Source organism: Oncorhynchus mykiss, chromosome 25 (genome assembly GCF_057628025.1).
Source record: "Oncorhynchus mykiss isolate SJ-2025 chromosome 25, ASM5762802v1, whole genome shotgun sequence".
Classification (NCBI taxonomy): Eukaryota; Metazoa; Chordata; class Actinopteri; order Salmoniformes; family Salmonidae; genus Oncorhynchus; species Oncorhynchus mykiss.
In genome coordinates this window covers 49423559-50549394 of record NC_143046.1, presented here as the reverse complement: position 1 = coordinate 50549394, position 1125836 = coordinate 49423559, and the positions used below count along the sequence as shown (strand labels likewise).

The window sequence follows — 1125836 nt, the reverse complement described above, 5'->3', positions numbered from 1 at the left end:
ATTACTTATTTTATGAGAATGGCCTTATTTCTATTACAGCATATTGGATAACTGTTCTTCATATTCCATTCACTAAGCTCAATATAACATCAAAAGGTTTAGACTCCTACATAATACTCACATTTTCCCCATACCCATCATGAGGTTGCAACAACCTAGCCTACAAATTCACGTTTAAAACATACTGTATGTGCACAGGTCAAGAGAAAAAATGTGAGTAATCAAGGTGAGTGGGTGACAGACAGTTTCATAGCAGCCACATATAAACAGCCAGGTGGAAAAAGTACCCAACTGTCATACTTGAGTAAAAATAAAGACACCTTAATAAAAATGACTCAAGTAAAAGTCGCCCAGTACAATCCTACAAGAGTAAAATCTACTTAAGTATCAAAAGTAAATGTAATTGCTAAAATATACTTAGATATCAAAAGTAGAAGTAAAATTATAAATTATTTCAAATTCCTTATATTAATCAAACCATATGGCACCATTTTATATTTCTATTTACGGATAGCCAGGGGCACGCTCTAACACTCAGACATAATTTGTAAATTAAGCAAGTGTTTAGTGAGTCCACCAGATCAGAGGCAGTAGGGATGACCAGGGATGTTATTTTGGTAAGTGTGTGAATTAGACAATTTTCCTGTCCTTCTAAGCATTCAAAATGTAACAAGTACTTTTGGGTGTCAGAGAAAATGTATGGAGTAAAAAGTACATCATTTTCTTTAGGAATGTAGTGAAGTAAAAGTAGTCAAAAATATAAAATAGTAAAGTACAGATACCCAAACAAACTACTTAAGTAGTACTTTCAAGTATTGTTAACTTAAGTACTTTACACCACTGCAAACAGCATGATCACTTTGCTCGTTGTATAATTTCTTCTTGCTTCTACTCGCTCTCTTCCTCTCACCTTTTCCCTTCGCTTGTGGATATTATTGCAAAGCACAAGAGTTGTCTGTTTCCAGGCGAAAAAAAGCTTTCCAAGCCAAACCTACATACAATAACCGCTCCACACAGCCTACATCATTGTCACCATATTAGCTAAAGTCAACATAGCTACTAGAACTAACCTGTTACTGAACCCACTACAATCACGCAGTATAGTGCAAAGCAAGTTTAGCAGTTACACAAGCGGGCCCGGGTGGCAATAAATTAATCAAATCAAAAGCTTACCTTGGAAGAGTTCCAGTGTTGGATAGCCATAGCCAGCATAGCAATCCTCTCTGTTGAGCTGGATGTTTGAGTAGGCTAAACTAGCCATGTGCAGTCGCTAGCTGATTAAGTGAAAGTGAAAAAAATACAATGAAATCTCTCCCTCTCTTGCTTCTTAATTTTTGAAGAAATTAATTTGTTAAAATCTTGACAACTATTGTCTTTCTCTCTCTTTGAGTCAACTACTGTGTAGCCTACTTATGCTAATATAGTTCAGACCAGTGTATTGCAGTTAATTACTTAAATAAGTAAAATACATTTGAGAAGTAAACAGGTAAACAACAATGAGTCCCAGACAGTTTGCAGTAGAACATACCAGAAGGGGGCATCGTTTACTAAACTACCTATATTATTGGGATCATCTCAAATCAAATTTTATTTGTCTCTTTATTCTACTCAACTACAGATTTAAACAAATGGTGTTTCCTTGAAAAGATGGGCCAGGCTGACATGAGAAATACATTAAGGGGAAAGGATCCACAGACACAGAGGCTGATTTCTGCAACTAGCTTTTTATTTTATTTAACTAGGTAAGTTAGTTAAGAACAAATTCTTAATTACAATGACGGCCTATCGGGGAACAGTGGGTTAACTGCCTTGATCAGTTACAGAACAACAGATTTTTACCTTGTCAGCTCGGGATTTGATCCAGCAACCTTTTGGTTACTGGTCCAACACTAACCACTAGCTATCACAGTCTAGATTCAGAATTAGACGTTCATCCATGTTTCTCAAACGTCAAATTTCGAAGTTGAGTGCGTTAAGGGTAAGTTTAGGCTGAAAACAAAAATCTCAAAAACAAAATTAAATTGCTGGATTCAAACTTGTAACCTTTAGAATCAAAGGCAGATAAACCAGCTCTCACAGCAGAATTAGGCCTTCATCCATGTTTCTCAAATGTTACATTTCGAAGTTGAAGGTTAAGTTTAGGCATTAACTCTGAATGGTTAAGGTAATTGTTAAGGTTTGGGATAGGTTTAAAAGAAAATGTTACTGCTGGATTTGAATATGAAACCTTTGGCATCTGAGGTAAATGATTATGCCCATATGGCATCCCCATCACCCTAGCAAAACCAGAACCTACTTGAACTTAACAGCACAGACCAAACTCTTACTTTGAGCTGCCCAGGAGGAGGCACATAATCCGCGAACAATTGAGGGACACAGCAACTGAATTTTAGTAAGTCAATTTAAATTAAATCTGTTTCTAAATAAATAATAAAACCAATAAAACTGAACCATGAAAAGGTACCCATAGTCTTATGAGAAGACTATTCACTTGTCTTAAGCTGAGAAGACTAGAGCAAGGGTGAGTAATGGTACCATGGAATGTCCCGCAGACAGTTGCCTGTAGGCATTTAATGAAAAAGGGTCTACGTGGTCTGCAGCCACTACAAATAGCACAAGGTGTTATTGAGCATGTGGTGTTATTTTATATGAATAGCAAGTAGCAGCAAAATAACCATTGAAGATACATATGTGACATGTTTCAGGAAACTAGGCGTATGTTGCACATCACCACTTCACAGGAAAGCCATTTGAACTCCAATTTCAGAGCACTCTTGTCTGTGTGCTAGAGTGCATGATACGAATGTATACGAATGCTCAACACCCGTTGAATATGGCCAGTGTCAGTAAACGTGGGCAAAAAAGCATAATTAAATTGTTTCCAGCAGCACAGTTATGGTCACCAACGCCCAGGATAACATAAAACAGCCTAACCAGCTCTGCTTGGGCGAGTAAAATGGTCAGAGTGAGCTGTTCTCTCATTTATGTCTGGAAGTAGCTAGCAAGCTAGCCAACATTAGCCAGTTAGCTTGGGTGCTTGACTGCTGCTGTGCACTCTGAACGCTCCGAGAGTGAAATGCTCTGAATTTACAATGCCACGAGCTCACTCTGGTACTCCAGATTGAATTTATGAACACACCGTAGTATAAACCAGCCTTAAGTCTTGAAATCTTTGGATGTTTAGTACATGGCCTCACATGTGACTCCCTAAACAGATGGATGGGGCTAGGGCTTAAGACGGTGTGAACAATGCTGAATGGGTGCAGACAAAGACGAGCTCTCCAATAGGTGTGCCAAAAAATTCAAGGGCCATTTTCTCAAAGGTGAGGTTTCAAGTTGATCAACTTTCAAAGCAGAATTACTTTCCCATTGTTCCTCAACTACAGTGTATGACATACCATTTTCTAGTTCTGAGTCTCTACCTTTATCCAATGTAAAAAAAAAAACTATTTTGCAACATAAGACCGAATCGAGCCAGTCGGTCAAATATGGTCAAATCAAATCAAATGTTATTTGTCACAGTGAAATGCTTACTTACAAGCCCTTAACCAACAATGCAGTTAAGAAAAATACCAACCCAAAAAATTGAAATAAAAGTAACAAATAATTAAAGAGCAGCAGTAAAAGAACAATAGCGAGGCTATATATGGGCATACCGGTACAAAGTCGGAAGCACCGGTTAGTTGAGATAATTGAGGTAATATGTACATGGAGGTAGAGTTATTAGTGACTATGCATAGATAATAAACAGAGTAGCAGCAGCGTAAAAGAGGGAGGGCGGGGCAATGCAAATAGTCTGGGTAGCCATTTGATTAGATGTTCAGGAGTCTTATGGCTTGGGGGTAGAAGCTGTTTAGAAGCCTCTTGGACCTAGACTTGGCACTCCGGTACCACTTGCCGTGCAGTAGCAGAGAGAACAGTCTATGACAAGGGTGACTGGAGTCTTTAGGGCTTTCCTCTGACGTCGCCTGGCATAGAGGTCCTGGATGGAAGGAAGCTTGGCCCCAGTGATGTACACACTACCCTCTGTAGTGCCTTGCGGTTAGAGGCCTAGCAGTTGCCATACCAGCTGGGGATGCATGTGCATAGGAAGTAACAAGAGAATCGTTGAAGATGCACATGGAGTAAAAAGGGAGATTACTGAGTCTATAGGCATTACTGGGAATTGTCTCTGTGGTCTGGGACCACTGTAGTCTGGGACTGCTGCGTGTGTTTGGGAATAGTACTAAGTGAATGTGGATGTGAGAGTTGTCTGAGTGTGGAAAGGACATGTTAAGCTGATTGGAATTTGGATAAGAGGTATTACTATCACACAGATCCAGCAACGCCTCTCGCTTACAGAGGTCGGAAAAATATAAAATGCACGTTTGCTTATTGGAGTAGTGGTTACAATCCGGTACATAGCACAGAACGATCCTTTCTTCTGATCAATGAAGAGACCTAAGGTTAGCTAGTTAGCTACAAAGGCCAGGTTTAAAAAAATGTGAGGGTAGCTAGCTAAGTATTTAGAAAAATGCTAAACAAGAATACACAATATCAATTATTTACACGAGAAACTAAAAATGTTATCTACTTGCTAAGTTACTTTCTACTTGTCGATGAGTTTGCATGGAGAAATGTGCCTTGCTACAGGATGTGTAGTTCTGTATGATAGCCATATTAGCAGCTAGTTAGCATTTCATTTTTAGAGGGTGATTACAGGTGAAAAATGTATGACAGTTACCTTGTCCGAGAGAGATTTGCACAGGTATCAAAACATTATGCCAAAAACAGACCTTATATGAAGTAGTTCTAAAATCCCCTTCCATGTTTTGTGGTACTTAATTCCAATGGATCGAGTTCTCACCGAACCGGTTAATACATAAAACATTCTCCATTCCGGATGCGAAGGTGTCGATTTCCCCCTTAACACGATTTATTGTCAAGCATAGTGTAGAGAATCATTGTACCATCTAAACCACTGTGAAATATTATTTCCATAAGCAAAAATATAGTATTTTCAGCTGTTTGAAGCTGGTGTACAAAACCAAAAGTAAACAGTGCACACAGAACTGATCTACTGCTTCTTAGACTTGCTTTCAATGAAAAATCTATAATATACATTTCTATGTGAATTTGGTCGGTCGCCCAAAAAGTTACATATGCCGGCTTTAAAATGGTTGAAACCGCAATGAGAGATATTTGGGCGTCAACTAAACCAAAATGCAGACATTGTTTTTCCATTGGAATTTGGTTGGGCTTTTAGATGGTTGAAAGCATAGCAATAACACGCTGGATAATAAACTAACTTTTGGCTTTTTGTGTGGGTGAATATAGGTTGTAATCTCATTGATCAACATCTCGACCAAATATTACTCAACTATCCATATATATATATATATATATATATATATATATATATATCCACCGAGGCACATGCCTAGTCTTACATGATAGTATTACAAAAATACACACTATATATAGAAAAGTTTGTGGACACCCCTTCAAATTAGTGGATTCGGCTATTTCAGCCACTCCTGTTCCTGACAGGTGTATAAAATCGTCCTCAACTGGCAGCCGCATTAAATAATACCCGCAAAACACCAGTCTCAACGTCAACAGTGAAGAGGCGACTCCGGGATGCTGGCCTCCTCACAGTACCTCAGGAGTAAACATCAGTTGGCTTTTCATAGCCAAGCATTCAGAGGTCGAGATAGCAGGTGCGGGAGAGAGAGAACAGCAGGTCCGGGACAAGGTAGCACGTCCGGTGAACAGGTCAGGGTTCCATAGCCACAGGCAGAACAGTTGAAACTGGAGCAGCAGCACAACCAGGTGGACTGGGGACAACCAGGAGTCATCAGGCCAGGTAGTTCTGAGACATGGTCCTAGGGCTCAAGTCCTCCGGGAGGGTAGGGAGAGAGAGAGAATTAGAGGGAACATATTTAAAATTCACATAGGACACCAGATAAAAAATAAAAAACATTTTAACAAAATGTAATCTTCTTCTTGCCATCACTGATCTATTTTTCATTTTCCATTGGTTTTGTCTTGTCTTGTCTTCCTTCACACCTGGTTCGAATCCCATCAATTACATGTTGTGTATTTAACCCTCTGTTTCCCATCATGTCCTTGTCGGATATTGTTTGATTGTATGATTGTGAATGATGTGTTGGTGCGCGACAGGTTCTGTACCCACTTTTTTATTATTTTGTCATTTTGGTTGGAGTTTTGTGAAGCACTGATTAAACAACTCTGTTTATACCAAGTTCGATTCTCATGCGCCTGACTTCCTTGCCACCAACACGCACCCATTACTACAATAGCATAATTATTTACTCAAAATGCATGAAAAATCACTGGATTAGGTTGCACATTTTGCATATAAAAATATTTTGAATCACAACATGAAAAGATGAAGCAACTTATTTCTTCAATACCATCTCAGTAGTCTATTACACTTTTTGATAAAGCACTGTGAAATACTTTATAAGATGATAGGCCTACACGACCAAATCATGGCTGGTGCCAGTGAATTTTTTTTGTCTGGAGCCCTGCTACAAGGGGAATACCCTTCATATGAACAAGTTCTTATATTGTAGTGGACAAAGATGAGAAGAGTGTTTGTGTGACCAAATGCAGTCTACTGTGCAACTCACTATTCAGGTAGGATGGAATTTGGGAAGTTTAGGTCCAAAAATGTGTCTTTCATATTTATAATTAGTTTTATCCTTATTATTGTATTTAATTGTTATTAATGTAGGCCTATTTATTATTCTAAACCAGTTCTTTAAATATGCAAAAAGTGTTGTTTCGTTCTGTTGAGACATTTGTTGGCAAAATTAAGTTAGATTTGTCTTTTTAATTGTGTGCTCCATATTTAAAGATGGGTTATAAGTAGGCCTGTTGTCAAATAAATATCATCAACCTATTGCTATCATTTGTTGGGTAAGGTATTTTCCCTATATACAATGGCTTGACTGACTTCTGATATTATCCTAATAAAGTTGAAAACCTTTGAAGGTGTGGTGTGGCTATCAGCCTATTATACTGCAGGCCTAAAACATTTCCTCATCTCAAGTCAGTTGAACTTGAGGTGAGGAAATGTTTTAGGCCTCTCAGAGTTACTCCTATAATCTAACAATATCATGCTTATCTTTATAAAAAATATTCTAATAGAAAATGTAAGAATTCATCCTTCTGTATGCCTATATAGCAGATGCAGCCTATCTGATAAGTTTAAAGAAATTAATATCGGTGGCATGCTGCCGGCATATCGCTCCCTCTCTCTCTCTTCTGGGGCTAGGCCTAAGCTTGTCTTCCTTGATCATTTTTAAAATGTATATAATACAGTGAACGCCTAAGCCTATAGGCCTAGTGATGCAAATGCCCTGATGCTCAAAGCTGAACCTTGAGGTGGACAATTATTATTTTAGGAAAGTAAAAAAATACATGTTTACTAAGTCGTTTCAATTAGATAATTGTTATATTGTCTAATTAGGCCTCATTTGTTATGCAGCTTGTCAGACCATGTAATGGTTGCTGCAACCATTCATTCACTGATTCCATCCATTAATATGATTCAGTTCTTTGATAGCCTAAAGCATGGCTGCTTTCCAATGTCAGAGCATGTAAGTGGGCGAGTGTGGAGCGAGGAGCACAGCGTAATTGTGTTGATTTTTTAAAATGTTGTCGGCCTTCTCTATTTTGTTTCCTTTATCACTATTCTTTTAATTGGGCCTTTTCTGTTGTAATTATTTAGCCTGCCCCACACACAGTAGCCTATATCTACTTGATATTCTACTTTCTAACATAAGGATATGTAGTTTTTATTTTGAAGGACTTCAAAGGCAGAAAAGGATGTTTTAGGTAGGCAATACATAGGCTGTCAAAATTGTTTTCGTTTTTCTAATATTAGAAACACTAATATAAATACATTTAATTAAGCTACAATATCATAAATGAATCAGAAATAAGGCCAGTATCAGCTTCTTCTCATAAATAAAAGGCATTAAATATGCTCAAACTACAGCCGTGAATGTTATGCCCTGATCTGTTTCACTTGTTCATGTGATTGTCTCCACCACCTCCAGATGTCGCTTATTTTCCCCAGTGTATTTATCCCTGTGCCAGTTCGTCTTGTATGTTTAGTCAAATCAACCAGCGTGTTTTTCCCGTACTCCTTTTGCTATTCTCCTTTTGCTAGTCCTCCGGGTTTTGACCCTTGCCTTTTTCTGGATTATGTACCCGCCTGCCTGACCATTCTGCCTGCCTTGACCACGAGCCTGTCTGCCACTCTGTACCTCCTGGACTCTGATCTGGTTTTGACCTTTTTGCCTATCCACGACCATTCTCTTGCCTACCCCTTTGGATTAATAAACATTGTAAGACTCCAACCATCTGCCTCATGTGTCTGCATCTGGGTCTCGCCTTGTGCCTTGATAGTGAATTTATTTGCGCACAGGAGACCGCCACAACAAGCTTTACCTGTGCATTCAGTATAGGAAATGAGATCTACAAATTAAATATTATTATAATAAAGACAGAAATACACGTAAAATATTAATTACATAAAGGAATATTAGTGGGAATATAACCATAATATAAACAAGAGTAAGGTAAAGGAATATACAGTGCCTTCTGAAAGAATTCATACCCCTTCAATTATTCCACATTTTGTTGTGTTACAGCCTGAATTCAAAATGGATTAAATATTTTTTTCTTCTCATTAATCTACACAAACACATCAATGACAAAGTGAAAACATGTTTTTAGAAATATTTGTTAATTTTGTGCCCCCGGGCCTGGAGGGTAGCAAAAGTAATTCAGCTGCCTTACAATACAGTAGTAAAGTCAAATAACCGACCAATCAGCCTGTTACCAACCCTTAGTAAACTTTTGGAAGAAATAGTGTTTGACCAGATACAATGCTATTTTACAGTAAACAAATTGACAACAGACTTTCAGTACACTCATAGGGAAGGACATTTGACAAGCACAGCACTTACACAAATGATTGGCTGGGAGAAATAGTTGATAAGGTTGTGGGTGCTGTTTTCTTAGACTTCAGTGAGGCTTTTGACGTTATCAATGATAGTCTGCTGCTGGAAGCTCGAGCTAGCACCCAGCACTTCGTGGAGGAAGACTTCGAGATGAAAGGCAATTTTGATGAGGCAACCAGGAGTTCCCGAATGGAAAGGAGTCAAAGGACTATGTTGAAGCGCTCCGCTTGCCCCTCCACTGCCTTTCCCCTCCATTGCAACTTTTTTCAAATCATCATTAAGAGTTTCATCATACAGCCTTAGAATGTATAAAATATTGCCCAATGTTTGTATCACAACTAAAGTTGCATAAATAAATTAAGCATATAGAAGGACCAGTTTATTTGTTAACCGCTCAACACAATAGCCGCATGTGCGCACTCCCTCAGAAATCGTTTGGAGAACATATATATCCTTTCTATTTTATTTAGCTATGTTTAATTGTGTTCTTCATACTATAAACATCTTTTAAAATATATTTAACCTTAATTTAACTAGGCAAGTCAGTTAAGAATACATTCTTATTTACAATGACGGCCTACCCCGGCCAAACCCTAATGCAGATAACTCTGGACATATTGTGCGCAGCCCTATGGGACTCCCAATCACGGCCGGTTGTGATACAGCCCAGGATCGAACCAGGGTGTCTGTAGTGACGCTTCTAGCACTGAGATGCAGTGCCTTAGACCGCTGCACCATTCGGGGCTGCTACGGAATTCTCAGCAAATCTTGTCTACTAAATTAACTAGTGTAGCCAGATCAGAGCCTAACATAAGGACAACTCAGAGTAAGCTATTCTAGTGACAGACTACATTTTCTTCATATCATGTTTCTTTAGACCTGTCTAAAATAACTAATGGATTTATTGTGATGGTGTAGGCTATATTAAATGTATTTATTAGACGTTTTAAAATTTAGATGTTCCAAAGGTTCCAAAGGTCTGCATCAGTGACTTGTTAGCTATGTAGGGAAGCCAGGAGATGCTGAACCTGTTTACGTTAATTAATTGTAAATTACCAGCTGACAAAATGTTATGACTGCCATAGCTTCTCCCATAACCTTTTGACTTTATAGTGTTACCAGAAAGCATGGATTATTGAGTCATTCTTAGTTTTACACTTAAGACATGACTCTGCTGTTGTGCTGTATAAATTTGTTTATTTTGCCTCTTGTATAACACATTCAAAGTGATGTTTATTTGAATGGGTGAGGTAGAAATAACTTGTATTATTGGTCACCACCTGGATTATGGATGTCGCCATGACATGCCAATTAGCAAACACAACATCAAGCCGGTGTAAATGACCAGTGCAATGGGGTTGTATCAAAGTGCATCCCACAGGGTAGCAGTTGCTTCACCAGGTATCTAATTCATATGTCGCTGGTGGCAGTGCTTAATTTATAAATCGTGAGATGCCGGAACAAACAGTGACCACAAGAGGGGGTGACCTGGGGTGTTCTGAAATGCAGTAAAAACGACCTTGTCTTGAATCCATCACTAGCCTAGGCCGAGGTGTGTGGAGACATGTTGTCAGCTACAATATGAGAAGGAAATTATAGTCCTAAAATTGCATTCCAGTTTTACTGACTCACCCAATAATGCTCACCTCACTCGTTGGTAATGGCCTATGCTCTCGTGCAAAAAGCCCCTCTCTCTCTGTCACAACCTGATCTGTTTCACCTGTCTTTGTGATGGTCTCCACCCCCCTCCAGGTGTAGCTCATCTTCCCCATTATCCCATGTATTTACACCTGTGTTCTGTTTGTCTGTTGCCAGTTCATCTTGTTTGTCAAGCCAACCAGCATTTCTCATCCTCCTGGTTTTGGACCCTTGCCTGTTTTTTTTTTTTTACCTGTGCCTCCTGGTTTTGGACCCTGGACCCACCCACCTGACCACTCTGCCTGCCCCTGAGCCTGCCGTCCTGTACCTTTGCCCCACCTCTGGATTACCGACCTCTGCCTGACTGGAGTCTGCCTTCTGTCCTGTTCCTTTGACCCTGTGGCTGTAATAAACATTGTTACCTCGACAAGGTCTGCATCTGGGTCTTACCTTGATTCCTGATACTCTCGCTCTTTTGTAAAACAATATTTGGAAGTTGATCAAATATGTTGGTGGCCAACAGCATAGAGTCTACATAAATGATTCAGTGCAACGCTTTAGAGTTCAGGCTCATGTCTCTCAGAGCAGAGCGGGGGAGAGCTCACAGAAAGTTAATCTCATTCTAGTTATGTGAGAAATACTGATGCGCTTCTCACACAGCCATCCCAAACATATACAGTTGAAGTCGGAAGTTTACATACACTTAGTTTGGAGTCAATAAAACTCATTTTTCCAACCACTCCACAAATTTCTTGTTAACAAACTAAAGTTTTGCCAAGGAGGTTAGGACATCTACTTTGTGCATGACATAAGTAATTTTTCCAACATTTGTTTACAGACAGATTATTTCACTAATAATTCACGGTATCACAATTCCAATGGGTCAGAAGGTTACATACACTAAGTTGACTGCCTTTAAACAGCTTGGAAAATTCAAGAAAATTATGTCATGGCTTTAGAAGCTTCTGATAGGCTAATTGACATCATTTGAGTCAATTGGAGGTGTACCTGTGGATGTATTTCAAGGCCTGCCTTCAAACTCAGTGCATCTTTGCTTGACATCATGGGAAAATTGAAAGAAATCAGCCAAGACCTCAGAAAAAAAATGTAGACCTCCACAAGTCTGGTTCATCCTTGGGAGCAATTTCCAAATGCCTGAAGGTACCACTTTCATCTGTACAAACAATAGTACGCAAGTATAAACACCATGGGACCACGCAGCCATTGTACCGCTCAGGAAGGAGACGCGTTCTGTCTCCTAGAGATGAACGTACTTTGGTGTGAAAAATGCAAATCTATCCCAGAATAACAGCAAAGGACCTTGTGAAGATGCTGGAGGAAACGGGTACAAAGTATTTATACCCACAGTAAAACGAGTCCTATATCGACATAACCTGAAAGGCTGCTCAGCAAGGAAGAATCCACTGCTCCAAAACCACCATAAAAAAGCCAGACTACGGTTTGCAACTGCACATGGGGACAAAGATTGTACTTTTTGGACAAATGTCCTCTGGTCTGATGAAACAAAAATAGAACTGTTTGGCTATACTGACCATTGTTATGTTTGGAGGAAAAGGGGAGGCTTGCAAGCTGAAGAACACCATCCCAACCGTGAAGCCCAGGGGTGGCAGCATCATGTTGTGGGGATGCTTTGCTGCAGAAGGGACTGGTGCACTTCACAAAATAGATGGCATCATAAGTTAGTACAATTTTGTGTATATATTCAAGACATCAGTCAGAAAGTTAAAGCTTGGCTGCAAATGGGACTTCCAAATGGACAATGACCCCAAGCATACTTCCAAAGTTGTGGCAAAATGGCTTAAGGACAGCAAAGTCAAGGTATTGGAGTGGCCATCACAAAGCCCTGACCTCAATCCTACAGAACATTTGTGGGCAGAACTGAAAAAGTGTGTGTGAGCAAGGAGGCCTACAAACCCAACTCGGTTACACCAGCTCTGTCAGGAGGAATGGGCCAAAATTCACCCAACTTTTTGTGAGAAGCTTGTGGAAGGCCACGCAAAAGGTTTGACCCAAATTAAACAATTTAAAGGTAATGCTACCAAATACTATTTGAGTGTTTGTAAACTTCTGACCCACTGGGAACGTGATGAAAGAAATGAAAGCGGAAATATATAATTTTCTATTATTCTGAGACTTCACATTCTTACTATAAAGTGGTGATTCTAACTTACCTAAGACAGGGAATTTTTACTAGGATTAAATGTCAGAAATTGTGAAACTGAGTTTAACTGTATTTGGCTAAGGTGTAACCTTCCGACTTCAACTGTACTTGTGTTCCCACATGTACTTCCTGTATTAATTTGTTGTTTATTAAAATAAAAAAAGTTTTGAAAACACTACTTTCTTTCACATTGAACACATATCTCAGCCTATTTATCATAATTTAGATTCTAACCAAATATATATATAATTAATAGAAATGGCATAGTTGGTGAACTGTCTGTCTTTTTTTTTTCTTCATTCGCAGTTTAGCCAAAACCACGGCCCGTTATTCAGAGGGCGGTTATACTTCGCTCCGATTGGCTAGCTAGCGTTGTCTCACTCAGGCATCAGCACAGAGACAGTGTCCTTCCAAGGTAAGGATGGAAAGGGTAATTTAACAATTAGCTGCCGACCGGAATGCAGGTCTATTATTATCATGTTTGGGAACATTTGCCATTGGATTTATTTTCAGACTTAAAATAAGTTTAAAAAATGTTTCAGAACTTTGCTGAATTGCCCCAATTGAAGGACAGTTAACATAGGCTACTTAACGTTACCAGCTCGGTATTTTAAGTTATCATTAGTAGTCAATTAAATCAAATCAAATTTTATTTGTCACATACACATGGTTAGCAGATGTTAATGCGAGTGTAGCGAAATGCTTGTGCTTCTAGTTCCGACAATGCAGTAATAACCAACAAGTAATCTAGCTAACACTTCCAAAACTACTACCTTATAGACACAAGTGTAAGGGGATAAAGAATATGTACATAAAGATATATGAATGAGTGATGGTACAGAGCGGCATAGGCAAGATACAGTAGATGGTATTGAGGGCAGTATATACATATGAGATGAGTATGTAAACAAAGTGGCATAGTTAAAGTGGCTAGTGATACATGTATTACATAAAGATGCAGTAGATGATATAGAGTACAGTATATACATGTACATATGAGATGAATAATGTAGGGTATGTAAACATTATATTAGGTAGCATTGTTAAAGTGGCTAGTGATATATTTTACATCATTTCCCATCAATTCCCATTATTAAAGTGGCTGGAGTTGAGTCAGTGTGTTGGCAGCAGCCACTCAATGTTAGTGGTGGCTGTTTAACAGTCTGATGGCCTTGAGATAGAAGCTGTTTTTCAGTCTCGGTCCCAGCTTTGATGCACCTGTACTGACCTCGCCTTCTGGATGATAGTGGGGTGAACAGGCAGTGGCTCGGGTGGTTGTTGTCCTTGATGATCTTTATGGCCTTCCTGTGAAATCGGGTGGTGTAGGTGTCCTGGAGGGCAGGTAGTTTGCCCCCGGTGATGCGTTGTGCAGACCTCACTACCCTCTGGAGAGCCTTACGATTGTGGGCGGAGCAGTTGCCGTACCAGGCGGTGATACAGCCCGACAGGATGCTCTCGATTGTGCATCTGTAGAAGTTTGTGAGTGCTTTTGGTGACAAGCCGAATTTATTCAGCCTCCTGAGGTTGAAGAGGCGCTGCTGCGCCTTCTTCACGATGCTGTCTGTGTGGGTGGACCAATTCAGTTTGTCTGTGATGTGTACACCGAGGAACTTAAAACTTACTACCCTCTCCACTACTGTTCCATCGATGTGGATAGGGGGGTGTTCCCTCTGCTGTTTCCTGAAGTCCACAATCATCTCCTTAGTTTTGTTGACGTTGAGTGTGAGGTTATTTTCCTGACACCACACTCCGAGGGCCCTCACCTCCTCCCTGTAGGCCATCTCGTCGTTGTTGGTAATCAAGCCTACCACTGTTGTGTCGTCCGCAAACTTGATGATTGAGTTGGAGGCGTGTGTGGCCACGCAGTCGTGGGTGAACAGGGAGTACAGGAGAGGGCTCAGAACGCACCCTTGTGGGGCCCCAGTGTTGAGGATCAGCGGGTTGGAAATGTTGTTGCCTACCCTCACCACCTGGGGGCGGCCCGTCAGGAAGTCCAGTACCCAGTTACACAGGGCGGGGTCGAGACCCAGGGTCTCGAGCTTGATGACGAGCTTGGAGGGCACTATGGTGTTAAATGCCGAGCTGTAGTCGATGAACAGCATTTCTCACATAGGTATTCCTCTTGTCCAGATGGGTTAGGGCAGTGTGGTTGAGATTGCATCGTCTGTGGACCTATTTGGGCGGTAAGCAAATTGGAGTGGGTCTAGGGTGTCAGGTAGGGTGGAGGTGATATGGTCCTTGAATAGTCTCTCAAAGCACTTCATGATGACGGAAGTGAGTGCTACGGGGCGGTAGTCGTTTAGCTCAGTTACCTTAGCTTTCTTGGGAACAGGAACAATGGTGGCCCTCTTGAAGCATGTGGGAACAACAGACTGGGATAGGGATTGATTGAATATGTCCGTAAACACACCAGCCAGCTGGTCTGCGCATGCTCTGAGGGCGCGGCTGGGGATGCCGTCTGGGCCTGCAGCCTTGCGAGGGTTGACACGTTTAAATGTTTTCCTCACGTCGGCTGCAGTGAAGGAGAGTCCGCATGTTTTAGTTGCGGGTCGTGTCAGTGGCACTGTATTGTCCTCAAAGCGGGCAAAAAAAGTTACTTAGTCTGCCTGGGAGCAAGACATCCCGGTCCGTGACGGGGCTGGTTTTCTTTTTGTAATCCGTTATTGACTGTAGACCCTGCCACATACCTCTTGTGTCTGAGCCGTTGAATTGAGATTCTACTTTGTCTCTATACTGACGCTTAGCTTGTTTGATTGCCTTGCGGAGGGAATAGTTACACTGTTTGTATTCGGTCATGTTTCCAGTCACCTTGCCCTGATTAAAAGCAGTGGTTCGGGCTTTCAGTTTCACGCGAATGCTGCCATCAATCCACGGTTTCTGGTTTGGGAATGTTTTAATCGTTGCTATGGGAACAACATCTTCAACGCACGCTCTAATGAACTCGCTCACCGAATCAGCGTATTCGTCAATGTTGTTGTCTGACGCAATACGAAACATATCCCAGTCCACGGATAAATGGATTCCAGTTTGCAAAGAGTCAAATAAAGTTTGTTCAGAGCCATCTATGTGTCTGCTTGGGGGGGAATATATACGGCTGTGATTATAATCGAAGAGAATTCCCTTGGTAGATAATGCGGTCGACATTTGATTGTGAGGAATTCTAAATCAGGTGAACAGAAGGACTTGAGTTCCCGTATGTTGTTATGATCACACCACGTCACGTTAACCATGAAGCATACGCCCCCGCCCCTCTTCTTACCAGAAAGATGTTTGTTTCTGTCTGCGCGATGCGTGGAGAAACCCGTTGGCTGCACCGACTCCGATAGCGTCTCTCCAGTGTGCCATGTTTCCGTGAAGCAAAGAACGTTACAGTCTCTGATGTCCCTCTGGAATGCTACCCTTGCTCGGATTTCATCAACCTTGTTGTCAAGAGACTGGACATTGGCGAGAAGAATGCTAGGGAGCGGTGCACGATGTGCCCGTCTCCAGAGTCTGACCAGAAGACCGCCCTGTTTCCCCCTTTTACGAAGTCGTTTTTTTGGGTCGCCGGCTGGGATTCATTCCGTTGTCCTGGGTGAAAGGCAGAACACAGGATCCGCTTCGCGAAAGTCATATTCTTGGTCGTACTGATGGTGAGTTGACGCTGCTCTTATGTTCAGTAGTTCTTCTCGACTGTATGTAATGAAACCTAAGATGACCTGGGGTACCAATGTAAGAAATAACACGTAAAAAAAACAAAAAAACTGCATAGTTTCCTAGGAACGCGAAGCGAGGCGGCCATCTCTGTCGGCGCCGGAAGCCCATTTATGTCTTTATCAGGTAAAAACGTGCTTATTATTCAGAATTTCCCAAAGAATTTCTAAGCTAATCATTCAGTCGAATACACTATGCAACAGCCATTGAATCTGTCTTTAATAGTTAAGGTACGTTAATGGCTAGCTCTGTCCACGACATTATGTTATTATATTTTGAAATACAAGGGCAAATTTGATTAATAATTGACTGACATTTCGCGCTACGTGTATTCGCTTCCGGACTTGGAGAGCGCTCATAGCGTTGTACAACACCTCTCTGAATAATGGGGCGTGATTTTGGCTTAATTGCGTTGGGAAAAGGGAATACGTGGGTGGATTTACGGAATTGTAAGTATATGTATGTCCCTTAAGGTCCTTGTGTAATTGTAATGTGATATTGTACCCCCTAGCTCGATTGTCCATTGTTTAATCTATGTATTCTCTCATGTGCTTTATGTATTGATTTGTTGTTAAGAGAAAAAAAAGGTGGACTTGCGGCTATTTGCGAGTGTACCCATAGAAGCAAAGCAGGAAGTAATATCGAAGAACCATAGAACTAAAAGCAGGAAGTACACCCATCAACCTGTAAAGTGATTTGTTGAATGAACTCAATTGCCGTTACAAAAAATATGCATGAGCCACATCAGTTAGCGACCATTGAATTAACATTCTACATTACCAGGCAGCCTTTGAGAACGTACCAATGAGTTTAACAGTCAAATTGCCATGGTTAGTGGGTCCAACGATCCAATTTCTACAATGTTAACCACGCCCCAATTATCTCACAGTAACCAATGAAACTGATGCGCCAACGCGCCTGCTCGGTGGATGATAACACGTGGTTCTTGGCAAGTAACGCAGACGCATGCATTGCTTCAATAATGGCGGACGGTGGATGCAATTCTTCGTTGCGTCTACCCTGCGTTTTCTCGCCAAAATCACGCCAATACCTAGCTTCATTTGCCCAAGATGGTAGACTCCGTATATGGAACACAGATAGTAAAATACTTCATCAAGAATACGTGCCTTCAGCCCACTTGAGTGCCACTTGTACCTGCATAGTTTGGGGACCATGCCGAATCGCCAAGGTATGTTTGGGCGATGCATAGCCATAGGCCCGGGTGAGTCTGCTAGGAGATCACTTTGTAATAACTTGATAAAATGTATTTATGAAAATATTTACTTTATTAGATGTATACTTGTGAAGTATAATCTGTAGTCGTTCACCATTATGTTGTGTGGACTGCCTAGCAAAGTACTTACCATGTTAGCTTCGTTAGCAACGAGCTAAAGTCCGTTACAGCAACTGTCCTGTAGGACGCACATGTTTTTCGCACGTGGTGGTCGCCCCAAAAATTTGCCACAGGTCTCTTTTTGAAGGTGTCATGATTCTTACCAAAATGGGACTTTTCAGTATAACAAATGTATATAGGGACCACCAGTAATAATGAATTTATTTCAAATACGAACACGTTAAATGTAGCTAGCTATCTCGTTAGCGAACCGTAAAGGGTACTTACTACCTAGTTAGGTTAGCTCCTCTAGTTAGCTAATCACCGTATATGACGCAGATTCTGATTTCCAAATCCTCATTTTTACCACCTCAATGGTTTACTTTATAGAAGTTAACCGTAACACAGAACAATACACGACTGACGTAATTATTTTAATAGCATTGAGTTTTACAAAATAAGTTTGACTCCAGGTGTAAAACGGGCTTTGTAAATACATTTGATTGACAATTTCCTTAAGCACTGACAAAGTCTAAAATTGTCACTATAAACTCTTAAGAACAACCGGTAGGAAAACACCTTTTGGTTCGTTGTTCAACCTTTAAACCCAACTAATTATTTGGTGAAAAGTGTTCCTGGAACCGGAAAGAACCAAATAACCCATTGTACTTCTAGGTAGGATACATTTTTACATCTAAAAGTGTAGCTAGATGCTAGCCAATTGTCTACATGTGACATTGTGGGATTTGTGACCATACGTCTTTGACAACAATATGCTTTTGTGATTTAGCAGATGCTTTTGATGTTGTAGTCTAGTCTCATTATTTCGGGTTCTTGGTAATTCAAGGTTTAAACTTCGATGCTATGGAAATTCAGACCACCCATAGACGAGGCCTTCGAAACAGAAAAGGAAAACTGAAGTCCTGTGTCAAAGTCAATAATAAAACGTGATTGACTTAAACTGTATTTTACTTCAGGAGGGACCTCGGAGGAAGAAGAGGAAATCAGAGGCAGGGCATGTGGAGGATTTGGCGGATCTGTTGGCTCTGGGAACGGTGGCGGGCAGCATTATCATTTACAGCGCAGTGAAGGGGGCACTGCACTGCACACTGGTAAGGACTGGGATGTAGCATGACTTTCAATGCCAATTTGGGAAGTACCAAAAATCATATTAAGCTCAATGTTGCTTGCGCAATGCAACTAAATGGTTGACTTTGTGGTTGAACATGGTACTTGAAAAATATGTATTATAGAAGACTGCAGTGACAAGTCACGGGTTAAAGTTCTGTCACTGTGATGGATTTCTATGAAATGCATTTTGGAGAGGTTATTTTTTTAGGTCAATGTAGATTGGCAACAATCAGGGTCTGATTTTAGACCTGGGTCACCAGCTCTGTGCAATTAATTATTCGGTAGGACAGAAGCAGCAGGCTCCTGACCTTGTGGGTTAAGAGTTGAATACCCCTGAAATGTCCCGTGCATGGTCCAATATGTTTAAAATAAGTGAAACATTTCAATAGTTAGTTATTGGGCCCATTTCTGGAGGTGGAAGTTGTTTTAGATGGTGTCCGCATCCTTTTATTTGGAAACTTGAGTGTAATGTCTAAGTCACCAGAACTTAGCTTCTCAGTCCTTCAACATATCAATTAACCCGGGGAGGACCCCACATCTTCTAAGCAAGGGGACTGGAATTGGTCACAGTTTAATACATGTACAAAATCATAATTTTCCCTAAAATCATGGTGGTCGTAACTTTCTTACATGAATGGGGAGGTTAACTTGGCCCCAGACAATTGAGCTGAGATCGACTTAAAGAAAAATTCCAAGCAAGAAACTCCTAGTATTTGTTTCATTTTTCCATTGTTGACAGTCCCTAATTGTTTAGCTTGTCAGCCCTTAACTTTTCAAGAGATATTTCTTTGTAAATACATCCCTGTATGATGCGTTCATTTACAGTCATGGGATTTGTTTTGTAACTTCACAATTACTTTTTAGTCATCAACCTTGCATCTCAGGTAATATATAATTATTATTGAAATGTCTGATACTGTCTTTATCCAAACTGTAAACCATATGAATTTATTTGGTGTGAAATGTTCTTTCTCATTATTAAAGCTCATATTTAACCTCTGCTCCTTCCCAGGATGGAGGTCATAATGGGGGAGTGAACTGTGTTGAGTGGCACCCCGAGGACGGCCTGCTCTACAGCGGCTCAGACGACTCCTACATCGTAGAGTGGGACCTGCAGACAAGCAAGACCCGCTGGTGGGTACCTTCCCTTTCTGTGTTTGTAGAAATCAGTCACTCAAAGTAGCCTAAATTCAGAAGGTATTTCTCTGCGATAGTCTATGGCTTAGCAGTAACACCTTTTTAGGAGTTGAAAGGTCTGTCCTCCACCACAGGTTTCCCTCGCTGTATGAATCAGTTAATACCAGACTACATTCACAATGAAAGTGCATTTGAAATCTGTTATGGTGCGTCAATCTGATATTTCTAACTTGTGTAAATTTCGATATCCGGGAGAAAAACATTGGTCTAGCCACTCAAAGGCTATTAGACCTGGTTAGGTCAGGTGGAACTTTGTGTGGAGTATAGAACAGTGGCTAACAGACTGCTTACAAAGGCAAATGTCCCAGAGGAATCAAAAGCATCGGGAAGAATAGATAAGTTGTGCATCTGTATCAATGCACTTGGTAATTTAGAATTTTGTAAACCTTTGCCTTGGGTGGTGTAGCTGTAATTGCCGCCGCCCCCCCAGCAAACCTGTCCCCTGCCCATTGATACCCCAATCCTATCTTTTCTCTCTCCCACTCTCGTCAATAAACAATATGGCGGAAGGAATGGTTTCTTTATTTTATGGAAAACCCATTAATTGTCACTTTTTTCTCAACAGTAAGTGGAAGGCGGACCGTGCGTCAGTGACCAGTCTGTGTGTGAGTCCTGATGGCAAACTGCTGCTCTCAGCGGGACAGACCATCAAGATGTGGGACCTCAAGACCAAGGAGGTGTACCGGGTAAGTTAGTGGGACCTTTCCAGCAGTGACATGGCCCACATTCACATGAATTCATCATGATACTGTCCAGGGTGAACTGAAACCAAGGGTCCTATCCTCACCTTTTAGTTAATTTACAGTGCATTTGGACAGTATTCAAACACCTTGACTTTATCCACATTTTTTTTTCCATCCTTCAAAAATGGATGATAGTTTTTTCCCCTGTTAGTCTACATACAATACCCCATAATGACAAAGGAAAAACAGGGGTTAGACATTTTTGCAAATGTATAAATAAAAAAAAATATGTTCAAATGTACTTATTTTCAGACCCTGTACTCAGTACTTTGGCAGTGATTACAGCCTCAAGTCTGCTTGGGTATGACGACAAGCTTGGCACACCTGTATTTGGGGAGTTTCTTCCTTTCTCTGCAGACCCCCCCCCCCCCCCCAAGCTCTGTCAGGTTGGATGGGGAGCGCTGCTGCACAGCTATTTTCAGGTCTTTCCAGAGATGTTCGATCGGGTTCAAGTCCTGAAGCCTCCTGCGTTGTCTATGCTGTGTGCTTAGGGTCGGTGTCCTGTTGGAAGGCGAACCTTCGCCCCTGTCTGACGTCCTGAGTGCTACTGAGCAGGTTTTCATCAAGGATTTTTGTTCTTTGCTCCGTTCGTCTTTTTCTCGATCCTGACTAGTCTCCCAGTCTCTGCCGCTGAAAAACATCTCCACAGCATGATGCTGCCACCCATGCTTCACTGTAGGGGAGGTGCCAGGTTTCCTCCAGATGTGACTTTTGGCTTTCTGTCCAAAAAGTGCAATCTTGGTTTCATCAGACGAGCATTTTGTTTCATGGTATGATGGTAGTCCATTGGGTGTCTTTTGGCAAACTCCAAGTGGGCTGTCATGTTCCTTTTACTGAGGAGTGGCTTCCACTTGGCCACTCCACTTGGCCACCTTTGGTGGAGTGCCACAGATGGTTGTCCTTCTGGAAGGTTCTCCCATCTCCACAGAGGAACTCTGGACCCTCGGGTTCTTGGTCACCTTTCTGACTGAGGCCCTTCTCCCCGATTGCTCAGTTTGGCTGGGCGGCCAGCTCTATGAAGAGTCTTGGTGGTTCCAAACTTCCGTGTAAGAATGATGGAGGCCACTGTGTTCTTGAGGACCTTCAATGCTGAAGAAAAAAATAATGGTGCCCTTGCCCAGATGTTTTGACACAATCCTGTCTCGGAGATGTACGGACAATTCCTTAAACACCATTGCTTGGTTTTTGCTCTGACATGCACTGTCAACTGTGACGGATCAATGGAAACAGGATGCACCCAAGTTCAATTTTGAGTTTCAGAGAAAATGGTCAGGATAGTTGTGTAAATAAGGTTGTGTGTGTATGAACTCGGCAAAAAAAGAAACATCCTCACTGTCAACGGTTTGTTTTTAGCAAAAGTGTAAATATTCATATGAACACAAGATTCAACAACTGAGACAAACTGAACAAGTTCCATGTGTCCCTGAACAGAGGGGGTCAAAGTAACATGCATGAAGTACTGCAGTGCATCTCTTCCTCATGGACTGCACCAGATATACCAGTGTGAACTGTTACCCCACTCTTCCACCAAGGCAAGTTTCTGGGGGGAATGGCCCTAGCCCTCACCCTCCGATCCAACAGATCCCAGACCTGCTCAATGAGATTGAGATCTGGGCTCTTAACTGGCCATGGCAGAACACCGACCTTCCTGTCTTGCAGGAAATCACGAACGAGCAGTATGGCTGGTGGCATTGTCATGTCAGGATGAGCCTGCGGGAAGGGTACCATATGAGGGAAGAGGATGTCTTCCCTGTAACACACAGCGTTGCGATTGCCTGCAATGACAACAAGCCCAGTCAGATGATGCTGTGACACCGCTCCAGACCATGACGGACCTTAATAGTTACAGTACCCATTCCAGGGTTTTTTCTTTATTTTTGTTGTCTTCACTATTATGAAACAATGTAGTAAACATCACAACCATGAAATAACACATGGGATCATGTAGTAAACAAAAGTGTAAAGCAAATCTAAATATATTTAATACCAGCTTCATGAGGTAGTCACCTAGACTACATTTCAATTTACAGGTGTGCCTTAAGTTACATTTAGTTACATTTTCTCTGGGTGCCAGGAAGAGATGATTCTGGGGCCAGACCCTGGTCTCTACACAATAAGGACAGTTTGTACAGCAGATTCTTAACAATTCACAGCAGATGGTAATATACAAATCCTAACCCTGTTACCCATTCCATACATCTGTCATGTAGACTGAAGGGGGTGTGTCTTTGTTATAAAAGGCCAAAGTGTCGTTTGGCTCTCAACGAATCACTTATGGGTGGTTTGTTGACAAGCTCCATTACTGCAGTAATTAAATAGAGTTTGAAATGGAAGTCTGCTTTTTGGTTACAAAGTCCATATTATGGCAGGAACACAAATAAGCAAACATAAATAAATGGCAGTCCATTACTTTAAGACATGAAGCTCGGTCAATCTGGAAAATGTCAATAACTTTGAAATTATCTTCATGTGCAGTTGCTGAAACCATCAAGCGCTATGATGAAAGGGGCTCTCATGAGGACCGCCACAGGAAAGGAAAACCCAAAGTTATATCTGCTGCAGAGGATAAGTTCATTGAGTTACCAGCCGTAGAAATTGCAGAACAAATACATGCTTCACAGAGTTCAAGTAACAGACACATCTAAACATCAACTGTTCAGAGACTGTGTGAATCAGGCCTTCACGGTCAAATTACTGCAAAGAAACCATTAAAGGACACCAATAAGACTACTTGCTTGGGCCAAGAAACACAAGCAATGGATATTAGACAGGTGGAGAAATGTAAAAATGTGTTTGGTTCCAACCGCTGTCTTTGTGAGACTCTATAGGTGAAAGGATGATCTCCTTATATGTGGTTTCCACCGTGAAGCATGGAGGAGGTGGTGTGGGGGTGCTTGGCTGGTGACAGTCAGTGATTTATTTAGAATTCAAGTCACGTTTAACCAGCATGGCAACCACAGCATTCTGCAGCGATACGCCATCCTATCATTTGTGGAGTGCTGCATCAGATGACCTGGCCTCCACAATCACCCGACCTCAACCCAATTGATACAGTTTGGGATAAGTTGGACTGCGGAGTGAATAAAAAGCAGCCAACAAGTGCTTAGCGTGTTGGCACTCCTTTTGGCACTCTTTCAAGACGGTTGGAAATGCATTCCAGGTGACGACCTCCTGAAGCTGGTTGAGAGAGTGCCAAGAGAGTGCAAAGCTGTCATCAAGGCAAAGGGTGGCTAATAAGAATAATCTCAAACATAAAATATATATTTTGATTTAACGCCATTTTTTTGGTTACTACATGATTCTATGTGTTCAGTTTTGATGTCTTCATAATTATTCCACAATGTAGAAAATAGTAAAAATGAGTACTTGTCAACTTTGACTGGTACTGTATGTAAAAACAATTTGCGGTGCAGTGGCAAATATATAAAATAAAAGTGGAGTAAACGATTGCTTATGCCATGGGGATGGGAGTGCTCCTGTCCATCTAGAGCAAGGATCTGATACTATTTCTGATTTAACTCACATCACCAATGTTGCTGTTGAGCATTTTTTTTTACATTTTGAGAATGACACAATAGTTCCTCAAAGCCTATCATCTTTTCCAGCTCTCTCCCTTTGATAACCACTCAATGTGAAAGAGGAAAAAATGTCATACTCTGATCCGGTGGAAACGTCAAAATAGGCTTACTTGGTTACTTATCCCTTGTGCAAATACAATGTTTCAAGTTCCTTGCAGACCGGCCTTGTGTAGGCAATGTGATTTGTAGGATATTTTTGTCTGGATTTTTTTTTTTGCCTGCAGGCTGGTGTTATTTGTTGACTTATATGTAGGCTATTTTTACATATTGGCAAAAGTTTATTTTTTTTTTAAATAAAAGTTTCATTTTAATTTTGAATTGATAAACCATATGAAATTGATTTTGAGATTTTAAAAAATAAATAATTGTTCCTCGTGCTGGCACGCAGATCAGTATAAATGGTAAGATATCTTGGCATTCCGAATGGACAAGGTTGCGGACTGCTGCTGTAACCAATTACCGGCAACTTCAGGAGCGTAATGGCAGTGTGCTGAGACCAGCAGCTGGAGCACGTTGTTTTTCTTCTGGTTAGGTTATATTGATCTCAGGCTCCTTTTTGATTAATTTGTCACTTTGAATTGCAGTGCTTAAAGCATCATAGAGTTGGTTTTATTCAAACAGGTTGTCTATACTTGGAAAAATACATGTTTTAAAATTTCAACCAACCGATTGGCTGAAAGAACTGAAGAGTCTTGGTTGACAAATTGTGGGAGTGTTACCACCCTAGTACTGTTCCAGCAGTGTCAGATTTGGGTCGTGTTCAGTAGGTAACAAAACAGAAATGCAGAGGTAGTACCTGGACTTGGCCGATAAGAAAGCCTCTTCGTTGCAGAACATTTTCTGTTTCCTAATGAACACGTTCCAGAACAGTGATTACCTCAAGGAGGAGGAAATTATTCAAACGCCCCCTGTCTTTAAGATGTCTAACTCCCACTTGTTTTCATCAGAAGTTCACAGGTCACTCCACAGCTGTGACGAACCTGCGCTTCGCCACCACGCGTCCCCCGGACAGCAATGGCCTCTACTTCCTGTCCGGGGCGGCCCACGACAGACTCATCAGCGTGTGGTGAGAACGGACCGCCATAATGCTTTCCTCAGTAGATCCATTATACACAGGGGTTGTTTTATTGTGTTGCATGTGATTTGAAGTGACTTGTTTGAAGGAGCTCCTTTGTAAATGAGACCTGTCATTTGTCTCGACAGCCTGATTCTTTAAAGAATAGGATTGTCAAATGATATAAAAATTATTAGTCACAAATAATTCCTTGACTTTCTGTATTTAATCGATATTAATCGCTATGAATCTGCTCAAATTTGGCCTAAAAGATTTGAAAAGCAGTACATTGGGTTACAGGCATGCTTTGTAAGGGACATAGAAACAATCATTTGTATCAAAGTGCTCCCAATGTTTAAGTCTGCATAGTCTTTCTTAAACTCTGATTTAGAGTGCTTAAGTCTTACATTTCACTTTCAAAGGTGTTTAAACATGTGGTGGAGATAATTAGTGCTTCCATTATATTGTGCCTCATCTTAATTGTTGCTCCTGCGGCAAAAAAAATCTACAAAATTTAACATTAAATAATACTTGAGGCGCACTATTAAGATGTTAGAGCTATCGACATGTGTGCCTCTGTTTACGTCAAGTGCGTGTGTGAGTCAGGCTGTTGCCAGAGGAGAGAACAAGGTGGCCTAAACAGTTTGATAGGCAACACTAACTACGGCTGGGTTGATAAAGTGAAAATGTCCTACAAAGACATTGCCCTCTTTCGGAAGCAATTTTGCTTATGTAAGTGATTACATAAGCATAAGCACAACGTTCCTGCAGATTTTTGGCTTTTTAAACAATTTTTTGGTCTACATTAATGTGCATTAACCTGTTTCCTGCAATGACAATATCTGCCCTGTCCCTGTTGCTCTGCTGGCTCTCACTCTTGCTACCCATTCCACCCATGACTGCACCCCTGCCCAGTTATGTGAAATCTATGGATTGGGGCCTAATGAGTTTACTTCAATTGACTGATTGTACTGTAACTCGCAACAATTTTACTAAGTGTTGTATTTATATTTTTGTTCAGTATAATTGTTGGGAAGACAGAGGAATTCTGGCGCTTTGTCTGTGACCATCGGGTTCTTTGTCATCTCCCTGACCAAGGCCCTTATTCCCCTATTGCTCAGTGGCCGAGCGGCCTACCTCTAGGAAGAGTCAAACTTCTTCCATTTGAAGAATGATTGTGGCCGATGTGTTCTTGGTGACCTTCGATGCTGCAGAAATGTTTTGGTACCCTTCCCCAGATCTGTGTATTGACACAATCCTGTCCAATCAATTGAATTTATAACACGTGGACTCCAATTAAGTTGTTGAAACATCTCAAGGATGTTTAATGGAAAGGATGAGCTCAATTTCAAGTGTCATTGCAAAGGGTGTGAATACTTATGTAGATAAGGTATTTCGGTTATATTTTTTAGCTTAATTAAACTGGTATTCACTTTGTTATTATGGATTATTGTGTGTAGTTTGAGGGTCAAAAAACAATTTAATCCATATTATAAGGCTGTAATGTAACAATGTGGAAAAGTCGAGGGGTCTGAATTCTTTCCGAATGCACTTGTGCACAGCCTGCAAATTTTTTTGTGGGACATAAGATTTATCTTTGATCTGTTGCATGGCTACCTAGCAATATCATATTTGGTTTGCAATCTACGAATGTGTTGAGTTCCGACCCTTGGGTGGTAAATGGTGTGGCATAGGCTAGGCCCTATGCAAATATTCACAAATGCAGAGCAAAAAATATATTTATGTTTTTGTAATACTTCCAAGAGTTACTGTGTGTAGGTTTTTTTATTTTATTTATTTTTTAGACCCACTCTTAGGACGTTGTTAAGGTTAGACTGGTGTGTTTGAGGAATTCTGGTTAAAAATTCTGCTCAAATGATTTTTTCTTTTGCATAACTGTTATTTAACTAGACAAGTCAGTTAAGAATAAATTATTTTTTACAAAGATGGGCTACACGGGCCAAACCTGGACGACGATAGGCTAATTGTGCCGCCCCGGCTGGTTGTGATACAGCCTGGATTCAAACCAGGGTGTCTGTAGTGACGCCTCTATCACTGAGATGCATTGCTTTAGACTCTTAGACAGCGGCCTAGCTCTCCAGATGGCCAGTTGCCCATATATTTGATACACTGAGTGTACAAAACATTAAGAACACCTTCCTAATATTAAGTTCACCCCACCTTTGCCCTCAGAACAGCCTCAATTTGTTGGGGCATGGACTCTACAATGTGTCAAGTGTTCCACATGGACGGTGGCCCATGTTGAATCCAATGCTTCCCACAGTTGTCAAGTTGGCAGGATGTCCTTTGGGTGGTGGACTATTCTTGATATACATGAGAAACGGTTGGGTGACAAACCCAGCAGTGTTGCAGGTCTTAAATCAACCCGGTGTGCCTGGCCCCTATAAGCACCTTTGAGCGGTTAACTTTTGTCTTGGATTCACCTGGTCAGTCTGTCATTGAAAGAGAAGGTCTTCATAATGTTCTGTACATTAAGTGCAGAATATATTACTATGGCATTTTTCATAGTGTTATCTTTATCGTATTGTCATACTAAGCTAGTATTGATATTGAAACCCAAATTCTGAAATTTGTTTTTGATTAGCTCCCTTAGGGTAGCCTCCACATGCATATGGCCAACCCCATGCTTTAGACATCTATAGCCTAGCCACAATGCTACTACAGCATAGGGATGGGCATGGTTATCCAAACGGACGTTAGTATTCGATTAGTTGCGGTAGTATTAATTGGAGAAATAAGCCTACTTTTAATGAGGCTTTGTCTAAAATGTAAATCTGTGAAATTGCTACATATAAGTCAGCGGTCACATTTAGCTTTCAGAAATCTGCATTTTCAAAAAACAGACCTAAAAAAACAATCATGTTATTTTTTGCTTCAATAGTGTTTAGGGGCATGTCACTAGTTTTTATTCACACAAAATACATTAGTGCTACACATTTGACAGAAAGTACTTCATCAGATGACAACCAAAGTGCAACACAATTTGGATAGCAACCGCACATAAATAGGCGTACAATGAAAAGGCAAGGTATTTTTTTGCCAAAATGATACAAGGCCATATTTCTACAGTTTATAGTAGAAGAAATGGGGCCAGCTACATTTCCTTATGTTTTGCTTGAAGTTAATCTTGCATTTTGGAAAGTACTGGAGCAGAATTTCGTGATCCAAGCTAAAAAAAAAATCCAAGTGGAAAAGTGCAACTGAAGCACAGAATTAGACCTTTTACATTCATAATTTGGAGCAAACCCTGAGTGAAGCCGAGCAGAATTTACACTAAAAAGCCTTTTTAGATCTGCGTTCTTTCCTTTTCTGTTTGAGCAACGCGACCCCTGCAAGGATAGGCAGTGACATTTGATATGTTTATTAAACCGTTGTGAATTTGAGTGCACCCCATAAAGTTAACAATTAAAAAGGTAAATATTTCCTTCCCTATTATTAACGTTAACTTTTACATCCCTGATTAACAAATGTGTTTGTCTTCAATTGATTTGTATTGGTCACTTGCTGCCAAGAACTCAAGGTTAAGTTTACAAATGAAAAAAGCAAAGCCAAATGGCTCGTCTTTGGGCTGGTGTGTGCTTCATCTTCATGTCTGTCTATCCACCCCTCAGGCAAGTCCAGGAGGACAGCAATGACAAGAACTCGGTGGTGTCCTTCACCCTGACGGATGACCCCCAGCACATTGACCTCTTCACTTCCAACAGCAAGGAAGAGGTGAGTCGGCCTTGCCTCACTGGAGGTATAGTAGGGGTCCGTTTTACCTAACAAGTTTCAGTTCACCAAACGTCCCCCAGTGAAGGACCCAGGAGCACTGGCTGTGGAAGTTAATCTATATCACTCGCTCACTCTCCACCCTGCTTTCTCAATCGTCATTGTCTACTCCCTTCTTACCACACTGTGCCCTGACCTAATGGCTGTGAGATTGAGATCTGAGGGGATGGAGCGTATCCTCTGTAAAATAATAAAGGGGCTGTTGACCAAGCTTGATTCACTGATAAGTGCCTACCTTGGTTCAAGACATTCCTTAGAAACTGTGGGTGTGCATTTGGGGTCTAAGGCAAGGTTGTGGTGGGTGATTTGGGACTGGACCTCTGACACATGCCTAATGCTATTTCTCCTTCTCCTAGGCGGTGAGGCTGGCGGTTGTGTGTAAAGATGGGCAGCTTCATCTCTTTGAGCACTTTCTGAACGGGTTAGTCTCTAAAACCTTGTCCCTTCCTGTCACTGTGCAAGGCGGACTCTTCTTATTCCTCTAGCACAACAAGGATCATATCCTCATATTAATTTACAGCGATTTAGCAGTCAATACCAACACACCTTTCCCCTGTCACTGGGCAAGGCGGAGTACTTAAATGGCACTGAGTCTTATACATTATCTGTCAGGGAAAGAGAGAACGTTCAATGAGGGAAAGGCTGGTTCCTGCTATGGGCACAGACGTATAGTAGTATGACAATTGCCAATTTCAGGAATGAAGTGATGTTTATAGTAGGGTAAAGAAAATCCTTTGGCATCAAGTGACCATAAAATTGTTACATGGTAGTTAGCCAGCGTAATTGGTGTAGTAGTTAGATTGTTATATAGTACTGACAGCTGACATTTGATTTACTCTAATTATAGTGCTGGTACACATTATTACATGGTAAACCAGTGTTTTCCACAAACGCATGGAGTAGCCAGCCAAATAAAAAAAAGTAGCCAGCCAGATTCCCAAAATGTTTGCCGAACAAGCTTTTATTTTGGTGGCCTCTGGTACATTCTATTGCTAGATTGGTATTTTCAACTAGCAACCAGGGTTTGAAATTAATACCCTACAAATGTGGGTATGTTTTGTCATTGGTGGCTAAGAATGTATATTTCACCAGCCATGTTGGCAGGTGGTTAAACAGAGCAAATGTCCAAATCTCACATGATGAATTTGGTTGAATTGACAGACTATTAGTGTGACATTATCTTGTTTCCTGGCCAGTTACATCATTATGTTCACATGCTAGGTTGCTTTTCAATGTTTGAGTTTGCAACTGTCTGCTGCTGAGACGACATTGCAATCTGAGATTTTTTTTAAAAATCAGACAAGCGTGTGCCCATATTATGACGGTAACGGCCTGTCCCTTAAAGGTCCCGCTAAACATATTTTCCTCAGCCCTCCTAGTGGCCAGTGATTTTATGTAGGTATACTAAAATCAGTTTGGGCTCAATTTCTACCAGCATGTCACCTGTTCAACAAGAGGCAAAACAACTCAAGATCACCTTTACTCCACACAAAGCTTTGCCTTGCCCTCCATTTATCAAATCTTACAATAATGCCATCTTCCTGATTCTTGAACCGGCAAAGCATCAATACAGGACTAAGATTGAATCCAACTACACCTGCTCCGACGCTCGTCGGATGTGGCAAGGCTCACAAACTATCAGTGATGACAAAGGGAAATCCAGGCGAGAGCTGTCCATTAACTCAAGCCTAAAAGATTAACTAAATGCCTTCTATGCTAGCTTTGAAGCAAGCAACACTGAACCATACGTGAGAGCACCAGCTGTTCCGGACGACTGAGATCATGCTCTCCTTAGTGGACGTGAGTAAGACATTTTAAACAGGTTAACATTCACAAGGCTGCAGGGCCAGACGGATTACCAGGACACTTACTTTGCAAATGCGCTGTCAAGTGGCTTCACTGACATTTTCAACCTTTCCCTGTCCGAGTCTAATACCAGCATGTTTTAAGCAGACCACCATAGTAGTGTCTGTGCCCAAGAAAGACAGTACTTTTGCCCAGGTAACCTATTGCACCGTGCACTCACATCTGTAGCCATGAAATGCCTCAAGGCTAGAAACCCTGGACCCACTTCAATTAGTATACCGCCCAAACAGATCTACAGATGCAATCTCTATTGCACTCCACGCTGCCCTTTCCCACCTGGACAAAAGGAAAACTGTGGATGCTCATCATTGACTACAGCTCAGCATTCAACTCCAATGTGCCCTCCAAGCTCATCACTAAGGTGCATGGTACTGAATCCCTCCCTCTACAATTGGATCCTGTACTTCCTGATGGGCTGCCGCTAGGTATTGAGGGTCAGTGTGGCGGATGTGTTGCCCACCCTCAACACCTGGCTGCAGCTCATCAGGGAGTACAGGATCCAATTTGTAGAGGGAGGGATGAGGCCCCCCTGGTGCATGCGTAATCCCCTCCGGCACTCCGTTCACCTACTACGACTGTGTGGCTGTGCACGACTCCCAACACCATGTTTGCCAATAACACGGTGGTGGTGGGCCTGAACAATAACGAGACTGCTTATAGGGAGGTTAGAGACCTGGCAGTGTTGTGACGGGACTACAACCTCTCCCTCAATGTGAACAAGACAAAATATGGTTATAGTGGAATAGAGGAAACTGAGGGTCGAACCCGCCCCCATTCACATCGACAGGGCTGTAGTGGAGCAGGTCGAGAGCTTCAAGTTCCTCGGCGTCCACGTCTAAGGCCCTATCATGGTCCAAACATACCAACATGGTTGGAATGACAACACCTCTTCCCCCCCTCAGGCTGAACATTTTGTCATGGGCCCTCTGATCTTCTACAGCTGCACCATTGAGAGCATCTTGGCTGGCTGCATCCCCGTTGGCATAGCAACTGCTCGGCATTCGACCACAAGGCTCTACAGAGTAGTGTACGGCTCAGTACATCACTGGGGCCAAGCTCCCTGCCATCCAGGACCTCTATACCATGCGGTGTCAGGAAGAGTCCAGCCACCCATATGGCAAATGCTACCGGAGCACGAAGTCTGGCACCAAAAGGCTCCTGAACAGCTTCTACCCCCCCAAGCCATAAGGCTGCTAAATGGCTATGAGGACTGCAGTGACCCTTTTTGACTATGCCACACCCCATAATGGCAAAGCAAATACTTTGGCAGCGATTATAGCCTCAAGTCTTTTTTTGGTAGGATGCTACAGACACCTGTATTTTAGGGAGTTTCTCCCATTCTTCTCTGCAGATCCTCATGCTCTGTCAGGTTGGATGGGGAGCGTTGCTGCACAGCTATTTTCAGGTCTCTCCAGAGATTGTCGATCAGGTTTATGTCCGGGCTCTGGCTGGGCCACTTTCAGTCAATTCTGACCAGTCTATCCAGTCCCTGACACTGAGAAACATCCCCACAGCTTGATGCTGCAACCACCGTGCTTCACTGTAGGGGTGGTGCCAGTTTTCCTCCAGACGTGAAGCTTGATATTCAGGCCAAAGAGTTCAATCTTGATTTCATCAAACCAGAGGATCTTGTTTCTTGATCAGTCCTTTAGTGCCTTTTACTGAAGAGTAGCTTCTGTCTGGCCAGGACCATAAAGGCCTGATTGGTGAAGTTCTGCAGAGATGGTTGTCATTCTGGAATGTTCTCCCATCTCCAGAGGAACTCTGTCAGTGTGACCATTGGGTTCTTGGTCACCTCCCTCACCATGGCCCTTCTCCCATGTTTGCTCAGTTTGGCCGAGTTGCCAGCTCTAAGATGTCTTGGTGGTTCCAAAGTTCTTCCAATTTAATAATGGCGACTGTTGTTAGATCCCATCAAAGCTGAAGGAATGTTTTGATACCCTTCCCTAGATCTGTGGCACAACACAATCCTGTCTCGGAGCTCTACGGACAATTCCTTCGACCTCATGGCTTAGTTTTTGCTCTGACTTGCACTGTCAACTGTGGGACCTTTTATATAGACAGGTGTGTGCCTTTCCAAATCATGTCCAATCAATTAAATTTACCACAGGTGGACTCCAAGTTGTAGAAACATCTCAAGGATGATCAATGGAATCAGGATGCACCTGAGCTCAATTTTGAATCTCATAGCAAAGGTGCTGAGAACTTATTTACATAAGTATATATTTTTTTAATTTGTAATAAATTAGCAAAAAGTGTGGCACAGCTAGCACCTCGATGCAGTTTCTTAGACCAAAGTGGCTCTCGGAGGATGTTGGTACCATTCTTTATTCATGGCTGTGTTCAGGCAAAATTGTGAGTGAGCCCACCCCCTTGGCTGAGAAGCAACCTTAGATAAGAATGGTCTCAGGATGCTTTACTGTTGGCATGACACAGGACTGATGGTAGTGCTCACCTTGTCTTCTCCGCACAAGCTTTTTTCCGGATGCACCAAACAATCGGAAAGGGGATTCATCAGAGAATATGACTTTACCCCAGTCCTCAGCAATCCAATCCCTGTACCTTTTGCAGAATATCAGTCTGTCCCTGATGTTTTTCCTGGATAGAAGTGGCTTCTTTGCTGCCCTTCTTGACACCAGGCCATCCTCCAAAAGTCTTCGCCTCACTGTGTGTGCAGATGCACTCAACCTGCCTGCTGCCATTCCTGAGCAAGCTCTGTACTGGTGGTGCCCAGATCCCGCAGCTGAATCAACTTTAGGAGACAGTACTGGCGATTGCTGGACTTTCTTGGGTCACCTGAAGCCTTCACAACATTTGAACTGCTCTCCTTGAAGTTCTTGATGATCTGATAAATGGTTGATTTAGGTGCAATCTTACTAGCAGCAATATCCTTGCCTCTGAAGCCCTTTATGTGCAAAGCAATGATGACGGCATGAGTTTCCTTGCCAGTGACCATGATTGACAGAGGAAGAACAATGTTTCCAAGCACCACCCTCCCTTTGAAGCTTCCAGTCTGTTATTCGAACTCAATCAGCATGACAGAGTGATCTCCAGCCTTGTCCTCGTCAACACTCACGCCTGTGTTAACGAGAGAATCACTGACATAATGTCAGCTGGTGCTTTTGTGGCAGGGCTGAAATGCAGTGGAAATGTGTTTTTGGGATTCAGTTCCTTTACATGGAAATGAGGGACTTTGCAATTAATTGCAATTCATGTGATTACTCTTCTTAACATTCTGGAGTATATGCAAATTGCCATCATACAAACTGAGGCAGCAGGTTCATTCTAGCTGGAGAGGGCTCGGCAGACTTATTTGACTAGCGAAATTTAAACTAGCCTGCTTAATTTACGTGGAAAAGGTACCCGGTTGACCACGATTTCTGTAATTGACTGTATAGCTGGCTAGTGGGAAAACACTGGTACACTTCTGATACCTAGGTCGTGTTCAGTAGGCATGAAATGGAAGGAAAGGGGAGGGGCTCATCTGAACCTGTCCAATAAGAAACCATGTTGTTTTTCTGTTGCCCACCAGTTTGTTACGGTGTGCCCTACTTACAAGACCCTGTTTATTTGAAATGCCCTTCTCCACCTTTACTTTTATGTAGGCCTTGTAAGAAGCCGCTGTCCCCCTCCTGTACAGTCCAGATGTCTGGGCTTGAGGACATCCCCGTGCCCGTTCCTCTGTTGGCCGCGGCCCTCACCGCGGACACACGCAGCCTCCTGCTTGCCTATGGCAGCTACCTGCAGCCAGTCATGGAGAGATTGGTGAGTGGTGCACAGTTCAATTGAATAGTGTTCTCTCCAACACTCAAATGTAACCCGTCAAGTAGACGTTTACTGCTCAAGGTTGTAGTGCAGGTAGCTAATAAAGGATTGTCTTTATTTATTAAGTCTAGGTTGATAATAGGCGAGCAATATTCCTGACTTGAATGTCGTTTGTGCCGTGGCTCGTCAATGTACAGGTCTCACTTTGACCTGGTCTCACTTTGGTTTTTGCGTTGGTTTCAGCAGAACACGACTTTCTACCCAGTTAGAAAATGTGAATATCCGGGGGAAAAAATGAATGCAAAAGAAAATATGGACGTAGATGAATTGCGACCAGATTGATGGACTGTTCAGCCAACATGTTACCTGTGTTAATCTGTCAGTAAATCAGACACCATGCTCCCTTGGTAATGGCACATGCTGTCCTGTGCCTCACCCAGTCAAGAAATTATTTATAGCGCAGAAGATAAAATACTACATTTTTATTGTTCGGTGCATTCGGGAAGTATTTAGGCACCTTGACACTTCACATTTTGTTACATTTCAACCCTATTCTAAAATGGATACAAAAAATCTCAATCTACACACATTTTAAATACAGAAAATATACCTTATTTACATAAGTATTCATACCCTCTACTATGAGACTCGAAATTGTGCTCCGATGCATCCTGATTCCATTTATCATCCTTAAGATGTTTCCACCACTTGATTGGAGTCCACCTGTGGTAAATTCAATTGATTGCACATGATTTGGAAAGGCACACAGCTGTCTATAGAAGGTGCCACAGTTGACAGTGCATTTTAGAGCAAACACCAAGCCATGTCGAAGGAATTGTCGTAGAGCTCCGAGACAGGATTGTGTGGAGGCCCAGATTTGGGGACGGGTACCAAAACATTTCGGTAGCATTGAAGTTCCACAAGAACACAGTGGCCTCCATTCTTAAATGGAAGAAGATTGGAACCACCAAGACCCTTCCTGGAGCTGGCCGCCCAGCCAAACTGAGCAATCGGGGAAGACCAAGAACCCAATGGTCAGAGTTCCTCTGTGGAGATGGGAGAACCTTCCAGATGGACACCCATCTCTGCAGCACTCCACCCATCAGGCCTTTATGGTAGCGTGGTCAGATGGAAGCCACTCTTCAGTAAAAGCCACATGACAGCCCACTTGCCAAAGGGTATCTAAAGACAGTCAGACCATGAGAAACATCCTCTGGTCTGATGAAACCAAGATTGAACTTTTTTGTCACATCTGGAGGGAATCTGGCATCATCCCTACGGTGAAGCATGGTGGTGGCAGCATGCTGTTGGGTTGTTTGTCAGTGGCAGATACTGGGAGACTTGTCAGAATTGAGGAAAGTACATAGATCCTTGATGAGAACTTGCTCCAGAAGTGTCCTTGCGTGGCCCAGCCAGAGCCAGGGCTTGAACCCGATCGAACATCTCTGGAGAGACCTGAAAATAGCTGTGCAGCAGCTCTCCCCATCCAACCTGACAGAGCTTGAGGGGATCTGCAGACAGGAATGGAAGAAACTCCCCAAATACAGGTGTGCCAAGCTTGTAGCATCATACCCAAGAGGACTCAAGGCTGTAATCGTAGCCAAAGGTGCTTCAAAGTACTGAGTAAAGGGTCTGAATACTAATGTAAATGTGATTTCTGTTTTAAAACATTTTAATAATAATCTAAACCTGTTCACTCTCATTATGGGCTATTGTGTTGATTGAGTAAAAAAACAATAATCCCTTTTAGAATAAGGCTATAATTGAACTGTGGAAAAAGTAGGTGTCTGAATACCTTCCTAATTTTTTATTTATTTTTTATTTCACCTTTATTTAACCAGGTAGGCTAGTTGAGAACAAGTTCTCATTTGCAACTGTGACCTGGCCAAGATAAAGCATAGCAGTATGAGCAGACAACACAGAGTTACACATGGAGTAAACAATTAACAAGTCAATAACACAGTAGAAAACAAAGGGGGAGTCTATATACAATGTGTGCAAAAGGCATGAGGTAGGCGAATAATTACAATTTTGCAGATAATGCACTGTATATAAAACCCACATGTTTATACAGTTACTGACATTTTGTTCCTTCCCTTGTCCCCCATATAGGATGTGAACACAGCAGAGAGACATGTCTGCCTAACCCGCAATGTCCACACCACCCTCGCCATCGCCATGGAAACTACTGTTTCCAAGGTAATGCCCAGTTGATGCCATTTCGGCCTTTTAGTCTGGTCTAAATGGCATAGGCTCGTTTCTGGTATAAATGCAACATGTAAAGTGTTTGTTTCACGATAATCCTGCTAAACTGCATGATCATTACACAAGTGCATCTTGTACTTGGGGTAATAGGCCTCTTTAAAATGTGCAGTTTTTTCACAATGCCACAGAAGTCTGAAGGTTTGAGGGAGCGTGCAATTGGCATGCTGACTGCAGAAATATCCACCAGACCTCTTTCCAGATAATTTATTGTTAGTTTCTCTACCATAAGCCGCCTCCAACATCTTATTCGAGAATTTGACAGTATGTCGAACTGGCTTCACAACCGCGGGCCACTTGTATGGCGACGTGTGGGCGAGCAGTTTGCTGAGTGCCCCATTATTGTGGTGGGCTTAAGCTACTACAGGCAACGAACACAATTGCATTTTACCAATTGCAATTTGAATGCACAGGGATTCCCTTGACAAATGATCACAATAGATACCGGCTGATTTTCTAATCCACAACCTAGCTAAATAAACTAACTTTTATTTTTAGAAGGTATGACAAATATTCCCAGTCATGTGAAATCCATAGATAAGTGCTTAATACATTTATTTCAAATTTACCTATTTCCTTAAATGAATTGTAAGTCAGTAAAATTGTTGAGTGTTGCCCTGTTTATTTTTGTTCAATATACATGCTCTTGTCTTTCAGGTGAAAACCCCAGTAGTTAACGCCAAGAGCAAAGTTCTTGTCCCTGGTCTTCCCGGTCACCAAGCGCCGGTCAAAGCAGCTTTGGGATCCGAGAAGAGGAAAAAGGGCACAGATACCAAAGAGGTATGTTGACCTTGTCAACCTGCCCTTCTCAACTCTGTTGGCGATTGCAATAAAAACCTTTACTTTAACCTTTTTAACCTTTACGCTCTAACCACTAGGCAACCTGTCGCCCCAGATGCATGACTTAGTTCTGGGGGCAGACTGTTAGAGAAGATGGTAGAATAAGGAGAATGTTTATTTGTATTTTTTTTACTGAATATTGTACAAACGTCGTCCACATGCTGAATTGTGAGTAACTCACATTTAAAAAAAAAATGGCAATACAAACTAAAATACAATAAACAGCAGGCATAGGCAAAGTACGTTGCTTAAGCAGAGCGGTAGTTCCACTCTTGTCAATCTGCCAAATGTCCCTTTCTGAAATTTGAAAGATAAACACTTGCGAAATCGTAGTTTGATCAGTGACATTCTGCGCACCAGAACAAAGTTTATCGTTAGTTGTCGCATCCCTGAGTCTGACAGACGCTACGATAAGTTATATTAGGTGCGTCTGTCCACGAGAGATTAGATTATAAGCGATGATCTGAAGGCGTTTCACTCAGCGAAATGTTTAAATAATATATCATTAACCAAAACTTAGATGTGTGCATACAACTTATGCATGTGTTCCTAGGGATCAAACCCACTATCCTGGCGTTGCAAGCAATGTACCCTCAAAGAAAAATTGGGCACTGGACAAATTTCGCTTCTGCTGTGCACAAACTTGAACGTTGTGAAATTTCTAACTTCAAGCGCACTTTTACTATGAACACTGAGGCTGTACCCACTAAGTTAGTTTCAGACAGTGGTCAAGTATGCTTTTGTTGCAATTTGATCATATTTCCATGTTAAAATGTTATATCGTTGAGTCTACAGTAGCAGCCAATGTGTGGTGTTCAATGTAGGCCTACATTCCATAAGATAAAAAAAAATATGCTGCAGTGCTTGACATTAACCTGTTTATCCACTTGTCCTTCAGACAAGGTAGAAATTAAATGTATTATTCCCTCAACATTATTACTGAGAATCAGACAAATTGTTCTATACTTAGCTTATTCAAAATACAACACTGCCCCTTAGACAAAGCTCTTTACCCAACTCTTCAAATGTCTTTTTGTGCTCTTGTAGTAAGCAATCACTTCTCATTTCTGACTAAAGCATCTATAACTGGGCTAATAACTCACTAACTAGCAAAGGATATGAACAAATGCGCACATGTGGCTACATACAGCTCTCACTGATCTCAAAAGAAGCCCATCTACTTATGACCGCTCATTCTGAACACAGTCCAGTTCAAAGTGAATGGCAATGGTCTGTTTGCATATAGGCCTACTGCTGCTCTGATTTGGCTTTGTGGCACTGGTGTGTAGAGTACAGACTGCATGTCCTGCATGTCAATGCAATACAATCCTACTCAGAAAAGTGTCTTGTTGCCTCGATCATAATTCCCACAGTCAAGGGAAATGTTGCTTGTGTTAGCTGAGGGGTGAAACTCGCATCTCGTGCTTCTCTGTGCGGGCTGATATTTATTCTGTGGAAGTCTCAGGGGAGCTGCGTGCCCCTCACTGTTTAGAGGAAACATTGGTTGCAAGCAGTATGCTCTACTGAGCTACAGAGGACCTGTTGCTGCCATTAGGCATGGACGAATTCTGTGTTACTCTGTCAGTAGTAAATGCAGTCAGACACCATGCAAAAGTATCGTTTCATTCCTCTCTTACTAAGGCCGAGTGCTATCCTGTGTCTTAGCCAGTCAACGGAGGAGTGAACACATTGTAGCACAGCAAATAAAATACTCTATAACCCTTCTCTCAAGTTGTATCTGTTAGCAGCAAACTGCTTGTGCCTTGCCTCATTTACTTCGCTGTTAACCCATCCACTGCTACGCCAACTTTTTCCTCCCCAGATGTCCATAGAGGAGCGACTGGGAGAGATCGACTTGTCACGTGAGAAGGGCGGAGTCAAGGAAACCCCCTCTCTGCAGACGGACAACTTCGCGGTGCTACTGGTGCAGGGTCTGGAGAGCAAGGACGCCAACATCCTCAATGTGAGCGGACCCTTTTATTTTTGAATATATGGGCTCCGATATGCCAGATAAGGCACTTGCAACACACCACAAGATCCCTGTATTGTTCAGAAAAATTTATGAAATATTTCTCACTGATCTGGGGGTTCATAATATCCAAAGTCTCCAGTGATCATGTGATGTCAAAACAGAATTTTTTTGTTACTATAGTGAATGCTTTGAGCAACAAAACCGACGCGTGCTCAACTAGGGGTCAAAACAAATTGACAACATGTAAACTACAGTGCATTCGGGAAGTATTCAGGCCCCTTAACTTTGCACATTTTGTAACGTTGCAGCCTTAATCTAAAATGGATTAAGTTAATGCATTGTGTTTCCCCCCTCATTAATATACACCATAATGGCAAAGCAAAAATAGGTTTAGATATTTTTGCAAATGTAGAAACTGATATCATGTTTATGTAAGTATTCAGACCCTTTACTCAGGACTTTGTTGAAGCACCTTTGGTAACAGTTACAGCCTCGAGTCTAATTGGGTATGACGCTACAAGCTTGGCACATCTGTATTTGGGGAGTTTCTTCCATTCTTTTCTGCAGATCCTCTTAAGCTCTGTCAGGTTGAATGGAGAGTGTCGAAGCACATCTATGTTCAAGTCCGGCCTCTGGCTGAGCCACTCAAGGACATTCCGAGGCCAGTTCTGCTTTGTTTTGGTCGTTGTCCTGTTGAAAGGCGAGCTCTGTTAGTGACCATTAGGTTCTTGGTCTTCTCCCTGACCAAGGCTCTTCCCCGATTGCTCAGTTTGGCTGGGCTGCCAGCTCTAGGAAGAGTCTCTTGGTGGTTCCAAACTACTTCCTTATAAGAATGATGGCCTCTTCTTGGGGATCTAAAATGCTGCAATTTTTTGGTATCCTTCCCCAGATCTGTGGCTCGACACAATCCTTTCTCGGACCTCTATGGAGGATTCCTTCGACCTCATGGCATGGTTTTTGCTCTGACATGCACTGCCAACTGTGGGACCTTATGTAGATGGGTGTGCCTTTACAAATCATGTCCAATCAATTGAATTTACCACAGGTGGACTCAAATCAAGTTGTAGAAACATCTGAAGGATGATCAATGGAAACAGGTTGCACCTAAGCTCAATTTCAAGTCTCATAGAAAAGGGTCTGAATATTTATTTAAATAAGTTATTTCTGTGGTTTTTATAAATATTTGCTTTGTCATTTTGTGGTATTGTGTGTAGATTGAGGAACACAATTAATTTAATACATTTTAGAACAAGGCTATACCGCAACACAGTGGAAAAAGTGAAGTGGTCTGAATGGTTTCCAAATTCACTGTGTTTAGTCTCAATGCATATTGAACGTAAAGACATTTGCACAATGAGCACCTGTCTTTCAAATGCTTTAGTTGTTGGTTGGCTAGCTAGCTAGTGGAGTTTTGCCATCTTAGCATTAACATGAAGTCAGTCAACATTACATGGTAACAAGAACTTGCTGAAATGAGCCACCTACGATTCCACACACGGCAGCTTCTTGTCATTGTTACTAGTGACGTTTAAATGTTAATGTCGGGCCCATAATGTTTTTCTGCGGTGCAGTTATCACAAAACTACCACTAACATAGCATTTCCCAAACTGTCCTGGGGACCCCAAGGGGTATTCATTTTTGGTTTTGCTCTAGCACTACACAGCTGACTCAAACGATCAACGCTGGATAATGAGTTTGAATTTGAATCAGCTTAGTAGGTGTTTGGGAAATGCTGCACCAACAGGTCCCCATCCTAATGAAACGGCACAATTTCACCAATACACTTGAAGTTTACATACACTTAGGTTGGAGTCATTAAAACTAGTTTTTCAACCACTCAACAAATTTCTTGTTAAATATCCCGGATCCGGGAGAATTGTCATCAACTACACTAATTAGCATAGCGCAACGGTCAAAAAATCTTACTAGAAAATATTCATATTCATGAAATCACAAGTGAAATATAGTGAAATACAGCTTAGCCTTTTGTTAATCACCCTGTCATCTTAGATTTTGAAATTATGCTTTACAGCCAAAGCAAGACAAGCGTTTGTAAGTTTATCGATAGCCTAGCATTGCATTATGTCCAGCTAGCAGCAGGAAGCTTGGTCATGATAATCAGAAAAGCAATCAAATTAACCGTTTACCTTTGATCTTCGGATGTTTTCACTGAAGACTCCCAGTTAGACAGCAAATGTTCCTTTTGTTCAATAAAGATTTATTTTTATACCCGAAATACCTCCTTTTGTTGGTCACGTTATCTTGATAAATTCACCGGAAATAGCAATCACGACAAAGCCGAACATTTTTCCAAATTATGTCCATAATATCAACAAACATGGCAAATATTTTTTATAATCAATCCTCAAGGTGTTTTTCAAATCTATTTGATAATATATCAACAGGGACAATTGGCTTTTCAGTAGGAGCGAGAGGAAATATGACTACCTCTGTCTTACGCACGAATCACTTTGAGAGCCATCAGCTGGCTACTGACTCAATGTAGTCGTTTACGCTCATTCTTCAAAATAAAGGCCTGAAACTACGTCTAAAGGCTGTAGACACCTTAAGGAAGCCACAGAAAAAGGAATATGGTTGATATCCCTTTCAATGGGCAATAGGGATGCATAGAAAGACAGGGTTTTCAAAATAAGAGTCACTTTCTGATTGGATTTTTCTCAGGATTCCGCCTGCAATATCAGTTATGTTATACTCACAGACAATATTTTCACAGTTTTGGAAACTTTAGAGTTTTCTATCCTAAGCTGTCAATTATATGCATATTCTAGTATCTGGTCCTGAGAAATAGGCGGTTTGCTTTGGGAACGTTATTTTTCCAAAATTAAAAATAGTGCCCCCTAATTTCAAGAGGTTAACAAGCTATCATTTTGGCAAGTCTGTTAGGATATTTTCCAACAATTGTTTACAGATAATTATTTCACTTAAATCACTACATCACAATTCCAATTGGTCAGAAGTTTACCTACACTAAGTTGACTGTGCCTTTTAAACAGCTTGGAAAATTCCAGAAAATAATGTAATGGCTTTAGAAGCTTCTTATAGGCTAATTGACATTATTTGAGTCAATTGGAGGTGCACCTGTGGATGTATTTCAAGGCCTACCTTCAAACTCAGTGCCTCTTTGCTTGACATCATGGGAAAATCAAAAGAAATCAGCCAAGACCCCAGAAAAAAATGTAGACCTCCACATGTCTGGTTCATCCTTGGGAGCAATTTCCAAATGCCTGAAGATACCATGTTCATCTGTACAAATACCATGGGACCACGCATCCGTGGCTTGGTTGCAAATGGGTCTTCCAAATGGACTACGACCCCAAGCATACTTACAAAGTTGTGGCAAAATTGCTTAAGGACAACGAAGTCAAGGTATTGGAGTGACCATCACAAAGCCCTGACCTACCCGACACGTTTGACCCAAGTTAAACATCTCTACCAAATACTAATTGAGTGTACGTAACCTTCTGACACACTGGGAATGTGGTGAAAGAAATTAAAGTTGAAATAATTCACTACTATTATTGACAATTCACATTCTAAAAATAGTGGTGACCCTAACTGATCTAGATAGGGAATTTTTACTAGGATTAAATGTATTTGGTTAAGGTGTATGTAAACCTCTGACTTCAAATGTAGTTAATTCTCCATGCTGTAAGTAGTTGTGCATCTTTAAAATTGTTTGCAACGGAGATCAAGCACTCCGCATGTCATTGTTGAGTTGAAAAATGGCAATGAGACAGCAAAGCGATAGCAGCAAAGTCCTCTATGACAATACTATAATAAGAAAATGTCAACTTTTGAGGTCGAAATGAGCTACATTGGCAGTACAGGTGCAATGCTGTACAAACCATTGCTGACCGATAAGGGACTGAGTGAGAAAATCATAGTGCTGATTACAGAATTGCAGTTGATAGCCATCGTCAATGGGTTGAGGATGTCCGCTTCAATACCCTAATGGTATATCTAGAACCTGACTACAAATACCATGTTGAGAAAAACGTGACTGCCCTGATGGAGTAATTGTACAATGATGGCTCTGCAAGTACACAGCGTGAGCTCTCAAACCATATGTGGCGATGACAACACATTGTTGGACGTTGATGAATATGCCGACATGCATCACTGCAGTGATCCATCACATTAAGAAGTGGGACTTGAAGTCCCATTTACTGAGAACTTCAAGGAGAGGCACACAACAGAGATCCTAAAATATACCATCGTTGCTGAGTGGGTGGGGGACAGCAGTAAGGAGAGCGCCAACTGGTAGTTTGCCAGGACTGCTGTAGATCCAACTGCATTGCCCCGTAGTGGTCATACACAGGACCATATCTGAATTGTGAATGCATGTAAATGTTATTTAAAAAAAGTTTAAATGACAATGGTACTTTGAAACATTGAACCTTTTTTTTTTTTTAATTTGTCACATCGCTAATTGGTATCTGACATTCAGAATCATAAAGCATGTCTACCGCCCCCATCGCATAATTTTTGTGGCGTTTCAGCCATCCAATCTTGATCTTCCGCTTTATTTGTAGTTTATAGAATAAAGGTAAATTGGTATGGAGTGTTTTGGTAAGTAAGATCCCTGACCCTTCCGCTTTTTGTCAGTGACATACATTTACAGTTTTTCTGAAATCTGTTCATTGACATTAGTCCCTCTGCCCCACAGAATGTGTTTCAGACCCGGAAGGATAACTTAATAAAGAAAACCGTTTCCCGGTTACCCATCCCTGCCGTCTTGCCATTGGTGGAAGAGCTCACCAAGAGAATGCAAGGGCATCCATACACGTAAGTGAACACCCCCTAATTGGATATGATCAGATGTTGATGATATTCACATTCCCGTTGATGCAAGACAAAGACAAACTAAATTCTGCCGCTAAATCTTTATTTACCTTGAGTCATTTAGCAGACGTTCTTATCCAGAGCGATTTACAGGAGCAATAAGGGTTAAGTGCTTTGCTCAATGGCACGTTAGTAGATTATTAACCAAGTCCGCTCAAGGATTCAAACCAGTGAACGTTTTGGGCCATTACTGGCCCAATTGTTTTTAGTTAAATCTAGTTGAAGGCATCATTCCTAAACCCTTCACCCTGATATTGTTGCCTGAAGGGAACCTAACTTCACCCCAACTCAACTAGTTTCTCCTTTTCCCATTTGTACTACAGGGCAGTGCTGATGGTGCGATGGCTCAAGGCTGTTCTCATGCAGCACACCTCCTACCTGTCCTCGGTGAGTCTATCCTTGGGTGTCTTCAGCTAGCTGCTAACTTCAAACCCAAAACATGGTTTGTTCTGGGGAATGTATAAAAATAAATACTGTTCAGCTCATTAGCTCACAAACATTTGGAGAGTTTTTTGTTTTTGACCAACAGTTTATACAATTGTACACACTTATACAGTCAGATTATTGACCCAGGACCAATGTTTATACTTCCTCAAAATGAGGAGTGAATTTATTATATTTTATACTGACTTATTTTATACTGACTTTTATACTTTTTTTTTATACTGCTTTTGTTCAATCCCCGTACCAGTTGCCAGACCTGGTGTCTCAGCTGGGAGTGTTGTACCACATGATTGAGAGCAGGGTCAAAATGTTCCACAAACTGACCAAGCTGCACGGCAAGCTCTATCTGCTCATGACACAGGTACGTCTTGGCACTAGTTGTTTTCACTCCACAGTTAATTCAAGTGCTACTACCAAAAACTCGACACGGGAAACCAGGTCCAGAGAAAAGCCTACGCTGTGTTTGAATAACCATACTAACGTAGTGTATATTACATACTTAATGAGTATATACAGTTGAAGTCAGAAGTTCACATACACCAAATATATTTAAACTCAGTTTTTCACAATTCCTGACATTTAATCCTAGTAAAAATTCAGTTAGGATTACCTCTTTTATTTTAAGAATGTGAAATGTCAGAATAATAGTAGTGATTTATTTCAGCTTTTATTTCTTTCATCACATTCCCAGTGGGTCAGAAGATTACATACACTCAATTAGTATTTGGTAGCCTTCCACAAGCTTTCCACAAAAAGTTGGGTGAATTCTGGCCCATTCTTCCTGACAGAGCTGAGCTGGTGTTACTGAGTCAGGTTTGTAGGCCTCCTTGCTCGCAGACGCCTTTTCAGTTCGGCCCATAAATTCTCTATAGGGTTGAAGTCAGGGCTTTGTGATGGCCACTCCCATACCTAGACTTTTTTGTCCTTAAGCCATTTTGCCACAACTTTGGAAGTATGCTTGGGGTCATTGTCCATTTGGAAGACCCATTTGCGACCAAGCTTTAACTTCCTGACTGATGTCTTGAGATGTTGCTTCAATATATCCACATAATTTTCTTACCTCATGATGCCATCTATTTTGTGAAATGCCACCACAATGATTCTGCCACCGCTTTGCTTCACGGTTGGGATGGTGTTCTTCGGCTTGCAAACCTCCCCCTTTTTCCTCCAAACATGACGATGGTCATTATGGCCAAACAGTACTATTTTTGTTTCATCAGGCTAGCCCATCTGGCTTTTTTATGGCGGTTTTGAAGCAGTGGCTTCTTCCTTGCTGAACAGCCTTTCAGGTTACGTCTAAATAGGACTCGTTTTACTGTGACTATAGATACTTTTGTACCGGTTTCCTCCAGCATCTTCACAAGGTCTTTTGCTGCTGTTCTGGGATTGATTAGCATTTTTCATCTCTAGGAGACAGAACGCGTCTCCTTCCTGAGCAGTATGACAGCTGTGTGGTCTCATGGTGTTTATACTTGCGTACTATTGTTTGTACAGAACAACGTGGTTCCTTCAGGCGTTTGGAATTTGCTCTCAAGGATGAACCAGACTTGTGGAGCTCTACAATTTTTTGGGGGGGGTCTTGGCTGATTTTCTTTAGATTTTCCCATGATGTCCAGCTAAGAGGCACTGAGTTTGAAGGTAGGCCTTGAAATACATCCACAGGTACACCTCCAATAGTCTAATTGACATAATTTGAGTCAATCAGAAGCTTCTAAAGCCATGACATTTTCTTGGATTTTCCAAGCTGTTTTAAAGGCAGTCAACTTAGTGTATGTAAACTTCTGACTTCAGCTGTACAACATACTATTAGTGCATTTTATTATACTGTAAACGAACAGTTAGCTGCAACATTTTAAGACTTCATTAACAAAGTCCATTGAGAACGCACAATGACAATACCACTTAGTTAAGCAAAGAATAACGTGAACAATCAAGTCAACATATTAAATATGCTATGCTTGCAAGTTCGCTGCGTTAGTAGCCAAGTAACATACTCGTACATAAACTCCTCTCCCCGTGAAGGGATGAGTAGCAGGCAGTTGAATTTGGGCGTGCATTTCATCCGGATGTGAAAATACTGCCCCCTGTCACCAAGAAGTTAAGTACTGCAATACATCTCCTCATGGACTGCACCAGATTTGCCAGTTCTTGCTGTGAGATGTTACCCCACTCTTCCTCCAAGGCACCTGCAAGTTCCCGGTTGTTTCTGGGGGCAATGGCCCTAGCCCTCACACTCCGATCCGACAGGTCCCAGACGTGCTCAATGGGATTTAGATCAGGTTTCTTCGCTGGCCATGGCAGAACACTGACCTTCCTGTCTTGCAGGTAATCACGCACAGAACAAGCAGTGTGGCTGGTGGGTCATGTCAGGATGAGCCTGCAGGAAGGGTGCCACTTGAGGGAGGAGGAGGTCTTCCCTGTAACGCACAGCGTTGAGATTGCCTCCAATGACAACAAGCTCAGTCCAATGATGCTGTGACACACTGCCCCAGACCATGATGGACCCTCCACCTCCAAACCGGTCCCACCCCAGAGTACAGGCTCCGGTGTAACGCTCATTTCTTCGACAATAAACGCCTATCCAACCATCACCCCCGGTGAGACAAAACCGTGACTCGTCAGTGAAAAGCACTTCTTGCCAGTCCTGTCTGGTCCAGCGACGGTGGGTTTGTGCCCATAGGCGACGTTGTTGCCGGTGATGTCTGGTGAGGACCTGCCTTACAGCAAGCCTTCAATCCAGTATCTCAGCCCATTGAGGACAGTCTGAGCACTGATGGAGGGATTGTGCGTTCCTGGTGTTACTCGGGCAGTTGTTGCCATCCTGTACCTGTCCCGCAGGTGTGATGTTCGGATGTACCAATCCTGTGCAAGTGTTACACGTGGTCTGGCACGGGAGGACGATAAGCTGTCCGTGCTGTCTTAGGCGTCTCACAGTACAGACAATACAATTTATTGCCCTGGCCACATCTGCAGTCCTCATGCCTAAAGCACATTCACGCAGATTAGCAGGGACCCTGGGCATCTTTCTTTTGGTGTTCTTCAGATTCAGTAGAAAGGCCTCTTTAGTGCCCTAAGTTTTCATTACTGTGACCTTAATTGCCTACCGTCTGTAAGCTGTTAGTCATAATGACCGTTCCCCAGGTGCATGTTTTTTAATTGTTTATGGTTCATTGGTTCATTGAACAATCATGGGAAACAGTGTTTAAACCCTTTACAATGAAGATCTGAAGTTATTTGGATTTTTAAGAGTTATCTTTGAACGACAGGGTCCTGAAAAGGGGACTTTGTTTTGTCCGAGTTGACATGCAGCTGCTGTAATGATGGGCTATGCGGTTCGTAAGACCAGCGTAGCTAACAATTTGTCAGCCAACATAACGTGTAACTTAATTGAGAAGTTATTTATTACATTGCTCAACATTTTATTATTTGTCGTTAATTAAAACAATGAATTTGTATCCGCTCTTGTTGGACTTCAGCTGCATATTTTCCTCCATGTAATTTTTTTGTTTTTTTTAAGCCATGCCCATTTCCTGGAGAATTGTATTTTGGGATCCAAAAGCATGGCAGTAGTGTCCACTGCTTGTTTTCGTACGACACCTGGGAACTTTTGGCATACTAACTATATCCATACCAGTAAGCATACTCTACGTACAATAGTACGGGTGTTCCAACTGCTCTAGTCTATCAAGGTTTTGATGATAGGTTGTCTAGTTGAATAAGATGTTAGTACTGCAATAACTCAAATAAGTGGAAATGGCTAGGGTACTTGGAGAGGTTCGGGAAACGTCTTAAGATGGATAAGACCGTGAGGTCACTTCTACCCTGTGTCGAAAGTGACTGTGGCCTTTTTGGTGGCCAGGTCATTGATAGTACAGGAACAGTGAAATGAGAGCCTTTCCCGTGTTTGATGGGCCCTTTGTCCCTACCAAACCCTGGTTCTCTCATACATCTTTTTAAAGGATATTTAATGATTTGTCTAGTTTATTTTAGACACTGCAGCACCTGACTGCATATGCTGCCATTGAATGAATAGAACGGGTGGGTGTCCCTATTCAAGCCAATGATGGCATAATGTAGGCTGGTGGCTATTGCGAGTGTACCCATAAGAGCAGGAAGTAAAATACAATGCATTTTGCAAGTATTCATACCCCTTCACTTTTTCCATATCTTAGTTACGTTATAGCCTTATTCTAAAATTGATAACATTTGTGTGTGTGTGAAACAAAGTGAAAACAGGTTTTGAGAAATTTTTGCAAATGTTTAAACAGTGCATGTCAGAGCAAAAACTAAGCCATGAGATCGAAGGAATTGTCCAAAGAGCTCCAAGACAGGGTTTTGTCGAGGCACAGATCCGGGAAAGGTTACCAAAACACTTCTGCAGCATTGAAGGTCCCCAAGAACACAGTGGCCTACGTCATTCTTAAATGGAAACAGTTTGGAACCACCAAGACTCTTCCTAGAGCTTGACCAGTCAACTGCCAGGGTTAGAAGTTTCTGTGTGCTGCTGCATTGTTGCCAAGGCCAGTGTTTCCCATGACTATCTGCAGTCCTGTGTTCAACAGGACAATGCCTTCATTGGACAAATGAAACTGTCCATTCAGCTTTTCCCCCACCTGTGGCAACTGCTGCCTACTAAAGTGTTTTTCTCTCCCAGGTGGTGACAGGTGACAGTGGTGTCACAGACGTGGACCATAAGGCCAAGCTTGTCTACGAGGACGGTAAGGTCTCAATTTTTTTTCTTTTTATACCTTTATCACTCTCTGTATCCTATATTTATTTATATTTATTTATTTATAAATATTTTTATTTATTTATAAATATTTATTTATAAATATTTATTTATACATATTTATTTATAAATATTTATTTATTTATAAATATTTATTTATTTATAAATATTTATTTATTTATAAATATTTATTTATTTATAAATATTTATTTATTTATAAATATTTATTTATTTATAAATATTTATTTATTTATAAATATTTATTTATTTATAAATATTTATTTATTTATAAATATTTATAAATAAATATTTATAAATATACATACACACACACGAACGTACGTAAGTATTCGGCCCCCTTTGAACTTTGCGACCTTTTGCCACATTTCAGGCTTCAAACATAAAGATATAAAACTGTATTTGTTTGTGAAGAATCAACAACAAGTGGGACACAATCATGAAGTGGAACGACATTTATTGGATATTAACTTTTTTAACAAATCAAAAACTGAAAAATTGGGCGTGCAAAATTATTCAGCCCCCTTAAGTTAATACTTTGTAGCCCCACCTTTTGCTGCGATTACAGCTGTAAGTCACTTGGGGTATGTCTCTATCAGTTTTGCATCGAGAGACCATTCCCATTCCTCCTTGCAAAACAGCTCGAGCTCAGTGAGGTTGGATGGAGAGCATTTGTGAACAGCAGTTTTCAGTTCTTTCCACAGATTCTCGATTGGATTCAGGTCTGGACTTTGACTTGGCCATTCTAACACCTGGATATGTTTATTTTTGAACCATTCCATTGTAGATTTTGCTTTATGTTTTGGATCATTGTCTTGTTGGAAGACAAATCTCCATCCCAGTCTCAGGTCTTTTGCAGACTCCATCAGGTTTTTCTTCCAGAATGGTCCTGTATTTGGCTCCATCCATCTTCCCATCATCTTCCCACCATAACCATCTTCCCTGTCCCTGCTGAAGAAAAGCAGGCCCAAACCATGATGCTGCCACCACCATGTTTGTGTTCAGCTGTGTTGCTTTTACGCCAAACATAATGTTTGCATTGTTGCCAAAAAGTTCAATTTTGGTTTCATCTGACCAGAGCACCTTCTTCCACATGTTTGGTGTGTCTCCCAGGTGGCTTGTGGCAAACTTTAAACAACACTTTTTATGGATATCTTTAAGAAATGGCTTTCTTTCTTGCCACTCTTCCATAAAGGCCAGATTTGTGCAATATACGACTGATTGTTGTCCTATGGACAGAGTCTCCCACCTCAGCTGTAGATTTCTGCAGTTCATCCAGAGTGGTCATGGGCCTCTTGGCTGCATCTCTGATCAGTCTTCTCCTTGTATGAGCTGAAAGTTTAGAGGGACGGCCAGGTCTTGGTAGATTTGCAGTGGTCTGATACTCCTTCCATTTCAATATTATCGCTTGCACAGTGCTCCTTGGGATGTTTAAAGCTTGGGAAATCTTTTTGTATCCAAATCCGGCTTTAAACTTCTTCACAACAGTATCTCGGACCTGCCTGGTGTGTTCCTTGTTCTTCATTATGCTCTCTGCGCTTTTAACGGACCTCTGAGACTATCACAGTGCAGGTGCATTTATACAGAAACTTGATTACACACAGATGGATTGTATTTATCATCATTAGTCATTTAGGTCAACATTGGATCATTCAGAGATCCTCACTGAACTTCTGGAGAGTTTGCTGCACTGAAAGTAAAGGGGCTGAATAACTTTGCACGCCCAGTTTTTGATTTGTTAAAAAAGTTTGAAATATCCAATAAATGTCGTTCCACTTCATGATTGTGTCCCACTTGTTGTTGATCCTTCACAAAAAAATACAGTTTTATATCTATGTTTGAAGCCTACACATACACACTGTATATTGCTTGCTTAACAATGATTTGAAAACGGATAAGCAGGAGAGCAATTGGGGGGTGGTGTGTTAGGATTTGCATACCCTGACCGGCATGCCAAATCACGACTACAGCTTTTGCTGGGCAGCCGGCGAACTTACTCATTATGGCACTGTATAAAACTGCATAGGAAATTGGCTTTTGATTAAATAATTAGGGCCGGTAGCTATTTCCTATTAGGGCTCGGGAATATGGCCAAAATATCAATGTTTTAATGTTTGTCGGCCATTTAGCAGTATTTTGTTTCTGAACAATACATTTTCTAAATATGGTTTATGAGTAGTAGGCTTGGGTGGTATTCTGTATATTTGGAAATAGCCACGGGATGACTTTTCAATACCTTTGGAACTATTGCTGACTGTTTTTCAATGCATTTTAATGTTTGTAGCAACTTGAGTAAATACCTGCAGTCAAATTGAGCGGAATGTTAGGTGCTAAAGCAGATCGCATTCATTTCCCCTACCACATTATTTTACATTATGAAGCTTACTGTAGTTCCCCAGAACAGTTGAGCCAGTCAGGTGTTTGTAAATAGCACAATGGGGGAGCGGGAGCTGCTGAGTCCAGCTGTTTGGCATGGGATGTGTTTTATATTGAAAGTCAACTTTTTTTTCCCTTTAATATTGTGATCTGGGACATGCAACTATAGTTTTTCTTCACAGAAAATACAGTAGCGCAACGCATTCGGCAGAAAATGGCTTAATTTTCATCAAATGACAACAGAAATGCAATGCTATTTGGTTGGCAGCCACAAGTAAATAAGCTTACAATGAAAAAGCACATGTTTTTGTAAAAGAAAACTATCATAGAAACTGTATTATATACAGTTCCTAATGTTTTGCTTAAAGTTTATCTTGCATTTTACCGGTGAAAAGTCAGCTGGCTACACTGAGAAGTAGCTACACATCAGTCAGAGCACAGAATGCCCATACATGAACTGTCATCCGAGTGGAATGACACTGAAGCACAACATTACTGTGATGCCGAGCAGGGAGGGAAATCCTGTGAGAAACGCAGAATTCCGCTTTAACTCGACCCGCAGTTTGACCTGCTAGTGGCTGAATTAATAAGGTGATGGGGCATCCTTGCTTCCCCCCCTTCCTGCAACAGTTTTCTCAGAGCAGGCGTCAGACCCGTTGCCCTAGTGACTGGACTTACACATGCTGCTCCAGAGCCAATAGTGTTCTTCCTTCGAACAAGTGTAAAACATCCCTAAAAAACCTTGTTTATTTGTATAATGGATCCCCATTAGTTCCTACCAAGGAAGCAGCTATTCTTCCTAGGGGCTAGCAAAGTTAAGGCAGTTTATACAATTTAAAAAAACATTACATTACATTCACATATTTAACAACACACTGTCTGCCTTAAATCCACCACTACCACATCTACAGTAAAAAAGAATCGGTGTGTATGCGCGTCTGCCTATGTTTGTTGCTTCAGTCCCCGCTGTTCCTTAAGGTGTATTTTTATCAGTTTGAAAAAGTATATATCTGTGAAGAGATGTCTTGTGGTGTATGCGTGGGTGTCCGAGCTGTCTGCCAGTAGTTCAACCAAACAGCTCGGTGCATTCAACATGTCTATACCTCGCACAAATACAAGTAGTGATGAAGTCTATCTCTCCTATACTTTGAGCCAGAGTCCTGTTCTGAGCCAATTGACATTTTCTTAAGTCCTTTTTTGTGGCATCTGACTGAACAGTAGTCTAGGTGAGACAAAACTAGGGCTTGTAGGACCAGCCTTGTTGATAGTGCTGTTAAGAAGGTAGAGCAACGGGACTTCTCCCCATCTTAACTACTTTTGTATAAATGTGTTTTGACCTTGACAGTTTACAATACAGGGTTTTGTCACCTTAACTTGCTCAATTTCCACGATTTATTACAATATTTAGTTGATGTTTGGAGTTTAGTGTAGGGTTTGTCCCAAATCCAATACGTTTAGTTTAAGACATTCAGGACTAACTTATTTCTTGCCACCTGCTCTGAAACTAACTGCAGCTCTTTAAGTGTTTTATTCACTGTAGTAGCTGACATGTATAGTCTTGAGTCATCTGCATACATGGACACACTGGCTTTACTCAAAGCAAACAAAACAACCCCCACAATCTTTTTATCATCAATTTCTCTCAGCCAATCAGTCATTTGTGTAAGTGCTGTGCAAATGAAAAAGTTATTTAAGTAGTTAGCATTATCAGTTGGTTTTGTAATGAATGAGCCATCTGATTCAACGAATGATGGAACAGAGTTTGCCTTTTTCCCCGAAATTTAATTTAAGGTGATCCAAAGCTTTTTACTGTCATTCTTTGTCATTTATCTTTGTTTCATAGTGTATTATCAATTTGCATGAAGTTTCTGCCCATTCCTTTTGCCTCATCCCTCTCAACCTTAACATTCTTCTGTTCCTCATCAATCCACAAGGATATCTGTTTTTATAGTCATTTTCTTAATGGGTGCATGCTTATTAATAACTGGAATAAGCAATTTCATAAATGTGTTAAGTGCAGTGTGTTTGTTCCTCATTACCCACCACAGACCAACAAATATTCTTTACATCAACAACATAGGAATTACTACAACACTTCTATGACCTCTTATACACTATTAGGCCCAGCCTTCGTAACTTTGCTTTTCCTAGATATGGCTACTATATATTATGATCACTACAGCCAATGGATCTAGATACTGCTTTCAATCACATTTCTGTCGTATTAGTAAAGATGTGATCAATTCATGTTGATGATTTCGTTCCTGTGCTGTTTGTAACTACCCTGGTAGGTTGACTGATAACTTGAACCAGGTTGCAGGCACTGGTTACAGTTTGAAGCTTTTTCTTGAGCGGGCAGCTTAATGAAAGCCAGTCAATATTTAAATCACCCCCTGAAAGTTTACCCCTCTGTTGATATTACATACATTATCAAGCATTTCACACATGTTATCCATATACTGACTGTTAGCACTTGGTGGTCTATAGCAGTTTCCCACCAGAATGGGTTTTGGGTGAGGCAGATTAACCTGTAGCCATATTATATCAACAGTATTTAACATGAAATCCTCTTATCTTTACAGGAATGTGGTTCTGAATAGAAACAGAACTACAACCTCCACCATTGGCATTTCTATATTTTCTGTAAATGTTATAACCTTGTATTGCTACCACTGCATCATCAAAGGTATTATCTTTAGTGAGTTTCAGAGACAGTCAGAATATGAATTTTATCTGTTACTAGTAAATTATTAAGCTACATGTTTAACGCGGACTGTTTTGAGTGCTTTTCTTCTGGGATGCTTGATTTATTTTCATTGCTTTACTGGGAAGCTTAGCAGAAGTAGATATGTTATTTGTTAGTGCAGGGTGAGCTGCTCAGTGTACTTCCTCATAGGGCACACCAGCTTAGTGCTAACAGTATAAATCTGGTTTATAGGTACATGATTACTGCATACAATAGCTGTAGGATCAGCAGAGGCATTCAGTACAGGTAAAGGGACATACATGTTGGTTACCTACATTGTCCAGCAACACCTCTGGTATAATGTACAATTGCTGAAGCATTATGACAACTCAGCGTCACAATGGTAGGGGTTACCTGCGCTGGGCTTGAGTCATTGATAAGTCATTGTCTCAATGCAGCCTTATAATGCTGTGAAAGGAGCCAGGAACCCAAATTATTTGGGTGGATCCCATCCGTGTAAAAGCGTGTTTTGTTTCCAAAAGGAATTGAAATTGTCAACAAAAGTTTCGCCCATTGCGCTGCAATAATCACTTAGCCAGTTGTGAAGAGAGAATCCTTCAGTTGTGAAGAGAGAATGGTGCTGACCCCTAGAGGGGTCAGCGCCAGATATGATGATCATCTTCTGTTGCCACTCAAAGGTCCCAGTTACATCACAAATGGTCCTTTTTGTTCTAATGTTCTTTATTTATCCATAAAAACTCAGTTTAGCTGGCGCGCTTCAGTCAATAATCCATACAAATCCCAAACGTTACTAATAAACGTATCCAAACAAGTCAAACAACGTTTATAATCAAACCTTAGGTATCCTAATACGCAAATAAACTATACAATTTAAGGCGGAGAATAGTATGTTCATTAACGGAGATAAATAAGAAGGAACGCGCTTTCCTCCACACGCTTGGAAACACGACAGCCAAAATGGGAGCCACCTAGAAAAACTACAATTTCTGGGTCATTTTTTCCCAAAACCAGCCTGAAACTCTTTCTAAAGACTTGACATCTAGTGGTAGCCCTAGGAACTGCAATTTGGGAGGACTTGGGCTTATATTATAGTACTAGCTGTTGAAATCAGTGTTATGCTGAATGTTTTTTTTGGGGGGGGGGGGTGGTTTGTCCTCGGGGTTTCGCCTGCCATATCAGTTCTATTTAATCTCAGACATAATTGTAACAGTTTTAGAAAATGTGGAGTTTTCTATCCAAATCTGCCAATTATATGCATATCCTAGCTTCTGGGCCTGAGAAACAGGCAGGTTACTTTGGGCCCGCTTTTCATCCGGACGTGAAAATACTGCCCCCTATCCCAACAGTTTTTAACATAAATATATAACTTTGGCCAACATATTCATTTTAATGACATCAACTGTTTCAAACTTGCCAAATCGAGGGATAGAAAATAGTTAACCAATTACTATGATGTATCGTCCCTTAGGATCAGCAATTACCTCAGAAGATACAAAGGGGTTAGATTTATCATCCAAAATTTCAGCACCTCTTGATTTACTATGCAAGTTGAACAGTTTACCAACCCAGTCCCTGCAAATCAGAAAGTGCTCACTAGTCCTCAAGTGAGTATCTTGTATAAATGCCAGATTCGCCTTCAAACCCTTTAAATGTGTCATCACCTGCTTACGTTTCACAGGGTTGTTAGCCCCTTTGATGTTTCACGAAATATACTTGATGGTATTATTCCGGGAACCCTGAGCACTCCCGTTTTATACAATCCTTTCATTAGAGTGGAAAAGCAATGAATACCCAAAAACCCCGGGATAACTTGTCTCAGAGTAATAATGTATTTGGAAAAGGTATAGGGGGAAAAACACTGAAAAGACAATGGCATTAGAACTGAACAATTCAACCTCCTGCCCCTCACCCCAGACAATACCTTCCCAAAAGAGGTACAAGCCTAAATAGAACATGTTTTCTCATTTTGAGAGTGCGGCGTTAAACCCACAGTCCCGCACTTTAAAGTGGGGAAGAAGCTCCCTTGTCCGAGATTCTCCATCTTCTCATGGAAAAAGTGCACTCAAATATCAGGGGGCCTCTCACCGTCCCAGGGCTTGGATGCAGTGACCGGTGGGCACAATCAATCAGGGGTGTCTCGTACATGGCAAGAACATCCTTCAGCAGCCCAGTGACTAAATCCGTGGCGGCGCAAGGCATTTCTGTGATTTTTTTTTTGTTGGTTTGTTGTTGTAAATGTTAACGCAAAATTGGGATGTTAACATCCCTAGTGACTGTTACCTGTGTAAATGTGCTCTAGCGGACCTGTGTATTTGCTTTAGGGAAGAATCACATCAAGCAGCCTGTCGAGATCCCCCGCCTCTTGAGTTTTTAGCTCAACTGTGCTGTCAAAGCGAACAGGCCCTGAATGTCAACTAATTCAAATGCGAATATGTACTTTTCACCCAACTAAATTTAAGAGAAAGGGGCTTTTTTTTTTGTTTAGTTCCCTCACCTCTCTGGTCTGTTCCATTTCTCTGGCCATCTCTCCCCCTTTTCTGTGGTATGATTAATGTCTCTCTGATGTAATAAAGCTGTCAAGTGGTTCTGTAAAGTGTCTCGACGGTGGCTTTGTGAATGACTGGTTTTTGTCTTGTCCCTCCGCTCTACAGCGTCCTCTGATGAAGACAAGGCTTCAGGCGATGAAGGTCTTCCAGACGAAGATTCTGATGTAAGTGGTACTGAGACAAAGGGGCTGTGGGTGGGAAGGAATGCAGATGGGTTGTGAAACGCCTACTCAAGTTTATATGGCAGTGTTGTAAAGCAGGCTTTTGCTCTTGAACAAACACATTCTCACAGATCATTGTTTTATTGTTAGTTTGACTTGTTTGACTTGTGAACTGCGGTCTTTTACTGAGTTGTTGGGTTGACCTGGGAATTTGTCTGTGCAGAACTGGGAGGAGGATGGCATAGAGGATGAGACTATGGAAGACGAGCATAGAGAAGAGACGGAGGAAGGCATGAGGACGGAATCCAAAGCTAACGGTGATTCCGACATGGAACCGGGAAACGAGAGCGAGGAAGAGTGATGCTCTTCAAAGGAAACAATCTCAAAATGAACACACAAAAATGGACCTGAGATTGATGTACTTTTATTTTCATGCTTTGTTTTTATTGTATCAGATCATAAATGGTTCCACCAAAAAAATGGACAGGCAGTGGGTGCGTGTGACCGGCTGTGAACGAGGGCTATTCTTTTCCCAGGACAGCCAACAAAGGCGGGAACGTGTTATCCCCACAACCAAGCTGAAAACCAAGACCCATGCTTCTGTACCAATCTCCTCCTTTCTCCACTTTGTCTGTGGTTCTGGGTGTAAATCAAGTGTGACCCCCCCCACTGCTTATTCCAGAGAAATGGTGGCCTTGTTGCCTGACATGGGATGCATCCAAATGGCTCCATATTCCCTACATACAGTTGATGTCGGAAGTTTACATACACTTAGGTTGGAGTCATTAACTTGTTTTTCAACCACTCCACAAATTTCTTGTTAACCTGTCTAGGACTGTCCGGAACCCCTCGGCAACAGCCAATGAAATTGCAGGGCGCCAAATACAAATCTCATAAATACAAGTATTAGGCACCATTTTAAAGATAAAATTCTCGTTAATCCAGCCAGTGTCTGATTTCAAAAATGCTTTACAGCGAAAGCTCCACAAACGATTGTTAGGTCACCACCAACTCACAGAAAAACCCAGCCATTTTTCCAGCCAAAGAGGAGTCACAAAAAGAGATGGCAATTAATCACTAACCTTTGGTCTTCATCAGACGACAGTCATAGGAATTCATGTTACACAATACATGTATGTTTTGTTCGGTAAAGTTCATATTTATATCCAAAAATCTTAATTTACATTGGCGTGTTACGTTCAGTAGTTCCAAAACATGCAGTGATATTGCAGAGAGCCACATGAATTCACAGAAATACTAATCAAAAATGTCGATGAAGATAAACATTTTAGACATGGAAATATAGATACACTTCTCCTTAATGCAACCGCTGTGTTTGATTTTAATAAAACTTTACGGTAAAAGCATAATCTGAGAACGGTGCTCAGAGCCCAAACCAGCCAGAGAAATATCCGCCATGTTTGGTAGTCAACATTATTCATAAACAGTATTATAAATATTCACTTACCTTTGATCTTCATCAGAATGCACTCCCAGGATCGCAGTTCCACAATTAAATGCTTGTTTTGTTCGATAATGTCCATTTATGTCCAATAGCTTCTTTTGTTAGGTCGTTTGGTAAACAAATCTAAATGCGCGATCTGGTCCTTTCGGACGACACTTTCAAAAGGTTATATTACAGGTCGAAGGAACTTGTCAAACTAAGTATAGAATCAATCTTTAGGATGTTTTTATCATAAAAGTTCAATAATGTTCCAACCGGAGAATTCTTCTCTCTGTAGAGAAGCAATGGAACGACAGCTACCTCGCAAGTGAAAGCGCGTGACCACTGACCCAAAGAGCTCCCATCCGGCTCCACATCACCGTAGAATCCTCATTCAAGTTTCTGAAGACGGTTGACATCTAGTGGAATCCTTAGGAAGTGCAACAACCTGTGTATTTTAATAGGGGTGAGTTCAAAATCTACAAACCTCAGATTTCCCACTTCCTGTTTGGATTTTTTTCTCAGGTTTTTGCCTGCCATATGAGTTCTGTTATACTCACAGACATAATTCAAACAGTTTTAGAAACTTTGGTGTTTTCTATTCAATAATAATGTTAGCATCTGGGACTGAGTAGGAGGCAGTTCACTCTGGGCACGCTATTCATCCAAAAGTGAAAATGCTGCCCCCTATCCCAAAGAAGTTAACAAACGATAGTTTTGGGAAGTCGGTTAGGACATCTTCTTTGTGCACGACACAAGTCATTTTCCCAACAATTGTTTACAGACAGATTATTTCACTTATAATTCACTGTATCACAATTCCAGTGGGTCAGAAGTTTACATACACTAAGTTGACTGCCTTTAAACAGCTTGGAAAATTCCAGAAAATTATGTCATGGCTTTAGAAGCTTCTGATGGGCTAATTGACATCATTTGAATCAATTGGAGGTGTACCTGTGGATGTATTTCAAGGCCTACCTTCAAACTCAGTGCCTCGTTGCTCGACATCATGGGAAAATCTTTCTGAATGGCCGCTCAGCAAGGAAGAAGCCACTGCTGAAATGTCTTCTGGTTTGATGAAACAAAAATAGAACTGTGTGGCCATAATGACCATTGTTATGTTTGGAGGAAAAAGGGGAGGAAAAGGGAAAACAATCCCAACCGTGAAGCACAGGGGTGGCAGGATCATGTTGTGGGGGTGCTTTGCTGCAGGAGGGACTGGTGTTCACAAAATAGATGGCTTCATGAGGAAGGAAAATTATGTGGCAATATTGAAGCAACATCTCAAGACATCAGTCAGGAAGTTAAAGCTTGGTCGCAAATGGGTCTTCCAAATGGACAATGACCCCAAGCATACTTCCAAAGTTGTAGCAAAATGGCTTACGGACAACAAAGTCAAGGTATGGGAGTGGCCATCACAAAGCCCTGACTTCAACCTTATAGAGAATTTGTGGGCAGAACTGAAAGTGTGTGCGAGCAAGGAGGCCTACAAACCTAACTCCGTAACACCAGCTCAGCTCTGTCAGGATGAATGGGCCAAAATGCACCCAACTTTTTGTGGGAAGCTTGTGGAAGGCTACCAAATACTAATTGAGTGTATGTATTCTTCTGACCCACTGGGGAATGTGATGAAAGAAATAAAAGCTGAAATAAATCACTACTATTATTCTGACATTTCACTTAAAATAAAGTGGTGATCCTAACTGACCTAAAACAGGGAATTTTTATTTTTATTAAATGTCAGGAACTGTGAAAAATTGAGTTGAAATACACTTTGGCCAAATATATTTGTACTTCTGACTTAAACTGTAGCTCACTACTTCATCTGGCCCGTAGTGCTCAGGTCGAAATTAGTGAACTATATACGGTGCCATTTTGGATGCAACCATGACTAATAGATAATGTCCCCTTGCAATGTAAATCTGTATGAAAGCTGCAGTGTTTGTAGGCGTCCCCTGCTACCCACGAGAATCCTTGAATTAAGTTCAGTCTCTAACTGAGCCATTTTTCTCCCAACCCTCTTCTGTTTGTCCTTCACTCCTTTTGTCCAATGAGTTTTTCAGGGCATGGAGATCATTCCACGGCCTAAAATCATAGCTTGAGGGGTGACCAGAGAAAATAATTAACTTTGCTCGATTAGGTGAATTAATGGGTTTTCAAAATGGTTGCAGCTCCATTTTGTTCATTTACACATCGGTCAACAAATTTGATTGAAAATCACTCTCCTTGTACTCAGCTGTTGTTTGCTACTTTACTTTTTCTTGAGAGGAAAATACAACTGACTGAATGTTCCTTGACATAGTTTTGCACTTTGTGGGCAGACTAAAAGTTGAATTGATATAAATTATGCTCTTGGGACCTCCTATTTACAGATTATTCAAAAAATGCAACCACGGGTTAGTTGTACAATAGAAACAACCTTGACGGGGGTACTATTTGGGGCTGAGATGAGGAGGGTTGCACATGGGTATAAGGACAAACATTAGTCATCTACAGAGCAGGTAACCTAAAGCAAGATTTAAGAATACTCCATTAGGACAGAAGGTGGAAAACTACAACAGTTGAATCTACTAAAAGACGGGAAAGTTTAAATCTCTTCACACTTTACAATGTAGGATAATCTGATGAAAGGCACCGAAAAATAGAACTAACAAAATATTCAAGATAGAGCCTGCAGGGCATTACTGTCAATAGCAATGTTTCCATGCAAGTAAAACAATACCGTATTTAAAACAAAAACGAAATCATGACAGCTGTAATGTAAAGTGTTTTTGTACAATTTTATAAATGCTGACAGATCATTTGTCTGACTTGGTTGGATCTTTTTGTGTTAGTAAAATGTAATTATGCGAGAAGTGTTGGTGGAAATGCCTATGTGCAGATATTGATAACCATATCGACATAAACTTGGAGTCATGTTATTACAAGCGAGTTTATTAACAAGAGCATCAGCGACGTTGTACCCACAGCAACTATTAAAACATTACCAATCCAGAAACCGTGGATCGATGGCAGCATTTGCGCGAAACTAAAAGCGCAAACCACTGCTTTTAACCAGGGCAAGGTGACTGGAAACATGACCGTATACAAACAGTGTAGCTATTCCCTCCGCAAGGCAATCAAACAAGCTAAGCGTCAGTATAGAGACAAAGTAGAGTCGCAATTCAACGGCTCAGACACGAGGGATATGTGGCAGGGTCTACATCAATCACGGATTACAAAAAGAAAACCAGCCCCGTCGCGTACCAGGATGTCTTGCTCCCAGACAGAGACTAAACAACTTCTTTGCTCGCTTTGAGGACAATGCAGTGCCACTGACACAGCCCGCTACCAAAACTTGTGGACTCTGCTTCACTGCAGCCGACGTGAGTAAAACATTTAAAAGTGCAGCCGCGTCCTCAGAGCATGCACAGAGCAGCTGGCTGGTGTGTTTATGCACATATTCAATCAATCCTTATCCTAGTCTGCTGTTCCCACATGCTTCAAGAGGGCCACCATTGTTCCTGTTCCCAAGAAAGCTAAGGTAACTGATCTAAAACGACTACCGCTGCAATTTGCTTACCACTCCACAGACGAAGCAACCACACTGCCCTAACCCATCTGGACAAGAGGAATACCTATGTGAGAATGCTGTTCATATACAGCTCAGCATTTAACACCATAGTACCCTCCAAACTCTTCATCAAGCTCGAGACCCTGGGTCTCGACCCGGCCCTGTGCAACTGGGTGTTAACTCGAAACGACAAGGTTCCAGTTTAACAAAGTTTACTATACTGTATGAACACACTCAAAGGTAGCAATTACACTCAAGGCTAGGTCCATCAACAACAAGACTCCCTGCGCAGGCACACTCTTGACTGCTTGATAGCCCCGTAATAACAGAAATATAGGGATACTTAAAACATGAACTTAACACTGGGTACTGGACTTCCTGATGGGCCTCCCCCAGGTGGTAAGGGTAGGTAACATCTCCACCCCGCTGATCCTCAACACTGGGGCCCTGTGTGTTCTGAGCCCTCTCCTGTACTCCCTGTTCACCCACGACTGCGTGGCCATGTACGCCTCCAGCTTAATCATCAAGTTTGCAGACGACACTACAGTGGTAGGCTTGATTACCAACAACGACGAGACAGCCTACAGGGAGGAGGTGAGGGCCCTCGGAGTGTGGTGTCAGGAAAATAACCTCCCACTCAACGTCAACAAAACAAAGGAGATGATCGTGGACTTCAGGAAACAGCAGAGGGAGCACCCCCCTATCCACATTGATGGGACAGTAGTGGAGAGAGTAGTAAGTTCCTCGGCGTACACATCACGGACAAACTGAATTGGTCCACCCACACAGACAGCGTGGTGAAGAAGGCGCAGCAGCGCCTCTTCAACCTCCAGGAGGCTGAAGAAATTTGGCTTGTCACCAAAAGCACTCACAAACTTCTACAGATGCACAATCGAGAGCATCCTGTCGGGCTGTATCACCGCCTGGTATGTCAACTGCTCCGCCCACAACCGTAAGGCTCTCCAGAGGGTAGTGAGGTCTGCACAACGCATCACCGGGGGCAAACTACCTGCCCTCTAGGACACCTACACCACCCGATGTCACAGGATGGCTGTAAAGATCATCAAAGACAACAACCACCTGAGCCACTGCCTGTTCACCCCGCTATCATCCAGAAGGCAGGTCAATACCGGTGCTTCAAAGCAGGGACCAAGAGACTGAAAAACAGCTTCTATCTCAAGACCATCAGACTGTTAAACAGCCACCACTAACATTGAGTGGCTGCTGCCAACACACTGACTCAACTCCAGCCACTTTAATAATGGAAACATTTTTACATCAATTTATCACTAACCACTTTAAACAATGCCACTTAATATAATGTTTACATACCCCACATTACTCATCTCATATGTATATACTGTACTCTATATCATGTACTGCATCTTGCCTATGCCTTTCTGTACCATCACTCATTCATATATTTTTACGTACATATTCTTCTTCCCTTTACACTTGTGTGTATAAGGTAGCTGTTGTGAAATTGTTAGGTTAGATTACTCGTTGGTTAAGCTAGTCTAGCCTGCTTTAAGAACAACTAGCGAACTAACCAAAAAATACAGTGGGTGGTCCGCCCAGTTCTAACTAGGGTATTTAGACACTTTTCCGGAACTAGAAGCACATGCATTTCGCTACACTCGCATTAACATCTGCTAACCATGTGTATGTGACAAATACATGTTGATTTGATTTACATGGTGTGTAGTCCTCCCACTATGACTTGGAAAATTGTACAGTTTATTAGGCTACAGATGAAATAAGTTATCATGAATTTCAGACTGGTGAAAGTGCGCACTGATCTGATCTTGGTGCTCCTTTCCAATAAATATTGAGGGTCTTATTCTGTTGTCATGATTGATGCTTGACTGCTGTTTTATTTATCAATCTCATGTAGACCAGCCTACCCGCACTATATCTGCCAGCTGTTTGCTAGAGTGTCCATGCCAAGACCAGAGTGGGCACATTTGCTATTTAATACAAGTTTTTGACTAATTGGTGGAGTTGAAGATTAGTTGGAAATGCATTGAACTTCAGATTGGATTCAGTATATGGAAAACTTGTGTGCACTACATTGCACACAGATTTTTTTAAATTTATTTTTTATCTGCATCGAGTCCGTTTGGTGGTAAAAGGTGCCTATTTTCTTTATGTAGATTTTTGAATATTTGCATAGAAATCTCTTGCCAGTTGGATGGAAACCTAGCTCCGATTTCTCGAGCGTTCATACCACAAGGCTGAAAAGCACGTTGGCTATTAGACCTGGGAGTCTCAAGTGGGGATTCAACTCCCACGGCGCCATATTATACCACCTAGAAACCTGAAGATTGATGCTTTCTAAAGAGCACCCTGATGTATTCCTGTAAGGCCTTAGTCCACTGAACACCTTCCCATTTTAGCTGAGCAAACCTCTGGAGGCGGAGAGTGCAAATCTGAATGTGCTTCAACTGTGTGTCATTCATCATATGTGGTGGTATCCCAAATTCCTTTTGTAACGTGAAATGAAGTGAACTAGGCCTATATGTAAGATTTATATTTACACATATATATATATAGTGCCTTGCGAAAGTATTCGGCCCCCTTGAACTTGACGACCTTTTGCCACAATTCAGGCTTCAACCATAAAAATATACAACTGTATTTTTTTGTGAAGAATCAACAACAAGTGGGACACAATCATGAAGTAGAACGACATTTATTGGATATTTCAAACTTTTTTAACAAATCAAAAACTGAAAAATTGGGCGTGCAAAATTATTCACCCCCCTTAAGTTAATACTTTGTAGCGCCACCTTTTGCTGCGATTACAGCTGTAAGTCGCTTGGGGTATGTCTCTATCAGTTTTGCACATCGAGAGACTGACATTTTTTCCCATTCCCCCTTGCAAAACAGCTCGAGCTCAGTGAGGTTGGATGGAGAGCATTTGTGAACAGCAGTTTTCAGTTCTTTCCACAGATTCTCGATTGGATTCAGGTCTGGACTTTGACTTGGCCATTCTAACACCTGGATATGTTTATTTTTGAACCATTCCATTGTAGATTTTGCTTTATGTTTTGGATCATTGTCTTGTTGGAAGACAAATCTCCGTCCCAGTCTCAGGTCTTTTGCAGACTCCATCAGGTTTTCTTCCAGAATGGTCCTGTATTTGGCTCCATCCATCTTCCCATCAATTTTAACCATCTTCCCTGTCCCTGCTGAAGAAAAGCAGGCCCAAACCATGATGCTGCCACCACCATGTTTGACAGTGGGGATGGTGCGTTCAGCTGTGTTGCTTTTACGCCAAACATAACGTTTTGCATTGTTGCCAAAAAGTTCAATTTTGGTTTCATCTGACCAGAGCACCTTCTTCCACATGTTTGGTGTGTCTCCCAGGTGGCTTGTGGCAAACTTTAAACGACACTTTTTATGGATATCTTTAAGAAATGGCTTTCTTCTTGCCACTCTTCCATAAAGGCCAGATTTGTGCAATATATGACTGAATGTTGTCCTATGGACAGAGTCTCCCACCTCAGCTGTAGATCTCTGCAGTTCATCCAGAGTGATCATGGGCCTCTTGGCTGCATCTCTGATCAGTCTTCTCCTTGTATGAGCTGAAAGTTTAGAGGGACGGCCAGGTCTTGGTAGATTTGCAGTGGTCTGATACTCCTTCCATTTCAATATTATCGCTTGCACAGTGCTCCTTGGGATGTTTAAAGCTTGGGAAATATTTTTGTATCCAAATCCGGCTTTAAACTTCTTCACAACAGTATCTCGGACCTGCCTGGTGTGTTCCTTGTTCTTCATTATGCTCTCTGCGCTTTTAACGGACCTCTGAGACTATCACAGTGCAGGTGCATTTATACGGAGACTTGATTACACACAGGTGGATTGTATTTATCATCATTAGTCATTTAGGTCAACATTGGATCATTCAGAGATCCTCACTGAACTTCTGGAGAGAGTTTGCTGCACTGAAAGTAAAGGGGCTGAATAATTTTACACGCCCAATTTTTCAGTTTTTGATTTGTTAAAAAAGTTTGAAATATCCAATAAATGTCGTTCCACTTCATGATTGTGTCCCACTTGTTGTTGATGCTTCACAAAAAAATACAGTTTTATATCTTTATGTTTGAAGCCTGAAATGTGGCAAAAGGTCGCAAAGTTCAAGGGGGCCGAATACTTTCGCAAGGCACTGTGTGTGTATATATATATATATATATGTGTATATATATATATATGTGTATATATATATATATATATATATATATATATATATATATATATATATATATATATATATATATAATGAGCTAGACTCCTTCGTTTACAAAGTGATCAAACTCGATCCCCTGTGTGATTAACTTGAAGTAATGTATAATGCTTAGTCTTCATTTACCTATTTAAAGGTCCAATGCAGCCTATTTGATCTATTTCTGATTGTCCTTTTCAAGGCCCAGTGCAGTCAAATGTGATTTTCCTTTTGTTTTATATATTTTGGAGGTTGGAATAATACTGTGAAATTGTCACAAATTAGAATGCCCTATAGCTTCAACATGGTTAACGCTATAATTTTGATATCATGGATGGTCAGTAGTAACATTTCTTCAGTCCCATCCAACAGATTTTTTTTTTTTTGTGGATCATTGTCCGCTGTCCAGCATCTGTCAATGGATCCCTCCCATTGGTAGGTGTGGTTTTGTTTCCCTGTCCAATGAATGACAATCTTTGAAAGACTAATGCAGGCACAAACTAATCGGAACTAGAAACAAAAAAAGTCTGACTTGCTAACTGGTTGAACGCGGCACGTGTAAACAACCAGTCGGACATTTCAGAGTTTCCTAGTTCTGACTAGCACGCTAACGTGGCATAAGGCCAAGATTAAAGCAGATCAGTGATAACCGACAATTGCATAGCATATCAATGTCTTTATCTGGGGCGATGTCAGAGGTGTAACTGAGGTGGAGCTGTCAAATTGGTGAGCGGCTGCTCTTGTGGTTGTCACAAAGCCACACCAGTGATTATATCCCACCCACGTTACAAATTCAGAACTAGGCTATATATCAATTTTCCAGGTCCCTCCATGTTTAGAATCTATGTGAATACATTTTGAGTCACTTGATAGTGGTTCGAGTGTTGGGCCAGTAACCGAAAGGTTGCTGGATCGAATCCCTGAGCTGACGTAAAAATACACATGGTTAGCAGATGTTAATGCGAGTGTAGCGAAATGCTTGTGCTTCAAGTTTGCAGTAATATCTAACAATTCCCCAACAACTACCTAATGCGCACACAAATCTAAAGGGGTGGATGAGAATATGTACATGTATATGGGTGAGCGATGGCTGAGCAGCATAGGCAAGGTGCAGTAGATGGTATAAAATACAGAATATACATGTGATATGAGAAATGTAAACATTATAAAAGAAGTGGCATTATTTAGAGTGCCATTGTTTAAAGTGACTAGTGATCCATTTACTAGTGTCCAGTGATTGGGTCTCCATTGTAGGCAGCAGCCTCTGTTAGTGATTTTTTTATATTTTTTATTAAAAATGTATTTAACCAGGTAAGCTAGTTGAGAACAAGTTCTCATTTACAATTGCGATCTGGCCATGATAAAGCAAAGCAGTGCAACAGAAACAACAGTTACACATGGAATAAACAAGCGTACAGTCAACACAATAGACAAACATTTTGGCTTTGGGGATGACCAGTGAGAGATACCTGCTGGAGCGTGTGCTACGGGTGGGTGTTGTTATTGTGACCAGTGAGCAGAGATAAGGTGGAGCTTTACCTAGCTTAGACTTATAGATGACCTGTAGCCAGTGGGTCTGGCGACGAATATGTAGCGAGGGCCAGCCGACCGGAGCATACAGGTCGCAGTGGTGGGTGGTATAAGGCGCTTTGGTAAGAAAACGGATGGCATTGTGATAGACTACATCCAATTTGCTGAGTAGAGTATTGGAAGCTATTTTGTAGATGACATCGCCAAAGTCGAGGATCGGTAGGATAATCAGTTTTACAAGGGTAAGTTTGTCGGCGTGAGTGAAGGAGGCATTGTTGCGAAGTAGAAAGCCGATTCTAGATTTGGAGATGTTTGATATGAGTCTGGAAGGAGAGTTTACAGTCTAGCCAGACACCTAGGTATTTGTAGTTGTCCACGTATTCTAGGTCAGAACCGTCCAGAGTAGTGATGCTAGTCGGGCGGGCGGGTGCGGGCAGCGAATGGTTCAAAAGCATGCATTTGGTTTTGCTAGTGTTTAAGAGCAGTTGAAGGCCACGGAAGGAGAGTTGTATGGCATTGAAGCTCGTTTGGAGGTTAGTTAACAGTGTCCAAAGAAGGGCCAGAAGTATACAGAATGGTGTCATCTGCGTATAGGTGGATCAGGGAATCGCCAGCAGCAAGAGCGATATTGTTGATATATACAGAGAAAAGAGTTGGCCTGAGAATTGAACCCTGTGGTACCCCCATAGAGACTGCCAGAGGTCCGGACAACAGGCCCTCCGATTTTACACACTGAACTCTGTCTGCCGAAGTAGTTGGTGAACCAGGCGAGGCAGTCATTTGAGAAACCAAGGCTATTGAGTCTGCCGATAAGAATGTGGTGATTGACAGAGTCGAAAGCCTTGGCCAGGTCGATGAAGACGGCTGCACAGTACTGTCTTTTATCGATGGCAGTTATGATATCGTTTAGTACCTTGAGTGTGGCTGAGGTGCACCCATGATCCGTGACCAGCTCGGAAACCGGATTGCACAGCAGAGAAGGTACGGTGGGATTCGAAATGGTCAGTGATCTGTTTATTAACTTGGCTTTCAAAGACTTTAGAAAGGCAGGACATGATGGATATAGATAGGTCTGTAACAGTTTGGGTCTAGAGCGTCACCCACTTTGAAGAGGGGGATGACCGTGGCAGGTTTCCAGTCTTTAGGGATCTCGGACGAAACGAGAGGTTGAACAGACTGGTAATAGGGGTTGCAACAATGACTGCGGATAGTTTTAGAAAGAGAGGGTCCAGATTGTCTAGCCCAGCTGATTTATACTGGTCCAGATTTTGCAGCTCTTTCAGAACATCTGCGATCTGGATTTGGGTGAAGGAGAAGCTGGGGAGGCTCGGGCAAGTAGCTGCGAGGGGTGCGGAGCTGTTGGCCAGGGTTGGGGTAGCCAGGAGGAAAGCATGGCCAGCCGTAGAGAGATGCTTATTGAAATGTATCGGTGGTGACCGTGTTACCTAGCCTCAGTGCAGTGGGCAGTTGGGAGGAGGTGCTCTTGTTCTCCATGGACTTTAGTGTCCCAAAACCTTTTGGAGTTAGAACTAAAGGATTCAAATTTCTATTTGAAAAAGCTAGCCTTTGCTTTCCTGACTGACTGTGTGTATTGGTTCCTGACTTCCCTGAACAGTTGCCTATCTCGGGGACTATTCGATGCTATTGCAGTCCGCCACAGGATGTTTTTGTGCTGGTCAAGGGCAGTCAGGTCTGGAGTGAACCAAGGGTTATATCTGTTCTTAGTTCAAATTTTTTTGAAAGGGGCATGCTTATTTAAGATGGTGAGGAAATTACTTTTGAAGAACGACCAGACATCCTCGACTGACGGGATGAGGTCAATATCCTTCCAGGATACCTGGGCCAGGTTAATTAGAAAGGCCTGCTCACGGAAGTGTTTTTGGGAGCATTTGACAGTGATGAGGGGTAGGGGTGGTCGTTTGACCGTGGACCCATTACGGATGCAGGCAATGAAGCAGTGATCGCTGAGATCCTGATTGAAAACAGCAGAGGTGTATTTGGAGGGCAAGTTTATCAGGATAATATCTATGAGGGTGCCCATGTTTACGGATTTAGGGTTGTACCTGGTGGTTTCCTTGATAATTTGTGTGAGATTGAGGGCATCTAGTTTAGATTGTAGGACTGCTGGGGTGTTAAGCATATCCCAGTTGACAGAGTTGTGTTGGTACTATAACCATAGCATAACTAACAGATGACAGTGTTGGTCCTATAACAATAGCATAACTAACAGATGACAGTGTTGTGTTGGTCCTCCTATAACCATAGTATAACTAACAGATGATAGTGTTGTGTTGGTCCTATAGCCATAGCATAACTAACAGATGACAGTGTTGTGTTGGTACTAAAACCATAGCATAACTAACAGATGACAGTGTTGTGTTGGTCCTATAACCATAGCATAACAAACAGATGACAGTGTTGGGGGTCTATAACAGGCGGCAACAGTGAGAGACTTATTTCTGGGGAGATACATTTTTTTAATTAGAAGCTTGAACTGTTTGGGTATAGACCTGGAAAGTATGACAGAACTTTGCAAGCCATCTATGCAGTAGATAGCTTGGCAGTTCTATCTTAACGGATAATGTTGTAGTTGGGTATGGAAATCTCTGATTTTTTGGTGGCCTTCCTAAACCAGGATTCAGACACGGCAAGGACATCAGGGTTGGCTGAGTGTGCTAAAGCAGTGAGTAAAACAAACTTAGGGAGGAGGATTCTGATGTTAACATGCATGAAACCAAGGCTTTTTCGATTCCAGAAGTCAACAAACGAGAGTGCCTGGGGACACGCAGGGCCTGGGTTAACCTCCACATCACCCGAGGAACAGAGGAGGAGTAGGATGAGGGTATGGATAAAGGCTAGCATAACTGGTCGTCTAGTGGGTTGTGGACAGAGAATGAAAGGAGCAGATTTCTGGGAGTGGTAGAATAGATTCAGGGCATATTATGCAGACAGGGGTATGGTGGGGTGTGGGTACAGTTGAGGTAAGCCTAGGCACTGAGTGATAAGAGAGGTTGCATCTCTGGACATGCTGGTTATACTGGGTGTCTTATGTTTGATCTCTGATGATATTAATCCTGATGTGACCTATGCATCCCAACCTCCCATTAACCCCCTGTGGGAGGTGGGACAAAGAAGGTATCTAAGGCATGTACAGTGGGACTTGGGGCTCCGCAGTAAACTGAAACAATGATAATTATCCTAAACAACATGATACAAGGCATATTGATATTTGAGAGAGACATAAAGCGAGGCATAAAGCAATCACAGGTGTTGATTGGGAGAGCTAGCTAAGTCAACAACGGGTAAGACAACAACAGCTAATCAGCTAAGACAACAACAACAGGTAAAATAGCAATGAATGGGCAGAGAGGGTTGGTTAACTACACACGGTCTGAGTTCGGGGCTAGGGCCGACAGATTAACAAAGGTTAACAAAGTGGAGACCGTGATAAATGAACAGTCCAGCAGACAGCAGCTATGTAGCCAAGTTATCATAGGGTCCAGTGTACAGCAATAGATGGAATAGGGAAGCCGCGGGGTTGTCGTTGCTACGCTAACACGCAGGAGACATGGCGTTTTAAAGATAGCAGTGATGACTGTTGAGCAGTCTGATGGCCTTGAGATAGAAGCTGTTTTTCAGTGTCTCAGTCCCTGCTTTGATGCACCTGTACTGACCTTGCCTTCTGGATGATAGCGGGCTGAACAGGCAGTGGCTCGGGTGGTTGTTGTCCTTGATGTTCTTTTTGGCCTTCCTGTGACATCAGGTGCTGTAGATGTCCTGGAGGGCAGGTAGTTTGCCCCCGGTGATGCGTTGTGCAGACCACACCACCCTCTGGAGAGCCTTGCAGTTGAGGGCGGTGCAGCTGCCATACCAGGCTGTGATACAGCCCGACAGGATGCTCTCGATTGTGCCATCTGGGCCAGCAGCCTTGCGAGGGTTAACATGTTTAAATGTCACGAGCTGCGACGGTGGCACTGTATTATCCTCAAAGCGGGCAAAGGTGTTTAGTTTGTCTGGAAGTTTGTCTGGTATCCGTGACGTGGCTGTTTTTGTAGTCTGTGATTAACTGTCGACCCTGCCATATATATACGTCTCGTGTCTGAGCCGTTGAATTGCGACTCCATCTTGCCCCTGATCAAGGCTGTTCCCCGGTAGGCCGTCATTGTAAATAAGAGTTGGTTCTTAATTTTTTATTTAACTACGCAAGTCAATTATTATATACAGTACCAGTCAAAAGTTTAGACACACCTACTCATTTTCTTTATTTTTACTATTTTCTACATTGTAAAATAATAGTGAAGACATTAAGACTATCAAATAACTTATATACATCATGTAGTAACCAAATAAGTGTGACACAAATCAAACTATATTTTAGATTATTCAAAGTAACCACCCTTTGCCTTGATGACAGCTTTGCACAATCTTGGCATTCTCTCAACCACCCTCACCTGGAATGCATTTCCAACAGTCTTGAAGGAGTTCCTACATATGCTGAGCACTTGTTGGCTGCTTTTCCTTCACTCTGAGGTCCAACTCAATTGGGTTGAAGCCAGGTCATCTGATGCAGCACTCCATCACTCCTTCTTGGTCAAATAGCACTTACACAGCCTGGAGGTGTGTTGGGTCATTGTCTTGTTGAAAAACAAATTATTGTGGGACTAAGTGCAAACCAGATTGGATGGCGTATCACTGCAGAATTCTGTGGTAGCCATGCTGGTTAAGTGTGCCTTGAATTCTAAATAAATCACAGCGTCACTAGCAAAGCACCATCATATCACCTCTCCCATGCTTCACGGTGGGAACCACACATGCAGAGAGCATCTGTTCACCTACTCTGCGTCTCACAAAGGCACATTTGTGAACCAAAAATCTCAAATTTGGACTCATCAGACCAAGGACACATTTCCACCGGTCTAATGTCCATTGCTCGTGTTTCTTGGCTCAAGCAAGTCTCTTCTTCTTATTGGTGTTCTTTAGTAGTGGTTTCTTTGCACAGCACTTGAAGGAACTTTCAAAGTTCTTAATGTTCCGCATTGACTGACCTTCATGTCTTCAAGTAATGTTGGACTGTCGTTTCTCTTTGCGTATTTGAGCTGTTCTTGCCATAATATGGACTTAGCCCTATTTGGTAAAACACCATCTTCTGTATACCACCGATACCTTGTCACAGCACAACTGATTGGCTCAAATGCATTAAGAAGGAAAGAAATTCCAAAATTAACTAGGCACACCTGTTAATTAAAATGCATTCCAGGTGACTACCTCATCAAGCTTGTTGTTGAGAGAATGCCAAGTGTGCAAAGCTGTCATCATGGCAAAGGGTGGCAACTTTGAAGAATCTCAAATATAAAATATATTAGGATTTGTTTAACACTTTTTTGGTTACTACATTATTCCATATGTGATATTTCATATATTTGATGTCTTCACTAGTATTCTAAACTCAGCAACAACAAAAAAAATCCCTTTTTCAGGTCCCTGTCTTTCAAAGATAATTCGTAAAAATCCAAAAAACTTCACAGATCTTCATTGTAAAGGGTTTAAACACTGTTTCCCATGCCTGTTCAATGAACTATAAACAACTAATGAACATGCACCTGTGGAATTGTAAACTTAGGACACTAAAGAGGCCTTTCTACTGACTCTGACACCAAAAGAAAGATGCCCAGGGTCCCTGCTCATCTGCGTGAACTTGCCTTAGGCATGCTGCAAGGAGGCATGAGGACTGCAGATGTGGCCAGGGCAATAAATTGCAATGTCCGTACTGTGAGGCGCCTAAGACGGCGGGCGCTACAGGGAGACAGGACGGACAGCTGATCGTCCTCGCAATGGCAGACCACGTGTAACAGCACCTGCACAGGATCGGTACATCTCAACATCACACCTGCGGGACAGGTACGGGATGGCAACAACAACTGCCCGAGTTACACCAGGAATGCACAATCCCTCCATCAGTGCACAGACTGTCCGCAATAGGCTGAGAGGCTGGACTGAGGGCTTGTAGGTCTGTTGTAAGGCAGGTCCTCACCAGACATCACTTGCAACAACGTCGCTTATGGGCACAAACCCACCGTTGTTGGACAATGAGAAAGTGCTTTTAGTAGTTTCTCGAGTAGGCTACAGTTCATTATGTGTGTAACTGGATCCTATCAAAAGATATGCTGGTTTAAACAGTGTTACTTTGTACATCAATAATGGCTGTTGCAAGATTTCCCCTTTGTTCTATAGCACAAATGTCATCTCCAGTATGTACATTAGAAACATTGTCCTTTTTAAGTTAATAATTGGACATTACTTTAAAAGGTTTAATATGCAGAAATTATTTTATCATGGATTTAATGTATATCGGGTTTTTAGAATTGCAAATACATTAAAGTCAAATAAATTCATTAAAAATGTGATTTTCTTGATTTTTTTTTTCTTCTCGTTTTGTCTGTCATAGTTGAAGTGTACCTATGATGAAAATTACAGGCCGCTCTCATCTTTTTAAGTGGTAGAACTTGCACAATTGGTGGCTGACTAAATACTTTTTTGCCCCACTGAGATGAGTGGCTAGAGTTGAGTCAGTATGTTGGCAGCAGCCACTCAATGTTAGTGATGGCTATTTAACAGTCTGATGGCCTTGAGATAGAAGCTGTTTTTCAGTCTCTCGGACCCCGCTTTGATGCACCTGTACTGACCTCGCCTTCTGGATGATAGCGGGGTGAACAGGCAGTGGCTCGGGTGGTTGTTGTCCTTGATGATCTTTTTGGCCTGACATCTAGTGGTTAGAGTGTTGAACTAGTAACCGGAAGGTTGCAAGTTCAAATCCCCAAGCTGACAAGGTACAAATCTGTCATTCTGCCCCTGAACAGGCAGTTTGACACACTGTTCCTAGGCCGTCATTGAAAATAAGAATTTGTTCTTAACTGACTTGCCTAGTTAAATAAAGGTTAAACATTTTTTTTTTTTTTAAAGGTTGGTGTAGGTGTCCTGGAGGGCAGGTAGTTTGCCCCCGGTGATGCGTTGTGCAGACCTCACTACCCTCTGGAGAGCCTTATGGTTATGGGTGGATTTTGGTGACAAGCCAAATTTCTTCAGCCTCTGTAGGTTGAAGAGGCACTGCTTCTTCACCTGTGGGATCGTTAGAGGGGGGAGTAGGGGTGTGGGGGAGTATTTCGGTCTGTAATAAAGCCCTTTTGTGGAGTAAAAAACGAATTCTGATTGGCTGGGTCTAGCTCCCCAAGTGGGTCGGCCTGGCTCCCAAGTGGGTGAACCTATGCCCTTCCATGCCCACCGATGGCTGCGCCCCTGCCCAGTCGTGAAATCCATAGATTGGGCCTAATGCATTTATTTCAATTGACTGATTTCCTTTTATGAACTAACTCAGCAAAATCTTTGACATTTTACCCTGATATAACAGCACATTTCCAGAAAATAAAATAACACCCGTTTCTCTTTGAAAGTAGTCATGCCAGATAAATTGGCCTGTATAACTGACATTTTCCATGCAGCGCCACTTGACATTTTGAAATGGACCATCTGGTGGCGTGACACTAAAATGATATAGTTTCACTGTGATTGCACACTCACTCCCCCCCCACCCCCACCCCTCCTTATCCTTCACCTTGAGACACAGAGAGGAAGGACATGACTCAGAGAAATATCATGCATATTAACCAGAGAGCTGAATATCCCTTTTCCTCAAATCCTGATGGAGCTAAATTGATGAGGTTATAGTCATAATGGCGCCGGTGTGACAAGCAAAATGAGAGCCCATGGTTTACATTTTTACATATAATTAGCACTGCTGGCGCTCCATTTAAATGCTGGGCTCGAGGGCAGGACGGTGGTATTATGTGTATTAGCACCTGGAAATTTGAGTCATTCCCTGTCTCGAGTCCAAGGTTGAATCTAGAATGTATTTCCTTGATTCCTCACATCCCCTTTCCTCACCTTCTCAAAACACATTGGAGGAGATGTGATCCTCCAAGGTATTGTTATGAAACCAATAACTAGCCTACGGATATTGTTGCACTCGCTTTGTCTGGAGCAGGTATTCCCAAACTGGGGTATGCAATGCCGTCGGGGGTACGCCAATTGAAAATGTGATTCACATTAAAAAAATAAATGAGCCTGTAATCAAACTCCCTTCACAGAACAGAGCAATCTGGCTCTAACCAGAATAGAAAGAGGAGTGGGAGGCCCCGGTGCACCCCTGAGCAAGAGGACAAGTACATTAGAGTGTCTAGTTTGAGAAACAGACGCCTCACAAGTCCTCAACAGCTTCATTAAATAGTACCCGCAAAACACCAGTTTCAACATCAACAGTGCCTTCTAGGCAGAGTTGCAAAGAAAAAGCCATATCTCAGACTGGCTAATAAAATATTAAGATGGGCAAAAGAAAACAGACACTGGACAGAGGAACTCTGCCTAGAAGACCAGCATCCCGGAGTCGCCTCTTCACTGTTGACGTTGAGACTGGTGTTTTGCGGGTACTATTTAATGAAGCTGCCAATTGAGGATTTGTGAGGCGTCTGTTTCTCAAACTAGACACTAATGTACTTGTCCTCTTGCTCAGTTGTGCACCGGGGCCTCCCACTCCTCTGCCCCTCTAACCACTCAGACATTAATGCAAATACATTTGAAAATCTGTTTAATGCGTTTTAAAACACACTGTTAGGCTACATTGTCTCACTGTGATCGATCAACAGGTTGAAACTGAGTGGAAAGCATGGTTTTTGTGGATGTTTCAAAGTCTAACACAACGAAATGGACAGCGCTTTCAAAGGTGACGATTCATTCAAAACATTTAAGATGTTGCATGTAGAACACCCATACCCATATTAGAGTTTACACATAAGCCTATATATACTGAATTAAAATAATAATTGTGCTGTTATCCAATACATAGCCTTGTAGCCTACTGCATATTACGCTTGGCAGATAAACTTGAAAAAATAATTGGTCTAGCCTATACTCCAAAATTAAACATATTCTAGTAATGGCCTTTGATTGTGGACTGTATTATTATGCATACTGGATGGAATTGTTACCTTATGCTATATTCTAAATGTTCTATCAATGTAGTCTGGGCCGATGCTGTTTGTTCATTGATTGTGCAGGGAGGCTTGCAGAGTTAGCCTACAATTAAACAATTGTTTTTGATCTTATGATAGACAAAGATAAAACACATAGATCTCCTAAACGAATCCAATCTGTAAGCTGTTGGACTTAATAGTGGTACACATGGTGTAGGTGGTGTAGGTAGTCTTCATACACTGTACATTTAAAGACAAATGTACTCTGCTGTAAATTATTGTGAATTCAAAACAACACAGAAAAGTGTAAAATGGCAAGGGAGTTGATTAAAAATGACGTTGATAATAAAATGGCAATTGGAGTTACATTTAAAGAACTCTCTGAGAGTTGGATGCTTACATTTTAACTCCAAAAATATCAGCACCATGACCAGAGTAGTTTTAATACAAAATGTGTTTTCCACTGTCTATTCTACATAACAGAACCGAATATAATAGCATAGTATAACGTTACGGTAAGACGACATTACAGTAAGACAACACCACTATATTTTTCTCATGTGGCCAAAACAGCCATGCCACTAGGCAAAATACACAGGTATGCTACAGTTTATCACCAGCTGCTCTAAAATGTGATCATTGAACATCATTCAAAACAACAATGTAGGCTACTTTGAAACAACACTGTATGAAACTGATTCAGATCAAATAGTTGGTTACTATGGATAAAACTGGAGGCGCGCAGAGTGATGTGGGCTGGTGTGGATTCTTGTCCCAGTCTGCCCCTGATCTATGCGTACAGTGTCTTGACATTGGACAAACAAATTACACAACACAATTATCTAAAAATGTGCATAGTCAAAGCATTGTTTACATCAACATATTCTATAATTCTCATTCCATGCTCAGATTGCTGTGAAACCGATTACCAGGCAAAGTTATTAGGCTTTGCACAGGCAGCCCAATTCTGATATTTTGCCACTAATTGGTCTGTTGACCAATCAGATCTGATATTTTACCAATAATTGGGCAAAATATCAGTACTGATCTGCCACAACCATTGTGTAATAGAGGTTAGTCACATTGCTGCCGTGACCTGGATGGCTTTCTACGAGAAGAGAGGAGGTCAAAGGGGGATTTAGTGTAACAAGGTGGTTCGGTGACCATGCTGGTGTGATGAGTAACATTGCAAGCCTGAGACCTAAACAATTAGCCTGGCTGATGCAGCTTACATGGTACACAGCGAGAGAGAGCTGTGACACACTGGTCTGGACAGGAGTCCATTGTAAATGCAGTATTAACACAGAAATGGGCTGAACTTTGATTGCTTCTCTGAAACATTTTCCTTTCCTGGGGGTTGAGACCTCACGTTGTTTGGATTTGAAAATTCAACAGTTGTATTGAAAGGGGGCGGCGATCAGTGGCTGTGTGTAGTTGTCTATGTGGGTGTTTGAGTGAAAAATACATACAGGAGAACCAATCACTAAAAAAGCACAGCCCACTTCATTATCGACACATCGTGCCGACAACATAAAGCAGCCTTTCCAGACTATGAAGTCAGAAAGACTTTGAGTTTGGTGGTAGCCAGACTACTGAACAATTGCATTGAATCCCAAAGTTAATGTCTAGACTTTGACTTAGCAGGCTAACGCACTCTTCTGGCACACAGGAAACTTTAGTTGCTAAGCAAAGTTCCACAAAAATGCTCCTCCATGTGAGGGGATGGGATTTTATTTTAAACCCAAAATGTCAATTTAAAATGATTGTTCCCCACTTATTCTTCAGGGTGTTAGAGTTGATATTTGAAGACGTTAGTATGGATGTCTTTCCCAGCAGGGGTGTGTTGCCCATTGCTCTGTGATTTAATTCCTCACTCCCTCAACTGGTGGACTTTACGATGTGTACTTCAGCGTAATTGAGGCTTTTGCCTCCTTTTAATGACAACCTCAGAGATGGCAGCAGCAGCAAATATAGAAGGGCATCCCCTACTCCCATTTACCTGGTAGGATACAGCAGGAGTTGAGTAGACACACATTCTCCTTCCATTTTATAAAGTTTTTTTCTACAGAGACACCTGTGAAATCAAGGAGAGACAGAGTAGGATTGGTAGGACCTGGGATTCATACCCAGGCAAGGGAATTGTATATGCCATCCTCAGGCACATATATCAATGTTTTTAATCATTGGGTGTTTTCACTTGATTCATTAAAGTCACTCACTTTGTCACTCTTTCTGGTTTTCAGTTTCACATCCAGGCAAAGGAGAGAGATTGAATTTTGGACCTGCATTCTAATAACGTCAAACCCATTTGCATTAAATACTTTTCGAGGAGGCCAAGGGCAAATACAATAAGTAGTTTAAAGTACAGAGATGTTACTTATTGGATGATTGTTTTTGACAGTAACCACTGGGTGTCAATGTTGTTTCATTCTTAAAATGAATAGAAGGATCCCTTTGAAACTTGAACAAATCTATAGTATTACTTTAAAAAATAAGAGATTTAAGGTAGACTATTTTGATTTTCCCCAAAGGAATAATTGCATATAAGATAAATGTCAAGTTGTAACTAATGTAAATCCTGGAGCTATTGTTATAGCAATCTAATGCAAACATGAAAATAGAGCTATACCATCTAGTTTTGCAGACAGCAGGGTTGTTCGTATTCATTAGGCATCAAATTAAAGAAAACTGACTGAAACAAGGAGGGACTACCTGAACATATCCAATAAGCAATGCTCGTTTTCGTTTTGCGTTGCAAATCTTTTTACTACGGTTTGCCCAAATTAATACGACCCAGTTGTAATTGGTCTTGAGTTGGGAACGACAAACTCAGACCCAATGAAGTGGATACTGGGAACAGTGTTTAACTCTATTAGCTGAATCGCATTAATAAGGTAAATGTTTGCGCCCCCGCAGAAAACAAATTAGCATAATACAAAAAAAACATAGAAATCTGTCAGTTTAAGCTAGAGATATGGTTTTCTGCATTGGATGAGTCTCAATCCACCGGTTCCGCCTATGTAACACTTCCGCTACTGCGGTGAAAGGTGACAGGTCTTCTCACAAAATCTTCTGTAGCATCCGAACAATTTGGGCTACACACTAATACGACCCTCTGTTCAAAGGTGAGACAATCTAGAACATGTTGGTGGTTTTTCTCTAGGACACCCACAGGACTCACAAGACACATCTGAAGTGTCTTTCTACATGCCTGCGGCCCTAACCACGCCAGGTTGCATTTTATTTAATCGACCCGGCACGCAGGATCACAGGGAATTAACAATTTTCTCATTGATGAAAAAGGATTTAAATACATTTTCCATTTTCTTAAGACTTCACTTCTATGTGGGGTCAAACTAATGACAGTGGAAGCCACTGGGGCAGGAGTCATTCATCAAAGCCATTTAAAAACTAAACGCCAAGCCACTTTTTTTGCTCTCTCGAGAGAGCAAGGTCTTTATTTCTGGCCATTTTAAGCCTGTAATCGAACTGCGCTCATTAGTTCCAGCAAACAACTTCTGAGGAGAGAAGGTGTCTAACCGCTGCTGCCTGTGGAGGATAACAGAGGGGGAAAAAAACGGTACATGCTAAATTGCAGAGCGTCATTTAGGGATAATTGCAGGTGCATATTACAGGACCAAATTCGATCGACGGGCAATCTGTTGGTGGTGCAGAGAGTGCCTCTCTGGTCGGTGTTTGGCCATGCTGCTGTCAACACTTTCTAAACAACCCTCGTAAACACTTTACATTAAATAGACGTGTCCGAAATACACTATGAACAAAAGTATATATTACAAAAGTATATTTCGCCTCTATGGCCTATTTATTGCCTTTACCTCCCTACTCTTCTACATTTGCACACAATGTACATAGATTTTTCTATTGTATTTTTGACTGTACGTCTGTTTATGTGTAACTCTGTGTTGTTGTTTTTGTCGCACTGCTTTGCTTAATCTTGGCCAGGTCACAGTTGTGAATGAGAACTTGTTCTCAACTGGCCTACCTGGCTAAATAAAGGTGAAATAAAAATAAATAAAATAAAAATATGGACCCCTGCTCGTTAAACATCTCATTCCAAAATCATGGGCATTAATATGGAGTTGGCGCCCCCTTTGCTGCTATTAACAGCTTGCACTCTTCTGGGAAAGCTATCCACTAGATGTTGGAACATTGCTGTGGAGACTTGCTTCCATTCAGCCACACAAGCATTAGTGACGTCGGGCAATGATATTGGGCGATTAGGCCTGGCTCACAACTGGCATTGCAATTCATCCCAAAGGTGTTCGATGGGGTTGAGGTCAGAGCTCTGTGCAGACCAGTCAAGTTCTTACACACCGATTCGACAAACAATTTCTGTATGGACTTCGCTTTGTGCACGGGGGCATTGTCATGCTGAAATAGGAAAGGGCCTTCCCCAAACTGTTGCCAAAAAATTGGAAGCACATAATCGTCTAGATTGTCATTGTATGCTGTAGTGTACACTGGAACGAAGGGGCCTAGCCCGAACCATTAAAAACAGCCCTAGGCAATTATTCCTCCTCCACCAACTTTACAGTTGGCACTATGCATTGGGGCAGGTAGTGTTCTTCTGGAATCCGCCGAACCCAGATTCGTCTGTCGGAATGCCAGATGGTGAATCGTGATTGATCACTCCAGAGAACACGTTTCCACTGCTCCAGTGTCCAATGGTGGCAAGCTTTACACCACTCCAGCTGACGCTTAGCATTGCACATGGTGATCTTAGGCTTGTGTGTCGCTGCCCGGTCATGGAAACCCATTTCATGAAGCTCGCAACAAACAGTTATTGTGCTGCCGTTGCTTCTAGAGACAGTTTGGAACTCAGTAGTGAGTGTTGCAACCAAGGACAGATGATTTCTACGTGCTACGCGCTTCAGCAATCGGCAGTCCCGTTCTGTGAGCTGTGTGGCCTACCACTTTGGGGCTGAATTTGACAAACTGACTTTTTGGAAAGGTGGCATTCTATGACGGTGCCATGTTGAAAGTCACTGAGCTCTTCAGTAGGGCCATTCAACTGCCAATGTTTGTCTATGGAGATTGCATGGCAGTGTGCTCGATTTCATACACCTATCAGCAACATGTGTGGTTGAAATAGCCAAATCCATTCATTTGAAGGGATGTCCACATACTTTTGTATGTATAGTGTTTAATGAGGCCTTGAGAAAGTATTCACACCTCTTGACTTATTCAACGTTTTGTTGTGTTACAGCCTGAATTATGTTTTTCTAATTTGTATTAAATTAATACAAAATTGAAAGCTGAAATGTCTTGAGTCAATAGGTATTCAACCCCTTTGGCATAGCAAGCCTAAATAAGTTCAGGAGTAAAAATGTGCTTAACAAGTTACTTAAGTCGCATGGATTGTTTAATGACTACCTCTTCTCTGTACCCCCCACATACAATAGTCTGTAAGGTCGCTCAGTCGAGCACTGAATTTCAAACATGGATTCAATCACAAAGACCAAGGAGGTTTTCCAATGCCTGATGGCAACAACAATAAAATAAGACATTGAATATCCCTTTGAACATGGTGAAGTTATTAATTACATTTTGGATGATGTATCAATACACCCAGTCACTACAAAGATACAGGCGTCCTTCCTAACTCAGTTGCCTGAGAGGAAGAAAACTGCTCAGGGATTTCTTTCATGAGGCCAATGCTGGGTGACTTTAAAACAATGAGTTTAATGGCTGTCAGAGGAGAAAACTAAGGATGGCTCAACAACATTGTAGTTACTCCACAATACTAACCTATTTGAAAGAGTAAAAAGAAGGAAGCCTTTACAGAATACAAATATTCCATAACATTAATCCTGTTTGACAACAAGGCACTAAAGTAATACTGCAAACAATTTGGCAAAGCAATTCACTTTTTGTCCTCAATATAAAGTGTTATGTTTGCGGTAAATCCAATACAAAACATTACTGAGTACCACTCTCTATATTTTCAAGCATAGTGGTGGTTGCATCATGTTGTGGGTATGCTTTTAATCGTTAATGACTGGGGAGTATTTCAGGATAAAAACAAATGTAATGGAACTAAGATGAGGCTAAATCATAGAGGAAAACCTGGTTCAGTCTGCGTTCCACCAGACACTGGGAGACAAATTCACCTTTCAGCAGGACAATAACCTAAAACTCAAAGCCAAATCTACACGAGTCGCTTACCAAGAAGACAAATGTTGCACAATCCAGGCGTGGAAAGCTCTTAGAGACTTACCCCAAAAGACTCACAGCTGTAGTCGCTGAAAATGTTGAATTCAGTCTGTAACAGCAAAATGTGGAATAAGTCAAGGGGTATGAATACTTTCTGAAGGCTGGATCTACACAACCGATAGTGTGGGATTGAGACTCATCTTGACATTAGACTGCTTAGACTGTTTTTGAAGTCACTTTTGTGATGCTTCCTCTTATTGGTTAAATTCACAATACAGTACAACAGTGCAGTTTCACGAGGCAACAAGAGAACCAATTGTTTCTTGACTTGTATTATTGCATTCGATGAAAAACTGAGAATAGATCGGAGTGTTCAAGTGGAGAAAAGGTTATCGTCTGCACAAAACATGTGAGTGAAGAGAAAAAATGGAGTTGATAGCCACTCTAGATAACCCTCAAGGCCTACCTTCAGTGACTGATGGTGGAGGTGGAGAACACTTCACTTTACGGTTGCACTGCTTTTTGTGCAGCTAATTGTACCGAAGTACTAAAGTATTCCCGAGCTATCTCCACCATCATCACGAGACATTTCCAAAGGTGCTCTTGTTAGGTATCTTTAACAGAAACCTGTGAAAAGATTTTGAAATTTCTTTCATGGACTGAAATGAATTTTAAAATGTGCTTACCCTGAATGGTTCTGACAGGATTAACTGCTGCGATTTAGGGTTACCCCCAGAGGAGTTAGTTAAGAACCCGGCACCCACCTCCTCCCTCTGTTCCTGACATAATTGCTGAGGTTGGGGCTGAGAACGAGAGAACACACAGTGTTAACTCATCGATTCAGGAGTCTTCTTTATGTTCTAGCCGAGTCATATTTTGCCTTGGGGGAACCGGGTTGCTGTCTATCCTTCAGCTTGAGTGACATAAACACAATTTGGGGCCAAGATGGATCTGTCTAGGGTGTCTCGGGTTAATTACTATAGCTCCCTCCTTGGGCCAATCAGTGTAATTTTGTATATGCCAGATCTCTATGGCAAGACGCATCATTTACCCAAGAATCCGAGTACTTATTACATTGATGGCTTGCCACAGTGAGCCTGTGCAACACGGAACAAAACAACAACAGAAAAAGAAGAAGGAACGTCATTACAGTCTTCAGTAAGCAGACAGACACCTTGTGGTTCACATCAGAGGGTGCAAGGATAGCAAATATCTCCTCCCACTGCTTTCCCTCTCGCCTTCGTTCCGAGGCGTATCTTTCAGTAGGAAAAGCTGTGTCTTGATCTAGGGTGTCTGAGGGACGGCGTGATACCTCTAAAACTGCTGACATCAAGCTCTAGGGCCAGATGACACCTTTTGATTTGGAGTGGAGAGAAATGTTTGTGCTTGCAAAGCCACTCTGTTTCTCTCCTCATTCATGAAGAGACAGCTTGATCGCCTCAGGAAGTTGACAAATCTCCCTCCTAGGGCGTTAATAAAATTGTTTGGACTTTTATAAAAAAAAGTGTCTTATTTTACTGTACTTCCTACACAGCTATTTAGGGATTTGTCTCTAGGCCAGCATAACACAGCATCACTTCTGGACAATCCTAACCGGAGGGCCAAATTTCAAATACAGCCTTCAACCTTTGCAGATGATAACATAACAGAAGAATGTGGTAATTAGCCAGCCGGAGATGGGAGACCGTGGCCCACGGATGGGGGACATGGCACAGGAAGTGACATTGACACCCTCTCATCTCCAGTCTATTTCCCCTTGTGTGATATTGTCTACTTTCACCGTTGGCTACAGGCTTGAATGCATCTCTGAGGAGGGAGTCACTCGACGCTTGCGTGTCACTCCTCTAAATTAGCTGATAAGAATTGCGGCATGCTAATCATTGTATTTAATCCCATCCACACCAAACACACACGCCTCCTATTCAGAGCTGGAGTACCTTGGCGCTGGGTTGCATTCTCGCATTATTGGCCCCAGGGCCCTGGCGGGGAGTGATTAATGCCTGTTCCCTCCAATAAATAGAATGTTTTATCATCAATCCGCTCACCCATGCTTCCCCTCCTCCTTCTCCTCCTGTCCCCTCATTTAAATCGTTTGACTCTCCTCTCCAAGATCCAAGGTGGGTGTTTATGCCTGTTCGACTGGTCCTCAGTCGCAAAACATTATCCTCACCGGTGCCAGATGGTGACCAACTCAATGATCAAATTCTCGCCTTTGTGAACGTTTACATTTGACACCTACTTTTTAATTGTGTGATATTCAATGAATCTCTTGTCTCATTGTCACGTCCCCAAATCAGACAGAGTTTTTGCTGAAAGATAAATGGGATTTAAACCCATGCTGGCACCGCTAGACCGCCACAGTATTTGAGTTCTAAATAAATCTGAAATGTAATAGACCATAAATTGCAGGAACAGAGTCTTGAGTCAAGTGGAAATTAGGCAGCTCTGATGCCGAACGGTAAAGTTAATTCTTTCCTACTTCACACATATTTTATTTTAGCAACAAACAAAGTAATCAGTAGTTTCAGTAGTTATCTACACCGCTACATGGGGAAAAAAGTAGTGAACTGCTGAAAACACTACCAAGATTTGAAATTAATTCAACTACCACCAAGCTACTGCAAACTGTATTTAAATTACTAGTATATGTATGGAATGTAAAATGTAATTCTAGAAAACTGATGTAGTCAGCATCGGTGGATAAAATTGTGTGCGTGTAAGAGATCCTTTGTGATCTTACAAATCTGATCTAATAATATTTACAATGTAATATTTTCTTAGCACCTACTGGTATTTGTGTGGAACCATACCCTTTTAAGCATTTGACCTTTATGCATTTGTTCCTAACATAAGCTTAACTAGCTGCAATGTGACAGTTCATTTGATGATGTATGTCTTGGAATTCAGAACTTTTCCCATCACCAATGTAACTTCTTAAAAACTGTTTTCTGCAGTGTCAGTTGACAGAATTATGTTTATATGTGCAAGAGATCTTCAATGATCTTACATATTTTATATATTAATATTGTACGGGTTAAATATGTTAATATGTGTAACATAATCTTCTTGTATTACAAATCCCCTTCTATAGAAATCAGTCCCTAATCCCAGATTTGACATCTGTGGTCATAAATCTAGAATCCAAGATCAGGTTCCACCTAACATTACATCATATGATATAAACATCAATCACAAACAACACCCACACAACCCCAATTCACTCTAATTTATAACGCCTACAGCCACGGCAGAACACAAATACAGTTCATACAAAGAAATCAGTACATTTAAATAAATAAATAAGGTTATAATTTAGTGATTTCAAATCAAATCAAAGTGCATTTGTCACGTGCGCCGAATACAACGGGTGTAGACCAGTGAAACGCTTACTCACAGGCCCTAACCAACAGTGCAATGTTTAAGTTAAAAATAGGTATTAGGTGAACAATAGATAAGTAAAGAAATAAAAACAGTAAAAAGACAGTGAAAAATAACAGTAGCGAGGCTATATACAGGCACCGGTTAGTCGGGCTAATTGAGGTAGTATATTACATGTAGGTATGGTTAAAGTGACTATGCATATATGATGAACAGAACCATTTGAATACCTATTCAGGAGTCTTATGACTTGGGGGGTTAAAGCTGTTGAGAACCCTTTTGGTCCTAGACAAGGCGCTCTGGTACCGCTTGCAATGCGGTAGTAGAGGGAACAGACAATGGCTGGGGTCTTTGAGAATTTGTAGGGCCTTCCTCTGACACCACCTGGTGTAGAGATCTTGAATGACAGGCAGCTTAGCCCCAGTGATGTACTGGGCCGTACTCACTACCCACTGTATTGCCTTGTGGTCGGAGCGGTTTCCTGTTTGGTTATTTCCTTGTACAGCTGACTGAGTGCGGTCTTAGTGCCAGCATCCTTCTGTGGTGGTAAATAAATAGTCACAAAAAATATAGATAAACTATCTTGGCAAATAGTGTGGTCTACAAGGCCTATCTCAGATAGAAGAGAGTAAGGCCTAAGAGGGTTTTATAAATAAGCATCAACCAGTGGGTCTTGCGACGGGTTCCTAAACCCAAGGATTGTTATCCCCAAACAATCTAGCAAATGCTCTGGCAAACAAACAGAAATCTGAAAACACCCGGGCTTTTGCTTACCTCCAGCACACAGGCACTGTTGGGGCGGGTGACTCTGATCTTACAATAGCCAGCCCCGAGTCGTTATATATATATGTATTTTTTTTATTTTTTATATTTTCCTCATGACTCCTCACTCCTCATGATTCCTGCATGCTATGTTGACTACAAACTTTCTTTACCCAACTGTGGGACACACTGTTTGTTCCCCCACTCGGGACTCTGACTTTCTATTGGTTACACTAACTTTTGGCCTCCCATCCCATTCTCACCACTTCTCACCGGCTTTGTATTCATGTTACCTGATGAAATTGCTGTTTCATATGATCTTGTTGCCATCTGATGCACATTCAGATGTCATAAATCAACACAGCAGAGCCCTGTCCTGTGCCGTGCCTTGATTGTATTACTGTTGATGATATCAGGAAATGTGCATGTACACCCCATCTACTGTTGCTAGCTCCAATTCTGACTTGTGCTCTTATATCTGCTTCACTGATTTCTGCTCTCGTAAAAGCCTGGATATTTTGCACATTAACACGAGAAGCTTATTACCTGAAAATGGATCAATTGAAAGTGTGGGTTCACAGCTCCAATCCAGATGTGTTGGTCATTACTGAGACATGGTTCAGGAAGAGTGTTTTGAATACTGATGTTAACCTTTCTGATTATAACCTTTTTTTGGCAAGAAAGATCTTCCAAAGGTGGGGGAGTGGCAATCTTTACCAAGGATCACCTTCAGTACTCGGATGTCTCCACCAAGTCTCTCCCCAACCAAACAATTTGATTTGCTTGTTTTAAGTATTAAACTTTCAAATAGTTATTTGTTGACTGTTGCTGGGTGCTATCGTCCTCCATCAGCACCGGCCTGTACCCTACCTGCCCTAAGCTCTCTCCTGGCCTCTTACACTAAGTCTGAATTTGCCCTGCTAGGTGACCTAAAATGGGACATGCTTAAACCACCTGACCAAGTCCTAAAGGAATGGGACTCCCTACATCTTTCTCAGATTATTACCCATCCCACAAGGTACTCCAAACCCCCCCCAGAAAAGGCTACTCTTCTTGATGTTGTCCTCACAAACAATCCTGAAAGGTATCCCCCTGGTGTTTTCTGTAATGAGCTTAGTGATCACTGTTTTACAGCCTGTGTTCGTAATGTCTGCTTAGTGAAGTGGCCTCTGTAAAATGGTATTGTTAACAAACATGCCCCCATTTTTTAATTTTTAATTTCACCTTTATTTAACCAAGTAGGCTAGTTGAGAACAAATTCTCATTTGCAACTGCGACCTGGCCAAGATAAAGCATAGCAATTCGACACATACAACAACACAGAGTTACACATGGAATAAACAAAACATAGTCAATAATACAGTAGAACAAAAGAAAATAAAAAGTCTATATACAGTGAGTGCAAATGAGGTAAGATAAGGGAGTTAAGGCAACAAATAGGCCATGGTGGCGAAGTAATTACAATTTTGCAATTAAACACTGGAATGGTAGATGTGCAGAAGATGAATGTGCAAGCAGAGATACTGGGGTGCAAAGGAGCAGGATAAATACATAAATACAGTATGGGGATGCAGTAGGTAGATGGGCTGTTTACAGATGGGCTATGTACAGGTGCAGTGATCTGTGAGCTTAAAGCTAGTGAGGGAGATATGAGTCTCCAGCTTCAGAGATTTTTGCAGTTCGTTCCAGCCATTGGCAGCAGAGAACTGGAAGGAAAGACGACCAAAGGAGGAATTTGGCTTTGGGGGTGACCATTGAGATATACCTGCTGGAGCGTGTGCTACGAGTGAGTGCTGCTATGGTGACCAGTGAGCTGAGATAAGGCGGGGCTTTACCTAGCAGAGACTTGTAGATAACCTGTAGCCAGTGGGTTTGGCGACGAGTATGAGGCGAGGGACAACCAACAAGAGCGTACAGGTCGCAATGGTGGGTAGTGAATGGGGCTTTGGTGACAAAACGGATGGCACTGTGATAGACTGCATCCAGTTTGTTGAGTAGAGCGTTGGAGGCAATTTTATAGATGACATCACCGAAGTCGAGGATCGGTAGGATGTTCAGTTTTACAAGGATATGTTTGGCAGCATGAGTGAAGGAGGCTTTGTTGTGATATAGGAAGCCAATTCTAGATTTAATTTTGGATTGGAGATGCTTAATGTGAGTCTGGAAGGAGAGTTTACAGTCTAACCAGACACCTAGGTATTTGTAGTTGTCCACGTATTCTAAGTCAGTGCCGTCCAGAGTAGTGATTCTGGACGGGCGAGCAGGTGCAGGCAGTGATCGGTTGAATAGCATGCATTTCATTTTACTTGCGTATAAGAGCAGTTGGAGGCCACGGAAGGAGAATTGTATGGCATTGAAGCTCGTCTGGAGGTTAGTTAACACAGTGTCCAAAGAGGGGCCAGAAGTATACATAATGGTGCCGTCTGCGTAGAGGTGTATCAGAGAATCACCAGCAGCAAGAGCGACATCATTGATGTATACAGAGAAGATAGTCGGCCTGAGGATTGAACCCTGTGGCACCCCCATAGAGACTGCCAGAGGTCCGGACAACAGGCCCTCCGATTTGACACACTGAACTCTATCAGAGAAGTAGTTGGTAAACCAGACGAGGCAATCATTTGAGAAACCAAGGCTGTCAAGTCTGCCAATAAGAATGTGTTGATTGACAGAGTCAAAAGCCTTGGCTAGGTCGATGAATACGGCTGCACAGTAATGTCTCTTAACGATGGCGGTTATGATGTCGTTTAGGACCTTGAGCGTGGCTGAGGTGCACCCATGACCAGCTCTGAAACCAGATTGCATAGCAGAGAAGGTATGGTGGGATTCTAAATGGTCGGGAGTCTGTTTGTTAACTTGGCTTTCGAAGACCTTAGAAGGATAGATATAGTCTGGGTCTAGAGTGTCTCCCCCTTTGAAGAGGGGGATGACCGTGGCAGCTTTACAATCTTTGGGAATCTCAGACAATACGAAAGAGAGGTTGAACAGGCTAGTAATAGGGGTTGCAAAAATTTTGACAGATCATTTCAGAAAGAGAGGGCCCAGATTGTTGAGCCCGGCTGATTTGTAGGGGTCCAGATTTAACAGCTCTTTCAGAACATCAGCTATCTGGATTTGGGTAAAGGAGAAATCGTGGGGGCTTTGGTGGGTTGCTGTGGAGGGTACCGGGGGGTTGACCGGGGTAGGGGTAGCCAGGTGGAAAGCATGGCCAGCCGTAGAGAAATGCTTATTGAAATTCTCAATTATATTGGATTTATCAGTAGTGACAGTGTTTCCTACCCTCAGAGCAGTGGGTAGCTGGGAGGAGGTGTTCTTATTCTCCATGGACTTTCCAGTGTCCCAGAACTTTTTGGAGTTAGTACTACAGGATGCAAATTTCTGTTTGAAAAAGCTAGCCTTAGCTTTCCTAACTGCCTGTGTATATTTGTTCCTAACTTCCCTGAAAAGTTGCATATCACGGGGGCTGTTTGATGCTAATGCAGAACGCCACAGGATGTTTTTGTGCTGGTCAAGGGCAGACAGGTCTGGAGTGAACCAAGGACTACATCTATTCCTAGTTCTAAATTGTTTGAATGGGGCATGCTTATTTAAGATGGTGAGGAAGGCACTTTTAAAGAATAGCCAGGCATCATCTACTGACGGGATGAGGTCAATGTCATTCCAGGATACCCCGGCCAGGTCGATTAGAAAGACCTGCTCGCAAAAGTGTTTTAGGGAGCGTTTGACAGTGATGTTGGTCGTTTGGTTGCAGACACATTACGGATGCAGGCAGTGAGGCAGTGGTCGCTGGGATCTTGATTGAAAACAGCAGAGGTGTATTTGGAAGGCGAGTTAGTTAGGATGACGTCTATGAGGGTGCCTGTGTTTACTGATTTGTACCTGGTAGGTTCATTGACAATTTGTGTGAGATTGAGGGCATCAAGCTTGGATTGTAGGATGGCCGGGGTGTTAAGCATGTCCCAGTGTAGGTCACCTAGTAGCACGAGCTCAGAAGATAGATGGGTGGCAATAAATTCACATATGGTATCGAGGGCACAGCTGGGGGCAGAGGGAGGTCTAAAGCAAGCGGCAACAGTGAGAGACTTGTTTCTGGAAAGGTGAATTTTTAGAAGTTGAAGCTTGAATTGTTTGGGTACAGACTTCGATAGCCTGCAGAGTTCTGTATTACTATCTTTGCAGTAGTTTGCAACACCACCCACTTTGGCAGTTCTATCTTGGTGGAAAATGTTATAGTCAGCGATGGAGATTTCAGCGTTTTTGGTGGTTTTCCTAAGACAGGACATCCGGGATACCAGAGGAACAGAGGAGAAGTAGGATAAGGGTATGACTAAATGCTATAAGAACTGGCCGTCTAGCACGTTCGGAACAGAGAGTAAAAGGAGCAGGTTTCTGGGCACGATAGCATAGATTCAAGGCATAGTGTAAAGACAAAGGTAAGGTAGGATGTGAGTACATTGGAGGTAAACCTAGTCATTGAGTAATGATGAGAGAGATATAGTCTCTACGGATGTTTAAACCAGGTGATGTCATCGCATATGTCGGAGGTGGAACAACATGGTTGGTTAAGGCATATTGAGCAGGGCTAGAAGCTCTACAGTGAAATAAGACAGTAATCACTAACCAGGACAGTAATGGACAAAGCATATTGATATTAGAGAGAGGCATGCGTAGCCGAGGGAACATATGGGTCCAGTGAATGGTTGGACTGACTGGGAACATGGCGATGCTAACAGTTAGTAGGCCGGGGCTAAACAAGCTAGCAGTTAGCAGACCGGGGCTGGCAAGCAAGCAGTGAGCAGGGGCTAGCAGTTAGCAGACCGGGGCAGGCAAGCCCTCCGGCAGACAAATAAATATTTGGACGAGCAATGTCAGAGCGGCATAGACTAAGATACAATGGAATACAATACATACATATGATGACCAATGCAAAATATGTAAACATTATTAAAGTGGCCAGTGATTTCAACTCTATGTATATAGGGCAGCAGCCTCTAATGTGCTAGTGATGACTACTTAACATTCTGATTGCCTTGAGATAGAAGCTGTTTTTCAGTCTCTCTGTCCCAGCTTTGATGCATCTGTACTGACCTCACCTTCTGGATGATAGCGGGTTGAACAGGCAGCGGTTCGGGTGGTTGTTGTCCTTGATGATACTTTTTTGGCCTTCCTGTGACATCGGGTGCTGTATGTGTCCTGGAGGGCAGGTAATTTGCCCCCGGTGATGCGTTGTTGCGCTTTCTTTACCACACTGTCTGTGTGGGTGGACCATTTCAGTTTGTTAGTGATGTGTATGCCGAGGAACTTTAATCTTTCCACCTTCTCCACTGCGGTCCTGTCGATGTGGATAGGGGGGGTACTTCTTCTGCTGTTTTCTGAAGTCCACGATCAGCTCCTTTGTTTGTTGATGTTGGGTGAGAGGTTAATGTCCTGGCACCACACTCCCAGGGCACTCACCTCCTCCCTGTATGCTGGGTACTCACCTCCTCCCTGTAGACTGTCTCGTCATTGTTGATAATCAGGCCACTACTGTTGTGTTTTCTGCAAACTTGATAATTGACTTGGAGGTGTGCGTGGCCACGCAGTCATTGGTGAACAGGGAGTACAGGAGGGGGCTGTGCACGCATCCTTGTGGGGCCCCGGTGTTGAGGATCAGCGAAGTGGAGGTGTTGTTTCCTACCTTCACCACCTACGGGCGGCCCGTCAGGCAGTCCAGGATCCAGTTACACAGGGCGGGGTCCAGACCCAGGGCCTCAAGCTTAATAATGAGCTTGGAGGGTACTGTGGTGAGGAATGCTGAGCTATAGTCAATGAACAGCACTCTTACATAGGTATTCCTCTTGTCCAGTTGGAATAGGGCAGTGTGCAGTGCGATGGCGATTGCATCGTCTGTGAATCTATGGGGGTGATAAGCAAATTTGAAGTGGCTATAGGGTGTCAGGTAAGTTAGAGGTGGATATGATCCTTGACTAGTCTAGTTTATCTTTAAAATGGTGTAAAATACTTCTATGTTTGAGGAATTTTAATTATGAGATTTCTGTTATTTTGAATTTGGCGCCCTGCCCTTTCACTGGCACTAACACCGCCGGAACAGATACTGGATTCCCCATCTCACTTATAAGACTTCCCCTCTCTGTACAACAGAGCGATATATCCATGTGATTACCTTCCTGACCCCCGTCGCTCGGTTTCTCCATTAACACCCATTCATTTCTCATCAACCATCATTACACATTTTAATAGCTTCCTCGAACATACACCCATCTAGACCATAGCTCTACCCATAGTGACACAAAAAGCACATGTATTTGCAAATTAACACTTTAACTCAGTAGTAATATAGGGATAGTTCACCCAAAATAAAACATTTGAAATTAAATGTCCATATCCTGTAAGCAGTCTGTGGAAAGTGAGAGACAGCAATCCATGCTTTGGTTTTGTTTACCTGCTTTGGAAACCCAATACATATTTTTTAAATTAGGGTGAACTATCCCTTTACGGCCATTCCACTGTAAACAGGAGTTGTTATCTGGTAGAGGGGCAGAGGGTTGAGTTTTGTTCCTACAGTATAGGCAAGCTCTGAACTTGTGCTTCTGTACACAGCCTCTGCACAACCGCTAGTGTTTCTGAGTACCTTATGGATATGATCAAAAATGTATAATAATTACTATTACTAATAATCTTACTAAAGATTGTAGTATCCAAGGATGCTGTTACCTTGGATAATAGATGTAATTGGTGAATGACGAACATGAGATGTGTTTTGTCAGACATACTGTAGTGGCGAGTTCAAGGTAATTTGATATTTTCAATTAGATTCCAGGAAATGGCTTTTCATATCCCTTCCAAGCTTCCCAGTATGATGTTCATGATCTTTGTGCCTCTAATTGTCTCACTCATCATTATTCATGATTCATTCATGATTATCCTTAATCATGGTACCATCCACATTAATGTAGAAGTGTTTAGAAACACATTATATTCTTATTTACAATAAAAGTGACATAATACATTATTTACCATTCATTTCTATTGGGGACAAATTCATTTGAAACACAACCAAAACCGTTTGCATCCAACAAGTTCATATAGTAACAAGCTTAATGTAGTCACTGCATGCTAGGAAAATGGGACCAAATACTAAACTTTTGACCACTTCAATACACATGCTGTATAATGTAAGTTAATTTGTCCAGACTTTTGGTTCTGTAAAATGGTGGGACTATGTACAAAAAATACCCTCAAATTAAAGCTGACAGTCTGCACTTTAACCTTATAGTCACTTTAACCTTATATATAATATAAAATACTTTTGGACCTCACTATGCAGGTATGTTTAATACCATTACAAGAGAGGATATAGTAGATGGTATGTGTCAAAAAGTGATTGATGATCTATTTCTGTGTCCTGTCCGGATGTCCTCATGATATTTATGGTGTGCTTATGTAACATGATAGTGCAGCTGTTCTTCGAAGTAAAGCAAATGTTTGCAAAAAAAAGTAATGGCCTGATGATTGATGTGTGGTGACCTTGTTGAACTGAAAGAAAATATGTTTGAAAAATGTGAAACGGTTGGGATTTTTTGTAGTGAACTTATGGAGCTGCTGTGTATCTTGTGACCACTTGTATAATGAAAAAGTAATTTCCGGGGTAGGTCTGCCTGAGTATAAGTAAGTGTTAAACATTTCTCCTAGACCAATTTTAGGTGTATAGTGTACTTCATGTCTGGGACATAATGACAAACCATCTTAAGCAATTTTCTCCTGCGTTTCGCATGAGAGAATGGCTTAAGATAAGACTTGCTCTGTGTCAGATCGAACAGGCCCTGGGTGGAACATCCCAGCCTGGGTACGCATTGGAAGGGGAAGTCTGCGGCCGAGGTGATTTGTAAGCCATAAGAATCTCTTCAGTCGCATATAGTCCAGACTCAAAAGTGACAATTTTAGCTCGTTATGAATTCAATAGCTCAAATGCCACCAAATCTGTTAGTTAGTATGTATCTTCCAAAGCATGCACAGAGGTCAACTATTTTGTGCTTGCCTTTAGCTTCAGGTGGGGAGATTCTTTTTAAAGTGCTTGACATGATGAAACAAGTACAGCAGTTTTTCTACTATCGTGAACATTTACGAAGATGGGCCCTTCTTTCCTCAAGACATAACTTGGGCTTAATGGCAAGAAGGTTGATCTATCATGGAAAAGAAAACATACAAAACCTGGAAGGCCCTGAAGATCCAGCGTGGAAGAGACATTGGCTGTGGCGCTCACAGCTTGAAGATTGGGATTTAGAAGAAAGCAATTAAAAAAGAATTATGTATATAAACATGTATTGTGTACTAAAGTGTAGTATTGTTTAATAATTGTAATGTGTATGCATTTATGTACTAAATATTTTAAAATAAAATTGTATTTACCTTCAATGAATGAAATCTCTGTTCCTCTGTCTTTCCCTCAAAGGTTGTGTGTGTGTGTGTGTGAGACACATGGTGTTAACTTCTTGACGCTACCCATCCCTTAAGCGGGATAATTGTCATCAGCAACCGCTGAATAGCATAGCGTCTCAGTCAAATAATATTACAAAAAATATTCATATTCATGAAATCACAAGTGCAATATTGCAAAACACAGTTTAGCCTTTTGTTAATCCACCTGTCGTCTCAGATTTTGAAATGATGCTTTACAGCGAAAGCAATCAAAGCTTTTGTGTAAGTTTCTCGATCGCATGACCAAACATTAAGTACACTTAGCAACAGGTAGCTTGGTCACGAAAATCTGAAAAGCAATCAAATGAATTGTTTACCTTTGATCTTTGAATGTTTTCACTCACGAGACTCCCAGTTACACAACAAATGTTCCTTTTGTTCCATAAAGATTATTTTTATATCCAAAATACCTCCGTTTGTTTGGCGCATTATGTTCAGAAATCCACAGGAAAGAGTGGTCACGACAACGCAGACAAATTCCAAATAAATCCGTAATGTCCACAGAAACATGTCAAACGTTTTTTATAATCAATCCTCAGGTTGTTTTTAAAATATATAATCGATAATATATCAACCGCAAATGTCTTTCACAGTAGGAGAGGGAAAAGCAATATCTATCCAAACTCTGTTGCGCGAGCAAAACTCATGTGACCACTTGGTTGATATCCCTTTAAATGGAGCAATGGGAGGCTATGGAACATGGAGTTTTAAAAATAGAAGCCACTCCCTGGTTTGATTTTTCTCAGGGTTTCGCCTGCAATATCAGTACTGTTATACTCACAGACAATATTTTGACAGTTTTGGAAACTTTAGAGTGTTTTCTATCCTAATCTGCCAATTATATGCATATTCTAGCATCTGGTCCTGAGAAATAGACCATTTACTTTGGGAACGTTATTTTTCCAAACATAAAAATAATAGACAAAGGCGGCCATTGCTCTTCTCGCTCTTACCAAGATGCCAATTGTCCTGGTTGATATATTATCGAATAGATATTTGAAAAACAACCTGAGGGTTGATTATAAAAAACGTTTGCCATGTTTCTGTCGATATTATGGATCTAATTTGGAATATTTTTCGCCGTTGTCGTGACCGCAATTTCCGGTGGATTTCTCAACAAAACGTGAAGAACAAACGGAGGTATTTCGGCTATAAAAATAATCTTTATGGAACAAAATTAACATTTGCTGTCTAACTGGGAGTCTCGTGAGTGAAAACATCCGAAGCTCATCAAAGGTAAATTATTTAATTTGATTGCTTTTCTGATTTTTGTGACCAAGCTGCCTGCTGCTAGCTGGACATAATGCTATGCTAGGCTATCGATAAACTTACACAAATGCTTGTCTTGCTTTGGCTGTAAAGCATAATTTCAAAATCTGAGATGACAGGGTGATTAACAAAAGGCTAAGCTGTGTTTCAATATATTTCACTTGTGATTTCATGAATATGAATATTATCTAGTTATGCTAATTAGTGTAGTTGATGACAATTCTCCCGGATCCGGGAGGGGTAGTTCTAAGAAGTTAAATAGATCTTCAGGAGCGGTCAAATTGCAGATCACCTCCTCGACGCCAAACATTTTGTGGAAATTCAGTACTGAAATAGACTTTGTCATATCTTCAAACAATCATCTTTATTTAATATCGATTAATTATTGCATTAATGAAACCGTAAACTGAGAGTCTAACTGAAAATGTTTTTTAAATTTTTTATATAGGAGCTAAAAATGCTTAGTCAGACTGGTTCCAACTCCCATAAGCCACCTTGGTTTTACCCCAACCCGGCATAGTTTCCCAGATGCCAGGAAGATAAGACAATGAGGCATTGTTCTAAACTCTACCAGGCTATCTCGGTGACACCCACCACATCTTATCTATGGAATGCCAACTGCAGGTTTTTTGCCTAGCCATCACTTAATCAACTTTGAAAGGGAGAGAGAGTCCTAACAACCTTACTCTATTTCATAAAACAAACTTTTGATCCATAAACATAAAAATCTTGAAATTACGCTACTACAATACATACATTCAAGCCTTGAATATTTAAACAATGAATAAACCTCAAACTGTCAGCTAAAGCTATTGAATTCAGGAATTCATTTGACTATTTTTAATATTAGGAAAATATGCCACTGTACAACGTGACCAGTTGGGAGTAGGCCTAGGTGACTGTGAGGGAAGAGCAAAATAATCCTAACATTTCCACACCCTAATTGTAGGCTAACAAATACCCAAAAGGAGATTAATTGAAATAAAATTCTCATTGATTTCTGAAGACCAGTCCCCATGTTTGTCTCAGAGCAGCACAAAAAGGTGCTGAAATAGTTGACCACACATGGGTAGGCTATTGTTTCAAATCCTATTATAACAAATGGATGACTTTGGGAGTTTCATTAACCTTTCTGATCTCCCCATCCCGGATCCGGGATCGTGAATACAGACTCAAGCTCATTACCATAACGCAACGTTAACTATTCATGAAAATCGCAAATGAAATGAAATAAATATGCTAGCTCTCAAGCTTAGCCTTTTGTTAACAACACTGTCATCTCAGATTTTCAAAATATGCTTCTCAACCATTGCAAAACAAGCATTTGTGTAACAGTATTGATGGCTAACGTAGCATTTAGCATTAGCATTCAGCTGGCAACATTTACACAAAAAAACAGAAAAGCATTCAAATAAAATCATTTACCTTTGAAGAACTTCAGATGTTTTCAATGAGGAGACTCTCAGATAGCAAATGTTCAGTTTTTCCTGAAAGATTATTTGTTTAGGACAAATCGCTCCGTTTTCTGCGTCACGTTTAGCTATGAAAAAACCCCTGTATCCAGGATTGTGTAAATCTATCAGCAAGCTCATTAGCATAACACAACGTTAACTATTTATGAAAATCGCAAATGAAATGAAATAAATATGCCATCTCTCAAGCTTAGCCTTTTGTAAACAACACTGTCATCTCAGATTTTCAAAATATGCTTCTCAACCATAGGAAAACAATAATTTGTGTAAAAGTAGCTAGCTAGCGTTAGCATTTAGCGTTAGCATTTAGCGTTAGCATTTAGCGTTAGCATTAGCGTTAGCATCCAGCACGCAACATTAACAAAAACATAAAAGCCTTCAAATAAAATCATTTACCTTTGAAGAACTTCTGATGTTTTCAATGAGGATACTCTCAGTTAGATAGCAGATGCTCAGTTTTTCCAAAAAGATTCCTTGTGTATTAGAAATAGCTCCGTTTTATACATCACATTTGGCTACCAAAAAAAATCCGAAAATTCAGTCCTCAAAACGCAAACTTTTTTCCAAATTAACTCCATAATATCGACTGAAAACATGGCAAACGTTGTTTAGAATCAATCATCAAGGTGTTTTTCACATATCTCTTCATTGATACATCGTTCTTGGACACATGCTTTCTCCCCTGAATCAAATGGTAAAGTAGAAGCAGCTGGCAATTGCGCACCGAATTCGACGCAGGACACCAGGCGGACACTTGGAAAATGTAGTCTCTTATGGTCAATCTTCCAATGATATGCCTACAAATACGTCACAATGCTGCTAAGACCTTGGGCGAACGACAGAAAGTGTAGGCTCATTCCTTGCACAATCACAGCCATATAAGGAGACAATGGAAAACAGAGCTTCAGAAATTCTGCTAATTCCTGGGTGATGCATCATCTTGGTTTCGCCTGTAGAATGAGTTCTGGGGCACTTACAGACAAAATCTTTGCAGATTCTGAAACTTCAGAGTGTTTTCTTTCCAAAACTGAATATGCATAGTCGAGCATCTTTTCGTGACAAAATATCGCGCTTAAAACGGGAACGTTTTTTATCCAAAAATGAAATAGCGCCCCTAGAGCTCTAACAGGTTTAAGCAACAATTTGTTGCTTTCATTAGCCTACTTTATTCCAAAATTTCTGTCATTCAGTGATATTTATTCCCCTAGTAATTCGCTATGGATCCATCCAGATGTGGTTAGAAAACAGTGCATGTGGTGGGCTATGCAAAAGAGATGGGAGAAGTGACATGCCTCGCAAACACCGATGAATACATTTAAAGTCCCTATACTCGGCAAGAGTCTTTTAAACCGAGAACCATATTCTAAAAATAAAACCACAGCAGTGGTACAAATATATTATTGAATTGGATTAAAAAAAAAACTCTTTTCAATGTATATGTTTATTTTTGTGCAGTCTGACATAACCAACAGGGCAATGATAAGAGGCAACAGAAGCAGGAACAGCATAGGGCTGAGTGACTTACACATTCCTGGCTTTCGTTCAAAATAAGTTATATTATTTAAACGGAGTCTGTTGCTCTCTAATTTGTGGATAGGCCACTGGGAGTTGACCTGTTTGGGCTAGGGGCAGCATTTTCACTTTTGGATGAAAAGCATGCCAAGAGTAAACTGCCTCCTACTATTTCCCAGGTGGGAATATATGCATATTATTATTACTGGAGGATAGAAAACACTCTGAAGTTTATAAAACTGTTTAAATTATGTATGTGAGTATAACAGAACTCATATGGCAGACAAAAACCTTAGAAGAAATCCATAGGAGTTATTTTACTGAGTTGTCTGGCAGAAAGCCTCGGTCTCATTGCGCGTGGTCACGAGAGTGTGTCCTCCCGTTCCAATGCTTTTCTTCAGACAATGAAATTCTCCGGTTGGAACCTTATTGCTGATCAATGTTTAAAACATCCTAAATATGGATTGCATACATCATTTGACTTGTTTCTACGACCTGTAACGGAACTTTTTGAGTTTTTGTCTGGAGGAATTGCTCGTGCTTTTTGAGGATTGAATGATGGGCTGAACAAGCTATCAACAAGTGGCTCAATGATGGGCTTTATGGAACTTTATGGAACAAATCAGTTATTTATTGTCGAACTGGGATTCCTGGAACTGCCTTCTGATGAAGATATTCAAAGGTAAGTGAATATTTATAGTGTTTTTGTAGCTTCTGTTGACGCCAAAATGGCGGCTATTTCTTTGGCTAATTTGGGTTCTGAGCACCGTTCTCAGATTAGTCTTTTTCCGTAAAGTTTTTTTTAAATCTGACACAGCGGAACATAGAGGATACGTTTATCTTCAATTATGTGAATAACACTTGCATCTTTTATCAATGTTTATTGTGAGTATTTCTGCAAAATCACCGGATGTTTTGGAATCAAAACATTACAGCACGTAAACGCGCCAATGTAAGCTGAGATTTTTATATATATATGTGCACATTATCGAACAAAACACACAATATATATAATATAATATATATAACATGATGTCCTATGAGTGTCATCGGATGGAGATAATCAAAGGTTATTGATTCATTTTATCTATATTGCTGCTTTTGTGACTATCTTTGGCTGTGAAAAATGGCTGTGTGTGTTTTTGAATTTGGTGTTGATCTAACATAAATACAGTGCCTTGCGAAAGTATTCGGCCCCCTTGAACTTTACGACCTTTTGCCACATTTCAGGCTTCAAACATAAAGATATAAAACTGTATTTTTTTGTGAAGAATCAACAACAAGTGGGACACAATCATGAAGTGGAACAACATTTATTGGATATTTCAAACTTTTTTAACAAATCAAAAACGGAAAATTTGGGCGTGCAAAATTATTCAGCCCCCTTAAGTTAATACTTTGTAGCGCCACCTTTTGCTGCGATTACAGCTGTAAGTCGCTTGGGGTATGTCTCTATCAGTTTTGCACATCAAGAGACTGAAATTTTTTCCCATTCCTCCTTGCAAAACAGCTTGAGCTCAGTGAGGTTGGATGGAGAGCATTTGTGAACAGCAGTTTTCAGTTCTTTCCACAGATTCTCGATTGGATTCAGGTCTGGACTTTGACTTGGCCATTCTAACACCTGGATATGTTTATTTTTGAACCATTCCATTGTAGATTTTGCTTTATGTTTTGGATCATTGTCTTGTTGGAAGACAAATCTCCGTCCCAGTCTCAGGTCTTTTGCAGACTACATCAGGTTTTCTTCCAGAATGGTCCTGTATTTGGCTCCATCCATCTTCCCATCAATTTTAACCATCTTCCCTGTCCCTGCTGAAGAAAAGCAGGCCCAAACCATGATGCTGCCACCACCATGTTTGACAGTGGGGATGGTGTGTTCAGGGTGATGAGCTGTGTTGCTTTTACGCCAAACATAACGTTTTGCATTGTTGCCAAAAAGTTCCATTTTGGTTTCATCTGACCAGAGCACCTTCTTCCACATGTTTGGTGTGTCTCCCAGGTGGCTTGTGGCAAACTTTAAACAACACTTTTTATGGATATCTTTAAGAAATGGCTTTCTTCTTGCCACTCTTCCATAAAGGCCAGATTTGTGCAATATGCGACTGATTGTTGTCCTATGGACAGAGTCTCCCACCTCAGCTGTAGATCTATGCAGTTCATCCAGAGTGATCATGGGCCTCTTGGCTGCATCTCTGATCAGTCTTCTCCTTGTATGAGCTGAAAGTTTTGAGGGACGGCCAGGTCTTGGTAGATTTGCAGTGGTTTGATACTCCTGCCATTTCAATATTATCGCTTGCACAGTGCTCCTTGGGATGTTTAAAGCTTGGGAAATCTTTTTGTATCCAAATCCGACTTTAAACTTCTTCACAACAGTATCTTGGACCTGCCTGGTGTGTTCCTTGTTCTTCATGATGCTCTCTGCGCTTTTAACGGACCTCTGAGACTATCACAGTGCAGGTGCATTTATACGGAGACTTGATTACACACAGGTGGATTGTATTTATCATCATTAGTCATTTAGGTCAACATTGGATCATTCTGAGATCCTCACTGAACTTCTGGAAAGAGTTTGCTGCACTGAAAGTAAAGGGGCTGAATAATTTTGCACGCCCAATTTTTCAGTTTTTGATTTGTTAAAAAAGTTTGAAATATCCAATAAATGTCGTTCCACTTCATGATTGTGTCCCACTTGTTGTTGATGCTTCACAAAAAAATACAGTTTTATATCTTTATGTTTGAAGCCTGAAATGTGGCAAAAGGTCGCAAAGTTCAAGGGGGCCGAATACTTTCGCAAGGCACTGTATTCATATTCGATAGCCACTGTTAAATGATTACTACATTTCTTGGTGTATTCAATCCATATCAATGTGCTGTATACAGTATTGAACATTTTTCCATTTGGGCCATTTTGTAAGGCTCTACCACAGATCAAAAGAAAGCCATTATCAACATTTCCTTGTATCACAAACTGGAATACAGGCTTTATCTCACCAACAAGAGAGACCACTGTGTAGTTTTGACTCTGCTTTATGGAGGAAAATAGTCCACAACTCATCCCTTCAGTGGCTCTCAAATGAGGTTTTCCCTTGTGTAACGGAAAGAAGAAGGAGAAAATAAGGTCTGTTGAAGGTTCCTGTGACAGAAATCAAGATATGGAGTCAGTACCGAGAACAATTAGACTTGATGTGTGCGTCGCAAAGAGAGAAGAAAGAGTTAAAAAAACTTTTCAGAAAGTCTTGTCATATTGCCTGGGAAATGGTTAGCAAGGGAAACATGATTGGCTATGATGACCATTCACGCTGCCTAATTGGTGGGTCACAGTATTTCACAGTTGTGTCACATATACTATTAATTCAACAGTGAATTTCGATGGATTACCATATAATCGCAAAACAATTATTTGGTAACGCCATTGACATACACTGAGTGTAGAAAACATTAAGAACACCTTTCTAATATTGAGTTGCACTCCCAGCCTTTTGCCCTGAGAACAAACCTTGTCCGGGCATGGTCTCTACAAGCTGTCGAAAGCGTTCCAAAGGCATGCTGGCCCATGTTGACTCCAATGGTTCCTACAGTTGCGTCAAGTTAGCTGGATGTCCTTTGGGTGGTAGACCATTCTTGACACACACGGGACATTGTTGAGTGTGAAAAGAACAGCAGCGTTGCAGTTCTTGACTCAAACCGGCGCACCTGGCACCAACTACCAACTACCATTCAAAGGCAGTTACATCGTTTGTCTTGTCCATTCACACTCTGAATGGCATACATACACCATCCATGTCTCAATTGTCTCAAGGCTTAAAAACTATTTTTTTATCCTGTCTCCTCCCTTTCATCTACACTGATTGAAGTGGATTTAACAAGTGACATCGATAAGGGAACAAAGCATTCACCTGGTCAGTCTGTCACGGAAAGAGCAGGTGTTCATAATGTTTTGTACATTCAGATTAGGTAAGTGTTATGTCATTGAGATAATTTAGTAACACCATCGACATACGTTAGTGTTGCGTCACTGTCAAAAGCATTGGTCTGCCCAGATTTTGGTGTCACGCCCTGGCCATAGAGAGGTTCTTATTCTCTATTTTGGTTAGGACAGAGTGTGACTAGGGTGGGCATTCTATGTTCATTTTCTAGGTTTTATATTTCTTTGTTGTTTGGCCGTGTGGTTCTCAATCAGAGGCAGCTGTCTATCCTTGTCTCTGATTGAGAACCATACTTAGGTAGCCTTTTCTCACTGGGTTTTTGTGGGTAATTACTTTCTGATTCGGTTGTTCTCTTTATTGTTTGGCTATTCAGTGTTCAGTTCAACGAATAAAAGATGAACATGTACCACGCTGCACCTTGGTCCTCACCTTCTTCCACCAACGGCCGTTACAGGTGGAGTGATGGCCATCACGTACATACCAAAACTGTTTTGTCTGACTTGAGCTTCCTTCTGGAAATGTACTTAGATATACAATAAATCATACAATATTTGTTTTCATTGTAACAAATTTTATTGTATAAAGTAAAAAATGCATTCCATCCGTCTTCACTTTCAGTAACACCTGAAAAGTTTGTTTGGAGTGCTTTTCTTGTTCCTAAATCAGGCAATTTAACATGCCATGGAACACGTTGCAAACAGAATACGTGAATTTTTATGAAATTTCCATTAGAGCAACATAACGCAGAAACGGTGATACAGAGAACTATATGTAGATATAGATATTCCTTTATCCTCATTTTTGTGGCAGCTCTCCCCCACCTTCAACTTAAACAATTTAGATGTCCTCGAATGTTAACATGTTTGGGCCAGAGAAGTTAATAAGGCAATTAGACTATTCATTTAAGTATCTTGCACCATCTCCACTTATCTAGATGTTTTCTCTATCTCCTTCCCTTCTCATTCCCACTCTTTCACCTTGGTTACGGCACTCAAGGATCTGACATGCCAAGTTGTCAGGGAGCTAATGAATTGTTCATGGCCTCACTGGTACAACAGAGGAATGGCGGAATGCAGACAGGAATGGTGTAGGTGGGTATCACCCCTTTAAAGATGGATGAATCGATGACTGGAAGCGAAAACAATTATAGGCTGGGGAGTAGACGGGTAGGGGCTGAAATTTGGAGATCTTATGAATAAAATAAAAAAATGAAATAAAAAATGAACACGTGCAATTGCTTTTTTCTGGAAATCTGGCTGTGATATCTTTCTGAATTTCAATAGAGGGTGAGTGAAGTTATTATTTTTTTGCATAATGCTCAGCGATTGAATTGCAAAGAGCATACAGTGCTTTGCAAAAGTATTCATCCCCCTTGGCGTTTTTTTGGATATTGTTGCATTACAACCTGTAATTTAAATGGATTTTTAATTTGGATTTCATGTAATACACAAAATAGTGCAAATTGGTGAAGTGAAATGAAAAAAAATACTTATTTAAAAAAATGTAAAAGTGGTGAGTGCATATGTATTTACCCCCTTTGCTATGAAGCCCCTAAATTAGATCTGGTGCAACCAATTACCTTCAGAAGTCACATAATTAGTAAAAGAAAGTCCACCCGTGTGCAATCTAAGTGTCACATGATCTCAGTGTATATATACACACACCTGTTCTGAAAGGCCCCAGAGTCTGCAACACCACTAAGCAAGGAGAACCAACATGCAAGCGGCACCATGAAGACCAAGGAACAGGTCAGGGACAAAGTTGTGGAGAAATAGAGATCACGGTTGGGTTATAAAAAAATATCAGAAACTTTGAACATCCCACGGAGCACCGTTAAATCCATTATTAAAAAATGGAAAGAATTTGGCACCACAACAAACCTGCCAAGATAGGGCCACCCACCAAAACGTACAGACCAGGCAAGGAGGGCATTAATCAGAGAGGCAACAAAGAGACAAAATATGATCCTGAAGGAGCTGCAAAGCTCCACAGCGGATATTGGAGTATCTGGCGCTAGGGCCACTTTAAGCTGTACACTCCACAGAGCTAGGCTTTATGGAACAGTGGCCAGAAGAAAAGTAATTGCTTAAAGAAAAAAATAATCAAACATGTTTGGTGTTTGCCAAAAGGAATGTGGGAGACTCCCCAAACATATGGAAGAAGGTACTCTGGTCAGAAGAGACTAAAATTGAGCTTTTTGGCCATCAAGGAAAATGCTATGTCTGGCGCAAACCCAACACCTCAACATCCTGAGAACACCAACCCCACAGTGAAACATGGTGGTGGCAGCATCAAACTGGTCAGAATTGAAGGAATGATGGTTGGCGCTAAATACAGGGAAATTCTTGAGGGAAACCTGTTTCAGTCTTCCAAAGATTTGAGACTGGGACGGAGGTTCACCATCCAGCAGGACAATGACCCTAAGCATACTGCTAAAGCAACACATGGGTGGTTTAAGGGAAGAAATGTAAATGTCTTGGAATGGCCTAGTCAAAGCCCAGACCTCAAACTAATTGGGAATCTGGGGTATGACCTAAAGATTGCTGTACACCAGCGGAAACCATCCAACTTGAAGGAGCTGGAGCAGTTTTGCCTTGAATCGGCAAAAATCCCAGTGACTAGATTTGCCAAGCTTATAGAGATACCCCAAGAGACTTGTAGCTGTAATTACTGCAAAAGGTGCCTCTACAAACATTGACTTGTGGGGGTGGGGTGAATAGTTATGCATGCTCAAGTTTTCATTTTTTTTTGTATTATTTAATAAAAAAATGTTTGGCATCGTCAAATTGTTGTAGGCATGTTGTGTAAATCATATAATACAAACCCTCTAAAAATCTATTTTAATTCCATTTTGTAAGGCAACAAAATAGGAAAAATGCCAAGGGCTGTGAATACTTTCGCAAGCCACTGTAAAAGTCCTAACAGAAATCCAACCGGCCTCATTCTGTTCTGATGTCCCTCTTGGCCAGTCTTTTCATTTTAATTTCCTTTTCTATTATTTTCAGAGCCTGAACAGAGAAATAACAAGAGGGAAGACCTTAACCCCTATGACCAGTCACACAGTCAAACACAGCCGTGTGGGCCCACCACAAACACCCCCTGGCGGTCTGAAACTGGGTGCAAGTAATTTTTTTACGGGGGATTCTGGCATTGCCCAAAAAATGGCTAGCATTTGTAACCATACAGGACAATAGCTGATTATTTTATTATACTTTTTTGGTTGAAAGCATGACATTTCAGTGCCTGAGGCTGATCTAGTGGGTAATGCAACCTGCAGCACATATTCAGCATGTGTTAGCACTGCTCATATGTGTCCCATTCAATCTACCTTTCTCTCCCTCTCTGTCATAACTGCCTATCCCAATAAATATCAATTGTGAGTGAGAGTTGCACCTATTTTTCTTGATGTTCCTTAGATTTTTCAATTAGATTGAATTTTGGTTGATTGAAGCACTGTCTACTCCTGTCTACTGTTTGAAACCAGAAATGAATGTAGTTATCCCATTTTAAAGGTCCCGCACAGTGTTCCTACATGTATGTCCCAAGTAAAAATGCTCAGAATTTATGATATTGGCCTTTTCTCTCATCTCTAACAATCAGGAAGCCCGAAAGAACAGGCTGAGTGGGCGGGGAGCTTATATTCATGAGCTCACCTTGAATGACAGCTCTTTGAAGCGCCCTTGTGATCGTTGCCAGGTAACATGGTAAATAATGGGCCACATGTCATTGATTAAAAGGTAAACAACAAGGCTAAATAGTATGACTCAATCCATTTTCTCAGCAAAGAGAGCTGACCATGGACTGTTGGATATCAGACAAACAGCAGCAATGCACAATTGCATTTCTATTGTTTTGTAAGTAATTACAGAATACAGTTTGCTGATACACTGATACACTTCACAAGAATTAGTAAAGCCTTAAAAGCTTAGGGAATAAAGCCTTAAAAGCTTAGGGAATAAGGGAATGTACATGAAAACAGCATACAATAGGAGTAACACTCTGTAACACTTTGTAACACTCATCTCCTACCAGAGTGGCCAGAGTGGCACAGCGTTCTAAGGCGTTGCATTGCAGTGCTAGAAGCGTCACTACACACCCGGGTTCAATCCCAGGCTGTGTGGCAGTAGGCTTTGACCGGGTTAGGGGAGGGTTTGGCCGGCCGGGATGTCATCGTGCTCTAGTGACTCCTTGAAGCAGGCCAGGCACATGCATCCCGCTTCAGTCAAGCAGGCTTCAGTCACCCACTTGGCTTCAGTCACCCCCAAAATTGAAGTGGGAGACAAATCCAACTATTGTCTCCTCCTCGTCACGTCTCTCACACTGGGCAGACAGGGGTCCTGGAATGGACAGCTCGCATAGCTTCCCCACATACACCACTGGATCAAGTGGTGACATTGTTGAAGAGCCTGTCTATGTAGCCTGTAATGTTTTTAAAAACGAAAATGTTCTGATGCTATCAATTCATTAACGTAGTGAACTACTCATTTTAGAATGTGGTTTCTGGTGTTTTTGAAGCACTCAATTTGAAATATGCAATATCTGGCTGTGCATTTTTATTTTTTGTGTGCCTGAAATGCTCAATTGATGTAGATTTGAAATGTGTCTGTCTTCACAGGCTCATATACCCCTTTCTTTGCCATTCCCGCTGCAGTGGTTGCCAGGGAAGCTGTGCAGACAGAGTGGATGTTACATTTTCAAAAATGTCTATCATTACAGATTGATGATTGTGGAAAGACAAATGGAGATGGAAAGTGAAATAATAATACACATCATTATTAGCCCCAATGACACAAGCTACATCAACTGTAAGACAACCCACACAATGGAATAGCAAAATATGACTTTCAGGGGTAAATTACAAATACTATTAAAAACAAAGAAAGAAAATTCTTTGTGATAAATTCATGAACTTCTTTGAGGAAAAGATCACAAACATTAGAATGCAAATTACTGATTCCTCTTTAAATCTGCGTATTTCTCCAAAGCTCAGTTGCCTTGAGTCTGCACAACACTGCCAGGACCTAGGATCAAGGGAGACACAAGTTTTTTAATATGATGTCTCTTGACATATTGATGAAAATAGTCATGGGCCTCTAAAACTTCAAGCTGCATTCTAGACCCTATTCCAACTAAACTACTGAAAGTGCTGCTTCCTGTGCTTGGCCCTCCTATGTTGAACATAATAAACTGCTCAATATCCACCGGATGTGTACCAAACTCACAGTAATAGAGCCTCTCTTGAAAAAGCCAAACCTTGACCCAGAAAATATAAAAACTATATTGAATCTCCCATTCCTCTCAAACATTTTTAGAAAAAGATGTTGCACAGCAACTCACTCCCTTCCTGAAGACAAATAATGTATTCGAAACGCTTCAGTCTGGTTTTAACCCCATCATAGCACTGAGACTGCACTTGTGAAGATGGTAAATTACCTTTTAATGGCGTCAGACCGAGGTTCTGCATCTGTCCTCGTGCTGCTAGACCTTAGTCCTGCTTTTGATACCATCGATCACCACATTCTTTTGGAGAGATTGGAAACCCAAATTGGTCTACACGGACAAGTTCTTGCCTGGTTTAGATCTTATCTGTCGGAAATACATAAATTTGTCTCTGTGGATGGTTTGTCAAATCAACTGAACATTATTCCTCAAGGCTCCATTTTAGGACTACTATTGTTTTCACTATATATTTTACCTCTTGGTGATGTCATTCGGAAACACAATGTCAACTTTTACTGCTTTGCGGACGACACACAGCTGTACATTTCGATGAAACATGGTGAAGCCCCAAAATTGCCCTTACTGGAAGCCTGTGTTTCAGACATAAGATAGTGGATGGCGGTAAATGCTAGTTATAGGTACCAAGAAACAAAGATATTCTGTTGAATCTGACAATCTTGATGGTTGTACAGTCATCTCAAATAAAACTGTGAAGGACCTCTGCATTACTCTTTTGACAAACATATTTAGACTGTTTCAAGGACAGCTTTTTTCCATCTACGTAACATTGCAAAAATCAGAAACTTTCTGTCCAAAAATTATGCAGAAAAATGTATCCATGCTTTTGTCACTTCTAGATTAGACTACTGCAATGCTCTACTTTCCGGCTACCAAGATAAAGCACTAAATAAACTTCAGTTAGTGCTAAACACGGCTGCTAGAATCTTGACTAGAACCAAAAGTTTTGATCACATTACTCCAGTGCTAGCCTCTCTACACTGGCTTCCTGTTAAGGCCAGGGCTGATTTCAAGGTTTTACTGCTAACTTACAAGGCATTACATGGGCTTGCTCCTACCTATCTTTTTCCGATTTGGTCCTGCTGTACATACCTACACGTGCACTACGGTTAAAAGACGCAGGCCTCCTAACTGTGCCTATAAATTCTAAGCAAACAGCTGGAGGCAGGGCTTTCTCCTATAGAGCTACATTTTTATGGAATGGTCTGCCTGTCCATGTGAAAGACGCAGACTCGGTCTCGACCTTGTTGGGGAATAATCAGAATTGGTGTTTTATATTCATCACATGTTTGTAAGTTACTTCTCATCAGAATGTTATTTTTGTATAATACTGTGGCGGGGTTGCAGTATCTGTTCTATGTCAAGACTAAGTTGTTTGGGCCGGAGAGAGGGGAGAGGTCAAGGTGTCATCATGTGTAAACACATCTTTTGCTCCACTGTGTCTGTGTGCCAGTCACTCCCTACTTTTCCCATTGGGGAGAGGAGGATGGCAGTGTCTGGAATCATTCTATGCTCCCTCTTTTGTTGCTCCTATCTTAACCTATAGCCTCACTCTCCTCTCCGTGAGCTTGTCCAGGATTGGTTGTATTTAGAATTGGTTGTATCTAAATGACAATTTGATATATATCATAGGGTGGGGGTAATGTCTTGGTACCATTTTGTACCAAGGACGAAATAAGAGCTTTGTTTAGGAGACCAAACTGAACAATAATTTATAGCCAACTCTGTCTGGCTAGGGGATACTCCTCTCTGAAGTAAAGTCTTTCTTTGTGTAAGTTCCTAAGACCTGTGGTTTGTCATGTCGTCTAGGGGGGGTGGATCTTTGCTATAAAGGATCCCATTTGCCATTATGTTGGGACTCTCAACTTTTCATTAGAGATACTGAACTGTTGAAAGTCAAAATGCTATTGCAAAAGCTTAATTATTATTAAAGGTGAAGATTAAGCATAACTCTGACTGGTGTGTGGTTTTCTCTCATCATTTGGTAAATAGAGGAAATTTCCACAACAACCTTTAAGTCTTTATTGAAGACTCATCTCTTCAGTAGGTCCTATGATTGAGTGTAGTCTGGCCCAGGAGTTTGAAGGTGAACGGAAAGGCACTGGAGCAACAAAGCTCTTTGTGGGCTATACTCGGCCTTGACTCAGGATGGTAAGTTGGTGGTTGAAGATATCCCTCTAGTGGTGTGGGGGCTGTGCTTTGGCAAAGTGGGTGGGGTTATATCCTGCCTGTTTGGCCCTGTCCTAGGGTATCGTCGGTTGGGCCACAGTGTCTCCTGACACCACCTGTCTCAGCCTCCAGTACTTATGCTGTCGGGGGGCTAGGGTCAGTCTGTTATATCTGGAGTATTTCTCCTGTCTTATCCGGTGTCCTGTGTGAATTTAAGTATGCTCTCTCTCATTCTCTCTCTTTCTCTCTCGGAGGACCTACTGGATGCTGATCCAGTTTCAACTGTTCTGCCTGCGGCTATGGAACCCTGACCTGTTCACCGGACATGCTACCTGTCCCAGATCTGCTTTTTCAACTCTCTAGAGACAGCCAGAGCGGTAGAGATACTCTGAATGATCAGCTTTGAAAAGCCAACTGACATTTACTCGAGGTGCTGACCTGTTGCACACTACAACCACTGTGATTATTATTATCTCACCTTGCTGGTCATCGATGAACATTTGAACATCTTGGCCATGTTCTGTTATAATCTCCACCGGCACAGCCAGAAGAGGACTGGCACCCCTCATAGCCTGGTTCCTCTCTAGGTTTTGGCCATTCTATGTAGTTTTTCCTAGCCATCGTGCTTCTACACCTGCATTGCTTGCTGTTTGGGGTTTTAGGCTGGGTTTCTGTACAACACTTTGTGACTGTCATGTACTGTCATGTTGTGTCTTGTCTCTGTCCTTTCCCTTCACCCTGTCTCCCTCTGCTGGTCATTGTTAGGTTACCTTTTCTCCTCCTCTTTCCCCCAGCTGTGCCTTGTCTCCTCCTAACTACCCATTCACCCCGTTTCCCACCTGTTCCCTTTTTCCCTCTGATTAGGTCCCTATATCTCTCTCTGTTTTTGTTCCTGTCCTTGTCGGATTCTTGTTTGTTGTGTTTCATGCCTGAACCAGACTGTCGTCATGTTTGCTGTAACCTTGTCTTGTCCTGTCGGAATCTGCCGGTCCGTCTGAGCCTACCTATGTTTGGTAATTAAAGAAGCTCTGTCTAAGTTAATTCGCTTTTGGGTCCTCATTCACGCACCGTAACAGAAGAATCCGACCAAGAATGGACCCAGCGACTTCGGATCCTCTCCACTCAGCCGTCGGGATCCAGGGAGCGATGCTAGGCAGACACGAGCAGGAAGTGTCTGCTGCTCGACATGCCGTTGAGACCCTGGCCACCCAAGTCTCCAACCTCACAGAACAGGTTCACCATCTCCGCCTCGATCCACCGGCCACTTCCAGGGCTTTCGAATCTCCGGAGACCAGAATCAATAACCCGCCGTGTTACTCTGGGGAGCCCACTGAATGCCGCTCGTTCCTCACCCAGTGTGATATTGTGTTTTCTCTCCAGCCCAACACTTACTCCAGGAGCACTGCTCGTGTCGCCTACGTCATATCTCTCCTTATTGGACGGGCTCGTGAGTGGGGCACGGCAATCTGGGAGGCAAGGGCTGAGTGTACTAACCAGTATCAGGACTTTAAGGAGGAGATGATACGGGTTTTTGATCGATCTGTTTTTGGGGAGGAGGCTTCCAGGGCCCTGTCTTCCCTATGTCAAGGCAATCGATCCATAACAGACTACTCTATTGAGTTTCGCACTCTTGCTGTCTCCAGTGGCTGGAACGAGCCGGCCTTGCTCGCTCGTCTTCTGGAGGGTCTCCGCGCAGAGGTAAAGGATGAGATTCTCTCCCGGGAGGTTCCTTCCAGCGTGGATTCCTTGATTGAACTCGCTATTCGCATTGAGCGACGGGTTGATCTTCGTCACCGAGCTCGTGGAAAGGAGCTCGCGCTCTCCGTCGCCCCCCTCTCCGCATCACTACCATCTTCCTCTGCCGGCTCGGGTGCTGAGCCCATGCAGCTGGGAGGTATCCGCATCTCGACTAAGGAGAGGGAACGGAGAATCACCAACCGCCTCTGTCTCTATTGCGGTTCCGCTGGTCATTTTGTCACTTCATGTCCAGTAAAAGGCCAGAGCTCGTCAGTAAGCGGAGGGCTACTGGTGAGCGCTACTACTCCTGTCTCTCCTTCAAGATCCTGCACTACCTTGTCGGTCCATCTACGCTGGACCGGTTCGTCAGCTTCCTGCAGTGCCTTAATAGACTCTGGGGCGGAGGGCTGTTTTATGGACGAGACCTGGGCTCGGGAACATGACATTCCTCTCAGACAGTTAAAGGAGCCCACGGCCTTGTTCGCCCTGGATGGTAGTCCTCTCCCCAGGATTCAGCGTGAGACGCTACCTTTAACCCTCACTGTTTCTGGTAATCATAGTGAAACCATTTATTTTTTAATTTTTCGTTCACCTTTTACACCTGTTGTTTTGGGCCATCCCTGGCTAGTTTGTCATAATCCTTCCATTAATTGGTCTAGTAATTCTATCCTCTCCTGGAACGTCTCTTGTCATGTGAAATGTTTAATGTCTGCTATCCCTCCTGTTTCCTCTGTCTCTTCTTCACAGGAGGAGCCTGGTGATTTGACAGGGGTGCCGGAGGAATATCACGATCTGCGCACGGTGTTCAGTCGGTCCAGGGCCACCTCTCTTCCTCCACACCGGTCGTATGATTGTAGTATTGATCTCCTTCCGGGAACCACCCCCCCCCGGGGTAGACTATACTCTCTGTCGGCTCCCGAACGTAAGGCTCTCGAAGATTGTTTGTCTGTAGCTCTTGCCGCCGGTACCATAGTCCCCTCCTCCTCTCCCGCCGGAGCGGGGTTTTTTTTTGTCAAGAAGAAGGACGGGTCTCTGCGCCCCTGCATAGATTATCGAGGGCTGAATGACATAACAGTGAAGAATCGTTATCCGCTTCCTCTTATGTCTTCAGCCTTCGAGATCCTGCAGTGAGCCAGGTTTTTCACTAAGTTGGACCTTCGTAACGCTTACCATCTCGTGCGCATCAGGGAGGGGGACGAGTGGAAGACGGCGTTTAACACTCCGTTAGGGCACTTTGAATACCGGGTTCTTCCTTTCGGCCTCGCTAACGCTCCAGCTGTCTTTCAGGCATTAGTCAATGATGTCCTGAGAGACATGCTGAACATCTTTGTTTTCGTTTACCTTGACGATATCCTGATTTTTTCACCGTCACTCCAGATTCATGTTCAGCACGTTCGACGTGTCCTCCAGCGCCTTTTAGAGAATTGTCTTTTTGTGAAGGCTGAGAAGTGCACTTTTCATGCCTCCTCCGTCACATTTCTCGGTTCTGTTATTTCCGCTGAAGGCATTAAGATGGATCCCGCTAAGGTCCAAGCTGTCATTGATTGGCCCGTCCCTAAGTCACGCGTCGAGCTGCAGCGCTTTCTCGGCTTCGCGAACTTCTATCGTCGTTTCATCCGTAATTTCGGTCAGGTGGCAGCTCCTCTCACAGCCCTTACTTCTGTCAAGACGTGCTTTAAGTGGTCCGTTTCCGCCCAGGGAGCTTTTGATCTCCTCAAGAATCGTTTTACATCCGCTCCTATCCTTGTTACACCTGACGTCTCTAGACAGTTCGTTGTCGAGGTTGACGCGTCAGAGGTGGGCGTGGGAGCCATTCTTTCTCAGCGCTCCCTCTCTGGCGACAAGGTCCACCCATGCGCGTATTTTTCTCATCGCCTGTCGCCGTCGGAACGTAACTATGATGTGGGTAACCGCGAACTGCTCGCCATCCGGTTAGCCCTAGGCGAATGGCGACAGTGGTTGGAGGGGGCGACCGTTCCTTTTGTCGTTTGGACTGACCATAGGAACCTTGAGTACATCCGTTCTGCCAAACGACTTAATGCGCGTCAGGCGCGTTGGGCGCTGTTTTTCGCTCGTTTCGAGTTCGTGATTTCTTATCGTCCGGGCTCTAAGAACACCAAGCCTGATGCTTTGTCTCGTCTCTTCAGTTCTTCAGTAGCCTCCACTGACCCCGAGGGGATTCTCCCTGAGGGGCGTGTTGTCGGGTTGACTGTCTGGGGAATTGAGAGGCAGGTAAAACAAGCGCTCACTCACACTCCGTCGCCGCGCGCTTGTCCTAGGAACCTTCTTTTCGTTCCCGTTCCTACTCGTCTGGCCGTTCTTCAGTGGGCTCACTCTGCCAAGTTAGCCGGCCACCCTGGCGTTCGGGGTACGCTTGCTTCCATTCGCCAGCGTTTTTGGTGGCCCACCCGGGAGCATGACACGCGTCGTTTCGTGGCTGCTTGTTCGGTCTGCGCGCAGACTAAGTCCGGTAACTCTCCTCCTGCCGGCCGTCTCAGGCCGCTTCCTATTCCCTCTCGACCGTGGTCTCACATCGCCTTAGATTTTGTCACCGGACTGCCTTCGTCAGCGGGGAAGACTGTTATTCTTACGGTTGTCGATAGGTTCTCTAAGGCGGCTCATTTCATTCCCCTTGCTAAGCTTCCTTCTGCTAAAGAGACGGCACAAATCATCATCGAGAATGTTTTCAGAATTCATGGCCTTCCGTCAGACGTCGTTTCGGACAGAGGTCCGCAATTCACGTCTCAATTTTGGAGGGAGTTTTGCCGTTTGATTGGGGCTTCCGTCAGTCTCTCTTCCGGCTTTCACCCCCAGTCTAACGGTCAAGCAGAACGGGCCAATCAGACTATTGGTCGCATCTTACGCAGTCTTTCTTTTCGTAACCCTGCGTCTTGGTCAGAACAGCTCCCCTGGGCAGAATACGCCCACAACTCGCTTCCTTCGTCTGCGACCGGGCTATCTCCTTTTCAGAGTAGCCTCGGGTACCAGCCTCCGCTGTTCTCATCTCAGTTCGCCGAGTCCAGCGTCCCCTCCGCTCAGGCTTTTGTCCAACGTTGCGAGCGCACCTGGAAGAGGGTCAGGTCTGCACTTTGCCGTTATAGGACGCAGACTGTGAGGGCTGCTAATAAGCGTAGAACTAAGAGTCCTAGATATTGTCGCGGTCAGAGAGTTTGGCTCTCCACTCAGAACCTTCCCTTTAAGACGGCTTCTCGCAAGTTGACCCCGCGGTTCATTGGTCCGTTCCGTATTTCTCGGGTCATTAATCCTGTCGCAGTTCGACTTCTTCTTCCGCGATACCTTCGTCGCGTCCACCCGGTCTTCCATGTCTCCTGCATCAAGCCCGTCCTTCGCGCCCCCGCTCGTCTTTCCCCCCCCCCCCCATCCTTGTCGAGGGCGCACCCATCTACAGGGTCCGTAGAATTTTGGACATGCGTCCTCGGGGCCGTGGTCACCAGTACCTCGTAGATTGGGAGGGGTACGGTCCTGAGGAGAGGAGTTGGGTTCCCTCTCGGGACGTGCTGGACCGTGCGCTGATCGAGGATTTCCTCCGTTGCCGCCAGGTTTCCTCCTCGAGTGCGCCAGGAGGCGCTCGGTGAGTGGGGGGGTACTGTCATGTACTGTCATGTTGTGTCTTGTCTCTGTCCTTTCCCTTCACCCTGTCTCCCTCTGCTGGTCGTTGTTAGGTTACCTTTTCTCCTCCTCTTTCCCCCAGCTGTGCCTTGTCTCCTCCTAACTACCCATTCACCCCGTTTCCCACCTGTTCCCTTTTTCCCTCTGATTAGGTCCCTATATCTCTCTCTGTTTTTGTTCCTGTCCTTGTCGGATTCTTGTTTGTTGTGTTTCATGCCTGAACCAGACTGTCGTCATGTTTGCTGTAACCTTGTCTTGTCCTGTCGGAATCTGCCGGTCCGTCTGAGCCTACCTATGTTTGGTAATTAAAGAAGCTCTGTCTAAGTTAATTCGCTTTTGGGTCCTCATTCACGCACCGTAACAGTGACATCAGCTGCAGGGCTTTATAAATACATTTGATTGAAATTCACGAGTGCCACATTGCGTAATTCCACCATACTCTACCAAGGTTTTCCACCACACAGCTTTGACCTACTTTGACCAGTAGCTATGTTGGTATATTGTACTTCCAACAATGTGTAGGCAGGTTGCTTAGGATTCAAACCTTCTCAAATAGCCTAATTAACACTCTTTAGAGGGATAATGGACTTTACAGTGTCCTGCTATTAAAATAATGTATAAATATTTATTGAACGAGCCCTGAATGCTGATTGACTGACATATGACATATACCACACAATGACAAAACATACATTTTTCTGTTCTAATTACTCTGGTAACCAGTTTATAATAGCAATAAGGTAGCTCTGTTTTTTTTAGATAGCCAATTGGTAGTTACGATCTTATCGCTGCAACTCCACAATGGACTCGGGAGAGTCATGTGTCCTCCAAAACATGACCTGCCAAGCCGTGCTGCTTCTTCACACACTGCTTGCTTAACCCGGAAGCCAGCCGCACCAATGTGTCGGATGAAATACTGTCCAACTGATGACCGCTGTCAGCCTGCAGGTGTCCGGCCCACCACAAGGAGTCGCTAGACCATGATGAGCCAAGGAAATCCCCGCGGCCAAACCCTCCCCTAACCCGGATGACGCTGGGCCAAATGTGCACGGCCCCATTGGGCCCATTGGGCCTGGGATTAAACCCTGCGCCACTAGGGAAGGCTTTGTGGTATATGGCCAATACACCATGGCTAAGGGCTGTATCCAGCCTGATGGTGTTGTAAGTATAAATGCAAAGATTGCTTCCATATTATCAAAAAAAAATTGAAAAGGTAGTGGAATGGGTTAATGTCTTAGTGTGGTGTGGAAAAAAGCAAAAGATTACCTTGTATGCGGTACAAATCACTTTTTTTGAGTGAGTACCTAGTCTAAGCGTATGAATTAGGCTGTTTAACCTCTTGGAACCCCCCCCCCCCCCCCCCCCCCCGGATCTGGGATAATTGTCATCAACTACGCTAAATAGCATAGCGCAACGGTCAAATAATCTTACTAGAAAAAAATTCATATTCATGAAATCACAAGTGAAATATAGCGAAACACAGTTTAGCCTTTTTTTAATCACCCTGTCGTCTCAGATTTTGAAATTATGCTTTACAGCGAAAACAATACAAGCGTTTGTGTAAGTTTATCGATATACTAACAAAACATTATGTACATCTAGCGGCAGGTAACTTGGTCATGAAAATCAGAAAAGCAATCAAATTAATCGTTTACCTTTGATGAGCTTCGGATGTTTTCACTCACAAGACTCCCAGTTAGACAGCAAATGTTCCTTTTGTTCCATAAAGATATTTTTTATATCCAAATACCTCCGTTAGTTTGATGCGTTATAGCGAAATAGCGATCTCGACAACGCAGACAAAAATTCAAAATTATATCCATAATATCGACAGAAACATGGCAAACGTTTTTATAATCAATTCTCAAGGTGTTTTTCAAATATCTATTCGATAATATATCAACCGGGACAGTTGGCTTTTCACTAGGACCGGGAGGAAAAATGGCTACCTCTCTGTTTAGCGCAAAAATCACACTGAGAGCCAACAACTGACCACTAACGCAATGTGGACGTTTACGCTCATTCTTCAAAATAAAGGCCTGAAACCACATCTAAAGGCTGTAGACACCTTAGGGAAGCCACAGAAAAAGAATCTGGTTGATATCCCTTTCAATGGGCAATAGGGATGCCTAGAAAGCCAGGGGTTTCAAAATAAGTGTCACTTCCTGCTTGGATTTTTTTCAGGATTTCGCCTGCAATCAGTTCTGTTATACTCACAGACAATATTTTTACAGTTTTGGAAACTGAGTGTTTTCTATCCTAAGCTGTCAATTATATGCATATTCTAGCATCTGGTCCTGAGAAATAGGCAGTTTACTTTGGGAACGTTATTTTTCCAAAATAATAATAGTGCCCCCTAGCTTCAAGAGGTTAAAAATGTTTGAATCCTAAGCAACCTGCCTACACATTGTTGGAAGTACAATAGACCAAAATAGATCAAAAACTAGGCCAAAGCTGTGTGCTGGAAAACCTTGGTAGAGCATGGGTGCAGTACGCATTGTGGTCCTCGTGAATTTATTTTTTCGTTACTAATGCCTTCTTCACACTTAAAACAGCATTTCTTTTTGTTATTAATTTCCATGTTTTTTTACACTGGAAGGTGATTATACAACATTATAATATCTCAAAACAAAGATATACAATTGAAGGAAAAGTGCACAATAATGACAAATGGCAACAGAAACAATTAGTTATTAGTATTTATTTAATATTAACAGTTGATTTTCCAGAGTGACGCGAAAAACCAGAAACCCATTTAAACCAATATGAAGTAAACACATTTTTTCCCATGATCTCTGTTAAGAAGACAATCGAGAAAGCTCCTGGAAAATACACAAAATAATCAACCCATTAACTATTTACATGAAAATGTACTTTAACGTTTACTGAGTAAAGGCCTATTACTACATTACCTGTAAACCATAGTGAGTTATTACAAAATGACAAACTGCTGAGAAACACCTGTAAAATACTATCATTAAACAAGTACAAAACACTTTTAAGAATAACTAGTTACAAATCTGACAAATGTTATAAGTTTTTTTTGACTGCTCACAGGTCGCCCAAACAAGCAATGATTATTATGATGTTGTTTATTTTAACTGGATGCTTCGTGCGCAATCCGCACCCCTGCTACATTTTATTTGTGGATGGCTACTTCAGGTTTTCAGGAAGACATTGAAAAGTAACTTGACACTGTGTTCATACGTGTTCATACGAATTTTGATTATTATGACCAGAAGAAAAGGATAAGGTAAGGGATAGAATTTTCTCTGCATCTTGTAACAGCGACACTTCTGTTCTGGTGTGTGCATGTACAATTAGCAGCGTGTCAGTTTTCCCAAAGTCCGGTGTATCTAACTGGCTATAATAGCAGCCAAGGACGTCACTAGCTTATTTATTTTCTTCTGATTACAAGCAAGAATCCAGCCATATGAAAAACCTTCCATAGTTAACGAGCTACCTTCCCTTTGCTTTTCATCCAACTAGCCAACTAGCCTTCTACTAGCTAGCTGCTACTGTTGAGCAGCAACCGAGTTGCTCAACCGGTTTATATCTCTTACTAAAAATCATCAGAAATGCTACCAAAATGTATCACATTGTTGATTTTCATTGGGCAGAAATGTGCACATCAGAGTGATAAATTGTGAAGAATTTTGCACCAGCAAATGGATGTAAGTCTAATGGTCACCTTATGGACGCTGTAGCCTTGTTTTAATCTGACGTCTAGAATTTGAGCTAGGTTTGGGCAAAAAAATTGTCTGACAACCTTAATGCAAAAGACCCTGTCAAAAATCTGGTATAGTGGTTCTCGGTAACAGCCGGATGGATCATAATACGAGGCGGGGAGTGTGTTGTGTACCTCCAATCAAGTTGATTTGCAGATTTCCTCAACATTGGTGTCATATTGGCTTAGGTATGATGGTAGGTAAACTCAACAAAAAAAGAAACGTCCCTTTTTCAGGACCCTGTCTTTCAAAGATAATTTGTAAAAATCAAAATAACTTCACAGATCTTCATTGTAAAGGGTTTCCCATGCTTGTTCAATGAACCATAAACAATTAATGAACATGCACCTGTGGAATGGTCGGTAAGACACTAACAGCTTACAGATGGTAGGCAATTAAGGTCACATGAAAACTTAGGACACTAAAGAGGCCTTTCTACTGACTCAGAAAAACACCAAAAGAAAGATGCCCAGGGTCCCTGGTCAAATGCGTGAATGTGGCATGAGGACTACAAAAAAACTTTACGAAAAAAAGCATAATCTGGGTACGGCGCTCATAGCCCAATCCAGCCAAAGAAATATCCGCCATGTTGGAGTCAACAGAAGTTAGAAATAACATTATAAATATTTACTTACCTTTGATGATCTTCATCAGAATGCACTCCCAGGAATCCCAGTTCGGCAATAAATGACTGATTTGTTCCATAAAGTCCATCATTTATGTCCAGATAGCCACTTGTTGTTAGCGTGTTCAGCCCAGTAATCCATCTTCATGAAGCGCGAGCACTACGTCCAGACAAAAACTCAAAGTTCCGTTACAGGCCGTAGAAACATGTCAAACGATGTATGGAATTAATCTTTAGGATGTTTTTAATGAAACACCTGATCAAAGCCCTCAAAATAGCAATATTATAACATTATGCAAGGATCACTGTGTTGAGGATGCCTGGCGTTATTTCAATCCGGATGCAAAGGGTTGTACCTGGACCAACAAACTATGTAATGGAAATCTAGAATAGATTTATTCCTAATTTCCCATTTTTTGTTACAATTTGTTATAGATGTAGATCATCAGTTGGCTCCCTTTTCTGATCATCACTTGATTTCCTTGAATTTACAACCTACTTAAAAATCAAGGTACTCAAGGATATTCAAAATTAAACAACGCACTTCTTAAAGATACTACTGTCATTGAACATATCAAATCGTTAGCTAAAGATATTTTTGCAAGAAAGAACTTGGGTCTTGGATGTAGATGGGAATTTTTTGAATATTCAGTCAGAGAGGTAGTCATTAAACACACCAAAGAGCTGATGCAATTAAAGAACCTTAGAGAAAAATAGATGATGAGCAAGCTTGACAGTTTTCTAAAGAAAGATAATCTATCTGAAGAAGAGTAGTCTGTATTAAAGTCTTTACAACTAGAATTAGAACAGCTTTACACGGATCTGGCAAAGGGCCTTTGTAAGGTCAAGAGCAAAAGTTGATTGAAGAGGGGGAAAGAAACACTAGTTACTTTTTTGCACTTGAAAAGAGAAACTACCAAAGAAAATCTATACCTGCACTCAAAATTAACAATGTTTTTTGCAAAGATGCCATTACAATATAATTTGTAAATGTATTTTATGAAAACCTTTACAGCTCTCAATTTCAGGAATATGGTTGTGAAAGCTACATTTGCCACATTCAGAATTATGTCCCTGTAATTGAGGATGATTTCCACTCAGTTTGCAATTCACCTGTGTCAATTGAATAAATTAGAGAGGTTCTGAATTCAATGAAAAAGGGAAATCCCCTGGCCTTGATGGCCTGTCAGTTGAATTCTATAGACAGTTTTGGGAGTTACTAGAAGACCCGATTTTTAATATGTTTCAAGATTGCATTAAAAGTGGGGAAATGGTCTCCACTATGAAACAGGGCCTTATTTCATTGATTCCGAAGCCCGATAAAGACCCTTCTCTCATTGACAATTGGAGACCAATTATTTTATTAAATATTGATTACAAATGGATTGCTCTGGTTTATGCCATAGGATTACAGAAAGGAATCATTATAAATGACACTCAAAAAGGATTTATGAAGGGCCGTCACATAAACTCTAACATTCGTTTAGTCTTGGACCTTATAGATTATTCAGATGCAATTGACTCAGATGCAGTTGTCTTATTTTTGGACTTCTGTAAAGCCTTTGACACAATTGAACATGAATTTCTCTTTAGGTCTCTTAAACGTTTTGGATTTGGTGAAAATGTTCTCAAAGTAATTTGCATGTTTTACAAAGATATAAATAGTTCTGTGTTACTAAACCTTAATACTTCCAAAAGATTCAGTATCAACAGAAGTGTACAACAGGGATGCCCAATTTCGCCATTTTTATTCATTTTGGTTGTGGAACTTCTATCTCTAGATATTCTTAATAATGCAAATTTGTATGGCTTAACCATTTTTAACAAAGAAATCCAAATTTCCCAACTAGCTGATGATACTACTATTTTCTTAAGAGACAAAGACCAGGTCGCCCATGCCCTTAATGCTATAACTGCATTTTCTATTGCACCAGGATTAAAACTGAATGTTTCTAAATATGAAATCTTATGTTTTTTTTACTCTGATGATAAATAAATTGAAAGTATTCCTTTAATGGACTGTGTTAAATATTTAGGAATACATCTGTCAAAAAACAACTTAGTCAGACAACATTTAAATGTATCTCCTAAAATTAAGAAAAATATATTCAATAATTGGCTACAAAGAGATCTTTCTATACTTGGGAGAGTACTTCTGTCCAAGGCAGAGGGACTGTCTTGTTTTCTGTACCCCTCATTATCGTTATGTGTAAATCCTGCTACTTGTAAAGAGATCAATAAGACCTTTCTTGACTTGAAAAACAAGTCTCACAAACTAAAAAAGTCAGTCCTTTCTAACAAAAGAGCTGAAGGCGGTCTGGAAGTTTTGGATTTTGTTGACATAAATAACACTTTCAAGATAAACTGGTTGAAAAGATGTTGGATTAATACCCTATTCCAAATAATGTGTTTAATAAATTGGGAGGTCTTCAATTTTGACTGAAATGTCATTCTATTCCTGAAAGATTACCTGCTAAATTGGCTAGGTTTCACCAACAAGCTTTAATGGCCTGGAAAATATGTTTCCTGCACAATTTTTCCCCACATGAAGCTCTTTTGTGGAATAATTCAGACATAATTGTAAGGAATAAGTAATTGTTTTACCCCAGCTGGTATGAGAGGAATATTGACTTTGTTCTTGATGTTTTTGACAACAAGGGTAATATTCTCACACATGAACAATTTATAACATTGAAAGAGTTTCCAATACCTTTCAGAGAGTTTATTTCTGTTATCAAAGCTGTTCCCAGTGGTCTAACTACATTAATGAAAACTCATCTTAGCTTTGGTAATGATCACAAAGTTTCTCCAGAAGTCAGATTGGAAGGTGTGGGCTTACTTGAGAAATCTTGTTGTAATAAATATATAAGACAAATTCTTCATTCACAAAACCAACTTACACCGGGAGGAATGTTTTTCTGGAACATGCTTATTCCTGACATTGTCTGGAAAAATGCATGGTTAAGGCCTTACAAATACTGTATACCAAACAAAGTTAAGGAAGTGCACTTAAAAATTTTACACAAGACATATCCATGTAAATCTATGATATCCAAATTTCTGGCTATTGATGATATCTACATTTTATGTGAAAAAGAAGGTGAGAATCTGTCTATTGTTCTTTGAATGTAAATTTGTGTCAGAATTTTGGGAAAAACTTGCAAGATACTTATTTACCATTATGAACACTACCCATATTATTGACATGAGAGACATAATATGTTACTATTGCAATGATAACAAGACCACTGAAAATATTGATTTTTTTTATTCTTGTTGCCAAATACTTCATACACAAACAAACATTTCCAAATTCTATTCCAAAATGACCAATTATTTTGATTGAATTGAACTATTTTATTAAAACATTAACCCTTGTGTCACGTCCTGACCTGAGAGATCCTTTTTATGTCTCTATTTGGTTTGGTCAGGGTGTGATTTGGGGTGGCTATTCTATGTTTTTGTTTTCTATGATTTTGTATTTCTATGTTCTGGCCGGGTATGGTTCTCAATCAGGAACAGCTGTCTATCGTTGTCTCTGATTGGGAACCATACTTAGGTAGGCCTTTTCCCTCCTTTCAGTGTGGGAAGTTGTCTTTGTTTGTTGGCACTATAGCCTTTAGCTTCACGGTTGTGTTGGATTGTTTATTGTTTTTGTCGGCGTCATATAAATAAAGGAATATGTACGCTCACCACGCTGCACCTTGGTCTTCTTCTGTTGACGGCTGTGACACCTTGTGAACAATAACAAGAATAACATTTTCCTAAATCATTACAATAAGAGTGATTGCAATTGCATTAGAATTGTTTATTTTTTTATATTTGTTTGTTCCAGGATTTTCTCGTTAATATCTGCGTTCTGTTTTGTCTGATGTAAGAATGAACACTTTTGATCTGTATTTTGAATTAAAAATAAAATAAAAACCATGTGGTACCCTTCCTGCAGGCTCATCCTGACATGACCCCCCAGCATGACAATGCCACCAGCCATACTGCTCGTTCTGTGCGTGATTTCCTGCAAGACAGGAATGTCAGTGTTCTGCCATGGCCAGCGAAGAGCCCGGATCTCAATCCCATTGAGCACGTCTGGGACCTGTTGGCTCGGAGGGCCAGGACCATTCCCCCCCAGAAATGTCTGGGAACTTGCAGGTGCCTTGGTGGAAGAGTGGGGTAACATCTCACAGCAAGAACGGGCAAATCTGGTGCAGTCCATGAGGAGGAGATGCACTGCAGTACTTGATGCAGCTGGTGGCCACACCAGATACTGACTGTTACTTTTGATTTTGCCACACCCTTTGTTCAGGGACCCATTAATCAATTTCTGTAAGTCACATGTCTGTGGAACTTGCTCAGTTTATGTCTGTTGTTGAATCTTATGTTCATACAAATATTTACTGAAAATAAACGCAGTTGACAGTGGAGGACGTTTCTTTTTTTGCTTAGTGTATATATATATATATATACATACATACATATACACTAAAGTTAAATGTCCTTGTTTTTGAAAGAGCACATTTTGTGTCCATTAAAATAACATAAAATTGATCATACATACAGTGTAGACATTGTTAATGTTGTAAATAACTATTCTAGCTGGAAACGGCTGATATGTTTTTTTTATGGAACATCTACATAGGTTTACAGAGGCCCATTATCAGCAACCATCACTCCTGTGTTCCAATGGCACGTTGTGTTTGCTAATCCAAGTTGATCATTTTAAAAGGCTAATTGATCAGTAGAAAAGCCTTTTTTAATTATGTTAACACAGCTGAAAACTCCTAATTAAAGAAGCAATAAAACTGGCCTTCTTTAAACTAGTTGAGTTTCTGGAGCATCAGCATTTGTGGGTTTGATTACAGGCTCAAAATGGCCAGAAACCAAGACCTTTCTTCTGAAACTCATCAGTCTATTGTTGTTCTGAGAAATTAAGGCTATTCCATGCGGGAAATTGCCAAGAAACTGAAGATCTCATACAACCTTGTGTAATACCCCCTTCACAGAACAAGACAAACTGTCTCTAACCAGAATAGAAAGAGGAGTGGGAGGACCCGGTGCACAGCTGAGGAAGAGGTCAAGTACATTAGTGTCAAGTTTCAACTGGCAGCTTCATTAAATAGTGCCTGCAAAACACTAGCTTGGCACACTGGTATTTGGAGAGTTTCTCCCATTCTTCTTTGCAGAATTTTCAGGTCTCTCCAGAGATGTTAGATCGGGTTCAAGTCTGGGCTCTGGCTGGGCCACTCACGGACATTCAGAGACAAGAATCCACTCCTGCATTGTCTTGGCTGTGTGCTTAAATGTTTTTTAAAGTGCCATATTCAATGAGTGTGGGACACTCTGCCCCTGGGGAATCTGCCTTGAGGTAACCATTGGAATAAGAACCAAATTATTAATGCAACAACCACATTTTCTGACAGTCTCTAATATATCAGAATGGTAGGAGTTGACAGTTTGTATAAACTCACCAGAAGGCGGAGTTAAAGGAACATAAATTAGGTTACTCACAATAACAATAGTGCCATTTCTACAAGAGTTTTTATTGTTTAAAACCTATGTAAGTGACGATGGTGTCAACACTGGAGTAGTTGGCCAGAACCGTGGGAAAGCGAGAGTTACTGTCATGGACACGGCTTCTGGGTGACAGTGGACCTTGGTCAGTCCACAGACCATAGGCAGTCCAAAACCTCTTTCTGTCGAGCTGCCCACAATGATGGTGGTCATGATGGAATCCGATGGGGAAGTGACCTGCTGAACTGTGGTGGCCGTGGTCAAAATGTATGTTCCTAGTACTTCCAAGCTGTCGTCTCTGCAATGGAAAATACCCTCCAGGGAAAGTTGGGGGAAAAAGGTTGTTGCTGTCAGAACAGTAGTCTATCCACTATCCAGGCGAGACCATAAACAAGCAGTTCATATTAGTATTCAACCCATCCAACAGCTGTACAGTTAGAAACGCTCACAACAAAATATATGAGGTAGCTATAGAAGTCGTGCTGAGACTGAGGCAGTGGACACCGTAGTAGTCATATGTTCCTTTACTCAATTTTTCATAAGCTGGGTTGTGTTCATTGTGGTAAAACATTTTGCAACAGAAAATATAAATGTACTATTTGTTACTGGACAATTCCAGGTAGTGTTCTTCCATTTGGTGAGAGACAGAGAGAGAGATGTGAAAAGCAAGACTGGGGCCACATCTGTTTAAGCCAGTTGCAATTTGGGCCAGAACAAGACAAAACCTCAGGAATCAGGGCAATTTCTTATCGCCATCACCCCTTCGGCCCGTGTAAATATTACATACTCCTCCGCCATCCATTTTCCATTTCTGCATGCGGGCGTCAGTTTGTAACCACATTTGTAATAAGCTGGTGCCTGTGCGGTTGTTGTTGACATTGTTGTTGTGATTCATTTGGGTGTAATGAAAACTCCAGAGCGATGCAGAGCAAACTAAACCTGCAATATGTATTCCTCAGCACAGACCAACTTTATAAGGCTCGTTTACCTCTGTTACCAGGAGACAGGAAGACGGGGAGGGTAGGGAGATGGCAAAAAAGAGAGAATTGAAAGAGAGGGGGGGAAGAGGGAGTTACAGAGAGAGGCGGAGATGCACAGAGTGCCACGGTAGGGAGGGATACACAGAGAGTTAAGGACAGTTTATACTTGGTTTAACGAAATGTCTGTAGACAATTTATATTCCAGTGGAATGTCTGTAGACCGTCGCTGCAACTGTCAGTTTCCTTGTCGCACAGACATGAAAAAGTCTCTGCGAATGTCGCAAAGTCTGTTGTGGTTATTACCTGACTGCTGCAGCAGCCAGACCAAATCCTCCTGTGACAAGATCATTCAGTTCTTAAATTCTCCTATAGAATGACCTACTTTAATTTCGTCACAGTGTGGCATATAACATTAAAAACGTTAAATCTAATCCATTACGTTACCAGAAAAATATCGTAATCAGATTACAGATACTTTCGAAAAACTAGATGATTAGTTTTAAACTCAGAAAGGATGTTTGTGAGAATAAAAATCTTTGACACTTCCTTGTTTTCTCAATGAAATTCAAATCAGCATTGAAAAAAGGCGCAAGTTTAAGTTTGTTCCACCTGAGTGAGTCTGACCACAAATCAGAGACCACTATGATAACACACTAAATGGTTTGATGAATCGCGGGAAAATAGCAGGAATAGGCTTTTGTAGGCTACAGTCCAAGCTATGTCTTCCAATGGTGCGACTGCTGTTGGCATCCAAAGATTATCCAACTTGAATAAACGCTTGAGGGTAAGGATGAACAGTTGTGTAGTCTACGATGATACGGATATAATTTATTATTGATATCTACATAGCACATTGATGTGAATCACACTGCCTGCTCTCTCATTTAGCTATTTGCACTGCATTATGGATTATGATTGTTGTGGTAGGCTGTTCACAAATATACATTTTTATTTGAATCCAATAATGGTTGAATTCAAGAAGTTTAAACTGCCTATCAATCATTGTTTTTGAAACCAGTGGGCCGCAACTGAAAAATGCACTCTTGCAACAGCTGCTTAGTCCGGATCCCAGCCTATGGAATAAAGGTGGGGATTTTATTGTTCAATCTGTAAGGACAGGAGCTGGGAAATGAGAGGACATGAAACAGAATACACAGCATCTGGACAGGTGAAACAAAATAACAATAATGCTGAAAAGGCAAACAAACTGAGGTACAGACAGATATAGAGGGGGAAAACAACAAAGTTAAGGAGTCTAGGTGAGTCTGTCATGTATTGTCATGTTGTGTCTTGTTTCTGTCCTTTCCCTTCACCCTGTCTCCCTCTGCTGGTCGTTGTTAGGTTACCTTTTCTCCCCCTCTTTCCCCCAGCTGTGCCTTGTCTCCTCCTAACTACCTCGTCACCCCTTTTCCCACCTGTTCCCTTTTTCCCTCTGATTAGTCCTCTATATCTCTCTCTGTTTCTGCTCCTGTCTTTGTCGGATTCTTGTTTGTGTTGTTCATGCCTGAACCAGACTATCGTCATGTTTGCTGCAACCTTGTCCTGTCCTGTCGGAACCTGCCGGTCCATCTGAGCCTACGTTTTGTTTTGTTATTAAAGAAGCTCTGTTTACGTTAATTCGCTTTTGGGTCCTCATTCACGCACCGTAACAGAAGAATCCGACCAAGAATGGACCCAGCGGCTTCGGATCCTCTCCACTCAGCCGTCGAGATCCAGGGAGCGATGCTAGGCAGACACAAGCAGGAATTGTCTGCTGCTCGACATGCCGTTGAGACCCTGGCCACCCAAGTCTCCAACCTCACAGAACAGGTTCACCATCTCCGCCTCGATCCACCGGCCACTTCCAGGGCTTTCGAATCTCCGGAGCCCAGAATCAATAACCCGCCGTGTTACTCTGGGGAGCCCACTGAATGCCGCTCGTTCCTCACCCAGTGTGATATTGTGTTTTCTCTCCAGCCCAACACTTACTCCAGGAGCACTGCTCGTGTCGCCTACGTCATATCTCTCCTTACTGGACGGGCTCGTGAGTGGGGCACGGCAATCTGGGAGGCAAGGGCTGAGTGTACTAACCAGTATCAGGACTTTAAGGAGGAGATGATACGGGTTTTTGATCGATCTGTTTTTGGGGAGGAGGCTTCCAGGGCCCTGTCTTCCCTATGTCAGGGTAATCGATCCATAACAGACTACTCTATTGAGTTTCGCACTCTTGCTGCCTCCAGTGGCTGGAACGAGCCGGCTTTGCTCGCTCGTTTTCTGGAGGGTCTCCGCGCAGAGGTAAAGGATGAGATTCTCTCCCGGGAGGTTCCTTCCAGCGTGGATTCCTTGATTGAACTCGCTATTCGCATTGAGCGACGGGTTGATCTTCGTCACCGAGCTCGTGGAAAGGAGCTCGCGTTCTCCGTTGCCCCCCTCTCCGCATCACTACCATCTTCCTCTGCCGGCTCGGGTGCTGAGCCTATGCAGCTGGGAGGTATCCGCATCTCGACTAAGGAGAGGGAACGGAGAATCACCAACCGCCTCTGTCTCTATTGCGGTTCTGCTGGTCATTTTGTCACTTCATGTCCAGTAAAAGCCAGAGCTCATCAGTAAGCGGAGGGCTACTGGTGAGCGCTACTACTCCTGTCTCTCCTTCAAGATCCTGCACTACCTTGTCGGTCCATCTACGCTGGACCGGTTCGTCAGCTTCCTGCAGTGCCTTAATAGACTCTGGGGCGGAGGGCTGTTTTATGGACGAGACCTGGGCTCGGGAACATGACATTCCTCTCAGACAGTTAAGGGAGTCCACTGCCTTGTTCGCCCTGGATGGTAGTCCTCTCCCCAGGATTCAGCGTGAGACGCTACCTTTAACCCTCACTGTTTCTGGTAATCATAGCGAAACCATTTCTTTTTTAATTTTTCGTTCACCTTTTACACCTGTTGTTTTGGGCCATCCCTGGCTAGTTTGTCATAATCCTTCCATTAATTGGTCTAGTAATTCTATCCTCTCCTGGAACGTCTCTTGTCATGTGAAATGTTTAATGTCTGCTATCCCTCCTGTTTCCTCTGTCTCTTCTTCACAGGAGGAGCCTGGTGATTTGACAGGGGTGCCGGAGGAATATCACGATCTGCGCACGGTGTTCAGTCGGTCCAGGGCCACCTCTCTTCCTCCACACCGGTCGTATGATTGTAGTATTGATCTCCTTCCGGGAACCACTCCCCCCCGGGGTAGACTATACTCTCTGTCGGCTCCCGAACGTAAGGCTCTCGAAGATTATTTGTCTGTAGCTCTTGCCGCCGGTACCATAGTCCCCTCCTCCTCTCCCGCCGGAGCGGGGTTTTTTTTTGTTAAGAAGAAGGACGGGTCCCTGCGCCCCTGCATAGATTATCGAGGGCTGAATGACATAACAGTGAAGAATCGTTATCCGCTTCCTCTTATGTCTTCAGCCTTCGAGATCCTGCAGGGAGCCAGGTTTTTCACTAAGTTGGACCTTCGTAACGCTTACCATCTCGTGCGCATCAGGGAGGGGGACGAGTGGAAGACGGCGTTTAACACTCCGTTAGGGCACTTTGAATACCGGGTTCTTCCTTTCGGCCTCGCTAACGCTCCAGCTGTCTTTCAGGCATTAGTCAATGATGTCCTGAGAGATATGCTGAACATCTTTGTTTTCGTTTACCTTGACGATATCCTGATTTTTTTCACCGTCACTCCAGATTCATGTTCAGCACGTTCGACGTGTCCTCCAGCGCCTTTTAGAGAATTGTCTTTTTGTGAAGGCTGAGAAGTGCTCTTTTCATGCCTCCTCCGTCACATTTCTCGGTTCTGTTATTTCCGCTGAAGGCATTAAGATGGATCCCGCTAAGGTCCAAGCTGTCATTGATTGGCCCGTCCCTAAGTCACGCGTCGAGTTGCAGCGCTTTCTCGGCTTCGCGAACTTCTATTCATCCGTAATTTCGGTCAGGTGGCAGCCCCTCTCACAGCCCTTACTTCTGTCAAGACGTGCTTTAAGTGGTCCGTTTCCGCCCAGGGAGCTTTTGATCTCCTCAAGAATCGTTTTACATCCGCACCTATCCTTGTTACACCTGACGTCTCTAGACAGTTCATTGTCGAGGTTGACGCGTCAGAGGTGGGCGTGGGAGCCATTCTTTCTCAGCGCTCCTTCTCTGACGACAAGGTCCACCCTTGCGCGTATTTTTCTCATCGCCTGTCGCCGTCGGAACGTAACTATGATGTGGGAAACCGCGAACTGCTCGCCATCCGCTTAGCCCTAGGCGAATGGCGACAGTGGTTGGAGGGGGCGACCGTTCCTTTTGTCGTTTGGACTGACCATAGGAACCTTGAGTACATCCGTTCTGCCAAACGACTTAATGCGCGTCAGGCGCGCTGGGCGCTGTTTTTCGCTCGTTTCGAGTTCGTGATTTCTTATCGTCCGGGCTCTAAGAACACCAAGCCTGATGCTTTATCTCGTCTCTTCAGTTCTTCAGTAGCCTCCACTGACCCCGAGGGGATTCTCCCTGAGGGGCGTGTTGTCGGGTTGACTGTCTGGGGAATTGAGAGGCAGGTAAAGCAAGCACTCACTCAAACTCCGTCGCCGCGCGCTTGTCCCAGGAACCTTCTTTTCGTTCCCGTTCCTACTCGTCTGGCCGTTCTTCAGTGGGCTCACTCTGCCAAGTTAGCCGGCCACCCTGGCGTTCGGGGTACGCTTGCTTCCATTCGCCAGCGCTTTTGGTGGCCCACCCGGGAGCATGACACGCGTCGCTTCGGTCTGCGCGCAGACTAAGTCCGGTAACTCTCCTCCTGCCGGCCGTCTCAGGCCGCTTCCCATTCCCTCTCGACCGTGGTCTCACATCGCCTTAGATTTTGTCACCGGACTGCCTTCGTCAGCGGGGAAGACTGTTATTCTTACGGTTGTCGACAGGTTCTCTAAGGCGGCTCATTTTATTCCCCTTGCTAAGCTTCCTTCTGCTAAAGAGACGGCACAAATCATCATCGAGAATGTTTTCAGAATTCATGGCCTTCCGTCAGACGTCGTTTCGGACAGAGGTCCGCAATTCACGTCTCAATTTTGGAGGGAGTTTTGCCGTTTGATTGGGGCTTCCGTCAGTCTCTCTTCCGGCTTTCACCCCCAGTCTAACGGTCAAGCAGAACGGGCCAATCAGACTATTGGTCGCATCTTACGCAGTCTTTCTTTTCGCAACCCTGCGTCTTGGTCAGAACAGCTCCCCTGGGCAGAATACGCCCACAACTCGCTTCCTTCGTCTGCGACCGGGCTATCTCCTTTTCAGAGTAGCCTCGGGTACCAGCCTCCGCTGTTCTCATCTCAGTTCGCCGAGTCCAGCGTCCCCTCCGCTCAGGCTTTTGTCCAACGTTGCGAGCGCACCTGGAAGAGGGTCAGGTCTGCACTTTGCCGTTATAGGGCGCAGACTGTGAGGGCTGCTAATAAGCGTAGAACTAAGAGTCCTAGATATTGTCGCGGTCAGAGAGTTTGGCTCTCCACTCAGAACCTTCCCCTTAAGACCACTTCTCGCAAGTTGACCCCGCGGTTCATTGGTCCGTTCCGTATTTCTCGGATCATTAATCCTGTCGCAGTTCGACTTCTTCTTCCGCGATATCTTCGTCGCGTCCACCCGGTCTTCCATGTCTCCTGTGTCAAGCCCGTTCTTCGCGCCCCCGCTCGTCTCCCCCCCCCCCCCCCATCCTTGTCGAGGGCGCACCCATCTACAGGGTCAGTAGGATTTTGGACATGCGTCCTCGGGGCCGTGGTCATCAGTACCTAGTAGATTGGGAGGGGTACGGTCCTGAGGAGAGGAGTTGGGTTCCCTCTCGGGACGTGCTGGACCGTGCGCTGATCGATGATTTCCTCCGTTGCCGCCAGGTTTCCTCCTCGAGTGCGCCAGGAGGCGCTCGGTGAGTGGGGGGGTACTGTCATGTATTGTCATGTTGTGTCTTGTTTCTGTCCTTTCCCTTCACCCTGTCTCCCTCTGCTGGTCGTTGTTAGGTTACCTTTTCTCCCCCTCTTTCCCCCAGCTGTGCCTTGTCTCCTCCTAACTACCTCGTCACCCCTTTTCCCACCTGTTCCCTTTTTCCCTCTGATTAGTCCTCTATATCTCTCTCTGTTTCTGCTCCTGTCTTTGTCGGATTCTTGTTTGTGTTGTTCATGCCTGAACCAGACTATCGTCATGTTTGCTGCAACCTTGTCCTGTCCTGTCGGAACCTGCCGGTCCATCTGAGCCTACGTTTTGTTTTGTTATTAAAGAAGCTCTGTTTACGTTAATTCGCTTTTGGGTCCTCATTCACGCACCGTAACAGAGTCCAATGAAGCGCTAATGCGGGTAATGATGGTGACAGGTGTGCATAATGAAGGGCAGCCTAAGCAGGTGTGACACAATGTAATTCATGCTGATAAAAAAAATCTATAGGCCTAATGGACACATGCTCAAACTTGCACACTTTTGATAGGCTTAAAAGGGGCCATCTATAGTTGCTACATCCATTTTTGGACTTATAAATGACAAGGATCTATATGTATCAATTGATCCTTGAAGAATATAACTTAGAAATGCCTCATGAGCTTAGTTCAATTTCCACACTCCTTGAGACCCAACATATGAGCTTGTTTTACTCCAATATATGTAAACATTGTAATAGTAAACAAACACTATATAGCCTCATACATGGTTAAAACAATAATTTTGATGTCTATTAATCTAAAAGTGGTTACATTTGTCCAGGCCTATTCCTCAGCTTTTACCAAAACAGAGGCAAGGTGATGTTTTGTTATTGTTTCATCTGTGGATTTGCCCTTTAAACAGCTGAATATTATCAAGATGTTAAAGTGTCACCAACAAAAAGGTAAACAATAGGCCTATAGCAAATGCAGCATATGGCATTCATTTTTCACATGAAAATAGCACGTTTCTGTAGTGCTCAAAGCATGCCATTCCATGAGCGCAGCATTTATTTTCCAATTTGAATCAAAATGTAATCAGTCCTCCATGACAACAAAATCATAAACAACAGAGAATGGCTGGCTAATAAGTCCTTAGTTTTGGGGTCATGCTCAGGTAAAACAACAACCATATTTCCAATTCCTATTCTTGAAGATCAATGGGTATAATATTTATTGGAATGACTGGAATTCTGATATATCTTTACATTAAAAACCAAAGTTGAAGTTAATCTTATTGTTTGTTATATGTAGTATAAAGCGATGGGTTAGAAGAAGCCTACATAACCAACCCATAAAGTAAAATGTAACATTCATATATGGCCAGCAAGGTACATCGTTACATTGATTTATCCTGCAATCGATGTTGTTCAATGGGTAACATACATTTTTGTCTTCTTCTAATGCCTCTTAAGGGGAAAGTAATCTAAAAGTAACTGAATGTACTCAGATTATGTTACTGAGTTTGGGTAATTACTGATTACAGTTTTGGACAGGTAACTTGGAACTGTAATGGGTTACATTTAGAAAGTAACCTAGCCAACCCTGGTGGCAGTAAGCAATTTTATGTAAACTCTCCATGACCTTGTAATTAATGTTGTTGATTGATGTTAATTGATGTTTATTTTCCTGTAATAATGAATCAAAAGTAGCTAAAGATAAAACGTGGTCAGCTATACTCTGGTCATTATTTGCTAACTAGCTAGCAACAACCCAAAACATTGTTTAGAAAATTGCTTTTAGTTGCCTGACATTTTCTGAATAAATGTTTTAAACAGATGGGTTTACTGGTGTTAAAATAGAGAAAGTATGCTATTTGGAACACCGGGCTGCTGATGTCATGCAGAGGCTCTTTTGTGTTTATACTTTTTCATAACAATGACAAGTTTGATGTCGGACGACAATAGAATGTTCATGATGTTGCGGCGACAATTGTCTACAGACATGTCGATAGCCGGACTGTAAGCCAGCCTTAAGGGAACATAAAAGAGAGAACTTAAAGAGGGAGAGGAAGAGAGAGGGAGATACTGAGAGAGGGTGAGAGAGATAAGGATACAGGGGATACAGACAGGGAGGAATGGAGAGATATACAGGGAGTGTGAGCAGAAAAGAGTGAGAACTGCTAGAGAGAGAGAAGTAAATAGAAAAGGGTGCAGCACTCTTGCAGAACTCTGAGAAACGGAATTCTCACAAAGGAATGAGGAGCTTAGCGATTTCTCAACGAGGTGTGCAATTAGATGCCAGAAAACTGCATATTTTTGTTGTTGTTGCCATGACAGGAAATGGCATGTGGGCAGCTGGAAACAAATCTCACCATTAATGTCTTAGTGGCTGTTTTTGGGGGGGTACATATACTTTTAGATGTTGTTTCAGGATGCTAGCAACAGGAGAAAAAACACATAGAAATTGCAACGCAACCTCCAAAGAAAATCGAGACATAACTGGAGGCAACGGGGTTATGGCATGTCTTGCCCTTTTAATTACAGCATATTTGGCATATTATGTGTCTAGGCCCCTTTAATAATGACTATGATCAAGCCCCATAGCATTTTCGCTGATCCTTCGAATAATACACAGCAGGTGTTTGATTATATGTGTATGAATGTACTGTGTGTGTGTGTGTGTGCGTGCGTGCGTGCATGCGTGTGTGAGTGTGTGTGTGTGTGTGTGTGTGTGTGTGTGTGTGTGTGTGTGTGTGTGTGTGTGTGTGTGTGTGTGTGTGTGTGTGTGTGAGTGTGTGTGTGTGTGTGTGTGTGTGTGTGTTGATCTGACAAGTAGTCTGTTTTTATCTGTAATCCTACAATATAAAGCTTCTAAAGATACAGCAGCTAGTATGGTGCATCTGTGTTTACACACACACACACACACACACACACACACACACACACACACACACACACACACACACCCTAACACATTTCCTATCATACTACAGCTTGCACAGAACATCTCTCAAACTCATATCTAGACATTTAAATTCATCGATCATTTAACCCCAAACTCTTGATGTATGTCAAAAAGCCAAACAAACGTTCGCCACATATGATCTCCATCTGGCTCCTGAGTCATTTATATTTGATCCAACCCTATAATACTAGTGCTACCCTACTGCCAGATGGCTCATATTGACATCAAGGGCCGTGAAAAATGGCTCCGAACCCTTAATAGGTCCTCCTATCCGTCATATCCCATCCCTAATTTTTCTCTCTTCCTCCAAAGTTGTTTGAAGGAAATTGACTTGGCGTGTGGTGCTGGTGAAACTCTCCATCTCTGTTTTCCAGAGTGGGAAACCATCAGCGTTCTCGACACTGATGCGATTGATCAAGATCACCTACTCTGACATTTTTGTGCTAGTACCCTGTCCGTGCTGTGTATGAAATGGGCATAACGCAGCAGGTAGTGGTAGCTAAGCTGTTCCTGAATCCCAAATCAACCAATAAATTGAAGCAATATGTTGCTAGCTGCATCTTGCCCTCTAACAGAGAGATTTGTCGCCACATCACGGACAACTATCCAATCTTCTCAGATCTACACTAGGGCGGGTGTAGAGACCAGGAGTTGATTTGGGATTCAGAAATATTTCAGGTAAGCTATAATGTCTTGTTTCTTCAGTTCAGACTTCCTACTTCACATTGCTTCAAAATAGTCTCAAATTAGGTTTTAGAGATTCAAGAAGCTCAATATCAGGCGGCAAGGTGTCTCAACACACACATTTTGCAAGCATGTGCTTATTGATGATCCTATAGGAATCGTAATATGACTTGAGCTGCATGTGTCCACCAGCTTTAAAGGCCCAGTGCAGTCAAAAAAAATATTTTCCTGTGTTTTTTAAAATATATTTCCACACTATGGGGTTGGACTAATACCGTGAAATTGTGAAAATTCCCTTTAATATAAGAGCTGTTTGAAAAGACTGCCTGATATTTCAGCTTGTTGTGAAGGAATGGAGTTTTGGCTTGCCTGGTGACATCACCTGGCGGTAAATTAGTTAATAGACCAATAAGAAAAAAAGTTCCAAGCCTTTCTCCCAATAACGGCTAGTTTTTAGTTTTAGCCTCCCCACTCCCTAACAGTCCAAGAAAAATTGCTGCTTGAGAAATTGGTCTTTGCTAAGAAGCTATTTTTGTTTCTTTTTGACCATTTTAATTGAAAACATTCACAGTAAGGTATTTAATTGTTACCCAGAAATGATTTGAACTGCCTCATTGGACCTTTAAACACATCAAAACCTGAAAGAACCAGTTCACTTTTTCAACAAAAAAAAGACTTACCCTCTAGGGCCCATTTTCTATAGGGAGAGCCAGGAAAAGGGGTTGTAGAAAATTATTTTTCAGGACGAGATTAATTTATTTGGAAGTGGTCAGTTTATCAATTTTCTCAAGAAAGCTGGGCGAGTGAATAAGCGAGGCAAGTAATTCCTTATAAGGCGTTCACACTGAAAGGCGAAGATGATAAGGCAATCACAAATTCTTTCAGATTTCTCTCTCTGGTGAAAACAGTGGAGAAGGGCCCCTGAAGGAAGGCAATGGTGGGGGGGGGGGGGGTTATCATATTTAAAAAATATATATATTTCACCTTTATTTAACCAGGTAGGCTAGTTGAGAACAAGTTCTCATTTCCAACTGCGACCTGGCCAAAATAAAGCAAAACAGTGCGACACAAACAACAACAGAGTTACACATGGAATAAACAAACGTATAGTCAATAACACAATAGAAAAAGTCTGTATACAGTGTGTGCAAATGGTGGTAAGGCAATAAATAGGCCATAGTAGCGAAGTAATTACAATTTAGCAAATTAACACTGAAGTGATAGATGTGCAGATGAGGATGTGCAAGTAGAAATTGTGGTGTGCAAAAGAGCAAAAAAGTAAATACAAACAATATGGGGATGAGGTAGGTAGATTGGATGGGCTATTTACAGATGGGCTGTGTACAGCTGCAGCGGTCGGTAAGCTGCTCAGATAGCTGATGCTTAACCTCTACATCACCCGAGGAACAGAGGAGGAGTAGGATGAGGGTACAGCTAAAGGGTATCAAAACTGGTCATCTAGTGTGTTGGTGACAGATAATAAGAGGAGCAGATTTCTAGGCGTGGTAGGATAGATTCAGGGCATAATGTACAGACAGGGGTAGGGAGCGGGTTCAGTGGAGGTAAACCTAGGCATTGAGTGACGATAAGAGAGGTTGCATCTCTGGACGCACCAGCCATGCTGGGTGAGGTCACCCCATGTGTGGGAGGTGGGATAAAAGAGGCATTCGAGGCATGTTGAGTGGGACTAGGGGCTCCGCAGTGAACTAAAACAATGTTAACTATCCTAAACAACAGTATACAAGGCATATTGACATTAGAGAGAGACATAAAGCGAGGCATAAAACAAATCACAGGTGTTGATTGGAAGAGCTAGCTAAGACAACAGCTAATCAGCTAAGATAACAACAACAGGTAAAATGGCGATGAACGGGCAGAGAGGGCCAGTTAACTACACACAGAGCCTGAGTATGGGCGTAGCCTTTCCTCTTTTCTCATCCAACCATAAAAAAAAACATGTCCACGATCAAAACCTTAATTCAATTCAGCAGATTGTCACCACTGGTTCATACTGCATCTTGGACTGTCACCAAGCAAGTTATGTGGGACATTTGACATACAGAATAAAAGTGTTTCTCAAACCTCCCTTAAGTTCTCCCAGTTTGTTTGATTTATTCCAATACCAGCACACCTGATTCGACTGGGTCTATTAATCATCAAGCCCTTGAATGGTTGAATCAGGTGTGCTTATGCTGGAATAGGTCAAATAGATGGAATGGTTTGGGGTACTTAAGGAGAGAATTGGAAAGCACTGAATACTATACTGAACAAAAATATAAACGCAACATGAATTTTACTGAGTTACAGTTCATATAAGGAAATCAGTCAATTGAAATAAATGCATTAGGCCCCAATCTACGGATTTCACATGACTGGGCAGGGGTGCAGCCAAGGGTGGGCCTTTGAGGCCAATTGCATCCAGGCCCACCCACTGGGGAGCCAGGCCCAGCCAATTAGAATGAGTTTGTCCCCACGAAAGGGCTTTATTACAGACAGAAACACTCCAAGTCACTAATAGATACTGAGTGAATGCAGCAGAGCAGAATGTGTTGACCCTTTTGAGTTAGCCATCATAAAAAAGTCAGTTTGCCGCCTTCGATTAGCATTAGCGGTCTCCTATCTGAATGACTAAGCATGAGGAGTCCAAACATTGCATCCTCACCAAGGTATTTAATCAACTGAAAATGACACTGTGTTCTGTCAGTCTCTCTGCTTCGTCTGTCTGTCTGCCTCGACGGGGATAGAAAGACAGATGGGTATTATCAAAACACATCAATTTTTTGCTGCACCTTGCTCTGAACAAATTAGCATAATAACTATTTTTATTATTGGAATCTGAGGTTACAGTCTAGTGTATAGTTCTCAAAGAGGATGTTAATGTTGCTAACGTGTGACTCACTGGAGACAATTGCTAAGATATACAAAGGATGTCAGATCCACACTCAGGCTCTCAATGACAAATGTGACTAAAGTAACCTCTTAAAGTCTAAGCCTTTGGGGGGGGGGGGGAGTCTACTAACTAAGCTAACATATGGAATTATTGGAAGATGGTCATACCATGGATCATTTAGCTATTTGATTTTGAATATTGGTACCTCTAATGCAATACAAAGTATTTAATTAAAAATTGAATTTTGCTTTTACTACTATAGCCCATAGAAACACATTGAATAACACATTCATAAATGGCAAAACAGACAGTCAAAAAAATATCATAAGAAATAAGATTTTCAAGTGTCTGTTCTATATCTAGGAGATATAAGAAAGCTCAGGAAATATAGACATTTTTTGGACACATATTTAACTACTTTTTTTGTTGGCAAGAAACAATTTTTTAACCGGTACCAGGTTACCTTCAGATGAGTCCCGTGACAGTTGTGGGGCAAAAAAGAACACCATGTTGTTCGTGAGAATCTCTTCTTCCCACAGAGTGGTCATATTAGTTTGTAGCCAAAACAGTTCAGACGTGGGCAGACGTTTTCTTGAGAAGACCGATTTTACAGATGTCTCATGGTCTGACAAACGCAGCGGTAGCTTGGCCACACCTTCCACCACAAACGAGGAAGACCGACAAAGGCAGATGTGGTGGATTGAGATGCAGCCCATGCAAAAACTGATACCTCTAGCTTAAATGTTCAGTTTTTGATGGATATTTTCTTTAAGTTACTTAGATAAACAAGGATTTTTAAAGCCAAATCTTTCAAGTCGCCTTCCGCGGAAGATGCCACTTATCAAAGGTCACGCCCTGCACCTCTGAGTCAACCTTAAAAGATGACCTACTCCAGATTATTATTATTATTATTATTATGACTGTCAATTCAGAGCTGGGAAGGCAGCTGGAGGGAGACGCAACACCTCTCTTCAATCGCCTCTACCCACTACACGTGTCAGGGCATGTACAAGGACGGAGGAGATGGAGGAGGAGAGGGCATAAGGATTGAGCTCAGGGGAAAACTTTGGGTCCCTAGCACAATCAAACATCTCTGCCCCAGCAGGCATTGACACTTTAGTGGTGACCACAAACGGAACTCAGTGGAGAAAGTAGCTACCAGGGTACGAGGGTAGGAAGCAGAGTGTTTTGTTGCTTTTCCCAAATGTTCACTTTTTTAAACACTTACTTTTACATACACTATGAGGAAGGTGTGCAATAAAACACAAGTCATTCATTTCACTAGTGTTTTCCAAAGCATCTGCACGTTAGCAATAGCTGTTAGCAAAGACTGATTTCTTTCATTGTGTCAATTGTTTATCGATGCCCCTTAAAATGTATATTCATCAGTGAAGTTACAGTTAATCCAAACATATTCCCCCATTCATTTAGAATGTTTTGTTAAGGAAATGTTGATCATGCATTAAATATAATATACTGTACATTCATAGAGGATAAAGTGACTAAGAGGGCAGTTTAAGTTTTGGGGTGGTTCTTACATTGGAATTATATTGAATTCTGCTTATATCGTGCTATACCACAATAATCATGAAGTTCAAATACAGAGACTCCGAGATCATTGAGTGCTTTTGTAGCCTATATCTGACGTGCTGCAGCAGCTTAATAACGTCTTATGGCTGCAAGGGCAGTATTGAGTAGCTTGGATGAAAGGTGCCCAGAGGTGCCCAGAGTAAATGGCCTGCTCCTCAGTCTCAGTTGCTAATATATGCATATTATTATTAGTATTGGATAGAAAACACTGACGTTTCTAAAACTGTTTGAATGATGTCTGTGAGTATAACTGAACTCATATGGCAGGCAAAAACCTGAGAAGAAATCCAAACAGGAAGTGAGAAATCTAAGGTTGGTCGATTTTCAACCCAGGCCCTATTGAATTCACAGTGGGATATGGATGAAGTTGCACTTCCGATGGCTTCCACTAGATGTCAACCGTCTTTAGAAACTTGAATGAGGCTTCTACTGCGTGTGGGCCGGAATAAGAGCTGAATGAGTCAGGTTACTGGCAGAGAGCCATTTCCTGGTCACGCTCATTCCACATGATATCGACCTGCGTTCCATTGCTTCTCTAGACACAAATGAATTCTCCAGTTGGAACTTTATTGAAGATTTATGATAACAACACCCTAAAGATTGATTCTATACTTAGTTTGAAATGTTTTTTCGACCTGTAATATAACTTTTTAAAGTTTTTGTTTGAAGTTATGCAGGACCTGCACAAGCGTTTGGATAGTTGTACCTAACGCCATTATCGAACACAATCAAGCATTTATTGTGGAACTAGGTTTCCTGGGAGTGCATTCTGATGAAGATCATCAAAGGTAAGGGAATATTTATAATGTGATTTCTGGTTTCTGGTTTCCAACATGGCGGAAAATTGTATTTATTTTATTTTGTGAGTCTCAGATTATTGCATGGTTTGCTTTTCTGTAAAGTTTTTATGAATTCTGACACAGCGGTTGCATTAAGAACAGATATATCTATAATTCCATGTGTATAACTTGTATTATCATCTACATTTATGATGAGTATTTCTGTTGAATTGATGTGGCTATGTAAAATCACTGGATGTTTTTGGATTTTTTATATAAATATGAACTTTATCAAACAAAACATACATGTATTGTGTAACATGAAGTCCTATGAGTGTCATCTGATGAAGATCATCAAAGGTTAGTGATTAATTTTATCTCTATTTGTGCTTTTTGTGACTCCTCTCTTTGGCTGGAGTTTTTCTTTGGCTTGGTGGTGACCTAACATAATCGTTTGTGTTGCTTTCACTATAAAGCCTATTTGAAATCGGACACTGTGGTGGGATTAACATCAAGATTACCTTTAAAATGGTATAAGATACATGTATGTTTGAGGAATTTTAATTATGAGATTTCTGTTGTTTTGAATTTGGCGCCCTGCACTTTCACTGGCTGTTGTCAAGTCATCCCATTAACGGGATTGCAGCCCTAAGAAGTTTTTAATGTAGGTGCCTTCCAGCATTCCTAGGACAAAGATTCAGCAGGAGGCAGACAGGCAGGTAGAGGTGCAAATTAGTGTTGGATTTTTTTACACAGTGCTGGTGTTTTAAAGATGACAGTGATATTTACAAATATATATGAAGTTCTGACTTCTAAATTTCAAAGAAAAAGTCTCTCATCAGGCAAACCCTGTCTTAATCAATAAAGCTCAGGTGGGGTCTACCAGGCTCAGATACAGCCTCCCCTCCAGTCACTCAAAAGTGAACTAAGTAAATTCCCGAAACGGAATTTAAATACATTTGCCACACCCATTCTTGGCGCTATCTTCTATGTGAGCTATAGCAGTGTGCGTTCGCTAGCGGGACAACTTCCGGTGAAACTGGAGGGCAAGCAATTCAAATAAATAATCATAAAAATTATGGATATTAAACATTTAGGTAAAAACAAGTGTCTTATATCGGTTGAAAGCTTAGATTCTTGTCTGATTTACAGTAGGCTTTACAGTGAAAACATGCCATGCGATTGTTTGAGGACGGTGCCCCACATGTTTCATAAATTCACAAATAGCGATTAAATATTCCTTACTTTTTGAAAATCTTCCTCTGACTTGTCATCCAAATAGTCCCAGCTATAACATGTAGTGTCGTTTTGTTAGATAATCCTTCTTTATATCCCAAAAAGTCAGTTTACCCCTAAACTTTGTTTCAACAAGTAAAAATATGTTTCTATTGACTCCTTAGATACCCTAAAATGTAATCAAACTATAATATTTCATACGGAAAGAAGTATGTTCAATAGGTAGTATGTTCAATATTTTACCAGGTGCGTTCTGTCTTCATCGCCCACGCATGCACAAATTTCCAAGACTGCGTCCCTGTACTAAAACTGGTCTTTCTCATTTGTTTTGGAAGTTACAAGCCTGAAACCTTGAACATTGACTGCTGGCACAATGTGGAAGCCATAGGAATTGCATCCTGGGAGCTAGAATTCATTTTTCCCCTATACATTCCATTGTAAGAGCATGGGCTCTCAAAAAAAAAAACTCTGTTTGATTTTTCATTGGATTTTCTCCTACCATATCTATTGTGTTATAGTCCTACATTATTGTTACATTTCTACAAACTTCAGAGTGTTTTCTTTCCAATGGTACCAATTATATGCATGTCCCGGCTTCAGGCCCTGAGCAACAGGAAGTTTACTTTGGGCACGTCCGTGAGGTGGAAATTGAGAAAAAATACCCTAGTCCAAACAAGTAAACATGATGGAGAAACCAGACACATGCTCTCCAAAGACAACAAAGAAAATTACATTAAACTGGTCGATGCAATAAAATAAACCACAAGTTATTTATTACAAGTGTTGCAGCTATCCAAACAATGTTTACCTTCTCTCCCGAAACATGCACTGTGAACACTGAAGTTGTCTCCAGACACACTGGCAGTGACACAACTTCCGTGCCACACCCAGGAACATTTTACAGTGCAGTAATTTTCTCTCCAAGTCCGGGAAAGTGTCAGAGCACACCCTCTCCTCTCCAGGCTCTGGAGAGACCTCGTCCATAATCAATTCAGTGTCAGTCAATGTCGGGATGAAAACCTCACACACACCATCATAGGGCAGATATTCCTGCAAAACGCCCCCTATGGAAACAGCAGAGAAGCAGGAAGGAGGCAATTTGGCCTCCAACACGACGTCCTCACAAGGGACGCAGTCTTGGAAATTTGTGCATGTGACTGGTAAACTTGACCCCACCCTTTTATGGGTGATTTTGCAAATACGGGACTTTTTGTGACTCAGCGATAGATTTTTTAGAGATAAAATCTTTATTTAGACCCCACATCCATTAAGTAGAGACTAAAATAACCTTACACTTTTGTTTCCAGCTTTCAAAAAAAATTTAATTACATTTTCTAAAGAATTTCATGTCTGGATTTCACTGTTTTTGTTCTGTCTCACACCCCAACTTTTTTTCTTTACCTCTTTTTCTCCCCAATTGGTAGTTACAGTTTTGTCCCATCACTGCAACTCACATATGGACTTGGGAGAGGCAAAGGTCGAGAGCCGTGTGTCCTCTGAAACACAACCCAGCCAAGCAGCACTGCTTCTTGACACAATGCCCACTTAAGCCAGAAGCCAGCCACACCTGGCAACCGTGCATTGTGCTTGGCCTGCCACAGGAGTCACTAGTGCGTGATGGGACTAGAACATCCCTGCCAGCCAAACACTGCCCTAACACGGACAACACTGAAGCAATTGTGTGCCGCCCCATGGGTCTCCCGTTTGCGGCCGGCTGCGACAGAGCCTGGACTCGAACCCAAAATCTCTAGTGGCACAGCTAGCACTGCGATGCAGCGCCTTAGACCACTGCGCCACTCGGGAAATATGTTAGTCTCCAAGTATTGTGTCATTCCCAACATGACAAGCAAATTATATGATAATAATGTTTTTTTTATGTTGTGTACTGGGTTATCATGGATATGAATAGTGACAGTGGAGAACATGGATTTCATGGAGTGAGATTCAAATTGTGATGCCGGGAAATTAATTAAAATGTAAATATGACTTGAGAAGATAATATTTTTATTGTACGTCATTACTATTTTTGGGGGATTTTTTAAAATTATGTTTTAATAATGTGTTTAGGATACATTGTATGCTAACAGATCAACTGGAGATTGGACGGCTAGAATCCCTGCTATTTATGATCAAATACTGTAAAAATGTCAATGAATATGGATGGAAAGGACAGAATGTGGTGGTAATGACAAAATGTATTAGTTCATATACTTTTACTTATCTTAACACCTGAAAAAACACAAATTACATATATGATCATGGTTAGTGTAACGCTCGTCTGAAGAAGTGGACCAAGATGCAGCGTGGGGTAGGTTAATCGTATTCTTTAATAACCAGAAAAACAAGAAAGAGAGCACCAACGAAAGTACAGCCTTGTAGGGCTCAACAGCAACAATACAAGGACAAGAGCCCACAACATAGGTGGGGAAAAAGGCTACCTAAGTATGATTCCCAATCAGAGACAAAGATTGAAAGCTGCCTCTGATTGGGAACCACACTCGGCCAAACACAAAGAAATACAACACATAGAATGCCCACCCAAATCACACCCTGACCAAACCAAATAGAGATGTAAAAAGGCTCTCTAAGGTCACGGCGTGACAGTTAGGTTGAAAGTGTACACTTATTTGCTAAACAAGACCATCATATGTTGCATTATGTTAGGATGATTGAGTGATTTTGATGTATATTTATGTGACATACTATGGTTACTGACTTCAATTATGAATGTTTTATTTTCTATAAGATGCCCCCTAAATCAACCAAGGACAGGACAAGGACATACACTATATATGCAAAAGTATGTGGACACCCCTTTAAATGAGTGGATTACTGTTGCTGAAAGGTGTATAAAATCTGCATAGACAAACATTGGCAATAGAATGGCCTGTCATAATAGGATGCCACCTTTCCAGCAAGTCAGTTCGTCAAATTTCTGCCATGCTAGAGCTGCCCCGGTCAATTGTAAGTGCAGTTATTATGAAGTGGAAATATCTAGGAGCAATAACGGCTCAGCCGGCCAAGTGGTAGACCAAATAAGCTCACAGAACGGGACCACTGAGTGCTGAAGCACGTAAAAATTGTCTGTCTTTGGTTGCAACACTCACTACCGAGTTCTAAATTGCCTCTGGAAGCAACGTCAGCACAATAACTTTGTCGGGAGCTTCATGAAATGGGTTTCCATGGCCGAGCAGCCGCACACAAGCATAAGATCACCATGCGCAATGCCAAGCATCTGCTCGAGTAGTGTAAAGCTAGCTGCCATTGGACTCTGGAGCGTTCTTTTGAGTGATGAATTACGCTTCACCATCTGGCAGTCCGACAGACTAATCTAGGTTTTGGCGGATGCCATAAGAACGCTACCTGCCCGAATGCAAGGTGCCAACCGTAAAGTTTGGTGGAGGAGGAATAATGGTCTGGAGCTGTTTTTCATGGTTCGGGCCAGGCCCCTTAGTTCCAGTGAAGGGAAACCTTAAAGCTTAAGCATACAATTACATTCTAGATGACTTCAATCCCATCGAACACCTTTGGGATGAATTGGAACGCCAACTGCAAGTTAGGCCTAATCGCCCAACATCAGTGCTCTTATGGCTGAATGGAAGCAAGTCCCCTGCAGCAATGTTCCAACATCTAGTGGAAAGCCTTCCCGGAAGAGTGAAAGCTGTTGTAACAGCAAATGGGGGACCAACTCCATATGAATGCCCATGATTTTGGACTGAAATGTTCGACGAGCTGGTGTCCACATACCTTTGTTCATGTAGTGTGTATAAACAAAATCAAACAAGCTCCTATAAGATACCAGGAGAATCTTAAGAAACACAAAGAAAGAAACCTCAAGAGAAAATAAAGTGGTGAACTGAATCCAACTCTCCCAGCGATAAAAAACGAGGCCATAGAAATTAAACCAAAGAAACAGACGATAAACTATCCAGAAAATAGTGGTTATGGAGTCATACCTGTCAAGGAACACACCACCACTCTCACCTGAAGTCTTACAGCTACAAAAGGATGACCTAATAGCCCCTCAAATGACTCCACATCTATGTGATTGTTTTGGCCCACAGACCGTGATAATTGAATAAACAGAGGCAGAAAAAGCACAACCTTTCACTTCGACCTGCACAGCAATACAGCCCATTGCAGATGTACATGAGGAAAGTGGTGTGTTGTGAAACATGATGAAGACCCTTACCCTGGTTTATTCAAGATGTTGATGCAGAGCGCTACACTCTATTCAAGATGATGAGTTGTGTGGGAGCCAATATGATTATTTTGACCAATGAGAGAGGACATTGTATGGTACCAGCCAAAGAATGTGCTTGGCTCATGATGCCTCATCCAGTGACAAAACAGCATATGATGCTTGATGGCTCAGTCTGGGAGGAATTTTGCTCTCTCGTTAAGCAATGGAGTGTATTATGGGCAAAACCTAATCTTGAGTGAGCACATATGTACCTGTCTCATGAGTCTGAATCAATAGACTGCAGCCAGTGAACAATCATTTGTTTAATGTCAACCAGTGTTTCCAACCTTGTACATGTATTTCTGCCTAATGCTAAAGTCGAGGCATGTATCTTTGTTTTTTGAGGTTTTGAATGGTGTGTTCTATGTCTTCGATAAAATTCAACATTTACAACTGTGACATTAAAATATTTAATGGTAATGTTCATCAGCTGTTTTGTATGAAATGTAATTTCCACCACACTCTGTCATTAACACAATGCTAAGTCATTACCACCACGGTACATTTTTTTGAGGTAAAGCTGAATTAAATTACAGTTGATGCTTGTTATTAAGATTATTTTAGGAATTATGTAAAATATTGAGATTTTGACATGGTAAATATACATTTCTAAGTATCATCAAGGCATATGATGAATGGCAATGACATTTCCCCTCTAGTATTTGGGGAAATTGATTTTAAAAAATCTTTATAATGTTAAATTGTATAGTCTCATCCACTATTAGACCTTGTTTCCAGACAGAATGAAGAAAATATTCAGATAGATAAATAGCTGTTTCAAGAGGGTTAATTTTCAATAACATATCATCCACTTAGCTTACCACAGAGAAAAGCGTTTCCCCCCCACTTTTTATAGAAACGCAAAGGACTGCCCTAGTGGCTTTCCATAGCCCCCTTACCCACCGCAGCACACTCTGTCCATTGTGCTAACAGTGCAGCAGAGATACAGATTTTTTTTGGTGCTAACCGGCACCCAGTAACTTAAAGTTTTTTTTGCTATTTTTATGTAGGGCTATAACACTGAAACTGAGGGGGCACAAGTTTGAACTGAGGGGGCTAATCAACTTTAGCCCCCTGGTGGAGCTGGGTAGGCCTACATGTAACAGTCCCACCATGAATGAAAAGCAACCATCAAAATGCACACACACACCATGCATTACAATCACAAACATGCAGAAACAATACATGTATAGAATGGGACTTTTAGGCTATGCCTGAGTTGGCATTATGGTAAGGGTGCTTTAAAATCAATTAAACTTCTAGCTTTAACTCTGAATCTCTTATTAATTACTACAGACACTGGCTTTCTCCAATGAGTGATTACACCGCTTTAAACAATCCTCCTCAACTCTTTGCCTTCAATTATAGTTTGTGCTATGCATATGCTAATGCAACTTTAAGCATGCCGTCTCCAATTCTGTCATTCTAGACAAATGGGTCCAGTTGCACCCCTAAGCAATTACCCATGAGATAGCTAGGTGTCCAAGTATTAATGCCCTAGGCTACACCCCAAATTGCACCCTATTCTGTATTCTTTAATGGAATATCTACATAGGCGAACAGAGGCCCATTATCAGCAACCATCACTCCTGTGTTCCAATGGCATGTTGTGTTAGCTAATCCAAGTTGATCATTTTATAAGGCTAATTGATAATTAGAAACCATTTTGCAATTATGTAAGCACAGCTGAAAACTGTTGTCTTGATTAAAAAAGCAATAAAACTGGCCTTTATACAAGTTGAAGATCTGTATCATCCGCATTTGTGGGTTCGATTACAGGCTCAAAATGGCCAGAAACAAATAACTTTATTCTGAAAACTCATCAGTCTATTGTTGTTCTGAGAAATGAAGGCTATTCCATGCGAGAAAATACCAAGCAACTGAAGATCTCGTACAACGCTGTGTACTACCCCCTTCACATAACAGTGCAAACTGTCTCTAACCAGAATAGAAAGAAGAGTGGGAGGCCCCGGTGCAAAACTGAGCAAGAGGACAAGTACATTAGAGTGTCTAGTTTGAGAAACAGATGCCTCACAAGCCCTCAACTGGCAGCTTCTTTAAATAGTACCCGCAAAACACCAGTCTCAACGTCAACAGTGAATAGGCGACTCCGGGATACGTTAACAATGTCTACACTCTATTTCTGATCAGTTTGATGTTATTTTAAATGGACAAAAAAAATTGCTTTTCTTTCAAAAACAAGGACAACTTTTGAACGGTAGTGTAGGTAATACTGTAGCTGTGTACAGAATCTCAGATAAGATATTGAATGGAGTTGAGTCTCCCTCCCTTCTTTTGACAGCATTCTGATTCTTCTTCTGTCTCCTTTGAGAGTCTTCAAATATTAATAAACCAGCTTGTCTTCTCGAATATGTAATATGCTCAGATACAGTAGGAATATGGGGCATAAAAAGAAGACTGCCTGTTTTTTAAGGAATTGGCTGGTGGGTTTGACTTTCACGTCTTGCCTAAGAAGTTACAAGCACCATATGCGGAATGAGCAGATGCTATGTGTTTGTGTATCTGTGTTTATAGATAAGCTTTCTCGTAACATGTCTCTGTAATGCTTGTTATTGAAGGTGATTGAAAAACAGCCTTGGTCACACGCACATGAATTTGCTAAGTTGCATGTACATTTAGTCTAGCATATACACACATATACACACACACACACATACACACACACACACACACACACACACACACACACACACACACACACACACACACACACACACACACACACACACACACACACACAATCTTGAATGCAAAAAAACACATTAATGTGTGAGCATTCACACAAACTAACACTGTGTACACACATACATACATACACACAAAATCAGACACAAACACGATTAAATCACCAATGACCTTTCAGAGCAGCAGCACAAATGGAGAAGATGGAGGAGCAAAGCAGCAAAGCCAGATGAAGAGGAGGAAAGTATCTGTGAAGCCCACATTTTACAAAGGAACCATCAAACAATGCCATAGCCCCACAATCCCTCCCTAAGCCCCTTGGGAAAATGCATTTCATGGAAGGGGTTACTGGGTCACGGTCTACAGCATAGGAGCCCTGTAAGCACCCAACACACACACACATTCACAGACCCAATAGGAAACATACTGTTTAAGATGATCAGGTGACAAGGGGATCTCCATTGACTGCCTGAAACTCACTGCTGATTCATATCAGATGTTAGGTTCAGACCCAGTAATCAATAATAACCCCTGGGACTGTAGAATCTGTAGACAGCTAGGTGAGATGATGAATCTGTGTTTTTAAAGGGATACTATTTTGTTCATTAGTCCACTGTTAATACAATCCACAAAAATGATATACAAAACGCATCATCATCATCATCATCATCATCACAGTTTCTGCTCTGTATTGAAGGTGCTCTATCTTGAAAACGAACTACTGACATGCAGTTGGGATTGTATTAACAGTGGAGTAATGAAGTAAATATGAAGACGGTTTTGAGTGAACTTTCACTTTACAGTTTTTTTCGATTGCTAAACGACAGTGAACACAACTGGAGTCACATGTGCAAAACTCTAACTACAGTCTGCACAGCAGCAGTTCATGTGGACCAAACTCTAGTTCGTTTTTCATTGCTTGAACACAGTTTTCAAAACTCTACACACTTATCCCATGACTTTAACCACAACCTGCACAACACTGTGGATTTACAGCACTTTGTTCAAATGCTAACACACTGCTGTTAAAACTGTGAATCGCACATTCAAAACGGAATAGATTTCAGCCTTGTGCCTTTCAAACACTGCTGATTGCAATTTCAGCTGAAAGGCTAAGCAGGTGTCTTGTTTTAGACTTGTTAGTGAACACACACACATATTACAGTATATATAGGTAGAGCTCAGAAAGACTCATTTTGGAAATGGAACAAGGAAGATGGGTTCGTGGAGGGAGAAGGGTGGCAGGGAGAGGGCGGATGCGTGGAGGAAGACAAAGAAGACAAAGAGCTGTTATTTCAGATGAAATAAGGGCTACACTTATAGACCATGTCGTGAACCATGGTCTCTCATTGAGAGAGGCAGGGTTGAGGGTGCAACCCAATCTGCAAAGATCCTCAGTGGCATCTGTAATGCGAATTTTCCATCATGCAAACAGGTGAGAGTTACATCCTTACAGTAAATGAAAACATTACAGGAATCTATTTTGTATTGCAATTATAGAATATTTACACAGATATATATTACAGTAAGTTTGACTGTAAAATATATTTTTACAACAGGACCCAAAGGCTGCCCCCAACAGGGGGAAGAGGAAAAATATTTTCAGATGCGCAGGAAAATGCTATTGTTGACATGGTTGTTGTCAACAATGCAATAAAACTGCGGGAGATTCAAGATAGAGTGCTGGCTGATAATGATATATTTGAAAATGTTAATTCTGTCAGCACAACAACTATTGCTCGAGTCCTAAAGAAACACCAAGTTACAATGAAACAGTTATACACTGTACCGTTCGAGAGAAACAGTGAACGGGTAAAAGAGCAAAGATACCAATATGTCCAGGTAAGACGTCTGAGGTTACGTACACAGCTATACAAAATATTTACAGTAAAAAAAAACACTAGCATTTCTACAGTAAAACTGTGCACTTACTGTTTTTCAGAGAGTAATGGAGGTGGAAGCACTGGAAAGACCACATTCATTTGTTTTTATCGATGAAGCTGGATTTAACCTTGCCAAAACACGGCGCAGAGGAAGGAATGTTATAGGTCAAAGGGCCACTGTGGAGGTTCCAGGCCAAAGGGGGGGAAATATCACCATGTGTGCTGCAATGGCCAATGATGGTTTGCTTCTCAACACACCACTCATTGGCCCATACAACACAGAAAGGCTTATAGCTTTCCTAGAACAGCTCTATCTATGCTCAGCTAGTGCCAGCAGAACAGCCAGTAAGAAACACCCAAGTTTTTGTCATAGTTTGCGATAACGTTGCTTTTCACCACTCTGCAGCTGTCACAGATTGGTTTGCAGCACATCACAGATTTATGGTTTTGTACCTGCCTGCATATTCACCCTTCCTCAACCCAATAGAGGAGTTTTTCTCTGCCTGGAGGTGGAAAGTGTTTGGTCACCACCCACATGACCAAATGTCTCTTTTGAAAGCCATGCGTGCCGGATGTGAGGACACGAGTCCAGAGGACTGCCAGGGATGGATAAGGCACTCCAGAAGGTTCTTCCCCAGGTGCATGGCAACAGAAAACATTAGATGTGATGTTGAAGAAAACCTGTGGCCTGATGCTAGAGAGAGGCAGGATTAGCCCCTCAATTATTTGTTCGAATTACAGTATGTACTTTTAGTTTCTACCCTTTTTTTCTCATTACTGTAATTCCGTAAATTACTACAGACTATTGAAGCAAACTGCTAATTTTCATTTACCTTAAAGAATTGTTATGTTCTAAAAATTTTAATAAATCATGTGAAAGAATGTCACTCTTTTCTTTGAAGAAAATATTACTTTGTATGAAGTCACTGAAATTGTTCAAACTGTAAAGATGAAAAGTTTGTATTTTCTGTATTGGTGTTTGATGCTAGTGTTTTTACTCTCAGTGTGTTCTGAGTGACAGTGTGTGTTATCTCAGTGAGGGTTGTGCATAGTGTTTGGCTGCACTGAGCGTGTTTTGAGCCATGTGTTAAGAGTTGTGTTGCTTGGTATGAGTTTTGCAGATGATGTGAACTGTTTAGCTCAGGTGACTGTTGGTAGTGCAGACTGTAGTTAGAGTTTTGCACATGTGACTCCAGTTGTGCCCACTGTCGTTTAGCAATCGAAAAAAACTGTAAGAAAGCGGTTTTCTTTAAAAGGTGGCACAAACAGTACTGGTGGTTTTCTCCTCTCTGATTTCTAATATTTCAGTGTATTGCAGGGGAAATTGGTATTAGGTGTGTGAGCGCAGTTTTAAAAGCTGCTGGTGCTGAACTGGTTGGAGCCACGTAGAGACTGGGCAGTATTTGAGGACAGCAATGCAGCACAGGGTCATGAATGTATAAGCAGACAAAGACGTAGGATAAGAATGACCACATACAGATGAGGTAAACATATCTCTACAACATACTATAGTAGTGTAGTTAAAAATATTGAATAGTCTTTCTCTAGGTTTAAGCCTTTTACAAACTTCTATTCCAGTTTTTTGTAAGCCCTCTATTTTGTATATACTCAAGGCTTTGTGTTAAATTATGAATATGTTAGTAATACAGTTGAAGATGGAAGTTTACATACACCTTAGCCAAATACATTAAAACTCAGTTTTTCACAATTCCTGAAATTTAATCTTAGTAAAAATTCACTGTCTTAGGTCAGTTAGGATCACCACTTTATTTTAAGAATGTGAAATGTCACAATAATACTAGAGATAATGATTTATTTCAGATTTGATTTATTTCATCACATTTCCAGTGGGTCAGAAGTTCAAATACACTCAATTAGTATTTGGTAGCATTGCCTTTAAATTGTTTAACTTGGGTCAAACGTTTCTGGTATCCTTCCACAAGCTTCCCACAATACATTGGGTGAATTTTGGCCCATTCCTCCTGACAGAGCTGGTGTTACTGAGTCAGGTTTGTAGGCCTCCTTGCTCGCACATGCTGTTTGAGTTCTGCCTACACATTTTCTATAGAATTGAGGTCAGGGCTTTGTGATGGCCACTCTAATACCTTGACTTTGTTGTCCTTAAGCCATTTTGCCACAACTTTGGAAGTATGCTTGGGGTCATTGCCCATTTGAAAGACCCATTTGCAACCAATTTTTAACTTCCTGACTGATGTCTTGAGATGTTGCTTCAATATATCCACATACTTTTCCTGCCTCATGATGCCATCTATTTTGTGAAGTGCACAAGTCCCTCCTGCAGCAAAGTACCCCCACAACATGATGCTCCCACCACCGTGCTTCACGGTTGGAATGGTGTTCTTCAGCTTGCAAGCCTCCCCCTTTTCCTTAAAACATAACGATGGTCATTATGGCCAAACAGTTCTATTTTTGTTTCATCAGAACAGAGTACATTTCTTCAAAAAGTACAATCTTTGTCCACATGTGCAGTTGCAAACCGTAGCCTGGCTTTTTTATGGCGGTTTTTGAGCAATGGCTTTTTTCTTGCTGAGCGGCCTTTCAGGTTATGTCAATATATGACTTGTTTTTCTGTGGATATAGATACTTTTGTACCTGTTTCCTCCAGCATCTTCACAAGGTCCTTTGTTGCTCTTGTTCTGAGATTGATTTGCACTTTTTCTCACCAAAGTACGTTCATCTCTAGGAGACAGAACGCATCTCCTTCCTGAGCGGTCTGACGGCTGCCTGGTCCCATGGTGTTTATACTTGCGTACTATTGTTTGTACAAATTAACGTGGTACATTCAGGCATTTGGCAATTGCTCCCAATGATGAACCAGACTTGTGGAGGTCTACAGTGAGGTCTTGGCTGATTTCTTTAGATATTCCCATGATGTCAAGCAAAGAGTCACTGAGTTTGAAGGTAGGCCTTGAAATACATCCACAGGTACACCTCCAATTGACTCAAATTATGTCAATTAGCCTATCAGAAGCTTCTAAATCCATGACATCATTTTCTGGAATTTTCCAAGCTGTTTAAAGGCACAGTCAACTAGTGTATGTAAACTTCTGACCCACTGGAATTGTGATACAGTGAATAAGTAAAATAATCTGTCTGTAAACAATTGTTGGAAAAATTACTTGCGTCATGCACAAATTAGATGTCCTAACCAACTTGCCAAAACTATAGTTTGCAAACAAGAAAGTAGTGAAGTGGTTGAAAAAAATAGTTTTAATGACCCCAACCTAAGTGTATGTGTAACGGTTTTCGTTGGTGGAAGAAGGTGAGGACCAAATCGCAGCGTGGTAAGTGTTCATGATTATTTAATAGAACACTGAATGACAAAAACAACAAGAGACCGAGATGAAACCGAAAGTTTTGTCTGGTGCAGACACAAAACTACCCACAACTCAAGGGTGAAACCAGGCTGCCTAAGTATGGTTCTCAGAGACAGCGATTGACAGCTGCCTCTGATTGGGAACCATACCAGGCCAAACACATAGAAATACAAACATAGAACAAAACATAGAATGCCCACCCCAACTCACGCCCTTACCAACCTAAAATAGAGAAGTAAAAAAGGAACTAAGTTCAGGATGTGACAGTACCCCTCCCAAAGGTGCGGGACTCTGGCCGCAAAACCTAAACCCATTGGGGAGGGTCTTGGTGGGCATGTGTCCACGGTGTCGGCTCTGGTGGTGCCTTTGGAGCGGCGACCCTCTCCGCCGCCGACCCCGGACTGGGGACCCTTTCAGCGGGCCCCAAATAGATGGGAGACTTTGGCAACGCTGGAGTGAAGGGTGGCTCTGGCAGCTCCTGACTGACAGGCGGCTCTGGTAGCTCCTGACTGACGGGCGGCTCTGGAAGCGCTGGACAGGAGGGAGCACCTGGAGGGAGGAGACGGAGAAACAGCCTGGTGCGTGGGGCTGCCACAGGAGGCCTGGTGCGTGGAGGAGGCACCGGATGGACCAGACCATGGAGGCGCACTGTTACCCCCTGTAGCCCGGCAAGTGCGGCGGGGTGGAACAGACCTCACTGGGCTGTGCTGGCAAACCGAGGACACCGTGCGTAGGGCTGGTGCCATATAAACCGGGCCGAGGAGACGTACTGGAGACCATATGTGCTGAGCCGGCTTCATTCTTCCTGGCTTGATGCCCACTCTAGCCCGGCCGATACGAGGAGCTGCGATGTAGAGCACCGGGCTATGCGTGCGCACTGGGGACACCGTGCGCCTCACCGCATAACACGGTGCCTGCCCGGTCAACCTCTCTCCACGGTAAGCACGGGGAGTTGGCTCAGGTCTTCTACCTGACTGTGCCCCCTCCCAATACATTTTTGGGGCTGCCTCTCGTCCCTGTTGCGCTGCCGTGCTAACTCCTCATATCGCCACCACTCGGTTTTAGCTGCCTCCAGTTCTTCCCAGGGGCGGCGATATTCCCCAGCCTGTGCCCAGGATCCCTTACCGTCCAAAATCTCCTCCCATGTCCAGGAGTCCAGAACCCTCTGCTCCTGGTTACCACGCTGCTTGTTCCGGTTGTGGTGGGTGGTTCTGTAACGGTTTTTGTTGGTGGAAGAAGGTGTGGACCAAAGCGCAGCGTGGTAAGTGTTCATGATTATTTAATAGAACAGAACACTGAATGACAAAAACAACACGAGACCGAAATGAAACCAAAACAGTTCTGTCTGGTGCAGACACAAAACAGAAAACAGCCTAAGTATGGTTCTCAATCAGAGACAACGATTGACAGCTGCCTCTGATTGGGAACCGTACCAGGCAAAACACATAGAAATACAAACATAGAACAAAACATAGAATGCCCAACCCAACTCACACCCTTACCAACCTAAAATAGAGACATAAAAAAGGAACTAAGGTCAGGACATGACATTATGTAAACTTCCGACTTCAACTGTATATATATACAGTACCAGTCAAAAGTTTGGACACATCTACTCATTCCAGGGTTTTCTTTATTTTTTTTCTTCTATTTTCTACATTGTAGAATAATAGTGAAAATGTCAAAACTATGAAATAACACATATGGATTCATATAGTCACCAAAAAAGTGTTAAAGAAATCCAAATATACTTTATATTTTGGATTATTCAAAGTAGCCCCTCTTTGCCTTGATGACCCCATGCACCCTAGACATAGTTTTGATGTCATCATTAATATTCTCCAATTACAGTTATTAACAGTATTTTTAAGAATTTTGTATTAATTCTGTAAAACAATATTTTACTGTGCACTTGACAGTGTTTTACTGTTGAATTTACAGAAAAGTCTTACAAAAAACAAAAGTCTTACATTGGCTATGCCTCACCTCTTGCTTAATTATCTTCCCTCTTGGTGAGACAAAATTGTTCATGGGTTGGCTACACCAAACAATTACCAATTCAGGCAGGATGCATTTGGAGAGAGTAGTGGATAAATCATTTTCTTGCTAATGGGTTAATGATTAATTGAAATTAATTAGGGGTATTTTCAGGAGCACCGCCGCTCTGGCTCAGTATTTGGCCTGGATAATTTCAATGAGATTTAGGCGCCTTAACGGATGCTGACACTGATCTGAAGGTGCATACTGCTCCCCGACACGTTTGTAACAGCCGTTCAACGGGCGGACGCTCAGACCGAGGCTACACTTTCTGGCACAGATGTGTCTCATATTCATTCGCATATTCGAGGATATCTGGCTTTACACTGATGTCAAGGGGATGCATACGTGAGTTTACAATACGAACGTAGGGAGCCAGGTGACTCATCTCGTGCACTTAAAACAGCAAAAGCCATCGGAAAAGAGTCTTGGAGAGACTGCGTCCCGACAGCGTGGGTATAGTCTTATTCGAGGGAAATATATTTTGTATTAGGATTTAAAGTTCCACTTTCCATTTATCGAGGTGAAGCATTGGGAGTAAATTGGTTCACACTCGGTGAATTGCTCAAACAGATTTAGCTGAATACTGACATGGTCAGAGAAGATTTATGACAGGAGAGAGCGATACTGTATCTCTTCGCTGGCAAACGACTACTTGTACCCCACAACTGTGCCACGAGACACACAAGGAGCCTTTGATAGCCACTGGAGCGGACCCAGTGCATATCAAGCAGCGCCCTGCAGTAAGAGAGTAATTGGGGCGATATACCCGTGACAAAGAACATCATTTAGGGAGGACAAATTATGACACTTTTGTTCTTTAACGAAGAAGGGTTAGTAGCAACAGTCACCATTATCACCAAACAGATGTGAAGGGAATGTGCCGCGGGTGCGCACTAGCCAGAACTACAGAGCCCGCATGATCATCGATTCGCGCTTTGATTTTGTGCTGCGTTCGTGAAAAAAGAAGAGAAGGGAACCGGGGTAAAACATAATCAAAAAGGAGATTTTTCGATTCCAAGCATGGCGACCAGGATATTATACTTGTTCGTTTGGTCTGCGGCATTTCTTGCTGAGCTGCAGTGCGCCTCGCAAATGACCACCGCAGGACTTGCATTCCCCACTGCGGGGCTTGGCAACAGCAGCAGCAGCGGGGATGCTAGAAGCAAAAAAGACTCCAACCAGACCTACAACTCCCGACTCAAGAGGAAAAACCTGGCCATGGATTTTGCAGTGCCCTCTCTGTTGCGCTACTACATTACCGAGTTAATTAAACGTCCACTTAACGGAGATTGTCTGACTTTTAGTGGGTGCTATACGGTGCGCGCTAATTTAAGGATGCACTGCATTCCCTTACAAAAAACGGTGGCTACTTTTGTTGACCCAAAGTTGGTTGCAATCGATAGCATGGCGGCAGAGAATTCAACCAGTGCTGGTGGACAGCTTCCGCAACCAGTGCTGGTGGACGGCTACAAGAGGCCGCTGTCCAAAGTTCTGAATTTGGGTTTGACGAAAGCCAGCCGTAAATCGAATCAAGTCGTGGTGGAAATTGGGGAGGACTTGGTTAAAACGGGATGCGGTGGACTGGCAGTCTACGAGGAAGACCCGGTATTTTTCCTGGAAATTGACCTAACAAATATTTTGGAATGGTGGTTCGGCGCCGAAGGGGGCCGGCTAAGAGTCAGGCTTATGCCAGAAAAGAAAGCACAGGTTCCCGGGAGAGAGGACAAGTACACCGCGGCGATACGAGCAGCAGACCCCCGCCTCTTTTTTCATATAGCCTCCGGAGGTAAGGTTTTAGATCGATCCCTCCTCCTCATAATTTCTCTGTCTCACACACACACACACACACACACACACACACACACACACACACACACACACACACACACACACACACACACACACACACACACACACACACACACACACACACACACACACATAATGCAATGCTTCAATGGACGACATGTAGTCTAGCAATAAACTGTATCAATGAATGAACGGCAACGAAGATGCTAGTGTTGGTTGGAATAAGTACGGCCTAAAAACTGTGTGTTATTTAACTTTTTTGTGGAAAGAGCTGGATACCTTCACAGTAGCCTAATATGTCACGATATGTATTTTGTTCTCATACACCGTTGCTTGTTTCGTTGCCCTGTCTGAAAACTGCAGTTTGATTGTGTTGTTGGATTTGACAAGGGTCGTTGTCTTGATGATAGCTTCAGGCCTGGGTTTGGCAATTTACTGCACTTGTTATCAGATGGCGGATGGATACGTTTTCAACCAGAGTGATGGCACTGTGATATTACTTTCTGAGTTAAGTGGCATAAGTAGTGCTTATGTAACAGAGTTGAGCTACACAATCAATAGGAAATAATGACTCATCTTATACTCATGCATTACACACGTTGTCTATTCATGAAAGAAGGTGTGTGGTGATGGTTTTGCATCAAATTATAGTGCACTCTTGTTGCGCAAGTTGCATTTCTGTTATTCAACAGTTGCCATTTCTTAATGAATGATTGGGTGAGTAGGTTAGAGTTCACCAAAATTTGCATTAGACTACATTGAGAGCCGGGGTTCTTAATGTTCATAACTGATTTGCCTAGTTAAATAAATAAAACATGAAAGAGCTAATTATTTTCTCTTTCATTTTGACCACATTGACTTTACTTACCTTCCAAATCAAAGTATCCTCAGTTGTAGCCCATATAGTCTACAATAGGGCCACACATGAATGTATTGTATTATGCAGTAATACCTCTGAATTCTCTGTCTTTGTTCATTTACCGCTATGTAGCGCTAATGAGTTTATTTTTTCTTTCTGAACCTGCCTAAAAGGCCTCATCAATTCCCTGAACAATCCAACATAAGTACCAATAGGTTAGGGATTAAACAAGCAGCCTTTATTTTGATCAAGCACGAATGAAGCTATTATCTCAGTGAATGCTTAGCACTCAATACTCCAGGGTGCTTCCCCATGTCTTCAGTGCACTGTAATCAGCATAATTTCTTAAACGCTTTGATGAGGGAGGCTGGCCTAGAAAAATGTAATCAAACCTGTCAGATAAGCAAAATGTGAGGCTGGCTCGGTCTGATAGCACAGTTCCCCCATGTCGGGTGTTCCTATACATTCTTAGCCTATTTGATTTTCAGAGACCTTCCTTTTTCACCAGGACTTTAACCAACCAATCCAACACCGTCAAACTCAGATCTGAATCCCACTGATTGGATAGAGGCAGGCTAATCGCCTCATACAAACATTCGCCAAGGAACATATATATATATATACATATATTTATATATAAATACATATAATAATGGAGAAATTAGAACTTTGGATGCACATCAGAGATAGCTAAAGTTTGTTTTAGCCCACAGCTTTAGTACGCCATGCATGCCTCCTACATTCTTAGAAAAAATGTGTTCCAAAAGGGTTCTTTGTGGAGGGATAGGGTTCTACCAGAACCGTTTTGATCTGAAGAACCCTTTTTGGAAGACAAGGGTTCTTTGTAAGTCAAAGGGCCCTCGGAGTGTGGTGTCAGGAAAATAACCTCACACTCAACGTCATCAAAACTAAGGAGATGATTGTGGACTTCAGGAAACAGCAGAGGGAACACCCCTCTATCCACATCGATGGGACAGTAGTGGAGAGGGTAGTAAGTTTTAAGTTCCTCGGCATACACATCACAGACAAACTGAATTGGTTCACCCACACAGACAGCATCGTGAAGAAGGCGCAGCAGCGCCTCTTCAACCTCAGTAGGCTGAAGAAATTCGGATTGTCACCAAAAGCACTCACAAACTTCTACAGATGCACAATCGAGAGCATCCTGTCGGGCTGTATCACCGCCTGGTACGGCAACTGCTCCGCCCACAACCGCAAGGCTCTCCAGAGGGTAGTAAGGTCTGCACAACGCATCACCGGGGGCAAACTACCTGCCCTCCAGGACACCTACACCACCCGATGTCACAGGAAGGCCATAAAGATCATCAAGGACAACAACCACCCGAGCCACTGCCTGTTCACCCCGCTATCATCCAGAAGGCGAGGTCAGTACAAGTGCATCAAAGCAGGGACCGAGAGACTGAAAAACAGCTTCTATCTCAAGGCCATCAGACTGTTAAACAGCCACCACTAACATTGAGTGGCTGCTGCCAACACACTGACTCAACTCCAGCCACTTTAATAATGGGAATTGATGGGAATTGATGTAAAATATATCACTAGCCACTTTAAACAATGCTACTTAATATAATGTTTACATACCCTACATTATTTATCTCACATGTATACCTATATACTGTACTCGATACCATCTACTGCATCCTGCCTATGCCGCTCTGTACCATCACTCATTCATATATCTTTATGTACATATTCTTTATCCCTTTACACTTGTGTGTATAAGGTAGTAGTTTTGGAATTGTTAGTTAGATTACTCGTTGGTTATTACTGCATTGTCGGAACTAGAAGCACAATCATCTCGCTACACTCGCATTAACATCTGCTAACCATGTGTATGTGACAAATAAAATTTGATTTGATTTGATGGTTCTCCCTAGAACCAGCCACTAGGGGCAACAGTGAGCGCTGTTACCTTCAAGTAGGTTTCGGTTTTGCTAGAGCAATGGGGATGGTGGATGGGCATTAACATAAGCATCTGCCTCTGCTTTCAACAGTTGGAAGTTCAAATCCAGCAATATACAGTTGTTTTTTTGTTTTTTGTTTTAAACATATCCCAAACCTCAACCCTAATGCCTAAACTTAACCTTAAAAACTTTGAACTTTGAGGTTTGAGAAACATCTATGAATGTCTAAGTCTGAAGTGAGACTGTGAGAGCTAGTTGAACAGAATGCATGTTTTTGAATATTTTCATTCTCTCCAGCTTCCTTCTTTTCACTCTGCCAATTTGGTTAGTATTGTGGAGTAACTACAATGTTGTTGATCCATTCTGTTTTCTCATATCACCGAATCAAAGTCGTTGAGAGAAGGGGGGGTGCTAAGCTGGCAATTGGAATTGTTTTAAGATGGCAGTACTATGGATCATTTAGATATTTGACCCCTTTATGTATCAAAGAAATATGAAAAAACATTTGATAAATGCCCATAGAAATGCATTGAATAACACATTCAAAAATGTCTAGTTCAGTCAAAAAAATCACAAGAAACAAGGTTTCAAAAACACTTCAAAAAGTGTCTGTCCTAAATCTAGGAGAAATATAATACTCAGGAAATATATATACAGTACCAGTCAAAAGTTTTGACACACCTATTCATTCCAGGGCTTTTCTTCATTTGAACTATTTTCTACATTGTATAATATAGTGAATACATCAAAACTATGAAATAACACATATAGAATCATGAAGTAACCACATTTTTTTAAAACAAATCTAAATATATTTTATATTTCATTCTTCTAAGTAGCCACCCTTTGCCTTGATGACAGCTTTGCACACATGGTATTCTCTCAACCAGCTTCATGAGGTGTGGAATGCATTTCAAATAACAAGTGTGCCATGATAAAAGTTAATTTGTGGAATTTCTTTCCTTGTTAATGCATTTGAGCCAATCAGTTGTGTTGTGACAAGGTAGGTGGGGGGGGGGGGGGGGGGGGGGTATACAGAAGATAGCCCTATTTGCTTAAATGTCAAGAACAGCTCAAATAAGTAAAGAGAAATCACAGTCCATCATTACTTTAAGACATGAAGTTCAGCCAATCCGGAACTTTCAAGAACTTTCTTCAAGTGCTGTCACAAAAACCATCAAGCGCTATGATGAAACTGGTTCTCATGAGGACCGCCACAGGAAAGGAAGACCCAGAGTTACCTCTGCTGCAGGTGATAAGTTCATTAGAGTTACTAAACTCAGAAATCCACAATTAACTGCACCTCAGATTGCACCTCAGAGTTCAAGTAACAAGACACATAACAACGTCAACTGTTCAGAGGAGACTGCGTGACTCAGGCCTTCATGGTCGAATTGCAGTAAAGTTACCATTACTAAAGGACACCAATAAGAAGAAGAGACTTGCTTGGGCCAAAAAACACGAGCAATGGACCTTAGACCGGTGGAAATCTGTCCTTTGGTCTGATGAGTCCAAATGTTAGATTTTTGCTCCCAACCGCCGTGCCTTTATGAGACTACGAGTAGTTGAACGGATGATCTCCACATGTGTGGTTCCGACCGTGAAGGATGGAGGAGAAGGTGTGATGGTGTGTGGGTGCTTTGCTGGTGACACTGTCTGTGATTCATTTAGAATTCAAGGCACACTTAACCAGCATTGCTACCGCAGCATTCTGCAGCAATACGCCATCCCATCACGCTTTTTATTTTATTACATTTTTTATGTATTTTTTTTATTATTTTGGATTATTATTATTTTTTATTACTTGCTAATGTCCAGTCTCTAGATTACAAGGTAGACAAAATTAGAGCAAGGGTTGCTTTCCAGAGAGACATCAGGGATTGTAACATACTCTGTTTCACGGAAACATGGCTCTCTCGGGATATGCTGTTGGAGTTTGTACAGCCACCTGGATTCTTTGTACGTTGCGCCGACAGGAATAAACATCTCCCTGGGAAGAAGAAGGGCGGGGGTGTATGTTTCATGATTTACGACTCATGGTGTAATTGTAACAACATACAGGAACTCAAGTCCTTTTGTTCACCTGACCTAGAATTCCTCACTATCAAATGCCGACCAAGAGAATTCTCCTCGGTCATTGTCACAGCCGTGTATATCCCCCCTCAATCCGATACCACAACGGCCCTCAAATGAACTTCACTGGCATTTATGCTAACTGGAAACCATATATCATGAGGGTGCACTTATTGTAGATGGGGATGGTAACAAAGCAAATTTGAGAACAAGGCTAGCTAGCTAAACTCTATCAGCATATTGACTGTAGCACTCGCGCTGGCAAAACTTTGGATCACTGCTACTCTAACTTCCACAATGCATACAACGCCCTCCTTCTCCCTTCTTTCGGCAAATCTGACCACGACTCCACTTTGTTCCTCCATTCCTATAGGCAGAAACTCAAACAGGATGTACCTGTGCTAAGCACAATGCTGGTTTGACCAATTGGAATCCACGCTTCAAGATTGTTTTGATCACTTGGACCGGAAGGTGTTCCGGGTAGCCTCAGAGAATGATATTGATTTATATGTTGATTCGGTGAGTGAGTTTATACGGAAGTGCATAGTAGATGTTGTACCCAATGTGACTATTAAAACCTACCCTAACCAGAAACCGTGGATAGATGGCGGCATTCGTGCAAAACTGAAAGCGCCAACCACTGCATTTAACCATTGAAAGGTGACTGGGAATATGGCCGAATACAAACAGTGTAGTTATTCCCTCCGCAAGGCAATCAAACGAGCAAAATGTCAGTATAGAGACAAAGTGGAGTCACAATTCAACGGCTCAGACTATCATGGTAGCGGGCCACGTTGGTGGCAGGGTCTACAGACAATCATGGACTACAAAAGAAAAACCAGCCACGTCACTGACACCTTGCTTCCAGACAAACTAAACATATTTTTTGCCTGCTTTGAGGATAATTCTGTGCCACCAACGTGGCCCGCTACCATGGACTGTGGGCTCTCCTTCTCCGTGCCTGGTTGAGTAAGAAATTTAAACTGTTTAACCATCGCAAGGCTGCCGGCCCAGACGGCATCCCTAGCCGCACCCTCAGAGCATGCACAGACCAGCTGGCTGGTGTGATTATGGATTTATTCAATCTCTCCCATCCCAGTCTACTGTCCCCACATGCTTCAAGATGGCCACCATTGTTCCTGTACCCAAGAAGGCAAAGGTAGCTGAACTAAATGACTATCGCCCCATAGCACTCACTTCTGTCTCACTTCATGAAGTGCTTTGAGAGGCTAATCAAGGATCATATCACCTCCACTTTACCTGTCACCCTAGACCCACTTCAATTTGCTTACCGCCCCAATAGTTCCACAGATGATGCAATCACCATAACACTGCACACTGTCCTATCCGATCTGGACACGCAGAATACCTATGTAAGAATGGTGTTCATTGACTATAGCTCAGCATTCAACACCTTGGTACCCTCCAAGCTCATCATCAAGCTTGAGGCCCTGGGTCTCAACCCCGCCCTGTGCAATTGGGTCTTGGACTTCCTGACGGGCCTCCCCCAGGTGGTGATGGTTGGTAACAACACTTCGCTGATCCTCAACACTGAGGCCCCACAAGCGTGTGTGCTCAGCCCCCTCCTGTACTCATGACCGTGTGGCCATGCACGCCTCCAACTTAATCATCGAGTTTGCAGATGACAGTAGTAGGCTTGATTACCAACAATGACGAGACAGCCTACAGGGAGGAGGTGAGGGTACTTAGAGTGTGGTGTCAGCAAAACAACCTCTCACTCAACGTCAACAAAACAAAGGAGATGATCGTGGACTTCAGGAAACAGCAGAGGTAGCACCCCGCTATCCACATCGATGGGACAGCAGTGGAGATAGTGAAAAGTTTTAATTTCCTCGGGGTACACATCATAGACAAACTGAAATGGTCCACCCACACAGACAGGGTGGTGAAGAAGACTGAGATTAAAAAACAGCTTCTATTGCAATGCCGTCAGACTGTTAAACAGCCATCACTAACACAGAGAGGCTGCTGCCTACATACAGACTTTTCAACCTCAGGAGGCTGAAGAAATTTGGCTTGTCACTTAAAACCCTCACAAACCTTTACAGATGCACAATTGGGAGCAGTCTGTCGGGCTGTATCACCGCCAGTTACAGCAACTGCACTGCCCACAACTGCAAGGCTGTCCAGAGGGTGGTGCGGTCTGCACAACGCATCACCGGGGGCAAACTACATGCCCTCCAGGACATCTACAGCACCCGATATAACGGGAAGGCCAAAAGATAATCAAGAACAACAACCACCCGAGCCACTGCCTGTTCACCACGCTATCATCCAGAAGGCGAGGTCAGTACAGGTGCATCAAAGCCGGGACACAGAGAGGCAGCTGCCTACATACATACTTGAAATCATTGGCCACTTTATTAAATGGATCACTTTAAAACCTCTTAAGGCTAGGGGGCACTATTTTCATTTTTGGAAAAATAATGTTCCCAAAGTAAACGGGCTATTTCTCAGAACCAGCTGCTAGAATATTCATATAATTGACAGCTTAGGATAGAAAACACTCTAAAGTTTCCAAAACTGTAAAAATATTGTCTGTGATTATAACGGAACTGATATTGCAGGCGAAAGCCTGAGAACAATCCACTCAGGAAGTGACGCTTATTTTGAAACATCTGTGTTCCTATGCATCCCTATTTACCATTGAAAGGTATATCAACCAGATTCCTTTTCCTATGGCTTCCCTAATGTGTCTACAGCCACTAGACATAGTTTCAGGCTTTTATTTTGAAAAATGAGCATGAACGACAACATTGCGTCAGTGGTCAGGTGGTGGCTCTCAGAGTGATTTGTGCGTAATAGACAAAGGCGTGACCGCAATTTCCGGTGGATTTCTCAACAAAACGTGAACAACAAAAGGAGGTATTTCGGCTATAAAAATAATCTTTATGGAACAAAATGAACATTTGCTGTCTAACTGGGAGTCTCGTGAGTGAAAACATCCGAAGCTCATTAAAGGTAAACAATTTAATTTGATTGCTTTTCTGATTTTCGTGACCAAATTTCCTGCTGCTAGCTGGACATAATGCTATGCTAGGCTATCGATAAACTTACACAAATGCTTGTCTTGCTTTGGCTGTAAAGCATAATTTCAAAATCTGAGACGACAGGGTGATTAACAAAAGCCTAAGCTGTGTTTCACTATATTTCACTTGTGATTTCATGAATATGAATATTTTCTAGTAAGATTTTTTGTCTGTTGCGTTATGCTAATTAGTGTAGTTGATGACAATTCTCCCGGATCCAGGAGGGGTAGTTCCAAGAGGTTATTAATAATGCCACTTTAATAATGTTTACATATCTTGCATTACTTATCTCAAATGTATATACTGTATTTTATACCATCTATTGCATCTTACCTATGCTGCTCTGTTATTGCTCATCCATATATTTATATATCCTTATTCCATTCCTTAGTTAGATTTGTGTGTATGAAATGGTTTGGGATGAGGTGGACCACAGATTGAAGGAAAAGCAGCCAACAAGTGCTCAGCATGTGGGAACTCCTTCAAGACTGTTGGAAAAGCATTCCAGGTGACTACCTCATGAAGCTGGTTGAGAGAATACAAAGCTGTCATCAAGGCAAAGGGTGGCTACTTTGAAGAATCTAAAATATATTTATGTTTGTTTAAAACTTTTTTTGTATCTACATGATTCCATATGTGTTATTTTATAGTTCTGATGTCTCCACTATTATTCTACAATGTAGAATATTGTAAAAATAAAGAAAAATCCTGGAATGAGTAGGTGTGTCCAAACTTTTGACTGGTACTGTGCGTATTTAAAATAATAATGGGTGTAGACAAAACATTCAAGGAATTGCCTGATTGCACATGACAATGTCGCCGGGCTCACCCCACTTGAGTCCCAAAGGTGTTGCTTGTTCAGTCCTTCATCAATAAATTATATTGAGCAAGATCAAGTGGCCTTCATTTTTTATTATTCTTGCCCCCGTACATGTTCTACTATCACATTAGAAAGTACATATGGACATTCAGACCGTTCATAATTATAGTTGAGTTCAATTAAAATCTTTTAGGAAGTGTATGTGCTTAATAGCATGATGTTACATTTCCGGCCAATCAATACCTTAAGAGCTGTTGACATTTCTTGTATGCAAGAAAATCAGTCCCACACGGCTTACATCCAACGAACCGCTGTCAAACTGATTCTGTTTGCGTTATTATAGTAATTTACAGTCGTCTCTATTTTTTTTCCAGAGCTGCCCCCAGATTGGTACAGATGTATAAAATGTATGCATTTTAATGAGGCAAACCTTTACCCTGCTACAATCTATCTGTGGGCCGCACAGTCAGTGTAATCACTCCTCCTCGTGACAAAAGCAGAAACAATTATAATTAAATCATTAGACTTTCTGGCCACGCTTCAAAACATTGGAAACATTTCCGTTTCTTATCCATTATTGCTCATATTCATTGGCTGCGTCTCCAAGGAGCTTGGAAAATATTGCAAAAATATAACCCAGTATGCACACTTATGCTATGCGGCTTATGCTGATTCGTGAGCAACCTTGCAGAAAATATTAGTGAGGAAAAGCTTGCCAAACGGTGAGGTATTGATAAACACCTTGACATGGTGGAGGCGCCTAATGCTTCTAATGATGTTAAATCACTGCACTTCTATTTAATGCTGTAGCAATTATTTGATATGACGACATCCTTTATTTCAAGGTGACTACTGTGGTTCTAGCCACTGTGTGGTCGGCTGGTCGCCACTGTCTCCGTTCCCTGATGTTTTAGTTACTTACGTCACTTTTTTATTTGTTCTTTGAGAACTTCCAACAACTTTTTTGATTAATGGCACTGTGCATATGGAAGCTGGGGCACAGGAGTTTTAGCTTAAAGCTAGTTATGGAGAAAGAGGCACACATCAATTGCTTATTTATGCAGCCGCCCCTCCTTTCTTCAGAGATGCCCCACTTTACAATGCTCAGGGATTAGGTAACGTGCAGCATGTAGGAAGTCAGACAGTGTTTGTGTGAGTTACATTGGTGGAGATGATGTGTGTGTGTGTATAATTTGGAATGCCACAGACCTAGTTTTCTCTGTGAACAGGGTATGTGCGTGTTACAATGGATTTGTGTGTGTGTGTGTGCGTTCATGTGTATGGAATTTAGAATGCCATGACATCAGCACACACCTCGTTTTCTCTGCTTGGCCATAATGGGCAACAGTGGTGTCACATTGAGAAATGTGACCTTTTCTGCATTCATGTTGGAACGAGCCGGAGGACAGAGATTGTCAGTGCATGTACCATATTTGTGACTCGTTTCAGAAAACTAGGCGTATGTCACACGTCACTACTTCACAGGAGCGCCATTTGAACGTAAACATGTATTTTTTGGCAGAAATGCCTTCTAGAACATGTGCCTTAATAACAAATCCATAAATACAAATCAAATTGTTAAATTACGTGCCTAGTTGGTTTAGCCACAATAAAATACAGTAACCTTCCCGCTAGCCATGATTGTGTGAGATAATGAAAGGGCTGAACATGCCGGGAGATGAGAAAATCCTTAAAGAGATGTGTGGGGCTAAGGCTTAAGAGGGTGTGAACGATGCTGAATGGGTGTAGAAAAAATATTCAAGGGCCAGTAGGTGTACCAAAAATATTCAAGGGCCATTTTCTCAAAAGTGGGATTACAAGTTTATCAACTTTCAAAACAGAATTACTTTCCCATTGTGCCTCAACTGCAGTGTGTGATATACTGTACCATTTTCTAGCTGTCTGTACTTTAAGCCAATGTAAAAAACACAATTTCGGTCACATTTTGTTCTGACATTGCAATGATGTTAAACCTACCCAGAAGCCACCTTTTCAAAACATGGAAAGGCAGGAGTTCTTTCTATCAATTGTCTGTTTATTCCAACCTCGAGACTCAACTGAAACATCAACTGAAACATTAAGCAACATTTTTTATTATACTCAATATAGACTTCATATGTGCTGTCACTGTGGAGACCACAGTACACCTATTGCTGTGCAACCTTGCTAATATTGAGGCTACGGTCACACACACTCATGAAGACGGATTAAATCATAAATGCATTCAATTATTCTCTGTTTTTAAATGTCAAAAGTTCAACCCAGGTCAATGATTTTTGGACGAGTACATATGGCACAAAGGCGACATAGTGTTGTTTTTTTTATAGAGGAAATCATCTGTTGTCCATCATTCATCAACGGATAATCTCTCATGGAACATAAATGGTACCATAGATCTATCATGATACAATGGATGCGTGAGATCAGCAGCATTAGTTCTGGTGCTTGGGTTTTTCTTCACTGGTTATTTGCACAAATAACTTTTTTGCAGGTGTAAGCATCTTTTTAATTTCAGAAGGGGAGGGGACATTTGGCCCATTAAATTTGCCTCATTTAAATATAATTATCTATGTGACATTGCTACACACAAAAATATACCATGACATTTTAAATTCTTAATTTAATAAAACAACAAACTTTTGAATGATATTTTGATGATGTGAGCCCCATAAAAAGACATACTGTATAGCCTACACAGGTTTCACACGTGTAGCTTGTTGTTGGCTCCATTTTTTTTAGGAGATCGCTAGTCAATTCAAAATGCAATTAAAATTACGGAATTGAGTAAGCTAAATAAAGGAGTAGGCTACCACGAGCAACCGACAGGTAGGCTGTTGTTACATCTAAATGGAGTTGTTCTAGACATGGACGGGGAACGCAGCGAAATAGCCTCAACTAGCCTAGTTATCTAGCTGCCATGCCTAGCAAACATCTTAGCTAGCTTTTTTTTTTACATCGATTTGATGCAGTAAAGACAGGCACTGCCAGATGGTATGATAAATAACCTATAGCATTTACAAGTTTGTCTATTTAGTGCGAGTCAGTGGCTACTTTTTCTCTATCTCAGTCTAGTGTCACACACAACACCAGTCCCTGCCCATTCCCCTGCCATGCTACAGCAGCTATGCACAGTGTCTCCCGAGTCATGTACGAGTTTTGCAGGCTGCGCGTCAAACAAGTATCCAAGTTGAAACAAAGTTTAAAAAAATGTAATGATATTGTTTGAATAGATAAATGATTTCCCATCCCTTGTTCTGGGTAAATCGAGATTAATCAACAGATGTCTCCCATTTGCCCAACTTTGCCGTGATACAGTACATCACTCTCCTCTCACCCACAAGGATAATGGTTAAGTCAGAATGTTACACAGACTTACTTGCAATCTACAATCAGTGGCCAGTTTATTAGGTAAACCAATCAGTTCACAAAAATGGTTTGCACCTACAGACAGTGAGTCACATGGCCATGGCTTGTAATATAAAGCAGACAGACAGGCATCGAAGCATTCAGTTACTGTTCAATTGGACGTTAGAATGGGCAAAATGAGTGAACTAAGCAACTTTGAGTGTGGTATGCTCGTCGGTGCCAGGCGCGCCGGTTCCAGTATCTCAGAAACGGCCAGCCTCCTGGGCTTTGCATGCATGACATTGTTTAGGGTTTATAGAGAATGGTGCGACAAAAAAAAATCCAGTCAGTGGCAGACCTGTGGGTGAAAACAGCACGTTGATGAGAGGTCGAAGGAGAATGGCAAGAATTATGCAAGGTAACAGGCGGGCCACAGACAGGCAAATAACCGTGCAGTACAACAATGGTGTGCAGAAAGGCATTTTAGAATTATTGCAGCACAGAACCACACCGGGTTCCATTCCTATCAGCTAAAAACAAGAAGAAGCAGCTCCAGTGGGCACGCAATCACCAACCCTGGACAATTGAGGAGTTGGAGTCAGGATTTGACGTGTGCAGCATGAATCCATGGCCACGTCCTGTCTGGTGTGAACGGTACAGGCTAGTGGCGGTGGTGTAATGGTGTGGGGAATGTACCTAATTAACTGGTCACCTGTGTATATCTGTGTAGCTTAGTGGATTAACACACCAAGGTCCTTCCAAGGGTAGTAGGACATCAATGTCATTATGTGAGCAGTGTGTGTTTATGTGGATGCCGGTAGTCACAATCAACACCCTCTCATGATGCCCTCTCAAGCATGAACATGGGGATGTGGAGGGGCAGAAAGTAGTCTGTCGATGATGATGCACCTCACATTAGATTCCATTTATACATCTTCCTCGGCTCCCTTTATGATCTGTAATTGTATTGTCGAGGAGCGTGGAGCGATGTGAGCCGTATCCTTGTCACTGGCCAAAACCCACTTATAACAGGATACAATCCGCCATGAAAGGGGGAAGAAGTAGCAGCAAAGTGGAGATTCTGTAGCTTCTGGGGAAGGCACAGTTTCCACAATAATTTCCCACAATAATCTCCTTTCCTCCTCTGTTTCCCTCTCGTAGACACACCTCATTTTTGAGAGAAGAGCAAGGTGCGTATCAATTCGCCCATCGCTCCACTTGACCATCTGGCCTGTGGAACGGGCCCCCAGCTTCTAAATGCATGGATGGGGAGGTTAGGGCAGAGATGAGGGGTGCAGAAGGGGGTGAAGTGGGGCGAGTAGTGGCATTGGAGGGGCTTTGATTTGGATCTCTTTTAGTCCCCATTTGGACTAATCTTCCAAGAGTCATGAAACATTAAAATACAATTAATAATAATACGAACACATTTTCACATATAACACACTATTACAAACATACATAATATACTAACATAATGACCCAATAAATACTCAATCTAAAAAATATTGATTCTTCATCCACTATAGTCCCACAAGATTTCTATGTATTACATTTAAATCGTTTTAAAAGAATGTTTAAATTTATATATTGAAAGGTTTATAGTTTGCTCAGTTAATTTATTACATTTCTTTGTTGCTCTAAATCGAAATGTTCTTTTGCCTATTTTTCTTTTCTGTCTGGATAATGCATAGATGGTGAACAATCTATTCCTAGTATTTATGGAATGTCTGTCTCTTACCAACTGAGTACCGTTGTGAATAGAACTTGGCCATTTTAAATGATGATTATTAGTAAATAAAATAAGCATGTTTTTTTAAAATTATCTTATCGATTGATGACCAACCAAGAACACTGCGCATGACTGCTTTGTTCTGTGCATTCTGCAGCATCCTTACTTCACTTGATGATGCATTTCCCCAGACCACAGAACAGTAGTTCACCTGACTCTCAATTAATGCTCTCAATTAATACTCAGTTGTCCCTGATATTCTCCAAATCTCCTTGTAAAGCTTGCTGTACCTGTTGTCCTGCAAACAGCTTGAGGAGCTGTTTGGGCTTATCTGAATGGTGGGAGCGCCGGTGAGTGTGCCCCAATGTGCTCAGCGGCATGGAGAGGTTGAGAGAATCATGGGGACGGAATACAGTGTACAGAGTGTTTCTGTACTCCCTCTCCGACGTCTCCGAGCAGACGGCTTATCTCCTTGGCTTGAGCAGCGAAGAGTGTACTCCGCGTGGAAAAGTTTGGAAAGTCAGGAATTTTTGCTGTTCATTTTCAGTCAAGATGAATGTGGCTTCTCAAAGTTTCAATTCAGTGCATTAGGCAAGCAGGTACCCGCTCCACACTTGATAGCACAGATTATACAGGTAAATAATTGAAGAATGTCTAAATAGATGGGTTTGCATGTTGTGATCGACAAATGAACATCCATCGTCTTCGGTAATGGCATTGTAGAGGCTTTGTCCTTATTTGAACCCATGTTTTTCTTGTTTTGCTTGTGTCTTTGAGTACAGTCACTGTCAGGGTAAGGACACACTACTACAGCATGGTACACCAACAGTGGCGAGCAGGACGTGTCGTTGAACATCACTATTCAACTAGAATTTCCCCAAACCCACCACCTCCTGCATTGACGTAGTTGTAGTGTACACTCATTATTCAAGTCATCCTCGAATTTAACCAAGTCACATTTTGTCCAAATATGTGAATAGCTTCAGGGCTAATCGACAAGCATTTAAAAAAAAATTGAAACAGTCTTGGTTATGATGTCCACTAGGGAGCAGTGGGGTTCTTTGAGGCAGCTGGGTACATTACGGTCATTGGTCCTGCTGGAACAGTATAACATGGAGTCAGTAGCCAGGTTTGATGCGGCCACATCAGCAGTGCAACATGGATAAATCAAAAAGCTCTGTGTTTCGCTACTAATGCCAGTTGGACGACTTCGGGGGTGACCTTGCTTGCTTGCATTCGGTCCAGGGAATCTGCCTCCAGCCCAAGCTCAGTCTGGCCCCTGTCCCGCCACTAAATGTTTCCCTAGACATCTCCTGACCTTGCTTGTTACTGCTCTGGAGCTAAGTGGAAAAAAGAGAGGTAGAGAGAGAGAAAGAGAGGCACAGAGAAAAAAATGAAGACTAGACAAAGAGGGCTGGCAGTGTGACAGGGCCAGGGTAATTAATTCACCTAGTGGAAAGCGTGGTCATCAATATAGCACTGCGGCGACTCTTTTGCTTATCGCTAATACGAAATTTGCTGACCCTAAAGCGCTTGGAGAGATAAGTCTTCCCCTTGCTATGATAGCATCTGCTGCGATTAAACAAAAGGGGAGTGGGAAGACACAAGTCAACCAGTGCATTGCGGCCATTGGCAGCAAATGAGTTTGGCTCACTTCCAGTTTGAAACTTGATACCAATCAAAAATCAAGCATACACAGATGTTTTGGAGGGTTTCAAGTTATGTGATTTTTGCTTAGGCCCTTGGAAGAGAGGAGGGGTGGATGTCGATGTCAAATTCGTATTTAAATCGATCAGATGTTTCTCTGTGAATGAATGCCAAGCTTGGAGAATAGTGGAGAAGACCTATATCTAATCTATCCCTTGAAAGGGCCAATGACACTTTGCTATGAAACAGCTCATGTTACAATCGCACATTCTAGCTTGAGTAATAATGAACCGCCCGATTCAACTGTCACGTATTGGAGGATACAGATGGCAAATATCCATGGTAAATCCCTTGACTGATGGGAGGAAAACCATTAAATGACACCTCAGACGCATTTCATATAGGTATGCATACTAGATGTCCTACTGTTCAGGAGTGAATAAAGGGAAAGGGACTATTTGGAGACCTTGCTGACATGGATCAGACACACACACACACAAATGCACAAACACAAACTGGGAAATCCGGGGAGAAGGGCCTTGGACAGGGAGGTGACCAAGAACCTGATGATCACTCTGATAGAGGTCCTCTGTGGAGATGGTTGTCCTTCTGGAAGGTTCTCCCATCTCTGCAGCACTCTACCAACCAGGAATTTATGGTAGAGTGGCCAGACGGAAGCCCCTCTTCAGTAAAAGGCACATGACGGCCTGCTTGGAGTTTGCCAAAAGGCACCTAAAAGACTCAGACCATGAGAAACAAGATTCTCTGGTCTGATGGATGCAAAATTGAACTCTTTGGCCAGAATGACAAGCGTCACATCTGGAGGAAACCTGGCACCATCCCTATCATCCCATCCCATCATGCTGTGGGGATGTTTTTCAGAAGCAGGGGCTGGGAGACTAGTCAGGTTCGAGGGAAAGATGAACGGCGCAAAGTAAAGAGAGATCCTTGATGAGTGGCCCAGCCAGAGCCCAGACTTGAACTCGATCTCTGGAGAGACCTGAAAATTTCTGTGCAGCGACACTCTCCATCCAACCTGACAGAGCTTGAGAGGATCTGCTGAGAAGAATGGGAGAAACTCCTCAAATACTGGTGTGCCAACCTTGTAGCATCAATAAATTTGCTAAAATAAATTTTTTTAACGTTTTTGCTTTGTCATATTGGGGTATTGTGTGTAGATTAATGAGGAAAAAAACAATGTAATACATTCTAGAATAAGGCTGTAACGTAACAAAATGTGGAAAAAGTCAAGGGGTCTAAATACTTTCTGAAGACACAGTATGTGTAACTGATAGATGATAGGTGTATGTCTTTTTTGTTATGTGTTGGACCCCAGTAAGACTAGCTGTCGCTATTGACGTCGGCTAATGGGGATACTAATAAATCACATCAAATCGAACCCCAAAGCTTAAAATAGCCTTTGTCCTCATGGGGATGAGGGAGAATTCTCCTTACTTTCCTAGTGGGGACATTTGGGGATTTTAGTTTAGTTCCCCACAAGGATAGATAAACCAACCAACACACACACACACACACACACACACACACACACACACACACACACACACACACACACACACACACACACACACACACACACACACACACACACACACACACACACACACACACACACACACACACACACACACACACACACAGAAATAGTGAGCCACTGGAGCTCTCGTTATGCTATACAATGACAGGACAATACAGGTACATGAGCCTGGGAACTGATGGCTGTGCAGTGTGACGGCTTTAACATGGCCTGAGAACAGGAACCAAACAGCCAGGGCACTGGCCCATTCTAAAGGGTCACTAAGGAGGAGTAGACCGGCTGTAGCTAATGACTTCAGGGGATAGGGGGGACATTTTTGTAAGGAACTGGAAGCCTGACAGCTGTTTGATCCTGAGGTTTTTCACACTGCTCTGGACTCTGGAGTGGCCTAAGCCGTGTACTGATGTGAAACAAGCTCCCGTTTATATGTGTTCTTATCTTGACCCAAACTAAATGTGGAACTGGCCTGATACCGATCCCTGAGGAACCCCACAGGCCTGAAAAAAGTTGACACAGAATTTTCTCAGACCAAGCTGCTTAACTCCAAATACAATTGAATTTCCTTCCATTTCCAAGAACACAAAGAAGAAAATGTATAATTGAATGATAAAGACAAATGTGGAATATGAGCACTGGATTTAATGCTCCAATTCCAACATTTCTCGAATTGTAGAAAGGTATTTTGGTGTACAGTATATTACAGAAGGAAGTACAGATGTTGGGGCTCGGCTGTGGGGCTATGAATCGGCCCGCCGGCCCACGGGTCATTCATCTCGCCCCCCTTACTGCTTTATTATTGAGCAGGGCTACATCAGCTGGATGATGAAAGCCGGCCTGTTGCTGGTGCAGTAATAAAAACAACAACAAATGAACGGGAGAGGACAAATTAATGCCTGTGACCGGGCAGAAAGCTGGTCCCGGCTTTTACTCTGATTAAACAGAGGCCATCAAAGGAGAAGAAGCCATTAGAGATCGATCTAATGTAGAAGGTAGGGGCAGTACACTCTCCCTACCCACCCTTTTGTTTCTCTATAGACAGAGTGATTGAAGTTAAATCGTGAGGTCTGCATGTTGTGTAGTCGGTGATGGTGAGGGAATTTGGCCTCTTCAAAACTCAGTCTCATTGTCAACAGTAAATGCTGGCCTTCTAGGCAGAGTTGCAAAGAAAAAAACATATCTCAGACTGGCCAATAAAAGGAAAAGATTAAGATGGGAAAAATAACACAGACACTGGACAGAGGAACTCTGCCTGGAAGGCCAGCGACCCAGTCTCCTCTTCACTGTTGACATTGAGACTGGTGTTTTGCGGGTACTATTTATGAAGCTGCCATTTGAGGACTTGTGAGGCGTCTATTTCTCAAACTAGACACTCTAATGTACTTGTCCTCTTACTCAGTTGTGCACCGGGGCCCACACTCCTCTTTCTATTCTGGTTAGAGCCTTTTTGCGCTGTTCTGTGAAGGGAATAGTACACTGCAATGTACGAGATCTTCAATTTCTTGGCAATTTCTCGCATGGAATAGCCTTAATTTCTCAGAACAGGAATAGACTGACGAGTTTCAGAAGACAGGTCTTTGTTTCTGGCCATTTTGAGCCTGTAATCAAACTCACAAATGCGGATGCACCAGATACTCAACTAGTCTAAAGAAGGTCAGTTTTATTGCTTCTTTAATCAGTACAACAGTGTTTTCAGCTGTGCTAACATAATTGCAAAAGGACTTTCTAATGATCAATTAGCCTTTTAAAATTATAAACTTGGATTAGTTTACACAATGTGCCATTGGAACACAGGAGCGATGGTTGCTGATAATGGACCTCTGTATGCCTATGTAGATATTCCATTAAAAATCAGCAGTTTCCAGCTACAATAGTCAGTTACAACATTAACAATGTCTACACTGTATTTCTGATCAATTTGATGTTATTTTAAATGGAAAAAATATATATATTTTCTTTCAAAAACAAGGACATTTTTAAGTGACCCCAAACTTTTGAACGTGTATGTTTGTAAACTTTCATTCATAGGCTAGGTTGTAGCAACCTCATGATGGATATAGGGAAAATGTGAGTATCAGGTAGTAGCCTATGAATTAATGGAATATGAATGAGAGTCATCCAGTATGCTGTAATAGAAGTAAGATATGGTATCACTGTCTGGTACGGCAATTGCGTCATCTGCAAACGCAGGGCTCTACTGAAGGTGCCGCGATCAGCACAATGCCTACCCTCCAGGATGTCTACAGCACCCGGTGTCACAGGAAGGCCAAGAAGATAATCAAGGACCTCAGCCATCCGAGCTACGGCCTGTTCACACCGCTACCATCTAGATCGGAGACAGTACAGGTACATCAAAGCTGGGACTGAGAGACTGAAAAACAGCTTCTATATCCTCAACATCAGACTGTTTTATAGTCACCAGTAGCCAGCCTCCTCCCAGTACCCTTCCCTGAACTTAGTCTCTGTTACTAGCCGGCTTCCCCCCCCCCCCCGGACTCTACCCTGCACCTTATAGACTGCTGCCCTACGTACAGTACATCGTCATTGAACACTGGTCATTTTAATAATGTTTTCATTACCCACTTCATATGTATATACTGCATTCTAGTAAAGCCTTTTCCTAAATAACTACTGCAGTACACACCTTTTCTATTCATATACTGTCTATACACACCATCATAAATACATAATTAGGTTTTCGTACCTTGTGGGTCATACAAATAAAGCTATATTCTAATTTAGGTAAAAGACAAAAAGAGTGACAGAAAAAAAGAGAAAGGCGATAAAGGATGGAGTGTACTGTGAGGGTACACAAAGGAGTTCTCAGATAAAATGACACTGTTACAACTGTTCTAATGAGTGCTCTTTTACTTCTGAAGTAATTGGTTGTTTGGTTACCCAAACACACCCAAAACAACATCATACTGGGCATTTTTGAGTAGGTGTTCCTGTCATACTACAGATCGGTAAAATGGTATAATACATATAATACCATTCAACTATAATAATGATGACTGTAAGTATGCTTTAAGCTTAAACTTAACTTCTTCTGTGTATACATTTCAATATGACCTCTAAGCACGTATGACACTTCAGGTGACAAATAGCTTTGCATAACATGACTGACTGTATGATGTATGTACTGAGAATAAGTAGTAGGTTAAAATACTATACATGTCATGCCCTGACCTTAGAGAGCCTTTTTATTTCTCTATTTGGTTAGGTGTGATTTGGGTGGGCATTCTAGTTTTTCTATTTCTTTGTTGGCCGGTATTGTTTCCAATCAGAGGCAGCTGTCTATCGTTGTCTCTGATTGGCGATCATACTTAGGCAGCCTTGTTTCCCACCTTAGTTTGTGTGTAGTTGCTTTCTGCATGTAGTGTTATGTTCGGTTTTTGATTTTTTTTGGTGTCATTTAAATAAAAAAAAGATGTACGCATACCACGCTGCACCTTGGTCTAATCCATCTCTAAACGAACGTGACAATTCAGGTATTATTAGACACCACTTTCTCATTCCATGCTCTTGTAAATTCTCAGTCGACTAAGACAAGGTTTTTATCACTAACAGGTCATAAACTTACCCATGTCCTCTCACTCTCCGCGGCCATCTCTCTGGCTTGCCAAACACATTTAACATAGAAAAAACGGAATTTGCAACTGCTCTGTTGATGACGCTTCAATACCCATGTGGCTATGTAGGGTGTGACTATGTCAGTGGTGGTCAGTGTCGTTTATGATGAGGGAGGAAAAAAGAAATCCATGAACATGGCCTTATTTCTATAACAGCATGTTTGATGACTGTCATTCATAATCCATTCACCCAGTTCAATGTAACATTGATAGGTTTAGTCTACTACATGATACTCTACCCATCATGAGGTTGCTACAACCTAGCCTATGAATGAAAGTTTACAACGTAAGTGCACACAGGTCGAGAGAGAGATTTGAGATGACAGACACATGGACATACTGCTTTGCACACTCTTGCCTGCATCTAGTTTATCTAGGGTGCAAACATTAAACCAACAGATTCAAATGAGAGTTTCTATTAGACAAATTCAGGTATTTTTTTTATCCCTGTTTCATTTTCTTCTGTTTAAAAAACGTTTTTCAATAGAATCAGCGGAACAAATACACCCCTGCAATCATGCAGTAACGTTAGTGTATAGTCAGTAAGCAATTACACCAGCAGGCCCCTGTGGCAATACATTACGTTAAAAACTTGGAAGAGTTCTAGTGTTGTGTTGGATAGTCATAGCCAGCTAGCTAACATAGCATCCCTCTGTTTGAGCAGGGTGTTTTAGTAATTAAACTAGCCAGATGCATTTGCTAGCTAAGTGAAACTGAAAGTAAAAAAATAATAAAAAAATGCACCTTTATTTAACATGGTAGGCCAGTTGAGAACAAGTTCTCATATACAACTGCGACCTGGCCAAGATAAAGCAAAGCAGTGTGACAAATAACAACACCGACTTACACAGGATAAACAAAAGTACAGTCAATAACACAATAGAACAATCTATATACAGTGTGTGCAAATGGAGTAAGGAGATAAGGCAATAAATAGGCCATAGTGAAGTAATTACAATTTAGCAAATTAACACTGAAGTAATAGATGTGCAGATCTATTACTGGTGTGCAAAAAAGTAAATAAAAACTATGGGGATGAGGTAGGTAGTTGAGTGGGCTATTTACAGATGGGCTATGTACAGCTGCAGCGATAGGTAAGCTGCTCATATAGCTGATGCTTAAAGTTAGTGAGGGAGATATGTCTCCAACTTCAGGGATTTTTGCAATTCGTTCCAGTCATTGGCAGAAGAGAACTGGAAGGAAAGGCGGCCAAAGTGGGTGTTGGCTTTGGGGATGACCAGTGAGATATTTTCTTCTGGAGCGCGTGCTACAGGTGGTTGTGATGGTGATCAGTGAGCTGAGATAATGCGGAGCTTTACCTAGCAAAGACTTATAGATGACCTGGAGCCAATAGGTCTGGCGACGAATATGTAGCGAGGGCCAGCCGACGAGCATACAGGTCGCAGTGGTGGGTGGTATATGGGGCTTTGGTGACAAAACGGATGGCACTGTGATAGACTGCGTCCAGTTTGCTGAGTAGAGTGTTGGAGGCTATTTTTTGAATGACATTGTCGAGGATCGGTAGGATAGTCAGTTTTACGAGGGTACTGTATGTATGGCAGCAAGAGTGAAGGATTCTTTGTTTCGAAATAGGAACCTGATTCTAATTTTGGATTGGAGATGCTTAATGTGAGTCTGGAAGGAGAGTTTACAGTCTAGCCAGACACCTAGGTATTTGTAGTTGTCCACATATTCTAAGTCAGAACCATCCAGAGTAGTGATGCTAGTCAGGTGGGTGCGGGCAGCGATCGGTTGAAGAGCATGCATTTAGTTTTACTAGCGTTTTAAAACAGTGTCCAAAGAAGGGCCAGATGTATAAAGAATGGTGTCATCTGCGTAGAGGTGGATTAAGGAATCACCAGCAGCAAGAGCGACATTGAACCCTGTGGTACCCCCATAGAGACTGCCAGAGGTCCGGACAGCAGGCCCTCCGATTTGACATACTGAACTCTATCAGAGTAGTTGGTGAACCAGGCGAGGCAGTCATTTGAGAAACCAAGACTGTTGAGTCTGCCAATAATAATATGGTGATTGATAGTCGAAAGCCATGGCCAGGTCGATGAAGACTGCTGGACAGTACTGTCTATTATCCATGGCGGTTATGATATTGTTTAGTACCTCGAGCGTGGCTAAGGTGCACCCGTGACCAGCTCGGAAACCGGATTGCACAGCGGCGAAGGTATGGTGGGATTCAAAATGGTCAGTGATCTGCTTTTTAACTTGGCTTTCGAAGACTTTAGAAATGCAGGACAGGATGGACATAGGTCTGTAACAGTTTGGGTCTAGAGTGTCTCCCCCTTTGAAGAGGGGGATGACTGTGGCAGCTTTCCAATCTTTAGGAATCTCGGACGATACGAAAGAGGATGAACAGGCTAGTAATTGGGGTTGCAACAATGGTGGCGGATAATTTTAGAGAGGGTCCTGATTGTCTAGCCCAGCTGATTTGTTAGGGTCCAGGTTTTGCAGCTCTTTCAGAACATCTGCCATCTGGATGTGGGTGAAGGAGAAGCTGGGGAGACTCAAGCAAGTAGCTGTGGGGGGTGTGGAGCTGTTTGCCGGGGTTGGGGTAGCTAGGAGGAAAGCATGGCCAGCCTTAAAGAAATATTCATTGAAATTCACGATTATCGTGGATTTATCGGTGGTGACAGTGTTTCCTAGCCTCAGTGCAGTGGGCAGCTGGGAGGAGGTGCTCTTATTCTCCATGGACTTTTAGAGCTACAGGATGCAAATGTCTGTTTTAAAAAACTAGCCTTTTCTTTCCTAACTGACTATGTGTATTGGTTCCTGACTTCCCTGAAAAGTTGCATATCGCGGGGACTATTTGATGCTAGTGCAGTCTGCCACAGGATGTTTTCGTGCTGGTCGAGGGCAGTCAGTTCTGGAGTGAACCAAGGGCTATATCTGTTCTCAGTTCTACCTTTTTTGAGTGGGGCATGCTTATTTAAGATGGTGAGGAAATTACTTTTAAAGAACAATCAGGCATCCTCAACTGACGGGATGAGGTCAATATCCTCTCAGGATACCCTGGTCAGGTCGATTAGAAAGGCCTGCTCGTAGAAATGTTTGTCAGGATAATATCTCAGAGGGTGCCCATGTTTACCAATTTAGGTTTGTACCTGGTGGGTACCTTGATGATTTGTGTGAGATTGAGGCCATATAGCTTAGATTGTAGGATGGCTGGGGTGTTAAGAATATTCCAGTTTGTCACCTAACAGAACGAACTCTGAAGATAGATGGGGGGACAATCAATTCACATATGGTGTCCAGGGCACAGCTGGTGAGCTGAGGGGGGTCTATAACAGACGGCAACAGTGAGAGATTTATTTCTGGAGAGATTCATTTTTTAAATTAGAAGCTTGAACAGTTTGGGCATAGACTTGGAAAGTATGACAGAACTTTGCAGGCCATCTCTGCTGTAGATTGCTGCAACTCCCCTTTGGCAGTTCTATCTTGATGGAAAATGTTGTAGTTGGGGATGGAAATCTCAGAATTTTTGTGGCCTTCCTAAGCCAGGATTCAGACACGACAAGGAAATCAGGGCTGGCGTGTGCTAAAGCAGTGAGTAAAACAAACGTAGGGTGGAGGCTTCTGATAACATGCATGAAACCAAGGCTTTAACTGTTACAGAAGTCAACAATTGAGAGTGCCTGGGGACACACAGGGCCTGCGTTAGCCTCTACATCACCCGAGGAACAGAGGAGGAGTAGGATGAGGGTACGGCTAAAGGCTATCAAAACTGGTCGTCTAGTGCGTTGGGGACAGATAATAAAAGGAGCAGATTTCTGAGCGTGGTAGAATAGATTCAGGGCATAATGTACAGACAGGTTATGGTAGGATGCGGGTACAGTGGAGGTAAACCTAGGCATTGAGTGATGATAAGAGAGGTTGCATCTCCGGAGGCACTAGTTAAGCTAGGTGAGGTCACCCCATATGTGGGAGGTGGGACAAAAGAGGTATTTGAGGCATGTTGAGTGGGGCTAGGGGCTCCGCAGTAAAATAAAACTAACTACCCTAAACAACAGTATACAAGGCATATTGACAATAGATAGAGACATAAAGCGAGGCATAAAGCAAATCACAGTTTTTGATTGGGAGAGCTAGCTAAGACAGCAACAGCTGATCAGCTAAGATAACAACAGATAAAATGAGAGGGTCAGTTAACTACACACAGGGCCTGATTTCGAGGCTGGGACTGACAAATAAACAAAACAAACAAAATGGAGTACCTTTGATTAATGAACAGTCCAGCAGACATCAGCTATGTAGCCAGGTGATCATAGGGTGTGTTGAACAGCAATAGAAGAAACGGAAGTCGTTACTATGCTAGCAAGCAGGAGTCACGGCGTTCACAAAGTTAGCAGTCCGGGGATAGCAGAAGCGTCTTCATCGACGTCCGACAAAGGCCGGTTGAGGGCACATCGGATGGAATTACGTCGGCAGACCAGTCGTGATGGATCTGCGGGGCTCTGTGTGGACAAAGGGTCCAGGCTAATTGGCAAAAGAGATAATGTAGCTGGAGTAATATTGTTTGCTAGCCGGGAGATGTGCCTGGCTCAAGGCTAACTGGTGCTAGCTTCGGGACAAGGGCGTTAGCCACTATAGCCACTCGGTAGCAGCTGGCTAGTTGCGATGATCCGATGCAAAGGCCCAGAGCTTACGGCAGGAATCCGGCGATGTAGTGGCTTCTAGATGTGTCAGTGAAGAGTCCGGGAGGCATCGGCTCTGTAGCCGAGTGATCATAGGGTCCACTGAGCAGACCGGGAGATGGGCCTGGTTCAAAGGCTAGTTTCAGGGCTGGGCCACTCGATAACAGCTAGCTAGCTGTGAGGATCTGGAACAATGTTCCAGTAATGGTGGAGAAAAGCAGTCCTGATATGCGCAGGGTTGATAAAAGCCACTAGCGGTGGCTAAAAATGACTAAATAGCTAGTAGCTGGTTAGCATCTGATGGCTAGCTTCTTGTCACGTTCTGACCTTAGTTCTTTTGTTATGTCTTTGTTTTAGCATGGTCAGGGCGTGAGTTGGGTGGGTTGTCTATGTTAGTTTTTCTATGATTTGCTTGGCCTGGTATGGTTCTCAATCAGAGGCAGCTGTCAATCGTTGTCCCTGATTGAGAACCATATTTAGGGAGCCTGTTTTCTATTGTGTTTTGTGGGTGATTGTTTTCTGTTGTGTGTCTGCACCAGCCAGAACTGTTTTCGGTTGTTTCTCTTTGTTATTTTTGTTATTTCTGTGTTCATTTTAATAAATATGGACACATACCACGCTGCACCTTGGTCCTCACCTTCTTCCACCAACAACGGCCGTTATTCTTCTGATGGAGGTTCTAGCTATAAGGTCTAAAAATAGCGGATCGAGTGAGACGGGTTGCCAGAAGGTATATTTAATTTAAAAATGGAAAAAGAGATTGAAATATTTAAAAATATATACAAAAAATACAATGTGACAACCACAAGTACGTCTGCACTGCTACGCCATCTTGGAAATCGATGTGAAAAAAAGGACACTTTTATTCTCCATTTTCGAATAAATTAATTTGTTAAACTGTTAAACTATTGTCTTTCTCTTTATTTCAGTCAACTACTCGCATTTTATGCAATGCTAGCTAGCTGTAGCTTATGCTTTCAGTACCTGGTTCATTCTCTGATCATTTGATTGGGTGGACAATGTCAGTTCATGCTGCAAGAAATCTGATAGGTTGGAGGACGTCCTCCGGAAGTTGTCATAATTAGTGATAGTCTATGGAAGGGGGTGAGAACCAAGATCCTCCTAGGTATTGTATTGAAGTCAATGTACCAAGAGGAGGATGGAAGCTAGCTGTCCTCCGGCTACACCATGGTGCTACCCTACAGAGTGCTGTTGAGGCTACTGTAGACCTTCATTGCAAAAAGGCGTGTTTTAATAATTTATTTGGTGATATACGAATGTATTTAGTATAGCTTTATCTAAAAAGGATAACTTCTTAAATGTTTACAAATGAAAATGTAATGAAATTAACTAAGGAGGATGGACACCCCTCTGTCCTCTGAGGAGCCTCTACTTCTTTGTACATTTTTTTAGGTGGTAGATCAGCTTTAATATTGCAGAAAGATTATAACTTCCATTAATGTAATTGTCTGTATCATTTCCAAACTCCCATATACTTTTGGGGTAAATATTTATACATACACACAGTACATACCCTCCTACAGTACCAGTCAAACATTTGGACACACCTACTCATTCAAAGGTTTTTCTATTTTTTAAAACTATTTTCTACATTGTAGAATAATAGTGACAACATCAAAACTATGAAATAACACATGAATAATGTATTAAACAAATTAAAATATATACAGTCGGAAGTTTACATACACAAATACATTTAAACTCAGTTTTTCACAATTCCTGACATTTAATCCTAGTAAAAATTCCCTGTCTTAGTTCAGTTAGGATCACCACTTTATTTGAAGAATGTGAAATGTCAGAATAATAGTAGAAAGAATGATTTATTTCAGGCTTTATTTATTTCATCACATTCCCAGTGGGTCAGAAGTTTACAGTATTTGGTACCATTGCCTTTAAAATGTTAAAATTTGGTCAAACATTTCGGGGAGCCTTCCACAAGCTTCCCACAATAAGTTGGGTGAATGTTGGCCTATTCCTCCTGACAGAGCTGGTGTAACTGAGTCAGGTTTGTAGGCCTCCTTGCTCTCACATCCTTTTTCAGTTCCGCCCACAAATTTCTATAGAATTGAGGTCAGGGTTTTGTGATGGCCACTCCAATACCCTGACTTTGTTGACCTGAAGCATTTTGCCACAACTTTGGAAGTATGCTTGGGGTCATTGTCTATTTGGAGACCCATTTGCGACCAAGCTTTAACTTCGTGACTGATGTCTTGAGATGTTGCTTCAATATAGCCACAACATGATGCTGCCACCCCTGCGCTTCACAGTTGGGATGGTGTTCTTCGGCTTGCAAGCCTCCCCCTTTTTCCTCCAAACATAACGATGGTCATTAGACCAGAGGACATTTCTCCCAAAAGTACGAACTTTGTCCTCATGTGCAGTTGCAAACCGTAGTCTGGCTTTTTATGGCGGATTTGGAGCAGTGGCTTCTTCCTTGCTGAGCGGCCTTTCAGGTTATATCGATATAGGACTCATTTTACTTTGGATAAAGATACTTTTGTACCCTTTTCCTCCAGCATCTTCACAAGGTCCTTTGCTGTTGTTTCTGGGATTAATTTGCACTTTGCACCAAAGTACGTTCATCTCTAGGAGACAGAATGTGTCTCTTTCCTGAGCGGTATGACGGCTGCGTTGTCCCATGGTGTTTATAGTTGCGTACTATTGTTTGTACAGATTAACGTGGCACCTTCAGGTGTTTGGAAATTGCTTGTGGACGTTGACAATTTATTTTCTGAGGTTTTGGCTGATTTCTTTAGATATTCCCATGATGTCAAGCAAAGAGGCACTGAGTTTGAAAGGAGGCCTTGAAATACATCCATAGGTCCACCTCCAACTGACTCAGGCTAAATTACATCATTTATCAGAAGCTTCTAAAGCCATGACATTTTCTGGATTTTACCAAGTTGTTTAAAGGCACCGTCAACTTAGTTTATGTAAACTTCTGACCCACTGGAATTGTGAAACTATTATATAAATTATAAGTTAAATAATCTGTCTAAACAATTTTTGGAAAAATTACTTGTGTCATGCACAAAGTAGATGTCCTAACCGTCTTGACAAAATTGTAGTTTGTTATCAAGAAATGTGTGGAGTGGTTGAAAAAATGAGTTTTAATGACTCCAACTTAAGTGTATATGTTAACTTCTGACTTCAACTGTCTATTTTTTTATTTTATAGTAGCCATCCTGTGCCTTGGTGACAGCCCTGCATACTCTTGGGATTCTCTCAACCAGCTTCATAAGGAATACTTTCCAACAGTATTGAAGGTGTTCCCAAATATGCTGAGCACTTGTTGGCTGCTTTTCCTTCACTCTGTGGTCCAACTCATCCCAAAGTATCACAATTGGGTTGAGGTTGTAACAAGGCGAGACCCAAATGTAGACACAGGAGGCAGATGGTTGGAGTCTTACAATGTCTATTAATCCAAAGGGAAGAGAGAATGGTCATGGACAGGCAAAGGTCAAAACCAGATCCAGGAGGTGTGGAGTGACAGACAGGCTTATGGTCAAGGCAGGCAGGTGCAGAGTCCAGAAACAGGCAAGGGTCAAAACTGTGAGGACTAGAAAAAGGAGAATGCAGGATAACGGGAAAAATGCTGGTTGACTTGAAAACAGACAAGACAAACTGTCACAGAGAGACAGGAAAAACAGCGATAAATACACTGGGGAAAATAAGCGACACCTGGAGGGGGTGGAGGCAATCACAGGAACAGGTGAAACAGATCGGGCACGACAGGTTCTGGGATTGTGGAGGACAGGTCATCTGATGCAGCACTCCATCACTCCTTCTTGGTCAAATAGCCCTTACACAGCCTGGAGGTGTATTTTGGGTCATTGTCCTGTTCAAAAACAAATGATAGTTCCTAAGTGCAAATCAGATGGGATGGCATATCTCTGCTGAGTGCTGTGGTAGCCATGCTGATTAAGTGTGCCTTGAATTCTAGAGAAATCAGACAGTGTCACCAGGAAAGTACCATCACACCTCTTCCTCCGTGATTCACAGTGGGAACTATACATTTGGAGATCCGTTCACTTACTTTGCGTCTCACAAAGACATGGCGGTTGGAACCAAAAATGTAACATTTGGACTCATCAGACCGAAGGAAAGATTTCCAACGGTCTAATGTCCATTGCTCGTGTTTCTTGGCCAAAGCAAGTCTCTTCTTCTTATTGGTGTCCTTTAGTAGTTGTTTCTTTGCAGCAATTCGACCATGAAGGCCTGATTCACACAGTCTCCTCTGAACAGTTGATATTGAGATGTGTCTGTTGCTTGAACTCTGAAGCATTTATTTGGGCTGCAATTTCTGAGGCTGTTACCTCTGCTACAGAGGATAAGTTCATTAGAGTTAACTCTGGGTCTTCCTTTCCTGTGGATGTCCTCATGAGAGACAGTTTCATCATAGCGCTTGATGGTTTTTGCGACTGCGCTTGAAGATGCTTTCAAAATTACAAATGTACAAAGTAACATCACGAGCACACCATGACGGACCGAAAATACAATACACAATCACTCGCAAACAATACATGGTGAACAGAGGGTTAAACAATAAACAAGTAATTAGCTGAGTGACGCCAGGTGTGTAAAACACAGACAAAACAAATGGAAAATGAAAAGTGGATTGGCGATGGCTAGAAGGACGTTGACCGCCGAACGCCGCCCGAACAAGGAGAGGGACCGACTTCGGTAGAAGTTGTGACATTGACTGACCTTAATGTCTTAAAGTAATGATGGACTGTCATTTCTCTTTGCTTATTTGAGATGTTCTTGCCATAATATGATCTTGATTTTAACAATTAGGGCTATCTCCTGTATGCCACCCCTACCTTGTCACATCACAACTGATTGGCTCAAACACATGAAGAAGGAAAGAAATCCCACAAATGAACTTTTAACATGACACACTTGTTATTTGAAATGCATTCCAGGTGATTACCTCTTGAAGCTGGTTGAGAGAATGCCAAGAGTGTGCAAAGCTGTCATAAATATATTTTGATTTGTTTAACACTTATTTGGTTACTACATGATTCCATATGCGTTATTACATAGTTTTGATGTCTTCATTATTATTCTACAATGTAGAAAATAGTAAAAATAAAGAAAAGCCTTTGAATTAGTAGGGGTGTCCAAACCTTTGACCGGTACTGAATATACAGTAGATTTCTATAAAAACATATTTTCCTTTATTATTTTCCGCTAACTCCACAACCACTCCCCTAATTGGAATAAACTAATGAACAACAACACTTAGGCTTCTACCTCCAGCTTTAACACACTATATCCACTTTACAAACACAATAGTTTTTACAAGAGTTATCTTTTGTTTGTTTTTAGTCCTTCCTCTATCCTCAACCTCTCCCAACTATTTATGATGTTCATCCAGTTTGATATCTATTTGCCAAATGTTTTTAACTGGGTTGTTTCCACTTGACTAGGTAGCAGTTATGACATTTTTTTGCAGGCAGTGGAAACAATGCTTGCTTCCCAAATGGCACCCTATTCTCCACATGGTGCACTACTTTTGACCAATGATCTATGTAGTAATGCACTAAACATTTCCCTGTGGTCCCTGGTCAAAAGTAGTGCACTAAATAGGGAATAGGGTGCCATTTGAGACTCAACAATGACTAATTATTGACAGTGACATTCGGCCGTGACAGCTTTCACAACGTGTGATATTAATTGATGTGTGATCAATGTATAAGGAAGGGTTAGAACCATCTATATCCTTGTTAAAGTGAGAAACGGCATCACGTCCGATCTCTTACGGCATTCCCTTCATGCAGAGTGTTAACAATGGTATCCATTTCTTCGTTTTACCCTGTGGGAATACAATGATTAATTATGGCCCTCGCATTATCTTCCATCTGGCGAGGTTACTAATCTTCCTAGGATGGATGACTTTTGAAATTGCTGCCGTTTCACCTGTAGTCATGTCTTTTTGGGCGTTAAAAAGAGAAGGGACATGATCGGCCAACCTGACTCAACAAATTCTCATTTATGTGCTATACAGTAGACACAGTTGTTGCGTTCCAAATGGCACTCTATTCCCTACGTAATGCACTGCTTTTGAACAGGGCCCATAGGGCTCTGGTTGTAAGTAGTGCACTATTTAGGGAGTAGGGTATAATTTAGGATGCAGGCAGAGTTTGTGTGTTTTAAGTTCCCTATGTGGTTTTGGGGTCTACTTGAGTAAGGTGCATCTTGCTGACAAGATTTGTCATGTCATCCTGCTGTCAAACCAGACGTCTTTATTTTTTAACCAAACCACTTTCCTGACAAGTGTATTCTTTTTGGCTGCACACATACGGTATATCTATGCCTTAGGATATTGTTTCAAAGGAATGGGCAATGGGACCGTCTGTATTGAAACTGCACCTTCATGGTTTGCCCGGATGATTTACCTGCATGTCAACCAGTAAAGCTGTTGAGGTAGCCCTTATGAGTCAACTGCTCTATTTGATTTGAGATGGCTTCTCTGCCACATCTGACAGGCACGAGTTTGATGCAGCTTTAAAGAGTGAACATAATACACAAACACACATACAGAGGCATACACACGCAGGCACACACACACACAAATGTATAACAAATATGCCTCTTTCAGCTCAGCAGTTGGTCCTTCAATGCAGAAGACCGCTAGAGAGGGTGGTGTGTGTGATGTAGAGTTAAGGACTGACTGTGAGTGGCAGAAAGACAGACTGAGAAGTTAAAAAGGAGAGGAAGATGAATACTAGCTGGGCTATAGATTAGGAAGGAGAGTCAAGGAAATTTTGCTTGTGACGAAATCATTTCTCTTTCAAGTTCTAAATGAGAAACAAACTTTTGATGTGGTTGCATTTCCTTTCAACCCATGCCTCTGCATGTGTCAGGGGCAGCGGCTTAGAGTGCTAGACCACCATGCTATTTTACAAGAACCCATGTACATGGCTATTTTTTTAAAGACTTCAAGTCTTTTGGACAGATACAGTGAGAAGAGACGGGAAAGTGAGGAGAGATGGTGGTGCTAGAAGGGCGTTGACTGGATTCAGACTCAAACCAGAACTGGTATAGACGTGTGCTCCGAAGGCAGCGGCAAACACCACTAGTCCACCCCAGGCCACGTGCATGGCTATTTTAAATGGTAATTATATCATGAAAGATGATAGAGTGGCATGGAAAAATGTCCCCCTCCTTTCTGATTTTCTCTATTTTTGCATATTTCTGAAACTGAATGTTATCAAATCATCAACAGAAACCTAATGTTAGAAAATAACAAAACAATTGTACTCATTTTATTTCTTTAACCTTTTCACGCAAGTTCCAAATATCTATAACGGTCGCCCCAGCGTGAGTATTTTTTAAAAATGTGATTGTTTCGTAACAGGACAGTTGGCATGCTGCCTGCTAATCATCCATAGGCAATGTTTCAACTTGTCAATTTGAAATTATTTTCGAACAGGTTTGATTGACATGAATTCACATAAGAAGTAACCAATTTCACTGTTGCGGACAATTGATGTTTCAGGCTTTACTGAGCCGGACAACCTTATCTCTTTGAGAGCCCAAGCACTTCCCCAGTGTTTCCCCAGATCAAGTATGTAGACGTTGCACATCTCTCAAAGTAAGTGCCTTGTTTATGGAATATCATGTAGATTTTACTGGAGCACACTGTATGTACAGTGTAAAAAAGTATTTAGTCAGCCACCAATTATGCAAGTTCTCCCATTTAAAAAGATGAGAGAGGCCTGTAATTTTCATCATAGGTACACTTCAACTATGACAAACAAATCCAGAAAATCACAATGTAGGATTTTTAATGAATTTATTTGCCAATTTTGGTGGAAAATAAGTATTTGGTCACCTACAAACAAGCACGATTTCTGGCTCTCACAGACCTTAAGAGGTGGCTGACTAAATATTTTTTTTCCCCACTGTATGTGTAGAGCATAATGTATTTACTGTTTAGTCACGTTTTAAGTCTTGGTGACAAATCATGCATTCTAATTATTGCATAGATTGTAATGATGCGTGTAAAATACTTTTTTGAAGGTTGTACTGATTATGATGAGCTAATGCTAAGCTATTTGTCAGCTATGTGTGGCGCCATGTTTGTTGACATCATACAATGCATTCTGGTTGTCACGCAAGCATCCGTCAGGCCAAAGATGTTATAAAAAATGAGGTAAAGGGATTGTTCTGTATGGTGCTTTCAATGATCTTCAGGTCGGGAAGTTGGAGCTGTAGAAAGTTCCCAAGTTTGAATTCTGAGTTGGATGACCATTCAAAAAGAATTTTCCCAGTCAGAGCTAGTTTTTTCCGAGTTCCCAGTTGTTGTGAACACACTGAAGTCAGAAGTCGGAGATTTTGAATGTGGCATCAGATTTTAAATATTGTACCTCAGGGTTGCCAGCTCAGACCCCTTTCGCTTGTGTGTTTTGGATTGTTGTCTTGCTGCATGACCCAGCTACACTTAGATGGATGGCAAGACGGGACCCATCTCATCCAAAAAGTTGACTCAAGTTTGCCAAAAAGCACCTACCTAGAAGCACCTGCATGATCATCAAGACTCTTGGAAAAATGTTCTATGGACAGATGATTCAAAAGTATAACTTTTTGGATGACATGGGTCCCATTATGCCTGCTGTTAACCAAACACTGCATCCCACAGTAAGAACCTCATGCCAACGGTCAAGCATGGTGGTGGTAGTGTGATGGTTTGGGAATGCTTTGCTGCCTCAGGACCTGGAAGACATGCCTTAATAGAAGGAACCATGAATTATGTTTTTTATGAGAATTTATTCCACAGGAAAATGTGAGGCCATACATCTGTGAGCTGAAGCTGAATCGCAGCAGGGTCATGCAGCAAGACAATGATCCAAAACACACAGTCGTTTACATGAAAATGGCTAAAAAGCAACACATTTTAAGTTTTGGAATGCCTAGTCAAAGTCCAGACCTAACCCCAATTGAGATGTTGTGGCAGGACTTGAAACAAGCAGTTCATGTTTGAAAACCCACAAATGTCACTGAGTTACAGCAGTTCTACATGGAAGAGTGGGACAAAATTCTTCCAGTGTGACGTGAGAGACTTATCAACAACTACAGGAAGTATTTGGTTGGAGTCATTGCAGCTAAATATGTCACAACCAGTTACTGAGTGTAAGGGAGCAATTACATTTTCACACAGGAGCATTGGGTGTTGCCTAACTAAGTTTATGAAACAAATCAAATAAGTATGGAATTGTTGTGTTAGTTGTTCACGCAGGTTCCCGTTATCTAACATTACATTTTGGTTGAAGATCTGATAACATTCAGTATCAAAAATATGCAAAAACTTTTCACGACACTGTAGATATATAGATTGTAGATAGATATAGATATTTCACAAGAGGTCTTGTTCGTTACAAGATTCTGGTATATTTTCAAATGAAGGATCTCATGCAGGAGCTCAAATGCCAATAACTACCGTTTTAGGTATTTCAACGATCCAGCCCCACAGCAGCGAGTAGCCTAACAATTGTAAAAATGTGTGTTTGACGGTCAAGTGGACAAAATGAAGCACTTTCAGGTTCTACGAGTTCGTTGAAATAAATAAAGTGGCTCGTTAGCTACAAAGCTTTTGGAAAACTCAACCTAGGTTTTATGCCCTGGTATTGCAAAATTAAATGACGTAATTTCCCAGATCCTAACAGAATGGATATCTATAACACTGACATTATCAGCAATACAGTCAACAACAAATATCTGTCAGATATCCATTTCAACAGCTCCCCAGTGTCCAATCCCCTCTTATAACCGGCATTCTTCTCCAGACCTTTAAGGTTATATTCTGAAAAAAATCTAATAAAATAAAATGTTATTGGTGATTAGCAGATGTTATTCGAGTGTAGCGAAATGCTTGTGTTTCTACCTCCAACAGTGCAGTAATGTCTAACAAGTAACAATACACACATCACACACAAATCCAAAGGAATGGAATTAAAAACATAAATATTTGGATGAGCAATGTCGGAGCGGCATAGACAAAGATACAGTAGAATAGAATACAGTATACACATATGAGATGAGTAATGCAAAATATGTAAACGTTACTAAAGTGACTAGTGTTCCATTATTAAAGTGGCCAGTGATTTCAAGTCTATGTATATAAGGCAGCAGCCTCTACGGTGCAACTGATGGCTATTTAACAGTCTGATGGCCTTGAGATAGAAGCTGCTTTTCAATTTCTCTGTCCCAGCTTTGATGCACTTATATTGACCTCGCCTTCTGGATTATAGCTGGGTGAACAGGCAGTGGCTCAGGTAGGTGTTGTCCTTGATGATCCTTTTGGCCTTCCTGTGACATTGGGTGCTGTGGGTGTCCTGGAGGGCAGCTATTTTGCCGCCGGTGATGTGTTGGGCAGACCGTACCACCCTCTGGAGAACCCTACGGCTGCGGGCGGTGCATTTTCCGTACCAGGCGGTCATACAGCCCAACAGGATGCTCTCAATTGTGCATCTGTAAAAGTTTTGTGACGGTTTTAGGTGCCAAGCCAAATTTTTTCAGCATCCTGAGGTGATGTGGGTGGACTATTTCAGTTTGTAACTGATGTGTACGGTGAGAAACTTACCTTCTCCACCCCCCGATGTGGATAGGGGGGTGCTCCCCCTGCTGTTTCCTGAAGTCCACGATCAGCTACCCGTTGAAGTGAAAGAAACCGAGTAACCACTGGTTGAATATGGAATCAATTAGATACGATAACACAAAACCAATATGTACTGTAATTTCCCCTTGTCACTGACGCTCTCATCTGCTGCTGCGTTTCCCTAACAGCTGGCTGTTCAATTGAAATCCAACCGCTGCTTTGCAGTTAGAGCTCAGAGATTCTGCAGGCACAGAGCCCACAGACTATTTTATGAGCCATTCCTATATCACTCTTTAGATTCTTATGGCTGTTGTTTGGAATGATAAAGTGTGTTTTGATGGGGTTATTGACATGTGTTTCAATGGTTGTTCACATTACATTAACTGAGCCCAGGGCTATTTGGGTTAAAACTGCCCCTGAGCTACCTTATCCTTTACACAAACATTTGTTAATAAAAGGACTAAGTGTGAATGGCCAGTAAAAGTTCCAACACCCAAATAGTGGTTAACCCGGCACTGGAGCAGGGCCAACTGTTTTGGTGTGTCCTCTATTCTATTATATAATGCCTATATCAGAGAATAACATGGTAATTCCTTTAAAATGATGACTAGATTGGTTATTGATTTATGGAAGTTGGTGAGTAATATTGCCTATTACTACACAATTGTTACTTTATGAATGTGATTTGTATTATAACCAGATACTGTTTTATGATGTAAGATAACATATCAAGACTGCAGATCCTGAAAGCTGTTTTTAGAACATCCACCATGTTCACTTTTTGCATGACTGAAACTCAAGTGGCGAGAAGAGTGATATCTTTAGAAAAAAACATGATTAGCCCATTAATTAAAGTAACCAACTCTTTAAAATTCAATGACACCTCAACTCAATCCCCCCCAAATGCTGTCAATGCATGACAGTGGCTTTCTCATATGTGATAGAGCGCCTCGATTAAGTCTTTTGTAGCAAAATTTGAAATTGTGTTTTTTACATTGGATTTAAGTAGGAACACTGGGAAAGTAATTCTGCATTGAAAGATGGTAAACTTGTAACCCCACTTTTGAGAAAACAACCAAAGAATTTCAAGGCTTAAAACCTCTAGTGAATCCCCATCCCGCATGAGGGAGCGTAATCATCGACTGACACTAATTAGCATAACGCAACAGACATAAATATTCCTAGAAAATATTCCTATTCATGAAAATCACAAGTGAAATATATTGAGACACAGCTTAGCCTTTTGTTAATCACCCTGTCATCTCAGATTTTCAAAATATGCTTTACAGCCAAAGCTAGACAAGCATTTGTGTAAGTTTATCGATAGCCTAGCATAGCATTTTGTCCAGCTAGCAGCAGGTAACTTGGTCACGGAAATCAGAAAAGCAATCAAATTAAATAATTTACCTTTGATGAGCTTCGGATGTTTTCACTCACGAGACTCCCAGTTAGATAGCCAATGTTCCTTTTTTCCCAAAATATTATTTTTGTAGGTGAAATAGCTCCGTTTGTTCTTCACGTTTGGCTGAGAAATCGCCCGGAAATTGCAGTCACAAAAACTCCAAATTAGCTCCATAACATCGACAGAAACATGGCAAACGTTGTTTATAATCAATCCTCAAGGTGTTTTTCAAATATCTATTCGATAATATATCCCTCGGGGAAATTGATTTTTCAGTAGGACCGATTGGAATAATGGCTACCTCTGTATTTTACGCGAGAATCACTCTGGGAGCCATCAGGTGACCAGTTGCGCAATGTAGATGCTTACGGGTATTCTTCAACATAAATGCGTAAAACTACGTCACAATGCTGTAGACACCTTGGGGAATACGGAGAAAATGTAATCTGGTTGATAGCCCATTCACTGCTCAATAGGGACGCATTGGAACGCAGCGCTTTCAAAACATGAGGCACTTCCGGATTGGATTTTCCTCAGGCTTTCTCCTGCAATATCAGTTCTGTTATACTCACAGACAATATTTTTACAGTTTTGGAAACTTTAGTGTGTTTTCTATCCTAAGCTGTCAATTATATGCATATTCTAGCATCTTGTCCTGACAAAATATCTCGTTTACTACGGGAACATTATTTTTCCAAAAATGAAAATACTGCCCCCTAGTCACAAGTGGTGAAAGTAGTAGCCTACAATAAGGGAAAAACTAGTCCTTGGCCTAATATCCTAATCTGACTTTGGTTCATGTCATGTTATTCTTCACATTACCGTCTCTGGTGAACACACACTATATAAAATCAACTCTAACTGTATTTGTTACATGCACAGGATACAGAAGGAAACAGTACAGTGAAATGGTTGTTTGCATATTTTCAAAGTAGCAAATTCAAAACTAGATAGTGTTCAGAAAAAAATATTGTAGAAATAGTTTATAATTATTAGATGGAGCTTACCCAGACACTAGGGGTATGTCGAGTAGTTGGACAAAACGAGTAATGTAACAGATATGGGCAATTTTCTGGATATGATTATGATCCAATAATTTTTGGTATTTTTTGCCAGTAAACATGTTTCTCATGTGTCAGTCAGAGTTTCTAAACCATACTTTGAATCAGTCATGTGCATGGTCTAAATACCTCAACTGGCTAGTTTGCCTGTCTGAAAGAGAAGGGCTGTCACGTCCTGACCATAGAAAGCCTTTATTTTCTATGGTGGAGTAGGTCAGGGCGTGACTGGGGGGTGTTCTAGTTTATTATTTGGCCTGGTATGGTTCCCAATCAGAGGCAGCTGTCTATCGTCTCTGATTGGGGATCATATTTAGGTAGCCTTTTGTTTGTGGGATCTTGCTTTTGAGCCCTACAAGGCTGTACGTTTGTTTGTTTCGCTTTATTGTTTTTGTTGCTGGTTCACATTCCCAAAAAATTATGATGAACCCAAATCACGCTGCGCCTTGGTCTACCCTTGGTACATTGATCCCGCTGCTCTTATTTGATAGTGAAGATGTATTTCTGTCACTTTTCCTCGCATGCTAGTTAGATAGCTAGCTAGCTAAACCATTAGCCATAATCCCAACCCATACTACTAGCAATACAAACTGATTGTCATAGTTAGCCACATTAATTGATGTGTAGTATGAATCTGCAGGTAGCTAAAGCTAACTAACTTTAGACTATAACTAGCAATGTAAATTGCTTTCTGTGATATAAATAGATTTTTAACACGGAACGTTAGCTAGCGAGCTAGCAAGTTACCGTTCACTAGCTAACTAACAGTATGCTCTAACTTTCTGACAAAATTTGAAATGTATAATATTTGAAAATGTAGCTAGACTGTTACCCGTATACATGTATGAACACTACACGGCAACATGTCTTCTCCGTTGGGTTTGTAGCTTGCTACAGCTTGTTTGTCCTGTTATTGTGTCAAGTTACTCCATCAACTTTTTCCCACTGATCTTTGTCAATGGCACCTGCTAAATTCTGGTCAGCAATTTTGTTGAGAGTAGTAGCAACATGTTTGCAGTTCTCCATGGCTAACGTTATGTATTTCAAAAAAGCCACGGTAGCAAGGATTATCTACACATACTGAGCTGATCATGTTATAGACAGAAGCATGCTACATGGCAGACCAACCCGAACACATCTCTCGGCATGACCAGCCCATCCATTATCTCACCCAATCATGGCTAGCGGGAAAGTTACTTTATTTTTACGTGGCTAAACCAACTAGGCTCGTAATTTAGCAATTGTATTTGCATTTACAGATAGAATACACGTTTGTTATTAAGGCACATCAAAATTCACATGTTCTAGAAGGCAAAAAAATGTATTAACGTTCAAATGCCTCTCCTGTGAAGTAGTGACATATGCCTAGCTTCTTGAAACGGGTCACATATTTGCTTGCTTGTTGACTGTGTTATAAGCATGTTGGATATGGGACTTAAAGGGATACTTTGAGATTTTGGCAATGCACGCAGAGACATAAATGGTATCCAAGAGTTCATCTGACTCTGGGGAAGTACAGTGGTTCCTCAATTAAAGGTTTTGAGCTTATGCCGCAACGCTTTGTGGCAGATTGTGGTAAATTGCGTCATTCCGCCAAACTATCACAAGGGAGAGATAGAACGCTGATTATGCTTTTGCTATTGCTTTTGGTTTATCTCTCTCAAAACACAGACAGAAAGAATTATAAGATTGCAAACAGACTTTATTTACCACAGTGTGGAAAGACTGATAGCCCCTCTATACTATATAAAGTGGGTTTCTGAAACATGGAGTGTTTCTATGCTGATTTGGGGAAGAAACTAAATGAGAGTCCAGCGAGGATACAGGTGGAAAAAGGTTGCCCATATTTTCAAGACATTGAGCTATTTAATTTAGTTGTTTTCCTTATGAAATGTACTCGTTCATTTAGGCTTGGCCTATTTAGTAGGTTATTTTGCAGCATAAAGCTATATTTGTCAGCATACAGCTGAGTGACTCACTCATTTGTGGCTTTGGATCAAATAAATAAGTACCGAACAGTATGTGTTCAATTATTTGTGACATTGTGGTACCAACAAAATAAATAAATCAAATCAAATCTTATTCCTAATTAATAATCAGATTTGAGTTGCGAGCTGTCATTTTTCCTATATTTTATTGCACTTTTTGGTTTAACAATACAAAACATACACATATAAACGAGAAGATCAACTGCATCACACCTACTCAGACCCACATGCTCACACCCCCATCTCCAGGTTCTGCATCACTCTCCACCACATGGCCTCAAACTGCACCATTTTATTTCTCTCCGTTGCCCAGACGCGTTGAACATTTAGATAAATCATTTAATTAACATTTCCATTGTGTTGATGATGGGAGGATTGGTTGATTTCCAGGGCTTCATTGCCAAAACCCCAAACTATCCCTTTAAAGTATCTCAAGAATCTGATGCATTCAGGATAAATTAACCATTAATTATGGAATTCATTACACTGAAAAACCCTTATTGAGAAATGCATAGTTACACAAATAAGACCGTTTATATCTTTTCAGTGATATTTTAGATTAGAGATTTCACTTGAAAGTGAGGATGGAAACCAGATGGCCCAGGTGAAAAATGGACAGGTGGCCACTCTACATCCATTCCTAATAAACAATCACATGGGAAAATGAAGGAAAGACTAAGGATAAAAGACGACCTAGATTGGTTTTGGGAAGTTGGACCGCGAACAGTCACTATTTGTGAGGTTGACAGTGGGGCACAAGTAGCGTGTCTGGAAAACTAGGCAAGTGTTATCCAACTGGCCCATATACAAACAGGATGTAGAAACCACACAGGGAGTACAACATGCAACTCTCTACAGGCTAGCAAACTTTTTCCTGACTTTGTTTCCCCTAACCCTGCGTCCTTTCTTTCAATTCTACTTACACAACTAGGTTTTTCAAATTCTTGGCAGATTTTCACTGCATCTGATGATATACAACTGGAATTACTAGCCCAATGTTGCTTCGCCATATAGCCACAAGTATAGATACTTCATTAAAATAGGACATCTTAGATTTTGACAACATCCCTGAAAGAGATATGGGTAGCTGGTCTAATGCCTCATAACTCAAAACTTTCTTCTCTAATTAGTTATTTTTTTACACTTTGCAGAACCTATTATGCAACAACCAGTGCATTTAGGAATTAGCCTTACCCAATTAGCATTATGCCATTAGCAATGGTGAATAGGCGGTCCAACGTATGATGAAACAGTTTGCAGTACACAGTTCTTTATCTATGGCATTCATGTATATAAAAGCAATGGCACCCTGTTTGAGTATGGTCATTACCATGCTAATTCCAATCATAGTATAGAGGATAACGAAGATGCTAATGCTATTCACACTATAGATGATAATGACAGGGTTGCCAATATTTTTTCTTGAGTCAAATTACATTCATTAAAGAATCTCTTGAGATAATTTACCTGCAAGGGACAGAGTTCCTCCTCAATATGTTGCGGAGTTGTGATCCATACTTTAACAGGGGAAAGTTCAATTTGTGTAGACCTAAGTTTTAGCAATTATTTTTGACTTACCTAGCACTCTAGCTGAGTTGAAATAAGCTAAAATCTTCTAGTGGCTTTCTCATATTCGCTTGTTTGTTGACTGTGATATACAGTGGGGCAAAAAAGTATTTAGTCAGCCACCAATTGTGCAAGTTCTCCCACTTAAAAAGACGAGAGAGGCCTGTAATTTGCATCATAGGTACACTTCAACTATGACAGACAAAATGAGAAAAAAAATCCAGAAAATCACATTGTAGGATTTTTTATGAATTTATTAGCAAATTATGGTGGAAAATAAGTATTTGGTCAATAACAAAAGTTTATCTCAATACTTTGTTATATACCCTTTGTTGGCAATGACAGAGGTCAAACGTTTTCTGTAAGTCTTCACAAGGTTTTCACACACTGTTGCTGGTATTTTGGCCCATTCCTACATGCAGATCTCCTCTAGAGCAGTGATGTTTTGGGGCTGTTGCTGGGCAACATGGACTTTCAACTCCCTCCAAATATTTTCTATGGGGTTGAGATCTGGAGACTGGCTAGGCCACTCCAGGACCTTGAAATGCTTCTTACGAAGCCACTCCTTCGTTGCCGGGTGGTGTGTTTGGGATCATTGTCATGCTGAAAGACCCAGCCACGTTTCATATTCAATGCCCTTGCTGATGGAAGGAGGTTTTCACTCAAAATCTCACGATACATGGCCCCATTCATTCTTTCCTTTACACGGATCAGTCGTCCTGGTCCCTTTGCAGAAAAACAGCCCCAAAGCATGATGTTTCCACCCCCATGCTTCACAGTAGGTATGGTGTTCTTTGGATGCAACTCAGCATTCTTTGTCCTCCAATCACGACGAGTTGAGTTTTTACCAAAAAGTTATATTTTGGTTTCATCTGACCATATGACATTGTCCCAATCTTCTTCTGGATCATCCAAATGCTCTCTAGCAAACTTCAGACGGGCCTGGACATGTACTGGCTTAAGCAGGGGGACACACATATTTTTATGTGGGAGAACTTGCACAATTGGTGGCTGACTAAATACTTTTTTGCCCCACTGTATATGATTTCCAGTTTACATAGAGTCCAGTGAAATTCTTTCAGGGTCGTCGTCGGTATCTGCTTGGGGGGGATATACACGGCTGTGACTATAATCGAAAATAATTATTTTGGTAGATAATGGGGTCGGCATTTGATTGTAAGGAATTCTAGTTCAGGTGAACAAAGGACTTGAGGTCCTGTATGTTGTTATGATTGTACCAGTCGTTAATCATAAGGTATACACCCCCGCCCTTCTTCTTACCAGAATGATGTTTGTTTCTGTCGGCGCGATGCGTAGAAACCGGGTGGCTGTACCGACTCTGACAACATATCCCGAGTGAGCCATGTTTCCATGAAACAGAGTATGTTACAATCTCTGATGTGTCTCTGGAAAGCAACTCGTGCCCTAATTTTCTCAACTTGTTGTCTAGAGATTGGACAGTGGAGAGTAATATGCTTGGAATCTTTGGGTGGTGTGCTCGCCTTCTAAGTCTGTAGGCCCCTCCATCTGCCTCTACTGCGGCGACCACATTGTTCTGGGTCGGCCTCGGGGATAAGATCCCATGTCCAGGGTGGAGGTCCGAACAAAGGATCCACTTCGGGAAAGACATATTCCTGGTCGTATTGTTGGTAAGTTGACGTTGCTTTTATATCCAATATATATCCAATTTTCCTCTGTCCAGAATCTTTGTTCTTTTGTGAGGCATCTGTTTCTCAACCTAGACACTCTAATGTACTTGTCCTCTTGCTTAGTTGTGCACCGGGGCCTCCCACTCCTCTTTCTATTCTGGTTAGAGCCAGGTTGCGTTGTTCTGTGAAGGGAATAGTACACAGCGTTGTACGAGATCTTCAGTTTCTTGGCAATATCTCGCATGGAATAGCCTTAATTTCTCAGAACAAGAATAGACTAACGAGTTTCAGAATAAAAAAATTTCTGGCCATTTTGAGTCTGTAATCGAACCCACACTTGCTGATGCTCCAGAAGTTCAACTAGTCTAAAAAAGGACAGTTGTATTGCTTCTTTAATCAGTACAACAGTTTTCAGCTGTGCTCACGTAATTGCAAAAGGGTTTTCTAATGATCAATTAGCCTTTTAAAATGATAAACTTGGATTAGCTAACACAACATGCCATTGGAACACAGGAGTGATGGTTGTTGAAAATGGTTCTCTGTACGCCTATGTCGATATTCCGTAAACAATCTGCCGTTTCCAGCTACAGTAGTAATTTACAACATTAACTTCTCTAGGGTAGGGGGCAGCATTTGGAATTTTGGATGAAAAGCATGCCCAAATTAAACTGCCTTCTACTCAGGCCCAGAAGTTTCCAAAACTGTTAAAATAATGTCTGTGAGTATAACAGAACTGATTTGGCAGGCGAAAACCTGCGAAAAACCAATTCGGGAAGTAGGATTTTTATTTTTCTATTCAATGCCATTACAGTATCCATTGACTTAGGACTCAAATTGCAGTTCCTATGCCTTCCACTAGATGTCAACAGTCTTTACAAATTATTTCAGGCTTGTATTCTGAAAAATTAGGGAGTAAGAGCAGTCTGAATGAGTGGACCCTGCCGTGTCACAAAGCTTTTTCATGCGCGTGACCGAGAGAGTTTATTGTTTACCTTTTTATATTGACAACGTTATTGTCTGGTTGAAATATTATCTATTATTTAGGCTAAAAACAACATGAGGATTGAAAATAAACATCGTTTGACATGTTTCTATGAACTTTACGGATACAATTTCGATTTTTTGTCTGCCTGTTGTGACTGCGTTTGAGCCTGTGGATTACTGAAGAAAACGTGACCAAAACGGAGGTTTTCGGATATAAAGAGAGACGTTATCAAACCAAAGGAACATTTATTGAATAAATGAATGTCTTGAGTGCAAACATATGAAGATCATCAAATGTAAGTGATTAATTGTCTCTATTTCTGACTTGTGTAACTCTTCTACTTGGCTGGCTACTGTTTGTAATGATTTGTCTGCTGGGCTATGTTCTTAAATAATTGTAAGGAATGCTTTGGCCGTAAAGCTTTTTTGAAATCTTACACTGTGGTTGGATTCACAAGAAGTACATTTTTTAACCTATGTAAAATAGTTCTATATTTTCAGAATTTTTATAATGAGTATTTCTGTATTTGAATTTAGTGCTCTGCAATCTCACTGGATACTGCTAGCGTCCCACATACCCTAGAGAGGTTAACAATGTCTACACTGTATTTATGATCAATTTGATGTAATTTGAATGGACAAAAAAATGCTTTTCTTTCAAAAACAAGGACATTCACCTTTTGAACGGTAGTGTATGTTATGTGTTTGTATGCCTATGTTTCTTCACAGTCCCTGCTTTTTTAGGGGAGCTGAGGGTCTCTTTGTCCACAGCAGGCAAATTGAACTTCATCCACCTTACTTCAACGTTTATTGATAACAACCTAGCCACCAACAATACTGACAAGCATCGACTTCCAAGCAGCAGGGATGATAATCAGAATTCGCTCTGTATTTAGGTTGTCCAATTAACGGTCCGCCCAATCCATTTAGGCTTGATCGTGGATGAACTCCAACACACAGAATTCTTGGCATCTTAGAACCCTTTTCTGGCCTATTCCATGACTGCCTTTATTTCTGTCTGGTGTCTTTCCGAGGAGATAGAGTTGGCCGTTTATCACTTAATTGCTTGATGAGTGGGCAGAGCCCGTACCTGATTGTGTTTCTCCATTGCTTCCTCTGCCAGCCAAGAGTGTCTGAGAAACAGCGTTTATGATCTTTTCATGCAGGCACTGGTCAGTACCAGAGGTCTAGTTGATCTCAGATGGAGGTGGAGCACATACCGACATACCGACAGACAGACCCACACACTCATGTACATACACAAAGAATTAGGGATGTCCTTACACACAGGATTAAGAGGCTAGTATAATGCTTTAGGGTGTAGTACCTACTATAAACATTTCATAAAAGGAATTACTCAGTGACAATGGTAAAAAGAATAGTATGATAATGACTAGGATAAATAGGTATAACAATGATCCCGCTGTAAACATACAGTTGAAGTCGGAAGTTTACATACACCGTCGCCAAATTTATTTAATCTCAGTTTTTCACAATTCCTGACATTTAATCATAGTAAAAATGCCCTGCCCTCTTAGGTCAGTTAGGATCACCACTTTATTTTAAGAATGTGAAATGTCAGAATAATAGTAGAGAATGATTTATTTCAGCTTTTATTTCTTTCATCACATTCCCAGTGGGTCAGAAGTTTACATACACTCAATTAGTATTTGGTAGCATTGCCTTTAAATGGATTAACTTGGGTCAAATATTTCAGCTAGCCTTCCACAAACTTCCCACAATAAATTGGGGGAATTTTGGCCCATTCCTACTGACAGAGCTTGTGTAACTGAGTCAGGTTTGTAGGCCTCCTTGCTCGCACACACTTTTTCAGTTCTGCCCACAAATTTTCTATAGAATTGAGGTCAGGGCTTTGCGATGGCCACCTTGACTTTGTTGTCCTTTAACTTCTTGGCGACAGGGGGCAGTATTTTCACGTCTGGATGAAATGCATGCCCAAATTCAACTGCCTGCTACTCATCCCCAGAAGATAAGATATGCATATTATTAGTATTGGATAGAAAACACTCTGAAGTTTCTAAAATTGTTTGAATCATGTCTGTGAGTATAACATAACTTATTTAGCAGGCGAAACCCCGAGGGCAAACCAGAGTTTTTTTTGAGGTCACTCTCTTTTCAATGGGTTTTCATTGGGATTCCAGAAATTCGAAATTGGTGGAGGTTTTTCCTTTGTGTAATGAAGAAGTAGCCCTGTTCAGAACGAGGGTGACTTGAAGTGTACTGTTAGCTAGCTTTCTGGTCACGCGCCTCTATCTACATATTTCTGCGTTTTGTGTCGCGCCTGCAGGGTTGAAATATGGTTTCTCCCTTTGTTTACGGAGGTGCTATCCTCTGATAATAGCATCGTTGGCTTTCGCGGAAAAGCCTTTTTGAAATCTGACATGTTGGCTGGATTCACAACAAGTGTAGCTTTCATTTGGTATCTTACATGTGTGACTTCATGAAAGTTTGATTTTTATTGTAATTTATTTGAATTTGTTGCTCTGCATTTTCACTGGCTTTAGGCCAGGTGGGACGCTAGCGTTCCACACATCCCAGAGTGGTTTTAAGCCATTTTGCCACAACTTTGAAAGTATGCTTGGGGTCATTGTCCATTTGGAAGACCCAGTTGCGACCAAGCTTTAACTTCCTGACTGAAGTTAACATCTTGAGATGTTGCTTCAACATATTCATCGAATTTTCCTCCTCATGATGCCATCTATTTTGTGAAGTGCACCAGTCCCTCCTGCAGCAAAGCACCCCCACATCATGATGGTGCCACCACGTGCTTCATGGTTGGGATGGTATTCTTCGGCTTGCAAGCCTCCCCCTTTTTCCTCCAAACATAATGATGGTCATTTTGGCCAAACAGTTCTATTTTTGTTTCATCAGACCAGAGGACATTTCTCCAAAAAGTACGATCTTTGTCCCCATATGCAGTTGCAAACTGTAGTCTGGCTTTTTTATGGTTGTTTTGGAGTGGCTTCTTCCTTGCTGAGGGGCCTTTCAGGTTATGTCGAAATAGGACTAATTTTACTGTATATATAGATACTTTTGTACTTGATTCCTCAAGCATCTTCACAAGGTCCTTTGCTGTTGTTCTGGGATTGATTTGCACTTTTCACACCAAAGCACGTTCATCTCAAGGAGACAGAACGTGTCTCCTTCCTGAGCGGTATGACGGCTGCGTGGTCCCATGGTGTTTATACTTGCGTTCTATTGTCTATACAGATGAACGTGGCACCTTCAGGCGTTTGGAAATTGCTCCCAAGGATGAACCAGACTTGTGGAGGTCTACAATTTTTTTGTATTTCTTTTAATTTTCCCATGATGTCAAGCAAAGAGGCACTGAGTTTGAAGTTAGGCCTTGAAATACATCCATAGGTACACCTCCAATTGACTCAAATTATGTTAATTAGCCTATCAGAAGCTACTAAAGCCATGACATTTTCTGGAATTTTCCAAGCTGTATAAGGCTAGGCATCCCGCTTGCGGGACAACTTCCGGTGAAACTGGATGGCGCTCAATCCAAATAAATAATCATGAAAAATTGATATTAAATAAATATGTACAAACAAATTATTTATATCGGTTAAGAGCTTAAATTATTGTTAATCCAACTGCACTGTCTGATTTACAGTAGGCTTTACAGCTAAAGCGTGCCATGCGATTGTTTGAGGACGGTGACCCACATGAAAATATTGTTCTATCGTGCCGAAAACGTTTTATAAATTCACAAATAGCGATTAAATATTCAATTACTTTTTGAAAACCTTCCTCTTATTTGTCATCCAAAGTGACCCAGCTACAGCATGTAGTGTCGTTTTGTTAGATAAAATCATTCTTTATACCCCAAAAAGTGTGTTTAGTTGGCACCATCGATTTGAGTAATCCACTCGTTCAACACAGATACACAGATACCCTAAAATGTAATTAAACTATAATGTTTTATTTTCAATAGGAAAATGATATTAGCCAGTGCGTGTCCTCTTCGTATCGGCGCATACACAAGTCTGTATCCCTGTGGTAAAACACATATTTCTTCCTCGTTTTGGAAGAAACAAGCCTGCAACCTTGAACAATGACTACTGACACCCAATGGAAGCAATAGGAAATTCCTATTGGAAGCTAGATTACATTTCTTCCTTATACGTTCTATTGGAAGAGCATGGGCTCTCAAAAACAAAAAAGGATTCAGGTTGGTTTTTCTTTAGATTTTCTCCTACCAAATCTATTGTGTTATAGTCTCCTACATTATTTTAACATTTCTACAAACTTCGAAGTGTCTTCTTTCCAATGGTGTAATTTTATGCATATCCTGGCTTCAGTGCCTGAGCAACAGGCAGTTTACTTTGGGCGTGTCAGTCAGGCGTAAACTGAGAAAAAAGGACCCTAGCCCTCACAAGTTTTAAAGAAACAGTCAAATTAGTGTATGTAAACCTCTGACCCACTGGAATTGTGATACAGTGAAATAATTTGTCTGTAATTAATTGTTATAAAAATGACCTAACTGCAAGTCCTAACCGACTTGCCAAAACTATAGTTTGTTAACAAGAAATTGTGGTTGAAAAGCTAGTTTTAATGGCTCCAACCTAAGTTTATGTAAACTTCCGACTTCAACTGTAGATCCCTTTCAGATTTTAATATTTCTGAGACAACTTTAAATAATTTTAAGTCAGATCACAAATCAAGTCCCCTCGAGGTGTCAACTTAATTGGTACTAATGTAAGCAAGGCAACAAAAAAAATACACATTAAGCGCCGATATCTGCCACCCTTACAACTACAGTACACTGAACAAAAATGTAAACGCAACATGCAACAATTTCAAAGATTTTACTGAGTTGCAGTTCACATTTAGAAATCAGTCAATTGAAATAAATAAATTAGGCCCTAATATATTTATTTCACATGACTGGGAATACAGATATGCATCTGTTGGTCACAGATACATGTTTTTAAATGTATGGGTGTGCATTAGACAATCAGTCGGTATCTGGTGTGACCACTATGCGGCGCGACACGTGGCACTATACACATCTCCTTTGCATAGAGTTGATCAGGTTGTTGATTGAGGCCTGTGGAATGTTGACCCACAGATATGCATCTGTTGGTCACATATATATTTTTTAAATGTATGGGTGTGCATTAGACAATCAGTCGGTATCTGGTGTGACTACTATGCGGCGCGACACATGTGGCGCTACACATCTCCTTTGCATAGAGATGATCAGGCTGTTGATTGAGGCCTGTGAAATGTTGACCCACTCCTCTTCAATGGCTCTGCGAAGTTGCTGGATATTGTTGGGAACTAGAACACACTGTCGTACATGTCCAGAGCATCCCAAACATGCTCAATGGGTGACATGTCTGGTGAGTGTGCAGGCCATGTAAGAACTGGGATATTTTCAGCTTCCAGGAATTGTGTACAGATCCTTGCGACATGGGGCCATGCTGAAACATGAGGTGAAGGCGGCGGATGAATGGTACGACAATGGGCCTCAGGATCTCGCCACGGTATCTCCGTGCATTCAATCTGCCATTGATAAAATGCAACTGTGTTCTTTGTCCGTAGCTTATGCCTGCCCAAACCATAACCCCACCGCCACCATGAGGCACTCTGTTCACAACCTGGACATCAGAAAACCGCTAGCCCACACAACGCCATCTGCCCGGTACAGTTAATACCAGGATTCATCCCTGAAGAGCACATTCCTCCAGTCTGCCAAGGGCCATCGAAGGTGAGCATTTTCCCACTGAAGTCGGATACAAAGCTAAATTGCAGTCAGGTGAAGAGCCTGGTGAGGATGACGAGCAAGCAGATGAGCTTCCCTGAGAAGGTTTCTGTCAGTTTGTGCAGAAATTCTTTGATTGTGCAAATCTACAGTTTCATCAGCTGTCCATTTTGGAATGTTATTTTATTGTCCCCAGGTCAAACTGCACCTGTGTAATGATCATGCTGTATAATCAGCTTCTTAACATGCCACACCAGTCAGGTGGATGGATTATCTTGGCAAAGGATAAATGCTCAGTAACAGGGATGTAAACAAATGTGTGCACAAAATTTGGGAGAAATGTTTTTTGTGCGTATGGAAAATTTCTGGGATCTTTTATTATGAATGAAGCATTCCAATTTTAAAATGAAATAAAGGTAATCTTGAATAATTGGGAATAGGCCCAAATAAACCACATGCCTGCTAAATAACATTAATGCGACTGTTTCATAATTTTTCTTTAATAAATAAAATGGAAATTAATAATTCATTAATGATTGAATAGGCTGGGCAACCTATTGGAAATGTCAGAATAATTGGGCTACCATCTCTCGTCAACTTGGCTAGCCGTGGACATAATGTGTTTCAACAGGCCAACAGGTCTCCTTCGTCTGCCATCACAGGCCTTTGTGTGGTGTATCTTGTCACCTCATTGTCAAATCAAATCAAAAATGTTTTGCCACATGTGCCGAATACAACAAGTGTAGACTTCACTGTGAAATGGTTATTTACAACCCCTTAACCAACAGTGCAGTTTAAGAAAAGTTTTACCAAGTAGGCTAAAATAAAAATTAACACAATAAGATGAACTATAACAAGGCTATATACAGGGGGCACCGGTACCGAGTCAGTGTGCAGGGGTACAGGCTAGTTGAGGTAATCTGTACATGTAAGTGGGGGCGAAGTGACTATACATAGGTAACAAACAAACAGCGAGTAGCAGCAGTGTACAAAAGGGGGGTGAATGTAAATTGTCCAGGTGTGATTTTTATGAATTGTTCAGCAGTCTAATGGCCTGGGGGTAGAAGCTGTTGAGGAGCCTTTTCGTCCTAGACTTGGCGCTCCAGTGCCGCTTGCCCTGAGATAGCAGAAAAAACAGTCTATAGCTTACTTGCGTGACTGGAGTCTCTGACAATTTTATGGGCTTTCCTCTGACACCGCCTATTATATACTGTAGGTCCTGAATGGCAGGAAGCTTGGCCCCAGTGATGTACTGGCCGTTCGCATCTTCTTCATCGGAATTCTCTGTGACATTTTCTGAAATGTCCAGCTCTATTCTCTTGGCAGGGGATGGCACAGACACATTGGCTCCTCTGATGGTGGCACAGCCATGGACTATAAAAGTCTGCACACATGGTCATAGACATCTTGCCTATCTTGGACGGCAGCATCCATTCAGTTTGTCCGTGATGTGTACGCCGAGTCCCGTCGATGTGGATAGGGGGGTGCTCCCTCTGCTGTTTCCTAAAGTCCACGATCATCTCCTTTGTTTAGTTGACGTTGAGTGTGAGGTTATTTTCCTGACACCACACTCCAAGGGCCCTCACCTCCTCCCTGTAGGCCGTCTCGTCGTTGTTGGTAATCAAGCCTACCACTGTAGTGTCGTCCGCAAACTTGATGATTGAGTTGGAGGCGTGCATGTCCACGCAGTCGTGGGTGAACAGGGAGTACAGGAGAGGGCTCAGAACGCACCCTTGTGGGGCCGCAGTGTTGAGGATCAGCAGGGTGGAGATGTTGTTACCTACACTCACCACCTGGGGGCGGCTCGTCAGGAAGTCCTGTACCCAGTTGCACAGGGCGGGGTCGAGACCCAGGGTCTCGAGCTTGATGACGAGTTTGGAGGGTACTGTGGTGTTAAATGCTGAGCTGTAGTCGATGAACAGCATTCTCACACAGGTATTCCTCTTGTCCAGATGGGTTAGGGCAGTGTGGCTGCGATTGCGTCGTCTGTGGACCTACTGGGGCGGTAAGCAAATTGGAGTGGATCTAGGGTGTCAGGTAGGGTGGAGGTGATATGGTCCTTGACTAATCTCTCAAAGCACTTCATGATGACGGAAGTGAGTGCTACAGGGCGGTAGTCGTTTAGCTCAGTTACCTTAGCTTTCTTGGGAACAGGAACAATTGTGGCCCTCTTGAAGCATGTGGGAACAGTAGACTGGGATTGATTGAATATGTCCGTAAACACACAGGCCAGCTGTTCTGTGCATGCTCTGAGGACGCGGCTGGGGATGCTGTCTTTGCCTGCAGCCTTGCGAGGGTTAACACGTTTAAATGTTTTACTCACGTCGGCTGCAGTGAAGGAGAGTCCGCAGATTTTGGTAGCGGGCTGTGTCAGTGGCACTGTATTGTCCTCAAAACGAGCAAAGAAGTTGTTTAGTCTGTCTGGGAGCAGGACATCCTGGTCTGCTACGGGTCTGGTTTTCTTTTTGTAATCCGTGATTGACTGTAGACCCTGCCACATACCTCTCGTGTCTGAGCCGTTGAATTGCGACTCTACTTTGTCTCTATACTGACGCTTAGCTTGTTTGATTGCCTTGCGGAGGGAATAGCTACACTGTTTGTATTCGGTCATGTTTCCGGGCACCTTGCCCTGGTTAAAAGCAGTTTTGCGCAAATGCTGCCATCAATTCACGGATTCTGATTTGGGAATGTTTTAATCATTGCTTTGGGTACGACATCACCGATGCACTTGCTAATAAACTCGCTCACCGAATCAGTGTATTCGTCAAAGTTTTTGTTTGAAGCAATGCCCAACATATCGCAATCTTGAAGTGTGGAATCAGATTGGTCGGACCAGAGTTGAACAGACCTGAGTGCGGGAGCTTCCTATTTTAGGCTCTGTCTATAGGCAGGGTGCAACATAATGGAGGGGGAGGGCCTTATATGCGTCGCGGAAGTTAGAATAACAATGATCCAGGGTTTAACCAGCCCTGGTAGCACAATCGATATGCTGATAGAATTTAGGGAGTCTTGTTTTTTAGATTCTTAAATTCCCCAGCTACAATGAATGCAGTCTCAGGATATGTGGTTTCCAGTGTACATAGAGTCAAATAAAGTTTGTTCAGGGCCATCGATGTGTCTGCTTGGGGGGGAATATATGCGGCTGTGATTATAATCGAAGATAATTCTCTTGGTAGATAATGCGGTCGACATTTGATTGTGAGGAATTCTAAGTCAGGTGAACATAAGGACTTGAGTTCCTGTATGTTGTTATGATCACACAACGTCTCGTTAATCATAAGGCCCCTCTTCTTACCAGTAAGATGCTTGTTTCTGTCAGCGCGATGCAATCAGCTGGCTGTACCGACTCTGATAACGTGTCTAGAGTGAGCCATGTTTCCGTAAAGCAAAGAACGTTAGTCTCTTATGTCTCTCTGGAATGCTACCCTTGCTCGGATTTCATCAACCTTGTTGTCAAGGGACTGGACAATGGAGAGTAGTATGCTCAGGAGTGGTGCGCGATGTGCCCACCTCCGGAGCCTGACCAGAAGACCGCTTTGTCTGCCCCTTTTACGGCGTCATTGTTTTGGTTCGCCGGCTGGGATCCGATCCATTGTCCTGGGTGATGGGCAAAACAGAGGATCCGCTTCGGGAAAGTCGTATTCCTGGTCGTAATGATGGTGAGTTGACGTTGCTCTTATATCCAGTAGTTCCTCCCGACTGTATGTAATAAAACCTACGATTACCTGGGGTACCAATGTAAGATGGGTTCCGAAAGGTTGTAAGATAGGATCCGGAAGGTTGTCGTCCAGCTCATTTATCCTAAGGGGTAGATTAACAGGGATTAGTTTGACTCCTAATTGTTAATTGTTGTGCCAATTGTTCGTCAATTGAACTACCTGCGGCCCCCGAGTCCACTAGTCCCTCCACTAACTGAGTGACCCAATTAGCAGAAAGAAGAGCCGGGATAACAAACTGCCTTTTGGTAAAATTCAAAAACGTAGAGGTGTTTACCCGGGCGGAAGTGGAGGGTTTGTGGTCACCCCTTCTTGAGGGGTGAATCGGATAGCGATTGAGTAAGTGGTTACTCTCTCCACAATAGAAGCACAGGACTTTCCCTTTCCCTCCTGAGCAACCAATATACATTTGCCTGTGGCAAGACGCTTCATCACAACCTTCTCATCCATTTTGCTGCATGTGTTACAGTGATGTTCCGTGGTTATAACCAATTTATGAATGCGATTATGATTGGCTCTCCTACGGAGAGACAAATGAGGGATTTCAGTAGCATAACTTTTCAGTAAGAGAAACAACAGGTAAGAAACTAAAATAAAATGGCTGTAATTAGGTATAGCTTCAGCAACTGCCAGCTGGCTGCACTTCCTGCAGCAGTTTAATTTTTGTAAATTATTTTACACAGCCTGACAAGCTCGAGCCCGGCCCAGCCCGAATCTGCCCCGTCGGGTTCGGGCAGAGAATGACAACTCACACACACACACGCACAAGTATATCAGTAATAAAGCACAGCTCTACCTTCTTAACAGCTCTATCAACAAGGCCGTTCCTACAGGCCCTGGTTTTGTCACACCTGGACTACTGTACAGTCATGTGGTCAGGTGCCACAAAAAATGACTTTTTGGCTCAGAACAGGGCAGCACGGCTGGCCCTTGGATGTACACAGAGAGCTAATATTAATAATGTGCATGTCAATCTCTCTTGGCTCAAAGTGGAGGAGAGATTGACTTCATTACTACTTGTTTTTATGAGAGGTATTGACATGTTGAATGCACCGAGCTGTCTGTTTGAACTGCTGGCGCACAGCTCGGACACCCATGCATTCCCCGGAAGACATGCCACCAGAGGTCTCTTCATAGTCCCCAAGTCCAGAACAGACTATGGGAGGCGCACAGTACCACATAGAGCTATGACTCCATGGAACTCAATTCAACATCAAGTAACCGATGCAAGCAGTGAAATTAGATTTTAAAAAACAGATAAAAAATACACCTTATGGAACAGCGGGGACTGAAGCAACAAACATAGGCACAGACACATGCACACTACACACACATGTACACATGGATTATGTACTGTAAATGTGATAGTGGTAGAGTAGGGGCCTGAGGGCACACAGTGTGTTGTGAAATCTGTGAATGTATTGTAATGTTTTTAAAATTGTATAAACGGCCTTAATTTTGCTGGACCCCAGGAAGACTAGTTGCTGCCTTGGCAGCAGTTAATGGGGATCCATAATAAATAAGAATACAAACACACACACTTTCTCCATCCCACACAGGAATTAGGGACATACTATCAAGATATTTCTCTCCGCCTGCATTGCATTTACTCAGCCAGGTGCTTTCGGGGCAGAGAGGAAGGAGGAGACGTATGCCCACTGTGATCTGAAGACACTGCGACTTGATATTTGAATCCTCCCTTGTGGGGTTCTTGATGCTAGAGGAACTGAGACACAAGGCCATAAGCATCATTCATCATCTCCCACCTCTTAGCAGGAGGAGGTCACTACGGGTGTGTATGTGTGTGAGCCTTCTGGGGGTGTGTTCAATCTGCATAAATTGACTTAGCAGTACTGTCTTACTTCGGAGAGCCGGTGAAGTTGGAATATAGCAACCCACACATACACACACAATTTCTCTCCCCCACACACACACACACACACACACTTTCTCTCTCTCTCTCGCACACAGACACTTTTTGCTGTGCTAGCCGAGTCATACATCTATCGTCGTACACAGCTGTCCTCTGCCGCACCAGTAAATTGATGCTAATGCAGTTAGCTCAGTTGCCTGCCGCTGTCCCAACCTGCTCCCAAACACATTGGAGAGTGGGAAGAGAAGGAGGAAAGGAAGGGGGTGTGATGGAGAAAACATATCTCCGGATCCAATTAGGAAAAAGGTGTTCTTGGGAAATGGGTTTGGAACACCATAAAATCGGTCATATTTCACGACTGACCCATACACTTTCAGATTGCATGAATATTGCAAATATGGTGAGGTTTCCGCTATCGCATGCATATAAAGGTAGTCTCACTCAAGTCCTCCGGCGGTGCCGTTAGGTGAATACATCATCATAGTCAAATACCATTAGTAGGATGATTTCCGTTCGTCGCGTATTACATATGGTATTGAGTATAATGTACTTATGTAAATACTCTACTCTACTACTCTAAGTTTAAATACACCTTACCCAAACACATTTAAACTCTGTTTTTCACAATTCCTAACACTTAATCTAAGTAAAAATGCCCTGTCTTAGGTCAGTTAGGATCATTTTAAGAATGTGAAATGTCAGAATAATAGTAGAGAATTATTTATTTCAGCTTTTATTTCTTTCATCACATTCCCAGTGGGTCAGAAGTTTACATACACTCGTATTTGGTAGCATTGAATTTAAATTGTTTAGATATCCTTTATTCTCTATTTTGGTTAGGTCGGGGTATAACTAGGGTGGGCATTCTAGTTTCTTTATTTCTAGGTTTGCTTGGTATGGTTCCCAATCAGAGGCAGCTGTCTATCGTTGTCTCTGATTAGGGATCATATTTTGGCAGCTTTTTCCCACCTGTTTGCTGTGGGATCTTGTTTGTGTATAGTTGCCTTGAGCACTGCATAGCTTCAAGTTTTTTGTTTTTTGCCGGTTCACATAATAAAGATGATGAACCCAAACCACACTGCATTTTGATCCAGTTCTTACAACAATGTACGTGACAGGGTCAACCATTTCGGGTAGCCTTCCACAAGCATCCCACATTAAGTTGGGTGAATTTTGGCCCATTCCTCTTGACAGTTCTGTAACTTAGTCAGGTTTGTAGGTCTCCTTACTCGCACACGCTTTTTCACTTCTGCCCACAAATTGTCTATAGGACTGAGGTCAGGGTTTGTGAAAAATTACTTGTGTAATGCACAAAGTAGATGTCCTAATTGCTGTTGATGGAGGAGGACCAAGGTGCAGCGTTGCGAGCGTACATTTTCTTTATTTAAGATGACGCCGACAAAAACAATAGACACCACAAACAAACTGTGACGTTGTAGGCTATGTGCCCTAAAAAACATCAACCTCCTACAAAGAAAGGAGGGAAAAAGGGCTACCTAAGTATGGTTCCCAATCAGAGACAACGATAGACAGCTGTCCCTGATTGAGACCCATACCCGGCCAAAACATAGAAATACAAAATCATAGATAACGTAACATAGAATGCCCACCCCAAATCACACCCTGTCCAAACCAAATAGAGACATTAAAAGGCTCTCTAAGGTCAGGGCTTGACATAACTGACTTGCCAAAACAATAGTTTGTTATCAAGAAATTTGTGGAGTGGTTGAAAAACAAGATTTAATGACTCCAACCTAAGTGTATGTAAACTTCTGACTTCAACTGTAGCTACTAGTACTCCTCACAATTGACGTGGTACTGGTAACACATCATAAGTCTTCAAGTTGTCCGTGATGAACAGGAAGCAGTCTGCAGTATCAATGGATAATCATTACTGTCAGATGAATGAAACCAATTCTATTCATCAGGACTGTGGATGTGAAAAGAAAGTGGGAATTTAAGAGTAGAGAGTATAAATGTACACAGAGATTGCCCATAAATAATTAGCAGGCAGCATGTCTTGGTTTGAGGGCAGTGCAGGTTAACTGTCCTGTTGCATAACAACCACATTTTGGAACAGTGCATTCTGACATCACGTGCATAAACTCACGCTGGGGTCGACCGTTAAAGATTTTTGGAACTCACACGTAAAAAGGTCAAGGACAAAAAAAAGGAATTTCTTTGACAATTTTTTTTTTGAATTACCTTAGTTCCCTTTTGCAAACAGAACGCATGTTTTGGAATAATTGTATTCTCTACAAGATTCCTTATATTCACTCTATCATTTACCAATAATGGAAACATTTATGTAATCAATTTATCACTAGCCACTTTATATTATATGTTTATATGTTCGGCCATCACTCATTTATATATTTTTATGTACATATTCGTATTCATTCCTTTACACTTGTGTGTATAAGGTAGTTTTTGTGAAATCGTTAGGTAATATTGTTAGATATTACTGCACTGTCGGAACTAGAAGCATTTCGCTACACTTGCATTAACACCTGCTAACCATGTGTAAGTGACAAATAAAATTTGATTTGATTTGACATTACAATGTTTTTGATCCATCTTCAGTGCTCTCCTATCAAGCCATTAATTAAACGTTAACTGTTTTAAAGTCACCAAAGGCCTCATGTAAAAATCCTGAGCGGTTTCCTTCCTCTCCAGCAACTGAGTTAGGAAGGATGCCTGTATCTTTGTATAGACTGGGTGTATTGACACACCACCCGAAGTGTAATTTATAACTTCACCATGCTCAAAGGGATATTCAATGTCTTCTTTTTTCTACCAATAGATGCCCTTCTTTGCGAGGCATTGGAAAACCTCCCTGGTCTTTATGGTTGAATCAGTTTTTGAAATTCACTGCTCGACAGATAATTGTATGTGTGTGGTACAGCGATGACATAGTCATTCAAAAATCAAATGACTTGATTAGCACATTTTTACTCCTGAACTTATTTAGGTTTGCCATAACAAAATGCTTGTATACTTATTCACTCATGACATTTCAGCTTTAGATTTTATACATTTTATAAGAATTTCAAAAAACATAATTCCACTTTGACATTATGGAGTATTGTGGGTTGTCCATTGACAAACAATCTCAATTTGATCTTTTTTATATTCAGGCTGAAACACAACAAAATGTGGAAGAAGTCAAGGGGTGCGGATACTTTCTGAAGTTAAATATGTAGTGTAAATATACCATTTCGCAAATGTCTTTGTATCCATCGGGCTTTCGTCAAAAGTAACACACTATCTATGGAATAGAGTGCCATTTGGGATGCATCCAGGGTTCTTTGATCGTGAAGAGAACTGTTTGCCAATCTAACAACACATCAAGTGAAGTCGGATTGAAGCGGACCGTCTGTATGGAGTCGAAGTGCTATTTAATATTTGCATTACCCACCGGGGCTGAAATGTTATTTCAACACTTCTGCCAAAGGCCAACCTTTATGAGGCAGTGAAGTGGTCCAAAGTTGGACAAGATTATCCACACAATGCTTTATAAAAATGTAAAATGACAGTGGCTTCTTACCCTTTTCACACAATCGTACTGAACCGAACTGTAAAGACTAAATTATGTTTCAAGCCAGAGGCTAATCAAATCAAATTGTATTTGTCACATGCGCTGAATACTACATACCTTACAGTAGAATGCTTACTTTCAGGCTCTAACCAACAATGCAGTAAAAAATGAGAAATATGTAAAGAGCAACAGTAAAATAGCGAGGCTATATACAGGGGGTAACGGTACAGAGTTAATGTGCGGGGGCACCGGTTAGTTGAAGTAATTGAGGTAGTATGTACATGTAGGTAGAGTTATTAAAGTGACTATGCATAGATGATAAGAGAGTGTCAGCAGTGTAAATGGGGGGGGGGGGGGATAGTCTGCAGTAGCCAATTGATTAGATGTTCAGGAGTCTTATGGCTTGGTGGTAGAAGCTGTTTAGAAGCCTCTTGGACCTAGACTTGCTGCTCCGGTACCGCTTGCCATTCGGTAGCAGAGAGAACAGTCTATGACTAGGGTGGCTGGAGTCTGACAATTTTTAGGGCCTTTCTCTGACACCGCCTGGTATAGAGCCTGGATGGCAGGAAGCTTGGCCCCGGTGATGTACTGGGCCGTACGCACTACCCTCTGTAGTGCCTTGTGGTTGGAGGCCGAGCAGTTGCCATACCAGGCAGTGATGCAACCGCTCTCGATGGTGCAGCTGTCTAACCTTTTGAGGATCTGAGGACCTATGACAAACCTTTTCAGTCTCCAGAGGGGGAATAGGTTTTTTCGTGCCCTCTTTACGACTGTCTTGGTGTTCTTGGACCATGTTAGTTTGTTGGTGATGTGAACACCAAGGAACTTGAAGCTCTTAACCTGCTCCACTACAGCCCCATCGATGAGAATGGGGGCGTGCTCGGTCCAGTTTTTCCTGTAATCTACAACCATCTCCTTTGTCTTGATCATGTTACGGGAAAGGTTGTTGTCCTGGCACCACATTGCCAGGTCTCTGACCTCCTCCCTATAGCCTGTCTCGTCGTTACCACTGTTGTTTCATCTGCAAACTTAATGATGGTGTTGGAGTCGTGCCTGGCCGTGCAGTAATGAGTGAACAGGGAGTACAGGAGAGGACTAGGCACGCACCCCTGAGGGGCCCCTGTGTTGAGGATCAGTGTGGCGGATGTGTTGTTACCTACGATCACCAGCTGGGGGCGGCCCGTCGCAGTCTAGGATCCAGTTGCAGAGGGAGGTGTTTAGTCCCAGGTTCTTTAGCTTAGTGATGAGCTTTGAGAGCACTATGGTGTTGAACTCTGAGCTGTAGTCAATGAATAGCATTCTTACATAGTTGTTCCTTTTGTCCAGGTGGGAAAGGGTAGTGTGTAGTGCAAAAGAGATTGCATCATCTGTGGATCTGTTAGAGCCGTATGCAAATTGGAGTGGGTTTAGGGATTCTGGGATAATGGTGTTGATGTGAGCCATGAACAGCCTTTCAAAGCAATTAATGGCTACAGACGTGAGTGCTATGGGTTGGTAGTCGTTTAGGCAGGTTGCCTTAGTGTTCTTGGGCACAGAGACTATAGTGGTCTGCTTGAAACATGTTGGTATTACAGACTCAAACAGGGAGAGGTTGAAAATGTCTGATGATACTTGCCAGTTGGTCAGCACATGCTCATAAATCCGTTTGGCCCTGCGGCCTTGGGAATGTTGACCTGTTTAAAAGTCTTACTCACATCTGCTGCGGAGAGCTTGATCACACATTCATCTGGAACAGCTGATGCTCTCGTGCATGTTTGTGTTACTTGCCTTGAAAGCGAGCATTGAAGTAGTTTAGCTCGTCTGGTAGGCTCATGTCACTAGGCAGCTCTCGGCTGTGCTTCCGTTTGTAGTCTGTAATAGTTTGTAAGCCCTGCCACATCTGACGAGCGTTGGAGCCAGTGTAGTACGACTTGAACTAAGTCCTGTATTGAAGCTTTGCCTGTTTGATGTTTCGTCAGAGGGAATATCGGGATTTCTTATAAGCTTCCGGGTCCCGCTTCTTGAAATCGGCAGCTCTACCTTTTATCTCAGTGAGGATGTTGCCTGTAATCCATGGCTTCTGGTTGGGGTATGTACGTACTGTCACTTGATGAAGCCTGTGACTGATGTGGTGTACTCCTCAATGCCATCAGAAGAATCAGAACATGTTCCTGTCTGTGCTAGCAAAAAAGTCCTGTAGCTTAGCATCTGCTTCATCTGACACTTTTTTATTGACCGAGTCACTGGTGGAGGATAGAATTATGGTCAACTGGAGGGCTAGGGAGAGCTTCGTACGCATCTCTGTGTGGAGTAAAGGTGGTCTAGAGTTTTTTTCCCCTCTGGTTGCACAGTTAACATTCTGGTGGAAATTTGGTAAAACGGATTTGTGTCCCTGCATTAAAGTCCCCGGCCACTAGGAGTGCCGCCTCTGGATGAGAGTTTTCCTGTTTGCTTTTGGAGGTATACAGCTCATTGAGTGTGGCCTTAGTGCCAGCATCGGTCTGTGGTGGTATGTAGGCAGCTACGAAAAATACAGATAAATTCTCTAGGTAGATAGTGTGGTCTACAGCTTATCATGAGAAACCTCGAGACTTCGTTTGATGTTTGACCCCTTGTCTTACCAGAGGCTGCTGTTCTATCCTGCCATCGTTCAGCCACGACTCGGTGAAACATAAAATATAATTGTTTTTAATGTCCCGTTGGTAGTTTAATGTTGCTCGTAGGTCATTGATTTTTTTCTCCAATGATTGCCAGTAGAACGGATGGCAGTGGGGGATTACTAGCTCGCCTTCAAATTCTCAGAAGGCTTCCCTTTTCCTCCATCTTCTCTTCACGCATGGGCATGGGCATGTTCCTGGGTAAGCTTCTACCAATTCGTGGTGAGTAATCGCTGATCTGATGTCCAGAAGATCTTTTCAGTCATAAGAGACGGTAGCAGCAATATGTACAAAATAAGTTACAAAAATAAGTTACAAACAACGCAAACAAACAAAATAACACAGTTGGTTAGGAGCACGTTAAAACTTCAGCCATCCTCTCCTGCGCCAAAGGTGGTATATAATGACATGATAACTGAGTCACCCTGTTGTTTCCCCCCAAAACAGCACAAAAATACAAAATCAAACCGCCCATTTACAATCGATAAATGTCAAAAAGGAGAGATGAATTCATAAATTGAGAGACTCTGAAAGAACAGACATAGGGAATAGTGTGCCCTTTGGGACGTAACCAAACTACTGCACTCCTTTTGACCAGAACCCTATGGGAACTCTATGGTCCTGGTAAAAAAATAAAGAATTGGAAGCCATTTGGGATCTAGACCTAGTCTTCAGAAAATGTATATATTTTGAGATGATGTCTTTATGACAGAGGAAAGTGTTAGATTAAAATTGATTCTGTTCTGTCAGTCCCTCCTGTGTCCTGCTTTAGCTTTAATTAGCTGACGATAAGGAAGACATTCCTTATTCCCCTCCAGGTATTCAGCTAGATCACAGACACTTGCATATACTCCCTCTCTCTCTCTTGCTCTCGCTCTCTCTCTTTCTCTCTCTTACGCACGCACATGCACCCATACATACACTCAAAGGAGTCTGTCTGATTTTCTTTGAATATTTGAAAGGTGAGTATGTGTGGAGGAAAGAGATAAATACACAGGGGTACACAGTGATTACATTAGATCTATGCCATCCAGAGAGGGTCACTGACAGGTCTCAGAGCACAATCTGTCTCTACACCCTCCATATCAACAGCCTCCACTGTAATGCACAGCAGATGTCACATTTACTCTTTGTCACTCCTAGGTGCATCTGGACTGTGTTTGTGTGTGTAGGTGTGCGATAAGCGTATGGCTGCTGTGGGCTCGTGTGTGTGAGGATGTGTGTGAGAGGCTGTGTAGTATACAGTTGAAGTCGGAAGTTTACATACACCTTAGCCAAATACATTTAAACTCTGTCACAATTCCTGAAATGTAATCCTAGTAAAAATTCCCTGTCTTAGGTCAGTTAGGATAACCAGTTTATGTTAAGGATGTGAAATATCAGAATGATTCATTACAGATGTTATTTCTTTCATCACATTCCCAGTGGGTCAGAAGTTTACATACACGCAATTAGTATTTGGTAGCATTGCCTTTTAAATAGTTTAATTTGGGTCAAACGTTATGGGTAGCCTTCCACAAACTTCCCACAATAAGTTGGGTGAATTTTGGCCCATTCCTCCTGACAGAGCTGGTGTAACTGAGTCAGGTTTGTAGGCCTCCTTGCTCACACACTCTTTTTCAGTTGACAGATTTTTTTTATAGGATTGAGGTCAGGGCTTTGTGATGGCCACTCCAACACCTTGACTTTGTTGTCCTTAAGCCATTTTGCCACAACTTTGGAATGAAGCTTGGGGTCATTGTCCATTTGGAAGACCCATTTGCGACCAAGCTTTGACTTCCGGACTGATGTCTTGAGATATTGCTTCAATATATCCACATAATTTTCCATCCTCATGATGCCATCTATTTTGTGAAGTGCACCAGTCCCTCCTGTAGCAAAGCAGAGGACATTTCTCCAAAAAGTAGTATCTTTGTCCCAATGTACAGTTGCAAACAGGTAGTCTTTCTTTTTTATGGTGGTTTTGGAGCAGTGGCTTCATCTTTGCTGAGCGGCCTTTCAAGTTATGTCAATATAGGGCTTGTTTTACTGTGGATATAGATACTTTTGTACCTGTTTCCTCCAGCATCTTCACAAGGTCCTTTGCTGCTGTTTTGGGATTGATTTGCACTTTTTGCACCAAAATACGTTCATCTCTGGGAGACAGAACGTATCTCCTTCCTGAGCGGTATGACAAATGCGTGGTCCCATGGTGTTTATTCTTGCGTTGTATTGTTTGTACAGCTGAACGTCGTTCCTTCAGGTGTTTGTAAATTGCTCCCAAGGATGAATCAGACTTGTGGAGGTCTACAATTTGTTTTCTGAGGTCTTGGCTGATTTCTTTTGATTTTCCAATGATGTCAAGCAAAGAGGCACTGATCTTGAAGGTAGGCCTTGAAATACATCCACAGGTACACCTCCAATTGACTCAAATTATGTCAATTAGCCTATCAGAAACTTCTAAAGCCATGACATAATTTTCTGGAATTTTCCAAGTTGTTTAAAGGCACAGTCAACTTAGTGTATGTAAACGTCTAACCCACTGAAATTGTGATACAGTGAAATAATCTGCCTATAAACAATTGTTAGAAAAATGACTTGTGTGTCATGCACAAAGTAGATGTTCTAACCGACTTGCCAAAACAATAGTTTGTTATCAAGAAATTTGTGGAGTGGTTGAAAAACTAGTTTTAATGACTCCAACATAAGTGTATGTTAACTTCAGACCTGTGAGAGGAAAAGTGTATGTGTGTGAGAGAGAGAGCTGAGAGGCTGGACATTTGCATGAATCTGTGTATGTGAGAGAGAACAAGAGAGATGAGAGCCTGTGTATGTTATCATGTCTGTGTATGATTGACACTGTACCTCGTGTGTGTGTGTGTGTGTGTTTCTCTGTCTCTTGATAACAGGCAAGGGTGATTATGTATGCATGTGTCCTCCCAGTGGACACTACTGATCCCTCTGCCCCATCATTTACACTAAATAGACCCCACAAAGCAATGAAATGACCTCCTCTGGGAAAAGGAGGGGACAGATGCCATGCCGACGGTCACTGCAATAAAAGTCTGCTCTGGTGTGTGTATGTGTGTGGCCAGAAGTAAGGGTGAGTGTATGTGTGATATATTGTTGTACTTTTAGTTATTACTGGAGTTATCTTCTTATCCACACATGATGGAGATAGGCACAGCTAGGCAGGTTTGCTCGATTAGGCATAGACCACGCATGGCAACAGGTAAGATTTCTGAACTGATGGTTTAATCTCTGATTACAGTTGTAGGTGCACTCTAGCTCAAACGGAATTGGAATATCTCGACCGCCCTGACAAGTCAATTTGAGTGTACACCATACAAAACTGTAACAAACCGGATATTACACAATGCATCTTATTTATTTACTCTTGGCTAACAGGAATCAGTTACCAGTGTTGTGTCTTTGGCATCATTAAATTGAAGACTGTTATTTTATCAAATCAGTTCTCTAATTACTATTACGTGATTAAACTAATCATGTAAATGTAATTAACTAGGAAGTCGGGGCACCAAGGAAAATCTTCAGATTAAAGTTATAGTTTTCCTAATATAACTTCTCTGATATTTTAATATCTGATCAATTAATCTTCTAATTAATAAATTATTATTTACCTCACGTTAGTCTCATTCCAAACATCGTAAATTGTTGGTTATCTGCACGAACCCAGCCGTTACTATGAATCATCCATACATCAATTGTCTTAATCATTTATTTACTAACTAACTAAATATTCACAGAAGTGCATTACAAACAAACAGTAGATATGGTTACAAGGAAATTATAGGGGATGTGCCCTAGTGGGCTAAACCGATATGACGCTTGGTATGGTTAGGAATTCAAAAACCATTACAATCTTAGCTTATACTGAGGTTTTTGTGATCTCTACTCAAACCTTTGCTCCCTCAGCTGACCGAGTTATGCATGGTCTCTACTCAAACCAAGCCCTGTCGGTAATCGAGGTACTCATGGTCTGAAGTGGGCTTCTCAAGGTGGGGTTTTTATTCGGAACAACAAAAAAGGCTGTCCCATGACTCCAGATCAATGTCGGTGCTCATGGGGCGGGCCAATGACTTAGTTAAACTCCAAAGGGAATTGGATTCTTTCATTAACCTCTCTAGGGTAGGGGGCAGCATTCGGAATTTTGGATGAAAAGCATGCCCAAATTCAACGGCCTGCTACTCCGGCCCAGAAGATATGATATGCATATAACTGGTATATTTGGATGGAAAACACTCTAAAGTTTCCAAAACTGTTAAAATAGTGTCTGTGAGTATAACAGAACTGATTTTGCATGTGAAAACCTGAGAAAAACCATTCAGGAAGTAGTTTTCTTTTTGGTTTTGTAGTTTTCTATTCAATGCCATTACAGTATCCATTGACTTGGGACTCAATTTGCAGTTCCTATGCCTTCCACTAGATGTCAACAGTCTTTAGAAATTGTTTCAGGCTTGTATGCTTATAATAGAGGGAGTCAGACCAGTCTGAATGAATGGAGCCTGACGTGTCACAGAGCTTTTTCATTCGCAATCCCGAGAGAGTGCATTTCTTGTTTACCTTTTATATTGACGACGTTATTGTCCGGTTGAAATATTCTAGATCATTTAGGCTAAAAACAACCTGACGATTGAATATAAACATCGTTTGACATGTTTCTATGAACTTTACGGATACAATTTGGATTTTTGTGTCTGCCTGTTTTGACTGCGTTTGAGCCTGTGGATTACTGAAGAAAACGCGGGAACAAAACAGAGGTTTTTGGATATAAAGAGACTTTATCGGACAAAAGGAACATTTATTGAGTAAATTAATTTCTTCTGAGTGCCACCATATGAAGATCATCAAAGGTAAGGTATTAATTTTTATCTCTATTTCTGTGTTTTGTTACGCTTTTGCTTGGCTGGTTACTGTTTGTAATAATTTGTCAACTGGGCTATGTTCTCAAATAATCGTAAGGTATGCTTTTGCCGTAAAGCATTTTAAAAATCTGACACCGTGGTTGGATTCACAAGAAGTTAATCTTTAAACCTATGTAAAATATGTTTTGTTTTCTGAATTTTTAGCGCTCTGTAATCTCAAAGGATGTTGGCCAGATGGGACGTTAGCGTCCCACATACCCTAGCGAGGCTAAACAGTTTAAAATCACATTACATAATTTCACAAATAGTTTCATCTTTACTCATTCATTTTATACAATATTTAGATGCAAATCTCATAACGGAGACTCTTGTATAAACAGAGTTATGCTAATGTGGCTGTATTGTCTCTCAATGAGGTCACAAACATTAAACAAAATGGACCGGTCATAGCCGGATTCTCCACCGACCGTTTACGCATTCTCCAAAACATGGACATTGGTCAGTCCTGAAGTTCTGTGATGTAGAAGTTCCTTTGTTCTACTGTGAACCCTCTCTCTATACTGCATGAGGGAGAGTGTCTCCTCCGGGAATTTACGACCTGAGATAACCGAACCTGGGTGTAAGAGGTAGAGCGGGGGAAGGCACTCGCTATACCCAAAGAGGTCCACATCATGACACCAGTAATCCAAACTAACCCTCATTACAATATGTAAATATCCATCTTGAATAAGTATCTATAGTAAGGGGTCACCATTTATTTGTTTAATATAGAGTACCAGTCAAAAGTTTGGACACACCTAATCATTCAAGAGTTATTCTTAATTTGTACTATTTTCTACATTGTAGAATAATAGAGAAGACATAAAAACTATGAAAAAAACACATATGGAATTATGTAATAACCAAAAAAAAAGTGTTTAACAAATCAAAATATATTTTAGATTCTAGCCACCCTTCCGGGCGCCAGAAATGTGGATGTCAATTAAATCTAGAATATATTTTGATTTGTTTAACACTTTTTTGGTTACTACATGATTCAATATGTGTTATTTCATAGTGTTGATGTCTTCACTATGGTTCTACAATAAATGAAATAGTAGAAATATAGATAACCCTTGAATGAGTAAGTTGTTGGTTTTGATTATTGGTTTTCATCCCAGCCACTAGGGAGAGCTGTTGGGGAGTGGCGAATGAGTCACCCTACATGACTTGATTTGCAGACATCAGAGCAAATGTGATAGCCATCTTCTACTGTTTTGTTGCTCTGAAAATCGTATTTCCTTCTGACTTACTTACTTAAAATGAGAGGATTCCAGTTGTTTCAATCGCAAATAAGACACTCTTAATTGGTATCTGGGGCATGCCTCGATGGCGACACTAAATGACTATTTAACCAGCCATTGTAATACGGTCGTCTGGAGATGTTCCGAGATAGGCAGGTGCTGTTTGAATACCTGAGTTTCCTTGCATCTCCATTTCGAGTTTCCTTGGTGATGACTGGAGATTGGGGGAATGGGGAATTGGCTCGATCCTTTCAGGAGGCCACAGTATTAAAATACTTTCTTGGTCCTATCACCTGATGAATCAAGCCACCGTTCCCAGTTCTCAGGTCCCTATCTGTCTCTGATATGCTGCATAAAGAGGGGAATAAGGATGTGTAACACCTCAAGCTGGAAGCCGGTGATAACAGAAAGAAATGTCATGTGTCGAAACGACTGAGCGCGTGTCATTTGTTGTGCATAATGATGTAAGCCCCCAGTGTCTGGGTTTTCTTTGTCGATATGCCATGCAGTAATCCAAAAGGATTCTGGGAACCAGCAGATGCCTGTTGAAGACGGATTAAGACCTGTCATTATCGATGATCGTCTGCCGAAACGGATTGGCTTTCGAAGAACCCATTTCACCCAATAATTCCAGCCAATTCCTCACCCTTTGAGAAAACTCATTGCTTTTGCAGTGTGATTATATTGGTCGCATGCATGTTGTTATACCTTAAGTAGCTTTTATCTCTATGAAGGAGAGAAAAGATAGCACGATTTGTAATCACTTTATCTATCATATGTAGCAGCAGTGCTCAATTGCCTATGTTTAAGTCAATATGCATGAAGATGCATATTTCTTTGCATGGTGTAATGTGATAGCAGACCCAATTCACTCCCTGCCCCTCGCCCTGGCCCTTCAATGTTTGCAGATCAATCAACTGCCTAGGGCCAAGGAGGAGGGGTAGGGGGTGAATTGGGACTGGCTGAAGGAGGTTAAAGAATAAAGCTTTCACTCTAATTATATTTCATCACCTCAGACTTAACTCTTTTTTTACTATGTTTGATGAGGCGTGGCGGCGACTGGTCTGTGGCTGCCAACTATGAAGGGGGACAGAACTGTGACTAGGATTTTATCCGTCTGAAACCCTGCCACCAAGATGCCATCTCCAGGCACTCAGGGAAAGTTGCTTTTGCTCTTCCCCTCGTACGGTACTACTTCTCTGGGGGAACACACACACACCGCTGATAGAGTTGAAGTGTGGGTTTACAAGAGGTACCATGATTCCTCTTGGCACCATACTGGGGAGGAATATTCAAGGGGGAGAAATGTTCAAGTTTGGAACATTAGTTGAAAGAAATTGTAGTTACTACATCACACACTACTTGGCTTTCCCACAAAAAAATGACTATGCAAATCCCAATGGCAATGAGTTATTTTGAGCATACATTTAATCCAAAACAATTCACACCCATAAAGTAGTCTAGCCCCCTAGAGTCAATTTCATTAGCATAAGAAATGGATCCCCATCAAAAATCTGTCTAAGATAGAGATATCAGTTTTTTGCATGGGCTGAGTCTCAATCCTCAGTATCTGCCAATGGTGGCCTTCTGCAGCTTCGGTGGAAGGTAGCCGAGCTACAGTAGTGTTTGTCGGTGGTTTGTCAAATATAAATAGGTCTTCTCACGCGAAAAATTCCGAACAGTTTGGGCAACACACTAATATGACCCCTCTATGGAAAGGTGAGACTGTCACGAACATGTACATGTCTCAAGACTCGTCTGAAGGCGGTAACAGTTAAAAAAGATAATGTAAGTATACACTGAGTGTGCAAAACATTAGGAACACCTGCTCTTTCCATGACATTGACTGACCAGGTGAAAGCTATGATCCCTTATTGGTGCCACTTGTTAAATCCACTTCAATCAGTGAAGATAAAGAGGAGACTGGTTAAAGAAGGATTTTTAAGCCTTGAGACAATTGAGACATTGAATGGCACGCATACACAATCCGAGGGTGAACGGGCAAGACAAAAATATTAAATTGTCTTTGAACATTGCTGGATTTTTCACACTCAACAGTTTTCCATGTGTATGGTCCATCACCCATAGGACATCCAACCACCTTGACACAACTGTGGGAAGCATTGGAGTCAACAGGTGCCAGAATCCCTGTGGAACACTTTCGACACCTTGTAGAGTCCATTTCCGATGAATTGAGGCCAAAATGGGGTGCAACTCAATATTAGGAAGGAGTTCCTAATGTTTTGTACACTCAGTGTATGGAAGTAGTTTAGTGCCCCAAATGTTCTGTTAATATGAGTAAAAAAAGTTTTTTTCCTTATCTTTCTTTTACACTACATGAACAAAAGTATATGGACACCTGCATGTCGAACATCTCATTCTAAAATCATGGGCATTAATATGGAGATGGTCCCCCTTTGCTGCTATAACCGCCTCCACTCTTCAGGGAAGGCTTTCCACAAGATGTTGGAACATTGCTGCGGGGTCTTGCTTCCATTCAGCCAGAAGAGCATCAGTGAGGTTAGGCACTGATGTTGGGCGATTAGGCCTGGCTCGCAGTCTGCGTTCTAATTCATTCCAAAGGTGTTCGATGGGGTTGAGGTCAGGGTTCTGTGCAGGCCAGTCAAGTTCTTCCACACCGATCTCGACAAACCATTTCTGTATGGACCTCGCAGGGGCATTGTCATGCTGAAGCAGGAAAGGGCCATCCCAAACTTTTGCCACAAAGTTGTAACCACAGAATCGTCTAGAATGTCATTATCCTTAGTATGACCATCTTAAAACAATTCCATATGTTAGCTTAGTAGAACCCCCCCCCCCCCCCCCCCCCCCAGCTTAGACTCTTAAGGACTGGACCTACCTTACTTGAGTAGGTACTCAGGCAACCAGTAATGCCAGCTAAAAACAGCCCGCTGTGATAAAAGTTCGACACATACACCTTAGGGGAATATCTGGGGAAAAACAAGCAACATCATTCTGACTAATCTCCACCATAGAGGCATGTGCAAACACCATCACAGCAACCACCGTTTTTTTGTTCCACGGAGGAGGTGGGGATTTAATTGAATGTGTTGCAAGTAATGTGCGCTTGCCTGTGTTTCCATACTACCCAATATCAAGCTGCCACAGAGTCTGGCAGCGTGGTCTGCTTATAACTGTCTGGGATCTCTGCCATAGGGGCCAGTCCTCATTAAATAACAGGCTGGCTATATGAACTGTAACAAGACTGCTAATCCACTCCAAATCGGTTTCGGCCCCCTGGTGCTAACATGCAGATTCTGATGCTGCGCCTAATGTAATTTCCCGTCCAGCAGTGATGAGCTGAGCAGACAATGAGAACTATCTCTCTTTGTCTTTTTGACAGGCCATGGCACTGTTCCCCGCGAGCAGTCATGCTGAATTTGACTTTCTATTACAGTGTATTACAGTTAAGAAAATTTCAGCCTTCATGCCTTCTTTCTCAGAGCGAAGTATCTCACGACTGTACTTTCTTGTGTTTCAAAGAACTTATAAGGCCTTATTTGATTGGACAATCGAATTATACATTTTATTTAACTAGGCAAGTCAGTTAAGAACAAATTCTTATTTACAATGACGGCCTACACAGGCCCAACCCGGACGATGCTGGGCCAATTGTGCGCCGCCCTATGGAACTCCCAATCACGGCCAGTTGTGACACAGCCTGGATTTGAACGAGGGTGTCTGTAGTGACACCTCAAGCACTGAGATGCAGTGCCAGACCTAAAAACAGACCAACCATGTGTTTTATTTTACCCGGTAAGTTGATTGAGAACACATTCTCATTTACAGCAACAACCTGGGGACTAGTTACAGGGGATAAATGAGACAATAGTAAGCTGGGGATGAGCTGCAACCACCCCATTGATGGTATGAAGGCCAGATTGAGAATTTAGCCAGGGCACCAGGGTTAACAACTATACTCTTATAATAAGTGCCATGGGATCTTTAGTGAACACAGAGAGTCAGGACACCTGTTTAACATCCCATCCAAAAGACAGCGCCCTACACAGTACAATATCCCCAATCACTGCCGTGGGGAATTAGGATATTTTTGGGGGACCGCTGCAGCTGTACATAGTCTATCGGTAAATAGCCCACCCAATTTTACCTACCTCATCCCCATACTGTTTTTATTTATTTACTTTTCTGCTCTTTTGCACACCAATATCTCTACCTGTACATGACCATCTGATCATTTATCACTCCAGTGTTAATCTGCAAAATTTTAATTATTCGCCTACCTCCTCATGCCTTTTGCACACAATGTATATAGACTCTCTTTTTTTTCTACTGTGTTATTGACTTGTTAATTGTTTACTCCGTGTGTAACTCTGTGTTGTCTGTTCACACTGCTATGCTTTATCTTGGCCAGGTCGCAGTTGCAAATGAGAACTTGTTCTCAACTAGCCTACCTGGTTAAATAAAGGTGAAATAAAAATATAATAAAAAAAGGGTGCCTCCTACTAGCCATCCAACACCACTTCCAGCAGCATCTGGTCTCCCATCCAGGCATCAACCCTGCTTATTTTCAGAAGAAAGCAAGCCAGCATGCTGCTGTGTAGATTCACAGACAAGTAATCAGCAACATAAATGTAATCAGGTAATGGTCAAAGACAATCAGTGATGAGTAATTTACAATCTTATTCAACCTACAGTATCGGCATTGTTATGTCACACTCTTTCCCCACACTCATAGGAGATAATCTCACACCGCTATCTACTATTTCCGACAATGACCACATGTACTCACACTAAATCAATTATCAGTTTAGAGTGAACTAAATTCTTTCATTATGTAATTGCCCAACCACACATTTTTTTTTTACATCACCCTCAGATTTGACCAGATTGCTCACACTACAGCCAAGACGCAAACAAACCTCAGATTTCTGAATAAAGCAGTTTTTCAGTCTCCTCAGTTGTTCTGTTGGCTCGAATCTGGCAAATTACCAACAGCAGATTGCTACTGTATGATTACCACAATGGACTGGTGGACTGTGATTAGTTGACCCCCAACCAATCAACTTTAACCTTTCAAGTAGGGTATTGTTGTTTTTCAACTAACTATCCACTAAACCTAACCCTAATCTTAGCAAACATTTGCTCATCAACAATTAGATTGTTGATAGTATGAGACTATCTGTTGATCACCTATATGGGACTATAGAAATAAAGTGTGACAACAGATACTCCTGTAGGGTCAAGTATAGAGTATATTTGAAAATTGAGATTTTTTTTTCTGAAGGTTTGATAACTTCACTCAGTTATCAGACCCCAACTCTCTTCTCTATAGATGACACATGTCATGTGATTTATCATCTATAAATCACATTACGAGAGGTCAACTGATACATTTCTTTGTTAGACTCGTGAAGAACTTCAAAGGCAGAGTAAAAACAAGATGGTTTTGCTCAGAGGTGGGCCCCTCTCCACACAGAATCCTACCCTAAATCCAATTTGATTGATCATTGAGGTAATTTTTTTCTGATGAAGTACCATTTCAAACTGCTGAGAGTGGAAATGTCATCCAAAAATATCATTAATTGTCTGATGGAGATTCTTGTATTTTGAACTGACATCATCTCAAACAGGGTGTACTTTCTCTCTCTATTCTTGGCCTCTTTTGAAATAGTATTTTTACCAATGCAATAAGCAGTCTATGCTGGGTAACAAATAATGATATATATATATACACACATCACAAAACGTCTTGCTACATCATGCCCCCTACTGAACACGACCCAGGTATGCGACAGAAGAACATCTCTTACATCAGACGATCCTTTGTATTGAATCTTCCGTTCCGTACCGAGGCCATATTTAGCGTTCTAGTCGAGGGGAAAATATGCAGTGTTAAATTGTCTTTTGTCTGAGCATTGATGCCGGGTTACAGTTCCTACCATCAGCACTGTTTGCTCAATATTTCTCTTTGTTTAAGATGGCTCCGTTCTCTTGTCAAATCTGTCTACCCTGGAGACGGGAGGGCCTAATAAAGAGCTGCAGATTCTCTTTCATTGCCTTGAAAAGGAAGCAAGGCCGAACATCTCGCTTTGTTAAAGCCTCAGCGTAATTATACAAATTATACAATTATACATATTTTTCATCAAAAACATTTTGTTGTGACGGTCATAAATGAAAAAGTTGCATTTCATAAGAATTCAATACAAGAAGTGCTTGAATTATCTTAACAGCGCCCTAGCAGCACTGTTAAGGGCTGTGGAATCACTGTGATTTTGAAAATGCACTCTAGTTAAAAATGTTGTTTAAACCAAGGAATGGAGGACACCGAACTGCTGGGATTGAAATGTTACTGCTCAGTTCCATCATATGGAGGATTTCAGATGAATTTCATTCACCAATTGAAAATGAAACAGGTCATCATCTTAATTTCTGGCATAGGAAAATCACCAAAAACCCTGAAATGTCCACTATAACATTTTCCGCCAAGATAGAATTGCCAAAGGGGGCGGTGTTGCAATCTACTGCAGAGACAGCCTGCAGAGTTCTGTCTTACTATCCAGGTCAGCGCCAAAACAATTCAAGCTTCTACTTTAATAAATTCACCTTTCCAGAAACAAGTCTCTCGTTGCCGCTTGCTATTATAGACCACCATCTGCCCCCAGCTGTGCCCTGGACACCATATGTGAATTGATTGCCCCCCATCTATCTTCTGAGCTCGTGCTGCTAGGTGACCTAAACTGGGACATGCTTAACACCCCGGCCATCCTACAATCTAAACTTGATGCCATCAAGCTCACACAAATGATCAATGAACCTATCAGTTACAACCCCAAATCCGTAAACACGGGCACCCTCATAGATATCGTCCTAACTAACTCACCCTCCAAATACACCTCTGCTGTTTTCAACCAAGATCAAGGCAATCACTGCCTTATTGCCTGCATCCGTAATGGGTCTGCGGTCAAATGACCACCCCTCATCACTGTCAAACGCTCCCTAAAACACTTCAGCGAACAGGCCTTTCTAATCGACCTGGCCGGGGTATCCTGGAATGATATTGACCTCATCCCGTCAGTAGAGGATGCCTGGTTATTCTTTAAAAGTGCCTTCCTCACCATCTTAAATACAGTGCCTTGCGAAAGTATTCGGCCCCCTTGAACTTTGCGACCTTTTGCCACATTTCAGGCTTTTAACATAAAGATATAAAACTGTATTTTTTTGTGAAGAATCAACAACAAGTGGGACACAATCATGAAGTGGAACGACATTTATTGGATATTTCAAACTTTTTTAACAAATCAAAAACTGAAAAATTGGGCGTGCAAAATTATTCAGACCCTTTACTTTCAGTGCAGCAAACTCTCTCCAGAAGTTCAGTGAGGATCTCTGAATGATCCAATGTTGACCTAAATGACTAATGATGATAAATACAATCCACCTGTGTGTAATCAAGTCTCCGTATAAATGCACCTGCACTGTGATAGTCTCAGAGGTCCGTTAAAAGCGCAGAGAGCATCATGAAGAACAAGGAACACACCAGGCAGGTCCGAGATACTGTTGTGAAGAAGTTTAAAGCCGGATTTGGATACAAAAAGATTTCCCAAGCTTTAAACATCCCAAGGAGCACTGTGCAAGCGATAATATTGAAATGGAAGGAGTATCAGACCACTGCAAATCTACCAAGACCTGGCCGTCCCTCTAAACTTTCAGCTCATACAAGGAGAAGACTGATCAGAGATGCAGCCAAGAGGCCCATGATCACTCTGGATGAACTGCAGAGATCTACAGCTGAGGTGGGAGACTCTGTCCATAGGACAACTATCAGTCGTATATTGCACAAATCTGGCCTTTATGGAAGAGTGGCAAGAAGAAAGCCATTTCTTAAAGATATCCATAAAAAGTGTCGTTTAAAGTTTGCCACAAGCCACCTGGGAGACACACCAAACATGTGGAAGAAGGTGCTCTGGTCAGATGAAACAAAAAATTGAACTTTTTGGCAACAATGCAAAACGTTATGTTTGGCGTAAAAACAACACAGCTCATCACCCTGAACACACCATCCCCACTGTCAAACATGGTGGTGGCAGCATCATGGTTTGGGCCTGCTTTTCTTCAGCAGGGACAGGGAAGATGGTTAAAATTGATGGGAAGATGGATGGAGACAAATACAGGACCATTCTGGAAGAAAACCTGATGGAGACCTGAGACTGGGACGGAGATTTGTCTTCCAACAAGACAATGATCCAAAATATAAAGCTAAATCTACAATGGAATGGTTCAAAAATAAACATATCCAGGTGTTAGAATGGCCAAGTCAAAGTCCAGACCTGAATCCAATCGAGAATCTGTGGAAAGAACTGAAAACTGCTGTTCACAAATGCTCTCCATCCAACCTCACTGAGCTCGAGCTGTTTTGCAAGGAGGAATGGGAAAAAATTTCAGTCTCTCGATGTGCAATACTGATAGAGACATACCCCAAGCAACTTACAGCTGTAATCGAAGCAAAAGGTGGCGCTACAAAGTATTAACTTAAGGGGGCTGAATAATTTTGCACGCCCAGTTTTTCAGTTTTTGATTTGTTAAAAAAGTTTGAAATATCCAATAAATGTCGTTCCACTTCATGATTGTGTCCCACTTGTTGTTGATTCTTAAAAAAAAAATACAGTTTTATATCTTTATGTTTGAAGCCTGAAATGTGGCAAAAGGTCCAAAGTTCAAGGGGGCCGAATACTTTCGCAAGGCATTGTAAGCATGCTCCGTTCCAAAAATGTAGAACCAGGAATAGATATAGACCTTGGTTCACTCCAGACCTGTCTGCCCTTGACCAGCACAAACACATCCTTTGGCGTTCTGCAGTAGCATCGAATAGCCCTCGTGATATGCAACTTTTCAGGGAAGTTAGGAACCAATTTACACAGGCAGTTAGGAAAGCTAAGGCTACCTTTTTCAAACAGAAATTTGCATCCTGTAGTACAAACTCGAAAAAGTTCTGTGACACTGTAAAGTCCATGAAGAATAAGAGCACCTCCTCCCAGCTGCCCACTGCACTGAGAATAGGAAACACTGTCACTACTGATAAATCCAGGATAGTTGAGAATTTAAATAAGCATTTCTTTACGTCTGGCCATGCTTTCCACCTGGCTATCCCTACCCCGGTCAACTACCCGGCGTCCTCCACAGCAACCCGCCCAAGCCCCCACCATTTCTCCTACACCCAAATCCAGACAGCTGATGTTCTGAAAGAGCTGCAAAATCTGGACCCCTACAAATCAGTCGGGCTAGACAATCTGGACCCTCTTTTCTAAAATGATCTGGCAAAATTGTTGCAACCTCTATTACTAGCCTGTTCAACCTCTCTTTCGTATCGTCTGAGATTCCCAAAGATTGGAAAGCTGCCACGGTCATCCCCCTCTTCAAAGGGGGAGACACTCTAGACCCAAACCGCTACAGACCTCTACCCTGCCCTGTCTTCGAAAGCCTAGTTAACAAACAGATTACCGACCATTTCGAATACCATCATACCTTCGCCGCTATGTAATCTGGTTTCAGAGCTGGTCATGGGTGCACCTCAGCCACGCTCAAGGTCCTAAATGATATCGTAACTGCCATCGATAAGAGCCATTACTCTGCAGCCGTATTCATCGACCTTTTCAAGGCTTTTGACTCTGTCAATCAACACATTCTTATCGGCTGACTAAACAGCCTTGGTTTCTCAAATGACTGCCTCGCCTGGTTCACCAACTACTTATCTGATAGAGTTCAGTGTGTCAAATCGGTGGACATGTTGTCCGGACCTCTGGCAGTCTCTATGGGGGTGCCACAGGGTTCAATTCTCGGGGCCACTCTCTTCTCTGTTTACATCAATGATGTCTCTCTTGCTGCTGGTGAGTCTCTGATCCACCTCTACACAGACAACACCATTCTGTTTACTTCTGGCCCTTCTTTGGACACTGTGTTAACTAACCTCCAGACGAGCTTCAATGCCATACAACTCTCCTTCCGTGGCCTCCAACTGCTCTTAAATGCAAATAAAACTGAATGCATGCTCTACAACCAATTGCTGCCCACACCTGCCCACCCGCCCAGCATCACTACTCTGGACGGTTCTGACTTAGAATATGTGAACTACAAATACCTAGTTGTCTGGTTAGACTGTAAACTCTCCTTCCAGCCTCACATTAAGCATCTCCAATCCAAAATTAAATATAGAATTGGCTTCCTATTTCGCAACAAAGCATCCTTCACTCACGCTCTCGTTGGCTGGCCCTCGCTTCATACTTGTTGCCAAACCCACTGGCTTCAGGTCATCTACAAGTCTCTGATAGGTAAGGCTCCGCCTTATCTCAGCTCACTGGTCACCATAGCAGCACCCACCCGTAGCACGCGCTCCAACAGGTATATCTCTCTAGTCACCCCCAAAGCCAATTCCCCCTTTGGCCGCCTTTCCTTCCAGTTCTCTGATGCCAATGACTGGAATTAATTGCAAAAATCACTGAAGCTGGAGACTCTTACCTCCCTCACTAGCTTTAAGCACCAGCTTTCAGAGCAGCTCACAGATCATTGCACCTGTAAATAGCCCAACTACCTCATCCCCATACTGTATTTATTTATCTTGCTCTTTTGCACCCCTGTATTACTACTTGCACATTCATCTTCTGCACATCAATCACTCTAGTGTCTAATTGGTATATTGTAATTACTTCACCACCATGGCCTATTTATTGCCTTTACCTCTCTTTTCTTACCTCATTTGCACACACTGTATATAGATTTTCTTCAACTGTATTATTGACTGTATGTTTTGTTTATTCCATGTGTAACTTTGTGTTGTTGTATGTGTCGAACTGCTTTGCTTTATTCTTGGCCAGGTCGCAGTTGTAAATGAGAACTTTTTGCCTACCTGGCAATAAATAAGGGTGAAATAATGTTATTTTTTTTAAATGTAAATTCTCCCAGCTATCATTAATATAGAAGCCGGGATATCATGCAGTCTCCGCCATCCACCAATCGTTGTTTTTAAATCCACTATATCATTACAGCCTTGTGTCCTTAAAGCATGCACATTTGATGATTATTATGAATATATCATTACTTTTCATTCTAATTTTAAAAGCCAGAGATCCACTGATGCTGCATAAACAATGACCAGCTTTGCATGGAAGTTCCTATATCCTTTTTCACGGGCTTCAAAATCACTCCAGCTAGCACACTGGGTACAGTGTCAAAACATATCTTGATAATGGCTGCACACCTATACATATCATTCATTAACCAGTGGAAACAGCTTGTGATCAACAGGGAAACACCTAACAAACCTGAACAAAAACAAGCTAACAGGTAATATGTAGTAGCGGCTAAAGTATTGAGATACAGGAATGCAAAAGTGGAAACACTTGATGGGCATTTAAAGTATTTTTGGTGAGCTGGATCATTTGGCTCCGTTAAGCTAATAGAGACATTCATTTTGCTACCAAATGGCTCTTTGTTCAGTAGTCAGAAATCTCTAATGTAAAACTTAAAACGTTGCCTGCCATGACATCAGATTGTGACATGTGAGATCAAATTAATTTATACCTGACCAAATAATTAGATGGAATGCAAATGTTTTTAGATTTTCGGCTGCAATAACAACGTAATAAAGCATTTAGAATTGATTAGTAAATAGTTTATTCATAAGATGTTTAATATAGGTCCTTATAAACCATTTACTAATCATTAGTTAAGTATTTGTGTGTGGCTTCATCTTCCTTTTGAGAGGGTGGAGACCAACCAGAACTCTCAATTTCTAACATGTATGGACCTAGAATTTAATCAAGCAGCTGACCAAATTATGATTTTAGTTTTGGGTTAGCGGAGATTAGACTGCTCTAAGGAGTGACTGCAATCCACACTTTGGTTTTGTTAGAAAAGTCACTGCCAAGAAACGCTTATGTTAGTATTTTCGGACTAAAAACTTTATTTACTCAGCATAGTGTGTCTGAAGATACACATCACACCTCACATCAGACTGTTTTCTAATAAAATGTTCAATATATTTTCTTAAACATCCTCTGTATTGTGTGCTTATTGTTTAAGCATTGATATGTTATAGGGGCCATTTTGAAACCTAAAGTAGCATCAGGTACTGCTGGAATGTCTACCAAGGGCATGTCAATTTTTTTGTGATAATTTACACTAGTCACTCAAAATATTTATAAAGTCTAAAAAAAACAACACTTTAGATGAGGCCATACAAAAATACTTAACTAATGATTGGAAATTGTTTCATAAAGTCATGTATTAAACATCTTTTGAAGGATCTTATGAATCGTTATTAGATACTTATTAAAAAATGTCACACTAACGTTGATTAGAAATGTGTGAGTAACTAGGTCACTAACATTTACAAATGTGGGAGTAATGATTAAGAAATTATAAATAAACTAATAATCCATTATAAATGTGTTATTACGTGGAGTAATTATAAAGTGCTACCAGAATGTATTTTATGCACTACAAAAATCCGCTTGGACCGGAATGATGCTCTCTCCTCACTTTATATTGTCCTGCAGTGAGGAATTACCATATTCAGAGAATGTCTTTAAAATTGCAGATAATCATGGTCTTGAGCTCAAAAGCAATAGTAACAGTATGCTATTCAGGGAGCCAAATGATCTGTCCAAAAAGACCAGTTCGTTCCCTAATGACCCATTGCTAGTGAACACAAGCTAGCTCTGATACTGTGTGTGTTCGCGCTGAACTCTCATCTATTGTAGTCATGTTGGTCTGCAGTTCACATACAATGGCATGTGTGGTCTTAAGTAAGTATTAAGTAACATGTATAGGCTATTAGTTCATATATCTCTTTATGTAACAAGTTTAAAACTGACTCTAAATTGCTGAAATATATTCAGAATCATTATGAGGTTACAGTAAGACATTTTGAGGGGGGTCATACATGCTCTGAATGGAGTACAGCAGTGCTGAGATGGACATCAGCTGACAGAGGGCGAAATCAGGAGAACGGGCACTTGGAATTGAACGGCTTGAATGGAATGAAGGGAACAGCATGAAATGTATTCAAATGAATTACATTTTTCTTTTCTGAAGTAGGATCATTTTTTAAAAACATTTATGAATGCACCACTTTGCATTCAGTCTTTGCATGTTTTTTCTGTTCCATTCATTACATTCCCAGCCATTACAATGAGGCCTTCTTCCCCATTTCTTACTCCACTGATGTAGAATGTGGTTCTCTAGTGTCCCAGGCAGTGAGTAGGCAGCTGTGGTGCCTCGGCAAGAAAAAAGTTTAGAGATGAGTCAATACTCCAACATTATACTTGTTGAACGCTCACTCTCACCTCCTACAACTACTGCTGCTGCTGGTGTAGGTTAGTGCAGGCCAAGGAAGTGGTAACGAAGGAAGGGGAATGTGTATGTGAAGTAACTTGTGTGCATACAATGAACATGTTGTATTTCGCTCTCACACACACACACACACACACTCACACACACACACACACACACGCGCACACACACACACACACACACACACACACACACACACACACACACACACACACACACACACACACACACACACACACACACACACACACACACACACACACACACACACACACACACACACACACACGTACACACACCTTTGGGCAGTGTTAGTATGAAACACGCACATAAACAGACCTCTACCCCAGACGTATTAAACAGCATGCTGTTTCTCATCCGATTCCGGACAAAACACAAACACCTCAGATTATATCAAATAGGGTTAGATCATATTAGATAATTGACGTTAAAGATGTAGAAATGACGTAATGTTTAATTAAGCTCAACCGCTTATCTTTTCCAATGAGTAAGAAGACATGGATGTCTTATGGTATGGTGGGGTAAACTTTGGGCACCATTATCTCCTGAATGTTTTGGCATTCATGTCCAAAAAGTAACTTTCTGACCACTTCTACCATGCTCAAATATGTATGGAAAGTTATGTTCAAATCAAAAGGAGTGAGTTCAAAAAGGGATTGACATCAAATGGAATGACCCTATATCAAATCAAATTTTATTTGTCACATGCACCAAACACAAAATGCTTATTTACAAACCCTTAACCAGCAATGCACTTTTAAGAAAAATAAGTGTTAGGTAAAAAATACATATGTAAGAAATAAAATGAACAAATAATTAAAGAGCAGCAGTAAAAGTACAGTAGTGAGGCTATATACAGGTAGTACGAGGTACAGAGTCAATGTGCGGGGGCACAGGTAAGTCGAGGTAATTGAGGTAATATGTACATGTAGGCAGAGTTAAAGTGACTATGCATAGATTATGACCTGTTGGACCTAGACGTGGCGCTCCGGTACCGCTTGCCGTGTGGTAGCATAGAGAACAGTCTATGACTAGGGTGGCACCAGACAGTGATGCAACCCATCAGGATACTCTTGATGGTGCAGCTGTAGAACTTTTTGAGGATCTGAGGAGCCATGCCAAATCTTTTCAGTCTCCTGGGGGGAAATAAGCTTTGTCATGACCGAGGGCGTGCTCGGTCCTCCTTTTCCTGTAGTCCACAACCATCTCCTTTGTCTTGATCACGTTGAGGGAGAGGTTGTTATCCTGGCACCGCACGGCCAGGTCTCTGACCTCCTCCCTATAGGCTCATAGTCTCATTGTTGTCATTGATGTGGCCTACCAGTGTTGTGTCGTCAGCAAACTTAATGATTGTTTTGGAGTCGTGCCTGGCCATGCAGTCATGGGTGAACAGGGAGTACAGAGGGGACTGAGAACGCACCCCTGAGGGGCTCCCTCGTTGGGGATCAGCGTGGCAGATGTGTTTTTATCTACGCTTACCACCTGGGGTGCGGCCCGTCAGGAATCCAGGATCGAGTTGCAGAGGGAAGTGTTTTATTTCCATGGTCCTTTGCTTGGTGATGAGCTTTGAGGGCACTATGGTGTTGAACGCTGGGCTGTAGTCATTGAATAGCATTCTCACGTAGGTCTTCCTTTACTCCAGGTGGGAAAGGGCAGTGTGGAGTGCAATAGATATTGCATCATCTGTGGATCTGTTGGGGCGGTATGCAAATTTGGGTGGGTCTAGAGTTTCTGGGATAATGGTGTTGATGTGAACCATGACCAGCCTTTCAACACTTCATGGCTACAGACGTGAAGTGTGCTATGGGTCAGTAGTCACTTAGGCAGGTTACCTTAGTGTTATTGGGCACAGGCACTGTGGTGGTCTGCTTAAAACATGTTGGTATTACAGACTCAGTCAGGGAGAGTTTGAAAATGTCAGTGAAGACACTTGCCAGTTGGTCAGACATGCTTGGAGTACATGTACTGGTAATCCGTCTGTCCCTGCGGCCTTGTGAATGTTGACCTATTTAAAGCTTTTACTTACATCGGCTACAGAGAGCTTGATCACACAGTCATCTGGAACAGCTGATGCTCCCATGCATGTTTCAATGTTACTTGCCTCGAAGCGAGCATGGAGGTAATTTAGCTGTTCTGGTATTCCTGTGTCACTGGGCAGCTCTTGGTTGTGCTTCCCTTTGTAGTCTGTAATAGTTTGCAAGCACTGCTGTATCCCAACGAGCATCGGAGCCAATGTAGTACGATTCAATCTTAGTTCTGTATTGAAGGTTTGCCTGTTTGATGGTTCGTCTAAGGGCATAGCGAGAATTCCTCTCAGCGTATGGGTTAGAGTCCCGCTCCTTGAAAGCGGCAGCTCTACCCTTTAGCTCAGTGCGGATGTTACCTGTAATCCATGACTTCTGTTTGGTGTATGTACCTACAGTCACTGTGGGGACAACGTCATAAATGCATTTATTGATGAAGCCAGTGACTGATGTGGTGTACCCCTCAATGCCATCGGAAGAATCCCGGAACATATTCCTGTCTGTGCTAGCAAAACAGTCCTGTAGCTTAGCATCGGCTTCATCTGACATTTCTTTATTGACCGAGTCTCTGGTGCTTCCTGCTTTAGTTTTGGCTTGTAAGCAGGAATCGGGAGGATAGAATTTTGGTTGGATTTGTCAAATGGAGGGCGAGGGAGAGCTTATTACGTGTCCAAAGTGTCTCTGTGTGTGGAGTAGGTGGTCTAGAGTTTTTTTTCCCTCTGGTTGCACATTTAACATCCTGGTAGAAATGAGGGAAAATGGATTTAAGTTTCCCTGCATTAATGTCCCCGGCACTAGGAGTGCCGCCTCTGGATTAGCGTTTTCATGTTTGCTTATGGCCTTATACAGCTCATTGAGTGCGGACTTAGTGCCAGCATCAGTTTGTGGTGGTATATAGACAGCTATGAAAAATATAGATGAAAAGTCTCTTGGTAAATATTGTGGTCTACAGCTTATCATGAGATACTCTACCTCAGGTGAACAAAACCTTGAGACTTCCTTAATATTAGATTTCGTGCACCAGCTGTGTTTACAAATATACACAGACCACCACCCCTTGTCTTCCCAGAGGCAGCTATTCTATCTTACCGATGCAGCATAAACCCCGCCAGCTGTATTTTATCAATGTCGTCGTTCAGCCACGACTCAGTGAAACATAAGATATTACAGTTTTTAATGTCCCATTGGTAGGCTATTCGTGGTTGTAGCTCACCTATTTTGTTATCCAATGTACATTGTACATTGGCGGCTGGTAGAGGCAGGTTACTCGCCGTAGGATCCTTACAAGGCAACGCAACATACACTATCGGTCAAAAGTTTTAGAACACCTACTCATTCAAGGGTTTTTCTTTATTTTTACTCTTAACTACATTGTAGAATAACAGTGAAAAGATCAAAACTATGAAAGAACATATATGGAATCATGTAGTAACCAAAAAAGTGTTTAACAAATCAAAATATATTTTATATTTGAGATTCTTCAAATAGCCACCCTTTGCCTTGATGACAGCTTTGCACACTCTTGGCATTCTCTCAAACAGCTTCCTTAGGTAAACCCTGGAAGGCATTTCAATTAACAGGTGTGCCTTGTTAAAAGTTCATTTGTGTAATTTCTTATTGCGTTTGAGCCAATCAGTTGTGTTGTGACAAGGTAGGGGTGGTATACAAATGATAGCCATATTTGGTAAAAGACAGAGTCCATACTTTGGCAAGAACAGCTCAAATAGGCAAAGAGAAATGACAGTCCATCATTACATTAAGAAAAATTTCAAGAACTTTGAAAGTTTCTTCAAGTGTAGTTGCAATAACCATCAAGCGCTAAAATGAAACTGGCTCTCATGAGGATCAACACAGGAATGGAAGACCCAGAGTTACCGCTGCTGCAGAGGATACGTTCATTGGAGTTACCAGCCTCAGAAATTGCAGCCCAAATAAATGCTTCACAGAGTTCAAGTAACAGACACATGTCAACATCAACTGCTCAGAGGAGAGGAGAGTGTGAATCAGGCCTTCATGGTCGAATTGTGCAACGAAACCACTACTAAAGGACACCGATAAGAAGAGGAGACTTGCTTGGGCCAATAAACACGACCAATGGACATTAGCCCTTTGGACATTGGTCCTTTGGTCCGGAGTCCAAATGGGACATTTCTGTTTCCAACCGCCGTGACTTTTGGGACACGTGTGGGTGATCGGATGATTTCCACATTTGTATTTCCCACCGTAAAGCACGGAGGAAGAGGTTTTGTGGTGTGGGTGTGCTTTGCTGGTGACACTGTCTGTGATTTATTTAGAATTCAAGGCACAATTAACTAACATGGCTAACACTGCATTCTGCAGCGATACGCCATCACATCTGGTTTGGACTTAGTGGAACTATCAATTGTTTTTCAACAGGACAATGACCCAACATACCACATGATTACATGATCCATATGTGTTATTTCATAGTGTGGATGTCTTCACTATTATTCTACATTGTAGGAAATAGTATTAATAATGAGAAACCCTTGAATGAGTAGGTGTTCTAAAACTTTTGACCGATAGTTTACGTCCCCAATATCTCTGTCGCTTTCTCATGCGAATGATGGGGATGTTGGCCTTCCCGTCCGACTCTTTAAAGAAAAAAATCTTCATCCAGTATGAGGTGTGTAATCGCTGTCCTGATATCCAGAAGCTATTTTCAATCATAAGGCAGAAAACATTATGTACAAAATAAGTTACAAATAACTTGAAAATCACACACAATAACAAAATTGTTAAGCTCGTAAAATGGCAGCCATCTCCTCCGGCACCATTCTGTTTTCTTTTTTTTTGTATACACATAGGCTCTGTGTCACGACTTCCACCGAAGTTGGCTCCTCTCCTTGTTCGGGCGGCGTTCGGATGTCGACGTCACCGGCTTTCTAGCCATCGCCTGTCGTGGTAATTTCCTGTATTACTAAGTGAAAGGAGAGTTTACAAACCACACACAAGTCAGAGTTATACTTTAAACTTCATATTTTAATTATATGAGCTTCACCATAGCCCTGTGACTCTCAGATCAATTCAGTGTCTAAAAATAAATTCTGAGAGTGTCAACATAATGGCAATTGAGATCTTTTATAGCAAAGATCCACCACCTAGTCGACATGACAAACCACAGGTCTTAGGAAAACTGCACAAAGGGCCTTTTACTTGAGAGAGGAGTATCCCATAGCCAGATAGCATTAGCTATAAATTATCGTTCAGTTTGCTCTCTAAGACGAGGTTCTACTTCTCGTTCTTGGTACTTCCTATTACCAAAACATTACCTCATCCAATGGCATATATCAATTGTCAATTCTAGATACTTCCATCTCACAAATACAACCCACCCCTTGACAAGCTCCCTGAGAGGAGTGAGCCTCTAGGTCATATACTATGAAAGATAAGTTTCAACATCAGAGGGGACATACAATGGTTCCAGACACTGCCATACTCCTCCCCCCAATGGGAAAATTAGGGAGTGACTGGAGTACAGACATTGTGGAGCCCTTCACATGGTTTCACAGATATATTCATTATGAAGACAATGTTCAAACCTGACTTCTCCCTTTCTGATATTCTGCCTATTACCAGACATGTAAAAGACAAAGCCTGACCTCTTCCCTCTCTGGGCCCCAAGTGACTTTTCCCTAGAGAAGAGAGAGGAAAATGCAACTGCCAACAGTATAGTCCAAAATAAGACATCCTAATGATAAGTATCTCACATAAGCATATTATGAAAGTAAATAAAACATCTTATTTATCAATGTTACCTAACTAATTCTGATTCAGCTACGACACGCCGCTCCATTTTTCATGTATCCATTTGTTTTGTCTTGTTCCCTGCACACCTGGTTTTCATTCCCCAATCAATTCATATGTATTTATTCCTCTGTTCCCCATCATGTCTTTGTGTAGGATTGTTTTGTGTTACATGTATTTTGATATTGTGGATATTGTTAACCACATTATTTTTTGTCTATGTCTTTGTGTAGGATTGTTTTGTGTTACATGTATTTTGATATTGTGGATATTGTTACGCACATTATTTTTGTCTATGTTCCGTGTTTTGGGCACATTTTTATGTTACTTTGTGCTGTCATTTTTGTTCACAAGACTCTGCTCTCCTGCACCTAACTTCGCCTCCAATACACAATCCTAACACTATGTTCCAATTTCCACACTATTATATCACTTAGGATGCATGCCAAATACAATTAATTGCTTCATTAAGTTGGATGCCAGTATGGACTACGGAGCATAGCCATGTGATCTACATGTACATGCTAGTAACATCACTATTATACTCACAAACAATGTTAGCAGCAATTTGCCACATATTCCACTGCCACAATGAACTAGAGAGAGTTAGAAAGAAAGAGAACAAAAGAGAGGTGAGGGAGTTTTCGTGTAATTGGCAGCAGTTTGAGAGGGCACATGTTGGGCTGTGGAGTTCTGGCCTCGAGGGCAAAAACTGTTCCAAGTTTTCTTAATTACCTGACTATTTTTTTCTGAGACCCACCTAATATCATACAATTCTAAATCTTAATTACAACTGATGCTAATTCAAAATCATGGGAATTCTGTTTTTTATAATGAAGAAATCACAAGACAATCTTGATGAATCCATATTGAGTTCTATGCAGAAGTTATATCAAACTAGATGTCTCCAAATCAAGTCTTACCATGTTTATGACAAATCACATTTGCTTATCATATTAGCATCCACACACTGAGTTGATAGTAAATAAACCTCACTGTCTGATGGGTCTTATTATGGGTGAAGGTAGGAATGGTTGCAATTAGAGAGATCAAATCGATTAATCTTCTTAAAAGGCATTTAGAATGACAAGTGAGCCTCCAGGCCACCGTAGTGGCCAACTTGGATGGATGACATATTTTTTTATTTATATGAGTGTCCAATCCTTTTATTCGAAGGACGATAGCTTGTGACAGAGACCTCCCCTTGTCGTTGTTTATGCATTCACTTGCAATTAATTTCTTAATGAATAGAGACCACAAACGGAACCGTTCCTCCGCTTCCTCTACAGGCATTGGTTCGCTACATTGCTGTGCATGGGATAGAACCTAAAGGATATTTTATATTGAGGAGCAATTTATAGAGCTTAATTATTTCTTATTTTTGGCCGCTCGTCATTCCCTTCTTTCATAAGAAAAGGACACAAGCAGTTGGAATGTCTACAACAATGTCAATGAGTCATCTGTTTTATCCACCCCCATTTGGTGTGCATTGGCCTTCAACCGTGACATGTCGATGGTGATATTTAAACCCTAGAGGAAGGGAAAAAGGGAAAGGGAGCTGTAGAAAAAGCATGGACCTCTTTGTTGCCCTAACCTAGAAAGATGGAGAGGGTGACAGAGAGAGAGAGAGATACAAGGAGAGAGACACAGAGTCAGAGGAAGTCAGGTTCTCCCCTGTTTACCAAAGAGAGAGCATGCCCATTTTCCGTTCTCATCAGCATCAGAGCGAGATACTGTACAGTCTGTGATAGAGCAAATACAAGTGAGAGAGACAGAGCAAGAAAACAGATAGAAAGAAGGAGAGAGAAAGCTGTTGCAAATTCTCCCAGGCCATACACACAGTGAATGCAAACACATGGATTTGAAATACAATTATTCACACAAAGGAGTTTTGGCCCGAGGGGCCAAATGGTGTGTGTGCGTTGCTTGTGTGTCTATGTGTGTGTTTGAGCGGCTCAATGTCTCACACTCCTCCAGCTCCCAGCTGCCCCATGGCTCATGGAAGCAGTGTTGTTATCTTTCTCTCTCTCTTTCTCTCCCCTTCCTACCCCCCTCTCTCTCTCTCTCTCTCTCTCACTCTCTCTCTCGCTCTGTCTCTTGCTCTCTTTCACTCTTCCTCTGTATCTCCTCCCTTTTCGTTATACCCAGTGCTTGCCTGCCTTGCTTCCCGGCTCAAACGCTAGGCTTAGCGTCTATTGGGCGCAGGCCACTGCTTTGAAAATGGAGTCAAAGCTTCGGTCCAAAAGCGGCTTAGCCCAAACCGCAGACACGGATGTCCTAGTGTGAGTCTCTTTGGTCATCCTCATTCCTCCCCGCCCCCCTTTGGTCATCCTCATTCCTCCCCGCCCCCCTCGCCTTGTCTTGGCGGTCTGGAGGCGAAGTATGCATGCCGTGTGATTACAGCCCCGACTGAGAGCGGGCGCCACCACATGGCTCTCTGGGGCCCCAGACAAGCTCAAAGTATCTGACTGACTTAAGCCTGTTCATCATTAAGCTTTGCAGCAGTGCTTAATCTGTGTGGCTGGGTGGGGTTGATTGAAGTGTGATGAATGAATGCTGTAGTGTAATACCTTTTTCAAGTCTGTTTTCGTGTTGTGTGAACATAATGCTTATGCGATTTTCGAGGCCAGATTGACATGAAGACTTTCTCTAAGTGATCTTATTGTTTTGGGGGTTGCTAATGTCTCTAACTGTAGATGCAGACGTCTTTAACCTTTTACTGCAGTGGGCTAAATCAGGGTCACAAAACGTGATTCTTGGTAGTCTTTGAAACAAAAGTATATACCTCACACACATGGTTGTGGGCTTAAAAAAGAATACACATGTACCATGTCAGATATAGAGTTGAAATGTATTACATTTTTTGTTTGCATCCCAATATAACACTTTATATACATCACAGAAGACTGATATATAACAAAACTGGGTAACACTTTACTTGATAACCATGTCATAACAGCTGACATAGTGTTATATTATGGCTGGTCATGACACCTACATAACAGTGTCAAAACCCACACAACCTACCACAGTAGTTATTTTATGGCTGGTTATGACACTTATATAAGAGTGTCAAAACCCACACAACCTACCACGGTAGTTATTTTATAGCTGTTGCACTCTGGAGCACGTTCTCTGATGAATCACACTTCAATGGGCCTAAACAGCTACCCTGGGGAATTCCTGCTTCTACCTGGATTATGTTTGAGCGGCTTCCATTAAAGAACACCCTTTGTGTTCTGTTAGACAAGTAACTCTTTATCCACATTATCGCAGGGGGTGTAAAGCCATAACATGTTTTTCCAGCAGCATACTATGATCGATAATGTCAAAAGTTGCACTGAAGTCTAACAAAACAAGCCTACAGTTATTTTATCATCAATTTCTCTCAGCCAATCATCAGTAATTTGTGTAAGTGCCGTGCTTGTTGACTGCCCTTCCCTATACGCGTGCTGAAAGTCTGTTGTCAATTTGTTTACTGTGAAATAGCATTGTATCTGGTCAAACACATGTTTTTCCAGAAGTTTGCTAAGGGTTGGTAACAGACTGATTGGTTGGCTATTTGAGCCAGTAAAGGGGGCTTTACAATTCTTGGGTAGCGGAATGACTTTAGCTTCCCTCCAGGCCTGAGTGCACACACTTTCTAGTAGGCTTAAATTGAAGATGTGGCAAATAGGAGTGGCATTATTGTTTGCTATTATCCTCAGTAATTTTCCATCTAGATTGTCAGAGCCCGGTGGCTTGTGTATGTATTCCTCTTGTTACAACTTTTTTGACTAATATTATTATTATAAATGTTAGTCTACACCTGTTGTTTACAAAGCATGTGACAATAAAAAAAAGTATAACAGGTGGGTCTAATTCTGAATGCTGATTGGTTAATACCACATTCCAGCTGGTGTCTACTCCATAAATTACCACCGGCTAAATCTATGACATTAAAATGCCTATTTACTCTGTTCCATCTGACTGTGCAATTCACTGTCTCAGCCCAACCAAGAAATGTGTCAACTTGATCTCCACTATAAAAACCATTTAGACATTATATCACATTTATTTTAGACTAACATTTTGTTTTTAACAGCGTAGATTTTTATAAACCTAGCTGTCTGTCTCTCAGACATTTGCAACATTGTTTCTATATTAAAATTCCATCTTCAGCTGTCCCATAGTAATGAACGTGTTGGGAGTCGGGGCGAGACATACAGGTAGGCAGCATTTCTCAGCCAGTCGAAATCATGAATCAGCTGGCATCATTTTTCTGGATATACAATTGAAGTCGGAAGTTTACATACACCTCAGCCAAATACATTTAAACTCAGTTTTTCACAGTTCCTGACATTTAATCCTAGTAAAAATTCCCTGTCTTAGGTCAGTTAGGATCACCATTTTATTTTAACAATGTGAAATGTCAGAATAATAGCAGAGAGAATGATTTATTTCAGCTTGTATTTCTTTCATCACATTCCAAGTGGGCCAGAAGTTTACATACACTCAAATAGAAATTGGTAGCATTCCTTTCAAATTGTTTATCTTGGGTCAAACATTTTGGGTAGCCTTCCACAAGCTTTCCACAATAAGTTGGGTGAATTTTGGCCCATTCCTCGTGACAGAGCTGGTGTAACTGAGTCAGGTTTGTAGGCCTCCTTGTTCAGTTCTGCCCACACATTTTCTAAAGGATTGAGGCCACTCCAATACCTTGACTTTGTTGTCCTTAAGCCATTTTTCCACAACTTTGCAAGTATGCTTAGGGTCATTGTCCATTTGGAAGTCCCATTTGCGACCAAGGTTTAACTTCCTGACTGATGTCTTGAGATGTTGCTTCAATATATCCACATACTTTTCCTAGCTCATGATGCCATCTATTTTGTGAAGTCCACCAGTCCATCCTGCAGCAAAGCACCCCCACAACATGATGCTGCCACCCCTTGCCTCCCCCTTTTTATTAATGTATCCAAATAAATGTCACTAGAAAACAGCTATAACAATTGCTAAAGCAGCAACATTGCTGTTATTCTGGCTGCACTTTTGGACTTGACTGTAAGTTAGCCGTAGTTGGCTAGCTAGCAAGCAAGGGATAATAACGTTACCAGCTAGTACGACAATGGAACATTTAGAACGAACGACTATGTCGCGTCCATGTTACGGTGCGTGAATGAGGACCCAAAAGCGAATCAACTTAAACAGAGCTTCTTTAATTACCAAACATAGGTAGGCTCAGATGGACCGGCAGATTCCGACAGGACAGGACAAGGTTACAGCAAACATGACGGCAGTCTGGTTCAGGCATGAATGACACAAACAAACAAGAATCCGACAAGGACAGGAGCAGAAACAGAGAGAGATATAGGGACCTAATCAGAGGGAAAAAGGGAACAGGTGGGGAATGGGGTGACGAGGTGGTTAGGAGGAGACAAGGCACAGCTGGGGGAAAGAGGGGGAGAAAAGGTAACCTAACACGACCAGCAGAGGGAGACAGGGTGAAGGGAAAGGACAGAGACAAGACAACATGACAGTACATGACAGTACCCCCCCACTCACCGAGCGCCTCCTGGCGCACTCGAGGAGGAAACCTGGCGGCAACGGAGGAAATCATCAATCAGCGCACGGTCCAGCACGTCCCGAGAGGGAACCCAACTCCTCTCCTCAGGACCGTACCCCTCCCAGTCAACTAGGTACTGATGACCACGGCCCCGAGGACGCATGTCCAAGATTTTACGGACCCTGTAGATAGGTGCGCCCTCGACAAGGATGGGGGGGGGGGGGGGAAGACGAGCGGGGGCGCGAAGAACGGGCTTAACACAGGAGACATGGAAGACCGGGTGGACGCGACGAAGATATCGCGGAAGAAGAAGTCGCACTGCGACAGGATTAATGACCTGAGAGATACGGAATGGACCAATGAACCGCGGGGTCAACTTGCGAGAAGCCGTCTTAAGGGGAAGGTTCTGAGTGGAGAGCCAAACTCTCTGACCGCGACAATATCTAGGGCTCTTCGTTCTACGCTTATTAGCAGCTCTCACAGTCTGCGCCCTATAACGGCAAAGTGCAGACCTGACCCTCTTCCAGGTGCGCTCGCAACGTTGGACAAAAGCCTGAGCGGAGGGGACGCTGGACTCGGCGAACTGAGATGAGAACAACGGAGGCTGGTACCCGAGGCTACTCTGAAAAGGAGATAGCCCGGTCGCAGACGAAGGAAGCGAGTTGTGGGCGTATTCTGCCCAGGGGAGCTGTTCTGACCAAGACGCAGGGTTGCGAAAAGAAAGACTGCGTAAGATGCGACCAATAGTCTGATTGGCCCGTTCTGCTTGACCGTTAGACTGGGGGTGAAAGCCGGAAGAGAGACTGACGGAAGCCCCAATCAAACGGCAAAACTCCCTCCAAAATTGAGACGTGAATTGCGGACCTCTGTCCGAAACGACGTCTGACGGAAGGCCATGAATTCTGAAAACATTCTCGATGATGATTTGTGCCGTCTCTTTAGCAGAAGGAAGCTTAGCAAGGGGAATGAAATGAGCCGCCTTAGAGAACCTATCGACAACCGTAAGAATAACAGTCTTCCCCGCTGACGAAGGCAGTCCGGTGACAAAATCTAAGGCGATGTGAGACCACGGTCGAGAGGGAATAGGAAGCGGCCTGAGACGGCCGGCAGGAGGAGAGTTACCGGACTTAGTCTGCGCGCAGACCGAACAAGCAGCCACGAAACGACGCGTGTCATGCTCCCGGGTGGGCCACCAGAAACGCTGGCGAATGGAAGCAAGCGTACCCCGAACGCCAGGGTGGCCGGCTAACTTGGCAGAGTGAGCCCACTGAAGAACGGCCAGACGAGTAGGAACGGGAACGAAAAGAAGGTTCCTAGGACAAGCGCGCGGCGACGGAGTTTGAGTGAGTGCTTGCTTTACCTGCCTCTCAATTCCCCAGACAGTCAACCCGACAACACGCCCCTCAGGGAGAATCCCCTCGGGGTCAGTGGAGGCTACTGAAGAACTGAAGAGACGAGACAAAGCATCAGGCTTGGTGTTCTTAGAGCCCGGACGATAAGAAATCACGAACTCGAAACGAGCGAAAAACAGCGCCCAACGCGCCTGACGCGCATTAAGTCGTTTGGCAGAACGGATGTACTCAAGGTTCCTATGGTCAGTCCAAACGACAAAAGGAACGGTCGCCCCCTCCAACCACTGTCGCCATTCGCCTAGGGCTAACCGGATGGCGAGCAGTTCGCGGTTACCCACATCATAGTTACGTTCCGACGGCGACAGGCGATGAGAAAAATACGCGCATGGGTGGACCTTGTCGTCAGAGAGGGAGCGCTGAGAAAGGATGGCTCCCACTCCCACCTCTGACGCGTCAACCTCGACAACGAACTGTCTAGAGACGTCAGGTGTAACAAGGATAGGAGCGGATGTAAAACGATTCTTGAGGAGATCAAAAGCTCCCTGGGCGGAAACGGACCACTTAAAGCACGTCTTGACAGAAGTAAGGGCTGTGAGAGGAGCTGCCACCTGACCGAAATTACGGATGAAACGACGATAGAAGTTCGCGAAGCCGAGAAAGCGCTGCAGCTCGACGCGTGACTTAGGGACGGGCCAATCAATGACAGCTTGGACCTTAGCGGGATCCATCTTAATGCCTTCAGCGGAAATAACAGAACCGAGAAATGTGACAAAATGACCAGCGGAACCGCAATAGAGACAGAGGCGGTTGGTGATTCTCCGTTCCCTCTCCTTAGTCGAGATGCGGATACCTCCCAGCTGCATGGGCTCAGCACCCGAGCCGGCAGAGGAAGATGGTAGTGATGCGGAGAGGGAGGCGACGGAGAGCGCGAGCTCCTTTCCACGAGCTCGGTGACGAAGATCAACCCGTCGCTCAATGCGAATAGCGAGTTCAATCAAGGAATCCACGCTGGAAGGAACCTCCCGGGAGAGAATCTCATCCTTTACCTCTGCGCGGAAACCCTCCAGAAGACGAGCGAGCAAGGCCGGCTCGTTCCAGCCACTGGAGACAGCAAGAGTGCGAAACTCAATAGAGTAGTCTGTTATGGATCGATTGCCTTGACATAGGGAAGACAGGGCCCTGGAAGCCTCCTCCCCAAAAACAGATCGATCAAAAACCCGTATCATCTCCTCCTTAAAGTCTTGATACTGGTTAGTACACTCAGCCCTTGCCTCCCAGATTGCCGTGCCCCACTCACGAGCCCGTCCAATAAGGAGAGATATGACGTAGGCGACACGAGCAGTGCTCCTGGAGTAAGTGTTGGGCTGGAGAGAAAACACAATATCACACTGGGTGAGGAACGAGCGGCATTCAGTGGGCTCCCCAGAGTAACACGGCGGGTTATTGATTCTGGGCTCCGGAGATTCGAAAGCCCTGGAAGTGGCCGGTGGATCGAGGCGGAGATGGTGAACCTGTTCTGTGAGGTTGGAGACTTGGGTGGCCAGGGTCTCAACGGCATGTCGAGCAGCAGACAATTCCTGCTTGTGTCTGCCTAGCATCGCTCCCTGGATCTCGACGGCTGAGTGGAGAGGATCCGAAGTCGCTGGGTCCATTCTTGGTCGGATTCTTCTGTTACGGTGCGTGAATGAGGACCCAAAAGCGAATCAACTTAAACAGAGCTTCTTTAATTACCAAACATAGGTAGGCTCAGATGGACCGGCAGATTCCGACAGGACAGGACAAGGTTACAGCAAACATGACGGCAGTCTGGTTCAGGCATGAATGACACAAACAAACAAGAATCCGACAAGGACAGGAGCAGAAACAGAGAGAGATATAGGGACCTAATCAGAGGGAAAAAGGGAACAGGTGGGGAATGGGGTGACGAGGTGGTTAGGAGGAGACAAGGCACAGCTGGGGGAAAGAGGGGGAGAAAAGGTAACCTAACACGACCAGCAGAGGGAGACAGGGTGAAGGGAAAGGACAGAGACAAGACAACATGACAGTACATGACAGTCCATAGATACAGAACAAATAGACTGAATGACTGGGTCACATCTCTAGCAATCGAACCGATAGAATGAACGACCAGTTGGCTTGGGTAGCAACCCTAGATTTGTGTTGGAACTATATCTTGTAGAAGGATTAAATGGTATGAACAAATTAATCAAAATAACATTTTTAATGAAAATATGGAAATCATTATTTGAATATGTTGGTAACCCATTGTATAAAAGTGATAATGCCCTCGAAGCTGGTGTTTTGAGGATATATTAGCCTATGCCAATATCCTCCAAACACCAGCTTCAGGCTGCAGGTACGGGTGTCGTTGGAGGTGTGTCCAACCCATAGGTTCCATCTTGAATTAGGCTGCCGGCCCAATGTTTGGAAAGCCTATGATCGCGTTCCCCTTCTCAGACGTTGCGCTCATCAACCAATGGTTGCACGCCACGCCTTTATATAACATATGATGTGGTCAGCTGATACATAAAATACCTATCAAGGCTTTGTTAGATCTGGCATGCGTCAGCAACTGAGCAGAGGAGCACAACCTTTGTTTGTAATGCTCTCTCTCTCTTGCGCTCTCTCTCATTGTGCTCTATTTGTTGAGTATAGCCTTCCCATTCTCTGCCTCAGGGAAACTTACAGCTGAATCAAACTTTTTTAGACACACTTTGTGCTTCAACACCCCCTTTTCATGTCAACTTGGAGCAAAGGCAAATAGTCCCCAGCCTCAAGTGATGCCCTGGTGCACTGATATTCTGAAGCACAAACACAATGTGGTAGGGATGCTTGAGGCTTGGCTCTGTGTGGGCTAGACTATGCGGAGGGGGCCTTCAGGTGAAACTGCCCGAGGATATGCCTGTCTTGTTGTGACCTCAGAGAGATATGAGTGAAAACTGAGAGAAAACACAAGACTGAGTGCGGTACAGAGTGGCCTTGCTAGCGGGCTAACCCCCTGGCTAACAACAAAGCTCTCTGTTGGAGAGGGACAGCGTGAAGAACAACTGTCACCTCATCAAAGCCTGCAGGATTACCTGTGGGAGTGTGTCTGTGTCATTGACTTTGTATGCCTGTGAAAATGTACTTGAAGATACTGTATGTGCCAAATATAGGAATTAAATTGTGTGTCATAGGAAGTGAGTGTGTGTATGCCAAAGGAAAATGTATGTGTATTTTATGAATTCAGTTGGGTGCATGCATAAGATGTGGAAGTGTGTACATAGGTTATTGTGTTTTACTTTCCAGTGTGTGTGTGTGTGTGTGCACAAGCATTCATGTGAGCATTTCTAGTCTTATTTAGTCATGTCTCCGTCAAGGTCATTCTCTGTCTCTAACCTGGAATGAAACAAAGAACTGAAAATTGTCTAAACTTTTCAAACGGTCTACATATCAGAGCAGGTCATTTTAGACTCTACAACCTTGGCTGAGATTCAGAATACCAATTTATGCCATTAAATTGGCTATGTCCAACTTTAAACTACAATTGGCTGATGAAAGACCTGCTGCAATTAATATATTTTATCACCTCATAGTTTGTCAGTCCTACTTTGTGTTTAGATGTATATTGTACCTTCTTAACTGGGGTGGGGCGGCAGGGTAGCCTAGTGGTTAGAGAGTTGGACTTGTAACCGGAAAGTTGCAAGTTCAAATCCCTGAGCGTTCTGCACTTGCCCCTGAACAGGCAGTTCCTAGGCCATCATTGAAAATAAGAATTTGTTCTTAACTGACTTGCCTAGTTAAATAAAGGTAAAAAAACTATTTACAAAAAAGTGTGGTAAATATGATTTAAAATGAATTTCCAGACAAGGTACAGATTGTTAAAAACTATACATTTCTATGACTAAATAATTTATTTAATATCAACCACAAAACAAGGTAATTATAGCAAATATATTTAGGTATGTTTAAAAAAAACGTGCTTATTACACACACTCATTTTAAAACCGATTTAACTTAATTTCCCTTGTAAATTGTAATTCAATGTGGTTTGTTTTCCAACTGCCAACTGAAGCATGACTCAGTCGTTCTCCATCATTGCATTTCTATTGTGATGACCCCCCCCAGATGTGCTAGCATGCGCTAGGAGTTCGCTGTGTATGCAAGTGTGAGTGGCATCAACTCTCAGTTTGTGTGGTGAGGTAAAAAGTACAGTGGGATCTGTAGCTTACTCATGCCACACTCATATCCCTCATAACCCAAATTCAGACCAGCAATGGCCAAGGTCGTGTTAAATGTGTTTTTCAAAAGTGGGTACTTCTTACATGCTGACCGGACACGTCGCGTGCGAGAGGGTCGTTAAATAAATGTAGAAATCCATGTTATTCAATTATTGCACCCACACTGCTCGCGCATGCCAACGAGCGTCTACGACGCCAAGGGCTAAAATAGAACTCATTCCTATTTCGGACGCAGATCGCGCTGCAAGTCCTGCCTCTCCCTTCTCCTCATTGGTTTATAGAAGCAGGTACCCATGTGCCATCTCCTCATTGGTTATACCTACGTGGGTTATTGAAAGACAAACTGTTTTGCCTGTAGTCGTGGTAATACATATAAAGTTTAGATGCGATCACCATATAAATTAAACGATAAAAAAGCCTGGAAGGAGGAGAGATGACTAGAAACGATTCGGTTGGCCGTTTTATGTGTGGATTAATTGTCGGAGTAGAGGTCCTTGTGCATTTCAGGTAAAATAACAACTCAATGTTTATATCCCAGGACAAATTAGCTCGCAAGAGCAAGCTAGCTAAATAGGACAAATTAACATTAGCTAGCAAGTGCAAGCTAACTAGCTAAATTGCCATACATGTTTAATGCTTTTCGACCTGTCCCCAAATTAATGTAATTTGTTCAGAGTTTGTTTTGATATTTTAACCTGCGTGTCGTAATCGTGTTTGGTGTGGTGGGGGCAAAATGAATGTATGCATGATAGCTGACGATAGTGCAAGAGCGCAGCCGGTTTGGGTTCCGTGTTAGGGCTAGGTGCCTTTTTTCTCCATTTCCACTTGAATGACGTGCCCAAAGTAAACTGCCTGTAGCTCAGGCCCTGAAGCCAGGATATGCATATAATTGGTACCGTTGGAAAGAAAACACTTTGAAGTTTGTAGAAATGTTAAAATAATGTAAGAGAATATAACACAATAGATATGGTAGGAGAAAATTAAAAGAAAACTGTTTTGACTTGTTGAAACAAAGTTTAGGGGAAGGTTTTCGGATTCCTTTCTCTGCAAATTGATTACTCAAATCAATGGTGCCAACTAAACTGACTTTTTGGGATCTAGATTTTTTTAACCTTTATTTTACTAGGCAAGTCAGTTAAGAATTAATTCTTATTTTCAACAACGGCCTAGGAACAGTGGGTTAACTGCATTGCTCGGGCAGAATGACAGATTTTTACCTTGTCAGCTCGGGGATTCGATTTTGCAACTTTTCAGTTACTTGTCATACACTCTAACCACTAGGCTACCTGCCCCCCCCTATCCTACAAAGAAGGATTTTATCTAACAAAATGATACTACATGTTATAGCTGGGTCCCTTTGGATGACAAATCAGTGGAAGATTTTCAAAAAGTAAGTGAATATTTAATCTTTATATGTGAATGTATAAAACCTGTGCCGGTGGAAAAATATTGTAATGTGGGGCGCCGTCCTCAAACATTTGCACGGCATGTTTTCGCTGTAATAGCTACTTCAAATCGGACAGTGCAGTTAGATTAACAAGAATGTAAGCTTTCAGCCGATATAAGACACTTATATGTACCTATATCTTTCAAATCCATAATATTTATGGTTTTTTATTTATTTATTTATTTTTTTTAATTACGCGCCCTCCAGTTTCACTGGAAGTTGTCCCGCTAGCTGGACACCGATCCAAGAAGGGCAAAATATCATCAATATTTCCCCTTGCCTTATCTGTCTGGACGTTCAATTATGCAAGGCTGCCCGCTCGCATATGTTAATCTGATTCAAGGCAATTGGTTTGGTCAAAATATTTTCTCATGATCTTTTCACATCACCCTTCTATTCATTATTGAGTCAAAATAATGCCAATGATGGTGTGGGCGTTATGCCAGTTTAGGCTAAACTTTAAAAAACATACCTGTTGCTGAGGTGTATCATTTTCTGACCGTATAACCACACAGAACTCTTTGAATATATATTTTTAATGGTTTTCAAGTTTTTTTGGACAGCTTTATGATAGAGATGTAGATGAGTGGCAGAACAGGGAATTGAACTTCTGCCTCCAGAGGTATATGTTGTAGGAGTGGCAGCACGGCCACAAGACCTGTCCCTGGCACCGCACATACAGTGCCTGGCAAAAGTTTTCATCCCCCTTGGCGTTTTCCTATTTTGTGTGTGGATAGAGAAGCTGTCTTCATTAAAGTATGTGGATTTTGTTGCCTTACAACCTGTAATTTAACAGGATTTTTATTTGGTTTTCTTAATGGACATGCACAAAATAGTCCAAATTGGTTAAGTTAAATAACTTAAAGTAAAAAAAGGAAAAGTGGTGCGTACATATGTATTCACCCACCTTTGCTATGAAGCCCCTAAATAAGACCTGGTGCAACCAGTTACCTTCAGAAGTCACATAGTTAGATTGCACACAGGTGGACTTTATTTAAGTGTCACATGATCTGTCACATGATCTCAGTGTATATATATACCTGTTCTGAAAGGCTTCAGAGTCTGCAACACCACTAAGCAAGGGGCACCACCAAGCAAGCAGCACCATGAAGACCAATGAGCTCTCCAAACAGGTCAGGGACAAAGTTGTGGAGAAGTACAGATCAGGCTTGGGTTATAAAAACATATCCGAAACTTTGAACTTCCCATGGAGTTTACAATTTACAATTTACAGTTTACAATTTACAGTACAATTAAATCCATTATTAAAAAATTGAAAGAATATGGCACCAAACAAACCTGCCAAAAAACCTGCTAACAAACTTGCCCACCAAAACTCACAGACCAGGCAAGGAGGGCATTAATCAGAGGGGCAACAAAGAGACCAAAGATGACCCTGAAGGAGCTGCAAAGCTCCACAGCGGAGATTGTAGTATCTGTCCACAGGACCACTTTAAGCCGTACACTCCACAGAGCAGCATCATGCTGTGGGGATGTTTTTCATTGGCAGGGAATGGAAAACTGGTCAGAATTGAAGAAATTATAGATGGCGCTAAATACGGGGAAATTCTGGAGGGAAACCTGTTTGTCTTCCAGAGATTTGAGACTAGGATGGAGGTTCACCTTCCAGCAGGACAATGACCAAAAGCATACTGCTAAAGCAACACTCAAGTGGTGTAAGGGGAAACATTTAAATGTCTTGGAATGGCCTAGTCAAAGCCCAGACCTCAATCCAATTGAGAATCTGTGGTATGACTTAAAGATTGCTGTACACCAGTGGAACCCATCCAACTTGAAGGAGCTGGAGCAGTTTTGCCTTGAAGAATGGGCAAAGATCCCAGTGGCTAGATGTGCCAAGCTTATAGAGACATACCCCAAGAGACTTGCAGCTGTAATTGCTGCAAAAGGTGACTCTACAAAGTATAGACTTTGCACTGTGCAAAGTGTCTGTGCATAGTTCTGCACGCTCAAGTTCAGTTTTTTTTGTCTTATTTCTTGTTTGTTTCACAAAAAGTAATGTGGTAGCCATGTTGTGTAAATCAAATGATACAAAAAATATATTTTAATATCAGGTTGTAAGGGAACAAAATGAGAAAAATTACAAGGGGGTGAATACTTTCGCAAGCCACTGTAATTCATATTATTGACCATAGTGGAATAACCTTGAGAAGGTGATGATGCCACACTGAAATGTGTGATATACTATCTACAGTAGGCCTATTCCAAATCTATTTTCCATGTATTAAATGTCAATGGTTATTGGTAAATTTGGAAAATGGAACGCTGCAAGGGCAGTCAGGAAATGTCTCCCTAAAAGTACATCTGCTACTACTAACATTGCTTGTGCTACTACAACAAAACTCCATAACAAACTATTGCCATACCAAATACTCAAAATCAAAATCTTCCTTACTTCTGCCTCAACCTACAATAATGGCTGCTATGGGTGCACAACTGCTATACTACCACTCTCCTTCATTCATACCACTCCTACTTAACATGTCCCTACAAATAAACAAATTCTATCACAACTCAGGATATTACCCAGATGCAGACACAGGAGGCAGATAGTACAGCTCTCAGATGATTTATTGAAAACACGGGGCAGGCAAAAGGCAGGTCGAGAACAGGCAGGGTTTCATGATCAGATCAGAGCCAGCAGGTACAGGGTGGCAAGCAGGCTCAGGGTCAAGGCAGGCAGAATAGTCAGAACCGGGAAAACTAGGAAACAGAACTTGAAAAAAAGGAAGGCAGGATAGCAGGGGGGTGGAGACAAGCACAAAGACAGGTGAAACAAATGCATGGTTTGAACCCAGGTCTTCTGCGTGCCACAAGACTGCAAGAACCTGCTGAGCTGTCTTTTAATATTACAACTATCCCTGCTGCCAGTGCCGTGTCTATGGAATGGCATCTGACATCACATGTGCCATTGCTATTTTTTTAATCTACAGATTTCACCACTCCCTCTTTGATGAACTTGTATTCCAGTAATTCTAAGGTACGACATAACAACTGTACCCACCCAAACAGCAACCACTGCGGATGTCAGTAATGTCACAAAGAAAACGTTGGCTTGTTGGCACCAGGAAAACTTTCCAAAGATCAAACTCATAAATAGCGATTGCGTCCTAAATGGCACTCTATTCCATCTGTAGTGCACTACTTTTGACCAGGAACCATAGGGCTGTGGTCGATTGTAGTACACTATTTAGGGGAAATGGTGCAATATGAGACGCAACCAATGACTCTGCTGGGATTGATTAAAAATAAGAGCTAATTAAAAGCAAACAGGAACCCACTCCCTTCGCTCCCTTCATCTATCGCTAACTCTGCAGTCCCTCCCCTCCCTCTACCTTTCCTCTCTATCTGACAGTGTACAGTTTTGTTTCTGGCTTTGAATAACTAGGTTGCAAAGACGCTGACAATGTTTTTTAGTGATGCGGACTCAGGGGATTGTTGTCTTTCTGCTGACACACACACACACACACACACACACACACACACACACACACACACACACACACACACACACACACACACACACACACACACACACACACACACACACACACACACACACACACACACACACACAGAGCTCCATTTTTGCCTCCTGTTTCCGTGATTCGTTTTCAAAGACTAATGCTTATGTGACCATAAATATTTCTGTTAATTTTACATTTCATGGGATCGGGAGATTGACATTATCCTTGTTCTGCTTACTTTGTGAATCGCTTATGTTTTCAAAAATAAAACACTAGCTGGAGACAGAAATGTGAAGCGTTGGTACACCACTTTAGTGGTTTTCAGCGGTCTAGACAACTGGAATACAAGGCATATTACCTCAATTGCCTCGACTAACCGGTGCCCCCGCACATTGACTCTGCTCTTTATTTGTTTGTTACATAAATTGTTCTTAAATCTGCATTTTTGGTTAAATAGCGAATGGAGGATGCTTTTCCCGTGGTTAATTTTCATGCCAGCCAGGTAGTCTAACCTCCTGTAAAGATGAAAATTGTGCCTAATATTAGGAAAGTTGAGAAATAAATATAGTAGGCCTATAAAAAGCTGATGGCATCCTTCTCTTTTTAGTAGAGGCCATCACACGTAATTGCATAGCCTATAGAAATGTTGCACAACATAAGCTCATGGGGTCTCGTTAAGTGTTTGATTATATTTTTTCAAACATGTTTGCATTGATGTCAGAGTGATTAGAGGGAAAATTGAGTGCTGAGTACCAGACAGTTAGCACATTTGGTAGGCTACTAAAGACCATCAGCAGCATCAGAGCTTGGAGAAGCCTAATTACTGTGACTAGTTCCATTTACCGCAGGCATTGCTACCAGATGGCTCAAACCTTACTGCTGTCCCTCACCCACTCAGCAATGATGGTAGTTAACACTACAACCGCCTGGCCTTACAGCATATAAATACCTGCGAGAGAACAATGCCGGTCGTCCTCTTTAGCATATTCATCAGATGTAAATCAACCCGCAAGGTGCACAAACATGCTTGATAAATAGTGCATAAAGAAATATTAATGAAAAAACCCCAGAAAAAAACGACTATAGTTATTTGTTTAGATATACTTGACTGTTTTTTTTTTATTCTACAAAGTCTTAGAAAAACATAGGCCTGTATGTAGCCTAGTTTCATTTCACTTACAATAAAATCATTACAGTGTAATCTATTTGATCAACTTTTTTGCAGATTCGATTAGTGATAGATCTATAGTCATTAATAAAGTCCAGTTACAGCTGTTTGACAAAGTAGAAATGAAAAATATGATAATAATAATATAACCAGCTAGCTGCACAGGTGAAATTATTTGCTGTAATCCTAATCAAAAGCACCAGTGCATGAAGAAGTGTAAAGGACGAATTGCATAAAGAAATATTTGTGGAAATATATGAATGAAAACAGTAATTTGTTGATTGCATCGGACATTCTATTGTTCCCTTATACCATTGCCTTTACACATGAATCAATCGTATCTTCTCTTTATGCTTTGGCACCACAGTCAGCACACAGCTTCAGTGATTTGTGTGAGCAAGCCCCACAAACAAATTGGTTACACACAGTTTTCATGGACCTTGTTTGGTGTGCACGTGCCGACTTTGACAGTAATGTCTTATTTTTCGAGAGTGGAACTGTGGTACTTGGGGAAGAGGGAGAGCAGGACCTGTTGTCTTGGCGGCCTGCTTGGCAGCTCACGAAATTCACATTCCAGATCCAGTGGGATGCATGGCACTTAGGATGCAAACACTTTTATTTATTTTACATCTGATCACCATGAGTTTTGCTTTACCACTCTCCATCACTGATGTGGAGTACAGCTCCACTGGTATGTTGTTTTGCGCAGAGGGGGGCAGCTTCCGCCTTTGTTTGTTCACTGTTCCAAGCAGGCTAGTCTTTGCAATAAACTTGTCTGCCAGGGAAATTGTTGTGATGAAGTTGTCCATGGTCACATTTCTGCCTTTGCCCATGTAAGACTCCACGAGTCTCAAAACCACAGTTTAGACAGTCAATCACCCACTGGCCTGGTTTCGTCTTTCCCCAGATATGGAAAGCCATTGAGTAAGTACTTGGTTTCGACATCGGCAGCTAACCAAAACTTAACAAAAGTCACATGTACCCTTATCAGTTTCTATCGCCCATTCATCTATTTAAGACATAATAGCATATTTACATTTTATGTTTATTATGTTACTAGTGTTTGCTTAGTAGCCAGAGCAATGTGCATGAGTGGTCATGTACTGAATGCATGGACAGCATGGATATTCTTGGGAAAAAAATATGCTCCTTCAGATACTATATAGAAATCAACATGTTTTACCTGCATGAGACTCTGAAGGAGGATTTGATCAAGCAATGCTCCTTTCCCTGCATCTGTCAATTACAAGTGGCGCCCATCTCTTCATGTACAATTTGACAACTGATAGGCCTAATATTGTCACTCATCAGATTATTGTCAATTTAACCTTTTCACGTGTGAGTTCTAAATATCTCTAACGGTCACCCAAGCATTAACTTTTTTTATGTACGTGATGTCAGAATGCACTCAATGTTCCAAAATGTGATTATTACGCAACAGGACAGTTAACACGCACTGCCCTCAAACCAAGGCACACTGCCTGCTAATTATCTATAGGCTAGGTTTCAACTTCAGTAAAAAAAAACAGTTTGAATTGAGGTGTGTTCTGCCTCCTTATTAATTCACATAGAAGATAGCCCATTTCACTATTGCGGACAATTTATGTTTGACGCTTTACTGAGCCATACAATCTCGAGGAGAGCCCAGGCAGTTCCCCAGTGTTTCCGCAGATCAACTGTGCAGACATTTCCACAGTTTTGCACAAAGTCTTGCACATTTTCTGTCTGGTGCTCACATTGCCTTCATTGTGGTTTTCCTTACAAATAAGGTACTATTTTTCCTGTGCGTAATAAAGAGTTATTCTGTACCTTCTGCCTCCTGCGCCTGACTCCGCACCCACTACGCCCAGTGCGTTACAGTCAAACAAAACAGGAATTTCTAAAAAAGCGTTCTAATCACATCGGTTTCAGCATTTGCTGCAGAATGATCACACCTGTTTGTTGGTACGTGTCAAAGGGTTACTCTTGTCGATAGGCTAAATCTTATAATTTGTGAAATTAGTTTTGGTATAGTTTAGGTGTAGTTTTGATGGGCCTGCTGTGCAGGCTGACTGGCATCATTTGTTTCCTGCTCATCAACTTAGATAGAATAAAGGTATCAGGTTTCAGGTATGACCCAGATGCAGACAGTGTCAAAGAAACAAATGTTTATTTCTAGTACGGGGGCAGGCAAACGACAAGTCAAAGGCAGGGTGTGATACAAGGATATGTTTTGCATTATTCAAAAAAGTCTACTGCACCTCATGTTTTCATTTATCTTACAATACATTTGATTAGTAATAGAGTTACAGTAAATAAAACAGTCCTGTAACAGCTTACTTTTACAAGTGTAATGGATCTCGTCCTCCTCTTCTGAGGAGGAGTAGTGAGAAGGATCGGAGGACCAATTTGCAGCGTGGTAAGTGTTCATGATGTAATATTTAATTCATCAAAACTGAACACTGAAATACAAAAAAACAATAAAGTGAACGAACGAAAACCGAAACAGTCCTGTCTGGCGACATACACAAAGACAGAAAATAAACACCCACGAAAACACAGGTGGAAAAAGGCTACCTAAGTATGATTCTCAATCAGAGACAACTAACGACACCTGCCTCTGATTGAGAACCATACTAGGCCGAACACAGAAACCAACATAGAAAAACAAACATAGTCTTCCCACCTGAACTCACGCCCTGACCATACTAAAACAAAGACAAAACAAAGGAACTAAGGTCAGAACGTGACAACAACGTAAAATGAGAATGGTATCAACATTTTTTTAACTAGGCAAGCAGTTAAGAACAAATTCTTATTTTCAATGACAGCCTAGGAACAGTGGATTAACTGCCTGTTCAGGGACAGAATGACAGATTTGTACCTTGTCAGCTCAGGGAAATGAACTTGCAACCTTTCAGTTACAAGTACAACACTCTAACCACTAGGCTACCCTGCCAAGCCAATGCAAGGTGCACGGTCAGATTATTAACATGAGCGCCCACACCGATCAATAGGCATAACACAAACTCATCTTCACACTATTGTTGTTCTAAATTAAATCAACCTCTTAACCCTCATCATTCAGTTAGTCCTAATTTACATTTGATTGTGAAGTATCGCCCATTCAATCCATTTGTCATTCATTCAGTGGGCTGGCATCATTTGCTTTGCTGAATAGAGTCAAGGATATGTTTTGCATTATTCCAAAGGCCTACTGCAATATGTAGCATGTTTTCTTTCCCTTACAATACATTTGATTAGTAATATAGTTATAGTACATAAAACAGTCCCATAACAGCTTCCTTTTAAAGTAAAACGTAAACGAGAATGGTATCTCCCCGCAAGGCGTGAGGACAAATTTGCTGCTGATAAATAGGCATAATACAAACTCATCATTACGCTGTCTTTCTAAATTCAATCAACCTCTTCACCCTCCTTGTCTTTCAGTAAGGCCTCATTCAAATTAATTTGTGAAGTAAGGTGCCCATTCGTCCATTCATTCAGCGAGGAAAGAGAGACGCATTAGCGCCTGGCTGGGTACCAACGTCCTACAGCACATTGTCTTGGCGGATTAAGTTGGGAATAGGTGTGAAAAAACAGGTAGAAAGGCTCTAAATACTTTTCTGTTTGTAATTTAAAAATTCTGATAAATGAGCAGTGTAAAATACAAACATTTGGGAAAAGTCAGGGAAGGAGCAGGACATACAGTAGCTTTTTTTGTTGATGACTGAATTCGATTTTTTACAAAATCAAATATCAGTGGCCGTTGGCCTATGGCGGTTCTAGTGTTAATGCCATTTTTAGGTTCTCTGCTGTGTGCATCTCCTCCATGTTCTCAGTGATCAGTACATGGAACTTGATGTCCCACTTCTCATCAATGTGATGGCTTGTTGCAGTATGACGTGTTCACAGACGTCCCAACAATCTGTGTTGAGAGCTAGCACTTTGTACTTGCAGAGCAATCATTGTACAATTTATCCATTCGGGCCGTCATAGTTTTTCAACATGACAGGTTGTAGTTTGATTTGATATATGCCATCAGGGCATTGAAGCCGACATCCTCTACCATATCAACTGCAATCATTTCTGTAATCAGCGCTGTGATTTTCTCACTCCGTCCCTTATCACACTTTTATGTGAAAAGCCTGTCTAATGTCTGTTGTTGGGGGCCTGCGCTGCTGCCAGAAACGTTTTGGGTCTGACGGTGCCCCCCTTTCAGATGTTTAGGCATTGTGCCTGTACTGCCACTGTAGCTCAATTCCACCTTGCAAATTTATCATTTTTATATAACTTCTCAAAGTTTTGCCATAGACGACTTCGCTGCTGTCCCTTCCCGATCTCACTCCCTGACATTTTTCCAACTGTTAACGACGATGACTTGGGTATCCATAGCAAATCATTTGAAAGATACATATCTCCTCCTACTAACATTACAGCATTGCTGCATTAGGCATTTGTTTCATTTACATTTGTCCCATCATGATGGTGATCAGGACCTGTTAGTGGTGGTTTTGTGATAACTGCCCTATTATTTTCATTTTGTGAAGAAAAAACCCATTGTTTTTTAGTTAGGGAATTTTCCTGAACGTTAATAATGTTCCCAACTTTTACACATTCACAACCTAGACACCACTCACTTGCGGAATACAATTATTGAAAATATCTGTCTAGCTAGCCAATTTTGTGGGAGCGTATCAGGCTAGTATATGCTCCTATACAGTTTAATTGGACTAAAGTAACTTTGACGTGACTGTGTTGCTTAATAATGACTTGGTTTGAAGTGAGTTTGAGAGGATTTTTGAAAAGACATAAAGGTGTGCTAATTTGGGCTACATTGACTGGTATATTGTTTTGTTTTTTTAGAAAATGCTAAAGTTAGCTCTTGGTGGCTGTGACAAGGTAAAACAAATCTAAATGTAGATTGCAGTATCCCCCTGTCCAGACTTTGACTGTGTTCGGGTAGGGAAACAAATCAGTCATTTTGTAAATTGGGTGAACTATCCCATTAATGCTTAGACCTTCACTCTAGCTATTTTGCGCCTTGGGGCCACCGTACATATAGTAAGAAATGACTGCTGACCGCTTGCAAGAAGAGGGAGGAGAGCTGTCTGTGTGTACAGTCGCCATTGATAACAAAAGAAGGACCAAAGTGGAGTCAGGCCTTTTTCTTCAGAAACAATTACATAGTAAGAAGCTGTGTTTGTGTGATTCAAGGTGTTGATCCATCCTCACTTTTCTCCTATAACCGCCATTAAACTGTGTAACTGTTTTAAAGTCACCATTGGGCTCCTGGTAAAGTACCTATGGTTTCCTTCCTTTCCAGCAACTGAGTTAGGAAGGATGCCTGTATCTTGGTAGTGACTGGGTGTACACCATTCAGTGTAATTAAGACTAGTTTCAGGAAACTAGGCATATGTCGTGCGCCACTACTTCACAGGAGCACCGTTTGAACGTAAGCAAACATTATTTTATCAAAATGCCCATTTTGGCAGAAATACCTTCTGGAACATGTGCACTTTCATGTGACTTAATAACAAACGTGTATGCCATCACATAAAATTACGAGTTGGTTTAGCCACAGAAAAAGTCAGCTGGCTCACCAGTATGATCTGTGCAGTAATATTATTTGTATCTCAGAGCCATTTGCTTTGCAAGTTATAGCCTAATGTTAGCTAGCTAACATGGAACCTGGTTGGTTAACTACCTGTAGATTCATGCAGGGTAATAATGTCATGAGTTGGGATTATGGTTCATTGTTTAGCTAGCTACATGTCTTAACAAAAGACTCCACTATGCATGTTACCATTTCAATAAAATGTTCATGCGATAAAGGTTGATAGATGTAGCTGGTAAATTTACTCTGACTATCTATTCCGATTTTTGGATCACTCTTGTTTGAGTGTGCCAGAGCTCAGAATAACTAATGAAATTACGAACGCATAACACCCATTGAATATGACCGGTGTCAGTAAACGTTGACAAAAACACATAACTAAATTGTTGCCAGCAACACAGTTGCAGTCACCAACGCTCTAGACAACATAAAACAGCCTAACCAGCTCTGTTAGGGCAGGTAAAATGTTCAGAGTGAGCTGTTCTCTCATTTGTGTCTGGAAGTATCTAGCAAGCTAGCCAATGTGAGCCAGCTAGCTTGCATGCTTGACTGCTGTTGTTAGGACAGAACTCTCGGGTCAACCCTACTCCTCAGCCAGAGCGTCCAGTGTGTGCTCTGAACGCTCCTTAAAGAGATGGGCGGGGCTAAAGCTTAAGAGGGTGTGAACGATGCTGAATGGGGTAGACAAAGAGGAGCTCTCCAGTAGGTGTACCAAAACATTCAAAGACCATTTTCTCAAAAGTGAGGTTACAAGTTTATCAAATTTCAAGGCAGAATTATAATTACTTTCCCATTGTTCCTCAACTGTGGGGTATGATATAAACTCAGCGAAAAAAGAAACAACCTTTTTTCAGGACCCTGTCTTTCAGAGATAATTTTTTAAATTCCAAATAACTTCACAGATCTTCATTTTAAAGGGTTTAAACACTTTTTCCCATGCTTGTTCAATGAACCATAAGCAATTCATGAACATGAACCTGTGGAACGGTCATTAAGACACTAACAGCTTACAGACGGTAGGAAATTAAGTTATGAAAACTTAGAACACTAAAGAGGTCTTTCTACTGACTCTGAAAAACAACAAAAGAAAGATGCCACAGGTTCCCTGCTCATCTGCGTGAACATGCCTTAGACATGCTGCAAGGAGGCATGAGGACTGCAGATGTGGCCAGGGCAATACATTGCTATGTCCGTACTGAGACGCCTAAAACAGAGCTACAGGGAGACAGGATGGACAGCTGATCGTCCTCGCAGTTCGTCCTCGCACGTGTAATAACACCTACACAGGATCGGGACATTCAAACATCACACCTGGGGACAGGTACAGGATGGCAACAACAACTGACCGAGTTACACCAGGAATGCACAATCCCTCCATCAGTGCTTAGACTGTCCTCAATAGGCTGTTGTAAGGCAGGTCCTCACCAGACATCACCAGCAACATCGTCACCTATGGGCACAAACCCCCCATTGCTGGACCAGACAGGACTGGCAAAAAGTGCTCTACACTGACAAGTCACGGTTCTGTCTCACCAGGGGTGATGGTCAGATTCGCGTTTATAGTCGAAGGAATGAGCGTCACATTGAGTACTCTGGAGCCTGTACTCTGGAGCGAGATCGATTTGGAAGTGGAGGGTCCGTCATGGTCTGGGGCGGTGTGTCACAGCATCATCAGGCTGAGCTTGTTGTTATTGCAGGCAATCCCAATGCTGTGTGTTACAGGGAAGACATCCTCCTTCCTCATGTGGTACCCTTCCTGCAGGCTGGGACCTGTTGGATCGGAGGGTGAGGGCTAGGGCTATTCCGCCCAGAAATGTCAGGGAACTTGCAGGTGCCTTGGTGGAAGAGTGGGGTAACATCTCACAGCAAGAACCGGCAAATCTGGTGCAGTCCATGAGGAAGAGATGCACTGCAGTACTTAATGCAGCTGGTGGCCATACTGTTACTTTTGATTTTGACCCCCCCCCGCCCTTTATTCAGTGACACATTATTAATTTCTGTTAGTCAAATGTCTGTGGAACTTGTTCAGTTTATGTCTCAGTTGTTGAATCTTGTCACATGTTAAGTTTGCTAAAAATAAACGCAGTTGACACTGAGAGGACGTTTCTTTCTTTGCTGAGTTTATGATATCCGATGTAAAAAACACAATTTCAAAGACCAAATCGAGCCGGTCACAATTAATAACTTCACCATGCTCAAAGGGATATGCAATGTCTGTTTTTTTTCTGGATCTTGCAGACAATGTTGTTTTCTCTTACTGGCAGGCAGAAGTCATCCCTCTCTCTTCCAAACTTTTCAGGTCTTGTTAAGAAAAGTGTCAAGATTTAATAGCTAGAGCCCAATTAGTTAGCCTTTTTTCTTTTTTTTTGAATTTTACCCCTTTTTCTCCCCAATTTCGTAGTATCCAATTGTGTAGTAGCTACTATCTTGTCTCATCGCTACAACTCTCGTACGGGCTCGGGAGAGACGAAGGTTGAAAGTCATGCGTCCTCCGATACACAACCAACCAAGCCAACCAACCTTCTTTAACACAGTGCACATCCAACCCAGCCGCACCAATGCGCCGGAGGAAACACCGTGCACCTGGCCACCTTGGCTAGCGTACACTGCGCCCAGCCCGCCACAGGAGTCGCTGGTGCGTGATGAGACAAGGACGATGAGACAAGGACACCCCGGGCGACGCTAGGCCAATTGTGCGTCGCCCCACGGACCTCCCGGTCGCGGCCGGTTACGACAGAGCCTGGGCGCGAACCCACGACTCTGATGGCACAGCTGGCGCTGCAGTACAGCACCCTTAACCACTGCGCCACCCGGGAGGCCCAGCCTTTTTTCTTACCCACTGCACTGTGCAATCATCTCTCCGCCATCTTTACCTTCTCAAATGAAAGATTACTGAATTTCACAATCTATTTCTCCACTATATCCCTCTCGAATTATCTCTCTCCCTCCCTCTGTATTCGCACACTGTCAGGAAAGTTCTGCAAATGAAGCAAGTGGTGTGAGGCACTTCTCCCAGAGGGCTGATGGTGTGTTTGTGTACCTGTGTGTGTAGAGGTGCTGAGCTAACTCCTCCCTAGAGACCTCATTTGAAGTGAGATTCTGAGGCTGAACGAGTCTTGACTGCCAGGGATTAGTAGAACGGTCTCTCTCCAAAGCCTGCAACTCCTTAAACCTGGAGCCATGACCTCCTCTCTCTCTCTCTCTCCTTTCTTCTCACTCCATCATTCCTAACGCTGTCCTCCACCACCTCCACCAATCCATTGCCAGCCAGCCATCAAGCGTTCAGGACCATCTTGATGCACTTCAAAATCGGACTTCTAAAAATATAGTGTACCGGCACTAACTCATTGCAAATCGGTCAAGGAAGAAGCTGTGAAAAAGCAAAAGTTTCCACAGATAGGCCTATGCTGGTGTAGCTTTGTGGACTGTGTCTGAGTGGATGTAATGCACTGAGTGGACAATGCTAGAATGCAAATGTTTTGTTGTGAATGGTTTATCTGCAGTATTATCAGCAGAAGAATGCAATTGAAAATAATATACCATCACAAGTCACCTTCATCAACTGGCTTCAGTGAACCAAACCACACTATATCGATAAACCATTATTGTGACTTGCAATAAAAGCCACCATAACATGTTAAAAAAACATTTGACATTTGTGCTTACCAAAGTCATAGAAATCGATAGTGGTCGGTGGTTGGTTCCGACAGTGACTAAGGCCCTGTTTGCATTAGCATGTCTGGGCTCTCTTCCTACTTCAGTTTTCATCAACAAAGCTGAAGCTCCCATTAACTGTGTTTACTGAAGCATGAGAGCGCAGGTAGCCGACTGCTGAATAGATATGCAAGGGCATTTGGAGAGGCATGGAGAAAATCCCATTCAAAACGGATTTGGGGGCGTGCTCCCTGAGGCCATTTCAACAGCTGCCGCTAAGAAGGCAACATCCTGAATCAATAACTTTGCTGATCGGAAAGGGTGAGTCAATTAGTCACCTGGTCAACAAATGAATGATCGTCTCACCATCACCGGTCCTCCCTCGAAAGTGTCTTCGTCTCCTTAAATATGACTGATGTCACTGTAATCACAAAGTATGGCGGTCTTAATTGGCCTCTTGAAAATGCTTAGGGGAAAAAAAGATATGGAAACTAAACCCCAGAAACTCCCTGGATTACTTTATCTACATCTATTTCGTTTTTGCCATCACCACATTACCGCCATTGACATGATTGATCAATTGAAACTTGATTATCTCTCTGGTTGTCTACATCCCCGCTGCGTGTGGGCTCCGATAGGTTCAAATCAAATCAAATTAATTTATATAGCCCTTCGTACATCAGCTGATATCTCAAAGTGCTGTACAGAAACCCAGACAAAAACCCAAACAGCAAGCAATGCAGGTGTAGAAGCACGGTGGCTAGGAAAAACTCCCTAGAAAGACCAAAACCTAGGAAGAAACCTAGAGAGGAACCAGGCTATGTGGGGTGGCCAGTCCTCTTCTGGCTGTGCCGAGTGGAGATTATAACAGAACATGGCCAAGATGTTCAAATGTTCATAAGTGACCAGCATGGTCCAATAATAATAAGGCAGAACAGTTGAAACTGGAGCAGCAGCACGGCCAGGTGGACTGGGGACAGCAAGGAGTCATCATGTCAGGTAGTCCTGAGGCATGGTCCTAGGGCTCAGGTCCTCCGAGAGAGAGAAAGAAAGAAAGAGATAATTAGAGAGAGCACACTTAAATTCACACAGGACACCGAATAGGACAGGAGAAGTACTCCAGATATAACAAACTGACCCTAGCCCCCCGACACATAAACTACTGCAGCATAAATACTGGAGGCTGAGACAGGAGGGGTCAGGAGACACGTTGGCTCCATCCGAGGACACCCCCGGACAGGGCCAAACAGGAAGGATATAACCCCACCCACTTTGCCAAAGCACAGCCCCCACACCACTAGAGGGATATCTTAAACCACCAACTTACCATCCTGAGACAAGGCCAAGTATAGCCCACAAAGATCTCCGCCACGGCACAACCCAAGGGGGGGGCGCCAACCCAGACAGGAAGATCACATCAGTTACTCAACCCACTCAAGTGACGCACCCCTCCTAGGGACGGTATGAAAGAGCCCCAGTAAGCCAGTGACTCAGCCCCTGTAATAGGGTTAGAGGCAGAGAATCCCAGTAGAAAGAGGGGAACCGGCCAGGCAGAGACAGCAAGGGCGGTTCGTTGCTCCAGAGCCTTTCCATTCACCTTCCCACTCCTGGGCCAGACTACACTCAATCATATGACGCACTGAAGAGATGAGTCTTCAGTAAAGACTTAAAGGTTGAGACCGAGTTTGCGTCTCTGACATGGGTAGGCAGACCATTCCATAAAAATGGAGCTCTATTGGAGAAAGCCCTGCCTCCAGCTGTTTGCTTAGAAATTCTAGGGACAATTAGGAGGTCTGCATCTTGTGACCGTAGCGTATGTGTAGGTATGTATTTAGCACTAACTGAAGTTTATTTAGTGCTTTATCCGGGTAGCCGGAAAGTAGAGCATTGCATTAGTCTAACCTAGACGTGACAAAAGCATGGATACATTTTTCTGCATCATTTTTGGACAGAAAGTTTCAGATTTTTGCAAAGTTACGTAGATGGAAAAAAGTTGTCTTTGAAATGGTCTTGATATGTTCTTCAAAAGAGAGATCAGGGTCCAGAGTAACGCCGAGGTCCTTCACAGTTTTATTTGAGACGACTGTACAACCATTAAGATGAATTGTCAGATTCAACAGATCTCTTTGTTTCTTGGGACCTAGAACAAGAATCTCTGTTTTGTCCGAGTTTAAAAGTAGAAAGTTTGCAGCCATCCACTTCCTTAAGTCTGAATCACATGCTTCTAGCAAGGGCAATTTTGAGACTTCACCATGTTTCATTGAAATGTATAGCTGTGTGTCATCCGCATAGCAGTGAAAGTTAACTTTATGTTTTCGAATGACATCCCCAAGAGGTAAAATATATAGTGAAAACAATAGTGGTCCTAAAACGGAACCTTGAGGAACACCGAAATTTACAGTTGATTTGTCAGAGGACAAACCATTCACAGAGAGAAACTGATATCTTTCCGACAGATAAGATCTAAACCAGGCCAGAACTTGTCCGTGTAGACCAATTTGGGTTTCCAATCTCTCCAAAAGAATGTGGTGATCGATGGTATCAAAAGCAGCACTAAGGTCTAGGAGCACGAGGACAGATGCAGAGCCTCGGTCTGATGCCATTAAAAGGTCATTTACCACCTTCACAAGTGCAGTCTCAATGCTATGATGGGGTCTAAAACCAGACTGAAGCATTTCGTATACATTGTTTGTCTTCAGGAAGGCAGTGAGTTGCAGCCTTTTCTAAAATGTTTGAGAAGAATGGAAGATTCGATATAGTTTTTTATATTTTCTGGGTCAAGGTTTGGCTTTTTCAAGAGAAGCTTTATTACTGCCACTTTTAGTGAGTTTGGTACACATCCGGTGCATAGAGAGCCGTTTATTATGTTCAACATAGGAGGCCCAAGCACAGGAAGCAGCTCTTTCAGTAATTTAGTTGGAATAGGGTCCAGTATGCAGCTTGAAGGTTTAGAGGCCATGATTATTTTCATCATTGTGTCAAGAGATATAGTACTAAAACACTTGAGCGTCTCTCTTGATCCTAGGTCCTGGAAGAGTTGTGCAGACTCAGGACAACTGAGCTTTGAAGGAATACGCAGATTTAAAGAGGAGCCCGTAATTTGCTTTCTAATAATCATGATCTTTTCCTCAAAGAAGTTCATGAATTTATCACTGCTGAAGTGAAAGCCATCCTCTCTTGGGGAATGCTGCTTTTTAGTTAGCTTTGCGACAGTATCAAAAAGGAATTTTGGATTGTTCTTATTTTCCTCAATTAAGTTAGACAAATAGGATGATCGAGCAGCATTAAGGGCTCTTCGGTACTGCACGGTACTGTCTTTCCAAGCTAGTCGGAAGACTTCCAGTTCAGAGCTCGGGTATTTTCTGTGTACCAGGGAGCTAGTTTCTTAGGAGAAATGTTTTTAGTTTTTAGGGGTGCAACTGCATCTAGGGTATTGTGCAAGGTTAAATTGAGTTCATCAGTTAGGTGGTTAACTGATTTTTGTCCTCTGGCGTCCTTGGGTAGACAGAGGGAATCTGGAAGGACATCAAGGAATCTTTGTGTTGTCTGTGAATTTATAGCACGACTTTTGATGTTCCTTGGTTGGGGTCTGAGCAGATTATTTGTTGCAATTGCAAACGTAATAAAATAAGGACAAGCGCAGGGTTGACAAGGTTGCTAATTTTATATTAATCACAGTTTGATATCCTTAAGGGAAGGTTGGGCTTATTCGTATTCGCAAATACAAAGATCAGGGCTATGATGGGCAGGTGGTGATTGTCTTGAGGTTAGAGAGAAGCATGAGTTACCAAAGGGTTATCGGTTTGTGTCCCAGGGCTGACAGCAAGATTTGGTGGGGTTGTGAGCTAGTGACAGGAAGGGTTACTCGAATCAGAATCTCACGTGCGGCCTACTGTATGTGTCCTTGAGCACTTCACTCCCTCACCTGTTCCAGGGGTGCTAATCTGCCTCTAGACCTGCTGCATTGCTTCTAGCCTCTCATGAGTGTGTACAGTATTTGTTGCGAATAATGAAGAGCAGCAAAAACATTTTTTGGGGGGCTAATGGAAGGCTTGTTAGTGCCTGAATAACTGTGACGTTTCAACCTTATTGACACCCCTGATGTGTACTAGGCCCTCATACACACAAATGTCAAAACTCTTAGGCTACATTTACACAGGCATCATGATTCTGATATTTGTTTCACTAATTGTGTCTTTTGACCAATCAGATCAGCTCTGAAAAAGAACTGATGTCAAAAGACCAAAGCGTTCCAGAGAACAGCCAAGGTGTTCTTGAGACCGAAGCGGTGCCATGCAGTATGAACTCTTAGATCTGGTTGGTGAGGGAGATGGATGACTGGCAACTGTAATGTATGCAGAGAAGTGAGTGGTGTCTATGCCTCTCCATATTAATATTGCGTGTTCAGGCGTAGGGCTGTGGTGGTCATGACATTTTGTCAGCTGGTGATTGTCAAACAAGTAACTGTCGGTCTTACAGTAATTGACCATAATTAACATAAACACATGTAGAATCTCCTGGCTTCCGGAACGTGTACATTTGAAAAAGCCTAATAAATTCATGTAATATAGCCTACATCTTCACAATAAATCCATTATTTATTTTAGATAGGTCTTGACGCATGATATGAAGAAAATGTTGTCTATTTCAGAAGAACGGAATAACATGCTCTGAGTTATCCTGATCTGGCTATGCCAAATGGCTGTGGGCTACACTAGTTCACTTAGCAGACAAGATTGGCTTAGAATTTCATGCCATTATTTTATAGTACAAAGAATACAATTGAACAAAGCTGAGTAAAATAGAAAGGATATTTTCCCCCAACGATTTGAGGGAGTGTGCACATCCTGCTGCTATTCTGTGATGAGCGGTTAACAAAGAAATAGGTTTTCCTGTATGTTTAATTAGAGTTATGTAACTTTAGTTGTTCTACAAACGTTGGGCTAGATGTTCTGATTTTTAATACATTGTAAGGCTGCATGATTGCGACTCTAATGATCATTTGAAAAAAGTTGCTTGAAAGACATGAGCTCTGCTTAGTTTTTTTTGCGCAGGCTATACACACTACATCAGTTACGCATTCATAATTTGACAAGCACTTGATAATGCCTAGAATTTTACGGCGGCATCCCCTTTGTGTAGCCGTAATTCATCCTAAAAAAATCCATGTCGTTTGCGGCCAGTGGCCATTGCACCCTTCTCTGTGAGTGCTGCGCATTCCATCACATGATTGGGTCTTTTTCACAGGTTACAAGTGAAGACAGACACATCAGGACGCAACTGCGCTTGTCCTTATCCAATTCCGAGGGACATATAGAAGATATTGGAAGAACTGTCCACATTTACTTTTCATCAGCCAACAAGATGAGTAGGCCTAACGAACAGCAAAAGCACTAGCCTATGTCAATCTACTATCCCCCATGGTACAAAGGTCAACCTATTCTATTCTGTGCGAGAAATAAATATTCCAAACATAGTCTGGGACAGTTGTGTTATACGAGAGATCCCAAATTAATAAAACCACTGGCTGACACAACAGATCAGAACGTTTAGCTTAAAATGTTGATAAACTATTAGGCTATTTCTTCACATTATAAGCGCAGCAATGCACACATGATAGTAGGCTGTAAGCATGAATGTTCCATTAGCGGAAAACACCATTATCAAAAGTGACTGCAAATGTGATTATGCAAGTAATGCTTTTATTACAAAGGTGCATTTTTATGGTGAAAATTATCTTCCCCAAACTTGAAACTTCTGTGCTGTTTATGCCAGTTAGTCTCTAAACCCCTTGTAAAGTGGATTCATGTGCTTAATTTTAAGAAGTTATTTGGCCACTTTAGTTGTGATACAAACCTAATCAAAACATATTGGCCTATGGCCTAGACTACATGAGGTGTGCGATGATTAGAAAAAGTAGCCAAAAAAAATGCAGTTTCTTATGCTTTGCATCATTCACAAGTGATTTTTTAAAAATGATTATTTTATTTCACTTTATTTGACCAGGTAGGCTAGTTGAGAACAAGTTCTCATTTACAACTGCGACCTGGCCAAGATAAAGCAAAGCAGTTCGACATGTACAACAGAGTTACACATAAACAAACATAGTCAATAATACAGTAGAAATTGTCTATATACAGTGTGTGCAAATGAGGTAAGATAAGGGAGGTAAGGCAGTGATAGGCTAATATTGTCACCCATTAGACTATTATTGATTTAATCTTGTCTTTACATATACAAAATAATATATGTTTGAATTTGGACCCGAATCATGCACCTGTCTCGAAACAAAGGTAGTGGGGAAAAAATACATGTCATCTATGCAGTTAAACAGTGAATGGAGGATGCTTTTCCAGTGGTTAATTTTCATGCCAGACAGGTAGACTAACCTCCTGTTGTAAAGATAGACATTGTACCTAATATTAGGAAAGTTGAGAAATAAATATAGTAGGCCTAGCCTATAAAAAGCTGATTGGATCCTCTTTTTAGTAGAGGTATTTAATCTGTTTTCTCACGTAATTGCATAGCCTATAGAAATGTTGAGCAACATGGGCTCTCGTTAAATGTTTGATTAGATTTTCAAACACAATTGCATTGATGTCAGAGTGATTAGAGGGACAATTGAGTGCTGAATACCAGACAGTTAGCAAGTTTGGTAGGCTACTAATGACCACAGCTAATTACTGTGACTAAACGGTCACATGGAATTTGACTGCCTTCATGACATGTGACTGCCGGTGTGGTGGAAATATGCTCACCGCAACAGCCCTATTCAGGTGTACACACATCAAGGATCTGTTTGTGTATGAGTCAAAGAGAGGGGGAGAGAAAGAGAGAGAGGAATGACATTGTGAAGATGAAAAACCCATCACCCTTTTGACCCAGATGACAAAGAGCCAATGCATGTTCCTTTCCATGAAACACTGTGCATTTTCTTAGTATTATTTCAATAATATTTTGCTGCTCATCTTCAGTAGTTTACTGTGGTTATTCCACTGCAAAGAAATAGAAACATAAGTGCATACCAAAGTTTTTGGTAAAATGCCAAAGACAATTTCTAGATGTAGTATATTGGTTGAGGTGCATTGGACGTTTGCATTGCCAGGAAATGTAGTTTTTATTTACATGACACAATACCTCAATAGCTAAAGAAAAAGGTAAATCCGTTGTTCAATTAATTTCATTGGAGTCCAATTAATTCAACCCAGGATTCACGTGGTCCATTGGACAAGGCATTATGGGAAGAAGACGTCAATGCAAATAAAGAATAACAGAACACTGTTTCAATTAGAAACATTCCTTTTCTGAATTGACTACAACGGAAATTGGTTTGACCTTTAAGTCTGCAACAGTATGTGACATTGTTCAGTGCACATTAATCATGAAATTATTTTCTCTTTTTTCAGATTGAATTGATTACAAGGGAGCATAAATGTCATTGACCCTTTGTACCATAGAACAATGAAGAAGGATTATTTGAAGTACTTGTGTGATATACATTTTTAAGACAAGAATGAAAGGCAATAAGACTAAAAACATCAGTGTAAGAGAAGAAATATGGGTCCCACTTTACAATGTGTGTCATATTACATGAGAGTGTTGTATATGCATGTGTAGGCTACTGTGTAAAAACAGTGTTACAAATACTGTATATACACTACCGTTCAAAAGTTTGGGGTCACTTAGAAATGTCCTTGTTTTTGAAAGAAGAGCACATTTTTGTCCATTAAAATAACATCAAATAAATCAGAAATACAGTGTAGACATTGTTAATGTTGTAAATGACAATTGTAGCTGGAAACGGAAGAGTTTTTATGGAATATCTACATAGGAGTACAGAGGCCCATTATCAGCAACCATCACTCCTGTGCTCCAATGTGTTCCAATGGCAACTGGAAGCTTCATTAAATAGTACCGCAAACCACCAGTCTCAACATCAACAGTGAAGAGGCGTCCCCGGGATGCTGTCCTTCTAGGCAGAGTTGCAAAGAAAAAGCCATTTCTCAGATTGGCCAATAAAAATAAAATATTTAGATGGGAAAAGGAACACAGTCATGGGACAGAGGAACTCTGCCTAGAAGGCCAGCATCCCAGAGTCTCCTCTTCACTGTTAACTTAGAGACTGGTGTTTTGCGGGTACTATTTAATGAAGCAGCCAGTTGAGGACTTGTGAGGCATTTGTTTCTCAAACTAGAGACTAATGTACTTGATCTCTTGCTTAGTTGTGCACCGGGGCCTCCCACTCCTCTTTCAATTCTGGTTAGGGACAGTTTGCGCTGTTCTGTGAAGGGAATAGTACACAGAGTTGTACGAGATCTTCCGTTTCTTGACAATTTCTCGCATGGAATAGCCTTCATTTCCCAGAACACGAATAGATTGATAGACTGTAGATCTAGCTGGTCTGTCATAATATAATTTAGACAGTAGATCTAGCTGGTCTGTCATAATATAGTAGAGAAAGTAGATCTAGCTGGTCTGTCATAATAAAATAAAGACAGTAGATCTAAATCCTAAAGATTGATTCTATACATTGTTTGACATGTTTCTACAGACTGTAACGGAACTTTTAAACTTTTAGTCTGGACCTAGTGATCGCGCCTCATGAATTTGGATTACTGGGCTAAACGCGCAAACAAAAAGGAGGTATTTGGACATAAATTATAGACTTTATCAAACAAATCAAACATTTATTGTGGAACTGGGATTCCTGGGAGTGCATTCTGATGAAGATCATCAAAGGTAAGTGAATATTTATAATTATATTTCTGACTTATGTTGACTCCACGACATGGCGGATATCTGTATGGCTTGATTTTGTTGTCTGAGCGCCGTACTCAGATTATTGCATGGTGTGCTTTTTATGTAAAAGCTTTTTTGAAATCTGACACAGCAGTTGCATTAGGAGAAGTTTATCTAAAGTTCCATGTATAACACTTGTATATTTTATTAATGTTTATTATGTTTATTTAATATTTTTGTTATAATTGATGTGGTTCTCTGCAAAATCACTGGATGTTTTGTAACTACTAAACATAACGCGCCAATGTAAACTCAGATTTATTTTATATAATATGAACTTTATCGAACAAAACATACATGTATTGTGTAACATGAAGTCCTATGAGTGTCATCTGATGAAGATCATCAAAGGTTAGTGATTAATCTTATCTCTATTTCTGCTTTTTGTGACTCCTCTCTTTGGCTGGAAAAATGGCTGTATTTTTCTGTGACTAGGTGCAAACCTAACATAATTGTTTGGTATGCTTTCGCTCTAAAGCCTTTTTGAAATCGGACACTGTGGTGCGATTAACAACAAATGTATCTTTAAAATGGTGTAAAATACTTCTATGTTTGAGGAATTTTAATTATGAGATTTCTGTTGTTTTGAATTTGACTTTCACTGGCTGTGACCATATCGATCCCGTTAGCGGGATTCAAGCCATGAGAAGTTTTAATGGACATAAAATTAGCTTTTCTTTCAAAAACAAATATATTTCTAAGTGACTCCAAACTTTTAAAGTTAGTGTACATCGGCACACTGCAAAGTTAGCTGCTTAGTGATTTCGGTATCAAATGGAACATCACTAGTCTGCACCATGCACTCTCACTAAGAACTCGGTTCTAGGCCCTCTTCTCTCTGTACACCAAGTCACTTGGCTCTGTCATATCCTTACGTGGTCTCCTATTAGTGCTATGCAGAAGACACTCAACTACTTTTATCCTTCCTCCTTTTGACACCCAGGTGGCGACATGCATCTCTGCGTACTTGGCAGATACAGTGCCTTGCGAAAGTATTCGGCCCCCTTGAACTTTACGACCTTTTGCCACATTTCAGGCTTCAAACATAAAGATATAAAACTGTATTTTTTTGTGAAGAATCAACAACAAGTGCGACACAATCATGAAGTGGAACGACATTTATTGGATATTTCAAACTTTTTTAACAAATCAAAAACTGAAAAATTGGGCGTGCAAAATTATTCAGCCCCCTTAAGTTAATACTTTGTAGCGCCACCTTTTGCTGCGATTACAGCTGTAAGTCGCTTGGGGTATGTCTCTATCAGTTTTGCACATCGAGAGACTGACATTTTTTCCCATTCCTCCTTGCAAAACAGCTCGAGCTCAGTGAGGTTGGATGGAGAGCATTTGTGAACAGCAGTTTTCAGTTCTTTCCACAGATTCTCGATTGGATTCAGGTCTGGAATTTGACTTGGCCATTCTAACACCTGGATATGTTTATTTTTGAACCATTCCATTGTAGATTTTGCTTTATGTTTTGGATCATTGTCTTGTTGGAAGACAAATCTCCGTCCCAGTCTCAGGTCTTTTGCAGACTGCATCAGGTTTTCTTCCAGAATGGTCCTGTATTTGGCTCCATCCATCTTCCCATCAATTTGAACCATCTTCCCTGTCCCTGCTGAAGAAAAGCAGGCCCAAACCATGATGCTGCCACCACCATGTTTGACAGTGGGGATGGTGTGTTCAGCTGTGTTGCTTTTACGCCAAACATAACGTTTTGCATTGTTGCCAAAAAGTTCAATTTTGGTTTCATCTGACCAGAGCACCTTCTTCCACATGTTTGGTGTGTCTCCCAGGAGGCTTGTGGCAAACTTTAAACTACACTTTTTATGGATATCTTTAAGAAATGGCTTTCTTCTTGCCACTCTTCCATAAAGGCCAGATTTTTGCAATATACGACTGATTGTTGTCCTATGGACAGAGTCTCCCACCTCAGCTGTAGATCTCTGCAGTTCATCCAGAGTGATCATGGGCCTCTTGGCTGCATCTCTGATCAGTCTTCTCCTTGTATGAGCTGAAAGTTTAGAGGGACGGCCAGGTCTTGGTAGATTTGATTGGTCTGATACTCCTTCCATTTCAATATTATCGGCTTGCACAGTGCTCCTTGGGATGTTTAAAGCTTGGGAAATCTTTTTGTATCCAAATCCGGCTTTAAACTTCTTCACAACAGTATCTCGGACCTGCCTGGTGTGTTCCTTGTTCTTCATGATGCTCTCTGCGCTTTTAACGGACCTCTGAGACTATCACAGTGCAGGTGCATTTATACGGAGACTTGATTACACACAGGTGGATTGTATTTATCATCATTAGTCATTTAGGTCAACATTGGATCATTCAGAGATCCTCACTGAACTTCTGGAGAGAGTTTGCTGCACTGAAAGTAAAGGGGCTGAATAATTTTGCACGCCCAATTTTTCAGTTTTTGATTTGTTAAAAAAGTTTGAAATATCCAATAAATGTCGTTCCACTTCATGATTGTGTCCCACTTGTTGTTGATTCTTCACAAAAAAATACAGTTTTATATCTTTATGTTTGAAGCCTGAAATGTGGCAAAAGGTCGCAAAGTTCAAGGGGGCCGAATACTTTCGCAAGGCACTGTATCTTGGCATGGATGTCGGCCCACCACCTCAAGCTCAACCTCAAAAAGACGGAGCTGCGCTTCCTCCCGGGGAAGGCCTGCCCGCTCCAAGACCTCTCCATCACATCTGGCAACTCTACGGTGTCCCCCTCCCAAACTGCAAAGAACCTTGGCATGACCCTGGGCAACACCCTGTTGTTCTCAGAAAACATCAAAGCAATAACTCGCTACTGGTTCATGCTAAACAATATCCATAGAGTATGATCCTACCTCAGACAGGAAGTGGCACATGTCCTATTCCAGGTACATGTCATCTCCCATCTGGACTACTTCAACTCGCTGTTGACTGGGCTCCCCACTTATGCCATTAAACACCTGCAACTTATCCAGAATTCCGCAGAAAGCTTGTTGTTCTCCAATTTCACCCCCACGGTGTTCCCACTGATGTTGTTAAATCTATTATTTCAATCGACTTTTCTCACACACAACCCCCAGGTTGAACACATACAGTTGTAATCAGAAGTTTACATACACCTTAGCCAAATACATTTAAACTCAGTTTGTCACTATTCAATTTAACATTTAATCCTAGTCTTAAATCAGTTAGGATCACCACTTTATTTTAAGAATGTGAAATGTCAGAATAATAGTAGAGAGAATGATTTATTTCAGCTTTTATTTCAGCTTTTATTTCTTTCATCACATTCCCAGTGGGTCAGAAGTTTACAAACCCTCAATTAGTATTTGGTAAAATTGCCTTTAAATTGTTTAACTTGGGTCAAACGTTTCGAGTAGCCTCCCACAAGCTTCCCACAATAAGTTGGGTGAATTTTGGCCCCCTCTCCTGACAGAGCTGGTGTAACTAGGTCAGGTTTGTAGGCCTCCTTGCTCGCACAAGCTTTTTTCAGTTCTGCCCAAACATTTTCTATTGGATTGAGGTCAGGGCTTTGTGATGGCCACTCCAATACCTTGACTTTGTTGTTCTTAACCTCCCTGCGCACCGAACAGGTTAGCGGGATTAAATTCGACATCATACGGTGATCGCTACATAAATAGTCATATTAAACATTCATGAAAATACAAGTGTAATGAATGGTCTTTTGTTTGATAAAATCAATTTTTATAGCCTATCACGAAACATTTTGTGAACCGCTTGTGTCGTGAATTCTGTCTCATTCCATTTGACGACACATTTGATGTAAATACACACACTAAACATGACTTTTCCAGTCATGTTTGGTTTCATTGCAATCAACTGGTTTGTTTATAACACAACCAAACCTGATGGGTCATTTCGCGGGACGTATTGACTGAAAGAAACCGATTTGAAGACAACAAGTAATGACATCATTGTGCACCAATGATATGACCGCTGTTTCGTTGATTGACTGTATTTTAACCCAATGACCACTGATCGTCTTGAAATCTAGCTGGGTAGATAGCCAATGAGCTGAGGTAAATGGCAATATGTAATGTTTATGTGTTGGAAGACCAACACATGTAGTAAATCCCGGCGTAAAGAGGATCATTCCCATTGAAGATTCATGTTAGGCAGAGAGAAATTAATGATATTGTGGGGGCTGTCTTGTTAGATTTCAGTGCAGCTTTTGACATCATCGATCTTAATCTGCTGCTGGAAAAATGTAGAGTGGCTTGCGAAAGTATTCACCCCCTTGGCATTTTTCCTATTCTGTTGCCTTACAACCTGTAATTAAAATTGATTTTGGGGGGGTTTGTATCATTTGATTTACACAACATGCCTACCACTTTGAAGATGCAAAATATTGTTGGGGTGAAAAAAAAAGAAATAAGACAAAAAAAAACAGAACTTGAGCGTGTATAACTCTTCACCCCCCCAAAATCAATACTTTGTTGAGCCACCTTTTGCAGTAATTACAGCTACAAGTCTCTTAAGGTATGTCTCTATAAGCTTGGCACATCTAGCCACTGGGATGTTTAACATTCTTCGAAGCAAAACCGCTCCAGCTCCTTCAAGTTGGATGGGTTCTGCTGGAGTACAGCAATCTTTAAGTCATACCACAGATTCTCAATTGGATTGAGGTCTGGGCTTTGACTAGGCCAATCCAACACATTTAAATGTTTCCCCTTAATCCACTCGAGTGTTGCTTTTGCAGTATGCTTAGGGTCATTGTCCTGCTGGAAGGTGAACCTCCGTCCCAGTCTCAAATCTCTGGAAGACAAACAGGTTTCCCTCCAGAATTTCCCTGTATTTAGCGCCATCCATCATTCCTTCAATTCTTACCAGTTTCCCAGTCCCTGCCAATGAAAAACATCCCCACAGATACTCCAATCTCCGCTATGGCGCTTTGAAGCTCCTTCAGGGTCATATTTGGTCTCTTTGTTGCCTCTGATTAATTCCCTCCATGCCTGGTCCTTGGATTTTGGTGGGCGGCCCTCTCCTGGCAGGTTTGTTGTGGTGCCATATACTTTTTCATTTTTCAATAATGAATTTAATTTTGCTCCGTGGGATGTTCAAAGTTTCAGATATTTTTTTATAACCCAACCCCGATCTGTACTTCTCCACAACTTTGTCCCTGACCTGTTTGGAGAGCTCCCTGGTCTTCATCGTGCTGCTTGCTTGGTGGTGCCCATTGCTTAGTGGTGTTGCAGACTCTGGGGACTTTCAGAACAGGTGTATATATCCTGAAATCATGTGACACTTAGATTGCACACAGGTGGACTTTATTTAACTAATTATGTGACTTCTGAAGGTAATTGGTTACACCAGATCTTATTTAGGGGCTTCATAGCAAAGGGGGTGAATACAAATGAACGCACCACTTTTCCATTAGAAATTTTGTAGAATCTTTTGAAACAAGTAATTTTTTCATTTCATTTCACCAATTTGGACTATTTTTTTGTATGTCCATTACATGAAATACAATTCAAATACAATTTCAATTACAGGTTGTAATGCACCAAAATAGGAACAATTTCAAGGGGGGGGGGGGGGGATGAATACTTTTGCAAGGCACTTGTAAGTTCATTAGAGTTAACTGCACTTCAGAAATTGCAGCCCAAATAAATGCTTCACAGAGAAATGGACAATAGACAGTTCTAAATCTGTCCTTTGAGTCCAAATTAGATTTTTGGTTCCAACCGCCGTGTCTTTGTGAGACGTGGAGTAGGTGAACGGATGATCTCCACATGTGTGGTTCCCACCGTGAAGCATGGAGGAGGAGGTGTGATGTGTGGGGGTGCTTTGCTGGTGATACTGTCTGTAATTTATTTAGAATTCAAGGCACTCTTAACCAGCATGGCTTTCACAGCATTTTGCAGCGATATGCCATCCCATCTGTTTTATGCTTAGGGGGATCATTTGTTTTTCAACAGGACAATGACCTAACACACTTCCAGGCTGTGTTAGGGCTATTTGACCAAGAAGGAGAGTGATGGAGTGCTGCATCAGATGACCTGGCCTCCACAATTACCCTACCTCAACACAATTGAGATGGTTTGGGATGAGTTGGACCACAGAGTTAAGGAAAATCAGTCAACAAGTGCTCAGCATATGTAGGAACTCCTTCAAGACTGTTGGACACACATTCAAGGTGCTTGTTGAGAGAATGCCAAGAGTGTGCAAAGCTGTCATCAAGCAAAGGGTGGCTAATTTGAAGAATCTGAAATATTTTTGTTTAACATTTCTTTGGTTACTACATTGTTCCTTATCTGTTATTTCATAGTTTGATGTCTTCACTATTATTCTACAATGTAGAAAATAGTAAAAATAAAGAAAACTCCTTGAATGAGTAGGTGTCTCCAAACTTTTGACTGATACATTTGAACTTTTTGTCTCAATAACTGATTAAGATAATTGATTAACATAGAGATGTTTACTTACTCAAAGCACTTATGTTGTAGGTGGGGAACTCACCTACCATCCATCACCATTGTGTTTCAATGGCGCTAAACTATTTCCAGTTACCTAAATAGCGTCTTGTAAATATGCCACTTCCAATTAATTTTTAAGAATGAGCAATGAAAAATAAGGGAGGGAACAATTCAAAGTCTATTTAACCTTTTGTGCTAGGAAGATAGGATGAGTTAAACAGTTTACATAGCAACAAGCTCTCACAATCTCACATCAGAATTAGACGTTCATCCATGTTTCTCAAATGTAAAATTTGAAAGTTGTTTCAAATATCAGATTTTGAAGTCTTTAAGGTTAAGTTTAGGCATTAACTCAGAAATCTTAAGGTTAGGCATTAACTCCGAATGGTTAAGGTAAGGATTAAGGTTTGGGATAGGCTAAAATTAAAGTCTCAAAAACAACTTTCTATTGCTAGATTCAAACATGCAACCTTTGGCACCAGAGGCAGATGCTTATGCTCATCCGCGTCCACAACAACCTAGCAAAATCATCTGGTTTCCATTTCATCTTCCGTCGTGGATGGACGTCCGATACTGACTTCTATCACGGGTGACCTGACTGTACATAGAGGCATGGGAGTGGGATGGGTGGGATGGGGTAGTGATTAAGCTATACATGTAAATTCCTACAGTACCTATCAACATGCATTCTGCCATTTGCACGAGTCTCTATTTCTCAACTGACAACCGAACAAAGACATAATGAGGCTTTCGCAATGTCACATTTTCTTTATAAAGAGCGGTTGGAAGAAACAGAGTCATATACAATAAGGAATAATGAGAGGTTGGTTTATTGCGACAGTAATATGTTACATTGAGGTGGTGCCGACTGTAAAAATTGTATCAACGGGGAGAGGGATTCGGTGTGTTGGCTAAGCTCTTCAAAAAAGATTAGCATTTTCTAAAGAGTGCTCGCACAAATTGTGCAGGGAAGTTCAACATGATTTCATGGCAGTAAAATTAGTATTTTATCCCTTAGCTTCCATGGTGTTTACAGTCCAGAAGAAAAAATGTTTTCCTTTTCTCATTTTAGGAAAGGAAGTATATGTTGGAAAGGAAGTAAGATTTGGTGGAATTTTGGCTCAGATTAGGCTGTAGTAACACAGACAGAGGCCCCACACAGCCGTGAGACTGCACATAAGCTTTTTCAAAGATGGCAGAATTGTTCATGTCTCTCTGTTTAAAACTTCTGCTTTTGTAAGTGCCGCATCTAAATGATTAGCGATGCTCGGGTACACACTCCTCCGGCCTGCTCGAAGAGGACGCCATTGACGCATGCCTATTGGTCTTCACAAATTATTTGTTGTGTCAAGTTTAACGAGTCATGCAGCCACGAGCACTGTTTTGTTTTGTTGGAAGCTTGCTGGGTTAATGTGTGGGGCCTCTGTCTCTGTTACTATTTCTGCTGCAGGGTGTAGACTTAATAATGCCAGCAAAGGTTCATCTTCATTGTATCATGATTTTAATGAATGAGCAAATTTAGCAGTTTGGTATGTCACCTGAGAAAGCTGATTTGTACTTTAAGGTGCTTTTCTAAATTAGTGTTGGCAGATTACATTACAATCTCCAGCACAATCCGAGCCAACATTACACCCACCAAATCTTACTTCAACAGATACTTCCTTTCCTAAAATGGGAAAAAGCTAATTATTTTTTATCCAGGACTGTAAACACCATGGCCCATATTTATCAAGGGTCTCAGAGTAGAAGTGCTGGTCTAGGATCACTTTTAGATCATAATGAATAACATTACATGGACAGGGGGCAACTGACCTCAGATCAGTACTCCTACTCTAAGATATTTGATACATATGGCCCCATGTTTTAGTACACAGCAAATTGTCTAGTGTTACCTAGTGTTGATTTCTCAGTGTAACATAACAATTAACACTGTAAGTGTTAAATTAACACTCATTGGTGTATTAGAACCCCCGTGGAGTGTTAATACCATAGTTGAATCAAAACTACGCCCATCATTATCATATTTCCCAGCATGCTCTATTGCAGGTAGATTTTTAAAAACTGTTTCTTTCAATATCAACATTTTTGCATGTACACACAATATGTCTCATATCATAGTCTTCCCAACCCTGGCAGTCATTCTGAATGCAGGTTGCTGGTGATTAAAAATGCCAAAGATTGGATAGCCCCACTCTGGATGAATTTCAATTACATATTACTTTGCAAACTAGCATAATGTGACTTGCAGACCTTCTGTGGCCTGTAAACCATGAGTTTCAGGCCCTTAATTGGGTTAAATCTAATCTCTCAAATTAAGGCCTTATGAAACACGTATTGTGTTAAATAATTACATTTTAATGTTTACATATTTGTTCAGGATCTCCCTTGGTGAAGTACACAGGACTGAACATGGATGAATGCAACAAGCACGTCTTTGTCACTAACAGTCATGGGTGCTAACTCTACAATTCAATCAAAAATGAAGGCACTCTGGGAAATATGCAAATAAGGCTTTACGCTAAGTAGTGTGTTAATTTAACACTGAATAATTTGCTGTGTATGCACCCTATTTTTGAGTGGAGTGATACACACCATAGAAAATAGACGAATAATAATATAATTATATGACTCTATTTGTATGGTGCATCGAGTACTATACACAGTTCGGCCATTGTCACCATGACCTTGTCACCAATGTGCCTCATCTAATTGGTCCAACTTGGATTTATTCAATGAGAGGGCTCAGATTGGTGCTTCTTTCACAAAGGTCAAAGTAAATGTAATGAATAGCAGTCAAGATGTGTGGGTTAATGTGATGTAGGTACAGTAGATAGGTAGGTACACTACATACTTTTGTTAGATATCTTTGCTTGAGAACCATTCACTGGGGAATTAGAATGAACCCAATCTGACTTTGAGAAATTAATGAAAATGACATTCACATGTTCCATTCACGCTCTTCTTCAATGTCCATTCACACACTTCTTCAATGACTCATTTTATTCTGTTTTGATCATCAGCAAATGATGGAGCAATAAGGATGATCCTTTAAAACGGAGGTGGTATAGTTTATTACAATTTGAATACACTATACTCTTGTTTGAAGTACAAAATATTGGTATATTTGCATGTGTATACCTTTCTGATGTAATTTATATATATCCAATCATACAGCCTGTAGGGAGCTCAATCTTTTTCCCTTTATTCTCTCGCTCTCTTTTCCCTTTTCTCTCCATTCCTCTCTGCCATTATTTCTCTCTCTGCTCATCCTTTCTCTTCTCTTTCCTCTCTCTATCCTTTCTTTAAGCTAATCATATTGTGGGACTGATGGCTTTTGGAAGAGTAGTGAGTCGGGACACGGGGGCCCCGAGATGATGCTTTATCAATGGCTAACATGCAGCGGCTGAGAGGCTGAGACATACAGGCCTTCAAGTTTCTGACTAACTAAATTATTTCCCTAGATAGTAGCCGAGGCCTGGCCTGGCTGGTGAGGAGAGGAGAAGAAAGAGATGGTTGGTTCACTGTCGCAGAGAGAACTGTGATGGAGGCTAGCTGCAGTGCCTTGCAAAAGTATTCACCCCCCTTGCCATTTTTCCTAAAAGTGGTGCGTGCATGTGTATTCACCGCCTTTCCTATGAAGCCCCTAAATAAGATCTGGTGCAACCAATTACCTTCAGAAGTCACATAATAAGTTAAATAAAGTCCACCTGTGTGCAATCTAAGTATCACATGATCTGTCACATGATTTCAGTATATATACACCTGTTCTGAAAGTCCCCAGAGTCTGTAACACCACTAAGAAAGCGGCACCACCAAGCAAGCGGCACCACCAAGCAAGCGGCACCACCAAGCAAGCGGCATTATGAAGACCAAGGAGCTCTTCAAACAGGTCAGGGACAAAGTTGTGGAGAAGTACAGATCAGGGTTGGGTTATTAAAAAATATCTGAAACTTTGAACATGACACGGAGCACTATTAAATCCATTTAAAAAAAATGGAAAGACTATGGCACCACAACAAACCAAGCCAAACACCAAAACTCACGGAATTAATCAGAGGCAACAAAGAGACCGACGATAACCCTGAAGGAGCTGCAAAGCTCCACAGTGGAGATTGGAGTATCTGTCCATAGGACCACTTTAAGTCGTACACTCCACAGAGCTGGGCTTTACGGAAGAGTTGCCAGAAAAAAAGCCATTGCTTACCCTCTCTAGGGTAGGGGGCAGCATTCGGAATTTTGGATGAAAAGCATGCCCAAATTAAACGGCCTGCTACTCAGGCCCAGAAGATATGATATGCATATAGCTGGTAGATTTGGATAGAAACCACTCTAAAGTTTCCAAAACTGTGAAAATAGTGTCTGTGAGTATAACAGAACTGATTTAGCAGGCGAAAACCTGAGAAAAATCCATTCAGGAAGTATTTTTTTTCTTCTTTTTTTAGTTTTCTATTCAATACCATTACAGTATCCATTGACTTAGGACTCCATCTGCAGTTCCTATGCCTTCCATTAGATGTCAACAGTCTTTAGAAATTATTTCAGGTGTGTATTCTTATAAATGAGGGAGTAAGACCAGTCTGAACGAGTGGACCCTAACGTGACACAGAGTTTTTTCAGGCGCATGTGCATTTCTTGTTTACCTTTTATATTGACAACGTTATTTTCCGGTTGAAATAATATAGACCATTTAGGCTAACAATCAACCTGAGGATTGAATATAAACATTGTTTGACATGTTTCTATGAACTATACGGATACAATTTGGATTTGTTGATTGTTTTGATTGTTTTGACTGAGTTTGAGCCTGTGGATTACTGAAGAAAACACACTAACAAAACGGAAGTTTTTGGATATAAGGAGACTTTATCGAACAAAAGGAACATTTATTGAGTAAATGAATGTCTTCTGATTACCACCATATGAAGATCATCAAAGGTAAGGGATTCATTTTCTCAATTTATGAGTTTGATAACGCTTCCGCTTGGCTAGTTACTGTTTAATAATTTGTCAACTGGGCTATGTTCTGAGCTAGGTATGTTCTGAGCTAGGTATGCTTTCACCGAAAAGCATTTTATATATATGACACTGTGGTTGTTTTAACAAGAAGTTGATCTTTAAACCTGTGTAAAATATGTTTTGTTTCCTGAATTTTAATAATGAGCATCTGCAACCTCACTGGATGTTGGCCAGATGGGACCCTAGTGTCCCACATACCCGAGAGAGGTTAAAGAAAAAAATAAGCGAACATGTTTGTCCCCAAACATATGAAAAAAGGTGCTCTTCTCAGATGAGACTAAAATGATGTCTGGCGCAAACCCAACACCTCTCATCACCCTGAGAACACAATCCCTATTGCTGTGGGGATGTTTTTCATTGGTAGGGACTGGGAAACTGGTAAGAATTGAAGGAATGATGGATGGCGCTAAATACAGGGAAATTCTGGAGGGAAACCTGTTTCAGTCTTCCAGAGATTTGAGACGGGAGGTTCACCTTCCAGCAGGACAATGACCCTAAGCATTCTGTGAAAGCAACACTCGAGTGGTTTAAGAGGAAACATTTAAATGTCTTTGAATGGCCTAGTCAAAGCCCAGACCTCAATCCAATTGAGAATCTGTGGTATGACTTAAAGATTGCTGTACTCCAACGGAATCCATCCACGTTGAAGAAGCTGGAGCAGTTTTATCTTGAAGAATGGGCAAAAAACGCAGTGGTTAGATGTGCCAAGCTCATAGAGACATACCCCAAGATACTTGCAGCTGTAATTGCTGCAAAAGGTGGCTCTACAAAGTATTGACTTTGGCGGGTGAATAGTTATGCACGCTCAAGTTCTGTTTTATTGTCTTGGTTCTTGTTTCACCCCCCCAAAAAATGTTGCATCTTCAAAGTGGTTGGCATGTTGTGTAAATGAAATGATACAAACCCCCCAATAATCAATTTTAATTCCAGGTTGTAAGGCAACGAAATTGGAAAAATGCCAAAGGGGTAAATACCTTCGCAAGACACTGTCCTTAAGACCTCCCTCTCTTTCTCTCTGGTTCGCTGCTTTCATATCTCTCTCTCAACCACGACAAGAAGGTTCTCCCGGATGAGGTTCTCCAGACTCTCCTGGACCACTACTCAAACAAGGCCAATGGAAAACCTGATATCTCCTTCAGTGTGGACGACACGGAGGTGACCAGCGCGAGTTAGTCAGACACCATGAATTTCCAAGACTCCACGGTTTCCATTGTTCTATAATTAATAATTGGCTGCGGTAGGCTGACCATACGTTCCACGACAATCAATAAATTATTGACACTGACGCCTGTGGGGAAATTGAGCTAACACACTGGAGTTAACCATGGTGTTTTAAAAGTAAAGATGAAGGACAGAGTGTTAACTGGGGTTTCAGAGTCTCCTCCTCCTAAATGGCATAGTCTGATCAGAAAGTCAACAAAGTAACAGCACTATCTTCAGCAAAATAAAATCTGGTCAAAAGGATTAGATGACAACACTTCTAATTTGCCTTGGTTTTGCCCTAATTAATTAACAGTTAGTTAAATGTTGACTAGTGATCTACCATGATGACAAAGCCCTTACCAGGAGAAGACTACTAACTAACTTTCATAAAAGGTGTATTACCACCACCGACCTCTTTTTCGTCTTTCAGTCACCCACGTGGGTATAACCAATGAGGAGATGGCACGTGGGTAATTAGGCAAGATAGTTAAGAACAAATTCTTATTTACAATGACGGCCTTCACCGGCCAAACCCCAATTGTGCGCCTCCCTATGGGACTCCCAATCACGGCAGGTTGTGATACAGCCTGGAATCAAACCAGGGTCTGTAGTGATGCCTCATGCAGTGCCTTAGACCACAGCGTCACTCGGGAGTGATTTGGTCTAATTGGCCAATGGATGAATCAAAGTGGTGAGTACTGGCACAGAGGGATTTTGAGTTTTCCCTCCACATGTGGTCATGCTGCAAGGAATTCCTGTCACCCAACTTCTGGGTCGGGATCATTTGGCACCAAATGGAATAACATGGATTGAAACAAACAGGGAGGGATGGACTCTAATAAACAAGACCCTGATATCAGCCTTCCATGACATTCAAAAAGATTCAGCTGGGAATCAGAAATGGTGTTCAGCTTCTGTAAAGCTATTGAGTCACAGTTCCTTTCATTAGTATTGTGTTGTAGCTTTCTCTGAGGGAAGAACTCCCTTCACACATGGTGGCATTATGGCTTGGGTTAGGCTGTTTTCCATTCTGTTCTCTCGTCTTGCACTTTTTCCACAAGATGCTTGAAGCAATCAAGTTAAATTCAGTGTATTAAATTCAGATTTCCCAGATATACACTGAGCAAAAATATAAACACAACATGCAATCATTTCAAAAATTTTACTGAGTTACAGTTCATGTAAGGAAATCAGTCAATTGAAATAAATAAATTAAGCCCTAAGATTTGAATTGATGGTGTTCACGACTGGGAATGCATATGCATCTGTAGATCAGAGATACCTTAAAAAAAAGGTTGGGACGTGGATCAGAAAACCAGTCAGTATCTGGTGTGACCACCATGTGCCACCATATTGATCAGGCTGATTGTGGCCTGTGGAATGTTATCCCACTCCTCTTCAGTGGCTGTGTGAAATGGCTGGATATTGGTGGGAACTGGAATAGAGCATCCCAAACGTGCTCAATGTATGACATGTCTGGTGAGTATGCAGGCCATGGAAGAACTGGGACCTTTTCAGCTTCCAGGAATTGTGTACATGGGGCTGTGCATTATATGCTGAAACATGAGGTGGTGGCTGCGGATGAATGGCACGACAATGGGCCTCAGGATCTCGTCACAGTATCACAGTGCATTCAAATTGATATAGATTAAATGCAATTATGTTCATTGTCTGTAGTTTGTGCCTGCCCATACCATAACCCCACTGCCACCATGGGGCACTGTTCACAAATCATGCATTCTGATTCTTGCATTGATTTGAATGGACACATGATGTGTGTAAAATACTTTTTTGAAAGTTGTACTGATTATTCTGAGCTAATGCTAAGCTATATGTGGCGCCATGTTTGTTGACATCATAGAATGCATTCTGGTTCTCTTGTATGCGTCTGTCAGACCAAAGATGTTATAACAAAACGAGGAGTAAACTTCCGGAAGTTCAAGATGCATACCCCCACTTCAACATGCATACTGCAAACAGACCCAACTCATCATGTCACCTCTTATCTTTGGTTGACGAGAAAAATAAAAAATGGCTGCGCGCACAAACTACCGATCGTCGGATTACTTACGAGTTACTCAATTACTTCGATCACGGCTGAACTCACCCGTGATGTGATGAATTGTAAATAGTAATTGCTATTAGCTAATTCAATTGATGGTTTCTGTCACCCGAGAGTCAGCTAATGTGACTGCTTGTGCTAGGTCACTCTTTCCTCAGTTAGCACTATGACTAATGTAGCCTATATTTTCCAGTTTGGATGAGAATTGTGTTATGCTGTCACTACTTCTGTGAATGTCTGAACAGGTCATCAAAAAATAGACTGCTCACATTGAGGACATAACTTTGTAAAAATACTGTGTTTGTGCAAAATGTTTCTGTTAAAAAACAGTGTGGCCAGGTCAAATGCTGACTGTTGCGTTAATCATAACTGGACATTCTAAATAAGTGTTCTAATCTTACCAGTTTGAGTGTACGCTACAGGGACCACTGTAGAATGATCATACCTGTGTGTTTGTACGTGTCAAAGGGTTAATAATAAGGTCTTATTAATAAGTCAGTCTTTTTTTATCATACAAAAATGACCAGAAGCCGTTCCTCTCTTAATTTGTGTCCACAAAGAAAATGCCCAAAAGGAGTTACTGCACCATTATTTCTCACAGATGACCTGCTATCTTGCTATCTGCGAAGAGCGTAAATGCGATTTGCCTAGCCACCTGTTGAAACTGCATTTATGTCTTCATATTTCACACACAGTATAAGGTCACTGGCATTTAGAAGTACAGAAACAGTACATAATACCCAAACTTTTTCCCAGACAGGTTTATTTTTGTAAGTGTGATAATAACTTTTTTTGCTACCTTGCCTTGCTTTCAGTGTCTGGGTAGCTCGAGGAGAGAGGGAGAGAGAGAGAGTCATTTCTTCTTCTCATTATCATTCGTTCCCAACTTGGCTCATCACCCCGTGTTTCGAGTTGATAGTGAGACACCACCTCGAGCTCTAGGGCTGTGTTCCAAATGGCTCCCTAGATCCTTCCAACTCTACTCTGGACCTCGAAGCCAGTTCCACTGCAGTTTGTCATTGTTCCGCTCTAATTAGGGATTTAGAACTTGACAACAGATGAGTGCAATTAATTATCAGGTGGAATAGAAATTCAGCAGGTTCCAGACCTCGCAGAGTAAGAGTTGAACACCCCTGCCCTAGATAGTGCACATCTTTTGACCAGGGTCTATTGGGCTTTGATCAAAGTAGAGCACTATGTAGGGAACAGGGTGTCATAAGGGACGCGTCATAGCTGTCTTTCATTTTAAAACTTAGGCCAGACTCGTCTATTTATCTCAGCCCCCAGAATCCCCCATTCCCTTGAAGCCCAAAAAACCAACAAGCACTGCGTACATCCATACATACAGTTTCTTAGATACTCAACAGAATTGACAGACCATGATATTGAGGTGGAGAAAATGGTGGAGTGAGAAGTCAAAGTACATCCCTTTCCTCATACTTGGACATTAGCTGGTATCAATAAGTGTTGCAGCATCATATTTGATCAGTTGTCACTGCCTGGGATGTATAACAGAAGGACAGAAGACAGGGAGGAATACATAAGCATACATGAGGTTTCTTAGATACTCGTCAGTGCATGACTTTGAGAAGAGGGATAGTGATGGTTAGGGTTGCAAAGCTACTGGAAATGTTCCAAAGTAATCAGAATCTTTGGTAACTTTGGAAAATAACAAGTAAGCTATGGCAATCTATGGTAACTTTGGTCATTTATACCTGAATAACTTTTACATTTTTCCATATTGTCCATTAGTTTAGTGAATATACCATGTGGTTCAAAAGAAAATAGCAAAATTAATTAAGAAAGCAGCAACAACGGCCTTATTTTAAATGAACTATTCCAATTACCACCAGTTTGGCAGCAAAACATATACAACAAAGATACATTGACATAGTAAAATATATAAAGGATATTTCAAGCTGAAACCCTCACATTTAACACCAATGGTATTCACTAAGTTCATGGTTTATATTTAAGATAGTGTTTTAGAGCTTTGTCATTCTCTTTTTTTATTTAAAAATGATCTTATTTGATTATTTTAGATATTTTACATGTGATACGGCCATGCAGACCGTATCTCTCACAGTATCACTTTAGAATTAGACGTTTATCCACGTTTCTCAATGGGTCAATTTTTGAAGTTGCGCCAAATTTAAAATTTATTGTGTTTTTGACAACCTGGGTTGATTCCTCCTGCTCAGTATCTTCCCGTTTCTCCAAACGCCAAATTTAGAAGGTTAAAGGTTTTGGATATGGTTAAAACATGAAGTTTAGCCACTCATTCTTAAGGGTTAAGGTTTGGGTTAAAAAATAAATGTTGACCACTGGGACTGACCATACAACCTTCTGATCCACAGTCATGGGATTACACCCATCCGCCACCCAAGACTTCTTGATAGCTCTCACTGTTGCCCCTAGTTTGAAAGAATTTCCTGATATCCTCGGGACATGGATAGGCATCCAATTTTGAAGTCACTCTTGAGCGATCTACCTGAAATACAGACACCCTTGATAATCTGAAGTACCCAAAAAGGCAATAGATGTCGTCTGTTGAAGCGGTAATAAACACTTGAAACAATAACAAAGTGTCATCCCCGCCCTGAGGGATGGCGCTGGAGAAATGTTACCATTCTGAAATTCATAGACAGAGCTATGGATGAAAGGACTGACCATCCTTTATATCACAATTACACTTTTAACCATGTTTAGAAGCAATATCTTTTTTGAGGTAAATGTTGGTTTACATTTACTTTGTTTACAAATATTGCAGTAAAACAAGCTTATATTTTGGGTTCTGATGGGGAACGACAGTTAAACTAAGTTCATGAGGCATTTATTTATAAGTTATGTTCTTCAAGAATCAATCGGTACATATAATTTAATATATAAGTCCAAAAATGTATGTAGCAACTACAGATTTCCCCTTTAAAATTCAAAAAATACCTTGACTTTTACCAAAATTCTGCTAGTTTATTGTAATATACCCTCCCTTTGCAAACCTAGTGATTGGAATGACGTATAGGCACCACTCCTGATAGGAAGTCAATCCTGTAGCGATAGAGAGAGAAATTCAAATTGACCCCTCCTCTCCTTCATCTACACACTCAACTGCTAACACATGGGAAGGATAAAGCAACATTAACAATGCCTAGATGGATTTATCTTTCGACAGTCAAATACCTCCATAACACTTCTGAGTGGGGAGGCAGACAAGAAAAGGATGGCAGTTTACACTATTGAGCCAGAGAACTGATCACACTGTAGTCAAAACATGGCTTTGGTCTAAACATGACAAAAAACATATACAAGAAAAACTGTTTCTTGTGCGCTTTAATATTGTGTGAATGAGTATTCACTTCACGAGTCATGCCAGGATAGTTGAAGAGGAATCAGGCTGTCCTACTTAATTAAGGGAGTTTACTGTGGGGTCTAGGATAGCTTCTGGCATCGGACAGGTTTGACGGCAGGTGGTACTATCAGGAGGCTAGACATGTATAACAGGGTACATTGGCAAGATACTGTACATGTAGAGATTATCCTAAATGAACATGACATGGATAATATTACTGAACAACTCACTTGTAAGGATCACATGGCAAGAAGTGGCTGTTGGCGTGTTGGTGGAACACTGGAAGTTCTGGTGGCATGCAGGTGGCTTACTGGTGGTGCTGATGGCGTACTGGTGATGGCTGATAACATTTAGATAAAACATCAAGTTACATTACCTCATCTTGTGTTATTTGCAGAATTACATATCACATATTACATGGTGATAATTATTGTTGATCTTTATCTAATATCTTCTATTGATGACAGACTAATATAAAAATATTTTAATATCACTTCAGGTATTTGGCCCATCGGAGCTTTGTGTGCTGATGCTTGGTGTTCCTGGGCAGCAGGAACATGGTGGCGATACCTTCATGTGTCTTCCTCCGCATCCGTCAGGAGTTTTCCGACACTGAAGGAGTCTACACAGGATTCAACTAAATCGAGGTGTCTCTCAACCGCTTCAGGTTCTCAGGGATGGACATCTGCTGGAGCTCCTCAGCATGAGCACCAGAGTCAATGTAGAGGTAGTTCATCAAAGCATCAATGTAGTCTGAAATTGTAATTAGAATGAAAGATTGTTCCAGGGTGGCAGGCGGCCTAGCGGTTAAGAGCATTGGGCCTTAACCGAAAGGTCACTGGTTTCGAATCCCAGAGCCGGGAAAGTGGAAAATCTGCTGTTCTGCCCTTGAGCAAGGCAGTTAACCCCCAACAACAACTGCTCCCAGGGTGCCAATGACGTGGATGTCGATTAAGGCAGCCCCACACGCCTCTCTTCCACCCCATTTCCTCCAGGGCCAGGTGAGTGAAGTTGTTTGCTAGTGGAGGGATGGTGTTGACCAGTATGTGCTGCAGAGGCTTCCTCTCTGGGCCATACTGAGAGCGTATGTAGCGGGAGAAGGCCGAACGGTACGTCTTGTTGAATGTATACCAGAAGGTTGACGGCTAAGGAATGCCTGTGGGAAGAAGCCCAGAATTGGGGTGGCACTGCACTTGGGCAGGGAAACCAGCTGGTCCAGGCAGAGGGTAACTTCAGTCTGCAAGGCACTGAGGAAGTAGTTAATCACCATGATGGTGAGGGGGACTGAGAAGGCCATGAAGGAGCCCACCAGGACAAAACTGTCAGCAGGCAGCTGTCATCTTTGAACACCGTAGTGGGGTCTCGCAGACCTAGGACGGGAATGGCCATGGAGATACCTACAGAGAAAAAAAGAGAGTTTAGTGGGATGTGTGTGTGTGTGAGTGCATGTGTGTGTGTGTGTGTGTACCACTTCTTACTTAATCTTCTTCATCATAAACATATGTTTAAACATGTTCTGGTGCCTTTTGTGGAAGGGTCTATAGAGATCAGTCTTCACTTTCCCCTGCGTCACTGAAGCTATGGCTTCCTCCTTGTCAGGTCTATCGTACTGGGCACACAGGGGTTCTGGGATGGAGAGCTCACACACCTTTTCCTCATATGGTGCTGGATCAGGGATGACCTCAATGAAGAGGACATCCAGCAGTATTTCTATGTAGCCCTTAATGTTTGTGAAAAGGAAAATGGTAGATTAAGGAGTAATGAATTTCATTTCATTTCCTTTACTTTTCTGATTTATGATGTTAAAATATTCCAGTGTCATTTCTGGAGATGTTGGAAATGTAGTCTACAGGAAATATGCATATACAAAAATCATGTTTATTTTTGGAATGTTTGTGTATCCAAAATGATTTAACAGATTATAAATAAACTATTGGAATTCATGGTATGTTAGGAGAATTTTCACCCGCTTCATGGAATGCTTCCCCTTTTTGGAGTTGGGAAAGCTGCCCACGAAATCCAGCACTCCCTCTGCAGTTGCTGCGGTTTGCATTCTCATTCAAGTGTAATCCTGCCAGGTACAGCCTAAAATGATAAAGGTTCTTTGGCGCAAACCATAGAATGACACTGTGGAACTCTTCAAGGGTGGTGAGGGGACAGGTTTGAGACGTCTTTTCGTAGCCATTTGTTGAGAAGCTGCTTCTCCAAGGTTGGTTTGGTCGCTAGAATATTAGGTTGGTTTGGTCGCTAGAATATTAGTAGAATGTAAAAAGAAGAATTTTAGAAATAGGATATAAACACCATGCAGATTAGAATAGATTATAATTGTGTTGCATGGGTATCATAATTACAGTACATACCAGGCTTCAGCCATTTGTTGCAAGCACTTGGGGAAAAGAGGGTCCTCGTGGTCATGGACATTCTGTACATGATTTACCTCCACCTGGCAACCCTCTTTAACCCCTTGCCATACCGACCAGTACAGGTGGTTTTTAATGCTCTCAATCCACTTCTTCACAGACTGGCACCCTTTGTCCCTGGCTACTGCTTCTACTTTTCTGGTGATATCTAATAAGGTGATATTAACAATAAGAATACATTGGAAGTTACACACTATGCTCAACAGAATATTTGCTTCGATGAAACACAACTTAAAATGTGTTGTCATTATGCTTTCTTTAGCTTGACAGGTCAGCACTGGGAGTAGAGTTTACCCTTTTGAAACTATTCCATTGGTGGCATTGTACTAGACAAGTTAAAATCAAGTGCAGACTTCTTACCTTTAACCACAGGGCCATGAACTGTAGTAATGGACGTGGTGTTAAACATCTGAATTTTAATTCCTGTGTTAACATGGCAGCAGCTGCACCACAGGAAGAACAGCTATTTTGGGGTTATGTGTCACCTACCTGAGTGGCACGGGGAGTCCGCCCTCATGTCCCCGCCAATGACAACCCCTTCCTCCCTCTTTGCCATGGACTGAATGAGTTCTGCCTGGTGTACAGAGAATAGTCAGCACCATGTAGGAGCTGGTGTGATTTGTGGATGTGGTGCGTTAAATTGTCTTCCTGAACAGAGCTGTCGGCATCTGTAAAGAGTAAAGACATAGTCCTTAAGAGTCTATTGACTCACCCATGCGTCAATCGAAGAAACAATAATAAATGAATCCCCATTAAAACTTGTCAGTTTAAGCTAGAGATATCAGTTTTTGCATTGGCTGCATCTCAATCCACCGCATCCTCATCTGCGGTAAAAGGTGGCCGAGCTACAGCGGTGTTTGTCAGACCATGAGACATCCCGAAAACCGGTCTTCTCAAGAAAACATCTATAGGGTCCAAATGGTGTCCTCCATATTGCTCTACGACCCCCACAAGTGTCACAAGACTGGCCTGAAGGTAACCTATACAAATGAATGAAAGTATGGAGGTAGTTTTGTGCCCAAAAATATATATATATATTTCCTGAGAAAGCTTTCTTATACAGTGCCTTGCGAAAGTATTCGGCCCCTTTGAACTTTGCGACCTTTTGCCACATTTCAGGCTTCAAACATAAAGATATAAAACTGTATTTTTTGTGAAGAATCAACAACAAGTGGGACACAATCATGAAGTGGAACGACATTTATTGGATATTTCAAACTTTTTTAACAAATCAAAAACTGAAAAATTGGGCGTGCAAAATTATTCAGCCCCTTTACTTTCAGTGCAGCAAACTCTCTCCAGAAGTTCAGTGAGGATCTCTGAATGATCCAATGTTGACCTAAATGACTAATGATGATAAATACAATCCACCTGTGTGTAATCAAGTCTCCATATAAATGCACCTGCACTGTGATAGTCTCAGAGGTCCGTTAAAAGCGCAGAGAGCATCATGAAGAACAAGGAACACACCAGGCAGGTCCGAGATACTGTTGTGAAGAAGTGTAAAGCCGGATTTGGATACAAAAAGATTTCCCAAGCTTTAAACATCCCAAGGAGTACTGTGCAAGCGATAATATTGAAATGGAAGGAGTATCAGACCACTGCAAATCTACCAAGACCTGGCCGTCCCTCTAAACTTTCAGCTCATACAAGGAGAAGACTGATCAGAGATGCAGCCAAGAGGCCCATGATCACTCTGGATGAACTGCAGAGATCTACAGCTGAGGTGGGAGACTCTGTCCATAGGACAACAATCAGTCATATATTGCACAAATCTGGCCTTTATGGAAGAGTGGCAAGAAGAAAGCCATTTCTTAAAGATATCCATAAAAAGTGTTGTTTAAAGTTTGCCACAAGCCACCTGGGAGACACACCAAACATGTGGAAGAAGGTGCTCTGGTCAGATGAAACCAAAATTGAACTTTTTGGCAACAATGCAAAACGTTATGTTTGGCGTAAAAGCAACACAGCTCATCACCCTGAACACACCATCCCCACTGTCAAACATGGTGGTGGCAGCATCATGGTTTGGGCCTGCTTTTCTTCAGCAGGGACAGGGAAGATGGTTAAAATTGATGGGAAGATGGATGGAGCCAAATACAGGACCATTCTGGAAGAAAACCTGATGGAGTCTGCAAAAGACCTGAGACTGGGACGGAGATTTGTCTTCCAACAAGACAATGATCCAAAACATAAAGCAAAATCTACAATGGAATGGTTCAAAAATAAACATATCCAGGTGTTAGAATGGCCAAGTCAAAGTCCAGACCTGAATCCAATCGAGAATCTGTGGAAAGAACTGAAAACTGCTGTTCACAAATGCTCTCCATCCAACCTCACTGAGCTGTTTTGCAAGGAGGAATGGGAAAAAATGTCAGTCTCTCGATGTGCAAAACTGATAGAGACATACCCCAAGCGACTTACAGCTGTAATCGCAGCAAAAGTTGGCGCTACAAAGTATTAACTTAAGGGGGATGAATAATTTTGCACGCCCAATTTTTCAGTTTTTGATTTGTTAAAAAAGTTTGAAATATCCAATAAATGTCGTTCCACTTCATGATTGTGTCCCACTTGTTGTTGATTCTTCACAAAAAATACAGTTTTATATCTTTATGTTTGAAGCCTGAAATGTGGCAAAAGGTCGCAAAGTTCAAGGGGGCCGAATACTTTCGCAAGGCACTGTATAATCTACTATAGATATAGGACAGACACTTCAAAACCTTTATTTTTTGACTGTATTTTTTACATTTATGAATGTTTTATCCAATGCCATATTGTAGTATAGTCCAAATTCAATTCACCTAAATTATCCAAATGTGTCCTAATATTCTAAATCAAATAGCTAAATGATCCATGGTATGACCATCTTAAAACAATTCCATATGATGCTTAGTAGACCTCCCCCACGCCCGCCAAAGGCTTTGACTTTTAACTACATGATTTTTCAACTGAAATTGCAATTGAGCATAAGAACATATCCTGTTCTTGCCTTCTCTATCTGTATAAAAGATGGTCCTGAGAACTATAATGCAGCAGATAGGTGAAGGTTGACAGCTGGAATTTTGCCAATGAGGGGCTGGCTCTCCCACTATCTGTAGTATGAGCAGTTGGCACATTTCCGCTCCACAGACAACAATGTCCCTCTCACCAATTTAGAGATGTTGCACACCCTTGTGCAAATGGGACAGTCTTGGAATAGTCCCAAGAGGCAATCCTCATACGCAAGGTACTTTGCAATGTCCTGGATGGGAGTAGGAGGTAGTCTGCAGAGAAGTTAACACAAACACACACAACCTTGATAATATCTGTTGAAAGGTCATACTTTACACGTGGAAAGCAACGTAAGTAAAGGTGATCTCATAATGAATTGCAATCACTTTCTCCCATCCTTGTCTCAAGCATCTTAGAAAATATTATCAATAGTCTATCCACTTAGACCTCCTCCAAAGGAACGAGATAGAGGTGAGAAATAGAGACAAATGGATGGGAGGAAGCAGTGATTGGTTATGTAGTAAATAAAGCTAATAAGAGACATTTATAGCAGTGCGACAATCCCTCCCAGGGTAAAGGACTCTGACCATGAGAAACAAAATTCTCTAGGAGTGGCTTCGGGACACTGAATTTCTGGCCCAGCCAGAGCCAGGCTTGAATCTGATCGAACATCTCTGGAGAGACCTGCAAATAGCTGTGCAGCAAGGCTCCCCATCCTCCACTTTGCCACCATGGCCTTTTTTTTTTGCCGTATATAGACTTGTTTCTACTGCATTATTGACTGTATGTTAATTTACTCCATGTGTAACTCTGTGTCGGTGTATGTGTCGAACTGCTTTGCTTTATCTTGGCCAGGTCGCATTTGTAAATGAGAACTTGTTCTCAACTTGCCTACCTGGTTAAATAAAGGTGAAATAAAAAATAAATTAAAAAATAAATCCTACCCGACAGAGCTTGAGATGCTCTGCAGAGAAGAATGGAAGAAGAGAAGAACTCCACAAAAACAGGTGCGCCAAGCTTGTAGCGCCATACCCAAGAATATTCGAGGCTGTAATCACTGCCAAAGGTGCTTCAACAAAGTTTGGAGTAAAGGGTCTGAATACTCATGTAAATCTGATATTTCGAATCATAAATACAGTACAATACAATACTGTATCATGAATACAGTCACAGGTGATGCGGACAGCAACATGTACAGGCACCCCCCTGTATATATTGTTATTTTTTACTGCTGCTATTTAATTACTTGTTACTTTTATCTCTTATTCTTATCAGTATGTTTGAAACTGCGCTGTCGGTTAGGAGCTTGTAAATAAGCATTTAACTGTATTCGGCGCATATGACTTAAAATTTGATTTGATTTGAATGTTCTGGACCTGTTAGTTGCTTAGCACCCCCTAGTGACAGTTTAAGTGCAGCAGTGTAGAAATTACCTGTTTGTGTCATGTGAAACAGTGTCAGAAGTGAAGCAAGATATAGTACTTACAATCCTTACAGTCCTTATAGTACTTACAATCCTTCAACATCCTTCTTTATAAACTTTGTAAGATGCAATATCTGTAAGTACATTTGTTTATTAACACAAGATACATATTTATCACAGAATTGTCATGTTTCTGTAAAAGTTGAAGAATTGTGTTAGCTACTTTGCATTAGCTTCAGTGCTATTTCTCTTTAGCGACACCAAACTTAGCAGTATCAAGCATACAGTATCAAGCATACAGTTGTGTTCTAGTAACTTTATTTTATATTTGACTCTAGACTGAGTAATCTTATTCCTTATTTCGTACGTTTAGTGCACTTACTGTGTAAGACATTCTGTGCTCTATACTAATGTAACTGAAAACATGTAATTTTGTGTTTGCTGCAGTTTCACACTGATTCAAGTAAGCTTCTCACGGAGCTATTTGAATGAGTGTTTAGCTAACTGGATAGCTGGATAAGGGCTACTGTACATTTAGCGAGTCCAGTATGATGAACATGATAATATTCTTATGAAGGCGCAGTGATAAGTTAGACGGAACTGTTAGCAGGCATAGTGTGCCTGTGACGCCCAATACAGCATGGTTTGAAACGATGCTAGTCTAATCAGCATCCAGGATCCAAATAACGTAAAAATTACCTTCGAAAAACAGATTAAACAAGATCTCATGGAACGGCAGGGGGTTGTGAGGGGACACATGTCACGAGCCGTGGAAGCCGAAGAGAGCGGCCTCCCGCAAAGCAGGCTACACTCCCAATGAACAGCCGGAGTGGATACAAACTTTAGTAAACTGCTCCCGAATGTTCTATGCCAAGACATGGAAATCTATTCTATCGTATTCCATGTGGGTTTTAATGACATTATGAAGGGCAGCTCTGAACAGTTGAAACTGGATTCTAACTGATTCTCTGCTAGACAGTAATACAAGACCCGTCATATCTGGCCTTGTGGCTTCTCTGAATCTTGGGATTGAACGCTTTAGCAGGATTATTTCTCTTCACAACTGGCTACTTGATTATTGCAGCTCAAGGGGTGTAACTTTTGTTGACAATTTCGAAATCTTTTGGAAACAAAACACATTTTAAAAAGGGAGGATGGGATCCACCCGAATAATTGATGTTCCTAGATCCTTTCACAGCATTATAAGGCTCCATTGAGACAATGACTTATCAATGACCGAAACCCAGTTTAGTTAATCCCTACCATTGTGTCGCTGAGTTGTCATAAAGCTTCAGCAAGTGTACATTATACCAGGGGCGTTGGTAGACACAATGTAAGTAACCTAATGATTTCCCTCTAACTGCTCTGAAAGTCTCTGCTGATCCTACAGCTATTGTATGCAGTAATCATGTGCCTATATTGTTAGCACTGCTAGTAACAGATTACATTCATATTCTGTATCTCACTTAGATAATACCTTTGATACGTTGGTAGCAATATATGGTTATAACGTCTACAGAAAAGACAGACATGCCAATCTGGTTCAGGTTATCAGTCAACCTTCCAAGGTAGTTACAAACAGCACAGGAATGAAATCATCAACATGTATTGATCACATTTTTACTTATGCTGCAGAAATGAGCTTGAGATCAGTATCCAGATCCATTGGATGTAGCGATCACAACATAGAAGCCATATCTAAGATAACCAAAGTTCCGAAGGCTGAGCTTAATATAGTGTATAAGAGGTCATAGTGGTGGTTATTTCTGTTTTATCAAATGAGGAGAAACAAACATATCACACAGGTCAGAGTTACAGTTAAACTACATCTGTATTCACTTATTAATAGGGGAGCAAGGTCACTACATGCACACAGTGAATGGAATGAGAGCTCTGCAATAACGAGGCTTGTCAACACAATACTCTTGCCTCAGCCCGAGGGCGCCAGGGGTCAGGGGTGGGGGGAGTAGGAGCAGGCGTGACAGTACCCCCCCCCCCCCGCACGCTCGAGGGCGCCAGGCTGCCCATCATTACACACACCTGCCACCATCGTTACGCGCGCTAGCGCATCTTTGGACTCACTTGGATACCATTATTTTGTTGATTGCCCCTCCTATATCTGTCGGTTCCTCGGTTTGATCCCCGTGTTAGCATTATTGTCGTTATGTTTCCCCTGTCCAGAAGCTATCTTTGTTTGTTTCTTGTCAGTTATTTATTAAATGTTCACTTCCTGTACTTGTTTCTCATCTCCCAGCGTCTGTCGTCTGTCCTTACACCTATCAGGTAAAACTTTATTTGTTACATGTGCCGAATACAACAAGTGTAGACCTTACCGTAAAATGCTTACTTACAAGCACAACCAACAGTGCAGTTCAAGAAGAGTTAAGAAAAATATTTACCAAATAAACTAAAGTAACACAATAACATAACAATAACGAGGCTATATACAGGGGGTACGGTTACCGAGTCAGTATGCGGGGGTACAGGTTAGAGTTATTTTTACATGTAGGTAAGAGTGAAGTCACTATGCATAGATAATAAACAGCGAGTAGCAGCAGTGTACAACACAAATGGGGGGGGGTGGTCAATGTAATAGCCCGGTGGCCATTTGATTAATTGTTCAGCAGTCTTATGCCTTGGGGGTAGAAGCTGTTAAGGAGCCTTTTGGTCCTAGACTTGGTGCTAGGGTACTGCTTGCCGTGCAGTAGCAGATAAAACAGTCTATGACTTGGGTGACTGGAGTCTCTGACAATTGTATGGGCTTTACTCTGACACTGCCTATTATAGAGGTCCTGGATTGCAGGAAGCTTGGCCCCAGTGATGTACTGGGCTGTGCGTACTACCCTCTGTAGCGCCTTACTGTCAGGATGCTCTCAATGGTGCAGCTGTATAACTTTTTGAGGATCTGGGGACCCATGCCAAATCTTTTCCGTCTCCTGAAGGGGAAAAGGTTTTGTCTTGCCTCTTCACGACGGTCTTGGTGTGTTTGGACCATGATAGATCGTTGGTGATGTGGACACCAAGAAACTTCAAGGTCTCGACCCGCTCCACTACAGCCTCGTTGATGTTAATGGGAGCCTGTTCGGCCCGCCTTTTCCTGTAGTCCACAATCAGCTCCTTTGTCTTTCTCACATTGAGGGAGAGGTTGTTGTCCTGGCACCACACTGCCAATTCTCTGAACTCCTGCCTATAGGCTGTCTCATCATTGATGAGGGATTCCAAGATGGCGTAGCAGTCAGACGTATTTGTCCTTCGTCTTGTCGTGTCCCATGTATATATATTTTTATATATTTTTCTTCGCATATCTTTTTATATTTTTCTAAACCCTTATTTCAAAATACTCTCCTGCAACCCGCCTCACCCAATGTGGTGTGGACCTGCTTTTTCTCTAACATATTTTTAGTTTGCCTCTTACTGGTATCTCTCCAACATAAACTAGCCAGCTAACTAGCCAGCTAACGGTCAGCTAACCTTAGCTCGGAAAGCTCTCGCCAGTTTGTACAACGCGATTCAACCAGAGCATACCGGAACTATTTTTTCTCTCCATATCCCCGGATTCCTATCGCAAGCTCTGAACCTTCTCACCTTCTGACCTTCGCAGCTAACGTCCCCTGAATGCTAGCTGTCTAGAGCACAACGGACTGTTGGCTTACGAGGCCCATTGAATACATTCCAAAGCCACTAGCTAGCAGTCAGCTATCCTTTGCTAGTTGTCATCAGCTACCTTTATCACAGACAACTCTCGCCAGTCTGTCGCGTCATCCCTCTAAGGCACTGCTCAACACGCCTCGGCTAACAATTTAGTTCCACTACCCACACACGCAGTGACATCACCTGGTTTAAATGCTATTTCTAGAGACAATATCTCTTTCATTATCACTATATGCACAGGTTTACCCCCACTGTATTCACATCCTACTATACCTTTGTCTGTACATTATGCCTTGAATATAATCTACCGTGCCCGGAATCTGCTCCTTTTACTCTCGTTCTGAACGTACTAGGCGTCCAGTTCTGTTAGCCTTTAGCCGTACCCTTATCCTACTCCTCCTCTGTTCCTCCGGTGATGTAGAGGTTAATCCAGGCCCTGCAGTGTCTACCTCCACTCCCATCCCCCAGGCTCTCTCATTTGTTGACTTCTGCAACCGTTAAAGCCTTGGTTTCATGCATGTTAACATTAGAAGCCTCCTCCCTAAGTTTGTTTTATTCACTGCCCTAGCACACTCCACCAATCCGGATGTCCTAGCCGTGTCTGAATCCTGGCTTAGGAAGACAAAAAACCTTGAAATTTCCATTCCTAACTATAACATTTTCCGACAATATACAACTGCCAAAGGGGGCGGTGTTGCAATTTACTGCAAAGATAACCTGCAGAGTTCTGTCTTACTATCCAGGTCTGTACCCAAACAATTTGAGCTTCTACTTCTGAAAATTAACCTTTCCAGAAACAAGTCTCTAACTGTTGCCACTTGCTATAGACCACCCTCTGGCCCCAGCTGTGCCCTCGACACCATATGTGATTTGATTGCCCCCCATCTATCTTCTGAGCTCGTGCTGCTAGGTGACCTAAACTGGGACATGCTTAACATCCCGGCCATCCTACAATCTAAGCTTGATGCCCTCAATCTCACACAATTTATCAATGAACCTACCAGATATAACCCCAAATCCGTAAACACGGGCACCCTCATAGATATCATCCTATCTAACTCACCCTCCAAATACACCTCTGCTGTTTTCAACTAAGATCTCAGCGATCACTGCCTCATTGCCTGCATCTGTAATGGGTCTGCGAGGAAACGACCACCCCTCATCACTGTCAAACGCTCCCTAAAACACTTCTGCGAGCAGGCATTTCTAATCGACCTGACCGGGGTATCCTGGAACGACATTGACCTCATCCCGACAGAAGAGGATGCCTGGTTATTCTTTAAAAGCGCCTTCCTCACCATCATAGGCATGCCCCATTCAAAAAATGTAGAACCAGGAATAGGTATAGCCCTTGGTTCACTCCAGACCTGTCTGCCCTTGACCAGCACAAAAAGATCCTGTGGCATTCTGCATTAGCATCGAATAGCCCCCGTGATATGCAACTTTTCAGGGAAGTTAGGAACCAATATACACAGGCAGTTAGAAAAGCTAAGGCTAGCTTTTTTAAACAGAAATTTGCATCCTGCAGTACAAACTCAAAAAAGTTCTGGGACACTGTAAAGTCCATGGAGAATAAGAGCACCTCATCCCAGCTACCCACTGCTCTTAGGCTAGGAAACACTGTTACAACCGACAAATCCACTATAATTGAGAATTTCAATAAGCATTTCTCTACGGCTGGCCATGCTTTCCACCTGGCTACCCCTACCCCAGTCAACTGCCCGGCACCCTCCACAGCAACCCGCCCAAGCCCCCACCATTTCTCCTTCACCCATATCCAGATAGCTGATGTTCTGAAAGAGCTGCAAAATCTGGACCCCTACAAATCAACCGGGCTAGACAATCTGGACCCTCTCTTTCTTAAATTATCTGCCGAAATTGTTGCAACCCCTATTACTAGCCTGTTCAACCTCTCTTTTGTATCGTCTGAGATTCCCAAAGATTGGAAAGCTGCCGCGGTCATTCCCCTCTTCAAAGGGGGAGACACTTTAGACACAAACTGCTACAGACCTATATCTATCCTACCCTGCATCTCTAAGGTCTTCGAAAGCCAAGTCAACAAACAGATTACTGACCATTTTGAATCACATCGTACCTTCTCCGCTATGCAATCTGTTTTCCAAGCTGGTCATGGGTGCACCTCAGCCACGCTCAGGGTCCTTAACTATATCATAACCTCCATCGATAAGAGACATTACTGTGCAGCTGTATTCATCGACCGGGCCAAGGCTTTCAACTCTGTCAATCACCACATTCTTGTTGGCAGACTCAACAGCCTTGGTTTCTCAAATGTTTGCCTCGCCTGGTTCACCAACTACTTCTCTGATAGAGCTCAGTGTGTCAAATCAGAGGGCCTGTTGTCCGGACCTCTGGCAGTCTCTATGGGGGTGCCACAGGGTTCAATTCTCGGGCCAACTCTCTTCTCTGTATACATCAATGATGTCGCTCTTGCTGCTGGTGATTCTCTAATCCACCTCTACGCAGATGACACCATTCTGTATACTTCTGTCCCTTCTTTGGACACTGTGTTAACTAACCTCCAGACGAGCTTCAATGCCATACAATTCTCCTTCCATGGCCTCCAACTGCTCTTAAAAGCAAATAAAACTAAATGCATGCTATTCAACCGATCATTGCTTGCACCTGCCCGCCTATCCAGCATCACTACTCTGGATGGCTCTGACTTAGAATACGTGGATAACTACACATACCTAGGTGTCTGGTTAGACTGTAAACTTTCCTTCCAGACTCACATTAAGCATCTCCAATCAAAAATTAAATCCAGAATCGGCTTCCTATTTCGCACTAAGTCCACACCCCTGAGGGGCCATTGTGTTGAGGATCAGCGTGGCAGACGTGTTGTTGCCTACCCTTACCACCTGGGGGTGGCCCGTTATGTGACTAAACTGAATAAAAAGAAGGAAGTATACTATGAAACAAATATCATTTATATAAATAGAATTATAGAATTACATGAAGTTACATGAAATTTTGGACAAAAAGGCAAACTACATATTTTATTAAATCAAATGGCTCATTCATCACAAAGCCCACTGATATTGCCAATTACTTTAATGTTTTTTTTTAATTGGGAAGATTAACAAACTTAGGCATGACATGCCAGCAACAAACGCTGACACTACACATCTAAGTATAACTGATCAAATGATGAAAGACAAGCATTGTCAAAATGTAAATTGAGTGTGGAAGAGGTGTAAAAATGATTGTTCTCTGTCAACATTTACAAGCCACCGGTTCTGACAACTTGGATGGAAAATGACAGAGGGTAATAGCAACAAAATTGCCACTCTTATTTGCATATCCTATTTGCCATATCTTCAATTTAAGCCTACTAGAAAGTGTGTGCCCTCAGGCCTGGAGGGAAGCATAAGTCATTCCGCTACCTAAGACTAGTAAAGCCCCCTTTACTGGCTCAAATAGCAGACCAATCAGCCTGTTTCTTTAGGGGAAAAGATGTTCGACCAGATACAATGCTATTTTACAGGAAACAAATTGACAACAGACTTTCAGCATACTTATGGAGGACATTCAACAAGCAAAGCACTTACACAAATGACTGATGATTAGCTTTGTGAAATTGAAGATTAAAAAATATTTTGGGGGCTGTTTTTTTAGACTTCAGTGCAGCTTTTGACATTATTTGTCATAGTCTGCAGCATGAAAAACTTGTGTTCTGGCTTTACACCCCCTGCTATATTGTGGATGAAGGGTTACCTGTCTAATATAACACAGAGGGTGTTCTTTAATGGAAGCCTCTCCAACATAATCCAGGTAGAATCAGGAATTCCCCAAGGCACCTGTCTTGGCCCATTACTTTTTTCAATCTTTACTAACGACATGCCACTGACTTTGAGTATAACCAGTGTGTCTATGTATGCGGATGACTCAACACTACACACATCAGCTACTACAGCGACTAAAATGACTGCAACACTTAAAGAGTTGCAGTTAGTTTCAGAATGGGTGGCAAGGAATAAGTTAGGCCTAAGTATTATAAAAACTAAAAGCATTGTATTTGGGACAAATCATTCACTAAACCCTAGTTTTGTAGCACCTGGACTAAGGTTCAGTTGTGCTATTCAGTTGTGCTTATCAGACCTACTGGGATAAAACCTGGAGTTAATTTTTTTATTTATTATCTAAGTGACATAATATGGGTGCTTGACTGCTGCTGTTAGGACAGAACGCTTAGCTCAACAATACTCCTCAGCCAGTGCGTCCAGTGTGCACTCTGAATGCTCTGAATTTACAAACGGACAATCTGACAGTGCTCTGAGATTACGGACGGGGCTATAGTTTAAGAGGGTGTGAACGATACTGAATGGGTGTAGACAAAGAAGAGCTCTCCAATGAGTGTACCAAAATATTCAATGAACATTTTCTCAAAAGCGAGGGGCAGAATTACTTCCACATTGTTCCTCAACCGTAGTGTATGATATGCAATTTATTTTAGCTCTGAGTCTCTACTTTCATCCAATGTAAAAAAGCATAAAAAAAACATAACATACTTTGCTACATTAAGACTGAATTGAGCCGGTAGGTCACATATTAGCTTTTGTCAGAAGCCGATAAAGACAAGAAATTACAAAGCTAATTTGACCTATGTACTAAAAATCTAATCTAATTTTATTTGTCACATACACGTGTTTAGTAGATGTTATTGCGAGTGTAGTGAAATGCTTGCGTTTCAAGCTCTAACATTGCAATAATATCTAACAATTTCACAACAATACACCCATCTAAAGTAAAGGAATGGAATTAGAATATATAAATATTTGGATGAGCAATGTCACAGCGGCATAGACTAAGATACAGTTGAATAGTATAGAATACAGTATATACATGTGAGTTGAGTAATGCAAAATATATAAACATTATAATTATTATTAATAATAATAATAATAATAATAACGTGACCAGTGTTCCATTGTTAACAAGGCTTTTCAGCATCAGCAGCTTTACTGCTAGAGTACTGTAGCTTTATTGATTTACTGTACTTCAACAACAGAGTAGATTATATTGATCTACTCTAGCCTTCAACATCAATGAAGACAAAGTGATGCCCATTGAAGAAGGGGAGATAAGTCCACTACACCCACCACATTTCTCTATGTAACCGCTAAAACTGCTCTTCTGTTGTTATTTATGCCAGTTTCCTCTGGAATCAAGTCATCACTGACATCCTCCGTTGGATAATTACATCCAACATGATCTTGATAGCCCTGGTTCTCAGACACGCTCCCCAGACTCGTTTCCCCCATCAAGAGGAATTTGTAGCGGGGAGAAGACAGACAGCGTAGGCCCCACCAGCTTAATCCCCCCGGAGGCTTTCTTCCTCGCTCTCTCTCCGCCGGCCCGCTCCCCCTGTTTGCCATCTGTCTGGGCTCGGCAACCGAGGACAGATGTTATCTCGTACAGAGCAGAGAGTAGTAAAGGGGAGCCACAAGGGCCAGGGGAGGGGTGCCAAGTCGGATGGTTTGCCAATTGCAAAGTGAGATGTACTGCAATGGGTTCCGAGGTCAACTCAAGCCAAAGACTTACCTCAGGTTGCCTGTTTTCCCAGCATACATTTCACCGCCTGGCTGGGTCTACTGCCGCTAGTGTGTCTGGGAAACTCAGTGTGTGACCATTTGATTGTCTCTATTCAAAATGTACGGTTCTCCCCCATTTTTGCCTTTTCAGTGTAATTAAAATGTTAAGCCTTGAAGAGTGAATAAGTTCTGCTGTTTGCTTGATTTAAGGATTCATTCAGTTCTGAGCAGTAATTGAATGAACAGACTGAGCAGAACTGTTTTTTAATCAACAGTATTCAAATAGGAAATTAATTAACTGTTATGTTTTGATGAATAGTAAGTTTTGGTTGAAATAGTTTGGAGGAAATTGGTTTATGGCATCAATACACTTGGAAAGTGGATATGTCACAAACGTTTACATCACTGGAGACGCCTGCTAGCGAAGAGATATTTTGCCCCACAGTTAGCCAATATGATCTGTGGTTTTAGATAGTTACTGCTCCAATAGTATTTTTCTAACTGCTAACTTGTCAATGACATGTCTTAAAAAATGACTTGGTGTCTCCCGTTGTGTTTACTTTTAGAAATGCTTGTTCCATATTCACTTTCCATGCATATTGCAACTGATCTGTGGTGATGATACTACTACGGAAATCTCAAAGACACATCTAGAGCTTCTCTCTTTCTCTCTTTCTCCTTTTCTTTCTACCCCCCCAAGAACAGGCCTCTCTGAAAGAGGCATGCGTCCCACATAAAAAGCCTCTACTCCCATTTGAGTTCTCTTTTGTCAGATTGGCAACAGGCTGGGTGATTGTCAGTCTGGGTGATTGAGGAACAGGAAATGGAGGAAAGGCATGACCTGCTTTTTTACAGGAGCCAGGAAGAGAGAGAGCTGGAGAGTCAGAGCTATAGACAGAGAAATTGAGAGGGTGACAGAGAGCGAGAGAAAGACGGACAGAGAGAAATGGTGAGATAGTCGTACTATCAGCATCTCTACATCTGACTCACACTATGATAGAACAGGCGACGAATAATCAAACAGAGTTATGAAAGTTGCCACCCAAATTATTCCAATAGGACACCCCTTCCTTCCTCTTGGCTTCTCGTCACACCGCCCATCCTCGTAGGGCTACATTCAAAGTGGGTCATATGTTGGAAGCAGAAGCGGAAGAAATTAACAGATCATTCAAAGATACTTGCGTCCCAAATGGCACCCTATTCCCTATATAATGCACTACTTTTCACCAAGGCCCCATGATCAAAAGTATTACAATATCTAGGGTTTAAGGTTCCGCTTTGGATGCAGCCCTCAAATTCTCCCGGATGGACTGATGTCGCCTCGTTCATCCTTAATAACATGGCTGTTGATGAGGCCTGGAAATGCATGGTTGCTTTTCCTTTGACATAGTTTACAGAGATGTAAACAAGCTAGTAAGGAGCCTGTGGTTGAGTGATCTGGGTTCAATCCCCTCATGTACCCTTCCCACTGTTACTCTCCGTCATCTGTCCCCCCCCCCCCCCCCCCCTCTGTGTCCATTGCTGTCTCAGTAAAGTAAAGACTTAGAAAAAGGAACTCTACTAAAAAACAAGGTAGCTAGTGGCACTGCTCTGGTGGTGGAATTGATATTTGATGATGTGTTTGGGTGTACCACTGTCTAACATATCCTCAAATGCCAATTAAAGGTAATACAGAAGTTTCTGCAACACAGCTTGTGAGAAATGTTGACGCAAAAGTATAAAGATGGGACATCTAACGTTGCTTTGGAAAATAAGCTAAATAGAGATTTAAAAACAAGTCATGGTAATTAATAAAATTGTCCATTGTTAGTTTCAGCTTGATCGTTACAAAATGTCTTACTTCAATGGAACTATGAGTGGCTCTTTGAAACAATTGATGAATACATCAATTGTACTTGAACCGAACTCATTCAAAATCCCATCCTTTGTTTGGCATTGAATTGTACAGTGCCAGTCCTACATAACTCCTCTCACTTTAAATTTCATGTGAAGCTCGGCGAGGGGCAATGAGGCTTGCCACTGTACTTTTTCTGGGGAAGTAAAACAGTGAGCAGACAGAATGTGAAGCTACCACAATTGCAGTAACAAATCAATAGGAGGAGACTGAACTAACATTATATAATTTTTGGGGGCCAAGAATCCAATCTCTGTTATTCCTTTTTATTTCTGAGTCGACCTTCACCTTATGTGCCTTTCTGTATTGTTGCTTCCCTAAGTTTGTCCTTCTACCTTTCTTTAAAGGTACATTCTGTTATTTGAAAAACAAATTCATATAGACAACGCTCATGACCCATTCATGTTATATTCTTCAAAAATTAATGGCTAAATATGAATAATTAAAATTACCATTGAACAGATATCAGACAGTTCCTTTAAAAAGTACCTTCAAATATTGTTATGGTGATTGTGACCCATATGTCCTTCACTGTAGAAAGAAAACATTTATTCTACTGTTGCTAACCTTCTGTTCTGATCTCAGACTTTTGTATCGGGTTGAACCTTGGCAGTGCCCTTCGAAAGCTGCAATGTTGCAACATAAGTGGTCATTTGAAACAAGGCATGACCACTACATTTTCCCATTTCAAGTAAACATGCTCTTCATGGATTTGTTCCCATTATGGTCAACATGTATGGTCAAATAAAGAAGTGGTGTTTGAGGTCAATTGGGTCAGGTTCAGGTAATGCTGAAGTCTTTATCGTGTGTGTGTGTGTAACAGTACAAATTTAGACCGTCCCCTCGCCCATACCCGGGCGTGAACCAGGGACCCTCTGCACACATCAACGACAGTCACCCACGTAGCATCGTTACCCATCGCTCCACAAAAGCCACGGCCCTTGCAGAGCAAGGGGAACTACTACTTCAAAGTCTCAGAGCAAGTGACGTCACCAATTGAAACACTATTTAGCGCTCACCACCGCTAACTAAGCTAGCCGTTTCACATCCGTTACACTCACCCCCCTTTTGACCTCCTCCTTTTCCACAGCAACCAGTGATCCGGGTCAACAGCATCAATGTAACAGTACAACTTTAGACCGTCCCCTCGCCCATACCCGGGCGCGAACCAGGGACCCTCTGCACACATCAACAACAGTCACCCACGAAGCATCGTTACCCATCGCCCCCACAAAAGCCGCGGCCCTTGCAGAGCAGATTGAAACACTATTTAGCGCGCACCACCGCTAACTAAGCTAGCCGTTTCACATCCGTTACGTGTGTGTGTGTGTGTGTGTGTGTGTGTGTGTGTGTGTGTGTGGATTCCATTCAGCACCCACAGTCCTTGTACCCAGTGAAAGAGAGAAGTGTCACCACATTGCTCGAACTGCATGTGCTTTGAATTTCTGTTCTCAAGCTCACCTAAAATGAGAGAGTCTGTTACTATGAGGTGAATGGATTGTTGCTGTGTGAGCGGCACAGATTTGTGCTGTCCTGAAATGAGTGGAGCTGTCCACGGTGCTGAAATGGCAGCAATGAACCTCATAGCGTCGATGCTGTCATAACAAAAAGGTCAATTAGCAGATGCTCTTATCCAGAGCGACTTACAGCAATTAGGGTTAAGTGCCTTGCTCAAGGGCAGGCACATTGACAGATTTTCACCTAGTCAGTTTAGGGATTCAAATCAGCAACCTGGCCCAACACTCTTAAAACCGCTGGCCTACCTGCCACGTCATACTTGCCAGTGTGGTAATGAATGAGTGGAGGTGTCCATGGTGCTGAAATGGCACAACTGTGCCACGTTCACTTTAGTTTAATGCTATTTATCCATACATTAAAATGCAGCCATGTCTTACATTTAAAGGATTATTAATCCACAAACTCCAAAAACAAAGCAGTCGCATAACTAATAAACACAGGTCTGCATTAGGCATTAATGGTTAGTCCCATGATGCCTGCATTTTATTACAGTGTGTGTGAAAAAAAACAAGCAGACAGACATGGTATATAGTAAACTGTGAATAAATATTGTTGCTTAGAATAAACATTGACCTACGAATGCTGCAATCAAGACATTGTGTTAACATAATGACTCTTCCGATCTACTTCCTTCTGTGTTGGTATTACAGTTTTAGATAATGCCGGTAGTATCCACCACATTTTTTTTAACACTTTTAAAACACGGAAGCCAAATGCTGAAAGTATGGATACAATTTCCTCCGCACATGATCATAATTCATATGTGCTCCACTAAAATCTCAACATTAGCCTTGCAAAAGTATTCATACCCCTTGGCGTTTTTTTTTTGTTGAAATTTTGTAATTTTAAATGATTTTTATTTATTTCAAGTAATGAACATACACAAAATAGGCCAAATTGGTGAAGTGAAATGAAAAAAAAACACTTGTTTAAAAAAAGTGGTGCGTGCAAATGTATTCAACCCCTTTGCTCCTCCCAGCTGCCCACTGCACTGAGGCTAAGGTAACACTGTCACCACCGATAAATCCACGATAATCAAGAATTTCAATAAGCATTTCTCTACGGCTGGCCATGCTTTCCTCCTGGCTACCCCAACCCCAGCCAACAGCTCCGCACCCCCCACAGCTACTTGCCCAAGCTTCCCCAGCTTCTCCTTCACCCAAATCCAGATAGCAGATGTTCTCAAAGAGATGCAAAACCTGGACCCCTACAAATCAGCTGGGCTAGACAATCTGGACCCTCTCTTTCTAAAATTATCCGCCGCCATTGCTGCAACCCCTGTTACTAGCCTGTTCAACCTCTCTTTCGTATCGTCCGAGATCCCTAAAGATTGGAAAGCTGCCGCGGTCATCTCCCACTTCAAAGGGGGTGACACTCTAAACCCAAAATATTACAGACCTATATCCATCCTACCCGGTCTTTCTAATATCGTTGAAAGCCAAGTTAATAAACAAAATACTGACCATTTCGAATTCCACCATACCTTCTCCGCTGTGGTGGGGCTTTGGTGACAATCTGGTTTTCGAGCTGGTCACGGGTGCACCTCAGCCACGCTCAAGGTCCTAAACGATATCATAACTGCCATCGATAAAATACAGTACTGTGCAGTCGTCTTCATCGACCTGGCCAAGGGTTTCGACTCTGTCAAAATTTGAATTCTTATCGGCAGACTCAACATCCTTTGTTTCTCAAATGACTGCCTCACCTGGTTCACCAACTACTTCTCAGACAGAGTTCAGTGTGTGAAATCGGAGGGCCTGTTGTCTGGACCTCTGGCAGTATCTATGAGGGTACCACAGGGTTCAATTCTCGGGCCGAACTCTGCTAGACTGTAAACTCTCCTTCCAGATTCAAATTAAACATCTCCAATCCAAAATTAAATCTAGAATCAGCTTCCTATTTTGCAACAAAGCATCCTTCACTCACGCCGCCAAACAGTTCGTTTTACGAGGGTATCCTACTGATCCTAGGCTTCGGCGATCTCATTTACAAAATAGCTTCCACTACTCTACTCAGCAAACTGGATGCAGTCTATCACAGTGCCATCAGTTTTGTCACCAAAGCCCCTTATACCACCCACTACTGCTATATGTATGCTCTAGTCGGCTGGCCCTCGCTACATATTCATCGCCAGACCCACTGGTCATCTATAAGTCTATGCTAGGTAAAGCTCCGCCTTATCTCAGCTCACTGGTCACGATAACAACACCCACCCATAGCACACGCTCCAACAGGTATATCTCACTGGTCATCCCCAAAGCCAACACTTCCTTTGGCCGCCTTTCCTTCCAGTTCTCTGCTGCCAGTGACTGGAACTAATTGAAAAAAGCTGAAGCTGGAGACTTATACAGTATTTCCCTCACTAACTTTAAACATCAGCTAACCGATCACTGCAGTTCTACATAGCCCATCTGTAAATAGTCCACCCAATCTACCTACCTCATCCCCATATTGTTTTTATTTACATTGCTGCTTTTTACACACCAGTATTTCTACTTGCACATCACAATCTGCTCATCTATCACTCCAGTGTTCATTCGCTAAATTGTAATTACTTCGCTACTAGGGCCTATTTATTGCCTTACCTCCTCACGCCATTTGCACACACTGTATATAGACTTTCTTTTTTATCTATTGTATTATTGACTGTACGCTTGTTGTTTGAGTCGCACTGCCTTGCTTTATCTTGGCCAGGTCGCAGTTGTACATGAGAACGTGTTCTCAACTAGCTTACCTGGTTAAATAAAGGTGAAATGAAAAAATGAAAACAATTAAAAGCCCCCTAAATAAGATCTGGTGCAACCAATTACCTTCAGAGGTCACATAGTTAGTTAGATTGCACACAGGTGGACTTTATTTAAGTGTGACATGATCTCAGTATGTATACACCTGTTCCGAATGGCCCCAGAGTCTGCACCGCCAAGCAATCGGCACCATGAAGACCAAGGAGCTCTCCAAACAGGTCAGGGACAAGGTTGTGGGGAAGTACAGATCAGGGTTGGATTATAAAAAAATATGTGGAACTTTGAACATCCCACAGAGCACAATTAAATCCATTATTAAAAAATGGAAACAATATGGCACCTGCCAAGAGAGGGCCACCCACCAAAACTCACAGGCCAGGCAAGGAGGGAATTAATCAAAAATGCAACAAAGAGACCAAAGATAACCCTGAAGGAGTTGCAAAGCTCCACAGTGGAGATTGGAGTATCTGTCCATAGGAACACTTTCAGCCGTACACTCCACAGAGTTGGGCTTGATGGAAGAGTGGCCATAAAGTCCTTGTTGAAAGAAAAAAATAAACAAACACGTTTGGTGTTAGCCAAAATGCATGTGGGAGACTCCCCAAACTAAAATTGGGCTTTTTGGCCATCAAGGAAAACACTATGTCTGGCGCAAATCCAACATCTCTCATCACCCCGAGAATGCCATCCCCACAGCGAAGCATGGTGGAGCAGTTGGAGCAGTTCTGCCGTGAAGAATGGGCAAACATCCCAGTGGCTAGATGTGCAAAGTTTGTAGAGACATACCCCAAGGGACTTGCAGCTGTAAATGCTGCAATTGGTGGCTCTACAAAGTTTGAGTTTGGGGGGGGGGGGGGGGGGGTGGATACTTATGCACGCCCAAGTTTTCAGTTTTTTTCTGTTATTTCTTGTTTGTTTCACAATAAAAAATATTTTGCACCTTCAAAGTGGTAGGCAGGTTGTGTAAATTTTTATTTGACCTTTTATTTAACTAGGCAAGTCAGTTAAGAGCAAATTCTTATTTTCAATGACAGCCTAGGAACAGTGGGTTAACTGCCTTGTTCAGCGTCAGAATTACAGATTTGTACCTTGTCAGCTCGGGGATTTGAACTTGCAACTGTTTGGTTACTAGTCCAATGCTCTAACCACTAGGCTACGTTGCTGCCCCAAATCAAATCAAATGATACAAACCCCCCCCCAAAAAATCTATTTTATTTCGAGGTTGTAAGGCAACAAAACAGGAAAAATGCCAGGGCGGGTGAATACTTTCACAAGCCACAGTACATCCTGAACAACGACACCATATTACTGGCCTGCTAATGTGCCTAAAACTGCTGAGGAAAAAAAACATAACTGTAAATGAGGAGAAATGACAACATTTTCTGAGTGGTCGGTCAAATGAACCAGAGCTTTTTGCATGCGCCCTCCGTTCTTTTTCCTTTGTATTGAATACGCTATTGTCCGGTTGAAATATTATCAATTATAAAGACAATAGACAACCTGAGGATTACTAAAAAACATTGTTTGACCGAACTTTACCGGTACTATTTGGACGTATTCGTCTGCATGTTGTGACCGCCATTGAGCCAGTGGATTACTGAACAAAACGCGCCAGCAAAACTGAGTTTTTGGGACATAAAGAGGGACTTTATCGAACAAAACAAACTTTTATTGTGTAACCGGGACTCTTGTGACAACAACCAGATGAAGCTTATCAAAGGTAAGTGATTAATTTTATTGCTATTTCTGACTTTTGTGACTCCTCTACTTGGCTTGAAAATGTTTGTATGCTTTTGTAAGCGGGGGGCTGTCCTCAGATAATTGCATGGTATGCTTTCGCCTTAAAGCCGTTTTGGAAATCTGACAAAGCGGCTGGATTAACAAGAAGTTAATCTTTAAGCCAATGTATAACACTTGAATATTTATAAATGTTTCATTGAATATTTCTGTATTTTGAATCTGGTGCTCTGCAATTTCACGGGATGTTGGCCAGGTGATGGGATAAGAAGTTGCCCATAAGAAGTTAACTTTTTAAAAGTTAACTTTTTTTATTTCGCTGTGTCAATTTACTGCATATGTTCACTGCAGTATGAAGCCTAACATTAAGCATTTTAATTATGGGCTAATGTGTATACGCTTCTAACTTAGTCTGTAGGCTACATTTTGAACCTGCCTGTCTTTGTTCTGTTTTGCAAATACGCCTGCTGCCGCGGCTATACCTTTTAATTCTTGTTGAGTCCCAGCAAAAACTAGACTACAAAAGCTTGTTGAACAATAATTTAGCCTAATTTTTTTAGCCTACTAATAGCCTATTGGACGAGAGATACATGCTTGATCTTGGTTGCTGTAGACCTATGCAGTCATTTCGGCATGAAACAAAATAGGATGTTTGAGCGGTTATTCAAATTACTGCACTTTACAGCCTATGGACTATAATTGTGTATCCACTGATAGCAATAATACATTCCTCATTGCACTGTGTTGTTGTAGCCAAGGTATAGTAATTATCTTGTCTACAAACGTAGGCCTAGGCCTAATCAATAGTGGAGCTTTGAGTGCCCTGGGACCACAAAGCACAGCCTGGAGGAGCTTTCTTCAGATATATTGTTTCAGAATCTTAATTTTTTTCGTAGACAACCCTGGTCCTGGAGCGCTGAAGGCACTTCATGTTTTAGATTTTACCAACCTGGAAGACCATTTGAGTTGATTTAAGGCAATAATTGAACTGATTTAATTAGCTCAGTTGGTCAGGTGTGGTGCTTATTTGAAACAAATTCTACAGTATTTGCTGAACTCCAGGATCAGGGTTCCTACCCCTGGGCTATAGCCTATCTACAATAGACCATTCCTCTTCTTGTGAAATTCCAGGAAAAGCTATAGGATATTTTTATACTAGGACTAATAGTTTATTCGGGGAAAGGTCTTGCTAATTGCTGAAGGTAAAACAGAACTACAGCATTGACAATGCATGTCGGGGAATGGTGAGGAGACAATCGCTTTTTGCCTGTTATGATAACTTTGTAGCACTGATGCATTGTAAACAATTGCACAGGACAGACAGTGATGAGAACAGTGAAAAAGAAGACAAAGGAATTGACAACCAGTTGAAAAATGGAAACGGGCTGGGCCTTCCCAATTTGTTATACTACTTCTGGTCAGAAAATATATCTATATGTGTTTACTAGGTTTCTACATTTGAAAACAAGGATGGTCCTACTTGGGCTAGTCTTCCAACTTCTCCTGTCTTGTTATTGTGCTCCACACTGCTTATGAACCTTGGCCCCTATGTTTTGAACCCCATTGTTAAGAACTCCCTTAAAATCTGGTCCCAATTCCGAAATCATTTTAGCCTTAAACATGTAAGTGGCTTCTCTCCATTAACATCTAATCATCTTTTCCCAGCATCGCAGATTGAAACAGCATTCCAGTTCTGGTATAGGAATGGTCTAGCGTTTTTTTAGTGACCTATTTGTTGATAACACATTTGTCTCATTCAATACTCTGAGGGTTGAACATAATATTCCCAATCAACACAATCTCACATTCAATTTGTGCAAATACAGTGCATTCGGAAAGTGTTCAGACCACTTGACTTTTTCCACATTTTATATTACAGCCTTATTCTAAAATGTATTAACCTGTTTTCCTCCCTCATCAATCTACACACAATACCCCATAATGAAAAAAAACAGGTTTTTAGAAATGTTTGCAAATGTATTCAAAATTTTAAAAAACAACACATATACATAAGTATTCAGACCCTTTCCTCAGTACTTTGTTGAAGCACCTTTGGCCAGTGATTACAGCCTCAAGTCTTCTTGGGTATGAAAAAATATCTAATCCTGTTTGTCATTATGGGGTATTGTGTGTAGGTTGATGAAGGGGAAAAAAACATTTGAATACATTTTAGAATAAGGCTGTATGTAACGTAACAAAATGTGTAAAAAGTCAATGGGTCTGAAAACCTTCAAAAGGCACTGTATATATTAATGTCAAAGCTGTTTTCTATGCTTGTTTGGGATACTATGTTGGAATTTATGAGGGTTGCCTGATTGGGGTAAAAAGCTGTATTCCTTTTTTTTTTGTGGTATCAATGAAGATATTTGATTTGGGAATGGGGATACATTTTCATGATGGAAAATTAATTAATCAATAAATGTGGGGAAACAGGTTAAATTCCCCTGGTGCAACTACATTGCATTTGCAACTATAACGAGTCTGGACTATGATCAATTATTAAGACATGTCAATGCAGTTAAACAGGTTAATGTAAAATAATTAATTATGTTGGCTAACATTTATGGCTCTTCCAAGGCCGTTTCATGATGATTATTACGGTCGTGTCAAATACTTAGGCTATTGTAACAAGGCATATGCCAGCATTTTAGGCCTACTGCCTCTGCCCAGAGGACTACTAGGCTTTCATGGCAACGGCCGTTAGAGCTCACTTTGCCACGTATGATCCCTAGTTAGAGTCCCTGTTGCAGATTTCACTTTCTTCCGCTACACTGGTGGCAGCGTTCGGATCACATCCTTCTCACGTCTAGTTATGTGATGAAGTGGTGGGAAGCATTCTGTTACTCAACATTGTGTTGGGTGTAATTTCATTGATCTAGTGAACAATGGATAAGCAATACTGGGCGTGACGGATAGAAGTAGTCACTACAGGTGTGATGAAGCCTTGCATCAAAGTTGCCTGACGTTGAATGGACAGTACTATGCCCTGCCCAGTTATTCAGAAGAAAATCCTCTGTGACTGTCTAATTTACATAAGTTAACTTAACAGTATGGTCCCAAAACAAAGACATTCTACACATTTACAAACTACCTGTTTAAAGTGTTTAGAACCATGGTGTTATTTTGTTACTAAAGCTTATACAGGCATGTAAAATAACCTGACAATGATCAACATCATATGGGGTAGAGAAATAATGTAAGTATGTTATGCAGCAAAACGTAACTATCCTTTTTTTTAGGATGCAAACCAGTAATATGAATCACTGTTGATCCATCCTGTCCTGATCAAATGAGATGGATGTAGGATTTTCTACGGCTTAGAATCAAGACCTTTCCCAGTCATGAAGGACGAAGCTAGGCCCCTCTTGGTTCTCAATGGCGAAGACTGAACACAAGTTAGGAGTTATGTCAGACTGTCCTATACCACTTTTTTAAGGTGATTTAACTTCATTATTATAGTATCATTATTATAGGGTTGTGAAACCCATAGCCGAATGGATTCAGGCTGAGTATTTCTTACTGGGAATTGCTACTGACATTGAACATTGGTTATGGTATTTAATTAATTTCAGACTCTCCTATGCCACTATTCCCAACATATTATGCCCCATATGTTGTAAATAAACCATTTTTAAGGTGATATAACTTGTATCATTATTGTGCTGTGAAACCCATAGCCAATTTGGATTCAGACTGAGCATTTCTCACCATTTATTTACGGAGAGCAATTTCCATTTAATAACAGGTAGCAAGCATCCTTTCATTTACAGTAGTGTGTTGATTAATTATTGCTTTCTTCAGTGGAAATAAAGAATATGTATAGAAATGCCAAATATACCAAAAAACGAAATCAAGCAGAGATTTGCAACCATGTTAATCATTACTGAAACATGCAAACTGCAAACATTTAATGCCAATACTGTTATCTATGCTTGTGTTCACTTAATACTTTGGGATACTGGTGCACTTGTAGTCAGAAAGGCCCTTTTTTCTGTAGGCAACAGTAGGCCTACCCAATTTTCTTCTTTATGCATTTTAAACAAGGCTCACATTTTTTGGATACATTGCACCATTGCTTTCATAATGCAGTCTGTACAAGGCCGAATGTCGAATTTTGGTATTGATGAAGGAATTTCATTGGGCAATGGGGATACATTTTTATGATGGGAAAGTATAATACACATATACACAAACACTTACACACATATGTGACCCAATTCAGGAAACTACGTGTTTGTCACGACTTCACAGGAGAGCTGTTGGAATGTAAAAAAAAAATATATTTTTTTTGGCAGAATTGTCTTCTCAAACATGTGAACTTTCATGTGCCTGAATTTCAAACTTGTATGCCATCTGTAAATACGAATAACATTGTTAAATTACGAGCATAGTTGGTTTAGCCACAGAAAAAGGGAGCAACCCGTGACAGCCATGATTGGCTGAGATAATGAGTGGGCTGGACATGCCGAGAGGTGAGTTTGGATTGATCTGCCATATAGTATGCGTCTGTCTATTGGAGCTGGTCAGAATGTTTAGGTAATCGTGTCAAACGCGGCTTTAAAAAATAATAATATTGCGTAGTAAAACTGCATAAACTTAAAGTCAAGTTAAAGTGTACTGTTAGCTAGCTGACATTATGTGTATGCTCTCCACTTTCTGGAGGCCCGGGTTTTGAAATCACTGGAATTCGAGGAGAAAACACCAGTCTGGATTACATTGTCAAACTAAGGCAACCTTGCATGGCATGAGACGTGTCCAACCATGATGTATACTGGTAAGATAGTCTAGCTATCAGATAGATAGTGGTTTCATTTCAAGTGTACTGTTAGCTAGCTAACTTTAGCTGACTGGGTCACTAGCTAACATTATGTGTATGATCTTATTCTTTGTATCTCAGACACATTTGCTTGACTAGTTATATCCTTATAACCTGGTTGGTTAGCTACCTGCTGTTTCATGCCGTTTAGTAAAGTCATGAGTTGTGATTATGGTCCATTGTTTAGATAGCTAGCTAGCTACATGTCTTAACAAAAGACTCCACTCTAATTTTGACAAAGTATTTTCATTTCAAGTGTACTGTTAGCTAGCTAACGTTAGCTTGCTGGCTCGCTGACTAACAGTACGTCATGCGTTGGGATTCATTGTTTACCTAGCTAGCTATCTAGCTACATTTCTTAACAAAAGACTCGTCTTAGTGTGCCAAAGCGCAGAATAACTGATGCATTTTTGAATGCTCAACACCCGTTGAATATGTCCGGTGTCAGTAAACGTCTGCAACAAAGTGTCATTCAGTTGTTGCCAGCTGCACAGTTAGTCACCATCATTCTGGATAACATGAAAATAGCCTAACCAGCTCTGCTAGGGTGAGTTAAATGGTCAGTGTGGGGTATTCTGGCACAGGAAGATGGCACAGGAAGCTATAGGTAAACATATATCTTGATTGGGGTAGGCTCTTACAAAATCCTGAGGTTTAAGTCTTTATGTTAAGAATTGACGGATTTACACAGGGTTGAATGCAGTGATTTTCACAATTGCAGGTTATGTATATCAAAACACCTTTAGGGTGAATTTAATCACTTCCGGTTGCTTCAGGAAGCTTAGAATCGACACAGGTAGACCTCATAGTAGCTTGATGAGTTGTCATCAAAGACAGGTTCATAAGGCATTAATAACCTAAATAGGCTTCAGGTTGAATTTAGGGGTGCAGGCAATGTATTCCTATGGGGAGAGAAGTCAATGCAAACTGTTTGATGTAAACACCTTCTTTTAACTGTTAAGGGTTAATGCCACACTGTCAATGTTAGGCTTGCACAGATCGGGAGGACCTTAGGAACATTCCTGTGGTTGAATTGTCCTTCTAAACCTAACAGTTCCGCCGCTGTCCCCCAAAAGCCCCTGAAATTTAGGGCCAGGCTTCATTTTGGGCCTTCTTTTTTTCACGGTCGCTGCAAGCGAGCTACGGTCAAGCAGGGCATCTCGTTGAACTCGGCAAAGCCTAAAGATTATGGTAATGCCATTGCAGGCTCTGAGTGTCTTTAAGCACCGTAGTTTGTCACTCCATCCTTGCTTTTTGTTTGTGTGTGTGTGTGTGTGTGTGTGTGTGTGTGTGTGTGTGTGTGTGTGTGTGTGAGAGAGAGAGAGAGAGAGAGCTTTTCTTTGACATCTGTTGGGAGAAATTACTGATTTACAGTTCATGAGAGTTGCCTAATCACACATATGACGTTTTGAAAATATCTGACCTTTTTAACCCTCGAAATAGCCCCTATGACATCATTTTAAGGAACTTCCGGTTGGCACAGGAAGCTATAAGTAAACACATATCCTGATTGGGGTATGCTTTTAACATAAGTTTTAAGTCTATATGTTAAGAACTGACTGATTTACACAGGGTTGAATGCACGATATATCACAAACTGCTGGTTGGGTATGGAAAAAAACATTTTGGGGTGATTTTAACCACTTCCGGTTACTCCAGGAAGCTTAGAATCAACACAGGTAGACCTCATAGTGGCCTGATGGATTGTAATCGAAGACAGGTTCTTAAGACATTCATAACCCACATAGGCTTCAGGTTGAATTTAGGGGAACAGGCAATCTATTCCTATGGGGAGAGAAGTCAATGCAAACTGTTTGATGTAAACACCTTCTTTTAACTGTTAAGGGTTGATGCCACATGGTCAAGGTTAGGCTTGCACAGACCGGGAGGACCTCAGGAACGTTCCTGAGGTCGAATTGTGCTTCTCACCCTAACGGTTCGCCCACTGTCACCCAAAAGCACCTGAAATGTAGGTGCAGGCTTCATTTTGGGCCTTCTTTTTTTCACGGTCACTGCACTCAGACTGAGCGAGCTACGGTCAAGAGGGGCATCTCAATGAACTCGGCACAGCCTAGAGATTATGGTAATGCCATTGCAGTCTCTGAGTGTCTTTAAGCACTGCACTTTGTCACTCCATTCTTGGTGTGTGTGTGTGTGTGTGTGTGTGTGTGTGTGTGTGAGAGAGAGAGCTTTTCTTTGACATCTGTTGGGAGAAATGACTGATTTACAGTTCATCAGGGTTGCCTAATCACAAATATGAGGTTTTGGAAAGATGCTCCGAAACACACAGAGAAACACGCAGAGCTCCGAAACACACTTAAAAAAGATTCGTCTGAACACGCTGCTACTGGATATGTAACTTTTTGGGGGAAAAAACACCTTTTTTTGAACATCACCAATTGTACAATGTACGATTTCTCTTAAATTACGATAGATAAATGGCTGGTTATTTTTTTCCTGACACCGTAGGTTTATGTACTTTAACATGAAGTGGTCAAATTAGCGCTCTATATTCATTTTGGACCTTTAATCCCAGAAAAATGGCCATAACTCAAAAAGCGTTGAGGCCTTGACGCCATCTTGTTCGGGGCCAACTGCCCATTATGCCAAACCTATGCTCACCAAGTTTCATCTTCAAAGTCTTTTCCGTTTAGGAGAAAAGGCCACATCGTGATTGGTGATGTTTGTACATTTGCAATATGATTCCATATGATTCACCCTCTGGTGGGATTTACCGGGACAGCGGAAAAATGACAAAAATTTGAAAATGTTATAAAACGGAAACCGAATGTCCGAGAGACTTCATTCGATGACTTCCCAGAAGATCTGGCTCCCGTGCATGGCCCGCCTCCGTCTGCGAATTTTACAAACGTTCGCGGGCGTCTAGTAAGGGACCGTACATTTGCAATATGGAGTTTCTCATCGACCATTCGACAAATGTCAAAATGTTCCCTTCCGTATGAAATAACACATTCAATCATGTAGTAACCAAAAAAGTGTTTTAAAAAAATCTAAATATATTTAATATTTTAGATTCTTCAAAGTAGCAACCCTTTTCCTTGTTGCACACTCTTGGAATTCTCTCAACCAGCTTCACCTGGAATGCTTTTTCAACAGTTTTTTAAAGAGTTCCTACATATGCTGAGCACTTGTTGGCTGCTTTTCCTTCACTCTGCGGTCCAACTCAACCCAAACCATCTCAATTGGGTTGAGGTCGGGTGATTGTGGAGGCCAGGTGCAGCACTCTTGCTTGGCCAAATAGCCCTTACACAGCCTGGAGATGTGTTTCATTGTCCCATTGAAAAACAACTGATAGTCCCACTAAGCGCAAAAAAGATGGGATGGCGTATGACTGCTGAATGCTGTGGTAGACATGCTGGTTAAGTATGCCTTGAATTCTAAATAAGTCACAGGCTAAATCATGGAGTGATACCAGCAAAGCACCCCCACACCATCACACCACTTTCTTCATGCTTCACGGTGGGAACCACACATGCGGAGATCGTCCGTTCACCTACTCTGCGTCGCACAAAGACACGGCAGTTGGAACTAAAATCTCAAATTTGGACATATCAGACCAAAGGACAGATTTCCACCGGTATAATGTCCATTGCTCATGTTTCCTTGCCCAAGCAAATCTCTTCTTACTGGTGTCTTTTAGTAGTGGTTTCATTGCAGCAAGTTGACCATGAATGCCTGATTCACACAGTCTCTTCTGAACAGTTGATGTTGATGTGTCTATTACTTGAAATCCGTGAAGCATTTATTTGGGCTGCAATCTGGGCTGCAATCTGCAGTTATTCTAATGAATGCTAGAGCTGCCACTTTCAAGGAGCGGGGCACTAATCTGGACACTTATAAGAAATCCCGCTATGCCCTCAGATGAACCATCAAGCAGCAAAGCATCAATACAGGACGAAGATTGAATCATACTACACTGGCTCTGACGGTCGTCGGATGTGGCAGGGTTTGAAAACTATTACGGATTACAAATGGAAACAAAGCCACGAGATGCCCAGTGATGCGAGACTACCAGACGAGCAAAATGCTTTAATGCTCGCTTTGAGGCAAGCAACGCAGAAGCATGCATGAGAGCACCAGCTGTCCCGGATGACTGTGTGATCACGATCTCCGTAGTCGATGTGAGCAATACCTTTAAACAGGTCAATATTCACAAAGCTGTGGGGCCAGATGGATTACCAGGATGTGTACTCAAAGCATGCACCGACAAACTGACAAGTGTCTTCATTGACATTTTCAACTCTCTCTGGCCGAGTCTGTAATACCTACATGTTTCCAACAGACCAACATAGTCCCTATGCCCAAGAAAGCGAAGGTAACCGGCCTAAATTATTCCCGCCCCGTAGAACTCACATCGGTAGCCGTGATATGCTTTTGAAAGGCTGGTCATGGCTCACAACACTATCTTGCCAGAAACCCACACCCACTCCAATTTGCATACCATCCCAACATATCCACAGATGATGCAAGCTCAATCGCACTCCACACTGCCCTTTCCCACTTGGACAAAAGGAACACCTATGTGAGGATGCTGTTCATTGACTACAGCACAGCGTTCAACACCATAGTGCCCTCAAAGCTCATTAATAAGCAAAGGACCCTGGGACTTAACACCTTCTTCTGCAACTGGATCCTGAACTTGAATCAGGTGGTAAGGGTAGGCAACAACGCATCTGCCACGCTGATCCTCAACGCTGGGGCCCCTCAGGCATGCATGCTTTGTCCTCACCTGTATTCCCTGTTCACCCACAATTGCATGGCCAAGCATGACTCCAACATCTTTGTTAAGTTTGCTGTGGTAGGCCGGATCACCAACAACAATGAGACAGCCTACAGGGAGGAGGTCAGAGACCTGGCAGTATGGTGCCAGGACAAAAACTTCTCCCTCAATGTGATTAAGACAGAGGAGCTGACCATTAACATCGATGGGACTGAAGTAGAGCGGGTCGAGAGTTTCAAGTTACTCTGTGTCCACGTCACCAATAAACTATCATGGTCCAAACACCAAGACAGTTGTGAAGAGGGCACAAGAACACCCTTTTTTCCCCTCAGAAGACTGAAAAGATTTGGCATGGGTCCCCAGATTCTCATAAAGTTCTACAGCTGCACCATCGAGAGCATCCTGACTGTTTGCATCAGTGCCTGGTATGGCAACTGCTCTGCATCTGACTGTAAGTCGCTACAGAGGGTAGTACGTACGGCCCAGTACATCACTGGGGCCAAGCTTCCTGACATCCAGGACCTATATTCTAGGCGGTGTCAGAGGAAGGCACAAAAAATTGTCAAAGGCCCCAGTCACTCAAGTCATTGAAGGTTCTATCTGCTACCACACGTCAAGCAGAGCCGGAGCTCCAAGTCTAGGACCAAAAGGCTCCTTAACAGCTTTTATCCCAAGCCATAAGTCTGCTGAACAACTAAACTAATCAAATGGTCACCTGGACAATTTACATTGATCCGCCCCCCTTTTTTTTTACACTACCGCTACTCGCTGTTTATTATCTATGCATATTCGCTTTACAAATGACCTCAATTAACCTGTACCCCCACACATTGACCCGGTACCCCCTGTATATAGCCTCGTTATTGTTATGTAAATGTATTGTTACTTTTTGATTGATTACATTTTTTGACTTCATTTAGTAAACATTTTTTTTTACTCTTTCTTGAACTGCATTGTTGGTTAAGGGCTTGTAAAGTCAGCATTTCACGGTAAGGTCTACTACACCTGTTGTATTCAGCACATGTGACAAATAATATTTGATTTGATGAACTTATACTCTCCAGCAGAGGTAACTCTGGGTCTTCCTTTCCTGTGGCGGTCCTCATGAGCGCCAATTTCATCATAGAGCTTGATGGTTTTTGCGACTGCACTTGAAGAAAATGTAAAAATTCTTGACATTTTCCAGATTGACTGACTTTAATGTCTTAAAGTCTTTTCTCTTTGCTTATTTGAGCTGTTCTTGCCATAATATGGACTTGGTCTTTTATCCAAATAGGGCTATCTTCTGTATACCACCCCTACTTTGTCACAACACAACTGACCGGCTCAAACGCATTAAGGAATGAAATTCCCCTAATTAACTTTTAACAAGGCACACCTGTTAATTGAAATGCATTCCAGGGGACTACCTCATGAATCTGGTTGTGAGTATGCCATGAGTGTGCAAAGCTGTCATCAAGGCAAAGGGTGTCTACTTTGAAGAATCTCAAATATAAAATATATACACTTTTTTGGTTAGTACAATATGTGCTATTCATGGTTTTAATGTCTTCACTACTATTCTACAATGCAGAAAATGGTAAAAATAAAGATCCCCTACACTGAAATAAATATAAATAACACTTACACTTATTTACTTGACTTTTATACTCCTTCAACTAATTTACTGTGGCAAGTTTGCCACCAGTGCTCCAGTAGGGAAGTAAAGCAGAAGTCGAATCAATCACTTCCATTGTTTGGCTGTGCCCATAGCTATGTTTGAAAATGAGGTGAATAGGGACCATCCTTGCCTGAGATTTTAACTGCTGGCTATCGGGTACCCTTCCAATTAAATACTTAAATTAAGTGATAATGCCAGAGAAGTCAGGACGAAGTTGAGGGCCGGCAAACCGTGCCAAAATATCCTCCAAACACTGGCTTCGAGGGCATTATCACTTTTAAACAACAGGTTACCAACATATTTAAATAATGATTAAGACTTTCATTGCGTTATTTTTATTAATTTATTAATACTATTTCATCATTCCACAACATATAGTCCTGACACAAATCTAGGGTTGCTACTCAAGCTTTCTGGTAATTTGTTCTGTATCTATGGACCTGAACCAGTCATTTGTTCTAAATGTTCCATTGCCACACTGGTTGGCAACGTTCTTATCCCTTGCTTGTTTGCTAGCCAACCACGGCTAATTTACAGTCACATCAAACAGTATAGCCAGAATATCAACAGAAGCTGTTGGATTTAGATGTTTTCTTGTGACATTTATTTGGGTGCATCCATAGCAATGAGGCAAGATTTCCCCTGGCATAGAAAATATGCTCTCTCGTCAGGAATTAGCCAAAAACACAGCTAACACAATCACTTCAAATTGAAGCTGGAAAGACTGCAAACTAGCTGCACTTCGTTTTGACCTTTTTTCAATTTACATTTCTTTGTACATATCCATAAAAATGATGCCAGGTGATTCATGATTTCGACTGGATGAGAAACGCTGCCTGTTTGTCTCGTCCCGACTCCCGACACGTTCATTACTATCGGACAGCTGGAGATCAAATTTGTATATTGAAACAATGTTGCAAATGTCGGCGAGACAGACAGCAAGGTTTTATACAAATCTCCGCTGTTGAAAGCTAGATGTTAGTCTAAAAGTAATGTGAGATAATGTCTAGATGCTTTTCATATTGGAGGTCAAGTTTATAAATTGCCTGGCTGGGCTGATGAGACAGTGGATTGCGCAGTCAGATTGAACAGAGTAAATGGGCATTTTAACGGCATAGATTTAGCCATTGGTAACTTGAAATGCGGTTTTAACCAATCAACATTCAGGATTCGACCCACCAGTTATAGAAATGTGTATATATATACACCTAGATCACTTGCAGTGGTGTTCTTACTTCTGCTGAGCAATATCATGCTACGTAAGGCTACGTTGACAGTCAGACGCATGAACACGGTTGAAATCATGTATGACCTTCAATAAATCATTGCATTTTTCTGTCCACCAAAAGTGCAACTCAAATTAAGTATAGTCGGACCAGTAGCATTTGTAAAAGGAACGACTGTTTGTGCATTTTTTTGTCAGGTGATGCACTTCTGTTGTCATCCTTCCGGCAACAGATGACTCCCACTTAAAAAGCATTGGCTCCATTCAAAATTCTCAGACACAAAATCCCAGTATTTTAGTGCCCAAAAATGTAAATATGCACACATGTGCACACTTTCTATGAGTATAAAACACACACACAGGCCTACTCACTTTTTATCCTCCCACACACAGAACCCCCCCCCCCCCCCCCACACAACACACACACACACACACTAATGCGTTCCCCTCACTAATCCGCTGCCTTTCACAACACTATACTGTATCATTAAATCCTTATCTCTTTCAAATGGAGTTGGCTGATTAGCATTTAAAAATAGTATCCTAATGCCTTGGTGAGCAGGAGGAACCATAATGAAATCAAATTAAAGCACATACCAAGGGAGACCTGTGGGAGTCCCTTTATGTACTGGGTGGGCCAAGTCAGCACACTGCAGGGAGGTAGGGGATTGGTTGCCTGCATTCCCTACCCGGCCACTTCTTCCCACCACCATGCCTACCTAGCTTTACAGTTGAACTCAGGCATTGTTTTAATCACAGCAGCAGAGATAGCACACTGAATGCTTTCCTTCTCCTCCCTCCCCCTCATTTCCCTCTATCGTCCCTAATTTATCCTCTCTCTAACTCATATTTCCCTCTCTCTCTGTCCTCTCCTGCGATGCATGGTTCCACCTCTCCAAAGCGTGGCATCCCTGCATGCGGTCACATACCGGGCAAGACTAGCAGCGCCCTGCGGGACAACATTAATTATTGAGGGAAAGGGAAAGAGTAGGTGTGTGCCAGCGTGGGGTCGTGTGTGTTATGAGACAATGTGCTTTTCACATGTGTGTGTGTGTGTGTGTGTGTGTAAAGACAGAGGTCAAGAGAATACATGTGTGAGAGAATCTGTATTTCACATGTGTGTGCATGTCTATGTGCGAGTGTGCATTTTTGTATACCTACTGCCTTCAAAGTATTCACACCTCTTAACTTTTTCCACATTTTGTTGTGTCACTGGCCTAAACTCAATACCCCATAATGTCAAAGTGGAATTACGTTTTTAGAAATGTTTACAAATTAATCAAAATTTTAAAGCTGAAATGTCTTGAGTCAATAATTACTCAACCCCTTTTTTATGGCAAAAATACACATTTGCTCAAGTCACGTAAGTTGCATGGACAATAATAGGGTTTAACATGATTTTTTAATGACTAATTAGTCTCTGTACCCCACACATACAATTATCTGTAAGGTCCCTCAGTTGAGCAGCGAATTCAAATCACAGATTCAACCACAAAGACCAGGAATGTTTTCCAATGCCTGGCAAAGGACGACACCCATTGGTAGATGGATATTCAATTTCGGCTTTTTTTTTACCCATTTGTGCATGGTGAAGTTATGAATTACACTTTGGATGGTGTATCATTACACCTAGCCACTACAAAGATACAGGCGTCCTTCTTAACTCCGTTGACAGAGAGGAAATAAACCGCTCAAAGATTTCACCATGAAGCCAATTGTGACTTTAAAACAGTTACAGAGTTTAAATCAAATAAAATTGTATTTGTCACATACACATGGTTAGCAGATGTTAATGCGAGTGTAGCGAAATGCTTGTGCTTCTAGTTCCGACAATGCAGTAATAACCAACAAGTAATCTAGCTAACAATTCCAAAACTACTACCTTATAGACACAAGTGTAAGGGGATAAAGAATATGTACATAAAGATATATGAATGAGTGATGGTACAGAGCGGCATAGGCAAGATACAGTAGATGGTATTGAGTGTAGTATATACATATGAGATGAGTATGTAAACAAAGTGGCATAGTTAAAGTGGCTAGTGATACATGTATTACATAAATATGCAGTAGATGATATAGAGTACAGTATATACATGTACATATGAGATGAATAATGTAGGGTATGTAAACATTATATTAGGTAGAATTGTTTAAAGTGGCTAGTGATATATTTTACATCATTTCCCATCAATTCCCATTATTAAAGTGGCTGGAGTTGAGTCAGTGTGTTGGCAGCAGCCACTCAATGTTAGTGGTGGCTGTTTAACAGTCTGATGGCCTTGAGATAGAAGCTGTTTTTCAGTCTCTTGGTCCCTGCTTTGATGCACCTGTACTGACCTCGCCTTCTGGATGATAGCGGGGTGAACAGGCAGTGGCTCGGGTGGTTGTTGTCCTTGATGATCTTTATGGCCTTCCTGTGACATCGGGTGGTGTAGGTGACCTGGAGGGCAGGTAGTTTGCCCCCGGTGATGCGTTGTGCATACCTCACTACCCTCTGGAGAGCCTTACGGTTGTGGGCGGAGCAGTTGCCGTACCAGGTGGTGATACAGCCCGACAGGATGCTCTCGATTGTGCATCTGTAGAAGTTTGTGAGTGCTTTTGGTGACAAGCCGAATTTCTTCAGCCTCCTGAGGTTGAAGAGGCGCTGCTGCGCCTTCTTCACGATGCTGTCTGTGTGGGTGGACCAATTCAGTTTGTCTGTGATGTGTACGCCGAGGAACTTAAAACTTACTACCCTCTCCACTACTGTTCCATCGATGTGGATAGGGGGGTGTTCCCTCTGCTGTTTCCTGAAGTCCACAATCATCTCCTTAGTTTTGTTGACGTTGAGTGTGAGGTTATTTTCCTGACACCACACTCCGAGGGCCCTCACCTCCTCCCTGTAGGCCGTCTCGTCGTTGTTGGTAATCAAGCCTACCACTGTTGTGTCGTCCGCAAACGTGATGATTGAGTTGGAGGCGTGCGTGGCCACGTAGTCGTGGGTGAACAGGGAGTACATGAGAGGGCTCAGAACGCACCCTTGTGGGGCCCCAGTGTTGAGGATCAGCGGGGTGGAAATGTTGTTGCCTACCCTCACCACCTGGGGGCGGCCCGTCAGGAAGTCCAGTACCCAGTTGCACAGGGCGGGGTCGAGACCCAGGGTCTCGAGCTTGATGACGGAGCTTGGAGGGCACTATGGTGTTAAATGCCGAGCTGTAGTCGATGAACAGCATTCTCACATAGGTATTCCTCTTGTCCAGATGGGTTATGGCAGTGTGCAGTGTGGTTGAGATTGCATCGTCTGTGGACCTATTTGGGCGGTAAGCAAATTGGAGTGGGTCTAGGGTGTTAGGTAGGGTGGAGGTGATATGGTCCTTGACTAGTCTCTCAAAGCACTTCATGATGACGGAAGTGAGTGCTACGGGGCGGTAGTCGTTTAGCTCAGTTACCTTAGCTTTCTTGGGAACAAGAACAATGGTGGCCCTCTTGAAGCATGTGGGAACAACAGACTGGGATAGGGATTGATTGAATATGTCCGTAAACACACCGGCCAGCTGGTCTGCGCATGCTCTGAGGGCGCGGCTGGGGATGCCGTCTGGGCCTGCAGCCTTGCGAGGGTTGACACGTTTAAATGTTTAATGGCTATGATAGGAGAAAACCTAGGATGGATCAACAACATTGTAGTAATCAGGGTTCTCCAATCCTGTAACAGGAGAGCTACCCTTCTGTCATTTTTCACTCTAACCCCTGTTGTAACTGCTGCTTCAGTTTATCAACCAGCTAATTATTAGAATCAGATTAGGGTTGGAGTGAATACCTATAGGACAGCAGCTCTCAAGGAACAGGGTTGGAGAGCCCAGTTGTATACTGAACAAAAATATAAACGCAACATGCAACGATTTCAAAGATTTTACTGAGTTACACTTCATAGAAGGAAATCAGTAAATTGAAATAAATTCATTAATCTATGGATTTCACATGACTGGGCAGGGGCGCAGCCAATCAGAATGAGTTTTTCCCCACAAAAGGGCTTTATTACAGACAGAAATAATCCTCAACATCCCCCTCCCTAATCACTAACAGGGATGTAAACAAATATGGAACATTTCAGGGATCTTTTATACCAGCTCTTTACATGTAGCGTTTTATATTTTTGTTCAGTATAGTTACTCCACAATAGTAACAAATGACAGAGTGAAAAGAAGGAAGCCTGTACTGAATAAAAATATTCCAAGTCATGCATCCTGTTTGCAATAAGGCACTAAAGTAAAACTGCAAAATATGTGGCAAAGAAATTAACTTCATGTCCTGAATACAAAACGTTATGTTTGGGGCAAATCCAACACATCACTGAATATCACTCTTCATATTTTCAAGCATGGTGCTATCTGCATTATGTTATGGATATGCTTGTCATCTGCAAGAACTGTGGATATTTTTAGGATAAAAATAAATGGAATAGAGCTAAGCACAGGCAAAATCCTAGAAGGAAACCTAGTTCAGTCTGCTTTCCAACAGACACTCAGAGATAAATTCACCTTTCAGCACAACAATAACCTAAAGACAAGGCCAAATACTGCATACACTGGAGTTGCTTACCAAGACAACATTCAATGTTCCTGAGTGGCCGAGTTACAGTTTTGACTTAAATTGGCTTGAAAATCAATGATGACCTTGAAAATGGCTGTCTAGCAATGATCATCCACCATATTGACAGAGGATGAATCATTTTCAAAATGATAATGTGCAAATATTGTACAACCCTGGTGTGCAAAGCTCTTAGAGACTTACCCAGAAAGACTCACAGCTGAAAACTCTGACATAGATGACTCCAACAGGTATTGACTCAGGGTTAGGAATACTTATGTAAATTTGATTCTGTATTTCATTTTCAAAACTTTAAAATAGTGGTTGTTAAGACCTATGCAGTCCCACACAGTAGATGTTACGTGGGTGTCTGTTTAACTTATCCCATCAGCTGGCATTAGTATTCTACTATATCTTAGTACCCATTAGAGCAATACAGTGACCACTCAACTGATCTGGACTTGTTATGCTAACAGCCTGGTTGGTGGGCTATATGCAAGGTTAATGGTTTGTGGCATGCTGAGGTCATTACCGTTCCCACAACCATTTCATTTGGTGTCAGAAGTGGAATCTTGTCAGGCCAGTGTCATCATTACTAGTCATTAAATATAGACATTAAGTAATACTGTTCTTACTCAGGGTTCATTTGCTTATATTGGCCTGCATCCCAAATGGCACCCTATTTCTTACATGGTGTACTACCTTTAACCAGATCCCTATGGGTCTTGGTCAAAAGTAGTACAATATATAGCGAATAGGGTGCCATTTGGGAAGGTGTCATGATACATAGTTTACATTTCATTTCAGTCATTTAGCAGACGCTCTTATCCAGAGCGACTTACAGGAGCAATTAGGGTTAAGTGCCTTGCTCAAGGACACGTCGAGAGATTTTTCACCTAGTCGGCTCGGGGACTTGAAACCTTTCAGTTACTGGCTCAATGCTCTTAACAGGTATGCAACATAATGAAAGGTAATTGAATTCTTGAAATATACAGAAAGGAACATCGGAGTTACACTACGTAACATTCTGAGGCGTCAAAGGTCACAATCAGTTACATCAGTTACGTCAATGTTAAAGCTGCAATATGTAACTTTTTGGGAGACCCAACCAAATTCACGTAGAGATTTGAGATGCTGACCTGTCATTCTCGTTGAAAGCAAGTTTAAGTAGCGATAGATATGTACTGTGTGTGTGCTATTTCTGTTTCCCAGTTTTGTTTTTGCGTCTTTTACTTTAGGTTTTGTACACCAGCTTCAAACAGCTGAAAATGCAATATTTTTGGTTATGGAAAATATATTTCACAGCGGTTTAGATGGTACAATGATTCTCCACACTATACATGAACTAAAATTAGGCAAACTATTAGAATTTTAGCAACCAGAAAATGGTGGAATGATTTCTGCATAGTGCACCTTTAACCATTTCCAACCAATGAAATCAGTTGCCGAAGGACCTCTTTGGTCTGCAAACCACATCCAAAAAGCTGAATCTCATTCAGGCCACCTGCACTCCATTGAACACAGCAACAGATGTAACCCATCTCACATCTCATTCTATTGTTCTGGTGCCAGCTGTTTAATTTTCACCAGTGTTGTCACATGCATGTTACTTACACTTCACATAAACATAGCAACAATTGTAACCCATCTCGCACTCTATCTCTGTTTATTGTTTTGGTTGCAGCTTAATAATTTCTGCCTTTTTTCGGCTATCACTCGTTCACTTCCTTTATTTGTCAGGAATGGGGTGGTGGGGGTTTCTGCTATTGTGCGGTTTCTGCTGTTTTATTTATTAGCGTCAGATAAAAATACATCCATCCATTTCACACCCCTAACACTGTCTGCCAACTACCCAGGTATATCTCTTCTTTGCCCTTGGGGAGAGAACCTGGCACCCGCACTTAGCTAACAGCAGGCTTAAAGACATTGCTAGCGGTTGCAAATTGCTAAACCTATGACTTCTATTTAGGAGGAATAATGGGGTGTTTAAAGCACACTGGCAGTGTCCTTCACCCATGTGAATATCCGTCTGATAAGAGGGAACAGTGAGAAATGGGTGGAGGACTCATGGCACTGAACTAAGGGGGGGAGACTTACATCTGGGCTGCCAAAAACCTCTGGCAGCATGTGGGCTGTCTGGAAAACTGGATAGTCCATGGAAGGGGTCTGACTCAGCAGTGCAGCGAGGTTCGATGTACCAGAGGGAAGGATATAGAAGGGATGCAGGGAAGTGAAGTTATTGGGGGATAGCAGTGATGGTGTGTTCAGTTGGGGGTGGGGGTGGGGTTTGGGAATTAACGAGAGAGAGGGAGGTGGTGTTGGGGGACAGCAGTGATGGTGTGATGAGGGGTGGGGGTTGTGAGGGTTTTTGTGAGCCGATTTATGAGAACTAGTGTTTGGATGACACAAGGAAATGGTACAGTGTTTCATCGGTACAGCGGTAAAACAGCGAGACAGGCAGCATGTTTAAGGTGACACCATTCATTCTCGCTTAGCTCACTCATGGCGTCATTGTGGTTTGCAGGGACGATACAGTATGTCACTTCCCCTCCGTTTGGGCTCGAGGTGGGAAGGGGATGACATTGTGTTTGACAGTGGCACATTGTTGACTGGCATGTTGTAAAATGCTGGTTTTATTCTTAATAATTACTATTTATTTAACCTCTCTTGACGGTACTGATATCCACCTCAAAAGCATTTATAAAGACTAGATGGCCTCATACATGTTTATGTATCTTTTGCTGAGAAACGACGGTCTGCATAACGGGTCTTCTAGCCATCGTCGATCCACTTTTCATTTTCCATTAGTTTTGTCTTATTTTCCTACACACCTGATTTTCATTTCCCTCATTAAGTGGTGTATTTAACCCTCTGTTCCTTCCATGTCTTTGTGTGGAATTGTTTGTTGTAAGTGCTTGTGTACATGTTGACTGGTGCGCGACGGTTTTGTACCTATGTCTTGTGATTCTTTATGCCGTTTGTTTTGGTATTAAACTGCTCCGGTTATTACCTAGTTCTGCTCTCCTGCGTCTGACTTCCCTGCCACCGGTTACACACCCCTCACAAGTAGATAAGACACAGTAGTTGGCAAGCTACAGTTCAATAAAATTCACTGACAGCATGACTCATCGTGGATTGTCATTGGATATTTATATTCATGCCATTTGCCATGCTTGGTTATGATAGAATTAATAATAATTGATTGGACTAAAGTAGAGCTTTTCTAGACACCAAAAAAACTTTACATAGTAAGGGGAAGCGCACCTCATCCACCACAAAATGTGTCGCATTCACTTGGGTGATGCACTTCAACCGATTTGCGCCAGAACGCTCAACACATCAGCTATCAGGTGGAGAGGTGAGGAGTGATATATGCCAATTAGGAATGAGGGGGATGATTAGGTGGCCATGATGGAAAGGGGGCCAGTTTGAGAATTTAGCCAGAACACCGGGGTTAACAACCCTAATCTTACGATAAGTGCCATGGAATTTCTAGTGACCACAGAGAGTCAGGACACTCGTTTAACATCCCATTCAAAAGAAGGCATCCTACTCAGGGCGATGTCCCCTTCACTGCCCTAGGGCATTGATCTTAAGACCAGAGGGAAGAGTAACCCCTACTGACCCTCCAAGACCACTTCCAGCAGCATCTGGTCTCCCATCTGTTTAGCTTCAGAAGCAAGCCAGCAGTGGGATGCAGGGTGGTATGTTGCTGGCAAATTGTCAAATTGATGGCCTTGGAACAAAAATGGTGCCACATTGAATTTAAGAATACGTCATGAAACCTACATTTTCCACTGCATTATTCAAATACAACTGTCAATATCAAAATATCATCACTGTCGCCTATGTTTAGATATATCCTGAAAAATATCTGTTTCTGTGAAAATCACTTTCTACAGATATAACTTTGACAACTGAACAAAGCATATGCATCTGAAACACGGATGAGCCACTTGCCTACGTGTGCCATCATTTTGTTCGCAATTAACCCACCGTGACTCTCGGTGGTGTGCGTCTCTGTACAAAAATGTCAATCAGGGCTTGGTGGAGTCAGAGTGTATTTGTTCTCCTCGAGACACACAAAGGAACACCGTCTAGTTTGCTGTCAGCTACAAAGGTTCACTTCAGCAGGTGGCCTACTATTGACTAACAATGTACATAGACAAGCCGCTTGAATTGCTTCAGACGTGCAGAGCCCGTGGCCGAGTGGAACGCGTCTGACTCCTGACACATGTAAGACCCTGGAGACCAGGATTTCGATCCCCGTGTCCACCCTTCCCATTGTTTTTCCCACTTGCCTGTCTCCCCCTCTGATTTGATACACTGTACAAAAACATGTGGACACCCCTTCAAATGAGTGCGATCTCCATAGACAAACATTGACAGTAGAATAACCTTACTAAAGAGTTCAGTGACTTTCAACGTGGCACCATCATAGGATGCCACCTGACCAACAAGTCAGTTCGTAAAATTTCTGCCCTGCTAAAGCTGCCCTGGTCATCTGTAAGTGCTGTTATTGTGAACTGGAAACGTCTAGGAGCAACAACGGCTCAGCCGTGAAGTGATAGGCCACGCAAGCTCACAGAATGGGACCGCCGAGTGCTGAAATGCGTAAAAATCATCTGTCCTCAGTTGCAACACTCACTATCGAGTTACAAACTCCCTCTGGAAGCAACGTAAGCACAATAACTGTTAGTCGGAAGCTTCATAAAATAGGTTTCCATGGCCGAGCAGCCGCACACAAGCCTAAGCTCACCATGAGCAATACCAAGCGTTGGCTGGAGTGGTGTAAAGCTCGGCGCCATTGGACTTTGTAGCAGTAGAAACACATTCTCTGGAATGATGAATAACGCTTCACCATCTGGCAATCCAACGGACGAATCTAGTTTTGGCAGAAGTCAGGAGAACGCTACCTGCCTGAATGCATAGTGACAAACGTAAAGTTTGGTGGAGGAGGACTAATGGGGCTGTCTTTCATGGTTCGGGCTAGGCCCCTTGGTTCCAATGAAGAGAAATCTTAACGCTATAGCATTCAATGACCTTCTAGATGATGCCCAACATCAGCCTAACAAATGTCGGAAATATAAGCAGAAAACTAAATTAGGGGTGAAAGTAGCTAGTAGGCTATATGGTCTAGTGCGGAGTATCAGTGAAGTACATTGTGGTGGATCGAGCTGAGCATGTAGTCTACTTTTTGAAGAGATATGTTTGACAGAGGAAAAACATCATCACACAACACCCATGATATGTGAAACTGAGCCTGCGCAGACCACGAAAAAGTACAGTAAATTAAATCAGAGATTTACATGCCACAGTATCCTTTCTAAGATCTGCATATCCCAGGTATCTTATCCCGGTTTTTCATAACTGGGATACACTCTTATTTTCAGGGTTACTGTCAACAGAATATGATGTTTATATGCGTCAACTCAAAAACAGGATATTGGTGTGCATGTAAACTAGGTCAGTTTTTCTTGGAAAGAAATTGGCATGAAGCATTGCCTGGAAAACATCCCCACCCATCCCTTTTTTAAAAACTCTTTCCAGACTAGCCTCTCATTTTGTAAGATAAAAGCGCTAAACTATACCTTGGCACTCATGCATTTCTGCCTGTTGCGATGAGCGAAACAATGGTGTCTCAGATTGGTTATTTTGGAAATAGAGGGAAGACAATTGCATAGCAGAGAGGTCTGTCACTCAGACCCTTGCTTTAGAAGACGGTAAGAATTTAATACAATGATGAATCCCTTTACAATGGTCCAAAAGCTTTTAGAATAACTGAATAGGTTTTAACTAAGACTTTGAAATGTCACTTCTCATGCTTATGAAAGTAGCACCAATCGAAAGCCCAGAAGTGACTCAGTTTTTCTCCCCTCAGAGGCTAACCAAAACGAGTAGAAAGGGAAAAATGTCAGAAGCTGCTTGCTGATTGATTAATTAATTAATTGTTTTACTCATATATAAATTAGAACATTTTTCTAAACTAATTCAATATGTTACTTGTTGCACCTGTTACTGAAATGGTTGTTCCAGTTAGGATGCTTAGTCTTCCAAACCCTGTCAGTCATTCTGAATACACTGAGTGTAGAAAACATTAAGAACACCTTCCTAATATTGAGTCACCTTCCCCTTTGCCCCCAGAATATTGGGGCATTGAGGGCATCAGGGCATTGACTCTACAAGGTGTCGAAAGCGTTCCACAATGATGCTGGCCCACATCGTCTCAAGTTGGCTGGATGTCCTTTGGGTGGTGGACCTTACATGATACACATGGGAAACTGTTGAGCGTGAAAAACCCAGCAGCGTTGCAATTCTTGACACAAACCGGTGCGCCTGGCACCTACTACCATACCCCGTTCAAAGGCACTTAAATATTTTGTCTTGCCCATTCATCATCTGAATGGCAGACATAGACAATCCATATCTCAATTGTTTCAAGGCTTATAAATTATTATTGAACCTATCTCCTCCCCTTTATCTACACTGATTGAAATGGATTTAACAAGTGACATCAATAAGGGATCATGGCTTTCACCTGGATTCATCTGGTCAGTGTATATTTTTTAACCCTGGAGAATTTTTGTATGGCAGTTCTTGCCCAAATTGTAATGCAAAAAACGACATTAATTCAGAAATACAATACATTATGTAAAAGTATTATGTAAAAGTATTTGAAAGGTAGCATTTGCAAGCAAACATAGGTACCATTTGAACATTTAGAACGTGTTAAAACGTTCTTCAGGCCTGGGAAGGCCGACATCCTGCTCTGCACCCATCTGAACAGATGCTGCTGATAACAACCTGTTCCTACCAGAAATGTGTAACGCTCAGAGGATCGCAAGGTTCACATTTCACATGAAGTAAAATCAATGTTTTGTTCTGATCTTCAGCTAGGCACCAAAGCCTAACTGTGAACTGCTGTACCAATGATAAGTGGAGAAATAAAGACCATGGCATTCGGCACCCGTTACTAATGCAACATGAACCAGCATTTTCATTTGAGATTCCAACTGCGGTAGCCGGCAGAAAACCAGCTTTCTACCTCTGATACACCACCAATCATTAATGAGTACTTACAGACTGTTCCACAATAGCTGCTCCAAATACATTATTCACAAAGTAAACACATAGCGAGCTAACTAACCAATGCACATTCTCATAATATGAAATAATAAACATGGGACAAGGTAAGGATAACAATGTACAAGCTCAGACGGTTTTAGTAACTACATCCACCCCCCCCCCCCCCCCCCCCCCCCCCCCCCCCCCCCCCTCCGCCACAGCTTCTTGTGTACGGGCGCGTAGTGTTTACAAATATGGATAGTGCAAGGTCAGTCACCTTGCCAGGAAATCTCTAGCACATCATCACTCACACACACCGCCCACCCCCGGTCCGGTGCAGGGAACAGCAGGCCATTAGCACGGAGGGAATCTCCCCAAGTTTTAGAGAGGGTTCCTCTCTAAAATACTTTTCAACATTAAGCACCCATCCATCGTTTCCATGCCGCAATTAAGAATGAAGCGGGAAAGGTGGAATTAGATCGGAAATGGCTGCCCGACAATAAAATGTTAGGAAAGAGAAACAATGAGAAATGGATAGTGGCTGGAGAGAGGGAGGTTAGAGGAGGAGAAAGGCTGAGATCACAGGAGGTTGGTGGCACCTTTAATTGGGGAGGATGGGCTCGTGGTAATGGCTGAAGTGGAATGAGTGGAATGCTTTCAAATACATGCCATGCCATTCCATTCGCGCCATTCCAGACGTTATTATGAGCCTTTCAGCAGCCTCCACTGGTTGAGATAGGAGGCTAGAGAAGATGGGTAGATGTGTCAGCCAGGTCAACCGTGATACAGGTCATTCATTATTCAATGTCTATGTCTGAGGATGTTGAGAGATTACTTGGAAACCGGCGGCTAGGGGCAACAATGAGCGCTGTTACGTTCAAGTAGGTTTTAGTTTTGCTAGGGTGTTGTGGATGGCGGATGTGCGTAAGCATCTGCCTCTGGTGCCGAAAGTTGCATGTTTGAATCTAGCCATAGATTAAGCCTATCCCAAGCATTAGCCCTTACCTTATCCATTCAGACTTAATGACTAAACTTAACCTTTAACTCTTAAAAATATGAGGGTTTGGAAGAACTTCGGAATTTAATGTTTGAGAAACATGGATGTCTAATTCTGACGTGAGACTGTGAGAGCTAGCTGAGATGTGTATGGGGAATAGAAAAAAGATAGAGAGGGGGTTTGAATGTAGCGAAAGAATGATGAGGGGGATGAAAATTAGATAGTGAGGTTGAAATTGAAAACCAAGCCGCTGAAGATAGAGAACTCTGTTTAGCCAGAGGGGTAAATCAGGTCAGATGGGGTCAATTCTCTTTTCCTGTAGTATACAGCAAAGGTTTTCTGAATAAGTAGTGTAGTGGGAGTATTTGTAAGACATCTAATATAAACAAAAATTCAAGATAGACGTCTAAGCTCCTTCCTATCTCCTCCTATCATCTTCCTCTTCCTTCTATAGCAGGGATCCTCAAATCCTAGCTTCGAGGTCAGCAGCATTGCTGCTTCTCTTCTTTCCCTGGTAATTACTTGATTGATTACTTGCCAGAGTCCTCTCACCTGGTGTCCTGGGTCTGAATCTGTTCCTGATTGTATCCCTCGTGGATTCTCTATGTAGAGTCAGTAAATATGAGCGATATCGGCTGCCAATGTAGTTAGAGGTAAAGACAAGTAATGTATCTGTGGTCCTTCACCTCACTCTTTACATTCCCAATCATACTAAAACCCTTACACCCTGTATGCCGTCAATATTATTATCATTATTGCTATTATTTAGAGTGCTATGAGTGGTGATTGAATTGTAACAAATTCCAGATCTTGACTCTGCCCCTTAATTGACAGGTGAGAGGCAATTCGAGTTATTTTGAACTATGTTCATCACGATTGTGGCGGTCGAACAAAGTATCGTCATTTCCCCACCAGAAATGACAGTGCTTGCTGTGCCTGCGGCTCCTTTAGATGAAGAATCTTGGGCGGTGCTTGGAAACTCTGAGTGTTCCTCTCTCCTATGGCAACAAATGGGGCTGTCAGGCTGTTTAGGCTTCACCAGCGACATGGTGGAGGCGCTCGTATGGCCATCCGTATGGTGTATGAGTGGAAGCCGAGTCACAGCAGTGAGGGGAATTAGAGGGCCGCCGCCATGGATCTCTTGGCTCAGCAGGCAGATCTGGGAACAGCTGCTAGGAGCGATTGTTTGACAAATCAATGGTTTTAGGGCTGACAAGAGGGCACTAGGCGCCAGGCAACGTTTTATCCACACACTCACAGAGGGGACTCCAGGGGACTCCAGTCTCCCAGTGGAGGCTGGGAACTCTGTTCCTCACTGGCTGAAATAGCTGGTCAGATGGTGGGAGTTTAGGATGGCAGTAGTATGGTGGTTTATGGGGAAGTGGCATGGTGGATGGCAGTGGAAGGGTTGTTTATGAGGACACAGCCTAGTGATCTTGGGGTTGGGAGAGTGTGTCCACACCTGGGCTATAGGGATGCAGGCCAGTTCTGGAACCCCAAGGTAGAGGATATGGGCCAGGCAGCAAGCGTCAGTACAAACCAAGCTGGGTTACATGTGGGGACTCAAGTAATGTAATGCCCTAGAAAAGGATAAGCTATTCCCTTCAAAATGAATGGGTGGTAGTGCTTTTAAGTGTCACCATTGTGTATAAGGGTCTAGAATTAGGACTACATTCCCCCAACATTACAAATTGTACGACGAGCTGAGTTGTTAGGGCCAAAATATAGTATGGAAATGGGATTTGTCAGAATACTTGGGTTATCACTTATAATTTGAGATAGTAATGCTGCAACTGATTGCTTATTATTGCAGTACTGAAGCAGCAACAGAACAACCACAGTGCATTATGACATTTGTATAAAGCCTGACACATATTTTTTATTTTATTTAACCTTTATTTATTTATACAGATGTAGGATCTTAATTTGACCTGTGTTGTTTCAGCAACATAATCCTGCAGCAACAGGATTTGAAGGTTTAGTCCATAATCAATTAGCTGGTCAAGCTAAGTCTACATGAAAAGTGGAATACTGTTAATATAACCGTGTGTTAGTGCGGGTTTTCAATTAATTTATATAAATCACAAAGCTCATCTGGATTTCCTGCGCCACAGGAACATTCTCAAAAACAAAATAGTGATCAAATTAAGATCCTACATCTGTATACATCCACCTCAAAGTAACAGATAATATCACTGTTCTATCTTTGCTCTGTGAGACATTAAATACTGTATATATCATAATGTTTATATTCTACCACTGCACTCTCATTTTACCATAACACACTCTGCCAATAAATCATGACAATGGAGGACACATTTCAGAAACAAACTCAGATTATTCATTTTGGTGAATTTCTACATGCACTGCCGGAATTACAACCGCAGAGACCTTGTCAGCACTTTTGTGCCAATGGTGCTCTATTCCCCTATATCCACCTCCCCAAGGACGCTTTAAATTCCTACCATTTCCAATTACAACTGGCTCTAGGATTTAATGACTGCATTATCAATGATCTGTGTCAGAGGCAAATGAAAGAACAGAGCCTAACCAACTAATTACTACATATTTTTATAAAACTTTTGAGCACTCAAATTAGTTTTTTTGGGGTTAGTTTTCTTTTCCAGAAAAGGGATGTATCTTCATGGATGTTCTCTTACAGCCCAATTAAAAGAGACAGGAAATGTAAAATAAGCATCCATCTAAAGATGGCGGTAATATTGTGTCCTTTGCGTTGCATTTAATTGAGCTAAATGCTAATTGCTACTCGTCCACTCTAACTTCATTTGTCGCTCTCCTTCTTCCTCCTCCTTATCCTGAAGAGTTTGAAGGGGTCTAGATGGGCAAGGATAGATGGCCGTCCATTATGAGTTGGCTTCAGCGAGACTGCGCACTGCATCCGGAGAGACAGGAGAGACAGACAAATAGAAAAGTAGAACACAGTGGAGAAAGTGTTTGGAAGGAAGTTAGGAAAATACAGAGGGTGAAGGACACATGCACTGGCCAACTTTCATGTTATACACAATGTTGCAAGTAAGAAGTAACAATAGTATCATGGACCGTGTTAATACTCCCCAATCCTAATAATTATACTGTATATATCAGTTCAAGTGTATGTAGAAACTACATTATATACTCCCTCTTCATATTTTTTTAAACACTTGCCTAGCTTTTAAAGCTGTTATTTCAGAACGAGGCTTTGAAGCAACATACTGATTTCGGTGGCTTAGAAATGTCTGGGTGCCTGCGTATGTGTAAAGAATCCCAGAGAGACTCTTTTTGACTCTCAGACTCCTCACCGGTCTCATGGAGGGAGCAAACAGGTTCAATTATTTCACACAGAGGTCCAGAAAATAGGTAACCATTTTCTCTTTTTTTGCCAGGCAATTTGTTGCACGTATAGAGGAGCACTCTGTTGCTACTCAAGTCCAACGCTGACACAGCCCTTGGTGAGCCCCTTGGTACCTAGCTAGACCCATCTTCTCTCATTTTGCATTTGATTACTGTGCTTGTGTGTGTGTGAGTACATTCATGTGTCTTTAACTGAAGGCTTTTTCTGTGTATGTGTGTACCATGGGTTGGTACCATAAGTTGTATGTGTAATGAATGTCCAAGATTCCTGTATACATGTGTGAATAGATGAGCTTGTGAATATGCTTGTCAGTTTGTGTGCACATACAGTGCCTTCGGAAAATATTCAGACCCCTTGACTTTTTCCACATTTTGTTATGTTACAGCCTTACTCTAAAAGTAACTAAATTGATTTTTCCCCTCATCAATCTACACACAATACCCATAAAGACAAAGAAAAAACTGGTTTTTAGACATTTCTGTTAATAAATAAAAAACCTGAAATATCACTTTTACATAAGAATTCAAACCCTCTAATGAGTACTTTGTTGAAGCAACTTTGGCAGTGATTAGAGTATTGAGTCTTCTTGTGTATGATGCTACAAGCTTGGCCCACCTGTATTTGGAGAGTTTCTCACATTCTTCTCTGCAGATCCTCTCAAGCTCTGTCAGTTTGGATGGGAAGCATTGCTATTTTCAGGTCTTTCCAGAGATGTTCGATCGGGTTCAAGTCCGGGCTCTGGCTGGGCCACTCAAGGACATTCAGAGACTTGTCCTGAAGCCACTCCTGCGTTGTCTTGGCTGTGTGCTTAGGTTCATTGTCCTGTTGGAAGGTGAACCTTCGCTCCAGTCTGAGGTCCTGAGCGCTCTGGAGCAGATCATCGTCAAGGGTCTCTCTGTATTTTGCTCTGTTAATTTAACCTCAATCCTGAATAGTCTCTCAGTCCCTGCCTCTGAAAAACATTCCCACAGCATGGTGCTGCCACTACCATGCTTCGCCGTAGGGATGGTGCCAGATTTCTTCCATATGTGACGTTTTGCATTCAGGCCAAAGAATTCAATCTTGGTTTCATCAGACCAGAGAATATTGTTTGTCATGGTCTGAGAGTTTAAGGTGCCTTTTGGCAAACTCCAAGTGGGCTGTCATATGTATTTTACTGAGGAGTGGCTTCTGCCTGGCAACTCTACCATAAAGGCATGATTGGTGGAGGGCTGTAGAGATGGTTGTCCTTCTGGAAGGTTCTCTCCTCTCCACAGAGGAACTCTAGAGCTCTGTCAGAGTGGCCATTGGGTTTTTGGTCACCTCCCTGCCAAGGCCCTTCTCCCCCAATTGCTCAGTTTGGCCAGGCAGTCAGCTCTAGGAAGAGTCTGTGGTTCCAAATTTGGAGTAGGAGGCCACTGTGTTCTTGGGGACCTTCAATGCTGCAGATAGCCATAGTTCCCTTCCCAAGATGTGTGCCTGGACACAATCCTGTCTCAGAGCTCTACGGACAATTCCTTCAACCTCATGGCTTCGTTTTTGCTCTGACATGCAGTGTCAACTGTGGGACCTCATATACAGTCCTGGCCAAAAGTTTTGAGAATGACACAAATATTAATTTTCACAAAGTTTGCTGCTTCAGTGTCTTTAGATATTTTTGTCAGATGTTACTATGGAATACTGAAGTATAATTACAAGCATTTCATACGTGTCAAAGGCTTTTATTGACAATTACATAAAGTTGATGCAAAGAGTCAATATTTGCAATGTTGACCTTTCTCTCTCAAGACCTCTGCAATCCACCCTGGCATGCTGTCAATTAACTTCTGGGCCACATCCTGAATGATGGCAGACCAGTCTTGCATAATCAATGCTTGTAGTTTGTCCGAATTTGTGGGTTTTGGTTTGTCCACCCGCCTCTTGAGGATTGACCACAACTTCTCAATGGGATTAAAGTCTGGGGAGTTTCCTGGCCCAAAATATCAATGTTTTCTTCCACGAGCCACTTAGTTATCATTATTGCCTTATGGCAAGGTGCTCCATCATGCTGGAAAAGGCATTGTTTGTCACCAAACTGTTCCTGGATGGTTGGGAGAAGTTGCTCTCGGAGAATGTGTTGGTACCATTCTTTACTTATGGCTTTGTTCTTAGGCTGCTCTGGATGCTTTACTGTTGGCATGACACAGGACTGATGGTAGCACTCACCTTGTCTTCTCCGGACAAGCTTTTTTCCGGATGCCCCAAACAATCGGAAAGGGGATTTATCAGAGACATTGACTTTACCCCAGTCCTCAGCAGTCCAATCCCTGTACCTTTTGCAGAATATCAGTCTGTCCCTGATGGTTTTCCTGGAAAGAAGTGGCTTCTTTGCTACCCTTCTTGACTCCAGGCCATCCTCCAAAAGTCTTCGCCTCACTGTGCGTGCAGATGCACTCACACCTGCCTGCTGCCATTCCTGAGCAAGCTCTGTAATGGTAGTGCCCCGATCCTGCAGCTGAATCAACTTTAGGAGACGGTCCTGGTGCTTGCTGGACTTTCTTGGGCACCCTGAAGCCTTCTTCACAACAATTTAACCGCTCTCCTTGAAGTTCTTGATGATCTGATAAATGGTTGATTTAGGTGCAATCTCACTGGCAGCAATATCCTTGCCTGTGAAGCCCTTTTTGTGCAAAGCAATGATGACGGCACGTGTTTCCTTGCAGGTAACCATGATTGACAGAGGAGAACAATAATTCCAAGCACCACCCTACTTTTGAAGCTTCCAGTCTGTTATTCAAACTCAATCAGCATGACAGAGTGATCTTCAGTCTTGTCCTCGTCAACACTCACAACTGTGTTAACGGGAGAATCATTGACAGCATCATATAGAGTTCAAGTCGGAAGGTTACATACACTTAGGTTGGAGTCATTAAAACTTTTTTTCAACCACTCCACAAATTTCTCGTTAACAAACTATAGTTTTGGCAAGTCAGTTAGGACATCGACTTCAATTGTTTACAGACAGATTATTTCACTTATAATTCACTGTATCACAATTCCAGTGGGTCAGAAGTTTACATACACTAAGTTGACTGTACCTTTAAACAGCTTGGAAAATTCCAGAAAATTATGTCATGGCTTTATAAGCTGCTGATAGGCTAACTGACATCATTTGGAGTCAATTGGAGGTGTACCTGTGGATGTATTTCATGGCCTAACTTCAAACTCAGTGCGTCTTTGCTTGAAATAGGAAAATCAAAAGAAATTAACCAAGACCTCAGAAGACAACTTGTAGACCTCCACAAGTCTGTTTTAAAAAAGTGCAAATTGATCCCAGAAGAACAGCAAAGGACCTTGTGAAGATGCTGGAGGAAACAGGTACAAAAGTATCTATAGCCACAGTAAAACAAGTCCAATATCGACATAACCTGAAATGCCGCTCAGCAAGGAAGAAGCCACTGCTCCAAAACCGCCATAACAAAGCCAGACTACGGCTTGCAACTGCACATGGGGACAAATATCGTACTTTTGGAGAAATGTCCTCCGGCCTGATGAAACAAAAGTAGAACTGTTTGGCCATAATGGCCATCGTTATGTTTGTCGTAAAACGGGGGAGGCTTGCAAGCCGAAGAACACCATCCCAACCGTGAAGCCCGGGGGTGGCAGCATCATGTTGTGGGGGTGCTTTGCTGCAGGAGGGACTGGTGCACTTCACAAAATAGATGGCATCATAAGGAACAAAAATTATGTGGATATCTTGAAGCAACATCTCAAGACATCAGTCAGAAGTTAAAGCTTGGTCGCAAATGGGTCTTCCAAATGGACAATGACCCCAAGCATACTTCCAAAGCCGTGGCAAAATGGCTTAAGGACAACAAAGTCAAGGTTTTGGAGTGGCCATCACAAAGCCCTGACCTCAATCCTATAGAAAATTTGTGGGCAGAACTGGAAAAGCGCGTGCGAGCAAGGAGTACAAACCTGATTCAGTTACACCAGCTCTGTCAAGAGGAATGGGCCAAAATTCACCCAACTTATTGTGGGAAGCCTGTGGAAGGCTACCCGAAAAGTTTGGCCCAAGTTAAACAACGACGTTGGTGGGGGCTTTTGGTAGAGAAATTATCATTCAAGTCTCTGGCAACAGCTCTGGTTGAACTTTCTGCAGGCCAATTGCAAACTCCCTCAAAACTTAAGACATCTGTGGATTTGTGTTGTGTGACAACTTCACATTTTAGAGTGGCCTTTTATTGTCCACATCACAACCTGTGTAATGATCATGCTGTTTAATCAGCTTCTTGATATGCCACACGTCAAGCTGATGGATTATCTTGCCAAAGGATAAATGCTCACTTACATTTTTGAGAAAAAGTAGTTTTATGCATATGGAACATTTCTGGTATCTTTTATTTGAGTTAATGAAACATGGGAGCAACACTTTACATGTTGCATTCATATTTTTGGTCAGTAAATTATAGCTCCCACTTGTCAGAGATAAAGGTACATTTAGGTACAAAAATGTAATTATATTCTCACCTTCTTTAAATGGCCTGGAGTCAGGGAACAATTACACAATTTGGAATGTCTGCAATAGAGCAAGGGGGAAAATTGATAGTGGGGAGAAAGAGAGAGAGACAGAGTATGTGTGGGGAGGGTGATAATGGTAGGTAAAATCTTTAGAGAGTGAATTGCTTTTGGTGTGGGAGGCACAGTTCCAGAGGCTGTCTCCCGCTAGCCAATCAGGAATTAATTCAACCGTCAATATCACCTTAATCACTGGAGTGGAGTTCTCATTCCAACTGAGCCACAATGAAACTCATTAGTTTACATATCAGCTTGAATCACTTTTCTCACCATCTGAATTACGTATCTTTGACATATTTTCAGACGTGAAGACACATGCCAGCTTTACAAATGTGTTTCTACCTGGAACACTTCAAAACGTTACTGTTGAGTTAATAGGAGTAAGTTTCAAAGGAAAAGCAAGTGGGTTCCCAGGAAACTGTAGCCTGATTCACAAAATAGGGCCAAACCAAACCAAGCTGTACTGGGCTGTCACAGTTGCTGGAACTGTTCTGGAAAGATGGTATCCAGCATGGGACGTTTTGGGTTGGTATGATACGGATACAGGTGTTATATAATAGGTGACTTATGCTTGGCAGATGGGGTGCTATTCCCCGTTCCTCAGCCTGATGCGCTGAGCCACTGCAGATATACTGTATCCCTCCCTGCATGAATCTGGGCTCTGGCATCAATCCTCAGGGCTATTGATTGTTTGAAGCGGTAGCGTACCCTTGGGCAAGGTGATTTTACACTCATCTCCCCTCTTTCTCCTCCTGCCAGTCCATTGTTGCACACAGTCAACCTGGTTGTAAAATATATATTTGTAAATCCTCTCTCTCTGTCAATCATAGTCATCAGACTCAGACGGAATTGTTGAGTATGGTTTGCTTTTTTGATACCCTTTCATGGTTATCCCTCTTTCTTTTGATGCCTCTTTCCATTGTATTCATGTGCAGGGCTTTTTCAACTGATGTCCACTGACTACTTACCCAGAGCTCTGCAGGAAGAATAGGTAATTTATGATTGGCCAGATGAGGGTAAGACAGAAGAACAATCTTCTCTGATTCGTTCTGTGCTGTGTCTTCTTCTTTATGTCTGTCTTGAATTCTAGTCTGCAAGTGTTCGTTCAGTAGGCACTCTCTTGTTCGCTAAAGCTTGTGGGTTGTAGGACAGTACTTGCCTGAGTGGTGTTCATAAGCGTATGCAACAGAAAACATTTGAAAATGTATTGAAATGGAAAAACAGAAATGAACCAGGTAGTCCCTCCCTCGTTCAGTCTGTTTTGGTGCCTAATGAACATGACCCTGGTGATGTTGAGTGAGGATGATAGGTACATTTTCTCCCTGTGTAAAATGATTAAATCACCCAACTCATCATAATCTTCCATTTAGACCACAATTCCTTAAATCAGGCTTGTTAAATACAGCTAGACTTGATCAAAAACCTGTACACACCAGGGCCCTCTTGTACCAGAGTCGCCACCCCAGCTGACTACTTTAGCTGACCCTCCACGTTGACCCTTGGATAGCGTACTCAAACACAATCCACGAGACTCCACAATCCGACTGGTGGTGTGATTTGTGTTGATGGTGATTTGCAGGGGGGGGGGGGGGGGATGCCCAGATGCCCAGATGCCCAGCAGGCTCTGCTCACACTCACTGGTCTGAGGCCAAACCACACGACTAACAACATGCCTCTAGAGGAGATGGACGCACTGGTTACCCTCTAGGTTAGAGAGAGCTGGTAGTCCCATCCACCAAATATAGAGCAGACCTAACTCTTTTAAATGAATCAAAACAGGATATTTTACATTTGGCTAGAAATTCAAAAGGAAAACATCTTAATGAAGAAAAATGTCCTCCTGCAACTTACAGTGGCTTGCGAAAGTATTCACCCCCCTTGGCATTTTTCCTATATTGTTGCCTTACAACCTGGAATTAAAATTGATTTTGGGGGGGTTTGTATCATTTGATTTACACAACATGCTTAGCACTTTGAAGATGAACAATATGTTTTATTGTGAAACAAACAAGCAATAAGACAAAAAACAGAACTTGAGCATGCATAACTATTCACCCCCCAGGGTCAATACTTTGTAGAGCCACCTTTTGCAGAAATTACAGCTGCAAGTCTCTCGGGTTATGACTCTATAAGCTTGGCACATTTAGCCACCAGGATTTTTGCCCATTCTTCAAGGCATAACTGCTCCAGCTCCTTCAAGTTGGATGGGTTCCACTGGTGTACAGCAATCTTTAAGTCATACCACAGATTCTCAATTGGATTGAGGTCTGGGCTTTGACTAGGCCAATCCAACATATTTAAATGTTTCCCCTTAAACCACTCGAGTGTTGCTTTAGCAGTCTGCTTAGGGTCATTGTCCTGCTGGAAGGTGAACCTCCGTCCCAGTCTCAAATCTCTGGAAGACTGAAACAGGTTTCCCACACGAATTTCCCTGTATTCAGCGCCATCCATCATTCCTTCAATTCTGACCAGTTTCCCAGTCCCTGCCAATGAAAAACATCCTCACAGCATGATGCTGCCACCACCATGCTTCACTGTGGGGATGGTGTTCTCGGGGTGATGGAAAGTGTTGGGTTTGCGCCAGAAATAGCGCTTTCCTTGATGTCCAAAAAGCACAATTTCATCTTACCAGAATACCTTCTTCCATATGTTTGGGGAGTTTCCCACATGCCTTTTGGAGAACACCAAATGTTTTTTCTTATTTTTTTCTTTAAGCAATGGCTTTTTCTATGGCCACTCTTCTGTAAAGCCCAGCCTGTGGAGTGTATGGCTTAAAGTGGTCCTATGGACAGATACTCCAATCTCAGCTGTGGAGCTTTGCACCTCCTTGCCTGGTCCGTGAGTTTTGGTGGACGGCCCTCTCTTGGCAGGTTTGTTGTTGTGCAGATTCTTGCCATTTTTTAATAATGGATTTAACGGTGCTCTGTGGGATGTTCAACCTTTCGGATATATTTTTTTAACCCAACCCTGATCTGGGGCGGCAGGGTAGCCTAGTGGTTAGAGCGTTGGACTAGTAACCAAAAGGTTGCAAGTTCGAATCCCCGAGCTGGCAAGCTGCCCCTGAACAGGCAGTTAACCCACTGTTCCTAGGCCGTCATTGAAAATAAGAATTTGTTCTTAACTGACTTCACTAGTAAAATAAAGGTAAAATAAAAAATACATCTGTTTGGAGAGCTCCTTGGTCTTCATGGTGGTGCCCCCTGCTTAGTGGTGTTGCAGGTTCTGGGGCCTTTCAGAACAGGTTTATATACTCAGATCATGTGATATTATATTGCTCACAGGTGGACTTTATTTAATAATAATAATAATTATCTTATTTAAGGGCTTCATAGCAAAGGGGGTGAATACATATCCATGCACCACCGTTTCATTTTTTTTGTACATTTTATGAAACAAGTTTTTTTTTCATTCCACTTCACCAATTTGGACTATTTTGTGTATGTCCGTTACATGAAATCCAAACAAAAATCCTTTTAAATTACAGGTTGTAATGCAACAAAATCCTCACACTTTAATGAAGACAGCTTCTCCATCCTGTAAGGGGAAATCAATCATTACCAGGCCAAGGGATCTGTACTAGTCTGTGGTGACCTAAATGCCAGACCTGGACAAGAACCTTACACCCTCAGCACACAGGGGGACAAACACCTACCTGGAGGTGACAGCACCCCCCCTCATCCCCAACAACTGTTCTTGTTGCCACAAGAAAAGTGAAGAACAAACACCATTGTAAATACAACCTATATTTCTGCTTATTAATTTTCCCTTTTGTACTTTAACTATTTGCACATCATTACAACACTGCATATAGACATAATCACATTTGAAACTTTTGTGAGTGTACTGTTGGTTTTTTATTGTTTATTTCTCCTTTGTTAATTGTCTATTTCACTTGCTTTGGCAATGTAAACATATGTTTCCCATGCCAATAGAGCCCCTTAAATTGAATAGATAGAGAGAGAGAGAAGAGTTAGGGAGGAGGGGAGGGTGGGCAACTGTACAGAACAGACAGACAGATGGAGGGGAAAGTAATTGTGTGTGCACGTGGCATTGTGCTTAGGCCTAAGTTAGTTAGGCAAGGTAAGTTAGAGTGCAGACCATGGAGACTTTCTGCACCACAGGAGGATTTGAGAAGAAAATGTTAGACTGGGGGAGTTGCTGAATGAAATTAACATATGTGTATCTTACATTATGTGTGTGCAAATGTGTGACTCAAGATGTGCTTGTATAACCCAAACATGACCCTGTTTGTGTGTACACATTCTCGTATTCGACTCTTTGCATAATTTGCTGTAATTTCGTATCGGTGAGTGTTATTCAAGTTTGTGTTAATACGTTTGTGAGAGAGAGAGAGAGAGAATGCATGCATCTCTTCATTTTATATGTAGCATACTGATAACTAATATGGATATGCATATTTATGTAGAGTATCATTCAATAAAGTGTTATAAGTGTGTGTATGCTCACGCAAATGCATATATTTTTTTCACTTCATAAATTGCACATTGACTCCATATAGAGTACCAGTCAAAACTTTGGACACTCATTCAAGGGATGTTCTTTATTTGTACTATTTTCTACATTGTAGAATAACAGTGAAGACATAAAAACTATGAAATAACACATATGGAATCATGTAGTAACCAAAAAAGTATATTTAAAAAATATATATATTTAATATGATTTAATATTTTAGATTCTTAAAAGTAGCCACGCTTTGCCTTGATGACAGCTTTGCACACTCTTGGCATTCTCTCAACTAGCTTCATGAGGTAGTCACCTGGAATACTTTTCCAACAGTCTTGAAGGAGTTCCCACATATGCTGAGCACTTGTTGGCTGCTTCTCCTTCACTTTGCGGTCCAACTCATCCCAAACCAATCATTTTGGTTGAGGTCGGGTGATTGTGATTGTCATCTGATGCAGCACTCCATCACACTCCGTCTTGGTCAAATAACCCTTACACAGCCTGGAGGTGTGTTTTGGGTCATTGTCCTGTTGAAAAACAAATTTTAGTCCCACTAAGCGCAAAACAGATTTGATGGCGTATTGCTGCTGAATGCTTAGATAACCATGCTGGTTAAGTGTGCCTTGAATTCTCTATAAATCACTGACAGTGTCACCAGTAAAGCACCTCCTCCATGATTCACGATGGGAACCACACTTGTGGAGATCATCCGGTCACATACTCTGCATCTCACACACGGCAGTTGGAACCAAAGATCTCAAATTTGGACTCATCAGAAAAAAGGACAGATTTCCACCGGTCTAATGTCCATTGCTCGTGTTACTTGGCCAAGGCAAGTCTCTTCTTATTAGTGTCCTTTAGTTGTCGTTGCTTTGCAGCTATTCAACCATGAAGGCCAAATTCACACAGTCTCCTCTGTACAGTTGATGTTGAGATGTGTTTGTTACTTGAACTCTGTGAAGCATTTATTTGGGCTGCAATTTCTGAGGCTGGTAACTCTAATGAACTTACCCTCTAGCAGAGGTAACTCTGGGTCTTCCTTTCCTATGGCAGTCCTTATGAGAGCCAGTTTCATCATAGCTCTGGATGGTTTTTGCAACTGCACTTGAAGAACTTTCAAAGTACTTGAAATGTTCCAGATTGACTGACCTTCATGTCTTAAAGTAATGATGGACTGTCATTTCTCTTTACTTATTTGAGCTGTTCTTGCCATAATATGGTCTTGGTCTTTTACCAAATAGGGTTATCTTCTGTATACCACCCCTCCCTTGTCACAACACAGCTGATTAGCTCAAACGCAGTAAGAAGGAAAGAAATCCCACAAAAGAACTTTTAACAAGGCATTAATTGAAATGCATTCCAGGTGACAACCTCATGAAGCTGGTTGAAAGAGTGCCATGAGTGTGCAAAGCTGTCATCAAGGCAAAGGGTGGCTGCTTTGAAGCATCTCAAATAGAAAATATATTTCAATTTGTTTAACACTTTTTTTTCTTCCATATGTGTTATTTAATTGTTTTGATGTCTTCTCTACTATTCTACAATGTAGAAAATAGTAAAAAATAAAAGAAAAACCCTTAAATGAGTGGGTGTGTCTAACCTTTTGACTGGTTCAGTATAACCAAACAACTGTATCGTTAACCCAGCTATCCTGAGTATCCCTGATCTCCAGTAATTTTCAATGCAAATGAATAGGTGCCCCGATCCATTCAGGTAAGCTTTAGCCACACTAAAAACACAGACCCAGTAGGTACATGATGATTGCTGGTAATTCTCTCATAATTATTGGAGGATTACAGAGTTTTTTCTTTAGCCCTGTCAGCTCTCTCAATGGAAGAGTCTGGGTAATTTGTTAGTGGGGAGACTGTAAAACACAAGCGCACACACACACAGACACAGTAATGGCACAGCAGCTTGTGTTTGGCTGGGTAGCTATCATTGGCCCCTTCGGGCCATCATCGATTTGGATGCGTATTTAGTCAGTGTTAATCAGAGGCGCACACACAGAGAGGCACACACAGAGGCACACACAGCAGCCCACTGTGGATCAATATTGGTGATGGGCTTATGTGTATTGAGACTGGTGCACGCAGACAGAGATGGACACACACCGGTCTGTGATGAGTGCGGTTTGTTTGTGCAAGTGCACCTCTCATTATACACAGGCAGTGACAGAGACACACTCTCTCTCTCTCTCTCTCTCTCTCACACACACATACACAAAGACACATCAGTCCTCCTCCAGCAAATGCTACGGGAGCTAGCTTTTGAGCAGCGTTACCGGTAGAGACGCTTGAGGAAGGATGGCCACGTTTGTTTGTGAAGCAGAGGTCCCAGGTTTGATCCAGGTAAATCGGGAGGAAGTGGTACTCGCTAATCAAGCAGCTTGATGTCCTTTACACTTGTGCCGTGATCCAGATCTACAATTGCGCTGGGGTCGCTGTTGCTTATATTTGAAGGGTGAATGTAGCACATGGATATATGTGAAACTTTGTCCTCGTCCATGTTTGTGCCGCTCAACAGCTAGCTTTTGAGTGGGGTGACCAGTAGAGACTCTTGAAGGAGAACGGTCACATGTTTGTGAAGCAGAGTTCCCGGTTTCGAGCCAGGCATGTGCTGAATCGGGGGGAAGTGGTACTCACAAGCAGCATGACTTCTTTTACACATGCACCTCCTATCATACACCCACACACACCATATCCCTCCTCCCTCGATGCACATCCATTCACCAGACACTCTCCCACTCACAGATCCAGATATTCACACAGTGTTGCGCAATAAACTCTCCACTATAACAAACATTCTCTCTCCTACAGGAAATACTACTTCCAAAAATATACCTGTCTCAGCCTTCGAATTGACAGTCACAGTTTAATTAGAATTTTACACTCTCTAATCTTCCATTACTAGCCTATCAAAGTAGTCACATACAGCACACGCAGTGGCATCCACCCAGAGTTTGGTTAGAGGTTTAATACTTTGAACAATACAAAACTGCAGAAGATTTTCTGTAAGGAGTTAGATTTGTTACATCCTTTAAAATAGGTGCAGTCCTGTGCTCAGGCTACGTTCCAATGTCCATACTAACATACCATGCCCAATCCATTCATTCTAAATAGTGCTAGTGTGGTTATTGGAACATATGTTTACACAGGCAGTTGTGTTGTAGGTGGTTCCCTTTGAACATTTGGGAGGCAGGGACATAGGTACAATATAGAAGCAATGAATAACATAATGGGTTTGGATGGGGCACCCTTCAGAAAGACCTTTAGAGAGAGAGAGGGGCACCCCTTAGATGTGGTAACCCAACCATAGATGGGCGGTGTCTGCGATGATTTAGCGCTAGCTGTCCCATTGCGTCGGCTCAGCATCAGAGCGAGCGAGTGAGGGGAAGATTGAGAGGAGGGAGAGGGAAGGTCAGGAGACTGGGCCAGATTTATGGAGTGGCACTCCACTATTTAAAAGCTTGCCCCCCCATTACATTAACTCTACGATTATGGGGGAGCAGGGAAGCCGCAGAGGTAAATCATGTCCACTTTCATACAGTGCCGCTGTGGCCAATAAGGATCTGCTGAAGCCAGACCCTTCTCAGTATACAGACGCTGTGAGACATACGTGCTCAGGCAGGTCGAATGGTACCAGAGAGGATGGTGCGTTATCGCCACCAACAGCACAGGTGGTGAAATTACATTTAGAATTAGAAGCTAGGTACTAGCTAGTGTTGTACTAGCTGTAGTGTGCACGACTGGGTTGGGGTCAATTCCTTTTCACTTCCAGACAATTCAGGAAGTACTCTAAAATTTAAATTCCAATTCTCTTCAATGCTTTTCGTTTAGGAATTTGTCATTGGAATTTGGTTTAGTCTGAATTGACAAGTATTGAAATGGAATTGACCCCAACCTTGGTGTATTAGCTAGCTAGTATTGTGTTGTGTAGTAGCTAGCTAGTGTGCGCTAGCTAGTGTGTTAGCTGCAAAAGCAACAGTGGTAAACATAATGCCCTGAACCAGAGCTAGTGCGTACATATCACCTGAGCGGAGTCCTGCATGGGTCAGTTTTATGGAGCCCCACCTGCCTTATACCGGCCACAAAAATTCCAAGCCCTACCCAATAACTGACATCAGGAGAGATTATTTTGCCACAACCCGACCCACCAAGAGTTGATACGTTACCCGCCATATACTGTAACATACAGTGCATTCGGGAAGTATTCAGACCCCTGAGTTCTTCCACATTGTTACGTTACTGCCTTATTCTAAAATGTATTGAAAAAAATGTTTCATGAAGTATTCTGCCCTGTTCTGAAAGAACTCCCTGGGTTTACCGTCATGTTGTGGTTGTTCGGTCAGGACGTGTTGTTTTATTAATTTGTTTGTTTTGAGGGACACATTACTAAGCACTTCCACGCACAAAACACATTGTTGTTGCGCCAAGTCATCACCGTATTTGTGTTTCATGACGATTGAGCTCAGTCAGATACAGTGGGGCAAAAAAGTATTTAGTCAGCCACCAATTGTGCAAGTTCTCCCACTTAAAAAGATGAGAGAGGCCTGTAATTTCCATCATAGGTACACTTCAACTATGACAGACAAAATGAGAAACAAAAATCCAGAAAATCACAATGTAGGATTTTTTATGAATTTATTTGCAAATTATGGTGGAAAATAAGTATTTGGTCAATAACAAAAGTTTATCAATACTTTGTTATATACCCTTTGTTGGCAATGACAGAGGTCAAACGTTTTCTGTAAGTCTTCACAAGGTTTTCACACACTGTTGCTGGTATTTTGGCCCATTCCTCCATGCAGATCTCCTCTAGAGCAGTGATGTTTTGGGGCTGTTGCTGGGCAACACGGACTTTCAATTCCCTCCAAAGATTTTCTATGGGGTTGAGATCTGGAGACTGGCTAGGCCACTCCAGGACCTTGAAATGCTTCTTACGAAGCCACTCCTTCGTTGCCCGGGCGGTGTGTTTGGGATCATTGTCATTTTGAAAGACCCAGCCACCTTTCATCTTCAATGCCCTTGCTGATGGAAGGAGGTTTTCACTCAAAATCTCACAATACATGGCCCCATTCATTCTTTCCTGTACACGGATCAATCGTCCTGGTCCCTTTGCAGAAAAACAGCCCCAAAGCATGATGTTTCCACCCCCATGCTTCACAGTAGGTATGGTGTTCTTTGGATGCAACTCAGCATTCTTTGTCCTCCAGACACGACAAGTTGAGTTTTTACCAAAAAGTTATATTTTGGTTTCATCTGACCATATGACATTCTCCCAATCTTCTTCTGGATCATCCAAACGCTCTCTAGCAAACTTCAGATGGGCCTGAACATGTACTGGCTTAAGCAGGGGGACACGTCTGGCACTGCAGGATTGGAGTCCCTGGCGGCGTAGTGTGTTACTGATGGTAGGCTTTGTTACTTTGGTCCCAGCTCTCTGCAGGTCATTCACTAGGGCCCCCCGTGTGGTTCTGGGATTTTTGCTCACTGTTCTTGTGATCATTTTGACCCAACGGGGTGAGATCTTGCGTGGAGCCCCAGATCGAGGGAGATTGCCATTTCCTAATAATTGCTCCCACAGTTGATTTATTCAAACCAAGCTGCTTACCTATTGCAGATTCAGTCTTCCTAGCCTGGTGCAGGTCTACAATTTTGTTTCTGGTGTCCTTTGACAGCTCTTTGGTGTTGTCCATAGTGGAGTTTGGAGTGTGACTGTTTGAGGTGGTGGTCTTTAATACTGATAACAAGTTCAAACAGGTGCCATTAATAAAGGTAATGAGTGGAGGACAGAGGAGCCTCTTAAAGAAGAAGTTACAGGTCTGTGAGAGCCAGAAATCTTGCTTGTTTGTAGGTGACCAAATACTTATTTTCCACCATAATTTGCAAATAAATTCATTAAAAATCCTGCAATGTGATTTTCTGGATTTTTTTTCCTCATTTTGTCTGTCATAGTTGAAGTGTACCTATGATGAAAATTGCAGGCCTCTCTCGTCTTTTTAAGAGAGAGAACTTGCACAATTGGTAGCTGACTAAATACTTTTTTGCCACACTGTATATGCTGCATTCCAAACACTTAAAAGACACACCCTATCCCCTCAGCCCTCAAATTAAGTGGACACCTCTGATGACATATCATGACGTCTGACAAGGGAGGAAGGAATGATTTTTAAATGGACCGCCCTTGGTTGGAAATTTGTTACTCATTCATCCCACGTTGACTGTGTTTTCAGTGGTTGCTTTATATGCGCTACAGTCAACTATGATTGCATTTCTACTTATATTAACTATATCATAATTAATATAGACCTACTGTATGATAGCTAACAGATTAATTAGCTAACCAAACAAAAACATCATTACATCATTATGAGACGTGTTTGTACATTAGTAGCACAATTTCTAACTCATTTACATTTGTTTTTACATTTGTTTGTACTTTCACAAATATGGCCATGGGGATTACCCCAAGGGCTGAGGGCTGTCTATTTTGTTTGAAACACAGCCCTTGTGACTAGCATAAGTCCATGACAGCGGTGAGTGATGGCAAGTGGGAATGACAAGTCAGTGGCATCATCTGCTGCTGAACAACACGGCTGCAGCATGTGGGTAGAGGAGTGATCTTCAAGAAAACTGCAGAAAAAAAGATCCGGTAAACCGCAAAGCACATGGGCATATCTACCTATCCCACTTGCACAGCTGCCAAACTGAGCAGAGACCGCTGCTAAGCAGAGAGAGCACTGTACAGATTGTGCAGTTGCTCTTGGCCAAATCAATTCCAGTAATTCATGAAATAATTACAAATTTACCCTAAAATGTCGCAACCCATAATTTAAGAAAGGCTGCCTTAGAGCCGTGTCACGTGAGGCAGCACGTCCACCTGGAGGTAGACTGCTGCCACAGACCTGTAGAGTTAGGTAGATATAGAAAAGTTAGTCACTCCATAATAATAAATCATTGACAATACAAAAACACAGGTTTTAAAATACACATTGTGGACCACTCAAAGAATTGTTTTGAGACACTAAAAGCAGTCATAGCATCTTGAGTAATCTATAATATAATATAATATATGGGGAATAGGGTGCCATTTGGGTATCAGCCATAACCTTCCAGACAGACACTCCATAGAAATAGCCCACTGCTTGTCATCCAGTACTAATGACTGGGGGTGGGACTAAGATATAATTAGTCCTTCTGGAAGATTAGACAGAGGATTGCATGGCATGCTTAATTTTGACACCTAAAATACAATTTCTACAAGTTTTCACCTAATTAGCATGTGACTTTTAGGATTGTCAATGACAGATCTATAGGTTTGTGAGTGACATTTTCAGATCTGTTAGGATTGTACAAGACCATTCAAAACAGATGCAATCTACATCTCTTGTTTTTTTTGATTTTCAACAAAGACCGTAAGACGGAGTTGAAGACATCTCCCCATTGTCACCACCATCATCATCACCAACATTATCATTGTCATTATCACCATTAGCATCATTATCTGTAATGATAAAAGATTGAGCGCCATGTAATTACGCCATCAAATCATTTGAATCCCTGAAAGGAAATAAAGACCCATTTGATGTAAGCACGGCTTTAATGGATATTTCACCGGAACCGCTGGTTTTCCCTCTGCCGCTCAACATCAGGACAGCTGTTCTGATAAATGAATTGAGAGGTGCTAGGTTACTTTCTAAATGTAATCCGTTAGTTACAAGTTACCTGTCCAAAATTGTAATCAGTAACGTAACTTTCGAATTCCCCAAACTCAGTAACGTAATCTGATTACATTCCGTAACTTTTACATTACTTTCCCTTTAAGAGGCATTAGATGAAGACAAAAATGTATGTTAGCAATTGAACGACATCTATTGCAGGATAAATCAACGTTAAAGTTTACATAGCTGGCCATATATGGATGTAAAATGTTACTCTATGGGTTGGTTATGTAGGCTTCTTCTAACCCATAGCTTTCTACTGCATAATATGATTAAATTACATCTTTACATTAAAATACAGATTCCAGTCATTCCAATAAATTCCCAAAAAATTTAACACTTTTTTGGTTACTACATGATTCCTTGTGTTATTTTATAGTTTTGATGTCTTCACTATGATTCTACAATGTATAAAATAGTCAAAATAAAGAAAAACCTTTGAATGAGTAGGTGTGTCCAAAATGTTTACTGGTACTGTATATATAATTTACAACTCAGAAAAATTGATTTAGCATCTACAGATTGCCCCTTAAAAGTGTGCAAGTTTGAGCATGTGTCCACTAGGCCTATGGATCTTTTTTTTTCAGCATGAATTAGGTCCGCATTATGCAGCTGTTGCAAGAGTGCATTTTTCACTGGCAGTCCACTGATTTCAAAATCAATAATTGATAGGCAGCTTAAACTTCTTGAATTCAACCATTATTGGGTTCATATACACATTTATATTTGTGAACAGCAATCAACAACAATCATAATCCATAAGGCGCAAATAGCTAAATGAGAGAGCAGCAGTGTGATTCACATCAATGTGCTATGTAGATATCAATAATAAATGATATCCGTATCGTCGTAGACTACACAACTGTTCATCCATACCTCCAAGCGTTTATTCAAGTTCGATAATCTTTGGATGCCAACAGCAGTCACACCACACATTGGAAGACATAGCTTGGACTGTAGCATACAAAAGCCTATTCCTGCTCTTTTCCAGCGATTCATCAAACACATTTGGTGTGTCATCATAGTGGTCTCTGACTTGTGGTCTCTGACTTGTGGTCAGACTCGCTTAGCTGGAACAAACTTAAACTTGCGCCTTATTTCAATGCTGATTTGAATGTCATTGAGAAAACAGAGAAGTGTAAATTTTTTCCGCAAACCTTCTTTCTGAATGTAAAAGTAATCTTCGAAGTAATCTAGTTTTTCAAAAGTATCTGTAATCTGATTACAATATTTTTGCTGGTACCATAATGGATTACAGTTATTGTTTTTTGTAATCCCTTCCGTGTAACCATTTACATGTAATACATGTAATCCGTTACTCCCTAACCCTGACCCGCATTAGGCCGGTGTTGTAACGGCTGTCGTGGGTTGAAAAAGGTGAAGAGGACCAAAGTGCAGCGTGGTACGTGTTCATGATGTATATTTATTTGAACTCAGAACACTTCGACCAAAATAACAAAAAATAGACCAACACCAAACAGTTCTGTCTGGTGCAGAGACAGAAAACAACTACCCACACCCATAGTGGGAAAAGGCTGCCTAAGTATGGTTCTCAATCAGAGACAACGATAACCAGCTGCCTCTGATTGGGAACCATACCAGGCCTAAACATAGAAACACAACACCTAGACATACAACATAGAATACCAACCCACATCACACCCTAACCAAACGAAAAATAGAAACATACAAAGCAATCTAGGGTCAGAGTGTGACAGGTGTGCTCAATAGAAGCTTTCATTAGTCACAAATGATCAGAAGCAAATTGGAACCTGAGCACCTGCAACTGATCCACCTTGTTTGCTAATCGTGAGATGCATAAACCATTGCACGTTGGCTTTATTTATCCTGTGGCAGTTTCGCTGAAGTGTAAAATCACCTTATATTAAATCAAATTGAATTTCATTTGTCACATGTTTCGTAAACATGTGTAGAATATCAGTGAAATGCTTACTTACTGGCCTTCTCAACAATTAAAGATATAAAAGAAAAATTAAAGAAAAAAATATATAGTGATACAAGGAATAAATAGAGTTAATAACTATGATGAGTACAAATAACATGGCTATATACAGGGAGTACCAGTATCGAGTCAATGTGCAGGGGTAAGAAGTAATTGAGGTAGCTTTGTACATACTGTAGTTAGGGTTGAAGTGACTAGGAAGCAGGATAGATAATAGACAGTAGCAGCAGCAGGTAGCCATTTAATTAGCCATTTAGCAGTGTTATGGCTTGGGGGTACAAGCTCAATCAGGGTCCTATTGGATCAAGACTTGGTGCACTGGTACCACGAGCCATGCAGTAGCAGAGAGAACAGTCTAGGGCTTGTACTGGGCCATACTTGCCACACTTTGTAGCGCCTTGTAGTCGGGTGCTTTGCAGTTGACTTACCGGTGATGCAGCGAGCCATGATGCTCTAAATGGTGCAACAGTATAACTTTTTGAGGGTCTGAGGGCCCATCCTAAATCTTTTCATCCTCCTGAGAGGGAAGAAGCATTGTCGTGCCCTCTTCAGAACTGTGTAGGTGTCTGTGGACCATGTTAATTCCTTAGTGATGTGGATCCGCTCCACTACAGACCCATGAGGGCGTGCTCGCCTCACAGTTTCCTGTAGTCTTCGATCAGCTCCTTTGCTAGGTTTACAGGATAAATGGATTATTATTGATACTATAGAGCAATGTATATCAAATCAAATTTATTTGTCACATACACATGGTTAGCAGATGTTAATGCGAGTGTAGCGGAATGCTTGTGCTTCTAGTTCCGACAATGCAGTAATAACCAACGAGTAATCTAACCTAACAATTCCAAAACGACTACCTTAAAGGGATAAAGAATATGTACATAAAGATACAGTATATGAATGAGTGATGGGACAGAACGGCATAGGCAAGATGCAGTAGATGGTATCGAGTACAGTATATACATATGAGATGAGTAAAATAGGGTATGTAAACAAAAGTGACAGTTTAAAGTGGCTAGTGATACATGTATTACATAAAGATGCAGTAGATGATAGAGTACAGTATATACATATGAGATGAGTAATGTAGGGTATGTAAACATTATGTTAAGTAGCATTGTTTAAAGTGGCTAGTGATATATTTTACATCAATTCCCATTATTAAAGTGGCTGGAGTTGAGTCAGTGTGTTAGCAGCAGCCACTCAATGTTAGTGGTGGCTGTTTAACAGTCTGATGACCTTGAGATAGAAGCTGTTTTTCAGTCTCTCGGTCCCTGCTTTAATGCACCTGTACTGACCTCGCCTTCTGGATGATAACGGGGTGAACAGGCAGTGGCTCGGGTGGTTGTTGTCCTTGATGATCTTTATGGCCTTCATGTGACATTGGGTGGTGTAGGTGTCCTGGAGGGCAGGTAGTTCTCCCCTGGTGATGTGTTGTGCATACCTCATTACCCTCTGGAGAGCCTTACGGTTGTGGGCGGAGCAGTTGCCGTACCAGGCGGTGATACAGCCCGACAGGATGCTCTCGATTGTGCATCTGTAGAAGTTTGTGAGTGCTTTTGGTGACAAGCCAAATTTCTTCAGCCTCCTGAGGTTGAAGAGGCACTGCTGCGTCTTCTTTACCACGCTGTCTGTGTGGGTGGACCAATTCAGTTTGTCCGTGATGTGTACTCCAAAGAACTTAAAAAAACTTACTACCCTCTCCACTACTGTCCCATTGATGTGGATAGGGGGTGCTCCCTCTGCTGTTTCCTGAAGTCCACAATCATCTCTTTGTTTTGTTGATGTTGAGTGTGAGGTTATTTTCCTGACACCACACTCCGAGGGCCCTCACCTCCTCCCTGTAGGCCGTCACGTCGTTGTTGGTAATCAAGCCTACCACTGTAGTGTCGTCCGCAAACTTGATGATTGAGTTGGAGGCGTGCATGGCCACGCAGTCGTGGGTGAACAGGGAGTACAGGAGAGGGCTCAGAACGCTCCCTTGTGGGGCCCCAGTGTTGAGGATCAGCGGGGTGGAGATGTTGTTACCTACCCTCCCCACCTGGGGGCGGCCCATCAGGAAGTCCAGTACCCAGTTGCACAGGGCGGGGTCTTGAGCTTGATGACAAGTTTGGAGGGTACTATGGTGTTAAATGCTGAGCTGTAGTTGATGAACAGCATTCTTATATAGGTATTCCTCTTGTCCAGATGGGTTATGGCAGTGTGCAGTGTGGTTGAGATTGCATCGTCTGTGGACCTATTTGGGCGGTAAGCAAATTGGAGTGGGTCTAGGGTGTCAGGTAGGGTGGAGGTGATATGGTCCTTGACTAGTCTCTCAAAGCACTTCATGATGACGGAAGTTACCTTATCTTTCTTGGGAACAGGGACAATGGTGGCCCTCTTGAAGCATGTGGGAACAGCAGCCAGCTGGTCTGCACATGCTCTGAGGGCGCGGCTGGGGATGCCGTCTGGGCCTGCAGCCTTGTGAGGGTTAACACGTTTAAATGTTTTACTCACGTCGGCTGCAGTGAAGGAGAGTCTGCAGGTTTTGGTTGTGGGCCGTGTCAGTGGCACTGTATTGTCCTCAAAGCGGGCAAAAAAGTTATTTAGTCTGCCTGGGAGCAAGACATCCTGGATTTCTTCCTTCGAAGTGTAATCATTGGGCTTACTGGAAATGTTACTGACTGGTTATTATAGTGACAGCCGGTATTGATTTAAGTGCCTATTGCTGCACTGCAAGGTACAGAGTCTATATTGTACAAAGACATGTTCCAGCAATCACAACTAGATAGCAATAATGATCCCTGTCGCCTGTCATTCAAGCCAAAGCTTCATTATAGACCGGACATAAGCATTTTCAGAGCAAGCTAGAGCAATGGCTGAGATGGTCCAAATAAAAGCAGTCAGCTACAGTATATCAGACTCTTACAGTATATCAGAGTCCTGTATCAATGACCATCAGCTACAGCATATCAGACTCTTACAGTATGTAAGAGTCCTGTATCAATGACCGTCAGCTACAGTATATCAGACACCTGTATCAATGACAGTCAGCTACAGTATATCAGACACCTGTATCAATGACAGTCAGCTACAGTGTATCAGACTCTTACAGTATGTAAGAGTCCTGTATCAATGACCGTCAGCTACAGTATATCAGACACCTGTATCAATGACAGTCAGCTACAGTATATCAGACACCTGTATCAATGACAGTCAGCTACAGTGTATCAGACTCTTACAGTATGTAAGAGTCCTGTATCAATGACCGTCAGCTACAGTATATCAGACACCTGTATCAATGACAGTCAGCTACAGTATATAAGATTCTTACAGTATATCAGAGTCCTGTATCAATGACAGTCAGCTACAGTATATCAGACGCCTGTATCAATGACCATCCGCTACAGTATATCAGAGTAATTTATCAATGACAGTCAGCTACAGTATATCAGACACCTGTATCAATGACAGTCCGCTACAGTATATACAGTGTCTTGCAAAAGTATTCGGCCCCCTTGAACTTTGCGACCTTTTGCCACATTTCAGGCTTCAAACATAAAGATATAAAACTGTATTTTTTTGTGAAGAATCAACAACAAGTGGGACACAATCATGAAGTGGAACGACATTTATTGGATATTTCAAACTTTTTTAACAAATCAAAAACTGAAAAATTGGGCTTGCAAAATTATTCAGCCCCCTTAAGTTAATACGTTGTAGCGCCACCTTTTGCTGCGATTACAGCTGTAAGTCGCTTGGGGTATGTCTCTATCAGTTTTGCACATCGAGAGACTGACATTTTTTCCCATTCCTCCTTGCAAAACAGCTCGAGCTCAGTGAGGTTGGATGGAGAGCATTTGTGAACAGCAGTTTTCAGTTCTTTCCACAGATTCTCGATTGGATTCAGGTCTGGACTTTGACTTGGCCATTCTAACACCTGGATATGTTTATTTTTGAACCATTCCATTGTAGATTTTGCTTTATGTTTTGGATCATTGTCTTGTTGGAAGACAAATCTCCGTCCCAGTCTCAGGTCTTTTGCAGACTCCATCATTCTTCCAGAATGGTCCTGTATTTGGCTCCATCGATCTTCCCATCAATTTTAACCATCTACCCTGTCCCTGCTGAAGAAAAGCAGGCCCAAACCATGATGCTGCCACCACCATGTTTGACAGTGGGGATGGTGTGTTCAGCTGTGTTGCTTTTACGCCAAACATAACGTTTTGCATTGTTCACAAAAAGTTAAATTTTGGTTTCATCTGACCAGAGCACCTTCTTCCACATGTTTGGTGTGTCTCCCAGGTGGCTTGTGGCAAACTTTAAACAACACTTTTTATGGATATCTTTAAGAAATGGCTTTCTTCTTGCCACTCTTCCATAAAGGCCAGATTTGTGCAATATATGACTGATTGTTGTCCTATGGACAGAGTCTCCCACCTCAGCTGTAGATCTCTGCAGTTCATCCAGAGTGATCATGGGCCTCTTGGCTGCATCTCTGATCAGTCTTCTCCTTGTATGAGCTGAAAGTTTAGAGGGACTTGGTAGATTTGCAGTGGTCTGATACTCCATCCATTTCAATATTATCACTTGCACAGTGCTCCTTGGGATGTTTAAAGCTTGGGAAATCTTTTGTATCCAAATCCGGCTTTAAACTTCTTCACAACAGTATCTCGGACCTGCCTGGTGTGTTCCTTGTTCTTCATGATGCTCTCTGCACTTTTAACGGACCTCTGAGACTATCACAGTGCAGGTGCATTTATACGGAGACTTGATTACACACAGGTGGATTGTATTTATCATCATTAGTCATTTAGGTCAACATTGGATCATTCAGAGATCCTCACTGAACTTCTGGAGAGAGTTTGCTGCACTGAAAGTAAAGGGGCTGAATAATTTTGCACGCCCAATTTTTCCGTTTTTGATTTGTTAAAAAAGTTTGAAATATCCAATAAATGTCGTTCCAATTCATGATTGTGTCCCACTTGTTGTTGTTTCTTCACAAAAAAATACAGTTTTATATCTTTATGTTTGAAGCCTGAAATGTGGCAAAAGGTCGCAAAGTTCAAGGGGGCCGAATACTTTCGCAAGGCACTGTAAGACTCTTACAGTATATCAGAGTCCTGTATCAATGACCGTCAGCTACAGTATATCAGACTCTTACAGTATATAAGAGTCCTGTATCAATGACAGTCCGCTACAGTATATAATACTCTTACAGTATATCAGAGTCCTGTATCAATGACAGTAAGCTACACTATATCAGACTCTTACAGTATATCAGGTTACTTTTACTTCATAACTCCAAAGTAACAATACCATACATTGCCACACTGGCACCATTTCATGACATTCTCGCAATGCATTGCACAACAGGTACATACTGTAATAACTAATTATAACCAGGGGCTCTATTCAATCTGTATTGGTGAAGCATTACAGATTGCGTGATAGAAATTTAGCAGTTTTTTCAACACATCGGCAGGACAGAACGGCAGCGTTGGGTATGCCGACATGGGCAGTGTTCACAATGAATGCAGTCTCCACTAACGCGGGAACATTGCCCTTAAATTTCATCATGCAGTACCGCTGAACTTCCGCAATATGGATTGAATAGAGCCTTAAATCAGACATAACATGTCATTGCCATAAAATGTTTTACTTAATCATATCAGCCGATTCTTGTAGTGCCTTTTTTTCTAGTAATTATGCAAATGACTAGGCACAAGATCTACAACAAACTGCTACTGTAGGTGTTGCACCCTCATGACATAAACCCTCTGATCTTTTATCCTACGCAATGTGTACAATAGGAAACAAGTTTAACCTTTGCTAATTAGGATCCCCTTGTACACCTAACTGTGGTCAGTTGATTGAACACAAGCGCTGATAATGCCAATCTCCTGCTGGCAAATAAGAGGTTCAAAAAGAGGCTTGAATCAATCTCCGTGATAGGCTCTTAAATGTGAGGATCTAGTGGGGAATGTCCTTTGTTGTATCTTCACACTTCATTTGACAATCAAACTCTCCCTTCATGCGCAAATTAACTTCAGACAGAAATCCAGTATGCCGAGATGAAAAGGTTTGCTTGAGGCAAAAGTGGTGGTTTCATGATCCCAAACATATCATACAGCTGTCTTGTCACAGAGGAAAGTGTTATTGTTTGGATGGGGGAACTATAGGGAGAGTTGAATCACTGCTTAACCATAAAAAAACATAACCCTAAAAACGTCATAATATCGAAACCCGAAGCAACTGAGCACTGACAACCCCCCCCCCCTAATTTGGGGAAATGTAATCCATTTGTATAACAATTGGTTAAATTAAATAAAAAGTGTTGCTGCTTGACAGAGTATTTCTTTGCAATCATTACCAATTTGACCCCATTTGGTGCTTGTTGGGTTATATTGTATTCTATTTACTTTGACGCTTTCAGTTCAGTGAATAAGGATAGTTCAATGAAATTGCATATTTATATATTAATCTACATTTTGGTTTTGTTAAACTAGCAATGTGTAGCCCATGTATCAAATGCTGTTGGGCCAAAAAGAGTATGTATGAAATGCCATAATATTTTTGGCCAGACAGTATCAGATAGATGGGCTACACACACACATTTCCTTTTCCTCTCCCTCAACGACGATGGCAGTATTATCAGCAGCACCTGTCATTTTACTAAAGAAATGCTTATTGTATCCCCCTTGCCTAGAGTCGAAGGGCCCGGGGCTGTTTTTCTACTAAGCTAACATGGAATTGTTTTACGGTGGTCATACCACCGATCATTTAACTAATTGATTTGTAATTTTAGGACCCCTGTAGGTCTAAAAAAAATGTTTTAATCTGCTACTAGCCTATGGAAACATATTGAATTACAGATTCATACATGGAAAAAAGATAGTCAAACATGTAATCAAAGGGAAGTATGTTTTGAAGTTTCTGTCCTATATCTGAGAGAAAAGAAAGCTCATATAATTAAATGTGTTTGTCATGGAATAACCCCTATACCTTTCATGTGAAAATGCCATATTCACTTCCATTAATTTTTCAGCAGGCACTGGGTTGGTTACCTTTTAGACGAGTCCTGTGACACTTGTGGGAGTTCTAGCGCAACACCAACGGGTTCGTGACAGTCTCAACTTTTCATAGAGTGGTCATATTAGTGTGTAGCACAATATGCTACAGACGTTTTCGCGATTTTCCGGATGTCTCCAGGTCTGACAAAATACGCTGTAGCTCGGCCACCTTCCACTGCAGATGCGGAAGATTATAATAAGTGAGCAGCTCATGAGGCCCCCTGATGATGTGAGGACCGAGACAAATGCCTCTTCTACCTAATGGGAAATCTGCCAGTGGCTTGCTAGTTGTCTGAGTGCCAAATACACAAATGTTACATTTCAAGCTCCAACAGTGCAGCAATATTTAGCAATACAATAACAATACACATGTAACATTTTTTATATTTTTTTAAGAACAAGAAATTAGACATACAAATAACACTGATGTCCAGATGATTTCCCCCAAAACAGTGCAGGCACGTAACAAGTATTTAATCGCAAGGAATATTTCATAGGTTGTCTTCTTAACAGCAGCAACAAACATTTGAGAGAATGGTTAAGCGCACACATGGTTGTTGACACGATAGCTTATAAGGTGTCTTATATTTGGGCTTTTTGCAACATAAAAAAAATTATCCAGTACATGTTAGTTTGCTAAGCTTGCTTTGTGTGATGGGTAATTTATGAAGACTTGTGCCTGAATACCTGGCAAATGTCCTGGGTGCAATACCCCTTGAGTGCATCAAGGGGTATTGGGGGTGTATACCTTCTAGAGGTCGACCGACTAATCGGAATGGCCTATTAATTAGGGCCGATTTCAAGTTTTCATAACAATCGGAAATCGTTATTTTTGGACACAGATAAAAAAATAAAATAAATGTACACCTTTATTTAACTAGGCAAGTCAGTTAAGAACACATTCTTAATTTCAATGACGGCCTAGGAACGGTGGGTTAACTGCCTCGTTCAGGGGCAGAACGACAGATTTTCACCTTGTCAGCTCGGGGGATTTAATCTTGCAACCTTACAGTTAACTAGTCCAACGCTCTAATCACCTGCTTCACATAGCACTCCACGAGAAGACTGCCTGTTACGCAAATGCAGTAAGTCAAAAGTAAGTTGCTAGCTAGCATTAAACTTCCTATAAAAAACAATCAATCACTAGTTAACTACACATGGTTGATGATATTACTAGTTTATCTAGTGTGTCCTGCTTTGCATATAATTGATGCGGTGCGTATCGTTGCTCCAATGTGTACCTAACTATGTACATGAATGCCTTTCTTAAAATCAATACACAGAAGTATATATTTTTAAACATGCACATTTAGCTAAAAGAAATCCAGGTTAGCAGGCAATATTAACCAGGTGAAATTGTGTCACTTTTCTTGCGTTCATTGCACGCAGAGTCAGTGTATATGCAACAGTTTGGGCCGCCTAAATTACCAGAATTTTACGTAATTATGACATAACATTGAAGGTTGTGCAATGTAACAGGAATATTTAGATGCCACCCCGGTTCCGTATTTCACTGAAAGAATAAACGTCTTGTTTTCGAGATGATAGTTTCCGGAATCGACCATATTAGTGACCTAAGGCTCGTATTTCTGCGTGTTATGATGTTTTAACTAAGTCTATGATTTGATAGAGCAGTCTGACTGAGCGGTGGTAGGCAGCAGCAGGCTCGTAAGTATTCATTCAAACAGCGCTGTCGTGCGTTTTGCCAGCAGCTCTTCGTTGTGCGTCAAGCATTGCGCTGTTTATGACTTCAAGCCTATCAACTCCCGAGATTAGGCTCGTGTAACCAATGTGAAATGGCTAGCTAGTTTGCGGGGTGCTCGCTAACAGTGTTTCAAACGTCACTCGCTCTGAGACTTGGAGTAGTTGTTCCCCTTGCTCTGCATGGGTATTTCTGCTTCGAGGGTGGATGTTGTCGATGTGTTCCTGGATCGAGCCCAGGGAGGAGTGAGGAGAGGGACGGAAGCTATACTGTTACACTGGCAATACTAAAGTGCCTATAAAAGAACATCCAATAGTCAAAGGTTAATGAAATACAAATGGTATAGAGAGAAATAGTCCTATAATTCCTAGAATAACTACAACCTAAAACTTCTTACCTGGGAATGTTGAAGACTCATGTTAAAAGGAACCACCAGCTTTCATATGTTCTCATGTTCTGAGCAAGGAACTTAAACATTAGCTTTCTTACATGGCACATATTGCACTTTTACTTTCTTCTCCAACACTTTGTTTTTGCATTATTTAATCCAAATTTGACATGTTTCATTATTTATTTGAGGCTAAATTGATTTTTTTTATATATTATATTAAGTTGAAATAAGTGTTCATTCAGTATTGTTGTAATTGTCATTATTACAAATAAATAAAAATAGGCAGATTAATTGGTATCGTCTTGTTTTGGTCCTCCAATAAATCGGTATCGGTATTGGCGTTGAAAAATCCTAATCGGTCGACCTCTAATACCTTCCCATTAATCGTAGTAACATTCCAGGAATTGAGGGTGGAGGGGCTCTGAAATTTTGGAATGCTCTTAATTAACCTTTTACTGCAGTGGGCTAAATCAGGGTCACACAGAGTGTTTCTTGGTAGTTTTAAACAAATCTACTTTTGTTTCAAAGTATACACCTCACACACATGGCTATGGGCTTAAACATAAGACACATGTACCATGTCAGATAACAGGAGGTTGGTGGCACCTTAAATGGGGAGGACCGGCTCGTGGTAATAGCTGGAGCAAAATTAGTGGAATGGTATCAAATACATCAAACACATGGTTTGATGCCCTTCCATTGGCGCCGTTCCAGACATTGTGAGCCGTCCTCCCCTTAGCAACCTCAACAGTGTCAGATAAAATGTAATACATTTTAACTCTACTTTACAGTATGAGTTTGCATCCCAATATTACATCACAGAAGACTGAAATGTAACAAAACCAATGTTCGGTGGGTTTTTTGAAATAATGTTTATTAATTTTGAAATTATTAAATTTTTAACTAATATTCCACCCATGAGGCCACGAGGTCATTTGACTGCAGGAAAGCCTGCTGGAAGTCAGACCGCTAAGCGGAGAGTCAGGAATTCCTGATGGATATCAATACAGCTCCTTTGTGTTGAACTGGAGGTACAAATCCGAGAATGGCTCTGACGTTTTGCTGTTTGACTTTGACCAGCATTTAAATGACCCATCACGGCCGGACAGCAAATCAATTTATTAGGCAGTAATGTATGTAACCAGAGGTCAATCTTTTGTCTCATCTACAAACATGCATTTTCACAGTTGTGATGAGTTTGTGTGTGTGTAGTGTTGTTATTCCATCGTGTTCTGCCTCAGAACCCCTGTGATCACAGCTCTAGAGCCCCAAAGGCTGTGTGTATCATGTACAGTGCCTTGCGAAAGTATTCGGCCCCCTTGAACTTTGCAACCTTTTGCCACATTTCAGGCGTCAAACATAAAGATATAAAACTGTATTTTTTTGTGAAGAATCAACAACAAGTGGGACACAATCATGAAGTGGAACGACATTTATTGGATATTTCAAACTTTTTTAACAAATCAAAAACTGAAAAAATTGGGCGTGCAAAATTATTCAGCCCCCTTAAGTTAATACTTTGTAGAGCCACCTTTTGCTGCGATTACAGCTGTAAGTCGCTTGGGGTATGTCTCTATCAGTTTTGCACATCGAGAGACTGACATTTTTTCCCATTCCTCCTTGCAAAACAGCTCGAGCTCAGTGAGGTTGGATGGAGAGCATTTGTGAACAGCAGTTTTCAGTTCTTTCCACAAATTCTCGATTGGATTCAGGTCTGGACTTTGACTTGGCCATTCTAACACCTGGATATGTTTATTTTTGAACCATTCCATTGTAGATTTTGCTTTATGTTTTGGATCATTGTCTTGTTGGAAGACAAATCTCCGTCCCAGTCTCAGGTCTTTTGCAGACTCCATCAGGTTTTCTTCCAGAATGGTCCTGTATTTGGCTCCATCGATCTTCCCATCAATTTTAACCATCTACCCTGTCCCTGCTGAAGAAAAGCAGGCCCAAACCATGATGCTGCCACCACCATGTTTGACAGTGGGGATGGTGTGTTCAGCTGTGTTGCTTTTACGCCAAACATAACGTTTTGCATTGTTGCCAAAAAGTTCAATTTTGGTTTCATCTGACCAGAGCACCTTCTTCCACATGTTTGGTGTGTCTCCCAGGTGGCTTGTGGCAAACTTTAAACAACACTTTTTATGGATATCTTTAAGAAATTGCTTTCTTCTTGCCACTCTTCCATAAAGGCCAGATTTGTGCAATATACGACTGATTGTTGTCCTATGGACAGAGTCTCCCACCTCAGCTGTAGATCTCTGCAGTTCATCCAGAGTGATCATGGGCCTCTTGGCTGCATCTCTGATCAGTCTTCTCCTTATATGAGCTGAAAGTTTAGAGGGACGGCCAGGTCTTGGTAGATTTGCAGTGGTCTGATACTCCTTCCATTTCAATATTATCGCTTGCACAGTGCTCCTTGGGATGTTTAAAGCTTGGGAAATCTTTTGTATCCAAATCCGGCTTTAAACTTCTTCACAACAGTATCTCGGACCTGCCTGGTGTGTTCCTTGTTCTTCATGATGCTCTCTGCACTTTTGACGGACCTCTGAGACTATCACAGTGCAGGTGCATTTATACGGAGACTTGATTACACACAGGTGGATTGTATTTATCATCATTAGTCATTTAGGTCAACATTGGATCATTCAGAGATCCTCACTGAACTTCTGGAGAGAGTTTGCTGCACTGAAAGTAAAGGGGCTGAATAATTTTGCACGCCCAATTTTTCAGTTTTTGATTTGTTAAAAAAGTTTGAAATATCCAATAAATGTCGTTCCACTTCATGATTGTGTCCCACTTGTTGTTGATTCTTCACAAAAAAATACAGTTTTATATCTTTATGTTTGAAGCCTGAAATGTGGCAAAAGGTCGCAAAGTTCAAGGGGTCCGAATACTTTCGCAAGGCACTGTATGTATGTTTGTGTGTGTGTGATCACAGCTCCAGAAAGGCTGTGTGTCTATTTTGTATGTGAGTGGGTGTTTAGGTGGCAGGCTTTTACTATGTGCAGTTCAAGCCTCATTGATCAATCTATGGAGCACTTGTGGGTCTTTTTTAAAAGAGGGGGGTGTCACAGTTTGCCTGATGGAAGTTTGGTGAAGCTATAGTGAGCTCCATCGAGTCTGTTGCAGAGTAGGCTGTGGGGGAGGAGGGGTTGATCCTCCGAACATCACTTCATAAATAATGCTTTGAATAATGCAGTCAGATAGAGCTGGTTGATATGGACTGAAGGGACGTGGTAAAAATAGAAAGAACATTTATTATAATGGCCATGCTGGCCTTATTGAGGGGTCCGATGAGCCTAATAGAGGGTATGGAGGGAGAGTGGCAAAGAGGAAAAATCAGATCTGTAACTGCACTCACATTAATGTGCAAATCTATGGTACACATGAGTGCATTGGTGTCTCTGCATGAGTCTCTTAATACTGCACTATCTATATAAAATGTTGCTCTAATATAAACACAGGATTATAATTCAAGCTAAGGGCTAGGGACTGGAGAGATCAGCCTCCACTCTGAAGGTGCAAATGCACTGTGCTCGCTGGCTTATAAATTTCGTGCTGTGCTTTCTATCAATCTCCCCTTTAGTGTTAATTTGAAATTAGAGGATTTTGGTTTGCTGGGCTTCTTCTAAGGGTACAGTGTATTGAACGATGCACTTCAGTCATGGGTCATTCCAACTTACAAAGCACAAGAAAGAGGATTTCTACACCCACTCAGAATATTTCTGTAGTTACTAACTGTTGCAATTAGCATTCCTATAACATTATTTTGTTGAAATACAGTTTGATCTCTGAGAAATTAAGCTAATTGATTGCGCCACAATTGGCCATATTAATTTATAGTACCCAACATCCGATTTGGACCACACTTCTTCCTACCAATATGTATGTTTTTTTGTTTGTCAAAAGCCACCCACTGACCCCCCACACCCCAAGCCAATCCCACCCCAACAACCAGTATATAGTAGAGCGGACAGGCTTGAATTGTGAGGATGACCACACAATTTATTTTCATCCTGATCCAAATCTATTGGTTTTCTACCAAAAGTTGCAAAGAAAACCTTATTATCTATTTAATAAACACAAGAGACCAGCAAAATGTATAAAAGAGCATAGTGGTATAGCAGGAACAGTGGCAAATAGTGGTCAAAACCTGGTACGTTTAGACTACTTTATGGTAAGTAATACAAGTGACTTTAATTACAAACGTATCTGAACGGGGGGGGGGGGATGTCACCAGATTCACAGGGAATACATGAGATAGTATGAAGAAGCAATATTCCAAGCCACAGCTTCATACTACTTGTCAAACAGAGCACTGATACTGTATACTGTTGTTGGGGTGGAATGGGCCTTGGGTGTGGGAGTCTGTGGGTGGCTTTTGACCATTTTGGGGGATTTTTTTATGTTTTACTCATTGGTAGGAAGAAGTTTGTTCCAAATTGGGTACTATTTGGGTATTATTTGTATTGAATATTATCTGAATCCTATCAAATAAAATTGCACATTTGGGTTCAATCAATTAGCTTACTATCTCAGAGATTAAATTTAAACAAAATTGTATTTTCTGAATGCCAATCGGAATGCCAACCCATTTCTAACTACAGAAACAATGTCAGAACAATCTGAGATGGTGGTTGTCATAGCTTGCTGAAATTACATGGATACACTCTTCCTACTGTGAGTACTGAGGGGAGAGATGTAGAGAAAGAACACAAGACAGACAAGAGAGGAAAATAAACACAAAAAAGGCAGAGAGAAAGAAACACAACAATGACAAAGAAAAAAGAAAGACCCGTGCCAGGTCTTAATTACTTTGCACCTCTCCAACTGTCAAACTACCGTCACATCTCCTGTTTAGCATTAGACCACAAATTGGTCACAAACCAATTCACCTCCAAGTTTCAGGGGTTAAAGAAAGTCCTAAAAACGTGTCCTTAGGTAATTACAACAGCTATTATTGTTCTATACCCAACTCTTTCGGGCCCCACTAATGCTGTAGTTTCTGGAGTTTTGACTAAAGGACTGAACTTGTATTTATTTTCGCAAATATCCCTCGGTACTCCAAGGGAATGCTGTTCTTAGGATTCTTCAGTGATAGAACTGGGGTAGAAACATTAGGAGCCCATCCCATCCCTTCATTGACGTTTGGAGAAGTACTTTTTTCACAAAAAAATCCACCTTTATGATAAATTATTGCAATCTATCATCGCATTTGCAGACTAATGTAAGACAGCTTACTGTTCCTGATGAGTAGATTGGATGGTCATAATTAAGGCTAACATAACCTACTCACTGCAAAAAAAACATCGGAACAATGCCTGCCTTCTCGTTTCTTGCTCAGCCCCAGCTAGAGGATTTTTTAGTTGTCGTTGTAGTGTCTGGAAAACATTTGACCTTTAATAAACAGATTTCATGCAATTCTACAATGCTTTACATGACTGGAGACATTAGCCAAATCTTTCATACCACAAAAATGACAGGGTAATGACAAACAAAAACATCCTCCTCTTGAGTGCAAACATCTAATCTAGGCCTACAAGAAGGGGAGATACAAAGCCGTTGTACAATTACTATCTCGTCTTGAGGACTAAATTTGTATCCTAAAAAAAAAACCTTCCAGTGGCACTGACTCACCCAATGCTAAAGACATTGAATATGCACCAATGCTCTCCGCTAAGTGCCAATAAAAAGGCTACTGTTGATAACTAAAGACTTTCGTGATTCAAAAGGAGAGATTGTTTTTGAAGAAATCCAAAAATAATCAAACTTTATTATTAATTATTACAATAATGGAGATGGTCAAAGACCACCTTAAGTGATCACCGAGAGACCAAATAGGCAGGGCTAGGTTACAACTCTTCCTAATCCTCCTGAGTCTCCATGACAAAGAACAGATATGTAAAAAATATGCAAGGGTACATTGTGCTCTCACGCAACAGACTACAAGATTTACATGGTGCCAAATGTCTGTCTCTAGGTCATTTACTAATAGTTTATACAGAAATACTAATGTAACATAGGACACTAGGTCCTTTCCTCAAATGATGAGGTCCAGTGTCCATCTGCGATGTGGGAGAAATAAACTAGAGGGAGGGTTTGCCTGGCACCTGCAGACAGAACAATATTTCACACAGACACTAATCATTGAATGGAATGCAGTCTTTAGGTTTTATCACCAAGACATTGTAAATCAAATGTCAGCATTAAGCCTCAGAGGCTCCTCAGAAGAATAGACGTGTGAAAGTACTAATATAAAAATATATTCTAAATATAAAGTAATGTGAATAATATAATGTTGTAATTTCCACCACAAGAGAGTTTCTTTGTCTTCTCTTTTGTGTTTTTTTGCATTTTGAAATATTGCGATAGGCCTATGCCTATTTTTTTTGCTTTTCACTGACAGCCGGACAGAAGTAATTACATAATTTTGGCAAATGTTATTCAATTTACTTTCTATTAGACGAGCTGCCTATGCTTGATCCTTCAACCTTCACCTCAATGTTGTAGAGAACAAAGGTATCTAGAGATTTGGGATTCAAATAACAAATAACATTACCCACTGTGATCTCCCTTCAAAGCGTCTGTGTCTGGTGTAAAAACAACATCTGTCAATTCGACTACTTAGCCGCATGAGTTGAGATGAATCAATGGCGCATTATCAGAGCATGCAGACACACCACAGGACGATTTCAGCACACTAACTCCTCAATCTTTCCTATCCAATAAAAATGAAACAATAAGAATGGAGTGAGATTTCCCCACTCGTTTAAAAAAAGTGTCCTTTAACCACTTTCAACTATTCATCCCTCTCTCGCCTGTCCCCCTCCCTTCATGTGTATCTGAATAAGCAATTGAAAAGATTGGTGAATGTAATTCCGTTCTCCTTGGGGGAAAAAAAAACGATATGTTTGTCATGTTGCATTATCATGACCGTGTCTTATGCGTCTTTCTTCAAGGTGAGTTGCTGGTGGGTCGAGCCGGACTGGGTGTCCCACGAGGTTACTGGAACTTCTCCTGGCTGGCCGAGGATGAGCTAAACTCCCCCAAGGCCGTAGCGCCAACGTCAGGTGAGCATCTAGTTAGCGTTTTGTTGTCAGAGCCTCTAAGATTAACTGACAGGCCCCATCACTCTTTGTCCCAAAAAGATGGCGCTCTCTTTATGTGATGTGGCGCTTGCCGTCAGCTCTCCAACAACATCCATAACCATCTCAGTCTCGTTCGTCCTTCGCCCTCTGCGGTTTTGTTTTTCACCATCCCTGGCACATTTAACAATTAGCAGCCTCTGGGATGTTCTTTCTTGAAGTCTCTGAATTTGAACTGAAACAAGTTTAACTGAAGTGTAACTTAAAACCAGTGTTAGTGTTTCAAGTGTTACTAAAACAAGGAAATACTCTGAAACAAGTTCTACTGAAACAAGTGTTACTGAAACTCAGGTGCAATACATGGATATACACTGAGTATACAAAAAAATTAGGAACACTTTCTATGACAGACTGACCAGGTGAATCCATGTGAAAGCTATGATCCCTTATGAATTTCACCTGCTAAATCCACTTCAATCAGTGTAGATGAAGGGAAGGAGACATGTTAAAGTATTTTTAAGCCTTGACACAAATGAGACATGGGCTGTGTATGTGTGCCATTCAGAGGGCGAATGGGCAAGAGAAAATATTTAAGTGCCTTTGAATGGGGTATGGTAGTAAGTGCCAGGCACACCGGTTTGTGTCAAGAGCTGCAACACTATTGGGTTTTTCGCGCTCGTCAGTTTTCCTTGTGTATCAAGAATGGTCCACCACCCAAAGGGCATCCAACCAATTTGACACAACTGTGGGAAGCATTTTGAGTCAAAATGGGGAAGCATACCTGCAAGCATCCTCGTAGAGCTTGACACCTTGTAGAGCCCATACCCCGACGAATTGAGGCTGTGATGAGGGCAAAATGGGGGGGTGCAACTCAATATTAGGAAGTTGTTCTTAATCTTTTCTACACTCAGTGTATGTCTGTCTATATATCCATTATAGCTTGGCTTCTTACAGCACATTCAAATCACTGGGACTCCAAGGGTTCAGCCAGGTTGAACTTTCACCCTCGCGGACCCTCAGAGGTCAGAGGTGGTTTTGTAAGTGATAATTCAGAGATGGCTGGCACTAAACTGACACCGCATACTGTTTATGAAGCGCTTCCCTCCCTGTGACTCCCAGGAACTTTGGCTCAACCACCTGTAATTGGCAGCTACGAGACACTAATTGGTGTCACTCTAAAACGGGGCTCCATTTTGATTTAGAGGGAACTGGCCCGTCGGCCCGAAACGAGCGCCACCCGTGTGTGCTGTCATTCTATATGGGATGACAGAAATGTCCCTCACCCAGTGACGTCCACTCACTCACCCCCAGAAAAAGGAGGGGGGGGGGGGGGTGTGTTTCTAATTAGCACTGTGCCTTCGAGATTGATGAATCAGGATAGTTAGCTGGCAATGAGAAAGACAACATCTAGACATGAAGCGCAAATGACCAAAACAGCTCGGGAATGAAACAGAACCAAAACAGCTCGGAGAATGCTTCCGCAAATAAGGCCCTTGTGGGTTGAGGGAAATCAAATCTTAATGGTGACCAACATATAGTAGTTGACTCTCACTAGAATGTTATGTGTGATGACAATGTGTATGGGTTTGGCAAATGTTCAGTTGCAAAAAACAGGAGGCGATTGTGAGATACATGAGCCTTAATACAAAAAGTAATAAAAGCCCATCTTCAAAAATAATATATGAGAAGAAGTGCTAGGATCAGGTCCCCCCTGGCCATATAATCTTATGATGATCTAAAAGGCAAAACTGACCCTTTATCAGCACTCATCCTCTGACTCTGAATACGGCCCCAGAGCTTTAACCATGACCAGAACACTTAACATCTTTGGCAAACCTATTGCATGGTTGAAAGCATTGTCGCATGGGGTACTGTTGAGCGCAAACAAACAGTGCCTTCTGTTTGCTATTCCGAACCAATACTGTACCTACAAGACGAACTATAATGTCAGTTCGGTGAGGAAACAGGCAGGGGTGCACAGTGCTGATAGGGGCAGGCTGGAGAGTGGAGCCGAGTGGAGGGAGGAAGGGAATGGAAGAGGGTGGTGGCCGGTGAGCACTACTGTGCTTCTGCAGGCCTGGTGATAGATCTTAGCTGTCTCCACAGCATCTGCTTGGCGCTGGCATTTATTATGGCCACTTTCCACCAGAAGCATGGGCAACCGCCCCCCCCCCTCCTTCCTTCCTTTCACTTTCGCCCTCTCTCTTTTCCTACTTCAGCGCTCTCTCTCCAACTCTTTCCAGATCGAGATGATTGTCCCGATTCAGCCAATGATTGCCAGTGATGAGACAGACCCAAATGGACACTTGTGGAGTGGTCCACTATAAGGGGGGGGGGGGGGAACTCATCGTATGTAGTGGGATTCTCAGTTCTTGAAGAGTCACAATTTGAGCCACAACATCTGGTTGGATGTTTGACAGTGGGAATTTATGGAGACTTACAGACAGAGGAGCTTCCAGCGAGCTTCAAGCGGTGCCACTGTGTCAACACCTGTCAAGTACGGTTGAATGATCAATACCTGGTGTTGCGAGAATGAAACACCATCCTCTGATCATCATCCAACCTCTTTGTTAATAGTTGACCATTCATCCTCCCTTGTGTCTTTACCTTTTCTCTCTCTCTCTCTCTCTCCCCAACCTGCCCAAATCGTTTCCCCTCATCTACTACAACCCTAGGTTGAGGCCACGCATCCAGGCAGTCGCCTCGGTAATAAATTGAGAGCAAGATGGGTTTTTGATGGAAATCAATCTTCAGGTAGAAAAAAATAGAGCAAGGACCAGATGATTACCATAAATGTTTGTTCCCCCAGTGCGGCTGTCTGATCATTTACGCTTTATTTCATTTATCCTATCCACATCTTGTATTGTCTCCTCTGTCTGTCAAAGAGGACTCACTACTCATCTATTCATCTGTCTGTCTGCCTGTATATATATTTGACAGTGTGGCTCCATCTCAGAGGACAGTGAATGAGTTTACCCTAGAGGAACCAGGCCATAAAAAAGTGGAATCGAGACATAAAAGCTGGAGCCCACAAGCGATTCAGTAGTAATCAAGAACAAACATATTCATCATCCCAGTTAAATAATTCACAAGCACATTTGTCAAATCGTTTTCAGGATGCATCGGGCACTGTCGAATGCAAATACATGAAGTGTTTTTCGATTTGAGAAAAATGTGCGTTTGATGCCTGGCTCAAATGTAGCAATTTAATTTGTATTCTAAATCAAGATAGCCACCTTTGGTATGATTCTAAACAACCCCTGACTCTGAAAAGCAGCAAGAGTGTTCAATTTCAGTTACCCTTAATAAATGGGGTCAGGGTCATTGTGTCATGAATGGGTTATTAAGCAATCAGGAACCTTTTTAACACAGCCAAATGCAGTAGGAATGTGGGGTAGGTGCATAATAAGAAAAGGGTTTGAGGGAAATGACTAACTGGTGTCTCCAAGTGGCGACACACACCTCTTGAAAGTGTGCACAGTTCCTAAGTCATTTCAGTAAACATTTATGACTCAAAGAAGAGTCTTTGAGGGCCTCCCGAGTGGTGCAGTGTCTCGGCTTGTTGGGTCATGTTTCGGAGGACGCATGGCTCTCGACCTTCGCCTCTCCCGAGTCCATACGGGAGTTGCAGCGATGGGATAAGACTAACTACCAATTGGATATCACGCAATTGGGGAGACAAGGGGTAAATAGTTTTTTTTTAAAGTCTTCAACGTTAAGGTGATTTAAACATGTTCTTTTGCTCTCATAGCTGTGCCTTTGAGGAACTAAAACAAGCACACTTAAACTTAAAAAAGGTCCCTTTTTCAGGACCCGGTCTTTCAAAGATAACTCGTAAAAATCTAAATAACTTCACAGATCTTCATTGTACAGTGGGGCAAAAAAGTATTTGGTCAGACACCAATTGGTCAAGTTCTCCCACTTAAAAATATGAGGGAGGCCTGTAATTTTCATCATAGGTACACTTCAACTATGACAGACAAAATGAGAAAAGAAATCCAGAAAATCACAATCACAAAATCACAATTTTTAATGAATTTATTTGCAAATTATGGTGGAAAATAAGTATTTGGTCACCTACAAACAAGCAAGATTTTTGGCTGTCATAGACCTGTAACTTCTTCTTTAAGAGGCTCCCCTGTCCTCCGTGTTTGGAGGACAAAGAATGCTGAGTTGCATCCAGAGAACACCATACCTACTGTGAAGCATGGGGGTGGAAACATCATGCTTTGGGGCTGTTTTTCTGCAAAGTGACCAGGCCGACTTATCCGTGTAAAGGAAAGAATGAATGGGGCCATGTATCGTGAGATTTTGAGTGAAAACCTACTTTCCATCAGCAAGGGCATTGAAGATGAAACATGGCTGGGTCTTTCAGCATGACAATGATCCCAAACATACCGCCCGGGCAACGAAGGAGTGGCTTCGTAAGAAGCATTTCAAGGTCCTGGAGTGGCCTATCCAGTCTCAAGATCTCAACCCCATAGAAAATATTTGGAGGGAGTTGAAAGTCCGTTTTGCCCAGCAACAGCCCCAAAACATCACTGCTCTAGAGGAGATCTGCATGGAGGAATGGGCCAAAATAGCAGCAACAGTGTGTGGAAACCTTGAGACGACTTACAGAAAATGTTTGACCTCTGTCATTGCCAACAAAGGGTCTATAACAAAGTATTGATAAACCTTTGTTATTGACCAAATACTTATTTTCCACCATAATTTGCAAATAAATTAATTAAAAATCCTACAATGTGATTTTCTGGATTTTTTTTTCTCATTTTGTCTGTCATAGTTGAAGTGTACCTATGATGGAAATGACAGGCCTCTCATATTTTTAAGTGGGAGAACTTGCACAATTGGTGGCTGACTAAATACTTTTTTGCCCCACTGTATATGGTTAAAACACTATTTCCCATGCTTGTTCAATGAACCATGAACAATTAATGAACATGCACCTGTGGAATGGTTGTTAAGACACTAACAGCTTACAGACGGTAGTCAATGAAGGTCACAGTTATGAAAACTTAGGACACTAAAGAGGCCTTTCTACCGACTTAGAAAAATAAATATGCCCAGGGTCCGAACGTCACACCTGCCGGACAGGTACAGGATGGCAACAACATTCCCCTCATTGTAATTCCTCTCCGTGGCGGTGAGGCGCTGGTAGAAGGTGGCACAGGGATGAAACCTAAGGTCCAGGGCAGAACGTTGGAATCAAACAGCCCCTCATCCGACGTCAGAAGCATCGGCCTCCACCACGAACTGACAGGAAGGTTCCGGATGAACCAGGATCAGAGCCGTGGTGAAGCAGTGTTTAATGTACCTAAATGCCCAGTCTGTGGCGGGGGACCACGTGAACGGAACCTTGGTAGAGGTGAGGGCAGACAGTGGGGAAGCCAGGGTGCTGTAACCCCGGAAAAGCAGCGATAAAAGTTGGCGAACCCCAGGAAGCGTTGCAGCTGCACCCTGGACGTAGGCTGAGGCCAATCCACCACCACTTTCACCTTCTCAGGATCCATCTTGACACTCCCAACAGAGATTATGAAGCCCAGATAGGGAATGGTGGAGCAATCGAACTCCCACTTTTCTGCCTTAATGAACAGGTGGTTCTGCAGAAGCCACTGGAATACCTGCCGGACATGGATCACGTGTTCTTGGAGGGAGCGGGAGAAGACGAGGATGTCATCAATGTAGACGAAGACGAACCAGATCAGCATGTCGTGGAGAACATCATACACCAGAGCGTGGAACACCGCAGGGGCGTTGGTGAGGCCAAAGGGCATGACCAGATATTCGTAGTGGCTGCTGGCCATGTTGAAGGTGGTCTTCCACTCTTCCCCCTGTCGTATCCACACCAGGTGGTAGGTGTTCCGTAGATCAAGCTTGGAAAACACAGTGGCCCCCTGGAGCGGCTCGAAGGCCGAGGAAATTAGTGGTAGCGGATAAGTTTTTCACAGTCATTTCATTGACTTTTCTTCTCCACGAAGAAGAACACTGTACCAGCGGGAGAGGAATCGGGACGAATAAATCCAGTAACTAGGATGTCCTCAATGTAGTCCTCCATAGCTTTGGTTTCAGGTCCCGACAGCAAGTACAGATGCCCCTGGGGTGGTGCTATGGAAGGTCAATCCCACAGTCATAGGGGCGGTGTGGCAGAAGGGAAGTGGCCCAGGACTTTCTGAACACCTCCCTGAGATCCTGGTACTCCGCGGGAATGGCGGAGAGATCCAGAACCACCCCCGAGGACCGAGGAAGACGTCCCGGGGCAGGTTGCGCCGACGCCAGACTATGGGCGTGGCAGAATGGACTCCAGTCCATGATGGCCCCCTTAGACCAGTTGATGAGTGGTTTGTGTTGCTGGAGCCAGGAGCCAGGAGAATCCCAAAACCACAGGGTTCTGGGGGGACTTGATGAGCAGGAACTGAACGGTCTCGCTGTGATTCCCTGACACCCGTAGGCTGATGGGAGTGGTGTTATGGGTAACCCGACCTATAGAGATCCCCGTCCAACGCTCTAACATCCACGGGAATGGAGAGGGGCTGAGTGGGGATGTTCAGCTCTGAAGCCAGAGTCACATCCAAAAATCTCTCATCGGCCCAAGTCAATGAGGACCCGGAGTGATTTGGACTGGTTTCCCCAAGCAGAATGACATGAAAAGGGGTGCGAGTAGGGGAAGCAAAAAAGTTCCCCATATGGCCCACCAGAGTATTCACTCCTACCTGTGAGCCGGTAACAGAAGTTAGAAATAACACAATAAATATTCACTTACCTTTGATCTTCATCAGAAGGCACTCCCAGGAATCCCAGTTCAACAATAAATGACTGATTTGTTCCATAAAGTTCCATAAAGTCCATAATTTATGTCAAATAGCCACTTTTTGTTAGCGTGTTCAGCCCAGTAATGAGGTAGGAGCACCTTGTCCAGGCAAACTCAAAAAGTTCCCTTACAGTTCGTAGAAACAAGTCAAACGATGTGTGGAATCAATCTTTAGGATGTTTTTAACATAAAACATCAATAATGTTCCAACTGGAGAATTCCTCTGTCTGCAGAAAAGCACTGGAACGAGAGCTAACTCTGTTGGGAGCGCACGTCACGAACCTGAGACACTCTGCCAGACCACTGACTCAAACAGGTCTCATGAGCCCCTCCTTTATAGCAGAAGCCTGAAACAAGGTTCTATAGACAGCTGACATCTAGTGGAAGCCGTAGGAAATGCAATTTGACTCTATAGACACTGTGTATTCACAGCTTTGAAAAACTACAAACCTCAGATTTCCCACTTCCTGGATGTTTTCTCAGGTTTTTGCTTGCCATTCAAACAGTTTTAGAAACTTCAGAGTGTTTTCTACCCAATACTACTAATAATATGCATATATTAGCATCTTGGACAGAGTAGGGCACTCTGGCCCTACGGGACGCCTAGCCCACATAATATATTTTAATATCCCAACAGGGGCAGGCAATAGACAGGTCAAGGCAGGCAGGGGTTAGTAAACCAAAAGGTGGGGCAACAGTACCAGAGGTGGGGCAACAGTACAGACTCAGGGTAAGGCAGAGGTCGGTAATCCCGAGGGAGGCAATGGTACAGGCCGGCAGGCAGGCTCAGGGGCAGGCAGGGTGGTCAGACAGGCGGGCTCAGAGTCAGGACAAGCAAGGGTCAAAATCAGGGGGACGAGAAGAGAGAGAAACTGGAAAAAGCAAGAGCTGGTTAGCTTGAACAAACAAGACGAACTGGCAACACAGGTCTAAATGCACAGGGGATAATGGGGAAGATGGGCGACACCGGGAGGGTGTGGAGACGCTCACAAAGACAGGTGAAACTGATCAGGGTGTGACAATATAGTGCGCTACTTTTGACCAGAGCCTATGAGTGTAAAGTAGTGCACTGTGAAGAAATTAGAGTGCCATCTGTGTCGCAACCTTAGCTTAATTAATATGGGTGGATGTTGTGCTGAGAGACCATTCAGCAACTTAACAAAAGCAGCGGCTGAAAATAGATGCAGAAAGAGAGTATTTCTTTGGAGAATAATCAGAAGTTATTCATTATAACCCTATAAGGACCACGGAAAATAATGGCTTTGATGTAATATCTAAGGCTAACACTGTACCCGGAAATGTATAATGGCACGGATGAACTTCTATGCCAAGTGGAAAAATACAGGTGAAACAGACTTTTACAGACAGTGAATGAGATTTGTCTGTCACAGAGTTGTTCCCTTCGCATTTCACCCATTGTTCTTCTTATGTCTCTTGACAAACATTATTAATAACGCAACTGTTGTCCGATGTTTTACAAAGTCACAATAGGACTTAAAATTGTTGTTACAAAGTAGCAATGGCACATTGATTCATAGTTGTGGGTGTCAACATTGAGACAATGTTTTGTGGTGGTTTGTATTTGCTAGGTTGTGTCTTGATTACCAAATGACTTGCAAGAGCCATTATATAATAGATGGTCAATGCAAAGCCATTGAGAAATATTTGCTGACTAGAATGCTTTTGATGAGGTAGGACAAGGAAAGGTCCAGTTTCTATGGCTAAGTATGACACAAGACCTACAATATGGCTCGGTTTTATCTTGACAGCTGCCACTTGCTTATGACTACCGACTTCAGTCATCACACAATCCATTATCCACGTCAGATATTGTAATTGTCTGAGAATAATGCTTAACAAGTAGGTCATCGTCATAATAGCCTGTATAACAATTGTATTTAGCCAGTTATCAGTTTATGTGAACAATTATGACACATTATCATGTGATCACATAATAAATCAAATCAAAGTTTATTGGTTGCGTACACAGTTTAGCAGATTGTATAGCCGGTGCAGTGGTTCTTCCTATAACAGTTACGTCATACTGCAACACACCTTGCGGGCTGCTGCAGAATTCTATGGCATGTTATTTAATTGTCAGCCATTTTTACCATTAATGCTAGTTAGTACTAGTTTGAATACCAGAAGGCATCTTTGAGAAGTATTTGATAGTCTTCAATATTGGCATTACAAGATAATTTTAATAAACTTTTTGGTAGGAACATAGTATATGGGATTGATTTTAAGAAATCTATATTTGATGTTTAAAGTACAAACTCCCCCCAAAAAAATCAAGAACGTCAGGACGAATCCAATTAACAACCAAATAGCACTGTAACAGTAATCAAAATGCAATCTATGTTAGCAATACGTATGTTGTGATCATTATACGCACTGTACGTTATATTTTCAATACGTACAGTATGTTGTGTGATCATGATACCCAATAATGACACCTGCTACGTAGCGTTTTGTACACCTTATGCTGATAGGGATCAAGTGCTTCTACATCTGCATTGCTTGCTGTTTGGGGTTTTAGGCTGGGTTTCTGTATAAGTGCTATATGACATCTGCTGATGTAAAAAGGGCATTATAAATAAATCAAATTAAATGTTCAGCTTATGTTGTTAAAAAATATATATATTTCAGCAAGTATGTTACGTTTCTGCATTCAATGTAGTGTTAAAAGGTTGAAATGGCCTTGCATGGGAAAGTGGTGTTCATTAGCTGACTAATAGTTTACAGAAACTAGCTGAGCTGGAAAGTAGCCTATCACAAAGGGGCATTCACATGAAAGTTAACCTTGGACTAGGGTAGTTCGAGGCACTCTCGTTTCTTATAATGTAAGCAACTGATTTAACCTAATCACTGAGGATGCGTCCCAAATGGCAACCAATTCCCTACATTGTGCACTAATTTTGACTAAAGCCAAATGGGCCCTGGTCAAAGTAGTACACTAGGGAAAATGGTGCACCCAGACTGCAAATTACGAGGGGCTCAGGTGGGTCTCAGACCATGTGAATTATATATGAGTCCCCATAAATACAACAAAGTCAAGCTTTGGGGGGGGGGGGGGGGGGGGGTCTTTAAATAACTCTTAATTGAACCTTTCTCCTATACTGCTACAGTGGTAAATATTAAAATAAAAGCATATTCCAGATTAAACAAACACCCCCACATCGGTGTCATGTTTTTTTTTTAAAGTATCCATGTGGCTGTCACGTATCGCCCAATGTCATAAAATGTGTGGGTGTTTTGTAACAGATGTCTCTTTCCATTCATCAAATGGCGCTAGTGCACAGTGAACTGGTTGTGCTCATTCCACATTTAAAGGTAATACGTTTTTGTTTAACAATTAAATTAGATGTCTTACTATTAAGAGTAGTGATGCATCGATATGACATTTGACCGATGTGATATTTTCCTTGCCAAAATATACGATACCGATATTTAACATTTTAGTGGCCTTTTAAGTGTTAACGCACACAAACACAGCAGTCTAAGGCACTGTGTCTCTGTGCAAGAGGCGTAACAGTCCCTGGTTCAAATCCAGGCCGTATCACATCTGGCTGTGATTTGGAGTTCAATAGGGCGGCGCACAATTGGCCAAGCGTTGACCTGGCCGTCATTGTAAATAAGAATTTGTTCTTAACTGACTTGCCTAGTGAAAAAGGTTACACACACACACACCACACTGACCAAAAAGTAATTTGTTGGCATATACGTATGTCACCATTACCAGTAAACATAATCTAAACCTATTTCTTTCACATGCTGTGCTCTTTCGTTTTTCATTTGTTCATTCGTTTCATTCTCAACCAGGATTCCTATGGAACGCCATTTGGGTCTTTGTGTGTCAAATAAGCTTGTTTACCAATCAGGACCGTAATATGACTGCATAATAATTTAACGCGTTATTACACATTGATTACACTCACTAGTATTTCAGATGTCACAACGATTAATCGGTACGTATGCTATGATGCAGGTAAAGTTCTCGCCTACCTACAGTGCTGGTCATTAAAAACAACTAGTTAGCTCATGGATGCAAACAATGTTCTTCCCCAAAAACATAGCAAAACGACATCCGTTTCAGTTGCTGTAGTTAGCTAGCTGTCATCTAAAATAACCCTAATTTATAAGACAGTTCTTATTTGATTAATGGTGGTCAGACCCAGCTATGTGAAGCTAGCCACAATAAGGATTAGCCACAATAGTGGACTTCGTCGTTAGCCTTCAAAATAAACATTTGGTATAATTCTACTATTTGTATTAATTTGCATCACTGTCAATTACATACTTTTATTTTGAAGGCAAACCGCAAAGTCCACTATTGTGGCTAATCCTTATTGTGGCTAGCTTCTCAACACAACACGGTCCAGTCGAGCCTCACTAGCCGGATGAAGCTAGCTGGCTGCTTATAATGTTAGCTTAGGGCAACAGGGTTAAGTAGCTGGCTAGCAATTTATTTTCATGAACTGAAGTTACATTTCAATAGGCGAACAACAAGTGGCAAACAAGCTAATACTTACAAGGATTCCTAAATCATTGCTAAGAATAATGAAAATCACTGCAGTTTCTATGGGTCATTGTTTTCAGGCTGGTTGTATTGTTGCTAGCTAGGTACCAAGCTAAAGCTAGCTATCCCAGAAGTTGGACAAATTATGCTTTATTACCAAAGTGGTATTGTAAACACGTCATTCTTGGCCAATGTTTGATGTTTGCCGACTTTTGTACAGCTTTGACAGTTCTACTGTATCTGTTTTGACACGCAAAGCCCCAAACGGCGTTCCATAATATATACAGTTGAAGGCAGACATTTGCATACACTTAAGTTGGAGTCATTAAAACTCGTTTTCAACCACTCCACAAATGTCTTGTTAACAAACTACTAACATGGGAAAATCTAAAGAAATCAGCCAAGACGCCAGAAAAGAAATTGTAGACCTCCACAAGTCTGGTTCATCCTTGGGAGGAATTTCCAAATGCCTGAAGGTACCACGTTCATCTGTACAAACAATAGTACGCAAGTATAAACACCATGGGACCACGCAGCCATCATTACCGCTCAGGAAGGAGATGCTTTCTGTCTCCTAGAGATGAACGTACTTGTGTGAAAAGTGCAAATCAATCCCAGAACAACAGCAAAGGACCTTTTGAAGATGCTGGAGGAAACAGGTACAAAATTATCTATATCCACAGTAAAAGGATTCCTATTTCGACATAACCTGAAAGGCTGCTGAGCAAGGAAGAACCCACTGCTCCAAAACCACCATGAAAAAGCCAGACTATGGTTTGCAACTGCACATGGGGACAAAGATCGTACTTTTTTGAGAAATGTCCTCTGGTCTGATGAAACAAAAATAGAACTGTTTGGCCAGTTAAGGCTTGCAAGCCAAAGAACACCATCCCAACCGTGAAGCACGGGGGTGGCAGCATCATTTTGTGCAGGTGCGTCGCTGCAGGAGGGACTGGTGCACTTCACAAAATAGATGGCATCATGAGGGAGGAAAATTATGTGGATATATTGAAGCAACATCTCAAGACATCAGGAAGTTAGTCATGCAGCGTGTTGTCAAGCGTGTTGTCAAGATCGCAGATTTGAGAAAAAACAACAAATGTGAGGTCGACCGATTAATTCGAAATGGCCGATTTCAAGTTTTCATAACAATCAGAAATCGATATTTTTGGGTGCCGATTTGGCAATTTTTGTATTTTTTTTTTATACCTTTAACTAGGCAAGTCAGTTAACTTGTCTCCTCCCCTTCCTCTGCACTGATTGAAGTGGATTTAACAAGTGACATCAATAAGGGATCATAGTTTGCCTGTATTCACCTGCTCTGTCTCATGGAAAGGGCAGGTGCTCCCAATGTTTTGTACACTCAGTGTATACCATAATGCCATTCTTTGACAGCCAAGTTTTACTCCAAGACAATGGTCTGAAACTCATGGTTTGCAGGCCACATCAGGCAAATCAAATTTTGCTGGCCTGCAAAGTGACATGTCATTCTTATTGTATTCCAGACAGATTTAGGATATCCAAATTGGTTAACTTTTAAATCACCTGAATTTAGAATAACTGTAAAGGTAAGAAAAATGTATGAGAGTACCTAAACCATCTGAACGGGAATAACCATCTTATTAACTAACGGGTTCAATAAATCCAACTACTAACAGATTGGATTAGTTTAGAAAAATGTGATATTCATCTTTATGTAGCATGAGATCATTCATCAATGTGCACGCAAAAATACACATTGAAACAAACAATTCAAAAAACGATCCTGCTTTAGAGCATGCTGGGAAATATAATGGGTGGTTTTTGCACGTATGTGATGATTGTACCTTTTTAAATTCAAAATATTGGGTGCAGAAATGTACCATTGTACTAGATTATCGGCCCATGTACCCTAAAATGGTATGAACAGTACCATATGAGATGTGTACCTCTGAAAGTACATTGTGTATTTTGATATTTTTGTACCCCTGGGAACAATGCTGTAACCTAACCATACCCTTTGTTCTGAGTTCATAGCAAAGAGCAATTTCTCAAGCAAGAGTTTTGCTAGGACTGGTCTAAGTGAGGGGATTAATTGGAAAAGCTGTTATTGGCAGAGAGGTTTGAAACTATTTTTGTTATTGGTCTATTAATTTGTACTGCCTGATGTCTTCAGGCAGGCTAAAACTCCATCCCATCAATTTCTCAGTATCATTCCAACCTCAGCTGGAAATATATTTAAAACAAGGGCTGGGATATTGCATATTCTAGTAAAACCTTCACATCACTAAAACTGAGTCTAAATTCTTTAGAAACACCATTTTAATTATATGCGATTCAGAACTCCAGCTTAAATGACATTGTACCAAGGGCCAAACACATAAATTGTGTTTACCTTGACCTTCTCTGAAAAAACATCCCTTTGCCAAACAAAATGAATTTAACAATAATGAATACCTTGACAGAAACAAAGACAAGAACCGGATGGGAAAAAAAAATACATTGAGAGAAGACTGCTGCTTCTCTTTGTTTACTTTGGCAGTTGTCGAAACATAGAAGAATAAGCTTGACATCTTTGATGGTGTAATCAAACCATATGTAGGCTCGTGGAAATTCAGTACTGAGAGAGACTTGGTCATTCCTTAAAAAATAAATATTCATTTAATATTGCAATAACGAACCCGTCGACCGCACACTAAGTTGTGTTGCCGAGAGCTTCCCTATCAATGAAACAGACATGACACCAATAATGTTTAGTTCCACAACTCTCGGGCAGGTCAAACAGCATCATAAGCCACTTTGGGTTCATCCTGTCGTTAACACATGTTGTTCTAACACCCAACCCTGGCTTAATTTCCCTGATGACAAGGATGTCTAGGACCCTTTGTTCCAGTCCATCTCTATCCATGTAATACATCTCCCCAGTGCACCACTGATCATAGAATGGAACGTGGCTGTAAAGTTGTATAGATCGCTAGTAAAACCCATTTCCTCAACACACAGACTAGCTGCAGGAAGCTAGAGGGGACACCATTAAACTCAGTATTAGCAGGAGAGAAATATCTTAGTTTGTTAATTAAATAATTAAAATACCCAACAAATAAGGTGAATGCATAATTTTTCTATCACAGTAGTATTGCTGAGTGATGCCAAAGGGAATGTGATTACGTATTCAGGGGCACATTAAGACATACAAATGAATTAGGGATCCAAATGAGGATAAATGGGCAATTCACAAAGTTTGCTCATGTAGTGGATGGGAAAGCCTTGTGCCAGCCTTGTGATTCCGTTAAAAGCCTGGAGTCATTTCTCTGGCCAATTTGGCAACGTGCATGAGTGGTAAGGCAGTCATAGTGCACAAGTGTGCTTCTGCATTCATTAATGTGTGCGGTATACAAGAGTGAAAAATGGGAGAAACAGCCAAATGTACAATAGCTCTGTATGTGTGTAAATGTGTTTGTGCCTGCTGGAGGGTCAGTCATGTATAAGTAGTATATCTGTGATACATATTTGTATATTTAGATATGTGTGCATAAAACTGTCTTGCATACATTTGTCTGAGACATGTATAGAAGATAAGAGTGTCTGTAAGGGATGTTTCTCTATTTCAGTGTGTATCTGTGTACAGTGGGGTCTGAAATTGACACCCTTGATAAAGATGAGCAACAATCACTGTATAAAATACTGAGCTATATTGTATTAAAAAAAAGTTTACTTTATTAATACTGTTGCTCAGAGAAAGAGATTGTTTAACAAGTAATACTTTTGGCTTGACACCCCTGTTTTCCATACCTTGCAAAAAACCAGCAGTGAGCCTTTTTCTAAAATATTTTATGAGCTGGAGAACACATTGGTAAGGATCTTTTGTACTCATGCATTCTCATTTTGACGTGTGTTTTAACGGTTTTGACTTGAAGTTGTTTGTTAGGGGTGCCGGTTAGGTCGTGCCGACCAGATAAAAGTTTGTATTGGTGTAGACTTTACTGACAGATGCGACCAACTCATCAACAAAAGGAGAAATCAAAGGGCTTATGTAAAAGTCAGTGTTGCAAAAACCTTGAAACATCGAAATAAATAACTTCAAAAACAACCATGCTTTTTTGCGTTGGTTGTATTACCAAAATAAAGCACAAAGGTCACAACACAGTCTCAAAATAATAACTTAAGTTCACTTGTAAAATGTCCCTTACTTGGGGCCTAAAAACAGTCTGCCCGGTAAATGGTTGAGTGAACCCCAAGTGACCTCGGTCATGCAATGGTCCTCAAAGAGTGCATAAAACAGTACCATACCGAACTCCAGATCATAAACGCTCCTGGCCACAGAACACATTTTTGGGATTCACAATGGGCCTACTGTAACAGCAACTTGGTATAAATCCCACACACTATTCTGTAAATCACAAGGGGAATAAATTAACTACCGTGTGGTAGAAGTTGTCAGTCAGCATTTTTACACCAATTGCATGGATTGTGAATCCCCTCTCTAGTGTTACAAATCCCTTTGACAAAGTAACGGTGAGAACAAAATAACCACAGACATCTACCGTCAAACACTCAGGGTTTATTTGCAAACACACGGTAAGGGGGGAGGCGAGTGGGGGGGCTGAGCTCGACCCAAGGAAAGAAACAAATATCCAAAAATACCCCTAAGCTAGACTAGCCTACTTCAATACAGCTAACTAACTAACTAAAAAAAAAAAAGTTCTAACTAGTGTTTTTAAACAAAGTTTACCTACGGGTAGTGTATGCCAATGGGCGACTGGTCTTAGTACCCCCTTTTCCCACCATCAAACATAACAAAAACAATACTCACATGTGGGGGACAAAGTGACATGTAGTAGTGAAAACAAAACCAGAGAACTACCGAGAGATTGACAGAGAGATGGCACTTTAGAGCAAACAACAGACAGGGTTTTTAAACCAAGGGAAAGGGAATGTGATAGGGTAATGGAAACAGGAGGAGGTGTGTCTTCTGATTAGCGACTGATTGATGACTGATTGGGGAATGATGAATGCCACCTGTGAGGGGAGAAGCAGAGAAAATAAATACACACACAGGATACCTGTATCTGTAACACTAGTTTATACAGGACAGTTTATATCACACATTATACAGTCATACTCATGCTGAACCAAAGATAAACATCTATGGATGTGCTTCTATCTAACGATGTTCACTGATGCAACAAGAAACACCTCAGTTAACAGACTTTACAGCTATGAGGTCATGTTTTGTGTCTTCCGCTACAACATGTTGTTGTGTAAAGCGTCCAGCCAGCCAGGACCCCTGAGAGGTGATTGAATGATAGGCTGATAGATTCACTCTGGCTTGGGGCTTTTTTGTACAATAACCCATGGCGAGAAACCATTTGAAACTGATAGAGCACTCCAAAAGACAGATTGTCAGTTACCTAAGCCACAGGGACATCTCTGTTTCTCTGCTGGTGGCCATCTCGGGAGGGAACAATGAATTTATGGATGGATGGATGTAGGTAGGGAACGAATGAAAGAGGGAGGGAGTGTGCACCACCACTGTTCAATTGTCTGTCTGAGTGATACTTTTCTGAATGGTTTATTACTGTAATAACAGCGGATTGTTTGAAAATCTATAGGTACATGCTAACCTTCCCTGGAAAACAGCAATTTGACTTTGTGGATTATACAATACCTTACAGAGAAGGGATTGTTTCCGTGTGCGCTACAAATTGAATTATTTCTGAAGCAGTTGCCTGTTGCCTTTGTGTTCACTTCCAACAATAATTTGTATAGCCCGTGTGTCTCACTGATAATTATAAACTGTAACAGATGGGTTTAAACTTTACAGAATAGCTCTCTTTGGAAAACATACTTCTCATTTGATCTCTTCTGCACTTCTACATGGGGTACATCTCAATACTCGAAAGCAGCTTCCTCTACTTATCTCATTTCCTTGATCCAAACTGATCGAGTGCAACAGTGGACCTCCAGCCATATTGCTTTCATCCTGTATTTTCAGATCAGTGCTTGAAAGAGAAGGCAAGGGGAAAGAGGCCACTCAAGACTTGAGATGCAGCCATTTTGTTTATGATTTATGACACAATTCACCCATAGTAGCTACATGCCGTGAATTGACTGTATATCATCTTCCTTTAGATACGGGGTGCCCCGGCAACAGGAAGTCATGTGACCACCTGCAGCCTGAGGATAACCCGGATTTCACATGGAGCGTGGTGGCGGCAGAGAACCCCTGGGAAGAGGGGAACGGGAGGAGGGAGAAGAAAGGAGGAAGTACACAGGGCTGGGAGGAAGGTAAGAATGAAGGTATCGCAACTCCGAAACTGGGGAAGTACCTTCTACATCATTTTCTCTTTCATTTAGCAACTTTAAAATGATACAGAAGTACAGTGTCCATATTAGGCCAGCCTCAGTCTCAGCAGGACTTACTGGATACACTGTATTTCATACAGAGGAGACAACCAACACTCATACCTAAGATTATTTTCAGAAATGCTGTGTGCTTGTTCAGGAATCACTCTTTGGAAAAGCTGCTTTTGTGTTTGTTTTACAACTTTGGTTCAACAAAGACATTTGGTTACGGTGGTGCTACAGGAATAGAGGTTTTCAATGTTAGCATACTACACTAGGAGAACACAAAAGGACAACACGGAACAAGGCTGAAGATAACCAGAGATGCTTTTAACTGGGTGAAACCTTCAGGTAGAATATTACACGACATGCATGAAAACTTAGACTCTATTCCAGAGTGTTGTTGATATACAGTGCATTCGGAAAGTATGCAGACCACTTGACTTTTTCCACATTTTGTTACGTTACAGCCTTATTCTAAAATGGATTAAATAGTTTTTTCCCTTCATCAATCTACAAACAATACCCCATAATGGCAAAGCAAAAACTGAAATATGACACTTCCATAAGTATTTAGACCATTTACTCTTTACTTTGTTGAAGCACCATTGGCAGTGATTACAGCTTTGAGTCTTCTTGGGTATGGAGCTACAAGCTTGGCAACTCCTGATTTTGGGGAGTTTCTCCCATTTCTTCCCTGCAGATCCTCTCAAGCTGTCAGATTGGATGGGGAGTGTTGCTTCATAGCTATTTTCAGGTCTCTTCAGAGATGTTAGATCGGGTTCGAGTCCGGCCTCTGGCAGGCCACTCAAGGTCTTTCAGAGACTTGTCCCGAAACCATTTCTGAGTTGTCTTGGCTGTGTGCTTAAGGTCACTGTCCTGTTGGAAGGTGAACCTTCGCCCCAGTCTGAGGTCCTGAGTGCTCTGGAGCAGGTTTTCATCAAGGATCGCTCTTTATTTTTCTCCGTTCCTGACTAGCCTCCCAGTTCCCTCCGCTGAAAAATATCCCCACCGCATGATGCTGCCAGCACCATGCTTCACCGTATGGATAGTGCCAGGTTTCCTCCAGAGTTTAATATTGGTTTCATCACACCATAGAATATTGTTTGTCATGGTCTGAGAGTCCTTTAGGTACCCTTTGGCAAACTCCAAGTGGGCTCTCATGTACCTTTTACTGAGGAGTGGATTCGGTCTGGCCACTCTACCATAAAGGCCTGATTGGTGGAGTGCTGCAGAGATGGTTGTCCTTCTGGAAGGTTCTCCCATCTCCACAGATGAACTCTGGAGCTCTGTAAGGTTGACCATCAGGTTCTTGGTCACCTCCCTGACTAAGGCCCTTCTCCCCCGATAGCTCAGTTTAGCCAGGCGGCCAGCTCTAGGAAGAATCTTGGTGGTTACAAACTTTTTCAATTGAACCTCTCTGGGATATGTGGAATGGTAGCGTCCCACTTGGCCAAAAGCCAGAGAAAATGCAGAGCGCCAAATTCAAATAAATTACTATAAAAATCAAACTTTCTTGAAGTCACACATGTAAGATACCAAATTAAAGCTACACGTGTTGTGAATCCAGCCAACATGTCAGATTTTAAAAAGGCTTTTCGGCAAAAGCAAACGATGCTATTATCTGAGGATAGCACCTCCGTAAACAAAAGAGTATGAAATACAATGTATCCAGTAAGTCCTGCTGAGACTGAGGCTGGCCTAATATGGACACTGTACTTCTGTATCATTTTAAAGTTGCTGAATGAAAGATAAAATGATGTAGAAGGTACTTCCCCAGCACTTCAACCCTGCAGGCTTGACACAAAACGCAGAAATAAAAATATAAATCATGCCTTACCTTTGACAAGCTTCTTCTGTTGGCACTCCAATATGTCCCATAAACATCGCAAATGGTCCTTTTGTTCGATTAATTCCGTAGATATATATCCAAAATCTCCATTTATTTGGCGCGTTTGTTCCAGAAAAACACCGGTTCCAACTTGCGCAACGTGACTACAAAATATCTCAAAGTTACCTGTAAACTTTGCCAAAACTACTTTTGTAATACAACTTTAGGTATTTTTTAAAGTAAATAATCGATAAAATTGAAGACGGGATGATCTGTGGTCAATACAGGAAGAAAACAAACTGACGCTAGCTTTCTGGTCACACGCCTCTATCAAACAGTACACATGAAGTGACCCTCGTTTTGAACCGGGCTACTTCTTCATTACACAAAGGAAAAACCTCAACCAGTTTCTAAAGACTGGTGACATCCAGTGGAAGCTGTAGGAACTGCAAGCAAGTCCCTTAGAAATCTGGATTCCCAATGAAAGCTCATTGAAAAGAGAGTGACCTCAAATGTAAAAAAAAAATCTGAATGGTTTGTCCTCGGGGTTTCGCCTGCTACATACGTTCTGTTATACTCACAATCATGATTCAAACAGTTTTAGAAACGTAAGATTGTTTTCTATCCAAATCTACTAATACTATGCATATCTTATCTTCTGGGGATGAGTAGCAGGCAGTTGAATTTGGGCATGCCTTTCATCCAAAATTCCAAATGCTGCCCCCTATCCTAGAGAGGTTTTAAGAATTATGGAATGCTTCAGAAATATTTTGGTACCCTTCCTCAGATCTGTGCCTCGACACAATTCTGTCTTTGAGCTCTACGGACAATTCTTTCGACGTCATGGCTTGTTTTTTGGTCTGACATGCACTGTCAACTGTGGGACCTTATATAGACAGGTGTGTGCCTTTCCAAATCATGTCCAATCAATTGAATGTACCACTAGTGGACTCCAACCAAGTTGTAGAAACATCTCAATGATGATCAATGGAAACATGATGCACCTTAGATCAATTTCGAGTCTCATAGCAAATACTTGTGTAAATGAGCTATTTCTTTTTTTGCGAAACATTCTTAACCTGTTTTCACTTTGTCATTATTGGGTATTGTGTGTAGATTGATGAGGATTTTTTTTTTATTTAATCAATTTAAGAATAAGGCTGTAACTTAACAAAATGTGGAAAAAGTCAAGGGGTCTGAATACTTTCCGAATGCACTGTATCTCCAAGGAGACAATTCATGGTAGTAGTCTGTATCATTTCAAACGTGAGTACAAAAGCACCACTATTCCCAAGCCTCAGTCATGTTCTTAGCATAGCTTTGCGTTTGTAAGAGGAGAAAACTCATCTCCAGAGATGATGGTGAGAATGGAGGGTGTGTCCACTTCCTTACATGTTCTAATGATATTTATCATGTCCCCTTAAGCATTCTAAATGATGGGTTGAGATTAAAAAAGGCCATGTTAATCCATAAAGTATAGAGAGGGAGACGCTCTACAAAGCCTCAGTCAGTCAATGCAATTCAGTTACCTCTCTTTGTATCGCCACACTCGCCTGATAATTCCGTAAAGTCCGTAAAGTCTTTGAAATTGCAAGGTAATGATACCAACAATGGAAACAACCCAAACAAACGTAATGACAAAGTGATCAAAGATCACTCATATATATCTCATATATATTTAACAGCAGATACTTTCTGATTTTGTTTAGCCACAGTGGACTATAAAGTCAGACATAATACATTTAGTTTTTTGGTGAAATGCTGAAGCCACAACAGCATGTGGTCGGATAGGAAACATAATAATTAATTCTCACTGAAATAATTGTAGCACCTGCCTCAAAGACAGTTGAACGTAGGGCTTGTGCCCAATGCAGGAATTTTAAATTGTAATAATACACAGATAAATTACACGAGGGTGATCAAATTAACGTGATCTGACTTTAAAGCCACAGGCTATAAAGTCACCTGAACAGTTACCTGTTCAGGCCCTCTCTGTCTCTCGCTTCCCTTCCACCAGTTGCAACCTGGCAGCAGCAATCAATGTCATCTACACGTGGGTAACAAAAAAAGGAGTGCACCATACATGGCTGAAGGTAAAATAAGCACAAAGGAAATGTACGTGCATAATCCCCTCAACCCTTTAGATCAGGCAAATGCGGTGGGCGTGCTTTGAATGATTAGGCGTAGCCGCTGTCTCAGTACATTCCACCGGCGCCTGCAATTTATAGGGACGGAAATAAGGGCTGAAAAGTTGGATGAATATGATCCGGGAAATGCACAAGCTCTTTCGTTATTCTATGGTAAAGTTAAACTTCTAGGCTGTCGTACTACATTGGGAACCTGCGATACTGGCTAGCTGCTTTTAGGTGAGAATAACAGGTGACCTATCACACAAGCATTGATAAAGCAGGGGGGTGGTTTTTTGGGACAATTGCATTGGCATACATAGACTCACTTCTATATCTAGCACTAATAGTACGGACAACCCACTTTAAGACAGCACACGTCTTAGACCTAGTTTTAACTACCTAGAGGTTCACCAAAGACTTACTGACTTGGCACATGCAAAGCCTACACGTAATTGAAGCATATGTTGATTTGCTTTGACCTGGTGTAAGTACTCTTAAACAACATCTAATCCCACTCAGGGTGGGACTCTTTATCCACACTAGCAGGGCTTAGCATAGCATGCTAAGTGACTGCACTGCATCCCACTCTTCCCCCCCCATGGTGATGAACAGGCATATTAGAGATGCGGCTAATGACAATAGCTTGGGGCACTGATGTCTTTGGCCAGGCGATTAGCATAGGGGATCATGGGGTAGAATTGTTGATTAAGGCTGTGTGACTGCAAAGGCTGGGTCCAGTGTCAGAGGGCACCAGGAAGTGTTTGTCCACCGTGGCAAACAGGTGGCAATAGGAGACATTGGCACAAATCATAGCAAGGCTGGAGGTGACAGTGGGAAAATCTGCATAGCCGGTCAACTGAACGAAGCAGCCATCTTTGAGCCCAATATGATTTGTCTCCTCTGAGACATGGCTGGTGTGGCGAATAGCGCAGATTACAAATGAATCACCTCTCTGGTGCAGAGATTTAGAAGAAATCAAGCTTGATGAAAAAGACAATTATTTTCAAAGCGCTTGGCTTCTCTCGCAACCCCTCGATTCAAGAGGGCCATTCTCAATTCCAGATGTCTACCCCCCCCCCCCCCCCCCACTGCCACTGCAGAGGATTTGTGTGAATATGATTACACATAGATTTTCGTTCACACACGCCGAGGTGAAAAGGCATCAGCTGGCCTAGAGGGGCACCGGCAGGGGGGAGATATCCAGTAGGTTGCTTGTTTGCCATGGCCATTGATTTGTTTTTTTAGCGACAGAGTGCAGACAAAGTGTCATCTGGAGTTTGAATGGGGGCAGGAGCACAGTGTGTGACTCCTCAACCTTGCTATGACAAAGGGGAAGATATACAGAGAGAGAACTAGAGATAGAGGGGGGAGGAAGGAAGCCAAGATGGGTGCATCTATAACAAAACATTTCTCTTTTCCTCAACCTGCTGTTGCTGTTTTACTGTTTACCTTAAGGGCAGAACCAAGGAGATAATCAAGGAATAATCAAACAGCACCCCTGATGATGTCCTTTTCAATACAAAGTGCCTCAAATATCAGATCACGAGTATTGTGGAAATGTTGCATGTGAACGTTGAAGGGGCCTTTTCTTGGGAAACAATTATCCTGGACTCATTGAAGCTGTCGTAGTATGGATACTGTGCTAGTGTAAACAGGTTAGATCAGGTATCGGGTGTAGGTTGGATTTGGGTTAGGGTTAGGGATGAGACACATTATTGTTATGGTATAGGTTAGGATTGAAGTTGAGATGCCTGCCTTGCCTACCAGACACATGCGCGTTCATGCCCACAAGAACACACACACACACACGTACAGACACACATGCACGTACACACACGCACACACACACACACACACACACACACACACACACACACACACACACACACATTCTTGTTTGCATGCAGGCCTTTGCCTGTAATAACTTTACCTGCCAATGCAGTGACATTATCAAGCATTACTTCATAGGCCAGACACACACTCACTTCTTCTGTTTGTGACACATACTAATACAGTTGCAAGCAAATAGATTGACTTAGCTTGTACTATTGGGAGATAATAAATAATTTAGTGAAGCAATTATCTTCAAAGGGAAAAGCAGGTCGTCAGGGACTACATAGAGCGGAGGGAAGACGATGCAGCAGCATTATCTCAAAGGCTAAATTTGGGGGATGTAGTTTTCTATTACATTGATTTTTACTAGCTCTTGTTTTTTTTCTCACAGACGCCAGAAACCATTCCTCTGAAGTCTAAATAAGAAACATCCAAAGTTCAAGTGAAGGTTGACGGTATCTGTGGCATATGATAAAACTCAAAGTTACACAGCATTGCTTTCATAACCGTCCATTCAAATGGGTCTCTAGGGTACACTACCCAATTAGATTACAGACGAGCTCGTGTTGATATTGGCACCACTCTCACTCAGACTGGTAATTAATGTACAAATGATGTATTCATTTATTTACTTGTACTTATTTTTTTTTTACCGAATGTTGTATTTCCTCATCCATATAATGACTTTAGAGGGCAAACTGTTTAGGTCGGGCAGAGATTTGGCTCCCCCTGTTGAACCCTTGGTGACCCTTCCCCTGAGAGGACCTCTCATCACAACAGCTATCTAACTGGCTCAATCAAAATAACTCTGTCATTTCCTTTATTTAATGTACCTTTATGACTGATATCGGCACGGTTAAGGTTGTTCTAAACAATCAAAACTGTATGAATTCTTAGTTATTGTCAAGATGCTGTCACTGTGGTTGATCCCCTCTAATACACTGTTTTTCAAACCACAGTGTGTGCAGGCTTTTGTTCTAGCACAGCACACACATACAGTGGGGCAAAAAAGTATTTGGTCAACCACCAATTGTGCAAGTTCTCCCACTTAAAAAGATGAGAGAGGCCTGTAATTTTCATCATAGGTACACTTCAACTATGACAGACAAAATGAGAGAAGAAAATCCAGAAAATCACATTGTAGGATTTTAAATCAATTTATTTGCAAATTATGGTGGAAAATAAGTATTTGGTCACCTACAAACAAGCAAAATGTCTGGCTATCACAGACCTGTAACTTCTTCTTTAAGAGGCTCCTCTGTCCTCCACTCGTTACCTGTATTGATTGCACCTGTTTGAACTTGTTATCAGTATAAAATACACCTGTCCACAACCTCAAACAGTCACACTCCAAACTCCACTATGGCCAAGACCAAAGAGCTGTCAAAGGACACCAGAAACAAAATTGTAGACCTCCACCAGGCTGGGAAGACTGAATCTGCAATAGGTAAGCAGCTTGGTTTGAAGAAATCAACTGTGGGAGCAATTATTAGGAAATGGAAGACATACAAGACCATTGATAATCTCCCTCAATCTGGGGCTCCACGCAAGATCTCACCCAGTGGGGACAAAATGATCACAAGAACAGTGAGTAAAAATCCCAGAACCACATGGGGGGGACCCAGTGAATGACCTGCAGAGAGCTGGAACCAAAGTAACAAAGCCTACCATCAGCAAGGGCATTGAAGATGAAACGTGGCTGGGTCTTTCAGCATGACAATGATCCCAAACACACCGCCCGGGGCTACGAAGGAGTGGCTTCGTAAGAAGCATTTCAAGGTCCTGGAGTGACCTAGCCAGTCTCCAGATCTCAACCCCATAGAAAATCTTTGGAGGGAGTTGAAAGTTCGTGTTGCCCAGCAACAGCCCCAAAACATCACTGCTCTAGAGGAGATTTGCATTGAGGCATGGGCCAAAATACCAGCAACAGTGTGTGAAAACCTTGTGAAGACTTACAGAAAACGTTTGACCTCTGTCATTGCCAACAAAGGGTATATAACAAAGTTTTGAGATAAACTTTTGTTATTGACCAAATACTCATTTTCCACCATAATTTGCAAATAAATTCATAAAAAATCCTACAATGTGATTTTCTGGATTTATTTTTCCCATTTTGTCTGTCATAGTTGAAGTGTACCTATGATGAAAATTACAGGCCTTTTTACAGAACTTGCACAATTGGTGGCTGACTAAATACTTTTTTTGCCTCACTGTACTTAATTCAGCAAATCAACTAATTATCAAGGTGCTGAGTCATAACAAAACACTGCATACTGTGGGTCTCTAGATTCAGGAAAAAAGGACACTGGACTCTAAAGCACATGGAACAAATATTTTGCCCACCTGTACCGTACAACAAGGCAACATGACTGAAGCCTCTTGATTCAACAAAGCTTTTTTGTGTTCAGCACCCATTCAGCACCCTGCCTCTCCAATATACCATCAATTGCTCAAGGAGATGACACTAAACCCTACAGCCACCAAGCATTATAAAACTCTGAGCCATTGCAGGCCTTGTTGAGATAATTTTGTTTACCCCTTTTTACACCCTAACAATTGGATACCAATTTCATGGTATCCAATTGTGAGTAATTACTATCTTGTCTCATCGCTACAACTCCCGTACGGGCTCGGGAGAGACAAAGGTTGAAAGCCATGCGTCCTCCGAAACACAACCCAACCGAGCCGCACTGCTTCTTAACACAGCGCACATCCAACCCGGAAGCCAGACGCACCAATGTGTCGGAGGAAACACAGTGCATCTGGCGACCTTGGTTAGCGTGCACTGCGCCCGGCCCGCGATGAGACAAGAATATCCCTACCGGCCAAGCCCTCCCTAACCCGGACGATGCTAGGCCAATTGTGCTTCGCCCAACGGACCTCCCGGTAGCACAGCTAGCGCTGCGATGCAGTGCCCTAGGCCACTGCGCCACCCGGGAGGACCTCCTTGTTGAGATTCTACGTACACTGTGGCTAGTGATCGAGGTCATCTGTCTGAGGTGATTTTCTCTCAGAAAGTAGAGGGGCAGCAAAAAGCATTGCTGGGCTGGCAAGAGAGATGACAATTGGTGTTGAGGGGGAAGCTAGCTACTGGCAAAGGGGGATTGTTGTTTTGGGGTCTTGGCTGGCACATGGCTGGCACTTCATTGATCTTCATCTGCTGCTTTGTCAGCCAAGAGTTGAGTGGCATAATTGTGTTTGCAGTCACTATATTTGTACACCGGGATGAGAAAGTAAAAGAAAATGTGTCACTGAGTGGAAAGAGTTGGTTGAGTCATATTCTACACTCAAAGGCCTTGAGGTTAGAGAGTAACCTTGCTTGAATCATATTGTACATTATGAGTCTTCATATTACATACTGTACATTCAAAGACCTAGTGAGGTGGCGGTAGCCTTTTAGGAGGGTTGTTGGTTGGAATTCCAAGCTGCTTGGAAAAATCTGGTTGTATTTAAGACGACAACTGGAGGGCTCCTGGCATTAATATCCCAGGTGCAACCTACTGCCGTTGTACCCTTGAGCAAGGCACGTAACCTCTAAAACTGCTCCAGGAATGCAGTTATGCGCTGCGGATGATCATTTGCTGCTCTCAACGTGTAATGTAATGCATGTAATGCGTTGGGATGGGTAATGTGGCAGCAATTACATTTCTGTGAAAATCTCTATCCCATTTAAGCCTAGGTCTGAGGAATGGACATTTGAATAAATATCACACAAACAGTCTAAAATATCCACTAACAGTGCTTTTTAATGTATTAGGCCAAGACAATCATTTGCAAGAGCGTGAAATACAAAAACATTTAATTTTGGCATGAATGTTGTCACTGATTGATGAGAAAGATTGGCCTAATTTGGTCTGATATTGACTATTGTAGAATCTCTCATTGCTATGTCACTATGACCAGAACAAATGCAGCTGACCATGGACGTTTGGGTAATCAATTAACTCCACTCACAGAGTCCAAATGACTGCTTTGGTGGGGTAGGAGGGAACTAGTGGGGGTTAACACCTCGCACTCTGTTGTAAATCACAGAGAGAAGATTCAGGTTTCCCTCCCTAAATTCACCAGAGGAATTCCCTCCCCAAATTCACCCGAGGAATGTGACTTTGTTTCACAGACTTTTCCTGCCAAAACTCTTAACACGTTCTAAAGTAAATACTGAAAAAATATTTTGAACATAGAATGTGGGGAATAGTCAGAGGTGGTCTAAAAAACACTAATGTCATAGTGTGTGTTATTTTGTGATGTCATTGCAAATCTTATAAAAGGAAATACTGTAACTTGGAAAGTATACATACTACATGCACAAAGTTTCCATTCAGCTATGAAAAATTATGAACATGTTTTTGTTAAGAGAGGGATGTAATTTTAGAAAATATAATAGGAAATTGTTTCTATAATGGTGCCCAGTATGTAGTCACCATCCCCTGAGTGAGGTCAGAGAGTGTGTCAGCCTGTCGGAACAGCCCCTTTGAACGAACTGTGTAAAATAATGGGTTAAGAATTAACATATACGACCAGAGAGACGTAGCTCTGCAGCTCACGTTTAAAGTGGTTTGAATTCTGAATCTCAACACGAGGTAGAGACGATAAAGTCACCTCCTGTACAATCACTGGCACTACACGACAAGCCTTACAAGTGTGCCGCAATAAGGTCCAACCCCCTTTCCAAGGCTGCCCGGTTAGGAGAGACACACGGCAAACAAAGGCATTTTCACGTAAATACAGTTGAATTCGGAAGTTTACATACACCTCAGCGAAATAAATGTAATGTTAGTTTTTCACAATTCCTGACATTTAATCCAAGTAAAAATTCCCTGTCTTAGGTCAGTTAGGATCACCACTTTATTTTAAGAATGTGAAATGTCAGAATAATAGTAGAGAGAATGAATTATTTGTCCATTTGGAAGACCCATTTGCAACCAAGCTTTAACTTTCTGACTGATGACTTGAGATGTTGCTTCCATATATCCACGTAATTTTCCATCCTCTTGATGCCATCTATTTTGTGCAGTGCACCAGACCCTCCTGCAGCAAAGCACCCCACAACATGATGCTGCCACCCCGGTGCTTCACAGTTGGGATGGTGTTCTTCGGCTTGCAAGCCTCCCCCTTTTCCTCCAAACATAACAGTGGTCATTATGGCCAAACAGTTCTATTTTTGTTTCATCAGACCAGAGGACATTTCTCCAAAAGTTGCAAACTGTAGTCTGGCATTTTTTGTGGCAGTTTTGGAGCAGTGGCTTCTTCCTTGCTGAGTGGCCGTTCAGGTTATGTCGATATCGGACTCGTTTTAGGGACCTGTTTCTAATGTATTGTGTGTATTTTTATCCTGTGTTACCATTTAGTTAGCTAATATATAAATAATTGAACCAATTTTTGTAGTACTGAATCATAAGTAAGGCTTGGAGTTTTTCAGATGCAAGGAGGTTACGACTGTTCAGAATGATGATATGATATAAGATTATGATTAATAAGTTGACTGTTTATGGATGTAATAGGTAAAGACCTTTAGAGTTTAATTCAGGAGATGGTAACTCTTGAAAGAACCGCTCTCGTGGTGCCCCAATTCCTAATGAGTTAATAGTTGCATGATTAATTTAATTGGGTTACAATTAAACATAGTTGGTTGATTAGATAAATACCAGTTATCAGATTAATGTTATCAGTCAAGTCAGGACAAAATAATTTAGAGAAGTTGAACATCATTTCTTTAAAACCACTGTCAACTCTTCTGCTCTTACTGACATTCCCATGATTATGTTCAGGTTAGTCAGCATTCATTTGTATGTTCAGTCACTTCAGTAAGTTCTATAAAAAATCTACACTAAAGTCCTCTCTGCACTTTACTGGATTATTATGATTTTACTGTTTAGGTTAGTGAGCATTTGTTTGGAAGTTTAGTCAGTCATGTAAAAGATATACACCGAGTCCTCAAAGTATTTTAAAAATGTTTTATCGTTATTTAACTAGGCAAGTCAGTTAAGAACAAATTCTTATTTTCAATGACGGCCTAGGAACAGTGGGTTAAACTGCCTGTTCAGGGGCAGAACGACAGATTTGTACCTTGTCAGCTCGGGGATTTGAACTTGCAACCTTTCGGTTACAAGTCCAACGCTCTAACCACCAGGCTACCCTGCAGCGAGAGTAAAAAGAAAATCTGTGACCAGACTGCCGTCTCCCAGGTTTATTTCTGCCTCTGCTCTGTGAGATTATGTCTGAGTTGATCGATGGTGCTCCAGCCACACTAAGAACAAATGACCCCTAGCCGCCAACTATTTTCCCCCCAGAAACTGCTCCTATTTGGGCAAATAATTAAGAGGTATTACTTTGGATGGGAGGCAATGTGTTTTGCTTTGCCGTTCACCACTAGCTCGCCCTTGCATTTCGGTGAAGCGCCGGCCATCATCCTCATCAACCTCCACTTTCTATTTTCTTGACCTGATAGGGCGGGCAGGAACAGGACATGCAAACTAGTGCCGGTTGACCCAGTATCTCCATGCCAACATGCTTGGATACATGGCAGTGTGTGGTGAGGATGGCCACATTGCTACATTCTCTGCGTTGAAAGTGAAACCAACCTCTCCAATCACCAGAAAACATGTGATGAAAGAGAGAATGTAACAGTTGGATTTACTTAGTTGAGGGGAATTCTGACTAAAATTGTGCCAGTTTCCCAGACAGATTATCAGAACTAGTCCGAGACTAAAAATCACTGTCAATGGAGTGTTTAGATTCTCAATTGAGCATGCTTTTTAGTCCAGGACTATGTTTAATCCGTGTCCAGGAAACCGGTCCTTAAAGTCTATATTAAAAACTCTGATTACATAGTGTACCATACAAGACAGTGGCAAACCCTATTAGCGCATGTTAACATGCATGATCATTCACTCTATAAATGTTTAAAGGGCTGCATTTGGAACTTACTCCCTCCTATTTGGAATGGGAACATCTGTGCTAATGGCAACTACACACAGATGGGTGATATGATTCGTTTGTGGGGCTAAACATTAAGTGACCCACCATAGACCCCAATCAAGCTTTGCTCTTTTCCCCAGATGTGTACATGTTCAGCAAGGGTATATAGGCTCACTCACAGTGGGGTTGGGGTCAATTCCATTTCAATTCAGTCCATTCACAAAGTAAACTGAGATTCCAATTCTTATCGAAAAGAAATGACAAAAATGAGTGGCAATGGAATTGACCCCAACCATGAATCACAGAGCACAGTGGAAGAGCTGTACTTCCCACACTCTTGAGCTATGCCTCAGAGAGAGATAGACATGCTTGTATTCAAAAGCTTTAGACACCAGAAGACTTTTCTTTCCAACCTTTTCAACCCTTTAGAATCAACAAACCTTTTTACGATCCACCACTAATGAGAAAATATAGATTAGTTATTTAAAGCATTCACCTTTAATCTACCCCAAAGCAATGGAGGACTGGAGAAACCAGAGACCATAGACACCTGGTTGCTGTTGAAAGCCTCTACCCCCTAATGCACTGACCAACCTTGAGGGCTTTAAGCTCATTCACTCACTCGTTTTCCACAGCAGCCCTATGTCAACTCTAGCCTAGCTCTTTCCCTGCATTATACAAAGTTTTGAATTATATATATCCTGCCGCCATGCGTTTTGTCTGAATTATCAACCACCACAATTACCCAATTACCCGTGGTCCCTGGGTATGGGAATGTTTCTTCCAACTCATTTCACAATGAATGTCCTAAATTGAACCTTATCTGAAAATGACCTGAAATGATTATCACTCAAGTTACTGTCAGATTTCCATTCATATAACAGAACTGAAAGATACAATTGATATGTAAATGCATCAGGCTTTTTGTTGGGCCAAAGATCCCAGTCTGGAAAACACTGCCCTACCTTGAGGATGAAATGACAAAGCCAAGCAGGTTGTGTAATTCTTTACACTTCCAGATGGTGGCGCTCCACCACCGTTCAGCCCGCCTTAATGCCTGCTCAGCCAATTACCTCTGACATGGAGATGCACTGTCAGCCTGTATTCACTCAGTCTGTAACTAACTAGAAAAGACAATTCAAACAAGGGGTAGTAATTAAAGCTACAAAATACATTTAAACGAGAAGTCAGGGGAAAAAATGAATTATCCCTGATGTTCGTTGGGGTGTAATTACAATACAGTCTGCAATCTGTCCAATTAAATCAAATCACACCAAAGTTTATTGATCGCATACACAGTTTAGTAAATGTTATAGTGGGTGCAGCTAAATGCTTGTGTTACTAGCTCCTAACAGTGCAGTACAAATTTGAAACAAGTATTAATCAAAACTTGAATCAAGAAATCAGAAATCATGAATGTCAGTGCCGGGTAGAGATTATAACAGAACATGGCCAAGATTTTAAAATGTTCATAAATGACCAGCATGGTGAAATAATAGTAATCACAGTGAACAGGTCAGGGTTCCATAGCCGCAGGCAGAACAGTTGAAACTGGAGCAGCAGCACGGCCAGGTGGACTGGGGACAACAAGGAGGCATCATGCCAGGTAATCCTGAGGCATGGTCCCAGGGCTCAGGTCCTCAGAGAGAGAAAAATAAAGAGAGAGAATTAGAGAGAGCATACTTAAATTCACACAGGACACCGGATAAGACAGGAGAAATACTCCAGATATAACAGACTGACCCTAGCCCCCCGACACATAAACTACTGCAGCAAAAATCTAATTTTGATTAGTTTAAGCTAGAGATATCTGGCATGGGCGTCTCAAAGCACCGCACCCGCCTATGTCAGCCTTCCTCATCTGCGGTGGAAGGTGGCAGAGCTACAGCGGTGCTTGTCAGGCCACGAGACATCCCGAAAATCGGTCTTCTCGCGAAAATGTCTGTAGCGTCCGAACTATAGACTAATACCACTACGGAAAGATGAGACTAACTCTCACGTTGGTGTTCTCCGTTTTTGACGAATCTCAAATATAAAATATATTTGTTTAACACTCTTTTGGTTACTACATGATTCCATGTGTTATTTCATAGTTTTGATGTCTTCACTATTGTTCTACAATGTAGAAAATAGCACAAATAAAGATTTGGGATGTGCAGTTTCCAGTTTGCTCAAAGTCCTGTGTAGTTCCTTGAGTGCCGCTGTGGTGTCGGCTTGAGGGGTGATATAAACGGCCATGGCAATAACCAATGTGAATTTTCTTGGGAGGTAATGGGGTCGGCATTTGATGGTGAGGTATTTCAGATTGGGATAGCAAAAGTTTTTCAGTTTTGTACTTTTTTACAATCACACCAAGAGTTATTAATCATGAAATATACTCCTCCACCTTTTGATTTTCCTGGAGGGTTCTTCCTGTCTGTGCAATGTACGGAGAAGCCAGCAGGCGTATGGCCCAGGAAGGTGTATCTTGCGAGAGCAATGACTCTGTAAGACAAATTGTTACAATCTCTCATGTCCCTCTGGAAGGAAATCCTCACCCTGAGTTTGTCTACCTTATTGTACAGAGACTGTATATTAGCAAGTAATATACTCAGAGGTGGTGGGTGGTTTGCCCTCCTACAGAGTCTGACTAGAACACTGGCGCTCATTCCTTTCATCCCCACTCAGGCCGACAACACAGCAGCACTCAAGGAACTAGAGAACTAAGAAATAACACACATAAAAACAAAATGCAAAGTTGACTAGGAGCTAGAAGGTGGTAGGTGAATTAACAAGTGGATGCAACATTGGTGATGTCCCGGAACCCTTTGTTTGTGGTGGATTTGTGTTGTGTTTGTGTGTGTGTGTATGTGTGTGTGTAGGAGGGAGGAAAGGAAGCATATTGGTAAACATGTACGTAGTGATTTAGGTTGAGCTTTGGCTGAAACAGCGATTTCAATCTTGAGGCCAATTGGTTACTATAGTTGACCAACTCCATAGGCTATACATTTATTCAGCACAAACATCTGGGACCAGGCTATGTCTGCTCTGTTCAATGCTTTCGAACCTTTACCATCCCTTTGCAAACATGTACAGTATCTTATAACTGGCAAGGGTTGACAGTTATGGTTTACAGTAGAGGTCCTTTCCTGAAATCTGATTGGTAGACTGCAAATTGGATATTGTGACCTGTAGTATTATCAAAGACCTCATGATGTTGTGATGTGCACTTTCAAACTCATCGAAAGTAGGCTTAAAAAAATCCACATTATCTCACACAATCTTCCAATACAGCCATAATACAGTGGCAATAAAAATTATGTGAACCCTTTGGAATCACCTGTACTTCTGCATAAATGGTAATACAATTTGATCTGATCTTCATCTAGGTCACAACAATAGACAAACAGTCTGCTTAAACTAATAGCGCACAAACAATTATACGTTTTCATGTCTTTATTGAACACACCGTGTAAACATTCACAGTGCAGGGTGGAAAAAGTATGTGAACCCTTGGATTTAATAACTGGTTGAACCTCCTTTGGCAGCAATAACCTCAACCAAACTTTGGACCATTCCTCTTACCAAAACTGTTTTAGTTCAGCAATATTCTTGAGATGTCTGGTGTGAACCGCTCTCGAGGTCATGCCACAGCATCTCAATCGGGTTGAGGTCAGGACTCTGACTTGGCCACTCCATTAGGCATATTTTTTTCTGTTGAAGCCATTCTGTTGTTGATTTACTTCTGTTTTGGGTCGTTGTCCTGTTGCATCACCCACCTTCTGTTGAGCTTCAATTGGCGGACAGATACCCTTACATTCTCCTGCAAAATGTATTGATAAACTTGGGAATTCATTTTTTCCATTGATGATAGCAAGCTGTCCAGGCCCTGAGGCTCCCTTCACCATACTTTACAGTTGGGATGAGGTTTTGATGTTGGTGTGCTGTGCCTTTTTTTCTCCACACACAGTGTTGTTTGTTCCTTCCAAAAAACCCAACTTTAGTTTAATCTGTCCACATAATATTTTACCAGGAGCACTGTGGAACATCCAGATGCTCTTTTGCGAACTTCAGATGTGCAGCAATGTTTTTTTTGGACAGCAGTGGCTTCTTTTGTGGTGTCCTCCCATGAACACCATTCTTGTTTAGTGTTTTACGTATCGTAGACTCATCAACAGAGATGTTAGCAAGTTCCAGAGGTTTCTGTAAATCTTTAGCTGACACTCTAGGATTCTTCTTAACCTCATTGAGCATTCTGCGCTGTGCTCTTGCAGTCATCTTTGCATGTCGGCCACTCCTAGGGATAGTAACAACAGTGCTGAACTTTCTCCATTTATAGACAATTTGTCTTACCGTGGACTGATGAACATCAAGGCTTTTAGAGATACTTTTGTAACCCTTTCCAGATTTATGCAAGTCAACATTTCTTAATCTTGGGTCTCAGGGCAGCTCTAACCAACATCTCCAATCTCGTCTCATTGGTTGGACTCCAATTAGGTTTTGGAGAAGTCATTAGCCTAGGTGTTCACATACATTTTCCAACCTACACTGTGAATGATTACATTATGTATTCCATATAGACAAGAAAAATACAATAATTTGTATGTTATTAGTTTAAGCAGACTGTGTTTGTATGTTGTGATTTAGATGAAGATCAGATGTAATTGTATGACCAATTTGCGTAGAAATCTAGATAATTCCAAAGGGTTCACATACTTTTTCTTGCCACTCTAAGTAATTCTCACACATACAGTATACCGCCAGTACATCCACAATTAGTCATTCATCTACCAGGCTAAAGTGTGAGCTACACTACATGACCAAAAGTATGTGAACACCCGCTTGTCGAAAATCTCATTCCAAAATCATGAGCAATAATATGGAGTTGGTCCCCCCTTTTGCTGCTATAACAGCCTCCATTCTTCTGAGAAGGCTTTCCACTAGATGTTGGAACATTGCTGCATGGACTCAGCCACAAAAGCATTAGTGAGGTCAGGCACTGATGTTGGGGGATTAGGCCTGGCTCGCAGTTGGTGTTCCAATTAATCCCTAAGGTGTTTGATGGGGTTGAGATCAGCTCTGTGCAGGCCAGTCAAGTTCTTCCACATCTATCTCAACAAACTATTTTTGTATGGACCTCGCTTTATGCACGGGGACATTGTCTTTCTGAAACAGGAAGCGGCTTTCCCCAAACTGTTGTCACAAAGTTGGAAGCACAAAATAATTTATCATGTTAATACTGTGGTATTAAGATTTTCCTTCACTGGAACTAAGGGTCCTAGCCCGAACCATGAAAAAATCCCCAGACCATTATTCCTCCTCCACCAAACTTAACAGTTGGCACTATATATTCGGGAAGGTAGCGTTCTCCTGGCATACGCCAAACCAGATTAGACCGTCGGAATGACAGATGGTGAAGCGTGATTCATCACTCCAGACAACACTTGACATTGCATATGGTGATCTTAAGCTTGTGTGAGGCTATTCGCCCATGGAAACCCATTTGATGTACCTCCCGACGAACAGTTCTTGTGCTGAAGTTGCTTCCAGTGTCAGTTTGGAACTCGGTAGTGAATGTTGCAACTGAAGACAGAAGATTTTTACGCGCTACTTGTTTCAGCACTCGGCGGTCCTATTCAATGAGCTTGTATGGCCTACCACTTCTTGGCTTGGCAGTTGTTGCTCCTAGATGTTTCCACTTCACAATAACAGCACTTACAGTTGACTGGGTCAGCTCTAGCAGGGCAGAAATTTAGTTGAAAGTCACTGACTTCTTCAGTAATGTCATTCCACATGCCAATATTTGTCTATAGAGATTGCTTGTCTGTGTGCTCGATTTCATACACCTGTCGGCAACGGGTGTTGCTAAAATAGCCTAATACACTAATTTGAAGTGGTGTCCACATTTTCTATATCGTGTATCTTAGTGGCCCGATTATTTCTCATTTTGGCTTGAATCACCCATCAATCCAGCCACTCCAATCAATTTGTTTCTTGATGGCCAATGTCCTCCATATTCGATTCTATATCCATTAAGATCACGCTGAAAATGATTGATTCCTTACTCAATTAATTAGCTTATACAGTGGGGCAAAAAAGTATTTAGTCAGCCACCAATTGTGCAAGTTCTCCCACTTAAAATGATGAGAGAGGCCTGTAATTTTCATCATAGGTACACTTCAACTATGACAGAAAAAATTAGAAAAAAAATGCAAGAAAATCACATAGTTGGATTTTTAATTAATTTATTTGCAAATTATGGTGGAAAATAAGTAGTTGGTCACCTGTAAACAAGTGATTTATTTACTTGTACTTGTTTGTTTTTTTACCGAATGCTGTATTTCCTCATCCATATAATGAATTTAGAGGACAACTGTTTTGGTCGGGCAGAGATTTGGCTCCCCCTGTTGAACCCTTGGTGACCCTTCCCCTGAGAGGACCTCTCATTACAACAGCTATCTAACTGGCTCAATCTTTTTTCTCCCAAGATGGCATAGCAGTTCAGACGTATTTTTGTCCTCGTCCTGTCGTGTCCCGTATATATATATATATTTACAACTTTTTTTTCACATACATTTTTAATTTTCCAAAAATTTTTTCCAAAAACTTCAGAACACTCTCCTGCAATCCGTTTCACCAATTTATATTTATATAAAAAAGTATTATTTACCTCAGATCTGTGATCCTCCGAGAGGCTAGCCAGAAATTAGCCAGAAGCTAGCCGGGAGCTAGCCAGAAGCTGGTCCAGAAGCTACTCTGAAGCTGGTTCAGGGGCTAGTTCAGAAGCTAGTTAGCTTATTTACTGGCTAATCGTTGGTACTCAGCTGACCACGGTTTGTGGTCATCGGCTGTCCTTTGGCTCGAGAATCTATCGCCAGTTTTGTACGGCGCGGTGCAGCGCGGCTCGGAGCGGAACATATCGGACCAATTTTTCTCTCCATGTCCCTGGATTTCGGCCGCTGGCTCTGGACGTCCATGCCTGGATCTCGCAGCTAGCTAGCTGCTATCCGTGTGACTATCGGCTTTCGTCGATTCCGGAGCTAACATCAATTGTTCCGGAGCTAGCCAGCTGAAGAGTTCCATCAATCACTCCTGGGCTGCAGTCACCTATCCGGACCCGTTTTGCTGCCTACGCGGAGCCCCACCGGGCCTTCACGGCTAGACTGCCGACGTTGTCTACCCGAGGGAACTGTCCGGCTGGCTCCTCCGGCGCAACGTTGCCTGGGCGCTCATCTGCGGCCTGCTAGCCGTTGGCTATCTTATCGGCTGCTATCTGAATAGACAATCGGACAATTTTTATTTTATTTTTATTTATTGATTTATTTTTCTTCTTGGGCCTCTATAACTATGTCTATTGTTTTTATTTTTGTTGTTGTTGTGTGATTTGGATTCATCCCCTCTACCACACGGAAACCCACTAATCTACTGACGGAACGCAAGAGTTGGCTAATAACAGACCTCCATCTTATGCTAGCTTGCTCCTATGCTAGCTTGCTACCGATTTAGCTGTCTAAATCGCCGTGACCCCCAACCAACCTCTCCACTCACTGGACCCTTTTGATCACTCGACTGAGCATGCCTCTCCTTCATGTCAATATGCCTTGTCCATTGCTGTTCTGGTTAGTGTTTATTGGCTTATTTCACTGTAGAGCCTAGTCCTGCTCATTATACCTTATCCAACCTATTAGTTCCACCACCCACACATGCAATGACATCTCCTGGTTTCAATGATGTTTCTAGAGACAATATCTCTCTCTTCATCACTCAATACCTAGGTTTACCTCCACTGTATTCACATCCTACCTTTGTCTGTACATTATACCTTGATGCTATTTTATCGCCCCCAGAAACCTCCTTTTACTCTCTGTTCCAGACGTTCTAAACGACCAATTCTTATTGCTTTTAGCCGCACCCTTATTCTACTACTACTCTGTTCATCTGGCGATGTAGAGGTGAATCCAGGCCCTGCAGTGCCTAGCTCCACTCCTATTCCCCAGGCGCTCTCTTTTGACGACTTCTGTAACCGTAATAGCCTTGGTTTCATGCATGTTAACATTAGAAGCCTCCTCCCTAAGTTTGTTCTATTCACTGCTTTAGCACACTCTGCCAACCCGGATGTTCTACCTGTGTCTGAATCCTGGCTTAGGAAGACCACCAAAAATTCAGACATTTTAATTCCAAACTACAACATTTTCAGACAAGATAGAACTGCCAAAGGGGGCGGTGTTGCAATCTACTGCAAAGATAGCCTGCAGAGTTCTGTCCTACTATCCAGGTCTGTACCCAAACAATTTGAACTTCTACTTTTAAAAATCCACCTCTCTAAAATCAAGTCTCTCTCCGTTGCCGCCTGCTATAGACCACCCTCTGCCCCCAGCTGTGCTCTGGACACCATATGTGAACTGATTGCCCCCCATCTATCTTCAGAGCTTGTGCTGCTAGGCGACCTAAATTGGAACATGCTTAACACCCCAGCCATCCTACAATCTAAACTTGATGCCCTCAACCTCACACAAATTATCAATGAACCTACCAGGTACCTCCCCAAAGCCTTAAACACGGGCACCCTCATAGATATTATCCTAACCAACTTGCCCTCTAAATACACCTCTGCTGTTTTCAACCAAGATCTCAGCGATCACTGCCTCATTGCATGCATCCGTAATGGGTCAGCGGTCAAACGACCTCCACTCATCACTGTAAAACGCTCCCTGAAACACTTCAGCGAGCAGGCCTTTCTAATCGACCTGGCCGGGGTATCCTGGAAGGATATTGATCTCATCCCGTCAGTAGAGGATGCCTGGATATTTTTTAAAAATGCCTTCCTAACCATCTTAAATAAACATGCAATCTGGACCCTTTCTTTCTAAAATTATCTGCCAAAATTGTTGCCACCCCTATTACTAGCCTGTTCAACCTCTCTTTCGTGTCGTCTGAGATTCCCAAAGATTGGAAAGCAGCTGCGGTCATCCCCCTCTTCAAAGGGGGTGACACTCTTGACCCAAACTGCTACAGACCTATATCTATCCTACCATGCCTTTCTAAGGTCTTCGAAAGCCAAGTCAACAAACAGATTACCGACCATTTCGAATCTCACCATACCTTCTCTGCTATGCAATCTGGTTTCAGAGCTGGTCATGGGTGCACCTCAGCCACGCTCAAGGTCCTAAATGATATCTTAACCGCCATCGATAAGAAACATTACTGTGCAGCTGTATTCATTGATCTGGCCAAGGCTTTCGACTCTGTCAATCACCACATCCTCATCGGCAGACTCGACAGCCTTGGTTTCTCAAATGATTGCCTCGCCTGGTTCACCAACTACTTCTCTGATAGAGTTCAGTGTGTCAAATCGGAGGGTCTGCTGTCCGGACCTCTGGCAGTCTCTATGGGGGTGCCACAGGGTTCAATTCTTGGACCGACTCTCTTCTCTGTATACATCAATGAGGTCGCTCTTGCTGCTGGTGAGTCTCTGATCCACCTCTATGCAGACGACACCATTCTGTATACTTCTGGCCCTTCTTTGGATACTGTGTTAACAACCCTCCAGGCAAGCTTCAATGCCATACAACTCTCCTTCCGTGGCCTCCAATTGCTCTTAAATACAAGTAAAACTAAATGCATGCTCTTCAACCGATCGCTACCTGTACCTACCCGCCTGTCCAACATTACTACTCTGGACGGCTCCGACTTAGAATACGTGGACAACTACAAATACTTAGGTGTCTGGTTAGACTGTAAACTCTCCTTCCAGACCCATATCAAACATCTCCAATCCAAAGTTAAATCTAGAATTGGCTTCCTATTTCGTAACAAAGCATCCTTCACTCATGCTGCCAAACATACCCTTGTAAAACTGACCATCCTACCAATCCTCGACTTTGGCGATGTCATTTACAAAATAGCCTCCAATACCCTACTCAACCAATTGGATGCAGTCTATCACAGTGCAATCCGTTTTGTCACCAAAGCCCCATATACTACCCACCATTGCGACCTGTACGCTCTCGTTGGCTGGCCCTCGCTTCATACTCGTCGCCAAACCCACTGGCTCCATGTCATCTACAAGACCCTGCTAGGTAAAGTCCCCCCTTATCTCAGCTCGCTGGTCACCATTGCATCTCCCACCTGTAGCACACGCTCCAGCAGGTATATCTCTCTAGTCACCCCCAAAACCAATTCTTTCTTTGGCCGCCTCTCCTTCCAGTTCTCTGCTGCTAATGACTGGAACGAACTACAAAAATCTCTGAAACTGGAAACACTTATCTCCCTCACTAGCTTTAAGCACCAACTGTCAGAGCAGCTCACAGATTACTACACCTGTACATAGCCCACCTATAATTTAGCCCAAACAACTACCTCTTTCCCTACTGTATTTTATTTATTTATTTATTTTGCTCCTTTGCACCCCCATTATTTTTATTTCTACTTTGCACATTCTCCCATTGCAGATCTACCATTCCAGTGTTTTGCATGCTGTATTGTATCTACTTTGCCACCATGGCCTTTTTACCTTTACCTCCCTCATCTCACCTCATTTGCTCACATCGTATATAGACTTGTTTATACTGTATTATTGACTGTATGTTTGTTTTACTCCATGTGTAACTCTGTGTCGTTGTATGTGTCGAACTGCTTTGCTTTATCTTGGCCAGGTCGCAATTGTAAATGAGAACTTGTTCTCAACTTGCCTACCTGGTTAAATAAAGGTAAAATAAAATAAATAAATAAAAAATCAAAATAACTGTCATTCCCTTCATTTAATGTACCTTTATGACTGATATCTGCACGGTTAAGGTTGTTCTAAACAATCACAACTGTATGAATTCTTAGTTATTGTCATGATGCTGTCACTGTGGTTGATCCCCTCTAATACACTGTTTTTCAAACCTGGTCCACAGTGTGAGCAGGCTTTTGTTCTAGCACAGCACACACATACAGTGGGGCAAAAAAGTATTTAGTCAACCACCAATTGTTCAAGTTCTCCCACTTAAAAAGATGAGAGTGGCCTGTAATGTTCATCATAGGTACACTTCAACTATGACAGACAAAATGAGAGAAAAAAAATCCAGAAAATCACATTGTAGGATTTTAAATCAATTTATTTGCAAATTATGGTGGAAAATCATTATTTGGTCACCTACAAACAAGCAAGATTTCTGGCTCTCACAGACCTGTAACTTCTTCTTTAAGAGGCTTCTCTGTTCTCCACTCGTTATCTGTATTAATGGCACCTGTTTGAACTTGTTATCAGTATAGAAGCCACCTGTCCACAACCTCAAACAGTCACACTCCAAACTCCACTATGGCCAAGACCAAAGAGCTGTCAAAGGACACCAGAAACAAAATTGTAAACCTGCACCAGGCTGGGAAGACTGAATCTGCAATAGGTAAGCTGCTTGGTTTGAAGAAATCAACTGTGGGAGCAATTATTAGGAAATGGAAGACATACAAGACCACTGTTAATCTCCCTCTCCACGGGGCTCCACGCAAGATCTCACCCCGTGGGGTCAAAATGATCACAAGAACGGTGATCAAAAATCCCAGAACCACACGGGGGGGACCTAGTGAATGACCTGCAGAGACCTGGGACCAAAGTAACAAAGCCTACCATTAGTAACACACTACGCCACCAGGGACTCAAATCCTGCAGTGCCAGACGTGTCCCCCTGCTTAAGCCAGTACATGTCCAGGCCCGTCTGAAGTTTGCTAGAGAGCATTTGGATGATCCAGAAGAAGATTGGGAGAATGTCATATGGTCAGATGAAACCAAAATATAACATTTTGGTAAAAACTCAACTCGTCGTGTTTGGAGGACAAAGAATGCTGAGTTGCATCCAAAGAACACCATACCTACTGTGAAGCATGGGGGTAGAAACATCATGCTTTTGGGCTGTTTTTCTGCAAAGGGACCAGGACGACTGATCCGTGTAAAGGAAAGAATGAATGGAGCCATGTATCGTGATATTTTGAGTGAAAACCTCCTTCCATCAGCAAGGGCATTGAAGATGAAACGTGGCTGGGTCTTTCAGCATGACAATGATCCCACACACACTGCCCGGGCAACGAAGGAGTGGCTTCGTAAGAAGCATTTCAAGGTCCTGGAGTGACCTAGCCAGTCTCCAGATCTCAACCCCATAGAACATCTTTTGAGGGAGTTGAAAGTCAGTGTTGCCCAGCAACAGCCCGAAAACATCACTGCTCTAGAGGAGATCTGCATGGAGGAATGGGCCAAAATACCAGCAACAGTGTGTGAAAACCTTGTGAAGACTTACAGAAAACGTTTGACCTCTGTCATTGCAAACAAAGGGTATATAACAAAGTATTGAGAAACTTTTGTAGGTGACCAAATACTTATTTTCCACCATAATTTGCAAATAAATTCATTAAAAATCCTACAATGTGATTTTCTGGATTTTTTCTCTCTCATTTTGTCTGTCATAGTTGAAGTGTACCTATGATGAAAATTACAGGACTCTATCATCTTTTTAAGTGGGAGAACTTGCACAATTACTTTTTTGCCCCACTGTAGATCTTGACCTGAGCCAATGGGAGACATGTGTAATGGCAAAGTAAAAGCCAAAGATTGCATTCATCCATGGAGTTATCCTGGTTGATTTTTGCACTCGAGCATCGGAGCTCATTTATAGGAAGAGTGAATCTTCTTCCAGTGGAGAACTCTACATAACAAATGGCACCATTTCCTTTATATAATGTACTACTTTTGTATAGGGCTCTGGTCAAAAGTAGTACACTCTTGGAGAGTTTGAGTGTCCTTCAAATGTAAGCTGAGGGGTATATCAGGTCTTTCCCAGAATCCCTCTCTGGTGGTGCACATGGTCACACCTGTACCCCAACCACCGCCTCTTGCGTGTTTGATTAATTTGGTTCTTTGATGGTTGGTTCCCCAAGGTGGTTCCTGTTCGGTGAGCGTGAGTGGAGGACACGCGTAGGGTTACACACAAGGCCATATATTGTACACATATACAGTATGGCTACAAATATACATACACACGCACATGCAGGGCTACACACACAGAAAAACACACTGACGGCTACACCAACAGAGACAAACACACACACATAGTGCTTCTAATGCCGACGTGTGGCAATCTGGTTTTCCATTTGCTGTGATCAGACATACTCTGGCTCCTCATGGGAACATGCATCTTGGGCTGGCTCTCTATTCACTCTTACCTTTCTGGGAGGCATTGAAGCATCCAGCATCGAAGACTACTTGCGTGTTTTGAAACCTGCTCGCCTGTTCTCACCTTCCACACACTTTGTCCTTCTCTTTTTTCTCAACAGTTGGTTGAATCAAAGATAAAGACGTCAGCTCAACAATGGCAGGTGCCCTTAAACCTGTCTAACTCCTCGCAAGGATTAGGGTATTTCTCATGGGGAACTTGTTGCCTTTCCCAGAATAAAATGAAAAGCCTTTGTATGGAAAAGCTCTGTATTTCCCCCCTAACACCTTTTGGAGGCGTCACAAGTATACATGTATCACTCTGGTGTGGTTTTGTGAGTCTTGTCTTTGAAACTGACTATAAACCTCTCTGAGTTTCTCCTACTGCCGCATCTCTGACAAAAGTTTGTCTGCAGGGATGAGGGAGGATTTCAAGGAAGTGCGGATGATAGGACACGTTATTCTATTCTATTCTGTTTATCATGTTGGCTAGGAAAGGAAGGTATTGTCTGGACATGGCAGAGTGAAAACAGACCAGAACATTAGCCAGAGTAATGACGACTGCCTTTCACAGATGAAAATGAAATTAGAGGGGCACCACGGCCCTCATTTAGGGCCATACCTTGCAGGCCAGACTCCCATTGGGTCTCCAGAATGTGCCTAATAAAGAGGTAGAGGTTGGGAAACCAAGTGTGAATGTAACGGCCGTTGGTGGAAGAAGGTGAGGACCAAGGTGCAGCATGGTACGTGTTCATCTTTTATTCGTTGAACTGATCACTGAATAGCCAAACAATAAAGAGCACAACCGAAACAGTTCTGTCTGGTGCAGACACAAAAACAGAACGCAACTACCCACAAAAACCCAGTGGTTAAAGGCTACCTAAGTATGGTTCTCAATCAGAGACAACGATAGACAGCTGCCTCTGATTGAGAACCACACCCGGCCAAACAACAAAGAAATATAAAACCTAGAAAATGAACATAGTCACCACCCTAGTCACACCCTGGCCAAACCAAAATAGAGAATAAAAATCTGTCTTTGGCCAGGGTGTGGCAGTACCCCCCCCCCCCCCCCCCCAAAGGTACGGACTCCGGCCGCAAAACCTGACTCTAAAGTGGAGGGTCCGGGTGGTTCTTCTTTACGGCGGCGGTTCTGGTGCGGGACGTGGACCCTGCTCCACCTTAGGCTTGGCCCACTTAGGTGGCGCCTCTGGAGCGAAGACCCTCGTCGCCGACCCCGGACTGGGGACCCTCGCAGCAGGCCCTGGACAGGCGGGCAACTCTGGCAGCGCCGGACAGGCGTGCGACTCAGTCAGCGCTGGACAGGCGGGCGACACTGGCAGCGCCGGACAGGCGGGCGACTCGAAATCTAGAAAATTAACATAGAATGCCCACCCTAGTCACACCCTGGCCTAAACAAAATAGAAAATAAAAACCTCTCTCTGGCCAGGGCGTGACAGTGAATGAGGCCGTTGTGTCTTCAATCAAGCCAAACGAATAGGCTGTAAATATCACGTTGGTGACAAATAAAATGAGTGTGTGATTAGAACTAGATGAGCGCAAAGTCAGACCAGGTGAGGCCTTTTGAATGCCCAGTGTTGTACTTTTATAATCTCTAATAGTTTAGCAATCAAGACAAAATATTGATATTGTTGAGAAGTGACCCAAGATAAATCAATTAATTCACTTCTTCGGGATCAGTGTCCCTTCCACGGGACGGTTGAGCTAACATAGGCTAATGCGATTAACATGAGGTTGGAAGTAACAAGAATATTTCCCAGGACATATCTGATATGGGCTTAAATGAGATGGGATTAAATTCTTGTTAATCTAACTGCACTGTCCAATTTAGAGTAGCTATTACAGTGAAAGAATATCAGGCTATTGTTTGAGGAGAGTGCACATAATTTTGAACATAAAAAGTTACTAATAAACAAATTAGGCACATTTGGGCAGACTAGATACAATATTTTGAACAGAAATGCAATGGTTCATTGGATTAGTGTAAAATTCAATGGTTCATTGGATCAGTCTAAAACGTTGCACATACACTGCACCTGGGCTGGAATAATACATTTTGACCTTTCTCATTGCATTTCAAAGATGATGGTACAAAAAAATTACAAAAGAACGGTTGGTATTTTCTTTGTATTATCTTTTACCAGATCTATTGTGTTATATTCACCTACATTCCTCTCACATTTCCACAAACATCAAAGTGTTTCCTTTCAAATGGTACCAAGAATATGCATATCATCAGGGCCTGAGCTACAGGCAGTTAGATTTGGGTATGTAATTTTAGGTGAAAATTGAAAAAGAATGGGCGGATCCTCTAAAAAACACCAGCCTCAGCTGTCGCCACAAGCTGCTGTCACCACATATAGTAATTATTATTATGGAATTGAAAATGAAAACAATTTACCGTCTCTGGCAATAAAAGTGAACGGGGCCTTAGTTTAGGATATGTAAATGTGTTTAAGAAGCATTCTTTGATACCATTCCTACTGATGAGTGCCTAAATTGGAACACAGTGCTATAAATTATGTCAGAGCTCAGGCTCTGCACTTCACAGCACTGTATGGGTTTTGATTGACAGAAGTTCTGGACTTCAGCACCACACGCTACAAGAATTTGCCCACATCCCTCCCGCTAATTGGCCAACCTTTTTTGTTGTGAGGGAAATTCTCTAAATTAAGAGGGCTGGATGTATTTTGAAAGATGAGACGTTGAGGATTATAATAAATATTGCTTTTATGTCGTTAAAAAGCAAGCTAAAACACCCATGAGTCCAAAGTTGCACTTCACATTTCCATATCATAAACCTGTCATATACAGTGTCAACATTTATGATCCCTGTTTGATGTACAGTTACAATATGACATGGCGTCATACCCCGGTGTGTTTTGAACAGAATGAGCCTATGTTTATCTATTGTGAAGGAAATTTGCGGTGAAACTTGCTCTTGAATGCACGCATCCTTTCTATGCACTCCACAATTACGCTAAGTTTCTCTGAATTGCCCTGTGAAACCTAACACTGCAAGATAATATTTTATGACTTAGCTAGTCATGCTGGCAATAGAACAAGCTTTCAAATGATGCACATTTGACCCAGATTGCGATTTATAATGGGCCGTTTTTGGATTGCGTAAACAACAACAGTAATTGTGTGATGGCGGGGGACCAGGGCTGTGATCCAAACAAAACAACCACGAGTGCGATAGTTCCTCAACAGCACAGCTATGAGAGCTCAAAAAAAGCACCTTATAGTTGAAGACTTCTTTGAGTCATAAAAATGAACTTAGGGCCTGAGAGGTGTGGCCACTTAGACACCAGTTAGTCCTCTCACTCAAACCCTCTTAGGTTGCACCTACCTCACATTTTCCAGGAATATTACTCTAGACACATGTTACTGAATGTATCCAAAGTATTTTTTGATTTTGTTATCAACAATTGCAGATAAAATCAACAGTGTATTGTTTGGATTCAGCCTTGTCCGGTGAACTGTTGTGTCCTCAACTTTGGTCTAATAATTTTCCCATAATCTCCAAACTGTTCCCTTTCAATTGTTACCATGCTTATGGGGGGGGGACTTGCACCTAGAAAAGCACTCCTACTCTGAGATGATTGATACATACGGCCGCAGGTGCCGTACGAGTATGTTAGATCAAATGGCTGAAGCCTCATTCTTAGCCATAGTTGGCCAAGTCTTGCCTCATATTATGGGAGAGTTAGAGGCACATTTTTTAAAAATAATTTAGCGGACGCTCTTAACCCTAATTGCTCCTGTAAGTCGTTCTGAATAAGTGTCTTTCTCAAGGGCACTTCGACAGATTTGTGGCTCTGGGATTCTAACAGTGGCCTTTCGGTTACTGGCCCAACGTTCTAGCCCAACATTCTTAACCACTAGGCTAAAGTTACAAAAACAACACGACTCAACAGCAAGACCTTGACTGCTCCAGGGGCACTAGCTCCTGGCTGACACTGTGCTTCCAATCCCTTGAGTGTGTGTGCGTTTTGTCTCAGGGGGTTGGGTAAGCAACAAAAAAAATCTGTGGACACTAGGGATATTGGACTATGAAGCAGTCTTCTAAGAACATTGAATTAAAGTTCAACTTAAAACATCAAGAAGCCCAACAACTCTTTGACCATTAATGCCCTTGCAACCCCCTGGACTAAATCACCCGCACTCACTGCAATGACTGTTCTAGTTTTACTTTCACTAGGGGGGCTTCCCCCTCTTTCAGACTTTATACCCAAATGACTAATTCTGCAGGACCATCAGGACAAGCACAGTTCCACAAAACTGGTGGAGAAAGACCCACGCTAGCCCATTGCCGTTGACGCTGAGGATGGCAGTGCTTCTGCAACAAAACAGCAAAAGCTAGATTTCTGTTCGGCTAAACCTGTCACCTCGAGAGAACTAAATGAACATGTATGCTTATTTGATGATTGTAAGTAATTATTTTGATTGCATGCTATTTATTTCAATGGATTATCTTTAGGATTTATCTGACAGTTTGCATTCATTGTCAGCAGTTTATTGCACGTTATTTTTATTTTATTTTTCGATAATTCAAGTCGGGCTTGTTGTTACCTAATAGCCTGTATTTAATGGCTATAATATATATATTTAATTTCATAAAGCTGCTTAAATGTTGGTTTTGATTAATGGAAAAAGTTTCGCTGAAGCGTTTGAATTGATCAAGATAGAATTTCGTTGTGTTGCAACACTTTTCTCTGCATTCACATTTCGATAGTTTAATGTGGAATTTCGTTAGAACACTTTGACATAGGCAATTTATCAGGTTTGAAGGTAAGACCCAGATACCGACTTCGTCGAATTAACAACAGTTTAATAATCCAACAGGGGCCGGCAAAAGACAGGTCAAGGGCAGGCAGGGGTCAATAATCCAGAGGTGGGGCAAAGGTACAGGATGGCAGTCAGGGTCAGGGTAGGCAGAGGTCTATAATCCAGAGGTGGTGCAAAGGTACAGGACGGCAGTCAGGCTCAAGCAGAGTGGTCAGGCAGGCGGGCTCAGAGTCTGGACAGGCAAGGGTCAAAACCAGGAGGGCGAGAAAAAGAGAGACTTGGGAAAAGCAGGAGCTGAGACAAAAACCGCTGGTTGACTTGGCAAACAAGACAAACTGGCACAGACAGACAAAAAAACACAGGTATAAATACACAGGGGATAATGGGCGACACCTGGAGGGGGCAGAAGACAAGCAGAAGGACAGGTGAAACACTCTTATTTATACATCTTTCTTTATTATTATAATGTGTATCCATTTCTCCTCCAACACTCATTTTTGTTGTGGAACAGTTACATTTCAAAATAGGCTGCTTAACTACAAAGGCCAAATAATAATGGGTTTAAAAAATAAGATGTTGTTTTATGCAAAATACACAGATCATTTTACTAAAACAACTAAAAACAACTATTAGGAAATCTGACAGAGATCTCGATCTTGAGCTATGATGTCAGTGCTGCTGACAGTGTGGCATGCTGACCACACCGCTGGCTTCATGTGCGTGAGCGCTGCAAAATAAATGTACACACGTTTATTCAATCATTTAATCTAAACTGCTCGCATGCGTCAACGAGCGTCTGCATAGCCAGGCGTTAAAATAGAACTTGGTTCTATTTTTAGAGCTTGATGCGCGGCAAGTCCATTCTCTATCATTGTTTTTTTAGAAGTATATACCCACGTGGGTGATTGAAAGATGAACTGAGATCCACACTCCAGTCCAGTTGGTGGTGGTAATACACCTTAAAGTTATTTGCATACCGGCATATAAGGTCCAAAGAAGAAGACCGAAGGAGGCAAGATTACTAGAAACAAACTCGGTTTACCCTTTTATCTGTGGATTCATTGTCGGAGTAGAGGACCTTGTGCATTTCAGGTAAAATAACAACCCAATGTTTATGTCCCAGGATAAATTAACTAGCAACAGGAAGCTTGCTAGCTAAACTGCCATGAACATTTCATGTGTTTCGACCTGACCCCAAATTAATATAGTTGGTTCAGAGTTTGTTTTTATATTTCAACCTGTGTGTCCTGATCGTGTCCTGAGGCATGTTCAGAGGGTTTTATGTTCTTGGTAACACAAAAGTAATGTAACGAATTACATTACACCGTTACTTACTCTTACTTTTAATGGCTATAACGTTGTAACCTAATGAGTTGCTTTTAAAAGTAACCTCAAGTGGTTTGTTTTTTATTTATGTGTGTGTGTGTGCACGCGAGCGTAGGCATAGCACTGCGACACACAACTCATTTGTCACACTTGGGGGATTTTTGCTATTCACTGTGTCAGCAACTTCTGGAAAAGAGAGTCCAGAACCTTTTTCTTTCTCCAATGGCCTCTTTGGCAGTCTTGTTTTTTAAGTAACCAAAAACATTTAACATCTAAGAACTGGTTGTCCAGCTGCAATGTTCCATAAGAACTGCTCACAAGTGTATTATTAGTTATGCATGGCAAAGGTCAGCTGGATATTATTCTGGTGACCTAGCACACTCTGGGATTTAGCAATGAGAAGGAGCTCTAGTCATTCCGTGGGAAGAAACAAACACTTTAAAACATTTTTCAGTTCAATAGTGTTGACTCCCGAGCTACCACCCACATTTTAAATGTTAATATATTTCAGTTTGTCTACAATTCAACTTTCTTGATATTATTACATTGTTATTATGCTAAGGCAAATCTGTGTGTTTTTCCTCCCAGCCATTGCCTACGGTTAGTTTGAAGCGCAGTTCAAGACTTCTCTGCAATCTTCCTGTGCCCTGGCTCCCCAGGCTTTTGTACTGTACTGGATTCACATTACATTCAAACTCCTCAGCACTTATAAATGCTTATTCTACTGAATAGAAAACAATGTGGATTTATTTCCCCTTGCATAAATTCTGCTTGGGGCCTATGGATTTCCCCTGCCTTGTCCTCTTTTCTTTCATCAGAATTCTCGCACTCATCCCGTAGGGTAGAGAATGGGTTTATCGTTTTCTTTCCCCCTCTATTTGAACAAACTGTTATTGAATCCCAATTCTGGGAGGAGGTACTGCTAATTTAATAGCTTGAATTGTTTGTATCCCACAGTGTGTGTCAAGGGATCCAATGACCTTGAAAAAGTAGAGACCACTGAAAGAGGCTGTGATATTTAAAACTTTCATATCTGTTTTATCGACATTATTTAGACCAGGAATTCCCATTGAGATATAGTGATACATTTCTTCCCCCAGGAAAACATTGCCAGGAGGGCAGCTCCAGTAAAAGACAGGACAAAATTAAATTCAGGATTTGCATTACTAAATGCTAACTTCTGGATTAAAAATGATTTTAAATAGAGTATCTCCCATGAACATGCTTCACAGTTTAGAAATAGGCTTAATCTGTGTCAAGGGAACAGGACTTTAAATACGCAATAAAGTAAACACAAGATACTATAAAAGGAAAAGCCCCATATGAATTAGATTGATTTACAAATGCTACTTCCTGCAGAGGATTTTTATTTATTTTTTAAATTAATCTAATTTAATGCACTCTAATTTGAGTGTGTTCTAAAGTATATTCCGGGACCCAATGAAAGTACATGTAAGATGTAGAGTATTCTAAAGTCTGGCTTTGTTTCATGAAAACTGATATTGTCATAAAGAGATATTTCGGGATTTTGGCAATGAGGCCCTTTATGTACTTCCCCAGAATCAGATGAACTGGTGAAACCAGTTTTATCCATCTGTGTCCAGTATATAGGAAGTTAGAGTTAGGTTCGCAAGCCAATGCTAACTACCATCAGCACAATGTCTGGAAGTATATGGGTGTCTGTTAGCATGCTAGTAGAGACCCATAGACTTCCAGTCATTGCTCTAACGCTAGTTAGCATTGGCTCGAGAAACTACCTCTACCTTCCTTCATACTGGACACAGAGACACAAAAACAAGTTCATCTGACTCTGGGGAAGTGGATTAAGATTATCATGGCCTAAATCCCAAAGTATCACTTAAAGGTACATTGACTAAATTGGAACATTTTTGTGAAAGTTAGTGTTAATGAGAAAGAAGTTGGACAAACAACAATTGATTTGCATTGCCAGACAGACCTTTGAGGGTTGCTGTTTTGAGTAGAGATTTCCTGCTGTACAGTTTTGTATGGTTATCAGTCTCATCATTGAGTCACCTGATCATTGATTACACATGCTAACACCATTGACAACTACATGCTGTTTTCAAGGGATTGTTAATGTAGTGTCTTAACTCTTAGTACTTATGTATATAATAAGAAAGACTCTGAATACCAGAAATTGAACTGGAGCTTCACATTTGCTAAAACGAGTTAGTACCAGAATAACATAGTCAACAGGCAATACATCAGAGAAATAAAAACAGGTGCTATGTCTGTCTCCAGTCTGTCTCATCTACACTGCGCATGACCAAGAGTGCTCCATCCTTAAAGGGGACATCGGTAATTAACAGAACATAACATTTCTTCTCTTATACAATCAGAGTTACTTTTACCAAACCACAACTGAAACATTGGGTTGTTATTGTAGTTATTTTGCATCTTTTAATTTGACTTGAACAGTTTGTTTTTGTTTGTTTGTTTATATGTCCAGTCTGTCTGGTGGACGGTGCCTTCGTTCTGGGTAGCGCCTAGGATTGTCTGGAGGCTCCTGAACATCCTCAGTGTGTGCTTGTTCCATTATAGCTTCTGCTATAGCAGCACTTTCATCAACACGTTCCCTTCTTTCAGCCTGTGGTCTCTTTACTGCTCCACCGTCCTCTACAGTTCCCTGTGTGTCACTCTTAGGATCTCTCTGTGCCTGTTCTCTCTCGATTGTTGTGTTGTTTTCAAAATCTTCCTCTCTCATGTTCAGACAAACAACAATTGATCATGTATTTTCAGATACGTGAGGGTAGCCTATCCATTTGGCATGTAGCTGGCTAGCTAAACAACGTGTCATTTAGATTGGTTCATCAGAGATTAGGCTTTTGGAAAGAGATTAACATCGATCATGTACTTTCAGATAGTTACATATCTAGCTAGTTAAACAAACAACGTGTAATTTAGCTTTCTTCAGCAGAGATTAGACTTTTGGAAAGAGCTTGACATCGGCAAGTCCTCATCCTGGTAAAGTTGTCAGTCGGACTACAGTAATCACCACAATAGATGGCAAGCAAACCAAACAATATTTGGATATAGTCATATAGTTTATCCCCTGAAAGTTAGCTTGTTAACTAGCCATATTGCCATGATCTGTTATTAGCTAACTAGCCAATTTGACATGTTCCATCAATCAATGTAGCCTATCATGTCTGTCAGCAATCATGATTAAACACTCTTAAAAACAATGTTGAAAAGGGAATAATTTTAGCTAACTTCGCTAGGTAGACCTACGTTGGTTGGAGTAAAAAAGTACATTAGGTCTACCTACCACTATGATTAGCCAACTGTACAAAGTTTCTACCAGTTGCTTGCAAAGTTAACATTATTAGCTAATAGTACATCGGCAAATGCGCCATTCTGCTGCTTGACAGGCAGAGGCCACAAAGGATAGGAAATTAACCTAAACATACCTGTCAGGTATAGTTCACTTTTATATCACTCAAATGTCCTATTGAGAGATAGTGAGGTTACCCTCATGTATCTGAAATTACATGATCAATTGATGTTTACAGATCATGAAAGGCATGCAGTTACTTGCTGTATAACTGATGATGGAGATAAATGTGCTCAATTGTTTTGCATGGAATAATTGAAAATATATAGTTCTAACTATGCTCTTCAAGGTGATGATATTACAACCAAATAGTTAACGTTTATTTAACAATCCCTTGAAAATGGCACGCAGGTGTCAGTGGTTTTAAAGGAGCTGGGGGTCTCCTTGTCCCCCCAGCAGGCAAATTGCACGCTCTGCACCTTAGTGACTTTTTATTGCTTTAATGTGGACAATGTTAAGAAGCTGTAGCAATTAACTCTGCTTGAGTAATGATTAGTTTATTGTCGGATTAGCTTATTGTGTATGTTACATGCACAGTAATCATTTGATATTAAAATTACTCTGGCAGTAAGCAGATTATGTAATAGTCATGTCAAAATCGGAGTAAGCACACGCCGATTGAAACACCTGGTTTTCCAAGCAATCTTTTGAATTATTCGGACATGTTTACACACCTTAATTGGCGTTCGTTCCAGCTGTATATTTGATCTGCACGTGTGCTAGCACCAGCCAAGCGAGCCTCCCTCTTTAGCGTGAGTGAAATGGGTTCGGGAACAACTGAATGTATGCGTCTTAGAAGTATATGTTTTTCTGCATTTATCAGGTAGCCTGATTTCAGATGTGTCCATGTAAACAGGATTATTAGGGAAATCGTTGCTCTTGCAAAGCCTGTATAGTTTTTAATTAAATGCTTTATATTAATCTGACTGTGTGCATTATTGTGTGCATGTAACTGCACTCATTGACCATTTGGTTTTACACCAATGGGTTAGACTTTCACTGATTACAATGTGGAGTAACGTTGACTACAGTACCATTATTTTTTCCGTATTTGTTGCTTAATTGATGAATTAACCAGATGCACAATTAAGCTAGAAAATATACCAAAACCAGGAGCAGAAGCAGGGCAGTAATTCCACCCCGCTCCCTTTTCAATTTTCAGATAAGTCTATGGGCCAAATGCCTCCCCCTTTCTGAAATATGAACGATGCGAACACCTGCGAAATCGTTATCAGTCCAAATGATCAGTGATCATTCTAGCTAGAGAATGAAAGGACTGGGTGAAATCACGTAGGGCCAGTTTCTCGGACACAGATTAAGACTACTCCTAGACTAAATAGAAAATTCAATGGAGATTCTCAATTTAAACAACTTTTTAGATCATGACTAGGCTTAATCTGTGTCTGATAAACTGGAACACAACAAATTAAGTCAAACCGCCAGATCACTAAGAACTTGTCTATTGGTTGTCATTCTCAGAGAGCAAAACCTACACTACCTCACTCACTTACTCACTGTCAGTGGTGGGAAAAGTACCCAATATCACACTTGAGTAAAAGTTAAGATACATTAATAGAAAATTACTCAAGTAAAAGTGAAGTCACTCAGTAAAATACTACTTGAGTAAAAGTCTAAAAGTATATGGTTTGAAATATCCTTAAGCATCAAAAGTAAGTTATTGCAAAACAGATGGCACAATTTAACGTTTTTTTTTTTCAGACACAGAGGCAGTAGGGATGACCAGGGTTGTTTTCTTGAGAATGCGTGAATTGGACCATTTTCCAGTCCTGCTAAGCATTCAAAATGTAATGTTGGGTGTCTGGGAAAATGTATGGAGTAAAAAGTACATGATTTTCTTTAGGAATGTAAGTGAACTAAATGTATAAGTTGTCAAAAATGTAAATAAAGTACAGATACCTGCCAAAAATGACTTAAGACGTACTTTAAAGTATTTTTACTTAGCATTTTACATCACTGCTCACTGTGTCCCCTAGTCCAATGGTATGCTTTGCCTTCCCCTGACCCAAGTGACCTGGAACAGTTTCACAATAGTCATCCCAACTTCCTCTCCCACAAACCACTCACAAGGGCAGCACGCACTGGTTTGAAGTCCTGCAGGGTTGGTAGTAAAGGAATACTATAGTGAATGGACTGCAGAAGTTCAGACTTTTCAAATTTGTGATTTAAGTGGAAGAAAACTCTGTAGGGGTGAACTGTATGGGCTTTTACTAATTATATAATGGTAAGAGGCTTGATAGAATTTTAATTGCGTGTGTCAGCACCTGAGTGAAATAAAATTTCACTTTTCAGGGGAAAAGGAGTCTGACAGAAGTTAGAAATTCAATTATTGCAAATATTTGTTTTTTTAACATTGTCCTTTCGGAAGCCTATTTGATGTGCACAGCGTCACATTTTGTGATGGAAGGAGTTGACACTTAACCCTTGTAGTCTTAACATTCTGTATACTCCCCATGTCTGAAGGGTAAAAAATGTCACGCCTTCACTAAACCCCTAAAATAAAGCAGCTTAATTGAATTTTAAACCCCAAATCTATTTTTCATGAAGAAACATGACAACCTGTCATTCATAACAAATATTGCGAATATCTGGGTTTTCCCTTTCATAATGCAGAAAGTCTGCATTTAATCAGTGGACACCACTCCTTTTTCTTACACACCTGTAATAATTGTTTTCTTTACTAAAATAGAGGTTATTTATTATTGCTAAAGGTACTGCATAGGTGTAAAAAAAATTTTTAGCAATAGATATCACTTCTATAGCCTAAGAAATTAGCAGAAAAGTGCAGGAAGTTGTTTTGAATGCATTTTATTGAAGGGAAACAATAACAGTCTTGAACGTTTTTGGCAAAATAGTGATATATACTTATACTGTACAATGAGGAATTCAACTACATTCTCCCATTTTTCAAACCATTGCCCCCACCCACAAGGTGTACAAACAACAAGAATAAGAAAATAAGAATAGATACAAAACAAAAACTTGAAGAACATAAATCAATCAACTCTAATTAGCACATGTAAAACAGTATGCAAGTGTGTGTGCATGGACTTTGCTTTGTTTTACTACAGTCCTTCTTTGGGGGGTAGAATTGAATTGGCATCTCCTCCTCTTGCCTGCCCCAGCTGCAGCCTCAAGTGGATCAGGACAAGATTCAGCCCCCTGAACAGCTTTGCAAGCGCTGCAGAGGCTGTTGTGCAGGGGAAGTGCTCCCTTCTTTGAATGTATGGGGTTACAAGTGCCTTTCCCAGCTCCTCCAGGAACATCCTCCTCTTGTTTCGCTTATCATGCATCCAGGTAGGGTTGATCTTGTTCCGTATCACGAAGGCATTGTATGAGGACACATCAATGATGTTATGGAAGATGACCAGGGGCCAGCGGGCAGTCATCCTCCTGCAGATGCAGAGTAAAAGTTCTAATCACCTTGTCCAGGTTGTCCATGCCTCCTTTGTTATGGTTGTAGTCCAGGATGATGGCTGGCGTCCTGTCCCCACGATCACTGATCTCAGCCGTTTTGTGCAGTGTGCTCAGGAGGATCACATTATAGTTCCTCTTTGGGAGGTAAGAAACTAGAATGGTGGTGGGGGTGAAGACAAACTTCAATGAGAAGCCCTCTCTCCCCCTTGTTGTGAGGAGTGCAGGGGGGAACTCAGGCTTGTTCTTTCTAACTGTGCCAACCATGGTGATCTTCCTCTTCAGGAAATGCTGGCTGAGTTCATAAGATGTGAAGAAATTGTCACGTGACATTTTGTCCCCTCAGTCCATCTGTCACATCAAGCACAACCCGCATCCCCTGGTTCTTCTCCAGGTCTCCACTGGTCGGCTTCCCTGTGTAGACTTGCATCTTCCAAGCATAGTTGGATTGTGCATCACAGGCCACCCATATATTGATGCAATATTTTGCTGGCTTGCTGGGCATATACTGCTGGAAAGGACAGCAACCTTTTTACTAAAGAGATTACTATCCGTGTCACAGAAAACAATCATATAAATCAATGATATTAAAGCAATACATAATAAAATTAAGAGTGAAAATCAATTACATTACAGATATGAAAATAAAAATGTACCTCTGAATTGAACCAGTTGCTCATCCACTGTTACATCAGGCCCAGGGTTGTAGAGGTATGTCAGACGCTCCACCCACTTCTCCCACCTTGTCTCTCATACATCTTGCAGGTCTTAACCTTTTCAAGGTTATCAAATCGTAGCATTCCTGAGAAAGTGTGAAAGACTTTCAGTGGCATCGTGGCACGGAAAATCGCCCTTCCACTCTCTGCATCCCAGAGACTACATGCAGCCTCGCCTCGGGACCTATACACACCAGCTAAGATTAGCAGCCCTATGTAGGCACACAGGTCAATCTCATCCATCCTTTTCCAGTTGTCTCCATATTTAGGGAAACGCTCCAAATTTGTCATCCTGCCCTGGTTGTCTTATGGTGACAAGGACCATGTTATTTTTCTGTTATTTGACAAAAATGTCTCTCTTTCAGCTTGGGGGGATTTCTTCTTCATCTGAAGATGATGCATCGTGCTCTGGGTTGTATTCTTCCCCATTTTCTTCTTCAGATACCACCTCTTCTAAATCATTGTTCTCTTGTTCCTCCTGGACAAAATCAGATCTACAACCTGTTGGGCCCTGAAACGTGCACTCATGGCTTCAGCAAAGAGAGAACTTGGGGGACTGTCATCTGCAGCACCTTTATAGCCTCTGATTGCATTCCACATTAGTAAACAATGCTTTCAATAAATGTTTATTTTGTCTGAAAACTTGAGTCGTGTGGGGTCGTGGAGGGGTGATGCTGCACATGCACAAAAAAGTTGTAGTTTTATCTGAGTTCAATCAGTAGCACACAATCTCAATTTCTCGTGTGTGTGTGTGTGTGTGTGTGTGTGTGTGTGTGTGTGTGTGTGTGTGTGTGTGTGTGTGTGTGTGTGTGTGTGTGTGTGTGTGTGTGTGTGTGTGTGTGTGTGTGTGTATATATGTATATATGTATATATGATTTTATAACAGCCAGGTCAAAAATGACCCTAAGACAACATTTGTACCCTGGTGGTGTACAGCTTTCATGGAAATATGAACAAATGCGATGTTCCACTTTTTCTAATGTTGGGGTCACTCTCGGAAAAGTAATCAAATTTCAAGTTGAAAAAATATAATTTAGGGGGTTTTCTCTGCTGTTAAACATTTGCATAATGTTATCTGACATTCATATTTTAACATTTATTTTGTAATTTATGGACAGTCTTTCAAGTCTAAGATTATAATTAAACTAAATCGAAACAGAAAGAAGTGTGTTCTCAATCTGTGTTCCACACTCGTGTTTTGCTGTATTGGCGGAGGCTCAAACGGGATCTGTGGAGATCACAGCTGATCAACAAGGATTTAGAGAAGCGAGCTTACCACAGTCCAGCTTACACAGTGCCTTCAGAAAGTATTCATACATCCATCTTTCATGTAGCGACACAATCTTGATTTATTTTTCATTCTTCCTTTCTCATCTCTCTATCGCAAACACTTTTGTCTTTGTGAACAGCTCCTCATCTTCCGAGAACTAACAAGTCCATGTCCCTCTGTCTCCGGCTCTCCCAGAAGAAATACTGTCAGGGAGATATAAGCTAACTTGACACAAACCATACATTTTTATGTTCAGTCTTTCCCCCCTTCTTCCATTATTCATGGTTTGAGCAAAGTATGACTACTGATGGGTAATGATATATCAGTAAGGGACAGTGAGAAGGAGTCGGAGCAAGCTGGGAAAAAACAGATGAGAAATAGAATGAGATAACATGAGTAAAAGAGAAAGAAATGCAAGGAAAAAGACAGGGAGAGAACAGAAAGAAAGAGAAAGAGAACAGGGAGAAAAAGAGAGATAAAGGGGAGCCAGACACAGACAGAGAGGAAAGACTGTGAGAGGGAAAGAGAGACAGACAGAATGAGCGGCAACCCAATGATAGGCAGAGAGTAAACGAGGACAGCAAACTCCCTCTGGCATTTGATTTGTCTCATTTATTTTCACTGTGATTTAATAACGTATTTTTGGTCAGGCTTATTGACCGACCGCATCCCTGTCTCGCAGGTGTAAAAAGGACTCCAGGCCTAGCGAGCTGCCGTCTGCCTGACTGGACTTTATAAAAAAAATATATAAACAAGTAGGCCAAATCATAATACATATGACGGGCTGTAGTTGGAGCCCCTCCTGAAAGAATCATGATCCATCTGTGTTGCCTCAACGTAGTTCAACAGGGCCAGATTGACAGTGGGAGCGCATGACCGTAGGAGTTTAGTGAGAATGCACAAATGGATCTGAGACCAGGCTTAAGTTTTCTTGTTCAGGAAGTTATTAGCGCTGCACTAACGTGGGGACGGTGCACCATCCTAATTTTTCCCCGCCCCCGCAAAGAATGATCCATTAGAAGGAGTTCCATATACAGAGGAAATGTATATAATTGAGTTTTGGGTGAGTGGTATTGAGGAAGATGGATATACCTGCTTCCTCTCGTTATCTTCTTAGGGGTTCTTAATGGTTTTTCTCTTCCTCTACCTGGGGTGGTGATGACTTATCGGTGGTCAACTCGGAGATTCAAGCATCAGGAAGCCGCTAACGCGTTCTGAGTGGAAAAATGAGCTAGGGAATTGACACATGCTAGTGAATCAAATTATTTTAAAAAAGGATGGTAGAGAGGAAGGAGATGTAAGGAGATTGAATTTCTTTCCCTCGTCATTATTAGCACAGACAAAGACATTATACAAATATATATTGCTGCTGGACTTTTTCATCTTGCAAACCCAATCTGTTTACGGAAATCCTTGAAATTGAAATTGACAGAGAAAAAGAAAGAAGACATTGTCAGAATATGTGGGAAGTTGAGTTTTATCTTAGCTGTGCTTAACGACAAGTGCATCTACCGTACCTACTAATGATCATTTTAATCTCCAAAAAAACCTCTCACATCTAGTAAACATAATTCATCAAACCTTTCAACATGAGACACAGTGCAAGACAGTGAAATACTCAAATGTCTGGGAGTAAAACCCTTATAAATAACCTTTTTGCTCTCCTTATCCAACTCCACAAACTGCATATTCAATTCATTCATATTTCTTCCCAGTTCTTCATACAACTTCAGAGATATGACTTCATTTGGTTGCAGCTTTGTTCAGTGACTTGTGTGTGTATAGTGTTCATTTTAGGAGACCAGTGCCAAGCCTCACCCATTAGCGCCAAGCCTCAAGCTAAGTGTCGCCCAAACCCTCTGTTTGAACTTTGTATTATCAAAAGGTACAGTGCCTTGCGAAAGTATTCGGCCCCCTTGAACTTTGCGACCTTTTGCCACATTTCAGGCTTCAAACATAAAGATATAAAACTGTATTTTTTTGTGAAGAATCAACAACAAGTGGGACACAATCATGAAGTGGAACGACATTTATTGGATATTTCAAACTTTTTTAACAAATCAAAAACTGAAAAATTGGGCTTGCAAAATTATTCAGCCCCCTTAAGTTAATACGTTGTAGCGCCACCTTTTGCTGCGATTACAGCTGTAAGTCGCTTGGGGTATGTCTCTATCAGTTTTGCACATTGAGAGACTGAAATTTTTTCCCATTCCTCCTTGCAAAACAGCTCGAGCTCAGTGAGGTTGGATGGAGAGCATTTGTGAACAGCAGTTTTCAGTTCTTTCCACAGATTCTCGATTGGATTCAGGTCTGGACTTTGACTTGGCCATTCTAACACCTGGATATGTTTATTTTTGAACCATTCCATTGTAGATTTTGCTTTATGTTTTGGATCATTGTCTTGTTGGAAGACAAATCTCCGTCCCAGTCTCAGGTCTTTTGCAGACTCCATCAGGTTTTCTTCCAGAATGGTCCTGTATTTGGCTCCATCCATCTTCCCATCAATTTTAACCATCTTCCCTGTCCCTGCTGAAGAAAAGCAGGCCCAAACCATGATGCTGCCACCACCATGTTTGACAGTGGAGATGGTGTGTTCAGGGTGATGAGCTGTGTTGCTTTTACGCCAAACATAACATTTAGCATTGTTGCCAAAAAGTTCCATTTTGGTTTCATCTGACCAGAGCACCTTCTTCCACATGTTTGCTGTGTATCCCAGGTGGCTTGTGGCAAACTTTAAACAACACTTTTTATGGATATCTTTAAGAAATGGCTTTCTTCTTGCCACTCTTCCATAAAGGCCAGATTTGTGCAATATACGACTGATTGTTGTCCTATGGACAGAGTCTCCCACCTCAGCTGTAGATCTCTGCAGTTCATCCAGAGTGATCATGGGCCTCTTGGCTGCATCTCTGATCAGTCTTCTCCTTGTATGAGCTGAAAGTTTAGAGGGACGGCCAGGTCTTGGTAGATTTGCAGTGGTCTGATACTCCTTCCATTTCAATATTAACGCTTGCACAGTGCTCCTTGGGATGTTTAAAGCTTGGGAAATCTTTTTGTATCCAAATCCGGCTTTAAACTTCTCCACAACAGTATCTCGGACCTGCCTGGTGTGTTTCTTGTTCTTCATGATGCTCTCTGTGCTTTTAACGGACCTCTGAGACTATCACAGTGCAGGTGCATTTATACGGAGACTTGATTACACACAGGTGGATTGTATTTATCATCATTAGTCATTTAGGTCAACATTGGATCATTCAGAGATCCTCACTGAACTTCTGGAGAGAGTTTGCTGCACTGAAAGTAAAGGGGCTGAATAATTTTGCACGCCCAATTTTTCAGTTTTTGATTTGTTAAAAAAGTTTGAAATGTCCAATAAATGTTGTTCCACTTCATGATTTTGTCCCACTTGTTGTTGATTCTTCACAAAAAAACACAGTTTTATATCTTTATGTTTGAAGCATGAAATGTGGCAAAAGGTCGCAAAGTTCAAGGGGGCCGAATACTTTCGCAAGGCACTGTAGTTTGTATGATCATGCCCTCCCCCCACATAGAGATGAATATGTATACGATCGACTATTGTCACGTGTTAAGGACAAATAATTAAGGCTTCACTAGGGTAGGGGCAGCATTCGGAATTTTGGATCAAAGCGTGCCCAAATGAAACTGCCTGCTACTCAGGCCCAGTAGCTAGGATATGCATATATATATATAGATTTGGGTAGAAAACACTCTAAAGTTTACAAAACTGCAAAGATATTGTCTGTGAGTGCAACAGAACTGATGTTATGATGACTGTGAGTATAACAGAACTGATATGGCAGGCAAAACCTGAGGAAAATCAATCCAGGAAGTACTATTATCTTGAAAGGCTGTTTTTCCATTGGAAGCCTATCCACCATACAAAGACTCAGGACCCAGTTCACGATCTCTATGGCTTCTTCTACATGTGGCCAGTCTTTAGGCATTGTTTCAGGCCTTTACTCTACAAAATGAGGGAGATACAGCACTTTCAATGAGTGGACAGTGTACATTTCCAGAAATGAGTCCAGCGTGTGATTGGCATCGGGCATATATTGTTTCTCCTTTTCTATTGACGAAGCTTTTGTCTGGTTGAAATATTATTGATTATTTAAGACAAAAACAACCTGAGGATTGATGTTAAAAATCGGTTGACATGTTTCTACAAACTTTTATTGTACTTTTTTGACTTTTTGTCTGGATGTTGAGAGCGCGCTTTGTGCCTTTGGATTACTGAACTAAACGCACCAACAAAATTTAACTTTAAATTTGTAACTTTGGCTTTCCTGGATATAGTCACTATATTGTGATCACTGCATCCAATGGGTACGGATACAGCTTTAGAACAAAGTTATACAGTATTGGTAAACATGTGATCGATACACGTGATTGATCTTGTTCCTGTAGTGTTTGTAAACACCCGGTAGTTTGATTAATAACCTGAACCAGATTACAGGCACTGGTTCCAGTGAGAAGCTTCCTCTTGAGCGGACAGCTTGATGAAAACGAGTCAATATTCAGGTCCCCAAGAAAGTAGACCGCTCTGTTTACATCACATACACTATAAAGCATTTCACACACATTATTTAAATACTGACTGTTAGCACTTGGTGGCCTATAGCAACACCCCAAAAGAAAAGGCTTTAGATGTGTCAAGTGAACCTGCAACCACAACACTTCAATAACACTTGACATAAGATCTTCTCTAAGCGTTACAGGGATTTGGCTCTAAATATATACAGCAACACCTCCCTCATAAGCGTTATATCCTTGTAAAGCTACTGCTGTATCATCAAATGAATTATCTAAGTGAGTCTCAGAAATGGCTAATAAATGAATGCTATCTGATGTTAGCAAGTTATTGATTACATTAACATTATTTCTAAGGTTACATATATTAATATTGGCTACTTTCAGCCCTTTTGTAGGGGGTGCGTACTGGCGGCAGAGAAGTCAGGCACAGGAGAGCAAAAACTGATTTACAACGGCGCAGTTTAATAAACAAAACCACCGTAAACAGAACAATAAATCAATGGGTTAACAAAACCTGTTACACACCAGCATAACGTGCACAAGCACTACAATAAACAATACCGGACAAGGACATGGGGGGAACAGAGGGTTAAATACACAACATGTAATGATGGAATTGGAACCAGGTGTGTGGGTAGATGAGCCAAAACAAATGGAAAATGAAAGGTGGATCGGCGATGGCAAGAAGACCGGCGACGTCAAATACCGAACGCCGCCCAAACAAGTAGAAGGACCGACTTCTGCGGAAGTCATGACAGTAATCCCCCCTTAACGCATGGCTCCAGCAGCGCACCGACACCAGCGTTGGGGACGACCCGGAGGGCGAGGCACAGGGCTAGGCGCAGGGCGATCCAGGCGGAGACGGGGGAACTCCTGCAGCATTGAAGGGTCCAACACGTCCTCGACCGGAACCCAGCATCTCTCATCCGGACCGTACCCCTCCCACTCCACGAGATACTGAAGGCCCCTTGCCCGACGCCTCGAATCCAGTATGGAGCGAACGGAGTATGCCGGGGCCCCCTCGATGTCTAGAGGGGTCGGAGTAACCTCCCGCACCTCAGACTCCTGGAGCGGACCAACCACCACTGGCCTGAGGAGAGACATGGAACGAAGGGTTAATACGGTAATCTGGGGGAAGCTGTAACCTATGACAAACCTTGTTCACTCTCCTTAGGACTTTAAATGGCCCCACAAAGACCCAGCTTCCGGCAGGGCAGGCGGAGGGGCAGGTTTAGGGTCGAGAGCCAGACCAGTCTGACTAGTTGGTGCGAACACCTGGGCCTCACTGAGGTGACGGTCTCCGTTCTCTTTTTGGCGCAGCACAGCCCACTAAGGGTGAACACAGGCAGCTTCCCATGTCCCCTGCGCGTGCCTGAACCAGTCGTCCACCGCAGGAGCCTCGGTCTGACTCTGATGCCAAGGCACCAGAACCGGCTGGTACCCCAGTACGCACTGGAAGGGAGAAAGGTTCGTGGGGGAGTGGCGAAGAGAGTTCTGTGCCATCTCTGCCCAGGGCGCGAACGCATCCCACTCCCCCGGCCGGTCCTGACAATAGGACCGCAGAAACATGCCCACATCCTGGTTTACTCTCTCCACCTGCCCATTACTCTCGGGGTGAAACCCCAACGTAAGGCTGATCGAGACCCCCAGACGTTCCACGAATACCTTCCAGACCCCAGACCCTAGACGGAAGATGTGGGTAAACAAGGCCTCTACAGTCTGTAGGGCCGCAGGGAGTCCGGGCAGAGGGAGGAGACGACAGGACTTAGAGAACTGATCCACAACGACCAGCATCGCGGTGTTACCCTGGGAGGGGGAAAGATCGGTAAGAAAATCCACCCACAGGTGCAATCAAGGCCGCTGTGGAACGGGTAATGGCTGTAGCTTCCCTCTGGGCAGGTGCCTAGGCGCCTTACACTGGGCGCACACCGAGCAGGAGGAAGGTTACCCCTCACGTCCTTAGTCAAGGTAGGCCACCAGTACCTACCGCTCAAACAGTTCACTGTCCCACCGATCTCAGGATGACCAGAGGAGGGTGATGTGTAGGCCCGATAGATCAACTGGTCACGAACAGCAGATGGGACGTACAGACGCCCAGCGGGACACTGGACGGGAGCGGGCTCTGCACGTAACGCTTGCTCAATGTCAACGTCCAGCTCCCACACTACCGGCGCCACCAGGCAGGAGGCGGGGAGTATGGGAGTGGGATCATTGTCCGCTCCTCTGTGTCTTACCCGGACAATGCGTCTGCCGTCACGTTCTGGGAGCCTGGTCAATAGGAGAGGGTGAACACAAAACGGGTGAAAAACATGGCCCACCTTGCCTGGCTAGGGTTCAGTCTCCTCTCTGCCCGAATGTACTCCAGATTGCGGTGGTCAGTCCAGACTATAAAAGGGTGTTTAGCCCCCTCAAGCCAATGTCTCCATGCCTTCAAGGCCTTGACGACAGCCAACAGCTCCCGGTCCCCCATCTCAAAATTAGCTTTTTCGAGAAGGCTCGGGGCGGAGCTTCGGTGACGTACCCGAGCTCTGAGAGAGCAAAGCTCCTATCCCAGCCTCGGACGCGTCCACCTCCACTATGAACGCCAAAGAGGGATCCAGATCGGCCAACATGGGAGCTGAGGTAAACAGAGCCCTCAGGTGACTAAAAACCCTGTCCGCCACAGCTGACCACTGCAAACGTACCGGGCTCCCCTTCAGCAGTGAGGTAATGGGAGCCGCTAACCTCCTTTAGTAGTTGGCAAACCCTAAGAACCGCTGCACCTCCTTTACCTTTATTTACAGTCCAGGATTTGGTGTAATCTGTGTCTGCAAAACCGCTCCTACATTTGACCTAGCTTAATACATAAACCTATTCGGATGAGAAATGGACAAGGTAGTTGACAGCTTTTGAACATAAATATAAATGCTACATGTAAAGCATTGGTCCCATGTTTCATGTGCTGAAATAAAAGATCCAAGAAATTGTCGATAAGCACAAAAATCGTATTTAAAAAAAACTGTTGTTCAGAAATTTGTTTACATGCCTTTAGTGAGCGTTTATCATTTGCCAAAGATGACCCATCCATCTGATAGGTGTGGGATATCGAGAAGCTGAATAAACAGCATGATCATTACACAGGTGCACCTTGTGCTGGGAACAATAAAAGGCCACTCTAAAATGTGCAGTTTTGTCACACAACACAATGCCACAGATGTCTTAACTTTTGAAGGAGTGTGCAATTGGCATATTGACTCCAAGAATGGCCAATCGAGCTGCTAGAGAATTCATGTGAATTTCTCTACCATAAGTCACCAAAATCGTTTTAGAGAATTTGGCAGTGTATCCAACTGGCCTCACAACCGCAGACCACGTGTATGGCGTCGTATGGGTAAGCAGTGGATGATGTCAACGTTGTGAACGCAATGCCCCATGGTGGTGGAGGAGTATAGTGTATAGGTGTAGGGGTTAGTTTTTCCCATTCCCCTTTTCCCTTCTTTATTTGGTGACCAGAATGTGCAATCCGCACACCGACTTGCGAAAGGAAGCAATATGTAACACAGTGTCTTGCAGAGGTGTGGACTTGTGTCACATGACTTGGACTCGAGTCAGACTCAAGTCACAAATATGATGACTTGGACTCGACTTTGACACCAATGACTCGTGACTTGATTTGACACCCTCCCCAAGCCCAAATTTTAAAAAATGATGCTATTAAAAGTGTTCAGCGCATCAACTCTTCATTTAACGGATTACAGTTTGAATTGGACAGCAGCCAATAAAATTGTGCCAGCTGAGAAAAAGTTGTGTGTGGCAATGCAGAGGAACATCGGTGTGTGAATTCAGATGGAGCCCTTAGAAAGATACCCTAAATTATTATTTTTGGATATAAAGACCACACTGTATCAACAAAAAATGGATTGAAAATTACAGACGGAGATGCAACATTTTTCCAACTTTGTTTGATATTTGAAGCTGCACAAAGAACTGTAAGTCTTGGCTAATATAGCCGACAGCTATATATTTTTATTACTTTACTAGTGTATCATGTAGGCTAGCGTAAAGTTAAATCAATGAGCCTCCACACAGTCAGTCAGTGCGGGAACGTGATCATTGCACCCAAGATTGAGCTACAACTGGCTAGGCAGTTGGTACCCTAAATTCTGCCTGACGTTCCTAAAACAAGGTTGGGCGATTGTGTACAAGTCTACATCGCCTGATTGCGCCCCATAGCAATCATCGATAGTCGATCCCTATTGGGGGGGGGTGTCTTTCTTATGACTACCCATGTATTTCCATGGAAATATAACGTTTATTTGGAAAGTAATAAATATCTAGATAGTTTTAAAAGCATTCATGATTTGCGTAAATGTAATATACTAACTATTACTCTTGTTAAAAATATGAAATGGTATTTGGTGAAGAGCACACATAGCACATTCATCTCCTGCACATCTATCACGGCAGTGTTTTATTGGTATATTGTAATTACTTCGCCACCATGGCCTGTTTATTGCCTTACCTCCCTTCTTACCTCATTTGCACCCACTGTATATAGACATTTTCTACTGTATTATTGACTGTATGTTTGTTTATTCCATGTGTAACTCTGTTGTTGTATGTGTCGAACTGCTTTGCTTTATCTTGGCCAGGTCGCAGTTGTAAATGTGAGCTGCATTATCTGTTCACAATGCACATTAGTGACATCTGCTGGTCAGCAATAAATAGCAGTGTGTGATTATCATATACTTTTTATTTCTCTGCTGTGTTCATCAAAACATCATCAAAAAACTATGTTGTGCCTTATGTAGGGCGCTTAAGACATAAGATAATACTATACTAAATAAAAACAAATTATTTGAACAGTGCAGAAATTGTGTTTTCACATAAAAAAACAAATTCTAAATAGTGTGTCTTCAACAGGATTTGACCTCATACCCTCAAGACCCTGAATGTACCATAGTTCCCTACTCTTCCTGCTATGCTGCAGGTCAGGTAAATTTTTGTACAAAATCCTAACCATATTTGTAAGTACGTGTCCAGTAGTGGTCGGTGTTTGAAAGCTGCTTGGATTTGAAGAAAGCACCAGAACCACAGGAAAAACTGTGGGATCTAGCATTTTGCATCACAAGGTTTGAAAAAGCATGTGATCAAACAATGCTTTGGGCGTCATTGATGACGTACTTCTGATAGCGATTTCGACATGTGCCTCGGAGCTCCGGTATGTATCAAATATTACATCACTATCAACTAGCTACTATGTTAAGGTAAGAATTATCTCAAAGTTGTTACTTTGTTTGTTGAATCTGTCTTTGGGCAGTGATGGTTGGCGATAGTTAGCTAATAGACCAAGCTTGGTTGCCTTTTTGTGCAGATCATTCTGTGCATGGTTCTGTTTGTGTCTAGCTAACAATGTTAAATGTTGAACATGGCGGTACTAGCTATCCACCTAGCTAGCTAGATAGCAAGCTCTAGGAACCACATTCCTGCTGTGTAAACAGTGGTCGATTTTGTGGTAGGAAGTCTCACGTGAAGTGCATGGCAGCCCCCTGTCTAACAGGAATATGGTGCTTTTTTTTGGTGAAACAGGCTATATTGTGGTATGGTTATTTTCTATGGCCAACCACCAGAACGATGCAACCAATACACAGCCTCCTGATGTTGTGTCCCAAAGCGAGCTATACATTGCTTTGACCTAGCTAGTTAATGTTATCAACCAGAGATACGTTCAACGCTTAGATATGATTCCTAGTTAGTTGTCTAATGCTAGTTGTATACAGCCAAGTTGACTTCCTATTTTAAAGGCTTGATGAGCAGAATAACTAGCTAGCTAGCTAATTAACGTTAGTATTTGAAACCATCCAGTCCTATCATTAGATGTCTATCATTTACAAAGTGTTATTTTTTTTACCTCATTTTCTAGATCAAGGATATCCACCTGTAATCCAGTACAACCCCAATCAAAGTAAATACAGAATAACATATTTCTTTGTACATTTACCCGCTTCTTAATATTGTAATAACATGATGTTCTTCTGGAAACCTGCCTTTAGCTATGTACGTGGTTGTGTGTAATAATGTGTACATCTCCCTCTAATGCGACACCCCCAGGTGTGAGCCCGCTTATAGAAGGTTCTGGAGGAGGTGACCCGCTTCACCCCTTGCTACATTCCTAATTACTGATTGGTTTGTACATTTTTTTGTATACAGTATTAGTGCATGGTTTATTTACAGTTATGGAAAAACCCAACAGCATAGCATTTATTGTCGCAAAGCGATGCGCCTGGCATCTACAACCATACCGCGTTTAAAGGCACTTCAACCTTTTTGACTTGCCCATTCACCCTCTGAATGGCCCACTTACATAATCCTTGTCTGAATTGTCTCAAGGTATTTCAAGGCCAACCTTTAAAGTCAATGCCTCTTTGCTTGACACCATGGGATAATCAAAAGAAATCAGCCAAGACCTCAGAAAAATAATTGTAGATCTCCACAAGTCTGGTTCATCCTTGTGAGAAATTTCCAAACACCTGAAGGTACCACGTTCATCTGTACAAACAATAGTACGCAAGTATAAACATCATGGACCCCGCAGCCATCATACCGCTCAGGAAGAAGACGCGTTCTGTCTCCAAGAGATGAACGTACTTTGGTGCGAAAAGTGCCAATCAATCCCAGAACAACAGCAAAGGACCCGGTGAAGATGCTGGAGGAAACGGGTACAAAAGTATTTATATCCACAGTAAAACGAGTCCTATATCGACATAACCTGAAAGGCCGCTCAGCAAGGAAGAAGCCACTGCTCCAAAACTGCCATAAAAAAGCCAGACTACGGTTTGCAACTGCACATCGGGACAAGCATCGTACTTTTTGGAGAAATGTCCTCAGGTATGATGAAATAAAAATAGAACTGTTTGGCTATAATGACCGTAATTATGTTTGGAGGAAAAAGGGGGATGCTTGCAAGCTGAAGAACACCATCCCAACCGTGAAGCACAGGGTGGCAGCATCATGTTGTGGGGGTGCTTTGGGACAGGTGCACTTCACAAAATGTATAGCATCATGAGGAACGAAAATTATGTGGATATATTGAAGCAACATCTCAAGACATCAGTTAAGTTAAAAAGTTTGGTTGCAAATGGGTTTTCCAAATGAACAATGACCCCAAGCATACTTCCAAAGTTGTGGCAAAATGGCTTAAGGACAACTAAGTCAAGGTATTGGAGTGGCCATCACAAAGCACTGACCTCATCCCTATATCAAATTTGTGGGCAGATCTGGAAAAGCGTGTGAGAGCAAAGAGGCCTACAACCCTGACTGTTACACCAGCTCTGTCAGGAGGAATGGGCCAAAATTCACCCAACTTATTGTGGGAAGCTTGTGGAAGGCTACCTGAAACGTTTGCCCCAAGTTAAGCAATTTAAAGGCAATGCTACCAAACACTAACTGAGTGTATATAAACGTCTGACCCACTGGGAATGTGATGAAAGAAATAAAGCCTGAAATAAATAATTATTTCTACTATTATTCTAACATTTCATATTCTTAAAATAAATTGGTGATCCTCACTGACCTAAGACAGGGATTTTTTTTGTCAGGAATTTTAAAAAACTGAGTTTAAATGTATTTGACTAAGGTGTATGTAAACTTCTGACTTCAACTGTATATGTGTGTGTGTTTAATAGGACTGTTCCTTATCAATTTATCTGACCTGTCCTCGGGCAGAATTCCTCACTCCTCCCTAATCCACGGCTGTCCTACCTTATCAGTGACTGAAACCAGACTCTTGCCCTTTGCCTCCCTAACAATAACATGTTTGACAGAATGTAAATTTCCTGCAATCCACTTTCTCACTCAGTGACTTTTCATACACCTATTTCCTATCCACCCTCCATTGATCCCAACATATACATTCCTTATACATGTAAAGTAATCAATAAGTTCCAGTATAGTAACATGAATAAGCATATCTAAAGCTAGAATCCAACAATAACAACCAAATGTGTATATCCCAGGACAAATTAGCTAGCAACAGCAAGCTAGCTAGTTAAATGTCCATGGATGCTTCATGTGTTTCGACCTGTCCCAAAATTACTATAGTTGGTTCAGAATTTGTTTTGATATTTCAATGTGCATGTCCTGATCGAGTCTGGTGTGGATGGACAAAATCATCATCTCTCTGTTCATGTCTGTCTCTTTTGTAGCCATATTTTCTCTTCCTCTTCACTATACACTTTCTCTAACTTTTATTCTATCTCTCTGTCAGTATCTCTTTCTCTTTTCCATCACTCTTTCCATCTCTCTTTCTGCCAGTATCTCTCTCTTTGTATCTCTATCCATCACTCTCTCTTTCTCCTTTATGACTATCCCTCTCAATTTCTTTCTCTTTCCATCTCTTTCTTTCTCTCTCTGTCTCTTGCCACATGTTCATTGTGTTGCTGCAGAGCCTCAGCCGAAGCTCACAGTGTCATATCGTTCCATTAATTCCACTACTGTGATCACGACATTCACTTATCTACACCACTCCACACACACATACAGTACACACACAGAACCACAAACACACACAGGTGCATGTGCACATGCACATAAACACAAAAGCACAAGTGTGTGTACATGCACACACACTTGAATGTTCACACACAAACAATCATGCAGTGTCTGGGCTATCAGTGTCATTGCTGCTAAGTCTACTCTGAGGGAAGCAAGAGAGAGATAGAGCTGTAAGAAATAGAGATAGTTGGAGGGGGTGAAGAGAAAGACAGACAAAAAGGAAAGAGTAAGTTTAAGATCCACAGAGTGAGCATTGAGCAGGGTAGGGTAGGGCGAGACGGAGAAAATAAACTCCCTCTCCCAGCACCCAGATCCAGATTAGCATCACCCTGTGTCCCTTCCACCCTCTCTGTCCTTCCCTCTCACCCCTTTCCTCCCCCTAACCCCCCTCAATCAGCACCTTTCTCAATGACATTATCCTGGGGAACCAGCAACAATGCCCACTCTGGGTTAGATAAGCAATCCTTTTATTCTCAACTAAGATTTTGTGTGTGTTCTCAATCTCCAGTCCTTACCCAGTGCCAATTGATCTGTGTGTTTGTGTGTATGAGAGAGAGAGAGAGAGAGAGAGAGAGAGAGAGAGAGAGAGAGAGAGAGAGAGAGAGAGAGAGAGAGAGAGAGAGAGAGAGAGAGAGAGAGAGAGAGAGAGAGAGAGAGAGAGAGAGAGAGAGTCCAATCTTCTGTCCTCTCTAGGCTTGGGCGATATACCGTATAATTGGGTATTTCGAAATACCGACTGTATGATTTTCCATACCGTTTGGGTAGCAAGGGGTCCATGCTACGCCACTGCTTAAGGAAGTTAAGTATAGCTACAAGAAATGTAAGATATGTCAAATAAATTATATCGTGCTCAGGGCTCCAGCTATGCATTTGGTTTGCTAAGGGAGTGAACGTTGTTTATAAAAAGGGTTACATGGAGAAAATCGGACCTCTCTGACATGAAAATGGATGGTCCTCCACTATACCCAAAATAATAATTTTAACATAGTGGATAGCAAAGAAAATGCCTACTGTTTACCCTCACTTCTTGGACAGACCAGATCATTAGATATGCAGTTTTAGAAACTGTTCTTCATCCTGTAAGCATTATATGGCAACGCAGGAATTTTGAACGTGCAGAGGGCTGTGGGCCAGAAGGTTGTTGGTTCACAGACCACCGTGGGTGGAAAGATCTCCTTTATAGTAAAAGCATTGCATGAATCTATAATCGTATTTGCAGGTATGAGAAAAAAAATCATTTTTTATAAACATTTCAAGCAATTTTACGTCATTTGACATATCAACAGAATATGTTTTAATACCACACACATTAATGAAATTACAGGCTAAGAATGGACAGAGATATACAGTGGGGCAAAAAAGTATTTAGTCAGCCACCAATTGTGCAAGTTCTCCCACTTTAAAAGATGAGAGGCCTGTAATTTTCATAATAGGTACACTTCAACTATGACAGACAAAATGAGGAAAAAATATCCAGAAAATCACATTGTAGGATTTTTTTATGAATTTATTTGCAAATTATGGTGGAAAATAAGTATTTGGTCAATAACAAAGGTTTATCTCAATACTTTGTTATATACCCTTTGTTGGCAATGACAGAGGTCAAACGTTTTCTGTAAGTCTTCACAAGGTTTTCACACACTGTTGCTGGTATTTTGGCCTATTCCTCCATCTCCTCTAGAGCAGTGATGTTTTCGGGCTGTTGCTGGGCAACATGGACTTTCAACTCCCTCCAAAGATTTTCTATGGGGTTGAGATCTGGAGACTGGCTAAGCCACTCCAGGACCTACCTCTTATTTCTTAACCCTCCTGTTGTGTTCAGGTTTTCTCTCTGTAAAATGTAGTTCACTTAATCTGATTGTCATAAGGTTCCATGACTTTGTCCACACAGGGCATCTGAACACACAAACACTTTGATGATTTTCATAACATTTGGGTGTTTTATTTCACTTTTGTATACCTGTGGTGTTCCATGTCAAAAATGACTGATCATTAGAAATGAATGGGTGAGACTACAGTTAGTGTATACAATTGAGTTCAGGCACATGCCCATTCATCAGATGGACACACTTCCTCTCCCAGACCCCACATGCATGTGTGTTTGAGCACACACACACACACACACACACACACACACACACACACACACACACCCCTTCTTGGCTTCCATGGCAACCCCCACGGGAACCACACCTTTTGGCATTCTCAAAAACAATCGCAACATTGTTTCACTAATATATAGAACTTTTCTCGCAGCTCTGGTATATAAATCTTTTTTGAGGCCTTTTTTGAGGCTCACAATTCATTCTGTGGCAGCACAATGACCAAATGATATACTGTATGTGAGGCTCTTGATCATATCTTTGATCATGACACTGGTGAGGAGGAGAGAGGCCAGGAAACTGACAGTGAAGATGCATTAGAGAAGGAAGTGTCAGAAGTTGAAGACAACACAGAATATGATCCAGACCAAGAGACAACCGATGTGGAACAATCCAGTGATGAGGAAGAGGGCCCTGCTGAGGTTGTTGTTACATTCTGATCAAAGAATGGGAATTTGTCCTGGTCTTCATCCCTACCTGAGAGGAGAGGTCGGCTGTAGGCCGAAAATGTTATCAGGATGAACCCAGGGCCAAAATAATCCATACATTATGCTTTTTTTACTAAAACACATTGTATTAGCTCAGGTCAATGAGGCCTACCGGCCATAAATCACAAATAGAAGTTAAAAACTTGTAATGTTCACAAGAACTTAAGTTGATAAAAAGATCTAACACAACATTAGCTGACATATGTATTATTATGGATTTATAATCAGCTATAATGGTGGTCATTTTGGACCGGGAACACATAATTCATTAACATGAAACAAACGCAACAGGAGGGTTAAATAGGAAGTAATAGCCTCCAACACAAAGCCATCTTGTTGTTAGTAAAGTCTAATTAAAATGAAGACGGATGGTTTAAGATGGTTTATATTAATTATGCCTACTCAAATTTGCTTACTTTCAGCACCATAAGGTGTCCATTTCCGATTGACTGTTGCTGCTGCTTCCAGGTTTCAGCACCACAATGAAAGTAATTAGAATCTGGGTTATTATGAGGTGAATAACTCTGACAAGAAGCATTATTATTTTTATTAAAGTCAATTATAGTTGTAGCAAGCTATCAAAGTTGACCTCCGGTCCTCCTTCTGATCATCGTGTTCTCCTTCTCAAACTGAACAGGCTATAGGCTAATCCACCCGCAATATATTGCATTGTGTGGACAAGGCCTAATAAACAAATATTTTCTAAAAAAACCTTTGACTCTTCTCCTGAACTGCCTACACAGCAAGAGCAGGCCGGGGCTCAGGGTTGGAATATCTATTTCAGTGTATAATGCAGCCTAGATTTATTTACAACATCCCAGCAGCTATCTTAGAAATATAACTTTGCTCTGCTTCTCCTAACATGCACTTAAGGCTATGGATTATTTGATTGAGACCACACTAAATAGCCTATAGGCGCTCTTAATATTTTGCGCCCAGCGGAGAATCAGATTTAAGGGTCGGCATCGGGCACACATCGATATACTGCATAGCCCCACCCACTTGGGAGCCAGGCTCACCCACTGGAAAGCCAGGCCCAGTCAAACAAAATAGTTTTCCACCACAAAAAAAGGCTTTATTACAGACAGGTTGGACGTACTGACAAATTCTCTAAAACGGCTTTATGGTAAAGAAATGAACATTCAATTCTCTGGCAACAGCTCTGGTGGGCAATCCTGCAGTCAGCATGCCAATTGCACGCTCTCTCAAAATTTGAGACATCTATGGCATTGTGTTGTGTGACAAAACTGCATATTTTAGAGTGGCCTTTTATTGTCCCAAGCACAAGGTGCGCCCGTGTAATGATCGTGCTGTTTAATCAGCTTCTCGATATGTCACATCTGTCAGGTGGATGGATTATCTTGGTAAAGGAGAAATGCTAACAGGGATGTGATCCAATTTGTGCACAAAAGTTAAGAAAAATAAGCTTTTTGTGCACATGGACCATTTCTGGGATCTTTTATTACAGCTCGTTAAACATGATTTTCTATATTTAGACATTTTTCTTCCAGTCTAGCCTGAAAGCTGGAAGATTGCATTTTGAATACTTTACTGGAGGAAAGTATACGCCCGGGGTTCCTTAAGACAGAAACGTAAACCTTGCTTCTAAAGAATTTGATTTTCCATCCAGTGAATACCTCTCTTCTTCCTTTATGTCTCCCCCTAATTCTCTTATTTTCCTTCCCTCGCTGACGACAGGTCTCTCTCTCAGACGGTGCACCGAGTCGGCCTCAACAAAGCTCCTCCTCATTGATCAAGTGTCACATCCTGTGTGCCTCTGGCTATGCTCTTCTTCTCTCTCTCTCACTTTCCCTTGCTCTCTCTCCAGGCTGCCGTTTTCTCTAGTGCCACACACATAAATACATAAAAACATGGTTGCTGGAGCGCCGGGGTGACAGGCGGACCAGGTCGAGAGAAAGGCATGAAAGAGAGAGAGAGATGACGAGATACAGAGCAAGGGAGAGATTAAATCACTGGGGAAACCAAGCCAGAAAAAAACAAACATATTACAATCTATGTGTTTTGATAATTGCGTTGTTTGCTCTATAACCTGTTCGTCGTGATATATTGGCCTGAAGGCCGAGACAATAAGACACAGTCGCAGAATAAATTCAACCACACCTTTGTTTCATCACAAAACCAGAGAGTAACCTCTGTCCGGGGAATTCCAAAATTCATATTGCATGTAAAAAGCAGTTAATTGACCTGCAACGTGGTCAAGAAAGTTAATATTTCTGACATTTTCGCTCCACTAAACAACAACCTCATCAAATCACCTCTGCTTAGTCTAATGCAGTGACAATTAAAAGATACCAAAAACAATTTAGTCCAATCAACCAAAGCTAAATATGATGTGGCTGTCCATGGTTCTGATTTGTGTCTGTGTGTGTGTGTTTGTGTGTGTGCATGCATGCATGCATGCATGCGTGCGTGCAAGTAAGAAAAACATGTTAACTCAGCCTACTTGTAAAGAAACAATGTCATCCTCCTCTCTTTCATGTTAACGAAACAGTTTATGGCTGTCATACAGTACAAACTTTAATTGTTTTGTTGTTCTAGTCTACCTGGCTAAAATGCTTGCTCGCTAGCCTAACTTCCTTTTCATGGGCAATGTTAGCTAGTTAACATTAGCCTTCTACATCAAGCTACATATGAAACTTACTTCCTCTCAGGCCAGGGGCACAATGAATGAATTAGTGGTTGGATCAGAATTGCTGTTATAATCATTGTACGGAGAATTAAGTAAAACCACAAGTCCAACTCCCTATTGCCATCCATGGCTAATTTAGGAAAGGGACAATTTTAGCTAGCTACCTACCCACTGGACAATGCAATTCAAGTTGTTTCTGTCAATCACTTAAATCCAAACTGGCCTACCATGACAGTTTTGTTTTGGGTGCGCCAGGACCATTCACAGTTGAGCTAACTCAATTTAGCTCAATGCTGATTGGCTCTTATTTATACTTTTTTTATCAAGGGAGGCCTTGCTTCCTTTCCCTTGCAATCAATGCTATGGGCGGCAATAATGTCATACTCTTTTTGATCAGACGGCATCAGACAGATGGCCTACACATACCGAGACAGAGGGGAGCTGTTTCACTCACTCAGATACCTTCTCCAGTGAGATACATTCAGCCTCTTGTGAATTAGAGCAAAATTATGAAAAGATACATTATTTTTTTAAAGTATATATTTTTATTGTAAAATGTTTGGGGCAAGCTTGTTTCCCCTTTGAATCCATGAATACACACTATTGGAGAGGACATAGAGAGCATTGGTATATCTCCCTCTCATGTGAAGAGATGACTCATGCCTTCTGCCTCTGGTTCAGAGGAAGAAGTGCCTTTGGTATAACATTGTCGGGATGAAGGATGTTGCCAGATCTGTCAATTCAACGTCTAGTTTTGATTTACATTTGGTTGAGTTGTCAACTAACCTGAATTCAACGTGAACCAACAAAACATTTCACCATTTCATTGGATTTAGGTGTAACTTTGGGTGGAAAACACACCAAATTCCCTTAGGTTGATGACTTTCTTTCACGTTGAAATGACATGGAAACAATGTTGATTCAACCAAACCAGTTTTTGCCCAGTGGGTAGACTCTGAACAGTCAATAAACTGGCCCCCTTAATTTTTCATGCTCAAAGAATACATTAGCACAATTATTACTAGAGGATCAGTGAGTGTTATGAAGCAATGTTGTTCTGAAGAAGCCATACTTTTATTCTCTGTGTCTTAAGCGAAGAGAACTTGAAATGTACACAATGAAAGAAACATCCAACTACCTTGCTTTTGGAGCTGTGACACACTTTGGTGTGGATTCAGGTTGTTATAGCAGAGGGAGAGTCAGAAGGCAAACACACGACAGGCCTGCACTCTGCTGATAATTCGACAGCCGTCACATTCTCATTTGAAATGTACTGTAGCTTGGCCAGAAGAACCTAGCATGTGTCCTGCAACTGTCCCTTGGCACTCCGTCCTATAATTATTTAGAGTTATCTAGATCTACAGACGTCGCTGTGAGCATAAGCTGCAAGGATCTGTGAGTGAGGCAATAACCGGAGGCAGTATGGCGTGAGGCAGACTGTTTAACGTCTTAACGGCGAGATAAAAAATAAAAAAAAACACTGGGAGAAGTAGCTACAGACAGCATAGCAGCCCTTAGTGCTGTACAGTATATGTATCTGGGAAACCATAATTGTGTGATGACCTTGCCCGAGCCAGAATATTTGCATTAGCTCCTTGCGCTAATGCCTGGGCTTAATCTGTGAGGGTTAACAAATCAAATGAAATCAGTCCTGACGTGCAGGATTCCAAGTGTGAACCCCAGTTGGTCACATGAAAATGCAGTAATATACAATAGCTGTTGCACTGTGTGTGGTTTATCACTAAGTACAAATCGAGATCGCACCTGGCAGCAACACACATTTTTAACTAAACTATTTACCATCTTATAACACATATGTGTTGTGACGAGCAGTGATCAATTAACTGTATGCACATGTTTACATGTAGCATAGCAGTCCCTTTCTAAGCCTCGTTGATACACAAAGTGTGTCACACAACGTGGTAGCAAATCCCTAGGCGCTAGGCCCTATTACTTCAGTTGCAAAGCCTGACAAATCTCCCACGAGAGCTACCTGCCTTGTCTCATTTTGGACTTCAAAGATGGCAATCTTAATTGAGTCAAGAGCTTTGATGGTGAGTGGGTAGAAATTTGAGCCGAAGAGGAACTGAGCGCTGACACTAATTATATCGAGAGAATGTCAAAGTCTACTTCCTGGCGTGCTGAGGTTGTCAGTGCAGGAGGTAAGTGGGTTGTGGATCACAGGTGTTAGGGGAGATGGGTGATGATAATGATTAGTGAGCATAGAAGTGATTCGAGTTGAAAGGTTGAGGACAGATGGTACTCAGGTTGTATGCAGGGACAATGCTCAGTAGGTGGTCTTGCACGGTGGTGATGAGAATCATAAGTGAAAATAGGAGTTGTTTGAGTTGAAAAGTTGAGGCCTGACAGTATACGGTTTGTATGCAGGCCTGTTGCATTTACCCTGGAGGAAACCGGTGGTAAGCGATTCACATAGAAAGTTTGCATGGAGAGGCAAGAAGGAAACAACTGTTGTTCCTAGGGGGTATATGCCCGAAGGTGGTCGCAATGGTAGTATCACAAAGTTTTTTAGTGTGGCTGTGTCTCACTTCAAATTGGATCCGAAGAGAGAGAGGCTCTTCGGAACAGAGTCTGAGCGCATCGCAAGTTAACCAAACACATCAGACACATCAGAACATTGTTAGGCTTTGAGAGACTTGTCTTTGAGTTTGTACTGGGAATGCCACGACAAAACAAAACACTGACACACACCAAAGGCAGTCTGAACGAGGACCAATCTGAAATTGTCAGCTAAACTCTGTTTAAAGTTTCATCCAATAGTCCTAATGGGGTGCAACGCAGAAACACCAGTAGAACCTAGCTCCTTTGCGAACACGTCTAAATTTCCCTCCCTCTCTCGCTCTCTGTTCTTCTCAGCATATTTTCTTCTCTCCTTTGTGAGGTTGTGTGTGTGTGCGCATGTCATGCTGCGCTACTTGCTTGTTCTGCTTATGATTGTGTTGCTTTAATCTTTGAAATAATACATGAAGTGCCTCTAGCGCCGAGTGCCACTCTTGACGTGAAAAGAAAGAAATCTTGGAGATACCAGTGAAGGCTTCTTTTTTACACCCTTCAAAGGCCCGAGTCACAGCCAGGGCCTTTGGAACGCTGGTTTGGTTAACGGGAGGGAGGGAACGAGAGAGAGTGGAGAGCTAAAGTGAGAGAGAGAGCAAGGGACAGAGATTGAGAGGCCGAGCAAAGGGGGAGAGTAAAAGAAAGAGAGAGAGTGAGTGTTGGGGAGAGCAAAAAAGAGAGCTGGAGAGAGACAGATCAAAAGAAAGAGTGTGTCACGCCCTGACCTTAGTTATCTTTATTTTCTTTATTATTTTGGTTAGGTCAGGGTGTGACGAGGGTGGTATGTGTGTTTTTGTCTTGTCTAGGGTTTTTTGTAATTCTATGGGGTTTTGATATGTCTAGGTATATGTAGGTCTATGGTGGCCTGAATTGGTTCCCAATCAGAGACAGCTGTTTATCGTTGTCTCTGATTGGGGATCCTATTTTGGTTGCCATTTCCATTTTGGTTTTGTGGGTTATTGTCTATGTGTAGTTGCCTGTCAGCACTCGTGTTATTAGCTTCACGGTCGTTTTTGTTGTTTTGTATAGTTTGTTCAGTGTTTATTCTTCATTAAAAGAAGTATGTATTCTTATCACGCTGCGCCTTGGTCTCATCGTTATGACGAACGTGACAGAGTGAGAGTTGCAGAGAGCGAATGAGAGAGGGTAACGCAGATGCTGACATTGGCCATGCAGGACTAAGAGAGAGAGCAAAAGAGAGAAATGGCTCTGGATGGTTAAAGGAGGGAGCAAGTGGCTTAGTATGAGACCAACAGTGAACGGGTCACTTACACAGACAGAGAGAAAAAGGATAAATCTGAGATGTAGAGATAATCTGAGGCATGGAAAGAAAGATGGAAGTAAAAATACCAGAGGGAGATTGTGAGTATGAGAGAGCGATTGAGAGAAAATAACCATCTGACAGATAATGGTGTGCGCCCTATTTTCTCTCTCTCCGACACTTGAGGTTGATAAAAGGTTGGCTCCATACTATTACATAATAAAATAGATGAAATGCTTTTGAAATAAGACACCATCATACATACATAAATCAGATTACATGACGAGGTAATACGTTAACATTTACTCCTCCGAGGTCATGAAATGGCGTGCATTCCCCAAATGAATCACATGTCTATTAATTATTTCCTAATTAAACATTTACAGCCATGCATTCCATGAACTAATTATGTTTCATATCATCCCCTCTATGAAAGTTTGAACAAGAAACATATGACTCAATGTAATCCCTTCTCAACACCCGGATAACCAAAAAAATAACCATATCTGGTCCCACTCATTGTCAAATAAATCTATTTTCACAGCGGCTACATTGGCAGCTACTGTGAAACATACTATGGGTAGAACACAGCAGACTACATCTATACAACTTCTGAGAATTACTGTACTGCCAATATAACTACCCTGTAAATACCTTGTTATATCATTGCTTCACAGAAACTCAGACCATTTTACATGAAAAGCTTTGCCGTAATAAAAACCTTCCAGTCAGACATGTAGATTGACACCCTCGTTCTGGAGTCGGCTCATGTCTCCGCTGACCAGCAGGCTCTCTCTGGACTGATAAGGCTGCCGACAGACCATTAGAATTGTCCATCACCCCAGTGCTAAATGCCAGTGTGATGGACTGACTGGCTGCTGCAGAATATCACCAGCCCAGATAGCGAGGGGAGGGAGGGGGCAGCCTTGCCCAGTACCGCCCCCTCTTTGTGACCGAGCTGGAGCTTGATTGCAGCCGGAGCCCATGGTGTAATTGAGCCCATGGTGTAATTGTCCCCGGCAATCGAGAGTGCCATTACCAAAGAAAGAAACCAAGGGAAAGACGGGGGAGGTGATAGGAAATCAACTGGGTGTGCTATTGGCTTGATTAAATTGTTTGATGCGTGGTTAAGCTGAAGCACCAGCTCATCTGGAGTGATACCCAGATGGTTGACCTGTTGATGCTTCTGCTCTACACTGCCATCTGTTGATGTGGGGCGTGTACTACTGGAGCCAAGAGTTGGAAAAAAAGGAGAGGAACTTGAAGTATATTGAATTATTCTCAATATAGACAGGAACACCAGTGCCAATAGCCTGTGGGAGTCTAGATTGATCTACAGGCCAAACAGTGAATAATACAAGTAATGACAAGAGGAAGGGAATAGTAAGAGTTCTTGTTAGGGTATATTAGTCAATAACAGCAAGCACATGGCAGTTCTGCTCACCATCGGTTCCGCAAAGACTTTTCCCACCTGCTACTAAAACAAAAAAATCTATAATCCCCCGAAAAGAGTCTTATTTGTGTATGCTAGGCTGTTCTTGCCAATATCTGCTGGAGAGAAGTAAGGAAGCGTATTTTACAAAGTAACTCATGCCTGAGCAGATTGCATTAGGGAGCTGTGTTATTTTCGTCCTCAACAGGTAGTCATTATTTCACACTGGCTGATTGTAATTCAAATAAATTAGCATCTCTCACTATTTTCCTAGAAATTACTCAGGTGAGAAATGAATTGGTAAGGTGCACAGAGCAAATAGTGGCACCATAGATCAAACGCGGCATTCTTTGCACTTAATTAGGAAAAAGCCTGTTTTGCATTATTTAGATATTTATCATCAAATCTTTACATGTGGTCTTTCAGCTTAGGCATTTTCAGTGGTTGTGGCCACCATGGATATTACCTCCTTTGCATCGATAAATCACCCTTGTGTGTGTGTTACAAAGCAGCACTAGAGGTTAAAGGAGGAGGACGAGCCTTGAATGGTAAGCTGGTGTCCTGTAGTTAAGGCAGCAGGACACTGACGTGGAGGCTCTGGCTATGTTCCAAGAACCATTCTACTTAGAATGCATGCCCACTAAATTGCTTAATTCTCCCTAGTGTGCTAGTGTGTACATGCAATCTGAGCTACTTTCTACTGCTTGGCGTGACTCACCCAACCTTTGACCCCCAACTCCTCAGGTTCTGATGCATATCTCTCACCGGTTCCGATCCACCGTTACTCAGTGTTCGAGAAACAGGAGCAACATTGCTATGAGGATCACGTTATTCACACCCACAAGCAGGGCAGGACCCCTTTTGGAGTGCTGGAGAGATAGGAATGACTGGCTATCGGAGGAGCACATTTAAAAAAATCTGAGAGTGCTTCTTCAGAGCACAGCTGTTTTTTGGCACTGAAGGTTAGGGCTTACTTGCGGCTAGTATATGAGCAAAGAAACAACCAACTATATCATGAGAAGACATAAAGAATATCTAATTGTATTGCTATGTTGTTAAGGTGTAGCTTAAAGAAAGGTACCAAGTACTTTTTTGTGGAGTCCATCATGAGGCTCACAGTCTGGGGCATAACTTTGATTTGAGATGTAGTGGGAACAACATCTGCCAAGTGCCTGGGGGTCTGGGAGTCCCACCTCAGAAAGATCAAACACCCTCCTGAATTTCCTTGGTGCATTTAGTGTCACATATATTTGAAATATACAACCTTAAATGAAAGTGGAATGGGACAAAAATGCTATTCAAACTATTTTGCTCAGCGGATTGTTACTAGGCAGACCTCTTTGTGGCTACAGCTGACTTTGACTGATTCACATTTATTACCCAGACCCCGAAAAAGTGTATATCTTCGTGTATATACACTTCTGTTTAAATCCTTGTCATGTGTGCATGCATACTCACAGGCAGTTTCTCTTTCAGACTAAGCACAGAGGTTGGCAGCTCAGATGGGGAAAAGCGATCGATAATAGCTTCTAAACGTGAGCACGGCCACTATTGGGACCAGTCGAACCATACTCATGCTGGATGATGACAGATCACAAAACACCATTTTTTTGTGGATTTCCTCAAATCGTAGTCGATCAAACCGGCCCAGCTCATCGTTCCCTCAAAATGTCTAACAGGGTTTTGGAGATTAAGTCAAAAACAAGACGACGTCAGAGCACCAAGAAATTATGTTTAATTACAATTGAGATAGTTTTTTTCAAATTGAAAAAACATTATTTTGGTTGGTACATGACTCTAGAATCTTTTAAAGGATGTTGTTTTCTCAATTCTCCGGGTAATGCTGATTTGATTGAGTGTAGCCCACAGTCATTTCAGAGCGTATGGTATCCACAGCTCCATCGTCTACATACGGTCTGATCATTTGTTAGAGAAACCCTGGTGAACACAGGACTGTGTCCCAAATGGCACCCTATTCCCTATATAGAGCTCAAATTTTAACCAAATTTTTAACCAAATTTTAACCAGAGCCCAATGGCCCTGGTCAAAAGTAGTGCAGTAAATAGGGAACAGGTTGCCATTTGGGATGCAATCCTGTTCTTCTCAGAGCTGTAAGATATGTTGCCTGCCACAGTGGTAAATAATTGAAACTGCTCCTGTCTGGCAGGATGGGTAATTATCACACACTGTTATGGACGTGCTATTTGCGAGATCATCAGGGGGGCTAATTATGTGTGAGGAAGGCTAGGGGTTTGTGTGTGTGTGTCTGCAGTAGGAGTGGGGGGGGGGGGGGGGGGGGGTAGGGTTGTGTATGGGTGATATCATTGCTATACACTAAAATGTAAAGATTAGTTCTTACATTTGTACAAATGCTTGTCACTGTAGTGATAGTCTATAAGGTACCTCCTTTGCACATGTACAGTGCCTTGCGAAAGTATTCGGCCCCCTTGAACTTTGCGACCTTTTGCCACATTTCAGGCTTCAAACATAAAGATATAAAACTGTAGTTTTTTGTGAAGAATCAACAACAAGTGGGACACAATCATGAAGTGGAACTGTAAATTGGATATTTAAAACTTTTTTAACAAATCAAAAACTGAAAAATTGGGCGTGCAAAATTATTCAGCCCCTTTACTTTCAGTGCAGCAAACTCTCTCCAGAAGTTCAGTGAGGATCTCTGAATGATCCAATGTTGACCTAAATGACTAATGATGATAAATACAATTCACCTGTGTGTAATCAAGTCTCCGTATGAATGCACCTGCACTGTGATAGTCTCAGAGGTCCGTTAAAAGCGCAGAGAGCATCATGAAGAACAAGGAACACACCAGGCAGGTCCGAGATACTGTTGTGAAGAAGTTTAAAGCATGATTTGGATACAAAAAGATTTCCCAAGCTTTAAACATCCCAAGGAGCACTGTGCAAGCGATAATATTGAAATGGAAGGAGTATCAGACCACTGCAAATCTACCAAGACCTGGCCGTCCCTCTAAACTTTCAGCTCATACAAGGAGAAGACTGATCAGAGATGCAGCCAAGAGGCCCATGATCACTCTGGATGAACTGCAGAGATCTACAGCTGAGGTGGGAGACTCTGTCCATAGGACAACAATCAGTATATTGCACAAATCTGGCCTTTATGGAAGAGTGGCAAGAAGAAAGCCATTTCTTAAAGATATCCATAAAAAGTGTTGTTTAAAGTTTGCCACAAGCCACCTGGGAGACACACCAAACATGTGGAAGAAGGTGCTCTGGTCAGATGAAACCAAAATGGAACTTTTTGGCAACAATGCAAAACGTTATGTTTGGCGTAAAAGCAACACAGCTGAACACACCATCCCCACTGTCAAACATGGTGGTGGCAGCATCATGGTTTGGGCCTGCTTTTCTTCAGCAGGGACAGGGAAGATGGTTAAAATTGATGGGAAGATGGATGGGGCCAAATACAGGACCATTCTGGAAGAAAACCTGATGGAGTCTGCAAAAGACCTGAGACTGGGACGGAGATTTGTCTTCCAACAAGACAATGATACAAAACATAAAGCAAAATCTACAATGGAATGGTTCAAAAATAAACATATCCCGGTGTTAGAATGGCCAAGTCAAAGTCCAGACCTGAATCCAATCGAGAATCTGTGGAAAGAACTGAAAACTGCTGTTCACAAATGCTCTCCATCCAACCTCACTGAGCTCGAGCTGTTTTGCAAGGAGGAATGGGAAAAAATGTCAGTCTCTCGATGTGCAAAACTGATAGAGACATACCCCAAGCGACTTACAGCTGTAATCGCAGCAAAAGGTGGCGCTACAAAGTATTAACTTAAGGGGACTGAATAATTTTGCATGCCCAATTTTTCAGTTTTTGATTTGTTAAAAAAGTTTGAAATATCCAATAAATGTCGTTCCACTTCATGATTGTGTCCCACTTGATGTTGATTCTTCACAAAAAAATACAGTTTTATATCTTTATGTTTGAAGCCTGAAATGTGGCAAAAGGTCGCAAAGTTCAAGGGGGCCGAATACTTTCGCAAGGCACTGTAGTTATAGGTACAGTACCAGTCAAAAGTTTGGACACACCTACTCATTCAAGGGTTTTTCTTTATTTCTACTATGTTCTACATTGTAGAATAATATGAAACTATGAAATAACACATAGTATGGAAACGTGTAGTAACCAAAAAAGTGTTAAACTTCAATTTAGCCACCCTTTACCTTGATGACAGCTTTGTACATTCTTGGCATTCTCTCAACCAGCTTCACCTGGAATGCTTTTCCAACAGTTTTGAAGGAGTTCCCACATATGCTAAGCACTTGTTGGCTGCTTTTCTTTTCTCTGCAGTCCAACTCATCCCAAACCATCTCAATTAGGTTGAGGTTGGGTGTTTGTGAAGGCCAGGTCATCTAATTCAGTACTCCATCACTCTCTTTTTTACTGTTGAAAAACAAATGATAGTCCCACTAAGCTCTAACCAGATGGGATGGCATATCGCTGAAGAATGCTGTGGTAGCCATGCTGGTTAAGTGTTTCTTCAATTCTAAATAAATCAGACTGTCACCAGCAAAGCACCCCCACACCATCACACCTCCTCCTCCATGCTTCACGGTGGGAACCACACATGGAGAGATCATCCGTTCACCTACTCTGCATCTCACAAAGACACGACTCATCAGACCAAAGGACAGATTTCCACCGGTCTAATGTCCATTGCTCGTGTTTCTTGGCCCAAACAAGTCTCCTCTTCTTATTGGTGTCCTTTAGTAATGGTTTCTTTGCAGCAATTCGACCTTGAAGGCCTGAATTCACGCAGTCTCCTCTGAACAGCTGATGTTGAGATGTGTGTTACTTGAACACTGTAAAGCATTGATTTGGGCTGCAATTTCTGAGACTGGTAACTTTAATGAACGTATTCTCGGCAACAGAGGTGAATCTGGGTCTTCCTGTGGCGGTCCTCATGAGAGCCAGTTTCATCACTTGGTCTTTTACCAAATAGCCCCATCTTCTGTAAACCACTCCTACCTTGTCACAATACAACTGATTGGCTCAAACACATTAAGAAGGAAAGAAATTCCACAAATTAACTTTTAGCAAGGCATACCTGTTAACTGAAATATATTCCAAGTGACTACCTCATGAAGCTGGTTGAGAGAATGCCAAGTGTGCAAAGCTGTCAGAAGGCAAAGGGTGGCTACTTTGAAGAATCTGAAATATAAAATAGATTTTAATTTGTTTAACACTTTTTTTGGTTACTACATGTTTCCATAAGTGTTATTTCATAGTTTTGATGTATTCACTATTATTCTACAATGTAAAAAAATGTTTTGTAAAAACAAAGAAAGCCCCTTCAATGATTAGGTCTGTCCAAACTTTTGACTGGTAGTGTATTGGACTCCACATACCTCAGTACCTTTCTTACATACAGTCCACAGGTAGAAAAGAGTGCCTTTAGAAAAGGAACAATTTGTCTTCATAGGATCCCACCACAGTTACAGAGCCATTTGTTCCTTGCGAGTGGCAATAATGTATCTCTACTATACACCACTTAAACAGGGTAGGTAGCATAAACGTAACCACATTTAACATATGGATTTGCATTAGTATATGTTCTAAAGTTACACCTCACAATTTTTTGAGTTATTACATAAAATCTATCAGAATTCCGAAGAATGCCAGAAAATGTTTTGGCGGGTTAGGACATAATATGGAGGACCCGGCAAGCCAGCCTATTCTCTATAATGTAAACTCCGACAGTAATAACTTAACATGTATAACTTAAAATCTAACCAAACCATTTGCATTTAATTTACATTTTCAGCCAACTCACAAGTAAATACTTTATGATTTATTGTTCCAAATAAGCTTGCATGGTTGCTAGCCAACTAGCCTGCTAACATTAGTCCTACTAGCCTGCTAACTTTAGCCCTACTAGCCTGCTAACGTTAGCCCTACCAGCCTGCTAATGTTATGTTAGCACTGCAAGAACCAGCCAGTTGCTCTTAACACTTAGCTACATAGAAGTAAACCAAAGCTTTTATATATAACGCCATCTAACCAGTTATCAAACAATGTTACAGGTACTGTATATTCAGTTATCTTAGCCAGCAATTCAACTAGCTAAAGTTAGTTATTTTAGCCTGCTAGCTATCCTAGCTAGCTAACTAGCCTAGCTAGCCAACCACCACGGTCGACATAACGAAGTAGTAAGCCAGAGAACGACACCAACTAGTCTAGCACAGGCAGGAACCTACGGAACACACAAAAAACTCCAGCAGATATAAAGTAGAGAGAGAGGAGGCTTCCCGACACTGAGTTAGCTACCAAAAAAGAGCCAAGGAGAGAGGAGCTTCAGAGAGAGAGGCCATTTCACCGGCCGAGGGAGAGTCAGCTAATCCAATAGCGATATATTGAGTTAAATCCAAAGTAGATGGGTTCCAGAGGCAATAACCCAGAGGCGGCATTGGACGCAGGAGACAAGGGGAAGAATCAACAATAAGACTGCGATCGGATGAAGGCTCCAGGCAGATGGAAATGCTCACAACAGCACAGTCAGTCAGCTATTGTAGCGTGCTAGTCCTATGTCAAGGTTAAACAACTCTGGTAGCCTACTTCACGGAGAGCAGGTTGAAAAGTTGACCAAACAAATTGGAGGACAAAAAGCAAGCAAGCACAGACAAACTATTAAACAATTGGAGCTGGCAGGAATGATTTTCCACTCTACTTTTTAGCCAGAAGCAAGTCTGCAGGTGCAGGAAGACTAAGGTGTGTGCAGCATCTGACCAGCATCAAGGGAAAGGGGGATACCTAGTCAGTCACACAACTGAATGCATTCAACTGAAATGTGTCTTCCACATTTAACCCAACCCCTCTGAATCACAGAGGTGCGTGGGGGGGGGGGGGGGGGGGGGGGGTGCTAAAATTGACATCCATGTCATTGGAGCCCAGGGAGCAGTTGTTGTGGGTTAACTGGGGAATCTGATTGGTTGTTTGTAGAGTCTCCATATGACATTGCGAAATAGTACATTGTGGGTAGTTTACAAGCTATCCATTAAGTAAAACCTTCAAAACATGACTATTTTTGAAGTTATAGGTAACATGGTAATGATTACACGTTACTAATCCTTTGACCACACCATGTTGTTACTTTTATGAGTAAAACATATTGGTTCATACACTTTGAACTGGTACAACACTTCCACTCACGGGTGGCCAAAATAACTAACTGAAAGCCACTCCCCCACACCTCCAATATAATTTCCCAGTGTACCTTGCTTTCTAGGGGATTGTTGAGTTACTACCCATGACTGTATTTCTTAGTGTCAGAGAGATGACTGTTGATTTTTTTAAATTATTAAATATGTATCTCATATGTTGAGTCATATTTTTTAACAATAGTGTCCTGTTCAGCAATTTTCTTCCTCCCATTTCCAGGAAACTTCCAAACAATTGTAAAATATCAACCTGCAGTAGAGCATGCTGGTAAATGTGATAATGATGATCGTACAGATTTGCCTTTTAGGGTATCACCACAGTGAGAAAGCCGTCAGTACACTTTAAGTGGCAAAAATGTATCATTGTACCTTATGGTGGATACTGAGGGTACACAAAATACGTTTGTACCCTTGGAAACAGAAATGTAATAGATTTTACTGAGTTATAGTTCAAATAAGGAAATCAGTCAATTAAAGTGAATTCATTTAGTCCCAATTTATGGATCTCACATGACTGGGAATACAGATATGCATCTGATGGTCACAGATACCATTAAAAAAAGGTAGGGGCATGGATCAGAAAACCTGTCAGTATCTGGTGTGACCACCATTTGCCTCATGCAGCGTTGTTTGAGGCCTGTGGAATGTTGTCCCACTCCTCTTCCAAACATGCTCAATGGGTGACATGTCTGGTGACAGGCCATTGAATAATTGTGACATTTTGGGACATTTTCAGATTCCAGGAATTGTGTACAGATCCTTGCAACATGGGGCCTTGCTTTATAATGCTTGAAAATGAGGTGATGGCGACGGATGAATGGCATGACAATGGGCCTCAGGATCTCATTATGATATCTCTGTGCGTTCAAATTGACATCGATAAAATTAAATTGTGTTCGTCATCCGTAGCTTTTGCCTGACCATACCATAACCCACAGCACTCTGTTCACAACGTTGACATCAGCAAACCTCTCGCCCACACGGCGCCGTACACTTGGTCTGTGGTTGTGAGGTCAGATGGAGGTACTGACAATGGAAGCGGCTTATGGTAGAGAAGTTAAATTTAAATTAATTGGCAAGAGCTCTGATGGATATTCCTGCAGTCAGCCTGCCAATTGCACGCTCCCTCAAAACTTGAGACATCTGTGGCATTGTGTTGTGTGACAACTGCACATTTTAGAGTGGCCTTTTATTGTCCCCAGTACAAGATGCACTTGTGTAATGCTGTTTAATCAGCCTCGTGATATGCCACACCTGTCATGTGGATGGATTTTCTTGGCAAGGGAGAAATGCTTACTAACAGGGATGTACAGTGGCTTGCAAAAGTATTCACCCCCTTGGCATTTTTCCTATTTTGTTGCCTTACAACTTGGAATTAAAATGCATTCTTTGGGGGTTTATATCATTTGATTTACACAACATGCCTACCACTTTGAAGATGCAAAATTGTTATTATTTTGAAACAAACAAGAAATAAGACAACTTGAGCATGCATAATTATTCACCCCCCCAAAGTCAATACTTTGTCAAGCCACCTTTTGCAGCAATTACAGCTGCAAGGCTCTTGGGGTATGTATCTATAAGCTTGGTACATCTAGCCACTGGGATTTTTGCCCATTCTTCAAGGCAATGGGTTCCACTGGTGTACAGCAATCTTTGTAAGTCATACCACAGATTCTCAATTGGATTGAGGTCTGGGCTTTGACTGGGCCATTCCAAGACATTTAAATGTTTCCCCTTAAACCACTTACTTGTATGTTGCTTTAGCAGTATGCTTAGGGTCATTGTCTTGCTGGAAGGTGAACCTCCGTTCCAGTCTCAAATCTCTGGAAGAATGAAACATGTTTCCCTCAAGAATTTCCCTGTATTTAGCGCCATCCATTTTTCTTTCAATTCTGACCAGTTTGATAAATCCCCACAACATGATGTTGCCACCACTGTGCTTCACTGTGGGGATTGTGTTCTCTGGGTGATGAGAGGTGTTGGGTTTGCGCCAGACATAGCATTTTCCTTGATGCCTAATAGCTCAATTTTAGTTTAATCTGACCAGAGTACCTTCTTTCATATGTTTGGGGAGTCTCGCACTTTACTTTTGGCGAACACCAAAGGTTTTTGCTTATTTAAAAAAAAAAGTAATTACTTTTTTCTGGCCACTCTTTTGTAAAGCTCAGCTCTGTGGAGTGCACGGCTTAAAGTGGTCCTATGGACAGATACTCTAATCTCCGCTGTGGAGCTTTGCAGCTCCTTCAGGGTTATCTTTGGTCTCTTTGTTGCCTCTCTGATTAATGCTCTCCTTTCTTGGTCTGTGAGTTTTGGCAGGTTTGTTGTTGTGCCATATTCTTTTAATTTTTTTATAATGGATTTAACGGTGCTCCGTGGGATGTTCAACGTTTTGGATATTTTTTTATAACCTAACCCTGATCTGTACTTCTCCACAACTTTGTCCCTGAGCTCCTTGGTCTTGATGGTGCCGCTTGCTTGGTGGTGCCCCTTGCTAAGTGGTGTTGCAGACTCTGGGGCCTTTCAGAACAGGTGTATATATACTGAGGTCATATGACAGATCATGTGACACTTAGATTGCACACAGGTGGACTTTATTCAACCTTTCTGCGCACTGAACCCGCTAGCGGGTCTGAAATTCCACAACATACGGATGATCGCCTCATAAATAGTCATATTAAACATTCATGAAAATAAAAGTGTCTCACTTGTATCGAAAGCCTAGAATCTTTCTTATCCAACTGCGTTGTCAGATTTAAAAAAGGATTTACTGCTAAAGAATACGATGCGATTATCTGAGCATAGAGCCCCATAAAAAAACAACTATTTCAACCAGCACAGGCGCAACAAAATCACAAACTGCAATAAAATAAATAGTTTACCTTTAACGATCTTAGTCTGTTTGCAATTCCAATGCTCATTGTTACACAATGAATGATCTTTTGTTTGATAAAATCGTTTTTTATAGCCTAACACAAAACATTTTGTGATCCGCTTGTGTAGTGAATTCCGCCTCATTCCATTTTCGAAGACACATTCCAGGTAAATCACCCACACAGAACGGGACTTTTCCAGTCATGTTTGGTTTCACTGCAATCAACTGGTTTGTTTGTAACACAATCAATCCTGATGGGCCATTTCGCGGGACGTATTGACTGAAAGAAACCGATTTGAAGACAACAAGTAATGACATCATTGTTCACCAATGATTTGCCCGCTGTTTCGTTGATTGACTGTCTTTTAACCCAATGACCACTGATCGTCTTGAAATCTAGCTGGGCAGATAGCCAATGAGCTGAGCTAAACGACAAAACGCCATGTTTATGTGTTGCAAGACCAACCCATGTAGTAAGCTCCAGCGTAAAGAGAGTCATGCGCTATTGAATTTTAAATACCGGAAGGAGAAACACATATTGCGCATTGCATTGTTTTGTGAACGCGTAGATTCAGCTGTTTATATATCAATCATTATGGCGACTAAGTCAAGTCTAGATATACAGATGTACACACAACTTTAGAATAAATTGATTGGGAAGGTGAGACAGAGATTGTTGTAGGACGCTTCATTTAGCGATTGTGGAGGAAATTTTTTTGAACGGGAGAGGACATCGTTTTGGACTGGTAAGTTCTTATCATGCTAATGCCCTTGTTTGAAATTAATAATATAAAATATTATTTGTGATTTTTTAAATTTATTTTAGAAGCAATATATAAACATTTAATATCATGAAATGTGAGATGCGTGTGTCTGCCGCTCCACCCCAACCCACATGAAATAGCCTATTTGAGGCTGTTGAGGAGAGGGCAGGACCACATCAATGGCCAAAGTGAAATGGAGACAGTAGATACAGCTGGTCTGTTGTAATATAATAAAGACAGTAGATCTAGCTGGTCTGTCATAATATAATAGAGACAGTAGATCTAGCTGAAATGTCATAACATAAAAGACACAGTAGATCTAGCAGGTAATAATAATATAATAATATATTCAACTTTCAACTCTCTCTATATATCTGTTTATTATACCTGTTGATACAGGGCTCATATGTGAAACTATTCTAACTGAAAATTTTCTTTCACAGTGACACTGACTCCGAATGGGAGTCTTATCCGGTGTCCTGTGTGAGGTGCTATCCTGTTGCACCCTCTACAACCACTGCCACCCCTCATAGCCTGGTTCCTCTCTAGGTTTCTTCCTAGGTTTTTGCCTCTCTAGGGAGTTTTTCCTAGCCACCGTGCTTCTACACCTGCATTGCTTACTGTTTGGGGTTTTAGGCTGGGGCTATATGAATAGATTTGATTTGATAGAGGACTGAGGGTCTTCCAAATATTGAAAGTGTGTAAATAGTTACCCATGTTATTTTGTAAATGTGTATATATAAATATTTTTTAAACAATAATTATTTTTTTTCATTTATTTTTCCAATTATTTTTTTTGGGGGGGGTGTGTTAGAATACCATTTTGGTATTTTGTATATAGTTATTTGTTTCAAAATGTATACCTTCACCAATTTGGCCACTTGGGTACATTTGGGCTACTTGTCAGGGACACCTGGGTGACTTCATGATAAATGTCATGTAGCACACTCATTTTGGAAGTTATCATTCTGAAACTTTGCATAAGTTTTTTTTCATTGTTTTATCTAAACCAGATCTATTCTGTGTTATTCTCCTACATTCAATTCACATTTACACAAACCTCAGAGTGTTTTCTTTCAAATGGTACCAAGAATATGCATATCGTTGGTTCTGTGCCTGAGCTACAGGCTGTTAGATACGTCTTCAGGCGGAAATTGCACAAAGTAGGGGGGGAGTTGCAAGAGGTTTTAACTAATTATGTGACTTCTAAAGGTAATTGGTTGCACCAGATATTATTTAGGGGCTTCATATCAATGGGGATGAATACATACACACGCACAACTTTTCCGTTTTTTTTTTTTTTTTTTTAAATTCATTTTTTTTTCAATTCCCTTCACTAATTTGGACTATTTTGTGTATGTCCATTACATGAAATCCAAATAAAATAAATTTTAATTACAGGTTGTTGTAACGGCCGTTGTTGGTGGAAGAAGGTGAGGACCAATGCGCAGCGTGGTATGTATCCATAATATAATTTAATGAGACTGAATACAAAATAAGAAGAGAATCAAAATGAAAACCGAAACAGTCCCGAATGGTGCAAACACTGAAACGGAAAATAATCACCCACAACTCAAGGATGAAAACAGGCTACCTAAGTATGGTTCTCAATCAGGGACAACGGTTGACAGCTGCCTCTGATTGAGAACCATACCAGCCAAACACAGAAATCCCAAATCATAGAAAAAAGAACATAGACTGCCCACCCCAACTCACACCCTGACCATACTAAAACTAAGACAAAACAAAGGAACTAAGGTCAGAACGTGACAGTACCCCCCCCCCCCCCCCCCCCCCCCAAAGGTGCAGACTCCGGCTGCAAAACCTGAACCTATAGGGGAGGGTCTGGGTGGGAGTCTGTCCGTGGTGGCGGCTCTGGCGCGGGACGTGAACCCCACTCCACCATAGTATTTTTCTGCCTCTTAACCCGCCTCCGTGGCCTCTTTAGAGCGGCGACCCTCGCTACCGACCTCGGGCTGGGGACGCTAGCTACGGGTCCCAAATGGACGGGAGATTCCGGCAGCACCGGACAGGTGGGAGACTCCGGCAGCTCCGGAGTGAAGGGCGAATCCGGGAGCACCTGAATTACGGACGGCTCTGGCAGCTCATGACTGACAGGCGGCTCTGGCAGCTTCTGACTGACCGGCGACTCTGGCAGCTGCTGACTGGCGGGCGACTCTGGCAGCTGCTGACTGGCGGGCGACTCTGGCAGCTGCTGACTGGCGGGCGACTCTGGCAGCTGCTGACTGGCGGGCGACTCTGGCAGCTGCTGACTGGCGGGCGATTCTGGCAGCTGCTGACTGGCGGGCGACTCTGGCAGCTCAGGACAGACGGGCGACTCTGGCAGCTCAGGACAGACGGGCGACTCTGGCAGCTCAGGACAGACGGGCGACTCTGGCAGCTCAGGACAGACGGGCGACTCTGGCAGCTCAGGACAGACGGGCGACTCTGGCAGCTCAGGACAGACGGGCGACTCTGGCAGCTCAGGACAGACGGGCGACTCTGGCAGCTCAGGAAAGACGGGCGACTCTGGCAGCTCAGGACAGACGGGCGACTCTGGCAGTGCTGGACAGACAGGAGACTCTCTAGGGAGGAGACGGTGAGACAGCCTGGTGCGGAGGGCTGCCACCATAGGGCTGGTGCGTGGAGGATGCACCGGATAGACTGGACCGTGGCGGCGCACTGGAGGTCTCGAGCACCGAGCCTGCACAACCCTACCTGGCTGGATGCTGCCCGTAGCCAGGCCAGTGCGGCGAGGTGGAATAGACCACACTGGGCTGTGCTGGCGAACCGGGGACAACATGCTTAGGGCTGGTGCCATGTACCCATGCCCAAGGAGACGCACTAGAGACCAGATGCGCTAAGCCGGCTTCATGGCACCTGGCTCGATGCCCACTCTAGCCCGGCCGATACGAGGCACTGCTATGTAACGCACCGGGCTATGCCTGCGCACCGGGGACACCGTGCGCCTCGCAGCATAACTCGGTGCCTGCACGGTCCACCTCTCTCCACGGTAAGCACGGGGAGTTGGCTCAGGTCTCCTACCTTACTTAGCCACACTCCCCGTGTGCCACCCCCCAATACATTTTTGGGGCTGCCTCCCGTCCCAGCCGCGCTGCCGTGCTAGCTCCTCATAATACCGCCCCTCGGCTTTCGCTGCCTCCAGCTCTGCCTTGGGGCGGCAATATTCTCCCGGCTGTACCCAGGGTCCCTTGCCATCCAAGATCTCCTCCCAAGTCCAGGAGTCTTGAACCCGCTGCTCCTGGTTACCACGCTGCTTGGTCCGGTTGTGGTGGGTGATTCTGTAACGGCCGTTGTTGGTGGACGAAGGACCAAAGCGGAGGGTGGTATATATCCTTAATATAATTTAATGAGACTGAATACAAAATACAAAAGAACAAGAGACTCAAAATGAAAACCGAAACAGTCCCGAATGGTGCAAACATTGAAACGGAAAATAATCACCCACAACTCAAGGGTGAAAAAAGGCTACCTAAGTATGGTTCTCAATCAGGAACAACGATTGACAGCTGCCTCTGATTGAGAACCATACCAGGCCAAACACAGAAATCCCAAATCATAGAAAAAGGAACATAGACTGCCCACCCCAACTCACGCCCTGACCATACTAAAACTAAGACAAAACAAAGGAACTAAGGTTAGAATGTGACAGTTGTAATGCAACAAAATAGGAAAAAGGGGATGAATACTTTTGCAAGGCACTGTAAACACGTTTGTGCACAGCATTTGAGAGAAATAAGCTTTTTGTGCGTATGGGCAATTTCTGGGATCTTTTATTTCAGCTCATGAAACATGGGACCAACACTTTACATGTTGCGTTCATATTTTTGTTCCGTATCGATTATCCGTACATGCACCCTAAAAGGTACCGAACAGTATCATGTGAGATAATTGTGTACCTAACTTTTTGTAACCCAAAAAACACTTTTTACCCTAACCATACCCTTATTTCTAAGAATGAAAGTGTTAATATTGTAGAAAACAAACGGTTTATTTCACATGCCATGGAAGAACGGAAACAAGGTTTTTCCAGTCTAAGTGTTTATTTCCAAATATGAACAATGTTGAATTTCAGGTTTTTGTGTTAATATTCGGTAGTCTCTAACATGTGTTGAAGCCAGCTGTGCCTTCCGATAAAAAAAGCCAAGCAGCTGACTTGGTATTGATTTTTTTCAGCTGTTGTTTGCAGCCTCCCTGTAGGATACCGTTCTTGGTTTGGTTTTGTTTCCATGCTTTGTGTGTGTGGGGGGATAGATGTGTGTGTGTGTTTGTGCATTCACATTTTAATGTGGGTTTTGTGCATATGCCACACATCCCTAATTAATCCCATTATTATGCCTATGAGGCTCCATCAAACAGCACACATAAACCTTCCTCCCTCCCCTATAGCTGTCCTCCCTCCCCCTTGAAAGATGAAGCAGTGCAGCCTGTGCCCGTCTGTTATAGCTGTCAGCCTTGAGTGTTTACTTTCTGCATGTGTGTCCCACAGCAGTGGAAACGGAGGCTGCCATTTGATAATAAACAGAGTCTAGTTGAGCTTGACTGAGGAGCCCATGGTAATAGTTCCTAATCAGCCATGGCATGGCACTGCGAGATTTCAGCAGTCCTCCCACTGTCTCTGTGATCGCCCTGGCGTCTTGTCTGCCGGAGGACAGAATGTGCCACTGACAGGAGGTCACGTGGTGCTCTGCATGTAGAAGGTTGAATTGGTCAAATTTGTTCAATTAGATGATTGTTGAGCAAGCATGCTGATAAATTGGTAAACAAGAATAGAGGTGGTGTGAGGCACATAGGTGGTAGAGAGAAACACATGCAGATGCACTTGACAGACATATAAGTGAGGTAATAGGGTACACATGCTCACACATACAAACACCCTACCATATACCCTCTGGGTGCTACATTGTGTGGGAGGGTACACATATATTACCACACATACACACTCCCAAAACCCTCTGTGTCTGCCGACTGACACCTAGCCATAATAACTTTGTGTGTGTATGTGTGTGTCGTAATTACTGTGTGTGAGACTCGCAAACACACTCCCTACCCCCACATTCCATATACCCCTGTGGGTTGACTGGTACCGGCTCTGGCACACTGGCTTAGCTTAGCCTAGCCTTGGGAGGCTCTCTACCATTAGGCTGTGTTCGCAGGGGAGAGTAGCTGACGCCCCTCTGGAAAGTGATCCATCAAGGCCTGACCTCAGCTGACTTCCCTGCCCAACTCCCCTCGCTACCCTGTCTTGATTCTAGGGTTGAAAAATTCTGGTCACTTCCCCAAAATTCCCAGATTTTCCAGAAATCCTGGTTGAAGAATGTAATGCTTCCTGATTCTGGTAATCTTCCCATTGGGATCTCTGGAAAAGCTGAGAATTTAGGGAAAGTTACTGGAATTTTGCGAACCCATACTTGAGTTGCAACACATAGACATTAAAATAGAAGACACACACAGGTGTATAAGCAGGGAAGCACATACAGTATCAGCACACATGCACAATCATTGTTCACAGTTCACATCTGTGCACTCATTTGCACACTGCAAATCTACTCTCCTGAAGAGAAATAGAACATAAACGTGATGCACAGTTCATGATGGGAGTTTCAAAGCACATAGGTAAATAACTGATGTCTTGTTGCATCTTCAGTGCAATATTAATGGTATTCATCGTACTATTCCTCAATATGTCATCAAGCGATGACAGAAAATATGCTGGGGGTAGAAAGAGAGGGAGTTTGAGAGATCAAATGGATGGATCAGAAAGCTTCTGGAGAGCTTGTGTGTGTGTGTGTGTGTGTGTGTGTGTGTGTGTGTGTGTGTGTGTGTGTGTGTGTGTGTGTGTGTGTGTGTGTGTGTGTGTGTGTGTGTGTGTGTGTGTGTGTGTGTGTGTGTGTGTGTGTGTGTGTGTGTGACAGTGAGTAGATGGGTTTATATAGATTCTGGAGATGGTGTTTATACGTGTATGTGAGGAAAAAGAGAGTAGGAGTGGATGTAATTTGAGAGAATCCAAAGAGGTTGCGTGTGTGTGTGTGTCTGTATGTGTATGGCAAGGGAGAGAGGAAGACAAAGGAGCGAGTCCACTAATGGAGTTATTACCTCTGTGTCTTTTCCTAATGTAACTTAAATCAGGTAGATATCCCTGCCTCCAGGGATACGCTCCACATGATTCCAAATTCCATTCCCAGGGGCACCATCTCCCCACATTCTCCCTCCTCCTTCTCCTCTCCTATTTCCATTAAATGACCATGCCGGCGTTCCTTGGCCGGTATCTGTCGCCGTGAGGAGTTTGCTAGGGTCCTGTGTGTTTCCGGCTCCACTTATTTTATGGATTCATTCCTTTTGTCTCAACTACAAAGGCCATGGTGTCTTCAATTCTTTATATATTTCCCTGTTTTTGGATCTTGTGCCCGCTTCCCCCTTTCCCAGCGCCTGGTTGAGTTGAGCCACTACCATTTAGGCAACATTTGAAACAGAAGCCAGTCCCCCATAGATTGTGCTATGATGTTCCTTTAAAGTTGTGTTGCACTTTGATTAAGTTGTCACCTGCAAAATGTTGGGAATTGTCTTTTGATTAGCTCCTATAGAATAGGGAGGAACTGTGTAACATTACCGTACACAGCAAACTCATCAAAGAGATTAAAAAACATTGCTTTGATAAAATAAGTAAATTAAATCATTCCATGATTAATAAGCCTCCCCGGCAAACAAAGAACATTCCCAGGACATAACCTAACGTTTACATTACTTTCTATTTCAGTTTCGGTCTGACATTAGAAGGATAGGGAAGTGATATGAACTCATTTAATGTTTTCCATTCTCTGCTCGAACTCGAAGTTTTGCGCAATGTTTGTGGGATGCGCACTTGGATAATCTCAGCCAAACCTAGGCCAGGTAAAAAAATATTGTAGATTTTTTTGCAGTCTGTAGCTAAAGAAAATTAATACAAGAATAAGCCTCTCCTTGGTCCTTTTCTCCCCATTTCCTGGCTCGAGTGCACAGCTTATTAACGTACAGGCCTGGCACTGTCGACAGCCTATGTGGCATCTCTCACGGCATTAAGTGAAGGAAGGAAACAGCGATGACGCTTGCCTCCGTGGGTTGTCAGCTAGTCCGGCGCTAGCTCCCTCAGGTAAATGCTGCTCCCACTAACCCTCTTTAAAAATCACTGCTAAAGACTCTCTGTCATGTTTGCTTTTATTTGCTGCTTTTACACGTTAATAGTCTCTAACCCCTTCCATTCCACCTCACGGGCATGAATTGAAGTAATGAAAATGAAATCAGTTGATGTACGGATCATTGGGCTGTATAAGAAAACTCCCTTATGTTCTATACCTGTAACTTTCTTACCCCCTTTTCTACCTCAGTAAATCCTAAACAACTCTCCTGACACCTGTCTGTTTATTTGCGAGACAAAGTTGATGTCCCCATCTCCAAATACTTTAAGTGTGTTGTAACTAATTTGTTAATCTGTCGTAAGGAGCATTTGACTTTAACTACTTCCAAATTCCAGGTTTCGATGTTGGTGTTAACTATCCCTTTAAGTTACTTCCCGTGGAGGGTAAGTACAGTTCAAGAGAATAGGCTGTTTGTCGATTACTCTTACATTGTTAACTCTACTATTACAAGTAGAGGGAAACTTTCAAACACTGCTGTTGGTTTTCATACTGGTGTCTCAATACAAAATGTTGAACTTCTGAACTTCCAGCACTTATTTTTTTCATTGTAATCATCATACATTGCATTTGAATTCCGCCGGCTGTTCTATCGTTCATATGCTTAAGGAGAACAACTTTAAACTCTGGCTCTGGGTTAGAGAAGATATTTGACCTTTGACGTTAGACCTACTGTAGGTGGGAATGTGCAGTGTACTCTTTCTTACACTGGTGTTATTTAACATGGTTGATCCACAAGAGATAATCCCCCATAAAAACAGTAGTATGACATAACCTTTACCAAGGAAAATTGGGCAATTATCATATTTGAGCTTGATGCATAACAATGGCTGCACTGAGACACACAAATAAACGCTGTCATCAAGGCAAAGGGTGGCTACATTGAAGAATCTCAAATATAAAATATATATTGATATGTTTAACACTTATTTGATTACTACATGATTCCATATGTGTTATTTCATAGTTTGGATGTCCTCACTATTATTCTACAATGTTGAAAATGGTCAAAATTAAGAAAAACCCTTGAATGAGTAGGTGTGTCATCTTTTGCCGGGTACTGTAGCTACCTGCTTCGTGCCGCTTGTTCCCACCTAGATGGAAGAAAGGAAAGAGACATTGAAGATGCCATACTCTAAGCTAATTTAGCTAGCTAACAAAGAATGCACATTATTTTCAGCTAGCAGTGTGCTTGCTATAGCTAGGTTACTAACCTTTGAGGGTAATGATAGCTAGCTAAACACCAAGGATCGGCGAAGCACACAACTAGAACTAGCTTCTTTGCTCGCTCTCTACGGGCACAGCAGTATTATTTTCTCCATCTAGCTTTCTAGCGGCCTCGCTGGCTAGGCAGACCAGTCCTACCTTCCGGTACTGCGGTCGTGAGAGCCGTCTAGCCTGTAGAGAAACTCCAACTTGCGGTTCTCTCTGGTTTACTGCGTGCAGTTTACGACAGGCTTGCAGCTCACTCTCCGAGTCATGGCTACCGCTTCCCCTTGCCAGGGTGGCCCACGCCAGGCACCCGAGCAGTGTTCTTGCTATGACTAGAATACTGACCCACTGGGTGAATGCTAGCTAGCTATGACAGGACTAGCTAGCTACACAGCTAAACATCAAACAGCACATTTATAGTCCGGGTGCTGGAGCTATGGCTACTTTTACCTCTGCACAGGGTGAGTCCCTTAGCCTACGCCACACTAACGTTAATAGGCAAAACTAACCAGATACCTCACCTATGACAATCACTTTGTCTTCAGTTTGCAGTGTACTAGCAATATTTAGGCAATTGGCTCAGGGGGCTAATGTTGACTAGCTAACGCAAGGACCAACACCACAGATAGCGTCGCCCAGTACACGCTTAGAGCTAGCTCTTTCTGTTAGCCCTTTTACCTCCAACATTACCTCCCCCCTCATTTAGCTTAACCGTGCCCTCTCTAGCTAGAATGACTGGTTGTGCTTCTCGGTACATTAACATTTTTGTCATTTAGCGGACGCTCTTATATTGAGCGACTTACAGGAGCAACTAGGACCATGGGAGATTTTTCATCAACAGTGCTCTCCGGCTGGCTACTACTAGTTAGCTGAGCTGTACTGACCACATAGTCAAGCTTTGAGTAGCTCACATATAACCATCATCCATAGGTGGAACCCCTCCCCTCCCTAAAAAAAAGGTCAAGACAAGCTAAATGCCTTCTATTCTTGCTTTGAGGCAAGCAACACTGAACCATGCATGAGAGCACCAGCTGTTCCGGATGACTGTGCTCTCCTAAGCAGATTTGAGTAAGACCGTTAAAAAAGTTAACATTCACAAGGCCGCAGGGCAAAACGGATTACCAGGATCTGTACTCAGAGCATACGCTGACAAGTTGGTAAGTGTCTCCACTGACATTTTCTACTTTTCCCTGACCCAGTCTGTAATGTTTCAAGCAGACCACTATAGGCCCTGTGCCCAAGAACGCCAACCTGTCTAAATGACTATAGCCCCATAGCACTCACATCTGAAACCTTGAAAGGCTGGTAATTTCTTACCTCAACACAATCATCCCAGATACCTTAGACCCACGGCAATTTGCATAATTCCTTAACCCACAGATGAGGCAATCTAGGACAACAACCTCTCCCTCAACATCAGCAACACAAAAGAGCTGATCATGGACTACAGGAAATGGAGGGCCGATCACACCCCCATTCACATCGACAGGGCTCTAGTGGAGTGGGTCGAGAGCTTCAAGTTCCTCTGTGTCCACATCACTAAGGATCTATCATGGTCCAAACCAACACAGTCGTGAAGAGGGCACAACAACCCCTCTTCCCCCTCAGGCGACTGAAAAGATTTGGCATGGGCCCTCAGATCCTCACAAAGTTCTACAGCTGCACCATTGAGAGCATCTTCACTCACTTGGTATGGCATCCCGACTGCAAGGCACTACAGAGGGTAGTGCGTACGGTCCAGTACATCACTGGGGCCGAGCTCCCTGCCACCCAGGACCTCTATACCAGGTGGTGTCAGAGGAAGGCACAAAAAATGTTAAGACTTCAACCACCCAAGTTATTGAGTGTTCTCTCTTCTACCGCACGGAAGCGTTACCGATGCAAGTCTGGAACCACCAGGACCCTGAAGAGCTTCTACCCACAAGCCATGAGATGGCTAAATAGTTAGCTATTTGGTTAACTATTTAACTATCTTTGTTGACCCTTTTTGCACAAAACCTTTTGGCTCATTACATTCGCTGCTGCTACTGTTTTTCATGTGTCACTTTATTCATAGTTACATGTACATGTCTACGTAAATGACATTGTACCCCTGCACATCAACTCAGTACAGGTACCCCATGTATATAGGCAAGTTGTCATTACTCATTTTGCATTTATTATTACTTTTATTATTACGTGTTTTACTTTTCTATTATTTCTCAAATGTCTTTCTCTCTGCCTTGATGGGAAAGGCCCGTAAGTAAGCATTTACCTGTTAGTCTACACCTGTTATTTATGAAGCATGTGACAAATAAAATTTGATTATAACACATTTCATGCATTTCTACTATACTTTATATGAATGCAACATATTTTTTTATATAACACAAATTAGTAGCCTACACCTGCTGACAGTGACTAACATCAGTAAAAACAACCATTTAATTTAGGCCTACAAAAATATTATTGTCCCCCCAAAAAACTTTCCAGTGGTACTGTTGCAATGATAAAGACAGTGCATGTGCACTCACCCAGATGCTCTCTGCTGGTGCCAATAAAAAAGATTACTGTTCGCTCAATTGGGAGTTGAGAATTTTGAGACAGATTAGAGCCTTTTTGTAACCTTTCCAGCAAGTCAACATTTCTTAATGTTAGGTCTTCTGAGATCTCTTTTGTTCAAGGCATGTTTCACATCAGGCAATGCTTCTTGTGAATAGCAAACTCAAATGTTTTTTGTTGATTGGACTCAAGGTTCACTGACTCCTGCATCCAATTAGCTTTTGGAGAAGTCATTAGCCTAGGGGTTCACTTACTTTGTCCAACCCACACTGTTAAAAAAATGTGTTCAATATAGACAAGAAAAATACAATAATTTGTGTGTTATTAGTTTAAGCACACTGTTTGTCTAATGTTGTGACTTAGATGAATATCAGGTCAAATTTGATGACCAATTTAGGCAGAAATCCAGGTAATTACAAAGGGTTCACATACTTTTTGTTGCCACTGTATTTGCTGCCCAAATTGTGAGCAACACAGCAAATTTTTTAAGAAGCTAATGCTCATCTGTGGCCAAATCATGCTCTCTGGTGTAGTATTTTGAAATATTTTATTCATTACTGTATAGGCACAAGTAATTATGCAGATCATTTTGGCTAATTCAATTTACTTTAGGGGAAGCTGATCTTCCCTTAGCCTATTGGACACTCCGCCTATATCAACATCAATGTGAAAGTAACTAGTGCATAAAACAGCTGGCCATGAGGCTTACATCCACAAGGATGAATACAGATTGAAGGTTACAGCTGTCAGTCAAAATAGAGAAAATAATAATAAGCCAACAGAACAGGTTCTCGGGATTCGGCTGAGTGAAATAACAGTGACTACGTGCTGTGGAACAACTAAATGAACACACTGGCTTTTCAATTCATATTGTATCATGGCAAAATTATTGCCACAATATGCTTGCCAAGATTTAGAGAGAGAAACAAGTTAGCTTCTTTGCTTCTGTGTGTTAAAAAGCTTTCAGAAAGATCTATTTTCTGCACTCCAATAATGTACTGTAATTTGCACTAAGAAATGTTATGAATAGTCAAAACCCATGATCATTCAGAAGGAAAACGCATTGTCTTTTGAAAAACTACATTTACATTTTTTTTTATTCTCCCTTCAGCCTTCGACTGGGATTATATATTGATCCAAAGTAGTGCACTATAAAGGGAATAGGGCGCCATTTGGGGTAAAGATATAATCTCAGTCAATGCTGTGCTTGAGAAAAATTGGAATGATTTGGTGCGCTGTCAAGAAAAGCTTTATTTGATTTGACACAGGAAAACTGTAGGATAAGTGTTTACTAGCTTGTTGTAAATTATTTGGGATGTGGCTATCTCTTTGGATGTTAATTCCCTGCACTGTCTTCTGGGGTTAGGCTAACTTGCTTCAGGGGACAATATCCATATAATACACCATAACCATAATAAGTAATTGCCTTCAACAAAGTCCATTAAGTGTGGCAAAATGACCCAATTTACAAGAGCTTGCGTGGCAAATGGAGTACCAATCTTTGGACATTGACAGGTTCCCCTCTAGCAAGAGAATTGTGAGAATTTAATTTGTTTCCACAAAATGTTTTCCTTTTAAACCAAAATCATCATTGGCTTTTTGAGGAAATTGTGGAGTTGTTGCAGCAAGACGAGACAAAAGTTGGTGCTTTTTTTTATGATGGAAAAGCAAAAATTTCAAACAGAATTGTAAATATCAACGGACACTTTGAGTACTTTGGTTAGGACTGGATCTGACAACTAGCAATGGTGGAACCAGCCTGATTGCTGCATGCTGTTTAATTTCACTAACTGATATGTGCAGTAAACAGAATGGTGAACACAGCAATCAAGCTGGTTCATCCTGGCTATCTGACAGCCATTTTGAGCTACAATCTGGTGTTATGAGTCTGGCTGAGCACAGCAGAACTCAAACTTGAACTAACAGGTGGGGGAAGAAGCTGTTGGGTAAGCAACTCAAGCAATTGACAATACCCCAACTGCTTAAGTAAATACCCAGCTTTATCAAAGAACGAATGTCAAACATAAGCCTTCCCATTTTCCATATGGACAAAAGTGTTTGTTCAACCATTCCTGTTGCTGCAACTTTGGAATAAGCCAAAAAGCTTTTTTATATAAGGCTTAGGGAGGGAATATTATTACCAGAAAAAAGGCAAGTCTTGCCAATGTCAAGAGCACTGCGAGAAGGGTGCAGAAATCCGCTAATGGAATTCTAGTTTTCGACTTTGTAGTTTGTTGTGAAAGCTGTGACCTGCCAATAATTGTATTGAGCAGGTATTTTTCAGCATCTCCATGAGGAAAACACTGGATGATGCTTTCCAAAACTTTTTGGAAAACTCAGAGCCTAATACTCAGAGGCTCCAGTTGTTGGGAGCCTCTGAGTACTATACATCATGCACATCAGAAGAGAAAAACAAACAAGGCTTAGCAGGAGCACCATAAATTGAGGGCCTCCGAATTCACCATGGTCCCCGACAGCCTCTGGGAGACAATGGTCACCTTCAAAAGGGATAATAGGAATGGAAAAAGCTGTCTTTAAAAAGGTAGAAGATGGTACAGAAACAAATACACACTTTGAAGGTACTGATTGCTACGCTACTGTGCTCAGGCCTAATTTAATTCAGTCTCTGTATTTTAATTGATTTGGGACTGAATGTCCATGTGTTGACCTCTGGGTATTGTCATCATGTTCTTGTGGTAAGCTCCAGAGGCAGATAAAAAGTGTGCCATAGAAAATCAGCTAATTAAGTCATTTATCCACAGTAAAATTCATAGCCTATAGAAATGGATTCAAAAATACAACTGCAGCATATATACCCATAGTGCACCGTAACTTGTAACAGCAATGATGAAAGGAGAGAAACCTCTGCAATATGTTAAGTGTAGGAATATCAGGCCTTGTCAGTCACTAAACAGTGTGACCATGTAGAGACACTGAGCGCTCCACATCAAAGTTTTTCATTGGTTTGAATAACGCTTTGATTGATAGTACATGCTAATCCCACCCATCATGACATCACATCAGATCCTTCATGTCTCCAATTCATCACCATCCACTTCTCCATATGTTTCTGTAACAGCATTTCTCACATGGTGTCCATGCGTGGTTGAGGGAGTGCACAAGTGACACACAGTTCAGTCCATATACTAGTTAGTGTGGTGGATTTGATACATTGTGATACCACAGAAGCTGATATATTACAATGTCTTTGCCAAGCAAGTATTAAATGCTCGCTGGAAATGAAAAAATAATAAAACTACCTGAAAAACGACAATTGTCAAAGTCATAAATTCACGACAGCTTTCTCAGATCTGTAAATCCAAGAGCCGAGCAAGTTTCCTGCTCCATCATCACTTCAGTGGAAAACCAAATAAATAAAAAACAATGTCACATTAATTCCTTGTTGGATTTCACTCGGAATAATGAAAAACACGTTTAAAAAAAAATCTGTTTCCTCTCTCTCCCTCACCCTGACATTTTATTACTGCATTAAATAGGATTTTTCTCCTTTAAAAAGTGGTAAAGAAAGCCTTTGTAGTTTTCACCCCGCTGCTGTTTCCGGTGAACTACCTGATTGAATGAGCTCAATGAGTCTGTTGGAGAGTGGGGACTTCATATCAAAGCCTGTAGACACCGCTTTGATATAGAGCCTCTGTTTTTTTTATTCATTTGACTATTTTCATTTGACTGTTTTTCCTTAGTCATGGCGTTGATTGAGTTTGAGCAATAGGTCTTCTTCTTGTAAAAGGCAATAGCCGGAGGCTGTCCTTAATATGGACACCGTAATATCCAGATGAATGGCCCTTTGACATTGTTCTCATATCTCAGCCATGCCACACTCATATCTAAAAATGTGCATTTCAATGACAAGAGTTCATTGTGTCTTTATACTGTTGGTCTTTGCCAGTGGAAATTAAACTTACATCACAGTAGGCTTTTGCATCTGGCATGTGATTAGCATTTTATTGGTTATAAAATACAGCTTTTCAAGTGATAATACTCAGTCTAATTCAGTCTTTGCTAATGGCTTTCTCACGCATTACTTGTCTCACTTTGAAAAAGCTGACCTTAAGTAACCTCCAATACTCATGTTGAATAGAAAACCTTAAGAAGTCTACTGAAGTTGTTTTATGGGTATGTCTCTATATGATTCCAGTTTTGATCTAAGAACATTTCAGCCCCAGAACATAGGATATGTCCTGCATTCATGCTTTGATAGTCTACTTTACTTGCAGATCATTCGTATAGAGCACTATATTTAATGGTATTGTTCTTGCTATATTATCTTAGGTATGTTGTGGCTTTGTGGTTTTCACTACTTCTATACAGGATATAGATTAAATGTTATCTCAAGAGGTGATTGCACCATAATTGTGTATCAAAACATGATTTATTTGGCTAATTAACAATATTATAGTGATGGAGATGGAGCCTGAATTTTCCTACATTTGAACTAGAAAATCAGCATGGTCAGAAACAGACTGGCCACAGGGCATTTAAGGCAAATGTCAGATAAGCTGGTCTATCATTAGACCAGTAGGCCTGTTTTGTTTGGGCCAGTGTGGGGGACTCAAGGAAAAAAATGGGCTGGTATGTTAGAAATGCCAGTCCGATATCTTGTCCCAGTCCATCCCTGAGCAGGTTTGTCTTGTCCTATCCACTATTTGCAGTACCAATAACTGAGTCTCTAACTCTTACATTAAGCTGCCCCTATTACTATGTAAATCAAAGGTTAATAACATTGTACCTCTCTATCAGTTATTACACAATTGGAACAAGGAATGTGTAATTACACATCCACTTGCTGAAGGTTATTCCACATGTGTAATTACTGATGCTATTAGATATTGTCTTGTTCCCCCATGTAACTGTTTTGTAATTACACATTTGAAAGTCACCTGTGAATTTCTATGTTAATAAACCAAACCGAAATCTGACTTTGTTACATGTAACTACAGTGTCACTACATAGTAATTATAAAGGTTATACCTTTCTGGGTTTCACTTTACATTAAGTTGCTTGGTCCTGGGTAGGACAGTTAACCTGTGCTGCCCTCAAACCAAGGCAAGCTGCCTGCTAATTATCTATAGCCTATGTTCAACTTGCCAATTTAAATCATTTTTGAAGAAGTTTTATTTGTTCAGTTTTCTGCCTCCTCATTAATTCACATAGAAATAGCCCACTTCACTGTTGCAGACAATTTATGTTGTCTCTCTTCGACGAGAGCGCATACACTTCCAAAGTGTTTCCCCGGATCAAGTATGCAGATGTTTGCTGCATCTCCAGTCAGCTCTTGCACAGAACTTGCATTTTTTCCCCATCACATTTTCACAACTAACAATGGGGAAAATGGCTACCTACAGTAAATATGATCCCCAATCAGAGACAACGATAAACAGCTGCCTCTGATTGGGAACCATATCAGGCCACCATAGAATGACAGGCCACCACACCTAGATGACCCACTTTAGTCACTATCATGCCCAAGCAACATAAAGAATAAACAGCTTTCCATGGTCAGGGCGTGAGAGCTGGGCTATGGAACTCTAAAGCAGGGGTTCCCAAACCTTTCCACTCAGGGCCCACTTCCAGCATTGGGGAACATCCTGCACACCACTTCTATTTCTAAGGGTAACGGCACTGTTCATGACACAAACTGTTCACTCCCCTCTTGTTGGTGTAGACCATTTTGCAGGTTTAAAGCTCATTTCCTGCAATTCTACACATTTTGACATGGAGTGCAAAGGAAATGGTGTAGTTTTAAAACACATTTTCTTGCAATTCTATATATTTTGCCATGTCTAATGTGTATTCATGTGATATTTGAGTGAGAAAATAATTACAACAATGTCTATGGGCTAAAAAATACAAAATAAAAAGTTATTAGCTGACATGGGCTAGTTGATCTGGACATTTCTGACAAGTTATAAATAACTCTAAGAAGTACAGATCAGGGTTGGGTTATAAAAAATATCTAAAACTTTGAACATCCCACGGAGCACCGTTAAATCCATTATAAAAAAAAATTAAGAATGTGGCACAACAACAAACCTGTCAAAACTCACAGACCATGCAAGTAGGCCATTAATCAGAGAGGCAACAAAGAGACCAAATATAACCCTGAAGGAGCAGCAAAGCTCCACATCGGAGATTGGAGTATCTGTCCATAGGACCACTTTAAGCCATACACTCCATAGAGCTGGGCTTTATGGAAGAGTGGCCAGAAAAAAAGTAATTGCTTAACTCTTAGGGATCGTATCCCGGTAGTGGGATCAAATTCGACAACATCCGGTGAAATTGGATGGTGCCATATTCAAATGACAAAATCATAATATTTAACATTCATGAACATACAAAGTGTCTTACATCATTAAAAAGCTTAACTTCTTGTTAATCCAACCGCTTTGTCAGATTTCAAAAAAGCTTTACGGCGAAAGCATACCATGAGATTACCTGAGGACAGCGCCCCACATCAAAATACATTTTCAACCAGCACAGGCTTCACAAAAATCACAAATAGCGATAAAATAAATCACTTACCTTTGAAGATCTTCCTCTGTTTGCAATCCCAAGGGTCCCAGCTACGCAATGAATGTTCATTTTGTTCAATAAAGTTCTTCTTTATATCCAAAAAAGTCAGTTTAGTTGACGCCATTGATTTCAGTAATCCACTCCTTCAACATGCATACAAAGAAATCCAAAAACCTACCGGTAACCTTCGTCCAAACTAGTCAAACAATGTTTCTAATCAATCGTCAGGTACGCTAATATGTAAATAAATAATATTATTTCAGACGGAAAGAACGGTGTTCAATAGAAAAGGAAAATAACGAAAGGGCGCACCCTCATTCACGCGCGCCAAAAGCCTACCTTTCCCGATGAGAACCCCTTGGATAAACTACAACTATGTGTTTGTTTTTCAAGAAACAAGCCTGAAACCCAGTATAAAGACTGTTGACATCTAGTGAAAGCCATAGGAACTGCAATCTGGGAGCTATTTTTTTGTATATCCCATAGGCTTGCATTGAAAAGGCCTGCCTCCAAAAAAAACCCTCCTCGGGTTTTTGCCTGCCAAATCAGTTCTGTTATACTCACAGACATTATTTTAACAGATTTAGAAACTTCAGAGTTTTCTATCCAATGCTACCATATGCATATCCTAACTTCTGATTCTGAGTAATAGGCAGTTTACTTTGGGCACGTCAGTCAGACGGAAATTCAGGATACTGCCCCCTAGCCTTAAGAAGTTTTGAAGGAAAAAATAAGCAAACACCTTTGGTGTTCGCCAAAAGGAATGTGGGAGACTCCGTAAACATATGGAAGAAGATACTCTGGTCAGATAAGACTAAAATTGTGCTTTTTGGCCATCAAGGAAAACGCTATGTCTGGGCCAAACTCAACACCTCTCATCACCCTGATAACACCATCCCCGCAGTGAAGCATGGTGGTGGCAGCTTAATGCTATGGGGATGTTTTTCATCGGCAGGGACTGGGAAACTGGTCAGAATTGAAGAAAATATGGATGGCGCTAAAAACAGGTAAATTCTTGAGGGAAACCTGTTTGTCTTCCAGAGATTTGAGACTGGGACGGAGGTTCACCTTCCAGCAGGACAATGACCCTAAACATACTGCTAAAGAAACACTAAAGGGAAACATTTAAATGTCTTGGAATGGCTTAGCCAAAGCCCAGACCTCAATTCAATTGAGAATCTGTGGTATGACTTACAAAGATTACTGTACACCAGCGGAACCCATCCAACTTGACGAAGCTGGAGCAGTTTTGAATTGAAAAATGGGCAGAAAATGGGCAGCTTACAGAGACATACCCCCAGAGACTTGCAGCTGTAATTGCTGCAAAAAGTGTCTCTACAAACTATTGACTTTGTGGGGTTGAATAGTTATGCACGCTCAAGTTGTCTGTTTTTTTGTGTTGTTTCTTGTTTGTTTCACAATAAAAAAATGTTTTGCATCTTCAAAGTGGTAGGCGTGTTATGTAAATTAAATTATACAACCCCCCCCCCAAAATACATTTTAATTCCAGGTTGTAAGGCAACAAAATAGGAAAAATGCCAAGGGGGTGTCACGTTCTGACCTTAGTTCCTTTGTTTTGTCTTTGTTTTAGTATGGTCAGGGCGTGTGTTGGGGTGGGCAGTCTATGTTCTTTTTTCTAGGATTTGGGATTTCTGTGTTTGGCCTGGTATGGTTCTCAATCAGAGGCAGCTGTCAATCGTTGTCCCTGATTGAGAACCATACTTAGGTAGCTTGTTTTCACCCTTGAGTTGTGGGTGATTGTTTTCTGTTGAGTGTTTATATTCTGCACCAGACAGAACTGTTTCGGTTTCGTTCGTTCACTTTGTTGTTTTGTATTTCAGTGTTCAGTTTGATTCATTAAATATTAACATCATGAACACACCACGCTGCGCTTTGGTCCTCACCTTTTTCCCACCAACAACGGCCGTGACAGGGGGTGAATACTTTCACAAGTACATCCCTGTTGGTCAGCATTTCTCCCTTGCCAAGAAAACAGGTGTGGCATATCAAAAGGCTGATTAAACAGCATTACACATGTGCACCTTGTGTTAGGGACAATAAAAGGCCACTCTAAAATGTGCACTTGTCACACAACACAATGCCACAGATGTCTCAAGTTTTGAGGTCTTGCATACATAGCAGGGAGTAAGAATTCGAGTGGTTACATACAATACATGTTGACAGAATGGCTGAGAGACTGTAGCTGTACTCCCAGGTAAGGCCCTTGCTTCTAGAACCACTGAAAAACCCCAGTATTCAGTCAGGAAGCTTGAAGAAGATGTGTGTCACCATCCAAGCCCATGTTACAGCATGCAGTGGCCTGATAGGGAGATGACAATAAATGCATTATGTACCATCCATCGCCAAAGTCATGTTCACTGCACATGTTGATGATCAATTCAATCATTTTGTTAGTGTCATTGATATATGGAAATTCACATACAAATATTCAGTTCATAAGCATTGACGGAAATACCTCTAGGATCCTGTGGTGAAATACTGCTGTGCAAGGTATTGGGCAACAGCTTTCATCCAGGGCCTGTATTCACAAAGTGTCTTAAGAGTAGGAATCGTGATCTAGGACCAGCTCACCCTTTCATTGTTTGTGATATAAAAGGCAAAACTCATCCTAAATCAGTACTCCTACTCTGAGATGCTTTGTGAATACGGGCTCTGCATGCTGCTTTTCTAGTAATCTAACTCCCTCTTCATCTGAAATTAAACCACCAAAAATCTGAATAAGAAATAGCCTAGTCAGTCAGTAACTTAGTAGAGCTACCCCCCTACTTTGTGCAATTTCCGCCTGAAGACATACCCAAATCTAACAGCCTGTAGATCAGGCACAGAACCAAGGATATGCATATTCTTGGTACCATTTGAAAGAAAACACTCTGAAGTTTGTGTAAATGTGAATTGAATGTAGGAGAATATAACACAACAGATTTGGTTTAGATAATACAATGATTTTTTTTTGGTATCATCATCTTTAAAATGAACAAGATATAACAAACATTCAGATAGGTTGATGGGGACACTTTCAGTGAAAAATATAAGAGGGGAACAGAAAAGTTTCAGAATGATAACTTCCAAAATGAGTGTGCTTCATGACATTTATCATGAAGTCACCCAGGTGTCCCACACAAGTAGCCCAAATGTACCCAGGTGGCCAAATTGGTGAAGGTATACCTTTTGGAACAAATAACTATATACAAAATACCAAAATGGTATTCTAACACACCCCCCCCCCAAAAAAAAAAAAATGTGAAAAAAAATGGAGAAAAAAATTGATTGAAAAAAATACATGAAAAAATATATATACATTTACAAAATAACATTGGTAACTATTTACACACTTTCAATATTTGGAAGACCCTCAGTCCTCTATCAAATCAAATCTATTTATATAGCCCCAGCCTAAAACCCCAAACAGCAAGCAATGCAGGTGTAGAAGCACGGTGGCTAGGAAAAACTCCCTAGAAAGGCAAAAACCTAGGAAGAAACATAGAGGTTGCAACAGGACAGCACTTTAGGGTTCCATAGCCGCAGGCAGTACAGTTGAAACTTGAACAGCAGCAAGGCCGGATGGACTGGGGACAGCAAGGAGTCATCATGGCAGGTAGTCCTGAAGCATGGTCCAAGGGCTCAGGTCCAAGGGCTCAGAAAAAGTGAGAGCAGACTTAAATTCACACAAGACACCGGATAAGACAGGAAAAATACTCCAGATATAACATACTGACCCTAGCCCCCACCCACTTTGCCATATAACCCCACCCACTTTGCCAAAGCTCGACACAATATTCTGCTGCTGATTCCAGATGTCATAGCAATCTCTTTCTGATGTAAAGCAGAGGGTCACCGAGCATGTGGTGCATGTGATAGGGGACTTCATCTTGCAAACAACACAGCAACGCCTCCATGCTGTGCCCTTTTGGCCCTTAGGCACATCCATACCTGCACAAATATATTTGGGGAGATGAACACTTGTGGCAGGAGCAGAAGGGACAGGGTGTGGTGCAGTGGTGCTGTAGCCAGCAAGCTCCTTGATGAGCTGCTCTCTGAAGGCTTTCTGTGAGAGGAAGGGCTTTCCACAGCTCTTAGCCATTTATTTGTGTAGGTTTAATGCATTCAATGAAATGATAGAAGGTCTTGTACCATTTCATTGTCTTATGTAGAACATTGTAATAGTCTATCTGACAGGTCCACACCTCCCATGCTCTTGTTGTAGTCCTTTACTGCAGTTGGAATGGGGACATTTTTGGTGGTCCATACCCCGGCACCGTCCTTCACACGCCTGACAACATGATCCCCATTAAAGGACTTGTGGATTGTTGTGCACATCACCACCTCTCTTGTATCCATCCACTTTACAAAAAGCAGGCCATCTTCACGGATCCATCGCATGGTCCCCAGCTCAGCCCGCTTAGGCATGTCGTTCACCTTCGTCTTCGGAAAGCCCACCCTGTTGGTACGAATGGTGCCACAAGGCCACACATCCAGCTTCCTTAGGTCTGCAAACAGGGTAGGGCCTGTGTAGAAGATATCCACAAACAGTTTGTAGCCCTTCCCTAGCAGTTGAAAATCCCATAACTCCATTACAGAGTCATAGCTAAGTCCCTTACCGGTAGCAAAACTGTTCTTCCCCTCATAGACAAAGAAATTGCATGTGTAGGCACACACAGATTCAGCCAACACAAACAGCTTGTAACCCCACTTGGTTGGTTTGTTTCTCATGTATTGTTTGAGGCCAATTCTGGCCTTTGAGGCTGCCATCCTCTCATCGATTGACACGTTCTGGGCTGGCTGAAAGTACATCTTGCAGGCCTCAACAATGCTGTGGTAGAGAGGTTTGATTTTGCACAGTCTATCAAACGTTGCTGTGCCTCTCTTCTCATTCTCTTCATCAACCTTTGGGTCACTGATATGAGAGAACCAGAAACCTTTTGCAGGACATAACAGTCATGGAGAAAGACAGCTGGTAGAGAGATTACGTTTTCCAGTAGTCCTTCAGGCATTTCAGCCTCACCAGCCCCATGTAAATGACCAGTGAAAGGTAGCAGAAAAAGTCTGACATGGATATGGGCTTCCATGCTACCTTTTTGCCTGCTTGCTTCCTCTCCCCATACTTATTCGTGTTAGACACGAGCGAATCTACAACAGATTGTGTGAAAAACAGCTGAAAAAGCTAAAGGGGGGTGTAAGTTGTGGTCGGGTTCACCTGAGGTCCTAGCTTCCTTTTCGGCCTAAAAGTTGGTTGGGGTGGCTCCACATCATCTTCTAGGATGGTGTGCCAACGCCCTTCTGTCCCTCTGTTAGCGGGTGGCACACCTCCCCTCCTCTGCTTCTTTGTCAGTGCCTGTCAGTGCCTCTAGATGGCGTGGAGCCAGAGACAGCAAGGGTACAGCTGAAAGAGGGGGATGGACAAGTTGGCAATGGGGGCTCCCAGTCGGAGTCAGTGCCACTGTGAAAGAAAATGTTCAGTTAGAATAGTTTCACATATATCAACAGGTATAATAAACATACATATAGAGTACAGGGAACATAAAGTGCTGTTCCATTTCACTTTGGCCATTGTTGTGGGACTGCCTCAAATAGCAGCAGCTGGTAGACCATGCTCCCTCTAATGTAGAATGATGCATGCTGGCTGTTTTGCATGCTGGCTGTGTTGAGATGTATGGGTTTGCTTACATTCTACACCATACCATTTACAGTGCCTTGCGAAAGTGTTCGGCCCCCTTGAACTTTGCGACCTTTTGCCACATTTCAGGCTTCAAACATTAAGATATAAAACTGTATTTTTTTGTGAAGAATCAACAACAAGTGGGACACAATCATGAAGTGGAACGACATTTATTGGATATTTCAAACTTTTTTAACAAATCAAAAACTGAAAAATTGGGCGTGCAAAATTATTCAGCCCCCTTAAGTTAATACTTTGTAGCGCCACCTTTTGCTGCGATTACAGCTGTAAGTCGCTTGGGATATGTCTCTATCAGTTTTGCACATTGAGAGACTGAATTTTTTTCCCATTCCTCCTTGCAAAACAGCTCGAGCTCAGTGAGGTTGGATGGAGAGCATTTGTGAACAGCACTTTTCAGTTCTTTCCACAGATTCTCGATTGGATTCAGGTCTGGACTTTGACTTGGCCATTCTAACACCTAGATATGTTTATTTTTGAACCATTCCATTGTAGATTTTGCTTTATGTTTTGGATCATTGTCTTGTTGGAAAACAAATCTCCGTCCCAGTCTCAGGTCTTTTGCAGACTCCATCAGGTTTTCTTCCAGAATGGTCCTGTATTTGGCTCCATCCATCTTACCATCAATTTTAACCATCTTCCCTGTCCCTGCTGAAGAAAAGCAGGCCCAAACCATGATGCTGCCACCACCATGTTTGACAGTGGAGATGGTGTGTTCAGGGTGATGAGCTGTGTTGCTTTTACGCCAAACATAACATTTAGCATTGTTGCCAAAAAGTTCCATTTTGGTTTCATCTGACCAGAGCACCTTCTTCCACATGTTTGCTGTGTATCCCAGGTGGCTTGTGGCAAACTTTAAACAACACTTTTTATGGATATCTTTAAGAAATGGCTTTCTTCTTGCCACTCTTCCATAAAGGCCAGATTTGTGCAATATACGACTGATTGTTGTCCTATGGACAGAGTCTCCCACCTCAGCTGTAGATCTCTGCAGTTCATCCAGAGTGATCATGGGCCTCTTGGCTGCATCTCTGATCAGTCTTCTCCTTGTATGAGCTGAAAGTTTAGAGGGACGGCCAGGTCTTGGTAGATTTGCAGTGGTCTGATACTCCTTCCATTTCAATATTATCGCTTGCACAGTGCTCCTTGGGATGTTTAAAGCTTGGGAAATCTTTTTGTATCCAAATCCGGCTTTAAACTTCTTCACAACAGTATCTCGGACCTGCCTGGTGTGTTTCTTGTTCTTCATGATGCTCTCTGCGCTTTTAACGGACCTCTGAGACTATCACAGTGCAGGTGCATTTATACGGAGACTTGATTACACACAGGTGGATTGTATTTATCATCATTAGTAATTTAGGTCAACATTGGATCATTCAGAGATCCTCAGTGAACTTCTGGAGAGAGTTTGCTGCACTGAAAGTAAAGGGGCTGAATAATTTTGCACGCCCAATTTTTCAGTTTTTGACTTGTTAAAAAAGTTTGAAATATCTAATAAATGTCGTAAATGTGAATTTAATGTAGGAGAATATAACACAATAGATCTGGTTTAGATAATACAATGAATTTTTTTTTGGTATCATCATCTTTAAACTGAACAAGATATAACAAACATTCAGATAGGATGATGGGGACATTTTCAGTGAAAAATATAAGAGTGGAACAGAAAATGTAATATATATATATACATACACACACAAAAAAATAGGCTGTGGTTCGTTCACATGCAAACAAACATAACCTCACTTTCCATTTCATTACATCTTTATATATTGCAAATAAAATGTAAAAACAATCACAAATAATATTTTATATTAATTTCAAACAATGGCATTAGCATGAGAGCAACTTACCAGTTCAAAAGAATGTCCTCTCCATTCAAAAAATATGCCTCAGTTTCAGAATCATAGTTATGGGAGCTAATGGAGTCCTCAAAAAGCAGATCTGTCTCACTTTCATGATCAATTTCCTCTAAAATTGTTTCTACATTTGTATATCTAGTCTTAGAATTAGCTTTCCTTGACTTATTCACCATGATGTTGGATAAATAAACAGCTGAAGATGCAAGTCAACGAAATACTGCTGTGCGTAATAAGCGTCGCTCCTTCATGGTAGAATTGGCAATGGCGAAAGAAAGCTCCTTACGCTAGCGTTCAATATATAGGTTTGTCTTACAACAAAGAACCATGGGATATTGCCGTTTAACTCTGCTCATTGGCTATCTACCCAGCTAGATTTCAAGACGATCAGTGGTCATTGGGTTAAAATACAGTCAATCAACGAGACAGTGGTCATATAATTGGTGCACAGTGGGCTCGTCACACGTTTTTTTTTCCGATTCAATACGTCCCGCAAAATGACCCATCAAGTTTGGTTGTGTTACAAACAAACAGTTGATTGTAAGGAAACCAAACATGACTGGATAAAGTCAGGGTAAGTCTGTGTATTTACGTTGGATGTTAAGGAGAAAATTTAATGACACGAAATTCAACGAGATAAGCGTTCACAAAATGTTTCGAGTTAGGCTATAAAAAAGTGGATTTAACCGAACAAAAGACCATTAATTGTGTAACAATGAGCCTTGGGATTGCAACCAGAGCAAGATCTTCAAAGGTAAACAATTGCCGTGGTCTGTGCTCACATAATCGCAGCATATTCTTTCGCAATAAATCATTTAAAAAATATGACAACGCAGTTGGATTAGCAACATTCTAGGCTTGTGATGCATGTGAGACACTTGTATTTTCAGGAATGTTTAATATGACTATTTGTGGCGAACACCATATGTTGTCGAAGTCAAACCCGTATCTGGGATGGGTAGTTCAGAGAGGTTTTAACTATTGAAACACTAAAAGACTGTCCACAAGCCTATTCAGTCAAATTATACGAAAACACCACACCCTGGGCATTTTTCTTGCAAATTGTTTTGTATAATTATTTTTTTTTAATTCCACCCCCCCTGGAGCCTTCACCAGATATTGTTCCCCAGTCAGCACCAGAGTCTTCACTGAATGAACGTCACAGGCAAAATCACAGGCTGTATAATTTGCTTGAGGGGGCATTGCTTGCTAGAGCACGTGTTTCACAAAATGTTGTCTTTAGCATCTACAAGGGGTGTATATTCTATTCGTAATGTCAAATTTTACTTGCAACAAGTAAATATTAACAAAGGAAATTGAAGTACTAAGAGTACAGTTAGATAGCAATAAAACTGTGCCGTGGAGGCACAGAATAAGTTAAGAGGACAAACTAAAAGGAACTTATTCAAGAAAGATCCAGTAGTATATATGTAGTATATATATATATTTTTTAAGCGAACTGGATGGAATATGGGCAAAAATGCACCAAATTATTTTTCAATCTTCAACATAGAAATACTACCAAAAATGTTTTATTGAAACTTGTTACAAATTATGGAGTCATGCATGATTCATCAAATTATATTTTGAAAGAGTGTAGCAGTGTGATGATGTTCCCCTAGATTATGCACCAAGTTGCACACAAGGACCAATTCAAATAGGCCAGGTCAAGAGGGGATGTTAATAATTTGATAATAATAATAATAATAATTCAGTGTGTTTTTAAAAATGTAATTACAGCTGCATAGCTAATGTTATTTTTTGGTGTACAAACACTTTTTCATATCAATATTGTACATACACGTGATTGTAAAAGTTTTTAATATTTTGGTTTGGCCCATCCTGGGTTATTTGTATTTCCGTACCCCCTTATTGTTCTCTTTTGCTTGACCTTCGGCTAGCAAGGTATGTTGTCCATGGCTCCGAAATTGTTCAATATAATACCGTGGTAATGTTACACAATGTGCTGTTATGCAACCATAAGTTTGTTACAATGTGGACAATATAAAGATTTATAATATATATATATATATATATATATATATATATATATATATATATATATATCACCTTTATTTAACCAGTTAAGCCAGTTGAGTACAAGTTCTCATTTACAACTGCAACCTGGCCGAAGATAAAGCAAAGCAGTGCTGCAGAAACAACAAAGAGTTACACACGGAATAAACAAGCGTACAGTCAATAACACAATATAAAAAAAGAAAGTCTATATACAGTGCAAATGGCATGACGAGGTGAGGCAATAAATAGGCCAAAGTAGCGAAGTAATTACAATTTAGCAGATTAACCTCTCTAGGGTTCTCTAGGGTAGGGGGCAGCATTCGGAATTTTGGATGAAAAGCATGCCCATATTAAACGGCCTGCTACTCGGGCCCAGAAGATATGATATGCATATAACTGGTAGATGTGGATAGAAAACACTCTAAAGTTTCCAAAACTGTTAAAATAGTGTCTGTGAGTATAACAGAACTGATTTAGCAGGCGAAAACCTGAGAAACATCCATTCACAAAGTAGTTTTTTTTTGTCGTTTTCTATTCAATGCCATTACAGTATCCATTGACTTAGGACTCCATTTGCAGTTCATATGCCTTCCACTAGATGTCAACAGTCTTTAAAATCGTTTCAGGCTTGTATTCTTATAAATGAGGGAGTAAGACCAGTCTGAACGAGTGGACCCTAACGTGACGCAGAGTTTTTTCAGGCGCATGTGCATTTCTTGTTTACCTTTTATATTGCCAACGTTATTGTCCGGTTGAAATATTATAGATAATTTAGGCTAAAAACAACCCGAGGATTGAATATAAACATCGTTTGACATGTTTCTATGAACTTTACGGATACAATTTGGATTTGTCTGATTGTTTTGACTGAGTTTGAGCCTGTGGATTACTGAAGAAAACACGCTAACAAAACAGAGGTTTTTGGATATAAAGAGACTTCATCGAACAAAAGGAACATTTATTGAGTCTTCTGAATGCCACCATATGAAGATCATCAAAGGTAAGGGATTAATTTTATCTATATTTTTGAGTTTTGTAACGCTTCTGCTTGGCTGGTTACTGTTTGTAATCATTTGTCAACTGGGCTATGTTCTGGGCTAGGTATGTTCTGGGCTAGGTATGCTTTCGCCGAAAAGCATTTTATAAATATGACACTATAGTTGGTTTAACAAGAAGATCATCTTTAAACCTATGTAAAATATGTTTTGTTTTCTGAATTTGTATAATGAGCATTCCTGTAATTGAATTTGGCACTCTGCAACCTCACTGGATGTTGGCCAGATACTAGCGTCCCACATACCCTAGAGAGGTTAACACCGGAGTGATAGATGAGCAGATGATGGTGTGTAAGTAGTGATACTGGTGTGCAAAAGAGCAGCAAAGTAAATAAAAACAATATGGGGATGATGTTGGTAGATTGGGTGGGCTATTTAGAGATGGATTATGTACAGCTGCAGCGATTGGTTATCTGCTAAGACAGCTGATGTTTAAAGTTAGTGAGGGAAATGTAAGTCTCTAGCTTCAGGGATTTTTGCAATTCATTCCTGTCACTGGCAGCAGAGAACTGGAAGGAATGGCGGCCAAAGGAGGTGTTGGCTTTGGGGATGACCAGTGAGATATACCTGCTGGAGCGCGTGCTACGGGTGGGTGTTGTTGTCGTGACCAGTGAGCAGAGATAAGGCGGAGCTTTACCGAGCATAGACTTATAGATGACCTGGAGCCAGTGGGTCTGGCGACGAATATGTAGCGAGGGCCAGCCAAATAGAGCATACAGGTCGCAGTGGTGGGTGGTGTGAGGCACTTTGGTGACAAAACAGATGGCACTGTGATAGAATGCATCCAATTTGCTGCGTGGTGTATTGGAAGCTATTTTATAGATGACATCGCCAAAGTCAAGGATCGGTAGGATAGTCAGTTTTACTAGGGTAAGTTTGGCGGCGTGAGTGAAGGAGGCTTTGTTGTGGAATCGAAAGCCAATTCTAGATTTTATTTTGGATTTGAGATGTTTGATGTGAGTCTGGAAGGAGAGTATACAGTCTAGCCAGACACCTACAGTGGGGAGAACAAGTATTTGATACACTGCCGATTTTGCAGGTTTTCCTACTTACAAAGCATGTGTAATTTCTATCATAGGTACACTTCAACGGAATCTAAAACAAAAATCCAGAAATTACCATTGTATGATTTTTAGGTAATTCATTTGCATTTTATTGCATGACATAAGTATTTGATCACCTACCAACGAGTAAGAATTCCAGCTCTCACAGACCTGTTAGTTTTTCTTTAAGAAGCCCTCCTGTTCTCCACTCATCACCTGTATAAAAGACACCTGTCCACACACTCAATCAAACAGACTCCAACCTCTCCAGAATGGCCAAGACCAGAGAGCTGTGTAAGGACATCAGGGATAAAATTGTAGACCTGCACAAGGCTGGGATGGGCTACAGGACAAAAAACAGCAAAAACTGTTGGCGCAAGTATTAGAAAATGTAAGAAGTTCAAGATGACGGTCAATCACCCTCGGTCTGGGGCTCCATGCAAGATCTCACCTCGTGGGGCATCAATGATCATGAGGAAGGTGAGGGATCAGCCCAGAACTACACGGCAGGACCTGGTCAATGACCTGAAGAGAGATGGGACCACAGTCTCAAAGAAAACCATTAGTAACACACAACGCCGTCAAGGATTAAAATCCTGCAGCGCACGCAAGGTCTCCCTGCTCAAGCCAGCGCATGTCCAGGCCTGTCTTAAGTTTGCCAATGACCATCTGGATGATCCAGAGGAGGAATGGGAGAAGGTCATGTGGTCTGATGAGACAAAAATAGAGCTTTTTGGTCTAAACTCCACTTGCCGTGTTTGGAGGAAGAAGAAGGATGAGTACAACCCCAAGAATACCATCCCAACCGTGAAGCATGGATGTGGAAACATCATTCTTTGGGGATGCTTTTCTGCAAAGGGGACAGGACGACTGCACCGTATTGAGGGGAGGATGGATGGGGCCATGTATCGCAAGATCTTGGCCAACAACCTCCTTTCCTCAGTAAGAGCATTGAAGATGGGTCATGGCTGGGTCTTCCAGCATGACAATGACCCGAAACACACAGCCAGTCCGTATTGCCCAGCGACAGCCCCAAAACTTGAAGGATCTGGAGAAGGTCTGTATGGAGGAGTGGGCCAAAATCCCTGCTGCAGTGTGTGCAAACCTGGTCAAGAACTACACAAAACGTATGATCTCTGTAATTGCAAACAAAGGTTTCTGTACCAAATATTAAGTTCTGCTTTTCTGATGTATCAAATACCTATGTCATGCAATAAAATGCAAATGAATTACTTAAAAATCATACAGTGTGATTTTCTGGATTTTTGTTTTAGATTCCGTCTCTCACAGTTGAAGTGTACCTATCATAAAAATTACAGACCTCTACATGCTTTGTAAGTAAGAAAACCTGCGAAATCGGCAGTGTATCAAATACTTGTTCTCCCCACTGTATGCAGTATGTGTATTTAAAGGTTATGCTACTGTGTTTTTGTGTGTTCATGGACAGGTGTGGGCATGGTGTGGTTTTTGTGTGTTCATGGACAGGTGTGGGTGTTGTGTTTTTTGTTTATAAAAAATAAAATAATACCTTTTTTCACTAAATAAGAAAAATAAGCCTGTCACCAGGAAGTTGTCACCAGGAGGTCTGTCAAACTGATCTCCAGCGTTGCCAAGTTGTCACTATTTTTAGTGAGTTTTAAGACTCAATTTTAAGACTTATTTTGGTTAAATATTTTAATGAAAAATTCAGCTACTTTTCAGACTGCCTCTGTGCAGTTTTGAGACACTATGATTTTAATAGCATTTTGCGACTTTTCCTACTCAATTGTGCAGCGAACGAGAGTGGGAGAAGCTGTCTGTGAAACACGGCAATGGCGCACACACAGGCAGAGAAACACAAAGGGAGGGGCTGTGCGGCGGTAGAGGGGGCGAAAATGCTATGTCGGGTCAAGGTAAATTGGTGCCGTTACGTCACCGATGCAAATGCAAAACGACATCTATCAATTTCTAGCGACAAATCAATGAGCCAATAGCGATTCTCACTGAAAAATAGTTTAAACAGTGCTGACCTCTCACTCTCTGCAGCCAAAATGGAAGCCACAGGCTATTTCTGTCTCTTAATTGGTTCTGTTTATATAGGTTTGTAATGTGCAAAATAGTGAAATAACATTGTTAACTAAATGTTTCATAAGTTTTGTGACGATTTTGTAAAGTTTATTGACCAAGTTGGAAAATGTGCTGACATTGTGCCAGTGCTTAGCAGTGCTCAGCTCTTGCTTCATTAGTGAAAAATTGGGGAACGCTATCTAGCTAGCTTTACCACCCTGTGTTAGTACGTTTTACTAACTAATGAGTATGTTTTACTAATAGTTATTGCTTTGAGTCTGGAATGGTTTGAATATGATGCTTTGCAATATCCATTAAAAAAAGTTAACTGAAAAATGTTCTCCTGGCTCCTTTTTGCTGGCTATTTTTTGCAAAGGTTGTTAAAGGTTGTGATTGTAACTACAAAGTCATATTTTGATGTGGGACGCCGTTCTCAAACAATCGCATGGCATGCTTTCGCCGTAATAGCTAATGTAAATCGGACAGAGCAGTTAGATTAACAAGAATTTAAGCTTTCAACCGATATAAGACACTTGTATGTACCTAAGTATCCATCATTTTTATGATTATTTCTTTGAATTGTGCGCCCTCCAGTTTCTCCGGAAGTTGTCCCGCTAGCAGGAGGCTTAGCCCCAAGAAAGGTTATACCCTACTGGGTTTCACTTAACATGAAGTTGGGGCTCCTGGGTAGGTACATGACCGGTGTGCCTTGTTACAATTGTTGTTACTCAATCCTAGCCTATTTATCAACCCTGATATGTGGATTCGATGGTAGTGGCACCTTGTAACACATGTAACCACATGTAACAAGGTTTGGGTTATTTAACAGGTGACTTTCAAACGTGTAATTATAAAACATTAGTTGCATATTGGAACAAGAATGTTTAAAACATTAATTACACGTGGAATTACCTTCAGCAAGTGGTTGTGTAATTACACGCTCCTTGTTCCAATTGTGTAATAACTGATAGCACTCAATGGCATACCAGAGCCTGTGCCCATGCGGTTATTACAGTGTAGTTACATAGTAATTGGGACAACTTAAAGTGTCACTGAGTTTTGGCTAATTAATATTCAAGATAATTTATTTATTAATTACTGGAATAATTAATTGGTCTGATTTATTTGATTTAATTTGGTTATCCTATCCAAAATAATCGTATTGACTCAACTACTGATAATCATTAACTGTTATACCATTAATCCTAGATCATCAATAGTCTTAATCAACAGTCACCTTACTTTATATACTAATTCTGAACAGTCATCAAGCTCCGGAACCTCAAGAACTTAATCACTCGCAAATTAACTCAGTGCCACAAATTCATTTAAGGTTTGATTTACTATACTAAATGAGTTGGGCAGTGAGGTAGTTAACAGATTGAATTTAAAGGTATGGTATAATAGGATACAACAGTTATTGAGGTGAAAGTCTCCCCAGGTCAATATGAATGGCTCCCGTACTAATCTCAGGCAAATAAAATAATACATACACGGGGCTTTGAGAATATGATCATCATGATCATATTCATTGAAAATTTAAATGTTAGAGACTACAACAACACAGGTGTTCACAACCACAAAATTATAGCACTTCAGTTAGCATTCAAATGTAAACAATGCCGGGACAGTATTGACCAAGGGCTTGTAGATTAGACCTGCCGTCTTACAATTACTCAATGACTTCCACCACCTTAGACACACAATGCCACTTTCATAGGATATTAATATGAATGTAACAAGGCAAATTACTTGTAACTTGTTCCCTCTCAGTGAAATTCTGTTAGGATTGGATAGAGGATGGTTGTCCCAGTCTCTCTCACCAGTGGAGCTGAAGCCAGTGGTCTGGAGTAATTCACAGCCGAAGGAGTGATTCCCAGTTCCTCTCTCCCAGTCCTCAGTGAAGTCTATTAGAGCAGCTTCCATGCAATGAATCCCTCCTTCAGGTCCCAGCCCGGATGGATTGCGAACTCAGTCAGCTCGTCTCACAGGATCCCCTCAGGGATGATTTCTTCCGTCTGAGTAGGATAAGAAAAGTCAATCGGTGTTTGGTTTCCAAGGAGATTTGATCACTCAGTTCAACTTGGTGTGATCACACTATGAAGAAACTTGATCTGACATGTTTGCAAGTCCTGTAATTTATAGTGATACTCACAGTATGTTCATGAGCTAAATTTGAGATTTCCTCATAAGTGTTCCCAGAATGTTTCTACTTGTACAGAAAACAGTTTAACTGTCCGCAAGATGAAATACGTAGCCTGTAGGAACTAAACATGCTTTTGGTCAAATTCATACATTTGATAATACAGCAAATACCAATTAAACCCTTTTTAATGATATAGGAAAGGTTAGGAAAATTTTCACAGTATGCTTCAAGTATCAACATGTCATGAGTTTTTTTGGTTTGATACATTGTCCAGAAAACAAGTTTAAATGTCCTTTGTGCTATTGGCACAATTTTTTTTTACAAAGAGTGGAAAATCCTGACTTCTTCTCTCCTCTTGGGATACAAATCCCCAGTACTCAAAAGCCTGGCTGGTCATTTACCCAGTAACACATGTAGATCACAAGACGGTCTGCTGACTTGCCAAAGGCATATGTTATGTCTGCTGACCACGCCTCAGGGCCATTCAGAGTCATAAAAGGCGAAAGGAAGAGTCGTTTGTTTGTTCTCATGATTGCTTGTAAAGGAGGGTGCCGTCACAGAACTGTACATCTTGGTCTGGAATGTGGGGATATCTGTAATCCATGAACCACAACAAAGAGTGCATGGTCCCCTCGTGGGCTCTCGTTACATCACTGAATCAATAACACTCCATTATGGCAAACCTGTCAGTGATTGGCATATCATGTGGCGTTCACGTGGCTCATTTTGTTGCCTCACTACCCATACCGCTGACATTTAAGATGCACTTGTTAATAATACCAATAATAATCACTCCACCCCGCTTCATACTCTCCAGAAACTACCCAATAGCCCTTTCCCCTTGGCATTTCTTGTTGATCTGAAATAATATAGGCAGAGTAGTAGTTCCACACTGTCCCCTGGTTGGTGGAGATTTTGCCATATTGCGTCCACCTAAGCAGTAGTATCATATCTACAGAAGTGTCTAGCGGGTAGAGGCCAGGAGTTCTCTCAAGTTCAAGCTATATTGGCATGAAAGAGACATACAAAGCAAAACAATAAAAACATCAAATCAATGCTGAAGGATTGGAAGTAACAGATGACCAAATGACAAATGAAAGAGATAACGTCTCTTTCTCCTTTTCAGGTCAGTTCCTGTGGGTGAATGGCTCTGCCTTGGCAGGTCCATGGGTCCTGAGCCCCTGGCTGTGGGGAGGTTGGGACCCCTGTGGGATGGACATGGCCGTGTTCCTGCACCCCCTGCAGAGCGGACGCTACACAGTGTGGCTCATTGAGAGGGACAAAAATCCGCTAGCCCTCTTGTCCACTGACATGCTGCCGCCCATCACAGGGTAAGCAGAACTACACTTTCATTTAGTTTTCTGTATTCAAAGAGAGTTTTACTTGCATTGACAGATCAAGTATAACAATAGATGAGATGGATATTGCACAGAAAGTGAGTGTCAGAACAGGGGATAAAACTGCCTCCAGGAGCATATAGGAAGTGGTTGCACTACGCCCCAAAAAATTGTATATCATGCACTGCAGTTGAGGAACAGTGGGAGAGTAATTCTGCTTTGAAAGTTGATAACCCCACTTAAGAAAATGGCCATTGAATGTTTTGGTACACCTACTAGAGAGCTGTTCTTTGTTTACACCCATTCAGTATTGTTCACACCCTCTTAAGCCTTAGCCCAACCCATCTCTTTAAGAATTCACATGTGAGAACATGTGCTAAACAGAGTGAACAGTGTAGTAAACAACCAAAGGTGTCACACCTAAATGTTGTAAAAGTAGTAGCCTACTATAAGGAAGTACTACAGGTAAAAATACACTTTATCTAGTCCTTGGCCTATATCCTAATCTGACTTTGGTGCAGGTCATGTTATTCATATTACCGTCTCTGGTAAACACACACTACATCAAATAAAATCTAAGTTTGTGTCACATGCACAGGATACAGAAGGTGTAAACAGTATGGTGAAATGGGGTCCTAAAATTGCATATGTGCATTGTCCAGATTACCATATTGGTAACACTTGACCAGTACATTAATCAGTAACTAAATAGTATTTATTTATAACATAGTAGTTATATGTAATTACTATGTAAATAGTATGTAATTATACTCTAAGGATTTAGCGGTATAGTTTATTACACAAGTGGAACAAGGATATCTAATTACAAATCAGCTTGTCTAAGGTTATTCCACATATGTAATTAATGCTTTTGTATAGGTAATTACAAGATGTCTTGTTTCAAATGTAACTAATGTTCTGTAATAACATTTTTGCAGTCTGCAATGTAGCATAATGTTAGCAATGCATCCTATTATGTAACCTTGTTACATGTAAATACATAATTCACTACCACCTAATTATACAACAGGTGGGTATAATCCTGAATGCTGATTGGTTAAAACCGCATTCCAGCCGGTGTCTATTCCACAAGTTCCCACCGGCTAAATCTATGACATTAAAATGCCTATTTACTCTGTTCCATCTGACTGCTCAATCCACTCAGTCATCAGCCTAGCCAGGCAATTTATAAACTTGATATCCACAATAAAAAGCATCTTCTCATTTCTTTTAGACTAACATTTAATTTTCAACAGTGGAGATTTGTATAAACCTTGCTGTCGGTCTCTCCGACATTTGCAACAATATTAAAATTAGATCTACAGCTGTCTCATAGTAATAAACATGTCGGGAGACGAGAGACGGGCAGCATTTCTCAGCCAGTCAAAATCATGAATCCGCTGGCATCATTTTTATTGATATATACAAATAAATGTCAATTGAAAAAAAGTCAAATGAAATTAAGTGCAGCTAGTTTGCAGTCTTTACAGCTTCTGTTTGAAGTGATTGTGTTAGCTGTGTTGTTGGCTAGCTCCTCTGAACAACAGTGTCCTGATGAGTGAGCACATTTGTGACTGATCGTCTTAAATGGGTCTTATATGTTGAGTGTTTTACATTGGATAAAAGTAGAGACTTAGAGCTTCAAAATGGTATGTCATATACTATTGTATGTCGCTCCTTGGTGACAATACCAGGCTCCAGACCATTGAAGCTGTAAAACGGAATAACAACAACAATCAAGACACTACAACCCTGCACAACATCAATTCACCTCCCAAGTTTAGATAAGAAGAATAACCTCATACAATGCAATACATTATTTTCACCTGAAGTGCTGGTACTGCTTGATCTGTGGCAGCAGCCTGAAGTATGGAGTCAGGTGTTGCCAGCCATAGCCTTCCACCAGCACTGTACCATCCTCCAGTCAAACCAGCTGTGGGATGTTGACCCCTGTCACAGTGCTGTCCTTCACAACACCAGCAATCTCAGACAAAGTGTTGACTCTGGTCTTTCTGAAGCGCTGCTTGATGTGGCCCGAAGCATCAGCCGGGGGTAAACTTGGTGTGGCCTGTGATCAGGAAGTGAATGTCCAGACTGTGGTGAAGCTTGTGCATGGTAAAAATAAAGAAAAACCCTTGGATGAGTAGGTGTGTCCAATCTTTTGAATGGCACTGTATGTGCAATCACACACAAATAGGCCTATGTATGAGCAAATACAAGTAGAACCATAGGGTTCTTCTGTTTGTCCCCATAGTGGAACCCTTTTTTAGTGCTAGGTAAAGTAGAACCATTTGCAGAGGGTTCTTCCTAGAACCCTGTATAAATTGTTCTACCAAGAACCCTTTTATTATCTAAAGGTTCTAGCAAGAATCCTTTTATCTTTGAATGGTTCTTCCTATAACCCTTTATGAACGGTTCCACCAAGCTTATTATCCTTTAACAAACTCTTTATCAATCCAATTTATTTATAAAGCCCTTTTTACATCATGTCACAAAGTGCTATACAGAAACCTAGCCTAAAATAACAGTACATATAGTATAATATAAAGCCTTTATTTGCGGGCCTAGTTATACCCTAACACAGTGCTTTTAGGAAACTCCTCATTTACAAACCAGATTAGGCCTGTACATCACATTATGCTGGTTTGCAAAGTAATGTGTAATTCCTATTGGAATCAGGCCAGAGTGAGGATGTTCAATAATTGGAACGTTTAATGACCCGCAACCTGTATTCAGAACGACTGCCAAGGTAGGCAAGATTGATAAATGAAACTACATAAACCATCTAAACTGGAAAAACCATCTTAGCAACAGGTTCAATAAGTCCAACTACTAACAGATTTGATTCGATTAGAAACATTTGTAATTTATCTTTGTGGAGCATTAGATCAACCACCAATCAATCTACATGCAAAAACCCAGATATTGAAACAAACAATTCTAAAAATCAACTTGCTTTAGAGCATGCTGAGAAATATGATAATGATGGGTGTGGTTGAGTGTTTTACTCTACACAGAGTAAGAATTAAACAATCACAAGGGTTATTTACACCACTGAGTTAATTTAACTCCTGAATTAACTCTAGAAACATTACACTGAAAAATCTAAACTAGGTAACACTGGCCAATTTGGTGTGTACAAATATTCCCATATAATGTAGATAAAGTTTAAAACGTTCTCACACCTATCCTTTTAAACACTGAGTCAAACACCAATGCTCAGGTACTGTCAGGTATGCTTAAATGGCTGGGAGGAGTCAGGTGCAGGAGAGCAGATATTGATAAGCCAACGGAGCCTTTTATTTAGGTGAACCAAAAGCACACGGCAAAGTGAAAACGAAATAACAATACTGGTTAACATAACCCAGCGCAACAGACTAACATGTGCATAACATGAAAAAGAATAAACAATACCACACAAAGACATGAGGGAAACAGAGGGTTAAATACACAACACATAATGAGGAAAATGAGAACCAGGTGTGTGGGAAGACAAATGGAAAATGAAAAATGGATCGGCGATGGCTAGAAGACCGGTGACGTCGACCGCCGAGCGGTTTAACTCTATTCCTCTGCAAAGAACCTTTTTGGAACTCTTTTTCTAAGAGTTACAAACAAAGAATTCAACTTCAACATACAGACCTAAAAACACAGAAACTACTCAAATGGGAAACATAACCAAAATATTAAGATGGCATTGATGCCCTTTACTGTGTTTTCATCTCTCCGCCAAGGTGGAACTGTACACATAAAAAAATGGTTCTATGGAATATAATCAGAGCAGATCCCTTTTTGGAGAATGGTACTATAAATAACCATTCTCAATCTCAAAGGTCCTACAAATAACCTTTTGATGAACCATAGTTTTTTAAATCTGGTTAGCCATAGTATAAAGTTAGGGTTTGGCCTGGGTAGGCCGTCATTGTAAATAAGAATTGTTCTTAACGGACCTGCCTAGTTAAAAAGGTTAAACAAAATTGTTAAAATTCAATAGGTGTTATTATTGTTTTAATTGACATGTTGAATCAGGTGTGCAAGCTCTGGAACAGGTGGGGGTCCCTGAGGAGAGAATTGAGTACCACTCCTTTAGTCAACAGTTCTCAACTGACACAAGACCTTACTTGAGTCTTTCACAAGACACCGTAAAAGGTCATGGTCATACCATAACCAGCCACTAGAAATAGACTTTGATTTTGGATGTTTAAAAAGGTCTTAAGAATGTCGATATATGTCTTCCTCTGCACTCAACCCAAAAATTTAAAATGATTGCCTAGCGCTGGGCACAAACTCAAGATGCTTTGATCGGATGTGCGCTGCTCATACCACTGCACTACAGCAGTCAACAATGCTCTAGCAAGCCGTGGGAATACTTGATGATACTCGATGGTATGAGATCGGTTGGTTTGCAGAGTCTTCCCCAAACCATAGCCATGACCTTAACTACTCGGAATGAATGCCTAAACCGTTAACCTTTCAGTTGTTTCTGTTTAATCCCTTTGACCACACAGAATTAGTGCATTACAAATCAGAATTAACTACATCAAATTCAAAAGGGAAACAACTCAAGAGCTGTGAGCAAACCACACCCCAAGATATGCTAACGAGCCATTGCCCCTACATTTTATTTACCACTAATGATATAACCTTTTTTGTGAACTGCAAAGAACCATTGAAGGGCTCAAAGGGTTATTTAAGTAAGTATGGCTTCATATAGAACTATCACCCTTCCTAAAGAACACTTGAGGAACCCACTTTTATTAGTGTGTATGTGTGTTCAACCATGCATGCAGACAGCCAATCAGGTGCAGGTATTGCAAGGGCTGAAAGTTCAATTTCCATTCTTTGTGTTTGTGTGACCGACCAAGGCTTTTGACTCTGTTTACCTGAGATATGTTTGCCTGAAAATGTTAACTTCCTCTGCCTCCTGCATGACGGTATGAAGGCTGTCATTCTCTCCAGTAGTGAAACCAAAGAGCCAATCGAGATGAGTACCGGAGAAAAGCAAGGCTCAATGATCGCACCAACCATCTTCTCCATCTTCCTTGGAGCAATGCTCCATCTGACAGAGACCAGACTCCACAGAGGCATACGCATCACCTACAGGACAGATGGGAAGATATTCAATATCAACTGTTTCAGAGCCAAGTGAAGAACCACAACCCCTTCTGTTGTAAAATTTCAGTATGCAGATGATGCGCAAGTGAGTGCCTGCTCAGAAGCTCCAGTTCATCGTTAACATGTTCACAGAAGCATGCAGCAGGATGGGTATTACACAACACAGGCAAAACTAATATCCTCTTCCAGCAAGTTCCGGGAGTACACCTGCCACTCCCCAAGATCACTGCCAAAAATGCAATACTTGAAACCGTTCCCAGTTTTCCATACCTATGTATACACCTCTCCACCAATATCCTAATCAATGATGAAATGCGACATCAGATTGCTCGAGCTAGTGCTGCCTTTGGCACACTCATGACATTACCACCAGGACCAGAGTGGATGTGTACAGCTCAGTGATCATCCCTACCCTGTTATACAGTGCAGAAACTTGGACTGCATATCAATAAACACATCAAATCTCTTGAAAGATTCTACCAATGTTGTCTCAGGAAAATACTTAACATCAGCTAGGAAGACATCAGTGTCATGGAGTGAAGCAACTCAGGTAGGTAACCTCGTGAGAATGAGTGACTCATGGCTTCCTAAACAGATTTTCTACTCCCAGCCCAGGGATGGATCCCATGCCCCTTGAGGTTAGAAAAGTGTTTCTGTTACAACCACAAAGCACACCTGAAGAAATGCCATAAGAATCCAAACAGGGAAATCCATGCCCAAATCAAAAATGGAACCCCAGTCTATGAGGTCAAAATAAGAGAATTAACAGCCGGCAAGGTAGCACGCTGCAAAGCACAGACTCCGGTGCCAGTAACAACTAGCCCTGGCCACATGACCAACCATCCCTGCCCCCACTGAGACAAGTTCTGCAAGTCACGGATCGGCCTCTTAAGCCATCTCCAGACACATGGCCAGCCAAACCAACAACAACCCGGACCTGTGATGCCTGGAGGGAAATCATATTCGATTATGAGGGATCCCAAAGGAAAGTGTATGTGCGCGTGTGCACGGAAAAAGGTAAATACATCCATCCATTAGTAATAATAAGGTGCTGCATAAAGAAAAAAACAAATAAATGTGTGTCTCCTATGTGTACGCCGGCATGCATGTCTACGTGAGTAGTTGTGTGCCCGACTCCAAATGCACACCAGGGACACAGTTGCATGTGTTACGGATTAGGGAGTGCTATCTGCCCACACACTATCAGTCCGCTGAGCCCAGCCAACTCCTCTCTCTTTTCTAATGCTCTGCTAGGGGAATGCTCAGATCATAAAGAAACAAGTCAGGAGTACAGAGAGACGCACACACACAGACTCACACGCACAGGAACACACATGGGAGCATATAGAGAAAGAAAAACACAAACACACACAGGAGCATATAGAGAAAGACACACACGCACAGGAACACACAGGAGCATATAGAGAAAGACATACACGCACAGGAACACACACAGGAGCATATAGAGAAAGACACACACAGGAGCATATAGAGAAAGACACACACACGAGCATATAGAGAAAGAAACACACACAGGACCATATAGAGAAAGACACACACACACACACACACACACACACACACACACACACACACACACACACACACACACACACAGGAGCATATAGAGAAAGAAACACACACATGCACAGGAACACTTAAAGGAGCATTTAGAGAAAGAAACACACGCTCACACACAAAGGAGAATGTAGAGAAAGAAACACACACAGGAGCATATAGAGAAACACACACACACACAGGAACACACAGGTGCATATAGAGCAATAAACACACACACAGACGCGCACACACAGAGGAGCATATAGAGAAAGTAACAATGAATATGTTCTATGTAATGGCTGTCAAGCTTAAATAATCAATATGGAGCAAAATATTGTGCACTTGAACACAACCTTGATTTTAGCTCAGAGGGTGGGTTAAATAAAGTTCACTGCTGGATTCTTCTTTATTTATTTGGATAACTGGGAATTAATACATCCAGACTGGTATTATGAAAGTATTAGACCCTATTTACTAGTGTGTGTGACTCATTTTTAATAGCCTTTGCGGTAAACTTTTTTGGAGACATGCAGTACTTTATAAGCTAGTATAAGCTTCCTATGGGAGTGACTCACAGGTGTGTCACGGGGAGAAAATAAATACATATCTATATAAGATGACAACATAATCCCCTGAGGTTCCATTTTGCCTGGGGTACTAAGAATAATGCGACACACCTCAGGCGCATCACCCGCAAGGCTGAATCATTATATATTTGTTCCACTCACTGATGGTCCAATTCCAAAAACAGACTAGAAATCTAGGTTGGTAGTTGAAAAACTAAAATGTTGGTTAGCACGTCTCATGTAAAGAGGAGGTGCCAACTGTTGAGGCCACAGTGGCAAAATTATTACGGCATGGCAAGTTAAACACTGGGGTGATAGATAAATAATAAATAACAATATAATAATAATAAATAACAATATGGTTAAAGGGTAGTTGGATGGGCTATTTACAGGTGCAGCGATCTGTGAGCTGCTCTAACAGCTGATGCTTAAAGCTAGAGAGGGATATATGAGTCTCCAGCTTCAGTGATTTTTGCAGTTTGTTCCAGTCATTGACAGCAGAGAACTGGAAGGAAAGGTGGCCGAAGGAGGAATTGGCTTTGGGGGTGACCAGTGAAATATACCTGCTGGAGCGCGTGCTGTGGGTGGGTTCTGCTATGGTGACCAGTAAGCTGAGATAAGGCAGGGCTTTACCTAGCAAAGACTTATAGATGACCTGGAGTCAGTGGGTTTAGGGACGAATATGAAGCGAGGGCCAGCCAACGAGACCATACAGGTCGCAGTGGTGGGTAGTATATGGGGCTTTGGTGAGTAGAGTGTTGGAGGCTATTTTTTAAATGACATCACCGAAGTCAAGGATCGGTAGGATAGTCAGTTTTACGAGGGTATGTTTGGCAGCATGAGTGAAGGAGGCTTTTTTGCGAAATAGGAAGCCGATTCTAGATTTAATTTTGGATTGAATATGCTTAATGTGAGGCTGGATGGAGAGTTTAGTCTAACCAGACACCTAGGTATTTGTAGTTGTCCACGTATTCTAAGTCAGAACCGTCCAGTGTAGTGATGCTGGGTGGGTGGGCAGGTGTGGGCAGCAATCGGTTGAAGAGCTTGCATTTAAGAGCAGTTGGAGGCCACGGAAGGAGAGTTGTATGGCATTGACGCTCGTCTGGAGTTTAGTTAACGCAGTGTCCAAAGAAGGGCCAGAAGTATACAGAATGGTGACGTCTGCGTAGAGGTGGATCAGGGAATCATCAGCAGCAAGAGCGACGTCATTGATGTATACAGAGAAGAGAGTCGGCTCGAAAATTGAACCCTGTGGCACCCCCATAGAGTCTGCCAGAGGTCCGGATAACAGGACACATGGAACTCTGTCAGAGAAGTAGTTGGTGAACCAGGCTAGGCAGTCATTTGAGAAACCAAGGCTGAATTTGGTGATTGACAGAGTCGAAAGCCTTGGCCAGGTCGATGAATACAGCTGCACAGTATTGTCTCTTATCGATGGCGGTTATGATATCGTTTAGGACCTTGAGCATGGCTGAGGTGCATCCAAGACCAGCTCGGAAACCAGATTGCATAGTGTAGAAGGTACGATGTGATTTGAAATGGCCGGTGTTCTGTTTAAATTGGCTTCCGAAGACCTTAAAGGCAGGGGAGGATGGTTTGTGTATGTGCAGGTGAAGGGAGGGTGTGTGTGTGTCTGTGGGTGGTGTTATCTATAGCTAGAGTACTTATGCTATCTCCAGGACTGAGAAGTGCACATTTTAGCTGTGTCTAATATGTGTTTAGTTCTTATATTCTAAACATAACACGAAAAGGCAAGCACTGTATGTACTAATTTTACCAGAATTTCCATAGAGTACTTATTTTCCACCATAATTTGCAAATAAATCCATTAAAAATCCTACAATGTGATATTCTGGATTTTCTTTTCTCATTTTGTCTGTCATAGTTGAAGTGTACCTATGATGAAAATTACAGGCCTCTCTCATCTTTTTAAGTGGGAGAACATGCACAATTGGTGGCTGACTAAATACCTTTTTGCCCCACTGTAAACCTTGTGACACAATAAAAAATCCCCGCTTGTGACAAAATGTTCCAGAGGAATATGAAATAACTTGGTAAAAATTAAGTATTACGTTTATTTATTAACAATATTTTGTTAAACTGTTCAAACTACTTCAATATGAATGTTTTATTCAGATGTTGAGTCACTGCTGTTTATCAGCTTGCTAGCCAAGCTAAGTTAGATTGTTGGACTCGATGGCTAGCTAGCAGGCAAACTCATCCTGGTTATCAGCTCTTTAGGGATGAAAGCAGCTGTGTTAATTGTGAATACCTGGACAGTTTTTTTTCTTTTTTTATCCTGAATTGGTGGGCTTGTTTGCAAATGTAGCAAGTATTTTTTTAATTACTATTTGTTTTCAGGGACAGATGGCAACTAATGCGTTAATTTCACTCCATAGCATTGGCTTGGCAGGACAAAACGGTCGTGCTCAACTGGTTTGGAGGCAAGACATTTGAACAAAATCTGATAAAAAATGTAGCAACTGCACCCGGCTGTGCTCTGTTCAATCTACAGTAGGCTTGCTATCCAGCCAAGTTATTTGTGCATTCTTATATGATCAGTCAATACATGCATGCAGTGTCTGTTTCTTCTTGTCATTTTCTCATCCCCTTGTGTTTCACCATTGCATATAATGAAAATGATCAATTAAAAGTAAATTGTTGAACACTTGGTCAAGCCTATGGACATGCAACCTGTTTACAAAACCATTGTACATTAACAAAGGTAGTTGTGGTTCTCGGCAGATTGCTCAAATTTCAGTGCTGGTTCAATGAAGTTAATTTCTCCTTCCCATGGCCTTATGTTTCTGCCATGTTCTCATCAGGTGGAAGCACATGCCACCCCATCACCCAGATGTAAAGAACTTGGGAATCTCCCGTCCACCAGGAAAATCACCCTATCCCAGGAGTTTAGTCAGGAGTTCATTCAGCAGTATGCAACATCACTATGTTAGAAGTAGATCCACACGTTATGCTCTTATCATGCAGAATTATCAGCTCATTGTAACATACAGTTTGAAGCTCATTCTAAAATACAGAGCTGGGTGATTTCTGGCCCCATGGTACTGCACCGTGTGCAAGTTTTATTCCTGCCTATTACACGCCATGTTCAGCTATTCATTGACCACAATTAGTTTAAGAAGGTGTTAGTGAAAGGCTGAAACAAAAACCTGTAAACTCCTGTCCTGTGTATAAAAAAAATGTGTGGCTGTCATAACATTTGCCACGTACTGAACAATCTTTTGAATGTTGATGTCCCTCACTTGGGGATGTTCAGTTTTTTTTTCTATCTTGTATTATTTCTTTGGACCAAGTGTACCCAGTACATACGACTAATAAAACTTGACTTATATTGTACAAAAACTGTTTTCTATGGATTCATGCACAGATACAGTATAACGAATGAGGGTTAATATTTATAAAAATGAAGTGTTGATGTCTCCCCACGGTTAATATTAGCATCGAAAGCATCGTAAGCATTAGCATCGAACAGCCCCCGTGATATGCAATTTTTCAGGGAAGCTAGAAACCAATATACACAGGCAGTTAGAAAAGCCAAGGTTAGCTTTTTCAAGCAGAAATTTGCTTCCTGCAACACAAACTCAACACAAACCCACTGCACTGAGGATAGGAAACACTGTTATCACTGATAAATCCACTATAATTGAGAATTTCAATAAGCATTTTTCTACGGCTGGCCATGCTTTCCACCTGGCTACCCCTACCCCGGTCAACAGCAATGCAGCCCCCACAGCAACTCGCCCAAGCCTTCCCCATTTCTTCTACTCCCAAATCCAGTCAGCTAATGTTCTGAAAGAGCTGCAAAATCTGGACCCCTACAAATCTGTCGGGCTAGACAATCTGGACCCTGTCTTTCTAAAAAAATTCTGCCAAAATTGTTGCAACCCTTATTACTAGCCTGTTAAACCTATCTTTCGTGTCGTCTGAGATTCCCAAAGATTGGAAAGCAGCTGCGGTCAAGAGGGGAACACTCTTTACCCAAACTGCTACAGACCTACATCTATCCTACCCTGCCTTTCTAAGGTCTTCGAAAGCCAAGTCAACAAACAGATTACCGATCATTTCGAATCCCACCGCACCTTCTCCACTATGCAATCTGGTTTCCGAGCTGGTCATGGGTGCACCTCAGCCGAGCTCAAGGTCCTAAACGATATCTTAACCGCCATCAATAAGAAACAATACTGTGCAGCCGTCTTCATTGACCTGGCCAAGAATTTTGACTCTGTCAATCACCACATCCTCATCGGCAGACTCGATAGCCTTGGTTTCTCAAATGATTGCCTTGCCTGGTTCACCAACTACTTCTCTGATAGAGTTCAGTGTGTCAAATCGGAGGGCCTGTTGTCCGGGCCTCTGGCAGTCTCTATGGGGGTGACACAGGGTTCAATTCTCGGACTGACTCTCTTCTCTGTATACATCAATGATGTCGCTCTTGCTGCTGGTGAGTCTCTGACCTCTACGCAGATGACACCATTCTGTATACCTCTGGCCCTTCTTTGGACACTGCGTTAACAACCCTCCAGATGAGCTTCAATCCCATACAACTCTCCTTCCATGGCCTCCAATTGCTCTTAAATACAAGTAAAACTAAATGCATGCTCTTCAACCGATCGCTGCATGCACCTGCCCGCCCATCCAACATCACTACCCTGGACGGTTCTGACTTAGAATATGTGGACAACTACAAATACCAAGGTGTCTGGTTAGACTGTAAACTCTCCTTCCAGACTAGCATCAAACATCTCCAATCCAAAGTTAAATCTAGATTTGGCTTCCTATTTCGCAAGAAAGCATCCTTCACTCATGCTGCCAAACATACCCTTGTAAAACTGACTATCCTACCGATCCTCGACTTTGGCGATGTCAATTACAAAATAGCCTCCAATACCCTACTCAATAAATTGGATGCAGTCTATCACAGTGCCATCCGTTTTGTCACCACAGCCCCATATAGTACCCACCACTGAGATCTGTAGGCTCTCGTTGGCTGGCCCTCGCTTCATACTCGTCGCGAATCCCACTGGCTCCAGGTCATCTACAAGACCCTGCTTGGTAAAGTCCCCCCTTATCTCAGCTCGCTGGTCACCATAGCAGCATCCACCTGTAGCACGCGCTCCAGCAGGTATATCTCTCTGGTCACCCCCAAAACCAATTCTTCCTTTGGCTGCCTCTCCTTCCAGTTCTCTGCTGCTAATGACTGGAACGAACTACAAAAATCTCTGAAACTGGAAACACATATCTCCCTCACTAGCTTTAAGCACCAGCTGTCAGAGCAGCTCACAGATTACTGCACCTGTACATAGCCCATCTATAATTTAGCCCAAACAACTACCGCTCCACCTACTGTATTTATTATTTTGCTCCTTTGCACCCCATTATTTCTATCTCTACCTTGTACATTCTTCCACTGCAAATTTACCATTCCAGTGTTTTACTTGCTATATTGTGTTTACTTCACCACCATGGCCTTTTTTTGCCTTTAACTCCCTTATCTCTCCTCATTTGCTCACATTGTATATAGACTTATTTTACTACTGTATTATTGACTGTATGTTTGTTTTACTCCATGTCCATGTGTTGTTGTATGTGTCGAACTGCTTTGCTTTATCTTGGCCAGGTCGCAATTGTAAATGAGAACTTGTTCTCAACTTGCCAACCTGATTAAATAAAGGTGAAACAATTGTGTACCTCACCCCATTTTCTCATGGTCAACAGAGCTGACCATGGACTGTTGGATATCAGACAAACAGCAGCAATATACAACTGCATTTTTATTGTTTAGAATGTTTAGAATTGTATATTTTTGTTATACATTTATTTGAAAGCTGAATGAGAGACCTAGGTTTAATGTTTTTGTAAATCTGACAGTGTTTCCTTGTAAATGTTTTTATATACTTTTATATTGTATCCTGCGGCTCTGTTGGGCTTAGTTGCAAAGAGTGCTGCTGTCTGTCCCGTGTTCCTCTGCGGTTTCAAATGGAAGTCGCTATTGAACGCTTCCAGCGCAGCAAGAGCTGTGTTTACTTTTCTTTGTTCCTGGACAATTTGGACCGCACTGACTTTCAATGTAGCAACTGCTCGCTTGCGGACTACTACAGGGGAGAAGGGGCTACTCTTAGGAAATCAATTTAAATCAATTTAAGTTTTATATCAGCATGTTAAATGTGCAACCACAAGGGAAAAAACATTGTAGTCCACCTTCACTCCGCGTTCACTCCCTAGCCCTCCATTTGGAAAACCTGACCATAACTCGGAATTTTGGACGAAAAGCATGCCCAAATTAAACGGCCTGCTACTCGGGCCCAGAAGCTAGGATATGCATATAACTGGTAGATTTGGATAGAAAACACTCTAAAGTTTCCAAAACTGTATCTGTGAGTATAACAGAACTGATTTGGCAGGCGAAAACCTGAGAGCAATCCATTCAGGAAGTATTTTTTGTTTTTGTTTTGTAGTTTTCTATTCAATGCCATTAAAGTATCCATTGACTTAGGACTCAATTTGCAGTTCCTATGCCTTCCACTAGATGTCAACAGTCTTTTGAAATGCAGGCTTGTATTCTTATAAATGAGGGAGTAAGACCAGTCTGAATGAGTGGACCTTGACGTGTCACAGAGCTTTTTCATGCGCAATCCTGAGAGAGGGCATTTCTTGTTTACCTTTTATATTGACAACTTTTATTCTAACCACGGCTTGATTAACGAATAGCGCTTTTATTGATAAATGTGATCTAGCAGAGGTAAATGGCAAATATTAACCATGCATGCTGTCTATATTGCTTATAATTGATAAGTCAACATCTAAGTATTTTTACATACATTGTTATGGTTGTATTGTTTTAAAAACCCAACAAGGTTGTGGGTCCATCAGACCGGCAAACATTGGGTGAATAACAAGAACATGAGCACCCCACAAATGTTAAGAATGATGGAGGCCACTGTGTTCTTTGTGCTCGTCAATGCTGCAGTAATTGTTTTGTTACCTTTCCCCAGATCTGTTCCTCTACAAAATCCTGTCTCGGCACTCTACGGACAATTCCTTCACCCTCATGGCTTGGTTTTTGCTCTGACATGCACTGTCAACTGTGAGACCTTAGACAGGTTTATGTGCTTTTCCAAGTCATGTCCAGTTGTAGAAACATCTCAAGGATGATCAATGGAAACAGGATGCACCTGAGCTCAATATCGAGTCTCATAGCAAAGGGTCTGAATACTTATGTAAATAAGGTATATCTGTTTTATTTTGAATGAATTTGCTCAAATTGATAAACCCGTTTTTGGTTTGTCGTTATGGGGTATTGTCTGTAAATTGATGAAGAATGTTTTTTTTAATACATTTTAGAATAAGGCTGTAATGTAACAATGTGGAAAAAGGGAAGGAGTCTGAATACCTTTAACGAATGCACTGTGTATTGCCATAATGTCTTGCATTAACGGATCATAGCCTTACTGGATGTAGAAATTGTCCTGGAGCCAAGGGGAGAGAGCATGGTGTGTGTGTGCGCCCGTGTTTCGGTGCCTGCTCAGCTGAGGACAGCTTGACCGTCTTGGTCTAGAGCCAGTGTAAATGGTGGTGTGTGTGGGCCAGGACAGACAGACCAAGAGAGAGAGACTGACCATAATAAGATGTGGAAGAGGGGGTAATATATTATCCAGACCCTTCTAAGGGATAAGTCTTAACACTGACGACTAGTGATGTTACGTTTGATACCGGAGCTCCGAAGCAAGCGTTGGAAACGATAATCTGCTATCTTCGAAGCAGTGCCAATGCGTGTATCATTTATCAGAAGTGATACGAATGCCCACATCCTTGTACACACACATTTTACATTAACATTTATCATTTAGCAGACGCCCATCCAGAGCGACTTACAGTTAGTGCATTATTTCACTTTAAGATAGCCGGGTGGGACAATCAAATATGCTTGCTAAAAAGCATCCTTCCTTCATGACCTGAACTCTGTAAATTGGTATAGAACCAGCTTGATCCCCTCTCTTGAAAATCCTTGGACCTTCTGTTTTTACATTTCAGTGTTTTTTCAAGCATGTCCCTATACAGAAAAGGAGAATTAAAACTGGTTCGACCGTGATCTGGCAGAGTTACTCCACCTCAAGAAGACCATTTGGGGAAAGGCACTCAAATATTCAGGCTGACTTGCTGTCGTTCAGGCAAATGATAAATGAATGCCACACAGGCTATTTGGAAGGCCAAAGTTAGTTACTTTATTAGGGAGCAGTTCTCTCTCTATGGGTCTAACTCCAAGAAGTTCGGAAAAATGGTGAAAGACCTGGAGAATAAACCCTCCTCACAGCTGTCGGTATCCCTTGATTATGTGTTTTTTACTGACAAGGAATGTGTGACTGAGCTCTTAAATCACCACTTTATTAAGTCAGCATTCCTATTTGACTCAGGCATGCCTCCTTGCCAGTCCAACATTTCCTCAACTCCCAGCCCTTCTAATGTGACTTTCCCTCTTTTCCCCCATTCCCCTCTACAGTTTCTCCCTGCAGGCAGTCACTGAGTCTAAGGTGCTAAAGGAGCTCCTTAAACTTGACCCCCAAAAATCTGAGTCAGATGGTTTAGATCCTTTGTTCTTTAAGGTTGCAGCTCCTATCATGGCCTAGCCTGTCTCTCCACTCTGGGGAGGTTCCCATTCTCCCTTTATTTAAAATTAGTGCAGTTCAGAATTATTTTCTGGATGGTGTCTGGGATGAACAGTTCAAAAGAAGACTTTATGTCCTGCACATGAGTCCATCATCCGTGTTGCCCCTGGTTGCATCCTTATCACATTGGCAGCCATGCGGGGTGGCTCATTCCTTTGGCAAGAAGACCATTCAATAAAAAAAAATTGACATCCAATTTTCTCCTCCTTCAGGCTGCTAATGAGCTGGTTGCTGAGGGACAGGTCCTGGGGTTGGATGCTGAGCGACTGGTCATGGGGCTGGCTGAGGGTCAATCTCATCCTCCTCTTCCATCTCACTGTCAGACTCCGAATTAACAGACATGATCCTCATCGTTGTAAAATTCTTAATCTTCCAAAGTTTACAATATCGAAATAATGTATTGGAATAACATGTTGAAACAGCAGGCCCAGGGAGGAGGAAGACAGAGGGAAGGCACAAAGTAAACCTTTTTTTCATTTTTACCTACACACACACTTTTATTACCTTCTGGTCCAGTGGACCCGAACACCACATATGTAATATAATTATGAATTGTTCAAAGAAAATTAGCTAAGGACAATGACTCTCAGGTTGAAAAAATTGTATAATTTCTCTTTCAGTAAACATTGAAACGACATCATGCTTGGAGTTTGCCAAAAGGCACGTAAAAGATTCTCTGGTCTTGGAATAAACCAAGATTGAACTCTTTGGCCTGAATGCCAAGCGTCACGTCTGGAGGAAACCTGGCACCATCCCTATGGTGAAGCATGGTGGTGGCAGCATCATGGTGTGGGGATGATTTTCAGCGGCAGGGACTGGGAGACTAGTCAGGATCAAGGGATAAATGAACGGAGCAAAGTACAGAGAGATCTTTGATGAAAACCTGTTCCAGAGTGCTCAGGACCTCAGACTGGGTGAAGGTTCACCTTCCAACAGTACAACGACCCTAAGCACACATCCAAGACAATGCAGGAGTGGCTCCAGGATAAGTCTCTGAATGTTCACTAGTGGCCCAACCAGCGCCCAGAGTTGAATTTTTGGACAGACCTGGAAATAGCTGTGATGCTACCCATTCAACCTGACAGAGCTTTAAAGGATCTGCCAAAAATAATTTAGGAAAAACTCTGCAAATGTGCCAAATTTGAGAAAAACTCATTTGTATCGTCATACCCAAGAAAACTCAAATCAAATTGTATTTGTCACATGCGCCGAATACAACAAGGGCTTACTTACAAGCCCTTATCCAACAATGCAGTTCAAGAAATAGTTAAATATTTACTAAATAAACAAGAAAATGACATAAATAATGAGGCTATATACAGGGGGTACCGGTACCGGGTTAGTCAAGGTAATTTGTAAAGTGACTATGCATAAACAGCGAGTAGCAGCATTGTAAAATCAAGGGGGTGTGGTCAATGTATATAGTCCGGATGGGCTTTTCATTAATTGTTCAGCAGTATAATGGCTTGGAGGTAGAAACTGTTAAGGAGCCTTTTGGTTCTAGACTTGGCGCTCTGGTACTACTTGCCGTGCGGTTGCAGAGAGAACAGTCTATGACTTGGGTGAGTGGAGTCTTTGACAATTTTTTGGTCTTTCCTCTGACACCGCCTAGTATATAGGTCCTGGATGTCTTGAAGCTTGGCCCCAATGATGTACTGGTCTGTACGCATTACCCTCTGTAGCGCCTTACGAGCAGTTGCCATACCAGGCGGTGATGCAACCGGTCAGGATGCTCTCGATGGTGCAGTTAAGGATGGTGCAGTTGAGGGGGAAAAGGTGTTGTTGTGCCCTCTTCACAACTGTCTTGGTGTGTTTGGACTCAAGGCTGTAAACACTGCCAAAGGTGCTTCAACAAAGTACTGTGTAAAGGGTCTGAATACTTATGTAAATGATGTATTTGCTTTGTCATTATGGGGTATGTGTGTAGATTGATGAGGAAAAAAATCTAATTTAATCAATTTTAGAATAAGGCTGTAACCTAACAAAATGTGTAAAAAGTAAAGAAGTCTGAATACCTTCCGAATGCACTGTGGTGTGACAACACCCATTTAACCTAGGAAGTATGTCACTATGCATCACAAGTCAGTATGGCAGTATGCAAGGCAGTATGCACTTTGAAAGGAATGCAATGAATCATACTGATACCCACCATAGACCCCTATTTTCACATGCACTGTAAAGCGGATACCATGAATTTGACAGTAGCTACAGGCAGCTTGTAACGGCTGTCGTGGGTTGAAGGTGAGGACCAAGGTGCAGCGTTGTACGTGTTCATCTTTTTATTTTGAACTGAACACTGAATAATTAAACAATGAGAATGAACGAAACCGAAACAGTTCTGTCTGGAGCAGACACAAAAACAACTACCCACAAACACAGGTGGGAACAGGCTACCTAATATGGTTCTAGTATGGTTCTCAGAGACAACGATTGACAGCTGCCTCTGATTGGGAACCATACCAGGCAAAACACATAGCAATACAACACACAGAACAAAACATAGAATGAAAAACATAGGATGCCCACCCCAACACACACCCTGACCAAACCAAAATAGAGACATAAAAAAGGAACTCAGGTCAGGACGTGACACAGCTCTGCAGCAAGAAACTTTCTTTATTTCATATTACAGTACACCTACTTTCATTTGGTATCAAATAATGACAGTACAATATCGTAAAATGTAATGTATTATACTTTTTAAAAAAATGTAATACTACCTGAATGAATGAATGGAATAATTAATTAAATTAATTGAAGGGATGGGTTTCACAGTAATTACAAGGGATTGGTGCAAGCAGGTTGGATGCTATGTGAAGTGTTTACACATTACATCATATTCATTCATATTTCCTGGCACTTCTAGAACAATTGAAAACCTCTACAGGATTGGTGTCCCTAAACCGGGACAGTTGATGTTCAATATGCGATAATATGACTAGAATGACATTGTAAACAACAGCTTTCCGGGACAAAGACATGTCTTATATGGCCAGAAGGCTTAAATTCAGGTTAATCTAACCACGTTGTCCAATTTACAGTAACTATTACAGTAAAAAAATGCCATGCTATTGTTTGAGGATAGTGCACAGCAACAAATCACTTTTATTACAGCAACTGGTTTGAAAATTCACCTTGGAAGGTAAATAATGTAGTTACTGTAACGAGTGTGCTGAGAGTCGTGAAGCAATTTCAGGGAGTGAGTGTTTAATAAATAAAATAAACAATGAACACGAAACACAACGCACCGACATGAAAACAAAGTCAATAACACCTGAGGAAAGAACCAAGATGAGTGACAGATATAGGGAAGATAATCAAGGAGTGCAACAAATATAGCATTTTACAAGGCACGCCTCAAAATGTTTGTGTTTTTTTATTTATTAGGGATCCTGGGGTTCAAACACACTAAAGCACCCACATTATATATAAAACAGTGAACTGTTTGTACTGAATGAGCTAAAGATAAAACAAATAAAATTTGATTGGTCACATACACATGGTTGGCAGATGTTAATGCGAGTGTAGTGAAATGCTGGTGATTCTAGTTCCGACAATGCAGTAACATCTAACAAGTAATCTAATAAACTCACAACAACTACCTTATACACACATGTGAGGGCTGAATAAGAATATATAAATATATGGATGAACGATGGCTGTGCGGCATAGGAAAGATGCAGTAGATGGTATGGCAATGTAGGATATGTAAACATTATTAAAGTGGTGTTATTTAAGGTGACTAGTGATCCATTTGTTAAAGTGGCTAATGATTTCAAGTCTGTATGTAGGCAGCAACCTCTCTGTGTTAGTGATGGCTGTTTAACAGTCTGATGGCCTTGAGATAGAAGCTGCTTTTCAGTCTCAGTCCCAGCTTTGATGCACCTTTACTGACCTCGCTTTCTGGATGGTAGCTTTTTGGCCTTCCAGTGACATTGGGTTCTGCAGGTGTCCTGGAGGGCAGGTAGTGTGCCCCCGGTGACATACTGTGCAGACCGCACCACCCTCTGGAGAGCCCTGCAATTGTGGGCTGTGCAGTTGCCAAACAAGGCAGTGATACAGCCAGACATGATGCTCTCAAGTTTGTGTGGGTTTTAGGAGACAAGCCAAATTTCATCAGCCTCCTGAAGCTGAAGAGGCACTGTTGCGCCTTCTTCACCACACTGTCTGTGTGGGTGGACCATTTCAGTTTGCCTGTGATGTGAAAGCAGAGGAACTTAACTTTCCACCTTCTCCAATGCTGTTCCGTCGTTGTAGATAGGGGGGTGCTCCCTCTGCTGTTTCCTGAAGTCCACGATCACCTTCCTTGTTTTGTTGATGATGAGTGAGAGGTTGTTTTCCTGAAACCATACTTTGAGTGCCCTCACCTCTTCCCTGTAGTCTGTCTCGTCGTTGTTGGTATTCAAGCCTACAACAGTGTCGTCTGCAAACTTAATTATTGAGTTGGCGGCATGCATGGCCACGCAGTAATGGATGAACAAGGAGTACAGGAGGGGGCTGAGCACGCACCCATGTGGGGCCCCAGTGTTGAGGATCAGCAAAGTGGAAATGTTTCCAAACTTCACCACCTGGGGGCGGCCTGTCAGGAAGTCCAGGATCCAATTTCACAGGGCAAGGTTGAGACCAGGGGCTTCAAGCTTATTGATAAGCTTGGAGGGTACTATGGTGTTGAATCTTGAGCTATAGGTCAATGAACAGCATTCTTACATAGGTATTCCTCTTGTCCAGATGGTTTAGGGCAGTGTTCAGTGAGATGGCGATTGCATCGTCTGTGGACCTATTGGGGTGGTAAGCAAATTGAAGTGGGTCTAGGATGACAAGTGGAGATGATATGACTTGTCTCTCAAAGCACTTCATGATGACAGAAGTGAGTGCCACAAGGCAATAGTCATTTAGTTCAGTTACATTTGCTTTCTTGGGTACAGGAACGTTGGTGGCCATCTTGAAGCATGTGGTGACACCAGAATGGGATAGGGAGAGATTGAATATGTCCGTAAACACTCTGGTCTGCACATGCTCTGAGGATGCGGCTAGGGATGCTGTCTGGGCCGGCAGCCTTGCAAGGGTTAACATGTTTAAATGTCTTACTCATGTTTGCCACGGAGAAGGAGAGTCCACAGTCCTTGGTAGCGGATCACGTCGGTGGCACTGTATTGTCCTCAGAGGGCAAATAAGGTTTTTAGTTTGTCTGGAAGCAAGACGTTGGTGTCCGTGACGCGGTTGGTTGTCCTTTTGTAGTCTGATTGTCAGTAGACCCTGCCACATACGTCTCATGTCTGAGCTGTTGAATTGAGATTCCACTTTGTATATATACTGACATTATGCTTGTTTGATTGCCTTGCGGAGGGAATAACTTCCCTGTTTGTATTAGCACATATTCCTGTCCCCTTTCCATGGTTGAATGCATTGTTTCGCGCTTTCAGTTTTGCGCAAATGACGCCATCTATCCATGGTTTCTGGTTAGGGTAGGTTTTAATAGTCATAGTGGGTACAAATCTCCTATATACTTCCTTATAAAATCACTCAGCGTATACGTATTTTAATCTGTGAGGCTACCCAGAACATATCCCTGTCCGCATGATCAAAACAATCTTGAAGCATGGATTGATTGGTCAGACCAGCATTGAACAGTCCTTAGCACGGGTACTTCCTGTTTAAGTTTCTACCTATAGGAAGGGAGAATCAAAATGGAGTCGTGGTCAAATTTGCTGAAAGAAGGGCGGAGGAGGGCCTTGTATGCATCGCGGAAGTTAGAGTAGCAGTGATCCAGTGTTTTTCCAGTGCCTCTGCTACAGTCAGTATGCTGATAGAATTTAGGTAGCCTTTTTCTCAAATTTGCCTTGTTAAAATCCTTAGCTACAATAAATGCAGCCTCAGGATATATGGTTTCCAGTTTGCATAAAGTCCAGTGAAGTTCCTATGTAGTACTATGCGCCTCCCATAGTCTGTTCTGGACTTGTAGTTGAGGTTTTGGGTTTAGTGAATGATTTCTCCCAAATACAATGCTTTTAGTTTTGGAAATATTTAGGACTAACTTATTCCTTGCTACCATTCCAAAACCAACTGCAACTCTTTGTTAAGTGTTGCAGTCATTTCAGTCACTGTAGTAGCTGATGTGTATAGTGTTGAGTCATCCTCATACATAGACACACTGGTCTTACTCAAAGCCAGTGGCATGTCATTAGTAAAGATTGAAAAAAGCAAAGGGCCTAAACAGCTATCCTGGGGAATACCTGATTCTACCTGGATTATATTGGAGAGGCTTCCAGTAAAGAACACCATCTGTGTTTTGTTAGACAAATAACTCTTTTTCCACATTATAGTAGGGGGTGTAAAGCCATAAAACACATGTTTTTTTCATCAGACTATGATCGATAATGTCAAAAGCTGCACTGAAGTCTAACAAGACAGCCACCACAGTAATTGCATCATCAATTTCTCCCAGCCAATCATCAGACATCAAAGTCTGTTGTCAATTTGTTTTCTGTGAAAAATCATTCTATCTGGTCAAACACAAGGGTTGGTAACAGGCTGATTGGTTGGCTATTTGAGCCAGTAAAGGGGGCTTTACTATTCTTGGGTAGCGGAATGACTTTAGTTTCCCTCTAGGCCTGAGGGCACACACTTTATAGTCTGTTTAAATTAAATATGTGCTAATTTTGTCCGCTATTATCCGCTATTGCAAATGGTAGGTTACCTCAATAACCCACAAGTCTTTAAACGGACCTACAAACCGCAGGCTCAGCTTCCGGCAGGGCAGGCGGAGGGGCAGGTTCTGGGTGGAGAGCCAGACCCGGTTGCTTGGAGAGAAGACAGGCGCCTCACTGCGGTGTTCCTTATGCCGACGCACGGCCCGCTGGAGATGAGTGTGCGCGGTGTTCCATGTCTCCTCACTGCACCAGGGGCCTGGCTCGGATAGCAAGGTGCCAGTCCTGGCTGATACCCCAACTGGCACTGGAAAGGAGTAAGGTTAGTGGAGCAGTGGCGGAGGGAATGTTGAGCGTACTCAGCCCAAGGTAGAAAATCTGCCCACTCCCCCAGCTGGTCCTGACAGTAACATCTCAGGAACCTGCCCACTTCCTGATTGACCTTTTCCACCTACCCATTAGCTTGAGGGCAGTACCTGGAGGTGAGACTGACCGTGACCCCCAGGCGTTCCATGAACGTTTCCATACGCATGAGGTGAGTTGAGGGCCACGATCTGACACAATGTCCTCCGGGATCTCGTAGTGCCGGAAGACAAGCATAAAAAGAGCCTCCGTGGTTTGCATGGCTGACGGGGAGCGCAGGCAGAGGAAAGGGGCGACAAGTTTTGGAAAACCGGTCAACAATGATGAGAACGGTGGTATTCCCCTGGGAGGGGGAAGGTCAGTGACAAGTCCTCTGAAGGTGAGACCAGTGTTGTTGTGGAACCGCCAGGAGAAGAAGCTTTCCATAACGGAGGTGTCTCGGTGTCGAGACTCGCACCTGCACAGTGCCCGGAGATCTGCGCCTATGTGCCCATGGGTATGCGGGACTGCCTCCTTACCGGGGTGCACACGGAGCGGGGTGCACACGGAGCCTGTGTTGGGTCATCCTGAAATAGGCCGTACCATCGCCTGCCTGACTGAGAAGTACTGGTGGCCCACCTTGGCGAGGGATGTCTGGGTTTATGTCTCTTCCTTCTCCATCTTCTCTGCATCATAGAGGCGATACAGGGTGTCCGCCTTCACATTCTTCGAGCCTGGCCTATACGAAAGCGTGAATTGGGACCTGGCTAAGAATAGAGCCCACCTGGCCTGTCTCGGGTTTAGCCTCTTCGCTGCCCTTATGTACTCCAGGTTGAGGTGGTCCGGTCAGAAGAACAGACCAAAATGCTGTCTATAAAAACCACAAGCCCCATAACACTTCGTTAGTAAAGGCTTGGAAGACTGAAGGAGCATTAGACAGGCCAGAAGGGCATTACAAGAATTGGCCATTTTCCATTTGTGGCCTGCAAAAATGCGTTCCAGATTGTAGGCACTCCTCAAGTTCAATTCTGAGAAGTATTGCGCCCTGTGCATTTGCTCAATGATGGTTGGGATGTTTGAACCCGTAAAACAAGTTCACAATAACACGTAGCAAGGAAGCCGATAAAATAGTAGAAGTACTCACACGACCAATGGATATGAAAACAATAACCGACAAGGACAATGGGGAATAGAGGGCAGATATATACACATACTAATTAGGGGTAATGGCAACCAGGTGTGCGTAATGAGACAAGACAGTCTGGGTTTGGTGGTAATGAATCCAGTTCAGTGACGCCGAGAAGGCCGGTGACGTAGACCTCCAGAGCTGGTGAACGGAATGAGCAGCAGTACGGGGGGGATCTGTGACGCTTTCCTATATACGGCTATCACAGTGCCTTGCAAAATGATTCATCCCCCTTGGTGTTTTTCCTATTTCGTTGCATACACAAAATAGTCCAAATTGGTGAAGTAAATGAAAAAAGTAACATGTGGTGAATGCATATGTACGCCCTTGCTATGAAGCTCCTAAATTAGAACTTGTGCAACCAATTACCTTTAGACGTCACATTATTTGTTAAATAAAGTCAACCTGTGTGCTATCTAAGTATCACATGATCTTCTTACACCTGTTGTGAAAGGCCCCAGAGTCTGCAACACCACTAAGCAAGGGGAACCACCAAGCAAGCGGCACCATGAAGACCAAGGAGCTCTCCAAACAGGTCAGGTACAAAGTTGTGGAGAAGTACAGATCAGGGTTGGGTTATAAAAAAATATCAGAAACTTTGAACATCCCACAGCGCACCGTTAAGCCATTATTAAAAAATGGAAAGAGTATGGTACAACAACAAACCTGCCAAGAGAGGGCCGCCCACCAAAACTTACGGACCAGGCAAGGAGGGCATTAATCAGAGCGGCAAGAAAGAGATCAAAGATAACCCTGAAGGTGCTGCAAAGCTCAATAGTTGAGATTGGAGTATCTCTCCACAGGACCACTTACATTCCACAGAGCCAGGCTTTACAGAAGATTTGCCAGAAAAAAAGCCATTGCTTAAAGAAAAAAATAAGCAAACACGTTTGGTTTTTGCCGAAAGGCATGTGGCCATCAAGGAAAACGCTATGTCTGGCGCAAACCCAACCCCTCTCATCACCCAGAGAACACCATCCCCACAGTGAAGCATGGTGGTGGCAGCATTATTATTATTATTATTATTATTATTATTATTATTATTATTATTATTATTATTATTATTATCTACTTTCAATAGAAAAAGCCTCTGTTTTTCAAAGGATCTTCTTATTATTCAATGTTCTACCGATGTACTGTACATCAATTTGGTTTGGTCTGATGAGGTAAAGTTGACATGTTAGGCGAACGGTGGGCAGGATTATGTACCACTGGTTATGACGTGACAGAGTAATGTTGCTAAATGAATGGACATTCCGGTGGCTTCCACCTCAGGTTCTCAGAGCTCCCACCCTCATCAGACCGTGAGGCTGCCTGAGAGACCAGCTCATTCAACATCACCAGCTGTCATTGGCATCACTATGGTGAGAAACATCGCGGTTCCCAATGCAAAAACTCTGTGCTACACAGGAGCACGAGTTCAGGAAATAACAAGGCTGCTTCCAACTGTTCAACGACAGATGCTGGGAGGAGGAGGAGGCCGAGCTCGAAACATCAGAAAATGTATTTTAAAGAACTGATTTTAGCATTAAAAGACTCCAAAAAAATTGCCAATAATTTCAGGTCCAATACCATCATTGGGCCGCAGGTGTGAAAGATTCAGCAGGCTACTGGTATTACACATCTAACTAAAATATTACTGTAGCTCTACTGGAATCACTTTTATATATAACTTTCACACTTTCTGGAAACAGAAGATACTCTACAGGAGTCCATCCAAAACATATGTGGGCAGGAGCCAAGATGATAAGGCTACATTGAAACAATGAATTACCAATGACCCAAGACCAGATCAGTTAATCCCTACCCTACCAGTTAATCCCTACCATCAAATGTACATTATCCTAGGGGTGTTGGCAGACACAATGTAAGTAAACTTAATTTGTCCCACCAAATTGCCCTGAATACCTCTGATCCTACAGCTATTGTATGCAGTAATCATGAGCCGATGAAACAGATTTACACTGTTAGCACTGAGGCGGTGTGCCCTAGTAGGAGGAAACACTTTTGTGCAGCTCACCCTGCACTATCAGCTCCAAAAATAAATAACATGAGCAATTCTACTTCTGATAAGCTTCCCAGTAAAAGCATTAAAAACAATCAAGCAACCCAGAAAAGTGCTAAAAATAGCCCACATTAAAGAATGCAGCTTAACAGACAAGGTCCATGAAGTCAATAACTTGCTTATAACAGACGACATTCATATTCTGACTTCTGAAACTCACTTAGATAATATCTTTAATGATACAGTGGTAGCAATTCACGGTTATAACATCTACCAAAAAAGACAGAAATGCCAACCGGGTTGCAGTCTATATTCAGAGCCACATTCCTGTAAAGTTTAGAGACGATCTAATGTTATGTACTGTTTATGTAATATGACTACAGATTCAAATGCCTCACCAAAAACCCATTCTTGTGGTAAGCTGCTATAGAGTCAGTATCTGGATAATACAGTATGTGTGAAATACTTGATAATGCATGTGATATCAACAGAGAAGTATATACTGTAAAGTATATATTGTGGGTGATTTAAATATTGAATATTCAAGCTACCCACTCAAGAAAAAACGTCAAACTGTAACCAGTGCCTGCAACCTGGTTCAGGTATTTACAAACAGCACATGAATGAAATCATCAACATGTATTGATCACATCTTTACTAATGCTGCTGAAATTTGCTTTAAAGCTATATCCAAATCCATTTGATGGAGTGATCACAATATACAATGGCTTGCAAAATTCACCCCCTTGGCATTTAGCCTATTTTGTTGCTTTACAACCTGGCTTTTGGGGGGTTTGTATCATCTGATTTACACAAAATGACTCCCACTTTGAAGAAGCTAAATATTTTTTGTGAAACAAACAAGAAATAAGACAAACAGAACTTGAGCATGCATAACTGTTCACCCAGTCTTCCATAAAGCCCAGGTCTGTGGAGTGTACAGGTTAAAGTGGTCCTATGGACAGATACTCCAATCTCAGCTGTGGAGCTTTGCAGCTCCTTCAGGGTTATCTTTGGTCTCTTTGTTGCCGCTCTGATTAATGCCCTTCTTGCCTGGTCTGTGAGTTTTGGTGGGCGGCCCTCTCTTGGCAGGTTCCATTTTTTAAATAATGAATTTAATGGTGCTCTGTGGGATATTCAAAGTTTCTGATATTTTTTTATAACCCAACCCTGATCTGTACTTCTCCACAACTTTGTCCCTGACCTGTTTGGAGAGCTCCTTGGTCTTCATGGTGCCGCTTGCTTGGTGGTACCCCTTGCTTAGTGGTGTTGCAGACTCTGGGGCCTTTCACAACAGGTGTATATATACTGAGATCATGTGACACTTAGATTGCACACAGCTGGACTTTATTGATCTAATTATGTGACTTCTGAAGGTAATTGGTTGCACCAGGTATCATGTATCAGGTATCATAGCAAAGGGGGTGAATACATATGCATGCACCACTTTTTTCAGTTTTTCTTTTATTTTTATTTCACTTCAATAATTTAGACTATTTTGTGTATGTCCATTACATGAAATCCAAATAAAAATATATTTAAATTACAGGTTGTGATGTAACAAAACAGGAAAAATGTCAAGTGGGATGAATCATTTTGCAAGGCACTGTACATCCTAAGTCTCGGTCTCTGCTCATCATCTGGTTCCACAGAATCTGCATTTTCTTCAGTTGGTTCTTAGTGCCTCTGAATCCTGCATGTGGAGAGTATGGAAAGCTTTTACCCCTGCTGCCACAAGAAAATAACTATTATTGGAGTCTGTCTACTTTGTGTGCAATCCTACCCGCATTTTCATTGACCCATGGGTAGTGAAAAAACAAAAGTAGTTGAACTTGTTATTAAAGGTCTGCTTTCAGAGAAACTGTCTGCATTTTGAACAGATAAACTCAATACTTTGTTAAATTTGAATAAAAAGCACAAGTGTTTCTATTTTCACATCAGTCCTGTGCGTTCACGGACATTAAACACCCAGAGAAATCCATATGACCCTGGCTTAATGGAATGTGGGATGGATGAGGATTTCAAACCCCCATCCACACATTCTAAATTGCGATAATACATTTTAAGGGGACCATGGTTGCATTCATCAAGTCTTGCAATACATTAGAACTGCATCACAAGGACTAATACCTGTCGGCGTTAAAGTGCTACCAACATTTCCCCAACTTAGTTTTGGTAGATTGGGATAGAAATCCCTCCACATTTCAAAGGGCCAGCCCTATTCTTGTCTGGAGCTCAAAGAGAAGGAATCAGTAGGCTAGATTGTAGGGTGCCCTGAGGATTAGAGCCCCACACGGCAGTGTCAAAGCAGTTCAGCGTGTACTTCCCATCCGTGAATAATATTTTTTTTTTCTGGAATCATAAAAGTGCTTTACGTTTTTTGATTACCCCGAAACAGCTGTTTTTCACCTTGTACAATTACAGCAATTTATTCTGACGCTAACACATCATACTTTATGCTGCTTCCCTTGTCCTGCATTCTCTGCCCTTGTTGCTGTCACATTTTCTAGATGAATTTTAAGGATGCAATGTCTCTTTCTCACTCTGTTCCACCTAACCTCTCTATTTGTCACTCACTTTTTTTCAACTTGTATTCAAATTCCTCCACCCTTCTTTCCTCTGGATCTTTCTGTCTGCCTGTCTCTCCATTAATCTCTCCCTCCCTCCCTCTCGCTCCCTTCCTTTCTTTCTCTGTGTCTCTTGCAGAATTGTTTGGGATGCTACTCTGACTCCTGGTGGGTAGAACAGTACAAAGTCTGAGATGTAGAAATGAAACATTTGAGCCTCATATAAAGACACTGATGGAAAAAACAACCGCCTGTCTTTGAATGAGAGATCTCTTGTCAACTTCGGATCCGTTACAGTGGCGGGCAAAAGTTCTTCTTTCTCTCCTCCTAGCAAGCCTCGTTGAATATGTGGTCTGATTTTTGTCTTCCCAGACGGTTATGTAAGCCCAAGACTTTCATCCACCACACCCCCTCTCTTTTCGCATTCACACTCTCATCTTTACTATCTCTAATTGCGTATTCCGCCCCGCTGAGTTTGAAAGGATAAGAAGAAACACAGAGGGAACATTTGCAAGGGAACAGTGTCTTAGTTCTTCACAGCCAAACGACTAGTTTAGCTGATCACCTTTGGCAAAGCACTGAGGAGAAGCGTTTTTGTGGAGTGAACAAATTAATGCTTGAAAAACCAGACGTGAAGCAAATGTAGGGTAGGAGTTGTCCTTCTTAATGTGCCCTACTTATCAAAGCAAATGTGTTCTCCCTGTCCAAAGTGCTACCTCAGAGTAGGTTTTGTATCATGGGCACTTTGAAAGGGGACACCACCGGTGTTGTCTAATATCCTCCCTGCTAGTGAATGACCGGCAGACTTTCATTTGCTCACCTCTGTGGTGGACCCTTTTAGGTATCAAAGACATGAAAAAGAAAACAAAGTACACTGAACTACACATCATTGGTAGTACTGTATGTCTGGCGCCTATGATGTCCATTTTGAAAGTCCTGCTAAGATTGAGACCGCAGCGGGAGGCAGGGGTGCCGAGGGTGCTGCAGCACAAAAATAGTGCACTGGGCCTGTACTAGTCCTGTATTAGCGGACCGATATAGCCGTCTGTAGTGCACATTTTTAGTCAGCATCGTCATTCAAAATGTACTTTTGGTGTCAGGGAAAATGTATGGAGAAAAAGTATTATTTTCTTTAGGAATGTGGTGAAGTAAAATATAAAATATATAAATAGTAAAGTACAGATACCACAAAAAACTTGAAAGTATTTTACTTAAGTACTATACACCACTGTATTTGTGTGTATTATTTGTCAACTATTTTCAGCCTTGAATACTGAAATGTTAAATTGTAAGCATGTGCATTAGGATTAAATATTTATTTGCGTACAGGATGGCTTGTGTGTTTGTAATATATAATAATATATGCCATTAAGCAAACACCTTTTATCCGAACCGACTGTGTACATACATTTTACGTATGGGTGGTCCCGGGAATCGATCCCACTACCCTGGCATTAGAAGCACCATGCTCTACCAACTGAGTATGTATTTACTTATTTTTTCATTCGTAGCTCAAGAGCACTCTTATTCGGCTCTTCTTGACGCAGCAATGGAATGTTAAACCATATTTATACAGTTAAAACAATTGGCGAGCTAAACCCCCTGCCACATTTTGTTAGCATAGCCCTTTGATATTTGCCATTCAAGCTTTCACACATGGAATGGGCTCACATGCTCCTCCTGGCTGCCTGACAACAATGTCAGTGCTCCATCTTGTTCTATCCCATTAGCCCGCTCAGCCTGAGCAAATATATTGCGGTTTTTCACCTGCAAATTAGGAATTGGGGAATTGGATTTCTGCTCCTATCGTGTCGTCTCCCCTCACCCCCTTCTTGACTGCAGGGGTAGTCTAGTGCTCTAATTCTAAAAGTAATCTTTGGTCAACAGGGAAACCGAGAGGAGGCTCAGGGGAGGTTGGCTGGCCATTTTCCCCAGCCTGGTCTTATACAGTAGACGAGACATAATATAGTATGTCGGGACACTCAAATTAGTATGATATGTTAAATTTGGTATACATAAGAATGAAGGTCAAAAACAGAAGTAGGGTGTTTGGTCAGAGTGGATGGATAGTATATAACACGAATTTCTAACACCACAAAGGTTGCATGTTTGAATCTCATCATGGACAACAGCATTTTAGCTAATTAGCAAACACTTACAACTTTAGAACTACTTAGCACGTTAGCTAACCTTTCCCTAACCTTAACCCCTAACCCTAGTTAGCGTTAGCCACCTAGCCACGTAGCTAATGTTAGTGACAACGGATTGGAATTCGTAAACATACTGTATATGTTTTGAGAATTCAGAACATATCATGCAAATTGTAATTCGTAACATATTATACTAATTGGAGTATCTTGGATGTACATTTGCTATGTTAAGTCTACCCCTGAGTCCAGGTTGTTTTCCCTCAACTCCTCTCTAGCAAACGCCTTACAAACAAGGTTTCCAGCTGTCCAGAGGGACTTATCATCCCTGGTTTGTTGGCACACTCCAGATACGTAAATTAACTCCTCTCAGCTGTCCAATCAGGTGTTACTGGCTATTGGAGGGGCACCCGTGTCACCTGGGACCAGGGAGGGTTGCCAGATAGGGATGAGTGAAGGTCCTCCTGAAACAAGAGGCTTCTCTCTTGACTCCTATAGACCCAGGTGGAGTGGTACTGTTGGCCAGGTGGTGAGGGATTTATAAGGAGCCAAGAATGCTGATGATTATGTGTAGTTGGCCATGTATTTGGCCTGAGTGGATTTCTCAATGATGGCTGGGCAGTTCTTTCTGGTTTGGAAGTTCACTGACCATGCCATCCATGTGCAAGAGGAATTGCCTGTGAAAATGCACACAATACAATTTAGATACACCCCCGTTCAAAAGTTTGGGGTCACACAGAAATGTCCTTGATTTTGAAAGAAAAGCACATTTTTTGTCCATTAAAATTACATCACATTGATCAGAAATAGTGTAGACGTTGTAAATGACTATTGTAGCTGGAAACGGCTGATTTTTAATGTAATATCGACAGAGGCCCGTTATCAGTAACCATCACTCCTGTGTTACAATTGCACGTTGTGTTAGCTAATCCAAGTTTATCATTTGAAAAGGCTAATTGATCATTAGAAAACCCATATGCAATTATGTTACCACAGCTGAAAACCGTTCTGATTTAAAGAAGCAAAAAAATTGCCTTCTTTAAACTAATTGAGTATCTGGAGCATCAGCATTTGAGTGTTCGATTACAGACTCAAAATGGCCAGAAACAAAGATCTTTCTTCTGAAACTTGTCAGTTTATTCTTGTTCTGAGAAATTGCCAAGAAACTGAAGGTCTCATACAACGCTGTGTACTACTTCTGCCGTTTCCAGCTACAATAGTCATTTACAACATTTAAATACAATAGTCAGCTACAATTGTCATTTACAACAATACATTGTATTTTTTTGTTTATTTTAATGGATTTTCTAAGTGACCCCATACAGTAGTGTATGTGTATGCAGTTTATATAAGTGGGTAAGAGTACATATATGTGTGTATGTGTGTGTGTGTGTGTGTGTGTGTGTGAAAATGTCAGCACCTGTACTATAATCATATGCAGGATGACACAGTTACACAATATACTGGCACCTTTTAAAAACATTTATTTCACCTTTATTTAACCAGGTAGGCCAGTTGAGAAAAAGTTATTATTTACAACTGCGACCTGGCCAAGATGAAACAAAGCAGTGTGACAAAAACAACAACACAGAGTTGCACATGAACAAATGTACAGTCAATAACACAATAGAAAAATATATGTACAGTGTGTGCAAATGTAGAAGAGTAGTGAGGAAAGGCAATAAATAGGCCATAGAAGTGAAATACAGTGCCTTGCGAAAGTATTCGGCCCCCTTGAACTTTGCGACCTTTTGCCACATTTCAGGCTTCAAACATAAAGACATAAAACTGTATTTTTTTGTGAAGAATCAACAGCAAGTGGGACACAATCATGAAGTGGAACGACATTTATTGGATATTTCAAACTTTTTTAACAAATCAAAAACTGAAAAATTGGGCGTGCAAAATTATTCAGCCCCCTTAAGTTAATACTTTGTAGCGCCACATATTGCTGCGATTACAGCTGTAAGTCGCTTGGGGTATGGCTCTATCAGTTTTGCACATCGAGAGACTGAAATGTTTTCCCATTCCTCCTTGCAAAACAGCTCGAGCTCAGTGAGGTTGGATGGAGAGCATTTGTGAACAGCAATTTTCAGTTCTTTCCACAGATTCTCGATTGGATTCAGGTCTGGACTTTGACTTGGCCATTCGAACACCTGGATATGTTTATTTTTGAACCATTCCATTGTAGATTTTGCTTTATGTTTTGGATCATTGTCTTGTTGGAAGACAAATCTCCATCCCAGTCTCAGGTCTTTTGCAGACTCCATCAGGTTTTCTTCCAGAATGGTCCTGTATTTGGCTCCATCCATCTTACCATCAATTTTAACCATCTTCCCTGTCCCTGCTGAAGAAAAGCAGGCCCAAACCATGATGCTGCCACCACCATGTTTGACAGTGGGGATGGTGTGTTCAGCTGTGTTGCGTTTACGCCAAACATAACGTTTTGCATTGTTGCCAAAAAGTTCAATTTTGGTTTCATCTGACCAGAGCACCTTCTTCCACATGTTTGGTGTGTCTCCCAGGTGGCATGTGGCAAACTTTAAACGACACTTTTTATGGATATCTTTAAGAAATGGCTTTCTTCTTGCCACTCTTCCATAAAGGCCAGATTTGTGCAATATACAACTGATTGTTGTCCTATGGACAGAGTCTCCCACCTCAGCTGTAGATCTCTGCAGTTCATCCAGAGTGATCATGGGCCTCTTGGCTGCATCTCTGATCAGTCTTCTCCTTGTATGAGCTGAAAGTTTAGAGGGACGGCCAGGTCTTGGTAGATTTGCAGTGGTCTGATACTCCTTCCATTTCAATATTATCGCTTGCACAGTGCTCCTTGGGATGTTTAAAGCTTGGGAAATCTTTTTGTATCCAAATCCGGCTTTAAACTTCTTCACAACAGTATCTCGGACCTGCCTGGTGTGTTCCTTGTTCTTCATGATGCTCTCTGTGCTTTTAACGGACCTCTGAGACTATCACAGTGCAGGTGCATTTATACGGAGACTTGATTACACACAGGTGGATTGTATTTATCATCATTAGTCATTTAGGTCAACATTGGATCATTCAGAGATCCTCACTGAACTTCTGGAGAGAGTTTGCTGCACTGAAAGTAAAGGGGCTGATTTTTCAGTTTTTGATATGTTAAAAAAGTTTGAAATATCCAATAAATGTCGTTCCACTTCATGATTGTGTCCCACTTGTTGTTGATTCTTCACAAAAAAATACAGTTTTATATCGTTATGTTTGAAGCCTGAAATGTGGCAAAAGGTCGCAAAGTTCAAGGGGGCCGAATACTTTCGCAAGGCACTGTAATTACAATTTAGCATTAACACTGGAATGATAGATGTGCAGATTATGATGTGCAAGTAGAGATACTGGGGTGCAAAAGAGCAAGAAGATAAGTAACAGTATGGGGATGAGGTAGTTGGGTGTGCTGTTTACGGATTGGCTGTGTACAGTGATCGGTAAGCTGCTCTGGCAGCTGATGCTAGAGAGGGAGATATAAGACTCCAGCGTCAGTGATTTTTGCAATTCGTTCCAGTCATTGGCAGCAGAGAAATGGAAGGAAAGGCAGCCAAATCACTGTTGGCTTTGGATGAACAGTAAAATATACCTGCTGGAGGGTGTGCTACGGTGACCAGTAAGCTGAGATAAGGCGGGGCTTTACCTAGCAAAGACTTATAGATGACCTGGAGCCAGTGGGTTTGGCGACGAATATGTATTCATGGCCAGCCAACGAGAGCATACAGGTCGCAGTTGTGGGTAGTATATGGGGCTTTGGTTACAAAACGGATGGCACTGTGATAGACTACATTCAGTTTGCTGAATAGAGTGTTAGAGGCTCTTTTGTAAATGACATCGCCGAAGTCAAGGATCGGTAGGATAGTCAGTTTTACGAGGGTATGTTTGGCAGCATGAGTGAAGGAGGCTTTGTGAAATAGGAAGCCAATTCTAGATTTAATTTTGGATTGGAGATGCTTAATGTGAGTCTGGAGGGAGAGTTTACAGTCTAACCAGCCACCTAGTTATTTGTAGATGTTCACATATTCTAGGTCAGAACCTAGAATATGCTATTCGGGCGGGAGGGTGTGGGCAGCAATCGGTTGAAGAGCATGCACTTAGTTTTACTACTATTTAAAAGCAGTTGGAGACCACAGAAGGAGTGTTGTATGGCGTTGAAGATCGTTTGGAGGTTTGTTAGCACAGTGTCCAAAGAAGGGCCAGATGTATACAGAATGGTGTCGTCTGCGTAGAGGTGGATCAGATAATCACTAGCAGCAAGAGCGACATCATTGATGTATACAGAGAAAAGAGTCGGCCAGAGAATTGAACCCTGTCCGGACAACATGCCCTCTGATTTGACACACTGAACTCTATCTGAGAAGTAGTTGGTGAACCAGGCGAGGCAGTCATTTGAGAAGCCAAGGCAATTGAGTCTGCCGATGAGAATGCGGTGATTGACAGAGTCAAATGCCTTTGCCAGGTCGACGAAGACGGCTGCATAGTACTGTCTTTTATCGATGGCGGTTATGATATTGTTTAGGACCTTGATCGTGGCTGAGGTGCACCCATGACCAGCTCAAAAACCAGATTGCATAGGGTAGAAGGTACGGTGCGTTACAAAATGGTCGTTGAGCTGTTTGTTAACTTGGCTTTCGAAGATTTTAGAAAGGCAGGGCAGGATGGATATAGGTCTATAACAGTTTGGGTCTAGAGTGTCTCCCCCTTTGAAGAGGGGGATGACCGCGGCAGCTTTCCAATCTTTGGAGATCTCAGACATTACGAAAGAGAGGTTGAACAGGCTAGTAACAATTTTGGCGGTTAATTTTAGAAAGAGAGGGTCCAGATTGTCTAGCCCAGCTGATTTGTAGGGATCCAGATTTTGCAGCTCTTTCAGAACATCAGATGTCTGGATTTGGGTGAAGGGGAAGCAGGGGTGGGGGGCTTGGGCAAGTTTCTGCAGGGGGTGCTGAGATGTTGGCCGGGGTAGGGGTAGCCAGGTGGAAAGCATGGCCAGCCATGGAAAAATGCTTATTGAAATGATCGATTATCGTAGATTTATCCGTGATAACGGTGTTTCCTATCCTCAGTGCAGTGGGCAGCTGGGAGAAGGTGCTCTTATTCTCCATGGACTTTAGTGTCTTAAGATAGACTTCCACCATGTAAATCAACTGTAAATGTCAACCACTTTCCTATTAATAATAACAGTTGGGTGACATTATCCTTGATATTTTCGTGTTCCACTTTTTGCTGGGGGAAACAAATTAAACAGATGGTTGGTGCAGTATATATACAAAAGTATGTGGACACCCCTTCAGATTAGTGGATCCCGCTATTTCAGCCACACCCGTTGCTGACTGGTGTATAAAATTGGCCACACAGCCATTCAATCTCTGTAGACAAACATTGGCAGTAGCATGGCCTTACTGAACAGCTCAGTGACTTTCAACGTGGCACCGTCATAGGATGCTACCTTTCCAACAAGTACGTTTGGAAAGGTGCTAGAGCTGCACCGGTCAACTGTAAGCGATGTTGTGAAGTGGAAATGTTTAGGAGCAACAACAGCTCAGCCGTAAAGTGGTAGGCCACAAAAGGTCACAGAACGTGACCGCCGAGTGCTGAAGTGCGTAGCGTGTAAAAAATCATCTGGCCTCGGTTGCAACACTCACTACCGAGTTCCAAACTGCCCACAGCAATCAACGTCAGCACAAGAACTGTTTGTATGAAGCTTCATGGAATGGGTTTCAATGGCCGAGCAGCCGTACACAAGCCTAAGATCATAAGATCATGTGCAATGCCAATTGTTGGTTGGAGTGATGTAAAGCTCGCCACCATTGGACTCTATGAAATGCATTCTCTGGGGTGATGAATCTAGCTTCACCATCTGGCAGTCCAACGGACGAATCTGGGTTTGGCGGATGCCAGGAGAACGCTGTCTGCCCCAATGCATAGTGCTAACTGTAAAGTTTGGTGGATGAGGAATAATGGTCTGGGACTGTTTTTCATGGTTCGGGCTAGGTCCCTTAGTTCCAATGAAGGGAAATCTTAACTTTACAGCATACAATGATATTCTAGACGATTCTGTGCTCCCAACGTTGTGGCAAAAGTTTGGGGAAGGCACTTTCCTGTTTCAGCATTATAATGCCCCTTTATAATGCCCCTGTGCACAAAGTGAGGACTATACAGAAATAGGTTGTTGAGAAGGGTGTGGGAGACTTTGACTGACCTGCACAGAGCCCTGACCTCAACCACATCAAACACCTTTGGAATGAATTGGAACGCCAACTGTGAGCCAGGCTTAAATCGGCCAACATCAGTGCCCGACCTCACCAATGCTCGTGGCTGAATGGAAGCAAGTCCAGGTTCCACTAGATGTTCCAACATCTAGTGGAAAGCCTTCCCATAAGAGTGGAGGCTGTTATAGCAGCAAACGATGGACCGACTCCATATTCATGCCCATGATTTGGGAATGAGATGGTTGACGAGCAGGTGTTCACATACTTTTGGTCATGTAGTGAATCACTACCATATCTTGTTGAGCTTGTTGAGAAACTTGTTAGATGATGGCCAGATTGGAGTATGTACCAGAGCCATACAGAGAGTTGAACAGATATTGAATTGGGCTGCTTGTGTAAATGCAGCATAGTCACAAGACCAGACATAGAAACCAAACCAATCTCTCTCAATATTTGGCTCTGGTATCCCCTAAGATTCCTCACTTATCCCAAATGGAAACACCACCAGTAGTTCTGACGCAATGTGCTTCTCTTGCCTGTATTTTCTCACTGGTTTGTTCAGTTACTCAGTTACCCATCTATAAAGTCATTGACAAATGAGCTGTCATTGAGAGAGAAGATGCACTCCAATCAATACCTTAACATGTCTGAGCGTAGCTATAGATTTAGAGTGGGGTTTACCCAAGTCTTTCTGCCCACATTATTTCATGTTATCATCTTTCCCTATCCCACTAGCTGCCTTTATCGTCTAATTTCCAATGGCTGTGTTCTAGAGCGTCCCTTTTGCTCAGTTGCTGATCACCGACATAGATGTCGTTTTTTACAGTGCAAGGTGATTTGTAGATCCGCCAGTCTGTAGACACCAACTACAATGTAGTCCATCTCAAACCAATGGCTGCATTTTACAGTATTTCAGCTAGCTGTCTGAATTATATCATGCACCTGGTCCACTCTCTACCAGAGGTTTGCACTCCATCAGAAAACTGCTGTTACTGTATGCTACTAAATGTGTCAACATATTTTCCTTGCATTGATATTCCCACAATATTTTTGTTTTGTCTGACTCTGCCAGTGGGTGACTGACTGAACTTTGACCAGAGTTCATTATCAATTGTTTACTAGCACCAGTTTGTATCTTGACCTCACCTGAACTCTCCAGGCTCAGTTTGTGTGTAACAATGCTGATGCAGTGCATTTCCATGGATCTACAGTATATGTTGTGGATGCCCCTAGGCTTATTTTGACTGCCTCTTCCACACTGACATTTAGCAGAAGTTGATCTTAAAAACATTTTGTTTTGACATTTTAACAGTAACTGGTAACCAAACAATAATTTGGGCTCTCATTCAAATAATGTTTTTCGCTTTCAGATGTTGCCATAGTTGTTTGTTTGAATGAAGAAGTGCCAGGTGCTCCAAAATCATTCAGCTCGGGATTGACTCAAAATACATCACTAAACAGCAGGGTGTAAATATAAACATTACATTCATTTGCCGATCAATGCAGTCGAGCTCACTGCAGAATTGGTTTATGTGTTCGTGCGCATGCGTGTATAATAATGACTTTGTGTACTTATGTGAGTTTGTTTCCCTCTGCCAGTGTGCTCACACCTTCAAATGGGGCACATGTGCACATGACAAAGCTCGCACCAGAGTTTTTTAGAAGGCCAAAATTTCTCGCTAATGAAAATACCCTGGCAACCGACTTCGACGAGAGGAAGTCCCACTGTTATTATTATGATTGGCTATCTATGCCCAGAAAAAAATGAAGTTGAGAAGAGAGGGGAAAAGGGGTGCAGACTGCATTAACTAATTTGGTTGCTTGTCTTTGGCTGGAAAGCTGCCGAATGCTGTCAACTATCATTATCTTCAGCTGAAGCTCTCTCACTGAACACAACACAGCAGTTCCCACTCCTTAATGTAGCATGTTTTTCTTCTTCTAATCAATCTACCAAGTTCTTTCAGCTGAATTAGACAGGTGCAATGTTAGCATCGAACGGAAGAGAGACACCGACCCACTCCTTCAGTGCAAGTCTGCAAGAAGCAGGGTCGTTGCCACGAAGTTGCAGGTTCAATTCTTACAGGACAGACAATTTAACATCTCAGGCAAATCACAAAGCTTTCATGGCTTATCTCTTTAGAGAGGTGCTTATGGGATTAGTTTTTAATGACTACAACCTAAGTGTATATACAACCTTGTACAGTTGAAGGTGGAGGTTTACATACAGCTTAGCCAAATACATTTAAACTGTTTTTACAATTTTTTTGATAGGATTGAGGTCGGGGCTTTGTGATGGCCTCTCCAATACCTTGACTTTGTTGTCCTTAAGCCATTTTGTCACGACTTTGGAAGTATGCTGTGGGTCATTGTCCAAGTGGAAGATGCACTTGCTACCAAACTTGAACTTTCTGACTGATGTCTTGAGATGTTGCTTCAATATATCCACATAATTTTCCATCCTCATGATGCCATCCATTTTGTGAAGTGCACCAGTCTCTCCTGCAGCAACGCACCCCCACAAAATGATGCTGCCATCCCTGTGATTCACGGTTGGGATGGTGTTCTTCGGCTACAAACCTCCCCCTTTTTCCTCCAAACATAACGACTGTCATTATGGCCAAACAGTTCTATTTTTGTTTCATCAGACCAGAGGACATTTCTCTAAAAAGTACGATCTTTGTCCCCATGTGCAGGTTCAAACCATAGTTTGGCTTTTTTATGGTTGTTTTGGATCAGTGGCTTCTTCCTTGCTGAGCGGCCTTTCAGGTTATATCGATATAGGACTCGTTTTACTGTGGCTATAGATATTTTTGTAACTGTTTCCTCCAGCATCTTCACAAGGTCCATTGCTGTTGTTCTGGGATTGATTACCACTTTTCGCACCAAAGTACGTTCATCTCTAGGAGACAGAACGTGTCTCCTTCCTGAGCGGTATGACGGCTGCGTGGTCCCATGGTGTTTATACTCGGGTACTATTGTTGTACAGATGAACGTGGTACCTTCAGGCATTTGGTAATTGCAGTCTTTGCTGATTTCTTTTGATTTTCCCGTGATGTCAAGCAAAGAGGCACTGAGTTTGAAGTTAGGCCTTGAAAAACATCCAAAGGTACACTTTCAATAGGTTAATTGGAATCATAAAACACGGGACAAGATGTTAAAAACTGTCCATTGTGCCAATAGATGGAATGCACTCGCATGAGATTTGCCGTGATGTTGACAGAGTGGCATGGGAGGTTTATTTCTTAGACTGGGTTAAGATGTCAATTTTGGGACACATCCTCAGTAGTGTGCCTTCGAATCAGTGGGTGTTTCGCCCTTTAATCACTAAACACTCTCATCAAAGGTGGCCAGCTAAAGGGTGATCAAGCCTTAGCTTGTGTCCCATGCCCAATTAAGATGTCCCACGGGACTATGCAAGGCAGGGGCGTCCTCTTCCCTGAGCCAGTCCTACAGCTGACCGCATATCTCATATGCCCTCCTCAAGTTGGAGGGATCTGAATTGGGTTCTCAGGTGGGGGTGGGGTGGGGGGTCATGAAGTTATAGCCCAGCAAGGGTCCTTCCGTTTGATCCAGATCCACTGGCTGCCTCTTTCAGCTGCTTGAGAAACTGCTCTGACGGTCTGCCGCAGAGCCTGTCCATGGATTCCAAGTTCTTTCAGCAACCTGATGGTGGAAGAAGCCACGAATCCTCTGCATCCCACTTCAACTGGCCAGACTTTTGCATTCCAGCCACGCTGAGTTGCGTCTGCTGCCAACTCTGTGTAACGCAGTTTCTTACGCTCGTAGGCCTCTTCAACAGAGTTTTCCCACGGGACTGTGAGCTCTATGATGTACACAGCCTTTCGTGAAGGGGACCAGAGTACCATGTCTGGCCTAAGGTTGGTAGAAGCAATCTCAGGTGGAAAAATTAGTTGCTGGCCAATATCGACAAGCATCTTCCAGTCCCGGGCCATGGCTAGGTGTCCAGTTTCTGGCTTTGTAGGAGGATACTTGGGCCTTTTCTGTCCCTCCCGGATGAATGTTGTTGTTTTGACGGGATTGCTTGTTTTTGGAGGTAATGAATTGGTTGCACTCCTCTTGGTCTCAAGTGCTGCAGCCAGGCTCTTGGGGACCTGATTGTGCCTCCAGGTGTAGCGGCCTTGTGAGAGGCTGGTCTTGCAACCTGTCATTATATGCCTGAGAGTCGCTGGAGCTGGGCAGAGGGGGCAGGTCGAGTCCTCGCCATACCATTGATGTAGATTTTTTGGTGATGGAAGCACATCATAAACAGCTCTTATGATGAAGCTGATGTTGCTTGCCTCCATTTGCCAAAGCTCACTCCAGTTGATCTTTCTCCTCTCCAGGCCTTCCCACCGCGTCCATTGCCCTTATTTAGCAAGAGAGACAGCCTTTGCACTTCTTGCAGTCTCCTCCTGTCTGCGCACCTCCTCGACCACCAGCTTCCTGCGTTCAGATGTTGTTGCCTTATGGAACGTTGGTTTGCTTGCTGCCAGGCCAAAGCCTCCTCTTCCATGCTGGATATTCCCCACAATGTCTTGGTGTCTCAGGGCTGATGTTGCTTGCTGCACAGCCTTGGATGATGTCCATTTCCGTCCAGTTTGTAGGGGAGGTGCAGCCTTGCTAATGGTCTGGTCTTTGGAGTCCTTCAATGTCATCTGAAGTCTTACTTTAGAGCACTTGTACTCCTCCGTTAGACTTGTAAGAGGTAGTTCAAGGACCCCTTTGCCATAGAGGCCGATGTTACTCAAGCATCGTGGGACACCCAGCGATTTCTTCACGTATGAGGTAATGGTTCGCTCCATCTTCTCCACTGTTGTTATTGGGACCTCATAGACGGTGAGTGGCCACATTACCCGGGGGAGAAGTCCAAACTGTAGGCACCAAAGCTTGAGCCTCCCAGGCAGTAGGGTCTTGTTGATTTTCTCAAGACCGTCGGCGATGTCCTGCCTTACTTGCTGCACTTGATCTTGATCTACATTCGGCACTTGATGGGTTGCTCAGACACCGTTGGTATCGGGTCATCTCCAATGCAGAACCTCACATCTTTAAGCTGTCCCTTGACTATGGAAATGCTTCGAGATTTGCTTGGCTTGATTTTCATCCGGGCCCACTTGATGTTATCCTGCAGTTTTGCAAGTAGCCGCCTGGTGCATGCTGCAGTGGTGGTCAGTGTGGTCATGTCATCCATGTATGCTCGGATAGGTGGGAGACGGAGCCCCTCCTTAGTTCTCTCACCGCCGACCACCCATCTCGATGCCCTGATGATGACTTCCATGGCCATAGTAAAGGCCAGAGGAGAAATTTTACAGCCTGCCATTATGCCTACTTCCAAGCGCTGCCATGTTGTTGTGAAGTCAGGTGTTGTGAAACACAATTGCAGGTCTTGGAAATAGGCCTTTACCAGTGTAGTGATGGGTTCTGGTACGTGGAAAAAGTTGAAGGATTCCCAGAGGAGTTCATGGGGAACTGAGCCAAAGGCATTGGCCAGGTCGAGGAAGATGACATAGAGGTCTCTCTTGTCCTTCTTAGCTGTTTGGATCTGGTGCCAAATCATACTAGTATGTTCCAGGCAACCAGAGAAACCAGGAATGCCTGCTTTCTGTACAGATGTATCAATGTACTTGTTCCTTTCCAGATAAGTGGACAGCCTCTGTGCTATTATACCCAAAAAGATCTTCCCTTCGACGTTGAGAAGGGAGATTGGTAGGAATTGACTGATGTCTGTCGCATCCTTCTCTTTCGGGATTAGCACACCACCAGCCCTTCGCCATGCCTTTGGTATTATTTCCTTCTGCCACACTATCCTCATGAGCCTCCAAAGAAAGCGTAGAACATCCGGGGCGTTCTTGTAGAGCTTGTATGGTACTCCATTAGGCCCAGGAGCCGAGGCCGCTCTTGCTCTTCGGACAACGTTCTCTACTTCCCTCCATTTTGGAGGGTCAGTGTCCAGATTGAATTCTGGTGGTTGAATAGGTGGGATGTAATGTGGGATGATTATCTGCTCATGCCTTTTCATGTCCTGGTGGACCTTTTCCAGATGTTCTTCCAGTTCAGGCTTTGGAGTTTTTAGGATTCCGCACTTTTCCTTTGCGAAGAGATCTTTGACAAACTTAAAGGGGTTTTTATAGAACTGTGTTCTTGAGTGTTCCTTCTTCCTACGAAGTTTCCTTAAGTTTTCCGCTCTTCGCAAGGTTGCCAGCCGACATGTAATGTCTGCTTGGAGTAGCATGAGACCTTCTCTCTCTGCATCAGAGGCCTTCTTCCACTGCTTCCTCAGCTGCCTTTTCTCTCTGACAAGTATCTCGATCTCCTGCTGCCTCCTAGATTTGGCTGGTGCGGGTGGTGTCTTGCCACTTCTCCTTTCGTTTACTCCAAAGCGCTCTTCTCCGTAGTGGTAGATATTGTCTCCCATCCTTTCAAGCTTTTTCTCTGCTGTTCCTACCTGTTGTTCCAATATTTTTGTCACGTCGTTGTTGATTGTTTCCCACTCTCTCTTTTCAACAGCTTTGGGCCACTTCACACTCGGTCTGTGCCCTTTGATCTTTTCCTGTTTTAGAGGTCTCTGTGGTTGGGTGAGTTCATCCACCGGCATTTCTGTGCTTGTGTTATCCTCCTCGGTTACAGGGGTGCTGATGCTCTGCGAACTTTGGTTTGCGTCCCGTCGCTGTGCTTCATTCGACTGATTTGACTGGCTGCTTCGTAAGAAGTACTGGTCAATGCGAGGTCCCTGTCTCTGCTCTCCCAAGCACCTTTTCCTCCCTTGATGGATCCTTAACCCCCTTGCCGATGTTACTCTCTCCCAACCACAGCTGCACGCCTGAAGTGTGTGTCCTGCTGCTGTTATGGTTGTCTCATGTGCTGTGTTCCTACTCGTAGTTGTTTCCGTTCCTGGGTCCGTAACCATGTGATCAGTTGTTGAGCCATCTTGCGCCCCAGCTCTTGCAGGCTCTAGGGGTATGTTCCTTTGTTGACTTTCAGTAGCACTTAGCGGGTGTCTCCAACATACTGAAACAGCGTCGGAGACTGCCAACATGGGTAGCTAGCCCATGACAGCCCCAGTGGGGTCTATTCCCTCCGGTCAGCTGTCTCTCCAAGCTGTCACACAGACTTTCCTATGTTGTCAGCTGTCCTTTCACAGCAGTCACTGGATTGGTCCAGATGATCAGAATCATAAAACACGGGACGAGATGTTAAAAACTGTCCATTGTGCCAATAGATGGAATGCACTCGCATGAGATTTGCCGTGATGTTGACAGAGTGGCATGGGAGGTTTATTTCTTAGACTGGGTTAAGATGTCAATTTTGGGACACATCCTCAGTAGTGTGCCTTCGAATCAGTGGGTGTTTCGGCCTTTAATCACTAAACACTCTCATTGACATAATTTGAGTCAATCAGAAGCTTCTAAAGCCATGACATAATTTCTGGAAATACCAAGCTGTTTGAAGGCATAGTCAGCTTAGTGTATTTACATTTCTCACCCACTGGAATTGTGATACAGTGAATTATAAGTTAAATAATCTGTCTTTAAAAAATTACGTGTCATGCACACAGTTGATGTGCTAACCGACTTGCCAAAACTATAGTTTGTTAACAAGAAATTTGTGGAGTGGTTGAAAAATGAGTTTTAATGACTCCAACGTAAGTATATGTAAACATCCGACTTCACCTGTATTTAGGTTCAGAACTTTTGTGAAACAGCACAGTTGAAAATTCACGGAAAATAGAAATCAAAACTGGATGGTCTTCAGAGATAGATGGGAGGGGTTGAGGATAGCTGAAGGATGGGATTAAAAACAAACAAAGATAACTGTCAGTAAAAATTATATAGTATGTGTAGTGCATTCGGAAAGTATTCAGATCCCCTTGACTTTTTCCACATTTTGCTAAGTTATAGCCTTATTTTAAAATGGATTAAATTGTTTCCCCTCATCAATCTGTACACAATTCCCCATAATGACAAATCAAAAACAGTGTTTACAAATGCATTTGAAAAATAAAACTGAAATATAGCATTTACACAAGCATTCAAACCCTTTACTCAGTACTTTGTTGAAGCACCTTTCACAGCGATTACAGCCTCAAGTCTTCTTGGGTATGACGCTACAAGCTTGGCACACCTGTCAGGTTGGATCGGGAGCATCGCTGCACAGCTAATTTCAGGTCTCTCTTGATCAGGTTCAAGTCCAGGCTCTGTCTGGGCCACTCGTGGACGTTCAGAGACTTATCCTGGAGCCACTCCTGCATTGTCTTGGCTGTGTGCTTAGGGTGCTTGTCCTGGTGGAAGGTGAACCTTGGACCCCAGTCTGAGGTCCTGAGCGCTCTGGAGTGGGATTTCATCAAGGATCTCTCTGTACTTTTCTCTAGTCAGGATTGAGAGTAAGATGAACAGTCTCCCAGTCCATGCCGCTGAAAAACATCCCACACCATGATGCTGCCACCACCATGCTTCACCGTAGGAATGGTGTCAGTTTTCCTCTATACTTGACGCTTGGTATTCAGGCCAAAGAGTTCAATCTTGGTTTCATCAGACCAGAGAATCTTGTTTCTCATGGTCTTAGAGTACTTTGTCAGAGTGACCATTGGGTTCCTGGTCACCTCCCTGACCAAGGCCCTTATCCCCCGATTTCTCAGTTTCCGGACATCCAGCTCTTGGAAGAAACTTAGTGGTTCTAAACTTCCATTTAAGAATAATGGAGGCCACTGTGTTCTTGGGGACCTTGGGGGAAGCTGGAGGTGACCAGGTTGATGCGACTCAGGATCTTGAATGGTCATATGTAGCGAGCTTCAGCGCGTCAACTTTTAAGTGTAGATCACGGGTGGACAGCCACACCCGGACAGCTCGGTGGAGCTGAAGAGGTCTTCGGTGCTGGTTTTCCTGATGTTGGTGTCGGGCAAAGGAGTGGAGCAAGGAGTGTCGCGCTCTGATCCTGGTGCGGCGATATCGTTGAATGAATGCCTCGGCTGATGGCACCCGCTCTTCGGCCTCAGGAAATGGGGGGTGAATCCGAACTGACACTCGAACGGCGACAGTCCAGTGGAAGGGTTCAGCAGTGTGTTTTGAACATAGATGAGGAACTTGCTCAAGTTGTTGGCCTGAGTGAAGGCCTTCCAATACCATGCAATGAACTGGGGCCCACAATCTGGGACAATGTCCAAGGGATGTCTGTGTAGTCTAAAGACAAGGATAATCATGAGATCAGCGGTCTCATTCGTTGAAGGCAACTTGGGTAAGGTGATGAAATGGGCAGCCTTGGAGAACCGACAAGGGCCGGCTGGGGATGGGCAGAGGTTGGAACAACCCAGCCGGTTGCTGTCATGAGGAATTGCTTTGGGCACAGATGGAACAGGTCGCAACAAAGGGTCTCACATCCTCAATCACGTCTGGCCACCAGAAATTCCGCCACAAGGAAACCAGTGTCTCCGATTAACCCCTGAATGACCAATTAATTAAGAGGAGCATCCACATTGTAGTAGTCGGGACAGGGCTGATCGCAGAACGTAAAGTCTGTTAGTGGGTCCCCCGTCGGGGTCAGGTTCTCGGGTCTGGGCTTGTGAACCATTGTCCAATACTCCATATCACAGCAGCCACAGTGTGTGAGCTGGGGATGATGGGCTCAGGGTCCCTCTCCTTATTAGAGACATTGGGTTGGCGGGACAGGGCGTTTGCTTTCGGATTCTTGGATCACGGGCGATAAGCTAGTGTGAAATCGAACAGAGTCCTTATGGCTTGGCGAGCATTCAATCTCTTGGCTTCTTGAATGGAGACCAAGTTCTTATTGTCCGTCTAGATCACGAAAAGATGAGTTGCCCCTCCAACCAGTGTCTCTACCCCTCAAGAGCCCACTTAACTGCCAAGAGCTCCCGGTTGCCTACATCGTAGTTGCGTTCCGCTGGTGAGAACCACTTGGAGAGAAAGGCTTATGGTTGCAGTTTCTTGTCCTCCTCGTTCCGCTGTGAAAAGACCAACCCTGCTCCAGCGTCCCCCTCCACCAAAAAGGGACAAGTTGGATCAGGATGAACGAGAATGGGTCCAGAGGTGAAACGTCCCTTGAGCTCCATGAATGCCCTGTCAGCCTCGGAGTCCAGCAAAAACAGGTCTGGGACTTGCGGGTTAGGACCATGAGAGACGCTGCCACCACACCAAAGTTGCGTATAAAATGCCTGTAAATATTGGCAAACGCGAGGAACCGCTGGACCTGCTTGATCGATGTGGAACGGGGCCAGTCGGCCACTGCCTCAATCTTTACGAGGTCCATTTGGATGTCTGCGGTAGAGAAGATGTGACCCAAGAAGGAAACCTGGGATACATGGAACTCACACTTCTCTATCTTGATGTATAGTTGACTCTGCAGGAGGCGTCTCAGGACTTGGCGGACGTGCAATATGTGTTCCGGAAGGGTCTTGGAGAAGATCAAGCCGTTGTCGAGGTTAACAAAGTTAAACCAATTCAACACATCCCTCAGGGTGTCATTGACCACTACTTGAAAGACTGCCGGTGAGTTCGATGATCCGAAGGGCATGACGAAATACTCATAGTTGCCACTAAGGGTGTTAATAACCACTCTGGGATCGTTCAGGACGCTAGCGTCCCACCTCGCCAACAGCCAGTGAAATTGCAGGGTGCCAAATTCAAAACAGAAATCTCATAATTAGAATTCCTCAACTATACAAGTATTTTACACCATTTTAAAGATACACTTCTCGTTAATCCAACCACAGTGTCCAATTTCAAAAAGGCTTTTCGGCGAAAGCAGAACAAACATATCATTATGCTAAGTCAGCAACTAGTCACATAAAGCATTCAGCCATTTTCCAACCAAAGAGAGGTGTCACAAAAAGCAGAAATCAAATTAGATCAAATTAATCACTAACCTTTGACGATCTTCATCAGATGACACTCCCAGGACTCAATGTTACACAATACATGTATGGTTTGTTTGATCAAGTTCATATCCAAAAACCTCAGTTTACATTGGCGCCATGTTCAGAAATGCCTCCAAAACGTCCGGAGAAATTGCAGAGAGCCACATCAAATAACAGAAATACTCATCATAAACTTTGATGAAAGATATATGTGTTACATAGAATTAAAGATAAACCTGCTCTTAAGGCAACCGCTGTGTCATATTTCAAAAAAGCTTTACGGCAAAAGCACAATCTTCAATAATCTGAGAACAGCGTTCAGCCACAAAAGCAAGCCATACAGTTACCCGCCAAATTGTGGAGTCAAAAGTCATAAATAGCATTATAAATCTTAACTTACCTTTGCACTCCCAGGACTCCCACTTCCACAATAAATGTTCATTTTGTTCAATTACGTCCATAGTTATGTCAAAATACCTCCGTTTTGGTCGCGCGTTTAATTCACTATTCCAAAGGCAAAATGGGTGAGCGCAAAATCCAGACGATAAGTCAAAAGAGTTCCATTACAGTTTGTAGAAACATGTCAAATGAAGATTACAATCAATCATTAGGGTATTTTTATAATAAATATTCAATAATATTCCAACCGGACAATAGCGTATTCATTACAGAGGAATAAGAAGGCACAGCGCGTCCGCGTGACCGCGCAGTAAACAACTGATTGGCCACAGCCTAGTCCACTTATTGAAACAGCTCTTATTCGACCCCCTTCCACAATAGAAGCCTCAAACAACTTTCTAAAGACTGTTGACATCTTCTGGAAGCCTTGGGAAGTGCAATCTGGCCCCATAGACACAGCATATTGGATAGGCAATCACTTAAATGAAACTACAAACCTCAGATTTCCCACTTCCTGGTTGGATTTGTCTCAGGTTTTCGCCTGCCATATGAGTTCTGTTATACTCACAGACATCATTCAAACAGTTTTAGAAACTTCAGAGTGTTTTCAATCCAATACTACTAATAATGTGAATATATTAGCATCTGGGACAGAGTCTCAGGCAGTTTACTCTGGACACCTTATTCATCCAAGCTACTCAATACTGCCCCCCTGTCACCAAGAATTTAAAGGCAGTCTTCCACTCATCTCCCTCTCTGATTCTCACCAGATTGTAAGCGTTGCGGAGCTCCAGGTTGGTGAAGAATTGGACCAACTCCAATGGGGAGGACATCAGGGATAGGGGGTAACGATTACAGATCGTAATCTGGTTCAGCACTTTGTAGTTGATGCAGGGATGCAAGCCTCCGTGCCCACGAAGAAGAAGCCTGCACCAGCAGGTGATGTAGAGAGGCGAATGAAACCTGCCTCCAATGACTCCCAGATGTAATTGTACATGACTGCTGCATCAGGGGTCAAGAGGGATTACAGACTTCCCAGGGGAGGTGTGGCGACAGGTAGGAGTTCTATGGCACAGCCGTAAGGACGATGAGGGGGAAGGGTGATGGCCTGCCTCTTACTGAAGGCAGGTCAAAGTATTCGGGAGGGGGAGCGGAAAATGTTCAGTCTTCAAGGGATGCAGGAGTACACGGCAAGGCTCTTGGTGGGGGTCTTAGAAATTTAGTCTGGCAGTCCTTACCCCACTCTAGTAGGTGTCCCGTGGACCAGGAAACTAGTGTGTTATGTAGATCTAGCCAAGGGTACCCTAGGATAAGTGGGTTCGTGGGAGAAGTGATCAACAGAAAACTAAGAGTCTCACTGGTTCACCCCAACCAGCAGTAGAATGGGCTTGGTCTGATATTCCACCTGACCGGAGCCAATAGGGCTTCAATCTGCAGAGGGATGGGACATTTAACGCAGGGGATCTGTAACTCTCTGGCAAAGTCTTGATAAATGAAATGAACTGCGGCCCCGGTGTCCACAAAGGCTTGAATCTGGTGCTGACGGTTGTCCCAGTGCAGGGTTGCGGGTAGTAACAGATGGTGACTGGGTAGCCGGGAGGTAACTGCACAGCTGATCAGGGTCTCCCCCTATCCTAGCAAGCCCTGGCGTTTCCCGTCAGCTCTGGGCAGGTAGCACAGAAATGGCCAAGACCTCCGCCGTAGAGGCAGCAGCCTTTGCGCTCCTGTGAGCTCAGATGTGTACGACCCAGCTGCATGGGATACTCTATGCTGGCATGCTGGGCTCGTTGGGTTTGGGGTGCTCAGGAAACCGGAATGCTGGAGTGGTGTCAAAAGGGTGCTGTTTCACCCGTTCTCGGATGCGGTTGTCAATCTTGATTGCCAGCGTTATCAGGGACTTGATCTTCTCCCAGTTCCCGAGCGGCCAGTTCATCTTTGATGGAGTTGGACACACCCTGGTGGAAAGTGGTAACCAGGGCCTCTGTATTCCACCCACTCTCGGCGGTGAAGGTGGGGAACTCAATGGCGTTCGCCGACTGGGTGGTCGAAGACTCGTCACAGCTCGGCAGTGAAGGCTAATATGGATCTGCAGGATGATGGCTGATTTTCCCATACTGCCGTTGCCCACGCCAGGGCCTTGCACGAGTGTGGAGAGATGATGTAGGCGATCATGGCCCGATCGGTGTGGAATGAGGAGAACTGTAGCTCAAAGACCAGAAAACACTGAGTGAGGAACCCCCTTGCATTCTCCCGGGTGTCCGTCATATCTCTCGGGGCTGGTATCTTGGGTTCCCGGTGCAGGTTCCCTGGAGGAACCACGATAACGTCTTTAGCACTGGGTGATGAGACCTGGGCAATGGCTCTTCCTGGGTTGGGGGAGTGCCGTGGTTGGAGGGACTCTGCCCGAAGGGTCCCGGAGATTTGCGGAGCAGTTCTTTCTGCTGTCCTAACAGTGCTCCTTGATGCTTACTGGGTGATCTCTGCTGGGTCCATGTTGCGGCAAACGCTTGCTGTGACATGGTAAGGTTGGACCCAGGTGCAGAGAAGAGACCAGACGAGGAATCAGCGGTTAAGGATTAACATAATACTTTACTGACATACGGTAGTCGCAGGATCACATTACACTTGAAAAAACAACAAACAAGTCTCAAACTTAGGAAACAAACGCACAAGGTAAACAATTCAAGCCTCTGCAAAAGACAACAGAAACACACCTATTTTAACAGGGACACAATCATGAAATAATAAGACACACATGAGTCAAATAAAAGTTTATAGGGCGATCTCTGCCACCCTCTGGTGCCAGGAGGAACCATGACATTCTATTACTTGAACTCTTTGAAGCATTTATGTGGGCTGCAATTTTTGAGGCTGTAACTCTAATAAACTTATCCTCTGCAGCAGAGGTAACTCTGGGTCTTCCTTTCCTGTGGCGGTCCTCATAACCTCTAGCACTTAGCCATCCCGGATCCGGGATCGTGAATACAGCCTCAAGCTCATTACCATAACGCAACGTTAACTATTCATGAAAATCGCAAATGAAATGAAATAAATATGCTAGCTCTCAAGCTTAGCCTTTTGTTAACAACACTGTCATCTCAGATTTTCAAAATATGCTTCTCAACCATAGGAAAACAATCATTTGTGTAACAGTAGCTAGCTAGCGTAGCATTTAGCGTTAGCATTAGCGTTAGCATTCAGCAGGCAACATTTTCACAAAAACCAGAAAAGCATTCAAATAAAATAATTTACCTTTGAAGAACTTCAGATGTTTTCTACGAGGAGACTCTGTTAGATAGCAAATGTTCAGTTTTTCCTGAAAGATTATTTGTTTAGGAGAAATCGCTCCGTTTGGTGCGTCACGTTTGGCAAAAAAAAAAAAACGAAAATCCAGTCATCAAAACGCCAAACTTTTTTCCAAATTAACTCCATAATATCGACTGAAACATGGCAAACTTTGTTTAGGACCAATCCTCAAGGTGTTTTTCACATATCTCTTCGATGATATATATCGTTCGTGGAAGTGTGCTTTCTGTCCTAAATCCCAGGAGAAAATGACCACAACTGAAGATTGCGCACCAATTTAGACAAAGGACACCGGGCGGACCCCTGGAAAATGTAGTCTCTTATGGCCAATCTTCCAATGATATGCCTACAAATACGTCACAATGCTGCAGACATCTTGAAGAAACGACAGAAAGTGCAGGCTCGTTCCTGGTGCATTCACAGCCGTATAAGGAGACATTGGAAAACAGAGCTTCAGAAATTCTGCTCATTTCCTGTTTGAAGTTTCATCTTGGTTTTGCCTGTAGCATGAGTTCTGTGGCACTCACAGATAATATCTTTGAAGTTTTGGAAACGTTAGACTGTTTTCTTTCCAAAGCTGTCAATTATATGCATAGTCGAGCATCTTTTCATGACAAAATATTGCGCTTAAAACGGGCACGTTTTTTCATCCAATAATGAAATAGCGCCCCCATAGACTCAACTGGATAAGTCCAGTTTCATCATAGTGTTTGATGGTTTTTGCGACTGCACTTTTCCGGATTGACTGACCTTCATGTCTTAAAGTAATGTTGCACTGTCATTTCTCTTTCCTTTTTTGAGCTGTTCTTGCCATAATATGGACTTGGTCTTTTACCAATTAGGGCTATCTTCGGTATACCACCCCTACCTTGTCACAACACAACTAATTGGCTCAAACGCATTACGAAGGTAAGAAATTCCATAAATTAACTTTTATCAAGGTACACCTGTTAATTGATATGCATTCCAGGTGACTACCTCATGAAGCTGGTTGAGAGAATGCCAAGAGTATAAACGCTGTCATCAAGGCAAAGGGTGGCTACATTGAAGAATCTCAAATATAAAATATATATTGATATGTTTAACACTTATTTGATTACTACATGATTCCATATGTGTTATTTCATAGTTTTGATGTCTTCACTATTATTCTACAATGTAGAAAATAGTCAAATGAAGAAAAACCCTTGAATGAGTAGGTGTTCTAAAACTTTTGACCGGTAGTGCATATATTGAATAACCAACATGAAAGGGTTAGTTGAGCCACACCTTCCTCCTAGGAAACAATACACAAAAGGAATCATATAACCAAATATTTTGGAAGAGGTCATTTCATGGAGTCTGTAAAGGAAGAAACCACATGGAAAAAGTGGTAAGCAAATTAGGTCCCCAAAAAATCTAACAAACGTAGATTATTGTATACACCAGTTAAGGGGTCTCTATAAACTACAATATGAGGTACTAAACCTAGCATGAAAGTTCATCCTTGGGCTAAGGTATGGGTTAACATACTCAAAATGTTTGCCTTGGGGGTTTAGTTCAATGGCTATGGGGTAAATTGAGCCTATGGCCACAATACCCTATCGGAATTATGATTACATTTGGTCCATTTTATACATAATATGCATACTATTTTTGCAATGTGTCATGGATATGAACTCAAGATAGCACATTATTAATGTTACAGAGCAGAAGATTTTTTGTTTTATTAGTTGTATGTAAGGGATACATGTGGTACACACCTTCCAATGAAATGCTTACTTGCAGATTCCTTCTCAACAATGCAACAACAATAAAATATAAGAATTGGAACAAAAAATTGCTCAGTAGAATAGAATAAACATTTTAGCATAAGTATAATACAGGAAGGCACAATTTATAGTCCAATATTTACACATGTTTTGAGGAAGGGAGCATTTGGGGGCAAGTTGACGCACCCCATCCCGTTAGCGGGACACCAGCTGAATTGCAGTGCGCCAAATTCAAATAAAATTACTAAACATATTTAATTTTCATGAAATCACAAGTGCAATATAGCAAAACACAGCTTCGCTTGTTGTTAATCCACCTGCCATGTCAGATTTTGAAAATATGCTTTAGAGCGAAAGCAATCCAAGCGTTTGTGTGAGTTTATTGATCACTAGACCAAACATTATGAACACCTAGCATCAAAGTAGCTTGGTCACGAAAATCAGAAAATCAATAAAATTAATCGCTTACCTTTAAAGATCTTCGGATGTTTTCACTCACGAGACTCCCAGTTACACAATAAATGTTCCTTTTGTTCCATAAAGATTATTTGTATATCCAAAATACCTCCATTTGTTTGGCGCCTTATGTTCAGAAATCCACAGGCTCGAGCGGTCACGACATTGCAGACAAAAATTCCAAATAGTATCCGTAATGTCCACAGAAACATGTCAAACGTTTTTTATAATAAATCCTCAGGTTGTTTTTAAAATATATCATTGATAATATAACAACCGGGACAATCACTTTTTCAATAGGAGAGGGAGAGACATTGGCTGCCCCACTCTGTTGTGCAAGCAAAACTCATGCGAACACCCAGCTATCCACTGACGCAATGTTATCTTTCTCGCTTATTTTTCAAAATAAAAGCCTGAAACTATGTCTAAAGACTGTTGACACCTTGAGGAAGCGATAGGAAGAGGAATCTGGTTGATATCCCTTTAAATGTAGCGAAGGCAGGCTATGGAACATGGAGCTTTCAAAACAGAAGCCACTTCCTGGTTTGATTTTCCTCAGGTTTTCGCCTGCAATATCAGTTCTGTTATACTCACAGACAATATTTTGACAGTTTTGGAAACTTTAGAGTTTTCTATCCTAATCTGACAATTATATACATATTCTAGTTTCTGGGCCTGAGAAATAGGCAGTTTCAAATGGGGACGTTTTTCATCCAAAATAATCAAAATACTGCCCCCTACACTCAACAAGTTAAACGGTGCAGTATTTAGCAATCATAATAATAGTCTGGTAGCAGTAGTTGTGATGTGTGTGTGTAGCATGAATGCATATGTGTGTGTATATTTGTATGTCAGTGTGGGTATGTGCATGAGTGAGAGCATGTGTGCTAAAGTGAGGAGATCAGAGCAATTGATCAGTCCAGTTTATGTGTTCAGCAGTCTGATGGCTTGAAGATAGAAACTGTCCCTGAGCCTGTTGGTATCAGACCTCATGCTCTGATGCCGTCTGCCTGATGGTAAGGGACTGAACAGCTCGTGGCCGGGGTGTGTGGGGTTGATGATGCTGCGGGCCTTCCTCAGGTGATCTAGAATGTAAAACAAGGCTCAACGTACCCCACTCTCCCCTATGTCCTCTATTTGGGAACTCCTAGCCATGTTGTCTTTGACCAAGGTGAATTTTCCGAATCTCTTTCACAAATCCAACTGTAGACGCATTATAACATGACAATAACTTTTCACAAAAGAAGCAATTCCTCCACTGATAATAAACTATACTGTAGTAATAATAATAATTTCATGTCATTCATGTCGTTTTTTATTGTTTTTAAATATTAAAATCAATATGTTAATTCCACTGCAATTATAAAGAGGGAAATCTCTCCCGATTCTCTTGTTTGGCACAAGAGATCAAACAATCAGACTGCTGGTTCTGGGGAATTAATGACAAAATGATCTCTGCATTCAAGGCTTGGTCTCCTCCCATGAAGAACTATTAGATACAATGCGCTCTGCAGGAGCATCAATAAGAGGCTTATTGTCTTCCCATGGATAAATCCTCTCTCTTTGTATTCAAATATATACAGACATAATTCTGCATTAATTATCCTAGGCTCTTCTCTCCATAAGTGTAGGTGGATCGATCGATCTACCCAACTGGGATATTTTACCAGCTTTTGCCCCCCTCTTTGGAGCAATAAAGCTTGTTCAATTTTGGCACCTTGACGTACCCTTGCTTTGAGGTTTTCTTTTCTCTTATTGTTGCACAGTTGACTTTGAAGTGCACAAAGGCAACTGTCATTTTGAAGGAATCATAGACATGACTAGAGTGCGGCAACTATCCATACCAAAATACAAATAACATTAATTGTGATACTCCTCCTTTAACTCTGCATCAAGTTTCTCAACTCCAGTCCTGGGGACTCACAGGACTGTACAATTTTACATTTTTAATAGAGCTCAGAATTACACACCTGATTTCAATTCAACTCGTCAATTACTCATCAAGCCATTCAGTTGAATCAGGTGTGCTATTTTCTGGGCTGGATAAAAAATGTGCAGTCCTGTGGGTAATGAAACACTTAGTTTGCCCAGAGCCTTGGGGACAGTCATGTGACCAAAACTCTGTATGTTTTCTAAATGATCCAATTACAGTGCATAAATGCATTGGTGTGCAGTGTACAGCTGAAAGCCGTGCGAAAGTGGATATCACGTATTCAAATGTATTTGCGTAACACAACGCCTGACAGAATAACTCTCAAATGCAAATTATGCATGAGATCAGTTTAAAAAAGCCTCGGCGCCATCTCATCTCCCACTTGGGTAAATAATTATATTTGATTAGGAACAGATTTAAAAAGTAACCTTCAAAGTTGAGCGTCTTGTTTCTCATGACTTAGATTACATATTTTATGTATACCCAGAGTAGTTTAACAGACTTGTATTTTGTGTTGTTGCCTCAAGAACACCAGTGCAGACACACACCCGCACACGTGAACACACAGTCACAGGCATTCTCATACATACTGGAAACTCCATCTAGGTACAGTACATTCTAGGCCAGTTCCACTTTGATGGTCACCCACACACAAAGCCGAGAAGGGTTGATGATTATGAAACGGGCTTCAGAGCTGCAATAATCAAAGTGGCGCTCAAAGGCGACTCATTCTCACAGAGCCTTTGTGTCTTAATGAGCTTTCCAATAAAGCCCAGATGAAATGGCAGACACTTCCCTTTATTGCTTGTATTATGATTCCTTCACATGCAACAATATGTGAGTTAGAGTAATCTGGGTGTTTATAGACTGTCAGACAAGAAACATTGAGAGGCGATAGATCACAAGACGGTGTGATACTCGTATGTTGTGGTTATTCCTCTGTGTATGGATGGAGATTCATTTCAGGTTGGTTCTTCTTGCGAAGAGGCAGAATAATCTGTTTGCTCTCTGATAGTAAGAGTTAAGATGGTAAGGCTTTTAAACTGTCATGCTAAGGCGTTTAAACTGAATCTTGGCATTTTTGGGATTATCTATATCCGACTTGTTTAGCTTCCAATTATTCGGCAATGTTACATGTATCTTTCTGACACTGGGAAAAATGTTGGACTTCCTCTTGAGCTTGGAGGTCCAATCTTGGGGAGTTCCACCTGTTCAATAGACTTTGTCTCTTCCTGTTAGGGTCAGAGGAGAAAAAGTAGTTGGACGATATAGAATACTGTTGGTCTATGGATTCCATACTTCATTAATTTCACCTGGTTAGTCCTACAGTAGCTACACAGTGGCTTAAATGTTACATGGTTGTATCTTTATGATACTGGGAAAACGTTTGGCTTTCCTCTTTAGCTTGGAGGTCCAACCTTGGAGTTCCACCTGTTCAATAGACCTTGGTTCTTCCTGTTAGGGTCAGCTGAGAAAAAGTAATTGGACGATATAGAATACTGTAGAGTATGGATTCCGTAAATTCATTAATTTCACTTAGTTGGTCCTACAGTCGCTACACAGTGGCTTAAATCCACAAGACCCCATGCAGGACAATGCTAGTAATTTGTCCACATACAGTATATTTCTCATTCCTCAACCTCCCTATCTTTGACATTCCTTATCTTTCATTCACTAATTCACAAATGTTCTGTCACGTCTACTCCCGCTCCTCCCCTCCAGCGTTCGACGTCGATGGTTTACTAACCACTGGTCTTGGCAAGCATCATTACGTGCACCTGCTCCTCATGATTAGGCTCACCTGGAATCCATTTCCTCTCTCATTAACTCCCCTATATCTGGCACTCTGTTAGGTCTATTCCCCAGGCAGTATTAATGTTGTTCCATGAACGTACTCTACACTTGGCTTGTCTTGCATTGTTCTTTGTTACATTTATTATTAAACTCTACCTGCACTTGCTACCCGTCTACCAGCATTGTCGTTACACTATCTGTCACCATGTCTATGTCCATGCATCAACTTCTCAGCTTCGAGGTTCTTTATCCCTCCCCACTCTCCCTATGAATCCATTTAAATGTGCTCCTTTAAATTCCCCTCTCTTTTTTTGACAGTGGTGTGATTTTTTTCAAGATATTTTTCGACAAAAGACAGGCTATTTCTTAGTCCTATAGGCAGCTTCTCGTCTCTCATTACTTGATGATTTAGAAAACTAAATAAAGCCTTGCTCACCAGAACATTTTTCATAAATCAATAGAACGAATGCATCGACAATCTAGTTGACATTAGTAAAGTTTTTTCTTTCATTTCTGTTTCTCTTACACAGAGCGAAGACATGTAAGGACGGGGGAGATTTCCGTGCAGAATTTCCAAATTACACCAGTTTGTTGACCGCTTATAAGGAAATAAAAATTGGGGAAAATTATCCAACATGTTGCTGATAGCATTTCAGTTTGTCTTCTTGTGGTTGAAAGTGAAATACTAAGAACGCATTTGTTCAGCCCATCCTTTCACAGTCATCATGTCACAGTCAAAGCGTCACTTCCTGTGGAACGAGAGAGCTCAGTTTGTTATTTTGGTAAGTTTGTTGTTTTGGAATGTTTTAAAAGTCTATTGAAACAGTTTGGTTGCTAGCTCTCCCTCTTTTGAGTTTGTATCCCACGTCGCTGTTGGCATCAGTTGCTAGGACCGCTACTATCTGTCCAGTGATCCTGCCGACCAAGGTCGGGTCTGAAGAGCTGCTTGGCGTGGCAGCTAGCTTAGCTGCTAGCTAGCTGCCTATCAAGCTAGCAGAGTTTTCTTGAGGGCTTGAACGCAGCCTGTGACATGGTTAGCCATTGTGGCTGGGACCCAGGATTGTCTCGGGCTTGTGGCTGTCTAGATCCATGCTATTTGTTGTAGTTTCTAATATTCCATGTGACCTGCCCTGTCTGGAACTGCGAGGATTAACAGCGTAACCTATGTTGCTACCATGACAAAGACCAAAGCAGGCGGGAGTACCGTTAAGGACAGTTGTGTGTCTCTATTACAGGTGAAGGATCTTATAATTAAGGATAGGCGTCCCGCTAGCAGGACAACTTCCGGTGAAACAGGAGGGCGCGCAATTCAAATAAATAATCATACAAATTATGGATATTAAACATTTAGGTACATACCTAAATGTCTATAATGTCTTATATCGGTTGAAAGCTTATATTCTTGTGAATCTAACTGTCTGATTTACAGTAGGCTTTACAGTGAAAGTATGCCATGCAATTGTTTGAGGATGGCGCCCCACATCAAAATATTTTTCCACCGGCACAGGTTTCATAAATTCATAAATAGAGATTAAATATTTACTTACATTTTGAAAATATTCCTCTGATTTTGTCATCCAAAGGCTCCCCCAGCTATGACATGTAAGGTTGTTTTGTTAGATAAAATCCTTATTTATATCCCAAAAAGTCTGTTTAGTTGGAGCCATCAATTTGAGTAATCCACACGTTCAACGAGCCAAGATAGGAATCCAAAAACCTACCTCTAAACTTTGTTTCAACAACTCAAAATACGTTTCTATTTAATCATCAACCCTAAAATGTAATCAAACTATAATATTTCATATGGAAAGAAGTATGTTCAATAGGAAAACGATATTAGCAGGTGTGTCTCCTCTTCATCGCGCACGCGCATACACAATTTCCAAGTCACAATTTCCAAGTCATTATTCTTACTCATTTTGGAAGACACAAGCCTGGAACCTTGAACATTGAGTGCTGACACCCAGTGGAAGCCATAGGAATTGCATACTGGGAGCTAGATTTAATTATTTCCCTATACTTTCCATTGGAAGAGCATGGGCTCTCAAAAAAATTAATCTGGTTGGTTTATCTTTGGATTTTCTCCTACCATGTCTATTGTGTTACAGTCTCCTACATTATTTTAACATTTCTACACACTTCAGAGTGTTTTCTTTCCAATGGTAATACTTACATGCATATCCTGGCTTCAGGGCCTGAGCAACAGGCAGGTTACTTTGGGCAGGTCAGTCAGGCGGAAATTGAGAAAAAAAGGACCCTGGCCTGAAGTTGAGTTGAATGAGCCAATTGTAAACTGGGGATAATTAGGTGGCCGTGATAGTATGAGGGCCAGATTGGGAATTTAGCCAGGACACAAGGGTTAACACCATACTCTTACGATAAGTGCCATGGGATCTTTAGTAACCACAGAGAGTCAGAACACCCGTTTAACGTCCCATTGGAAAGACAGCACCCTACACAGGGCAATGTCCCAAATCACTAGTCTGGGGCATTGGGATATACACTACTGTTCAAAAGTTTGGGGTCACACAGAAATGTCCTTGTTTTTGAAAGAAAAGCTCATTTTTGCCCATTAAAATAACATCAAATTGATCAGAATTACAGCGTAGACATTGTTACTGTTGACAATGACTACTGTACATGGAAATGACAGATTTTTATGGATTATCTACATAGGCATACAGAGGCCCATTATCAGCAACCATCACTCCTGTGTTCCAATGGCACGTTTTGTTAGCTAATCCAAGTTTATCATTTTAAAAGGCTAATTGATCATTAGAAAAACCTTTTGCAATTATGTTCGCACAGCTGAAAACTATTGTACTGATTTAAAGAAGCAATAAAACTGGCCTTTAGATTAGTTCATAATCTGGAGGGTCTGCATTTGTGGGTTCAATTACAGGCTAAAAATGTCCAGAAAAAAAGACCTTTCTTTTGAAACATCAGTCCATTCTTGTTCTGAGATACTAAGGCTACATGAGAGAAATTGCCAAGAAACCTAAGATCTTGTACAACACTGTGAACTACTCCCTTCACAGAACAGTGCAAACTCTAACCAGAATAGAAAGAGGAGTGGGAGGCCCCGGTGCACAACTGAGCAAGAGGACAAGTACATTAGTGTCTAGTTTGAGAAACAGATTCCTCACAAGTCCTCAACTGGTAGTTTCATTAAAGAAACTCAGCAAATAAAGAAATGTCCCTTTTTCAGGAACCTGTCTTTCAAAGACAATTCATAAAAATCCAAATAACTTCACAGATCTTCATTGTAAAGGATTTAAACACTGTTTCCCATGCTTGTTCAATGAACCAAAAATAATGAATGAACATGCATCTGTGGAACGGTCGTTAAGACACTAAAAGCTTACAGACGGTAGGCAATTAAGGTCACAGTTATGGACACTAAAGAGGCCTTTCTACTGACTCTGAAAAACACCAAAAGAAAGATGTCCAGGTTTCCTGTCCATCTGCATGAACGTGCCTTAGGCATGCTGCAATGAGGCATGAGGACTGCAGATGTGGCCAGTGCAATCAACTGCAATGTCCGTATTGTGAGACGCCAAAGACAGCGCTACAGGGAGATGTACATCTGAATATCACACCTGCGGGACAGGTACAGGATGGCAACAACAACTGCCCGCGTTACACCAGGAACACACAATCCCTTCATCAGTGCTCAGACTGTCCACAATAGGCTGAGAGAGGCTGGACGGAGGGCTTGTAGTCCTGTTGTAAGGCAGGTCCTCACCAGATATCACCGGCAACAACATTGTCTATGGACACAAACCCACCGTTGCTGGACCAGACAGGACTGGCAAAGAGTGCTCTTCACTGACGAGTTGCGGTTTTGTCTCACCAGGGGTGATGGTCGGATTCAAAGTTTATCGTTGAAGGAATGAGCGTTACACCGAGGCCTGTACTCTGGAGTGTGATCGATTTGGAGGTGGAGGGTCCGTCATGATCTGGGGCAGTGTGTCACTGCATCATCGGACTGAGCTTGTCATTATTGCATTGAATCTGTGCGTTACAGATCCTCCTGCCTCGGGGCGGCAGGGTAGCCTAGTGGTTAGAGCGTTGGACTAGTAACCGCAAGCTCAAATCCCCAAGCTGACAAGGTGCAAATTTGTCATTTTGCCCCTGCACAGGCAGTTAACCCACTGTTCCTAGGCCGTCATTGAAAATAAGAATTTGTTCTTAACTTACTTGACTAGTTAAATAAAGGTAAAATAAAATGTGGTACCCTTCCTGCAGGCTCATCCTGACATGTCCCTCCAGCATGACAATGCCACCAGCCATACTGCTCGTTCTGTGCGTGATTTCCTGCAAGACAGGAATGTCAATGTTCTTCCATGGCCAGAGAAGAGCCCGGATCTCAATCCCATTGAGCACGCCTGGGAACTGTTGGATCGGAGAGCTAGGGCCATTCCCCCCAGAAATGTCCGGTAACTTGCATGTGCCTTGGTGGAAGAATGGGGTAAAATCTCACAGAAAGAACTGGCAAATCTGGTGCAGTCCATGAAGAGGGGATGCACTGCAGTACTTAATGCAGCTGGTGGCCACACCAGATACTGACTGTTACTTTTGATTTTGACCCACCCATTGTTCAGGGATGCGTTATTCCATTTCTGTTAGTCACATGTCTGTGGAACTTGTTCAGTTTATGTCTCAGTTGTTGAAAATAAATGCAGTTGACAGTGAGAGGACGTTTCTTTTTTTGCTGAGTTTAGTAACCGCAAAACACCAGTCTCAACATCAACAGTGAAGAGGCGACTCCAGGATGCTGTCATTCTAGGCACTGTTGCAAAGAAAAAGCCATATCTCAGAATGGCCAATAAAATATTAAGATGGGCAAAAGAACAAGCACTGGATAAAGAAACTCTGCCTTAGAAGGCCAGCATCCCGGAGTCGCCTCCAAAACTTTTGACATTTAAACTGATGTTTTGCAGGTACTATTTAATGAAGCTGCCAGTGATAAACTTGGATTAGCTAACACAACGCGCCATTGGAACACAGGGGTGATGGTTGCTGTTAATTGGCCTCTGTATGCCTATGTAGATATTCCATTAAAGATCAGCCAGCTACAATAGTCATTTACAACATTAACAATGTCTGCACTGTATTTCTAATCAACTTGATGTTATTTTATTGGACAAAAAATGTGCTTTTCTTTCAAAAACAAGGACATTTCTAAGGGACCCCAAACTTTTGAATGGTAGTGTATATATATATACAGTATCTATACATATTTTTGTAGACCCGAGGAAAGGGTGCCTCCTACTGGCCCTCCAGCACCACTTCCAGTAACATCTGGTCTCCAATCCAGGGACAACCCAGGACCAACCCTGCTTAGCTTCAGAAGCAAACCAGCAGTGGGATGCAGGGTGGTCCAAGGACAATGTAGCTATTCTGGAAAGAGCAAAGAACTTGAGAGGAATGTATATCTTCCTCAACAAGGACTATCCTGTAGCTGTGCGCCAGAAAAGGAAAGAACTTATCCCATCCATGAAACCTGCCAGAGCATGTGGGGATATTGCTAAAATCCGCTATGACGCTGCAGGCTCATTGTCCACCCTCCCTCTCAAAAGCCTGGAAGGGATGAGAGAGCCAAGCTTCAACCACGCAGCACACACTCAATGAATGTATATATTTTTATTTTACTTTGTTTGCTCTTTTCCATATTATGTCTATCTCTGAGAATCTAAAAAGGAAAGGGCTGAAAATAGCCCATATTAATATACAGAATGTAGCCTTAGAAATAAGGTTAATGAAAACAAAAACTTGCTAACATCAGATAACATTAACATACAGTGCCTTGCGAAAGTATTCGGCCCCCTTGAACTTTGCGACCTTTTGCCACATTTCAGGCTTCAAACATAAAGATATAAAACTGTATTTTTTTGTGAAGAATCAACAACAAGTGGGACACAATCATGAAGTGGAACGACATTTATTGGATATTTCAAACTTTTTTAACAAATCGAAAACTGAAAAATTGGGCGTGCAAAATTATTCAGCCCCTTTACTTTCAGTGCAGCAAACTCTCTCCAGAAGTTCAGTGAGGATCTCTGAATGATCCAATGTTGACCTAAATGACTAATGATGATAAATACAATCCACCTGTGTGTAATCAAGTCTCCGTATAAATGCACCTGCACTGTGATAGTCTCAGAGGTCCGTTAAAAGTGCAGAGAGCATCATGAAGAACAAGGAACACACCAGGCAGGTCCGAGATACTGTTGTGAAGAAGTTTAAAGCCGGATTTGGATACAAAAAGATTTCCAAAGCTTTAAACATCCCAAGGAGCATTGTGCAAGCGATAATATTGAAATGGAAGGAGTATCAGACCACTGCAAATCTACCAAGACCTGGCCGTCCCTCTAAACTTTCAGCTCATACAAGGAGAAGACTGATCAGAGATGCAGCCAAGAGGCCCATGATCACTCTGGATGAACTGCAGAGATCTACAGCTGAGGTGGGAGACTCTGTCCATAGGACAACAATCAGTCGTATATTGCACAAATCTGGCCTTTATGGAAGAGTGGCAAGAAGAAAGCCATTTCTTAAAGATATCCATAAAAACTGTTGTTTAAAGTTTGCCACAAGCCACCTGGGAGACACACCAAACATGTGAAAGAAGGTGCTCTGGTCAGATGAAACCAAAATTGAACTTTTTGGCAACAATGCAAAACGTTATGTTTGGCATAAAAGCAACACAGCTGAACACACCATCCCCACTGTCAAACATGGTGGTGGCAGCATCATGGTTTGGGCCTGCTTTTCTTCAGCAGGGACAGGGAAGATGGTTAAAATTGATGGGAAGATGGATGGAGCCAAATACAGGACCATTCTGGAAGAAAACCTGATGGAGTCTGCAAAAGACCTGAGACTGGGACGGAGATTTGTCTTCCAACAAGACAATGATCCAAAACATAAAGCAAAATCTACATTGGAATGGTTCAAAAATAAACATATCCAGGTGTTAGAATGGCCAAGTCAAAGTCCAGACCTGAATCCAATCGAGAATCTGTGGAAAGAACTGAAAACTGCTGTTCACAAATGCTCTCCATCCAACCTCACTGAGCTCGAGCTGTTTTGCAAGGAGGAATGGAAAAAAATTCAGTCTCTCGATGTGCAAAACTGATAGAGACATACTTACAGCTGTAATCGCAGCAAAAGGTGGCGCTACAAAGTATTAACTTAAGGGGGCTGAATAATTTTGCACGCCCAATTTTTCAGTTTTTGATTTGTTAAAAAAGTTTGAAATATCCAATAAATGTCGTTCCACTTCATGATTGTGTCCCACTTGTTGTTGATTCTTCACAAAAAAATACACTTTTATATCTTTATGTTTGAAGCCTGAAATGTGGCAAAAGGTCGCAAAGTTCAAGGGGGCCGAATACTTTCGCAAGGCACTCTATTAGCAATTTCTGAGACCCGCTTAGAAAATTAATTTATTGATACAGCAGTAGAAATACAAGGATATAACATCTATAGAAGAGATAGAAATGCTTATAGGGGAGATGTTGCTGTATAAATTCAGAGTCCTATCCCTGTAATCCCCGAATTGGATTCTTTGTTTGTACACCCAGGGCAATTAAACTTATTCCAGAGGCTGCTCCAAAACACCACCGGGGGAGAAGAAGTATTCAGAATGGACCTCTAGTCCGATTTGAGGCGTGCAAACCATTTTCGAGTATATTACTCGCTAATGTTCAGTCTCTGGATAACAAAGTACACGAGCTCAGGGCGAGGATTTCCTTTCAGAGAGACATCAGGGAATGTAACATACTCTTTCACGGAAAAATGTGTCTTGGAATACATTGTCCCTGTCCATACAGCCAGCTGGGTTCTCAGTACATCGCACAGAGAGGAATAATGAACTCTACGGGAAGAAGAATGGCGGGGGTGCATGTTTCATGATTAACTTCATGGTGTGATAACATACAGAAACTCAAGTCCTTTTGTTCACCTGACCTAGAATACCTCATAAACAAATGCAGATGGCATTAACTCTCGAGAGAAATCTCTTCGGTTATAGCGATAGCCATGTATATTCCCCCTCAAGCCGATACCACGATGACCCTCAAAGAACTACACTGGACTTTATGCAAACTGGAAAAGTCATATTCTGAGGCCGCATTCCTTTTAGCTGGTGATTTTGACAAAGCAAATTTGAGGAAAAGTCTACCAACACATTGACTGTACTACTCGATCTTGAAAAACATTGGACCACTGCTACTCAACTTTTTGAAATGCCTACAAGACCCTCCCCCGCCCTCCCTTAGACATTTTGCTCCTCCCTTCCTACAGGCAGAAACTCAAAGAGCAAGTACCCTTCGCGTAGGTCTATTCAATGTTGGCCTGACCAATCGGAATCCATGCTTCAAGATTGTTTTGATCACACTGGGATATGTTCCGGGTAGCCTCTGAGATAACATTGACGAATACACAGATACGGTGACTGAGTTCATCAGGAGGCAGAAGAAACTTGTCTTGGCCTCTAAAACCATCAAAAACATTTACAGATGCACAATTGAGAGCATCCTGTTGGGCTGTATCACCGCCTGGTACAGCAACTGCAGAGCCTGGTGACCAACGCATCACCAGGGATTAACTACCTGCACTCCAGAACACCAACAGCACCTGATGTAACAGGAAGGCCAAAAAGATCATCAAGGACATCAACCACCCGAGCCACGCCCTGTTCACCCCGCTATCATCCAGAAGGCGAGGTCAGTACAGGTGCATCAAACTGGGACCAAGAGACTGAAAAACAGCTTCTATCTCAAGGACATTAGACTGTGAAATAGCCATCACTAGCCGGCTTCCACACGGTTTTTCCGGTTTTGCCACTTTGGACAATGACCCCAAGCATACTTCCAAAGTTGTGGCAAAATGGCTTAAGGACAACGAAGTCATGCTATTGGAGTGGCCATCACAAAGCCCTGACCTCATTCCTATCTCAAATTTGTGGTCAGAACTGAAAAAGCATGTGCGAGCAAGGAGGCCTACAAACCTAACTCAGTTACACCAGCTGTCAGGAGGAATGGGCCAACATTCATCTATCTTATTGTGGGAAGATTGTGGAAGGCTACCTGAAAAGTTCGACCCATGTTAAACAATTTAAATGCAATGCTACCAAATACCAATTGAGTGTATATAAGCGTCTGACCCACTGGGAATGTGATGAAATAAATAAAGCCTGAAATAAATAATTCTCTCTACTATTATTCTGATATTTTACATTCTTAAAATAAAGTGGTGATCCTAACTGACCTAAGACAGGGCAATTTTACTAGGATTAAATGTCAGGAAATGTGAAATGTAGTTTAAATGTATTTGGCTAAGGTGTATGTAAACTTCCGACTTCAACTGTAAGTGTGAACCACTGGTACCATTAATGCTAGTTATTGCTAGCTTGACCAGAAGAGGGCATCTTTGAGAAGCATTTGATAGCCTTCAACAATGGCTCTACTAGAAAACACGGGTGAGAACGAGGTTCAATTCCACGATGGGGAGGAAGAAGTAGGCTGTCTTGTAAATAATAATTTGTTCTTAACTGATTCCATATGTGTTATTTCATAGTTGTAGAAAATAGTCAAATAAAGAAAATCCATGGAATTAATAGGTGTGTCCAATCTTTTGACTGATACTTGCTTAATTAATTAGATTAATATTATGGTGTTTCTATTCCAAGAAAAATTGAGTTTAAAATTACAATGCTTGTCTTTTATAATTTGGTCAGATATACTTGGATGTGTAGTTTCAGTGTCTGATTGTTGGCATGTCATGCCGAAGTTTGCTAATTTTGCCAAAAAAACAAATATTAAAGTAGTTGGCAATATCAGTTGGTTTTGTGATGAGTTAGCCATCTGATTCAATGAATGATGGAGATGAGTTAGATTTTTTTCCCAAAATGTCATTTAAGGTGCTCCAAAGCTTTTTACTATCATTATTTTATTTATCTTTGTTTCATAGTATAGTTAAACTTTTTTATTCTGTTTAGCCACATTTTTTATCAATTTGCAATAAGTTTGCCAATCGGTTGTGTACCAGACTTATTTGCCATTCCTTTTGCCTCATCCCTCTCAACCATACAATTACTCAATTCCTCATCAATCCACAGGGATTTAACAGTTTTTACAGTTGTTTTCTTAATGGGTGAATGCTTATTAGCAACTGGAATAAGCAATTTCATAAACATGTCAAGTGCATTGTATGTTTGCTCCTCAGTACACACCACCGACCTACAGACATTCTTTACATTAATAACATAGGCATCACTACAAAACCTATTGTATGACCTCTTCTACACTATAATAGGCCCAGCCTTTCAAACTATGGTTTTCCTAGATACGGGTGCTATATTGTGATCTATACATCCGATGGATCTAGATAGTTCTTTCAAGCACATTTTTGCAGCATTAGTTAAGATGTGATCAATAAATGTTGCTGATTTCATTATTGTGCCGTTTGTAACTACCCTGGTAGGTTGACTGATAACCTGAACCAGGTTGCAGGCACTGGTTACAGTTTGAAGCTTTTTCTTGAGTGGGCAGCTTGATGAAAGCCAGTCAATATTTAAATCACCCAGAAAATATACCTCTCTGTTGATATCACATACATTGTCCAGCATTTCACACATGTTATCCAGATACTGATTGTTAGCACTTGGTGGTCTATAGGAGCTTCCCACCAGAATGGGTTTTAGGTGAGGCAGATTAACCTGTAGCCATATTATATCAACAGTATTTAACATGAAATCCTCTCTTATCTTTACAGGAATGTGGTTCTGAATATAAACAGAACCACAACCTCCACCATTGGCATTTGTATATTGTCTGTAAATGTTATAACCTTGTATTGCTACCACTGCATCATCAAAGGTATTATCTAAGTGAGTTTCAGAGATAGTCAGAATATGAATGTCTTCTGTTACTAGCAAATTATTGATTTCATGAACCTTGTTTCTTAAACTACATATGTTAACATGGGCTATTTTGAGCACTTTTCTTCAGGGATGCTTACTTCCTTTTATTGCTTTGCTGAGTAGGTTAGCAGAAGTAGATGTGCTCATGTTCTTTATGTTAGTGCAGGGTGAGCTGCTCACAGTGTACTTCCTCATAGGGCACACCAGCTTAGTGCTAACAGTATAAATCTGGTTCATAGGCACATGTTTACTGCATACAATAGCTGTAGGATCAGTAGAGGTATTCAGGGCAGTTAAAGGAACATAAATTAGGTTACTCATATTGTGTCCACCGACGCCCCTGGTGTAGTGTACAATTGCTGAAGCATTATGGCGACTCTGCATCACAATTGTAAGGATTAGCTGAGCTGGGCTTGAGTCATTGATAAGTAATTGTCTCAACGCAGCCTTACAGTGCTGTGAAAGGATCCAGGATCCCACATGATTTGGGTGGATCCCATCCTCCTTTCTAAAACGTGATTTCAAAAGGTATCAAAATTGTCAAAAAAGTTACACCCATTGAGCTGCAATAATCATGTAGCCAAAGATGGCTCAGGGCCAGATATGATTGGTATTTTGTGTCGAGCAGAGTCAATCAGCTCTGTTTGCATGTCACATTATTCTGTCTAAGATCAGCATATTCCAGCTATATTAATCAGGTTTCTCATATCCGGGATACAAGCTTATTCAGGTTATTGTAAATGGGATATGATGTTCATATGCGTCAACTCAATAACAGAACACATGTAAATGTGGTCAATTTCTCATCTCTCTCTCCATCTTTCTCTCTCTTGCTTTTTCACTCTCCTCTCCCACTTTCTCTCCCTCTTCAATCAGCTGTTTCTACCTGAGTCGGGGAATAGGGTCTCTCCTTCACTGGAGTGTCGCATGCTCACTTTAATTAGTTTCACTTTTTGCCGTCACTTGGAATAATGCAATAGGGCATTATTACCAATTAACGGAGCAGCCTAATTTGAAATAGATATTGCACCTGGCCTCAGTAAATATTGTACCCATGATTAATTGGAAACGATCATTTATATACAGTGGGGCAAAAAAGTATTTAGTCAGCCACCAATGGTGCAAGTTCTCCCTCTTAAAAGGATGAGAGAGGCCTGTAATTGTCATCATAGGTACACTTCAACTATGACAAACAAAATGAGAAAGTGGTGGAAAATAAGTATTTGGTCACCTACAAACAACCAAGATTTCTGGCTCTCACAGACCTGTAACTTCTTCTTTAAGAGGCTCCTCTGTCCTCCACTCGTTACCTGTATTAATGGCAAGAGGCCCCACTGTAGGGCCTCTTGTTTAAAAGCTGTCCGGGAAATTAGCATCATTATAAAGATGTGGCCGGTGACACTTTGCTTCTTGAAAGTGTAACATCTTGGAAACTGCCTGCTGACAAGCAAAAGATTTTGGGATTAATAAAAGAAAATACAAACATATGTTTTTAGTGGACTTTTCCTTTAAGATTCCTCCTGCTTGAATGATAAAATGAAGAAGTAGTGAAGTGAATATGTAAAGATAATAGTTATTTAGTGTGTGTAAGGATCATGGGTTTGGTGCGCTCATTAAAATCACCTGTTTGGCTTTGTAATTTTGTACATCTTCCTTGGCGAATTAGATCATTTTATTTGTTTGCTAAATGAAAGAAGTTTGGCACCGGTAAAGAGGCATGTGTCTGTGCACATTTTACCCGGGGCATTGGCAGTGTACACTTTCAAACACTAAACAGAGGCATACGCTTAGCATACCAATTGTATGTACAGTACTTTGACTCACACATAAACACATGCATGCATGGACCCACCACATGCACACAAGTGTATACTTATGGGTAGTCCTTTTGTGATAGCCTAACTGAGATTTGATTCTGGGTGCCGATATTTACCTTTGGATACACTCACACAGAAAAAAACCCCACATCAGAGTTATAAACTTAAAATAACACAATTTTTTAAGTCTTTTTTTTATTCTATTCATTTCATATAGGTCTCAGAAGATTCCTTAACCCCTGTTATAATGTAGCCAGGTAGCTGTTTGTTGAAGTGTAGAAGTATCATGGGGTCATATAGCACTCCGCTAAGAACAACAGAACACCTTCTGTTTACCTTCTATACCTCATTTAGCATCTACCAATGTGTTTTAATTGCTGGGTTATTGTGTTTCTGTGGTAATTATAAAAGTCTTGACTAGAAGTATAGCGGCTACAAATGGTTATGGTATGCTAGTAATAGTACACACATTTACACCATTTCAATCCATTGTTATTTTCGTTATCAACTGTACTGAGCATAATCAAATGTTCTCTTACCATTTTTCAGCTTTGATTGTGGCCCTGTTCCCATTTCCACAATAGCAAACCACTCAGAATGGAGAAATGTATTGGGGAGTTATTTGTAGTGTGGCTATTGGAACCAAGATGTCAACAACAAATACATCCTTGCGATGCTCTCTGGAATATTCCAATGCACTCTTGACATTGCTGTAACACCAGTTGATGTGAGCCTGAGCTTGCAGAGCAGTAGTTGTCACCTGTCAGAGTCAAAAAGGTGGACATAACATCATGGCTAGGCCTTTGATGACTCTGTTGCGTTAATATTGATTCTGATACTGTATGGTCAAAAATATTGCACTATGTAGGGAATAGGGTTCCATTTAGAACGTAAACTGTGTGTGTGTAACAGTGTTGAGTTGACCATTTTAACCAACATTTCATTTAAGGTGCTCCAATGCCTTTTACTATCATTATTTAGATTTATTGTTGTTTTATAGTGTGCAACAATAACCTATTTAAGCAAATAAAAAACGGAAATATCACTTTCACGTAAATATTCAGACTCTTTACTCAGTACTTTGTTAGAGGACCTTTGGCAGCGATTACAGCCTCGAGTCTTCTTGAGTCTGACGCTACAAGCATGGCACACCTGTATTTGCGGAGTTTTTCACATTCTTCTCTGCAGATCCTCTGAAGATCTGTCATGTTGGATGGGGAGCGTCACTACACAGCTATTTTCAGGAATCTCCAGAGATGGTCAATCGGGTTCAAGTCCAGGCTCTAGCTGGCCCACTCAAGGACATTCAGAGACTTGTCTTGAAACCACTCCTGCGTTGTCTTGGCTGTTTGCTTAGGGGATGTTGTCCTGTTGGATGGTGAACTTTCGCCCCAGTCTGAGATCCTGAGTGCTCTGGAGCAGGTTTTCATGAAGGGTCTCTCTGTACTTTGCTCCGTTCACAGTCCCTGCCGCTGAAAATCATCCCCACAGCATGATGCTGCCACCACCATGCTTCACCGTATGGATGGTGTCAGGTTTCCTCCAGATGTGACGCTTGGCATTCAGGCCAGTGTTCAATCTTGGTTTCTCATGGTCTGAGTCCTTTAGGTGCCTTTTGGCAAACTCCAAGCGGGCTGTCATGTGCCTTTTACTAAGGAGTGATTTCCGTCTGGCAACTACCATAAAGGCCTGATTGGTAGAGTGCTGCAGAGATGGTTATCCTTCTGAAAGGTTCTTCAAACTCCACAGAGGAACTCTGGAGCTTTGTCAGAGAGACCATCGGGTTCTTGTTCACCTCCCTGACCAAGGCCCTTCACCCCATTGTTCAGTTAGGCCAGGCAGCCAGCTCTGGGAAAAGTCTTAGAGCTATGGACAATTCCTTCGATCTCCTGGCTTGGTTTTTGCTCTGACATGCACTGTCAACTGTGGGACCTTATATAGAAAAGGGTGTTCCTTTCCAAATCATGAGCTCAATTTTTAGTCTCATAGCAAAGGGTCTGAAGGCATAAAACATTTTTATAACTGTTTTCGGTTTGTCATTATGGGGTATTGTCTGTAGATTGATGAGGAAATTTTTTTTATTTAATCCGTTGAAGAATAAGGCTGTAATGTAACAAAATGTTGAAAAAGGGAAGAGGTCTGAATATTTTCCGAATGCACTGTAGTGTGAAATGATTTGCATTTCATGTTTGGAACAGTTATTATCAAAGAGGGATAATTTGAATCAGGGCTCAATTTAGTAGGTTAAGATATTTTTATAGGTTACAAACCAAATTATTTTCAATATACAGACGGGAACTGAGTCGAGGGTCTCAACTTACTGTTGAGAGGTATAATAATAGAATGCACAAGGTGCAATTTAGAAATTTGTATGGATGTGGGTATGCAGACCCACGAGCCACTGCTGCCCTTTATGGTGAGTTAAATGTTTTTGTTGCCCCCACCCCAATCAAAGTTTCCCATTTCTGGCCTAAATTAACCAATTCTAAACGCCACTAGCAGTTCGCAAAGTAGGGTCGTCACTAACGTTAGTTACCACAGCCACAAGTCAAACCCTGCCTGTTTCCACAATTTCGCTTCTTAAAATCGAATTATAAACCTTAACCCTTTACCTGAATCACACTGTCAATATTATACCTAACCTTAAGACCAAAAAGCAAATTTTTGTTTTCCTGAATTTAAATTATATAGCCAATTTTTACTTTATGGCTGTGGTAGCTAGTGACAACCTCGAAGTAGCTAAGCCTAAAATTACGCAATCATTCCAGAACTTCAGCTCATTGTTGGAACAAATGAACAGTGTCTTCAAGACAACATTTAGACCAAACAGTTTTACAGCATTTGAAAAAAAAGTGATCTCTGGTTAAAGATTGACTTTTGACGTCAGTTCGAGTACTTGAGTATTCGATTACACATGCCCATCCTTGCCCAGATTTAGGTTAGCCTGTAAATTAGATCAACTAGATTATTCTTAGCTTGCATGGAGCTGCATAGTTTTCACATTGACAAACACCTGTCATGGCTGCTGTTACATTGACAGGTAAGTTAGTGGCATATGTCAGTAATACCAGTGTTAAGATAGCATTTTATTAGCCTTCCATCTAACAGCTAACAACAGAAGCAACATTTCCTGTTTTCTTGAGCTCCCCTGTAGTTTTTAAAGGTTTGCAACCATCACTGAGAAAGGAAAAATGTAAGCCGTATCTTCAGCGTACTTCTTACTGTTAACAATACCGCAAATGAGGCATGATGTACTGACCAACTGCCATAGCTCCTGTAGAACATGAAAATATCTCTCTTTTCTTTCTTTTTTCTTTCTTTTCTCTTTCTTTTCGGTCTCTCTCTCTGCGTGTAAAACTGGTGGTGTGCAGCCTTTATTCCCATGTGTTAGTTACGTAACTGCTCCCTCCTCCCCTGTTCACCCTTCCTCTCTTGTCCCTCCATCCGCCCTTCTCCTCTCCACCTTTCCTTGTACCTCTTTTTTTTTAATGTTTATATTACTTATCATACTCAGCTAATACATTCTTGCCGAAAAACAGCTGCTTTAACTAGCCTCTGTCGAATCCAATGAATCACATTAAGGAGCGAGAGAACATAATTCATTTATGAATAAAAGAGAGAAGTCGTGTTATAAAGAAAGCCAATGAAGCTTTCATGTGCATGGGGGGAAAAAGGAGGATAGGAATAATGAAACAGGCCTGCATGTATTAATTAAATATTTAAAAGCCCTGTGTTAAGGACATGTTAGAGAGTCAGCCTCTAGATTATAACCTAAAGGGGGGCCTATGAGCTAAGGTGGTAGAAAGGGTAGGGCAGTTGGATAGATTGAGAGCGATACTGATGGCCAAAGCCCCCTGATGGGAGAGCGTAATATACAAGGACATTCTCAAAGCTGCTAATGAGAACCTTGATGAACTTGTACCTAGCCGGTGTCTATTCCGGCAGTGGCAGTGCTGGCAACACTAGCTACACTAACCCATGGGGAGGGGGTCACACTCGGACATTCAGAGAGGGGGTATATTATTGTGGCCCTGGTGGCACAATCAAAGGTCTGACTGCAGAGATGCTTGGAAATATGGTCACTACGGGGAACCGTGTGGAGGTTTCAGGAGAAACCTGCATCACCTAGGTCGTGACAATGGTTAATCAAATCTCCCCTTTTTTTGCTCAGTTTTGCAGGCCTTCTCATACAGCTGCAACTGTATATGCATTCGTAAATCAAGACCTTTCTTCAGGTGGGCTCTGGGATGGTGCAACTGTTGAGAATCTGAGTCTATGGTTATTGTGAGGGAAAGGGGTTGAGTGTGTATGAGTTTGTGTGGTTCCCACAACTGTTGCGAGGGAGTAAAAGATGTTAGGGACAATATAGGATGAATCACAATAATTGTTTGCTAAAATAATAATTGCTTGCTATAATGTAATGGTGAGACTGGTGAGAGGTAAAAATCCTTTGCATAAACTGCCACCATTACTACAAATATGAATAGCTAATTATGGAAAATAAGATAAACAGGTTTTTTTAAAGAAATCTATATTTTTTAATGGCTATATCAATCAATCAAATGTATTTATAAAGCCTATCAGCTGTTGTCAAAAAGCGCTATACAGAAACCCAGCCTAAAACCCCAAACAGCAAGCAATGCAGGTGTTAAAGCACGTGGCAAGGAAAAACTCCCTAGAATGGCCAGAACCTAGGAAGAAACTTAGAGAGGACCAGGCTATGAGGGGTGGCCAGTCCTCCTCTGTCTATGTCGGGTGGAGAATATAACAGAACATGGCCAAAATATTCAAATGTTCATAGATGACCAGCCGGGTCAAATAATAATCACAGTGGTTGTAGAGGGTGCAACAGGTCAGCACCTCAGGAGTAAATGTCAGTTGGCTTTTCATAGCCAATCATTCAGAGTATCTCTACCGCTCCTGCTGTCTCTAGAGAGTTGAAAGAGCAGGTCTGGGACAGGTAGCACGTCCGGTGAAGAGGTCAGGGTTCCATAGCCTCTGTGTCACGCCCTGGTCGAAGTATTTTGTGTTTATCTTCATTTATTTGGTCAGGCCAGGGTGTGGCATGGGTTTTTGTATGTGGTGTGTTGGTATTGGGATTGTAGCTTAGTGGGGTGTTCTAGTTAAGTCTATGGCTGTCTGAAGTGGTTCTCAATCAGAGGCAGGTGTTTATCGTTGTCTCTGATTGGGAACCATATTTAGGCAGCCATATTCTTTGAGTGTTTCATGGGTGATTGGCCTTAGTGTCCTGATGTCCGTGGTCCGTGTTTATGTGCACGAGTATTAGGCTGTTTCGGTTTTCGTTACGTTTATTGTTTTGTAGTGTTTGTATTTAGATTTGTGTTGCTTCAGTTTAATAAACATGGATCGCAATCTACACGCCGCATTTTGGTCCGATCCTTGCTACACCTCCTCGTCAGAGGAGGAGATAGAAGAAAGCCGTTACACTCTGGGAGAACAGTTGAAACTGGAGCAGCAGCACGCCCAGGTGGACTGGGGACAGCAAGGAGTCATCAGGCCAGGTAGTCCTGAGGCATGGTCCTAGGGTTCAGGTCCTCCGAGAGACCTCGATTTGTATATACAATACAAATCGAGGTGATGGCGATGGACATGCATTTGGCGGTTGATCTACTTCTGTTCTGTAGGTGGCACTGTGTGCTCTTTCAAAGGATGAGTCGCAGTCTCTCCGGGGGACATGGGATCTGGGGGGTCTAGGGTGGTCTGCTGGGAATTGGGATGACAACAACACTCGGGATGAGGAGGGGTTTTAGTGGGTGGAATAGTGGGGACCAATTTGAGGTTTACTTAGTAGCAATGCAAATATGGTAGAGCTATATAGACACTCAATCATCATGTTACTTTTTAATTGTAACGGCCTTTATATGTACCACAGGAGAACCAAGAAATGAAGAGCGACACCATGGCTGTCTTTTTGGCTTTTATGTTGATCTGCAATAGTATTGTGAAAAGACAGGACAGGAACACATCAGTCTCCAACTCACCATCTGACAAGTTGTTCTTTCTCTCTGCGTTTACAGACTCACACAAATCACATTCATACATAAAGCCATAAGGTATAGTATAAAATAATAACCAGTCCTTAATACAACAAATGTATCATCTTAATTCTTAGACAATAGAACCATACCTGCAATAGTATTGTGAAAAGACAGGACAGGAACACATCAGTCTCCAATGCATCATCTGACAAGTTGTTCAATACAGGAGCATGAAGAAAGTTAAAACACATATCCTGTCTCACATCCCCAATACATTGCTAGATGCTTTGTGTTGACAGTACCAAAATACAACAACTCATGTACAAAAACAGTGCAACACAAACAAGTTACAACGTGAAATCGCCTCTATCCCATTCAGACCTTAAGAGGGCCAAAACTACATCTCCTATAATTCAACGCCAGCACCAGTCGGCAGCTCGGCTAACCGTCTGCATCATAGAAAGGCATGCTAGCTAGCAACAGCAGCACTTTTAGCACTCTGGAAACTATATTAACAACAACACAACTCTGAAAGTTACATGTTTCAATAGTCTCACACTCCCTTATAACAATATCTACAGCATTAACCTTGGGATGTTTTATTTATTTCACGTTATGGACTTCTACAAAGGAGTAATCTGCAACACATACCTTTCTGTGTTTTCTCGGACTGAGGAGAACGGGAGCTACGGGTAATACCAGGGTGTTAGTAGGTGACACAAGCACCCAGATGAAATAAAATACATTTAATGAAACAAAACCTGAAGATGTTAACATCATTCAGCTACTATAGATGCCTACCTAACATCAACAAGCATCACCAGTAGCGCAACAATTAAAAATAGACACCAAAAGTAAAGTTCCTGGCGATCATAGCGATCTGACTTCCCCCTTCTGTCTGAACTTGGAATATTCCTGTTCGCAGGCTTTTTTGCCACTGACCCTCAACCTGGTTGTTCTGTTCTGCGTTGTGTACTATTCTAATAATTTGAAGTTTGATGGAATAACCTTTTTAACTCTCCTACATAATGGTACGTTTACAAACATATATTATGATTGAAACTAGTTAATTGTCTCATTATGGTAATTGGTGAAATAGTTATAATTGTAATGGCTTAGCAGATAAGAAAAGAAGATCACTATTTTCTTGGTTAAAGGAGAAGGAACATAAATATATATTGTTTACAGAAAACTTATTCAACAATTTTAGATGAACTTTTGTGGAAAAAGGACTATGGGAGTGAAATGTATTTTGGGGTAAATAAATACATTTAAAAAGGGGTGATGATATTACTTAACAGTAATTTTGATCCAAATGTGCAAATTGTTCAAACAGATCATCAGGTAGATGGATTATTTTAAATATGTTATTGGACAATAAACATATGACTTATTAACTTATATGGTCCAAATAATGATGATCCAAGCTTCTTTGAAAATATATATAAGAATTTACCAACTCTACAAGCAACACTAGGCTCTATTATTATGGTGGGAGATTATAATACAGTTTTAAATATCTCTATGGACCGTAAAGGAAATCACACTACAAACTATCACCCCCAGGCACTTAAGTAAATCAGGAATGTCAAGGGTATATTGGAATTAGTGGATATATGGAGGCTTAAATACCCTGAGCTAGTGCGATATACATGGCGGAGGCTTTATCAAGCCAGTCGTCTTGATTACTTTCTTATGTCATTCTCTCTGGCACCAAAAGTTAGTGTTGATAGGGGACAGAGTGCGGTCGGATCAGCACATAATTGGCATATATATTACTCTTACAGAATTTCCACGTGGGCGAGGATATTGGAAATTTAATCAACGCTTACTGGATGATAACTTGTTTATTACTATGACAGAGGATTTTATAACTGACTTTTTCCGACAGAACATAGGTACAGCAGAACCGCTTTTTGTAAGGGACAGGTCAAAAGAGTCCATCTTAACAAAGGAAATTGAAGGACCAACAGAACAGTCAGTAGCAATAAAACTGTACCATTGTTATGAGCCTCCTAATGGAGGGAGGAGCAGGAGAGCAAGGATGTCCCAGTGGCAAAATAGTTTATTAGGCAGTCCCAACTCAACTACAACATCGGACTGAAACAAAACGAGGTCGCCACACACACAGGGAAGAAACCTCTACTCCTCAACTCATACCGAACGGAGCAATTGCCGTGAGAAAAATAAAACCCTGTGGTGCAGACACGCACCCCTAACGAACGTAACCACAAAACAATCCCGCACAAAGACTAGCAGGCAGCGAAGGTAAATACAGTGCCTTGCGAAAGTATTCGGCCCCCTTGAACATTGCGACCTTTTTCCACATTTCAGGCTTCAAACATTAAAGATATGAAACTCCATTTTTTTGTGAAGAATCAACAACAAGTGGGACACAATCATGAAGTGGAATAACATTTATTGGATATTTCAAACTTTTTTAACAAATCAAAAACTGAAAAATTGGGCGTGCAAAATTATTCAGCCCCCTTAAGTTAATACTTTGTAGCGCCACCTTTTGCTGCGATTACAGCTGTAAGTCGCTTGGGGTATGTCTCTATCAGTTTTGCACATCGAGAGACTGACATTTTTTCCCATTCCTCCTTGCAACACAGCTCCAGCTCAGTGAGGTTGGATGGAGAGCATTTGTGAACAGCAGTTTTCAGTTCTTTCCACAGATTCTTGATTGGATTCAGGTCTGGACTTTGACTTGGCCATTCTAACACCTGGATATGTTTATTTTTGAACCATTCCATTGTAGATTTTGCTTTATGTTTTGGATCATTGTCTTGTTGGAAGACAAATCTCCGTCCCAGTCTCAGGTCTTTTGCAGACTCCATCCATTCTTCCAGAATGGTCCTGTATTTGGCTCCATCCATCTTCCCATCAATTTTAACCATCTTCCCTGTCCCTGCTGAAGAAAAGCAGGCCCAAACCATGATGCTGCCACCACCATGTTTGACAGTGGGGATGGTGTGAGCTGTGTTGCTTTTACGCCAAACATAACGTTTTGCATTGTTGTCAAAAAGTTCAATTTTGGTTTCATCTGACCAGAGCACCTTCTTCCACATTCTTGGTGTGCCTCCCAGGTGACTTGTGGCAAACTTTAAACAACACTTTTTATGGATATCTTTAAGAAATGGCTTTCTTCTTGCCACTCTTCCATAAAGGCCAGATTTGTGCAATATACAACTGATTGTTGTCCTATGGGCAGAGTCTCCCACCTCAGCTGTAGATCTCTGCAGTTCATCCAGCGTGATCATGGGCCTCTTGGCTGCATCTCTGATCAGTCTTCTCCTTGTATGAGCTGAAAGTTTAGAGGGACGGCCAGGTCTTGGTAGATTTGCAGTGGTCTGATACTCCTTCCATTTCAATATTATCGCTTGCACAGTGCTCCTTGGGATGTTTAAAGCTTGGGAAATCTTTTTGTATCCAAATCCGGCTTTAAACTTCTTCACAACAGTAACTCGGACCTGCCTGGTGTGTTCCTTGTTCTTCATGATGCTCTCTGCGCTTTTGACGGACCTCTGAGACTATCACAGTGCAGGTGCATTTATACGGAGACTTGATTACACACAGGTGGATTGTATTTATCATCATTAGTCATTTAGGTCAACATTGGATCATTCAGAGATCCTCACTGAACTTCTGGAGAGAGTTTGCTGCACTGAAAGTAAAGGGGCTGAATAATTTTGCACGCCCAATTTTTCAGTTTTTGATTTGTTAAAAAAGTTTAAAATATCCAATAAATGTCGGTCCACTTGTTGTTGATTCTTCACAAAAAAATACAGTTTTATATCTTTTTATGTTTGAAGCCTGAAATGTGGCAAAAGGTCGCAAAGTTCAAGGGGGCCGAATACTTTCGCAAGGCACTGTATACCCACCGAAATCAACTAATAAGACACAGGTGTAAACAATAGACAGACACAACCGAAAGGAAAAATGGATCGGTAGCAGCTAGTAGGCCGGCGACGACCGCCGAGCACCGCCCGAACAGGGAGAGGAGCCACCTTCGGTAGAATTTGTGACTACCATAGAGGCACATAATAAGTTTAAAGGAAAAAGAAATGGAGGAACTTATTCAAGAAAGATCCAGTGTAATTCATTATTTAAAAAAATAAAGCGAACTGGATGGAATCTGGGGGAAAATGCACCAATCTTCACCATAGAAATGCTACCAAAACAAATGTATTGAAACTTGTTACAAATGATGGAGTCACGCATGAATCCCCAAATTATATTTTGAAAGAGGAAGTACTTTAAGAATATGTTTTCATTTCACTCTCCTCCATCTCCGTTAACCAAAGCTAATTGTATGGATTTTTTAAATATTAATACTGTAAAATTAACATCTGTACAGAAAGACTCATGTGAAGTTCAAATTACAGAGGAGGAACTTCTTGATGCCTTTAACTTCTCTAGGGTAGGGGGCAGCATTTGGAATTTTGGATGAAAAGCATGCCTAAATTAAACTTCTACTCAGGCCCAGAAGATAGGATATGCATATAATTAGTAGATTTCGATAGAAAACACTAAAGTTTCCAAAACAGTTAAAATAATGTCTGAGTATAACATAACTGATTTGGCAGGCGAAAACCTTCAGGAACCATTCAGGAAGTAGTTTTTGTTTGTAGTTTTCTATTAAATTCCATTACAGTATCCATTGACTTCGGACTCAAATTGCAGTTCCTATGCATTTCACTAGATGTCAACAGACTTTAGAAATGGTTTCAGCCTTGTATTCTGAAAAATGAGGGAGTAAGAGCAGTCTGAATGAGTGGACCCTGCCGTGTCACATAACTTTTTCTTGCGTGCGACTGAGAGAGTGCCTTTCTTGTTTACATTTTATATTGACGATGTTCTTGTCCGGATTAAATATTATCGATTATTTAGGCTAAAAACAACCTGAGGATTGATTAAAAACATTGTTTGACATGTTTCTATGAACCTTACGGATACAATTTTGATTTTTGTCTGCTTGTTATGACTGCGTTTGAGCCTGTGGATTACTGAAGAAAATGCGCGAACAAAACGGAGGTTTCCGCATATAAAGAGACTTTATTGAACAAAATAAACATTTATTGAATAAATTAATGTCTTCTGAGTGCAAACATATGAAGATCATCAAAGGTAAGTGATTATTTTCATCTCTTTCTGACTTGTGTAACTCTTCTACTTGGCTGGTGTTCTCAAATATTCATAAGGTATGCTTTCGCCGTAAAGCATTTTTTAAATCTGACACCGTGGTTGGATTCACAAGAAGTTAATCAATGTAAAATAGTTGTATCTTTTCTGAATTTTTATAATGAGTATTTCTGTATTTGAATTTGGCGCGCTGCAATCTCACTGGATGTTGGCCAGGTGGAATGCTAGCGTCCCACATACCTAATAGAGGTTAAGTCCAGGAAAACTCCAGGGCTGGATGGCATACCAGTGGAAGTATACCAAACTTGTTTTGATATACTCAGAGGACCATTATTAGCATGTTTTAACCACTACTATATAAGCGAGATTATCGGACACCCAACAGGAAGGTCTGATTTTGTCAGGCGGTGGGTAACTGGTGCAGTGAATCAGGCGCAGGAGAGCAGAGATGAGTGTACAAGGTATTTAATTCCATGACAGCACCAGTATACAGACAATACTCAAGGTGCGGAGAAATACCGGTCACTCGAAAATAACGGGCGTAAATACATAACCCGGCAAACAATAACAAGCCTTCAAGAACCGACATGAACAATCAATAAACATGCACACTAACATGTGGGAAACTGAGGGTTAAATAATGAACATAGAATTGGTGAATAGAAACCAGATGTGTAGAAAACAAAGACAAAACAAATGGAAAATGAAAAGTGTATCGGCGATGGCTAAAAGAACGGTGACGTCGACCGACGAACGCCGCCCGAACAAGGAGGGGGACCGACTTTGGCGGAAGTCTTGACAGATTTCCTTATTACTGAAAGAGGATAAACAGTGTGGCAAAATAGTATTTAGTCAGCCACCAATTGTGCAAGTTCTCCCACTTAAAAAGATGAGAGAGCCCTGTAATTTTCATCATACAGTAGGTACACTTCAACTATGACAGACAAAGTGAGAAGAGAAAAAATCCAGAAAATCACATTGTAGGATTTTTAATGATTTTATTTGCAAATTATGGTGGAAAATAAGTATTTGGTCAATAACAAAAGTTTATCTCAATACTTTGTCATTGCCAACAAAGGGTATATAACAGAGGTCAAACGTTTTCTGTAAGTCTTCACAAGGTTTTGACACACTGTTGCTGCTATTTTGGCGCATTCCTCCATGCAGATCTCCTCTACAGCAGTGATGTTTTGGGGCTGTTGCTGGGCAACAGACTTTCAACTCCCTCCAAAGATTTTCTATGGGGTTGAGATCTGGAGACTGGCTAGGCCACTCCAGGACCTTGAATTGCTTCTTACGAAGCCACTCCTTCGTTGCCCGGGCGGTGTGTTTGGGATCATTGTCATAATGAAAGACCCAGCCACGTTTCATCTTCAATGCCCTTGCTGATGGAAGGAGGTTTTCACTCAAAATCTCACGATACATGGCCCCATTCATTCTTTCCTTTACACAGATCAGTCGTCCTGGTCCCTTTGCAGAAAAACAGCCCTAAAGCATGATGTTTCCACACCCATGCTTCACAGTAGGTATGGTGTTCTTTGGATGCAACTTAGCATTCTTTGTCCTCCAAACACGACGAGTTGAGTTTTTACCAAAAAGTTATATTTTGGTTTCATCTGACCATATGAAATTCTCCCAATCTTCTTCTGGATCATCCAAATGCTCTCTAGCAAACTTCAGACGGGCCTGGACATGCACTGGCTTAAGCAGGGGGACACGTCTGGCACTGCAGGATTTCAGTCCCTGGCGGCGTAGTTTGTTACTGATGGTAGGCTTTGTTACTTTGGTCCCAGCTCTCTACAGGTCATTCACTAGGTCCCCCCGTGTGGTTCTGGGATTTTTGCTCACCGTTCTTGTGATCATTTTGACCCCACGGGGTGAGAACTTGCGTGGAGCCCCAGATCGAGGGAGATTATCAGTGGTCTTGTATGTCTTCCATTTCCTAATATTTGCTCCCACAGTTGATTTCTTCAGACCAAGCTGCTTACCTATTGCAGATTCAGTCTTCCCAGCCTGGTGCAGGTCTACAATTTTGTTTCTGGTGTCCTTTGACAGCTCTTTGGTCTTGGCCATAGTGGAGTTTGGAGATGGTCTGTTTGAGGTTGTGGACAGGTGTCTTTATACTGATAACAAGTTCAAACAGGTTCCATTAATACAGGTAACGAGTGGAGGACAGAGGAGCCTCTTAAATAAGAAGTTACAGGTCTGTGAGAGCCAGAAATCTAGCTTGTTTTTGGTGACTAAATACTTATTTTCCAACATAATTTTCAAATTAATTAATAAAAAATCCTACAATGTGATTTTCTGGATTTTTTTTCTCATTTTGTCTGTAATAGTTGAAGTGTACCTATGATGAAAATTACATGCCTCTCAAATTTTTTTAAGTGGGAGAACTTGCACAATTGGTGACTGACTAAATACTGTTTTGCCCCACTGTATGTTAATATAATCTAAGTTTGTAGGGTATCCGTCCTTCGTTAAAAGGGGATTCAGCAGAGCAAAACGTGTGCAGCCAGTCCCCATCATACTATTGTCGATGTAAGTCCAATAATAAAATCCATAAGAATATTTATACATTAATAGCAAAAAGTTTGCACCCTATATTAAAAGCTATTTTTGTTTACAGCTGACAGATTGCCAAGAATGATCACGGCTGCATTATATACTCTGAACAATTACGCGCGAGAAGATGACATAGATGCAATTCTCGCGTTCTGTACAAAAAGTTTTTCAAACACACCGAGATCCGAGGATTTACCCATCCCATCAAATCCCCCGGGAACCTCCACCCACTTGCACCATATTCAAGACCCATACAAGCAACGCACAACTCAGGCGCAAGTACATTGCTCAGAATCAACCCATCCCGGACACGGTATGAAGCCATTTTATATATATATATATATATGTGTTACATATTTTATTATTTATACATTTTTTATGATTGAATAGGTGTAAACAATGACAAATCATATTTTTTTCAGACTCAACAAGACATGACATGCAGAAATCTGGAATGCTTTGCGAAAAAAGTCAAGAGCCCCCGGTTTCCGCGATTCGTCAGAACAGACCTCGTCAAAAGAGCAGAGGTAATTAGTATTATACCTGAAATGTATTTGACATTTTTTATCTAATATAATTAATGTTTAATAACCTATTTTGTATGTATTATTTTCTTTCAGACTCCTCCCCGGCGTATAATGGCACAGAAGACCTACGCACCTAGAGCATGCAGAGGATTTCGGCTCACCGGACATTCAAAATAAAACACCGAAACCAGAGGATTTCACCATTTCAAATGACATTTCAGAGGTAGACGACCTGCTATTATGTGAGGCGGCCAAACTTCTTGATTCCTCCAATTCTTGGTGGAAACACCCAAACCTGAAATAGAACAAGCTAGATTTTTCACAGCTCTAAAATCTCCCGAAAAATTTTGCTCCACTAACAAATGGTGGCTTTACTCGAGCGACAATACTGTCAGGATCTATCCTTCTGGCATAGAACAATGCCACGTTTGTTAAACAGCAATCCGATTTAAAAAATGAAAATACAGGCGCTAAAAACATATATGTAACATGTAACCTTCCAGAATACACATAATTATTTATCCAAATGGCTGAGCCAACAGACATAATTGAGAGAGTTGAAAGCCTGTTATCCCAGATACCGCCTGAACTCCAAGCTATAATTACCCAGATGAATGAGGATGAGGTAACAGACATAATTACGATAGATGAAAGCATATTATCCCAGATTCCCTCCGAACTCATAGAATTAATTAATCATATGAATGAATCCAGGACGACCGATGAAAACCTGTTATCCCAAATGCCCTCATATCGTTAATTAACCAGATTAATGAGAGCCTAAGATATTCTACACCGGACCCCCCACAAACCCTGCCATTAACACTCGTTTCCGAAGAGTCTGAACTGCAATACAATGTTTTTGAGGAATGGGAAAATTGTCTAATAAATCAGGAGGTATCGATCAGCAATGGTATCGATAGAAGTGTCCGGGTTGTGTACCGAAATAAATGCAGCAACATAGAGATTCGACAGTTTTTTTCAATTCCACATGGATGAATCAGAATCTTGACTATGCTGTGTTTTATGTAATGATATTGGATCCTCTGAATGAACTGTTAGACAGGGCGAGAGATTATAGTGAACCTCGTGATTTGTGTAGATAGCCTGCAAAACACTGTATCTCTTATTTTACCCAATGGCGAAGCAGATCTTGAACAATTTATAGCCCTGCTGGAACGACTTGTTCAGTAATAGATGTATCCGTCATGGCCAATAGAACCCTCGAGCTTGTAGTGTAAATAATACGTCAACCCCTGGGTGGTGGGGGTCAGAGAAGGAAACTAGATAGCCTAATATGCAATCAGAAAACAACCTCATCCTCAGATTCTGTATTTTATGTGCAAAACGACCATTATTATGATATTACCAACATCACAGCGTTTTTAGGCTCACCATATGTGTGTCCATCCAGCCATTCCGGCTACACCCGAAAGGGGGGTTGGCACTCGTGCAGTTATAACTGTTCAGTATGTCTGGATGAAAAATGAAAATTGTCCGATGCAGCCCTTATTAATGTCACAACTGTTTACAGATTTACAGGCCTTGGGGTGCCATGTTTAAATGTTGTGTTTTTCGAAACAGTAGGCCGAACGACATGTGCGGTGACAATCCGCATAGGGTGTCAGGTTTAACTTTTTATGGCTGCAGGGGCAGTATTGAGTAGCTTGGATGAAAAGGTGCCCATATCAAACGGCCTGCTCCTCAGTCATAGTTGCTAATATTTGCATATTATTATTAGTATTGGATAGAAAACACTGTTTGAATGATGTCTGTGAGTATAACAGAACTCATATTGGCTGACAAAATCCTGAGTTGAAATCAAAACAGGAAGTCAGAAATCTGAGTTTGTATGTAGTCCCCAATGAAATCCCCTTGAGATATGAATGATGTTGCACTGCCTAGGGGTTCCACTAGATGTCAACCATCAATATAAATTATAATGAGGCTTTTATGTTGTTGTGGGAGTGAATGAGAATAGAATATATCAGCTGTCCATCAAGCAGCCATTTTGTGATCCCACTTTTTCCTCATGGTAGTCACTTGCGTTCCATTGCTCACGAAGACAAGAAAGAATACTCCAGTTGGAACTTTATTGAAGCTATATGTTAAAAACATCCTAATGATTGATTCTGTACTTAGTTTGAAATATTTCTTCGACCGGTAATATCATTTTTTAAGTTTTTGTCCGATATAACGCTGACCAGAATTAGCGTTTGGATATGTATACCAAACGCTCTAACAAAAGAAGGTATTTGGACATAAATAACGGACATTTTCGAACAAAACAAACATTTATTGTGGACCTGGAATTCCTGGAGTGCTTTCTGATGTAGATCATCAAAGGTAAGGGAATATTTATCATGTAATTTCTTGTTTATGTTGACGCCATCTTTGCGACTGAAGTGTTTTTATATTGAGTGCCGTCTCAGATTATTGCATGCATTTCTTTTTCCGTAAAGTTTTTTTGAAATCTGACAAAGGGGTTGCAATAAGGAGAGGTATATCTATAATTCCATGTGTATATTATCATCATTTATGATGAGAATTTCTGTTGAATGATGTGGCTATGCAAAATCACTGGATGTTTTTGGAACTAGTGAATCTAACGCGCCAATGTAAACTCAGATGTTTTTGAACTTTATCGAACAAAACATGCATGTTTTGTGTAACATGAAGTCCTATGAGTGTCATCTGATGAAGATAATTCAAGGTTATCTTTATTTCTGGTTTTTGTGAAGGCTATATTTTGCTGGAAAATGTCTGTGCTTATTGTGGTTTGGTGGAGACCTAACATAATCGTTTGTAGTGCATTCGCTGAAAAGCCTATTTGAAATCAGACACTTTGGTGGGATTAACTTCTTAAGGTATAGTGGGCAGCATTTTCTCTTTTTGGATAAATAGCGTGCCCAATTTCAACTTCCTGCTACTCATGCCAAGAATATAAGATATGCATATTATTAGTATAGTTGGATAAAAAAACAATCTGAAGTTTCTAAAACTGTTTGAATCATGTCTGTGAGTATAACAGAATTTATGTAGCAGGCAAAACCCCGAGGACTAAACGTTCAGAATTTCTTTTTTGAGGTCTCTGTCTGTTCAGTGATTTCTCATTGGCAAACGATATTTCTTAGGAACTTGTTTTCAGTTCCTACCGCTTCCACTGGATGTCACCAGGCTTTGGAATTTGGTTGAGGTTATTCATTTGTGCAATGAAGAAGTACGGCCATCTAGGAACTGCATAACACTGTTGAGATTTGCGCAAGACTTGTAAAGTAGCTTGGTTTGTTGTGTTCCTGTATTGAACACAGATAGACCTGTCTTCAATTTGATCGATTATTAACGTTTAAGAATACCTAAAGTTGTATTACAAAATTAGTTTGAAATAGTTTGGCAAAGTTTATAGGCAACTTTTGAAATATTTTGTAGTGACGTTGCGCATTTTGGAAGCCGTTTTTTTCTGGATCAAACGCGCCAAATAAGTTGACATTTTGGATATATATGAACGGAATTAATCGAACAAAAGGACCAATTGTGATGTTTATGGGACATATCGGAGTGCCAACAAAAGAAGTTCATCAAAGGTAAGGCATGTTTTATATTTTATTTCTGCGTTTTGTGTAGCGCCTGCAGGGTTGAAATATGCTACCCTCTTTGTTTACTGTTGTGCTATCATCAGATAATAGCTTCTTATGCTTTCGCCGAAAAGCCTTTTTAAAATCGGACATGTTGGCTGGATTCACAATGAGTTTAGCTTTAATTGAGTATCTTACATGTGTGATTTAATGAAAGTTTGATTTTTATATAATTGTTAAAAAATTGCCGCGCTGCATTTTCCCTGGCTTTTGCCCAAGTGGGACTGCAAGCGTCCCCTATCTCATAAGATATTAACAACGAAAATATAATTAAAATGACATAAGACACATGAATGTTTTAGGAATTGTAATTATGAGATTTCTGTGGGTTGAATTTTGGCACCCTCTATTTTCACTGGTAGTTGTCATATCGATCCCGGTATCGGGATTGCAGCCATAACACACTCTAGCTCAGCAGATGTCCCCGGAAAGGAAATCCTACTTCATGTAGAGCTATGAGGACGTTACCAAAGCGCCATTTTCTTATTTAATTGTGGATTTAAAAGCAAATACTCCAGAACCCCTGAGGCTACGAACCGGTCTTTTCCCATGGGAGTGGCCGGCTGCATACATTCCTAAAAAGTAACCGCTATGTCTCTGCGTTTAAAAAGAAACCTGCCCCTCGAGAAGCCTAGTTGGGGCTACAGCTAAAGAACGGAAGGCCATCTTGGTCACTGTTCTTCAGATCTCATATTATCCCTATATGAAATTGCTTTGTATCTTCTCAAAGGACTCATTCCACTCACCCTGACCTAATTTTAAAAAATAAAGAGACAAAAGATAGCAATCAAACTCTTTGTCAATAAAAGGGCCAGTCTTCAAAAGAAAAGACATAGCATACAACAGTCTGGGGGTTTTTTTCTGCCTTTGCTAACTATAGCTGTTCCCTTCATCACCAGACTTTTTGCTGCCAGACGTGGGGGTTGAACACAGAGTATGATGGCAAATAAAATGTACTTGGTGCCTCAACAAGAGTTGGATAGACGTAAAAAACAAATGCAGGGTCCTGAAAATATCAGACAACCAGCGGGAAATGATTTGGATACGGCCATGAAGGATGTTTTGAATCGAAAAGGATTGAACCCTTATAAGGTCCAAAAATACACAAACCTCTTGCAATGGTATTTGGCCTTGATAAAACAAGGTGAGAGAGAGACCAACCATTTAACGCTTTCCCTACCGGACCCTTTAAAAGATGAAGCGCCTCGCGATAGCCAAGCCCCTGTATTGCCTGTACCTGCAATCTTACCGGCTGAAGATAAAATGCCTGCTGAAGATAAAGTTATGCATGACATGTTGACATGTTCCGGCACGTAACAGGAAAAATGTTAGATACATTATGAACAAGATAAATACTCAAATGGGACCGCTACTTGGGATGACAAAGGAGAGTTTATCCTTCAGGGCGCTGTTGTCAAGGGTCCACATATCCTTGACTTGCTTAGAAGTACCACGGCAGCCTAAAAGGTTGCTGATGACAGTCAGTTTCTTAAGGCCCTGGCAATCCTCAACATTCCTCTCTCGGGTGTATCCAACTATAAGCTTTGTCAACAGATTCAAGCTTTAAATAAAAAAAACAACGAGCTACAGCACCCCTAACGATGTCTCAACAACCCCCCCCCCCCTATGAAAGGGATGATGATAACTCATTTACCCCCCTGAACATCTCCGGACCTTTTCCTAATCCCGATCTTTCAGGGTGGTTAGACTTTTCAATTACTATGATTAAATTCAATACATTTTATTTGATAAATTAAGCAATTTAACATTTGTGGCATTTAAACATTTGACGTGAGCATACGCCTTGCTTACACGGTCTTAAAGGACACATATGACATTTTCTAATAAAACAACCTACAACGTTATCATTACTTCTTAAACCATCATTATAATGAGGCATAACATCTTCAAAAGAAACTCCCCGGGCTCTTTGGCATAGGTAGAATACACAGTGTTGACCACATGTAATGGAAAGGTTAGCTTGCACTTGTTTGATGCTGTAGTTTAACTTTGATCTGTTTTTGGTAAAAAATGATTTAATAGATTTGGGGAAATGTGAAAAACCGGGGGGAAAGCAGTAGGAATCAAAAAAAGTTGAGATTTTTCTTCCTCCTTCATCTTCTAATGTCACAGCTAGCCAATGTTCACCCGGCATGTGTTTAGGATGGCCGCTCCAGCCATTTCTCAATAGGTCATTCATCACAAGCCCACACTCCACAAAATTGTTTTCCAATCAATCGGCTCATGAGCCCTTCCAACTCTTGGGTATTCATGTCTTTGCTCAACGATCCTTAATAATAATCCACTAAGACCTGTCTTCGGGCATTCACTTCCAACATTGAATCAGAGCATGCATAAACAATCATGCCAACTGTACAGGCTAAAGGTGTACGGAAACGTATTTCCAGCCTGAGGTTACCACAGACAGATTTCCTGAGGTGTCATCATCAGGTGATAAATTGAAAGCATACAATGTGTAACCCTCTGCAAAATAATTTCTGTCAATAGGTAAAGAGAGGTCGTTTAGATGCCTCCCGGTAGCCAGGAATAGATTATAAAATTCTCGCACAGATATGTTATTAAATTGCGGATGGAAAGCCTTAGCAGGGACCTGACCTCCGTCCTGACAGAGAGCTAAATACTCTGCATTGAAGTGTTGAAAATTTAAATGGGTTTTTATGTAAGCTGCCCGTATTAGAGGCGTGATCAACCAAACCTATAACAATGTATCGGGGTAAAGGGTTGCCCCCAACACTTTTAAACTAAAGTCACCATCCTGGGCAGACATCAGACAAAACTCATCTGTGGCCCTGGTTAATTTTAGTCTTAAATCAACCGAATTTAAGAGTAAACATTCTTGAAAGAAAATGTCAGAGTGTGTATAGGCCCTAGCAAATGAAACTCTCGAGATTCGGCACAGTAGCGAGCGCATGCCTGCAGTCCTTTGTTTGAACCGGTGGAAGGGTCTATCGATTCCATAGAGACTCCTGCAGTATCCTTGCTAAACAGCCTGGCGCTGAATTGTGTCTTGAGAATGTCTTCGGAGTAGTTGAGTAAATGGCCCTATAAGGGTATGTGGCACTGCTTTGACTGATTAGGCATTCACCCAAAGTCACATCCACTTGGGTGAAGATGGTGGCCACTGGGTAATTAATGACTCACTTTGGCATCACCTGCAATATTAGTACCATATCTTTTGGTCACTTTTAGCCATAAATGCACCAAGGTGTTGTTGAGGTCCATATAGTGGTCACCGTGGCCTGGTATGAAAAATTCTATAGGACCGGTGTCTATAATTGCAGAGAGTGGGCTATCTATTGAAAATTGGGTTAGGGGGGCCGTGAAAAGATCGAGCTCTGTCTTTTTAGCTTCAGAGGACATGCAACATCCGCTGAATTGCAGAGCGCCAAATTCAAATTAAATTACTAAAAATATTTCATTTTCATGAAATCACAAGTGCAATATAGAAAAACACAGTTTAGCTTGTTGTTAATCCGCCTGGCGTGTCAGATTTCAAAAAAGCTTTACAGCGAAAGCAAACCAAGCATTTATGTAAGGACAAATCTCTCAGCAGACAAAACATTACAAACAGCTAGCAGCAAAGTAGATTGGTCACGAAAGTCAGAAAAGCTATAAAATGAATCGCTTAAGTTTGATCTTTGGAGGTTTGCACTTAGGAGACTCCCAGTTACAAAAATGTTCCTTTTGTTCGATAAAGATTATTTTTATATCCAAAAACCAAAATTCAGAAAATTCCAAATAGTATCTGTAAAGTTCGTAGAAACATGTCAAACGTTTTTTATAATCAATCCTCAGGTTGTTTTTACAATGAATAATCAATAATATTTCAACCGTACTGTAGCTTTTTCAATAGGAGAGAGAGAAAATGTCTGCTCCAAGCTGTTGGTGCATGCAAAAGTCTAAGGACACCCAGCCATCCACTGACGCGATGTGATCATTCTCGCTCATTTTTCAGAATAAAAGGCTGAAACTATGTCTAAGGACTGTTTACACCATGTGGAAGCCATAGGGAAAGGAATCTGTTTGATATCCCTTTAAATGGAGGGAAGGCATGCAATGGAACAGGGAGCTTTCAAAATAAGAGACACTTCCTAGTTGAATTTTCCTCAGGTTTTCGCCTGCAATATCAGTTATGTTATACTCACAGACAATATTTTGACAGTTGTGGAGACTTTAGAGTGTTTTCTATCCCAATCTGACAATTATATGCATATTCTAGCTTCTGAGCCTGAGAAATAGGCAGTTTCATTTGGGTACGTTTTTCATACAAACATCAAAATACTGCCCTCTACACTCAACAGGCTAAGACATGACTATGCCGTAGTGCAATTCTTAAGTGTAAAACTAATAACTCAATAATCCAGGCTTTCTAGAAATTCTAGCATGACAGAAGTTTTCTGCAAGATGGTGACCCCACCATTTGTAATTTACACACACACCTGCCCCCCCCCCCCCCCCCCAGTCTGCCCCTGTGAACTGGTGAAGGCCCATCACTGCTCATTAGTGTCCAGACAGTCCTGTCTACTTCCCCTCATCATCAAGAATTCTGGGATCTATTGTTAATGCTTCATTCTGTTCCAGTCCCTAACCACTTCACAGCTCCTCCACCCCTCTGCCAGTGTCCCAGGGTTGTGCTTGTCTTCTTGACTCATCCTCTTCCCATAAGTACAATAAACCTCTTTTAGAATGGCATGGCTACCGAATTTTTTGTATTTATTTTCGGTAATACCAATTACATCACTGAAGACATAATTTAAAAGTATACTCGGTCATAACATACTTTATATGGGCAAATAAAATTCATAGAATAAAAAGGAAAGTTTTAACATCTTCCTAAATCTGAGGGTGGTTTTAACCTTCGGGACTTCAATTTGTATCAACTCGCTACCCAATGCTTTTACTCGCGACATATAGTTATGCACTAAAGAGGAACAATGGGTACATATTGAAGATGCTAATTTTTATTATTTTTATTTTACCTTTATTAAACCAGGTAGGCCAGTTGAGAACAAGTTTTCATTTATAACTGCGATCTGGCCAAGACCAAGCAAAGTGTGCGACAAAAACAACGTTACAAAGTTACGGATGGGATAAACAATAGTACAGCCAAGAACACAATAGAAAAATCTGTATACTGTACAGTGTGTGCAAATTAAGTAAGGAGGTAAGGCAAGAAATAGGTCAATAGGGGCAAAGTAATTACAATTTAGCAAATTACACTGGAGTGATATGTGCAGATGATGGGGATGACCAGTGAAATATAGCTGCTGGAGCGAGTGCTATGGGTGCGTGTTGTTATGGTGACCAGTGAGCTGAGATAAGGAGGTGCTTTACCTAACAAAGACTTACAGATGACCTCATGCTCATCCCCAGAATCTTTTACATATCTATTTTCAAAGGATAAAGCTAAGAATATTAACATCTTCATAGTTAAGAACACTATAACAATATGGAAGAAAATTAAACATATTCTACAATGACAAATATCACTTCCTAAAAAAAAACGACCTTATGCAACAATCCTTGGATAGCTTTTCAGAATCTCAGATAAATTGGTCCAATTGGAAAACTAAAGGCATAGAAACCGTAAATTACTTGGTAACAGGTACGGGGTGTCAAACATTTAATAAAGAACGGACATGGAACGAGACAGTAAGAGCGTCAGCAAACTAATAATATAGACAAAACATTATTAATGCAGCAGTGGGGAACAGAGCTGGGGAACTGACAAATATAGGGGAGGAAATTAACAGGTGATAATTGAGTCCAGGTGAGTCCAATAACGCTGATGTGTGTGTGTGAAGAGGGAAGGCAGGCGTGCGTGATGGATGGCAGGAGTGCTTGATGCAGGGCAACCTGGCGCCCTCAAGCACCAGGGGGAGGGAAGAGCGGGAGCAGACGTGACACCTGGGCAAACCGGCCGAGAAATGGGCACTGGGCAAGCCGGTTGCGGCGTAGAAGCCTGACGAAGCCGCAGGAGCGTTGAGGCATGGGAGCCTGACGATCCGGCTGAGACAAGAGACCTGTCGATCCCGCTGCAGAGAGGGAAAATGACGTGGGATGGGAAGCAGCCCAGCCAACCATGGCAAGGAAGCCTCTCGAGCCAGCCAGGATGTGGAAGCCCGATGGGCTGGCTTAGGCACCCCCGGTTCCATCGGCGGCGGAATCCACCCCGACGTCACCAACAACAAACTTCTGGACCGGTTGGGCGAACAAGAACTGACGATCCGGTTGAGGCCCGACGTGGGATTGGGGCCATCCAAACCAACCGGGGCAAGGAAACCTCTCGAGCTGGCTAGGCAACATAGGTTCCATCAGTGGCGACCCAGAGCGTCCAAAGGAAGAATTCGCTTTGGGGGTGACCAGTGAGATATTCCTGCTGCAGCGCCTGCTAAGGGTGGGTGCTGCTATGGTGACCAGTGAGCTGAGATAAGGCGGGGCTTTACCTAGCAGAGACTTGTAGATGACCAGGAGCCAGTAGGTTTGGCGACGAGTATGAAACGAGGGCCAGCCAACGAGAGCATATAGGTCGCAGTGCCCCCAGTAGTATTTGGGGCTTTGGTGCCAAAACGGATGGCACTGTGATAGACTGCATCCAATTTGTTGAGTAGAGTGTTGGAGGCTATTTTGTAAATGACATCGCCGAAGTCGAGGATCGGTAGGATGGTCAGTTTTACGAGGGTGTGTTTGGCAGCATGAGTGAAGGATGCTTTGTTGCGAAATAATACGCCGATTTCTAGAATTAATTTTGGATTGGAGATGTTTAATGTGAGTCTGGATGGAGAGTTTACAGTCTAACCAGACACCTAGGTATTTGTAGTTATCCACATATTCTAAGTCAGAACCGTCCAGAGTAGTGATCAAATCAAATGTTATTTGTCACACACATGGTTAGCAGATGTTAATGCGAGTGTAGCGCAATGCTTGTGCTTCTAGTTCCGACAATGCAGTAATAACGAGTAATCTAACCTAACAATTTCATGACAACTACCTTTTACACACAAGTTTAAAGGAATGAAGAATATGTACATAAAAATGTATGAATGAGTGATGGTAAAGAACGGCATAGGCAAGATGCAGTAGATGGTATCGAGTACAGTATATACATATGAGATGGATTAATGTAGGCTATGTAAACATATAAAAGTGGCATTGTTTAAAGTGGCTAGTGATACTTGTATTACATCGAGATGGCGAGATGCAGAAGATGGTATAGAGTACAGTATATATACATATACATATATATACATACATATATATATATATATACATATACAGTGTATATGTATATATACAGTGGGGCAAAAAAGTATTTAGTCAGCCACCAATTGTGCAAGTTCTCCCACTTAAAAAGATGAGGCCTGTAATTTTCATCATAGGTACACTTCAACTATGACAGACAAAATGAGGGGGAAAAAAAACAGAATCACATTGTAGGATTTTAAATTTATTTGCAAATTATGGTGCAAAATAGGTATTTGGTCAATAACAATAACAGTTTATCTCAATACTTTGTTATATACCCTTTGTTGGCAATGACAGAGGTCACTTAACTTACTACCCTCTCCACTACTATCCCGTCAATGTGGATGGGGGGGTGCTCCCTCTACTATTTCCTGAAGTCCACGATCATCTCCTTTGTTTTGTTGACGTTGAGTGTGAGGTTATTTTCCTGACACCACACTCCGAGGGCCCTCACCTCCTCCCTGTAGGCCGTCTCGTCGTTGTTGGTAATAAAGCCTAACACTGTAGTGTCATCTGCAAACTTGATGATTGAGTTGGAGGCGTGCATGGCTACGCAGTCGTAGGTGAACAGGGAGTACAGGAGAGGGCTCAGAACGCACCATTGTGGGGCCCCAGTGTTGAGGATGAGCGGGGTGGAGATGTTGTTACGTACCCTCACTACCTGGGGGCGGCCCGTCAGGAATCCAGTACCCAGTTGCACAGGACGGGGTCGAGACCCAGGGTCTCGAGCTTGATGACGAGTTTGGAGGGTAGTATGGTGTTAAATGCTGAGCTGTAGTTGATTAACAGCATTCTCACATAGGTATTCCTCTTGTCCAGATGGGTTAGGGCAGTGTGCAGTGTGGTTGCGATTGCATCGACTGTGGACCTATTGGGGCGGTAAGCAAATTGGAGTGGGTCTAGAGTGCCAGGTAGGGTGGAGGTGATATGGTCCTTGACTAGTCTCTCAAAGCACTTCATGATGATGGAGGTGAGTGCTACGGGGCGGTAGTCGTTTAGCTCAGTTACCTTAGATTTCTTCGGAACAGGAACAATGGTGGCCCTCTTGAAGCATGTGGGAACAGCAGACTGGGATGAGGATTGATTGATTATGTCCGTAAACACACCAGCCAGCTGGTCTGTGCATGCTCTGAGGACGCGGCTGGGGATGCCGTTTGGGCCTGCAGCCCTGCGAGGGTTAACACGTTTAAATGTTTTACTCACGTCGGCTGCAGTGAAGGAGTGTCCTCAGGTTTTGGTAGCGGGCTGTGTCAGTGGCACTGTATTGTCCTCAAATTGAGCAAATAAGCTTTTTAGTCTGTCTGGGAGCAATACATCCTGGTCTGCGGCAGGGCTGGTTTTCTTTTTGTAATCCTTGATTGACTGTAGACCCTGCCACGTACCTCTCGTGTCTGAGCCGTTGAATTGCGACTCTATTTTGTCTCTATACTGATGCTTAGCTCGTTTGATTGCCTTGCGGAGGGAATAGCTACACTGTTTGAATTCGGTCATGTTTCCGTACACCTTGCCCTGATTAAAAGCAGTGGTTCGCGCTTTCAGGTTCGCGTGAATGCTGCCATCAATCCACGGTTTCTGGTTTGGGAATGTTTTAATAGTTGCTGTGTGTGCGACATCGCCGATGCACTTGCTAATAAACTCACTCACAGAATCAGTGTATTCGTCAATGTTGTTGTTTAACGCAATGCGGAACATATCCCAGTCCATGTGATCGAAGCAATTTTGAAGCGTGGAATCAGATTGGTCGGACCAGCGTTGAACAGACCAGAGAGCGGGAGCTTCCTGTTTTAGTTTCTGTCTATAGGCTGGGAGCAACAAAATGGAGTCGTGGTCAGCTTTTCCGACGGGACGGGGGCGGGCCGTATATGCGTCGCGGAAGTATAACAATGATCCAGGGTTTTATCAGCCCTGGTTGCACAATCGATATTCTGATAGAATTTAGGGAGAATTTAGGGTTTCAGATAAGCCTGGTTAAAATCCCCAGCTACAATGAATGCAGCCTCAGGATTTGTTGTTTCCAGTTTACATGGAGTCCAATTAAGTTCTTTCAGGGCCATCGATGTGTCTGCTTGGGGGGAATATATGCGGCTGTGATTATAATCGAAGAGAATTCTCTTGGTAGATAATGCGGTCGACATTTGATTGTGAGGAGTTCTAAGTCAGGTGTACAGAAGGACTTGAGCTCCTTCCTGTATGTTATGATCACACCACGTCTCGTTAATCATAAGGCATACCCCCCCGCCCTTCTTCTTACCAGAAAGATGCTTGTTTTAGTCGGCGCGATGCGTGAAGAAACCAGCTGGCTGTACCAACTCCGATAACGTATCTCGAGTTAGCCATGTTTCCGTGAAGCAAAGATTGTTACTGTCTCTCTGGAATGCTACCCTTGCTTGGATTTCATCTACCTTGTTGTCAAGAGACTGGACATTGGCAAGTAGTATGTTTGGGAGCGGTGCGCGATGTACCCTTCTCCGGAGCCTGACCAGAAGACCGTTTCGTCTGCCTCTTTTACGGCGTCATTGTTTTGGTTGGCCGGCTGGTATCCGATCCATTGTCCTGGGTGGTGGGCAAAACAGAGGATCCAATTCGGGAAGTCGTATTCCTGGTGAGTTGACGTTGCTCTTATATCCAATAGTTCCTCCCTACTGTATGTAATAAAACCTAATGTAAGAAATAACACGTAAAAAAACTAAATACAGCATAGTTTTCTAGGTACGCGAAGCGAGGCGGCCATCTCTGTCGGCGCCGGAAGTTAGGATTTAGATGCTGGACGGGCAGGCAGGTGCAGAGCGTGAATGGTTGAAGAGCATGCATTTAGTTTTACTTGCTTTTAAGAGCAGTTGGAGGCCACGGAAGGAGAGTTGTATGGCATTGAAGCTCATCTGGAGATTAGTTAACACAGCATCCAAAGAAGGGCCAGAGGCATACAGAATGGTGTCATCTGCGTAGAGGAGGATCAAATAATCACCAGCAGTGAGAGCGACATCATTGATGTATACAGAGAAGAGAGTCGGCCCGAGAATTGAACCCTGTGTCACCCCCATAGAGACTGCCAGAGGTACAGACAGCAGGCCCTCCGATTTGACATACTGAACTCTATCGGAGAAGTAGTTGGTGAACCAGGCGAGGCAATCATTTGAGAAACCAAGGCTGTTGAGTCTGCCAATAAGGATGTTATGATTGACAGTCGAAAGCCTAAGCCAGGTTGATGAATACGGCTGCACAGTAATGTCTCTTATCGATGGCGGTTATGATATCGTTTAGGACCTTGAGCTCAACTGAGGTGCACCCATGACCAGCTCTGAAACCAGATTGCATAGTGGAGAAGGTACGGTGAGATTCGAAATGGTCTGTAGAATAAGACAGGAACTGCGTCAGCAAATTAATACTAAAGACAAAAACAAAACATTGCAACAGCGGGGCACAGAGCTGGGGAACTGACAAATTTAGGGGAGGGAATTAACAGGTGATAAGTGAGTCCAATAACGCTGGTGCGCGTGATGAGGGAAGGCAGGTATGCGTGACGGATGGCAGGAGTGCGTGATACAGGGCAACCTGGTGCCCTCAAGTGCCAGGGGGAGGGAGGAGCAGGAGCAGACGTGACACAACCTTTGGGTAATCTTATTTGAGTCAGAAAAGGATGTTCATATGATAGGGAAGATATATCAAATCTTGAAGCGAGCATATCCAACCTCTTAGGAAAAAATATATACGATTGGAACCAAGACTTTAAAAAAACTGTTATTGGCACATGATGGAGGGACATTTGGAGTTTAACTAACAAAATTACAGTTAAGAAAAATGTACGCTTAATCAAGTATAATGTATAGAATTTGTCAAGCAAAAGACAAAATTCACATTCTACAGTACAACGGCATAGTAATGTCTTAAGTGTAAAACTAATAATCCATGCTTTTTGGGAATGCTATAATGTCCAGATTGTTGTAGGCGGAGCTAGAAAGTTGGCTGTCTGAAGTATTACAATGTAAACATACTTTTCATTTGTCTGTCTGCAGTTTTCAAGACATGGCATATCGGAGTGTAGAGTGTAGTCAGATACCCGATGGGTTGGACGATTGTCTTATCACGCAACTTGAAAAAACCTAAACTAAAAACTTGGAAATTAATCAATCCGCCATCATTAACAATGGAAAAATCAGATTATTAATTATTTAAATATGTCAAGTGTATGGGCTACAGAGAGAAACAAAATGGTGCAGTTTCAGGCCATGTGGCAGTGAATCTGTGCAGGTGTGAAGTAGTTGATGTTTTGTATGATGTGGTCGTTTTTGTGTATTGTTTATAAAATATCAAATAAAATCGTACAAAAAAAACTATTTACCAGAAAACAATGCCCCTAATAGGCCACACCTCCTGTAAATAACCCTTGGATTACATTTAAAAAATGATGTCTGAAGGGGGAAGTAATGTAATAGATATATATGCCCAGAGACAAAGACGAAACGATTGGGATAAGTGTATACGATTCATGAAAAAGAAAGTATGGTAAAATTACCTCTTTTCACATACCGTATGCAATAGTTTGGTTGTATTAGAATAGGATAAAATAAAATAGTGATTGACTTACCTCAACTATTGAAAGCAAATATTCAAGAGCCTTGGTTTCATAGAATATGGTAAAGCTGCATTCCCTTGGCAAACACAATCCATTTTTTAGTGTCAGATTTAGAGCTGGGTTGTATGGAGAAAATCCGCATCACAATAAATTGACTGAATTATTACGACTATAATCAATTCAACAATAAATAACAATGTACACAGGTTACTTAAAAAATAAAAATTACTCTTAAAACTACTAGTACTACTTTGAATGTTAGCTATCAATTGTCCAGTTAGCAATAGCCCATATCAGCAGAGTTACTTCATATAAAAATTCACATTCCTCTAGTAAAGTTTATTTATCATTATTATCGTTATCAATAAAATGTCCTCGATCAATGGTCGGTATTGATAATGTTTTGGTTTATTCTCCAAGCTCTAGTCAGATTTAAGCAAAGTAAATCTGTTATTATCTTGATAACACTATGCTTTCAGGTATAAATCAGAGGAGCCTGGGGGGCGGTCTCTTTCATTCTGTTTGCTGGCCTGGAATAAACACATCTGATTTGTCTCCAGCCATGGGGTCTGGACAAGATTAAGTTGATTCCAAACAGTGGGAGTTAACATATCACTTAAGGTGACGCATCACACAAGATAAATTAACTTTTCCAAAGCCCCTGACGCGTAACGTTGTAAACTCTGGTTTTTGTCAGGCTTGGGTTTTTGGAAGCCCGATTAGATTAGCGGGCTGTGTAATTCCCCCGACAGAGAATTTTTCCACAAGATGGTGACCCCATCATCTGCAATTTACACACACACCTGGCACTTTGCTCATCATAGGAGCTGGCAAAGCAATCCCAGCCAAATGGCCCTACCAGAAGCGCTGGCACATGGCCTGAAATTCCCCCCTCCAGTCTGCCCCCGTGAACTGGTGGAGGCCCATCACTGCTCATTAGTGTCCAGACAGTCCTGTCTACTTCCCCCTCATCATCAAGCATTCTGGGATCTATTGTTAATGCTTCATTCTGTTCCCGTCCCTAACCACTTTACAGCTCCTCCACCCCTCTGCCAGTGTCCCAGGGTCGTGCTTGTCTTCTTGACTCATCCTAGCCCATACTCCTCCTACACCCTACTCATCCTCAGGAACAGCAGCACAATCCAGACACTGGGCCTGGAAAAAACACATTATATAGTATAGACTGTAGTATACTACAAACTAAAAATATATATAATATATTATCCAACAAATTATTGTACTATTATAGTAAAGTATTATGGTCTAGTACGTTATATAGGTATTAGATTGTGTAATCTTAGACCAGTTAGCTATGCTATGTTCCTGCCAGTAAGGATTTGTGGTCCCTGGACAGTCCACTATCCCTACTTTCCTCACTGTCACTTTTCCTGGGTCTGAGAGAAGTATAGACTGCATAGGACACAACATCTGCTGCTCCAATCCTCTCTCTTCTCCCAGGAGTTTGTCCCATGTTTAATGTATTCTTTGTATATTTATTTGGTGTTCCCATTGAACCAGTCCTCGGTGCGACATGTCACATCTGGAGCCCAGTCCCTTGCCGGTTGGCATGGAGCTCGTAGGGCAGTGCTCTGCATTCAGGTAGCGTTGGCTCCACTGGCATTCCCAGAGGTGAAGCAAGTTCAACCACGGTCTGATTTGAAAGGTCAAGCTGCCAGAGACAATTGTGCTTGCTAACTACCTCTCAAACACCTCCCTTGCCTTCCTATCAACATCTCTCCACCCCTTCCTTTCCTATCCACACCAGCTTCAGCAACAGCTAAATGTTCCCCCAAGCATCAAGCACTATCGGTGATCAGGAAAGAAAGGAAAGTGAAGAGAAGGATTACTTATGCCATGTTTGATATGCCTATTGAAGAGTGATAATCAGAAAATCCCTATGTAGGAGAACCATCGCTCAGGGGCTCCCTTCCCTGATGCAAGCTGGAGTGAGATGAGATTCGATCTGTTGGCTCAGCTCATGCCCTTATCCCAAGAACCTCCCATTGATTGCATTTGACACCTCCTGCGTCTTCGCAGCTTGATTTTGTCTTTGCAGAGCCAAAGCATGTTGGGTTACACGTATTGCGCCCAAAAGCACAAAACACCCTTATGGTTAAACACCTACTCACTCGGATGACTCTCATGAACCACCACGTTCTTTGTTGTGGTGCATGAGAGTCATCCGAGTGAGTCTGCAAAAATCTTAAGAAATGCAATTCCTCCCGCTATGAGTCAGTAGGATGTCTTAGTCAATACAACCCCCAGAATATCTTATTTGCATAATAGAAATCGAGCATCTGCTTTGACAATTTTTTTTTATTGCAGTCTGGTAACGTATCTTATTACCCACCAAGTTAGTAGAAGGAAGGAAAATTAGAAATGTATTAGTTTTGATTCCTACACTAAACCCCAGTGTGATGTCATTACTCAAAACATTTGAAGAAACCCGTTGCATTTAATATATCTGAGTACAGTTACTTAGTGAGTTTGTGTCATTACTCAAACAGATAGTCACTGTGACCCTGTTGTATCAGCTTAAAAATATTGAGTAACGACCCCACAAAGCCATGCCTACAATATAATTTCCCAGTGTGTCTTGCCTTTTTAAGAGTATTGTAGTGTTAGCACACATGTGTTGGTGACAGAGACATCATTGTTGAATTTGTTTGTTCAGTACTGTGGCCTTCAAGAAATGAAAGCCGAGGCAGATATTATCATTATAATTAAATGATTTATGACAATGCATACAGTATCTCATAAGGCCTTATCTTGAGGCCTAACTTTACCCTAATACAGTGGCCTGAAGATCATGGTTTAAAGGCCTACAAGTAGGGTTGTAAAATTCCTAGACTAAAATTAAATCCTGGTTGGAGGATTTCCAGGAATCTTCCAACCGGGATTACTGGTAAACCTGGGAATTTTACCAGAATTTTCAAACCTTACTGATGGCTTCGGCGCTTACACCAAATTGTGCTAAAAATATGGTTCATTACTCTGAGCTTCATTATCTGTTCACAATACAAATTAGGGACATCTGCTGGTCAGCAAAAAATATCAGCGTGGGATTGTCGTTATTTATTTCCACTGTTTTCTTCAAAACTCTGTGGTGCAGTGAAAGATTGTTGGCTTCAGTAGCCTATAATCAGTTGGAATATTTTTGCATCTTACATACTGCTTCCCCTTAGTTGACTATAAAAAAAATAGTCCATGGCATTATTTAGGATGCTAGGACAGAATCTTATACTATACTAAATAAAACAAATTTGTTGTATGGCATTGAATCTCGCCTGGAGGTTAGTTAACACAGTGTCCAAGGAGGGGCCAGAAGCATACAGAATGGTGTCGTCTGCGTAGAGGTGGATCAGAGAATCACCAGCAGCAAGAGCAACATCATTGATGTACAGTGGGGCAAAAAAAGTATTTAGTCAGCCACCAATTGTGCAACTTCTCCCACTTAAAAAGATGAGAGAGGACTGTAATTTTCATCATAGGTACACTTCAACTATGACAGACACAACGAGAAAGAAAATCATATTGTAGGATTTTTAATGAATTTATTTGCAAATTATGGTGGAAAATAAGTATTTGGTCAATAACAAAAGTTTATCTCAATACTTTGTCATTGCCAACAATGGGTATATAACAGAGGACAAACGTTTTCTGTAAGTATTCACAGGGTTTTCACACACTGTTGCTGCTATTTTGGCCTAGTCCTCCATGCAGATCTCCTCTAGAGCAGTGATGTTTTGGGGCTGTTGCTGGGCAACACGGACTTTCAACTCCCTCCAAAGATTTTCTATGGGGTTGAGATCTGGAGACTGGCTAGGCCACTCCAGGACCTTGAAATGCTTCTTACGAAGCCACTCCTTCGTTGCCCGGGCGGTGTGTTTGGGATCATTGTCATGCTGAAAGACCCAGCCACGTTTCATCTTCAATGCCCTTGCTGATGGAAGGAGGTTTTCACTCAAAATCTCACGATAGATGGCCCCTTCATTCTTTCCTTTACACGGATCAGTCGTCCTGGTCCTTTTCAGAAAAACAGCCCCAAAGCATGATGTTTCCACCCCCATGCTTCACAGTAGGAATGGTGTTCTTTGGATGCAACTCAGCATTCTTTGTCCTCCAAACATGACGAGTTGAAACCAAAATATAACTTTTTGGTAAAAACTCATCTGACCATATGATATTCTCCCAATCTTCTTCTGGATCATCCAAATGCTCTCTAGCAAACTTCAGACGGGCCTGGACATGTACTGGCTTAAGCAGGGGGACACGTCTGGCACTGCAGGATTTGAGTCCCTGGCGTCGTAAAGTGTTACTGATGGTAGGCTTTGTTACTTTGGTCCCAGCTCTCTGCAGGTCATTCACTAGGTCCCCCCGTGTGGTTCTGGGATTTTTGCTCACCGTTCTTGTGATGATTTTGACCCCACAGGGTGAGACTTGCGTGGAGCCCCAGATCGAGGGAGATTATCAGTGGTCTTGTATGTCTTCCATTTCCTAATAATTGCTCCCACAGTTGATTTCTTCAAACCAAGCTGCTTACCTATTGCAGATTCAGTCTTACCAGCCTGGTGCAGGTCTACAATTTTGTTTCTGGTGTCCTTTGACAGCTCTTTGGTCTTGGCCATAGTGGAGTTTGGAGTGTGACTGTTTGAGGTTGTGGACAGGTGTCTTTATACTGATAACAAGTTCAAACAGGTGCCATTAATACAGGTAACGAGTGGAGGACAGAGGAGCCTCTTAAAGAATAAGTTACAGGTCTGTGAGAGCCAGAAATCTTGCTTGTTTGTAGGTGACCAAATACTTATTTTCCACCATAATTTGCAAATAAATTCATAAAAAATCCTACAATGTGATTTTCTGGATATTTTTTTATCATTTTGTCTGTCATAGTTGAAGTGTACCTATGATGAAAATTAGTCCTCTCTCATCTTTTTAAGTGGGAGAAGTTGCACAATTGGTGACTGACTAAACAGTTTTTTGCCCCACTGTATACAGAAAAGGGAGTCGGCCCGAGAATTTAACCCTGTGGCACACCCAGAGACTGTCAGAGGATCGGACAACAGTCCCTCCGATTTGACACACTGAACTCTATCAGAGAAGTAGTTGGTAAACCAGGCGAGGCAATCATTTGAGAAACCAAGGCTGTTGAGTCTGCCAATAAGAATGTTGTGATTGACAGAGTCGAAAGCCTTGGCCAGGTCGATGAATACGGCTGCACAGTAATGTCTCTATTCGATGGCGGTTATGATGTCGTTTAGAACCTTGAGCGTGGCTGAGTTGTACCCATGACCAGCTCTGAAACCAGATTGCATAGCGGAGAAGGTATGGTGGGATTTGAAATGGTCAGTAATCTGTTTGTTAACTTGGCTTTCGAAGACCTTAGAAAGACAGGGTAGGATAGATATAGGTCTGTAGCAGTTTGGGTCTAGAGTGTCACCCCCTTTCGAAGAGGGGGATGACCGCGGCAGCTTTCCAATCTTTGGGAATCTCAGACGATACAAAGGGAGGTTGAACAGGCTAGTAATAGGGGTTGCAACAATTTCGGCAGATATTTTTAGAAGGAGATGGTCCAGATTGTCTAGCCCGGCTGATTTGTAGGGGTCCAGATTTTGCAGCTCTTTCAGAACATCAGCTATCTGGATTTGGGTAAAGGAGAAATGGTGGGGGCTTTGGCGGGTTGCTGTGGAGGGTGCCGGGCAGTTGACCGGGGTAGGGGTAGCCAAGTGGAAAGCATGGCCAGCCGTAAAGTAATGCTTATTGAAATCCTCACTTATTGTGGATTTATCGGTGGTGACAGTGCTTCCTTCAGAGCAGTGGGAAGCTGGGAGGAGGTGCCCTTATTCTCCATACAGTGTCCCAGAACTTTTTTGAATTAGTACTACAGGATGCAAATTTCTGTTTGAAAAAGCTTACCTTAGAAAAGCTAACTGCCTGTGTATATTTGTTCCTAACTTCCCTGACAAGTAGCATATCACGGGGGCTATTCGATGCTAATGCAGAACGCCACAGGATGTTTTTGTGGTGGTCAGTATCACAGTTGAGTCAGTAAACATTTCACACCTAAAAAGGTCTGCGGAGGACGGCAAGGGTCTCTACTAAACTTTTCTACCCATTTCAGTGTACCAAATTCCCCAGAAAGGGGTAAAGGACGCGATAGTAATCTTCTTATTTGATTTCAGGATTTACTTTGTTTCATATATAAACTGTTTTGACTGGTTAAGGGAATGCCCCTTTTTTTTCAATTTTCACCTAAAATGATATACCCAAATTTAACTGCCTGTAGCTCAGGACCTGAAGCAAGGATATGCATATTCTTGGTACCATTTGATAGGAAACACTTTGATGTTTGTGGAAATGTGAAATTAATGTCAGAGAATAAAACATTAGATCTGGTAAAAGATACTACAAAAAACATTGTTTTTTTTTCTCCATCTTTGAAATGCAAGTGAAAGGCCTCAATGTATTATTCCAGTTTAGGCACAATTTATATTTTGGCCACTAGATGGCAGAAGTGTATGTGCAACGTTTTAGACTGATAAAATGTTGTATCAAGTCTGCCTAAATGTGCCTTATTGGTCTATTAATACATTTTCAAGTTCATAACTGTACACTCTCCACATACAATAGCATGGTATTCTTTCACTATAATAGGTACTGTAAATTGGACAGTTCAGTTAGATTAACAAGAATTCTGCCCAAGTGTTCTGCCCATATCAGATATGTCTATGTCCTGGGAAATGTTCTTGTTACTTACAGCCTCATTCAAATCCCATTAGCGCACATTAGCTCAACGGTCCCGTGGGGGGAAGACACCGATTCCGTAGAGGTTAATTGTATTCTTTCTTTGGCCGTCTCTCTTTCCAGTTCTCTGCTGCCAATGACTGGAACGAACTACAAAAATCTCTGAAACTGGAAACACTTATCTCCCTCACTAGCTTTAAGCACCAACTGTCAGAGCAGCTCACAGATTACTGCACCTGTACATAGCCCACCTATAAGTTAGCCCTATCAACTACCTCTTTCCCAACTGTATTTAATTTATTTATTTATTTTGCTCCTTTGCACCCCATTATTTTTATTTCTACTTTGCACATTCTTCCATTGCAAAACTACCATTCCAGTGTTTTACTTGCTATATTGTATTTACCTTGCCACCAAGGCCTTTTTTTGTCTTTACCTCCCTTCTCACCTCATTTGCTCACATTGTATATAGACTTGTTTATACTTTATTATTGACTGTATGTTTGTTTTACTCCATGTGTAACTCTGTGTTGTTGTATCTGTCGAACTGCTTTGCTTTATCTTGGCCAGGTCGCAATTGTAAATGAGAACTTGTTCTCAACTTGCCTACCTGGTTAAATAAAGGTAAATAAAATAAATAATAAATATTGTGTCTTTAGCTATGCTCTGTTCATTTTCATGCAAATCAAGCTTTTTAGCTTTCAAATTAGGCTTTCTCCATCTCTCTATAGAGCAGTCCCTTGTCATGCAAGATGTAGGCTTTGCAGACAATGTGTTAAGAGGAGGGGATTTACTTTGGCTCCTGTGCACATTTTCATACACCCTTGTCTGGTCAGGGGTATGTAATCTGACCCGTTATGGGTGAGAGAGGGAGGTGGGGTTGTGGTTTTTCATTGCTCCTGACCAACCTTGCTTGCCTTAATCATGCTGCTAATTGGGAAAATTAGCTGTCTCTTGTCGCCACAGGTTTTAATAATGTAAATTAAGCCAAGAACAGCAAATGGCGTTCTCCAGGAAAACATATTTACCTCGAGCTACCACGTTCAAATCGGCCTAGTATAGACTTGTATTGTCATGGACACATTAATTACTCTGATATGATCCAACATTAATTTTGGGCTCCAAGTGTTGCATCTGATTCCTTGGCTTTGCCTCATGACCTCTATCGAATAATTTCTCAATCAGAACTGGTTGGTATAGTCTGTACACAATCTGATCTTTATGAGCAATTCATCGTACTACTCCAAACAGCCCAAGTCTAACTGACATCAAACAAAATGTTTGTGGGCTTCATGGTATGATACAATCACCATGTTGCCACAATATAAAATACTTCAATAATGCAACACACTAAGAAAATCCAGTATGTATACTGTAACTCTGTGCTTGGGTCACCACAACCACGTGCTTTTATTTTAAGGTACACATACGTATTAGGCACTTATTTGTAGTTTATAAGTGTATATAAGTAGCTAATAAGGCATTTAATATCACTTCTTAGTTACATATTAAGCCATAATAAAGGGTTTTCTTATTCAAAAATGCTTTATGCAGAAATTGCTCTGCCATTTCCTGTTTGCCAAAATTCTAATAGTTCACTTAAATTTAGTTAATTTGACAAAACAAGCAAGTATTGTGTAGAGAATCATTTTACTATCTAAACTGCTGTGAAATTATATTTTACCATTACCCACCATGTTGTATATTCAGCTGTTTGAAGCCGGTGTACAAAACCAAATGTAGAAGACGCAACTCAATTTGAGAACAGGAAGTATAGAAATAAAACACAAAAAGATCTACCACTTCTTAGACTTTCTTTCAATGAGTGACTGATCTATAGCTCACATTTATATGTGAATTTGGTCAGGTCTCTCAGAAAGTTACATATTGCAGCTTAAAACATGTATTTATAAAGGAAGAGAAGCTTAGGCCTAGCCCCAGAGAGACAGAGAGATGCCATCGACATGCTACGACGCCAAAATGCATTTCTTTATTATTGTCAGTTAGGTTAGGATTTTTCATAAGCATTTATTGAAAACTTCATTACAGATGGATAGGGGAAACCAGTATCTTTGACTTTGCCATCTATTTTATGAAAAGCCCAGGTGATTCTAACATGTATTGACTCAGGAGGTTGAATACATATGTAAGATAAATATATTAGTTTTTTGTTTTTAAAATGTTAGACATTTTCTTCCACTTTGACATTACAGAGTATTTTATGTAGATAGGTGACAAAAATGGCAATTAAATACATTTTTATCCAACTTTGTAACACAGCAACATTTTGAAAAAGTCAAGGGATGTGAATACTTTCTGAAGGCACTGTACAGTATATACTATATATCAGGGTTTCTGTTAGGAAGATTTGGCGCAGGACAAGTAACTGGGAAGATTTACATTTATTAGTTGTCTATATGTATTGGGTACGTAACCCATTAGGGTGTCCGCCCATGCAGCTGGCACCATCAATAAACAAGGGATATTGGCCAAATGAGCCACATTTACATGACCTTAAACACAGCCTATAACAAATTACAAAAACACTATTGCTGTGTTTTTGAAGTGTAGCATAAGCAACATTTTATAGCCTATTGTTATATTGTTTTTTACTTTCCTAAAACAATAATTGTCCACCTCACGGTTTTTCTGTCAGAGATTTGAGCACCAAATGCATCAGGGCATTGCATGCATAGGCCTACAGGCGTAGACGTCCACTGTATGATAATAATATTTAAAGATGCACCTTGCAGAAATCTCACTGCCATTTCCTGGTTGCTAAAATGTCATTTTATGTGACGAAACAAGCAAGTTTTGTGTAGAGAATCATTGTACTAACTAAACCGTGGTGAAATATATTTTCCATAACCAAATGTAAAAGATGCAAAAACTAAAGTTAAGAACAGGAAGTATAGAAATAACACACATAAAAAGATCTACCACTTCTTAGATTTCCTTTTTAATGCGAATGACAGATCTATAACCCACATTTTCTATCTGAATTTGGTCAGGTCGTCCAAAAAGTTACATATTGCAGCTTTAACCATTATAAGTCATGTGTTTCTGGACAATCCTTCATAACATCATTGTTAGCCATAATAAAGACGTTAATGTTTAATAAAGAGAAAGTGACAGAAGAAAAATACTCTTAATAAGCGGTCTTATTGTGGGACTAAAATAGACATAGTACCTTAGAATGCAAATAACAACAAATGTGGCCAATATGTGTACATAAAAATAAAGTATTCATGGAATATATTTTTGTCCTCAATATTAACATTTACCATGTGATATGAGCACCGTCTAGTTTTATTCCAGATTCAAGGAGATGTTTTGTTTTGATGGAAGCAGCATGAGGTCATGTGAGGTCATGAGGTCATGTTATACTGCTTGTGGGACAGTTTCACAATATATGGGCTACATTTAAAGTGAATTTGAGATGATTACAATTGTCATCCGAAAGTGATGGTTTGATTAAACTTTTTTAAGAAGGGTTGTAATTGTTCTATCCAGCTAGCCTTCCATTACTTTTTAACATGGGTTCTATTGAAGCATCATTGCCCTGCAGTGGTTAGACCATTTATTAATGATTAGAGCTATGAAAAGTCAGTTATTTCTCACATTGATGTCCATTTCATTCAGAATATATTACTACACTGTTAAAAAAACACAAAAAAAAACAATGTTGATCATTGTACAATTGTAAGGCAACCAGCTGCAATAGAACTGTGAGTTGCTCAACAAAATAGCATTGAAGTTGATTCAACTTAAAATTGTAATGAATCCAGGTGCAATAGGATTGTGAGTTTGCTCAACATTTAGGCATACAGCTGAACCAACAGAGTGCATTCTCAAGTTCAGTTTTTCAACTTTTAGGTTGAGTGAACGTACAATTCAACTTGAGAATGTATTCTACCTTATTTGCATATTTCTCAAAGTGCCTTGACTAAATTGAATTGATTGTTGCATTCAATAGTGACAGATTGTTGTATTCAATAGTTGTTATATTCAATAGTTTTCAGTACTGTAGCCTACACCAAGTGAGTGTATAAGTGAATATGTTCATCTTTAAAATAACTCTTTATGGCTATATATAAATGAAGTGCGGTCTAAAGACTGACCCAGGATCAGATGTTTGGGTTCTACTAATAGTCCCTAATGATGAAGGTTAGGATTTGGAGTTGTGTAATCTGACCTGGATCTGTGGTTATGTGCAGTGTCTATCTCAAGTGTGTGTTGTATACCCACATATACACTACAGTGCATTCGGAAAGTATTTAGACCCTTTGACTTCTTCCACATTTTGTTACGTTACAGCCTTATTCTAAAATGGATTAAATAGTTCCCCCCCCCCCCCCCCTCATCAATCTACACAAAATACCAAGCCTTGAGGTTGAAGGAATTGTCCATAGATATCCTAGACATGATTGTGTCGAGGCAGAGATCTGGGGAACGGCGCCAACAAATGTCTGTTTGGAACCAGCAAGACTCTTCCTAGAGCTGGCCGCCCTGCCAAACTGAGCAATCAGGGGAGAAGGGCCTTGGTCAGGGAGGTGACCTGATGGTTCCTCTGACAGAGGTCCAAAGTTCTTCTGTGGAGATGGGAGAACCTTACAGATCAAATCACATTTATTTATATGGCCCTCTTTACATCAGCTGATATCTCAAAGTACTGTACAGAAACCCAGCCTAAAACCTCAAACAGCAAGCAATGCAGGTGTGAAGCACCTGCACCTGCACAGAAGGATAACCATCCCTGCACCACTACACCACTCAGGCCTTTATGGTAGAGGGGCCAGATGGAAGCCACTTCTCAGGAAAAGCCACATGACAGCCCACTGTATGCTCTTCGTTGTAACTAAGGGGCCTAGCCCGAACGATTCCTCCTCCACCAAACTTTACAGTTGGCACTATGCATTTGGGCAGGTAGCGTTCTCCTGCCATCGGCCAAACCCAGCTTCGTCCATCGGACTGCTAGATGGTGAAGAGCGATTCATCACTCTAGAGAAAGTGTTTCCACTGATCCAGAGTCCAATTGCGGTGAGCTTTACACCACTCCAGCCAACGCTTTGCATTGCACATTGTCATCTTAGGCTTGTGTGGCTGCTCGGCCATGGAAATCCATTTCATGAAGCTCCCAAAGAACATTTCTTGTGCTGATGTTGCTTCCAGAAGCAATTTGGAATTCGCTAGTGAGTGCTGCAACTGAGGACAGATGATTATTATGACCTACATACTTCAGCACTCGGCGGTTCTGTTCTGTGAGCTTGTGTGGCCTACCATTTCGCAGCTGAGCTTTCGCTCCTCCTAGACGTTTCCATTTCACAATAACAGCACTTACAGTTGACCGGGGCAGCTCTAGCAGGGCAGAAATTTGACGAACTGTCTTGTTGGATAGGTGGCATCCTATGACTGCCATGTTAAATGACACTGAAATCTTCAGTAAGGCCATTCTACCGCCAATGTTTGTCTATCGAGATTGAATGGCTTTGGGCACAATTTTATACACCTGGTAGCAACGGGTGTGGCTGAAATAGTCGAATACAGTATTTTGAAGGGGTGTCCACACACTTTTGTATATATAGTGTATGTACAGCAGGAACAAATCGGAGAGATAGGTAGGAGCAAATCCATATAATACTTTATAGGTTTGCAGTAAAACCTTAATCAGCCCTAGCCTTGACAGGAAGTCAGTGTAGAGTGGGTAGCACTCTCGTAATATGATCGTATTTTTTGGTTCTAGTCAAGATTCTACCAGCCGTATTTAGCACTAACTGAAGTTTATTTAGTGCTTTATCTGGGTAGCATGGATGAGCTTTTCTGCGTCAATTTAGGACCAAACGTTTCTGATTTTTGCAATGTTACGACAATGGAAATAAGCTGCCCCTGAAATATTCTTCAATATTATCCTTGATAATATCCTTGATATATTCGTCAAAAGAGAGATCAGGGTTCAGAGTAACGCCGAGGTCCTTCACAGTTTTATTTGAGGAGACAACTGTCAAAATTAATTATTAGATCAAACAGCAGACCTCTGTTTCTTGGGACCTAGAACTAGCATCTCTGTTTTGTCCGAGTTTAAAAGTTTAACATTTGCCGCCATCCACTTCCTTATGTCTGAAACACAGGCTTCCAGGGTAGGCAATTTTGGGGCTTCAACGTGTTTCATCAAAATGTACAGTTGTGTGTTGTCCATATAGCATTGAAAGTTAACATTATGTTTCCGAATGACATCACCAAGAGGTAGAATACATAGTGAAAACAACAGAAACGGAATCTTGTGGAACACCGAAAAGTACGATTGATTTGTCAGATGACAAACCATCCACATAGACTAACTGATATCTTTCCGACAGATAAGATCTAAACCAGGTAATAATTTGAAAGTAATCTTCGATGACTACAAGGTCCGATAGGAATTCGGGGAACTCAGTGAGGAACGCTGTATACGACTCAGGAGGCTTGTAAACATTAGCTATAAAAAAAGTGATTGCGTAGACTGAATAGATTTCATGACTAGAAGCTCAAAAGACGAAAATGCAGACATATTTTTTTAGTCAGACATATTTTTTTTGTAAATTTTGATTTGCTGTCGTAAATTTAGCAACACTTCCGCCTTGGCTGGATGAGAGGGTGATATGGTCACTAGTGTAACTAGGAGGAAAGGCCTCATTTAACACAGTCAATTCTTCAGGCTTAAGCCATTTTTTGTTAGGTATTTTTTTAAACTGCATTGTTGGTTAAGGGCTTGTAAGTAAGCATTTCATCTGTTGTACTTTGCGCATGTGACAAATACAATTACAGCCTTATCTGTGTTGATAGATAAGATGAGAGCACCCCTCCAGCTTGGATTGTGTCATTCACTCTTCAGCAGGCCAGGCTTTATCCTGTTTGTTAGGAAGTCCCTGAAAAAGGGCCAGTTACTATACCTACAAATGTTATCTTTTAGGATTGGCAGAAAACAGTTTTAAACCAGTTTTCATTTGCATTTGCTGTAGAGCTCATCACTGGGAGGAGGCCAGAGACAATTACTCGATGCCAACACATCTTTCTAGCTGAGTTACAGGCTGAAGTTATGTTGAGCTTGATGACCTCTGATTGTTTCATCTTAACATTGTTGGTGCCGACGAGGATAACAATATCCCTATACCATCTACACTCACAGGTTTTAGCGTCAGCCAGCGCCATCTTCAGATTAGCCTTTACGTTGGTAGCCCTACCCCCTGGTGAACAATGTATTTTTAAGTCTAATATTGTGGGTAATGTCGCCAATGACTATGGTTTTCAATTTGTCAGAGCTAATGGTGGGAGGTTTCGGCTGCTCAGACCCCGTAACGGGTGGAGGAGAGACCTGAGAAAGCTCGGGTTCTGACTCTGACTTGTTGCTTAGTGGGGAAAGAAAAAAGTTTATATCGGCTGAATGAGCGACATCGGTTGAGCATTTATTTCCAGTAGCCATGAGAAAATTGTCCGGATGCAGGGGGATTAACACTACTGTATTTACTGGTGGCACAGACGCTGTATCATCCTTTCCTACACTTAAATTGCCCTGGCCTAATGATTGTCTGAAACGTCAATTTATAGCCAACTTCATCAAAGTAATCTAAAATAATTAATGGATTTCAAATTAAAAACACTTTCAGTTTGTCATAGAAGGACAAGATGAATTATGATTAAAGTTGACTTCCTAACGATTGTGAAGTACATAGCGGTGGGGCAGACATTTTGATCAAGAGAGACTTTTAGAAAATATGCAAAGGTTCTCTAACAAAACACACAAACGCATTTTACAGTTATAAGAAGGGTGACATCTTATGGTTGGTGATTAGTAACTGAGGGCAGAGCACAGCCCCATTCACAGGGCTGTAGTAGAGCAGGTCGAGAGCTTCAAGTTACTCCACATGTCCACATCACCAAGGATCTATCACGGTACAAACACACCAACACAGTCATGAAGAGGGCACAACAACACTTTGAGGGCCCATGCCAAAGATTTGGCATGGGCCCTCAGACCCTCAAAAGGTTCTACATCTGCACCATTGAGAGCATCTTGACCGGCTTCATCACTGTTTAGTATGTCAACTGCTTGGCATCCGACCGCAAGGCACTACAGAAGATAGTGGGGCCGAGCTCCCTGCCATCCAGGACCTCTATACCAGACAGGGGTCAAAGGAATGCCCTAAAAATTGTCAGACTCCAGCCACCTAAGTCATAGACTGTTGTCTCTGCTTCTCCATGGCAAGCACTACTAATCCACCAAGTCCGGAACCAACAGGACCCTGAAGAGTTTTTACCCCCAAGCCATAAGATTGTTAAATAGTTAGTTAAATATTTAACCAAATAGCTACCCGGACTGTCTTTTTGCACTAACTTGTTATATATTTGTTTATCGTCACATACACTGCTGCTACAGTTTACTGTCACTTTATTTTTAGTTACTGTATATGTACATACAGCATCTACCTCAGTTACCTCGTACCGCTGCTCATCGACTCGGTACTGGTACACCTTGTATATGGCTAAGTTATTGTCACTCTTTGTTTAGCTATTAAAACTTTTGTTATTACGTATTTTACTTTTCTATTATTTCTCTATTTTCTTTCTCTCTGCATTGTTTGAAAGTGCCCATAAGTAAGAATTTAACTTTTAGTCCACACCTGTTGTTTACGAAGCATTTGACAAATACCATTTTTTTTTATGATATCAGAGAGCACATTAATCTTTGTGTAGTATTTCAATCACACGCAAACCATATACATCAGCAAACCATCAGAACCTGGATAGAATTAGGGTTGTTACAATCTAAAAAATTATTATATCCTTCAGATCAACGATGAGTACACGTTTCTTCTTTAAAACTAAGTGAATCACTGTCTGTAATGATTAACTAACATTTAAACTACTGCATGAGCTCATAACATCAATAAAGCGAAGCAATGTAAACCCACCCTCCGTAGCCAGTATTTCCTTTCAATAAGTAAGAAACTGAATTCTGTCCTCCTTTTGTATTTTTCTACAGCACAGGAGAGATTCCATTTAGTGAGGCTCGTATCCTCTGGCCGGTACTCCACTGGGCCAGTCTGTCCCTACAGTTCACCATGACGATGTCAGGCAGGTTTATAGGCAGCTATCACTCTTCTAGAACAAGTGGGTCAGAGTTCATCCAAACCTTTCTATTGGCTGTGTATCATATCGCCTGGAGTACCCTTCTCCCCAATCCCCATTGTCTGAATGATCTGCTCTCTGGTCCTATTTTGACATGTAATCCATCGCCTGCAGCAGTGGGAGCCTATGATAAATCTTCCCTGGAACCTTCCCTGAGTGTGTTCCATGGGTTTCCACATCTCCACACCAGAATACGCTTGTGCTTTTGATCACTACTGGGCTTGCATGATAAAACAGTAATAGGAAGCATAAGATGTGCAAACCTCTTGCGATTTCTGGTGCGCATCACCTTTGTGAAGCATCTGGGACTGTAAGCTCTGGAGGGGAAAAACAGGCTATGTACATTATACTGAAATAGATTCCACAGGATGCTGTGTTGAACTCTGAAAGCAAGCACTGTAGCAGAGCTAGTACAAGAACTCAGACTGGAGTTGGGCCCTTGGTCCTTATTTTGCAGGCGGTCTAGAGATTGTTTGCAGGCTCTGGAGATTTGCAACAGTCAAATTTAAGGAAAGTCCTCCAGATTGGCCTTGCTTCGCACCACTTTTTTATTGTGCTAACCTTTCAAAATTGTTATAGCAAGAACATGGGTAAGAATAAAAGAAACAACAAACTTTAGGTAGTTCCTCTATAGCAAGTATTCCCAAACTGGGGATACATGCAATGCCGTCGGGGGTACGCCAAATAAAAATGTAACACAATGTCAAATACAGGTAGTCAAATAATTAACATCCAATCACATTAAACGTTACTCTCTCTCGGGAATTCCACTAAAGATCCGTATGTAGCCAAAAGTAGCTGTTGCTCATGTTGGTATCGAACCAAAGTATTGACATGTTTTTTTTTTATTAAGATGAGCTTAGTTTTCTTTACTGACCATAATTTTCACGTCTGACCGCTTGCATGATGATGAGTTTCTCACACGACTGGCATATCTGGATGATGTTTTTTCTCGCCTGAATGATCTGAATCTAGGATTACAGTGACTCTCCCCAACTATATTCAATGTGTGGGACAAAATTGAGGCTCTGATTAGGTTGGAGCTCTTCTCTGTCTGCATTAACTTCTTGGTGACAGGAGGGCAGTATTGAGTAGCTTGGATGAATAAGGTACCCAGAGTAAACTGCCTGCTACTCTGTCACAGATGCTAATATATGCATATATTTAGTAGAATTGGATAGACAACACTCTGAAGTTTCTACAACTGTTTGAATGATGTCTGAGTATAACAGAACTCATATGGCAGGTGAAAACCTGAGACAAATCCAACCAGGAAGTGGGAAATCTGAGGTTTGTAGTTTCATTTAAGTGATTGCCTATCCAAATATGCTGTGTCTATGGGGCCAGATTGCACGTCCCAAGGCTTCCAGCAGATGTCAACAGTCTTTAGAAAGTTGTTTGAGGCTTCTATTGTGGAAGGTGTTCGAATAAGAGCTGTTTCAACAAGTGGACTAGGCTGAGGCCAATCAGTTGTTTACTGCGCGATCACGCGGACGCGCCGTGCCTTCTTTTTCATCTGTAATGAATACGCTATTGTCCGTGTGGAATATTATTATTAAGATTTATTATAAAAAAGACCCTAAGGATTGTAAACATCGTTTGACATGTTTCTACAAACTGCAATGGAACTATTTTGACTTTTCGTCTGGATTTTGCGCTCGCGCATTGTGCCTTTGGAATAGTGAAAAAAACGCGTGAACAAATGTATTTGGACGTAATCGACCAAAACAAACATTTCTTGTGGGCGTCCTGGGAGTGCATTCCGACGAAGATCAGCAAAGTTAAGTGAGATTTATAATGCTATTTATGACTTTTGTTGACCCCACAACTTGGCGGGTAACTGTATTGCTTGCTTTTGTGGCTGAACGCTGTTCTCAGATGATTGTATATTGTGCTTTTGCCGTAAAGCTTTTTTGAAATCTGACACAGCGGTTGCATTAAGACCAAGTTTATCTTTAATTCTATGCAAAACATGTATCTTTCATCAAAGTTTATGATGAGTATTTCTGTTATTTGATGTGGCTCTCTGAAATTTCTCTGGATGTTTTGGAGGCATTTCTGAACATGGCGCCAATATAAACTGAGGTTTTTGGATATGAACTTGATCGAAGAAACCATACATGTATTGTGTAACATTGACTCCAGGGAGTGTCATCTGATGAAGATCGTCAAAGATCAGTGATTAATTTTATCTATATTTCTGCTTTTTTGTGACACCTCTCTTTGGTTGGAAAATGGCTGAATGCTTTCAATGACTAGTTTCTGACCTAACATGTTATATGTTTGTTCTGCTTTTGGTGAAAAGCCCTTTTGAAATCGGACACTGTGGTTGGATTAACGAGAAGTATATCTTTAAAACGGCAATTTCACTGCCTGTCGGCGAGGTGGGACGCTAGCCTCCCAAACAATCCCAGAGAGGTTATTAAACAAGGACAACAAATAGGTCTTTGTGTGCAAATTAACTGAATCTTACGGACAATGTCAAATGTGATATAGCCTAGCACCTGAGTGAGATGGGGTGCGTAATTACACAGGTACTTTCCCGAAACAGATGACACAATCAACCAAATGTATTTATAAAGCCCTTTTTACGTCAGCTGATTTCGCAAAGTGCTATACAGAAACCCAGCCTAAAACCCCAAACATCAAGCAATGCAAATGTAGAAGCACGGTGGCTAGGAAAAGCTCCCTAGAAAGGCAGGAACCTAGAGAGGAACCAGGCTCTGAAGGGTGGCCAGTCCTCTTCTGGCTGTGCCGGGTGGAGATTATAACAGTACATGGCCAAGATGTTCAAATGTTCATAGACCAGCAGGGTCAAATAATAATAATCACAGTGGTTGTAGAGGGTGCAACAGGTCAGCACCTCAGGAGTAAATGGCAGTTGGTAGAGAGAGAGGGTAGCCGATCATTCAGAGTTAGAGACAGCAGGTGTGGTAGAGAGAGAGGGTAGAAAACAGCAGGTCTGAGACGAGGTAGCATGTCTGGTGAACAGGTCAGGGTTCCATAGCCACAGGCAGAACAGTTGAAACGAGCAGCAAAATTACCAGGTGGACTAGGGACAGCAAGGAGTCAACAGGCCAGGTAATCCTGAGGCATGGTGCTAGGGCTTACATCCTCCGAGAGAAGAGGAAGAAAGAGATTTAGAGGGTGCATACTTAAATTCACACAGGACACCGGGTAAGACAGGAGAAGTACTCCAGAAATACTTCCCCCCCGACACAAACGATTGCAGCATAATTACAGGAGGTTGAGACAGGAGGGGTCGGGAGACACTGTGGCCTTGTCCGACTATACCTCCAGACAGGGCCAACCAGGCAGGATATAACCCCACCCACTTTGTCAAAGCACAGCCCCCACACCACTAGAGGGATGTATTCAACCACCATCTTACTATCCTGAGACAGCATAGCCCACAAAGATCTCGCTCACGACACAAACCAGAGGGGGGTGCCTACCCGGACAAGAAGATCACGTCAGTGACTCAACTCACTCAAGTGACACACCCCTCCTAGGGACGGCATGGAAGACCACCAGTAAGCCAATGACTCAGCCCCCGTAATAGGGTTAGAGACAGAGAATCCCAGAGGAGAGAGGGGAACCGGCCAGGCAGAGACAGCAAGGCTAGTTCGTTGATCCAATGGCTATCCATTCACCTTCACACCCCTGCTGCCTCAGTTTGTTTGCTGCCTCAGTTTATTTGATGACAATTTAAATATACTCCAGAATGTTATGAAGAGTGGCCAGATTAATTGCAATTAATTGCAAAATTCCTCTTTGCCATGAAAATTAACTGAATCCCAACAAAACATTTCCACTGCATTTCAGCTAACATCATGTCAGGGATTCTCTCGTTAACATGGGTGTGAGTGTTGACGAGGAAAAGGCTGGAGATCACTCTGTTATGCTGATTGAGTTTGAATAATAGACTGGAAGCTTCAAAATGAGGGTGGTGCTTGGAATCATTGTTCTTCCTCTGTCAACCATGGTTACCTGCAAGGAAACACATGCCGTCATCATTGCTTTGCACAAAAAGGGCTTCACAGCCAAGGATAATGCTGCCAGTAAGATTGCACCTAAATCAACCATTTATAGGATCATCAAGAACTTTAAGGAGAGTGGTTCAACTGTTGTGAAGAAGACTTCAGGGCGCCCAAGAAAGTCCAGCAAGTGCCAGGACCGTCTCCTAAAGTTGATTCAGCTGCGGAATCAGGGCACCACAAGTACAGAGATTGCTCAGGAATGGCAGCAGGCAGGAGTGAGTGCATCTGCATGCACAGTGAGGCAAATACTTTTGGAGGATGGCCTGGTGTCAAGAAGGGCAGAAAAGAAGCCACTTCTCTACAGGAAAAACATCAGGGACAGACTGATGTTCTGCAAAAGGTACAGGGATTGGACTGCTGAGGACTGGGGTAAAGTCATTTTCTCTGATGAATCCCCTTTCGATTGTTTGGGGCATTCGGAAAAAAGCTTGTCCAGAGAAGACAAGGTGAGCGCTACCATCAGTCCTGTGTCATGCCAACAATAAAGCATCCTGAGACCATTCATGTGTGTGGTTGCTTCTCAGTCAAGGGAGTGGGCTCACTCACTATTTTGCTAAGAACACAGCCATGAATAAAGAATGGTACCAAACACATCCTCCGAGAGCAACTTCTTCCAACCATACAAGAACAGTTTGGTGACGAACAATGCCTTTTCCAGCATGATGGAGTACCTTGCCATAACGCAAAAGTGATAACAAACATCGGTATTTTGCGTCCATGGCCAGGAAACTACCCAGACCTTAATTCCATTGATAATTTGTGGTCAATCCTCAAGAGGTGGGTGGACAAACAAAAACCCACAATTTCTGACAAACTCCAAGCATTGATTATGCAAGAATGGGCTGCCATCAGTCAGGATGTGGCCCAGAAGTTAACCTCTCTAGGGGGTGTGAGACGGTAGCGTCCCACCTGGCCAACATCCAGTGAATTTGCAGAGCGCCAAATTCAAAACAGAAATACTCATTGTAAAAATTTATAAAAGACGTTCAAGTGTTATACATAGGTTTAAAGATGAACTTCTTGTTAATCCAACCACGGTGTCAGATTTCAAAAAGGCTTTATGGTGAATGCATACCATGCGATTATCTGAGAACAGTGGCCAGCAGACAAATCATTACAAACAGTTACCAGCCAAATAGAGGAATTACACAATGAGTTACACAAGTCACTTACCTTTGATGCTCTTCATATGGTTGCACTCACAAGACTCCCATTTACTCAAATGTTTGTTTTGTTCAATAAAGTCCCTCTATATATCCAAAAACCTCCGCTTTGTTAGCGAGTTTTGTTCAGTAATCCACTGGCTCAAAGGCAGTTAGAACAGGCAGACGAAAAATCTGAAGTGTCAGTAAAGTTTATAGAAACATGTCAAACGATGTTTATAATCAATCTTTAGGTTGTTTTTAGTCATAATCAATAATATTTCAACTGGACAAAAGCTTTGTCAATATAAAAGGAAAACAAGAAAGGCGCGCTCTCGGTTGCTCGCATGAAAATCCTCTGGGACACTGCTGTGTCCACTCATTCAGAGTGGTCTTACTCCCTCATTTTTCAGAATACAAGCCTGAAACAATTTCTAAAGACTGTTGAAGCCATAGGAAGTGAAATTTGAGTCCTAAATCAATGGAATCTGTATAGGCAGTCAATGGAAAACTACAAACATAATGGATTATCGCCTGCCATTTCAGTTGTTATACTCAAATTATTTTAACAGTTTTGGAAACGTGCGTGTTTTCTGTCCAAATCTACTAATTACATGCATATCCTAGCTTCTGGGCCTGAGCAGCAGGCAGTTTACTTTGGGCACGCTTTTCTTCCGAAGGTGAAAATAGTGCCCCCTACCCTAGTGAGTTTAATTGACAGCATGTCAAGGCGGATTGCAGAGGTCTTTAAAAAGAAGGGTCAACACTGCAAATATTGACTCTTTGCATCAACTACATGAAATTGTCAAAAGCCTTTGACACTTATGAAATGCTTGTAATTATACTTGAGTATTCCATAGTAACATCTGACAACAATATCTAAAGACACTGAAGCAGCAAACTTTGTGGAAATTAATATTTGTGTCATTCTCAAAATTTTGGGCCACGACTGTACTCTTAATCACAGGACCTACTGAAGAGATGAAACTTCAATAAAGACAAAGGTCGAGACCGAGTCTGCGTCTCTCACATGGATAGGCAGACCATTCTATAGAAATGTAGCTGTATAGGAGAAAGCCCTGCCTCAAACTGTTTGCTTAATTCTAGGGACAATATTTAGGCCTGCAACTTGTGACCTTAGCGTACGTGTAGGTATGTACGGCAGGACCAAATCGAAAAGATGGCTAGGAGCAAGCCCAAGTTATGCTTTGTAGGTTAGCAGTAAAACTTGCCCTAGCCTTAACATGAAGCCAATGTAGAGGCTAGCACTGGAATAATATGATCACATTTTTTGGTTCTAGTCAGGATTCTAGCAGCCATGTTTAGCACTAACTGAAGTTTATGTAGTGCTTCATCCAAGTAGCCGGAAAGTAGAGCATTTCAGTAGTCTAATCTAGATGTGACAAAAGCATGGATACATTTTTCTGCATCATTTTTGGACAAAGTTTCTGATTTTTGCAATGTTAGGTAGATGGAAAAAAGCTGTTCTTGAAACAGTCTTGATATGTTCGTCGAAAGAGAGATCAGGGTCCAGAGTAACGCTGAGGTCCTTCACAGTTTTATTTGAGATGACTGTACAACTGTCAATATTAATGGCCAGATCAAACAGAAGATCTCTTTGTTTCTTGGGACCTAGAACTAGCATCTCTGTTTTGTCCGAGTTTAAAAATAAATCATTTTCCACCATCCACTTCCTTATGTCTGAAACACAAGCTTCCAGGGAGGGCAATATTGGTGTTTCACCATGTTTCATCGAAATGTACAGCTGTGTATCGTCACATAGCAGTGAAAGTTAACATTATGTTTCCAAATGACATCCCCAAGAGGTAAAATACATAGTGAAAACAATAGAGGTCCTACAACGGAACCTTAAGGAACAACAAAATTTACAGTTGATTTGTCAGACCATCCACAGAGACAAACTGATTTCCTTCCGGCAGATAAGATCTAAACCAGGCCAGGTCCTTTTACACCAATTTGGGTTTCCAATCTCTCCAAAATAATGTGGGGATCGATGGTATCAAAAGCAGCACTAAGGTCTAGGAGCACGAGGACAGATGCAATGCCTTGGTCTGGCGCCATTAAAAGGTAATTTACCACCTTCACGAGTGGGGTCTACAACAAGAATGAAGCATTTTGTATACGTTGTTAGTCTTCAGGAAGGCAGTAAGTTTCTGCGCAACAGCTTTTTCTAGAATTTTTGAGAGGAATGGGAGATTTGATATAGGCTGATTAGTTTTTTTAATATTCTCTAGGTCAAGGTTTGGCTTTTTCAAGAGGCTTTATTACTATTACTTTTAGTGAGTTTGGTACAAATCCGGTGGATAGGGATCTATTTATTATCTTCAACATAGGAGGGCCAAGCAAAGGAAGCAGGTCTTTCAATAGTTTAGTTGGTATTGGGTCCAGTATGCAGCTTGAAGATTTAGAGGCCATGACTATTTTCATAAATGTGTTAAGAGATATAGTATTAAAAAACTTGAGTCTCTCCCTTGATCCTAATTTTTGGCATTGTTGTGCAGACTCAGGAAAACTGAGCTGACTTAAAGAGGAGTCCGTCATTTTATTTCTAATGATCATGATCTTTTTGTCAAATAAGTTCATGAATTGATCACTGCTGAAGTGAAAGCCATCCTCTCTTGGAGAATGATGCTTTTAAGTTAGCTTTGCTAGAGTATCAAAAATAAAATAAGGATTGTTCTTATTCTATTAAGTTGGAAAAATATGATGATCGAGCAGCAGTGTGGGCTCTTCGATACTGCACGGTACTGTCTTTACAAGCTAATCGGATGACTTCCAGTTTGGTGTAGCACCATTTCCGTTCCAATTTTCTGGAAGCTTGCTTCAGGGCTGGGCTATTTTCTGTATACCAGGGAGCTAGTTTCTTAAGACAAAAGTTTTTTGCTTTTAAGGGTGCGACTGCATCTAGAGTCTTACGCAAGGTTAAATGAAGTTCCTCAGTTAGCGTACAACAATCGGTTAACCACCTGACATCCTTGGGTATGTGGAGGGAGTCTGTAAGGGCATCAGGAATCTTTGGGTTGTCTGAGAACTTATGGCACGGCTTTTTATGATCCTCGGTTGGGGTCTGAGCAGTTTATTTGTTGCGATTGCAAACGTAATAAAATGGTGGTCCGATTGTTCAGGATTATGAGGAAAAAGATTTAGATCCACAAAATGTATTCCACGGGACAAAACTTGGTCCGATGTGTGACTGTTGCAGTGAGTAGGTCCGGAGGCATGTTGGACAAAACCCATTGAGTCGATGATGACTCAGCAAGCTTTTTGGATTGGGTCTGTGGACTTTTCCATGTTATTTATTTATTTATTTATTTTTTTTATTTATTTTACCTTTATTTAACCAGGTAGGCAAGTTGAGAACAAGTTCTCATTTACAATTGCGACCTGGCCAAGATAAAGCAAAGCAGTTTGACAGATACAACAACACAGAGTTACACATGGAGTAAAACAAACATACAGTCAATAATAAAGTATAAACAAGTCTATATACAATGTGAGCAAATGAGGTGAGAAGGGAGGTAAAGGCAAAAAAGGCCTTGGTGGCAAGGTAAATACAATATAGCAAGTAAAACACTGGAATGGTAGTTTTGCAATGGAAGAATGTGCAAAGTAGAAATAAAAAATAATGGGGTGCAAAGGAGCAAAATAAATAAATAAATTAAATACAGTTGGGAAAGAGGTAGTTGATAGGGCTAAATTATAGGTGGGCTATGTACAGGTGCAGTAATCTGTGAGCTGCTCTGACAGTTGGTGCTTAAAGCTAGTGAGGGAGATAAGTGTTTCCAGTTTCAGAGATTTTTGTAGTTCGTTCCAGTCATTGGCAGCAGAGAACTGGAAAGAGAGGCGGCCAAAGAAATAATTGGTTTTGGGGGTGACTAGAGAGATATACCTGCTGGAGCGTGTGCTACAGGTGGGAGATGCTATGGTGACCAGCGAGCTGAGATAAGGGGGGACTTTGCCTAGCAGGGTCTTGTAGATGACATGGAGCCAGTGGGTTTGGCGACGAGTATGAAGCGAGGGCCAGCCAACGAGAGCGTACAGGTCGCAATGGTGGGTAGTATATGGGGCTTTGGTGACAAAACGGATTGCACTGTGATAGACTGCATCCAATTTGTTGAGTAGGGTATTGGAGGCTATTTTGTAAATTACATCGCCAAAGTCGAGGATTGGTAGGATGGTCAGTTTTACAAGGGTATGTTTGGCAGCATGAGTGAAGGATGCTTTGTTGCGAAATAGGAAGCCAATTCTAGATTTAACTTTGGATTGGAGATGTTTGATATGGGTCTGGAAGGAGAGTTTACTGTCTAACCAGACACCTAAGTATTTGTAGTTGTCCACGTATTCTAAGTCAGAGCCGTCCAGAGTAGTGATGTTGGACAGGCGGGTAGGTGCAGGTAGCGATCGGTTGAAGAGCATGCATTTAGTTTTACTTGTATTTAAGAGCAATTGGAGGCCACGGAAGGAGAGTTGTATGGCATTGAAGCTTGCCTGGAGGGTTGTTAACACAGTGTCCAAAGAAGGGCCGGAAGTATACAGAATGGTGTCGTCTGCGTAGAGGTGGATCAGAGACTCACCAGCAGCAAGAGCGACCTCATTGATGTATACAGAGAAGAGAGTCGGTCCAAGAATTGAACCCTGTGGCACCCCCATAGAGACTGCCAGAGGTCCGGACAACAGACCCTCCGATTTGACACACTGAACTCTATCAGAGAAGTAGTTGGTGAACCAGGCGAGGCAATCATTTGAGAAACCAAGGCTGTTGAGTCTGCCGATGAGGATGTGGTGATTGACAGAGTCGAAAGCCTTGGCCAGATCAATGAATACGGCTGCACAGTAATGTTTCTTATCGATGGCGGTTAAGATATCGTTTAGGACCTTGAGCGTGGCTGAGGTGCACCCATGACCAGCTCTGAAACCAGATTGCATAGCAGAGAAGGTATGGTGAGATTCAAAATGGTCGGTAATCTGTTTGTTGACTTGGCTTTCGAAGACCTTAGAAAGGCATGGTAGGATAGATATAGGTCTGTAGCAGTTTGGGTCAAGAGTGTCCCCCCCTTTGAAGAGGGGGATGACCGCAGCTGCTTTCCAATCTTTGGGAATCTCAGACGACACGAAAGAGAGGTTGAACAGGCTAGTAATAGGGGTGGCAACAATTTCGGCAGATAATTTTAGAAAGAAAGGGTCCAGATTGTCTAGCCCGGCTGATTTGTAGGGGTCCAGATTTTGCAGCTCTTTCAGAACATCAGCTGAATGGATTTGGGAGAAGGAGAAATGGGGAAGGCTTGGGCGAGTTGCTGTTGGGGGTGCAGTGCTGTTGACAGGGGTAGGAGTAGCCAGGTGGAAAGCATGGCCAGCAGTAGAAAAATGCTTATTGAAATGTTCAATTATGGTGGATTTATCAGTGGTGACAGTGTTTCCTATCTTCAGTGCAGTGGGCAGCTGGGAGGAGGTGTTCTTATTCTCCATGGACTTTACAGTGTCCCAGAACTTTTTTGAGTTAGTGTTGCAAGAAGCAAATTTCTGCTTGAAAAAGCTAGCCTTGGCTTTTCTAACTGCCTGTGTATAATGGTTTCTAGCTTCCCTGAACAGCTGCATATCACGGGGGCTGTTCGATGCTAATGCAGAACGCCATAGGATGTTTTTGTGTTGGTTAAGGGCAGTCAGGTCTGGGGAGAACCAAGGGCTAAATCTGTTCCTGGTTCAAAATTTCTTGAATGGGGCATGTTTATTTAAGATGGTTAGGAAGGCATTTTTAAAAAATATCCAGGCATCCTCTACTGACGGGATGAGGTCAATATCCTTCCAGGATACCCCGGCCAGGTCGATTAGAAAGGCCTGCTCGCTGAAGTGTTTCAGGGAGCGTTTTACAGTGATGAGAGGAGGTCGTTTGACCGCTGACCCATTACGGATGCAGGCAATGAGGCAGTGATCGCTGAGATCTTGGTTGAAGACAGCAGAGGTGTATTTAGAGGGGAAGTTGGTTAGGATGATATCTATGAGGGTGCCCATGTTTAAGGCTTTGGGGAGGTACCTGGTAGGTTCATTGATAATTTGTGTGAGATTGAGGGCATCAAGTTTAGATTGTAGGATGGCTGGGGTGTTAAGCATGTTCCAGTTTAGGTCGCCTAGCAGCACGAGCTCTGAAGATAGATGGGGGGCAATCAGTTCACATATGGTGTCCAGAGCACAGCTGGGGGCAGAGGGTGGTCTATAGCAGGCGGCAACGGAGAGAGACTTGTTTTTAGAGAGGTGGATTTTTAAAAGTAGAAGTTCAAATTGTTTGGGTACAGACCTGGATAGTAGGACAGAACTCTGCAGGCTATCTTTGCAGTAGATTGCAACACCGCCCCCTTTGGCAGTTCTATCTTGTCTGAAAATGTTGTAGTTTGGAATTAAAATGTCTGAATTTTTGGTGGTCTTCCTAAGCCAGGATTCAGACACAGCTAGAACATCCGGGTTGGCAGAGTGTGCTAAAGCAGTGAATAGAACAAACTTAGGGAGGAGGCTTCTAATGTTAACATGCATGAAACCAAGGCTATTACGGTTACAGAAGTCGTCAAAAGAGAGCGCCTGGGGAATAGGAGTGGAGCTAGGCACTGCAGGGCCTGGATTCACCTCTACATTGCCAGAGGAACATAGGAGGAGTAGAATAAGGGTGCGACTAAAAGCAATAAGAATTGGTCGTCTAGAACGTCTGGAACAGAGAGTAAAAGGAGGTTTCTGGGGGCGATAAAATAGCATCAAGGTATAATGTACAGACAAAGGTAAGGTAGGATGTGAATACAGTGGAGGTAAACCTAGGTATTGAGTGATGAAGAGAGAGATATTGTCTCTAGAAACATCATTGAAACCAGGAGATGTCATTGCATGTGTGGGTGGTGGAACTAATAGGTTGGATAAGGTATAGTGAGCAGGACTAGAGGCTCTACAGTGAAATAAGCCAATAAACACTAACCAGAACAGCAATGGACAAGACATATTGACATTAAGGAGAGGCATGCTTAGTCGAGTGATCAAAAGGGTCCAGTGAGTGGAGAGGTTGGTTGAGGGTCACGGCGATTTAGACAGCTAGCCAAGCCAACCGGTAGCAAGCTAGCATAGGATGGAGTCTGTTGTTAGCCACCTCTTGCGTTCGGTCAGTAGATTAGTGGGGTTCCGTGAGGTAGAGGGGATTCATCCAAATCACACAACAACAACAAAAATAAGAACAATAGATATAGTTATAGAGGCCCGAGAAGAAAACATAATAATAATAAAAATAAATAAATTGTCCGATTGTCTATTCAGATAGCAGCCGGTAAGACAGCAAACGGTTAGCGGGCCGCAGATGAGCGTTCAGGTAACGTCGCGACAGAGGAGCCAGCCGGATCTCCTTCAGGTAGATAACGTCGGCAGTCCAGTTGTGAAGGCCCGGTGGGGCTCCGCGTAGGCAGTGAAACGGGTCCGGATAGGTGACTGCAGCCCAGGAGTGAATGATGGAACTCAGGAGTGATTGACGGAGCTGGCTAGCACCGGAACAATCGATGTTTGCTCCGGAATCGACGAAAGCCGACTGTCACACGGATAGCAGCTAGCTAGCTGTGAGATCCGGGTATGAATGTCCAGAGAGCAGTTGAAATCCAGGGACATGGAGAGAAAAATTGGTCCGGTATGTTCCGTTCCGAGCCGCGCTGCGCCGTACAAAACTGGCGATAGATTTTCGAGCTAAAGGATAGCTGATGACCACAAACCGTGGTTAGCTGAATACTAACGATTTGCCAGTAAAGAAGCTAACTAGCTTCTTGTGAATATTATGTATCATGTGATATCATGTGATATATAATATCATGTGAATATTAAAGTCACCAAAAATGGGCATATTATCTGCCATGACTACAAGGTCCGATAGGAATTCAGGGAACTCAGTGAGGATCCCTGTATATGGCCCAGGAGGCCTGTAAACAGTAGCTATAAAAAGTGATTTGAGTAGGCTGCATTGATTTCATGACCCGAAGCTCAAAATAGTATTTTTTTTTTTTTTTTGTAAATTGAAATTTGGTATCGTAAACGTTAGCAACACCTCCACCTTTGCAGGATGCCCAGGGGATATGGTCACTAGTGTAAACAGGAGGTGAGGCCTCATTTAACACAGTAAATTCATCAGGCTTAAGCTATGTTTCAGTCATGCCAGTCACATCAAGATTATGATCAGAGATTAGTTAACTATAACTGTCTTGGAAGTGAGGAATCTAAAGTAGCCCTATTTTGAGATGTGAGATATCACAATCCTTTCAAGAATGACAGGAATGGAGGAGGTCTTTATTCCAGTGAGATTGCTCAGGCGAACACCGCCATGTCCAGTTTTGCCCAACCTAGATCGAGGCACAGACACAGTCTCAATGGGGATAGTTGAGCTGACTACACTGACTGTGCTAGTGGCAGACTCCACTAAGCTGGCAGGCTGGCTGTCTCATTGTGGAGCTAGAAGAGTTAGAGCCCTGTCTATGTTCATAGATAAGATGAGAGCACCCATCCAGCTAGGATGGATTCTGTCACTCCTCAGCAGGCCAGGCTTGGTCCTGTTTGTGGGTGAGTGCCAGAAAGAGGGCCAATTATTGACAAATTACATCTTTTGGGAGGGACAGAAAACAGTTTTCAACCAGCGTTTGAGTTGTGAGACTCTGCTGTAGAGATCATCACTCCCCCTAACTGGGAGGGGGTCAGAGACAATTACTCGATGCCGACACATCTTTCTAGCTGATTTACAAGCTGAGGCTATGCTTCATGCCCTGCCTCCAGTCCACTTACCGATATCTGAGCAAGAGGGCTTCATCGAAATTGCAACAAGCGGTTATGTGAAAATTTAATCAGAAGCTACTGCCAGATTTCTGGAGTATCCTGCCTTGGCAAATTGCGCTGTTGAGACACTGATGCCTTTTGCATCCACGTACCTATGTGAGAGTTGATTGTTTGCCCTCACTAGCATGAAAACTAAATACAGGCACAGACTGTGTGTGGAAAATTATTTAAGACTGAGACTCTCCAATACAACCCAACATTGCAGAGTTACAGTGCCTTGCGAAAGTATTCGGCCCCCTTGAACTTTGCGACCTTTTGCCACATTTCAGGCTTCAAACATAAAGATATAAAACTGTATTTTTTTTGTGAAGAATCAACAACAAGTGGGACACAATCATGAAGTGGAACGACATTTATTGGATATTTCAAACTTTTTTAACAAATCAAAAACTGAAAAATTGGGCGTGCAAAATTATTCAGCCCCCTTAAGTTAATACTTTGTAGCGCCACCTTTTGCTGCGATTACAGCTGTAAGTCGCTTGGGGTATGTCTCTATCAGTTTTGCACATCGAGAGACTGACATTTTTTCCCATTCCTCCTTGCAAAACAGCTCGAGCTCAGTGAGGTTGGATTGAGAGCATTTGTGAACTGCAGTTTTCAGTTCTTTCCACAGATTCTCGATTGGATTCAGGTCTGGACTTTGACTTGGCCATTCTAACACCTGGATATGTTTATTTTTGAACCATTCCATTGTAGATTTTGCTTTATGTTTTGGATCATTGTCTTGTTGGAAGACAAATCTCCATCCCAGTCTCAGGTCTTTTGCAGACTCCATCAGGTTTTCTTCCAGAATGGTCCTGTATTTGGCTCCATCCATCTTCCCATCAATTTTAACCATCTTCCCTGTCCCTGCTGAAGAAAAGCAGGCCCAAACCATGATGCTGCCACCACCATGTTTGACAGTGGGGATGGTGTGTTCAGCTGTGTTGCTTTTACGCCAAACATAACGTTTTGCATTGTTGCCAAAAAGTTCAATTTTGGTTTCATCTGACCAGAGCACCTTCTTCCATATGTTTGGTGTGTCTCCCAGGTGGCTTGTGGCAAACTTTAAACGACACTTTTTATGGATATCTTTAAGAAATGGCTTTCTTCTTGCCACTCTTCCATAAAGGCCAGATTTGTGCAATATACGACTGATTGTTGTCCTATGGACAGAGTCTCCCACCTCAGCTGTAGATCTCTGCAGTTCATCCAGAGTGATCATGGGCCTCTTGGCTGCATCTCTGATCAGTCTTCTCCTTGTATGAGCTGAAAGTTTAGAGGGACGGCCAGGTCTTGGTAGATTTGCAGTGGTCTGATACTCCTTCCATTTCAATATTATCGCTTGCACAGTGCTCCTTGGGATGTTTAAAGCTTGGGAAATCTTTTTGTATCCAAATCCGGCTTTAAACTTCTTCACAATAGTATCTCGGACCTGCCTGGTGTGTTCCTTGTTCTTCATGATGCTCTCTGCGCTTTTAACGGACCTCTGAGACTATCACAGTGCAGGTGCATTTATACGGAGACTTGATTACACACAGGTGGATTGTATTTATCATCATTAGTCATTTAGGTCAACATTGGATCATTCAGAGATCCTCACTGAACTTCTGGAGAGAGTTTGCTGCACTGAAAGTAAAGGGGGCTGAGTAATTTTGCACGCCCAATTTTTCAGTTTTTGATTTGTTAAAGTTTGAAATATCCAATAAATGTCGTTCCACTTCATGATTGTGTCCCACTTGTTGTTGATTCTTCACAAAAAAAATACAGTTTTATATCTTTATGTTTGAAGCCTGAAATGTGGCAAAAGGTCGCAAAGTTCAAGGGGGCCGAATACTTTCGCAAGGCACTGTATGTGCATCCTTTCAAGCACACCCTTCTCATTAACATGTGGTGAGTTATTTGTTCATCAAAAAATGTAAATAAGGTTTTATATGTAAGATGTTTAAATAAAGAGCAAAATATTGATTATTATTATATTATTTGTGCTAAGGTCCTACAAGAGCTCGTTGTCACTTCCCATGAGCCGGGTTGTGACAAACTCACACTCATTCTTATGTTTAATAAATGTATTGTATAGTGTGTGTGTGGCAGGCTTACAATGATGGCAAAAAAATAATAATTATCAAATCAAAGTTAAATTGTCACGTGCGCCGAAAACAACAGGTTCACCTTACAGTGAAATGCTTACATACAGGCTCTAACCAATAGTGCAAAAAAGGTATTAGGTGAACAATAGGTAAGGAAAGAAATAAAAACAAAAGGTGTTTAGTCCCAGGATCCTTAGCTTAGTGATGAGCTCTGAGGGTACTATGGTATTGAACGCTGAGCTGTAGTCAATGAATAGCATTCTCACATAACTGTTCCATTTGTCCAGGTGGGAAAGGGCAGTGTGTAGTGCAATAGCGATTGCGTCATCTGTGGATCTGTCTGGGCAGTATGCAAATTGGAGTGGGTCTAGGATTTCTGGGATAATGGTAATGATGTAAGCCATTACCAGCCTCTCAAAGCACTTCATGGCTACAGACGTGAGTGCTACGGGTCTCTACTCATTTATCAGGTTGCCTTTGTGTTCTTGGGCACAGGGACTATGGTGGTCTGTTTGAAACATGTTGGTATGACAGACTCAGTCAGGGACATGATGAAAATGTCAGTGAAGACACCTGCCAGTTGGTTAGCACATTCCCGGAGTATACGTCCTGGTAATCCCTCTGGCCCCACAGCCTTGTGTATGTTGACCTGTTTAAAGGTCTTACTCACGTCGGCTACGGAGAGCGTGATCACACAGTCGTCCGGAACAGCTGATTCTCTCATGCATGCCTCAGTGTTGCTTGCCTCTAAGCGAGCATAGAAGTGATTTAGCTCATCTGGTAGGCTCGTGTAACTGGGCAGCCCGCGGCTGTGCTTCCCTTTATAGTCTGTAATAGTTTGCAAGCCCTGCCACATAAGACGAGCGTCAGAGCCGGTGTAGTATGATTCAATCTTAGCCCTGTATTGACACCTGTTTGATGGTTCGTCGCAGGGCATTGCAAGATTTCTTGTAAGCTTCCGGGTTAGAGTCTTGCACCTTGAAAGCGGCAGCTCTGCCCTTTAGCTCAGTGTGAATGTTGCCTGTTTTCCATGGCTTCTGTTTGGGGTATGTACGTACAGTCACTGTGGGGACAGCGTCCTCGATGCACTTATTGATAAAGCCAGTGACTGATGTGGTCTACTCCTCAATGTCATTGGAAGAATCCCGGAACATTTTCCTGTCTGTGATAGCAAAACAGTCCTGTAGTTTAGCATCTGCTTCATCTGACCACTTTCTTATAGACCGAGTCACTGGTGCTTCCTGCTTTAATATTTGCTTGTAAGCAGGAATCAGGAGGATAGAGTTGTGGTCTGATTTACAAAATGGAGGGTGAGGGAGAGCTTTGTATGCATCTCTGTGTGTGGAGTACAGGTGATCTAGAATTTTTTTTCCCTCTGGTTGCACATTTAACATGTCGATAGAAATTTGGTAGAACTGATTTAAGTTTCTCTGCATTAGTCACCGGCAACTAGGAGAGCCGCCTCTGGGTGAGTGGTTTCCTGTTTGCTTATTTCCTTATACAGCTGACTGAGTGTGTTCTTAGTGCCAGCATCTGTTTGTGGTGGTAAATAAACAGCCACGAAAAGTATAGCTGAAAACTCTCTAGGCAAGTAGAGTGGCCTGCAATTTATCACAATATACTCTACATCAGGCGAGCAAAATCTAGAGACTTCCTCAGCTGTTTGCAAATATGCACCGTCCCCCCCGTCTTACCGGAGTGTGCTGTTCTAACATGCCGATTCTATCTTGCCGACCCATCTCGTCATTCAGCCATGATTCCATGAAACATAGTATATTACAGTTTTTGATGTCCCGTTGGTAGGATATTTGTGATCGTACCTCGTCTAATTTATTGTCCAAAGATTGTAGGTTATATTGACGATAACCGCAGCTTTCCCACTCGCCTTCTGCGGGTCCTCACGAGGCATCCTACTCTGTGTCCCCTGTACCTGAGTTTCTTCCTCTTTCAAATGTCGGGGATGTTGGCCCTGTCGGGTGTTTGGAGAATGTCCTGTGCGTCTTGCTTGTTGAAGAAAAAATCTTTGTGTAATCCGAGGTGAGTGATCGCTGTCCTGATATCCAGAAGCTCTTTTTTGCCATTAAGATACAGTTGCAGAAACATTATGTACAAAATAAGTTACAAATAACGCAGAAAAAACACATAATCGCACAATTGGTTGGGTGCCCGTTAAACTGCTGCCATTTCTTCCGGCGCCGTTTTAGTGTGCTGACCCTGGTGCTAGAGAGGGTACGCAGCTGTAGGTTGAATGTTTGAAGGTTTACGTGACTATAAAAAGTTTGGGAACCTCTGCTCTATAGGGATAGCACTGTTGCGGTGGGTTAAGGCCGATGGACAATCTGTTCTGAAACTGCATGCACCTTCACAGCAATTATCTCAAATCTGAGCACAAACAAGAATACGGTGTACACCTCAAGGTACACTATATATACCCAAAGCTATGCGGACACCCTTTAAATTTGTGAATGGCTATTTCAGCCACACCCTTTGCTGACAGATTTATAAAATCGAGCACACAGCCATGCAATCTCCATAGACAAACATTGGCACTAAAATGGCCTTACTGAAGAGCTTAGTGACTTTCAACTTGGCACTGTCATAGGATGCCACCTTTCTAACAAGTCAGTTCGTCAAATTTCTGCCCTGCTAGAGCTGCCCCTGTCGATGTAAGTGCTGTTATTGTGAAGTGGAAACGTCTAGGAGCAACAACAGCTCAGCCACAAAGTGGTAGGTCACACAAGCTCACAGAACGGGACTGCAGTGTACTGAAGCGCGTCTGTCCTCGGTTGCAACACTCTACCGAGTTCCAAACCGCTTCTGGAAGCAACGTCAGCACAAGAACTGTTAGTCAGGCGCTTCATGAAATTGATTTCCATGTCCGAGTAGCCACACACAAGCCTAATATCACCATGTGCAATGGCAAGAGTCGGCTGGAGTGGTGTCAAGCTCGCCACCATTGTACTCTGGAGCAGTAGAAATGCATTCTCTGGAGTGATGAATCATGCTTCACCATCTGACAGTCCGACGGACATTTTAAGCTACACTTAAAATGTTTTTCGAAACATATATATATATATATACATATTTAATACATTTTCATTGCAAGGTAAAGCATACTGTTAGCTTGCTAGCTAAAGTTACGTGTATGATATGTGTAGTAATATTATTTGTATCTCAGCCATTTGCATTGCTAGTTATAGCCTAATGTTAGCTAGGTAGCTAATATTGAACCTAGCTAATTGGTTAGCTTGAGCTACCAGCAGATTCAAGCTGGGTAATAACTTTATGAGTTGGGATAATGGTTCATTGTTTAGCTAGCTAGTTACATGTCTGACAAAAGACTCCACTATGCAAGTAACCATTTCACTGTCCCGTTTACACCTTCTGTATCCTGTGCATGTGACAAATAAAATTAGATCTTATTTGATATAGTGTGTTTTTACCAGAGACGGTAATGTGAAGAACAACATGATCTGAACCAAAGTCAAATTAGGATATAACGTTAGGCGAACGAGACACTGTCCAAGTTCTAAAGTTCTGGTAGAATGCCCTACTTCTATTTTGTCACACTCACAACCGTAAGCTATTTTCTGTATTTAGCTCTCCATTAATTTGTAATTAATGATCTTGTTGTGAATTTATTTTCCTGTAATAACGAAAACAAAGTTTAGATGTCATCTACAGTACCAGTCAAAAGTTTGGACACACCTACTCATTCCAGGGTTTTTCTTCATATTTACTATTGGAAAAAGTAGCCACCCTTTGCCTTGATGACAGTGTTGCACAATCTTGGCATTTTCTCAACCAGCTTCATGAGGTAGTCACCTGGAATGCCTTGTTAAAAGTTCATTTGTGGAATTCCTTTCCTTCTTAATGCATTTGAGCCGATCAGTTTTGTTGTGACAAGGTAGGGGTGTATTATGCCGAAGATAGCCCTATTTGGTAAAAGACCAAATCCATATTATGGTCACTATGGTCACTGAACTGGCTAGCTAGAGAACAAGCTCAAAACGTAACAAAACCTTCTTTAGAAAGTTGCTTTTATTTGCCTGCTTTTGCTAGATTTACATATACTGAATACATTTTTAAACGGATGGGTTTATTGGTGTTAAAATACACCAGTTATGCTATTTTGCACTTCCAGGCTGCTGATATCATGCAGCCTGTCATTTTTTTATTATACTTTTTCATAACAACGAAAAATTTGATGTCGGACAACAAGAAAATGTTCATGATGTCACTGTGACAACTGTCTACAAACATGTTGATAGAAGAGTTTAAACCAGTCTTTAGTCTAAATCTTTGGTTGTTTAGTACACTACTGTACTCACTCTGTATAGCACATGGCATCACATGTGAATCATTAAAGAGGGTGTGAACAATGCTGAATGGGTGTAGATATACAGTGGTTCTTCCTGTAAAAGTTGCATCATACTGCAGCACACCTTGCAGGCTGCCGCAGAATTCCATGGCACGTTATTTAATTGTCAGCAATTGTTGCCATTAATGCTAGTTAGTGCTAGTTTGACCACCAGAAGGCATCTTTGAGAAGCATTTTACTTTTTGTAATATTGGCTGTACTAGAGAATTTAAAAGCTTTTTTTGTAAGAACATAGTATATGGGGTATATTTTAAATGTAGCTTAATTAATTCGATCAATACGATGGTGTTTCTATACATTGCAAATTGGGTGATATTCACACCTACAGTAGCCGGGCTATGAAGAGTCTGTTGTCCTGCTAATAGGAAACATTGTTTGCATAATGGACTACACCTGCTACAGTACTACAGTACACTTGTGAAAACCTGTTTTCAAAATGCCTCCAGCTGTCCACCACTGTAAATAAATAACAGCATCTTGTTTACATTCCTTATTGTAACCACATTGTCACAAATAATTTGGATCTACCTTTCCAATTACTTTTAGAGTTCGGGATTTACAAATGTGCGCTGTGAGAATATCTAAAAATAATAATAATAATAATAATACATTTGCAGATAAGGATGCATTATGAAAGGAAAATGACATGTGCAAGAGACGGTAATATTTTTCCTTTCAGCGACTATAATAGGAACGAAAAATCCGTGTCAATTCATAAACCATGCGCCATTGAATCTCTTCCCAACTATTTTGTAATCTATATGGATCTCCGCCAATAATTACATTTAGGCGATTGGAGGATTCTGAATTAATATCTAAGGGGCATTTTTTGTTAGGGAAAATCTGGAAAATGACATGCGCAAGAGACGGTGCTAATATTTTTCCTTTTAGAGACTATTAAAACAGAGACATCCAATGACATCAGCAAGAGATATGCTGGACCCGATGTTTTTGGGATCGCATTGTGTCTATTAACCCTTGTGAAAAACAATCTCAAGGCCATCAGACTTTTAAACAGCCATCACTAACACAGAGAGGCTGCTGCCTACATACAGACTTGAAATTATTGGCCACTTTATTAATGTCACTTTAATAATGTTTACATATCTTGCATTACTCATCTCATATGTATATACTGCATTTTATACCATCTATTTAATCTTGCCTATGCCGCTCTGTCATTGCTCGTCAATATATTTATATGTTCTTATTCCTTTACTGACATTTGTGTGTATTAGGTAGTTGTTGTGGAATTGTTAGGTTACATGTTAGATATTGCTGCACTGTTGGAACTCGAAGCACAAGCATTTCGCTACACTCGCCATAACATCTGCTAACCATGTGTATGTGACCAATACGATTTGATTTGATCCTCTGAAGTTCTGTCCGGTTGGCTGCACAGCTATTTTCTAGTCTCTCCAGACATGTTTGATCGGGTTCAAGTCCGGGCTCCGGCTGGGCAACTAAAGGACATTCAGAGTCTTTTCCAGAAGAAACTCATGCGTTGTCTTGGCTGTGTGCATAAGGTAATTGTCCTATTAGGAGGTGAACCTTCACCCCAGTCTGAGGTCCTGAGCGTTCTGGAACAGGTTTCCTCCAGATGTGACGCTTCGCATTCAGTCTTGTGTTTCCTGAGACCAGAGAATATTGTTCTCATGGTCTAAGTGTTTTTATTGAGGAGTGGCTTCAGTCTGGCCACTACCATAAAGGCCTGATTGGTCGAGTGCTGGAGAGATGGTTGTCCTTCTGGAAGTCTCTCCCATGTTCATAGAGGAACTCTGGAGCTCTTTCAATGAGACCATCGGGTTCTTGGTCACCTCACTGACCAAGGGAGGTGACCCATTCTTCCCTGATTGCTCAGTTTGGCCGGGCAGCAGGCTCTAGGAAGAGTCTTGGTGGACTTTCAATGTACGCTTCCCCAGATCTGTGCCTCGACACAATCCTGTCTCGGAGCTCTACGGACATTCCTTCGACCTCATGGCTTGGTTTTTGCTCTGACATAAAATGTCAACTGTGGGACCTTATATAGACAGGTGTGTGTCTTTCCAAATCATGTCCAATCAATTGAATTTACCACAAGTGGACTCCAATCAAGTTGTAGAAACATCTCAAGGATTATCAATGGAAACAGGATGCACCTGAGCTCAATTTCAAGTTTCATAGCAAAGGGTCTGAATACTTAGTGGGGGGAAACAAGCATTTGATACACTAACATTTTTGCAGGTTTTCCTACTTACAAAGCATGTAGAGGTCTGTCATTTTTAACATAGGTACCCTTCAACTGTGAGACGGAATCTAAAACAAAAATCCAGAAAATCACATTGTATGATTTTTAAGTAATTAAATTGCATTTTATTGCATGACATAAGTATTTTATACATCAGAAAAGCAGAACTTAATATTTGGTACAGAAACCTTTGTTTGCAATTACAGAGATCATACGTTTCCTGTAGTTCTTGACCAGGTTTGACCAGGTTTGCACACACTGCAGCAGGGATTTTGGCCCACTCCTCCCACTCCTCCATACAGACCTTCTCCAGATCCTTCAGGTTTTGGGGGCTGTCGCTGGGCAATACGGACTTTCAGCTCCCTCCAAAGATTTTCTATTGGGTTCAGGTCTGGAGACTGGCTAGGCCACTCCAGGACATTGAGATGCTTCTTACGGAGCCACTCCTTAGTTGCCCTGGCTGTGTGTTTCGGGTCGTTTTCATGCTGGAAGACCCAAATACGACCCATCTTCAATGCTCTTACTGAGGGAAGGAGGTTGTTGGCCAAGATCTCGCGATACATGGCCCCATCCATCCTCCCCTCAATACGGTGCAGTCGCCCTGTCCCCTTTGCAGAAAAGCATCCCCAAAGACTGATGTTTTCACCTCCATGCTTCACGGTTGGGATGGTGTTCTTGGGGTTGTACTCATCCCTCTTCTTCCTCCAAGCATGGCGAGTGGAGTTTAGACCAAAAAGCTCTATTTTTATCTCATCAGACCACGTGACCTTCCCCATTCCTACTCTGGCTCATCCAGATGGTCATTGGCAAACTTCAGTCGGGCCTGGATATGCGCTGGCTTGAGCAGGGGGACCTTGCGTGCGCTGCAGGACTTTAATCCATGACGGCGTACTGTGTTACTAATGGTTTTCTTTGAGACTGTGGTCCCAGCTCTCTTCAGGTCATTGACCAGGTCCTGCCGTGTAGTTCTGGGCTGATCACTCCCCTTCCTCATGAACATTGATACCCCACAAGGTGAGATCTTGCATGGAGCCCCAGACCGAGGGTGATTGACCGTCATCTTGAACTTCTTCCATTTTCTAATAATTGCGCAAAACAGTTGTTGCCTTCTCACCAAGCTGCTTGCCTATTGTCCTGTAGCCCACCCCAGCCTTGTGCAGGTCTACAATTTTATCCCTGATGTCCTTACATAGCTCTCTGGTCTTGGCCATTGTGGAGAGGTTGGAGTCTGAGTGTGTGGACAGGTACAGTTAATACAGTGGAGTGGAGTGGAGAACAGGAGGGATTCTTAGAGAAAAACTAACAGGTCTGTGAGAGCTGGAATTGTTAATGGTTGGTAGGTGATCAAATACTTATGTCATGCAATAAAATGCAAATTAATTACTTAAAAATCATACAATGTGATTTTCTGGATTTTTTTTTTTTTTTTTTTTTTAGATTCAGTTTCTCACAGTTGAAGTGTACCTATGATAAAAATTACAGACCTCTACATGCTTTAAGTTCGAAAACCTGCAAAATCGGTAGTGTATCAAATACTTGTTCTCCCAACTGTATGTAAATAAGGTATTTCTGTTTTGTTTTTTTAAACCTGTTTTCTCTTTGGGGTACTGTGTAGCTTGTTGAGAACGTTTTATTTAATCTATTTTAGAACAAGGCTGTAACATAACAAAATGTGGAAATGGTCAACATCTGAATACTGTACATTGTAGCAGCAGTAGCCTATTAGAAGATTGGAGGCATTTAAGATATGACCCAGTGGGTCAGATGAGAAGACTGGGGGCCCGGCTTAGCAAGACAGTTATTTTTAGCTACATGTAAGAGTAAATCTCATTCCTGTTCATCATATACATTTTGTAAAGAACACTTTTACATTTTCCTTGAATGTTTATGCATATTACATATTCTGATATAATATTAACATAGAGCCATGACAATCATTCAAATGCAATGACCTCTTTATATAGTAATAAAGTGGTAACTATTCCAACATTGGGATTTGCATAGGCTCTTTAGGAACTCATACACGTCTATAAGCCTCATTGAACCTACAAAACTGTCAGTGTTCAACCTTAACATGTGATGACAATAAAACAGACTGATAAACAGTAAGTAAATGTATTCTCACAGGTGATCAAAAATAACTATCTGAAAGCCACGCCCTTGCTAAGCCACGTCCCCAGTCTTCTCATCTGACCCACTGGGTCATATCTTAATAACCCAGCTTCAACAACCCAACCTGGCTCTTTTTAAAGAAAACAACCCAATTAATAACGCTTTTACATAGGATTTACAGTACTTTAACTGTACATTTTTATATGAGCCCCTTACAAACAGGCCCTTTGTACCACATTCTTGCCTGCATATGCTTGTATACCCTCTGTGTGCATACCAGCATGCTGGTGATGAGTTTTATTAGTGGTGTGCAGTTGTGGGTGGGCGTCTATTTTGATCAATCCATTGAATATACACCATAAAAAATAAATTCAATATCAATTTGTTTAGGCAGGTCCAAAGAAACATTACAAAACTAAAACATGTATTTTCAACACAACAGAATGGCATATTTTGAGTTTAATAATATGACATCCATATTTCATTATTTTGTTCTTAAACAGACAAGACACCAGCCCCAATCAGTCAACACACATACATTTTGTAGTAAGAATATAACGGAATATAACATCATAAAATACAGATATTCTTCCCACACCACTTGTGTCATGGGTACGTGTGGAACCGCTATCATATAAAAAGGTTATATTTTAAAATAGCCCAAGCCCATGCCTTTTGATCAGCATTTCAACTCTTTCCTACCCTCACTCCACTTTGTTAGGGAGCAAGCGTAGGGTCTTACATTAAGAGTATTATCATCATGATACCGACAGAAAATTAGCAGCTATCCTATTTTCAAAAGCCTGTGAGTCTCATATTCATATTTCACAACCTTCTCAGGCTTTTGGAGTTGCCTATACGCAACCGAGCAAAATAATAGGGTGACACTTGATTTGGCATACATTATGGCATGCTAAATGAGAAAACGAATACATGACCTATACCACCTCCACTTATATGCACAGCCAGAAACCAATGATCCAAATAGCCTATACAGATGGAGATTCAGTGAAACAAAACCACATTGATTGTGAAGTCACAGGCTTTTGGTTGGAAGTAGACCTAGGCTACTCAGCGACTGAGAGTGAAGAGCAAAACAATCCACTTGTTAAGCTACATAACATGCAGTCAAAATGTTCCAATAAATGAGCCAACTAGACAAGATAATCATGAGCCGTGGCGACCCGTCATTCAGGGCAGGTGGGGCTGAGCACCACACTTTTTTTGGGGGGGGGGCTTGCCTGTTTGGCTTGTTATTTTTGGCAATAATACGTGTCGCATATCAGTTTGCAAACAATGTAAAAAAATATACAAATATTGAGTTAATACAGCTGCATATGAACAAGCTTTGGAGTAAGGCAGCCCCAAAATGCAGGTGTTTCAGCCTAGCTCAGTACTTTCTGTGGTGGTGGGGCTAGCCAGCAGAAAATACAGAGCATTGTGCCTGATTGGCTAAGTTTTCTGTCACTCATGGGACAGTACGTCATCCCCAATTAGGTTAGACCCATAGGTTAGACCCATGGGGCAAAAAAGTATTTAGTCAGCCACCAATTGTGCAGGTTCTCCCACTTAAAAATATGAGAGAGGCCTGTAATTTTCATCATAGGTACACTTCAACTATGACAGACAAAATGATTGAAAAAATCCAGAAAATCACATTGTAGGATTTTTTTATGAATGTATTTGCAAATTATGGTGGAAAATAAGTATTTGGTCACCTACAAAAGTTTATCTCAATACTTTGTTATTTATCCTTTGTTGGCAATGACAGAGGTCAAACGTTTTCTGTAAGTCTTCACAAGGTTTTCACACACTGTTGCTGGTATTTTGGCCCATTCCTCCATGCAGATCTCCTCTAGAGCAGTGATGTTTTGGGGCTGTTGCAGGGCAACAGGAACTTTCAACTCCCTCCAAAGATTTTCTATGGGGTTGAGTTCTGGAGACTGGCTAGGCCACTCCAGGACCTTGAAACACTCTTTCGTTGCCCGGGCGGTGTGTTTGGGATCATTGTCATGCTGAAAGACCCAGCCACGTTTCATCTTCAATGCCCTTGCTGATGGAAGGAGGTTTTCACTCAAAATCTCACGATACATGGCCCCATTCATTCTTTCCTTTACACGGATCAGTCGTCCTGGTCCCTTTGCAGAAAAACAGCCCTAAAGCATGATGTTTCCACCCCCATGCTTCATAGTAGGTATGGTGTTCTTTGGATGCAACTCAGCATTCTTTGTCCTCCAAACACAAATTTTTACCAAAACGTTCTACTTTGGTTTCATCTGACCATATGCCATTCTCCCAATCTTCTTCTGGATCATCCAAATGCTCTCTAGCAAACTTCAGACGGGCCTGGACATGTACTGGCTTATGCAGGGGGACACGTCTGGCACTGCAGGATTTGAGTCCCTGGCGGCGTAGTGTGTTACTGATGGTAGGCTTTGTGACTTTGGTCCCAGCTCTCTGCAGGTCATTCACTAGGTCCCCCCGTGTGGTTCTGGGATTTTTGCTCACCGTTCTTGTGATCATTTTGACCCCACAGGGTGAGATCTTGCGTGGAGCCCCAGATCGAGGGAGATTATCAGTTGTCTTGTATGTCTTCCATTTCCTGATTTATTCAAACCAAGCTGCTTATCTATTGCAGATTCAGTCTTCCCAGCCTAGTGCAGGTCTACAATTTTGTTTCTGGTGTCCTTTGACAGATCTTTGGTTTTGGCCATAGTGGAGTTTGGAGTGTGACTGTTTGAGGTTGTGGACAGGTGTCTTTTATACTGATAACAAGTTCAAACAGGTGCCATTAATACAGGTAACGAGTGGAGGACAGAGGAGCCTCTTAAAGAAGAAGTTACAGGTCTGTGAGAGCCAGAAATCTTGCTTGTTTGTAGGTGACCAAATACTTATTTTCCACCATAATTTGCAAATAAATTCATAAAAAATCCTACAATGTGATTTTCTGGATATTTTTTTCTCATTTTGTCTGTCATAGTTGAAGTGTATCTATGATGAAAATTACAGGCCTCTCTCATCATTTTAAGTGGGAGAACTTGCACAATTGGTGGCTGACTTGGTGGCTGACTAACTACTTTTTGCCCCAATGTACTACCCACCACTGTGACCTGTACGCTCTCGTTGGCTGGCCCTCGCTTCATACTCGTCGCCAAACCCACTGGCTCCATATCATCTATAAGACCCTGCTAGGTAAAGTCCAGCCTTATCTCTGCTCGCTGGTCACCATAGCTGCACCCACCCGTAGCACGCGTTCCAGTAGGTATATCTCACTTGTCACCCCCAAAGCCAATTCCTCCTTTGGCCGCCTCTCCTTCCAGTTCTCTGCTGCCAATGACTGGAACAAAAATCTCTGAAACTGGAAACACATCTCCCTCACTAGCTTTAAGCACCAGCTGTCAGAGCAGCTCACAGATCACTGCACCTGTACATAGCCCATCTATAAATAGCCCAAACAACTATCCCTTCCCCTACTGTATTTATTTATTTATTTTTCTCCTTTCCACCCAAGTATTTCTACTTTGCACACTCATCTACTGTCAAATCTACCATTCCAGTGTTTTAATTGCTATATTGTATTTACTTCGCCACCATGGCCTATTTATTGACTTTACCTCCCTTATCTCACCTCATTTGCTCACATTGTATATATACTTATTTTTCAACTGTATTATTGACTGTATGTTTGTTTTACTCTTTACTCTATATGTAACTCTGTGTTAGATGTGTCGAACTGCTTTGCTTTATCTTGGCCAGGTCACAGTTGTAAACTGTTGAACTTGTTCTCAACTTGCCTACCTGGTTAAGGAGAAGTGTATCTATATTTCCATGAATAACACTTGTATCTTTTATCAGTGTTTATTATGAGTATTTCTGTAATTTGATGTGGCTCTCTGCACTTTCACCAGATGTTTGTTTGAGACAATGCATTTCTGATCATAACACACCAATTTCAAATGATGTTTTTGGAGATAAAGTTTAACTTTATCGAACAAAACACACATTTATTGTGTAACATGAAGTCCTGTGAGTGCCATCTGATGAAGATCATCAAAGGTTTGTGATTAATTTAATCGCTATTTCGGATTTTTGTGAGCCCTCTTCTTGGCTGGAAAATGGCTGTATGGTTTCTGTGACTAGGGGCTGACCAAACATAATAATTTGGTGTGCTTTCGCCGTAAAGCCTATTTGAAATCGGACACTGTGGCTGGATTTACAAGAAGTTTATCTTTAAAATGGTGCAAAATACTTTTCAATTATGGGATGTATGTTGTTTTGAATTTGGCGCCCTGCAATTTCACTGGCTGCTGGTGAGGTGGGACGCTACCGTCCCACATATCCAAGAGAAGTTAACAAGTGTCAGGGTCTCATACTTTCACAGCAGTACATGTCAGTCATCCTGACCCAGTTTTAGTCTACTTGAATGAGAGAATGTGGATCGAGAGAGATTAAACCAATAGATGGATTCATGCACTGCATTATTTAGGAGGAAGTCTTGTCAGTCTGTAACTTCACTCCACCATACATTCTACACACTAACTCTCTCTCTTTCTCTCTTTTTCTCTGCCACTGAGGCTTCATTCACCATGTTTTATGCAATCTATTCAGTACATCACCAGAGTGAAACTAACTGCAATCATACATCCTTTATCCCACAAGATTGAGCACTTTGGAGAAGGATGTAAATATTGTATCTCACAGGATTATAGTAATAGTCTTGAGGTCGGAGCTTGAGGGCAGTTACAAACTATGGTGTATTGTATACAGTGCCGTCAGAAAGTATTCACACCACTTGATTTGTCCACATTTTGTTGTGTTACAGCCTGAATTTAAAAAACATTACACCCAAATCAATTAAATAGATGTTGGATGGTGTATCAATACACCCACTTACCACAAAGCTACAGGCATCCTTCCTAACTAAGTTAACGGAGAGAAAGGAAACCACTCAGGGATTTCACCATGAGGCCAATGGTAACTTCAAAACAGTTACAGAGTTTAAAGGCTGTGATATGAGAAAACTGAGGATGGATCAATAACATTGTAGTTACTCCACAATACAAACCTAATTGACAGAGTGAAAAGAAGGAAGCTTGTACAGAAAAAAAAAAAAAAAAAAAGCCCAGACCTCAATCCGATTGAGAATCTGTGATCTGACTTAAATATTGCTGTACACCTGCAGAATCCATCCAACTTGATGGAGCTGGAGCGGCTTTGCCTTGAAGAATGTGAAAAAATCCCAGTGGCTGGATGTGCCAAGCTTATAGAGACATACCATAAGAGACTTGCAACTGTAATTGCTGCAAAAGGTGGCTCTACAAAGTATTGTCTTTTGGGGGGGTGAATAGTTATGCACGCTAAAGTTTTAAGAATTAAAAAAATAATAATGAGCAAATGTTGGACAATCCAAGTGTGGAGAGCTCTTAGAGACTTACCCAGAAAGAATCACAGCTGTAATCGCTGCCAAAGGTCATTCTAACTTATATTGACTTAGGTGGTTGAATACTTATCTAATGAAGATATCAGTGTTTTCTTTTAAATGTTAAGATTTTTTTACACTTTGACATTGCAGAGTATTTTGTGTAAATTGTTGACAATGATTAGCAATTCAATCCATTTTAATCCCACTTCGTAACACAACACAATGTGGAAAAAGTCAAGGGGTGTGAATACTTTCTGAAAGCACTGTATAGCACTACAAGACATGCCTCAAAATATGTTAATTAGCCAGAAACAAAAATACCATGCACCTACTTGTACTGTACTGTATTATGTGGGTGGAATTAAAGTACCATTTCGAAATACAGCAATTCTTTCCCCGCTCACATTTTCCTACAATGCACCATCCTTTACAGCATGCTGCAGTAAAAAGTTGCATAGTATTTTGCTGTTGACAATACCAAAAATTAAATATACATTTATCATAGACAAACCTTTGACTAACATTAATAATTGTGATCTTCTCATCACCCTTTAAGGGAGCATGAGTAGGTAGTCCCTATGAAATTACATGATTCAACCACACCTACTGTACAACTAAACCCTTTGCTTCCATGGGCTGTGGTCTAAAAGCTGTCAGTTGTAAAAGGAATACCAAAGAGACTACCCTATTTTGTAGCATATTGTTGGGCTCGCTAGCTCTTCACTAGACACAGAGAGCTCCACTGTATTTGGTTCTTCCTATGTACATATGGAACATACTATTTTTAAACAGCTCTGAGGGCTTATGCTTTTCGAGATAAATAACAGTTTAAATATTCCCTTTCAAAAGGGAGCAAACACATTTAAAGTGGGAAAAGTACAAAATAATTGGAAGCAATCAAGATGTCAGGAGTAGAATTATGAGCAATACAAACCATACACAAATGCACCAAATCACCTCGGAACATTGAAGGCTCTTGCGCCAGTCAGCCCCACCTCCCTCACCCCCTTCCCCCCCATCGCAACCCTCCCCTAATCACCAAAGCTGTCATTTGGTAGAGCAATTTCCTTTTGCTCACTTACGTATGAGGTTGAAGAGTAATTGAATTTGGGGCATAATTCAACCTAAAAAGTGCAAGCAGTTGTCATGTGATTTCTCCCCCATATTCCTTTCATCTTTGTAATTTAATAGCACTTTAGGCCCTAGTTACAATGTTTTCATCACTGAAATGAGTAGTGGGAGTTTCTAAGGATCTGTTTTTCATTATATGCCATGTAAGGTAAATCAACAGGCCCTTGTTTAATGTGCCGTTGCAATTTAATTTGCTGTTCTGTGTCGGGAACATAAGTCTGGCTGGCAAGTGCTTGAACTTGGGAGTGGGATGTGTGTCTGCATCCCTAAGAACTGTTTTTGTGTGTATTAGCTCAGCACCCACTAATGTGAGTACTTATCTTCTCTCATGGAACCAATGCACAGCACATATCATTGCATACTGTTCTGGTACTGCACATCTGGTGTGAGACAGCACATTTGGTTCTGGTACAGCAAATCTGATGTGACACATTCAGCTTCACTAAGTCAAGAGCAATATAGTATTCTTTCAAACAAAGAGAATATATATATATATATATATATATATTTCAGGATGATGTGTATACCCTGGAAATAATCTAACTTCATGTAAACATAATTCTTGGTTGTTCCAAAAAAGTGGTCTCTTGGCACAATTTACCCTGGGGATGGGGTAAACTGATCCGCTTACACATTTCTGTACTGAATGAAATATTACCTCTTTCTTTTTAAAACCATGTCTATCATTGTCTTTGAATCATATTAAGCATATTTGTACAACAACAAAAAAACAGGCCCTGGTGTAACCCTTTATCCCAGCGATAACGCCTTGCATTATGTCAACTTGCCTTTGGCTCAACCATTGGCTCAACTTGCCCCTGGCCAAATGGACCAATTTACCCCAAAGCAACCACTTAGACTATATTAGCCCACACAGCTACAAGGATACACTTTCATGCTAGGTTTAGGACCTCATATTGAAGCTTATAAAGACCCCAAATGATGTATAAAACAGTCTTAACAATTGACTTTGGTTTAGATAGAAGTATCATGAAACCTGTAACAAAAATTAATTTGACTTTGTGAAAATCTGTTTTTTGGACCTAACTTGCTCAACTTTTTCCATGTTTTTTTATTTATTTTTTATTTAACCTTTATTTAACCAGGTAGGCAAGTCGAGAACAAGTTCTCATTTACAACTGCGACCTGGCCAAGATAAAGCAAAGGAGTTCGACACATATAACAACACAGAGAGAGTAAAACAAACATACAGTCAATAATATAGTTTAAAAATAAGTCTATACACAATGTGAGCAAATTAGGTGAGATAAGGGAGGTAAAGGCAATAAATAGGCCATGGTGGAGGAGTAAATACAATATAGCAATTAAAACACTGGAATGGTAGATTTGACTGTAGATGAGTGTGCAAAGTAGAAATACTTGGGTGCAAAGGAGAAAAATAAATAAATACAGTTGGGGAAGGGATAGATGTTTGGGCTATTTATAGATGGACTATGGGCAGTGATCTGTGAGCTGCTCTGACAGCTGTGCTTAAAGCTAGTGAGGGAGATGTGTTTCTAGTTTCAGAGATTTTTGTTCCAGTCATTGGCAGCAGAGAACTGGAAGGAGAGGCGGCCAAAGGAGGAATTGAATTTGGGGGGGACAAGTGAGATATACCTGCTGGAACGCATGCTACGGGTGGGTGCAGTTATGGTGACCAGCGAGCAGAGATAAGGCTGGACTTTACCTAGCAGGGTCTTGTAGATGACATGGAGCCAATGGGTTAGGCGACGAGTATGAAGCGAGGGACAACCAACGAGAGCGTACAGGTCGCAGTGGTGGGTAGTATATGGGGCTTTGGTGACAAAACAGATGGCACTGTGATAGACTGCATCCAATGTGTTGAGTAGGGTGTTGGAGGCTATTTTGGAAATGACATCGCCAAAGTCGAGGATAGGTAAGATGGTCAGTTTTACGAGGGTATGTTTGGCAGTATGAGTGAAGGATGCTTTGTTGCGAAATAGGAAGCCAATTCTAGATTTAACTTTGTGGTTTCTTCCTTTTAAATCAGAGTTTTGTTTTCACTGAATCTCCATTTGGATATTGATTAGGCTACAATTAGGCTGGGGAAATGTTAGCTAAGTTAAGGTGAGTGCTGCTCATGATCCGTGGCGATTTTAGCATTTAAACCTTGTTAGGGCAAAAAAAAGAAGTGGGATGCATGCCAGCAAAGCCCCCACACATAAAAACATAACTGATGTGGTTTCTACTGACAATTGAGATGTGGCATAAGTGGACAACAAGCGGATAAGAGCGTTGACGGACGTAGTCAATATAACTATTTGTTCAGCACTTCTGAAATGTACAGCAACATAATTCAGAACATGGGCCGTTCTTACAGTGTACATGTCAGAACCATAGGGTAAATACATGGGTTATATAAACAGACAATGAAAGCTCTTACAATATTCAACGATTACATTTCTCTAAAACAGGTTATAGGCTATTTGCGCATCACCAAGTTAGAACAGTAGACAAAATTAAGAGGTGAAAATAGACCAAATTATTAGGGTGAGGCACGTTGAACACCTTTTGGGTCGTTGCGTGTCAAAAAGATACACGTCATATAACACTATATGAAGCATTAAATAAGCTTTTAATATGACACGTCAAATAACACAATTATATTACAGAATGTTATGTGTGCTGAATTAGCAAGTGCAAGCAATGCACAACAACTACTATCACTGTCAAAGCTGTACAAAAAGAGTAGCCAAACAAGCACACACCGCGAACGATGTGTTTACAGCAATGCGTTGGTAAAAATATACCAAATTATTAGAGTGAGGCATATGGGCTACTAACAGCTTACTACACAGCATACACTTATTATTACTTTGTCAGCTACAGTATACATTTCTCCCTGGAATATTACATAATTTATGCAGCAGCATACAAAACAATTTTGGGCTTACCTTGTGAAGGCGGCACATCGGTCCTTAGTTGGCAAATGTTGTCTTCAAACTTTGTCATCAAAGTCTGGTATTCTCTGGATTTATGGTGGGAACTCGGAAAAAAACCACAGCCACTCCATTGAATAGAAGGCTAACGTTAGTAGTTTCTTTGCAATACTTGCAGTTAGCCACTGACTCCTTCCAAACGACTCTTTGTTGAATTTGGGATTTCCAACTTGTGTAATTTTTAAGTACAATGGCTGTGAGCACCGATACATTTTATCTATAATTTCTCTAAATAATTTATTTTCATATGACAAGGAATACAAGGGATTTTGCCAGTATATTGTCGACTTGATGATCACTGCTAGCTAAGACTTTGAAAGTAAGATGTTGACATGATCAGTCCAATCAAAGCTACTGTAGATATAACTATCAGTGGCCAATGACCTTGAGCCTTCTTTGATGGGCACTTCTAATATAACTCCATGGGTCTAACCTAATTGGGGATAACGTACTGTCCCATGAGTGAATGACAGATGGCCACTGCTCATGATCATCTTGTCTAGTTGGCTCATTTATTAGAACATTTTAACAGCATGTTATGTAGCTTAACAAGTGGATTGTTTTGCTCTTCACTCTCAGTCGTTGAGTAGCCTAGGTCTACTTCCAACCAAAAGCCTGTGACTTCACAATCAATGTGGTTTTGTTTCACTGAATCTCCATCTGTATAGGCTATTTGGATCATTGGTTTCTGACTGTGCATATAAGTGGAGGTGGAATAGCTCATGTATTTGTTTTCTCATTTAGCATGCAATAATGTATGCCAAATCAAGTGTCGCCCTATTATTTTGCTCGGTCGCGTATAGGCAACTCCAAAAGCCTGAAGTCTCACAGGCTTTTGAAAATAGGATTGCTGCTAATTTTCTATCGGTATCATGATAAATACTCTTAATGTAAGACCCTACGCTTGCTCCCTAACTAAGTGGAGTGAGGGTAGGAAAGAGATGAAATGCTGATCAAAAGGCATGGACTTGGGCTGTTTTAAAATATAACATTTTATTTGATAGCGGTTCCACACGTACCCATGACACAAGTGGTGTGGGAAGAATATTTGTAATTTATGATGTTATAGTGGCTTAGCAAGGGCGTGGCTTTTAGATAGTTATTTTTGGCCACCTGTGAGAATAGAATTACATCCTGTTTATCAGTCTGTTTTATTGTCATCACATGTTAAGGTTGAACACTGACAGTTTTGTAGGTTCAATGAGGCTTATAGACGTGTATGAGTTCCTAAAGAGCCTATGCAAATCCCAATGTTGGAATAGTTACCACTTTATTACTATATAAAGAGGTCATTGCATTTGAATGATTGTCATGGCTCTATGTTAATATTATATCAGAATTTCTAATCTGCATAAACATTCATAAACAGCCTGCTTGCAGTTTGCCAAAAGGCACCTAAAAACAATTAGACCATGAGAACCATATTCTCTGGTCTAAGGAAACACAAGACTGAATGCCAAGCGTCACATCTGGAGGAAACCTGTTCGAGAATGCTCAGGACCTCAGACTGGGGTGAAGGTTCACCTTCTAATAGGACAATGACCCTAAGCACACAGCCAAGACAACGCATGAGTAGCTTCTGGAAAAGATTCTGAATGTCCATGAGTGGCCCAGCCAGAGCCCGGACTTGAACCCGATCAAACATCTCTGGAGAGACTAGAAAATAGCTGTGAAGCCAACCGGAAAGAACTTCAGAGGATCAAATCGTATTGGTCACATACACATGGTTAGCAGATGTTATTGCAAGTGTAGCGAAATGCTTGTGCTTCTAGTTCCAACAGTGCAGTAATATCTAACATGTAACCTAACAATTCCACAACAACTACCTAATATACACACATGTAAGTAAAGGAATAAGAACATAAATACACTGCTCAAAAAAAATAGAGGGAACACTTAAACAACACAATGTAACTCCAAGTCAATCACACTTCTGTGACATCAAACTGTCCACTTAGGAAGCAACACTGACAATACATTTCACATGCTGTTGTGCAAATGGAATAGACAACAGGTGGAAATTATAGGCATTTAGCAAGACACCCCCAATAAAGGAGTGGTTCTGCAGGTGGGGACCACAGACCACTTCTCAGTTCCTATGCTTCCTGACTGATGTTTTGGTCACTTTTGAATGCTGCCAGTGCTTTCACTCTAGTGGTAGCATGAGACGGAGTCTACAACCCACACAACTATCTCAGGTAGTGCAGCTCATCCAGGATGGCACATTTTTTTATTTATTTTTTATTTTACCTTTATTTAACCAGGTAGGCAAGTTGAGAACAAGTTCTCATTTACAATTGCGACCTGGCCAAGATAAAGCAAAGCAGTTCGACAGATACAACAACACAGAGTTACACATGGAGTAAAACAAACATACAGTCAATAATAAAGTATAAACAAGTCTATATACAATGTGAGCAAATGAGGTGAGAAGGGAGGTAAAGGCAAAAAAAGGCCTTGGTGGCAAGGTAAATACAATATAGCAAGTAAAACACTGGAATGGTAGTTTTGCAATGGAAGAATGTGCAAAGTAGAAATAAAAATAATGGGGTGCAAAGGAGCAAAATAAATAAATAAATTAAATACAGTTGGGAAAGAGGTAGTTGATAGGGCTAAATTATATGTGGGCTATGTACAGGTGCAGTAATCTGTGAGCTGCTCTGACAGTTGGTGCTTAAAGCTAGTGAGGGAGATAAGTGTTTCCAGTTTCAGAGATTTTTGTAGTTCGTTCCAGTCATTGGCAGCAGAGAACTGGAAAGAGAGGCGGCCAAAGAAAGAATTGGTTTTGGGGGTGACTAGAGAGATATACCTGCTGGAGCGTGTGCTACAGGTGGGAGATGCTATGGTGACCAGCGAGCTGAGATAAGGGGGGACTTTACCTAGCAGGGTCTTGTAGATGACATGGAGCCAGTGGGTTTGGCGACGAGTATGAAGCGAGGGCCAGCCAACGAGAGCGTACAGGTCGCAATGGTGGGTAGTGTATGGGGCTTTGGTGACAAAACGGATTGCACTGTGATAGACTGCATCCAGTTTGTTGAGTAGGGTATTGGAGGCTATTTTGTAAATTACATCGCCAAAGTCGAGGATTGGTAGGATGGTCAGTTTTACAAGGGTATGTTTGGCAGCATGAGTGAAGGATGCTTTGTTGCGAAATAGGAAGCCAATTCTAGATTTAACTTTGGATTGGAGATGTTTGATATGGGTCTGGAAGGAGAGTTTACAGTCTAACCAGACACCTAAGTATTTGTAGTTGTCCACGTATTCTAAGTCAGAGCCGTCCAGAGTAGTGATGTTGGACAGGCGGGTAGGTGCAGGTAGTGATCGGTTGAAGAGCACATCAATGCGAGATGCGGCAAGAAGGTTTGCTTTGTCTGTCAGCGTAGTGTCCAGAGCATGGAGGCGCTACCAGGAGACATGCCAGTACATCAGGAGACGTGGAGGAGGCCGTAGAAGGGCAACAACCCAGCAGCAGGACCGCTACCTCCGCCTTTGTGCAAGGAGGAGCAGGAGGAGCACTGCCAGAGCCTTGCAAAATGACCTCCAGCAGGCCACAAATGTGCATGTCTGCTCAAACGGTGAGAAACAGACTCCATGAGGGTGGTATGAGGGCCCGACGTCCACAGGTGGGGGTTGTGCTTACAGCCCAACACCGTGCTGGACGTTTTGGCATTTGCCAGAGAACACCAAGATTGGCACATTTGCCACTGGCGCCCTGTGCTCCTCAGATGAAAGCAGGTTCATACTGAGCACGTGACAGATGTGACAGTCTGGAGACGCTTTGGAGAACGTTCTGCTGCCTGCAACATCCTCCAGCATGACTGGTTTCGCAGTGGGTCAGTCATGGTGTGAGGTGGCATTTCTTTGGGGGGCCGCACAGCCCTCCATGTGCTCGCCAGAGGTAGCCTGACTGCCATTAGGTACCGAGATGAGATCCTCAGACCCTTTGTGAGACCATATGCTGGTGCGGTTGGCCCTGGGTTCCTCCTAATACAAGACAATGCTAGACCTCATGTGGCTGGAGTGTGTCAGCAGTTCCTGCAAGAGGAAGGCATTGATGCTATGGACTGGCCCTCCTGTTCCCCAGACCTGAATCCAATTGAGCACATCTGGGACATCATGTCTCGCTCCATCCACCAACGCCACATTCCAGCACAGACTGTCCAGGAGTTGGCGGATGCTTTAGTCCAGGTCTGGGAGGAGATCCCTCAGCAGACCATCCACCACCTCATCAGGAGCATGCCCAGGCGTTGTAGTGGGGTCATACAGGCACGTGGAGGCCACACACATTACTGAGCCTCATTTTGACTTGTTTTAAGGACATTACATCAAAGTTGGATCAGCCTGTAGTGTGGTTTTCCACTTTAATTTTGTGTGACTCCAAATCCAGACCTCCATGGGTTGATACATTTGATTTCCATTGATCATTTTTGTGTGATTTTGTTGTCAGCACATTCAACCATGTAAAGAAGTATTTAATAAGAATATTTAATTCATTCAGATCTAGGATGTGTTATTTTAGTGTTCCCTTTATTTTTTTGAGAAGTGTATATTGACAAGCAATGACAGAGCGGCATAGGCAAGATTAAATAGATGGTATAAAATACAGTATATACATATGAGATGAGTAATGCAAGATATGTAAACATTATTAAAGTGACATTAATAAAGTGGCCAATAATGTTAAGTCTGTATGTAGGCAGCAGCCTCTCTGTGTTAGTGATGGCTGTATAAAAGTCTGATGGCCTTGAGATAGAAGCTGTTTTTCAGTCTTTTGGTCCCAGCTTTGATGCACCTGTACTGACCTCGCCTTCTGGATGATAGCGGGGTGAACAAGCAGTGGCTCGGGTGGTTGTTGTCCTTGATCTTTTTGGCCTTCCTGTGACATTGGGTCCTGTAGGTGTCCTGGATGGCAGGAGGTTTGCCCCAGAGGGTGATGCGTTGTGCAGACCGAACCACACTCTGGAGAGCCTTGCGGTTGTGGGCAGAGCGGTTGCCATACCAGGCGGTGATGCAGCCCGACAGGATGTTCTCAATTATTAATCTGTAAAAGTTTGTGAGGGTAAAGGGTCTGAATACTTATGTAAATTTGATATTTCCGGGGAGGTTTGTTGCAAATAATTCTCAAAACCTGTTTTTGCTTTGTCATTATGGGTTATTGCGTGTAGATTGATGAGGAAAAAAACAAAACAATTTAATCCAGCAGGAAGCTCTTTCATCCATTTATATGCAGATGATGCAGTCTTATACTCAGCTGGCCCCTCCCCGGATTTTATTATATGCTCTACAACAAGCTTTCGCTACCTTTAATTAAATGCTCTACAACATGCTTTCTCTACCTTTAACCTTGTTCTGAACATCTCCAAAACAAAGATCATGTGGTTTGTTAAGAAGAATGCCCCTCTTCCCACAGGTGTTATTATTACCTCTGAGGGTTTGGAGCTTGAGGTAGTCACCAAATACAAGTACTTGGGAGTATGGCTAGATAGTACACTGTCCTTCTCTCAGCATATATCAAAGCTGCAGGCTAAGGTTAAATCTATACTTGGTTCCTCCATCGTAATTGCTCCTTTTTCACCCCAGCTGCCAAACTAACCATGATTCAGATGACCATCCGACCCATGCTAAATTAGATTACGGAGACATAATTTATAGATTGGCAGGAAAGGGTGCTCTCAAGCGTCTAGATGTTCTTCACCATTCGACCATTTGCCCCCCCACACACACTTTTCTGCATGCCCTGCCGAAGGACCCTATCATGCTAGATGGTTGGAGTTCGTTGGTCCACAGTGGTGGTGGGTATACTGGTAACTAGACCATAGACTTCTGGTTATGTATCTGATTATGTGGTTATATTTTGATAATCATTATCACTATCATCACAAGCACAGCTAACTTTAGCTAGCTAGCAACCAAACTACCTAAATATAACTCGGTTTTGGCTTGGAAACACGATAACATTTCAAAAGCAGGGCAACTAATTAGCAGGAAAACATTTTGTCATGATTGTGACATGATTGTGACTGATTGACTTTAGATACAGTATAGTTAGCTAAAGCACTTCTGTACATCGCGCTGTAACGTAATAGACCTTATTTTAGCGCCCCAAAAATGTAATTCTTCCAGGTCAACTGTAATATTCTAAAGCACCATTTCTCCCGTTTCCAGAAAATCAATGACGAGACCTTCATGCTGCCCGTCTCTGCATGATTGATGAAGGCAATGAGCTTCGTCGGGTCTTTAAAAAAAAGGTGGGTGGGGAAGCGAAACCTAGTGTGTGATAGGGAAAGGGGGAGATATTGCTTTTTTCACCCAATCTTTCCAACTTATCACCTCTAAATGTAAATAAAGCATGTCATTACATACCTATTTGAAGGTTTATGTCGAATTTGAATTGTGTTTTAGGGCGGTGCTAAAGTTAACAGCGGCTGTTGCGGCTTTTGAGAGTCATGATGGCTTACAGTTATGACGCAAAAAATGAATGCATTCAGTTGTACAACTGACTAGGTATCCCCCCTTACCCTGACCCTGTCCCTTTCTTGTTTTTAATCTGCAAGAGAAGTGCTACACCTGGTGGAGAGGCTATACCACACAGAATGAGTTGCATTATGCACGTTAATGCCTGACACGTCACAATTTAACGTACAGCGTGAGAGGGGTCTTCTATCCTTTGCTCATGAATGGATGCCGGGACCTACCAGAAAGAGAAAAGATGGGTATCATTACATGTCCAGCAATGTGAGTGAAATGGTTTAGCGACCTCAAAATTATTCCATTCACTGTTCACTTACTATTTTCAAAAAATAATAAGTGTGTCATGCAACACAACTACAATTGTGATACCTCTTTCGTTGTTGCCAGAGTTTCCTTGGACTCGTATGAATAGGATATGCCATCATGAGGCCTCTGATAGTGCCCTGATGATGCAAATGGCTTCATCAACAATTACAGCTAATGCAAAGACCTCACCTCCAGCCTCACCTCTTGCCTGCTCACCAACAGTTGTCGATGGGGAGAAAATAATTAGGTAGGCTTAGGCTGACTTGTTCAAACTTCAACATTGTACCTGATTGTGTGTCAGATATTACCTATCCTAACTGCCATTGGTAATAGAAATGTGACTGTGTGTATGTGTTCACAGAAACATGTTTGGAGCCAGCACAGTCCAGACTGATAGACAGGCTTCATACTGATGTCTCTGAATGGAAAGAGACCAGGCAATCGGCATAAACATTTTACTAGCCACAACTTTTACTTGTATTGTCTTTTTTAATTATTGAATTGAATGGTATCAGTCAATATGGGGAGAAACCCTTCGCATTCTGCACCAAGATACCACACAGGAAGGTATGACCACTCTGACATGTTTGCCAAGGTAGCCCCATTACCACCAGACAAAATGCAGATAGGCACAGTATCTGTATTGGCTGGGAATGACATTGAAAGATTTGAATGTGCACATTGTTATATTAGCAGAACACTGCTTCTATGGTATTATGTAAATGGATGTTTATGTTACCTGCTACTATATTTGAAAGTTCTAAAAACACTTAGTTTATAATATCTATATAAATTCAGCAATTGCATTCTTCTCATACTACTTTGTAGACTACTGACCTATTCAAAGCTTCCTCTGGCATTTCCCCATACATCTGCCTGTAGTTATTGAATTCAATGTGCAGGAGGTTTGTTTGTTGTGATTGAGTAGGGGGAAACAGGTGCGGGCAAGGTTCTGACAGATGGGTGTGTCTTGGTGGTGGCAAGGACACACCCAAGAAAAACCCACATCAAAACACACCCCTAAGCCAACTCCCATTTGGCTTCTGTCATGGCCGCCAGCATTTCTTGAGGAGCAAGCTGAAAAAATAAGGCTAAATCAGCGAGTGCAATTCCCCTTCAGAGGGGGATGACAGAAGAGCAGCGATGCAGACTCAAACAGAGGGGGTATAAAGAGTGACAGTGAGCAAGAGGAGAGAGATACATAATGAACAGAAGGGAGACAGAGATAATGAGAGGGATAGAGGCAAACAAAAATAATGACTGAGAAGGAAAGAGCGGGAGATAGAGAATTGTAACTAAGTGTGAGAGAAGGAGGGAATGATGGAGTTGTCTTCCACCAAGGATACACTCAGGTAACTGCAGCCATTAGGTCAATGAGTAATCTGCAGCATGCACCACAGGACTTCACCAGAGTGCAAATAACTGTAATAATTGCATACGTCCTTTATGCAACAAAGCATCTACAGTGCCCTCAGACAGTATTCATACCACTTGACTTATTCTACATTTTGTTGTTTCAGCCTGAATAAAAAATTTATTAAATAAAAATTCTCACCAATCTACACAAAGTTTTTGAAAATGTACAAAAATATATAATTTACATAAGTATTCACACCCATTTGCTATGACACTGATAAATTAGGCTCAGGAGCGTCCAATTTCTTTTGATCATACTTGAGATGTCACTACAACTTGATTGGAGTCCACATGTGGCATATATCTGGGGAAAGATACAAAACTATTTATAGAGTGTTGAAAGTTTCCAAAAACACTGTGGTCTCATTCATTGGGAACTACCCTGACTCTGCCTAGAGCTGGCTGTCTGACCAATCGGGCAAGAATGACCTTGGTCAGGGAGGTGACCAAGAACCCAATGACCACTTCGACAGAACTACAGAGTTTCTTGGCTGAGATGGGAGAACCTGTCAGAAGGACAGCAGTCTCTACAGCACTTCACCAATCGGGGCTTTATGGGAGAGTCGCCATATGGAAGCCACTCCTGAGAAAAAGGCACATGACAGCACTCTGGGAGTTTGCAAAAAGGCATGTGAAAGGCAAAAGGTTCTGATGAGACAGAAATTGAACTCTTTGGCCTGAATGCAAAACGCTATGTATGGAGAAAACATGTCTAACAACCCTACCGTGATGCATGGTGGTGGCAGAATCATGCTGTGGGGATGCTTTTCAGTGGCAGGGACTGGGAGACTGGTAATGAGAGGGAACAATGAATGGAGCCAAATACAGGCAAAGCCTTGAATAGAACATGTTTCAGAGTGCAAAGGACCTCAGACTGGGGCGAAGATTTACATTCCAACAGGACAATGACCCCAAACAGTCAAAGCAAAGCTGGAATGGCTACAAAATAAGAATGTGAAAGTCCTTGAGTAGCCAAGCCGAAGCCCAGACTTGAATCCTAATTGAAAATCTGTTGAAAGACTTGAAGATTGCTATTCACTGCCGCTTCCCATCTAATTTAACAGAGCTTGAGACAATCTGCAAGGAAGAATGGGAGAAAATCCCAAAATCCAGATAGGCAAAGCTGATACAGACATACCCAAGTCGACTCAAAAAGTGCTTCTACAAAGTATTGACTCAAGGGTGTGAATACTTATGTAAATGGTGTCAAATTGCTTACACAGAAACACAGCCTAAAACCCTGTCACTCCCTGACCGTAGAGATCCTTTTATTCTATGTTTGTTTGGTCAGGGTGTGACTCGGGTGGGAAACTATGTTCTTTGTTTCTATGTTTTGGCAGGGTATGGGTCTCAATCAGGGACAGCTGTCTATCGTTGTCTCTGATTGGGAATCATACTTAGGCAGCCTTTTTTCCTTTGTGTATTGGTGGGTAGTTGTCTTTGTTAGTGGCCTGTATAGCCCTGGTAAGCTTCACGTTCGTTTTTGTTGTTTCTTGTTTTGTTTGTGACATTTATAATAAAGAAAAATGTACGCTCAGCACGCTGCGCCTTGGTCCGGTCATTTTAAAGATGATGTTCGTGACAAACCCCAAACAACAAGCAATGCAGATGTAGAAGCATGGTGTCTAGGAAAAACTCACTAGATAGGCAGGAACCTATAGTTGAAGTCAGAAGTTTACATACACTTAGGTTGAAGTAATTAAAACTTGTTTTTCAATCATTCCACAAATGTCTTGTTAACAGACTATAGTTTTGGCAAATGGGTTAGGACATCTACTTTGTGCATAACACAAGTCATTTTTCCATCAATTGTTTACAGACAGATTATTTCACTTATAATTCGCTGTATCACAATTTCTAGTGGATCAGAAGTTTACATACACTAAGTTGCCTTCAAACAGCTTGGAAAATTCCAGAAAATGATGTAATGGTTTTAGAAGCTTCTGATAGGCTAATTGACATAATTTGAGTAATTTGGAGGTGTACCTGTGAATGTATTTCAAGGCCTACCTTCAAACTTAGTGCCTCTTTGCTTGACATCATGGGAAAATCAAAAGAAATCAGCCAAGACCTCAGAAAAAGATTGTAGACCCACACAAGTCTGGTTCATTCTTGGGAGCAATTTCCAAACGCCTCAAGGTACCACGTTCATCTGTACAAACAATAGAATGCAAGTATAAACACCATGGAACCATGCAGCCATCATACCGCTCAAGAAGGATACACATTCTGTCTACTAGAGATGAATGTGCTTTGGGGCAAAAAGTGCAGAAAAATCCCAGAACAACAGCAAAGGACCTTCTGAAGATGCTGGAGGAAACAGGTACAAAAGTATCTATATCCACAGTAAAACGAGTCCTATATCGACATAACCTGAAAGGCCGCTCAGCAAGGAAGAGGCCACTGCTCCAAAACCTGCCATTAAAAAGCCAGACTAAAATTTGCAACTGCACATGGGGAAAAATATCGTACTTTTTGGAGAAATGTCCTCTGGTCTGATAAAACAAAAATAGAACTGTTTGGCCATAATGACAGTCATTATGTTTGGAGGAAAAAGGGGGAGGCTTGCAAGCCGAAGAATACCATCCCAACTGTGAAGCACGTGGTGGCAGCATCATGTTGTGGGTGTGCTTTGCTGCAGGATGTACTGCTGCACTTCACAAAATAGATGCCACCATGAGATAGGAAAAAAAATGTGTGGATATATTGAAGCAACATCTCAAGACATCAGTCATGAAGTAAAAGCTTGGTCGCAAATGGGTCTTCCAAATGGACAATGACCCCAAGCATACTTCTAAAGTTATGGTAAAATGGCTTAAAGACAACAAAGGCAAGGTATTGGAGTGCCCATCATAAAGCCCTGACCTCAAGCCTATAGAACATTTGTGGGCAGAACTGGAAAACAGAGCCTCTTCAACCTCAGGAGGCTGAAGAAATTTGGCTTGTCACCAAAAACACTCAATCTTCAACAGATGCACAATCGAGAGCATTCTGTCGGCTGTATCACCACCTGGTATGGCAACTGCTCCACACACAAACGCAAGGCTCTCCAGAGGGTAGTGAGGTCTGCACAAATCATCACCGGGGGCAAACTACCTGCCCTCCAAGACACCTACACCACCTGATATCACAGGAAGGCCAAAAAGATCAAGGACAACAACCACCCGAGCCACTGCCTGTTCACCCCACTATCATCCAGAAGGCGAGGTCAGTACAGGTGCATCAAAGCTTGGCCCAAGAGACTGAAAAAACGCTTCTATCTCAAGGCCATCAGAATGTTAAACAGCCATCACTAACATTGAGTGGCTGCTGCCAACATACTGACTCAAATCTCTAGCCACTTTAATAATTAAAAATTGGATGTAATATATGTATCACTAGTCACTTTAAACAATGCCACTTTATATAATGTTTACATACCCTACACTACTCACCTCATATGTATATACTGTACTCTATACCATCTACTGCATCTTGCCTATGCCGTTCGGCCATTGCTCATCCATATATGTATATGTACATATTCTTATTCATTCCTTACACTTTTGTGTATAAGGTCATTGTTAGATTGCATGTTAGATATTACTGCATGGTCGGAACTAGAAGCACAAGCATTTCGCAACACTCGCATTAACCTCATGAACCTCTGGGGGCAGTATTTCATTTTTGGATGAAAAACGTTCCCATTTTAAGCGCAATATTTTGTCACGAAAAGATGCTCGACTATGCATATAATTGACATCTTTGGAAAGAAAACACTCTGACATTTCCAAATCTGCAAAGATATTGTCTGTGAGTGCCCCAGAACTGATGCTACAGGCGAAACCAAGATGAAACTTCAAACAGGAAGTGAGCAATATTTTTGAGGCGCTGTTTTCCATTGTCTTCTTATATGGCTGTGAATGCGCAAGGAATGAGCCTACACTTTCTGTCGTTTCCCCAAGGTGTTTGCAGCATTGTGACGTATTTGTAGGCATATCATTGGAAGATTGACCATAAGAGACTACATTTACCAGGTGTCCGCCTGATGTCCTTTGTCGAAATTGGTGCGTAATCTTCATCTGCAAGCGTTCTTCCATGTGATTCAGAGGTGCAACCAGACTTCCACGAACGATATATCATCGAAGAGATATGTGAAAAACACCTTGAGGATTGATTCTAAACAACGTTTGTCATCTTTCAGTCGGTATTATGGAGTTAATTTGGAAAAAAGTTAGGCGTTTTGATGACTGAATTTTCGGGTTTTTTTGGTAGCCAAATGTGATTTTCTCCTACACAAAGAATATTTTTGGAAAAACTGAACATTTGCTATCTAACTGAGTCTCCTCATTGAAAACATCCGAAGTTCTTCAAAGGTAAGTTATTTTATTTGAATGCGTTTCTTGTTTTTGTGAAAATGTTGCCCGCTGAATGCTACGCTAAATGCTGCGCTAGCTATCAATACTGTTACACAAATGCTTGTTTTGCTATGGTTGAAAAGCATATTTTGAAAATCTGAGATGACAGTGTTGTTAACAAAAGGCTAAGCTTGAGAGCTAGCATATTTATTTAATTTCATTTGCGATTTTCATGAATAGTTAACGTAGCGTTATGGTAATGAGGTTGAGGCTGTATTCACGATCCCGGATCCGGGATGGCTAGTATCAAGACATCTGCTAACCAATAAAATTTGATTTACATCAGCTTTGTCAGGAGGAATGGGCCAAATTTCACTCAACTTATTGTGAAAAGTTTGTGCAAGGCTTCCCGAAAAGTTTGACCCAAGTTAAACCATTTAAAGGCAATGCTACCAAATACTAATTGAGTATATGTAAACTTCTGACCCACTGTTAATGTGATGAAAGAAATGAAAGCTGAAATAAATCACTCTACTATTTATTCTGACATTTCACATTCTTAAAATAAAGTGGTGATCCTAACTGGCCTAAAATAGTGAATTCTTACTAGGATTAAATGTCAGGAATTGTGAAAACTAAGTTTAAATGTAGTTGGCTACGGTGTATGTAAACTTCCTACTTCAACTGTAGGAAGAAACTTAGAGAAGAACCAGGCTCTGAGGGGTGGCCATGAAGATTAGGAGTACAAATGGGAACAAACTACATTACCTTTAGGAATGCCAGAAGCCCACAGTTTGCCAACTATACATCCAACATGTTGATTGACCTCCTTTTCGGAAGTAAGAAAAGCAAAACAGTGATTTTACTTTTGATGGCTCTGGCTTGGAGTCCAACAAGACAAAGATTGTTTTAGTTTGGTATGTGAACTGTTGTGCGAGAACATTTTGGACTACTCCCGGAATCATGGCAACAGAGGATTCAAGGGTTGGCTATTACTTCTAGCTATAGCCATTTTCTAATTATTATATTTAATATAAATGGACATGGGAGATCTGTGAAGCATTTATGATCAATTGTGGGCATTAATATGTGATTAAAACTACTGGGATGTGTCCTTTTTTGCATAATTGTGTGTGTGCGTATGTGTGTGTGTGTGTGTGTGTGGTTGGGTTGTGGTTACAGTTTATTTTATAGTCTGCTGTGTACGTGCTATTAACGTGACATGATGTAAGTGTCTTTGGGATTCATTGAAACATGAGTTTTGTACCAGGTAGTTACCATTTTAGTTGATTTACTTGAGGGGAAAGTACCAGAAAGTATCCATTCTTACCAATTCATTAAACCAGCTGAAACAAGTCTGAAAAAATTGTCACCAACAGTTGACCTGATTGAACAGCCTTATCTGAGCCTTTCCCAACTTCCCAGAGCACTATATAGCTGGCACTTAGCACATCGGCCCAGATGTACATCACATTGCATACCAATTACAGGTCTAATGTGATTAGTCCTGCCACTATAAATTGCCCAGATTAGCCCAATGCCGCATACACACGATACATGCAGCAGCAGCAGCAGCACAACGACAACGGAAGCCACCACGCCGCCACTGCTAGCATTCTGTCAGCTCCTACTTCCTTAACATTCAGCACTGGCCTGGCGAGCACCGACACAGAAGGACTCAATTAATGTATTCACTTAAGTAACCACACACACGTGCACGAGAACTCATACACACACAAAATACACACAACACACATTTCCTATCTTCACCTGTCTTGGGTGACATACACTGCCTATCTTAACCTCTCTTTCTCTAGATTGACAGACACTCACACAAACACAGTCCACGAAGAATGACAGTTTATTACTATCAGTTCTGTTTTCGTCACTCTTGTCGGCCCGCACACGCGTCTTCTAATTTAGTCCATGTTCTGATTCCTTAAACACATCTACTATTAATTTATGTCAAACGTCACATTTTCCTCGCATGTTGGCAGTTAGAGCTGTTAAAATGTTTTGTCTGTGTCTTTTAGGCATAAGAGTAGGAATGGGCTGTGTCGTGCCGACCTGAACCATGCTGTTCTGGCCCAGATATTTTATTTTCATACATTTTCTCAAAGAATGTTCTATTTGCATCCACTTAGTTGCTGGAACTGTGCTGCAAAGGACAATGCCCTTTCAGCATAGTTTCAGCAACAATAGTGGATGAGTAATGTCGTGACTTTACTTTCATTAATCTGATGACTTATTTATTTGAATTCACTAACTATGTTTAATTGTTACTCAAATTAATCATGTGACAATTAACTCATTAGGATTTGGGGCACCAAGGAAGAAGTTGTTTAGAGAGTTACCTTCTCCCGAATTAAATTCTATAATGTCTTTACCTATTTCATCGATAAACAGTCATGTTATTAATCATTACTTCTTATCCTATAATCATTCTGACCAGTCTTAATCTTCTTGGATCTGCAAAAACCCCAGCCTTGCGCATTTTTCAGTACTACACAAATTGGTTTAATAATTTATTTACTAGCTAACTAAATAATAACACAGAATACGCACCCACACTTACATGAGACAAAGGTCCCTGGTGGACTGACAAGATATGACTGCTTGTTACAACAGATGGAGAGCTGGTGGGGAAAAGAGAGGGAAAAAAAGGGACACCTATTCTCCCATTAACCACATACTTTGCACACGAAGCGCCGCCTGTTTGGAATAAGAACATGAATTTATTAACGCGTGAAATGCATTAGTTCATCATTTATCTCGGTCGGAACCAAGACTTCTCGGAAAGTTCTTGGCCTTCCAGCTGTATGGTTCTGATTGTCTCCCCTTTTCAGTCTTCTACTCCTGTTCACTCGAAGATAAACAGCCATGTTGACGGTTCCCATTGGTGGTGAGCGTAGCAGGAGTCTCACTCAGATTTGCTTTTCTCTATATGTGTCTTAAGACAGCTAATCAGCTGTCCCAGTGATTGTCTGATGTGAGCTACTCGCCTCTTCCTCATTGTGGATTCGGACCACGATGGACATGAGCTGCAGCTCTTTGTCTCTCTGGTCTAAAAGAAGGTGAGTGTATTACTTCATCTCGTGTTGAGGTTCAACGTTTCAACCACTTCCAACATGAAGCTACCCGCCTCACGTTTCCTGGTCTAAAGGTTGATTCCTCTTCCAAGACTTTATGCTCACTTGGTAAAAAGCGGTGTTCCGTCACGCTACCAAGCTCTCTGACTTCACTCGGGGCATGACTAGTTACTGAGCAAAGAATATCAACCTACCTGGTTAAATAAAAGTGAAATAAGTAAATAAATAAAATAAAAAATCAACAACTATCTCATTAGAAAACTAAAATCACATTCCTATCAACTCAAATACAGGTGTAACTGAATTAGGTTTGTAGGCCTACTTACTCGCGCACGCTTTTTCCTGTTCTGCCCACACATTTTTTATAGGATTGAGGTCAGGGCTTTGTGATGGCCACTCCAATACCTTGACTTTGTTGTCCTTAAGCCATTTTGCCACAACTTTGGAAGTATGCTTGAGATCATTGTCCATTTAGAAGACCCACTTGCGACCAAGCTTTAAATTCCTGACTAATGTCAGGATGTTGCTTCAATATATCCATATTTTTTTTCCTATCTCGTGGTGCCATCTATTTTGTGAAGTGCACCAGTCCCTCCTGCAGCAAAGCATCTCAACAACATGATGCTGCCACCCCCGTGCTTCACGGTTGGGATTGTGTTCTTCGGCTTGCAAGCCTCCCCTTTTTCCTCCAAAAATAACAATGGTCATTATAGCAAAACAGTTATATTTTTGTTTCATCAGACCAGAGGACATTTCTTAAAAAAATACCATCTTTGTCCCCATTTGCAGTTGCAAACCGTAGTCTGGCTTTTTTTATGGTGGTTTTGGAGCAGTGGCTTCTTCCTTGCTGAGCGGCCTTTCAGGTTATGTCGATATGGAACTCGTTTTACTGTGGGTATACAGTTGAAGTCGGAATTTTACATACACTTAGGTTGGAGTCATTAAAACTCATTTTTCAACCACTCCACAAATTTCTTGTTAACGAACTATAGTTTTGACAAGTCGGTTAGGACATCTACTTTGTGCATGACACAAGTAATTTTTACAACAATTGTTTACAGACAGATTATTTCACTTATAATTCACTCTCACAATTTCAGTGGGTCAGAAGTTCACATACACTAAGTTGATTGTGCCTTTAAACAGCTTGGAAAATTCCAGAAAATGATGTCATGGCTTTAGAAGCTTCTGGTAGGCTAATTGACATAATTTGAGTCAATTGGAGGTGTACCTGTAGATGTATTTTAAGGCCTACATTCAAAATCACTGCCCATTTGTTTGATATCATGTTAAAATCAAAAGAAATCATCCAAGACCTCAGAAAAAAAAATTGTAGACCTCCACAAGTCAGGTTCATCCTTGGGAGCAATTTCCAAATGCCTGAAGGTACCAAGTTAATTTGTACAGAAAATACAACGGAAGTATAAACACCATGGAACCATGCAGCTGTCATACCGCTAAGGGGTATCCTTTCCAAGATATGGTATTTGGTCCATTTAGTTTTTAATAACATCACAAAATGAAAAACAATATGACAGTTTTCTACATCTCCCCACTGACCGTTCCCCAAATTCTTTGGTTACATTAACCACTTTTTGGACGTTACAGTTTTGGGCGGGCAAAGGTGTCTGAACAAAGACAGTTCAATCTTGCTTCAATTTACGAACGGGTGTGAGCTGTCAACCCGGCAGTTCCCTCCTCCCCTCTTTGTGGGTGGGAGATGGTTTGGTTATTGTCAGCCCTGCCAAGCTGATCTGGTCCATTATTGTCCTCACAGGACAGTCATGACTGTGACCAGGCCAGCCTAATATAGCTGAACTTGAAGCCAGGTGGTTCCCTGAGCATGTGATGGAGCCCTAAAACCTTGTTGAAACTGCAGGCTTTCCATTTTGGAATACTGACTTTCCAAACAGAAATTTACAGGTGACCAAATTGTATCTGTGTGTGTTGAGATTGTAGTCATTTGCTGCCATGGCTACGTTAGTAGGCTGATTGGTGGTGCTGGGGCTTCCTTTCACTCAGAAGATGTTGTTTTGCAAGTTAAGGTGACAATAATGCCTGCCATGAAAGTCTCCCAGCTGCTTTGAATGGTAATAAAACTTTCAAAGTATCAAAGGATAAGATCACATGTTCTTATCAAACTGTCAACAGAGTAGCTTGCAAGTGACAAGATACACCAAATAACAGTATAAAAAAATCAGATTTGACCGTAGAGACAAAAGTCAGGAATCAGATTTGTATGTATTAGTTTAATCGGATGTGTAAAAAAAAGAAGAAGAAAAAAAAAAGAGGATTTGAGTCACTTCAAACTGCCAGTGTGAACAAGGCTTAAAAAGGGTTTTGGTTTTGAATGGGTTTTGTCAGTTGTGACATGGGGTCAATTTGGCACTCAATGGAAGTGTAGCCTCTCCTAGACTCCCTAGAGGCTTTCAGAGCCTGCAAATCTCTCTTCTTTCTTTCTTTCTTTCTCTCTCTCCTCGATCTGTGTCTTATTTTGAGCCAGTCTGGCTGCCTCACCCGGCTTGAATTTGAAATGAGGTTCAAGAGAGCTGATAGAAAGCGACATGGACTGTATGTTCCTGCCTGTCTCATCAGCTGCTGCTTTTCTGTTTTTGTGAGTGTTTCTAGAGCATGTAAAATTGCCACCCTAACACGAATCCCTCGTCGACTCCTTTTTTTCTCTCTCCTCGGTCTGTTTGTTTCGCTTCCCTTTCATCCTCTGTGGAAAAAATTTACAATGAAATAGCTGACTAATTTGCTTTGCACAGAAAGGCGGGAAAGCCCAATCGCTTTTGTGACTCAGCTGTGAACAACATTGCTAATACTTAGCCTTGAGCAAATCTTCATAGTGGTCAACAAACTGTGTAATTTGCATGACTTCTGGGAAATAAAGATCTGCAGTCCTTTGAGAGATGTGATTTTAGATGCTGCTCGATGTCGAGACCACAACAAACAGTCATAACAGTTGACTTTGAATGGAAGAATGTTTTATTGCGGAATGTTGAGTTGAACATGTCAGATTTAGCAGTTTCTATTGGTTCCCCTTTGACCCTACAGAGCAAACCCAACCAACCTCTTCCCAATCACACACCCTATTTGAAGGAGGGGCGCAACAGTTTCCCAGTCCCCTCGAGAGATAATGTTAAAATGTGTCGCATTTAATTTTGGCTTATCAAAGCGGTTGATCTTATCAACAGTTTTCTTGGCGCACCTGGCCCCGCTTGTTCTGCAGTATGCTATTTGACAGTTAACATCAATGTGGCTTTAATAGGTACCCTGATCCTGAAATCTCCAAACTGGCAATATTGTCCTAAACACCAACCAACCTCCTCCTAGCCTCGATTTCATCTCAGGCATATAAAAAGCCACTGTATTAACCATGCACAGTCCCTGCATGATCAAAGCATTTTTAAGTATGTGTGTCTCAGGGTAAAATTTTGTTATGTTGAGCCTTGTGAAGACTTACAGAAAAAGTTTGACTTCTGTCATTGCCAACAAAGGGTATATAACAAAGTATTGAGATAAACTTTTGTTATTGACCAAATACTTATTTTCCACCATAATTTGCAAATACATTCATTAAAAATCTTACAATGTGATTTTCTGGAATGTTTTTTCTAATTTTGTCTGTCATCAAATCAAATCAAATTTATTTATATAGCCCTTCGTACATCAGCTGATATCTCAAAGTGCTGTACAGAAACCCAGCCTAAAACCCAAAACAGCAAGCAATGCAGGTGTAGAAGCACGGTGGCTAGGAAAAACTCCCTAGAAAGGCCAAAACCTAGGAAGAAACCTAGAGAGGAACCAGGCTATGTGGGGTGGCCAGTCCTCTTCTGGCTGTGCTGGGTGGAGATTATAACAAAACATGGTCAAGATGTTCAAATGTTCATAAATGACCAGCATGGTCGAATAATAATAAGGCAGAACAGTTGAAACTGGAGCAGCAGCACAGTCAGGTGGACTGGGGACAGCAAGGAGTCATCATGTCAGGTATTCCTGGGGCATGGTCCTAGGGCTCAGGTCCTCCGAGAGAGAGAAAGAAAGAGAGAATTAGAGAGAGCATATGTGGGATGGCCAGTCCTCTTCTGGCTGTGCCGGGTGGAGATTATAACAGAACATGGCCAAGATGTTCAAATGTTCATAAATGACCAGCATGGTCGAATAATAATAAGGCAGAACAGTTTAAACTGGAGCAGCAGCACGGTCAGGTGGACTGGGGACAGCAAGGAGTCATCATGTCAGGTATTCCTGGGGCATGGTCCTAGGGCTCAGGTCCTCCGAGAGAGAGAAAGAAGGAGAGAATTAGAGAGAGCATATGTGGGATGGCCAGTCCTCTTCTGGCTGTGCTGGGTGGAGATTATAACAGAACATGGCCAAGATGTTCAAATGTTCATAAATGACCAGCATGGTCGAATAATAATAAGCCAGAACAGTTGAAACTAGAGAAGCAGCATGGCCAGGTGGACTGGGGACAGCAAGGAGTCATCATGTCAGGTAGTCCTGGGGCATGGTCCTAGGGCTCAGGTCCTCCGAGAGAGAGAAAGAGAGAATGAGAGAATTAGAGAACGCACACTTAGATTCACACAGGACACCGAATAGGACAGGAGAAGTACTCCAGATATAACAAACTGACCCTAGCCCCCCGACACAAACTACTGCAGCATAAATTCTGGAGGCTGAGACAGGAGGGGTCAGGAGACACTGTGGCCCCATCCGAGGACACCCCCGGACAGGGCCAAACAGGAAGGATATAACCCCACCCACTTTGCCAAAGCACAGCCCCCACACCACTAGAGGGATATCTTCAACCACTAACTTACCATCCTGAGACAAGGCTGAGTATAGCACACAAAGACCTCCGCCACGGCACAACCCAAGGGGGGGGGCAACCCAGACAGGATGACCACATCAGTGAATCAACCCACTCAGGTGACGCACCCCCTCCAGGGACGGCATGAGAGAGCCCTAGTAAGCCAGTGACTCAGCCCCTGTAATAGGGTTAGAGGCAGAGAATCCCAGTGGAAAGAGGGGAACCGGCCAGGCAGAGACAGCAAGGGCGGTTCGTTGCTCCAGAGCCTTTCCGTTCACCCTCCCACTCCTGGGCCAGACTACACTCAATCATATGACCCACTGAAGAGATGAGTCTTCAGTAGAGACTTAAAGGTTGAGACCGAGTTTGCGTCTCTGACATGGGTAGGCAGACCGTTCCATAAAAATGGAGCTCTATAGGAGAAAGCCCTGCCTCCAGCTGTTTGCTTAGAAATTCTAGGGACAATTAGGAGGCCTGCGTCTTGTGACCGTAGCATACGTGTAGGTATGTACGGCAGGACCAAATCAGAGAGATAGGTAGGAGCAAGCCCATGTAATGCTTTGTAGGTTAGCAGTAAAACCTTGAAATCAGCCCTTGCTTTGACAGGAAGCCAGTGTAGAGAGGCTAGCACTGGAGTAATATGATCCATTTTTTTGGTTCTAGTCAGGATTCTAGCAGCCGTATTTAGCACTAACTGAAGTTTATTTAGTGCTTCATACGGGTAGCCGGAAAGTAGAGCATTGCAGTAGTCTAACCTAGAAGTGACACAAGCATGGATTAATTTTTCTGCATAATTTTTGGACAGAAAGTTTCTGATTTTTGCAATGTTACGTAGATGGAAAAAAGCTGTCTTTGAAATGGTCTTGATATGTTCTTCAAAAGAGAGATCAGGGTCCAGAGTAACGACGAGGTCCTTCAGTTTTATTTGAGACGACTGTACAACCATTAAGATTAATTGTCAGATTCAACAGAAGATCTCTTTGTTTCTTGGGACCTAGAAAAAGCATCTCTGTTTTGTCCGAGTTTAAAAGTAGAACGTTTGCAGCCATCCACTTCCTTATGTCTGAAACACATTCTTCTAGCAAGGGCAATTTTGGGGCTTCACCATGTTTCATTGAAATGTACAGCTGTGTGTCATCCGCATAGCAGTGAAAGTTAACATTATGTTTTCGAATAACATCCCAAGAGGTAAAATATATAGTGAAAACAATAGTGGTCCTAAAACGGAACCTTGAGGAACAAATTTACAGTTGATTTGTCAGAGGACAAACCATTCACAGAGACAAACTGATATCTTTCCGACAGATAAGATCTAAACCAGGCCAGAACTTGTCCGTGTAGACCAATTTGGGTTTCCAATCTCTCCAAAAGAATGTGGTGATCGATGGTCATAGTTGAAGTGTACCTATGATGAAAATTACAGGCCTCTCATCTTTTTAAGTGGGAGAACTTGCACAATTGGTGTCTGACTAAATACTTTTTTGCACCACTGTATGTTGAAGGGGGTGTGTTCCTTTCATTCATTTGAAAGATGAGTGAAACATTCCTTCACCTCATTATAACATCTTTCGTCTGAGAGACGTTTACGTGACACCCAGAATGCATTATATAATATGAACAAACATGTCACCACACATAGCTGGCAAATAGCTTAGCATTAGCTCATCATAATCAGTACAACCTTCAAAAACATATGTTTTTGCACAGATCATAGGTGTCCATCACAATCTATGCAATAATCGGAATGGATTATTTGTCACCAGTATCTAACGTGAATAAAACTGTATAGACATTATGCTCCATACATACAGTAGAAACAAAAACATGATATACCGAAAATGAGGCACTTGCTTTGGTGCCGACAGAGAGCTGCCTCGCTTCTAGCTCTAAAGAACATTTGCAGTATTTCGTTTTTTTATTTACTATTTCTTACATTGTTAGCCCAGAATTTGTTTTACAGTGCCTTGCAAAAGTATTCGGCCCCCTTGGACTTTGCGACCTTTTGCCACATTTCAGGCTTCAAACATGTATTTTTTTGTGAAGAATCAACAACAAGTGGGACACAATCATGAAGTGGAACGACATTTATTGGATATTTCAAACTTTTTTAACAAATCAAAAACGGAAAAATTGGGTGTGCAAATTTATTCGGCCCCTTTACTTTCAGTGCAGCAAACTCCCTCCAGAAGTTCAGTGAGGATCTCTGAATGATCCAATGTTGACCTGAATGACTAATGATGATAAATACAATCCACCTGTGTGTAATCAAGTCTCTGTATAAATGCACCTGCACTGTGATAGTCTCAGAGGTCCGTTAAAAGCGCAGAGAGCATCATGAAGAACAAGGAACACACCAGGCAGGTCCGAGATACTGTCGTGAAGAAGTTTAAAGCCGGATTTGGATACAAAAAGATTTCCCAAGCTTTAAACATCCCAAGGAGCACTGTGCAAGCGATAATATTGAAATGGAAGGAGTATCAGACCACTGCAAATCTACCAAGAGCTGGCCGTCCCTCTAAACACTTTCAGCTCATACAAGGAGAAGACTGATCAGAGATCTACAGCTGAGGTGGGAGACTCTGTCCATAGGACAACAAACAATTGTATATTGCACAAATCTGGCCTTTATGGAAGAGTGGCAAGAAGAAAGCCATTTCTTAAAGATATCCATAAAAAAAGTGTTGTTTAAAGTTTGCCATGAGCCACCTGGGAGACACACCAAACATGTGGAAGAAGGTGCTCTGGTCAGATGAAACCAAAATGTAACTTTTTGGCAACAATGCAAAACGTTATGTTTGGCATAAAAGCAACACAGCTGAACACACCATCCCCACTGTCAAACATGGTGGTGGCAGCATCATGGTTTGGGCCTGCTTTTCTTCAGCAGGGACAGGGAAGATGGTTAAAATTGATGGGAAGATGGATGGAGCCTAATACAGGACCATTCTGGAAGAAAACCTGATGGAGTCTGCAAAAGACCTGAGACTGGGACGGAGATTTGTCTTCCAACAAGACAATGATCCAAAACATAAAGCAAAATCTACAATGGAATGGTTCAAAAATAAACATATCCAGGTGTTAGAATGGCCAAGTCAAAGTCCAGACCTGAATCCAATCGAGAATCTGTGGAAAGAACTGAAAACTGCTGTTCACAAATGCTCTCCATCCAACCTCACTGAGCTCGAGCTGTTTTGCAAGGAGGAATTGGAAAAAATGTCAGTCTCTCGATGTGCAAAACTGATAGACATACCCCAAGCGACTTACAGCTGTAGTCGCAGCAAAATGTGGCGCTACAAAGTATTAAATTAAGGAGGCTGAATAATTTTGCACGCCCAATTTTTCAGTTTTTGATTTGTTAAAAAAGTTTGAAATATCCAATAAATGTCGTTCCACTTCATGATTGTGTCCCACTTGTTGTTGATTGTTCACAAAAAAATACAGTTTTATATCTTTATGTTTGAAGCCTGAAATGTGGCAAAAGGTCGCAAAGTTCAAGGGGGCCGAATACTTTCGCAAGGCACTGTATGTTATTACATACAGCTGGGAAGAACTATTGGATATCCGAGGGGCGGTAACTCACCAGCACTACAACCAGGAATACTACTTTTCCGAAGCAGATCCTTTGTTCGCACCCCCCAGGGTGATTGAACTGATTCCAGACCCAAAACAACACCGGCGAAGGAGAGGTACTTCTAGTCCGACTTAGGAGGCGCACACACCACCCACGGCTTCCGAGTATATTACTCGTAAATGTTCAGTCTCTGTATAATGAAGTTGACCAGCTCCTACAGAAATAAATATCTCTCTGGGAAGAGGGGCGGAGGTTGATGGGGATTTTAACAAAGCAAATCTGAGTAAAAGGCTGTAAAAGGTATATCAACTGTAGTACTCGCGCTGCTAAAACACTCCATTGTTACTCGACGCATCTCCTTCCTGAGCAGTATGACGGCTGTGTTGTCCCATGTTGTTTATACTTGCGTACTATTGTTTGTACAGATGAATGTGGTACCTTGAGGCATTTGGAAATTGCTCCCAAGGAAGAACCAGACTTGTGGAGGTCTACAATATTTTTCTGAAGTCTTGGATGATTTCTTTTAAATTTCCAATAATGTCAAGCAAACATGCACTGAGTTTGAAGGTAGGCCTTGAAATACATCCACAGGTACACCTCCAATTGACTCAAATTATGTCAATTAGCCTATCAGAAGCTTCTAATGCCATGACATAATTTTCTGGAATTTTCCAAGCTGTTTAAAGGCACAGTCAACTTAGTGTATGTAATATTCTGACCCACTGGAATTGATATACAGTAAATGATAAGTGAAATAATCTGCCTGTAAACAGTTGTTGGAAAATGTACTTGTGTGATGCACAAAGTAGATGTCCTAACCAACCTGCCAAAGCTATAGTTTGTTAACAAGAAATTTGTGGAGAGGTTGAAAAACTAGTTTTAATGACTCCAACTTAAGCGTATGTAAAATTCCGACTTCAACTGTATACCCACAGTAAAACGAGTTCCATATCGACATAACCTGAAAGGCCGCTGACTTCAACTGTATATACCGTATTCTATACTATTCTACTGTATCTTAGTGTATACCGCTCTGACATTAATCATCCATATATTGATATATTCTTATTTACATTCCTTTACTTAGATTTGTGTGTATTGGGTATATGTTGTGAAAATGTTACTTGTTAGATATTACTGCACTGTCAGCTAGAAACACAAGCATTTCGCTACTCCCGCAATAACATTTGGTATTTTATTAGGATCCCCATTAGCTGTTGCAAAAGCAGCAGCTACTTTTCCTGGGTTCCACACAAAACATGAAACATAATACAGAATGACAGTTCAGAACATCATTTGACAAAAACAGCTCAAGGACAGAACTACATACATTTAAAAAAAAGGCATACGTAGCCTACATATCAATGCATACACACACTAAGTGTGTGTGTGTGTGTCAAAGCTGTGTGTAAGTTGACCCGCAATAACATCTACATGTGACGAATACATTTTGATTTGACACATGTACAAATAATAATGATGGCAATGGGGGCACCAGCCAGAAAATGTGCCTGTGCGGAAACACGTGGAGAGAATTATGTATGTCCGGCTCAGTAAAGCCTCAAAAATAAATTGTCCACAACAGTGAAATGTGGTACTTCTATTTGACATTAACAAAGAGGCAGAACACACCTCAAATCAAACTGTTGTTAGAAAATCATTTGAAATGGACAATTTGAAACAGCCTACAGATAATTAGCAGGCAGAGTGTGTTAACTGTCCTGTTGCATAACAATCACATTTTGGAACAATGACCACAATCTGACATGTCCATAAAACAACTCGTGGTGGGGAAACCGTTAGAGATATTTCAAACTCGTGAAAAGGTTCATGTTTAGTTGCTAGCTAGCGAGATTGCCAGGCTCTAGGGTTTGCAGCATCGTGTTACTGGAAACCAAGACTGTTCTCAGGGCAGGTCTGGTTGTAGCAATGTATGTTTGAGTCATGTCGGGAACAATTTAAGCATGCTAGCTAACCCTAACCTAATTCTCATAACCTGCCACCCTAGAAAGGTCCCTTCTGCTAGTCATGACCGGCAAACCTACCCTGACAAGAGTCTTGGTCTCCACCAATTCCTTCGACCTCATGGCTTGGTTTTTGCTCTGACATGCACTGTCACCTGTGGGACCTGTTATAGACAGGTGTGTGCTTTTCCAAATCATGTCCAATCAATTGTATTTACCACAGGTAGATTCCAATCAAGTTGTAAAAACATGTCAAGGTTGGTCAATGGAAACAAGATTCACCTGAGCTCAATTTTGAATCTCATAACAACATTTTTATAAATTTGCAAAAAATTCTAAAAACCTGGTTTTGCTTTGTCATTATGGGGTATTGTGTGTAGATTGATAAAAAAAAAATGTATTTCATCCATTTTAGAATAAGGCTGTAAAGTAACAACATTTGGAAAAAGGGAAGGGTTCTGAATACTTTCAGAATGCACTGTGCTTCCATTCATTTTTTTAAACTGGTAAAGGGGGACCTTCAGGTGAGTCTTGTGGGCTTCCTAGATCAAAACAACTGACATGTTACAGACGTTTTCACGAGAACACCAATTTTCTGGGTGCCTCATGGACTGACAAACACTGCTCTAGCTCTGCAACATTTCACCACAGTTGCGGAAGTGCAATATCTGTTGACACAGTGGATTGACAAGCATCCAATGCAAAAAAACAGATCTCTAGCTTAAACTGACGTATTTTGATGGGGATTTTTGTATTATGCTAATTCGATTATTCACTTTATTTTAAATGATGATGTAATGGTGAATGCATCACACATTGTAAAATGTGTTAATTAACTGCAAGGTGCCTGTGTTTCCATCCCTCTCAGTCCAATCTCCAAACACGGAGGGAGAGAGGTTACAAGAGAACGGGTAGGAGGAATAGGTGGATTCTCAGATCTCCTCGAGTTACCCTCTAATTTATCAACCAGCTAGTTATTAGAATCAGGTGCACTAGATGAGGGTTGAAGCAAACCTACAAAACGGTACCTGTCCAGGAGAGCCTATATCAGATCTGTATTCAGTCTGTTGATTCCATCTTCATCTGGTCATCCTCATCGTGGTACTCCAAATCTCTGGGGCCTGATTGGTGTCACACTATTCCCCAGCCCCAGCTAACACACCTCATTTTAAAGTAATGACATTCCGACGACTGGATATGCCCATCTCTATGACATAAATAGTGTCACAATTACTTTGTTTGCAAACTGTAGCAACACTGAAACTTGGGGTGTTGTGTGATAATTGAGGATTCTTTAAATGTTTTATACATTTTAGAATAAGGCTGTAACATATCAAAATGTGGAAAAAGTCTGAATACTTTCCGAATAACTTTAAGTTATCATTAATGCTGTCTTTGGTGTGCTTATCAATTCATAAGCATTTTTCCCATTCCTATCGTTCCTTGTGGAACAGCTTGTTGCGTTGTGGCCATAGACATATAATCCATATAAGTTTTTTTAAACCTTTATCCCTGGCAATTTGACTATTTACAAATGAAACGTGTTTAGGGAGTCCGCCAGATCAGAGGCAGTAGGGATGACCAGGGATGTTCTCTTGATAAATGTTTGAATTTGACAAACTAATGTCCTGCTAATCATTCAAAATGTAACAAGTACTTTTGTGTGTCAGGAAAAATGTATGGACTAGAAAGTACATTGTTTTACTTCACTACATTCCTAAAGAAAATAAACTTGTCAGAAATATAAACAGTAAAGTACAAATACCCCCCAAAAATGACTTCTGTAGTACTTTACATCACTGCCGTTCATCCCGAATTGAACTCAGTTAACCAAAGTCACCTCGCAAACCCCTCAAACCTGATTCGTAGTGTAGGGCTCAGGACGAAGGCCTTTCTGTCATCTCCTCTGTCCCACCGCTACAGCACTGTGCTCCCAGTTCACCCCCAATATGTTGATCACTGTCTGTGAATGCATCCATCCATCCATCCATCCATCCATCCACACACACACACACACACACACACACACACACACACACACACACACACACACACACACACACACACACACACACACACAGAGAGAGAAGGCATAACCGTAAATCAGTTAACTGTAAACCATACACTAACACTATCTACAAACAATGAACAAACCAATCTGCAATTAAAAATGAACGATTCATCATAATGAGATTGTAAGTCAGTACTGATTGACTCAAACTACTTAAGCCCTTTGCAGACTACAATTTTGCCATCCCAGACAACATATTGAAGTCGTGGGCAAATTCTTAAATTGTAAATGATTGTCAGACGTTTTGGCTCCTTAGTGTGACAACGTCTACATCTGACGATTTAAAACCTCTACTGGATCAGAATCCCAAAATCGGGACAGTTGCTGCTCAATATGCAATAATTGACTAGAATGGCATTGTAAACAACAGCTAACTTACCGTCAGAAAGCTTAAATTGTTTATCTAACTGCAATTTACATTTGCTATTACAGTGACAAAATACCATACTATTGTTTGAGGATAGTGCACAACAACAAACTTGTATCAAGTCAACGGGTTTGATACTTTCACCTCAGACAGTAAATAATGTACTTGCATTCAGTAATCTTGCTCTGATATGTCATCCTGACGGTCCCAGAGATAAAATACAGCGTAGTTTTGTTTGATAAAATCAATTTTTATATCCTAACATGATCCATGTTCTATACAGCGTTTCGCATGAATTCAAACTCTTTCAACTTGCAACAAAACAATTTATGAAATCTAAATCAGCTAAACCTTGTCTCACCCAGTCAAGTTCAGGTTCTGTGCAATCCTCAAACACTAGAAGGCAAACAAAACACTTTGTTGAATCATTCTACATTACGTATTGGCTACACAACACATCAATTATCACATGAAGGTCAGCTATCATTACGCACCAATGAGACGGGCGGTGTTCACTTGATTGACAGTTTCTGGTCCAATGACCACCTATCGTTTTGAAATATAGCTAACTCGACAGCCAATGAGCTGGGCTTTCCATGAGCATGTGATCGCCCCTTTGTATGACAAACGGCTGTTATGCTAGAGCTCTGCGTAACACAATTCAATCTCAATTGAAAATCGACTGGATGCAGGGACAATTAATTTATGCAGCGGTTCACTTTCTTCTACAAACTTTTCTAAAAACTGAAAGTACAACATGGCTACTAAAAGTGGATAAGCTAAATCGAAATCCAAATATACACATTTGGATAAGATTATGCAGAAATTGACCTGGAGAGTGACACAGAACTAATGGATGAGAACTCTGAGTGAGCACAATTTAGATTCCAGCGCCTAAGGAAAAAATTCACTTTTTCATCAGTAAGTAATATACTGTTTTTGCTTCTCATGCTAATTATGTTTTTTTATAAATGGTTGCATATTCATTTGATTTCTGTACATACAGTACCTGTAAAAAGTTTGGACACTGTCACGGATCCCCCCTGGTACTGCTGCTCATTTCGTTCACCAGCTCCGGGGTCTACATCACCGGCCTTCAAGGCGTCATTGAACTGGATTCATTACCACCAACCCCGGACTGTCTTGTCTTATTACACACACCTGGTTCCCATTCCCCCTGATTAGTATGTTTATACTGTATATTGTTACCATGTCCGTTGGTCGTGTGAGTACCTGTCCTATTGTATCCGCTTTCATGCTACGTGTTATTGTGCACTTGTTTTACGGGCCCCGTGTATTAAGTAGAGGTTTACACCTCGCTCTTTTGTTAGTGTGGAGAAAATAAAACCCCTATTACGTATTCCTGCACCTGTCTCCAATCATTTCACAACATGACAGACACACCTGCTCATTCAAGGGATTATCTTTATTTGTACTATTCTCTACATTGACTAAAAAAGTGTTAAACAAATCAAAATATATTTTAGATTATTCATAGTATTCACCCTTTGCCCTAATGACAGCTTTGCACACTCTTGGCATTCTCTCAGCCAGCTTCATGAGATAGTCACCTGGAATGCATTAAATTAACAGGTGTACCTTGTTAAAAGTTCATTTGTTGAATTTCTTTCCTTCTTAAACTTCTTTGAGATAGGTGGGATGGTGGCGTCCCACCTGGCTAACATACGGTGAAATGGCAGATGGCAAAAATTCAAATTAAATTACTATAAATATTAAACTCATGAAATCACATGTCCAATACATCAATATAAAGCTTCACTTGTTAATCCAGCCAAGGTGTCAGATTTCAAAAAAGCTTTACGGCGAAAGCAAACCATGCCATTATCTGAGGACTGCATCCAGCACACAAATGCATAACAAATCATTTTCAACCAGGGAGTTGCGACACGAAAGTCAGAAATATGAAAAGTATGTGGCTCAGGTATCAAAACATCAATTTCTTTTTTTGGTCCATGGCCAGGAAACTCCCCATTGAGAACTTGTGGTCAATCCTCAAGAGGCGGGTGGACAAACAAAACCCCACAAATTTTGACAAACCCCAAGAATTGATTATGCAAGAATGGGCTGCCATCAGTCAGGATGTGGCCCAGAAGTTAATTGACAGCCTTGCCAGGGCTAATTGCAGAGGTCTTGAAAAATAATGGTCACCACTGCAAATATTGACTCTGCATCAACTTCATGTAATTGTCAATTAAAGCCTTTGACACTTATGAAATGCTTATAATTATACTTCATTATTCCATGTTGACATCTGACAAAAATATATATAATAAGACACTGAAGCAGCAAACTTTGTGAAAATGAATATTTGTGTCATTCTCAAAACTTTTGGCCACGTCTGTATATACACGACTATATATACATACACACACCTATATAGACACATACTTTTTTTTTTACTATACCTTTATTATTCCCCGGTAACCCTACCACCCTTCCCCCCAATTCGAGTAGACTAATAAACAACAACACTTAGGCTTCTACCGTCAGTTTATACATACACTTTTTACAGACACAATCTATTTTATAATAGTTATATTTTGTTTGTTTTCGTCCTTCCTCTATTTCTAATGTCCATCCAGTTTGATTTCTATTTGTAACTGTTATTTCACAAAATTTCTGAACCTACATACATTTTACAGACCACGTATGTTTTACATTGGTTATCTTGTTATTAGTCCCATCCTCAGCTCCATTCAACCCCTCCCATCTATCGCTCAACAACATCCATTTTGGATTTCTATATGCCATATATTTTTCAACTGTGCTGTGATTCTTGACAAAGGTACTGAACCTTTCTATTCTCATAGCTTCTACAGATTGTAAATGAAAAATAAAATGTTTTGCTCAAATATTTATTAAATTATTGATTCATTGACTATGGCTTTGCAAATCACCCAGTATTGCTATCTGCAGTGTTAGTTCCATAGCCACCATCTCCTCCTGTGACAGAGGATACACGTTACTCCTGGGAAGTGCTGCGTCTACCAGTAGATTTATCACACAATCCCCCCATCGATGAGGTGGTAATTTAGTCACCCCCTTCTTACAGAAGGTGAGAGCCAAATTGGCATATTCTGAGGGGATGCGCACGGTGGAGACCTGGTCTGGACTTTCCACCATAGTCGCACCGATGGGAAACCCCCACACACATCCCTGACCACTCTCGTGACCACCCCTTAAGAGCCCTTTGCCACGAAATAGTGGGCCAACCAGGGTAAGCCCAGCACCACGGGAAACGCAGGAGAATCAATAAGGAAGAGACTGATTCTCTCCTTGTGACCCTCCTGCGTAACCATTTCTAGTGGAGCGGTGGCCTCCCTAAACAGCCCTGGCCCTAATGGTCGACTATCTAGGGCGTGCCCAGGGAAGGGCATATCCACAGGAACAATGGGATCCCTAAACTATGGGCAAATGAACGGTCTATAAAATTCCCAGCTGCGCCTGAATCTACTAGCGCCTTATGCTGGGAATGCGGGGAAAACTCAGGAAATGAAATAAACACATACATGTGAGGAACAGGGGGCTCTGGGTGAGCCTGGTTCCGACTCACCTGTGATGACACGATCATGCTCTGTTTGCTGCCTCGACTCCCTGAGGAACCCCCCCAGCACCGACCAGCAGTGTGCCCTCTGCGGCCACAGGTGGTGCATGGAATGGGCCCTCCTCCGGTCACCCTAAGTACAGCACCTCCCAGCTCCTTGGGCGCCGGAGCGGAGGTGCTGGGGGATGGAACTGACAGGCCCCTATCCGGACATTCGCGGACCAGCTGGTCCAATGTGAGGTTGGTGTTTCGGCAGGCCAACTCTCGACGGACGTCCTCGCTCAGACTGCACCAGTGGTGATCGATCAGGGCCCTGCCATTCCATCCCGTGCTGGCGGCTAGGGTCCGGAAGTCCAAGGCAATATCCTGCGCGCTCCTCGTCCCCTGCCTCAGGTGGAACAGACGCTCGACCCTCAGGCGGGTGGTCGAACACTGCCCAAAAGCGGCGGGTAAACTCTGCATAATGGTCCAATGCCGCGTCTCCTTCACACTACGCGGCGTTGGTCCACTCCAGGGCTTTGCCTGAGAGGCAGGAGACGAGGGCGGACACGCACTCACGCCCCGAAGGAGCCGTGTGGACAGTCGCCAGGTAAAGCTCCAGCTGTAGTACACACCCCTTTCATCCGGCAGCAGTCCCATCATACTCCCTCGGGAGCGCAAGGCGAATCCCTCTGGGATCGAGTGAAGGAGGGGTGGACAGTCGGACCTGCTGTAGTGGGGCTGGTGGAGGCGCTGGGAAACCTCCTTTCTCCAAACAATCCATTGTCTGCAGCACGCGATCCATAGCGGTGCCCAGATGTTGCAACATGGACGCGTGCTGCTGATCGTGCTCCTCCACTGCAACAGGGAGGGCGTCTGCTCCTGCTGACTCCATTCTTCGGGTGAGTGATTCTGTAATCGCCCTGTGTATAGCTGGTGTGGAAGAGTCAGGCGCAGGACATACGAATTGAGTAATGAGCGTACTTTACTCAAGAATTCGAATATAATCAACACAATAAACTTAGCCCACAATAACGGACCGAATACATACAAACAATCAGTCACAAAAATCATGGGGGGACAGAGGGTTAAATAATGAACAAGTAATTGGGGAATTGAAACCAGGTGTGTAAAACAAAGACAAAACAAATGAAAAGTGGATTGGCTATGGCTAGAAGGCCGGTGACGTCGACCGCCGAACGCCGCCCGAACAAGGAGAGGGACCGACTTCGGCGGAAGTCGTGACAAGCTGCTTATGCTGAAAAGCCTTGTTAGTATATAGCTCAAATTAGCTTTTGAATTTTCTGGATTTTTTTTTACTTCAGACAAAAGGTAATATTTCACATAAAACAGTTTTTGTATTAACTCAAATATGTACTGTGTAGTTAACACCTTTGAGTTACTGGGACTTGAACCTAGAATTGTTGTGCTATAACCAATTATAGTGTTGCTGTCGTGGATTTTAGTATGCATTTAGCTTGAATCTGTGAAAAACCTCTATTATACTCTATAGTCCAAATAGTTTGATGTTACATTAAAAGATATACTGTCTGGGACTCCTGTCTTGATGGTTAACCCTTTTGAGTTATAGGATTTGAACCTAGAATTGGTGTGTTATAGCCATGTTGATGTCATTGACTTTATTGTAGATGTAAGTTGATTCTGCCAGACTTTTAAAGTTTACAGTAAAATTTCTGTACAGTTTACAGTAAAATTCACATCTGATTGATTGATACTACATGCAGTGTTGCATAAAGACTGTCAATGGAAATAATTAATATTTACATGTTGAGGTACCTAACTAAGCAAACATCAGTTGTTTTCATCAGCAATGTCACTGCTACCATACAGTATGTAACAAGGGGACCTCGGTATCACTGTGTTTGGAAAATAAACGCAGGAAAATTACAGAAGGGTTATTTTACACCACTGATTGTTAATTTCACTCTTACAGAATTTAACACCTGAATCAACACCAGAAATGTTACACTGAAACATCAACACTGGGACCAGAAGTCCCCCAAAAAATAGTAAACAAACAAAAATGTGACCAATATGGGGGCATTTTGTTAGTCCCCACGAGGTCAAATGCTATTTCTAGGGGGTTTAGGGTTAAGGTTAGAATTAGTGGGTTAGGTTTAGGGGTTAGGGAAAAATGATTTTGAATGGGACTGAATTGTGTGTCCCCACAAGGTTAGTTGTACAAGACTGTGTGTGCGTGTTCAGTCATGTGCCCGCCTTTACGTTGACTTGAACACCCAAAGACACTCTGGCCTAGCATATTATGATATTTATCTACCATGACCTACTATACCAGCCATATACTGCACTGTTGTTACCATAGACACAAGATGGTGGGCAAGAGTTTATCTTCCTAGCACGTTAGTCAATGACATTGGACCCATACCCCACAAGCGAATGTGAACGGATAAAAAGCTAATGCAAAAGAGAGACAGGCATAACAAACATGGTCAATACAGTAATGACCTTAACAACCCCATCCTGCCAAATTACCACAAACAGAGCGAGACTGCGTGAGCCAAAAATAAATACCCTGTAAAATATGATTTTAAATACAGTGCATATAAACTCAGCAAAAAAAAGAAACGTCCCTTTTTCAGGACCCGGTTTTCAAAGATAATTTGTAAAAATCTGAATACTGTAACTTCACAGATCTTCATTGTAAAGTGTTTAAACACTGTTTCCCATGCTTGTTCAATTAACCATAAACAATTAATGAACATGCATCTGTGGAACGGTCAGTAAGACACACTGATTACATACAGTAGGCAATTAAGGTCACAGTTATGAAAACCTAGGACACTAAAGAGGCCTTTCTACTGTCTCTGAAAAACACCAAAAGAAAGATGCCCAGGGTCCCTGCTTATCTGCGTGAAAGTGCCTTTGGCATGCTGCAAGGAGGCATGCGTACTGCAGATGTGGCCAGGGCAATAAATTGCAATGTCCATACTGTGAGATGTCTAAGAAAGTGCTACAGAGAGATAGGGCGGACCACTGATCGTCCTTGCAGTGGCAGACCACGTGTAACAACACCTGCACAAGATCGGTACATCCGAACATCACACCTGTGGGACAGGTACAGGATGACAACAACAACTGCCCGACTTACACCAGGAACACACAATCCCTCTATCAGTGCTTAGACTGTCTGCAATAGGCTGAGAGAAGCTGGACTGCGGGCTTGTAGGCCTGTTGTAAGGCAAGTTTTCACCAGACATCACCGGAAACAACGTCACCTATGGGCACAAACCCACCGTCGCTGGACCAGACAGGACCGGTAGAAAGTGCTCTTCACTGACAGGTCACGGTTTTGTCTCACCAGGGGTGATGGTCGGATTCCAATTTATCATCAAAGGAATGAACGTTTCACCGAGGCCTGTACTCTGGAGCGGGTTTGATTTGGTGGTGGAGGGTCCGTCATGGTCTGAGGCGGTGTGTCACAGCATCAGTGGACTAGGCTTGTTGTCATTGCAGGCAATCTCAACACTGTGCGTTACAGGGAAGACTTCCTCCTCCCTCATGTGGTACCCTTCTTGCAGGCTCATCCTGCAATGACCCTCCAGCATGACAATGCCACCAGCCATACTGCTCGTTCTGTGAGTGATTTCCTGCAAGACAGGAATGTCAGTGTTCTGCCATGGCCAGCGAAGAGCCCAGATGGCAATCCATTTGAGCACGTCTGGGACCTGTTAGATCAGAGGGTGATGGCTAGGGCCATTCTCCCCAAAAGATGTCTGGGAACTTGCAGGTACCTCATTGGAAGGGTGAGATAACATCTCACAGCAAGACATGGCAAATCTTGTGCAGTCCATAAGGAGGAGATGCACTGTAGTACTTAATGCAACTGGTGGCCACACCAGATGCTGACTGTTGCTTTTGATTTTGAACCCCCTTTGTTCAGGGACACATTATTACATTTCTGTTAGTAACATGTCTGTGGAACTTGTTCAGTTTATGTCTCAGGTGTTGAATCTTGTTATGTTCATACAAATATTTACAGTTGACAGTGAGGACGTTTATTTTTTTTGCTGAGTTTATATATTCACACACAGTATAGTAATAGTATGATGAAATGTATTTGATTAATTGGCAAAGGGCAGAAGTCTAGCCTACAGAGCCATCTGTCCGTTTTTGTTTCGGTACAATGAGGATACATTGTGGTTAATGGATGGGCTTTTTGAGAAATGCGGGAGTACACAGAGCCTCAAAGGTCAGTTGGTTTAAAGCACTGTGGTCACTATCATTACGTTCCCTTCTGAGTTTGACTTTCAAATTGCACTCTATTCCCTTTGTAGTGCACTACTTTCAAACCAGGGCCCATAGGGCTCTGGTCAAAAGTAGCGCGCTATGTTGGGAATAGGGTGTCATTTGGGACGCAGCCTCAGAGTCATAATGAGAAATATTATCAGCTGTCTGTTCAGATGACGCGAGTGTGTATATAATCATAATTTCTATAACGCATTACTTATTTATATGGAAGGGAAAGCCAGGGCACCGATTGACACACTATTCATTCGATTTAGATGTTTGAGTGATGATATTCAGTGGTTCTGTTCATATCATAATAAAGAGACACTTTAGCATTCAAATTATTTTCCAATTTCGTGAGAATATGTGATATTAAATGTGTATTATAGTGCATGCACACTGAATTAGATTCATAAATCTAGAATCATATATGTTTAGATTAGTCTTTGCAATGCTTATATGAGGTCTTCAATAGATACACTTCCACACAAGACAGAATACTATGTAAATGTAATGTCGTACAAATTATACGATTATATCTAATCTATCTTGGCATATTTTGTGTATTCTTGTAAGAGAGATTCACATTGTAATAATTTAGCCAGTGGAATGGATTTTCTTGAATAGATCATTTGTAGTGTTTAGTTGACCATAGTCCATTCTTTTTCAGTTAAGGATGAATTCAATTCAAATAGAAGAAAGGGATGAACAAAATAAGAACATGCGTAGAATGTGTTCTAAGTTAGGTTGTCAATAAGCAATAAGCCTTTCTCTCCCCCCCCCCCCCCCCCCCCCACACACACACACACACTACATGCATGCTAGTTGGCCTTGCCCTTTTCCATTCCATTCATAACCTGACAAAATATTCCTCTCAAGGCTGCTGTATACAGGGTAAACTCTTATCTGCTTTTTACCTTATTTAATTAATTTCTTTCTTATTGGGGCGGCAGGTAGCCTACTGGTTAGAGCTTTGGGCCAGTAACTGAAAGGATGCTAGATTGAATCCCCGAGCTGACAAGGTAAAAGTCTGTCATTCTGCCCCTGAACAAGGCAGTTAAAACTTCTTATGGGCAGGTGGGACGCTAGCCAACATCTGGTGAAATTGCAGAGCACCAAATTCAAAATACAGAAATAGTCAAATTAAACATTCATAATAATACAAGTGTTATACATCGGTTTAAAGATTAACTCCTTGTTAATCCAGCCGCTGTGTCAGATTTCAAAAAGGCTTTACGGCAAAAGCATACCATGCGATTATCTGAGGACAGCGCCCCGCTTACAAAATCATACAAACATTTTCAAGTAGAGGAGTCATGAAAGTTAGAAATAGCCATAAAATTAATCACTTACCTTTGATGATCTTCATATGGTCGCAGTCACAAGAGTCCCTGTTACACAATAAATGTTTGTTTTGTTCGATTATGTCCCTCTCTATGTCCCAAAAACTCAGTTTTGTTAGCGCGATTTGTTCAGTAATCCACTGGATCAAAGGCGGTCACGACATGCAGTTGAATACATCCTAATAGTACCGGTTAAATTCATTGAAACATGTGAAACATAATTAATCCTCAGGTTGTCTATTGTCTAAATAATTGATCATATTTCACCCGGACAATAGCGTATACAATAAAAAGGAAAAACAACAAACGGCAAGCAATCGGTCACTCATGCAAACGAGCTCTGCATTTTTCAGAATACAAGCCTGAAACAATGTCTAAAGACCATTGACATCTAGTGGAAGCCATAGGAACTGCAATCTGGGTCCTAACCATTTAGATACTGTATAGGCATTCAATAGAAAAGCATTCACATCAAAAGAATCCCACTTCCGGGATGGATTTTCCTCGGGTTTTCACCTGCCACATCATTTCTGTTATACTCACAGACAATATGTTAACAGTTTTGGAAACTTTAGATTGTTTTCTATCTAATACTACCATGCATATGCATATCCTAGCTTCTGGGCCTGAGTAACAGGCAGTTTACATTGGGCACCTCATTCATCCAAAATTCAAAATACTGCCCCCTACCCAAGAGAGGTTAACCCACTGTTCCTTGGCCGTCATTGTAAATAAGAATTTGTTCTTAACTGACTTGCCTAGTTAAATAAAGGTGAAAACAATGGAATATAGTGGAGCATTGGCCCCTTATAACAAAGCTTATTCTCTATCAATGCAGAAATCCCCTCTTTCTTTTTCCCAGAGCCCATATAATGTACTATGCTGGAAGGTGGATGGATGTGGGGAGGGGATAGGAGAGATTGTTGTATTTGAGGATGGTTGGTGTGTGTCTGTGTGTGTGTGTTTTGCCTTTTGCTTAAGAGGATGATTGTGTGTGTGTGTCTTAGGAAACTGTATGTTGTCTGCAGTGAAGGATGTGTGTACAGATGTAGGATCTTAATTTGATCACTATGTTGTCGCTGATAATTTTCCTGTGCCACAGGGTTTGCATTAATTTGCACTTTTCATGTACACTGGAAAATTGTTAGGGTGAATTTGATAGTAGCTTACAGGCAGCTCGATGGTAAGTAACATCTGTTTTTCATATTATGGTACTGTAAAAACGGCCAGCTTCAGTCAGCCAGTTAGTGCTTTCTAGTCAGGCAGCTTAGTCTCCTACTCAGAAGACACAAAATTATCTAATTCATCAAAGCCACACAAGTTATTTATCACCCTAACTCATTCACTTGCAATTTTGGGAAAAAGGCAACCTTAGCTCCCTCATTTATTGAATCAGATGGATCATTCATCACAACCCACTGATATTGCCAACTACTTTAATGATTTTTTTCATTGGCAAGATTAGCAAAAAAACATTTTGAATTCTGAAAGGTGAGTGTGGAAGAGGTGAACAAAGTATTGTTGTCTATCAACAGACTTTTGTGTTTGACCAGATACATGCTATTTTACAGTAAACAAATTGACAACAGACTTTCAGCATGCTTATAGAGAAGGACATTCAACAAGCACAGCACTTACATAAATGACTGATTGGCTGAGAAAAAATGATGATAAAAAGATTGTGGGGGGTGTTTTGTTAGACTTCACTGCAGCTTTTAACATTATTCGTCGTACTCTGCAGCTGGAAAAACTTGGTGCTATATTGTGGATAAAGAGTTACCTTTCTAACAGAACACAGAGCGTAATGGATGCCGCTCCAACATAATCCAGGTAGAATCAGGAGTTCTCCAGGGCAGCTATCTAGGCCCCTTTGAGTAAAGCCAGTGTGTCTACGTATGCGGATGAGTCAACACTATACACGTCAGCTACTACAGCGACTGAAATGACTGCAACACTTCACAAAGAGCTGCAGTTAGTTTCAGAGTGGGTGGCAAGGTTAGTCCTAAATATTTGTAAAACTAAAAGCATTGTATTTGGGACAAATCATTCACTAATCCCTAAACCTCAGGTGACTAAACTGCTTGTAGTAACACAGGATTGTAAACTGTCATGGTCAAAACATATTAATACAACAGTAGCTAAGATGGGTAGAAATCTGTTCATAAAAAAAGCGTCATTCTAGGGTTTTAGGGTTTTTCTTTTTGTTGTACTATTTTCTACATTGTAGAATAGTAGTGAATACATCAAAACTATGAAGTAACACCTATGGAATCATGTAGTAAGCAAAAAAGTGTTAAACAAATCAAAATACTGTTCATGCTATATTTTAGATATTTCAAAGTAGCCACCCTTTGCCTCGATGATAGCTTTGCACACTCTTGGCATTCTCTCAACAAGCTTCATGAGGAATGGTTTTCCAACAGTTTTGAAGGAGTTGCACATATGTTGAGCACTTGTTGGCTGCTTTTCTTCACTATGCTGTCCAATTCATCCCAAACCATCTCAAGCGCTACTGGCCCAAGCAACTCTCTTCTTCTTATTGGTGTCATTTAGTAGTGGTTTTCTTGCAACAATTTGACCATGAAGGCCTGATTCATGTAGTCTCCTCTGAACAGTTTTGATGTTGAGATGTGTCTGTTATTTGAACTCAATCTGAGGTGCATTTAACTCTAATGAACTTATCCTCTGTATTAGAGCTAACTCTGGGTCTCCCTTTCCTGTGGCGGGCCTCATGAGAGCCAGTTTCATCGTAGCGCTTGATGGTTTCTCCGACTGCACTTGAATACATTTTGAAAGTTCTTGAAATGTTCCTGATTGACTGACCTTCATGTCTTGAAGTAATGATGGACTGATGTTTCTCTTTGCTTATTTGAGCTGTTATTGCCATAATATGGACTTGGTCTTTTACCAAATAGGGCTATCTTCAGAATACCACCCCCAACTTGTCACAACACAACTGATTGGCTCAAACGCATTAAGAAGGAATTAAATTCCACAAATTAACTTTTAACAAGCAACACCTGTTAATTGAAATGCATTCCAGGTGACTACTTCATGAAGCTGGTTGAGAAAATGGCAAGAGTGTGCAAAGCTGTCATCAAGGCAAAGGGTGGCTACTTTGAAGAATCTCAAATATAAAATATATTTAGATTTGTTTAGCACTTTTTTGGTTTCTACATTGTTCCATGTGTAATTTCATAGTTTTGATTTCTTTCCTATTATTCTACAATGTAGAAAATAGTACAAGAAAGAAAAACTCTGAAATGAGTAGGTATGTCCAAACTTTCGACTGGTACTGTATGTAGTTGTGGTGGAAATCTTTGAATGCATTGTAATGTTTTTAAAATTGTATAACCTCCTTAATTTTGCTGGACCCCAGGAAGATGGGATCCATAGTAAATACAAATAATTGCACTTCTAGAGGCCTTAACCAAAGCTTCCAAACTGACAGTGACTACAGGTCAAAACAGCCCAAAAGGACATGGACAAATGCCTCAACCATATAAGCTTTAAGACTTCCTGCAACCCTAATCTATCACATATACATTTTTAATTGACGGGGCACTATACAGTGTTCTCAATCACGGGTGTAACAAATATTGTCTCTTCCATAGGACTCCTCAAAACATGTTAAAAGAGCATTAAACAATAAAAGGTTTTTGGCATTCATTAAATACGGCAAGGTACTGTATTCCGTGGGGTGGTAATTCATTATCATTCAAAATACAACAATTATTTCCCTGCCCACAACACTTTCTCACAATGCACCTTAATTTACAGTATGATGCAGTGAAATGTTTTAGAGTATATTACTTTTAATAAAACACAAAATTGCTCTTTAATTTACAGTTTTCCATTACAGTTTAGCATAATTTTGGCCAGCTAATAGTCTAACCACCGATCAAGCAACATGACATCGGCGGAAAAGTGTGAATGGAAAAAAATGTATAATCCTGTTGCTGCAGGATTATTTTACTGCGTCAATAATGGTCATATATGGATCCTACATCTGTATGTACTGGTCCTGAGTTACTTATGTGTCATGCATATATTTGGTATGGTTTACTGACTGCTCCACCACTCAATGAAAGGAGGCACTACAAACATCTTTGGAGATATTTAGTGTGATGGACTTTTTAGTCTCTGCATTACATCCATGTCCTCAGTAGTTCAAGCACTTTTAGTCATGTATCAACATCGATAACATTATGGGTAACATTTTCTGTCCGCCAAACTGAACTCTGCAAGAAGAAAATACCATTTAAGTCACAATATTGAAGCTGGAGTTATCTTCTAAATGTATCTTTTACAACATCTACATGTGAATGCTATGATTATCTGCGGTTTTAAAGTAAACAGCAAAGTGTGTCCAATGTAATACCGGATAAGTTCTGCCTACTCAAACATTTTTAGGATACCGATTACCCAAAATTGTTTTAGTTAGGAAACTTAACCCATTTAATCCCAAATTTTTCCCAGACATGAAAATATCCAAATCAAGTGTCATTAGTAACCCTTTGAAGTAATCAATCATTATTTTTCAAAATATTAATGGGAAAGTAGGTGAAAAAGTGTGTTTTATGGTTGGTCACAATTGTGACTGGTGGGATAATGTTACGTATACTAAAATAACGTATTTCTCCCATGCAGTTATCAAAGTTCTTATATATCTCAACCCAGTTAATTACACATTTAAAACTCTGTCACTGGCAGTCCCCAGCGTTGCCTCTAGAATGCCCCGTCACATTCTAGTGTGACTATTTAACACATCAAAAACCTTTATACAACACGATATGAATACTGAGAGCAAAGACAAAAAAAACATCAACGTATTTCAACATTGTTACTTTATTGTAACATACATTGTAACATTGTTACTTTAGTGCAACATATATTGAAACATTAATATTGTAACTTTATTGTAACATTTGAACTTGTACTTTAGTGCAATATTCATTGTAACATTGTTAGTTTAGTGCAACATATATTGAAACATTAATATTGTAACTTTATTGTAACATTTGAACTTGTACTTTAGTGCAATATTCATTGTAACATTGTCATTGTGACATTTTAGTGCAACATTCACTAACAACTGTATAGCAGTCGTGTTATTCATTCCCACTGAACGTAAAGGTAACATTTAGGATAGAGGTAGCCTGTAGAACATGCATTCAAGTAGAGGCCTACACTGAACAAAATACAACTATACATGTATATATAAAAGCTCCACAGCACAATGAGTGCTTTTATTTACTGTATATATATATATATATAGAGGTAGGCTTCAGAACCAAGTGCAAGATTAGTTTGTGCATCACTATTTAAACTGTGATCAGTCAGACTTCCTGTCATACAGTATGTCTTGAATCAATTGACCTTTTCCAAAAACACTTCAGTCATTTTGATTGTCTTTTTTGTTTTTTCTTTTCTTGCGTTGTACTGCTTCTCCTCACCCTTTATCGACTTTTCTATTTTTCTTTTATTGTCTTTTTCAGCCCTTTTTAATTCGCACTTATCTCCTTTTCTACTGTCCAAGGTATATCTTGAAGCACTCAAAGTGCAGTGGCTCTTTGCATTTCTCACATGCATAGGTAGTACGTCAGTGGTTTCTTGACGAACATTTGCATATTTGGGCTGTATACTACGTGTTTTGGAATCACATCAGTGGCAGGCCTCTTCGATCATTTGAACACTCAATCTCTATTTTTGACCACCTGCAGCTTTCCCTTGGCTCTTCTGGCTGAACCCTATGGCTTGTAGAGGCCCTTGGTTCTTCTGACTGGACCCTCTGACGGGTAGAGGCCCTTGGCTCTTCATTATCAACAATGGAGGGGGGTGGGGGAGGTTGTGGAGGGGGGGTGGGTGGTGAGGGGTAGGTCATTATCACTGATAACGTTGTTCCTGTCATGATCTGTTTGCATAGGTTCAGCATATGCATTCAACAGCCTGGCTGGCAAATGGCCTGTCCAGAGTCCATATCTGATCCATCGCTATCACAATCACTCACGACAGCATCTTTCTTATTTTGAGGGATAACTGCAATGTTGCATGCCTTGTCTGGGCAGTCACCTAGATCCAACATATCCAGAACTTGCCTCAAAGTGAAACTAAAAGAAAGAACAGAGTAGAAAGTTAGGTAGAACAAGACCTATGTATGTGTATCAGTATGTGTATACCTAATAGCCTGTCACTATTGTTGCCATCAACATGTTTACACATTCTATGACCACACTGAACAAAGTTGAGTAATTGCAAATGCAAATGCATATATCAAAACAAAAAAAGTGTCCTATTTTTATGTTAACATCCATTCCTAACCTTTTGTTTGGGAGCTTTGATGCAGCCATCCTCTTCTCAACCAGGAAGTAAACAGCTCTGGTCATGTGACAATTTACACTAAACATGTGACACTGCACATATTTCATTGAGACCCTTGATTTTTCCAATAATTTCTGGAAATGCATTGATACATCATTCAGTGACATTTATAGAGCCTTATAACTGGAAACGTTTTTTTTACGGTCACTATTGTGACCGATGGGATAACATAGGTTAAATAGCTGAGTGCTCTCTTGCTATGCGTAATACAAATGTAGTTTTTTTAATAAGTATACTTCAATTTAATGCCCCCACTAAGCCAAGCTTCCAATCATTTCCCAGTGTGCCTTGCCTTTTCGATTGAATTGTAGAGTTACCACCCATGACTGTCTTTGTCACTAACAAATACAATGTTGTTGAATTCGTTCATTTTCAGTCCTGTGGTCTTTCTAGGCGAATATTGTCATTAAAATGTAATGATTACATACAGTGCATTCGGAAGAGAACTTATTTGTATTGCCTTTAATCTTTTTAATGAATTTATCTTATTAACACTTTGTTCTAGCTAGCTATTTGTGTAGGTAGCTATCAAGTAAACGCAATACCCCATAATGATGAAGCAAAAACGTGTTTTATAATTTTATAATATGTATTACATTTACATAATTATTCAGACACTTTACTCAGTGCTTTGTTGAAGCACCTTTGGCAGCGATTACAGCCTTGAGTCTTCTTGGGTGTGACACTACAAGCTTGGCACACTGGTATTTGGGGAATTTCTCCCAATCTTCTCTGCAGATCCTCTCCAGCTCTGTCAGGTTGGAGAGATGTTCGATTGGGTTCAAGTCTGGGCTCTGGGTAGGCCACTCAAGGACATTCAGACTTATCCCGAAGCCAGTCCTGCATTGTCTTGGCTGTGTGCTTAGAGTCATTGTCCTGTTGGAAGGTGAACCTACGTCCCAGTCGGAGGTCCTTAGCTCTCTGGAGCAGGTTTTCATCAAGGATCGCTCTGTACTTCGCTCCGTTCGTCTTTCCCTAATCCCCCAGTCCCTGCCACTGAAAAAGATACCATAGCATCATGCTGCCACCACCTTGTTTCACAGTAGGGATGGTGCCAGGTTTACTCTAGACGTTACACCTGACATTCAGGCCAAAGAGTTCAATCTTGGTTTCATCAGACCACAGAATCTTGTTTGTCATGGTCAGAGTCTTTAGGCTTTAACTTAACAAAATTGGAAAAAGTCAAGGGGCCACACTAGACCTGCAAGTAGGGTTGCAAACTTTCCCAAATTTCCAGACAGAATTTGTGGAATACCTGGAAAATGTACCATAATCTTGCAACCCTAACTGTAAATTGCATTATGCTGGTTATGTGTAATTCCTATTGGAATCTATCAAGCATTAGGCTATCCAACATTTGACATTTTATTCACCCACAACCTGCATTCATAATGAGTGCCAGGGTTAAGAACAGAGGGAGGAAACTACCTAAGTCATTTAAACTGGAACAACCATTTCAGTAACGGTTGCAAAAATTATATTTATTTTATTGTGTAGCATAACATTTAACCATTCAATTACTCAATGTACAGGCAAAAACGCATATATTAAAAACAATTCTAAAAAGTTTACCTGCAGTAGAGCAAGCTGGGAAAAAAAGTTCAGTTATCAGATCTTACAAAAAATATATCTGGTGTGACTTCTCATTTAGTTTTGAGTCAGTACCACAAACATTTTAATTAATAATGACTTTTTATTGACTTTCAGTACAACTTACTAGAAGTGTTGGGGTTGTGGTTTACAGTATGTGTGCATTGTGTTTACTAAATAGCCACAAATCCACAGCTACTGTACTACCTCATGTTGTTTATTTTGATCCAATAGAGGGCGGAGAGGCATACAGTATGTCATAAATAAATAATACAGAAAATAGGCATGGTGATAGGTGGTTGGTAGGGGAGAGGGGGAGGAAGAGAGGGCAAGGGGAGGGAGGAGAGAGAGCAGGAGGGATTAGTCATTGGTCAGTAGCCTGAATCCAAAGTGATATCAGCTGCAATTTGCTTAATAAAATTATGGACCACGTTGAACTACACAAAGGCAGGCGGTGGCTTTCTGGAGAGAGCATTCGCTTCAGGATATCCTTGCACACAGGAGCTAGCATTGGTGTGTGTGGCATGCACACACCCTTTCTGACTCTCTCTCTGATACACACACACCTGCACACTCTATTTTTGCCACCTCTGGTACTGAAGTGCAGGGTGTCATCCACGCACACCACCTGTCAGCTTTAGTAAGAGGCTTCGCCGAAAGCTTGTCCACAAGTTACCCGGCAGGAGCATGCACCAACAGGCTAAGGATGAGGGGGAACCTCCCAAAATGCAGGGGGAGGAGGGGGACTCGAACACAACATGCTCCACACGAACCCAGTCTACCCCCTCTCCTGAGACCTCCACGGAGGGGGAAACTCAGGTGGAGGAAGAGGGAACTCCTGTCCTGACTCCCAACCCCTACAGTAGGCATGGGGGGCCCTGTCGCCCGGGTTGTCTACTAGTCGCCCTGATCTTCATGCTCATCTCTTTACTCGGCAGCTGGGCAGTGGTCCACCTCACCCTGGGGTCCCGTGGAATGGCGACCTTCAGGATCCAAGCCAGCTATGACCGGCCGAGCGAACAGGATGCCACCGCCACGATCAAACCGGGCTTCACCACCAACTGCACCATGGGTAAGTGAGCGTTTAAGTTAGCAATTGCTGTGTTGTGTGTCTGCACGCTACTGTACTGTGGAGTGGTTAATAGTTTAATCAAAAGACTGACCCAATGTCAGAAATGTTGGTTCTACTAATGGATTTTGAGTTGTGCAATCTGACCTTAGATCTGTGGTTATGGGCAGTGTCTACATCAAGTGTGTGCTGTATATCCACATCTAAACTAGGCTATCCTGGGTTGCAGGGTAGCCTAGTGGTTAGAACGTTGGACTAGTAACTGGAAGGTTCAAGTTCAAATCCCCAAGCTGACAAGGAACAGGCAGTTCTGCCCCTGAACAGGCAGTTAACCCACTGTTCCTAGGCCGTCATTGAAAACAAAAATTTGTTCTTAACTGACTTGCCTGGTAAAATAAATAAATAAAATATACAAAAGTATGTGGACACCCCTTCAAGTTTTAGTGGATTCGGCTATTTCAGCTGTTTCTGAAAGGTGTATAATATTGATAACAGCCATGCAATCTCCATAGACAAACACTGAAAGTAGAATGGCCTTACTGAAGAGCTCACCATCATAGGGCGCCACCTTTCCAATAAGTCAGTTTGTAAAAATTCTGCCCTGCTAGAGCTGCCCTGGTCAGCTGTAAGTGCTGTTATTGTGAAGTGGAAATGTCTAGGAGCAACAACGGCTCAATCGCGAAGTGGTAGGCCACACAAGCTCACAGAACGGGACTGCCGAGTGCTGTCCTCGGTTGCAACATTCAGTACCTTAGTTCCAAACAAGAACTGTACATAAGGAGCTTCATGAAATGGGTTTTCATGGCCGAGCAGCCACACACAAGCCTAAGATAACCATGGCTAATGCCAAGCATCATCTGGAATGATGTAAAGCTCACCACCATTCGACTCTGAAGCAGTGCAAATGCATTCATTGGAGTGATGAATCCCGCTTCTGGTGAATCCGGATTTGACGGATGCCAGCAGAACGCTACCTACCTGAATGTATAGTGCCAACTGTAAAGTTTGGGGGGGAAGAATAATGATCTGGGGCTGTTTTTTCGCCCCTTAGTTCCAGTGAAGGGAAATCTTAATGCTACAGCATACATTGATGTTCTAGACAATTCTGTGCTTCCCACTTTGTGGCAACAGTTTGGGGCATGCCCTTTCCTGTTTCTGCATGACAATGCCCCTGTGCACAATGCTAGGTCCATACAGAAATGGTTTGTTGAGATTCGTGTGGAAGAACATGACTGTCCTGCAAAGAGCCCTGACCTCAACCCCATCAAACACCTTAGCGATAAATTGTAACGCCAACTGCGAGCCAGGTCTTATCACCCAACATCAATGCCCGACCTCACTAATGCTCTTGTGGATGAATGGAAGCAAGTCCCCGCAGCAATGTTCCAACATCTAGTGGATAGCCTTCCCAGAAGAGTGGAGGCTGTTATACAGTGCCTTCGGAAAGTATAGGGACAATTTGTTAATTGTTTTTTTTTCTCATCTATCTACACACAATACTCCATAATGACAAAGCATGACATTTTTTTTTACATTTTTGCCTGTGTACAACAAATTTAAAACATTTCACATACGTATTCAGACCCTTTACCCAGTACTTTGTTGAAACACATTTGGCTGCGATTACTGCATTGAGTCTTCTTGGGTGTGACGTTACAAGCTTGGCCCACCTGTATTTGGGCAGTTTCTCCCATTCTTCTCTGCAGATTCTCTCCAGCTCTGTCAGGTTGGAGTTATCCCAAAGCCAGTCCCGCGTTGTCTTGGCTGTGTGCTTATGGTCTTGTTGGAAGGTGAACCTCGCCCCAGTCTATGGTCCTGAGAGCTCTGGAGCAGGTTATCATCAAGGATCTTTCTGTACTTTGCTCCATTTATCTTTGCCTTGATCCTGACTAGTATCCCAGTCCATTCCGCTGAAAAACACAGTCTTTTGGTGCCTTTTGGCAAACCCCAAGCTGGCTGTCATGTGTCTTTTACTGAGGAGTAGCTTCCGTCTGGCCACTCTACCATAAAGGCCTGATTGGTGGGGTGTTGCAGAGATGGTTGTCCTTCTGGAAGGTTTTCCTATCTCCACAGAGAAACTCTAGAGCTCTGTTAGAATGACAATCGGGTTCTTATTCACCTCTCTGACCAAGGCCCTTCTCCCCAGATTGCTTAGTTCTAGGAAGAGTCTTGGTGGTTCCAAACTTCTTTCATTTAAGAATGATGGAGGCCACTGTGTTCTTGGGGACCTTCAATGCTGCAGAATTTATTTGGTACCCTTCCACAGATCTGTGCCTTGACACAATCCTGTCTCGGAGCTCTATGTACAATTAATTCTACCTCATGGCTTGGTTTTTGCTCTGACATGCACTGTCAACTGTAGGACCAAATATGGATAGATAGGTGGGTGCCTTTCCAAATCATGTCCAATCAATTGAATTTACCAGCAGTATACCACCCTGCACCCCACTGCTGGCTTGCTTCTGAAGCTAAGCAGGGTTGGTCCTGGATGGGAGACCAGATGCTGCTGGAAGTGGTGTTGGAGTGCCAGTAGGAGGCCCCCTTTCCTCTGGTCAAAAAGCAATGTCCCAGGGCAATGATTGGAGACATTGCCCTGTGTAGGGGGCTGTCTTTTGGATGGGACGTTAAACGGGTGTCCTTACTCTCTGTGGTCACTAAAGATCCCATGTCACTTATCGGGGTGTTAACCCTGGTCCTGGCTAAATTCTCAATCTGGCCCTCATACCATCATGGTCACCTAATCATCCCCAGTTTACAATTGGCTCATGTATCCCTCCTCTCCCCTGTAACTATTCCCTGTAAATGAGAATGAGTTCTCAGTCTACTTACTTGTTAAAATAAGGGTTAAATAAATAAAAAGTTGTAGAAATATCTCATGGGTGATCAATGAAAACAGGATGCACCTGAGCTCAATATAATATATATATATATATATATATATATATATATATATATTTGCAAACATTTTTAAAAACCTTTTTTCGCTTTGTCAATATGGAGTATTGTGTGTGTGTATATTGCTGAGGGTTTTCTTTTATTTAATCCATTTTAGAATAAGGTTGTAACGTAACAAAATATGGAAAAGGGAAGGGGTCTGAATACTTTCAGAAGGCAGAAATGGTAGCAGAAAAGAGGGGACCAACTCCACTTATTAATGCCCATGATTTTAGAATGAGGTGTCCACATACATTTGGTGATTTTGTGTATGCAGATAACATAGCTGATTCTCTCTAAAAGTTAGCTTCTGCTGTTTCCACTATTTCATTGTGAATACATGTCAAATGCCTACTAAAATATAAGTCTGTGAAGGCATGTTACATCTAGTTGAATTGTTCTTTAACTGTTCTGTAATCTCGAATTGAGTGTCAAAGTGTTGGTCCTTGCTTACAACATATTTTAGCTTTTTGTGAAATTGACATTTATGTTCTGAGCACGATGCTCTGCTTTGTTGAACATTACAAAGTGAAGAACCGAACAAGTTGCTTAAATGTAATATTTACGTAATATAAATGTAATCTTTTATTATTTTACGTTATTTACATGTTATAATTTATTCTTTCAAATTTGAAAAGTGAACAGGTTAGTACATTTGTCTTTGAAATTAAACACTTACTTGAGTTAGCTACTAAAGTATTAGCTTCTGGGGAATACAGTGAACTTTGGAAAGAGTTGTTGCTTTCATAGCTATGTTTTGATGTCACTTCTAAGGGTGTTTGAAAAGCAGTGCAAACGTTTTTCAAACTGGAGATTTTTCCGGCTGCTGTTCTGGATGTAAACCCCATTACCATATGTTTTGGAATGAAATGCAGGGTTGGCGTGCTACAGGGGATAATATCTCTCTTTGAACCTCGAGAGGTCCTTAAATTAGGTTAATCCCGTTGATTCAATTTCCTCCGAGCTCTACGCGGAATTGTAGGGACCTTTGCTTTTGACGTTTCGAGGAAGTGTATAATATTGAAGAAATGTGGTATAAAATGTGGATTTCAAAAGAGTTACAGTTGAGTTATGGCTGGTTTCCCCTTTTGGTTATTGGAACAGACAAGCCACTGTCACAGCAGCTATTGTGCATCAATAAAAGCAGAGAAACAGAATGTGGACAAATACTTTATGGGATATTCTAATTGAATTTACATGCTCAATTGACCAAGCGTCACAATGGAAGTAGACTGTTAGGGCACAGACATTAGACAAAAGTCAGTTGAGTGAATTTTCCAAACTCTGTCAACTATGTTAACCACCATTCACTCAGTGGTGTAAAGTTTGGGGTATCTGTAATTTACTTTACTATTTCTATTTTTGACATCTTTTAATTGTACTCCACTACATTCTTAAAGAAAATAATGTACTTTCTACTCCATACATTTTCCCTGACACCAAAGTTACATTTTGAATGCTGAGCAGTACAGGGAAATGGTTTAATTCACAAACTTAAAGAGAAAATCCCTCATCCTACCTACTGCGTCTGATCTGATCTGGAGTCACTAAACACAAATGCTTTGTTTCTAAATTATGTCTGAGTGTTGGAGTGTGCCCCTGGCTATCCGTAAATTTTAAAAACAAGAAAATTGTGCCGTCTGGTTTTCTTAATATAAGGAATTAAAATAATTTACACTTGTAATACACTTTTAATACTTAAGTAAACTCTTTTTTAAAGCTCTGGACCTGCTAATCGTAGCTGTCTTGAGCATATCAGCTGCTATCTGAACAAGTTTATCGAACAATCTTCTTGGGCCACTATAACTATAACTATTTTTACAATTGGATTGGTCCCCTCTACCACACGGAACCCACTAATCTACTGACGGAAATGCATGGGGTGACTAAAAACAGACCTCCATCTTCTGCTAGCTTGATACCCATGGCTCGGCTATCTGTCTGAATCGCCGTGACCCCAACCAATCTCACTACTCACTGGACCCTTATGATCACTCGGCTAAGCATGCCTCTCCTTAATGTCAATATGACTTGTCCATTGCTGTTCTGGATATTGGCTTATTTCACTGTAGAGCCTTCAGTTCCAACACCCACACATGCGATGACATCACCTGGTTTCAATGATGTTTCTAGAGACAATATCTCTCTCATCATCAGTCAATGCCTAGGTTTACCTCCACTGTATTCACATCCTACCATACCTTTGTCTGTACACTACACCTTGAATCTATTTTATCGCCCCCAGAAACCTGCTCCTTTTACTCTTTGTTCTGGACGTCCTAGACGTCCAATTCTCATGGCTTTTAGCCGTACCCTTATCCTACTCCTTCTCTGTTCCTCTGGCGATGTAGAGGTGAATCCAGGCCCTGCAGTGTCTAGCTCCACTCCTATTCCCCAGGCGCTCTCTTTTTATGACTTCTGTAACCGTAAAAGCTTTGGTTTCATGCATGTAAACATTAGAAGCCTAAGTTTGTTTTATTCACTGCTTTAGCACACTCTGCCAACCCGGGTGTCTTAGCCGTGTCTGAATCCTGGCTTAGGAAGACCACCAAAAACTCTGAAATCTCCATCCCTAACTACAACATTTTCAGACAAGATAGAACGGCCTAAGAGGGCGGTGTTGCAATCTACTGCAGAGATAGCCTGCAGAGTTCTGTCCTACTATCCAGGTCTGTACCCAAACAATTTGAACTTCTACTTTTAAAAATCCACCTCTCTAAAAACAAGTTTCTCACCGTTGCCGCCTGCTATAGACCACCCTCTGCCCCCAGCTGTGTTCTACATACCATATTTGAACTGATTTCCCCCCCATCTATCTTCAGAGCTCGTGCTGCTAGGTGACATCAACAAGACCCTGCTAGGTAAAGTCCCGCCTTATCTCTGCTCGCTGGTCACCATAGCTGCACCCACCCGTAGCACGTGTTCCAGTAGGTATATCTCACTTGTCACCCCCAAAGCCAATTACTCCTTTGGCTGCCTCTCCTTCCAGTTCTCTGCTGCCAATGACTGGAACGAACTGCAAAAATCTCTGAAACTGGAAACACTTATCTCCCTCACTAGCTTTAAGCACCAGCTGTCAGAGCAGCTCACAGATAACTGCACCTGTACATAGCCCATCTATAGCCCAAACAACTACCTCTTCCCCTACTGTATTTATTTATTTATTTAGCTCCTTTGCACCCCAGTATTTCTACTTTGCACACTCATATACTGTCAAATCTACCATTCCAGTGCTTTAATTGCTATATTGTATTTACTTCGCCACCATGGCCTATTTTTGCCTTATCTCACCTCATTTGCTCACATTGTATATATACTTATTTTTCAACTGTATTATTGACTGTATGTTTGTTTTACTCCATGTGTAACTCTGTGTTGTTATATGTCGAACTACTTTGCTTTATCTTGGCCAGGTCGCAGTTGTAAATGAGAACTTGTTCTCAACTGGACTATCTGGTTAAATAAAGGTAAAATAAAATAAAAAAACACTCTATTAAGGCATCTTTAATTTGACTCAAATATGAACATTTATTTTGTATATAACATACAACATGTAAAGTGTTAGGTTATTTCTCTCAAACTTTGTGCACAAATTTGTTTACATCCCTGATAGTGAACATTTCTCCTTTGCCAAGATAATCCATCCACCTGATAGGTGTGGCATTTCAAGAAGCTGATTTAACAGCTTGATCATTGCACCTTGTGCTGGGGACAATTAAAGGCCTCTCTACAATGTGCAATTTTGTCACACAACAAAATGCCACAGATGTCTCAAGTTTTGAGGGAGCGTGCAGTTGGCATGTTGTCTGCAGAAAGGTCCACCAGAGCTGTTACTTTGGTTTGGACTCATTCTCCGACTCTCCCGTGCTCCAATTTGCGTGCGAAGAGCCCAGTAGTGTGCATTTTGAGAAACAGCCTATGTATGATCTCGCAAACAATGTAAAGTATGTATAGATAGGTGTAATCAGATTTTTAATCTGAGGGTATCCTGCTATTGACACACTTGTTGAATAGAACGTGAAAACAACAGTAATTAAAGAGGCAGTCTATACAGTGAAGGTGAGTGCAGGTAGGCCTAGACAGAGGATGTTTTTGTGGTTGCAGCCCTGTGCACCCCTTTATGTTAATGTATCAATTGCACCCAAATGAATTCATGCAAATACATTTTCTTCATTTTATCACAAAATATAAAATAGATTCCTGATACCAACATGAGAAGAACATGAGTTAATTCTAAGAAAAGAAACTGTGACATTTTACAATAATTTTAATACCTAAATTCCCACCAAAATCCCCGAAATCCATTATTTGTCTATGCCAGTAAAATGTTTTATGTGCTATAATTCAGTCAATACCTGATGGATTAAAACAATTCAAACAGTTTGGAGAATCGTTATCCATTGTCCAACTTCTGCATTCATTATAATTGTTTTTAAACCCTTTAACAAGTTTGATTACCTTTGCAACATTCATGCAAGGACTGTATTGTTGTTTGTATTACTTCCTCATTTTGCCACATGCTGCACTTAACAGATAATGTAAAAATGCATTTGATGATCCCAACACACGTAGACACCCCCTCAACACATACAACTCATCCCTAACGACTCGTTGCGTACCAGTGCCTCTCAGACCTCCGACAACAGAACAGGTTGCTGTTGCAAATCCCAAAAATTAGACAAGGCTAATTGTTCTCCTGTTGGGCAGCTCACAATGGCCCCATTCTGGGGCCAACACACACACGCCCGCCCTGGATATGTTTCAACACCCACCCACCTCTGCATTTCTCTCCAAGCTTTAATCCGTTGCGCCAGCTCTCCACAACAAGTATCGGCTGATCTACAATTGAGGTGAACGTTGTAGAGTGTACCTCTTGTCCCATGAGCACCTGTCGCTAAGCCTGGCTCTAAAAGGCCCGCTTTTAAAACTTGTATCTCTTGTGGGGTTTTTGCTTGTTTTGTTCCAGTCTCTGCCTCCCTAATGAGTTAATTAGGACTATTAATGATTGCTATTGTGAAGCTTCAGGGGGGCTAAGGCTGATTGGAGCTCAGGGTTTTAGTCGTTGTTTAACTCTCCCTGTGGTTTGCAGTATGTTTGGGTTAAGAGTTGTGCCTCTTTCTCGATGTGCAGGCCATGTTTAAAAATATATTAGATGTACAGACTTGATATAAATTAAGATTTATCAGAAATGGGGGGAGGGGGGGGGGCACGGTGTGTATCTTCAGTTTAAAGCAGTTCTTTGAATTAGCGATCGTGCTTCAGATCAAATATTTTCCAATTTCCAACCCGCAAACGCTGAGATATGCAGACTGTTCTGGTCGTCTCACATCTGTGGTCCTCATTTTCAGCTGTGATAAATCAATTTTACGGATTTCGCAAGCACTTATGCCAAGAGATGTTAAAAACCTCATAAATGTTACTAAATGTAATTGAAAATGTAATTATTTATCATGAGGGAACTAAACAATAACTAGTAGTGCTGCATACTCCAAGAAAGAAATCTCACCTTTCTGATGAAAAAATAGTTAGTCACTATAAGGAGTGCGTACTGGCGGCAGAGAAGTCAGTTGCAGGAGAGCAAAGACTGTGTTACAACGGAGCAATTTAATAATCAAAATCACCGTGAACAAAACAATAAATATATACAATGGGACAAAAACCCTTCGCACGCCAGACATAATGTGCACAAACACATAAACAATTATGGACAAGGACATGGGGGAAACAGAGGGTTAAAGTCACAACATGTAATTATGGAATTGGAACAATGTGTGTGGGAAGGCAAGACAAATGTTAAATGAAAGCAATGGCTAGATCGGCAATGGCTAGAAGGCCAGCGACGCTGACCGCCGAATGCCGCCCGAACAAGGAGAGGGACCGACGTCGGCGGAAGTCGTGACAGTCACTTTTGAGGACAGAAGCTCAAGCACACAGTACAAATATGATACAAATATGGCTACCACAGCAGGGCTTCTTGAACTCGTTAGGAACTCATCTTTCATCTCATATTAATCTTGTCGATCTATGACAAACAGAAAGAGTTTTTTGTTTAAAATCTGAATTCTTTTAGATTACAGGCCATAAACAAATCTCTGAATTTACTACAGTGACTAAACCACCCTCTCCTGCTGCATTACAATGTAGGGATTTCTGTTGATAGTGGTGTAGGATTTCTGTTGATAGTGACGTACGTAGGGTTCTGCCAGGAGTTGATGGACAGTCGGAAGAGTGAATGTAATGGTAGGAGGGACATCTGAGCTTCAAGTGGTGTCAGATTTCACATCCTGCTTCACACAGACAGAAGTTACATACTCCTGTGTCCGTAAGAATCAGGGATACCGCTCAATGCAAGCCATTTTGATCTATGCTGTCCACGTACATTACATGACCAAAAGTATGTGGACACCCACTCGTTGAACATCTCATTCAAAAATCATGGCATTAATGTGGAGTTGGTCTCCCATTTGCTGCTTCAACAGCCTCCACTCTTCTGGGAAGGCTTTCCACTAGATGTTGGAACATTGCTGCGGGGACAAGCTTCCATTCAACCACAAGAGCATGAGTGAGGTCAGGCACTGATTTTGGGCAACTAGGCCTGGCTCGCAGGCTGCGTTCCAATTCATCCCAAAAGTGTCCGGTGGGGTTGAGGTCAGGGTTCTGTGCAGGCCAGTCAACTTCTTCCACACCAATCTCAACAAACCATTTCTTTATGGACCTCGTTTGTTACACAGGATTTGGGCCTTCCCCGAACTGATGCTACAAATTTGGAAGCACAGAATTGTCAAGAATCTCATCATATGTTGTAGCGTTAAGAATTCCCTTCACTGGAAATAAGGGGCCTAGCTCAAACCATGCAAAACAACCAGGCATTTGGCATCATATGTTGCTTCGTTTTGTGTCATATGATATACCAAACTTTACAGTTGGCACTATGCATTTAGGCAGGTAGCGTTCTCCTGGCATCCACCAGATTCGTCTGTAGGACTTCCAGATGGTGAAGGGTGATTCATCACTCAAGAGAATGCGTTTCCACTCCAGAGTCCAACGGCGGCAAGCGACGCTCAGTATTGCGGATGGTGATCTTAGGCTTGTCAGCAATTGAAACCCATTTCATGAAGCTCCTGACGAACAACTTTGCTGAAACCTGGGACAGGCGATTTTTTTTCGTGCTACGCGCTTCAGCACTAGGCAGTCCCTTTCTGTAAGCTTGTGTGGGCTACCACTTCGCGGCTGAGCCGGCTGAGTTGCTCCTAGACGTTTCCACTTCACAATAACTGCACTTACATTGACTGCGGCAGCTCTAGCAGGGCAGAAATTTGACAAACTGACTTGTTGGAAAGGTGATAACCTATGACAGTGCCACGTTGAAGGCCACTGAGCACTTCAATAAGGCCGTTCTACTGCCAACGTTTGTCTATGGAGATTGCACAGCTGTGTGCTCGATTTTATACAACTGTCATCAAAGGGTGTGTATGACATAGCCAAATCCACTAATTTCAAGTGGTGTCCACATACCCATGTGGGTTTAGTGTATCGATTTATAAGCAAATGTCAGTCAGAACCGGTACCATAACCACGCAGGCCACCAAAACAGGGGACTTTACATCTAAAAGGTGATAATTATTAACATTCAAACAAAGCATCTTAGTTTTAATCTGATTCCTACAGATTTCTGTGCCTTAAGGTAAATCCAATCTTGATCGACTCCCCTCATAAGAAAAATATGTCTATTAGCTTGTTTCTGGGTCTGTACGAGTTTGACAGTGTACAATATGCATTCTGACAAGCTCCCTCCTTTTGTGGCATCTTCCCTGCACTTGAGAACAGCGATTAATCAAGCCGTGGCGGTGTGAAAGACAAGATATTCGTCAGCTAACAGCCATGCGGGCCAAATTAATTGAGCAATGTGTCAAGTTTTTTTTCATCCTCTGCCATGCTAATTAACTCATCTGTCAAGGGGCCAACAAGTGATTCCCATTCATTACCCAGAAACCAACTTGAGTGCCGGTACATCTATCTCTTACGCTCATCGTTCCCTTTGAAAAGTCGAAATGTCTTGAGCATATCGTCGGTGACACATTTGTATTTCTCACCAGCTGCTATATTGGAATACAGATTAGCTGGCTATTCAGGAGAATCACAGCCTTCCACACTGTTAGTATCCTCGAGTATGTCTCGCACGAAGCAAACAGGACTGTTAGCGAAAAGACTGATGGATGAGTTCATTAACAGATCGTGGCAATAACAAATGTGTTTCAGTTTGTCTCTGTCTTTGTCATGACGTTGACTCTGGTTGCCACTAGATTATCAATTGTCATTTTTGTTAATTCCTGTTTATACACTTCAAGTTTTTTTCACTCTGAAGATATTTATATTACTTGCACATTGTCACTTGCATTTTCACAGATGGATAAGTACCTCTGACAAGACAGCAGCAAGTCCCCTCGGGGGACTTCAACCTCTAACCTCCTATTCCCTGGCCAATTTACCTAACCCTTACACCATGCAGCTGCTGGACTCTAATGTGGCGTTACTGCAAGTCTATACTCAGTGATTAGGTACTCAGCGGCGGAAGAGTGTCCCCCTGGCTCATCAATCACTCCTATCCTGGGGAGCCTTGGGAGCGAAATTAGTTAGGAGACTGTTGGTGGAGTAGAAAGAGTGGATATGGATGGATGGAAGGACAGGTTGTAGTGGCAGGGTAAGAGGCTGGCCACACTGATAGAGAACTGTAAACTCATCCCAATGCAATGGCTGTGTGGCATTGAAGCATATTGTGTCGTAACTGCTTTGGAACAAAATATTTCTCACGTACAGAATGTGCACCTTGATACGTACTCTTGTAATGTGAGATCTACCAAATTACACATAGGATAGCAACAATGAGCTCATTCGTAACCGTCTTCTATCACAATACAAGCATCTCTTTGAATTGATCAGGAATCAAGACCACCAGTCTATTGTTAACTAGTTGTAAACACATTTTCAATTTCACTAATAAACCAAGAATAGGTGTCTATCCTCTTGGTGAGATAAAGTACAGACATAGGTCTGCGTCCAAAACGGCACCCAATTCCCTACATAGTGCACTACTTTTGACCTGGGATCTCAATCAGCCTGGTAAATGTTAGGCCCACTGGTGAAACACTCATGAATCAATAAATGCATTGGTATGCATTGCATATGCTCAGCCAAGTGGAGAGAACATAGTGATCAGCGGACCTGTAAAATTACAATGCATGATGAGGGTATTGGTGAATGGAAGTAGTAGGAGAGAAACGCACTAGAGCACAGAGAAACAATTCCTGTGTGTGTGTGTGTGTGTGTGTGTGTGTGTGTGTGTGTGCGCGTGTGCGTGTGCGTGTCTGTACTACTGCAAATGTAAGATACATATAAAACGTTTTTATGTTGCTTTTTTGGATTGAGATACATCTTTATTTTCATGCCATCCATCAAATGTAAACACCTGGAGTTTGCTAAACGGCATTGGCACTTGGCACTCGGTGCTATGGTCAGATGACATGAAAATAGAGCTCTTTGGCCACACACACTAGTAGTGATTTTTGACAAAGAAAGATGCATATGCATCTGTGGTTTGAATTGAAGATGGCAGTCCATAAGCGCAGACAAATGATACCAAGGATCTTGAAATATTCTTTATGGAGAAGTGGTCTAATTTCACAACCAATGTAAAAAAAATAATAATAATAAAAGGTGAGATATTAATATCAGGGGTGTCAATCATTTAGATCTCTACGTTTTTGAGAAAAGATAATATTACTTGTTAAACAAAATCTGTTTCTCTAAGCAATTATATTAGTTTAAAATAATATAATTTCCCAATTTTTAGCATACAATATACAGTTGAAGTCAGAAGTTTACATAAACCTTAGCCAAATACATGTAATCTCAGTTTTTCACAATTCCTGACATTTAATCCTAGTAAAAATTCCCTGTTTTACATCAGTTAGGATCACCACTTTATTTTAAGAATGTGAAATGTCAGAATAATATTAGAGAGAATGATCACATTCCCAATGGTTCAAAAGTTTAAATACACTCAAATCGAATTTGGTAGCATTTTTTCCTGTCATGTTGTAAATCTCAGTTTTGAATGAGACTGACTTTATGACCAAAATGATCTTATTTACACATTTAGGCTGTTTTGTGTTGCTTTTGTGCTTGTCTTTCTTACACTAACACTTGCAATCTCTTTTCTTAATAATTTGTTGATAGTTGCTTTTTTTTAAGGAAAGTTTTATTTGCAATGTCTGTGAAATGTGGTTGTCTTACCAACTTAATTGATTGCACTGACTGAGTCGCTCTGGATAACAGTGTCTGTTAAATGACCAAAATATACATGTAATGTGATATTACAAGCATGATTCTTTTAAAAAGTTGATTTGTGACTACTATATTTGAAAGATTAGGTTTCTGTAAATGTAATATCCCGATGCTTTGATATGGGCCCATATCACTATCACTCTAACGGGTGGTGGTCTGCATGTAAAAAAACTGACTGCAACTTTGACTGAGTACAGTAGCTCAGTATTTTCATTAAAATGTATTGCTCATCTTTATCAAGGGTGTCAATAATTTCAGACCCCCCCCCCCGTACAGCTTTCCCCACAAAAAGACAACAACATATAAACAATCACTTCAATAGCAACAATTAATGATGTTTTGCCTTAAATCTCACTTACCCACAACTTCCTAAAATATACACCCTCCCGTCTTTAGCTCGCAGTTCTCAGCCTGATCTCCTTTTCTATCCCCGTGACAGCTACCCCTGGGCTCTTCCACAAACATCTTCTGTGAAAATGTTCCCCTCTTTACCAATACAAACTGAGTTTGTATTACAAATCCACCGTCTCGGAGGCAATTATAGCAGTGGGTCTTATTTGATGATATTGAGGAAGTCTTCAATGGCCCTGGGCTAGCTGGGTGGAATATTAATACAAAGACAAATGCCAACTAGAACAGATGTCTGGATCAGCCTAGCATTCAGTCAGATTAGAAAACATGTTACAATGAATTACATGTCACATGTACATCTTACAATTTACATGTCACATGTATTTACACAGTGGTCATGATAAGTGGCTTGTTCATAATAGTATTTCATGAGCTCATACAGTATTACTTTCATAACTTCACTTTGGTGGATGTCTATAAACTCTGCAACCCTTTCAGATCTTCAGTAGACCAGAATGTGGATCAACCCCAAAAAGTCTCAAAACTCCCCATACTTCAAAATCTCTCCATCTGTCTGATTATTTCCTTTGAAAGGGAGCATCACTAGCTCCTCTGTGACCCAACGAAGAAAGAGCCGTACATCAAGGTCATTGGACCACCGAGGTATCAAAGACGACTCTGTGTAGCACAGGGGGCTTTACAAAGAGACAGACAGCTGACCCCTTTCACACTCCCACCATTCTGTGGTGCTTTGATGTACCTCGCCATTCTGTACACTTTTGGTAGCTTCGTATTTCTTTCAGCTGTCCCCTTTCTCACAACTTCCTATCCTTCACAGAGGACTTGGCTTGCCCACGTTAGTCTAGCCATTTCATTCCATGAACATGTCATTTCTGAGACACATTGTACACAAAAGTATTTCAAAATGAAAGGAAGATGTTTCTTTCTGTTCCTTTTCCATTTTGTCACATTGGTCACCACACTTGCAATGCACCAGGCATACATCCCCCTTCTTCTCCTACTGAGCGGCATCCTCTGACAGAGATGGATCATGATTGGGCTCTATCTACTCTGACCAATCGAGCGTGGCTCTGGACAGTTAATAGAATTCTTGACCGAATGCCTCCTGTCCGCTGTCCAGAGGGAGCATCAAGGGCATCCATTTTAGGATCCCTCCAACTGTAAATCTGAATTTGTGAAGTGAAGCGTTCGCCCTTGTGTGAAGGGGCACCTGGAGAGAGGGAAGACCCCAGAGAAAAACGCAGTATGTTAACAACGCAATCATGTGGTAGTGCTTAATTTCACTCTTTCAGCAAGTACAGTATTTGCCTAGTGTTTACAGTTAAACATTGTGTTACAAATGGGTACTTTCTGGTACATTCAACAAAATTGGTAACTACTAATTGAAAAGCCCAGTACGGAAACAAAGCAGTGATGTGGTGGTAACCAGAGCAATATACTGTAGATACAGTGATGATCTAGTGATAGAGCATCATTTTACTGTCCTGTTTCAGCGGGTGTTTGCCTAGTGTTTACATGGAAATATTGTGGTACAAATGGGTACTTTCTGGTAGTTCATTCAACATAACTGCTACCAAATAGTACAAAGTGGTGTTTGTTTTGATGAATCCCAAAGAAACCCTACTATTTAGTAATTATTGGATAATGATTATGTTACCATGTAATGGGAGACTTTAAATTAAACCATTGTCTTTATTGGCGATAATGGGGATGGGGAAAAGGGTTGAAACAAGAAAAGAGAACATGGATATGATAGGAATGAATATGTGAATCATTTAATTGATATGGATATATACAGTATAAAGACATACAGTGCATAGGGAAATTAGTATGGAATTACAACCGGCCAAGAAAATACATGGTTCAGTTCATGATATAACTCCGGAGTACTTCTACTCATTGACTCACACGAATGGTTTTAAGTCATTATAATGAAAAACACAAATAGGGAAGTCCATAGCATTAAGATAACTAAGGTTCTTATTAGAGGCTTGCTAAAGAACGAGCTAGATGTGATGGATTTCAATTGGTTCCCCAGACCTCAGGCCAGACACAATAATTGTGATTAAACTAAGGTGATTCACCCTCTCATGGCAAATAACAAAAACAGAAATGCATCACCCCAGAAGTGAACTTTCGTGTCTGCCAAAGACTTGTTGTTGTATCGACTTTTATGATGCATGCTTCAACAGACTTACCTACTCAGTCAGTATTCAAATCACTTTTTAATCCTGAACACAGCCGCAGTGAAAGTTGTATTCAAATGAGGTCTTAGAACTTGTTTTTACGTGACCTTACAATCAAAATATTGCCCCCAGATGTACTTACCAGCCTGATCCCAATCTGTGTCTACTCACTTGTCATACTGAGCATGTCACAAGCACAGTTACATGTAAATCTTTTGGCAAATGTGGGTTGGTGTGCTCCTCTTTTTTTTTTTTGTTCTGTTGCATTTTGGTTGTGCATCCATACAGACTAAGAGGCTGTCCTAGTATGGACTCCCGGACATATTAGCATCATCCAAGTATTATTCCAAGTTGTTTAGAGTAGGTTTGCTTGATGAGTTAAAGGAAAATTCTGCCCTAAAACAATCTTTTGTTATTTGTTTCGTTAGTCCATTGTTAATGTAGTCCCAAAATGTTTTTCTTGTCAGCAATCAAGTTTTCAAGATTTATAACTTTCAAAATACAGAAATCATCCCTGTATGATGCATTCTGCATCACATGACGCAAAACGTAACAACATATGATGCCAAATGCCTGCCTATTTTTCATGGTTTGGGCTAGGCCCCTTTATTCCAGTGAAGGTAAATCTTAACGCAATGATATTCTAGACAATTCTGTGCTTCCAACTTTGTGGCAACATTTTGGGGAAGGCACTTTCCTGTTTCAGCATGACAATGCCCCAGTGCACAACGCGAGGTCCATACAGAAATGGTTTGTCGAGATAGGTGTGGAAGAACTTGACTGGCCTGCACAGAGCCCTGACCTCAACCCCATCGAACACCTTTGGGATGAATTGTAATGCAGACTGCGAGCCAGGCCTAATCGGCCAACATCAGTGCCTGACCTCACTAATGCTCTTGTGGCTGAATGGAAGCAAGTCCCCACAGCAATCCTCCAACATCTAGTGAAAAGCGTTCCCAGAAGAGTGGAGGCTGTTATAGCAGCAAAGGGGGGGACCAACTCCACATTATTTTCCATGATTTTCGAATGAGATGTTCGACAATGAGATGTCCACAATGAGATTTCCACATACCGTTGGTCAAGTAGTGTATCTTGAAAGGCTTTGCTTGCAAGTGTAACACGTTGGATATGAACCCAGCTCTCCCACGGGAGCAACCAACGTCTTAAACCATTTAACAGTCTTGGGCCGAAGGCAGACCCTGGTTTTGGAGTATGCAGGCATGGCTACCTCAACACATGGCCATGACCGACTCATATCCGCTTCACAAGCAGGACTAAGTAACACTGACATAATTTTTTAGGGAGCGGTAATGAGGTGACCAATAACGGCTGCAATTGAGATCAGCTGTGCTGGTTAGTTTAGCGCATATTGATGATGTAACAAGACATCCACTGGCGATAATCTTGTGCCATTGATGTTGGCTTCTTGTTATTTGGTTATATTCCAATGAAAGGTGTGAAAATAATAGGCTACTGTTTCTGTTTCCTGGCTGAGTTGATGACCTGATTTGAGCCATCAGTTGATTGACAGTTGTAGGCGTACTGTAGAATGCTAAACTTTCCTCCAGTGTGTATGCTTGCCCAGGCTTTATCGTTAGCTATGTATAATTTGTCAATTTAGTTATGGTCTTTGGTGTGGATTGAAAGCCTGTATTGTATGGCTTTAATATTTAATTTCGTAAAGCTGTCAAGATGTTTATTATGCATTTGAGTCGTGTCACTAGATCGCAGAGCACTGGTATCGAACTCATGAGGCTCGAAGCCAGACTCACCTGCTTAGACCACCGCGTTACAGCGGTGAATATTGATGATACCGAAGATGTTATTGATGATACATACTGTACATACTGACTCTGGCATATGTGTGCCAAGGGAAACCGCTAGACCACAAAGGCACTGCAGTAACCAATAATTTATTTGGCCTATTGCTTGCCTTCAATATATAATAAAACAATTTATTAAAAAAGGATTTTCCCTAAGAAAAAATACATCTACACCCTGCAAATATGTCCATTTATTATAATTCACATAAGAATTCATGCAAGATGTGCTGTAGCCTGCTTCCCTGGCAGCGATTCTAAATATTATCTTCATATATTAAAATCCTCCATCTGCAAGATTATTTTCCTCCTGCGACGAAAGGGGTCAAATTAAGATCCGACATCTGTAGTTTAAATGACCTTGATGTTTATAATATATACTATTTTTCTTAAAGAAGTACACCAGTAAGGTCAGTGTCAACAGCCTGACTAACATTATTGAGACTATATGATATTCATTTAGTCTAATATTCTAGTTCATTACCTAAATGTTGGCTGTTTTGGCACCTTTCAAAGAACAATAACTGCTCCCCACTGACACTAACCTCATCAAATCTATCATATACTAATTCTTATCATCACTCGTTTTGACAGCTTGATGATGGCAACAGGAATCATAAGCGGGAAAAAGAAGCTTTAGATTACTAGTGATCCATCATTCCTTGTTTCGCAATAATCTCACAGTGCATCATCACTTTAACAGGACCAGCCAATCAGCATTTCATAAGAGAGCCGAGCTATGTTCCTTATTGCCACAGACGTTGTCCACCGGTGACTGCTGTAAAATACACCATCAAGAGATAACAAATCAAATGGCAGGACTGAAACAGTGGCTTCCTGATTCTGGGTAGTGATATTGGAAATTACGTCATGAGGTGAAACCTAAGCGGCATGAGACCTAGACCTAAGCAGCATGAGAAAAAGTGAGCCATATGTGTTGCTTTGTAGCTCAGTTGATAGAGTATGGTACTTGTAACACCAGGGTAGTGGCTTCGATTCCCATGACTGTTATTTATCTAATCAACTAACTATGTTTAAGTTTTACCCGATTTAAATTAATAATGTAACAATTAACTCATTAGGATTTAAGGCACCACGAGAGTGGTTGTTTTAAGAGTTACCATCTCCCGAATTAAACTATAAAGGTCTTTACCTATCACATCCATAAAACAGTCAATGTATTAAAACTTCTTTGGGATAGGGGGCAGCATTTTCACTTTTGGATGAATAGCGTGCCCAGAGTGAACTGCCTCCTACTCAGTCCCAGATGCTAATATATGCATATTATTATTAGTATTGGATAGAAAACACTCTGAAGTTTCTAAAACTGTTTGAATGATGTCTGTGAGTATAACATAAGTCATATGGCAGGCAAAAACCTGAGAAAAAATCCAAACAGGAAGTGGGAAATCTGAGTTTTGTCGTTTTTGAACTCACCCCTATTGAATACACAGTGGGATATTGGTTATGTTGCACTTCCTAAGGCTTCCACTAGATGTCAACCGTTTTTAGAAACTTGAATGAGGATTCTACTGTGATGTGGAGCTGGATGGGAGCTCTTTGAGTCAGTGGTCACCCTACAGCCTCGTTCTCAGTCACAAGCTTTCACTTGAGAGGTAGCTGTCGTTCCATTGGTTTTCAACAGACAATGTAATTCTCCGGTTGGAACACTATTGAACTTTTATGATACAAACATCCTGAAGATTGATTCTCTACTTAGTTTGACAAGTTTCTTTGACCTGTAATATAACTTTTTGAATGTTTCGTCCGAATGGATTTGTTTACCAAACGCCCTAACAAAAGAAGCTATTGGACATAAATGGACATGAATGATGGACATTATCGAACAAAACAAGCATTTATTGTGGAACTGCGATTCCTGGGAGTGCATTCTGATGAACATCATCAAAAGTAAGTTAATATTTATAATGCTGTTTATGAATAATGTTGACTACCCAAGATGGCTGATATTTCTCTGGCTGGTTTGGTTCTTTTGAAATCTGACACAGCGGTTGCATTAAGGAGAAGTGTATTTATAATGAGTATTTCTGTGAATTCATGTGGCTCTCTGCAATATCACTGCATGTTTTGGAAATACTGAACGTACCACGCCAATGTAAAATAAGATTTTTGGATATAAATATGAACTTTACCAAACAAAACATACATGTATTGTGTAACATGAAGTCCTATGATTGTCATCTGATGAAGATCATCAAAGGATAGTCATTCATTGTATCTCTATTTGTGCTTTTTGTGACTCTTTGGCTGGAAAAATGGCTGGGTTTTTCTGTGAGTTGGTGGTGACCTAACATAATCATTTGTGGAGGTTTCGCTGCAAAGTATTTTTGAAATCAGACACTGTGGCTGGATTAACGAGAATTTTATCTTTAAAATTTGAGAAATTCTGTTGATTTGCATTTGGAGTCCTAAACAGGTTAACTAGTTGGATATAGGGGGCGCTCTTTTAATTTTTGGATGAAAAACGTTCCCGTTTTAAACAAGATATTTTGTCACGAAAAGATGCTCGTCTATGCATATAATTGACAGCTTTGGAAAGAAAGCACTCTGACGTTTCCAAAACTGCAAAGATATTGTCTGTGAGTGCCACAGAACTGATGTTACAGGCGAATCAGGAAGTGCCGCATTTTTGAAACCGCCTCATGCCAATGACTCCTTATATGGCTGTGAAGGAGCTAGGAGTCAGCTTACGTTTTCCACAAGGTGTCTACAGCATTGTGACGTCTTTTTAGGCATTTCCATTGGAGAATGGCTGTAAGAGACCATATAGGGCGAGTGGTCGCATGGTGTCTCCCGGAGAAAACCTTGCGTAAAATACTGAGGTAGCCATTTTTCCAATCGTTTGTTATGAGAAACCAACTGCCTCGACGGATATATTATTGAATACATATGTTAAAAACACCTTGAGGATGGATCCTAAACAACGTTTGCCATGTTTCTGTCGATATTATGGAGTTAATTTTGAAAAAAGTTTGGCGTTATAGTTGAAGTATTTTTCGGTCGATTTCTCAGCCAACCAGGATGAACAAACGGGACGTTTTTCGCCTACAAAAATATTTTGGGAAAAAAGGAACATTTGCTATCTAACTGGGAGTCTCCTGAGTGAAAGCATCTGAAGTTCTTCAAAGGTAAATTATTTAATTTGGTTGCTTTTCTTATTTTTGTGAAAATGTTGCCTGCTGCCAGCAGAGCTAGCATAGCATTATGCCATGATAAACTTACACAAATGCTTGTCTAGCCTTGGCTGTAACGCATATTTTGAATAGCGTAATCATAGCCTCAAGCTCATTACCATAACGCAACGTTAACTATTCATGAAAATCGCAAATGAAATGAAAGAAATATATTCACTCACAAGCTGAGCCTTTTGTTAACAACACTGTCATCTCAGATTTTCAAAATATGCTTTTCAACCATAGCTACACAAGCATTTGTGTAAGAGTATTGATAGCCTAGCATAGCATTAAGCCTAGCATTCAGCAGGGAACATTTTCACAAAACCAAGAAAAGCATTCAAATAAAATAATTTACCTTTGAAGAACTTCAGATGTTTTCAATGACGAGACTCTCAGTTAGATAGCAAATGTTAATTTTTTCCAAAAAGATTATTTGTGTAGGAGAAATCGCTCCGTTTTGTTCATCACGTTTGGCTAAGGAAAAAATCCGAAAATGCAGTCTCTACAACGCCAAACTTTTTGCCAAATTAACCCCATAATATCCACAGAAACATGGCAAACGTTGTTTAGAATCAATCCTCAAGGTGTTTTTCACATATCTATTCGATAATAAATCATTCGTGGCAGTTGTGTTTCTCCTCGGAAGCAAACAGAAAAATACACGCAGCTGGAGATTACGCAATAATTGTGACGGAGGACACCAAGCGAGCACCTGGTAGATGTAGTGTAAAATGGTCAATCTTCCAATGATATGCCTACAAATACGTCACAATGCTGTCGACACAATGGGGAAACGACAGAAAGTCTAACCTCATTCGTGACCCATTCACAGCCATATAAGGAGACATTGGAACACAGCGCCTTCAAAATCTGGGGCACTTCCTGTTTGAAATTTCATCTTGGTTTCGCCTGTAGCATCAGTTCTGTGGCACTCACAGACAATATCGTTGCAGTTTTGGAAACGTCAGAGTGTTTTCTTTCCAAAGCTGTCAATTCTGTGCATAGTCGAGCATCTTTTCGTGACAAAATATCGTGCTTAAAACGGGAACGTTTTTTTATCCAATAATGAAATACCGCCCCCAGAGTTCCAAGAAGTTAACACATTAGGAAAAGGTCCTTAGCTGAATGACACAACATGGTGGCTTTTTACAAAACAACATGGAGAGGGAGAGAAAGAGAGAAATGCAATGTTCTAGGTACAGCTTTTTTTAGGACAGCTAATCAGCTGTACCAGTGATTTGTGTTGATGTTCAGAGTTCAAACCACTTTAGACATGGGCTACAGCTCTCCGTCTTTCCTGGTCTGGTGTTAATTTCTTTACCGATCCTTTTATGCACTCTGGTAGAAAGGGACATTTCTGTCAGGCTGACACGCTCTCTAACCTCCCTCGGGGCGTGGCTACTTACTATGCAAAGTTTATAGGAGACATATGATCTCATGGCGCCTAAAAACACATTCATATCTTAACAAAAATATGTTCACCATTTTTCATATGTCATATACAACGTAGAGGATGGAGACTTCTTACATATAGTGTATATACTTTTCAAGTTACAGTATTTCCTTTATAACCTTTTTAATGACATCACAAATTTAAAACCAATATGACACGACTTTTCTACAGCTAACAGCAGACGTGTTCTGGAAGGGTCTTGGAGAAGACCAGGATGTTCATAGAGGTAAACAAAGACGAACCGATTCAACATATCCCTAAGAGTGTCATTGACCAATGCTTGGAAGACTGCCCATGAGTTCGATAATCCAAATTGCATGACTAAATACTCAGTGTACACTAGGGGTGTTAAAGGCAGTTTTCCATTCATCTCCCTCCTTGATTCTCACAAGATTGTAAGCATTGCGGTGGTCCAGTTTGGTGAAGAATTGGGCCCCCTGTGCCAGCTCCAAGGTGGCGGACATCCGGGGTAGCGGGGTAACAGTTCTTAATCGTGATCCTGTTCAGCCCTCGGTAGTCGATGCAGGGATGCAGACCTCCATACTTCTTTCCCACAAAGAGGAAACCTGCACAAGCCGGGGATGTTGAGGAGCAAATGAAACCTGCCTCCAGCAAGTTCTGGATGTAATTGTCCATGACTGCAGCTTCAGGGATCGAGAGGGAGTAAAGATGGCCCCGGGGAGAGGTGGAGCCGGGTAGGAGTTCTATGGCGCAGTCTTTTGGACAATGATGAGGGAGGGTGGTGGCTTGCCTCTTACTGAAGGCCTCCTGGAGGTCGAAGTATTCAGTAGGGAGAGAGAAGAAGTATTGGTCTTCAATGGATGCAGGGGGACGCGACGAGGCTGTAGGTGGGGGTTTTAGACATTTATTCTGGCAAATCTTACCCCAGTCTATTAGGTGCCCCGTGGATCAGGAGAGTAGGGGGTTATGTAGCGCTAGTCAGGTGTGCCCTAGAATAAGGGGGTTCTCGGGAGCCGTGATCAAAAGAAAACTAAGAGTCACCCCAACCTGCAGTAGAATGGGAACCATGACAACTGTCATTCATTGCCAAGCTGATCTGACCCATTCGGATTCTCACAGGACAATCATAACAATGTTATTCCAACCAGATCTCATTTTTATGTTTGTAACATCAACCAATTTTGCCAGCTGAGATGAGAGTCCTCATTTCAAGTGGACAGATATTACTCATTCTCCAGAATGAGACAGAATCCACTCGGCGACAACGTTGCCATTTGTCAGTAGGGTTTAGCAGCCACAGTGGTATTTCCTGTCATCTCTTTGCCTTTTCCTCCCCACATACATCATTCCTCAGAGCCAGCACAGAGCTGTGGGCGATTGGGATAACAAAACCCGCTGACTCCCCTAGACAATTTGTCTTGCACCTCCCGCTTTGTTTCGCACCTTCCGCATTTTCAGAATCTGACAAGCGTGATTAAGGCAGACCAACTGCGGTCAGCTTGGTGGCATGTGTCTGCCTGGCCACAGTCAGTTGCTCTGTGAACTGAAGTCAAAGGTAGAGGTCTGCTTTGGATTTCAACATGGCCTCCTCAAACTCAATCGATACAGAAACTCTCAGCTGAGACAGGTAAATACCTAGCTCCAAATTCTATAAGAGGGTTGATGGTGCTAATGATACCTGGCTGTGGACTACAGCTGCAAGTGTTATACAGCTATGTCTCAAGGCGAGGTGTGATAATGAGGTGTAGATTAGGGTCTAGAAATCCAGTTTTGTTTTCCAATCAAGTTGTGGAATTGTCAGTTCTTCACAGTAAGCAACCAGGGAGTCAGAATCACATAATTGCTACTGTCAATATACCTAAACAGTCAAGGCCATAAAAAGCCCATATTATTATACTTACAAAAGAGCTCACATATGACCCCCCCCATAATACACACAGAACACTGGCGCATAGCTCTTATTTCTATTATACTTTTGACTAAGATTGTCGTTCTCATTAATCTCAAGTTGAGCATTAGCAAGCCTTTTCACTCTGTCTAATGCTAGGGAAAAGCATTAACTGCCATGGGGATTACATGAGGTGGTGTTTTGTTTCTCACTGTATGAAGGCTTTCTAGCCAAGCGTTGGGAGAAATAAAGACCTAACACAAGAGGCAGTCACTGCTGAGATGTTTTTCTGAACATAATTGAAGGTCATTGTGCGAAGAAAGTCATTATTTGCAGGTATTCCCTACTGTGCTAACAGGTGGGGGGAATGAATAGAGATATGTCCCAAATGGCAGCCTATTCCCTATATAGTGCCCTATATAGGGCATAAGGTGCCATTTGGGACGCATACCAGGTCTACAGTTAGCTGGCTGTACATTTGACCACACAGTTAGACATAAGAGTTTTATCGTTCTAAAGACATCTATTGGAGCAATTTTTGTAATTTGCATTTATACTATGACACAGACATCGTTATATTCCTACACCACACTTTTATTCAATTGAAAGTGTAGAACTCACTGTCTGTGGTGTTTCTTTGGTGTGTACTCATACTCTCAGGTTTTCAGGCCTAACTTAATCTTATATTGTCTCACACAAATCAAGGGCAAACTATGGTACAGTACACGGACGCAGCCATCCGCGATAATATCGCTCTTTCTTTCTTCCCTATGAAAATGGAAAAAAGTGATCCCCGTCAGCAAGCTTCCTGCTTTTCTTTTTGTTCTCCCTTTATCTACGATCATCAGCTTCCGATGATGAACTCAGAGCGAGTTGTCAGTTTTTACAAGGCTGCATTCCAAATGTCACCCTAGTCCCTATGGACCCTGGTCAAAACTAGTGCACTACTTAGGGAATAGGGTGCCATTTGCGACTCAATCAAGTCTGTCTGCTGATGCTTCTGTTTAACAATTTGCATAGATATGCAAATTGTCCACAGCTACCATCTCAATGCTCCCGACTGATGGCCATGGTATCATGGTGACATCACACATTTGTCAGAAATCCTATCCCCCTGTGCCACCCTACTGTATGTGGTCCTTGTCCTATGGTAACGTCGCTGTATGCAAAACGCGACTGTCAGAGTTTACGTGATTTATGATGAGTTGGTTCAAAGATGGGATTCAGATATTTATGGCTAGAGTTATGGATTATCCCTGTGTTATACTTTGTCACAGACTTTACAATGTTGATGACAGAGTTTCTTTACATTTTATTTATTTATTTAGCCCCATATGACCCGCATCCACCTCCTAAAGATGCAATCTTTGAGGCTCTGCATCAAAGCGTTGAACCTAAAGAAACCACTAAAACATCCCCTTGTGTGCTCCTACCACTTCTTTGACAAGAAGCCTACGGTGGAGCATCTTTACCTAGAAAAATGGCTTGGCTGCGATGCTCCACTCGTGAAGAAGCATTGTGTGTTGGTCAGGCAGTCATCAGTGACAGGAAAGCCAAACGCTTGAGCAGTTTGCCTGCTCTCATTTTGTGTCTCCCTCTTGCTCTTGTATCTAAGCACAGTCTCTCAATAGCACCATTTATTTCCTTTACAACTCAATAAAAAAATACCATTTGATATATACTGTACTTAATTATTATGATTATTAAATATTATTAGGAGCGTTCATGCAGTATGGTGTTTAATTGTACGGATTTGTTATTAATTGTCCATTGACTTGTTTAACAAGCCATACTAATTTATTAACAGATGACACAACAGGATCAAGTGTTCACCAAATTGAAAATGGGGATTGGCCAACACAAACAGAAGGAATGGATATGCCTTCAGAGAAGGATGCCCAAACTCAATGGGACGACCCATCTCTAAGTGATCACAACTACAACTCAGATGATCATATAAAGCCCACTACCTGTGAGGCACGGACACAGTGCCCAGCAACACCTCTCTACAAAACCCTGCTGAGGAACGAAGCACTCTATCGACTGCATACAGGCTTGTCTCTTGCTGCCTTTTCTACCCTGGCGGAACGTCTTCTATCCCTCTACAAAGGCAGCTTTCAGTTAGACCTGATAGACCAACTCTTGATGATACTGATGAAGCTGTATCTCAACTTGCTGCAGCGGGACTTGTGCAGAAAGTTTTCGTGTTTTCTAGAGTATTGTCAGTCGAGTGATTAGTTATTGGATTGGCATGATGGAAGAGAATCTGAGGAAATTCCATTGTTGCCAAGGGAAACCATCAGTGCTACAATGCCACAATGTTTTAAGGACCACTACCCAGGAACAAACTGCTCAGAAACTGCTTTACAGAAGAGCAAGAATCTGGATTCAAGGGGAGAGTCATTCAGCCATTACTACGCCCAGAACACTATCAAATACCTGGTGGCCATTGCACCTTGTGATGTTCATTTCCTCAGCATATGAAGGTAGATGTAGCAAATATGTAACATCGGATTCTGCGTTCCTGGAGTACCTCTGTCCAGGTGATGAGGTCATGGCTGACCGTGATCTGCTACACGAGAGGAAGATCACAATTCCAGCCTTCACAAAGAGGCACACATCTGTCAGAGGAAGACACCACATGTACAAAATGGATAGCTAATTCAGCGTAATTCAGCGTCCTGCGACTGGAGCCGCACGTCGTGGAGGGGGTACTGTCACCGTGTGCCAATCAACCTCTCATCTAAAATGGACAAAATACTTTGAATCTGTGCTGCCCTGTGTAACCTGCGTGGTGATATCATTAATGAAGATGCTGAATGAACTGACCAGTGAAAAGCCATTCACAGGGTCAATTTCCCAATATGTATTAAAGTTGTGTTAAAAGTGTTGTTAAATACATTTAAATTAATTATATAACAACTGAATTATTTGTTTTACATACTCATTAATATTAATAAAAAGCAAAGCCATAAAAACAATTTCCACAATACTGTGACTGTTGACGCATTAAGTCAGGGTTTTTAACAATTTGTTAATAGCATCTCCAAACAGGAGAGACATCTGACTACATACTTCTACAGAGTTGCATATATTTGTCACTCAGTGACAATCTGCCTGACTGATACTCCTCAACAATAAATGGCAGCATGTGTGTTGAGTATAATGCATTCAACCTCAAGACAGCCTCTGCACAGAACTGTGCATGATAGGGAGCAGGAATGACAACTTGCTGGGACGGAGCCCAGATGAGCACCTTACTTTCTTCCAGTCCTGTGCAAAACATAACAATTTGCACCTGCATGTTGTAGCCACATGGTTGCAGTTGGGGTGTACCCTACACCACCTTCACAGGGAGGGAAGCTAAAGTCATTCCACTACTGTCACTTGTGCTCCCTCTCCGGCATCTAGGTCACCTCCCTGATTACCTTCCTTATATGTGTCACTCCCTTTGGTTCCTTCCCCAGACGTTATTGTTTCTGTTTCAGATTTATGTCTGTGCGTTGTTCGTGTTTCGTTTATTAATTAAATCACTCACTCCCTGAACTTGCTTCCCGACTTTCAGCGCACACCGTTACAAAATAACGCCTCACCTAAGGGAAGCATCAGGGAGCGTTTATATTTTTTTTGTGTCAGGTGGAATGATGTCGGGTCCGGGAGCAGCAATAGGCTTCCATGCCTCAGCCAGATCGCCAGGCTCCCCTGCCTCCGCTGGCTCGTCAAGCTCTCATGCCTCAGCCGGCTCGTCAGGCTCTCATGCCTCAGCCGGCTCGTCAGGCTCTCCTGCCTCAGCCGGCTCGTCAGGCTCCCCTGCCTCAGCCGGCTCGTCGGGAGTTCATGCCCTCCCCGGATCGCTAGGCTCTCCTGCTTCCACCAGCTCGTCAGGCTCTCGTGCCTCAGCTAGATCATCAGGTTCCCCTGCCTCAGCCCCCTGTCAGATTCACGTGTCCCAGCCGGTGACAGATTCCCATGCATCAGCAGGGGTGACCGGTGCACTCCTAATCCCCGGGATTGTCCCCTGGGTTGGTATCTTGTGGCTGGAGCCGAACGCGCCTGGAAGGGGGTACCGTCAGGTATGCTCTATCTCGGGCGCTATAGGTCGCCATGCTCCTGTGTCTCAGCCAGATTGACAGGTTTCCTTCACCTCTGCAGAGGTGACCAGTCCAACTCCTGGTCCCCGGGATCGTCTTTTGGTCAGCGTCCTGCAGCTGGAGCCGCGAGTCGTGGAGGGGGTACTGTCACGTGTGCTCCCTCTCCGGCCTCTAGGTCACCAGGCTGCTTGTTATGGCGCACACCTGTCATCATCGTTTTGTGCACCTGCACATCATCACTCACCTGAACTCCATCACCTCCCTGATTCCTTCCTTGTATATGTCACTCTTTTTGGTTCCTTCCCCAGGCGTTATTGTTTCAGTTTCATGTCTGTGCGTTGTTCGTGTTTTGTTTATTGATTAAATCACTCACAGCTACCGAATAATAGTAAAGCCCCCTTTACTGGCTCAAATAGCCAACCAATCAGCCTGTTACCAACACTTAGTAAACCTCTGGAAAAAAATGTGTTTGACCAGATACAATGTTATTTCACAGTAAACAAAATTTCAGCATGCTTGGGAAGGACACTCAACAAGCAGAGCACTTACATACTTTTACACAAATAACTGATGATTGGCTGAGAGAAATTGATGATGAAATTATTGTGGGGGCTGTCTTGTTAGACTTCAGTGCAGCTTTATACATTATTGATCATAGTCTCCTAATGGAAAAACGTATGTGTTATGGCTTTACACCCCCTGCAATAATGTGGATAAAGACTTACATGTCTAACAGAACACAGAGGGTGTTCTTTAATGGAAGCCTATCAAATATAATCCAGTTAGAATAAGGAGTTCCCCAGGGTAGCTGTTTAGGGCCCTTGCTTTTTCAAGTTTTACTAACGACATGCCACTGACTTTGAGTAAAGCCAGAACATCAGCTACCACAGCGACTGAAATGACTGCAACACTCAACAAAGAGCTGCAGTTAGTTTGAGTGGGTGGCAAGGAATAAGTTAGCCCTAAATATTTCTAAAACTAAAAGCATTGTATTTGGAACAAAACACTCGCTAAATCCTAAATCTCAACTAAATCTTGTAGTAAATCATGTGGAAATTTAGCAAGTTGATGACTAAACTGCTTAGAGGAAAGCTGTCATGGTCAAAACATATTGATGCAGTAGTAGCTAAGATGGGGAGAAGTCTGTCTATTATAAAGTGATGCCCTGCCTTCTTAACAGCACTATCAACAAGGCAGATCCTACAGGCCCTAGTTTTATCGCACCTTGACTACTGTTCAGTCGTGTGGTCAGGTGCCACAAAAAAATGACATAGGAAAATTGCAATTGGCTCAGAACAGGGCAGCACGGCTGGCCCTTGGATGCACACAGATAGCTAATATTAATAATATGCATGTCAATCTCTCCTGGCTGAAAGTGGAGGAGAGATTGACTTCATCACTACTTTTATTTATGAGAGGTATTGACATGTTGAATGCACCAAGCTGTCTAAACTACTGGCACACAGCTCAGACACCCATGCATACCCCACAAGACATGCCACAAGAGGTCTCTTCACAGTCCCCAACTCCAGAACAGACTATGGGAGGCACACAGTACTACATAGAGCCATGAGTACATTGAACTCTATTCCACATCAAGTAACTAATGCAAGCAGTAAAATTAGATTTAAAAAAGGGATAAAACACACATTATGTAACAGTGGGGACTGTGAAGCAACACAAACATTGGCACAGACACACGCATACACACACAAACACATGCATATACACACACACACACACACACACACATGGATTTAGTATTGTAGATATGTGGTAGTGGTGGAGTAGGGGCCTGAGGGCACACAGTGTGTTGTAAAATCTGTGGATGTATTGTAATGTTTTAAATGTTAAAAGCTGCTGTAGCCAGTCCAATCCAAAATGTCATGACTGCCACAGCCCCAGCCACACTCCTACTAAACTATGCCTCCAGTCTTCTGATCTAACCCGCTGGGTCATATCTCAATAACTCAGTACCAAAAACCCAGCATCAACAACCCAACCTTGCTCTTTTTACAGAAAACAACCAAACCAATTTGACCCAAAGCCTGCAACCCAGCAGTTGGGTCAAACAAACAATCCATCAGTTGGGTCAACCAAACAACTCAGCAGACACTTCTATGCTGTACAGTTGTAGGGCTATTCAATGATGATCCTGGAGGGCCGAAACGTTTAACTTTTTTCTTTCTCCCTGGTAGTTCCTTGATCCTTGACTAGAAGTTGACAGCTTTTGCACAGTATCTGTTGGAAGAAATGCAGTTTGAATCTCTTCTCCTATTCATTTTCTTCGGTGTTACCCTGCTGGTTTGTATTATGTCATCCAGCCTGTTATTTCAAGTGAGAATATTATGTGACACATTACAAATGCATTACAATAGACTTACACATGCACCATGATGTTATGTATTAAATGGTGTATGACAGCAGTCTGGCGACATGGCTAATAACTGTGGAGATGTTTCATTGTTCTGATTTGTATTGTTCATGTAGAGATAAGTATATGGCAGGTATGAGAGAGGGAGACCGATAAATAGTGAAGGGGTAGACTGGTGGACTCCATGGGCGATATACACTGAGTGTATAAAACATTAGGAACACCTTCCTAATGTTGAGTTGCATCCCCTTTTGTCCTAAGGTGTCAAAAGCATTCCACAGGGATGCTGGCCCATGTTGATTCACATGCTTCCAATAGTTGTGTCAAGTTGGCTGGATGTCTTTTGGGTGGTGGACCATGCTTGTGGGAAACACAGGATATTTTTTAGGGTGAAAAACTCAGCAGCATTGCAGTTATTGACACATTCAAATCAATTTGTGTTTGCCACATGTGCCGAATACAACAGGTATTGTACCTTACTGTGAAATGCTTACTTACAAGCCATTAACCAACAATGCAGTTCAAGAAATAGAGTTAAGACAATATTTACTAAATTAACTAAAGTAAAAAAAATGGAATCAAGAAGTAACAGAAGAAAATGACATAACAATAACGAGGCTATATACCGGGGGTACCGGTATCGAGTCAATGTGCGGGGTACATGTTAGACGAGGTAATTTGTGAAGTGACTATGCATAGATAATAAACAGCCAGTAGCAGCAGTGTAAAAACAGAGTTTGGCCATTTGATGAATTGTTCAGCAGTAAATTGTCTTGGTCCTAGACTTTGTGCTCCAGTCCCGCTTGCCATGTGTTAGCAGAGAGAACAGTTTATGACTTGGGTGACTAGAGCCTTTGACAAACTGGTACACCATAAGCACTTAAATATTTTGTCTTGCCCATTCACCCTCTGATTTTTTTATTTGACCTTTATTTCATTAGGCAAGTCAGTTAAGAACAAATTCTTATTTTCAATGACAGCCTTGGTTAACTGCCTGTTCAAGGGCAGAATGTATCTTTGTCTGCTCAGGGATTTGACCTTGCAAACTTTTGGTTGCTAGTCCACCGCTGTAACCACTAGGCTACCCTGCTGCCCCAGCTAACCTGATAGGCACTCATAGCCTCAATTGTCTCGAGGCTTGAAAATCCTTCTTGATCACGCCTCCTCCCTTTCATCTACACTGATTGAAGTGGATTTAAGAAGTGACATCAATAAGGGTTCATAGCTTTCGCCTGGATACCTGGTCAGTATATGTCATTAAAAGAGTATGTTCCTAATGTTTTTTAAACTGTGTATGTGATCTGACGGTGGCAGCAGTACCGCAAGACTAACCTCCAGCACTCATTGCTGTGTGTTTCTATCTCTCTCTATGATTTTTCCAGATCCCTCCCCGTTCCACAACAACATGGGATCATATTGTAATGAAACAGCAGGGATCAGGTCTCGAACCCTCGACCTTCGAGCCGTGCCGCAAAAGCATGCTCTGCACTGAAAAACCCAGGGTCGTTACACAACTCCCTCCTTTCAAAGAGCTCGTCCTCGCGCTAGCTTGCGACTCTACGTCTTACAGTAACGCGCTCACCGGCCAAGCACACGCACTGTCGTGGATGCAGGGTTCGATCACTTCTTACACCATGGTAATGAAACAGGCAGGGAACAGGTCTCAAACCCTCGAACTTCTTGCCCGAGGTCCGGCGCGCTATCGACTGTGCCGCAAAAGCATGCTCGTGCGGCAGAGTCGATTTCCGAGCTTGTAAACCCAGGGTCGTTACAATATCATATGTAAAAGTACATGTGTGTGTATATCTATGCAAACTACACTTTTCTGTTGTAAATAGTACATGGTAGCAGTTTTGTTTACTGTGTCCATTTCATGACACCCTCAAGCCTCAACCATGTCATTGTGATGATGATTAATTTCTCTCTGTTGACAGATGTGTTTCTGTCTCGCTCTCTTTGCTTCTCTCCAGATCTCTCCCCTTTCCACAACATCCCCCTCCAGGGCCAGTACCATTGTCACCATGGCCCGGGGGTCCCTCTGGGACAGTTGTGTGACTTCACGATGGACTGCCCACTCGGCGACGACGAAGGGGACATGTGCAGTGAGTACAGCTTTTCTATTCTGAACAAAAATATAAACATTCAACAATTTCAAAGTTTTTACTGAGTTACAATTCATACAAGGAAATAAGACAATATAAATAAATAAATTAGGCCCTAATCTATTGATTACACATGACTGGGCAGGGGTGCAGCCATTGGTGGGCTGCACCCCACCCACTGGGGAGCCAGGCCCAGCCAATCAGAATTGTTTTTTTGCAACAAAAAGGCAAAAAGACAATGGAGGCAACTTCAGGTTGAGAAATGAACAATCAATTCTCTGGCAACAGCTCTGGTGGACCTTCCTGCAGTCAGTATGCCAACTTTATGCTCCCTCAAAACTTGAGACATATGTGACATTGTGTCGTGTGACAAAACTGCACATTTTAAAGTGTGCTTTTATTGTCCCCATTACAAGGTGCACCTGTGTAATGATCATGCTGTTTAATCAGCATCTTGATATGCCACACTTGTCAGTTGGATGGATTATCTTGGCAAAGGAAAAATGCTCACTGACAGTGATGTAAACAAATTTGTGCACAAAATTTGAGAGAACTTAGCTTTTTGTCCGTATTTCTGGGAATTTTTATTTCAGCTAATGAAACATGGCACCAACACTTTACATGTTGTGTTTATATTTTTGCTCAGTGAACTTCACCATTGGACTGGGTCTGTTGTGGGTAATGGAGGTTGAAGTCTGTTTGTGTGGGTGGGGGTAGGTGGATGGGAGGGGTTGGGGGGGGCATATATATATATATATATATTTATCATAGGTATACTTCACCTGTGAGAGATGGAATCTAAAACAAAAATCCAGAAAATCACATTGTATGATTTTTAAGTAAATTAATTAGCATTTTATTACATGACATAGGTATTTGATACATCAGAAAAGCAGGACTTAATTTGTGGTACAGAAACCTTTTTTTTGCAATTACAGAGATCATACGTTTCCTGTAGTTCTTGACCAGGTTTTCACACACTGCTGCAGGGATTTTGGCCCACTCCTCCATAGAGACCTTCTCCAGATCCTTCAGGTTTCGGGGCTGTCACTGGGTAATACGGACTTTCAGCTCCCTTCAAAGATTTTCTATTGGGTTCAGGTCTGGAGACTGGCTAGGCCACTCCAGGACCTTGAGATGCTTCTTACGGAGCCACTCCTTAGTTGCCCTGGCTGTGTGTTTCGGGTCGTTGTCATGCTGGAAGACCCAGCCACGACTCATCTTCAATGCTCTTACTGAGGAAGGGAGGTTGTTGGCCAAGATCTCGCGATACATGGCCCCATCCACCCTCCCCTCAATATGGCACACTCTTTCTGTCCCCTTTGCAGAAAAGTATCCCCAAAGAATGATGTTTCCACCTCCATGATTCACGGTTGGGATGGTGTTCTTGGGGTTGTACTCATCCTTCTTCTTCCTCCAAACACGACGAGTGGAGTTTAGTTCAAAAAGCTCTATTTTTGTCTCATCAGACCACATGACCTTCTCTAATTCCTCCTCTGGATCATCCAGATGGTCATTAGCAACCTTCAGACGGGCCTGAACATGCACTGGCTTGAGCAGGGGGACCTTGCGTGAGCTGCAGGATTTTAATCCATGACGGCGTAGTGTGTTACTAATGGTTTTCACCATGCTGCTTGCCTATTGTCCTGTAGCTCATCCCAGCCTTGTGCAGGTCTACAATTTTATTCCTGATGTCCTTACACAGCTCTCTGGTCTTAGCCATTGTGGAGAGGTTGGAGTCTGTTTGATTGAGTGTGTGGACAGGTGTCTTTTATACAGGTAACGAGTTCAAACAGGTGCAGTTAATACAGGTAATGAGTGGAGAACAGGAGGGCTTCTTAAAGAAAAACAGGTCTGTGAGAGCCGGAATTCTTACTGGTTGGTAAGTAATTAAATACTTATGTCATGCAATAAAATGCCAATTAATTACTTAAAAATCATACAATGTGATTTTCTGGATTTTTGTTTTAGATTCCGTCTCTCACAGTTGAAGTGTACCTATGATACAAATTACAGACCTCTACATGCTTTGTAAGTAGGAAACACTGCCAATTTTGCAGGTTATCAAATACTTGTTCTCCCCACTGTATGTGTGTGTGTGCGTGAGTGAGTGTGTACGTGCGTATGTGTGCAGTTCATTATGCATGTACAGTACCAGTCAAAAGTTTGGACACACCTACTCATTCAATGTTTTTTCTTTATTTTTACTATTTTCTACATTGTTGAATAATAGTGAAGACATCAAAACGATGAAAAAACACATATGAAATCATGTAGTAACCAAATAAGGAGGGGCCTTCACGTGTACCATCTGTGGCCGCAGAGGTCACACGGCTGGTCGGTGCCGGGTTGGTTCCTTTAGGGGTCAAGGGAGCAGGCAGGGCACTCTGGTGTCACCCCGGGTGAACCTGCACCACTCTCATCCAGAGCCCTTTGTTGTACACCTGTTTGTGCATGTTTACTTTCCTGAATTTTCCCAGCATTCCCTACATAAGGTGCTCGTCAATTCAGGCGCAGCTGGGAATTTTATCGACAGAGCATTTGCCCATAGTTTAGGGATCCCTGTTGTTCTAGTGGTTAGGCCTTTCCCAGTTCACGCTCTGGACAGTCGACCATTAGGGTCCGGATTGATTAGGAAGGCTACCATTCCCCTGGGCATGGTGACGCAGGGGGGTCACAAGGAGAGAATCAGTCTCTTCTTTATTGGCTCTCATGCGCTTCCCGTGGTACTAGGCCTCCCCTGGTTAGCTTGTTATGACCCCACCATATCATGGCAACAGAGGGCTCTCACGAGGTGGTTGCGAGAGTGCTCAGGGAGGTGTTTAGGGGTTTCCGTTGGTGCTACTACGGTGGACGGGGGGATTGTGCGGTAAATCTCCTGGTAGACGCCGCAATTACCAAGAGTCACATGTATCCCCTGTCACAGGCAGAGACGGCGGCTATGGAAACATATGTTTCCGAATCCCTGCGTTGGGGGTACATTCAGTCCTCCACTTCACCCGCCTACTCAAGTTTCTTTCTTGTGAAGAAGAAGGAGGGAGGTCTGTGCTCGTGTATTGACTACAGAGGCCTAAATCAGATCACTGTGAGGTACAGTTACCCGCTACCTCTTATCGCCACTGCGATCAAGTCAATTCACGGGGGGCGCGCTTCTTCACCAAATTTGGTCTCAGGAGCGCTTACAACATGCAGTGTATCCGGGAGGGAGACGAGTGGAAGACGGCGTTCAGTACAACCTCAGGGCATTATGAGTACCTCGTCATGCCGCACGGGTTGATGAATGCTCCATCAGTCTTCCAAGAGATTTTCAGAGAATTGCATGGGTAGGGTGTAGTGGTGTATATCGATGACATTCGGATATACTCCGCTACACGCGTCGAGCATGTGTCCCTGGTGCGCAGGGTGCTTGGTCGACTGTTGGAGCCTTGACCTGTACTTCAAGGCTGAGAAATGCCTGTTCTTCCAACAGTCCGTCTCCTTCCTAGGGTACCGCATTTCCACCTCGGGGGTGGAGATGGAGAGTGACCGCATTTCAGCCGTGCGTAATTGGCCGACTCCCACCACGGTAAAGGAGGTGCAGCGGGTTCTAGGGTTTGCCAATTACTATCGGAGGTTTATCCGGGGTTTTGGTTAGGTAGCGGCTCCCATTACCTCACTCCTGAAAGGGGGACCGGTACGTTTGCAGTGGTCGGCTGAGGCGAACAGGGCTTTTGGTCACCTAAGGGCTCTGTTTACCTCGGCTCCCGTGCTGGCCCATCCGGTTCCCTCTTTGGCGTTCATAGTGGAGGTGGACACGTCCGAGGCTGGGATAGGAGCTGTGCTCTCTCAGCGCTCGGGTACGCCACCGAAGCTCCGTCCCTGTGCCTTCTTCTCGAGGAAGCTCAGCCCGGCGAGCGAAACTATGACTTGGGGGACCGGGAGCTGTTGGCTGTCGTGTGGAGACATTTTCTTGAGGGGGCTAAACACGCTTTTCTCATCTGGACTGACCACCGCAATCTGGAGTACATCCGGGCAGCGAGGAGACTGATCCCTCGCCAGGCAAGGTGGGCCATGTTTTTCACCTGTTTTGTTTTCAAACTTTCGTACAGACCAGGTTCCCATAATATGAAGGCAGACGCACCGTCCCGGCTGTATGACACAGTGGAGCGGCCCATGGATGCCGCCCCATACTCCCAGCCTCCTGCCTGGTGTCACCGGTAGTGTGGGAGCTGGACGCGGACACTGAGCAGGCGTTACGTGCAGAGCCCGCTCCCCTCCAGTGTCCCGCTGGGCATCTGTGCGTTCCGTCTGCTGACCGTGACCGGCTGATCTATTGGGACCACACTTCACCTTCCTCTGGTCATCCAGCCATCAGTCGGACGGTGCGCTGTCTGAGTGGGAAGTACTGGTGGCACAGTTTGGCTAAGGACGTGAGGGTTTGTTTCCTTTTGCTTGGTGTGCGTGCAGTGTAAGGCTCCTAGGCACCTGCCCAGAGGTAATTTACACCCCCTACCCATTCCACGATGGCCATGGTCGCACCTGTCGATCGATTTCCTGACCGATCTCCCACCATCACAAGGAAACACCACGATCCTGGTTGTTGTGGATCGTTTCTCTAACTCCTGCCGTTTCCTTCCTCTGTCCGGTCTCCCTACGGCCCTACAGACTGTGTTGGCCTTGTTAAAGCACGTCTTCCGACACTACGGGGTTCCTGAGGATATAGTGTCTGTTCGGGGTCCCCAGTTCACTTCGAGAGTCTGGAGGTAGTTCATGGAATGTCTGAGGGTCTCGATCAGCCTTACCTCGGGTTTTGACCCTGAGAGTAACGGGCAGGTGGAGAGAGTTAGCCAGGATGTCGGGTAGGTTTCTGCGGTCTTATTTCCAGGACCGGCCAGGGGAGTGGGCGGCGTTCGTGCCCTGGGCAGAGATTGCCCAGAACTCGCTTCGCCACTCCTCCACTAACCTCTCCCCCATCCAGTGCATCCTGGGGTACCAGCCGGTTCTGGCTCCTTGGCATCAGAGTCAGACCGAAGCTCCTGCGGTGGACGACTGGTTCCGGCATGCGGAAGAGACATGGGACGCCGCCCATGTTCACCTTCAGCGGGCCGTGCTGCGCCAAAAGGAGAACGCAGATCACCACCGCAGTGAGACCCCGATGTTCGCACCGGGGGACCGGGTCTGGCTCTCGACCCGAAACCTACCCCTCCACCTGCACTGCCGGAAGCTGGGTCCACAGTTTGTGGGGCTGTTCAATGTCCCGAGGAGACTGAACGAGGTGTTTAACAGGTTATAGCTCCCCCCGATTACTGTATTAACTCCTCTCTCCTCAGGTCGGTGGTGGCTGGTCCGCTCCAGGAGTCTGAGGTGTGGGAGCTTCCTCCACCCCCTCTAGACATCGAGGTGGCCCCAGTGTACTCCGTTCGCTCCATACTGGATTCGATGCGTCGGGCGAGTGAACTTCAGTACCTCGTGGAGTTGGAGGGGTACAGTCCGGAGGAGAGATGCTGGGTTCCGGTGGAGGACATGTTGAACCCTTCAATGCTGCGGGAGTTCCACCGTCTCTGTCCGGACCGCCCTCCGAGCATATCCCAGTTTAGGTCACCTAACAGTACAAACTCTGAAGATAGATGGGGAGCAATTAATTCACATATGGTTTCCAGGGCACAGCTGGGGAATGACGGTAGTATTGCTAAAGGCTATAAGAACTGTCCGTCTAGTGCGTTCGGAACAGAATGAAAAAGGAGCATATTTCTGGGCGTGGAAGAATAGATTCAAGGCATAATGTACAGACAAGGGTATGGTAGGATGTGAGTACAGTGGAGGTAAACCTAGGCATTGAGTGACGATGTGAGAGGTTTTGTCTCTAGAGGCACCAGTTAAGCCAGGTGAGGTCTCTGCATGTGTGAGGGGTGGGACAAAATGGATGTCTAAGGCAATTTGGGTAATGCTGGGGGCTCTACAGTGAAATAAGACAATAATAACTAACCAAAACAGCAATAGACAAGCATATTTACATTAGAAAGAGGCATGTGTAGCCGAGTGATCATAGGGTCCAATGAGCAGCAATAGGTGAGTCAGGGATCTATTAGTTCAGTAGTCGCTACTATACTAGGCCAGCTGGAGACACGGAAATTCAGACAGCTAGGGGGCCGGGGCTAGCAGATGGCCTTCGGCGACGTCGCAACAGAAGAGCCTCTTGAAACCACCTCGGACGAATACGTCGGCAGACCAGACCATGGATCGCCAGGGCTCCTGTGTCGGCAATAAAGGGTCCAGGCCAATTGGCAAAAGAGGTATTGTAGCCCAAGAATTAGCTGGTAGACCTCTTCGGCAAGCCAGGAGATGTGCCTAGCTCGAGGCTAGCTCAAGGCTAACTGGAGCATGCTTCGGGACAGAGGCGTTAGCCAGCAGTAGCCACTTGAATGCAGCTAGCTAGCTCCGATGATCTGGTGTAATGGACCAGGGCTTGTGGAAAGCATCCGGTGAAGAGGTAGAGAAAAAGCTGTCCGATATGCTCTGGGTTGGTGTCGCGCTGTGCAGACTGGCAGGTATTGGCCGAGCTGAAGCTGGCTGGTGTCGGAGTTAATGGTGAAGACCGCTAGCAGTGGCTAACTGACTACCAGCTAGTAGCTAGTTAGCTGGCTAGCTTCTGATGGGGATTCCGATTCTAAAGTTTAAAAATAGCAGATCTGTAACACATTGGGTGAGGCAGGTTGCAGGAAAGTATATTCAGTTCATAGATGGAAAGTGAGATTCAAATACATACGGGGAAAAACGAGGAAAACGACTATGTACACGGGACAAGACGGGACAAGACAAAAACACGTCCGACTGCTACGCCTTCTTGGAGAGAATGCATTCATGCTTTGGGACATGAATGCATTCATGCTTTGGATTTGTTTGGGGCAAATCCAATACAACACATTACTGAGTACTACTCTCCATATTTTCAAGCATAGTGGTGGCTGCATCATGTCGGGAGTTTTTCAGGACAAGAAAGAAATGGAGCTAAGCAGAGGCAAAGTCCTCAAGGAAGACCTGGTTCAGTGTGCTTTCCACCAGACACCGGGAGATGAATTCAACTTTCAGCAGGATAATAACCTAAAACACAAGGCCAAATTTACACTGGAGTTGCTTACCAAGAAGACAGTGAGAATGTTCCTATGGCAAAACTTGAAAATGGTTGTCTAGCAATGATCAACAACCAATTTGACAGAGCTTAAAGAATTTTTAAAATAATAATGGACAAATATTGTACAATCCAGGTGTGCAAAGGAGTATGAATACTCTCTGAAGGCACTGTATATAATTGCATGTGTGTCGCTGTACATATCTCTGTAAACACATTTGAAATGAATTCCAGGAAAAACATACAGAATGTTAATTTACCTTAAATTAATCTCCATTCATGCACATGTATGTGAAGCTGACCAGAAATAACATTAGCATGCCTATGATGGCCACTTCCCTGTGCCTATAGGTCAGCGAACTGTGGGGGCTAGCGAAATAAGAGGCTAACATGAGGGTTCAAGTCCTAGGCCTGATGGCTTTTTCCCTAGTACCATCAAGCTATCAATGCCAATTAGACTAGCACACTAACCCAGGGGCATAATGTACATTTGAATGTGGCGTGTGCTGGAGATGCCCCAGAGAGACCGACCGTTGCATGACAGTTGAATTAATCACTACTTAAAACATGAAATGCATGGAGATCGGTAGGCGTGGCGGCCATAGGTTACACAGCTTGGGGTTCACTGGAATTGTTGATACCGTTGCCTTTGTACAGTGAGTGACTTGAGAGGTGTGCATAACAAATTATTTGGAAGCTCGTTACCCATCTGAAGCTTCCTCTTTGTGGCAACTTCTCTGTTGTATCTCATCTTCAAATAGTGCCAGTCAACCCTGTCAATTATGGAGTAGTTATTTGTCAGTGGTTACGATAACACTAGTTACATCATTGATCTCATTTAGTGGATTGACTCTATTTGACATGAGAAGTGGAAAGTACTGTACATTACTCTACTTCTCATGTCATAAACAATGGATCTATTAGTCACCTGTCCTTTTCCACTCAAATTATGTCCTGAGGATTGCAACGTGATGGTAAGCACCAAGTCTATTTGCGTTGGGAACTAGAGCTCGCTCTCCCATGGCTTGCTCTCTCCTTCCCTCCCACCTCTCCCTCTCTCCCCCTCTGTCCCATCTCTCTCTCTCTCCTATCCCAGCTCTCTCGCTCCCCCCTCTGTCCCATCTCTCTCTCCCTCCTATTTCTCTCTTTCTGATCCCTCTCTCTTCCTCAGTCACTTGCAGTTGTGCCCTGCATTTGTGTCCATCTACCCTCCCTGAAACTTTCGCGACTCCAGAGTCCCAAAACACACCATGTTACCCTTCGGCATAACCTATTCCGTATGATCAATCCATCATTTATCTCATTTCAATCAAGAGGAATTTATGGCATTGATATTGAAGATGGGGGGTGGATTCATTTTTACACATCCGCCCATTAGAGGATCGAAGACTATGCTGGTCGATGTGTTTACAGTCATAGGTCATCATTTCCACCCTCCCTTTCTCGCTCTGCCTCGCCTCTGCAGATGAGTCGCAATAGTTGAGCAGAGGCTTCACTGATCATCAATCAGAGATATAATTGCATTTGTGGCCACTGATGCTGATTTGGTTGTGTGTGTCTGCATGCATGTGTGTGTGTGTTTGTGTGTGCATGAACGTGTGTTCCCTTCCCTGTGAGTATCTTTGAGTCTACTTAATTGTGTCATCCAGTGCCAATTAGTGTAGAGAGAACAAGTTACAGATGGAACTATTTCAGCATGGGAACGAACTGCAGGAGTGGTACAGGCCCTTAAAGTGCTAGAGCTGGCAGCATGCATCCTTGCTGAGATGACTTGGTAGAGTTAATGTGAAACAGGACAAATTGTCCTACTAGAAGCCTTGGGCAACTATCTTCCCCCTATGAAGTGGCTTTTAGGCAGCTATATATCAGTGGCGGTCGGTGCCAGTTAACTTCTTGGTGACAGGAGGCAGTATTTTCACGTCTGGATGAAATGCATGCCCAAATTCAACTGCCTGCTACTCATCCCCAGAAGATAAGATATGCATATTATTATTTTCTTCCTGTATTGAACACAGATCCTCCCGTCTTCAATGTATCGATTATTTACGTTAACCTCTCTTGCGCACTGAACCCGTTAACGGGATTAAATTCGACAACATACGTTGATCGCTACATAAATAGTCATATTAAACATTCATGAAAATACAAGTGTCTCACATGTTTCGAAAGCCTAGAATCTTGCTAATCCAACTGCGTTGTCAGATTTAAAAAATGATTTACTGCTAAAGAATACGATGCAATTATCTGAGGATAGAGCCCCATTAAAAAAACAACTATTTCAACTAGCACAGGCGTAACAAAATCACAAACTGCAATAACATAAATCGTTTACCTTTGACGATCTTCCTCTGTTTGCAATCCAAATGCTCAATGTTACAAAATGAATGGTCTTTTGTTTTATAAAATCCATTTTTATAGCCTAACACGAAACATTTTGTGAACCGCATCTGTTGTGAATTCCGTCTCATTCCATTTTCGACGACACATTCGATGTAAATACACACACGAAATGTGACTTTTCCAGTCATGTTTGGTTTCATTGCAATCAACTGGTTTGTTTGTAACACAACCAAACCTGATGGGTCATTTCGCGGGACATATTGACTGAAAGAAACCGATTTGAAGACAACAAGTAATTACATAATTGTGCACCAATGATATGACCGCTGTTTCGTTGATTGACTGTATTTTAACCCAATGATCACTGATCGTCTTGAAATCTATCTGGGTAGATAGCCAATGAGCTGAGGTAAACGGCAATATGCAATGTTTATGTGTTGGAAGACCAACCCATGTCGTAAACTCCGTCGTAAAGAGGGTCATTCGCTATTGAAGTTTCATACCGGAAGGAGAAACACATAGCGTTGTTTTGGTAAAGCGAGTCTTCAGCTGTTTATATATCAATCAGTATGGCGACTAAGTCAGGGAAAGCTAAATCTAAGTCTAGATATACAGATGTACACACAATTTTAGAAGAAATTGATCGGGACAATGAGACAGAGATTGTTGGAGGATGATTCTTTTAGCGATTCCCAAATGGAGGAATATTTTTTGAACGGAGAGGACATCATTTTGGACTGGTAAGTTTTTCTCATGCCAATGCCGTTGTTTGAAATGAATAACATAAAATATTATTTGTGAAATGAAATTGCCTATTTGAGGCTGTTGAGGGGAGGGCAGGCCCACAACAATGGCCAAAGTGAAATGGAGACAGTAGATACAGCTGGTCTGTTGTAATATAATAAAGACAGTATATCTAGCTGGTCTGTCATAATATAACAGAGACAGTAGATCTAGCTGAAATGTCATAATATAAAATAGACAGTAGATCTAGCTGGTCTGTCATAATATAAATGAGACAGTAGATCTAGCAGGTCTATAATAATATATTCAACCTTGTGTTCCCTGTACTCTATATATATATATATATATATATATATATATATATATATATATATATATATATATATATATATATATATATATGTGTGTTTATTATACCTGTTGATACAGGGCTCATATGTGAAACTATTCTAACTGAACATTTTCTTTCACAGTGACACTGACTCCGAATGGGAGCCCCCAGTGCCAAGCTGTCCATCTCCCACTGAAGCTGGTTCATCCAGCTCCTGCCACAAGTGGTGTTCATCTGCCCAAATGTATTTCTGCAGGCATGGATGTGCTATGGCACCTGGCATCAGCAGCATACTATTGTGTAGAGGACTGAGGGTCTTCCAAATATTGAAAGTGTTATTTTGTAAATGTGTATATTTTTTTTCATGTTTTTTCTCTATTTTTTGGGGGGTCTGTTAGAATACCATTTTGGTATTTTGTATATAGTTATTCCATTCAAAATGTATAACTTCACCAATTTGGCCACTTGGGTCCATTTGGGCTACTTGTGTGGGACACCTTGGTGATTTCATGATAAATGTCATGTAGCACACTCATTTTGGAAGTTATCATTCTGAAACTTTGCACAAGTTCTGTTGCTCTCTTATGTTTTTCACTGAAATTGTCCCCATCATCCTATCTGAATGTTTGTTTTATCTTGCTCATTTTAAAGATGATGATACAACAATAAATAAATAAAACATATGTTTTTTTCATTGTATTATCTAAACCAGATCTATTGTGTTATATTCTCCTACATTCACTTCACATTTACACAAACTTCAGAGTGATTTCTTTCAAATGGTACCAAGAACATGCATATCCTTGGTTCTGTGCCTGAGCTCCAGGCAGTTAGATTTGGGTATATCTTCAGGCGGAAATTGAAAAAAGTAGAGGGTAGCTCTAAGAGGTTTTAAAAGAAAGTTGTATTACAAAAGTAGTTTGAAATGTCTTGGCAAAGTTCACAGGTAACTTTTGAGATATTTTGTTGTCACGTTGAGCAAGTTGGAACCGGTGTTTTTCTGGATCAAATGCGCCAAATAAATGGACATTTTGGATATATATCGACAGAATTAATCGAACAAAAGGACCATTTGTGCTGTTTATGGGACATATCGGAGTGCCAACAAAATAAGCTCATCAAAGGTAAGGCATGAATTATATTTATATTTCTGTGTTTTGTGTAGCGCCTGCAGGGTTGAAATATGGTTTCTCTCTTCGTTTACTGAGGTGCTATCCTCAGATAGTAGCATCGTTTGCTTTCGCGGAAAAGCCTTTTTGAAATCTGACATGTTGGCTGGATTCACAACATGTGTAGCTTTAATTTGCTATCTTGCATGTGTGATTTAATGAAAGTTTGATTTTATAGTAATTTATTTGAATCTGGCGCTCTGCATTTTCCCGGGCTTTTGGCCAGGTGGGACGCCATGCCACATATCCCAGAGAGATTAAGATAAGATTATTTTTTGAGCATTGCCTTATTTCTATTACAGCATAATGGATGACTGTCATTCATATTCCATTCACCCAGCTCAATGTGACATCGATCGATTTAGGCTACTACATGAAACTTGAATGCTCCCTGTACCCACCATGAGGTTGCTACAACCTTGAATGAAAATGTACAACGTAGCTCCACAGGTCGAGAGAATTTTGAGTAATCAAGGTGACAGACAGTGGCACATTCAATGCCGCTTTGCACACTCTTGCAAGTAGCTAATCTAGGGTGTAATCATTAGTCCAACAGTTGCAAACGAGAGATTCTATTGGACAAATTCAGGTATGTTTATCCCCGTTTTATTCCGTTTGCTTCCATTTGAATACACCCCTGATCACATACAAACACAGTTCACTTTCGTAGTTGCCACATACAATTCCTTCTCGCATCTATCTACACGCTCTCCTCCTCTCACCTTTTCCCTTCACTTTTGGATTTCAGTGCACAACATATCAGCTGTCTCTGACCAGGCGAAAAAACCTTTCCAAGTCAAACCTTCATATCATGACCACTAACCGCTTCGCACGGCCTACATCGTTGTCACGTATTTGGGATTTCGTATTCATTAGGATCCCCATTAGCTGCTGCAAAAGCATCAGCTACTCTTCCTGGGGTCCACATGAATCAGAACATAATACATAGTACAGAACATTATTAGTCAATGGTTGAAATACATACGTTTAAAACGTCACACACAGCCTACATATCAGTACATACACACAATATCTAGGTCTAACACACAGCACAGTGCAAATTACAATACAAAATATAAAATGGTTGTGTCGCTTCACAGTCCCCTTTGTGCAGTAAGGTGTTCTTTTATCTGTTTTTTTAAACTGGGTTTATTGCTAGCTTGAGAAACCTAGGGTGGCAGAGAGTTCCATGTAGTCATGGTTCTATTGAATACTGTTTCCCAGCCTCTGTTCTGGACCTGGGGACTGTGAAGAGACCTTGGGTTTCATGTCTTGTGTTGTACTGATGAGTGTCTGAACTCTGTGCCAACTGCTTAACAGTTCGGTACCTTCGACACATCAATACCTCACACAAAGACCAATAAGGATGCAGTCAATCTCTCCTTAACTTTGATCCAGGAGAGACTGACATGCATGTTACTGACACTTTCCTGCTGTGCATATAAGTGTGATACGTGCTGCTTTGTTCTGGACCAACTGCAATTGACCTATGTCCTTCTTTGGCGCACATGACCACCTCACAGTCAACATAGCTACTAGAACTAGCACTTTAGTAAACCCACTACCATCATGCAATACAGTGTACAGTCATCAGCAAGTAGTTACCCGGTGGCAATACATTTATAAAACCAAACGCCTTGGAAGAGTTCCAGTGTTGGAAAGCCATAGCCAGCTAGGTAACATAGCATCCCTCTCTGTTTGAGCTGGGTGTTTGAGTAGGCTAAACGAGCTAGCTGCATTTGAAGCTAGCTAAGTAAATGAACGTGAAAGTGCAATAAAATATACTAGGAAATCTCTCTCACTTCTCCTTCATTTTGGAATAAATTAATTTGTTAAACTGTTCAACTATTGTCCTTCTCTCACTTTGAGTGAAATACTCACCACATTGTATGCACTGCATTGCTAGCTAGCTGTAGCTTATACTTTCACTGCTAGATTCATTCTCTAATCCTTTGATTGTGTGGACAACATGTCAGTTCATGTTGTAAGAGCTCTGATAGGTTGGCGGACTATGTAAGTCTATGGACGGGGCTGCGAACCATGAGCCTCATAAGTTTTGTATTGAAGTCAATGTACCCAGAGGAGGACAAAAGCTAGCTGTCCTCCGGCTACACCACGGTGCTACCCTCCAGAGTGCTGTAGAGGCTACTGTAGACCTTCATTTCAACAGTGTTTTTTTAGTCAATTATTTGGTGACGTGAATATAGTTAGTATAGTTTTATCTAAAAAGGATAACTTTGTTAGTTTCCCTTTTTCTTTTTTCACTGAGGAGGATGGTCCTCCCCTTCCTCCTCTGAGGAGCCTCCATGTCACGGCATTCCTGTGGTGAAGGAGAAGCGGACCAAAACGCAGCGTGGTGGTTATTCATGTTTTTAATAAAGACAACTATACATGAACAGACTAAACAAAACAAGAAAAGTGAAAATCTAAACAGCCCTATCTGGTGCAAAACACAAAGACAGGAACAATCACCCACAAGCACACAGTGAAACCCAGGCTACCTAAATATGGTTCCCAATCAGAGACAATGACTAACACCTGCCTCTGATTGAGAACCATATCAGGCCAGACATAGAAATAGACAAACAAGACATCCAACATAGAATGCCCACTCAGATCACAACCTTACCAACCAAAACATAGAAACATACAAAGCAAACTATGGTCAGGGTGTGACACTCCACTGCTACATTGGGGCCAAAAAGTATTTAGTCAGCCACCAATTGTGCAAGTTCTCCCACTTAAAAAGATGAGAGAGGCCTGTAATTTTCATAATAGGTACACTTCAACTATGTCAGACAAAATGAGGGGAAAAAATCCAGAAAATAACATTGTTGTATTTTTTATGAATTTATTTGCAAATGGTGGTGGAAAATAAGTATTTGGTCAATGACAGAAGTTCATCTCAAATGTTTTCTGTAAGTCTTCACAAGGTTTTCACACACTGTTGCTGGCATTTCGGCCCATTTCTCCATGCAGATCTCCTCTAGAGCAGTGATGTTTTGGGGCTGTTGCTGGGCAACACGGACTTTCAACTCCCTCCAAAGATTTTCTATGGGGTTGAGATCTGGAGACTGGCTAGGCCACTCCAGGACCTTGAAATGCTTCTTATGAAGCCACTCCTTCGTTGCCCGGGCGGTGTGTTTGGGATCATTGTCATGCTGAAAGACCCAGCCACGTTTAATCTTCAATGCCCTTGCTGATGGAAGGAGGTTTTCACTCAAAATCTCACGATACATGGCCCCATTCATTCTTTCCTTTACACGGATCAGTCATCCTGGTCCCTTTACTGAAAAACAGCCCCAAAGCATGATGTTTCCACCCCCATGCATGTGTTCTTTGGATGCAACTCAGCATTCTTTGTCCTCCAAACACGACGAGTTGAGTTTTTACCAAAAATGTATATTTTGGTTTCGTCTGACCATATGCCATTCTCCCAATCTTCTTCTGGATCATCCAAATGCTCTCTAGCAAACTTCAGACGGGCCTGGACATGTACTGGCTTAAGCAGGGGGACACGTTTGGCACTGCAGGATTTGAGTCCCTGGCAGCGCAGTGTGTTACTGATGGTAGGCTTTGTTACTTTGGTCCCAGCTCTCTGCAGGTCATTCACTAGGTCCCCCCGTGTGGTTCTGGGATTTTTGCTCACCGTTCTTGTGATCATTTTGACCCCACGGGGTGAGATCTTGCGTGGAGCCCCAGATCGAGGGAGATTATCAGTGGTCTTGTATGTCTTCCATTTCCTAATAATTGCTCCCACAGTTGATTTCTTCAAATTAAGCTGCTTACCTATTGCAGATTCAGTCTTCCCAGCCTGGTGCTTGTTTGTAGGTGACCAAATACTTATTTTCCACCATAATTTGCAAATAAATTCATTAAAATCCTACAATATGATTTTCTGGATTTTTTTTCTCATTTTGTCTGTCATAGTTGAAGTATACCTATGATGAAAATTACAGGCCTCTCTCATCTTTTTAAGAGGGAGAACTTGCACAATTGGTGGCTGACTAAATACTTTTTTGCCCCACTGTAGGTCTCAGAAGATTCCTTAACCCCTGTTATAATGTAGCCAGGTAGCTGTTTGTTGAAGTGTAGAAGTATCATGGAGTCATATAGCACTCCGCTAAGAACAACAGAACCCCTTCTATACCTCATTTAGCATCTACCAATGTGTTTTAATTGCTCGGTTGTTGTGTTTCTGTGGTAATTATAAAAGTCTTGACTAGAAGTATAGCGGCTACAAATTGTTATGGTATGCTAGTAATAGTACACACTTTTGCACCATTTCAATCCATTGTTATTTTCGTTATCAACTGTACTGAGCATAATCAAATGTTCTCTTACCATTTTTCAGCTTTTCCACAATAGCAAACCATTCAGAATGGAGCAATGTTTTGGGGAGTTATTTGTAGTGTGGCTATTGGAACCAAGCTGTCAACAACAAATACATCCTTGCGATGCTCTCTGGAATATTCCAATGCACTCTTGACATTGCTGTAACACCAGTTTTCTGGATTTTTTTTCCTCATTTTGTCTGTCATAGTTGACGTGTACCTATGATGAAAATTACAGGCCTCTCTCATCTTCTTAAGTGGGAGAACTTGCACAATTGGTGGCTGACTAAATACTTTTTTGCCCCCACTGTATACATAGAGTGCAGTCAACCCCCCCCCCCCAATTGACAGCAAGCTTGCATCACCAAACCTTTTTTCTATAATTTATTTTTCATCCTCCCCTTTTCTTTCTCCTCTCTCTCTCCGACACATCTCTTTCATATGTGTAAAAGCTTTTCTTTTTTTTTTGCTCTTTCTCTCACTTTTTCTGAAATTATTAGCCCCTGTATTTTTGCTCCTTCTTCTGGTCTCTCCCCTTTCACCCTTCCCTCATCCCCCATCCTTCTCTCCTTCCCTCCATCAGTCACTCACTCACTCTTTATACAGCACTGGGACCAAAAGGATTAGCCCCATATTTTCTCTCCTTCTTCTCCCGCACTCCCCCTCTGCCCTTGCTACTGAGACACTCCTCTCATCATGTCCTCCTCTCTGATGTTCCATCTCTCTCACTGTCTGTCTGTATCTCTCTAGGACAATTGAGCTACAAGGCTACTCACTTTCTTCTCCTCTTTCTACCTCTCTTGCTCTCTCTGTCTTTCTCTCCCTCTCAGGTCAGTTTCTCATTGGCAGCTATTGCTCCTTCGAGGATGGTGAGTGCGGTTGGCAGCCAACAGCGGCTAAGGGATCCTCCTGGAGGCGTGTCCACACCCCGCCAAAGGGGGTGCGGCCCAGCTGTTCATCATCCTCAGGTGAATCATCCATTCTGATATCGATAACACAAGCCCTGTACACAACCCCTAGCTTCCGTCGAGGCAGTCTATTACCCCTAAGGCACTTGGGAAGATCTGAAACGACTGGATAGATGTAGGTATATATATGTGGAAAAAGTAGAGCTGAACCATATTGCTTACACAGTACCAATCCAGTTCTGGAGAATAGGGGCTAGGGGTTGTTTCTGGACTTGGTCATCATCAATTTACTGAATGCCTTTAGTGGCTGTAATGCAAAGTAAGGCCTACACTGTATGCTCAAATTCGGGCATAACAGAGAAAACACAACCTCTGTTGTTTTTGTAAAATCTGCCGTGTCATTGAATTGTTTTGTTGCAAAGCACAGATATTTAACTGGTTTTCTGTGTGTTTACGTACTTGTTTGTGTGTGTGGGTGCATATAATCTTCTGTTCTGTCTGTTTATCTGTTTGTATGCATGTATGCGTGTGCGTGTGTGTGTGTGTGCGTTCCAGGTGCCATGTTCAGTGTGGATGGAGGGCAGTCCAAGGATCATCAGGTGTCAACGTTGCTCAGGAGCCCTCTCTTCCCCCCTCCCCTACGGAACTCTCGATGTGAGGTGAGAGCCCTCTCTCTCTCTCTCACACACACACACACACACACACACACACACACACACACACACACACACACACACACACACACACGAGGAGAGAGACAGATACACACACACACAGAGAGACAGATGCACCAGACACTCAGAGACACACACACACACACACACACACACACACGAGGAGAGAGACAGATACACACACACACACACACACACACACACACACACACACACACACACACACACACACACACACACACACACACACACACACACACACACACACACACACACACACACACACACACACACAGAGACAGATACAGACACTCAGAGACACACACACACACAGAGAGAGACAGATACACCAGACACTCAGAGACACACACACACACACAATGCCCTCCCGTTGTGTGCACATTTGGAGACTCAGCATTGGGTAATTATAATTAAGGCGCATAGCACAAATAGTTCAGATGTAGTCATTTAAGTCTGACCAACCACTTCTTTTGACCAGGACCCATGTAGGGAATAGGGTGCCATTTGGGATGGAGACACAGAAAGTGTGGAGCACAAACAACAACATGAATGAATGGACAGACTAATTATGTTAGACAGGAGAGTCTGGAAGAAAACAGGCACACCTGGAATAAAAATAGAGCAGGATTACTATTGAAAAACAAAGTTATTGATGATAGCAGGATTGCCGAAAGACTGAAAATAATTTGTAGGTATAATGAGCAGAGCTCTCCTTACTCCTTAATTCAACTAATGGATTTAAAAGTTCTTGTTGAATATCTTGAAGCAATATCTCTCCATTTAACTATTAGTTTACCTTGTAAGTTGTCGGAAACAAACAAACAGACAGACAGACAGACAGACAGACAGACAGACGCATGCACCCACGCACGCTTGCACACACACACACATTTACACTGGCCTGGGAAGAGCTGCAGTGTACAGGTGAGGGGGAGCGCATGTGGAAGCTTGCACTGCTTCATTTATCAATTTAATTAATTAATTGAATTCAACTATTTCCTGAATGCACAGATTGCATGAAATTTGGTCCCAACCCTGATAGTGGCGGGTTAGCAAGCTATCATGGGGATTTCGAGACACAAGGTCAACCCAATTAGTAAGAGGCTGGTGATATGGAATGCATTATTCATACCTTATTGGTCAGTCTGCGACCAGCGGGGTTGTTAGTCAGGTCTAGACAGGGTGAGTCCACGGCTATGGTTGTAAACGTCCCCCTCTTCATAGGAGGTGTCTGGCAAGTGGGCCAATATCATATTTAGAGGTATTTGGTATAGTGTCCATATTTAGAGGTATTTGGTATGGTGTCCATAGAAGGGCACCCCCTTCTGTATTTTGGAGGTGGGGGAAGGTGGAGTGCTGGGGAGAGAGCGTGAACAGGAGAGAGAGAGGAGTGTGTGGATAAGCACGACTAGAGAGAGAGAGCGAAAGATGAGATAGAAAGATAAACAGAGATGGGGATATCAGTCCTGAACTGTGCTCGCGGCACCGCTACAGCCCAGCTAGCCGCAGTCAGTGGTTCCTTGGCAAGGGCCCAAAGATTAGCCATGATTCCAGATTAGCACCTCAATCTTTCCCCTTACACGACCCTGAGCTGTCCAATGTACGGTACCTGCCTGTCTGGTTTGTCTGACGCAGGACCCAATCTCAAGAGTAGATTGGCTTGGTTATTAGTTGCAGGTCATGTTCACCTCAAAGTAATGCCTGGCAAACACTGTTTGACTTCTATAATCTTGATGTCGGGGAACTTCTCAGTTTCACAAAGGTGAATTTGGATCAATGATTATTGAGTGAGGGAGATGGTACACTGCGATAGAATACCTAATACTACATCATTGAAATTATAGTTACACATTTTATCAGAGGGAAACCCTATTCGTCACCTGTGCATACTGGAGAGAGAGAAAGATAGCATTTAGCCAGGTGGAATGTCGTGCAGTTTGTTTGAGAAGAATATGAGCAATATGAATCGGGAACTTTGTATAGCAAAGTGTACAGCTGAGACAATTGGTGAATCTGCAGGTTTAACTTTCATGAAATAAAGACAGATACCCGCACACTGCTCCTGCAGTTTTATCTAGATACATTTTTTTTTTTATACCCAAATGTCTTCCCTGAATGTCTGGCTGGATGAAGACATTTCAGGTTAAAATGTTGCATTTAATAACACTGGGGAACATTCAACAGAGTGCAGGTGTTTATCTCCATGATGTACCCTGCAACTGCAAGTAACTGGATGTGGGTACACTACTTCTAAAGTAGTAATTATGACAGTAGAGCATCAAATCAAATCGAATCAAATGTATTTATATAGCCCTTCGTACATCAGCTGATATCTCAAAGTGCTGTACAGAAACCCAGCCTAAAACCCCAAACAGCAAGCAATGCAGGTGTAGAAGCACAGTGGCTAGGAAAAACTCCCTAGAAAACCTAGGAAGAAACCTAGAGAGGAACTAGGCAATGCTTGGTGGCCAGTCCGCTTCTGGCTGTGCCGGGTGGAGATTATAACAGAACATGGCCAAGATGTTCAAATGTTCATAAATGACCAGCATGGTCAGGCAGAACAGTTGAAACTGGAGCAGCAGCACGGCCAGGTGGACTGGGGACAGCAATGTCAGGTAGTCCTGAGGCATGGTCCTAGGGCTCAGGTCCTCCGAGAGAGAGAGAAAGAAAGAAAGAGAGAATTTGAGAGAGCATACTTAAATTCACACAGGACACCGGATAGGACAGGAGAAGTACTCCAGATATAACAAACTGGCCCTAGCCCACCGACACATCAACTACTGCAGCATAAATACTAGAGGCTGACAACCCAGACAGGAAAATCACATCAGTGACTCACCCCTCCTAGGGACGGTATGAAAGAGCCCTAATAAGCCAGTGACTCAGCCCCTGTAATAGGGTTAGAGGCAGAGAATCCCAGTGGAAAGAGGGGAACCGGCCAGGCCGAGACAGCAAGGGCGGTTCGTTGCTCCAGAGCCTTTCTGTTCACCCTTCACACTCCTGGGCCAGACTACACTCAATTATATGACCCACTGAAGAGATGAGTCTTCAGTAAAGACTTAAAGGTTGAGACCGAGTCTGCGTCTCTCACATGGGTAGGCAGACCATTCCATAAAAATGGAGCTCTATAGGAGAAAGCCCTGCCTCCAGCTGTTTGCTTAGAAATTCTAGGGACAATTAGGAGGCCTGTGTCTTGTGACCGTAGCGTACGTGTAGGTATGTACGGCAGGACCAAATCAGAGAGATAGGTAGGAGCAAGCCCATGTAATGCTTTGTAGGTTAGCAGTAAAACCTTGAAATCAGCCCTTGCCTTGATTGTTATTTTCATGGAAATGTAATTCTAGAAGAGAAATAAATAAATTGTGTCTCAGTAAAAAATCAGAAGAGGAAAGCCAAGAGCTTTCTCTGATGTGTTCAATCAAATGATTTGAGATGTCAATGTGTGTCTTAGTCAAGTCCTATTCTGACTCATAATACTCATACGTTTTTTCATCTCCCCAACAGGTACGGTTCTTGATGTGTTCTGGAGGTGGCCAGAGAGGGGCACTGTCTTTGTGGCTGGTGGAAAACAGCACACGACCAGAGGAGCAGCGCAGACTGTGGTACTCTGCCAACGAGCCCAAGACCAAGAAAGGCTGGAGACGCATTATCGTTCCTCTCTACGGACTTGTTGACTGGTACGGCGGATCAATTTGGTCCATTGACAGAGAGACAAGTGATTTGGCCAATCCCAGCCTTAGGCAAACAAAGTGAAGTGTATGAATATTTAACAGGGTCAATATGGGGCACTGCGCCATTAGATGGTGAGATTATAGAATCATACTACATTGGAAACATGCACCATGTCAAAGCATAAAAGAACCTGCAAACCACAGAGCTGCATGTGCTTTGTGTATTCGTTTGGGATGAAAGAAAATACATATAGCCTCTCAGGTCCAAAGACACAGTAATGAATAGCTTTTTTCTTCAGTTCTTCCTTCCAAATGCAGATTTTCAACATTTACATTCCATTTTAAGATAACCCTCCCTTTCACCCTGCAAACGTAATGAATCCCAACTTGTTCACTTGCCTTGTACGGTGAATTCCATATTCACCTTATCGCTCACTTGTTTAAAAACAAACAAACAAGGAAGTGAAAATCTTTACAGAGGCCTCCACTCCTCTGCCTTTTCCTCCAATTAGCTATGGCATTTTTCAGTTATTCACTGTGAGGAGCTGAAATAAATACAATTTTAAAAAAGCTGTACGGCTTGTTTCATCTCTGTGTGCTTGATTGATCACTCTCTATGCTATTCCCAATCCTCAGAGAGTTATTATATTTTTATTCAAGGTTTTATGGAGTTTGTTCTGCCCATGTTCTTAATTAAAATGCGTGTCCTTACGCCTTATGAACTCGCCCGGACTCGAGGTATGACCTTTGGTCTGGATCTCTGAAATATAGGCAGAGGAATAGGGAAGTCAGTCATAAAGGTTAGGTTGTAGTAGCGACCCATGTTGTTGGACTGTGAAGGGCAGTACGGAAGTAGATGAAGGCCAAGTTAGGAGTTAAATTAGGAGTTACTTTATCAACCTTTTGGGTACTATGAAAAAGACGGCCAACACTTTCAAATGGGGCGGCAGGGTAGCCTAGTGGTTAGAGTGTTGAACTAGTAACCGAAATCTGTCATTATGCCCCTGAACAGGCAGTTAACCCACTGTTCCTAGGCCGTCATTGCAAATAAGAATTTGTTCTTAACTGATTTGCCTAGTTAAATAAAGATAAAATGCTAATTAAATATTACCAAGAAAATGGCCAAATTTTTAAGACATTTTTGTAACACAAGATGGGAGGAAAAGATGAGTGTCTTGATTTTTATAGGATTTTATTCTGTAACAAAGTAAAGTAACAAAGTTGTCTCTCTACAGTAGTCTGTCATGTATCTTTTCTGTTCCCTTTGTCTCACCATTGCACACTAAATAGCATGAGCAAATTGAAGGGAAAAGAACAGTAGCTACCTGAAATTCACTATGACTTGAAAAAGATCCTCGTCCAGTAATGTAAACTGGTCTTTGAGGCCATGCATCAGTGTTCTGTCTATTTGCCGTTTCTAATAGAACACTATAGTAAGGGCAGAAGTCATTCATTCTCTACATGAGGTCTTTTTGACATGTTCTAGTACTGGCAGAAAAATCATTGTGATCAACAATGTTATTTTTGAAGTATGTAGTTGTGCTCGTAGAATATTTTAGTTATGTCATGTTTGAACTCCTTTATGTACTAATTCCAGTAGAAAACTTGAGTCGAGAATGAGAAGGATAAGACAGGGATATCATTACGCTCAAGAAACTTTTTGCAAGGATATCTACACTCATTTAACATACTCTATCTTTATCTTGTCCTAGACTTGAATCTGAATTGGGAGCAGGCATACTTCATCTTCATCTCATACTAGAGTTGAATGAGATCATATTGTGTTTCTCCTCAGGTTCTGGCTCCAGTTCAGTACTGACAATGGATCAGGTCCAGGATCAGCGATTTGTCTGGATAACATCTCCTTCAGTATGGACTGCTTCCTGGCCTGTAAGTATTGTTGTTTAGGGTTGTAAAACAACAATTTCAGACTGTCAATAGTAGTAGACGATTTAACCCATAAAGTGATTTAAGAACAGATTCTTATTTGCAATGTCAAACATGAAATAGAAATTAGAAAGTCATTTTAAATGTTTACATCATTTAGCAGATGCTCTTATCCTGAGCGACTAGGGCTCTTGGTTCCAACTCTCTTAAAACACTTAAACATTTTTGGCCCCTTTCAATTTTTCAATTGTAGTCAAGGTTCTAAATTAAAAAATGTCATTGGTACCACTGGTGTTTCATTGATTGAGATATAGCATATATGGCCTATATGAATTCTAGCTACTTTTTACATGCTCTAAAAATGATTAGGAACTGGGTGGTTCGATCCCTGAATGCTAGGTACGACAAAATATTTATTTTTACTGCTCTAATTACTTTGGTAACCAATTTATAATAGCAATAAGGTACCTCGGGCCAATATACCACAGCTAAGGGCTGTGTCCAGGCACTGTGTCGTGCATAAGAACATTGTACACTCTTTAAGAGTGTCAAGTTTGTGAGTGACAACATGCAAGAAATCAGTCATTCATTCATTGCTATGACCATTGATCTTCTAAAGAAGTTGTCCCTTTTCATTTTGTTCTGGGCCTCCAAATGTTTAGATACTCTGGTAAAGTAACCAGATTGTTAGCTTGATAGCTAATGAGGTAGTTTATGAACAGGGCCTAAAAAAATTGTCAACCAGCCACTGGGAGGTAGTTTTTACCAGCCAATACATTTATTGCCAGCAAATACGTTATTTGCCATAATAAAAAACGGTTTCCAGGTTATGGATTTCCCCCATTTCTTTAAAGGTTTTCACTCTCAAAATCACACATTAGAAATAGAAACACAACCAACTTTAATGTTCTAAGTCCACAACAATGCTTAAACCAAATCAGAAGACCAAATAGGGCTAACTTCTGTATACCACCCCTACCTTGTCACGACACAACTGATTGGCTCAAACGCATTATTAAGAAGTAAATAAATTACACAAATTAACTTTTAATAAGGCACACCTATTCATTTGAATGCATTCCAGGTGACTGCCTTATGAAGCTGGTTGAGAGAATGCCAATAGTGTGCAAGGCTGTCATTAAGGCAAACAGTGGCTACTTTGAAAATGTTTTTTATTTGTTTAACACTTTTTTGGTTACTACATGATTCCATATGTGTTATTTCATAGTTTTGATGTCTTCACTATTATTCTATAATGTAGAAAATAGTAAAATTGAGAAAAACCCTTGAATGAGTAGGTGTGTCCAAACTTTTGACTGGCTATATATATATATATATATATATATATATATATATTCTTAAAGGTCAAGACTTGGCTGACCTTTCCCACTTTATCCATATTTTAATTGAGATGGAAAGAAATCAGAGGAGAAACAGCAACACATGATACTCACGTCTCTAATCAGCAGAAAATATGCTGTATATCCCTCACTCTCTCCCTCACGCTCTGAAGTACCTGTTTGAACTGGTCCCACCTGATCTTGCCTCCTACCTTCCAATTTTAAGAAATGTATTTTCATTGTTAGTGCGGCCACTTGAGTATCTGGTCAATAAAATAGATAATCTGTGACTGTGCCCAGAATAGCAAGCTGGGGAGCTCTGAAGCTGTTGCCGCTTGGAAGACGGACAGTCATTAAGGCAAAACGGGTGGGATTTAACCGACTAAACTCAATTACAGACAGAGACATAATTAGGCTCTGGGGGGGTCGTTTCACTGGTTCATCTGCCTGCTTTGAATTCGACGCTCAGTGAGATTGTCACCCAACAAACCAGGAACATTCCCAGAACATTAGCTAAGATTCCCATTAAGTTCTGGTTAGGGTTTTAGCTAACATTGGGATGATAACATTCAAAGAATGTTTTTGATAACAAAATCTTATTTTTTTAGGTTTTATAAAAAATGTCCTCATATTGTTCTCCTAACATTTGATAGATTGTGGCAAATCAAGCTTCGCTCCGGCAGTCAAATCAAATCAAATTTTATTTGTCACATACACATGGTTAGCAGATTAGCAGGATGCTCTCGATTGTGCATCTGTAGAAGTTTGTGAGTGCTTTTGGTGACAAGCCAAATTTCTTCAGCCTCCTGAGGTTGAAGAGGCGCTGCTGCGCCTTCTTCACAATGCTGTCTGTGTGAGTGGACCAATTCAGTTTGTCTGTGAAGTGTATGCCGAGGAACTTAAAACTTGCTACCCTCTCCACTACTCTTCCATCGATGTGGATAGGGGGGTGTTCCCTCTGCTGTTTCCTGAAGTCCACAATCATCTCCTTAGTTTTGTTGACGTTGAGTGTGAGGTTATTTTCCTGACACCACACTCCGAGGGCCCTCACCTCCTCCCTGTAGGCCGTCTCGTCGTTGTTGGTAATCAAGCCTACCACTGTTGTGTCGTCCGCAAACTTGATGATTGAGTTGGAGGCGTGCGTGGCCACGCAGTCGTGGGTGAACAGGGAGTACAGGAGGGGGCTCAGAACGCACCCTTGTGGGGCCCCAGTGTTGAGGATCAGCGGGGAGGAGATGTTGTTGCCTACCCTCACCACCTGGGGGCGGCCCGTCAGGAAGTCCAGTACCCAGTTGCACAGGGCGGGGTCGAGACCCAGGGTCTCGAGCTTGATGACGAGCTTGGAGGGTACTATGGTGTTGAATGCCGAGCTGTAGTCAATGAACAGCATTCTCACATAGGTATTCCTCTTGTCCAGATGGGTTAGGGCAGTGTGCAGTGTGGTTGAGATTGCATCGTCTGTGGACCTATTTGGGCGGTAAGCAAATTGGAGTGGGTCTAGGGTGTCAGGTAGGGTGGAGGTGATATGGTCCTTGACTAGTCTCTCAAAGCACTTCATGATGACGGAAGTGAGTGCTACGGGGCGGTAGTCGTTTAGCTCAGTTACCTTAGCTTTCTTGGGAACAGGAACAATGTTGGCCCTCTTGAAGCATGTGGGAACAGCAGACTGGTATAGGGATTGATTGAATATGTCCGTAAACACACCGGCCAGCTGGTCTGCGCATGCTCTGAGGGCGCGGCTGGGGATGCCGTCTGGGCCTGCAGCCTTGCGAGGGTTAACACGTTTAAATGTTTTCCTCACGTCGGCTGCAGTGAAGGAGAGAGTCTCCGGTGGGTTTAGTGGGTTTAGGTGGGTTTAGGTCAGGTTGCCATTGTCCTGGCCTGCAGCTTTACACTGCTCCAGAGTATGCCCACTGAGTCCCAGTGGTATCTATTTTCACAGTAAAACGAGTCCTATATCGAGATAACCTGAAAGGCTGCTCAGCAAGGAAGAAGCCACTGCTCCAAACCCACCATAAAAAGGCCAGACTATGGTTTGCAACTGCACATGAGGACAAAGATCGTACTCTTTGGAGAAATATCCTCTGGTCTGATGAAACAAAAATAGAACTGTTTGGTCAGAATGACCATTGTTATGTTTGGAGGAATAAGGGGGATGCTCGCAATCTGAAGAACACCATCCCAACCGTGAAGCACGGGGGTGGCAGCATCATGTTGTGGGGATGCTTTGCTGCAGGAGGGACTGGTGCACTTCACAAAATAGATGGCATCATGAGGATGGAAAATTATGTGGATATATTGAAGCAACATCTCAAGACATCAGTCAGGAAGTTAAAGCTTGACCACAATTGGGTCTTCCAAATGGACAATGACCCCAAGCATACTTCCAAAGTTGTTTCAAAATGACTTAAGGACAACACAGTCAAGGTATTGGAGTGGCCATCACAAAGCCCTGACCTCCACCCTATAGAAACTGAAAAAAGCGTGAGCGAGCAAGGAGGCCTACAAACCTGATTCAGTTACACCAGCTCTGTCAGGAGGAATGGGCCAAAATGCAGTACACTTATTGTGGGAAGCTTGTGGAAGGCTACCCGAAACATTTGACCCAAGTTAAACAATTTAAAGGCAATGCTACCAAATACTAATTGAGTGTATGTAAACTTCTGACCCACTTGGAATGTGATGAAAGAAATAAAAGCTGAAATAAATAATTTTCTCTACTATTATTCTGACGTTTCACATTCTTAAAATAAAGTGGTGATCCTAACTGACCTAAGACAGGGAATTTTTACTAGGATTAAATGTCAGGAATTGTGAGAAAAAATTATTTTAAATATATTTGGCTAAGGTGTATGTAAACTTCTGACTTCAACTGTACATGAGTTCTGCCTCTTAGTCAAAGTTGCAGTGAGGTGTTTTATATGCAGACCACCACCCGGTAGATTGATTATGATATGTGCCCATATCAAAGCATCAGGATATTACATTTACAGAAACCTAATCTTTTTACATTACACATTACATCTTATTCATTCCTTTACACTTGTGTGTATAAGTTAGTTGTTTTGAAATTGTTAGATTACTTGTTAGATATTGTTAGATATTACTGCATGGCTGGAACTAGAAGCACAAGAATTTCGCTACACTCGCATTAACATCTGCTAACCATGTGTATGTTACCAATAACATTTAATTTGATTTAATACATGTATATTTTGGTCATTTAACAGACACTTTTATCCAGAGCGTCTCAGTCAGTGCAATCAACTAAGTTGGTAAGACAACCACATTTCACAGACATTGCAAGTAAAACTTTCCTTTAAAAAAGCAACTATCAGCAATATATTAAGAAAAGATGACCCCATTGAACACCTTTGAGATTAAATTTAACACCAACTGCAAGCCAGGTCTGATCTGCCAACATCAGTGCCTGATTTTACTAATTATCTTGTGACTGAATGGAAGCAAGTCCCGCAGCAATGTTCCAACATCTTTACAGAAGAGTTGAGGCTGTTATAGCAGAAAAGGGGGGGGGGGGATCATCTCCATTTTGATGTCCATGATTTTGGAATGAGATTTTCATCGAGCAGGTATCCACATACTTTGGTCAAGTAGTGTATTTTAAAAGGTCAATAGCTCCAAATTTCAATTACTTAAAAACCTCAAACTCCTTATAAATTGTAACATTTCATATACAAATACTGAATGCATTTAATGAGACAGCTAAAATATATATTGTCCCATTTACATTGTGTAATTTGTTGACAGTCTCTTACTAGCCCCAGGGATAGGCTATCCAATGTCAAACCAATTTTGCCACAGTCCCACACGAGCCGGCTGAAGGTAATTGGCAAAAGAAGTGGGCTAGCACTAGCTTGCCTAGGTGACTTCAAGACACAAGACCTAGTTAAGCTGTTTGAAGTTATCTAAAAGGGTGTGTTTGTGTAATTGTGAACTATTTTGACAGAGTGAATGTACAAACGCTTGCCACGTGCAATCACACAAAGAGAGACACCCACATTAAGCCACCCCTCAAGACTTTGTTTGGCTTCAGCCTCTTAAATTATTGGTCTCGTTTTTTGGGGCTTTGGCCTCTTAATGACCAAGCCAAAAAAAAACGAGTCCAATAATTAAGCATAAAATCCCTGTTGTCGATATTTAAAAAAATATTATCTTAAATATGAACTGTTTGTGTTGACCTGACAACCAAAATGGATGTCTTTCCCATTTTTTCCATCAGGGTTTGGGTCTTGAGTGGAATTTTACAGTCAGTGCATGGCTAAGACCGAAAGGCATGTACTGTACTCGAAGCGGTACTTACCGCACACAGCCATGGCGGGAGCCCCTTGCCATATTATGATGAACGAGAGCAATTCAGCTCGAGGAGGTAGTGATGGCAGAGCCAGGTCAGGGGAACCGAGGGGGGAGGGTGTTTTTAGGAGATTATTAAAGAGACAAAAATGAAAGGTAGCCATTTTTTACAATGTCCCATAATGCCTGTGGAACGATGCGTGGAGGAAAAGTGGATTATCTGTTTTTTTGGCGAGCCGGCAAGAGCTGGCAAGCCGACATGATGTGGGGAACAAATGGGGCCTGTCATCATAATTAAGAAACATGCAGTTGGCTCTCAACTTGATATTCAGATGAGCTAGTCCCAAACAGAGTCCTCGATACATTTTCCAGAGATGGATAGATTATGTATCTGGAACAGAAAGGCGCTGTTCTTTCAGAAGCTGCTCGGTGGTAAGTAATTCAAAGGACCACCTTTAAAGGAAGTTGTCTAAATTAGTGGTATTATGTTGGAAGAAAGGGCCAGCCCTACTTCATTCATCATTTTAAAAGGCAACTGATTGACCATCTTGAGCCAAAGCAGAAAATGTTTTGATATCATAAGCTCGTTCCAGTTTTTAACTCTGCAAGACATTTAATATAGAACAAAATGCCCACTACTCTAGCAGTGGCTTCACTGCTAGAAGAAAAGGTGTGAAATAGAACCAAAAAAGGTTCTAGGGCTAGCTTCATATATGGCCCTCCAAAAGGATCTATCTAGACCTGCAAAGCACCCTTTTTAGCAGTATACTATAACCCATTGGTGAGTTGATGACTATGGACACTGGTCTCCTGAAGGACAATCAATCAAGTTTAGTTTTTAAGTCCCTTTTACAGCAGTTGTCACAAAGTGCTTATACAGAAACACAGCATAAAACCCCAACGAGTAAGCAATGCAGCTATAGAAGCACGGTGGCTAGGAAATACTCCCTAGAAAGCCAGGAACCTAGGAAGAAACCTAGAGAGGAGCCAGGCTCTGAGGGGTGGTCAGTCCTCTTCTGACTCTGCCTGATAAAGATTACAAGAGTACATGGCCATTAAGGCCAGATTGTTCTTCAAGTTGTTCTAACCTTCATAGATGAACAGCAGGGTCGTCAAATAATAACCACATACAGTGGCAAGAAAAAGTATGTGAACCCTTTGGAATTACCTGGATTTCTGCATACATTTGTCATAAAATTTGATCTGATCTTGATCTAAGTCACAACAATGGACAAACACAGTGTGCTTAAACTAATAACACAACTTATTGTATTTTTCTTGTCTATATTGAATACATAATTTAAATATTCACAGTGTAGGTTGGAAAAAAGTATGTGAACACCTAGGCTAAGGACTTCTCCAAAAGCTAATTGGAGTCAGGAGTCAGCTAACCAGGAGTTCAGTCAATGAGACAAAATTGGAGATGTTGGTTAGAGATGCCCTGCCCTTTTCAGGGTTTACTAGAAGTGGTGGGTAGTGGGTAGAGGCGCAGAGAGCAGAGGGTTCAGGGAAATGTAATTATGTATTCTCCGGCACAAACGGTCACGCCAAATTGCAGGGCGCATAACACTGACTAGCCCAAACACAGGACAAACAGTCCGGAGAAAACTAAACGAAAACACATTCACAACCAACAGAGTAACAAATAATCCGCACAAACCTAAGCGGGCCTAACAGGTTTAAGCAGACAAAAATCAAGAAACACAAAAAGGAACAGGTGCAACTAATAAGACTATACTAACAGAAAAGGAAAAAGGGATCGGTGGCGGCTAGTTGACCGGCGACAGGCAGGGGAGCCACCTTCGGTGGGAGTCGTGACAGCCCTGTTAAAAATTATTCACAAAATTTGAGTTTGCTATTTACAAGAAGTATTGCCAGATGTGAACCATGCCTCGAACAAAATATATTTCACCAGACCTAATATTAAGAATTGTTGACTTGCATGAAGCTTTAAAGGGTTACAAAAGTATCTCTAAAAGCCTTGATGTTCATCAGTCCACGCACGGTAAGACAAATTGTCTATAAATTGAGAAAGTTCAGCACTGTTGCTACTCTCCCTAGGAGTGGCCGTCTTGCAAAGTTGACTGCAAGAGCACAGTGCAGAGTGCTCAATGAGGTTAAGAAGAATCCTAGTGTCAGCTAGACTTATAGAAATCTTTGAAACATGCTAGCATCTCTGTTGACAAGTCTACCATACGTAAAACACTAAACAACAATGGTGTTCATGGGAGGATTACAACGGAAGAACCCATTGCTGTCCAAAAACAACATTTATGAATGTCTGAAGTTCGCAAAAGAGCACCTGGATGTTCCACAGTGCTACTTGCAAAATATTCTAGGGACAGATGAAACTAAAGGTTGAGTTGTTTGGAACACTATGTGTGGAGAACAACAACAACACTATGTGTGGAGAAAAAAAAGAACAGCACACCAACATCAAAAACCTCATCCCAACTGTAAAGTATGGTGAAGGGTTTGGGACTGCTTTCCCGCCTCAGGTCCTGGACAGCTTGCTATCGTCGACAGAAAAATGAATTCCCAAGTTTATCAAGACATTTTGCAGGAGAATGTAAGGCTATCTGTCCACCAATTGTAGCTCAACAGAAGTTGGGTGATGCAACAGGACAACGACCCAAAACACAGAAGAAAAATCAACAACAGAATGTCTTCAACAGAAGACAATATGGCTTCTGGAGTGGCTCAGTCCGAGTCCTGACCTCCACCGAATTGAGATGCTGTGGCATGACCTCAAGAGAGCGGTTCGACACCAGACATCCCAAGAATATTGCTGAACTGAAACAGTTTTGTAAAGAGAAATGGTCCAAAACTCCACCTAACCGGTGTGCAGGTCTGATTCGTAACTACAGAAAATGTTTGGTTGAGGTTATTGCTTCTAAAGGAGGGTCAACCAGTTATTAAATCCAAGGGTTCACATACGTTTTCCACTCTGTGAATATTTATACGGTGTGTTCAATAAAGACACGAAAAATAATAAATGTTTGTGTGTTATTAGTTTAAGCAGACTGTGTTTGTCTATTGTTGTGACTTAGATGAAGATCAAATGTTATGACCAATTTATGCAAAAATCTTGGTAATTCCAAAGGGTTCGATAACTTTTTCTTGCCACTGTAGGTTATAGAGGGTGCAACAGGTCAGCACTTCAGTAGCAAATGTCAGTTGGCATTTCATGCTATAGCTGAGCAATCAGAGGGTGACATACAGACAGACAGACAGACAGACAGACAGACAGACAGACAGACAGACGCATGCACCCACGCACGCTTGCACACACACATTTACACTGGCCTGGGAAGAGCTGCAGTTGACAGGTGAGGGGGAGCGCATGTGGAAGCTTGCACTGCTTCATTTATCAATTTAATTCATTAATTTAATTCAACTATTTCCTGAATGGACAGATTGCATGAAATTTGCACCAGAGTGCATATGGCCCAGTACATCACTGGGGCCAAGCCACCTGCCATCCAGGAGCAGACAGTGCTGCTACTCGCTGTTTATCATCTATTATCTATGCATAGTCACTTTACCCTACATGTACATATTACCTCAATAACCTTGACTAACCAGTAGCCCCGCACATTGACTTGGTACCGGTACCCCCTCTATATAGCTTAGTTATTGTTATTTTATTGTTGCTCTTTTATTTTTTTACTTTAGTTAATTTAGTAAATATTCTTAAATTGGAGTTGTCTATTTTTTTTGCTTTACAATTATTTTTCTTAAAACTGCATTGTTGGTTAAGGGCTTGTAAGTAAGCATTTCACGGTAAGGTCTACACCTATTGTATTCGGCGCATGTGACAAATAAAATGTATTTTGACAATTTACAGGACATTTGTCTACTAACTTTTTCATTTCTAATCATGGTCAAACAACATTTTGTGGCTTTTCAGTGGAAATAATTGGATTTGTGAGAAATTTGCAAAGTTGAGACATCCGGAATGCTCATGAAATTCTAATTTAGACATCCGACAGTCCCTTTAATGGACAAAATGTCACAGTTGCTCAAAGAGTATGTTCACATGTGAGTGACAAAGGCAGGTATGATATAACCTGGCTATTAACATTTGACTGGATCTCACATGGATATGACAAGGATTCCGACAATAGTCTGACGCAGTCGCACAACTGACACTGACATTGTGTTCTTGGGAGCTGTTCTTCAAACTTTTTTAATGGAGAATTTCAATGGTTTAGAACACTATTAACCACATTGGTTTCCACTGCTGGTAACAATACCTTGAAATTGCAATCACTATATCAGCATTTTGATAGTGACTCAATGATCATACGTTTTTTTAACCTTTTTTGTACGGTTGGTTCGTTGTATAATTTCTTGAGGAACGTCAAAACTCTTACAATCAGATTGGCTATTTCTATCTTGCCTTTCCAGTTTCTCTGCTGCTGATTGGGGAACAGACCAATCAGAGACTGGGATTTACACCTGGCCCTTGCAGCTGATTATTGGGAAGAGTGTTATTCTTTTTCCCACTGTACCCTAGTTTGTGTGGGTTTTAACCAGAAGTCCAGTATGCAGTCCCATATCATCGTAGCCCTCCTCACAGGCCCAATTCACAGCCTCCGCAAGGTCTAGTACTTAATGTCCAGAGTAGCAATACCTAATCAACATCCCTTTTACCTGGGATATGTATTTTTAGGTTAGAAATTGAGGGGGAAAAGATCAAGGCACTTGTGAACTTTATGATCTAAGGCCTTGGGGTAGGTTGAGGCGGTTGGTCTGTCCATATGCTTTATTGGGTTGAGCTGGTGGTATGGAAGCCCCGGATCCAATGTACTTACCCACCTAGGGATGGAGGAAGATGGGAAGGAGTTGGATTTAAGCACCCCCAACCTTTCCCACCACCACCACTATATCCAACTCTATTGGTCTTGAGGTAAGAGTGCCCCCTATTGGACAAATCAACACCATGCAACTTCAGATTGGGGTTATCCAGCCAAGTATTCACCAAGCTTAAACCTGGGCCATGTTCATTAGGGCTCAAAACTACAAATGTTTAAAATGTTTAACAACGGAAATGAAAATGAGTGTTTCTTATTGGACAAGTACAGGTAGTCCCCATCTGTTTCAGTTTGCTTTCTTTGGTTTATGGTCCCTAATGAACACAACCCTGCTTATCTCCAACTGTTTGGAAATTAAGAGAGCTGTGCAAAGGCATGGTAAGCAAAGAATGTCACTAAGTTGTTATTTGTCTGTTTTTCTCCTCAGCCAATGGTGAATTTCCTCCAACGGTAACCGGCACCACTAAACTGCCATTGAAACCAACCAATCAGAACATTAAAACAACCACCCCGTCCAATGGGAACTCAAGAACATTGTCAGACCTTCCTACTCCAACTGACTGTAAGTGTCCATCTGTTGTTGTATAGTTGTGAGTGTCTCAGGCGTAGGCGCTGTATTTGTAATATACAGAAAAGCAGTCTGAGAGGGAAGGTTATACATTTTTATCTCTGAATCTCAAGTTAGAACAATGTTCTCCACTCCCACACATAAAGACACTCTCTCCTCTCTCGTGACACGCAACCTAACACACAGACCCACACACAGTTACCCAGGCAGTCTATTTACACTCACTCCACACATATTATAAAAAAGGCACACTTGCTTTTACCTCAAACAAAGTAAGTGCGCCACCTACCGGATTCATCCATAACCACGGTAGGTAACGGTAGGTCTCATTTATGGATCAAATGGAGCAGGACGGACAGTTTTGAAGTGCAAAACGCTCCAATTTGCCTCCAGAGAATGTCAATGCAGATCGTTTCACCGAGTTGACATTTTCCACCTTAGATTCTTCCAACCTCTACTGCATATATTAACATTGTAAGCTGGAATTGGCTCCTTTTAGAGAACTAGAGAAATGTTAAACCGCACGCAACAATGATTGACTATTACAGAATAAAAGTGAATACAACAAACTATGAAATAACACATATGGAATCATGTAGTAAATAAAAAAGTGTTAAACAAATCAAAATATATTTATATTTGAGATACTTCAAAGAAACTTTCAAAGTTCTTGAACTTTTCCGGATTGACTGACCTTCATGTCTTCAAGTAATGATGGACTGTCATTTCTCTTTGCTTATTTGAGCTGTTCTTGCAATAATATGGACTTTTTCCAAATAGGGCTATCTTCTGTATACCACCCCTACCTTGTCACAACACAACTGACTGGCTCAAACACATTAAGAAGCAAAGAAATTCCACAAATGAACTTTTAACAAGGCACACCTGTTAATTGATTGTCTTTTGGGTGGTGGACCATTATTGATACACATGGGAAACTGTTTAGTGTGAAAAACCCAGCAGCTTTGCAGTTCTTGACACAAACCGGTGCTCCTGGCACCTACTACCAGATCCCATTCAAAGGTACTTAAATCTTTTGTCTTGACCATTCAATGGCACACATACACAATCTGTCTCAATGGTCTCAAGGCTTAAAAAAATCCTGCCTTTTCCCCTTCATCTACACTGATTGAAGTGGATTTAACAAGTAACATCAATATGGAATCATAGCTTTCACCTGGATTCACCTGGTCAGTCTATGTCATGGAAAGGGCAGGTGTTTTTAATGTTTTGTATACTCAGTGAATATAAAACACACAGAAATCCAGTTTTTGACTCCACTGGGCCTTTAACATAGACAGGTTGGTTGTTTAGCAACAAATCCGACGTGTGCTTAACTACGGGGCAAAACAGACGGGGTTGGCTTAGATTGTTGACAACATATAAGCTACAGTGCCTTGCGAAAGTATTCGGCCCCCTTGAACTTTGCGACCTTTTGCTACATTTCAGGCTTCAAACATAAAGATATAAAACTGTATTTTTTTGTGAAGAATCAACAACAAGTGGGACACAATCATGAAGTGGAACGACATTTATTGGATATTTCAAACTTTTTTAACAAATGAAAAACTGAAAAATTGGGCGTACAAAATTATTCAGCCCCCTTAAGTTAATACTTATACTGTAGCGCCACCTTTTGCTGCAATTACAGCGGTAAGTCGCTTGGGGTATGTCTCTATCAGTTTTGCACATCGAGAGACTGAAATTTTTTCCCATTCCTCCTTGCAAAACAGCTCGAGCTCAGTGAGGTTGGATGGAGAGCATTTGTGAACAGCAGTTTTCAGTTCTTTCCACAGATTCTCGATTGGATTCAGGTCTGGACTTTGACTTGGCCATTCTAACACCTGGATATGTTTATTTTTGAACCATTCCATTGTAGATTTTGCTTTATGTTTTGGATCATTGTCTTGTTGGAAGACAAATCTCCGTCCCAGTCTCAGGTCTTTTGCAGACTCCATCAGGTTTTCTTCCAGAATGGTCCTGTATTTGGCTCCATCCATCTTCCCATCAATTTGAACCATCTTCCCTGTCCCTGCTGAAGAAAAGCAGGCCCAAACCATGATGCTGCCACCACCATGTTTGACAGTGGGGATGGTGTGTTCAGCTGTGTTGCTTTTACGCCAAACATAACGTTTTGCATTGTTGCCAAAAAGTTCCATTTTGGTTTCATCTGACCAGAGCACCTTCTTCCACATGTTTGGTGTGTCTCCCAGGTGGCTTGTGGCAAACTTTAAACAACACTTTTTATGGATATCTTTAAGAAATGGCTTTCTTCTTGCCACTCTTCCATAAAGGCCAGATTTGTGCAATATACGACTGATTGTTGTCCTATGGACAGAGTCTCCCACCTCAGCTGTAGATCTCTGCAGTTCATCCAGAGTGATCATGGGCCTCTTGGCTGCATCTCTGATCAGTCTTCTCCTTGTATGAGCTGAAAGTTTAGAGGGGCGGCCAGGTCTTGGTAGATTTGCAGTGGTCTGATACTCCTTCCATTTCAATAGTATCGCTTGCACAGTGCTCCTTGGGATGTTTAAAGCTTGGGAAATATTTTTGTATCCAAATCTGGCTTTAAACTTCTTCACAACAGTATCTCGGACCTGCCTGGTGTGTTCCTTGTTCTTCATGATGCTCTCTGCGCTTTTAACGGACCTCTGAGACTATCGCAGTGCAGGTGCATTTATACGGAGACTTGATTACACACAGGTGGATTGTATTTATCATCATTAGTCATTTAGATCAACATTGGATCATTCAGAGATCATCACTGAACTTCTGGAGAGAGTTTGCTGCACTGATAGTAAAGGGGCTGAATAATTTTGCACGCCCAATTTTTCCGTTTTTGATTTTTAAAAAAAGTTTGAAATATCCAATAAATGTCGTTCCACTTCATGATTGTGTCCCACTTGTTGTTGATTCTTCACAAAAAAATACAGTTTTATATCTTTATGTTTGAAGCCTGAAATGTGGCAAAAGGTCGCAAAGTTCAAGGGGGCCGAATACTTTCGCAAGGCACTGTATATTTAGTTTCCAATGTTTACTGAAAACATTAATACATTTTCACAATGAGCACTTGTTGTTGCTCAAATACATTGTTAAAGTTGTTCATTTCCAGTGGATTTTAGCCAAATTAGCGTAGACGTGACATCAGTCAAATCACCTCAAGACAAGACATGGTATCAATAACAATATAAAACTAGCCGAATCAAGCCACCTACAATTCCCCACATGGCAGCTTCTTGTCATTGTTGCTAGATCTCTGGCCATCAGAATTACAACAACACACAGATCTCTGCCCCATTTGAAGCGTGAGCATCGTTTTTGTGACACTTATTTCCTGGTTTTTACCCCCCCCCCCCCCCCCCCCTATGTAGATGAAGATAATGATACCCAAGTATCAGAATGAACCAATAGGAAGCTATATGCAAATAACTGAAATTCATTTGAACTTCGTCGGCAAGAGTCTGTATTGAAAAGATTCCCATGTCAAGGGAGATACCTGTTTGGCCAATCCCTAGCTGCTGGGCTCTCAGTCCTGGCCCAGGGGGGTCTGGCGCACTGTTGGTTGTTACTCTGGCCTTGGCCTAACACACCTGAAACCAATAATTCATGTTTCACTAAGATCCTAAAGTTGAGTGGGATGTGTTGGGTTGGGGTGCTGTAGGGTGGTAGACCCCTAGGGGCAGGACTGGGCGATCCAGCTCTATTGTGTGGAAGTAAAAAGAGCTCTACAGTACTATTAGGCCTATGATATGAATTACAGTGCACTCTGTAGTTATTGGGACAGTGAAGCATTTCTGTTTGGCTCTATACTTACAATCAAACAATGACTATGAAGTTAAAGTGCAGACTGTCAGTTTTCATTTGAGGGTATTTTCATATTGGGGGAACCGTTTAGAAATGACACCCCATTTTAGGGGGGGGCAAAACTATTGGGACAAATTCACTTGTATGTGTATTAAAGTAGTAAAAGGTAAAGTATTCCGCTCCCACATTCATAACATGCATTGGCTTCATCAAGCTTGTGATTACACGTTTGTTGGATGCATTTGCTGTTTGTTTTGTTTGTGTTTCAGATAAGTCTGTGCCTAGTAGAAATTAATAAAGGCTACATTTAAAAAAAACGTTTTTTCTTTATTTAAATAGGCAAGTCAGTAAAGAACAAATTGTTATTTTCAATGATGGGCTAGAAACAGTGGGTTAACTGCCTTGTTCAGGGGCAGAACGACTGATTTTTACCTTGTCAGCTCGGGGATGAAATCTTGCAACCTTTCGGTTACTAGTCCAATGCTCTAACCACTAGGCTACCTGCCACCCCAAGTAAAAAATAAAGTTAATTAATTAATGAATGGTAAATAATGTATTGTGTCATTTTGGAGTCCCTTTTATTGTTAATCAGAATATAATATGTTTCTAAACACTACATTAATGTGGATGATACCATAATTACGGATAATCCTAAATTAATGGTGAATAATGTTAAGTGGGAAAGTTTCAGACAAACAAAAATCATACACCCAAGACATGTTAACCTCTCACCATCACAATAACATGGGAGGTTAGCATTTTTCGGGGGGGGGGGGGGGCATGATATTTGTGCGTCTAACTTTTTTACTCATGATTATTCACAGTTCATTAAGGATTATCCATAATCATGGTAGCATCCACATTCACGTATAAGTGTTTATTTGTATTTATTTAACTAGGCAAGTCTGCTAAGAACACATTTTTATTTAGAAACATATTCTGGGCCTAAAATATTATTTTTTAACCACCAGCCACTGTGGCAGGTAGATTATAAAATCTACCAGCCACTCAGATTTTTTACTTGCCAAAACAAAATTATGAGCATGCTTTGTCATGTTTCTAAAACAATAAACGTATTACAAGTAAGAATTAATGTAGTATGTTATTTAATTTAATTTAATTTTTTGGGACCTGAGTCTTTTAACCAAATTATCACAGATGAAACCAATGCCCCTTTAAGGACTGGTAACGTGACTCCTCGTGTTTGTGCCTGTGAGATTGAGAGTCTGACTAGTAGCAGAGCTGTCTTCTCTTCCCTAGCAGTTGAAACTCAAACATTGAAAAACAACCTAGTTTGTGAACAAAACAATGTAAATAGCCAAGAAACACAAGGACAAAGTCTCACTTCAGTAGACTTTTGTTTCAAGTAAATTAGACCAACTTTTATGCCTGTGTACAGCTCTTCTAAAAATGTTCTTTCACTCAGATCTTTGGGTGGGCACAGTACCCAGCCAGGTGGTGTTTTAGCGCAAGGTGGGATAAGCTATATAGGAGTCTACATACTTTTGGTTATGTAGTGTAGGTTTGAAGTCCTGGAGTGGGGGGAATGTATGTTGTGTGTGTGGGTGAATGCGGCTTTGAGTCTGGAGTGAAGGAGTTTGTTTGTGTCTGAGAGGGTGCTGATGAGAGGTATAATCTGGAGTTCTGTCTCTGTTGGGGGGATGGGCACAGGGGGTCTGGGAAAGGTTTGAGGGTGGAGGGCGGGGATGGGGTGGGGGGATGGGTATAGGGATACGGACTCAGATTAGGGAAAGGGTTAAGGTGTGGGCTGTTCGCCCAGGTCATGATTCAGTGCCAGCGTTCTGCAGGGAGAGTTATGGAGGTTAAGGTTAGGCTTAGGGTTAGGGTTACAATTAGGGTTAGGTTTAGGGTGAATAATGTTAGGGGTTTATAATGTTAGGGGTTTAGGGTTATGGTTATGTTAAGGGTTAGGGTTAGAGAAAGTAGGATTTTTAATTGGAATCAATTGTTTGGTCCCCAGGGCTTTGCAAGACCTTTCTCAGAACAGGTGCCCAAAATGAAAAAAGAGCACCCCTGACCTTGAATTGTTTTAGCGACTTTCATAATTCATATCTCGAAATTCATAACATACTAACTGCCTATAGTGAATATTTTCATTGTTGTTGCATATGCCTTTTTTTCCTGCAACAATACACTCATTAACAAGCTAGTTACATTGTCTCCTAATGACATTATTGACATTGAGAAAAAAGGGTAGACCATCATTGACATTGATGAATCACATACATTTTGTAGTTAGCTAGCTATAAAAAAAAATTTTTATTGATTGTAATTCATCTTCAATGCTCTTAAATAATAACTTCATAATATTCATAATCTTCTAAATCATGATATATGGCTGGCTGGCTCAGTGTGAATATTTTTGTATATGGCTTTAATTAAGCTAGAGTCTAGACTATCTGTGCATAATTTGTAAATTGGGAGGTGCCAGAACAAAAGGTGAGCACGAGATGGGGGTGACTGAACACATGAGATTAAAAAATAAAAAATAAAAAAAAAACATGTTTATAATAAAGCATTGCATGCATATCTGCACATGTGCATATTGGCATGAAGCAGTAGAGAAGAAGAGTTTACAGAAGTCACACATGTGGACCATTTTTAGGTGCCGAGGTCCGGGACGAATGTGGGCTTTTATAAACGCATTTCATGCAATTCTAAAATATTTTACATGACTGAAGACTCTGGCATAATCTAACTCACAAACAATCGAAATGACAGGCTAATTTGACACTGACAGACTGAGAATCTGAGACACAACATATTGTACAGTATGAGTAGGAAATTATAGTCCTAAAAAAGCTTTCCAGTTTCACTGACTCAATGATGCAATGCGTTCGTGTTAAAAGCCTACCTCTCTCTTGTTTTACTTTGTATAAGCCTATTTTAAAGTTGATAGCCTACAGAAGCAGACAGATTAGTCTTCTCTTTTCAGCGGGAGCCATTTGCTTTCCAACCTGTGTTTTCCCACGGTGGTATTTGAAATATTTCGAAAGTTCTGTTTTGTCTGCATGCTGTTCACTGAGAGGGCTACACAATCCACAGCTAGGCACATTTTTTAAATAAGTTATAGATCCTTTGTAGGCCTACACATGGTGTAGAGGACTATTTAGAATTGAGGGCAGTGGGTTCAGAACAACAACAAAAAACATGTGAGGGCAAAGGGGCAGGTGCTCAGGCACAGGTAGACCCCTATCTGTGCATGTACCAGTTTGTCCCCATAAGGACAGTAAAACCTGTGTGTGTGTGTGTGTGTGTGTGTGTGTGTGTGTGTGTGTGTGTGTGTGTGTGTGTGTGTGTGTGTGTGTGTGTGTGTGTGTGTGTGAGAGAGAAAGAGGGTGTTCATATGTGTGTGAGAAGGTGTGCGTGTAGTGTGTGTAGGACTGGCCATTTCTGTGGCATACATGTGTTTGACAACAGCTGATAATCAGAATGAACCAATGGTGGGAATAAACGTAACTGCGCATTAGATGACGCATTCTCAGTATGGATAAAATTGTATTTGTCACATGCGCCAAAAACAACAGGTGTAGTAGACCTTACAGTGAAATTGTCATGTGTGCTCCCTCTCCGGCCTCTAGGTCATCAGGCTGCTCATTATCCCGCACACCTGTGTCCATCTTCACACGCACCAGCGCCTCATGACACTCACCTGGACTCCATCACCTCCTTGATTACCTTCCCTATATATGTCACACCCTTTGGTTCCTACCCCAGGCGTTATTATTTCTGTTCATGTTTCAAGTCGGTGCGTTGTTTGTGTTTCTTGTTTTGCTCATTTATTGATTAAATGTATTCACTCCCTGAACTTGCTTCCCAACTTTCAGCGTACATCGTTACAGAAATGCTTACTTACAAGCCCATAACCAACAATGCCATTTTAAGAAAATTAAGTTTTAAGTAAAAATAGATAAGGAAAAAATAAGTAACAAAAAATTTAAGAGCAGTAGTAAAATAAGAGTAACAAGGCTATATACAGGGGGTAACGGTACAGAGTCAATGTGTGGGGGCACTGGTAGTCAAGGTTATTGAGGTAATATGCACATGTAGTATGTTGCGACTAGTATGTTTGTTTACTGCACTCATTTTACTTAAGAGTACGTTCTAAATTGTATGTAGAGCGATTAGTACACAGTATGCAGTTAAAGTGGGTACACTGGGGGCTTCACAGCTTCTTTATCTGGTTTGGTGGCAAGAAGACCAGCTTAAGAACCCATTTACTTTCACTGGATGGTTTAGAGTCCTTGTGTCACGCTCGTCGAAATGATGAGACCAAGGCGCAGCATGAATAGAGTTCCACATATTTGTAATCAACTGAAACTCACCGAAGCAAAACAACCAACCGAAACGTGAAGCTACTAGTGTGCACACAGGCACCTAACTGTAGACTAGATCCCACACCAGAAAGTTGGAAAAAGGGCTGCCTAAATATGATCCCCAATCAGAGACAACGATAAACAGCTGTCTCTGATTGGGAACCATATCAGGCCAACATAGAAATACAAAACTCCCTAGACCTACAACAACCCTAGACATACAAAACCCTAGACATACAACACTAGAGTACCCACCTTAGTCTCACCCTGACCTAACCAAAATATATAGAAAACAGAGATATCTAAGGTCAGGGCGTGACACCTTGTCCCTCTAACCTCAGATTCATGTCTGTTTTTGGGGCTGATGTTGACAGGTGGGGGAGATATCTAAATGACAATTTAGATCCCAAGTCTGGGATTTATTCCAACGCAGATCTGGATAAAACGAGAGACTTTTCAGAGTCTTTTCAGAGACTTTTCAGATGTTTGTGGAGATTGCGCTCACTGTAAACGCAGCAAATATTGACTCAAGCATAAATCTCCTTTACTGTAAATGTCACTCGCAGTACTGGTCGTTTATCTGTGCTTTTTTTAATCACAGCCCAAGTCTCTTGTCAGCAATGATGTCACTGGGTCCACAAGAGGGCATGTCCGCTTAGGGATTAAAAAGTGTGATTGTTTGCAAAAAAGTGATCAAATACATGTTATTAGCATTATTTGATAGATTATGGTATTTGCAACATTTCATTGATTTCGAAAAGCTCAATGGGTAACATTAATAGAATTGTTTTTCCTATAGCTCCAAGATGGCAGAGTTATCAACAACAACCCTTCAGCTGACAGTGGTACCTCCCCAACAGGCCTAAACCATTACAGTCACACCAAGAGTTCTAATTAATTGTCCTTCAATTCAGTGAAACACACTGGCTATACATATATGTTTATTTTCAAAATGGGTGACAATGTAAAACAGGACTGTTGTAGCATAATGACTTTCACTTTCACTTGGCACCTTGTGATTGATCCACATAAATCAAATGAGTCTGAAGCAACTGCAAACATTAGCTGTGCTATATATCTTTCTTTACTTCCTAGTCCGTTCAAGCCTGGTTAAACCAGACAGAACACTCACTCACCATTGTTTCACTTCACATCAGTGAAACATAGCAAAATCAGTTTGAATGTCAGGCTGAATTCTACAAATTGAGGCACTCGACACCTTGAAACTGTCCCGGCTCCTTAGGCGCCGTTCCCATCGTTCCCCCAAATCAGGCTTTAGTGACTCAATCAGTGTTAAATCCAGTCACGTCCATCTGACAAAAGTAATCTCATGCTAATCCAGGCTGAAAATAACTCCCCATTAGCAACAAATGCCTGGGATTACTTTGCAAATGAGGAGAAATGTTTGTCACCTGGCAAAGTGTGGCTGTCAGAAGAAAAAACTTGTACCTCCAAACCTGAAACTCTTCAGGAACTGGAAAAAAAAATGCCATATTACCATTCACCAAAATACAAAGACAAAACTTCAGAATACATTTGGAACACATGTTCTTGGTCCGATTCATGACATTTTCAGAGTAGGGGAGACTAGGGGCAATAATAAAATGTTTTGTTTTTTTTCTCTGTTGCTCAGAGACCACTTGAACTATGCCAGTAATTTTTTAAACATACATCTGTCTCCTAATCATTCATATCACGTAAAGGTCTGTACATAAGACGTCGGATCACAATATTTGATTTTAATCCGAAAAGTCTTAACTTCATGTTAGGAATTATCATATTATCATAGACATATGTATTGATTTTGCAAGAAATATAATTATGTCTATGTAAGTGGAACCGGTGCTGTACTGCACCACTGTAACTCTGCGTTGTGTGTGTGGTTGATTGAGACTATAGACATGGACTTTGGAGATCAGATAGTTTTAATCAAGCAGAATTCACACTCTGCATCCTGCATCTGCTTCCAAAAGTAAAGAAAACATTTGGTGAGCACATATGTTCTGTGAATCGTCGCCTCTTTCCCTCATAGTGCATCAAAATGATTTTTGAATACAAAAATTAGTACAGCCTCTCCTTATTATGCATCAACACATAACATATATTTTACATAGATAAAACCACATACCTGCATCCAAAAGAAGATAAAACATTTGTAGAGCACATATGTTCAGCGAATTGGGACTGGGATCATTTGAGGAGCTAGCCATCGTTCACACATACAATAGCCTGCTAATACCTTAGCTAGCTATTAACCACATGTTGAATTCAGAATGTTGATATCATCCTAAAAAGTACAATTACATCTTAACAATACCATCCGCTTATGAGTAACCTCTAAAAGTACATTATTCATGAACAATACACGGTGTGTATGACTTTGTGCTTAAAAGAATCAAACTTTTCTAAAGATGACAGAAAAAGCGGGCCTACCTCTCATAGTGCATCAAAATGATTTGACTACGCAGGGCAAAACGTAAGTACACACTCCCCTACTCCCAGGACGCAGGCATGTATGATAACAAATCAACATGACATATTAATATATGAACCTGGTGAAATTCACACAGTACTTTAACAACTGTTACATAAGTAACCTATATTTACAGTAACACCCCTGTTTGCGCATGGCCATTCGGTTCCTCTCAAAACATGTGAATAGTCTGATTGTGCCCAAATAATACCTGTTTACAACTTCCTTAGCACTCTACATGACACCAAGGCTATTTAAAGTTAGGTTTTGTGTAATTTATGTAAAATTTCTACAATCATAAAGTTATTTTCATAAATAGGCTGCTTGGCTCAGGTAAATTTAACATGTTACAATTGCCCCCAACCCAGCAGCCATGACAAATTCTCATGTGCCTCGCATGAGATAATAATGAAATCCAATCATGTCAATGTTTAGCCAAAATATATTGACGAAAAGTATCCTATCCTAGTTTGAATTCTTGTACATTAATGCTCAGGACATATACAGCTGTGGAAAAAACTACTTTCACCCCTAGAAAAACAAACATTTGTCCATAAAACATGCAAATGGTGAGATACTGGGCTGACACTTTTCAAGCATGGAGAGAACCCAAATGTTACCCGATTCAGGAAACTAGGCATATGTCGCAAGTCACGACTTTACAGGAGAGCCTTTTGAACGTTTTTGGCAGAACTGCCTTCTCGAACATGTGAACTTTCATGTGCCTTAATATCAAACTTGTATGTCATCTGTAATTATGAATACAATTGTTAAATTCCAAGCCTAGTTGGTTTAGCCACAGAAAAAGCCAGCAACCTTCCCGCTAGCTATGATTGGCTGAGTTAATGAGTGGGCTGGACACGCCGAGAGATGAGTTTGGTGCGGTGTAGCATCTTGTCTATAAAATGAGCTGCTCATAATGCATAGGTAGTCCTTTCTACTGCAGTTTTTTTGAAAGATATAACGTTATCCATGGAGAACTGCAAATATGTTGCTACTGCTCTCAATAACATTGGTGCCCTGAGTTTATCAGGCGCTATCGATAAAGGTCAGTGGGAAAAAGCTGTGATGGACTACTTTTTTGGATGACAAATGCTGACTCTCTCTCACTCTGAAAATAACACATTTTGTAATCAGTGGATCACAACGGGCCAAACAAGCTGTGCAAACTAAACGGAAACACAGGATGTCTGATTATAGGGGTTGCAGTCATCCGTGAAGCTTTCATCCATGTATACAGGTAAGAATCTAGCAACAGATTCAGATATCATATGTTTCTAATTTTGTCAGAAAGTTATTTTCATTGCAAGCTAAAGCTTGCTGTTAGCTAGCCAGCTGGAGTTTGATGGCTGGCTTGCTAACTAACATTAAACCTATGGTTATTTGGTTAACTTTAGCATGCTATGACAATCGGTTTGTATTGCTAGTAACGTTACTCAATGGATTTGGTCAGAATTGAAGCAATGATGGATGGCGCTAAATACAGAGAAATTCTTGAGGGAAACCTGTTTCCGTCTTCCAGAGATTTGAGACTGGGAAAGACTGTTCCAGCAGGACAATGACCCTAAGCATAATGCTAAAGCAACACTCGAGTGGTTTATGGGGAAACATTTAAATGTGTTGGAATGGCCTAGACAAAGCCCGGACATCAACCCAATTGAGAATCTATGGTATGACTTAAGGATTGATGTACACCAGCGGAACCCAACCAACTCGAAGGAGCTGGAGCAGTTTTGCCTTGAAGAATGGGCGAAAATCCCAGTGGCTAGATGTGCCAAGATTATAGAGACATAACCCAAGAGACTTGCGGCTGTAATTGCTGCAAAACTTGGCTCTGCAAGGTATTGACTTGGGGGGGTGGTGAATAGTTATGCATGCTCAAGTTTTCTGTTTTTTTGTATTCTTGCTTGTTTCACTTTTTAAAAAAAAGTATGTTGCATCTTCTAAATGGTAGGCATATTGTGTAAATCAAATAATACAAACCCCCCCCCCCAAAAAAAAATATATATATTTTAATTCCAGGTTGTAAGGCAACAAAATAGGAAAAATGCCAAGGGATTTGAATACTTTCGCAAGCCACTGTACGTTTTTTTGCAGACATTTAATGACACCGGCCATATTCAACGGGTGTTGCGCGTTCATGAATTCATAAATTTTTTTGTACTCTGTCACACTCAGACGAGAGTAAAAATCATGTCAAAACAGTGTGTTCGGGTTTGATGACGTGATAGTATAGAGCATTGGAGGGGCTTGTTGAAGTGAAATAAAACATAAATGTGATGAGTTTCAACAGTGTGTATGTGTGCGCGAGTGTGAGAGTGTGTGTGCAAATGTTTTCATGTGTGTGTACGTGTCCATACGCAAATGCTGATGTATGTGTAACAATGTGTTTTACAGCAACGAAATGGGCCTTTCACACTTGTGGGGCAGTTGGTTCAGAGGGGCCCACCCCAACCCAGTGTTCCAGCTCCTATCGGAACAGCAATGTCAATGTTAATGTGGCAACCAGAAGCCCATTCAAAGGCATCCAAATCTGGAGGGTACCGGAGACTGGCATCTACAGGTAAGAGAACCGCTGACATTCTTAATAATAATACATTGTGTAAATATACAGTATGGTTCAAAAGTTTGGGGTCAGACAGAAATGTCCTTGTTTTTGATAGAAAAGCTATTTTTTCTGTCCATTAAAATAACATGAAATGGATCAGAAATACAGCGTAGACATTGTAAATGACTATTGTAGCTGGAAACGGATGATGTTTTATGGAATATCTACATAGGCGACTGTTGAAGGAATTGAATTCCTCTGTTTTAATTCCCAATCAAAATTAAACACTCTGTCAATTCATAAGGATTTGTAAGACCCCTTATTTTATAAGAATGGACAGAGCCCCAGTCTTAAAAGTCAAGTAACAGCCTTTAATTCAAGAGAGTACTGAGTTCATACACATTTTACCACAGGTTATATTCTGAAAATGACGTCAGCGTTTTCTAAATGTTCCGTCTCTTCTTGACACTGGTAGAAAGGCCCTATAGTTCTCAAGCCTTCCCTCCTCGCCTAGAGCCGAGGTCAGTCAGTGTAGATAAGCATTCTAGACAGTCTGGAGATAGTCCGTCCCTGCCATCTGGAGATAGTTCATTAATTTGTACAAAGGAAGAGACCGTCATTGTACTAAACTCCCGACTACATTCACTACATTATATTCAATACCGAGAGCAAGAGAGAAAATTCATACATGTAGCATAATAGTATTCTGATTAGTACATCCTGATTGAAATGTATACATAATTAGTCATTATAGATAAAAATTCCCTTAACACGTACAGAGTCCCATTATCAGCAATCATCACTCCTGTGTTCCAATGCCACGTTCTGTTAGCTAATCCAAGTTTATCATTTTAAAAGGCTAATTGATCATTAGAAAATCATTTTGCAATTATGTTAGCACAGCTGAAAACTGATTAAAGAACCAATAACACTGTCCATCTTTAGACTAGTTGAGTATCTGGAGCATCAGCATTTCTGGGTTCGATTACAGGCTCAAAATGTCCAGAAACAAATAACTTTCTTCTGAAACTCGTCAGTCTATTCTTGTTCTGAGAAATAAAGGCTATTCCATGCGAGAAATTTCCAAGAAACTGAACATCTCGTTCAATCCTGTGTTGAACTCACGTCACAGAACAGCACAAACTGGCCCTAACCAGAATTGAAAGAGGAGTGGGAGGCCCCGGTGAACAACTGAGCAACTGAGCAAGAAGGCAAATACATTAGAGTGTCTAGCTTGAGAAACAGATGCCTCACAAATCCTCAACTGGCAGCATCATTAAATAGTACACGCAAAACATCAGTCTCAACGTCAACAGTGAAGAGGCGACTCCGGAATGCTGGCCTTCTAATCAGTTGTTTTGTGACAAGGTAGGGGTGGTATACAGAAGATAGCCCTATTTGGTAAAAGACAAAGTCCATATTATGGCAAGAAGAGCTCAAATAAGCAAAGAGAATTGACAGTCCATCATTACTTGAAGACATGAAGGTCAGTCAATCCGGAAAATGTCAAGAACTTTGAAAGTTTCTTCAAGTGCAGTCGCAAAAACCATCAAACGCTATTATGAAACTCACTCTAATGAGGAACGACACAGGAAAGGAAGAATCAGAGTTACCTCTGCTGCAGAGGATAAGTTCATTTGAGTTACCAGCCTCAGAAATTGCAGCCCAAGTAAATGCTTCACAGAGTTCAAGTAACAGACACATCTTAACAGCAACTGTTCAGAGGAGACTGCGAGAATCAGGCCTTCATGTTCGAATTGTTGCAAAGAAACCACTTCTAAAAGGACACCAATAAGAAGAAGAGACTTGCTTGGGCCATGAAACACAATCAATGGACATTAGACCGGTGGAAATCTGTCCTTTGGTCTGATGAGTCCATATTGGCGATTTTTTGGTTCAAGCCTCCGTTTCTTTGTGAGACACAGAGTAAGGGAGCAGATGATCTCCGCATGTGTGGTTCCCACCGTGAAAAAACGGAGGAGGAGATGTGATGGTGTGGAGGTGCTTTGCTGTTGACACTGTCTGTGATTTATTTTGAGTTCAATGCACATTTAACCAGCATGGCTAGCACCGAATTATGCTCTGATATGCCATCCCATTTGGTTTGCACTTAGTGGGACTAATATTTGTTTTTCTACTGCACAATGACCCAACACACCTCCAGGCTGTGAAGGGCTCTTTGACCAAGAAGGAGAGTGATGGAGTGCTGCATCAGATGACCTGGCCTCTACAATCATCCAACCTCAACCCAATTGGGATGGTTTGGGATGAGTTCGACCGCAGAGTGAAGGAAAAGCAGACAGCAGGGGCTCAGCATATGTGGGAACTCTTCAAGACTGTTGGAAAAGCATTCCAGGTGAAGCTGTTTTTGAGAATGCCAAGAATGTGCAAAGCTGTCATCAAAGGCAAAGGGTGGCTACTTTGAAGAACACTTTCTTTGAACACTTTTATGGTTACTGCATGATTCCATATGTGTTATTTCATAGTTTTGATGTCTTCACTATTATTCTACAATGTAGAAAATAGTCAAAATAAAAATAAACTTAAATGATTAGGTGTGTCTAAACGTTGACTGATAATATATGTAATGTGGTGACAGGTAGCCTAGCGGTTAGAGCGTTGGACTAGTAACCGAAAGATTGCAAGATCGAATCCAAGAGCTGACAACTTACAAATCTGTCGTTCTGCCCCTGATCAAGGCCATCATTGAAATTAGTCGTGAGAATGACACAAGTATTAATTTCCACAAAGTTTGCTGCTTCACTGTCTTTAGATATTTTTGTCAGATGTTACTATGGAATACTGAAGTATAATTACAAGCATTTCACAAGTGTCAAAGAATCAATATTTGCAGTGTTGACCCTTCTTTTTCAAGACCTCTGCAATCCGTCCTGCCATGCTGTCAATTAACTTCTGGGCCACGTCCTGACTGATGGCAGCCGAATATTATTGCATAATCAACGCTTGTAGTTTGTCAGAATTTGTGGGTTTTTGTTTGTCCACCCGCCTAATGAGGATTGACCACAAGTTCTCAATGGGATTAAGGTCTGGGGAGTTTCCTGGCCATTGACCCAAAATATCAATGTTTTGTTCCTCAAGCCACTTTTGCCTTATGGCAAGGTGCTCCATCATGCTGGAAAAGGCCTTGTTTGTCGCCTAACTGTTCCTGGATTTTTGAAAGAAGTTGCTTTCGGAGGATGTGTTGGTACCATTCTTTATTCATGGCTGTGTTCTTAGGAAAAATTGTGAGTGAGCCCACTCCCTTGGCAATCCCACACATAAATGGTCTCAGAATGCTTCACTGTTGGCATGACACAGGAATAATGGTTTCTCTCACCTTGTCTTCTCCGGACAAGCTTTTTTCCGGATGCCCCAAACATTCGGAAAGGGGATTCATCAGAGAAAATGACTTTACCCCAGGCCTCAGCAGTCCAATCCCTGTACCTTTTGCAGAATATCAGTCTGTCTCTGATGTTTTTCCTGGAGAGAAGTGGCTTCTTTGCTGCCTTTCTTGACACCAGACCATCCTCCAAAAGCCTTAGCCTCACTGTGCATGCAGATGCACTCACACCTGCCTGCTGCCATTCCTGAGCAAGCTCTGTACGTGTGGTGCCCCGATCCCACAGAATAATCAACTTTAGGAAACGGTCCTGGCACTTGCTGGACTTTCTTGAGCGCCCTGAAGCCTTCTTCACAACAATTGAACCACTCTCCTTGAAGTTCTTGATGATCCGATAAATGGTTGATTTAGGTGAAATCTTACTGGCAGCATATCCTTGCCTGTCAAGCCCTTTTTGTGCATTGCAATGATGACGGCACGTGTTTCCTTGCAGGTAACCATGTTTGACAGAGGAAGAACAATGATTCCAAGCACCACCCTCCTTTTGAAGCTTCCAGTCTGTTATTCAAACTCAATCAGCATGACAGAGTGATCTCCAGCGTTGTCCTCATGAACACTCACACCTGTGTTAAAACTTCTTAAGGCTAGGGGGTGGTATTTTAAAGTCCGGATGAAAAGCGTGTCCAAAGTAAACTGCCTGCTACTCAGGCCCAGAAGCATTATTAGTAGATTTGGATAGAAAACACTCTGACGTTTGAATGATGTCTGTGAGTATAACAGAATGTATCTGGCAGGCGAAACCCCAAGGACAAGCCATCCAGGAAATTGTATTTTTGAGGTCACTCTCTATTCAATGGGTTTTCTATGGGGATCTGGATTTCTAAGGCACTTGCTTGCAGTTCCTATCGCTTCCACTAGATGTCAACAATATTTAGAAATTGTTTGACGTTTTTCCTTTGAGAAATGAAGAAGTAGGGCAGTTCACAACCAGGGTCGAGTGAAAGCACGCTCCACTTTGTTTTCATCAAGTATTGAACGCAGTTTATCCCGTCTTAAATTTGATCGATTATTTACGTTAAAAAACACCTAAAGTTGAATTAGGAAAGTTGTTTGAAATGTTTGGAGCAAGTTTACAGGTAACTTACTAGATGTTTTGTAGTCATGTTGCGGGAGTTAGAACCGGTGTTTTTCTGGATCAAACACACCAAATAAATGGACATTTTGGATATATAACGATGGAATTTATCAAACAAAAGGACCGTTTGTGATGTTTATGGGACATTTTGTTATTTCTGAGTTTTGTGTCACGCCCGGCGGGTTGAAATATGTATGTCATGTGTTTGTTTGGTGGGGTGCTATCCTCAGATAATCACATGGTTTGCTTTGGCCATAAAGCCTTTTTGAAATCTGACATGTTGGCTGGATTAACAACAAGAGTCGCTTTAATTTGGTGTATTGCATGTGTGATTTCATTAAAGTTTAATATTTCTAGTAATTTAATTTGAATTTGGCACCCTGCCATTTCACCGGATGTTGTCAAATTGATCCCTGAGAATTTACGAGAGAATCACTGACATGATGTCAGCTGGTCCTTTTGTGGCAGGGCTGAAATGCAGTGGAAATGTTTTTGGGGGAATTCAGTTCATTTGCATGGCAAAGAGGGACTTTGCAATGAATTGCAATTCTTCAAGATCACTCTTAATAACATTCTGGAGTATTTGCAAATTGCCATCATACAAACTGAGGCAGCAGACTTTGTGAAAATGAATATTTGTGTCATTCTCAAAACTTTTGGCCACGACTGTAAGAATTTGTTCTTTACTGACTTGCCTAGTTAAATAAAGGTAAACTAAATAAAACAAATGCGTTGTCATATATAATGTAATTTAAACTTTTTATGGCTGCAGGGGCAGTATTGAGTAGCTTGGATGAAAAGGTGCCCATTGTAAATGGCCAGCTCCTCAGTCTCAGTTGCTATTATATGCATATTATTAGTATTGGATAGAAAACACTCTAAAGTTTCCAAAACTGTCAAAATATTGTCTGTGAGTATAACAGAACTGATATTGCAGGCGAAACCCTGAGGAAAATCAAAACAGGAAGTGGCTTCTATTTTGAAAACTCCATGTTACATAGCCTCCTTTTGCTGGATTTAAAGGGATATGAAACAGATTCCTTTTCCTATCGCTTCCTCAAGGTCTTCAGACATAGTTTCAGGTTTTTATTTTGAAAAATGAGCCAGAAAAATAACATCGCATCAAGTGGTCACATGAGTTTTGCTCGCGCAACAGAATTTGGACAGTCACTGTTTTCCCCTCTCCTACTGTGAAATACATTTGCGGCTGATATATTATCAATTATATATTTTAAAAACAACCTGAAGATTGATTATAAAAAATGTTTAAAATGTTTCTGTGGACATTATGGAAACTATTTGGAATTTTCGTCTGGGTTGTCGTGACCGCTCTTTCCTGTGGATTTCTGAACATAACGCAACAAACAAACAGAGGTTTGTTTTGGATCTAAAAATAATCTTTATGGAACAAAAGGAACATTTGTTGTGTAACTGGGAGTCTAATGAGTGAAAACATCCAAAGATCATCAAAGGTAAACGATAAATTTCATTGCTTTTCTGATTTTCGTGACGAGCTACCTGAATGCTAAGTGTACTTACTGTTTTATCGTGCGATCAATAAACTTACACAAACGCTTGGATTGCTTTCACTGTAAAGCATAATTTCAAATCTGACACGACAGGTGGATTAACAAAAGGCTAAACTGTGATTTCCTATATTGCACTTGTGATTTCATGAATATAAATATTTATAGTAATATTTATTGTATGTGGCGCTATGCTATTCAGCGGTTGTTGATGACACTTATCCCGATATCGGGATTGCAGCCATAACAAGTTTTAAAGACTAATAGGCTGGTGGAACCGTTCATAGAGCTTTCTAGGAAAAACCCTCCAAAGATGAAAAGGTTCTCAGTAGAACCCATCATTGAGGGTTCCAGGTAAAAACTATAGAGGATAAAATTGTTCTTGGTAGAACCATATACTGTGGTTTCTATGAAGAACCCTACATAGAGGGTTCTAGGTACAACCCTCTGCAAAGGGTTCTATCTAGAAACAAAATGTGCCCCTATGGCAGGTGTGCCAAATTCATTCCATGGAGGGCCTAGTGTCTAAGGGTTTTTGTTTTTTCCTTTCAATTAAGACATAGACAAACAGGTGATGGGATATCTTTACTAATTAGTTACTTTATTTCATCAATCAAGTATAACAGAGGATCGAAAAGACACTCAGCCCTCTGTGGAATGAGCTTTACACGTGCCCTATGGGGACAAATTGAAAAACCCTGTATGGTTCTACTAATTTCTAAGTGTAGTGTGAAGACAACCCATGGTTGATTTGATATTTTGCTCTGTTTCAGAAGCCTTGTAGTGCACTATACCACCTGTGTGTAACGCCTTATGAGTGTATTTACATTTGCATTTGAGATGTTGTTATTATAACAAGCCTTAAAGGTGCAATCAGTAGGAATCTATCCACCATTACCTGTTTGCTAAAATGTATAGTTGCCGTTTGTGACAAAACAAGCCATGTTAAGTGTAGAGAATAATTTTACGATCTAAACTGCTATTAAATATATTTTCGAAAACCAAAATATTGTATTTTCAACTGTTTGAAACTGATGTATAAAATTGAAAGTATTTGCAAATGTATTCATTATGGATCCCCGTTAGCTGCTGCCAAAGAAGCAGCTACTCTTCATGGGGTCTAGCAAAATTAAGGCAATTTACACAATTTTAAGACATTACAATACATTCATAGATTTCACAACACACTGTGTGCCCTCAGGCCCCTACTCCACCACTACCACATATTTACAATACTAAATCTGTGTGTGTGTGTGTGTGTGTATGCATGTGTCTGTACCAATGTTTGCGTTGCTTCACAGGTGTTTTTTTAATGTTTTATAAATCTAATTTTACTGCTTGCGTTAGTTACTTGATGTGGAATAGAATTACATGGCTCTATGTAGTACTGTGTGCCTCCCATAGACTGTTCTGGACTTGGGGACTGTGAAGAGACCTCTTATGGCATGTCTTGTGGGGTATGCATGGGTGCCCGAGCTGTGTGCCAGTAGTTTAGACAGACAGCTTGGTGCATTCAACCTCTCATAAATAAAAGTAGTGATGAAGTCAATCTCTCCTCCACTTTCAGCCAGGAGAGATTGACATAAATATTATTAATATCAGCTCTCTGTGTACATCTAAGGTCCAGCCGTGCTGCCCTGTTCTGAGCAGCAATTTTCCTAAGTCCTTTTTTGCGGCACTTGACCACACGACTTTGTCAAGGTGCGACGAAACTAGGGCCTGTAGGACCTGCCTCATTGATAGTGATGTTAAGAAGGCAGAGCATCACTTTATTATAAACAGACTTCACCCCATTTTAGCTACTACATTTTAGCTACTACTGCATCAATATGTTTTAACCATGACAGTTTACAATCTAGTGTTACTCCAAGCAGTTTTGTCATCTCAACTTGCTCAATTTCCACATGATTTATTTCAAGATTTATTTCAAGATTAAATTGAGGTTTAGTTCCAAATACAATGCTTTTAGTTTTAGAAATATTTAGGGCTAACTTATTCCTTGCAACCCACTCTGAAACCAACTACAGCTCTTTGTTGAGTGTTGCAGTCATTTCAGTTGCTGTAGTAGCTGATGTGTATCGTGTTGAGTCATCCGCGGACAGAGAAACTCTGGCTTTACTCAGTCAGTAGCATGTCATTAGTAAAGATTGAAAAAAGCAAGGGGCCTAAACAGCTACCCTGGGGAATTACTGATTCTAACTGGATTATATTTGATAGGCTTCCATTAAAGAACACCCTCTGTGTTCTGTTAGACAAGTAACTCTTTATCCACATTATAGCAGGGGGGGTGTAAAGCCATAACACATACATTTTTTCCAGCAGCAGGCAATGATCAATAATGTCAAAAGCTGCACTGAAGTCTAACAAGACAGCCCCCACAATCATTTTATAATCAATTTCTCTCAGCCAATCATCAGTCATTTGTGTAAGTGCTGTGCTTGTTGAGTGTCCTTCCCTATAAGCGTGCTGGAATTCTGTTGTCAATTTGTTTACTGTGAAATAGCATTGGATCTGGTCAAACACAATTTTTTCCAGAAGTTTACTAAGGGTTGATAACTGGCTGATTGGTCGGCTTTTTGAGCCAGTAAGTAATACTGTTCTTGGGTAGCGGAATTACTTTAGCTACCCTCCAGGCCTGAGAGCACACGCTCTAGTAGGCTTAAATTGAAGATGTGGCAATATGATCTGCTATTATCCTCAGTAATTTTCCATTGAGATTATCAGACCCCGGTGGCTTGTCATTGTTGATAGACAACAATAATTTCTTTACCTCTTCCACATTGACTTTACAGAATTCAAAGTACAATCTTGTCTTTCATAATTTGGTCCGATAAACTTGGATGTGTAGTGTCAGCATTTGTTGCTGACATGTCATCCCTAAGTTTGCTTATCTTGCCAATGGAAAGGGCATTAAAGTAGTTTGCAATATCAGTGATGAATGAATGAATCTGATTCAATGAAGGAAGGAGCCGAGTTGTCTTTTTAATTTTAAAGACACAAAACCGAAACATAAGGACTGGAAGCATAGAAATAGTGCACATAGAACGGATCTACTGCTTATCAGTTTTGCTTTCAATGTGGATGACACATATTTAACTCACATTTCTATGTGAATTTGGTCGGGTCGCCCACAAAGTTACATATCAGACATTTAAGTTAAAGCAAATGTGATAAATGCATTTAAAATGCCTTATGTACAGCTGGTTCATACAAAGTAGTAATACCAAAGTCATGCCTTTCTGTTTGTGTATTTCCAAAACAGGATCACAGCTTGTGGGGCGGCTGGCGGTCGCAGTGTATTGGCCATGACCAAGTCACATGGTGTCCAACTCACAGCGGACTTCCTGCTTCAGAAGGGCGAGTTGCTTTATTTCCTGGTGGGCCAAAAGGGAGAGGACGCTTGCCCCAATGTGAGTACCAACTTCCCAAAAGCTTAGAATACATGTCAAGGCTCAATATTTTAACAATTATGCCTCATCCCAAATTGACCCCTAGCCCCTGCCTCCTAGGCAGGCACTTGGATCTAAGTGGACTGTGTAAATCTAACCTTTTTATTTAACTATGCAAGTCAGTTAAGAACAAATTCTTATTTAGAATAAAGGCCTAGATCGGACAAGCCCAAACGACGCTGGGCCAATTGTGCACCGCCCCATGGGACTCCCAATCACTGCCGGATGTGATACAGCCTGGATTCAAACCAGGGACTGTAGTGACACCTCTTGCACTGAGATGCAGTGCTTTAGACCGCTGCGCCACTAAGGAGCCCAATCTAAGATGACTGTATCTAAGAAGGGTCTGATAACTTGGAAAAAAACAAATACACTGAAGACAAACCCAGGTTAAACCAGGGTTCTTAGGCCAGGGGGCTATAGTAATGCTTTATTTTTCTTTCTAATTAACCAGGTGGAATCATTGCTTCATCACTTACACCTATACGCAATCCTGTCAGTTATTCACAAGTGCATAAGTAGCCTATTATAGCTCAATCCAAACTGTAATGTTGAAGTCTCAGGGATATGGCAAAAGAAGAACGTCCTCAAAACTGCTTTGACATTTCCACTGTAAACATTGTTGGATTGAATTGACTCTCATTAGGAATGTGAGAAATGGAAAATAATTATTAACGTTTAAACAGCATTTTTATCCGTTTTCTGTTAAAATTATAACACAAATTCATAAAATTCCACGTGAATTCACAATGCAGCCGCACTGCTTCCAGTAACAGTTTAGGTCTCACCACATTTTCAATTTGTCACATCCCTAGGTGAGAGTCTCAGTCCAACAATGGAAATGGCAAGACGCTTGATTTAACTTCTCAAAGTATTTCCATACAGGACTTCGCTGCTGTCGCTTGCCTTTCTCTACCATTTTCTCAAATGTGGATGAGGATGACGTAGTGGTGGAGAGTCGACTCCAAAATTCCTCGACTCCTTGCATATCGACTCCCGGTGTTGACTCCCATTTCTAAGTGTCAAGATTAAATTCTGCTACGAATCGACTCAAGTCCTAAAATTCAGCATTTTTGGAAAGGAGACTAATTAGTTGCAGTACTTTGGAGAACACAAACGCTTATCTTTCAAAGTGAGAGAGCTTGACAGGAACGGAGGGAGAGGGGAGGGGCACAATATAAAGTCAGGTCTGCCTCCAGGCAGACAGTCAGAACCGTGCACTAGGCCTATCTAAAATAAACATTGTTTTTCGTTTAGGTATGATTTCTTAACATCAAGAATCCCAATTTTGTTTAAACGTTTACACCCCTACTCTCAGCCCATTATTTTGTTTTTGGCCTCATCCCAGAGTTGTCTTATACTTTGGAGTTCTCAGTCAGGAATCATTTGGAAAATGGAACAAAATATCTTGGAGAAAAACGTTGAAATGAAAAGCTGAGAGGTGGCCCAGATGCATTTGGAGTCACTTGAGGTCTATAATTCTATTAGGTCTATAATCCTGAAGGGAGTAGATACTCTCAAAGGGGGCTTTTAAAACTGATTAGTTGAGTGCCGGTGTGTTCTATGTTTCTCACAGCCTCCCCTCTGTAGAAGTATTAATATCCTTTTAGGCTTTTACACACCATATTAGAGACACACGCACGCACGCACGCACGCACGCACGCACGCACGCACGCACGCACGCACACACACACACACACACACACACACACACACACACACACACACACACACACACACACACACACACACACACACACACACACACACACACACACACACACACACACACACACACACACACAAAGCGACAGCCAGAGGTGGGAGGGTGTCGGTTAGGGCAGGAGGGCGGGTGGTAATTCTGTGTGAAATTGAGCTCTGGCAATCCACGGCCTCCCATGGGGCACTGGCCAAGGTCGGAATCCATTGCCCCCTCTCCTCCTGCAGCTGTCAATCAAACTCCTTATTGGCCCCTCCCTCTCCAGCTCTGGCTGTAGGAGCCTGAAGTCCAGATTTATGAAAGTGTCGTGGTTGGAAGGAAGAGGACTGACTGTTTGGTTACTATTACCTGTCATCAGCACCGCGGGTCGTTTGGCTCTCGATAAATCTCTCATTTGTTACAATAGCCCAAGGCAGTGATGGGTAGATTGGGTAGAATAAAACATTAGGTGTAGTACTCCTATGCTCTTGGACACTTGCTCCTATGCTCTTGGACACTCTTGGACACTTGTTTTGCATGACAATGACTGTAGAGTTTGTCAAGACAGCTCAAACAGATCTGGGAATAGGCTAGTAAAGGCCCAATCCTACCTACAGATATGAGCTTGGAACTTGACTTTAGCAGACATCTTCCATTGATATCAATGCATGATTTGTGAGGAAGTCTGGATTATACAGATGTACAGTGTCTCAAATGTGTTACTTTTCCCCTGAATAAAGAAACTCGGGTATCACTCTCTCCCAATTCTCATTGGTAGACCAACGGGACACTGAACAAGATCTGTGTAGAGCAGACACCATTGGACAAGAAGACACAGGTCAAAGGAGGCGGGGGCGGAGGAGGAGGAGGAGCCACCTATGTGTTCAAGGTAAGGAGAAAAGGCTTCAACTGTCAGATGTGAAGGATGGAAGTAATGGAAATAAAAGAGTCTGGAAAGGATTAGGGCTGTTGCGGTGACTGCATTACCGCCACTCTGACAGTCCTGAGTCATGGCCACAGTCAAATTCCACTTCACTGTTGAGTCACAGTAATCTCCTCCTATGCACTCAGTACATGATTGGCACTGTTGCGTTGGTAGTGCCCAACTCACTAACAACCGCTAATGGTCTGGTACTCAGCTCTCTATTGTCCCTCTAATCACTCTGACATCAACGCAAATGCAATCGAAAATCACATCAAACACTTATCATCAAAAGAGTAGGCCTACCATGCTTTTAAAACTCACCGCCATCGCGCACATATTGATTTTGTACTCCCATACCAGACACGATCAGGACACGCAGGTTGAAATATCAGAACAATCTCTGCACCAATTATATTAATTTGGGGACAGGTTGAAAAGCATTAAATATTTATGGCAATTTAGGTAGCCGGCTTGCTGTTGCTAGCTCATTTGTCCTGGGATATAAACATTAGGTTGTTATTTTACCTGAAATGAACAAGGTCTCTACTCCGACAACTAATCCACAGATAAAAGGGTAATCCGAATTCCTTCCTCAGGCTTTCTTTTTTACTTCTTTGGACTTTATATGGCGGTTGGCAACCCATTTACGGTGCATTCTACATTGTTGAATAATAGTGAAGACATCATAACTATAAAATAACACATATGGAATCAGTTAAGAATAAATTATTATTTACAAGGACAGCCTTCTTCCCTGTCGGGGAATTGAACCACGGTCTCCCAAGTGCCCACGCACGACACAGGGATTCTTTAGCTAAATAGCCCAGCACTGTAGCCTACTTCCAACCTACTTCCAACCGTCACGTTGTACATATTTTCCGTTCCATCCTAACGGAAACCCAGAGGGTTTTTTGTTTTTCTTGGAATAGAAGCACCATAATATTAATCAAATTAAGAAAAAATTCTTAAAATCAGTCCCATACTAAGTTCTTACAAAAAAGGTTTTAAAATCTCTAGTACAGCCACTATTGAAGGCTATCAAATGCTTCTCAAAGATGCCCTCTGGTGGTCAAACTAGCACTAACTAGCATTAATGGTACCAGTAGTTTGCAATTAAATAACATGCCATAGAATTTTTGGGCACCACGCAAGCTGTGCTGCAGTACGCTGCAACTTTTAAAGGAAGAACCACTGTACGAGTCCTGTTTACTCTAGCTGTTTTAACGTAACTTACTTATTGGCAAAAAGGCATACTTCAATATACAGTATATCAATCAATTAGTAATTTAATTGTGCATGTCATCACACAGCATACAAGTTATCCATGTCTCTAAATACAGTCAAGCATTTTTTTGTTCTAAATCACAACATGTCGGCTAAAGCGATTGAATTAACGAATGCATTTGGCTGTTTATAATATTGGCTATACTAGAGACTAAAACCTTTTCTTGTTCGAACAGACTATATGGGATTGATTGTAATTTGTTTGTAAATTATTATTGTATTTGTTGTGCTGTTTATACTGTTAGCAATTTAGCTTAATGAAATTAATTAATTTTATGTTGTTTATATTCCAAGAAAAATGAAAATGCATTTTACAGTAACATATGTAGGCCTCAGGGTTGTGTCACTCTACAATGTGATCAGTCGGGAGTAGGCCTAGGCTACTAAACGACTGCGAGAGTGAAGAGCAAAATAATCCTAACATTTCCACTCCCTAATTGTAGCCTAACCAATACCCAAACAGAGATTCAGTGAAAATAAAAATCTCATTGATTTATCAAGACCAGTCCCCATGCTTGTCTCAAAGCAGTGCTGAAATAGTTGACCATACGCGGGCGGGTAGGCTGTTGCTTCAAATCATTTTATAACAATTGGATGACTTTGGGTGTTTCAGTAAGCAACAAGTTGTTGCCTTCAATTCCATTAGCCTACTTTATTCCAATATTTCTGACATTCAGTGATATTTATTTCCATAGTAGTTCGTTTTGGATCCTTCCAGATGTGGTTAGAAAACAGTGAATGTGGTGGGCTATGCAAAGAGATGGGTGATGTGACATGCCTCGAAACACTCATGAATACATTTAAAGTCCCTAAACTCGGCAAGAGTCTATTGTCCTGCTGATAGACCATCAAGATTGGAAGCTTCTTTTTAATTCACATTTATTGAAAAGGCTGCTAAACCATTTACACCTGGAGTTGGTGCGTACTTACAGTACAGAGCACTTTTACTCCATTCTCCGCAAGACACTCTACCAATGCCACCAGGTTATTCTATATATTCTTAATAAATAAAACACCTAAATTAAATAGCTCAGGTCTTCAAAATATGTGAAACCTTTTTTATGTATATCTGTGCTTAGTAGCAGAGGTTTCACCATCAACTTGTTAATTTAGCAGACATCACTTGTGTATATACAGTCAACACATATTTTAAGAATGTACTGGAATATAACATCCCATATAATATCCCTTACAATAAAAACCTTACAGTGTAACAAAAGTTTTATTAAGTAATAAGCTTTAATAAGTTACATTTTTTTCGGACAGCTTTTTTGTGTGTGTGTGGGCGTGGGACAGAGAAGAGCAAATTTTTACACTGCTGTTCCAAATTCAATCACTCTCTTCTTCTTCATCATCATCATTCAGTTGATTCAAATTCAATTATAATACATTTTGTCACTCCTATTCAACAACTCCAAATCGCTTTTGCATTTGCTCCAAAGGGATAACTTGAAATGACATTATATACAGTAGGTTTATAAAATAATCTATAATAATAAAAATATTATTTCTTAGTCTAGTGGATATAATTATTTTAGGTAAAGTGCCTTGCAAAAGTATTCATCCCCCTTGGTGTTTTTCCTATTTTGTTGCATTACAACCTGTAATTTAAATTGATTTTAATTTGGATTCCATGTAATGGACATACACAAAATAGTCCAAATTAGTGAAGTGAAATGAAAAGAGAACTTGTTTCAAAAAGTTCTTAAAAGAAATGGAAAAGTGGTGCAGGCATATGTATTCACCCCCTTTGCTATGAAGCCCCTAAATAAGATCTGGTGCAACCAATTACCTCCAGAAGTCACATAATTAGTTAGATTGCACACAGCTGGACCTTATTTAAGTGTCACATGATCTTTCACATGATCTCAGTATATGTACACCTGTTCTGAAAGGCCCCAGAGTCTGCAACACCACTAAGCAAGGGGCACCACCAAGCAAACGGCACCATGAAGACCAAGGACCTCTCCAAACAGGTCAGCGACAAAGTTGTGGAGAAGTACAGATCAGGGTTGGGTTGTAAAAAAATATCTGAAACTTTGAGCATCCCACAGAGCACAATTAAATCCATAATTAAAAAATGTAAAGAATATGACACAACAACAAACCTGCCAAGAGAGGGCCACCCACCAAAATTCAAGGACCTAGTCAAGGAGGGCATTAATCAGAGAGGAAACAAAGAGACCAAAGATAACCCTGAAGGAGCTGCAAAGCTCCACAGCGGAGATTGGAGTATTTGTCCATGGGACCACTTGATCCGTACACTCCACAGAGCTGGGCTTTACGGAAGAGTCGCCAAAAAATAAGTCATTTTTTTAAAGAAGAAAATAAGCAAACATGTTTGGTGTTCGGCAAAAGGAATGTGGGAAACTCCCCAAACATATGGAAGAAGGTACTCTGGTCAGATGAGACTAAAATGTAGCTTTTTGGCCATCAAGGAAAACACTATGACAGCTCTCATCCCCCCGAGAACATCATCCCCATATGGTGGTGGCAGCATCATGCTGTGGGGAGGTTTTTCATCGGCAGGGAATAGGAAACTGGTCAGAATTGAAGAAACGATGGATGGTGCTAAATACAAGGAAATTCTTGAGGGAAACCTGTTTCAGTCTTCCAGAGATTTGAGACTGGGACGGAGGTTCACCTTCCAGCTGGACAATGACACTAAGCATACTGCTAAAGCAACACTCAAGTGGTTAAGGGGAAACATTTAAATGTCTTGGAATGGCCTAGTCAAAGCCCAGACTTCAATCCAATTGAGAATCTGTGGCATATCGTTAGCTGGAGCAGTTTTGCCTTGAAGAATGGACAAAAATCCCAGTGGCTTGATGTGCCAAGCTTAGAGATATACCCCAGGAGACTTGCATCTGTAATTGCTGTATAAATTGGCTCTACGAAGTATTGACTTTGGGGAGGTGAATAGTTATGCACGCTCAAGTTTTCTGTTTTGTTGTCTTATTTCTTGTTTGCTTCACAATAAAAAACATTTTGCATCTTCAAAGTGGTAGGCATGTTGTGTAAATCAAATGATATAAACCCCACAAAAATCTATTTTAATTTCAGGTTGTAAGGCAACAAAGGAAAAATGCCAAGGGAGGTGAATACTTTCGCAAGCCACTGTATATCATGTCAAATAGGCCTCGTGTAAAATCATTGTCAAAAGCGCAAGAGATACTGTTGCATGACAAACAGGTGCTGTTAGATTACAACATAATCTATCTGCCAGTTAGGAACAAGGTAAACAATACTAAATAAAGGATACGTAATACCAGAGAGTATGTTATAATGAAAAAAAAGTGTAAAGCCTTTATACATTATAGCAAAGTTTAAAAACAGACAGATTTGTGAAATTGCTTTATCCAACCTTTTGCAGTTGCGTGAGGCATGGTCCGTAGGATATGAAACAAATACTCCAATAGGCAACAGAATTACAATATAATATATTACAATATATTATTATACAGACTATCATACATTTAAATATATGTAGGGGTTGATGCATTTTTCGTTAGGGCAAATTTGGTCTGTGATATTTGAGTTAGAAATGTAAAACTTTAGAGTGCTTAATAAGCATCGAATACATTGCAAGTTTGCCCTTTTTGGGCCATTAGGCTACACGTTACAATAGGATTCCTCTCTGACGTACCGCAGCATCAGTAGTCTAAACTGTTGCACAAATTGGGGGATTATTCACACATTGTCAAGCTATTAGACTATACTTTTGTAAATTAATTGAGGTGTGAATGTTTGTCAGTCTCGTTCCTATTGCAATAGAGTCCTGCATCAGGCCAAAAAAAATCAGCAGGTGGGTTGCCCCGGAGTTGAAAGAGAACTTGGGTAAATACAATGGCTCAATTACACTTGACATGTGGACTGCCGATGTTCTAAAATAGAATACTTGTACCTTATAGCCCATTACATAAATGAAGACTGAACGTTTTCCACCATGGAGTGGGACAGTGCATCACAAAATTAACATAAGGCCAGCTATTGTGAAAGAATACTTGTGGATCTTCTTGATTTCCTCTATCGCTTCAAGAGGCCTACTGTCCACCTGGTAATTGTGTGGTTAACGTGTCACCTTCAGATGGATGTGTGGTTTCGGAGAGAAGCCAGCTGTGAGCGACCAGACACGGTGGATGACATCCTTTTCCTGCACAACAATTTGAAGAGATCCAGTGTCATCACTGAACCGCACCACCCTCTGGAGAACCCTGCGGTTGCAGGGGGTGCAGTTGCTGTACCTGGCAGTGATACAGCCCAACAACATGCTCTCCATTGTGCATCTGTAAAAGTTTGTGAGGGTTTTAGGTGCCAAGCCAAATTTCTTCAGCCTCCTGAGGTTGAAGAGGCGCTGTCTGTGTTGGTGGACCATCGTCAATGATGTGTACACTGAGGAACTTGAAGACGTCGGTATCCACGATGTGGCTGGTTTTCCCTTTGTAGTCCGTGATTGTCTGTAGAACCTGCCACATACGTCTCGTGTCTGAGCCATTGAATTGTGACTCCACTTTGTCTCTATACCAATGTTTTGCCTGTTTGATTGCCTTAAGGCCTTGCCTTAAGGTATGGAATAACTATACTGTTTGTATTTGGCCATATTCTCAGTCACCTTGCCATGGTTAAATGCAGTTGGTCACACTTTCAGTTTGGCGCGAATGCTGACATCTATCCACGGTTTCTGGTTAGGGTAGGTTTTAATGGTCACAGTGGGTACAACATCTCCTATACACTTCTTGATAAACTCAGTCACCGTATCTGTGTATTCATCAATGTTAATCTCAGAGGCTACTTGGAACATATCCTAGTTCACGTGATCAAAATTATCTTCAAGCGTAGATTCCGATTGGTCAGACCAGCGTTGAATAGTCCTTAGCACGGGTACTTCCTGTTTCTGTTTCTGCCTATAGGAAGGGAGGAGCAAAATGGAGCCATGATCAGATTTGCCTAAGGGAGGGCGGGGGAGGGCCTTGTAAGGCCTTCCAGATGTTGGAGTAGCAGTGGTAAAGGGTTTTAGCAGCTCGAGTACTACAGTCAGTGTGTGGATATAACTTCGGTAGTGTTTTACTCAAATTTGCTTTGCTGTAATCCCCAGCTACAATAAATGCGTCCTCAGGATATGTGTTTTCCAGTTTGCATAAAGTCCAGTGAAGTTCTTTGAGCCATTGTGGTATCGACTTGAGGGGGAATATACACGGCTGTAACCTAAGAAAATTATCTTGGGAGGTAATACAGTCGGCATTTGATTGTGAGGTATTCTAGGTCGGGGGAACAAAAATACTTGAGTTTCTGTATGTTATCACAATCCGGTTAATGAGTGGTTAATCATGAAACATACACCCCAACCTTTCTTCTTACCAGAGAGTTCTTTATTCCTGTCTGCGCAATATACTAAGAACCCAGCTGGCTGTATGGACAAAGACAGTATATCCCGAGAGACCCATGTTTCTGTGAAACAGAGTATATGTTACAATCCCTGATGTCTCTCTGGATGGAGATTCTCTCCCTGAGCTGGTCTACTTTATTATCCAGAGACTGAACATTAGCGAGTAATATACTCTGAAGTGGTGGGGGGGTGTGTGCGCCTCCTGTGTCGGACTAGAAGTCCACTCCGAATACCTCTTCTCCGCCGGAGGTGTTTTGGATCAGCCTTTGGAATCAATTCAATTGAATTGGGGGGTACGGACAAAGGATCCAATTCGGGAAAGTCGTATTCCAGGTTGTAATATTGGTATCCCAAAAACATTTCTGTCTGTATGTAATATCAGAAACATTTCTTGGGCTTGCAGACAAATGAATTAATGCCTACTGACTGTCGTCATAAAAACAATTAGACAAAAAAAGGTATATTATTTTGTTGGGTAACGGATCGGCTCTTGTAATTCATATAATCATTTATTCAGAAGGTTAAACCCATGGGTCTTTGGCCTACAGTAAATTCAATTCGATTACCAGGTTAATTTTTCATTAGGTTATAATAATCCAAGCCTTCTGGGAATGTTTTTCAGTCCAAAAGTTATGGGTGGAGTTAGAAATGTGGCTGTCAGAAGTATCACAATGGAAATGAACTTTTTATCCATCTGTCTGCATATTTCAAGACATGGCATATAAGGGTGCAGAGATACCATACCCTATGCGTTGGACGATACTTTTCCCGTCAATTATCTTGAGAAAAAATATACTTAAAAACTGAAAATCAACCAATGTCCGCCTTGAAATGCTTTATTATCCAAATGTTGAAAGTGCATGTGGGCGACAGAGAGAAATAAAATGGTGCAGTTTGAGGCCATGTGGCAGAGAGTGATGCGGGCGCTGGAGATGGAGATGTGAGCAGGTGGATCTGGGCAGGTGTGATGTAGGTTGTATGTTTTGTATTGTCTAAAAAGATTAAATCAAATCTTACAAAAATGTAAATAGGGAAAAATGAAAGGCTTGCAAAACGCATTTGATTATTCATTATGAATACGATTAATTTGATTTATTTTGTTAACATTCTTCATTGTAACCACAATGTCACAAATAATTGAACACACACAACATTTCTTTATTAAAGACTATCAGGAACAATATTGGTACTAATTTATTTTGATCCAAAGCCACAGATGAGTGAGTCACTCAGCTTTATGCTGACAAAAAACCTACTAAATAGGCCAAGACTAAACAAATATATTAGATTGCCTAAATAAACTAGTACATCTCTTAAATAAAAGTAGCTCAGGTCTTGAAAATATGGGCAACACCACCCCCCTTATTCTCGCTGCACTCTCTTTCATTCAGTTACTTCTTCACATCCGCAAAGAAGGACTTTCAGAAACTCACTTTATATAGAGAGGCTATCACTCTTTCACACTGTGGTGAATAAAGTTTGTTATTTAGAATTATTTATTTCTGTTTTTAGAGGGAGAGAAACCAAAAGCCCACCGTGCATATTTTTCGAAAATAATCAGTCCACATGTCAAGTGTAATTGTATTTACCCAAGTTCTCTCTCAACTCCACGACCACCCGGCAGCAACTTTTTGGGGGGCCTGATGCAGGAATCTAGTGCGAGAGAAGAGAGACTCTCGGACTGAAACATTCACACCTCCATTAATTTACGAAAAGATAGTAAATTGTGCCACAGTTTAGACTACCGATAGATCAGCATTCTAAATCCCCCTTGTGATAGTGTGGTGCAATGAGAGAATTACACAATTTACCACAATCTGACACCATCTACCACAGATGGTCATGGCATAAGCTCAAAACGTTTAATTGAGGAACCACTATATCTGAGAGATTTTAGAAAGATCAGGACACATGTATTTATTTAATGTTATTTTTTAAATGCATTTAACACCTTATTTTTGCCCTAAAAAAGTCTCAATTTTTACTTATAATTTTTTAACTGGTACTGGGGGCATTCAGATGAGTCTTGTGAGTGTGTCCTAGAGCAAAACAACCATTGTGTAAGTGTTTGTGAGAGTCTCACCTTTGCACAGAGGGGTCATATTAGTGTGTATCCCAAACGGTTTGAAAACTACAGACAGGAGTTGGCAAATCGGATGTACTGACTTCAGACGAGTCTCCTGACACTTGTGGAAGTCGTTAGAGGAAAATATATGTGCACTCGATCAGGAATGGGAAGAATATCCTTCCAATTTCATTCAGCTAAGTTTAATTATGTTTTTCTTACTATGAAGTCATATGATGTAAAAAAAAAATAATGGCACAAAGCATATCTTGTCTGCTAAATGAACTAGTCTCCAGCCTAGGCTGCCATTGACAATGCACATAGCCAGATAACAAAATAGGCCGACTCAGAATATGCTATTCTGTTCTTCTTAAATACATTTTCCTCTTATCATAATGTTTCTTTAGACCTGCCTAAAATAAATAATGGATTTATTGTGATGGTGTAGGCTATATTAAATGGATTTATTAGACTTTTAAAAAATGCAGATGTTCTAAATGCACGCATCATGCGTGGAGGCCAAAATTTCATGACCGACACAGCCCTAGTAAAATAAGTAAATGAAAGGGGATATATTAGATAATTTAGAGTACATGTTGTTGTTTCTTTCCTCGATTGAGCACCTGTGCCTTTTTTTTATTTAAGCTGGGTTGAAGCGGGTCTGGGCACACCCACATTAAATGTATAATATATGTTAGAGATTGTTGTCACACTGACTAATTTGCCATGGTAACAGGTGGAGAGGGGTGTCCACATCCCCCTGATCATCGCAGGTGGAGGTGGGGGACGTGGGTACAGCAGCCAATCAGGCAGCCAGAATGAGTTAATGGACGACCCCAATGTACCAGGGCGTAACGGGAAGTCTGGAGCGGCAGGTAAAACTTCCAACAACACTGTGTGTTTTGTGTTGTGAAGGACTGCTTGACAGTGTGTGTGTGTGTGTGTGTGTGTGTGTGTGTGTGTGTGTGTGTGTGTGTGCCTGCCTGTGTGCGCCTGTGTTTGTGGGTGTCTGTTTGCTTGTTCTGTGTGTTTGCGGGGACATCTGCCTCAGTGTGTGCCCCCAATCCATTCTGTCCCCCTGTGTCCCGCTCCCTTGGTGCAGTTTGAGTTCAATACAACTACAGCTTTTTAACGGCTTGCTCCCCAACTGAGTTCTATTAACAACTCAATAGAATTATTTACCACTTTCATCTCCCAACCCAGTGTTTTCAGTGTCTTGTGCTCCATTATGTGTCTCAAATACCTTTTCTGTGTGGCTTGTTTGTACTTACAGCTAGAGTATGCTTTAGCGGGGATAGGCAATTTTTGTTAACAGTATTGTATAAAGTTGGTTTATTTGTTAAGTTTTTTATACATTTTATATGTGAGAAATTGACCGTAGAACGTTGCATTGGAAACTATACACTCCTGTTTTGGGTGTACTCCAGGTTTGTGGTCTGTTTATGGCAAAAGAAAAGGTGAGTTTCATAGGACCCTACTTCTGTTCATAGTAATTTTTATATTTCTTACTAGTAAATTAAGACAGGACAAGATGACAGGTTTGCATGCCTATTAACTTCACAATTTGTCTCTCTCCTTTTCTACCTGGGGTGCAAACACAACGCCTCTACATTAATTTTTTACACATCTCTGTATCCATTATTCACTCACTGTGAGTCATATTAGGCTGTTCAGTAGGCCTTTGGCTTACTGTGAGTGTAGCCCGGTGAGGGCAAATAATACATTTGCTCTGTCTGGTCTGTTTACTGTTTGTTGCTGGCGTAGGATTTTTTTTTTTTTTAGGTTTTGGATGTACTTGTTTGTCTCATTTGACTGGTGGGAAAGAAGAGGAGAAAATAGGGCAAGACGCGAGCTGGGAGAGTTTGTGTAGGATTAATTGTGGGTGTCTTCGTGCTAACTAGAGCCGGAGCATGGTTTTGAGAGGAGAGGTGGAGGCCCCTACAACAAACTACTGCCAAGTCTCTATCAGATACAGAGGTGGTTACTGTCTTTCTGGCTCAGCACTGGAAGCATTCCTGATTCTATTTCAGACATTGATCTGAGTGTGAATGGGTGGATGCTAGGGAGTTTCAATCAAATGAATCATAATATTACCATCTGCCATCCCATAAGAACAGCCTTTATCTACATGTTGGTGCCCCATATGAGGATGATCCTCCACATTATGGTGCCCATGTGAGGATTTGCTTGCAACATTTAAGGACTATGACTGTCCAGAAATCAATCAATCAATCGATCAAGTGTTCATTGATTGATTGGCTATCCAGAAGGTGTCAATAAATGTGTGCACATGATTTAATCCAGTGTATAACTGTCTTAGTGTTTGTCCTTTGTATCTTTGTGTGTGTAGGTGGAGGCGGAGGTTGGAATGACAGTAACCCTGGGTCTCTGGGTGGGAGACCCCTAATACTTGGAGGCCAGGGGGGGCAACCCTGCCAGAAGTTGGGCTGGAAGACCCGAGGGGGCTTCGGGGGAGGGGGAGGCCCCTGTACATCCGGTGGTGGAGGAGGGGGGTATAGAGGTAGGTAAAAAATATATACAGTAAATATGCAGTATATAGTAATATGAATATACAGCCCGGTTCGATCCCGGCGCACAATTGGCCCAGCGTCATCCGGGTTAGGGGAGGGTAAATAAGAATTTGTTCTTAACTGACTTGCCTAGTTAAATAAAGGTTAAATAAAATAAATACAAATAATATAAAGCAGTGTATTCGGGAAAGTATTCAGACCCCTTGACTTTTTCCACATTTTGTTACATTGCAGCCTTATTCTAAAATGTATAAAATATTAAATCAACAAACGATACTCCAGTTTCTCCCATTATTCTCTGCAGATCCTATCAAGCTCTATTTGGTTGGATGGGGAGCGTCACGGCACAGCTATTTTCAGTTCTCTTCAGAAATGTTCGGGCTCTGGCTGGGCCACTCAAGGACATTCAGAGACTTGTCCCAAAGCCACTCCTGCGTTGTCTTGGCTGTGTGCTTAGAGTCGTTGTCCTGTTGGAAGGTGAACCTTAGCCCCAGTCTGAGGTCCTGAGTGCTCTGGAACAGGTTTTCATCAAAGATCTCTCTGTACTTTACTCCATTCACCTTTCCCTCGATCCTGACTAGTCGCCCAGTCCCTGCCAGTCAAAAACAGCATGATTCTGCCACCACCATGCTTCACTGTAGGGATGGTGCCAGGTTTCTTTCAGACGTGACGCTTGGCATTCAGGCCAAAGAGTTCAATCTTGGCCTTATCAGATCAGAGAATCTTGTTTCTCATGGACTGAGAGTCCTTTAGGTGTCTTTTGGCAAACTCCAAGCGGGCTGTCATGTGCGTTTTACTGAGGAGTGACATCTGTCTGGCCACTTTACAATTAAGGTCTGATTGGTGGAGTGCTGCAGAGATGGTTGTCCTTCTGGAAGTTCTCCCATCTCCACAGAGGAACTCTGGAGCTCTGCCAGAATGACTATCAAGTTCTTGGTCACCTCCCTGAGGTCTTGGGGACCTTCAATGTTGCAGAAATATTTTGGTACCCTTCCCCAGATCTGTGCCTTGACACAATCCTGTCTCGGAGCTCTACGTACAGTTCCTTCGACCTCATGGCTTGGTTTCTACTCTGACATGCATTCATGGGACCTTTATATAGACAGGTGTGTGCCTTTCAATTGAATTTACCACAGGTGGACTCCAATCAAGTTGTAGGAACATCTTAAGGATGATCAATGGAAACTGGATGCACCTGAGCTCAATTTCGAGTCTCATAGAAAAGGGTTTGAATACTTATGTAAATAATGTATTTATGTTTTTTTATTTGTAATAACTTTTCAAAAATGTCTAAGAACCTGCTTTCGCTTTGTCATTATGGGGTATTGTGTGTAGACAGATGAGGGGAAAAAATGATTTAATCAATTTTAGAATAAGGCTGTAACGTAACAAAATTTGGAAAAGTGAAGGGGTCTGAATACTTTCCGAATTGTAGATGTCATGTAGATTTTCAATCACCCTATCTGTCACTTTGTCATTGTTGGTCCATAAAACTTTATTATCATTATTTATCATTAGATAATATCATCAGGTAGCACTTTAGATTAAATTAAACCTACTGTACATACCAGGGGTGTCAATCTAGTTCCATGGAGGGCCTAGTGTCTGCGGGTTTTTGATTTTTCCTTTCAATGAAGACCTAGACAACCAGGTGAAGGGAGTTCTTTACTAATTAGTGACCTTAATTCATCATTCAAGTTTAAAGGAGGAGCGAAAACCTGCAGATAATCGGCCCTTTGTGGAATGAGTTTGACACCTGCTATATACCATGGAGGTACTCTGTAGTAAGTTCGCTGACTGATTGCGTCATTTTATTACCACGACCATCCCCTTCACTGTCTCTAGGTGGCAGCACCTCTGAAGCAAATGACCCAAAGCAGGACGGGGATGACGGTTCCTCTTTCACCAACCCAGAGGGAGAGATCTTCCTGGATGCTCTGAAAGGTAACGGATGACGAAATGAGACAATTACAGTACACAGTCTATGAACTACAGTGCGGCGACTGGCAAGGTAGAGGTTAGTGAGGCGGACCAGTAGGCAGGCGTTAGACAGGGTGATGAAGGTGGGAATTGAACTGGCAATCGGAGGTCTGCTGGTGTCTGCTCCCAGGTACCTTTCACTACTGTTGTGCCCTTGAGCAAAGCGCTGCTCTGCAGTTGACACTGTGCTGCTCCCAGCCTATTCTATTCTATTATTTTCTATTCTAGCATATGGAGGCTATTGCATCTGTAACATTGTATATTGTGGGTTGAGGAATAAAGCAATGGGGCAGCATATACGGTAAGACATCTGCACGGAGCATATCCGTTGACCATTTCCTGTGTCTGTGCCTGTATAGGGATGGAAAGTGATGGAGAAGTGATCATCTGCCCCGTGCAGAACTGTAGCCACTGTGAGACGGGCGAGTGTCATGACAACGAGGAGGGGACAATATGTTACTGTGACGAGGACCTCGAACTTGCCCCCGACGGTGTCTCTTGTGTCAATGCATCAACAGGTCAGAGACACACACACACACACACTACCTTTGTAATATAACAATCAGAGATGTATGTGCCTTGCTCAATTTGATGATTATAATAGAATTCTACATATAAATTAAAACATAATTACTCTTCCTTAAATCATCCACTTAAAAATAATCTATTAGCAGGGGTTCTATACTTTATTGAATCTTACTCATAGGAAATGCTTTTTAATGATGTAGTAATAATTCACTAATTGTTATAATTTTTTGATCAATTGATCAATTTTGATCAATACTTAGGATAGCTTGCAGAGGTGAAATCATTGTTCCATATTACTTTTCCAGACTTGGGTCAAAAACATAAGTCACATTCTTTTAAAAACTTTAAAGGTTAGTACTTGAAAGTATTTTAATGTGTGCTTGACTGACCTTGGAGTTTGCATTTTGTGGACTATACCATTGGTGACCATTGTGTAGCACATGTAAAGTATTGAAATAATATGCCGTATGCAGGCGCTAATAGAAGTTTATTATGGTTCTTGTCTGGGTAAACAAAGATTCTGAGCCAACACAAAAAATTATCCACCACCAAAAGATGACTGTGACAACAATATATTCTGTAGTGGTTGGCACTAATATTGAACATTTTATATGATATAGCTCTCAGATCATTCATACCAGGCGTAATGGGCAGTCAGCAAGCAGATGTATGGACTTAACCGAGCTGTGGAAGTCAACAGAAAAGTTAGTTTTTTATATAGTCGATATCTAGTATTATCGTATCGAAAAAAAATTCAGCTGATATTGGAATAGATTTTCCATATTTGTATCCATCCATAGGATTAGCAATTAGATCTTGTGCCCATCATTAATATTCACTTAATTTGTCATGACTGTCCTGTAAGGATCTGAATGGGTCAGATCAGCTTGGCAATGGATCACAATAACCAGACCCTCGCTTTCCCACAGAAGAGGGGAGGAGGGAGCTGGTGGGGTATTGACACCTCACCTACTGTAACTTGAAAAGTATATACACTAGGTATATGAAGTCTCCATCCTCTACGTTGTATTTTAAATATGACAAATTATGAAAGTATTTTTCCTAAGATAGGAATATGATTTTAGGAGCCATAAGAGATAGTTTGTCTCCTATAAACATTGCACAGTAAGTAGCAACACCCCGAGTGAAGTCAGAGAGCGTGTCAGCCTGACAGAACCCTGTTGACCAGAGTGCATAAAAGGATTGGTAAAGATATTAACATGGAGACCAGAGAGACGTTTTAGCTGCAGCTCACGTCCAAAGTGGTTTGATCTCTGAATATCAACACGAGGTAGAGAAGAGAAACTCCCCTCCTGAAAAATCACTGGTGCAGCTGATTAGCTGTCCTAAGGAACGTATCTAGAAATGCGAATTTAAGTGGGACCATTCTACTACTCTTCAAACCATTCTATTCTACTACCCTTCTCAAATCACCGTATTCAACTACTCTCATCACTAATGGGAACCGTCGAAACGTCTGGCTAGCCTATCATCCAAGGAGCATCTTCCAGAGTGAACAACAGTAGAAGACAGAGGGTAGGGGGGGACCCCTTTTGGACAATCAGAGCCTTACAAGCTTTCCACTGAAATCTCAACACCCTTCCTTAGGAGGGCTGGTACCGACAGAGATCCACAGTGAACAAAGGCATTTAAACGTAAATATATTCATGATTTCTTACTCCAAACGGGCGGTGGTTCGTGTGCAAAGTATATGATTACTGTGAGAGTAGTTCCTAAAATGTATCAACGATAAGTGTCTCTTTCTCTCTCTATCTACATCTCCTTTGTAACATGCTGACAACATATGTTGTCAGTCCGCTAGGGACCTTATCCTAATGTATTAAGTGTGTATGTTTATCCTATGTTATCATTTAGTTAGCTAGTAAATAAATAATTAAACCAATTTGTGTAGTACTGAATTAGTAAGGCTATTTTTTTTGCAGATACAGGAGGTTACGACTGTTCAGAATGACGATATGATATGAGGTTATGATTAATACGTTGACTGTTTTATGGATGTGGTAGAGTTTAATTCGGGAGATGGTAACTCTTTAACCAACAACTCTCGTGGTGCCCCAAATTCCTAATGAATTAATTGTTATATGATTCATTTAATCGGGTAATAACTAAAGATAGTTAGTTATTTCGATAAATAACAGTCATCAGATGATTGAAAGTAAATTCACAACATCTTCTAATACGATGTACTTGACCCAGATCTGAACTCTTCTCTCCCCTGACAGAGGTGTCTCCGCTGCCACCCCAGCCCTCCCTGTCCCATCTGGCCCTGGGTCTGTCTGTGGGGACCTCAGCCCTCATCGCTGCCCTGCTGCTAGCTGTGTCTGGAGTCATGATCAGTGAGTGGTGAAATGCGACAGATACACACCTATAGTTGTGTGCACACACACACACACACACACGCAAGCTTACGCGGAATCACACAGGCACAAAAACACACAAATGTTGGTGTAAGGCATATTAAAAACATGTAGGTATCTATACATACTGTGAGAAGAGCTTGAGAGGATCAGCAGAGAAGAATGGGAGAAACTCCCCAAATACAGGTATGTCATGCTTGTAGCGTCATACCCAAGAAGACTTGAGGCTGTAATCGCTGCCAAAGCTGCTTCAACAAAGTACTTAGTAAAAGGTCAGAATACTTATGCAAATATCATACTTCAGTTTTGTATTTGTAATAACTTTCTAAAAACCTGTCATTATGGGGGTAATGTGTGTAGTTTGAAGAGGGGAAAAAACAAGCCTTCTAAATGTCTTATGGAGTCTTTATTATTTATGAAGCCTTAAAAAAATATACTCCATTTAAAGAGTAGGCAAATAAGAATGTATGTCTTCCTGCTCACTTTGTCATATTGTTGACAAAGTATCAACTTAAAAAAAAATAATAATAGTGCTTTATTTTCAGATCTACAGTATCACCACATATTAAATTAAATGCACAAGTGGTTTTGAATGACTTCAGTTGATCCTAGAGACATGAAGCTTTCACGATACAATAACTTTATTTTCCATTGGCATGGAAATATATTTTTTTAGGTCACCATACAGCAGTGGTTCCTATCCTTTTTCAGTTACTGTAGCACCAACTGAATTTCGCTCTGCCCATAGTACCCCTGAAGTTCCCCATCATGTGTATTTTACCTGTACGCCTATGATATCATAAGTCTTCCCAAGCATCCCCTGTGGATAGGCCAAGTGCCCCCAGTGGTCCTAGTACCTCTGGTTGAGAACCACTACCATACAGAATACACTAAATCAATACACGATAATACAACATACAAGGGCACTGCACATGGAGGGGAATGACTGCTTTCAATTTATGTGAAAAATAATCCAGGATGCCAACATTGCTCATATTTTACATCCCTTCACATATCTGTCCATGTTTCCTCATAATATATTTATATTCTTGTCTATGCAGTGTACAGACGGAAGCATATAGAGCTACAGTCCATTCAGCTGGAGCTCCAGAGCCCAGACTGTAAACTGAGCAAGCTGAGGGCCTCCACCATCATGACCGACTACAACCCCAACTACTGCTTCGCTGGGAAGACCGCCTCTGTCAACGACCTGAAGGAGGTGCCCCGACGCAACATCTCCCTCACCAGGTAAACCAAACTGTAAAAATTGTCATGAACAACTTCAATATAATATATTCCATTTAGCAGATGCTTTTATCCAAAGCAACTTGCAGTCAAGCGTGGATAAATGTATTGCGTATGGCTGGTTCCGAGAATTGAACCCTCTATCCTGACATTGAAAGTGCCATGATTTACCAACTGAGCGACAGAGGACCACAACAAAAATAACTAGAATACATTGTTGTTGTTTTAAACTACACCCAACAATGTAACAGCGTAAGCTCTAATAAAGTGTAGTGTAACAGCATCAGCTCTAATAAAGTCTTAATTTAAGTCAGAGTTTCCCACACCCATGGAGTTAGGGACTCTTGGGGTGTTAGGGTATTAACACTTTGAAAATTATTATCTTAACACTATTCCAGTGGGTCACATACTGTATACACACTAAGAAATTGTTTACTTTAACACTGTGGGTGTTAAAATTATTATCACAAATGTTCAGTGTAAATTTGCAACTCAGACTTTTGAAAGCATGGGCATTTCATGTTCAATATCACTAATTGGCTATAAAAAAAATATGAGATGAGTTCAAATGGAATCAACAATGTTTTTGTTAAGTAGTGATGGGGAAACAAAGCTTCCTGAAGCATTGAGGCTTTCCAGCCAATTCTGTTGAAAATAGTTTACTCAAGGCTTTTATCAACAAAGTGTTGTTTACCTGTTGGTAAAAATAATTTAGAGCAGCTAAATGATTGTAGATGACGTATGCGCCTTAGCGCATGCACAGTATAGCCTTTTTGCATCGACTTGATGCTGGTACGCTGGCAACCAATGTCCCAAACACAGCGAAGGCTGGTCACCAACAAAAACACTATGAAGGCTGGTCACCAGCCTATGCTGGTCTATGTTGTTTATTTCAGCAGGGTTAGAAGTCACGTTGATACGACTCATAATACAGTGAGTGTGCATACATTTTTAGCTTGTGAGCCCTGCAGGAATTGAACCTAAGACCTTTGATTTGCTAACACCATGCTCTTACGACTGAGCCACACAGGACCAGAAAGCATATCTTCTGCTGCCATTCATTGGAATGTCAGTTGTTCCTTCTGCTTTGCAAAGTAAAGCAATTCAGTAAAATGGACTTCCATACTAAAGTCGGAAATGTCTTCCAAATACCTGAAAACTGATCAAGCTTATTTTAATATTATATGGACGGTAGTTTCATACGGTAGTTGCCTGTACAATCCCAATGCAATGTTCTCACAAAGCACCAACAGTACAGGTGACCCAGTGACCCCTGAAAGCCATGGTATTTATTGTTCGGAGGCGTCAGTACTTCAGATGTCAGAGGTTATAGTACATCACGGTGAAAAGCTAAGCTAGCCACCTGCTGCAATACTGTCCATAGGCCCACTTTCCTTCCACTCAGTAATCAATGACCTCTACTGAAGAAAGATTACTAAGTGCTGTGTGTGTGTGTGTGTGTGTGTGTGTGTGTGTGTGTGTGTGTGTGTGTGTGTGTGTGTGTGTGTGTGTGTGTGTGTGTGTGTGTGTGTGTGTGTGTGTGTGTGTGTGTGTGTGTGTGTAGGGGACTGGGACATGGTGCCTTCGGTGAGGTGTATGAAGGGATGGCAGTGGGGATACCTGGAGAGTCCAATCCCATGCAAGTAGCAGTTAAGGTGAGCCCTGGCACAAACAAACAAGCAAAACAACAAACAAACAAGCAACTTACAGACAGAATATACAGGGCCTCAAACATCACGAGTATCAGCAAGAATGTGTGTGTATTTTGTACATATGAGCATTTTATTCAATAAGGGGGAATTCCGACCCGAGGTGACTTTGAACTTAAAGCATGAGAAAAGCATGCTATTCACCCACTATTAGTTTGGGGTGGAGATCAAAGAAATGAAATTGTGGCCTTCAGATGAGCCGAATTCTGACCTTGACTTAATTACCTCATAATTTTACCACCACACACGAGGAAACGATGAATACAGCTTCAAGTGGAACAAAATCGAGTGTATTTCTTCCCTATATAAATAACACCATTCTCCGTGCACTGTAATTTACTAACTGATAAGAGCTATTGATAACAGCTTGGTAAATTAGTAAGTCGTTTGGATAAGGGGATTTTAAATACAAATGACAATTGGTTTATATATATTTTACCTTATGGTCACTGGAGACAAATGTAAAACCAGTCATAAGGCAGCAAACTGAAGCATATCAGCATATATATATAAAAATAGAAAACTAGGACTGCTGGGCCTCGAGGCCCCTTCAAGCTAATGGCAGTCATTCTGACAGCAAAATTCTAACAGTGTAATTAATTCATACAGTGCCTTGCAAAAGTATTCACCCCGCCTTGGCATTTTTCCTATTTTTCCTATGGATTTGTTTTGTATTATTTAAATTACACAACATGCCTAACACTTTAAAGTTGCAACATATTTTTTCTTGTGAAACAAACAAGAAATAAGACAACAAAACTGAAAAATTGAGCATACATAACTATTCATCCCCCCAAAGTCAATACTTTGTAGAGCCACCTTTTGCAGCAATTACAGCTACAAGTCTCTTGGGGTATGTCTCTATAAGCTTGGCACATCTAGCCACTGGGATTTTTGCCCATTCTTCAAGGCAAAACTGCTCCAGCTCCTTCAAGTTGGATGGGTTCTGCTGGTGAACAGCAATATTTACGTCATAGATTCTCAATTGGATTGAGGTCTGGGCATTGGCTAGGCCATTCCAAGACATTTGAATGTTTTCCCTTAAACACTCGAGTGCTGCTTTAGCATTATGATTAGGGTAATTTTCCTGCTGGAAGGTGAACCTCCCGTCCAAGTCTCAAATCTCTGGAAGACTGAAACAGGTTTCGTTCAAGAGTTTCCCTGTATTTAGCTCCATACATCATTCCTTCAATTCTGACCAGTTTCCCAGTCCCTGCCGATGAAAAACATGGGTGATGAGAAGTGTTGGGTTTGTGCCAGACATAGCGTTTTCCTTGATGGCCAAAAGCTAAATTTTAGTCTAATCTGACTCTAATTCTTCCATATGTTTGGGGAGTCTCCCACATGCCTTTTGACGAACACCAAACGTGTTTGCTTATTTTTTTATCTAAGCAATGGCTTTTTTCTGTCGACTCTTCTGTAATGCCCAGCTATGTGGAGTGTACGGCTTAAAGTAGTTACGTGGACAGATCCTCCAATCTCCACTGTGGAGCTTTGCAGCTCCTTCGGGGTTATCTTTGGTCTCTTTGTTGCCTCTCTGATTAATGTCGTCCTTGGTCTTCATGGTGCCGCTTGGTGGTGCTCCTTGCTTAGTGGTGTTGCAGACTCTGGCGCCTTTCGGAACAGGTGTATATATACTGAGATCATGTGACAGATCATGTGACACTTAGATTGCACACAAGTGGACTTAATTTATTAAATAATGTGTCTTCTGAAGCTAATTGGTTGCACCAGATCTTATTTAGGGGCTTCATAGCAAAGGGGATGAATACATATACACGCACCACTTTTCCGTTTTTTTTTTAATATTTTTTTTCCAGGTTATTTTTTTCATTTCACTTCACCAATTTGGACTATTTTGTGTCCATTACATGAAATCAAAATAAAAAATATATTTAAATTACAGGTTGTAATGCAACAAAACAGAAAAAACTGCCAAGAGTGGTGAATACTTTTACAAGGCACTGTATATGCTATCACAAAAATTGTCATTTGGTTGTGTTTATGAAGGTCTTAGGTGACATTAGAATACAATACAAAACTATTTCAAATAACACAATAGTATTGTCATTAGTTTATGTTACTGTAGGCTTTATGTAAAACACAAATTCAAGTGTTTCAAGTGTCTTTGTTACATCTATGAAAGCATGTGTTGGAACGTGGGAACAGCACATTTTTATTTCTGCAAAAAAAACAATACCCCAACCACCAAGACTCATGGTCAGCAAGACGTGCGGTCAAATGATGAAAACATCAGTAGCCTAAACATCATTATAAGTGCCAAGTGTGCTTGATAAATAGTGAAAATCTGCACAAAAGCAATTATAATGAACATAAGTGTCGATATAACAGCAGTCAAAAATAGTAGGTGTTATTCATGTTTTGTACATTCAGTGTAGATTTATTTAGGGGTGCATGACTAAAAATGGCAGAGTAGTAAAAATAAATCATTCATGAGCAGTCCAAATGACTGCTTTAGCAGCTCTAGTGTTAAGCATATGTTGATAAATTAGCCCCAATGTGTAGATTGCTCCCTAGTACTGTAAGACATTGTCTATGTTCTTTCTGAATGACCTCATTATATGTTCTGTGTACGTCTAATATAGACACTCCCTGAGGTGTGCTCTGAGCAGGATGAGCTCGACTTTCTCATGGAGGCTCTCATTATCAGGTAACACACACACGTACACACAAACTCACACACAGTCTCACACACACGTACAAGCTTTTGGTTGAAGACGTGTTACAAACATGCTCCTACCATGGCAGACCATTCTTCCACAACCATGTAATAACTTTTTATTTCTGACCCTCTCCTCCCACCTTCCCCGTCTCCCCCCTCCCCCTCATCCATCACTTTCTCTTTACTCCTTCTTCCTCCATTGTTTCTTCTCACCTCCCTCCTTCCGGATCTCCTCCCTTCCTCCCCCTCTCTCCTTGCTCCATTCCCTATTCTCCCTCACCCTTTTCTCCCTATTCCTTCCCCCACTCCTTTCTCTGTCTCTTCCTCTGCAGTAAATTCAGCCACCAGAACATAGTGCGGTGTATAGGGGTGAGTCTTCAGGCCCTGCCACGCTTCATCCTACTGGAATTGATGGCTGGAGGAGACCTCAAGAGTTTCCTGAGAGAGACGCGGCCCAGACTGGTCAGTTGAGTTGCTTGCTTGTTCCGTATATTTCAATTATAACAGTGCGTTAGTTGATAGCATTATTACTTTAGTTCACATCGTAGGTATTTTTGCGACAGGAAAATGTTGCCCTAAGTGTCTTGCTCACAACAGCAGGAGATGGTTCCTTGGACCAGATATTTCTGAAATCTTGAAAAGTGTGTTTGACTACATTTGCCAAAATATAACAAGAAGGTGCATGCACAGAGAGAGCCAAATACACAAGCTACAATGTGTTCTTTGTTATTCTTGGTTGTGGGTCTTTGCTTGCCATCATTAGGATAAACTAGTAAGTACCGAACAAAAGGTACTTAATTTTGTCCCTGCAGGGGAACACATTTTTGGGCTGTGGAGAACCTCTTTATACTGTGCCTTGCGAAAGTATTCGGCCCCCTTGAACTTTGCGACCTTTTGCCACATTTCAGGCTTCAAACATAAAGATATAAAACTGTATTTTTTTTGTGAAGAATCAACAACAAGTGGGACACAATCATGAAGTGGAACGACATTTATTGGATATTTCAAACTTTTTGAACAAATCAAAAACTGAAAAATTGGGCGTGCAAAATTATTCAGCCCCCTTAAGTTAATACTTTGTAGCGCCACCTTTTTCTACGATTACAGCTGTAAGTCACTTGGGGTATGTCTCTATCAGTTTTGCACATCGAGAGACTGAAATTTTTTCCCATTCCTCCTTGCAAAACAGCTCGAGCTCAGTGAGGTTGGATGGAGAGCATTTGTGAACAGCAGTTTTCAGTTCTTTCCACAGATTCTTGATTGGATTCAGGTCTGGACTTTGACTTGGCCATTCTAACACCTGGATATGTTTATTTTTGAACCATTCCATTGTAGATTTTGCTTTATGTTTTGGATCATTGTCTTGTTGGAAGACAAATCTCCGTCCCAGTCTCAGGTCTTTTGCAGACTCCATCAGGTTTTCTTCCAGAATGGTCCTGTATTTGGCTCCATCCATCTTCCCATCAATTTGAACGATCTTCCCTGTCCCTGCTGAAGAAAAGCAGGCCCAAACCATGATGCTGCCACCACCATGTTTGACAGTGGGGATGATGTGTTCAGGGTGATGAGCTGTTTTGCTTTCACGCCAAACATAACGTTTTGCATTGTTGCCAAAAAGTTCAATTTTGGTTTCATCTGACCAGAGCACCTTCTTCCACATGTTTGGTGTGTCTCCCAGGTGGCTTGTGGCAAACTTTAAACGACACTTTTTATGGATATCTTTAAGAAATGTCTTTCTTCTTGCCACTCTTCCATAAAGGCCAGATTTGTGCAATTTACGACTGATTGTTGTCCTATGGACAGAGTCTCCCACCTCAGCTGTAGATCTCTGCAGTTCATCCAGCGTGATCATGGGCCTCTTGGCTGCATCTCTGATCAGTCTTCTCCTTGTATGAGCTGAAAGTTTAGAGGGACGGCCAGGTCTTGGTAGATTTGCAGTGGTCTGATACTCCTTCCATTTCAATATTATCGCTTGCACAGTGCTCCTTGGGATGTTTAAAGCTTGGGAAATCTTTTTGTATCCAAATCCGGCTATAAACTTCTTCACAACAGTATCTCGGACCTGCCTGGTGTGTTCCTTGTTCTTCATGATGCCCTCTGCGCTTTTAACGGACCTCTGAGACTATCACAGTGCAGGTGCATTTATACGGAGACTTGATTACACACAGGTGGATTGTATTTATCATCATTAGTCATTTAGGTCAACATTGGATCATTCAGAGATCCTCACTGAACTTCTGGAGAGAGTTTGCTGCACTGAAAGTAAAGGGGCTGAATAATTTTGCACGCCCAATTTTTCAGTTTTTGATTTGTTAAAAAGTTTGAAATAGCCAATAAATGTTGTTCCACTTCATGATTGTGTCCCACTTGTTGTTGATTCTTCACAAAAAAATACAGTTTTATGTCTTTATGTTTGAAGCCTGAAATGTGGCAAAAGGTCGCAAAGTTCAAGGGGGCCGATTACTTTCGCAAGGCACTGTATTGGTTCTTTGTATAGCCAATGATACTTTATGGTTCTTCATTACACTGCTATAACCAGAGGGTTCTTCATTACACTGTTAAAAATGTCCCCGCTACTGGTTGTCGTGAAAATACAGTAAATTTTAGGAACTGTATTAAGATATTATTGCTATAAGGGACAGTATGCTGCTGTATTCTGATTAATTGGGGGTCAATTTTAGGATTTGAACTCCAAACCTCTTGGTTGCCAGTGAACTGAATTGCCAGTGACCTGAATTTAAAGATAAGAACCAATAGAGTCGGACATTCTGTAATTTGTCCCTATGGGGGAACCCTTTTGGGTGCGACATCGAACTCTCTCACAAGGAACCATGGTGAGGTTCTTTGTTTTGTCCCTGTAGGGGAACCAAATTGCATTCTGCAAAGAACCCTATCATTAAGAACCCTCTGGTTGCAGGATTTTGTCATATGTCCCTATTGGGGAACCCTTTTGAGTTCCATTTATAACCCTTTCATGCAGAACCTTCTGGATCCAGGTAGAACCAATGACAGGTTCTACAGTTACTATAGTAATAGGATACTAAAGATGCGCTTATGTCAAAAAAAATTCGGTATGGCAGGTAGCCTAGTGGTTAGAGTATTAAACTAGTAACCAAGAGGTTGCAAGATCAAATCCCAGAGCTGACAAGGTAGAAATCTGTAATTTTGTCCCTGAAAAAAGTAGTTAACCCCCTGTTCCTAGGCCGTTATTGAAAATAAGAATTTGTTCTCAACTGACTTGCATTGTGAAATAAAAATGTAAAAACGTACCCGGTACTGGTCGGTACCTTTTAAGGGTGGGGTAAGGCCCCGAGGTAACTGTCCCCCACCCAGTAATTCTTACAGAAATCACTTTGTCACCATTTTTTCCCAATACCTTATCTTGCTGCTACTAATCTAGCTCAACTAAAAATGTTATCTGTCTCATGGGTCGCTCCACCTCAAAAAGTACAAAAAAGGATTTTCCACACACCGTCTCAGATTGCGCTGAAATCATTTCTGTAGTTGTTGTCCTTTAGTAGTGCAGCATTTCGACCATGAAGGCCTGATTAACGCAATCTCCTCTGGACATTTGATGTTGAGATGTGTCTCTTTCTTGAACTCTGTGAAGCATTTATTTTGGGCTGCAATCTGAGGTGCAGTTAACTCTAATGAACTTATCCTCTGCAGCAGAGGTAACCCTGGGTCTTCCTTTCCTGTGGCAGTCCTCATGAGAGCCACTTTCATCATAGCGCTTGATGGGTTTTAAAACTGCACTTGAAATGTTCTAGATTGACTGACCTTCATGTAATGATGGACTGTTGTTTCTCCATGCTTATTTGTGCTGTTCTTGCCATAATATGGACTTGGTCTTTTACCAAATAGGGTTATATTCTGTATACCACCCCTATCTTGTCACAAAACAACTGATTGGCTCAAATGCATTAAGAAGGAAAGAAATTCCACAAATTAACTTTTAACATCCTCCCGTCAGTAGAGGATGCCTGGTTTCTCTTCAAAAGTGTTTTCCTCTCCATCTTAAATAAGCATGCCCCATTCAAAAACTGTAGAACTAAGAACAGATATAGCCCTTGGTTCACCCCAGACTGCCCTTGACCACCACAAAACATCCTGTGGCGTTCTGCATTAGCATTGAATAGCCACTGTGATACGCAACTTTTCAGGGAAGTCAGGAACCAATATACTCAGTCAGTTAGGAAAGCTAAGGCTAGCTTTTTCAAAGAGAAATTTGCTTCCTGTAGCACTAATTCAAAAAAGTTTTGGGACACTGTAAATTCCATGGAGAATAAGAGCACCTCCTCTCAGCTGCCCACTGCACTGAGGATAGGAAACACTGTCACCACCCCTAAATCTATGATAATCGATCATTTCAATAAGCATTTTTCCACTGCTGGCCATGCTTTCCATCTGGCTACCCCTACCCCGGCCAACATCTCAGCACCCCCTGCAGCAACTTGCCCAAACCCCCCCGCTTCTCCTTCACCCAAATCCAGACAGCTGATGTTCTCAAAGAGCTGCAAAATCTGGATCCCTACAAATCAGCTGGGCTCGACAATCTGGACCCTGTCCTTCTAAATTATCTGCAGTAATTGATGCAACCTCTATTACTAGCCTATTCAACCTCTCTTTCGTATCGTCTGAGATTCCCAAAGATTGGAAAGCTGCCGTGGTCATCCCCCTCGTCAAAGGAGCAGACACTCTAGACCCAAACTGTTATAGACCCAAATCCATCCTGCCCTGCCTTTCTAAAATCTTTGAAAGCCAAGTTACAGATCACCGACCACTTCGAATCCCACCGTACCTTCTCCACTATGCAATCTGGTTTCCGAGCTGGACATGGGTGCACCTCAGCCACGCTCAAGGTCCTAAACGATATCATAACCGCCATCGATAAAAGACAGTACTGTGCAGCCGTCTTCATCGACCTGGCCAAGGCTTTTGACTCAGTCAATCACCGCATTCTTATCAGCACTCAATAGCCTTGTCTTCTCAAATGACTGCCTCGCCTGCTTCACCAACTACTTCTCAGATATAGTTCAGTGTGTCAAATTGGAGGGCCTGTTGTCCGAACCTCTGGCAGTCTCTATGGTGTGCCAAAGGGTTACATTTTCGGGCCGACTCTTTTCTCTATATATTTCAATGATGTCGCTCTTGCTGCTGGTGATTCTCTGATCCAGCTCTACGCCGACGACACCATTCTGTATACATCTGGCCCTTCTTTAGACACTGTTCTATCTAACCTCCAGACAGGCTTCAACGCCATACAACACTCCTTCCGTGGCCTCCATCTGCTCCTAAATGCTAGTAAAACTAAGTGCATGCTCTTCAACCAATTGCTGCCCGCACTCTCCCGCCCGACTAGCTTAACTACTCTGGGCGGTTCTGACTTAGAATATGTGGAGAACTACAAATACTTAGGTGTCTGGTTAGACTGTCAACTCTCCTTCCTGTTACGGTGCGTGAATGAGGACCCAAACGCGAATTAACTTAAACAGAGCTTCTTTAATTACCAAACATAAGTAGGCTCAGACGGACCGGCAGATTCCGACAGGACAAGACAAGGTTACAGCAAACATGACGACAGTCTGGTTCAGGCATGAAACACAACAAACAAGAATCCGACAAGGACAGGAGCAGAAACAGAGAGAGATATAGGGACCTAATCAGAGGGAAAAAGGGAACAGGTGGGAAAAGGGGTGACGAGGTGGTTAGGAGGAGACAAGGCACAGCTGGGGGAAAGAGGGGGAGAAAAGGTAACCTAACAACGACCAGCAGAGGGAGACAGGGTGAAGGGAAAGGACAGAGACAAGACACAACATGACAGTACATGACAGTACCCCCCCACTCACCGAGCGCCTCCTGGCGCACTCGAGGAGGAAACCTGGCGGCAACGGAGGAAATCCTCGATCAGCGCACGGTCCAGCACGTCCCGAGAGGGAACCCAACTCCTCTCCTCAGGACCGTACCCCTCCCAATCTACGAGGTACTGGTGACCACGGCCCCAAGGACGCATGTCCAAAATTCTACGGACCCTGTAGATGGGTGCGCCCTCGACAAGGATGGGGGGGGGGGGGGAAGACGAGCGGGGGCGCGAAGGACGGGCTTGATGCAGGAGACATGGAAGACCGGGTGGACGCGACGAAGGTATCGCGGAAGAAGAAGTCGAACTGCGACAGGATTAATGACCCGAGAAATACGGAACGGACCAATGAACCGCGGGGTCAACTTGCGAGAAGCCGTCTTAAGGGGAAGGTTCTGAGTGGAGAGCCAAACTCTCTGACCGCGACAATATCTAGGACTCTTAGTTCTACGCTTATTAGCAGCCCTCACAGTCTGCGTCCTATAACGGCAAAGTGCAGACCTGACCCTCTTCCAGGTGCGCTCGCAACGTTGGACAAAAGCCTGAGCGGAGGGGACGCTGGACTCGGCGAACTGAGATGAGAACAGCGGAGGCTGGTACCCGAGGCTACTCTGAAAAGGAGATAGCCCGGTCGCAGACGAAGGAAGCGAGTTGTGGGCGTATTCTGCCCAGGGGAGCTGTTCTGACCAAGACGCAGGGTTGCGAAAAGAAAGACTGCGTAAGATGCGACCAATAGTCTGATTGGCCCGTTCTGCTTGACCGTTAGACTGGGGGTGAAAGCCGGAAGAGAGACTGACGGAAGCCCCAATCAAACGGCAAAACTCCCTCCAAAATTGAGACGTGAATTGCGGACCTCTGTCCGAAACGACGTCTGACGGAAGGCCATGAATTCTGAAAACATTCTCGATGATGATTTGTGCCGTCTCTTTAGCAGAAGGAAGCTTAGCAAGGGGAATGAAATGAGCCGCCTTAGAGAACCTATCGACAACCGTAAGAATAACAGTCTTCCCCGCTGACGAAGGCAGTCCGGTGCCAAAATCTAAGGCGATGTGAGACCACGGTCGAGAGGGAATAGGAAGCGGCCTGAGACGGCCGGCAGGAGGAGAGTTACCGGACTTAGTCTGCGCGCAGACCGAACAAGCAGCCACGAAACGACGCGTGTCATGCTCCCGGGTGGGCCACCAAAAACGCTGGCGAATGGAAGCAAGCGTACCCCGAACGCCAGGGTGGCCGGCTAACTTGGCAGAGTGAGCCCACTGAAGAACGGCCAGACGAGTAGGAACGGGAACGAAAAGAAGGTTCCTAGGACAAGCGCGCGGCGACGGAGTGTGAGTGAGCGCTTGCTTTACCTGCCTCTCAATTCCCCAGACAGTCAACCCGACAACACGCCCCTCAGGGAGAATCCCCTCGGGGTCAGTGGAGGCTACTGAAGAACTGAAGAGACGAGACAAAGCATCAGGCTTGGTGTTCTTAGAGCCCGGACGATAAGAAATCACGAACTCGAAACGAGCGAAAAACAGCGCCCAACGCGCCTGACGCGCATTAAGTCGTTTGGCAGAACGGATGTACTCAAGGTTCCTATGGTCAGTCCAAACGACAAAAGGAACGGTCGCCCCCTCCAACCACTGTCGCCATTCGCCTAGGGCTAACCGGATGGCGAGCAGTTCGCGGTTACCCACATCATAGTTACGTTCCGACGGCGACAGGCGATGAGAAAAATACGCGCATGGGTGGACCTTGTCGTCAGAGAGGGAGCGCTGAGAAAGAATGGCTCCCACGCCCACCTCTGACGCGTCAACCTCGACAACGAACTGTCTAGAGACGTCAGGTGTAACAAGGATAGGAGCGGATGTAAAACGATTCTTGAGGAGATCAAAAGCTCCCTGGGCGGAAACGGACCACTTAAAGCACGTCTTGACAGAAGTAAGGGCTGTGAGAGGAGCTGCCACCTGACCGAAATTACGGATGAAACGACGATAGAAGTTCGCGAAGCCGAGAAAGCGCTGCAGCTCGACGCGTGACTTAGGGACGGGCCAATCAATGACAGCTTGGACCTTAGCGGGATCCATCTTAATGCCTTCAGCGGAAATAACAGAACCGAGAAATGTGACGGAGGAGGCATGAAAAGTGCACTTCTCAGCCTTCACAAAAAGACAATTCTCTAAAAGGCGCTGGAGGACACGTTGAACGTGCTGAACATGAATCTGGAGTGACGGTGAAAAAATCAGGATATCGTCAAGGTAAACGAAAACAAAGATGTTCAGCATGTCTCTCAGGACATCATTGACTAATGCCTGAAAGACAGCTGGAGCGTTAGCGAGGCCGAAAGGAAGAACCCGGTATTCAAAGTGCCCTAACGGAGTGTTAAACGCCGTCTTCCACTCGTCCCCCTCCCTGATGCGCACGAGATGGTAAGCGTTACGAAGGTCCAACTTAGTGAAAAACCTGGCTCCCTGCAGGATCTCGAAGGCTGAAGACATAAGAGGAAGCGGATAACGATTCTTCACTGTTATGTCATTCAGCCCTCGATAATCTATGCAGGGGCGCAGAGACCCGTCCTTCTTCTTGACAAAAAAAACCCCCGCTCCGGCGGGAGAGGAGGAGGGGACTATGGTACCGGCGTCAAGAGCTACAGACAAATAATCTTCGAGAGCCTTACGTTCGGGAGCCGACAGAGAGTATAGTCTACCCCGGGGGGGGGGTGGTTCCCGGAAGGAGATCAATACTACAATCATACGACCGGTGTGGAGGAAGAGAGGTGGCCCTGGACCGACTGAACACCGTGCGCAGATCGTGATATTCCTCCGGCACCCCTGTCAAATCACCAGGCTCCTCCTGTGAAGAAGAGACAGAGGAAACAGGAGGGATAGCAGACATTAAACATTTCACATGACAAGAGACGTTCCAGGAGAGGATAGAATTACTAGACCAATTAATGGAAGGATTATGACAAACTAGCCAGGGATGGCCCAAAACAACAGGTGTAAAAGGTGAACGAAAAATTAAAAAAGAAATGGTTTCACTATGATTACCAGAAACAGTGAGGGTTAAAGGTAGCGTCTCACGCTGAATCCTGGGGAGAGGACTACCATCCAGGGCGAACAAGGCCGTGGGCTCCTTTAACTGTCTGAGAGGAATGTCATGTTCCCGAGCCCAGGTCTCGTCCATAAAACAGCCCTCCGCCCCAGAGTCTATTAAGGCACTGCAGGAAGCTGATGAACCGGTCCAGCGTAGATGGACCGACAAGGTAGTGCAGGATCTTGAAGGAGAGACAGGAGTAGTAGCGCTCACCAGTAGCCCTCCGCTTACTGATGAGCTCTGGCCTTTTACTGGACATGAAGTGACAAAATGACCAGCGGAACCGCAATAGAGACAGAGGCGGTTGGTGATTCTCCGTTCCCTCTCCTTAGTCGAGATGCGGATACCTCCCAGCTGCATGGGCTCAGCACCCGAGCCGGCAGAGGAAGATGGTAGTGATGCGGAGAGGGGGGCAACGGAGAACGCGAGCTCCTTTCCACGAGCTCGGTGACGAAGATCAACCCGTCGCTCAATGCGAATAGCGAGTTCAATCAAGGAATCCACGCTGGAAGGAACCTCCCGGGAGAGAATCTCATCCTTTACCTCTGCGCGGAGACCCTCCAGAAAACGAGCGAGCAAAGCCGGCTCGTTCCAGCCACTGGAGGCAGCAAGAGTGCGAAACTCAATAGAGTAGTCTGTTATGGATCGATTACCTTGACATAGGGAAGACAGGGCCCTGGAAGCCTCCTCCCCAAAAACAGATCGATCAAAAACCTGTATCATCTCCTCCTTAAAGTCCTGATACTGGTTAGTACACTCAGCCCTTGCCTCCCAGATTGCCGTGCCCCACTCACGAGCCCGTCCAATAAGGAGAGATATGACGTAGGCGACACGAGCAGTGCTCCTGGAGAAAGTGTAGGGCTGGAGAGAAAACACAATATCACACTGGGTGAGGAACGAGCGGCATTCAGTGGGCTCCCCAGAGTAACACGGCGGGTTATTGATTCTGGGCTCCGGAGATTCGAAAGCCCTGGAAGTGGCCGGTGGATCGAGGCGGAGATGGTGAACCTGTTCTGTGAGGTTGGAGACTTGGGTGGCCAGGGTCTCAACGGCATGTCGAGCAGCAGACAATTCCTGATCGTGTCTGCCTAGCATCGCTCCCTGGATCCCGACGGCTGAGTGGAGAGGATCCGAAGTCGCTGGGTCCATTCTTGGTCGGATTCTTCTGTTACGGTGCGTGAATGAGGACCCAAACGCGAATTAACTTAAACAGAGCTTCTTTAATTACCAAACATAAGTAGGCTCAGACGGACCGGCAGATTCCGACAGGACAAGACAAGGTTACAGCAAACATGACGACAGTCTGGTTCAGGCATGAAACACAACAAACAAGAATCCGACAAGGACAGGAGCAGAAACAGAGAGAGATATAGGGACCTAATCAGAGGGAAAAAGGGAACAGGTGGGAAAAGGGGTGACGAGGTGGTTAGGAGGAGACAAGGCACAGCTGGGGGAAAGAGGGGGAGAAAAGGTAACCTAACAACGACCAGCAGAGGGAGACAGGGTGAAGGGAAAGGACAGAGACAAGACACAACATGACAGTACATGACACTTCCAGACCCACATTAAGCATCTCCAATCCAAAATTAAATCTAGAATCGGCTTCCTATTCTGCAACAAAGCCTCCTTCACTCATGCCGCCCTCGTAAAACTGACTATTCTACCAATCCTTGACTTCAGCAATGTCATTTACAAAATAGCCCCCAACAATATACTCAGCAAACTGGATGTAGTCTATCACAGTGCCATCCGTTTTGTCACCAAAGCCCCATATATTACCCACCACTGCGACCTGTATGCTCTTGTTGGCTGGCCCACAGTACATATTCGTTGCCAAACCCACTGGCTGCAGGTCATCTATGAGTCTTTGCTAGGTAAAGCCCAACCTTATCTCAGTTCACTTGTCACCAAGGCATCACCCACCCGTAGCACACGCTCCAGCAGGTATATTTCACTGGTCATCCCCAAAACCAACACTTAGTTTGTTCGCCTTTCCTTCCAGTTCTCAGCTGCCAATGACTGGAACGAATTGCAAAAATCGCTGAAGCCCGAGACTCTTTTCTTCCTCACTAACTTCAAGCACCATCTGTCAGAGCAGCCCATCTAACTACTTCATCTCCATACTGTGGAGATACTCCATATTTCCATAAATACTTTATTTATTTTGCTCCTTTGCACCCCAGTATCTCTACTTGCACATTCATCTTCTGCACATCTATCATTCCATTGTTTAATTGCTATATCGTGCTATATTGTGTCAGACTGATAGTAACGTTATCAACTTTGACAGTGGAATTACAGTAACCAACTTAGTTCCTAGCCAACATAGTTATTAGCTACTCCACATTACACACCGTGTGTTATTTTAGTTGAAAGACACTCTTCATAGAATACTAGAATGGACATGAACATTAATTTGTGGCAGCATCATGATGTCTGATAGCTAACAAGCTAACGGCAGGTAGCTAATATGTTAGCCACCTAGCTAGCTTTGCCAAAATTTTGTGAAAGGTGGTAGGATGGTTAAACTGATCACAGATTTCATCTCTCCACTGAAGTCTCACTTTGTACAAGTAGTACCTAAATGGTTTCACTGACCTTTCTTGGTCAGTCGGTGACAGCGCCATGTTTAACTTTTCAGGTCTCTCGATAAGTGTTTAAAAATTAGCTACCTTTTCCAGCAATAACAGTGTTGAAAATGTGTTTTGCAAAGTTGGGTTACTTTGCTGTCATCATCATGTCTGATTTATGATTTCCCTATCTGTTGGAATAGGTCCAATTTAAAATATTTAGATTGAAAGACTTCCACACTACAGTCGTGGCCAAAAGTTTTGAGAATGACACAAATATTCATTTTCACAAAGGCTGCTACCTCAGTTTGTATGATGGCAATTTGCATATACTCTAGAATGTTTTGAAGAGTGATCAGATGACTTCCTCTGTCAACCATGGTTACCTGCACGTGAACACGTGCCATCATTATTGCTTTGCACAAAAAGGGCTTGACAGGCAAGGATATGACTGCCAGTAAGATTGCACCTAAATCAACTATTTATTGGATCATCAAGAACTTCAAGGAGAGCAGTTCAATTGTTGTGAAGAAGGCTTCAGGGAGCCCAAGAAAGTCCAGCAAGCTCCAGGACCGTCTCCTAAAGTTGATTCAGCTGCGGTATCGGGGCACCACCAGTACAGAGCTTGCTCAGGAATGGCAGCAGGCAGGTGTGATTGCATCTGCACACACAGTGAGGCGAATACTTTTGGAGGATGGCCTGGTGTCAAGAAGGGCAGCAAAGAAGCCACTTCTCTACAAGAAAAACATCAGGGACAGACTGACATTCTGCAAAAGGTACAGGGATTGGACTGCTGAGGACTGGGGTAAAGTCATTGTCTCTGACGAATCCCCTTTCCGATTGTTTGGGGCATCCAGAAAAAAGCTTGTCCGGAGAAGACAAGGTGAGCGCTACCATCAGTCCTGTCTCATGCCAACAGTAAAGCATCCTGAGACCATTCATGTGTGTGGTTGCTTCTCAGCCAAGGGAGTGGGCTCACTCACAATTTTGCCTAAGAACACAGCCATGAATAAAGAATGGTACCAACACATCCTCCGAGAGCAACTTCTCCCTATCATCCAGGAACTGTTTGGTGACGAACAATGCCTTTTCCAGCATGATGGAGCACCTTGCCATAAGGCAAAAGTGATAACTAAGTGGCTTGGGGAACAAAACATCGATAATTTGCGTCCATGGCCAGGAAACTCCCCAGACCTTAATCCCATTGAGAACTTGTGGTCAATCCTCAAGAGGCGGGTGGACACACAAAAACCTACAATTTCTGATAAACATCAAGCATTGATTATGGAAGAATGGGCTGCCATCAGTCATGATGTGGCCCAGAAGTTCATTGACAGCATGCCAGAACGGACTGCAGAGGTCTTGAAGAAGAAGGGTCAACACTGCAAATATTGACTCTTTGCATCAACTTCATGTAATTGTCAGTAAAAGCCTTTGACACTTATGAAATGCTTGCTTTTGGCCACGACTGTATACTTTTTTCTACTGTATTATTGACTGTATGTTTGTTTATTCCATGTGTAACTCTGTGTTGTGGTATGTGTCGAACTGCTTTGCTTTATCTTGGCCAGGTCACAGTTGTAAATGAGAACTTTTTCTCAACTAGCCTACCTGGTCAAATAAAGGTGAAATAAATTAAAAATAGACCAGCATGGACCAGTTTGAAATGTATGCTGTTTTCTTCAGCAGGGTCACCATTGACAAAGAACCCCTCAATAACCTTCTTTTTTTGAGTGTAGGGGTACTTTATTGAGTCGATTAAAATATTTCAGTCTGAAAGCTAACAGAAGAACAACAAAAGTGTTTGGCTGCTCTGCTCTTCAGTACATCCGTCTGTCTGTCTGCCCACCTGTTTGTATCTCTGTATATGTCTCTCTGTATGTATGAGTCTGATCTCTCCCTCTCTGTCTGGTATGTCTTTATAGGAGCACCCCTCTAGTCTCTCCATGGTGGACCTGCTCAACGTGGCCAGAGATATCGCACAGGGATGCCAATACCTGGAGGAGAACCAGTTTATACACCGGTAGGCCTACTATGGTAGAAAAACATACATGGACTTACACTACAAGACCAAAAGTATGTGGACACCTGCTTGTCGAACATCTCGTTCCAAAATCATGGGCTTTAATATGGAGTTGGTCCCCCATTTGCTGCTATAACAGCAGGTCAGAAATTTGACGAACTGACTTGTTGGAAAGGTGGCATCCTATGACGGTGCCATGTTGAAAGTCACTGAGCTCTTCAGTAAGGCCATTCTACAGCTAATGTTTGTCTATGGAGATTGCATGGCTGTGTGCTCAATTTTATATACCTGGCTGAAATATCCAAATCCATTAATTAGAAGGGGTGTCCACATACTATTGTGTATTTATAGTGTAAGTGTGTGCACATAGTGTTCACATATAGTCAAACCAGCATAATATGCAGTGACAGACACATACTCTTTCTCACACACAAACTCATTTTACCCACTTGTACATACCAGCACACATACGTGCGCACGCACACACAAACACACAAAGACACAGACCCCACATTCACACCCTCTCAAACAGTTGCAAACACTTTCTCAAACTACAACAACATATGGGTGTCCACATGCACTCACCGGCCAGTTTATTAGGTACACCCGTTCACCCGATACCTGGAGTTGATCTTGACAATTGCCGCCTGAGCTCTTCTCCAGGTACGTCGACAGCAGCAGACAAACATCTGGGCCGAGGGTACGCTGACCTCCTGCTCTTGTTCCGGGAAGACTGGAGGTTGATACCCCAAAGAGCACTCAAAAGGAAAGAGTCCTGTGGCCGAACAGGGAAGGGTGTTCCAGGCATACTCCACCCAGACCAGTTATCGGCTCCAGGTAGTGGGGTTGGTTGAGACCAGGCATCTCAGGGTGGTTTCTGGGTCCTGGTTTACTCGCTCCGACTGGCCGTTGGATTGGGGATGAAATCTGGAGGACAGGCTGGCCAACGATCCAATAAGGGTGCAGAATGCCTTCCAGAACTGAGACGAGAACTGAGGACCCCGGTCGGAGACCACGTCCACCGGGAGTCCATGGATCGGGAAGATGTGCTGCACCATAAGCTGGGTCGTCTCCTTGGCAGAGGTTAGTTTGGGGATAGGGATGAAATGGGCGGCCTTGGAGAATCGATCCACTACCATCAGAATAACAGTGTTGCCATCAGACGGAGGGAGCCCAGTGACAAAGCCCAGAGAGATATATGGACCAGGGACGATGAGGGACAGGTAGTGATTTAAGGAGGCCCGAAGGAGCTTGCTGTGGAGTCTTGTTCTGAGCACGAGGTGATGAATGCAGAAATTTCAGGAATCACTGTGGATCACCAGAAACATTGTCGGATGAAGGCTAGGGTACGACGAGAACCTGGATGACAGGTCAGCCTTGAGGAATGAGCCCATTCCAGGACCCGGGACCGGATTAAGTTAGGAACAAATAACCGTTTAGCCGGGCCCCCTTCAGGTTCCGGCTAGGAACGTTGGGCCTTGTGAACCAAGGTTTCAATCCAATGAAGGGGCAAGGCATAAGGTAGGGAGAATGGTTTCGGAGACCGAGGGTGTGGCAGAGGAACTGTATATGCAGGAGAGGGCGTCCGGCTTCACATTTTTGGACCCTGGGCGGTAGGAAATGGTGAAGTTGAATCTGGTGAACGATAAAGCCCACCGGGCCTGCCTGGAGTTAAGGAGCTTGGCTGTACTGAGATATTCCACATTTTTATAGTCGGTCCAGACCAGGAAGGGCTGTTCCTTCCAGCCAATGCCTCCACTCCTCCAGCTCCAACTTGACAGCCAGGAGTTCTCTGTTGCCAACGTCATAGTTCCTCTCTGCCGGACAGGATGGCCCCCACTCCAACGTCACAAGCATCAACCTCTACCACAAATTGACGGGATGGATCCGGATGTACAAGGATGGGTGCTGTGGTGAACCGATGTTTCAGGTCCACAAAGGCTTTGTCAACCACTGGAGACCATGTGAACGGTACTTCGGGAGAGGTGAGTGCCGAGAGGGGAGTCGCTGGAGTTCTGTAGCCCCGAATGAAACGGCGGTAGAAATTAGCGAACCCCAGGAAACGTTGCAACTGCACCCTGGATGTATGCTGAGGCCACTCCACCATCGCTTTCACTTTTTCCTAATCCATTTGCACATTTACATCAGCGAAGACATATCCTAGATAGGAGATTGTTGAGCGGTGAAACTCACATTTCTCGGCCTTCACAAACAATTGGTTCTCCAGGAGATGCTGAACGACTCGTCTATCATGAAGAACGTGTTCTTGGGCAGACCGGGAAAAAAACAGGATGTTGTCAAGGTAAACGAACATGAAACGGTTTAGCATGTCCTGGAGCACATTGTTTACTAGAGCCTGAAAAACAGCGGGGACGTTGGTGAGTCCAAACGGCATGACCTGGTACTCATAATGTCCACTGGCTGTATTAAAGGCTGTCTTCCACTCATCTCCTTCGCATATCCAAACCAGGTGGTAGGCATTCCGAAGGTCCAGTTTGGAAAAAATGGTGGCTCCCTGGAGTGGTTCGAAGGCCGAGGAGAGGAGGGGTAGGGGATAACGATTCTTGATCGTTAAATCATTAAGACCCCGGTAGTCAATGCACGGACGCAGGGTCTTGTCCTTCTTCTCCACAAAGAAAAACCCAGCGCCGTGGGGAAAATGAGTGACACCTGGAGGGGGTGGAGACAATCACAATAGAGATTGCATCATCTGTGGATCTGTTGGGGCGGTATGCAAATTGGAGAGGGTTTAGGGTTTCTGGGATAATGGTGTCAATGTGAGCAATGACCTGCCTTTCAAAGCACTTCATGGCTATAGACGTGAGTGCTATGGGCCGGTTGTCATTTAGGCAGGTTACCTTAGTGATCTTGGGCACAGGGACTATGGTGGTCTGCTTGAAACATGTTGGTATTGCAGACTCAGAAAATGTCAGTGACGACACTTGCCAGTTGGACAGCACATGCTCGGAGTACACGTCCTGGTAATCCATCTGGCCCTGCGGAATTGTGAATGTTGACCTGTTTAAATTGCTTACTTACATCGGCTACGGAGAGCATGATCACACAGTCGTCCGGAACAGCTGATGCGCTCATGCTTCAGTGTTGCTAGCTTCGAAGCGAGCATAGAAGTAATCGTCTGGTAGGCTCGTATAACTGGGCAGCTCTCAGCTGTGCTTCCCTTTGTAGTCTGTAATAGTTTTCAAGCTTTGCCACATCCGACGAGTGTCGGAGCCGGTGCAGTACAATTCGATCTTAGTCCTCTATTGATGCTTTGCATGTTTGATGGTTCATCGGAGGGCATAGCGGGATTTCTTATAAGCATTCGGGTTAAGGTCCCGCTCCTTGAAAGCAGCAGTTTTACCCTTTAGCTCAGTGCGGATTTTGCCTGTAATCCATGGCTTCTGGTTGGGATATGTATGTACTGTCACTGTGAGGACATCGTCATCAATGCACTTATTGATGAAGCCAGTGACTGATGCTGTGTACTCCTCAATGCCATCAGAAGAATCCCGGAACATATTTCAGTCTCTGCTAGCAAAACAGTCCTGTAGTTTAGCTTCTGTGTCATCTGACCACTTCTTTATTGACCGAGTCACTGGTGCTTCCTGCTTTAGTTTTTGCTTGTATGCAGGTATCAGGAGGATATAATTATGGTCACATTTGCCAAATAGAGGGCAAGGGAGAGCTTTGTATGTGTATCTGTGTGTGGAGTAAAGGTGCTCTAGAGTTTTTTCCCCTCTGGATGCACATTTAACATGCTGGTAGAAATGAGGTAAAACGGATTTAAGTTTCCCTGGCCAATAGGAGCGCCGCCTCTGGATGAGCGTTTTCCTGTTTGCTTATGGCCTTATACAGATTTTTGAGTGCGGTCTTAGTGCCAGCATATAAATATATGGGACAGTTGCATTGATGGTAGCAACAATCTATTCGCAATATTAAAGCTGATCCACCCCTTTAAAAAAAAGGATAAAAAAATATTTACAATAATTTACTCTATCTGCTGTCCTCCTTTAAAAAATGTTTACCTTTATTTAACTAGGCAAGTCAGTTAAGAACAAATTGTTAATTACAATGACGGCCTAGGAACAGTGGGTTAACTGCCTTGTTCAGGGGCAGAACGACAGATTTTTACCTTGTCAGCTCGGGGATTCGATCTAGCAACCTTTAGGTTACTGGCCCTATGCTCTAACTACTAGGCTACCTGCCACCCCATAAGAGATAGTGGCAGAAACATTATGTACAAAATAAGTTACAAATACTGGAAAAAACACACACAATAGCACAATTGGTTAGGAGGTCGTAATACGGCAGCCATCTCCTCCGGCTCCTCCTCTGGCACCATATTAGATTCACCTCAACAGGACCGCAGGGGAGAAGGTGAAAAGCTTCAAGTTCCTCATCACTGAACACATCACTGAAAATCTGAAATGGTCTACCCACACAGACAGTGTGGTGAAGAAGGTGCAAATACGGTTTGGCCCCTAAGAACCTCACAAACTATTACAGATGCACAATTGAGAGCATCCTGTCGCACTATATCCCCGCATGGTATGGCAACTGCACCGCCAGCAACCAGAGGGCTCTCCAGAGGGTGGTGTGGTTTGCCCAACGCATCACTGGTAGCACACTGCCTACCTTCCAGGACACCTACAGTACCCAATGTCACAGAAAGGCCAACAAGATCAACAAGGACATCAACCACTTGAGCCACGGCCTGTTCACCCCGCTATCATACAGATGGCGAGGTCAGTACAGTTGCATTAAAGCTGGGACCGAGACACTGAAAAACAGCTTCTATCTCAAGGCCATCAGACTGTTAAATAGCCATCACTAGCCGGCCTCCACCCAGTACCCTGCCCTGAAGTTAGAAACTGTCACTAGCCGGCTACCACCCGGTTACTCAACCCTGCACCTTAGAGGCTGCTGCCCTATGTACTGTACATATAAATGGAATTACTGGTCACTTATATAGTGGAACACTAGTCAATTTAATAATGTTTACATACTGTTTTACTAATTTCATACGTATATACTGTATTCTACTGTATTCTAGTCAATGACACTCCGACATTGTTCATCCTAACACTTATATTTTTCGTAATTCCATTCTTTTACTTTGAGATTTGTGTGTATTGTTAGATACTACTGCACTGTTGGAGCTAGGAACACAAGCATTTTGCTACATATGCAATAATATCTGCTAAATATGTGTATGTGACCAATAAAATGTGATTTGAACACACACACTCACCTCTGTAAGGTTCTTCTTGTCTTGTTACTTTGCAGGGACATTGCAGCTCGGAACTGCCTGCTGACCACCAAAGGACAGGGGAGAGTGGCCAAGATAGGGGACTTTGGAATGGCCAGGGACATTTACAGGTACTGCCGTCACACACACTCTTTAAACCCAGCTACTATCAAGGTATACTTTTGTGGTCTGGGATGGTCTGGCTGTCTGGGTTACTGCCTCTCGAGCACATGTACAATATACTGCTGCAAGCAAGGGTCGAGTCTGGCCTACTACTATTTCAGCACTCTCTCATTTACATTTCACCTTTATCCAAACATGACAAAATATGTAAAGAGTGGGACTGTCCCAAAACTTCGCCCCAGTCTAAAGTCGTTTGCACTCTGAAGCAGGTTCTCATTAAGGATTGGTCTGTATTTTTCTCCATTCATTGTTCCCTCTATCTTTACCAGTGTCCCAGTCCCTGTAGCTGAAAAACATCCCCATAGGATGATGCTGCCACCACCATGCTTCACAGTAGGGATGGTGTTAGATGGGCGATGAGCTGTGGCTGGTTTTCTCCAGACATAGCGCTTTGCATTCAGGCCACAGACCAGATGTGATAACTCGTATGTCTAAAGTTTAGTAATGATGTTTGGTACAGTGGGACGTTTTGTTAAAGGGCTTTATAACTGAAAACATAGCCATGTATCAACCGATGTGACATCAAAGAGTGCCAACCAACTTTCTGGTAGAGATTGCAATGATGAATGCTAAAATTGTTGCCCGTAATAAAGCCCAGTGCGCTATGATATCTGACGGCTTTAATGAAGTGAATTTCAGTCATAGACTAGGACCAATAGGAACATTGACTGAATAATCTGCTTTCTACTATTTAGCGAGAGGCACTTCTATTTCTATTGAAGAAGCCACATTTTTATTCTCAGCTTCTAACTCATCAATATGCTAATTAAATACAGCTTTTTATGCGCTCTAGAGAACAATATATGCTTAGTTTAACCTGCATGCAGTACTAATTTCAGGTCAATAAAGTTTTTCTGTAATACAATGAAGGCAGACTGTAGTTCAGATAGAGCCTGGCCAACCGTGGCGGCAATAGCATACACAACAGTGTCAACGGCATACAAGTGCAGGTACTGTACTTATTTATATATTTTTTTACAGATAAGTTGATATTGTTAATGAAAACAGTTAACAAAGACCCAGAACCGACCCATGCGGGACAACTTTCGTAATATCCAGGAAAACTGATTTAACACCATTAGTAGATATGCTTCGAGTTCTATCTGTCAAGTCATTTTTAAACCAGTTATATGCAGCCTGCTCTAGGCCAATTGAGGAAAGCCTCTGAATTAGCAGTGAGTGATCAATAGTATTGAAAGCCTTTGACAGGTCAATGAAGATGAGCAGCACAATGCAGCCTTTTATCCACACAGTTAATAACATCATTTTTAACTAGGGATGCAGCAGAGATAGTGCTGGTCTAAAACCCGACTGATGTACATTTAGGATACATTTCAAAGATAAGAAAGATCTTACCTGATAATAAATCAAGGCTTCTAATAGTATAGCTAGACAAGAACGTTTAGAAATAGGGTTTTAATTATTTAGGTCACAAGTGTCACCACCTTCGTTAAGGGGAAGTACATGGGCCGCCATCCAAACCAGATATAATTTTCAGGTAAAAAATATGGATTAAGGATTCAACAATCAGAGGGGCAGAGGGCTGCAGCAAGAATGGATCAAGCATATCAGCTCCAGCTGATTTTATTTTACATCAATCTTAAGCAAGGCATCTAGCACCTCACAGATAGTAAATTGTTGAAATGAAAACAAGGATAAAATGAACTAGATGTTATTAACTTGATGTTATTGATCATGATTTATTATTGAAAAAACGAACTTGCCATCACACACTTGGAGAGTTACTTATCCAATAGAACTCAGAGTATTCTTCAATGGAAACTTCTCTAACATCAGCTATGTACAGTGCGGCATCCCTCAGGGCCGCTGCCTTGGGGCGTTACACTTCTTTATTTTACAAATTATTTGCTACTTGTCTTACAAGATAAAATTACTATGTATGCTGATGATTGCACAGTCTACACATCAGCACCTACAGGCACTGAGACTCTTAGCAAGGAGTTACAGTCAGTGTCAGAATGGGTAATTAGCAATAAACTGGTCTTAAATACATCTAAAACCCAAAGCATTGTATTTGGTTCAAAGCATTCTAGACCTAAACCTAAACTGCAGTTGAGCATAGTTGAAGAAACTGAACTCATAGGAGTAACATTGGATGGTCAGTTATCATGGTAAAGTCATATTGACAAAGTTGTTGTGAAGATGGGGAGATGTATGTGTGTTATAAAAAAAAAGATTCCAATTTTTTTTTTTTTACACAAAGATCAACTGTACTAGTTGTTCAGGCTTTGATCTTGTCGCATCTTGATTACTGTCCAGTAATACGGTCAGCAAAGAAAGACTGCACTTGGCAAAACAAAGCAACATGCATGATAGTCTTTCATGACTGAGGGTTGAGTAGAAATTGACTACTTTTCTTCTAGTCTTAAAAAGAAACAATTGTGTGATGAAAATGCCTAACCACTTATATAATCTACAGTTGAAGTCGGAAGTTTACATACACCTTAGCCAAGTACATTTAAACTCAGTTTTTTCACAATTCCTGACATTTAATCCTAGTAAAAATTACCTGTTTTTGGTCAGTTAGGATCACTACTTTATTTTAAGAATGTGAAATGTCAGAATAATAGTAGGGAGAATGATTTATTTCAGCTTTTATTTCTTTCATCACATTCCCAGTGGGTCAGAAGTTTACATACACTCCATTAGTATTTGGTAGCATAGCCTTTAAATTGTTTAACTTGGGTCAAACGTTTCGGGTAGAAAGCATCCCACAATAAGTTCGGTGAATTTTGGCCCATTTCCCCTGACAGAGCTGGTGTAACTGAGTAAGGTTTGTAAGGCCTCCTTGCTACACACACTTTTTCATTTCTGCCCAAAAATAATCTATAGGATTGAGGTCAGGGCTTTGTGATTGCCACTCCAATACCTTGACTTTGTTGTCCTTAAGCCATTTTCCCACAACTTTGGAAGTATGCTTGGGGTCATTGTCCAGTTAGAAGACCCATTTGCGACCAAGCTTTAACTTCCTGAATGATGTCTTGAGATGTTACTTTAATATATCCACATCATTTTTCCATCCTCATGATCATCTATTTTGTGATGCTGCCACCCCCGTGCTTCACGGTTAGGATGGTGTTCTTCAGATTGCGACGATCCCCCTTTTTCCTCCAAACATAATGATGGTCATTATGGCCAAACAGTTCTATTTTTGTTTCATCAAATCAGAGGACATTTCTCCAAAAAGTACAATCTTTGTCCCCATGTGCAGTTGCAAACCGTAGTCTGTCTGTTTTATGGTGGTTTTGGAGCAGTGGCTTCTTCCTTGCTGAGCGGCCTTTCAGGTTATGTCGATATAGGACCAATTTTACTGTGAATATAGATACTTTTGTACCTGTTTCCTCCAGCATCTTCACAGGGTCCTTTGCTGTTGTTCTGGGATTGATTCGCATGGTGTTTATACTTGCCTACTATTGTTTGTACAGATGAACGTGGTATCTTCAGGCATTTAGAAATTGCTCCCAAGGATGAACCAGACTTGTGGAGGTCTAAAATGTTTTTTCCTGAGGTCTTGGCTGATTTCTTTTGATTTTTCCATGATTTCAAGCAAAGAGGCACTGAGTTTGAAGGTAGGCCTTGAAATACATCCACAGGTACACCTCCAATTGACTCAAATGATGTCAATTAGCCTATCAGAAGCTTCTAACGCCATGACATAATTTTCTGGAATTTTCCAAGCTGTTTAAAGGCACAGTCAACTTAGTGTATGTAAACTTCTGACCCACTGGTATTGTGATACAGTGAATTATAAGTGAAATAATCTGTCTTTAAACAATTGTTGGAAAAATGACTTGCGTCATGCACAAAGTAGATGTCGTAACCGACTTGCCAAAGCTATAGTTTGTTAACATGAAATTTGTGGAGTGGTTGAAAAACGAGTTTTAATGACTCCAACCCAAGTGTATGTAAACTTCAGACTTCAACTGTATTTGCATACACTTCAAACAGACATATATACCCCACCAGACATGCCACTATGTGTTTCTTCATGGTACCCAAACCTATAACAGACTTAATGCGTCGCTCAGTTATGTATACAGCCATGTCATCGTTGAATGCTCTGCCACCAGCGTTTACTTAGGCAAAAAGCAAGTTTAAATGAAGAAAAAAATAACATTGTTTCATAGCGCCTCTGCTCTTTCTAAAGATCTGATTTAACTGCACTGTATATAAGGATATTAATATGTACACTATACAGTATATACAAAAGTATGTGGATACCCCTTCAAATGAGTGGATTTGGGTATTTCACCCATACTCGTTTCTGACAGGTGTATAAAATTGAGCACACAGCCATGCAATCTTCATAGACAAACATTGGCAGTAGAATGGCCTTACTGAAGAGCTCAGTGACTTTCAACGTGGCACCGTCATAGAATGCCACCTTTCCAACAAGTCAGTTCATCAATTTTCTGTCCTGCTAGAGCTGCCCTGGTCAACTGTAAGTTATGTTATTTTGAAGTGGAAACGACTAGGCGTTATAGGCCACACAAGCTCACAGAACGGGACCGCCAAATGCTGAAGTGCTTAGCTAGTAAAAATAATCTGTCCTCAGTTGCAACACTCACTACCGAGTTCCAAACTGCCTGTGGAAGCAGCATCAGCACAACAACTGTTTGTCGGGAGCTTCATGAAATGGGTTTCCATGGCTGAGCAGCCGCACACAAGCCTAAGATCACAATGCGCAATGCCAAGCATCGGCTGGAGTGGTATAAAGCTTGCCGCCATTGGAATCTGGAGCAGTGGAAACACTTTCTCTGCAGTGATGAATCACGCCTCTCCATCTGGCAGTCCGGTGGACGAATCTGTGTTTGGCAGATGCCAGCAGAATGCTACCTGCCCCAATGCATAGTGCCAACTGTAAAGTTTGATGGAGGATAAATAATGGTATGGGACTGTTTTTCATGGTTCAGGCTAGGCACCTTAGTTCCAGTGAAGGGAAATCTTAACGCTACAGCACACAATGACATTCTAGACAATTATTTGCGAAAGTACAAAAGTTTGAGGAAGGCCCTTTCCTGTTACCGCATGACAATGCCCCCGTGCACAAAGCGAGGTCCATACAGAAATGGTTTGTCGAGATCGGTGTGGAAGAACTTGATTGGCCTGCACAGAGCCCTGACCTCAACTCTTAATAGTCTCTTGGTGTATTTCCTATATATAGAACTCTTATTTTATTTGTCATTTACAGTTGGGCAAAAAAGTATTTAGTCAGCCACCAATTGTGCAAGTTCTCCCACTTAAAAAGATGAGAGAGGCCTGTAATTGTCATTATAGGTACACTTCACCAATGACAGACAAAATGAGAAAACAAATCCAGAAAATCACATTGTAGGATTTTTTATGAATGTATTTGCAAATTATGGTGGAAAATAAGTATTTGGTCACCTACAAACAAGCAAGATTTCTGGCTCTCACAGACCTGTAACTTCTTATTTAAGAGGCTCCTCTGTCCTCCACTCGTTACCTGTATTAATGGAACCTCATTGAACTTGTTATCAGTATAACAACTGTATAACAACTGTCCACAACCTCAAACAGTCACACTCCAAACTCCACTATGGCCAAGACCAAGGAGCTGTCAAAGGACACCAGAAACAAAATTGTAGACCTGCACCAGGCTGGGAAGGCTGAATCTGCAATAGGTAAGCAGCTTGGTTTGAAGAAATCAACTGTGGGAGCAATTATTAGGAAATGAAAGACATACAAGACCACTGATAATCTCCCTCGATCTGGGGCTCCATGCAAGATCTCACCCCGTGGGGTCAAAGTGATCCCAAGAACGGTGAGCAAAAATCCCAGAACCACACGGGGGACCTAGTGAATGACCTGCAGAGAGCTGGGACCAAAGTAGCAAAGCCTACCATCAGTAAAGTTTGCTAGAGAGCATTTGGATGACCCAGAAGAAGATTGGGAGAATGTAATTTGGTCAGATGAAACCAAAATATAAGTTTTTGGTAAAAACTCCACTCTTTGTGTTTGGAGGACAAAGAATGCTGAGTTGCATCCAAAGAACACCATACTTACTGTGAAGCATGGGGGTGGAAACATCATGCTTTGGGGCTGTTTTTCGTCAAAGGGACCAGGACGACTGATCCGTGTAAAGGAAAGAATGAATGGGGCCATGTATCGTGAGATTTTGAGTGAAAACCTCCTTCCATCAGCAAGGGCATTGAAGATGAAACGTGGCTGGGTCTTTCAGCATGACAATGATCCCAAACACACCGCCCGGGCAACGAAGGAGTGGCTTCGTAAGAAGCATTTCAAGGTCCTAGAGTGGCCTAGCCAGTCTCCAGATCTCAACCCCATAGAATATCTTTGGAGGGAGTTGAAAGTCTGTGTTGCCCAGCAACAGCCCCAAAACATCACTACTCTAGAGGAGATCTGTATGGAGGAATGGGCCAAAATACCAGCAACAGTGTGTGAAAACCTTGTGAAGACTTACAGAAAACGTTTGACCTCTGTCATTGCCAACAAAGGGTATATAACAAATTATTGAGATAAACCTTTGTAATTGACCAAATACTTATTTTCCACTATAATTTGCAAATAAATTCATTAAAAATCCTACAATGTGATTTAGTAGAGTAGAGTAGAGTAGCTGCTGCATGTGTAGTAGCTATTGGGGATCTTAATAAACTAAACCCTACAAGACATGCCACCAGGAGGAGTCTCTTCACAGTCCCCAAGTCCAAAATGAATACATGGCAAGGCACAGTTTTACACAGTCATGATTGCATTGAACTCCTATTACCTTAAAAAATCGGACTAAACATCAACTCATGGAATGGCGGACACACACACAAACACACACTCACACACTCTAACACATGCATTATGTTTTAGTTGTATTGTTTGTTTAATTTGTGTTGTATTGTTTGTATATCATTGTATTTGGGTGTCTGTCTTTGGGTATCAGTGTTTTGTTACTTGTCATGTTTTGTGTTTTTTGTGGACCCCTCGAAGAGTAGCTGCTGCTTCTGCAAAAGCTAATAAGGATCCACATTTAAAAAAATAAATGCTAAGTAGGTGTCCATCTGCCTGAGAAAAGGGTATTTAGAAAATTCTGTTACTTTGAAAACTCTGGGGATTTTTGTTATAATGAGGACACTTCACGCCAAATCAAGACATGGAAATGGTTACAGGAATGATTTTGCTAGATAAAATCCTTCTTTATATCCCAAAAAGTCCCTTTAGTTGGTGCCATCGATTTGAGTAATCCACTCGTTTGACATGCAGAGAAAGGAATATGAAAATCTACCCCTAAACTTTGTTTCAACAAGTCAAAATACATTTCTATTTACTCTTCAGATACCCGGAAATGTAATCAAACTATGATAGTTATTACTGAAAGAAGTATGTTCAATAGGAAACTGATTTTAGCAGGTGCGTCCTGTCTTCATGGGGCGCAAACACACATTTCCAAGACTGTGTCCCTGTACTAAATCTGATATTTCTTATTCGTTTTTGAAGTTACAAGCCTGAAACCTTGAACATAGACTGCTGGAGGAAATGGGTAAAAAAGGGGCCTAGCCCTAAGAAGTTTTAAATATTAGCCACTATCGGAGTCAAACTTTGGTAATACCCACATACATTTATAACTGTAGCATTAGTGTTAGTTTCCTTAAATTTGTAGCCTACATTTTGCATTATTCCATTCCATTACTTTACCTTTCTTTCCTCTGTCACATCCGTGTGGTTGTTCATGTAACCTATTGACATGTAACCTATTTGAATCATGATGGAACTCAGACAGCACGTAGCAGTTTAAACCTGGAGCTTGGCGCACGTCGACAGTCATGACGACTGTACCGTTGTCATAGAACTCCACGATGAGTGAAGATTAGGGTAGATGTACAGAACTATTGTTCAACCCCTATGTTACAATAATGGGGAGAGGGGGGGGGGGGGCTGTAACAATAGTGAGGTGTGATTGTCAGGATAACTTAATGGCATGTCTCAGGCATTCAGGATCCTTAGTCTCCACCGAGTGTTATTAACACCCATGTTCCCTTTATACTACAGTCGGTGGAGAATCCAACTTTTGAGTGTTCTGAGATAAAACATTTAAGTTCTTCCAACTGGAATGGATGTGGCTAGTCTTCAGAGGTTTAAGGATAATTAGGAGTCAAACTAGGGGCTCTGTCTTCATTTATTTTCCTCTTTTTCTTTCTGTTTTCATCCCTTTTTCTACCTGCTGTGCTTTCAATAAAGTCATGCAGCGTGTCTAACAAGATCCCCCTGTGTGTGTGAACGGGTTTGTCTCCACACAGGGCGAGCTACTACAGAAAGGGTGGGCGCGCCATGCTGCCTGTGAAGTGGATGCCTCCCGAAGCTTTCATGGAGGGGATCTTCACATCCAAAACGGACACGTGGTACGTTCCATTGTAACTCACTCTCAATGATGTCTCAGTTCTCTTGAATGTCACTCCCTTTCATTTCACCCTTCCAGTCTCCATTACCTCCCTTTTTCCGTCCTTCAATGGAACTTTCTCTTTTTCACCTTTTGAAAGCCTCCTCTCTTTTACTCTATCTGCTGTCCTCCTTTTTTATTTTTAATGTAACTTTTATTTAACTAGGCAAGTCAGTTAAGAGCAAATTCTTATTTACAATGACGGCCTAGGAACAGTGGGTTAACTGCCTTGTTCAGGGGCAGAACAACAGATTTTTACCTCGTCAGCTCAGGGATTCAATCTAGCAACCTTTCGGTTACTGGCCCAATGCGCTAACCACTTGGCTTCTTCCCTCCCTCCTTCACCCCTCACTTTGCCCTTATCACCCTTAAGATTTATGATTCTCTCTCCCGTCTAAAAACGAAATACAAATTATTCCTCTCTTGCTCCCTCACCTACTTCTCACTCCCCCTCTCTCACTTTCCTTCTTCCTCCTACCATCTCTCCAACTTTCTCTCAGGTCCTTTGGGGTTTTGCTATGGGAGATCTTCTCTCTGGGCTATATGCCCTATCCCAGTCGCAGTAACCAGGAAGTGTTGGAGTTTGTCACCAGCGGGGGAAGGATGGACCCTCCCAAAAACTGCCCAGGGCCCGTGTAAGTCCAATCACATACCACCCAAACACATGTAGCAGATGTGTGCTAGTGAAGCACTTGAGATTGAAAGTGAACTGTCACTCAGTCAACTTCCGTCCCTGTCTGAACTGTCACTCACATAGGGATGGAACTTACTCTGTTACAGACATATTACACACACAACCTCACAGTATACTGTTTTCACTCATGCACATACATAGAATGCAGATATACACATGGATACAAGCGAACAAACACACAAAATATCAATAACTTCTCAAGCTTGATCACATTCTCGCCCATCGCTGATCTTTCACGCCCACTCCATACATGACAAACCGCTTTCATTGTCCAATTCTCCTTTGAACTCTCCCAGCTGTCAGTTGTAGCCTTTGTATCACCACAGAAAAGCCAAAAACATTATTCTTTGATCGTTTTTTCCTTGAAAAATAAACACAGTTCCCATGTGTTACAATTAATCTGCGTCACGAAGGGCTCACAATAGGCATGTCACATTGCCAAAGAATATTACACAAGAGTAATGATTGCAAGTCAAATCTAATTAAGAAACAAGCTTGATTTTGCACTGTCTTGGGGGGTACCCCAGGATTCTGTTTTACCCCTACTGACTTTTCAACAGTGATCACTCAAACTAGCGGGATATTACACTTCATTCAGAATGATTTGTATTAAATCAGTCGAGTGGTATTATGATGGGGAGGCGGCACTTTTGATAAAGTGTGCGTGAGTTTGTGTCTGTCAAACAATTATCATCGAAGGGGGAATATATGGTTTTTGATTGTGCTTGTGGTCGTGTGTGTGTGATGTGTGCATGTGTTTCAGGTACCGAATAATGACACAGAGTTGGCAGCATCAACCGGAGGACAGGCCCAACTTCTCCACCATCTTGGAGAGGATTGACTACTGCTTACAGGTAGGGAGTGTGAACATCGAGAGTCAACACCCATCTGCACTGGAACTCTGCTCAAGTATTAAATGTCTGTTTTACTGCCAAGAGGTTATTTTATTATGTATGGATATTTTATAATGTGATACAGCTCATAACCTGTCTGTCTGTGTGTAAAAGCTGTATTCCTTTTGAGATTGACTTTATTTAAGTAGATGACAGAAACAATCATGGTTATTAGAATTGACATTTTGAACTCTACTTGTGTCGTGTCATTTTCTACAAATTCAGACAACGGTAATGTTCATGATGTCATTGCACGTTGTTTGCCATTGTTAGTGTCTAATGCTTCCCTATCCTCTCCAGGACCCCGATGTGGTGACTGTTACCTTGCCTGTGGAATATGGGCCCCTCCCCGAAGCGGAGGAGCGGGTGCCCATGCACCCTGAGGATCTCACGGCCTCTCCCCTGCTGGTGTCCACTCAGATGCCCGACGGGGAGGGCCCTGCACCGCCACCCTCTGCCCCCGACTCCAACGAGGAGAAACAAAGAGTCAAGCAGCGCCTCCTCCTTTCCAGGCAACCCCCCGAAACAGTCAAGCCCCAGATGATGGCGGAACAACCCCAGTTCCACCCCCACCCTCAGACATTCACCACAACCACCATCACAGCCACCTCCTTCATCTCCACCTTCAAGGCGCCTCCCCCCATCTCCACCCAGCAACCCAACCCAGAGGGGGGCCACATTAATCTGGCCTTCACCCAGGGCTACCCTAAGGATAAGGATGGTCACAATGGGAAGCCCACCAACCTGTGGAACCCCACCTATGGCTCCTGGTTCCTCCAGCAGCAGCAGAGGAAGCAGCAGCAACAACAGCAGCAGCAAAGGCAGGGAGACATGGGCAGTGGAGGTGGGGGGCTTGGAGGTGGGAGGGTTCCGGGCGAGGGGCAGGAGTACCAGGGGCGGACTGTGGCCGAGGCTGCGGGGGCCCTGGGTCTCCAGCAACAGCAGCACAAGCAGCAGCAGTTCCAGCCACCGTATCCCTTCCATCCACAGCAGCAACAGCATCAACAACAGCAGATGCAGCTCCTGCACCACCAACAGCAGCAGCAACAGCAGGGGCTCTGCAAGCCCCTCTTGCCCCCTCCGCCCCCACCCCAGGCCACCTTCTCGGATATCACTGCCCCTACCCCGCTCCTGTTAGATTCTGCCACCCTCCCCCCAGTCCCCCTCTTCAGACTTCGCCACTTCCCCTGCGGGAACATCGGCTACGGCTACCAGGAGCAAGGGTTGCCCCTGGAGGCGACCCACCACCACACTAACCCTGTCAAACCCCAAACTCCCCCGTCTCCTCCTCCCCCGCCACCCGTGGCCCTCCAGAGAGGAGTGGAGGGGACCCAGCTGTCGCTGAGCTGCTCGGCGACGGCCAGTGCCGAGGACAGCCGTCCGCTGCTGGTCACCATGGGGACGGTGCAGGACCCCAGGCTGCCCCGGATGGAGGGCCACAATGCCACGGTGCTTTAGCCCAACCTTTATTTTTGTCTCTCACTTCAGAGACCATGTGTATAGGAAGACAGGCGTACAGCCAGACTAGATGGTACTCCGTGCAACATTGGGTCAGGACAGTACCTGCCGCCTACGTACCTGCCGCCCCCCCCCCCCGCGACGCCTTGGTTTCATCCACAGATTGGACTGACCCATTTTCACCTGGCCAATGGTTGCGGAGTAAAAAATTAAGTAAAATAATCTCTAAAATGGTTGTGGAAATACCAGTGGTTGTTAAAGTAACTGCCCAGTGTTTCCAGATTTCTATGAAATTTGACTTATAATTACTTTAAATATGAGAGAAATAGTTTTCCTTCCAAAAATTGTTAAATGAGTATGTTAAAAAGTAGCTTTTCTGTGTTGGAATGGTGTGTGCGTACCCCAACAACAGAATGGTGTGGATTTATACCAGTCATAAACAATATTCACGTAAGTAGCCCGCTGATTGGCCAGCTCATCCTCCTCCAGACCACTGATTGGCCAGCTCATCCTCCTCAGGGAGATGATATGTTCTATGAGGAAATAGCAACCATTTTTTGAAGAGAGTTTAAGTGTTTTTTTCCCCCCAATTCATGCTTTGGCCACAAATACGAGTATAGGACGAGTCAACAACATTAACAGAATATAAAAGTTAGATTTTCACTGGGCAGTTACTTTAAAGCACATTGCAGAGCATCAAAGACCATTGGGAAGAAAAAGTTGTGGACCATTGGCTAGTAAAACAGGAACGATGGACATTTTGCAACACCTGCTAAAATGTAGCCGCTAAGGGAGTGATACACTATATGAAGAGAGCGGGCTGAATGAGTTGTCAGCTATTGTAACAGGACAGGGTGAAATGTTTCCATCTGGTTGAACTAGTTAATTTATCCGCAATGTTTTCACGAGTCGACCGCTTATCTTCGTGGCTTTGTAGATGTCAATGCAGCCATTCATCACAAGTCATTCGGGAAACAAACAGTTTGTGTTTCACAATCAAAAACATGTAGAACATGGTAACTGAGAACAATACACATCTGCCAGATGTCTAACTGACTGTAGCATTAATTAACTTATTTGGCCGTCAATCATTGCAGTTCATCCATTTCCTTTGGGATTTCTGGCCTTGGCAGTTGATTCACCAATCAGAAATGATTTTTTACAAGAATATTGTGAGAATCGTACACTGGATTCCGGAGAGGATGAAAGTGTTTGTTGATGTTTGCCTGCCTTCTCATTTATTTATTATGTTGGGAACTCTGTATATTATTAAATGGACCCATTTCTTATACCCAACCATATCCAAATTCATTTGACATTGGTTAGCTATTTGGCATTTTTTTAGAAGCAGGAATTTTTGTCCAATGTCGAATTAAATTGACCAATGAATGGTATTTCAGATAGTTGGAAACTAAATGCACTCATCTAGTTGAATGTTGCTATGGTATGAGGGTGGGAGTGAATGGGAATTGTTGGGGGGTGTAATGGTGCCATAAGCACTGCATGTGGGTGGCTATTTTTGAACTTTAAGGTGCGTGAGTAAGGGGCATTCATCTGTGTGTGCATATGTTTGTGTGTTTGAGAGAGGAAGAGATGGAGGGAGAAGGGGGAGAAAGAAAGAGAGATAAAGAATGTTATTCGAGGCACAATACTATGGGGGCTTACTTTATACCGTTTATTCCTCATATGTATATATTATGGCCCTCTATGGAAAGACAGAAATTAGTGTTCCATCAACTTCCATGGACACATAGTTGGAGATTAATTTAATTTGAAAGTGTGCTTTTAAAATAGGAAATGTTGGCATTTTTGCTGGGGGCCTTTTTTCAACAACCTTTTCTTGATTCAGAACTTTTTTTGTTGTTGCCTTACCCAGCAACTATATTTAAACATTGCTGAATAGGTCTTTACCCCTAAACTGCTATTTTAAAGTACTCAATGTTAATACATTTGCATAATTTATCTTTTCTATTATAAGAACGACTACTATAGAATATAAATTATTCTGAGTGAAAAGTTTGAATACAAATTGCTTGTGGTCCACTTGTGAAAAATCTATGGTTAATATTTTGTGAGGATCTAACTTCTTACGCCATCAGTTATCAACCATGTCTACATCTACATTCAATGTGCATAGCCTCAACACTGTCAATGCAGTCTGCTTTTATACATTCAATGTGCATAGCCTCAACACTGTCAATGCAGTCTGCTTTTAAACATTCAAAAAGATTGTGATTATGAATTAATTTTAATGTACAGTGCGAATCAACTTTCATGTACTTAAGTCTCAAATGGACATGAGTGCTAGTCTATGCTAAGCTAAGATGAAGTTGATTTGAGTGTATCCAGGAAGTGCCAATGTGTCAGTTGTTTGCCTGGCTATGTTGTTAACCCTTTACTTGAACACTCTTTCATAAAGCTTTACAAGCTGTTGTAGTGAAAACATTTGATACAGTGCCTTGCGAAAGTATTCGGCCCCCTTGAACTTTGCAACCTTTTGCCACATTTCAGGCTTCAAACATAAAGATATAAAACTGTATTTTTTTGTGAAGAATCAACAACAAGTGGGACACAATCATGAAGTGGAACAATATTTATTGGATATTTCAAACTTTTTTAACAAATCAAAAACTGAAAAATTGGGCGTGCAAAATTATTCAGCCCCCTTAAGTTAATACTTTGTAGCGCCACCTTTTGCTGCGATTACAGCTGTAAGTCGCTTGGGGTATGTCTCTATCAGTTTTGCACATCGAGAGACTGAATTTTTTTCCCATTCCTCCTTGCAAAACAGCTCGAGCTCAGTGAGGTTGGATGGAGAGCATTTGTGAACAGCAGTTTTCAGTTCTTTCCACAGATTCTCGATTGGATTCAGGTCTGGACTTTGACTTGGCCATTCTAACACCTGGATATGTTTATTTTTGAACCATTCCATTGTAGATTTTGCTTTATGTTTTGGATCATTGTCTTGTTGGAAGACAAATCTCCGTCCCAGTCTCAGGTCTTTTGCAGACTCCATCAGGTTTTCTTCCAGAATGGTCCTGTATTTGGCTCCATCCATCTTCCCATCAATTTTAACCATCTTCCCTGTCCCTGCTGAAGAAAAGCAGGCCCAAACTATGATGCTGCCACCACCATGTTTGACAGTGGGGATGGTGTGTTGCTTTTACGCCAAACATAATGTTTTGCATTGTTGCCAAAAAGTTCAATTTTGGTTTCATCTGACCAGAGCACCTTCTTCCACATGTTTGGTGTGTCTCCTAGGTGGCTTGTGGCAAACTTTAACCAAAACTTTTTATGGATATCTTCAAGAAATGGCTTTCTTCTTGCCACTCTTCCATAAAGGCCAGATTTTTGCAATATACAACTGATTGTTGTCCTATGGACAGAGTCTCCCACCTCAGCTGTAGATCACTGCAGTTCATCCAGAGTGATCATGGGCCTCTTGGCTGCATCTCTGATCAGTCTTCTCCTTGTATGAGCTGAAAGTTTAGTGGGACGGCCAGGTCTTGGTAGATTTGCAGTGGTCTGATACTCCTTCCATTTCAATATTATCGCTTGCACAGTGCTCCTTGGGATGTTTAAAGCTTGGGAAATCTTTTTGTATCCAAATCCGGCTTTACACTTCTTCACAACAGTATCTCGGACCTGCCTGGTGTGTTCCTTGTTCTTCATGATGCTCTCTGCGCTTTTAACGGACCTCTGAGACTATCACAGTGCAGGTGCATTCATACGGAGACTTGATTACACACATGTGGATTGTATTTATCATCATTATCGTCATTTAGGTCAACATTGGATCATTCAGAGATCCTCACTGAACTTCTGGAGAGAGTTTGCTGCACTGAAAGAAAAGGGGCTGAATAATTTTGCGCGCCCAATTTTTCAGTTTTTGATTTGTTAAAAAAGTTTGAAATATCCAATAAATGTCGTTCCACTTCATGATTGTGTCCCACTTGTTGTTGATTATTCACAAAAAAATACAGTTTTATATCTTTGTTTGAAGCCTGAAATGTGGCAAAAGGTCGCAAAGTTCAAGGGGGCCGAATACTTTCGCAAGGCACTGTAACACAAGGTGTTGTTTGGTTTATGCTTATGATAGAGGGTTCGAGTAACATGTTGCACAATTGCTCATCTCCAGTGGCTGTGTTCACATAATTTTCTGTTTCTTTGCAGCAAATCATCTGAACTCCGTTGTTCCTTGTAAAAACCAACTGAATTGCATCTGTAACATGTTGTAATTATGATGTATTGTACTATGACTGGTAACCTCTGTATGTTGCCCTTCAGATGACATCTGCCAAAATTAATAAATTACTATATAATGACTATTGGTTGCTGCTGCCAGACTTGACTTAACTCACTCAGACTTAGGACTCGATTCACTCCGTATCGCGGAAGTTCAGCGTTATAGCGTGATTGAAATTGAAAGGAAATTCCTGATTGAGCCAACGTTTACCGTGAATGCAGTCTCCGCTAACGTGGGAACATTGCCTTACCATTTTTATTGCGCTGTAGCACGGATCTTTAGCGCAATGGATTGAATCGAGCCCTTATACAGCTCGATTCAAACATCCATTGCAGGATTTTACACAGTAGCAGATAGATATTGTTTTTGTCCATGTGGCAAATGCAAAAAACAGTTGAACAGTTGACTGTCCCAGTTGAATAGGGACATCCTATAAATATTGTTACAGAGGCCTTTAATTGTTCAGAGTAAATTGGCATACTTAGATATTTCTTGGGAAAGTCATGCATCCCGGAAACTCGGATAGTTTTAATTGAGTTAGAAGTAGCTGTGTAGTTCAGTATAAAACAATGTGCCAGAGCAGTAATTGAATCAACAAATAAAGGGAATAAACCATGATATTACAGGACTGATGGACTCTGGCCTCCAAATGAGAACGGTTAAGCCCCATTTTGTAATCGATCAAAAAGTGTAACCCCCCCCCAGACATCTCTCTTCTCATCAGATATACAGTGCATTCGGAAAGTATTCAGACCCCTTGAGCTTTTCCACATTTTGTTATTCTAAAATATATTAACCTCTTTATCCTACCCCCTCCTTTTTCGAACATTCTGTTAAAAATCGCGCAACATTTCAGCGTCCTGCTACTCATGCCAGGAATATAGTATATGCATATGATTAGTATGTGTGGATAGAAAACACTCTGAAGTTTCTAAAACTGGTTAAATCACGTCTGTGACTATAACAGAGCGTGTGTTTCATCGAAAAGCGCAAGAAAAACTGGTCACTGAAATCTGAAAAAAGTATCCATGCGCCCCTTTCATGGATTATTTAAAGGAAACCAAATTTAATATGGAGACGGATGCAATTCCTACAGCTTCCACACGATGTCGCCAAAAATCCATTGAGACATTACCAATAGATCCGTGATTCCATCCAGCCTACCTCAATCGATTTTGGAAGATTGAAAAATGGACACTGTTTTCTTTTGTAGCTGCTATTGAATACAGATCGCCCAGTGATCAATTTGATCGCTTATTAACGTTTACAAGTACCTAAAGTTGGGTTATAAAAGTAGGTTGAAGTGTTTTGTCAAAGAATATAGGCAACTTATATAATTTTTAAACATGACGTTGCGTGTTGGAAGAGAGCTTTTTTCGTGATGCAGACAGGTTATACAAATGGATATTTTGGGCATTCATGGACGGATTTAATCGGGAAAAAGACCAATTTGTGATGTTTATGGGACATATAGGAGTGCCAACAAAGAATATCATCAAAGGTAATGAATGTTTTATATTTTATTTCTGCGTTTTTGTGTAGCACCGGCTACGCTAATTCTTTTGTTTACGTCGCCTTCAGGCATTTTGGGGTGTTGCATGCTATCAGATAATAGCTTCTCATGCTTTCGCCGAAAAGCATTTTAAAAATCTGACTTGTTGGCTAGATTCACAACGAGTGTAGCTTTAATTCAATACCCTGCATGTATATTTTAATGAACGTTTGAGTTTTAACGAGTGCATTTAGCGTAGCGCATTTGCATTTCCAGGTGCCTACTTGAGACGTCTGCGTCTCAAGTAGGAGCAAGAAGTTTTAAATAAAAAATTTGGCAAATTTATTAGAAAAAAAAACTATATATTTTTACATCAGCATTCAGACCCTTTGCTATGAGAGTCAAAATTGAGCTCAGGTGCATCCTTTTCCATTGTTCATCTTTGAGATGTTTCTACAACTTGATTGGAGTCCACCTGTGGTAAATTAAAATGACTGGACATGATTTTGAAAGGCACACACCTGTCTATATAAGGTTCCACAGTTGACAATGCATGTCAGAGCAAAAACTAAGCCATGAGGTCGAAGGAATTGTCCGTCGCGCTCCAAGACAGGATTTTGTCGAGGCTCAGATCTGGGGAAGGGTACCAAAACATTTCTGCAGCATTGAAGGTTCCCAAGAACACAGTGGCCTCCATAATTCGAAAATGGAAGAAGTTTGGAACCATCAAGACTCTTCCTAGAGTTGCCTGCCAGGCAAAACTGAGCAATCGGGGGAGAAGGGCCTTGGTCAGGGAGGTGATCACGAACCCGATGGTCACTCTGACAGAGCTCCAGAGTTCCTCTATGGAGAAGAAACTTCCATAATCCCAAACCATCTCTGCAGCACTCCATCAATTAGGCCTTTATGGTAGAGAGGCCAGATGGAAACCTCTGTAAATTGCACATGACAGCCCGCTTGGAGTTCGGCAAAAGGCACCTAAAGGACTCTGACCATGAAAAAACAAGATTCTCTGGTCTGATGAAACCAAGATTGATCACGTCTGGAGGAAACCTGGCACCCTCCAGGATCGAGGGAAAGATGAACAGAGAGATCCTTGATGAAAACCTGCTCCAGAGCGCTCAGGACCTCCGACTGGGGGCGAAGGTTCACCTTCCAACAGGACAACGACCCTAAGCACACAGCCAAGAAAATGTAGGAGTGGCTTCGGCAAAAGTCTCTGAATGTCCTTGAGTGGCCCAGCCAGAGCCTGGACTTAACCCGATTGAACATCTCTGGAGAGACCTGAAAATAGCTGTGCAGCGACGCTCCACATCCAACCTGACAGAGCTTGAGAGGATCTGCAGAGAAGAATGGGAGAAACTCTCCAAATAGAGGTGTGACTCGAGGCTGTAATCGCTGCCAAAGGTGCTTCAACAAAGTACTGAGTAAAGGGTCTGAATACTTATGTAGATGTGATATTTCAATTTGACATTTTTTATACATTTTTATACAAAATGTGGAAAAAGTCAAGGGGTCTGAATACTTTCCGAATGCGCTGCAAACAGGGATAGAAAGTTTGCTGAAGTCATTCAGGCGTTTGCTAATAGACAGTCCGCCCACATGGGAGGTTTGGCGCACAGGCATCCAAAAGACAGAGAGAAACTAACGGTGAAATTAGAATAGAATCTTTATTCATTTTACAAATACAATTTTTACACTACGTGCCACTATTCCATACTGAAACCCTTTCGCTGCGCAGACACACAATGCAACCAATGACTTTCAAGTGCATTTTAACTTGGGCTTTCCGATCATGTGTCGTCTGAGACGACATAATAGAACCCAACAGTACTAAGTAACAGTGTTACAGAATTGACTGAAAAGGCGATGACTGTTACACAATTGTCTCAATTGCCACAACAATGATCGTAACAGACCTGACTGTTATGAAGGTGACTGTTACAGAAATAACAGAACTGACTACAGAGAAGAGATACGAGCAGTTGAATTAGCACTCATACCACCGAGCTTCTTTCATCTCCAAACCTCAGGCGAATATCTCAGGCAACCATGATTCGTCCTGCCAACACATTTCAATTGCATAGGGCCCAACCAGACCGATCAATGGTACATCGCATTCAGAATCTGGGCTTCTGTTGCGTTCTACCTTTGTTATTGGGTGGCACATGGAGCTTGTGTTAAATAAGTTCTCTTTTTTTCTCCACAGATATAATCAATAGCTTGTTGCCTGCTGACTTGTCAAGACTGTAATCTTTATCGGTATATAACTTTGGAATGCGCTTCACGGAAACCAGCTTTCACAAAGCATTTTGTAGTTTGTCATAAGGACGACATAAGACGTCATTAGCAGTCGTGCAGATGGAAGTTATCTTTAGACAAATCTTATGTCACAGAGCCAGTGGGGTGTCCAATCTGACCAAAAGTAGGTAGCATACATCAATAGGCCTATGAGTGTCACGTCAGTGTAGGACCATATTTGTATAAATTGGCATCACTTGACGGCACTATTCCAGTACTCAAGTGGTGCCATAGCATTAATGGCTGAATATGGCTGAATTCCAAATCAACCCCTAGCCCATATCCTTTATGCACTACTGTAGATCTGAAACCGATTGATAGGTATAAGCAATATTTCTACCCAGCCAATCAGAAGGCAAGGTGAAGCCATTACCATATTGCTACCACCCATCCAATCCGCTCAGATCCACAGCAGTGCCTAGGGTGTAGGAGCTGATGGTCAATTAGCAATTCAGCACAAGTTGGCAGTGACTGCAAATTCAGTGTTGGCCAAACACAGTGCACATTCTCGCTCATTTAGGACAGTCAGCAGTGAACCAAGATAACCCTGCATTATCATTACAAACAGCCTTATCCATTTACTCCAAAGTGCTCAAATCAGGGGATATTTTAGTACCTCTGTACCAGGACATTGTCTTGCTTTAAGGTGCTTAGCTGCGTTGCTGACAGGAGGTTAGCCTTGATATCAGTTCAAATCTCTACTTACAGTACAGTGAGGGAGCTTAGGGAAGAATGGAAGTATTAATTTACTGTATCGGATTTATACATATTTTCCATCAATCAAGTGCATTTCCATCAATTGAATCACACAGTAAAATTACAAGTATAAATATTTCTGAAAATGATTTTCTTTCACCCTATCAAACCTATCTATGACAATCAAAGCTTTCGTAGTCTCAATTTGAAATGTAATATCTAGTTTTCTAGTGTCCATTGATGGTCAACGGGTAGAGTAAACAGGTAAAACAAAACAGGTAAATCAGCAAGTAAATAGGACAAACTAGCTGATGTGTAGTTAAAATGTAGGCTAGCCACACCACCATAACATACATCTTAAAATAAAACATTTCTTAAATGTATATAATAATAACTAATTAGGTAGTGTTGTTTTGGGGGGACATTTCTAGGAGCAAAAGAAACAAACACAAAACCCAAGAAAAAACGAACAAAGGAAAATCGCTAAACAAACACCCCCCCCCCCCCCCCAAAAACAAAAAAAACAAACAACAAACAGAAACTTTTCTCCGATATGCTCGCTCTACTGCTTTCCCACCCACCTAACCCAACCCCCTGGGTCCTAGTGTCCTCAGCTGTTCTCATCCACGAGCCGGGCACCATTAATGCCGCGGTAGGTGACACGGCTGGGCCTCACGAGCACGCCGTAGTCCGGGCGGCACGTGAAGTAGCGGCGGCCGCCCACCTGGCCATCATTCTTGCCCTTGGCGATGCGCAGCTCCAGGCCTAGCCACAGGCCTGGGGCGAAGTCAGCCTGGCCCATGTAGCGGATCAGAGCCATTTCATTCGCACTGCTCAGCAGCACTTGCATGCCCAGGTGGAGGCGCACTGAGGCGTCCGAGCCAGACGAGGTGGTGGTGGTGGCAGTGGTTCCTCCGGAGCTTCCTGTGCCGCCTGTTCCCGGACCCCAGCCACCACTCAGGGTGCTCCAGCGCCGACGGTGGGAGTTGGAACGTGACCTGAGGGGAGAGGGAGAGATAAAGAGAGAGGGAGCAAGAGAGAAAAAGAGTGAGCTCATGGGCTCCTGAGTTCTTCTGCAAAAAATATAGAATTAGAGTTGAATAAATGTCGATAAAATATTTAAAACATTTGCAAGGACTTCTAGAGCATACTAACCTCAACATTAAAACCTTCAATACAAATCAAAATTCAGTAAGTAAAACCTTGATTTTGGACAAAAATACCTGAATGGACTATTACTACCAAGGACAATATATAAAAACCTTCTAACAAACCAAAAACTGCAGAAGAAACACAGCGGAACATGGAAACACCATCCAACACAAAACAGAGTGAGTAATATTCAGTTTGAAGCTACTTCTGAAGGAAAAAAAGTAAAAGACAATCTCTAGGTGATTTTGATATACAGTTGAAGTCGGAAGTTTACATAAACCTTAGCCAAATACATTTAAACTCAGTTTTTCACAATTCCTGACATTTAATCCAAGTAAAAATTCCATGTCTTAGGTCAGGTAGGATCACCACTTTATTTTAAGAATGTGAAATGTCAGAATAAAAGTAGAGAGAACGATTTTTTCAGCTTTTATTTCTTTCATCACATTCCCAGTGGGTCAGAAGTTTACATACAATCAATTCGTATTTGGTAGCATTGCCTTTAAATTGATTAACTTGGGTCAAACGTTTGGGTATCCTTCCACAAGCTTCCCACAATAAGTTGAGTGCATTTTGGCCCATTCCCCCTGACAGAGCTGGTGTAACGGAGTCAGGTTTGTAGGCCTCCTTGCTCGCACACACTTTTTCAGTTCTGCCCACAAATGTTCTATAGGATTGAGGTCAGGGCTTTGTGATGGCCACTCCAATACCTTGACTTTGTTGTCCTTAAGCCCCTTTGCCACAACTTTGGAAGTATGCTTGGGGTCATTGTCCATTTAGAAGACCCATTTGCGACCAAGCTTTAACTTCCTGACTGCTGTCATGCTTCAATATATCCACAGAATTTTCCTTCCCCATGAAGCCATCTGTTTTGTGAAGTGCACCAGTCCCTCATGCAGCAAAGGACCCCCACAACATGATAACGCCACACCCGTGCTTCACGTTTGGCATGGTGTTCTTTGGCTTGCAAGCTTCCCCCCTTTTCCCTCCAAACATAACAGTTGCCATTTTCAGTTCTATTTCTGTTTCATCAGACCAGTGGACATTTCGCTCTCCAAAAAGTATGATCGTTGTCCCCATGTGCAGTTGCAAACCGTAGTCTGGCTTTTTTTATGGCGGTTTTGGAGCAATGGCTTCTTCCTTACTGAGCGGCCTTTCAGGTTATGTCGATATAGGACTCGTTTTACTGTGGATAGAGAAACTTTTGTACCTGTTTCCTCCAGCATCTTCACAAGGTCCTTTTGCTGTTGTTCTGGGATTGATTTGCACTTTTCACACCAAAGTATGTTCATCTCTAGGAGATAGAATGTAATCTCAAGGACACAGAACGCATCTCCTTCCTGAGAGGTATGACGGCTGCGTGGTCCCATGGTGTTTATACTTGTGTACTATTGTTTGTACAGATGAACGTGGTACCTTCAGGCGTTTGGAAATTGCTCCCAATGATGAACCAGACTTGTGGAGGTCTACAATTTTTTTCTTAGGTCCTGGCTGATTTCTTCTGATTTTCCCATGATGTCAAGCAAAGAGACACTGAGTTTGAAAGTAGGCCTTGAAATACATCCACAGGTACACCTCCAATTGACTCAAATTATGTCAATTAGCCTATCAGAAGCTTCTAAAGCCATGACATTTTCTGGAATTTTCCAAGCTGTTTAAAAGGCACAGTCAACTTAGTGTATGTAAACTTCTAACCCACTGGAATTTGGATAGATTGAATTATAAGTTAAATAACCTGTCTGTAAACAATTGTTGGAAGAATGACTTGTGTCATGCACAAAGTAGATGTACTAAAAGACCTGCCAAAACTATAGTTTGTAAACAAGACATTAGTGGAGTGGTTGGAAAATGAGTTTTAATGACTCCAACCTAAGTGTATTTAAACTAAATATTTATATATACAGTGAGGGAAAAAAGTATTTGATCCACTGCTGATTTTGTACGTTTGCCCACTGACAAAGAAATGATCCGTCTATAATTTTAATGGTAGGTTTATTTGAACAGTGAGAGACAGAATAACAAAAACATCGAGAAAAATGCATGTCAAAAATGTTAGAAATTGAACGCACAATCTCTCCATCAGTGCTCAGACTGTCCGCAATAGGCTGAGAGAGGCTGGACTGAGGGCTTGTAGGCCTGTTCTAAGGCAGGTCCTCACCAGACATCACCGGCAACAACATCGCAGTTGACTGAGAGGACATTTCTTTTTTTGCTGAGTTATGGTCCCAGCTGCTTTGTAAAAATGTATTTTGTATATTTATATTTTTCTTGTTTGCACAAAGAGAAATACAACATGATACTGATGTGGTGTCAAAGTCTTAACGTCAAACTTCTTAAGATTTAAACACTGTCCTTATGCCTCATCTGTCTATCCATTGATTCTTGAAGAATATAATTTAAATGCCTTATGAGCTTAGTTCAACTGTCACACTCCATGAGAACCCAAAATATTATCTTGTTCTTTCTCAATGTTTGTAAACAGTGTAAATGCAAACAAACACTGTATAGCCTCATAACATGGTTAAAACAATTTGGATACCATGAATGGTCAGTCCTTGCATCCATAGCTCTGTCTATTAATCTGAGATTGGTTACATTTCTCCAGGCCCATCCCTCAGTTTCATCTGTGCCCTTTAAACAGCTGCATATTATCAAGATATTGAAGTTTCACCAACAAAAAGATAAACAATAGGCTTTTTGGCAAATGCCAATCTCGAACATTTAAAAAAAAAAATAGTTTAATTCGCCTTTATTTAACCAGGTAGGCGAGTTGAGAACAAGTTCTCATTTACAACTGCGACCTGGCCAAGATAAAGCAAAGCAGTTCGACACATACAACAACACAGAGTTACACATGGAGTAAAACAAACACAGTCAATAATACAGTAGAACAAAGAAAACAAAAAGTCTATCTACAGTGAGTGCAAATGAGGTAAACATGTGAACTTAATGTGCCTTAATAACAAACTTATGCCATCTGTAAATACGAATAAAGTTGTTAAATTACGAGTCTAGTTTGTTTAGCCAAAGAAAAGTCAGGAACCTTCCTGCTAACTGCGATAATGAGTGGGCTGGACAATGCCGAGAGATGAGTTTCAGATTGTTCTGCGTTGTAGCATCTTGTGACTATAAAATGAGATGCTCTTTATGCGTACACAATCCTTTCGGCTTTTTTAAAAGATATAACGTTGATCATGGAGAACTGCAAATATGTTGCACTAACAACAAAGGATAGAGGGAAAAAGTTGTGATGGACTACTTTCTGGAGGATGATCATGTCATGCTGACATTGTAGTCTTCTGATGACAGTGATGGATGGGGAAGAAACGGCGATCAACGTGAATGACCTGTTTTCTCAGAATGCCATTTCGCATTGCTAGTTATAGTCTAATGTTAGCTAGCTAACTACAGCAGCTAACATTGAACCTATTTGGTTAACTAGCTAGCTATGACAATCGGTTTCTATTGCTACTACTCTATAGCTTGTGATTCTAGCTAATTGTTTAGCTAGCTAACGTTAACGTTACATGTCTAAACAAAACAAAAAAACAAGTTAAGGCTTGCTGTTAGCTAGCTAGTGTTAGCTGAGGTTAGATGGCTGGCTTGCTAACTAACATTAATGTACGTGTATGAACTGTGTGTAACGTTAGTGATGTTCTCAGAATGCCATTTTGAATGGCTAGTTATAGCCTAATGTTAGCTAGATAACATTAAACCTATTTTGTTATCTTTAGCTAGCTATGACAATCGGTTGGTATTTGCAGTACTCGATGGATTGGGCTTAAATGGTTCATTATTTAGCTAGCTACACGTCTAAACAAAATACCCCAAGTTGATTAAAGCTTGCTGTTAGCTAGATAATGTTACGTGTATGAACTGCGTGTAGTGATCTCAGAATGCCATTTCGCATCTATTGTATAATAATGCTAAAATAAAATCTGTAATTTGTCTTTCAGCATCAAAAGGACACACCTGACAATCCTCCACCAGTCATACAAAGAGAATGGTCTAATGCCTCCCATCAAAAAGAGAGCTGGCCCAACCAAGCACAGGTTACACCTGAAGCATGAGGACTTGTAGCGAGTGGTGAACTTCATCAACAACTACTTTATATTTACCTTTATTTAACCAGGTAGGCAAGTTGAGAACAAGTTCTCATTTACAATTGCGACCTGGCCAAGATAAAGCAAAGCAGTTCGACAGATACAACAACACAGAGTTACACATGGAGTAAAACAAACATACAGTCAATAATAAAGTATAAACAAGTCTATATACAATGTGAGCAAATGAGGTGAGAAGGGAGGTAAAGGCAAAAAAGGCCTTGGTGGCAAGGTAAATACAATATAGCAAGTAAAACACTGGAATGGTAGTTTTGCAATGGAAGAATGTGCAAAGTAGAAATAAAAATAATGGGGTGCAAAGGAGCAAAATAAATAAATAAATTAAATACAGTTGGAAAAGAGGTAGTTGATAGGGCTAAATTATAGGTGGGCTATGTACAGGTGCAGTAATCTGTGAGCTGCTCTGACAGTTGGTGCTTAAAGCTAGTGAGGGAGATAAGTGTTTCCAGTTTCAGAGATTTTTGTAGTTCGTTCCAGTCATTGGCAGCAGAGAACTGGAAAGAGAGGCGGCCAAAGAAATAATTGGTTTTGGGGGTGACTAGAGAGATATACCTGCTGGAGCGTGTGCTACAGGTGGGAGATGCTATGGTGACCAGCGAGCTGAGATAAGGGGGGACTTTACCTAGCAGGGTCTTGTAGATGACATGGAGCCAGTGGGTTTGGCGACGAGTATGAAGCGAGGGCCAGCCAACGAGAGCGTACAGGTCGCAATGGTGGGTAGTATATGGGGCTTTGGTGACAAAACGGATTGCACTGTGATAGACTGCATCCAATTTGTTGAGTAGGGTATTGGAGGCTATTTTGTAAATTACATCGCCAAAGTTGAGGATTGGTAGGATGGTCAGTTTTACAAGGGTAATGAAGGAGGATAATGGAGTAGTATTACCTGGACACCACTCAGGACACAAACACTTTGGTGGAAATCTGCTGCCATCCCATATGACAAAAGCAGCAGTGTGGCGTCTCTACAAGGAATCGATGTCAACACTTCCGCTTTGATTATTTAATTAACCTGTAACATGATTGGCTGTACTTTTATTGACATCACATTATTTCTGTCTTTGGGGGCCCCTAACTGAACCAGCCACAGTCTGGACCTTCATTTCCTGATCATAGGCCACACCAAGTTTGCCCCCGACAGGTGCTTCGGCCTCATCAAGCAGCGCTTCAGAAAGACCAGAGTGAACACTTTGTCTGAGATTGCTGGTGTTGTGAAGGACAGCACCGTGACAGGGGTCAACATTGCACAGCTGGTTGGACTGGAAAATGATACGGTGCTGGTGGAAAGCTTTGGCTGGCAACAACACCTGACTCTGTACCACAGATTAAGCAGTACCAGCATTTCAGGTGAATATCATTTTCATTGCATGAGGATATTCATCTAATCTAAATTTGGGAGGTGAATTGATGCTGGTCAAGGTTGTAATCTCTTCTGATTTTTTTTATTTGTTATTCCCTGTTTTACAGCTTCGATGCTCTGGAGCCGTGTGTTTTTGTAGCTAAGGAGCGTTCGGACTGTCGGGACCTGGTTTCAGCTGCTGCGCAACGCTGACATCCTTCCTCCCATAGATGGTCTGCCTGTACAACAACACCTGGACTGGACACTTTTTAGAAGATCAGGGAGTTTTGCAACGAGGAGGCTATGGACATCACATGCCCTGCACCAACGTCAAGGGCAGGACAGAAACAGGCTCTCCGAATATATTGTTCATGCGTGGTTCTCACAGACCAGTCATCAGCACTATCCGCAGTGCCTCTATTCAAATGACACTCCTGCTACTATTTTTATTTTTTATCCTACTGCCCAGCCACTTTACCCCTGATTGCATGCATACAACTACCTCGTCTATCACTGATATCGTTGTTGATATTGTTCTTGTACATACTGTAAATTATTTTGACACTATTTCTGATATTGTTACTATGCCAGTAACCATTTGGCTGTACCGTTTACACCTTCTGTAGAGACCCATCCACTTAGCAATACTTATCAATATTCATTTTATATATCAATATTTTGCTATGTGTGGTTGTAACATGATTTTGTAACATACCACAACAATATCATGTGACCGTATCAACATCACTCAGGTTTCAACTCAGGTTGCATGGCCTTAACTTATGTATGGAATACTATGTGATACTGATTATACTACTACGTTTGTGTGTGTAACAGTATATGAAGTATGCTAATGCACTGGTGTGAAGGCAGTGGTGTAAAGTACTTAAGTAAAAATACTTTAAAGTACTACAAGTATTTCTTTACTATTTATATTTTTTGGGAACTTTTACTTCACTACATTATTTTCTGTCTTAATGTACTTTTTACTCCATACATGTTCCTTACATTTTGACAGGAAAGTTGTCCAATTCACACACTTATCAAGAGAAAATCCCTGGTCATCCCTACTGCATCTGATCTGGCAGACTCACTAAACACAAACGCTTCGTTTGTAAATTATGTCTGAGTATTGGAGTGCGCCCCTGGCTATCCGTCAATAATAATGAAAAAAATAAACTTGTGCCGTATGGTTTAATATAAGGAATTCCACCATTGGATGTGGCTTGGGGTTATAGCATTTCTTTCACATGACGCATCAATTTAAACAAGTGTGTCTGGGAAAGCGTCAAATATTTTTATCTGGACACTTTCCGTTTACCTGGAATGGGTGTAGACAAAGGAGAGCTCTCCAATAAGTACCAAAACATTCAAAGGCTCTTTTCTCAAAAGTCAGTTTACAAGTTTATCAACGTTCAAAGCAGAATTACTTTTCCATTTTTCCTCAAAAAATGCAGTGTATGATACACAATTTTGTAGCTGTCTACTTTTATCCAATGTAAAAAAAAAAAAAATCTGATTTCGCTATACATAAGACCGATTTCAGCCGGTCAGTCACATTTCCACATCATTACAACACTGTATATAGACATAATATGACATTTGAAATGTCTTTATTCTTGTGTGTGTAATGTTTACTGCTGATTTTGTTATACTTTCATTTATTTGATCTATTTCACTTGCTTTGGCAATGTAAACATGTTTCCCATGCCAATACAGCCCCTTAAATTGAATTAAGATTGAGATGGATGAATGGGGTTAGAGGTGGAGAGAGAAAGAGAGGGACAGAAGGGTGAGTGTAGAGGGAGAGAAGCAGAGTAAGGTAGCAGAGAGGGAGAGCGTAAGGCAGCAAGCAAGAGAAGGAGTAAAAGGGTAGAGGAAGAGGGTGAAATAGTGCAGCGTGAGAAAGATGATTAGAAATCGGGATGGTGAAAGGAGAGTAAAAATAGTGAAAGGAGGGTGTAATGAGAAAGTGAGACAATGGACTGGGAAGAATGTAGAGAGTGGCAAAGGGAGGAAGGAATGGGAGGGGTGAGAGAAAGATGTAAAACGAGAGAGGGAGAGGAACGCGAAGGAGATGTATTGATCTTGGATTGCTTTCATACTCATTATAACCCTGCTATCGAGCACTGGCAATTCTCCAAAACTATAATTTTTGCTGACCACTATTGATTTTACCTCCGGTGGTGGGGGGATTAGGGAGAAAGCTGAAAACGGTCAGGGAGGAGAAATGCAGACACGTGGAATGTGGAGGAGAGTGCTTATGAGAAAATGGCAACCTGTTGACGGGACTCTTCTGGCTCTGCTCCTTCTGGGCAGCGATGGCCGTCGACGTGCTGAAGCTGCGCCTGATTCCTGAAATATGACAGACCACGTGTGTGAATACACATAGACAGATTCACAAATATGAAGTACACATACACATACACTAACATAAACAAATACAAAGAAGGACACACACACGCACACAGTGAAGGGTACCGAAATAATTGTGACATGAAGACAACTGCATTTTCCATCATTAAAATGTTATCATCGTTAATTAAGTTTACTCAGCGTTTGCAAGAATAAATGAATAAATAAGGAAAAACCAAGGCCAAAAACTCACTAGCAAAAGGACGGTTGAGACGTGAGGAGGACAGCTCTGAAAGACAATCCATAGAGCCATGGATCCTGTGGAAAAATGTTAAATAAAATTAAAAAACATTTACACTAAAGTCTAAGACACACAATCGTTAAAGCCCTTACTGAGATCCGGAAACAGCAGCCTTCTTTAATAACACCCTACAAAATCGGCAGTACAAGGTTGGGGTCAATTCCATTTCAACTTGAGCGTATTCACTACACAGGGAATTAATTGAAATTCACTAAAAGAATAGGGCAGGAAAAGAGTTATAATTTAAAATAATGGGCTATTTTTCCAATTAAACCATTGATTATCCATTAATTTCCGGAATGGAATGAGTTGAGATGGAATTGACCCAGAACCGCTCACCTACCATTCATCAACTCTCGAATAGACACAAAATAAAATAAAAATGTGGTATCCCAGCACAAGGTGCCTGTCCAACTTGGTGGATGTGTTTGCCGCTGTGTGTCAGCGATAATAGCTGGAGCTTTGAAAACCATTACCACTTAGGCAGGCGAAGTGGAGAATTTAGCAAAAAAACTGCCTTATCTTGTTTGGAAAGCAGAAAAGGAGAGGAGGGGGGAATGAAAGAAAGCAGAAAAAATTTGAAGAAAAAAGTAACGCCTCACTATTTGTTATCTAATGGGTCCTGATAGCTGCTGACAGGAAGAGAAAGACAGCAAGAAGGAGAGAGAGAAAGAGTGGCTGTTCTGGCTCTCGGTGATGGAGAGAATGCGAGAGGAAGATCTCTATTAGCCCAAGCCTAGATTTAGCAGAGCTTCCCGCTTGCCCCGCAGGTTAATTAGGGAAAAAAATTAGGGGAAGAATGAGAAAAGGAGTCCAATCCTTTCAGAAAAAACACTCTACTCATCACACAGTAAAAGTAGAGTAAGAAAAAAGAGAAAGATGATTGCAGGTGTGGAGCTGGGAGAGGAAGAAAATGTAAGGAGGTAGACGGAGAGAAGGAACGAGAAATTTAAAACAAAAAACTAATTAATTCCATCTCAACATCTAAAACAAATAAGACTTACTTTCCCCTTTTCTTGACTCCTCTTCCTTGATAGGTTGCTAGTAAATACGTATGTGTAGTGCCGTCTACCTTTAAAAGAAACTTCAATCAAATGAATCAACTTCCTTGACTCTGTGTCCAGGAAAACCTCCCCATAATGTTTCAATTAGTGGAATGGGATGATTTCTTGCATGAAAAAACATGTTTACATTACCAAGTACATTAATGGGGTAAACCTACTCGAAGAGTACGCATTAGGCTGATTGAGAGAAGGTTTGAATCCTAATCAACCCATCCAATGTGAGTACATCTGTTGTTGAAGAACAGTTGATCAATAAAGCTACAGTATTCTAGGAGTAGTCAAGCTGCTTATGCTGAAAAGCCTTGTTAGTACATAGCTCAAATTAGCTTTAGAATTTCCTGGATTTTTTGTATTAATAGCACAAGTCTCGCCACCAAACATTATTACTATGCATTATAACTAGATGAAATTGCATATATTGTTGCCTTGATTGAATTGAATTTATTTTGGGTAACAGACAGAAACATTTGAAGTCAGACGTTTAAATGTATTTGGCTAAGGTGTATGTAAACACACTTTATTTTAAGAATGTGAAATGTCAGAATAATAGTACAGAGAATGATTTATTTCAGATATTACATCACATTTCCAGTGGGTCAGAAGTTTATATTAGAGGTCGACCGATTAATCGGAATGGCCGATTAATTAGGGCCGATCGGAAATCGGTATTTTTGGGCGCCAATTTGCATTTTTTATTTTTTTTTAACAGCTTAATTTAAACTGTATTTAACTATTCTTATTTTCAATGACGGCCTAGGAACGAGGCAGAACGACAGATTATTTACCTTGTTATTTACCTTGCTAATCCAGGTTAGCAGGCAATATTAACCAGGTGAAATTGTGTAATTTATCTTGCGTTCATTGCACGCAGAGTCAGGGTATATGCAACAGTTAAGGCCGCCTGGCTCTTTGCAAAATAATTTGCCGGAATTTTACGTAATTATGACATAACATTGAAGGTTGTGCAATGTAACAGGAATATTTAGACTCAAGGATGCCACTCGTTAGATAAAATATGGAACGGAATAAACGTTTTGTTTTCGAGGTGATAGTTTCCGGATTAGTCAAAGGTATATGGTTTAGAGAGAAATAGTCGACGCGTTATAATTCCTGTAATAACGTGTGGATGAACTTGAAAGGGTTTCCTTCGTTATTTTACCGTTCATGTCTTCCATAGAAAATGTCTTGATCTACTTCAAATAAGGTCTGTGTTTCGGCGTTTTGATACCCGTGTAAATCTCACTAGGATAAGGTAACGTTTGTCAACATATTTTCATAAATCCACTCTACAAAAAAAATTATCTTCGCTTATATTTAGCCAATATTTATCAGAGCTACCTTGTCCTATGGATATCTACACAGTTATAAAATTGGCACGGTGGTGTAAGCCTACACGAAACACAGACCTTATTTTAAGTGAATCTAAAAATATTCTATGGAATAAATGAAGGAACCGCTTTTCAGATTTTGCTAGAAGGTGTCATGGGAATTATGACGTGCACTTTGGTCGTCAATTCTTACCATGTCCATTACTAAAATAGGATTTCCTGCATATAAAAATTACAGTTTTTGTTTTCAACATTCATCACAGGTAACTTAAACTCTATTTTTATTCAAACAGTTGAGAGTATTTGTCTCCTAAGCAGACTCATCAGTATCATTGTCACTTCAGAGCAGTGTGTGTGTATTTATGTATTATATTAAGTTAAAATAAAAAAAGTGTTCATTGCGCATTGCTGCAATTGTAATTATTACAAAAATGTGTGTGTGTGTGTGTGTGTGTGTGTGTATGAGATTATATATATATATATATATATATACACATTTATTTTTAAATAAATCGGATGATTAATCGGTATCAGTTTTTTTCTGTTCTCCAATAATCGGTATCGGCCTTGAAAAATCATAATCGGTCGACCTCTAGTTTACATACACTCAATTAGTAATTGGTAACATTGCCTTTAAATTGTTTAACTTGGGTCTAACGTTTTGGGTAGCCTTCCACAAGCCTCCCACAAAACGTTGGGTGAATTGTGTCCCATTCCTCCTGACAGAGCTGGTGTAACTGAGTCAGGTTTATAGGCCTCCTTACTCGCACACGCTTTTCCAGTTCTGCCCACAAACTCTCTGTAGGATTGAGGTCAGGGCTTTGTGATGGCCACTCCAATACCTTGACTTTGTTGTCCTTAAGCCATTTTGCCACAACTTTGGAATTATGCTTGGGGTCATTGTCTATTTGGAAGACCCATTTGCGACCAAGCTTTTAACTTCCTGAATGATGTCTTGAGATGTTGCTTCAATATATCCACATAATTTTCATTCCTCATGAGGCCATCTATTTTGTGAAGTGCACTAGTCCCTCCTGCAGTAAAACACCCCCACAACATGATGCTACCATCCCCGTGCTTCACGGTTGGGATGGTGTTCTTCGGCTTGCAAGCCTCACTCTTTTTCCTCCAAACATAATGATGGTCATTATGGCCAACCAGTTTGTTTCATCAGACCAGAGGACATTTCTCCAAAAGTCCGATCTTTGTCCCCATGTGCAGTTGCAAACCGTAGTCTGGCTTTTTTATGGCGGTTTTGGAGCAGTGGCTTCTTCCTTGCTGAGTGGCCTTTCAGGTTCTTTTGATTTTCCCATGATGTCAAGCAAAGAGGCACTGAGTTTGAAGGTAGGCCTTGAAATACATCCACAGGTACACTGTAATTGACTGAAATTATGTCAATTAGCCTATCAGAAGCTTCTAAAGCCATGACATCATTTTCTGGGATTTTCCAAGCTGTTTAAAGGCACTTAGTATATGTAAACTTCTGACCCACTGGAATTGTGATACAGTGAATATAAGTGAAATAATTTGTCTGTAAACAATTGTTGGAAAAATAACTTGTGTCATGCACAACATAGATGTCCTAACCGACTTGCCAAAACTATAGATTGATAACAAGAAATTTGTGGAGTGGTTAAAAAACGAGTTTTAATGACTCCAACCTAAGTGTATGTAAACTTCCGACTTCAACTGTATAACAAAATGTACAATGTGGACCCAGAGGATATCACTTGAAAGTATTTAATCACATTTGATCACATCAGAAGATAACCTCCTCGCAATCTCCAAAATACAACAGCCACAGGACAACTTTGTTTGGATGTTGTAAAGGACCATGCACAGAAACTGAAGAGCTATAGCTCGCTAACAACCTCCTTTTCCACATGAAAAAAACGGCGGACAGAGACTTGCTAGCTAGCTGGGATTTTCTATCAGGAATCTGCCTCCCAAAAAAAGCTTCTCCCAAGTGGGTGTGACACCTACTCCCATTGCCTGCTGCATTGCTGCTTGAATTCCACATGGCGAACTGTTTACCATCTGCTCTGGCCTGTCTCCCCATGTCTGGTACAGGTACTCCTGCCACACTGCCCCCTCTCTCGCGAGGTTTTGCTCTCCTCCAGTACACACGCACTGTTGGGGCGAGTGACTCTGGACTTACAATGGCTAGCCCCAAGTCGGTCAATTTTTTTATTGTGCTTTATGCCATTTGCCTCATGACTCCTGCGTGTTTGTTGACTATGAACTTGCTTGTTTCCCTAACTGTGCGACAGACTGTTTGTTCCCACACTCGGGACTCTGACTCTCTGTTGGTTACACAGACTCTTGGCCTCCCATCCTATTCTAACCACCTCTTGCCGGCTTTGTATTCATGTTACCTGATGAAATTGCTGCACAATATGATCTTGTTGCCATTTAATGCACATTCAAATGTCATAAATCAACACTGCAGAGCTCTCCATGTCCTTTGCCATGCCCTGATTGTATTACTGCTGATGATATCTGGAAATGTGCATGCACACCCTGGAACGTCTACTGTTGCTAGCCCCAATTCTGACTTGTGCTCTGATATCTGCTCTTGTAAAAGCCTGGGTTTTCGGCATAACTTCTTAAGGGCTTTCAGGACCAAATATACACAGGCAGTTAGGAAAGCTAAGGCTAGCTTTTTCAAGCAGAAATTTGCATCCTGTAGCACAAACTCAAAAACGTTCTGGGACACTGTAAAGTCCATGGAGAAAAAGAGCACCACCTCCCAGCTGCCCACTGCACGGAGGCTAGGAAACACTGTCACCACCGATAAATCCTCTATAAATGAGAATTTCAATAAGCATTTTTCTACGGCTGACCATGCTTTCCACCTGGCTACCCCGGTCAACAGCCCTGCACTCCCCACGGCAACTTGCCCAAGCCTCCCCATTTCACCTTCACCCAAATCCAGATAGCTGATGTTCCTAAAGAACTGCAAAACCTGGACCCCTACAAATCAGCCGGGCAAGACAACCTGGACCCTCTCTCTTTAAAGTTATCTGCTGAAATTGTTGCAAACCCTATTATTAGCCTGTTCAACATCATTCGTATCGTCTGAGATCCCCAAAGATTGGAAAGCTCCCGCGGTCATCCCCCTCTTCAAAGGGGGAGACACTCTAGACCCAAATTACTCTAGACCCAAATTGCTACAGACCAATATCTATCCTACCCTGCCTTTCTAAGGTCTTCGAAAGCCAAGTCAACAAACAGATTACCGACCACTTCGAATCCCACCGTTCTGACTTAGAATATGTGGACAACTACAAATACCTGGGTGTCTGGCTAGACTGTAAACTCTCCTTCCAGACTCAAATTAAGCATCTCCAATCCAAAATTAAGTCTAGAATCCGCTTCCTATTTCTCAACAAAGCATCCTTCACTCATGCAGCCAAACATACCCTCGTAAAACTTACAATCCTACCGATCCTAGACTTCGGCGATGTCATTTACAAAATAGCCTCCAACACTCTACTCAACAAATTGGATGCAGTTTATCACAGTGCCATCCGTTGTCACCAAAGCCCCATATATTACCCACCACTGCGACCTGTACGCTCTCGTTGGCTGGCCATTGCTTCATACTCGTCGTCAAACCCACTGGCTCCAGGTCATCTACAAGACTCTGCTAGGTAAAGCCCCGCCTTATCTCAACTCACTGGTCACCATAGCACCACCCACCCGTAGCACAAGCTACAGCAGGTATATCTCACTGGTCACCACCAAAGCAAATTCCTCCTTTGGCCGCCTCTCCTTCCATTTCTCTGCTGCCAATGACTGGAACGAACTGCAAAAATCTCTGAAGCTTGAGACTCTTACCTGCCTCACTAAGCGTTAAGCACCAGCTGTCAGAGCAGCTCACAGATAACTTCAGCTGTACATAGCTCATCTGTAATTAGCCCAGCCAATCTACCTCATCCCCATACTGTATTTATCTTGCTCCTTTGCACCAAAGTATCTCTACTTGCACATTCATCTTCTGTACATTCTACCATTCCAGTGTTTAATTGCTACATTGTAATTACTTCGCCACCATGGCCTATTTATTGCCTTACCTCTCTTATCCGACCTCATTTGCATATGCTGTATATAGATTTATCTACTGTATATTTGATTGTATATTTGTTTATTCCATGTGTAACTCTGTTGTTGTATGTGTCGTACTGCTTTGCTTTATCTTGGCCAGGTCGCAGTTGCAAATGAGAACTTGTTCTCAACTAGCCTACCTGGTCAAATACAGGTGAAATAAAATAAATACAAAAGGCTAGGGGGCAGTATTCGGAAGTTTGAATGACTGATGTGCCCAAAGCAAACTGCCTGTTACTCAGGTCCAGAAGCTAGGATATGCATACAATTGGTAGCATTGGAAAGAAAACACTCTGAAGTGTCTAAAAGTGTTAAAATAATGTCTGTGAATATAACAGAACAGATATGGCAGGCCAAAACCTGAGGAGAATTCATCCAGATCTTTTTTTTGAAGGTCACAGGCCATTCCAATGCTTGTCTATGGGATATTCAAAGGAATTACTCCAAGATTGCAGTTCCTACGGCTTCCACTAGATGTCAACAGTCTTTAGAAAGGGTTCCAAGCTTGTTCTTTGAAAAATGAGTTAGCAGTTGTAGTTTTTGAAGGTCTCTCTCATTAGGACTGTAGTCTTGTGGCGTGGGTGGATGAGGGCGAGCACTTCATTATTTATTTCTGGTATTGAACATACTACATTCCGTCTTAAATTTGATCATTTATTTACATATTAGGGTACCTGAGGACTGATTAGAAACATTGTTTGACTTGTTTGGACAGAGTTTACCGGTAACTTTTGGGATTCCTTTGTCTGCATGTTTAATGAGTGGAACAGGTGGATTACTGAATCAAACGCAATCAAACGCAATCAAACTATTTTGGGATATAAAGAAGGACTTTATCGAAAAAAAAACGACCATTTGTCGTGTAGCTGGGACCCTTGGGATTGCAAACAGAGGAAGATCTTCAAAAGGTAAGTGATTTATTTTATCGCTATTTCTGATTTTCGTAACGCCTCTGCTGGTTTGAAAAATGTTTTTAAATGCTGGTGTATGCGCTGTCCTCAGATAATCACATGGTATGCTTTCGCCATACAGCCTTCTTGAAATCTGACAACTTCTTGTTAATCCAACAGCGTTAAGCTTTTAATCAATGTAAGACACTTGTATTTTCATGAATGCTTAATATTACGATTTTTGTATTTTGAATTTCGCGCTCTGCAATTTCACGGGAAGATGTCGAGGTGGTGCGCTAGCGTCCCATCTAGCCCAAAGAGGTTTTAACACTAGAAGCTTATTACCAAAAATGTATCAATTAAAAGTGTGGGTTCACAGCTCCAATCCAGATGTGTTATTCATTACTGAGACGGGACTGAGAAAGAGTGTTTTGAACACTGATGTTAACCGTTCTGGTTTGAACCTTTTTCGGCAAGACAGATCTTCTAAAGATGGTGGAGTGGCAATCTTTACCAAGGAACACCTTCAGTGCTCAGTTGTCTCCACCAAGTCTGCCCCCAAATAATTTGATTTGCTGGTTTTAAGCATCGTCATGACTTTCCCTCTTGGATGAGGATCATAGGTGCCAGATCCGCTCGGCACAGGGCTGACAGATAGCCAGATCCCCTCCCCCCTCTCTCTCCCACCAGAGTTTTAATGATTTAACAACCGGATCTTAAATACCTTGCAGGAACTCTCTCTCCCACTCTGCAGAAACGGAAGTTAAAAATGCCTTTGTTTCCACAGAGAGAGAGACTTTGCAGTACTGTAACATCAAAAGGTTGGACATTGAGACAATATTCCTTACACAAAGAATGTGGTAATTGGTTGGGAAGGACATTAAGAACAATTATGTCAAATCAGTTGTTGTTTTGGGATATCATTAAGGACGGTATAACCAAATAATGGTAACTCTACAAATGTATACGTCCCAGTTATCAAATTGACATCTAAATGTTGTGGAACTTATATGATTAAATATGAAACTATTTGTGAGAAGATTAAATTTAATTTTAGTCTTCTAAAGTTTTACCCAGTCAGTAACTACACCCACGTGAGCACAGACCACGTGGCAACGTCATGGCACCGGCCTCTAAGGAGGGGGCATAAAAGGACAGCTAACGAAATTCACATGAGAGAATATGAGGACCATTCACACATTGAAATGGTTGGAATCTCTACAGACCAGCATACGGACGGTAAGCCGGACGTGTAAAATGGATAGACTCCACATTAGACCAGTGTGACCGACAGCGTGAGCTGAAATGTACGAAATGGTTAGAAACTCTGAAACTTTCAACAGAGAAGAAGAAAATCTCTTACAGACCAGAAAACGTGGAGACTCTTGAAGAAGAAGACTACACAGGAACATTTAGTATACAGCTGTTTATGCACGGTTAGCCTAAGAAACTCGACCGAAGACGGGAGACAAATTATAATTTCCTCTCACCACTACTGGTATCTCTCTAGGGTATATATTCTAAACAAACAGAGTGAAGAATAAGGCCTGCTGAACACCACGTGGTACACCTCTGGAAGATCCATTCTAACAGACACTCTGAGACCAACCTACTACAACTACAAAGGACATGGTGACCTCCGGTGGAGAACCAGAGACTTACACAACATTTTCCCGTGGTGCCCCTAGATTGCTAATGAGTTAATTGTTACACGAGTAATTAAAACGTGATAATTAAACATAGTCAATTGATTTGATAAACGAATCATCATCACATTAAAAATGGTACCAACAGCATTAAACTTTCAAATAGCTCTTTGTTGACTGTTACTGGGTGTTATCGTCCACCATCAGTACCGGCCTGTACTCTAAGTTCTCTCCTGGCCCCTTACATTAAGTCTGGATTTGATCTGCTAGGTGACGTAAACTGGGACACGCTTAAACAACTGACCAAGTCGTAAAGAAATGCGACTCCCTAAATCTTTCTCAGATTACATTGAAGGTGTTGGCGTCTCTGAGGGGTCTTTAGCCTGGTGCCTGCTGTCTCAGCAACTGCCTGTCACCAAGGGAGTACCCCAATGCTCGATCCTAGTCCCCACGCTCTTATCAATTTACATCAACATAGCTCAGGCAGTAGGAAGCTCTCTCATCCATGTATATGCAGATGATACAGTCATACTCAGCTGGTCCCTCCCCATTCTTAGTGTCCAAAAAGCTTTCTCTGCCCTTAACCTTGTTCTGAACACATCCAAAACAAAGGTAATGTGGTTGGTAAGAGGAATGCCCCTCTCCCCACCGGTGTGATTACTACTTCTGAGGGTTTAAAGCTTGAGGTAGTCACCTCATACAAGTACTTGGGAGTATGGCTAGACGGTACACTGTCCTTCTCTCAGCACATATCAAAACTGCAGGCTAAGGTCAAATCTAGACTTAGTTTCCTCTACCGTAATCCCTCCTCTTTCACCCACAGCTGCCAAACTAACCTTGATTCAGATGATCATCCTACCCATGCGAGGGTGCTCTCGAGCGGCTAGAGGTGCTTTACCATTCGGCCATCAGATTTGCCACCAATGCTCCTTATAGGACACATCACTGCACTCTATACTCCTCTGTAAACTGGTCATCTATGTATACCAGTCGCAAGACCCACTGGTTGATGCTTATTTATAAAACCCTCTTAGACCTCACTCCCCCCTATCTGAGATACCTACTGCAGCCCTCAAACTCCACAGGTCCCCAAAGCACACACATCCCTGAGTCGCTCCTCTTTTCAGTTCGCTGCAGCTAGCGACTGGAACGAGCTGCAAAAAAACTCAAACTGGACATTTTTATCACCAACTCTTCATTAAAAGACTCAATCATGGACAGATGTAGCTGCTTCGCATGATTTATTGTTCAAATCGAAGGTTATTGGTCACCTTCACGTGTTTAGCAGATGTTATTGCGGGTGTAGCGAAATGCTTGTGTTTCTAGCTCCGACAGTGCAGTAATATCTAACAATTTCACAGCAATACACACAAATCTAAGTAAAGGAATGGAATTAAGAATATATAAATATTTGGACGAGCAATGTCTGAGCGACATAGACTAAGATACAGTAGAATAGAATATAGTACATACATGATGAGTAATGAAAAATATGTAAACATTATTAAACTAACTAGTGTTCCATTATTAAAGTTGCCAGTGATTTCAAGTCTATGTATATAGGGCAGTAGCCTCTAATGTGCTAGTGATGGCTATTTAACAGTCTGATGGCCTTGAGATAGAAGCTGTTTTTCAGTCTTTCAGTCCCAGCTTTGATGCACCTGTACTGACCTCGCCTTCTGGATGATAGCGGGGTGAACAGGCAGTGGCTAGGGTGGTTATTGTCCATGATGATCTATCTGGCCTTCCTGTGACATCGGGTGTTGTAGGTGTCCTGGAGGGCAGGTAGTTTGCCCCCGGTGATGCATTGGTGCATTACTCACTTACCATATTATTATGATGAATCATCAATTCCTAATTATTGATTGGTTTGTTAATTGTTTTAGTGTTATGTCTCCTGTGTGTGTGTGTGTTTGTGTGGGGATGCATTCACAGACACAGCGATCAGCTTGTTGGGGGTGAACTGGGAGCACAGTGCTGTAGCCGGTGGGACAGAGGAGACGGCAACAGAGAGGGCTTCATCCTGAGCTCTATACTACGAATAATGTTTGACGAGTTAGCGAGGTAACTTTGGTCAACTCTGAGTTCAACCTGGAATAACCAGTACCGTGAAAGTGGCCAGGTTAATTTCTATGGCAATGAAGCTTTCAGAACTAACCTGCTCCGGGGCAGGCTAACTCAGGGCTAACTCCGTTTATCCTGAATTATTCGTCTGAGGCATGAGTTGAGGACCAACAAAATCAGATACCCTACGTCTCGCAAATATTGTCATCATCCCCTTCATTTGAGGAAGACGACTGATTAAATATTTTATTAAAAAGGTTTTGTACGTAAAATCATCACATTACACATTTCGTAAGGACAGCATTTGCTTTCCAAATGGTACATTTCTCACAGGATTGTATTTTGAAATTTGCGATAGGCAAACAAACTAACCAAGCATAGAGATATAATTCATAGATGGTAGTTCCCATTCAAGTCAAGACTGGCAGCTATTGCTAGGGTACCCATGAGTTTAACAGTCAATTTGCCAGGGTTAGAGGTTCCAAAACCCTTCTATGGATTACAGTGTCTTCAGAAATTATTAATTTACTTCTACATTTTGTTGTGTTACAGCCAGAATTCAAAATGGATTAAATATGTTTTTTCCTCACCCATCTACACACTAAACCCCATAATGACAAAGTGAAATCATGTTTTTTAGAAATGTAAGCAAATTTATGAAAGGGAAATACGGAAATATCTCATTTACATAAGTATTCACACCCTGAGTCAATACTTTGTAGAAGCACCTTTGGAAGCGATCACAGCGGTGTGTCTTTCTGGGTAAGTCTGTAAGAGCTTTTTACATCTGGATTGTGCAACATTTGCCCATTATTCCTTTCACAATTCTTCAAGCTCTGTCAAATTGGTTATTGATCATTGCTAGACAACAATTTTCAGGTCTTGCCATAGATTTTCAAGTAGATTTATGTCAAAACTGTAACAAAACTGTAATTCATTGTCTTCTTGGTAAGCACCTCCAGTGTAGATTTGGCCTTGTGTTTTAGGTTATTGTTCAGCTGAAAGGTAAATTTATCTCCCAGAAAAGCACAATGAACAAGGTTTTACTCGATGATTTGGCCTGTGCTTAGCTCCATTCTGTTTCTTTTTTTATCCTGGAAAAACTCCCTTGTCCTTAATGATTACAAGCATACCCATCACATGAGGCAGCCACCACTGTGCCTCAAACATACAATTTAATATTCAGGACAAAAAGTTAATTGCTTTGCCACATTTATGCCAGCATTACTTTAATTCCTTGTTGCAAACAGGATGCTTGGAATATTGCGTTGGAATATTGTTTTTCTTCTTTTCACTCCGTCAATTAGGTTAGTATTGTGAAGTAACTACAATGTTGTTGATCCACCCTCATTGTTCTCCTATCACAGCCATTAAACTCAACTGTTTTAATGTCACCATTGGCCTCATGGTGAAATCCCTGAGCAGTTTCCTTCCCTTCCGGCAACGGAGTTAGGAAGGACGCCTGTATCTTTGTAGTGACTGGGTGTATTGATAAAACATCCACAGTTTAAGTAATAACTTCACTATGCTAAAAGGGATAAAAGGGATATTCAATGTTTTTATCTTTACCCATCTACCCTTTAGGTGCCCGTCTTTGTGAGGCATTGGAAAATCTCCCTGGTCTTTCCGGTTGAATCTGTGTTTGAAATTCACTGTTCGACTGAGGGAGCTACAGAGAATTGTATGTGTGGAGTACAGAGATGAGGTAGTCATTCAAAAATCATGTTATTGTTGAACACAGAGTGAGTCCATGTAACTTACTAAGCAAATTTTACTGCTGAACTTATTTAGGCTTGCCATAAAAGGGTTGAATACTTACTGACTCCAAGACATTTTAGGTTTCATTTTGAACTAAATTGTACAAAAAAAGGTAAAACCTTATTCCAATTTGACATTATGGGATATTGTGTGTAGACCAGTGACACAAAATGCAGGTAGTAACAACAAAATGTGGAAAAAGTCGAGGGGTGTGAATACTTTCTGAAAGCACTGTATATGTCTATGGCCACCACGCGACAAGCTCCACAAGAAGCGATAGGAGCGGGAAAAAGGTGCTTGTGCATTGATAAGTGTAACAGTATAACTTTAGACCGTCCCCTCGCCCATACCCGGGCGCGAACCAGGGACCCTCTGCACACATCAACAACAGTCACCCACGAAGCATCGTTACCAATCGCTCCACAAAAGCCGCGGCCCTTGCAGAGCAAGGGGAACTACTACTTCAAGGTCTCAGAGCAAGTGACGTCACCGATTGAAACGCTATTTAGCGCGCACCACTAACTAAGCTAGCCGTTTCACATCCGTTACATAAGCACACCAAAGACAGCATTAACAATAATTAATAAAATAACGTCAACACTTTTAAAAGCTTATTTTACACCACAGCCTGCTGAATTTGCATATATGGATGAGCAGTGAGAGCGGCTAAGATGCAATAGATAGTGTAGAAAACAGTATACAGTATATACATGTGAGATAAGTAATGCGAGATATGTAAACATTCCTAAAGTGGATTTATTAAAGTGACTAGTGTTCCATTTCTTAAAGTGGCCAATGATATCAAGTCTGTAGGTAGGCAGCCGCCTCTCTGTGCTCGTGGTGGCTGTTTAACAATCTGATGGCCTTGAGATTGAAAAACATCTTCTATCTCTCGGGTCCCAGCTTTGACGCACCTGTACGGACCTCGCCTTCTAGATGGAAGCAGGGTGAACAGGCAGTGGCTCGGGTGGTTGTCCTTTTTTGCCTTCCTGTGAACTCGGGTGTTGTAGGTGTACTGAAGGGCAGGTAGTTTTCCCCCGGTGATGCGTTGTGCAGACTGCACCAGCCCTGCGGTTGTGAGTGGTGCAGTTGCCGTACCAGGCGGTGATACAGCCCGACAGGATGCTCTCGATTGTGCACCTGTAAAAGTTAGTGAGTGTTTTCGGTGACAAGCCACATTTTTTCAGCCTCCTGAGGTTGAAGAGGCGCTGTTGCACCTTCTTCACCACACTGTCTGTGTGCGTAGACCATTTCATTTTGTCGGTGATATGTACACCGAGAAACGTAAAACTTTCCACCTTCTCCACTGCTGTCTAGTCGGTGTGGATAGGGGGGTGCTCCCTCAGCTGTTTCCTGAAGTCCATTGATCATCTCTTTAGTTTTGCTGATATTGAGTGACAGGTTATTTTCCTGACGGAGGGCCTTCACCTCCTCCCTGTAGGCTGTCTCGTCGTTGTTGGTAATTAAGCCTACCACTGCTGTGTCGTCTGATGATTGAGTTGGAGGCGTGCATGGCCACACAGTCATGAGTTTACAGGGAGTACAGGAGGGGGCTGAGAACGCACCCTTGTGGGGCCCCAGTGTTGAGGATCAGCGGAGTGGAGATGTTGTTTCCTACCTTCACCACCTGGGGGTGGCCCGTCAAAAAGTCCAGGATCCAGTTGCACAGGGAGGGGTCAAGACCCAGGGACTTGAGCTTAATGATGAGTTTGGAGGGTACTATGGTGTTGAATGCTGAGCTGTAGTCAATGAACAGCATTCTTACATAGGTATTCCTCTTGTCCATATCGGATAGGGCAGTGTGCATTGTGATGGCGATTGCATCATCTGTGGACCTATTGGGGCTGTAATCAAATTGAAGTGGGTCTAGGGTGACAGGTAGGGTGAAGGTGATATGGTGGCCATCTTGAAGCATGTGGGGACAGCAGTCTGGGATAAGGAGAGAATATGTCCGTAAACATACCAGCCAGCTGGTCTGCCAATGCTCTGAGGACGCGGCTAGGGATGCCGTCTGGGCCGGCAGCCTTGTGAGGGTTAACACGTTTAAATGTTTTACTCACCTCGACCACGGAGAAGGAGAGCCCACATTCCGTGGTAGCGGTTCGTGTCTGTGGCACTGTATTGTCTTCAAAGTGGGCGAAGAAGGTGTTTAGCTTGTCTGGAAGCAAGACATCGATGTCCGCGACAGGGCTGGTTTTCTTTTTGTAATCCGTGATTGTCCGTAGACCCTGCCACGTACGTCTCATGTCTGAGCCGTTGAATTGCGACTCCACTTTGTCTCTATACTGACACTTTGCTTGTTTGATTGCCTAACAGAGGAAATAACTACAGTGTTTGTATTCGGCCATATTCCCAGTCACCTTGCCATGATTAAATGTGGTGGTACGTGCTTTCAGTTTTGCGCTGATTTCGTTTGATTTTCCGATGATGTCAAGCAAAGAGGCACTGAGTTTGAAGGTAGGCATTGAAATACATCCACATGTACACCTCCAATTGACTCAAATTGTGTCAATAAGCCTATCAGAAGCTTCTGAAGCCATCTTCTTCTGGAATTTTCCAAGCTGCTTAAATCCACAGTCAACTTAGTGTATGTAAACATCTGACCCACTGGAATTGTGATACAGTGAATTATAAGTATTGTGCACAAAGTAGATGTGCTAATCGACTTGCCAAAACTATAGTTTGTTAACAAGAAATTTGTGGAGTGGTTGAAAAACGTGTTTTATTGACTCCAACATAAGTGTATGTAAACTTACGACTTCAACTGTACACAGAATTGAAATCACTGGTCACTTTAATAATTGGAACTCTTGTCACTTTAATAATGTTTACATATTTTGCACTACTCATCTCATACGTATATACTGTATTCTATTCTACTGCATTTTAGTCTATGCCGCTCCGACATTGCACGTCCAAATATTTATATTCTTAATTCCATTCCTTTACTTAAATTTGTGTGTATTGTTGTCAAATTGTTAGATATTACTTGTTAGATACTACTGCACTATTGGAGCTCGAAACACAAGCATTTCGCTACACACGCAATAACATCTGCTAAACGTGTATGTGACCAATAAAATGTGATGTATATATTTCTAACAGACAGACCAGAGCAGGTAGCCCTTTGACCTTCCCTGTTTCGTAATGAACACAACCCAGTCGGCTTGGCTGTGAATAGGCCTTAGCTTCCTGTCCCTGTTTGACACCCGTGGTCGAGTGAATCACCAATCTGGACTGTTAGCAGTGTCCTCAAGAAAGCAAAAATCGAATATTTCAACAGCTCTCACAAATGGCATTGTCGAGGCCTGGCTTGTTAGTGCCATCCAAATATTGATGAGTGTAATGAATAGGGCTGTGATGGTCATGGAAGTTTGGATGATGGTTATTGGCCTGCCAAATTACTGATGTCACCGTGATAACCGTTCGAATAGAAAAAAATAAAGAAAAACAGGTTCTCCTCTTCTCCACTCTCACGTGCATGTGCTGCCATAGAAATATAATGAATAGAATGGGCATCCCCATTGAAGTCAATTATGTCATAATGGGTGGACTGGCGGCCATTGTGAGCGTACCCATAGGAGAAAAGCTGGAAGTAGAGCAGTAAGTGTACCCATTAATATGCACTGAAATTATGTTAATTAATTCCTTCGAAATAATTTGAATGAACATTCTACATTACCATGGAAATGATTGCAATACAATAACAGACAGCCATTCTGAGTGTACTCAGTTTACCAGTCAAATTTCCAGGGTTAGAGGTTCCAAGCCCGTTCTATTCATTCTATTTCTAGTTTCATCACGTTGTTAAGAGTCCATGTTATAGCAGAAATGGACTCAAGTGCACAAATGCCCGTTCATCCCGCCCTGAGTGAGCTGTTCATTCCACATATGGCGGTTATTTTCATCACAGTCTTCATCCATAACCGTCAGTTACACGGTTATGCGGTAATTGTGCCAGTGACATTCACCAGATGCACCTTTGGTTCAGTAAATGTTTTTCTCTAAACCCATTTCTAAATGTGAGAAATAATTAAAGACAATCCTTCCAGATTTTTTTGTTTGTCGTTTACAAATATAAAATGGAGTAGCCCAGAGGGGTATGTACTTACCTCTGTACACGTGATGGAGGGGCAAAGACACCATGTTTGGGAGGACAGCTGAAGTAGTTCACCCCGCCGACCGAGCCATCGTTCTTCCCGCTGGGCTTGTCCAGCTCGATCCCCAGCCAGAACCCTGAGGGACAGATGGATAGATAGAAAAAGAGGCGGACAGACAGTCAAAGTCAAACCATGATTAGAGCAGTTTCTCAAGGCCAGCTTCTCAAGGCCATCAAGCAGCTTCTCGAGGCCATCCATTTTATTATTTTGCTTGGCAAGTCAGTTAAGAACAAATTCTTATTTACAATGTCAGCCTACCGGGGAACAGTGGGTTAACTGCCTTGTTCAGGGGCTGAACAACAGATTTTTACCTTGTCAGCTCGGAGATTCGATCCAGCAACCTTTCGGTTACTGGCCCAACACTAACCACTAGGCTACTGCTGCCCCTTCAATATTTGCATTCAATACTTGATTGCAACTATCACAATGCAAGACAAGGGTAAGTGCATTCATGTAGAAGAAACTCTTGCACGCTGTGTCTACAATAACCAATGTAGTCACATTCTTAAACAACTGTCTTCTACAAGATTCAGCAGCTTGATGTATTCCAATGGATGACGTTAAGGACCAATGGAAATTTACTGGGGGGGGGGGGGGGGGGGGGGGTTGGGGAGAGTAGCGCGTTTTTCCCTGGTTTACAAATGCTCTTCTAATCGTATCTTCCCTATAAACAATGGCTTAACTTACTTCTGATTTTACCCTAATAAAAAGTTTAGTATGGTGTGGCTATTATTAAACTTTAGCAGGCCTATGATATGAAGGCAGTTTGCCCCTGAGTACCAACTGACTCCGACAGCTGAACTTGAGCTGCTGAGGAAGATGGTTTCCGGCCTACCAGAGTAACTACTACAATGCCTTATACAAATAATTCAGATTGAAAATGAACGAATGACCTTCCTTTGTACGTCTATATCTGTATTACAGACGCAGTAGCCATCGGTGTCGTAGCATGCCACCAGCATATCTCTATCCCTCTGGGGTTAGGCCTAAGCTTATCTTCTATTCATCTTCTATGAGAGAGTACCATTTAAAAGTTAGGACACACCTACCCATTCCAGGGCTTTCCTTTATTTTTTATGTTTTTTACATTGTAGAATAATAGCGAAGACATCAGAACTATGAAATAACAAATGGAATCATGAAGTGACCAAAAAAAACAAAAAGTGTCATGCAAATCAAAATACACTACCGTTCAAAAGTTTGGGGTCACTTAGAAATGTCCTTGTTTTTGAAAGAAAAGCAAAAAATTATTCCATTAAAATAACATCAAATTGATCAGAAATACAGTGAAGACATTGTTAATGTTGTAAACGACTATTGTAGCTGGAAACAGATGATTTTTAATGGAATATCTACATAGGCGTACAGAGGCCCATTATCAGCAACACCACTTCTGTGTTCCAATGGAATGGTATGTTCGCTAATGCAAGTTTAGAATTTTAGAAGGCTAATTCATCATTAGAAAACTCTTTAGCAATTATGTTAGCACAGTTGAAAACTGTTGTTCTGATTAAAGAAGCAATAAAACTGTCCTTCTTTAGACTAGTTGAGTATCTGGCACATCAGCATTTGTGGGTTTGATTACAGGCTCAAAATAGCCAGAAACAAATAACTTTCTTCTGAAACTCTTCAGTCTATAATTCTTCTGAGAAATTAAGGCTATTCCATGTGAGAAATTGCAAAGAAAAGCATTCCAGGTTAAGCTGTTTGAAAGAATGCCAAGTGTGTGCAAAGCTGTCATCAAGGCAAAGGTCATCAAGGCAAAGGATGGCTAATTTAAAGAATGTAAAACGTTGTTTAACACGTTTTTGTTAACTACATGATTCCATATGTGTTATTTCATAGTTTATGTCTTCACTATTATTCTACAATGTAGAAAAACCCTTGAATGAGTAGGTGTGTGCAAACATTTGACTGCTACTGTTGACAGTTGTGTGCCTTTCCAAATTATGTCCAATAAATTGAATTTACCAGAGGTGGACTCCAATCAAGATGTAGAAACATATTAAGGATGCACCTGACCTCAATTTCAAGTCTCATAGCAAAGGGTCTGAATACTTATGTGAAAAATGTAATTTTTTAAATATAAATTTGCAAAAATGTTTTTGCTTCGTCATCATGGGGTATTGTGTATAGATTGATATGGACATTATTTTTTTCAAATCCATTTCAGAATAAGGCTGTAACCTAACAAAATGTTGAAAAAGTCAAGGGGTCTGAATACTTTGAATGCACAGTATATACAGTAGCAGTCAAAGGTTTGGACACACCTACTCATTCCAGGGTTTTCCCTTAGTTTTAAAATTTTCTACATTGTATAATTAATAGAAGACTTCAAAACTATGAAAGAGTGGCAAAGAGGGACTTTGCAATTAATTGCAATTCATCTGATCACTCTTCATAACATTCTGGAGCATATGCAAATTACCATCATACAAACTGAGGCAGACTTTGTGAAAATTAATATTTGTGTCATTCTTAAAACTTTTAGCCACGACTGAATGTTGTGTAGTAAGATTTTATGTAACTCATCTTAATAACTTGGTGTATTTACCCCCCTTAATTTTGCCTACAGTTCTGACTTGGTGGTGCACATGCAGCCTATAACCTGTTATAGAGAAATGTAATCATCGAATAATGCAAGAGCTTTCATTGTCTGCTTATATGGCCCCTTTATTTATCCTACGGTTCTGACTTGGTGTACAGGGAGAACACAGTAAGAACGGCCCATGATCTGAATTCTGTGCCTATAACAGGTAGCTATATCGATTACTCGCGCATTAATATTTGTACATTATAATTGTTTTTGTACATTCCAATTGTTATATTGCTTATATAGGTCTCGCTCATTAGTACAGTATCTTATTAATCATTTTAGATAATGTTGGAATGATTTCATTGTTTTGCTTACTTTATATTTAGCTCATGTGCTTTTCTTCACGAGGAGGAGAAACTAAATAACGTTGTTGGGTCTTTAAACCATGTTTGCCAGTGACAGTCTCTTCTCAATCAAATAGTTTTCTCAACAACATCACTAATGCACCATCATGGTACAAACATAACAAGACAGTGGTGAAGAGGGCACAACAAACCCCCTCAGGTCCCCAGATCCTCAAAAGGTTCTACAGCTGCACCAGAGAGCATCCTGACTGGTTGCATCACCGCCTGGTATGGCAACTGCTCGGCATCTGACCGTAAGGCGCTACAGAGGGTAGTGCGAATGGCCCAGTACATCACTGGGGCCAAGCTTCATGCCATTCAGAACCTATATAATAGCAGTGTCAGAGGAAAGCCCATAAAATTGTCAGACTCCAGTCACCCAAGTTACAGACTCTTTTCTCTGCCACCGCACGCAGTACCAGAGCGCCAAGTCTAGGACCAAAAGGCTCCTCAACAGCTTCTACCCCCAATACATAAGACTGCTAAACAATTCATAAAAATCGCTACCAGACAATTTACATTTCCCCCCCCCCCCCCTCCCCCCTTTTGTACACTGCTGCTACTCGCTGTTGGTTTGTTATCTATGCATAGTCACTTTTCCCCCACCTACATGTACAGATGACCTCAACTAGCCTGTACCCCTGCACACTGACTCGGTACCGGTGCCTCCTGTATATAGCCTAGTTATTGTGTTACTTTTTGTTATTACATTTTATTTTAGTCCACTTGGTAAATATTTTCTTCTTGAACTGCACTGTTGGTTAAGGGCTTGTAAGTAAGCATTTCACGGTAAAGTATACACTTGTTGTATTCGGCGCATGTGACAGTTGGATTTTGATTTGACTTAATAGACCCATGTAATTCCAGTTGATATTGCAAGGATTGTTTTGTTTGAGCAATGTGCTGTCTGTGCGTCGGTATATTGCATAAAAAAGTGAATGCTCGTGATTGTATTTTCCTTTCTTTTAAGACCAAATAGGCATAATGAAATAATACAATGTTGTGCAGTGGATTTAATGGCAAAAAAATATTTGAAAAATATTGGTTGAGTTTGCCCCACCAAGATTAACATGTCAGAATTGCCATTGTTAACGACATTTGGAGATTGTCAAGCCAAGCCTTTGATACTGGGTAAGCCTACAAGGTAGGGAGGGATGTACAGTTGAGGTCGGAAGTTTACATACACCTTATCCAAAAACATGCAGTTTTTCACAATTCCTGACATTTAATCAGAGTAAATATTCCCAGTCTTAGGTCAGTTAAGATCACAACTTTATTTAAAAAATTTGAAATGTCAGAATGATAGTAGAGAGAATTATTTATTTCAGCTTTTGTTTCTTTCATCACATTGCCAGTGGGTCAGAAGTTTACATACACTCCATTAGTATTTGGTAGCATTGCCTTTAAATTGTTTTACTTGGGTCAAACATTTCGGGTAGCCTTCCACAAGCTTCCCACAATAAGTTGGGTGAAATTTGGCCCATTCCTCCTGACAGAGCTGGTGTAACTGAGTTAGGTTTGTAGGCCTCCTTGCTCGCACGTGCTTTTTCAGTTCTGCCCACAAATGTTCTATAGGATTGAGGTCAGGGCTTTGTGATGGCCACTCCAACTCCTTGACTTAGTTGTCCTTAAGCCTCTTTTCCACAACTTTGGAAGTATGCTTGGGGTCATTGTCCATTTGGAAGACCCATTTGCGACCAAGCTTTAACTTCCTGACTGATGTCTTGAGATGTTAATTTTCATGCCTCATGATGCCATCTGTTTTGTGAAGTGCACCAGTCCCTCCAGCAGCAAAGCACCCCCACAACATAATGCTGCCACCCCCGTGCTTCACGTTTGGGGTGGTGTTCTTTGGCTTGGAAGCCTCCCCTTTTTCCTCCACAACATAACGATGGCAATTATGGCCAAACCGTTCTATTTTTGTTTCATCAGACCAGAGAACATTTCTTCAAAAAGTACGATATTTGTCCCCATGTGCATTTATAAACCGTAGTCTGACAATTTTTATGCCGGTTTTGGAGCAGTGGTTTCTTCCTTGCTGAGCGGCCTTTCAGGTTACGTAGATTTAGTACTAGTTTTACAGAGGATACAGATACATTTGTACCGGTTTCCTCCAGCATCTTCACAAGGTGTAACGAGGAGGACCAAAATGCAGCGTGATGATAATCCATATTTTAATGGGATACTTAAACAATGAACAAAACATTAAACCGACAAAATCAACAAAGACGAAACAGTCCCGTAAATGTGAACACTAACACATAGGAACACTGGTAACAGGAACAATCACCCACAAAATACCCAAAGAATATGGCTGCCTAAATATGGTTCCCAATCAGAGACAATGATAGACAACTGCCTCTAATTGAGAACCAATCTAGGCAACCATAGACTTACAAAAACACCTAGATAGGAAACACCCCCATAAACATACAAAACCCCTAGACAAAAACACATACATCACCCATGTCACACCCTGACCTAACCAAAATAACAAAGAAAACAAAGAATACTAAGGTCAGGGTGTGACAGTACCCCCCATTTAAAGGCCCGTCGTAGGAGGTTCCAGTCTGCGAACTATTGCCGGACGCTCTGGACTGGGTACTGTTGCCGGACGCTCTGGACTGGCGAGGCGCACTGTAGGCCTGGTGCCGGTACTGTGCCGAGGACACACACCTCAGGGCGAGTGCGGGGAGGAGGAACAGGGCATACTGGACTGCCGAGGCGCACTATAGGTCTGGTGCGTTGTGCCGGCACTGGTGGTACCGGGCGGGGGACACGCACTTCAGGGTGAGTGCGAGGAGCAGGAACAGGGAGTATTGGACCCTGGAGGTGCACTGGTGGCCTGATGCGTGGTGCCGGCACTGGTGGTACCGGGCTGGAGACACGCACCTCAGGGCGAGTGGAGGAACAGGAGGTACTGGGCTGTGGAGGCGTACTGGAGGTCTGGTGCGTGTTGTTGGCACTGGTGGTACTGGATAGACCAGACCGTGAAGACGCACTGGAGGTCTTGAGCTAATGGCCTGCACAACCCGTCCTTGTTGGATGGTGACTCTAGCCCGGCATGTGCGGGGCGCAGGCACAGGACGCACTGGGCTGTGCAGACATACAGGAGACACAGTGCGCAACGCCAGCGCAGGATATCCTAGCCTGAGGAGACCCACTGGCTGTCTGGATAGCAGGGCTGGCACCATCTGCCCTTGCTGGATCCTCACCCTAGCCCGGCAGATGCGGGGAGCTGGGATGTAGAGCACCGGGCTAAGCACGCGTACTGGAGACACCGTGCGTTCTACCACATAACACGGTGCCTGACCAGTACGATGCCCTCTCTCTCCACAGTGAACACGAGGAGTTAGCGCAGGTCTCCTACCTGGCTTCGCCACACTCCCCGTGTGCCCCCACCCAATACATTTTTGGGGCTGCCTCTCGGGCTTCCAGCCGTGCTGCCTCTTCATACCGAACACTGGTAACAGGAACAATCACCCACAATATACCCAAAGAATATGGCTGACTAAATATGGTTCGCAATCAGAGACAACGATAGACTGCTGCCTCTAATTGAGGACCAATCAAGGCAACCATAGACTTACAAAAACACCTAGATAGGAAACACCCCCATAAACATACAAAACCCCTAGACACAAAACCCCTAGACAAGCGCAAACACATTCATCACCCATGTCACACCCTGACCTAACCAAAATAACAAAGAATACTAAGGTCAGGGTGTAACACAAGGTCCTTTGCTGTTGTTCTGGGAATTAATTGCACTTTTCGCAACAAAGTACGCTCATGTCTAGACGACAGAACGGGTCTCCTTCCTAAGCAGTATGACGGCTGCGTGGTCCCATGGTGTTTATACTTGAGTAATATTGTTTGTACAGATGAACGTGGTACCTTCAGGCATTTGGAAATTGCTCCTAAGGATGAACCAGACTTGTGGAGGTCTACAAATGTTTTTCCTGAAGTCTTGGCTGATTTCATTTGATTTTCCCATGATGTCAAGCAAAAAGGCACTGCGTTTGAAGGTAGGCCTTGAAATACATCCACAGGTACACCTCCAATGGACTGAAATGATGTCAATTAGCCTATCAGAAGCTTCTAAAGCCATGACATCATTTTCTGGGATTTTCCAAGCTGTTTAAAGGCACAGTTAACTAAGTGTATGTAAGCTTCTGACCCACTGGAATTGTGATACAGTGAATTATAAGTGAAATAATCTGTAAACAATTGTTGGAAAAATGACTTGTGTCATGCACAAAGTAGATGTCCTAACCAACTTGCCAAAACTATAGTTTGTTAACATGACATTTGTGGAGTGGTTGAAAAATGAGTTTTAATGACTCCAACCTAAGTGTATGTAAACTTCTGACTTCAACTGTATATCTCCCTCACTAACGTTAAGCATCAGCTGTGAGAGCAGCTTACCGATCACTACAACTGTACACAGCCCATCTATAAATAGCCCATCCATCCAACCAACCACATACCTCATTCCATTATTTTTATTTTTTCTGCTCTTCTGCACACCAGTATTCTACTTGCACATCCTCATCTGCACATCTACCACTCAAGTTTTAATTGCTAAATTGTAATTACTTCGCCACTATGGCCTTACCTATTGCCTTACCTCCTTACTTCATTTGCACACACTGTCTACAGATTTTTATATTGTGTTATTGACTGTATGTTTGTTTATCACATGTGTAACTCTGTGTTGTTTTTGTCTCACTGCTTTGCTTTATCTTGACCAGGTCGCAGTTGTAAATGAAAACTTGTTCTCAACTGGCATACCTGGTTAAATAAAGGTGAAATATATATATTTTTTAATGAATGACCCTTTTACAGCACCTTGAAAATGGCTGAATGAAGCGAAAACAAAACTGTGTGGCACCAAAGTTGTTCCGAATGACAGACAGACCTGCCCAAAGCCGTCACTTGTCACTTAATAGTACCCAACTAGTTCTGGCTTTCGTGTATCTAAAGGATTGATCCTGCAGAGTAGTGTTCCAATAACGCTTCAAGTAAAGTGATACCAAACATTTTCTCCAGTGGAGAGTTTATAACACTAGTACAGAAAACACAATCATAGCTATATTTACGTATATGATATACAGTGGGGTCTGAAATTATAGACAACCGCAATAAAGATAAGCAATAATGACTGTATAAAATAAATACTTCAAATACTGAGCTACAGTGCATTTAGAAAGTATTCAGACCCCTTGACATTTTCAAAAGGTTGTCATGTTAAAGTCTTACTCTAAAATTTATGAAATAGTTTTTTTCCTCATCAATCTACACCATAATATCCCATAATGACATAGCAAAAACATTTTTTTCACATTTTGCAAATGTACATTAAAAAAAGTTACTGAAATATGACATTTACATAAGTATTCAGACCCTTTACTCAGTACTTTGTTGAAGCAACTTTGGCATAGATTACAGCCTTGAGTCTTTTGGGTTATGACGCTACAAGCTCTGCACACCTGTATTTGGTGAGTTTCTCCCAATAGCACAGCTATTTTCAGGTCTCTAAAAAAGAGATTTTCGATCACGTTCAAGTCTGAGCTCTGGCTGGGCCAGTCAAGGACATTCAGAGACTTGTCCCGAAGCCACTCCTGTGTTGTTTTGGCTGTGTGCTTAGGGTCGTTGTCCTGTTGGAAGGTGAACCTTCGCCCCAGTCTGAGGTCCTGAGCGCTCTGGAACAGGTTTTCATCAAGGATCTCTCTGTACTTTCCTCCGTTCATCTTTCCCTCGATCCTGACTAGTCTCCCAGTCCCTGCCACTAAAAAACATCCCGCCAGCATGATGCTGGCACCACCATGCTTCACCATAGGGATGGTGCCAGGTTTCCTCTAGACATGAAACTGAGCATTCAGGCCAAAGAGTTCAATCTTGGTTTCATCAGACCAGAGAATCTTGTTCTTCATGGTCTGAGAGTCCTTTAGGTGTCTTTTGGCAAACTCCAAGCGGACTGTCATGCCCCTTTTACTGAGGAGTGGCTTCTGTCTGGCCACTCTACCATAAAGGCCTCATTTGTGGAGCTCTGCGGAGATGGTTGTCCTTCTGGAAGGTTCTCCCATCTCCACACAAGAACTGTATCAGTGACCATCGGGTTCTTGGTTACTATCCTTGCCAAGGCCCTTCTCCCCCGATTGCTCAGTTTGGCTGGGGGGACAGCTCTAGAATGTCTTGGTGGTTCCAAACTTCTTCCATTTAAGAATGATTGAGGCCAGTGTGTTCTTGGGGACCTTCAATGCGGGACACATTTTTTGGTACCCTTTCCCAGATCTGTGCCTTGACGCAATCCTGTCTCGGAGCTCTACGGTTATTCCTTCAACCTCATGGCCTGGTTTTTGCTCTGACATGCACTGTCAACTGTGGGATTTATATAGACAGGTGTGTGGCTTTCCAAATCATGTACAATCAATTGAATTTACCACAGGTGTAGTCCAAGTTTAAGAAACATCTCAAGGATAATCAATTGAAACAGGATGCACCTGAGCTCAATTTCGAGTCTTAAAGCAAAGGGTCTGAAAACGTATGTAAACAAGGTATCTGTTTAATTAAAACTTATTTGGGACTGGGGGGCAGTATTGAGTAGCTTGGATAAAAAGGTGCCCAGAGAAAACTGCCTGCTACTCAGGCCTAAAAGCTAGAATGTGCAAATAATTAGTAGATTTGGAAAGAAAACACCCTGAAGTTTCTAAAACTGTTTGAATGATGTCTGAGTACAACAGAACTCATATGGCAGGCAAAAACCTGAGAAAAAATCCAACCAGGAAGTGGGAAATCTGAGGTTTGTAGTTTTTCATTGCCTATCGAATATACAGTGTCTACGGGGTCATATTGCACTGCCCAAGGCTTCCACTAGATGGCAACAGTCTTTAGAACCTTGTTTGAGGCTTCTACTATGAAGGGGGCGAGAAAGAGAGCTCTTTCAATCAGGTGTTTGCCATGAGCTGATCACGCGCGCTCCCCTGAGAGCGAGCTGCGTTCCATTGCATTTCTAAAGACAAAGGAATTCTCCGGTTGGAATATTATTGAAGATTTATGTTAAAAACATCCTAAAGATTGATTACATCATTTGACATGTTTCCACGAACTGTAACGGGACTTTTTGACTTGTCGCCTGGACCTAGTGCTCGTGCCGCATGAATTTGGATTACTGGACTAAACACGCAAACAAAGTATTTGGACATAAATTGACTTTTTTGAACAAAACAAACATTTATTGTGGAATTGGGATTCCTGGGAGTGCATTCTGATGAATATCATCAAAGTTAAGCGAATATTTACTATGCTATTTCTGACTTCTGTTGACTCCACAACATGGCGGGTATCTGTATGGCTTATTTTTGTGTCTGAGCGCCGTACTCAGATTATTGCATGGTGTGCTTTTTCCATAAAGTTATTTTAATCTGACACAGCGGTTGCATTAACGTCTCTGGGATATGTGGGACGGTAGCGTTCCACCTCGCCTACAGCCAGTGAAATTGCAGGGCGCCATATTCAAAACAACAGAAATCCCATAATTAAAAATCCTCAAACATACAAGTATTTTACACCATTTTAAAGATGAACTTGTTGTACATACAGCCACATTGTCCGATTTCAGAAAGGCTTTACGACGAAAGCACACCAAACGATTATGTTTGGTCAGCACGTAGTCACAGAAAAACACAGCCATTTTTCCAGCCAAAGAGAGGAGTCACAAAAAGCAGAAATAGAGATAAAATTCATCACTAACCTTTGATGATCTTCATCAGATGACACTATAGGACTTTATGTTACACAATACATGTATGTTTTGTTCGATAAAATCAATATTGATATCCAAAAATCTGAGTTTACATTTGCGCTCAGTAGTTCCAAAACATCCAGTGATTTTGCAGAGAGCCACATCAATTTACAGAAATACTCATAATAAACATTGCCAAAAGATACAAGTGTTATGCATGGAATTTTAGATCCACTGCTCCTTAAAAAATGTTATACATTTGCTAACATTTCTAAAAAACGGTTTTCACTTTGTCATTATGGGGTATTGCGTTTAGATTGATGAGGAAAAATAATAAGGCTGAATAATATTTTAGATTAAGGCTGTAACATAGAAAGTCAAGGGGCCTGACTACTTTCCGAATGCACATTGTAGGGTCAAAAAAAGTCTGAAATTATATTTTATACTAATACAATTGCTCAGCGATATAGATTTTTTAAAACAAGTAATACGTATTATCCTCAAAAAGGTAGGAGTCAAAATTGTTGACACCCCTAACGATTCTTATAAAATAAAGTAGTCACAAGTTTAGTACTTGGTCCCATATTCCTAGCACGGATTGACTACATCAAGCTTGAGACTACTTTGTTGGATTCATTTGCGGTTCGTTTTGGTTGTGTTTCAGATTATCTTGTGCCCAATAGAAATGTATGGTAAATAAGGTACTGTTATTTTGGGGTCACTTTTATTATAAATAAGAATATGTTTCTAAACACCCTTACATTAATGTGGATTTTACCATGACTACAGATGATCCTGAGTGAAACTTAAATAATGAGTGAGAAAGTTATAGGGTCAAAGATCATATGCCCAAGACATACTAACCTCTATCCATTAGCAATAACAGGAAGTTTGCATAAAGTTTGTTAGAATCTTATTCAAAATTATTCACAGCTGTAATGGATCCAAAGTTGCTTCCACCAAGTATTAACTCTAAGACATCAATAAGAAAAAAAAGTATTTAAAGTATTTATTAGGAAAATGTTCTAGAATTATCTTTGACTTTTAACATTTAGAAGGTTTGGTAGATCTGTAGGATTTTTTTTATTTTTATGTAATCCTTTTTAGATTTAATTATAAAGCAGCAAAATGTGAAGACTACAAGGGGTGTGTAGACGTTCAGTAGGCACTGCATATTACGTATCATGTATACATTGCATAATCCATATTGCTAATGGGGAGGTCAAGTGATGCTGCTGCCACTATTACTCAATGCTAATGGAAATGTTCAATGCAACCGCAATCGCTATGTAAAGAACATGTGTTAAGAGCATGATATACTTCAATATACTATCAACAACTTGCCATAAACTTGCAAACATGAAAATCCCTTGAAAACCAGCTTTGTTTGTTTCTGACTTGGTGAACATGTTTAAATAACAAATTGTTAACCCTGATTAAGGCAGCTTGTAGGAAATGCCTTGGCATGGCAACATAAGTACAAACAAGTGAGAAAACAAATATACAGCACTATGATGCTTAATATTATGTATGACGATACTCCATACAGTAGAGAATTTTACCCTGGTGATTGCTCATGGGTGTAATCCCAAAATAGTCCCAAAAACCAGACCGTAGGCATTAGTGTCAAGGGTCTGATTTCAATTACATTATTTTGGCAACGACGACAAAATCAACAAAAAAATGTCTAAGATCGGTCTTCTTCAGACAGCCAACTCTCCCAACAAATCATGGATGTGGGAAGGCGGGCCTTAAAATGCGAGCGGGCGTTGTGGTCATGAAAATCATCACTGCGGAAACATCTATTTCGTGTCCTTTTCTGTTGTTTTATCTCGAGCTCCATACCCACTGCCCAACCATCCATCAGTTGTTTTACCTCAAGTTCCATATCCACTTCCATCTTCTCACTCGTTCTTCAACGTCCTCCTCCTCAACCCCTGCACTATCGCCCTCGTTTGTCTCCACCATGAAACATTTTAGAACGCCATTTACCCATTGTGTTTCTGGAGTGATATTTGGCTGTGTACAAGCTAGCAAGCGTGAAATATAGTAGCTAGCCAGAATGATGTTTGTTTTGAGAAAAGTCAGCTAACCTAGCTACTATCTAGTTCAATTTCTCTCAGGATTATGAAGGCAGCAAATTGTTTACAAAATTAGCATACTATTGACCTAAAAGGTTAGCTGTGTTAGCCCAGTCTTTAGCTTATCCAGGGTCAATGATACATAGAGCAACCATGTACTGTCTATCTATGGGAACAGCAGCAACCTTTTTGAAAGCAACATTGCTAAAAATGAATTAAGTAAATTATAATGAACATCATACTATGTTACCTGTAAAGCCTAATAGTCATCTCCTTATTTTCATTTTGTACCTAAATTACAATGGTTGGATATGCTGTGAGAATTTTTACAGCGGATTACAGACTATTTCATTCCCTTCATCTGAACATCAGAGTGTCAGCAATAATCATGCATGTCAGTTCAGTGCACACTGCGTAACCAAGAAAATAAAGTATTTGAGAATACATTTATTTGGAAATATATTTCGTTGAACCCCTATCCACCAGGAGATTTTTATTGTGGATCTAAATCCATATAGCTGAAATTAAAATCGCAGTGACGGAGAACATTAACCCGTTTTCTGAATAGCCTTGTAAAAGCCTAACACTAAGATTGTATTTTATAATTTAGCTAGTCATGTTGGCAACATAAAAAGCTTTGAAATGATGCCCACCTGACCCAGATTGCGATTTATAATGGAAAAATGTTGGATTGCGTAAACAACAACAGTAATTGTATGATGGTGGGGATGCAGGGCTTTGTTCCAAACAAAACAAGTCTGCTTGCTGTAGTTCCTCAGCAGCAGAGCTAAAAAAATTTTTTTTAAAAAGCACCTTATAGTTGAAGACTCTTCTTTGAGTCACAAAATTGCATTGAAATTACTAGGAACTGTGTAATGCTACAAATTATTTTTTCTTATTTTGCACCTACCCCAAATGTTGAAAGAATATTCTTATCATGTTACTGAATGTATCCAGAGTATTTTTTTTCGATTAGTTATCAACAAATGCAGTTAAAAGTTAAGTAAATGTGAAATGCAGCGTCCTCACCTTTAGTATAATAAATACACACAAATATCATACCCCAAGAGGTAAGCATTTTTTTTTGGGGGGGGGGGGGGTAATATTTGTGCATCTAACCTTTTTACTCATCATTATTTACAAATTATTCAGGATTATCTGTAATCATGGTCGTATTAACATGTATGTAGAAGTGTTTATAAACAAATTATATTCTTATTTACAATAAAAGTGACTCCAATGACAAAATTCATTATTGACCATAAATTTCTATTCGGCACAAAATAATCTAAAACAACCAAAGCAAACAGCAAATGCATCCAACAAGTGCTGAGTCACAAGCTTGATGTTAACAGTGCTAGGAATATGGGACCAAAACTAAACGTTTAACTACTTTAATACACAGCAGTGAATTTGTCACAATACTTGTGGTCCAATAAAATGGAGGGACTATGTATAACAAGTGCTTTGGTTTCTAAACAGTTCACCCAATATGGATGAAAATACCTTCAAATTATATCTGTCAGTCTGCACTATAACGTCATAGTCATTGTATCATTTCAAATCCAAAGTGTGGGGGTACAGAGCTAAAACCCAAAATGTGTAACTGTCCCAATACTATTAGAGCTCACTGTATTGTAATTATGCGGTAACCACACCCATGCCCAATGTCTTTCCTTTAGGTGGCAGTTTGCACAAAATAAAAATGACTTAAAGGATTTTACCTTTGGCCCCATAGATTTGTGTATGTAGGTAAGCGTTTGCCAGTAGAATTTCAGAACACTTTTTAGATTGCAGAAAGATTGTAGCTTCCATCAATATAATGGTCTGCATCATTTCCAATCCCCCACATATTTCTTTGTAAATACATACTACCGGTGAAAAGTTTTAGAACACCTACTCATTCAAATGTTTTTCTCTATTTTTACTATTGTCTACATAGTAGTAGAATAATAGTGAAGACATCAAAACTATGAAATCATGTACTAACAAAAAAAGTGTTATACAAATCAAAATACATTTTATATTTGAGATTCTTCAAAGTAGCCACCCTTTGCCTGGATGACAGCTTTGCACACTCTCGGCATTGTTCAAGTGCTTGTTCAATGAACCATAAACAATTAATGAATATGCACCTGTGGAACGGTCATTAAGACACTAACAGCTTACAGACAGAAGGCAATTAAGGTCACAGTTATGAAAACTTAGGACACCAAAAGAGGCCTTTCTACTGACTCTGAAAAACACCAAAAGAAAGATGCCCAGGGTCCCTGCTCATCTGCGTGAACGTGCCTTAGGCATGCTGCAAGGAGGCATGAGGACTGCAGATGTAGCCAGGGCAATAAATTGCAATGTCCGTACTGTGAGACGCCTAAGACAGCGAGGACAGCTAATCATCCTCGCAGTGGCAGACCACGTGTAACAACATCTGCACGGGATCGGTACATCTGAACATCACACCTGCGAGACAGGTACAGGATGGCAACAACAACTGCCCGAGTTACACCAGGAATGCACAATCCCTCCATCAGTGCTCAGACTGTCCACAATAGGCTGAGAGAGACTGGACTGAGGGATGGTAGGCCTGTTTTAAGGCAGGTCCTCACCAGACATCACCGGCAACAATGTCGCCTATGGGCACAAACCCACCGTTGCTGGACCAGACAGGACTGGCAAAAAGTGCTCTTCACTGACAAGTAGCGGTTTTGTCTCACCAGGGGTGATGGTTGGATTTGGGTTTATTGTTGAAGGAATGAGCGTTTCACCGAGGCCTGTACTCTGGAGCAGGATCGATTTGGAAGTGGAGGTTTTGTCATGGTCTGGGGCGGTATGTCACAGCATCATCGGACTGAGCTTGTTGTCATTGCAGGCAATCTCAACGCTGTGCGTTACAGGGAAGACATCCTCCTCCCTCATGTGGTACCCTTCCTGCAGGCTCATCCTGACATGACCCTCCAGCCTGACAATGCCACCAGCCATACTGCTCGTTCTGTGCGTGATTTCTTGCAAGACAGAATGTCAGTGGTCTTCCATGGCCAGCAAAGAGCCCAGATCTTAATCCCATTGAGGACGTCTGGGACCTGTTGGATCGGAAGGTGAAGGCTAGGGCCATTCTCCCCAGAAATGTCCAGGAAATTGCAGGTGCCTTGTTGGAAGGGTGGGGTAACATCTCACAGCAAGAACTGGCAAATATGGTGCAGTCCATGATGAGGAGATGCACTGCAGTACTTAATGCAGCTGGTGGCCACACCAGATACTGACTTACTTTTGATTTTGACCACCCCTTTGTTCAGGGACCCGTTATTACATTTCTGTTAGTTAAGTTTCTGTGGAACTTGTTCAGTTTGTCTCAGTTGTTGAATCTTGTCATGTTCATACAAATATTTACACGTTAAATTTGCTGAAAATAAACTCAGTTGACTGTGAGAGGACGTTTGTTTTTTTGCTGAGTTTATATGGCAAAGTTGTGATTTTTTTGGTCCTTAAATTAAACTGGTATACTTTTTTCATTCATGACTATTTTATTTAACCAATTTTGGTCTTTAATGCAGGGCCGGCAGAGAAGTTCCTTACTTTTCCCTCTTCCACTTGCCTCTTCCATATTTGCAGTAATGCTGCAATTAGTTGGTTGTAATTTTGGGTAGAGCAGACATTTCCATATATTTTAGTTAGCTGTATGTGTGACATAACTTGACAAGTCCTATTTATGATATCCTTTACAAAGATTATACCTTTTTTTGAGTTTAAGCACAATATTTGTTGCATTATTTGTTCTGTGTTTTCTGGTGGATTAAACTGAAATTTCAACCAACTTTCTATGGCTTGTTTTTAAAATAAAAATATTTTGGAGATTATTTCATTTTCAAATAACCAAAAGTAAGAGGTTATAAAAAAGGCCTTTCTTGAACATGGGGTGAGACATTCTTATTAATTTGCTAGAGAACCAGTTCGGATTTAAGTATAACTTTTGTATGACTGACGTCTTCAGTGAGAAGTCCACCGCTTTAATACTTAAGAATTTCAGCTCTCCAAATTCATATTCTAAAAACTAAAAACTTTAAATTGTGTCTGCCTTGCCATTCCAAATAAAATTTAATATTTTTAGCTCATATAATTAATAAAACTGGTATAAGCAAGACCATACGCAAACAGGTAAACTGGGACATGACTAAAGAGTTAATCGGGGTGATTTTTCCATAGGCAGACAGGTTTTTCCTTTCCAAGGAGGCAAGATCTTATCTATCTTTGCTACCTTTCTATTAAGATAATTTCTCTCTTTCGGGATATGTATACCGAGTATGTCCACATCACCATAAGAACATTTTATTGGTAAACTACACGATAATGTAAAAGTTTAAAAAAAATTGTGATCCAATACATAATATAGTACACTTTATTATAATTTGGTTGTAATCCAGAGAGGTTAGAAAAACTAGATAATCTATGAAGGATCCAAAATATGGATTTAAAAGACAACATCAGCCTACAATTACATTTATTTTAATGCCCTGGATATCTAACCCTTTGATATTATTGTTGGATCGGTTGGATTTAAACAACTAACATTTCGATGGAAATAATAAATAGATATGCCGATAGTGGACAACCTTGTTTTACTCCGACACTTCTCAAAGTAGCCATTATTTACTATACATAACTTCAACCCATTTTATAAGCGATTCTCAAAAATGTAAATATTCCACGCATTTATATATAAACTCCAGTAGAACTTCATCAAAAGCCTTTTCAAAGTGAGCTATGAATACCAGGCCTGGTTTTCCATGTTTTTCATTAGTGTTCTATTGTTTCCAGTACTTACATTATCAAAATATCGTCCATGTAAAAAACATGTCTGATTAGGATGAATAATATCCGACACCTTTTTAATTCTATGTAATTCAGGTCTCAATTTTTTTTAATGGACTAGATCTTTATATTTACCACTTGGACCCTGTTTCAGTAAAAACGAGTGGTTAAAACATAACACAGTCCTCTGAGTTATTCGAAAAAAAGATTGGTACAGTTCCTTGCAAAACTATTCACCCCCATGGCGGTTTTCCTATTTTGTTGCATTACAACCTGTAATTTAAATAGATTTTTATTTGGATTTCATGTAATGGACATACACAAAATAGTCCAAATTTGTGAAGTAAAAAAAAAAAAAAAAAAAACTTGTTTGAAAAAATTTTTAGAAAAAAAAATGTGAAAAGTGTTGCGTGCATATGTATTCACCCACTTTGCTATGAAGCCCCTGAATAAGATCTGGTGCAACCAATTACCTTCAGAAGACACATAATTAGTTAAATAAAGTCCACCTGTGTGCAATCTAAGTGTCACATGATCTGTCATATGATCCGAGTATATATACACGCCTGTTCTGAAGGGCCCCAGAGTCGGCAACACCACTAAGCAAGGGGCACCACCAAGCAAGCGGCACGATGAAGACCAAGGACCTCTCCAAACAGGTCAGGGACAAAGTTGTGGAGAAGTACAGATCAGGGTTGGGTTATAAAACAATAAAAGAAACTCTAAACATCCCCCGGAGCACCATTATATCCATTATTAAAAAATGGAAAGGATATGGCACACCAACAAACCTGCCAAGATAGGGCCGCCCACCAAAAATTATAGAACAGGCAAGGCAAGGAGGGCATTAATCCGAGGCAACAAAGAGACCAAAGATAACTCTGAAGGAGCTGCAAAGATCCACAGCTGAGATTGGAGTATCTGTCCATAGGACCACTTTAAGCCATACACTCCACAGAGCAGGGCTTTACAGAAGAGTGTCCAGACAATAATAAGCAAACATGTTTGATGTTCGCCAAAAGGCATGTGGGAGACTCCCCAAAAATATGGAAGAAGGTACTCTGGTCAGATGAGACTAAAACTGAGCTTTTTGGCAAACCCAGCATCATGCTGTGGGGATGTTTTTCATTGGCAAGGACTGGGAAACTGGTCAGAATTGAAGGAATGATGGAAGGAGCTAAATACAGGGAAATTATTGAGGGAAACCTGTTTCAGTCTTCCAGAGATTTGAGACTGGGGCGGAGGTTCACCTTCCAGCAGGACAATGATCCTAAGCATACTGCTAAAGCAACACTCGACTGGTTTAAGGGAAAACATTTAAATGCCTTGGAATGGCCTAGTCAAAGCTCAGACCTCAATCCAATTGAGAATCAGTGATATGACTTAAAGATTGCTGTACACCAGCAGAACCCATCCAAATTGAAGGAGCTGGAGTAGTTTTGCCTTGAAGAATGGGCAAAAATGCCAGTGGCTAGATGTGCCAAGCTTATATAGACATACCCCAAGAGACTTGCAGCTGTAATTGCTACAAAAGGTGTCTCTACAAAGTATTTACTTCGGGGGGGGTGAATAGTTATGCACGCTCAAGTTTTCAGTTTTTTTGTATTTTTTCTTGTTAATTTCACAATAAAAAAATATTTCGATCTTCAAGTGCTAGAAATGTTGTGTAAATCAAATTATACAACCCCCCCCCGCCCCACAAAATCTATTTTAATTCCAGGTTGTAAGGCAACAAAATAGGAAAGATGTCAAGGGGGTGAATACCTTTGCAAGCCACTGTATACCTCCACGGGTATGCCATCCAGCCCTGGAGTTACCAGACTTAAAGGCTTTAATTGCATCAAGAAGTTCCTCCTCTGAAATTTGACCTTCACATATCCACCTTCATAGTGGATATGGAGGAGACTGAAATGAAAACATGCTTAAAATACGTAACTTCCTCTTTCAAAATATTGTTTGGTGAATCATGGGTGACTCCGTCATTTCATAACACTTTCCGTATTGACTGAATTGAAACATAATTGACCGCAACCCTGTTAGTATGGTAGTTATTATGCCAGTTCTCATGGTTACCAGTGGATGTAGCATGATGTGTGTAGTGGGTTTGGGGAATAGACAGTGATCTGACCTGGGGCAAAGTTGGTCTTGCCGTAGAAGCGGACCACCCCTGTTCTCTGGCCCACCACCAACACCCTCTCCCCTAGGCGCACCTCGGGCCCGTCACACACGGAGCTACTGGCCGAGGGAGTCCGGCTCCGGGGTACTGGAACATGGGAGGGGGAGAAAGAATATTAATGCTTTTACCAACACCGTAAGCAGCTGTAACATCAGGGAAGCCATTAAAATAATCACCATCATGTTCACTAATAACACCATCATAATTATGACTTATTATTCAAGCACCTTCCTGGACATAATAATAATAGTAATTTCAGCTCTCAACATAACCATGGCCTCAAGGTCAATACTAAAGTAATTATCGGCTATACTGCGCAAGAGCGCACTAATCGATGTGACTCTCAATTGTCAATGTAACTAACTAATAATTGGATCAGAGAGCGAAATGAAGGCTCCTCTACGACTTTAAACTGGTTCCACCATATAAGGTACATGGATATCACTCAAAGCAACGTAGGTGGATTTCATTGGTTTGAAATTATGACACGAAAGTGCAGTACCAATGAGGCTGGGGCTGGGATTAGACCGGGTCGGAGGGGGCATGGTTTTGGAGCTGGGCTGAAGCCGTTCCCGCCGCTGCCTTGCGGGAGGCCGTTGTCGTGGAAATGGCCGAGGTTGCACGGTCAGGCCATGTCTGGAGTCCAGGGAGGATGAAGAGGAAGAGAGGGAACGAGAGAGAGCACCTGGGGGAGGAAAATAAGGAGTGGACAGTTAGCGAAGAGGTAAAAGTTAATAATTCACCATAAGCAAAATAATATAAATGGGAAAAACAAGATATGCTGTCAGAAGACAATATTTAGATGAATGTGGTAAGGCCTTGAGGAAAACTACCAGAAATCAGTCACTGCACACCACTTTGATCAAGCAGTGCATCAAGCTTCCAACCGAAGCTTGCAAGACATGTACAGAGGAAGTGCTCTTTCTCTACACCCTAAATCACACAGCAGGGTGTGTGCCTACAATCTTAATTCCAAACCATCCATTTCTATCATGTCTGCCATGAGATCTATATCATTCCCTGGGTCCCATGAAGCACGCAATTCAGAGCCTGCTTAAATGGATCGACATTGTGTCAATTTTATCGTTGTCCCTAAACCGGTACTGTTGTGGCTCAATATGCGATAATGTGATTAGAATGATATTGTAAACAACAGCTAACTTTCCGGAACATAGATGTCTTATATGGGCAGAAAACGTATATTGATATTAATCTAACTGCACTGTCCAATTTACAGTATCTATTACAGCAAAAAAAAGACCATACTATTGTTTGAGGATTGTGCACAACAATAAAACATTTTATCACAGCAACTGGTTTGATACATTCACCTCTGAAGGTAAATAATGTGACTTACATTCAGTAATCTTGCTCTGATTTGTCATCCTGAGGGTCCCAGAGATAAATTAAACATAGTTTTCAAAAAGAAAGGAGGACCAAGGCACTCTTCATATTATTAATTAAAATGCCTTTATTTGTATGACATGTTCAACGGAAACAAAGGTTTAAAAACTTATTATGTATCAAATCCCGTAAGCGGGATCGTTTTGACAACATCCGGTGAAATGGCAGAGCACCAAATTCAAATAAAATTATTAGAAATATTTAACTTTCATACAATCACAAGTGCAATACAGCAAAATAAAGCTTAACTTCTTGTTAATCCAGCCACCGTGTCAGATTTCAAAAAGGCTTTACGGCGAAAGCAAACCATGCTATTATCTGAGGACAGCACCCCAACAAACAAACACATGACAATCATATTTCAACCCGCCAGGCGCAACACAATACTCAGAAATAACGATATAATTCATGCCTTACCTTTGAAGATCTTCTTCTGTTGGCACTCCAATATGTCCCATAAACATCACAAATTGTCCTTTTGTTCGATTAATTCCGTCGTTATATCCCCAAAATGTCAATTTATTTGGCGCGTTTGATTCAGAAAGAACACTGGTTCCAACTCGCCCAACATGACTACAAATTATCTAATAAATTACCTGTAATCTTGGTCCAAACATTTCAAACAACTTTCCTAATCCAACTTTAGGTATTTTAAAAAGTAGATAACAGATCAAATTTAAGACGGGATAAACTGTGTTCAATAGCGGATAAAATCAAAGTGGAGCGAGCTTCAGGTCGTGCGCCCCAAACAAAAGAGTCCACTTGGCTCGACTCCCAGAAAGGAAAGGGATACTTCTTCATTACTCAAAGGAAAAACATCAACCAATTTCTAAAGACTGTTGACATCTAGTGGAAGCCATAGGAACTGCAAGCATATTTCTATTAAAACGGGCTTGCCATTGAAAACAGATTGACCTCAAAAATGTTTTCCCTGGATGTATTGTGCTCGGGGTTTCACCTGCCAAATCAGTTCTGTTATACTCACAAACATTATTCAAACAGTTTTAGAAACTTCACAGTGTTTTCTATCCAAATCGACTAATAATATGCATATCCTAGCTTCTGGGCCTGAGTAGCAGGCAGTTTACTTTGGGCACGCCTTTCATCCGGCCGTGAAAATACTGCCCCATATCCCAGAGAGATTTTTAAAAATCAGACGCATTTAAACTGTATGACCGTCAGGGAGTACAAAGAAATGTTAATACAATGTCCCCTTTTGAACAGATTTGTCTAATCAGACCCAATTTGAAGAGGGAGTGGTTACAAAATAGATTGAACAACACCTAGTTAGCAATACTTTACACATTAAAAAGTGAAATACTGTAGATATGTTATCAAAAAAAATCTACTCCAAGCTACAAGCATCAAAACGCCTAGAAAGGTAGTTCTAACCTTACATATGACTGGGCAAAGTGCCAAGAATAGGAGAGCCATCTATTCCATAGTACACTAGAACACAGCAAACATGGACAACAGTCTAAACATAGCTGAGGGCAATAGAGCAAAATGTCCACTAGATGACAGGAAATGGATCTATCACGACTCCGCAGAAAAGGTGAGAAATCCATATCTTCATTTAAACCAGGGTACTTAGTGGCCTGTAGTTTGTAAATCCAAAAACGCTCCCATTGATTTAGCTGTTTAAGACGGTCCTCTTTTCTAATTGAGGCCGGAACATGATCAATACCTATAGCTTGTAGGGAGGCAGGGTTGCCATGGTGTAAGGAATTGTAGTGCCTTGCCATGGGGTAGTCTTTATTGCCTACCCGTATGACGTACTTGTGTTCCGCTAAGCGGTCTTAAGGCGGTCTTTGTCCGTCCAATGTAGAACACCTTGCACTGTGGACATTCCAACATGTAGATGACATCAGTGGTTTTGCAGTTAATTAAATGCTTGACTTGATATTTTAGAAGCTGTGTCAACAAAATACTTTTTCTGTAAAATATTTCTGCAATGGTTGCATTTAAAAGAGACCCTGGGTTTGTGATCTAGCAACGTTTTTTGAGAGTCACCAGGAAGATAGCTGTGGACTAATTTGTCATTTAGGGTAGGACATCTCTTAAAGCTTATTACTGGTGGCTCTGGGAAGACTTGGCGTAGTAGTGTATCGCTTTGGATGATTCTCCAATTATTTTTAATGATCTCTGCTTCAGTGCTGTATTTTGTAACAAAGTACACTCTCTCTGATGTATCACGAGGCACTCCCCTACGCAACAAGTTCTCTCTGTCAAGTCGTCCGGCCCATATACCTGTATATTTCAGGGCACGATTCAAGAAGTGATTCTCCAATTCAGCAGATTTGACACTGTAGTCTGTTTCCAGATCGCAAATTCTGAGGACTCTTTGGAATTGGCCATATGGAATGTTCTCTTTTAGCCTTTTGGGGTGAAAGCTGTCTACCCTCAGAATGATATTCCCATCTGTAGGCTTACTAAAGATTGATGTGTGCAAACAACCTTTTACATGTTTGTCAAAGTCCAAAAAAGTAATGTTATCCTTGCTGTACTCCATAGTTAGTTTGATGTTAGGGTTAATGCTGTTATTGGTGGAAGGAAATAGGTTAATCTTCTGAGCCGGACCAGAACAGGCAAACATCATCAATATAGAGTCCCAACCATATAATCCGGTCAAAGAACTGGTTATTAGAAGGATCCAAAATGAAGTCATTTTCACAATTACCCAAGTACAAACCAGCGTAGGAAGGGCTGTAGCATGCTCCCATGGCACATCTTTTGACTTGTTTAAAAATACGGTCCTGAAAGACAAGGATATTAAGTCCATTCAGTCAGTGAGACAATTAATTATGTAGGAAGCATCTGGGTCTCAGGCCGGGTACTCAAGAAATGGTGCATACCTACCAATCCTTGTTCATGTTTAATGGTATAGACACTCCACGTCCATGTTGACTAAAAAGGAAGCTGTACCCATATTGTTCAATTCCTTAATTTTATTCAACACATCTGTGGTATCTTGAGGATAGGCTGGGGGTGATGGCAGAAAAGGCTTAAAGTAATCAATGTACTTAGAGATGGGTTCTGTCAGACTTTCATTACCACTAATGACGGGTCTGCTTGGGGGGTTTTCAAGATTCTTGCGGACCTTTGGAAGAAGGTCAAAATAAGCCATAAGCGGACTGCCATTGAAAATAAATTTGAACTAATTGTCTGAAATGTAGCCATTCTCCTTAGCTTCTGTGAGGATCCCTTTCAATTCAGTTTTTAGGTCCTCTGTAGGGTTGAAGGTAAGAGATTGGTAGAATTCATCATTGTCTAATTGACGGTAGGCTTCTGTCACATATTTGTCTTTACCACACTATTGTAACGCCATCTTTGTCTGCTTTTTTTAACCACAAACCGTCCATTTTTGGACAATGATTGAACTGTATTAGAAAGATTACGTTGTGTTTGGTTAGAGTCCATTTGACCTTTAAACAGATTCTCCACATCAAAATGCACTTTCTTGGCAAGTTTATTTAGTGTGGCATTCTGGACGATGAGACAAAATGTGGACTTGGGCTTAAAATGTGTTTTTGAGGGCACAGAAACTACCGACCTGAGACACTGGTGTCTGTAGTTGGATAGATGTTTTGCAAAATAGGTCAATCTTTGAATTTAATGAATTAGTTGAGTATGTGTGTGTAAAGGACAATCCTTTAGACAAGACCTTTAACACAATCATCAGAAAGTGGTTCTCCAGAAATGGAGATCACAGGCTTGTTCTGGTCCTGCTCCGTGTGGTTGGATTGTCTTGGTTTCTTCCTCTCCCCTCCGTGTTAGGCGCTTCCGCGTCCTCTCCCTCTCTCGTTGAGGAACCTGTGTGGCTCCTCTTCATGGTCTAAAAAATCTTGGGAGGAGCTGGCCTCTGAGTGTCTGGGGTGATGCTCATCGTCACCTCTTGGAAAGTTCAAAGAAACAGATCAAGTCTTCCTCTGCGGATGCGATTCTGAATTCTTGTGGGTTGGTTTTCTCCAGGCAAAGACCTTGCCATCACAATAGACTTCATTCAAGATCGTATCAAATTGTGCTTTGTTAGAATTGTCACTGTTGTGTGATTTTCCATTTTTACTAATTCAATTTCTGTTTGGACTACTTGTCTGTCCTTTTTAAATGTTTATATTAGAAGTAGCATTAGGTCAAAATAACAGCTGTTGAGAATAGCCTCCCATTTATCTCTAAATTCAGTTTCACCTTGTGCTCCATTAGCTGGAAACTTCATAATACGGAGTCCTCTGGGGATTAGGCCTTTCCTCCAATAGTCAGACAAGGTAATAGAATTGAGGTCAAGTTTGGTGTCTTTCTCCATAAGCTGTTGCAAGTCTCCGTAAGCCTTGTTTAACCTCTTTGGGCTGAAATACCGTTAACGGGATGATATGACAACAGCCAGTGAAAGTGCAGGGTGCCATTTTCAAAACATCAGAAAACTCAATTAACATACAGTGGGGAAAAAAAAGTATTTAGTCAGCGACCAATTGTGCAAGTTCTCCCACTTAAAAAGATGAGAGGCCTGTAATTTTCATCGTAGGTACACTTCAACTATGACAGACAAAATGAGAAAAATTTTAATGAATTTATTTGCAAATTATGGTGGAAAATAAGTATTTGGTCACCTACAAACAAGCAAGATTTCTGGCTCTCAGAGACCGGTAACTTCTTCTTTAAGAGGCTCCTCTGTCCTCCACTCGTTACCTGTATTAATGACACCTGTTTGAACTTATTATCAGTATAAAAGACACCTGTCCACAACCTCAAACAGTCACACTCCAAACTCCACTATGGCCAAGACCAAAGAGCTGTCAAAGGACACCAGAAACAAAATTGTAGACCTGCACCAGGCTGGCAAGACTGAATCTGCAATAGGTAAGCAGCTTGGTTTGAAGAAATCAACTGTGGGAGCAATTATTAGGAAATGGAAGAAATATAAGACCACTGATAATCTCCCTCGATCTGGGGCTCCACGCAAGATCTCACCCCGTGGGGTCAAAATGATCACAAGAACGGTGAGCAAAAATCCCAGAACCACACGGGGGGACCTAGTGAATGACCTGCAGAGAGCTGGGACCAAAGTAGCAAAGCCTACCATCAGTAACACACTACGCCGCCAGGGACTCAAATCCTGCAGTGCCAGACGTGTCCCCCTGCTTAAGCCAGTACATGTCCAGGCCCGTCTGAAGTTTGCTAGAGAGCATTTGGATGATCCAGAAGAAGATTGGGAGAATGTCATATGTTCAGATGAAACACTCTGGGAAGATCTAGAGTTACCTCTGCAGCAGAGGATATGTTCATTAGAGTTACCCGCCTCAGAAATTGCAGCACAAATAAATGCTTCAGAGTTCAAGTAACACACACATCTTAACATCAACGGTTCAAATGAGACAGGCCATCGAATTTCTGCAAAGACACCACTACTAAAGGACACCAATAAGAAGAAGAGATTTGCTTGAGACGCAGAGCAGGTGAACGGATTATCTCAGCATATGTGGTTCCCACAATGAAGCATGGAGGTGGTGTTATAGTGCTTTGCTGGTGACACTGGGAGTGATTTATTTACAATTCAAGGCACACTTAACCAGCAAGGCTACCACAACATTCTGCAGCGATACGCCATTCCATCTGGTTTGCATTTAGTGGAACTATCATTTGTTTTTCAACAGGACAATGACCCAAAACACACCTCCAGGCTGTGTAAGGGCAATTTGACCAAGAAGGAGTTGTGATGGAGTGTTGCATCAAATGACCTGGCCTCCACAATCACCTGACTTCAACCCAATTGAGATGGTTTGGGATTAGTTGGAACGCAGAGTGAAGGAAAAGCAGCCAATGTGGGAACTCCTTATAGACTGTTGGAAGAGCATTCCAGGTGAAGCTGGCTGAGAGAATGCCAAGAATGAATATGCAAAGCTGTCATCAAGGCAAAGGGTGGCTACTTTGAATAATCTAAACTCTACAATATATATAAAATATATTTGTTGAACAATTTTTTGGTTAACATATGATTCCAAATGTGTTATTTCATAGTTTTGACAATTATTCTACAATGTAGAAAATAGACAATAGTAACCTTAGCATTCTTAATTTATTAAAGAAATGAAACACTGAACTAACATGAAGCTAATACAGACAGTGCAGACAGGCAACTAAACATAGAATAAGAACCCACAAATACACTATGGTAGACAAAGATAAACAGCTGCCTCTGATTGGGAACCAATTCAGGCCACCATAGACATACATATCCCTAGACTTACAAAACCCTTAGATATACAATGCCTTGCGAAAGTATTCGGCCCCCTTGAACTTTGCGACCTTTTGCCACATTTCAGGCTTCAAACATAAAGATATAAAACTGTATTTTTTTGTGAAGAATCAACAACAAGTGGGACACAATCATGAAGTGGAACGACATTTATTGGATATTTCAAACTTTTTAACAAATAAAAAACTGAAAAATTGGGCGTGCAAAATTATTCAACCCCTTTACTTTCAGTGCAGCAAACTCTCTCCAGAAGTTCAGTGAGGATCTCTGAATGATCCAATGTTGACCTAAATGACTAATGATGATAAATACAATCCACCTGTGTGTAATCAAGTCTCCGTATAAATGCACCTACACTGTGATAGTCTCAGAGGTCCGTTAGAAGAGCTGAGAGCATCATGAAGAACAAGGAACACACCAGGCAGGTCCGAGATACTGTTGTGAAGAAGTTTAAAGCCGGATTTGGATACAAAAAGATTTCCCAAGCTTTAAACATCCCAAGGAGCACTGTGCAAGCGATAATGTTGAAATGGAAGGAGTATCAGACCACTGCAAATCTACCAAGACCTGGCTGTCCCTCTAAACTTTCAGCTCATACAAGGAGAAGACTGTACCGAGATGCAGCCAAGAGGCCCATGATCACTCTGGATGAACTGCAGAGATCTAGAGCTGAGGTGGGAGACTCTGTCCATAGGACAACAATCAGTCGTATATTGCACAAATCTGGCCTTTATGGAAGAGTGGCAAGAAGAAAGACATTTCTTAAAGATATCCATAAAAAGTGTTGTTTAAAGTTTGCCACAAGCCACCTGGGAGACACACCAAACATGTGGAAGAAGGTGCTCTGGTCAGATGAAACCAAAATTGAACTTTTTGGCAACAATGCAAAACATTATGTTTGGCGTAAAAGCAACACAGCTGAACACCATCCCCACTGTCAAACATGATGGTGGCAGCATCATGGTTTGGGCCTGCTTTTCTTTAGCAGGGACAGGGAAGATGGTTAAAATTGATGGGAAGATGGATGGAGCCAAATACAGGACCATTCTGGAAGAAAACCTGATGGAGTCTGCAAAAGACCTGAGACTGGGACGGAGATTTGTCTTCCAACAAGACAATGATCCAAAACATAAAGCAAAATCTACAATGGAATGGTTCAAAAATAAACATATCCAGGTGTTAGAATGGCCAAGTCAAAGTCCAGACCTGAATCCAATCGCTACAAAGTATTAACTTAAGGGGGCTGAATAATTTTGCACGCCCAATTTTTCAGTTTTTGATTTGTTAAAAAAGTTTGAAATATCCAATAAATGTCGTTCCACTTCATGATTGTGTCCCACTTGTTGTTGATTCTTCCCCTAAAAAATACAGTTTTATATCTTTGTTTGAAGCCTGAAATGTGGCAAAAGGTCGCAAAGTTCAAGGGGGCCGAATACTTTCGCAAGGCACTGTATAAAAAACCCTAGACAAGAAAACTAACATACCCACCCTAGTCACACCCTGACCTAACCAAAATAAGAAAGAAAACAGAGATAACTAAGGTCAGGGCGTGACAGTAATACTGAGTTTAAATGCATTTGGCTCAGGTGTACGTAATCCTCCGACTTCAACTGTAGGTCCTGGATGTCAGTTAGCTTTGCCCCAGTGAGGTACTGGCCGTACGCACTACCTTCTGTAGCATCTTAAGGTCAGATGCCAAGCATTTGCCATACCAGGTGGTGATGCAACTGGTCAGGATGCTCTCGGTGGTGCAGCTGTAGAACTTTTTGAGGATCTGGAGAACCATGCCAAATCTTTTCAGTCTCCTGAGGGGGAATATGTGTTGTCGTGCCCTCTTCACAACTATCTTGTGTTTGGACCATGATAGTTAGCTGGTGATAGGAACTTGAAACTATCGACCAGCTCCACTTCAGCCCAATCGATACCCTCCTTTTCCTATAGTTCACGATCAGCTCCTTTGTCTTACACACATTGAGGGAGAAGTTAATTTCCTGGCGCCACACTGCCAGGCCACTAACCTCCTCCCTATACAGTGCCTTGCAAAAGTATTGACCCACTTTGGTGTTTTCCTATTTTGTTGCATTTACAACTTGTAATTTAAACTGATTATTATATGGATATCATGTAATATACGTGAAAACAATTACTTATTTCAAAAAATTACAAAACGGAAAAGTGGTGCATATATATTCACCCCCTTTGCTATGAAGCCCCTAAATAAGATCTGGTGCAACCAATTACCTTCAGAAGTCACATAATTAGTTAAATAACGTCCACATGTGTGCAATCTAAGTGTCACATGATCTGAGTATATATATAAACCAGTTTCAAAAGGCCCCAGAGTCTACAACACCACTAAGCAAGAGGCACCACCATGCAAGCGGCACCATGATGACCAAGGAGCTCTCCAAACAGGTCAGGGACAAAGTTGTGGAGAAGTACAGATCAGGGTTGGGTTATAAAAAATATCAGAAACTTTGAATATCCCACGGAGCACATTAAATCCAATATAAAAAAATGGAAAGAATATGGCACAACAACAAACCTGCCAAGATAGGGCCGCCCAACAAAACTCATGGACCAGGCAATGAGGGGATTAATCAGAGAGGCAACAAAGAGACCAAAGATAACCCTGAAGGAGCTGCAAAGCTCCACAGCGGAGATTGGAGTATCTGTCCATAGGACAACTTTAAGCCGTACACTCCACAGAGCTAGGCCATTGCTTAAAGAAAAAACTAAGCAAACACATTTAGGCATGTGGGAGACTCACCAAACATATGGAAGAAGGTACTCTGGTCAGATGAGACTAAAATATAGCTTTTTGGCCAACAAGGAAAACGCTATGTCTGGCGTAAACCCAACACCTCATCACCCCGAGAACACTATCATGGTAGTGGCAGCATAATGCTGTGGGGATGTTAATCAATCGCAGGGACTGGGAAACTGGTCAGAATTGAAGGAATGATGGATGACGCTAAATACAGGGAAATTCTTGAGGGAAACCTGTTAAAGTCTCCCAGAGATTTGAGACTGGGACGAAGGTTCACCTTACAGCAGGACAATGACACTAAGCATACTGCTAAAGCAACAATTGAGTGGTTTAAGGGGAAACATTTAAATGTCTTGGAATGGCCTATTCAAAGCCCAGACCTCAATCCAATTGAGAATCTGTGGTATGACTTAAAGATTGCTGTACACCAGCGGAACCCATCCAACTTGAAGGAGCTGGAGCAATTTATCCTTGAAGAATGGGCAAAAATCCCAGTGGCTAGATGTGCCAAGCTTATATAGACATACCCCAAGAGACTTGCAGCTGTAATTGCTGCAAAAGGTGGCTCTACAAAGTATTGACTTCAGAGGGGTGAATAGTTATGCACGCTCAAGTTCTGCTTTTTTGTCTTATTTCTTGTTGCAAAAAATATTTTGCAACTTCAAAGTGGTAGGCATGTTGTGTAAATCAAATGATACAAACCACCCACAAATCTGTTTTAAGCCCAGGTTGTAAGGCAAGAAAATAGGAAAAATGCCAAGGGGGGTGAACACTTTCACAAGCCACTGTAGGCTGTCTCATCGTTGTCTGTGATCAGGCGTACCACTTTTGTGTAATTAGCAAACTTAATAATGGCGTTGGAGTCATGCTTGGCCATACAGTCGTGGGTGAACAAGGAGTACAGGAGGGGACTAAGCACACACCCCTGAGGGGCCACAGTTTTGAGGATCAGAGTGGCAGATGTGTTGTTGCCTACCCTTACCACCTTGGGGGCGGCCCGAAAGGAAGTCCAGGATCCAGTTGCAGAGGGAGGTGTTTAGTCCCAGGGTCCTTAGCTTATTGATGAGCTTTGAGGGCACTATGGTGTTGAACACTGAGCTGTAGTCAATGAATAGCATTCTCACATAGGTGTTCCTTTTGTCCAGGTGGGAAAGGGCAGTGTGGAGTGCAATAGAGACGGCATCATCTGTGGATCTGTTGGGGCGGTATGCAAATTGGAGTGTGGTCTAGGGTTTCTGGGATGATGGTGTTGATGTGAGCCATGACCAGCCTTTCAAAGCACTTCATGGCTATAGACATGAGTGCTACGGGTCGGTCGTCATTTAGGCAGGTTACCTTAGTGTTCTTGGGCACAGGCACTATGGTGGTCTGCTTAAAACATGCTGGTATTACAGACTCGGACAGGAAGATGTTGAAAATGTCAGTGAAGACACTTGCTAGTTGGTCAGCGCATGCTCGCAGTACACGTCCTGGTAATCCGTCTGGGCCTGCGGCCTTGTGAATGTTGACCTGTCTAAAGATCTTACTCACATCGGCTTACTCACATACCCACGTAAAACTGATTATCCTACCGATCCTTGACTTCGGCGATGTCATTTACAAAATAGCCTCCAACACTCTACTCAGACTACATCCAATTTGCTATCACAGTGCCATCCGTTTTGTCACCAAAGTCCCATATACAGTGCCTTGCGAAAGTATTCGGCCCCCTTGAACTTTGCGACCTTTCGCCACATTTCAGGCTTCAAACATAAAGATATAAAACTGTATTTTTTTGTGAAGAATCAACAACAAGTGGGACACAATCATGAAGTGGAATGACATTTATTGGATATTTCAAACTTTTTTAACAAATCAAAAACTGAAAAATTGGGCGTGCAAAATTATTCAGCCCCTTTACTTTCAGTGCAGCAAACTCTCTCCAGAAGTTCAGTGAGAATCTCTGAATGATCCAATGTTGACCTAAATGACTAATGATGATAAATACAATCCACCTGTGTGTAATCAAGTCTCCGTATAAATGCACCTGCACTGTGATAGTCTCAGAGGTCCGTTAAAAGCGCAGAGAGCATCATGAAGAACAAGGAACACACCAGGCAGGCCTGAGATACTGTTGTGAAGAAGTTTAAAGCCGGATTTGGATACAAAAAGATTTCCCAAGCTTTAAACATCCCAAGGAGCACTGTGCAAGCGATAATATTGAAATGGAAGGAGTATCAGACCACTGCAAATCTACCAAGACCTGGCCGTCCCTCTAAACTTTCAGCTCATAAAAGGATAAGACTGATCAGAGATGCAGCCAAGAGGCCCATGATCACTCTGGATGAACTGCAGAGATCTACAGCTGAGGTGGGAGACTCTGTCCATAGGACAACAATCAGTCGTATATTGCACAAATCTGGCCTTTATGGAAGAGTGGCAAGAAGAAAGCCATTTCTTAAAGATATCCATAAAAAGTGTTGTTTAAAGTTTGCCACAAGCCACCTGGGAGACACACCAAACATGTGGAAGAAGGTGCTCTGGTCAGATGAAACCAAAATTGAACTTTTTGGCAACAATGCAAAACGTTATGTTTGGCGTAAAAGCAACACAGCTCATCACCCGGAACACACCATCCCCACTGTCAAACATGGTGGTGGCAGCATCATGGTTTGGGCCTGCTTTTCTTCAGCAGGGACAGGGAAGATGGTTAAAATTGATGGGAAGATGGATGGAGCCAAATACAGGACTATTATGGAAGAAAACCTGATGGAGTCGGCAAAAGACCTGAGACTGGGACGGAGATGTGTCTTCCAACAAGACAATGATCCAAAACATAAAGCAAAATCTACAATGGCATGGTTCAAAAATAAACATATCCGGGTGTTAGAAGGGCCAAGTCAAAGTCCAGACCTGAATCCAATTGAGAATCTGTGGAAAGAATTGAAAACTGCTGTTCACAAATGCTCTCCATCCAACCTCACTGAGCTCGAGCTGTTTTGCAAGGAGGAATGGGAAAAAATGTCAGTCTCTCGATGTGCAAAACTGATAGAGACATACCCCAAGCGACTTACAGCTGTAATCGCAGCAAAAGGTGGCGCTACAAAGTATTAACTTAAGGGGGCTGAATAATTTTGCACGCCCAATTTTTCAGTTTTTGATTTGTTAAAAAAGTTTGAAATATCCAATAAATGTCGTTCCACTTCATGATTGTGTCCCACTTGTTGTTGATTCTTCACAAAAAAAATACAGTTTTATATCTTTATGTTTGAAGCCTGAAATGTGGCAAAAGGTCGCAAAGTTCAAGGGGGCCAAATACTTTCGCAAAGCACTGTACAACCCACCACTGCGACCTGTATGCTCTCGTTGGCTGGCCCTCGATACATATTCATCGCCAAACCCACTGGCTACAGGTCATCTATAAGTCTTTGCTAGGTAAAGCCCCGCCTTAACTCAGCTCACTGGTCACCATAGCAGCACCCACCCATAGCACGCGCTCCAGCAGGTCTATTTCACTGGTTATCCCCAAAGCCAACTCCTACTTTGGCCACCTTTCCTTACCAGTTCTCTGCTGCCAATGACTGGAACGAATTGCAAATATCACTGAAGCTGGAGTCATATCTCCCTCACTAACTTTAAGCACCAGCTGTCAGAGCAGCTTACCGATCATTGCACCTGTACACAGCCCATCTGTAAATAGCCCACCCAACTACCTCATCCCCATATTGTTATTTATTTTTTGCTCCTTTCACCCCAGTATCTCTACTTGCACATTAATCTTCTGCACATCTATACTCCAGTGTTAATTGCAACATTGTAATTATTTCGCCACTATGGCCTATTTATTGCCTTACCTCCCTAATCTTACTACATTTGCACACACTGCATATAGATTTTTCTATTGTGTTATTGACTTTTATTTATCCCTTGTGTAACTCTGTGTTGTTTGTGTCGAACTGCTTTGCTTTATCTTGGCCAGGTAGCAGTTGTACCTGGTTAAATAAAGGTGAAATAAAAATCTCTTGTCTGCTTAATGAACAAGCCTACAGGCTATGGCACAAAGACAGTAACATACAGTACTCATTCTGTTCTTCTGAAATAAATGTTCTTCTTATCAAACCGTTTCTTTATACTTGCCTAAAATAAATGGATTTATTGTGATGGTGTACAGTATATTCAAATTATCTATTAGACTTTTTTAAATGTAGATGTTCCAACGGCTTGTGTGCGTCGAGGCCTAGAGATGCTAAACGTGTGTATGTTAATTAATGGTCAATTACCGTGAGACTGGCAGACTGTTGCATGACAATAACCGTCTGACAAAATGTCATGACCGCCACAGACCAGGTCAAGATGGTTATTATCAACAACAACAAGCTAGCAGAGATGGTGAGAAGCAATAGCACCAGAGGATGAGACCCAAACCCAAGGCTTGCCATCTTTCCTTTGAAGAAGCCTCATCACCGTGGGCAGCTCTCCGTAAGCATGTATTAAGCAGCGAAAAAGGCAGGCCACCACGACAAGACAATCCAATCAAGGCTTGGGAGAGAACTTGACTTTTGCCCCGGAGAGCTCCGACAGACAGATAAACCTATTCATTCCCAGGTGAGGTGGGGGAAAGATCGAGTCACAAACATCAGAGGTGGCATTGCGCCTTTCCGTCGGGCATTCGCGGAAATCTGGTTAGCAGAGATAAGTCTCCTCGCTTTTCATGGGGTTTGTGACTTCATCATTGGCCCCTCTTCTAGCCACCCCCGAGCAGCAGGGAGGTGGAGAAGCTATGGTTTACATGACCATTACAGTCTGAATCATGGCTTTGTGTTATAGAGTACACCCCCCTGCCCAGAGTGGATTCATTTCAGAGTTATGTCTCAGCCAGTGGAAGCATATTGAGGTGGAAGGGGGTTGAGACATTAAATCGAAAACTAATGTCATTAAGGAGGGTGAGGTGGCGAGGTGTGTGTTTCTGTGATGTGTTGCCTCTAATAATGCATTAATGTGTATGGGTCCCCAGAAAACACATCCTGGAGGGGGTGTAATGAGATAAACGGTGAAGTGGAAATTGGCTCTCCTCCCTTTATGCCACTCTCCATCTTCTCCCACCTGTCCGACTCCGCTCCCTACCTCCCTAACTCAACCTCTCAGCCCCTCAGGCTCAGTAGTTTCTCTATGCTTTCATAACGATGGGAGCTTTCCATCACAGGTAGGTCCATTTGTCTTTGTGGCCCGAGGGACTATAGGCCAAACTATCCTTTACCCTGTAGCCTATCCATCCATCCACTGACGTGGTACAAATATTTGAAGTCCCTGTCAGAGAAACTGTTACCTGTGTTGATCTTGGAGGTGACGCGCGACAGGTTGATGCGCTGAGAGGGCCGTATGGGGGTGGCACTTCTCTGGGTGCTGGCTTTGCATCGCTCTGAGGGTTTGCTGATCTTGGACAGGGGTGCAAAGATCCCTGTCAGGGGGAAAATGTGAGAAGAGATAGAGAAAAAGAGATTGCTAAAAGCAATGAAGAGAGCAAGAGGTCAAAATGGGCCAAACACCAGATTGGGGCAGCCATTTGAGATGTTCACTCACAACTAACATGAGGAGAATAGCTCCTGCCATAGTGAGACGCCATTGAGCAACCAACTTGTCCGATAGGTCCTAATAGCTTCGGATGGAGGATATCGACTGAGTCTATGGTGATACGCAGCGATTGGATTGATTAATGCTTAGGGAGTACTGTCAGTCGGGGTTGTAGCGGACATACCGTGTTTGAGGCGGCAGGAAAAGTACTGAACTCCAGCGACGGATCCGTCATTCTTCCCCTCCGCTTGGTCGAGTTCCACGCCGGCCCAAAGACCGCCGGCGAACTCGGTGCTGCCGCAGAACTGTAGAGTGCCCACCTGAATACACACACACATATGCACACACACATTAAACAGCTATAGAGCCAACAAACAGGGCCCTACTCCAAAAGATAAACAGTCAGTAAAAAAATAGGGTGGGGGGGGGTGGGGGAACTCTCTCAATATGGATGTTTCATCCTCTATCTGTCCATCCTTGGGAGAGCACGGCTGCGCATGTAGGTAAGTGCGGGCCCCCCTATCAAGAACCCGTGGCAACTCAAGTGTGTTTTGATGCGTCCAAAACTATAAACACGTAGAGGAGAAGGGACAAAAATGAATTAAAAGAAAATAGAGATCAAAGAGCCTGGCTCACCAGAGCGGCAGGGAGAAAATAGGGTTATGATTAGCCAATCTGTGTGAACTCAACGCCCGGCGTTCTCGCTCTCAGTGTGGCGTGGGAATTCATTAATAGCTTATTCTTTGAGGGGGCCCTGTCTGTCTGTCTGTGTGCACACGCGCGCACTCAGAATCTGTTTGGAGTGTGTGCGTGTAGGAGTGAGGGTGTCTTCAGGCAGGAACACAACACAGATTACAAGTCCTTAAATTCACCGTTTCACCTTTTTCTATTATTTTTCATCCCTTTCTTTTCCTTCCCTTGTCTTAAGAAGAAGAAAAACATACTTGACCGCCAAATATGGTGTTGTCATAGACATTATCCTGGGGCTAGAGCAGGGGTGTCAAACTCAAATACCCAGTGGGCCAAAATGTAAAACCTGAACAAAGTCACGGGCCAACATTGAACAAATTAACCTTTTAATATGGACCCAAACAAGTTTTGCTTTAACATTGAATATGGAACAAGCATCGCTTATTACCATACAATATATAATTTAATAGTGGAGACATGCAAAATCGAATTTCAAATGAAAAAAACACATCAATGGCATTCATTTATTAAATAAATAAAATTTAAATAAAAATTGTATGCCTCTTTTCTATTTGCAGCCTTCTGATTTAAATACCAAAATAAACTTTTTCCACTGGCTAATAATTTTACAAATAAAATGATAATAAATCAATCAACCATTCAAGCCCATACCTTGTCGCAAGAAAAAGTGCATAAAGAAAACGTTAATTATTGCACACTGGTCTAATCTGATGTGCCCAAGCCAGATACCTGGCATCTCTTCTTGGATGCTAGTTCATCAATGTCTGGGCTCAAGCTCTGAGCTGAAGAAATCCTCAGTATCGAGCAAAGATGTTCATCAGTCAGACGTCTCCTGTGAGTTGTTTTGGTCATCTTCATCGAGGAGAAAAGTTGCTCGCATAGATAAGTGCTGCCGAACATGGAGAGCATCTGAGCAGCTTGGGTGCGGAGCTGAGGCATTGTGTCAGGGATGAACCGTGGAAACTGTGCGGCGCCCACAGCATCATACTTTGACTTCAGCGTGTCGTTGCACTGGAGTTCAATCAGCTCCATTTGGATGTTGGTTGGTGCATTTTCCACATCAACTGCGAAGGGATTACTAAGCAGTTCAAACTTGCATTTCTGGGCATCGAAGTCGGGAAATCGCTGGCTAAACTCAGCGGCGAGAACACTGAGTTTTTCAGCAAACTGTGCGCATGGGAACACGGCGGTAGAGATCTGCGCTTTTATGGATTGGCAGCAGGGAAAATGGCAAGGGTTTCCTTGCAGCATCTGATTCTCCCACAGGCACAGTTTAGTTTTGAAGGCCCTCACTGCAGCGTACATGTCTGTGATGATGCGCCCCCGCCCCTGAAGCTGCAGGTTCAGCGCATCGAGATGGCTCGAGATGTCACAGAGAAAGGCCAGCTCACACAGGAACTTTTGCTCCCGGAGCTCTGCTGTATCCTTCCCTTTGGTTTCCAGGAATTGACATATTTCCTCACGCAGCTCGAAACAACTGTTCAGTACTTTTCCTCTGCTTTGCCATCTCACCTCTGTGTGATACGGCACGTCTGCATATTCCGAACCACACTCCTCCAGAAAATATTTAAACTGGCGGTGATTTAGACCTTTGCCTCTTATAAAGTTAACTACCTGTGTTACTGTGGTCATAACATGTTCCATCTTTAGGGCTTTGGCACACAGTGCTTCCTGATGTATGATGCAGTGGTAAACAGTTAGCTCACCTGCACAGTTCTCTTCCCGCATCTTCTCCCGAACCATGCCCATCAGTCCACTCTTTTTACCGCACATCGCTGGCGCACCATCTGTCGTTAATCCAACGAGTTTATCCCACGGCAGCTTTATTTCAGTTACACATTTGGAAACCTCCTCAAAGATTTCCTTTCCTGTGGTTGTGCCATGCATTGATTTGAATCCTAATAGCTCCTCCGTAACACACAGATTTGAGTCCACTCCACGGATGAAGACTGACAGCTGAGCAGTATCAGATGCGTCGCAGCTCTCATCCACAGCGAGGGAGAACGCAACAAAATCTTTTCCCTTTTCCATCAGCTGGTCATACAGATTGGTGGCAAGATCACATGTGCGATCAGCTACTGTGTTCCTGCTCAGGCTCACGTTTGAAAATGCTTGTTTTTTCTCTGGGCATACGAGGTCACAAACCTTCATCATGCACTTTTTCATGAACTCTCCCTCATTAAAGGGCCGGGCTGATTTTGCGATCTCTGCTGCCACTATATAACTAGCCTTTACAGCAGCCTCGCTTTGTGATGTGGCTTTTTTAAACATATTCTGTTGTGAAACCAAACTTCTTTTCATCTCCTCTACTTTCTGGCTCCTTTGAGTCATGTCCAGGTCCTTGTATTTGTCATGGTGTTTCGTTTCATAGTGTCGTCTAATGTTGTACTCCTTACTTACAGCCACGTTGACTCCACAAACAAGACAAACAGGTTTGTCTTTTACATATGTAAACAGATATTCTGCCTCCCACTTGTCCAGAAAGCTCCTGTTTTCTGCCTTTCTTTTCGCCATTTTTGGGAAGGGTTAGCTCGCTGACAGTTGTAGCGTCTATGTTGCTATGACTACTGTCACAGAGGAGAGAGCGTTTCTGGGTCCTGTCCTGATTGGCGCGCGAAAACAGCAGAGCATTATGGGATTTGTAGTATTAGTGGTGAATGCGCTGTATAATACCGGCGGGCCAGCTCTAGTAGTAATTTGGTATTGTCTCGCGGGCCAAATATAATTACCCCGCGGGCCAAATTTGGCCCACGGGCCAGAGTTTGACGCCCATGGGCTAGAGTGTCATGATCTTTCACAGAGTGCTATATTGTTAAGAGTTACAATCAGTAATTGTCTTGGCAGATGAGCTGTTAATCATTCACTCAAATAACCAGTTATGGACAATCAACCAATGACAGGCTGTGGATTTGAGACCCTTCATTGATGGCTATGGAACTGGCCGCTTACCTTCTGACCGGCGATGACCACGTGGTCGCCCAGCTGGATGCCCATGGTGATGAGCTGGAGCCGAGCCTTGTCGGAGAGGCCTGATGGATCTTGGGCAGGGAGGGTCAGGGGGGCGCAGGGCCGGGGAAGGGCCTCTCTCAGCAGGCTGCGCAGCTCCTTGGCCAGGGTGGCGGCGTCCGCCATCTCCAAGAGCATGTCCAAGGGCTCGGATACCACGTCGGCCGGGCACTGGCCCCTCTCGTTCTGGGGGAAGAGACATGGGGCAAGAAGAGGAAAATAAATGAGGGTACAGAGAGAGGGAGAAAGACAGGGAGAGAATAAAAAATAATAGAAGAGAGAGTCAACACTGAAGTAGACTGATTTATCCCCAGCTGATTTATAAAATAGCAGCTGTCTGTGGTAATAGAGCAAAAATGAGCCTTCAAAAAAGTTAACAACAACGTCACTTCATGAGACTGGTGGTTCTACTTAGGTCTGGAAAGCTCAAGTTTGGACTTGATTACCACCAATACCAACGAAAATACACCCTATCGGTGTTTCATGTGCAGTACATTGACGCGTTCAGTGAAATGGCTAAGCCTCAGAGATCCTCATAACTGTCAGAGAGACAGTCAGAGCACTGAGGTGTCAGAGGAGAGATGGCTTCAGAGGTGTAATAGACGAGGGAGGGCGTTTGAATTGGTGCTGCTGAAGTAATTGGGACCTCACTCACCCACCCCTCTGGAGGGGCGAGTGGTTCTTTATGAATTGTCAAAGGAGCTCTCTGCAAGAGCCTGCCTTTCACACTGTGCTAATGGACACGATGCTGATTGATGTATATGTGTAATGTCTGTCGATATGATATGAATGTTATATAAGTAATTTATCATGTTGTTGTACAAAAGCATATCCTTAGTGCATTAAGGTCTTTGGAGATAGAAGAGTGTGTGTGTGTGCCTTCAGAAAGTATTCACACCCCTTGACCTTTTCAACATTTCGCTGCCAAAGGTGATTCTAACTTGTATTGACTCAGAGGGATGAATACTTAGTTATATTTTTTTCCTCCACTGACTGAGTATTTTGTGTAGATCATTGACAAATAAAGCTAATTAAATTCATTTCAATCCCACTTTGAAACAACAAAACGTGGAAAAAGTCAATGGGTGTGAATACTTTCCGAAGGAACTGTATGTGTGAGCTGGAATGTGTTTAAAGTCAGGCCATGGGTGTTAACGGAATGCTAGTTATGATGTGTTAAAAACAGCCCTTCAGGTGACCAGGAATGAATTTAAATGGCAGTGGGTGTGTGGCAGGTAGTCATTTTCTTCCAACCTTTAATTCAGTTCCATACTTTCATTCCTAGGAAAACCTTGACCTTGCCAGTGCAGCTCTTCTGTAATTTTATCTTTTACATTTCCAGCTGGGCACCTAGTTACCTACAGTAGCTGCTTTATTTGCAGACAGGTGTTAAGGAGAATCAACGGACCAATTAGCGTGTTAAGATATTTTCCAATGCAGTCATTTAGTGCTCAGAGGAGATGCGGTAAAGATAAAGCTCACGTATAATAACAAGAAAATACGGAACTTTGCAAAGTTAGCCTTCATTACAGTTATGTTCATACCACCTGGAGGGTGGCTGCCTAACATGTCATGTCTGGTTACAAGACTAACAACCAAAACAAATAGTTTGTTTATCTCTTGGCATCTGTTTCCGACAGCAACAGTTGCCATGGGCGGCGGTCAGGGCGAAACGGTCAGCTTCTCTAATTGGGAGAAGGGATTCTTTGCGACATGGGCAGTAGTTTGCCGAGGGGTTGTAAGGGTAGGTGGCTCGCGGTGGATGATAGCAGCAAGATAGCAAGTTGGACAGGCAAATCAAACCACGTCTTGAACCTTTATTAAAATGTGAAAGAGGGGCTAGTAGGCAGCCAACAGAGCCAGGACATACATTTGGACAGGCTTTTTCTCGTAACGGTGAGTAGCTCGGCAAAGAAGCAAGATAGCAATTTCGGCCACTGACTGATATGGTTCCTGTGCTAGTGCTAACAACTGACCTGGACCAGTTTCAGTCGAAAGCTGGCTAGCTAATGCTAGTCTGCACTAAATAGCTCATCAGAGAGATGGACACGTACACAGTAGCAACCATGTTGCTTTCCATTGTTAGATACAGTTGAAGTCGGAAGTTTACAGACACTTAGGTTGGAGTCATTAAAACTCGTTTTTCAACCACTCCACAAATCTCATGTTAAACTATAGTTTTGGTAAGTCGGTTAGGACATCTACTTTGTGCATGACACAAGTAATCTTTCTAACAATTGTTTACAGACAGATTATTTCACTGTATCACAATTCCAGTGGGTCAGAAGTTTACATACACAAAGTTGACTGTGCCTTTAAACAGCTTGGATAATGTCATGGCTTTAAAAGCTTCTGATAGGATAATTGACATCAGTTGAGTGAATTGGAGGTGTACCTGTGGATGTATTTCAAGGCCTACCTTCAAACTCAAGCCTCTTTGCATGACATCATTGGAAATATCAAAAGAAATCAGAAAAAATCTCAGAAATAAAATTGTAGACCTCCACAAGTCTGGATCAACCTTGGGAGCAATTTCCAAACAACTGAAGGTACCACGTTCATCTGTACAAACAATAGTATGCAAGTATAAACACCATGGGACCACGCAGCCGTCATACCGCTTAGGAAGGAGACGCGCTCTGTCTCCTAGAGATGAACGTACTTTGGTGCGAAAAGTTTAAATCAATCCCAGAACAACAGCAAAGGACCTTGTGAAGATGTTGGAGGAAACCGGTACAAAAGTATCTACACTTTGTGAAATATGCATCGCATCAGATCTCGACTGGCTGGTGATCTGTGCCAATGACCGAGCTATAACAAGCCCCCTGAAAAACAACCAACATAGAAATTAGAAACTGGTGGAAATAGCCAAAAGTCATTACACCAAAAAAGAGAGCAGAGCAGATAGCAGTGCCACCACTTCTGTCTGACTCCGGACTACACATTATCCTCAGTAATAGGAGTTCAAACCACATCCTGTCCTATGTCTTTACCTGCTCCTTCACCCTTTCCTTGTTGTCTGAATAAAAGTACAATGCATTCTCCTTCAAAATATGTTATAGAAAAAGGAGCAGACAAAATGTTCAACTTATATCAACAGTACGTTTCTTGACAGCTCATAGACTTAGTAACAGCTAGGTCAATTAGGAATAAAGAAAGGCAGCAATGTATTTTTGCCCTGCTTCCCTTTCATGCTTACGTATTAAGCTGGCGATTAATGTTTATGCCCTCTAGCACTGTCATAGTCTTGGATCTTTGTACTCCTTGGAGACCAAGTCTTGTTTTCGAGAGAGGTTGAAAAGTATAGCCAGTACACTGTGCCAAATCAAACATCAGTTTTCCTCGAAACTCTACTTGTGTAAGGAGCAGAATCGATTCACAGATACGCCAGCACTCTGCTGCCCTCATGTGATGAAATAAAACATATCCAATGATGCAGAATGGGCAAAATGATAGAGGCAAATCCATTTGAATGCAAATATGGACAACACTGGATGAGGGCGCATTGTCAATTTCACCTGGTGCAAGTCTCTATTCAAAGTAAATGTCAGAGTTAAATCAGGGAGCCACTGAAGCAAAGCCCTCAGCATGCACTTTGCAGTGCTACAGAGACAAAAAGCCTCAGAGTGAGCCTATATGAGAAAGCACTTTGTCTAAGATGAGAGGGGAAATTCAAAGCACATTGAAGACATTGGTATTCCAAACGAATGCCTGTTTAGTGTACTGCGTCAACTGAGGCCAAATGGTAAATGTGATACACAAAAACTTGTTCCCCCAATCAAAAGCCCCAGATTAACACAGAGGTTGGCGCTAAAATAAAAGTTAGGCTACCGCACACAGGGCTAGCGCAGCAAACACAGGCTACGGCTGAGGACACAAACAAGTACGAGAAGTCTGCTACGCCCTCTGCAGAGCCATCAAACAAGCAAAAGGACAATCTAGGAACAAGGTTGAATCCTATTACACAGGCTTTGACGCCTGACGCATGTGGCAGGGGCTACAGTGCATTACAGATTAGAAAGGAAGACCCAGCCGTAATCTGTCCAATGATGCCTTTCTACCAGATGAACTCAATGCATGCTTTAAAAAAATGCAAAACTCTTGAGCCGTGCACAAGGGCAACGGCTGACCCAGGGGACTGGGTGATCTAGCTCTGCGAGGTCGACGTGAGTAAGGTTTTTAATGAGGTTAACAGGCGTAAGGCAGCAGGGCCGGAAAGTATAGCAGGGCTCATTCTCAGAGCATGTGCAGAACAGCTGGCAGGCATATTCACGATCATCTTCATCGACGGATCTGCAATGGAGAAGGTCGAGACCTTCAAGTTCCTGTGTCCAAATCACTAAGGACTTAAAATGGTCCACACACACGCAATCAGTCGTAAAGAAGACGTGACAGTGCCTCTTCCCCCTCAAGAGGTTGAAAAGATTTGCCATGGGCCCTCAAATCCTTAAAAAGTTATACAGCTGCACCATTGAGAGTATCTTGACTGGCTGCATCACTGCTTGGTATGGCAACTGTACCGCCCTCAATTGCATGGTGCTTACAGAGGGTGGTGCGGACAGCCCAGTACATTACTGGAGCTGAGCTCCCCGCCATCCAGGACCTCCATATCAGGCGGTGTGAAAGGAAGGCCCAGAACCCATAGACTGTTCGCTCTGCTTCCACAGAGCAAGCGGTACTGGAGCAACAAGTCTGACACCAACAGGATCCTGAACAGCTTCTACCCTCAAGCCATAAGCTAAATATCTACCAAAATGGCTACATGGACTATCTGCATTGACCCTTTTAGTTTGTTTATATTTTTGCACTGTCGCTATGAACACTCACTCTATGCACACTCTACACACTCACTCCCAAACACTGACACTCCAACACACACAAACACTTCATTTGCTCACACACACAAATTCATACTGACCTAACACACATCAACACACACTGGCATACGCTTCTGCTACTCTGTCAAACATCCTGATGCCGAGTCACCTTACCCCTATACATTTCTACCTCTATCACTCCAGTATCCCTGCACATTATTAATATGGTATTGGCACTGACCATGGAACTGACAACGTATAGAGCTTACTTACTTTCTTGTGTTCTTATTTCTATTTCTCGTTTGCTTTTGTTCTGCTTGACTTGATCTATTTTTATAGTACAATTGATATTGATTACTGCATTGTTGATAAATAACAACAAGAAAAGGTATTACACTGCACTTGTGCACATGGAAAAAAAAAACGTGAAACTACAGAGGAAGGATAAGCTCCACGCTCCCTGCCCCCCAAAAATAGGCAGAACTACAACGTACAGTTAACAATCATTGTCATCCTCCTCGGGTATGTTATTGGAAGTATACCCATGAAGCTACACTTCTTGATGAACTCTACCTTTCTAATTGACAGATTGTGATCGGGGCTCGGAGAGATGATTACGAACTTCAAAATTGCCAAGCCTGTGCCTTTCACAACATGAATGAACTCCCATCACCTCTCTCGCAGATCTCGCTGAATAACAATGTGCTGTGGTGAGTCACAAGCCTTACTGAATCAAACAGAGGGGATGGCAGTATGGAGGACTAACACAGGAGCTTTTCTTCAAATAAGATTTATAGGGACAGGACAGTAGAGTGGGAGGGGGTGAGAACGTATATCCTCCGCCTACATCTCTGCAATCAAAGTGTTTTCTACTGCATTTTTTTTATTCACTTTTTTTGTTTTTTGATAAGTTGTTGAGAGATGAACTGTAATACCTGGTTGTGATCCACGGAATTGCAGGACTGATTATGGCAAGTCTGTTTTGTTTTGGCTTGGCAAGCTAATATAGCTAGCTAATATGATTTGAATTATGCAACACCAGATTAACAGCATCAGTTTTTTGGCCACCTGCCCCGGTTCCTAGAGGGAAGTGGACTGCGGTGTGAGGGGATGCAGAAGCTCGCCTCATAGGGGGGCTTTTCCAGATTACTGCTGAGGTGTGATGGTCTTACTTATGCTTTTCAGTCGTCGAAGCATCACCCAGGTGGGTGCTACATTTCAGTAGTGGACGATCCAGCCTACCTACAGAAGAGGGACTGCGAACATCGAAGACGACAAGGTACCCGATGAAGAACGCTGTGGCCTGTTTGTCAGATGTTTCTACCTCCCAGCGTGGCTGTTCCATATATGCTCCCTCCGCTCAAGATACTACCTTTTCGAACTGCCTACCTTCTAAAGCTGTGGAAGGCCATCACCGAAGAACTGCCAGATCAAAATGACTTAGATTCTACTTGTAATGAAAAGTGATATATAGAACAAGTCTATTATTATTTATACTATACAAGTAGTGTCATCGGGGTATGGGCTGGGCATCTGAAAGAGTGCAATCAACCAATCAATCAATCGTTTTCATTTGACCTTGACAACATTTTTACGCAAACATATTGCCTTGAACATTCCCTCGCACCGTTACCTCTACCTGAGAACCAACCAAAATGTTTCTCGATAGCTAAAGACTGAGCCACAGAGACTCTTTACTTGTCCCCCCTCTGGGCCTTAAACGCTTAAACAGGAGTCGCAGGTTGTTCGAGACACAGCGGGCTTTTTAGCCGGGGTAAATAATATCAACAATGAAAATTAATCTGGTGTTGCGTTCCTCTCCACTCGCACGAGGGGGTGTAAAATTGGTTTAGGAGATAAATTAGTGCTGTTAATTTGCAGGAAAAACCTGCGGGAGAGAACTGAATGAGAGTTGGGGAGGGTAAAGCGAAGAAGCGAGAGTTGGGCATAGGAGGGATGTGTGACACCTTCAGTGGCGAAGAAACACACATCTGCTCGACGGAGTCTTTGTGTCACAAGGATTGCACATTCCTGAGGGGTATAATTTCGAGAGAGTGGGGAATGAGCGGAAAGGAGGTGTGACGGTATGTGTGACTGTGTGTGGTGTGTATATTCATTTACTATGACTATACATGAGTGGAATGGAGAACATCCATGCGTAGAAATGCAGACTTTCTATATGAATGAGAAGGCATGTGTAGTATGTGTGTTTGCGTGTGAGTGTGTATTTCAATAAAACCCACTCCTATAAATCAAGCCAGCACTGTGTTTATGGTAAAATGGTAGTAAAGTGGTCTTGAGTTGTGTTTTACATTAGTCAAATGTGAGGAGAGACAGCTGAACAGCCTCTAAGCTAGTTAGGTAGGTGGTACCAGGTAGCTAGCTACCAGCTAAGTTGAATTATGTTACAGGAAGAAAAAGGTACCCATTGACACCACATTTCCCAGGCAAATGTACAGCACAGAGCGATTTAGGTTCTCTGTTGAAAGTGTCTGGGAAATCAGCCCTAAGTGTTTATCCAAGGGGAAGAGCAATTTGGGGAACATACCCTGAAGGTGGGGTTAGCTCCCAGTTCTAGCAGACACTTGACTGCGGAGGAGCACAGGTTGGAGGCGGCAATGTGCAGGGCCGTGCCGAAGTCAAAGTCACTGCAGGTGGTGTCTACCTCTGAAACAAGTTCATAGATCCAATCAAATTAGATTAAATAACACTTCATTGTCTGCTTTTGCAGAAATGTGCTTTATCTCAATGCTTCATCATCACAAGAAGACAAAAAGTTTAAGGAGAGAGAGAGGTGTGCCATGCTGAAAGTCAGCAAATTGTATTTAGTTATTATTTATTTGAACAGACAACAGTAAGTGTGGTCTATTTACTGTTTGTGTCTGTTTATTCAGTATATTTGAAAAAGAATGTAAGAGTCTTACACTCTAGGAGCTCAGTGTTTGTCATTATACCTTGACAGACACAGTCTGTTGAAAGATTGGTTATAAAATGATTGCGTCTGAGCTCAGAGAGTGTGCAGCTCTCCTTTTCTTTTTCATGTGTTCTACTCTGCTAGTTAGCACCTCGCCTAAACAGGTGTGCGTTTTTTGTTGCCTACAGATTATTCAGCATATTTGCCTACACAAGTACTCCCTTTGCACACACTGTATGAGTGTACTATTCTGAAAACTGGAAGCTTGAATCCTTATTTTTTGAGATCATGTGAGTGTGGTTGCAGGGCACAAAGTATCAAATGACAGTGTTGGTAGTAAAGTTTCTTTCCCTTTGTAGCATTCTCTCCAGTTATCTGTTCCACAATTTATCTATCCAGCCCAAAGTGTCTCCCCTCTCTTATCCCCCCCACCACCTACTCCCCTCTCTCCCCCATCTCCACTTTCCTCACCCCCGGGCTGGGAGGCGTGCAGAACCACCCGGATGAGCTGGGGCACATCGAAGTAGGCGGCGTAGTGCAGGGCACTCATGTTGGTCCACCGCGACCGCAGACCAGGCTCTGCCCCCAGGGACAGGAGTTGCTGGGCGAAGCTGGCCGCCATGTCTGCGTCACCTAAGGGGACAGACAGACGGTCAATGGCTGCCAGAACACTACAGTACACAATGTCAGGGCAGACTTTAAGCCTTTCAAACAATATTTCTCACAGACAGAAAGACAGCGAGAGAGAGAGACAGATGGTCAATGGCTGCCAGAACAATACAGTACACAATGTCAGGGCAGACTAAGCCTTTCAAACAATATTTCTCACAGACAGAAAGACAGCGAGAGACAGATGGTCAATGGCTGCCAGAACACTACAGTACACAATGTCAGGGCAGACTTTAAGCCTTCAAACAATATTTCAGACAGACGGACGGACAGACAGACGGACAGTCGGTCGGTCAATGGCTGAACACTACAGTACACAATGTCAGGGCAGACTTTAAGCCTTTCAAACAGTATTTCTCATAGACAGAGAGACAGAGAGAGAGAGAGAGACAGACAGACAAACAAGACACTCAATCACATGCAGGCACACACATATATACACTACCCTCTACTCACCTATGCCGGGTGCCCCCGCCTTGCAGCAGTAGTGCAGGAGGCTCATGTCGGTCAAGCCATCTCGGTCATTCACACCACAGCCTCTCTTTAGGATCTAACAGTGGTGCAACGATAAGCATCACTGCTATGTCTAAATAGTCAGTTAGCTATGTGCAACATAGATCTAATAATAGCCATGAAAACCTAGAAATGTCTGAGACCAAGGGATTTTACAGCACTGAACCGATACTAACTTCAGAAGCTGGAAACCCAAACAAAGGTGGCTATCACTTTTGTTGTGGGAAGTCATTTGTGAGGTCTTTTTTTTTTTTTTTTGCAGTGCTATGTTATCACTAAAGCAAGTTGTAAGCTTTGGAATTCATAAAGAAATGTCCACCTGCCTGAATGCTAAATTTCCCTAAGGACAGAGGCAGAGTTGTTCCCTTTCTCAGGGGGTCAATTATCCAGTTGCCACACTATCTAGAGAAAGTAATTAAAAAAATGGGGGGGCAGGGGAAATCTGGCGCAACACTGAGCACTAAGACATGGGGAAGAGAGAGATTACGTTTGATTTCAAGATCAGAGCTCACTGTACTGTATAGTATGTTGCAGTATTTAAATCAATACAAATGTTTTCCACAGGTGATTAGCTACACTGAATAGTTATTTTATCATACAAATTAACGTTTTTGTGTAAAAAATATGTCTGATTGTGGCTGACTGATGCCGGATTCAAACTATAGACCTAAATCGAGCAAAACGAGACGTACTGGCTTGGCCTAGTTACGCATGGACAATGGGAAAATAAAATATTGACGCCAAGGTCAGCTCCATAGTGTGAATCAGGCATTAGTGTCGTCATTGACAATGTCCTTTGTGTTGTCTCTTTGTCTACAACCCCAGGAGGTTGAACAAATGGGTTATCTTAATGAACTAACCTGGAGAGATATTAAGTATATGTCCCAAATGTCACCCTATGCCCTTGATATAGTGCACTACTTCTGACCAGAGCCCTGAGGGCACTAAATAGGGAAGACGGATACATTTGGAACACAAACTAGGTGTAATGGAGGAATAAGGGTCACCTCATTTCCGATCAGGCTGATATTCTTCTGGACCTGGGGCACCCACTGCCTGAGTACGGCGAACAGCTCCGGTACCGTGGTGCTGGACTCAAACAGCACCTCCCTGCACTGGGGCTCCTCGGGGTCAAAGAAGGAGAACTCTGGAGGGAACGAGAGCAAAAACAGAAAGACACTTTTCATCCTGTCACTTGCAATGAGACCTGGGGTGTATTCACTAGGAACCAAATTAAAGCAAATGGCCGAAACGGGGAGAGACTAACCTGAACTTGTCTAATGAGATATGCTCCATTTTGTTATGGTTTGCAACTGTGTGCATTAATGAATACACCCTGGGTTCAAATAGTAATTCAAATCATTTCAAATATTTAATTTGGGCTTGATAGAGGATGTTTGGCAAAATGGAAGTAATAGAAAAGTCACAAAAATGCAAACCCCGCCCATCTGCCACTCAAGACAGGGTACAACAAATGCTAAAAATATATATTAACGATTGCGATTAATATTTAAACCCAGGTCTGCTTGCAATTAATACATGTAGTCAGTAGACTGTACGTGTGCATACAATAAGTGAAACCTACAACCAAGGCAATATGAAATGACACGAATAGAGCAGATGAGATTCCTTATTCTACTACTATTATTCTACAATGCCAGGCAGCTTTGTACTACACAATATAGTTATATCTGAACATCCCACAACATTGTGCTCTGGTGAATGTAGCCCCGGAGTTGCAAGCACCATGCTCTAACCAACTGTGACATCTGAATCACAGAAGAACCTGGGTGGATGAGAAAAGAGCCATGATGCCACCATCACTTACTTGCACTTGTCTTTTCTTACTACCACTGACTGCGGCAAGTAAGGTTTTAATTGCAATGGCTTTGATAGGTGGTTGTCTTATCAACCTTAGTTGAAAACACTGACTAAGTCGCTCTAAATAAGATCTTGGTTTGGTTAACTTCTTTGGGAAAGGGGGGCAGTATTGAGTAGCTTGGATGAATAAGGTGCCCAGAGTAAACTGCCTGGATAGAAAACACTCTAAAGTTTCCAAAACTTTACGGCGAAAGCAGACTTTGCTAGGTCAGCGCCTAGCCACAGAAAACCATACAGCCATTTTCCAACCAAGGAGAGGTGTCACAAAAGTCAGATGTAGCGTTAAAGTTAATCACTTACCTTTGATATTCATCTGATGGCACTCCCAGGTCTCCATGTTAGACAATAAATGTTTATGTCCAAATACCTCCTTTTTGTTCACGCATTTAGTCCAGTAATCCAAATGCACAAGGCGCAGGCACTTAGTTCAGGCGAAAAGTCAAAACATTTCTATGACACTTCGTAGAAACATGTCAAACGATGTATATAATCAATCTTTAGGATGTTTTTAACATAAATCTTCAATAATGTTTCAACCGGACAATTACTTTGTCATTAGAAATGAAAGGGAACGGAGCTTGCACTCTTTAAGCCAGACCCCTGGTTCAAACAGCTCTTATTCGCTCTCCTTTCATAGTAGAAGCCTGAAACAATGTTTTAAAGACTGTTGACATCTAGTGGAAGCCATAGGAAGTGCAATCTGACCCCATTTACACTGAATATTGGATAGGCAATCACTTACAAAAACTACAAACCTCCGATTTCCCACTTCCTGGTTGGATTTTTCTCAGGTTTTCACCTGCCATATGAGTTCTGTTATACTCACACACATCATTCAAAAAGGTTTAGAAACTGAGTAGCAGGAAGTTTACTCTGGGCACGCTCTTCATCCGGACGTGATAAATACTGCCCCCTATCCCAAAGGCACAGTCAACTTAGTGTAAACTTCTGAGCCACTGGAATTGTGATGCAACGCAAAAGTGAAATATTCTGTCTTTAAAAAATTGTTGGAAAATGTACTTGTGTCATGCACAAAGTAGATGTCCTAACCGACTTGCCAAATCTATAGTTTGTTAACAAGAAATTTGTGGAGAGGTTGAAAAACGACTTTTAATGACTCCAACATAAGTGAATGTAAACTTCCGACTTCAACTGATAATATATATTGTGGCAGACCAGGGGGTTTGGTCAAGATGCTTACACAGATCAGACATGGACAGAGTAGGATTAGCTCGGTTTCAAGGATGCCTATTTAAATAATAAATCATAAGAAAAGGATAGGTCTCCCCCATGAGACCCTCTCCGGGATACCCTCTTCTGGGCTCAGGGTCTTGCTGTATCCTGTCAGGCACAAAAACTGAACTCCCTCCTTTTAGCTCGGGCACCGTCTCCAACTCCACGGAAGTCATCTTTCTTCACCTAGTCCCTCTCCTTGTGTGCTGCCCTTCTGGCAGCTTTATGGGACTCGTACAGCTGGTGAGCAATGAGCCCTTGATTACCCACCAACCACAATCAGCCTCAATTAGTCCTGGCCGGAGAGCCCGTCGAGACCTGGCACGTCCAGCAGAGGGGGCCATCACCTCGTGATGTAGACTCCGTCTGCCACCAGGCCTCAACGAGTCTCCCTGTGGTGGCTGACCTGCTCTACGCCAAAATAAATACATAAATATTTATTATTTTTTGTACATGTTTTTTTCTTCATATTTTCAAACAGTCCATTTATATTTTCCAATGGGGCAATACATTTGGTTGAGGTTTTTGTGCTTTGTTTCAAAAACAAGGACATTTCTAAGTGACCCCAAACTTTTGAACAGTATTGTATGTATTGTAAAAAATATTATCTTTGAGAACTATCACCAAAATAAAAACTAGACAGTCAGGGAGAATCTAAAATTAAAGAAAAGGCATGGCATGGGGCCTCCATTGATTTTGTTACAATGTTTGAGTCACTCAGATAGCATAAGAACACGGCATAAGCCATGGCAAAATGTTTAGAATTACTGGAAATGTGCTTTAAACAGCACATTTTCACTCAGCCCCATGGCAAAATGTGTAGAATTGTAGGGAATTGGCTTCTAAACTGCAAAGTTGTCTCTGCGGCTAAGAGAAGGGCCTCTAAAGGGTCGGAGATGGCGTCGTTGGCCACACCCACTACAACGCTGATTTGTCTAATACTACGTATACTACAGTGGTTCCTCCTTTAAAAGTTGTGAGCTTGCGCCGTGGGACTTAGAGATAATTTGTGATTTAGTACTGTACCCTGTGTCACCACTTCATTGCTCCAGATCTGCGCAAGGGGGAGTTAGAGCACTGATTATGCTTTTGAGTCCTACTGTGTCTCTAACTGACAATGACTGGGCGACAAACCTAAATAGAAACTGATAATTGTGCACAACTTCAGTATTACTTACTAAAACTGTTTTTACACTAAGGTTGTTATTCTTTTATTTTGTTAGGATTATTTTGCTCTTACTGTAGTAGTGTAGGCCACTTCCGACCGGTCACGTTGTACAGCGCCTGAGTGGTGCAACGGTCCAAGACACTACATAGCAAGCTGTGTTGCTAAAGATGCTGGTTCAATACCGGTGCCGGCCTCGACTGGGAGACCCATGAGATGACTGTAGGTTTTTCTCCCTTTAGAAACAGAAATAATTCTAAATAACAAATCTTTATGCTTTAATTAATAAAATAATGATAAAAATATTATTGCAAAATGCAGATGTTTATTTAGTTATGGATCCATAACGAATTACTATGGGAATAAATATCACTGAATTACAGAAATATCCTCCAATCCTCTATATATAATTTTGGGGGAGAGTCACGTCAGATTTATCGATATACTGTAGGCCTACCGTAGATGACATGAGTCTCACTAGTGTTGAGTGAATGTGTTGTTAAAAGTGGTGTAGCGCTTATTTATTTAAAGTGCATATTGAAGTTAGAAGCAATAGGATTTGAAGTAATAGCCTACAACTATTTTAGCACCGTTTTGCGCTGGTCTGAGACAAGCATGGGGACTGGTCTTGATAAATCAATGAGATTTTTATTTTCACTGAATCTACATTTGCGTATTGGTTGGACTACAATTATACAATTAGGGTGTAGAAATGTTATGCTCTTAGTGTAACCTTTATTTAACTAGGAAAGTCAGTTAAGAACAAATTCTTATTTACAAGGACAGCTTACTCCTTCCTCCCTGTCGGGGAATTGAACCCCGGTCTCCCGCGTGCCCTGCCCACACGACACAGGAATTCTTTAGCAAAATAGCCCAGTACTGTACTCCCGACCGTCACGCTGTACAGTGCCATATTTTCCATTCTATCCAAACGGAAACCAAGTGGGTTTTTCGTTTTTCTTGGAATAGAAACACCATAGTATTGATCATGTTAATTAAGCAGGTAATAGTCAAAGGTTTGGACACACCTACTCATTCCTGGGGTTTTCCCTTTGTTTTTACATTGCAGAATAATAGTGAAGACATCACAACAATTAAATAACATATATGGAATTAGTTAAGAACAAATTCTTATTTTTAAGGACAGCCTACTCCTTCCTCGCCGTCGGGAAATTGAACCCCAGTTTACCGCGTGCCAGCATTCTCTAGTACAGCCATTATTGAAGGCTATCAAATGCTTCTCAAAGATGCCCTCTGGTGGTCAAACTAGCACTAATTATTTTATTTATTTTATTTAACCTATATTTACCAGGAAGGGCTCATTGAGATTTTAAAACTCTTTTTCAAGAGCGTCCTGGCCAAGATAGGCAGCACCAAGTCATTACAAAAATTACAGACAAACAACATGAACAACTAAAAGTAATCTAGTAAAAACCATAGAATTCACAAGAGTATAACAAAATCAAAAACAGCAAATTAAAAACATTGACAGGTCAGGGAATCAGGCTCAAGATCATTCATCAGTGATTTAAAAATACCAATCGGGACAAGTTCTTCGAGTTTAAAAGTATTTTGTAAGGCGTTCCAAGACAATGGCGCAGAGTTCATAAAATCCCTTTTACCAAATTCAGTTCGGACATTTGGAACAGTTAGCAGGATAAAGTCCAGCGAACGAAGAGAGTACCCACCACATTTCTGAACAATAAAAATGCCAAAATAAAAAGGTAGTAAACCCAAAACGGCTTTGTAAATAAAAGTATACCCGTGCCTGAGCATACGACTGACTAGAGAAGGCCAGCCAACCCTGGAATACAAAGTGCAGTGGTGCGTAAGGGTTTTGCAGTTTAAAATAAATCTCAAAGTGCCATGGTAAAGGGTGTCAATTGATCTCAAACACTGAGCGGAAGCATTCATATATAAAACAGGCCTTATTCCTAAAATAAAATCCCAATTTCAGCTTCAATTATTTTGTAAGTTGTTGAATATGCAATTTAAAAGAGAGGCCGTCATCAATTAAAATTCCAAGATATTTATATGAGGTTACAACCTCAATCTCCTTGCCCTGACAGGTAGTAATAGGTGAAAGGTTCAGAGGTCTATTTCTTGCTTTAGAAAACACCATTAGTTCAGTCAGTATTGAGGATAAGCTTCAATTGACACAAAGTATGTTGAACAGTATAAAAAGCGGTTTGCAAGTTCTGGAAGGCTCTTGCAAGAAACGAGGTACAACAGTAAATAACAGTATCATCAGCATAAAAATGAAGTTGCGCATTTTGGACATTTTTGTCTAAATCATTTATATAAATAGTGAATAAGAGAGCACCAAGTACAGAGCCTTGGGGCACACCATTAAAGACAGACAATTTAACAGACATAAGCCCATCAAATTGAGTGCACCGAGTTCTATCAGACAGATAGTTAGCAAACCATGCAACTGCATGCTCTGAAAGACCTACACTCGACAATCTCTGCCTTAGTATAGCATGATCAACTGTATCAAAAGCCTTAGAGAGATCAATAAAAAGTGAGACAGTGCTGTTTTTTGTCAAGGGCTTCAGAGATATCATTTAAAACCTTCATGACTGCTGTAATTGTGCTATGCTTCTTCCTGAAACCCGATGGTAAATAAAATCGCTTTTAGCTGTTCACTCACAAGGGCTTCAAGTATTTTCACCAGGGGTAATGGTACCAGCGGTTCACACTTAAATAACGTGCCATAAATATATACATTTTTTGGAGGCAATAGTACCATGAATTTCATTGTCGGACACGGACAAATGGTACACCATACAACTCACAAGGCCCAGATGCTTATTTTGGTACAACTTGTGTCCATATCAGACAAACACGCATATTTATTGAAAATTTTCTTTGATTTTGCCTTTTAAGAAGTCTGGAGAGCCGTAGAGACAATATACATCGTTTGGATTGCCCCGGTCGAGACTCATTCAATGGTATCTTGCAGTTCACTCTACCTCACACAGAAGTTTGTCTATAGCTGTTGACATCACATGAGCCTCTCTGAGCCAATGAAAATGTACAAAGCACACTTATGAAACGAGGTGGTGTAGTACCACTTATGTCCCCTGGATGGCAGTATAATACACACCATTGAAATCACCACAGCGAGCTGAATCCAGCCATTTTTCAGATATACAGTATATGTCAGACTTATAGTTTTTGTTTTAATAGATCCATTCATATTTGTCAGCTCAGTGTGGTTTTAAGGATTATATTAACAATCAAAGGATGTATGTACTCTGTGTGTGTGTGTGTGTGTGTATGTGTGTGTGTGTGTGTGTGTGTGTGACTGACATTTGTATGCCTTTGAGTGTGTGCATTACATTTTTTTACGTGTAGGCCTAATGAAATGTTTCAAATGCACTTTAATCTTTCAATACACTTAGATCTGAATTTCATGTGATGTTGTGTTTCCTTACCGCAGTCAGTGGGCATGGGGGCCGAGGCCACCTGGTGGATGGTGGGGCGCGCTACACCACTGTGGGACAACGTGCTGTGACGGCCCAGGTCAGTGTCCCCCTCTGAAGACTCTGGCACCGGGACATCCTCTTTGGTCATCTCCCACCCAGGGCCTATAGACACACAGACAAGAGCAGAGTAATAAATACAGGTCATGATAATCTACCAATCAATCAAAAGTTTTAGGCTACATCAGCAGTTATCACATGTGCTGTGCTGTACATTACAGATGACTTGTCAGACCAGAAGAAAAAACACCATTGGCCTACATGCTACTTTGTGACTGATTGTGATAAAAAACTGATAGCCCCCTGAGCTAAAGCCCAGACACTAGCTCAGATCTTACCATCAGAATCCATCTAGCCTAGTACCATTTCATCATCATTGCTATCAAAGCAGAACATAAATGAGAAAATGGATGGCAGGCAACGGCATGCAAATAAAAAGGTCTGATTCTCCTAAACGAATGGCCTATCCATTTATATGCACAATTACTTTTCTAACAGGAATTCTAAAAGGTTTTAGAAGGTCACCTGGTCCAAGTCCAACACCACTGCATGGATTTTGGGCCACACCTGTCTTAAAAAAATATATACTTAGTGGAAACGTTCAACCACTACACATTCTGTGGTTGTTTATGTTGGATTAAAAACCATGTTAGAAAATGTGGTTGTATAACTACAGGGTCCTTTCCAACTGACTAGATTAAAAAAGAGCTACTGTGTACTATTATACCACAATTCCGGTTTCAACAGAATTAATAGTGGAAAATAGGGATATGTAAGCCCTCGTGTAGAGCAGACCCATTTAATAGTGCTGACTCCAACCAACAGCACATACAGTGAGCTCCAAAAGTATTGGGACAGGGATACATTTTTGGTTGTTTTGTTTTGGCTCTGTACTCCAGCACTTGGGACTTGAAATGATATAATGATAACAAGATTAAAGTGCAGGCTATCTTCATCCATATCGGGTGAACCATTTAGGAATAGTCCCCTCATTTAAGTCGACCGAAAGTATTGGGACAAATTCCCATATGTGTATTAAAGTATTCAAAAGTGTAGTATTTGGTCCCATATTCCTAGTGCGCAATGATTACATCCATCTTGTAAATCTTCAAACTTGTAGGATGCATTTGCTGTTTGTTTTGGTTGTGTTCCAAATTATTTTATGCCCAATAGAAATTAACTCTGTAATGTATTGTGTGATTTCGGAGTCACTTTTATTGTAAATAAGAATAAAACATCAAATTGTATTCGTCACATGCGTGGATTTCACCTTAGAGTGAAACGCTTACTTACAAGCCCTTAACCAACAATGCAGTTAAGAAATAAGAATATATTTACTTTACTAAACTAAATAATAAATAAAGAGCAACAATGAAGAGTAGCGAGTAGCTGTTAATCTATGTTCTTAGATTAATGAGGATGCTTAATTCATGAATTACAGATAGTACTGAATGAATGGGGAATAATGACGTGTGAGAAAGTTAGCATACCCCCAAGACATGCTAAACTATCACCATTACAATAACAGGGGAGGTTAGCATGTCTTGGGGGTATGATACTTGTGCTTCTGTAATTGTCTTACTCATCATGACTCATTTCAGCACTACTTTAGAAGGTCACTTTACAAATTAACTTGATTAACTTGTACCCCGTACATTGACTCGGTACCAGTACCCCCCGTGTATAGCCTTGTTATTGTTATGTACATGTATTGTGTTACTTTTTGATAGATTTGTTTTTCTTTCACTTAATGTTTATTTAGTAAATCTTTTATTAACCCAATTTCTTGAACTGTTGGTTAAGGGCTTGTAAGTAAGCATTTCACGGTAAGGTCTACAACTATTGTATTCGGCGCATGTGGCAAATAAAATTTGATTTGACTTTTCGTAATCATTATAGCATCCACATTGTAAATGGGGAATGCACCAATCCTCTCCAACCTGGCATGGTATAATTTGATATGGAACCTTTTCTTATTTTCAATTCAAATATAAGTGTATTTGTCGCGTGCGCCAAATACAACAGGTTACAGTGAAATGCTTACTTACAAGCCGTAACCAAGTGAAATGTATGTAAAAAAAAATATATAATAATTTAGATAAACAATATATAAGTAAAGAAATAAACATTTAAAAAACAGTAAAATGACAGTGAAAATAACAGTAGCGAGGCTATATACAGGTGGTACTGGTACAGTGTCAAAGAGCGGGGGCACCGGTTAGTCGGGCTAATTGAGGTAATTATTTTCAGTCTCCTGAGTGGGAATAGGTTTGTCGTGGCTTCTTCAAACTGTCTTGTGTTTGAACCATTCTAATTTGTTGTTGATGTGGACACCAAGGAACTTGAAGCTCTCAACCTGCTCCACTAGAGCCCTGTCGATGAGAATGGGTCGTGCTCGGTCCTTCTTCTCCTGCAGTCCACAATCATCTCCTTTGTCTTGATTACGTTGAGGGATAGGTTGTTATTCTGGCACCACCCGGCCAGGTCTCTGACCTCCTCCCTATAGGCTGTCTCGTCGTTGATCAGGCCTACCACTGTTGTGTCGTCTGCAAACTTAATGATGGTGCTGGAGTCGTGCCTAGCCATGCAGTCGTGGATGAACAGGGAGTACAGGAGGGGACTGAGCATGCACCCCTGAGGGGCTCTAGTGTTGGGGATCAGCGTGGCAGATGTGTTACTACCTACCCTACCCACTATGGTGTTGAATGCTGAGCTGTAGTCAATGAATACCATTCTCACTTAGGTGTTCCTTTTGTCCAGGTGGGAAAAGGCAGTGTGGAGTGCAATAGAGACTGCATCATCTGTGGATCTGTTTGAGCGGGATGCACATTGGAGTGGGTCTAGGGTTTCTGGGGTAATGGTGTTAATGTGAGCCATTACCAGCCTTTCAAAGCACGTCATGGCTACGGACGTGGCTACCTGCCAGTTGGTCAGCACATGCCCGGAGCACACATCCTGGTAATCCATGTGGCCCAGCGGCTTGTGAATGTTGACCTGTTTAAAGGTCTAACTCACATCAGCTATGGAGAGAGTGATCACACAGTCGCCCGAACAGCTGATGCTCGTCTCGAAGAACGCATAGAAGTGATTTAGCTCATTTGGTAGGCTTGTGTCACTGGACAGCTCGCAGCTGTGCTTCCCTTTGTAGTCTGTAATAGTTTGCAGGCCCTGCCACCTCCGACGAGTGTCAGAGCCAGTGTAGTTTGGTTCGATCTTAGTCCTGTATTGACGCTTTGCCTGTTTGATGGTTAGTCGGAGGGCATAGCAGGATTTCTTATAAGCTTCCGGGTTAAAGTCCCGCACCCTGAAAGTGGCAGCTCTAGTGGCAGCTTTAGCTCAGTGCGAATGTTGTCTGTAATCCATGACTTCTGGTTGGGGTATGTACGTACAGTCACTGTGGGATCGATGTACTTATTGATAAAGCCAGTGACTGATGTGGTGTACTCCTCAATGTCATCGGAAGAATCCCGGAACATATTCCAGTCTGTGCTAGCAAAACAGTCCTGAAGTTTATAATGTGCTTCATCTGACCACTTTTTTATAGACCGAGTCACTGATTCTTCCTGCTTTAATTTTAGCTTGTAAGCAGGAATCAGCTGGATAGAATTATGGTCAGATTTGTCAAATGGAGGGTTAGCTTTTGTTTGCCCTCTGGTTGTGCATTTAACATGCTGATAGAAATTAGGTAAAACTGAATTAAGTTTCCCTGCATTAAAGCTATTTGACAAAGAGGTAAAGTGATGGAGTGCTGCATCAGATGACCTGGCCTCCACAATCACCCAACCTCAACCCAATTGAGATGGTTTGGGATGAGTTGGACAGCAGAGCGAAGGAAAAACAGCCAACAAGTACTCAGCATGAGGGAACTCCTGCAAAACTATTGGAAAACATTCCAGGTGAAGCTGGTTGAGAGAATGCCAAGTGTGTGCAAGCCAAAGGGTGGCAATTTGAAAAATCTCAAATATTAAATATTATTTTGATTTGTTTAACACTTTTTTGGTTACTACATGATTCCCTGTGTTATTTCAAAGTGTTGATGTCTTCTATTATTCAACAATGTAGAAAATAGTAAAAAATAAAGAAAAACCCTTGAATGAGTTGTAGGTTTGTCCAAACTTTTGACTATTACTTGCTTAATTAACGTGATTAATATTATGGTGTTTCTATTCCATGAGTAGGTGTTCACTCACCTCGACATCATCACTTTTAAAAGTGCAAGGACGTGTCCGAATCCGTATCACTTTCTACAGTGAAAAGTCGTAGCCGCTTTGGCGTAGTCATTTTTAGTCAAATGAACGCATAACCGGAAACGGGGTAATGGTTGATGACAACAGCCACGTGAATATGACAACAGGTTCTTAGCAAGCTCATTTTGCGATTTTGACAAAGATATTATTGTGAGTAAAACAAGGCTGTTTGCGGCTGCTATAGTAATGTAAAGACAGGCCGTCGATGGCCGCTATGGGTTCTAAAGGGTTAAAGTCACCATTGGCCTTATAGTGAAATCCCTGAGGGGTTTCCTTCCTCTCTGGCAGTTCCTCCGAGTTAGGAAGGACGCCTGTATCTTTGTAGCGACTGAGTGCATTGATACACCATCCCAAGTCTAATAAATAACTTGATCTTGCTCAAAGGGGTGTGTGATGGAAATGTTTATGCTTTTCTAATAACCCATTTGTGTTCATGCAAGTGACTGATTGAACACCTGGAAGAAATCATCACTGTGCCCAAACCCTTGTTTTGAGAATGATATCTCAGTTTCAAGGTCTCAACTTGGAGAGAAGAAGCCTCGTGAGGTATTGGTCTGCCACATGCATGAACCAGTATTGGTCAGTCACATAAATGATAGCAAACAAATAATGAATAAGCTAAATCATGCAAATATTACTTTCTGTGTAAGTACATAAGAGAACTAAAACGGGACTGCCCCATTGGAACTCCTGATTGACATGTGTCATATCCTATGGTAGATTTGGATAGAAAACACTCTAAAGTTTCCAAAACTGTTAAAATAATGTCTGTGAGTATAACAGAACTGATATGGCAGGAAGTGGGATTTTTTTGATGTGGGTAGTTTTCAATTGAATGCCTATAGAGTATCTAATGGGTTAGGACCCCGATTGCAGTTCCTATGGCTTCCACTACATTGTTTCAGGCTTGTGAATTGTAGAATCATGCAGAGCTGGTTTGCGCGTGTGACCGAGTGTGCGCCCATCGTTGTTTTTCCTTTCTATTGAATACGCTATGGTCCGGTTGAAATATTATCGATTATTTAAACAATTGACAGCCTGTGGATTAATTATAAATATTGTTTGACATGTTTCGACGAACTTTCCCGGTACTAATAGGATGTATTTGTCTGCATGTTTTGACCGCCTTTGAGCCAGTGCATTACTGAACAAAACGCACCAATAAAACTGAGTTTTTGGGATATAAAGAGGGACTTTATCGAACAAAACAAACATTTATTGTGTAGCTGAGACTCTTGTGACTGCAACCATATAAAGATCTTCAAAGGTAAGTGATTCATTTTATTGCTATTTCTGACTTTTGTAATTCCTTTACTTGGTTGCAAAATGTTCGTATGCTTTCGTAAGCGGAGCGCTGCCCTCAGATAATCGTATGGTATGCTTTAGAGCGGTAGAATTAACAAGAAGTTCATCTTTAAGCCGATGTATAACACTTGTATTTTTTCTAAATGTTTTTTATGACTATTTCTGTATTTTGAATTTGGCGCTCTGCAATTTCACCGGATGTTGTCGAGGTGGGTCGCTAGCGGAACGCCGGCGCCAGAGAGGTTTTAAGAGGTCTTTGTTGTATTGTTTCAGGTAGAATCTACTTAAAAGCTATAAAAGGCTACATATCAACACACACGAGCTTAACTCAATTACTCTCCTAGTATAGGTTCTTTATTGGTGCCAATGGAAATGCCTACAGCAGCCAGGTGGCACCACCTGGGTAACCACACATCCTGCCTAGCCCTACTGAGAGAGACTGGGAGACCTTTTCCACTGCCACCTGTCCTCTTTGATGCCAGGCAAATAAAGACACACACACACACACACAACCACACACTAGTCTCGGAAAGCCCTTGGTCTGATCATTGTTAATGAGGGAGGCCACCTCTCTGCCTAGGTAGACAGACTACACACAGACACACTCATGGGCTAGGTCAAAACCAACAGCAGTCACACACACACACAAAACTGGAGTACCAGGCTTTTGGCCGATAAAAAAAATATATTAAAAAGTTGATAAAACTGTTGCCCCAAAAAATGACTGAAAAAAAAAAAAATCCCATTTCAAAATAATGTTTTTTATTCATTGATGGTAATACATTTGACCATCATGATTAATGGCCTATAGGTTAATTTACATAATAAAGTGGAATTAAATTGGTGTGTGTGTGTGTGTGTGTGTGTGTGTGTGTGTGTGTGTGTGTATTTTTGTTAGGCTACATGAGGAATATCTAACACAACTAATCAAACACGCACAGCATACAGAGCCTTTTGAGCTGGATTTCCCCTGCAGCTCCTCAGCTGGTTGCAGTTGGAGTAAAACATGTGCTTTTATAAGCCCATTCATTGACAAACAATTCTAAATGCAATCCCATGTTAAAAACATTTTTGGTGCACACTTAAAAAGAGCTAGGCCTACTATTTTTTTTCCTCAACTGGAAGCCTAATTGAAGTGCGCCTCCCATTCACAATTCAAGTGAAGGCAACAGGCTACCGGAGCGTCACCACCACTTTACAATGTGAGCTGGAGGCAGTATGCATTTTGAAAACACAGCCCTACTTAATTGTTTGAAACCTGACTCTTTTACATCATATCATGAGGCATGTCTTACCTTGCTTCAAAGTAGTCTATAGGCAAATCCCACCATTTAAATGTGGAGGCAATTATTTTTATAAAGACTGGGGAAGCTTACAATTTATCATTTCATTTCTACCGATCTGCATGCCAGTTATGATTTTCATATGCACATTTTCGTGGAACAGTTTAATTTCAATAATAACGTTTTTGTTTCTCAAAATCATTGTCACATAGTTAAAAACGTATTACGGCTGAAATCGCATTAACGGGATCGATATGACAACAGCCAGTGAAAGTGCAGGGCGCCAAATTCAAACAACAGAAATCTCAAAATTAAAATTCCTCAAACATACAAGTATTATACACCATTTTAAAGATACACTTGTTGTTAATCCCACCAGTGTCCGATTTCAAAAAGACTTCAGACGAAAGCATACCATTCGATTAAGTTAGGTCAGCGCTTCTCACAAAAAAACAGCCATTATTATATTCCATATTCCAGCCAAAGAGAGGAGTCACAAAAAGCAGAAAGAGATCAAATTAATCACTAACCTTTATTGATCTTCATCAGATAGCACTCATAGGGCTTCATGTTACACAATACATGTATGTTTTGTTCGATAAAGTTCATATTTATATCCAAAAATCTCAGTTTACATTGACGTGTTATGTTCAGTAATGTTTTGCCTCCAAAACATCCCGTGATTTTGCAGAGAGCCACATCAATTTACAGGGAATACTCATCATAAATGTTGATGAAAATACAAGTGTTATGCATAGAATTAAAGATATACTTCTCCTTAATGCAACCGCTATGTCAGATTTCAAAAAAGCTTTACAGTGAAAGCATGCCATGGAATAATCTGAGTACAGCGCTCAGCCACCAAAACAAGCTATACAGATACCCGCCATTTACACTGTATATTGGATAGGCAATCACTTGAAAAACTACAAACCTCAGATTTCCCACTTCCTGGTTGGATATTTTCTCAGGTGTTTGCCTGCCATATGAGTTCTGTTATACGCACAGACATCATTCAAACAGTTTTAGAAACAGTTTTAGAAACGGAGTGTTTTCTATCAAAATCTACTAATAATATGCATATCTTAGCTTCTGGGCCTGAGTAACAGGCAGTTTACTCTGGGCACCTTAGTCATCCAAGCTACTCAATACTGCCCCCAGCCCAAAGAGGTTAATGATAGAAATCTGAAATAAAATTATAAAAATCTAAAAGTTCAAATTAAACTAATGCGAGAGCACCAGCCTATGCCATATGGACACAATAATAAACCATGATCCATTGGTGGCTAAAGAAATGAGCACATGGAACTGCCAATGCAGCAGTAGACCTATAAACTTCAATCTTCAAATAAGTCTAAATACATAAAGCCGACAAATAAAAACGGTTAAAAAAAAGAAGAAATATTCAGGTTCTTCATTTGCATTTCTCTCTCTACTCAGCCTGTCCGCCTCCCTTTCAATGTGTCTTGACTGGAGCTACTCTTTTCCCCATTACATTTCTTTAGTACCGATGATATCTCATGGGGAACTAATAAAAATAAACAAACAATCAAAGGGAACACAATTCACACAATGAAAACAATGAATGCGAAATAATTGGCATTTTCTTTTATCATATTACTCCAGTGCTAGCCTCTCTACATTGGCTTCCTGTTAAGGCTAGAGCTGATTTCAAGGTTTTACTGCTAACCTACAAAGCATTACATGGGCTTGCTCCTACCGATCTTTCTGATTTGGTCCTACAGTACATACCTACACGTACGCTACGGTCACAAGACGCAGCCCTCCCTATTGTCCCTAGAATTTCTAAGCAAACAGCTGGAGGCAGGGCTTTCTCCTATATAGCTCCATTTTCATGGAATGGTCTGCCTATCCATGTGAGAGACGCAGACTCTGTCTCAACTTTTAAGTCTTTATTGAAGACTCATCTCTTCAGTAGGTCCTATGATTGAGTGTAGTCTGGCCCAGGGGTGTGAAGGTGAACGGAAAGGCACTGGAGCAACGAACCGCCCTTGCGGTCTCTGCCTCTAACCCTATTACGGGGCTTACTGGGTGGCAGGTAACCTAGTGGTTGGAGCGTTGGACTAGTAACTGAAAGGTTGTTAGATTGAATCCCTGAGCTGACAAGGTAAAAATATTTTGTTCTGCCCCTGAACAAGGCAGTAAGCCCACTGTTCCCCGAATTTGAAGAATTTGTTCTTAACTGACTTGCCTAGTTAAATAAAAGTTTAATAAATACTGTTCCTCTTCCATGCCGTCCCTAGGAGGGGTGTGTCACTTGAGTGGGTTGAGTCACTGACGTGATCTTCCTGTCCGGGTTGGCGCCCCCCTCGGGTTCGTGCCGTTAAAGGGAGATCTTCATGCCCTATATTCGGCCTTGTTCCAGGGTAGTAAGTTGGTGAAAATCCCTCTAGTGGTGGGGGCTGTGCTTTGGCAAAGTGGGTGGGGTTATATCCTGCCTGGTTGGCCCTGTCAGGGGGATATTGTCGGACGGGGCCACAGTGTCTCCTGACCCCTCCTGTCTCAGCCTCCAGTATTTATTTATGCAGTATTTATGCTTGGATCAGTCTGTTATATCTGGAGTATTAATCCATACTTATCCGGTGTCCTGTGCGAATTTAAGTATGCGTTCTCTGATTCTCTCTCTCTCTTTCTTTCTCCCTCTCTCTCTCAGAGGACCTGAGCCCTAGGACCATGCTTCAGGACTACCTGGCCTGATGACTCATTGCTGTCCCCAGTCCACCTGGTTGTGCTGCTGCTCCAGTTTCAACTGTTCTGCCTGCGGCCTGTTCACCGGACGTGCTACATTTTAGAGGTCCACCGATTATGATTTTTCAATGCCGATACCGATTATTGGAAGACCAAAAAAGCCGATGCCGATTAATCGGCCGATTTAAAAAATAAAATAAAACATTTATTTGTAATAATGACAATTACAACAATACTAAATTAACACTTATTTTAACTTAATATAATACATCAATAAAATCAATTTAGCCTCAAGTAGATAATGTAACATGTTCAATTTGGTTTAAATAATGCAAAAACAAAGTGTTGGAGGAGAACGTAAAAGTGCAATATGTGCTATGTAAGAAAGCTAACATTTCAGTTCCTTGCTCAGAACATGAGAACATATGACAGCTGGTGGTTCCTTTTAAAATGAGTCTTCAATATTCCCAGGTAAGAAGTTTTAGGTTGTAGTCATTATAGGACTATTTCCCTCTATACCATTTGTATTTCATTAACCTTTGACTATTGGATGTTGTTATAGGGACTTTAGTATTGCCAGTGTAACAGTATAGCTTCCGCCCCTCTCCTCGCTCCTCCCTGGGCTCGAACCAGCAACACAACGAAAACAGCCACCACATCGAAGCAGCGTTACCCATGCAGAGCAAGGGAAACAACCACCCCAAGGCTCAGAGCGAGTGCTAACTAGCCAGCCATTTCACTTCGGTCACACCAGCCTCATCTCGGGGGTTGATAGGTTTGAAGTCATAAACAGTGCAAAGCTTGACGCACAATGAAGAACTGCTGGCAAAACGCACGAAAGCACTGTTTGAATGAATGTTTACGCGCCTGCTTCTGCCTACCACCACTCAGTCAGATACTTAAATACTTGTATGCTCAGTTATATGCAACACAGGACGCGCTAGATAATATCTAGTAATATCATCAACCATGTGTAGTTAACTAGTGATTATGATTGATTGTTTTTTATGAGATAAGTTTAATGCTAGCTAGCAACTTACCTTGGCTTACTGCATTTGCGTAACAGGCAGTCTCCTTGTGGAGTGCAACGAGAGAGAGGCAGGTTGTTATTGCTTTGGACTAGTTAACTGTACGGTTGCAAGATTGGATCCCCCGAGCTGACAAGGTGAAAATCTGTCTTTCTGCCCATGAACGAGGCAGTTAACCCACCGTTCCTAGGCCTTCATTGAAAATAAGAATGTATTCTTAACCGACTTGCCAAGTTAAATAAAGATTAAATAAAGGTGTTAAAAAAATTAAACATTTTAAAAAACGACGCCCAAAAATATCGATTTCCGATTGTTATGAAAACTTGAAATCGGCCCTAATTAATCGGCCATTCCGATTAATCGGTCGACCTCTACTACAGTGTCCTGGACCTGCTGTTTTCGAATCGCTCTCTCTACCACAGCTGCTGTCTCCAACTCTGAATGCTCGGCTATGAAAAACCAACTGACATTTACTCCTGAGGTGCTGACCTGTTGCACCTTCTACAACCACTGTGATTATTATTATTGTTTGACCCTGCTGGTCATTTATGAACGTTTGAACATCTTGACCATGTACTGTTATAATCTCCACCCGGCACAGCCAGAAGAGGACTGGCCACCCCTCAGAGCCTGGTTCCTCTCTAGGTTTTTTCCTAGGTTCCTGCCTTTCTAGGGAGTTTTTCCAAGCCACTGTGGTTCTACATCTGCATTGCTTGCTGTTTGGGATTTTCAGCTGAGTTTCTCTATAGCACTTTGAGACAATGGCTGATGTAAAAAAGGATTTATAAATCAATGTGATTGATTGATTGATTGACAGGTGAGCTATTCTGGAGAGAGACTAGTCTATATTTTCACCAAACTCCCCTCCTTCTTGTCTCAAGATTTTAAAGAATACTCAAGACATTATCTTCACACTTATTTTAGATGCTTTTCACTGACAGCTGCAACTCAATCAGCTAGGCCAATTGCCATGCGCTCTGCCCAAATTGTGGGCTTCACAAATTGGCATGATATGAAACAATCCACAGCTATATAAAATAAAAATGGACTCCTCTGTGGCCAAGTCATGCTTTCTGGTGAAATATTTATGTATAGACAGGAGTAATTATATCGTTTTGGCAAATGTATTTCTATTTACTCCTCATATGCCATTTCTCTCCTGTTCTATTGGTTTTCATCACATTTCTTTCACTGTCCAAAAGCCAAAGGCACAATCCTAGTCATATTAGCAGCCCATCCTAGTTGTTGCATCTTTAGATTCCCCCTCTTTTTACGTTTCTAAAGGAGATTTTCTTTTCTGTCACATATTAAACAACTCTCACCAGGTGCAATGTTTAGGATGGAGTTTTCCCCTGAATTGCATTTTGTCAAATGTTTGAAAATTAAGTGTATTGGCTAACAGGAGTTGCTTGTTCTGTTAAAATGAATTACCATAATCTAAATATGATTTATGTCATTCTGAGCAACGTGGGTGGACTCCCCAATACATATGGGTCTTTACATTTTTCAAATGGCCAGTAAATAAAAAAATATTCCAGGTGACATGGTCTGGCACTACATTGTCCTTTCGGGATTTTATTATTTTACCTTTATTTAAGTAGGCAAGTCAGTTAAGAACAAATTCTTATTTACAATGTGGCCTACCTCGGCTAAACCCTAACGACGCTGGGGCAATTGTGCGCCGCCCTATGGGACTACCAATCACAGCCAGTTGTGATACAGCCTGGAATCGAACCAGGGTCTGTAGTGACGCATCTACCACTGAGTTGCAGTGCCTTAGACCGCTGTGACATTCGGAAGCCTATATCTGAACTCAACATCTGTCCCTCAGAAATGAACATGTCATTGTGGCAGCAGTTAGCCATAGGGACTCCAAAGTAGGATAGCTCTTTGACTATTAACCAGGCCATCTATACAATTACCAAAAGCCCTGTATAGCCTATTTGGGTGTTTTGTCATTTCCCGCTAGCTAGCTAGCAGCAGCAAGATACATGATAATCTTGTCAATATACTTTCACAAACCAGCACAATGGATCCTGGTGAAGCGTGAGCTGTAAATATCATATGCATTTTATCAACTAGAAGACTCAATAGTCAGATTCAACCCGGTCTAAACGAAAACAATATTTCGACTAGACCGGGTTGCTAGCTTAGTCCATTTCATGCAGACAGGCTCTGCATCAGTAGTTGACGCTAACTACACAAGTTACCAATTCACATACACTGCTGATCATTTTCGCAGATACTAGCTACTGTGTCATTCACGAGTAAATTATGATCCTTACTCAAAATATTAAATGGATGACAATGATATGAAACGGTAACGTTAATTTACGCTCAGTTAGCTAGCTACACAACTGCATGAATGGCCACAGCTGATCAGGCCAAGCTTGCTGCGCATAAAAACAACAACAAACCACAACCTCGTACCAACTTGCCACTCTAGCTATTGGTGCAATGTCAAACACTTTAGAGAGAACGATTTACAGTACCTGGTCTTCCTATGGAAAAGGTAACCGGTGAGCAATCTGTCTCTGTATTTGGTCCAGGATGCTCATGATGATGAAACAAAATTCCTCAACTCGATGTTAATGTTGACGTGTGTGTTGTGAGAAACAATAGTGGAATCTGCGATTCGGCTTCCAAATAAAAGTCCCACATTGAAACGAACGCAAACCGATAAAAATAGTGGGAATCAAGCCACAATTGTACTAGATAAGGCTAAAACAAGATTTGTTTAAGCAATAAGGTATGAGAACCCAGGATTTATCATGTGATAACTCCACATCGGGCCTGACAACTGCTAGGAGAGTTACCACATGAGAATCCCCAGATTTGAGGACATTAAACTGACATATGGAATTGTTTTAAGATGATCATGTATCTTTTCTATTTATTTTAATTTTTTAACCTGTTTTCTCCCCAATTTCGTGTTATCCAATTGGTAGTTACAGTCTTGTCCCATTGCTGCAACTCCCTTACGCACTAGGGAGAGGCGAAGGTCGAGAGCCGTGCGCCCACCCGAAACACAACCCAACCCAACCAAGCCACACTGCTTCTTGACACAATACCCACTTAACCCGGAAGCCAGCTGCACCAACGTGTCGGAGGAAACACTGTGCACCTGGCTACTGTGTCAGCATGCACTGCGCCTGGCCGCAGGAGTCGTTAGTGCGTGATGGGGCAAGGACATCCCTGCAGGCCAAACCCAACGACGCTGGGCTAATTGTGCACCGCCCCATGGGTCTCCCGGTCACGGCCGGCTTCGACAGAGCCTGGACTCAAACTCAGGATCTCTAGTGGCACACTGCGCCACTCAGGAGGCGATGAATCATGTATCTATTTGATTTTGAAATGTAGGACCCCTGTAGGTATAAAAATATATATATAAAAAATATTTGATAAAATATTGAATTTGGCCTTTACTACTATAGCCCATAGAAACACACTGAATAACACATTCATAAATGTAAAAAAAAAGACAGTAAAAAAATTGATCATAAGGAATAAGGTTTCTGTGTCTCTCCTGTATCTAGGAGATATAACAAAACTCAGGAAATATATATCGGGTTTTTTTTACACATATTTAACCCCTTTTTGGGTAGGCACAAAACTACCTCCATTCTTCCATAAATTATTTAAACCGGTACAGTTTACCTTCAGAGGAGTTGTGTTCATGAGTCTCATTTTTCCATAGAGAGGTCATATTAGTTTGTAGGCCAAACCGTTAGGACGCGACAGATGTTTTCGTGAGAAGGATGTCTCATGATCTGACAAACACCATAGTAGCTCGGCCACCTTCCACCGTAGATGCGGAAGGTTGCCATAGGCGGATTGAGACGTCTCTAGATTATAAATTGACAGATTTTGATGGGGATTTTTTTGTTATGTTACTTAGATTGACGCAACGGTGCATCAATAGACTCTAGACAAATTACACAAATATTAGCGTTGTAGCTCTTATTGTGGAACTTCAACTGTGCGAAATCACCTCACTATTGTTAGAGTTGCGTCAATTCGAATCTGGTATCAGGATAAATATGACAATGAGTCACCGATTGTATGCTATGTATTTTTTATTAGCTAAGCAATAAGTGGTAAATGAAATTTTCGTATATACGGGCTCTCTGTCCCACCTCGCAGGGCAAACAGAGAACTGACTTGTTCTTGACAAAGATATTATAAATATACTCTGACAGAGGTAGTTCCTGCTTCCGAGCCGGCCTGTCACAGAGTAGAGACTGGGCGTGGTTTAGACTCACCCAGCCTATTGTTGATTGTTGGCGCAGAGGCTGGTCCCAGCCCCCTAAGCGCTTCAGCGGTCAGTTGCTGTAGCTGTATAGAATATACAGTGATCAGGCACCTGGCTCCTGTTATCTAACAAAAGACCGTTTGTTCTCGCAACACTACGTTCTGAATGTGCCCCCACCAACTCATTACACAGTTCCTGTCTTCATGTCATTCTGTATTTTTCCATCATGAGGAAGGCCCATGGCCCTGAAACTGTTAACAATGTTTCAAGTCAGCTATGTTGCATAACACATACAAGCCAACAGCAGATAATATTCAATCACATATATGGTAACGGGCTATATTGCATAACATAGAATCCTCATAATCCCCCTTTTTACACCGGCAAGGGGTGTAACCACACCATCCAATATACTAGGTTGCTGATGAACCCAGGAACTTTAAACCTTTATTTTTTGAATATATGAAGTGATGCACGTCCCTTTGTTGATTAACATATATATATATATATAAACTGGAGTTTTTGATTCCCCCTTTTGACACCCACAAGGGTGTCACTCATTATCCTTTATTTCAGCGGTCCCAACATACCATTTCATGTTAATAGCATTTCATGAAAATAATAAAACGTTTATTATTAAAAAATATATATTATTTTATTTACAGAAAAACAGAAAATCAACAAAGAAAAATAGGAGAAAAAAAAATCAACAAAAGATATATGCTTTTGTCTCTCCCAAAAATAGGATAAAACCTTATTGTTTATTGGCATGTTAGATATAGGATAAAACTTTGGTTATGGAAAACAGAGTAAAGCAAAGCAAAGTATTATTATAAACCATCTGGTCCTCTCAGCTACTCCTATCCTGTACCAGGTGGGCTCCTTGCCACCCAGGGACTCTAAACCTTCACATAAGAGAGGACAAGTTATATCGTACACGTTATGTATTTAAGAAGTTATCATTCCACGACATCACCCACAGAAAACCAGGGGTAATCCTCAGTCAGCCCCATCTTTCTCCGGAAGTTAGATTCCGTATCTGCATCTCCTTCAGGGGCATCAAGCACGGGCATCATACCTAAAGCCTGTACCACATCTGTAACAGACTTCTTCAAACAAGGTATTAGGGTCAGAAATCCAGTAACCACCAGTGATGCATACTCACCAAGCCACACCCCCATCCAAGACATCCAGCCAGACTCCTCCACCCCAGCCACGCCCTTCATTTCTGCCGAAAGCTTGTCCAACCCAACCACTGATTTTGATATACTCCCATCAGGACTGGTATTATTAGGTATAAATGTACAACATTGTTCACCAAACATTTTGCAAACCCCTCTCTGACTGGCCAGGATCATATCCAAAGTCAATCTATTCTGCCTGGCGGTCCTGGTAGTAGCCTCCAATTGCTCGGCCATACCTGTAAGGGCAGAGCGGGTATAGTTAACAAAACGTTGTTGATTATAGTATATATAATTAATCCATGAGGTCTGTGTAGCATCTACAATAGCTGGGCCAATAATGGGGAGCAGATGCCATAAACCATCATTCCTGTTTAGAGCCTAGAATCCCTGAGGAACACCCACTGGCACACCTAGTAGGTTGAAATGTATATTACCTGTTTCCTCAGACCAAGGTGTATCACGCTTATATCTGGAGTACGGGTGAACATCATTGGGTACTTTTCTAGTTGATCCCAGGAGCTGATGAGCTGTAACTTCAATAATGGTTAGTGGTATTATCAGACTGGCTAAAGCACACGTACCCTGCCAGTTACCTCTAAGGACAGGTGTTAAATGCCTGTTTGGGCCACACATCCACCATACATCAGCAACACCCTTAGTTTGATTCAAGCCTTTCACTGGCCAGGTGGCGTTAATGGTTATGTTATTACTACAATCTGCTGCAGGCAACTGCCCATAGTCAAAACCCCTACCTGTACCAGTGATGCAACTGTAGTTACCTCCGTACGCCTTAACACCCCAGGGAGTCTTTTGCGGAGGGACTTCCGGGAACACTAGAGACAGAGTCTTACAAAGGGTGGAGTTGGGATTACAGTTTTTCTCAGTCGCTTTGGTGCATTTCTTAGATCAAAAGTGCAATTCTTGATACTACTTGTACAAATTCCAAATCATCTAGTCACTTGTACACATCATTAAAGCAATTTCTTATTCCTTTGAACAAATTGCAATCGATAACGTACAAGTGTCAGCTTTTTTCCACATTATCAATTGCTCATGTCATGTTGATCAAAATATAGTAGATGGTTCTCTGTTGAATAGTCTTACCCCTCAAAACATCTAGGCATTAGTTCCTTGCATATGCCATTACATGCAAAATTGTTTAACTATTTGTCATAAACTGTCAAGCATGGTTTTACACATTTCTATTAGACCTTTTGTACAAAAACGTGAATTGATGAATCGTGCAGGTGAAATTGACCCTCACTCATGAAGGAATGTAAAGTGTTAGTTCAACCAACAATCAACCAGTTGTCTAAATTGCTCAAAGGTGCATCTCATGAAGAATCAATTGGCAAGCATATATAGACAGACCACAACACAGAGTTGCAATGTTTCAATAATGGATGGACCAGGAAACGAACAGGGTCAACAGCCAAGAGGAGGAGGAAGAAGAGGAGCAAGGATGCGTGGTGGAAGGCAAAACAGAGGAAGAGGCAGAAGAGGACATAGGCGCATGTCTGATGACATAAGGGCCACTATTGTAGACCATGTTGTCAATCATGGCCTTACAATGGCTGAGGCGGGTCGAAGGGTGCAGCCCAATATTGGGAGATCAACCGTGTCCTCAATAGTTCAAACGTTTCGAAGAGAGAACAGGTATGTCCACCAATGTACAGTGCACTGTTACTGTATATAAGCAGTATACTGTATACTTCCTACAATGCTTCATATTACAGTAGTCCACTTGTATTTCACAGCATACAGAAATATACTCTATACAGATACATACTGCACCTTACATGCACCCACCTGTATGTTTTACAGTAAAATGTGTGTTCGTATAGTTTTTGTCTATGTGAAAGTGTGTGATGCATCACTGCATTTTCCCCCACATAGGACTGCAAGATTACCTCAAACCGGTGGCAGAGGACGCCTTTTCACACCTCAACAGGAGGAGGCTATTTGCACCATGGTCCGAGCAAACAATGCCATGAGACTCAGGGAAATACAAAGGACCATTATAGAAGACAACGATGTCTTTGAAAACCTCCGTACGGTTAGCATCTCAACCATCTACAGGGTGCTGCATAGAAACCAAATGAGTATGAAACAGCTGTACCGTGTACCATTCCAAAGGAATGAGGACAGAGTTAAGGAGCTACGGTACCAGTATGTACAGGTAAAACATATATTTATGTAACTACTTTACAGCAACATTTTATAGTGATACATAGTACAGTAAGCATAAACTGCACACATTTCCATTGCTGTGGAAGGAACATGCAATATATGTACATTTTATGTCACTCTTCCTTACCAAAACAAATTCAACTGTGTGTTCTGGGATATAGCGTATAATGGAGTTGGAATCAAGTGAACCCTCTCACAACTTTGTATACGTGGATGAGGCTGGCTTCAACCTGACCAAATGCAGAAGGCGAGGACGGAATATCATCGGTCACAGAGCTACTATGGATTTGCCAGGCCAACGGCGAGGAAATATCGGAGCATGGTGTCCTAACCCATATCCCCCTTATAGGGCCATACAACACCCAGCATCTACTCAACTTTTTAGAGACTCTCTACAGGGCTCTCATTCCTGATGATGAGAGGGGTCTGCTTAGAGAGGATTTGCCAAAGTATGTGGTCATTTGTGATAATGTGAGTTTCCATCGATCAAACATCATGAGGCAATGGTTTGTGACCCACCCGAGGATGCTCATAGAATTTCTCCCACCTTATTCACCATTCCTTAACCCAATTGAGGAGTTATTTTCAGCATGGAGGTGGAAGGTGTATGATCGTCAGCCACACACACAGATGACCCTGCTGGCTGCAATGGATGCAGCATGTGAGGACATCACAGTAGACGCCTGCAGAAGATGGATAAGGCATTCCAAAAGAGTCTTTCCACATTGCATTGGAAGGGAAAATATCCGGTGTGATGTGGATGAGAATATGTAGGCCGACAGACAGGAACGTCTGGATGTGTAGAGACAGCACAACAGTGCTGCGGGCAAAGTTGTGCCTTAGGGGTGGTTTCCTGTGTTTCTTTCTAATTTTGTTTTTTTTCCTTTGTGCCCCTTGGGTTGTCCAGTCTCTGTCAATCAATAACCCACATTCAGTAATATGTAAATAGTACTGTTGAAATTGATATATGCCATAGAAGTGCAGCCTTGTGCATTTTCAATACAGTAACTGTCATCCAAACTGTAGCCTAAGTTTACATCAGGTAATACTGTCAAAGTACACAGTTACATTGACAACATGCCTAAACATTTTGATGACCTTGTTCGTGAACAATGACTCAATGACTTATCATTCTGATGACACTGACATGATCATTGGCATGAATATTTAATTTTGAGAGATGTGCTAAGGATTTTGTGACTGACTAGCTTTAGAATCATATCTATTGTATATTACAGTTTGTACAAATTGTTCTGAGATATGCACTTATTATTTTGCATAAGTTAGGGATGATGTGAAAAATGCACCAAAGCGACTGAGAAAAACTGTAACATGGTAATACCCTTCCCCCTTTCCCAAGGCAAATGGATGAGTAGCCAATACGGGCCTAGTATAACAGAATAACAGTCCTTCGTTTGTAATGTCTTGGCAGTATATCATGTATGCCAACCACATATTTTCCCTGCTGTCATATCCAGTTTCAGTAACCAATTGGTCGCTATCTGTGATATCCTTAACATTAATTACCTGGATAGGGTTTGGTATTTTGGTTGGTGGAGGCAGGGTCGGGCCTGGAGTGGTGGAGGAGTGTGTCTGGGTCTGGCTCTGGTTCGTCTGGGACCGCGGTGGCCTCGGCAGCACCTTTACAGAGAACACACCCATCATGTCTGCCCCATTTCTTTCCAGACCGATGGTATAGGTTCCTGCATCAGAAAGCTTAATGGACTTAATGGTTAGTAGGATTTCATCACTTTTACAGAGTTCAACAGTGCTCCCAGGTTTCCCCCATATCATGGAAAACCTATCCACCTTTGTGGGATCCCCTATGCTATAAGGATACCCTCTTCTCCAATCCCAGAACTGTCCCAAGTTGGTTATCATGTAATCCCCATACGGACACCCTCCCCCATTTGATCCCTGGCTCTGCCCAGGTAACAACCTTACCTACTCTAAATAATGATTTAGGTAAGATTAGTATTATCCTTATGTTCTGACATCATGTAGGAGCGCCCCTTTCATTTTCCACATGTCCAATTCTCCCTTTTGTCTCCACTCAGTAACTATTATCTACCCATTCTGTTATCTTTGCTCGTCCTGGCGCCCTTCTAAAACTTCTCCTCTCTGCTCTCCAACTTTCAAGGTCTCTGCAGCGCGGGGGGGGGGGGGGGGGGGCTGCTCTGTCTGCCTTTTCCCCCTATCTGTCTGTAGCTCTTTTTCTCATGTTTCCAAATTTTAACAAAATGTCTCACTGTTTGGTTTTATCTAAACTCATGGATTTTTAGAAAAACATGTCTATGGTGGCAATTTCTAAAGTCCATATATAGGTTAATTAAACTCCACTAAAATTAATTTACATTCAAAGAAAAACAGTATTACCCATGACCACAAATTCATTATTCAAATTCATTATTCAGCCCCCTGTGGCTGATCAGACCACCTGGGAGAGCCATGAAAGCAGGTCAAAGGTTACACCATCCCCTTACATTCGTGTTCCATACCATATTAGACATATTAAAGAACCCTTTATCTTTAAAAAAAATCACTTGTTTAATCAAAACTCAGAAAATAAAACTCCTAATATTCCATATGTGAGTGTACCCCTTTATGATATCTTGTCTCTGGGAACATGGAAATCCCCTTAAACCCAAAACGTTTACTACAAATAAAACCTAATAGTTATAATAATTCTATTGTATCTATGAAATCATTCGTTTTAAATTACCTTAATGGTTATGTCTAAAACCCATTGTCTCTCTTCAAATTGTCGCCCCAAAATACTTTATACCCTGCCATTACACTCAAACGACTGTGATAAACGTGCACTGTCCCTTTAAAATAAAACATGTCCCAGCCAGCCATACATACCCTATTGTAGACCTTTCATTGTTCCCCGGATTGAAAACAGATAATGTTTAGAATACGTTAACTTCTTGTTCGAATTCACTGGCGTTACCTAACCAAAAATCAATACCCGGGAAACAATCACAACTTTTTACGATTAAACTATTCTTACCTCCTTTTATTATAGCCAAATATAGCCCAATGGAACGCCTAGCAATTCGGTTGCTAGCTGTAGCATCTTTTCAGACTATCCTTATGATATTCAGCTCCCTTTTAAAAATATATTTGGAACTTTTAGCCACTTTTGAAAAGTGACTCAAAGCTATAACGCACACATTTTCCCTCTAAATGCCACAACCCATTTTCTCTGTCATAATTTGAGGAACATTGTTGTGTATTCAACGTAATGACGCCGCAAGTCAGCCTGCCTCTTGTCGTATATATATATATATATATCCCCTATTCAGATTGAGTTCTGCTTTAAATTCTATCGAAAAAGTAAAACCAACCGAACTTCCCAACTTTCTATACCCCAAAATTTTAAACGTACCATGTTCTTTGCTCAATTTATATCGTATGTCAGTCGATTCATAAAAAAAATATAACATCCTGATGGCACAAAACTTTATCGTATCTCTCTGTTATTCCTTAAAATGAATCAGGTGTAGGTAACTTTCTCTTTTATGATACATTTATTTAAATACGACACCCGTCTCAATACATTATTCCAGCAGATCATTTTGGGCAACATAACGTATTACATCGAAATTGCCTCGCCATTATTTTGAATGAATTCTTCTCTCAATTCAACCTAAACAACATATTAAAAACTTCAGTTCATATCTTATACAAACACTAGCGACCGTATTTTTCCAGGCAAAACATACAAATAGATGAATTATAATCAGAATGAATTTTAGTCTATCGATGTCAAGGCTGAGACACGAGCCCCAGTCCCCCGCATCGAAGGCAAAAACTTTACCCCAACACCATTCAAATGATTGAGTTTCCCCGCCAATAACCATACCATTATAATCGTCTGTACTAGCAAACTGCAGCACCGAGACAATTCCCAGAAAACATTACAATTCAATGGTCTAAGCTTTTCCCCAGCGAGGATTCTCCTTATTCTCAGTTTTAGCGTCTCCAATATCCAACCAGGCTCCCCGTCGACTGGGCGGCGATACTGCCCTCTTCTGTCCATTCTCTGTATAATTTTTTCCCTTGCTTCTTCCAATCTTTCCCATTTTTACCCCCGTTGGTCTCCAGAGTAGACTTTAATGTTTTCAATACTTTTTCGACCTCTGATTAGTCATTTTTAACATTTATATTGCGTTCTATTTTATTTAACTTAAACAAAATTAGGGTTCAATTGTAATATGAATTTAGGATTAATTCCAATGTAAAATCATCACTCTAATCTATGTTAACGTTACTACCACCCCTAATAATTTATGATATGACTTCAAGAAATACCCACAGGTCATTAAAACTTGGTAGTAGCGCTCCGACTTAATACCCAGTGAACTACAATCAGTCAGTAAACCATTCTCAGTATAACACAGGTATCTTGCCTGCACCATTATACGCAGACCATCCAAACCGATATTTGTACGTCGACTAATATCTAATGTACTTCATTCACACCGTAAACCAATCTCAGTATAACACAGGTCTTTTGCCTGTACCGTTATCCGCAGACCATCCAAACCGATATTTGTACACCGACTAATATCTAATGTACTTCATTCACACTTTCTGACCAGTTGCATACATTTGTTAACCCCATTCACACATACATACACACTTTCGTTCACACTTGAGTAGCCCCAGAACTTCACTCACTCTTGTTAATAGTCCCTGACTTATTAACTACAAACAATCTTGATACCCAGTATCTAGTACATTACATTCGTTGTTATACCTACGTTTACACATACATTCCAGTAGGTTCACCGACCCACCACATGCACACTTGGCACCCAGTACCTAGTACATTACATTCGTTGTTATACCTACGTTTACCCACACTCACACTTGTTAATAGTCCCTGACTTATTAACTTCAAACAAACTTGATACCCACTATCTAGTACATTACATTTACTGTCATATCACAAATGATCTGATCAGTTTCCAAATTGCATTCACCACAGCATTCCTTATGATCCTTTATCAATATAAATTAATACAATTTGGTTACTTACATCAAACAGGTGTCTTACAAAACTAAATTTGACGACAGTACTGGCCAATCGGCTGGCACACCAATGTCCAGCGAAGTCCTTCACCAGATCACGTTCGGGGGTCAACAATTGTTAGAGTTGCGTCAATTCGAATCTGGTGTCAGGATAAATATGACAATGAGTCACCGATTGTATGCTAGGTATTTTTTATTAGCTAAGCATTAAGTGGTAAATGCAATTTTCGTATATACGGGCTCTCTGTCCCACCTCGCAGGGCAAACAGAGAACTGACTTGTTCTTGACAAAGATATTATAAATATACTCTGACAGGGGTAGTTCCTGCTTCCGAGCCGGCCTGTCACAGAGTAGAGACTGGGCGTGGTTTAGACTCACCCAGCCTATTGTTGATTGTTGGCGCAGAGGCTGGTCCCAGCCCCCTAAGCGCTTCAGCGGTCAGTCGCTGTAGCTTTGTAGAATATACAGTTATCAGGCACCTGGCTCCTGTTATCTAACAAAAGACTGTTTATTCTCGCAACACTACGTTCTGAATGTGCCCCCACCAACTCATTACACAGTTCCTGTCTTCATGTCATTCTGTATTTTTCCATCATGAGAAAGGCCCATGGTCCTGAAACTGTTAACAATGTTTCAAGTCAGCTATGTTGCATAACACATACATCCACACAAGCCAACAGCAGATAATATTCAATCACATATATGGTAACGGGCTATATTGCATAACACAGAATCCTCATACTATTCAGCCTATTGTGCGTATTGGACATTCATATTGTAATGTACAGCTGATTTTTGTTACGGAGTCTAGTTGATAGGTAATCGACTAGCCGGACTGTTCACCGGGACTCCAGTTGTAGAGATTTGTACAATGCACAAACAAGGCTATTGAACCTGACATTGGTGTCTGTCTTTATTCCTTTATCTAACATATCATACTGAAACAATTTTGGGTCCATGAAATGGGGTATCAGCTTACTCAGTGACACTCAGAGAATACAACTGTAAAGATGTTTCACAAATATTAGTGTCGTAGCTTTTATTGTGGGACTTTAACAGCGAGAAATAACATTCCATACTTTTTCCCGTTTTTATCAGTTTCAATTGAGACTTTTATTTTGAAGGCGAACCGCTGATTCCGCTATTGTTGTTCACAGCATACGTATGTTCCAAAATGCGCACTTCCGTTTTGCGTTCTCCGGTTCTTTCAGGCTCCGTGGAAGATGGTAAAGTCAGAACGTACCGATTGTAGCTGTTGCTTTAAGCTACACTGGGTCGTTGTACATTCAAGCCTAGCACTGAGCAGCATTATTTTCAGCGTCAAAGCGCAAAATGTTTTCAGAGCCGCTATCACACAAATTAGCAGCGCGCCAGGCTGACAGCACGCTGCGGACGGGCAGATTTCCTTCGCGTTCACTAACTCGTAACCAAAGAAAAAATACAATTTAGCTACCCGTGTGATGTGACACCAACCCGTCGTAGCAAACTTCTGTCAACTTGCTACTGAGACTGAATGTGTTTGACTTGCATAGAGTGGTCATATTAGAGTGCATAGAGTGGTCATAATATGGGTTATGTGTATAATCCGTTTTTTTACTCAAACCTCCGATCCAACCTGTTGCAAATTTAACCTGAATAGCCCATAGTCTACAGACTATTGTCTTGTCCATTGTTGTTTTTTAAGAAAACCAATACAAATGTTTATCAGTGTTTGTGTATTCATTTGAGAGTTCAATTCACTTGCTAGAACTAAGCGCATCAGAACTTCCCAGTTTATTCTCATTTAGCAGCCTGGAGTGCCTCTTCGTGGGCACCTGTGGCTCAGAACACATTTTATGATCTGAGTGGTGGAGCCTTTGGTTACTTCACCACAGACCCTGTGGTAAAGTAGGCAAAGGCTCCATCTCTCAGTGATCACCTAGGTGACTCAGTGATCCAGTCTTTGTGGCAAGGACTCAAAGAGAAACCTGCACATACAGAGAGTACCCCAAGACAAAACATTCCTATGAGGTAAGTCTTAAAACTTTTTTTTTTTTTTTTACATCCTTATAACATTATACTGTTAACAAATGTATCTTTCCATTTCTTCAGAATACAAGGGTGTATGGGTTAGTATCCACATCAATGACAACATAGAACTCAAGTCAAGTTTTTCAGTTGTCTATACTTGTGAAGTCCAGGTACATTTCCATAGATGAGTTGTTAAATGGGTTATGTATTCCCCAGCTTGTTAATATCATCAATTTTAAAAATGACATGAATTTACCCTCTGTGCAAGTTCTACCCCTTTCTGTTCCAATTTGCTCTCTCAGACAAGGCTCACAACTCAGGAAGGCCTCCCTTCACAGGGAGGTACAGGTTGGCTGGGTTAATTTTGGTCCAGGGGATATGGATATATATATATATATATATATATATATATATATATTTATTTTTTTTTACCTTTATTTAACTAGGCAAGTCAGTTAAGAATTAATTCTTATTTTCAATGACGGCCTAGGAACAGTGGGTTAACTGCCTGTTCAGGGGCAGAACCACAGATTTGTACCTTGAAGTTGCAACCTTTCGGTTACTAGTCCAACGCTCTAACCACTAGGCTAGCGTCGTCTGGGTTAGGGAGGGCTTGGCCGGTAGGGATATCCTTGCCTCATCGCGCACCAGTGACTCCTGTGGCGGGCCGGGCGCAGTGCATGCTAACCAAGGTTGCCAGGTGCACAGTGTTTCCTCCGACACATTGGTGCGGCTGGCTTCCGGGTAGGATGCGCACTGTGTTAAGAAGCAGTGCGGCTTGGTTGGGTTGTGTATCGGAGGACGCATGACTTTCAACCTTTGTCTATCCCGAGCCCGTACGGGAGATGTAGCGATGAGACAAGATTGGATAAGAATTGGATACCACGAAATTGGGGAGGAAAGGGGGTAAAATTCACACACACAAAAAAAAAAGAATATATACAGTTGAAGTCGGAAGTTTCCTTACACTTAGGTTGGAGTCATTAAAACTAGTTTTTCAACCACCACAAATTTCTTGTTAACAAACTATAGTTTGTTGTCCAGTATCATCTCATCAACTTGGCCTGGCACGGCAAGTGTAGGGATTATGATTTTTACATCCGCAAACTGCGAAGTCAAGATCATACATTGCTTTAGGGGTAACCTGATGACCACCACAGCCAACAATAACAACATCATCAGCCAAATATATTTTCATGTCCGGAGTAGAATGTAAAAAGGCTTGCTTCGGCTCCCTTACTCAGAGTGCATGCCATTGACCCACTGTCAATCATTGCTTTTAGTGTCGGGCCATTTGCAATAGAGACTGGTGTGTAAAATAAACTGTCAGCTCTTGGAATTCTCTGTGTCATTTGAAAAATTACAGTTTTGTTGTCAGGGATACTATCGCTGTAAAGCTTGTATAGGGACTCACAATCTTCCATATCAGTGGTGGTGTTGGGAGGTTTACTCTCATGATACATTTTCGTCTTCGGAAAGTTGCATCTAGAATGGTGAGCTGAATGACACTGAACACAGTCTATTCTCACGGCAATGAGTGAGAGCAGAGTAAGTGCAATCTTTGCACACAGGCCTTCAATCTTGGGTAGATTACTAGCAGTCCGTTTCCCCGAGATTTGAGCTGGTCTAAGGCCCCACAGCAATACCTTCTCTAGCATATCAATTACTCTCTCTAGAGCAGTGATCTGAGCTCTTAGGTTGCTGTGGCTCCTGTATATCTGAGGCTGGGACTGAAGTGGAACTAACCTTGACTCTGTTCACTGATTCTCTCACTTGTTTCTCTGTGTACTTCTGCGGTGGCTTTGAAGCTCATCTCTGCATGGTAGTCATTTAACACATCTTGTACTTCAGGTGCAGACAACTTGTCAATTGTTTTGGCTCTGAACGTGAAGGCTAGTTCGTTGCTTGGGCAGTTCCTGATGAACATGCGTGTGATGTCTGTGCTAAGATCTTCATTTGCCTTACCCTGTTCCTTCAGGCCTTCTGTAGCAGTGTCTGCTGCACGGTTCAATCTAAGCCAATATTCATATGGGTCCTCCTGTTCTTTGGGTAGATTTGTGTAAAAATCTTGAAGTGGGATATATGAGTATTGACTGCAGCTAAAATGCTTCCTGAGGACACTAACCCAGATGGCATCTGGGTTAGCTAGAATGTCAATGTCACTATTCTTGATTTCCGATTTTGACTACATCTTTTGCTCTTCCCTTGAGATGGATGAGAATCTGTTCGGCCTGCTCCTCTATTTTCATGTGCTCCTTTTTAATTTAGTTTTTCATGGCCTCTTCCCATTCATCAAAGGTAATTGTGTCTGATCTCTCCCATCTAAAGGAAGGTGGTTCTTAGACTTTTCTTTGGGTGACTACTTGGACTTGGGAGAAGTCTAGATCTTGGCTAACTGGAGGGTCAGGCCTCTGTCTTGGTTCACTTTGGCTTGTGGCTGTAGCTCCTGTTGGGCTACTAGAGCTGAAGTGCAAGATAGGACAGCAGCTAGCTGATAGCATTATCTGTTGGACTATGGTACTCATCTGGCCTATTAGCACTGAATCATCTTTGTGGTTAGGAGTGGAGGTGCTAACAACCTGGGGCCTAGGTGAGTTGACTACATGATGACCATGAGAAGCTGCATTGTCCCCACTGACTAAAGGAACTTCCCCTGCAATTTCACTAACATTGACATCACCACACACATACAAGTACTACCAGTTGGGAAAGGAATAGGTGACCTCAACACACCTCTTCCCCTACCAACATTGACAGGTGTAAGCAGATCTGAACAACCAATACGGTTTAAACTCATTGTAGTAGCTCAAAATGAAAGAAAAAAAAACGTAACAAATGACAGATGTATCTGTGTTTCCTCTCGCTGCCTGTAGACTGAGAAGATAGGACGGCTCCCAGTTCGATGAGGAACACCAATCTTGATTGATGATCCGGGTCACAGCACCAATGTGACCTTCCTGGTCCCGTCCCTCAAGTCCGTGAGTCAACACAGGAAGGAGTAATGGATGGATAGTTATTTTATTTCCAAAACTACAATCATGGGACACACACAGTATGGATGAATGATGAGTAGTAGCCGGGATATAAACAGCAATCCCACAGCAATTCTCCATGTATCTGCTGTATAATATACTGACAAAAGAACAATTGAAATGTCTTTCAAAGTCATAGTGCATTCAACAATAATAAAAAAAAATATATTGTTTCCATGTGTAATCTCATATTCACAACATCAGAATAAACTATCATCCTTTTTAGTATCAAAAGAAATCAAATTAACCTGAAATTACTCTCACACTCTTGTGGCGAAGAAATATAATACACCTAGAATGTACCACGTATTTTCCTCAGCTAACAAAACCAGGCTAATACGCTGGCTGGTGCTCATGAGTTTATAAAACATATATTTGTCATAAATTACCTGCAATGATGGGACACACACAGTATGGATGAATGATCAGTAGTCGACAGGATACAAATGGCACTCCTAAAGAAGATGCATTGGTTAGCTAGCATAAAACTCACATGGCAAGTAACATATAGAGTGGCTTATTTGACGCTAAACCAACAACATTAATTACTAAACATAAATTGCTAATGTACGAGGTAAAATGTGGGTTTTATGATTTAATGTAAACTTTATACATTTCTATCCCTAGACCATTACATTTTCAACTCACCCACAGCAATTCTTCATAATTCTGCTGTGGATTACCCAGAATCCCATACCTTTATCACTGAGTGTGTTAGACAATGTAAACACAGTAATCTACCAGGAGGTGGCATAATGTCAATTGTATGCTGGAATTTAACAATTTAATTATACTGTTACAAGAGCAACTGTTGACAATTTGCAGAGCCTCGCTGTACAGTGGAAAAACGGGAAAAGTTCAGGATTGGAGGAATACATGACCAGGACAGTGGTGGATGAGGTGGAAATGAAGAATAAATGCTGCTCATGCTGCAAAGAATTTCCACTGTGTTAGCAGATGCTGAGACGGTACAACCTGCTGACTGATGCATACCATATACTTGGCCTTGGATACCAGTTCCTACTCACCCTCTCAGTTACCCAGGTAGTTCCTACTCACCCTCTCCGTTACCCAGGTACAGTGCCTTGCAAAAGTATTCGGCCCCCTTGAACTTTGAGACCTTTTGCCACATTTCAGGCTTCAAACATAAAGATATAACACTGTATTTTTTTGTGAAGAATCAACAACAAGTGGGACACAATCATGAAGTGGAACGACATTTATTGGATATTTCAAACTTTTTTAACAAATCAAAAACTGAAAAATTGGGCGTACAAAATTATTCAGCCCCTTTAAGTTAATACTTTGTAGCGCCACCTTTTGCTGCGATTACAGCTGTAAGTCGCTTGGGGTATGTCTCTATCAGTTTTGCACATCGAGAGACTGAAATTTTTTCCCATTCCTCCTTGCAAAACAGCTCGAGCTCAGTGAGGTTGGATGGAGAGCATTTGTGAACAGCAGTTTTCAGTTCTTTCCACAGATTCTCGATTGGATTCAGGTCTGGACTTTGACTTGGCCATTCTAACACCTGGATATGTTTATTTTTGAACCATTCCATTGTAGATTTTGCTTTATGTTTTGGATCATTGTCTTGTTGGAAGACAAATCTCCTTCCCAGTCTCAGGTCTTTTGCAGACTCCATCAGGTTTTCTTCCAGAATGGTCCTGTATTTGGCTCCATCCATCTTCCCATCAATTTGAACCATCTTCCCTGTCCCTGCTGAAGAAAAGCAGGCCCAAACCATGATGCTGCCACCACCATGTTTGACAGTGGGGATGGTGCGTTCAGCTGTGTTGCTTTTACGCCAAACAGTTCAATTTTGGTTTCATCTGACCAGAGCACCTTCTTCCACATGTTTGGTGTGTCTCCCAGGTGGCTTGTGGCAAACTTTAAACGACACTTTTTATGGATATCTTTAAGAAATGGCTTTCTTCTTGCCACTCTTCCATAAAGGCCAGATTTGTGCAATATACGACTGATTGTTGTCCTATGGACAGAGTCTCCCACCTCAGCTGTAGATCTCTGCAGTTTATCCAGAGTGATCATGGGCCTCTTGGCTGCATCTCTGATCAGTCTTCTCCTTGTATGAGCTGAAAGTTTAGAGGGAAGGCCAGGTCTTGGAAGATTTGCAGTGGTCTGATACTCCTTCCATTTCAATATTATCGCTTGCACAGTGCTCCTTAGGATGTTTAAAGCGTGGGAAATCTTTTTGTATCCAAATCCGGCTTTAAACTTCTTCACAACAGTATCTCGGACCTGCCTGGTGTGTTCCTTGTTCTTCATGATGCTCTCTGCGCTTTTAACGGACCTCTGAGACTATCACAGTGCAGGTGCATTTATACGGAGACTTGATTACACACAGGTGGATTGTATTTATCATCAGTCATTTAGGTCAACATTGGATCATTCAGAGATCCTCACTGAACTTCTGGAGAGAGTTTGCTGCACTGAAAGTAAAGGGGCTGAATCATTTTGCATGCCCAATTTTTCAGTTTTTGATTTGTTAAAAAAGTTTGAAATATCCAATAAATGTCGTTCCACTTCATGATTGTGTCCCACTTGTTGTTGATTCTTCACAAAAAAAATACAGTTTTATATCTTTATGTTTGAAGCCTGAAATGTGGCAAAAGGTCGCAAAGTTCAAGGGGGCAGAATACTTTCGCAAGGCACTGTAGTTCCTACTCACCCTCTCAGTTACCCAGGTAGTTCCTACTCACCCTCTCAGTTACCCAGGTAGTTCCTACTCACCCTCTCAGTTACCCAGGTAGTTCCTACTCACCCTCTCAGTTACCCAGGTAGTTCCTACTCACCCTCTCAGTTACCCAGGTAGTTCCTACTCACCCTCTCAGTTACCCAGGTAGTTCCTACTCACCTTCTCAGTTACCCAGGTAGTTCCTACTCACCCTCTCAGTTACCCAGGTAGTTCCTACTCACCCTCTCAGTTACCCAGGTAGTTCCTACTCACCCTCTGTTACCCAGGTAGTTCCTACTCACCCTCTCAGCAACCCAGGTGGTTCATACTCACCCTCTCTGTTACCCAGGTAGCTTGTGAGTGAAGTTTCTCTACCTTAAAGTATATCAAGAGCACTCTCTCACAAGAACACCTAGAGGCCTTCATGCTGATGGCCACCGGGAAGGACATCCTAATGGCCCTGGATACTGACATGGTGATCCATAGAGTTGCAGAGAAAAGCCATATTATAGTGACATATTTTCTATAACTTGCTTACTTACCATTATTTTATTCCTACATTTCTAATGTCTCTTTTTCCTGTCTGTGATATTGCTGTCCAATACTTTGACAGAGTAAAGCCAGCCAGCTGACCTTGAGCAGCAGTTAGACGTTTCAGTGAGTATTGTGTATATTTTAGCATCTCTTTTTTTACTCAAGGCTTCATGTGATGTGAGGTAGTTCAATCATGACAAATTCAGTGTGTTTTCTGTAGAGGTTTTATAACAATGTGCAGCATTTGTGTGTGTGCGTTCCGCAGCCTTTTTAAAGTAGTACTGCAATGGTGATCAATGGTTGTGATGCAGCTAGGTGGTTGTATTAGGGACTGGTCATGTTTTCATTAGCAGGGCGGCCGTGGGGGAGTATACGGGGGGCCAGTTCTGGTGTGCTGGTCTGGGCCGTTTTTTACTCCCAGTCCATCCCTGACTGTATGTAATGTATTGTCATAAAACATTTAATTATAATGATAACATTCACCTAGGAATTCACTTGTTGAAGGCCACAGGACTAAAAATGATCAAATTCAACAACCATCTCCATGTTACTAACAAATATAGTCATGGGTGGTAATGCTACAATTCACTCGAAAAGGCAAGGCACACAGGGAAATTATTTTGGGGCTTAGTGGGCGCATTTTTTAAATTATTTTTTATACACCTCAATTGTGAACCCCCTACAGGATCACAGTGACTATCGGTTTAAGTGAGGACTACAAAATCACTAACTGTACTCAGATTTACTAAGTGCAATGGGTTTCCTCAAAAGTTTTGAGTAATGACAGGGTTTACAGTGTATGATCAATATATTATACAAGTTTGATTTACATTTTAATAATTCTACTTTTTCTGTATTTAAACGTTTATTTTGTTGTGAAATTAATCTTGCTGCTCTGTGTGCCACTGACTTCTTTACTTTTTGGCCTTGTTTTGCATGTATTTGAACTTCCTATAATCCTTATTATACTGTATTTATTCATCATTTGTAAATGTTGTTTATGGACTCGCGTTGTAAAATATCTGTATTTTTCCCCCTTCTGGAACAATAAAGACTTACTGAACTGAACATTTGAACATACTTTTGTTACCATATTTCTGAACTTGCTTATTAGCGTCTCACCCCTCTCCTCACTTGTTTCTACCCTCTTATCTCTTCTCTTGTCACCTTTTGTGTAATATATTGATCCAAGTGAGGCTGAACTACAGTCGACAAGAGAATATAATTAAAGGTGTTCCCCTTTCAGGCCCACTATTAATAGAGTCCTCTTGGGAAGTGTGGGTATATTTACTGCAGTGAGCCTAAAACAAAAGCTTCTTTAGGATCGGTGGGTCCCCCACGGGAGGTCTGAGCTAACCTAGGCAAATGCGATTAGCATGAGGTTGTCAGTAACAAGAAAATATCCCAGGACATAGACATATCTGATATTGGCAGAAAGCTTAAATTCTTGTTAATCTAACTGCACTGTCCAATATACAGTAGCTATTACAGTGAAAGAATACCATGGTATTGTTTGAGGAGAGTGCACAGTTTTGAACTAGAAAAGTTATTAATAGACAAATTAGGCACATTTGAGCAGTCTTGGTACAACATTTTGAACAGAAATGAAATGGTTCATTGGATCAGTCTAAAACTTTGCACATACACTGCTGCCATCTAGTGTCCATAATCTAAATTTTACCTGGGATGGAACAATACATTATGGCTTTTCTCTTGTATTTCAAAGATGATGGTACAGATCTAATCTGTTATATTTTTCCACATTCCTTTCACATTTCCACAAACTTCAAAGTGTTTCAAAGTCCTTTTAAATGGTATCAAGATTCAGGACCTGAGCTACAGGCAGTTAGATTTGGGTATGTCATTTTAGGTGAAAATTGAAAAAAAGTGTCTAATCCTCAAGAGGTTTGGTAAGGTGACCCTCTGAAGGTGAACTAAAATAGTCTTCAACAAAGATTTAAAAGACAAACTTGAACTTAAGCTAGGATAACGATATATATTTGGTGGCTTGTTTATGTGTATGTAAGGTAAAACAAGAGGTACGCCTAATGACAAGGCTGGTGAAAACTATAAACAAGAAGTGATAAGAAAACTGCATCTAACACCAGATCATGGCCATACATATCTTCAGCATCAACATCCTTAATAAGAAAGTCCCTAACTTCAGCAAGCACAATGACTTCACCCATGGATTTGGGCCTTTTAGTAGATATACATTTGATCTGATAATTATATACTGCTCAAAAAAATAAAGGGAACACTAAAATAACACATCCTAGATCTGAATGACTGAAATATTCTTATTAAATACTTTTTTCTTTACATAGTTGAATGTGCTGTCAACAAAATCACACAAAAATGATCAATGGGAAATCAAATTTATCAACCCATGGAGGTCTGGATTTGGAGTCACACTCAAAATTAAAGCGGAAAACCACACTACAGGCTGATCCAACTTTGATGTAATGTCCTTAAAACAAGTCAAAATGAGGCTCAATAGTGTGTGTGGCCTCCACGTGCCTGTATGACCTCCCTACAACGCCTGGCATGCTCCTGATGAGGTGGTGGATGGTCTCCTCAGGGATCTCCTCCCAGACCTGGACTAAAGCATCCGCCAACTCCTGGACAGTCTGTGGTGCAACGTGGCGTTGGTGAATCGAGCGAGACATGATGTCCCAGATGTGCTCAATTGGATTCAGGTCTGGGGAGCGGGCGGGCCAGTCCATAGCATCAATGCCTTCCTCTTGCAGGAACTGCTGACACACTCCAGCCACATGAGGTCTAGCATTGTCTTGCATTAGGAGGAACCCAGGGCCAACCGCACCAGCATATGGTCTCAAAGGGGTCTGAGGATCTCATCTCGGTACCTAATGGCAGTCAGGCTACCTCTGGCGAGCACATGGAGGGCTGTGCGGCCCCCCAAAGAAATGCCAGCCTACACCATGACTGACCCACCGCCAAACCGGTCATGCTGGAGGATGTTGCAGGCAGCAGAACGTTCTCCACGGCGTCTCCAGACTCTGTCACGTCTGTCACATGTGCTCAGTGTGAACCTGCTTTCATCTGTAAAGAGCACAGGGCGCCAGTGGCGAATTTGCCAATCTTGGTGTTCTCTGGCAAATGCCAAACGTCCTGCACGGTGTTGGGCTGTAAGCATAACCCCCACCTGTGGACGTCGGGCCCTCATACCACCCTCATGGAGTCTGTTTCCGTTTGAGCAGACACATGCACATTTGTGGCCTGCTGGAAGTCATTTTGCAGGGCTTTGGCAGTGCTCCTCCTGCTCCTCCTTGCACAAAGGCAGAGGTAGCGGTCCTGCTGCTGGGTTGTTGCCCTCCTACGGCCTCCTCCACGTCTCCTGATGTACTGGCCTGTCTCCTGGTAGCGCCTCCATGCTCTGGACACTACACTGACAGACACAGCAAACCTTCTTGCCACAGCTCGCATTGATGTGCCATCCTGGATGAGCTGCACTACCTGAGCCACTTGTGTGGGTTGTAGACTCTGTCTCATGCTACCACTAGAGTGAAAGCACTGCCAGCATTCAAAAGTGACCAAAACATCAGCCAGGAAGCATAGGAACTGAGAAGTGGTCTGTGGTCACCACCTGCAGAACCACTCCTTTATTGGGGGTGTCTTGCTAATTGCCTATAATTTCCACCTGTTGTCTATTCCATTTGCACAACAGCATGTGAAATTTATTGTCAATCAGTGTTGCTTCCTAAGTGGACAGTTTGATTTCAGTTTGTGTTCCCTTTATTTTTTTGAGCAGTGTATTTCAAAATAGGAAAAGCACTCGAACATCTGAGTCGGCTTGCATAGGAATAATTAGAATTTATTTTCATAGGAAAATAAAGACCCGCATGCTGCCCTTGCCAGTATCACTTTAGGTTTTTATACAAAGGTACAGGCGTCCTTTCGTACTCAGTTGCCGGAGAGGAAGGAATCCGACCAATGGTGACTTTAAAACAGTTACAGAGTTTATTGTCTGTGATAGTGGGGTCACTGTAGTGGTGCCTTGTAAGGTACATGCATTGTACCATTAAGTATAGGCACACAGGTGTCCTCTTGCATTTCGTACCTTAAAATAGTCAATAGTGTATCATAGGCCTTTTTATGGTACCACCACAGTGACAAAGCCATAGGTCCATTGTAAGTGGCAAAAATGTATCTCTTCTCAATATCAGGTCCCTAACCTAACAATCTCTCTGCCATCACTCTTCTGACACCAGTGGAGCGAATTCAAGGGGAACCCCAACCAGAAATTGAACCTGGGTCCAGCGATTGTCAAGCCACCACCTTAACCATTACACCAAGAAGTCCATACCAAGGTTCACTACAATATTATTTACAGCTCTTCATTGTCACCTTCTTATGTAAGCCATTACAAAGAGCAGGTTGGCGTTTATAGTCAAAAGTCTTGCCCTGGAGGCAGAACTGACCGTAAAATGTATGAAAACTAAAATTATCAAATCATTTGGTCATAATTTAAGGTTAGGGTTAGGCATTTGGGTTAGCAGTCAGGTTAAGGTTAGGTTTAAAATCAAAAGATTGCATGACCTTGTGGCTGTGCCAGCTAGTGACCACTCTGCAGAGCTTCCTCGAGTACAGGTATTCCCAAACAGGTGTACAATGATATTGGGGGTACGCAAAATAAAAAATATGATTCACATTTAAAAATACCAATGTGTGTACAGTGGGGCAAAAAAGTATTTAGTCACCCACCAATTGTGCAAGTTCTCCCACTTAAAAAGATGAGGCCTGTAAATTTCATCATAGGTACACTTCGTCTATGACAGACAAAATGAGAAGAAATTGTAGGATTTTTAATGAATTTATTTGCAAATTATGGTGGAAAATAAGTATTTGGTCACCTACAAACAAGCAAGATTTCTGGCTCTCAAAGACCTGTAACTTCTTCTTTAAGAGGCTCTTCTGTCCTCCACTCGTTACCTGTATTAATGGCACCTGTTTGGACTTGTTATCAGTATAAAAGACACCTGTTCACAACCTCAAACAGTCACACTCCAAACTCCACTATGGCCAAGACCAAAGAGCTGTCAAAGGACACCAGAAACAAAATTGTAGACCTGCACCAGGCTGGGAAGACTGAATCTGCAATAGGTAAGCAGCTTGGTTTGAAGAAATCAACTGTGGGAGCAATTATTAGGAAATGGAAGACATACAAGACCACTGATAATCTCCCTCGATCTGGGGCTCTACGCAAGATCTCACCCCGTGGGGTCAAAATGATCACAAGAACGGTGAGCAAAAATCCCAGAACCACACGGGGGGACCTAGTGAATGACCTGCAGAGAGCTGGGACCAAAGTAACAAAGCCTACCATCAGTAACACACTACGCCGCCAGGGACTCAAATCCTGCAGTGCCAGACGTGTCCCCCTGCTTAAGCCAGTACATGTCCAGGCCCGTCTGAAGTTTGCTAGAGAGCGTTTGGATGATCCAGAAGAAGATTGGGAGAATGTCATATGGTCAGATGAAATCAAAATATAACTTTTTGGTAAAAACTCAACTCGTCATGTTTGGAGGACAAAGAATGCTGAGTTGCATCCAAAGACCACCATACCTACTGTGAAGCATGGGGGTGGAAACATCATGCTTTGGGGCTGTTTTTCTTTTTATTTATGCTGCAGTAGTTTGTGGCGGGGGGCTAGAGTCAGTTTGTTATATCTGGAGTACTTCTCCTGTCCTATCCGGTGTCTTGTGTGAATTTAAGTATGCTCTCTCTAATTCTCTCTCTCTTTCTTTCTCTCTCTCTGAGGACCTGAGCCCTAGGACCATGCCTCAGGACTACCTGACATGATGACTCCTTGCTGTCCCCAGGCCACCTGGCCGTGCTGCTGCTCCAGTTTCAACTGTTCTGCCTGTTTATTATTATTTGACCATGCTGGTCATTTATGAACATTTGAACATCTTGGCCATGTTCTGTTATAATCTCCACCCGGCACAGCCAGAAGAGGACTGGCCACCCCAAATAGCCTGGTTCCTCTCTAGGTTTCTTCCTAGGTTTTGGCCTTTCTAGGGAGTTTTTCCTAGCCACCGTGCTTCTACACCTGCATTGCTTGCTGTTTGGGGTTTTAGGCTGGGTTTCTGTACAGCACTTTGAGATATCAGCTGATGTACGAAGGGCTATATAAATAAATTTGATGTGATTTGATTTTTCTGCAAAGGGACCAGGACGACTGATCCGTGTAAAGGAAAGAATGAATGGGGCCATGTATTGTGAGATTTTGAGTGAAAACCTCCTTCCATCAGCAAGGGCATTGAAGATGAAATGTGGCTGGGTCTTTCAGCATGACAATGATCCCAAACACATCGCCCGGGCAACGAAGGAGTGGCTTCGTAAGAAGCATTTCAAGGTCCTGGAGTGGCCTAGCCAGTCTCCAGATCTCAACCCCATAGAAAATCTTTGAAGGGAGTTGAAAGTCTGTGTTGCCCAGCAACAGCCCCAAAACATCACTGCTCTAGAGAAGATCTGCATGGAGGAATGGGCCAAAATACCAGCAACAGTGTGTGAAAACCTTGTGAAGACTTACAGAAAACGTTTGACCTCTGTCATTGCCAACAAAGGGTATATAACAAAGTATTGAGATAAACTTTTGTTATTGACCAAATACTTATTTTCCACCATAATTTGCAAATAAATTCATAAAAAATCCTACAATGTGATTTTCTGGATTTTTTTAAGTGGGAGAACTTGCACAATTGGTGGCTGACTAAATACTTTTTTGCCCCACTGTATATACATATTTACACTACTGTTCAAAAGTTTGGGGTAACAGACACCTCACAAGTCCTCAACTGGCAGCTTCATTAAATAGTACCCGCAAAACACCAGTCACAACGTCATCAGTGAAGATTCGACTCTGGGTTGCTGTCCTTCTAGGCAGAGTTGCAAAGAAAAAGCCATGTCTCAAACTGACCAATAAAAAGAAAAGACTAAGATGGGCAAAAGAATACAGACACTGGACAGAGGGACTCTGCCTAGAACGCCAGCTCTCCCGAGTCGCCTTTTCACTGTTGACGTTGAGACTGGTGTTTTGCGGGTACTATTTAATGAAGCTGCCAGTTGAGGACTTGTGAGGTGTCTCTTTCTCAAACAAGACACTCTAATGTACTTGTCCTCTTGCTCAGTTGTGCACTGGGGCCTCCCACTCCTCTTTCGATTCTGATTAGAGCCAGTTTGTGCTGTTCTATGACGGGAGTAGTACACAGCATTGTTCGAGATCTTCAGTTTCTTGGCAATTTCTCACATGGAATAGCCTCCATTTCGTAGAATAAGAATAGACTGATGAGATTCAGAAGAAAGTCTTTGTTTTTGGCCATTTTGAGCATGTAATCGAACCCACAAATACTGATGTTCTAGATACTCAACTAGTCTAAAAAAGGCCTGTTTTATTGCTTCTTTAATTAGGACAACAGTTTTCAGCTGTGCTTACATAATTACAAAAGGGTTTTCTAATGATCATTTAGCCTTTTAAAATAATAAACTTGGACTAGCTAACACAACGTGCCATTTGAACACAGGAAGGATGGTTGCTGATAATGGGCCTCCGTATGCCTATGTAGATTTTCCATACAAAATCAGCCGTTTCCAGCTACAATAGTCATTCACAACATTAACAATGCCTACAATGTATATCTGATCAATTTGATGTTATTTCAATGGACAAAAAATGTACTTTTCTTTCGAAAACATGAACGGTAGTGTGTGTGTATATACACATGTATATTTGTTTTAACATGTTTTTTTCTTCAGATTTTCAAACAGTCCATTTATATTTTCCAATAGGGATATACATTTGGGTGAGGTTTTTATCTCACCTGAGTAGCCTTGTTTCACTGCCAAAAATAAAATTCAACCATCTAGTGTTCAGTGAAATAACAACACAATGTCAAATACGGGTAGCCCAGTCAAATAATTAGCATCCAATCACATTAACCGTTACTCTCTCGCAGGAATTCCACCAACGGTCGTATGTAGCCAAACGTACTTGCTGCTCATGTTGGTATCTGTACTGTTGGTACAAAAGCCATGACAGGGAGACATAGTGGAGTGGTAACGCGTGTGCAATCAGTTGCTCCCGACACCACTTGGGTACACTTCAGCTTCTACCGAGATGCTCTTGCTGCCAAGGGAATGCCTGACAGCTTGAAAGACGTTTTGAACACTACAGTGAAAATGGTTAACTTTGTTAAAGCAAGTTCCCTAAAGTGTTGTGTATTTTCTACACTATGCAATGATATGGGCAGCAACCATGTAACGCTTTTACAACATACAGAGGTGCGCTGGTTATTAAGGGGGAAAGTATTGACACGTTTTAAAAAAAATTTAGAGACGAGATTAAAGTTTTCTTTGCTGACCATCATTTTCACTTCAGTTTCTCACATGACTGGCCTATCTGGGTGATGTTTTTTCTCGCCTGAATAATCTCCGCAACTAAATTCAATTTGCTGGACAACATTGAGGCTATGATTAAGAAGTTGGAGCTCTTCTCTGTCTGCATTAACAGGGACAACACACGGGTCTTTCCATCATTGTATCATTTTTCTGTGTGCAAATAAACACAAACTTACAGACAATGTCAAATGTGATATATCAAATCAAATCAAATTTTATTTGTCACATACACATGGTTAGCAGATGTTAATGCGAGTGTAGCGAAATGCTTGTGCTTCTAGTTCCGACAATGCAGTAATAACCAACGAGTAATCTAGCTAACAGTTCCAAAACTACTACCTTATACACACAAGTGTAAGGGATAAAGAATATGTACATAAAGATATATGAATGAGTGATGGTACAGAGTGGCATAGGCAAGATGCAGTAGATGGTATCGAGTACAGTATATACATATGAGATGAGTATGTAAACAAAGTGGAATAGTTTAAAGTGGCTAGTGATACATGTATTACATAAAGATGCAGTAGATGATATAGAGTACAGTATATACGTATACATATGAGATAAATAATGTAGGGTATGTAAACATTATATTAAGTAGCATAGTTTAAAGTGGCTAGTGATATATTTTACATCAATTTCCATCAATTCCCATTATTAAAGTGGCTGGAGTTGAGTCAGTGTGTTGACAGCAGCCACTCAATGTTAGTGGTGGCTGTTTAACAGTCTGATGGATATAGTGAAGCACCTGAATGAGTTAGGTGCGCAATTACATAGGTACTTTCCCGAAACGGATTACACAAATGACTGGATTCGTTATTCCTTTCATGCCCTGCCTCCAATCCACTTACCGATATCTGAACAAGAGTCTCATCGAAATTGCAACACGCAGTTCTGTGAAAATTGAATTTAAGCAGAAGCCATTGCCAGATTTCTGGATTGGGCTGCGCTCAGAGTATCCTGCCTTGGCAAATTGTGCTGTTAAGACACTGATGCCCTTTGCAACTACGTACCTACCTATGTGAGAGTAGATTCTCGGCCCTCACTAGCATGACAATTAAATACAGGCACAGACTGTGTGTGGAAAATGATTTAAGACTGAGACTTTCTCCAATACAACCCAACATTGCGGAGTTATGTGCATCCTTTCAAGCACACCCTTCTCATTAACCTGTGGTGAGTTATTCACAAATTTCTATGAACAATAAGGTTTTATATGTAAGATGGTTAAATAAAGAGCAAAATTATTGATTGTTATTATATTATTATTTGTGCCCTGGTCCTTTAATAAGAGCTCTTTGTTGCTTCCCACGAGCCTGGTTGTGACAAAAACTCACACTCATTCTTATGTTCAATAAATGTATCGAATAGTGTGTGTGTGGCAGGCTTACAATGATGGCAAAAAAAACAACATTTGAGAGTGTGCTGACCCTGGTGCTAGAGGGGGTATGCAGCTGGAACGTTTGAAGGGGTACAGGACTATAAAAGTTTGGGAACCACTGCTCTAGTACAATAGTAAGCTCATTAAATACCAACCTGCTTATAAAGCAGACATGCAAAACCAAATATTAACATAACCATAGATCACTTAAACTGGTACAACACTTCAACTAACGGGTGGCCAGAAAGAACTAACTGAAAGTCACTCCCCCACTAATCCATACATCCACCCTGTTAAACAGAAATGATGAGTCACCGTACCCATTTTGTTGCGAGTGTGTGATGAGTGTACCTTTATAAAAAAAATATTATACTAGATTATCTGCGCATATACCCTAAAAGGTCCCGAACAATACCATTTGAGATCATTGTGTGTACCACTGAACGTAAAATGTGTATTTGATATTTTTGTACCCCAGGTGTCAGGTGTGTGCATACTGGTAGCTATGTCAGGTGCAGGAGAGCAGAGAGTTGTGAACAGGCGCATACTTTATTGAGGCAGGAGAAACCAACAGACGGACGCAACTGCGTCAAAACCTCTAGCCCCTTGGCAAAAGTGCAAAACGCGCAAAACAGTCACAAATAATTTTAACAATAAACATCTTTGTGAACAACACGGTATAAGCAAACCCTTATGGCGCGTCAACATTTAACACGAAACAAACAATTTCACACAAATACATGAGGGGGAACAGAGGAATAAATACATGCAGTGTGATTTGTGAATGAAAACCAGGTGTGCAGGGAAGAAGACAAAACAAATGGATCAATGAGAAATGGAGCGGCGATGGCTAGAAAGCCGGTGACGTCGACCGCCGCCCGGCCCGAACAAGGAGAGGAGCCGACTTCAGTGGAAGTCGTGACACCAGAGAACAATGCTGTAGTCTAACCATAACTTTTTTTCTGAGAGTGTAGAATAACCAGCTATTGGTTGCAAGTATACTTTGGATTACATAATGTGCATGAGCAAAGCCGTTCAGGTTGAGTTCAGTTGAAAACCCACTATTGGTTCATCTGTTGTATTGAAATAACAATATTAATATAGGAGTTGATTTTGAGCATCCAGTCCATTTTACTTGGCAGTATACTGTATTTAGAGTATCCTTTGGGTTTGGCTAGGGCACTAAACAGTGAGATATTGTTGTCTGTTCTATTAAAAGCCACCTGAAAGCAGCCCTGATTACCGTAATGAGCTTAAGGTCTTACAAGTGTGATTTTTTTATTTGCTTTAATGTGCCATGTGCACACTGAGGAGTTCAACTGAAAGCCTCTCTAATCCTTTCAGCTTCTTGTCCTCTACAAGTACACAGGGATGTTGTTCCATAGGACAAGCTGTAAGATGTTGATGTTATGCACAAGGAATTAACAGAAAACATGAAAATGGATATGCGGATATTTTGTTTAAACCTATCTATGATAGGGAAGAAAATAGGACACGTTTGAATGGATTTGTCCCTGTTTTGTGTTGTTTGTCTTCTTTTTTGTAAGGATAAAGAACCTGCCAGTATCAACAACTCTGTCGCAGATTGGAGCCATCTGAAGATGACAGGTGCAGCTGATAGCTAAGGACCTTGGCTATTATTCTCTTTCCTTTGTGAAGGTTATTTCCCCTCCGTCTTTGTGGGAGTTTCACAGAGTTCTTGTTCACTGAGGAAATCAACTTAAATTGAGCTGCCGCAATGGGCTGTTCCCCGTCTAAAGGTAACACTTTTCCGGGTCAGGCCACCTTTAGGAGGGGAAGGACACTACTACCAGGGGGCCAAGAGAGTCAAGGGAAGTCCCAGTCTGATGATGGAGGGAGTGGAGGCTCCTCCGGAACAGGAGACACAGATGGAGAGACTTGGGAGAGGGGAAGTGGGGAGAGTAGACTGGCTGGTCAGAACTACTCTGTTCAGGACGCACCTTCAACCCCACAGAAAAAAAGACCCTCCCTGACCGAGTTGGTTCCAGAGGGGGTCATCCTTGACAAAAAAGTGGGGACTCAAGAGACAGGGTCACATGTAAAAGAGAAACAAGGAGATAGGCAAGATATGGCTGACAAAAAGGGTGGACGAAAACCAAAGAAAAATGGCAAAGGAATCAAACTGACCAAAAAGAAAGAGAAGGAGAAAAAATCTCCCCTTGTGGAGCAGAAAGTTGATTTTCCGGAACCTTTAGTGAAAGCCCACCAGGCTGTGTATGCCTATTTAAACCCAAGCATCAGCAAATATGAGATTCTGCTGCGGCTCCTGGACCAGGCGACCCAAACCCAGGTGTCTGTGCAGCCAATGGTGACCTTCATGGCTATGCGCTACGAGGAAATCAACCGAGGGCTGGAGGAAATGGCAGACGAGGGTGAAAGGCTTCTGAAGGACAATGGGGAGCATCTCGCCTGGCCAAGCCCAATAAAAAACCTATCCAGTTTCACCCCCCTCAAGTCTGGATCCACCAATGCTGAGTCTTCACCAGACCTCTTGCAGCAGCTACTTCAGTATACCACTCAAAGGATGCAAAATGTGGGTCAGTCTGTGGGTGGCATTGGGGACTCTGCCTTAGAGGAGGCAGCTGTGTATTTCATCTCTGTCTCTGAGCTGCTGGAGGAGAAATTAAAAGCTAAGCGTAATGTAGAGACAAGACTGATGCAGTTGCTGACCCGCATTGAGGCTGCCTCACTCCGTACGACCGGACCAGAGGACTCTGCATTGTTCAGTGAGGACAGTGGAATTGGGGCCGAGAGCGAGTCACTAGCTGGGTCTGAAAGAATTCACAGTGAAAGCTGTGAGTACACTGCGACCAACCAAACCACTCTTTACAGCCCTATTGGCAGCAATGCTACCCTAGTCCGGCAAGGGGCACCAAGGCGAAAGTTTACCAAGAAAGTTAGTCCAAGCAACTCCCTAAATTCCATAGACTCGGCCTGCACCAGAATGGGTAAAGAGCAGAAAGACACAGAGTCACTACTAGGATCTGCCTTTTTAAATGATGGTGAGGAGGATGACAATGATGATGAGGAGGGGGAAGAAGAGGGAGAAGGTGGCAGGAAGCAATCTTACTCCTCACCATCTGATCCTAACCAGCAACCTAGTCGCCTGGCACCCAGGCGCATGGAGAACCCTCAAAATGTGGAAATGACCCTGAAAATGAAAGATGCCATAAGTGGTCAGGTTAGATTTGTTCCCTCACAATGTGACAGTACCAAAACTAAACCAACAGACAGCCCCAAGACCAGCAGGCGCCAGTGGACAGAGGGGGAGGAGCGATCACCAAAAAGGCCCCAAACAGCAGCTCCTGTACAGAGGGCAATTAAAAAGACCCCTGTTCCCAAAGAGGGTCGTTCACAGTCTGTAGAATCCCTCCGCAGCAAAGGTGAAGATCCAACATTGCTTGAACTAGAGAGGACACAGAGGGATCTGAGTCAGAGGCTAGAGAGGATGAGCAAAGGCAGGATGGAAGAGAATGCCAAGACAGGTCCCACTAAACAGAACCCAGGATATACTGTAAAGTCCCTGGCATCCAAACGTCTACAATCCACCCTGCGGAAGAACAACAACACTTTTCCAATTCAGGACCAGGCAGTGCCCACTAAGCGTAGCTCCTGGGAACAGGGGGCAAGCAAGGACATGGAGGAGGAAAAAGAAAAGAAAGACAAGAAAACCACCAAGGGGGTGTTGAAAGCCACCCCACCTCCTAGCCCTCCACTGTCACCTCGTCTGTCCTCAGGGCTGTACCGGGGAAGGAATTCTGTCAAAAGGCTGATTGACACCTTCAGCCAGGGGGTTGAAGAGCCCAACCAAGAGCCCTCCAAAATGTTAGGGCCTATCAAAGGTGTTCGAAAGTGTGGGGTCCCTGTTATGCCTGGAGTAGGTGACATCGAGGCCATACTGAGCAGTGGGGTCAGCAGTAGGACAGATGACTTAGACGTACAAAGTCTGCCACCCCCTCCTCTTGAGGTCCTGATGGACAATTCCTTTGAAGGTGCACAAAGCCTCACAGTAAGCGACATAGACGATGAGGTTGTTAGTAGGGGCCGATCCCCTATTCCCAAGATGGCTATTGCATCTCAGAAGCTGCGTGCTTCCATGCAGTCTGTGCCATTGCTACCCAGCAGAGGCAACCTGCTCCAGGGCTCGAGCAGCATGCCCCCTGCCTGGACTGTACGGCAGAATACCTCTGCTAGTTCCAGGGTTAGCCACAATGAGCCTCAGCTGGAGGTAAACCCAGAGACAGAGGAGGCGGCCACTCTCTACAAGCTAGCCAGAAAAGTAATCCACTTGCGGCACTCCTCAGAGTCTTCGATGGAGAAAGGTCAGGATGTGCCCAGGTGGCCCTCTCCCAATCGAGCTGCATCGGGATGTAGACAAAGCGATGACAGCCCCTTTAAGACAGTGACTCCCACTTCAACCGTCAGTATCCAACCACCTGCTACCCTGCCTGTATCTAGAACTCGAATACTGCCTTCCACACCTTCAACCCCAACCTGCTTGCATCGAAGATTCCCCAGTCCCCCCACCTTCAGAAAACTGTCTATGCTTCCATCCTCAACCAGCCCTCCGGTCATTCGCAAACTTCCCACCCCACCACCACTTCAGAGAAGACTCCCAAGCCCACCTGCCTCAAGACAAGTAATGACCCCAAACTCCAGTTCTTCTGGCTCCACACATTCTTTCAAGGCACCCTCACCACCAGCGTCCCCTAGGGTACAAAGATGGAGACGAGAGAACAACAGCGAGGACTCCACCGCAGGGGCTTCAGCTATCTCTCAGTTAATAAGTAACGCTCGCTCTGTTTTCTGCCCGGCCTCACCCTCACTGTTTGAGGCCCAGCCTTGTCCCGTACCCCGCCCCCCACAGACTTCACCGGTGGCCTCCACCGGTGGCCATGTTGTCCCACGTCCTTGGGGAGATCGTGGCAGGCTCCCTATGTCCGTGCGAGGGCCACAGCCTTTCATCCGACGCAGCCACTCAGACCAGAGGCCCATTCTAAGCCTGCCACCCAGGGCAACCATCGTCTCATTCGCAGAGACTTGTGGGAGTGAGCCAGCCATCAGCACACAAGGGTGAGTGTCAATGTTTCCCTCTAACCAAATCTCTCTCTTTCAAAATCCAATAATAAAGTAGTATGCTCCCACTAGTCGTATGCTCTAATATCTTTCAATTCATGAATCGATGTGTTCACATGCAAATGTATCGAAGGAATGGTATGTCTATGATTTAGGATATTGCAATGAGTATTTGTTTTCCTCAAAGAAGGGGAAAGCCCCCTGTCACTCTCCTTGTAGTCAAAACTCCCTCTCTGCTGTAGCACAGTATGGGATCACTAATAGGGAAACAATATGAACCAATAATTGGCTGTCTTCATGAGGCGATTAAAAACTGCAAATGAAAGAACAAGGCATGTGCATCATGTACCCCTCTATTTAAAAATAGTCAGCACATATGCTCACCTTTCTGCACCATTCAACTATTCTATTGACTTGATTAATTTCACAATAGCCATAAGACTATGTGCTCTATGCTCGACTAAAACTATTATTACAAATCACAAATATTAAAATGCATGACCTCTGAAATCAAGTTTACTAATTGTGGGCCATGTTAGACAGGTTTCTACTTTCGGGTTTTCATCAACACAACTTGTTATGGGTTACATAAAATGACAACTGCATTCATGCTTGAAATGTAGCATTACTTTATCTTATCACTCAAGTTGAAAATAGTATTGGAGAAATTATTTACTAATCTCAATGGTATTTCAAAGTGCACCCTTGTCTCTTTTTATGAAATCAATTTGTACTTTTTTGGTGTTTAATGTCACCCAGATTCAGAGACGAATATTAGAGGGAAAATGTAATGGATTCACACATTTGTCATGGTGTAAACATTTGAGCACATATTTAATTTTTTTGAAGCCTGCTGGTTTCATTGAGCTATTGATATAAAACCACTTGAGAGGAAATTATGCTTGATAAGATTATACATAACCATTATGGTTTGACTACCAGCATGAATGTAATTTGAAATCTATGACCAATATAGGTGATACAATTACAAGACACTTGAAAACTACTTTCAGGTCACATCAGTCTTCTCCTTTTGGTAACCAAATCATAAAATCTGTATAAATAGTTGGAAAACAACCATCTACACTTCTCCAAAGTGCAGTTTCAGGCTTGAAGAAGTTCGATTAGTTTGTTTTACTAAAATAACTGACATACATTTGCAGGGGAGAGTGGGGTAGGTCATGCCAAGGGTGTAGTTGAGCCACCAGGGCCGGCTTCAGGCATAAGCGACATAAGCGGTCGCATAGGGCCCCCTGGCAAAAAAAATAAAAATTTTAGGAACTTAGTCGAGGTCTCAACTTGCTGTTGAGAGTTAGAATAGTAGAATACACAAGGTGCCATTTTTAAATGTGGTTGTGAATCAGCACTTTTTATCACCGACAGTCACTAAATTAAAATGTCAGCAAGGCAGCTAACTAAACTTTTAGTAATGATGGCCGAATACCAACCGTGCATGCCCAGGAGTGGGCAGGGGCCCTTGATTTTGTTAGTCATTGACACTCAGATATCATTAACACATCTTGGCAAAATGTGTAGGATTGTAGGAAATGTTCTTTTAAACTTCAAAGATTTTTCTCTGCCCAATGGCAAAATGAGTAGCATCGCATGAAATGTGTTATAAAACTAAAGTATATTATAGTTAGTATATATACTATAGTAATTAATGTAGTGTTTCTGATGATAATAGTATACGGTAGTATTTACTGCAGTGTTGTTCAGACTGATGTAATTTACTATAGTGTTTTTGTTTTTAATATCTTTGACATAGAAGTTGAGGCTTTCTCTTTGAGGAAACCCAATTGAGAAATACTAAAGAGCACATTTTCCATAACCTGTAGGTATGTAGGTAGGATTGGGGTCTGACGGGATAATTCCAAGCTCCTGCTCTTTCTACAACCTGTAGGAGACACAACATATGGTCTATACTGTAGGTTTCTCACTTATGGGTGGCACAAAAGCAACGGGCAGGGTATCTGGAAATTAAATACTGCAGTATTTACTATAGTTAAAAAATTGTTGCGTTTTAGAGGACATTACTGTAGTAATTTTAACAGTGATATTTTTATTGGATAATAGTGTAGTATTTACTATAATATTCAAGTATTACACATGATTATGTACATATTCTTTATCCCTTTACACTTGTATGTATAAGGTAGTAGATTTGGAATTGTTAGGTTAGATTACTCGTTGGTTATTACTGCATTGTCGGAACTAGAAGCACAAGCATTTCGCTACCTTCGCATTAACATCTGCTAACCATGTGTATGTGACAAATAAAATTTGATTTGATTTGATGATCGAGGATATTACAGTGTGTAGTATAGTATTCTACAGTGTACTGTAGTTTACTACAGAATTGTATAGTAAGTACTGTAGTATTCTATAGTAAGCAGTTTTTTCATTTTGGCTGCAACATTTTCTCTACTCCCAATGGTAAAATGAGTAGGATAGCAGGAAATATACTTTAAAATGTATCTCCGCCGTCAAGAGAGGGGGCACTAAAGTGGAAGTATTGGAGCCCCCCAACCAAATCTTGCTTAGGGCTGCCTAAAGGCTAGTGCCAGCCCTGGAGCCATCCCTTGTTTCTAGGAAACAAAATTAATAATGTGACCAAATATTTAGGAAGAGGTCATCATTTCATGGAGTCTGCAGAAAGAAACCACATGGAAAAGTGGTAAGCAAGTTAGGTCCCCAAAGTCATTATATGTTTCATGAAGCTTGTATCTAAACCAAATTAGATTGTTTTATACACCAGTTGGGGTCTCTATAAGCTACAATATTTAGTCCTAAACTTAGCATGAAAATGTGTCCTTGTACTGTAGCTGTGTTTGCTAATATACTGGAGTCAAAATGTTTGCTTTGGGGTTAATTGTGCCATTTGGCCAGGGGCATATTCCATACAAATGGTGATTACATTTAGTCCGTAAAAATAAAAAAAATATATACAGTGCCTTGCGAAAGTATTCGACCCCCTTGAACTTTGCGACCTTTTGCCACATTTCAGGCTTCAAACATAAAGATATAAAACTGTATTTTTTTGTGAAGAATCAACAACAAGTGGGACACAATCATGAAGTGGAACGACATTTATTGGATATTTCAAACTTTTTTAACAAATCAAAAACTGAAAAATTTGGCGTGCAAAATTATTCAGCCCCCTTAAGTTAATACTTTGTAGCGCCACCTTTTGCTGCGATTACAGCTGTAAGTCGCTTGGGGTATGTCTCTATCAGTTTTGCACATCGAGAGACTGACATTTTTTCCCATTCCTCCTTGCAAAACAGCTCGAGCTCAGTGAGGTTGGATGGAGAGCATTTGTGAACAGCAGTTTTCAGTTCTTTCCACAGATTCTCGATTGGATTCAGGTCTGGACTTTGACTTGGCCATTCTAACACCTGGATATGTTTATTTTTGAACCATTCCATTGTAGATTTTGCTTTATGTTTTGGATCATTGTCTTGTTGGAAGACAAATCTCCGTCCCAGTCTCAGGTCTTTTGCAGACTCCATCAGGTTTTCGTCCAGAATGGTCCTGTATTTGGCTCCATCCATCTTCCCATCAATTTTAACCATCTTCCCTGTCCCTGCTGAAGAAAAGCAGGCCCAAACCATGATGCTGCCACCACCATGTTTGACAGTGGGGATGGTGTGTTCAGCTGTGTTGCTTTTACGCCAAACATAATGTTTTGCATTGTTGCCAAAAAGTTCAATTTTGGTTTCATCTGACCAGAGCACCTTCTTCCACATGTTTGGTGTGTCTCCCAGGTGGCTTGTGGCAAACTTTAAACGACACTTTTTATGGATATCTTTAAGAAATGGCTTTCTTCTTGCCACTCTTCCATAAAGGCCAGATTTGTGCAATATACGACTGATTGTTGTCCTATGGACAGAGTCTCCCACCTCAGCTGTAGATCTCTGCAGTTTATCCAGAGTGATCATGGGCCTCTTGGCTGCATCTCTGATCAGTCTTCTCCTTGTATGAGCTGAAAGTTTAGAGGGAAGGCCAGGTCTTGGTAGATTTGCAGTGGTCTGACACTCCTTCCATTTCAATATTATCGCTTGCACAGTGCTCCTTAGGATTTTTAAAGCGTGGGAAATCTTTTTGTATCCAAATCCGGCTTTAAACTTCTTCACAACAGTATCTCGGACCTGCCTGGTGTGTTCCTTGTTCTTCATGATGCTCTCTGTGCTTTTAACGGACCTCTGAGACTATCACAGTGCAGGTGCATTTATACGGAGACTTGATTACACACAGGTGGATTGTATTTATCATCATTAGTCATTTAGGTCAACATTGGATCATTCAGAGATCCTCACTGAACTTCTGGAGAGAGTTTGCTGCACTGAAAGTAAAGGGGCTGAATCATTTTGCACGCCCAATTTTTCAGTTTTTGATTTGTTAAAAAAGTTTGAAATATCCAATAAATGTCGTTCCACTTCATGATTGTGTCCCACTTGTTGTTGATTCTTCACAAAAAAATACAGTTTTATATCTTTATGCTTGAAGCCTGAAATGTGGCAAAAGGTCGCAAAGTTCAAGGGGGCAGAATACTTTCGCAAGGCACTGTATTTTTAAAATTTTACCCCCTTTTTCTCCCCAATTTCGTGGTATCCAATTGTTAGTAGCTACTATCTTGTCTCATTGCTACAACTCCTGTACGGGCTCGGGAGAGACGAAGGTTGAAAGTCATACGTCCGTGCACCTGCACCTGGCAACCTGGCAACACCGTGCACCTGGCAACCTTGGTTAGCGCACACTGCGACCTGCCCGTCACAGGAGTCGCTGGTGCACGTTGAGACAAGGATATCCCTACCGGCCAAACCCTCCCTAACCCGGCGTCGCCCCACAGACCTCCCGGTCGCGGCCGGTTATGACAGAGCTTGGGCCCGAACCCAGAGTCTCTGGTGGCACAGCTGGCGCTGCAGTGCAGCGCCCTTAACCACTGTGCCACCCGGGAGGCCACATTTAGTAAGTTTTATGCAAAATATGCTTCGACTTTGTTTTGCAATTTGTCATGCATATGAACTCAAGTGCATTTTTATTGTTACAGAGCAGACATCATCATGCCTTGGAGACTAAAATTGTGTTCATTTAATCTGATGATTTAACAAGCAGGGGTCTAGTCCCCCTGGAGGTTCTTGAAAGAGCAGTCAAAGAACTGAGAAGGGAAGTCAATTTGAGCACCAGCAGGGGATGGAAAAAATAGACAGAATGACACTGAAGAAGTACATTGACAAAATATTAAACTATGGCTCAACTTACACTGTCCCTACACTGAAAAACTTTCCCTGTAAATTTGCAGTGTTAAATTGCCAGGTGAGTTAGCAGGTAAATACTGTAATTTTGCTTTACAGCAGGGATGTTGTAAAATGTTCTACAGTAAGAAACAGTGCTGTATTATTAGTTAGTTAATAGTTATTGAGACCACTGTAATCATTACAGCAACACAGCTGTATTATATAATTACAATAATTTGCTTGCAACTCTGCTGCCAGTATAATGCTGAAAATGTACAGTAATTTACATTATTTACAGTATGTTACCGTAATCATTTTATGGTACCAAAACTCGGACTGTAATGTTTTAACGGCAATTGTAATTAATAAATGAATGAATGAATGAAATTCATTGAGGGAAGGTGGGGTTTGTATTTTACAGTATTTACCTGTAACAGCATGGGATTGGTGCAAGCAGGTTGGCTGCTAGGTAATATATTTTCAAATTACAGCATATCAAATATGTATACTGAATGTACAAAACATTAGGAACACTTGGTATTTCCATGACATAGAATGACCAAGTGAATCCATGTGAAAACTATGATCCTGTTAAATCCAATCAGTGTAGATGAAGGGGCGGAGACAGCTTAAATAAGCATTTGTAAGCCTTGAGACAATTGAGACATGGATTGTGTATGTGTGCCATTCAGAGGTCGAATGGGCAAGTCAAAAGAGTTAAGTGCCTTTGAACAGGGTATTTTACAGTAGTAGGTGCCAGGCGCATCAGTTTGAGTGTGTCAAGAACTGCCAAGCTGCTGGGTTTTTCACACTCATCAGTTTCCCGTGTGTATCAAGAATGGTCCACCACCCAAAGGACAGCCAGTTATCTGACAACTTCTTGTCCATGCCCCTTCAAATTGAAGCTTTTCTGAGGGCAGAAAGAGCTGTAACTCAATATTAGGAAGGTGTTCTTTAATATCACTTGCACTTATAGAGGCCTTGGCAAAGGTTTCCAAACTTGCAGGGAGTACAGGGCAAAATAGACCAAGGACATGGGAAATATTCAACCATTAACGTTGCGTTATGGTAATGAGCTTGAGTCTGTATTCACGATCCCGGATCCGGGATGGGGAGATCAGAGAGGTTGTAAGCTTGCTGCCACTCCATTCTGTCCCCTATACACATTTTATTGTTTGGGACCTACAACCACAAATCAATTGGTACAGTACTTTCACTTACAGATGCAACAAATGCAGTGTCTTACAAGGCACGCCTCAAAATATGTAGATGAGACAGAAACAACAATACCACGCACCATGTGGTAAAAAGGTTTTTGCCGCTCCAAAAACATGGTAAGGTACTGTATTCTGTGGGGTGGAATTGCAGTACCATTTGAAATACATGAATGTACTGTTAAACCAACATTTAATTGGAATTTACGGTATCATTTACAAATTACGCCTAAAATAACCATTGCGATTTACAACAATTTAGTACATTGCTATTAGTTGTATTGTATAATACCATAAAAAAAGATATATGAATGAACAGTGTATTTAACCAAAGAAGAGGATTCATTACACCACTAATTCAAAACCTATATTGTGTTGGGTGAAAGAGAGACAAAGAGATAAATTAAAATTGGGATTGGGTAGAATCCTAGATCTACAGTGCCTTGCAAAAGTATTCATCCCTCTTGGCGTTTTTGTTGCATTACAACCTGTAATTTAAATGTATTTTTATTTGGATTTCATGTAATGGACATAAACAGAATAGTCCAAATTGGTGAAGCGAAATTTAAAAAAAACTTTTTTCAAAATACTATTTTTTAAAAACAACAGAAAAGTGGTGCATGCATATGTATTCACCCCCTTTGCTATGAAGCCCCTAAATAAGATATGGTGCAACCAATTAGCTTCAAAAGACACATCATTAGTTAAATAAAGTCCATCAGTGTGCAATCTAACTGTCACATGTTCTGTCACATGATCTCAGTATATATACTGAGCGGCCCCAGCGTCTGCAACACCACTAAGCAAGGGGCACCACCAAGCAAGCAGCTCCATGAAGACCAAGGAGCTCTCCAAAGAGGTCAGGGACAAAGTTATGGAGAAGTACAGATCAGGCTTGGGTTATATACAAATATCCAAAACTTTGAACATCCCACGGAGCACCATTAAATCCATTATTCAAAAATAGAAAGAATATGGGACCACAAAAAACCTGCCAAGAGAGGGTCGCCCACGAAAACTCACTGACCAGACAAAGAGGGCATTAATCAGAGAGGCAATAAAAATACAAAAAATAACCCTGAAGGAGCTGCAAAGCTCCACAGCAGTGATTGGAGTATCTGTCCATAGGACCACTTTAAGCCATACACTCCATAGAGCTGGGCTTTACAGAAGTAATTGCTTAAAAAGCAAAAGGCATGCGGGAGACTCCGCAAACACATGGAAGAAGGTACTCTGGTCAGATGAGACTAAAATGTAGCTTTTTGGCCATCAAGATAAATGCTATGTCTGGCACAAACCCAACACCTCACATCACCCCGAGAACACCATCCCCACAGTGAAGCATGGTGGGGGCAGCATCATGCTGTGGGGATGTTTTTCATCGGCAGGGACAGGGAAACTGGTCAGAACTGAAGGAATGATGGATGGTGCTAAATACAGGGAAATTCTTGAGGGAAACCTGTTTCAGTCTTCCAGAGATTTGAGACTGGGACAGAGGTTCACCTTCCAGCAGGACAATGATCCTAAGCATACTGTTAAAGCAACACTTTAGTGGTTTATGGGGAAACATTTAAATGTCTTGGAATAGCCTAGTCAAAGCCCAGACCTCAATCCAATTGAGAATCTGTGGTACGACTTAAAGATTGCTGTACACCAGCGGAACCCATCCAACTTGAGGGAGGTGGAGCAGTTTTGCTTTGAAGAATGGGCGGAAATTCCAGCGTTTAGATGTGCCAAGCTTATAGAGACATACCCCAAGAGACTTGCAGCTGTAATTGATGCAGAAGGTGGCTCTACAAACTGTTGACTTTGGGGGTGAATAGTTATGCATGCTCAAGTTCTGTTTTTTTACATTTATTGCTTGTTTCCCAATAAAAATACATTTAGCATCTTCAAACTGGTAGGCATGTTGTGTAAATCAAATGATGCAAAGCCCAAAAAATATATATTTTAATTCCAGGTTGTAAGGAAACAAAATAGTAAAAATGCCAAAGGGGGTGAATACTTTCGCAAGCCACTGTATGAACAGGGGAAAATCTATTCGGGGCTGTGAAACACAGAACGGAACAGTTTAAGCAGGAGAGCATCCAGGAGAGAGAAGTCAGCAGCTGCTGAAAATATTCTTCCACTTCACCGCCGTTTCAAGGAGATATTTACTAAGCTTCATGTGTCTCACCCGACAACATGAGGTTGTAGATTTGAATCTAGAGTAGGCATAAGCTTTTACTGTAAAAAAGGCAGTATGGTAGTGAAACTTTTACAAGAGGCTGCCAATTACAGTTAATAACAGTAGCCTTCTGTTTTTTACCCATAATGCAGTGCAATCTACAGCATTAATTCCATAAACACATTTAATACAGTGCAGTCAAAAATGTGATTTCCTGTATGTTTCCACACTATGAGGTTGAATACTGTGAAATTGTGAAAAATGTCAATTGTGCCACAGTGCAGACCATCAGCGGTACAAATTGAATCAAGCTCAAAGACACTCACACAAAGTTCTGTAGATTCTCTGTTTTACTAGAAAACCACTAGGGCAACATTAATGCTGCAAAACTGGTTTTCTTTGGATGTTGCGGAACTATTCCCAGCCAAATTACATTAGGTGGGTGAGAGGGGAGCTTTGCATAAAAAAATGGAAGTTCTTTAAGGAGATTACGGCACAATGATGAGATATACAAGACTGATGGTGAATTTTCAAAACCATTCAAGTACCCTGACCCTTCCGTTTTGAGTTACAATGATTAACTGTTTTAAAATCATTATGTTTTCACTCTGATCTTGCTACTGTGAAGTCATAACACTAGATTTTGTGTGCCCTCTATTTTCCTCATCCAGGTAGCCAACAGTAGTATGTAGCTAGCTAATCCTTAACACATTATTCCACTATGACTAACAGTAGCTTGTTCTGCCCTGTGCTAACTGGTTGCTGACCAACCTGTGATATTTCTCTAATCCTAAAACCACCTCTTCATTTCACTCCCATAGGCTGGAGGACGAGCCAACCAGAGACGACAAGTCATGGGACAGCAAATCGGACTTTAGATGTAATGCCCGCTCTGCTTCGCACCCGGACCTATGCATTGTGGGTCAGAGCCTTACATTGTGAATGAGGGGGCTGGTTAGTGAAAGACCAAGTCGGATTACGAATTAGCAGGAGGATTTAATACTTTTTTTTCACTGGGAGTGCTAATTCCAAGAAAGCTTCTTTACCAGGTGGTACCACTACCCACTACTCCCTTTAATTATTCTCAGAGACATTTTTAAATTATGTTATTGTATTCTGGATTCAGCGTGCTTGTGTGTGTGTGTGCATGTGTGTATACGTGTTTATTTCTCATTTTATAGACTCTCTTTCTGACTTATATTTTCCATTAAACATTTTCAACTCCATGTTTCCTATTTTGGTTTGTCAAAGTATTTCTCTTGTTTTTCTAACTTGATTTGTTTCCAATAAAAATGTGCATACATGAACAACTTTGACGTTTGGACTCAAATCGATACTATGGAATTCAATCAAAACGCATACTGTACTACTTGTTATTGCTTTTTGCACAACATTCAATTTACAGTCACATATCATATCTGAATATCCAGAACAATTATGTCAGATCTCGTACTTAGCTATCATTCTCATTTTAATGGGGATTGTTATGTTTAAGTCCTAAAGAGGTCTCAATAAATGTATTAAGGGTTTCATGTTCTCTCCTGCTCTATCTTGGTACCATTTCATAATTTGGACACCCATCATTAATCTTTTTTTCTCAATAACATTCTCAGTCTTTTTCTCCTTGTTTAATCTCTATGTTCTTTGTAAAGACTTGCCTATAGGGTTGTCATTGTCACTTGTGGTATGGAACTGCAGCAGGTCCTGTAAAGTAGCACACTCTGTGTGGGTTTAAGTTTCAGTGCTGGCCTGTAGGTTGTCAGCAAGTGTTGCCTTCAGAGCCATATCTAGTTGACTCGCTGCCCAGCATATGTACTTAGTGTGACATGTCTGGTCCAATCCCTCAAGTCAGTAAGTCAACACAGGAAGGAGCAATGGATGGATAGTTCATTTATTTCCTAAGCTGCAATGATGGGACACACACAGTATGGATGAATGGTCAGTAGTTGACGGGATATCAATAGCACTCCCACAGCAATTCTCCATATATCTACTGTATAATATACTAACAAAAGAAACAATCGAAATGTCTATCAAAGTCATTGTGATCATATAGTGGATTTAACCATTTATAATAATTACTAATATACTATAATACATTAAATACATTGTTTCCATGTGTACTCTCATATTTAGAACAGAATAAACATCCATTTTAGTGTTTAAAAGATATCAAATTAACCAGAAATGACTCAATGTCACACTCTTGCGGTGAAGAAATATAATAGAATGTAACCTAGAATGTACGACATATTTTCCTAAACTAACAACATCAGGCTAATACACTGATAGCTGGTGCTCATGAGTTATCCCACTTAAAAAGATGAGAGAGGCCTGTAATTTTCATCATAGGTACACTTCAACTATGACAGACAAAATTAGAAAAAAATCCAGAAAATCACATTGTAGGATTTTTAATGAATTTATTTGCAAATTATGGTGGAAAATAAGTATTTGGTCACCTACAAACAAGCAAGATTTCTGGCTCTCACAGACCTGTAACTTCTTCTTTAAGAGGCTCCTCTGTCCTCCACTTGTTACCTGTATTAATGGCACCTGTTTGAACTTGAAAAGACACCTGTTCACAACCTCAAACAGTCACACTCCAAACTCCACTATGGCCAAGACCAAAGAGCTGTCAAAGGAAACCAGAAACAAAATTGTAGACCTGCACCAGGCTGGGAAGACTGAATCTGCAATAGATAAGCAGCTTGGTTTGAAGAAATCAACTGTGGGGGCAATTATTAGGAAATGGAAGACATACAAGACCACTGATAATCTCCCTCGATCTGGGGCTCTACGCAAGATCGCACCCCGTGGGGTCAAAATGATAACAAGAATGATGAGCAAAAATCCCAGAACCACACGGGGGGACCTAGTGAATGACCTGCAGAGAGCTGGGACCAAAGTAACAAAGCCTACCATCAGTAACACACTACGCCGCCAGGGACTCAAATCCTGCAGTGCCAGACGTGTCCCCCTGCTTAAGCAAGTACATGTCCAGGCCCGTCTGAAGTTTGCTAGAGAGCATTTGGATGATCCAGAAGAAGATTGGGAGAATGTCATATGGTCAGATGAAACCAAAATATAACTTTTTGGTAAAAACTAAACTCGGCGTGTTTGTAGGACAATGAATGCTGAGTTGTATCCAAAGAACACCATACCTACTGTGAAGCATGGGGGTGGAAACATCATGCTTTGGGGCTGTTTTTCTGCAAAGGGACCAGGACGACTGATCCGTGTAAAGGAAAGATTGAATGGGGCCATGTATCGTGAGATTTTGAGTGAAAACCTCCTTCCATCAGCAAGGGCATTGAAGATGAAATGTGGCTGGGTCTTTCAGCATGACAATGATCCCAAACACACCGCCCGGGCAACGAAGGAGTGGCTTCGTAAGAAGCATTTCAAGGTCCTGGAGTGGCCTAGCCAGTCTCCAGATCTCAACCCCATAGAAAATATTTGGAGGGAGTTGAAAGTACGTGTTGCCCAGCAACAGCCCCGAAACATCACTGTTCTAGAGGAGATCTGCATGGAGGAATGGGCCAAAATACCAGCAACCGTGTGTGAAAACCTTGTGAAGACTTACAGAAAACGTTTGACCTCTGTCATTGCCAACAAAGGGTATATAAAGTATTGAGATAAACTTTTGTCATTGACCAAATACTTATTTTTCGCCATAATTTGCAAATAAATTCTTTAAAAATCCTACAATGTGATTTTCTGGATTTTTTTTTCTCATTTTGTCTGTCATAGTTGAAGTGTACCTATGATGAAAATTACAGGCCTCTCTCATCTTTTTAAGTGGGAGAACTTGCACAATTGGTGGCTGACTAAATACTTTTTTGCCCCACTGTACTTTACACATTTGTCATAAATTATCTGCAACGATGGGACACACACAGTATGGATGAATGATCAGTAGTCGACAGGATATAAATAGCACTCCTAAAGAAGATGCATTTTCGAGTTAGCTACCAACTTCAAAAATTGAACTTTAGCTAGCATAATACCCACATGGAAAATTTAGATTGATCCATGGGCCTGCTTGGCTTGTTACTTTTTAATAAAGTCTATTTGATTTAACAAGTTCCGGTGTCTGAGAAATATGATTGAGCGAATATTTCCACAAAAATACTGACTGTTAGCACTTGGTGGTCAATTCAGCTAACCACAAGAATGGGCTTTAGGTGATGCAGATGAACCTGTAACCATATTACTTCAACACTTCTTCAGGATTGGTGGGTCCCCTGCTGGATGGTTGAGCTAAAGTAGGCTAATGCCATTAGCATGAGGTTGTAAGTAACAAGAACATTTCCCAGGACATAGACATATCTGCTATTGGCAGAAAGCTTAAATTCTTGTTCATCTAACTGCAAAGTCCAATTTACAGTGGCTATTACAGTGAAAGAATACCATGCTATTGTTTGAGGAGGGTGCACAGTTTTGAACATCAACAGTTATTAATAAATACATATTTCCAGACACTGCCAATCTGTTAACCTTTGCTGGGTGAAGCTCCTTCTCCTTCCTTTCCCTTCTCCGACCTGTCTTTGCAAGATCTGAACACCACACCCTCTTCTAGTTGCAATATATATTCATTGCACTTTGTGTACTGGGCGCAGGACTGTGCTGTGGCATATTGTGACTCAGACTGCTGCTTACTGATTGATGAGGGACAATTAGGGTGATGTCCTGGTCCACTCTTGTCTTGCATGGGGGAGGGGGCAGTGGCAGGGGGAACACTGGCCCTCAGGTGAGAGCCTTGGGGGGGACATCATAGCGTAGAGAACCTGCAAACAAGAGGAATTGAATTCAGAATTATAAAAAGTTACTCAGAATTAATCGTTATTAATTCTATGGGAAAATTATTCATCGAGAAAAGAAAGCAATGACAACCCTGACTTGATTATAGGTTTATTTGAGACATTGGACTTTAATAAGAAAATGTGCTTGCAAGGACTAGCCTGAAATGTGAGATTTTAGATTTCACCTACCATGCTGTGATGAACCTGACCAGACATACATATACTGTAAAATAACTACAAACCATGTCCCTGTTGTAGTACATTCTCCTGGCAATTGATACAAGCTCAACCAGTTACAAAGGTCCCAAACCAAAAATAATTGAAAGTGAAAAATGAATTACTTTGGGGGTGAGGGGGGGACTCAATCAGGGTCTCAACTTACTGTTGAAAGTTAGAATACAAGGTTCCATTTCGAAATGTGGTTGTGCATCAGCACTTTTTATTTTGTTATGTCAGTGACTGACACTCAATTAGCATGTCAGCTAACTATTTTTAGATTGGTAAATTAGTCTAGCAAGCTATCTAAAGTTGTAGCAATCTTGGCCGAACACCAACCGTGTAAGTAGGAAAGGTGCCCAGGGTCCATGACCTCAAGGGGGCCCATTTGATTTTGTTAATCAGTCTCACTCAGATATCATTAACATGGCATAAGTGCATAATGTTCTATTTGGCCCATGACAAAATGTGTAGAATTGCAGAAAGCTTGCTTTAAATAGGAATAGGAATAGGGTCTAGTTTTCTGCCTGACTAATGTGCCCAAAGTAAGCTGCCTCACACTCAGGCCCAGAAGACAGGATATGCATATAATTGGTAGCATTGGATAGAAAACACTTAGATGTTTAATTTAAAAAAAATATGCCCGAGACTACAACACTGATATTGATATGGCAGGTGAAAAGCCAAAGATAATCCAACCAGAATGTTTTTTTTTAGGTCCCAGGCTTTTATAATGGAAACCTACTGTTCCTATGTAAATATGTCTCCCAGATTGTAATTCCTATGGCTTCCACTAGATGTCAACAGTGTTTATTCAAGGTTTCAGGGTTGTTTTTTGAAAAACAAGCAAGAATTTTGAGTTTTGGTGAGAAGAGCACCAGAACAATATCAGTTTTCGGCGCGCGAGGTCCGCTTACTAATCTTCCTTGTTTTTTGAAAAACAAGCAAGAATTTTGAGTTTTGGTGAGAAGAGCACCAGAACAACATCAGTTTTCGGCGCGCGAGGTCCGCATACTAATTTTCCTTTCCTATTGAACATACTACTTTCCGTATGAAATATTATAGTTTATTTACATTTTAGAGTACCTGAGGATTAAATAGAAATGTCGGTTGACTTGTTTGGACGAAGTTTAGCGGTAGCTTTTTGGACTCCTTTGCATGTTGAACAGTGAATTATGGTGGTGGTTTTGCTGTGGTTATGGAGGTTTTCATCAAGGATCTCTCTATAATGCAATAAAATGCAAATTAATTACTTAAAAATCATACAATGTGATTTTCTGGATTTTTGTTTTAGAGTCCGTCTCTCACAGTTGAAGTGTACCTATTATAAAAATTACAGACCTCTACATGCTTTGTAAGTAGGAAAACCTGCAAAATCGGCAGTGTATCAAATACTTGTTCTCTCCACTGTATATATAGATAGATATTTTTTTTTACTATTTTTTTTTTTAGACCAGAGGAAAGAGTGCCTCCTACTGGCCCTCCAACACCACTTCCAGCAGCATCTGGTCTCCCATCCAGGAACAATATTTCTAACATAGTACTTGGGGAATGGTCAGAGGCGATCTGAAGAATAATATGTCATTTTGGTTGTTATTTTGTGATGTCATTAAAAAGGTTATAAAGTAAATTCTGTAACTTGAAAAGTATACACACTACATGTTTCCATCCTCTATGTTGTGTATGAAATATGAAAAATTATGAATGTGAATTTGTTAAGATGGGAATGTGATCTTAGAAACCATAAGAGGAAATTGTTTCTATAACTTTGTACAAGTGAGTAGTCACCTCCCCTTGAGTGAGCTCAGAGAGCGTGTGAGCCTCTAAATGTACCGAAGTATTATGTCTCTGTCTCCCTCTCTCTATCTCCATCTCTTTTGTAACGAGCCACAATATTGTGTCAGTAAAGAACCACTCTCGTGGTGCCCCAATTCCTAATTAGTTAATTGTTACATGATTGATTTAAATTGGATAACAATTAAACATAGTTAGTTGATTAGATAAATAACTGACACTGGTCTCTCCTCTTGGTCACTCTCAGGGTCTTTGTTGGGTTTCATTTTTGCTATCATCCCCCAGGGGAAGCTGATAAGACTGGGGATTTGGGCCCAGGGTGGGAGCCAAAGGGGTTGGAGGTTGACGAGCTCTCAGTCTGGCCAGCCTGTCAATCGGGATAGACAGTGTTGAGTGGCGCCTGCGCTGTCATCCCTTGTCCACTGGGGGGAGGCCTTGATCCACGCTTACCTCACTTTGAGCCGGAAGCACAAGAACAAATAAATTATTTCACTTGTGTTAGTTTGGTGACATAAATCGATTAAATATGAAGATAATTAAAAGATATATATATATATATATATATATATATATATATATATATATATACACATACGTGTTATATATATATATATATATATATATATATATATATATTATTCTCCCTTTAATCAACCCAAACATTACCACTTTAGCATGGCAATGTCTCTACATGGACAGAGGAAACTATTTTAACATGGTGAATGGATAAAGATATTTTTGTATGAAAATAAATACAAGTTCATAGACACTGGTCACCTTGTCTAGCGTTTCCTTTGTGAATTGCTGTTTCTATCTCCTGGTGTTGTTCTGGAGCCTCTAGGACTGATATTCTCCTTTTTCACTCAGCTGCAGTTGTGGCTGTCCTAAGGCGATCTACTCCAATAGGGGGAAGAGGCTGTGAGAGAAAAGGGGATCTCCAAGGAACATGTCGTGAAAGGTGTAACCTATGAACCTTCGTTCCCTGAGGGACAGGGAAGGGAACATCATCCAAACTAATATAACAGAGTTAGAAATGCATCCCTGGTATATCCCTGTCTCCTTCAACTAGCACTGCTAGACATCTATGAAGCTGCAACCTGCATTACACTACCAGTTACAGCAAAAAAAATCTATAAAATCTTTCCCAACAACCACAGATGCATGTGTCTGACACCATAAATTAAGGCCCCCGAGAGAAAAATGTTATTCTACTTAAATTAAATGTCAGCGTAGCATTTGGTAGCCTTCTAAGGCGACCACAATGCAAAAATTGCATCAACCATTGATTGCATGTCATGTCATCGACTGCACAATCGTGGATCTGATTGCTATATAATTTGTGTTTAGCTGATATGTTAAACACCTATCCAGGCATTGTGAGATCTGGCATGTGTCTGTAATGTAGTCAGCCTGGAACACGGCCATTGACTGTGATTGTTTGCAGACAGGGCCCTATTCCATTCTCACCAGCACAATGTCCTGTCTGTGTCCCCGTCTGCAATCATTCACAGTCAATGGTTGTGTTCCTGGCTGCCATTAGCCATTTTCTGTTTCAAGATGTTTGACAATTTCCACAGAGTGAATTTAATTAGTAATCTGACTTTATACTGGCCACAAAATGCTACTTTCTATCATTTGAAAAGGCAATCAATTAATATGTTGGAGTTGAAGTGACATGTATTGTTGTGTTACTGCCCGCACATTGTTGTATAGCAATACCACAGACTGTCAGGCGTAGAATGAAGTCAACACTTTGGCAATTCCAGACCAGGTGTCTCATAGGGCTGTCAAGTGTGTGCGTACTGGTAGCGAAGTCAGGTGCAGGAGAGCAGAGAGTTGTGGAGAGGCGCACACTTTATTGAGGCAGAAAAAACTAACAGATGGACGCAATTGTGTCAAAACCTCCAGCCCATAGGCAAAAGTGCAAAACGTGCAGAACAGTCACAAATAATTTATGTTTAACAATAAACATCTACGTGAAAACCACGGTATAAGCAAACCAGTCTGGCTTGTCAACAATTAACACGTAACACAAACAATTTCACACAAAGACATGAGGGGGAACAGAGGAATAAATACATGCAGTGTGATTGGGGAATGAAAACCAGGTGTGCAGGGAACAAGACAAAACAAATGAATCAATGAAAAATGGAGCGGCGATGGCGCGAAAGCCGGTGACGTCGCCCGCCGAACGCTGCCTGAACAAGGAGAAGAGCCGACTTCGGCGGAAGTCATGACAAGGGCACAGTTCCATAATATAAGACAATGTGTTTGATTATGATTCCAATTGATTTCCATTCAAAATGTAATTTTCCCTAACCCTAACCCCTAACACTAACTCCTAATTCTAACCCTAATTCTAACCCTAACCGTAAGCCTAATACCAAAGCCTAAAATAGGCTTTTTCAGTGATAGATTCAGACCAGGGAGACCTGGGCCCGTACCTACAAGGGTCTCCGAATAGTGGTGGGGAAACAAAGCTTCCTGAAGCATTGAGGATTTCCAGACAATAATGTGGAAAACACACTTAACAAAATGTATGTGGAGACCCTCTCGTTGAACACTTCATTCCAAAATCATTAGCATTAATACGGTGTTGGTCCTCCCTTTGCTGCTATAAAAGCCTCCACTCTTCTGGTAAGGCTTTTCACAAGATTTTGGAACATTGCTGCAGGACTTGATTCCATTCAGCCACAAGAGCATTAGTGAGTTCTGGCACTGATGTCTTGACAAACTTGTTCTGTATGGATCTCGCTTTGTGCAGGGGGGCATTGTCATGCTGAAACAGGGAGGGCCTTCCCCAAACTGTTGCCACAAAGTTGGAAGCACAGAATCGTCTAGAATGTCATTGTATGCTGTAGCGTTACGATTTCCCTTCACCATCAGGATGCTAAACTACAATACCAACACATATGAGCGGCCCTTATTTTGTCGGCAAACCCTATTCTCACGTAATTTTATTTCTTTACTTTATGAAAAGCCATCTGACCAATACTTATTTGGTAGTTGTGTAACTGTTTTGAGTGCAGGGGACTTCCCCACAATTTTACAAAGCAATTATCCACATTCACCCTTTTTCATTTATTTTGTGTGTGGTGTGTTTTGGAAACTACCAGAAAGCCTTTGGTTTAGGTCCTCCATGTGTTTTTTTTAGGAATTGTGTGATGTTGGTTTTTTATTTTAATCACATGGACCTCAACCTTTTTATCCCTTTTTACTGGGGTTTCGTCCAACACCGTCTTCTTCATGAATTCTGCCATACTGGTACTAGCATCTGCCTGCAAAACAAATTAACATTACAATGCAATGTTCCAGTGCATTAACTCCATACAGAAACCAGCGTTACCCCCTGGACCAAAACTAACCCTGACAACCTGTACCTCCCCACTCCCTGTGGAGGGAGGCCTTCCTGAGGTGTGTCTTGTCTGAAAGAGTAAATTGGAACAGAAAGTGGTGGAACTGGCACAGACAGTAATTCATGCATGTTTTTGTCATTGATATTAACAATCTGGGGTATACATAACTTCACAAGTGTATATAACAGAAAAACTTGACTTGAGCTGTAACGGTTTTCTTCCGTTGAAGGAGAGGAGGACCAAAATGCAGCGTGGTTAGTGTTCAACATGTTTAATAAGGACACAATAAGGTCACGTCCTGACCAACACTAAAACAAAGAAAACACAAAATAACTATGGTCAGAACGTGACAGTAACCCCCCCCCCCCCCCCCAAGGTGCGGACTCCGGCCGCAAAACCTGAACCTATAGGGGAGGGTCTGGGTGGTCATCTGTCCACGGTGGCGGCTCTGGCGCAGGACGTGGACCCCACTCCACCATAGTCTTTGTCCGCTTTAGTCTCCTCCTAGGAACGGCGACCCTCGCCGCCGACCTAGGATTGGCAACCCTACTAAAGGGCCCACTGGACTAAACAAACTCCTCCGGACTGAGGGGCAGCTCAGGACCGAGGGGCAGCTCAGGACCGAGGGGCAGCTCAGGACCGAGGGGCAGCTCAGGACCGAGGGGCAGCTCAGGACCGAGAGGTAGCTCAGGACCGAGAGGTAGCTCAGGACCGAGAGATAACTCAGGCTGGTTGACGGATCTGGCAGCTTCTGGCTGAGCTCTGGACAGGCGGGAGACTCTAGCAGCTCTGGACAGGCGGGAGACTCTAGCAGCTCTGGACAGGCGGGAGACTCTAGCAGCTCTGGACAGGCGGGAGACTCTAGCAGCTCTGGACAGGCGTGAGACTCTAGCAGCTCTGGACAGGCGGGAGACTCTAGCAGCTCTGGACAGGCGGGAGACTCTAGCAGCTCTGGACAGGCGTGAGACTCTAGCAGCTCTGGACAGGCGTGAGACTCTAGCAGCTCTGGACAGGCGTGAGACTCTAGCAGCTCTGGACAGGCGTGAGACTCTAGCAGCTCTGGACAGGCGGGAGACTCTAGCAGCTCTGGACAGGCGGGAGACTCTAGCAGCTCTGGACAGGCGGGAGACTCTAGCAGCTCTGGACAGGCGTGAGACTCTAGCAGCTCTGGACAGGCGTGAGACTCTAGCAGCTCTGGACAGGCGTGAGACTCTAGCAGCTCTGGACAGGCGTGAGACTCTAGCAGCTCTGGACTGGCGGGAGACTCTAGCAGCTCTGGACTGGCGGGAGACTCTAGCAGCTCTGGACTGGCGGGAGACTCTAGCAGCTCTGGACAGGCGGAAAGCTCTGGCAGCGCTGGAAAGACGGGAGCACCCATAGACAAAGCACGGAGAGACAGCCTGGTGCGGGGGGCTGCCACCGGAGGGCTGGTGCGGTGAGATGGCACTGGATAGACCGGACCGTGCAGGCGCACTGGAGCTCTTGAGCACTGAGCCTGCCCAACCTTACCTGGTTGAATGCTCCCGGTCGCACTGCCAGTGCGGCGAGGTGGAATAGCCCGCACTGGGCTGAGCTGGCGAACCGGGGACACCATGTGTAAGGCTGGTGCCATGTATGCCGGCCCAAGGATACGCACTGGAGACCAGAGCCGGCTTCATTGCACCTGGCTCGATGCCCACTCTAGCCCGGCCGATACGAGGAGCTGGTATGTACCGCACCGGGCTATCCACCCGCACTGGGGACACTGTGCGCTCCACAGCATAACACGGTGCCTGCCCGGTCTCTCTCGCTCTCCGGTAAGCAAAGGAAGTTGGCACAGGTCTCCTATCTGTCTTCGCCACACTCCCTGTGTGCCTCCGCCCAATACATTTTCTGCCTCTCGGGCTTCCTTGCCAGCCGTGTTCCCTCATATCGCTGGCTCCTCTCTCCGGCTGCCTCCGCTCTCCTAGCTGCCTCCGCCTGTTCCCATGGGAGGCGATCCCTTGCAGCCAGAACCAAAATGAAGCGTGGTTAGTGTTCAACATGTTTAATAAGGACAATAAACGTGAACACAACAAAATACAAAACAACAAATGTGAAAAAAACGAAACAGTCCTATCTGGTGCATAGACACAAAGACAGAAGACAACCACCCACAAAACCCAACACAAAACAGGCTACCTAAATATGGTTCCCAATCAGAGACAATGACTAACACCTACCTCTGATTGAGAACAATATCAGGCCAAACATAGAAATAGACAAACTAGACATACAACATAGAATGCCCACTCAGCTCACGTCCTGACCAACAAGAAAACAAAGAAAACACAAAATAACTATGGTCAGAACGTGACATGAGCTCTATGTTGTCATTGATGTGGATACTAACCCTTTTATCTTTCCATTAATATATTTGTTTTGTTATAACACTATAATTATACAAGGACATAAAAACTTGAGTTAAAACTTACCTCATAGGAACATTTTATCTCATCTTAACGCACTCTCTGAAGGTGTAGGTTTTTCTTTGACCCCTTACCACAGAGACTGGATCAGACAGAACAGCACCTCTTCAACCTGGCCCCTAAGATCCTCTTAAACTTTTACAGATGCACCATTGAGAGCATCCTGTCGGGCTGTATCCCGGCCTTGTACAGCAACTGCACCTTCCAAAACCGGAGATCCTGAGTGGCACAGCGGTCTACGGCACTGCATCGCAGTGCTAGAAGCATCACTACAGACCTGGGTTCATTCCCGGGCTGTATCACAACCTGCCGTGATTGGGAGTCCCATAGGGCGGCACACAATTGGCCCAGCGTCGTCCGGGTTAGGGGAGGGTTTGGCTGGGGTAAGCCGTCATTGTAAATAAGAATTTGTTCTTAACTGACTTGCCTAGTTAAATATAGGTTGAATACAACTTAAAAACACAGGGCTCTCCAGAGGGTTGTGTGGTCTGCCTTAAGCATCATTGGGGGCACACTGCCTACCCTCCAGGAAACCTACAGCATCCAATGTCACAGGAAGGCCAAAAAGATCATTAAGGACATCAGCCACCCGAGCCACGGTCTGCTCACCCTGCTATCGTCCAGAAGGGAAGGTCAGTACATGTGCATCAAAGCTGGGACAGAGAGACTGAAAAACAGCTTAAAAGGTCTCCATGAGTTGGAGTTTGCCAGAACAGCACCTAAATGACTCTCGGACCATGAGACACAAGATTCTCTGGTCTGATGAAACCAAGATTGAACTCTTTGGCCTGAATGCCAAGTGTTACATCTGGAGTAAACCTGTCAGTTTTTAATCAATTTTAGAATAAGGCTGTAACGGCAAAAAAAGTTGGAAAAAGTCAAGGAGTCTGAATAAGTTCCGAATGAACTGTATGTGTATGTGACCAAAAACCTTTGATTTTAGTCACCTAGGTGATCACTGATAGGTGGAGTCTTTGCCCACTTTACCACAGGGCCTGTGGTGAAGTAAGCAAAGGCTTCACCCCTCAGATCATAAAATGTGTTCTGAGCCACAGGGGCCCATGAAGAGGCACTCCAGGCTGCGAAATAAGAATAAACTAGGAAGTTCTGATGTGCTTATTTCTAGCAAGTGATTTGAACTCAAATGAATACACAAAAACTGATGAACATTTGCATTGGTTTTCAGGTCCTCCTGGATGGAAGGGAGAGAGGGAGAATTAGAGGGAGCATACATAAATTCACAGAGGACACCAGATAAGACAGACTGAATCTAGCCCCCTGGCACAAAGTCTATTGCAGCATAGATACTGGAGAATGAGACAGGGATGGGTCGGGAGACACTGTGGCCCCGTCCGACGATAGCCCTGGACAGGGTCAACCAGGCAGGATATAACCCCACCCACTTTTCCAAAGCACAGCCCCCACACCACTAGAGAGACATCAACAGACCACCAACTTAATACCCTGAGACAAGGCTGAGTATAACCCACAAAGATCTCCTCCACCGCACGAGCCCGAGGGTGCGCAAAACCAGACGGGAAGATCACGTCTGACTCAACCCACTGAAATGATGCACCCCTTCTAGAAACGGCATGGAAGAGCACTAGTAAGCTAGTGACTCAGCCCCCGTAATAGGGTCAGAAGCAGAGAATCCCAGTGGAGGGGAGCCTGCCAGGCAGAGACAGCAAGGGTGGTTCGTCGCTCCAGTGCCTTACCGTACACCTTCGCACCCCTGGGCCAGACTACACTCAATCATAGGACCGACTGAAGAGATTAGTTTTCAGTAATGACTTAAAGGTCAGAGTCTGCGTCTCTCACATGGATAGGCAGACCATTCCATAAAAGTGAGCTGAATAGGAAAAAGCTGTGCGTCCAGCTGTTTGCTTAGAAATTCTAGGGACAATTAGGAGGCCTGAGTTTTGTGACAGTAGCGTACACGTAGGTATGTACGACAGGACCAAATCAGAGATCAGTAGGAGCAAGCCTATGTAATGCTTTGTAGGTTAGCAGTAAAACATTGAAATCAGCCGTAGCCTTAACAGGAAGCCAATGTTGAGAGGGTAGCACTGGAGTAATATTATCACATTTTTGGGTTCTAGTCAGGATTATAGCAACCGAGTTAAGCACTGAGCAAGGTTTATTTAGTGCTTTATCCAGGTAGCCGGAGAGTAGAGCATTGCAGTAGTCTAATCTAGAAGTGACAAAAGCGTGGATTAGTTTTTCTGCATAATTTTTGGACTAAAAGTTTCTGATTTTTGCAATGTACAGATGGACAAAAGCTGTACTTGAAATATTTTTTATATGTTCAGCAGATCTATTTCTTGGGACCTAGACATAGCATCTCATTCGAAGTTTAAAGTAAAACATTTTAGCTTCCGTAGTAGGCAATTTTTGGCCTTCACCATGTTTCATCGAAATATAGTTGTGTGTCGTCTGCATAGCACTGAAAGTTGACATTGTGTTTCTGAATAACGTCACCAAGAGGTAGAATATATAGTGAAAACAATACTGGTCCTAAAACGGAACCTTGAGGAACGCTGAAAGGTCCAATTGATTTGTCAGAGGACAATCCATCCACAGAAACAAACTGATATATTTCTGACAGATAAGATCTAAACTAGGCAAGAACTTGTACGTGTAGACCAATTAGGGTTTCTAATCTCTCCAAAATAATGTGGTGATCAATTGTGTCAAAAGCAACAGTAAGGTCTAGGAGCACGAGGACAGAAGCAGAGCATTGGTCTAATGCCATTAAAAGGTAATTTACCACCTTCACAAGTGCAGTCTCAGTGCTATGATGGGGTTTAAAACCAGACTAAATCATTTCGTATACATTATTTGTCTTCAAGGAGGCAGTGAGTTGCTGTGCAATAGCTTTTTCTAAATTTTCACAGAGTCGTGGCTGAACGACAACATGAATAACATACAGCTGTTGGGTTATATACTGTATTCTGCAGGATAGAACGTCAGCCTCCGGTAAGACAAAAGGTGATAGTCTATATATATTTGAAAACAACAGCTGGTGCATGATATCTAAGGAAGTCTCGAGGTTTTGCTCGGCTTAGGTAGAGTATCTCATGGCAAGCTGTAGACCACAACATCTAATTAGAGAGTTTTCAATTTTTCAAATTTCAAAATTTTTCGTAGCTGTCTACATACCACCACAGGCCAATGCTGGCACTAAGACTGCACTCAATGAGCTATGTAACGCCATAAGCAAACAGGAAAACGCTCTTCGAGAGGTGGCACTCCTAGTGGCCGGTGACTTTAATGCAGGGAAACTTAAATCCATTTTACCTAATTTCTATCAGCATGCTAAACGTGCAACCAGATGAAAAAAAAAACTCTAGACCACATTTACATGAACAAATCTCTCCCTTACCCTCCATTTGGCAAATCTGACCATAATTCTATCCTCCTGATTCCTGCTTACAAGCAAAGATTTAAGCAGGAAGCACCAGTGACTCGGTCAATAAAAAAGTGGTCAGATGAAACAGATGCTAAGCTACAGGACTGTTTTTCTAGCATTTCCGATGGCATTCAGGAGTACACCACAGTCACTGGCTTCATCAATAAGTGCATCGAGGACGTCGTCCCCACAGTGTATCTGCATACCCCAACTAGAAGCCATGGATTACAGGCAACATCCGCACTGAGCTAAAGGGTAGAGTTGCCACTTTCAAGGAGCGGGACCTGGAAGCTTATAAAAAATTCCACTATGCCCTCCGACGAACCATTAAACAGGCAAAGTTTCAGTACTACACCAGCTCTGACGCTCGTCGGATGTGGCAGGGCTCGCAAACTGTTACAGAGTACAAAGGAAGCACAGTAGAGAGCTGACCAGTGACACGAGCCTACCAGACAAGCCAAATTACTTCTTTGCTCGCTTGGAGGCAAGTAACACTGAAACATGCATGAAACATGCATGAGAGCATGAGTCAGCTGTTCAGGATGACAGTGTGATCACTCTGTCCGAAGCCGATGTGAGTAAGACCTTCAAATAGGTCAACATTCACAGGGCTGCAGGGCCAGACAAATTACAAGGACGTGTGCCCCAAGCATTCACTGACCAACTGTTAGGTGTCTTCACTGACATTTTCAACCTCTCCCTGTCTGAGTCTGTAAACCAACATGTTTCAACAGACCACAATAGTCCCTGTACCCAAGAACACTAACCTGCCTAATAACTACCGACCCGTAGCACTCACATCTGTAGCCATGAAGTGCTTTTAAAGGCTGGTCATGGCTCACATCAACACCATTATCCCAGAAACCTTACACCACACTCCAATTTGTATACCGCCCCAACAGATCCACAGATGATGCAATCTCTGTTGCACTCCACACTGCCTTTTCACACATGGACAAAAAGGAACACCTGTGTGAGAATGCTATTCATTGACTACAGCTCAGCATTCAATACCATAGTTCCCTCAAAGCTCATCACTAAGCTAAGGATCCTGGGAATAAACACCTCCCTCTGCAACTGGAACCTGGACTTCATGACGGGCCGCCCCCTAGGTGGTATGGGTAGGTATCAACACATCCGCCATACTGATCCTCAACATGGGGGCCCCTCAGGGGTGCATGCTCAGTCCCCTCCTGTACTCCCTGTTCACCTATGACTGCATGGCCAGGCACGACTCCAACACCATCATTAAGTTTGCCGATGACACAACAGCCTGATCACCGACAACGATGAGAAAGCCTATGGGGAGGAGATAAGAGACCTGACTGTGTGGTGCAAGGACAACAACCACTCCCTCAACGTGATCAAGACAAAGGAGATGATAGTGGGCTACAGGAAAAGGAATACCGAGCATTCTCATCGACAGAGCTGTAGTGGAACAGGTTGAGAGCTTCAAGTTCCTTGGCATCCACATCACCAACAAACTAACATGGTCCAAGCACACCAAGACAGTTGTGAAGAGGGCACAACAAAACCTATGACTGAAAATTGGTCCTGAGATCCTCAAAATGTTCTACGGCTGCACTATCGAGAGCATCCTGACGGGTTGCATCCCTGCCTGTTATGGCAAGTGCTCAGCCTCTGACCGCAAGGCACTATAGGGTTGTGCGCACGTCCCAGTACATCACCGGGGCCAAGCTCCCTGCCATCAAGGACCTCTATACCAGGCGGTGTTAGAGGAGCTTCTACCCCCAACCCATAAGACTCCTAAACATCTAATCAAATGGATACCCATTTCTCTTTGGTTATTTCAGCTGTTCTTGCCATAATATGGACTTGCTATTTTACCAAATAGGGCAATCTTCTGTATACCACCCCTACCTTGGAACAACAACACTGATTGGCTCTAATGCATTAAGAAGGATAGAAATTCCACCAATTCACCTTTAACAAGGCACACCTGTTAATTGAAATGCATTCCAGGTGACTACCTCAGCTGGTTGAGAGAATGCCAAGAGTGTGCATAGCTGTCATCAAGGCAAATGATGGCAACTTTGAAGAATCTCAAATATATTTTGATTTGTTTAACACTTTTTTGGTTACTACATGATTCCATATTTTTCCTATTTTGTTGCCTTACAACCTGGAATAAAAAATTATTTGGGGGGGATGTATCATTTGAGTTACACAACTTGCTTACCACTTTGAAAATGCTAACATTTTTTTTTTTATTGTGAAGCAAACAAGAAATAAGACAAAAACACTGAAAACTTGAGCGTGCATAACTATTCACCCCCCCAAAGTCAATACTTTGTAGAGCCACCTTTTGCAGCAATTACAGCTGCAAGTCTCTTGGGATATGTCTCTATAAGCTTGGCACATCTAGCCACAGGTTTTTTTTCTCCCATTCTTCAAGGCAAAACTGCTCCAGCTCCTTCAAGATGAAATGGGTTCCTGCTGGTGTACAGCAATCTAAGTCATACCACAGATTCTCAATTGGATAGAGGTCTGGGCTTTGACTAGGCCATTCCAAGGCATTTAAATGTTCCCCCTTGAACCGCTCAAGTGTTGCTTTAGCAGTATGCTTAGGGTCATTGTCCTGCTGTAAGGTGAACCTCTGTCCCAGTCTCAAATCTCTGGAAGACTGAAACAAGTTTCCCTCAAGAATTTCCCTATAGTTAGCACCATCATCATTCCTTCAATTCTGACCAGTTTCCCAGTCCTTGTCAATGAAAAACATCCCCACAGCTTGGTGCTGCCACCACCATGCTTCACTGTGGGGATGGTGTTCTCGGAGTGATGAGAGGTGTTGGGTTTGCACCAGAAATAGCGTTTTCCTTGATGGCCAAAAAGGTCAATTTTAGTCTCTGACCATAGTACCTTCTTCCATATGTTTGGCGATTCTCCCACATGCCTTTTGGCAAACACCAAACATGTTTGCTTATTTTTATCTTTAAGCAATGGCTTTTGTCTTTGTCTCATCCCTAAAACCCAGCTCTGTGGAGTGTAAGGCTTAACATTGTCCTATGGACAGATACTCCAATCTCCACTGTGGCGCTTTGCAGCTCCTTCAGGGTTGTCTTTGGTCTCTTTGTTGCCTCCCTGATGAACTTCTTACGGCTGAAATCCCGGTAACGGGATCGATTTGACAACAGCCCGTGAAAGTGCAGAGTGCCAAATTCAAACAACAGAAATCTCATAATTAAAATTCCTCAAACATACAAGTATTATACACCATTTTAAAGATAAACTTGTTGTTAATCCCACCACAGTGTCCGACCACGAAAGCATGGTATGCTTTCGCTTTATGAAGAAAGCATACCATGCGATTATGTTAGGTCAGCACCTAGTCACAGAAAAACACAGCCATTTTTCCAGCCAAAGAGAAGAGTCACAAAAAGCAGATTAAAAAAAATCACTAACCTTTGATTATCTTCATCAGATGACACTCATAGGATTTCTTGTTACACAATACATGTATGTTTTGTTCGATAAAGTTCATATTTATATCCAAAATTCTCAGTTTACAATGTCGGGTTATGTTCAGTAATGTTTTGCTTCCAAAACATCCAGTGATTTTGCAGAGCCACATCAATTTACAGAAATACTCATCATAAATGTTGACGAAAATACAAGTGTTATACATGGAATTAAAGATATACTTCTCCTTAATATAACCGCTGTGTCAGATTTCATAAAAGATTTACGGAAAAAGCACACCATGCAATAATCTGAGAACAGCGATCAGGCACAAAAACAAGCCATACAAATACCCGCCATGTTGTGGAGTCTACAGAAGTCAGAAATAGCATTATAAATATTCACTTACCTTTGATGATCATCAGAATGCATTCCCAGGAATCCCAGTTCCACAATAAATGTTGGTTTTGTTCGATAAAGTCCATTATTTATGTCCAAATACCTCCTTTTTGTTTGTTCGTTTAGTTCACAAATTCAAATTCATGAGGCGAAGGCACACTTAGTCCAGACGAAAAGTCAAAAAAGTTATATTACAGTTCGTAGAAACATGTCAAACGATGTATAGAATCAATCTTTAGGATGTTTTTATCATAAATCTTCAACAATGTTTCAACCAGACAAAAACTTTGTCTTTAGAAATGAAAAGGAATGCAGCTAGCTCTCATGGCCAGACCCCTTTGTCAAACAGCTCTTATTCGCTCCCCCTTCACAGTAGAAGCCTGAAACAAGTTTCTAAAGACTGTTGAAATCTAGTGGAAGCCTTAGGAAGTGCAATTGGACCAAATGTACACTGCATCTTGGATAGGCAAAGACTTGAAAACCTACAAACCTCAGATTTCCCACTTCCTAGTTGGATTTTTTCTTAGGTTCTTTCCTGCCATATGAGTTCTGTTCTACTCACAGACATCATGCAAACAGTTTTCGAAACTTCAGAGTGTTTTCTATCCAAATCTACTAATACTATTCATATCTTAGCTTTTGGCCTGAGTAGCAGGCAGTTTACTCTGGGCACCTTATTATTCCAAGCTACTCAATACTAACCCCCAGCCGTAAGAAGTTTTAATGCCCTCCTTGCCTGGTCTGTGGGTTTTGGTGGACGACCCTCTCTTTGCAGGCTTGTTGTGGTTCCATATTCTTTCTATTTTTTAATAATGAATTTAATGGTGCTACATGGGGTATTCAACGTTTTGGATATTTTTTTTAACCCAACGCTGATCCGTACTTCTCTGTACTTTGGAGAGCTCCTTGGTCTTCCGGGTGCCGCTTGCTTGGTGGTGCCCTTTGCTTAGTGGTTTTGCAGAATCTGGTGCCTTTCAGAACAGGTGTATATATACTGAGATCATGTGACAGTTCAGGTGACACTTAGATTGCACACAGGTGGACTTTATTTAATGAATTATGTGACTTCTGAAGCTAAATGGTTGCACCAGATCTTATTTAGGGGCTTTTTTAATTTTTTTCATTTCACTGAAACAATTTGACTATTTTGTGTATGTCCATTACATGAAATTAAAATAAAAATCAATTTAAATTACAGGTTGTAATGCAACAAAATAGGAAAAACGCCAAGGGGGTGAAGAATTTTGCAAGGCACTGTATTTACCTTTTTTTTCATGCTTTTCATTTTCTTTGTTTTTAGGCCCAAGGGGAAGGGTTGGGGAGAGGAGGACTGACAAGCTATCCTGGTTGCTAGGGGGGATGGGAACGGATGGAAAACCTTGTTTCCAACCCATTGTAATGTTTAGAGTACAGATTAGTGTACATAGAATTGTAATAGGCAGAATAGTGTACAATAGTAGGCTGTACCCTCGTCTCCTGCCTGCATTAACCGTGGAACTGTGTGATGACACGGCCAACTGTTGGGCCATGCATCGGGTTCAAACTGTTACAGCTTGGTCTGCATCTGACCCATTTGAATTAGTCTAGATGTCTTCTTTTTTTAATTATCAACTGTTATAATGATTCTCCTCATAAACGACCACATGGCCTTGATTGCGTTTACAGAGGAAGCAAATCAAGGTAAACGAAACAATGTAATTAAAAGGAATGATAATGTAGGCTTCACCAAATGGAAGAGTAAATTGTCAGTTGAATATGTGTGGTTTCTGAAGGTCGATACCGATAGTGGCTATTATTTAACATGATAGAAATAGGAAAGAGAGAAAGTCGGGATAGACTATAATTAAGACATTCGAGAGTGCCCATCACTGCAAGTTAAAAGGCAGTAGAATATACATTCTGCATAATGGCACAGCATTTAAAACAATATATTCACAATTCCCTTATTCAAATTAATTACTCATTTACCTAGCTCTCATCAATAGCTCTTATAAAGTTTGAAATAACACCATTCTCCATGCCTTGAAATGTACAGTGCATTCGGGAAAGTATTCAGTCCCCTTCTCTATTCCACATTTTGATACATTATACAGCCCTTTTCTAAAAATGGATTTAAAAAGAAATCCCCTCAATCAACATGCAATACCCCATAATGACAAATCAAAAACACATTTATATATATATATATATATATATATATATATATATATATGCTCACCCAAACAAACTGCAACAAAAGCATATTCACCTCAAAATAAAGTAGATTCTATTGTGTCAGACACTCAAAAACAAGGTGTACGCATGAATGAACAAGATAACAAAATGTGCCTTTTGGAAACAAAGTTGCAAACTTTAGAAGATGAATTGGACCAGCAAGAAAACACAATGAGAACAAAACAACATGATAATATTGGTGTTGCCGGAAGACGAGGAAAAAGGAGACCTTTTTCGGCGTGAATGCTAAATAGCCACGCATGGTAATCTTCAAACTGTGTAACTATCAAACCAAAATAAACATTCTGATGGCACAAGGAGGGAAAGTAGGCTAGTGCACTCATGTTCTAAGAACAGCTATGTAGCCTAGTTCACTCATTGTTTTTTCCTATTTTATCCTCTTCTCAGAGCAGGGGGCTCCCTCCTTCAACTGGGAAGGTTTATGGGAAGGTTTCTTGTAGCTTGATTAGGGCTTCATCGGTGCTTGTGAATTCCATCCTTTGCGTTCCTCCATAACCACAGCACTGTCAGGAAGCGGAGCTGAGACTTGATCCCCTTTTTCTCCAGTGACTGTTTGATGGGAATGCATTCCTTGTGTCACTGTCTCAGATTAGCAGGCAGGTCCTGGACAAATCAATGGACCGGCTGTGAAATTTTATCTACTTTCCCTCCTTGTGCCCTCAGGATGTTTATTTTGGTTTGATAGTTACACAGTTTGAAGATTACCATGCGTGGCTATTTAGCATTCACGCCGAAAAAGGTCTCCTTTTTCCTCGTCTTCCGGCAACACCAATATTATCATGTTGTTTTTTTCTCATTGTGTTTTCTTGCTGGTCCAATTAATCTAAAGTTTGCAACTTTGTTTCCAAAAGGCACATTTTGTTATCTTGTTCATACTTTATTTTGAGGCGAATGTTCTTTTGTAGCAGTTTGTTTGGGTGAGCATTGAAAGCATGTTAGCTATGTTTTCCTGTATAGTCTTTAACTGTTCATTACTCTCGTTTGCGTCTCCTTATCTTTTCCTCTTGGGGAAGCAATGGCTTGCTGGATTCCTGTCGCCGTGCCGCTTTACCAACTGATTGATTCGCAGTTGTACATAACTGATCGCTCACACTCTCCCAGTTGCTTGAAGATATGTTGATTTATCGATTTTAGAGGCTAAATTTAAACTTTGTTGTCTGGTTTCTACATATAACCAGTTTTGTCGTTACAAAACGGAGCTAATCACTCCCTATGCATCCTATTGGTAAGTGCATATGTCTGTCCATCTCTTCTTGCCAGTATATATTTTTTTATACAAAATTAAACAAATTAGTAGGGAGATAGCTACTAACTTATATTGCCATTTTTTACCCAAATGGATTCAATGTTCTGTAGCCACATTAGAAAACAGTTGGAGTATATATGACACCTCCATATATTTGCCATTGTTCATTAATTGGCGTGTTGTCATCACTGTGTAAATGTCCTTGACCATAGGCAAAATAATTATAACAAGTTCGATGCTCAGCAATAACAGTAATATTGTTCCTTGTACCCAAACTTGTGTCTTGTCTTGTGCTGAGGGCAGCGTCATAAGCCATAGGCTGAACTACGTGATTGTGCATGGGTATCACCTGAATAATGACCCAGTCAAGGGGTTTCCATCTGCCAACTTGTCCCCTTGTGTGTTGGATTTGATGTGCTTCTCCAAGAAGTCTTGAGCTTCCTTGGCGGTGGAAAACATGTGTGTTGTATTCTGAACCCGTTCTCTCAATATTTTCTAGTGAGTCTGTCGACAAAAGTCTAACTGAAAGGTACACCCTATTTAAATGAAGGGCTTGAGATACATCAGCTGAAAACCCTATTGAATGAAAACTCCATGAGAAAATCTGTTTGCCAACAAGTGCTCGCTTGGGTTTTCAGCCGTTGAATGACATCAGGTAGCCACTCCTGCAGAGGACGTTACACAACTGAATAAGTCTGAAAACCAAATACTGAGAAGTGCGTAGGAAAGGTGTACATTTCCTACGTCTGAATCGGTCCCCATTAGTATCCACAATCTGTAAAATGATTTATTCTCAATGAGGCTTTAAATCAAAATTCCACTTCTACCAAACTGAACCATTTGGGCCTGATTCCATGTGTTCAATTATTAAAGTTTGATACACTAATTTCTTATCATGATCGGCAAGCTTATCTAAGATGGTAACTATTTTATTAATAGTAGTTGATAAAGTTCAGTGGGGGGGGGGGGGGGGGGGGTTACTGATAATTTCATTTTCATGATCCTATGATCCTTTTCTTATCCGCCAGACAAATCATTCCCTAACTCTCCCCCTTGGGCCTAACCCTTTGTTTCTGCAGATCGTTAAGGTGGAAGTAACTGCACTGCTTATACCTATCCAGACCTTACAGATCTGCAAACATCGAGGGGTTATGGAAAGGGTTAGGGAGAAATTTGAGACCGGACGGCACTGAGGAAATGAACATTTGACATAAACCTCGCATAAATATTTGACATAAACCTTCTATGTACACAGTTTTTTTTCATTGCACTAGGTGGAAGTGTTGGCAAAGGAAACTATTTCAGATTTTACTGGCAGTAAAATCTGACTTTCCACTCTTAATTTTGTATAGATGGAGGAGTCATAGCATACCTGTGCTTATTCATTTTGAATGTATATTATCTAGAAATTGGTTTCTACTTTCAGTCCACCGAAAAATAAATCACTAAAAGACAATAACAGAAAGTTGTAAGACAGATCAGTCATGCATTGTATTTGTTTGTGCATGTGATGAGAATGAAGAAATCTTTTTCACACAACGTACAGACGCAAATAACACACTTGAACGCACAACATTTCTGATCAGTTGTTAAGCACATCCTTAATCAATGACAAAAAAACACAAAACCAGGAACTACTGCTTCTAGAAAATCACATAATTCTACTTGAGCATTGAAAGATTTTTCTGTCCACAAGATATTAAGCACGCAACTACTATCAAGCTTTGGACTCTACAAACGTGTTGGATGCATTTGAAGTGAGTTTTGGTTTCAAATTATTTTGTTCCCAATAGAAATGAATGGTAAATTTGATTTGGTTTATTTAATTCATGCTCTGTCTGCCGTTTATGGGGTACGCCAAATAAAAATGTGATTAACTTTTTTTTAAATAATCTTCACATTTTCAAAGAGTACATTTGTATTTTCCAACAGGGCTATACATTTGGGTGAGGTTTTTTCTCGCCTGAGTAGCCTCGTTTCACTGCCAAAAATAAAATGAAACCATCTAGTGTTCAGCAAAATAACAACACAATGTCAAATACAGGTAGCCTAGTAAAATAATTAACATCCAATCACATTAACTGTTACTCTCTCGCGAGAAACCTTCACACTTGCACGAAACATGACAATTTGAAAAATAGGCCACAGGAGTTTTTGGAGCGAGAAAAAAGATGACTTTCAAGTAGTAAGACATGCATAAAAGCAACATATATCATTAACATGAAGGGGCTATAAGCGTCTTATATGGTTGGCTTCCAAGTGGCTAGGACAGGGAAGCCCCATACTATTGTGGAGGACTTAATTGTACCTGCTCCCTCGGATATGGCTGGGACAATGCTGGGGGAAAAGGCGAAAAAAAACTATACAGACCATGCATTCATCAAACAACACTGTTTCATAATGCATCAGTGACATGACAGGAGATGTTTTGAATTAATTACTGCTTCGCATACAAGCCAGTGACTTATATGCGTTACAGCTGGATGAGTCAACAGATGTGGCGGGCACTTTCTTCCGTTGAAGGAGAGGAGGACCAAAACGCAGCGTGGTTAGAGTTCAACATGTTTAATCAAGACCATACATGAGAACACTACAAAATACAAAACAACAAATGTGAAAACCGAAACAGTCCTACCTAAATATGGTTCCCATTCAGAGACAATGATAAACACCTGCCTCTGATTGAGAACTAAATCAGGCCAAACAACTAACCCAACACAGAAAAACAAAACATAGAATGCCCACTTAGCCCACGTCCTGACCAACACTAAAACAAAGAAAACACAAAATAACTATGGTCAGAATGTGACAGTAACCCCCCCCCCCCCCCCCCCCCTGAACCTATAGGGGAGGGTCTGGGTGGACATCTGTCCGCGGTGGTGGCTCTGGCGCAGGACGTGGACCCCACTCCACCATAGTCTTTGTCCGCTTCAGTCTCCTCCTATGAACGGCGACCCTTGCCGCCGACCTAGGATTGGCAACCCTACTAAATGGCCACACTGGACTGAGGGGCAGCTCGGGACTGAGGGGCAGCTCCGGACTGAGGGGCAGCTCAGGACTGGTTGACGGCTCTGGCAGCTCCTGGCTGGCTGATGGCTCTCGCAGCTCCTGGCTGACTGACGGCTCTGGCAGCTCCTGGCTGGCGGCTCTGGCAGCTCCTGGCTGGCGGCTCTGGCAGCCCCTGGCAGGCTGGCGGCTCCGGCGGAGACTCTGGCGGCTCAGGACAGACGGGAGACTCTAGCGGCTCTGGACAGGCGGGAGACTCTAGCGGCTCTGGACAGGCGGGAGACTCTAGCAGCTCTGGACAGGCGGGAGACTCTAGCAGCTCTGGACAGGCGGGAGACTCTAGCAGCTCTGGACAGGCGGGAGACTCTGGCACCTCTGGACAGGCGGGAGACTCTGGCACCTCTGGACAGGCGGGAGACTCTGGCACCTCTGGACAGGCGGGAGACTCTGGCACCTCTGGACAGGCGGGAGACTCTGGCACCTCTGGACAGGCGGGAGACTCTGGCACCTCTGGACAGGCGGGAGACTCTGGCACCTCTGGACAGGCGGGAGACTCTGGCACCTCTGGACAGGCGGGAGACTCTGGCACCTCTGGACAGGCGGGAGACTCTGGCACCTCTGGACAGGCGGGAGACTCTGGCACCTCTGGACAGGCGGGAGACTCTGGCACCTCTGGACAGGCGGGAGACTCTGGCACCTCTGGACAGGCGGGAGACTCTGGCACCTCTGGACAGGCGGGAGACTCTGGCACCTCTGGACAGCCGGGAACACCTATAGGGCTGAGACGGAGAGACAGCCTGGTGCAGGGGGCTGCCACCGGAGGGCTGGTGTGTGGAGGTGGCACTGGATAGACCGGACCGTGCAGGCGCACTGGAGCTCTTGAGCACCGAGCCTGCCCAACCTTTCCTGGTTGAATGCTCCCAGTCGCCTAGTGCTGCGAGGTGGATAGCCCGCACTGGGTAGTGCATGCGAAGCGGGGACACCATGCGTAAGGCTGGTGCCATGTACGCCTGGCCCAAGGAAACGCACTGGAGACCAGATGCGTAGAGCCGGCTTCATGGCACCTGGCTCGATGCCCACTCTAGCCCAGCCGATACGAGGAGCTGGTATGTACCGCACCAGGCTATGCACCCGCACTGGGGACACCGTGCGCTCTACAGCATAACATGGTACCTGCCCCGTCTCTCTCGCCCTCCGGTAAGCACAGGAAGTTGGCGCAGGTCTACTACCTGGCTTCGCCACACTCTCTGTGTGCCACCCCCAATACATTTTTGGGACTGACTCTCGGGCTTCCATCCGCGCCCCCGTGCTGCCTCCTCATACCAGCGCCTCTCCGCCTTCGCTGCCTCCAGCTCTTCTTTGGGGCGGCGATATTCTCCTGGCTGTGCCCAGTGTCCTTTCCCGTCTAGGATCTCCTCCCAAGTCCATGTCTCTAAATAGTGCTGCCTCTCCTGCTGCTGCTTCTGCTGCCTCTCCTGCTGCTGCCTGTTACCACGCCGCTTGGTCCTTGGTTGGTGGGTGGTTCTGTAACGGTTTTCTTCCGTTGAAGGAGAGGAGGACCAAAACGCAGCGTGGTTAGACTTCAACATGTTTAATCAAGACCATACACAAGAACACTACAAAATACAAATCAACAAATGTGAAAACCGAAACAGTCCTATCTGGTGCAATGACACAAAGACAGAAGACAACCACCCACAAAACCCAACACAAAACAGGCTACCTAAATATGGTTCCCAATCAGAGACAATGACAAACACCTGCCTCTGATTGGGAACCATATCAGGCCAAACAACAAACCCAACATAGAAACACAAAACATAGAATGCCCACTCAGCTCACGTCCTGACCAACACTAAAACAAAGAAAACACAAAAGAACTATGGTCAGAACGTGACAGTCCGTTTCGTTTATGGGGCGTCAATTAAGGAAGACATCCTTTTCTGCAAACCACTGGACAACAGGACAACATGAGAGGATATTGTATAAGTACTAGACAGCATTGTGACATCAAATGGGCTTTGGTGGTCAAGATGCGTTGGTATCTGTACTGATGGCGCTAAAGCCATGACATGGAGACATAGTGGACTGGTAACGTGCATACAAGCAGTTGCTCCCAATGCCACTTGGGCACACTGCAGCATCCACCGAGAGGCTCTTGCTGCCAAGGGAATGACTGACAGCTTGAAAGATGCTTTGGACACTACAGTGAAAATGGTTAATTTTGTTAAACAAGGCCCCTGAACTCTTCTGTATTTTTTGCATATTGCAATGATATGGGCAGCGACCATGTAAGGCTTTTACAACATACAGAAGTATGCAAAGTATTGACCCGTTTTTTTTATTGAGAGACGAGCTTAAAGTTTTCTTTGCTGACCATCATTTTCACTTGTCTGACAGCTTGCATGATGACGAGTTTCTCACACGACTGGCCTATCTGGGTGATGTTTTTTCTCAAAAATAAAAGAGAGCCGCACACTCTAGGAGTTCAGATGCAAAAATGTAATTACCAACGTTTCGACAGCCAAGCTGTCTTCATCAGGGTATAATCACAAACACTGCGGGATGACTCGTTTATATAGTGTCAAAAGACACGGGTGTCTGTAATCATGGCCAAGAGTGGCCTAATATCATTGGTTAATAATCAAATATTAAAATGACATACAAAGAACAACATACAAACAACAAATGGATAGCATACGATCATAGATTAATTTGACTACACAAGCTTACAAACAATTACAATGGCAAAGTCACAATAATCACAAGAATGGCTTCAGATCAAAGTCTACTTTGAGACCGAAGGGCGCAAGGGTCTTTAAATTAAAGATCCAGGCAGCCTCTCGTTTTAACAATAAATTATCAAGGTCACCCCCTCTCCTAGGGAGGGTGACATGTTCGATGCCAATATAACGCAGAGTTGAAATCGAGTGGCCTGCCTCCAAGAAGTGGGCCGCAACTGGATAAGTAAAGTTTTTACACCTAATGGTGCTACGATGCTCTGAGATACGTACTTTTAATTCGCGCTTTGTTTTACCTACATAATTTTTACCACAAGGACAAGTTATAAGATAAATAACTGCCTTAGTGGAGCACGTAATAACCCATTTTATTGGGATCAATAAATCAATAAATTTATTGGGATTCCCTGTTTGTGGGTGTTTGAAGGATCTACATTTATAAGTGCCATTGCATTGAGCACAGCCATTACATTTATAATTTCCATCCAGTAGGCGTTGTCCAGGAATATCTTGGGGTGGTAAATCAGAGTTTACCAATTGGTCTCTGAGATTTCTGCCCCGCGAGAATACGACCAAGGGAAGGTCTGAAAACACATTACCGAGACTATCATCGGATTTTAGGATGTGCCAATGTTTGTGAACAATTCCCCTAATTTGCTCAGAGCACTTTGAATAGCGGGTAGTTAGAACGCAAGAATGCGTCTTTTTGCGAGACTGACCTTGAAAAAGGTAATGTCTTGTTTTTTTCCCATTTTTTTCTCAATGGCAATATTAATCTGATCATTCTTGTAGCCCCTCTCCTTGAACTTTCTTTGCGTCTCAGCCAGACTTCTGTTGAAATCGGATTGTTTTTTGCTAATTCTTTTGATTCGACAGAATTGGCTGTAGGGCAAACTATTTTTCAAGGGAAGTGGGTGACAACTATCAGCCCTCAACAAACTGTTACGATCAGTAGGCTTCCTGTAAAGATCAGTGTATAGAACATTATCTTCACACAAGATCAGAAGATCAAGAAAACTGATTTGACGTTTCTCACCTGAATGATCTGAATCTAGGATTTACAGGGACTCTCCACAACTATATTCAATGTGCAGGACAAAATTGAGGCTATGATTAAGAAGTTGGAGCTCTTTTCTTTCTGCGTTAACAAGGACAACACACAGGTCTTTCCATTATTGTAAAATTCTTTGTGTGCAAATTAATTCAAGCTTACGGACAATGTCAAATGTGATATAGCGAAGCATCTGAGTGAGCTGGGTTGCCAATTACATAGGTACTTTCCAGAAATGGACAAAACAAAGCACTCTGGATTCGTTATCCCTTTCATGCCCTATCTCCAGTCCACTTACCGATATCTGAACAAGAGAGCCACATTGAAATTGCAACCAGCAGTTCTGTGAAAATTGAATTTAATTCGTAGCCACTGCCAGATTTCCAGATAGGGCTGCGCTCAGAGTTTCTTGCCTTGGCAAATTGTGCAATTAAGACACTGATGCCCTTTGCAACCACGTACTTATGTGAGAGTGGATTCTTGGCCCTCACTAGCATGAAAACTAAATACTAAATACTGGCAGCTGGGGTGAAAGAGGAGTGATTATGATAGAGGAATTGTACAGCAATTGTACAGCAATTTTATCAGGTAACATGAATACAAAGCTGTCGAGAGGTTAGAATAGGATGGGTTGCCAAAAGTCTGTGTAACCAATAGAAAGTCAGAGTCCCGAGTGGGGGAACAAACAGTCTGTCCCACGGTTGGGTAAAGAAAGTTTGTGGTCAACAAAGTATGCAGGAGTCATGAGGCAAATAGCAAAATGCACAATATACACTGCTCAAAAAAATTAAGGGAACACTAAAATAACACATCCTAGATCTGAATGAATGAAATATTCTTATTAAAGACTTGTTTCTTTACATAGTTGAATGTGCTGACAACAAAATCACACAAAAATGATCAATGGAAATCAAATTTATCAACCCATGGAGGTCTGGATTTGGAGTCACACTCAACATTAAAGTGGAAAACCACACTACAGGCTGATCCAACTTTGATGTAATGTCCTTAAAACAAGTCAAAATGAGGCTCAGTAGTGTGTGTGGCCTCCACGTGCCTGTATGACCTCCCTACAACACCTGGGCATGCTCCTGATGAGGTGGCAGATGGTCTCCTGAGGGATCTCCTCCCAGAACTGGACTAAAGCATCCGCCAACTTCTGGACAGTCTGTGGTGCAGTCTGTTGGTGGATGGAGTGAGACATGATGTCCCAGATGTGCTCAATTGGATTCAGGTCTGGGAAACGGGCGGGCCAGACCATAGCACCAATGCCTTCCTCTTGCAGGAACTGCTGACACACTCCAGCCACATGAGGTCTAGCATTGTCTTGCATTAGGAGGAACCTAGGGCCAACCGCACCAGCATATGGTCTCACAAGGGGTCTGAGGATCTCATCTCGGTACCTAATGGCAGTCAGGCAACCTCTGGTGAGCACATGGGGGGCTGTGCGGCCCCCCAAAGAAATGCCACCCCACACCATGACTGACCCCCTCAGTGTGAACCTGCTTTCCTCTGTGAAGAGCACAGGGCGCCAGTGGCGAATTTGATAATCTTGTTGTTCTCTGGCAAATGCCAAACGTCCTGCACGGTGTTGGGCTGTAAGCACCACCCCCACCTGTGGATGTCGGGCCCTCATACCACCCGCGGAGGTAGCGGTCCTGCTGCTGGGTTGTTGCCCTCCTACGGCCTCCTCCATGTCTCCTGATGTACTGGCCTGTCTCCTGGTAGCGCCTCCATGCTCTGGACACTACGCTGACAGACACAGAAAACCTTCTTGCCACAGCTCACATTGATGTGCCATCCTGGATGAGCTTCCCTACCTGAGCCTCTTGTGTGGGTTGTAGACTCCGTCTCATGCTACCACTAGAGTGAAAGCACTGCCAGCATTCAAAAGTGACCAAAACATCAGCCAGGAAGCATAGGAACTGAGAAGTGGTCTGTGGTTACCACCTGCAGAACCACTCATTTATTGGGAGTGTCTTACTAATTGCCTATAATTTCCACCTGTTGTCTATTCCATTTGCACAACAGCATGTGAAATTTATTGTCAATCAGTGTTGCTTCCTAAGAGGACAGTTTGATTTCACAGAAGTGTGATTGACTTGGAGTTACATTGTGTTATTTAAGTGTTCCCTTTATTTTTTTGAGCAGTGTACATTTTTTTAAACATAACGACTTGGGGCTAGCCATTGTAAGTTCAGAGTCACTCGTCCCAACAGTGCATGAGTGCTGGAGGCGAGTGAAAGCTCGGGAGAGAGGGGTGCATGTGGTGGGGTACCTGTACCAGACAGGGGAGACAGGCCAGGGCAGACAGTGAAAAAATCGCCAGGTGGAATCCAAGTAACAATGCAGCAGGCAACGGGAGTAGGTGTCACACCCACTTGGGAGAAGATTTTATTTCTGGAGGCAGATTTCTTGTAGAAAATGCCAGTGAATGGTCTTTGAAAAACAGGAGAGGGCTTCAGGGGATGCTTAAAAGACTCCTGCCACTTCTTGGACCCAAAGGCCTTTGAACCTTTTACTTCACACCTTAGTGCAAATTGAATTTGTATCTTGTCTGTCCTTGCAAGCCTGGGAGCTCAGTTCCAGGTCGGATGGTGTCCTCAGGTCTCTGCTATTTGTTTGCTAGCTTCTTGTGACTCCACATCCCGGGTCCTGGAGCGTAATCATCGCCTGACACTAATTAGCATAACGCAACGGACATAAATCTTCCTAGAAAATCTTCCTATTCATGAAAATCACAAGTGAAATATATTGGAACACAGCTTAGCCTTTTGTTAATCACCCTGTCATCTCAGATTTTCAAAATATGCTTTACAGCCAAAGCTAGACAAGCAGTTGTGTAAGTTTATCATAGACTAGCATAGCATTATGCCTTGCTAGCAGCAGGCAACCTTGTCACGAAAATCAGAAAAGCAATAAAATTAAATTGTTTACATCAGTTCTGTTATACTCACAGACAATATCTTTACAGTTTTGGAAACGTTAGAGTGTTTTCTATCCAAAGCGGTCAATTATATGCATATTCTAGCATCTTGTTCGGACAAAATATCCCGTTTAAAACTGGAACGTTTTTTTTCCAAAAATGAAAATACTGCCCCTAGAGTCGTAACAGGCTAGAGCACCCTCTGTATAGGTTGGGAAAAAATCTAACTTTCATCTATCCTATCCTTTTGTAAAAAACATGTTGAAAAAAAACCTGTTGAACAATTTGAGAGCAATTATTGATTATTATTATATTATTATTTGTGCCCTGGTCCTATTAGAGCTCTTTGTGTGTGTGTGTGTGTGTGTGTGTGTGTGTGTGTGTGTATGTGTGTGTGTGTGTGGCAGGCTTACAATGATGGCAAAAAACAACATTTGAGAGTGTGCTGGCTCTGGCGCTGGAGGGGTTACGCAGCTGGAGGTTGAATGTTTGAAGGGGTACGGGACTTTAAAAAGTTTAAGAACCACTGATTTAGACAATACTTTGTGGATGCTACCATGATTCCAGATAATTCTAAAGGAATCAGGAATCATGATGAGTGAGAAAGTTAAGAGGGTCATAGATCATACCTCTAAGACATGCTAAACACCCTTGTTATTAGTAATGGTGAGAGATTAGCATGTCTTGGGAGTGTGATCTTTGATTCATTAAGGATCATTCGTAATCATGATAGCATCCACATTAATGTAGAACTGTTTAGAACTGTGGTCTCCAACAGGTAGATTGCGAGCTAACAGTAGCTCGCAACTAACTTATGAATAGCTGTACATGCATTTTTTTTATTTGTTCAATCGCAAACTGTCATAAACTTAAAGCTCCCAGCTACTATCCAATCAAATCCACATTGACACCACTGGTTAACCACTATTGGCATTCAAAAAAATTATATAAACGAAACACAATATCTGCCAATTAATTTCCAGCAAATTTGCCCAATTTCCTTGTTTTTTTGTCAAGACCTCAAAAATGGTCTTCTGATGTGATTTAAGCATTGACATGTACTCAGAATATTCATGTTTGTTGTTTCTCTATGGATACTTGTAATTTTGAGAGGAAAAAAAGAGATACAAATCTAAAAAGCAGGAAAAATACAAAGAAAAAGAAAGAAAACCACATTCGGGAAAATACAAAATATAACTTTATGGGGCCTGTCATGCCAAATACTGTTTATTAACCATTATTTTACCAGGCATATTGACAGAAATTACATCTCTTGTATACCAAGGACACGGGACGAGTTGCAGGGTAGAGGAGAAGAATGTGCCCGTTTGAAAGATGTAAAAATAATGTGTAGCTCGCAACATAAAAAATGGATTAACCGTAGCTCTAATGCTAGAAAATGTTGGACGTATTGTATTCTTATTTACAATAAAAGTGACTCCAAAATGAGACAACATATTATTTACCATTAATTTCTATTGGGCACAAAATAAATCTGAAGCACAACCAAAACGAACTGCAAATGCCTTCAATCAAAACCAAAATGCATTTTTGGACCAATGGGTAAAATAATTGTGTAGATACCTCTCCAATGGTCCAAACCTCATGTCTCCATCATAATCTATTCAAAAGTTATTGGAGTTTTTATCCTTGTAGGATTATCACATTTTAAAAACTTGTTTTTTTCTTTAACTAGGCAAGCCAGTTAAGAACAAATTCTTATTTACAATAACAGCCTACTGGGGAATAGTGGGTTAATTGCCTCATTCAAGGGCAGAATGACAGATTTTTACCTTGTCAGCTTGGGGATTTGATCCAGCAACCTTTCAGTAACTGGCCGAACGCTCTAACTACTAGCCTACCTGCCGCCCGGGGTAACTAATTCAAGTAGTCAAAAATAGGATTATGTCAGGCAGGCTGGACACTATGAGAGAATTAAGGCTAGCTGACAGGCTCACTGTTTAACACGTCATCTTTCTTCTCGAATCTGGAGGACATAAACCATTATAGGAGGTAAGATAGATATTGATTTTGAGACATTTTAGTGTACAGTTTTCATATTGTGGAATTCCTGTTCTTAAGGTTAAAAATCTCAAAAACACGCAAACCTCTGAAATGTCAACGGAGCACTGAGCATACTGCGAGCTTTTTAATTTATTTGTTTTTGATCTCAATGTCCATTATTTAGCATTTCCTCAAATATTATTTTTACATTTTCAACTTCATTTTTCATGTTTACTAAAAATGCTCTGAAGCAGGTTGTCATCAAGGATCTCTCTGTACTTTGCTCCCTTCATCTTACCCTCGATCCTGAATAGTTTCTAAGTCCCTGCTGCTGAAAGACATACCTACAGCATGATGCTGCCACCACCTTGCTTTACAATAGGGATGGTGCCAGGTTTCCTCCAAACATGACGCTTGGCATTCAGGCCAAAGAGTTCAATCTGGGTTTCATCAGACCAGAAAATCTTATTTCTCATGGTCTAAGAGTCTTTAGGTTTGCCTTCTGGCAAACTCCAAGCGGGCTGTCATGTGCCTTTTACTGAGGAGTGGCTTTCGTCTGGCCACTCTACCATAAAAGGCCTGATTGGTGGAGTGCTGCAGAGATGGTTGTGCTTTTGGAAGGTTCCCCCATCTCCACAGAGGAACTCTAGAGCTCTGTTAGAGTGACCATCAGGTTCTTGGTCACCTCCCTGACCAAGGCCTTTCTCCTCCGATTGCTCAGTTTGGCCAGGCTGCCAGCTCTTGGAAGAGTCTTGGTTGGTCCAAATTTGTTCCATTTAAGAATGATGGAGCCCACTGTGTCCTTCATGACCCTCAATGCTGCAGAAATGTTTTGGTACCTTTCCCCAGATCTGTGCCTCGACACAATCCTGTCTCGGCGCTCTACGGACAATTGATTCAACCTCGTGGCTTGGTTTTTGTTCTGACATGCATTGTCAACTGTGGGACCTTATATAGACAGGTGTGTGCTTTTCCAAATAATTCCCAAAAAATTGAATTTACCACAGGTGGACTCATGTTGTCGAATGTAATACCTTTTTTTTTTACTTATGTAAAAAAGGTATTTATATTTTTTATACATTTGTAAAAAAAAAGTTTTTCGCTATGCGTTATAGGGTATTGTGTGTAGATTGATGAGGAAATTGTTTTATTTAATCCATTTTAGAATAAGGCTGTAATGTAACAAAGTTGAAAAAGTCAAGGGGTGTGAAAAGTTTTCAAATGCACTGTATATGATAACGGTGCATTTCTATGTTTTGTAGTGAGGACGATAAGTGTTTCCAATGACGTCATCGGTTTGCATCGTGTGGTTTTGACCAATTGTGAGTAGGCATTGTCAACCATGCTGAACAAAAATATAAACGCAACATGTTGGTCCCATGTTACATGAGCTGAAATAAAAATGCTCCATATGCCCAAAAACATTGCTCTCAAATTTGTTTACATCCCTGTTAGTGAGCGTTTCTCATTTGCCGAGATAATCCATCCACCTGACAGGTTAGGTATATCAAGAAGCTGATTAAATAGCATGATCACTTGAAAATTTATGACAAGACTTGAAAAATGGCTGTCTAGCAATGATCAATAACCAACTTGACAGAGCTTGAAGAATTTAAAAAAGAATAATGTGCAAATATTGTGCAAAACCCTTAGAGATTTACCCCAAAAGACTCACAGTTGTAGTTGCTGCCCAAGGTGATTCTAACATGTATTGATTCGGGGGTGTGAATACTTATGTAAATTAATATCTGTATTTCCTTTTCAATTAAGTTGCTAAATTTTCTAAAAACATGTTTTCACTGTCATTATGGGGCATTGTGTGTAGATGGGTGAGAGAAAAATGTATTTCATCCGTTTAGGGGGGGGGGGGGGGGGGGAGTGTAAGCGGAAAGTCTCCAGTGAAACTAAATTAGTCCAGGAGTAATACTTACTGGAACTTAAGCTTGAGGGTTGATGTAATCTGAAAGTGGTTGACAGAGACTGGACTGGAGTTTGAAGGATGCAGACATTGGCTGGGCTCTGAATGCAGCTGACAGCGGCTGGACTGGAGTTTTCTAAGAGACAGAGACTAGCTGGACTCTGAAGATGGCTGACAGAGACTGGACTTGACCTTTCTAGGCGGCAGACAGTGATGGGCTCTGAAGGTGGCTGGACTGGACTCAAATAAATTATCCCAAAAAATATTTAGCGGATGTCACATACTGACTATGCGTTTGCAGATTTTTGTCTGCTCTAACTTGTCCAATCTTTCCTGGTGAACATTCGTCAGTCTCTTCTGTGTCATTGATGTTCTGAGACATGTTTTCCGCCGTGCTGTCCTGTTCTGTGCCAATTGTAATTTTCCCTCTTTGTAGCACCTGACCACATGACTGGACAGTATTCCGGGTGCGACAAAACTAGGGCCTGTAGATCCTGCCTTGTTGATAGTTATGTTAAGAAGGCAGAGCAGCTCTTTATTATGGACAGACCTCTCCCCATCTTAGCTACTGTTGCATCAATTGTAAGTAAGCATTTGTTAGTAAGCATTTCACTGTATTGGGCGCATGTGACAATTTGTTTTTGATTTGATCAATATGTTTTGACCATGATAGTTTACAATCTAGGGTTACACCAAGCAGTTTATTCTCCTCAACTTGCTCAATTTCCATATTATTCATTTCAAGATTTAGTTGAGGTTTAGGGTTAAGTGAATGATTTATCCCAACTACAAGGCTTTTAGTTTTTGAAATATTTAGGAGTAACTTATTTCTTGCCACGCATTCTGCAACTGACTGCAGCTCTTTGATTAGTGTTGCATTGATTTCACTTGCTCTGATAGCTGACTTGTACAGTGTTGAGTCATCAGCATACATAGAAACACAGGCTTTATTCACCAAGAAGTCTCACCAAGGTTTCTACTTGCTTGAATATACTTCTCACCTCTGGTATCATGTTCTTGATAATGTTAACCGCCAGCAGGTGCTGAATGTGTAGTTAGACTAAAGCATGACTAGCTGCACCAGCTCCCGAGTGGCAAAGCAGTCTAAGGCACTGTATCTCAGTGCTAGAGGAGTCACTACAAACCCTGGTCCGATACCAGGCTGTATCACAACCTGCCGTGATTGAGAGTCCCATAGGGCGGCGCACAATTTGCCCAGCGTCATCCGGTTAGGGTTTAAACCTGACTTAAATAAAGGTTTAATAAAAAACCTGCAACGCCCTGGGCTCCAACTCTGGGTACTGGCTGACCACACTATCAATTTCTCCAAAGATTTCTCCAAAGACCCCCCCCCCCCCCCCCCCTGATGAAAACGTTCTGTGAATTGCACACATGTAGTATCTTAAGATGTTGAATTACTGCATGCTGTAGTATGATTCTTCAGCATCATGGACATGAGGCTCAGCAGGGCCTGAGAAACATTTCAGAGGGCAGCGGATGTGTGGCCTCTGAATAGGCAACAGGTCCAAGGAAGGGATAATTTGAGTTGACAAATTTACTTATACAGTGAGCCAGACAGACAGTGAACAATGTCCTGTGTTACTGGCTAACCTATGAAGTTTACTTTAAAAGGACACATTCACAGAATTAGCCATTTTCACAATTCTATATGCATTGTGATTCAATACTTTGATTTTATTGCAATTCGATGTTCCAAAGATATTGGGAAAGGGGATATTAAATGTGTCTTCTGCAATTAACACAACCCAGATTAATCAGAGTAGTGGGGGGCTGCCTCAACACCTAAGGAGCAGTTCTTCTGGGGGGTAAACTGCCATGCTCAAGGGTAGAACTGCAGAATTTTTCACCTTGCTGGCTTGGGGACTTGAACCACCAACTGTTCGTTACTGGCCCAACACTCTTAACCGCTAGGCTATCAGCTGCCCATATGTCTGCTGCAGAGAGACAAGAGAGAGCCATGAGAAAACAAGTTCTGATCAGTCGTGGAAATAAAAGTGCTGAAAACATTCCTATTTATAAAGCAGATTGAGAACAAGCAATTGACAAGCACATTGTAAATGTAGGGCCTAGTTCTTTCTCCGGGTTAATAACCTGGGCGAAAAAGTAGATAAGATAGGGCCTGTGGTTCTTTGTGGTTCTGTTTTGGTATCATTTCGGTATTGAATATCAAGTATTTTGATACTAAACCTGGTATCGGTATCAAAGTCAAAATGTTGGTATTGTGACAACACTACTTGGCAGGTAGCCCAACTCTTCTTAATGGCCTCCTCATTTACGTGCCATATAAGAAGTTCACCACTGTCATTCAATACTGGCAAGAAAAACAACAGAAGGAAATAGGAAATTCAGCAACTCTTGGAGGACAGTAGAACGTGAAAGAAGAGCTTATTTATTGCAAAAATGTAAATAGGATATTTCAGCTTTTGGCATTCATCAAGGTATTTCATGAACAGATGTTCACATTAGACTTCAAATGTGTAACTTGATTGTGCAACACTCATATGTATTCTTTATTTTTTTTTACCACTTTTTCTCCCCAAATTTACAATATCCAATTGGTAGCTACAGTCTTGTCTCATTGCTGCAACTCCAGTACGGACTCGGGAGAGGCGAAGGTTGAGAGCCGTGCATCCTCCGAAACATGACCCAACCAAGACGCACTGCTTCTTGACACAATGCCCGCTTTAAAAAAAAAGCCAGCCACCCCAATGTGTCAGAGGAAACACTGTACACCTGGCGACCGTGTTAGCATGCACATGCACGGCCCGCCACAGGAGTCGCTAGAAAGCAATGGAACAAGGACATCCTTGCATTGCCCCATGGGTCTCCGGTCGCAGCAGGCTGCGACAGAGCCTGGACTCGAACCAGGATCTCTAGCGGCACAGCTAGCACTGCTGTATAGCACTGCATTCTATCTTATTCTACTGTATCTTAGTCTATTCAACTGACTTTTCTTGTCCAAATATTTAAAAATTCTTAATTCCTTTCCTTTAGATTGTGTGTATTGTTATATATTACTGCACTGTTGGAGCTAGAAACACAAGCGTTTCGCTACACCCACAATAACATCTGCTAAACACGTGTATGTGACAAATAAAATTTGATTTGAGACTTGCACGTTATGTGCAAATATTTGTGTGATTATTTTTATTTAATTTTTTGATCATCTTAAATATTGTGGACAGATTCCATCAATGTACTTGTCTGCATGATTTCCAATCCCCCATATATTTTTGGGGTAAATATATACATATATATATATACACAGCGGGGAGAACAACTATTTGCTACACTGCCAATTTTGCCAGTTTTCCAACTTACAAAGCATGTAGAGGTCTGTAATTTCTATCATAGGTACACTTCAACTGTGAGAGACGGAATCTAATACAAACATCCAGAAAATCACATTGTGTGATTTTTAAGTAATTAATTTGCATTTTATTGCATGACATAAGTATTTGATACATTAGAAAAGCAGAACTTAATATTTGGTACAGAAACCTTTGTTTGCAATTACAGAGATCATACGTTTCCTGTAGTTCTTGACCAGGTTTGCACACACTGCAGCAGGAATTTTGGCCCACTCCTCCATACAGACCTTCTCCAGATCCTTCAGGTTTCGGGGCTGTCGCTGGGCAGTACGGACTTTCAGCTCCCTCCAAAGATGTCCTATTGGGTTCAGGTCTGGAGACTGGCTAGGCCACTCCAGGACCTTAAGATGCTTCTTACGGAGCCACTCCTTAGTTGCCCTGGCTGTGTGTTTCGGGTCGTTGTCATGCTGGAAGACCCAGCCACGACCCATCTTCAATGCTCTTACTGAGGGAAGGAGGTTGTTGGCCAAGATCTCGCGCTACATGGCCCCATCCATCCTCCCCTCAATACAGTGTAGTCGTCCTGTCCCCTTTGCAGAAAAGCATCCCCAAAGAATGATGTTTCCACCTCCATGCTTCACGGTTGGGATGGTGTTCTTGGGGTTGTACTCATCCTTCTTCTTCCTCCAAACACGGCGAGTGGAGTTTAGACCAAAAGCTCTATTTTTTTCTCATCAGACCACATGACCTTCTCCCAATCCTCCTCTGGATCATCCAGATAGTAATTGGAAAACTTCAGACGGACCTGGACATGCGCTGGCTTGAGCAGGGGGACCTTGCGTGCACTGCAGGATTTTAATCCATGACGGCGTAGTGTGTTACTAATGGTTTTCTTTGAGACTGTGGTCCCAGCTATCTTCAGATCATTGACCAGGTCCTGCCGTGTAGTTCTGGGCTGATCCCTCACCTTCCTCATGATCATTGATGCCCCACAAGGTGAGATCTTGCATGGAGCCCCAGACCGAGGGTGATTGACCGTCATCTTGAACTTCTTCCATTTTCTAATAATTGCACCAACAGTTGTTGCCTTCTCCCCAAGCTGCTTGCCTATTTTCCTGTAGCCAATCCCAGCCTTGTGCAGGTCTACAATTTAACCCCGATGTCCTAACACAGCTCTCTGGTCTTGGCCATTGTGGAGAGATTAGAGTCTGTTTGATTGAGTGTCATGTCTTTTATACAGGTAACGAGTTCAAACAGGTGCAGTTAATACAGGTAATGAGTGGAGAACAGGAGGGCTTCTTAAAGAAAAACTAACAGGTCTGTGAGAGCTGGAATTCTTACTGGTTGGTGGTGATCAAATACTTATGTCATGCAATAAAATGCAAATTAATTACTTAAAAATCATACAATGTGATTTTCTGGATTTTTGTTTTAGAGTCCGTCTCTCACAGTTGAAGTGTACCTATGATAAAAAATTACAGACCTCTACATGCTTTGTAAGTAGGAAAACCTGCAAAATCGGCAGTGTGTCAAATAATTGTTCTCCCCATTGTACAGTATCTCTTAACACCAACCATATTGGATTTCTATTTGCCATATATTTTTCAACTGTGCTGTGATGCTTCACAAAAGTACTGAACCGTTTTATTCTCGTAGTTTCTACAGAGTGTAAATTAAAGAAACATTTTCGCTTAAATAACTATTATATTATTGATTGATTGACTATGAATTTTCAAAATCACCCAGTATTGCTATCTGCAGCATTAGTTCTAGGTAAATGTTGCAATTCTTCAGCCATTCCTGGATCTGTGACCAAAAACGAGCTACATATGGACATTAAATGTTTGTGTGTTTGTGTGTGAAAGTGAGTGAGTGTGCACGTTTGCGCATATGAGAAAAAAGTAATTTGTTTTGAATCTGCCTTACCAATGTGTGGTGTGTTATAATTGACCCGAAAACACCATCCACAATACACACAAGAGACGAGATTATTAGGCTAGCTGATGTCAGCAACATTTTATATATATAGTATATTATCGAATACATTGATTGTCAATCTAAAAAGTGTTGAGTGTGCCAACTGTGTGTGTACATTGTGTGTGTTTGTGTGTCTGTGTGTATTCATCCTTAGATGGTTATGTTTATAATTTGCTGGCAAGTGTGGCAACATAATGCCTCTTTCTAAAAAATTAGCTAGATTTCCATAATGTTGCAATATCTAACATACTCCAGGAAAGCTCCTGGGTGTGCAGGCTTTAACACACCACATTGTAAAAAATCTGTTGCTCAACATGACCTTTATCAGCTGACTGATCTTTCAGCAGGGCTGGAGGAAAATCCAGCACACCCAGTAGCTATCCCTTCTTTTTCAAGACCTCTGCAATCCGCCCTGGCATGCTGTCAATTAACTTTTGGGCCACATCCTGACTAATGGCAGCCCATTCTTGCATAATCAATGCTTGGGGTTTTTCAGAATGTGTGGGGTTTTGTTTGTCCACCTGCCTCTTGAGGATTGACCACAAGCTCTCAAATGGGATTAATGTCTGGGGAGTTTCCTGGCCATGGACCCAAAATATCGACGTTTTGTTCCCCGAACCACTTAGTTATCACTTTTGCCTCATGGCAAGGTGCTCCATCATGCTGGAAAAGGCATTGTTCGTCACCAAACAGTTCCTGGATGTTTGGGAGAAGTTGCTCTCGGAGGATGTGTTGGTACCATTCTTTATTCATGGCTGTGTTCTTAGGCAAATTGTGAGTGATTCCACTCCCATGGCTGAGAAGTAACACCACACATGAATGGTCTCAGGATGCTTTACTGTTGGCATGACACAGGACTGATGTTAGAGCTCACCTTGTCTTCTCCGGACAAGCATTTTTCCGGATGCCCCAAACAATGAGAAAGGGGATTATAATCAGAGAAAATGACTTTACCTCAGTCCTCAGCAGTCCAATCCCTGTACCTTTTGCAGAATATCAGTCTGCCCTGATGTTTTTCCTGGAGAGAAGTGGCTTCTTTGCTGCACTTCTTGACACCAGGCCATCCTCCAAAAGGCTTTGCCTTACTGTGCGTGCAGATGCACTCACACCTGCCTGCTGCCATTCCTGAGCAAGGTCTGCATTGGTGGTGCCCCGATCCCGCAGTTGAATCAACTTTAGGTCCTGGAGCTGCTGGACTTTCATCGGCTCCCTGAAGCCTTCTTCACAACAATTGAACTGCTCTCCTTGAAGTTCTTGATGATCTGATAAGTAGTTGATTTAGGTGCAATCTTACTGGCAGCCATATCCTTGCCTGTCAAGCCCTTTTTGTGCAAAGCAATGATGATGGCACGTGTTCACGTGCAGGTAACCATGGTTGACAGAGGAAGAACAATGGTTCCAATTATTATTTGATCTCAATCAGCATGACAGAGTGATCTCCAGCCTTGTCCTCATCAACACTCACACCTGTGTTAATGAAAGAATCACTGACATGTCAGCTGTTCCTTTTGTGGCAGCGCTGAAATGCAGTGGAAATGTTTTGGGCCGATTCAGTTCATTTGCATGGCAAAGAGGGACTTTGCAATTAATTGCATTTCATCTGATCACTCTTGATCACTCTTCATATTATTCTAGAGTATATGCAAATTGCCATCATACAAACTGAGGCAGCAGACTTTGTGAAAATAAATATTTGTGTCATTCTCAAAACTTTTGGCCACGACTGTAATGTGGGAGTCTTTCAAGCTAAATATTTTAAATTGGACCTATTCCAACAGATAGGGAAATCATAAATCAGACATGATGATGACAGCAAAGTAACCCAACTTTGCAAAACACATTTTCAACACTGCTATTGTTGGAAAAGGTAGCTAACGTTTAAACACCAAGAAACCATTTAGGTACTACTTGTACAAAGTGAGACTTCAGTGGAAAGATTAAATCTGTGATCAGTTTAACCATCCTACCGCCTTTCACAACATTTTGGCAAAGTTAGCTAGGTGGCTAACACATTAGCTACCTGCCGTTAGCTTGTTAGCTATCAGACATCAAATCAAATCAAACTTTATTTGTCACATACACATGGTTAGCAGATGTTAATGCGAGTGTAGCGAAATGCTTGTGCTTCTAGTTCCCACAATGCAGTAATAACCAACAAGTAATCTAGCTAACAATTCCAAAACTACTACCTTATGGACACAAGTGTAAGGGGATAAAGAATATGTACATAAAGATACATGAATGAGTGATGGTACAGAGCGGCATAGGCAAGATACAGTAGATGGTATTGAGTACAGTATATACAGATGAGATGAGTATGTAAACAAAGTGGCATAGTTAAAGTGGCTAGTGATACATGTATTACATAAAGATGCAGTAGATGATATAGAGTACAGTATATACGTATACATATGAGATGAATAATGTAGGGTATGTAAACATGATATTAGGTAGCATTGTTTAAAGTGGCTAGTGATATATTTTACATCATTTCCCATCAATTCCCATTATTAAAGTGGCTGGAGTTGAGTCAGTGTCTTGGCAGCAGCCACTCAATGTTAGTGGTGCTGGTTAACAGTCTGATGGCCTTGAGAAAGAAGCTGTTTTTCAGTCTCTCGGTCCCAGCTTTGATGCACCTGTACTGACCTCGCCTTCTGGATGATAGCGGGGTGAACAGGCAGTGGCTCGGGTGGTTGTTGTCCTTGATCTTTATGGCCTTCCTGCGACATCGGGTGGTGTAGGTGTCCTGGAGGGCAGGTAGTTTGCCCCCGGTGATGCGTTTTGCAGACCTCACTACCCTCTGGAGAGCCTTACGGTTGTGGGCGGAGCAGTTGCCGTACCAGGCGGTGATACAGCCCGACAGGATGCTCTCGATTGTGCATCTGTAGAAGTTTGTGAGTGCTTTAGGTGACAAGCCGAATTTCTTCAGCCTCCTGAGGTGGAAGAGGCGCTGCTGCGCCTTCTTCACGATGCTGTCTGTGTGGGTGGACCAATTCAGTTTGTCTGTGATGTGTACGCCGAGGAACTTAAAACTTACTACCCTCTCCACTACTGTTCCATCGATGTGGATAGGGGGGTGTTCCCTCTGCTGTTTCCTGAAGTCCACAATCATCTCCTTTGTTTTGTTGACGTTGAGTGTGAGGTTATTTTCCTGACACAACACTCCAAGGGCCCTCACCTCCTCCCTGTAGGCCGTCTCGTCGTTGTTGGTAATCAAGCCTACCACTGTTGTGTCGTCCGCAAACTTGATGATTGAGTTGGAGGCGTGCGTGGCCACACAGTCGTGGGTGAACAGGGAGTACAGGAGAGGGCTCAGAACGCACCCTTGTGGGGCCCCAGTGTTGAGGATCAGCGGGGTGGAGATGTTGTTGCCTACCCTCACCACCTGGGGGCGGCCCGTCAGGAAGTCCAGTACCCAGTTGCACAGGGCGGGGTCGAGACCCAGAGTCTCGAGCTTGATGACGAGCTTGGAGAGCACTATGGTGTTAAATGCCGAGCTGTAGTCGATGAACAGCATTCTCACATAGGTATTCCTCTTGTCCAGATGGGTTAGGGCAGTGTGCAGTGTGGTTGAGATTGCATCGTCTGTGGACCTATTTGGGCGGTAAGCAAATTGGAGTGGGTCTAGGGTGTCAGGTAGGGTGGAGGTGATATGGTCCTTGACTAGTCTCTCAAAGCACTTCATGATGACGGAAGTGAGTGCTACGGGGCGGTAGTCGTTTAGCTCAGTTACCTTAGCTTTCTTGGGAACAGGAACAATGGTGGCCCTCTTGAAGCATGTGGGAACAACAGACTGGGATAGGGATTGATTGAATATGTCCGTAAACACACCAGCCAGCTGGTCTGCGCATGCTCTGAGAGCGCGGCTGGGGATGCCGTCTGGGCCTGCAGCCTTGCGATTTAAACACGTTTAAATGTTTTCCTCAAGTCGGCTGCAGTGAAGGAGAGTCCGCATGTTTTGGTTGCAGGCCGTGTCAGTGGCACTGTATTGTCCTCAAAGCGGGCAAAAAAGTTATTTAGTCTGCCTGGGAGCAAGACATCCTGGTCCGTGACGGGGCTGGTTTTCTTTTTGTAATCCGTGATTGACTGTAGACCCTGCCACATACCTCTTGTGTCTGAGCCGTTGAATTGAGATTCTACTTTGTCTCTATACTGGCGCTTAGCTTGTTTGATTGCCTTGCGGAGGGAATAGCTACACTGTTTGTATTCGGTCATGTTTCCGGTCACCTTGTCCTGATTAAATGCAGTGGTTTGCGCTTTCAGTTTCACGCGAATGCTGCCATCAATCCACGGTTTCCGGTTTGGGAATGTTGTAATCGTTGCTATGGGAACGACATCTTCAACGCACGTTCTAATGAACTCGCTCACCGAATCAGCATATTCGTCAATGTTGTTGTTTGATGCAATACGAAACATATCCCAGTTTACGTGATGGAAGCAGTCTTGGAGTGTGGAATCAGATTGGTCGGACCAGCGTTGAAAAGACCTCAGCGCGGGAGCTTCTTGTTTTAGGTTCTGTCTGTAGGCAGGGATGAACAAAATGGAGTCGTGGTCAGCTTTTCCGAAAGGATGGCGGTGCAGGTCCTTATATGCGTCGCGGAAGTTAGAATAGCAATGATCCAAGTTTTTTCCAGCCCTGGTTGCGCAATCGATATGCTGATACAATTTTGGGAGTCTTGTTTTCAGATTAGCCTTGTTAAAATCCCCAGCTACAATGAATGCAGCCACAGGATATATGGATTCCAGTTTGCAAAGAGTCAAACGAAGCGGTCTTCTGGTCAGGCTCCGGAGACGGGCACATCGCACGCCACTCCCTAGCATTCTACTCGCCAATGTCCAGTCTCTTGACAACAAGGTTGATGAAATCCGAGCAAGGGTAGCATTCCAGAGGGACATCAGAGACTGTAACGTTCTTTGCTTCACGGAAACATGGCTCACTGGAGAGAAGCTATCGGAGTCGGTGCAGCCAGCTGGTTTCTCCACGCATCGCGCTGACAGAAACAAACATCATTCTGATAAGAAGAGGGGCGGGGGCGTATGCTTCATGGCTAACGAGACGTGGTGTGGCCACAACAACATACAGGAACTCAAGTCCTTCTGTTCACCTGATTTAGAATTCCTCACAATCAAATGTCGACCACATTATCTACCAAGGGAATTCTCTTTGACATCATGATGCTTCCACAAATTAATGTTCATGTCCATTCTAGTATTCTATGAAGAGTATCTTTCAACTAAAATAACACAAGGTGAGTAACGTGGAGTAGCTAATAACAATGTTGGTTAGGAACTAAGTTGGTTACTGTAATTCCACTGTCACAGTTGATAACGTTACTATCAGTCTGACACTATCCACCACCATCTTAAAGACGTAGATATAAAACTGCTTAAAAAAAACACCAATAATTTGTTACTAACATTAGCTTGTTATCCACGACCTGTTCGTTGTAGCTAGTTAGATAACCAACGTTATTCTGTCACTACCTAGCTAGCTACATACCATCAGAGATTTTACTGCAACAAATACCAACAAACCAATTTGATTGAAATCTTCACGTTGAACTCCTTCACGTTAGTCTGGCATAACTTTCACATGCTTATCTTGATACACTCTTTACTCACGGATGACCTGACAAATGTCTGATTTTCCATTATCTGACATACATTTGCACTTGGCAACATTCTGTGCAGGCATCAGCTCTATTTTTAAAGTGACAGCGTTACAAAACACTTGAAGACCCTGAGTAGATTTTGCTGAAGGTGGCCATTGAAGATGTTCACCAAATGATATATAACAGACACTTACAAATAGACATAGGTTAAACTTTTTCCTCACTGTGATAACAATGTACATGTACTGTACATCTGAGTGGATATAGACAAATGCCAAACATGATTACCATATTTTAAGCATCAGAACATGCACAAGTGGCTCAAATAATTTACATGGATACAATTACACACATCCTCTCTCGTGCTTTAGAAACCTCATAAGGGCAGAAGGCAATACCCAGATGCAGACACGGGAGGAGTCTTCGATATTTATTAATAATCCAAAAGGGGTAGGCAAGAGAATAGTCGTGGACAGGCAAAAGGTCAAAACCAGTTCAGAGTACAGGAGGTACAGTGTGGCAGGTCAGGGCAGGCAGAATGGTCAGGCAGGCGGGTACAGAGTCCAGAAAACAGGCAAGGGTCAAAACCAGGAGGACTAGCAAAGGAGAATAGAAAAGGCAGGCGCACAGGAAAACCACGCTGGTTGACTTGGAACATACAAGACAAACTGGCACAGACAGACAGAAAACACTGGTTTTAAATACCCAGGGGATAATGGGGTAGATGGGTGACACCTGGAGGGGGTGGAGACAAGGACAGGTGAAACAGATCAGGGTGTGACACGTCCTGCCTCTCATGTTAATGACCCTGTATAACTCAGTGTAACTGCATCCTTTTCTGTCACTCTGTAGCAGAAATATCCAATCAGGACAAGTTAACACAGTTAGTACACAACCAGGAATTGAATTCAGGTAATCAGTTAATATATAGGCATATTGGCATATTTTCACCATCATAAAATCATTCACTAAATCTAAACCCAAGGAATCAACAACTCCCTCTCATTCTACTGAACTCTCTATCCCTCCCAACTTTCATCCCGCTGTCTTGCATTCAGATGCCCTTGTATATCTAATACCTTTTCAGTCTTGCAGCAATGAGCAATGAGTTGTAACACAACAAACATTTATAGCACTTGAGTTAATGAATAAGCCCTACCCGATTTTCAAATAAATTCCAATGTGTGTGTGTGTGTGTATGTATGTTTCTGTGTGTGTGCCTACATCTGTATTTTTGACTTTTGTGATGTTGACTACCTGAAACGTCTTCTTCTCCAGTAGCCCCAATGAATGCACATCTTCAAACACACTATTTTCCAAAACTATCGCTGAAACAATACTGCTGCTATGAGCCAATGAGCTTGCATGAATGTTTTTTCCTGTCCAACAACGCCACATGACTCTAGTTTAAACGGGGTGCGGGGAGCTCTCCTTTCAAAGTTAGCATTTTCAATCGCTTGTTATAGCAGTGACCATGTGGCCAATTGGCATGGTATTACATTAGCGGGTGTGGCCATTGGGCCTATACCATGTTTCAAAGTTACACAGTTCTGTTTTTTTTTTAATCTCACAGGAATTAGCATTTTTTTCACCAAAAACAACAGAAAAAGGAACATAACAATAATTAAAGCAGCAAGCAGCATTACCAAGGTTCAGACATGTGCCCACTGTGCCACCATCATCACAAATTGGAAATATTGCCCTAGGACAAGTAACTGCTATACTATTTACCACTCTTGCCAAATATCAGAACTCCAAATCAAACTGATCATGCAGTATTATTTGCTTTTGATGTATTTTGGACCAACTTCAGGTATGTTGACTACTTTAAATGTCTTTAAATGTCTTCTTCCAAATGTGGTATATAGCATCTATGATAATACATCTTCAAACGCACTATTTGCCAAGAGAAGAAGCTCTTCAAAGATAAGGCATGAATTATATCTTTATTTCTGCGTTTTGTGTCGCGCCTGGAGGGTTGAAATATGATTGTCTGATGTGTGATTTCATGAAAGTAACATTTTTATAGTAATTTATTTGAATTTGGTGCTCTGCATTTTCACGCTACCGTCCCACCTATCCCAGAGAAGTTTAACACTTTTTTTTAAACTGCATTGTTGGGTAAAGGACATTTCACTGTTGTGAAACATAGTCTTTATCATCGCCCCTTTATCATCAACCGAGAAGAGGCGCACACCCCCACCCCAGCCTCCAGCAAACACGACGCCAATCAAGGGCTTGATATCGAGTTGGTAAGTTTGAGTCGAGTATGCTAGCGCTACGGCATGAACAAAGATGTGCACCACCCGGGCCCCCAGGACCGAGACGCACCGGCCCAGGCTGTAGAATAAAACAGTAAGTCAGCATCGAATGACAGGATAGAAAAATAATTAGGGGCAGCATGTAGCCTAGTGGTTAGAGTGTTGGGGCAGTAACCAAAACGGTTGCTGGATCGAATCCCAGAGCAGACAAGGTGAAAATATGTTGTTCTGCCCCTGAACAAGGCAATTAACCCACTGTTCCCTAGTATGCTGTTATTGTAAATAAGAATTTGGTCTTAACTGACTTGCCAGGTAAAATAATTGAAACTATAGAGCATAAAAAAGAAAAGACAAAATAACAGGTGTTGAAATTATAATGGAATCTTACCAGCACAATATATAGCCACTACACCAGACATGACTGCTTACTAAAATAAACCATTTACATTATGTTAAAGAGGTGAAGTCAAACTTTTCCAGCGGCCTTAACCAACTTCATAAAAGAAGGTGATTTTGTCGACTTCCAATGAAAGAGGACAAAGAGGCGAGCTAGCAGCGAGGCAAATGCCATCACATTCGCCTGATGCGTGGTAACTTTCTGATCTAGCGGAAGTACTCCCAGAATAGCAGTGAACGGATTGGGGCTAATAGTTTTGTTACACGTGTGAGAATGCCTAAAAAATGGGGTCCCAGAAGCCACTCGAAGATTGAAAATATGTGTGGTCAACATTTGGATATAATTTTGCCTATCTGTCATTTGAATAATGGAGACAGTGCAAAACTTTGAACTGAATGAGGTCATTCCTTATGCAAAATAATGAGGTGTGGATACGCTCTATCCTATGTTGCCATATGTCATCGGTTAGCTCGACACTCATGTCTTGCTCCCATGCAGATGTTGTCATATACTGTAATCTGGAGATTGTGCCTTTCAGATATGGGTTAAGATCTACGCACCTCTCAACTGGACACAAAGCAGGCAGGAGTGGAAATGAAGGGAAATGTTTTTTAACAAGTTTGGAGATACCTAAAAAAGGTAGGTATTGCGAATATTATGGCCAACCCTCAGACTATCTAATAGGCATACTATTCAGTAGTAGGCCTCCACAGGCCTACTTCATTTTGCTTGTTCAAGTAGGCAATCCATCATCATTTTTAAAGAGTATTCATCGTCCAAATACCAAAGACATGCTCCTCCAAACTGTTCATTCCTTCTATGTCATATCAACTGCAGCTTTTAATTTTTTTTTTATCTGCCTTGCACATAGACAACGATACAATTGTGCCATGGAACGAGATAAATTATTTATGATATTATGCTTATGACCCCATACTATTTAGAAATATTGTTGGTGTTTTAATATGATTAAAAACCAAGCCCTCCGTAGGCTACCCTTACCCCAGGCTACTTTAATGAAGGCTGGTTCAACGGCAATGCGTCCTGTCTTTTTTATCCTGGCCTTGCAAAGTACCCCCCCCCCCCAAAAAAAAGTATATTTAACGATATCTTCTTGACGCTACCCATCCCTTTAGCGGGATAATTGTCATCAACAAACTCTGAATTACATAGCGCCACTTTCAAATAATATTACTAAAAGTATTTATATTCATTAAATCACAAGTGTCGTATCAGATTTTGAAAATATGCTTTACAGCGAAAGCAATCCAAGCATTTGTGTAAGTCTATCGATCGCTCGACAAAACATTATGAACACCTAGCATCAAGTCGCTTGGTCACAAAAATCAGAAAAGCAATTAATCGTTTACCTTTGATGATCTTCGGATGTTTTCACTTACAAGACTCCCAGTTACACAATAAATGTTCCTTTTGTTCCATAAAGATAATTTTTATATCCAAAATACCTCGGTTTGTTTGGCGCATTATGTTCAGAAATCCACAGGAAAGAGCGATCACGACAACGCAGACAAATTCCAAATAGTATCCGTAATGTCCACAGAAACATGTCAAACGTTTTTTATAATCAATCCTCAGGTTGTTTTTAAAATATATAATCGATAATATATCAACCGCAACAGTCTTTTGCAGTAAGAGAGGGAAAGGCAATGGCCGCCCACACTCTGTTGCGCCAAGCAAAACGCTGCTGGCACCCGGCCATACAATGACGCGATGTTATCTTTCTCGCTCATTTTTCAAAATAAAAGCCTGAAACTATGTCTGAAGACTGTTGACAAAGGGAAAGGAATCTGGTTGATATCCCTTTAAATGGAGCAAAGGCAGGGTATGGAACATGGAGTTTTCAAAATAGAACCCACTTCCTGGTTTGATTTTTCTCAGGGTTTCGCCTGCAATATCAGTTCTGTTATACTCACAGACAATATTTTGACCGTTTTGGAAACGGTCAATTATATGCATATTCTAGCATCTGGTCCTGAGAAATAGGCCGTTTACTTTGGGAATGTTATTTTTCCAAACATAAAAATAGTGCCACCTAGCTTCAAAAGGATAAGTTAGATTCATATGAATCAATAATTTTAAACTATTTTTTTTGCCATTCATCATAATCTGTCAATTATATGCATATTCTAGCATCTGGTCCTGAGAAATAGGCCGTTTACTTTGGAAATGTTATTTTTCCAAACATAAAAATAGTGCCACCTAGCTTCAAAAGGATAAGTTAGATTCATATGAATCAATAATTTTAAACTATTTTTTTTGCCATTGTCGTAGTTGGGATTCGGTTCAATCACGGTGAATCGAATCATATGATTCAAAATGATCATTTGTGAATTGTAAACAGTAATATTAGAAAGAAAAAAATAGCTGTAGCCTTCCTTTTAAATTATGTACAAAACACTGCAACTCAATAGATGCTAGTTAGCCTGCAAAGTAAACACTTCTGAAGATAAATATGAATAAACTAGAATATGTGTGTGCTTGCTTCAGCTGTCTAAAACGATTTGTATGGTAGTGGAATATGTTTATTTTTTTATTTCACCTTTATTTAACCAGGTAGGCTAGTTGAGAACAAGTTCTCATTTGCAACTGCGACCTGGCCAAGATAAAGCAAAGCCGTGTGACACAGGCAACAACACAGAGTTACACATAGAGTAAACAATAAACAAGCCAATAACACAATAAACAAGTCAATGACACAGTAGAAAAAAGAAAGTCTATATACAGTGTGTGCAAAAGGCATGAGGAGGTAGGCACGAAATAGGCCATAGGAGCTAATAATTACAAATCAGCAGATTAACACTGGAGTGAACAATGAGCAAGATGATGATGTGCAAGTAGAAATACTGGTGTGCAAAAGAGCAGAAAAGTAAATAAAACAAAAACAGTTTGGGGATGAGGTAGGTAGATTGGGTGAGCTATTTACAGATGGACTATGTACAGCTGCAGCGATCGGTTAGCTGCTCAGATAGTTGATGTTTAAAGTTGGTGAGGGAAATAAAAGTCTCCAACTTCAGGGATTTTTGCAATTCGTTCTCGTCACTGGCAGCAGAGAACTGGAAGGAAAGGCGGCCAAATGAGGTGTTGGCTTTGGGGATGATCAGTGAGATATACCTGCTGGAACGTGTGCTACGGGTTATCGTGACCAGTGAACTAAGATAAGGTGGAGCTTTACCTAGCATAGAAGATGACCTGGAGCCAGTGGGTCTGGCGACGAATATGTAGCGAGGGCCAGCCGACTAGAGCATACAGGTCGCAGTGGTGGGTGGTATAAGGTGATTTGGTAACAAAAAGGATGGCACTGTGATAGACTCTATCCAGTTTGCTGAGTAGAGTGTTGGAATCTATTTTGTAGATGACATCGCCAAAGTCGAGCATCGGTAAGATAGTCAGTTTTACTAGGGTAAGTTTGGCGGCGTGAGTGAAGGAGGCTTTGTTGCGAAATAGAAAGACGATTCTAGATTTGATTTTGGATTGGAGACTTTTAATATGAGTCTGGAACGAGATTTTACAGTCTAGCCAGACACCTAGGTATTTATAGTTGTCCACATATTCTAGGTCGGAACCGTCCTGGGTGGTGATGCTAGTTGTGCGGGCGGGTGCGGGCGGGTGCGGGCAGCGAACGGTTGAAAAGCATGCATTTAGTTTTACTAGCTTTTAAGAGCAGTTGGAGGCCACGGAAAGAGTGTTGTATGGCATTGAAGCTCGTTTGGAGGTTAGTTAGCACAGTGTCCAAAGAAGGGACAGAAGTATACAGAATGGTGTCGTCTGCGTAGAGGTGGATCAGGGAATCGCCCACAGCAAGAGCGACATCATTGATATATACAGAGAAAAGATTCGGCCCGAGAATTGAACCCTGTGGTACCCCAATATGTGTTATCTGTAGAATTCATGCTGTATAGAAGCTGAAGCAGTTCATTATAGTAAGAATAGTTCTGATTAATTGAGTAGGCTGCTATACACTGAGTGTACAAAACATTAGGAACACCTGCTCTTTGCATGACATTGTCTGAGCAGGTGAATCCAGATGAAAGCTATGATCTCTTGTGGCAAAATCCTGCACGGAGCCTCTACCTTGCGCTGCCACTTTAAGAGCTCATCAGCAGTCAGGAAGGATAAAATTAAGATAGCTCTTCCAATCTCATTCCCTGACACTTCCGCCCAACTGCGAGGAAGGTCTGGTGGACCAACGCATCAAACCTGGCTCTCATTAGTTAGGCTTAGGTTTAAATTCACATTTTAAGAAAATAAATTGTGGAAATTTAGTCATAACTACAACTTGGGGCTGCCGAGTGGCGCAGAGGTCTAAGACACTGCATCTCAGTGCTAGAGGTGTCATTACTGACACCCTGGTTCAATTCCAGGCTGTATCACAATCAGCTGTGATTTGGGAGTCCTATAAGTGGCCCAGTGTTGTTAGTGTTTGGCCAGGATAAGCTGTCTTTGTAAATAAGAATTTGTTCTTAATTGACTTGCCTAGTTAGATTTTTTTTAAAGAACTGGATGGAGAGGCCAAACCACCTCTCCAGTCTGTCCAGAAGGACATCATGGTCAACAGTGTCAAATGCAGCACTTAAATTTAAGAGTAAAAAGACAGAGCTATTTGGCATCTGGGTTGGCTCAAAGATCATTTACAACTTTACAGTAACTAAGGCTGTCTCTCAAACTGTTTTGAAGAAGGTGGTGGGGATAGGATAGAGGAGGCAGGTAGAGGCTTATGTTGTGAAATCACTTTCCTGGACATGTCTGTGTCAACCAGGGAAAATACATTCAGAGCCTTTGGTTGGTAATCTAGGGAACGTATCATCAAACTTCTCATCAGGTATTGCTTGACTGATAACCAACATTATGCTGGGAATCTCTGAAATATGCCGCAAACTCAGCACATTTAGATGTGGAGTAAAGTTCACAGGTTTGAAGGGGGTAGAATTTATCAGGCTATCAAGGGTCAAAAAGAACACTCTCTAATTATTATTAGTGATCAAGATAGAAAAATGAGCCCGTCTGGCATTTCTAATTGCATTGTTAGAATGCCAAGTTGCTCTCTCAGAATATCATAATTGTCACGGCCGTCTTCCTGGAAAGAATAAGTGGACCAAAGTACAGCGTAATGAGCGTATATATTCCTTTTATGTATGTATCAAGAAAACAAAGAACCGACTGTGAAGCTTAACTTCGGCTATAATGCCTCTAACAAGTCAACTACCCACACTGAATGGAGGGAAAAGGGGCTACCTAAGTATGATTCCCAATCAAAGACAATGATAGACAGCTGTCCCTGATTGAGAACCATATCGGCCAAAACATAGAAATAAAGAAACATAGAATGCCCACCAAAATCACACCCTGACCAAACCAAAATAGACACATAAAAAGGCTCTCTTAGGTCAGGGCGTGACAATAATGGACCTGCAACTTTGACTTTCACCACTTCTGCTCTGCTTTCTGCAATTTCTCTTTAACCTTTCACATTTGACATCCAAATATCTCTAACGGTCGCCCCAGCGTGAGTTGTTTTATGAAGTCAGAATGCACTCACTGTTCAAAATGTGATTGTTACGCAACAGGACAGTTAACTTGTTGAGTGCAGGGGGCAATATTTTCATGTTTGGCTGAAAAAAGTACCCAATTGAAACTGCCTCTTTCTCAGGCCCAGAAACTAGAATATGCATATAATTAGGATAATTAGGATAGAAAACACTCTAAAGTTTCCAAAACTGTCAAAATATTGTCTGTGAGAATAACAGAACTGATATTGCAGGTAAAAACCTGAGGAAAATCCAACAAGGAAGTGCTGTTTTTCCTGAAAGCTCTCTGTTCCATTGGATGCCTTGCCTCCATTTAAAGGGATATCAACCAGATTCATTTTCCTATGGCTTCCTCAAGGTGTGAACAGTCTTTAGACATAGTTTCAGGCTATTATTTTGAAAAATGAGCGAGAAAGAACCCATCGCGTCAGTGGATGGCAGGGTGCCAGCAGAGTTTTTCATGAGCAACAGCTTGGAACTGCCATTTTCTTTCTATTGAAGAAGCTACATTCCGTTTGACATATTATCAATTATATATTGTAAAAACAACCTGAGGATTGATTATAAAAAACGTTTGACATGTTTCTACGAACATTACGGATAATATTTGGAATTTTTGTCTGCGATGTCGTGACAGCTCGAGCCTGTGGATTTCTGAACATAACGCGCCAACCAAATGGAGGTATTTGGATATAAAAATAATCTTTATGGAACAAAAGGAACATTTATTGTGTAACTTGGAGTCTCGTGAGTGCAAACATCCTAAGATCATCAAAGGTAAGCTATTTAATTTATTGCTTTTCTGACTTTCGTGACCAATCTACTTGGCTGCTAGCTGTTTGTAATATTTTGTCTACTGAGAGTGATGTTCTTACATAAACGCTTGGTATGCTTTCGCCGAAAAGCTTTATTAAAATCTGACACGCCAGGTGGATTAACAACAAGCTAAGCTGTGTTTTGCTATGTTGCACTTGTGATTTCATGAAAATGTTATATTTTTTGTCATTTAATTTGAATTTGGCATGCTGCAATTCAGCAGATGTTGATGAAAATAATCCCGGTAACAGGATGGGTGCGTCAAGAAGTTAACACACGCTGCCTCCTAATTTTTTAACTCGTCAATTTAAAATAATTCTATAACTATTTTTATTTATTTTTTTACAGATTCCAGAGGCTGACCCAAAACAACACTGCCAGAGAAGAGGAAGACAAAGCGGTCTTCTGGTCAAGCTTCAGATGCATTCCAACGCTTCAGAGTATATTACTCGCTAATGTCCAGTCTCTAGATAACAAGGTCGACAAACTCAGGGCAAGGGTTGCTTCCCAAAGAGACATCAGGGATTGTAACATACTTTGTTTCACGGAAACATGGCTCTCTTGGGATATGCTGTAGGTACAGCCACTTGGATTCTTTGTGCATCGCAGGAATTAACATCTCTCCAGTTATTGTCACAGCCATGTATATCCCCCCTCAAGCCGATACCACGACGGCCCTCAAAAAACTTCACTGGACTTTATGCAAACTGGAAACCATACAGTGTATCCTGAGGCTGCATTTATTGTAGCTGGGGATTTGAACAAAGCAAATTTAAGATCGAGGTTATCTAAATTATTTCAGCATATTGACGATAGCACTCGCGCTGGAAAAACACTGGATCACTGCTACTCTAACTTCTTCGATGCGTACAAGGCCCTCCCCTGCCCTTCTTTTGGCAAATCTGACGACGACTCCATTTTCCTCCTCCCTTCCTATAGGCAGAAACTCAAACAGGAAGTATATGCACTAAGGACTATTTAACGATGGTCTGACCAATCGGAATCCACGCATGTTACATGCAGCCTCAGAGAATAATATCGACGTATGCGTTGATTCGATGAGTGAGTTTATAAGGAAGTGTATAGGAGATGTTATACCCACTGTGACTATTAAAACCTACCCTAACCAGAAACCGTGGATAGATGGTGGTAGTCGCGCAAAACTGAAAGCGCGAACCACCGTATTTAACCATGGAAAGGAGACTAGGAATATGGACGAATACAAACAGTGTAGATATTCCCTCCGCAAGGCAGTCAAACAAGCAAAATGTCAGTGTAAAGACAAAGTAGAGTCGAAATTCAACAGCTCAGACATGAGACGTATGTGGATTGGTCTACAGACAATCACGGACTGCCAATGACTGGAATGAATTGCAAAAATGACTTAAGCTGTTGACATATCTCCCTCTCTAACTTTAAGCACCCGCTGTCAGAGCATTTCACAGGTCACTGCACCTGTACATAGCCCATCTGTAAATAGCCCATCCAACTACCTCATCCCCATACTGTTATTATAATTTTTTTGCTCCTTTGCACCCCAGTATCTCTACTTGCACATTCATCTTCTGCACATCTATCACTCCAGTGTTTAATTACTAAATTGTAATTATTTTACCACTATGGCCTATTTATTGCCTTACCTTCCCTTATCTTACCTCATTTGCACACACTGTATATGACATTTCTATTGTGTTATTGACTGTATGTTGTATATTCCATGTGTAACTCTGTGTTGTTGTTTGTGTCGCACTGCTTTGCTCTATCTTGGCCAGGTCGCAGTTGTAAATGAGAACTTGTTCTCAACTGGCCTACCTGGTTAAATAAAGGTGAAATAAAAAAATTCAAATAATCAAAGCTTGATGATTTTAATCAGCTGTGTTGTGATAGGGCATAAAACAAACCGTGTACCCAGGGGGGGCCCCAGCACCGAATTTGGGAAACCCTGGGATGGGACAGTGTGCAGTGCAATAGTGATTGTGTCGTCCGTGGATCTGTTTGTGCGACATGAGAATTGAAGTAGGTCTAGGGTGTTGGGTAAGGTGATATGGTCCTTAACTAGCCTCTAGAAGCACTTCATGATGACAGAAGTGAGTGCTACAGGGCAATAGTCATCTAGTTGAGTTACCTTCATTTTCTTGGGTACAGGAACAATGGTCGACATCTTGAAGCAAGTGGCGACAACAGCCTGTGATATGGAGAGATTTAATATGTCTGTAAACACTCCTGTGAGCATAAAAACAGTGCCATTTGAAAACACCCACATGCCAGTCTGATAGCCTTAAGACTCTACTCAATAGCGGTTGTCAAATATTGGCCAACACATTGCATTGTAAGGTGTGCCTTTTTCTGGGTACTTGGACAAACTAGAGCTATGATTCTATTTATTAATTTTGGGGTAACCACCTTGAAATTGCACACATGCACAAGGTCACACACTCAACTCCGCAGACACACAGTTAGCATAGTACATGCCTACAAATACACACTCTTCCATAAATAACAACGTATACAAGATGGAAATTGCAGTGTGTGGGGTAACTATCTCTCTTCTGTTGCACCTCACCCATGCTCTTGTATTTGTGTCACACTAGTCTCTCGTGACTTTCAAATGTGTGTGTGCTGTCACTTTATTATAAAAGCTTTTTTGTCCCTTTAGGGCCACTGTACATTTAGGATTTTTGAGAAACAAAACATCTGGCTTGCTAGTTTTGTGTCATTGCACAATTCACGATTTTGGAATACATGTTGAGAATTTGTGCTTGGAGGATCAAAGAGTTTCTGCCCTGCAGTGCTCACATGAGAATTTTTTGGGAGTATTTTTTTTCTCTCCCTAATTTCATGATATTCAACCTCATCACTGAAACTCCTCAATGTGCTCAGGAGACGTGAAGGTTGAGTCATGTGTCCTCTGAAGCATGACCCATTTAACCACACCTGCTTAACCTGGAAGCCAGCCACACCAAAGGAACCCCCATTCAACTAACGTTAGCCAGCCCGCCACAAGAAGTTGCTAGGGTGCGATGAGCCAAGTAAAACCCCCGGACAAACCCTCCCCTAACCTGGATGACACTGGGCAAATTATGAGCTGCCCTATGTGACTCCTGGTCACGCCTAGATGTGACACAGCCTAGGATCAAACTTGTGGCCATAGTGACATCTCAAGCACTGCAATGCAGTGCCTTAGACCGTTGCACCATTTAGTTCTTGATGCTGAGATTAGAACCAAAATTCCCAACCACACCACTCACTCACGAAGCCACCGTCAATACCATTACCCTATAGAAATGATCCACATACACTCCAAGCCTTTGGAATACAGCCCTGGTTTGTCACCATAAGAATGATCATAACAATGTGGATCATGATGATGATTATGCTATCATTCTCATACTGGATCTACGTGTATTAAGACTATATGTAGACTAGTGTCTTAAAAAGCACTTTACAGCTAAATGCTATTAAGTGTGAGTCATACAGGCCTTTGCTGGATGTACCTCTACCACCACACCAAGAATTTACCTGCCCTGTCTAACAGACAATAAGTACATTTACATGCACACTAATAATTCAATATTAAACTGATGGCAGTAGGCAGAATATGGCATTAGTCATGTAAACACCTTACTCTGCTTATCTTAATTGGCGTAAAGTCATAATCTATGTAAGCAAACACGATTTAAACAACTTGTTTATTGTTCAATCTTTCAAATTATTAGGATATGTAAATGCCTTAAAGGTGCACTATGCAGAAATCACTGCCATTTCTTAGTTGCTAAAATTGTAATAGCTCTCCTAATATCAGTTTATGGGACAAAACAAGCAAGTAGAGTGTAGAGAATCATTGTACCATCTAAACCATTGTAAAATATATTCTCCATATCCAAAAATATTTTCAGCTGTATGAAGCTGGTGTAAAAAAAATGAAAGTAAAACCCTTTCCACACTGTTCATAAAAAAATTGGAAACATGTTTCTTCATAAAACACCTCTTTTGAAAGGTTATAATGTCTGCATTAATGATATATGATTGTTTAAGGGGTGGAAATTAGCCTTTCTCTCAAAAAGAAAAACTTGCATAATGGGTCATTTGACGCTGCTGCCACAGGGAGGCACCTCTCCCCCACTCAATATGACAGGTTATGACTAACTTTGGCAGCTCCATCATTCAGATTTGGACAACAAGGTAAGTAAACTGTATAAATCGTTTTTATGTCTGTAATGATAATATTTACAATTTAGAGTATTTTTTATGATTGATTAGTTGTTTTCAATTCATATTATCTAATCAACAAAATATATTTTTTTAAAGTACACTGAATAAAAATATAAACGCGACAAAGTGTTGGTCCCATGTTTCATGAACTGAAATAAAAGATACCAGAAATCTTCCATATGCACAAAAAGCGTATTTCTCTCAAAATGTGTTTAAATCCCTGTTAGTGAGCATAACTCCATTGCGAAGATAATCCCTCCACCTGATAGGTGTGGCATATCAAGAAGCTGATTAAAAAGCATAATCATTACACATGTGCACCTTGTGCTGGGGGACAATAAAAGGCCACTCTAAAATGTGCAGTTTTGTCACACAACACAATAACACATATGTCTAAAGTTTTGAGTGAGCGTGCAAATGGCATGCTGGCAGCAGGAATGTCCACCAGAGCTGTTGCCAAATAATTTAATATTAATTTCTCTACCATAATCCGCCTCCAACGTTGTTTTAGAGAATTTTGCAGTCTGTCCAACCGGCCTCACATCCGCAGACCATGTGTAACCACACCAGCCCAGGACATCCACATCCGGCTTCTTCACCTGCGGGATTGTCTGAGACCAGCCACCCGGACAGCTGATGAAACTGTGGGTTTGCACAACCAAAGAATTTCTGCACAAACTGTCAGAAACCGTCTCAGGGAAGCTCATCTGCGTGCTCGTCGTCCTCACCAGGGTCTTGACCTGACTGCAGTTTGCGTCGTAACCGATATGCACGAATGTAAAAAATGTACAGTACCAGTCAAAAGTTTGCCAACCCCCGCCCACTAATTCATATCAATGATATCAATCAGCCTACAGACGATTTACTTCCAGCCTTGCTTGTGACTTTAAATTAACTGAAAACACTCCCCGGCAAGCCTCTTTAATAACAAACAGAGAGACAACAAAGTGTTATGGTTCTCCCAGCAGCTGTGCTTTAATTAAATGCCCACGAGGGTTTTCAGTTGTTTCAGCTGCAGCTGGAATAATTAGTTCAAATTAGCAACAATTTATTTACATAGCGAATGACGCGCCTACATCCCCGTTCCATGTTCCCTCAAATTGAGGACAGTTAATGAGGTGTTGGAGGTCGCAGCGCCGCGGCATTGAATTAGTAGAGCGACGCTGTACGCTTCAGAGTATTGATACTTCACATTGTGATTAACTGTGGCGGCAGGTTGGCTAAGCACATTGGGCCAGTAACCGAAAGGTTGATGGTTCAAATCCCTATGCTGACTAGGTGAAAAATCTGTTGATATGGCCTTGAGCAAGGCACTTAACCCTCTATATTGCCTTTTTTCTGTGCTGTGGTTATTTTGAGTTGTACTAGTAACAGCTGTAAAAAATCTATACTACTCTTCGCTCTAATGCAGCCTATTAGGGAAAGCTGCTTACTGCCAACTGCAACAGTTATGTAAATTGTTAATGCCACCTTGAATACCGTTGAATCCCCCTTCTGTTTGAAAGGGAATTTTCTTCATTTATCTTGTGTCTAGAGGTGCCACCTTAGATAAAATCCAAAGCTGCAAGCAATGAAACCTGTCGACAGAGGATGAGAAAGGCCACCACTGCTGCCACCAGAGCTATTGCTACTGCTGTTGCCCCGGCAGCTTTGTCACTGTCATAATAGGAGGAGGAACTGGCTAATATATCCCTCCTTCCACAGCAGGGCTGTTACGGAAAGGATAGCCCAAGCTGAAAGTAAAGAAAGCTAGGGGGAATGGGGGACAGGGATGGAAGATGATGAAGAGGCAGCCCACACAAACACAGTGGCATTCCCTCCACCAGTAGTCTGATCCACTCGATAAGGTCTCCTGTCAGTCAAGCTAACTCTTGGGATACCGTGACATTTTAGGAGGAAAACAGTGTCTTTGTTGCTTACTTTGACCTTTCACAAAGGCTCTCACGACACAATGTTGTTGTCCTCTCAGCTGGTGGTGACACCGCATGTGGGCAATATGGTCCAAAACACTTCTGATTCTTTACTGTTCCCCCGAAGTGTGCACTCGTACACTCCCCCTCATGTATTTAAAGGGAATGGACTAGTGTAAGCAGTATGGTGGGAACTACCTTCAGCCCTGCTTGCACCAATCCAATGCTTTAGAATGAATGAGGAGGCGTGAACGAGTACACACTTTGGAAGAAGGGTAGAAAATGAGAATGCAGCCACTAACTCTGTTTTGGAGGAAAGAACCCCTGAATGTTGCTGGCACTGGTTTTTTCAGTCTTTTTTTAATCAAAGTTTGGGATTTTTAACATGAGTATCTAATTCATTAAACTTCTTAATAAACTTTAACATGTTATTAGCTAAATGATACCTAGCCAGCAATGTCTTGTTTTATGGTATAGAGTTAAACACATTTTGTTTATACCAGTTTAAATCTGACAGGCTAGCGCTTAGCTACAGTTGAATGTGGAAGTTTACATACACTTAGGTTGGAGTCATTAAAACTAGTTTTTCAACCACTCCACAGATTTCTTGTTAACAAACTATAGTTTTGGAAAGACGGTTAGGACATCTACTTTGTGCTTGTTTAAAGACAGATTATTTCACATATAATTCCCTGTATCACAATTACAATGGGTCAGAGGTTTACATACACTAAGTTGACTGTCCCTTTAAATATCTTGGAAAATTCCAGAGAAGATGATGGCATGGCTTTAGAAGTTTCTGATAGGCTAATTGACATAATTTGAGTTCATTGCAGGTGTACCTGTGGATGTATTTCAAGGCCTACCTTCAAACTCAGTGCCTCTTTGCTTGACATCATGGGAAAATCTGAAAAAAATCAGCCAAGACCTCAGAAAAAAAGTGTACCTATACAAGTCTGGTTCATCCTTGGGAGCAATTTCCAAACGCCTGAAGGTACCATGTTCATCTGTACAAACAATAGTACACAAGTATAAACACCATGGGACCACGCAGCCGTCATACCACTCAGGAAGGAGATGTGTTCTGTCTCCTAGAGATTAACGTACTTTGGTGTGAAAAGTGCAAATCAATCCCAGAACAACAGCGGAGGACCTTGTGAAGATGATCGGGAAAACAGGTACAAAAGTATCTACAGTGGGGCAAAAAAGTATTTAGTCAGCCCCCAATTGTGCAAGTTCTCCCACTTAAAAAGATGAGGGGCCTGTAATTTTCATCATAGGTACACTTCAACTATGACAGACAAAATGAGAAAAGAAAATCCAGAAAATCACATTGTAGGATTTTTTATGAATGTATTTGCAAATTATGGTGGAAAATAAGTATTTGGTCACCTACAAACAAGCATGATTTCTGGCTCTCACAGACCTGTAAGAAGCAAGAACAGGGGGTGAGTTTAATAATACAATTCACATAGACTGATAAAAAACAAGAGTAGCATCTGGACACGAAACACAACCAATAGTGCCTGGCTAATGGAACTAAGGGTGTGACATATATAGATGAGGTAATCAGTGAAGTGATGAAATCCAGTTGTGTCTCATGATGAGGCTCAGATGCGCATAATGATGGTGCCAGGTGTGCGTAATGAGGGTAGTTAGAGCCAGTGATTAAACCGGCGACGTTGAGTGCGAGCTCGAGGGGGAGCTAGAGTAGACGTGACAGTACCCGGCGGCCAGGGGGACGGCCTCAAGGGCGAGGAGCAGGCCGGCGAAGGTGGAAATCATGGATGATGTTGGGATCCCAACAACGTTCCTCTGGACCTTGCCCCTCGCAGTCCACCAGCTACTGGAGCTGACCCCTACGCCGGAAGTCCAGTAGGGATCTGACAGCATAGGCGGGACCTCCCTCAACTTCCAGGTGCGACAGAGGGGTGTCATGGGGGACAACCTCAGCCAGGGGACCAAGAACAAACGGCTTGAGCAGGGAGACATGAAATTAGATACGGTAGTCACTGCGGAGCTGTAATCTATACTTCACCCCGTTGACCTTCCGGCTCCTCTTTCACCCCAGCTGCCAAACTAACCATGATTCAGATGACCATCCTTCCCATGCTAGATTATGAAGACATCATTTATTGATCAGCAGGTAAGGGTGCTCTCGAGCGGCTTGATGTTCTTTACCATTTGTCCATCAGATTTGCCACCAATGCTCCTTGTAGGACACATCACTGCTCTCTGTATACCCGTTGCAAGACCCACTGGTTGATGCTTATTTATAAACCCTCTTAGGCCTCCCTCCCACATCTGAGATATCTATTGCAGCCCTCATCCTCCACATACAACACCCATTCTGCAAGTCACATTCTGATAACCCTCCCGTGGTCCTGGGGCCAAGGTGACCCAGATCCTGTGTGTGGAGGGCTCCCCGCTCTGTGCTCTGTGCTCGTGGGTAAGAGCGACCCAGGCCCTGTTTCCAGGACTCCCGCTCTGCGCTCGTGGGTCAGAGCGACCCTGCCAGCCACTGGCGAGGCGTATGCCGTTGAGTGTAGTAGAGAGTCTGCGGGTGTGGCGAGGTTGTGCCTGGCTCCCTGCTCTGTGCTCTGTGCTCTGTGCTCTGCGCTCTTGGGTCAGAGCGAACCTGCCAGCCACTGGCGAGGCGTATGCCGTTGAGTGTAGTAGAGTCTGCGAGTGTGGCAAGGTTGTGCCTGGCTCCCCGCTCTGCGCTCTGCGCTCTTGGGTCAGAGCAACCCTGCCAGCCACTGACGAGGTGTATGCCATTGAGTGTAGTGAAGAGTCTGCGAGTGTGGCAAGGTTGTGCCTGGCTCCCCGCTCTGTACTCTGTGCTCTAAGCTCACAGGTCAGAGCGACCCTGCCAGCCACTGGCGAGTCGTATGCCGTTGAGTGTAGTAGAGAGTCTGCGAGTGTGGCGTGGTTGTGCCTGGCTCCCCGCTCTGTGCTCGTGGGTCAGAGCGACCCTGCCAGCCAATACATGGGTTCAGACATGCCCTGCTGTGTGCTAGAGAGCAGCCAAGTATTATAGTTGTGCTCTGTGCTCTGTGCTCTGCGCTCGTGGGTCAGAGTGAGCTTGCCAGCCACTGGCGAGGCATATGCAGTTGAGTGTAGTAGAGAGCCTGCGAGTGTGGCGAGGTTGTGCTTGGCTCCCCGCTCTGTGCTCTGCGCCCCTTTGGTCAGAGCGACTCAGCCAGCCACTACATGTGTTTCCAGGGCTCCTGCTCTGCGCTCGTGGGTCAGAGCGACCCTGCCAGCCACTGGCGAGGCGTATGCCGTTGAGTGTAGAGAGTCTGCGAGAGAGTCGAGTTTGTGCCTGGCTCCCCGCTCTGTGCTCGTGGGTCAGAGCGACCAAGGCCCTGTGTTTCCAGGGCTCCCGCTCTGTGCTCTTGGGTCAGAGCGACCCTGCCAGCCACTGGCGAGGCGTATGCCGTTGAGTGTAGAGAGTCTGCGAGAGAGGCGAGGTTGTGCCTGGCTCCCCACTCTGTGCTCTGTGCTCTGCACTCGTGGGTCAGAGCGACCCTGCCAGCCACTGGCGGGGCGGGGCGTATGCCGTTGAGTGTAGTAGAGAGTCTGCGAGTGTGGCGAGGTTGTGCCTGGCTCCCCGTTCTGTGCTCTGCGCTCTTGGGTCAGAGCGACCCTGCTAGCCACTGGCGAGGCGTATGCCGTTGAGTGTAGAGAGTCTGCGAGAGAGGCGAGGTTGTGCCTGGCTCCCCGCTCTGTGCTCTGCGCTCGTGGGTCAGAGCGACCCTTCCAGCCACTGGCGAGGAGTATGCAGTTGAGTGTAGTAGAGAGTCTGCGAGAGAGGCGAGGTTGTGCCTGGCTCCCCGCTCTGTGCTATGCGCTCTGTGCTCGTGGGTCAGAGCGACCAATGCCCTGTGTTTCCAGGGCTTCCGCTCTGTGCTCTTGAGTCAGAGCGACCCTGCCAGCCACTGGCGAGGCGTATGCCGTTGAGTGTAGAGAGTCTGCGAGAGAGGCGAGGTTTTGCCTGGCTCCCCGCTCTGTGCTATGCTCTCTCTGCTCGTGAGTCAGAGCGACCAAGGCCCTGTGTTTCCAGGGCTTCCGCTCTGTGCTCTTGGGTCAGAGTGACCCTGCCAGCCACTGGCGAGGCGTATGCTGTTGAGTGTAGAGAGTCTGCGAGATTGGCGAGGTTGTGCCTGGCTCCCCGCTCTGTGCTCTGTGCTCTGCGCTCGTGGGTCAGAGCGACCCTGCCAGCCACTGGCGAGTTGTATGCCGTTGAGTGTCGGGAGAGAGGCGAGGTTGTGCCTGGCTCCCCGCTCTGTGCTATGCGCTCTGTGCTCGTGGGTCAGAGCGACCAAGGCCCTGTGTTTCCAGGGCTCCCGTTCTGTGCTCTTGTGTCAGAGCGACCCTGCCAGCCACTGGCGAGTCGTATGCCGTTGAGTGTAGAGAGTGAGTGGCTCCCCGCTCTGTGCTATGCGCTCTGTGCTCGTGGGTCAGAGCGACCAAGGCCCTGTGTTTCCAGGGCTCCCGTTCTGTGCTCTTGTGTCAGAGCGACCCTGCCAGCCACTGGCGAGTCGTATGCCGTTGAGTGTAGAGAGTCTGCGAGAGAGGCGAGGTTGTGCCTGGCTCCCCGCTCTGTGCTCTGTGCTCTGCGCTCTGTGCTCTGCGCTCGTGGGTCAGAGCGACCCTGCCAGCCACTGGCGAGGCGTATGCCGTTGAGTGTAGAGAGTCTGCGAGAGAGGCGAGGTTGTGCCTGGCTCCCCACTCTGTGTTCTGCGCTTGTGGGTCAGAGCGACCAAGGCCCTGTGTTTCCAGGGCTCCCGCTCTGTGCTCTTGGGTCAGAGCGAATCTACTGGCGAGGCATATGCCGTTGAGTGTAGTAGAGAGTCTGCGAGTCTGGTGAGGTGAGGTTGTGCCTGGCTCCCCACTCTGTGCTCTGCGCTCTGCGCTCTGACCCAAGAGCGACCCTGCCAGCCACTACACAGGTCCAGACATGCCCTGCTCTGTGCTAGAGTTCAGCCAAGTGTTATTGTTGTGCTCTGTGCTCATGGGTCAGAGTGACCCAGGCAGCCACTGCAAAGGTCCATACATGTTTTGTTTTTTTTAAACCTTTAAGAACAAATTCTTATTTTCAATGACGGCCTAGTGGGTTAACTGCCTGTTCAGGGGCAGAACGACAGATTTGCACCTTGTCAGCTCGGGGGTTTGAACTTGCAACCTTCCCGATACTAGTCCAACGCTCTAACCACTAGGCTACCCTGCCGCCCCGTGTGCTAGAGAGCAGCCAAGTGTTATTGTTGCTCGGGTGGGGTGGGTCAACTGCACACGGCTACACACAAGCGCGCAAGTGAGCCTCCTGCATTTTCAGGTCTTGGTCTTCCGCGTAAGCCGGCCGGCCGGCCGTACGTAGAGAGGATACTAATATTGTCAGCGGCACACACATTCACCCACACACACACACAAAGTGACAGGCGCCCCACCCGTGCCAAGTGCACTCTTCCCCGCCGCTCAGTGGACACAATCAGTTGACCCGAGCGGACATGGCCGTGCGTTTTACGGCCGCGCAGGTTCTAGAACAGATCTTATCCAGCGTGGACCAAGAAGACTACTCCGATTCCCACGAGGAAGAGGAAGAGGTTTCGGACGACAAAGACGGGATGGAATACAACTCCGAGTGCCGCGAGGTCGACGATGCTTCTTCTCCCTCTTCTGAGGAAGAGTCCAAGGAAGCACCTGAGGACGAGCACGAGGACCAACACGAGGAAGAGATCTCCTCGGCCGCGGACCAAAGGGAGACGCCGTTGCTTTCGAAAAATGGCAAAATCGAGAGGTCCCCCGTGGCCTGCGGCCGCCACCGCAGGGCCCTCGCGATCTGCCATGCCGGGCCGGACGAGACTCCGTGCCCCACGGCCTATGCCGCGATCCAGGCCCACGACATTGCGTCCGCCTTCCACCTGTTTGTCACACCGGAGATAGAAAGGATAATTGTGGAAATGACGAACCTTTATGGGGCCAGAAAATACGGCGACGGCTGGCGACCCATGGACGCCACGGACCTGCGTGCCTATGTAGGGTTGCTGATCCTAGCGGGCGTCTACAGGTCCCAAGGCGAGGCCGCGGCAAGCCTGTGGGACGCCGAGAGTGACAGGACCGTGTTCCGAGCCACCATGCCGCTCAAGGTCTTTCACAGGTATTCGGGGCTGCTGCGATTCGACGACCGCCAGTCGAGACCCGCCAAACTCGCAGCCATACGAGAGGTCTGGGACCTGTGGGAGGCGCGGCTGCCGGCCCTCTACAACCCGGGGCCTGACGTGACGGTGGACGAGCAACTGGTCCCGTTCAGCGGTACTATGCGTGTGCGTGTATGTGTGCGTGCGCGTGCGCGTATATGTCTATAGAGAGGTAGTAGCTGTAGCAGCGGTACCAGTGGCTGTGGCAGCACTAGCAGCACTAGCAGCGTGTGTAACACAAAAGGCCGTTGGCCCCAATGAGACAGTAACGACACTAATCTCTTGTCCCCTTTCCAAAAGGCCGCTGTCCTTTCAGTCCGTACATCCCCAGCAAGCTGGCGAAATACGGCATCAAGTCGTGGGTATTCTGCGACGCCAAGTCCAGCTACGCTTGGAAGATGCAAGTGTACACCGGCAAGGCGGCCAGCGGAGGCCCCGAGAAGAACCAGGGGATGCACGTTGTCCTCGATCTGACAACGGGACTGAGCGGTCGCAACGTCACCTGTGACAACTTCTTCACCTCCTACGAACTGGGCCAGCAGCTCCTCGAGAGGAACCTCACACACTGTGGGCACGGTGAGAAAGAACAAGGCCGAGCTCCCGCCCGCGCTGCTCGAGTCCAGGGGCAGACAGGTCCTGACCTCCAGGTTTGCCTTCACGCCCACCGCCACTCTAGTGTCCTACCTGGCAAAGAAAAACAAGAACGTGCTACTTTTGAGCACGCTGCACACAGAGGGCGACATTAGCGTCAGGAAGCCGGTCGTCATCCTAGACTACAACTTCAACAAGGGTGACGTGGACAACCTAGACAAGGTGGTCGGCACCTACAGCTGGAGACGGATGACTGCCCGCTGGCCCCTGGTCGTCTTCCACAACATCCTCGACGTGTCCTCCTACAACGCCTTTGTCATATGGCTAGAGATCAAGCCTGACTGGATGCCTCGCAAGCGGAGCAAGTGGAGGGTGTTCCTCGAGCAGCTGGGAAAGGGACTTGTGAAGCCGCTGGTCCAAAGAAGGCAGCATCTCCCCCGCACACGAAGCGGCGTCAGCACTTGTCAAAGTCCTACAGAGTGCTACGGCGGCTCGTGATCAACAGCGCGAGGGGCCCGCCGCTGGCACGGCCGCTGCCCCGCTCGTTTCCCCGGCCACCGGGGCAAGTAAGAGGAAGAGGTGTCAGCTCTGCCCACCCAAGAAGGACTCCAAGACACACACGGTGTGGTGCAGGTGTAATACATCTGCAAAGGCTGTTCACACGCATACTGTCACACTTGCTCACATTGGGCCTTTAGCCAGGACGGGACAGGGTGACCCGGAGGACGCGGGGACTAGACACAATACGAGGACGACGGGAGGGTTAAAGGTCCCCAAAGCACACACATCCCTGGGTCGCTTGTCTTTTTAGTTCGCTGCAGCTAGACACTGGAACGAGCTGCAACAAACACTCATACTGGACAGTTTTATCTCAATCTCTTCATTCAAAGACTCAGTCATGGACACGCTTACTGACACTTGTGGCTGCTTTGCGTGATGTATTGTTGTCTCTACCTTCTTGCCCTTTGTGCTCGTGTCTGTGCCCAATAATGTTTGTACCATGTTTTGTGCTGCTACCATGTTATAGCGGCACAAGGGGCTACGACTTGAGAAGGGACCGGAAAGCAGGTCCTCCGAAATTTGGGTGCCCAGTCTGTAATTCTCATCCTTGACCATGAGATGGTGGGATTATGGCATTGGAGATATGGGAAGCCGAAAATGATATTGTGAACTGGTGCACTAATGACAAAGAAGGGAATGTTTTCCTGATGCATGGACTCCACGGTGAGGGTGAGTGATGTGGTAATGTGTGTGATGGTTCCGTTTCCTAGTGGCTGATTATCAAATGCTTGGACTGGAAACGGAGTGGGTATGAGGTGATGTTCAGAGAGGAGGCAAGGGTCTGTTCAGTAAAGTTCCCCACGGCACTGGATTCTACTAGTGCTGTAGAAACAGTACATGAGGGGCAGCCAGCTACTGCGATTGACACTTAAAAGGGTTTAGCAGAAAATTATGAAGATTGGATACTCACACCTGCCCCAGGAGGTGGACACTGCTGAAGCTGATGCCCCATTGACCACAATAAAGACAGAGTCCCAGCTGTTTCTGTCTGTGTCGCTCAGCCGTGGGAATGTGACCCCTACCTCCATGGGTTCAGGCTCTGATACAGTGTTAACTGAGGGAGGTAGAGAAGTGATGAGGGTACCGACGCTCCTGAAGTAGGTTATCCAGGCAGATGGCTATTGCGATGAGTGCATCCACGGGGAGGTTGTCGTCTCGACATTCCAGTGCCATCTGGACCTCCTCGCGTAGTCCTCTTCTGAATAGCGTACAAAGCGCCCCGGCTCATTCCATCCACTGGAGGCTGCTACTGTCAGGAAGTTGAGCACCTACTTGGCAGCGGTCTGATCATCCTGCCGTAGTTGGAATAGAGGCTGTATTGAGAGGAGGATGCATCAACACCCCTGAAATATATTTGTGGTACAGTCCTTGACAATGCTTTTTTTGAGTGATATAATATGTGTATTGTCTTCAAGATTGCTAAGGTAAGCAAATGCTGGTATTATTCTCATACATGTCGCCCATACAATCCTTTTTTGTTACAATTAAATCTTTCATTGCTTTAAACTAGTAGCTAGCTCATCTTGATCATGTGTTATTCCTTCTCTCATTCTAGATACAATCATTTACAAGGCAAAAATACAGATGGAAGCTTTCAAATAAATTGAGGACAGAGAAATATGTGAGCACCAGACAGGTCAAGGTTTCTTGCAATCATGGCTTTGAGAAGTTACTCTAAAACATTTTGGGTTGTTTGGATGGGTTGCAGGCATTGGGGCAATTGTTGGGTTGTTGGGTTGTTTTCTGTAAATACAGCAAGGTAGGGTTGTTGGTGCTGGGTTATTAAAGTTGTCCAATTCTCCCACCAACAGTGATTCAGGTCCAACAGAACACTTGCATGTATTCTAGTTTTAGTTCCACTGAGTGACTGAGAAGTCCTGAATCTCCGCCTGACTGACATGCCAAAAGTAAACAGCCTGTTACCCAGGCCCAGAAGCCAGGATATGCATGTATTGGTAGCATTGGATAGAAAACACTTTGACGTTTCGAAAACTGTTAAAATAATGTCTGGAACTATAACAGAATTTATATAGCAGGCAAAAAAATCTGAAGAAAAAAGTCACAGGCTCTTATAATGACGTACCAGGCTCTTATAATGGAAACCTATTGTTCCTATGTAATTCCGGTTACCAGATTGCAATTCCACTAGATGTCAACGGTCTTTATTCAAGTTTCAGGCTTGTTTCTTGAAAACGAGCAATAATTTAGAGTTTTAGTGAAGAGTGCTGTCGGGGCAGAATCAGAATTAGTTAGGTAACATTGATAAATAAGATGTTGGATTTTTATAGCATGCTTATGTGAGATATTTGTCATTAGAATGTCTTCTTTTGGATAATACTGTTTGCAGTTTGCAGTTATCCCTTCTCTGACTAGGGCTTAGTCACATTGAGCCCCAGAGAGGGGAAAGGTTAGTCTTATGGGAATGTGTCTAACTATTTACATGTCCCCTATGGGATTGCCCTTATCTTGATTTAGTATATGACCTAAGAGGCTCAATGTCTTTTCTGATCTTGTCCAGGAGGGGGTGTATTTGATGTATGCCATTGGATGAGGTAATGTTTTTGGTCCTAAGTGGTACCAAGAACGAGATAAGAACTTAGTTTAGGAGACCAAGCTGAACGATAATTTATAGCCAATGCTGTCTGACTATGTGTGTCTTTGCTATAAAGGATCTCAGTGGCCAATATGTAAGCACTCTCAGATAATTCATTTATAGACACTGAATTGATCTGAGAGTAACAGGGTTGTGATGGAGCTCATATAATAAAGATGGACTTTATGATAACTCTGACTTGTATGTGGTTTGCTCTCTCAAGATTTGGTAATACAGGAAATTTCCACAACAGAGCACCGGAACAATATCAGTCTTTCGGCGCACGGTTTACTAATTTGACTTTCCTATTGAACATACTACTTTCCGTATTAAATATTATAGTTTATTTACATTTTAGGGTACCTGAATAATAAATTGAAATTTCATTTGACTTGTTTGGACAAAGTTTGGCGGTAGCTTTTTGAACTCCTTTGTCTGCATGTTGAACGAGTGTACTGAAATCGATAGCGCCAACTAAACTGACTTCTTGGGATATAAAGAAGGATTTTATCTAACAAAACGACCATTCATGTTGTAGCTGGGACCCTTGGGATTGCAAACATAGGAAGATTTTCAAAAGGAAGTGATTTATTTAATCGCTGTTTGTGATTTTGTGAAGCCTGTGCTGGTTGAAAAATATGTTGATGTGGGCGCAGTTAGATTAACAATTTAAGCTTTTAAATGATATAAGATACTTGTATGTTCATTAATGTTTAATATTACAATTATTTATTTGAATTGCGAGCCCTCCAATTTCACTGGATGTTGTTGACAGGTGTCCCGCTATTGGAATATAGCTAAATGTACGTTTTTTTTGTTGAGGTTTTGCTAGGTAACTAGCAAGCTAGCTATGTCAGTATCTGTAATGGTAGCTAGCTAAGTCTGACACTTCTTCTGGATGGTTTCAAACACTGTTTCACTTGTTAGATAATTTTAGCAAAATTACCATAGCTAGATTTTACTATTTCTCCAGCTCGGTTAATTTAACCAAGCTACTTGGCAGTCTTATCTCATGCTTGCATGGTGATTGAGTTAGCTAGCGTTACTGTACTTGTTTTCAATGGTTTCTGACAGTGGCAGCTTTAGTCGGACTTGTGAAGTTGGGGAGGATGGATGCAAATTCTATTAGCTTATGTTAGCTAGCTAATGTAAGAGTTTACTTTCAATTTGATGTAGCCAAGTTAGCGTAGCCATGTTTCCAACAGTTCTTTATTTCTGTACTTCAATGCAGAAGTCAAGGCCAATAAATGGGCAGCTTTGTAAAGATACGCTGAATGATTGGAACATTTACCTCTTTGATCAAAGTTTGAGGGTAAGTAAAAAGGAGAAATTCCTTTTTGAGAGTGGGGACAGAGCTTTGTGGGGGGTGGAGGGGTGGGACACAGATTGACCCTGTGTAAAACAGCATCTACGTCTTCCACATTGTCATCGATAACCAATTAATGGAAACTTGAAAGACTTAACTTCACCATAACCTCTTAGAACCATGCAGCCACTTTGGGACTAGAGACAGTACAGCTACCATCGATATTCTGGCCTTAATTTGATCATACTTGCTTTATTGGTAATTTGCATCCTGTCATGGTGACCAACCTGATACACACATATCATTGGCTGGGAGCATCTCATGGGCACTTAGGGGTAAAGTGCCTTGCTCAAGGGCACAGTAGCAGAAGGTAGTATACAGAGATATTGTAGCTGGTAAACCTCTAGCTGACGGATCACTCCCTGCAGATATCCCCACAGGCAGCTTGGATGTTCGAATATCGGCCTGCCTTTCGTACCTCAAAGTTACTGCCACCCCTGTTAATTGTGCACTTTCCTCACTCCTTTGCTCAACCCTTCCCTCAAAGTACTTAATCTAGAAATGTCGGTGAAACTATCCCTTAAATCTCCCCCCTAGCGGTTAAGATCCTTAAGCCATTAACTGATAGGTCGCTGGTTTGAATCTCCGAGCCAGCAAGGTGGAAAATTCTGCCGTTCTGTCCTTGAGCAAGGTAATTATCCCCAAACAACAACGGCTTCCTGGAAGCCGTGGATGTCGATTAAGGCAGCCCCCTGCACCTGTCTGATTGGGAGGGGTTGGGTTAAATGTAGAAGACATTTTGGTTAAATGCATTCAGATGTGCAACTGATTAGCTACCCCCTTTCACTAATTATTTTGCAGCTGAAGAGATGGAACAGGAAATGCTCTTGCTGTTGGACGACTCGACTATAGCCTGAAGTTAAAGAAGAACATAAAAACATTACAAAAATTATAAACGAGAGGACGTCCTTGGGACACACACATGAATACATAGGACTGTGGACACATCAAGAGACACATAAAGCTTGAGCAGTAGCAGGTTCTTGCCAGGTACATGTTGAAAGATTTTTTTGTGTATTTTGAAAATGTATTATTTAATGGAATTTATAAGAAATGGAATACTTTGTGACACAATAATGTCAAATGTGAGAGGACAGTCCAGGTGACTGAGCAACAACATCTGGCTGGCACATTTATTTGATTTAATCATTATTTAACTAGGCAGCCAGTTAAGAACACTTTCTTATTTTCAACAACAGTCTAGGAACAGTAACTGCCTTTTTCAGGGGAAGAACAACAGATTTTTACCTTGTCAGCTCAGGGATTCGATCTAGCAACCTTCCGGTTACTGGCCCAATGCTCTAACCACTAGGCTACCAGCCACCCCTGCTGCCACATGAAGGAGACCACGATCCAGAGGGCTCAGTGGACCAGACAGAATGGGGCCAAGACAATCGTGATAGTCTAAGAGTATTCACGTCTGTTGGATACTCCATTCATGATGGGTTATATTTTTTTTATGTTTTCGATTCTGTTTGTTGTTAACTAGTCTAGCTGATGCAACCCACGTGACTCACAGCACAGGGAGAGCTGTGACCACACTGGTCTGAAAAGGAGGCTGAGTGCAATATTCACTCATAAATTGTGCGACAGGGTTTGATTTGTTCTCCAAAACTTTTTTATTGGGTTGGGACTTCTCATTGTTTGGATTTGGAAATCGAATTGTTGCATTAGATGGGGGCGGCACTTGTGAGATAAGTGTGGCTGCGAGTGTAGGTGTTTGAGTGAGAAAGACAGGAGAGCCAACCAGTAAAAGCACAGCCCACTTCCTTATCTACGTATTGTGCTGACAACATCAAAGAGCCTTTCCAGACTGAGGTCAGCAGGACTTCGAGAGTTAGGTGTTATCCAGACTAATGATTAACTGCAACCCGAAAAGTAATTGCTTGTCTACTTTACTACAGAGTGCTCAGGACTTCTCCATTTTAAACTCACTGGGAGTTTGTGGTCTTCAAGGACAAAAGACATTGCTTCTCCAGCTGAGAGAAACAGGCCCAATATCTTCTTTTTGAAGAGTTTGAAATGACCCTGCTGGTGGTGCCTCAGATATTCATAAATGTTTTTCCTGAAACAAATAAGTTATTCACTAAACATTCTATTCTCCAGATCCACAAGGTAATATTGCTTTAAGACTTCTGCCAATGGTCCTCCCAACACCAGTCTACAAGATTGTCGGGAATACATACTGATGCAGCTTCAAAGAGACCAGAAAGTCCTTCATTGACTTAAATAGTGCAAAGGCATGGGCAGATTGATGGGGAAATTAGATGACAGCATTCCAAAATCTGTTATGCATAACTGCACACTCCAAGACATTGTTGTGTAAATTAACCTATCAGTCCCAGACCCAAATTAATGATTCAAACAAGGATTGGGTATTTTATATTTATCTAAATAGCTATATAGTATTCAAAATAGATTGTGTGTGATTGTATTGGGAATGGTGGATAACCATAGAAACAAATTTGGGCAGATGAACACCACTTGTGGCAGGAGCTGGATGAACCAGCTTCAGTGGGGGATGGACACATTGGCACTGGGGGCTCCCATTCGGAGTCAGTGTCACTGTGAAAGAAAATGTTCATATGAGCCCTGTATTAGACCTGCTAGATATACTGTCTCATTTATATTATGACAGACCAGCTAGATCTACTGTCTCTATTATATTATGACAGACCAGCTAGATCTACTGTCTTTATTATATTACAACAGACCAGCTGTATCTACTGTCTCCATTTCACTTTGGCCACAATGCGAAATCACATTCCCAGTGGGTCAGAAGATTACATACACTCATTTAGTATTTGGTAGCATTGCCTTTAAATTATTTAACTTGGGTCAAACATTTTGGGTAGCCTTCCACAAGTTTCCCACAATAATTTGGGTGAATTTTGGACCATTCCTCCTGACAGAGTTGGTGTAACTAAGACAGGTTTGTAGGCTTCCTTGCTCACACACGCTTTTTAAGTTCTGACCACAACTTTTGTATGGAATTGAGGTCAGGGCTTTGTGATGCCCACTCCAATACTTTGACTTTGTTGTCCTTAACAATACATTTGTTGAGTGGTTGAAGCACTTAAGTTGCAGTCATTAAAACTTGTTTATGTAAACTTCCAACTTCAACTGTAACTATTTTTTGGGCATTTTGAAATGTACAGCGACAAAATTAAGAACTTGGGCCGTTCTTACAGTGCTCTCTCTGTACACCAAGTTAGAACCGTATGACAAATAAAGGTTGCATATAAGCAGACAATGAAAAGTCTTACAATATTCAATAATTACATTTCTCTAAAACAGGTTACAGGTTACAGTAGAACAGTCAGAACAGTAGGCAAAATGAAGAGGGGTAAAATAGACCAAATGATTAGGGTGAGGCACATGGACTACAGCTTACTACACAACATACACTTAGTATTACTTTCTTAGCTACAGTATAGGGGTGTTTATGCAACCTTGGGCACTTGCAAACTTTCAGAAATTAAAACTTATTCAAACACCATTTTACCAGTGTTGTACTTGTCTTTGATTTGTCTAGAAACTATATCTGATAATGCTTGCGATCGTACTATTCAGGAATGTATATATTTTTGACAATTTTCCCATATAGCCATACACAAATGCCCAGATAACATGCCGCATAGAAGAGCTCAGCGAGCAAAGTGAAACTGTATCATTTGTGGTATATCCATCACAGGTGTGGAGGGTATCTGCTTGTGAGAATCACCAAAGTGAACTGCCTGGATTTCACTGGTGTATTTACACAGGTAGTTCTCTGCAAAGTCAATATGCACAATGATCTCCTCTTTCTCCAGATTCTCTTCATTCTCTCAGTTGAGTATTGGTGTCGTATGTTGTACACGTGCTTCCCCAACTTCTCTTTCAATCTTTTGGAGAAGTCCTCCAACAGAATTTGCAGTGTGCCACATACCTTTTTCTTTTACTGTCAAATGTACAGTGAACTTCTCCATGTTTCCCCCTCTCTCTCTCTTCAGCTTTGTTTTTCCACTCAAACCACCATGTCTGCTTACCAGCGTAAAAGTCAGATGTTTTAAGCTCTTTTGCTTGGCAAAGGGAGAACTCTCTATACATGCACTCTTTCTTCAGGTTCTCACAGCACAAAGACTCAATAACTTTCTCAATGTTGCTGCAGCTGATCACTTTGTGATACTGTAGTTTGTCCGCCATGAACTGGAGGTTGGCGTGGGTTTTGCAGAGGCATTGTGTCCCTATCCCGGACTGTTGGCTTGACAACCCAAAAAGGACATCTTTTGCAGAATTTACAGTAGGAAATTAGAATTTCTTAATAATCCCTCTTAAACTTCTGATAAAGGTTCTGAATTGCGCCATTCAAGAAGTGCTTCTGCTTTTTCTTCTTGTTCCTCGTTAGTGCGTCCTTTTCCCCTGTTGCTCTGCTGTTGTCATCACGTTCATAGAATCTAGTGATTTTCTCTTCTGTGGCAGTGCTAATTCTGTTACACTGATTTTTCCTGGAGTATTGAAGACTTGATGGCCTGTATTCATTTGCCCTCATTGCTTTTGCTGAAAATCCAAATTCTCTGTTTGCGGCTTTGACCAGGCCATACTTTCTCAGGATGTTGCCTCTGAGAATTTTTGAAGCGCACTTGTTTGTCTTTGGCACTGCACATTTTTTTTATACTTTTGTTTTAACTCTGCAATGATGGCATTTTGCAACAATAAAATCCTTCTCAAGCTCTTCGGAGTTCACTTAATTTGCTGTTCTGTCTTTGTCTTTGGAGAATCTTGTCTATTCATTTTGTTCACCAGTCAATCATACCTTTTTTTATATTTTTCACTTTCCGTAAAACATTATCAGGTTTGGCATTTGTCATACTAATACCTCTGTATGCTTTTGTGTGACCTCTTCCAACCTTTTTCCTTCCAGCAAGTATTTTACTTCTCATTCATGTTGCAGATGATGAGGAAGGGGTACCAGGGTGTGCCACAGGGGTAGGTAAGTTAGGGGCAGGTATGTTAGCCTCATGTTCTGGCTGCAAGCCATCTGGTGACTGAGGTGGTGTGTTAGCTGATAGGTAGGTCTCCATTGCAACTGTTCTCTTTAAAGTCTGTCTTCTATTCCGTTGGTTACATTGTCATTGCCATCTCTTGCTTCTTTGTTCTCGCTTTGTAAGCTCAAAGATAGATTTCACTTCTCCCTTCTCTTTTTTCTTCCAGTATCTCTCCCTGTCTTTTTGCAGATGTTCCTGGTATCGTATAGGATATTTATTTTTATTTTGTTTCAATATGTCTGTGACCTCTGTGCTGTTTTATGTGGCATCTTCTAAAATTAAAGACAAATATTACTTAGTTTTTAACTTGTGCACACCTTGGAGCATTTTCTAGATTCAAATAATTTAAAACATGATTAAATAAGCCTAAGGTAAAAAAAAAATAAGTTTGTGATGGAAATTACATTTCTACAGTTTCTGTAGAAAATTGCCAGACAGCTTAGCATGCTTTGATTAGTATTACAGCTAGCATATTGTTTACCTTAAATACATAAAATATTTAAACAATTAAAAAGTTCTAACACAAATTAAAGAAATTATAGCCTTTTTGGAAATGACTGACAATTAAAATATTCTCTACACAAGCAATATTTACCTCGACTTTTCTTAATGCGTTTGAGCAAATGTGTTGTGTTGGGGCAAGATAGGGGTGGTATACAGAAGATAGCTCAATTTGGTAAAAGACCAAGTCCATATTATGGCAAGAACAGCTCAATTAAGCAAAGAGAAACAACAGTGTCACGTTTTGACCTTAGTTCTGTTATTATATCTTTGTTTTAGTATGGTCAAGGCATGAGTTGGGTGAGTTTTCTATGTTCGTTTTTCTATCATTTGGGATTTCTGTGTTCGGCCTAGTATGGTTCTCAATCAGAGGCAGCTGTCAATCGTTGTCCCTGATTGAGAATCATACTTACGTAGCCTGGTTTCACTTTTGAGTTGTGGGTGTTTATTTTCCGTGTCAGTGTTTGTGCCACACGGGACTGTTTCGTTTGTGTCGTTGATTCACGTTTATTGTTTTGTATTTCAGTATTCATTTTGATTAAACATAATGGACACTTACCACACTGCGCATTGTCCTCCGATCCTTCTCGCTACTCCTTCTCAGAAGAGGAGGACGAGATCCATTACAAACAGTCCATCATTACTTTAAGACATGCAGGTCAGTCAATCCAGAACATTTCTAGAACTTTGAAAGTTTCTTCAAGTTCAATCGCAAACCAAGCGCTATGATGAAACTGGCTCTCATGAGGACCGACACAGGAAAGGAAGACCCAGAGTTACCTCTGCTGCAGAGGATACATTCATTAGAGTTACCAGCCTCAGAAATTGCAGCCCAAAGAAATGCTTCACCGAGTTCAAGTAACCGACATCAACAGTTCAGAGGAGACTGCGTGAATCAGGCATTCATGGGCAAGTAGCTGCAAAGAAACCACTACTAAAGGACACCAATAAGAAGAAGTTTGCTTGGGCCAAGAAACATGAGTAATGGACATTAGACCGGTGGAAATCTGTCCTTCAGTCCATCGTGTCTTTGTGAGACACAGAGTAGGTGAACGGATAATCTCTGCATGTGTGGTTCCCAGCGTGAAGCATGGAGGAGGAGGTGTGATGGTGTGGGGGTGCTTTGCTGGTGACACTGTCTAATTTATTTAGAATTCAAGGCACACTTAACCAGCAAGGCTACCACAGCATTCTGCAGCAAAACGCCATCCCATCTGGTTATCGATTTGTGGGACAATCATTTGTTTCTCAACAGGACAGTGACTCAACATACCTTCGGGCTGTGTAAGGGCTATTTGACCAAAAAGAAGAGTGATGGAATGCTGAATCAGATTACCTGGCTTCCACAATCACCAATTGAGATGGTTGGATTGCAGCGTGAAGGAAAAGCAGCCAACAAGTGCTCAGCATATGTAAGAATTCCTTCAAGACTGTTGGAAAAGCATTCCAGATGAAGCTGGTTGAGAAAATACCAAGAGTGTGCAAAGCTGTCTTCAAGGCAAAGGGTGGCTACTCAAATATGAAATATATTTTGATTTGTTTAACCCTTTTTTGGTTACTAAATTATTCCTGATGTTTTATTTCATAGTTTTGATGTCTTCCCTATTATTCTACAATGTAGAAAATAGTAAAAATAAAGAAAAACCTTGAGTAAGTATGTCCAAACTTTTGACTGGTACTGTATATGTATGCGGATGACTCACCACTTTACATGTCAGCTACTACAGCAAGTGAAATCCCTGCAACACTTAACAAAGACCTGCTGTCAGTTTCAGAATGCGTGGCAAGAAATAAGTTGTCCTAAATATTACAAAAACTAGAAGCACTGTATTTGCGACAAGTCATTCACTAAACCTTAAACCTCAACTAAATTTTGTAATGAATAACGTGGAAATTGAGCAAGTTGAAGAGACTAAACTGTTTAGAGTAACCCTGGATTGTAAACTGTAATGGCCTAAACATATTGATGCAACAGTAGTCTGTCAATTAAAAGCACTGCTCTGCCTTTTTTAACAACCGTATCAACAAAACAGGTCCTACAGGCCCTAGTTGTTTCATACCTGGACTAACTGCTCAGTCATGTGGTCAGGTGCCACAAAGAGGGACTTAGGAAAATTACAACTGTCCCAGAACAGGGCATCACGGCTGCCCCTTAAATGTACACGTATAGATAACTTTAATAATATGCATGTCAATCTCTCATGGCTCAAAGTAGAGGACAGATTGACTTCATCACTACTTGTTTTTGTGAGAAGTACTGACATGTTGAATACTGTCTGTCTAAACTACTAGCACACAGCTCGGACTCCCATGCATACACCACAAGACATGCCACCAGAGGTATCTGCACAGTCCCCAAGTCCCGAACAGACTATGGGAGGTGCACAGTACTACTATACTCTATTCCACATCAACTATTCCAACTAAACTACTGAAAGAGCTACTACCTGTGCTTGGCCATCCTATGTTGAACATAATTAACATCTCTCTATCCACCAGATGTGTACCAAACTCACTAAAAGTGGCAGTAATAAAGCCTCTCTTAAAAAAGCCAAACCCTGACCCAGAAAATATAAAAAACCATCGGCCTATATCGAATCTCCCATTCCTCTCAATTGTTTTGAAAAAGCTGTTGCGCAGTGAGCTGCCTTCCTGTATAGGAAACGCTTCAGTCTGGTTTTAGATCCCATCATAGCACTGAAACGGCACTTTTGAATGTGGTAAATTCCCTTTTAATGGCGTCAGACCAAGGCTCTGCATCTGTCCTCGTGCTCCGAGGCCTTAGTGCGGATTTTGATACCATCGATCACCACATTCTTTTGGAGAGATTGGAAACCCAAATTGGTAAACACAGACAAGTTCTGGCCTGGTTTAGATCTTATCTGTCGGAAAGATATCAATATGTTTCTGTAGATGGTTTGTCCTCTGACAAATCAACTGTACATTTCGATGTTCCTCAAGGCTTCGCTTTAGGACCACTATTGTTTTCACTATATATTTTACCTCTTGGTGATGTCATTTGGAAACATGATGTTAACTTTCACTGCTATGCGGACGCAGAGCTGTACACTTCGATGAAACATGGTGAAGCCCAAAAATTGCCCTCCCTGGAAGCCTGTGTTTCAGACATGAGGAAGTGGATGACGGCAGATGTTCTATTTTTAAACTCAGACAAACCAGAGATGCTATTTCTAAGTCCCAAGAAACAAAGAGATCTTCTGTTGACTCTGACAATTATTATTGATGGTTGTACAGTGGTCTCAAATTAAACTGTGAGGGCCTCGGCGTTACTCTGGACCCTGATCTCTCTTTTGATGAACATATCAAGACTGTTTCAAGGACAGCTTTTTCCCATCTACATAACAATGCAAAAATTATGCAGAAAAATTCATTCATGATTTTGTCACTTCTAGGTTAGACTACTGCAATGCTCTACTTTCCGACTACCTGGATAAATCACTAAATAATTTCAGTTAGTGCTAAACAAGGCTGCTAGAATCTTGACTAGAACAAAATAATGTGATCATATTACTCCAGTGTTAGCCTCTCTACACTGGCATCCTGTTAAGGCTAGGGCTGATTTCAAGGTTTTACTGCTAACCTACAAAGCATTACATGGGCTTGCTCCTTCCCATCTTTCTGATTTACCTACATGTACGCTACGGTCACAAGAAGCAGGCCTCCTTACTGTTCCTAGCATTTCTAAGCAAACAGCTGGAGGCAGGGCTTTCTCATATAGAGCTCCATTTAAATGGAATGGTCTGCCTATCCATTTGAGAGATGCAGACTCGGTTTTCACCTTTAAGTCGTTATTTAAGACTCATCTCTTCAGTAGGTCCTATGATTGAGTGTAGTCTGGCCCAGGAGTATGAAGGTGAACGAAAGGCACTGGAGCAACGAACCACCCTTGCTGTCTCTGCCTGGCCGGTTCTCCTCTCTCCGCTGGGATTGCAGGGGATGAGTCACTGGCTTACTGGTGCTCTTCCATTTCGTCCGTAGGAGGAGTGCACCACTTGAGTGGGTTACACCTGGCCGTACTCCAGTTTCAACTGTTCTGCCTGCGGCTATGGAACCCTGACCTGTTCACCGGACGTGCTACCTTATCCCAGACCTGCTGTTTTCAACTCTCTAGAGACAGCAGGAGCGGTAGAGATACTCTGAATGATCGCCTATGAAAAGCCAACTGACATTCACTCCTGAAGTGCTGACCTGTTGCACCCTCTACAGCCACTGTGATTATTATTTTTAGACCCTGCTGTTTGTCTATAAACATTTGAACATCTTGGCCATTTTCTGTTATAATCTCCACCCGGCACAGCCAGAAGAGGACTGGCCACCCCTCATAGCCTGGTTCCTCTCTAGGTTTCGGCCTTTCTAAGGAGTTTTTCCTAGCCACCGTGCTTCTACACCTGCATTGCTTGCTGTTTGGGTTTTTAGGCTGGGTGTCTGTACAGCACTTTGTGACATCAGGTGATGTTAGAAGGGCTTTATAAATACATTTGATTGAAATTTGATTGAAGTAACTCAAGCAAGCAGTAAAATCAGATTAGATTTTTTTATATTTAATACATCCGATGGAACAGCACACAGGTACAAAAATAACATACACTATACACACCTGGTATGTGTGTTGTAGTAGCGGTTTGGCCGGAGGGCACACACAATGTATTGTGAAATCTGTTGGAAAATGTGTTTTAATTATTACAATTTGTATTATAATGTACAGTGTGTTACAGCCTTAATTTTGGTTGGACCCCAGGAAGAGTAGCTGCTACCTTGGCACCAGCTTATGAGGTTTCATAATAAATACTAATAATAATAACAATAATTGCTTTCCTCTAGGGCCCCCCATGGGCCTGGGCACAGGGGGCTTCAACCCCGCTGAGCACTTACATTAATCCAGCCCTGCCGACAGGGGGAAGGTTGAGCTGAATATTCCATCACTCCTTTATCAGTTTAGGCTACCAACCTATGCTGTGACGGCTTACTCTGAGAATTGGATTTTCAACGACTTGAATAGATATCGCTTAAGATGGTTGAGTTTCACAGGCTAGACGATGAGAAAGCTAATTACTTACCCACAAGTAGACAATTTCAGGCTGTCGAGGGGCCCAAGAGAAAAGAAGGAAGTGAGAGAAAGAAAGATGCATTGGAAAGGGGAAAGGCTTTTCTGTGATTTTTATGGACTGAGTTTAACAAGTGGTTTCCGTAACATTGTACAATCACAGAGTTTGAACACTGGTAGGGAAACCAATTACTTTGGCTTCTGAACATTACATTATGAATCATCAATCGTGCTTAAGTCATTATGGGGATAAAGTGTGGTGTGGCCTCAAAACATCTAACCAACCTGTCTCTATTCCAGTGCATATGGTCAACATGTTGAAATGCCCACATCACTGTGACTATGGCTGTTATTATGTATTTGTAATAATCTGTAATACCCTACCCTTTAGTAATGTTGGTCTTTATTCTTTTCTCTGTTCATTTAATAAGTACGTAAGTAATTTGTTATTTAGAAGGGAAATGGTACACATGGGTTGAATCAACGTTGTTTCCACGTCATTTCAATTAAATTACATTGACCCAATGTGGAATAGTCTGTGCCCAGTGGGTAGCTGTTGCACACTCGGGAGCGCCAATGCAACTTGTTTAGTACTCATCAACCCAGGATCGGCGCCAGAACAAATCAGTTGGATGGGCCTTTGATTTCCACAGGTGTGCAAGTTTTTTCATGGGACCTCCCTTGTGTGCATGTACTTGCTTGTTCACCATTTTTTAATGGATGTAATAGTAAAGGTCATGGGCAGTTTCAAGTTTGGGGAAGCTTACAATTTATCCTACCATTTCTACCAATCTGAATGGCAGTTATGATTATTTTTATATACGCATTTTTGTGGAACAGTTTCATTTCAATAGAAATATTTTTTTTCTCAAAATCACATGGAATCATAAAAATGTGAAGTAAAATGATCAAAATCTAAAAGTGAAATTAAACTATGGTGAGAGCACTAGCCTCTGCCATATGGACACAATGACACACTGTGATCCATTGGTGGCTTAACTGTTTATTGGTCATTGTGCCTGTATGTTGGCTAGACCCAGCTGAATAAATATGTCTACATCGGAAGCTTTGCTCTCTGCGCCTGACTCCACACCCACCACTCCTAGCTTTTGTGAAAGAAGCCCGCACCATAAGCCATGGAGTCAGCAGGAGTAGCAAGTTGGTAAGGATTCCATCCATGGAAAAGCGTGTCTTTCATCACACGGCCATCCTACACCGGATCGGGACGGCGTTGGAGAGAATGGACAGATGGGAGAGGAGCGGCCTCCCTACCTTGTCTCCAGCTCTTCAACCTGCGCTACCAACTTCTCCAGCGGCGTCCGGACCAGTGCTCTTCGGCTCGTGTCCCTGAGGGAGTACGATGGAACGGCTGCCGGGTGCAAGGGATTCTTGCTCCATCTAGAGCTTTACCTGGCTACCGTTCGCCCGACTCCCTCTGGAGAGGAGAGTGTGAGCGTCCTCGTCTCCTGTCTGACGGGCAGAGCCCTGGAGTGGGCCAACGCAGTCTGGGAGGGTCCAGACTCAGCGAGGGACCACTACCCTGAGTTCACCCGCCAGTTCCGGGCTGTGTTCGACCACCCACCGGAGGGTCGAGCGGCGGTTTAACGGCTGTTCCACCTCATGTAGGAGACAAGGAGTGCACAGGACTTTGCGCTAGAGTTTCAGACACTGGCCGCTGGAGCGGGTTGGAACGACAGGGCCCTGATGGACCACTACCGGGTTAGCCTCCGGGAGGACATCCGCAGGGAGCTAGCTTGTCGGGACGCCACCCTCACCCTAGACGAACTCAGAGACATGTCAATCAAAAATTCTGAAATTTCGATCCCCAAATACATCATTTTCCGTCAAGAGACAACTTCTAAAGGGGGCAGAATTGCAATCTACTGTAGAGATAACCTGCAGAGATCTGTCATACTGTCCAGGTCTATGCTCATGTTTGAAACATCTTTTAAAGATCCATCTCTCCATAAATAAGTCCCTCACTGTTGCCGCTTGTTATAGACCCCCTTCAGCTCCCAGCTGTGCCCTGGACACCATATGTGAATTGTTTGTCACCCATCTATCATCAGAGTTCGTACTGCTAGGTGACCTAAATTGGGATATGCTTAACACCCCGGCTGCCCAACAATCTAAGATAGATGCCCTCAATCTCACACAAATTATCAAGGAACCGACCAGGTACAACACCAAATCCGTAAACATGGGCATCCTCATAGAAATAATCCTTACCAACTTGCCCTCTAACTACACCTCTGCTGTTTTCAACCAGGATCTCAGCGATCACTGCCTCATTGCTTGCGTCCGTTATGGGTCCGCGGTCAAACGACCACCCCTCATCACTGTCAAATGCTCCCTGAAACACTTCTGCAGGCCTTTCTAATTGACCTGGCCTGATATCCTGGAAGGATACCCCGTCAGTAGAGGATGCCTGGTTGTTCTTTAAAAGTGCTTTCCTCACCATCTTAAATAAGAATGTCCCTTTCAAGAAATTTTGAACTAAGAATATAGCCATTGGTTCACTCCAGACTTGACTGCCCTTGACCAGCACAAAAACACCCTGTGGCGTACTGCACTAGCCTCGAATAGTTCCTGCGATATGCAACTTTTCAGGGAAGTCAGGAACCAATACACACAGTCAGTTAGTAAAGCAAAGGCTAGCTTTTTCAAACAGAAATTTGCATCCCGCAGCACTAATTACAAAAATGTTTGGGACCCTGTAAAGTCCATGGAGAATAAGAGTACCTTCTCCCAGCTGCCCACTGCACTGAGACTAGGAAGCACTGCCACCACTGAAAAAAACACAGTAATCAAGAATCTCATTAAGCATTTCTCTACATCTGTCCATGCTTTCCACCTGGCTACCCCAACCCTAGCCAACAGCTCTGCACCCCTCACAGCAACTGGCCCAAGCCCCCCCCCCCCCCCCCCCGCTTCTCCTTTACCCAAATCCAGACAGCTGATGTTCTGATTGAGCTGCAAAATCTGGATCCCTACAAATCAGCTGGGCTAGACAATCTGGACCCGCTCTTCCTAAAATTATCCACCGCCATTGCTGCAACCCCTATTACTAGTCTATTCAACCTCTCTTTCGTATCGTCTGTGATTCCTAAAGCTTGGAAAGCGGCCGCGGTCATCCCACTTTTCGAAGGGGGAGACACTTTAGACCCAAACTGTTAGAGACCTATATCCATCCTGTATCAATGCCAGGTGATGCTGAATTATTTTACACAATTCTCAATAATATATGCAAAAGACAATCAACACAATAAAAACTACAACTTTAAAATACATATATTTTGGAAAACCATCAGAGCTAAGGGTAAGACAGAAGTGGCACTCCATAGCTCACTGTTTGAGCAGCCTATTATTACAAAAGCATAATTTTAGGTGAAAAAAATGTGCATATCAGCGATGTCCAACCTTGCTCCACTGATTCCTGATCTACTGTGTGAGCAGACTTCTGTTCCACCCGCCATAAGACCCATAAAACCTAGCGGTCAAACAGTGAAATGGTTCCAATCATTTTTCCACCGTTCGTTTTTCCCATAGGGGATGTTTACCTTGGGGTGGTGTTTTGATAATCATGTAAATTTCTCGGACACAGTGACTTTTATAAATGTATTCAGTCAACTCTATTTACTCTCAGATTCGATAATGCTAATTAGCATCTAAGTAGACATCATGCAAGACTAAAAATCTCTGCAAGCTCCTGCACTTCATCTCTAGCAGACACCTTTGCAGAACAGGTATTGTGTCAATTTAAAAGACACAAGACAGTTCACATAATTGTTCATTTAAAGAAATGTTGCCAATTTATTCATTACTACATTTAGCAAATATGTAGTTAAATCAGAGAATCTTACCTTTGCCTCGTTTTGGCAGTCTTGTTTTTAAATGTTTTACCTTTATTTAACTAGGCAAGTCAGTTAAGAACAAATTCTTATTTTCAATGATGGCCTAGGAACAATGGGTTAATTGCCTTGTTCAGAGGCAGAACGACAGATGTTTACCTTGTCAGCTCTAACCACTAGGCTACCTGCCACCCCAGATCATTCACATTAGCTGCTAAGTAGAATGACATTTTGAGGGGTTAAATATAGGCAGGGATGGCTGCACCAGTTGTCATAGGTTTAAACACTGTGATGTTTTTGCTGTATTTTTTGTATACAACATCTGCTAACATACAGTGGGGACTGAAATTATTGACACCCTTGATAAAGATGAGTAATATTGACTATATAAAATAAATATGTAGTCAACAAATTAAAACACTGAGCTATATTGTAGTCTAAAAATAATGGGGAAATTATCTTATTTTATACTAATGAGAAAGAAAGAGATTACTTGTTGAAACAATGTATTTTTTTCTCAAAAAGGTACGGGTCAAAATTATTGACACCGCTAAAGATTCTTATAAATAAAGTAGTCAAAAGTATAGTATTTGGTCCATTATTCCTAGCACGCAATAATCTCGGTTATCCAAGAGTAAAATTCTCCTCTAAAAGTTGATTTACTGTTTGACTTCTGGGGGCAACCTGGTCTCACTTTTGCCAATATGTTACGGATTCTAGTTAGGTGACTAACTTTAGATAGCTAGCTAACGTTAGCTAGTTTAGAGGTTAGGTTATTGGGTTAGGGTTAAGTTTAGGAATTAGGTTCAAAGTCATCTGAAAAGGTTAAGGTTAGGCTTGGGGGAAGTGTTAGCTAATATGCTACCTTGTTGCAAAATAGCTAAAACGTTGTTGAAACGTTTCTAAAATGCTAAAGCTGTCCTTTGGGTTGCGAGACGTTCGTGTTATACGCCTACCCCGACCAACCACCCTACTTTCATTTTTTGCCTTCATTTTGCCTTCTTTTTTTTGCCTTCTTCTTCGGGATAAGGGGCAGTATTTGAAAGTTTGGATGAATTAGGTACCCAAAGTAAACTGCCTGTTACTCAGGCCCAGAATTTAGGATATGCATATAATTGGTAGTATTGGATAGAAAACACTCTAAAGTTTTCAAAACTGTTAAAGGAATGTCTGTGAGTGTAACAGAACTGATATAGCAGGCGAAAACCAGAGGAAAATCCATCCGGGAATTGTTTTGGGGGCTCACCACGGGAATATAAAAGGAATACCTCCCAGATTGCAGTTCCTAGGGCTTCCAGTAGATGTCAACAATCTTTAGAAAGAGTTTCAGGCTTGTTTTTTGAAAAATGAGCTAGAATTTGTAGTTTTTGTACGTGGCTCCCATTTTGGCTGTAGTTTTTGTAGCGCATTCCGGGGAGGGTGTGCACTTCGTTATTTATCTCGGGTAATGAACATACTATTCTCTGTCTTAAATTCTATCATTTATTTACATATTATGGTACCTGAGGATTGATTAGAAACGTTGTATGACTTGTTTGGATGAAGTTTATTGGTAACTTAAGAGATTAATTTGTATGCATTTTGAACGAGGGAAACCGGTGGGTTACTGAGTCAAGCGCGCCAACTAAACTGACTTTTTTGGGGATATAAAGAAGGACTTTATTGAACAAAGGACCACTGTTTATTTTATTGATATTTCTGACTTGATGCCTCTGCTTTGTTGGAACATTTATCGAATGCTTTTGTGTCCGGGGCGCTGTCCTCAGATAATTGCATGGTGTGTTTTCGCCGTAAAGCCTTTTTGAAATCTGACAAAGCCGCTGGATTAACAAGAAGTTAAGCTTTTAAATGATGTATGACACTTGTATTTTCATGAATGTTAAATATTACGGTTTTTGTAATTTGAATTTCGCACTCTGCAATTTCACCAGATGTTGGTCAGGTGGGATGGTAGCGTCCCACCTACCCCAAAGAGGTTTTCATGAGGATAGGGGGCAGTATTTTCACTTTGGATGAATTGCGTGCCCATAGTGAACTGCATCAAACTCTGTCCTAGATTGCTAATATATGCATATTATTATTACTATTGGACAGAAAACATTGAAGTTTCTATAACTGTTTGAATTATGTCTGTGAGTATAACAGAACTCATAGGGCAGGCAATCTTCCAACCAAGTTTTGAAATTCTGAAAGTTGGGGCAACTTTGACGTCATCGCCCCCTCCTTTCCCAACAAGATATGGATCTGGAAGCACTTCGTACGCCTTCTACTAGATGTCCTCATTCAGTAGAAAGTGTAATGGAGCATTTGCTGTGAACTTTGACCTAATGGGAGGGAAAATAGTCAGTGTCGCAACAGAATGCCATTTTGCTGTGGCGCATCTCTCTGTGGGTGCTACGGCTGTTCCATTCGGCCCCAGATGAAAACGAATGATCCGGTTGGAACGTTATTGGATATATATGATAATAACATCCTGAAGATTGATTCTGTACTTAGTTTGACCAGTTTATTTGACCTGGAATATATATTTTGGAAGTTTTCGTGCAAGTTATCTTGGACCAGCAGTCAATTTTGGGCACGTGAGCTGAAAGTGATAGCAAATGCAGGTACTTGGACACTAGTATTGGACATTATGGAACAAAACAACTATTTATTGTGGAACTAGGACTCCTTGCACTACATTCTGATGAAAGATCATCAAAGGTAAGGGAATATTTATGTTGTAATTTCGTATTTCTGTTGACTCCAACATGGTGGAGAAATATTCTTATGTCTGAGCGCCGTCTCAGATTATTGCAATGTTAGGCTTTTTCCGTAACGTTTAAAAAAAATCTGACACAGCGGTTGCATTAAAAACCAGTGTATCTTTAATTATATGTAGAACATGTATCTTTAGTCAAAGTTTATGATGAGTATTTCTGTTATCTGGCGTAGCTTTCTATAATTCCTCCGGATTTTTTGGAGGAATTTCTGAACATGGCGTCAATGTAAACCGAGATTTGTGGATATAAAAATGCATATTATCGAACAAAACATAAATATACTGTGTAAAATGTCATATGACTGTCATCTGATGAAGATTTTCAAGAGGTTAGTGATTCATTTTTTTCTAATCCTGCTTTTGTGATTTCATCTTTGGCTGGACAAAATGGCTGCGTTTTTTCTTTGGTTTGGTGGTGGTCTAACGTAAATATATGTTGTGTTTTCGCTGTAAAACATTTAAAAAATCTGACAGGATGGGTAGATGAACAAGGTGTTTATCTTTCATTTGAGGTATTAGACTTGTTAATGTGTGAAAGTTAAATATTTCTAAAGAATATTTTTGAATTCCCTGCTCCACCTTTTCAGTTGAACGCCTTGCCCCAACAGGTTTTAAGTAACCATTTGTCTTATGTAACCATACCAAATGTCACGCCCTGGTCTTAGTATTTTGTGTTTTTCTTTATTATTTTGGTCAGGCCAGGGTGTGACATGGGTTATTTATGTGGTGTGTTTTGTCTTGGGGTTTTTTAGGTTATGGGATTGTGGCATAGTAGAGTTGTCTAGGTAAGTCTATGGTTGCCTAGAGTGGTTCTCAATCAGAGGCAGGTGTTTATCGTTGTCTTTGATTGGGAACCATATTTAGGCAGCCATATTCTTTGAGTGTTTCGTGGGTGATTGGTGCAAACAGAGACAGGAACAGATAGGGCTGTTTTGGGTTTTCACGTTTTTGTATACTGTTTGTGCTTTCATCTTTATTAAAGATGTATACAAATAACCGTGCTGCATTTTGGTCCTCCTCTCTTTTGACAGAAGAAAATACTTAACACCAAACATAACATATCAAACTACGTGGAATGCTCGCGGGGAAGCCGTTAACAATCGTGATTGCCTTTTTGCCTAGGAAGGAAGTGAAGTGTCCAAACCCCTCCCTTCCGCTAATTTCACCCATTGTTTATCATGGTTGAAAAGCACATACTGTATATTGCCAATTTTGACTTTGTGGCTGTGGAATCTAGTGGAAAACATTTCTCATTACGGTCTTGAAAATCACAGCACCAGTTTAAGACACTCACAGGATGACTTGGGTAGGCAGCTAGGTTTCCATTTTCCAACAGATGTTTTTAATCCATCTGATTGGTCTTCAACAGAAATGGCTTCTGGTAAACCGTTTGCCACTAGTGGCTATAGATATTGCCACAGATTGAAATATACTGAACAAAAATATATATATGTGTAGTTTCATGAGCTGAAATAAAAATATTCCAGAAATTTTCCATACACACTAAGCTTATTTCTCTCAGATTTTGTGCACAAATGTGTTTACATAAGTGAGAATGTCTCCTTGGCCAATATATTTCATGTGTGGCATATCACGAAGCGGAAAAAACAGCACAACCATTACACAGGCGCACCTTGTGCTAGGGAGAATGAAAGACCACTTTAAAATGTAGAGTTTTGTCACACATCACAATGCCACAGATTGAAGGACCATGCAATTGGCATGCTGACTGCAGGAATGTACACCAGAGCTTTTGCACACATAATTGTATGTTAATTTCTCTACCATAATTCTCCTCCAACGTCATTTTAGATAATTTGGCAGTACGTCCAACCGGACACACAACCGCAGACCACGTGTAAACATGCCAGCCCAGGACCTCCACTTCTGGCTTCTTCACCTGTGGGATCGTCTGAGATCAGCCACCCGGACAGCTGATGAAACTGTGGGTTTGCACAACCGAAGAATTTCTGCACAAACTGTCAGAAACCATCTCAGGGAAGCTCATCTGCCTGCTCGTTGTCCTCCCCAGAGTCTTGACCTGACTGCAGTTCGAAGTTGGAACCAAGACTTCAGTGGGCAAATGCTCACCTTCGATGGCCACCGGCACACTGGAGAAATGTGGTCTTCATGATGAATCCCGGTTTCAACTGGACCGGGCAGATGGCAGACAGCGTTGTGTAGGCGAGCGGTTTGCTGATGTCAATGTTGTGAATGGAGTGCCCCGTGGTGCCAGTGTGGTTATGGTATGGGCAGGCATAAGCTACGGACAATGAACATAATTGCATTTTATCAATATACATTTTAAGTCAGAGATACGGTGATGAGATCCTGAGGCCCATTGTCGTGACATTCATCCATCGCCTCATGTTTCAGCATGATAATGCACGGCCCCATGTCGCAAGAATCTTTAAACAATTCCTGGAAGTGGAACATGTCCCAGATCTTCCATGGCCTGCATACTCACCAGGCATGTCACCCATTGAGTGAATCACCATGTATGACAGCTTGTTCCAGTTCCTACTAATATCCAGCAACTTCGCAGAGTCATGACCTTCATGCCCTCAAATGCGATGAAGGATTGTTGGTGAATAATGCTAAACTATTTTACTCAGTGAAGTACAGTAGATACCTACTACGACACCTCATGAATTCCATGTAAGGCCATGAGTGTTATGTGTGGCGGACGAGGAGACCGGGGAAAGGTAACTAAGGTATTTATTGAAAAGCTGGGGGGAGATGGGGTGCAAGGCCAGGGGAAGCTCAGGCTGGTAGTAGGGAACCAGGAACTGAGGCTGGGACAAGGGAGTAGGGGCATTGTAAGCAGGTTCGGGGGCAGAATCCAAGGAAGCTGTAGAGCGGGGTCCAGGGCAGGGAAGCAGGGCTGACGAGACGAGGGACTGGAGACAGGGACCAGAGTCAGAGCAGACGGCACTATAGCGGAGAGAAAAGCATTGTCAAGCTAAGGAAAAACAAGCTCAACTGGATAATGAGATCTATGAAGGAACAAATGGCTTGAACCACAGACTGACTGAGCAGAGGCTACAATCTGGCAGCATGGAAGTGACAGGGCTGAGTATTTGTAGAGATCATGAATCACGCCATTTTGACCTCAGCTCAAACGACTTCTAGGATAGCAGGTTCAGACGGGTGTATGGAGAGATCGATAGAGCACCCCTAATTTAATCCAGGCAATATATTATTCAGTGAGGCAGTGGTCAAAACATTAAATGGGCACCCACAAAGTGGTAAGAAGGGGCTTGAGATAGAAGGTTGACGTATGAGAACGAGTTTCTGGAGGGAGGGGAAATGTAGTAACCAGTGACCATGTCTGTAAATGCTCCATATTGACCCAAACAATGTGTCAGGGCTCTTTGGTTTAATAAATAGCATGTTAGGACCTGTGTTTGTGCCCTGCTCCCAGCTACCAGCAAAGTTGCTACAAAATCACAGATTTATGATAAAAGTTATTTTTATTATACCCACATAACGTAAATATATGTTGTGTTTTCGCTGTAAAACATTTAAAAAATCTGACAGGATGGGTAGATGAACAAGGTGTTTATCTTTCATTTGAGGTATTGGACTTGTTAATGTGTGAAAGTTAAATATTTCTAAAGAATATTTTTGAATTCCCTGCTCCACCTTTTCAGTTGAACGCCTTGCCCCAACAGGTTTTAAGTAACCATTTGTCTTATGTAACCATACCAAATGTCACGCCCTGGTCTTAGTATTTTGTGTTTTTCTTTATTATTTTGGTCAGGCCAGGGTGTGACATGGGTTATTTATGTGGTGTGTTTTGTCTTGGGGTTTTTTAGGTTATGGGATTGTGGCATAGTAGAGTTGTCTAGGTAAGTCTATGGTTGCCTAGAGTGGTTATCAATCAGATGCAGGTGTTTATCGTTGTCTTTGATTGGGAACCATATTTAGGCAGCCATATTCTTTGAGTGTTTCGTGGGTGATTGGTGCAAACAGAGACAGGAACAGATAGGGCTGTTTTGGGTTTTCACGTTTTTGTATACTGTTTGTGCTTTCATCTTTATTAAAGATGTATACAAATAACCGCGCTGCATTTTGGTCCCCCTCTCTTTTGACAGAAGAAAACCTTAACACCAAACATAACATATCAAACTACGTGGAATGCTCGTGGGGAAGCCGTTAACAATTGTGATTGCCTTTTTGCCTAGGAAGGAAGTGAAGTGTCCTTCTTCACCAACTGCAACTCTTGGCCAAACCCCTCCCTTCCGCTAATTTCACCCATTGTTTATCATGGTTGAAAAGCACATACTGTATATTGCCAATTTTGACTTTGTGGCTGTGGAATCTAGTGGAAAACATTTCTCATTACGGTCTTGAAAATCACAGCACCAGTTTAAGACACTCACAGGATGACTTTGGTAGGCAGCTAGGTTTCCATTTTCCAACAGATGTTTTTAATCCATCTGATTGGTCTTCAACAGAAATGGCTTCTGGTAAACCGTTTGCCACTAGTGGCTATAGATATTGCCACAGATTGAAATATACTGAACAAAAATATATATATGTGTAGTTTCATGAGCTGAAATAAAAATATTCCAGAAATTTTCCATACACACTAAGCTTATTTCTCTCAGATTCTGTGCACAAATGTGTTTACATAAGTGAGAATGTCTCCTTTGCCAATATATTTCATGTGTGGCATATCACGAAGCGGAAAAAACAGCACAACCATTACACAGCAGTCAATACAAACTGAAGTACATGAGCATATTTTTTTGTTAGTTGATGATCTTATCTGTTGAAGTCATTTGCTACACAATTCACAGTTACTAAAAATCCTGTCTCAGTGAGGATTATAAATGAATAATTTCTTCACAGTGAGAGAGAGCGTATCGTCATGTTCAGGAAAACAGCATGTGCAACACCATCTCAATTCTCATTTGCTTGCAAAATCCCCTTTGTGCACTTTAGCGATCTAGAAGTTCGATTTGAAGTGAAAGCCTCAGGGTTAACTGTGAACCATTTAATCTTGTCTGTAATAGTCTGAAGGTTTGTGGATTATTGTATTGGAAAGTTCAGGCTCTGACACTTAATTAGCTTTGCAGGTTTGACCAACGACCAAATCTCGACTCATTTCATTGAATTATAAATATAATTATCATAAACACAGTCCTTATTATTGATTGACTCAGGCTATGTTGGAATGAATGGAGAAAGGCTTTTCTCCCTTGCAGCGTGTTTTTACGACATTATAATACATTTTCCGCCTAATTTGTCTGAGGAGATTGTTTCACTAAGGCATAATCCATTTCTTATTAGGATGGATGGACAGGGGGTTGGCAGCCGGAGACAGTGATGGGAATTAATTTGTCGAGACACAGAGCAGATCCCCTAACATGTTCCGAGTCGAGGTATAACCTATTGGTTCCCATCATGGGCAAACATACTGTACCTCCTCACTTTTTCCTGCTGAGCAAAACAACATCATTTTCTACTGGTATGGGAGTGGGACTTGCTTTTGAATTTAAAAATGTTCTCCCATTGATTTTGTGGCCACTTGTGAACGGTTTGAGCAGTGAAAATGTGTTGACCAATGGGAAGCTTTAATCCTTTCTTAACTCTATCGTCGGCTGGCGTTAAGCCAGCACAATTGTCAAATGCACGCTCATTTGCAATTTCAGCCTGTTAAAGCCGGTGCTCTTCTATTTTCAAACCATAGCACCAGGATTGGTAATTGACCTGCCTTAAATGAGCTCGCTTGCGCTGAGGTAGGAGGGGAGTAATATCTGAGGTGTGTCCTTAAAAACATGCACTAAAGTGTCCATTTCAGTACGTGATGGTGGGGATATTTAAAACCAATCGAAAGCTGGTCTTAGCGGTAACGTGGTTGGATATGGCATGAATTTAAACAACAGAAGGTCAAAACAAATCATTAGATCAAATGTTATTGGCCACAGACACATGTTTAGAAGATGTTATTGCAAGTGTAGCGAAATGATTGTGCTTCTAGTTCCGATAGCGCAGCAATGTCTAACAATTTCACAACAAATACCTAATACACACAAATTTAAGTAAAGGAATGAAATAAGAATAAAGAAATTTGTAGATGAACACTGTCAGAGCGGCATAGGCTAAGATGCAATAGATATTATAGAATACAGTATGTACATACAAGATGAGTATTGCAAAATATGTAAACATTATTAAAGTGGCCAATGATTTCAATTGGCCACTTTAGTATGTGGGCAGTAGCCTCTGTGCTGGTGATGGATATTTAACAGTCTGATGGCCTTGAGATAGAAGCTGTTCTTCAGTCTCTTGGTCCTAGCTTTGATGCACCAATACTGACCTTGCCTTCTGGATGATAGCGAGGTGAACAGGCAGTGGCTGCCTATCCAGCCCTGATGCACAATGACCATAGAACAGTAGAGGTGTGCTTTTTGTTCCCATAAACATTGTATTAATAACATAACAAACTAATGTTTTTCCCCATTTTGTTTCATTTGATTAAAAATCAAGCATAACTCTAGTCCTCTCAATGAAGCAGGTTAGCATTTTTCTTCATGAATCTCGTTCTGGAGGCAGCTCTGCAGGGTGGTAACTTGCTGATACGCCAGTTATAAAACCTAAAAATGTTTACCCTAACACTAACCTTAACCGCACTGCTAACCATAATGTCTAACGCTAACCTTAAATGAAGATCAAAAAGCTAAATGTTGTTTTTGCCGCTGACCTAAGGGGAAAATTACTCAGTTCTATCTCCAGGACAAGACTCACTACAATAAACATCAACCTGCCTCAATGAAGGCAATTTGTTTAGTCATGCCCAATGGATTCACCAAGTTGTCAAGACTATTGATAAAGGGTTTGGCTCGTGAAACTATTTTGAAATAAATCAAAGCTTTATTAAAAGTTGGGGTCGGGGGTCACTGTGGCTCCATCCGACGATACCCCCAGACAGGTCCAACCAGGCAGGATATAACCCCACCCACTTTGCCAGAGCACAGCCCCCAAACCACTAGAAAGATTTCATCAGACCACCAACTTACTACCGTGAGACAAGGCTGAGTATAGCCCATGAAGATCTCTTCCACCACATGAGCCCAAGGAGGAGCAAAACCGGACAGGAAGTTCACGTCAGTGACTCAACCCACTCAAGTGATGCACCCCTCAGAGAAACGGCATGGAAGTGCACTATATAGCCAGTGACTTAAAGGTTGAGACCGAGTCTTCGTCTCTCACATGGATAGGCAGACCATACCATAAAATTGGATTTCCATAGGGGAAAGCCCTGCCTCCAGCTGTTTGCTTAGAAATTCTAGGGACAATAAGGAGGCCTGCGTCTTAGCGTACATGTAGGTATGTATGGCAGGACCAAATCAGAGAGATAGGTAGGAGCAAGTCCACGTAATGCTTTGTAGGTTTGCAGTAAAACCTTGAAATCAGCCTTAGCCTTAACAGTAAGCCAGGCTAGCACTGGAATAAAATGATCACATTTTTGGGTTCTATTCAAAGATTCTAGCAGCTGTGTTTAGCACTAACTGACATTTATTTAATTATATATCCGGGTAGCCAGAGAGTAGAGCATTGGAGTAGTCTAATCTAGAAGTGACAAAAATATGGATTAGTTTTTATGCATCATTTTTGGAGAAAAATTTTACGAGGATGGAAAAAAAGCTGTCCAAAAAGGGAGATCAGGGTCCAGAGTAATGTTGAGGTCCTTCTGTTCTATTTGAGATGACTGTACAACCGTCAAGATTATTTGGCAGATCCAACAGCAGTTATCTTTGGTTCTTGAGAACTAGCATCTCTGTTTTGTCTGAGTTTAAAAGTAAAACATTTGCCAGCATCCACTTCCTTACAATCTCTTGCAAAAGTATTCACCCCCTTTGGTGTTTTTCCTATTTTTTTGCATTACAACCTGTCAATTAAATTTATTTTTATTTTAATTTCATCTAATGGACATACACAAAATAATCCAAATTGTGAAGTGAAATTAAAATAATAACTTGTTTGGAAATAATAAAATACAGAAAAGTGGTGCATGCATATGTATTCACCAACTTTGATATGAAGCCCCTAAATAAGATCTGGTGCAAACAATTACATTCAAAAGTCACATAATTAGTTAAATAAAGTCCACCTGATCGGTCACATGATATCAGTACAAAAACACATGTTCTGAAAGGCCCCAGAGTCTGCAACACCACCAAACAAGGGGCAACATGAAGACCTTGGCAATTTTTCTATTTTGTTGCCTTACAACCTGGAATTTAAATCGTTTTTTTGGGGGGGGGGTTGTATCATTTGATTTCTACAATATGCCTACCACTTTGAAGATGCAAAATATTTGTTCTTGTGAATCAAACAAGAAGACAGAAAACAGAACTTGAGTGTGCATAACTATTCACCCCCCAAAGTCAATACTATGTAGAGTCACCTTTTGCAGCAATTACAGCTGCAAGTCTCTTGGGGTATGTCTCGAAAAGCTTGGCACAGCTAGCCACTGGGATTTTTGCCCATTCTTCAAGGCAAAACTGCTCCAGCTCCTTCAAGTTGGTTGGGTTCTTTAAGTCATACCACAGATTCTCAATTGGATTGAGGTCTGGGCTTTGACTAGGATTTAATGGTGCTCTGTGGGATGTTCAAAGTTTCTGATTATTTTTACAACCCAACCCTGATCTGTCCTTCTCCACAAATTTGTCCATGACCTGTTTGGAGAGCTCCTTGGTGTTCATGGTGCCATTTGCATGATGGTGCGTAGTAGAGTTGCAGACTATGGGGCCTTTCAGAGCAGGTGTGTACAGTATATATATACTGAGATCATGTGACACAGATTGCACACATGTGGACTTTATTTAACTAAATGTGTGACATCTGAAGGTAATTGGTTGCACCAGATGTTATTTAGGGGCTTCATAGCAAAGGGGGTGAATACACATGCACGCACCACTTTTCCATTAGTAATTAAAAATATATACATTTGGCAAGTTTTTTTTTTCATTTCACTTCACCATTTTGGACTATTTCGTGTGTGTCCATTACATGTAATAAAAATAAAATGTAAACAATAACATTGATTTAAATGACAGGTTGTAATGCAACAAAATAGGAAAAATGCCAAGGGGGATGAGTACTTTTGCAGGGCACTGTAGGCTGATAGTTTTTTTTTACATTTTCCGGATCAAGGTTTGGCTTTTTCAATAGAGGCTTTATTGCTGCCACCTTTAGTAAGTTTGGTACACATCCGGAGGATAGGGAGCCATTGATTATGTTCAATATAGTAGGATGATAGAGCAGCAGTGAGGGTTCTTCGATATTGCACGATACTGTCTTTCCAACCTAGTCGGAAGACTTCCAGTTTGGTGCAGCGCCATTTCCTTTCCAGTTTTCTGGAAGCTTGCTTCAGGGCTCTGATATTTTCTGTATACCAGTGAGCTAATTTCTTGTGACAAATGTTTTTTGATTTTAGGGGTGCGACTACATCTAGGGTATTACGCAAGGTTAAATGTAGATCCTCAGTTAGGTTGTCAACCGATTGTTGTACTCTGACAACCTACGGTAGGTGGAATGGCATCTAGGAATCTTTGGGTTGTCCAAGAATTTTTAGCACAGCTTTTGATGATCCTTGGTGGAAGTCTGAGCAGATTTTTTGTTGCGATTGGAAACATAATAAGATAGTGGTCTGATAGTCCAATATTTATTCCAAGGGATAACACTAGATCCAGCGTTTGACTGTGGAAACGTGTTGGTCAAAACCCACTGAGTCGATGATAGCGCGGAAAGTATTTTGGAGTGGGTCTATGGACTTGTGAAAGTGAGTATTGAAGTCACCAAAAATTCCGATAGGAATTCAGGGAACTCAAGTGATGAATGCTGTATATGGCCCAGGAGGCCTGTAAACAGTAGCTAAAAAAGTGAATGAGTAAGCTGCATAAATTTCATGACGAGAAGCTTTTATTTTGCTGTTGTAAATGTTAGCAACACTTCTGCCTTTGTGGGATTCGCAGAGGATATGGTCATTAGTGTAACCAGGAGGACAAGCCTCATTTAACACAGTAAATTCATCAGGCTTGTGCCATATTTCAGTCAGGCCAATCACATCAAGATTATGACTAGTTCAGTGACTATGACTGCCTTGGACCTGAGGGATCTAACATTAAGTAGCCCTATTTTGAGATGTGACATATCACAATCTCTTTCAATAATGAAAGGAATTGAGGAGGTCTTCTTTCCAGTGAGATTGCTAAGGCAAACACCACCATGTTTAGTTTTGACCAACCTAGCTCGAGGCACAGACACAGTCTCAATGGGGATAGCTGAGCTGACTACACTGACTGTGATAGTGGCAGACTCCACTAAGCTGGCAGGCTGGCTAACAGCCTGCTGCCTGGCCTGCACCCTATTTCATTGTGGAGCTAGAGGAGTTAGAGCCCTGTCTATGTTGATAGATAAGATGAGAGCACCCCTCCAGCTAGGATGGGGTCCGTCATTCTAAAGCGAATACCGGGAACAATATTTATAACATAGAACTTGGGGAATAGAGGCAATTTAAAGAATAAAAATTTCATTTTGGTTATTATTTTGTGATGTCATTAAAAAGGTTATAAAGGAAACACTAACTTGAAAAGTATATACACTACATTTCTCCATTCTCTACGTTGTATATGAAAAATAATTTGTGTTTTTGTTAACCTTTCTGGCGCAGGCGTTCCACTAGCGACCCACCTCGACAACATCCGATGATATTGCAGAGCGTCAAATTCCAAATACAGAAATAGTAATAATAAACATTCATAAAAAGTGTTATACTTCGGCTTAAAGATTAACTTCCAGCCGCTTTGTCAGATTTCAAAAAGGCTTAACGGCGAAAGCATACCTTGCGATTATTTGAGGACAGCGCCCCGATTACAAAAGCATACAAACATTTTGCAACTAAGTAAAGGAATTACAAAAGTCAGAAATAGCGATAAAATTAATCACTTATCTTTGAAGATCTTCATATGGTTGCAGTCACAAGAGTCCCATCTACACAATAAATGTTAGTTTTGTTCGATAAAGTCCCTCTTTTATATCCCCCAAATTCGGTTTTGTTGCCACGTTTTATTCAGTAATCCACTGGCTCAAAGGCGGTCAAAACATGCAGACGAATACATCCTAATAGTACCGGTAAAGTTTGTCGAAACATGTCAAATGATGTTTATAATTAATCCTCAGGTTGTCAATTGTCTAAATAATTGATAATATTTAAACCGGACAATAGCGTATTCAATAGAAAGGAAAAACAACGAACGGCGTGCACTCGGTCACGCACGTAAACCAGCTCTGCATTCTTCCTCAGTCCAATGATAGAAAGGTCTCATTGTTCATCATTTTTCAGAAAACAAGCCTGAAACAATGTCTAAAGACTGTTGACATCTAGTGGAAGTCATGGGAACTGCAATCTGGGTCCTTACCCATTAGATACTCTATGGGCATTCAATTGAAAATACCCACAAAAAAAATGCCGCTTCCTGGATGGATTTTCGCCTGTCATATCAGTTCTGTTATACTCACAGACATTATTGTAAAATTTTTTGGAAACTTTCGAGTGTTTACTATCCAAATCTACCAATTATATGCATATCCTAGCTTCTGGGCCTGAGTAGCAGGCAGTTTACTTTGGGCTTGCTTCTCATCTAGATGTTGAAATACTGCCCCCAAGCTATAAGAAGATTTAATTAAGAGAGGGATGTGATCTTAGAAACCATAAGAGGAAATTGTTAATGTAACCTTGTACAAGTGAGTAGTCACCGCCCCTTGAGTGAGCTCAGTGAGCTCAGGGAGGGATTGGTCGGTAGGGATCTCCTTGTCTCATCGCGCACCAGCGACTCCTGTGGCGGGCCGGGCGCAGTGCGCGCTAGCCAAGGTTGCCAGGTGCATGGTGTAGCCTCCGACACATTGGTCCGGCTGGCTTCCGGGTTGGAGGCGCGCTGTGTTAAGAAGCAGTACGGCTGGTTGGGTTGTGTATCGGAGGACGCATGACATTCAGCCTTCGTCTCTCCCGGGCCCGTACGTGAGTTGTAGCAATGAGACAAGATAGTAGCTACTACAACAATTGGATACCACGAAAAATGGGGAGAAAAAGAAAAAAAAAAAGAATTAACATATCAGACCAGAAAGGCATCAGGCTGCATCTCACGTCCAAAGTGGTTTGAACTCTGAAATCTGAACTATTCTACTACTCTTGTCAAATCACCATTGCACGCTACTCTCAATCACCCCAATGGGAACCATCGACACGGTTGGTTAGCATATCTTTAAAGAGGCACCTTCAGGAACGAATGGAAGGGAAATCAACTCTACAGTTCTGTTCAGAATTACACGACAAACCAAGACATTTACACGTAAATACATTCATGATTTCTTACTCCAAACTGGCGGCGGTTCGTGTGTTAAGTATATGATTACTGTGAGAGTAGTTTCTAAATGTACCTTAGTATTATTTCGCTGTCCCTCTCTCCCGCCATATTGTGTCAGTCTGGTAGGGACCTTTTTCTAATGAATTACTAGTTCAGTGTGTATGTTTGTCCTTTGCTACCTGTTAGTTAGTTAGTAAATAAATAATTAAACCAATTTGTGTAAGTCTGTGGTTTTTGCAGATGCATGAGGTTATGACTGTTCAGAGATTATGATTTAATAAATTGACTGTTTATGGATGTGATAGAGTTTAATTCAGATGGTAACTCTTTAAAGATCCACTCTCGTGGTGCCCCATATTCCTATTGAGTTAATTGTTACATGATTAATTTAATCGGGTAAAAATTAAACATAGTTGATAAGATTAACAGTCATCAGATTAATTAAATTAGTCACGACAATCTTAACATGGCTGGTGCCGACGTGGATAACAATATCCCTATATGCTCTATGATCATCAGTTTTAGCCTTAGCCAGCACCCTCTACGGATTAGCCTTTATGTCGGTAGCCCTACCCCCTGGTAAACAGTGTGTTGGATGATTATTTTTAAGTCTAATATTGCACGTAATGGAGTCGCCAAAGACTAAGGTTGCCAATTTGTCAGAGCTAATGGTGGGAGACTTCACCGTAACGGGTAGAGGAGAGGCCTGAGAAGGCTTGGCCTCAGAACCGGTTGAACATTTCTGTCGACTGAATGAGCGACACCAGTTGAGCATACCTACAACATGTTTTTACAGAAGCCTTGGGGGGAGGGGGGATATATACTACTATCTTTACTTACAGGTGGCACAGACACTGTTTAATCCTTTCCTACACTTAAATTGCCCTTGCCTGATTGTATATGAAGTTGAGTTTGCAATACAGCTATCCTCACCATAAGTGGCAGTTCTCCTGTATATTATGAGTACAGCAACTGCAATTAGATTGCTTGGTGTTAATGATACTACTTTGCTTTTTCGGCTGGTGGAGGTCCTGTAGAACCATGTGCAGATAAAGCAGGGTTAAAAAGTTTAGGAAAAAACTTAGATGCTGGTAAATTTGTTCATTTGATTAAGCGGTTATTAAAAGTAAAAACTGAACATTTTGGCAGGTAGCAAAGCAGCATGGAGACTTCTTATTAAAACCTCTCTGGGATAGGCGTCCCACCACCTGCCGACAACTTCCGGTGAAATTGGAGGACGCGCACTTCAAATAAATAATAATAAAATTAAGTGTCTTATATCGGTTAAAAGCTTACATTCTTGTTAATCTAACTGCATTGTACAATTTACAATAAGCTTTACAGCGGAAACATGCCATGCGATTGTTTGAGGACGGCGCCCCAGATCAAAACATTTTTAAGCCAGCACAGGCTTCGTAAAATCACAAATACCAATTAAATATTCACTTACTTTTTGAAAATCTTCCTCTGATATGCAATACAAAGTGTCCCAGCTACAACATGCATGGTCTTTTTGTTAGATAAAATCCTTCTTTATAACCAAAAAAAGTATAGCGCCAACTAATCATTGATTTGAGTAATCCACTCGTTCAACATGCAGAGAAAGGAATCCAAAAAGCTACCACAAAACTTTGTTAAAACTAGTGAAAATAATTTCTATACAATCCTCAGGTACCCTAAAATATAATTAAACTATAATTTTTCATACGGAAAGAAGTACAGTGGGGCAAAAATTTGTAATTTTCATCACATGTACACTTCAACTATGACAGACAAAATTAGAAAAAAAATGCAGAAAATCACATTGTAGGATTTTTTATGAATTTATTTGCAAATTATGGTGTAAAATAACTATTTTGTCACCTACCAACAAGCAAGATTTCTGGCTCTCACAGACGTGTAACTTCTTCTTTAAGAGGCTCCTCTGTCCTCCACCTGTATTAATGGCACCTGTTTGAACTTATTATCAGTATAAAAGACACCTGTCCACAACCTCAAACAGTCACACTCCAAACTCCACTATGGCCAAGACCAAAGAGCTGTCAAAGGACACCAGAAACAAAATTGTAGACCTGCACCAGGCTGGGAAGACTGAATCTGCAATAGGTAAGCAGCTTGGTTTGAAGAAATCAACTGTGGGAGCAATTATTAGGAAATGGAAGACATACAAGACCACTGATAATCTCCCTCGTTCTGGGGCTCCACGCAAGATCTCACTCGTGGGGTCAAAATGATCACAAGAACGGTGAGCAAAAATCCCAGAACCACACGGGGGACCTAGTGAATGACCTGCAGAGAGCTGGGTACAAAGTAACAAAGCCTACCATCAGTAACACACTAAGCCGCCAGGGACTCAAATCCTGCAGTGCCAGATGTATCCCCCTGCTTAAGCCAGTACATGTCCATGCCCATCTGAAGTTTGCTAGAGAGCATTTGGATGATCCAGAAGAAGATTGGGAGAATGTCATATGGTCAGATGAAACCAAAATATAACTTTTTGGTAAAAACTCAACTCGTCGTGTTTGGAGGACAAAGAATGCTGAGTTGCATCCAAAGACCACCATACCTACTGTGAAGTATGGGGGTGGAAACATCATGCTTTGGGGATGTTTTTCTGCAAGGGACCAGGACGACTGATCCATGTAAAGGAAAGAATGAATGGGGCCATGTATCGTGAGATTTTGAGTGAAAACCTCCTTCCATCAGCAAGGGCATTGAAGATGAAACGTGGCTGGGTCTTTCAGCATGACAATGATCCCAAACACACCGCCCTGGCAACGAAGGAGTGGCTTCGTAAGAAGCATTTCAAGGTCCCGGAGTGGCCTAGCCAGTCTCCAGATCTCAACCCCATAGAAAATATTTGGAGGGAGTTGAAAGTCCGTGTTGCCCGGCAACAGCCCCAGAACATCACTTCTCTAGAGGAGATCTGCATGGAGGAATGGGCCAAAATACCAGCAACAGTGTGTGAAAACCTTGTGAAGACTTACAGAAAACGTTTCACCTCTGTCATTGCCAACAAAGGGTATATAACAAAGTATTGAGAAACTTTTGTTATTGACCAAATACTTATTTTCCACCATAATTTGCAAATAAATTCATTTAAAATCCTACTGTGATTTTTTTCTCATTTTGTCTGTCATAGTTGAAGTGTACCTAGCAGGTGCGTGTCATCTTCGTCATGCACGCACACACTGATTTCCAACTCTGACTCCCAGTACCAAAACTCAAAATTCTTCCTAGTTTGGGAAGAAACAAGCCTGAAACCTTTAGCAAGACTGTTGACATCTGGTGGAAGCCATAGGAATTTCAATCTGGGAGCTGGAATTTGCATTTGACCCATAGCTTTCCATTGTAAGAGCATGGGCTCTCAAAATGTTTTTATTCTGGTTGTTTTTTTTGTGGATTTTTTCCTACTATATTAATTGTGTTATAGTCTCATACATTATTTTAACAGTTCTACAAACTTCAAAGTGTTTTCTATCCAATGGTACCAATTATATGCATATCCTGGCTTCTGGGCCTGAGTAACAGGCAGTTTACTTTGGGCATGTCAGTCAGACAGGAAGTGGAGAAAAATAGACCCTAGTCTGAAGAAGATTTATCCTGGCCATGCACAAGTAGCCTATCCATAAATGGTTTCTCAATGGTCTACTGGTGACACTTTTGCCTACATGCTGTAGGTCTACCTGCAGTGCTCTATTTTACTGTTCTTATTACTCATTACTAGTCTGTACCTAGTCATTACTAGTCTCATTACTAGTCTGTCTTGTACTAAACTGTAGGATCAATCCACAATGGACTAGGACTAGAATATTCCATGCACCCAGTTGGAGATGATGACAATGCAAAGACTTTCAATATCCAATAGAACGAGACAAAAACGTATTAAGCCATGGAACATCTTGATTGGCCATTGAGTGGCTCAGCCCTTGTCACACCTACAACTTGTTTATTCATCAAAACCCAGCCCTTTCGCTCCACCGCCAGCTATTTGGCTCATAATAACAGCTGTGAATTTAGCAAAAATATTTCTGACACACCCTCAAACCTATAGTGCTACCAACAGGGTTTAGAGTTACAGTTTCGTTAGGTTTGTTAAAATAGAGCCCTTAATATTTACCCTATTTTAACATTATTGTTTAGTGTTTTCAAATCATTATATCAGGTGCCATATTTGTATCATCAATTGACAGCTACTAAAACTAAATTCTGAAATTATTATGAAGTAACCTCCTAAAAAAGTTTGACTCAATATTCTGGATTCAATGGTTGGTAAAAAATGTTTAAATCCAATCCAACAAAAGTAATACCCCTCAGAAAACTTCTGGTGGTGATGTGGTTATTACTTCCTCATCCCCCGACACATCCATTTCAATCAGGCGGCAGACTATGCTCTATTGAATTCCCAGACAGAAATAGACTGGGGATTTCTCACACACGTAATCATAATGGCACAAGAGGAAGACATCAGTGAAAGCATTATGATTAACATGACGGGAATGGGAGGGCGAAGAGAACCCCAGATTGATGTTGCACACATCGTATTGTTCATTACCAAGATCATCAGTCAGAGAAGAGACTTAAAGCTCTATTTTAATAAAGCTAACGCAATTGTAAATCTTAGTGCCGGTGGTAAGAGCTATAGTTTGGGGGTGTGTCAGAAATATTTTTGCTATTTTCACTGCGGGAATAATGAGTGCAATAACTGGCGGTGGCATGAAAGAGCTGGGTTTTGATGAATTATAGGTGTGATGAGCGTTTCATGGCTTAATACTGCATGCAGTTGTCTCAAGTTCTGTAGGTTATTGATGGTCTTTGGATTGTCATCAACTCCAATTCGGCTGGGGGCACGGAATATTCTCTACCTAGTCTAGTGTGGATTGATACAGTTTATTATATTGCATAGGCTACAGTAACGAGTAATAGCAACAGGAGAAAAAAAAACATCCAGTGTTTGCTCAATATGTTTGGAGTCTTGACAATCAACATTGTTGTAACTGGCTTCAACAAATATTGGCCTTTACGCATCACATTTCTCCTGAAAAAAAAAATACTAGGCTAAATTGTATTGTATGTGTGAGGTACGTTCTCAATTAGCAAATAGCCTAAGCCTACCGTTGATATTGCATTATAGGACTGAATAATTGGAATGTGTTTGGGGGGGGCACATCTTTGGTAACTGGACTAGAGGCATTCTTTGGAAATGGAGATGGATACAAGCCAAATGGAGTAGCCTATCCACTGCAGGTAGGATTATTTTTTGTTTTTTTGTGAATAATGCAGAAGCATGAGGGCAAAAGCCTCATGAGTAGACCATTTGTGACCGACCGGCTCGATTTGGTCATATGTAGCAATATTTGAAATGGTGTTTTTTACGTTGGATAAAAGTAGAGACTAGAAAATAGTGTATCATACTCTACAGTTGAGGAACAATGGGAAAGGAATTCTGCTTTGAAAGTTGATACATTTGTAACCCCACTTTTGAGAAAATGGCTTTTGAATGTTTTGGACCACCTACTGGAGAGCTCTTCTTTGTCTGCATCGTTCACACCCTCTTAAGCCTTACCCCCACTCTTCTTTTTAAGGATTCACGTGAAGCCAAGTGCTATACAGAGTGAGTATAATCGTGTACTAAACAACCAAAGATTTCAAGACTAAAGGCTGGTTTATACTACGTCTATCTACATGTCTGTAGACAGTTGTCGTCCAACAAACTGTCACAAGTCAGGTTTTCTCCCTTGAGTCTACTACCTGAGGTTGCCACTGGAGAGCACCCGTGGGTTACTTCTAGTATCCAGGTGGCCATGATTGGGCTTATTTTTGTCATCTGCTGGATGACTATTTTAGGTTCCTCTGTGGACTGGGCCAGTTGCTCAGGACTCAAGTTTGGTTCAGTGTACTCGTGTGCCCTTGATTTGTTGTTTTGCTATGAATACCTAAAGTAAATATTCTGGATTTACCCTTACCTCTGCCTGCTGTGTTTCTCTGCGGCTGGGTCCGAGTTCATACTAGCACTAATGTTACACAAACATGTCATTGTCATTATGACAAAGTATTAACACAAAAAATAACAAGCTGCATGATATCAGCATTCTAGTGGTCCAAAAAAGCATACCTGCTGTACTTATAACCAATAAACCCATCTGTTTAAAAATGTATTAATTATATGATAATTTAACTAGGCAGCTAAAATCAACATTCAAAACAACGTTTTGTATCTAGCTTTTTAGCTAGCTATCTAGCTAATATTAAATTGGCTGGCTAGTGTGACGAAATAAAAGCAAGGCATTTTACCGGAGAATTTTAGAACTTGGACACTATCTCATTTCCCTAATGTTATATCCTAATTTGACTTCGGAGCAGGTCATGTTTTTCTTCACATTACCATCTCTGGTAAACAAACACTATCAAATAAAAATTTTAATGAAATGAGCTAGCTAAACAATGAACCATAATCCTAATTCATAATATTAGTACCCTGCAAGAATATGCTGGTAGCTAACGCTAACCAACTAGCTAGGTTCAATGTTAGCTAACATTAGGCTATAACTAGGAAAGCAAATGGCTCTGAGATGCAAATAATATTACTACACAGATCATAGATGTAACGTCAGCTAGCTAGCAATGAAAACGACTTTGACTAAATTTGAAACTTAAAATATCTGGAAATGTAGCTAGCTAGCTAGACTCTCTTACCTGGATACATGGATACATTCATACATGGATGAATGCTTCTCCCTCTCTGTCACAGACATTTTTATTTCTTATTTAAAAAATTAACTAGGCAAGTCAGTTAAGAACAAATTCTTATTAATTCTACACTAGGAACAGTGGGTTATATGCCTTGTTCAGGGGCAGAACAACAGATTTTTACTTTGTCAGCTCAGGGATTTGATCTAGCAGCCTTTTGGTTACTAGTACAACACTCTAACCACTAGGCTACCTGCCATGGTTGCCCTTAGTTTGAAGAAATATTCCAGAGACAGGTGTTTAATACAACAGCCTTCTTCTGCATGTTCTTTTTTCAACTCCATCTGCATTATTTGCAATCAAACAATAATTTTCTCCATCTCCTTAGCTATCATACTCTGCTTCCACTGGGCATTTCTCTGATGTCAAAACCCGGTCCTCCAGAAAGTGGACAGCATTAGCAACACTTATACAGTTCTTCAGGATAAAAAAAAAGCTGCATTGGAAAAATTATTACCTACAAATACTGAGCAACTCATGTTATAGATAGAAGCGTGCTACATTGAAGACCAACCCGAACTCATCTCTCGGCATGTCCTGCCCATCCATTATCTCAGCCAATCATGGCTAATGGGAAGGTCCCCCTCTTTTTCCGTGGCTAAACCAACTAGGCTCGTAATTTAAATGTTTTATTCATATTTACAGATGGCATACAAGTTTGTTATTAAGGCACAGGAAAGTTCACATGTTACAGATGGGATTTTTGCCCAAAAACTCATTTTGATAAAACATAAATGTTTATGTTCAAAAGACTCTAGGAAGTAGTAACATGCGACATACGCCTAGTTTCCTGAAATTAGTCATATTTAGAAACCTTTTATGGATAGGCTACTTGGCTAATGCATGGCCAGGATAAGAAAGATAAGATAAGAAGACTAGTGTTGCAAAGGGAATGTGTACTACTGTAAACTTTCTAGCTATACTAGTAGACTACCAGAATGTTGGTATCTTTCAATAATTTAATATAATCTATCACAAGACATCTAGTGGCCCTTTTGGGTACTTCAGACTTTTACAGGTGACTGCAATGATCTCTGGCCATCTGTGTGGCCTTAACATATGTAAAATATGTGACAATTAAATAAAAATAGAATGACAAAGCTGTAAAACATTTATACAACGGGTGGATCTAATCCTGAATGCTGATTGGTTAAAACCGCATTCCAGCTGGTGTCTATTCCACAAGTTACCACCGGTCTAAATATATGACGGTAAAATGCCTGTTTACTCTGTTCCATCTGACTGCGCAATCCACTGTCTCATCAGCCTAGCCTGGCACTCTATGAACTTGATCTCCACTATAAAAAGCATCAAGACTTTTTCTTTACATTTATTTTTGTCTAACATTTAGTTTTCAACAGCAGAGATTTGTATAAACCTTTGTCTGTTTCTCCGACATTTGCAACATTGTTTCAATATTCAAATTTGATCTCCAGCTGTCCCATAGTAATGAACGTGTTGGGAGTTGGGACGAGACAGATGGGCAGGCAGCGTTTTTCAGCCAGTCAAAGTTATGAATCAGCTGGTATCATTTTTATGGCTATATACAAAGAAATGTAAATTGAAAAAAGGTCAAACAAAACTAGTTTGCAGTTTTTACAGCTTGAAGTTATTGTGTTAGCTGTGTTGTTGGCTAGCTCCTCTGAACAACAGTGTCCTGACGAGTGAGCACATTATCTATGCCAGGCAAAATCACATCTCATTAGCTCAACCATTGGTTTATAATATTTATTTTTACCTTTGTTTAACTAGGCAAGTCAGTTAGGAACAAATTCTTATTTTCATAACAGTGGGTTAAATGCCCATACCTTGTCAACTCAGGGATTTGAACCTGCAACCTTTTGGTTACAAGTCCATCACTCTAACCACTAGGCTACCCTGCCGCCCAATGTGAGGGTTTATATTTAATTTCACACAATTTTATTTATTTTACTCTGTCAGTATGTATTTGCTGTCAATGTTTTGGTGTCAAACTGGTAACAGTTGTGAAAATGTCTGGAGTTGGAAGTATTGATTTAGATTTCTTTTTCATTAATTAGGCTATTTTCTCTTGAACCATATGGTCTATCTACTACACATTCATGTACAATATTGACACATATAAAAAATGGATACTATATATGAATACATTTTTTAAAAGTCGTTAAAGTATAAATTACCTAAATTACAATAGATTGCCACATATTTTCTGTTAATAACCAAAAATTATGAAGATTCCGGTAACTTTGGTTAACTTAGCTTTGCAACCCTACACCAGATGCATTTCTGTTGAACCAGCTTTCATTATAGTAGGGTAAGGGTAGCCTAAAAGATTTTACCAACCTTTTTTAATTTCCTTTTTTTTAGGGGGGGTTCAAATCACAGACAGTCAATTGTCTTTGTAGCAATGCATGTGTTGAGCTTTTATATATTGTTTGTTTATTTGTATGTGGGCTTTAGCTGAGATTATCTTTTCAGAGTCAATTATATTTGTCCAGGCCTCAATTGTTCCTTGACTACCACCATTAAATCTCTTTGTTGATCATTCTAATGTTATAACTTCTGTAAGAGTATTTTAAGATAATACACAACGCAGAGGACTAGAGGTCAATAGGGAATTAACGATCAGTGGAAATAGTTGTTTTTCAGTTCAACATCTGATTAGAATCTGTGTAGGGGTTTCAGTCCTAGACTCAAAGCTACATGTGGCAAGTTCTCATTGGTTCGATTGGTCTATACATTGAGCCAGAAATGGGATACTTGTTATTTGGCCATTGGCCCAATTTTACTGCAAGGAATTCTAAGGGGTCAACCACAGAATAGGGTTGGTTTATAAATGTCATCATGTTACTTTGTTCTGTGGAGAATCACTGAGGACAGGGAATAAGGAACATTTGTCGTCTATTTCCGAGCATAACAACTTTGATTTGTTCTCTAAGAATAAACCTATTTTTCTCCCACTGATTTGCTTTGGTGTCTGTGTTATTGAAGAATAACATCAGCTGCTAACACTTCTAATAGTAACTGTATCCACTGCCGGATTGGGAGAGAGTGGGGTGATTACGAGCGTTGGAAAATAAATGTACACATACATATTATTCAATCATTTCATCTAAAATGCTCACATTTGCCAACGAGCGTCTGCGGAGTCAGGTGCTAAAATAGAACTTGGTTCAAAGTCCCGCCTCTCCCATATCCTCATAGATTTTTAGGAGCATATACCCATGTGGGTGATTGAACGATGAACTGAGGTCCACACTCCAGTCCAGTTGGTGGTAAAAATGCACCTTAAAGTTGGTTGCCAACTGCAATTTAAAGCCCATAGAAGAAGAAGACTACTGAAGAAGGAGAGATTACTAGAAACTAACTAGGTTTCCCCTTTTATCTGTGGATTAATAATTGTCGGAGTAGAGAACACACAATTTTGTGTGACCTTATCCATTTTAGATAACATATCAACCACAATGTTTATATCCCAAGACAAATTAGGACAAATTAGCTAGCAACAGCAGCTAGCTAAATGTCCATGAATGTTTCCTGAGTTTAATCTGTCCCCAAATTAATATAGTTGGTTCAGAGTTCATTTTGATATTTCAACCTGCGTGTTCGGAGCGCGTCTGATGTGGATATACAAAATCAACATGCACATGTGCCTGGTCTAGTCAGCATGTTTTTTTAATCAAAGTAATGGGAAAAAAACAATTGTTACAGGAAAATAAATTGTTTCTAAATACAACTGTCACCGGATCATTTCACCTCTCGTTCCATGATGGGCATAGCCTACATGGAGGGTGTTTTACACACACCAAAATAATAACAGGAGCTGGCTAAAATAATGTACAATAGCCTACACATTAAAAAGGGGATGCTCCCAATAATGATGCTCCTTTTATAAGAAAGAGTTGGTGATTAGGATTTATTTTAAAGTAGTCTCTCTACTTAGCAAATGCATTGTAAAAGACAAAAACAGCCTTCATTGACAGGAGGGGAGGATTTGCTTGGTTTCTAATCAAATGTGGCAAAATGGGGATTTTCTTTGTGTGTGTTTCTTAATACGTGGTATACGTGCACAAAAAGCACATCTCTCTTATTCCATGTGCATATGGGCACTGTCCGTCAAGGCTGGATAGGCTGCACTTCTGATTTTAAAATCCATACCATAATCAACCACATTACTGTTAAGACTAGCGTTTGGTTGGTCTTAAATATCCCCACCCGTGCACATTGCAAGTTTTTAACGATGCACCTTAGATATTGCCACCCCTCCCACCTTAGCTCAAGCAAGCTCATTGAACACAGAAGAACAGGTCAAAATTGCAAACTAGCGTGCAACAATTGAACTGTCTTAAAACTAGAACTTCTCAATTAGTTTTTAGTCAGTATCACATAAACATGTTAAAACCTTTTGGGGCTAGGGGGCAGAATTTTCACTTTTGGATAAATAGCCTGCCCAATTTCAACTTCCTGCTACTCATGCCAAGAATATAAGATATGCATATTATTCATAGATTTGGATAGAAAACACTCTGAAGCTTCTAAATCTGTTTGAATCATGTCTATGAGTATAACAGAACTTATGTAGCAGGCAAAATCTCAAAAGACTAACCGTTCAGAATTTTCTTTTTTTTTTGACTCTCTCTGTTCCCTGTATGTTATTGCCAAGGGATATTTCTTAGAAACCTGTTTTCAGTTCCAACCGCTTCCACTGGATGTCATCAGTATTTGGAATTTGGTTGAGGTTATTCCTTTGTGCTATGAAGAAGTAGTCCAACTAGGAACTGGGTAAACTTTTGTGAGTTGTGCAAGACCTGAAAAGTGGCGCTGGTTTGTTTTCATTCCTGTATTGAACACAGATTGCCCCGTCTACAATTTGATCGATTATTATTTAAAAATACGTTAATAGTTGTATTACAAAAGTAGTTTGCCAAAATATTTCAACGTTTATAGGCAACTTTTGAAATATTTTGTAGTTACATTGCGTTTTTTTGTAAGCTGTTTTTTTCTGGATGAAACGTGCTTTATAAATGGACATTTTGCATATACAGTGCCTTGCGAAAGTATTCGGCCCCCTTGAACTTTTTGGCTCCATCCATCTTCCCATCAATTTGAACCATCTTCCCTGTCCCTGCTGAAGAAAAGCAGGCCCAAACCATGATGCTGCCACCACCATGTTTGACAGTGGGGATGGTGTGTTCAGCTGTGTTGCTTTTACGCCAAACATAACGTTTTGCATTGTTGCCAAAAAGTTCAATTTTGGTTTCATCTGACCAGAGCACCTTCTTCCACATGTTTGGTGTGTCTCCCAGGTGGCTTGTGGCAAACTTTAAACGACACTTTTTATGGATATCTTTAAGAAATGGCTTTCTTCTTGCCACTCTTCCATAAAGGCCAGATTTGTGCAATATACGACTGATTGTTGTCCTATGGACAGAGTCTCCCACCTCAGCTGTAGATCTCTGCAGTTCATCCAGAGTGATCATGGGCCTCTTGGCTGCATCTCTGATCAGTCTTCTCCTTGTATGAGCTGAAAGTTTAGAGGGACGGCCAGGTCTTGGTAGATTTGCAGTGGTCTGATACTCCTTCCATTTCAATATTATCGCTTGCACAGTGCTCCTTGGGATGTTTAAAGCTTGGGAAATATTTTTGTATCCAAATCCGGCTTTAAACTTCTTCACAACAGTATCTCGGACCTGCCTGGTGTGTTCCTTGTTCTTCATGATGCTCTCTGCGCTTTTAACGGACCTCTGAGACTATCACAGTGCAGGTGCATTTATACGGAGACTTGATTACACACAGGTGGATTGTATTTATCCTCATTAGTCATTTAGGTCAACATTGGATCATTCAGAGATCCTCACTGAACTTCTGGAGAGAGTTTGCTGCACTGAAAGTAAAGGGGCTGAATCATTTTGCACGCCCAATTTTTCAGTTTTTGATTTGTTAAACAAGTTTGAAATATCCAATAAATGTTGTTCCACTTCATGATTGTATCCACTTGTTGTTGATTCTTCACAAAAAACTACAGTTTTATATCTTTATGTTTGAAGCTTGAAATGTGGCAAAAGGTCGCAAAGTTCAAGGGGGCCGAATACTTTCGCAAGGCACTGTATATATGGACAGAATTAATCGAACAAAAGGACCAATTTAGATGTTTATGGGACATATTGGAGTGCCAACAAAAGAAGCTCGGCCAAAGGTAATGCATGTTTTATCTCAGCGTTTTGTGTTTTGTGTAGCGCCTGCAGGGTTGAAATATGCTAACCCCTTTGTTTACTGATGGTGCAGGCTATCAGATAATAGCTTCTTATGCTTTTGCCGAAAAGCATTTTTAAAATCTGACATGTTGGCTAGATTCACAACGAGTTTAGCTTTAATTAAGTATCTTACATGTGTGATTTAATGAAAGTTTGAATTTTATAGTATTTTATTTGAATCTTGCGCTCTGCATTTTCCATGGCAATTGGCCAGTTGAGACATTTGCATCCCGCCTATCCCTAACTAGTAGAGTTCAACAAGGTGAGTTCAACTTGTTAAAAGTACTCGATTAAAAAATGTCTTGGGCTTTACAGTGCAGGTTCAGCAAGATGTGTGGTCAAATTATGAAAACATCATTAGCCTAAACATCATTATCAGCGCCAAGTGTGCTAGATAAATAGGAAAAATCTGCACAAAAGCAATAATGGCATTATAATGAATGTGTCCATATGATAGCAGTCAAAAATAGTCAATTATTAAAATTTTGGATACCATAGTGAATGACTGTTTCCAGGCGTCGTGTTCTCGTTTCTTTGTCATCAAAACAGAGGTAACGCATGATCTCTCTGAAGCGATGACGTGACATGGTTTCTCCAAAGAAAACATGTCTGACCAGAAGCTCTCCATATACACGTTCTTCCCACCAAATGCTCCATAGACACACAGGATTGAAATGATCGCTTCCGACACATCAATTGACAGAATTTGGTAATTAACAGAAAATCTATGGCAATCCATCGTATTTTAGGTAATTTATACTTGAATTACTTTGTAAAGAATTATTCATATTTAGTATACATTTGCAACTCTAGTAGGGCCTGCTCTCTCAGTGATGACATTTTGTGCTGATAATCGGCCCGTAGCATTGTCACCAGCTTGTCCTATCCAAACGGTGCCATCCCTTTCTGTCTCACAATTTCAGTTGGTGGTGTGCTCAGTGCGTACTGTCTGACTTTTTTGCTCTTAGGCCTCGGAGGTATATAATCAGAAGAATAATCAGAGATATCATAATTAATTTCTTCCCCACCATCTGAGTCTGTTTAATTCAGATCTTGTAGCAGCGTTAACGCAGCATGTGCATCCATTCGTCTTGGTTTTCTTGCCATTGTAAGTTGTGTGCACGCTCTAACTGTGTACTCCAAGTAGGACAGAGTCAACTGATAAGACTGCTTTAATTTTGGAGACTGATATAGGGACATTGCATTTTGAGATTATAATTAAAATTTACTGTACCAATACAATAGCCTGCCCTGTTTTTCATTCACACTTGGTGATTTCATGATTATGCATTGTTCGCTTCCCTTTGCTCATCAACTCACCCATTCTCCCACTTTCTCCCCATCATACTTTACTTCATTTATTTAATCTGTTGTTATATGCGTGAAATTAGTTACAGTAAAGTTTAGGTTCAGTTTTGAGGCAATTACCTGGGTGATTATTAACTGGGCGTGGCACCTTCCACTGTTGGGAGAAGGAGCGGAGCACCTTCCACTGTTGGGAGAAGGAGCGGAGCAGGCCCTACTGTCGGGAGAAGGAGGGGCAATGGAAAAAAAAAACATAAAAAATGCCATCCTTAAAATGGTTATAACTCCAGTTCTGTTTGTGATATTTAAGATTCTAACAATGGCAGTGTGTTATATTTGCTTATTTAGTCAAATTAAATTCATGAGCAGTCGAAATGATTGACTTTTTTTCAATGGTAAATGGCCTGAGTGAACCATCTTCATTTATTCACCATCTTTGGTGAACATGTGTCCATACCCCAACCTCCCACTGGACTGTCCAATCCGACATAAGCAGAGCACCCACGCAAGGCCGAGGTGGTGACTGCAGCTTCTTATTGGCTCATTTGATGCAGCAAAGACTCATGGGAACTCAATAAAAACAAGTCTGGTGAAATCTTACCATAGTAATCGCTTCCCCCGGGTATTGTTAAAGGGAAAGAAAGAGAGATGGAAAGAGAGGAGAAGAGAGAAGACATACAAAAGCCCTTCATCTATCAAGGAATGTTTGTGTTACAAAAACGGACTGGCCCCATGAAGTGTATGGGCTACAGATTTAGGACCAGCTGGATTTTAGCAGTACAAACAAGCTTGTTAGGATTTAAGAAACCTGTTGAATTATGTGTGCCAAAATATCACTAGAACTCTTTGGGTTATAATGTAGGTCTTGTGATTATTTATCCTTTTCGGGGGAATACTGTGCATGTGATACCTTGGTTGGAAAAATACGTAAATCTCTACCTCAAAAATAATTTGCAACAAGCCCTACCACCTAACTCTTGGCCAATGGGTGCAATTATTTTTATCTCCAGAGGTGGCCTGGGTAGGTGGACATTTCACTTCAGGACCAATGGCAAGCATGTGCACATTTTGACCACCCGGTGCCCTGATCGAACTACAATGAATGCACCCAATGACAAGTACCAGCAACAAATCAATATCATAACTTCTTTCTAATGTGGAAATGATGACACTATTATAACTTAAGATTTCTGACTTCCATATGGCCTATTCCACTCATTATGATACTAATACTGCATTAAACTTATGTTTTTTTATCATTCAATACCATGTCTCATCTTTCCATTTGTCAGTTTTATTGGTAACAAACAGAGGTTGCTATTTCATACTCTGCACCCTGTAAACCATTGTAGCTTCATTGGGATGTTAAGACTCGATATGAGAAATAGTGTAATGATTGCTTTCTAATTACTGTAAATTGCAATTGTTTGGATTTGATCTTGTCTGTAAGATCTCCTTTATCCCAAATTGCCTGCAGATGTTTTGAATAAATTCTACGGTTTTTAACTGTATGATAAACTTATCTGAACACACCAATAAGATCTCAGATGCTAAGTACGGCATAATCACGGTCTATGTTAAGTAAACTTTGGCAAATAATAATTTGTGAATATTACTATTTCCTTAGTTGGTATAGTTATTACCGTAGTAATTAGTATAGTTAAGTTATTATTTGCATTATTTTGGCACTAGTAGACATAACACTCGGGTGTGGGTTGCACCAACATGAGAATATAAGACAGTTCAAAGCATGTTGTTACAGAAGAATATGCTGTTTCATGATACACTGTAGGTAATAATGGTTATGCACATCAGTGGAGTGTGAAAATGGCATGATGTTCAGTTTTGTAGACAAGTTGCCTTACCTCAAGAAGATATAAAAATAGTATTTCCCAGCAAACATGCAGGTAAAAATATTGCCCCCATTTGAGCTGCCCACATTTAGTTGATGTGACTTTGCTCATGGCCCCAAGGTATTAGCCCTGTGTAGACAGCCCATTTCTGGTAAGGGCAGCCCTCACTTTGCCTGAAAAAAGCCCACCCTTTGGATCGGCTGCCCTTATTGGTCTTATTTGTGCCCCAATATGAGCTCATGGTATTAGCCCTACGTGTATTGCCCACCCTATACCAATGGGGTCATGTTTGCCGGGTTCTTTGTCAGTTTCACATGCCCGTTGCTAGCATCTGCCATTTTCATCTCAGCAGTGCCACGATTCTGGCCAAGTTTATGCTTATGCTTTCAGAGAAATACTGCACATTGGCTTATAAAACATTTGACAAAGGTGATTTGTGAAATAAAGGTGAATGTTGTCAACTAACATTCACTGTTAAACCAACTCAACGCCCAGCTGTTAGCCCACTTGCCAATGTCCCAGGGATCAAAAGTTGCATTTAATTCAAAGAAAGTCTATTAGAGGTCCAGGTTAGCAGATGGGCCCAATCTGAATTAATAATGTGCAGTTCGCATGACAGCTCCAAAAAGCCCCCTATGGTGGACGAGAGGCTTGTAGAATCATGATTGTTTCGAGTTGTTAGTTCATTGGGGTCCTGCATGCTTTGATCATTACTGAATCAAATTTAACTAAATTATTAGAAACATTTTTACTATTGACTGAACGAGTTGAAAAGAGTTTCAATACATATTTTCAATACAATTTTGATTCCCCTTTTCCATATCCAGGAATTAGATTAATATTTCTAAGAACATGGTCTGTGTCCCACAACTTTTGACCAGGGCATTTTATAGGAAAAATGGTACCATTTGGGATGCAACCTTGGTACTTCTCAGTAGTCCTTTTACAGACTCTAGTGGTACCCTGGAGGCCTCAGTCTTGGATTAAGTTGCAGGCTCACTTTTGAACTGCAGTAATGCACGGATCCTTTTCTTAGCCCAGTTAAAAGTCCCCTGGCTATATGCTTTAACAAGAAAAAGAGACAGAATTGCATATATAGAGTTCAGGTGTGTGTGAGAGAGATGGAAATTGAGTGTGTGTGGGGGTCTAGGGGATGTTTAAATTGTGATCAAATGCTCCGTGCATGCATAATGCCAGGGCAATATTTTCATTATCATGATTCTTTGCTCTCATGAAACAAGTGTAAACATTGTAGAATATTACCAGGAGAACATTCATTACTGCGAGATCAGTGCCAGTGTAGGAAATTATGGCTCTATCTTCTCAAGACAAATTAACACAGCAATCCACCCTTCTCTGGTCCCAGCTCTCTGTCTCCCCCAGAATGGTGGAAAGGATTTCTTACTGTTGCAAGGTCAGATGACAATACCAAACATTTCATTCAGTGGCGAACCTCCCGGGAAAATATGTTAACTGGTAGGAGAAATGCTGCCGCAAAAGCCTTTGTGTAAGTCATGTGGCCATAGCTAGCTACAGTATCTTGCCACTCGATGTTATGCGGTGTTATTCCACAATGGTGCTGGTCCCAACATTTCTATTTCTTCCAGTTCGTCTGAGTATCTGTGGGGGTCCACCCTATGATCCCTCAGCCATATGTACCCTCAACCTCAGCCCTATGTCAAAATCAAATCACATCACAATGTATTTGTCACATGCTTCGTAAACAACAGTTGCTTGACATCTGACCGCAAGGCGCTACAGAGGGTAGTGCGTATGGCCCAGTATATCACTGGAGCCAAGCTCCCTGCCATCCAGGAACTCTAAACCAGGAAAGTGTCAATCGTGAAAGACTCCAGTCACCCAAGTTATCGACTGTTCTCTTTACTACCGCAAGGCAAGAAGTACTGATGCAACAATCTGGAACCAACAGGTCCTTGAACAGCTTCTAACCCCAAGCCATAAGACTGATAAATAGTTAGTCCAGATAGCTATTGGTTAACTATTCAACTGTCCGGTTGACACTTTTTGCACAAATGATTTTGACTCATCACATACACTGCTGCTACTGTTAATTATCCCAAACTACAGTACCAATCCAAAGTTTGGACACACCTACTAATTTCAGGGTTTTTCTTTATTTTTACTATTTTCTATATTGTAGAATAATAGTGAAGATATCAACACTATGAAATAACACATATGGAATCATGTAGTAACCAAAAAAGTTTTAAACATATCAAATCACATTTTATTAGTCACATGTGCTGAATACAACAGATGTAGTAGACCTTACAGTGAAATGCTTACTTAGAGCCCCTAACCAACAATGCAGTTGAAAAAATCTGGATAAGAATAAGAAATAAAAGTATCAGGTAATTTAAGAGAGGCAGTAAAATAACAATAGCAAGACTATATGCAGGGGATACCGGTACAGAGTCAATGTGCGGGGGCACTGGTTATTTGAGGTAATATGTACATGTAGGTAGAGTTATTAAAGTGACTGTGCATAGATGATAACAGCAGAGAGTAGCAGCGGTGTAAAAGAAGGGGAAGGGGCGGGGGGGGTTAATGCAAATA

At 41.9% G+C, this 1125836-nt stretch overlaps 4 protein-coding genes, 4 long non-coding RNA genes and 2 other non-coding genes across 12 annotated transcripts; 7 read left to right on the top strand and 3 right to left on the bottom strand.

The window, feature by feature from the left end:
- The first annotated feature begins 17417 nt into the window (after positions 1-17417).
- Positions 17418-62114, top strand: LOC110505246 (WD repeat-containing protein 43). Its single transcript, XM_021584350.3, has 17 exons — positions 17418-17680; positions 18802-18936; positions 19968-20089; positions 20718-20838; positions 25421-25539; positions 29160-29262; positions 29676-29740; positions 34791-34950; positions 37063-37149; positions 37870-37992; positions 39875-40015; positions 44713-44831; positions 45212-45275; positions 45580-45693; positions 49987-50050; positions 57814-57872; positions 58093-62114. Exons 1-17 carry the CDS (start codon positions 17474-17476, stop codon positions 58228-58230), a joined length of 1941 nt encoding a protein of 646 aa, XP_021440025.1. The 5' UTR covers positions 17418-17473; the 3' UTR covers positions 58231-62114.
- LOC118944386 (small nucleolar RNA SNORA15) lies at positions 39608-39744 on the top strand. Its single transcript, XR_005039612.1, has one exon. It is a non-coding gene; the product is annotated as a small nucleolar RNA SNORA15 (small nucleolar RNA).
- LOC118944378 (small nucleolar RNA SNORA71) lies at positions 49153-49280 on the top strand. Its single transcript, XR_005039604.1, has one exon. It is a non-coding gene; the product is annotated as a small nucleolar RNA SNORA71 (small nucleolar RNA).
- Positions 62115-158460: 96346 nt separating the features above from the next.
- On the top strand, positions 158461-857353 carry alk (ALK receptor tyrosine kinase). The gene is made up of 29 exons (XM_090220448.1): positions 158461-160230; positions 388061-388171; positions 405628-405795; positions 515526-515730; positions 712468-712601; positions 745189-745320; positions 762177-762314; positions 762810-762913; positions 766454-766626; positions 768416-768510; positions 779403-779537; positions 792555-792720; positions 801969-802116; positions 804633-804743; positions 814251-814389; positions 815865-816035; positions 817891-817989; positions 818385-818543; positions 820797-820910; positions 821993-822179; positions 823741-823831; positions 826492-826556; positions 826901-827030; positions 840002-840099; positions 845386-845478; positions 853825-853926; positions 854465-854599; positions 855422-855512; positions 855852-857353. Exons 1-29 carry the CDS (start codon positions 159465-159467, stop codon positions 857007-857009), a joined length of 5418 nt encoding a protein of 1805 aa, XP_090076574.1. The 5' UTR covers positions 158461-159464; the 3' UTR covers positions 857010-857353.
- On the bottom strand, positions 501484-514369 carry LOC149972029 (uncharacterized). The gene is made up of 2 exons (XR_016491866.1): positions 514077-514369; positions 501484-503994 (listed from the first exon to the last, which is right to left on the bottom strand). It is a non-coding gene; the product is annotated as an uncharacterized LOC149972029 (long non-coding RNA).
- A 7045-nt stretch (positions 857354-864398) lies between the features above and the next one.
- LOC110505243 (CAP-Gly domain-containing linker protein 4) lies at positions 864399-961803 on the bottom strand. 3 transcript variants are annotated; one of them, XM_090220441.1, is made up of 16 exons: positions 961221-961331; positions 948682-948723; positions 948109-948261; positions 941397-941536; positions 940333-940426; positions 939679-939840; positions 938842-938960; positions 931420-931662; positions 927944-928079; positions 927515-927646; positions 912285-912467; positions 911735-911869; positions 891985-892108; positions 874968-875032; positions 874639-874714; positions 864399-866742 (listed from the first exon to the last, which is right to left on the bottom strand). In XM_090220441.1, exons 3-16 carry the CDS (start codon positions 948245-948247, stop codon positions 866355-866357), a joined length of 2136 nt encoding a protein of 711 aa, XP_090076567.1. In that variant the 5' UTR covers positions 948248-948261; positions 948682-948723; positions 961221-961331; the 3' UTR covers positions 864399-866354. The 3 variants fall into 3 exon arrangements, with proteins under 3 accessions (XP_090076567.1, XP_021440022.3, XP_090076568.1); XM_021584347.3 differs by lacking the exon at positions 948682-948723 and having other exon boundaries at positions 961221-961803; XM_090220442.1 differs by lacking the exon at positions 948682-948723 and having other exon boundaries at positions 874538-874714; positions 961221-961802.
- On the top strand, positions 871866-873277 carry LOC118944167 (uncharacterized). Its single transcript, XR_016491865.1, has 2 exons — positions 871866-872367; positions 872488-873277. It is a non-coding gene; the product is annotated as an uncharacterized LOC118944167 (long non-coding RNA).
- Positions 961804-967223: 5420 nt separating the features above from the next.
- Positions 967224-971708, bottom strand: LOC149972028 (uncharacterized). The gene is made up of 2 exons (XR_016491864.1): positions 971402-971708; positions 967224-967995 (listed from the first exon to the last, which is right to left on the bottom strand). It is a non-coding gene; the product is annotated as an uncharacterized LOC149972028 (long non-coding RNA).
- Positions 971709-972588: 880 nt separating this feature from the next.
- On the top strand, positions 972589-980731 carry LOC149972027 (uncharacterized). Its single transcript, XR_016491863.1, has 3 exons — positions 972589-973405; positions 976279-976383; positions 977263-980731. It is a non-coding gene; the product is annotated as an uncharacterized LOC149972027 (long non-coding RNA).
- Positions 980732-990833: 10102 nt separating this feature from the next.
- Positions 990834-1004496, top strand: pcare (photoreceptor cilium actin regulator). The gene is made up of 2 exons (XM_021584345.3): positions 990834-994562; positions 1004008-1004496. Exons 1-2 carry the CDS (start codon positions 991207-991209, stop codon positions 1004126-1004128), a joined length of 3477 nt encoding a protein of 1158 aa, XP_021440020.3. The 5' UTR covers positions 990834-991206; the 3' UTR covers positions 1004129-1004496.
- The last annotated feature ends 121340 nt before the right edge of the window (positions 1004497-1125836 follow it).

Bases quoted from the DNA above. Each gene is read 5' to 3' on its own strand.
- LOC110505246 (XM_021584350.3), top strand. From the start codon at position 17,474: ATGGCGGACGGTGGATGCAATTCTTCGTTGCGTCTACCCTGCGTTTTC. The intron at 34,951-37,062 runs GTGAGTGGTGCA...TCCCCCATATAG, and splicing joins AGCCAGTCATGGAGAGATTG to GATGTGAACACAGCAGAGAG. The intron at 37,150-37,869 runs GTAATGCCCAGT...CTTGTCTTTCAG, and splicing joins TGGAAACTACTGTTTCCAAG to GTGAAAACCCCAGTAGTTAA.
- alk (XM_090220448.1), top strand. From the start codon at position 159,465: ATGGCGACCAGGATATTATACTTGTTCGTTTGGTCTGCGGCATTTCTT. The intron at 768,511-779,402 runs GTAAGTATTGTT...TTTTCTCCTCAG, and splicing joins TATGGACTGCTTCCTGGCCT to CCAATGGTGAATTTCCTCCA. The intron at 804,744-814,250 runs GTAAGGAGAAAA...CCATGGTAACAG, and splicing joins GAGCCACCTATGTGTTCAAG to GTGGAGAGGGGTGTCCACAT.
- LOC110505243 (XM_021584347.3), bottom strand. From the start codon at position 948,247: ATGACCAAAGAGGATGTCCCGGTGCCAGAGTCTTCAGAGGGGGACACT. The intron at 938,961-939,678 runs GTGAGGAAAGTG...AACTTGTTTCAG, and splicing joins GCACGCCTCCCAGCCCGGGG to AGGTAGACACCACCTGCAGT. The intron at 874,715-874,967 runs GTGAGTTTTTGG...GTCATATTTCAG, and splicing joins TCTCAACCGTCCTTTTGCTA to GAATCAGGCGCAGCTTCAGC.
- pcare (XM_021584345.3), top strand. From the start codon at position 991,207: ATGGGCTGTTCCCCGTCTAAAGGTAACACTTTTCCGGGTCAGGCCACC. The intron at 994,563-1,004,007 runs GTGAGTGTCAAT...TCACTCCCATAG, and splicing joins CCAGCCATCAGCACACAAGG to GCTGGAGGACGAGCCAACCA.